This window comes from Rhipicephalus microplus, unplaced genomic scaffold (genome assembly GCF_043290135.1).
Source record: "Rhipicephalus microplus isolate Deutch F79 unplaced genomic scaffold, USDA_Rmic scaffold_16, whole genome shotgun sequence".
NCBI lineage: Eukaryota > Metazoa > Arthropoda > Arachnida > Ixodida > Ixodidae > Rhipicephalus > Rhipicephalus microplus.
In genome coordinates, this window is record NW_027464589.1 from 5,539,589 (window position 1) to 6,416,477 (window position 876,889).

At 45.6% G+C, this 876,889-nt stretch overlaps 5 protein-coding genes, 3 long non-coding RNA genes and 3 pseudogenes across 23 annotated transcripts; 8 read left to right on the forward strand and 3 right to left on the reverse strand.

Moving 5' to 3' along the window:
- The first annotated feature begins 657 nt into the window (after positions 1-657).
- LOC119166653 (uncharacterized) lies at positions 658-288,919 on the forward strand. Of its 10 annotated transcripts, XM_075883326.1 has the most exons (12): positions 18,626-19,097; positions 52,250-52,749; positions 61,104-61,151; positions 109,792-109,983; positions 121,440-121,545; positions 129,854-129,868; positions 184,758-184,918; positions 186,399-186,543; positions 215,728-215,846; positions 239,742-240,032; positions 273,689-273,793; positions 278,626-288,919. In XM_075883326.1, exons 2-12 carry the CDS (start codon positions 52,720-52,722, stop codon positions 278,860-278,862), a joined length of 1,449 nt encoding a protein of 482 aa, XP_075739441.1. In that variant the 5' UTR covers positions 18,626-19,097; positions 52,250-52,719; the 3' UTR covers positions 278,863-288,919. The 10 variants fall into 10 exon arrangements, with proteins under 10 accessions (XP_075739437.1, XP_075739440.1, XP_075739438.1 ...); XM_075883322.1 differs by lacking the exons at positions 18,626-19,097; positions 52,250-52,749 and adding an exon at positions 658-1,002; XM_075883327.1 differs by lacking the exon at positions 61,104-61,151.
- LOC119166654 (leucine-rich melanocyte differentiation-associated protein) lies at positions 288,623-423,730 on the reverse strand. Of its 4 annotated transcripts, none has more exons than XM_075883334.1 (4): positions 423,461-423,730; positions 399,084-399,316; positions 378,433-378,770; positions 288,623-289,221 (listed from the first exon to the last, which is right to left on the reverse strand). In XM_075883334.1, the coding sequence occupies exons 1-3, from the start codon at positions 423,728-423,730 to the stop codon at positions 378,467-378,469; spliced, it is 807 nt and encodes a 268-aa protein (XP_075739449.1). In that variant the 3' UTR covers positions 288,623-289,221; positions 378,433-378,466. The 4 variants fall into 4 exon arrangements, with proteins under 4 accessions (XP_075739449.1, XP_037273874.1, XP_075739448.1 ...); XM_037417977.2 differs by having other exon boundaries at positions 378,429-378,770; XM_075883333.1 differs by lacking the exon at positions 288,623-289,221 and adding an exon at positions 321,473-326,049 and having other exon boundaries at positions 378,429-378,770.
- A 346-nt stretch (positions 423,731-424,076) lies between these two features.
- ECSIT (evolutionarily conserved signaling intermediate in Toll pathway, mitochondrial) lies at positions 424,077-464,938 on the forward strand. Of its 3 annotated transcripts, none has more exons than XM_037417973.2 (5): positions 424,077-424,527; positions 426,452-426,547; positions 444,621-444,844; positions 449,425-449,635; positions 464,521-464,938. In XM_037417973.2, the coding sequence occupies exons 1-5, from the start codon at positions 424,077-424,079 to the stop codon at positions 464,889-464,891; spliced, it is 1,353 nt and encodes a 450-aa protein (XP_037273870.1). In that variant the 3' UTR covers positions 464,892-464,938. The 3 variants fall into 3 exon arrangements, with proteins under 3 accessions (XP_037273870.1, XP_037273871.1, XP_037273872.1); XM_037417974.2 differs by having other exon boundaries at positions 426,455-426,547; XM_037417975.2 differs by lacking the exon at positions 426,452-426,547.
- On the reverse strand, positions 435,404-503,166 carry LOC142784947 (uncharacterized). 2 transcript variants are annotated; one of them, XM_075883336.1, is made up of 3 exons: positions 502,657-503,165; positions 438,015-438,105; positions 435,404-435,932 (listed from the first exon to the last, which is right to left on the reverse strand). In XM_075883336.1, the coding sequence occupies exons 1-2, from the start codon at positions 502,981-502,983 to the stop codon at positions 438,016-438,018; spliced, it is 417 nt and encodes a 138-aa protein (XP_075739451.1). In that variant the 5' UTR covers positions 502,984-503,165; the 3' UTR covers positions 435,404-435,932; position 438,015. The 2 variants fall into 2 exon arrangements, with proteins under 2 accessions (XP_075739451.1, XP_075739452.1); XM_075883337.1 differs by lacking the exons at positions 435,404-435,932; positions 438,015-438,105 and adding an exon at positions 441,895-442,058 and having other exon boundaries at positions 502,657-503,166.
- Positions 490,642-495,325, forward strand: LOC119166656 (uncharacterized). Its single transcript, XR_012888770.1, has 2 exons — positions 490,642-490,709; positions 491,176-495,325. It is a non-coding gene; the product is annotated as an uncharacterized LOC119166656 (long non-coding RNA).
- A 33-nt stretch (positions 503,167-503,199) lies between the features above and the next one.
- LOC142784948 (uncharacterized) lies at positions 503,200-506,225 on the forward strand. The gene is made up of 2 exons (XR_012888771.1): positions 503,200-504,091; positions 505,277-506,225. It is a non-coding gene; the product is annotated as an uncharacterized LOC142784948 (long non-coding RNA).
- A 63,143-nt stretch (positions 506,226-569,368) lies between these two features.
- On the reverse strand, positions 569,369-594,534 carry LOC142784991 (uncharacterized). Its single transcript, XM_075883413.1, has 3 exons — positions 593,610-594,534; positions 571,898-572,063; positions 569,369-569,555 (listed from the first exon to the last, which is right to left on the reverse strand). Exons 1-3 carry the CDS (start codon positions 594,532-594,534, stop codon positions 569,369-569,371), a joined length of 1,278 nt encoding a protein of 425 aa, XP_075739528.1.
- Positions 594,535-612,298: 17,764 nt separating this feature from the next.
- On the forward strand, positions 612,299-627,135 carry LOC119167783 (uncharacterized; annotated as a pseudogene).
- A 35,856-nt stretch (positions 627,136-662,991) lies between these two features.
- On the forward strand, positions 662,992-670,353 carry LOC142784931 (uncharacterized; annotated as a pseudogene).
- A 54,116-nt stretch (positions 670,354-724,469) lies between these two features.
- On the forward strand, positions 724,470-731,504 carry LOC142784949 (uncharacterized). The gene is made up of 3 exons (XR_012888772.1): positions 724,470-724,684; positions 727,565-727,674; positions 730,933-731,504. It is a non-coding gene; the product is annotated as an uncharacterized LOC142784949 (long non-coding RNA).
- Positions 731,505-826,026: 94,522 nt separating this feature from the next.
- On the forward strand, positions 826,027-848,011 carry LOC142784992 (uncharacterized; annotated as a pseudogene).
- The last annotated feature ends 28,878 nt before the right edge of the window (positions 848,012-876,889 follow it).

The window sequence follows — 876,889 nt, forward strand, 5'->3', positions numbered from 1 at the left end:
TCTGGTCTAAATGAAAACGTAGGAAAACTTAGTTGCCTATCTGCGTAACCTGTATCACCCTGTCCATCTTTTTTCAACCTTGCTCAGCAAGTCGCACTACATTGTCTGTATCCGTTGATTACGTAGCAGCTTTGTAATGTCTTTGGGATCTTTTATTAGTATTTTATTATTTTTTCTTCTTTTTCCTCTTGCTATTACCGGTCGGACTACGCTTCATGTTATGTGCTTTATCTTTTATGCGTTTCATCTTTTATTTGTGAACAACGTACTCGCCCCGTGCTTGCGCATGGAAACAACATCTTTTTGCTCATGTATTAAGTGCCCTTCATATTGTGCGACTTGCATATATATATGCCCATATATCGCCTTTCATGCCGGTTTTCATATTTGTATCTCATTGATATGCACATGTATATAAACAGCACTCGTGCCATCAACTGTATTCTGATGAAGGCCGGACCCGCGGCCGAAACGTCAATAAAACTACTTCGTACGTGCGTCTTCTTCTTCTTCTCTCTCTCTCTCTCTCTCTCTCTCTCTCTCTCTCTCTCTATATATATATATATATATATATATATATATATATATATATATATATATATATATATATATATATATATATATATATATATATATATATATATATATATAGGGCACGGCGGCACCTTGGCCATGCGGATCCCTAACCACTTCGTATTCCTTGTGCAGTTTCTACTCGGCCTGCTGTTCCCACCTTGCACCAGCGCTACCGGAAAGCCATTTTTGGTTAGCGCCACTCGGAAAGCGACGAACAGCCACGTGCCAGAGACAGTTGCAAGGATCGCCCTGGATTATCAACGCCATCAGTACTCGTCAACACTCACGGATTCCGGCGCATGCGCTCACCCGTGGTCGCCCCTCGCGGATCAGCCTATAAGTTCGTCACCCAGGAGCGCGGCGGCCATAGGGCACGGCGGCACCTTGGCCATGCGGATCCCTAACCACTTCGTATTCCTTGTGCAGGTAAGGAAACGTTTCGGTAAATGTATCCGCTCTAGTGACCGATGCCTGTTGGTGCTGCCGTGCCCCCGGCTGTGTGATCTGTTGTTTGAATGCTCATTGTTCGTGAGAAAACTGTTGTTGCTCGGCGGTGATGTAGAGACCAATCCCGGACCTGAGCTCTCTCAAATCATGAAGCAACTGAATGTAATTTCCGCAGATATTAAGGAAATTAAGGAACAGAGACTAGCGGGTATTGAAAATAAACTGGACGCTCTAGGTGCACTAGAAGAAAAACTTAAAGCCTGCAACGACCAGATTTTTGCCATGAATAGCACAATTAAAACGCTTGAGCAAAGAGTTGAGGAGCTTGAGAACCGCAGCCGTCGGTCAAACTTAATTATTTATGGCCTAGAAGAAATGAAAGACGAAACAAGCGATAAACTGGAGCAAGCAGTTAACAAAGGTATAATAGAAAGTGTTCTTGGGCTGGAGCCGGTTCAAATTGAAAGAATTCATAGATTAGGCAGATATGCGCTAAACAAGACACGACCAGTGATTCTGAAGCTTCTTGACTCGAGACAGAAAGGGAGTGTTTTGAAGAATTGCTTCGAGCTCAAAAATACTGGCCTCTCTATAGGGGAGGATTTCGCTCGCAAAACCCGTGAGACAAGGAAAAAGCTTTGGGACAGCGCCAAAACTAATCGGGAAAAAAAAGACAAAGTCGCACTAGCATACACCAAGCTTTATATTAACGATGTCGCTTTTGTCTGGGACGACGAAAAGGGTGAAAGGATTCCAGTAGAAAAAAACGACATAGTAAACCGCCCGAAGACCCGACAACACGCCCAATCAAAGAAATAATGTTACTAACCGTAAACGCCCGCAGTATACTAAATAAATCGGCAAGCCTTGAACAACTACTGCTTGATCAAGAGCCACACATAGTCGCCATCACGGAAACATGGTTGACGCCTGATATCTTAAACGACGAATTCACTCCCCCAGAGTACGCTGTAATCCGGAAAGATCGTCCCACACGTGGTGGGGGTGTGGCCCTGTTGATAAGCAAATCGATTCCTTTTGCCGTGCTTCCCGAAGTTATAGGCGCAGAGGCGGTATTCTGTAAAATTCATTGTGATGGAATTAGCATAGTAACCGGGTGCGTTTACAGAAGCCCCTCATCAGACAACAAATGTATTATAGCGATCCAAGATTATCTTCAAACTCATGCCCATAACTCTCGACTAATCATCATGGGTGATTTTAACCTTCCCGACATAAATTGGAACAACATGCAGTACACGTCACAGTCATCGGAGACACTTATGGATTTAATTTTAAATTTCAATCTACAACAAGTCGTGCTTGCGCCAACACGTATAAAAGATCAAATAAAAAGCGTACTCGACCTTATATTGATTAGTGGCCAGTTCCCGTTAAATAAATCAGTCGTCAATGTGATTCCGGGGATATCAGATCACCGCATACCAATCTGTCAGCTCCAACTAGGATATGACATAACACCACGTTCATCAGTAACTACTGTACGAAATTTTCCTAAAGGTGATGATGCCAGCATTGTAACCTACTTAGCTCACGAATTTGAAAACTTTTCAAACCTTGCTATACATCCAACGACTGACGTCAATCATCTATGGTCGTGTTTCAAGACTATCGTTGTGTTCTGCGTTACCCACTTTGTCCCACTGAAAACAAAAAGGCAAAAAAAACATAATCCTTGGATAACCCGCGAAGTTTTACACGCAAAGCGAAAAGTTAAGAGGCTACGCCAAGCAATCAAAAAGAAAGGCAAGAATCCAGTAACCGTATCTAACCTAGCACGTGCTATTACAGACTTCAAACAAAAAGCTAGCTTCGCCAAAAGGCAATATTTTACTACAACGCTTCCGTGTTACATAAAAAACAACCCTCAACGATTCTGGAAACATTTTCGCTCTGCCGCTGAAACAAAGACGTGTTTAAGCGATAGCGATAAAACAAACCAGGCCAATATTTTCAACGATTATTTTCAATCTGTCTTTACTGATGACAATGGCACCATCCTGCGGCCTTGCCCACAGCTCGAATTCCCATTGAACCATTAGTTATAAGCGACCCCGGGATTCTTAACCTACTTTTGAATCTAGACACGAAGAAAGCCAGTGGCCCCGATGATATTGCAAATGAATTTCTTTTTCGATACGCAGAACCGTGTAGTAAATACCTCGGCATAATTTATCGCAAATCAATAGAAACAGCAAAACTGCCATCAGAATGGAAAGTAGCAAAGGTGATACCCATACACAAAACCGGAGATACTGCTGTTCCTTCTAATTTTAGACCTATATCCCTCACCAGTACGTCATGTAAGATACTAGAGCATATAATCGCTAAGCATTTAACTATTTTTCTAGAAAACAACAATCTCCTGTCCCCCCATCAACATGGCTTCCGGAAAGGTTTATCAACAATCACGCAGCTTGCCGAGGTTGTCCACGACCTTGCACTCAGTATAAACAACCGTGGCCAAACTGACGTAATTCTACTTGATTTAGCAAAAGCGTTCGATCGAGTGTGTCATACTAAACTGATTTCGAAATTGCAGAACATTATTGGGGATGGGGAAATTACGAACTGGGTAAGAGACTTTCTTATAAACCGGTCACAGTTCGTGGTTTTCGAAGGAGTATCGTCGTGGACAGCCCCAGTTAAGTCAGGTGTTCCCCAAGGCTCCGTCCTAGGGCCATTATTATTTCTAATTTACATAAATGACATCACTGATAACATAGACTGCAAAATTAAACTTTTCGCAGACGACTGCATTATTTATAGAGCAATTAACAGTTCGGATGATCATTTATCTTTAAATAATTCATTGAGTAAGATTGCTCACTGGTGTGAGCAGTGGCAAATGTTAATTAACCTAACAAAAACAGTTTGCATGACGGTAACCAGGAAAAAAGAACCCTCCGACTTTACCTATACAATTAACGGCGTACCTTTACAAAGAGTTACGCAGCAGAAGTATCTTGGCGTCACCTTGACTTCCGAATTGAGATGGGATGCGCACATTAACAATGTTACAGCATCGGCTTTGCGTAAACTGTTTTTTCTACGAAGGCGTTTACCCTTCGCGCCGATAGATACTAGGCTCCTAACTTACACCACATTCGTGCGACCAATCTTGGAGTACGCTAACACTGTGTGGTTCCCGCAAGGTGTTACTAATATAGCAAAAGTTGAACGGGTTCAAAGGAAGGCCATTAGGTTTATACATAATAAGTACAAACGCACCGACTCACCCACACACCTTTTAGAAACCTCCGGTCTACCCACTCTTGCAACAAGAGCAAAAATCGCGCGTCTCAAATTTTTACACCACATTCTGCATAACCACAGCCGGATCGATGCATCCAGGTACATATCTTTGGCAGAATCACGAACACTACGACATAAACATGCATACACTATCAAAGAATACTTTTCCAACAACGACTGTTTCAAGCAATCCTTTTTCCCCCTGTCAATCAGCGAATGGAATAGGTTAGATCCCTCCATTACTAACGTAACATCACTGGCAGAATTCACTTCAAAAATTGAGAGTATACTTTGAGACAACGGCTTTCTTCAACCATGACCTCCAATATTGTTTTCCAGTAGTATTTATTTGGATGTATAAGTTTACACAATGCCTTCTCTGTATAAAACTGTATTGATTTTTTTTTTATGCAGCAAAGATTTAGTTAGCTGCTTCCGAAGTGTGAATATTTGGAGTGCATAAATACCTATGTCTAATGTTTCTATGTAACTAGGATTATTATTACTAATTTTAAAATAACTACAGTTCTGTATGCCGCCTGTAAGAAAGTACTTAGCATTCATTGTATTTTGATACTCATGCCCTCCTGCTTTGGTCTCGTAAGAGACTGGCAGTATTGTAAATAAATAAATAAATAAATAAATAAATAAATAAATGAATAAATAATATATATATATATATATATATATATATATATATATATATATATATATATATATATATATATATATATATATATATATATGGTGGGGTGATATTCAATGGATACGGTGGAAAATGCAGTATAAAAAGAGGTCGACAAACGTGCGAAAAAACACTAGTTTTACTAACGTTTCGGCAGGTGGGCCTGCCTTCGTCGGAGTGAATTGTTACACATGGCACACAGGGCACATATATAAGCCGCTTCTTTGCGTATCACACGGCTAAGTCATTATCAGTAGTATAGGAAACAAGATTATATATCACCAAAGGTACGTGGCTATAGTGTATATACAGCTGAAAACGCGTATCATTATACAATAGTGAATTGGCACGTATTAGATACCCTACAACTTGTGTGGAATGAAACAGGTCAGCAAAATAACAAACTGCGCACGCAGTAGCTCACTTGGTCATACGTTCTGCGGGATAAACACAACCTAAAAACATTCAGTAAGCCTTTAAAAAAGAAAAAGAAGTTTAGAGAGATAAACAAAATAACAAAGCAGGCAGAGCAAAATGAATGCGAGTAAATGATGAAGTGACAAAGGCCACCTACATTATGTAGGTAATATTTGACAATAGGCCAACATCGTGCGAAGAATATACACTTGTCAGTAAAACAAAAAAAAAAAGCGATTTACTAAGGCAATATGCAAGCAAGTGTACCCGGGCTCTCATTCATGCCGGCAGATAGTGTTTTGAATTTATGAATTAAAAATGACTCTTTTACTTCGCGTTCATGGTGTGATTTAAAACCCGATTCCAGTATTGTAGCTTTCATGTTACTGAATGAATGACCTGCCTCGGTGACATGCCTTGAAATCGGTAAGTTAGGAAGGGCATGCACATGAGCTTTATGATTATTGAAACGGTATCGAAAAGCAGTTTCAGTATGACCTATGTATTGTACATGACAGATTGAGCATTCTAGCAAATATACAACATTTGCAGTATCACAAGTAAAACTGCCCTTAATTTTTAACTTGAAGTTCGTCTCAGTACTGGCTGCCAGTGTTGTTGTCGTCATGTGTGCACACACTTTACAGCGGGGCTTTTTACAAGGACGGCAACCAAGCGCCTGGTCGTTATTGCTCTGTCTGGTTTTAGAGGAAGATAATAAATCTCGCAAATTTCTGCCTCGTCTGTACACAACACGTAGTGGCTCTGGAAACGCTTTTGCTAGGCGTTCGCTCTGCATAAGTATGTTGTGGTGTTTACGGAAAATTGATGCTACGTTAGGTGCCGATGCGTTATGGGTTAAAACCAGGTTAACCTGTGAATGACTTTTAGGATTTTTCTTGGGGATGCAGAGTGCTGTACGGTCTTGTGCGTCGGCACGCCTTACTGCGTCATCGACTAACTTGGGCGGATATTTCTGTTTAAGAAGTGCAGTGCGTAGCTGGTTACAGTTATTATCAAAGTCAGATTGCTCAGAGCAAATTCTCTTAAAGCGTAAGGCCTGGCTGTAAGGTATGCTGGATTTGCAGTGACTTTTGTGGCTGCTTTGAAAGTGTAAATACCTCTGTCTATCAGTCGGCTTGCGGTACAGTTTAGTGCTCAATTTTGCATTATCGAGACAAACGGTTACATCGAGAAAGTTAATGGTCTCTGGTGAATATGTGTGCGAAAAGGATATGGAAGGGTGAGCATTATCAAAATCCGAAATAAAAGACAAAAGTTCCTCCTCTCCATGTGGCCAAATCATGAAAATGTGTGCCCCGGAACGAGAAATGCTACTCCTGCTCTGCCCAGAGGAATTCCGCACCAGGAACATCAGCCAGCTTGGCTCCACAAGACCCATGAAAGACGGCAGTTTCCCTTACGGGCTCCAGGTACACACTTCGACGCAAATATTCAGACGTTTTAAAAAGAAAACCGAATAATTGACTACATCACTCATTGTCGAATAGTATTCTGAGTTCAAAGTGTTCTAAGCAGTTTCAAATAATTAGGAAGTCTGTCGAGAAACGTGTCCGTTACGAGCTACATGTGTCTACTCTAGAAGCATATTTAGCGGCTTCCATTCCGCCTAGAGGTTTAAGTCTCTGTCTACAGCCAGCAACATCAAAGCTATCGAAGTGCAACGCGAGGAAGTGGTTTGACACCTTAAAGAACGCCTCACTTGAGCTAGTACACATTGTATTAAACCATTATCGATCTTCCGTGAAATCGCTGATAAACAGGGAGCGCCAACTACTCGATCAGTTTAGCCTTTCTCCAGAGAAATCATCGTCCCTAAGAGCATATGAGCAAAAGAAACGTTCCAAGCTTAACGCACAGAAATGCAAAAAATTGCTCAGAGATGTTGTAAAACTTCGAAACTCAACACCTCCATCTTCGGCCAAGGAAAGAACATGTAAACCTGCACCCGACAACATTATTAATATTTCAACTGCTATCTTATCTAAAGAAGAACTTAGTCTTTTATCCCGTGGTTTAAGCTTCTGTCCAGCAAGTGGTAACTATAATGAATTTCAGTTATACAAAGATTTAGACAACTTCGCACGAAATATGAGACTACGGGAATATTTCTTCGATCAGCCGACTCCCGCCGACGATCCAACCGCTTTACCCTCGGCTAAACGTTGGACACCGGGGTCACAACGTGACAAACACTTGGACATATTTATTAAAGCAGTGCAGCGAGATATCATTCAAGCTTATAATGAACCCCAGTCTTTTCGTCGAAACCTATCGTCCTTAGAAAGAAAAGCTATAGCAAACCTTGGCAAACGCACCGACATCACAATAAAACCTGCGGACAAAGGAGGTGCCATCGTTGTCATGGACACGACCAAATATATTGCTGAAGTGAACAGGCAGCTTGATGATAGGTCGTTTTATAAGCGACTCGAGGCCGATCCGACTGAGGATTATAAAGCAATATTAGACGGCACAATAAGAAAACTAATAAAGGAGAAAAAACTAAATGATAGGGCAGCTTCTCTAATCCCTCTTAGTCCGGCAGCTGGTAGGTTCTATTTGTTGCCGAAAATCCATAAACACAACAATCCTGGTCGCCCAATTGTTTCCGGCATAGGTACCGTGACAGAAAACTTGTCGCGTTACGTAGATAGCCTGATAAACCAGATACCCCCTACGTTCCAGTCATTTCTGCGAGATACTAACGACTTCCTTTCTGATATTGCCAACCTTATTATACCTAACAACGCTCTTCTTGTAACTCTCGATGTTGCGTCTCTCTACACAAGCATACCGCACTTGGATGGTATAAGGTCCGTGGTTGAGGCTTACGATCACTCCGCTCTCGACAAGTCCATTGATAGCTCGACTATAGCTATACTGCTTGAAATGATTCTTCAGTACAACAACTTTGAATTCAATGGAGTGCATTATGTTCAAGTAAGTGGTACGTCTATGGGCACTAAGATCGGGCCAAGCTATGCAAATATATTTGTGGGATCCCTTGAGAACAAATTCTTGTTGGGTCGTTCGCTAAAACCTTTTTATTATAAAAGATTTATTGACGACATTTTCATGATTTGGCCACATGGAGAGGAGGAACTTTTGTCTTTTATTTCGGACTTTGATAATGCTCACCCTTCCATATCCTTTTCGCGCACATATTCACCAGAGACCATTAACTTTCTCGATGTAACCGTTTGTCTCGATAATGCGAAATTGAGCACTAAACTGTACCGCAAGCCGACTGATAGACAGAGGTATTTACACTTTCAAAGCAGCCACACAAGTCACTGCAAATCCAGCATACCTTACAGCCAGGCCTTACGCTTTAAGAGAATTTGCTCTGAGCAATCTGACTTCCGACGCACAAGACCGTACAGCACTCTGCATCCCCAAGAAAAATCCTAAAAGTCATTCACAGGTTAACCTGGTTTTAACCCATAACGCATCGGCATCTAACGTAGCATCAATTTTCCGTAAACACCACAACATACTTATATGCAGAGCGAACGCCTTGCAAAAGCGTTTCCAGAGCCACTACGTGTTGTGTACAGACGAGGCAGAAATTTGCGAGATTTATTAACTTCCTCTAAAACCAGACAGAGCAATAACGACCAGGCGCTTGGTTGCCGTCCTTGTAAAAAGCCCCGCTCTAAAGTGTGTGCACACATGACGACAACAACACTGGCAGCCAGTACTGAGACGAACTTCAAGTTCAAAATTAAGGGCAGTTTTACTTGTGATACTGCAAATGTTGTATATTTGCTAGAATGCTCAATCTGTCATGTACAATACATAGGTCATACTGAAACTGCTTTTCGATACCGTTTCAATAATCATAAAGCTCATGTGCATGCCCTTCCTAACTTACCGATTTCAAGGCATGTCACCGAGGCAGGTCATTCATTCAGTAACATGAAAGCTACAATACTGGAATCGGGTTTTAAATCACACCATGAACGCGAAGTAAAAGAGTCATTTTTGATTCATAAATTCAAAACACTATCTGCCGGCATGAACGAGAGCCCGGGTATGCTTACTTGCATATTGCCTTAGTAAATCGCTTTTTTTTTTGTTTTACTGACAAGTGTATAGTCTTCGCACGATGTTGGCCTATTGTCAAATATTACCTACATAATGTAGGTGGCCTTTGTCACTTCATCATTTACTCGCATTCATTTTGCTCTGCCTGCTTTGTTATTTTGTTTATCTCTCTAAACTTCTTTTTCTTTTTTAAAGGCTTACTGAATGTTTTTAGGTTGTGTTTATCCCGCAGAACGTATGACCAAGTGAGCTACTGCGTGCGCAGTTTGTTATTTTGCTGACCTGTTTCATTCCACACAAGTTTTAGGGTATCTAATACGTGCCAATTCACTATTGTATAATGATACGCGTTTTCAGCTGTATATACACTATAGCCACGTACCTTTGGTGATATATAATCTTGTTTCCTATACTACTGATAATGACTTAGCCGTGTGATACGCAAAGAAGCGGCTTATATATGTGCCCTGTGTGCCATGTGTAACCATTCACTCCGACGAAGGCAGGCCCACCTGCCGAAACGTTAGTAAAACTAGTGTTTTTTCGCACGTTTGTCGACCTCTTTATATATATATATATATATATATATATATATATATATATATATATATATATATATATATATATATATATATATATATATATATATGTGACGCATTCACAAGGTGATTCTAGGAGAAGCCGACGAAGAGGAAGTGCGCGTGCATTAGAATAAACGCATGGCACCTGGACCACGACGTGTCTCCATTTTGTAGCGTCACACAAGTCGACAGGATTAACCTCATCAACGTGCCATGGCTAAGCCAAAGCCTCCGCTCAACACACAGAAGTTCAAGGAAACACCAGAAGACGTCCCCATCGACAAGTGGCTTCTTCTTTTCGACATGAAGGCAGCCGAGGCGTCATGGACTCTCCGCGATCGGGTCAGTCACTTCAGAATATACATTGAAGGGGAAGCGTTCAAGTGGTACCTGACAGAGATATTCGGCAACGGCGAGACAACTTGGGACGATATCAAGCGTGGCATGCAAGCCCGCTTTGCTATGACTGACAGAGATGCCTTCCGTCTCTTCATTCACTACCGACTGAAAAGAGGGCAGGCCATCAAAGACTACTACGACGAGAAAAAGCGACTGGGTTCCTTGGCTGACCTGAAAGAGTGCCACATCATTTCTGGACTGACTGATGGCGTTCCTCCTGATGTGGAACTGGCGCTCGCCGGACTGTCTTTCAACTCGTCATTAGAGTGGCTAACCGCTGCTCAACTGGTCGAGACATATTTAAAACGGGTGAGAGGAGTTTCCTTTACTCGTAACGCTAGTATCGCATCAAGAGCTCCACGTCTCTTCAACAGACCGCAACAACCAACAATAACTCCTCAACCGCGTGCCCCGCAAAACGAATGTAGGTACTGCTCAGCTGCTGGTTTCCCACGACAGTTTCACTGGCACAACGAATGTCCGCGCCGCGGCAATGTTTCCGCTATTGATACTGAACGGTGAAACGAGGAGGGCGACCCAGAGTTTCATTAATACACTTTAGTGCTCTCATCAACGGAAAGCCAGTAAATGCAATTCTTGATGCAGGAGCAACAATTACTTCTATCAGCGAGGATGTGTACAAACAGCTAAAGCTTCAGTTGATGAGAGACTCCAGCATCATGGTCCAGCAAGTTGCATCAAGCATTCGAACTTTGTTTCACGTAAACATTCAGTTACAAATTGGGAACGTCATCAAGAAAGTTTATGCACATGTGCTGCGAGGCATGAGAACGCAATTATTTCTTGGCCTAGACAGCGCTTCATACTTCAATCTTTCTGTAAATCTGGAAAGCAAGTCAGTGACACAAGCACGTGAGAATATGAACCTTCCGCATCACAATGAAAAGAAAACCATTCAAGCCCCGCCGATGCGAACCCTGATTTCAGAAAACTTATCAGAGCATGAGTCTGTGGCGCTCGACTCTCTTTTAAGCAAGTATGACGAGATAGTTTCGAAATCTCAGACAGAGATTAGGTGCATCACTACTGAGAAACATAGGATTGCACTTACCAATGCTGTCCCTATTCGTCGAGCACCATATCGATGTTCACAGGCAGACAAAGTGGAGATAAACAAACAAGTTAACGCTCTCCTCAAGCAAGGTGTTGTGAGGCCTTCATTATCGCCCTACGCCGCACCTGTCATTTTAGCAGAAAAGAAAGGTGAAGGACGCACTGGTCTATGTATTGACTACCGGAAACTCAATGCCATAACGGTACCCGACTTTCAACCAATTCCACGTATAGATGATATTCTTGACCACTAAGGAAAGGCGGAGTTTTTCACTACATTGGACGTAACGTCGGGATACTGGCATGTCCAAATGCATCCTGACGATGTTCAGAAAATTGCATTTGTCACGCCTGATGGTCATTTTGAGTGGTTGGTAATGCCGTTTGGGTTGAAGAACGCTCCAGCTACATTTGAAAGAGCCATGAAATCAAGAATAGTGAAACATCAGCTCACCAATATTATTAATTACTTTGATGATGTGGTCGTATACTCAGAGACATTTAATGATCATATACGACATCTTGAGGCGCTATTGAAAGCTCTCAAAACCGAGAACGTGAAACTTAAACGAAAAAAGTGCCAATTTGCACGCTGCAGCATTGAATACCTGGGCCACAAAATTTCACAAGGAACAGTGACACCTAAGCAAAGTTATGTGGCTGCCATACTCAAATTTCCTACACCAAAACGAGAAAAATATCTGCAGCGTTTTCTGGGCACTGTAAACACCTACCGTCAGTACATCCCCCACTTCAGCGATATCGCTCTTCCACTCACAAAACTACTCCACAAAGGCAGCAAGTGGGTGTGGACAGAAGCATGCGAGCAAGCCTTTCGTGAACTGAAGGAGCGAATAACTGAAGAACCGGTGCTTCGCATATACGACCCTTCGAGACCATGTACTGTGTACTGGGACGCATCTGGCGAAGGCATCGGTGCAGTGCTGAAACAACCTGATGACAAAGGCAAAGAACATCCTGTTGCTTACTATTCCCGCAAACTACTTAAGCACGAGGTTAACTATGCTATTACAGAAAGAGAATGTCTTGCCATTGTAGATGCCATTGATAAATGGCATTGCTACCTTCATGGAAAGTCATTCACTGTTGTAACAGATCACTCTGCACTCCAGTGGCTGAAGAATGTTAAAAATCCTCAAGGTCGTCTCTTCCTGTGGTCTTTGAAACTGTCAATGTATGACGTGAACATCAAACATCAAAAGGGCGCAAGTAATGTCGAAGCAGATGCGCTCTCCAGAGCCCCAATAGTTAATCTTCTGTCACACGATGACCTTCAGCGATGCAACAATGAGCGTCCAAAAGGAACGCATCATTGGAACATAACATCATCATCGTTAAAAGAAAAGGACTACGGAAAATATACGTGCCCCATGAACTACACCCAACCATTCTGAAGAATGCACATCAACATTTTGGGCATGTCGGAGTGAAGAAGACGCTATCACTCCTGTCTCCGCAATATTATTGGCCGCATATGGTAACCGATGTTTCCACTTACATTTGGCATTGTGACACATGCCAGAGATGCAAGAAGACGAAAACAAAACAGTTTGGGACGCTTGAATCACTGCCTCCAGCTGAAGAGCCCTTCGACCTCTTTGCAATAGACACCATAGGACGATTTTCTGGATATGGCTCGTCAAAAAGGTTTATACACTTGGTTATTGATCATGCGACTCGCTACGTATGGGCGTTTGCTCATAAAAGTGAGAACAGCGACACCTACATTTCATGCTTAAAAACAATTTTTTATTTTGGAAAACCACGGAAGCTCCTTTCAGACCGTGGAACAGGATTTACCGCAGGAAAATTCAAGCAGTTTTTAAAACATAATCGTATACACCAACTATTCGTCTCATCTTATCATCCACAATGCAACGGCGTGAACGAGCGGACAAACCAGACTATCGTAACGAGACTTAAATGTAAGATCAATGACGAACCACAAAAGTCTTGGACTAGGCTGCTTCCGGAGGTAGTTGACGATTACAACAGAACACCCCACGAAGTGACCGGCTACGCACCTTCCTTCCTGATGTATGGAATTCCATCTTATCCTACTGTACTGGAACAACGAGAAGAAACCCTCGAAGAAGCGCGAAAACCTGCAGTTACCAATTCTATCGCCTACCATAATAAGAACAAAGTCATTTATGATAGAAAATTTCTTCCGATTGAGTTTCAAGTCAGTGACTTTGTCCTTTACGAGACACCATGGCATCCCAACAACGGCAAACTGAGTTCCGTCATGGAAGGACCCTACAAGATTCTACGCAAGGTCTCAACAGTGAACTATGAGATCAACCGCTCCGTGCTACCCTTACGTAGAAACTCTGACATTGTGCATGTTAGCAAACTGCGGCGTTATTTTTAGCCTTCTGAACTAAGACTTTCTCGAGGGGAGGGGAAAGTGTGATGCATTCACAAGGTGATTCTAGGAGAAGCCGACGAAGACGAAGAGGAAGTGCGCGTATATATATATATATATATATATATATATATATATATATATATATATATATATATATATATATATATATATATATATTCATCAGGCCTGGCACAGAACACATTCACTTCTTTCTCGTTTACTCCACTTCAACGAAAGTCCCGTATCATTTCCCCCGTTGCAGATGATGCCCAATTGGCGAGTTGGTGTCGCGCGTAGTATGGCTTTAACCGGGCGACATGTACGACGTCAGTTTTCCTGGAGCGATGGCCAGAATATGTGAGGCGTGCTATCTCGTACGTAGCGTCGCTAAGGTGCAAAAAACTACGAAGAGACCTGTATAGCGGACCAGAAACTTTTGATACAAACCGCTCTTGTGATTTGGAGTCCACATCCACATCATATCACCTTCGCTATAAGGCACATTTCGATGTCGCTTATCATAGCGAGCCTTTGAACGGTCTTGGACTGCGAAAGTCCGGAGACGCGGGATGCGCCGTGCCTCCTCTGCGCGACAGAGTGTCTCTGCAAGGGATGAGTTTTCTTGCTCTGAAAATGGGAGAATCGGGTCAAAGGTAGTACGTGACTCACGGATGTAGAGAAGGTAAAACGGGCAGGGGGTCTTTTGTAGCGCAGTGTTGTAGGCGTAGGTCATAAACGGTAAAACGTCGTCCCAGTTTTTATGGTTCGAATCAACGTACATAGCGAGCATGTTAATGAGCGTCATGTTTACACGCTCAGTCAAACCGTTGGTCTGTGGATGGTACGAACTGGCGTGACGAAACTTGGAAGCGGACCGGCGAATCAACTCTCGGTACCCTCGGTGCTCATCTTGCTGGCGCTTGCGTCAAAAGCGTCAAATGTGACCACGATAGCCGCAATAATAGCACGTAGGGCGAGTCGATCGATAAGGAGGGTAGTAGTTTGTGTTAGATGCACCGGGAGAGAGAGCAGTGAGAGGGACAGATGATGGCTCTGGCGGTGGTGATGGAAAGCTCGTGGGAAAGCTTCTGGTAGGTGCGGCAGCAACCGACGCGTACGTTGGTGGCAGCGACGTCGAGCTGACGGTGCCTGATGGTGCGGCGACGGCATGGGAGAACGATGGGAGAGTACGAGGGACAATGGGCTGCAGGTGGGCCATGTGGGTCATGTACGTGAGCTCCTCCCTGATGACATCACGAAATGACGTTGAAAAAGACTGAATGGGACACACTGAAGGTAGTGTGAATCCCATTGATTCTAATTCTTCGCGTATAATCACCCTTATTGTGTCTCGTAGGTTTGGATCCACCGTAATACGGGCCGCGTCACTGTCCAGTTGTAGGCGCATAGACTCAAGTTCTTCGAGGTGCTGACAGGTTGTCGCAACGTCAGCAACGGTAGCCGGATTCTGGATTGCAAGGGCATTGAATGCGACGCGTGCAATCTCCTTAAGAAGCTGGCGCACCTTGTCTGACTCTTTCATTGGGGTTTCAACCCGGCGGCTAAGTGAAAGGACATCCTCGATGTAGGATGTATACGACTCCCCGATGTGCTGTTTCCGAGCCGCGAGAGCTTTCTTTGTGAGAGCTGAACGAACAGCCGGTGTGCCAAAGACATGGCGAAGCTGATATTTGAAGGCTGACCAGTCGGGGATGTCGATGAAGTGGTTGAGGAACCAGGTCTTCGCGACGCCCGTGAGGTAGAATGACACGTAAGCGAGTTTGTAGGTGTTATCCCACCGGTTAGCATCGCCGACACGTTCGAAATCGTCCAGCCATTCCTCCACATCTTCCCCGCGCATACCAGCGAAGGGATGGGGCTCATTCTGGGGGCTGTTAATGACGTGAAAAGGCGCGGCACGCGGTGGCGGAGTGGGAACGGCTGCAGCACCGACCTCTCCTTGGTGCGACATATTTCCGGACACCTGTCCCAAGCGGCGACCTGAACGTAGCTCCAGGGGGTAGAGTGGTCGAGAGGATGACGGGGTATCTAACAGCACGCTCCACCAGGTATGAAGTCTTGGTTTGGGAGACCTTTATTAGGCCCGAGGAACCGGCAGCCGACAGCTGAGACGAACGAACCAAGATGATGATGCTACGTGACAACGATGAGAATGCATGAGCAACACATGATAATGATGATAATGTACAGATGAAGAGGATAGGTATGCTAAATGCCCACAGTATACCCTAAAAATTAAATTACGAAAAAAATTCGTTGTGTAGGGGTTTCAGATTCCCTTCCTCTTCCCTCTTTATTACGGCCTCCTGGTTCTATGTGCGTTTGACATGGTATATCTTTTTTTTTTCATCTCACAGCTTTCTGAGCACAGCTAACTTTATAAATCGGCTCAGCTATTCTTAATATTGTAGATGCCTGCCCAACGAGAAAAGAGTTAAGACAGAAGAAATCTCACTAAGAGACGCCTTTTTAAAATAGCTTTTCATCCCTCACAAGGGCTTCTATGGAACTCTAAATCAGCAGATTGGTGCGTCATACTTTAAGAGTTATGACATCATGTGCTAGACATGAATGATGGGCAGGTACGAAGAAATCTGCATCAAAAAAGCGCACCAGAGAAGCTGAAGCTCATAGCAGTTGCTGCACGCGGCCTTTTCAGCACTATTTGACTGCAGCGCCGCCGCTACGGGCAACACGGAAGGTCTTAGGCTAGGATAAATATAATGGGGAGTTGTGATGAGCGCAGCGCTTTTTGCTTGCCGGAGAAGGCTCTTCGGCGTGCCGATGCCGCTTGGGGCGCTGATGGCAGCGGCGTGGGTAGTGAGTGGTGCACTTCGCAGAGTTTTTCTCGGGTGCGCTGCTTTTTTTTTTTTTCATAAGCGGTAGCTGCTTTACAAGTACTTTGTCAATCGGTGATTACGCTGGGTTACTCTGAAATGCCTGAAGGCGTCAACGACAAAAAAAAAGTAGATCCAGCGTCGCTGCACTATGCTTGTCCGCAAAACTTAATGCTTCAGTTCAGCCTCTTGAAGAGTCCCAAGGGTGGCAACCGAGTCACAAATTGACAAAGCAGCAATAGACGACAGACATTCATACATGTAGAATAAAAATAAACTTTACAAATATAAAAGGACACCAATTACGAATTCAAAAGGTATGAAACAAAGCTCCAGAAATAGAGAGCGATAGAATACGTATGTATCTATAAAAGGACACCAATTACGAATTCAAAAGGTATGAAACAAAGCTCCAGAAATAGAGAGCGATAGAATACGTATGTATCATGACTCAGCATGAACATTAAAAGCAAAAATCAATGAGTGACCGAAATTCCGGGAGATCTACTATTCGGGAAAGTGAATTAGCTGGGTGAAACATCTATCATGACGATTTTGATTATTTAAAATTACATATATCTACAGCGCTATATTTCGGAATTATTCGCAAGAAATAACTACACATAATAATATATTCAAGTCTAAGAAATCATCAGAATGAAAACTATACACTGATACACAGAGACATCACAGTAAAAGATACAATAGAGTAATAGGAACTCTTAAATAATTGCGCAAGACAGCCAATCGTAACGAAGTTTCTTGCAATATTTAAATAGATTCATAGGAAGTTTTCAATGGTAGAAGAAAAGACAAAGTGTCAATGTCTTCGTGGTTTAAGGTGGTTAATAGGTAAAGTAGCCTGTAGGACAATGCTCATCCTAAATACTGTAAAATCGACATTTATTTCTTCGTGCCTAGTGAGACAAACACTTGAGTTTACGTTTATCTTAGCAAGATAATTATGGCACTACAACCATGTTTAACGAATGCTTTATGACATGTCAATATAAATACGTGGTTTATTAAAATGATATTCTGGCTTCTGCAGCGCGGGCGCATTGATTCAAACTTCTGTTCTTGGAGTATAATCGACAAAGTGCCCCAGGTGGTCTAAATTTCCGGAGCCCTCCACTACGGCGTCTCTCGTAATCATATGGTAGTTTTCGGATGTTAAAATAAACATATCAAGGCCTTTTCAAGAATGGTTTTCAGAGATAAGACTTTAAAGAGCTTAGGTGCCATGTAGTGCCCTGCACTTGCTCGATAAAAATGATTTTACCGAAAACGGGTCACCACCACACAGCGTTGGAGCAATTTTTTTGTGGAGAGCAGCGCGTGCTGTCTCGTTCCTCTCCTCCACAATGTTACCCGCGCCGGTGCATGCAGTGCTCCAAGCGGCGTCGGCGCGCTTTGGGGACCGGTTTCGGTGGCCGCTTTTCACACCTCTCCTAACCACCCTAGTCTCGTGCGTCAGCGTGCCGTGGCAACGCTTCCTAGATTTCTTGTGCCTGCCGAATAAGCGCGAAACGCCTGTCATCTATAGCGGCGCTGCCTACGTAGGAAGTAAGGGTTTTTGTCTTGGCCTTTGAGATTGGTAATTTTGGCGTTTGCAACTAATTTTAAAAGATGCCTTGTATTGAAAAATTTGCCTGCTGATTGACGACGTCACTTACGTAGAGTTAATTACAATTATGTTTACGCTTCAAAAAATTTTTACGTCATTTTTTGCATATGGGCTCCAAAAACATAAAAACTTTTTGAAGACATTCCTACTTGAGTAGCGCCACCACCGTAGTTCCAACGACCGCCGCTTTTCAAGTGACCACCGATAATCCGGCAGGCAGAAGAAATCTAGGAGGTGTTGGCCGTGGGGACCTCCGTCCTCCCGCCCGCACAGCATGCGGCCCAGCGCAGTAGTTTCATTGGCGTTGTGCAAAAGGAAACTGCGAGCAACAGCACAAAGAAAGGAGAGCGCGTGAAAAAAGAAGGAAAAGGAAGTTGCCGCCTCGCCAACGGCGCGGCAGTTTCCGAACGTGGCGCGCTCGATCGCAGGCGGCAGGGTGGCACAGCGAAGGGATATGGCGGCTGCTGCGCCCAGCCGACGACGACGAATCTAGTAAAGCCCTTCTCAGCGCGAACCACTCCTATTATCTGCGGCCGTCGCCAACGCAGCCCGAAAGAAAAACGAAACCGCCCCGCGGCGTCGCTCGCAACAGCAAAGGCAGCCTCGCGCGACGCCGGGAAGAAAACGCGACGACGGACGGCTCCGACACGCAAGCCCACGGAGGCACCCAAACAACGACGACCTTCTGAAATCGGTGAGTGGCGCTTTGCTCGTGTCTCCAATACACGAGTCTGATGTTGTAGTACGTCCGTTATACGCTTTATCATCGCTATGAGTGCCGCACACGGAACGCCGCATCCCAAAGGAGGGAGGGGTCGCAATGGCGAAGATGCTCTCACCCTTCTCTTTTTTTTTTCTTTCGCCTTTTTGCTTTTAGACGTCCTGTGCCCTTTTGGGAACGACGACGGGCAGAAGTGCTGGAGCGAGGATTTTTGTTGGCACGACGATGTCCGCTGGTTTTCGCAATTGTTTGTAACTGCCTGCGTTTCAACCGCTAGATGCGCGTATAAAGGCGTTTAGCGCATGAATTTCTTGAACGAACATACAGTGGCGACAAGCGCCCAATCGACACTTTTCTGTCGCATTTCACACAGAAATCCCTGAATGCGGAATGTAAAAAGACGATGCTGTTGTGATCTTCGGGATGGTTTTATTCGTTCATATGACGCGCTTGTAGGTGGGATGGTGAATCAAATGCGTTGCGAAGAGCGCGACGGCATTGAGCGTATCGCGCGTGGGTGCGCCGAAATTTCGGAATTGTTACAACTGTACGGCTTTCAAAGCTTGTGCGGCAATACCTGAGTCGCACTTTTATGGTGGTTGGTCGGTTAACCAAGCCAGCATCCCGGTCAGGAAATAAAAGAAACAATGGAATGTATGCAGCACATGTTTGCAAAGCAGCTGTAGCCCTCTCGACAACATGGATTTTTGTACTGTCGCGGATAGGTGGCTAAAGTTGCGCAAGTTGTTCCTCTTGTTTGCGTGAATAGTAAATTATTTTCACGCAAATGTACACCAGCAAGCGACACTGTAAATGTTTGTAGTGACATGGCCCATACATGCCAACCGCCAAAGGTAGGTATACTGGTGACTGGTGCTGTCACACTAAGGCTGGCCCACGAGCGGAACCATTTGTGATTAAGTTCTTCGACGTACAGGTGCGACCAAAAGTATGCAGACCGCGGGATCGCGTGGCAGAATGCATCGGCGCGCCAGCTAGCGACGAGACATGACGAAACACCTGCTGCAAGGGCGCATGCGCGTCCCGTCTTATAATCATGTCGCTCTGTTGGACGCGGTTGGGCGCTCGTACCCAAAACGACAACTGGGTGTCGCTTTTTTTTCTCCATCGAATCTGTGCCACTCTTCACGTAGCGGCTTGGACGGGGCTGGTTCAAGCACCGGCTTGCGTTGTTATTAACGCCGGTTGATTAAGATAAGTAAGCATAGCGAGCATCGCACAACCTGAAGCCAAACGCACAAAATAAATTTTTTTCAGGCCAGTTTGCCTTTTGTCGGGCTAATCCAAGTTGCACTTAAATGAGCTTAGTTAAGTCAAAGTTAATGTAGCCAAAATTAATCAAATGTAGTCGAGCACTTTATGACCTAGATAAGTAAGGTTTAAGTAGGTTTAGTTAAGCCCAGTGCAGCTTAGTGTTTTCATGTTAAGCGAAGTTAAGCTTAGATAAGCCCAGATGAGTGAAATAAGTATAGCCAAATGTAATTAGCCAAAGTTGATCATGCTCATTCATAACCTAGCTGTGCAAAATAAGCATATACAAGGCGAACCTTATCGTGGCCAATTAATCTAGGGCGACTTTCCTATGAGCCCACAGAAGTTCAGGCCAGGAAGATGCAAATGACTATTTACTGACTCCGTACTAATTAGTTTAAATTAAATCTAGTTACCACTAAGTAATAATAATACTAATCATGGCTGAATATTGGTCTGAAATCCATTTAAAGTATCCTCAATACTAGAATTTCATGTGACCTAATTGGGCTAAATATGCATAAATAATCTATTTAGGCAAACACCAAGGTAATTATAACAACTTTGACTAAGCTTGGTTGGTCATAGCATCATCAAACCAATTAAAATATGATTAGGCAACATCCTATTTAAACACAAATAATTAACATAATTGAAGTCGAATTCTTATGAGCTCAGAGAATCCAAGCTCGGCAAGATGGTGATTACTCCTGACCGAGTTGAGTCTCGTTTACCTAAATATACATCAAATTAGTCTTGACATTATTGAATAATGTGCGTGACATCAAGGCCCATCCAAAGTAGCTGAGTATGATGTCGCATAATTATGCAAATTACGCCTAGTTACACCTAATATAGATCGTGGTAAAGTTGGACTTGCTACGAAACCATTAACCCCACTGTGACTTTGCCTCGCGCCTCTAGTGCAAGCTGCCCACGTTTTTTTTTTCTTTGTTCATCGCATGGCGCACTGCTTTATGTCGAAGATTGTAACGGCGGCTGTCGGTCGTCTGTTGATTCTTGATACGGAGACGCGCAAGTTGTCGGGCTTCTTCGGCGCGATGAAGGTACTCGCTCACATCGAGGTTTTCTTCGTCGGTGACGTTGGGTAACATGGCATCGAGCGTCGTTGCCGGGCTCCTTCCGTAGACCAATTTGTATGGAGATATCTGCGTCGTCTCCTGCATCGCCGTGTTGTATGCGAAGGTCACATACGGAAGAATGGCGTCCCACGTCTTGTGTTCGACATCGATGTACATTGACAGCATGTCGACGATCGTCTTGTTAAGCCGCTCGGTGAGGCCGTTGGTCTGTGGGTGGTACGCTGTCGTCCGGCAGTGGTTTGTTTGGCTGTATGCCAAGATCGCTTGAGTTAAGTCGGCAGTGAATGCAGTTCCTCTGTCGGTGATAAGGACCTCCGAGGCGCCGTGACGTAGGACGATATTTTCGACGAAGAACTTAGCTACCTCGGATGCGCTGCCTTTTGGCAGGGCTTTTGTCTCGGCGTAGCGGGTGAGGTAGTCAGTCGGTAGCTGCCACGATCCATTTGTTTCTGAAAGGTGACGTCGAGAACGGCCCCTGTAGGTTCATACCAATCTGCTGGAAAAGTCGGCGAGGTGGTTCAATTGGCTGCAAAATTCCCGCTGGCTTTGTCGGTGGTGTCTAGCGCCGCTGACAGTCCCGGCATGTCCTCACATAACGAGTGACGTCAGGTGTAAGACGAGGCCAATAGTACCTTTCTTGTATCCTTGCGAGCGTGCGAGAAACACCGAGTTGCCCTGCTGTCGGATCGTCGTGCAGGGCCTGCAGGAGTTCTGGTCGTAGAGCTGAAGGCACCACAAGGAGGTACTTGGCTCGAAACGTTGAAAATTTTTTCTTTTGGAGAAGACCGTTTCGCAGGAAGAACGACGTAAGTGCGCGCATGAATACCTTTGGGACTTCGGTGGTCCTGCCTTCGAGGTATTCTATTAAGGCCTTAAGTTCCGGGTCCGCCCGCTGTCGTTCAGCGAAGTCGTCGGTAGTTATTGTTCCGTCATCCGAGTCGTCAGGTTGTGGTTGGTCGACAGGTGCACGAGAGAGACAGTCGGCGTCGGAGTGTTTTTTGCTGGACTTGTAAACGACGATAATGTCATATTCTTGAAGTCTCAGGCTCCATCGTGCGAGGCGACCTGAAGGGTCCTTCAAGGTGGCTAGCCAACACAAGGCGTGGTGGTCGCTCACAACTTTGAAGGGCCTGCTGTAGAGGTAGGGACGAAATTTCGACGTAGCCCAGATGATGCCGAGGCACTCCTTTTCTGTTGTTGAATAATTGGCTTCTGCTTTGGGTAGCGATCGGCTGGCTTAACTAATAACCCTTTCAAGTCCGTCAGCCCTCTGCACAAGAATGGCGCATGGACCTACGCTGCTTGCGTCAGTGTGTATTTCTGTCTCTGCAAATTCGTCGAAATGGGCAAGTAACGGAGGCGTCTGGTGGAAAGCGTGTTCCTGTGGCATTTCCCACTTGTACTCCGCGTCGGCCTTGGTAAGGTTAGTGAGAGGATCGGCCATGCGGGCGAAGTTTTTCAGAAACCGCCCATAATAGGCGCACAGGCCCAAAAATTGGCGCACCGCCTTCTTGTCAGTGGGGGCAGGAAGTTGGCGATGGCGGCTGTTTTCTGTGGATCGGGACGAACTCCAGACTTGCTAATAACGTGCCCCAGAAACAAGAGCTCCTCGTACGCAAATCTGCACTTTTCTGGCGTCAGTGTAGGTCTGGACGTCTTGATGGCTTTAAATACAGCTTCAAGGCGCCGGAGATGCTCGCCGAAATTCGAGGAAAACACGATGACGTCGGCCAAGTACACAAGGCAAGTCTGCCACTTCATTCCTGCCAGTACTGTATCCATAACGCGTTGAAAAGTTGCAGGCGCTGAGCAAAGGCCGAAGGGCATCACCTTAAACTCGAAGAGGCCGTCCGGTGTTATAAACGCCGTCTTCTCTCGGTCTCTTTCGTCGACTTCGATTTGCCAATAGCCAGTATTGAGGTCCATTGACGAGAAGTACTTGGCGTTATGGAGCCGATCAAGGGCGTCGTCTATTCGTGGGAGAGGATACACGTCCTTTCTTGTGATTTTATCCAGGCGGCGATAATCGAATCGGAAACGTAGGGTCCCATCCTTTTTCTTCACTAACATCACGGGGGACGCCCATGGACTCTTGGACGGCTGGATGATGTCATCCCGCAGCATCTCATCAACTTGTCTTTTCATGGCCTCCTGTTCTCGCGTCGAAACCCTGTACGGACCCTGACGGAGTGGTCTGGCATTTTCTTCGGTTAGGATGCGATGTTTCGTGATTGGGGTCTGACGAATGTTTGATGACGATGAAAAGCAATCTTCGTACTGCAGGAGCAGGGCCTTGAGCGGTTCTTGCTTATGGTTCGGAAGTCTGGGATTGACGTTGAAAGCTGTGGGAGGGGCTTGGTTCCTCTGAGCAGGTTCCACAGAATTGGTGAAGGCGAAAGCACTGGTGGCGTCCACAGTTTCTTCGATGTATCCGACCGTTGTTCCTTTGTTCACATGTTTGTACTCGTGGCTGAAATTCGTGAGCATAACCGTTGCTTTGCCTCCCCGCAGCTCTGCAATTCCTCTTGCGACGCAAATATTTCGGGTGACCAACAGATGGTGACTGCCTTTAACGACGCCTTTCAAGTCAGGTGATTTAGGAGCGCTGACCGAAATAATGACGCTAGAGCGAGGCGGAATGGTGACTTGTTCTTCCAGCACAATCAAGGCATGGTTTCCTGACGGCGTGCGCGGCGGTAGTGTTTCTTTTGTGGATAATGTTATCGACTTTGTTCTTAGGTTGATGACATCCCCATGGAGGCATAAGAAGTCCATACCAAGGATGACATCTCTCGAGCAACGCTGTAGGACTACGAAGTCTGTAGGATAAATTCGGCCGTTAATGGTGACTCTAGCTGTGCAGATTGCTGTAGGCGTTACGAGATGACCTCCGGCTGTACGGATTTCAGGGTCTTCGCAAGCTGTCCTAATTTTCTTTAACTTTGTGGCGAATGACCCACTGATGACTGAATAGTTGGCTCCATTATCGACGAGAGCGGTCACACTGTGGCCGTCGATAAGAACGTCGAGGTGGCCTGGTTGGCGTTGTGTTCGGAAAGCTCCGTCGCGTCGTCATCGTCGGAGGATCTTCGGTAGTTCATCGCACAGCAACCGCACCTCCATTGGTTGCTGCCCTTAGTTTCCCGGATACGGGCTAGGAGACCGGCCCCGCATTGGGCCAAAATACTGCCGGGGATGCGGTGACATGCGGCGGCTGGGCGGCAGCGAACGGGAAGGACTTTCGTGGTGTCCATTGAGTTCCTGTCAGGTAGTCGGCGATGTCACGTGGCCGTTCTCCTGGCTGCGGACGCGGTGCATTGACGGCGAAGCCACGCAGCCCTATCTGTCGGTACTGGCAACGGCGGTATGTGTGTCCGGCCTCGCCGCAGTGGTAGCAGAGCGGCCGGTGGTCAGGGGTGCGCCAGACGTCGGTCTTCCTCGGCGCACTGCGCTGGGCCGCTGGCGAACGGTAGGACGTCGGTGGGGGTGTTGGCGGCGGTGGCGTCTGGCGACGGATGTGCGATGGGACAGCGTTTTGACGTGCACGTGGAGGAATGGCATGGCGGCGGGCTGCAGCAGCATAGCTCATGGCTTGCAGCTGAAGCTCTTGAGACTGAGGAACGCCCAGTGATTGCTGGATCTCCTGGCGTACGACGTCCGCGATGGATTCCACGTGAGGCTGCACTGAATGAAGTAATTTTCGTAGCTCCTCTTGCACGATCACTCGGATCGTTTCGCGCAAGTCAGTGGTTCCAAGCCCTTGAATGCCGGCGTAGCTTGTAGACGAGAAGCTATGCTTATATTGCCGCATGCGCATCTCGAGCGTCTTCTCTATCGTAGATGCTTCTGAAATGAATTCGGCGACCGTCTTTGGCGGGTTTCTGATCAGCCCGGTGAAGTGTTCCTGCTTTACTCCTCGCATGAGCAGATGGACCTCTTTCTCCTCGGACATGTCGCAGTCAGCGTGGAGGAAAAGCTTAATCATATCTTCCGTGAATAGCGCCACGTTTTCGTTTTTCATCTGCATGCGGGTTTCGAGAAGAGCTGCGGCCTTCTCCTTGCGCACCGCACTTGCGAAAGTGGTGAGGAACCTGGCGCGAAAAATGTCCCACGTTGTAAGACTTCGCTCTTGATTCTCGAACCAGGTCCGAGCAGCATCTTCTAAGGCGAAATACACATGCCGGAGCTTGTCATCGTCTGTCCAGTCATTGAAGGCGGCGGCGCGGTCTAACCTTTGGATCCAGCTTTCTGGGTCTTCCAGTGGCGAACCGTGGAAAGTTGGCGGCTCTTTGGGTTGTCGGAGCAGGAGTGGTGCAGGCTGCACGGGGGCGGTCATGGTTGCAGTAGTTGATGTCGGGATCCGTGTCTGCCTGGCTGCTTCAGGAAGGGGCCCGTACTCTGGTTGTAGTCCCCTCTGCCTGCGGCTTGTTCGCTGTTCAGGGTTAGCGTCCGTGTCTTCTTTGCCGCTTGGGCCGGGGTCGCGGCTTAAAGGGGGCGTCCGGAACATCAAAGAAGCAGCACCTCCACCAGATGTCACGGGGTCGTGGCGTGGCCGAAGAAAGGAGACTTTGTGTTAGAATTTAACTGTTTATTTGGGCGAACCTGTGCCCGGTAAATGGAAAGTCCGATTACAGTAGCAGTCTTGGACTGATAGCGGCGAACGGAGCGTCGGCCGTCGATCAACTACTCACAAGCGGCGAAGTGCGTCGGCATTTATACTCTTGCCATTGAATGTTCTAGCGTTATCGCTGGCGGTGGCATAGGTTCCAGAATAATCTGTACAATTCGCAAAGTGGGCGTGATCTTATCGAAATGATCTGCTAAAGTCCGGAAGCTTCTCGAAAACTGCAGGCGCAGTTTGCGCTGAGAATTGTGTAGTGTTTTGGAGGGATAAGAAAACTTGAGAAATGGAACGTGGCAATATGATATTTGACAATACGTTGGCAAGAGGCACATCGCGTTGAATAAAAAGAAATGACCCCACGTCGTTGTGCTAAGTATCCCTGCATGTAACATGTTCTAAATATTGTGTTTTAATAATGTTACGGAAAAGAAGAGACGCCGCATCGACGAGGCTATTGATTAGATGTGTTTGAAACCAGCGGTGGTGGCGTGACTAGTTCACTAGCGATCGAGCAAAGACCACCTTTCGTCTTACTTGTCAAGCACACACGCACGTCGCCCCCTATAATCTCTGTATGCCTGCATGTAGAATAATCCCCGATGGCAGAAGCACCGTCTCGGTGCATCTAAATGTCAACGTCACTAGGAGAGTGGTAGGGCTTGAAGCGTGCAACATGTACAATATCGGTAGCCTGTTGGGCACATGAAGGCGACGGGGCAACAGAACCTAATTCATATGTCACAGGAGTAACCACACGAAGGACTCCGTATGAACCTGTGTAGCGAGTAAGCACTTTTTCTGACAAGCCAACTTGACTGGTCGAAGACCAGAGCAGGACCAAAGAACCGGGTCGAAGGTGTACGTCGAGGTGTCGTTGGTCATACAAATGCCATTGCTTTTCTTGAAAGGCCAGAAGGCGAGTACGGGTGATTTCGCAGGCGTGAGCGGCCCAAGTGATAGCGTCCATGGCATATTCACTGGTCGGTACTGCAGGGGACAGTATGACGGCGTCTAGAGGCAGTGTTGGTTCTCGGCCAAACAGCAAAAAAAATGGAGAGTTACCGGCAGTGTCATGGCGCGAAGAATTATAGGAAAATATGACGTACGGCAACGCAAGATCCCAGTCGGTGTGGTTGGTAGAAACATACTTAGCGAGCATGTCTTTAAGAGTTCGATTTAGACGCTGCGTGAGTCCTTTGGTTTGCGATGGTATGACGTGGTGAGCTTGTGTCTCGTTTGACAGGACTGCAAGATGTCGGCTATGACCTTCGACAAAAAGGTGCTGCCACGGTCTGTAAGCAGCTGCCATGGCGCTCCGTGTTGCAAAATCGTGTCCTCAAGGAGGAAGTCGGCGACGTCTGTGGCGCAGCTTGTAGGAAAAGCTTGTGTGATGGCATAACGCGTGGCGTAGTCGGTGGCCACAGCTATCCACTTGTTACCCGAGGAAGACAAGTGGAAAGGGCCAAGTGGGTCCAAGCCATTGCGGAAGAACGGTTCTGACGGAATGTCAAGTGGTTGAGGGCGTCCGGCGGGAAGTGTCGATGCCGTTTTGCGGCGCTGACGTTTCTCACAAGCCGCATCGTATCTTCTGACTGAGCATGCAAGCCCTGGCCAGAAGAAGCGTCGGCGTATTCAGCCATAAGTGTGTGACACACGAGTGTGACGGGCAATAGGAAGGTCATGAAGTTCATTTAGAACTTCCGAGTGAAGGTGTTTCGGAATGACAAGCAGCACGGCCGGTCCATCCGTCTCAAAACTTTGGCGGTACAATACACCATCGTGGAGCACAAATGAGCGATGGGACTGTTTGGAAGATGGTGATTCAAGGCACTCAATGATAGCACGCAAGGGCGCATCATGGCGCTGCTCGTCACTGATGGATGTCATTTCTGAAAGGGAAATGACGCCAGGCTCAGTGTCGGTGTCAGGCGTAGTGCTCGACTCAGCAACCGGGTAGTGGTACAGGCAGTCTGCGTCCTGATGTAGGCATCCGGACTTGTACGTCCCCGCGTAGGTATACTCTTGCAGTCGCAGAGCCCGAGCCGGCCAGTAGGATCCTTCAGTGATGTAAGCCAACATAGCGCATGATGGTCAATTATTAGAGAAATTTGTGCCATATGAATATGGGCGGAGCTTTGAGACTGCCCAAACAAGAGCAAGACACTCACGCCTTGTAATGGAATAGTTGCGCTCAGCAGCTGTGAGGAGGCGGCTAGCGGAGGCGACAACTCGGTCGTGTCCCCGTTAGCGTTGGGTCAGGACGGCTCCGATCCCATGACCACTAGCATCATTTCGGACTTCTGTCAGAGCAGATCGGTCAAAGTGAGCCAATATAGGTGGAGTCGTCAGAAGCATGATTAGATGAGAAAAAGCAGCAGCTCCGCCTAAACGTGACGTCTTTCTTTAGAAGATCAGTGAGGGGTCGAGCGATAGTTGTGAAGCCTTTCACAAACCTTCTAAAGTAGAAACAAAGTCCTACAAAACTCCAGACGCCTTTGACTGACCAGGGTATAGGAAAACTGGTGACTGCACGAATTTTCTCCGGGTCCGGCTGCTCACCAGATGCGTCGACAAGGTGGCCGAACATCGTAATTTGCCGGCGTCCGAAGTGGCGCTTCGACAAGTTTAATTGAAGGCCTGCAGTGCGGAATATGTTGAGAATAGCTGACAAACGCTGAAGGTGGGTCTCAAATGTTGGTCAATATACAACGACATCGTCAAGATAACAAAGACATGTTGACCATTTAAACCCTTGTAGCAGAGAGTTCATCATGCGCTCGGACATGGTTGGGGCATTGCATAGCCCAAACGGCATAACCTTGAACTGATATAGGCCGTCTGGAGTTACAAATGCAGTCTTCTCGGTCTTTTTAGTCAACAGCAATGTGCCAGTAGCCGGAACATAGGTCTGCATTGCATAGCCCAAACGGCATAACATTGAACTGATGTAGGCCGTCTGGAGTTAGAAACGCAGTCTTCTCTTGGTCTTTTTCGTCGACAGCAATGTGCCAGTAGCCGGAACATAGGTCTATTGAAGAAAAGTATCGGGCGCCGTGGAGACAATCGAGAGCGTCATCGATGCGGGGTAAAGGGTAAACGTCCTTTTTCATGATTCTATTCAGATGTCGGTAATCCACGCAGAACCGCCACATGCCATCTTTCTTTTCAACGAACACAACGGGGGACGGCCAAGGGCTCGAAGAGGGTTCAATAATTTCTTTGGCTAACATCTTGGTGACTTCTTGAATTACTTTTCGCTCGGTGGCAGGCACCCGGTATGGTTGTCGATGATTGGGATGAGAATCACCTGTGTTAATGCGGTGCTTGAAGAGTGAAGTCTGGCCAAGTGGACGGCTGTCTATGTCGAATATGTCGCAGTATGAAGACAGAAGGCGGCAGAGCGCTGCTGACTTCTATGGTTCGAGGTCCGTGGCGATCATGGATTTAAGGTTGCATCGAGGCACGTGGCATCCTGCGATTGACATGGGTGATCGGGACATGCGTCTGCCGCAAAACAGGTGACGTGGTCGTCAATTAAGGGTCTTAGCGTGGCGACCGATATTCCTTGAGGTAGCACTTGTTTTACGAAACCAAAATTGGCAACAGGTAAGTATGTTCGGTTAGACGCCATGGTTACGACGGAGTGTGGGACAGTAATGTTGCGCGCCAGGAGAACGATGTAATCACAGTTGAGCATGGTAGAGGGGGTTGCCAATTCAATGAATGTGAGAGCTTTAGGTGGTATCCGGAAGAAGTCAGTGGTGCACAAGCTGTTCAGGAGCTCAGGGTGAGAATCCGGGAGAAGAGGAAGTTCTTGGCAGAGAGTACCGGTGGCACAATTGATTGGGGCAGAATGCATTGATAGGAAGTCCATGCCGAAGATTAGGTCGTGAGGGCAATTTTCAAGCACTGTAAATAAAACGGGGACATGGCGGCCGGCATTACTAAGGCGAGCGGTACACATTCCAGTGAGGGCCATAGTTCCACCATCAGCGACACGGAGGGCTTTAGTTGCGGCAGGCGTGAGGACTTTTTTGAGCAGGCGACTGGAATGAGCACTCATTATGGACACTTGAGCTCCAATATCAACTAACGCCGTCAAAGAAATACCGTCCACATACACCTCAATCAAGTTCATATTAGTGGGGAGCGTCAACGGAGAATTTGGATCAGTCGCAATTGATGCAGCACTATCTCCCGGAGCTGCATGATCTAGTTTTCCGTTCGAGAGAATCTAATTATCCATCCGAGAGGCGGCGGATATCGGTGTGGTTGGGGTGATGGGGGACGGCGGCTTTGAGGTGACAACGAACGAGCGGTGGAGCAGCTATTTGGGACGTCGGAAGAAGGGTACACACGACTGGGCAAATACCGACGGGAGTCCTCGTGTGGTCGAGTAGAGGAAAATGGGCTCCAGGTTGAGGGCGTCCAAGTGTTGCGGCAGTAGCGGGAGATATGGCCAACTCGGTGGCAGTGGAAGCAGATCGGTCGGTCGGTCATCTGCAGTTCTCCATTCCATCGGATTGCGAAATAAAATCAAGTCATGGCGTGGTGCATTTATTGTCATTGGTCTGGAGGTGGGTTTGGAGGCAGAGCAGGCCACAGGAATACCGAGCTTTGCAGTTTCCTGCCTCACGATAGCTTGAATAACAGAGACCACCGGAGGCATTTGTGCGGCGCCATGGTCGAGCGGATGTGGAGAAAATGGTGCCGGACTTGAGGCCTCAAGCTCCTGTCGAACTATACGTGTCATACTGTCTTGCATGGGTGGTGCGGAACTCAGATCAATGCGGGTTGATGTAACAGCCGTGTTTGGTAGCCGCATAAACTGAGGCAGAACACGGTGGCTTTTGGCCATTTCCAAGCGGCGGCATTCCTTAGTAATCATATCTACGGTCGTGACGTTAATGTGGCCCACCTTGTCACTCTCTGTCATTGGAACGTCCACTTTCCGTCACAACGCGAGCATGTCTTATATGTAGGAAACGTACGACTTAGTTGAGGACTGCGCACGAGTGGCAAGTTCTACTCGCGCTTCCATTTGGCGACCGGACGGGTCCCCAAAGAGGTCGTGTAGTTGCTCCTTGAAGATATCCCAGCTGGTGAGCTCGGTCTCATGGGCGTCGAACCAAACAAGTGGGGTGCCGTCCAAGTAAAATATTACGTTGGCGAGTATCATTGTAGGGTCCCATCGGTGTGTCTGGCTAACGGGCTTGTACATACGGAGCCAGTAGTCAATGTCAACCATAGTGGGCAGCGCACAAAAGGAAACACACAAGAGAAGGAATCAGGACAAGCGCTGGGTCCTGATCCAGCGCTTGTCCTGATTCCTTCTCTTGTGTGTTTCCTTTTGTGCGCTGCCCACTATGGATAAGTTCCAACGCGCCCGCCTTTCGGTGCTACAACAGTCAATGTCAAGCCCAGGTTGTGCGGAGAATGTTCTGGGATCACGGGCGGCGGGACATCGTCAAGTATGTGGTGGCTGGAGCTACAGATGGAGAAGCTGATGGGTTGTTGTTATTGGTAGCCATGGCCGGAGACTGAATGGTGCGGCCACTGTGAAGCTTCATAGTGAAGACAGGGAACGTTCCACCTCCACCAAATATGTTACGGAAAAGAAGAGACGCTGTATCGACGAGGCTGTGGATTAGATGTATTTGAAACCAGCGGTAATGGCATGACCACTTCACCAGCGATCGAGCGGAGACCACCCTTCGTTGTCGTCGGGCACACACGCGCGTCGCCCCCTAGAATTTCAGTATGCATGCATGTAGCAATATATGTGTTCTTGCCTGTGCGTCTGATCTTTTTATGGCTAACTAAAGCAACTTAAAGTTGCCCCGCCGTGGTGGTCTAGTGGCTAAGGCACTCGGCTGCTGACCCGCAGGTCGCGGGTTCGAATCCCGGCTGCGGTGGCTGCGTTTCCGATGGAGGCGGAAATGTTGTAGGCCCGTGTGCTCAGATTTGGGTGCACGTTAAAGAACCCCAGGTGGTCTAAATTTCCGGAGCCCTCCACTACGGGGTCTCTCATAATAATATGGTGGTTTTGGGACGTTAAACCTCACATATCAATCAAAGCAACTTAAAGTTGTGCTAAGCACATGCATCCTGGGAAAACACTATTTACAGGATCATGGTGAAAAAGAAACTTAGTTTACATTTGAAAAGAGGTAAAAAGGTTGCAGTGACAGACACTTCAATTGAGAAACAGTTAGCGAATAATGAAAGCCAGAGTCAAACATTTCAGCAAGTCAGCATTCTTGTGAAAGTTGTCACAGATGACAAGTTCAGAGATTGAGCTACCCTTGCCCGGCTCGCTCACTGTTGATCAGTTGATAAGGGATGCCTGTTGATGTTCCCAAAAGCGCTCATTCTATGTAATGTGTCAGGTCTTTTACATAGGAGATATATGATTACAGTAAAAGGTTGTTATTTGAACTCTGTAAATAGAAGCAGATAGCCCTGTGTATTTCTATGGGCGAAATCTCTCGATAATTTGAACACATTGGTATCTCCAACGATTAATTAAAACTGGGAGCCCCTTATTTTCGTTGCTGCTCACAAAAGTCTCTTTAGAGTTATCACAATATTTTGTGAAATCAAACCAAACTAAATTCACTAGAGGGGGAAAACAACCGAAAAGCAGCATTTCTCAACAGAAGGGCTTTCGGATACTGAACTGGAGCCCTCGCGCAAGCTACAAGTGCTGGTCATGATCATAGTGGAAAAAATGTAAGCGAATGCAAATTACTAATCACTTTTCATTTTGATTGCATTAACTCTGTCATGTAAACAAACATGTTTTTTAAGCGCAAGTATTGGCATATGTTTCAACATTAAAGCTAACTGCTTGCGTGAATGTCGGTGCTTGTTCATGGCGTATCATCATCATCAGCCTGATTACACCCACTGCAGGGCAAAGCCCTCTCCCATGATCCACCAATCAACTTGGTCTTGTGCTTTCTGCTGCCACGTTATACCTGCGAACTTTTTAATCTCATCGGCTTACCTAACTCTGTCTCCCTTTCATGCATTTGCCTTCTGTGTGAATTCAGTCAGTTACGTTTAATGATCAGCGGTTATCCTGCCTACGTGCTACTTGCCCAACCCATGCCCATTTCTTCTTTTTGATTTGGGCTATGATATCCTTAACACCAGTTTGTTCCCTGACCTGCTCTGCTCTCTTCTTGTCTCTTAAGGTTACACCTATCATTTTTCTTTCTATTGCTCACTGCGTCGTTCTCAATTCAAGCTGAACCCTGTTTGTAAGCTTCTATATTTCTGCCCCATAGTTAAGTACGAGCAAGATGCAGCTGTTATATACCTTCCTCTTGAGGGTTAGTGGCAGATTATCATTGATGATTTGAGAATGCTTGCCGAATGTGATCAACTGAATCCTTACTCTAGCTATTTCACTTTCATGGTTCGGCTCTGCGGTTGTTGCGTATGAAAGACATGTCTCTCTTAATAAAGGGACGAGTCCTTGCACAGTTTCTTCTTATAGAACTTTGACCGTGTCACTCCCAACATTTTTTTTTGTTTTTTTTTGGATATCAAATCAAATCAAATCAAACTTTATTTTCAGGAATGCATACATTTACATGAATAAAATTCTACAGTACAGAGGAGGTCCCGAAGTTAGAAAACTGTCGGGGGGACCTCCGTTAGAGAATAAGTCAAGTGCGATAACAATTCAGCAAGCAGTGAAAAACACTTTGTACGAATTAAACAAAGAATGGTTAAAATTTCATAACAACAAGGCAAGAAAAGTTCTGTGTAACAGCAAGTGGTATGGTGAGTAAAAGAAATACTAAAATTAGGAGTAAGGCACTACGACATGCACGTGGTATTAATAATTTTGTTTCAGCACTACTGTTGCTGTACCTGCCATTGCCTTGCAACAGTCTTCACTTTCACAGCAATCTATACTTAATGTAAAAAAAGAAGTGCCGCTGAATATGCACTACTCCAGGCTCATTTGTTACCTAGTTATATGTGATACTCTATGCATTACCTTGGCATTACATTGTCTAAAATGCTACAAAAGACCAAAAGTGCAAATTTTTTTGCTTTGTCGACGACTTCCTGTTTTTAATTGACTGCACTTCTGTTGACGTAGAAACGAGGGTTGATGATGTGTTGTTTGTGATTAAGGCATGTCTCGAGCCCTTGGAGGCCACTTGGGAACTTTTACAAGGGGATTCTACTCGGTTTTTGGACCTCAGGTTATTTTTCTCGGAAAACCACACATGCTGGTGGTATGAGCCGCGAGCGAATAAGCCTCTTATTTCGTTCGCTTCCGTGCATTCAAAACTCACTAAGAGAGGCATACCAAAGTTGTGTTTTAAAAATGCCGTGACGAAATCGTCACCACAAGATGGCGTCCAGTTTCGAGACCCAAAGCAAGCGTCTAACCGAAGCAGGCTACGCAGTTCTGTTACAGGTTTCTTTAGCTGAACGCATTCTCCAAGAGTCTCGAAGAGAAAACAGGCGTAAAGTTTCGGAGTACTCGGGCTGCAGAGTAGGTGTTATCCCTTACATGCACACAATTTCTCACAACTTAAAGAAAGTGGCCCAGAGGGCTAATGTACGTGTCCTTTTTTCAGCACCCTAGGCACTTTTTCAGCATTAGGCGAGCTTTGCAAGCTCACTTGTCCAAGAATTGTTGCTCCCCCAGCTTGTGATAAAAAAACACCACATTAGATTCGTTGTTTGTGTATCCTGTGTCATCTACAAGTTTCCATTATCCTGCGGGATGTACTATATTGGGCAAACAAAACGGTGTCTGAATGACAGATTACGCGAGCACTGCTATAACGCGAAAAATAAGCTTACGGCTGGAGGATTCCTAGTGACACACTGCAAAGGCTGTGGGTGCTCCCCTGATCTGTATAGTTACATAGTTATTGGTCGTTCTAGAGATCGGCTCACACAGGAGATAAAAGAAACCGAGGCTATAGAAGAATTAGGCCATTTGTGTGTAAGCTCGCCATCGATTTCCTTGTCAGAAAAGGAAATGACGTTCCTTGGTTTAAGAACACGTGCAAGATGAGCTGTGCTTTGTCGTGGATGTATAAAATGGGCGTGATTGGCATGAAATAAACAGTTGGAAGTTTAGCCCCTATTTATCTCTACGTCTGTGTTGTGTCCTTTTCTTTTATGTACTGCGTTTATACACGCTACGTTCTTAAACATAAAAAAAGAAAAAAACATTGTTTCAAGAAATGGGCGCATTTTTATCGTATCGAGTGGTGGCTGTTTGAACTTGCCCCATGCTATACTTTGAGATGTCCAAGACGTTTATTTTCATTTTTTTTTAATGCAGAAGTTCAAGGTCATTCAATGTACATCCGTTTGTTATCATGCGCAGGGATCTATACGAGCTTTTGACTACGCAGACGTCGCGAATCAACCCCAGCATCGTGTTTGTGCTTTCTTAGTTCCAACTTTCTATTGCAATGTTCCGAGCCAAACCAGGTGAGGTGCTAGTCATTGCAGAGTTACATTAAACTTGAAAAATAGGAGTGAAGAAACTCGAGAGTCATTTTAAACATTAATGCACGCACTTAAAGTGCAGCTGGATAACGATCTACGTAATTATTCGCTCGTATCACTTATGTTTCACCCATTACTTCGAGAGTTGTCCGGAAATTTAATGCTAGTATATACTTTCAGTGTCCCACGAGGCCACCTATAACAAAACATGCTAACCACTTACCCTGTTACACGTGTTGTATAAAGATGCATTGCCAGAGGTGCGATGGTCGAGACTGATGTTAAATTCCAGCGGCAGATTTATCCAGATAAAGTTTTTGTGCTCTAAGCGGAGAGATCACGTTCCAGTGGCAGATTGGGAACGTGAATTGTGTGTTACAATGACAGATTGCAAGCAACTGCAGATGACGGATTGCTGTATGAAGCAAAAATTCTTGCTCCGCTGAAATCTGTTGATTTGACTGGAAGTTCACGTGACGTATTCTGTGCGCCCGCCTTTCATCCAATCACGGATGGATGTTTCATGGCCGCGGGCAGCCATGGACGACCAGAAAAACGCTTCGCACTCCTTCCCTAGATTTCCGCTCACAGACTGCTCCAGTCGAGACACGCGAGATCGAATGGCAGATTTGACGAGAGCAATCCCGCTCGGATCTGCGTGCTCTGTTTGTGATCCGGCCGAGCGTTCACGAACTGCCATTCGAATTCAACATGAGTTGAGAGCAGTTTTTGGTGATGATGAACCTTGCTTTGGAGCAGTTAGTAGCATTTAATATGTTGTCCTGGGAGCTTGAAAAAACAAATTTTTAGCAACGTTAGGGGCACAAGTGCTTATTTTAGTTCACTTATAATACAAATTACACTGAAACAGACATTTAAGAAAGTTTTTGAACAAATCGCCAGGTATGAACAGCACCTCCTTTTTACATGCGGCGCAACCTATCTAGCCCTTGTAACAAATGTGAAATAATATCTAAAAAGAGGTTATAACAACTAGATTCACCTGAAACATTTAAATAGAAAAATGCTTCACACTCATAAAGAATTAAAAAAAAAGGCAATCGCACAAGAGCCGTAGTTGCATAACAATGGGCGTTCGCTTAAGAACAGTAACATGCTATCATCAAGTGTACTGCAAGCTTTTAACAGACAACAAAAGCGAGATGAACTGCCGTTCACGGCCACCTCGTGCGGCGCGAAATCCGAGAAACATCGCCGCACCGACTATCTCAAAAAGCGTGTGCGTAAGTGATAAGGGAATGGTTATAACGCCTTTTAGTGCAAGTAGCCATTCGTTATTAGTACTGCCCACGCTCTATTTTCAATAATATCGATGGCCATCACCGTTGAACTCCTGTCAATACATAGATTTGCGATTTCCACCCGCAATCCTCCGCGGTACACTACAACGAACTGCCGAAGGTACAGAGGCCGGATTTGTTCATAGAGAGAAAAAAAAAAATGTACGCTAGACACACTGCAGAACGGCCGCCGACCGAAACACTGGTCGAACGTAAAACTAAGCATAAGTAGTCCACAGCCAGAACGTAGCGCCGGCTCTTAAAGAGCTCGTGAGTTTCGATTACAAGACCGAGCAGTATTGCAAATCACCGTTCCTGAAAACTGTGCCATTTGATCTCCAAAATGCCAGTTTAAACTGGTTTGAACACCACGGGTTCGCAAATCGTGCAAGTATCATACCGTGCACCATCTCTTATGAGAGAGATCATCGAGGCACCAGCTATATACGAGTTAGAATGGCGTTGGGCACAGCTGTTCAATACAAGAGGTGTTTGTAGTCAACAGTCTGCCCATAGGAAGTCAAGCCTCTGGGAGAATTCGAGCAGAGGATCGCCTCCTTGAACTTGTCAGGCCTGCATGTCATAAGTCAGCTAAGTCATCAGCGTCGACCGGTGTGATGCCGCTACGCTGCTTCTCTCTTTTTTTGCTGTATCTACAGCTCATGTGCAGTTCACTGATATCTCGCCTAGGATAGTCTTCTTACGGGTAGTGTCTATTCTTCCAGCAACCGGGATAATTGTGCAAAAAAATTTCTCCCGGCAGTCGCCTTCTATTGGCTCTCATATGTCATGTGACTAACACCCCACCACCCGTTCCGTGACCACCCGAGACCGGACAGACAAAGCCTTGCATGCGTGACGAGCCCATTCGTTCACCTGTCTCCGCTCGCAACACGTGCAACGTGTGTTGCTGCTTCGTTGCCGTATTTATTTTGCTCGTGGTGTTTATTATTTATTACGAGACATCAGACCATCGAGTGTTTTACTTATTTATTTATTTATTTATTTACATTACCCTCAGGGCCCATAAAGGCGTTACAGAGAGGGTGGGTAATATAACGAAAATGCAGCAACTACAGAACACAATAATACAACCAATTAATTAGAATACATGTTCAAACAATATTCAGTTATTAGAGGCTTAAGATATGATCGGTTAGTGCAGTCTTGAAGGATGACGCGTCCTCAATGGAGGCGATGGAGGGGGGAAGGTGGTTCCGCTCAGCACTGGTCTTTGGCAGAAAGGAGTCTGAAAAAACGTTAGTACGGCAGAAAGGAATAAAAACTTTATACTGATGATCAAGACGTGACGATATGTATGAAGGTTGCGAGATGAGTTCCTGTTTAAGTGAATTATTTTGGTAAAGGATTTTGTGAAAAAGGCATAGACGAGAAATTTTTCTTCTAATTTGCAAATCAATTAGTCCAAGGTTTGATTTCATTAGTGAAACGCTAGATGTGCGGGTATAGTTTGAATTAATGAAACGTGCTGACCGATTTTGAACAGACTCAATCATTGCTGATAATGTTTTTTGACCGGGGTTCCACACAGATGACGCATACTCAAGCTTAGGTCTAATTAGCGTTTTGTACAGCATTAATTTTAAATGAGAAGGGGCTTTAGAAACATTTCTGCGTAGGTAACCGAGGGGTCTGTTGGAATTGTTAGTGATGTATTCGATGTGCGCATGCCAAGAAAGATGATTGATTAGCTGAATTCCGAGATATTTATATGATGTTACGCAATCAAGATTGATGTTATTGATAGTATAGCCAAAAAAAGTGAATGAGCTAGAGCGACGCAAGAAAGACATGATTTTGCATTTAATGGGATTTAGGAACATTAGCCATTGTGAGCACCACTTAGATATGTTATCTAGGTCTGACTGAAGAATAACGTTATCATGCTGATTAGTTATTTCACAATATAGAACACAATCGTCGGCAAAAAGTTTTATAGAGCTATTAATAACGGTAGGTAAGTCATTAATATAAATTAAAGATAGCAATGGGCCCAAGACGGAGCCTTGAGGAACACCTGACTTTACGTGACAGCGCGGGGATGCAGCATCATTAGCGGTTACAAATTGAGTACGGTTAGTTAGAAAGCATTCTATCCAACTGAAGATGTTAGGATCAATATTAAGAGTACTGAGTTTAAGAAGTAGTAAGCGATGAGACACCTTGTCGAAAGCTTTAGCAAAATCTAAGAAAATACAATCAATAACTTGGCCTTTATCTGAAGAGGAAGAAATGCTATGTATAAACGATATTAGTTGTGTTTCGCAGGAGTAGTTCTTGCAAAACCCATGCTGAAATGAAGTGAAGAAAGAGTTTTGACTCAAGAAATGAAACGAGATTAGAAAATATGATATGTTGAAGGATTTTGCAAGGTACGCTGGTAAGCGAAATGGGTCTGTAATTGAGTGGAGAATGCGGGTTACCCGATTTCAACAGCGTTACCACCTTCCCCACCTTCCGATCTGCGGGCAAAGTCGAGCACTCAATAGACTGGGTGAAAAGGTACAAAAAAAATAGAGGAGTACACAGCAGTATTTCTCAGAAATTTCGAATTGATTTCGTCTGCTCCACAGGAAGAGGATAGTTTTAAACGATGAATTAACTTCAAAATTCCCACAAAATTGACAAGCGGATCCATGGAAAAAAAATCTTTTTTGCGCATGTACCGGACTGTGTCAGCACAGCAGTCAGAAAATGTCTTTGCAAAGGTGTCATTTAGAACCATGCAACATTCTTCATTGCTCATGGTGCAACCACCAGTATCTGTAAGAGATATGTTATTTTTCTTTTTTATTTGAATAGTGCTCGAAAATTTCGATGGATTAGTAGAAAGAAGGGAAGGTAGATATGTATTAAAGAAGACGACCTTTGCTTCTCTTAACGCGATGCGATATGCATGCAGTGTGTTTGCGTAATCATTCCAACGAGTAGATGTTTGACAGCGTTTCGCAAGACGAAAAGTGCGTTTTTTTTTTTGTTTGATAATCTTTTTAGTGTCGTAGGGGAACGTTTCCTTCCGGAAAGCCTGCGCAGTGGAATATATTTAGCGACAAGTGACGTGGCTTTGTTCCTAAATAGTGTCCAATTATCTTCTACGGTACGGCTAAAAAATTGTGGCATGAACTCGTCAATGAATAATGCAAGCTCATTATTGATTGCTGTGTAATCGCCTCTCGCATAATCTCTGATAAATTTTGGATTGCTTTTCTGACACGTAACACGGCCCTTTACAAAAAAATGTAAAAACAATGATCGCTTATTCCGGGTAAACAAGTTAGTGAATGCACTAAATTATGATTACTGACAAGGACCAGGTCAAGTGTGTTCGATGAAGTAGTGCCAGTTCTAGTAGGCCCAGATACAAGTTGCGCAAGATTGAAATTTGAGTACAAGTTAATAAAAGATTGACTTTCAGCGGACGAACCAAAAACAGAGGGAAATTGCGAAGCCCAACTTATTCTAGGAAAGTTAAAATCTCCCAGAAGAAGCAACGGAGAGTGAAGAAATTCTGAGACGAGAAAATTAAGAACGTCATGCAGCTCATCGCAGAAAGTAGTTGGTGCATTTGGCGGCCGATAATAAGCACAGATCAATGTGTTTTGGTGGTCTATGACAGCACGCACACAAACCAACTATAAAGACGTTGTAAGTGCAGTCCTACCAGGCACTATATTGTCTGCAACGGCAATTAGAACGCCACCACCCGGTTTTAAATCGCGGTCATGATGATACACAACATAATTCTTGTCGCAGTGAAACAGCTCTTCACTATAAATTTTATCGGTCAACCAGGTCTCAGTCAGTGCAACCACGTCAGCAGCGCATGAGTCAATAATAGGTGTTAGATCGTCGCGTTTATTGATTAAACTGTGCAACTATAAAAATGATAAGCCTTGAGAAGACTGGCTGCGTTGCTGATGCCTAACATCTGTTAGGAAAAAGACACATCAGGACGGCGGTTCGTAGCGGCAGACGACAGTTCAGCAGTACTGGCGGCATTGCCCAAATGCAGTTCACCGACACTGTCGATATCAGGGGAGTAAATGGATATCAGGGGAGTAAATTTTTTGTTGATATACAACTTGTTGTACCTCACAGTGAAAAGTTCGCCGCTTTTCGTGCCAAAATCGTACAATTTTGTCCTGACAGTTCTGGTTGCCTTACAAAAGTCTTTACTTACGGAGACACCACTTGTTTTTAACTTGTTTTTGGAAGACAGAATCGTTTCTTTTAGTTTACAGGATGAAAACCGGACAACAACAGGTCTGGACTTATTAGGGACAAAACGGCCAAGCCTGTGCGCCCGGGAAATGCGATCATCGCTGCTATCTAGGTTCAGGCTTAAAGCTGAATTTAATATCGAGCAAACTTTTTCTTCTGACTGTGCCCAAGTTTCAGCAGCAGCATCTACTACGCCGTGAAGTATTAAATTTTCTCGACGTGAACGGTCTTCCAATTCATTGAGCCGTTGGTTCAGTGCGGCCATTTGAGGCCCGAGACTTTCTTCCTGTTGCCCCTCTGACGATCGAATGCTTTGTCCAACTGCCGAGAGCCTATTGTTGATATCGGCGATTTGTTGCTCCATTGAATACTGAGCCTCTTTGACTTCACTCAGGGCAGACATCACTTCATGTTTGGAATCAAATTTGTCGTGCAGTGATTTAACGAGCTGTAGCGATTCTTTGTTAGGATCGTCTTTGGAGGGGCCAGGGTTTAGCTCTACGTCGCCGGACATGAATAGCAAGTTAGCGATAAACACACATTCACATGTTAATTGAAACAACGTTTGTGGGCCTGGAAGCACTAGCAGCCAAACATTGCTTGACTTTTTACAGTGAAGTTGAGGTGCTGTACTCACCTGCACCCAAAAACGGAACGGTGTTTGAAACATGTTGACGGCTGTAGTGCCTCCATTCCCACTGAAGTGGCGTAAGCCATTCCAGCTGCTTTCAAGGCTTGCCGATGTTGATGCGTCTGTCGATTTGGTAGCCGGGAATGACAGCGCTGCAGTGAGACGCGACCAGCTTGCGCGAAATGTCTCGGTGGCGTCACAGCGGAACGGGTGCTTGTTCAGCCGGTTGGGCGAGTTGATGCCTCCGTCATTTGCTGCCGGGATTGCCAGCACTTGCCCTTGCGCAGAACCAGTGAGGCTGTTCCACGCGGCGAATCCGATGGAAATCTGCACCCAAAAACGGAACGGTGTTTGAAACATGTTGACGGCTGTAGTGCTTTCCTTCCCACTAATGCAAAAGACTGACGACGGCAAAGTGCAGCTTACGTCGGGGATCACTTCGGCACTTTTGAAGACCTTGAAGCGTGTATTTCCTGCTTCAGTGCTGAAAACTGTGTACAGTTATTGAAACGGGACGCAAGGACCATTGCGGCGGCAAAAAAAACATGTGGGAAAACTGGCTAGCAAGATGTCCGAGTCACTGCAGTATTACCAGCTTCGGTACTACTGTATCCATGGCGGCGCGAAGTTTATCAGCACCAACAAAGGCGCACGGAAATCATCGTAAGTACTTTTATGCGGCTATGCGTGCGCTCTTCATTTGCATTTTGGGTTGAGTTACATAACTCTGCTGCATTAGTTGGTCGTGTTATTGCATATCACGCAGATAGCTTTGGTTATTAGTCCTGATGTCTGGTCGATTCACCTGCACCCCTTTAATTTGTTCACCAGTTGCTGCATCTTGCCATTCGTTTCAGCGTTGCACCAATGGCGACCTATGAACCATGCCATCTAGTTTAAAGAGTGCTGAATTGGTTTACGATTTTCCTGCACCTTCTACGCTGATGCCGGCTTGGTGCAGCGGCGTGTGCCGCTGAGCAGATGAGGTAGCACTTAGGGTGTAGGGGCCTTAACCGCCTCTACTTACGCAGTGTGTTTCGCCCAGATATTAGCATCTCATAATCTGTACACATGTACGGTTTGCCATCGGTGGGTGTTAGTTGGATGGTGTAATTAAGCAAACAAAAATAAGGCCTGCACCTTCTCGGCACCTTGTCATTCGTTTGGGGTGACGCACTGTGCTTGCACCGCTGAACTTGCGTTGCAGATTTTCTGAACTTCTCGTGCATAGCCGTGAAGCGGTTCCGATTGTTGCAGGCGATTCGAACGGACATCTAGAGTTTGCGAACCACCTACCACTTAAAAGAATAGCCTTGAAGGCCAAACCTCGTGTAGGCGAAAATGCACGCGACACGACGTAGATCGCCTTCGCGCAAGCGCTTGCTTGCATGCGCAAATCGCAAACCCGGCGAGTCATCACTGTTGCTGGCATGAGAGCGTCTTCCCGTACCAAAAGTGGCATGTCGTTAAACTGTTAAACTTGCCCATTTATGAGCTGCTGTTGGATTTTCACCCTTGTAATGCATATGCTTTTCTATTTCCTTCCCCCATTTTTTTTTGACGTTCAAACGAGACTGCAGCTTCAATATCTACGTTGCTGTGAGAAGACAGGAAAATTCTTTGAAATGAGGTCACTCAACTTGACACACAATCCTCCCATTGACCAGGAACTCTTTCGGCATTTACCACAACAGAGAAGGTTGGCACCAGAGCTTCAAAGCAAGGCTCGTGAGCTGATGAAAATGAAGGCCAACAAGATGATGGTTAGAGATAAAATGGAGCAGGAGAGTGGTAGTGCGGTTCTTCTCAAGGACTTGTCGAATATTGCAGCCAAAGATAAACTGTTGCAACGAAGGAACGATTTACCCAAAGTTGTACGCATGCTCCAAGAGAAGCACAACGCAACTGTTCGTTTGCTTACAGATGAAAATGGTGACCTCCAGGCTGTCTACTTTCAGGATGACGTAATTAAATCATTTCAGTTCTGGCCTGAAGTCATCTTCATCAATGCTGCCTACAAGTTGTTAGAGACAAGAATGTCATGTTTTCTTGTCATCATTGAGAATGGTAATGGGGAGAGTGAAATTGGCGCTGTTGGGCTGTTTTCAACTGAAGATGCTGACACACTTGGCTGGTTTTTTGAAGAGTTTAAAGATTTGAATTCCAGTTGTAACTCTGTGAGGGTGACCGTGGCGGATGATGTGAAGGAGCGACCTGTGATAAGAGAACTATTTCCATCCTCGGCACTCCATATACGTGCTTTTCATGTTCTGCAAGCATTCCGTAGAGAAGTAAGCATGCAGAAATTGGGAATTACAAAAGGTGAACAAGAGACTGCTCTGGACATATTGCAGCACATGGTCTATGCAAAAAATGAAGACAAATATGATGACCTTTTTGCCTTGCTGCAGCAAACAGCAGCAAAGAGAGTAGTAGAATATTTCACTACAAACTGGCATGCCATTCATGCTGAATGGACAATGGGATTAAAGTGGTCGTGCGGAAACTTCTTCAACTCCACTAACAACCGTGTAGATTGCTTAAACTCTAAGCTAAAGCAGTTTGTAGAGTGCTTTAGTTCTCTCGAATTGTTTGTTGCACGATTCTTTGCCTTGAACACTCAGCGAAATAGGAAAGCTCATAAAGCAGCTGTTATGCTGCAAAAGAAGATGGTAATACCAAATGGCGATGAAACAGCCAAATTGTACGCCACCCTGCTGACTTCCTATGCATTTCGTCATTTAAATGAAGAGCTACAAGCCTCCGTGACTGCGACAGAAAAAAATCAACTTGGCGAAAAATATTGTGTCACTTGGCGAACGATATGGAATGGTCCAGTGTAGGGCGACAACAGTTTCTCAGACAATCCCACACGCCGAGTGGGTGACCAAAGGAGCCCGAGGGAACCCGGGGAAAAGTGCACGTCCCTATGGTGAGAATTGTAAAGTAAAACTTCTTTTGGGCCTAGTTGGTTCATAGCCATAGAATATACTTTTACAGCGCAAACATAAAACGATCCACAAAGAAAGCGACGACACACACCAGCGCTGACTAACAACTGACTTTATTTCGGGATATGTCAATGCATAAATACCTCCTGGGCAACCTCACCGCACATGCGCCACACATCTCGACAGATAACAGACACTCAGAGGAACAATCAGAGTTGACAAAAGAAATGAAACCGTGTATTACATACGTGATGAAATGAACTGAAACTCAGATGGGAGCAGCGTCAGAGACGTGTCGCTTATACAAAGCTGAGCCCTTTTTCTGATATGATAGGCTTCCAAAGCCAGCAGCGCATGTTCATTGTTACTCCTGCCAAGGATCGACGTCCCTTCAAAACGTGGCTCACAATTGCAGCAAGAATTAATATGAGCCACAAGATGGGCTCCTTTATCTTCGTTCTTGTTAACTTTTTGAGCGTGTTCCCTGAGCTGGAAGATGTATCAACGAGCGGCTCAGGGAACACGCTCAAAAAGTTAACAAGAACGAAGATAAAGGAGCCCATCTTGTGGCTCATATTAATTCTTGCTGCAATTGTGAGCCACGTTTTGAAGGGACGTCGATCCTTGGCAGGAGTAACAATGAACATGCGCTGCTGGCTTTGGAAGCCTATCATATCAGAAAAAGGGCTCAGCTTTGTATAAGCGACACGTCTCTGACGCTGCTCCCATCTGAGTTTCAGTTCATTTCATCACGTATGTAATACACGGTTTCATTTCTTTTGTCAACTCTGATTGTTCCTCTGAGTGTCTGTTATCTGTCGAGATGTGTGGCGCATGTGCGGTGAGGTTGCCCAGGAGGTATTTATGCATTGACATATCCCGAAATAAAGTCAGTTGTTAGTCAGCGCTGGTGTGTGTCGTCGCTTTCTTTGTGGATCGTTTTATGTTTGCGCTGTAAAAGTATATTCTATGAGAATTGTAAAGCCATCGTTGTTGCGTTTGTGAGGCCTGTAGACAATTATGGGCGACTTGGCGCGCGTGGTTGGCGTGGGCGATGGCTTCCCTGGCATATTCAGTGGCCGCAGGTAGCAAAGTGTCTAAGGGTAGAGTTGGGTCCCGGCCATATAGGAGATAGAAAGGCGAATAGCCGGCAGTGTTGTGACAGGATGAATTGTAGGCGAACGTCACATACGGCAAATGAATCGCAACGTATTTGGCAAGCATATCGGTTAGGGTCCTGTTGAGGCGCTCCGTGAGGCCATTTGACTAGGGATGGTACGAAGTAGTAAATTTGTGCTTGGTATGCCAAGACCTCAGGATTTCGTGACCTACAGCTGATAAGAACGTGTGGCCACGGTCGGGGAGAAGTTGGCGGGGAGCACCGTGCACAAATATAATGTCGTACAGCAGAAAGTCCGCAACGTCGGTAACGCAACTGGTCGGGAGTGCTCATGTGATTGCAGACCGCGTCGCGTAGTCTGTTGTAACAGCAATTTATTTCCAGCTGTGGAGAGTGGAAAAGGTCCCAACAGGTTGAGACCAACTCGAAAGAAAGGTTCAGTGGGAACATCGATCGGCTGAAGAAGGTAGCCGGCCGGGAGGGCAGACGGCGTTTTGCGACGCTGACAGGGCTCACAACCAGCGACATAGCGTCGAACAGAACGGGCAAGTCCAGGCCAATAAAACCAACGTCGTACATGATCGTATGTGCGAGAAACGCTCAAATGGCCTGTCATGGGAGCGTCATGAAGTTGATGCAGGACAGTGGAACGCAGGTGCGCTGGGATGACAGGAAGTAAGCCTGATCCAAAGGAATAAAGGTTGCGGCGATATAGGGTCCCGTCTTGCGCCAAAAACATTCGTAGGGACGGGTCGCGAGGCGCTGACTCCAGTTTGTCAATGATGGCTCGTAAAGAAGCATCCCGATGTTGCTCTTCGCCAATGTTCAGCAGCTGCGACACTGAAAAAACGTTCATGATAGCGTCAATATCGGTTGCGTCGTCAACAGGTAACGGGATAAACAATTCGCATCCTGATGTAATCGCCCTGTTTTATACATTACAGAGAACGTGTATTCTTGAAGGCGTAGGGCCCAACCGAGCGAGGCGTCCTGAGGGGGTCCTTCAGGGAGGCTAGCTAGCAGAATGCGTGATGATCCGTGACAACACGGAATAAGCGCCCGTACAGGTATAGACGAAACTTGGCGACTGCCCATACAAGGGCGAGGCCTTGCGTTCTGTAATGAAATAGTTGCGCTCGGCTGGAGATAGCAGTCGACTTGCGTAGGCCATAACACGGTCCTGTCCCCATTGATGCTGCGATAGCACAGCTCCTATAACGTGTCCACTGGCGTCCGTGTGAACCTCGGCTGGCGCTAATGGATTAAAGTGAGCAAAGATTGGTGGCGTTGTAAGCAGTGTCGCAAGTTGGGAAAAATGACGCTTTGTCATGGCTCCAGATAAACGAGGCGTCTTTCTTCAAGAGGTCTGTGAGGGTGCGTGCAATGGTCGCAAGGTCCTTAACAATAGGTCTGAAATATGAGCACAACCCCAGAAAACTGCGGGCAACTTTTGTGTCTTCGGAACGGGAAAGTTCGTGACTGCGCGAATTTTCTCTGGGTCTGGACGCACGCCTTGGGCATCAACAAGGTGACCGAGCACGGAAATTTGACGACGAGTGAAGTGCCACTTGGAGGCGTTAAGCTGGAGTCCGGCTCCATGGAAAACGTCCAGAATAGCTGACAAAGGATTGAGATGCGAGTCGAATGTGGGCGAAAAGACAATAACATCGTCAAAGTAACACGAGCAGGTGGACCATTTCAACCCTTGGAGCAATTAGTCCATCATTCTTTTAAATGTGGCTGGCGCAGTGCAGAGACCAAAGGGCATCACCTTAAACTGATAAAGACCATCAGGAGTGATAAATGCGGTCGTCTTGTGGTCTATCTCGTCGACGGCTATCTGCCAGTAGCCTGACCGAAGGTCAATAGTTGAAAAATAAGTAGCACCACACAGGCAGTCGAGGGCGTCGTCAATGCGAGGCAAAGGATAAACGTCTTTTTTGGTAATTTTGTTAAGGTGACGGCAATCGACACAAAGGCGCCATGTTCCATCCTTCTTTTTAAAAAGGACGACTGGAGAAACCCAGGGGCTGCATGACGGCTCGATAATGTTTTTCGCAAGCATTTTGCGGACTTCCTGTTGTATTATTGCACGCTCCGACGCAGAGACACGGTAGGGGCGTCGGGGAATGGAAGTTGCATGGCCAGTATTTATGCGATGGGTGACAATGGTCGTTTGGCATAAAGATGCTGGCAAAGTCAAAAATGCTACGATAGCCCTCAAGAACGTGGCAAAGCGCTGCAGCTTGTTCAGACGTGAGGACCGATGACACCATTCACTCGATGTCGGGGCCCCAAGAACGAGATGGAGTGGAACCACTGACTGAGCTGCAGCAATCGTCAACTCTGAAGGGCTCGACATGGTCGTCTTGGAGAGTGGCAATTTTGGCTATGGAGATACCCTGTGGTAGAACTTGGGTAGTGAGTGAGAGGTTGACCAGTGGAAGGAAGGTGCGGTTTCTCGTAATCGTCAGAATCATATGCGGCACAGCAACCCCATGCGTAAGCATCACAGCAGGAATTGGGGCCACCATGTAATCACCGTCAGGTACTGGCGGCGTGAAGGATAAGTCGACATGTGTGACATAGTTTGGCGGGAGGCGCGTGAAATCAATGCAGCAGAGGCTGGTTTGCGGTGGGCTGGTCGGGTCGATAAGAGAGGTAAATCGAGATGGAGAGAGCCAGCTGAACAGTCTATAAGTGCAGAGCGCGTTGCTAGAAAATCCGTACCAAGAATGAGTTCATGAGGGCAATGTTCGCTAACGGCGAAAAGAACAACAGTGCTTCTCTCCCCATTAGAAACTCGCGCAAAGAACATGCCAAGAATTATGGCAGTTCCTTCATCGGTGACTCGTACAGCTCGGTTGAAGGCGGGCGTGACAACTTCGTAAGTCGGCGGCGAAGGTTAGCACTCATAATGAACACATGCGCGCCAGTATCTATCAATGCACTAACACGAACATTGTCGACAGTAACTTCCAAAAGGTTCCGGTTCATCGTTAACGTTAAGCGAGAATTTCTTACGAAGGTCCTCAACGCAACTCCACCTCCAGAAGCTGAACGGCCTAGTTTTCCGGTCAGGGGTGCTGCGAATAGATTGGGGAGGCAGCACGGGACTTACGACGAGCAGGAGACAGTGACCGGTCGTAGCGAGGTCTGCTCAGAGGTGCTGCAGGTGCGGAAAATGTGGTCGGCGTTGATGGAGAAAGTGATGCGGACGACTGGGGGACAGAAGTGGCGTGAGACTGAGGTGTATAATGTGACGGTGGAGCCTAGCGGCTGCGGCAGAGACGAGCGATATGACAAATGCGTCGACAGTTAAAACATATGGGCCTGTCATCAAGGGTACGGCATTCGGACGAATTGCATTGGATGCGAGGAGCAGAAGGTGGACGATAAGAAGGCTCAACAGAGCATACGGCAGGAACAGGATGTTGGCGGACATTCAATCGTTCTTGATGAACGACAGCTTGTATCAAAGAGATCGTGGTTGGCGAAGGCGCAGGTGTCGGTAATGGCGTGGCTATCGGTTGTGCTGCCTCGACCTCTCGAAGAATGATGCATGTGAGGTTGTCACATCGAGGGGCCTGGTCGAAGGCGTCGTAACACGAAGAAGTGGCTGCTGTGTTCAGAAGGCGCACGATGCTTTGGGCTACGCGGCGGGCTCTATCTTGTTCGAGACGTCGGCATTCTTTAAGGATGGTGTCGATGCTTGAGACGTTGAAAACCAGCAGGTTGAAAGCATTGTTGGCAATGCCTTTTTATTTATTTTATTTATTTAAGGAATGCTGCAGACAGTTTTTCACCATCCTAGCAGGAGAGGGTTACATAAGGTTCCTAACACAGAGGTCAAAACAAGAAGTCGGAGCGTGCACGCAGTCGGAAGGCAGTGAATTCCAGTCTTCAATGGTTCTTACAAAAAAGGAGTACTTCAATATGTTATTTTTAGGAGCATATGGTCTTACAGTTTTTGAATGATTTAACCTTGCTGAGCCCTGAGGAGGTGGCAGAATGTACAATTCTTTATTTAAACCAGATTCATTGTTGTATAGTTTATAAAAGAAGACTAACCTTGCAATTCTTCGCCTACATTCCAGTGGTTCTAGCTCACATTTATTTAACATTTCAGAAACGGAGGAGAGGCGCCTAAAGTCTGAAAAAATAAACCGTGCGCTTAGCCGCTGAATCTTTTCCACTTTATGTTTTTCTTTAAATATGGGTCCCAAGCAAGGGATGCGTATTCTAGCACTGGTCGAACTAGGGTTTTATAGGCTGCAAGTTTAACTTTCCAATCACATGACCTCAGCTTCCTTCTTAAGAAGCATAGCTTCTTGTAGGCCTTGGCGCAAACGTTGTCGATGTGAGCGTCCCAGCTAAGTTTCGTATTAATGGTCAATCCCAAATATTTTACGGTATTAACAAATTCAATACTTTGGTTACGAACATGGTATTCATATTTAAGAGGAGTTTTCTTGTGTGTTACTGTAAGAGCGCAAGTTTTTGAGTAGTTAACAACCATCTGCCACCTCTCACACCAGTCAGCAATTTTGCACAAGTTGTCGTTAAGCAATGATTGATGCAAGGGGCTACTGACAGTTGTATAAATAACACAGTCGTCTGCAAACATTTTCACAGTCACTCCCGCGTCAATATCATCGCAAATATCATTCACATAGATCAAGAACAAGAGTGGTCCCAAGACCGACCCCTGGGGTACTTCTGACAATACATCAAGGTTTTGTGATTGGCAGCCGCTAATTTCTACAAACTGCGTTATGTTTTTCAGATACGCAGAAATCCAGTCCACGAGGCGGGGAGCAATCCCTACACGCTGCATTTTTCGTATCAGTAAAGAGTGCGGTACCCTATCAAAGGCTTTTGATAGGTCCAAAAATATTACATCTATTTGTTTTCTGTCATTGATAGCATCAGCGAAGTCGTGTATGACTGATACGAGCTGGGTCGTCGTTGATAACTTTTTTCTAAACCCGTGCTGGAAGCTGCCTAATATGTTTTTTGATTCCAAGAATGAAGTTATCTGGCTGGAGAGGATGTGCTCAAGTAGTTTACAGCTACTACTGTATAATGATATTGGCCTGAAGTTCGAAGCGAGCAGTTTGCTTCCATTCTTGTGGATTGGGACAATATTTTCACACAACCAATCAGAAGGTAGGCATCTGTCATCCAAAGATTTATTGAACAAAATATATAAGTAATGTGAAATAATGTCCGCATAACGCTTCAAAAAGGCATTAGGGATACCGTCAGGGCCAGAAGACTTCTTGGTATCAAGTTTAAGAAGGCGAATACCATTTACATTTAAATCTATATCCGGCATTACGTTGGGCGAGAGAGGAGATGGTTCCGTCGGATTATTGGTTAAACTCTGTTGACTGAACACACTGTGGAATGTTCTGTTTAGCTCATTAGCAATTGCGTAAGGATCAGTAACTGCGCAGCCGTCAACGCGAAGCTGTTCAACAGATTTTTTGTTTCCGGACAAGTATCCCCAAAACTTTTGCGGAGCATTTTTCATGAAGTTAACAAGTGTCGTTCCAAAAAAATAATCTCGAGCGGTTCGTATTTTGTGCTTCAGTGTTACTGAGAGGGAAGATATGGCCTGGTTATCTTTACGCGCTGCTTTGCGTTTTCTTGATATTGTTCTTTTCAATTGTATTATATCGCGTGTTATCCAGGGGTTGCACAGTTTCTTTTTCTGAAATTTGGGTACGAATTTATCAAGACACGATGCAGTAACATTTTTAAACGTATTCTACAGACTTAATACATCTCCTCCTGCCTCAAAGTCACCGAAGCACAAACCAAGTTTATCTATAATAGCTTCGTCATCCGCAGCAGAAAAATTGAACACGCTCTTGCTCGCAGAATTCTTTTTGTCAGGGCAGAAATTCGCGGTAAGTAAAACCACCTTGTGATCAGAGATTCCATCATAAACACTGGCCTTAGTGTCATCTGGAAAGTTTCCAACAAATAGAAGATCTAGTACACTTTCAGTGCTTCGAGCAACTCTGGTAGCATCTTTAACAAGTTGAACGAGATTAAAGTTCAGCATCAATTCAAGCAACAAGATACAGTTCGCTACGTCTGTTGAACCTGGGTGAAGAGTGTTCCAATCAATTGATGGTAGGTTGAAGTCCCCCGCTAATATGACTTTTTGATTAGGCTTGCACTTCTGCTGCATGTAAGACTGAATGTTTTCCAAAAACGACTCCGGCGAAGAAGGGGGCCGGTAGACTACACCTACGAGAGCCGAGAGCCTACGAAAATTAATTTGACACCATACACTTTCATTGTCGATTATTTCGTCCATAGTTATGCAAGTGATTTCCTGTTTGACCACCAAAGCAACGCCTCCTCCTCTGCAGCCTCAAGACGTGGTTGACCTTTTCGTCTTCCCACATGCACTGGTCGGCCTTGGAACAAAGGGCCAAGACGTCAAGACTGCAGGAGACGTATGATTTGGTAGAAGACTGGGCCCGTGTAGCAAGAGCTTTCTTCGCAGCGAACTGACGACCAGATAAATAGTCAAACAGGTCGCAGATCTTTTCTTCGAAGAGATCGCAGCTCATTATGTGGGCTTCGTGGCTTTCAAACCATGTTCGGGGAGTGCCGTCCATGTAGAAAAGCACGTTGGCGAGCATGAGCGTGGGATCCCAGTGGTGAGTAGCACTGACGCGCTCGTACCGGTTAAAGCCAAGTTTCAACATCGATCGTACCATCACCGGAGAAAGTGCCGGGATCCCGGAGGTATGGGAGTGTGACGTAGGTGGTGCCTTGGACTGATGAGGATGGCATAGAGGAAGTACCAGCAGTCGAAGCAGTCCATAGGTCGCCGATGTTGCGACCGCTGCGCGTCTCCATCGAGGTACGGGGGTCGTCCACCTCCACCAATAATGTTAAGAGTAACTTTTTTAATAATCTATTTACAACCCACAGAACTCGACGATCAAGATGGCACCAGCCCAGCATAAAAAAACTCACTTCGTCCTCCTCTTTCATGCAGCTGCGTTTAGCGGCTGTTATGTATCAATATTCATTTATTTTATTTACTTATTTATACATACTGTCAATCCCAGAGGGATTATAACAGGTGGACAATCTAAGGCAGTGATTAAGTACAGTCAATAGAAAGGGAAAAAAATAAGAAAAAAATTACATAACAACAAAAAAAGAAAACATATAAGCACATTTGTCAAAGTACAATCATATTGGCACTTTACTTAAATAACAAGAAAGATCACATAGCACCATATTATATTTGCGAGGCTATCAAGTCGCTTTCTACTAGTTTTGTGAAAGTGGCTTCGGTTGTGCTTCTGGTAAAGGAGGGGGACAGGTTATTCCATTCTCTGATCGCAAGCGGGAAGAATGAGAATTTGAAGGCATCTGTGTGAAATATGTAAGGGGCAAGAGTATGAGAGTATTTGTGGCGGGTAGTTCTAGCTGCGGATAGCTTTATGTAGCGGGACTTGTCTATGTTTAGGTGACCATGTAACAGTTTGTACATCAGCTTTAAGCGTGTCAATATCACCCGGTTTTTTATGGTTAGTAGTACAGCCTTCTTAAGCATCTCCGTAGTTGAATCTGTTCGGTTTGTTAAAGATGACCCTAAGCGCTTTTCGTTGAACACCTTTGAGCTTGCTGGTTAGTTTTTTTTTTTTTTTGTGTGTACAGGAACCAGGCAGTGTTTGCGTACTCCAGGATGGGTCGTATAAGTGTATTGTAGGCCAGTAACTTTGTGTGTGGTGGTGCTTGCTGTAATCACCTTTTTATAACTGTCTTTTCAGCGCAGATGATGTGATGTAGTAGCGTCCTATCGTAGGTCATGTGACAGAATGACTCCTAGATGCTTATGTTTGGTGACTTTATAAAGGGGAGCTGAATTGATGACGTAATTAAAATTCGATGGATGCTTTTTTCTAGTTATAGATAAGAGCGCCGACTTTTTTTCGTTGATGTTCATTTGCCAATCACTGCACCAGGCTGAAACTGCGTCTAGCACTGTATTTATTTATTTATTTTATTTATTCAGTTACCCTCAAGGCCCGAGGGCATTACAGAGGGGAGTGGGTACATACATATATGTACAGCATACAAAGCAAAATACAACATAAAAATTGCAATCATCGCTTGCTACAGGGTTGAACTGAGGCTACGTACAAATAAAATTAGTGACGGCAATTTTAAATAAAGCAGCATCTTTTATACCAACAATATCACAAGGAAGATGATTCCAACATACAGATGTTTTTGGCACAAATGAATCATGAAAACACTTGGTGTGCGCTAAAGGAAGTCCTACTTTATGGCGATGATCAATGCGAGTGGAAACGTAAGTTGGTTGGGCCAATAATCTGCTTCTGAGTAACGGATTGGTGAAGTAAATTTTATGGAATATACACAGCCGAGACACTTTCCTGCGAAGAGACAGTAGGGGTAATGCTAGTGTAGTTTTCATTGATGTGACGATCGAGGTGCGATGGTAATTTGAAAGGATGAAGCGCGCTGCCCGATTCTGCACTCGTTCTAATTCATAGATAAGCGAGTCATGACCAGGGTCCCAAAAAGATGCTGCATATTCTAATCTGCTACGTACCAATACTTTGTAGAGTAAGAGTTTCAAGGAAACGGGTGCCTGATTAAAATTTCTTCGAAGGTAACCCAACGTGCTATTAGCTTTACCTGCAATATGTTCAATGTGTGTCTTCCAAGACAATGTAGAAGTTATGTGGATACCTAGATACTTATAAGAATTTACTACTTCGAGAAGAACATTATTAATATGATACGACCTGATACTAGTGCTGTGTCGGTTAACATGCATGTACTTGCATTTGTTAACGTTTAACGCCATGCCCCAAGTCTCACACCATTCCTGAACCCGATCCATATCAGCCTGCAATTCTAGAACGTCTGAATGTCCCTTAATTGCCCGATAAATTACGCAGTCATCTGCGAAAAGACTCACTGAAGAAGTAATGTTTAGAGGCAAATCATTTATATAGACCAGAAAGAGCAATGCTCCCGACACGGAGCCCTGTGGGACCCCAGAGCCAACCGGGACCCTGGGCGAATCAAAGTTATTAACACTTACAAATTGGGAACGGTTACTGAGAAAAGCAATCACCCACGCGAGGACGTTATCATCTATATTGAGGCTCCGTAATTTTAAAATGAGTAAATCATGAGGTACTTTGTCAAACGCTTTTGAGAAATCTAAAAAGATACAGTCAATGGGTGTGCCGTTGTCGAGAATAGAATGCAAATCATGTATAAAACATATTAGTTGCGTTTCACAGGAAAAGTTTTTACGAAATCCATGCTGCGAATCAGTAAAGAAAGAATTGCCCTCTAAAAATTTTACAAGCTGCGAATAAATTACGTGTTCCATTATTTTGCATGGTATCGAAGTGATTGATACTGGTCTGTAATTTTCCGGACAAAGTTTATCACCTGACTTAAAGAATGGAATAATTCTTCCCACACTCCAATCATCCGGAAGACAGCCCGCTTCCAGAGATTGCTCAAATATTTTTGTTAAGATTATGGCGCTGTAGACTTTAGTGTTGATTAAAAACTTGGAAGTAATGTTGTCAATTCCGGCGGAAGACGAGACTTTAAGATTTTCTATTATTTTTTGTACACCTGCTGTGTCGAAACGAATTGCTTCCATCGGGAGATAACCACTAGCTTGACAAACAGGGTTTGAACCTTTGTTGAGGAGACCTGACACTGCCGCCGCGAAGGTGTCACAGAGAATAACAGCGCAATCATCTTTATGGGTTACCCCGTCCGAAGTTTTAAGTGTTATTTCGTGAGTATCTTTTTTATTCACCACCTTCCAAAATTGTCTCGGGTTGTTGGCTAACATATTGGGGAGTGTAAAGTAGGTTTCCTTTGCTGCTTTTGTGGCCCTCCTATATTCCCCATTAGCAACGTAGTAAGAATCCCATCTGGCCTGCGAGTTAGAAACTTTAGCGGACCGAAACAGCCTTTTTTTCTTATTAGCCAACCTTTTCAAAGATTGGCTATACCAGGGAGCATGCTTATTGGTGGTGACTAACCGCAGGGGAACAAACGTTTCAGTCAGGTATGCTACTTTTTCTTTGAACAAAATCCAGTTCGAATTAACGGAACGAGCCTCGAATTCATCAAGATAGCTGTCCAGAAATAAACAAAGTTTTTTATCGATGGCATCAAAATCGGCAGCAGCGTAATCTCTAATGCGCTTAGTATAATTTTCATGGTGAGGAACGCAAACATCCATAGTGAAATGGAGCAAAGAATGATCATTTAATTGAGGCAAACAAAGTGGAGACATGAACAGGTCAGGCACGTTTGTTAACACGAGATCTAAAATGCTGGAAGTAGTAGGTGTAATGCGGGTTGGTTGGGTGACAATTTGCGTAAAGTTGAAATCAGAACAAAAGCTCAAAAAATTATAACTGTCAGTAGAGAACGGACTTAACTGAGGTACATCACTGGACCAAAATATATTTGGGTAGTTAAAGTCTCCGGCTAAAAGGACTGGTACATTAGGAAAACGTTCCATAATTATGTTAACCACATCGTGAAGGCTATTGACAAAGCTCGGATCACAGGACGGTGGACGGTAGCAGATACCCAAGATAATCTTTTTATAACATGTGCAAATTTCAACAAATATGATCTCTAAATGGGTTACAACAGGCACAAAAGACGAAGAAATATGATCCGCTACAGCAACAAGTACACTACCGCCGCATCTATCACCTCTATCACGACGATACACATTGAAACGCTTTGTAGAATCAAACAATTCACTGCTGTTAATTTTTGAAGTAAGCCACGTTTCAGTTAACAATGCAACATCAGCGTCACATGAGTCGACCGCCGCATTTAGTTCATCGCGTTTCGATAAGACACTCCTGATGTTCGTGAAAAGAAAGCGAATTTTTTGGACACCGCCCCCCACCCCTCGCGTGTCGCTACTGCGGCGAGTTTGCAGCTGATAACGGTGCCCTGGGTACTGAGGGTTCGCCTGAAAGCTGCCGATTAACGAATTCCCCAGAGGCGCCGCCAAGTTCGTACACACTGTCGTCAGAAAAATTGTAACTGTAACGTTTATCACCTATGTGCAACTTATTGTACCGAAGCTTGAAAGAAACGTCTCGTTGTTTGGCAAATTCTACAAGCTTCTTTCGCGCCTGCCGTGTTTGAAGAGAATAATCCTCACTTACAGTGATGCCATTCTCTTTGAATTTTCCGCTGAGCGATAATAATTCCTGCTTTAACTTAAAAGATGCAAACTTAGCAATAACTGGTCTATTTTGGCTGGGCCTGTACGTTCCTAGCCTGTGTACTCGCTCAAGAGCTTCGCTCGGCACTGGTGACTTAAAAACGGTACTGATCTCTTTAACCAGTTTTTCTTCAGTTTGGTTCCATTTCTCCTGCGGACAGTCTGTCAAACCGTAAAACAAGAGGTTACTGCGTCTCATTCTATCCTCAAGCTGAGAATGTTCATCGTGTAACCTAGCGTTTTCTCTGCTCAGATGGTCGGTTAGCTGCTTTAGCTGCAAAAGTTCATCCCCGACCTCGGCGTTGTCACACGCTTTTGCTTCGACAGCGGCGAGCCTACGGTCGATGTCGTTAACTTTGCGCTCGATTGCTTCCTGGTTGTTTTTAATTTCATTCACGCTAGATATTAACTTCACTTGGTCCTGTTTCATTTTTTCGGTTCGAGAGTTCACGCTCTGCAGAAGAGCAAACATGTCACTAAATTTTGGCTCATGAGCCCTGTTCGATAGGTCAGACTCAGGAACCTTTTTATTGGTCCCTGGGTTTTCTTCAACGTCGCCAGATAGCAAAACAAGCATAGATATAACATCTACACATTCACTTAACAGTGACAACAAGACTCCCGGGCATGGGAACAGCATCAAGCACACATTGTTGGACTTCTTTGCATATAAAGGAGTATTGTTACTAACCTGTGTGAACAAGCGAGCAAAGTTACGGTGCCGCATTTCTGCGCTGTTCCCACGCCCACTGGAGAGGCCAGGTTCGTGCCATCTGTTTTTATCCTGGGCTTGCGATGACGTCACGACCGATGAAGTGGCCGCCTGGCTCGGGAAGATGTTGCAGGGGTGTTTCCGGCCAAATCCTGGACTGGCCGAAAACTGATCGCTATCAGGCAGAAGCACTGTCCGTGGCTCATGCCCAGCAGTCGGTGATAGCCACGAGCAGAAGTGAAGAAGTGAAGCAACCTGTGTGAACAAGCGAGCAAAGTTACGGTGCCGCATTTCTGCGCTGTTTCCACGCCCACTGGAGAGGCCAGCTTCGTGCCATCCTTTTTTATCCTGGTCTTGCGATGACGTCACGACCGATGAAGTGGCCGCCTGGCTCGGGAAGATGTTGCAGGGGTGTTTCCGGCCAAATCCTGGACTGGCCGAAAACTGGTCGCTATCAGGCAGAAGCACTGTCCGTGGCTCATGCCCAGCAGTCGGTGATAGCCACGAGCAGAAGTGAAGAAGTGAAGCAGCCTGTGTGAACAAGCGAGCAAAGTTACGGTGCCGCATTTCTGCGCTGTTCCCACGCCCACTCAGGCGATATTTAAGGCGATACGGTCATCGTGTGAGTGGATTTCTTTGTACAGGATGCAGTCATCTGAAAATAATCTGCATCCAACATTAACAGATGAAGGAAGATCGTTGACGAAAATTAAGAATAATACCGGCCCCAAAACACTGCCTTGCGGTACGCCAGAGGTCACCGGTACGATTGAAGATTGGACATGGTTTAATTCCACGAACTGCGACCTGTCTGTTAGGAAGCTAGTAATCCAGTCAACGATTTGGCCCTTGCCTAGAAGAAGTTGGAGTTTCAAGATGAGTTTGCTGTGCGACACCTGATCAAATGCTTTCGAGAAATATAGCAGAATAAGATCAATTTGTTTTTGGCGATTGATGCTTAATGAGGCGTCATGGACCATTTCAATGAGTTTTGTCACACTAGACATGCCCTGGAGGAAGCCATGTTTAAATGGGGACAGTATTTTGTGTTCTAGGTGTTTCGTTATGTGCTTTAAGATTATGTGTTCGAGCAATTTACCAACCGTACATGTTAATTAGATGGGCCGATAATTGAAAGGTTCGTTTTTATTTTCAGACTTATGTATAGGAATCACTTTTGCTATTCTCCAATCCTTTTTATGTATAGGAATCACTTTTGCTATTCTCCAATCCTTTGGTGGGGTACGCGACGACAATGGTCGGTTAAAAAGCAGGCACAGGTATTTTGTTATCCATTTGGCATATCTTTTTAAAAACGCCTTAGGTATGTTGTCTGGTCCGGAACTTTTTTTGCCATCCAATTTCAATAGTAAGTTGAAAACTCTCTCTTCTGAAATGAATAATCGCTTAATAGATTTCTCGTCTCTAATTTCTATGTGAGGCTGTTTTCCGTCGTCAACTGTAAAAATTGATTGGAAATAGCTATTTAATACGTTTGCGGAATAGCAGGTGTTTCGTGGGTCATTTTACAGACTTTAGAATTCATGTATTGCCAAAATTTTGTTGGAGAACTTTTTATGAAACGAGGTGGAGTTTTTTCAAAATAAGTAGACTTGGCTGCCTTTATTTTATTTTTCATGTCAGTTATACCTGCGCACAGATTTTGTCGGCTATAAATATTAGGTTTCTCTTTTAGGTTTTTCCTCAAACGCTTCACCTTTCTTTTAGCATGCATAACGACATGTGTGACCCATGGATTCATCTTAACTGGTCATCTTTTTCTTCCATGGAACGTAGTTTTGTAAGCAATAAAGAACAACTTCTTTGAATTTATGCCACAACATTTCCATAGTCGTAGTGGAGTCAGAGGCTAATTCTTGAAATGATAGAAATTCGTCGAACAGTAAGTTATGTATTGCTATGTCATCGGCATTACAAAAGTCTGGAAATGTTTCCTCTGCGTATGCAGGCATTTTACTGTCCTTTATAGGTATCCTACAATAAGTTATTTTATGGTCTGAAATGCTGTCTAGCAGTTCTATCTTTGCTTCATGTACCGGAAAGTTATCAGGGAGAAAGATTAAGTCCAGCACACTCCTGTTGTGTCCCTGTACACGCGTAGGCTGCGTCACTATTTGTGAAAGGTTTAAAGAAAGAATTAAATCGTAAATTAATTCGGAGCAGATGCTATGTTACTGCATTGATTCCCAGTTGAAGTCAGGCGCATTAAGGTCCCCCACTAGAATAACTCTGGCATTAGATGCGTGACGCCGCATGTACGTGCACAGGGCATCCATACACTCAAGGTTTGATGAAGGGGCGCGGTATGCACACTCGAGAACGATAACGTGGGTTGTGAATTTAAGTTTGCAAAATACAGCCTTTAAGCCTTCTACGTCCGAAAGTAATGTGAAGGGGATTCTTTTACTTATAAAGACAGCTACGCTGCCGCTTCGTGTTGGTCTATCTTTGCGTATGATCGCGTAGTTTGGGGGTGTTAGCTCAGCATCTTCGATATCACTTGTTAGCCACGTTTCAGTAACGGCCAAGAAGTCAGGTTCGAGACCAATAAGCAATGATTCTAAAGCATGTAATTTGTTCATGATGCTGCACGCATTCACATTTGCGAAAGTTATTTCGTGTGATGCCTTATTTGTCGACGCCTTAACTCCTGAGGTTTGGGATGAACTTTTTTTGTTCCGTTTACTGAGGATACTTCTGGCTTGGTTGTAAGGAAAAAGAAAGCCGTGTGCGTGATCAAGGGAACTAGTTGACAGTTCGTTTGCTTCAGATGGCTGATATAAAGGTACTGGTTGGTGACACGAGAAGACAGGGGGATGGACATTTGAGATGCGTCAAGTGTTGTTGTGACTTGAAAGTTGTTTAGCACTGTTCGACTCTGTGTCCCTCATGTAAATGTCATCGTTAACGAATAACTTATTGAAAACGAGGCGAATACGGTCACCGTCCTTTTTAAGCTCTTTGAAAACTGCAGTAGTTTGCGTCTTTTGTCCCGCACGGCCTCATAATAGTCTCGTGCTACGCTTAGTGTTGTTTTTCAGTTTGAAGCCCTTGCTCAAAATGGATTCGACTTCTTTCTTGTTAAAAAAATTTGCAATGATTGGACGCTTCTTATCCGCTGAAACCCGGCCCAGGCGGTGAGGTCCAGAAATAGACGAAACAGATATGCCAAAATGGCTTGAACAGACCTCTTTTACGAATCTCGCAGGGGCCTCCCACGACTCGGAACCATCAGTATCGGCGACTCCGTAAAAAAGTAAGTTAGACTGGCGGGAGCGGTTTTCCAAGTCGTATATTTTGTCTTGAATTCTCTAAAGCTCTTTCTCATGCGTGGGGCCAAGCCCGGAATTGCTCCCTGTCACCTCTGACTGTAATTCATCGATTATTACGTGCATCTTGGAAATGTTTTCTGCATTCGCGGAAGAGTGCTGTGTCGACATTGACTGAAGTTTGTTCTCGAGCTCGCCTACTCTTTGCGTGAGAGATTCGAAATCTTTTTTTAAAGTGGCATGTAGGAGCAAAACCTGGTTAACGGATTCGAGAAGGCTCACAGTGTTAGCTTCAATACATTGCACACTATCAAAAACTGAATTAAGCTTCTCTTCCTGAGATTTAGTCATAGAACCAGGATTTGTTTCGATGTCAACTCCCAGGAGCAGGAGGCGCCGAAGATGCAATGCACACTCGCGAACTGCTTCAGGGCACGGAAGCACGACAAGGAAAGGATCATCTGATCGCAAGCTGCCAGAGGGTAATTTGGAAAAGCAACCAACCTGCAGAGCAAAAAGACAGATGCGTAAGCCTTTCGTTGTTTCCTCCATCGTGCCTCCGTGCCCGCAGAAGACATACTGCTGGATGCTCGGTAATATCGTTGCCCCGCCGCGGTGGTCTAGTGGCTAAGGTACTCGGCTGCTGACTTGCAGGTCGCGGGTTCGAATCCCGGCTGCGGCGGCTGCATTTCCGATGGAGGCGGAAATGTTGTAGGCCCGTGTGCTCAGATTTGGGTGCACGTTAAAGAACCCCAGGTGGTCGAAATTTCCGGAGTTCTCCACTACGGCGTCTCTTATAATCATATGGTGGTTTTGGGACGTTAAACCCCACATATCAATCGGTAATATCGTTTCCAAACTTGCTGACGTTGTCATCGCGGCTGCGCATCGGTGATATTCCAGGGGGCGTTCCATGTGCTCAGACAGGTTCACGCAAGTTGTTTCCAACAGGCGCGGATCCATGGCAGGCGCGGCCTCGCAAATTCCTCCCAAGGGCGGAAAGTAGTCCAGAAGGCCAAACACCGACGCACCAGCCGCGACCACGGCGAACTGCAGAGCGAAAAGACAGATGCGTAGGCCTTTCGTTGTTTTCTCCATCGTGCCTCCGTGCCCACAGAAGAGATACTGCTGGATGCTCGCTAATATGATTTCCGATCTTGATGACGTTGTTGTCGCGGCTGCGCATCGGTGACATTCCAGTGAATATCCAGTGAATTCGGTGATATTCTTAAGAGACATGCCATAATGAAGGACTGTATTAATTTTGACTGTCTGGTTAATTTTTATCTGCCTGTCATATTAGTTTATTATAATTGTGTATTACAATGCGTGCAGCACTTGCTTATGGTTCCTTAACTTGAACTTTTTCATTGTGATAATAGTTAAATGATGCTTAGATACCTCTGTTGTGCAAGTTACTTTTTTTTAAAGACAATAATCTTTCTTGGGGACCTTCGGCGCAAAAATATTGGTCTGTCTGTCTGTCTGTCTGTACATTTGTCTGTTTCTCTACTCTAAACGGCACCGGGTACTTGAAACGGTCGACCCCATCTGTAGTGCCCACCAATGATGCTCAAGATTCACCATTCATACTTGTGTAATCGCCAATTAATAAGCAATTATTGCACATGTCTGGGGCATCAAAACAATATGTATATATTCTGCATGTGCGTCTTTTACTAGAAAAGGCATGCATAAGTAATTTTAAAGACCGTAGCGCTTATCACGCTGCGCTGACCATACAACGCATGCACGATAAGGCGAGTGTTTCGAACACTTTGCTAAGATGAGACGGTGGGGGCACCTACCCATCACCTTGCGTTCTACACCTTGTCACCTCTGAGATGGTTGCGCACACCCGTCTCAGAGCCACGTGCTTCATTTTCCAAGAAAACTGCCAGATGGCGCTCATGTCTCACGTGTGATGTGACTTGATGCGCTTGTTCGCCTCCGCTGCCCGCTCGAGGCACTCCAACGCAGCGCCTCCAGAATACCACTCACCGATTTTCTTGCGCAGAACATCAAATAAATGTTTTGTTCACTCTCTCCACTTGTAAGACTATCGTCTTTCGACAACATTTGTAGATTAACATGCAGATACGGGGCCAATTTTGTTTCCAGGGATATCTAATGCATCATATTTCCATATCAAGATGAAACGTTGAGACGATTTGTCTTATAAATAATAGAATATGTGTTACCTATTATTTTAAATTGCATAGTTCATGGCTAGGTTGCAAAAAATTAGCAGCGGCTTCAGTTACTACCTATTTCATTCCAATTACTGGGTACTAATGCAGGTAATAAAGAAGTAGTCATCATCATCAGCCTGACGACGTCCACTGCAGGACAAAGGCCTCTCCCATATTCCGCCAGTTAACCCGATCCTGTGCTTGCTGCTGCCAATTTATGCCCGCAAACTTCTTAATCTCATCTGCCCACCTAACCTTCTGTCTCCCCCTAACTCGCTTGCCTTCTCTGGGAATTCAGTCAGTTTCGCTTAATGACCAGCGGTTATCCTGTCTACGCGCTACATGCCCGGCCCATGTCCATTTTCTCTTCTTGATTTCAACTATGATATTCTTAACCCCGTGTGTTCCCTAATCCACTCTGCTTTCTTCTTGTCTCTTAAGGTTACACCTACCATTTTTCTTTCCATTGCTCGCTGCGTCGTCCTCAATTTAAGCTGAACCCTCTTTGTGAGTCGCCAGGTTTCTGCTCTTTAGCTAAGTACCGGCAAGATACAACTGGAAGTTGTATCTTGTGGAAGTTGGAGGCAGGGTAGTTAGACAGGACACTTGCAAGCTTTCCCAGGAAATGGAGAATCTCATTAGGAAGCGTCAAATCATGAAAGTCTCAAGTACAACAGACAAAATAAAACTGGCAGAGCTTTCGAAGTTGATTAATAGGCAGAATGTATGCGATGTAAGAAAATATAACATGGAGAGAATTGAATACGCTCTGAATAAACGGAGGAAGCGTCAAAGCAGTGAAGAGGAAACTTGGGGCAGGCGAAAATCGGATGTATGCACTAAAGGACAAAGAAGGCAAAATAACTACCAATATGGATAGAATAGTTAAAATAGCAGAGGAGTTTTACAGAGATCTGTCAGTAGCCGGGAGAACCACGACCTTAATACCATAACAAATAGCAGTAACCCAGATGACACCCCACCAGTAATGATAGGAGTCAGAAAAGCTTTGGAGAGCATGCAAAGAGGCAAAGCTGCGGGTGAGGATCAGGTAACATCAGATCTGCTGAAAGATGCAGGACAGATTGTGTTAGAAAAACTAGCCACCCTGTTTACACGGTGTCTCCTGGCGGGAAGAGTACCAGAGTCTTGAAAGAATGGTAACATCATCTTAATACATAAACAAGTAGTAAAAAAGTTAGTAATGATTGTCGCTAGTAATTATTTTTTAGTGTGGGTAGTAAACAGGTTGCAAAAGGTTACTAATGCTTCAAGAATGGTTGTAAGCTTTGCAGTTACTTCTTGTTTGCTTGCAGTCGCTACCTTTTTACAAACTTTTTTTAAGAGTGTATTGGGAGTTCATGTTCGGCTGCCGTTAAATGCTGACATAAATTTTACGCTGTCGGGAGAACCTTCGGAAATTCTCCCGGTTTAGAATAATACAAAAAAATTTGTCCCTGCAGTTACTCACGTAACATATGAGAGCCAACGGGAAGCGGCTGCCGGGAGAAATTTTTTTGAACAATTATCCCGGTTGCCTGGAGAATAGACACACCCCTCTATTAGCTCATCTGCAGCTGCTTCATTTGCTGTACGCAAGTGCTGCTTAGTTACGAATTACGCTTTATGATACCGATTGCCCCAAATAATTCGTGGCATGAGCTTATTATGTACGTACATATTGTCATAAGGCAGTACTGGGATTGGGGCACAAAGCGGTAGACGGTCTGTGCCTGGAAGAAAAGGCTACGAAGTGGTTAGAGACTGGTCCCAGCTCACCAGTGTGCCAGCCATTGCCATCGCATGTAAACATCGTAAATATCCGCAAATATATGTTTCCTTGTAAGATTATTGGTGGAGGTGCTGGGTAGGTTTACCTGGCTCTCCCGGCAAACCAACATGGAACTTCAAAGTGGTCGCTACGTTTATTTTCCTGCAATGGCTCGACAGGCCTACCCACAAGAGCAACAGCAGCAGCAGCAGCAGCTGCCTCCTCTGATTCTCCTGCTTCCACCAGACTTGGAACATTCTCGGGCACAGGCAAGGACAAGGTGAATGTCGAAGATTGGTTCGCGTTGTACGAGTGTGTGAGCGAATACTACAGGTGGGACCCCACGTTCATGCTGGCCGTATTGTATTTTACTTGCAGGATACGGCACTCACCTCGTATGAGGCGCATGAGTCGGAGTTGACAAGCTAGGACATTTGCAAACTGAAGCTTGTCGAGTTGTTCAGCAGGTCAATTCGTGTCACTGGATCGTTCGTTGCGAACTTGAAGCTATGGCTCCTGCAGCCATTGCTTCCGACGGCCCTCAAGATAACGCATCCACCGTCTCCCTCATCCAATCCGTCGTTCGCCAAGAAATTGCAAATCTCGCCATTGCACCTCTTTGTGTTGTTCGTACTACCGAGAGTTTAACTTAGGTTAACCAGATCCCGGTGTACCCTTCCCGCTACGGGAACCCTGCTGAATGGAGGACGTCGGGTGATCGACCGATCTGCTTTTAGTGTTCTCACGCCGGACACATTGCGTGTTACTGTCGCAATCATTGGACGTCCAATTCATCCGGGAACACTGGGACATGGCGCCGCTTTGAAGGCAACTCTAGTCGGTTTTTTTACTCTGTACGATCCCCCGCCTGCTCCTACTAACGTTCAGGGCCGAAGGTTCGCCGGTCACCATCATCCCAAGGCCGCCAATCTCTCTCGCCGATGATTTCTCGATCCAGATCCCCTGCACGACCTGGGGCCTCAACCTCGGGGAAACTAGACCATGCAGCACCCGGAGGTGACGCTGCATTAATGACCCGTTCTGCGAATCCTCTGTTGACGATTTTTACACACCGCAGTATTTTGGATCTTTGGTGGATGACGTAACCGTTATAGCCCTCATAGACACTAGCACACAAATTTCAGTTATGAGCGCTGCTCTCTGTATTAAACTGTGAAAAGGGATCACGCCTTTTCTTAAGTGTGCAGTAATGCTTGCTGATGGGAGCACATCTACCGTTCTCGGCATGTGTACCTCTCGCGTGTGTTTTACTGGCCGTCAGACGGTTGTATTGTTCACCGTGCTTGAGCAGTGCCCACATGACGTGATTCTCAGTCTCGACTTTCTCTCTGCGCACTCCGCCCTTATCGATTGCTTGACGGGCCTTCTTCACTTGGAACCGCCTTTTGACGTCGCTGTTGCCCGTGATGCTCGGTCGCCTTTGTGCCACCGAGTTCCTGCATCTTCTGCCACAAGCCGCGACTTACGTGCAGTTCATGTATGATCCGCCTGTGCGCGATGGTGAATATGTCGTTTCACCCATTACCGACGTTTTGCTAAAGCATTTCATTGCTGTCCCGCATACCGTGCTGAGAGTATGCCACACCCAGACCTATTTGTCTCTTTTGAACTTTGGTTTCTCCACGCACGTGCTGCCTGCTGGTATTAAACTAGGCATTGTGTCGTCTTTGTGTGATATCTCTGAGCTGTCAGTTGAGTAACCTACCCCGCACGTCAACTTGCTCACTGCGTCCAGCCTTTCAAGCATTGGCATTGCCAAAATGATAGCACCAGATGTTTCACCCTCCGAAGCACAAGACCTCCACCATCTCTTGACATCCTATGCAGACATATTCGATCTAGACAACCGCCCTTTAGGCCAGACATCAGTTGTGAACCATCACATTAACACCGGCGCTGTCAACCCATTACATCGCCGCCGTTACCGTGTCTCCGCTGCCTAACGCTCTGTCATCCGGAAAGAGGATGAGAAAATGCTCGCCAGAAGTGTCATCGAACAGTCATATAGTCCGTGGGCATCCCATAGTCCGTGGGCATCCCCAGTCGTGCTTGTCAAGAAGGACAACACATGGTGGTTTTGCGTCAAATATAGACATCTCAACAAGGTCACTAAAAAGGACGTTTACCCCTTACCAAGAATAGATGACGCCCTTGACTGCTTCATGGCGCGAAGTTTTTCTCGTCCATTGACCTTCGATCTCGTTATTAGCAGATCGATTAGCAGATCGCTGTAGACCCACGGGACAGAGAAAAAACAGCATTTGTAACCCCCGATAGGTTATATCAATTTAAAGTAATGCCGTTTGATCTTTGCAATGCGCCGGCCACCTTTGAGCGCATGATGGATTCCCTTCTGCGGGGCTTCAAATGGTCTACTTGCTTGTGCTACTGAGATGATATAATTGTTTTTTCACTGACATATGTGAGCCACCTTGAGCGACTGCCCAGTATTCTCCGAGTATTTCGCAACGCTGGTCTCCAGCTGAACTCCAAATGCCATTTCGGCCGTCGTGAAGTAACTGTACTTGGTCACCTTGTTAACGCATTTGGGGTACAGCCCGGCCCGGACAAAATCCGCGCAGTGATTCAATTTCTCGTAATCTCTTCTGCTAAGAATGTCCGGAGCTTCCTTGGTTTGTGCTCCTATTTCCGCCGCTTCATCCTGAATTTTGCTGATATTGCGTGGCTTCTCACCGAGCTGCTTTAAAAAGACGTCCCATATACTTGGAATTCGTCTCAACAAGCTGCATTTTTGGAGCCTATTGCAGCCCTCACGACCACGCCAATATTAGCCCACTTCTATCAGACCGCACCAACAGAAGTTCGTACTGACGCAGGTGGCCACGGAATCGGTGCTGTTTTAGCTCAGCGTCAGCATGGACGCCAGCCGCCTTTAATCCCCTGCCGAAAAGAACTAGTATTCCATCACCCAAAGAGAGTGTCTTGCTCTTGTTTGGGCTGTCACTAAATTTCGCCCGTACCTGTTCGGCCGGAGTTTTACTATTGTAACCGCTTTAAGACAGTACACACACAACCATGTACAAAATACTATAACAGACAAGGTAATTGACTTCACTTCAAAGTTAATAAAAGTCTTTAGCTTTCGCGCACGATGTTTGCCGCGAAGCAAACAATGTGCAAAGTGTGCTGCAATCTCTCAACCAACAACACTTTCTCCTTTAAACATTTCACAGTGTCCTTTCTATTCTCAGGGACATTTTGTGCTGTCTTTTCTAAGAAATTTGTTATCAAGTCAGCCCCGCTGCGGGGTCTAGTGGCTAAGGTACTCGGCTGCTGACCCGTAGGGCGCGGGTTTGAATCCCGGCTGTGGCGGCTGCATTTCCGATGGAGGCGGAAATGTTGTAGGCCCGTGTGCTCAGATTTGGGTACACGTTAAAGAACTCCAGATGGTCTAAATTTCCGGAGCCCTCCACTACAACGTCTCTCATAATCATATAGTGGTTTTGGGACGTTAAACCGCACATATCAATCATTCTTATCAAGTCAGTAGCTCCATCAAATGAAGCTTTGTTGCTAGATACAGCGAAATCTCGGTATAACGAACTTCAGGGGATTGTGACATTTCGTTTGTTATTTTAAAAGGTTGTTATAGTGAAAACCCAAAAATTAACCATACTTATCTTCCATTGAACAAAATGACTTACCTTTACAACAGTGGGTCCTTGAACTAATTTTTAACGAGAAAAAAACTAATGCACAAGTGAACACCAGAAAATGCCTGCTTACTTTGAAGAAGTCATATTTTTTTTTTAATTTGACGCATGCAGCACAAGCTTTGTAGTGCAAAGGGCCCAGCTCATCCACATTTCTGCGGTGCGATTTGGTTCTTTGGTCACAACAGCCTGCTTTTTGCCTTCCAGTTGCTGAAGAATATCCACTTTCTCGCTTAGCGAAAACTGATTCCGCTTCTTTGTTGCACGCAGAGACGAACTCATTCGTACTAGCACCACAGCGCGAACGCCGACTTGCTTTGCGGACATAAGTAATCACCGAAAAGAGATGAATAAGACTGACAAACAAGAACTCCTAGTCCTAGAGCACATGTAGAAGTGAGAAAAAAAAAAAAAAGAAAAACCTGAAGCGTCGCGGCTGTCATCGCCTCTTCTGAAGAAAAAAAAAGTGATAGAAATGAAAATTTCTCGCGTTTTGTTTTCTGCTCCCTCGCTCTCTCAGGTTTTCCGCGCCTATGCTTCCTGCTCCGCGACTCCCACTCTGCCCTCTGCTTTCCCTGACCTTGCCCTCCCCTGTTGCCCTCGCCTCTGTGCTTGTAAACCTGCAGTGTCAGCGCTTCAATAAAAAAAAAAAAGAAAGTCCCCCTTTCGTGTCTTTTTTTTTTTTCTCTCCGCACTGTCGCGCGTCTTATGAGAAGCCGATTGTTGTAGCGCGAGAACAGAACGACGACAAAAGAGACAGGAAGGACATGAGCGCTCTTTGTCGTTGTTCTGTTCTCGCACTATAACTATCGTCATGTCATACCAACTAGCCCAAACTGCCACACTTCCGAGAAGCAAGGCGTTCGTTCGCTTTGTTGTCTGCTTGCGTACCGCTCTGGTGGTCGCGACGGATTTCAGAACATGAGTTCGTAGTACTGAGGCGTTGTTAATTTAATGCGGAACTAAATTAACGCTCGTTATGCTGAGAAGTTCACCATTCTGAAGTACGTAGTAGTAAAATAGTTTTACATTGAAACTATTAGCAGCCGGCGTGGGGTTTTTAGAAGTTGTTTAATCTGAAAAGTTCGTTAATGTGGGGTTCGTTCTACCGAGATTTCACTGCATCTGCTGCAACTTAAACATTATGTCAAATAGATCGTTGATATCACTGATGCCATATGGCACAACCCGGTCACCTATGCGTTTCACTAAGTTACCGTGTAAACACAAGCAGTGATAAGAAGATTGTCGAACACAGTTAACAGAGGACTGGAGAAGAAGTATGCACTGATTCACAATGTTCAGGAACATGGGACAGTTTTTGCGATAAATAATGCATTCATCTAGAATGCATTTCTCTTTTAGGCACTTCATCATTGCAGAAAGGGCCAATATTTGCACTTTTTTGGCGATACAAGGAGGTGGCCCCTTCAATAGCACGAGGAAGACCTCGTGCATCCATGCACACTTTCTCGGCATATAGAGATCCCCTTTTTAAGTGCACATCTTGCTTCGACAGATACAAAGCAGGGCAGCCAGGATATTGAGATGACAATGATTCAAGGCTCTGAGTTCCACAGTGTACGCTTTGTGGATCTCTACAAGTTTGACAGTCTGCGCCTTGCGGAACTTGTAACACTTTTGCTGTCCAGTGATCGGTGTACGACCATGTATGCTCGAGGCACGACGCGTGGAGCTGCAAGGCGCATGCCTGCATTCAAAGATGCGGAGCACAAGATTCTCCTTGCAATACAATCCAGTAACATAACGCTTGTCATGGCTCCCTCATAAACTGCCCATTTGTAGTAGCAGTAGTGAAAATTTACTTCATACATTGTTGTTGGCAGTAAGCCCGAAATCCAGTCGAGGAATCGCACTGATTCATTTCTTATAGATCGCTTCATCTTTTGGAAATGAAAACTCTTGCACTTTGTCTCCCGTCTTGTACACAAAGAAAGAAAAGAAAACCTTTATTTGACATGCATGCTGTAAAAGTGGAACAGGACAGAAGCCACTGGCTCGATCATAGGCGCACCCAGGAAGAACAGTGTCATCGGTATAAGACGGGGCGGAAGGGCCGGAAACCAGCTTCGGTGGGTGAACGGCAGAGTAAGACGGTGGTCACTGACGTCACTTTAACGTTTTGCAGAGCAGCCTTGAATATATTCCATAGGAACCGGAGCCGATAACAGGAATGCTTATTTACATTCATGCACGTAGCGTTTCTTGCTGTAATATTGATGGTAGCGTAATTTTACATGATGAAAGAAGCTCTTGCTACGTGATGATGGAAGCTCATCTGGAGTGTCTCGACTCTCCAAATCAAGATGTCTTCATCTTTGCCCCCAAAATGCAAAAGTCCTGCACCATGCTAGTCCCAACCAGAAAAGAGACCCGTCTGGTTAGCAGGTGACAAGGCAGAGTACCACGCAAGACACAAAACAGCCTCGCACAGCATAGCACAATGACCTGGATGAGGGGGCACACATTCCAGCCGTGTAGTCAGGTGCCGTGATGATGCAGCAGGCGGCTATCTCCTGGACAGGTCACGGGGACGAGGTACCTCGGAGCTTGGGAAACGTGCATGAAGACGGTTCTCGAGCTCTCGACTCGTAGAACATTGAACAATGCAAGTAGCCAGACTTCAAACAAGCAGCCACGACATTGATGGTTCTGTGGCCTTGTAGGCCATAGAACCATCAAAGTCGGTCGGGAGTGTCCAAAGGGATATGACGAGATGCGCAGTCAAGATTGGGATGATGGATGTAATCCCGATAGTTCAGATGGCCACGACAACACGTTGGACTGGACAAACCCTGTTGCTTACTTCCTAGTACACCCCGGTCTATTTACACACACTAATTTGCAAACAATGGCCAGGGCGGCCACCAAACCAACCACACAATTGGCACTGGCCTGTATTAACGTCAGCGTTACTTGCCGAGCCCTTCGTATACTCCACACATTGACACCAACTTCTCGATGTAATATCAACCTAGGATCAGATTCGCCGCTAACCACGACCTCTGTCCCCGCTTCTCTATCTCGCTGTCGAGCACCAAGCCCCTCTCCTCTTCATTTCTCATCAAATACCTCCCGTCTCATTTGAGACCACCTCGTGGGACGAACCCCTACTCGATGCTTCACCAATGCAGCAAACAACTCTCTTTTTCTCAGAGACGGGTCTCCGCCTCTGCGTTCCCACACTATTCCAACCTCATCCTCCAAGAATCGGCTAAAGAAGAACTCAGTCATTCGGTCAACAAACAGCTTAAAAGATACTTTCATGCGACAACAAGCCTGTCTAGACAGCCAGTCGGCTGTCTGGGGTTATTACACACGATGTTCTCGTCTATCCATGCTTATTGTGACAGCATGGCACCACATTATCCTGTCGGGAGCAGTGTCGCGACAGGGACCGCTTATATCTCAGTCTGGCTCACCTGGGAACGCTACTCACCAGCACAGGTGAGGTGAACAAAAGCTCACGGGTTGACAACAAAGGCGCGTGCAGAGGTGAACAGCTAAGTTCGCGTCTGCGCAGCCTTCTTTCATTAGCTTCTCTTTTCGTCAGGCGCCGTATACCGACTGGCCATCCTTCGCGTGCCCCAAACATAACTCCTTCCGACCCAAGAATGTTGTAGGTACGTTTGTTGTACATACAACTTCAAGAACCGTATGGGCAGAGGGGGGGTCACACTAGGTGCACTGCCGACACTTCAGAGTCGCACGTCAACATCATACAAAAACAACCAAAACAAAAATAACATGTTACAGAGGATCCACCTAACGTCAATACAACATTACATAGCACTATCACACAAGTGTCTCTTCCAAAATGTTCCCGGTCACCCAAACACACAAATTCATGGAGAATACCACGAGGAGGGGCACACACACGAAATAAAAGAGTGAAGAGGAACACATTCAAGTAGCAACACCCGCGCACTAGTCGGATCGTAACTCGCAGGTTGGACCCTGTCCTGTACATTCCTTGATGCACCATGGCAATTAATGAACATTCAGGCATCATGTCCATGGTACCTGCCTAAATTTTACAAACTTCCATACTACTGTGTTCAGCGATTATGTGTTCTTTATTATTCTGATTTTTTTCGTTTCAAACGTCAAAAGTTGTGACAGTGATGCTCACCCCTGTAATAATCCCCATGGGGGATTGACAGTATTCTGTAAATAAAATCAAATAAATACTACTTCACAACGTGCCCATTTTGTAGTAGTAGTAGTAGTAAAAGAAGAAAAAAAAGCAAACAACCATCCACTCGTCTCCCTCAGCTTTCTCTACTGATCCCCACTGTCTAATCGCGACAAGGCATCGGCACACTTAATAAGACATTCTTTTATGTGAGAATAAGAGATGTAATTTTGTAATGCCAAAGCCCAGCGGTTCAGTCGAGCACCAGATCACATGGAGCAGGTCAGGTATGAGAGCGGGTCACGTGCGTTTGTCACAGAACGAGCGCTAAACAAGAGCGCGCCGCCAAATACTTGCGACAACGGGCGGCAGAAACGCCGCGAGGTAAAAAGGAAAAAAAAAAAAAAAAGAAAGCAAACATCCAGGGCTCCCGGGCGCGCGCTCTCCCCGCAGAAGCACGGCTTCGCAGACGATCCTCCTCACCCCACATCGGCGGCCCAGCAAGACCGCGATTTTTCTCGATCGAACGGGGCGGGGTCAGACCGAGCTGAGTCATCCGACGCGGAGGGCAGACAAACCGTCTCGCCTCTCCCCAGCCTTCGCTGCGTATCGCGCCGACGAAATGACGAGAAAGATCTGGAAAGTCGCGCGCAAGGTATTTAACCGAGCAGCCGAGACGAGAAATCAGGAGGTGACGGAAGTTAACGCCAGAGCGCGTAGGAATTCCGCCGTGTAGTCGGCGAAGGTTCTGCCCGTAGCGACAGAACAGGAGGAGACGGAAGTGAGCGCCAGAGTGCGTAGAGAGTCCGCCGTGTAGTCGGCGAAGTTTGTGGTCCGTAGGGACGGCTCGAGCTACAGGCAAGAGTGTGTGTTTACCGCTATCGAGCGAAGACCCGTGGCAACCGCTGCGAGTGTGAAGCCGTCGTGTTCCGGCGAAGAAGTTGAAGTTGGAAGAGTGGCCAATTGAAGACGGGAGGTTTCCTGGGAGAGAACTTCGAGAGCTGCGGAACGAACCAAACGCTGGATTTTGAGTGAGTGATTCTCGGAAGAGTATCATTCAGACTTTTGTTCCAAGGACTTTGGACTGAATAGGTTTTATATCTCTTTAGTCTTTAAGTGTCTTGGTTGTTCAATGCATGCGACTGCATTGTAGTGCGTATTGTTGTCTGTGTCCGTTGTTTCAAGTGTGGTTGATTGTACTGTGTAGTACATTGTCTTTTTGGTGACGTATTGTATGTAACTATTGTGGAGTGTGCATACGTGTGTATTGATTTTGATCTGCCGTTAATGAGAATATAATTTTGTTTGTTTATCAACTCTCGGCTCTGTCTTGTTCTTTGGGCCACAGCCGGCGTCCGCTGGCGCACCAATAAGGACCACTTCTAAATTGTCCACGCTTTCGTGGTGCGGTTCGGGGGGCCGATACTTCGGCTCTTGGAATTAGCCCGGCGATCGCCTCCCTAATAAACGGGACAGGTGTGACAATTAATCTGGCGTCCGCGACAGGACCTTTTGGTGCACAGTGTGTCCAAAGTAGTGAGAAAGAGCCTCGAGTTGTTGATAGGGCTATCGGAACGATTTTGTGTGTTGTTCAGTGTTCTCGTTAACGAGTGTAGGGGAGTGTTCCGATAGACTGATTTAGGCAGATACTTTTTGCACGCGGCAAGGTTTTATTTGAGAGTTGCGAGACACCATGGATCTCGAAAAGTTAGTTACTCTGGGTGAAAAGATGGGTCTTTCTGGCGCCGAACTACGGAAGTGGGTCACCGAGAGGGAAAAAGAAGAAAAAGCAGCCGAGCTGGAAAAAGAGAGGTTGGCGGTCGAAAGAGCCAAAGCGGAAAAAGAAGCTGAGTTGGAGAGAGAGAGGTTGGCAGCCGAAAGGGCGAGAGAAGAAAGAGAAGCGAGGGAGCGACAGCTGAAAGAAGAAAGAGAAGCGGAGATGGCTGAAAGGGAACGGCAGCGGCAGCACGAAATGGAACTCGAGCGGCTCCGTTTGCAACAGCAAAGTGAAACTCCCGTCCAACCTAGAGTTGAAAGCAGCGAACGGGAGGGTCATGGCTTCCGCTTGAACCCAAGCAAGTTGCTCGTAGCGTTCGATGAAAGGAAGGACGACCTAGACGCGTACCTCCACAGATTTGAGACGATTGCGAGGAGCCAGAATTGGCCGGAACAGCAATGGGCAACTGCTTTGAGTACCTGCTTGAGTGGTGAAGCGCTCAGTGTGTACGGTAGGCTGACGCCGACCGATGCCGCCAACTGCGCAAAGGTGAAAGCGGCTTTGTTGAAGCGATTTAGATTCACTGTGGAAGGATTCCGGGACAGATTTCGGACAGGAAAGCCAGCTGATGGTGAGACAGCTACGCAGTATGCTGCCCGACTTTGCCATTATTTCGACAGATGGATTGAACTTTCAGGGACAGCACAGGAGTACGATGAGCTTAGAGAGCTGCTAATTAAAGAACAATTTCTTACTAGTTGCCACCCAAGTCTGTCGCTGTATTTGAAAGAGAGGAAGGCGGAGTCATTTGAAGGAATGCTTGAATTGGCTGATCAATTCTTGGAAGCGCGAGGTGGAACTAATTTGGCCAAGGTCAAGAAGGAGTGTCCCGATGATTCGAAGAAATTGGTTCCCGAAGAAAGGAAGCGTGCACCAGAGAGCATGCAGCGATGTTTTCTGTGCAACCGAGTAGGTCATCGCGCGAAAAATTGTCGAACGATCTTTACGAGCCCTACGGCAGTAAAATGTTTCAAGTGTGGTCAGACTGGGCACAAAGCAGACGCTTGTCGGAACGGAGTGAGTCAAACTCACCAGGTATCCTGTGTTCAAGCGGCACCGAAATCTGATAATAATGCCGTCACCGACGGATTCGTAGAATTGAAAAATGGGGAGAAAATTCCTATTGTCGGTGCTGTAATGTCAAAACAGCCAACCGGTGTTACGAAGGGAATGCCAACGCTTCCTGGAAAGATTGCAGGCAAGAAGATTACGGTTCTAAGAGACACCGGCAGCTCCACTGTTATCGTTCGGAGAAATTTGGTACGGGAAAGTGAGTTGACAGGCAGAATGAAACCGGTTTGCCTAATTGACCGTACGGTCCGGATGCTTCCCGAAGCAGAAATTGAGGTTGAAACCCCGTACTTCAGCGGGAAGGTTACTGCGTTATGCATGACGACCCCCCTGTATGACCTTGTCATCGGAAACATCGACGGGGCGCGAGGGCCAAGTGATCCAGAATGTTTGGGAGAAGACCCGAAGATAGAGCCCTCGCCAACACAGCGGCCGCGAGATACAGTGGAGGAACATCCCGTGACGGATCTCACTAGAGCACAAGGTGAAGCTGCGGCGCAAGAGACAGCGAAGGAGAAGACGATCGTGTCGAATAAGTTCGCGGGCCGAGCAACCGGACTTACGTCGGCACGACCTCAACCGACCGACAGTGTAAAGGAGACGGAGTTGGCCAGCCGGGAAAAATGTAGAGGCATGATCAAGCGGGTAAATAAACAGACAGGACCCGTCGAATGTAATGACGCGTTAACGGTGTCGGAAGAGACAACGATGGCTGAGACGACGCCTCAGATATCGTCGTTGGAAAGGGCTCGCCGAAAAAGAACGTGGAAGCACAAGAAGAGATCGAGCGAGCACCGCAAAAAGGGGCGCAAGCGCTGTTCGAAGTACTCAAGATAGGTGCTGAGGTGGAATCAGAATGTGTTCGGCAGGGCTGAGTGACATATGTTGAGTTAATGTTCTTGTTATCCTGTGTCTCAAGTGTATGTCGAGTGAGTCAGTGTTCTGTGCGATGGTGTGATGTATAGTGTTGTATAATTGTTGGATAGACTGAACTTTGTACGTTTGTATTGTTTAGAATGTGTGATGAAGTGTTGTAGGCATGTACCTGTGGTTATATTTCATGTGTTGTGGAATTGAACTACAATGTACGTTTGTATTGAGTGATATATTGTGAATGTGAAGTGTCATGAGCGACGGATTGTGTTACAGTCTGTGAGAATGTGTGGTGACTGTTCGCGCTCGTCTGTGTGGTTTTTGAATATTATGAGATAATATTCTTAAAGTGGGGGGCAGTGTCACAGAACGAGCGCTAAACAAGAGCGCGCCGCCAAATACTTGCGACAACGGGCGGCAGAAACGCCGCGAGGTAAAAAGGAAAAAAAAAAAAGAAAGCAAACATCCAGGGCTCCCGGGCGCGCGCTCTCCCCGCAGAAGCACGGCTTCGCAGACGATCCTCCTCACCCCACATCGGCGGCCCAGCAAGACCGCGATTTTTCTCGATCGAACGGGGCGGGGTCAGACCGAGCTGAGTCATCCGACGCGGAGGGCAGACAAACCGTCTCGCCTCTCCCCAGCCTTCGCTGCGTATCGCGCCGACGAAATGACGAGAAAGATCTGGAAAGTCGCGCGCAAGGTATTTAACCGAGCAGCCGAGACGAGAAATCAGGAGGTGACGGAAGTTAACGCCAGAGCGCGTAGGAATTCCGCCGTGTAGTCGGCGAAGGTTCTGCCCGTAGCGACAGAACAGGAGGAGACGGAAGTGAGCGCCAGAGTGCGTAGAGAGTCCGCCGTGTAGTCGGCGAAGTTTGTGGTCCGTAGGGACGGCTCGAGCTACAGGCAAGAGTGTGTGTTTACCGCTATCGAGCGAAGACCCGTGGCAACCGCTGCGAGTGTGAAGCCGTCGTGTTCCGGCGAAGAAGTTGAAGTTGGAAGAGTGGCCAATTGAAGACGGGAGGTTTCCTGGGAGAGAACTTCGAGAGCTGCGGAACGAACCAAACGCTGGATTTTGAGTGAGTGATTCTCGGAAGAGTATCATTCAGACTTTTGTTCCAAGGACTTTGGACTGAATAGGTTTTATATCTCTTTAGTCTTTAAGTGTCTTGGTTGTTCAATGCATGCGACTGCATTGTAGTGCGTATTGTTGTCTGTGTCCGTTGTTTCAAGTGTGGTTGATTGTACTGTGTAGTACATTGTCTTTTTGGTGACGTATTGTATGTAACTATTGTGGAGTGTGCATACGTGTGTATTGATTTTGATCTGCCGTTAATGAGAATATAATCGGCTCTGTCTTGTTCTTTGGGCCACAGCCGGCGTCCGCTGGCGCACCAATAAGGACCACTTCTAAATTGTCCACGCTTTCGTGGTGCGGTTCGGGGGGCCGATACTTCGGCTCTTGGAATTAGCCCGGCGATCGCCTCCCTAATAAACGGGACAGGTGTGACAGCGTTACTACCTAAATTCTGGCGCCAACGGGCCACGTGTCCGACAGGCTGAGTGCCCACATGACGGCAAACACTTCTCTTTTACTTTCCCACCTATTTACTCAGTGAGGAGTGGCTACATGCAGAACGGTTACATGGAGGGGACCTCCATGTAGCCATAGGAGGTACACCTGTCAGTTTCTCCGAAACTTTGGGACCTCCTGCTGTAGTAACGCTAACCATGTAACTCAACTGAACTATTTAATAAACTTGACTTGACTTGATATTATTTCTAAGAAACGCGATTGGTCTTTCTTCTCCATTTATTTCTTTAGCAACATGGATCTCTATTCGCCTTTTTGAGGCACCTGTAATTAACACTAACTCGTTTCTCAAATGGGGGCACTTGGCAAAAATATGACCTTCAGGACCAGTGTAACAGCATTGAAATAATTTTTACCCTTCGAACTTCCTAGCAAAATGGGTACAAAGAGTTTCGTAAAGTTCGTAAATGGGCTCATGAACTTTGAGTGTGTGTGTATATATTTCTGGTAAATACAGTCGAATCTTGATAATTCGAAGGGGCTCAAAAGTTTGTTCTAATTAAAAAAGTTATAATTAATGAATGCTAAATGTACAGAGGGCTCACCATGCAGTACGGAGGGCTCACCATGCATTGAGCTAACACATGAGCGGGAAGCTTCAGAAGACTTACATTTATTCACAAATCACGGGACATTCCTCATTAATTGAAGTGATCGGTGATGTGCATCTGGACACGTTTGCCTTGCAGCGAATGAATGAACTTCGCATGCAGTTTGTAAAGTGTTTCAACTTTAGCTTCAGCGTTCACCTGGCAAGAGAAGTAGCACGCGGTTCTCTGGCGTAGCTAAGCCCAGGGGCAACACCAGTCATAGAACTGCTGCTCCAATTGCTCCTAACTCCTCCAGAAAAGAAATGCTGCTCCATGCAGCTCCAAAGTGCAATATTTGCTAGCAACTGCCCCAAAGCTGCTTCGAAATGATGTTCGCAAACTATAAAGAATGAAGTTGAACCATGGGACCATCCCGTGAGCACAAGGGAAACCAAAAGCAAGCTGTATACGCTGTATATTCTGCTGTATACACTGTACACAAAAACAAACTGTATACACTGTATACTTGAGCAATCGCATTGTTCTATTCAGCCTCTTTTTTTACTTTTTTCGATTCTCATAGTTCACACAGCTGAAGGGCATTGACACAGGTATGCAGTAAAAGATGAAAAGCCTTTTAGGAAGTTGATTGCACTATACTTAACTGTTAACTCAATTATATCACTTGCTAAAGCTAAATCTCAAGTGCGACACTTGCAAGGGGTGTCCTCCCCAGCCTTGAACACCAGAAAAGTGCAAACTCTCTTGCCCCCCCCCTTCACCCATGATTTATGCCAACTGTACTGCTTGCGTACTAGCTGCATACGAGCATATGGCATGTTTATAATAAATATAAATATTTATTAGATGCTTAAGTGATGTTTTAGACTTCGGGAGTTGTTGGTAACATGCATCTACTTTGAAAACACCAATGGAAACCCTAAGCTATAGCATTTTTTTTCTTCTTTGAAGACACTTAAGGCTGCTCTAAAGCATCAGTTTTCCTACTCCAGAATCTGCCCCAAAAAGCAAAATGTTGCTTCCATCACTGCAACACTCTCTCAAGGCGACGGCAACGACTGCGTAATGGTAGCCACCCTCTGCGCCGCAGCTGCAGCCTGGCGACCACATGACTAGAAAGGAGGAGCGTCTCCATGCAGAGAGAATCAGATCGGCATTTGAGAGAGAACCAACACTCCACAACAGCTTCTTATTTTTCTCTCTTTTTTTGCTTTCTTCGCATGCAGCGTTGAAAGGACAACGGTCTCTACGTAGCAGGGACGGGAAAGAAGGAAGCATCGCACCGTTACATCGCAGATCTGCATGAGAGAGAGAGCCAACACACCGCGACAGCTTTCTTTTAGGTGCGAAGCACCTTAAGGCGTGGGTCTGTTCATCGTCCGTCGTTGTCGTACGTAGCCACCGGGATGCGTGATGGGAGATGGCGTTACTTGAGATGGCGTTACTTGGAGTGTTCACTCATGGACACACGGATGGAACAATGGATGGACAGACAGACTAGCAGACCGACAGAGGAATGGACAGATGTGCGGAGCGGGTATGTGCCACAGGGAATGCGAGATGGGGGTACTTGGAGTGTTCACTAGATGGACGCACGAATGGACAGACAGACTAGAAGACGGACGTACTGACGGATGGACCCATGAACAAATGAATGTGCAGACCCACAAATGAACGCGTGGACAGATGTACAAACCATTAATGGACGTACGAATGGTTGCGCAGACGGACGGAAGCAAGAACGATTGGACGGACAGACGGAAGCATCAATAGGCTGACGCTTGCACTCATCGTCATTCACTCCGTTGATATCCTGTGATTTTTTTCTCCTCTTTCTCTTCGCGTGCAGCATTGAAAGAAGGGTCTCTACATGGCAGGGACGGAAAAGAGAGAAGCGTGGCACAGACGCGTCGCAGATTGGCATTTGAGAGAGAGCAAACATTTCACCGCTGCCTTTTTTTTTCTTTTCCTTTTTCGTGCGCAGCTTTGAGGTAGTGGAGGTGCCACCGCAGGATTGGGTGTGGTGCTGAGAGCATTTCTGGAGCACGGTATGTTCGAACTAACCATCCCAAGTGCTTGCACGTTCGAATTACAGGGCGTTTTCGCCCATTGGAGTTTACATAGCTTTGACGAGACCACAGGGCGAGTTCGAATGAATCAGAAGTTAGAAATAACCCTGTTTGAATGAATGAGATTGGACTGTATATACATGTGCCATCACACTGTGCAGGTCTCTCTTAGAAGGCGGAGTGTTAAGTTGTGCAACCGCTCCTAACCTATAGAGTTCAGGATACTGACAACAGTGAACAATGTGTCCGAGGCCGCTCATCTGCATTTGTGGGACCATTCATCTTTCCATGTTCGTCGTTAGGCCCATCGACACTATAAAACCCAGAACCAATGTTGCTGTGAGCCAGAAATATGCGTCCGAATGCACTCACCTATTTTATGTTCTATAAACATTCCCTGCTGCCTGTCCAGTTCGTGCTCGCATGTCATGCGCAGTGAGCTTTCTTCTCGTCATTTCCTCGTGGACATTTTACCCCTGGTCTTACTTGTACTTGTATCGCAGTATCGGCAAATTAAACCTATGTACTTGGCCACTTTGGCATCTCATCTGCTTTCATATCATCTTTACGATCGACTGCCTCAGAGATAACTTGCTCCGTTCTTACTATATGAACCGCCAATTCCGCCAACCCTGCTTGAATATCCTTGAGTTTCTCCAACGTGCTTGGCGATGGTAGGGCATCTACTCCTGCAAGTTTATTTGTGATCGCACACAGTTCAATCAGCTCAGGGGCAGCGCCTCTTCCAGAAGTGTTCAGCCCAGGGACGTATATTAGGTCAGCCTGAACAGCATGCCCAAATTCTCCTCTCAGGCACACTTTTCCTATTCGCCGGAGCTTTGCTACAGCCGTAATTACCTTCTGTTTGAGAACAGTTGTGCCGGATCCCGAATATAGACACGCCTTAAACCTATTGAACGTGTCGCATGTTAACCTTGACATACTAATCATGTCTGTGACAAACTTTGCCTCCTGTCATGGGTTCGCACACTGCCCTCGCTGTCAACTTTTCAAGTGGGTTGCTCGCCTTCTGATGCCGAGGCTTTCGGTGTCGTTTGCGGACATTGCCATTGATAGTTTTCGCTTTCCCCGCAAGCATAGCATCGGGGAGTCATCTTCCCGTGTCCTAACGATGGCCGGTCCCCCGCGTGGTGATTAAACGATTCCCTTTTCTTCGATTTAGCAACGTTGGTTTTTCCCCATTTTTGATCTCTGTGCTCTCGTCATTTTTCTTCGCAAGCTTTGCTAGAGGCTGGGGCCTGAGCCTCTCTACTGTCTAATTCTGTTGAACGTATGTCCACATGTCTTCCTTCATTAGATGTTTGATGCGTTCGGAAATCAATAACACACGTAGCTCCTATAGTGCTTTAATCTCCGTGCTACGAAAGTAATAGTCAAGTAGGATCTCAAGCCTACTGACGCACTGCCCCCACATCTCATCCCCCTTTCGACATGTGTAAAGATGGCGTTTGTATTCCTCGGGGGTAAGCTTCAGTTCCTGTAGGATGAGGTAATGAACCTCTTCATAAGAAAGGATTCTCTACTCAGCTCGGTTTGCTACCAAAGTCCGGCATTTCTAATTCAAAAACGGCATTGTAATAGCACCTTGAATATCTTCGCGAATACCGCAACTTTTAAGCATATTCCCAGTGCTGTGTAACCACGCAGGCACCAGCTCACTGGAAACCCGCATTGGTGGAAGAACAGGTCGCAACTAATCCGCAGACCTACCACTCCGCTCCATCTCATCTTTTGTCTGAGACTGAAGCTTCAATTTTTATAGCTCGCTTTCGAGCTTCAAACCCTCTATTTCTACTTCCTTCATTTGAACTTGAACAGCAGGATCTGCGCTTTCTCTAGCAACAACATTTGCGCCAATCATACCCTCCGATGCCTCATTACGATCTGACTCCTGGTTCTCAGTAGTCCCATCTGCCCTCCAACTTCTCGTCACTCTAGTCGCCATGGTGCTCTCGGAGAAAACAGAACAGGGACCCACCTGTGGTTCACTGTGCGTAGATGAGTCACCACACCACCTCCAGGTAGAAGTTCTAGTCAGCAGGCTGTGGAATGGATTTTCCACTGTAGTTGGATGTAAGTGCGCCACTCAGCGTCTCTCTTGATAGATGTGCTGGTCGCCGTTCACCAACTGGCTCTCTAAATAACTCCTGTAGTCGCCAGCTGCTCTGGGTGAAAAGCCGATGTCCGAGCGTAAGTCGCTTCCAATTCTGGCTCAGCTGATCGCCACAATCAGTGTGGCGCCGAGTTTAGGTTTCGGTGTGTGTGCAAGGAAGGCATGATGTCTCATTGTCCTCCAGGAAGCTGCTGCGACATCCTGTCGACTGCACAGTTAAGATTGGGATGATGGATGTAATCCCAGTGGTTCAGATGGCGACGACGACACGTGGAAGGATTGGACAGGCCAGGTTGCTCACTTCCTGGCAAACTTCTACTTATTTACACACTGACACTTCTTTGCAAACAAAGGCCGGGGCGGTCACTAAACCAACCGCACAGTAGGCACTGGGCTGTATTAACGTTGGCTTTACTTGCTGAGCCCTTCGTTTACACCACACCATGCCTCGTTGCACAAACCCCCAACACGATGCTCCATCAATACAGCAACCAACTCTCCTTTTCTTAGAGACAGGTCTCCACCTCTGCGTTCCGACACTTTGCCATCCTCATTCTGCAGGAATCGGCTAAGAAATAACTCCGCAATCTCGTCGACGTACAGCTTTAAAAATACTTTCGTGCGACAACAAGCCTGTCTAGACAGCCGGTCGGCTGTCTGGAGTTAGTACACACGATGCTACTCTCTATCGACACGTATTGTGACAGCATGGCGCCACATTATCTTGTCGGAAGTGGTGTCGCAACAGGGATCGCTTATTTCTCTGTCAGGCTCACCTGAAAACGCTACCGCCGTGCGGGTGACTCACCAGCACAGGTGAGGTGAACAAAAGCTCATGGGGGTTGACAATAAAGGCGCGTGCAGAGGCGAACGGCTAAGTCCGTGTCTCCGCAGCCCTCTTTCATTAACTTCTCTTTTCGTTGGGCACCGACTCGACTACCGACTGGCCATCCCTCGTGTGACCCAAACATAACCTGTGCCAACAGCCCTGAAGAGTTCAGAGCACTGGTGCTGCTTCAGGTGCACTTGGGTGACGCAGAACAAAGCAGCGCATGCTTTGCCAAACTCACTCTTTTTGTCTAAGTGGCGCCAATCGATAAAGGCCAATCATAATAATGTGGAGAGGTGAAATAAACATTTTGCGCAAAGTCAACGCATCGTTTGTCCCCCGTGTGCCTCATTACCCAACCGTCTCACTACCTGCGCTGGTCTCCTTCACTTTGCTTTGCGCCAGCTACCAACCAACCAAATGATAGAAAAAAGGCTAGTCTTTATAAATGTTAATTCACACAATTTCCCAAGAACAGCCGATATACAGAATGCACTATCAAGTAAAGAAAGGAATTAAGGTAGATAATCAGCAGCAACAAAATAACACGCGTTAACTAGTCACAATATAGCTTCGAAAGAGTCATCTCAGGGCATCAGGGATAACTAACACCAATAAGTTCATATCAATTCTAAGTTTTCTAATGGCGAGCTAGGTTACAAAAAAAGTTACAACACCGTTCTCTAGCCTGCTGGTCTCACTGATTGTTGGAAATAAGAAAAGAATAAAGAAAACTGAATAACAGAGTATTAACAAAAATAAATAGAATAGGTCTGTAAAAGATCACATATAGGCATGTCAGTCATTTCACATCTCACCTGCTTTCACAAACGCAGAGTTAATTCACATGAAAGGGTATCGAAATCGACTCCGTAAATGAACATTGACGGTTCCGAGCAAACTGTTTACTGGAACCACGGAGGAAGGAAAGGTAAGGAAAGGCCCTGACGTCACTCGTGAAGCCGCAACGAAGTCAGAAGTCGGCCATATTGACTAAGCCAATTCTCCTCTCTTGTTTACATATGAATGCTGTGGGGATCTGAGGCGCGCCTGCGACCATTTCGCGGGCATTCCGCCACACGGCCACACCCTTTCGCTTTCCTGCTCTGTTAACACCACGTGGCGATAGATGGCGCCACGTGCGGGCACTGCGCGCGCCGAGGGAGCGCTCTCTTTTCCGTGGACAGCGCCGGGTAAGCACGTGTTTTCCTTCGTCCGCGTCCCCTTTGGGAATCGCGGACGGTAGCCTGCCCGGGGTGGCCTTGGGCACCCCGGCAGGTGTGTTTACTTGAGTGCTGGCTTCGGTAGCGTACGCTAAGCCCAGAGCGGTGCCTAGTGCTTGAAGTGGTCGTATCACAACGAGCCACACTTGCGTTAGGCCTACGCGTACGAGGTTTGCCCTAACACTCGCGACCAGGCCCATTGGCCATCGTGAGAGTGCGCAGCATAGCCGCGAGGGACCTTTTTCCGACCGGCGTGTCAAAGCTCGCCATTGCCAGCTGCGACGTGCTCGCGGTTTTCCCCTTATTGTGAACATCCGCGTGCGGGTGCCTTTGCTACCCGCGTCCCGGGAGCGGACGTTGTACTGTTGTTCGGGGTGCCGCCAGAGGCAATAAAGTGTTGTGTACTTTTACATTAGAACACTGTCTATTTGCCGCGCCGCGCTAAACGCCTTATTAGTTAGCGCGCACGGAGCGGTGCGCTACACGCGAGTAAACGGAGTAGCGGCCCTGTGGCTCGCTAAGCGTGAACCCGCGGTGATCGTCTGCTGCAGTTAGTAGCGGGGTCACTATAATGCGAAGCAGAAGGCGCGACTGCCTCTCTGTCTCAAAAAGCACGTGGCCTGCGCACCACATGCGTCAGTGCTATCCGAAACCAACGGAACGGATTTCAACACGCTGTCTTGCCGCGATATGGTTGACATAATCTCTGCGTATGGCTGTTGTACTCTTGCACTGCCGGCGTTTACAATAAACACAGCAAGTTGCACGTTAAGATTTTTTTCATTTGTTGGGTTCTTTGTGAAAATAAAGAAGATATTTTGGACATTGCCACGTGACGAACCGGGCACCGAAATTTGTACAGCTTCTTTCAGATCACTTTTTCCCCCTTTTGCTCTTCTCTTTAGGCTTTATGAAATTTTTGTTCAGGCTGTGGGCTAGACCATGATAAAAAAGAAAAAAAAAATGTCTTCCCTGCAATAAACCCGGAAGTCCGTAATTATGTCAGTAAAGTCAACGTCCGGGGAACTTGTGTGCATGGCAGCCCGTTGAGTTTGCGCCGGCCTCTTCGTTTTCGCCCCTCTTTTGTGCAACGCGCACTGATTCCTACGGATATCCCAAAGGCCGAAAGGACGAAAGCAGCGAAGACCACCCGAAAGTGCGTGGGAACAGGTCTCCAGTGTGATTCACGCGCACTAGTAGCTACGGAGAACGGAGACCAGGATCGCGTTAGGGCGAAAGGTGGGAAAGTTAGCCGAAGGAATGCGTGAGAAAAGGTCTGCAGGAAGCTTCACGGGTCGACACAGCTGCCAAGGACGGCAGGGAAAGCCAGCCAAATGCAAGGAAAGATGTCTCCGGGATAAGTGGCTAGTCATTAGAGGAAAATAAATAGAAGGCGCTTGTTTCTGTCTTCTTTGTCTGGAACACAGCTCAGCGCCAACCGGTAACTGTACAGGAACATGAAAAGCAAGATTAGATTACAGTCTTAATAAGGGCCTGTGGACCGCAAATGCATCATCCGTTGTCATAAGAAGCAACATCGCATAACTGTCACTAACCTGCAAGGCATTCATTGAACGAATTCTTGAGCACAGTCGTTATCTTCTATGATGGCTTTTCAGCATAATTTTGGCAGACGCTGCAAATTCGGAGTACGTATACGCGCGCTCGTTCCGTGGTTTCTAGTTCAGACACCTGGTCACAACCACCACCGGAGGAAAATCGCGTAGGTAACAATGCGGCACAAAGAATGGATGCTGTTGAACACCTGCAGTACGCCACGGTTAGGTGCGAGGACCACGAAAACGCGCACACCACCGCTGGACCGCCTAAACGGTGCCGCACCGCACTACATCAACAATAACAAAACGCCGCCATTGTGCCCAGTGAATATGGCCGTGCGTGACGTAATTTCTGCCACATTTCTACGCCCTGCGCCGGCTGAGCATGCCCTCTCCTTACCTTTCCTTCCTCCGTGGCTGGCACTGTATTCTAGTCTGTCTATAGGTGACAAGTGCACAGGCACGCCGGCAGATATTTTTTTCAGGGGAGGGGGGATGAGGATGCAGCGCCTAGATCTGGAAGGGGGAGGCAGTCAGGCAAATGTGGTCGAGCATCATTTTGTGCCCTGTATGCGATGGCAACCTTTTTTGGGTAGGGGGAAGAGAAGACCCTCGAATTGTGGACATGGCAATACAACTGTAGCTTCTCGGCTGCAAGCTATGCACCAAATCGTCGACTGTGCGTCCGACTACTGCGACACAGCCACGCTTTCACGTGTCACCAGCCCGCCCGCTTTTGAGATCCACCAGAGCTAAGTCTGCCCGGGACGAAAGGTTGTCGGCTACCTCTGCGTTTTCGCGACACGCGCTGCTTTGAAACGACGTGCGGGAGCACAGCATGCGACTGGGCCACGGGTCAACCGATGTGAGGAGCTAAAACGCTGGGCTGGGTCTCGGAAGAGGCTCATTCAAAGCGTTGTGAGGCAATTAGAGCATGGTCATGATATGATGACTTTTCCAATCCTTGTTGCCCACGTGGGGATCGGTTTCTTTTTCCTGAGTTAACGGAACTCAAAACGCTCGGCCATCTCTGGAGCTGTGGAATCACGCGGGGTACTATGCTTGGGCCATACTGTTTGTGTGGTCACGGCAAATCTGGTCGGACACGCTTCTGCTGAGTGCCATTCAAGCAATCCTGCCTGCCAACGGCTGACGTGCCTCCCCAAGCTCATTGAACAAAGTAATTGAAAGTAAACTGCTGTGCAACCAATTCTAACAGCGGTCCTACAGCACCTGAATACTCGAGAGAGCACGCACCTTTACATTAAGACAAAAATAAAGTATCTTCTATGCTACGCTCAACACTAATAATCCGTCAGAGGTTGCCGACTTGCAGGACAATCAAACAACACAAGCATCTCGAGTTTCCAAATTTGATGTCAGAGATTCTTTAATTAACAATTATACATTAACTAACTTGTCAGACACTTGTTTCTAACATTTTTGTAGGTTTAACTCATTATACAATTTAAACATTTAAATAGTTTTAGGTAATTTTTTTTTTGAAGGCCAGAACAGTGAGCGTGTTCCCCTGCTGGAAAGTGGCAGGCCATTACTACTTCATCATCATCGGCCACGCAGCGACGTGACCAAACCATTGCTGCATGCCAATAATGTTTTTTTGTCAACCGTGGTGCATGGTTTCGCGGTTCGTAAAGGCACGCTTTTTTTTCAATGCGCGCGAATTGCAGTTTGCGATGCCTCGCAAGTGTATCTACAACTGTTGCACATGTAGGAAGTGAGACATAGTGCAGCCTGGGTGAGCACCTCAAATAAAAGAAAGGCTGCCTTAGTTGAGTTTCGCGGCTGGACTGTGTCACGACCACAAATTAATCTCCATGCTCTCAAGTTCGTGGCACCCAAACATCGTGTAGTTTTAAACAGACTGCAGTCTCGAAGTATTGCATGTGTTTTACCTGCCAACTAAACAGGCTCGACGAATATATTGAATGTTCGAGTGACAGAATACTTTGGATTCAATTCGCGGATTGAACTATTAAACAAGTCGTAGTTCGATTCATATATTTGAGTATGCACCCTGCTACTCTACCACTGAACCACCAACGCAGCTGGTGGCCAGCCAGGCGATGTTCTACAGTACTAAGTGCGACAGAACCCCTGCTTAGAGATGGTGCAGCCGCCTAGCATGGAATGACGAAATGCTGGACCATTCCCAATCGTATATTTAATTAAAGCTCATGATAAGAGAATTGTTTAAAGAAAAAATAGGTCTGGGGTGCGGCTTCACTGGAGACCACCTGCCAGTAATGCACTTCCACACCAGAGCAGTATTGGCCACCCTAGTGCAGTACTTGGCCACTACCTCTTATGACTACAGCAACTAACTCTTGGCCCTCAGTTCCCAGCGACTGCGAAGCAACTGTCCAAGGCTGTGGTCGGAACTGCGACGCAGCGGAGGGTGCTAAGAATACCTGGATTTGGACAAGCTGCCATTGGAATCTGAGCTGATGGGCGACTTTACTGCCAAAGTTGGTAAGAAGCAGGCTGGAGACCATGCAGTGCGGAACATGGCATCGGCTGCAGAAATGCCAGAGGGGAGTTCGGAGCACGTAATAGCCTTAAGAATCTTGAACACCTTCTTCAGAAAACGACCTAACCGAAAAAACATGCAAAGTCGTAGTCTACTTCATTTTTGTTTCGCCTTTACGTTCTGTGTGCACAGCCAGACATTGTACAGCATGTAGAAGTAGTTGGCAAGGTCCGATGCAGTGACCATAAAATGGTAAGAGCTTGTATTCATCAAGATTTAAAAAAGCCAAGACAGAAACTGATAAGCAAGAAGCCAATTAATAAACTAGCGGTGAGAGCGAAAGTGCAAAGATTCAGAGTTTTGCTTCAGAATAAATTCGAGGCACTAAACGATATAACCGACATTAGCGTTGACACAATGAATGATAATTTTACTATTATAATCAAAGAGTGTGCAATGGAAGTCGGAGGTACAGTCACTAAACATGACACTGGCAAACTATCTCAGGAGACGAAAGATCTTATTAAGAGATGACAAATCATGAAAGCCTCAAATGCAACCGACAAAATAGAGCTAGTGGAGCTTTCGAAGTCAATCAATAGGCAAAAGGTAGCCGACGTCAAAAGGTATAAGATGGAGAGAACTGAGCAGGCTGCAAAAGCGGCAGAAGCCTAAAAGCTGAGAAGGCAAACTTGCACATAGGCAGAAACTGGATTTATGCATTAAGGAACAAGAAAGGCAATGTCATAAGCAGTATGAATAGAATAGTCAAGGTGGCGGAGGAGTTCTACAGAGAGCTGTATAGGAACCAAAACAGCCAGGATAATATCGGGAGAAACAATAATAGTCCAGAGGAATTCGACATCTTACCAGTAACCACAGGGGAAGGAAAGGCCTAGAAGGAATACAAAGAGGCAAAGCCGCTGGTGAGGATAACAACAGACCTCCTGAGAGATGGCGGAGAAATTGTGTTAGAAAAACTGGCCACCTTATATACATAGTGTCTCTTGGTGGGAAGGGTGCCAGAATCTTGGAAGAATGCCAACATTATCTTAATCCATAAGAAAGGAGACGTGAAGGACAAATTACAGGCCAGTCAGCTAACTGTCCATTCTCTAGAAACTGTTTACAAAAATAATAGCTAATAGAATTAAAGTGGCATTAGAGCTCAATCAACCAAAGGACCAAGGAAGATTTCGTAAAGGCTACTCCACAATAGACCATATTCATACTATAAATCTGGTAACAGAGAAATGCATGGAGTACAGCCAACCCCTATACATAGCCTCCATAGATTACGAGAAGGCATTTGACTCAGTCGAGACATCAGCAGTGATGCAGGCACTGTGAAATCAGGGCATTGAAGAACCTTACATAAACATACTGAAAGAAATATACAGTGGATCCGCAGCCACCATAGTTCTCCCTAAAGAAAGCAACAGAATCCCAACAAAAAAGGGTGTAAGGCAGAGAGACATGATCTCTCCAATACTATTCACCGCGTGTTGACAGAAGGTTTTCAGGACCCTAGATTTTGAAGAGTTAGGAATAAGAGTTAAGGGAGAATCTCTTAGTAACTTGCGATTCGCTGATGACATTGCCTTGATGAATAACTCAGGGGAGGAATTACAGCTCAGGATTACAGAACTGGACACGAAAAGCAGAAAAGGTCTTAAAATTAATATGCGCAAAACTAAAGTAATGTACAACAGTCTCGGCAGAAAACAGCACTTTGCGATAGCTGGAGAGACGCTGGAAGTTGAAAAGGAATATGCCTACTTAGGACAGGTAGTAACCATAAAGTGGAACAATGAGAGTGAAATAACTAGAAGAATAATGATGGGATGGATTACATTTGGCAAGCACTGTGGAATCGTGAATGGTAGTTTGCCACTAACTTTCAAGAGGGAGGTACCGTATAGTGCAAAATATAGTTTGAGATTTTTTCCAGAAAATCTCGCTAAAAAGCCATCCCTCGACCTATATACTGGCCCTTGGCATAAACCAAGTGATTGGCTGGCAACAGGAAGGGTAGCATGCTTTTTGGGCATCAGCATTGACATCGCTTCTTTGGGCCGACGTGTTCTCTGCAGACACCATTTCTCTTTTCTTGTTCATTCAGTGTTTGTAGCGAGTGGCGACCTTCTGGGACCTTACTCTGCGACCAGCCATAAATACCGAGACGCGGCCCCAGTTCACCGCTGCATTTAAAAGAAAAGTTGTTGAATTCGCAGAAGCTAGCGGCAACACGGCAGCACAGCCGCAGTTTGGAGTGTCCGAGAAAAGCGTTGGGTACTGGCGCTACCAAAAATTCAAACTGTTAGTGTGTAACGTGAGGAGGATGTCTTTTCATGGTCGCCAAGCTGTGCACCTAGAACTCGACAAAGTGGCGGATTTCGTCCGTGACTACCATGCCAGATCCCTGCCAGTGAATGCGGAGCTCATTCGCTCAAAAAGCCGTCGAGCTCGCCCGTGAAGCCAGTCTGTCAAAGAAAGACTTCAAAGGATCCATTAATTGAAATTGTCGTTTCATGCAACACAAGGGATTTGCCCTTCGCCGCACGTCGATGTGCCAGAAGCTGCCACAGATGTACGAGGACAAACTGATAGAGTTTCAACTCTACGTGGACAGCCTCGGGCAGCAGCATGGCTACATGCTAGGCCAGATCAACAACACCGACGAAACGTCGGTGTGGTTCGACATGCCGTCATCAATGACTGTTTGTGAACGCAGGGCAAAAGAGGTGAAGCTTTTGTCAACTGGAAGCCAGCATTCACGCTTTGCCGTTGTGCTTTTCTGAATGGCCGACGGCAGAAAGTTGCCCCCTTTATCCTCTTCAAGTGGAAGACGATGCCGAAGGAGGCCTTCCCGCGGGATGTCGTCGTCCCCGTCAAGGAGAAGGGATATATGGACGAGGCCCTAATGCGCGAGTGACCCGCACAGTGTGGAACCGGCGTCCCAGAGCCCTCTTGCAGCGCTGCAAGATGCTCGTGTTGGATGCATTTCGCAGGCATTTGACGGCGTCAGTGAAGGAGATTCTTTGCGACAGAAAGACTGATCTTGTCGTCATTCTGGAAGGGATGACGCCAACACTGCAACCGCTGGATGTCGTCCTTAATAAACTTTTCAAAAACTGTGTACATGCGCTGTACACCGAATGGATTGCTGGCGACAACCCACAAACCCCGACAGGCCAGCTGCGCTGGCCACCTCTCGCGACAGTTTCTGGTTGGGTCTCCGAGGCATGGAGGTCTCTACCTGAAGAGGTGGTGGTGCATGCATCCATGAAGTGCTGTATCACCAACGCTCTGGAGGGCACTGAGGACAACATGCTCTAAGAGGCTGGCTAGCGATAAGCAGTCGTCGTCGTCAGAAAGCTCAGACAGCTCGGAGGACTGAATAAAGTGAATCCGTGAACAGTTCCACATTTTCTTTTTTTTTTTTGCTTGTCAAGGTAAGGGGGTTGACCTATATTCCGCCTCAATCTATATTCCGCAATATACGGTATATAACAGCTGCATCTTGCCAATACTTACCTACGGAGCAGAAAACTGGAGGCTTACAAAGAGAGTTCAGCTTAAATTGAGGACGATGCAGCGAGCGATGGAAAGGAAAATGATAGGTATAACCTTAAGAGACAAGAAGAGGGCAGAGTGGGTCAGGGAACGAATCGGGGTTAAGGATATTCTCCTAACGTAGAAACAGCAAGACACAAGACTTCGTTTCAATGAGAATAAGCAATTTTGTATTCAAACGCAAGGACACGAGAGCAGACGCCCCAACGTCGTCTTCCTCTGAAAACTAGCAACCGCTGCTCGTGCTGCTCGCTTCGTTTTATTCTGTTGTGCCGCCGGCCATTCATTATGACATGAGCCTTCCTTCCATGAAAGCATCGTCCCGATTCTTCATTCGTCATGGAGACAGGTATTGCAGTCACTGATAGCCGATGAGTTTATTCAGACAAACAGGCTTCATGCGAACCACATGTACAACTTCTGGTGCATGTCTGTGACACCTTGAAGAATGTGGACTATTGGGAAAAACATCATAGTTAATGTCACTGAGACGTCAGAGAACTTTATACAGATCGAAGTATCACTGTAGGAGCCTTTGAAAGGTCACGATGGTGAACTGGGGTCTAGACCCAAGCTCTTTCTCCTGGCTCATAAAATACTGGTCGGTGATGTAAATTATAGTGCCTCGTGTTGAAGTCTTGCTGTCGACGGATGCGTATACGGGCAAGTTGTCGGGCTTCTTTTGCAAGCTGAGTTATGTAATCGGTGCTCGTTTCAGCATTGTCGTTTTCATGCGGCAACATAGCGTCGAGCATGGTTGTGACTTAGCGGCTATACAGAAGACGGAGTGGTGTCATGCATGTTGACTCTTACAGTGCTGTATTGTACGTGAAAGTGATATAAGGAAGTATCTCATCCCAGTTCTTATGCTCCACATCGACGTACATGCACAGCATATCCCAAAGCGTTTTGTTGAGCCGCTCCATCAGACCATTCGTTTGTGCATGGTATGTTGTTGTACGTCAGTGACAAGCTTTACTAAGGCTTGAAACATTGTGTAACAGCTCGGCTGTGAATGCCATTCCCCTGTCTGTTATTACTACAGATGGAGCGTCATGCCTCAGGACTACATTATCAATAAAAATTCGGACTGCTTTACTTGCCATGCCCCGCTCCAGAGCCTTGGTTTCGGCATAGTGAGTGAGGTAGTCTGTATCCATCTGCGACCAGGGGACGAAGTTGGAGATTGTCCTAGGAGATCGATCCCGACTTGGGTGAATGGAGTGTCTGGTACATCAATAGGATGCAGAAGACCTTCAGGTTTTACAGCTCGCAGTCAAGGCAAGTTCGATAGTAGTGTTGAAAGGCTGCCGCCAGTCTTCGCCATTCGTATTAACGCGATAAGGTTAGAGAAGTCATGTCGCTGATTCCGCAGTCGGTAACGGTAATGTTACTTGTGAGCAAAAAATAATCGGTGAGAGAAAAATCAATAAGTGAATAAAATAAAGAATACAACTTCGTCCCATTCAGGATCCAACCCGGGTCGTTTGCATGGCAAGCAGGTGTCTTACCACAAAGCCGCAATGTTACTTGCAGCTGCTTCGAGAAAAAAACACTACATATATGTAGAGCGCTTTACCGATTAGTATTCCGTGATACCTGCATTGATTGTTCTTCGTTTTCAATGTCTTGCACGCATGCTTCTAAATGTTGAAAGTCAACGCATGAGGGGGACAGCCACTTTTTTCGTGCTTAGATCACTAAGTCGTTATCACAGTATCAAGACTAATAATAATAATAATAATAATAATAATAATAATAATAATACTGTTACAGCACTTTATAGCAATATTGTAAAAATACAAAATCACAAGCTTAAAATAACATGAAGTAGCAGGTACTGATAAAGTCTAGGACGTGTGCATGGGGACGAGGGGGACCACTGTGATGTAACTCTCCAAGTATCGAGAGTCCTGCGCCTTTCAGCTTGCTATTCTTTTTCTGGTGGCTCCTCCAAACTGGGAACTGGACATTCAAAAGGCACCATGCATTTGAGGGGGATCGGCACCTTGGTAATGAGCATTTTGGCTTCTATTATTTTACTGGGAACAAACGCACAAGGAACAATTTTTGGGAACAAGCGTGGAAGGGTACTGGGCGCGAGCTCCCACCTTCGCGTCGGATCAAAAGTTCATGCCCAGAAAAAGTTGACTATATAGTGCATTAACATGTCATCATTCTCATGTTGACCGTCGTAGACATTGTGTTTGGCAGGGAGCTTTCAATCTTTGTGATGCAAAGCTTGCTTCTACCTTTTGAATTGTCGGATTTCTTTGGAGGTTTGTCATGATCAACATTACTTGGTTTATGCAATCAAGAACAAAGTATGCCATGCAAATAATTTATTTCACCATGCCTGATTGAAAAACATGTGAAAGAAATTTATGTAGCGTGAGGCCAAAAAACGAACACAGGAAAGAATAGACTGAGAAGACTAAATAGCGCTCTGTCTTCTCAGTCTATTCTTTCCTGTGTTCGTTTTTTTGCCTCGCTCTACATAAATTTCTTTCAAATATTTCACCAACAAGCCCACATCGCCACTCTTGAAAAACATGGCTATAGTAACATGGTCTTGTTTCGCCCATCCGCTCACATTCTGGGGTATTTTTGTTGGAGGTTATAGTAACATGGTCTTGTTTCGCCCATCCGCTCACATTCTGGGGTATTTTTGTAGGAGGTTACGACTACCTTTCAGTGTGTGCCTTGATCATGCGCTCAAATTACGTTGTCGGATGAACGATTGTCTCTTGAGCTATATTTATATTTATAATATTGTCACGACGTCAAAACAGAGGTCTTGCTTCAGAGATTGAGACACCAGAAGCAGGTTGGTTCTTTTAATAGAACGCCCAAGAGAGTTCTTCTTTTTCATCCGTTTCATTGTACTTCATGGCACATGCACAACTGCCATTGTCTTTCTTTTTGACAAGCACGTGACATTTGCCTCCCTCCGAAAGAGGCATCGTCCCGATCTACAACTTAGGCGCTCTACCAGGCGTATGAAGTGGTCACGTCAACTCGATAAATACGGTTTCATACGCACGACGTGCACGACTTCAGGCAAATGCTTTTGGCACTTAAAACTACAGTCAGTGTCGGAAACAACTTCATAGTTCACGTCGTTCAAGCGTCGCGTGATGCTGTATGGGCCAAAGTACCGTCTTAGCAGTTTTTCCGACAGTCCACGTCGACGTATCGGAATCCAGACCCAGACCTTGTGGCCTGGCGTGTAGCTAATAAATTTGTGTTCGGGGTCGTACCGTTTAGGCATCTTGATGCTGTTGATGACAGATGCACCCATGCGCGAGCTGTCTGGCTTCCTCGGCGCGCTAAGTGAACTCTTCGGCGTCTACATGGATGTTGTCACACTTATCAGCAACATGGTGTCCAACGTAGTCGTGACTTCGCGACCATAGATCTGACCAAACGGCGTCATTCCAGTGGTTTCTTGTCGAGCAATATTATAGGCAAAGGTCACGTACGGCAATATCTGATCCCAGTTTTTGTGTTTCGTGTCAACGTACATGCTGATCATGTCCGTGAGGGTCCTATTGAGGCGTTCCGTCAGTCCGTTTGTCTGCGGATGGTATGCAATTGTTCTCCGGTGAGCTGTACCGCTGAGTCTGAGAACCGACTTCAAAAGCTCTGCGGTGAAGGCAGGTCCTCTGTCAAATAACCGCAGCACGTCCTTACGTCGTCCTTCTAAATATTCAATGAGTGGTAACAGCTCGGGGTCACTGCGCTGCTCCCGTGCAATAGTGGCCGTGTTGACAACTCCCAAGAATGCCGCGTCGATGTTTTCGTCATCACGAGCGACAGTCTCCACTGGCGACAAATATGGCTGTACAAATATGGACGAAATTTGATGACCGCCCACACCACGGCGAGACACTACTTCTCGGTAGTCGAGTAGTTCTCCTCCGTGCGAGAGAGAGTTCCGCTGGCGTAGGCTATTACTCTTTCACAGCCGTCTTGCCACTGCACCAGAACGGCACCCAGACCTACATTGCTAGCGTCAGTGTAAAGTGCTGTAGGGGCTTCCTGATCGAAGTGCGCGAGGGCTGGAGGTGTTTGCAGGCGTCGTCATGGTTCATTGAATGCCATTTGCTGTTGTTCACCTCAAAAGAACGGGACGTCCTCACGTGTGAGTCGTGTCAATGGTGCCCCAATAGACGGAAAGTCCTCGATAAATCGCCGGTAATAGGTGCACAACCCTAAAAAGGGTCTCACGGCCTTTTTGTCACGTGGTGCAGGAAATTGTGCTACGGCGTCTATTTCGGCCGGGTCAGGTCGAACACCCTCGTGACTGACGACGTGGCCTAGGAAGCTGAGTTCGTTAAAACCAAAATGACATTTTTCCGGTTTGAAGTAAGGCCGGCCGAACGTATGGCTTAGAGGACGGTGAATAAACAGCTGAGATGTTCCTCGAATGTTGCTGAGAATACAATAACATCGTCCAGATAGTCCAAGCATGTTTGCCACTTCAGGCCTGATAGTGGGGTGTCCATGAGACGCTGAAAAGTGGCTAGCGCTGAGCACAACCCAAAAGGAAGCACCTTAAATTCGTATAGGCCATCAAGCGTCACGAAGGCCGTTTTTTCACGATCTCACTCGTCAACTTCTATCTGCTAGTAGCCGCTTCGGAGGTCCATTGAAGAGAACTAGCGCGCATGACACAGCCGATCGAGTGAATCGTCTATGCGGGGCAGTGGATAGACGTCTTTTTTCGTGACTTGGTTCAACTTGCGATAATCAATACAGATGCGCAAGCTGCAGTCTTTTTTCTTGACCGAAACCACGGGGGACGCCCAAGGACTTTTCGAAGGTCGTATGACGTCATCCGCGCGCATCTTGTGTACTTGCTTCTGAATCTCCTCGCGCTCTTTCGGAGCCACACAGCAGGGGTTCTGCCGAATCGGTCGCGTGTTGTCTTCAGTAATGATGGGTTGCTTGGACAATGGTGTTTGCTGGACCTTTGACGTACGCAAAAAGCAGTCTTCGAGTTGGTGTATAAGTTCAAGCAGGCGCTTCCTATCAGAGGACGGTAGCGCAGAGCGGATGTTCAGCTGGTTCAGCCGGTTCAATTGTCGCAAGGCCCAGCTTCAGCGAAGTAGTGGTGAGGCTGGGAGGGGACAAAGCGACAAAGCAGTCGGCGTCACAGGTGCAAGTAACCCCCAGGTGCAGGATGCTCCAGCTTAAAGTCACAGCATGTGATAATCGCCGGGGACTCGAATTTAAATCGATGCACAGAAGCCATCTCAAAGAGAGGGTAAGAGGTGACAAGAGGGTTGCAGTAGGGGCGTTCCCAGGACGCAAGCTCGAAGCAGTCATGAGGCAAGCGAGCGCAAAACTCAAAACTACAGCTGATAGCGAAACCTTGTGATAAATTCAGGCAGTTTAAACGATGTCTTAAATGAAGATACAGCAGGACTGATAACCACACTGGCGAAAGGCGTCGATGACATGCGTGCCACTTATCCTCAGGTACAGGTAGTGATATGCACGATACCGGAGGTACCGGTGCGTGATGGCAATTTGCAAAGAGCAGTTGTCAATGCAAACCAAGAGATATGACGGATGAGTCGAGAGAAAGGCTTTGAGGTGGTGCAAATAAACAGAGAGGTGCATAGGTGGGACGGTTTTCAACGAGACAGAACTCACTTCGATAGGCGGTTAGGTCATGAGGTGGGATGACGACTTGCAGGACGCGCAGTAGCTTTTTTGGGGGGCAAGCGGGCCCTTCGGGGTACAGGATAGCTAGTAACGAGGAAAACAACCAGGCAGACTCCTTGACAGGTGCTATGGACAGATACAATTCCAAAGTGGCACCAGTATCTAAGATAGGTAGAGTCCGGGGCAGAAATAGACGTAGCCACAAGCGCCGAGACAATTCAGACATAGGGTATATTAACATGCAGGGTGGTAGGAACAGGCTGAAGTGGGAGCAGATAGAACAGCTAAGAAAGGAGAGGCCAATGGTATACGGTTTTGTAGAAACATCTCGGGGACATGGAACAACCTCCTAACAATGCGGACTACGCGTGGGAATATTGTAATAGAATAGAAGGCAGCAGAAAGGTGGGTGGTATTGGGGCATTCATTCATAAAAGTACAGACTGGCAAAGGGTCAAGCTAGAGTGCAAGGAACATTTATGGCTGAAAGGGAAAGTGGCAGGGCAAATGACACTCCTTGGTTTCGTGTACTTGTGGACGGGAGCAAAGGCCAGAAGAGGAAAACCAGGCAGTGGTAAAGTGTATGTCAAATGACATTCAGGAGTTAAGAGAAGAGTGCGAGATAATTATACTAGGGGATGTGAATGCACACATGGAAGATATAGATGGGTATACCGACCCGACAGGCAAAATTATCATAGATATGTGTGAAAGGTTCAATTTGATCATTTGCAACAGTACCGAGAAGTGTGAAGGGCAAATAACATGGGAGGAAGGAAGGCTGCAGTCGACGATAGATTATGCACTGATGTCACATAGGATGTATCATAAGCTCAGGGGAATGCACATAGATGAAGGTGGCTCCAAAAGTCTGGGTAGTGATCACAAACATATCAAGCTGTTTTGGAAGAGCAGTGAAAGTGGGAAGAAGACAAGATGAGCAACTACAGGAAAATTTGTTCGGAAAGGCAAATTGAAATAGCCACTAAACGAATTGAGAAAGTAATCACTGAAGATAATAAAACAGTGTGGACATACACGAATCTAATTAGACTGTTTGAGCTAGAGCTTGCTCATGCACGTGACAAGTCACCCTGGAAAAGAAGACACAAACCCAAAAGTTGGTGGGATGAGAAAGTTAGGAGAGCCATAGAAAAACGTCAGGAAGCCTCTAGCGAACACAGACATGCTAAACAGCGGGGTGAAGCGACAGATGTTGAAAAAAAATGGGAAACCTTTATAAGCTGTAGAAGGGATGCATCCCTTCTGATCAATGAAAAGATTAGAAGAAAGGGAGCTCAGTGGCTGGCAGAAGTACATAAAAAAGAAAGGCAGCTGCGAAATTTTGGATCGATCTAAACTCCCTAAGAAATGAGACGAGCCTAGATCAGAGCTTTATAACTATAGCTCAAGGTGCTAGGCTAGAAGGGACGAAGCTATTGAATATATAACAACAAGGGTGACAGAAAAATTTCAACAAAGAAGTGCTTCATGCACCACAATAGACAAGGATGTATCAAGTGGTGCGATGGCTCCATTTTTACGAGTGTGGGAAAGGACTGAGAAAAGGGTTTCTAGTAGTACATCAACAGGCCCAGATGGCATTCCAATTATGCTGATAAAGACATTAGGTCCGAAGTCTAAGCAGGCTTTGAGAGAGGCAGTGAGCAAAATAATAATAATGGATGGAGAAGTTCCTGATAGATGGAAACTTAGCAGGATGAGCGTGATCTATTAAGAAAAGGGGGACAAAGCTGTCATAAACGACTACCGTCCTATAACAGTGACATCAGTGGTCTACAGGCTGGCGATGGAGATTATAAACGAAAGACAGCAGGCATAGATAGAGGGTGAGGGTGTGCTGGGGGAACTGCATTATGGGTTTCGGAAACACAGGAGGTTGGAAGACAATCTCGCTGACGCAGTGTATCGAAATAGCAGAAAAGGAACATAGGCCCCTGTGGCTAGCATATTGGATATCAAGGGAGCGTACGATAGCGTGGTTCAAGAGGAATTGTGGGGAATATGGGACACACTAGGCGTGGAAGATGTAGTCACTAATCTTTTAAAGGATATCTCTAAGGGTAACAAGGTAATTATAAGGTGGGAAAAACGGGTATCCAATCCTGCAGTGGTAAAACGGGGCTTAGGCAGGGGTGTCCCCTGTCACCCTTATTATTCATGATGTACCTAGAAGGATTAGAGGTCAAATTAGAGGGAAGTGGACTGGGCTTCAACCTCTCTTTCATCAAACAAGGAAAACTCATTGAACAGGCACTACCAGCATTGATGTACGCAGATGATATAGTGCTAATGGCCGACAACACCGACAACAAGGAAGATTTGCAGAGATTTATGGACATCTGCAGTAATGAGGGAGATAGGTTAGATTTCAGATTCAGTAAGGAAAAATCAGCAGTCATGATTTTTAATTACAATGAAGATAGTGAGCTTAGAATACAGGAGGTCACGCTACGGATAACAGATAAATACAAATATCTGGGCGTATGGATAAGCGATGGGGCCAAGTACCTAAGGGAACACGAAACATACGTGACGGTTAAAGATAACAGGAATGCAGCGGTAATGAAAAACAGAGCACTGTGGAATTACAATAGGTATGATGTTGCGCGAGGAATATGGAAAGGGGTCATGGTTTCTGGTCTGACATTCGGCAATGCGGTCTTGTGCATGAGATCAGAAGTTCAAACAAGATTAAAAACTAAGCAACGTGGAATAGGTAGGCTTGTCTTAGGACCTTACTGAAATACACCAAATCAGGGAGTACAAGGTGATATGGGATGGACATCATTTGAGGGCAGGGAAGCTAGCAGCAAGATAAAATTTGAGAAGCGATTGAGAGAAATGGGGGAGCAGCGTTGAGCTAGGAAGGTATTCAGCTACTTGTACATGAAGAATGTTGATACAAAATTGAGGAAGCGAACCAGGAAATTGACTGTTAAATACTTGGAAAAGAGCAGGGGGCCAAACCAAAAAGAATTATCGATTAAGAAGAGGTTGAAGGAGCTGAGACTGATATGTGGAGAATTGGCATGATGAAGCAGTCCGCACTAGAGATCTATCGAACTTTTAAAAAGGAAATTGCCAAGGAAAGGATCTATGATAATACTCGGGGTAGTTCTCTACTGTTTGAGGCAAGGACGGGAGTACTGCGAACCAAGACATATCGGGCCAAATACGAAGGGGTAGACACAGTGTGCAGTGCGTGTGGAGAGGAAGAAAAAACTGCCGAACACTTGATAATGTTCTGTAAAGGGCTTCACCCTATAGTTCAGGATGATGGCGCAGAGTTTTTTAAAGCACTGGTGTTTTAGGAACAGGGAGGGCAAAATAGACGTTAAGCGGGTAGAATTAACTAGAAGGAGGTTATCTGATTGGTGGCTAAGGTCAAGGCACGAGTGAAAATTAAACCTTTTACTGGAAAGTACGAATCCCCAACCTCACTTTTTAAAGGAAAAAAAATCTAGTTTTTGGTTCATTATTACGGCTTGGTGGCGCCAGCCACCGCACTATCTAAAGGGTACAGTCATATCCATCCATCCATGTCCACCGACAGAGTTGTTGAGGCTGGGACAGCCGTGTCATCTGGTTGCAAGGCAAAACAATCCCCGGCTTGGTTTACATCGTCGAAGTAGGCGATTGCGGTACCCTTCTGGATTTTACGGCGCTCGTTGCTGAAGTTTGTGAGGAGCACTTCTGCCTGTCCACCAGTAAGCGCCAGGACGCCCCTCGCGATGGAAGTGCCTTGCGTGAACAAAAAAGCGACTATGTGCTCCGCTATCACATCTTTATAGCAAGGACACCCACTGGACACCGACACAAGGCAGCAGGATCTCGATGGGAGTGTCACATCGTGGCAATTCGCAAACGGCTGCGTTGTTCTTCGCTGCTTTTGTCGACATACGGATGTTCGCAAAACGTCACCATACATTGAGGGATGTTGATAACAGCGCCGTGATCTTGAAGAAAATACATGCCCAAAATAACTCTTTACAGCAGTCTGGCAACAGGACGAAAGTGGCCACGAAGCTAGAATCCCCGATGCGAAGTCTTGTGTTGCATTTACCCGTGGGAGTCATCAGCTGACCACTAGCACTCCTTATGTGCGGTCCTGACTACGGTGTCTTGACCTTTCTAAGGCGGTCGGTGAGCTCTTGTCGCAGGATTGAGAAGTTGGCGCCAGTGTCGACCAGTGCTGTAACGTGATGTCCGTCAATGAGAACTCTCAGATCGGCACGTACAACTTCATCGGCATAAGTTGTCATCGTATTCATTGTCGTTGTCGTCATACCTTCTTGGGATGATAGGGGCAACTTTTCAGTGTCTCGACAATTGGCAACCTTGCCCCTCCGAAGTCGCATCAGTTAGTTTCCCCGGCGCGGGCTAGGCGAACGGCCTCTGGTGACGTCCGTGTACCTCTGAGGGAAGTCACGGTGACGTGCAGGTGATGGAGATCGCCAGCGACGCGGTGGAGTTGTCTGGGCAGGCGATAGTTCATCGGCATTGTGGGCATGATGGTCTTCGGAGCGGAAAGAAGCGGGAAGAGAAAAGTTCCCGAGCCCGGAATCGCCATGACGGCAATAGCGGGCAATGTGACCGGGTTCTCTGCAGCGGAAACAAATAGGTCGACGGTCGGCCATGCGCCATAAGTCAGTTCGGCGAACTGGTAGTCGTCTCGTAGAATCCCGTTGCCACCAAAGTACGGCAGCAGGTCGTGGCTGGAAGGATTGGATTGGATAAACTTTTATTTGGTCCTCCAAAACACAGATCACTGTGTTGCGGGCAGCTCCCACGTGTCGCCACAAATGTCGGTGGAGGGCGAGAGACCACATCAGCGTGGCTCGCTGGATGTGGCTCAGGACTCGGTGCGGGTGGTGTAATGACTTGCCTCAACTCCTGGCAGACGATTTCGGCAACAGATGCGACTGGCAGTTGGGCAGGGGAAACGCAGAGGGCCCAAAGGTCCTCACGCAGTATTTCCCTAATCATTTGTCGCAGGGAACTTTCGCATATGGCAGTGTTCTCAGCTGCAGCACTTACTGCAGTGTGGTTCTGCAGACGGTCAAAGTGTCTGCGTCGTTGTTGCAGTGCGCGCTCGATAGTCGCCTCTCTTATGAATTCTCCTACTGTTGTAGGTGGATTTCTTACGAGGGCCGCAAAAACTTGTTCTTTAACACCCTGCATTAGGTGACGCACCTTCTTTGCCTCGGGCATGTCAGGGTCAGCTCATCGAAACAGACGGATCATACCCTCTGCGTACATGGCGGCTGTTTCATTGGGTTTTTGCACGCGGGCCTCAATCACTTGCTGTGCGCGATCCCGTCGGTGCGAGTTCAGAAATGTAACGAGGAGCTTTCGACGGAAATCTTCCCAAGATTGGAATGTAGCCTCGCGGTTCTCATATCATGCGCGAGGGCTATCTTCCAGTGCGAAATATGCACGTCCAAGTTTGTGCTGTTCGCTCCAATGGTTCGATGACCCGTTCGAACTGTTCGAGCCAGTCCTCGACATTCTCGTACTCTTCCCCACGGAAAACTTCAGGATTGTGAGGATGTTCCAGAGTCACCTGCGAGGGAAGAGTGGTCTGCGATGGCGGGATAACCGTGGATGTCGTAGGAGCTGCCATGCTGGAAACAGGCGCAACAGGTGCGGACTCTGGACTTAGGCCTAGTAGGCGCCGACTGAATCGGTGCACTGGAGTCGTGATGAGGGGCTGAGTCTCTGGACTAGGTGAACGGGTCCGAGCAAGACTGTCCTGCATCAGGTTGTAGGCTCCAGCACCTCCACCAGTGTCACGACGTGAAAACAGAGGTCTTGCTTCAGAGATTGAGACATCAGATGCAGGTCAGTTCTTTTAATGGAACGCAAATTCTCGGTAGAGAGTTCTTCTTTTTCATCCGTTTCATTGTACATCATGGCACATGCACAACTGCCATTGTCTTTCTTTTTGACAAGCACATGACAATATTTATGAACTGTATAATATTAGAAGGCAATAGTGTTAAAGAGCTCGTTCGACATACATTCTGATGTCGGTGTTTCTGGTTGTGAGTGAGGAGGCGGCATCTTGTTCGTGAGAAGAAATTTGGCAGGTCCCATGTACCTTGCGAATTGATGTATGCGAAGCATGCGGAGGGAAGGTAAGCGTGCCGTATTTGTTTTTATATTGAGGGACACATCATGAAATGACGCTAAATATATGTACAAATCGAGGGTCCGTTGCAGTCTTGTACTTTGGGACCCTCTTCTGTATATTTTACTCCCTGTAACATCCTTTTATGACATAATAAACTGATTGATTGATTGATTGATTGGAATGTCCAGAGTGCTTGGGTTTGATTCCAGCTGAAACCCTGACATTTATTCTTTGCATTTGTCAGATTGACACTATCGATGTCGGGTACTTCTTAACGCTCGTGCATTAAATTTGCCCATGTGAGTTCTCGTCCTTCCTCGGTAGATACTAAGTGTCAATCACTTGTGGTACATGCAGGGATAACAGTGGCGCATACTCGCCCATGGGAGTGTGACATTATTTAAGTTTTGACCAGCGTGTCATATTCGTCAAACCATCCTACCCTCCTATGCTAATTTCGGTTCACGCCAAGTTAAGAAGATGATCACGAGAGCACTCAAACATAAGCGGCTAGATAGGATGGATAAATACGCTCAAAGTCACCAAAGTTCGCTAAAAAATGCTTCACATTTAAAAAAATGAAAACCTGTCAATGAAGTAAATAATAAAGAACTTCAATACGTGTACGAATCTCTGCGCTCTCTGCGCGGCATTCAGGTGCTCTACTACAGAGGCATGCCAATGGTCAAAACTGATTAGAAAAAAAAGTATAATATGAGTGTCATGTAGAAGTTCTCATTTATATTGTGTCTAACCAAATAAATGAGGCCTTATATTCACACTTCTTTCGTTCATATAGTTGAATAAATCTTTTTAACACGTGCAGTATGAAGTGGTAGAAGCGTAGAATTCCACCAGGCGTCAAAACATGTGAAATGCACAAGTGGGTGATTAGAGGCCCATTCATTACAGAGCGCTCAAAAATATGTTCACGTGTTGCCCTATGCATGCGTAGAGGGCCCTTCGTGGATTGGCGTAGTTGACACTTAACAATTGTATTTTCAATAGACACTCTACGAGTTTGAAAAGACCAGTGTTGCGCGCACAGTCGTTCGTTCCCTCACAGCATGGTTGAGGCATAGACCAAGGCCGAATCTATTGGCTAGTAACTGAGATGATTCACACAGGGCCTGGTTACACTATCGCTGTTTACTTTTGTTGGCGAAGCTCAAGCATCGTCCAAGTTTTGTAATTGCTGTGTTTTTAACTGTTGTCTAATTGTTTCAAACACAATACATACATAATACTGAATGGTGTTACTTCTGCCATATTCACTGATTGCTTCTGCATGTAATAATAATGATTATAATAATATAATAATATTAATGAAATAGAATGATAATTTTAATTTACACAACAATATGAACTCTCTGGTAACGTGTAAGGTTAGCGAGGAAATTTTCTGACGATCCTTTGTCTGCTAATGCGTCACCACAGGACGAAAGAGACCGGGGGCTATATACACGAGTTCTCAAACTGCTTATAGCAGCTTTTATCTTGGCCCCTGCCACTGTGTAACCATTTTTACAATGAAAAAAAATAAACGAAATTAAACAAACTAACAAGTTGCATGAAGCGGAATTGTCATTGCGGTAGTCACTGTTGGAGCCTGACGCAAAGCAAGTCGGCGTATCTCACTGTAGATAAATCTGCTCCTCCTAGGTGCGCTTTATGCATGACAATGCGTTTTTGTACAAGAAACTACGCTGTGTCAAGAAGAACTCGAAAAGTGACGAGTGAATACAGCGCGCCATTTGCGGTAACTGCTTGCCATCATGCGGCCAATCACAACACGCGTTCTTTGGGCCGTGGGAGCAAAATTTTAAGCAAGATTGGACTGCAGCGCCACTAGTCGTACGATTACCTCTTTCCACACCGATGTGAAGCACCCTCTCCTCCGGCCGTGGCCGGTCAGTCAACTTTTGTTTTCACGCGCACTTTTGTTCGGGAAACGACTCGGTATGCCACACCAAAAGCGGGACATCGAGCGGCTGTGCCTGAGTCATCTATTGGGTGTTGCTAGATTATAGTCAGCGTGGACTACCTAACACAAAACTGTAACAATGCAATGGGTTTATTTACAAGATTAAAAAGGGTTAGAGATGCTTTGCCCAGTTCGAAGGGCAGAATGGTCAGCCCTACAACTACTCGCTCCTTGCACCCCCTTCTTCCTCCTCATCTTCGTGGCTCTAGCGAATTCTTGCCGCTTGACATTACTATAGCTTACAGGTTTGTTCACCGCTTGACACGACAATGCCGGACGCATTCGAGTGAGCCTTAATGTGAATGAGCACTTCCAAAACGTTGTGGCAGCGATATACTTGAGGGAAAAAAAGTGAAATTGGGGAAACAACTATGCATTAGTCCTCGGGTGTGCGGCTCAATCAGCAGCCATTTTTTTTTTAATTGAGTGTTCATGCATCAGCAAAGATATGGCGTTGGGAATTGGAGTTATGTTTGGTAATCATGGCAGTGTACATTGTGGATCTCTGTGCATCAGAATTTATTACCTTTATTTGCACCAGCATAGATAGAATGATTCCGGATATGTGGGATCATGGCAGCCGTTCTGTTCAGCCTCATATCGTTAAACAAATGCATGATGCAATCTATACTTTTCGCCTTGGTGTGAGTTTCTATGCATGCCCCAAAACGAAGAAGCGGGAAGCACATTCGATAAAGCCGAGGATAAGGTATACTAACACAGCATTCACTATAATAATTTGCGTGTGTACCAAGCACTTTCGCGAAAAAGATTTTGTGTATAGTGCGTTATGGCTAAAATCTTCAGTGAGTACAACGTGGGACTTTCTGGGAATGTATGCATAGAAATTTGTGATGTTTATTCATCCCATGCTGGCAAGCTTTCTCCAGCAGTCTGCAGTACAAGGGCAGCGAGAATGACTTTGTCCTGATGCTGTTATTTTGCATTGCATATTCGAACGTATCTCCTTCTGTAAGCAGCCATGGTATGTTGAGCTGCTGGTACATGAATCGGTTAATGACAGAGACTGGAAGAGTCACTGAAAACAAGATGTGGTAATGGTAATTATTAGTAGAGAAAGCGATGCGTGCACATATTGCAATATTCTTGCATCACATCACATCAGTCAATACACCTCCCACAGGTAAGCACGTGTATAAAGTGAGGATTAAGGAAACACAAATATATGCGGGTGAAGTTCCTCCTATTGAATTATAGTATGTGTTATAAATAATCGTCCAGTAATAAATCTGATGAAAGTTGCATGTTGACAAACTACGGTTGTTGGGAACAGTAATGTTATTGCGGCGAAAGAGGTCATGATACCCGCATGAAAGGTCATGCGAACTTAATAACCAATACCAGAGCATCGTTCACTTTCGGCCACATGATACCCCTATTAAGATTAGGGCGACATGTTGTCATGAATCTTGCGTAGCAGTCCATACAGATTGAAACTTTGCCTCTCGGCTGCCCACTTTCCGTGCAAAAGCAAGAGACAGATATGCATCATCGGGCATGCCTTAGTAAGAATAAATGTGTGCAAAATGTGAGAACACTTCTATTTACAAATTAGTTTCATAACAATGTATCTTTTACCAGAACACTTCTTCACATGTGTCCATGGCGTCATGTGCACGCGCTCCACCGAAAGTGCACGACGAGGCGACTACAGCACGTTGGCTCCCTAAAAATTTTTGTTGCCAAACACTCTAAGTTGTTTCTCAGCTAATAAAAACGCTTGCAAAGTGAGTAAAGTCGAGTTGCTGAAAACTTCACTCAGTCAATACCATGTGATGTCGTTTAGTCCAAATTACTAGTCTGGCACACCAAAATTTTTGTCAGTAAGTCCGAGTGAGCACAAAGCGCAAAATGATTTCATGAGCGAGTGTGAGTGATTTCCACAAGCTTAGATACAGTCAATGACCAGTGTTCCCAATGTTGACATGACCAGACAAAAAGGAAGTAGAGATAAAACTCCTAGTTTGCAAGGTACTGCGCCGTGCCCCACCCCAGTGGTCTAGTGGCTAAGGCACTTGGCTCCTAACTCGCAGGTCGCGGGATCGAATTCCGGCTGTGGCGGCTGCATTTTCTATGGAAGCAAAAATGCTGTAGGCCCGTGTGCTCAAATTTGGGTGCTTCCTAAAGAACCCCAGGTGGTCGAAATTTGTGGAGCCCTCTACTATGGCGTCTCTCATAATCATATGGTGGTTTCAGGATGGACGCGAAACCCCAGATTATTACTACTACTACTAACTGCACCGTGTGCTTTACCATGCAACGTTTTTAAATAACACCTGAAATTTTCTGTGCCAGCTTCCTTTTAACTACACCAGAAATTCTACAAATTTTTAGGAGACTTTATCTTGTATTGACTGGCTATTTTTTGAAGTGCATGTCATAACCTATGGGATCCTAAAAAAAATCTTTAATTAGTTATCTGAGATGGGCGTTCCTACTTTTATATGTTTAACAAGCTTATGCACATTCACCTGGATAGAACTTTCTGGAAAGGCTCCCACTCTGCAACGCTCAATTTGTTTAATGCAGCTGGTGGAGGTTCTGTGAAAAGAAGATTTAGGCAAAGACTCAAACATTAGTGAGGAAGCTATCCCCTTTCTTATAACTGTTTAACAAATGCGTCTGTTAAAAACCAGTTTTTCTGATACTGGTGTCCTGTACATCATAAATTTCGCCTTTCCTGCTAAAAAAAAAATTGAGTAGCACTGATTCGTTTCTGCAGAACATAGCATGATGACACCATTTTCGTTATCTAGAAAAGGCGTGATAGCTGCTTCTCAATCTAATCTCTCTTTGTTAACCTTCATGTGTTTTATGATTTTTTTAAAATAGATTCAAAAACACTTACCGAAAAGTAAGTATTTTCGAGGTAGTTGTCCTATGGAGACTCTAGATTTGGTCAATTTGTTGCCTCACCTTTATGGCAGGCATGTTGATGGCTGAGTCAGATTTGAGGCAGCAGAGAGTGTAAAGTTTCACTTAATGAAGGAAAAAAACTGACAGCCTCTTACGAAATCGTTCATATTCCCCATGGCCTCAACTGTGCTGACAATTGAGTCCCATTCTTTTTCACACGCAGTGTGGGTGTTAAAGTCATGAAATGTTTAAAACAAAGTGATTTCAGATGGCATTTCAATTTGGTTTTGGTGAGGTGCCTTTTCTTTCGTGCCCCCTTTCCACTCGCAAAACAAAGGCTAGTTGGGCGTCAATGAATGGATTAATGAACTCTCACAGACACGACGACTTGGTTCCCGGCTCCTGATTGCAGCGGCACTTGGGCCAAGAAATCGAGCACGAGAAGGGGCCATGCTTGGCACCGAGCAGCACCACGACAGGGCGGCAGCAGTGGTGCCCTCGCCTGGCCTCAACATGGAGCACGGCTTTCTCAGGAAGATAGAGGAAAACCAGATCCAGCGGCACTACCAGGTAACATGTCAAGTTGACCAGCACGAAATAGGGCCTGCCTTATCGTGCAATTATCAACACATGTGAAAGGTTTTATTTGTTTAGGCAGATTATTTTTGTAAGATTGACGCAACAGTCAGCCTTCTTTAGTCTTCATAGATTAGCATATGATTGTTATGTTGATGCAAATATTTGCTGCTCCAAAAGTCTAATTTATCATATTGCTACGATACTGAGGGGACGGGTGGAAGAAGAGAAGAACGAGGTGGGCACGAGCGGTGATCTACCAGATCCCTGGACTCTCGCATTCATAATCTCTCGTAAATAAAGGCATCTCACCGTAACAAGATTGGTGGAGGTGTGGGGTACAGCGGAGCGATCCCAGGCGAACGATCACGGAAGCGCTACCTCAAGAACTACGCCGAAGCCGCCGACTGGCTTGTCTACCACCGCTCTCTATGGATCCGGTTGCTGGCGGCGACACCACGCACTCTTCTTCTGGCGCTACGTGGCCCCGACACATGGTACCACGAAGCTTCTCTGGGAGGGTCGAAGAAGATGTCGACGAATGGCTGAAACACTTCAACCGTGTGAGTAAGTACAGTTGTTGGGATGCGGCCTCCCGGTCGTCCAACGTCGGATTGTTTCTTCAAGGGACGGCGTTGGTGTGGTTTGAAAACCACGAAGAAACAATAGCAACCTGGGAAGCGTTTGAGAAAGATATAGTGAGCTGCTTCGCGGACCCATTGGTGAAAAAGAAGCGCGCTGAGCAAACTTTGATGCAGCGTGCTCAAGTCCCTGTTGAAACATGCACAACGTATATTGAAGAGATTCTGAAATTGTGCAAGTCTGTAGATCCACGCATGAAAGAAGATGACAAGGTTGGGCGTCTCCTCAAAGGGGTTGCTGAGGACGTCTACAATTTCCTCATCGGCAAGGACACCTTGGCGTCTCTAGCGGACGTAATTCAACACTGCTGCGCGTTCGAGACCCTGAAGGCTAGGCGCATCACTCCCAAATTTGGTAGACTTGCCAACGTCACCACCGTTCCAAGTGTTGACGTCCCTCCAACATCATCCTGTGATCTTGCCTCGATGATTAGGAAAATCGTACGCGAGGAACCTGGACGACGTGATGTTGTCAACCCGCCGAGGGCACATGCTAGCAACGCCTCCCTGCCATACGACGCAATGTGTGCTGCCGTTGATGCCACGCTATATCATGTGCCCCAATCAAGAGCACCAGAGCCCCCAACTGACACCCTACATCATCGCCGTGGTTTCCAGAACGCCTCCCGCCAACCACCTACAATGGTGTCTTCGTGGGACGATCGTGGGTACATGGCGCCTCGCGGAATGTTCGGCGACGTGCGTGAGGTTCTGTGTGCTATAACTGCGGTCTCCGTGGACATGTGGCTCGATTCTGTGGTCAGAGGCGTCGCGCCCAGCAGCGCTACTACGAGGGATCATCAGCTTCTCGACAAAACCGCTGGCGCGGTGGTATGCGCTCGATGCGGGACGCGTGCGTTGGGGACGGCTTCCAGCAAACCACCCTCAGTGATACACGTGTGGGACGCAATTTCCGCTGGAATTCAGGCAAGGACTCTCCTTCCTCCTAGCGAAGCTTAACGCCCCTCGCAACACGCCGGTTCCGTTCCCCGCCTCCTGGTCGACGCGTCACCTCCCTGCCTCCAAGAAACTAGGTGGTGCGGCCAATGGAGGTGAAGTCGCCGAACATCTTTCACTACATCCACCTATGCCTCCACCCATTTTTATGATGCAAAATAAGGTCCCCGTGCTTATTGATGGACTTCCTATGGCTTTGATAGATACTGGAGCAGCTGTTTCAGTGATAAGTCTTAGCTTCAAATTGCGGCTAGGACATAAAGTGATGTTTTGCTGGGACAGTTGTGCATAATTTCATGCAGTGAGTGGAGAGACGCTGTGCTCAATCGGTGTGTGTTGTTAGTGTCACTTTGGGCGACAAGGTGTTTAAGGCTGAATTCGCTGTTCTGACCAGCTCCACCCATGACATCATCTTGGGGATCGATTTTCTATGCGAGTGCATAGCTACTGTAGATTGCGGTGCTGGCGAGATTATGCTATCGGCATTTACTGACTATCCCAAACGCTGTCAATGATCTATCACCGTCATTGAGGATGTTGTCTTGCCGCCCAACTCGATGAAGAACGTACGCGTGGACGCCTCTGCCTCGGACGCCGGCACGTTTGATGTTCTTGTGGAGCCCGTTCCTCTCAATTGCGCCAAGAAAAATGTGCTCGTTCCACATTGTGTTCTGTTGATCAGTGATAAACGATCAGCCTTATGGGTGTCGAACTATTCAAATGAACCTGTCATGCTACCCTGCGGATTGCGACTCTCCTCCTTTGAACAAAACGCGAACAGTTTTATAGCACCTTTAAATGACGTGAGCGTAGATTATATTCGTGCAACGCACTATACTGAAGCCAACTTTCTGAGTATGATAAACAAGTCGCTATCATCAGAAAAACGTCAAGCTTTGGTCAAAGTCCTTGCGAAACACGCTACTATATTTCACTTCGCGCCGAATGAAGAGCAAGTAAGTGTACCCGAGTCGCGTACTCGCCACGAGATTGACACAGGATCCGCCTACCCTATCTGCCAGAAACCATACCATGTTTCATCTGCGGAGCGCAAGGTCATTGCTCAACAGGTAGAAGAAATGTTAAAGAAAAGGGTCATACAAGAGTCGTGTAGCCCTTGGGCTGCCCCTGTGATTCTTGTCTAAAAGAATGATGGTACATGGCGATTCTGCGTGGACTACAGACGGCTCAACTCTGTTACTAAAAAGGATGTCTACCCACTTCCCAGGATTGATGACGTCATCGATCGTTTACTATCAGCATCGTACTTCTCCACGGTGTATTTGAGATCTGATTATTGGCAGATCCCCATGCACCCAAATGACAAAGAGAAAACGGCCTTCATTACCCCAGATGGTCTATTTGAATTCAATGTAATGCCTTTTGGCCTATGCAATGCTCCAGCCACGTTTGAGCGCTTCATGGGCTCTATATTACGTGGACTAAAGTGGGAAGTTTGTCTTTGCTGCCTGGATGACATTATATTTTTTGGCCGTACATTCGATGAGCCCAACCATTGTTTAGACATTGTTCTCACCTGCCTTGAGAAAGCTAAGCTCTCCTTGATCTCTAAGAAGTGTCACTTCGACAGCCGTGAGACTATCGTTCTTGGTCACCTGGTGGACAAGCATGGCGTTGACCTGACCCCCAGAAAGTCGCTGCAGTCAGCAGCTTCAAACAACCTCAGTCAGTACGAGAGTTGCGAAGCTTTTTGGGCCTATGCTCGTATTTCCGTCGCTTCGTGCCCAAGTTCGCCGACGTCGCTTACCCTTTGACGTCCCTACTCGACAAGAACGCACCTTTTCGGTGGTCAGCGGAATGCGAGTCGTCTTTTTCGCAACTCAAGTTTGTTTTTACGTCAGGGCCCGTACTTCGCATCTATGACCCGTCTGCTGCCACAGAAGTTCATACCGACGCCAGTGGTGTAGGTATCGGCACCGTCTTGGTCCAACGCCATGGAGCTGCTGAACACGTCGTTGCCTATGCCAGTCGCTGTTTAAGTAAACCGGAGCGAAACTATACTGTCACAGAGCAGGAATGTCTCGCGGTTATATTCGCCGTGCACAAGTTTCGCCCTTATATCTATGGACGCCGATTCTCGATTATCACGGACCACCATTCTTTATGTTGGCTCACTGGACTACGGGACCCATCTGGTCGTCTTGCTCGTTGGGCGTTACGATTGCAAGAACACGACTTTGAAGTCTGTTACAAGAGTGGTCGTCGTCATCCTGACGCCGATTGCCTTTCACGGCTTCCCCTTCCGACAACCAAGTGTGACGCTGACAACTTTGGTGAATATTTGGGAGTAGTGGATACTCCGTTTCCTGACCTAACAACGTTTCGAGCAGAGCAATGCAGTGACAACAGTCTCGCTTCTTTATTTATTTCCGGAACGAATGGTCAACGTGGTTTCGTCGTAAAGAATGGCGTTCTTTACAAAAAGAATTATTCCGGCGTAGGCTCTTGCCTACTTCTAGTTGTGCCTACCAGTCTGCAACAACACGTACTTCGAGCAATGCACGATGACCCAACATCTGGCCATATGGGTTTTTCTAGGACATTTTATCGCACGCAAGAACGCTTCTTCTGGCCGAAGATGCTTAAAAGTGTCACTGCATATGTTGCGAGCTGTGAGCAATGTCAACGCCACAAGCATCCTACAACTCCGCCAGCTGGACTACTTCATCCCATAGCACCCCCGTGTTCACCATTTGACGTCGTCGGTGTTGACCTGCTCGGCCCTTTTCCGTGATCAACTAACGGCAACCGATAGATTATTGTGGGCGTTGACCACCTCACGTGCTACGTCGAAAATGCGGCGATTCCTGCGGCAATGGCCACTCAAGTTTCACAGTTCATGCTGTTGCACGTTATATTACGCCATGGATATCCCCGTGTCATCATCAGTGATCGCGGGTGGCAATTTGTCGCCGATGTAGTTGAAGACTTCCTTCGTCTCGCTTCGTGTCATTTCCGTCACACTACACCGTATCACCCGCAGGCTAATGGTTTGACGGAACGAACTAATAGGACTCTCGTCAACATAATTTCCATGTATGTTGATTCCGGACACAAAACATGGGACGCGATCTTGCCATTTATAACTTTCGCCTACAGCTCTGCACAGCACGAAATAACGAGATACAGTCCATTTTATCTGCTCTACGCACGCCAACCCCGCACAGCTCTTGACACTATTCTTCCTTTTTCCGAGACTGATAAACCTACTCTCGCCGAAACCATTTGCCGTGCAGAAGAGGCCCGGCGCATCGCCTGTCTTCGAACTTTCGTCTCCCAGAAACGAACCATTACGACAGACGTCTCCGGCACGTATTGTTTGAGAAAGGGGATTTGCTGTGGCTTTGGATGCCGCTTCACAAGCGAGGCCTCTGCCAAAAGTTTCTGGCCAACTACACTGGTCCGTTTGTTGTCCTGGAACGTCTCAGCGATGTCACATACGTGATATCTCGGCTGTTGTCAACTGGCCGCCGCTCTTGCAAGACCAACGTCATTCATGTCGAACGTTTAAAGCGCTATCATCATCGAAACGAAGCCTAACTCACCCGGTGGGCATCGTCTTCAAAGGGGGAATCGCTACGATACTGAGGGGACGGGTGGAAGAAGAGAAGAACGAGGTGGGCACGAGCGGTGATCTACCAGATCCCTGGACTCTCGCATTCATCATCTCTCATAAATAAAGGCATCTCACCGTAACAATATTATTAGCTTGAGGGAAGTTGTTTACAACATTAATCAGTTGGCAGTAGCAATTTAGGACATACCCATGCTTGATATAACATGTATTTGCTGGTTATATCAAAACAGATTGAGCTCACTGAAAGCATGGGCCTTTTTTACGAAATACCTGAATTATGCCTGGCAAGGTTGCGACAAGGTTTCTGCATTTCTGCAGTTTCTGCATTCAGCACAAACCGCGCTTGCAGTGTTAGAGAAGCTTCGATGCTGTAGTAGATCGTTTTGTCAAGATTACACCCACTTTGTGAATATAAAATGGCTGGCGCAGAGGCAATGCCGGAAGGTAATCTGTATAACAGAAAAGACCTTTGTGAGTGTTGATAACGCGAAGCTGGCGTGATTCATCATCAAGTGGGATTTGGTTATATGCGTCCCGTAAGTCCAACAAGCTGAAATGCTTGCCGCCGTTTAAGGATGTAAACATGTCATTGATTACTGGTAATGGATACTGTTACAGCTCATAGGTCGCATTTAGGGTGACCTTAAAGTCGCCACAAATGCTTACGGTGCCGTCCTTCCTGAGTACCAATACAATGGGGGTAGCCCATTCGGAATGCGGCACTCAACACTCCCTGTGCCACCAACTTATCAAGCTCTTCAGATACCTTGTCGCGTAGCGCAAAGGGAACAGATTGGGCCTTACAGAACTTGGGCATGGCTCCCGCCTTCAGTTGCAGGTGCGCCGCAGGTCCTTTTATGAGGCCTTGTCCTGAGCTGAAGACGTCTGAAACTTGGAGATCACACCAGCAAGGACCTGCGTAGTGGTAGATGACTGCGCCAACGACGGCACAGCTGAAAGACTGAGAACCGGGGAGCCCCATCACTCAGAAGATAAATTAGGTCTCGGCCACATAAACTTGGACCGGGGCAATCTAGGACCACCAAAGGACATTCTACCGTTGTACCGTTGTACGATACCGGTAACAATAGCTCTCCCACAACTGGTAGTTTTCCCAAATAGCATGACAGCTTTGTTCATGATGGCTTCAGCAGAGGCCAAGCATTCTTGTGCTGCTCAAGAAGCTGACGGGGCATGATGTAAACCGGCGGACCAGTGTCAATTAACATTGGTATGTCAACGCCTCCAGACTAGAAGTTCCGTAGTATTGAGGCTTAGCAGTTTCCTTTCGTGCCGATCGTAGCGTCTAGATGTGCAAACTGTCGTCTGCGCCTTTATCTGTCTCCTCTTCCTTGACAGCCATAACTCCGCTGCGTATTCCTGAGGATGCTTGTTGAGCTCGAGACCTTGCGACTTTCTCATTCTGGCATTTGCGAGCTAGGTGACGGCGTCCACCGCAGCAAAAACAATGAGCATTTTTCCAACGGCAGGCATTGCGATTGTGCCTGGACTGCCACAATGCTCACATTCAGCACATGCCTCTTTGCTCATGGATGACTGCTCTTTGATTTTTAGCACCACTGACACTTCTCCACCTATCTTATTGGGCGTCACTATCTGCAGTTTCTGCGGAGAGTGCCATTGTTTCAGCGTCCTCTAAAGTCAGATCTTTTTTATCAGCATCTGTTTTTGCACTGCACTCGATGTGACGACACACATTATTCTATCCAGTAGCATACAGTCGAGCATGGTACCAAAATCATAGTTGTCCACAATGCAACAAATCTCGGTAATGAATTCTTGAACAGACTTACCAACCAGCTGGCAACGGTTGCAAAAGCGGAAACTTTCTGTTATCTCATGGCGCTTGTGATCAAAGAACTTGTCCAAAGCTTTCACCACTTCGTCGTACTTCAAAAAATGAGGCTTCTTGGTTACTACTCTTTCTGCTAATATCTGGACTGTGCAATTACTTAAGGCTGCTGCTAGAAACGCTCGTTTCTTGGCCGACTCCGTCACGCCCATGGTTCAAAGTATGCTTCACCCTTGAAAACATATGCCTTCCAGTTGTCCTCCTCCTCGTCGAAGTCAGGCAGCTGCTGGCGAGCCATAGCCGATTTGTCGCTCCGAGCGGTCACGTAGCTGTTGTCCTGCTTGAACCCAGGCGTCTCCTTTTCGTTTTTTGTCGCCACTGTTACATCGCTAGTAGAGCACTGTGCATTGGCGCAAGTGCGATAGACACAAGCTGTCAAGCTGGTATGAATGGGCGTTTATTTTCCGTGTACATTGCAGTATAAAGACAAGGTAAAAAAAGAGAGAAGTGGAAACAAGGTAAGGGAAACACAAGATAGGAGCATTGGCTTCAGCTTAACCAAAAAGTGATAAGCGTGACACTTCAATTCCAACACGTTTTTTGCACATTAACAAACTCAGTGTATTTGGTTGTTTTTGTTATTGCTGTATTGTAATTTATTGCTTGTACTTTCTTACAATATTTTCGTACTTTCATCTTCTTTTAAAGCATCAGGACGATGCCTTTTTCAGAGGGAGGCAATACCACGTTCCTTTTACAAGTTTTATTATCGCCCGGTTCCACTATGTTCAGCACAAACCGCACCTGTGGTGTCAGATAAGCTTCCAGGCTGTAGTAGATTGTTTTGTTAAGATTGCGCCCACTTCGTGAATCTCAGATTATTCTGGAACCTACGTCGCTAGTGATAACGCTGGAATGTTCGATGAGAGGTGTACGAATCCCCACACGCTTTACCACTTGTCAGTTGATCGACAGCCGCTGCTCTGTTCGCTGCTATCAGGGCCTGTGCCCTGCTGTAATATGACGTTCTTTTTGCATGGCCACAAGTTCGACCTGAATAAACAGTTTCGTTTCCAACCTGCAGTCTGCTCCCTTCGTCAACGTCACGACGCTGTGACAATACTTTCAACTATTATGCCAAATTCTCATGTGCATCAAAGATTTATTGCAATTTTACTAATCCATCTTATATGCATGTTACTGTTTGTCGAAGTTTCAGTGCCTTGCCGCTCTATAATGTTCTAAACAACTGTGATTATCTACTGTGGAACTAGTTTTGTATAATTCGCGTTCTCTTGTACAAGTACACAAGAGCTTACACCTCCTTTCCTTTCTAGGGGGAGATGATGTTGTGTAGGGCATTTCATTACGTCCGATCAGTTTGTTTTGATGGGATGTGTCACATAGCGCCATGCAATGGAGATATTGTCAACCATTGTTACACACCAATGTGCTCTCTCAGAATAAACAGTCCCCTTCCGGTTCTTCGCCTAGCGTGAGGTTTTTCACAGCGCTCTGGCACTAACGCGCCCATTGTCTGCGTCGGACGATGCCCCTGCGGCGATACAACAGGTAGGCATTCTGGTCGGGATGGTCGGTTAGAGTGAAACATCCAGGGTATCTTGGCATGGTTGGAGCAAGGGGACAAAGAAGGGTTGGCCTGCAGAAGGGTGGTCTGCTGGAAAAATGGCAGTTGCATGACCCTGTCCCACATGGTGTGGAACAGGGTCAGGAAATCGTTTTTAGCGAACTCAAGCTCACTCATAAAATTATACTTTGCCTTTGCTCACTCAGTCTTAGTTAGACTCACTAAAATTTTCCATACTCATTTGGACTCAGACTTACTAAAATATTTCTCTTCAGACTCGTCAGACTCGCTGAATTGCAGACTCGCTGAAATTTCGGTTAGTGGGATTCGCTCTTACTTGCGGCTAGATGTGAGTGAGCCCACTCAAGAGTGGGTTTGCCATCTTATGCATTTCTCTAAAGCAGCATGCTTTTGATGCACATTTTTAAATCTGTCACATTGTAAAATGTTTTCTTGTTGTAAGTTATTGGTGGGCTCTGTTTGATATGCCTTTATGTGCAGCAACAAAGTATGAGATGTCATACCAGGAAGTCTGTATAGCTCCAGGCTAGCTTAAGTTAATTTCCTATGGGTATTTTAGTTTTGCGACTTCAAAAGCATATGATTTTTTTTTTACCATCATAAAATTATGTGCAAGCACCCGTCTTTCCAATGAAGTCGAAGTTGCCTGCAAAGTGGGGTGAGGGCCCCGCCACGGTGGTCTAGTGGCTAAGGTACTCGGCTGCTGACCCGCAGGTCGCGGGATCAAGTCCCGGCTGTGGCGGCTGAATTTCCGATGGAGGCGGAAATGTTGTAGGCCCGTGTACTCAGATTTGGGTGCACATTAAAGAACCCCAGGTGGTCGAAATTTCCGGAGCCCTCCACTACGGCGTCTCGTAATCATATGGTGGTTTTGGGACGTTAAACCCCACGAATCAATCAAAGTGGGGTGAGGGCACTATGTTGGAATAACACCGAAATTTCTGATGGCGGAAAAACTTTTGCACCAGCGAAGAAAAACACAGTTAACATAAAATAAAATTTTAAAGTGAACTTTATGCCCAATATTTGTTTTAGCTTTTAATCACTATCAAAACCATTGAAAGACTCCTCCAAATCAGTTTTCAAAAACAGGTCGCAGCATTCTGCTTGAACTCCGTCGCGGTTTCCTGGCACCACAGCTCCAACATCGGCCTGTCCGCTGTGCAGATCGCTGTTCTTCAAGCCATCGAGCACTTTACTAACGCCGCATCTCTTGAAAGAGCATGCCACTGTCCCCTCAGGTACAGTGGCCCATGCCTCAGCAACGAAACCGAGCGCATGTTGCCGCGGCGGTTTCTTCAAGTCTCTTTTCGGTGTTTGCGCTTTCTCTTGTATTGCTCCCACAAACACCACAATGTGAACTTGAATGGCTTATTTAAATACACGTCAGCACGCTGCAGGATGCTTGTGCACCCTACAAGCACATAAAGCACGTCGGTGTTGTACTCCTTGCAGGCAGCCCCACCGCGGTGGTCTAGTGGCTAAGGTACTCAACTGCTGACCCGCACATCGTGGGATCGAATCGACTGCTTTTCCAATTGAGACGGAAATGCTGTAGGCCCGTGTGCTCAGATTTGGGTGCATGTTAAAGAACGCCAGGCGGTCAAAATTTCCTGAGCCCTTCACTGCGCCGTCTCTCATAATCATATGGTGGTTTTGGGACGTTAAACTTCACATATCAATCATTCAATCCTTGCAGACATTTGTGGCGGTTTGTGTCTTATGGATGGGCACCTGGTACAACATTAGCGTTGAATGTCGTCGACGTTTGGGTCCCAGACTCTCTACAGCCATTCTTGCATTTTCTCCAATGTCATCCAGCTGTTTTTCGTGGCGTGGAGACGAACATTTGCTGGGAATGAGAAAAACAGTCCGCACTGTGATAAAACAAACTGAACGACAATGTGACCCCTCACTCCCTTCAAAAAAATAAGAATATTCTCACCTGGCATGCGAAAGCTTGCAAAATGAGAAAAGATAGCTCATGTGATCACAGCTCATGCACCTGTGCATGTAGACGGGATGTGAACAGCAACCAACAAGCAGGAAAAAGAAAAAGCAAGAGCGGAAAAACCTAAGGGACTTGTTTTTAGGTATCGAAGACATATTGAGAGCTAAGAAACAAGGACGCAAGAGAGACGACAACACAATGTTTTCGAGTTATGTTTACCAACATGCCCGAAAAAATGGCAATGTGTTTAGGTCATATGTGTAGAAAAAGTCGTGTATAGAAGGTTTCAGGATAGCTACAGCCGCGCCATGTTATACTGATGATACCAAGCTTTGTGTTGTCGAACGCTGATTCATGTTGGAAACGATGAATCGCAAGAAAGCTTTCGCTTCCTTTCGGTACTTAACATCTGCATAAACAAGGCAAGTTGGTGAATGACTTGAACTAGCAGCAATTTTTGTGTATGTAGATCTTCATGAATACTTGGTGTCAATATAGCTTTCATAGTATTGAAAGGTGATGGCAGACATCGTGCTTGAGAACTGCAAGCTGTACTCAAGTGTGGGTGTACTCAGTACTTGTGTAATGTGTTAATTGTCACATGGGACATTGTTCTGGTGAACACTTGTCTATTTTAGATTTGTTTTACTTTCATCTGCTGGTGTTCCAGCAAACTTGATTCGTGACTGCATGACTGACTGCATACATAGTGACAGGTGCGTTTTACTTCCTCTTTGCATTTTTATTGCACTGCATTGTCAGCACGAAATTGAACCCATCACAAAATGCTACCATTTGTGCAGGTGCACACATACTCACTTTCAGCCATGCCAAAAATGGTTAATATTTGGGTGTCCTTTATTATTTTTCTTTGTGGACAGTTTAAAGAGGACGTTATGAGGCGAACGGAGACTGCCAAATTGGCTCGTCGAGTTGGCCTGCCCAACAAATCACCCAAGCCAACCATTGAGATTTATCGGCCTCCTGGTGAGTGTATTTTCTTTTGTCAAAGAAAAGATTTCAGTGCCATATCGGATCGAGGAAGGGATTATCGGCTACAACATGGATGCAATGATATGTGGCGGTTAGCATCTGTAGATCTTTTTAATCCCCACACAGCATCATGCTCTGATATCACACGCTGGTGGATAGTTACGTTATGTATGATTTTGTGCAGAGTGCATAAACGGCACTAAAGAACTGCAGGATTATTGTGGCAGTAACAATGCGAATTCTTTGCTTGTGTGTAAAAGAATGTGTAAATATTCTTTAGGTTTAAGTTTTCTTATTTTCTTTGGGAGATAGAGTATTAATGAGAACTAAAAGACAATAATACCAGGCAAACTATAGGGGATGCCATTAGAAGTAATTGTTAGGTAAATGTGAAGAAAGAAAAGTGGACTAAAAGATAACTGGCCACCTGCAGGATTCGAACCTGCGACCTTTGAATAAAGTGTCTGATGCCCTACCATTGAGCTTTGGTGGTGGTCATTCTTCTGTACATGTTGTTACGTGCCAGTGCATGGAGCTGAAGAAGACGAAGCAGATAGACTGGCACGAGCTAATCTGTGTGGCTGGTGCTGCTCGCCTAACCGGCTGTAAATACATCGGTGATCGATGACTACCCCTCTGAGTCAGTCTCCTTCCCGTAACATATTTGGTGGAGTTGTGCGATCCCCGTCCTCGCCACGGAACTCCGAAGCGGACGCTCCCTCGCAGCTAACAACATGACCACTCAAGACTCGGCTACATGCTCTCCGGTCGCTCCCCCTTCTGCCCGACCTGTCAACCCAGCGCCCGCAACAACTTTCGTGACGCTTCCCGCGCTCAAAGACCCCGGCGTGTTCTCGGGCAGCGAGGGTTCCGACGTCGACCAGTGGCTACGCCTCTACGAACGCGTCAGCGCCACTTACAGGTGGGATCCCACTCTTATGCTCGCAAACGTCATCTTTTATCTCGACGGAACCCCTCGTGTTTGGTTTGATAACCACGAGCATGACATAACAAGCTGGGACAGCTTCAAGGCAAAGATCCGTGAGCTTTTTGGCAACATCTCTGGTCGTCGTGAAGCTGCGAAAAATGAGTTGTCGACTCGCGCACAATTTTCCACGGAGTCCTGCATCGGTTATATTCAGGCTGTCCTTTCAGTATGCCGCCAAGCTGACGAAAATATGTCTGAACCTGAAAAAGTTGCCCATATCCCAAAGGGTATCGCCGACGATGCGTTCAACTTGTTGGTATTCAACAATGTGTCATCTGTTGATGCGATCATTCAAGAATGCCGCCGGTTCCATTAAGCTAAAAGCAGACGCATCTCCCATCAGTTCCAGCGCCTCCCGAACACCACTGCGAGGTCCTCGTGTCTCGACACATATCATCCACCAGACACCTGTGACAACTTGACGCGAATCGTCAGGCGGGAGCTTGAAGCGGCTGCTCCAGCTAAGGTGGGAAAAACGTCCCCTGACCCCTCTCCGCCAATTACGTTGCCTCTCATTCAAGCAGTCGTCCGGCAGGAAATAGCCAGCTTGGGAATTCACTCTATATCACCGCCTCCCCGCACCGACTACCAGCCCCGATACACGCCTGCACGTCCCTTCTCGACCGGCTCTCCCTCAACGTTCCGTAATCCGTCCGCATGGCGAACACACGATGACAAGCCGATATGCTTCTCGTGTCACAGAATCGGGCACATTTCTCGCCATTGCCGAAGTCGCTGGGGTCCTCCTGCACAACCGTCCTCTCGTCCCTTCTATGCACGTCCTGCCTATCGCCATGAGACCAGCCGCGACCATTTCGCTCAGGAACCTGCTTCTGAACACCGCTACTTCCGCTCTCCATCCCCCCAACGTCGCCAGTCTCGTTCTTCACAGCTCCGCCGACCATCTTCCCCCGCCTTCCCACAAGGTTCTCCGACGGAAAACTAAGCGTTGCAGCCCCCGGAGGTGGCGCTGCATCGCTCGGACTGACCGAAAATCCTCTTTTGACGATACCGACAAAACGGAACCTCATAGACGTACAAGTAGACGGCGTACATGTCACTGCTCTTGTCGACACCGGCGCCCAACTTTCCGTGATGACGAGTGATTTTCGCCGCAAGCTCAAGAAGGTTCTCACACCTGCGACCACTCAGTTGTCCGTGTTGCGGATGGTGGAATAGCATCTATCGTTGGAATGTGCTCCGCTCGTGTGAGCATTGCGGATCGACACACAGTTGTTCTCTTCACCGTCCTTGATAAATGCCCCCACGACGTAATCTTAGGCCTCGACTTCCTATCCGCGCATTCTGCCCTCATAGACTGTTCGACCAGTACGCTTCGTCTACACTTGCCCGCAACAGAACCTCTTACACAACGGCCGAGTCGCCTCTGCACAACGGGACACGCGCGCCTCCCTCCACAGACACTGACCTACATAGAGCTCGTCTCAATACCACCAGTTCCCGACGGTGACTATGTTCTGACCCCTATCACCGATGTTCTCATAAGCCGTGGCATTACATTACCGCACACCATTCTGTCCGTTGCAGGAAATTCTACGAGCCTCCCAGTTGTCAACTTTAGCTTGACACCTCAAGTTTTGCCACAAGGGATCTCTTTGGCGTTTCTCTGCACCTTAGAAGACAATGCGGTAGATGTTTTCGCGATGACCGCCCCTTCTGACCCCCACGCTCAACATCAGTCTGCCACTTGCTCCGACAGCGCTATTACTTCGATGATCGCTTCCAACTTGAACGCCGCAGCAGACTGATGAGCTCCACCGGGTTCTGCTGTCCTACATCGACGTTTTTGACATCAGCGGCCGTCCGTTGGGGAAAGCTACCGGTATGAGCCACCGCATAAACACTGGTAATGAGCATCCTATTCATAGGCGTCCATATCGGGTGTCGGCGGCCGAGCGTCACATCATCTAAAGTGAGGTCGACAAAATGCTCGCCAAGGACATCATTGAGCCATCTTGCAGTCCTTGGGCTTCTCCTGTAGTGCTAGTCCGCAAGAAAGACGGTGCATGGTGTTTCTGTGTGGATTATCGACACCTAAACAAAATTACCAGAAAAGACGTCTATCCTCTGCCGCGAATAGATGATGCGCTTGATTGCCTCTATGGGTCCCACTATTTTTCCTCCATAGACCTTCGTTCCGGCTACTGGCAGATAGAGGTAGATGAAATGGACCGTGAAAAGACTGCATTCATCACCTCAGATGGCCTATATCAGTTCAAGGTCATGCCCTTCGGCCTTTGTAACGCTCCAGCTACCTTCGAACGAATGATGGACTCCCTGCTCAGAGGATTCAAATGGTCCACCTGTTTGTGCTACTTGGACGACGTCATCGTCTTTTCACCAACATTTGAAACTCGCATAGAGCGCCTCTCAGCCACCCTGGGAATCTTCCGTCGTGCTGGCCTGCAGCTCAACTCGTCCAAATGTCACTTTGGACGCCATCAAATCACAGTGCTTGGCCATTCAGTAGACGCCAACGGTGTACAACCAGACCCGGCAAAAATCAGCGCCGTCAAAAACTTTCCTGTACCACGATCTGCGAAGGACGTACGCAGCTTTATCGGACTATGCTCCTACTTCCGACGCTTCGTGAAAAATTTTGCGCACATAGCGATGCCGCTTACGCAGCTCCTCAAGAAAGAAGTCCCGTTTTCATGGGGCTCCGAAGAGGCTTCTGCGTTCTCGCCTCTCGTCGCTCTTCTCACTACCCCTCCGATTCTGGCACACTTCAACCCTGCTGCCCCTACGGAAATCCGTACGGATGCAAGTGGGCATGGCATTGGTGCAGTGCTGGCTCAGAAACAACATGGCCATGATTGCGTTATTGCATATGCCAGCCGCCTCCTATCCGCCCCTGAACGTAACTATTCGATAACAGAGCGTGAGTGCTTGGCTCTTGTATGGGCGGCGGCGAAATTTCGACCTTATCTATACGGACGCCCATTTTCGGTAGTTACCGACCACCACGCACTCTGCTGGCTGAACTCTCTGAAAGATCCATCAGGCCGTCTTGGTCGCTGGGCTTTGCACCTGCAAGAGTTTTTCTATTCGGTGGTCTACAAATCTGGCCACCTACACCGTAATGCCGATTGCCTCTCCCGGTACCCTGTCGACGATCCTGAGGACACTGACGAGCCCACGGAGAACTCTATCTTGTCAGTGTCCGACTTCCTTAATATTGAGGAAGAACAGAGGCGTGATCCAGAGCTGCTTGACATCATCAGCCGTATGGAATCCTCCACAAATGATGCTTCCGTCCGCTACTTTGTCATTCAAAAGGGTGTGCTATACCGTCGCAATTTCCGACTAGACGGGCCCAACCTTCTCATTGTTGTGCCTAAGCATTTGCGCCGCTGTGTTCTCACCGAACTTCACGACGCTGCCACGGCTGGACACCTTGGCGTATCCCGCACGTACGAGCGCGTCCGGCGCCGTTTTTTCTGGCCAGGCCTTGATCGTTCGGTACGCCGATACGTCGCCACATGTGACCTATGCCAACGTCGTAACACACCGTCGCTGCTACCCGCTGGCCATCTTCAACCAATTGACATACCCGCAGAACCATTTTACCGTGTTGGGTTAGACCTGCTTGGTCCTTTTTCCACATCAACATTGGGAAACAAATGGATAGCCGTTATGACAGACTACGCTACACGCTATGCTATTACGTGAGCTATACCGATCAGCTGTGCAACCGACGTCGCTGACTTCTTGTTACGGGACGTTATATTGATTCACGGTGCGCCGAGACAGCTTCTCACAGACCGTGGCCAAACATTTCTATCCCAAGTCATCGCCGACATTCTGCGTTCTTGTTCCACGCAACACACTCTGACAACCGCTTACCACCCTCAAACAAACGGCCTTACGGAACGATTTAACTGCACTTTAACAAATATGCTCGCTATGTACGTGTCGCCTGACCACCGAGACTGGGACCTGCCTTACCCTACGCAACTTTCGCGTATAATTCATCCAGTCACGACACAGCGGGCTTTTCCCCGTTCTACTTATTGTACGGAAGAGACCAGACTTTACTACTGGACAGAGTCATCTCAGCTCACACCTCGTCCACCAGCGAGTATGCCTGCGACGCGATTGCGCGAGCCGATCATGCACGTCGGCTCGCTTGCGCTCGGCTGATGGCGTCGCAAACCAACCAATGCTGTCGGTTCGATGCGGAACATAGAGACGTACATTTCGCTCCCAGTACCCTCGTTTTACTCTGGTCCCCTCATCGTCGGCTGGGCCTATCCGAAAAACTTCTGTCTCATTACACGGGACCCTACCGTATATTGCGTCAAGTAACACCTGTCACCTACGAGATCAGCCCCATCTGTCCATCATCATCTACTGACATCATCAGCCGTATGTCTCCTCTTGATATCGCCCAGTGATATCGTACACATCTCGTGGATCAAGCCCTACAATAATGCGTCAGATAACGACCTTTAAAGCACTTGGACGGTGCCTCCGCCGCCGGGGGTCATGCTACGTGCCAGTGCATTGAGCTGAAGAAGCCGAAGCAGATAGACTAGCACGAGCTAATCTGTGTGGCGGGCGCTGCTCGCCTAACCGGCTGTAAATCGCAAATCTTTTTTCCCTGATGTTATAGAAGCGTGGAATAAATTGCCGCGACATATTGTTGAAAATTCTGACGTTAAAAAATTTGAATGTGCTCTTGATGTTTACTTTGCCGAGCAATGAATATGCTATTGTGTTATTGTTCAAAGTGCTGAAAATATCAATGTCTATTTACTTTCCATATCCTATGCTTCCCTCCCTGTAATGACCCTCAAGTGAGGGTTGACAGTATAAATAAATAAATAAATAAATAAATAAATAAATAAATAAATAAATAAATAAATAAAAATAAAATACATCGGTGATTGGTGACTACCCCTCTGAGTCAGTCTCCTTCCCATAACAGTATCGAAGGGTGTATATATATATATGTGGGAGCTTCAGTAAGTGTCGTCAAGTGCCATTACGGCGAATGTGGAACCCTCTTTTCTTGCCTGTTTGGCATCACATAGTATGTGACATTATCATGAGATGGCAGCTGATCAATAATACCTCGCATACCATCTCAAGGCATCAAGTCATTTAGAACGAGACCCTCACTATGATTAAAAGAAAGTGTAAATATAAGAGCCCATTTTTTTCTGCTAGATGCAATATTAATGAGAAGTAAGAGACTGTAATACCAGAGAAATTATAGGGGATGTTATTAAGAGTAATTATCATGTAAATGGGAAGGAAGAAAAGTGAACAAATTGATAACTTGCCACCGGTACGATCCAAACCTGCGACCTTCTTTTTTCACATATACATTATAATTGCTTCTAATAACATCCCCTATGTGGTCTTTGGCATTATTGTCTGTTAGTTCTCAATGATATTGGTTGAGTATAGTATCATGCCACCGGTTTTCAAAAGGTTGGACATTTTCTAACAGATTTAAACAAAACTGCTGTATTTTCAACAGTCTAAGAGAACAAAGCCTTGCAATAGGTAGCAAGGCACTGGAAGGGGTGAACAGACAAGTAGTGACTGCACATCCGAACCACGAAACTAGGAAAGTAAGAATGGGGTGCAGTGTAGGCATTCTCAGCTCATAAATTGTAGTTTGCCGATGTCCTGCAAAAAAAGGTTACAACAGCTGCATGTTGCCAGCACATATCTGCTGGGCAAAGACCTGGAGGCTAATGAAAAAAATTTAACTTCAGTTGAGGATGACAAAGTGAGCCATAAAAAGAAAATGAGAGCAGATAGTGTCAAACAAATGCCTGTTAAGGACATTTTAGTTTAAACTAAAATGAAACGGTTATAGGCAGAGAGAATAACAGAGAATAATATAGGCGAGAAGGGAGAATAACCGCTGTTCAATTAAGATGAATGTTCTGCATGACAGGAGAAGACAGTACTCGACAGGGAGCCAGAAAGATAGGTGGCCATTATTACTTATTTATTTATTCATCATACCCTACAGGGCCCAGTAAAGCCCTGACTAAAAAAGTACTGAGATTAAAGGAGTATTGACCAAACTTTTTATGGCGAGATGGCGAGATAACTTAATTGTGGGGTATGTTTGTGTGGACAAAAAATGTCTGTTCTACAAAATATCAACAGTTAATATAGTCTGGAACATATTTAAAATCAAATTAATGATATGTCTTGCATAAATTCACTAAAAACACATCATCTCATGACATAGACACCAACTTAATCTTAATTTAAAGAACCAAATTCCATCAGCAACATGAGTTTGTGTTGCTATTTGCTATGATCTTTGTGAGTCGTCTCTTCTAGCAGACCTTTTCAACGAGGACACTTCTTTTTTATGAATTTGTAGAGTACCGGGAAATGCCAAGCGAGCACACCCACCCGAGCAAGTGGCTCTCTCCCAAATCTCTTTAGAGTATCCTTCCCCATAGGAGGCGCTTGCTCGGCGTTTTGCGGTAATAAAAGGCTGACACCCTTACCTTGACATTGCATTTTTTTTATGGGGGGGGAGGGGGGTAACACATTTTTACAACAGCCTGGAAGCGATTACAGTAGCTCCCAGGGAACTCACATTTAAAAGGAGGAAAGAAATAAGCTAAAGGACAGGGAGGTTAGGCATTGAAAAGAGTTGCCCATGTGGTGTGCACGTGAACACGGTTTCGTCGGCTTTCGTCGCCAGCTATATTTATATGAAAATCATTCTAGGTGCTTCTTCACTTGGCACTCTTTAAACACAAAACTGGGACAGTGTCCTTAAATGATTAACTGTCACACGATCGTGGAAACAAGATTTCCAGTTGGGATTAGAGAGTATTTAGTGTGGCAGAAAAAAACTAGAAGAAAAATTTTTGTGTCAGTTCTTTATAAGACATTTGCGGGGATAACGTGATGGCAGCAAGCACAGGACCAGGCCATGGGCATCGGCAGGGGGTTGAAAAGGGGCACTTGCCCCATCAAGCCTCATTATCAACACTGGCCCTCACCCAAGCTGTATCAGGGCTTGCCTCTTTACCCAGCCGCGATGAAACACTGGTTTGCACGTCCCAAGAAAAAATGCTGCCAATAAGCATAGACCAGGGTAATTGTTAAACATGGGAGAAATGTTTGCCTTGCAGTGGCTCAATTAGGCTAATATTTATTTTTTGCTTTATGCATGAAACAGAATTTGGGCATTGGTGTCTGCAACTACAACCCTCTCTTTTTCTTTTATCTCTGACACTTTGCCACATCTTGGCCGTCTTCTCTTCTATCCGGATGCCTTCCATACCTTTGGCTGTGGAACCTCAGGCGTGAGGGTTTCTGGTGAGAAGTTATATCTCTTTACTTTTTCGCTCTCTTACAACTAACAACATATTTACATGACTGCTAGCTAAAGACATCAAATTTAAGAAATGAAAACAAGTTTGTCAATACCCGAGCAAATATTTGAAGGGAGACCAAAAGAAAATGTCAAACCGACGTCGACTTATCTGGTATTGCTTGTTTTGTGCCAGGTAAGCACCTAATGTGGGAGAAAATCATGTTTTTGGGGCCTGCATGGCATTTGTGCTATTCGAGCCGCTCACCTACACAAGCATTCCCCAAAGGGTGACCCACCAGGTCCCATACCAAATATTAGACTGTGGAAGTTGTTAGGTGGCCGATGAGGAACATATTGCCACATAAATTTTTTTCCAGTCGGTTTATTAGGAGCTGAGAAAACCGTTTTTTTGAAGCGGCGCGTATTTAGGACGAGAGGAGGCGAGCTCAGCTCAAATCCCTTGTCGCTCCTTCCCGTATTCTTCGCAAGCCAAATCTCTTCCCTACCCTCTCCGGCATCGGACCAAGAGGTCGCGTGCGTATGACTTGCCTGAACAAGCCCAATTCTGTCCAAGCAAGCATGCTTTTTATTTTTTGGTTGACCAGCGTTGTTTATTGCCTGTTTCTGCAGGATGGTTTGAAAACGCTGGCTTGATGGCAGTAGAATAGATAAGCACAATGAGTTCGCGAACACGTAGAAGCGTTCCACGATTGTTGTCTGCTCGATGCGCTGACCGCGGGGACAGAAACACATGCGAAACGCCAACACATTAGCGCCGCATTTCGTTTCAATTCATGGGAGAAAAATGGAAAAAAGACTCTCACATTCCCTTATTACGTCTCATTATTTATCTAGAGTTTTATTTATCTCTTCAAGAAACAAATTACATAAACTACGCATGTCAGGTTAAATAGTTTTTGCCATGTCGCGTGCCACTGTAGGAAATCTCAGAGCACAGTGGTCTACGTAGAGGACCAAGGTCCCTGCACTGTCGTGTATGTAGAGCCATTCATTCGTGTACGTCATGCCTTCATTCTCAGGGCGTGCGCCCACCAATGGAAGGAGGAGCAGCGTTCATCTTGAAATTTGACCCATTTTCACGGCGCATAGCATTGCAAATTTTAGCAGACGTCATCGTGAACACCTCATCTACACATTGTGCTTGTCAGCTCAAAATTGTCAAATTTGGTGAGGGGCACTTTAATGGGTACTAGGCTAGTGCTTTGTTCTCTGGCAGTTGCGCCTTCATCATAAATGCATGGCAGAATACTATGCTTATTTTCTTATACTTCGTTGTTTTTCACAGATGGCATAACTCAGTTAAAGTTCTTGATTTTTGGGCATTGCTGTGTTATGTCACAGTTGCACGTGATGTCACTGCCAAAGTACGGCCACCCTATGTGCGTGTGTGTGTGTTTATGCGTAACTGGTGAGATTCAGTGACTCTCCATTTATGCTGCTGTTATTGTGTCATTGAAATGAGACACTCAACCATACTATAAAATCTGCGTACGCACTCTTCGCTTGTGCGGTTCACCATTTGACCAATGTTTATTCTGCCCAAGCAGTTGTGCTGAAGGCGCCCGACCACTGAGTTTGCTTGGAGGCACAAGGAGGGCCACGAGAATGGTATTGTGATGCAGCGCTGAAAGAGCACGAAAGAAAAAGGAAGAACAGCAATTGGTTCGAGGGATTGCTGACCAGCAGTGTGCGAAAGTTCCTTGTGTTTTCTCCAGCACTTCACATTTTCAATAAACCCATCACATTCCTAACAGCTTTGTTGGAGGTGCTAGATAATCTGATGCTCTGGACAATGCAGTCACAGTAAACCATTGAATAAGCAGACCAATTTACCCTCAGAAAACCTCAACATGACCTACGCTGAAGCAGGGATGCTGATGGACAATGCCGCTGCATCAATTAGTGCCATGGCCTTGGACCAAGCTGGCCACACACAAAGATGACGTTATGACTGGACGCCTGAACCACGCAAGTTCTCAAGTAAAACAGATGAAGTGGAGGTGTGGCTGGTACACTTTAAGAAAGTGAGATATCCTGAGTAGAGTATGCCTGTTAAACCCGTGAACGTAGCATTCTCACTAGAAGTATCGCGCTGCTTTGGTTCAAGAATTGTACTCACCACTTGGGAAATGATCACCATTTGGGAAAAATTTGTTTGAGAATTGAAGGCTTGCTTTGGGGACATGAGTTCATAGGGAAAGAAAGCTAAGCAAATGCTTTCTTGTAAAGCTCATGTTGCCCGGCACTCCTTCTTAATTTAGGCAGCCTACAAGAGTACCAATATAGGCTTGTTGGTTCGTCATAAACTGGCTTGTGGCATAACACAGAAACAAACTGGGACAAAGAAGTACAGAAAGAGCACAAGCGCTTGGGTTCATCCTGTATTTCTGTGCTATGCTACAAGCCAGTTCAGGCAGCAGTGTTGCACATTCAAGACTCTCAAGACCCGGAGCATTCTGGCCAATTTCAGGCACTTGGACATTGTCTCCACCATTGCAAGTATGGACATTGGCCCTTGCAAAGAAATTCTCTTGATTGTCCATCAGGTAGATTGAGAGGAGTTAGGACAGAAGAGATCATGTTAGAGCATTGCGTCGAGTGTGAACTGCAAAGTGAAGAGGCATATTTGAGAGTCTCTATCCACAGATTATGTTCACTGCTAGATATCATCACCCTGGTGGGTTACCATGGAGTACCACACAACACCAACAGGCATATTCTAGGAAACTACTCTCGGGCGTCATGACGTGTTTCTGTGGAGCACTAGCCAACTTCACATACCTCTACTCCCACTTATGTAAACTGAGAACTACCTGCTTGCTACTCATGCAGCCTCCGAAGGCATATTTATCACTTCTGCTGCCACAAGCCACAAGCACCGTGCTTTTTGACCCACCCCACTTGTGTGCAAAAACGGCAACTTTTACACCTGTCATCCACCCTCTAAGCAGGAGTGGCCCAGCAGATTTTGCAACTTTTTTCAGCCTCTGACACAATCACACTGCTTGCCATCTCTGCTTCATCGGCCGCCTTCCCCACATGAGCTGGGAAACTAGCTGATATGACCGATATAGGTGCTGTCATTGGATGGGCAAATTGTCCTTCTGCTGCGATGATAAAAAAAAGTGCGTGCGTGTGTGTGCGTAGATGCCGTAAATGCTATTGCTCTTGTAGACACTGGTACGGGTATTTTAGTGACGGGTCTTCATTTTAAAAATTGTTTTTTACAGCAGTGCGTGCGTGTCTCTTTGGCGTCCTTGTCATGGGGCGCTAAAGCCATATGAATGACTGTTTATTATCATATGTGCCCCCCCCAGTAAAAAAAAACTATTTCTTTACTGGGAAAGGGGGGGCACACCTATGACAAGTGAATTCCTTCAGGGGGCAGGGAGGCTGGGAACGAATGCATTGTGTTTTGACTATGCTTGCTGCTTGCTCTTTGGGGGGGGGGGGGTCAAAGGAGGGGTCGCCCCCATCTTATACCCCCTGCTGGTGCACGCACAGCTTTTTGTGAAGTGTGTGTGAATTCTCTGGTGCGACCTCAGTGGCATCAGTTGCACTGGTTAGTTCCAGAGGTGGGGGCGGTGGCAGCCGCTGCCAAGGTGGAAGTGTTAAGGCTATGGTCTTATTTGGGAGAGGCACCATGCCAGTTCTCTTGTCATGAGTAGGCACATCGGATATTGGTAGGTAGACGAAGGTCCGCTATAACTGTTGCTACTACATGGAAATTTGGACGATTCTATCATGATGCTGTTGAAAATTTGATAAACGCAGCCAGCCAGTTGTTGCAATGTTAGCCCAAATGCAGCCCCCCACGCGGCGCTGATAGTTATGTTGAGCTGTGCAATCCTGGCACAGTGGTGGGTGGCCGTTTTGGAAAAAATAAACACAGAGTTCGTTCTGGGCAAAGGGTTCAGCATGTTCTCATGTTCTTTGCGGGCCTGATGGCCCACTGTTCACGTTAATCACTACCACCCAGCCATCTGTTAATCTACACATGTAACAACTGGCGACAAGGATGAAGGGAAGTTTCATGTAAGTCTTCGTTCTCGCACCGCTCTGTCATCTGTTCACCATGCCAAGTTTTGGCAATCTCGAGCCGTTCGAGGGGGGGAGGAGACGACTGGCCCTGTTACCTGGACCGGCTTCAAGCATTTTTCCTGGCGAATGATGTCGCCCCAGACAAGCGTACTGCCATGTTCATCAGCTGCTGCGGGCAGAAAACGTATGCTTTGCTCCGCAATTTGGTCAAGCTCGCCAAGCCCAGTGACAAGACACTGGACGAGATTCTTCAACTTCTTGGAAGCCATTACTGTTCGAAGCCCTCTGCCGTCGTGCAGCGTTTTCGTTTCAACTCGCGCGTTCGCGTGGAAAGGGAATCCGTCAGCAATTTCATCGCAGCAATAAAAATTTCATAAAATTATACCGCAGCACTTCAACTTCGGTGCTTAAGGGGAGACGCGGGTCGAAAAGTCGCGGTTTTCCGGAAAATTTTCGCTTTTTTTTTCCGGCTGTATTGGGATCCTTGGACTATAATCTATTACTTCTGAAAATATCAAGCTGAAGTTCGCACGAGAAATTATCAAAAAATGCTTCCAAGTGGGCAGCGGTGACGCGAGAAATGCGCGAAAGTGGCGAAAAACGGCGAAGTTCGCGTCGTCCTGTCGCGAAAACGACGCGTTGGCTGCCATTTGCAATCGTGCACGTATGCTGCGAAGGCCGTATCCTTCATAATCCACTAGTAGCCAGTCTCGTGCCTTCACGCAGAATAAACAAAAAACGAGAAAAACAACGCGTACGTCACGCGTTTTGAATATCGCGGCACACAGCGTGAGGCCGCCATTGGACGGCGGTGCGCTCCACGCTCCTCCCCCTCCTATCTCTCCGGCAAAAGAGCGAAGCCTCGGACGTCGCGATCGAGTTTTTCTGCGTTTCTCTGCATTTTTGCGTCATGGCAAGCCCGAAGAAGTGCAGTTCAGATAATCGAAATTTCAGAACTCGCCACAAGTATTGAGGGAAACGGCGTCGGATGCTTCCCAAAGCGACAGCAAAGCGACAGCGAACGACGATGTCGCCCCCGACCAACGCCCCGACGCTCCGACTTCGGATAGGCCTAACACCGTCACCGAACCCTGCGACAGTGGTTGTGAAATAGCCGCTGCCGTGGAATTCGTCAGTGCATCCCAAAGGAAGATTGGATTCTTCGAGAGTGAACGTAGACCGGTAGATGCTGCTACTGCGAACATGCTGCTTCGCGAAGTCGATGCGCTGACGGCACTTGTGGCGGGTGCGCAATGCCCAACCTGCCGCGAACGGAAGCTCGGCGTGCGAGAGGCAGCTGGAAAGCGCAAAGGACTTTCGGCATTCCTCGAACTGTGCTGTCAAAATTCTGATTGCCCTGAATCTGCACTTTCGTTCACGCACACGTCGAGACGTACTGCTTCGGCCGGGGACCAAGGAACGAGCGCTCGTTTTGACAGCGGCAGCTCGCGTGACAGCTTTGCGGTAAACGTGAAGGCAGTTCTGGCAGCACGCGCTATAGGCGCAGGCCACGACCAACTTTCACGATTTTGTGCGATTCTCGGTCTTCCGAGCCCGATGCATCACAAGACATTCAACGGCATTTGCAAGAAGCTCCATGGTGCGGCGATGACGGCAGTGAGCAAAAACTTGCACCAGGCACGAAACATCACGAAGGACGCAGTCGGCGGCAGAGATGTGCCAGTTATGTTTGATGGCACCTGGCAGAAAAGAGGTCCTAAAAGCCACAATGGAGTGGGCACAGTCGTGTCCCTGGACACGGGGCTCTGCCTCGATTTTGAAGTTCTTTCGAACTACTGCCATGCTTGCAGTATACACAGGAACCTTGAGGAGGATGAAGAGATATGGCGAGCTTTTCATCTTCCAGTTTGCCAAAAAAACACCGACTGCTCATCCCATGCAATGGAACCTGCGGCAGCTGTCAATATATGGCAGAGGACCTTGTCTTATGAAACTCCACTGCGATTCACCAGCTTCCTAAGTGATGGTGACAGCAAGGCCTACACTGCAGTCTGCAAGGCAAATGTATACTGTGACATCCCCATTGACAAAGAAGAGTGCATGAACCACGTTGCAAAGCGCTTGGGAACTGCCCTACGGAAATTGGCAACGCCACTGCCACGAGGCGAAAAACTGAAAGATGCGACAGTAATAAAACTACAAACATATTACAAGATCGCCATCACGAGCAACAAGGACAGTGTCCGAAATATGTACACCGCTATATGGCATCGTATTTTCATTGCTGCTCCAGTGATGGTGCCAGTAGCCACAACTTTTGCCCCGCGGGACCAAATTCGTGGTGCAAGCACAAGCGTGCGGAAGCACTGGGGGAGCCTGCACCACACCACACCCCACTGTTGACGAAGGCTCAAGGATTGGCAATTATGCGTATCTACAAGCGCCTTACAGAGGAGAAACTCCTTATTCGGTGCCTTCATGGCAAGACACAGAATGCAGCCGAATCGCTGAACAGCAAGATATGGCTGCTATGTCCAAAAACAAAGTTCGCCTCCAGAACAACTGTGGAGACAGCCACCGCTCTTGCTGTACTCTGGTACAACAAAGGCCACAGGGGCTTTGAAGAAGTGCTCGAAGGCATTGGAATTCTCCCCTCACAAGATCTGGCCACACATGGTGACCACTGTGACGTCATGCGCATCAGGAAGATGAACCTGAAGCAAACTGCAGAAGCGAGGGCACACCGTCGCAACACAGCGAAGAGAGCTCGTGTTGAGGACACTGACCGCAAGAGCCGTGAAGGACCAAGCTATGGTGCAGGGGACTTCTAGACACTTGCAGTGCATTCAAGGCAAGGTACTTTTCATTGTGCCCCAATTTGATGCAAAAAGAATGATTTCCTAATAAATGCCAACTTTGCGAACTTTCAAACTTGTTTTTCTCATTTTCATTTTTTCTGACAGTTTCACGTTTTCCGGGCAGCCTTTTAGAAACTTATATTCATTGTATAGTAACGAAACTTGGCACACATATTCTTCAACACATGCAGAATGCAAATATCTACTCTAAATTGCAATGCCTACCAGCATTAGTTGTGAAAATATTAGCTTATTGTTTCAACGGAGATTGAAAATAATAAGTCATTCAATACAATTTTTTTTTTCTTGGTTCCAATATTTCTGTGACATATCTATATAGATATTTGCACTTTTCAATCTACCAAGAGTCAAATAAGATCAGACACAGTGCTTTTACTGAAAGTTTAGTACATAAAAGAGTGCCCGCAAAAAATGTAACTTTTTGCTATTGTTTATGGCATAACTCAATAATTATAGCAGCTACACAAAAAATGATTGCATATTTGAAATCTGCATGAAAAACTATACTAATAACAAACTTTTCAAGTCTCTATTACTAGAAATAAAAAAAAAACTTTTTCGAGGAGCGTCTCCCCTTAACTCGAAAACATGCTCCGCAACCTCATCCTGTGTGTCATAAACAACATGGTTATCCAGACAAGACCTCTGGAAAAACCTGACCTCACATTCGACGACGCCGTGCAGACTGCCGTGGCAATGGAAGCAGCAAAAAAGGACGCAGGTGAGATAGCGCAAGCGAACACAAGCAGCGCTTTCTCGACTCGCCGTGTCTCGTCAGGTTCTGGGGGCGTCACCTGCTACCGCTGCGGGGACGAACATTTTGCATCAAAATGCAAGCATGTGAAGGCAATCTGCAATTACTGCCACAAACGAGGTCATTTGGTGAAGGTGTGCAATTCAAGACTAAGTGACAGCCAAGCCCAAAGCAACAGCCCTACCAAGACATGTTCGTTCTCGGCTTGCAGTTCATCATCGTCGAGTAACCGTTATCGTGTTAATACTGAACGCAAGCAAGACGCCGCTATCACTTCATCTTACGAAGTTTTTGACATGTGGCCGGTCGACTATGCCTCGCCGCCTCTGCCTTTCATTGTCACTGTTGACGATTGCGGCAAGCCATTCCACATGGAAGTAGACACGGGGGCAAGTGTTTCTGTCATGGCCAAGTCGCGCCTTCTTCACTTTTCGCCTTCGGTTCCTGTGCAGCCGTCACAAGGGTTTCTGCAAAGCTATTCTGGGGAACTAAAAAAAGTTCAGGGCAAAGCTGACAGCGTGAAGTTTCATGGCAAGGAGGCTGACCTACCTATTTTTCTGACCAGAGACGGATCGCCTACTCTTCTTGTATGCAACTGGATGCGTGAGCTGGGCATCAGCGTCTCCGACGTTGAAATGAACATCCATGCGCTTTCCGACGTCAAACACCTAGACCAAGACAACACCGAAGTGTTTGAAGAAGGCCTAGGTACATTCAAAAGTGCTAAAGCTGCTCTGGGAGTAGCTGTGCCATGGAGAGCGACGGGACTGCGCTCAATAGTGGTGTGCATGTATACAGTGACTCTGTCGGGCCTAGGCCTAGCACGCCGAAGTTGCGTTGGGCGCGAGGACTAAGAAACCAGTGAATAGGTACTCCTCGTTGTCTTCCTTCTAGGAGGGGAAAAGTGTTGCAATGTTAGCTCAAATGCAGTGCCCCCACGCGGCGCTGATAGTTGTGTGAGCTGTGCAAGCCTGGTACAGCGGTAGGTGGCCGTTTTGGAAAAAATAAACACAGAGTTCGTTCTGAGCAAAGGGCTCAACATGTTCTTATGTTCTTCGCGGGCTTGATGGCCTACTGTTCATGGTAGTCACTACGGCCCGGCCATCCGTTAATTTACACATGGAACACAACTATCAGCACCGCGGGGGGGGGGGGGGTTGCTGCACTTGAGCTAACATTGTAACACCAGTGAAGGCAAAGAAGGAGAAGATTGCGTTCGATCATAGCGACGATGGCTTCTGGCTGAGTTCTTCTTTGCGTCTAAACGTCAGAGCATCCACATGATTTTTGGTGCCAAAAACCCTCGTGTAGACAAACCTTCCCTCTATGCACGGTGGGCAGGACTTATACTCTCGCTTAATGTCGCAGGCGGTGAGGACTTGACGAATTGTGGGCGCGAAGATCTGCGTTGGGGCAACGACATCAGGCAGAAGCGGTGCAGATCGTCTAAAAGGCAAGCGATCTGCATGACGCGCACAAAACTCTAAAGATGGTTGAGGAAGCTTGGATATTGCTTAATACCGCTAGCGGCGACATTGCGAAGCTCACTGCTGTACAGCAGTGAATCTCCTCCGGTAACGATGAGCTGTCCCAGATAAACGAGTAATATGAGCTTTATATCCTGACAGAACATATCGAGGAGGAGTATGTAGCTATAGGGGAGTATCAAGACGAAGCTATCAGCGTGCTCGCCGAGCTATGTTGCCAAATCAGTCAGTTGGAACAGGAGCAGAACAGCCATGCTCAAGCCCCTAGTACTAAAGACACAGAATCAACGGCTTTCAGAAATGAAGCTCCCGTAATATTCATGGCACCCCCGCCTCCGCAGCTGCAGATTACAACGTTCACAGGTGACATCTCACAGTTGACAGGCTTCTGGGAGCAATTTGAACAGCCCTTTCACCTCAATAAGGACCTGACACCATCCACAAAGTTTTACTACCTCAAAAGTTTTCTGTCTGGGGACGCAGCCGTAGTAATAGCAGGTTTTCCCGTGACCGAATATTGCTATGCCGACGCCGTAGGTATGTGGAAGAAAAGATTCAGCGATAAAACGGTGACTATTCAGCACCATCTGACAGCGCTAGGAAATCTACCAGGTGTGACAACCGCCAATGACATCTGTGGGTTACGAAGATTGTACGATGCCACGCAACTGAATGTTCGCTCCCTTGGAGCTCTGAACGTGCCGACACTGACGTATTCAGTTATGCTTATCAACATCTTGCTGCAAGCTCTTTCGAGGGACATCAGTCTTTCTTTCACATGAGAACAACGGCGCCACGTACGTGCTGCTTGAACCTCTTCATCGAGTACCAATAGATGCAGCAGCAGCGTTCGACGCGGAGCTGAGCGACCTTTTACTCTTCTTATGGGTGGAGCTTGAAAACAGAGAGCAGCATGCAACCCCGAGTCCAAGTCCTGCAACGGACGATCGCACTGACGAAGTGAATGGTGATGTCCCTAAGGCGTGTGTGATGCACATTGCATCTATCGCAAGGTTGCAGTGTTTCTTCTGCCAAACTGATCAGCATGGAACGCGCAGCTGCCATGCCGTTATTCCTCTTGAGGTCAAGAAAGAGCAGTTGCAAAAAGACAACCGGTATTTCCGCTGCTCATTAAAAGGACACAAAGCGACAAAGTGCCGTGTCAAGCTTACCTGCAGTTCCTGCCATGGAAGGCATGCTTCCAGCATGTGCAACCTTAATTACAAGAGGGCTTCGATAACCGCAGGAACCTCAGGCTCTGCCACAGTGTGCATTCTTCAAATGCTGTTTCTCCTGCGAAGACGTATTGTCTACTGGCCAACCACCTTGAGAGTGTGCGGTTTATCTTCCGACAGTCAGCACTGAGTTGATCGACAACGACAGGAGCAAGTGCATTCATGACATTCTAGACCAAGGTACCCAGAGGACATTTATTCAAGATCTAGCCCACAAGTTGAACCTTAAAGTGATCTGCAAGCCATATTTTGCGCTAAACACCTTCGGAACCACTTTAACCTCAGCAATGGAAAAGCGAAACGTAGTGAAACTGCAGCTTCGAAATCGGTACAACAGCGTTACGATCGATATAGAAGCACTAGTTGTGCCTTTCATTTGTCATGACGTTGCTCTGCCATCAGCTAACAACGCATTCATTCAAGAATTAAGGGGGGACGCGGCACTTCGGGACCGAAAATCGGCCAAAAAATCGAGTTTTCGCGGACCTTCTTTTCGCGTTCCCGACATCATTGCGCACCTATTTACAAAATTTCATAGCCGAATACCATCAACTTTAATCGTTATTCAACTTTAAAAAACCGAAAACGGGCGTCCTGTCCTTTAAATTGAGGGCGAATAGCGCAGGTTTCGGCTCTGCGATACGCGGGAACTATGCGCTCGATCGGCGCCATTTTGGTCTTGTTTGAAAGAACGCGTTTTCAGCTGTTTTTTTTTTTTTATTCAGTAAGCAACATTGAGCGTTTCCCCGGCTCGAAAAACGGGGCCTCAAAGACGAAGAGCCACGCTCACTGCCATTGGCTAAACGGCGCACGTGACTGAAATGGCGCTTTCCGGTTGGCCGGAAGCTCGCGGCTTGCGCCTGCATACGCGACCCGACGCCATTTTGAAAGGGTTACCGCTGTGACGCCTCGAAATCGGCAGAGCACTCTGAAGCTTCTGATCGTATCGCCATGCCTGGAAACGCAAAAAAGTATCGGACCGTGCACGCATTTGGTCGCAGGAAACGCAAAGGTCGTGGGAGAAAGTCTACGAAGTCATCAGAGCCCTTGGTTGACTCCGACGAACGATGTGTCGACGCTCCGCGGCCGTTCAGCGATGGTGCGACCGAGCGCGTTGCCTCCGACGACGATGACGGTGAAGCGAACTCCGGACGACTACGAATTGACGCCAAGGTGGTGACAAACGCCGAAGTTGAAGAAAATCATGCCCGGGAGAAAGTGACGCTCGACCGGCTTTCATCGGCGCCAGCAACTGCACGGAAAATTGACTTTTTCACCGCGAGTTGTAGCGAGGCAACCGCACAGGACTCGGACCACGCTGCTCCTTATCTGCTTATGCATCTAGATATCCTAAACGCGATAATGGGTGCCTTGTGTTGCAAAGCCTGCCACGAACCGGCTACGATCGTCAGAGGGGATCGGGACTACGGACTTGCCGTGAAAGTGCTAGTGCAGTGTGAAAGGTGCGGCGAGATCGCGAATGAATGGACTTCGCCCCGCGCGAACGGCACGAAAACGTGCAATCCGTTTGAAGTAAATCTTCTCGCTTCGAGGGCGATGGTGGCTACCGGCAACGGCCAAACGAAAATGAACGATATTTTCGCAACAATGGGCATCTCACACCGCGGTATGCACCACAAGACGTTTCAGCGGCATTTGAAGAACACGCTGGCACCCGCTGCAACGCGAGCGGCTGAGTCCACTATGAGCGAATGTGCGGAAAAGGTTAGAACAATTTATGATGACTTGTGCTTCGGCCACCGGGGCAATATTGCCGTTAGCTACGACGGCACGTGGAAGACGCGAGGCCATTCTTCCCACATCGGCGTGGGCACAGTTATCGAATTATTTTGTGGCTACGTGTTGGACTACGTCGTTCTTTCCAACTTTTGCCTAGGCTGCGAGGTGGACCCAAAGCCTAGTAGTGAGGGCTATCAAGAATGGAAGGCTAACCACAAATGCCAAAAAAATAAGAACAGCAAAGCGGGGCAAATGGAAGTGGAGGCGGCTCTAATTCTATTTCAGAGGTCGCTTGAACGCCATGGCCTGCGCTACACAACTATGCTGTCTGATGGAGACTCTAGGACATTTTGCGCCATACAAGACGCCAAGGTGTATGGTTACATTGACGTGCAGAAGGAAGACTGTATTAATCATGTACAGAAACGGATGGGCACCGCATTGAGAAACCTGGTGCAGAAACAAAAGTGCGATGGGAAAAGAGGCCTTGGTGGGAAAGGCAGGCTCACAGGTGAGCTCATCACCAGGCTGAGCACATATTATGGCCGGGCTCTGAAATCGCATGAAGGTGACGTGGGCGAGATGCAAAAGGCTGTGATGGCCACATACCGCCACGTCACCTCCACTGATGAATGCTCGGACCACAGTCTGTGCCCAGCTGGTGAAACTTCATGGTGTCGGCACAACGCCGCAAAAGCAAAGGGTTAGCCCGACCCCAGGCATGCCTACAATCTACCGAAAGACGTGGCAGAGGCATTACTACCGGTTTATACCCGGCTTTCGGAAAGAGCCCTGCTTCAGAGGTGCGAACGCGGCAAAACGCAGAACTCCAACGAGAGCCTACATTTGGTAATCTGGAGTTTGGCCCCCAAGGAGCACCATGCGTCCCTGTTCGCTGTTGAAGCAGCTGTTGCAGAAGCAGTGCTGCGCTTCAGCACGGGCAATTTGAATTCTGCAACGGCAATCTTAGGTGAAATGGACATGAATGCGACAAGTACTGGTGCCAGGAGAGCGAGTGAAAAAGACCACCGTCGCAGCATTGTCTCCAACAAGAAAAGAACAGCCTCATTGGAACTCCGGAAGCTAGTGAAGAAGAGGCATGAGCACAGAATGCATTCAGACTATGCTTCTGGTGCGTTTTGAGGTTGTCTTGTTGCATCTTCTGCAATAAAAATGTGTGCCCACGTTTTTTCTCGATTTCTCAAAAGGACAATTTTCATGTGCTTCCCTTTATGCCGGAGCAATATCTCTTGTTCTATCTGGGTTATCATTACGATTTCTTTTTTGTTTCGAAGATAAATGCAGGGGATGTGTCGTAAAGTAAGTTTTATTGTAATAATTTTTGGAGAAAATTCTCTAAATGGATTTTTTGTTTCAAGTGTAGATGGGGAAATTTTTCATGTCATATTCAACATCCCACAACTTTGCTTCGAAATAGCCCAGAACAATGATTTATACTTTATTGCACACTGTGAACATACCGAATTGGTTCTATAGGTTGCACATCAATATCCAAGTTACAGTTAATTAGCTAATTAGGCCTTAATTGAAAAAGTCGCAGTTCATTATATCTTTAAAACTAATTGTCACAGCAAAAAAAGAATTAGATTTTTGAAATCGGCAGTAAAATCTACATAGGCTCTTTAAATTTGACTGAGGTACTCGCAAAAATAAAAGAGTTTTTGGAAGGTGTAGCATCCCCCCTTAAGGAGACGAGGCAAGGCGCTCGTGAACGACTACAGGCCTAAAAACACATTAGACACTGAAATTGGTTTGCTTATAGGGTCAGACTATATGTGGCAGGTAATCACTGGTGAAGTTGTCCGATGTACAGACATACCAGGTTTAAAGGTGATAGAGACGATCTTTGGTTGAACCATACAAGGACTTATTAGTCAGAAGACCTTGCTGTTTGTGAATCTTATCTTCTGGTCAGCGTCTCTCGTGTGGATGCCGCGGACGAGCAATCTACAACAGAGATCCCACAGTTTTTCCCAAATCATTAATCTATGGGCACAACTGACTGAAGCCAAAGTCTCTTTGACATAAAGCTTCGACAGAGTAAGCAGACCACCAAGCAGTTGAGCAGCCGACACTCTGCAGCACTACTGTGTACAGGTGACCGCCATGATCGAGATGACGACCTCATCCAACAATGAGTGGCACGCGTACCGTTTGCGGCAGCGACAAAGCCTTTCCCTCTAGAGACAATACTCGACGATTTGAATAGCGTACGCTGTGAAAAAAGAGCAGCTGCCCGAACATCGAAGCAGAATTTTTCTGTCGAGGACTTGCCTCGAAGAACAGATTCCTCCAAAGAAAGACATTTATACGACACAAGGCCAAATGTGGGCGACTCCAAAATGAACCTCAAGAAATAGAAAAGAAGCACTTCAAGGAGATCCAGTTTCTCTCCACTATGCCCTGCACATCGACTTGTCGGGAATTCAGTTCCTTCTCATTCGGACCCCAGCTCCTATGACTCGTCAACTTCACAGCTACCACAGGCTACCAAAAATGATTCTTTCAGAAAGCTACGCTACCCTCAGAGGCTATCATACCATCGTTGGGAAAGGTGGAAAAGTAACGTACCTCCTGAAATTCTCCGAATCGGTACCCTCCAAGTTGTCATGAAATTTAGTGGTAGATGGCAAGACGATGTTTGCTTCAGGATTCCTAGGGCTCAGGTATGACAAGCACGTCCTGTTCATAGTGGACCTATGTGGGCTGCGTCATCAACCTATGTGGGTGCATTAATGTTTTAGCGTCCACAGATGTGATCTCTCTCTGCGGTCAACAGAAGCTATGTTTAGCAGCACCACAACTCTAGCACTATAGTGGCTAGAAAGGTTTTTCTAGGGTCGTGAATCGGCGCCTTTTCAAGCAGCGGCAGAGGAACCGGATTCTATGCATTGCGACGCGGCGCTGTTTGTTGCTGGCGCGCTGGTGAGGGACGGGGGAGGTTGACAACGGGGTGCAGCTGACGGCAGTGAAACTGTATTCCTGCCGCAAAACTGCTTCCTGAAGAACTTATTTTAAGCGTAGATATTGTCGCTAATTATTTTTGCGGCAGGGATAGAAGGAAATAAATATAATTTTTACTATTCATGTAGCCTAGCTTCTACAGATGCACAAACTAGGAGTTCGACGTATTTTTGCTGCACGTAATTTTAGTTCTCTTAGGATGGCATCTGTCTCACAATGCAGTTTTACCAGTGCTCTCCCCCAAATCAAGGTGTATATTTCAGCTGTCAAAGGCTAGAATGGTCAACAAGTAACTGCCACACAAATAAAGCACTGACAAAAAAAAAAAAAAACATGCAACACAGTACGCACTTTTTTTAGCTGTTTTTTTTAGAGCTGTCTGTACCAATTGTTGTTAATTTGGTAAACGTACCCACTTTATTGTGCTTTCTACACAGGCAGAAAGGAGCTGCGACAAAGTTCCTTGAAAATCAGCATGTCCATTTGCTTAGGTTTGTGCAGGTGGATGTGGGGTATGCTAACTAAGAGGTGGGGGCAGGGCACTAAGTCTGCCCCATACGTACATTAGATTAATAGGGAGGGAAGCTGCTACGATGAACCTCCACCTTCCTCCAAGGTGGATGTTTCAGCTTGCAAAGGCTGAAATGGTCATAGTAATTGCCTGACGGATGAGAAGAAAAAAAAGTACACAGGCAACAGGCCACACCTTTTTTTTTTCTTTTTACACTGAGTTACACTGATTGTAGATAAGAAGTGCTGTGTCAAAACGTGTTCAACGTCATCCACTTGTGTTACGTCATAGGCAAGCCATCTATATATTGTAGTGGGGCATTCGCAAGGCAATGATAGTGGGACCATCGCTGAGTGCGAAGCGCGAGCACGAGCTGTAGACACTGGACTGCCCGAGCATTTGTTTCTGTACCGGCTGTCTGCCTATTACCTGGCGTCGCTAATAAACCCCCTTGCAAAGTGGTGGAAGTGTGCTGGGTACGCAAACCTGGAACTTCGAAGCCGGAAGCTGCCCACTACATCAGCAATGCCTGATCAGACGACCGAGCAAGGCACCACCCAGCAAAGCACGGCCCAATCTCAACTGGTCATCGTGCCTACCACCCTGCGCCAACGAGATCCGCCCTTCTTCAGTGGCACCGAGGACCAAGATGTGGAGGACTGGTTGCAGCTGTTTGAGAAGGTGAGCGCCGCCAACAAGTGGGACGACCCCTCGAAATTAGAGTATGTCCCATTTTATCTCAAAGACGTCGCCAGCCTGTGGTTCACAAACCACCGCACTGAATTTATCACTTGGGCCGGTTTCAAGACCACCCTCGCAGCTGTGTTCGATCGCCCCGCAGTGCGCAAGCTGCGTGCTGAGCAGCGCCTACGCGGACGTGCACAAAGGCAGGGCGAAAACTTCACAAGCTATATTGAAGATGTAATCGATTTATGCCGGCGCTTCAACCCTGAGATGACCGAACATGACAAGATCAGGCATATCTTGAAAGGCATAGACGATGATGCCTATCAAATGTTGCTGGCAAAGAGCCCAAGTACCGTATCCGAACTTGTGACCTTGTGCCAGAGCTTGGACGAGATTCGGAAACAACGTGCAGCAGTTCAGAGGTCGACGACTGCAGACGACTCTCTCGCTGCCCTGGCCGTCGGTGGTGACAGCTCCCTGCTGGAGCAGATAAAAGAATATGTACGCGAAGAGGTCGCACGACAACTTTCATGTCTCTCGTATCTGCCGACCACCGAAGCACCAACGAACCGCCTAACGCCGACAATAAGACAGGCTATTCAGGAGCAGGTCTCCGAGGCGTTGCCATTACCTACGCCTGCCTCTCAACCAACGCCTGTTGCCGCGCCACTGACTTATGCGGCCGTCGCGGCAATGCCTCCTGCATCTCGTCTGCCAATGTATACGCCACAACCTGTGCGACCGTCCACCGCGCCGTTTCCACAGCAACACGCCGGAAATCCTTGGCGCACCGCTGACAACCGGCCTATATGTTACTTTTGCGGAATTCCAGGTCACGTTGCACGTCTATGTCGTCGGCGCTTCACAGTTAATGCACCAAGATATCCTGACTATTCGTTTCGACCTCCATACCACGCGCCTCACGTACCACCTGAAGTTCACGAACGCGATGCGCAAACTGCTTCCGGCGCCCGAACATTCGCTTCTAGACGTTCTACTTCCCGCTCGCCTTCACCTTCACCAAGTCGTCGTTCCGTGTCGCCTATGCGTCGACGACCCAGCTCCATTGAGACGGAAAACTAACTGCCGCAGCTCCGGAGGCACGAGCTGCGTCATCGACTAATCGTTTAAGTCCTCGCCTGTCTCCCGCCAATCTTATCGATGTAATCGTCGAAGGTGTACGAACACTCGCACTCATCGATACCGGTGCCGCGATATCTGTGATTAGTGAGAGACTCTGCCGCTCTCTTCGTAAAGTGACGATGCTTTCTCCCGTGGTTTCTCTTAGTACTGCGAGCGCCCAACAAATTGAGCCCGTCGCGTCATGTACAGCAAAAGTTGTGATTCGAGACGTGTTGTACACCATTGAATTTCACGTGTTGGCTTCATGTTCCCACGATGTCATCCTAGGATGGGATTTTTTATCACGTCATCACGCCGTCGTGGACTGCGCTCGGGCCGAAGTGGAGCTGTTACCGTTTGGTGATGCGCCTTCTGTTGATGCGGCCGTATCTAGTGTGGCTAACCTTGTCGTCGCGACGGACATAGACCTTCCTCCTTTCAGCGCCCAGTTTGTCCCTGCCTGCTGTGCTTCACTTTCTGACGCTACCGTCCTATTCACGCCATCTGACATCTTCGGTAGCCGCCACCACACATCGCTGCCATTCGCCGTTCTTGAGCTTTGTCAAGACACTACCGGGATATTTATTTCCAATCCCAACTCGTGCCCCCTCAGTTTGCGCCGCAACGAGACGCTCGGCCACATTCAGCTCATCGATGAAGGTACTATCGTGCCTGCCGATTTCTTCGACACCAAGCCGAATATGGAGCTGAACGCGTTGGTTCCTCACTTTGCCTTGAACAGCGTGTCTACCGATGCATTTCACCATTCTATTGACAGCCATCTCGCCCCGGCTCAACGAGAGCAGCTTCTTACCCTGCTGCACGAATTCAAGCATTCGTTTGACTTTCCCCAAGCGGTGCTAGGAAGAACGAACACCGTTGTGCACACAATTGACATAGGAAAGAGTACTCCTTTGCGCCAGCGCCCTTATCGTGTGTCACCAGCGGAGCGTCGGGTAATTGCAGAACAAGTAGACGACATGCTACAGCGCGGAGTCATCAAGCCTTCTTGTAGTCCTTGGTCTTCCCCAGTTGTACTCGTCAAAAAAAAGGATGGTTCAGTCCGGTTCTGCGTAGACTACAGGCGCCTAAACAACATTACGAGGAAAGATGTTTACCCTCTTCCCCGCATAGACGACGCTCTCGATTGTCTCCAAGGTGCAGAATTCTTTTCCTCGCTTGACCTTCGCTCGGGTTATTGGCAGGTCCCAATGGCTGAGTCTGATCGTCCAAAAACGGCGTTTGTCACACCGGATGGCCTCTATGAATTTACCGTGATGCCATTCGGACTCTGCAATGCGCCTGCCACATTCGAGCGAATGATGGACAGCATTTTACGTGGTCTCAAATGGAACATTTGCTTGTGCTATCTTGATGACGTTGTGGTTTTTTCACCCGATTTCACTTCGCATCTCACTCGTCTGCGCAAGATTCTACAGTGCCTTACAAACGCCAGGCTTCAGCTTAACCTGAAGAAGTGTCACTTCGGGGCTAAACAACTCACCATACTTGGTCATGTCGTCTCGAAAGCCGGCATTCTTCCCGACCCTGACAAGCTTCGTGCTGTTGCCGAATTTCCTAAGCCGACTACTGTTAAACAACTACGGAGCTTTGTGGGCCTGTGCTCCTATTTTCGTCGCTTTGTCCGGAACTTTGCCTCCATCATCGCTCCACTCACCAAACTCCTTGCTGGCCCTGCAGATCTTTTGAATTGGACAGCAGCCTGTGACGAATCCTTCGCAACACTGCGCCGACTCCTTACCTCACCACCCGTACTGCGCCATTACGACCCTACTGCGCCAACCGAAGTACACACGGATGCAAGTGGCGTTGGCCTTGGTGCAGTACTCGCGCAACGCAAGCCAGGTTTTACGGAGTATGTGGTCGCCTATGCCAGCCGCGCCCTCACTAAGGCAGAAGCCAACTATTCTGTTACGGAAAAAGAGTGCCTCGCGATTGTGTGGGCGTTAAACAAGTTTCGCCCCTATTTGTACGGCCAAACTTTTGATGTGGTAACTGACCATCACGCACTCTGTTGGTTGGCTTCGCTAAAAGATCCTTCCGGCCGCCTCGGACGTTGGGCACTACGCCTCCAGGAATTCGACATACGCGTCGTCTACCGATCGGGGCGAAAGCACTCTGACGCAGATGCGCTTTCACGATCACCCGTGAAATCCGATGATACGGATATATCAGCCCTGGACCTTCCCCTCTCTGCCGTCAGCGTCACAGACATGCCATCCGAACAGCGCAAGGACCCTTGGATCGCCTCGCTATTGAATATGCTTTCTGACGCATCAACTTCCGGTTACCCGCGTGCTCTTCGCCGGCAAGCAACGCATTTCGCCATACGGGATGGCCTGTTATACCGTCGCAACTATCAAGTGACGGGTCGTAAATGGCTGCTAGTCATACCCAGCCATATGCGGTCTGATATCTGCAAATATTTTCATGCTGAACCGCAACACGCACACGCCGGTGCGCTAAAGACGTATGAGCGGATCCGCCAACGTTACTACTGGCGGGGTATGTACACGTTTGTACGCAAACACATTCGCTCATGTTCCCAGTGTCAGCAGCGCAAGACATTCCCTCATTCACCCGGTCAACTGCAGCCTTTGCCATGTCCTGCACGCCCATTCGACCGTGTTGGGATTGACCTATACGGCCCGCTACCGTGCTCTGTTGATGGCAATCGATGGGTGATTGTGGCTGCCGACCATCTGACAAGGTACGCCGAAACGGCAGCGCTACCTTCGGCTGGTGCTCGTGACGTTGCAACCTTCATCTTGCACCGGTTAGTTCTTCGTCATGGTGCACCACGGGAGCTCCTGAGTGACAGAGGACGCGTATTTTTGTCCGAAGTTCTGCAGCAGCTCCTACATTCATGCCGTACGGTACACCGCACATCAACAGCCTATCACCCTCAGACAAACGGCCTAACGGAACGTTTCAACAGAACCCTTGGAGACATGCTCGCTATGTATATTGATTCCGACCACTCAAACTGGGACGTTGTTCTTCCTTTCATGACGTACGCCTACAATACGGCGATTCAATCAACAACAGGCTTTTCCCCATTTTTTCTTTTATATGGTCGTGACCCATGCAACACACTCGACACAATTTTGCCATACAATCCTGATGCCTCAGAGTTCAGCCCAGTTTCTGAAATGGCTGAACATGCCGAAGAGTGTCGTCAACTTGCACGGTCCTTCACAGCCGATAACCAAGCCCTCCAAAAAGATCGCCATGACCATGATCTTGTTCAGAATACCTTCCCCGTCGGTTCTCTCGTATGGCTCCGACTGCCTTTCCACTCTCCTGGACTGACTCCCAAGTTTGCACCAAAGTATACGGGCCCTTACCGCGTCATACAGCACCCTTCTTCTGTCACCTATGTGATTGAACCACTCAAGCCGTCCACGGACAAGCGCCGCCTTGGTCGTGAGACGGTCCACGTCAGTCGCCTCAAGCCCTGTTACGACCCTCCTGTTCTCTCGTCACCTTGAGTCGCCAGGATGGCTCGTCTTCGTCGCCGGGGCATTGTAGTGGGGCATTCGCAAGGCAATGATAGTGGGACCATCGCTGAGTGCGAAGCGCGAGCACGAGCTGTAGACACTGGACTGCCCGAGCATTTGTTTCTGTACCGGCTGTCTGCCTATTACCTGGCGTCGCTAATAAACCCCCTTGCAATATATACTTATTCATCTGCAAAATCAAGGGCATTATGCGTTGGTTCTCAGTCCGGCTCGGTCACTCTGGGCTAGTTACTACAGTGGGCTACAGTGGCGACGAGGGTGGGACCCACAATTTCTGAGCGCCGGATGTAACCACCCACCACCACGGAACGTTGACGAGCATGACCATGGCTACGAGTCCCGGCACCCCAAGTTTCCACGAAAATCAAGATAAGTGGGAGATTTACTTGACTCAGCTGGAGGCATTCTTTGGAGCAAATGGTATTAGCAAAGCGGAAAAGAAAAGGGCGTTTCTGATTTCGACGCTATCAGCGAAGGTGGTAGGCGTAACTGCGGGACACTGCGCTCCACGTAAAGTAAATGAGCTGAGCTATTTATTTCAATACCTATGAAATAGCTATGAGGAAGCACTCGCTTTCCTAAATGCCCACTATCCGCCGAAGTGTAACGAAGTAGCCGCAAGCTACAAGTTCTTCACTAGAGATGAAACTGCCACTGAATCTGTCCGAGATTATGTCGTTGAACTCCGTAAGCTGGCAGATAAGTGTAATTTCCGCACCAGCCTTGACCGAATGATCCCAGGTGGTCTAAATTTCCGGAGCCCTCCACTACAGCGTCTCTCATAATCATATAGTGGTTTTGGGACGTTAAACCCCACATATCAATCAATCAATCAAGCCTTGACCGAATGTTACGTGACCACATTGTTTGTGGCATTCGAAATCGCGCTGTGCAGCAGACGCTGCTCGAAAGAAGTGAGCTCACGCTGGCGGAAGCGACAAACATTGCTACGGCTGCTGAAGCCGCTGCGCAGGAAGTTAGCGCCATGACCAAACAGGATGTGGCAGCGGTATGCAGTTTAACGGAAAAATCGCGCCGGTATAAAACCACCATCAGAGATTAGAAGCAACGGGTTGCCCACGCTGCGAAGGATGTGATCATCAAGCAAATGATTGCCCGCACAAAAGAGAGCAATGTTTTCGCTGTGGGAAGACTGGTCATTTCGCAAGAAAGTGCCGCTCCAAATCAAGGCTCAAGGCTTGTAGCAGGCAGGCTGGCAGTGGTTACACTATTCACACCGAGAGCACTGAATCTGAAACAGAGGAAAGTGATATTTCAACAGTTTTCACTGTACAAGAGACCCGGGAGAAGCGACGTTTACTACAGGCGTTTTGCAGGGTCATCCGTTGGAGGAGCGTACCCTTAAATATGATCATTGATACTGGATCGCCATTTTCAATAATCCCACAAGAAGTGTATCTTAAACATCGCCTGAGCTGGCCGCACTTATGAAAATGCAAAAAGACTCTCAGCTGCTACCTGGGCAGCTGCCCTTTGTCGGTGAACTGCAGCTTCAAGCTCAGTTTTCAGGCAAAGCTGTCCCTGCCACCCTGATCGTTATAGGGTGTTCTGGTCCTAGCCTTTGCGTGGTCCTAGCCTTTGCGGAAGGTATTTAATCCAAGCCTTGTCAATACTTCCGAGCGAGTTCCTCGGAACAGTGCAATCGATGTCAGTCGCTCACCACAGCCTCTGCGCAGAGTTTTCTGCACTTTTCGAATCTGGGCTTGGAAGAATTCAGGGGCCGCCCTGAATTCTTCCAAGCAGCAAAGGAAACCTACTTTAATAACACACTCCCCAATATGTTAGCCAACAAGCCGAGACAATTTTGGAGGGTGGTGAATAAAAAAGATACTCGCGAAATAACACTTAAAACTTCGGACGGGGTAATCCACAAAGATGACTGCGCTGTTATTCTCTGTGACACCTTCGCGGCGGCAGTGTCAGGTCTCCTCAACAAAGGTTCAAACCCTGTTTGTCAAGCGAGTGGTTATCTCCCGATGGAAGCAATTCGTTTCGACACAGCAGGTGTACAAAAAATAATAGAAAATCTTAAAATCTCGTCTTCCGCCGGAATTGACAACATTACCTCCAAGTTTTTAATCAACACTAAAGTCTACAGCGCCATAATCTTAACAAAAATATTTGAGCAATCTCTGGAAGCGGGTTGTCTTCCGGATGATTGGAGTGTGGGAAGAATTATTCCATTCTTTAAGTCAGGTGATAAACTTTGTCCGGAAAATTACAGACCAGTATCAATCACTTCGATACCATGCAAAATTATGGAACACGTAATTTATTCGCAGCTTGTAAAATTTTTAGAGGGCAATTCTTTCTTTACTGATTCGCAGCATGGATTTCGTAAAAACTTTTCCTGTGAAACGCAACTAATATGTTTTATACATGATTTGCATTCTATTCTCGACAACGGCACACCCATTGACTGTATCTTTTTAGATTTCTCAAAAGCGTTTGACAAAGTACCTCATGATTTATTCATTTTAAAATTACGGAGCCTCAATATAGATGATAACGTCCTCGCGTGGGTGATTGCTTTTCTCAGTAACCGTTCCCAATTTGTAACTGTTAGTAACTTTGATTCTCCCTGGGTCCCGGTTGGCTCTGGGGTCCCACAGGGCTCTGTGTTGGGACCATTGCTCTTTCTGGTCTATATAAATGATTTGCCTCTAAACATTACTTCTTCAGTGAGTCTTTTCGCAGATGACTGCGTAATTTATCGGGCAATTAAGGGTCATTCAGACGTTCTAGAATTGCAGGCTGATATGGATCGGGTTCAGGAATGGTGTGAGACTTGGGGCATGGCGTTAAACGTTAACAAATGCGAGTACATGCATGTTAACCGACACAGCACTAGTATCAGGTCGTATCATATTAATAATGTTCTTCTCGAAGTAGTAAATTCTTATAAGTATCTGGGTATCCACATAACTTCTACATTGTCTTGGAAGACACACATTGAATATATTGCAGGTAAAGCTAATAGCACGTTGGGTTACCTTCGAAGAAATTTTAATCAGGCACCCGTTTCCTTGAAACTCTTATGCTACAAAGTATTGGTACGTAGCAGATTAGAATATGCAGCATCTGTTTGGGACCCTGGTCATGACTCGCTTATCTATGAATTAGAACAAGTGCAGAATCGGGCAGCGCGCTTCATCCTTTCAAATTACCATCGCACCTCGAGCGTCACATCAATGAAAACTACACTAGCATTACCCCTACTGTCTCTTCGCAGGAAAGTGTCTCGGCTGTGTATATTCCATAAAATTTACTTCACCAATCCGTTACTCAGAAGCAGATTATTGGCCCAACCAACTTACGTTTCCACTCGCATTGATCATCGCCATAAAGTAGGACTTCCTTTAGCGCACACCAAGTGTTTTCACGATTCATTTGTGCCAAAAACATCTGTATGTTGGAATCATCTTCCTTGTGATATTGTTGGTATAAAAGATGCCGCTTTATTTAAAACTGCCGTCACTAATTTTATTTGTACGTAGCCTCAGTTCAACCCTGTAGCAAGTGATGATTGCAATTTTTCAGTTGTTGTATTTTGCTTTGTATGCTGTACATGTATGTATGTACCCACTCCCCTCTGTAATGCCCTCGGGCCTTGAGGGTAACTGAATAAATAAATAAATAAATAAATAAATAAATAAATTTCACCTTCGAGAAGACGCCCACCCTAAGTTCCACAAGGCACGGCCTATCCCGTACGCTCTTCGTGAGGAAGTGGAAAGGGAACTGGAACGCTTAGTGAGTGAAGGCATATTGTCGCCTATAGCACATTCAGAGTGGGCGGCACCAATAGTGCCGGTACTAAAGAAAGATGGATGCCTTCGCATCTGCGGTAACTTTAAAACCACAATTAATACTGCGTGCGTAACTGAGCTATATCCACTACCTAACATTGAGGATATTTTTGCGTCACTTTGTGAGGAATCGCTTTTCACTACATTGGATCTGAAGGACGCGTATAACCAGCTCCCCTTGGATGAGGAAGCGAAGAAGCTGGCCGTTATAAATACGCACAAGGGTCTGTTCTGCTACAACTGTCTTCCGTTTGGAGTTGCCTCAGCTCCCGCGATTTTTCAGTGCTGCATGGAAACTGTCCTGGCTGGCCTTTCAGCCGTGCAGGTGTACTCGGACGATGCACTAATAGCCGAGCGTCACGGTAATGACTCTGTTCTCCGGAATGTCTTACACCATCTGCAGGAAAACGGTGTCAAGCTGAAGGCAGAAAAGTGTCACTTCCGTAAAGACTCAATCGTCTACTTGGGGCACCGGATCGACAAAGACGGCTTGCACCCGTTGGAAAACAACCTCGCTGCAATACGCGATTCACCACAGCCTACTAGTGTAAGCAAACTGCGCTCGTTTTTAGGTCTGCTGTCGTATTATCACCGATTCGTAGCGCACATGTCGGCAATCTTGGCCCCCTTGTATAAGCTGCTCGAAAAAGAGCATAAATGGAAGTGGGGAGCAACTCAAAAAAATTCTTATCAAAAAGGGAAGCGAACGCTTCTCAGTTCATCCGTGCTGGCATATTTTCAGCCCGACCAACCAGTGCGGTTGGAATGCGATGCATCACCGTCGGGTTTAGGTGCCGTCATTTCGCACCGAATAGGCAATGGCGATAAGCCCATCGCTTTCCGTTCACGCACACTGACGCGTGCGGAAAAAAATTATTCGCAGCTCGAGAAGGAAGCTCTGGCACTGGTGTTCGGAGTCTCAAAGTTTCGCGACTACCTGTTGGGCCGCGAATTTGTGCTGGTGACGGACCACCAATCACATGAGTCTGCTACGAGAAGATCGACTGGTGCCTCCAATGGTGTCTGCGCGTATCCAGAGGTGGGCTCTGTTTCTAAGTCAATACCGGTACCGTATCGAGTACAGGGCTGGGAAACAAAACTCCAATGCAGACGCACTTAGCCGTTTGCCAGTGCCGACACCAGAGGTTGTTCACTTTGAAACCTTGCCAGAATTCGTGCTGTCTACGGAGCAGCTTGACAGTACGTATGTGCCAGCGGGTGCTTTAAAGGCCCTTACCAGTGCGGACAAAGATCTTTGTATTGTCCAAAACTTCATACGTAATGGATGGCCGAAACACCTCTCAACATGTCGCAGTCATCTCCAACCTTATTTTTGCAGAAGGCTGGAACTTTGTTACAGCCAAAAAGCAGCAGTCGAACTATAGATTTTTTTCTCACCCAGTGCGCTTAAATTTATGTATGTTAGAACCATGAGTAGTCGAAGTTACTGGGTTTCACCACAAATCTGTGTTTAATAATCAAATTGTAATTTTGGAAACACGGGGAACTCTAATTCCATACCAAAATACTTACACAAAAGACACAGTGAAGTAAAAAACGCTACAGTGTTTCAGAATGCCTTTTGTCAGTCATCATTAACAATGTTAAACATGGTTCAGTATCACTGTAATATATCACACATGGTTAGGTATTGGCAAAGTTAGGTATGATTAAGTATGACAGTAGAAAATCACTTGATTGCACCTACGGCAATAAATTTGAGAAGACAGTGAATTGAGCTTCCTCAACGTGGCCGGCGTGCCTTCTATTCCGTGGCATAAATGGAAACAAATTTTCCAGTTACACCTCAATGCGGCGGGCGGAGGCAGCTGGACGACTGACACACGAGCGGCAGTGCTCCTCAGTTCACTCGGCATCGAAGGTCAGCGGAAATACTTCGCCGCACAGGCACAGCTCAAAGCACGAACCATTCCGAATGCTACGCAAACTGAACCAGGCTCGGCGACAGAGACTGGCGCGGCGGCATCGACGACGCCAACAGAGGACGACACGCTACTTCAATTTCTTGATGAACTTTTCGCCGAGTTGACGAACGTCCTAGCTGAGCGGCACTTATTCACGACCTGCCAAGAACTACCCAGGGAAACCTACCTCGAACTCGTCGCAGCCCTCAAAAAGAAAGCCCTTACATGCAAGTTTGGTGCCCCTTATGACGAGAGAATTCGGTACCGCCAACGCGGAGGTACGAGCCTAACTACTGTCATACGGTGAAGCCCTCACGCTAAAAAAAGCCAAACAACTCAGGTGACAGTTCGAGGCACTTCACAGGGCCAACGCGGCGTTCAGTGGGAACGAACAGTTTGCCAATGCCGGCAGCATAGTCCAGTGCGTCACAGCACCTCAAAATACCGGCTCCGCTGCTTCGCTGGCCGTGCAGTTGCCTCAACATGGCCGCACCGGCTCGTCTGCGAGCCTGCATGGTGTTCGCAACCAACAAGCGGGTCAGACTTCTTCAAAGCCCCCACCTGGCCCCTGTTTCCGCTGCGGCCAATTCGGACACTTAGAAACTTTACAAATTACCCAGCCAAGAACAAAATATGCCAATTCTGCCAAATCAAAGGCCACTTCTCAGCAGTTTGCCATAAATAGCAATTGTCTTCACAGGAGGTTAGCCGCGTTCAAGACAGCGCTTCCACAGTCCTGTCCGTGAACGTTATGCCGACTAGCCCGAAGGACCTTCGTATCTCTGCGGTTGTTGGTGACCAAGTCCACATCTCTTTTTTGGTGAATACCGGCGCCACTGCATCTCTAATGACGGAGAAGGACTACGACATATATTTTGCTTTCAAGCACAGAGTGCTCCAGACATCCAGTCAACTACAAAACTTTTCGAAGCACCACATACCGGTCCTCAGATATTTCCGCACCGACTTGCAGCACAGTAGGAAGCGCACCTTCGTTACTTACTACGTCACAGCACAGGGCATTTCATTGCTGGGGCTGGATGCCATCCAGCAGTTGGGTCTCCTGATCGATGGCACAACATTAACGTGTCGCCTTATTTCTCCAGTTTCTTCGGAGGTTCTTGCAGGAAGCCTCCGGGATTCGAGCATCTGTTCGACGGCAACTTGAACTCGTCCAGGACTTCGCCCACTGGGTCAAGCGGTGGCAAGACATCATGCCAGTGTCCGCCAAACTGCGTCGGCTGCCCCTGGCTCTCCGGGAAACGAGCGGGTGTCGGCATCTGAATGGGTGTCGCCACTCATGGTCGTTCGTAAGAAAGACGAGAACATCCGCCTCTGTGTCGATCTGCGAGAGCCCAGTAAAGCCATTGTCATCGACGCCTTCCCGCTGCCCCATGTAGATAAACTCCTCCAAATGCTGAGTAGTGTGTCCTACTTCTCTAAATTGGACTCAGCATCAGCATACCACCAAAACCTCCTAGAGGATTCTAGTAGAGACTTTACCATGTTCATTACGTATGAAGGATTGTTTCGATTTAAACGAGTATGCTGCGGTCTAGCCTCCGCGCCTGCAGTATTTCAAGGAATGATGTCTACAATTTTGCGATCCTGTAAGAAGGTTGTTTCTACTTACATGACATACTTGCGCGCGGAAGCTCAAAGTCGAAGCATGAATGTGTTGTATTGCGCAGAGTGGCGTGAAGTTGAATCACAAATGTCTTTTTCGGTGAAGGAATTTACATTCCTGGGGCGTAAAATTTCTGCAGAGGGTATATCGCCCATGGAAAGCAATGTTCACACAATTCTCGATGCTCCTTCTTCTACATGCCTAAAGACTCTTCAGTCCTTCTTTGGCCTTCAGGGTATTACGTCCAATTGTTTCATCACTACGCGGATATTGTTGAGCCTCTCCGCACCATGCTCAGAAAGGGACAATAATTCTGCTGGTCGGAAGACGCGCAACACAGCTTTGAACAAGTCAAGGCTGGCCTTGCTTGTGCTTCTGTTATAAAAATGTTTGTTTGATCCTTCATTGCCAGGCCAAGTTAGTTATAGCACATTTCAGTTATTCCGGACATCCATCAGATTTCCGTGGATGTACACTGTACGTACATCCCACGAAACACAAGAAGAGCTAAAATACTTCTAGTAAATGTCTAAAAAGGATAGTCTAAAAGTATATAAGAAGTTTTTTGAGATGTTATTTAAACATAAGCAGCTTGAAAACCTCCTGTAGCTGTGCTGATGCCACGTTATTATACGGCTAGAAAACTTCTAGCAAAAAGTCTAAAAGACGTCTTTCTAGATTTTTAAAAGTATCTTTGAAAATGTTTACTATACTTTTATTATCAGAAACTAGTGAATTTTTTGCCAAGATTCTAAAAAGACTTTTGCTAGATCTTTTGACGCCTTTTTAGACATTTATTTTTCATGCAAACGAGCTTGTTGAGCGTTTCCCGTGGGTAGTTTGCTGCACCATGTCAGTGTTTTACAATCTGAGCATTGAGCTGTTCACTGACGAGAGTGACAAGTAGGAACAGCAACATAATTTGGCAGCAAATTATTGCTGGCACTATCCTAATCAGCAAAATTGGGGCCATAATTGTTGAAAGAATTAATTAGTGACTGCCATCTATCATTAGGATAATCTGTTTTGCTTGGAGACTAGATGGGCTTTTAAACGTCAACTCAATATTGTTTCTGGTGTTGCCTGGAATGCATCATACTGCACATCTAAAAGTAAATGCAAAATTTCAACAAATCTTGTTGCATACTTGTAATCTTTATTATACATAACAATGTCTACACTCTTTGTCCCTAAACTTGCATGCTTTATAGTAACTATAATTATACAAAGCGATTAAGGGGCTGGCCAGATACTTGGTCCAGGTATACATAACAATGGCTACACCCTTTGTCCCTAAACTTGCCTGCTTTATAGTAACTATAATTATACAAAGCGATTGAGGGGCTGGCCAGATACTTGGTTCAGGAACCTGCACACATACAAAAGGCACAAACTGTTCTCTTCGAGCAGACTTCTATCGGACTAGGAAATTTAGGCGACTAGATTAGCAAACACATTGGCCCAGTAGCAAATATAAAAAGGTAGAAAATTTATTACAGCCAAAAAGCAGCAGTCGAACGAGTGATTTTTTTCTCACCCCTAAATTTAGGTATGTTAGAACCATGAGTAGTTGAAATTAGTGGGTTTTGTCACAAATCCATGTTTAACAATCAAATTGTGATTTTAGCAACAACCTGAAGTCTGATTCCAACCAAAAATACTCGCACAAAAGACACAGTGAAGTTAAAAACGCTACAATATTCCAGAATGCCTTCTGGCAGTCATCATTAACAATGTTGAACATGGTTAGGTATGACTAATATATCACAAATGATTCATCATCATCATCATCAGCCTGACTACGTCCACTGCAGGACAAAGGCCTCTTTCATGTTCCGCCAGTTAACCCGGTCCTGTGCTTGCTGCTGCCAATTTATCCCCGCAAACTTCTTAATCTCATTTGCCCACCTAACCTTCTGTCTCCCCCTAACCCGCTTTCCTTCTCTGGGAATCCAGTTAGTTACCCTTAACGACCAGCGGTTATCCTGTCTACGCGCTACATGCCCGGCCCATGTCCATTTCTTCTTCTTGATTTCAGCTATGATATCCTTAACCCCCGCTTGTTCCTTAATCCACTCTGCTCTCTTCTTGTCTCTTAAGGTTACACCTACCATTTTTCTTTCCATTGCTCGCTGCGTCGTCCTCAATTTAAGCTGAACCCTCTTTGTAAGTCTCCAGGTTTCTGCTCCGTAGCTAAGTACCGGCAAGATACAGCTGTTATATACCTTTCTCTTGAGGGATAGTAGCAATCTACCTATCATAATTTGAGAGTGCTTGCCATATGTGCTCCACCCCATTCTCATTCTTCTAGTTACTCCAATCTCGTGGTTCGGCTCCGCGGTGATTACCTGCCCTAAGTAGACATAGTCTTTTACAACTTGAAGAGAACTATTACCTATCTCGAAGTGCTGCTCTTTTTCGAGGTTGTTGTACATTACTTTCGTTTTCTGCATACAGTCGCCGACCGATTTTTCGGACCTGGCGGGGACCGAAAAAAAGTACGAAAAATCGAACAGTCCGAAAAATTCGTTTTCGCCAAAAATCTGAAGTTTATTGCATCAGGCAGGTTTAAAAAAAAGTGCCGCCATATCCACGAAGTGAATGATGATGAGTGGGCGAAGCTCTGGAGGAAAACCTGGTAAACCATGAATCTTCCGTACATTTTGCCTACTCGATTTTATTACAATGCTCCCCCTAGCGTACGTCGCCGCACTAAATCGAACGATTGCCTTCCATCAATGACACGTGCCATGTGTGACATCATTCCTATTTTATAACATGTCGCATCTTTCATCCTCAACTACAAGTACCACCGTCTAGTTTATAACATCTTGTATCTTTTCATCATCAGCTACAGGTCCCGCCATCTAGTGAGCACTGAAAGAACTAAACGAGAGGTGGCTACATGCAGGAGACGGTGCCACCATCTAGTGAACACTGCAAGAACTAAACGAGAGGAGGCGAAATACGTGAGACGGTACCGCCATCTAGTGGACACTGCAAGAACTAAACGAGAGGTGGCTACATACAGGGGACGCACAGCCCACGCCTTAAGGAGCTTCGCCCCTAAAAAGTCCTTGATGCTGCCTTGCCTCAAACTGCACTTGGAGGCAATTTGGTTTGCCCGTATTTGCGCCAAGGTGAAATCGTCGCCGTAAACGCTCGACAAAATTGTCACCGCGTTGGCGATCTCCGCCGCCGACGGCTGCGGGACAACCTGGTGAAGAATTTCGTCGTCAGTGGCCTCCGCGCTCGAAACAATGTCGTCGTCCGCACGAGTAAAGTCTTTAAATGTCATTGTGGCAGGTAAAGAATCCTTCTTTCGCCTCCTCCCCGTGCGATGTGATGACGATAGTGCTGACCGAAGACGAAGAAACGGCATCCATCACCGCGTCTTTTAAAAAGCAAACACGGCCTCCGAAACTTAAAATATGGCGTGCGCATTCCAATCTCGGAGGCAGGAAAGGCATCTGAAGACCAAGCTTAGCCAAGCCGACGGAAAATCCAACATGGCGGCGTTCACAATGGCTTGAGGCGTGGCACAAAACGAGCGATTTAGTCCGAAAAATCTAACTTTCAGAGGCAAATTCGGCCGAAAAATCGGTCGAAACAATGCATTAGCTCTATGGGATCCCTGACGGTGCATTTATGAAGTCCGGAATATCCAATGAGTCCGAATTTTTGGGCTCCGGAAAATCGGCCGGCGACTGTATTCATTTTAAGACTCACCTTTCTGCTCTCCTTGTCTAACTCTGTAATCATGAGTTGCAATTCGTCCCCTGAGTTACTCAGCAATGCAATGTCATCGGCAAAGCGCAGGTTACTAAGGTACTCTCAATTAACTCTTATCCCTAACTGTTCCCATTCTAGGCATCTGAAAACCTCCTGTAAGCACGCGGTAAATAGCAATGGGGAGATTGTGTCCCCCTGCCTTACACCCTTCTTGATTGGTATTCTGTTGCTTTCTTTATGAAGCACTATGGTAGCAGTTGATCCCCTGTAGATTTCTTCCAGGATGTTTATATATACTTCATCGACGCCCTGATTCCGCAGTGTTTGCATGACGGCTGATATTTCTACTGAATCAAACGCCTTCTCGTAATCTATGAAGGCTATGTATAGTGGTTGGTTATACTCTGAGCATTTCTCTATTACCTGATTGATAGTATGAATGTGGTCAATTGTTGAGTAGCCTGTTCTAAATCCTGCTTGTTCCTTTGGTTGATTGAATTCTAATGTTTTTTTTACTCTGCTAGCAATTACCTTTGTAAATAGCTTGTATACTACAGAGAGCAAGCTGATCGGCCTGTAATTCTTCAAGTCCTCGTCATCTCCTTTCTTATGTATTAGGACCATGTTAGCGTTCTTCCAAGACTCATCTAAGAAAACCAAAATTTTGGTGCATACAATAAGTGTTTTTTTTGTGCCTACAATAAGTCGTGTTTCTACACACTCCCACTTGGAAATATTCTTTGAGCATGTCTATGCTCTGAGATATTCCACTCGGAAGTTTATTGTGCTTTTCATGATTACGCATGCAAGGCAGTGAGGATCAGCAAAACATTACTCCCTGGTGGGACGAGCAGTCAGTGCTTGCTATCACCAGCTGGAGGTAAAAAGGTAACCATTATAATGCTTGTCTATGGCTTCGACCCATGGTCAGATTATATGCGGCACCTCAGAGAGTAGCAGCTGTGTGCTAGTGCTCACTGCCCTGCATGCATAATGACACAAGCCGCAGCTAAACTTTCCAGCGGAATATCTGAGCACAGGCATGCCAGAATTCTTTGGACCTATGTAGAAATGTGACAGGCTTAAATTTTTAATGCGTGCATGGCCGCCTGCCGCATTCACTAATAAGTTCATTATTGAACCTTATTCAAGGGCACGGCTGCGAGTGATAATTATCGTTGCACATTGTGTTCCTGTGAACACTTAGCTATCTGCAAAGATGGCTGCTACTTGAATACAGCATGCGAGCTACTTGAATACAGCAACCAGGTGGCTCAGTGAAGTTCCTTTTCTATAAGAAACAGAAGCCATGTGCAGCTAGTGTACATCCAGTTTCCACGAGCTACCATTGATGCCAGGCTTGTCCGGAATTCTTTCACACAGTTCGTACGAGGTGCATGCATAGGCTGCGATGGAAACACCGAAAAAACAATTTAGTGACATGAGTGACATGTGTTGTCTCTTAGAAAAACTGAATTTGTCGGTATACTTGAAATGATTTGGAACAATGTGTCTTAAAACAAGCAGGATGTATGCAAACTAGAAATGTTACAAGCAAAACTTTCTTGATGTTCTCAGCGAACACAGTTGCAACCTTATGAAAGAAAATGCAATTTCTACATTGCAGATGTGTCAAAACCATGCTTGAATTGCACTCATGCATAGTGCATTGAAAGCAAATTCAATGATACAGTGAGATAGCGGTATAACGAGCTTCAGGGGGCCGCAGTAATTTGTTCATTATTTCGAAAGGTCGTTTTAGTGAAAGCCTGAAAATTAACCATGAATACTCATTTTCCACCGACCAAAACGACTTGCCTGTACAACAAAGGGTCCTTGAACTTGTTTTTCACGAGAAAAAACAAATGCACAAATGAAGGCAAAAAATGCACATTTACTTAACAGAAGTCTGTGATTTTTTAATAATAATAATAATAATAATAATAATAATAATAATAATAATAATAATAATATTATTATTATTATTATTATTATTATTATTATTATTATTATTATTATTATTATTATTATTATTATTATTATTATTATTTAGATGCATGAGCACAAACTGTGTAGTGTGAAGGCCTCCAGGTCAATCACATTCCTTTGGTGCGATTTGGTTTTTTGGTCACAACAGCCTGCTTTTTGCCTTCTAGTTGTCACTCATTTGTAGTAGCACCGCAGCGAGAATGCTGACTTGATTTGTGGACGTGATAAGTAATCTCCGAAAAGAGATGAACACGACTGACAAACAAGGCCTTCTTGAGCACATGTAGAAGTGACAAAGAAAGAAAATCCCGAAGCATCGCAGCTGTTATCGCCTCTTCCGAAGAAAAAAAAGCGCTAAAAAAGAAAATTTCTCGCATTTTGTTTTCTGCTCCCTCGCTGTCTCAGGTTTTCCGCGCCAATGCTTTCTGCTCCTCAGCTTCCACTCTGCCTCGCTGACCATGCCCTCCCGTGTTGCCCTCGCTTCTGTGCTTGCAAACCTGCGGCATCAGTGTTTTAAGAAAAAGAAAAGAAAACCGCCCTTTTGTCTTTTTTTTTTCCCCTTCGAATCGTCGCACGTCTTCCGAGAAGGAAAGCGTCTGCTCACTTAGTCGTCTGCTTGCGTACAGCTCCCGTGGTCGTGACGGATTTCAGAACATGATTTCGTGGTACTGACGCGTTGTTAATATTACGGGGAACTAAATTACCGCTAGTTATTCTGAAAAGTTCGGTATTCTGAAGTACGTATCAGTGAAATAATTTTACATTGAAAGTATAAGCTGTCGGCGCAGAATTTTTTTAATGTTTGTTTATCTGAAATGTTCGTTAATGTGGGGTTCATTCTACTGAAATTTCACTGTACCACAACACATAAATGATGGTATGCACTTTCATCAAGTATCCATTGCAGGTAACCAATAATATTGAACATAAATTTGATTTCAAATACAACTAATGTAGCTTTTTTCAGGCTGTTCACACTGGCACGATTATACCTATAAAGTCAGAAATTGGTGTCACTAAAATACTATTGTGTGCTGCCAAATTATGGTCATCAGTTTCAATGATTCTGCTTGGCTAAGATGGCAGTACCCCTCACTCAAGCATTGCAGGCTGTCTAATGAAAAAAACAAAACATGAGGCACCCACCTTGAACCACACATCATCCTAATAAAGCACGCAAGCTTCTGCAACGATCTCCGGGAACCAGAATCTTGGAAGCTATTGACCGTGATTTAGCAAGAAGATTTGATGAAACTGATTTCTGAATTTGTATAATTCCTTCAATGACAATAGCTTGAAAACTCGCAGTCTATATTTATTATTCTCAAATAAATACGGTGTTCAACTTTACATTTCAACAGCAATACGAGCATGACTTATGCATGCTCATGCTTACCATGATTTATTACATTATCGTGAGTTTTGAATGCTGAATAAAATATTCATTCTGCACAATCCACAGATTTCGTCAACATCTGTAGTGCATGCCTAGAAAGTTTACTTTATCTAATACACTGTTAAGCTTGTCATTAATCGAAAAATTTTATTGGAGGTAGTGCTATAAACTATGGCAAGGTTCCTTTTGGCATTGCATAAGTGGTTGCCAGACTGGGAGGGTCAGTGTTGCCAGACTGCCACTAAATTTGACCGCAAAGTTTTTTTTGTAGTTTTGGCTTTTTCGTGAGCAATTTGGTGCCATCCGCGGTGCATTTCCCAAACTAGTGACGCTGGCCGTTTTAATTTACGGAATGCGCCTAGCAGTACTCGAGCGTGGCACTGCTGCGCATCTAAGAGGCCAATTTAATTAACGGAATGAACCGAACCTAGCAGAAGTCGTGCGCGGCGCTGCTGTGCAATTAAGAGGCCATTTTAATTAATGGAATGAACCGCGCATTACAGAATTCGTTTTATTTACAGAATTAACCGCGTCTAGCAGAAGTCGAGTGCGGTGCTGCTGCGCAATTGAGAGGCTAATTTAATTAACGGAATGAACCGCGCCTAGCAGAAGTCGAGGCGCGTTCTCTTGCTGTGTGTGCAGCTGTGCGATTAAGATATCGCGTCTCAGTATTAGGGATGACAGGGAAAACTGAATAGAGTAGCAAGAGGAGATGCGCTGCCCCCTCCCCCCTTGCTTCATCTCGTTAATTAAATTGGCCTCCTAATTGCACGGCAGCGCCACGCTCGACTTGTGCTAGGCTCGGTTCATTCCGTTAATTAAAACAGAATTAAAGCGACCTCTTAATTGCACGGCAGCACCACACTTGACTTCTGCTAGGCTCGGTTCATTCCACTAATTAAAACGGCCAGCGTCGCTCATGCACTCGCAAAATGCACCGTGGATAACACCAAACTCTTACGAAAAAGCCACAACTACAGAATAAACTTTTTAAGCCAAATTTAGTGGCAGTCTGACAACAACCACCCCAAAGTCTGGCAACTGACCTATGCAACGCCAAAATGAACCTTGCCTAAACTATTCTTAATGTTCGTACACGTAGAAGTGTTTAGCAAAGTTTCAACAGCAAGGTTGGGCGAGGTACATAAAATATTTAATAAACCAAAACAAAATACAAACATAGTGGAAACAAGCAGAGTAAGATCGATGGTGCTCGAACGCGTGGACTTATGACTGAATTAGTGCTCGCACAGTAAGGTACAGCAATTTAGCCACATTTAGCCTTGAAATATTCATTCTAAAATACAGTTCAGAATAAACGAATGGCTTAAAATGCACATATTCAGGCTGCATGAGGCAATCTATGTTGTTGGTGTATGCCGAAAGTTGGGATTTTATTAAATGAGCTGCATCAACACTTAAGTGTAAGTGCAACTTTTGTGAGCCCTATCTAAGACGATGCAACATGCTGCACACGAACCCGCATAAACTCAAGTATCACGGTTGTTTGTAAAAACACATGCCGGCGTGGATGCACACACCAGCATACATTTGGCCACTCGTAAGAAAAAAACTTCTCTGATAGTAGTCATAACGTATAACTATACTGTAGCTGTTTAAAATGGAACGTACAGCAGATGAAACTTTCTTAGATACGTTCATTTCAATAGCACACAATATGAACAGGCGTCAACACCTACAGCTAACAAATGCCCCAGAATTAATAAACAAAAATAGTGGTCACTCACGAGCAGGACCCCCCTGCAACACCACTGCCAACAGAGGTGGACAGCGGCCACAACTCTGCTTGACTCTTCCACCGAATTCCCGCTACACGTGCATGCTTCACGCTCCACACAAAAGAAAAAAACTTGTCCACGCTTAACTTTGCACAACTTTGCCTTTACACTGATGTAGTACCACAGAAAAGCTGGGTCCCCACGTAAACAAAAGCTCACTTATTGTGCACATGGTAGGAAAAATGTGGTAAAACTAGTGATAACAAAGCGCCGGCAGCAGCAATGTGGTACATACCTGGCGAGTGCTCCACGATGCGAAGCCACACGTCTTCACTTGAATATAGCGCATCTTCGTAATCAGCAGCACTTGCAGCACACAAAACACGATTACAAAGTGCAAGCACACTTTTAAAACATGAGCGAAATCTACTCAAACCCGCTCTTCGAGAGGCGGGTAAACAGGTCCAGACAAGTAATATTGTTCTAGCCGCGCAGGCGCACATCGTATTTTGCACATCTTAATTTTTAAATGCTGACTAGAGAGCTCACTTATTACAGTAAACATGTAAAACATATGTAAAACGATATACAGCACAACCCAGCTGTTGCTTTCCCGTGTGCTGCGTTTTCCCGGCTGTTACGTCTTTTTCGGCCGGTCCCGGCACAGCTCCCCGCTGCTGCGTCGCAACTGTGCGACCGTTCCCACATCATATGTACGCGCCGGTCCGAGCGGCCATGTTGTCTTTCTTGCATGTAGATTGGCTTGGCGGCTTGACGATGGGATTGGCCGCCCAAAGTGCCGGGGGCAATACCTATTTTGTTCATGCCAGCAAAAGCATGACCTTTGAGATCCGTATTTGCACTCTAAGAAAAATTGTGTCTATGACGCGTTGGGGCTCTAAAATTGGTTTTGGCATCTGTAAAAGTAAGGTCTCCGAGACCTATTTTTGTTTTTTTGAGATGTCCCGCTGGCTTAAACTTATCGCCACTGGGTCGCGCAGGCGGCCTGATTCAAAGGGTATAGCTCGATCGCCATCACCATCGCCCATGTGTGCTCGTGCTACCCGTGCTTGCTGCGGTCTTCTCGCATTGCCTTTATTTCGTGTCGGTCGTTGCGCAGGTTATACGAGCGTGCAGCATAGTGCGTTTACACTTCCAACGCTCCAAATCGTCTTCAAACAGGAAGACATCAAGAAAGCGGAAATCACTTTCGCTGCAAGAGAAGTTGAACATTCTTCGCGTTGTGAAAGAGAACCCGACACAAAAGAAGGTGTGCATAGCGAAGGAGTTAGGACTGACGCCTTCCACCTTGAACTCCATCATTTCAAAACGGATCGAAATTGAAGAAAATGCCTGAACCTTCGACGTCAAGTGCAAGCAAGCCCCGGAGTTCGGAGCACGTTCAGCTTGACAAGGCCGTTTTCGAATGGTTCAAACAAGCCAGGGCCGCAGGAGTTAACTTCGACGGTGCCATCCTGCAAGAGAAGGCACTCGAGATCGCCGACAAGCTCGGTATGGACGGTTTTTGGGCATCTAACGGTTGGATCGACCGTTTCAAAAACAGACCTGAATTATACTACCGCACTGTAAACGGAGAGGCTGCAAGCGTGGACACAGAGACTGTTGAGGCCTGGAAAGAGACCGTGGTGTCTATCATAAAGGACTACGAGCCGAAAGACATATTCAATGCCGATGAAGCAGGCCTTTTTTTCAAGGTGCAGCCCTCTGAGGCGCTGAGCCTAAAAGTGAGGCTTGCTGCGGTGGAAAATGCAGCAAGAAACGACTAACGGTGCTGCTGTGCTGCAACTCCGATGGTTCGGAAATGATGAAACAGTGGGTGATAAGAAAGTTTCGAAACCCACGCTGCCTTAAAAATATCTGTCACCTGCCCTGCCACTACAACAATAATACCAAGGCGTAGAGGACGTGTTCACTTTTTGAGGAGTTCTTGAGATACATGGACTCTAAGATGGGCAGCCAGAACAGAAAAGTCGTACTTTTTCCCGACAACTGCTCCGCACATCCCAAGGACACTGCGTCGCTGCGGAACGTAAAGGTAGTTTTTCTTTTTGCCAACACCACGAGCCACCTTCAGTCCTTGGACGCTGGAATAATAAAAAATGTAAAGCACTTCTACCGCAAGTGCATTGTAAAGCGGTCCCTGGCCAGCGTGGGCAGCAGCCGGCAGGCGTCACCATCTTAGATGCCATGCATTATTTAGCATCGGCTTGGAGCGCCGTCACTCCTGCTACATTCGAACACTGCTTCAACAAGTCTTTCGGTGTGCGCGCAGATGACACAATAGAAGCTGTTGGAGACAGTGCGTTCGCAGACTGCGACGAACTGAACACTGCCATGGAGACTGTTGGTGCCAGTGGAATCGCTTACAGTGACTACGCTTCTGTTGACGACGCCGTTGTCACCTCCACGATGTTATCCGTCGATGACATCGTGGCTGAGTGCGCCGATCTGTGCGCCAGGGACGAGGAAGTTGAGGAGGAGGTGGAGCGGATACCGGAGCTAACGTCCTCATCGGCCATAGCGGCACTGGATTTATTGCGAAGATATGTGCGCACCAGTGACGATGGGGAGAGCCACATGGCACTACAGGTGCTTGTGCTTGTCGGGCATCAGAAGGTGCGCCAGGAGACGCTGCATGATTTTTTTAAGCGAAATAATTAAAATAAAACTATGTGCAGTTCACCACTACTCTTATTTCGCAATTTTTCGCGTTTCTCGGCTCCTGCGTTTCCCGGCTCCCACGTTTTTTTTTATGGTCCCATGAAAAACGCATCAGCGAGGTTCTACTCTACTACATAAATGTGTAAAGCGAATATTATTTTGATTTTAAAAAAAGAAACGTGGAAAACACCCTGCGTATATTTCATAGACAATCAAGACTTATTACGCAAATTCTACCAAAAGTTCTAGAACATAACATTTAGCAACGTTTTGAAAAAGACTTTTTGTATAGAACATTTTTTTCAACATGTTCTAAAGAAACTTCCTTTGAAAAACGTTTATTCTTTGTCAATTATGATACCTAGATGTCCTCAATCTTTCTTGTCGTTTCGAGAAGTTTATACGATGTGTCGTGTCTCTTGAGCAGTAGAATTGGTATCGTGCAAAGGACATTACATTTATGTGAACTCAGTCATATTTCGAGCGCTACACGCAGGCTCTGCGAGGTCATTGTCTCTGCTCACAAGCTGAACACACGCATCGACATGGCATTTTTGTTCACGACGAAATAGTCGTTCATTGCTTTCTGCCATTACGAATATACAAAACGTCAACTGCAACGCTTTCAAGAAACTAGATGGAATGCACGTTCATGCTTGGATGTGCCTTCCCACATGCAGCCCCTCTGCATGCCATTATTAAAGCACACAGTGAGGAGACTGCTATAGCCACTAGAGGTCCTTTTTTTTTGTCAGAACCACGCGAGTCCCAGTGTTTCCAGTGGTCAGAAATCCGAGAAATTTAAATATATGCCGACAAATTTTAACTTGGCGAACGTTATTGTTTTCTAACTAGTGCGTTTTAAATAATTGTAATAACTAATCATTGTGTACTAAAGTCATATGTATTGATTCGGAATAAGGCAAAACGTGTGCATCGGCAATCATGCTTTTGTGATATCGCTAGATGTAGTTTTATGACAAATATGCAGTGAAATGGAGTGCATTGCACAAATCCTGTAATTTCCATATATAAACAGCCGAGCGGGTTGCTGTCCTAAACACGTCTGCATGAAAACATTTTAAGAATAATTCTGCAAATGATGTTTTGGAAACATTTTTAGAATGCTGACATGCGGACCAGGACGGTTCTACCTTTTGAGGACGAGCATAAAATGTCGACTGTTGTCTGAGAGGTTTGAGTGTTCGTGCACGGTATTCTAAAAGCCCTAGTTCAGGGGAAGTCATTGAAAGAATGGACTCGCAGCACGTTTGACTGTGGTTGTCTGGTCGGCAAAGCCCGTGCCTGTCCGAAGTATTGGAAAGTCTCTTCAGGCGCGCGCCGACGAGCAGGCTCTCAGTAAGTCGTTGTGAGGAAAAAAAGAGCAAACAAAAACAAAAGAAACAACTTATGAGTCCTTGGTGTAATAATTTTACAAAATATACCTGAAGTACGAGGCATCAAGTATGTGGGACTTCAAGTACAGGCATAGAGTTATAAAAGTAAAAAGAAGGCACTCGGCACAGAAAGGCGGACAGGTGTGTAGTCTCACATGTGAAGAAGTAAGAACAAAAAACAAACAAGAAAACAACAGTCTAACAAAACTCAAGGTTCGCTTCAAGTCTATTTAAAAACTGTGTTAGTGATGTGTAAGGGGAGGTTATTCCCTTCTCATGTGGCCAATGGCAAAAATGAATTTTTCGAACAGTCGTATCATCATACCAACTGTTTCGAAAATTCATAAAGTGACTATTTATGTCGCTCATCTCATAACAAGTTTAAAAACCTGACCAATCATACATGACCATTCTCAGATGCACACGGAATACATTTTTTTAAGATGTATTCTGTGAGCATCTGAAAATGGTTATGTATAGTTGGTCGTGTTTTCAAACTTGTTATGAAGTGAACGACATCCATATTCACTTTAATATGAATAAATAACTCAAACCTTGTTCTAACGAAGTTGAAGGGGAGCCACAATTATTTCGTTATATCGATTATAACAGTTTGTGGCAATGTATGCTGAGATGGGTGCACACCTATAAGCATGCAAAGAAAGAAACCTCCTCGCAATGGCAAGCCGCCCTTCTCAGCGAGGCCCTCGAAGACCAGGTGTGGGCTGTCCAGCGGGCCAGGGCCGTCACCGAGGACCTCAAAAGATGTTCCTCGAATGATGTGTCCCTGGCAGTCTAGCCCCGGGCACAGCAACAACCGTTGGGCAAATAAAGTTTATTCAACTCAGCTCCTCGTGGCCCGATGTACTGCTACGCGACAACGCATGTGACGGAAAATAAACACAGTCGAATCTCATTAATCCGAACATGCTTAATTCGAACTTCCCGTTTGAACTCACGCTGAAGTCCCTTCAAGGCTTCCTATGTATTTCTATGGGCGAAAATGTTTTGTAATTCGAACGCGCAAGCACTTGCGACAGTTAATTCGAACATATCGTGTTCCGAAAATGCTCTCAGCACCATGCTGGATCCCGCGGCGGAACCTCTCAACGCTGCACGCGAAGGAAAAGAAGGGAAAGAAAACAGACTGTGGCAGATTGTTTGCTCTTTCTTAAATGCCGGTGTGTGATGCGCCTGTGCCACGCTTTTCTCTTTTCCGTCGCAACGCGTAGAGACCCTTCTTCTTTCAAGGCCGCGCGTGGAGAAAGAGAGAGAGAAAAAAAAAAGCTGTCTTGGAAGAGTCCTCTTTTCTCAGTGCAGAGGGTAGCAGCGGAGACGCAGTCGTCATTTTCTTTGTACCGCGGCGCCGCTTCTCGGTCATGTGACCCGCTGAGCGCTTCCTCAAACTTGCCCGTTGGTAGTGTGAAAAGGACGGCTGTCTCGGCTGCGCGTAGCGTGGCTGTGAGGTCGGCGCGGGAGTATTGAAAAAGCCGCATTGAATGAGCGTCAAACTTCCCTGAAAACGATATACTTAATACACTATGGTCGTTTTTTATAGACTATTTAATAGACTAATTTAGTTTGTTATTCTCATTTACCAGTCAATTTTGCTTCATTACAACGAGGATTAAAATGCATGGTTCTCAACGGAGCTTTCAAGGGGAATTTCATTTATTTCATTATATGCATTATTGTGTTATATCCCGTTACATTATAACGAGGTTTGAGTGTACATGATTATAAGTCCAGCTATTTTGGCTTGGCGCTGAAGGGAATATGTGCCAGCACTTTTCATCAATGCTGTAGGTGAATCATGTGGCCCATATTTGTTAAAAATGAATTTGGTTGCGTTTCTTTTTACGCCTTCAAGTTTAGAGATATCTTGTTTAGAAGAAACAATACGATGTTTGCGTACTCTATTATTGGTCTGATAAATGTGTTATAAGCCATGAGTTTTTGGTATCTATAGGGGCTAATCAAAGATAAGCCATGAGTTTTTGGTATCTATAGGGGCTAATCAAAGCCAGCATCGGATAAAAAAAATCATTTGAGGGCAGTCGCTGTTATGTGGTTTATGTGATTATTTTATCTAAGGTTCTCAGATATAGTTAACCCCAGGTATTTATGTTCATTGATGGCACTTAATACCGTGTCATTAATTTCACACAGAAATAACGATTTCTTGTTTCTCGAGACAATGAGCATAGGGTTGATTTTTTCGCATATAATCTTGTTTGTCATTTGAAGAACCATTATATTACTGTTTGTAAAGCATGGTCAAGGGCTGGGTGATTGTCATCGTGGTAATCACGTTATAGATAATGCAGTCATCCACGAATAATAGAATGTTGACATTTATGCTAGCAGGTAGGTAGGTCATTGATTAATATTAAAAAAGAACCAGAGCCGAAACACAATCTTGTGGAACACCGGATATCACTACAGCTGTATCAGAAGACTCGCCATCAATTAAAACAAACTGTAAATAATCACCCAACCTATCATATATCTAACCAGTTCTGGGGCAGTCACCTTGTATTTACTTAAGTTTATACTATATTAGTTTCTGATGAGTCACTTGGTCAAAAGTCTGAGATATCTAAAATGGTGTAAGATCAATTTGTTTTCTCGAATCAATGCCCAGGGACAGGTGGTGACCAAGTTCCAAAAGTTAAGCAGAGTAACCGTAGGTAATCCGTGGCAAAAGCCATCTTGGAAGTGTGTTAGGAGAGATTTGGCGTCAAGAAAGGATGTTACGTGTTTGAAAATAATGTGTTGCATTAATTTAGAAGCTGGGCATGTTATAGAGATAGGCCTGAATTAAGCTGCGTGATACCTGTTTTCTTATTTGTGTATAGCTGTGATTCTTGCGGTCTTTAATTCGTTTGGAAGCCTACCAGTGGGTAACGATTTGGCACAGATTAAACATAAATACTCCGCAATCCTTACAACACATCTCCTCAGAAATGTGTTGGAGTAGCGAGAGATGATTTAAACTCCAACCAAAAGTTTTTGAACAAACCCGACGTTTTGGAACCGACTTGGTTGCTTCCTCAGAGGAAACTGCAGGACTACGTAGCAGCAGCGTCTTCAAAGCACTCGCGGTGCAGATAATGACCCCTTCTCTCTCTCTTTCTCGTTTTGATACGAAAACCCCAATCAACATTACTTGGCAGCCCTTCAAGACGTCTGACAGTCCCATACGATCAGGGAACCAGCCAGATGTTGGTGCGGATTTTTAAAAAGGGAGTTCACATCGCGCACATGTCTTCGTGTATGCTGGGCCTCCTCCTCCCCCACCCATTAGACTGACCAACAATGGACAGGACCCCCGGGGTCATTTACAAAATTCCGTGCGCCGAGTGCCCTTCTTATATTGGCGAGACAAAAACTTGCCGGAATGACTCAAACAACATGCCGATGACTTGCAGAAGCTCTACAAGCGCAGCGCAGTCGCCGAGGATGCTGAGACGTTGTACCACCAGATAATTTTTGAAGCAGATAATTTTGAAGCCTCCTTGAAAGCGAGACGAACTCGAGGAGAAGGTTACTACTCAAGTTGTGGCATACACAGCGGACAGCCCGAAACATAGCCGCTCTCTCGAAGCCCTTCCCTCAGTGTATATGCATGGACTGCGCTCCACAGCAAAATGAGAGAAACAGAGAAGTCATCCGCCCCGCGAGTGCTTTCACGACACCGCTGCTATGTAGTCCTGCAGTTACCTCTGAGGAAGGAGCCAAGTTGGTTCTGCATCGTTAGGTTTCTTCAAAAACATTTCGTTGGAGTTTAAATCATGTCCCAGTTCTCATACCAACCAGACTTCTGTCGAATGTTTACATTCATGTGTTGGGAGTATTATCAGGGCCAGATATTTTCTTGGCATCTAAATTGAGCTGATGATTAAGGACACCAGACTCTGTGATTGCAATAGCTTCAATGTGCTTCTTAGCAGACGCATCCATGTGAGCAACACTGTTATCATCACTTGTGACAATGGCAGTATTGAATATAAATGTTTTGAACTAAAAGGCTTAAGCTTTGCTATCAGCAAAGATTTCTCAAGCCGAGTTCATGACGTAAGACTAAAATTAAGGAACAGTGCGAAAAAATTCAAACACGGGGGAAATAAAGTCATGCTGAGCTATGATAACTTATACATAAATGCCCAAGCAACAATTTGTCCTTGGCAAGAGGTCGGCAAGAGGTCTGTGATTGACTGCGAAGTGGTTTGGCCGACCTTGGCAATCAATGTAGGGCCGGACTTGGGGATTGACATTGGCCTCACGCCGGCCGACGTCGGAACACAACGTAGGCCCGACAGCGTTGGCCGACGAGCCCGAGTGCGTACCACACGCGGCTTGACCATGGCCTGTCGATAACCGACGGCTGTAGATCGGCTGCCAACTTTCTTTGCTCTGCTTTTCTTTTCTTTTTTGTATTTTGTGATACGACATTGGCTCAGTGCACATGTAAGACGAAATTAAACCCCTCTAAAGTATGCACTTGTTAGCGTGTAAGTATATTACACGCAACAAAAGAAAGATGAACGTAAGCTTCCTCACTTTATATGTTTATTTTACAGTTGTATAAGTGCGCTATATTTTCATGCAACATTGTTTGCATGGAACGATTTGCACAAGGCCTTGTTCAACCCAACTATACAGTCGATGGAGTGGTATTCCTGCTAGATCAGTTCTCTCTTTCGGTCATTTTTCATGCTCTTGACTGTGAATACGTATTCTGAGATGTGAGACTTGTATCGTTCTGTTGCTGGGAAAAAAAAGCAGAAAAGAACAAACAGAATAATCAATACTTAGAGAAAGGCAAACTATTTACATGACTAGTTGCACAGTCGCATGCGTTTTACGCAAAGTTCGGCAAAACAATTTTGTGGGTATATGCACAAACCAGAAGAAACTGTGCACTTACAATAATTATGTCAGTGCGTTGATATTCTGAAATGTGCTTAAAGCCCCAAAGCACACAATTTCCTCGTAATGTTTTCGTCCCCGGAAAACAAACAGTACAACAAATAAATTAAGGACAACACATCTTACCTTTAAGGCGGGCCAGGCAGGTATTTTTCAGTTGTCGTTAACAGATCATTTGTGACCTAATGTAACGTGAAGAAAAATGGTGTTGGGCTTTAGTAACCAAGCATGCATCTTACCCGACTTCCTTTCAACATGGTGAGACCAGTGCACTACGCTATCCACAGTTTTTGCAGTACTTGTTGCAATGCTCCCTAATGGAAAAATAGCAATATTTGTCATGCTCTTGAAATATAAAGAAACAAAAACACAAAAAACATAAATTTACTCATAAACGATCAACGAGGACTGATACAGCAGCCGTTCACCTGAACCACGCTTATCCACCAGGTAGAAGAGACTACCGCATTGACACATCAGTTGCGCAGATCAAAGTGAATTTTTTCAAAAGACAAAGCATGCAATGCATCAGGAAACATCGCTACTTATGAGTACGCATGAAATCCTTGGCGGCGGGACGCGGCTGCCTCTAAGAACATGCAAAAGGAAATGCTGCTCAATGCATGTGTGTCTTACGACTTTGCACGGTAGCGCTTCAGCAACTTGTCGGCGTTCCGAGCGTTGTCTCCTTCCTAACGCTGCGACCTAAAAAAAATGTAGGGGAAAAAAAAGCCGAAGGCCGGCATTCCTTTCCTCCATTCAGATCTCCTTTTTCTGAGAGAGACAGGATGCCTGGCGTATGCATTCTGTCCCCAAAGTCGAAATACCCCCTCCCCCCCCCCAGGACCCCAGCTTCTTTCGAATGAATGCACTTGCTGCTCTCTGGGGTGAGAAAACAAATATCGTCAGAAAGAGGCGTGATTCTGTCTTCGCGCTGGGAGCTTACAAGGCCACGGGCCAGGCCAGTAGAACCATGCAGTAATAAAATGTTTTTTTTTTTTTTTTTTTGCATCTGCTTTTTCCCTTTCGGTGTTTCTCTGCTATTACGCGATTTCTAAGTTGACCTTGGCTTGCAGGCGCTGCGCCGTGCTTCTAACTGGGTCACAGAAATTTGTTTCACATTGAATTGGTTAGGCGCCTTCTTCCAACCACTATCACCACCGCCTTGGCTTGTCTGTATTTTTCTCATGCTTTTAGCTTATAAATGGCATAAAAGCATTGTTTGAGTCAAATTTACTTACGCTAGCAATCTAATATTTACGTAATGAAATATTTAAGGCAGAAATGCACAGTTTCTTCCGCCACTTTTTTTTCTAAGAATACGCTGCTAGTGTAGTTGAAAATCCACACACAAACATGCATGCACACACACTCACACACACACACACACACACACATATATATATATATATATATATATATATATATATATATATATATATATATATATATATTAAGAATTCATTGGACGTCATCTTCACTTCCTCATCTGTCAATAACCATCATCAGTATTGTTTCGTCCCTCTTCATCATCGGCGCCATCTTGTTGTTGCTTGAATAAAGCATCAGCTGAACTCGTGGTGGTATTTCAAGTGGTGGAAGGTGCTTCCCGATCTCTTCGACCTCGCTCTATCTAAAGCCAGCTCCTGGAGCTCCGTTCAGGACGTCGCTTACGCCAGCAGAGCACCATGGCGCAAGAGCAAGCCCAACCGAACCACCCGCCGGCGCAACCACCCGCCGCCAGCCCTAGCCCGGTCAACAACCCCCCTCGGGAGCCTCCAATCTTCTCCGGTCTGCCTGGCGAAGATGTCGAAGACTGGCTCGACAACTATGACCGCGTAGGTGTCTACAACAACTGTATCGAGGCATCGAAATTATCACGCGTTTAGTTTTACGTCTCTTAGGTTGCCAAGATGTGGTTCCTAAATCATGAGAGCGACTTCCGCAATTGGTCTTCCTTCAAAGACCAGCTCCGACGCATTTTCGGCTCACCGACCGTCCGTTCAGAAGTTGCTCGCAAGAAGCTGGCAGAACGCGTTCAACATTACGGTGAGTCCTACGCTTCCTATATTGAGGATGTGCTTGCACTTTGCCGCCGTGTCGACGACACCATGCCAGAAGGTGATCATGTCCGGCACCTTCTGAAGGGTATCGGACCTACCGCTTTCAACGCCCTCGTCGCGCACAACCCTTCGACGGTTTCCGATGTCATCTCTGTATGCCAGCGTCTTGATACCTTGCAGTCAATCCACCTGCGACCCGACTTCTCTGAGAACCCCTTGGCAAACAGTATGGAGCTCCGATCCATCATTCGAGTCATAATTCCAACTGCCGATCTCCGTCTCCTGTGCGCATTTCCAACACGACCAACAATACACATGCCTTCCGACCACGCTCCCCTTCGCCACGCCGACGCTCTGTTTCACCACTTCGGCCTGTCTCTCAACTGGCTGCCCAGCGATCGAAAAACTAAACAGTGCAGTTTTTGCAGGGAAAACTGCATCGCGGCGAAATGACCCAAGTCCTCCTGAACGGCTGGCAAGCATGCTATTGGTAACTGTGCAAGGTGTATGGGTGTTAGCTTTGGTGGACACGGGGGCAACTGTTTCAGTTATGCGTGCCGACTTGTGTTCTCGATTGCGGAAAGTTAAGACACCCTACCTTGGATCATCTTTGATTGGGGCCAATGGAGCAATAATTAGACCATCTGCCCAATGTACAGCGCGTGTCTTCATTGATTGTATTTGTCATCACATCACCTTCGCTGTCTGAATTTCATGCTCACATGAACTAATTTCAGGTTGGGACTTTCTCTCATCAGCATCTGCATTAATTTCTTGCCTTCAACGTGTAGTCGAGATGATCGAGACCGATCACTGCAGCGACTGTGTTGACGAAAAACCATTGCATTTTTTCACAGCTTCCGATACCATACTGCTCTCGGGTCAGGAGCAACTCATCACCATCACTTCTCCGAATATTGCCAGTGGTGACGTCCTTATCACCCCTTCCAGCAGCTGTCTAGCTCGGGCCGTTGTAGTCCCCTCCAGCCTGGTGCGGTTCAAAGACAGTGCTGCGATAATCCTTGGCCGGAACCCTACCCCAGAGCCTGTCCTCCTACCCCAAGGTTCTGCAGTGTCATGTTATGTGGATACCCAACCGGTATCTTTGGTCTCTCTTGACGCCTTGACAGCTCAGCCACAGCAGGCCCAGTCTGTTACTTCCTCCTCCTTTGCTCCCGGGATAAATCCTGACCTTTCTGCTTCTCAACGTGAGGCGTTGCTAAATTTGCTAACGAAACACCACGCCTCTTTCGACGCCAATGCTTCGGCACTAGGACAGACCACTGTTGCGCATCATCGCATCGACAGTGAAGGTCAGACTATTGTACGCCGTCGTCCCTACCGAGTCTCCTTGGCCGAGCGCAAAATCATCGAGAAGAACGTGACTGATATGCTAAAACGAAACATCATACGACCCTCTACCAGTTCTTGGTCATCACCTGTTGTCTTGGTACAAAAGAAGGATGGATCGGTACGATTTTGTATTGATTACCGCGCGCTCAACAAGGTTACCCGAAAGGATGTATATCCGATGCTCCGTATAGATGATGCACTTGATTCATTGCAAGGCGCCCAATACTTCTCCACCCTTGACCTTCGGTCCGGGTATTGGTAAATACTAATGAATGAAGCAGACAAAGAAAAGACCACCTTTTCTACGCCGGACGGTTTTTACGAGTTTAACGTAATGCCATTCGGCCTATGTAATGCTCCCGCCACATTTGAAAGGTCGATCGACAGTGTTCTTCGTGGCCTCAAGTGGAAAACTTGTCTATGCTACCTCGATGATATTGTGTTTTCTTCCACTTTTGCTGATCATCTGCAACGCCTAGATCAAGTGCTCACATGTCTCTCCAATGCTCAACTTCAACTAAACACAAAGAAGTGCCATTTCAGCAACACAGCTATAAAAGTTCTGGGACATCTCGTTAGTGAAGATGGCATCCAGCCCGATCCGGACGAAATTTCCGCAGTCCTCAACCTTACGCGGCCCTTTCGTTCCAAAGAACTACACAGTTTCCTTGGACTCGCATCGTACTTTTGCCGCTTCATTCGCAACTTTGCAACTATTGCCGCTCCTCTCCACAAGCTCCTTGCTAGTACCGGTTCCTTCGAATGGAATGATCAATGCGAAGCCTCATTTCAAGAGCTCAAGCAGGCACTGATATCCCCTCTGGTGCTTTGTTATTTCGATGACTAGGCACCTACGATATTACACACTGACGCTAGTGGACAAGGAATCGACGCCGTACTCCTCCAGCGCGACCATGCCTTTCGCGAGAAAGTTGTCACATATGCAAGCCGCACTCTGACCTCAGCAGAGAAGAGGTACTCAATAACCGAACAAGAGTGCTTGGCTGTTGTCTGCTCCATCCAAAAATTTCGTCCATATCTACATGGTCGTCATTTTACTGTTGTGACAGACCACCATGCTCTTTGCTGGTTGTCCACAATCAAAAACTTGTCGGGACGACTTGGCCGCTGGATTCTACGATTACAATCGTATGACTTTGACGTCATTTACAAGACTGGAAGACAACACCAAGATGCCAACGCCTTGTCACGATGCCCTTTGCCGCACTCTTCGGCGCACGTCACACCCCCTTGTCCAATTGGCTATACGGAGGACGCCTCGTCGATATCATCCATTTCTTCCCTATCTTCATTCACCCGTCCGTCAGTACTTACCACTCACCAGCGAGCTGATTCTTATTGCACTGACATCATCGGTCGGCTTACCGGTGCTTCATCTTCCCCAAATGCCAGGCTTTGGAAACAACTCCGAGTATTCAAATTGGAGGACGATGTGCTATATCGATACATTTTCCACCCGGAAGGCCACCGATGGGTTCCCGTCGTACCACGCGCACTACGCACTGAAGTTCTGCGCGCTTCCCACGACGACCAAGTCAGGACACTTGGGTTACTACAAAACATACGAGCGCATCTATAGTCGATTCTTCTGGCCAGGTCTTTCCACGACGGTAGCTAAATATATTGCCTCGTGCGCACTTTGCCAACACCGCAAGCGGCCCACTACTGCTCCAGTTGAGACCCTACAACCACTTCCTTGTCCATCAGAGCCGTTCTCTGTTGTCGGAATTGACCTCTTCGGGCCCCTCCCAAACACATCAGACTGCAAGAGGTGGATCGTCACCGCCGTTGATCACTTTACCCGGTACGCTGAGACGGCCTCGATCACTTCAAAAACTGCTTCGGAAGTAGCAACTTTCTTCTTGAATGCTATTTACCTACGTCACAGAGCCTCTCGTGTTCTCTTGAGCGACCGGGCTAAGGCATTTCTTTCAAGCACGCTCAGTGAAGTTCTTTAAGCATCAAAAACAGTTCATAAAACAACATCTGGCTATCACTCACAAACCAATGGCTTAAAGGAAAGATTTCATCGCACGCTGTGTGACATGCTGTTCATGTATATCCGACCGGACCATCGCAATTGGGATGCCATACTTCTCTTTGTCACGTATGCATATATTAGGTCAGTTCAACAAACCACAGGCTATTCTCCGTTTTTCCTAGTATATGGACGCCAACCGACATCACCACTCGGCGTTTCATTCTTTTCTGGCCCCGTCAACTCTTCACCATTTGTTTTCGACCAGTTTCTGTCCTGTGTTGCTCAATGCCGTTGTGTTGCCCGTGTAAACACCGAAGCTAGCCAAGAAGATCGCAAACATCGTTACGATGCCACTCACCACGTCGTTCTCTACCGTCCTGGCAACGATGTACTTCTGTGGACTCTTGCGCGAATGCCTGGCTTATGCGAGAAGCTTGAGTCACGCTATTTTGGCCCCTACAAAGTTGTCGAACAGACCTCACCGGTGAACTACCGTGTCACACCTGTTCATGCCCCCACTGACCGACGCTGCCGCGGGACAGAGATTGTGTACGTTTCGCGTCTCAAGCCCTATCGTATGCGTTCCTTAGCGTAATTGGCGGCCAGGCTGGCCGGTTTCGTCGACGGGGGAAATCAGTGTAAGAATTCATTGGACGTCATCTTCCTCATTTGTCAATAACCATCATCAGTATTCGTTCCGTCCCTCTTCATCATCGACGCCATCTTGTGTTGCTTGAATAAAGCGTCCGCTGAACCCACGGTACTTCACTATATATATATATATATATATATATATATATATATATACATACATGTGTGTGTGTGTGTGTGTGTCACCAGAAGAAGCGAACGAGCAAACGAAAAACAATGCTTTATTGCCAAGGTTACGGCCGGTTCCCGGCTGTAACGTTGGCAATAAAGCATCGTTTTTCGTTTGCTCGTTTGCTTCTTCTGGTGACTTATAACTCGACCCGAATCCAGGAAGACTTTATAAAGATATATATATATATATATTGTGAGTCGCATGCAAAACCCAACCAAACCTTTCATTATCAAAACATGAACATGCCCGGCCACTCATTTAATAACCTCAAAGTTATGATACTAGAATCAGGATTTCACACCAGCCATGATCGTGAACTATGCGAACCATATCTCATTCATAAATCCCACTCTGTTTCCGCTAAAATTGACCAAAACAAAGGAAAACTGGCCAGTCTTTCACTAGATTAAGAGCGATGATGCACTGGTTCCACATTGTACCGCCTGAATCACGCCTTTTAAGTTCCCCCCCTTTCTTTTTTTTTTTTTTTTCAAATTTATCTTCAATCATTTCACAGTAGCTTCAATTGTACGCTCACATATCGCTAAGGTTGTTCTTATACTGCCATGCAATGCCATTACATCACTGCACTTCTATCCCTTTAACTACATATAAGCATGGTATTACATCACATGCAAGGAATTGTATGTGTGTGCCCTTCTGGTTTTTTCCCCTTTTTTCCTTTCTTTTTCTTTTTTTGAGGCACATGAGATTATACTGTTACGGGGATTACAAACACATGGATAAGAGAAACTAGTGTATTTCCAATATTTACTGGTAGATGTGACACCGCAGGGCTGCTAGCATCTTGTGCACCGAGTCCGCTTCTTCTTTAATTTTAAGTGCGAAGCATTTCTTACCGAACTTCCGCGACTTTGAGCGTATTCATCCATCTGTACATCCGTTCGTCTGTGTGATAAACATCTTCACCTCTTCATCCATAAGTCTGTGTGTGAAACATTTGTACATATATTTAGTGACATTTCATGACGTGTCGAGCAATAAAAAAAATTGAACACAGTCACCTTTCCTCCGCATGTTTCGCATAACGTCGATTCCCAGGTACGTGGTATCTGTCGAATTTTTTCTTATGATACAGATAATGTGCTTCATCTGCTTGACTACTCCATTTGCAAGTTACAGTATATCGGTCACTCCAAAAATGCATTTCGCCACCGTTTCAATAATCACAAGATGCATGTGCACTCTATATGCTTCATCTGCTGACATCTATGACACGTCGCCACTACTGGACATACTATAAAAGCCCACGTATAGCCTGGCGTTCTTTTCTAGATTTTAGGGTATGAAATTTTGGTCCCGTACTATATACGGGTCCCAAGAATTTTTGGTTATAATTAAGTTATGGCTTCGGCATAGCGGGGTGTTATCTTCAGGTGTTTGCGCATTTCTGCACTAGGTGTTAGGTAGTGTTAGCGGCGATAGCAGGCGTTAGTGTTATAAACCTATGCCAGCACATCGTTAAGGGCACTTGGCATCATCCAAATTATAAGGAGTATTAACTAGAGTGTTAATGAAGTGTTTTCGTGACCCTGTGGTAAAGAAATACGAAGCTATAGATAGGCCATGCACTCTCACATGGTTGTTAAGTGTATATGTGTGGCACTGTAGTTAATCGGTGATGTGATTAGCTGTAGGCGTGCTTAAATGGGACAGAGTGGACAAAGAAGTGACAAGGAAAGTGTGTTCTTGTTTTGGCTGCTCATTTCTTGGCCCTCATGCACTGAAGCTTCTAGTTGTAGAATATCACTCACCTACCTTAAGCTGCTTCAGAATATTCTAACATTAGTTGAAAAGGATTAGAGGGAGGCATCTTGGTGCTAAAATGTTATCAGAACTTGGACCTTTACTTAAATGCAAGATCGGGGTGCGAGTCAGGTGGGTTTCGATGAGGCAAGCGTTTTTTTTTTTCCTGTGCAGAACAGACAAAAACAACAGATTGAGCAACAAACGACACTGACGAGCTTTGTGTGCATATCTGTTTTGCGTTATTGCTCCTGTTTCTTGGTCCCCTCATCTGTGTCATGCTGAAAAAGGCTTAATTATTTATGTGAAAATTTTGTTGTTTTGGTGATGCGAGGTGAACGAATGTGCAACGACAGAGACAAAGACAATAAGAACAAGGGGCTGCTTGTCCTTCTTATTGTCATTGTCTCAGTAGTTGCACTGTGTTTCACATCAAGGTCATGGAGATTATTTCATTGCAGAACTTAAAATAAATACTTGTTGAAAGTTACAGGCCTGCTGTCCTGGCAAGGCCAGAACAAAGTGGCAAATTCTACGACACCAAGTAAAATTAAGCATGGAAAGTACAAGAAAAATTGAGTCTCCTCCACCATGTAATGAACTTTTAAAATGAAAGGCTTCCACGTCTCTGAACCTCATTTAAGCATGTGGTGTGGCCTCTCTCTGCAGACCTGCCTCAGTCGAGTGAAGACATGGCTCTTTCACCTACGGACAATGGTAGCCACCACCACCACCACCACCACCACCAGACGGTGCTCATGAACGGCACCAATGGCACTGAGGCGCCCTCCCAGCCGCAACCTGCTGCGCCAAGGGCAGTGCACTTCCAGGTCAGTGTGTTTATGACACAGCATGAGCACACTGGAAAGTAACAAAATACAATTTTTAGGGTTATAAAATCAGGCACAAGCTTGCCGTATCGCCCAAAGTCTTTGAGGCTTATTTGCCATTGAAGAGGCACAAACAAGAAGAAGAAAATAAGGACAATGTCATGGGCAGAATTTTTATCTGGAAAACAAGGATTATCGTCCTTGTCTTCTGTGTACATTCTTTTGGCTACGAATATGCCTCCAAACCCTCACCACCTAGGTTAAAAACTAGTTTTCCTCAGGACTTGAGTCGTTGCTGCAGTAATTTTCTACACTAGCTGTGAATAAAGCATCTGTGACCTCGAAAATTTTATGCATGTATGCATCTCTTGCAAGAGTAGTCTTCGCTTGTGCCGTCACATGAAAAATTGTCGCTTCACGCATGCACCAAACTGTAGCCTCTTCTTGGATCCCCAGAATGCACAGCACTTGAATGAGAGGTTCCTGCCAACACTTCCTAAACACACTGGTGTGCGGTAGCATTTGTGGAGAGACTTTGCAAGTAATGTGACATTGTACGGTAATACGCTGCAAGGGGCAGCCTTTTGGGGTGGATCTGTACGAGGTGAAAGACACGGCTGTTGTATGGGAGAAGCAGCTAAGCATGGTCTATTGGAAACTATGATAAAACCGCCGGCTTGTGTTCCTAGTGATATATTATTACAAGGTTCATGTGTCACAATTAATAATTTTAAAGAATCACGCTGAAGGTTGCACAAATATTGAGCGAAGAAACAGTGTGCTATAATGTGATGGCAACATTATGTAGACAGCTGAAGCGGTGTTCTCAATAAAGTTAATGTGTCGTCAGTTCCATTTGATGCATGCTCTTGCCTCCACCAGCCATACTTAAATGCACTCAAAATTTGATATTGCGAATCTGGATTTAATAAAATATTGGTTATAACGAAGTAAATTAAGGACGGTCTTGCAATAGATACAGTGTTACACCTTTATATAGAACTTTCATTTACAGCGAAGTGATTTTTGTGTAAGATGCAGCTTTGTTATGAGGTTTGAGTGTATAAATGCCATCAGATAACTGACAGTTTTGGTTTCGATCCGACATAATTCAATGCGTTTGATTGCACCATTGCATGCACAAGTGGTTACTGCCATATTGGGAAGATTTTTCTTGTCTGACCAGTCTATCGCACCATGCGTCAGATTGGCCCAGTGTCACATTGGCCTTTTCAGATGGCAGTGCCCCATCCTAGTTGTTCTTCACTGTCTTTGATTAGTCAAGTCACTTGTCGGCGTTTTGACTTATGGCGGTGCATTGCACAAAAGGATCTCAATTTATAGTTTGTGGTTTGCTCAGTTCACTCATATTGTCGTGCAGCCTTCAAGAACACATTTGCTGATATGAGGTTTCACAAGAGGAGCAGACTTGTTACGAATCGCACTAGGAGTCTTTTTGTCATGATGATGTCGCATGCAGGTCCCACTCTCCTCACTGCCATCTTCGACAAAAGAGGTGGTCGGCAAGAGCTCACTGCGGCGCTCCAAGAGCTTCTCGCACGAAGAGCCCGCCAATGCCTGCTTTCCTGCTGAGTACCAGAGCCTTGTCAAAAAGGCGATGCACGGTGAGGCATTTTTTCATGCAAGCTCAGACTAAATATCAACCAGGATCTGTGCATAATCTTCCACGAATCTGCAGCTAAACATTTGCCTGGCATGCTGGGCTACATTGTATTGCAGTACATTGTGGAACTAGAGCTTTCATTTCAGGCTTTCTCAACCATTGGATGTCTGGTGAGACATTCAGGCCTATGTGATGCATTGCAGCCCATGTTAATACATGCTCACATTCCTTTAGAAGGTTGCCAAATCAGTAATGCAGCACAGAATATTGACATTAATTAGGCTCTGAAAAGTCGCACTGAATCATATTAATAAGTATGCACTTAGCGGTTGAAAGGTGGTGAAATGCTAGGGGCAGGATTTCGCTATAGCGTTCAACTCTCAAAGGCGAAGCTTAAGCGTCCCCCATTTTTTTTTTTTTTTTGGATCTCGCAGCTTTCTGAGCACAGCTAACTTCCAATAAATCGGCTCAGTTATTCTTAATATTGTAGATGCCTGCCCAACAAAGAAAGAGTCAAGACAGAAAAAATCAGAATATGACACATCCTTTCTAACTAATTTTCGATCTCTCACAGGGACTTTAATGGAGCTCAAGTTCAGTAGATTGGCCTGTCATATTTCATGGGTTATGACATAATGTGTTAGACATGAATGATGGGCAGGTACGAAGAAATCTGCATTAAAAAAATTGGCAGATCCTATTGTCACGGGGTCGTGACGTGGCCGAAGACAGGATACTTTGTGTTGGGATTCAACAGTTTATTTGGGCGAACCTGTGCCCGGCAAACGGAAAGTCCGATTACAGTAGCAGTCTTGCACAGATAGCAGTGAACGGAGCGTCGGCCGTCGATCGACTACTCACAAGCGGCAAAGCGCGTCGGCATTTATACTCTTGCCGTCGAATGTTCTAGCGTTATCGCTGGCAGTGGCGTAGGTTCCAGAATAATCTGTACAGTTCGCAGAGTAGGCGTGATCTTATCGAAATGATCTACTACAGTCTGGAAGCTTCTCGAAAACTGCAGGTGCAGTTTGCGCTGAGAATTGTGTAGTGTTTTGGGACGATAACAAAACTTTGGAAATGGAACGTGGCATTGCCCCCCCTCTGAAAAAGGCATCGTCCCGATGCTTTAACTAAAGATGAAAGTACAACAATAATGCAAGAAAGTACAATGAATAAATAACGATACAATAATAATACAAAAAAACACTGTTTCAGTTTGTTAACGCGCATGAAATGGCTTGAGGCGCGAGACATGGACGACTTCAAGTTGCGATCGGCGTGTAAATCGATGATATCGACAATGGAAATTGATGATATACAACGCACGAATGATAAAGGTAGATATGTCACTTTAAAATCAGCCCAATGTTAGGTGGTGGGGGTAAATGATGTCGTACATGACTTACGCGTCGTGATTATCATGTTTGGATGTCTTGTTTGCCTTTGTCATCTATTCAAGTCGCATGATACCAAATTTAGTATACAGTCGAGCCCGCTTATAACGAACCTGAGCGTGACGTGGCATCCGTTCGCTATATCCCGAAGTTCGTAATGAATGAAACACAGCTTTTATAAAATGTTACGAGTCAAAACACATACTTTTTTTGTCCCAAAAAGTCCGTGATGCCCATGTTTCAAAGAAAAGAAGCGATAAGGGTGGTCTCGAGTTCATTTAAAACGGCAGGGTGCTCGTTCGCCGAGGCCCGTGGCATAAGCTGCATGAAGCACTGGCTCCAAAGTTTTGTCGTTTTCGCAATCCGATTCCTCCAAATCACTCTCGCCTTGTACTTCATTCACAATGCCCCAATCCGTGCCCGGTTCCGCCGTGTCGGCATCATCATCGGCCCTAATTAAACCATCGCAACAGATGTCCCACCCGTTCTCCCAAGTCGGAGTCGACGACGCGCGGCGACAAATCGCCGCCGCAGTTCGGAAGCTTCAGGCTCGGCATCGGGCCCGACGTCAACAAATTCATGCTTCACGAAAACAGTTTCGCGAGCATGTAGTCATCACCGCCGCCCACAAAATATTCACCATCTCCACAGCTGAATGCCGGGACACCCGAAGTTGCAAGTTGGCTGCCAGGTGGTCAACAGCTATGAGCAAGCGCTCCGCAGATTTGGGAGAGAAGGGCAAGGAGTTGCGATAGAGTGAAGAGAGGGGAGGATGCGACAGGAGGGCGACCTTGAAAACCAAAACACACGGGAAGGAGGCAGGTTGGGTAGCTTGCTTGAAAGGTCCACGAAACTCACACGGAGAAAAACTTAGAAAGAGTGCATGGCCGCCTGAATCGGTGCCCGAGGCTGTGTTTTAAGAATTGGCGGCCGTGGTCAAAAAATCGTTTCGTTGCGCTGACAGGTTTATGTGGCCTCACGAACTTCGATATTTCACGATTCGTTCTGCGCAAATTAGCAGCCATTTTTGCGCTTCCACACAGTGCGGAAGGCATGCTGAGTTGAGTGTGAAGTGAGCGAGAACAAGTCCTAAACACGAAACGAATCACAAATTATCAAAGTCGGTAGGGTAGCATACGCGCGTGCACTAGACGCAGACTATTGGATATAGTCGGTGGCCGACGATATTGGCAACTGGCCTGGTCACTCCAGGCCGGCGACACCAACAACAGTACCAGCGATCAAAAAAGGGGTAGACGGCCGACCGGTCTTTCGAAAAATCGGTACACGGGCCTCGTCTGGCAATGCGGGGTGTTCAGAGTAGCGGGGGGACAAAGAACAGAGGGTTGCGTAGCATAAAGCAGTCGGGGCATAGAGGTAAGAAACAACTTTCCTTATTCCATGGGTTGGGGAGAGCGGCAACTAGAAGGTCGCGGAGGCAGGGTCGGCGTTTAACAATTAGAATGCATGGACACCTCGCCGATGCCTGATCGGTGGTCGAAATTGGTTTCCCGGGAAGTCGGCAGACCGCCGACTCCGTTCGCTGTAACCAATCAGCGGCGCTCGGAGACGTTCGTTGTAAGTGCGATTTTGAGCCATTGAACCGATGTATATTTTCACGGTCACGCGGATATTGTTCATTTTAAGCGAAATTTCGTTTTAAGTGGGGCCGTTATATGTGGGCTCGACTGTATGTGGAGCTAGTGAAACGGCCGCGGGCATGCTATGAGCGTGGTATGTTGTCAGCTTGTCAGGATTATCATGTTTGCACAAGTCATATACTTTCCTCATCCATTGACGTCACGTAACACCAAATTTGGTATACCGTATTTTCCGGTTTATAAGTCGCACCCTTATATAAGTCGCACTCCCCTCAAAATAGCAGTTTTTCTGAAAAGAAAACGTATATAAGTTGCAGCGGTGTAGAAGACGCACTTGCTCATCCGACCACCGACATTTAAGTATCTCGTCGTGACAATGCATTGCAAAAATGCATGCTTGCGACGGCCAACGCTTTTGCACGTTTCTAGCTATCGGCAGTCACGCGTGCGAGCGCTTTTAAACACACATAAAAACAATACTTTCAGAAGTACCTTTATTATTCCGATAGCTTGGCGACGTTTATTCAAAGCCATCGAAGTCGTCTTCCTCCGAGTCGCTCACGAACAATGCAGCTACTTCTGGTTGCAGTACTGCTGGCACATCACTGTCGTCCTCCGACTCGCTCGAATCGGACTCTTCAACGTCGCCATCGGCCGCGCAGGGGATCAAACCGGCCTTGCGAAAGCCCGCCACAATGGTCTTCGAAGAAATTGACTCCCAAGCGTCGCTCACCCATTTCGCCACTTCGCCGAACTCTGCGCGTCTCATGCGCCCCGTTTTTGTGAAGCTGTGTTCTCCCTCCCACATCCACGTTTCCCACGAACGTCGCAGAACTGCCTTGAAGCTGCGGTTGACAGAAATGTCAAGCGGCTGAAGCATCTTCGTCATGCCGCCGGGAATAATCACTGGCATACAGTTCTTTGAACTGATCATTTTCTTGACAACATCGGTGATATGTGCCCGCATACTGTCCATTACCAGCATTCCTGGCTTCAGGTGGAAGAATCCGTCTGGTCGACGGGAAAAACAGCGGTCAAGCCACACACTCATCATTCCCTCGTCCATCCAACTTTTTGTGTTCGCCTGAATCACCACTGTAGGAGGGATATTATCCTTCGGCAAGGTTTTCCGCTTAAATGTTAGCATGGGAGGCAGCTTTGTGCCGTACGCGCAGCAGGCGAGCACAACGGTGAAGTGGGACTTCTCGTGGCCTGTTGTCCTCACCGTGACAGTTTTCTGGCCTTTTTCGGCGATGCTTCTCCCTAGTGGGATGTCGAATGTCAGCGGCACTTCATCCATGTTAACGATGTGGCTCGCGCTGACATTATTCTTCGCAACTTCCTCCCTCACGAATGAGCTGAAGTTGTCCAGTTGCACCTGAAAGTCGTCGGGCAGCTTCTGGCACACTGTCGTCCGGGCTCTCATAACCAGCTGATTCCGTCACATAAAGCGAAAACACCACGACGGACCACCATTGAATCCCGTAACATTGCTCTCCGCTGCCAGAGCCTTCGCCTTCAGGCGCAGCTGCACTGTTGACAGCCCTCTTCCTTCGGCTCATTGTTGCAGTACCCACGTGCGCAGGCTACGCTCGAGGTCCGGCCAGCGCGCATTCTTGCCGCGGTTGGCCTTCTTTGTCGACTTCATCGTCCGAAGGACGCTGTGGGCCTTGCGCCAGTCACGGATTATTTTTTCACTGACGTCGAATCGCCTCCCTGCTTCTCTGTTCCCGTGGTTTTCGGCAAATTCAACAGCGCGCAGCTTGAACTTGGCGTCATAGCTTCGCCGACTTTGCTTTCCAAGCAGCGCCATGGTTCGCGAGGTTCTACGGCGCTACCGGCTCTATGCTACGACGCACAACACAACACACGAGACGCGCGCAGCAACAGCGACACAGCGAGTGCAATGAAGACGTTATGGCGGGCGGAAGTGACGGTAATGGAAGTGGCTCTGAAATCCAAACTTGCTTTCCATAATTTATAATTTAAAAAATACCTCCACATTTTCACCCCTCTGATTATTTTTTTGTGCAAAACTACATAGCTGCGTTATCTTTAGGGTGTTAACTTACCGTTAATCTTACTTTCTGTTTAAATGTGGTTTCTGTGCATCGCAGAAGGCGGTGAAGCGCCGTAGACGCCATTTTGATGCCCGCTTGATGTAAACAGCGCCACCCAAGCTGCGGCATCCAACTCGATTTTGAATGTATCTAAGTCGCATCGTTGTATAAGACGCACCCACAAAAAATTTAAAAAAAAAACGCGACTTATACACCGAAAAATACGGTATGTGGAGCTAGCAAAATGGGAGCACTCTATAGTTTGACGCGTGAACAGCATCCGTGGGCGCGGGCTGACGGCAACCGGTGTGAAATGCGACATGCGGCATTTCGCACCAATGCGTTACCCAGACAACATTGCGTCTCCATCTTTTTGTGGAGGGACGCCGGACGCACTGAAACGCGCATGCGTCAAAGCAACCCAGGGCGACGCCTGGCGGGGCAACACCAGCATGCGCATCGAAATGGAACGCCGGCGAGCACGTGCACCGTGTCACGTCGAAATTTATTGCCGCCTTGACTGTGGCATGTTGTCATGTTCTCACATGACACAGATCTCATGATTATCATGTTTGCACCAGTCACAAACATTTGTCATCCATTACCGGAATAATCACAAACGGGAAGTTGGTCACTGTTCCCTAAAGCAGCAAATTGAAAGCACTGGACTACAAAAAAAAGGGGGGCAACAGCCATAAGCAACAATTCTTTTCTTTCTTTTTTTTTTTCAAGAGCTTGTGGGCGAATTCTGCCATAAAACTTCAATCAGTGAGGCTGATAAATTATAAAACTACAATAAAAGCATTCGACTGTTCAGTTGACAAAGTTTTTTTTCACTATAAGCTTTGATGGTTTCCTCTTGTTCAAAATCAGAGGAAATTGTGGAAATCATTGTGGAAACTTCCTTAAAGCACTAAGTGCGAAATGTATATATTTCTACCTAGTGTTTGCACATCTTCCCATGGCGTGATCTCTCATTTGAAATGAAACTACAAAGAAAAGAGCTTTGCTCATGAAGCTTAAATGCTATCACAGAGAACTGTATTGATAGCTTGATTCATCCTCTTTATGAAAACTTGCTACACCATTTTTTAACTGATGTAGAAATGTAATAAATGGTTTTTGCTTCTTGTTTATGAAATGCTTAATTCATATAAGATGAAACAAACGTTCTAGTGTATTGGATGTTCCCTTTTTTTCCCTTCTCTTTCTGTTATCCTAATTTTCTGTAATATAATATACGAGCTTCTCTTGCCTGTTAGTTCATGTAAATTTTTCTTGAATTCACACCAACATAACTCGAAGGACCGTGATATTTGCAAACATTTTGCATGATCTTATTCTGTGAAACTTCACTTGTCTACCAGAGCATCATGAAATACAGCCTGTCGCCACGTTTCAAAGAATACAGTCGAATCTCATTAATGCGAGCATGCTTATTTGGAACTTCCAGTTAATTAGAACTCACGATGAGGTCCTGTCAAAGCTATGTGTATTTCAATGAACGAAAACGCCTGGTAATTCGAACGTGCAAGCACTTGCGACAATTAATTCGAAGATGCTGCGCTCCGAAAATGCTCTCAGCACCCTGCCGAATCCTGCGGTGTCACCTCCAACACCTCAATGCTGGGCGCGAAGAAAAGGAAAAGGGAAGAAAAGGCTGCGGTGGCATGTTTGCTCTCTCTCAAATGCCGATCTGCGACACGCCTGTGCCACACTTCTCCCTTTCCCGCCCCTGCCACGTAAAGACCCTTCTCCTTCCAATGCCGCTTTCAAAGAGAGGGAGAGAGAGAGAAAAGAAAAGCTGTTGCGGGAGTGTGGCTCTCTCTCGCGCGCTGGTGCCGCACTTCCCCCTTTCCTGTTGCTGCCACATAACCCTTCTCCTTTCAATGTCGCGCGCGAAGAAATGAAAAAAAAGAAAAAAGGCTGCTGTGGGGCGTTGGTCTATCTCAAATGCGATCTGCTTCTCTCTGCATGGAGGTGCTCCTCCTTTCTTGTCACGTGCTGGCCACTCTGCGTCTTTGGCACAGAGGGTAGTAGCGGAAATGCAGTCGTCGTTTTTAGAGTGTGTCTGCGCTGGATGCCGCGCGCAACTTCTTTTGCCAGGAGAATGGTGAAGCCAAAGTAGACATGCTTTTCAAGCTGCGCGCGATGTTGATCGATTTGCTGCAAGGCAAACATGTGCAGACGCGCATTACCGATTACTTCAATTAGTGATGGATGTCCTGTGATTCGCGAATACATGTAAGTCTTCTAAAACTTCCCCCTCGTGTGTTAGCTCAATGCACATGTGCCACTGCATGGGAAGCCCTCCATTTACTTGGCTTTTTTTTAATTCGAACTTCTTTTAATTCGAACAAATTTCTGGGCCCCTTCACAATCGTATTATGGAGATTCAACTGTACATGTAGCATTGCAATGTGCAAACATTCTTAAACTGAATTTTATTAACGAAGCTTAGTGTTACACGCGTGCCTTGAAAAAATCCAACACGCCCCTGACCTTATTATCGTGCGAATTCGGTACTTCTCTACAGACCACTCGCGAAAAACACAAAGCGAGTTCCAGAGCCAAAGGTCATTGCTTCATCTTATAGCACAATGCGTCCGAAACCAGAAAGTGCGAGCTATGGGAATACTGATCTCTTAACCTCATAAAAACTCCAAGAGCACTACGTTACGGCGATGTAGTAGGCGGGATTGCACTATAACACGTGTTACTGCGGTTTTAGCGTGCTGTACGCTGCAGAGCTTGCGATCCACATAGCAAGGCATGCTTGGCCCGGTGATCAATGTTTCAAAGTAAGTTACCTTGGATGAAGTGAGCTGAACAAATTCGTGAGCCTTTCATAGGGCCCCAGTTATCTCGCTTCACTGCATCAATCTAAGCATTTCTTCTTTCATCCTCAGCAGGGAATGTAAACGCCTGCACTTTAGAAAGAAGATTAGCTCTCGAGTGCGAACTACACCAAGGCACAACCCAAGACCCGCATCACAAGCCCAATTGCCGGTGATGGCCAAAAAAAAAACACCAGGAATATCGCAAAAAGGAAAAAGGTTATTTTTCCACGGTTTGACGGTCGAAACACTCGCAAACAGAAGAAAGCACTGGCAAACTGGAAAACGTCTTGGGTTTAGCCGCCGCCCCATTCGATGACACGGTAGTGGGGGACCCTGGCAGTTAAAAGGGTTTATACAGATAAATATCGAGGGACCGGGGCTTGCATCAGAAGTTTTTTATTTACACAGTTTCTGCGATGTCACAGTGGCACTACTGCAGGGGAGTGTATATACAAAGTCAGTACAGTGAATGACATTTCAGTGATAATATACAGTAACACAATAAAAAAAATATTAGGATGACTCGGTTGTGACAGCGTATGACGACTTGAAGAGGGATGATGATTATGAGCCCAAACAGACGATTATGACTGACTGCTCCTCAAATGAGGATGAAGTGCGTGATATATACCTACACTCATTGCTTCACGGGGAAGCGGCCAGCCTGGCCGCTGCAAGTCATGGAACATCGCATGAAGAACTTCATGCGGGATACATAAAGAACTTCGGTGGTGCGGTAACGGCGGTCAATCCGCACCGCAAGAAGTGCCACGCAATAGTTGACCGGAGAAGTCTGCTACAAAACTATGTACGGGTTGATGAACCGAGGTTGGAACTTGTCGCACAGACCTGGTGTGCGAAAGGGTGTCTTGAGCAGCACCTCGTTCATCGATTGAAGTGAGACACTGCGATGACAAGTGTCGTAAACGGCCTTCCTTCGTTGTTGCATGGCTTCTGTGTTCATACGAGCATGCTGGCGACACTGGGAATGCGAGACATATATTACTCGCAAGAAGACGTGGATGGAATGCCATTCCCGGTGAAAAAGGAAACATCTATAAAGAATGCTGGAGAACGTCCGTCAACGATATAAAATGACAAGGAGCCAGTTGTGTGCTGGACGGCGGTGCTGTAGGCGAACGTAAAGAATGGTAGAAGTTTATTCCATTTTTGTGGTGCAGTTGAATATAGACAGCGATCATATCGTCAAGAGTTCAGTGAAATCTCTCGGTCAGTGCGTTCGTTTGAGGATGGTAGCTAAACGCTGTCTTGGGTGTAGTGCTGAAAGCGCACAGAACTTTACTTAGCAGTTGGGGTAAAAATGCCTTTCCATGGTCATGTAGGAGTACGCGGGGAGCACCATGACGCAGAATTATGGCCTGAAGAACAAAATCTGCTGATTCCGCAGATGAATAAGTAACCACAAAAGTTGTCTCTGCGTAGTGTGTCAAACGATCAGCGGCAGTCACTATCCATCAATTTCTAGCGCCAGTGATGGGAAGAGGCCCATAAAGATCGACACCTACGAACTCAAATGGTGTTGTGGGGCACAGTATTGGCTAAAATTGGCTGGCAGGGGCAGAATCGGGAGTTTGCGACACTGGCATGCAGAGCAGGACCCTACGTACCGCGCTACGCTGGTAGAAAGGCCAGGCCAGTAAAATCGGCTTCGAGTGCGGTCGTTGGTATTGTGAGAGCTGAGGTGTCCAGCCATCGCATTGTCATGAAAGGCATTAAGCACATGATGTTGAGGAGCGCAACGTAGAACAAGTATCCAGCGTTGACCGCCAGGGTGATGAATGTGACAATATAGTATACCATCCTCCAGATTAAATTGGTCGAGTTGTCGACGAGACCGCGCATTGCGTGGACACGAAGCTCCAGAAAGGTGGTCTATAATACGTCGACAGTACGGGTCAGCCAGCTGGTGAGAGGTGAACGGTTGTTCATCGACTGCGGCCATATGGTCCAGTGAGGCGAGCAAGGTGAGTGAGCAAGGCAACCGAACTGGAAGTTAGGTCTAAACTGGTGTTGTTGGGAATGGTTGCGGGAGTGTAGGGCGGTGCCATAGGTAGTGTGCAATGTGAAAGAGAGTCGGCCTCTTGATGTCTTTTGCCAGATTTATAAATAATTTCAAACTGATACTCTTGCAGGCGTAAAATTCACCGAACCAGGCCCCCAAACAGGTTCTTCAATGTAGAAAGCCAGCATAAGGCATGGTGGTCCATTACGATAGGGAATTGACGTTGGTACAGATAATGATGGAATTTCTGTACTGACCAAACCACTGCAAGGCACTCCTGGTCAGTGATCGTATAGTTATTCTCGGCAGCGGTCAGCACTGTACTAGCGTTTGCAACGCCTCTCTTCCGTGAAGAGTGCATTGTAATAAGGGTTGCAGCTCAAGCATGAAAGTGCTGAAATAAAGGCGAACGGAAAGTGTGAAAGGGAAGGCAAAGAGGACAACACAAGCTCTCTGCCTTCTGTTCCTCGCCTTCCGTTCGCCTTTCTTTCGGCACTTTCGTGCTTGCACTGCAACACAAATTATAATAGAATTTAATCAACTATAGCCCAAATAGCCCTTCTTCTTGCATGAAAAAAAATAAACAGCACCTATACCGCAGCTGCTGGCATCTGTATGCAAGAGTGTAGGGGCGGTCTCCTCAAAATTGCAGAGTACATGCTCCGACGTGAGTATTTCCTTTAACAGGTCAAACGTGCATTGACATTCTTCGGAGCACACGAAGGTTAAATCAGAAGCAAGCAGCTTATGTGGTGGCGCAGCTATTGAAGCAAAGTTTTATATGAAACGACGAAAATAGAACGAGAGTGCAAGAAAACTTCCTTTTGGGGTGTAACCTTTCAGGGCACGGGAAGGAAAGGACGGCAGAAATCTTGACGGGGTCAGGGGGAATTCCGTCCTCGCTCACGACATGACCAAGAACAGTAATAAATTTGCTGGCGAAACGGCATTTCTTGGTGTTGAGTTGCAGACCCGCGCTGATAAGGCATGTTAGGACTTCATCTGGACGTTGCAGGTGCCGAGAAAACTTTGAGGAAAAGACAATGATCTCATCAAGGTGGCAGAAGCCGGTCTTTCATTTAAGGCCATGCAGCACGGTGTCAATCATGCGCTCAAAGCTTTTGGGCATATTGCAGAGCCCGAAAGGCATCACGTTAAATTCGTATAGCCCGTCAAAAGTTGCAAATGCTGTCTTTTCTTTATTGTTATCGTGCATCGGAATTTGCCAATTTTTGGAACGCAAATCAAGGCTTGAAAGAAAAGTGTTCCACGCCATCTAGGAAATCAAGGGCGTCGTCAATGCGTGGCAAGGGGTAGATGTCCTTACGTGTAATCTTGTTAAGGGCCCAGTAATTGATGAAAAAGTGTGGTTATATAATTATAACAACATGTAACAATCGTAGTATGTTAATAAAATTTTGCCACAATATGGCACATAACAGGTACAAAAAGGTGAAATATGCATGACATAATATCGCAACATTAAAAAAAGTGCCGTTGTTCCTCAATTTTACTATACCTTCTGGAAGTTCATTCCGCCGTCTAATTGTTTTTAAAAAGAAGGAGTTGGCACCCCGTCAGCCCTTGAATATCTAACTTTTTCGAAGTGGAACCCGGTGCACATTAATGCAGAGAACGCTGTCTAATGCATTCTCAAGATTGACTGACATTGTTTGTTGAACAACCGTATCAGAATAGCTATTCCACATTTTCATTGTGTTTCTATATGGAGGCTTGAGTGTAGTTGAGTTTATTCTTGAGTTAACATGAACCCATCTGATAACACAGGAATTTTCAATCACTCATTTAGATAAGATGTGTTCCGGGGACTGTTACATTATTTGACTACTGTATTTGCCACAATCAATGTTGCTCTAATGTGCTCTGAGAGTTGTGCACAAGTTTATCGAAGAGTTCTGTCTGTAGCAGTCAATCTGCCACCTTCTTCATCATCACAGTCACATGAAATGTGGTGCTGTTCATTCCTGCCCACCCATTAGCCCCAGCCACACTGTGAGAAATATATGCCAACACCATCTCGGGGCCAGACGTGGGCAACAAAGCTTTGCCCAATATGACAATATCCACCATGACGAGTTGAAATAGTGCAAAAAAACATAAGTAGCAGCGGGGAGCAGCGACTGTGTAGCGGGGGGGGGGGGGGGGGGCAGCTTGAAGCTTATCAGAGGACAACTAGAACATCAGTGGCAAGCTGCACTAAGACTACTTCATTGACGCTTCCAAACCACAGAGCTGCATCCTTCTTCTTGTGTAGGGCAGAAGCGCGGCGTAACCAGCGGCATCCCAAACAGCAGGCAGCTCACAGAGAGCGACACGCAGATAGACATTGGCAAGACCGACCAGGGTCTGATCTCCCACTTTTATTGCAAGAAGAAGTACCAGTGAGACATAGGACATATGACCAGCGTGGCCATGCTGGTTTGGTTGCAGCTAACGGGCATGGTGGAGGCCTACTTCCACCCAGTGGCATGTACAGCAACTTTTCCACACTGGTGTTTTTGCATGACACCAGTGGTCACACGACACATTTCTCCTCTTACGCCTCACTGCTTACAAAACAATACTATATTTGCTTCAATTTGAAAACTGCAAAGTGGAGCGTGTCACCTTTCAGTCTCCCGTCACATGGTGGCTCTTGCAACCAGGTTGACCCGACTTTACAGCTCTTCAAAATTATAGTTGCGTAGCAGGCTCTCTTTTAGTGCTTAGATGGCATGCAAGCATCCTGCATGATGAGGGTGCAAGTCCCCCGTTTCTGGCACTTTCTCGTCGCTATGGCTACACTCAAGCGTCTGGATATGGCAAACAGTTGTGATGATAAACGTGCTGCACAATGCCGCTTTTATAGTTGCGAAGGTCAATATGGTCTCAAGCTCTCCTAATCTCTCAGTGGGTGCCAATGGACCAGTTGTGCCATCCGGAGCATGCTTTGTAAGTGAAAATATTGATGTGCAATTAATTCAATAATTGGCATACCGATTTGGGTCTGATGAGAAATTCAGTATTTGCGAAGGTTGTCCTCTCAAGTTAAACGCTTTTGTACGTACATGCATGGTGACTATATGCATCTTAGCAATTGATGGCAAAAAAAAGTGCACGACACTCTTCCTAAATTAAGTCAGGGTTCTCACAGCTAGCTGCTTGAAACTCTTGAAAACACTTGATTTGAAAAGTACATTGTCAAGGTCATTGAAAGTCCCGCAATTTTTTTTATATCCTTGAAAAACCTTGATATTCGAGTTTAGTCTAAAGTTTACAATGCAACCCTATCTCTCTGATGTATTTGAATTGATCCATCAAAGTAACATTTCAGAAGCCTAAATGTGCATGCACTCTCTTTTGCTGTATTTGCTTGAAGAAAAAAAGAAATGGCATTAATCAAGCAACAGACATCTCTTCTAATGCTTGCTTGTCTTATCATTTATTTCATTCTCCCCCTCTTTTAGTCTGCCTTGTCTTGTTTTGTCATGATCTTCATTTATCTTTCTGAGACTTCAGCTTTTGTGCTGCTCCTTCAAGTGTGTTGCACTCAAATTTATTACTTGCTAACGAAACGAAGCCATAATAATACTAGGAATGTCTTAGTAAATGTTTTGACATTATTTGTGTATTGTGAAATATATATGACGTAATAATGGCTATATATATACAGCATAATCTTATATGCTTAAGTATGTATATTGAATATGCAAGAAACATCTATCCAGTATTTCGACACATTGTTACAGTCAACGTCCAATTTCTCTGATATCGGAAATTCCCGACATGCCTGATTTTCTGGACTCGTCTGTGTAATTATCAAGTTCTCCGTGGGCTCAATGTATTTCCGAAATTCTCGACGTTCATAGCTTTTGCCATCCGATTATTTTGACTTTTTATTGCTAACTGCAGACACGAAGTCACTATCAGCGCCGCCATTTTGATTGTTTTCGTATCGTCAAACCCACTGCGCCACGGCTGCCGTAGCCTTAAATCCACAAACGCCGCGATCCAGCGCACGCCTATCCATTAGCAGCTGTAGCTTAGTCAAACCTGTGGCCACAGCCCATGTCACAGCTGCATAGGGCTGTGCTCTGACACTAAGAAAAGCTATGCTGTTGACCTGTGGTCTGCCGTCAACAACTTTGTAGACTCGTGAAAAGCGGTTACGCAACAGACCCACCTGAACTGTTTTTGCCATGCGAGCTTCATACTGGATGCCTAGACGGCAATCTCGCCCGAAATGAACAATGTGTGTGACAAACTTCCACCTGTGGATTGTCTTCGACAATGTGCACGCTACAGGTGTTTCGAGTCCAGCCAGGATAACCTTTGAGGGCTTCGCTGACGCTGACAAAGACTTCAAGCTGTGTCTGGAATTCACCGATGACGAAAACATTCATCAAGTTGCGGAGGATTCTGACAACTCTAACACCGTGATCGAAGAGGCAGCGCCTACACAGCCATCGAGCTCGGAGTTGACACGAGCACTGACACTCATTGGTGTACAGGAACATCACGTTAGCTGAATTCGGGGCAGACATCATCGCGGGCAAGTGGAAAGCCATGCAAACGAAAATAAGTGACTTTTTTTTGTGCCTAAGTGTTTGGAATGTGGTAGTGCCGACCACATAGGATCTTTTTCTTCTCTTTCTTCAAATATAAACGGCTCTTTTCAGAGCCACCTAAACAATGTAGTTCCTGAATTGCAATGAGAATCCTGTACTCCTGCCATAGACCCTCTCTGTCGGTGAAAGATACCTATTAAAAAAAGTGCTTTCGCGTGATTGGTTTTTCCGGAATGCCCAATTTTCCGAACATTTTCACGGCCCCTTATGGGCCTGGAAAATCAGATGCAACTGTATTGTAAAAAAATGGCCCCGTATCTGCATGTAATCTGCAAATGTCGCCGAAAGACGATAGTCGAGCGTGTGGAGAGAGCGAACAATTTATTTGATGTTCTGACCAAAAAAATCAGAAAATAGTATTTTGGAGGCGCTGCGTTAGAGTGCCTCGAACGTGCAGTGGAGGCGAACAAGCGCTACACGTGAGACATGAGCGCCACCTGGCAGTGTTCTTAGAAAACGAAGCACGTGTCTCTGAGACGGGTGTGCGCACCCGTCTCAGAGGTGATAAGGCGTAGAACGCAAGTCGACGGGTAGGTGCTACCACCATCGCGTCTTAGCAAAGCACTGGAAACGCTCACCTTTTCGTGCAAGCGTTGCATGGTGTCGCAAACGAGCGCTCCAAAAAAGTGTGCGCCGCCAAATTCTAGCGACAGTAACGATACCAAGGGCAGAGAGGTGCCTCAAGGTCAACTATAAAGAAGAAAACAAACATCCAAAGACTCCCCAGGCGCACCGTCTCTCCCCCCTCGGAAGCGTAGTTTCGCCGATCAACCTCCTCACATCGGCGGCCGAGCAAGCCTTGGGAGGTTCTCGAAGGAAAGAGGCGTGGTGATGCAGATTTGCGTCGCGTGTCGCGGACGGCCCTCGAAACGTCTCGCTCTTTTCCCAGCCTTGGCTGTGCGTCGCGGCGACAAAACGACGAGAAGTTTCTGGAATTTAGCGCGAAAAGTATTTAAGCAAGCAGTGGAGAAAGTAGATCAGGAGAAGAAGAAAGTTTGTGCCCGTGTGCGTGGGTAGAAGATGAAAGTTTTGCCCAAGTGTGCGTATGGTCATTCCGCCGTATCGTATCGGCGAAGGTTTTGTCCTTATCGACAAAGCAGGTAATGAAGAGGATTTCCATCTGAGGGGTGAAGACTCGTGCTACAAGCAGAAGAGTATGAGACTACCGCCAGAGAGCGAAGACGCGTCCTGCAATCGCAACGCGTGGGAAGCCGACGTGTTACCGGCGAAGTTTGGTGCTTGGAGAGCGGCCAATTGAAGACGCGAGGTTTCCTGGAAGAGAAGCTTCGGGGCAGCGGAACGACATCAGCGCTGGACTTGGAGTGAGTGATTCTTGGAAGAGTATCATGGAAGAGTATCATTGACTTTTGTTCCAAGGACTTTGGACTGAAAAAGTTTTCGAACTCTTTAGTCTTTAAGTGTCTTGGTTGTTCGATGCATGCGATTGCATTGTAGTGCATATTCTTGTCTGTGTCTGTTGTTTCGAGTGTGGCTGACTGTACTGTGTAGTACGTTGTTTGATTGGTGACATATCGTATTCAACTATTGCCGAGTGTGCATATTTGTGTATCGTTTTGATCTGCCATGATTGAGAATATAAATTTGTTTTGTTTATCAACTCTCGGCTCTGACTTGTTCTTTGGGCCACAGCCAGCGTCCACTGGCGCGCCAAATAGGACCACTTCTAAATTGTCCACGTTTTCGTGTTGCATTTCGGGAGGCCGATACTTCGGCTCTTGGAATTAGCCCCGCGATTGCCTCTTTAATTAACGGGACCTGTGACAATTAATCTGGCGTCCGCGACAGGACCTTTTGGTGCACAGTGTGTCCAAGGTAGTGAGAAAGAGCCTTGAGTCGTTGATATTGTTATCGGAACAATTTTTGTGTGTTGCTCAGGGTTCTCGTTAAGGAGTGGGCAGAGAGTGTTTCGATAAACTGAGTTGGCAGATATCTTGTGCACGCGGCTAGAATTTTGTTTGAGAGGTACCATGGATCTGGAGAAGTTTGTAGCTTTTGGTGAGAAGATGGGTCTTTCTGGTGCGAAGCTACGGAAGTGATGAGCAAGAAGAAGAAAGAGGCGGTGGAGAGCGAGGTTGGCAGCTGAGAGAGCCAAGGAAGAAAAAGCAGCTGAGTTGGAGAGATAGTCGTTGGCAGCTGACAGAGCTAAAAAAGAAAAAGCAGCTGAGTTGGAGAGAGAAAGGCTGGCCGCTGAAAGGGGGGAAGAAGAAAGAGAGGCAAAGGAGCAACAGCTGAAAGAAAAATGAGAGCAGCAATTGAAGTTGGAGCCGGAGAAAGAAAAGCTGGCAGCTGAAAGGGTGAGAGAAGAAATTTATTTATTTTATTTATTTATTTGTGAAATACTGCAGGCCAAAAAGGCCCAAGCAGGAGGGGCACAAACACAAACACAATATCAGTACATGAGTGACACAGCTTCACTAAAATACATCTGTGTAAGAGGAGAGCGAGTAGAAAAAACATCATAACAAAAAAAGCACGCGATCAGTATAGGAGTAACACAGCTTGACTAAAATACATCTGTGTAAAAGAAGAGCGAGTAGAAGAGAAACATAAAAAAAAATCAAGCAATATTGGGAGGGGGGGGGGGGGGGTCAAGATTCACAGAATTAAACATTGGGTTCATCAAGATCGAAGGTTTGGAGGAAATCAGAAGGCAAGTTATTCCATTCTGTTACAATTCTCGGAAAAAAGGAAAACTTAAATAAATCTGTCCGCGCAAAATACGGAGTTAAGGATCGGACATGAGAATGACGAGTTTGCCTGGTCGAAACTGGGGTAACGTAATGTGATGGGTCTAGCTCAAGTTTATTGTTAATTAGTGAGTCCAAGAATTTTAGACGGAGAAGCTGGCGCCGCGATTGTAGCGTCTGGATTTCGTTATCTCGCATTAGTTCCGTAACTGATGTACCACGACCATACTTTGAGTAAATAAAACGCACTGCTCGTCTTTGAATCTTTTCGAGAGAATATATGTTAGACTTAGTATGCGGATCCCATACAATACAAGCGTATTCAAGCTTTGGACGTATTAAAGTGTTATAAGCTAATAGTTTCACTTGTGACGGGGCGTCTCTGAGTTTGTGCCTTAAAAGACACAGTTTACGGAAAGCCGATGACGAAACATCGGCAATGTGTGCATTCCAGGACAACTTATTCGTTATCGTTATACCTAGGTATTTGTATTGACTGACTTCTTTTAAGGGTTGGCTTTTGGAGGAATAGGAAAACTGAAGGGGATTTTTCTTGTTAGTAATTCGAAGGCAAACAGATTTATCGAAATTGAGCACCATGCCCCATTTGTTACACCACGAAAGAATATTGTTAAGGGCAGTGTCGAGAGCAACCTGGTCATCTGGCGATTGTACATCTGTGAAAATAATGCAGTCGTCTGCAAAAAGTCTTATTTTAACCGGATCAGTAATAGCATTAACAATATCATTGCAATAAATTATAAACAGCAGCGGACCTAGAACACTACCCTGCGGTACGCCGGAATCTACTGGGAGATGAGGTGATGTCTGTCCACAGACGTCGACATACTGTTTCCGGCCGTTCAGGTAAGCAGACACCCAGGATACTAGGTAGTTTGGAAGCCCTATAGTCTGCAATTTCTCGATGAGCTTGTTATGGGGAACACGGTCGAATGCTTTACTGAAATCTAAAAACAGTACATCGACCTGACCAGCTTTGTCTAAAATAGAAGCAATGTGATGAATAACTGAGACCAACTGGGTGACTGTGGAAAACCGTTTTCTAAATCCATGCTGAAAGGGAGATAAAATGTGGTTATCATCTAAGAAGCTGTTTATACGAGTGGCAATTATATGTTCTAGCATTTTGCAACATGCGAAAGTCATAGAAATGGGACGGTAGTTTGGTATGCACTCTGGGTCCCCCTTTTTCACAAAGGGCAGAACACGTGCCAATTTCCAATCGATGGGTAAAGTTGCTGAACTTATTGAGGCTCGGAAGATCACAACAATGTACTTGGCCAATATTTCGGCATATCGCCGGAGAAATGCATTGGGTATGTTGTCTGGTCCAGGGGTTGATTTAACTTTTAATCGCAGCAGTAAATTAAGGACACCATCGAAAGAAATGAGGTTAGGATCTGAATCAGAAGCGTCAATGCTAATTGAGACAGGCCGGGTAGAAGTTGAAAAAACACTATGAAAATAGTCGTTGAAATTTTTCGCGATAGTTTGGGGATTGTCAATTATAGTGCCGTTAATCTTGATTCGATTTACAGAGCTTTTACGGTCCCTAATAAAATACCAGAATTTTTTAGGGTCCTCTTTGATGAAGTTTTGCAACTTGACAGTAAAATAAAAATTCTTGGCACTTTTAATAGCTTCGGAGAGGGAGTTGCGAATTTCCCTGAGAATGTTAGCGGGAGCACCTGACCCAAATAGAGGCAAAGGAGCGACAGCTTAAAGAAGAAAGAGAGGCGTAGAGGGCTGAAAGGGAACGGCAGCGGCAGTACAAGATGGAAGTCGAGCGGCTCCGTTTGCAACAGCAAAGTGAAACTCCCATCCAAGCTAGAGTTGAAAGCAGCGAACAGGAAGATCATGGCTTCCGCTTGAACCCAAGCAAGCTGCTCGTAACGTTTGATGAAAGGAAAGACGACCTTGACGAATACCTTCACAAATTTGAGATGATTGCAAGGAGCCAGAATTGGCCAACATCAATGGGCAACTACTTTGAGTACCTGCTTCAGTGGCGAAGCGCTCAGTGTGTATGGTAGGCTGACGCCGACCGATGCAGCCAACTATGAAAAGATGAAATGAAAGCTGCTTTACTGTAGCGATTTAATTTTACTGTGGAAGGTTTCCGGGACAGATTTCGGACGGGAAAGCCAGCTGATGGTGAGATGGCTACGCATTACGCCACCCGACTTAGCCATTATTTCGACAGATGGATCGAACTTTCAGGGACAGCGTCGGAGTATGATGAGCTTAGAGAGCTCCTAATTAGAGAGCAATTTCTCACCAGTTGCCACCCAAGCCTGTCGCTGTACTTGAAAGAGAAGAATAGCTAAGTCACTTGAAGACATGCTTGAATTGGCCGACCAATTCTTGAAAGCGCAAGGTGGCACAAATCTGGCCAAGGTTAAGGAGGAATGTCTCGAAGATTCGAAGAAATCTGCATCCGAACAAAATAAGCGTGCACTGGAGTGTGTTAGGCGATGCTTTCTGTGTAACCGAGTGGGTCATCGTGCTAACTGCTGTCGAACTAACTTTACAAGCCCTACGGTTGTAAAATGTTTCAAGTGTGGTCAGACTGGGCACTAAGCAGACGCATGTCGTAATGGAGCGAGTCAAACTCACCAAGTAGCCTGTGTGCAGGTGGCCCCAAAAGCCGATGATGACAACGTCACCGATGGATTCGTAGAGTTCGTAGAGTTGAAAAATGGGAAAAAACTTCCTATTGTGGGAGCTGTACTACAAAACGGCCAACCGGTGTTACGAAGGGAATGCCAACGCTGCCTGGAAATGTTGTGGGCAAGAAGGTTACAGTGTTAAGAGACATTGGTAGCTCCACTGTTATCGTGCGGAGAAATTTGGTACGCGAAAGTACGGTTCGAATGCTGAATGCTTCCCGAAGCAGAGATCGAGGTCGAAACCCCTTAGTCAGCGGGAAGGTTACTGCCCTATGCATGACGACTCCCCTGTACGACCTCATTAGCAGAAACATCAGCGGAGCGGGGGGGGGGGGGGGACGAACAATCCCGACAGTTTTGGTGATGACCCAAAGATGGAGCCCCCAGCAACCCAACATTCGAGAGGTACAGTGGAGGAGCTTACTGCGGAGGATTTCACCCGAGCTCAAGGTGAAGCCCGGGTACAAAAGAGAGTGAATTGGGAGATGATCGTTGTTGAACGAGAGAACAAGCCGTGCAGCTGGACTTACGGCGGCATGACCTCAACTGACCAATGGTGAAAAGGTGAGGGAGTCGGCCAGCCAGGCCCAATGTCGTGACGTGAAAAAGCTGGTGAATAACCAGACAAGATCAGTTGAACGTTATGACACGTTAACTGTGCCGAAAGGGTCACTGATGGCAGAGACGCCGCCTCAGTTACCATCGATTGGAAGGGCTTGCCAGAACCGAATGAGGAAAAATAAGAAGAAATCGAGCAAGCACCACAAGAAAGAGCGCAAGCGCAGCTCGAAGTAAGCAGGATAGGTGCTGAGGTTGAATTGGAATGTGTTAGGCAGTGTTGAGCCTAAGTGTGTTGTGTTGTTGTTATCCTGTGTCACAAGTGTATGTCGAGCGAGTCAAAGTGTTTGTTACGGTGACGTAATGTATAATGCATAGGATTGTACAATTGTACAATGCTTTTTTAGTTAATTGGGTGGCTGTCTATGTGACCAACCGCAGTCAGGTTGTTTCTATTAATGGCCACTCATCTGAGAAGCTACCAGTCTCATCTGGTGTGCCTTAGGGCAGTGTCCTTGGCCCCTTGTTATTCTTGATATTCATTAATGACATAACCAACGAAATTCATTCCCCTATTCAAATGAGATGATTTGCGGATGATTGTGTACTTTATAATAAAATTAGAAGCCATGAAGATCAAGTATCGCTGAACAATAACTTCCAAAGTGTTCTTTCTTGGTGTGATCGGTCGAGCATGCAGTTAAATTTCAGTAAAACAGTGTATATGTCAATAATAGAAAGAAATCTAAAACTTTCTTTTGGGTACAAGCTTGGTTCCGAGATTGTTGCAGAAATCAAGGAGTGCAAGTACCTGGGAATCACAATAACTAATAACCATAATTGGAATATGCACATTACCAACATATGCAACTCTTCGTTCAGAAAACTTCGTTTTCTCAGACATACACTAAAGGATGCACCCTCTAGTACAAGGTTAACGGCTTATACATCACTAATTTGGCCTAAACTCGAATACGCCAGCATTGTCTGGGATCCATATACAAAAATTATTATTGATAGTCTGGAAATGATTCAGCGTAAAGCTGTCAGGTTCATTTATTCTAAATATCGTAATAGTGACTCGCCCTCTAGTTTAATGATGCAGAATAGTATTCAAACACTACTCCTGCACAGAAAAATACAGAGACTAAAATTCCTGTTTGCACTGAAAAATAAACTCCTTGCCCTAAACCCAAGTCCTTATTCATTGTCGCTTATTGCTCGAACAACACGGCATCGTCATGCTGACTAACACCCTATCGGACATGCACTAATCTTTTCAAATATTCCTTCTTCCCAAAAACTATCACCAACTGGAACAACCTACCATTTCCCCCCTTACATAACGACAATTTCTTAGAACATGTTACTGTTTGAACTTCTGACCATGATGTACCAATTTTTATAGCTTCATTATATGTTATCCTTCTGTTCCTTGATCATTAGTTTAAAAAGCCAATGTCACTTGCCTTATCTCATGCCTCTTTGTGTATATTTGTCTGACGTGCTTTTACCATGTGGTCTTATTTCAGTGTGTGAAAACTTTTTATTTGATGTTTGTACTTTTGTTGCTTCACCTTGACGTACCACTTTTTAAAAAGGCATGTAGTTTTTGCCTTATTTTTTGCTGCAGTTTCTTTTGTACACATGCCAGTGTTACTTTTTGCTGAGTATGCAATTTCTCTGCCTTTATTTGCTTTGTTTGTGTCCTTTTGCTCTTCCTGCTTGGGCCCCTGTTTGGGCCTGCAGTATTTTATAAATAAATAAATAAAAAGACAGACCTTTGTACATTTGTATTGTTTGAAATGTGTGATGGAGTGTTGTACTCATGTACCTGTGGTTATATTTCATGTGTTGTGAGATTGAATTTTAATGTGCAATTGTATTGAGTGTTCTGTTGTGAATGTCACGTGGCTTGAGCAATGGACTATGTTGCAGTCTTGAAGTGTGTAATAACTGTTCGCACTTGTTTGTGTGGTTTTGAATAATATGTGATAATATTCTTAAAGTGGGGTGCAGTGTCTGGAATTATGGCAGTGTCTGGAGTTTCTAGAATCTAGCGCCGAAGGTATTTAAGCGAGTAGTGGATAAGGGAAATCAGGAGAAGAAGAAAGTTTGCGCCCGTGTGCGTAGGCAGAAGATGAAAGTTTTACGCAAGTTTGAGGGTCATTCCGCTGTATCGTATCGACGAAGGTTTTGCCCTTAGCGACAAAGCAGGTAATGAAGAGGATTTCCACCTGAGGGGTGAAGACTCGTGCTACAAGCATAAGAGTGTGAGACTACCACCAGAGAGCGGAGACGCGTCCTGCAATCGCAACGCGTGGGAAGTTGACGTGTTGCCGTCGAAGTTTGGTGCTTAGAGAACGGCCAATTGAAGACGCGAGGTTTTCTGTAAGAGAAGGTTCGGTGGCAGCGGAACGACAACAGTGCTGGACTTTGAGTGAATGATTCTTGGAAGAGTATCATTCAGACTTTTGTTCCAAAGACTTTGAACTGAATAAGTTTTCGAACTCTTTAGTCTTTAAATGTCTTGGTTGTTCGATGCTCGCGATTGCATTGTAGTGCATATTCTTTTCTGTGTCCGTTGTTTCAAGTGTGGCTGATTGTACTGTGTAGTACGTTGTTTGATTGGTGACATGTCGTATTTAACTATTGTTGAGTGTGCATATTTGTGTATCGTTTTGATCTGCCATAATTGAGAATATAAATTTGTTTTGTTTATTTACTCTTGGCTCTGACTTGTTCTTTGGGCCACAGCCGGCGTCCGCTGGCGCGCCAAATAGGACCACTTCTAAATTGTCCGCGCTTTCATACTTCTGCCGCGCTTTCATACTTGTCCGCGCTTTCATACTTCTGCCCTTATTATTAGCCCGGCGATTGCCTCCCTAATTAGCGGGACCTGTGTCACATGGTCAGCGCAGCGTGACAAGCGCTATGGTCCTTAAGATTACTTATGTATGCCTTCTCTAGTAAAAGATGCACATGCAGAATGCATACGTGTCGTTATCGTGCCCCCGACTTGTGCAATAATTGCTCATCGATTGACAATTGCCCAAGTATGAATGCTAAATCTTGAGCAACATTGGTGGGCGCTGCGGATGGGGTCGACTGTTTCAAATACCCGGAGCCGTTAAAAGTGGACAAACAGACAAATATTCAGACAGGCAGACCAAAATTTTTGCGTCGAAGGTCCCCAAGAAAAACTATCGTCTTTAAAAAACTCTTGCTTTGTGTTTTTAGTCCTTGTAGAATCTGTGACAGTACTTTGAATATACTTTAATTCTTTCTCTTGTAGCTTGCATGAGCCCTGGCTACAACACGTACCTTGAGTGCAAGACGCTATGTTAAAGATCTTCCCATTCTTCCCATTCCCCCAAACTGTCGTGGGGACTCTGATCGACACTTGTCTTCCCACAGAAAGGCTGGGTGACTGGGAACTCTGTGTTTGGGCAACAGGGTTATTGACAGTAACAGACTGACCTTTGCTGAACCAGACTGCACGACTAAGGAGAGAGAGTGGCCATTGGAGAGAGAGACGATGGCCGAAGAGGACCTTTCGAACAAAGAGTGACAGTAGATTCTCAGCTCCCTAACTAAATTATGTAAACAAATGTTTTGTATCATTGTCACTGAGTTATTCAATATGAACCTTTTTATAACATGCTAAGCAAGTGTTCTGCGAGTGGAAACATGTGGTCTCTTCAGTTTCATTTGTCTGCATTCTAAAGCGGCCAATCGATTTTCGAATAGAACATGGAATCTTCTAGCATACACAGTGATCAAGAATGACATCGCTGACTGCAAAAGCCTAATGTCATGAGCAAACTTTGATGCAAATTTCATAAGGTATACAATTATGTGAACTGTGCAAAAAGGCATGATAATAATAAACAAGGCTGGCTATTTTGGCATTGAGGAGGTTGACTAGATTATTTACATAAAATTCAAAGCGAATCGCACATCTCATGCCCTCATTTGAATGTTCGCTTTATCATGATTTGGTGATTTGCCGTCTTTCAGACCAATCTCTACTGCATAGAAAATACAAAGTGACTTGTTGTTAACTGAATGCGCTTAATAAAAGCTCGAAGGGGAAAAGTGCTGAATGCACTTTTTCCCTCACCTTCCGCAGAACTCATTTGCACTAATGCGCTTGCAATGCCTTCAGAGCGGGCAACCGCAAAGACAAGTGAGTGAAGTTGTTGGGCAGCTGACAGGGATGGCATGCAGTTGCACAGTTTAAAAAGAGATCAAAGACAGAGTTATTTCTGCACACAGTTTGGGTTGGGCTTGCAAACTGAAGCGAATCTAGCAACACTTGTTATAAGAAGCCCTACATCTAGCACCGAGGGCTTTTTTGTCCACATGCTTTGTTCTTGTTTTGTTTTTGCTTTGAATTGAAAAGTTTTTTTTCCTTCGCAAGCTTTTGCCTTGTCTCTGCTAGAATCTTCTCCCACCCTGTCTTTTAGCCTTCGTATCATGCTCCCCATGAGACCCTGATGCTTCTTGCAAAAGTGAATGAAAAAGACAAACAAACAACAATGCTGACTGCAACGGGAGTGTTTGTTTTATTTATTTAACAACACTGTAGGCCTTTCTACAGGCCCATATTTGAAATGGTTGAAAGAAGCTAAAATGAGCATGAGAATAGTAGAAATGAACAAACGTGTAACTTGGACAGCAAAACAAAACGTAGCTTGGACAGGAACCATTTTAGCAAGCAACATAAACTTTTCGCTCCCGTGTAAGAAAAGAGAATGCTTATGCCAATCGTAACATTAGTCATACAATGCAAATGCTTTTATAAAAAATAGATTCAGTAAATAACACTCTTCAGAAAATAACAAAAATGACATCAGAGATCAAGAATTACCACATTGTGGCACAAGCTCCGGCAGACATTAACATTGCGGAGTACATGCTTATGTACTATCAAAAAAGGCTTCCAGTTTTATGATAAATTCATCCACGGATTCACACTCAACAATACCATTTGGTAATGCATTCCAAGTTTCAATAGCCTGTGGAAAGAGTGAATATTTAAACATGTCACATTTGGTATGTTGAGGCCTGATGTGTTTAATGTGATAAGATCTGATGAAGTGGCAGTGCAGTGGCTGTGGGTAATCTTGTTTGATTATGTTCATGTCGTCATGGTAACGCATTGAACCAAACTTTATAGCAGGCACGCAAGGTATTGCAGGCACGCAAGGGTAGGCAATGCTGATTGATTTCTAAATGTCATCACATTTTGGTGTTGAGAGTACTTTGAATACATAAATCTTAATGCTTTATTTTGTGTACTGTGTAGTTGTAGAAATTCTTTCTTGTGTGGGTTCCACACAATACTACTATATTCAAGAATCGTCTTCACTAGTATTTTATAGGCTGTTAATTTCACATGCAATGGAGCCGCAGACAGTTCTCTATGCAAGAAACCTATTGTTTGGAAAGCCTTAGTGCCAGTGTTTTCAATGTGAACATTCCACCTCGTGACTCTTGTAAAGATCGTGCACAGATACTTAACCAAGTCTGTTCCATTAGTTTATAACTGAATATAATAATCGTCTTCCTATGAGTTATGATCATGCATTTAGTTTTTTGACATTAATTTCCATTCCCCACCTACCACACCAATGAGTGATCTTGTTGAGTGTATTATTTAATTTAAGCTGATCGTTGACTCCTTACGCGCAAGTGTAACTAACCAAGTCTTTGGCGAAGGGCCATAATTTTACTCCCTCTTTTGTGCAATCAGTGAAGTCGTTGACCTAAAAGAGTAATAACAGTGGTGTCAGTGTAGATGAGAACATATTGGGCTCATCAGAGTCATAAATAAATAAATAAATAAATAAATAATACTGAGTTCACTTTAATAAATATGCTACTATTCAATCTAAGCAAGGAACAGCTATACTATATACTTAAAGGGCTAATGAAGTCATTGGGGAAGGGCCATAATTTTACTCCCTCTTCTGTGCAATCAGTGAAGTTGTTGACCTAGAAGAGTAATAACAGTGGTGCCAGTGTAGATGAGAACATCTTGAGCTCATCAGAGTCATAATACTGATTTCACTTTAATAAATATGCTACTATTCAATCTAAGGAAGGAACAGCTATACTATATACTTGAAGGGCCAGTAAACAACCCCAAGGTCCAAATATTGTTATAAAGAAAAATATGTGCACTTTTGCTTCGTGAACATGCTGCCACAAGAATTTTGTGAATACGTGCTGTAATGAAGAAGTTACAGGGGTCAGAACATTGGTTTCAGCTGATTTCTAATTTTCGCGCGGCCTCACCACCAATTTTCCTCATATGGAGGGGAAGGCGTAGCCCGTCGTCCTGACTCCGCCCACAAAGCAACGCTTTTTCTCTGTGTTGCTCATCTTGAGGGCAAAGCACGCGCGTGCAAGAGCTACGCTGAGCTGTAGTTCAGCGAGCAATGTATGTGCGACAACTGCGAGGCCAAAACTGTATTCTCGCAGTGCCAAGAAACAAGGGGCAGTTTTGTAGCTGTAACTTCACTACTGCTTGTTGAGACCTGGTTTAAACAAATTGGCAAGATGAGTGCCGCCTCAAGTCACCGATCGCCCTCTTTGTGCTTGGAAGGAGGATTGGTCGTCAGGCACAGAAAAAGATGTTACAGTGCGCAGCCCTGTAATATTCAGAAAATGTGACCGCTGCGACCTACTCTACGAATCGCCGAGCTTGTTTGGGTGGTGTAAAAACATTTGGACCCTTTGGACCCTGTTGACTGGCCCTTTAAAAAAATGTGCATTGCAACTCATGAGGAGGAAACATTTTTGGTAGCATGTCATCCCATCTAATAGTTTAGCTATTAATTTAGCTATTAGATGGGATGACATGCTACCAAAAATGTTGTTCTCATTAAAATATATGATTCAGCAATAGACAATGCTACATACAAAAAGCTGATGAGTTCATGCTGAAACGACAAAAGAAGAAAAGAAAGCTTAAAAACAATGTATTTTATCTGCAAATAATGGAGAAAATGGGTACTTAAGGCACTAAAACAGCACTTAAGATATAGTCTGAAAGTAGTTATGGAGCCAACTCGAAATTATCATTACCAGACATGGTCAAAAGTTGCCAGTTTGGCACAATGCAGCCACAAATGGTAATGCTGCTGTGTAGGCTTGCTTTAGTGGAGCACTCTAAACATTTAAGCCATCCGGTGCTCTTTACCGGGTAATGAAGTTGCATGGTACACAGGCCACTAGCATTGTTTGAACCTGCAATCTCTAGGTCAGAAGCTAGGCGCCGTATTATTGAGGCGGGTGTTTTAAAGGCGGTAGTCTTTCTTGAGGACCTTCGACGCAAAAATTTTGGTCTGTCTGTCTGTACGTTTGTCTGTTTATTCACTTTTAAGGGCACCGGGTACTTGAAACAGCCGACCCCAGCCGCAGCGCCCACCATTGTTGCTCAAGCTTTAGCCTTCATACTTGTGCGATTGTCAATTAAAAAGCAATCATTGCGCATATCTGAGGTACCATAACAACACGTCGATGTTTTTTATGTGTGCCTTTATACTAGAGAAGGCACACACAAGTAATTCTAAGGACCTTAGCATTAAACACACTGCGCTGACAATGCAACGTGGTGCTCAAAAAGGCAAGTGTTACCAACGCTTTGCTGAAACGACACGGTGGTGGCACCTTCTCGTCGCTTCGCGTTGTACACTTTATCGCCTCCGAGAATGGCATGCAACTTTCTCCGCAGGCGCGCATGCCTTCCTTTGTTTTCGAAGATAACTGGCAGATGGCACTCGCGGCTAACGTGCCTCGAGCGCTCGTTCGCCTCCGCTACACGCTCAAGGCACTCTAACGCAGCGCCTCCAGAATACCATTCATTAATTTTTTTGTGCAGAACATCAAATAAATGTTTTGTTCACTCTCTGCACCCGCAAGACTATCATCTTTCGATGACATTTGCAGATAACATGCAGATACGGGGCCAATTTTTGTAACTTCATATAAGCTTTATGAAATGGAAAGCTATTTTTTTCTTGCAGTCAGAAAACTATCGTGTGACTTCTGAAATTCTACATAATTCCTGTCATTACAGGCTAGCTTTAGCATGGTAATGTTTGAAACAGACTTCTATGGATGTTACTGTGGTGTTTTGCCAAAAACATCCAAAATCCACTTCTCGAAATTATCAAGTTTTTCTTGTATGATAGTTTACCAGCCCACACCAAGAGAAGGAGTCTCAGAAGGTCAGGACTACTGGCAAGATTTTTCATGGGGCTCCAGCATCTTAACTGGCAACCTGGGAAATCTGTCTTGAGAAATGTAGATAGTCTCAACTCTCATGTGGGTTATAGTATATATCAGTGATACCCACAATGACATAAAGTGAAACTTGTGAGAAATTCTCCACTTGTAAGGCAAGAAAATATTTATTGTTTCCATATTTGCAAGATGTTTCAGCGTGCGAACAAAGGAAAAAGGACAGGGTAGACAGAAAGAGCGCTCTTTCTGTCTACCCTGTCCTTTTTCCTTTGTTCGCACACTGAAACATCTTGCAAATATGACTACGCACCAACTAGCCCAAGCTTCCACTCTTGTGATTTATTGTTTCAGTAAAAGTGATTGCCCCACTTGTCAAAACGCTGGCCCCCGCATCTGCTCACATTTTTTCTGCTGTTTCTGTTTGCAGACCCAAACACTCTTAGCTCCCACCAGCTGATGGAACTCGTGCGAGCCATTTGCCAAAGGGCCACTGAGGGCATACAGAATGCCGAGCCATCAGCACAGCTGTGCCTCTCCATTATTGCGGTAACCTGCATTGCTGCCTACGCTCTCATTCTAGGAACTTGACAGCTTTATTTCATTACATGTGGTATGTTCCATATAAAAGGTGTTAGGTTGTATTTCCATTCAGAGAGATGCAACTAAAAAAAATATCCAAATACATTTTGCTCTTGAATGAAACACTCTGACTTGCTTATTCAAGTGGGAGGCATCTGTTTGCCTATGCACTACGAGGCTGGTGTGATGTTAACATGGGTTCAGGATTCGCTCCAGAAAGAATAACGCAGCACGCAGGTGGACAAACACGCGTAAGACACCTTTACAGACACAACAGGTCTCAACGAATAGAGAAAAACGGTTAATTTCGACATGAGGGCTGTTACGCGAAATAGTCAAGCAGTAGCGTACAGTTTGTTGTCAGAGCCGATGAAGTTGCCGAGTTGAAGGCATCGTGCGTAGACCGTCTGTCCAATGCCGTAGCTCGCTGTTTGGTCTGGCCGCGTTAAGTCAAGAAGGTCCACTCTGTGGTCGTTGATGCCGGGACTCTGCGCCCAAGGCACCCGCTCCACGGTGGACGCCCTCGGCCTGTGCGAGCTCGTGGGCCGAACCCTGCGTGTGCCCGTCTGCCCACAGCGTCAAGACCTTGGCCTGGCCTCGTGCACGTTCCCTGGCCCGATCTCCTCGTAGCGGAACAGGTGGGAGCGCTCTAAGTCGAGGCAGCAGGAGGTAGGGCTCCGGGTTCTCCCATGGACTGGACGCCCAGCGAAAGAGAGCCCAGCCTTGCAATTCCGACTCTCGTGCACGGCCTACACAAGTCTCAAGACACGCGGCGCACACGATCGCTGTCCTCTTCGCCACCGCACGGCACATATGCGATTCGCCCACACACGGCGCACACATTCAAAAGGCCACACAAGTCGCCATTGCACAACACATACGCGATTCGCCCCCGCACGGCGCACACATTCAAAAGGCCACACAAGTCGCCACCGCACGGCGTACTGTTTTGTTTTTGCACATTTCAACCCGCGCGCACCATATATTATGACACCTGGATTAGCTTGTGGCAGTCTCCAATGGGGCTCAAATGGTATTGTGACAGGGGTGTTTGATGTTATTTTAGAAGCCATGCACTTTGTGGTATTGATTATATTGCTTTCACATTTACAGTTAAATCTCTTTATAAGAGGTATGCCCTGGGCAGCAATTTTTGTCTTTATATGAGATGTATTTTATATGCAGGGTACCTCGAATGCATTTTTTTTATCAACCCATTTTCTTATCAACCATTTTCTTACATGCATTGTATTTACTCGATTATAAGCAACCCTCTTTTTTTTTCATGATTGCAATATTAAAAGTTAGGGGGGTGCTTAGATTCAAGAAATCGATAAATGATTGCACAGCCCAATTCCCTTTTGGGACAACTTATCAACGTGGTTGATGCAAGAAATTGCATCATAATTCAAAGACATTAAAAGGAAAAATAGATGCACACAATGAAACCACCACTCATGTAGCAAATCAGTCGCTATCACTGCTGCTCGAGTCCGTTGCACCACTCGAGTCTGGCGTTCCATTCGAGCCGTCACTCTCGGGGTCCCACAGCAGATCATCTTCAGTGCCGTCCAAGTTGTTCATGATGCAAGACTTCTTGAATGAATGGTAATAAGGGCTGCAGCGCGAGCACAAAGGTGCTAGAAGAAATAGACGAAAGGCGAAGCAAAGAAAGCAAAGAGGACAACACGAGCGCTGACTACCAACTGAATTTTATTATTCGCAGCACACATGATAATATATACAACAGGCAACCTTTTAACAGCAAACGTGAGCGACGTGACATATTCTGGGGAATGGTCTGATAAAAAGAAGGTACAATGATAAAATGGCTAACCCTTATCTAAAAGCGCAAACTCTTTGTCATGCAAGGCCACCGAAGGTTGGCTCATGCATCCGTCACCATGTTTTCTAATAAATTACGCTTCAGCTAGTTCACGAGTTAACTTGTCCATGTGGCGTGACTGCGGGATACGCCGAAGTTCAAGCCTTCAGCACCAACGACCTGCATGGGACCATCCGAGCGGTCGTACGTAAAGAGCTGCGTAAGACGTTTCTGGAATCGCAGCCTAGAGTGGACTCTATCACTGACGCTGTAGTCAAGAAGTCCAGCAAGCGCTTGGAATCCCCTAAGCATTGCAGCCTGAAGCAGAAGCAATGAGCTACACCGCTGCAGTGCACCACAGTGCTCCTCTACATTATCGTCAGAACACTGCCCCGTCGCAGTTCTTCCGCCAGGCACCGCCACCACCACCGTGGACGCCGTACCGCCCACCGCCCGGCCAGCGCTATGCTTCGGGGAAGACTGTTGTCTGGCGCGCCCCTGACCACCGCCCACTGTGCTTCCACTGCGGTGAAGCCAGGCACACGTACCGCAGCTGCCAGTATGGCCAGATGGAACTACATGGTTTCGCCATCGACGCACCAGGTCTGTAGCAGGGTGAAAAACCATGTGAAATCGTCGAATGTCTTGCCGGAGCGCGAGTACACCTTGAGGATCATCTCGTTCACCCTCACCAGGCCGCTACATGCCACCGCAGCGTCCGCAGTACACTAGCACAAACAGGGGCCGGTCGCCTAGCTCGTATCGGGAAAACTAAGGGCAGCAACCGATGGAGGTGGGGTTGCTGAGTGACGAACTGCCGAAGATCCTCCTTCTCCGCCACCGACGGCGACGCACAAGAGCCTCGAAAACGTGCCGGTTTCCAAAGGCAGCTCCAACGTCGATACTTCGGGACCAGCGGAATACCTGACGACGCAACGTTGAAGCAGTGGTACAAATCGTCGTAGCCATAATCTGACGCCATGACCCAACTGCAACACAAGGCAATGAACTTGAGACCTCGGCGTTTTCATCGACGACCACAGCGTCACAGCTCTCGTTGACACCGGAGCCGACTATTTTGTCATCAGTGGGACGTTCGCCATGAAGTTGAAGAAAGTTAGGACAGCCTGGGAAGGCTACAAATTTCATACTGCTGGAGGTCACCTAGTTACGCCTTCAGGAATCTGTACAGCTAGAGTCACCAATAATAACAAGATTTACACTACAGCATTGCACGAGAGATGTAATTCTCTGTGTGGGCTTCTTAAGCCTGATAAGACAGATGCTTGGGCTAGTTAGTGATTGGGAATCAACATATTTGCGCAGCGCAAGACTACGAGTAGTTACGACGTAACTACAGAAGAGGCAAAAACAGAAAGAGCGCTGACTTCAACTGAAATTTTATTGTATAACTGTCAGTTCAAGCACATGAATAAACAGAAAGGAAGAGAGGACAAGCGTTGGAATTATATACCCATGACAGAACATCACCGTGCAATCGCGCAACCTATTGCATCACAGCAAGGCAATCATCATCTTATTATGTGGTTACAACACCACAGCTCAGCACAAATTTATGATCTATTGTGTCAAAGCCAGAAACTCGATTTCTTTTTTAGAGTAAGAGAAGGCATGCTGATACATCGATCACCCAGCATTTGCATTTCATTGGCCTCCATAATCTCTCATGTTAGCTGGTGATGGTGTTTAGCTACAACAGTGCACTTTTTGTATTCCGGTCTGCAAGCACAATCTCTACAATGGATGCCCAAGTGACCTTGCGCAGCTGAGTATACATTGTAATGATGCTCCTTTAAACGCTCATTCAGGCACCGGCCTGTTTGCCCAACATATATCTTGCCGCATCACAACGGGACCAAATAAACGACGGCTATCGCACATGCTACGAATAGCCTTCTATGTTTGATTGTGCAGCTACCCATTCATGCGGAATGCGCATTCACCCGTTTGCAGAGCAATTTACGCGTCACTAGAGCAATAGCTGAGCTGCGAGGAGGGAACGGAGCAGTGATGCTCACGAACTTCAGCAACGAGTACAAGCATGTGAGCGAAGGCACAATGGTTGCCCTCATCAAAGAATTACTGGAAGTCGGAAATGCTTTCGCCCTCATGGATTCCGCCGAATTTACTCCGATGATTGAAACCTTTCAACCAGCTTTCAACGTTGATCTGAGCCTTCCGACGCATGAACAAGAGCAGCTCAAAAACCTGCTGCTGAAATACAGGAACTGCTTTTCCTCATCGAGAATTTGGCAGACCCCTGTCGCGAAACATCGAATTGTAATAGAAGAAAATGCCAGGCCACTCCGTTAGAGTCCTTACAGAGTTTCGACGCGAGAACGCAAGTCAATAAAGACACAAGTTGATGAAATGCTCCGCGACGACATTATCCAGCCTTCAAAGAGCCCGTGGGTGTCACCGGTGGTGTAAGTGAAAAAATATATATATATATGGAACGTACAATATGTATAGTTAGAGGTGGTAGATATAGTAAAAGGTGGCTTGATGGCAATTCAACACAGCTATAGTCACCTAGTGTCGACTTTGGACATTACATCTACCCCTTCTTAAGTGTATATACTTGCTTACATATTTCCTAAGCATATATACTTGCTTATTCAAGTGGGAGGCATCTACTTGCCTGCGCCTTACGAGCCTGGATTAGCTTGTGGCAGTCTCCACTGCTTTCCACATATAAGCTACAGGTTCCACATATAGGCTAAAGGTTTCCTTTTGCGTATGAGCCGCGTTGTGCTCAAAATGTTGTTGTTGGTTTCGAGTCAGGTGTGGTCACCCTTGCAACTGTTCTTGAGATAGTTTGTAGAATTGAAGCTGGACAGGCGGCGGTTTTAGACGAGTGGAGAGGGCTTCAGGCTAACAGGAAGCAACTGATGATGAAATCAAACTGCTTACCGATAGAGTTAATAGCTTTGAAACTACCCTCATTTTTCCTGGTGCCGCAGAGCCTGGCGCAGCTAGTTTACCGCTGTGTAACATAGCTGACCAACTGAGTATTATCACTGTGAGGTGGGAGGACACCGTGAATAGGCTGTGGCAGAACAACTTGCTTTTCAGTATTGACGATGACCACCCGGAAGATTGGGCCAACACTGAACAAAACAGTGACCTTCTGTTCTGAGAGACTAGGTGTAACACTAAATAGCACGCAGTTCGAGAGGGTTCATAAAATTGGCGAATTCGCTCCAGGTAAACGACGACCCATCTTTGCGAAACCTAAATATTTTAAGGATAAACAAGCTACCTTCGCATCTGCGCATAAACACAAAGGAGCGGAATTCTCAATTCGTGAAGATTTTTTGCCATTAATGTGTAAGCCAAGGGAAAAATTAGTAGCTTTTGCAAGAGCACAGAACAAACCTTTTAAGCTATAGATAAACTGCACATAAAAGTGCAATCTATGCATACTCTAAGATGTCTGACACAGTCATGACATGCATTAGATAGCTACAAAAGCAAAAACCCTTACACATGAATAAACCTCGTTTATCGGTGTCACCCTATCGGCTTTCTTTATCGTTTAATAACATATGCAGTATTTTGCCTAAACGAGATCAACTGTGCTCTTTTTTAGAGAACAGTTGCTCTGACATCCTGGTACTTACAGAAACAAGGCTAAATCCCGAAATACTTAACAAAGAAGTTCTGGATAACGACAAACAGTATACCATTTATGGGTGCAATAGAACGGAAAAACAAGGTGGCGGCGTCTTGGTTGCCGTTAACAAAAACATTGTATCTTCACGTGTGCATACTAACTCGGCTTTCGAAATTATTTGGGTTGTTTGTTCATCACCCTTCAGTCAAATACTATCGTCTTGTTATCGTCTACGAGATTATGGTCCTTCCTTCGTGGAATAGCTAAGGGAAAGTCTATGCGAGGTTTCTAAACAGTGTCCTGCCACTCACATGTATCTGTACGGTGATTTCAATTTCCCAAATATTGACTGGCCCCTTTTGTCTTCCTCTTGCCATACCGAGAAGGATTTTGTTAACCTAACCTTGGATTTCAATTTGTTTCAAGTGGTTAAGCAACCCTCTCGTGGTTCCAATATTCTAGATCTGCTATTAACAAATTATCTTGATACCGTAAGGCCTATTACTTAATAGATGGCTTTAGTGATCGTAAGATGCTACAACACCAACTTAACAACCCGCTTACTTTTTGTGGAGTTGCAGTTAAAAAATACATGACTATAGTAAGGCAAAGCTTAATAACATAACAGTACGTTATGTTGGGCTAGTTGGTACATATAAGGCTGAAATACGTGGTGCAAGGTTGAGTGAGTGAGTGAAACAACTTTATTGACGATCCGGCATAAAGGGGGAAGGGGTAGGGGGATGAAAGCGAGACACTAGCGTGCTCGGACGTCCCGGAGCAGCAACCTACTCGCGTAAAACCCATGGGGGCGCCGCTTTCGGCCGCTGGCGTTCCAGGATGCTAAGCACGTGCTGGACCACGTCTCTTTGATTGCCTGGCTCTCGGCTGATAATTTTGCTGCTTATGGCAGTTGGCATTACTTCTTGGTTACCCGGCGGTGGTGCACAGTCCCAAAGGAGGTGTCTCTGGGTGGCTCGCGCCTTCTTGCAGTGCTGGCATACATCAGTGGTGCAAGGTTGCCAATGAGAAGAACGGGAAAAGACAGAAAAAGCACCAACTCACAACTAAGTTTATTTTCATGAAGCATTCACAATATATAGGCTCTTGAAGGACACACGCAGACCATTTCATTCACCGCACGTGCACGCATGAACATTTTGATGATGTAATAAACGATTATTGCAATCGTGATATCTTGAAACCAGCAATAAACAGATATGCCTAATGTAAAGACGTCGAAAAAAACCAAACACACCTAAGCCTGTGCGAAAAAAAAAATATGCGAAGAAAAAACAGCACGAAGGACTGACAGACACTTCGTAGCAACCATCTAAAGTACATCTAGATCCAACAGTGGGAATTCACAATTATGCAACAAAACTGAAGGCACGCTGTCACACGAGTTACCTTTTTTTCTTATGTGAAAGGCTTCGAACAACTCCCACGCCAGCGCATCCCGGCTCCTTCCAAGTGGTCGCTGCCCGCTCGTAATAAGTTCACGTGCTACGCGACGCCACAAAAAGGGTGTTTTATACTCCCAGCTTGGCTTACAGATGGTGCTGACTGACACTCCCACTTCTAAATTCACATATAAACCCAAAAAAAGTGGATGGAGGGAAGGCCGCTGTGATAGATCAGTGTTTAGAGCATCGAACGTGTTATTCGAAGGTCGTAGGTTCGGTTCCTGCTCACGGCTGGTTATATTTTCACCCACTTTTCTTTCTTCTTATTTACATTCCATTGGTTCCATTAACTTCACCTATACATTCCTTGGCATTACTGTCTGTTAGATCTCATTATTATTGTGTAAAAACACGGAAAAATGAGCCCTTAGGTATACACTTCTTTCTCTTATTCATTAACGAGGGTCTCGTACTGGCAGACTTGGTGTCATTAGGTTGTATACGAGGGACTATTGATCAGCTGCCTGCTCGTAATAAGTTCATGTGCTACGTGACGCCACATATGCGCATAAAAGAGTGTGTCACACTCGTCGCTTGGCTTATAGATAGCGCTGACTGACACTCCTACTTCTAAATTCACATATAAACCCAAAAAAGTGGATGGAGGGAGGCCGCTGTGATAGCTCAGTAATTAGAGCATCGAACGCGTTATTCGAAGGTCGTAGGTTGGATTCCTGCTCACGGCTGGTTATTTTTTCACCCACTTTTCTTTCTTCTTATTTACATTCCATTGGTTCTAATAACTTCCCCAATACATTCCTTGGCATTACTGTCTGTTAGATCTCATTAATATTGTGTCAAAACACGGAAAAACGAGCCCTTAGGTATACACTTCTTTCCTTTATATATGTATATATGTATACATATGTGTGTGTGTGTGTGTGTGTGAAAAAGGTGTCCTTAGATCCAGTGGGAAAATATCGGAAAGTGGAGGACGGGTAAAACGAAAACGAAGCCCTAATTATTGAACACATATATAACTGACGTCAGAAAAAGAATTCGTCCTGAAACAGATCCTTGGGGAACCCTTGAGTACATGTTTAGTCGACACCTCCTAAAAAAATACTATGCGTGGGATGTCACCGGCTTTGCCATTAGAGGAACGCTGTCACATGTTTTGAGCGGGCGCTGTGTGGTGGCGCTGTGTGGTGGCGCTAGCGACTGTTCCGCCGGAGCGCGCGAGAGCGACGATGTCATCCCACAACATTGTGTCGATGGAGCGATGCAGCTGGCTGCTTCGTCTGAACAGTTGTTTGCGCATTCGTGAAGTGCTTTGGAGGAGCGCCAGTTTCACAAATGCCATGCATTTCATGGTAGAAAGCTTGGCTACAGCGTTACGTGTTGACGCCTGGTCATTTCTCGAAATCGCCTCGAATCACTGCTCACGCAAATAGCTCGTTGAAGGTTTCTGCAACTTTTTCCTGTGGCTTGCGAGCATTCGGGCATGCAGCAAAACTGGATTTCTTGGCAAGATGAACACACAAAAAGACGTTACTTTTCCTACGAATGCATGATCTCAAAGCAAGAAAAGGCCACCAAGAACGGGCGTTGTAACTTTTTTCTCATGCGTTTATTTCTCTGTGTTTGTTTGCGCAGCATTATTTACAACTTGTTTGCGATGTCGCACTAAATTCAAGATGCGTTTTATTGCCCTCTAGTTTGATAAATTCCCTTGTTAACAATGCTGGCATTCTTCCCACCAACGGGCGTCGCGTTGTCTGCTAGAGTTGCCAACAGCATTGCTTCTGGTTGCAAAGAGTCGCTGCGAGAGGCTCTGGCAACTGTACCGGGTATACCGGCTGGCAGGGGCGTAGGCAGAAATTTTTTGGGGGGGAGGGGGGTTCACACTAATCTGATGGGGGCGGAGGGGGACACAGGCATCAGCTTTTTTCTGTGACATCACTATCAGCGGTATTTTAGAAAGATGGTGTATATGTATATTAAATTGTGAGATTCCCCCTCTCTCCATGCATATGGTTGTAAAGAGAGTAAGTAAAAGTACTGTAAGAATGATTGAGTCATATGAGGGGTATAATGTCCCAAAACCCCCATGTGATTATGAGAGACGCCATAGTGGAGGGCTTCACAAATTTAGACAACCTGGGGTTCCTTAACGTGCACCCAAATCTTACCACACAAGCCTACAGCATTTTTGCCTCCATGGAAAACGCAGCCGTGACAGCTACGGGATTCGATTACGAGACCTCTTAGTCAGCAGCCAAGTACCTTAGCAACTAGACCATGGCCGCAGGGCAGTACTGTAAGAAGTACTGTGAAATACAGTAAACGACAGGTGCAGTGACCATTTGAAGCAACTGCCTCTCGTCGCACCATTGGATGGACTTGTTTCCGAAAACGCATTATGGCGATGACCCACCCAATCGGAGAAGACATCGTTTATCGTTAATCTCTATTAAGCATAGATGGTGTAATCCTCGTCGGGGTGAAGTATGTTTCACAGCTGAAGGATGATTCTGCTTACAACGAGGAATGAGAGATATATGCAGCATGTTTTTGTACATTCATAGTTACATTTTGGTTTTGCTTACTTTGCTGAGTGAATTGCTTAATGTTTAGGCCTGCTTATGTCTGACTGCAGGCCTACGGGATCTCCGTATGCTAAGCAGCCCTGACGCAGTAGTAGCTTTTAGTCAACATTTTTTGCTTTACTGCGTGCATCCAAGCATGTGTGCGATATGCAATAAGTAATTTTTTGTAATATATGCTGCACGTTGGCAACACAATTTTGCACACATTATTTTTCGGGCAGACTTTCAGTTGCACTGTGACTTTCGATGGCAATGAAGTACTACTTTATTGTCATCAGTTTAAGTTGAATTGTGCAAACTGCAAGGGCAAGGTAATCATTGATAAGGAATGTTTACTTGGTCTCAATCAAAAGTGCACGTGTGACTCCACTATACCTACTTACATTAAACTAGCTTGTTCGTTGCATATCCGTGCTCAAACACTAAAATACGCGCAAAAAACGCCGAATCTTTTTTTTTTTTTTGTAGCTTTCGTCACACGGCTCTCTGAGATGATAGCGTTGCACCAAGCTGTCTTCGGTTGTTCCCAAGCGTTCAGCCAACATTTTCTTTTACATCAACAGATTAAGAACTGTACAGAATATTTCACCGTGCAACATATCTGCATTCATGTTTCCAGCACTTACACTGGCACAAACAGGACCAGCCTTGAACCACACAAAACCTTCAGTGATCGGTTCACCAGTGATGAAAAAGTGAACTCCGGAGTTGTTCAGAGCATAGTGCATTATAAACCAATTCTGAGAACGCGTGATCTCTGATGAGAACTGCCAGCGCATGCAGCACAAGTTTACTTACGCTCTACTGTTCATTGTCCATGACTGTTGGTTGTGCGTTTTGGGCACTCTGATGCGAGTCGCTGGAATTTCACTGCTGCGATCAACTCCTTCACGTTCATTCACGTTTGTGGTATTTCATCACAATGCCACACAAACTACCAGCCTTTCATATTGGCGCAATCAAAAACATGACATCTCACGCGCAGAGTAACATACTGGACGAGCGCGATCTAACCGGCACCTGAAGAGAAGTGTAGGGAACGTATACGCGCGTCTTTTCGCCAGACGAGAAACAAGCGATAGTGTTTATGGCGGAACTTTACCAGCCGACATGTATCGTCGCTGAAGTTCTTGTTTCTCGATTTCAGTGTCACTGCCTGAGCTTCGCTAAGCGCATTGCTTCCTAGAAGAGCGAAGGGACCTCCTTGAAATTCGCTGCCTACATGTATTGCTGGGTTGTTCGTGTCCTGGGTGGATCAACCCCCTTCTATTAGACTCGATGGTCGCACCAAAACGCCGTACGATATAATGATTGATGATTATTTCCCGAAAGGTCTAGCTGCTCCCCGTGCACCTTTGACAACTAGCGAGAATGAGGATGCCGCTTGTCACATATAGGCAGCTTCATCGAAGTAACGTGCCAGTAGATAGCGTTGAAGAGCACTTTTGGCTTTCTGTATTTCTGGCTTTTTCTGGACTATTTAATGAACCAGTTGAATTAGCGCTTCGAAAGGCATACACACACCTTATAGATGCTTTCTTTGCTTCTGCCACAGAATATCGCCGAATCTGCCACACTTTCTATTGTGGAGATGTTTACTGACGTGTACTCGAACATTATCTCAACTTTGGCATTGTAAGGGGAGTTGGCAGTATGGGCTGCGAAATAGAGGCCAGAAGCGCTGAGCATGTCTGCGATGCCCAGAGTTATTCTTCCAAAGCGTGCACCATCTTCTACAGATTCTGGCAACTCTGCCAGTGAGCACAGCTGAAGCAAAACGCTCTTTTTCATCGCTGAGACGCCTAAACTTATACCTAAGAGTTACAACAACAAATGAAACGTTTTTTTGGCATTGCTCTCTGAACATCCACCATGTAATGCAAGTCCGCCCAGAAGACATTCTCTCTGTTCTTTACTGGGAACATAGACAGCTTCAGCTGAATATGTGTGGTATCAACCATAGGCATCTGCCAACAATCAAGGAAGAAAGTTAACTGAAGTCATTCTTGCTTTGAGATTTTCTGAACAACAGTAAAAACATAGTTGTTAATGATCAATTCATGGGGTTCAACATCCAAAAACCATGATATGATTACGAGAGATGCCGTAGTGGGGCACCACAGAAATTTCACAACTTTGGTTCTTTAACATGTACCTAAATCAATGTGCACGGGCCTCAAGCACTTTCGCCTACCTAAAAATACGACAGGGATTCCATCTCACTACCTTCATGTCAGCAATCGAGCATCATAACTACTGGACTACCTTGGCGCGTAGTAAAAAATGCGGTTTTGGTAAAATCAGTATGTGCTATTTTTTATCCAGCTGTAAAGAAGCAAATTCAACTGTAGGAGACATATCGTTGAAAATCACTTTGACAGCATGGCTGAGTGATTACGTTCTCTCCCGTTGCATACTCCTTGCCTTTCAGAGGCACCTTTCACTTGCAGACATGGTCCGCGGATATAAAAGGTGTGAACGGCAATGCAACAACCCAAATTTGCATGTGGCGATTCTCACAAATTTTGGGTAACATATGGGGCATGTAATATGACATGTAATGCAAAGACTAATCTTCATGTCGATTGGGAAAGATAATCAATAGTATTCCGCTATGGTAATGTGTCTGTTTGCTGCGTGAGACATTGCTTGCACAGATTTTCTTTCATGCTTTGTAATAAACTACGGTTACTATGTATATTGCTCGTAATTTTACCTGGTAACATGTCCTTTCATGTTTCTCCTTTCTGTACATTTCTTGTCGTGCGTCATCTTGCTAGTTGCAGAAATTGCTCGGTGTGCCCTTCTAGTTATGTCAAAGTAAAGAAACGAACAAATGAACCAAATCAATATATATATAATTTGTCGTGTCTTTTTCAGCTGTATGTTTCTTATTCTTGTGCTGTTTGCCACAGTGCTGAACAATAAAGCATGCGCTCACTAGTGCTGCCCACACTGTATTTCTCCTAACGCTGCTTTAGGTTTACGACTACCATCTTTTTATTTATTAGTCTAAGTTACATGATGAGTATTTCAGTAGGCCTTTGTAAGGCTGTGATTGGCCTGCAGGTTTGTCTGTGTTGCACCTTCGTCACTAAACAACACTTTGGAGTGCCTTTAGCCATGAGGGCATAGTAAAGATATGTATAAATATATTGCACACTCGCATACAAGCCATGTTAGGTGTATGAACCGAATATTCTCTCGCACGCATGTGTGTGTTTGTTTGTGTGTGTATGTGTGTATGCGTGTGTACACGTGTGTGTGTGTGCGTGTGTGTGTGTTAGCAGAACATGCGCAGGTTTCAATAGAAATGTTATTCTCTGGTACAGGTACGAAGAATCACCCTGTAATATGCTTTGACGTGGCCTATCACACCTTGGAACTGTGTCTGGCTTTTTCTATTAAAATGAACCTCTAGCTGTCTATTGAAAACTATTTTAGTGATCAACTCCGCGAGATCAGTTCTGGCGGTTATAAGTATGACCACCACTTAATTATTAGTCCTGTCACCTAGCCAACTTAAAGCACTGGTGCTCAAAATTCCTGCCCAAAATCTCGCAGAGGGCCGAAGCCTTGAGAAAAACCGTGACACGTTTTTTCATATGCAGACATTATTCATTATGAAAGCGTCCAGGAATGATATTGTGATAGTAGCAGTGCTTATTTTCTAAATTATGTCAGTGCAAGATACGAAAAAAAAAAATAAGATGACAAAGTATCAGGGGGGGGGGGGGGGGGGGAGGGTTGGACAAAAAATTTCGGAGGGGGGTTAAACCTCCCCGCCCCCTGGCTACGCCACTTCCGGGTGCTAAGGAGGGAAACGGGAAGTGTAGGGCAACACTATTGGGGGCTCGCAACGCAGGCATAGCCTTTTCTAGCAGGCATTGGTTTAGTGGTCTCAAGGTATAGTTATCGATTCTTATAGCCTGTTGGTGCATAAATGAATTAGCCTTTATACATTTTATACATCTTTGCTTATCCCTAACCCAAGCTTGAAAAGCAACTTACGTTGTGAAACCTTATCGAAGGTTTTGCTAAGATCCACACAAATTACATAAGTCTGCGTGTGGGCATCAATGTTGGTATAGAAATCGAGGAACATTTCTGTTAATTGTGTGACCTTTAAAAGATCGTGCCGAAATTCATGTCGGTTAGCACAAAGTAACTGGTTAAAATCAAGGAATGAAAGAATTTGGAAACCGAAGAGAACGAGCTGAGCTTTCATGCGAGGGGGCACGTTTCTTTCTCGCTCCCTCCTGTGTTTTTTTTTTTTTTTTTTTCACGCCGACTTCACGCCTCCGTGCGCCCAGTCCTTCTAAGGGCTTCCAAAAGACATGGGTCTGCCTGTGCAATGGTACTAAACCAAAGCCAATAAGGTTCTGAAAACAGACTTCCCCTCGAAGCATTATTGCAGCCTCAGGTGTCTACCAGAGTCCAAGCCCGAACCTCTGCTCTTATTTCAGTCAGACGCCCTCTTTTCAACCCTCCGTTGAACAAAGGGTCTCCACACAAGCCAATCATACGTTGGTGCACCCATCTTCACAACTAATCGCAGAAATACTTTCATAACAAGCACTGCATTGGTAAAAATCACGTCACCAAATACAACACCAGAAGGGATAGGTTCTCCGCGTGTCACACTCTCTTCCTTACCAGGCGGTGCTGGCCTCCGTCAGCTGACCTCCGTCGGTAGCTGTTCTCACGCTCGAGTTTCGTCAGATCTCTCAATAAAGAATGCTTCGTAGAAGCCTCTTCAAGCCCGGTGAGTACACCGTCACTCTCTGTGCGTTGACCAGGTGTGCACGAGACAGCAAGGCACCCGGCCATCTTAACAACACTTGGTAATGACGTATAGCCGGGGAGCATAAGCTCGTCTCCGTGCCGCAACCATGGTTAGCCCAGTGGTCGCATCCGTGTGGCATTCTCAATGGCACACATGCATGCCAACAATGACTTAAACTCGGATGACCGCGCTTGACGTAATTCTTGCCAGACACGCTTCCGAGTAAGCTTTCCCCTTCTAGTCCCAGACAGGGCGACCTTGCCAGCTCCGCTCGTGAACCATGTGAACGAAGGAGTCTCCTTTCTTTCCCATGCACGGGTTCCGCATTCGCCTTCGCGGAAATCGGTCGGCATCGTGAGTTTATGGGTGGGAACTCCGCATTCTGCAGGAGCCGCATTATCTGCGCTACACACAACACGCCGCTAATTGTTGTTTCATACTAACTCCTCCCCCCTCAAGAGTGTTACTAGATACTCGATGTCCAATAACACAATACAAAAAAAAAATCACTCAAAAATAAATTCACTCTTGGTGCGTGCACATGCGTGAACCGATTTTCATTCAATATCAACAGGAATCAGCAAGTTGTAATTTCTTGTTTTAAGTGGTGCTGACTGATTGAATTGTTAGTTTTTGTATCACCATATTATGCTGTTATTATTAAGCTGTATTGTATAGTTGTTCCTTAGAAGTTTACTTCCGCATTCGCTGTAACACCCCTTACTTAATGCCTTTGGGCCTGTTAGGTATTTTTTCATTAAGTAAATAAATAAATAAAACTTTCCCATCCCACTGCAAAATATACAGCAACATATACATATTGCTCAAATAGTCATCCGAAAAAAAAAAAAAAAAAAAACAATCTCGCAATGCCCAACGATTAAGCCGCACTCAGAATAAAATCCACAGTGCCAGTTCGCATTAGTTTGAAACAGGGCGCACACACTGTGCATAGTCCTGCGGCTATTGTCTTTTAGATTTACCACACCACAAGGTCATTCCGAACACGTGAGACCCACTCCATGCGCCCTCCAGGCCCCACAAAACACACTCAAAGGGGGCAACGGACCCAGCGCTATGCATATCTTAGTCTCAACGGATCGCACCAAGCACAACAGACAAAAATAATGAACTAATTTCACATCGCTTCCTTCTTTCATATACAAAACTATTCCTACAGACACATCTAATACACCTAAAAACAGTTCTATCACTTAGGCTAAGTTTGTGTTGTGGCAACCAAAACATCAACAGAAAAAAAAAACACCAGATACAACAAAGAAGACCTTTTCACATCATGCAGGAATTATTTGTCTCCTCAAACTACTTATCATCATGCATAACACTCTAACGTGCGATGGCAACTTGCACGGTCAATCAATTCACAGCAACTACTTCAGGGGCTACATAAAAAAAAAAACATTATCAAATGAGACAGTCAAAACATTCTATTCCCATTAAACATTTACAATCACTAAATCCAACGATCCTCCGAGACGCGAAAGAACATTAGCAGCCTAGTCCAGCGCGCATTGCAATTCTGCAATCCAACAATTTGTTGGGCACATTCGCCTCTCATTCAACTGTGCACGCCTCCTGTTGCAACTGGCTCAGCTTTTTACTGAAGAATGTGACTGATCTATCACATTCACCTATCCTTAGGAAGAGGAAAGCTCTAGTTTTCGTTTTTTATGCAACCGTGGCCAAACAAAAAGTTTTGCTAGAGTTGGTTGCCGTCAACTCGGAAAACAATGCGAAGGCCTCTACTCAATCAAATGCTACCTGTGCCTCAACATTTCACGGCAGCGTGTTCGACATTCTCGAACTGCTGTTACCAACAAATAACTGACTTTTCACTAAGAGCCTCTCACAATGTCACCACTTTTCCGTAACACGTCATACCTAACCACTAAAGAGAAAATGCAAAACTTGTTACAAAAATAACCTCCCGGCGCGTAAGAAAACTGCTTTAAACCTGAAAAAAAAAAACACTTAGACCGAAATCATCTGTAACTAATCCGGTAGTTTGATTCTCTGAAGAACTTACAACTCTATTTCACACGTGAGTCGCACACGCGATGGTCCTGTACTGACTACTTTTCCTTTTGAATGGTGAATACACAAGACGTAGAACCCTTTCGTTCGATCGCCCGACCCCAATGCTAGCCGCTTTTCAACTCGCTTTCTCGTTTTCGTTTCTGAGAAGCTACCACCGCAAGAGTTGCTGTGTGCCAACACTTCATGTCAGTGCGACTCTTGCCCCCACTGATTGCCGGGCCTGCTTCCCGTCTAAATGCTCCTTGATGTGCGACCCCTTTTTCATCTGACGCCGCACATAAGCCAGTGGCTCATCTCTTTTCTGCAATCCATGAAGACCATTTCCATCTAATGGACCAACCGCTCGCTCTCTACATTAGTTCAATCAGCTGCAGAATTGCAACTTTTCAATTGTGCCTGCTCTTCAAGTTATGTGGACTTAGTAGTTTGATGCTCCCTTTCTCGGCCGTCCTGTTTCTCCACTGTGCACTGCACAGTGTGTAGTGTACACGCATCCCGAAGAAGTACGGCCACTAGCGTGGGTCCGGACTTGGCGAGCCGCAGGGCACGCGTTAACAGTCGCCATGGCGAGAATACGATACTGCTCAAAATCGCAACACTTTATTGTCTGTGGCAACACCAAACGCAGTACAGCCCGTTGCAAAGGCGCAGCGGTAAAACAAATGGGCTTGCCCACGCCACAGCCATAAAAGTACTACACAGGGTGCCACGAGCACGTCTCCGTGGTAAAGGTGATTCATGGAGACTCCGGGACCAAGGCCCGGTTGCTTGAGCGAGGGCAAAGGCGCTCGTGTTGGCTTTGAAGGGAGAAGGGTAGGCGCAGCTTGACCACGCACCAAGACACCGTACCACCCTTCGGCCTAGCGTTCAGAAGGGGGGGGGGGGGGGGGGCGACATAAGGTAAGCGTTCACCGCGGGCGTAAGGCGCTGTTGGCGAAGTCCGAACGAGCCCCACAGGGAGCTGATGGACGGAAAAGAAAAACATGCTTACCCCCATGTCATTCTCAGAGAAGCCTCTCTCTACTCCCGAAGCGCGCGCGCAAAGCCTCTCGAGAGACTCCGCACACGGTGCCACAGTCAACATCCGCTACCGGGTGAGGGGGTTAAATGTCACTCAGCTCTCCCAGCGCGGCAGACAGTGGAGGAGGGGAGACATGTCGGGACATGAACGGAGGAAGAGGCGGCAAAGCCCGCGCAAAGGCAGCGGGCAGGCCTGAGTTCCCACATCCCCCTCTCCTAAATTTGCCTTTTACCGGTCTGCAAAGGCAGCCGGACGTCACCCATGCAGTTAAAATGACACTGCTGTAAGCGACAGCTAACCTCAGTCCAGCCCTGTAACTGCTGCAAAAAAAAAAAGATGACAAAGGAGAAACAAAAATATTAATAACAAAATAAACACATGACACTATAAAAATAATTGCGGAAGGGAGCACAGGAAAGTGGTAGTGTTCGTGGTCCTGAAGCGGGAGAGCGTCCACCGCGCGAAGGGGCGGAAGAGCGTGACAATGCCCGCCAGGTGCGATGCCCGAGTGCGAGGTCAGACTGATGGCTCGTTGCTGCTCTCGATTAGCCACGAGTCCAACCAACGCCGCTTCGGTTGTGGTTCAGAGGCCCCGCATTTCTGGCTCGTTGACGGAGCTGGGACGTTGTGGGAAGCTTCAGTGATCAGGGAGGTCAAACCAGAATTGGCTACGAGGCACCCTGGCATTGGCCGGCAGCATATAGCTGCTTTCAGCTGGTCTCGCGCAGGAGCCATGGTGGGAAAGGCAGCAGGGCTTCTTTGACGACGGCCGAGAGCAGAGCACAGCCAGACTGTCTCACGTCAGTAGGTCAATGCCCCGAGCACCTCTAGTGTCCGCGTCGATACACACTCTTCACGGGCACGCACTGAAGCGTAATGCACTTACACACTCACAGAAGCACGTACACACACCGCCGACGGCTGCGCGAGCGTAGGCGCAAAGCGTCCTTCGTCTCTCTCTCCACGCATACGCACCGATACTGAACGTCACAACTCCCTTTGTGGCAGACAAATTAAACACGAAAAGAAAAGTAAAACAGAGCCAAATGACACTCAATATGTCACGAAAAGAAAATAAAAAAGATAAAATACATAAATAACACTTAATATTAGACAAAAGAAACATAAAATACACAAGAACACTTAAAAAAAAAGAAATACTGGCAGCAGACTGGGCGGGGTCGACTTCTTCACGAGAAAAGGCCGTTGTCCCGCCGCGGTAGTCTAGTGGCTAAGGTGCTCGGCTGATGGAGACGGAAATGTTGTAGGCCGTGTGCTCAGATTTGGGTGCACGTTAAAGAACCCCAGGTGGTCAAAATTTCCGGAGCCCTCCTCTACGGCGTCTCTCATAATCATATGGTGGTTTTGGGACGTTAAACCCCACAAATCAATCAATCAATGGAGAAAAGGCCGTAAAGAAGCTAACCTATACTGAGGTTAGACAGTAAACTGAGGTCCTTCGGTTGCGGAGAAGTCCAGCGTCCGGCGCGAAATCACAAAGGTGACCGCTTCCTCAGGTTATATTGGTGCAGGGTCCGAATGCGGTCCGCCGCTCCGGGTGTGCCCCGTTGCTTGAGCGGAGTGCCGCAGGGCGCTGGAGCGAGCTCGTCAATCCGTGACAAACGGCTTCAGGTATGGGATGTGGGCGCGGCTGAGTTTTCGCAAAGGGGATCTTTCAGCTAGTACACGCCAGGGACGCTCACTGACAATCGGTTCATACGACTGGGCGGCTTGCCAACCCTTGGCTCAACCGTTTGTCCGACGTGACAAGCACGGAATAGCGATAAAAACATAAAAACCACGCTTCGTGCCGGGCAAGGTCACAATGTTGCTCGGTTTGCATAAAACTTTGGAGCCACTCAGGTGACTGGCCATGGTTTCGTAATAAGAGGATCGCAACAGTGTGGCTCTCAGACTTTTTTGGGCATAGCCACCTTAAACGGATTGATGGACTCGTCGTCAGTGTCTATATAGTTAAGCAGGAGCCCGTCATGGTCCAGCAAAATGAATCCGCCAAGGACTCAGCGACACACGCTCTTTCAGCCCCCTAATCGCGCCCGCCGCAGAACAAGCAGCGTAACGGCGCTCCGCGCCTCTTCAAGATGGTTTATCGGCGCCCTCTGCAGAGCAAGCAGCGTACACGGCGCTCCATCTCTCCGAGACTCGAAACGGATCACTTTGCTGAGCCTTCAGTAGCTCTTCGCTGCCGAAAGCGATTCCCATGCTCCCAAATCGGGCGCACGGCGTCACGGGTTCGCTCTTGGCACGATGGTCTTCGAAAAGTTCCCCCGCTCGGCCGCCACGCAGTGGACAGCTTACCTGGATAGCAGCCAAGGCCATGCTCATGGGGACTCCCCTTTTCGCCTTTGTTTCGCCCCCGACACTTGCATGTGCTACGGCACCGCTAGCGGCCGTCACACCGAAATCCAGGTTCTCAGCAGACAACAGGGGGCACGAGATAGCGCGTCAGCTACCACGTGTGTTGTGTGTTCACCACAAAACGGGGTGACGACACGGACGGGTGCCGAAGGGTGCCCGTCGATAGAGGCGATGACCTCTTTGTGCAGCGCGACATGCGACGAAGCAGACATGTTGCGACAAGCTCGAATTGCGTAGGCAAACTGAATCGCTAAGAGCAGTCAAACGCTTAGAGCTTTTGATACCGGGTTGGGCGCCAGTGTAGTGTACACGCATCGCGAAGGAGTACGGCCACTAGCGTGGGTTCGGTCTTAGCGAACCGCAGGGCACGGGTTAACCGTCGCCATGGCGAGAACACGATACTGCTCAAAGTCGCAACACTTTTATTGTCTGTGGCAACACCAAACGCAGTACAGCCCATTGCAAAGGCGCGGCAGGAAAGCGAATAGGCTTACCCACGCCACAGGCATAAAAGTACTACACAGGGTGCCACGAGCACGTTTCCATGGTAAAGGTGATCCACGGAGACACCGGGACCAAGGCCCGGTTGCTCGAGCGAGGTCAAAGGCGCTCGCGTTGGCTTCGGAGGGAGACAAGTCGGCGTAGATAGGCCACGCACTAGGACACCGTACCACTCTTCGGCCCAGCGTTCGGAAAGAAGGGGGGGGCGACATAAGGTAAGCGTTCGCCGCGGACGCAAGGCGCTGTTGGCGAAGTTTGAACGAGTCTCACAGGGAGCTGACGGACCGAAAAGAAAAACGTGCTTACCCCCATGTCGTCCCCGGAGAGGCCTCTCTATACTCCCGATGCGCGCGCACAAAGCCTCTTGGGAGACTCCGCGCGCGGCGCCACAGTCAACATCCGCTACGGGGTGAGGGGGTTAAACGTCACTCCGCTCTGCCAGCGCGGCAGACAGCGTAGGAGGGGAGACATGTCGGGACATGAGAACGGAGAAAGAGGCAGCGAAGCCCGCGCAAAGGCAGTGGGCAGGCCTCAATTCCCACAAGTGTTAGCGCTAGAGCTAAAACCTCGAGACACATGCTCTGGCTCCCTCATTGATGAATATTTCTTAGGTCTGATGCCCTGTCTTAAACAGATGTTCTCCCTCGCACTACCCTCTTTTAGATCATTCCGTGGCTTTTGCCGGTGACAACGAAGATATTCGTAACCTGTGAGAGTAAGCAAGATGGAGACACTCGTATTCAACTGATCGGTCACTGCACATCGCAATTTCACAGACTGAGCCGCGCTTCTCGAGGAGGTTGGAAGACTTCGAGGTACATAGAGCAGTTGTGCTGTAAAACAATGCTCAAAAGTGTCAATTACCTTTATTACCTTTACTGCTCTCACGCGAAATCTCGGCGAATACCTGATTCGCCCGTATCACCGTTATATTCGCACCCAAATCAATTCGAGTGAAACAGGGTTTGTCCTACATGAAAATGTCAAGACACCGGTCTCTCAGGATTGAGTGTTTCATGACGACAGTGTGTCGCAACGATGTAGCTCGGCTCTCAAATGACCGCAGATTCTGCGGAGCTACGCATAAAACTACTGCTTTATTAGCAGCAGTGCCACGGGAGAGCTCGCGATTCCTTTGGAAGTGGCCCTGCCGTGGACATCGAAGACAAACTCCTGAATTAGGGTTCAAGCTTGCACCAGCGGACTGTTTAGCTTGCGCCCTATAATTTAACCCTCTTGACGTAGCACCTTGCCAGCTCCATTGCACAACTACCTGACTGCCACTGTAGAGGCTCTCTTCAAAATTGGCGGCTAACTCCGCAATATTCTTAGGCTTCAACCAGCCCTTTACTTCCTCCTTAGTGACCAGTGAGCGGAGATCACTCGGCATTACCTACATTAGCCTGTCAGCTATAAGCAACTTCTGAAGACCTTCAAATGTCTCCACATCTCTACTTCTAAGGTAGTAAGTGAAGGTCGTCTCCATACGCGCTGTCACTTAGCTCCAAGACTCATGTGCTTCTCTTTTGATATCCACAAACATTCGCCGGTATTCGCTTGGAGTCATCCGTAGCTCCTTCAGCACTCTAGTCTTTAGATATAAATATAGCATTACCCAACCGATTGATCGGCAACGAGCATACGCATCTTGTCACTTAAAAATGGCAAAAGGATCATGCCCTGTATTTCCTCGGGTATGCTCAATGCCGCAAACAGAGCGTCCACATGTTTGAACTAAGCGGGAACGGTAGGCTCATTGGTCGGCATAGGTACTAAGACTGCTTTAAGCTCTTTTGTGTACCGTCCAATACTGGTCTGCTTGTTCCGGTTGTCCGGACCCCCTGATGAAGCAAGCGATGACCTCATTTTCTCTAGCTCAAGCTTTAGCTCTAACACTTTAATCTCGAGCTTCAACTCGCAGGTGCGAACCGATTCATCCACAATGTCACCTTCCATCACATCTCTGTATAATCCGCCATCTCCCACTGTGTGCCTGAATTCAAGTGCATTCAGTAAAAAAAATTTGGGGGGCCCCGAGAAAAGCACAAAGCAGGCTTCACCTTGCAGTGATGCATCGCCCGATGACCACGTTAGTTGGAACGACGTTCGTCTCGTGGCCAGCGCTGGTTGTGACGAATCCTTTAATTCTCTGGGTGCTCGACCGGACCATCCCTGTCGTTGTCTGAAGTCAGCCGCGCCGACGGTGCCTGCTGCTCGGCTCTTGTTTACAGACACACAGCACTTTTGCGCTGCCCAACTCCTGGGCCCAATGTTGACCGGCAGGCTCGTACCGAATGCCAACGCTGCTTCTCGCAGCGCGCCAACAGGTCTTAATGAAGCGAGCATCTTCACGCTGCTTCTCGCAGCGCACTAGCAGGTCCCAAAAAACAGTGAGCATCTTATGAGCTTCTCGGACTTCAGTGCCTTCCTCTGCAGGCTTTCCAATCCACGTCAACTGCGCCAGTTAATTTCTTTCTCCTCAACTAGCTTCTACACTAGCTAAAGAGAGAATTTGTTGAGGTTCGCTGTGGGTGTCTCTCGATGACTCAGGTGCTCAGTCACAGCGTGAAAGAAGAGCAGTAGTCTGGTGAAGAGACGTTTTATTGCAGCCTGAAGCATCTGCCCGAGTCCAAGCCCGAACCTCTGCTCTTATCTCACAGTCAAACACCCCGTTTTGAACCTTCGATTGAACAAAGGACCTTCACAGAAGCCAATCACACGTTGGGGCTCGCATCATTACAACCAATCTCAGACACACTTTCATAACAGGCACTGCATTGGTAAAAATCATGTCACCAAATAAAACACAAAAAGGAATACGTTCTCCGCGTGTCACACTCTCTTCCATATCAGGTGGTGCTGGCCTCCGTCAGCTGACCTCCGTCGGTAGCTGTTCTCACGCTCGAGTTCCGTCAAATCGCTCAATAAAGAATGCTTCGTAGAAGCCTCTTCAAGCACGGTGAGTACACTGTCACTCTCTGTGTGTTGACCAGGTGTGCACGAGACAGCAAGGCGCCCCGCCATCTTGACAACACTTGGTAATGACGTATAGCCGGGGAGCATAAGCTCGTCTCTGTGCCGCAACCATGGTTAGCCCAGTGGTCGCATCCGTGTGGCATTCTCAATTACACACGTGCATGCCAACAATGACTTAAACTCGGATGACCGCGCTTGACGTAATTCTTGCCAGACACGCTTCCGAGTAAGCTTTCCCCTTCTAGTCCCAGACGGGGCGACCTTGCCAGTTCCGCTCGTGAACCATGTGAACGAAGGAGTCTACTTTCATTCCCGTGTGTGGGTCTTCTGCGTTCGCCTTCGCGGAAACTGATCTTGAGTTGATGGGTTGGGAACTCCGCGCTCTGCAGCAGCCGCATTATCTGCGCATACACACAACACGCCACTAATTGTTGCCTTACACTAACTTGTGAGCTAGTTGATCCATATGCTAAATGGTAATGATGCTATTCAAGAGAAAATATCGAATGCTGGAAAAAGTGTCAAGGTGCTCTTTGCCATCTTGTTGACTGACTGTTTTTGTTGTAATAAATCCTGTAAACAGTAGTCTATCTTGCCCTTTTCGATAACAATTTGCTTGGCATCTCCTTTTTTAGCTTTGTACATACACCTTGCAACATTGCAGAAGGAGAGAGGAGAGACATTCCTGGAAAGCATGCTGAGTGCCTGCCGCGAGTTGTTCAACGAGCGAGACCAACTGCTACGGCCGCTGGATGCTACGATGGTGGTGCCACGCCGTTGGACAGCCTATGTATGCTTCCTGGCCGAACTGCTGCTGGGATTGAGGGGCCGCATATCAACCAGTTGTCCAACTGGTGGCCGAGGCACAGCAAGCCGCACATTGTGCTTGGTCATGCTGCTCTGTGACTGCTGTCATATTATCCTGCGACCTCCTTCGCTTGGCAATCCGGCTGAGGCAAGCTCACCTTTTTATGCAGCTACAATCACTTGTGTTTGAAGTTTGAGTTCCGGATGACCACAGTAACGCCTGTGAACAGAATGAGCACAGTTCAGGCCATTCTATGATTTGTCGAGTAAGCCAGGACATATAAGCAGCTTGATAGGTAGAATAGTCTTCTATAATACCGTAGACTCCCAGTAAACGGAACCTGAGGGGACCGCAAAAAATGTGTTCCATTCAACAGGAGTTCTGTTCACTCAGAGATGAGCATAGGTGCAGAATACAAGCCCGAAACCAAGTATTGCAGAGGCAATAGTTCTGCTTATGCAGTAGTTCCATTTAACAGATTTCAGTTTACTGAGAGTCTGCTGTATTTACAATGAAACACAAAATCGCCTACTTTGTTGAGTCGACACAATTTGACATCCTGTACACGTACAGGCAAACCTCGTTCGTGTGAATGTACCTGTTTTAAACATATTGTCACGGGTATAGAAAGGTACCTCAGGCACGGGCGCAGAAATGACACGGAAAGAATGAAGACGACGATGTTGTTGTGGGATTGTGTCTGGACTGCCCTGTTATCCTGAACCCTTGCGCACTGTGTGCAGTGTTAGCCCAACCAGCGTTAATTTATTAAATACTCCTCGTTACGTATTTTTGATGGAAGTTCGACAGCACCTCTATGTTACATGTCTTCTGCGACAAGCAGTAAATTATCCACATGAGCTGCAACTCGGCCCTTGGCGGAGATATGTAGCGGCAGAAATACTGTGTTTTTTCACTGCATATACAACACATTGTCAGAGCCGCAAATACAGGCAGAAGAACACGAGGGTGAATTTTAAGTGCCATGGGTATAGAAAGGAATGTCATGAGTATGTCATGGGTATAGAAAGGTACCTCAGGCACAGAAATGACACAGAATGAATAAAGACGATGATGATGTTGTGGGGCTGTGTCTGGACTGCCCTGTTGACCTGCAACTGACCGGCCGAACAAGTCACGGAGTTTCTGCTTGCACACGTTCCAACTCGTCAGGTCTTCCTTGTGCGTCTCGTAGCAGGCGCGTGCAGTACCTTGCAAGTAAAAGATGATGTTGGCCAACATAAGTGTCTCATCTCACCTGTATTGCTTGCTGAAGTGCTCATATAAGGCGAGCCATTCGTCAACGTTAGTTGTGTCGGTGCTGCAAAATGTACCTCGATCGAGAAGATTCGAAGAGATCACAAGTGACGGAGCAGGCATAGACTGAACGGACGATGCACTGCTTTCAGGCATCGTGGTTGGACGACGGTGACGTCCGCTACGGAGACCCAGATTTGGAATGTTACCCAGCACTTCCACCAAAATATGTAACGGGGAGTATTTAATAAGTTAACGCCGGTTGGGCTAACACAGCAAACAGTGCGTAAGGATGCAGGACAACAGGGCAGTCCAGACACAGCCCCTTAACAATGTCATCTTCATTCCTTCTGTGTCATTTCTGCACCCGTGCCTGAGGTACCTTTCTATACCGGTGACAATATTAATGGTTCAAACAGTTTCAATGAATCCCCAGTCGACTCTCGTAGAGACTCGGTTGGGGATTCGGTTGGGGACAATTGGATTTGGTTATGGAATCGGTTGGGGACGCCATCTTGGCTAGAGATATTGAGGCTCAGGACTAGAGTTGGATCAGTATTATTTCCGGTTCCACGGGATAGCCAGTTATTGTGTGGATGTTTCTTGTTTGTGTGATTTTTAAGGGTTTTCTCATGTTTTGCCATTGTGTAAAATTAAAATGGGTTTGCTGTGTTACCACCGACTTGCTTCTCTCTCTCAATCCTACCCTTTGCAAGCGCTCCCGAGGTACATTCGTGGGCCTGCCACGCTGGTATTGCTTAAGGAAACTTGGACTAGCATACACGGAGCGCACCTATGTACGAATTGCTCCGCAACTAGTTGCCATGTGTTGTACCAAACTTTGGTGGCTTATGGTGATTTATTCAGTCTACTGGTCTTCGATAGTGTTACCTTTAAGAAAAGAATGTTACCTTTTTTATACATTGTTTTTTATGCTAATATTTAGAAATAGTGTTAAAAAACGCTGAGAAATAGTACGACTATAAGTAGAATAGTCATACTATTTACTACTAGTGCTACTGAGACAGGAAGGGAATTATGGGCTAGTTAGTAATAGTTCTGTTTCGATAACTCACAGCGCAAGATGGACGCAGACAAAGTATAAGAGAACACGAGCGCTGACTCTCAACTAGAGATTTATTAAAGGAAAGGCACGAATATCTTCTTGCGCTGTGAGTTATCTAAAATGAAAGTGCTACTTAGATGTCAACGAAAATCGTTGCAGCGTGTCATTTTTCGTGGATGCGGCATTGGAGACAACAAGCTAGCAAATCTCACAAATCGTGGCCAATTAATCAACTAAATCGTGGCAGTCAATGGTGAACTTAAAAGTAAGTCTATGTGAAACATTGTTCGTGCAAACTTAAAAGAAAACGAAAGAAGAGACACAGAAAAGACACGGCGGCGCTTTTCCGCGTCTCTTCTTTCATCTTTTTTCAAGTTTGCGCCAACGATATTTTACACAGCTACACACCAACTACTCCGACAGCATACGTTACTAAATGTAAGGCTTTTTTTCACAAGGAAAAAACTGGTATTGCTTAAACACTACCTGTAGGTGCAGCGGCTCAATAAGCTGAGCAAGCACGGGGTTGAGCGTCTATAGTTGTAACATTTTGCAATGCTGTGTCGGCCAGGTGCGCAACTATACCACAACAAGGTCAATTATTATTATTATTATTATTATTATTATTATTATTATTATTATTATTATTATTATATTTTACCATCAGTGTTTTACAGCATTGCAGAGGGAAAGGGCAAAAACAAAACACAAAAGTAAGAAAAAATACTGCCAAAGCACAGAAAGTACCAAATATTCAACAATAGGAAAAATTTTAAAAATGGTGTGAAATACAAACAAGTCATGAAAACAATTAGGCATTATCGCATTAGAAAATTTCAATGCACATTGCAAAGAAGGTATTAAAAGGGTCCCTTTAGACCACTTGTGGAGCAAATCATTGGCACTATAATTCCATCTAAACACCCATTATTAATGGGGGACGTGGCAATGAAAACTATCTTTGTTATTTATGGGGCTAAAAGGATGAAATTTGGCACACCGATGTGGTTTGTTATGCTGATATCATAACTGAAATCAGTTTTGAGATATCTCTCGTAGATTTTGAGTTACGGCACTTGATATAGTCTCATTGTCATCCCACAATAATTATAGACAAAAGTTCGTCAAAATTTTTTATTTAGCATATTTAGCAAGGCCCACTTGGTGCCGTAAAGCTATTGGTTTATTTTTTTTAATGTCCACACGAGCACAGAAAAAATTTTTGAAATGTCCAATAAATATTTTCTTAAGGACAACTTTTGCAAAGATAGAATTAAAAAATTTTTATGATCGCCAAATAAAATGAATAGCGTTACGGCACTCACCAATGTTTCAGGATCTAAGTGCAAAAAACAGAATGACTTTATCTTCATTAGCTATGAAGTAGCGCTGGGATGACTGACAGCAACTGCACGAAAAATGGAAGCTGAGAAAACGGAGCTCAAAGTTTTATTTCATGAAAGCAGTTAAATATTAACTCTAAACACCTAAAACCCGCCTGGGATGTAGTCCTTTGCCTCTGCAGAGACATTTTGTTTTGATTTTAATCCAGTTTTTTGCTTCTTTGGAGCAGTTTCGTGCACTTTGGTTGCCTTTTTCATGCGCCGTGCGTCCATTTCAGCAGCACAGCAGGGAGCACGATCCTGGAGTGTACCCAAGTTGTGGTGTGATCTCCTGTAATGCTTTTCCACAGCCAGCATTAAAACGGCAAGCTGCATTTGCCACAGAACTGTTAGGAGAGAGGCAAACTGTGTTTTGGATTGGAGTGACCAAATCACATTGTTGAGAGACTCAATGGCATTTTGAGTTCTGCCTTGCTGGCATGTTTCCAGAAGTTCCCTTGCTGAAAGGCACTTATATATAGGCAGGAGTGCTGCCCGAACATGTGCAGGAAGCTGCAGCTTGTGTGCAGGTGCTGGTTCCCCTGAAGCTGCCGCAGCATTAAACTTGCACCACGAGTTCACTCCAGTCGGGCAGCGCTCATGGCCTGTCTCATAATCAGTGGATTTAACATGGTAAAAAGTAGCCATGATGACCTTTTCCATGGCTGGCACATCGTTTGGGTTACTTTTGATGGCCCATCCATAACAGTTGGTGAGCTTTTTAATTAAGCCATGTGTGAGGCGGCCTCCTCCGCTCATGCTGAGCTCTCAGTCCTTGCTCTTGTTTTTCTCAACAAGGTTGCGCAAACCCGTGCCCATTCTTTTTTTTTTACATAGTTCACACATTCTTGCTTTTGTATGGCTATGAAGCCATACACCTTATCCTCACTGAGGGCACTATACGTGCGGCTATCGCCATCGCAAAGGATATTTGCATAGCGGAGCTGGTGTTTTTGAAGTGATCCTTGAAACGTGGTCTTTGCCGCAATTGTTTCCATCTGCCCTGCATTTGCCTTCATGTTTTTTGGCACTGTGGTTCGTGTTTTTCATACCACTCCAAGTATCCACTGTCCTGATGCCATGGTCCAAGAGCACAGCCTTGGCAGTAGTTGGAGAGCACACAGTGGTCAAAGACAAGGCCACAGTATAACTCGATGACACAGCCATTACCGATGTGGCTTGTGTGGCCCCTTGTCATCCAAATGCCATCGTAGATAACGTCAATGTTCCCTGGGGCACATCCAAGGTCCCTATATATCTGACGCACCTTCTCTACGCTTGCTGCCTCTATTACTGTGGCTGCAGATGCAGTGGCAGGGTGACTACGCTTGCCGTGCAGCCTCCTGTATGACTTATGATGCACTCCTCTATGCGAAATGTCCATGCGGGAAAAAATATCATTTAGTGCAGTTTGATTTTTGCCAACAGACTGCACAGCTCTCACCGCACGAACGTTTATTTCAAATGGATTGATCTGCTGAGGACCAGCACGCCTTGGGGATGACCACTAGTTACTTATTATTCCACAGTGGTCGCATATCACTGCCATTTTTGCTGCGAGGCTTGAGGCATAGTCCAGTTTCAAATGGAACTGGGGCTCTCCCACACTGGTGACTGCAAAATTCGGACAGCAGCTTGTCCATCATCACTTTGTTTGCAATAAAAAATGATGCCTCGGGAACAACATTATTGTCACTCTTGCCATTGTTCATTAGCTGAAATTTCCTCTTCGTGGCCGGGGTATCAGATAATGCATTCAAAGCGTCCGCTCGTGTTTCTTTTCGTCTGAAATCTCTTCAGCAGTGAGAGCTGGAGCCGAAATCCGCTGTTTAATACTCGATGCGCGAACATCTGCGCTTGCCAAAGTCACGTTGCCATTGCTCGCAGAAGCGCGGTCTCCACTGCTTGTGGACGCGTCAAGGCCGCAGGCGGACTCATCAATTCGGCACGTGGACACATCAACACCGCACGCGACCCCTCGACTCGGCACGTGGACACATCAACACCGCACGCGGACCCGTCGACTCGGCACATGGACACAAGACTACATGCGGGCGCGCCGTCAGCCCAGCGCACGGTCAGGTCGTAACCAGCGCATATGGACGCACTGTCACGGTCACATACGGGAGAGCTTTCCCGATCTCCCACGTGCTCCGGCATTTCCTGCTTGGTGAGGTCAGTGGCATTCGTTTCTGTGTCCAGCCTTCTCCTTTTATTCCATGGCTTTCGCCGTTTCCTGTACACGTGGGCCGTTCGGTACTTTGCTCCTTTGGGGCTCATCGCAGAACACACGTGCCTGGTTTCGACGATCAAGACGAGAATGAACAAAACGCGCAGCTCACTCCCACGCAAATGCACTCGAAAGCCATTCAAAACTTATACAACCAATAGGAGCGTGCCATGTGCCCCCATGTGACTATTGCAGCCAATCGCGATGCCCCTTTTGCTCTTTTTTCACTCGCTTTTGCTGGTTTTAGTTTACGTTGGAGAAATACGGCCCTGCGGCCATCTTCAGCTTCGATCTCGCCTCTTCACAATGACACCGAGATGGCGGTGCTAAGCCGTGCGAGAGCCGTGGAATTTTCAGCGCGGCAGCACTTTCCGAAGCCCGATTTTCTCGCAGTTTTCGATGATAACACACAGAGAAAGTGCTGTTTCCTCGATTAGTATTGCATATTTCGTTATAATATTTCATCGCGAGGTAGAAGAAGCTCTGAGAATTGCAAAAAAAATTAATCCAAAATTCGAAAATTTTGACTGACCAAATTGACCGTTCCCATTGTCGCGTCCTCCCTTAACGGAGCTACGAGTACTAAATAGGTACCCTCCTCCTCTGCTCTGCCTTTCACCTTCAACTGCCCTCAACCATTTTTTTTAACACTCGGGATTAAGCTCTGCCTTCATGGGGCCCTGCATCGCGATGAGACGGGAGAGAGCGCTTGCGTGACGTCTCATCTACTTCCGGTAAGTCGAAGCCAGTGCAGGAGCCACCGGTGGTCAGGCACTGGACCACTGCTGGGCTGATCGTCTGTTCATGCGCTCAACGCGAGCAGCCTGTGTTTTGTTCCACAGCGCTTTGAACCACTGCTCACCATGGACACCGGGCTTGAAGATCGTTTGCGTCGAATGAGCGATGAAATGGGTTTCAAACCATACAGAGACACACCATTTCGCGGTCCTGCGCTTCATGCCAAAGATGACAGCAGTGATCCGCCACCAACTGACTGACCGGACTTCGATGATCAAGGCAACGATCACGGGTAAGTGTAAATGATTTAAGTAGCCCTTTTTGTTCGATACATGTTCATCCTTGCGTAGCTGCCGAGCTTGCTGTGTCACGCGTGTAACTTCTACATGCTGCATAATCACAAGTGCTGCATAACGTGCTGCATAATCACAAGTGTAGGAACAATGTCGTCATGACAGTTTTTAATTTTGCAGTATTTGTGCGGTGTCCACAATAACGTTAAATTAGGCTGATTTTCGCGAATGCAGGTGTGGCTGCAGGCTTTGTGGAGCGATTCCCACGGCCCTTGAACAAGTCAGCTGTCGTGACATACCGCAAGTTGTTCACGAAAGTTCGGACTGCTGCATAACTCGGAGTTCCGAAGCATGTGCCTAAGCTCCGCTGTGCTGCATGCTCTCTATTGTGAGCTGCAGGAGAACGGCATTGCGGTTGAAGGATAAGGGCCCAGGTAATAGTGCATTAAACAAAAAAAAAAAACATTTTCAAACTGCAGTTTCAGCAACGTCATCTTCTACCTTCTTACAGGAAATACAACTTTCTGGCAAACCACTTCTTCACGCGATGAATTTGGAAGAGAATTGGGCGACGAGGCAGAGTTGCATGCGTAGTCACTGCCATCCAGAAGCAGTTCCCACCAGCTGACTACGTGGGCTTTCGATATCCAGCTCTGTGGGCATGTGAAAGTTTTTTATATTTAACTTGAAAATAAACTGCAAGTTGCCCTTGCTTTCAGCTACGCATCAATGATTTCCGCATTCATTTCCTTTTAGGTTGACCTGTTTTGGGCAGGTTTGTTTTTTTCCGGTGGACACGTTATGCAATCTTTCGCTCCAAAGTACAGTTAAATCTCGATAATTCAAACTCAAAGGAGCCCAAAAGTTTGTACGAATTAAAAGACATTCAAATTATTGAAACCTAAATAGACAGAGGGCTCTCTATGTAGTGGCGCATGTGCATTGAAATAACACACGAGGGGGAAGTCTCAGAAGACTTAAATTTATTCACAAATCACTGGACAGCCGTCATTAGCTTAAGTAATCGGCTTAAGTAAACAAGATGATCGCTCCGGACCTTCTTCCAGCACAGACAGCTGGCATCCGGCACCTGCTGAAATGCTACCGCGACATCTTTGATTTTGATGACCGCCCTTTGGGTCAGACATCCTTTGTAACTCATAGAAACAACACTGGAGACGCCAGCCCCATCTGACGTCCTTATCGCGTGTCTAATGCTGAGCGCCAAGTTATCCAGCACGAAGTTGAAGAAATGCTGACAAAAGACGTCATCAAACCTTCCTGCAGTCCATGGGCGTCTACGGTCGTGCAAGTCAAGAAGAAGGATGGCAGCTGGCGCTTCTGTGTAGACTACCGTCACTTAAACAAAGTAACACGTAAGGACGTGTGTCCACTGCCGCGGATTGACGATGCTCTCGACTGCCTACATGGGTCTGCCTACTTTTCATCTATCGACTTGTGATCAGGATACTTGCAGATTTCTGTCGATCATCGAGACTGTGAGAAAACCGCATTCATCACACCGGGTGGACTTTTCCAGTTCAAGGTTATGCCATTCGGATTGTGTAATGCGCCAGCTACATTTGAACATGATGGACTCTCTCCTGCGCGGATACAAATGGACCACGTGCCTGTGCGATCTCGATGACGTCATCGTATTTTCACCTGCATTCGAGAGCCACCTTAGGCGCCTAACGGCTGTTCTTGAGGTTTTCCGGAAAGAAGGACTTCAGCTCAACTCTTCCAAATGTCGCTTTGGCCGTCGGGAAGTCACTGTGCTGGGCCACCTTGTCAGTGCTCGAGGCGTGCAACCTGATCCTGACAAAATTCGAGTTGTCAAAGGTTTTTCCATACCACATTCCGCAATAGATGTACGGAGTTTTATCGGCCTTTGTTCTTACTTTCGAAGTTTCGTGAAGAACTTTGCTGACATTGCCCGACCACTTACGGAGCTACTGATAAAGGACATGCCTTTTTATTGGGGTACTGACCAAGCAACTGCCTTCAGCACCCTTACAACATTACGTACTTCCCCACCCATCTTGGCCCATTTCGACCCGGCAGCCCATAATGAAGTTCGTACCGATGCCAGCGGACATGGAATTGGTGCTGTTCTCGCCCAGCGGCAACGAGGACAGGATCGCGTCATTGCTTATGCCAGTCGCCTCCTTTCTCCTTCGGAAAGCAAGTTTTCCATTACAGAGCGTGAGTGCCTCACACTAGTCTGGGCAGTCGGAAAATTTCGACCATACTTGTTTGGCCGCACCTTTTCAGTAATTACAGATCACGATGCCTTGTGCTGGCTGTCGTCCCTTAAAGATCCAACAGGACGACTTGGCCGTTGAGCATTGAATTTACAAGAATACAGCTTCGACGTGGCATACAAATCTGGACTAATGCACCAGGATGCCAACTGTCTATCCCGTCACCCCGTGGACCCACCTGACCTTTCAGTGCATGATTCTGACCCTTGTGTCTTCGCCATGTCGGCTTTCACCAACATACACAAAGAACAACTCAGCGATGTCCACTTGCGGTCTATCATGCAGTCTACGGTTGCCCCACGTCGACTCGTCGCTACACTTGTTCGTTCTACGCGATGGCATTCTTTACCGACGCAACACTAGTGCCGAAAGACCAGAGCTACTACTCGTAGTTCCTGCGACACTCCGTTCCACTGTACTTGAACAGCTTCACGATGCCCCAACCGCGGGACGTCTTGGGGTCACGCGCACGTACGATCCCGTGCGGCGTAGATTCTTCTGGCCAGGCCTTTACCGTCCTGTGCGCCGATACGTTGCTGCATGCGAGTCCTGCCAGCGCTCCAAACATTCCACCTTGCCACCAGCTGGTCCGCTCCAACCAATAGACATACCCACCGTTCCCTTCTACCGCGTCGGTCTTGATCTCGTTAGACCATTTCCTACTTCTCTCACTGGAAACAAGTGGATAGCCGTAGCCACTGATTACGCCACAAGATACGCTATCACACGAGCGCTACCGACAAGCTGTGCCACTGACGTCGCGGACTTCTTGCTTTATGATGAAATTTTTCACCATGGCGCTCCTCGACAGCTGCTGACTGATTGTGGTCGCTCATTTCTTTCAAAAGTAGTAAGTGACATCTTTCGCTCGTGTTGCACGCGTCACAAGCTCACCACAGCCTATCACTCATAAAAAAATGGTCTTACCGAGTGCCTAAATCGAACATTGACAACAATGCTCTCCATGTGCGTTTCCAAAGATCACCTTGATTGGGATAGTACTTTGCCTTATGTGACATTCGCGTACAATTCGTCACGCCACGACACCGCTGGCTTCTTCCCCTTCTATTTATTGTTCGGCCGCCATCCAGCGTTACCCTTCGAGACTCTTCTCCCATCAACTACGCAAACGGTTACCGAGTACGCCCAGGATGCCACTGCTCGGGCTCAAGTGGCCCGCCAAATCGCACGGGAACGTCTTCTTGGTTCGCAGCTCTCTCAGAAGGCCCGCTACGATAGCCATCACAGAGTAGTTCCCTACTCTCCAGGTTCATTGATCCTCCTCTGGTTACCATGCCGCCACGTTGGCCTCTCTTCGAAGCTCCTGTCTCACTACTCGGGGCCTTACAAGGTTTTACGCCGGCTTACCGATGTCACATAAGAGATTGCTCCGTTGGACAGTCAGTCATCGTCGTCCGCACCCACTACTGACGTCGTTCCATGTGACCCGCCTCAAACCGTACATATCTGCATATGATCCTACTCTCCTTTAGGCGCGAAGACGGCGCTTCCAGCAGCAGGGGGTTAAATGTTAAACATCGGCAACGAAAGAGCATCATAGACGTCGAAGAGGATGAAAGCGACTGTGCTCGTGTTGTTGTTGCTGCTGTTCTTCCATCTTGGCTGTAGCTGCCTCTGACTCTCCCTGTATATTTTGTAAATATATTTATTTCATTCACTCTCTCACCCCCGTGACGATATCTTTCCAAGATCCACCCAAACAAGAAACGAGGGACATTTCCCAAATACTACCATCTAGTCATTCTGTCAAACTTTTGATGCTATCTCAAGCAGATCTAGCTCTTTTTGGGCTGCCTTCCGTAGCACACAGACGTGAAAATAAGATATACCTCTCTCGGTCGATTCACACAGTGGCTCTGTGTGTGCTTCCAGCTGTAGCACATACGTAACGATAATATCTCGCGGCACTTTACAAAAAGCAATCATGGCTGCATCCTTCCCCGACTGCCAGGAAAGCAGTTTTTTCAGTTAAATGTGGCTCTGCTCGATTCACCCAGTGGCTTTCTGTGTGCTGCTAGCCATATAGCACACACATGAAAATAACATTTGACAGCAATTTTCACAAATCAGTCATGGATGCATGGTTGCCCAACCGCAAGAAGGATTATTGCATCGCACTTGTGTCAGAAGATGTCAGCTGTGTCGTCGCTAAGGTTGTATTCTCTCTGCTTCACGGAGCTTTCCGTGCGACCGAGCTTTCAACAAGGCTTCAATCCAGTGTAGCTCTCTCACTCGATTCACACAGGGGCTCTCTGTGTGCTGCCAGCCAGAGCACACACACGTGACAATAGATTTGGTGCCAGTTTGACGGGAAGCTTTTGATGCTGTGCCAAGTTCATGCTGTAAAATCAGCAGGGGCAGCATTGCTGGCATGAATACTGCATTTCAGGGCATGACCTGGCCTGCTGTTCTGTTCCTTCCCAAGGGCATTGCAGATCTCGGCAAGGCGTCACCGCGGTCAGCCGTTCGGCACAGTAACAGACGTGGCCTGGCCAATCAATGGTCATGGTTGTGCCGAACATTGCATCTCGACACAAGCTGTTCGCTGGGCGGGCTGGCCATTTTCTGCATGGAGCATTGCGTCTCCGATTCGGGTTGAGTGCTCCGTAATTGGACCCACACCATTAAGTATCGTCGTGACCACAGCGTCACACATCGAGACGCACCCCGCTCCCTATCGTCTGTCGCCGCCTCCTGCCCTGCACCTCAGCACTCGTCCTGCGTTTCACCGTATCGTGAGGTTTGAAACTTTCCCCCTTGAACTCATGTTTATTGATTTCCTCATTCGATCAGACTGTTTTATTGCTTATTTGCCTTAACACTTTTTCTGCTTATGTATTCTATGTTTATTTTCCGTGTTCTGTCATAAACGTCGTGTGTATTTTTACCACACTGTCCTTTTGGCCATTTCTCTTCACACGGCACGCAAAACAATTAAGCGTGATGAATGTAGTCCTGAAGAATATTTTCATTTCACATATATTCATTGCACGCTTGTTTAGGAAATTTTTTTTAACTATTACCTTGCCATTCCTTGCCATGTGAAGTGCTGCAGTTTGTTAGAAGCGTATCTCTTCAATTAACCGCCAGCACTCCTTACCAGATGCACACCCCTTTTTAAAACTGTTTTTACTAGCTGCACCAGCTGAAAGATCCTCTGCAGTGGTGACATTAAAGAAAGTAGGGGTCATCTTCAAGTGTCCTTATTTGAAATTATTGGAAACTAGCTGATACAGAAGCCAAGGAAGGTACAAAGGATGTTAATTGTACTTTATTTATTGAAATAGAAACTTAACAAAGGAGTTATTGTCATCATTACTAGGCAACGACTACCCCTTTCCACTTGATTGTTAGAAATAAAAATTGGAAAAAATAAACAAAATAGCATATATACATATATATACAGTCCTACGTAGATGAGTTCAAAAGTTCTCATAGAGGCAGAATAAACACGCAGCTGTCATGCTCACTTTTAACTATAGTCCACTCAGTAATGGTCACAAATCTTAGTTTCTTCGAAAAAGCATTGCAGAACCTTCATTGCCTTGCCATTTATTTTATTTTTTATTGGTACTATAGTAGTAAGTGTGACATCCGTGAGAAAAAAAACAAATAAAAAGACAACTTTGTACCTGCAGTAAACAAACCTACAACCCTCAGATTACATGCCCGGTCGTTTTACTTATTTTAAGCTGGGAGTGTCAGTCAGCACTGCCTGTTGCCACTGCGCCGAGTGTGAGACACTCATTTTTTGCCTGTAGGCGTCATGTAGCAGGTGATGTTCATATATTGGTCAGCTGGCAGCTGACCAATATTCCCTGGCATACTAGCTGAAGGCATTAAGCCTGCCAGAACGAGACCCTCGCTATGAATGAACAAAATAAGGGTAAATTTAAGGCCTTGTTTTCTTTGTTAGACTGTAATAATGAGAACGGACTGACAATAATGCCAAGTAGAATATAGGAGATGTTATTAAAGTAATTGTATCTGTGAAGAAGTTTTCGCCTTAATGATTATGTTTTCTATAGCACATGTTGTGTTGCTTAGCATGTGGGCAAAGAAAAAGTTGAGGGAGCATTGCACAATGCTACAGAAAGTATGTACAAAAAACCCCTACTTCCCCAATAGGAGATAGCCTCCAATTTTTTTTTTCAACTGACACAAATGAAATAATACTTTTTAGTGCCCTTGAATCACATGAACTGCCCTTCTTGCATTTCTCCTCACAAAAAATCTAGTTATCAGTGCTAATGCCAGGCAACCTTCAAGAGGAGTTGCTGAGGTCAGTCAGTAGAGTGAGCACTGGAATATCAAATAAGTGTCAGCATTCACGCATCTGGAGCCATTACTTTGCCTCCAATAATACTACTACTACAATTTTTTATTGCTTATGGTCTCTATCAACTTAATTTTGCCAAATACTACTTAGTATATGTAGTGTTTAAGGAAAAGGAGTCGGCGGCCTAGCCGCCACAATGTACGAAACAAGAAGCTCCCTCTATTGACGATGTACATGGTTTATATAACAATGAGTGAATGCACCCCTTAGGGATGAAACAACAGAAGCGAAACTGAAACTGAATACAGCATATTCCTTCCCTTAATTTTAGTGGTTAGTTGTTAGTACTAATTGTAACAAAAAAACCAAGTATACACTACTCCAGTACATAGTACAGAATATACACAGTTCAGACCGTAAACTAAAAGTTTGTCTGATAGTCACGAAGCCAAGCCGGTGACCGGCGTCTTCGGGTCGGCCGCCCTAAATTCTGTGCAGCCAAGGTTGGCTGCTGCAGTACAGCAGATAGAGACTGCGTCCCAGAAGGCAGCTGCTGCACAGGAGGCTGCACTACGCCAGGGGACTGCGGCCGCGGCTCGCCAGGTTGCAGTACGCCAGTAGACTGTGGCGGCAGCAGAGCGAGTGCGTTGTTGCACACCAGGAAACTGCAACTGCAATACGACAGGTTTCAGCACGCGAGGAGACCGCGGCTGTGGTACGGCAAGTTGTAGTACTTCAGGAAACCACGGCTGAGGCACGGCAGATTGTAGCACACCAGGAGAGTGTGGCTGCGGCGTGGCAGGTTGTAGCCCAGCCGGCTGTGATACCAGGGTTGGAGACTGTGGCACAGGTAGCTGCGACTGGCGGCAAATTCTCCTCTCCGAAACCCTGAACAGCTTGGAGGCATTCCACTTATGGCCATCTTCAAGCCTGTAAGACGCAAGTTCCTTTTTTTCCGACACTTTAGTTGGTGAGAAGAAGAAGCAGCAGCCCTTAAAGCGATTGGATGGTTTCTTGACAGGAACAGTGTCTCCTACAGCTATTCTAGGCTTCTTGCAGCTTTCTTTTATCCGTGTACAGCTTGCTGCTGTGTTGTTGACGCTGGATTCTACGACAAAGTAGCGCCAACTCTTTAGCTGGTTCTTTAGCGAAGGCTGATGCTGAGAGGCCAACAATGTCCAACCTCGTGCGGGGCATTCTACCATGCAGCAGAACGCCAAGGGCAACCCCAGTGATTGCCTGTGGAGTGGCCCTGTAGATTGCAAGGTAGTCCATGACTGCTTGTCGAAGGGGTTGTCCTTCGAGAAGTGAAACTTGAACCAAGTTTTTGAATGTTCGGTTGAACCGTTCTATTTGTCTATTCGCCTGGGAGTAGTACACTGATGAATGCAGCAGTATGATGGCCCTGTCTTCCAGAAAAGTAATGAATTCACGTGAAGTGAACTGAGGTTTATTGTCCCAAAGGATTTTCTCAGGGTATCCTTCGCGGGCAAAAACACTCGTTAAAAAGTCTTTCACTGTCCTCGTGGATACCTCCCAACAAAAATATACCTCTGGCCACCCGCAGTGGTAATCCATAAGCGTTATGGCAAATCTGCTGTTGTGAAGGAAGTGTGCGCTCCAAGGAACCAACAATAGTCAAGGCAAGCTTTTGCCATGGTCTTTTAGGCCATTCAAAAAGTTGCAGTCGTGCTAGTGAAGTCCTGGTAGATTTATCGGCCTTCAGGCAGATGTTGCAGTTTTTCACTGCTGCTTCCACGTATTCATCCATTCGCAGCCACCAGAACAGCTCACAAAGTCGCACTTTAGTGCGCATGATACCAGAATGAGTCTCGTGTGCAGTGGAAATTATTTGCGCAGTGAGAGAGGACGGAACCATGAGGCGATTTTTTTAACTTGGTTTGACGACAGGATAAATGCTCAAGCGGTGGTCATACTTGTACCCGCCAGAACAGATCTCGCCGAAGTCGATCACCATGATAATTTTCAATAGGGAGAGGTTCGTTCTAATGAAAATAGCCAGGCACAGTTCCAAGGTCTGATGGGCCACGTTCAAGCATATTCGAGTGTGACTCTTCGTATATGTGCTAAGATATACTCAACCCAAAGAATAACATTTCTATTTAACCTTTGCACATTCTGCTAACATCTGAACACACACACGTACACACACACACACACACATGCGTGCACGCGCGCAACAGAATATTCGGTTTATCTCCTAACTCGGGTTGAATGCGAGTGTATAATACAGTGAAATCCCGCTATAACGAACCTCAGATTAACGAGTTTTTCAGATTAACGAATATTTCGGAAATCCCCTTCCAAATGTCCATTGGTTCAATGTAAAAATATTTCACTACTACGAATTTCAGAATAACGAATGTTTCAGAATAACGTCTCAAATTTTATCACCCTGGTACCTTAAGAGCACTTCAAAATAACGAATTTCTAGCGTAAAAATTACGTGCGGCGGTCTAAATGCCCAGCGCCATATGTGGCACTATCATCATCATCAGAGCTCCTGCTCATTTCTCCCTGCGTTGCCTTATGCTAAATGCGCACTAGCCTGGCTAGCCCTATCGCCATCGCCAGTACCTTGTTTTCGATGTGTTTTTTTTTTTTTTTTGCATGCTCGTTGAGCCAGGTTGAGCCTAACCTCGCCGCCTTTGTTTTGTTACGTCGACCAGCAACGTCGCACGATTGTCGTACGGCTTTCTCGTTTTAAAGGTTAGAGTGATTCGTTTCTGCATTCGCGATGAGCTCCGGAAGCAGCGCGAAAAAGAAACGGAGGCAGTTTTCTTTGAAAGAAAAAGTGGATATTCTTTCTCAAGTGGACGCCGGTAAAAAACAAATCCACATTGCGAACGAGATGGGGGTTGCACCATCAACTGTCGCAACCATCCTGAAGGACCGACAAAAGATCCTCGAGCTGCACCGAGGGTCCCAACTTGCACCGTCAAGAAAACGGCTCCGACTTGGGAATTTCCAAGAAGTGGATGCTGCAGTACTGACTTGGTTCAAGGACGCGCGTTCTCAAAATGTGCCGGTGTCGGGACCCATGCTGCAGGAAAAAGCCCGGCAATTCGCTGATGCTTTGGACATCACAGGCTTCGAAGCAAGCGCGGGGCGGCTTCATCGCTTCCGTGAAAGGAATGGAATCACCTGGCAAGTGGTGTCTGGTGAAGAGAAGGCGGCAGACGCAGCAAGCGCTGCTGCATGGAGGGACGAGAAGTTCCGCGAAATCGTCGCTTCATACTTCGAAGATGATATATTCAATGCGGACGAAATGGCGTTCTTCTATCAAATGCTTCCTGATAAAACCATGCATTTTAAAGGGAACAGCTGCAAAGGCGGCAAGCAGTCCAAAGTCCGGATTACGGTATTGTTATGCTGCAATTCCACAGGCACCAAGAAGCTGAAGCCCTTGGTGATCGGCAAATACAAGAAGCCTCGCTGCATGAGGAACGTTGTTTCATTGCCGTGCGATTATCGGGCTAATTCACGCGCGTGGATGACACGAGAGTTATTCTCTGAGTGGCTACTAAAAGTGGATGATGAGATGAGGAGCGCAGGTAGGAAAATCCTGATTATCGCCGACAACTGCTCGGCGCATCTTGTTAATGTCAGGCTGACAAATGTACAGCTGGAATTCTTGCCTCCGAACTGTACGTCCTTGCTCCAGCCACTGGACCAAGGCATCATAAAAAGTGTCAAGGCCGATTACCGGACACGCCTGGTTCAGCGATTGCTGATAAATCTTCGGATGAAGCTGCCTACCTCCATCAATGTGCGACAGGCCACAGAAATGGTTACCGGGGCCTGGTGGAGCGTTACATCAACCACCATCCAGAACTGCTGGAGGAAGGCAGGCTTGGTAGTAATGCCATCTGAATCTGAACAAGGCAGCGAAAAAAGCGACGCGAGTGGCATGTGGCAAGAAGTCGTCGAAAGACTCGCGATGGATGCCTCGGTGACGTTCGAGGACTATGTGCAGTGCGACGACGAAGCATGCACGTCAGCCGAACTGACGACCGATGACATCGTCAGTGCTGTTCGTGGTGATAACAGCGACGTGGACGCCAATGGCGAAGACGACGCTGAGACCGCGCCCGTTAGCCAACCAGAAGAATCGCTTTCCAACGCCGACATCATGGAATGCGTGCGAAAGATGCGCACTTACCTTGGCAGGTGCAGCAATGCCACCGAAGCAGAGCATAAGAATGTGGACAACTTCGAAGCGTTCGTCCTGCGGCAGTTGAGCGGCACCCGCCAGGCCAAGATCACCGACTTTTTCAAATAAACGTGCGCTCATTCCGGAATACTTCGCGTTTTGTTTCTTTTCACGCTCGTCATAAAATTAAGCGTTTGCGGATGTGTACACAGCAAAGGTAGGCGACTCCTTTTGTTGCATTTACGATTTTTAATGCGAATTTTTGATGTTTTCACTATAACGATATTTCAAAATAACGAACTATTTTCCGCGGTCCCTTCAAATTCGTTGTATCGAGATTTCACTATATATATCTTTATTAAGCCCTAAGGTCTAAGGCACTCCGACGTGTTGTCTAGTGACAAAGGTGCAACACAGGCAATGCAGGCTTATCACAGCCATAGAAAGGTTTACTAAAATACTCATCATGCAACTAAGGCTCATAAATAAAAAGATGGTGGTCATAAACCTAAAGCAGCGTAATGAGAAATGCAGTTCTGGCAGCGGTTGTGAGCACAACCTTTATTGGTCAGCACTGTGACAAACAGTGCAAGAATAAGGAACATGAAGCTGAAAAAATATACGACAAATTATATATATTTATTCGCTTCATCTGTTTTTTTTTTTACACTGATATGACTAGAAGGGCACACCGAGCTATTTCTGCAACTAGCGACATGACGCAAGACAAGAAATGCACAGAGTGTAGAAAACATGGGTTGGCCTGTTATTGCGTAAAATTACAAGCAATATACATAGGAACCATAATTTTTTACAAGAAATGAAAGAAACTTTGTGCAAGCAATGTTTCATGACGCAAAGAGACACATTACATAGTCGAATACTGTTGATTATCTTTTTCAATTAACACAAAAATTATTCTGCGCACTGCATGTCACATTGTATGCCCCATGTGTTACCTCAAATTTGCTAGAATTGCCTCATGCAAATTTGCTGCATTGTCGTTCACACCTTTCCTATCTGCTAACCACGTCTGCAAGTGAAAGGTGCCACTGAAAAGCAAGGAGTAGGAAAGAAGAGAGAAAGGAATCACTCTGCCATGCTGTCAAAGTGATTTTCAGCAATATGTCTCATATTGTTGAACTTGCTTCCTTACAACTGGATGAAAAATAGCACATACTGATTTTTACCAAAACCGTATTTTTTACTACGCGCCAGGGTGGTCCAGAAGTTATGATGCTCTATTTCTGACACGCAGGTAGTGGGATGGAATTTCTGTCGTATATTTAGGTAGGCGAAAGTGCTTGAGGCCCGTGCACTTTGATTTAGGTACATGTTAAAGAACCAAAGTGGTGAAATTTCTGTAGCGCCCCACTGCGGCATCTCTCGTAATTATATCATGGTTTTGGGTTGTTGAACCCCATCAATTGATCATTAACAACTATGTTTTTACTGTTGTTCAAAAAATCTCAATCCAAGAATGACTTCAATTGACTTTCTTCCTTGATTGTTAGCAGATGCCTATGGTTGATACTACACACACATTCAGCTGAAGCCGTCTACGTTCCCAGTAACGAACAAATAGAATTTCTTTCGGGTGAACTTGCATTTCCCAGTAGATATTCAGAGAGTGATGCCAAACAATCTTTTATGTGTTTTTGTAGCTATCAGGTACAACTCGGGTCTCTCAGCGATTAAAAAAAGCGTTCTGCTTTAGCTGTGCTCACCGGCAGTGTTACCGGAATCTTTAGAACAGTGGCTCCAGATAGGGATCCGCGAAGCCATTTCTATGATCCGGGAGACCCTCACCCGCATTTTTTTTTAAGCGTGACTGTGCCCCGTATTTATCGACTGTCCAAAATGAAGTGATGTGGCACATTTGTTTAATGTTTTTGATAGCAATAAAATGTACTTATTTCACGCTCCAGTTTTGTTAATTTACCTACATATTCTCCCTCACTCCGCTCCGCTGCAAGGGGTTCCCCATCACTTACATTAGCCCACAAGGGGTCCCCGACTCATCCATGGCTGAGAACCACTGCGTTAGAAGATGGCACACGTTTTGGAAGAATACCTCTGGGCAATTGGTTACCGCTTACATCGCAGACATGCTCAGCGTTTCTCGCTTATATTTCACAGTCTATACTGCTAACTCTCCTTGCAATACTGAAGTTGAGATAATGTTCGAGTATACAGGCCAGTAACTTCTCGACAGTGGGAAGAGTGGCAGATTCGGGAATGTTTTGTGGGGGAAGCGAAGAAATCATATTCAAGGTGTGCCTATGTGCCTTAAAGTGCTTATTGAAGTAGTCCAGAAAATGCGAGAAATACTGAAAGCCTGAAGTGCTCTTCCACGCTAGCCACTGGTGCGTTACTTCGGTGAAGCTACCTGTCTGTGACAAGCGGCATTCTTATTTTTGCAAGTTGTCAAGTGTGCAGTGGGAGCAGCATCGTTTTTCGGGAAGTAATCATCAAGCGTTATACCGTACAGCGTTTCGGCACGACCATCGTGTCTCATAGAAAGGCGCTGATCAATCCAGGACACGACCTAGCAAGCAATACGTATAGGCGGCATATTTCAAAGGGGTAACTTCTCATTGCTAGGAAGCAACGAGCTCAGAAATGTTCGGGCAGTGACCCTGATTGCAAGAAAACGAGAACTTTAGCGACAATACATGTCGGCTGGTAAAGTTCTGCCTTAAACACTACTTACTACTCGTTTCTAGCCTAGCGAAAAGATTCACGTGCATACATTTCCTCTACTTCCAATCAGGTGCCAGTAAGGTCACGCTCTCCCAGTATCTTACTCTTCGCACGAGATGTCTCACGTTTGTGATTGCGCCCCATACGGAAGGCTTCCAATCAGGTGCCGGTAAGGTCACGCTCTCCCAGTATCTTACTCTTCGCACGAGATGTCTCACGTTTGTGATTGCGCCCCATACGGAAGGCTGGTAGTTTCTGTCGCATTGTAAATGCCACAAATTTTAATGAACATGAAGGAGGTGATGGCAGTAGTAAAATTCTAGCAACTCACATCATAATGCTCAAAACAGACAACCAACAGGCATGAACGGTGCACAGTAGAAAGTAAGTAAACAAGTGTTGCATGCGCTGGCAGTTCTCTTCGGAGTGCATGCGTTCTGAGAAATGGATTATGGTGCACTATGCTCTGAGCAAATCCGGAGTTCATTCCTTCATCACTGGTGAACTGATCACTGAAGATTTTGTGTGGTTCGAGGCTGCTCCTGTTCACACCTGTGTAAATGCTGGAAACATGAATGCACATGCTATGCTGCGCAGTGGAATATTCTGTACAGTTATTCATCTGTTCACGTAAAGAGAAAAGTCAGCTGCACGCTTGCAAACAATGGAAGACACCTTGCCGCAACGCTGTGGTTTCAGGGAGGCGAGTGAAGACGGCTATGAAAAAAACAAGAAGATACTGCGTTTTTTGCGCGTATTTAAGTGCTTTAGCGCATATTCCCAGTGGCCAAGTTCTATGTGAGTAGGTATAGTCCAGTCGCATGTGCACTTTTGACTGAGACCAAGTGAACATTTCTCATCAATGATTACCTTGTGCTAGCAGATTGCACGATAAAATATCTACGATTGAAGTACTTTATTGATATCAATAGTCACAGTGCAACTGATTGTCTGCCCGAAAACTAACGTATGCGAAATAGTGTTGCCAACATGCAGCATATCTTACAAAAAATTACTCATTGCGTATCACAAGCATGCTTGAATGCACGCAGTAAAGTAAAAAAAAAATTGACTAAGAGCTACCACTGCGTCAGGAAGACTAGAGATTAATATAAAAGAGAGAAATATATATAGAGATTAATATAAAAATCATTCCTATAGGCATGAAGTCAAGACATCAACAGGAGGAAATTCGCTAAACAAAGTAAGCAAAACCAAAATGTAATTGCGAATGTACAAAAACATGTTGCGTATACCTCTCATTCCTCGGTGTAAGCAGAACCCTCTTTGACCTGTCAAACGCACTTTGCCCCAATGAGGACTACCCCATCTACACTTAACAAAGATTAACGATTAATGATGTCTTCTTCGATCGCAATAATGCGTTTTTGAAGACTAGTCCATTCAATGGTGCGGCGAGAGGCTGTTGCTCCAAACGGTCATTGTACCTGTCGTCTACTGTATTTAGAGTACTTCTTACAGTACTGCCCCGCCGCCATGGTCTAGTGGCTAAGATACTCGGCTGCTAGCGCAGGTGTCGGGATTGAATCGCGGCTGCATTTTCGAGGGATGCGAAAATGCTGTAAGCCCGTGTGCTCAGATTTGGGTGCACGTTAAAGAACGCCAGGTAGTCTGAATTTGTGGATCCCTCCACTACGGTGCCTCTCATAATCATATGGTGGTTTTAGGACGTTAAGCCCCACATATCGATCAATAATTCTTACAGTACTTTTGCTTACTCTCTTCACAAGCATACTTATGGGGAGAGGGGTAACCTCATATCCTAATATACATGTGTATCATCTGTTTAAACTATCGCTGATAGTGACGTTACAGAAAAAAGCTGATGCCTGTGCCCCCCCCCGAAAAAAGTTTCTCGCTACGCCCCTGACACACAACTATTCATGTTCACAAAGCACATTGCAACGACAAACACAATCGCAGTGTGCGCCAACGACGTGAACACCGAGCCGACCACAAACATGCAAAAAATACGCCTGATGTGCCTTCATCAAAAGAAAAGCATCCATAGGTTGCCTGAACCAACGTTGTAAACTTTGACGAAAAGCTGCAATGTTTCACAGCTCTGCTCAGATCCAAGCCAAGTTGGGTGAAAATAGCATTCTCGTTATTTTGACCGAGTGAATATAGTATTCTGGCTATTCTCACCAGGTCGCAGCAGCAGCGGCCTCAGGGAACGATGCCTTTTCTGATTCCGATGCTTATCATTATGTTCGCTTTTGGCCAGTGTGGTAACTAATCAGAGCAGCTGTTTGTCTGAATTATCAACAGAATCAGCTAGCCACGAGTGATGGATGATAAGAATGGCATAGAATAATGCAAAAGTCGCCACTCCACGAGACCCTGCCTCCATCTCGGCGCTGTCGGATATTTTTGATGGCGAACAGCTGCTAGTGTTAACGTGTTAATGCAACTGTCCCGTTTGTTCACGAAGACAGTTTTAGGCATTGTTTGAATGTGCACATTGTTTGAACGCATTGTTTGTAATACGCACTTGTAATAAAAGAACGTGTTCATCACGAAGCACCCTGTGCTTTCATGTTAAATAAGTGTTACTGTTTTCGGCCAAGCCTTTTGGCAGGGCTGCATTCTAGTCAGGCATAGGCTTCAACATAATTGCTGTTCATCTTGCAGCTGGGCCTAAGCGTGCTCACTGCAGGGGAACGTGGCCTCTTATGCTCTGCGGTTTCTCGCTAGAGGTTGTGACAGCATCTAAAAACGCTGCTGTATTATAGAGCACCATAATTGCAAATGAGCACCAACATTGTTTGTTGCTGTTGTCATAAAAATCCTCTTGTCTAGCGAATGTCAATAAAAAGGCTTTGTAATAGCTAATTACACAGTCAAACTCCTTTATAAAATACCGTAGATCCATTCATATAAGATACACTCATGTAAGAGACAAAGTGGCATAAGAGAAACCAGTGTGCCTACTTTGAAATAGGGGCGATAAGAAAACTTTCATGGTTCTTCGATTGCTCCCCAGTGCATGTCTCTTATACAGGTATTCAACGAGGCCCATGGCCAGAAGGGTGCCCTAGGGGCCTGCCCCACCCTCCTTGTAATTTAGATGGAGGGGTGTGTTTTACCAAAAATTTATAATGAAAATACAAGTTTTTCAAAGCCCTCAATAGGTGGGCCACCCCTGAAAAAAATTTTGCTACGGGCCTGCATACAATGATACAAGCTTTTATGTACATCATTATAAAATCTGCAGGTTGCCGTGTAATGCGTGGAAGTATCTCTGCAGGCTTCTCAGAAGAATGGAACTGTCTCGTCACATTCGTATAGTTTTGAAACACACAGGTAGTGAAAATGAGCATGCACTGCAGAATGAACCATTTGTGTTCTAGCAGAGATATGTGAACTGTCATGACCTACTACTCTGAGGTAAAATGTTTCAGGGAACTAAGGCACTCAACTTCCTTTGTTGCAAACATGAAAAGGCAGACACAACCCCAGAGAATAACTGTCTTAAGGGGAGACGCTCCTAGAAAAAGTTTTTTTTTTTTTATTTCTAGTAATAGAGACTTGAAAAGTTTGTTATTAGTATAGTTTTTCATGCAGATTTCAAATATGCAATCATTTTTTGTGTAGCTGCTATAATTATTGAGTTATGCCATAAACAATAGCAAAAAGTTACATTTTTTGCGGGCACTCTTTTATGTACTAAACTTTCAGTAAAAGCACTGTGTCTGATCTTATTTGACTCTTGGTAGATTGAAAAGTGCAAATATCTATATAGATATGTCACAGAAATATTGGAACCAAGAAAAAAAAAATTGTATTGAATGACTTATTATTTTCAATCTCCCTTGAAACAATAACCTAATATTTTCACAACTAATGCTGGTAGGCATTGCAATTTAGAGTAGATATTTGCATTCTGCATGTGTTGAAGAATATGTGTGCCAAGTTTCGTTACTATACAATGAATATAAGTTTCTAAAAGGCTGCCCGGAAAACGTGAAACTGTCAGAAAAAATGAAAATGAGAAAAACAAGTTTGAAAGATCGCAAAGTTGGCATTTATTAGGAAATCATTCTTTTTGCATCAAATTGGGGCACAATGAAAAGTACCTTGCCTTGAATGCACTGCAAGTGTCTAGAAGTCCCCTGCACCATAGCTTGGTCCTTCACGGCTCTTGCGGTCAGTGTCCTCAACACGAGCTCTCTTCGCTGTGTTGCGACGGTGTGCCCTCGCTTCTGCAGTTTGCTTCAGGTTCATCTTCCTGATGCGCATGACGTCACAGTGGTCACCATGTGTGGCCAGATCTTGTGAGGGGAGAATTCCAATGCCTTCGAGCACTTCTTCAAAGCCCCTGTGGCCTTTGTTGTACTAGAGTACAGCAAGAGCGGTGGCTGTCTCCACAGTTGTTCTGAAGGCGAACTTTGTTTTTGGACATAGCAGCCATATCTTGCTGTTCAGCGATTCGGCTGCATTCTGTGTCTTGCCATGAAGGCACCGAATAAGGAGTTTCTCCTCTGTAAGGCGCTTGTAGATAGGCGTAATTGCCAATCCTTGAGCCTTCGTCAACAGTGGGGTGTGGCATGGTGCAGGCTCCCCCAGTGCTTCCGCATGCTTGTGCTTGCACCACGAATTTGGTCCCGCGGGGCAAAAGTTGTGGCTACTGGCACCATCACTGGAGCAGCAATGAAAATACGATGCCCATATGGCGGTGTACATATTTCGGACACTGTCCTTGTTGCTCGTGATGGCGATCTTGTAATATGTTTGTAGTTTTATTATTGTCGCATCTTTCAGTTTTTCGCCTCGTGGCAGTGGCGTTGCCAATTTCCGTAGGGCAGTTCCCAAGCGCTTTGCAACGTGGTTCGTGCACTCTTCTTTGTCAATGGGGATGTCACAGTATACATTTGCCTCGCAGGCTGCAGTGTAGGCCTTGCTGTCACCATCACTTAGAAAGCTGGTCAATCGCGGTGGAGTTTCATAAGACAAGGTCCTCTGCCATATATTGACAGCTGCCGCAGGTTCCATTGCATGGGATGAGCAGTCAGTGTTTTTTTGGCAAACTGGAAGATGAAAAGCTCGCCATATCTCTTCATCCTCCCCAAGGTCCCTGTGTATACTGCAAGCATGGCAGTAGTTCGAAAGAACTTCAAAATCGAGGCAGAGCCCCGTGTCCAGGGACACGACTGTGCCCACTCCATTGTGGCTTTTATGACCTCTTTTCTGCCAGGTGCCATCAAACATGACTGGCACATCTCTGCCGCCGACTGCGTCCTTCGTGATGTTTCGTGCCTGGTGCAAGTTTTTGCTCACTGCCGTCATCGCCGCACCATGGAGCTTCTTGCAAATGCCGTTGAATGTCTTGTGATGCATCGGGCTCGGAAGACCGAGAATCGCACAAAATCGTGAAAGTTGGTCGTGGCCTGCGCCTATAGCGCGTGCTGCCAGAACTGCCTTCACGTTTACAGCAAAGCTGTCACGCGAGCTGCCGCTGTCAAAACGAGCGCTCGTTCCTTGGTCCCCGGCCGAAGCAGTACGTCTCGACGTGTGCGTGAACGAAAGTGCAGATTCAGGGCAATCAGAATTTTGACAGCACAGTTCGAGGAATGCCGAAAGTCCTTTGCGCTTTCCAGCTGCCTCTCGCACGCCGAGCTTCCGTTCGCGGCAGGTTGGGCATTGCGCACCCGCCACAAGTGCCGTCAGCGCATCGACTTCGCGAAGCAGCATGTTCGCAGTAGCAGCATCTACCGGTCTACGTTCACTCTCGAAGAATCCAATCTTCCTTTGGGATGCACTGACGAATTCCACGGCAGCGGCTATTTCACAACCACTGTCGCAGGGTTCGGTGACGGTGTTAGGCCTATCCGAAGTCGGAGCGTCGGGGCGTTGGTCGGGGGCGACATCGTCGTTCGCTGTCGCTTTGCGAAGCGTCCGACGCCGTTTCCCTCGATACTTGTGGCGAGTTCTGAACTTTCGATTATCTGAACTGCACTTCTTCGGGCTTGCCATGACGAAAAAATGCAGAGAAACGCAGAAAAACTCGATCGCGACGTCCGAGGCTTCGCTCTTTTGCCGGAGAGATAGGAGGGGGAGGAGCGTGGAGCGCACCGCCGTCTAACGGCGGCCTCGCGCTGTGTGTCGCGATATTCAAAACGCGTGACGTACGCGTTGTTTTTCTCGTTTTTTGTTTATTCTGCGTGAAGGCACGAGACTGGCTACTAGTGGATTATGAAGGATATGGCCTTCGCAGCATGCGTGCACGATTGCAAATGGCGGCCAACGCGTCGTTTTCGCGACAGGACGACGCGAACTTCGCCGTTTTTCACGACTTTCGCGCATTTCTCGCGTCACCGCTGCCCACTTGGAAGCATTTTTTGATAATTTCTCGTGCGAATTTCAGCTTGATATTTTCAGAAGTAATAGATTATAATCCAAGAATGCCAATACAGCCGGAAAAAAAAAAAGCGAAAATTTTCCGGAAAACCGCGACTTTTCGACCCGCGTCTCCCCTTAAGTGGTGGTTTCAGTAGGTGAACTAGTTTGTGACTACATGCCCATCACATGTTAAAGATCACTGAATTTCTAAGCATCTGATACTGTCGAAAAGTTACTTTGTTGTTAGTTTACCAAAGACTAACACCTGCAGAAACTTTTGATGATTGAGGGCAAGTATGTGATGTCAACTTCAACCACTGTCTTTTCTTCTTCAGCAGGGAAAGATCTGTCCATTTGGACATACTCTTACAAGGAAACGTATATTTGCAGATATTTACGACGTTTACAAGCGGTGACAATGACTGGCACACTGGCTGGCTGAGACCAGTCTCTATCCACTTCATAGTTTTTTCTTCCAGGCAGAGACCCTCTACCACTTTCTGCCCCAATCCCACTACTGCCTTGTGGCATTACCCTGTGGCGTTAAAAAGCGCCGACCCGGCGCTTGTCACGAAAGGGGAGTGTTGGGCGACACATAAGGCTTCAGCCTTACGACGTGCACAACAGCAGCTGGTGGTGGCCTTGAGTGCGCTTCATCGACGACTCGCTGTATCTCGTAGGTGAGGTTGGTGATCTTGCGTAGGACTTTGTATGGTCGGTCATAGCGAAATAAAAGCTTTTCTGAGAGGCGGATGTGACGACATGGGGTCCACGAGAGTACTAGAAAACCTGGTGCATACGAAACTTCACGGTGGTGACAATCGTATCGATCTTTCTGAGAGGCTTGAGAAAGTATGAGTCGTTCTCGGGCAATCTGTCATGCTGCGTCGGCTCGTTCATGGCATCGCGGACGTATGTGACAGGGGAGCTTGAACCAACGGGAAGGAGTGTATCAAGAGGCAGAGAGGGTTCACGTCCATAAAGAAGGTAGAATGGGAAATAGCGTGCGGTGTCTTGTTTGGAGGAGTTATAAGCGAAGGTGACGTAGGGTAACGTTGCGTCCCAGTTGTGGTGGTCTGGAGAAACATACATCGACAACATGTCAGTGATAGTGCGATTCATGCGCTCTGTAAGTCCATTAGTTGGTGCATGGTATGCCGTTGTGAACTTGTGGTTGGTGGAACAGGAACGTACGATATCCTGGACGAGGCGAGATAAAAAGTATAGCTTTGGTGAGTAACGAGCTGCAGTAGAAAGTCGGCGACATTGGTAGCGCAGCTGGTTGCGAGAGCGCAGGTGATCACGTAACGTGTCGCGTAGTCGGTCGCCACGGCAACCCATTTGTTCCCGGATACAGAAGTGGGAAATGGCCCGAGAAAGTCGGGCCCTACACGGTAGAATGGTTCAGCAGGGATCTCAATAGGGTGAAGGAGGCCAGCTAGCTGGACGCGATGTTGGTCGTTTTGGACGTCGACAAAGGTCGCAGATGGCGACATACTTTTGCACAGAGCTATATAGGCGTGGCCAGAAAAAACGGTGCTGGACGCGATCATAAGTGTCGGTGACTCCCAGGTGACCTGCGGCAGGTTCATCGTGAAGCTGTTGGAGAACATCTACATGCAAATGGGAAGGCACAACGAGAAGGCGGTCAGGACCATTAGGGCGCATGTTCTGGCGGTAGAGAACACCTTCATGAAGGAAATATAAGTTCAGAGAAGTGGGTGGAGTAGCGGAACTCAGGCTTTCTATGATGGGAAGTAAATCCGGGTCGCGGTGTCGCTGAGAAGCAATATCAAGAAAGTCTGATATTGATAAGACGCAAGCCTCTGTAGCTTCCTCTGTGGTGTCTGGCGAATTCACTGGATACCGTAACAAGCGGTCGGCGTCTTGATGGAGGTGACCAGATTTATACACGACCGAGAAGGTATATTCTTGGAGGTGTAGAGACCAACGACCGAGACATCTCGTGGGATCCTTGATTTAGGAAAGCCAGCAGAGCGCATGATGATCAGTTACAACACTAAAACTGAGGCCGAACAAACATGGGCGAAATTTAGCAAGAGCCCAAACAAGAGCAAGACACTCTCTTTCGGTGATGGAATAGTTCTTCTGGGCAAGGGCCAAAAGGCGGCTGGCGTAGGCAATGACGCAGTCACGTCCATGCTGACGCTGAGCTAAAACAGCACCGATTCCGTGGCCACTCGCGTCAGTACGAACTTCTGTCGGGGCAGTCTGATCGAAGTGGGCTAATATTGGCGTAGTCGTGAGGGCTGCAATGAGCGCCGAAAATGCAGCACTTTGAGGCGAATCCCAAGTAAATGGGACGTCTTTTTTAAGAAGCTCGGTGAGAAGCCGCGCAATATCGACGAAATTCCGAATAACGTGGCGGAAATAGGAGCACAAACCAAGGAAGCTCCGGACATCCTTAGCAGAAGAGGGTACGGGAAATTGAGTCACTGCGGGAATTTCGTCCGGATCGGGCTGTACCCCAGATGCTGAGGTGACCAAGTACAGTTATTTCGCGATGGCCGGAACGGCATTTGGAGGAGTTGAACTGGAAACTAGCGTTGCGGAATACTTGGAGAATACTGGATAGTTGTCCAAGATGGCTCGCGAACGTCGGTGAAAAAACAATTATATTATCTAAGTAGCATAAGCAAGTGAACCATTTGAAGCGGCACAGAAGGGAATCCATCATGTGCTCAAAGATGGCCGGTGCGCTGCAAAGCCCAAACGGCATTACTTTAAATTGGTATAACCCATCGGGGGTTACAAATGCTGTTTTTTCTCGGTCCCGTGGCTCAAAAGCGATCTGCCAATAACCAGATCGAAGGTCAATGGACGAGAAAAACTTTGGGCCATGAAGGCAGTCAAGGGCATCATCTATTCTTGGTAAGGGGTAAACGTCCTTCTTAGTGACCTTGTTGAGATGTCTATAGTCGACGCGAAACCGCCATGTGTTCTCCTCCTTCTTCACAAGCACGACCGAAGATGCCTACCGACAAGATGAGTGTTCGACGACTCCTTTGGCGAGCATTTTCTGGACATTGTCTGTATGACAGAGCGTTCGGCAGCGGAGACACGGTAAGGGTGGCGATGTATTAGGTTGGCATCGCCGGTGTTGATGTGATGGGTCACAACTGATGTCTGGCCTAAAGGGCGGTTGTCAAGATCGAATATGTCCGCATAGGATGTCAAGAGACGGTGGAGGTCTTGTGCTTCGGAGGGCGGAAGATCTGGGGCTATCATTTTGGCAATCTCAATGCTTGAAAGTTTGGGCGCAGTGAGCAAGTTGATGTGCGGAGTAGGTTGCTCAGCTGACAGTTCAGAAATATCACACTCTTGCAACAACGACATAACGCTTAGTTTAATACCAGCAGGCAGCACGTGCACGGAGAAACCAATCTTTTTCCGCTAATTAATCTTTTTCTGCCAAAATAATCTTTTTCCGCTAACTTTCCGCTAAATTCTCTGGAGTCAAATTGGTTGCTTTTCAAAGCAGAGATGCATCGTTTTATACGTATTTATATTCCTACCATCACAATAACAGAGAAAATGAATTCCCCATGGTTCAATGTATCCCTTAAACGACTAAATAATAAGAAAAAACGCCTATTTCAAGCTGCCAAACGAGCTAACTGTGCTTCCACATGGCAGAATTATTACGCAGTGGAGAAAGAATATTATAAACTAACTATCGAAACTAAGCACAAGTTCTATTCTAACACCCTACCAGCTATGCTGCAAAATAACCCGAAGCGATTTTGGAAAACAATTAATCCCTCTCAATGTAGTGGGATTTCACTTAATAATAGGTTTGGCCTTCCTATTCCTGAGAATGAAATTGCTGATTCTCTTAACACAGTATTTAGTTCTGTTTTTACTAGTGAGCCACCCGACAGTTTACCCGATCTTCCATTTTCCGCATATCCGCTGATGCAAAACATCACATCTGATTCATGCGGCATAGTCAAAGTCATTGAATCATTGAATAACTCATCATCCACGGCAGTAGACGGCATCAATGCTAAAGTGCTAAAAAATACTAAACATGTGTGTAGCCTGTTTTTGTCGCTCATATTTCAGGAATCACTCGACAGCGGTTCAGTTCCACATGACTGGCAGATGGGCAAGGTCATCCCAGTCTTCAAGAAAGGAAGCCGAGCATCACCGAGTAACTACCGTCCGATCTCTATAACAAGCGTCTCTTGTAAAGTAATGGAGCATATCATATACTCGCATACTGCTAACTTCTTAACATCTGTAAATTTCTTTCACCCAAGTCAGCATGGTTTTCGCAAACATTACTCCTGTGACACTCAACTTGCTCTTTTTTTTGCATGATTTACACGTAAACCTAGACCGTAACATTCCCACTGACACAATATTCTTAGACTTCGAAAAGGCATTCGACAAGGTCCCCCATGGTCGTCTTTTATGAAAATTATCCTGTCTTAGCATCCACCCCTGTGTTTTAAACTGGATACGAGGATTTTTAACCAACCGTCAGCAATTTGTTTATGCTAACTCACGTTCTTCATCTCTAACACCCGTTCTTTCAGGCGTACCGCAAGGTACCGTACTTGGTCCCCTCCTCTTCTTGATATACATTAATGACCTCCCCTGTAATATTTCTTCTCACATCCGTCTATTTGCAGATGATTGTGTTGTTTACCGCACAATTAATAACCCCTCTGATCATTCCATACTACAATGTGACCTCGCCCGCATACAGAACTGATGTAACACTTGGCTCATGTCCTTGAATGTAACTAAAACTGTGTTAATGTCTATTCACCGTTGTCAACATCACGTTGTTTATAACTACAGCATCAATAACAACCAGATTACTACAGTGGATTCATTTAAATATCTTGGTGTGTACATCTCGCGTGACCTTACTTGGACCTGTCATATTGACCACATAATCAATTCTGCTAATCGTACTCTAGGGTATATACGCCGTAACCTTTCGCTTGCTCCTCCTTCTATTAAAAAAAGTTGCCTTCGAAACCTTTGTCCGGCCAAAGCTAGAATATGCTAACGCGATTTCTGACCCTCACCACATTCACCTCACTTACGCCCTCGAATCTGTCCAGAACCGTGGGGCACGGTTTATACTGTCTAACTATTTATACACATCAAGCATCTCGGCACTAAAAGCAGAGATTAACCTATCCGATTTGGCTAAGCGCCGCAAAATCGATGTCTTAACCTTTATCATAAGTTCTTCCATTCTTTGCCTTTAGATAACCCATACATCAGAAGAGCCCACCGCATTTCCCGCAACAGTCACTGTAACGCAGTATATCCACCACAAGCCCATACTGTGACCTTTCATCAATCGTTTTTCCTGCGCACAGCCCAAGACTGGAATGACCTGCCCACCGAAGTCACCACCATCATCGACACCCAAGCATTTAAACGGCTCATCGAAACTATCCCATCATAACTACCATTATATTGTTAGCCTTTGTAATACCCACTCCCTCATGTAATATCCCAACCGGGACCTTTGAGGTAATAAAATGAATGAAAGTTCAAAAGAGACAAATGGGTCTGCTTGTGGCGTACTCTCACCACGGTGTGCGGGACAGCAATGGAATGCATTAGCATAACGGTAATAGGTGAAACGACATATTTACCATCACTCACAGGCAGATCACACATGAGCGGCACGTAAGTCGCAGCTTGCGGCGGAAGATGCAGGAACTCGGTGGCACAAAGGCGACTTTGAGCATCGCGGGCAACAGCGGCGTCAAAAGGCAGTTCCAGCTGAAGAAAGCCTGTCGAGCAGTCAATAAGGGCGGAGTGCGCAGAGAGGAAGTCGAAACCGAGAAACCGAGTCATATGGGCACTGCTCAAGCAGGGTGAACAATACGACGGTCTGGCGGCCAGCAATACACACGAGAGTGGTGCACATGCCGAGAACGGTAGATGTGCTCTCATCGGCAAGCATTACTGCACACTTAATAAGACGCGTGATCACTTTTTGCAGTTTAATACAGAGAGCAGCGCTCATGACTGAAATTTGTGCACCAGTGTCTATGAGGGCTGTAATGGTTCCGTCATCCACCAAAAGGTCCAAAATACTGCGGTGTGTAGAAATTGTCAACAGAGGATTCGCAGAACAGGTCGTTAATGCAGCGTCACCTCCGGTAGCTTCATGGTCTAGTTTCCCGAGGTTGAGGCCCCAGGTCGTGCAGGGGATCTGGATCGAGAAATCATCGGCGAGAGAGATTGGCGGCCTTGGGGTGATGGTGACCAGCTGAACCTTCGGCCCTGAACGTTAGTAGGAGCAGGCTGGAGATTGTGCGGAGTAGAAAACCGGCGAGAGTTACCTTCAAACCAACGCCACGTCCCAGTGTTCCAGGATGAATTGGATTTCAACGATTGCGACAGTAGTGTGCATTGTGCCTGGCGCGAGAGCAGGAAAAGCAGATCAGTCGATCATCCTACGTTTTTCATTGAGCAGGGTTCCGGTAGCAGGAAGGGTAGCGTGAAGGGTACACCGGGATCTGGTTAACTGGAGCCGAACTCTCTGTAGTGCGAACAGCGCAAACAGGTGTGATGCTGAGATTTCTTAGTTCTTGGTGAAATAGGAAATGACGGCTTGGATAAGGGAGACGGTGGATGCGTTGTTTTAAGGGTCGTCGAAAGCGATGGCTGCAGGAGCCATTGTTTCAAGTTCGCGGCGAACGATTCGGGTGACATTTTCGGACGATGTAGCTTGCCTGAACTTGGGGCTGTCTCCGCAGGTCGAAGTGGTTGCAGTATTAGGCAGACGCGCAAACTGGTGGGTTATGCGACGGTTCTTAGCGTGCTTGAACCACTGACATTCTTTCACCACCGCGTCGACGGTGGCGCAATCTTCAACGATCAACAGATTGAAGGCGTCATCGACAATTCCCTTTATTATGTGGGCGATTTTATCAGTTTCGCTCATGTTCGCGTCCACCTTTCGACAGAGGCCCAATACGTCCTGTATATAAGATGCATACGATTCAGTCTATGTCTGCACGCGACATTCCAGGTCTTTACTCGCGGCATGCTGTCGCCTAAATGGCCTGCTGAACAACTCTACAAGCTTCAGTTTGCGTCCCGGCTGGTCAACTCCGACTCGTGCGTTTCATACCAGGTGAGTGCTGTATCCCGCAAGTAAAATACGTTGACTAGCATCAACGTGGGGTCCCATCTATAGTATTCGCTTACACGCTCGTACAATGCAACCCAACCTTCGACATTCACCTTGTCCTTGCCTGTGCCCGAGAAGGTTTTGGGGTCTCATGGAGGCAGGAGAATCAGAGGAGGCAGCTGCTGCTGTTGCTCTTGTGGGTGGGCCTGTTAAGCCATTGCAGGAAAATGAAGGTGGCGACCACCTTCATTTCCTACAACATTCGCTGTGAGGTGTGCAAACAGGAATATATTGGACACACGAAAACTGCATTCCGTTTGCGTTTCAACAACGACAGGGCACATTAAAGGGCCTCCCCAATTTGCCGTTCTCCAAACATATCAACCTTTCTGGTCACTCTTTCGAACGCGTGTCATACCCCTACAATCCGGCTTCTAGAACACACAGGAGCGCGAACAGCAGGAGTCATACTTCATAAAGAAATTCAGATCACTTACCCACGGAATCAACGAGAGCCCTGGGCGACTGACGTGCCTCGGCGAAGTTTCGTGAAACACAAAAAGTGAATTACTCAATTCATTTATTTATACATACGTGAAGTCCCACACATAGGATGATCAATATAACGCGTGAAAATAAACAAATTTGATGCTACGTGCACCAACTGGCTTGTGTTATTATTTTTTGACTTTATTTTCATTTCTAAGTACTCTATTATTTTATTTATTTTATTTTCTTGTTTACGTTTTTGTTTGTTCATCCTTTAAAGAATATCCATTCATTCTTTTTGAGTATGACTGGTTTTACACTTTTCTGCAAGAGAGGGCAGATGGGGGAGGGAGGAGAGGGCACATTAGCTTTCCATCGTGGCCAATATTTTCCTAAAGCTGGAGCGGGTCGTATGCTTCTTCTGTGTGTGTGTGTGTGTGCGTGCGTGTGTGTGTGGCCCGATGCCGCGGGCCAGCTGCCGAACCACGTGAACTTTAACTCGATCCATGAGTGGGATGCGACTAAGCGGCAATATGTTTCACTTTTTCCCTTTTCCTTGGTCGCCTCTGTTGGCAGCACGTCTTATCTATCCCCAGTAACAATGCAAGGATTACCCGCCCACTTCTACTACATGCCCCTTTCTACTTCCACTCCTTCTTCTTCTTTTTATTGTTTGTTGCTACCTCGTTGGACCATTTGTCTTGTTTTTTCTTCTCTTTTTTCTTCTTTTTTTCTTTTTGGAGGCTTGTATCATTTCGCTTAGATCCTCCGAAAAAGGCTGGTCCACCAGCCAAAACTGTTAGGATTAAATAAATATTTTATTGTTTTGTTTCCTATAATACACTATTCTAAATGTTTATAACTATATATATATATATATATATATATATATATATGGCTGACGAGTGAGGTAGGTTTGCCTCCCCACTCGCGAAAGAGTTAGTATGCCACTGAGCGTGTGGTGTGAAATCCAAGCAGACAGCGTTCGCGTTCACCGAGTGCCGGAAGTGTCCCAAAGCTTAGTTGTAAACTGCGAATGTGTTCTCTTCCTTCGTGACAAATATTTAGGCAAAATAAATGATAAGGTTTTACAAATTATGAACAACATTTGTTCCCTGTTTATTAGAAAAGAAATACCTATGCTGTGCGTTCCACAGCCAATCAGATCAGCTGGAAACGATGACGTCAATGAGGCAGAACGTGTCGCTTGGTGTATAGGCAGTTGAAAACGCGCTTTGCCGTGTCGCAGCAATCTGGATCGATTCGCAACTTTAAAGTGTTGTAATAAATTACACAGACCCCGCCACGGTGGTCGTGGCTAAGGTACTCGGCTGCTGACCAGCAGGTCGCGGGATCAAATCCCGGCTGTGGCGGCTGCATTTCCGATGGAAGCGGAAATGTTGTAAACCTGTCTACTCAGATTTGGGTGCACGTTAAAGAACCCCAGGTGGTCAAAATTTCCGGACCCCTCCACTACATCGTCTCTCATAATCAAATGGTGGTTTTGGGAGGTTAAACCCCACAAATCAATAAATTACACAGTTTATGTAGAGAGCTCAAATTTGTCTCCAAATTACACTTGGGACTTGGTCTACAGGTCCAATGTGTTTGTGAAAAATTGTCAAAACCATTTCAGGATTACTTCAAGGCCTGACGGAATGCGTCAGGTTTAGTAATACTGGCAGTTGATGCTGGCAGAAGGTTCCAGTCACGACATGTGTTTGAAAGAAAAGACTGGGAAAAGGTGGAGGTGTTACTTCGAGGTATATACTATGTGGGCTTTATTGGGGTTATCTATGTGAGATGAGATGAAAAATGCAGGCTGTATTAAACACGATTTTAGATTTTGATTGCGATAGTATATATATTTTTTAAAGCACAAAGGCGAGCTATTTTTCTGCGCATGACAAGGGGGGAAGATTAAGCCTAATCTTCATAGCAGTTAGACTGAATGTTCGATGATAGTTGGAAAGAATGAAACGTGACGGCTGGTTTTGGATAGCTTCTCACTTCTTAGCGAGTGTTACGTTGCCGAGATATCATACACATAAGCCATACTCTAGTAAAGGACGAATGTAGGTGATATACAACTGTTTTTTTTTTTTAATGTTGGCATGTCATCAGGGAAGTTTCGTTTTGGGCAATCAGACATTCAATTAAATTTGGATGTGGCCTAATTAATGTGGTCAGACCATGATAGCAAGTTATTAATGTGAACACCATGATACTTATAAGCGCAGACATATTCAAGTTCGATTGCATTCAAGCTGTAGGAAAAGTTAGCGATAAATGTGTGGTAGCGTAAAACATTTATTGCTTTGTATTTGTAACTGTTAAGTTTTATTTTCTAAATGTTACACTAATGTAAAATATCAAGTCTGTTCGTAAGAACAGGGCAAACAAAAGTACGTTCTGCCTCAGCCATATGTTTTTTCATTTTGTTTCCGATTCCTAGCCATAAAGGGGGCCTAAAATCAGTGGTAAAATGTGTCCGGTGTGCTGTATGATCATGGTCGTCGGCAGGGTTTTTGTCTTTAGGGGGGGGGGGGGGGGGCGATGCAAATCCTTGTTGCACCACTGCTGGGGAAGAGGGAGAGCACTGGTGTAGTTTGGGTGGGGGCCTGTCTTGGTGTGTGTACTGAGGGGAGGAAAGTGCCCCTTTTCAGCCCCCTACAGATGCTCATGCATACCATGCATATGTGTAATCAATATTCTGAGTCATGCCAAAATGCGCAGCCTGCAATTACTGAGAAGTCAGTTTTCATTGCATCTAAAAAAAAAATCGAATTTTGGCTTTTGATTTGGAATGCGTGGGATTTTAGGTAGTAAAAATCTGGAAAAAACTCGCCTTGCATTCGAATAAACATGGTATACACTAGATTTATCACTTGTATGTAGAGCACTTTTTTTTGTTTGGCTCAAATTCTTTTTGTCAACTAACCACTCGCAAATTGTAAAATATCATGCTAATCTAGTAAATTATTTCCAAACAGAAGATGGAAATAACTTTATCTGGAAATATAACTTCCAAAGTGACTCTGGAAAACTTCAAGCTTGAAACCGCAATGATTCCCAACTGGAAAGCCATTTCCCGCCTTCCATTCCTAGTTTGAAAGTCATATTTCTAGCTGAAAATGGCTTTCCAGTTGGGAATCGTATCAATTTCCAACCTCGAAATATCGTTCCCATCATGGGTTTTATTTCCAACTAGAAATGCCATTTCCAGCTAAGAACGGGAAATTACCCGCCTGAATATCCGATCTTAGCTAATATCTAAGCTGGAAACCCAATTTCCAGCTGTCAATTCACATCCCATTTTCATGTGGGTGGTTGGATGTCTAAATTAGCAAGATTGGTGTACCAACGGGGTACTGGACGCAGTACAACGCATATTTGTGTTTTCAAAAGCTGAAATAAAAGTGCATTTTTTTCCAGCGATGTATATATGTTGAAACTTAACCCTACGAAGCACTTGAGATGATGTAAAAGGTGCATCATGTACAACATGTGGAAACCATCCTAAATCGTCTTTAATAATGACTGGCATTCATTTCTAAAGCACAAAAAAAGAAACGGATACATGATGGAGAGAGAGAGACGAGGCTGTCCTGTCTGTATTTCTCACGCTACAGAAATGATTGCTAGGTATCACAACTAACTATCGCAGTCTAACACCTTGACGGATTTATGATTAGGAATGCACGCGATGCTATATTGTCACACTGGTGCATTCACTGCTGGAGCTAGGCCAAGCCAACTGAAAACCAGCAAGTTACCTACTGGTTCTAGCAGCATCCCAGGAGAAAACCAATAACCTGCTGGAACCAGTACCAAATAAGCACTCTGCTGAGACCAGCAACTCTCAGCAGAAAGCCAACTGGAAATTTTCACCTGGGTTCTCTCCTTTTCAAATCCACTGCGAGGATGCGAGCTCGTGGTCCATCTAGGGAGCATTGTTGGAATAACGGGAGAGGCGGCTTTGAGCACGACTGTCCGCCGATATAGGACAACTAAGCTGTGAGAAAAAAGAGCAAGCTCCTAAATAGAATAAGAAAAAAGAAACAGGAAAGGAGGTACATGTGCGGCAAGCAATGCTTCATTATTTCACTTCAAGCTTATTACCACAAAAAAAAAATTTAGTTGGAAGTCAGTGTTCTTTGTGTCCATTGTCTCGTTTTTTCCTTTTTGAAAATTAATCCGCGACAACTTTACCAAGTGTCAACCCTTTTATACTCACAGTTTCCACTATACCATTCTAGGCTTTTCTTATACAACACCCTGTTGCTGTTTGCAGATACCATTCATAATGTGCCTGTTACGATTGCCTCACTGATATTTGTCCACAGATGGAGTGTCTGCGGTCGGTACTGACAATTGCCGGTCGGGCAGTGGAGCGTGATGCCCCCCAGCGCATGGCCATTCTGGTTGGGCGACTGCGAGAGGCATTTGTCCAGCCGGGCCTCTCGGCTCAGACGCGCAAGACACTGCTCGAACTGCTTGAGCTGCACGCCTCTGGTTGGCAGCTCAATTTGGCACAGCAGCTGTACTACTTCCCCTACACGAGCCTCGAACACCGCAAGTGAACACCCGACGCCACCACAGCCTCGATGAAGACTCACCCACGTCTGGATCACTGGACCTAGACCTACCACAACCAGCCCGGTGTGAAGCAAGTAATAGCCTCATATGCTTGAACTCTACTTTGTCTGCTCTGTTTTTTAGTTCCTGTGCCAGTACTTCTCGTGGTTGTTGATGAGGATTGCTCGGAAGGCTTCAAATAGTGTCTATCAACCGCTGTTTTTTTTTGTGGTGGTCACTACAGAATAAGCAAAGAACATGGAAAAATTGTGGAAAACAGCCCGAACGACAGATTAATGTACCTCCCTGCTGTCTGCCAGTTTGTCAAAGTGGAGTTTCTTAGCTGTTTTGATATACCATTAATAGTTGATGACATACTGCCTTCAGCGTGCGCTGCAGCAGCAGGTTTTCCAAGTGTTTCAGGGACGTTGTGGTACTACTACAGTGACCTTCTCAAGTGAACATCATTGTGTGCTTCTACATGCCAAGAATCACAGATGAGCAGAATGCTTATGAAGTGTCCTGAAGCACATGCCAATGTGTGTTTCTTTTTTTTTTCACGCTTCTTTGTATGGTTATTGATTGGAATCATGTCGGCACTAATAGCTACAAATTCTTTATATTTTTCTTGTTAGGTGCAAAAATGTTTATCTGCGGTCTTCAGAGCAATTTATATTTCTTCTGTCGGGTAATTTCACATGTGACTACAGGACTTGCATTTTTATGCACCTCTGTCAGTGTCATTTCAATTTTCTATTTTTAAAGGGACCCTGAAACTGTTTTGACTATTTGTGCAAATGCTTGGGTTGGTAGCAACCAGCCCTTCTTATTATTAGCAGACCAATTAAAGCACTTTCTGTAAACTGCGTAATTTATTTTATGGTTTCAAGTGTGCAAATCGCCGCAGCTTTGTTTCAAGTTGGCACCATTTCTGAGACATTGCACTATTTTCAAACTTCACTCGCACAGCTGACTTGATTGCATCTTGGTAGGTTGCGCACAACTTTTACACAGGAACACAAGACACAAGCACTTTTGTCTTGTGTTTCTGTGTAAAAGTTGTGCGCTTTCTACCGTGATGGATTCACACCAACTTGCCCGATATAATTGTTTATTTACTTGATTGATTGTGCCAGTGCCGTCGTTGGGTGATGATACTCGTAATAGCTGGAACACTTACAATTTGTTTTATGTAACGAAACAGTTACAGAAATGAAACACAGAAGTCAGGAGAATCTTTTGATGAACAGCAAGTATGAGTAAAGCCTGCTCCATGTTCATTGTATAATAATTGACAGATTAGATTCACACAAAATAAAAGGACGCAGCGCTGAACTAATGTTGATGGGAGCAGCCTTACCACTGTTGATATTAGTTTCTTCACTGCTATGCTGCATTGTGGGCTGCTAATTTGCTGATTGGTCACACATGAAGCTGTTGCATCGAGTGCTTGAGCAAAAGGGAAAAACCTTTGGTGCTGCAGTGTGCATCTTGGTAACCGATATATTTTCATGCCATCACTACACGCTGGAGGACTACTGCCACAATTTTTATAACACTTAACTGCAAGAAGCCTGTCTACTAACTTTCGAACATCACTGGCTTACAGCGCAAGTGAAATAATGATTATTGGTAGCCAGGATTTCTGTGGCTCCTGGTGGCATAGAGTTCAACCAAGCTTTGACACTTCACCGAAGCTTGGGTTGCCACTTTTTCTTGAACAAAAAACCGGCCCTTTGAAGGGGGGATGAGCTACCAGGAGATTAGGTTAGTGAGAATTGAAACTTGAGCAAGGTGTTGCGGATTCATCTTGATTTTAGCAGCGCACTGGGGGACCAAGAAGAAAAAAATGTACACAACACAGGTGCTAGTGTTAGTGTTGAACAACAGACGCCGTGTCAGGTCTTTGGTATGCAGTGCCATTTAATGTAACATTGCTTTCCTCGAGCCAAATAAACCTGATGTACAAACAAAAATGGCACACTAAACTAATCTACTAGTCTAATTGCTGGCATAAAAATACTCGTGATTAAAATGACACTTTGCTTGGAAAAAGCCGATATAAATCCAGACAGGTGGCAACCCCCAACCACTGTGCTCCAATGAAAAAGACCACTTGATGAACCTCTGAATGAAAAGCAGCACTAAGAAAAAGGATAGCTTCCTCAGTACAAGATGCTCAACTTAAACTATGGACTGCAGGATTTGACAATATCCTTGCTTAGGCACTTGCACAAAATTCCAAAAACTGTTTCAGGTACCCTGCAATGCTTTCATCACCACAAACAGGTTTGTTTTACCAGACTTACTCTGTGTTCGTCTCAGATTGTCTTCTTTTGTGTGGCTTGGTGTGGTTCTTGTAAAATGTTTTTCTTTACTTTATAAGATCTGGCTCATTAAGGTCAACTTGTCACACCTTGACTGTTGTAGTTATCAAGCACTGGCAGCTTTGAAATTTGGTGACTGTGTGTATTATTGTGCAAAATTTCAACTGTGTGTGCCACTACTAGTTCGCACCTCTGAACCACGCTTTTCTGACTACATACTTGGCTTGCCTTTTCTTCGATGAAAAGATTACAAACAAGTGCCATTCTTTCTGTTGTGCTTACATCACAGCCCTGCCTGATGTTGCTGTAGTAAGATTATTTTCTCGCAAGAACAAAATGCCAAAGTAGTTATGTATATGAATCACTATGGTTCTTTACAACACCAAATGAAACGCTTGTAAACAACTACCCACTCTGGAATTTTCTATTGGTCCCCGGGGGCCCACCTGGTCATGCAGGCATACCTCAGTGCTGCCTTACAGAATCAAGAACTTCTCAAAATCAGTGTGCAGTCACTGTGCAGTTCCAATTCTTGAAAAGTCCCATCATTCCCTGTGAGTGATGTGACGCATTCCTTGAATATGTATCCTAGGAGAAGTGCTCAAGTGGACATTATGATGTGAAATTTCTGCACAAGTTATCTCTATACCTGATGGAGTGCTGTAGCAGGAGTTCTTGGCAATCATTTATTGCTTTCCAGTGCCATCAGTATTTCACAATTGCAAAAATGATATCTGTGAGAGAACATGCCTCTCTTGAAGATGCCCAGGGCTTCGCATATGATGAAATTCTGCTGCGATGTCGTTTGCTTGTTGTACCATTTTTATGTGCACATGAGTGCTGGCCCGTAAATTAGCACCACACCTGAGCCTTGCACTAGGAGCAAGCGAACACGAAGCTTGCACTCTCTAATTGAATAACAATCGGGGCGTAGGCATCACATTTCGGTCCTTCAAAGAGTGTGATACATTGTTGCAGTGTTCTGGAAGCCTGCGGTTCAAAAATATACTTTAGTATTGTTGATCCTGTTGCTCTGCTACCAATGGCAATGTGGTATCATGAACCCTTACGGCATATTCGAGTGTTGTCAAACCCGGACATATTAGGCTCGAAATAGAACATACAATATTCAGCAGTTACACTTATCACACGCTTATCTGACAATGTTCCACATTTTAAACAGCTTCTTGAGACGGTGAAAAGTGGGAATTCACTAATTTATTTCTGCATAGAACTTTGCTTTCTATTTTATATTTTATCCACGCCTTTGGCTTTTCTTGGAGCAGCAGTTCCATTCGTTTTCCAATAATGAATAGCAGGTTTCACTGCTTGCTTCTTGCTCTCTGCAAGTTTATTATGACATCATCAAAAGACGACAACACATGGGGTTTGCAGAAGGAGGTTCCAAAAGGACAACTCTTAGAAGAACCTCCTGTCGTTATCTACAAATGTTTGAAGAAGAACCAATATCATTGAACGTTTTAGAAGAGCAGTAGCCACAGCTGTACAGAAAGCATATTTGATAATCAAACTAATGGACATGAATTCTTAATTAGAAAGAAATTTTCGGTGCTGCTGTGGTCGGGTAATGCCAGAGAGGCCCCGCCCTGCCCAGAGGCCTCAATGGCTCAATGCAATTGGCAATGCTCTCCAGCGGCAGAGCTTATCAGGTCAGTCCTAAGGTTCCACTCTTTAGTGCAAGCTTGTGTGCATCCACCTTTGTGCTGGCAAAGCCTGCTAAGTTGTGTTCATTCCTGCATTACGTGACTGTGTTGTGCCATCCACATTTTTCAGTGCACTTCAATGGTTTCCTTCCAGAGCTAGCTTTTTCATCCCCTTGATTGATAGAATCTGTGAAAACAATGCTGCATCTTAACAAAACGAGTGATGCAAAATCTATGCTTCTTGAAAAGATTGAGCTAAAAAAGGTGTCGCTGCGTCCCACAACATTGGTCATCTGTGTCGTGTGCCATTTGTCACACTGTTGCCATAGTGTGAGTGTTTCTCACACTTCAATGATACAAACAGCATGGTTGTTCCAAGTGTGACATGGCATTCTTGATAGGAAGGGCTGAGAGCTGAGTTTTTAAGATAAGAAACTCAAGGAAGACAGATAACGTTGATTGTTGTGGCATAAAAAGCTGCTGTTCTTACTCAGCCTTTTCCTAGACAGTGATTGCATACTTGCAAAGTGTTTGATATGTTGGATGGAGAGATGGATTGAGAAATTGCTCTCAGTGTGTTTCTGCCTTGACTGAGGGCCTCCAAGGGGATGGTACAGCTGTTCAGTAGAGCAAATAGTCCAATATATGCGGTTCAAGTGCATTTTTTTGCTTTGTTTTTTGTCTTGCTGTTGAGACATACACTTGAGCACTGCTAACCAATTCTGTCTTCCAACATCTACCGATTTGTAGCTACATGTAACGGAGACTTTCTTTCATGTAGGAAGGTTTTGGAGTTCCCCAAAGGGGGTTTTATCTAGTAGGTGAATTGATGATGGGCTCGAATAACCTGAAGAAGTGTTCAGGTTTTGCAAGGTTATGTTGTACACTTTGAACATCTTGAAGTGAATGAAAATTGAGCAAATTTGTTAAAAGACGAACCCTGCTACAATCTGTAGGCTGTGGCTAAATTGGCTTGTGCTCGGGCTTTTATCGAAGTCTTTTGCATTTATTTGAGTCGTCACATCAGTAGAGCTAGAAGAAACCGGTTCTGTCCAAGTGTTGAGAGATTCATCAGAAAGGGTCAGAGACTGAGATAATAGCCTTGAGATTTCAAAAATAACTTGACAGTTCATAAATTATCTCACAGTATTAGCTAGGTACCAGTTTTCTCTCCCAGTAACTTAGAGGATACAAGCTGGTGCTTTTATACAATATATCAAAAGCACATTAGAGGGCAAAAAAGAGCTTTTCATACATTTTCCTATTCTTGAGTAGCTAGACACTTCATTGCTTTTTCTATTATTGTCACTTAGATTCTCAAGGTACAATTTCTCTTGGCATCATTTATTTCCAGAGTGGTTGCTTGCTTTCAAAAGCAATTGCTACTGAGCTAACTAGCCAAAGTCATGAAGATAAGGTGCAAGCGTTGAAGTGGTTGTGCTAAAGTACCTTGAAGGACCTAACACAGGAAGGTTCTTGCTTTCATTGTGACCAAAGCACCTTGACTGGAGTGAATGTTTCGTAAAAAACAATGCTTTTAGTAACTTAACTAGTGCATGTTTTCTAGGTATACTGATTGGCGAAATGTAGTAATTCTCTTTGAAGAGCTGCTGTTCAGAGTGTGGGTAGTCAGTTTCAATGAAAAGACACAAAAACTGCTTCAGGGTGCAAGCAAATCAAATTGTGTTTGTTTTCAGAGCAGGGTTGCCACTGTCTTTCGAGTGAAATTCACGAAACGACGATCCAAAAGTTGCCATTTTTCTTCACTTGTCACCGAAAATCGCCATTCTACATATGTGTGGTGTGCCGTGTAATAAAAATTTATTATTACTATCCACAAACCCCAAATCTTATTGATGTCTTTCAATGCCAGTCGCACCACTCTCTTCACCTTGGGGCACTGATAAAGGACATGCATGTACCAGCAACGTCCCTGAATGCTAGCGCCTCATAACAAAATTTCCAGTGGATTCAGTTGTAGCGAATACAGAGCAATGCAGCTGCTACAACAAGAGAGGAATGGCATGCATAGCCTTCCTGGATATTTAGAGAATTTCATTGCCATGTAATCATGTGTCCGATAATTGAACAACTTAATTACTAAGTAACAAAAATAAATTTGAAAGTGCTGCGTATTACTCACAATGCACGCACCATGCTTTTCGTGCGATAACGCCTATGTTACACATTCTCTTTAGTGCAGTACTTCTGAAGGCTGCCCAAAAAAGTCGACCTGTTGGCCGGCCCGAAAAGTATGTCAATAAAAAAATTTAAACGTTAAATGGCGAATTAGGAGCTACTCCAGCAGTGAAGTCGACAAGCTATTTAGGATAGTCGGAGTGGTAGTCGGAACACTCGAAACTCCTTACTATAGTCCGGTGCACGTAACACAGGTCGGGAAACGAGTGAGGCTTTCAAACCCTGAAATGCGGCTTCTTTGTCCTCATCCCATTTCACGCGGTTGGGCTGAACTAACTGCCACCTAACCACTTCAGAATCAGAAGTTTAAATAAGCTTAAAGCTGTTAGAGCACCTGAAAAACTTAATATAACACCACCACTGCACGCAAAGCAGTCCGCTGACCTAAATATTGCTGGAAGGTTGCTGGCGGATACACCAGTACACCAGTGCCTCTAGAATCTAGGAGAACTCGGGAAATACACTCAAAAAATAGGAAAGGTGTTCTAAAACTATGAAAAAAAAATGTATCTCACTTGTTTTTAAGACATAAGTACAGAGAGAATAATTCAGTCGGCACCTAAACCAAAAATCACCAAAAATTTGCTATGTCGCCATGCGAAATTATAGCTCCCCACGGGCCTCCTAAATTCTCCAATTTGGTAAATAGTAGCCGCCAGTGGCAACCCTGTTTCAGAGACCACTTTATCGATCTAAAGCGATTCTTTTGAGTGTCCCTTCAAGATTACTAGCGTGTTGGCTTTTCTTGGAGACACACAATGAACCTCCAAACATTTTGAAATAATAATATAAACAATGCTCATTTAAACTGTGAGTGCATATTTAACTAATGTTCCTGTTTTCATCAGGAAGCCTCACTTTTCGGACAGCTATGAATGCCCATCTGTCTGTGCATGTTTACCATGAATATAACTTTTCTTTCCACGAAACGCCTGAGCAGCTGGTTTGTTGTGCTCTGTAGCAGCTCTGTGTCTCTGCAAATTATGTCACAATGGCAGCAGTGACAGAAAAAGCATGCACGACAGACACGTGCGTCAGTTTCATGTGCATCAAAGAAAAAAAAAGAAAAATACATCCTTGCCTCAGCCCCCCTGCAGCTGATGCAAAGCTGCGTGTTAGAGGTCATAAGAGGTCAAACATGCAAAGGTTTGCTCATTTGCACGTCTGGGTTTTCTTTGAGCTTAACAGGGGCACACAACTTTTTCTTTTATACGGTAGACTTGCAATAATTCAAACTCCGATAATTCATATTGTTGGTTAATTCAAAAAAAATTAAATTTAATGGTTGGCCCTGTATTCTTTCAATGTATTAATTCAAACTTCATTATTCGGCTAATTCATACTTTTTGCAGTTCATATCCAAAAATATCTGCTGCTTTCCCACTACTATTTAAAAATTTGCATGCTTATACAATCCTAACAGTCTAAAAATTAAAAATAAGCACCTCAGGCCTTCAAGGAAAAAGGCTTTGCTAGTAAACAAATGTTTGAAACAAAGCACAGGCATGGTAAACCATGATACTTCTCAACTGGTATAGAGAGCTTTGTGCTGAAGTCACATACTGATAGCAAGGAAGCAGTTGGCAAGTCATAATTTCTTCAAAAGCTCTGATGATCAGTAAATGACCAATAAACTTGTGGACCTTACTTCTCTGCTTTCTGTTCATTCCGTGCAGTTATGGTTTAAAAACACCTAAAAACTTTTTAAATGTGATCAAATGAGTGCCTAATCATAATGTGTGGTGGCACCTCACGCAGACTCATCTATCTGAGAGCTTCTGATAATTCAAACTTCTTGGTAATTCAAACGAAATCGAGAGGTCCCTTGGAGTTAGTAATGAGAGTTGACTGTATGAGATGCATACCTTGTCTTAAATTAGCTGAGAAAAATGAAAACAGTTTATTTTATGCAATAATACTGTAGGCCAACAAGGCAAGGAAAAGATTTGAAAAAATGTAACAATTTATTTTCAAGAATAAAAAGGTTGTGTGCCTTTATGACAGCTCAAAAATTTCTGTAGACTGCATTCCAACCTTGAACGTGCACAACTATGCAAACCGAGTATAATGAGTGAGGAGGCTCAAAATGCTCTCGGGCTTTTCTCTACTCCCTGCCCTAACTATAGATTTATGCTAGGTAGTTTGCAACATTGCAGCTGCTCTTTGAAGTGCTTTATTCGTCGTCACATGGTGTTGTCATGTAATGTCCATCTTTAATGTGTGCACTAGGAAATTTTCACAATTTGTATATTGTGAAATTTGTACACTTTTTGCCAATTTCTGACACTTTTCTATGGCATTGTGGGAGGACCTCGCGTGACAGCAACTGTATGAACTTTTAATTATTTATTTTTTCAAATAACAATCTGCAATGCATGCATTGAATGTGTGGTTTCCAGAAAAAAAAAGAGAAACATTCTTCTGTGATCAACTGATATTTCAAGCTGCTTTCAGAGATGAAGTTACTACAGGTCTAGATTACCATAGTTTGCTTTGGCATCAAAACATTTCTACTATCGTGTTACCGTTTGAAAGATAAATAGATGCTGCTTCAATGTCGTGTTAAATTTTGTGCTAGTTGCCTGCTCGTGGACCTTGCACAAATGCTAAAAGTGTGCAATTTAAGATGTAGTATTTAGTTTGCTAGCCTGTTTACGAGTGCTGTGTGCTTCTGTTGTATTGAATTTTCCAGTACTTGCTGGTAGTGATTGCTCAGACTTGTAACATAAGGGAGTAGTACTTGAAGAATGTTAAACTGCTTGGGTATTGGAGCACTTGATTTCAGATGATGCAATTGCCATTCTCGAGGAATGAATGCTTTGCATTGTCATCTATTTTCATATCCTGAATAATATTTGTGTTTTTGCGAGTGTTTGACATGTTTATTCAAAAAATAGGCATGCAGCATTTCTTTCGCAGTTTCCTGTTGATTCTTTTGCAATTTTTCTAATTTTTATTGTTTTTGTCTAGTTTTGGCACTGCCTGTGATAGCAGTCACTGTTTTGTTTATTTTTGTTCACAAGAAAGAAAGTGATTGAGAGAACAAAATATTTTAACTGTATACTCTGCTTTTGAGTAAATACAAAGCTCATTAACAAACATGAGCCACCGATGACCTGTGTCTCAAGCAGCCATGATGTATTTAATTGCATCACACATGCAGGGCTGGTTAGTTTTATTAGAAATGTCTCCATTGCTGCTGGTTTTCTGGCCACTTGCTTTGTGTACTTTTCTGGATGCAGTGCAAATCGTTACTAAAGTGTGAGAGCATGACATCCTAGACTGTGGCCGCAGCTTAAGCAGTATATTGACACTCAACAAGAAGGTTTTCAGTGAGGCCATCAGAGAGAGCTATGGAGCGAGTTCATGTTGACATCCTTTGCCAACTCGTCAGTCTGCCTTGATTCCGCTAATCATTAGTAGCTCAATGAACCGACTACTAGTCATTTTGTAGGCTATAGTAATAATGAATAGCCTTGCAGAGTATAGTGGTAGCCCAGAGTGAGGCTCTGTCTACTGTAACACAGCTCTTTTTATTTTTGGCATAATGCCAAACGTTAACCAAGAATCGACTCTTATTTGGTATTGTGAACAAGTTTTATTATGTTCCTGACAGATGTGCATTTGACTGGCAGTTACTTACCAGCCCATCAAAAGACTAACCTCGCAAGCAATGAAATCTTCAGCAATAATAAACCAATGTGTACCATATATCTTGCCATAAAAGCATGGAAAAAGAACTGACTACGGTGCCAATACTCTCAAGCAGTCATTTGTAGAATACTATTTACACAACTATTATACTGTTCTTTTTTTGGCTCTTTTCTATACTTGAAGAGTAATTCAGAAATAAACTCAGTAGTATTGAATAAGAGTGTGTTGCCTTCATTTACTGCATGAGCCGACATTAAAGAAATTTATAGTGCTCAAAGTTTCTTTTTCCTTGATTTGGGCTTTTGAGCTGGTAGAATACTAAATGTGAAACATTTTATAAAGTGTTTCTTTAGGAAATTGAGCATGACACTAGAGAGAGAAATAGAAAACAACCTTATAGCAGTCAAACTAAAGAGGTAGGTGATCTTCCGGGCTGGACTGGAGCTGAACTGGATGTCAAAACTGCTTACCACCCCTATGGAGAGGGCCTGGCCAGGAGATCTGGAGAAGGGTATCTTTTCTGCAGGGAAAGGGGAGGTGGCAGATATTGTGATTTAGTGTGACTATTGATCCACACTGCAAGTAATGCAGATCAATCAGGCCAGAGCATAAATGTATAGACAAGGGAATGAATGTGTTTGTAGTCGGCACTTACGCTTTGTTGACTTGTGGTGCAGGGGTCGTTTCAACTGTGTGACGTCATATGGTAGGGGTGCAACAGCTGCACCAATTGTGCCAATTTGATACAATTTCCTATTTTTGCATCGAGCTGCGCCAAATCCATAAAAGTTGCCGAAATTGTGCCATGCTGCATCCAAATGCCCGAGCAGCCTCAAAATTTTCTCAGTTGTGTAAATTTCAGCAAGAAATGGAGGCCACTTTGGTGTCATCGATCAATCAAAGAATCCAGGCGTGCTCTAATCAAACCCTAACCCTAAACTACGGTATTCGCAATCGCACCACGTAACGTGCATGCATCCACATTGACGCCTGATATACAGCTACAATACGACGCCTGTTGTCCATCATTGATCATTAGACAAACCCCTGTAGTCATTGACAGATGTAGTAGTGAACGGTGAGAACAGAACCTGAGAAAGCGATGGGACAGCAGGAAGAGCGTCACTGACTGGACGCCGAACTTGGGCTGGATTATTGTTAGAAATATTGAACAGCTGCATCTTAGGATTATTGAACAGCACTGCCCTACCAGAGTAATATGCAAAGCGCGCCCTGTAAGTGGGGAACACAGAGCAACAACCATGTGAAACAGGCGTGTTTCAGAGGTTGCAGAGCTATGTTTGATATGGATGGATACTATGAGCGACGCCGACGCCAGAGGTAAGGTCAAGGTAGATACAACTGGTAGCGAAGGCTCCATAGAAGCCCATATGTTCAGAAAATGGCATCTAATCAGCTGCTACTCATGGGGCTTAGCGCCATCTCTGTGAGGAGGAAAGACATTCAGCAGAACAAGAAATAAAGCAGATGTGATGCAATAACTTGTAAACAAGTGTCGTCATTTTGTGTGCACTAGTGCGAAATTTGATCTCAAAGTACTATTTATGGGCTCCTGATTGCTAAGGACTCGTGCTAAAGCAATTGCCAGCGTGGGCATGTCAAATGAATCCCTCCCTTCCCTCTAACCCTTTCCCTACCAGCGAGGCATGAGAGACAGCCCAAAAAGCTCTAATCTAAGGGGCGCGGGTAGCAGCCTTCACCAGCAGGGTCCCGGAATAACGACTGCACCTGTGTAAAGGGCCTTTATGGGCCTGCAAACTCGGCAATGAATAAATGTTTTTCACGCACACGGCAACTCTTCTATGAGGGTGCTTCAAGTCGCCACCAGCGATATCTAATACCAACTCATGGCTATAGATTGTGACGTTTAAGTATACTAGGGTTCACTTTGCCTCGGTGGGTGGCATTTGTCTCGGTTTTACAAGGAAACGTATTCATTTGCTCGGTGTTCATGGCATCTTCCGCAGATAGATTAAAGCAATAAACAGTGTAAGCCTGTCATATCTCCAGTGTTGCTTGTTTGCTTCTCACATATGCAAGTTCTTTAGCATGCACAATGCTTGTGTTCTGTTTTAACAGGAAGAAATAATGCCTAGTCACAGCAAAATTATGACATTTCAGTTTTATGCAATGGTCACTAACTCATTTATTACACTGGACATAATAGTAATGAGCACAAAAAAGTGTGGAAAATACTTGTGTTACATTTTTTGCAATATACTCTGATAAATTACTGCTATGTATGCCAATGCAGACATGCAAATCGTAGCATGATAAGTAACTTGGTAATAGGCACTGCCTGCTGAAAAAAGAAACCAGGCTAAGGAATACTGATGAACGAAAGACCAGCCCTTGTTTGTTATCTAGAAGACAGGGGTCACCAGACATACGTTTTTTGCTTGCATCGTTGCACATCACACCGTTTCCGCAGGTGCTGAAGAAAGCACTCGGTGTTAAATGTTATCTGCATATTGTTCTGCTGTCCATTGAACGCTGAACTGAAGACGTTCTCCAACGATAAAGCGCACCTCACAATTTTGCGCACAGCAGAGAATTCCAGCAAGATCAAAACACTAAAACGTGTGATGGGGTGTGTCATCACAGACTATTTTTACGAGCGCGCCTTTCCATGCAGTGCAAGGGCTTCACCGAGCGTGGGAAGAGGACGCTAGAAGTAAGATTTGTTGCAATTCCAAAAAAATTGTCATAAATCTGTTGCAATTTACACCTACATAATATTGCTAGGGGAAAGAAATGGCATTTGTAAAACATAGTGTGTAGCGAAATCGTGGCTCGCGCAAAGGATTGTGGGCTACAGTGCCTGTCTGTATCGACTTCTGGTTCGAAGTGCCGTTACAGTGGCTAGAATAGAAAAGTGTAATGAACGCGCAGTCTATTGTGTGGCGCCTTGGGAGGAAACCACCGTGTGGTGCTGGCACACGTTTTGCACATGTGCCAGCGTTTACCGTATATACTCGCATTATGATCGCACTTTTTTTTCGAAAATATTGACTTCAACTTCGGGATGCGATCAATACACGAGGTAAACTTTCCACCGAAAATGCACAAGCACCGAAAACGCAAAAAAAGTCACTTATCAGAATCCTTACGATAGCTATCATGAACATAACCAAAAATAAAAGTAAATTAAAGCTTACATTTGTAATAAAATGCACACATTACGCAGGAGCTTCATGCATGGCAAACTGCCCTTTTAGTTTTTATCTCTCTGACCCCCAACATTCATTCAGACTCAGAAGCGTCACTGGTGTCAGTGTCGTCGCCGCACGATTCCCTGTCAGAACTGGCAGTGTCCTCACTGTCCCACAGAGGGTCATTTTCCGTTCCGTCGAGCGCGTTGGAAATGCCAGTCTTTTTGAAGCTCTTGATGACCGCCTCGCCGGAAATGGACCACCTCGTCGGCAGCACAGTTGCTGTGCTCTTGTGCGTAGTCAAGCGCCTTCAGCTTGAACGCGGCAGTAAAGCTCGCATACCGCCCCATGGTGAAACGGCGCTTCAACAGACAATCACAGAGCACACGAGAAAAAAAAAGGTGATCTCAGGAAAAAAAAAACATTGCTGCGGGATGAACGCAGGTCGACCAACAGGCGGCCGCCGCTGTAACAGTGTGGGATGTCAAAACAAACATGGCGGCTGACAGAGCGAAGCGACCGCATTTTTTTTTTATTCTTTTGGTCAGTTATGGAGGTTGTGAGTACGTCATGCGCATTGAAACAGTTTCTTCCATCTAAATAAGGAATGCTTTCATTTAAATCAGTGAATTTACGACATTAGCATAGTGATACCTGCTTTCAGATCACAAAAACAATAACAGGCGTGTTCAGCTGCCACAGACATAAAAACACATGGTGGGCATTCAGTGAAAATTGCGGCATTTGCCCTTGATGCAATCCTAAATGGCACGTTTCCGCCAACGATGGGCAAAAATTAAGAACATGTTTGGTGCGTGCAATTGGTGAGTTTTGAAGAGTTATTAACGCAACATTCCACAAATATATAGACGATGATCATCGGCTAGACTTGGCGCTCGACATATCGATGCAGCAAGTTCGTGGTGCGATCGTTACGTGGGGGGAAAAAAATCGAATTTAGACGACAAAGTTTAGGGGTGCGATCATTACGCAAGTAAATACGGTATTTAATAATTGCCTTAGCAATTATTAAATACCGTATTGTAACCTTAAATAAAGTTGTGTAACCCTTTATTGCACTTATTACATTGTACGCCTGTTTGGGGGTTAGACACCTGGTATTTTTCTTGTTGGTGTGTTTTTTTTACCTGCCACTACGGAGTTTAAGTGCAAGTACACCGACCATGTAAATTTTTGTAGTAGAGCTTATACTTTTTTTTATATAGGGCAGCATTCGTCGTACTCCATGTCTTGTAATTATCGAATGGGACAATTCAGCTACTCGTGGACACTGGTAAATTCATTAAAAAAACTGTAAAAACATAAGACATAGTGAAAATGACTGTAAAATATTCAGGATGCAGAGTGGGGCTGAAAATGAAGGGTAGTGCGGATGCAAATGCAGAGAAAGCTGATGCTAAGTGTAGACAATGTGAGGTCGAGGGAAAAAAAAAATGGAGAAAAAGATGATTGTCTAGAATAAACTGATGAGAATCGCAGAGCTGGAGACTGCGTGGACAATCAAACGAAAAAGAATGAGGGCGATGAGTGAAAGGCTTAGGTCATCCGAGGAGGCACTAGGGAATGTGAACAAAGGAGCAGCCAATGGCGAGAGGGGTAGGGCACCGGCACCCAGAACAGCCAACAAGAAAAAGCAAACAAGTTCGGAAAAAACAGGTTCGACCGGTTCAATGGTGACAAGACCCAGCTTCCGCAAAGTAGCTTTGGAGTTGCAAGGGGACAAAGCAACCAGCGGAGGTTACAAATGCAAGTAACCTCCAGGTGTGGGACACTCTAGCAAAAGTCTGAGCACGTATGCGGGTGGTATGTTGGTGACTCTAATTTAAATCAGTCCGCAAATGCACTCAAAGAGAGGGTAAGAGGCGACAAGAGGGTTTCAATAGGGACGTTCTCAGGACATAAGCTAGAATCATTGTTGAGGCAAGCGATTGCAAAACTCACAACTAAAACTAATGAAGGAAACCTCCTGATAATCGCAGGCGGTCTAAACAACGTCATGAATAAAGAATCGCCAGGACGAGCGACCACATTGGCGAAAGGGATCGATGACCTGTGAGCCATTTCCCCTCGGGTACAGGTGGTGGTATGCACGATACCGGAGGTACCGGCGCATGACGGCAACCTGCAAAGAATGGTTGTCGAAGCAAACAAGGCGATATGGCAGATGAGTCGAGGTAAAGGCTTTGAGGTAGTCGAAATAAACAGAGATGTGCATAGGTGGCGTAATTTTCAACGACACAGAATTCACTTCGATAGGAGGTTAGGTCGTGAGGTGAGTGGGCAACAAGCAGGACGAGCAGTAGCTTTTTTTGGAAGTACGTGGGTCCTTCGGGGTCCAGGATAGCTAGTAACGAGGAAAACAACCAGGGGGACTCTGACAGGTGGTATAGACAGATACGATTCCAAAGTGGCAGAAATATCTAAGTAACGTGGAGTTCGGGGGAGGAATCGACCTAGGCACGAGGGCCGAGCCAATTCATACATAGGGTATATTAACATGCAAGGTGGCAGGAATAGAATAGGCAGGAAAAAGTGGGGAGAGATAGAAGAACAGCTAAGTGAGGAGAACCTCATGCTAAATGGGTTTGTAGAAGCACATCATAGGGACATGGAACAACCACCTAGCAATTCGGACTACGCATTGGAATATTGCAATAGAACACAAAGCAGCAGAATGCAGAGTGGTATTGGAGCATTTATTCATAAAAGTACAGACTGGCAAAGGGTCAAGCAGGAGTGCAGAGAACATTTATGGCTAAAAGGGAAAGTGGCGGCACGGGACGCTTCTAGGTTTTGTATTCAGTTGCAGACAGGAGCGAAAGACAGAGGGGAAAATTAAGAAATGGTGCAGTGCATAAAAAATGACATTGATGAACTAAGAGAAGAGCGCGAGGTAATTATATTTGGAGATATGGATGTGCACATAGAATATTATACTGAAACAACAGGCAGAAGGATATGTGTGAAGGGCATGATTTAATCAATTGCGACAGTACTGAGAAGGGTGAATGACAAATAACATGGGAGGTGGGAAGGCTGCAGTCGACGATATATTATGCAATGATGTCACATAGGATGTATGATTGGCTAAGGGTGATGAAGATATATGACTATGGGTCCAGAAGCTTAGGTAGTGATCACAAATGTATCAAGCTGAGTTTTGGAAGAGAAATGAAAATGGGAAAGAGGCAATTTGAGCAACCACACAGTAATATTTATTCAGAAAGGCAAGCAGAAACAGCAACTAAAGAGATTGAGAAAATAATCACCGAGGATACTACAACAAAGTGGACGTACACAAATCCAACTCGGTTGTTTGAGTTATAATCAAATTAACCGGGAAATGGAGACAAGCCCAAAAGCTCGTGGGGTCAGGAAGTTAAGAGAGCCATAGTAACGCGTCAGGAAGCCTACAGAGAACACAGGTATACTAAACAGAAAGATGACCTCAAGATAATGTAAAAAAAAAATGGGATAACTTTTTGCGCTGCCGACCGAAAGCGTCCAATCTTATCAGTGAAAAAATTGCAAGGGGGCCCAATGGATGGCAGAATTAAACAAAAAAGATAGAAAGGCAGCTGCAAACTATCTCAATTTTCTGAGTACAATAAGACAAGCATGGAACAGGGGTTTATAACTATTGTTGAAGGGGCAGACTAGAAAGACATGAGGCAATGCATTACATAAAAACAATCATGACAGAAAATTTTAAACACCAAGAAAGTGCTGCATGCACCATACCGGATGATGATGGACCAATTAGTGCAGTGGCTCCACTGGAACAACAAGAGTGGGAAAGGGCAGAAAAGAGGATTCCTAATAGCACATCAGCAGGTCCTGACAGCATCCCAGTTATGCTAATAATGCAAACATTAAGAGAGACAGCGAGCAAAACAATGAAGGATGGTGAAGCCGCCAATGGGTGGAAACTAAGCATGATCTATAAAGAAAAAGGGGGCAAAGCTGATATAAACAACTGCCGTCCTATAACAGTGACATCAGTAGTTTACAGGCTGGTGATACAGATAGTAAAGACTACAGACATAAGTGGAGAATGAGGAGGTCCTGGGAGAACTACAAAATGGGTTCCGACGAGGGAGGTTGGAGGACAATCTGTTTTCATTGATGCAGTGTATTGAAATAGTGGAAAAAAAAAACAGACATCAAAGGAGCTTACAATAGTGTGATTAAAGAATACTTGTGGGGAATACTGGACACACTAGATGTGGAAGGTTGAATAACTTATCTTCTAAAATATATCTATAAGAGTAACAAGGTAAATATAAAAGGAGAACTGGTATCCAAACCTACAGAGATACAATGCGGGCTGCGAAAGGGATTTCCCTTCTCACCTTTGTTATTTATGCTGTGTATACATGCACTAGAAGACAAAATAGAGGGGAGTCGATTTGACTTCAGCCTCTCTTTAGCCAAGCAAGAAAAACAAGTTGAACACTCATTACCAGCATTTATGTATGCAGATGATATAGTACTAATCATCATCATCATCAGCCTGACTACGTCCACTGCAGGACAAAGGCCTCTCCCATGTTCCGCCAGTTAACCCGGTCCTGTGCTTGCTGCTTCCAATTTATACCCGCAAACTTCTTAATCTCATCTGCCCACCTAACCTTCTGTCTCCCCCTAACCCGCTTCCCTTCTCTGGGAATCCAGTCAGTTACCCTTAATGACCAGCGGTTATCCTGTCTACGCGCTACATGCCCTGCCCATGTCCATTTCTTCTTCTTGATTTCAGCTATGATATCCTTAACCCCCGTTTGTTCCCTAATCCACTCTGCTCTCTTCTTGTCTCTTAAGGTTACACCTACCATTTTTACTAATAGCCGACAACAAAAAACATCTGCAGAGATTAAGAGACATATGCGGGAATAAGAGAGATAGTTTAAATTTGAAGTTCAGTAGAGGATAATATAAAACCATAATTTTTAATGATAACCAAGGCAGTGAGCGTAAGGACAGTAAGTCACACCATAAATAGTGGACAAATACAAATATTTGGGTGTATTAATAAACAATGAGGCTTAGTACCTAATGGAGCACGAAAGACACGTAATGACTAAGAATAACAGTGCAGCTGTAATGAAAAACTGGGCACCATGGAAGTACAATAAGCATGACGTTGTCAGAGGCATTTAGACAGGTGTCGTGGTCTTGTGCGCGACGTTCGGCAGTGGTATCTTGTGCTTACAAAATACAGCGCGTTTAGCGCTACAAAAGCGAAACCATGATACCATGCAAGGTTCGTGAATGCGCAAGAACAAATGCGAACTCGCTAGATACAGCGTTAGCACTGCAAGTGTGAACTGCGTTATCATGCAAATGTGAAAGCGCACGAAACGATGTCAACTAGCAAGGTACAGCGTTTTGTAACGCTACAAGTGGGAAACTGCGATATCATGCAAATATCATGAAAGCGCATGAAACGATGAGAAATAGCGAGATACAGTGTTTTGTAACGCTACAAGTGTAAAGATTAGGTTAGTTTGGATTAGGTTAGGTTAAGAAGTGTCGTAAAACCGCACGAAATGATGTCAACTAGCAAGATAGTGTTAAATTTCGTTACAAGTACGAAACTGCGATATCATGCGAAATACTGTGAAACCACACGAAACGATCTTAACTAGCGAGATACTGCATTTGAGAGCGTCTATTTGTCGTACAGAATCTTATTTAGGAAGAGGCTTTGTGGAGATCTTTTGGTCTAGTGATATTCGATGGTGGCGCCGTTATGTCGCAGAGGAGCTTTTGGAACCATTGCTTCGCCGGCCGGTGAGGTGTTTTTTCTCTGGCCTGATTCTCAACTAGCGCCTTGCTCGAGCGTGTTTGGTCGTTTGGCCGTGATTTGACTCCGCGAGTCGTGCAGCTTTTGTGTGGCTAACGTAGTACACGAAACCGTGCTCCTTAGCCATTTCTTAGCCAAGGTGCTCCTTAGCTTCCTGAAAAGTTGTGTAACTTGCACCAAGGTATACTCTCATTACTCTGATATGCTGGAATGGCGAAATTAAATTGTGCTTCGGGTTGCCCATTCGAGATTGAGAGAACAACACTGGTGTAATGACCCTAAATGCTTGCTTTTCCGTAGCGCACAAACATGACGGTGAAGCCGAATATGTGAATGCCAGTGAATGTGTGAATGCATGGGCACTGAGAAGAAGCACATAGTGAAAACTATGTGCTTCTTCGCAGTGCACGTGCATGACAGTGAAGCCAAACTTGTTCATGCATTGTATCGTTTGTTTTATTTGCAGGCATATAGATGAGTGTTCCAAGTTGAAATCAGCACGTATTTTCCTCTACGTTTACCCATCGCCTTGAACTTTCTTTAATTATGGGGACGCATTTGTCATGGATTTGCCACCAAAATCATAAGCTATCATATTATGGAAGAACATTTAATCAAACCTGCCTTCTACACACTGCTGTACCAAGGAATGAACATGTTGGCTGTTTCTCATGCTAATACATATTGGGCGACAGAAAGCCATGAGATGAATTTGTAAGCAACTATTCAGTCGAGCTGACATCCCCAAAGCCCAGAGACGGATCATGCACCGCTTCAGACTAACACATACTCAAATTAAAAAACGCTCAAAGCTACATTCCGCAGTATACTGAGACGAGCGCCCCTGGAGCTTAGCGGTGCGAACGCTGACACATATTATGTGCAAGTGTCCTTCATGTACCTGTGAGGTGAACTCAATGCAGGCCAATACAATACCACATTGGTCTTGGGAAATGTATCTCTCTGAGAAGGCCTTGAAGAGCCTATACTTGGAGCTGGCCCAGTAAGCTGGTAGTCGGTTAAGCCATAAGAGCCCCACCAACCTTATTTATTTATTTATTCAAAATACCTTACAGGCCCACTGAAGGGCATTGAGTAAGGGGGGCATCAGTATACAAACAAAATAACAATAAAGGAGAAAAGCAGACAGTGCAACCAGCGCAAAAGCAACCTTAGTTCTGAAAAACACTTCAGTTATATAAATATTCGCTCTATTCTTGCTACAGCCCATTGTATGTTCAGACAACTCGATTTGCTAACATCTGTGGCATCCCCTGCTGGTTCCTTTACGCCGAAGCCTGTAAGAGACACTAACAAGCTTTTGCTTCTCAAGTTTTGTTTAGTTTCAGCTTGAATCTGATCCTTCAATATAATCTAATCGATAAACCGCTTGATGTAAACTGCTGTAATAAATTAAAAATACAGCATCTTAGTCAAATTAACAAAACTGCAACCAAAAAGCAAATTAAATAGCTACTGCAATATAGCCTTTCATTATTAAAGAGGCGAGTTCGGCTTGTCGGTACATTATCATGGTGCACTACAATGCAGAAAACACACAATAGAAAGAACACAAATGACGAGCGCTGATTGGGAGAGCAGTCCTGCCATGTTATACAATGGCTAGCAAGGAAACCTTCAAAATATTTTCAGTCATGCACACTCTTCGCATTGTTTGCATGCTCTCTTAACCTATCATTTGTGCAACGCCTGGTTTGGCCATCGTGATTTTACCGCACTTCAAAGGAATTTCGTACACCATCCCTTCTGCACAATCAGCAAAGGGCCTCCTGTCCTTTGTGCTACAGGCCTCCAGGTCAGTTAATCTGCAGAGCTTAGAGAACCTGTTTGGTACTGAAAATATGAGTTTCACGTGTTATCGCTGGGCCACCTTTTTCAAGCTGCGCGACAGCTGGTGCATATAAGACATCTAGGCTACCTTCTGCTTGCGCGGTGCGATAGCTTCACAATATCGCGGGTGATGACACACCTTCTTGAGCAGGCTGTCTGCAACTGAAAGGAGGAGTGGCTTGAGATGCTCAGCACCTGTCAGCCTTTCAGCTCAATGCTTGAATGCTTCAGAAGTACAGTGTGGACAAGATTTGCCCAAAGCACTCTTGAGGCATGACATGGCAATAGCTCGTTTAAATAGCTTAGAGTGAGCAGACTTGATAGGTAGTAGTGGTTTGTTAGTGCATGGTTCATAGCACCAGCAGATGCTAACACTTGTAAAACAAAACAAGACATCTAAAAATCTAAGTTGGCCATTCATGTGGGAGTTCATGGGTTAGGCTAAATGGGCTCGCCGAAAAACGCATCAAGTAGAACTTTGCTTTGTATTTCAAAGTCGTACTGATCACATTGTAAAACAATTAGGTAATTGTCAATATATCAGAATATGCTAAGAACATTTTCATTGGTGAGCAAGTCGTTGATCTGACGACTGAAGTGAGCAAGAACTAGGTCTCTGATAACTGAGTGATGCAAAAATGAGTGCATACGCCTTGCTTCCGCAGATGTGGGATACCTTCAAACATTGTGTACGTAGACAGCTACTAAAAGCTTAAAGGTTCTAAGAAGCCACCAGCAGAAATCCCCGCAGAGTTTTGGAAAGCAACACTATTCTATTGACAAACTGCATTTGTCAATAGAATGCTCATCTCACTGAAGCATTAGGTTATAATGCAGAGAATAAAAACGATCTTCGATGTCAATCGATAAATTCTGAAAGCACTTGTCAGTGAAAGTGTCAAAGACGTCTAAAGCCTGGTTAGATTTAATCTCGATAAAAGGGTCATCTATCACTAAAAGCTTGAGATTATGCTGATTCAGATTCATAGACAGTGGCCTGAAAAGGTACATCCACCTTGTGCATTTTTGCACTAAAAAAGACATTTAAAAAATTGTTCTTGCTCCTATCAATAGCCTTAATCAGAAAGGTTAAGCTTGTCACACAGTCTTTTTGCATTAGACTTCTGTTTAGTGTTTACTCAATGAATTATTAGAGTGAGAATCGACTGCAGAAACCGCTTCTCTCGAGTTTGATTCAAAAATATTTTTTCTCAGTAGAACCATGAAACCACTTTTTTTATCAACCAGCAGAATGTGGAGGAATGTTCACGAAGAAAACAAGCCGCTCATTTAATGCGTGGGCCGGGTTTAAGCTCTTGTAGCTCTTAAGGAAGTTGGCACCTTCCAACTTTTTTAAATACAGTATCTAAAAACGTTAGCACCATCTAAAAGACAACATGCGCTCTAATTGGTAGGAGCTTCATGCGAAAACTTAAGTACAAAAGAAAGCTGTGCCGGTCTCGACTTCCTGAATGCCACAGCAAACTTCCATCCAATAGAAATAACACAGGTTAGACCGGCTTGCAAAGTTGCTTCACCGATAATGTGCACATTGCATTGTGACTTTTACGTGCGTGGGGTACACCAGGTCAGTCCTTAAGGACGCTATAAATATATGTGCCATCTCCCAATAAACATTGTTGAAAGTTCAGCACTTTGTGTCGCCATTTGTGTTCCGTCCATTGTGTCTTTCTTCACTGCAGTGCACCAAACTTTTATTATTGTTTCACAAGTACATTCACAGACCAGGACCGTTGCCGAAGTGTTTGAGGCTCATCATTCATGTTATGAAGGGTACATAATCGTTTCTTTCGAGTGCATAAGTGGTAAAGCAAACACCTTTAACCCTCATACACTCTTATATCTGTAATAAGTGTATGAGAGTGGAACATGACATTGGCATCTGCAAAGCGCTTCCAATGTCATGTTAGCTGAACCTAACAAAAAAAAGTTTTACACCACCCTTTACTTTTAATTTATTGGTCTGCATTTACTAGTCGTTTTTTTTTTAGGTAAAGGGTGTGCTCATTATCACTTCCTCTCCTGCGTAATGCAGTTGACAATTGAAGGACATTCATAGTAATGCCATGAAAAAACATGTGTAATAAAGTTTGTGTGCACCTGTGTTGTAAGATTGTTTTTATGCAAGGTAACAGGAAGGAGCGAATAGAAACAACTCTGGGTGAAATTTCATAGCTTAAGGAAGCTGCAAGTGTCACTATTATGCCTGCATTATGCCTGCCTTTTTCGAGCTTTGTGCTAAGTTCTGTTTTTGCGTCTTGCAGTTACAGTGAATGTTACAGTGATAGCTTGTTCTGAAAAATGCGTCACAGCAGCCCCATTGGAAGAAACGAGATCACCTTGTCACACTATGCTGTGGACAAGATTCATTCATATGGATGAGGCACTAAAAAAAGTATATCAAATTTCAACACTGCATCAGCCTCTCAACTCATTTACTGCAAAAGCAACTGTTATGGTGCAATGTGGGCCCAGGATCCGGAATAAATCAACCGGCAGTCAGGTGACTCTGTACACACAACACAGACTTTAACACAACCGATAACTTTTACAATTCACACACAACACACTATAGCGTTCCTTATTTACATGCCAAACGTCCTACGCGCCTCGGCACACGAACTGTCCTACTCGCCGTTATGACTGTTGCCGCTGCGGCGAGGTCTATCGTCACCGGTGTTCCTCGTGCAGTCACGCTGCCTTGACCGTGGTGAGGTGGTGGTGGTGGTGATGGTGGTGCTGCAGGCCGGTAGATCACCAGGCCACTGCAGTGCAGGTTAATGGCCCGTCGCCAACATGAGCCGCGGCCACCTCGCGCCACCACTCGGGCCCCAGGACCTCAGGCCACGAACAGACTATGCTGCCGGTCCCCGTGTCAGCGCCGGCCACAGAGCGGGAGGCCAGCTCACCAGGTACGCAAGGCTGCCGGACACCTGGTTAAGCGATGTCGCGACCCGAACCGCCGACCAGCAGCTGCCGTTCGAACCGTGTCACGCTCCAACTGCCCGAGCCGCACGCCCGCTCGCGCTTCCTTTTTCTCCTCCTCGCCTCCAAGGCGTACCGCAGTGCAGAACTGCCGTTCCCTCTTCGCCCCGTCACGGGCCACACAATCCACATCATCACACCACCCCCCACTTAAGATAGTTGTGAGCAACTATTCCAATCCACGCCAGGCGGTGAGTAGGCAAAAGTGCAGGCGCGTTTGTAAAGAGGGAACAAGTTCACACGAATCCGAATGGTTGTGATCCACACAGCACGTAATGAAAAAAAAAAACACATGAAAAATACACAAGTGGAGAAAGATTAGAGCAATTCAGATGCGACTTAAGTAGTCCGCTCCTACATTGTCTGAGCCTTTTATGTATTCTACGGTAAAGCTGTACTCTTGCATTAGTAAGCTGCATCGTAACACTCGATTATTGACGTGTTTGGCTGACTGCAAGTACCGGAGTGGCTGGTGGTCGCACTGAATAATGAAGGGTTTGCCGCATAAGTAAATGTGGAACTTCTGAACAGCCCACACGAGCGCTAAGCATTCACGCTCTATTGTGGAATAGCGGGTCTCTCTAGGCAGCAGATTGCGACTAGCATAAGCAACCGGATGTAAATTATCGTCCCCACTGTTTTGCAGAAGCACTGCGCCGATGCTTGTGCTTGAGGCATCAGTACGGAGCACGAAAGGCTTCGAAAGATCCGGTGTTTGCAGTATGGGACCTGCGGCGAGCTTGTCTTTCAGCACGGTGAATGCTTTTTCTTGAGTCGGTCCCCATGATACGATGTGATGTTGGCCTTTCTTGGTAAGGTCAGTCAAGGGCTTGGAAATCTCTGCGTAGTTCGGAATGAACTGCCTGTAATAGCCCGTAAGACCGAGAAAGGATTGTACAGCTTTCTTCGTTGTGGAGCGCTTGGCGGCTAGGATCTTGTCCAGCGTTTTCAGCATTGGTTCTACCTTCGCCTCGCCAATGCGATGTCCGAGGAATGTAATGGTACGCTCTCCGATCTCACACTTGCTCGGTTTGATTGTGAGGTTTGCATTGCGGATTCTTTCGAAGACAAGTCGTAAGGCTTCCATATGTTCATGCCATCTGTTAGTAGCGATGACCACATCGTCAAAATAATGATGCACATTCGGCAAATCGCCTAGAACTCTCCTCATAAGGCGTGCAAATATCGCTGGGGCAGTGTTAATCACAAAAGGCATGTATTTGAAGTGGTAGAGCCCCGACATGCTTGAAAATGCCGTCTTTTCACGACTGACTGGAGCCATGGGCACTTGCCAATAGCCCTTCGTGAAATCGAATTTCGAGAAAAATTTCTGTTTCCCCACAAGAGCTAGAACAACATCAATTCTCGGAATCGGCTCATTGTCGAAAACCAAGGTCTTGTTCAGCTCCCTAAAGTCAATGCACAACCGTATGGTGTTGTCGGGCTTCTTGACGACAACGATCGGCGCATGATATGGCGACTTTGATTTCTCGATTATGCCCATTCGAAGCATCTCCTGTACCTCTTTTTCGACGTTCTCACGCAGCGCTAGAGGAATCGGGTACTGAGGCACGTGAACCGGCTTTTCGATGACGAGGTCAAGAGAGCATTCGACAAGTTGTGTCTTGCCGGGAAGGTCCGAAAATATGTCTGCAAACTCTTCGCACAATTGTCGAACTTGTTGAAGTTGGTCTGTCTGCAGTTTGGGCGATATCTTGACGTCCGATGCCGTTTGTGTTTGGCATAGACTGAGAGAGGGGATGGTATCCTCAGAGTCGTTGCTCTCACTGTTCGCCTCTTCCCCAGGTGTTGCACTTGTAGTATTCACTGCAGCCACCTGATGAGGAGACGTTATTTCTCTTTCCTCATACTTCTTCAGCATATTCACGTGGAAGACCTTGATGCTCTGCCCTAAGTCAATTGCATAATCAACATCATTCTTGGCTTCAGCAACTTTAAACGGGCCCTTCCACTGCATGAGAAGCTTATTGGTGTCTGTAGAAAGGAGAATTAAAACCTTGTCACCGGGCCGTAGCCTTCTGTGGTGGGTCTTACGGTCGCAATAAAGCTTTTGCTTTTCACATGCTTTACCAAGCTCTTCATGAGCGAGGTTACAGGTCTGTTCGAGTCGGTTTCAAAGGTCCACAAGGTAAGGGTACGTTGTTCGCACTTCATCCTCAATGTTCTCGTTCGTCCACAGCTCTCTTAAAACACTCAAAGGTCCACGCACATGTCTGCCGTAGATTAACTCAAATGGTGAAAAGCCCAAGCTGGCTTGCGGTACTTCGCGATAAGCGAAGAGAAGAGGAGCAATGTAGCGATCCCATGACCACGGCTTCTCCTGACACACCCTTTTGAGCATGGCCTTCAGCGTACCGTTGAATTTTTCGACCAATCCATTGGCCATGGCATGATATGGGGTGGTACGAAAAAATTTTACAGTTGGTAGTCGGCCCACTTCTTTCATGAGTTCCGACGTGAAACTTCTACCTTGATCGGTAACCACTTCTCGAGGCAGGCCCACTCGGGAAAATATTTCAAGGAGGGCTTCAGCAATACTGACAGCGTCGATGCTGGGTAGGGCTACTGCGTCAGGATAGCGAGTAGCGAAGTCAATGAGGGTAAGCACATAGCGGTTTCCCTTATCTGATCGAGGAGATAACGGTCCGATCAGGTCAATGGCGACTCTTTGGAATGGTGTCCGTATGAGAGGCATGTTGCCCAACGGAGCGACTCCGACTTTCCCTTTCGGCGTTGTCCTCTGGCAGACGTCGCACGACTTGACAAACCGTCTGATTTTTTCATGCATACCTGGCCAGTAAAAATCCCCAAGGATACGGTCTGTGGTACCTCGCACGCCTTGGTGACCAGCCATAATGCCCTCGTGTGCAACCTTCAAAATGTGTTGTCGAAGTGTCCTTGGCACGACTACTTGCTTAAAGGTCCTCCCCGTAGAAAGGCGGTAATGTCGATACAGTAGACCAGCCTCTTCAGAAAAGTGGTACGTCGTGTCTTTATTGGAGTGAAACTCCTTCCCAATCTTGCTGAAGCAACTCTTCAGACTTGGGTCGTCTTTTTGGCTCTCAGTTAGCTGCACTCGGGTCACTTCTAGCGAACCAACTAGCGGAATCTTCATCATACTCTCCGTCTTCCCCTGCGTCCGGACGACGGCAGAAAGCAAGGTTGACTTTTCCCAGCATGCCGGGATTTCGCTCAAACCAGTCGATTCAGGGAACAGAGCGTCAGAGTACTCCCAGGTAGTATCTGGCTCCTGTGGTTCTTTTACTCCTGGAATATTGCCGAGCACGAGGTCGTACAAAGGGTTAGTCATGCATAACGGGTTTACATCACCAACGAAGTAGGGCGTGTGTATCTGTATGTTTGCTTCCGGTAGTTCCTTGGCCTTTCCATCCAAAAGCATAACTCTTGCCGTCTTCCCGGTCAGGCATCGATCCGGCACGAACTCGCGTCGGACGATGGTCGTGTTGCTCCCTGTGTCTCGTACGACACGTGCGCCTTGTCCAAGCACCCGTCCTTCGACCACTGGCATGTTGTCGACTAAGAACATAGGTTGGTTCTCGCACTTCTTGGAGCATTCAGCAGCGCATGTCTCATCCTTGGACTTGGCCATAGGGAAGTAATCCTGTTTTTTCTGTTCTATCATGGCACAAGACACCGACTTGTCTTTGCTTTGATCCTTGCAATCGGTGGCTTTGTGGCCAAGCCGCCCACATGTTTTGCATTTCACAAACTCTTTCGGAACCGCACGACAATCCGGAGCGCTATGTCCTTTGCGGTGACACAGAAAGCAACTTGGCTGTTTGTACTGTGACATAGAACTGGGTTTATTTGCCTCCTTTGTACCATCTGCAATTTTACCAATAATATTGACTCCCTGTGCTTCGAGAAAGCGGTCGGTGCACTCTGAAAGGGATGTAAGGGTTTTGCATTCCCTCTCTTTCAGGAAGATGGCCAGCTTCGGATTACAGCAACGCAAGAATTGCTCGTCTATAACATGGTCACGAAGACGCTCAAATGTTTTGGGCACATCAGCCATCTCAATCCAGTAATCAAAATAGCTCGAGATCCTTGCTGCTAGTTGTTTCCCTGTTTCGCCATCTTCAGGCCGGGCTTTCCGAAATTTGTCTTTGTATCCTTGTGCCGTGAATCTGAAGCGCTGAAGTAGGGCTTTTTTCACTTTATCATAGTCGAGGGCCTCGTCAGCAGTCATTCGACCAATGACAGTGAGTGCCTCACCAGTTAAGCACATGCTTACGGCTACTCCCCATTTCTCTATTGGCCATTCTTGCCCAGTAGCCACACGTTCAAACCTCTGCAAATACGCGTGCAGGTCATCGCGTCGCTCGTCAAATAGTGGTAGTAACTTCTGCGGATTCAGGCATGACGGGTTTGCCGATGGGGCGAGAGCTGCCGCCGCAGATGGCTGACTTTGAGCACTTTCCTGAAGCTGGAGCTTAAGTTGGAGGATTTGCAGCTGCCTCTCGTCTGCTAACCGTTGCCTCTCGTCCGCTAACCGTTGTCTCTCGGCTGCTTCTTTGGCCTCTTCTCTCTCAGCTGCGCGCTCATCTCTCTGCCCAACTTGCTCTCGCTCAATCCATTCGCGCGCGCCAGACAAGCCTAACTGAGCTGCTACAGCCGCTAACTTATCGAGATCTATGTCTCTCATCTTGTGCTGCGTGCACACACCTGACTGGCGATTTCCGCGTTCGAGATGTTACTGGCGGGATCCTGGCAGGCTCGCCAAGTTTGTCATGGTGTAATGTGGGCCCAGGATCCGGAATAAATCAACCGGCAGTCAGGTGACTCTGTACACACAGCACAGACTTTAACACAACCGATAACTCTTACAATTCACACACAACACACTATAGCGTTCCTTATTTACATGCCAAACGTCCTACGCGCCTCGGCACACGAACTGTCCTACTCGCCGTTATGACTATTGCCGCTGCGGCGAGGTCGGTCGTCACCGGTGTTCCTCGTGCAGTCACGCTGCCTTGACCGTGGTGAGGTGGTGGTGGTGGTGATGGTGGTGCTGCAGGCCGGTAGATCACCAGGCCACTGCAGTGCAGGTTAATGGCCCGTCGCCAACATGAGCCGCGGCCACCTCGTGCCACCACTCGGGCCCCAGGACCTCAGGCCACGAACAGACTATGCTGCCGGTCCCCGTGTTAGCGCCGGCCACAGAGCGGGAGGCCAGCTCACCAGGTCCGCAAGGCTGCCGGACACCTGGTTGAGTGACGCAGCCCGAAGCAGGAAGCCAGCTCACCAGGTCCGCAAGGCTGCCGGACGCCTGGTTAAGCGATGTCGCGACCCGAACCGCCGACCAGCAGCTGCCGTTCGAACCGTGTCACGCTCCAACTGCCCGAGCCGCACGCCCGCTCGCGCTTCCTTTTCCTCCTCTTCGCCTCCAAGGCGTACCGCAGTGCAGAACTGCCGTTCCCTCTTCGCCCCGTCATGGGCCACACAATCCACATCATCACAGCAACATTCTGCCATGTGGTCTGCCATGTAATTCTGCCATGTAATTGCGCAGCAGCGCCGCACTCGACTTCTGCTAGGCGCGATTCATTCCGTAAATAAAACGAATTCTGTAATGCGCGGTTCATTCCGTTAATTAAAACGGAATTAAAACGGCCTCTTAATTGCATGGCAGCACCACGCTCGACTTCTGCTACGCTCGGTCCATTCCATTAATTAAAACGGCCAGCGTCGCTCATGCACTCGCAAAATGCACCGCGGATAGCACCAAACTCTTACGGAGAAGCCACAACTACAGGAGAAAAATTTTCTGCCAAGAAATGCACCGCGAGTAGCACCAAACTCTTACGGAGAAGCCACAACTACAGGAGAAAAATTTTCAGCCAAGAAATGCACCACGGATAGCACCAAACTTTTACGGAGAAGCCACAACTACAGGAAAAAAAATTTCAGCCACGAAATGCATCGCGGATAGCACCAAACTCTTACAAAAAAGCCACAACTACAAGAGAAAACGTTTCAGCCAAATTTAGTGGCAGTCTGGCAACAACCACCCTTCCAGTCTGGAAACAGGATGCAACGCCAAAAGGAACCTTGCCCAGCTAGCTAGCTGCTTACGTCTGGATGCTCGTTTGATCACATCTTTTACTAGTACATACCAAAACTGGCATATAAAAGTATGAGTGTATGACAAACATGACTGACGCATCAGGACTTGATTGACATGAAATACCTGTCAGGTAAATCATGAAACCCTTTCCCATACACATCTGGTGCATGCCCATGAAATGCGGGCATGTCCCACAGGTTATGAGCCCACAGTAAGGCTTTGCCTTTTTATGTATAGCTAAAACAGACATTTGAAATCTCACCATGATAACCTTAAAGAGCTTGCGTCAAAAAAGCAAATCCATTGCGCGTTTCAGTGAAAATTCTGGTGAGTACCGTATTTTCCGGTTTATAAGTCGCACCCTTGTATAAGTCGCACTCCCCTCAAAATAGCAGTTTTTCTGAAAAAAAAAAACGCATATAAGTCGCACCGGTGTAGAAGACGCACTTGCTCATCCGACCACCGCCATATAAGTATCTCGTCGTGACAATGAATTGCAAAAATGCATGCTTGCGGCGGCCAACGCTTTTGCACGTTTCTAGCTATCGGCAGTCATGCGTGCGAGCGCTTTTAAACACACATAAAAACAATACTTTCAGAGGTACCTTTATTATTCCGATAGCTTGGCGACGTTTATTCAAAGCCATCAAAGTCGTCTTCCTCCGAGTCGCTCACGAACAATGCAGCTACTTCTGGTTGCAGTACTGCTGGCACATCACTGTCGTCCTCCGACTCGCTCGAATCGGACTCTTCAACGCCGCCATCGGCCGCGCAGGGGATCAAACCGGCCTTGCGAAAGCCCGCCACTATGGTCTTCGCAGAAATTGACTCCCAAGCGTCACTCACCCATTTCGCCACTTCGCCGAACTCTGCGCGTCTCATGCGCCCCGTTTTTGTGAAGCTGTGTTCTCCCTCTGACATCCACGTTTCCCACGAACGTCGCAGAACTGCCTTGAAGCTGCGGTTGACAGAAATGTCAAGCGGCTGAAGCATCTTCGTCATGCCGCCGGGAATAATCACTGGCATACAGTTCATTGAACTAATCTTTTTCTTGACAATATCGGTGATATGTGCCCGCATACTGTCCATTACCAGCATTTCTGGGTTCACGTGAAAGAATCCGTCTGGTCGACATGAAAAACAGCGGTCAAGCCACACACTCGTCATTCCCTCGTCCATCCAACCTTTTGTGTTCGCCTGAATCACCACTGTAGGAGGGAAATTATCCTTCGGCAAGGTTTTCCGCTTAAATATTAGCATGGGAAGCAGCTTTGTGCCGTCCGCGCAGCAGGCGAGCACAACGGTGAAGTGGGACTTCTCGTGGCCTGTTGTCCTCACCGTGACAGTTTTCTGGCCTTTTTCAGCGATGCTTCTCCCTAGTGGGATGTCGAATGTCAGCGGCACTTCATCCATGTTAACGATGTGGCTCGCGCTGACATTATTCTTCGCAACTTCCTCCCTCACGAATGAGCTGAAGTTGTCCAGTTGCGCCTGAAAGTCGTCGGGCAGCTTCTAGCACACTGTCGTCCGGGCTCTCATAACCAGCTGATTCCGTCGCATAAAGCGGAAACACCACGACGGACCACCATTGAATCCTGTAACATTGCTCTCCGCTGCCAGAGCCTTCGCCTTCAGGCGCAGCTGCACTGTTGACAGCCCTCTTCCTTCGGCTCGTTGTTGCAGTACCCACGTGCGCAGGCTACGCTCGAGGTCCGGCCAGCGCGCCTTCTTGCCGCGGTTGGCCTTCTTTGTCGACTTCATCGTCCGGAGGACGTTGTGGGCCTTGCGCCAGTCACGGATTATTTTTTCACTGACGTCGAATTGCCTCCCTGCTTCTCTGTTCCCGTGGTTTTCGGCAAATTCAACAGCGCGCAGCTTGAACTTGGCGTCATAGCTTCGCCGACTTTGCTTTCCAAGCGGCGCCATGGTTCGCGAGGTTCTACGGCACTACTGGCTCTATGCTACGACGCACAACCCAACACACGAGACGCGCGCAGCAACAGCGACACAGCGAGTGCGAGTCGCTCGCTGGATTCCGCGCCGACCGGTTGTGCGCCCGCGCGCTTGCGACCTTCGGCGTCACCGTAGCTCTGGCCGACTGGGCTCGCCCTACGTCACCTCCTGTCGCCGACGACCTTTGACGACAGCGTAGCTCTGATTTACTGGACCTGCTCTACGCCATCTACAGACGCCGACAACATCTCTCGCAAGTGTACCCCGTCCTCGGACTCTAGTGACCATGCTTCCATCTTTCCTGTCTCTCCTATCCCCTCAGTTTGTTGTTGCTTCTTCTTCCTCTTTTCTATACCTTTACTTCTACCCTTTTTATCCCTCCTCACCCCCATCCCTTGTGAGCTCTGTGGCGGTGCCGCTCACTGAAGCAGACAATAACGGGGGTCACTTTTCTCTTTCTTTCTCTATCTTAAGAATCACTCACACACAGCGAGTGCAACACGGAGGAAGGAAACCGTGGAGTGCAATGAAGACGTTATGGCGGACAGAAGTGACGGTAAAAGAAGTGGCTCTGGAATCCAAACTTGTTTTCCATAATTTATAATTAAAAAAAATACCTCCACATTTTCACCCCTCTGATTATTTTTTTGTGCAAAACTACATAGCTGCATTATCTTTAGGGTGTTAACTTACCGTTAATCTTACTTTCTTTTTAAATGTGGTTTCTGTGCATCGCAGAAGGCGGTGAAGCGCCGTAGACGCCATTTTGATGCCGGATGGATGGATGGGTGGATATGGCTGTACCCTTTAGATCGGGCGGTGGCCAGCGCCACCAAGCCGTAATACTAATGAACCCAAAACTATATTTATTTATTCTTTTCCTTAAAAAGTGAGTTTGAGGATTCGTACTTTGCAGTGAAGAGTTTAATTTTCACTCGTGCCTTGACTTTAGCCACCAATCAGATAACCTCCTTCTAGTTAAGTCTACTTGCTTAATGTCTATTTTGCCCTCCCGGTCCCTAAACCCCAGTGCTTTACAAAACTCTGCGCCATCATTCAGAACTATAGGGTGAAGCCCTTTACAGAACATTATCAAGTGTTCGGCAGTTTCTTCTTCCTCTCCACACGCACTGCATACTGTGTCTACCCCTTCGTATTTGGCTTGATATGTCTTGGTTCGCAGTACTCCCGTCCTTGCCTCAAACAGTAGAGAACTATCCCGAGTATTATCATAGATCCTTTCCTTGGCAATTTCCTGCTTAAAAGTTCGATAGATCTCTAGTGCGGACTTCTTAATCATGCGCATTTTCCACATGTCAGTCTCCGTTTCCTTCACTTTCTTCTTAACCGATAGTTCTTTTTGGTTTGGCCACCTGCTGTTTTCTAAGTATTTACCCGTCAACTTCCTGGTTCGCTTCCTCCATTTTGTATCGACATTCATGTACAAGTAGCTGAAAACCTTCCTAGCCCAACGCTCCTCCTTCATTTCTCTCAATCGCTTCTCAAATTTTATCTTGCTGCTAGCTTCCCTGCTCTCAAATGATGTCCATCCCATATCACATTGTACTCCCTGATTTGGTTATTCCCGTGAGCTCCTAAAGCAAGCCTACCTGTTCCACGTTGCTTAATTTCTAATCTTGCTTGAACTTCTGATCTCATGCACAAGACCGCATTGCCGAACGTCAGCCCAGGAACCATGACCCCTTTCCATATTCCTCTCACAACATCATACCTATTGTAATTCCACAGTGCCCTATTTTTCATCACTGCTGCATTCCTGTTACCTTTAGACGTCACGTATATTTCGTGTTCCCTCAGGTACTCGGTCCCATTGCTTATCCATACGCCAGACGCCAGACGCGTACAGATGAGACTCTGGCTAAGAGCATGTCCAATATTGTTACCATTATAGTTTTCTGGCTTTGACGTGCTTTGTACATTCATTTCACTATTTTACATTCCGCTTAAATTGGGTTTGTTGGCAGTGACGGTCATGATCCGCATGCCGGCATTTTAATCCGAAAGACCTCTATTCCATCATTTTAGTACAAACAATGAGCGACTAGCGCGGCTAAACAGTTTTTTAAAAATCTGCGTGCCGATCACGACGGTACGGCATTTTCATGCCGGCGCAAGCTTATCTCAGCGTTCAAGATGCGAACACATGGCCAGCGCTTTAGCGTAGCAGTCAGCTTGCGGTTAAGCAAACACGCTTTCTTTGTCTTGCACTTCGCATTGGCATCTTCGGGGATGAAGGAGCGGGGGAACACCTTGAAGACGTACAAAATATAGGGGCCACAATGTGCTGCAGTTGTAAAGCAAACTACTGAAATGTAAAGAAAATGCAGCCTTGAGCAATTGACGCCAAACATGAGATAATAGTACTTACCCCAATATTGTCACATATTTCCTGAGGCTCCGCGTTGACTTTGGCAAGGTCGTTGTCTCTAAGGTATAAAATGGCAAAATCGACGCGCTGGAAGTGCATCGCACTGACTGCCTCGGCCATGCGCACAGCGTCCTAGCCAGCAAAACTAAATGTGCAGGCCTTGACAGAGGCCTTCAAGGGAAGGCAACTCCTGCACATAAATTTCACTTGGCTGTCACCAATAACCACACCGCGCAAAGAAGGCATAGCTATACCTACACATGCAAAGACAAGGCTGACATGGCTTGACTGTGACTGTTGACTGGCACGCTGGGGACAAGGCCGAGGAATCGTCGGATCTTTTCATAGCTACAACAGTACCTGTTTAGGGGCAGGGAGTACCTCCCTATGGCAACGTCAGATCCGGTTTTGCCCCAAACTGGGCGAGTCCCGAATCCGGGCATACGCTTTCCCCTCCATTGCCACCAAAGCAGCTGCAATATTGCGCCAACGCAATGCTGATGATAGTTCTGGCAGCGTCGTCTCAAGGTCGGATAAGTTAGTTCAGAAGGCCACCGCTATTTTTATTTTCGTTGCAAGGTCAAAGGTACAGTTCTCCTTCTCTAAGTGGTAGTATCAGGCCCCAGAAACTCTCAAGTTCCCTTGATGGCCGTAGAGGATGAAAAAATCGACCTTGGCAAGTTCCTTACGCTCAAAGGGCGAATTGAAACAGCTGATATAGATACCCGGCAACTGCGGAGTTAGAGGCAATGAGCTCCCCCATGCCTCGGCCCGAGAATTACTCTTTCGGACCTTCGACCTCGGCATATCGCACCCCCCTCGGCTATGCGTATGGACCCACTCCTAACATAAACAGATATTCATCATCATCATCATCAGCCTGACTACGTCCACTGCTGGACAAAGGCCTCCCCCATGTTCCACCAGTTAACCCAGTCCTGTGCTTGCTGCTGCCAATTTATACCCGCAAACTTCTTACTTTCATCTGCCCACCTAACCTTCTGTCTCCCCCTAACCCACTTGCCTTCTCTGGTAATCCAGTTATTTACCCTTAATGACCAGCGGTTATCCTGTCTACACGCTACATGCTCGGCCCATGTCCATTTCCTCTTCTTGATTTCAACTATGATATCCTAAAAACCCCCATTTGTTCTCTAATCGACTCTGTTCTCCTCTTGTCTCTTAAGATGACACCTACCATTTTTATTTCCATCGCTCGCTGCGTCGTCCTCAATTTGAGCTGAACCCTTTTTATAAGTCTCCAGGTTTCGGCTCCGTAGCTAAGTACCGGCAAGATACAGCTGTTATATACCTTCCTCTTGAGGGATAGTGGCAATCTACCTGTCATAATTTAAGAGTGCTTGCCAAATGTGCTCCACCCCATTCTTATTCTTCTAGTTACTTCAAACTCGTGGTTCGGCTCCGCGGTTATTACCTGTCCCAAGTAGACGTAATCCTTTGCAACTTCAAGTGGACTATTACCTATCTCGAAGCATTGTTTTCTTCCGAGGTTGCTGTACATTACTTTCGTTTTCTACAGATTAATATAAAGACCCACTTTTTTGCTCATCTTGTCCAACTCCGTAATCATAAGTTGCAATTCGTCCCCCGAGTTACTCAGCAATGCAATGCCATCAGCGAAGCGCAGGTTACTAAGGTACTCTCCATTAACTCTTATACCTTACTGTTTCAATTCTAGGCTTCTAAAAACCTCCTGTAAGCACGCGGTAAATAGCACTGGGGAGATTGTGTCCCCCTGCCTTACACCCTTCTTGATTGGTATTCTGTTGCTTTCTTTATGAAGCACTATGGTAGCAGTTGATCCCCTGTAGATTTCTTCCAGGATGTTTATATATACTTTATTGACGCCTGGATTCCGCAGTGTCTGCATGAGGGCTGATATTTTTACTGAATCAAACGCCTTCTCATAATCTATGAACGCTATGTATAGTGGTTGGTTATATTCTGAGCATTTCACTGTTACCTGATTGATAGTATGAGTGTGGTCAATTATTGAGTAACCTGTTCGAAATCCTGCTTGTTCTTTTGGTTGATTGAATTCTTATGTTGTCTTCATTCTGTTAGCAATTACGTTTGTAAATAGCTTGTATACGACGGAGAGCAAGCTGATCAGCCTGTAATTCTTTAAGCCTTTGTCATCTCCTTTCTTATGTATTAGGATGATGTTAGCATTCTTCCAAGATTTTGGTACTCTTCTCGTTAGGAGACACTTCGTAAACAGGGTGGCAAGTTTTTTTAACACAATCTGTCCTCAGCCTTTAAGCAGATCTGATGTTATCTGATTCTCACCAGTAGATTGGCCTCTTTCCATTTCCTCCAAGGCTTTTCTGACTTCTATTATTACTGGTGTGGTGTCATCTGGGTTACTGCTAGTTATTACAGGTCCTCGTTGTCCCAGCTACTGTACAGATCTCTGTAAAACTCATCCGCTATTTGAACTATCCTATTCATATTGGTAGTTATTTTGCCTTCTTTGTCCCTTAGTGCATACATCCGATTTTTGCCTATCCCAAGTTTCCTCTTCACTGCTTTGACGCTTCCTCCGTTTTTCAGAGCATGTTCGATTTTCTCCATGTTATACCTTCTTACATCGCATCCCTTGCGCCTATTAATCAACTTCGAAAGCTCTGCCAGTTCTTTTTTGTCTGTTGTACTTGAGACTTTCATGATTTGATGCTGCTTAATGACATTCTTTGTTTCCTGGGAAAGCTTTTCAGTGTTATGTCTAACTACCCTGCCTCCAACTTCCACTGCACACTCCGGAATCATACTCGTCAGATTATCATTCATTGTATCTACACTAAGGTTGGTTTTCTCACTAAGAGCCGAGTACCAGATCTGAAGCAAAACTGAATTCCTGTACTTCCCTCTCAGTGCTAGCTCATTTATTGGCTTCTTGCGTATCAGTTTCTGTCGTTCCTTCTTCAAATCTAGGCAGACAGATATTCTAGAACATCAAAGAATAGTAAGACGAATGCTTTCATCCCCGGGGCCAAAGCCCAGTAAAGAATCTCAGGTAGCGTGGCGTCGCCTGCAGGCCTAGTCTTAACCCAATCCATACATACTGTCCAAGAAGATAGCCCCCGATACATACGCACCATGGTGCGACTTCTGCGTCACTAAAACAGCTACCCTGTACCACATGGTATGGGAATGCCCACACAATCCACCTCTACAACCCAGAGCACAGCACAACACTGTGGGATGAAAGGCAGCTCTGTCCAGTTCGAATCCGAAGACCCAAGAGGCCCTTGTGAGACGAGGGATGACAGCGGCCCTTGCCAATGGGATCCCAGACTAAGGATCCCGGAGCCTCTAGGGATTACAAGCATGCTAAGCAGTGGGGTGAACCAACAGATAATGTTAAAAGAAAATGGGATATCTTCCTAAGCTGTAGAAGGGAAGCATCTCTTCTGATAAATGAAAAAATTAAAAGAAAGGGGGCTCAGTGGCTGGCAGAAGTACATAAAAAGGATAGAAAGATAGCTGCGAAATTTCGGAACCATCTAAACTCCCTAAGAAATGAAACAAGCCTAGAGCAGAGGTTTATAACTACAGCTCAAGGTGCTAGGCTAGAAGAGGACGAAGCTATTGAATATATAAGAACAAGGGTGACAAAAAAATGTCAACAAAGAAGTGCCTTATGCACCACAATAGACAAGAATAGATCAAGTGGCGCAATGGCTTCATTTTCACGCTGAGAGCGGAAAAGGGCTGAGAAGAGGGTTCCTAGTAGGACATCAACAGGCCCAGATGGCATTCCAATTACTGATAAAGACATTGGGTCCGAAGTCTAAGCAGGCTTTGAGAGAGGCAGTGAGCAGAACAATAATCGATGGTGAAGTCCCCGATGGATGGAGACTTAGCAGGATGAGCATGATCTATAAAGGAAAGGGGGACAAAGCTGACATAAACAACTACCGTCCTATAACAGTGACAATGGTCTACAGGCTTGCGATGCAGATTATAAAGGAAAGGCTGCAGGCATGGATAGAGAATGAGGGGGTGCTCGGGTAACTGTAGAATAGGTTTTGAAAACACAGGAGGTTGGAAGACTATCTGTTCTCACTGACGCAGTGCATCGAAATAGCAGAAAAGGAACACAGGCCCCTGTGGCAAGCATTTTTTGATATCAAGGGAGCGTACGATAGCGTGGTTCAAGAGGAATTGTGGGGAATACTGGACACACTAGGTGTGGAAGATGGAGTCACTAATTTTTTAAAGGATATCTGTAAAGGTAACATGGTATTTATAAAGTGGGCAAAACAGGTATCCAAGCCTGCAGAGGTAAAACGGGGGCTTAGGCTGGGGTGCCCTCTGTCACCCTTGTTATTCATGATGTACCTACAAGAATTAGAGGCCAAATTAGAAGGAAATGGACTTGGCTTCAACCTCTCTTTCGTCAAACAAGGAAAACTCGTTGAACAGGTACTACCAGCATTGATGTAAGCACATGATATATTGCTAATGGCCGACGACAAGGAAGATTTGCAAATATTGATGGACATCTGCGGTCATGAGGGAGATAGGTTAGATTTCAGATTCAGTAAAGAAAAATCAGCAGTCACAATTTTTATTGACAATGAAGGTAGTGAGCTTAGAATACAGGAGGTCACGCTAGAGATAACAGATAAATACAAATATCTGGGCGCATGGATAAGCAATGGGACCGAGTACCTAAGGGAACACGAAATATACGTGACAACTAAAGGTAACAGGAATGCAGCGATGATGAAAAACAGGGCACTGTAGAATTACAATAGGTATGATGTTGCGAGAGGAATATAGAAAGGGGTCATGGTGCCTGGTCTAACGTTCGGCAATGCGGTCTTGTGCATGAGATCAGAAGTTCAAGCAAGATTAGAAATTAGGCAACGTAGAATAGATAGGCTTGCTCTAGGAGCTTACAGGAATACTTCAAATCAGGGAGTACAAGGCGATATGGGATAAACATTATTTGAGGGCAGTAAAGCTAGTAGCAAGATAAAATTTGAGAAGCGATTCAGAGAAATGGGGGAGGAGCGTTTGGCTAGAAGGGTTTTCAGTTACTTGTATATGAAGAATGTCAATACAAAATGGAAGAAGCGAACCAGAAAATTGACTGGTAAATACTTAGAAAACAGCAGAGGGCCAAACCAAAAAGAATTATCAGTTATGAAGAAGGTGAAAGAAGCTGAGACCGATATGTAGAGAATTGGCATGATTAAGAAGTCCGCACTAGAGATCTATCGAACATTTAAGCAGGAAATTGCCAAGGAAAGGATCTATGATAATACTCGGAGTCGTTCTCTACGGTTTGTGGCCAGGATGGGAGTATTGCGAACGAAGACATATCGGGCCAAATGCGAAGGGGTAGACACGATATGCAGTGTATGTGGAGAGGAGGAAACTGCCAAACACCTAATAATGTTCTGTAAAGGGCATTACCCTATAGTAAAGAATGATGGAGCTGAGTTTTAGGGGCGAAGCTCCTTAGGGCGTGGGCTGTGCGTCCCCTGTAGCTTGTATGTAGCTACCTCTAGTTTAGTTCTTGCAGTGTTCACTAGATGGCGGTACCGTCCCCTGTATGTAGCCACCTCTAGTTTAGTTCTTGCAGTGTTCACTAGATGGCAGTACCGTCTCCTGTATGTAGCCACCTCTCGTTTAGTTCTTGTAGTGTTTACTAGATGGTGGTACTTGTAGCTGATGATGAAAAGATGCAAGATGTTATAAACTAGAAAGCGGTACTTGTAGTTGATGAAAGACGCGAGATCTTATAAAATAGGACTGATGTCACATATGGCGCGTGTCATTGGTTGAAGGCAATCGTTCGATTTAGTGCGGCGACGTACGCTAGGGGGAGCGATGTAATAAAATCGAGTGGGCAAAATGTACAGAGGATTCATGGTTTACCAGGTTTACCTCCGGAGCTTCGCCCACTCATCATCATTCACTTCGTGGATATGGCGGAATTTTTTTCAAAGCACTGGGATTTAGAGACAGGGAGGGCAAAATAGACTTAAAGCGGGTACAATTAACTAGAAGGAGGTTATCCGATTGGTGGCTAAAGTCAAGGCACGAGTGAAAATTAAACCCTTCACTGCAAAGTACCAGTCCTTAACTTCAGTATATAAAGGAAAAAAAAAAGAAAAATCTAGTTGTTGGTTCACCAAGTATTACAGCTAGGTGATGACAGCCGCCCGATCTAAAGGGTCCAGCCACATCAATCCATCCAACCATTCATTTTTGTTTCAATATGTATCAAAAGACTGTTAAAAGAATACTTACCACATTTTTTTTATAAAAAATTGAATAAAAATATTTTGTAACATTTTAACTGTTAATACAAGAGCGATGACTGTTTGAGTTGAGGTATGGGGATTATCCTGTTGCTCGAAAAGCGGCAGCCCATTGACATCGGTTGCGTTTCTGCCGGTAATTTGTTCAAATTGTACCACGGTACATTTTGTCGATAGACATTATGAAGCTCCGTTTTAATTCAGCTTTGATATATCAATACGAGCTTGTGTGCCAGACTTTACGGGCCGCTAGGACAAAGCGAACGTGTCTAAAGGCTGTGAACTATGTCAGCTGCTGTGCTTCACCAACGTCCGGCTGCGCAGCCTCTAGCGTGAAAATTCAACGCCGGCAAATCGCTTGGAGACTGCCTATGGAGACGGAATAATTATGCACAATGTCGGCTTGTTCGCCGGTGAGTGAAAATGCGCTGCTTTGCATCTAAACATGGCCATTTTCTTTTGCATGCGCTACAGTTTTTGTCATTTCATAAGGCTTTTCGACTTGGGCCGCTAATCAGATGCACACCTTGTGAATGTTTGAGATTGTTTATATTGCTGTCACATTCACTGAAATATCTTTACTGATAAAGTTTGTAAAACAGAACACAGCATATGTTCTACCTGTTTCTGCTCAAAATGAGTCTGCTGCAATATATGCTCATACATTGAATGCATAGTAGAGCCAACTGGACTTTAGTACATATACGTGTTTGTACATTTTTCATAGGTTTGCAATTAATCATATTATATTTGCATGAACCATGTCGTCCATCCAGTTGGGGAATTACCTAGCTTTGTCCTCTGAAAAACGTCACTAAAACAAATTCATTATAATGCGACGAATTCACGAAAACAGCAATGTTATGTCCCCACTACCTTTCCTATATGCAGTGTTCCCGTATACATTCTTCTTAATCATGCATCACAAATCAGTTCCCGCTTCTGCCAGAGTAACTAGGACTGTTTTTTCTTTTCTTACAACCCAACCGCAGCCTCCAAGGAACTGCTAATATTTGTGTATGCTTGGACGCCCCATTACTCTGAACCTACCTCAAGTCAGTGGTGAATGTGTCATCACTGAAAGCAAGCTCATGGGCCAAAATCCTCGCAACGTATGGTTGAAGACACCTAATTTATTGAGCATAATTTGTGCAGCCATTTCTGTCTTACCCTGCTCATGAGTCTGTTTTTTTTCTTCTCAGAAAACTGGACTAAAGAGAGACCATTGATTTCCAAGCTACCCACATCATGTCATAAAAATCTCAACAGTTGCCATAGTGACAATCCCACGCGCCACCAATATACCAGGTGGACAAGTGGAAGCCTTATACCGAAAAGCAGCGATAGTGTACAGTATGTTCAAGCTGTACGAAATTGGGTGCGCAGATTGTTGTTGTTTGCTTTATGAATTACTCAGTTTACAGGAAATCCTAAGGCTTCAAATTTCTTGGACAGTGCATGTGATGTGGTGCACATACTGTACTTCACTCTACGTGTCAAACTTCGCATAAAGTATCACATATAACTAGGTATTAAATGGGCTTGTAGTAGTGCATATTTAGCAGAACTTCTTTTTCACATTATGTATAGATTGCTGTGAATGTAAAGATTATTGCAAGGCAGTGGTAAGTACAGCTATAGTAGTGTTGAAACAAAGTTACTGATACTGCATGCATGTTTGGAGCGACACTGTCAAAGTTAAAAAAAAAAAACTGTGCAAGAACTCGTCTCTTTATTAAGTGAGACAAGTCTTGCAGAGGTAGAAATCACACAGAGCCCTACTATGAGAGTAAAATAACTAGAAGAATAAAGATGAGTAGATCACGTTCTGCAAGCATTCTCAAATCATGAACGATAATCTGTCACTAACCCTCAAGAGGGAGGTATACAACAGCTGCATCTTGCCCGTACTTACCTACGGAGAAGAAACCTGGAAACTTACAAAGAGGGTTCAGCTTAAATTGAGGACGATCCAGCAAGTGATGGAAATTGATTGATATGTGGGGTTTAACGTTCCAAAACTACCATATTTATTTATTTATTTATTTATAATACCTCAAGGGCCCCAGTCAAGGGGTGTTACATGAGGGGGTAGACAGTTCACAAACAGATAATTTGTTCGATGGCTTCTTTGAAATGAGCGATGCTGGAGTGGTGCACGATGTCAGCAGGAAGATTTTTATTTTATTTATTTATTTGCAATACTGTCGACTCCAATGTTGGAGTCATTACAGAGGGCACATTGCAGGTAGTATACATTCATGAAGAACAAACAATAACATTCCAACTGACATACATAAGCCTCACCCAGTACCTTCTGGCCTGCTACAGTGCGCCGTGCAAAAAAGAAAAAGAAAAGAGGAAATAGCAATAGCAAGGAATAGATCGTTCTATTCTGTTGATGTTTGCACAAAAAATGAAGAATGATGGGCAGTGGTATGCGCACGGGGTGGATAAACCGCTTTCGAATGGCTGATACGGCATGAAAGACGATGGGCTGGAACGATAACATGGTTTAGGTGCAATGCATGATAAAATGTGTGAAACAAGCAGTCTTGAAATTTTGCGGTGTGAAGCCAAGGTAACCATGTTAGCTTGAGATTTTAGTTCAGTGACGCTGCTAAGATAGGAATAGTCAGAATAAATGAATCTGGCTGCACGATTTTGGATAGTTTCAAGCGTTTTAATAAGAGTTATTTGATGGGGATCCCAGATGGCACATGCGTATTCTATCTTCGGGCGGACTAGTGTTAGATAGGTTAAAAGTTTAACAGAAGGTGGGGCTAGACGTAAGTTTCTTCGGAGATAGCCAAGCACGCGGTTGGCGTCATTAGTGATGTTCATAATGTGGGATGACCAGATCAGATCTGAAGTTAGAATGATACCGAGGTATTTACATGAATTAGCTGCTGTTATATCAGAATCAAATAGGAAGTATTTATTGGAGGAATAGGATTGACGGCGATGGAAGGAAATGACACAAGTTTTCTTTATGTTAAGGGACATCAGCCATTTTTCACACCATGATTGAATCAAACAAAGATCAGACTGTAGGATGACAGGGTCGTTAGGATTGTGAATAGGACGATAAATGACACAGTCGTCTGCGAACAGACGAATGTTAGACGCTAAGTTATTGGGGAGGCCGTTAATATAGATTAGGAATAGTAGAGGACCAAGGACCGTGCCTTGAGGTACGCCGGAGGTTACAGCGGATAGGGAGGAGCGATGGTTATTAGCACAAACTGCTTACGGTTAGTCAAGATGTCACATATCCAATTAAAAACAAGACAATTAAGGTTAAGACGTGAAAGCTACAAAAATAATCTGTTATGAGAAACTTTGTCAAAGGCTTTTTCGAAATCAATGAAAATGGCGTCTACAGGTATGTTATTATCCAGGCTAGAACTCAGGTCGTTAATGAACAGGGCGAGTTGAGTGTCACATGAAAGTCCTTTTTGAAAACCGTGTTGGTTAGGGTGAAAGAAATGTACTGAACGTAGAAAAATTACTATGTGGGAATAAATTATGCGTTCCATTAATTTAGAGCATACACTTGTGATGGATATGGGGCGATAATTACTCGGTGAAGATGAAAGACCTTTTTTCGGGACAGGAACGATCTTACCAAGCTTCCAGTCTTCCGGCACCACTCCGCATGAAATGGACAGCTGAAATATGTGCGAAAGAACAATGCTTGTTATAGGCTTAGTGTTTTTCAGAATTTTGGTATTGATGCCATTCATTCCTGCGGATGACGTTAGTTTCAATTCGTCAATTAGTTTTCCAATACCGTATGAATCGAATGTAATGCCTGGCATGACAGGCTGATCAAGAGAAGGCAGTATTTAGCACTTGAGGGGTAACATGTTCTGGAATAGGATCGCCGTGTTCATCAAGTAAGGATAACGTTTTTGTGGGGTTGGGGTTGATGGCTCTCCAAAATTGTTTAGGGTTATTTCGTAGCATATTAGGTAATGTAGAAGAGAAAAAAGAACGCTTAGCCTTCGCAGCGAGTGATTCAAATTCCCTTGACGTTTCACGGTACTTGCTCCAAGCGCTCGCGCTGTTAGACAGTTTAGCCGAGCGATATAATCGCTTTTTCTTATTGTTAAGACGCTTAAGAGATATGTTGAACCAAGGTGAAGACGCCCGTTCCGTAATTATAATTGTGGGTATAAATCTATTGATCAAATCATGCATTTTGCACTTTAACAAAGACCAGTTAGTTTCAAGGGGCATGGGAAGAAGTCGTTTAAATACCATTCACAAAATATGGATAGTTCGTTGTTAATGGCTGTGTAGTTACCCTTATCGTAGAGTGTGAGGGTTTTCTTGGAATGGCTTTTGCCTAGTAGTTGATTAGAAAACGAAGCGTGAAGCACAGCGTGATCACTAATCTTTGGGAGAGGAACTAGGGATGCAAGATTGTCGGGGTGTGACGTGAAAATGAGGTCGAGAATATTTGAAGAGTGCTCAGTAGCTCGCGTTAGGAATGAAACAAGTTGAGATAAACCAAATGTTAGGCACGTGTTAACAAAGTCGCTTTCCATTAGTGTGTTTAGATATCGTGAGCGCGAGGTTAGACCAGATTATTCCTGGGAAGTTAAAGTCACCCATTAAAATAACCGGTATGTTAGGATAAGAGGCATTCAGGAAGTTAAGAGCACTGTGGAAATTAGCGATATGTTGTTGTGTGGGGTTTAACGTCCTAAAACCACCATATGATTATGAGAGACGCCGTAGTGGAGGGCTCCGGAAATTTCGACCACCTGGGGTTCTTTAACGTGCACCCAAATCTGAGCACACGGGCCTACAACATTTCCGCCTCCATCGGAAATGCAGCCGCCGCAGCCGGGATTCGAACCCGCGACCTGCGGGTGAAATTAGCGATAAATGAAGCATCTGTCTCAGGGGGGCGGTAACAGACTTCGATGATAACCGGAGGGTATGAATTTCTGCAGCAGACAAAGAGTAATTCAAGGCTGGAAGGGATGACCACTGGGGAGCAATTTAATCGACTGTGAGCAGCTATAAAGACGCCACCACCACGCTTACCATCACGATCTCGCCGAAAAATAGTAAAGCCAGGAAAGCATGGTGCTTTCGGAATCGCTTATTGAAGGGTTTAGCCACGTTTCAGTTAAGAGAACAAAGTTGCATTCTGTCGTACAGATAAGATTAAAGAGCGAGTCGCGTTTCGGCAAGAAGCTTCTAATGTTAGTGTGTACAATTGACAAAAGTTCATGGTTTAATTTAGGATTCGCTGAGGTGGGAGGTGGTAGCTATGGGCGGAGGGGGATTACTTTTTCAGAAGAGCGATCGAAAACGTAAGTGGTGCCATCAATGGTCAGTTTGTTGTACCGAAGTTTATATGCCTTGCGAGATGCTTTACCAAATTCAATGAGGTGCTTACGGGCCTTGCGTGTGTTGGGGGAAAGATCTTCGCTAATGCTGTAATTGGTGTCTTTTAGTTTTTTGGCGTTGGACAGCACTAGTGCTCGATCCTTGAAATGGCAGAACCGGACAATGATGGGTCTATTTTTACTTGGTTGAAAACGCCCTATGCGGTGAGCGCGTTCAATGTCTCTAGGTTGGACTGAAACTTCCAGATTAGCGAGACATAGATCCATGACGCGCTTCTCAGACTGTGCCCAAGTCTCGTCACTGGCATCTTCAAAACCGTAAAAGACAAGGTTGCATCGTCGTTGTCTGTCCTCAGAGTCGTCCATCCTGGCGACAAGGCTAGCGATATCACCACAGTTTTGCTCAGTTAATGTTTGTGAGCCGTCGACCTTTTCTTTTACCGCGGCTATTACAGAGCAGTTGTCTTCAATTTTAGAAAGTCTTTTAGTAATTTCTTCAAATTTTTGCTCGTGTTGCAGGAGCGTAGAACGTATGGATTTCATTTCATTAAGGATGGCTGCCTGCCCGGACTGAATATCGTTGAGGACAGACATAACGTCGTTAGGGGTTTCAGTATCAGAGGACCGAGTTGCAGGGCCAGGATTTGTCTCGATGTCACCACATAATAGCAACAGCACTCGCAGGGCACGAATACAGCTAGAAACAACCTCTAAGCAACAGTTTGGGCTCGGCAGCACTAGCAATGCAGCGTATTTGGTACGCTTCGAAAATAGGGAACAGGAATTTTTTACCTGCACAAAAAGCAGGCGTTGCATGTGAGTGCGGGCCATCGCTGGGGTGCTGCCGAGCCCACCGAAGAGCGCTCGGCCTTTGGTGAAGCTTTTATCGTAGCCGTGTGACGTCAGTTCTGTTTCCGTGCCTCGTGATCATGAGGGAAAGGGCGGCAGCAGTCTCTCATATGATTATGAGAGACGCCGTAGTGGAGGACTCCGGAAATTTCGACCACCTGGTGTTCTTTAACGTGCACCCAAATCTGAGCACACGAGCCTACAACATTTCCGCCTCGATCAGAAATGCAGCCGCCGCAGCCGGGATTCGAACCCGCGACCTGCGGGTCAGCAGGCGAGTACCTTAGCCACTAGACCACCACGGCGGGGCAGCAAGTGATGGAAATTAAAATGATAGGTGTAAGAGACAAGAAGAGAACAGAGTGGGTCAGGAAACAAATCGGCATTAAGGATATCATAGTTCAGAATCATAATCAGAATAAGAAATGATTTTATTTTCCAACAAAATTGTTGGGGATCCTTCAGGCGAAAAGCTGCATAGTACAACTTGAATGTGCCTGAAGGCCCTCACATGGCAGCAGTAACACTGAAACCAACATAAATACAGATGTTTAGCATATATCGAAATATAATACACCATTTTAATTGAAACTAGGAACTTGTAACATGTTGAATAACACTAGTGATTTCCCACGAACACATGGTACTTAAAAATAACATAGAAATGTAATACATATGTGAGAAGAGATGTGACAGTACATTGTGATACATAAGAAACAATAGTATTTGCAACACTAAGAAAAGCACTGCTATAAATATGACTAGGATGCACAATATGATACTTTGTATATTGAAACACTGAGCACGAAGAAGATAATATAACAGAAAATGCGAAAATATAACAACGATGTCTTTTATATGCTCATTCCGATTTACAAAAGTATTGTCTAATTTGTTTGCGAGTCAAAGTATTCAGATTAAATGTTTCCCCTTGCACTTTATTTAACAACGAAGGTAGGCTATGTCGTAGTGACTGCACAAGATAATTTGTGCGTCTGAATGGTACTAACCACCTGTCTTGGCTACGAGTGCGCGAGTCACTTTTTTTGTATTCGAGTTGTGACGTATGTTTTAGGAAGGATTTGATATTGTCGGAGCCGAAACAAAATGAATATAAAAGTTGGTATTCCTAAAGATTTCTTACACGTACTATATTATGTTTTTGAAAAAGTTGAGCGCTAGGATGAAAATAGGGTACATTGGCTATTTGTCGAAGCGTGCGTTTTTGAAGTTTAAGAAGTGTACGAATATTAGCTTTCGTGATGGTGGCCCATACAAGCGCACAATATTGAAGATGCGATTCAAACAAGGCGTAATATATTTGCAACTTCACCTTCTCAGGCAAAAGTGCCGACAGCGAGACAGCACACCAGCGGCAGATTACAACGATCTTGATATTAGTTCAATGTGATCGTTCCAATTCATGTGTTCTGAAAACATAACGCCTAACACTTTGTATTTCCTCAAAATTTCAATGGGAGCACCGTCTAAGAATAATTCTTGATTGAAACAAGACTGGCTGCCTCTCGCCCTGAACAATATGGCTTTCGATTTTGAGCTGTTAATTGTTAGAGCATTATTACGAGACCACACCGACAGATTAGAAAGAATATTGCGAGATTTCTGCAACAGATCATCAAGTTCATGGCCAGAGACAAACAAACTTGTATCGTCAGCGTACAGCACAATGGATGCATCACTAACAATTTCAGCAATGTCAATTACATAGACATTAAATAAGGTCGGTCCCAATACGCTACCCTGTGGTACTCCCGATTTAATTTCACAATATGAAGAACAGAAATTTTCAATAGCAACGCACTGAGTCTGCCCAGAGAGATATGATCGAAACAACAAGTCTGCCACGCCACGAATACCGTAGCTGTCAAGCTTTCTTATTAAATTTCATGATTTAGGCGATCGAATGCCTTGCTATAGTCTGTAAATACAGTGAAAGCTCGTTAATTCACACCTCATTAATTTAAAATTTTGGATAATTCGAAATGGTCGCCGCAGTGCATAGGAGACCATGTGTAAAACGATTCGTTAATTCGAACAGAAATTGCTGCCTCTACGGATAATTCGAAGCGCGTGCCGCCGAGCGTCATCATCGTCAAACACTAGTGGAAGCTTTTACGGTCGAACGATAGGTGGCACGACCAGTTTTTTCGAGCTTCAAGTGGCCTCCGAGCGAATGGCGAGCAAAGTATGGCCTCCAAAATCCAGGGAGCAATTTTTTTTTTTCCGTAGCCCTCCCGCTATCTCAGCGCCTGGCGCCACTTGTACGCGGGACCCACGGGACGCTGAGGAGTCGGCGGAGTAGTCCTAGCTGTCCTAGGCCGCTCCCGGCAGCGTCACTTTGTTCCTCGAGCACATTGTTCGTTCACGCCGTCAAGCCGTCTTATTCCGCATCGAAGTTGCAAGATGCTGCGGGGAAACTACAGCGCGAAAACTGTCAAGGAGAAGGTGGAGATTTTGCGACAGGTTGACCAAGGGAACTCGAGCAAATACGAAATTGCGAGGAAGCACGGCATACCTCCGAGAACGTTCTCAACCTATATACGTAACAGGACGGCCATTGAAAACGCCTATGAAGCCGAGGATTTTGGCGCCAGTCGAAAAAGGCTAAGGACAGCGAAGTTCCCGGAACTGGAGTCAGCTTTGATTATCTGGGTTAAAGAAATGAGAGCCCAGAGTATCGCATTGAGCGGCCCTATCAACATGGCCAAGGCAGCCGATTTCGCCCTGCTCTTGGACATTGAAGACTTTGTCGCCTCCGAGGGATGGTTTCATCGTTTCAGGGAGCGGCACAATCTTGTATTCCCCACGTTATCCGACGAGGCAAAGGAAGTGGACGTCAAAACATGCGCTACTTGGAGAAGCGACACCCTGCAGCAGTACTTGGAGAGCTACTCACCACAGGATGTGTTTAACGCTGACGAGACAGCGTTATTTTTCAAGTTGCAGCCAGACAAGACGATCACCTACAAGGGAGACAGCTGTGCTGGCGGCAAGCGCAGCAAAGAGCGTGTCACTGTTCTGGTCGCCGCAAATATGACCGGTACGGAAAAGGTCCCCCTTTTTGTGATTGGCAAAGCACTCAAGCCACGGTGCTTCAAAAACATTCGCTCACTGCCGACGGAGTACGCCGCAAACAAGAAAGCCTGGATGACAGGTGACCTATTCAGGAAGTGGCTACTGAAATTCGACAGGCGAATGGAACAGGGCGGCAGACGCGTTCTTCTTGTCGTCGACAACTTTTCGGCGCACAAAGTCGACGTTGAGCTGAGAGCAACTAAGTTGGTGTTTTTTCCGGCAAATACGACTGCGGCCCTACAGCCAATGGACCAGGGTGTGATAAGGAACATTAAGTGCTTTTATAGGCGTCACGTGCTGGAGAGAATGATTTTGTGCGCAAGCGACAGGAAGGACTTCGGCATTACGCTGCTCACTGCCATGCACATGTTGGTGCGCGCATCGGAACAGGTGACCGCAACCACAATCGCAAACTGTTTCCGCCACAGTGGATTTGCAGCTGCTGGAAGTGCGCAGGATAGTTGTGACGTCGACGTGGATGGGGCTGAGGAGCTCATGCCAGTGGCATTGCGCGACACTCTTCGGGGTGTACGTTTTGTCGATTATGTTGAAGTTGACACCGGTGCATCGGTGTGTGGTGCCCTGACTGATGAGGACATTATCGCTCAAGTAGCCGGTGTGCAGCCTGATGCTGAAGAGCCAGAAGGTGAGGAAGACGAAAATGATGAAGCGCCTGTGCACCCGTCAGCTTCTGCGGTGATGGAGGCACTTAATGTGGCGTGTCTCTTCTTCAGCTTTGAAGAGGGTGAAGAGGATTCCCTGCACCGCGTCCGCGCGCTGGAACAGAGAGCCGCAGCTGTGGCATTCAGAGAAAAGAAGCAGATGGTCATCACCGACTTTTTTGGTCAATAAATATTTTTCGTGCCCCCACCCCCGAAATCCACCCATTTTTGCTCACTTTCATTATTTCAAATTTTGTTTAATTCGAAATTGCTCAGTGTTCCCGTGGAATTCGAATTAACGAGCTTTTACTGTATACCTAAAGTTAGTTTTCCTGCATCAATGTTATCAATTATTAGCTCCTTTTGACATAACAATGCCGTCTCTGTCGACCTGCCTGGGCGGAATCCGGGCTGACAGTCAGACAGAATGTTATTCTTTAAAAAAAAGTCATTGATTCTAGCTGAGATCACCTTCTCTAAACCCTTAGAAAAGGTAGACAGAATAGAAATAGGCATATAGTTCCCTAAGTCATTTCGATTACCGCCTTTAAAAATCACCGAGACCCTGGCTTTCTTCATAGCACTTAGAAAATGGCCAGTTTCTAGAACAAAATTAAACACAAATGCAAGGTGGATTACGATGACGTCAATTAAAAGTTTTATTAGTCTGATTTGAATGCCATCTGCATCAACAGCATTGCTATTTTTTAGGCCCAAAAAAGTACGAGAAATCTCAGTGTCATCAGTCGGCTCGAAAAAAATGCTATGCATACATCTGTTAAGAGCTGTTCCAGTGACCGCGCTATCCGATGACGTCATCATGTTCACGAAGTGATTATTGAAGCGTTCAGTTAAAGAGACGCCTGTGACCTTTTCATTGTTTAGGGTAACTTCATGGAAAGGCTGTTTCACATTTTTTGGTCTTATGGCATCGTTGATAATTTTCCACGTTTTTTCAGGATTTTTCCTCTGTACCGAAGCAAAAAGGGTTTCATAATAGTTGGCTTTAGCTTTTCGCAGTTCTTTGTTTATTGCATTTCGTAACTTCTTAAATGCAACGAGATCGCTTTCTTCACGTGTGCGTAAAAATCTATTGAATAACCTATTTTTTTTACTTATCATCGTAACGTGTTGAGGCTGCACCCAAGGCTTTCTAATACGTTTCTTTACTTTGCCTTTTTTTAGTGGAAAAGATAAATTGTAAAGATGAGTGAAAATTGACAGGAATTTGCCGTATGCCTCACTAGCATCTTTTGTGTTATATAAAGAGGACCAGTCTGTGCGCAATGCAAGTGCGCGAAAATGTTGCATATTTTCCTTAGATAGACATCTATAACTGAACGTGGTATCAGGCAAGCATTTTTCATTAACGTAAAATGAGCATACTACGTATATTTGGCAGTGGTCGCTGATATCATAGCTGATGGTCCCGGCTGTATAAATCTGTGTACCAGCGTTAACTATGAAATTATCGAGAGCCGATCGACAAGATGCCGTCACACGAGTAGGTGTTTTGATAACGCTACAGAAACAGAGGGAATCCATAAGGTTAACAGTTGCACGGGTCGAAGTGCCATCATCGAGCATGTTAATGTTGAAGTCGCCACCAAGAAGAACTTTGTACTTGTGAAAAGAAGCCTGCTCTAAAAGTTTTTCAGTGAATTCTAAGAAATTAGACACGTTGCCAGTAGGTGGTCGGTAAATCACGACAAACAGAATGTTGTCTGATTTAACGCTGAGCACTTCATAATGGGGCGTGGTGCAGGTGAATTCCTCAAGCACATCGCAATGTATGCCGCGCTTAACATGCAGTGCAATGCCACCACCACGTTTTCCTGTGTGATTAAGAAAAAAATGGCTATACCCATCTATGATAAGCATTTCACTGTGTTGTTGATACCATGTTTCAGAGAACACAATAACATCAAATGAAAAAGTAAACTCGGCAAGAAACATTGCTAGAATGTCTTGCCTATGAGCGAGTGAACGAGAGTTCACATGAAGGGCAGAAATGTTTCTCCCGTGTGAAGGCAGGGATATTTCAGATGGTAGGCTAAATTCTCTATACATTGTGCAGTCGAAAGGAATATGAAGACCTTGAGATTACGTAGACTGCATTCTACACGATCTTTTGAAGGTCAGCTTCCGAAGCAATATGGATTGCACTGCTAGCCTCAGTTTCGCGCACAAGTACCTTTCCGTTTCGCGTCCATACAAAGTGCCATTGATATTCACGCCTTCTTGCCAAGGCTAATGAAAGAAGACGCTTCAACGCCGGACACAGATGCTCATTAACAAATACTCTGGCATCATCAGGAATTCCAACCTGGTTATTTCGCACCCTGGCCTTCCGCACCTTCTCAAGGACCGTGTCCCTCTTCTGTACGCTTTTGAACTGAACAATTATGTTAGACTTTCCAGCTTCTCGGGTGGGCACACGGTGACAAACTTCAATATCAGAAGGTGCTATGTGCTCACCAAGTACATCACCAATTTTTCCAACGAGTCCTGCAACACATTCGTTTTCCTGTTGTATAAGCCCTTTAATTTCTACGTTTGACCTGCACGAGTATTGCTCAGATTGAACAACTCTCTTCTGAAGTTGCTGAATGATGTTATCATTCTCTTTGCACTTAGCACGTAGCTCTTCATTAGCTCTCCTCAGGGCTTCCCTTTCCTCTGTGGCCTCCCTAAGGCCCTTTTTCATGTCCTCGAACTTATCGCTCATAAACTTAACACTGTCTGTTAAAGTCTTCATTTCAGCACGAAGTTCCCGAATTTCGGATCGGCTTCCTTTTTCATTCGTAGGCTTTGTCATGTCTTTCGAAATGAAGGATAGTAGCAGTTGAAAGAATGTGTAACGCAAAAACAAGTGAACAAGTGAACAGCAGGTACACAGCAACACAGAAAGGCAGCAGCGACAGCGTAAATTATTCAGTTACGAACTGTGCATAATTCGTACACCAACCTGCAGTACAGGGAACAGTTTTTTAGCGTTGCGTCGATGTGCCATCACTGCTGCCAAGTGTGGGTCCAGCGCCAGGCAAGCGGCTTTTGTAGGGCTTGTCCCGATGATGTCGGCGGCGGAAGAGCAGTCAGGGAAATGATGCAAGCAGACCAAGGCTCACGGTGACCAGCGAAATTTGGGATATCTGCAGTACAGGGAACAGTTCTTTAGCGTTGCGCCGATGTGCCCTCACTGCTGCTAAGTGTGGGTCCAGCGCCAGGCAAGCGGCTTTTGTAGGGCTTGTCCCGATGACGTCGGCGGCGGAAGAGCAGTCAGGGAAATGATGCAAGCAGACCAAGGCTCACAGTGACCAGCGAAATTGGGGATATCTGCAGTATAGGGAACAGTTTTTTAGCGTTGCACCGATGTGCCGTCACTGCTGCCAAGTAGTTGAAATCAAATAGAAGATATGAACATTTGCTGGGCACGTAGTACACAGGCAGGATAACCACTGGTCACTAAGGGTAACTGACTGGATTCACAGAGAAGGAAAACACACAAAGTCATGAAAGAAGGTTAGGTGGGCTGATGAGATTAAAAAGTTTGTACATATATTGAGGCAGCAGAAAGCACAGGACCAAGTTGATTGGCCGATCATGGGAGAGGCCTTTGCCCTGCAGTGGGTGTAACGAGGCAGATGATACGCCAAAAACAAGCATTGACATGCACGCAAGCAGTGAGCCTAGTGTTGAAACGTATGTCAATATTTGCGCTTTGAAACATGTTTGTTTACATGACAGAGTTTACGCAATTATATTGAGAAGTAATAAGTAATTTGCATTCACTTAAATTTCTTCCACTGTGACTCCATGACCATCATTTGTAGCTTGTCCAATGGCTCTAGTTCAGCATACAAAATCTCATCTGCTGAAAAATGCTGCTGTTCGGTTGTTTTCCACCTCTAGTAAATTTACTTTGGTTTGAATTTGCAAAATGCTGTGACCACTCTGGACAGACTTGTGCAAGCATCAACGAAAACAAGGGGCTCCCAGTTTGTATTAGCTGTTGTGGGTACCAATGTGTTCAAACTGTTGAGAGATTTCCCCCCATTGAAATACACAGGGCTGTGCACTTTTACCTAATCAAGTTAAAATAACGACCTTTTACTGTAATAATATTTGTTCTATGTAAAAGACTGACACATGACAAGGCATTTTTAAAGGTATGCTATTTTTTAACAAAACAATGACTGAGTGCACTCAGTAGGCATAATCAGAGTTGGCCAGTGTTTGTACATGTTGATGATTCCAATGTCTACTAACAGCTATATTCTTGATATTTATGTGAAGTATATAACCAAAAGGAATAGTTTTGTATGATGCCCGTGTTAAGAGTGAGGCAGGCAGTTAGGAACTAGTGAAGAATAAAATTGATTCAGCTTCTGCCGTTGCTCATCGTTTCAGCAGTGTCTTTGATGACTATGCACCATTGGCACAAAAAAAAAAACTCACTTATTGATCTGTCAATGCAAAGCATAAAAGCTTTGAAGGTAATTCAAAAAGTAAGGGTCATTTGGTTCCAAGCAAGTAAATATTCATTAACAAAAGTTATTCTTGGTGGGCTTAGTATAGCGAAAAGCTACTTCATTTTTTTACAGAATAACTGCTAACTTCTTAGTACTTCTAATACCGTTGCAGTAGTTTCTTTGGTCAATCTAGATAAAAGATCGCCATATTGTATTTAAACCTGTTGCAAACGGTGGTCTTGCATTTCTCACTCTTCAAATGGTACACCAAGCCATAGTTTCATGTGAAAGAAGAGGAACTTATCGCATGGTGCTGGCTCAGGACAGTAGGGCGAGCAATTAGTGTTCCCTACCAAAATATTTGATCTTGCCATTGGCTCCGATTGTGGTGCAAGAATGCGTGGTGTCATGTAGGAGGTCGATTACGGATGAGAATTTGTGACGTCATCAATGTTTATCGTACTTATTAATTACTGTGGTGAGTGTTTCACAGTATATGTCAGCTGTAAGCGTGGCCCACATTTTATGAAATTAAACACTAAAAATGCCCTTTTTTGATTTAAAAATGATAGGCATCATTTTGTTACTGGAGTGAGATAATTGCTTGAGTTTTTTTTTTTTCGTGAATATGAGTGGTGCTACCACTGTGTTGTTTCTGCGAATGCGTACACTATGAAACATCGTCATCTGTGCAACAGTGTGCAAGAACAAATCATCTCTGTTTTATCGGTAGCAGTCCAAGAACGCTCATCCACTTGATGTCTTTTCTTGAGTTCGTCGGTAAGCATATTTGGAACCTAGCTTTACATATCTGGACATATTGGCTACAATTGTGCAAAGTGTAGTGAGACCAACAAGAGGAACTTTGTTTTACGGACCAGTAACTGTTAGTCCTCAATCTATTGCGATATCGTGTCCACTTGAACTGCTTGGTCGGTCTGGATGCTTGGCGTGATGCTCCACTCTTTTTTGTATGCATTTGTGCAGCCATTTCGGAAGTCTCAACACTGTGTTTTGACACTTGTTTCACTCCTCACAGTTGGTCCATGAACTGTGCACAACTCCTCGTAAATTGGAAAAGCTAGCGATTCTTTTGCATGCAAAAATGTAAATGCAGTGTGCACCTCATAAAGAGCGGAAGCAACTATACTCGCCAACATTGTTGTCTGCCTTCCCCGTCAAGCAGATGACTACTGAGCCAGAACAATCACTTCAGTGCTTTTGCTGAGAAGTAGCAGATTGTGCTGTGCGCATAACTCTTCAGTCTGACGTGCAAATACTGAAAGAATAGGAAATGGCCCTCACTTTATGAGTGACCATCATAGACAATTTCATTATACAGATTTGACTGCAATGATTACTCACTGGCTATTTTTCCAACATTGCTACCGTGACTTCCAGCACTTCTCGGCTGTCTAGTGTTACTAGTGTTCCAAATGACCCTGTTGTATGCGTATATTTCATGTGCAGTGTATTGTGAGTAGTGTCCACTGGTGCATAATTTCTTTTTTACGAACGAGTGCTTTTGGGAACACCAACAGGCATCCTTTATCTCGTGCGTCAGCTGATCAACAGTAGGAGAGCAAGGGCAAGGATAGCTCATTTTCTTAACTTGTCATTCATGACAACTTTCACAAGAATGTTGACTTGCCGAGATGTTTGACTCAGGCTTTTATTATTCGACAACTGTTACTCAATTAAAGTGCCTGTCACTGCAGCATTTCAACCTCCTTTGAAACGTAAACCAAGTTTCCTTTTCAACATGATCCTGCAATACAGTGTCTACTGTATTGGAAGGTTCTCGTCCGTATATAAAAGGGGCAGCGAAAACCCAGTAGTAGCTTGTAAGGCAATATTATACGCTTAGGTGACGAACGGGAGAACTTGGTTCCAATTTGAATAATCAAAGGTGACATACATTGACAGCATATTGCCAACAGTACGGTTGAAGCACTCCGTCATGCCATTCGTTCGAGGGTGGTACGCAGTACTTGTGCGGTGCACGATTCGGCATTCCTTGAGTAATGCCTTCAAGGCGTCAGAAAGAAACGCACGGCCTCCGTCACTTAATAGCTCGCGAGGGGCACCATGATGCAGAATGAAACGTCGCAACAGAAACCTTCCAACGACATGGGCTGTGGCAGTCGGCAGCGCGGCTGTTTCAGCATGGCGTGTCAGATGGTTTATCGCAACAATAATCCAGGGATTACCAGCTAAAGTTGATGGTAGTGGTTTATAAATGTCAATGCTGACGCGATCAAAAGGTCGACTAGGACAAGAAGGAGGTTGTGACGGGTAGATTTGCCCGGGAGGTAACTTTCGTCATTGGCACTGAGCACACGAGCGAATGAATTTCCGCACGTAGTTATATATGCCTCGCCAATAAAATCTGAGTCGAAGCCTAGCGTATGTCTCGAAGGGGCATGAGACAATACAGCCTTGAGAAGTGAATCGTTATTAGACATTAATTTCATATATAATTAGTACTCTCAAGAAAGACATAGTGAAAAGTATTAATGAAATGAGCACGCAGCACTAAGACTTGGTGGGCATTCTTCTGTAGTATGCTGGCAGCCACATTAAGTTGCAAAACTGAAAACACTGGAGTGCATGTCTTTTTCCTTAGCGCTGTTGTTGTAGCAAGCTGCTGCTGAAAAAACAGTCATCTGCCAGTTGTATGCCTGGTATCTAAAATGTGTAGGTGGGGAGGGGAGGGGGAGATGGGATCGTGAGCAACAGTGAATGCAGACAAGTGGAATATTTTCACAAGATGCTTTAGTTGTTCTAAAATATGAGTCTGCACATACATCACGTACAACTTGGCCTGCTCATACAACGAAGAAAAAAATAACTTCAATAAAGAAAATGAGACATCGAGTGTTTAGTTACACCAAGCTCATAACAAAAATTTTCCACCGTGCAGCATTCAATTGACTAAGAATAAGAAATTGACTTCAACGGTCGGTCGGCCCGCCCGCCCACTTCTGGTTGCTCTCGTGATTACTCCTTAGCTTTGGGTAAACCAAGTTAGTATGGGGGTCAGTCGGTCGGGTCTAAGTGACCAAATGTGGGCTGATCGTGGCAGGCGAGAAGAATGTCGTCACAACTAAATAGCACAACTAAAAGATAGGTTCTCTCATTGCCCTTGGAGTTTTTCTTATACAAGACTCCATCTCGCAGACAGAACGACAACAGACCTCAAGAAATACATCGAGGTATGGAAGAATTGCGTCCTTCAAGGTTTTTGGCAGCTGTGCAAATTTTGTTGTCCGCGCGCTGTCGTGTAATAAAATCCATTAGTAAGGGCCCCAAGGAAACCACCGTCATCCTCGGTGTAGTGGCCACAAACTTCGACAGGTGAACGGGACAATGAATGAGCATCTTTGTGCTGGAGACCAGATTTGTAAGCAGTCCCGCAATCGTATTCCTGCAGCCGAAGACTCCATCGTGCTAGTCGCCCACACGGGTCCCGTGAGTTGGCTAACAAGCACAACGAATGATGGTCGATCACTACCTTGAAGTGGCGTCCATAAAGTTAAGGCCTAAATTTCATCGTTGCCCATACAGCAGCGAGGCACTCTTTCTCTAACGTGGAGTAGTTTACCTCGGCGTGGGAAAGAGTGCAGCTAGCGTACGCTATCACTCGCTCTGTGCCCTGTTGTTGTTGTACGAGGACAGCACCAAGACCCACGTCACTGGCATCGTATGACTTTCAGTCTCAGCATCTTGGTCAAAGTGAGCGAGGACTAGTGGTGTCTGCAAACGCTCCCATAGTTCAGAGAAAGCTGCGTCCTATTCTTCCTTGCAGACGAATGGAACATCTTCACGAGTGAGTCGAGTGAGCGGTTCAGCAATCCTAGAAAAATTGGCTATAAAGCGGCGATAGTACACGCAGAGCCCTAGAAAGCGATGTACTGCCTTTTTATCTCGTGGAACAGGAAACGAGGCCACGGCAGTACTTTTCTCAGGGTCTGGTCGAATACCATCCACACTGACAACATGGCCGAGAAACTTCAGTTCCTTGTAACTGAAGTGGCATTTTTCTGGTTTAAGTGTCAGGTTAGCAGAGAGGAGCGCTTCCAGCACATTCTGCAGACGGTTCAGGTGCTCCTCAAATGTCGCAGAAAACGGGACATCATCATCCAGATAAACTAGGCACGTGTGCCACTTTAGACCTGTAAGAATAGTGTCATCATTCTCTGGAATGTCACAGGTGCAGAACAGAGGCCGAAGGGAAGCACTTTGAATTTATATAAGCCATCCGGTGTAATGAAGGTGGTTTTTTCACGATCTCGTTCATCAACTTTGATCTGCCAATAGCCACTTTTCAAGTCTATCGATGAAAAATACTTGGTCCGCCGCAGTCTGTTGAGGGAATCCTCGATGCGGGGCAGTGGATAGACGTCTTTTTAGTCACGCTGTTAAGTTTCCTGTAGTCCACGCAGAAGCGCAGTGATCCATCTTTTTTCTTCACGAACACGTCCAGAGATGACCAGGCACTTTTCGAAGGTTGGATAGCGTCATCTTGCAACATCTCTTCGACTTGAGCATTTATCACGTCACGTTCCTTTGCCTAATCGCGGTAAGGGTGTTGTTTTATGGGCGAGGTGTCGGTATACGTAATTATTCGGTTTTTGGCGATCGGTGTCTGATGAACCTTCGAGGTGGACGTGAAGCACTCTTTAAACTTATATAGCAGTTCACATAGCTCGGTCCGTTCTTGTTCCGAGAGGGTCGAGTTGACATCAACTTTTGCAAGCAGTCAAGTTGCGTCACTTGGTGTCGGTCGAAGCCTTGTCGTAAGCTGATGTAGATGCGAACCATTCAGAAACGTCTGCGATAGGGTAGGCAAAAGCAATGGCGGTGTCACGAAACAGGTGCCAGTTCACGTTACTGAAATTAGTCACAAGTAAGGCACAGTATCCGTCATAAAGCGTGATGAGGCTGCGTGCAGTGCAGACATGTAGCGCGAACAAAAGTGCCAAGTTACCTTCGGCGACAACCTCACCATCTCGTAACTTGTCGGAAAACACATCAACTAGGACACTTGAACGCAGAGGCAATGTGATGCTGTCGGCAGAAACGCGAAACGTGCTGTCACGGATGTCGTCAGATTTGTCGGAGGATCCAGCTGTCGAAAACGTCACGGTTTGCTCTCGAAGATCAATAATAGCGCCGTGCTCCCACAAAAAGTCGACTCCCAGGATTAGGTCTCAGGAACAGTAACTAAGTACAAGGCAGCTGGCGAGAAACGTACGTTCCCGAATGCTCACTCTGATAGTGCACATGCCGATTGGGGTGGCTACGTGCCCACTGGCAGTACAAATTTGTGCTTCGTACCAAGGTGTAACAACTTTCTTTATGTGCACTGCTAGTTTTCGCTCACGATCGAATAGTCCGCACCTGTGTCCAATCATGCACTAATGTCCTGGTGTTCGTCGACTATCACATGTACATCCAAAGAAAATCTGCTGCTGACTTTTGCCGCTGTCGTCGGGGAATCGCTCTGGGTCCGTGCTTGCGTTGGTTGGAGGCCTTGCTTGCGTCGAGTGTCAGCGACCTCGCTCCAGAAGGTCACTGTTGTTAGTTTTCCCGCCTAAAGCTTGGCGAGCGCACCAGCGCCGCCCCTGGGAGGCTCCGAAAATTTGGAGAAGATCGCCTTGGGGATAATGACGGCGACTGCTGCCGCAGTGGCATGCGCTGTTGTGAAAGGTATTCTTCAATAGCTTTCGGTTTTTCGCCGAATCTCGGCTGTGACGAGTTGATGGCAAAACCCTGTAGTCCAAGGCGACCATAGGAACATTCTCGGTACACATGTCCAGGTTCACCACAGTGATAACACAGTGGCCGTCTGTCCAGAGCGCCATACGTCAGATTTTCTGGGAAGCGGCTGTCGATGTTCAAAGTGTTTAATCGGCTGCAGCGAAGGAAGTGCAACCTGAGGCATAGGACTAATGAAGCGCGGGGAAGCAGGAATATATCGACTGGAAGCTTTTGTGGCTGCGGCGGGACAGGCGGGACATAACTGGAAGGTGGCACTTGGAGAGCTTGCCGTACTTCGTTTCTGACAAGGCTGCAAATAGACCCTGCAGTAGGTTGGGACTGGCACTGAATCGTTTGTAGTGCGTCGCGCACCACCGATTGAATGAGGTCGCAGAGAGACTTCATGTTTATGTTGCTTGCCGCACTTCCGATCTGACCTATTGACGAAGCGACACTCACTTACCGGTTGTACACAGTAGAGCACTGCTGCAGCATTTGTTCCATGGTTGTGGCTTTGGTCAAAAATCCGCCACGGTCTTTGGGGGACAGCGAACGAGGCCAGCAAAAAGCTGCTCTTTCACTCCTCGCATTAAATGACGGACCTTCTTTTCTTCCGCCATGTTGGGGCCGGCTCGACGAAAGAGGCTCGTCATGTCCTCGACGTACATCATGACACTTTCATTCGGCATTTGGAGGCGCGACTGAATCGCTAGCTCGGCTCGTTCACGGTGATCGGGATTGGCCCAACTTGCCAGCAAGTATCGACAACAGATGCTCCACGAAGGAAAAGGTTCACGGTTTTCATACCAAGTACGAGCGCTATCCTCCAAGCTGAAATACACGTTCCTCATCTTGTCGAAATCGGTCCAACCATTGTAATCGGAAACCCGTTCGAACTGAGCCAGCCCATCTTCGACATCCTCCAAGACGAAACCATAGAACACTTTCATCACACGTGGCTTCCACAGCGTATAAGGTGTGGCTGCAGCCCTTTCCAGTGCGTTGGAAGCTGCAGCACTTTCCCTAGCGTTCGGGGGTGTGGCAGACGTCATCTCAGCAAGAGGTCCACGCTCAGGAGGTAGTCCTCTGAGTGTTCGGCTTGAGCGGTGAACAGTGTTGTCACTGCAGGTACAGGGCTACCTGGAGGCATTTAGAACATCAGCTGGGGGTTACCCAGCAGCTCCACCAGTTGTCACGTGCTATAGAAGGTCTTCAACTTGGAAGGACTGAGCCGATGGGGAGACGCACCGAAAACTGGCGAGATGGCTGCTTCAAGGATCAACAACTAACCAGAGCGCTCGCTGCTTCAGAACATCGTCTTCCATTCTAGCAGGCAGCCATGGCTTGGGCTCGCCGTACCTAGTGGCCAAGTGGCAATATAAATGAATAAAACGGCAGTCATTATTTAAGCACTGGATTAGTATAAAGGTGGACGCAATGTGAAAGATCTCTTCTTCAAATTCAACATAAATTTACCTTATCGAGATAGAAAACGGGGCTGGAGCTACAGATATTGTCGCAATCATAAATACCACCATGGTCATAATACACATACATATCCACACATGGCGAAGGGCCGATCGTACCTATGCACTTGAAGACAACGTATCATTTGTTTGGATCACTGCAGGACAAAAATGTCACACAAAGAAGCATACTTGCTTTGCCGTAAAGCATGTTTGCTGTGAGCATGCCGAGAGCGGCAATCCCTCATGTATACAATTTGTAAGAGCTTCTTGTGCAAGCTCCCACTAAGTTTGAACAGCGCGATTGAATGCGGACAGAAGAGAACATGCACATACACCCACACAAAATAAACATCCTTAGTGCACAATCATTGATCGAAGGTGTGCTTGTCAAAATCTAGTTATATATGTAATGGAAGGTATTGGATCTTTTGGGTCGCTCATGGCAAGCAGACCAATAAGAATTAACATCTTGTGCGCATCAAATAGATATCTCCATGTGCTTTTACAGGCGTGAATACACAAACAAATACACGAAAGTAAGGCACATGTTTTCGTTTCCACAGTTTTCAACTCTGGTCACAACTGCGCAATTTCAACTCTAACGAATAGATCAGAGTCAACATTAACTCTATAGACCAGATTCGTGATGACATGACCTAGTTACCTCAAGCTATCGCACATACAAGTATGATAAACAATCTAGCCCGCCAGTGCGCACTTCAGCTCACACACTTTGCGTTCAGTACGTAGTTCGATGTACATCATTCGTCAGGCATTCAGAACCACTTCTCATCCGACGATCTCAAATGTATCTCTTGTCATGTATTTATGACGGTATGTCGTTTTATGAGAAAGGTGGCCATATATCAGCTGTTTAAAGAAGAAACTCTTAAATCGAGTAGACTTGTGCCCGGAATACCAAGTTCACTCGATCACTCGTACACTCGCAGTAGAATATTGATTACCGCTATCACAGCTACCAATAATCTAACCGTTGGTGGAACGAGCGTTACCATGGAGGTTCGCATTGGGAGCACGTACAGTAATAAAAATGTTGTTAGTAACGTGACTCCTATAGCACGTGTCATACATGCAAATAGTCTAAAACAATCTAGAAGTTTCCGAAACATTCTGACACGGCCTGCGCTGATCAATTTTTCATGGGCCCAACCCTATCGTATAAAAAAGAAATGAGCGAGTGCGGAACATCACCGCTTCTCTATGCAACCAAATATCCTTCGACTCACTCACATGTACTTTTCTACACCAGCCGGAAAAATCAACCCTAAAAACTAGGTCATGCAATAAACTCTGCTGTTATTACTAACACAATTGTGATAGTCACGTTGGTTTCACAACATCACACTGTTAATTATCGCCTGCACATATTCCTTGCACAACTTGTTTCATTTATTTGCAGTACAAGTACGTCACAACAATATATGTCCGGGTTCAAAGTGCATAGTGCATCTTGGGTTCTCTTGAAAGAACCCAAGATGCACTAAGCAGCTTGTATAGCTGCAATTCATACAAAAAACTTGGTTCCCTGATTCATCAACTGCAAAATGACTTTGTTGTGCAGTGACAATGCACTTGTACGTACACAGTACACGTTAACGGATATGCGACTATACTTGAGGTTATCTGCAGTACTAACTAAACAGTACTAACCCGGCAGTTCCCTGCAAATCCGATTCTTTCAGAAAGGCATATATTTAATATTTTTTTATTAATTAATTACCTAGCATTTGAAAGCCATTTCCTTTCGGTCCAGCTTTAGAATTGCTGACATATATATGCTTTTATACCGTTTTGGCAAAAGTGGCATTCTTATTACATAACAGATGTAATTGGCTCTGAAAGGAATGGCTTCCACAGTTCTTGTAAAGCACTTGTTTGGAATGTGCTTTGTGGCACATGCACAGTGCATGCAGGTGTAGTATTGAATACTACTTTTTTTAGCAGGGAATAACAGTGGTGTCAACGAAATAGAGAGAAGGCAATGGGCACACATGCTGTGTCTGTAATTTTCATCCCAGGTTTTCTTTATATAGTGCTGATCAATGACATCCCCATAAATTCATGGCCCAATCAAGTTGATGCAAATGCAGCCTAATAATAGATTAATGTGACCCAGAAAACATTTCCCTTACTTGACGCAGCATATTTTGACACTGTTACGAGTCATAAGATTGTTTGGCATAGACACATGCTAAATAATTACTGGTATATAAATCATAACAAAAGGAAATAACTACAATGAGAACAGCATAGGTACAACAGTGCTTGTAATCTTGGTCTGTTTTTTTTTTTCTCTTTCCCTGTTGAAAAAACCACACATGCTCTGTTCTTTGTTCAAAATGACCCGATTAGCAATTAGTCATCAAATCCATTCTCGTTCCTGTCACGTACTTATACCGTAGAGAAGAAAGTTTTTTTTTTGCTGTGTTTCATATATATGGCTATAGCAGTACAGGGGCAGTGCATACACCCCTGGCATTAACAAAGTCATAGAGGAAACCAGTGTATAAATATCGCTTTATTTTAAATGCCGAATATTGTGATATCCTATCACATATGAGTGCTAGGTCTTCAAAATTCTTTTGTCCTTTATTCTTCAGCTTTAGAATTGCTGGCATGCTTTTAACTTCTTGCAAGAGTGGTATACTCATTTTCTATTTTTTGTTATAGAACCTATACATACCAAAGCGAAGCTTCTGCACCTAAGCTAAACTCTGAAATGAATGACTTCCTCAATTATTGTGTCGACCACTTTTTCACACTGTGAAAAAGGAGAGAATCGTGCAGCACAGTACATAAATTAGAGAGAAGGCAACAGACACAACATAGGTCTGCCATTTTCACCTTATTTTTTAAATATGGTGCTGTTTAATTTCTTTCTCACACAAAAAAAAAAACTGCACGGCATAGTTCAGTCTTAGCAAATGCAGCAGAGTCCCATCTTGAAACAGGCTACTGTACATAATTCTTGTAAAACAGGCAGGGTTGCGAAATATATATATATATATATATATATATATATTTTAGGAATGAAGATCGATGGTCCGGTGTAATAGATGATTGAAGAGAAGGACGCACGTACGAAATGTGGATTTATTAACGTTTCGGCTGGTGGACCAGCCTTCGTCAGAATGATTGCAGTATGTTACAGGCACTTAATATATAGGTAGGCGGATGTATACACAGGAACAGTGCACCACTGCCAGATGCTATGCGCAATGAAAGCAAGGTACATGCGCATGGTGGACACAACACCGCACTGTGACTCACAATCACACAAAAAAAAAAAAAGATATCGCGTAAAAAATAATAATAATCGCGTCACTGGCCAGTGAGATACCACGAGCACAGAACATATAAGAAATATAGGCAATGCGCCGAGCGTACATAGCACAAGATTGACTCTACAAAATAATAATAATAACGATACATAATGCACTTTTACGAAGGATTAAACATCCATTCACACACACACGAACGAGATAAGTCTGTCGCCGCATGAGGCCGAGCACGCACTGTATTCTACGCAATTATGCTAGCCAGTTTGCCCGCGTTTTCGTTTAAACCCATAGAAGCCGTTCCGAACTTATGAATTAGAAATGATTCGCGTATCTCACGCTTATAATGCGACGTGAATCCCGCCTCCAATACAGTTGCCCTAAATGATTCAAAACTATGTCCGGTAGTGGCGACGTGCCTTGAAATCGGCAGATGAGGCATGGAGTGCACATGGGCCTTGTGATTGTTGAAACGGTAGCGAAATGAATTTTCAGTATGACCGATATACTGCAAGTGACAAAAGGAGCACTCAAGCAGGTAAACCGCATTATCTGTGTCACAGGTGAAATCGCCACGAATTTTTAAAGTGAAATTGTTTGCGGAGCTTTTAGCCACAGCGGTGGTTGTCATCTGTTTGCATAACTTGCATCGAGGTTTGCGGCATGGATGGCAACCAACGTGTGAAATGTAATTGTTAGTCCGTACTTTGGAGGACGTGAGGATGTCCTGCAAGTTCCTACAGCGACGAAACACGGCGCGGGGTGGCTCTGAAAAAACTTCTTTTAGGTGATCGCTTTGCGTCAATATGTTGTTATGTTTCCTAAGAATGGCTGCTACATTGGGTGCGGAAGCGCTATGCGTGAGTACTAGGTTAGCATTATTGAGGCTATGGGAATGTTTCTCTGCATTGATCAGTGTTTTTCGGTCAAGCATATCAGCACGTGCCACTGCGTCATCAATCATCGGTGCCGGGTATTTCTGCTTTAGAAGAGAAGCACGCAGTTTATCACAACTAGCGATGAAGTCTGCTTGCTCGGAGCAAAGGCGTTTAAAACGAACAGCTTGGCTATATGGTATGCTGGATTTACAATGTTTAGCGTGACTGCTGTTGAAATGTAGGTATTGTTGTCGGTCAGTAGGCTTTTGATAAAGCTTGGTGGTTAGGTTGCCGTTTATTAGGCTAATAGATACGTCTAAGAAGTTTATGGTTTCAGTCGAGTAGACGTGCGTAAAAGAGATGGATGGGTGAACGTTATTGAAATCTGATATGAATGAGAGAAGGTGCGATTCACCATGAGGCCAAATAAAGAAAATATCGTCAATGAATCTTTTATAGCATAGCGGTTTTAATAGGCGACTGCGTAAAAACTCCTCTTCAAGCTTCCCCATAAAAATGTTGGCATAATTTGGCCCAATCTTAGTCCCCATCGAAGTGCCGCTGACCTGTACATAATGGACTTCATTGAATATAAAATTGTTCATGTGGAGAATCATTTCAAGTAGCACCGCAATGGTAGTGCTGTTTACTGGCTTATCATCGGAACATTTCTCATACGCTTCTACAACCGCGAAGATGCCATCCGAGTGAGGGATGTTTGTGTAGAGTGACGATACGTCCAGCGTTACCAGAAAGGAACCATTAGGCACGGTAATGTCGTTAACTACCGACAAAAAGTGGTTCGTGTCCCTCAAGAAAGACTGATACGTGGCGGGAAGGTGACGAATCAACGAGTCTACATAACAAGACAAGTCTTCTGTCACCGTTCCGTTTGCAGAGACTATGGGGCGGCCTGGGTTGTTCGGCTTATGAATTTTTGGCAGCATGTAAAATCGGCCAGCAGACGGACTTAGCGGGACTAGTGTTGTGGCTGCCTTATCACATATTTTTTTATCTCGCCAGAGTGCATATATCTTTTGTTTTAGAGTTTCTTTGAAGTCCATTGTGGGGTCTGCATCAAGTCGTTTGTAAAATGAAGTGTCATTGAGCTGCCGAAGAGCCTCCTTAATATAGTCTGCTGTGTTCATAACCACGATGGCACCACCCTTGTCGGCTGGCTTAATAGTGATGTCGTTGCGCTTCCTTAATAATTCGATCGCTTTCAGTTCTCCGTCGCGCAGATTTCGACGGAACGAAGTTTTCTGCCTATATGCTTGAATTACATCGCGCTGAACAGCATCAATATATAGATCAAGGTATTTATCGCGTTGTAATGGTGGTGTCCAACGTTTAGCTGACGGCAGCACCCCGGAAGCATGGCTACTGTTATTTCTACCGTGAAAGAACTCCCTCAATCTCAGGTTGCGTGCGAAATTATCTAAGTCACTGAGTAGCTGGAATTCATCGCAATGAAAATTCATTTCGCTACCGTTTCAACAATCACAAGGCCCATGTGCACTCCATGCCTCATCTGCCGATTTCAAGGCACGTCGCCACTACCGGACATAGTTTTGAATCATTTAGGGCAACTGTATTGGAGGCGGGATTCACGTCGCATTATAAGCGTGAGATACGCGAATCATTTCTAATTCATAAGTTCGGAACGGCTTCTAGGGGTTTAAACGAAAACGCGGGCAAACTGGCTAGCATAATTGCGTAGAATACAGTGCGTGCTCGGCCTCATGCGGCGACAGACTTATCTCGTTCGTGTGTGTGTGAATGGATGTTTAATCCTTCGTAAAAGTGCATTATGTATCGTTATTATTATTATTTTGTAGAGTCAATCTTGTGCTATGTACGCTCGGCGCATTGCCTATATTTCTTATATGTTCTGTGCTCGTGGTATCTCACTGGCCAGTGACGCGATTATTATTATTTTTTACGCGATATCTTTTTTTTTTTTTGTGATTGTGAGTCACAGTGCGGTGTTGTGTCCACCATGCGCATGTACCTTGCTTTCATTGCGCATAGCATCTGGCAGTGGTGCACTGTTCCTGTGTATACATCCGCCTACCTATATATTAAGTGCCTGTAACATACTGCAATCATTCTGACGAAGGCTGGTCCACCAGCCGAAACGTTAATAAATCCACATTTCGTACGTGCGTCCTTCTCTTCAATCATATATATATATATATATATATATATATATATATATATATATATATATATATATATATATATTGATTCAAGCTGAAGACGCAGGATGTTTTGCCCCATTGTGTATCAGAAGTTGCTCAGCATAGACACATAATAAAAAATTACTGGAGAAATTAGTCATACATATGGAAAATATTTATACCCATCAAGGAAGTAATGCAGTATTGTGTGTTACCTTGGAACTGGTTTTTATCTGTTTCTTTGTTGATGCAACCACATAATTCTGTACAACGAGGAAAAAGCCTTGCTAGCAATTTGTCATCTTAGTTGTAATCCACACAGGGCTTGCTTCATCGTACATTTACCGTACAGAGGAAAGTTTGTTTTTCTTTGCTGCATTGTATAAAACATGACTAGAACTGTACATAGACTGTGCATGTGTGTGTAGCATTAACAAAACCGCACAGGAAACAGAGTTATGAATATCAGCTTATTTTAAGGCACGAGAATGTCACATTCTGCTTTGATGCTTACAGGTAAAAGATCAAAGAAACCAACTTTTTTCATACATACCGTGAACAAATTACAACTTCTTTGTTTTTACAAACTCGTTCAGTAAAAAGGCAAGAGCCAGTGATTTGTGCAGTATGGTAATCATATGAAATAAGACACACTGATTACAAGCTCGTTACAAGCCACTTTATGGCTGTTTTCCTGGAACACATGCTTTCTTAGCTCCATTGCCATAGCAAGAAGGCAGTTCTAAACAAGAGACCCTACATGCGAGGCTTTAAATGTATCGAGTGTTGTTTGGGTGCATTGGAGACCACTTCATAGAGAAGAGGACAATAAATCTATCTGCGATAGAACACAGTATATACGACAGTATAAATGACAATGACAAGGTTGCAGCGATGGCCTAGTGGTTAGAGCATCTGCCTCGCATGCAAAAGGTTTGTGGTTCAAATCCCGGTTCCGCGCAGTTCCCAACCGGGTAAAAAAAATCCGCGTGGTGATGGAACTGCATTAAGAGGCCTGGGGTGTGGCCTCACCGGTAACCATCGCCGGGAACGCACTACCTCACCAGAGAAGGATTGGCCACCCCGGTGCAGTATCTGGCCACTACCTCCCACATGCATACGTCAAATAACTCACGGCCCTCAGTCCCCAGCAGCTGCGAAGCAACTGACCATGGCGGCGGTCAGATCTGCAACGCAGCAAAGGGTGCTAAGAATCTCTGGATCCGGACAAGCCGCCATTGGAACCTGAACCTGGCAATGTTAAACGCTAGAACCTTATCTAGTGAGGGAAGTCTAGCTGTACTATTCGAGGAGCTAGAGGGTGTCAAATGGGATATAATAGGGTTCAGTGAGCTTAGGAGGACGGATGAGGCTTATACAGTGCTACAGAATGGGCACATCCTTTGCTATAGGGGCTTGGCTGACAGAAGAGAGCTTAAAGTGGGGTTCCTAATTCACAGAAATATAGCTGGCAACATAGAGGAATACTATAGCATTAATGAAAGGGTGGTAGGTATCGTACTTAAACTGAATAAAAGATACAAGATGAAGGTGGTACAGGCTTACGCTCCTACATCCAGCCATGATGATGCTTCTGTTTAAAGCTTCTATGAAGACATGGAATCGGCAATGAGTAAGGTAAAAACACAGTATACTATAGTGATAGGCGAAATTAATGCAAAGGTAGGGAAGAAGCAGGCTGGAGACCAGGCAGTAGGAGATTATGGCATCGGTACTAAAAATGCCGGAGGAGAGCTACTAGTAGAATTCACAGAACGCAATAATTTACGGATTTTGAATATCTTCTACCGAAAACGAGGAAACCGCAAGTGGTCATGAACGAGCTCTAATGGCGAAAATAAGAACGAAATAGACTTTATAATGAGTGCACACTCGGGCATCGTGCAGGATGTGAAGTGGCTGGCAAGGTACGATGCAGTGACCATAGAATGGTACGGTCTCGAATTCGCCTAGACTTGAAGAAGGAACGACAGAAACTGATACGTAAGAAGCCAATCAATGAGCTAGCACTGAGAGGGAAAGTACAGGAATTCAGAGTCTCGCTTCAGAACAGGTACTCAGCTCTTAGTGAGGAAACCAAACTTAGCGTAGATACAATGAATGCTAATCTGACGGGTATGATTCCGGAGTGTGCAGTGGACATTGGAGGCAGGGTAGTTAGACAGGACACTGGCAAGCTTTCCCAGGAAACGAAGAATCTCATTAAGAAGCGCCAAATCATGAAAGTCTCAAGTACAACAGACAAAATCCAACTGGCAGAGCTTTCAAAGTTGATTAATAGGCGTAAGGTATGCGATATGAGAAGGTATAACATGGAGAGAATTGAACACGCTCTGAAAACGGAGGAAGCGTCAAAGCAGTGAAGAGGAAACTTGGGATAGGCAAAAATCGGATGTATGCACTAAGGGACAAAGAAGGCAAAATGGATAGGATAGTTAAAATAGCGGAGGAGTTTTACAGAGATCTGTACAGTAGCCGGGATAACCACGGCTTTAATACTATAAGAACTAGCAGTAACCCAGATAATACCCCACCAGTAATGATAGACCAAGTCAGAAAAGCTTTGGAGAGCACACAAAGAGGCAAAGCTGCTGGTGAGGATCAGGTAACATCAGATCTGCTGAAAGATGGAGGACAGATTGTGTTACAAAAACTAGCCACCCTGTTTACGAGGTGTCTTCTGACAGGAAAAGTACCAGAGTCTTGAAAGAACGCTAACATAATCTTATTACATCAGAAAGGAGATGACAAGGACTTGAAGAATTACAGGCCGATCAGCTTGCTTTCTGTAGTATACAAGCTATTTACAAAGGTAATTACTCACAGAGTAAAGAAAACATTAGAATTCAATCAACCAAAGGAACAAGCAGGATTTCGAACAAGCTACTCCACAATCGACCACATTCATACTATCCATCAGGTAATAGAGAAATGCTCAGAATATAACCAACCACTATACATAGCCTTCATAGATTACGAGAAGGCGTTTGATTCAGTAGAAATATCAGCGGCCATGCAGACACTGCGGAATCAGGGCGTCGATGAAGTATATATAAACATCCTGGAAAAAATCTACAGGGGATCAACTGCTACCATAGTGCTTCATAAAGAAAGCAACAGAATACCAATCAAGAAGGGTGTAAGGCAGGGGGACACAATCTCCCCGATGCTATTTACCGCGTGCTTACAGGAGGTTTTAAGAAGCCTAGATTGGGAACAGTTAGGGATAAGAGTTGATGGAGAGTACCTTAGTAACCTGCGCTTTGCCGATGACATTGCATTGCTGAGTAACTCGAGGGACGAATCCCAACTCATGATTACGGAGTTAGACAAGCAGAGCAGAAAGGTGGGTCTTAAAATTAATCTGCAGAAAACGAAAGTAATGTACAACAACCTCGGAAAAGAGCAGCGCTTTGAGATAGGTAATAGTGCACTTCAAGTTGTAAAAGACTGTCTACTTAGGGCAGGTAATAACCGCGGAGCCAAACCACGGGATTGAAGTAACTAGAAGAAGAAGAATGGGGTGGAGCAGATTTGGCAACCACTCTCAAATTATGACAGGTAGATTGTCACTATCCCTCAAGAGGAAGGTATATAACAGCTGTATCTTGCCGGTACTTAGCTACGGAGCAGAAACCTGGAGACTTACAAAGAGGGTTCAGCTTAAGTTGAGGACGACACAGCGAGCAATGGAAAGAAAAATTTTAGGTGTAAACTTAAGAGATAAGAAGAGAGCAGAGTGGACTAAGGAACAAATGGGGGTTAAGGATATCATAGCTGAAATCAAGAAGAGGAAATGAACATGGGCCGGGCATGTAGCGCGTAGACAGGATAACCGCTGGTCATTAAGGATAACTGACAGGATTCCCAGAGAAGCCAAGCGGGTTAGGGGGAGACAGAAGGTTAGGTGGGACGATGAGATTAAGAAGTTTGCGGGTATAAATTGGCAGCAGCAAGCACAGGACCGGGTTAACTGGCGCAACAAGGGAGAGGCCTTTGTCCTGCAGTGGACATAGTCAGGCTGATGATGATGAAATGACAATGCAACAAAAGAGAGGCCTTTGTCCTGCAGTGGACATAGTCAGGCTGATGATGATGAAATGACAATGCACCTTCTCCTGCTCCCTGCAGCATGGTGAAGCACGATAAAAATAAGGCACATCTGACCTTTAAAGTTGAATACATGTGGTAATCAAGCTTTCATAATTGAGATCTTGTAAGGCACTGATTTCAGATAATAATCACCCTCTAGCAAAGCAAACAGTATATACCAAAGCAAAGCGGCGCAAGATATGTGCCAGCGTGAAAGAAGACGAAGTTCATGTGGCTCGTGCTTGCGGGGTCTCTGCCTGAAATCGCGTTGTGGCCAAGGCTTTATCAATGATAATAACAGCTGTTCTTAGGCATACTGGCTTGTTGCATTGTAACAAGCTGTAAAGATGTGACTGCCGTGGCTGGGATCAAACTCCCAAACTTCGGGTCGGCAGGCGAGCACTTTAGCCCCCGATCCACTCTGGTGGATGCAAGTTTAAGCAGTCATGTGGCTTTGCATAGAAAAATTGGCTGCTTCACAGAATGCCTGAGTTCACTTTTGTCTTTATGATTTTTATTCTTCATGATCTATACATATTTTGCTCACCGACATTATCACTGAAGCAGGCAGCGAATTTTTTTCTTTTTTGTGACGCAAGCTCTTTAAAGTTATCATGGTAAGATTGCCAATGTCTGTATTAGCCATACTTGAGAAGGCAAAGCCTTAATGTGGGCTCATAGCCTGCAGGACATGCCCGCATTTCATGGGTCATGGGTATGCACTAGATGTGTATGGGAAAAGGTTTCATGATATGCACGACAGGTATTTTATGTCATTAAAGTCGTGACGCGTCAGTCACGTTTGTCATGCACTCATGCTCTTAAGCCAGTTTTGGTACGTACTAGTTGATCACGCAAGCACCCAGACATATGCAGCTAGATAGTGGATAAACTGAAATGGTCAAAATACATTTATTTTGCTAAAAAATGCTTTAATACTTGGATAGTGCACACACACTTCTGAAGACCAAATTGGGAGATCATTCGGAACATAGTAAAAGGTTGTGCATGTGACGTTTTTCATATTTTAAGAGTGGAGCTGTTTAAGCAGAGCATTGGTTTGCAGTGGGAGAACAGAAATAACTATCATCATGAACAGGCAACTGCTCTTTTTGGCCTTTTGTTCATCTTTGTCCTGCTGTGCTTCGCTCCCAGTACACATGTGCCGATACGTCCAGCATGGGATGCATTAAGACTGATGGACTAGAGAACGAGTGTTAAGAGAACAAAATGTTGCCAAAAAAAAATTCTCATTAGATGGCCTTCGAATTTATGTACTGACAGTCCTAAAACAACCACTCGGGTATTCAGGCATGCTAGTAGAATTTATCATAGTTTTTTATAGAATACTCTGCAAGGGGGTTGGAAAGATAAGCAAAAGGAACAGGCAAAAAAACGCCAGGTCTGCGCGGAGGGCACAGCACAGTCATAGCAAAAGCTAGAAGAGCAGCATTGCATTTTCAAAGCACTTATTGGGTAACAAATGCAAGCACACTCGCTTGATAGCCACTAGGGCATTAATAATAAATTTTTGGGGGTAGTAGGCCGGCATTCGCTATGCTATTTTTCGTCATTCTTCTGAGAAGCGTGGTATCTGCTAATCACTTGCAAGGAATTTTGTGCCAATCGTTCATGCAGTGGCTGACCACGATGAGGAATTATGACTGAAGTGGCTATGTGCTACAGTTAATAGGGGAACAAGAACAAGTTTTTGTAATGGGTTGGAGATTTGGATGGCCCACTCATTATGCTATCCCATTGTGCGACAATTGGTTGTTCTTTCACTGTTTTAAAAGGCTTTATAAGTCTTATTAACGCGAGTGCTTTGCAGACATCAAGCTTGCCTAGGGCAAGTTTGCCAACAGTCCCAAGCACTTGCGTGGCTCAGTGGTAGAATACTGGGCTGGCACCCAGCGGACCCGGGTTTTTAGCTCAGCTAATACAAGTTCCATGCTACTACGCCTGTAAAATGAAGTATCTGACGAACAAGCGCAAGAACCAGAGAAGGTTATCAAACCGCCTTGCAAACCGCAGAACTACCAGCGTGCTCAGCAAAACTGGCAACACGTATGGACTACCAAACTGCACTCACAACAGAAATAAATATCACGGATGTCAAAGAGCACTGAAACAGGTTGACAAGTCATGTACATCGTGGCCTCCACGCGAAATTGGAGGGTCGGTGAACCACAAAATTCAGCGGTTCCAAATGTGAACACAATCTAACTATTCACAATCACAAAGCACACTGCAATGACAAGCACAATCACAATGTTATCGCCAACGACGTCAACACCGAGCCGACCACAAACACGCAACAAATACGCCTGATGTGCCTTCATTAAAACAGAAGCTTCCATAGGTTGCCTGAACCGGCGTTGTAAACTTTGACCATGGCCTTGGAGATTGCGCCAGGTTTCTTTTTGGCCGTCTCAATCGCACGGAGAGCGCGCGTTTCCAGAGGCGGGCATTGCCCGCTCTTTTCTCCGCACTGTGGTGCTTTTTCTTTCGGTCGAAAAGGCTGCTACACTGTTGGCGAACCTTCTATGTGGTGAGAAAAAAATGGTTTTGCGCTTTTACACAACTTTCGTATTCGTTTGAAAACGTTGGGTCAAGGAGTACAAGTGAAGTTAACGCTAAGGTGTTTTATTTTCAAATGGGGTTTTTATTATGCTGTGGACTGGTGCCGCCTGTATTAGAGCAGTTAAAATTGCGATGCCTCTGCAAGAGATCCGCATGTGCTCGAAACTATACTTCGAAGTTATATTATATATGTATGTGTATATATATATATATATATATATATATATATATATATATATATATATATATATATATATATATATATATATATATCTTAGATGTAAATACTAGATTGTCACTACCGAAAGATTTAATTCGATGAGTGAATACTGCAAAATGAGAACCAACATACAGTTCATCAGTTGCCGTATGTATACAGAGGTGTAATTAATTTGAAAGTCATAACTTGATGACAATGACTTTTCATGCAAGTAACGTGCACCACTTAGAGTAAATTTGACTCACTCAATGCGTTTATGTCATTTCTCAGCTAAAATATGACCATTAAAAAAACAATTCTGTATCACTTTAAAAAAGCATATCGATACTCGTGCAACATCTCTCATGAAGATTTTTCAGTGCTGCCCGGGCAGCACTACACCGCAAACCCCTGGTCTACAATTACAGGCACAAAATGTTTTATTATAGAAGCTAGTTATTAGTGTAGTACATACGAGTAATGCATATTTCGGTGACTGTTAGATATGAAAACGGCCAGGCCATATGTGCTACGTGGGGAGAAAAAAAAATAACTCCACAAAAGGCGTTGTTGTGTCTCTACGACTCGATGGCTCAAGTTGTGAAATATCTAAGGGTGCAACAGAGCTGGCGATTAAAACTTAAACTTACTTAATGACACCAATAAAAGGAAATGTCTGTGCAGCTCAAATGGCTGTCGACTGATCGCTGATGTCCTTGGGAGTCTTGTGGGCAAGCTTCCTAGCACCACACATATGTAAACATACACAAAAACAACCACTGACATTGGGGGATGTGTCTCCCGTTTTACGGCCCACTTCGGAGGCGAGAACAGTATTCGTTGAGTCGAGTGTGCTTTCGATGGTCTAAGGCCCCAAACTTTAAATCCCCCAACAAAAGCTGTCCACGACAGGCGTGACTTCATGCAAGATTTTAGTACAGACACACAAACAATATAAACTAGAACTATTCCTTCAAGATTGTTAGAATGAACACATAATAACTGCAGTCTTCTCAGAACAAACGGGAAGCACAGAAAAAGCACAGGCAAGCCACAGTCAACATAGAAATCGTGTGCTGCTTTACAGGTAGTAAAAAACACGGAAGAAGAAAAACGATGTAAAAAAACCTTTACTACTGGTTCCACCGCCCGGGCCGCTCATGCTTACTGCTTACCACACAGAGCAGATCGTGCACTCCTTAAAGAAAAAAAACGGAGTTCCGTCGTTTTGGCCATCACGCGTTACGCCTCTTTCCCAGAAAAAAAGATACAAATTTAGTTGCGCGTCCGCAGCAGCCGAAACAATATCTACAAACGTTGGCCGAAAGGACGCGGCCTGCCATTGCAAATCAAACTTCCACCATCCCATTTGGAGACCGGCCTGGACAAATGCGAGCAGCGATTGTTGCTTTGCCTGCGTACCGGCAGTGCCTGGCCTGCGCCACGCATGTAATTCGCGGGTCGCTCTTCATCGCCGGCGTGCCAAAAATGAGGTGATGACGAAACGCTGCAGCATACTATTTGCTCCTGCCCTGACCTGGCCACAGAGCGTTGCGTTCTGGTGAGTCACTATGGACTGCTTGGTCTAACTGCAGGGGCGTAGCCAGAAATTTTTTTCGGGAGAACGTGGTTGTTCACACAGACCCGACGGGAGGGTGGTGCACAGGCATGAGTTTTTCTATGTGACGTCACTATCCGCGGTAGTTTAAACAGATAATGAACATGTATAAAAAGTCATCAGGTTACCCCTCTCTCCATGCGTATGGTTGTGAAAAGAGTAAGTAAAAGTACTGTAAGAATGATTGATTGATATGTGGGGTTTAACGTCCCAAAACCACCATATGATTATGAGAGACGTAGTAGAGGGATCCAGAAATTTAAGACTACCTGGGGTTCTTTAATGTGCCCCCAAATCTGAGCACACTGGCCTACAGCATTTTCGCCTCCATCCAAAATGCAGCCACTGCAGGCGGGATTCGCTCCCGAGACCTGCGAGTTAGCAGCCTTAGCCACTAGACCAAGGCGGTGGGGCAGTACTGTAAGAAGTACTCTAAATACAGTATAGCACTCTGAAACGCGATTCCGAAAACACAGCGCGGTTTATTAATGCATCTCTGCCATTGTTCCTACTACTTCTCCTTTCTCTTCAGCAGACTACCCACTACTAGCTTATGTCCCAAGTGTGTCGTGCCAGAAGAAGAAAAGTATGCCACAGATAAGCCCCCCCCCCCCCCCTGCAAACAAGTGGCCGTGGGCACTTGAAGAAAAAAAAATTAGACGGAGCTTGTCAGAATGGGTGCCGGCTTGATCCTTTCAATGCTGACTGTGTCTTCATGCCCATTACGCAGGATTGTGAAATGATGTTCAGAACGCTTGATGACAGGGAAAGGACCGTCATAGCGAGGCTGAAGAGCACGGCGAGACGCATCGACACAAACAAAAACGTGTGAAGATGTCTGTAGGTTTGCCAACAGAACAACGTCGTTCTTAGTGTGAGCTGAAGTTTGTGATGGGCGCAAGTTTTGCATGAAGATCCGCAGAGGCTGGACGAAAGAAGATGGATCTGAAACACTCTGCGTAGTAACGGGGCTGACGAGGTCACCAGGCAAACGGAGTTTGCAGCCATAAACCATCTCGGCTACAGAGCAGGCAAGTTCTGGCCGAAGTGTTGAACGCAGGCCGAGAAGCACGATGGGGAGGTGTGATACCCAATCTTCGACGTGAGGCTGCAAAGCGAGTGCTGCTTTTAGATGACGGTGGAGTCTCTCCCCTAAGCCATTTGATACTGGATGATACGCAGTTGTGCGAATACGTGCACAACCAAGTAGAGATGTGACAGAGGTGAAAAGCGCTGACTCAAACTGTCTGCCTCGATCAGTAGTCACCGTTGATGGTACACCAAAACGGCTAATCCAGGTAGCAAGAAAGGTACGAGCAACTGTTTCTGCCGTGATGTCAGGCATTGGAGCTGCTTCGGGCCACCTAGTGTACCTGTCAATACACGTAAGCAAATACGTATTTCCCCAACATGGAGGTAATGGCCCGACAATGTCCAAATGAATGGTGTCGAAACGAGCATCAGAGAAAGAGAATTTTCCCCGTGGAGGCTTGGTGTGCCGTTGCACCTTGATAGGCTGACATGCTCTGCAAGTGCAAACACGAATGTTAGCGCGTATGCACGGCCAGACATAGCGTTCAGTGACCAGATGTTGCGTAGCTCTTACGCCTGGATGGCAGATGGAGTGGAGGGTGTCAAAAACAGCACGACGAAGCTGTGAAGGAACATAGATACGAGTGCAGTTGTGTGAAACATCGCACCAGAGCGTAAAGTCGTCGTCGGGGAAGTTGACTTGTTTCAGTCGGAGGGAAGTAGAGGATCGGAGTCGTGGAAGCTCATCGTCTAATGCCTGTGCCTCCGCGAGGGAGGACAATGAAAGGTCGGTGGTGCCTGTCGTGGCATTGATGGTAATACAACTGAGAGCGTCCGCTGCACTGTTAAAGCTGCCTTTTACATAACGTATGTCTGTGGTGAATTCGGCAATGAAAGTAAGCTGTCGAAGTTCTTTAGGAGTATGCGTGGCACTGCAGGAACGTAAAGCCGAAACAAGGGGCTTGTGGTCGGTAAGAATGGCAAACTGTCGCCCTTCAAGGAAGTACCTGAAATGCTTCACCGCAAGGTAGGCCGCGAAGAGCTCCCGTCCTAAAGTACTATAACGGCGCTCAGTGTTGCGTAACTTGCGGGAAAAGAAGGAAATTGGCGCCCATGCACCATTGATCCATTGATGAAGAGCGGCCCCGATTGCTTCTGCAGAAGCGTCCACCATGAGGCTAGTGGGAGCAGTTGGTGAAGGGTGGTGCAGGAGGGTGGCCTGGGCAAGCTTGGTCTTAACGGCGGCAAAAGCTTGATCCGCGACCGTGTCCCAGGGAAGTGTGGCCGACTCGGCTTGCGAAGTCGAGAGTAGTGCTTCCAGAGGCTGCAGCAGTGTAGGGCATGTAGGGATGAAGCGGCGATAAAAATTGACAAGTCCGAGAAAACGTCATAGACTGCGTATGGAGGTGGGAGACGAGTACTCGAGGATAGCTTGAACCTTGTCAGGTAGAGGAGTGATGCCATCTTTAGTGATCTGATGTCTGAGGAATGCTATCTCCGAGACTCCAAACTGACACTTTTCTATATTGATGACAAGGTCGTAATCACGCAGTCGAGTGAAAAGCTGACGTAGATGTATGTGCCTTGTGCGTTTTAGCGTCCTTGCTGGCACGAGAAGATCGTCGATATAGGCGAAACAAAACGGTAAGCCTCTTGTGACTTCGTCTATAAAACGCTGAAATGGCTGAGCTGCGTTTCTCAAACCGAAAGGCATTCGTAAATACTCATAGAGCCCAAATGGGGTAATTATTGCAGTTTTGGGAATGTCAGAAGGCTCAATGGGGATCTGGTGATCAGCTTTCACAAGATCAATCTTCGAGTATACAGTTGTGCCGGTTAAAAAGGCAGTACAGTCCTGAATATTGGGTAACGGGTATCGATCTGGAACGGTGACTGCATTGAGAGCCCGATAATCACCACAGGGCTGCCAGTCATCGTTCTTCTTGGGAACCATGTGTAGCGCCGACGACCCCAAGCTTGATGACGGACGAATGATTTGCAACTGTAACATATGCTCAAACTCGTTGCGAGCAATTCGAAGTTTATCAGGGCCAAGTCGGCGAGGGCGGCAGTGAACTGGTGGGCCTGTCGTAACGATGCAGTGGGTCACAGTGTGCTTGGGGGTCTTATACATGGGAGACTGCGTTGTAATCTCCGGAAACTCGTTGAGCAGAGCTGTATATGGTGACGTGGGCGTTTTCACGAAAGTGAGGTTTAGGGCCGTAGCACGTGACAGAAAACCATTGGCCGATAAGCCGGTATAGCTATCCACCAGGCGACAGCGGTGCATATCCACGAGCAGATGAATATGGCTCAAGAAATCGGCGCCTAAGATTGCGTAGCGTACATCTGCTATCGAAAATAACCACTACAGTTTCCTCTTAAGACCGAGATCAAGGGTCAGAGACTTCTCTCCGTAAGTTGCCATGACCGAAGAATTGATCGCTTGTAAAGGAGTTGACTTCTCGCGAAGACGCCGGTCAGTTTTGGACGCTGAAATTATGCTGACTTCTGCTCCAGTGTCCACCAGCAAGCGCAGACCTGTGGTTCTGTCGGTGATGTGGAAGAGGCTACTTGATGCTTGGCCTTGATCGCCCGCCGCTGTTATTGACGATCGGCCGGAGCGTTCCCCATGCGCCATGAGCAAGGTAGCACACATCTGCGAGCCACGGCACGAAAACGCCGGTGATAATAGCATGTGTTCTGCGGTGAAAAGCAGTGCTCGGACTGGTGGAGGGGCCGTTTCGGAGCAGCCGACGTGAGAGATGGTCGATGTGGACGAGGCTGGTCATTTAAGTTGCAAATGCTCAGCAATTGCAGATGCAAGTTGGCGACTTCAGCTGCGAGATCTTTTACCGTTTTTCGAAGAGAATCTGCTTCGGAAATCGGAGAGGTGTGGGCAGCGTTTATGACTGCCGGAGCAATGTCCATCATGTCATCGGCCATTTCTGCCAGCTCCGACAGCGACTTATCCCGAGCTGGGATGAGAGCCATTCGCATGATAGGTGGAAGACGCTGTAGAAACAACTCACGTAGTATGGAAGTTTCCGAGCCGTCCGGCTGGTGCCCAAGTAGGTTCTGAAGGTGACATAGAAACTGTGTGGGACGGTGCTCCCTGAGCTCTTCGTTGCATAGAAGTTGCTGAATGAGCCGATGCTTGTGCGGAATGAGTCGGTGAAGAAGAGCCTGTTTGACTGTCGTATATGAAGTGCCACCAGGCGGGCCCACGAGAATGTCGTGTATTTCGGCCTTTGCCTGTGGCGGCAACGCTTCAACGAGGAGCTCATGCTTGCGAACTTCTGACGTGATGAGATGAATGCGGAACTTGTTCTCGACTCGAATGAACCATAAGGAGGGATCGGCAAGCCACAGCTGTGGTAGCGTTAATGTAGTAGTACCTCCAACAACACCCGAAGAGGGTACATGGCCCGGTGCAGTGGCAGCCGTACCAGGGCTGAGGCTGTTGAGATGCTCACGCTGCTCCATGGAAGGTCACGTTCGTAGTCCGGGTCACCAATAAATATAGCACTCTGAAACGGGATCCCGAAAACACAGCGCGGTTTATTAATGCATCTCCATCATTGTTCCAACTACTTCTTCTTTCTCCTCAGCAGACTACCCACTACTAGTTTATGTCCCAAGTGTGTTGTGCCAGAAGAAGAAGAAAAGTATGCCACGAAGTAAACAACAGGTACAGTGACCATTTGGAGCAACGGCCTCTCGCTGCACTATTGAATGAACTAGTCTTCGAAAAATGCATTACTGTGATTACCCATACGATCGAAGAAAACATCATTATTCGTTAATCTTTGGTAAGCGTAGATGGTGTAGTCCTCATCGAGGCGAAGTGCGTTTGACAGGTCAAGGAGGGTTTCACTTACAACAAGGATTGAGAGGTATATGCATGTTTTGTGTACATTCAAAATTACATTTTGGTTTTGCTTACTTTACTGAGCGAATTTCTTCCTGTCGATGTCTGTGACTTCATGCCTATGGGAATGATTTTTATATTAATCTCTATGTGTCAAGCCATGCTGATGCAGTGGTAGCTTTTCATCAACATTTTTTTACTTTACTGCTTGCATCCAAGCATGCTTGCAATACGCAAGAAGTAATTTTTTGTAAGATATACTGCATGTTGGCAACATCATTCTGCACACGTTATTTTTCGGGCAGGCTTTCAGTTGCACTGTGACTACTCATATAAATAAAGTGCTTCAATTGTAGAGGTTTTATCATGCAATCTGCAAGGCCAAGGTAATCATTGATGAGAAATGTTCACTTGGTCTCAATAAAAAGTGCACGTGCGACCTAACTGTACCTACTCACATAAAACTTGGTCACTGCGCATATATGCTCAAACACTTAAGCACGCACATAAAACGCGGTATATTCTCGTTTCTTTTTTTTTGTAGCTCTCTTCACTCGGCTTTCTGAAACGATAGCATTGTGGCAAGGTGTCTTCCGTTGTTTGCAAGCGTGCAGCCGGCTTTTCTTTTTACCTGAACAGATGCAGAACTGTACAAAATATTTCATCATGCAGCATACGTGCATTGATGTCTCCAGCACTTACACCAGCGTAAACAGGAGGTGCCTGGAACCGCACAAAATCTTCAGTGATCGGTTCACCAGTGATGAAGGAATGAACTCCGGATTTGCTTAGAGCATAGTACCCCATAACCCATTTCTCAGAACGCATGAACTCCAACGAGAGCTGCCAGTGCATGCAACACGAGTTTACTTACGCTCTATCTGTACACCGTCCATGCCTGTTGGTTGTCTGTTTCAGGCATTCTGATGCGAGTCGCTAGAATTTCACTACTGTCATCCCCTCCTTCGCGTTCATTCTTGTTTGTGGCATTTCATCACAATGCGACAGAAACTACCAGCTTTTTGTATGGGTGCAATCACAAATGTGAGACACCTTGCGCGAAGAGCAAGATACTGGGCGAGCGCCACCTTATCGGCACCTGAAGGGATGCGAAGAAAATGTATACCCGCGAATCTTTCCGCCAGGCGAGAAACAAGCGCTAGTGTTTAAGGCAGAACTTTACTAGCTGACATGCATTGTCACTAAAGTTTCGTTTCTGGCAGTCAGGGTCATTGCCTGAACATTGCTGAGGTCGTTGCTTCCTAGCAATGCAAAGTCAACCCTTTGAAATACGCTGCCTGCACGTATTTATTGGTAGTTCGTGTCCAGGATCGATCAGCGCCCTTCTATGTGACTCGATGATCGCACCGAAACGCCATACGGTATAACGCTTGATGATTATTTCTCGAAAAGCGACACTGCTCCCAGTGCACACCTGACAGCTGGAGAAAATGAGAATGTCGCTTGTCAGAGGCAGGCAGCTTCATCAAAGTAACGTGTCAGTGGCTGGCGTGGAAGAGCACTTTAGGCATTCAGTATTTCTGGCCTTTTCTGGACTATTCAATAGACCACTTCAATGAGCTCTTAAAAAGGCATCGGCACACCTTGAAGATGCTTTTTTCGCTTCTGCCACAGAACATTCCCGAATCTGTGACTTCTCACTGCCGAAAAGTTTACTGGCGTGTATACTCGAACATTATCTCTGTATATTCTATATACCCTACTTGGCGTTTCACTAATTACTTCGAATTTTGTTTCGCCTCCCTATTTGTCTTGCTTTAACTGTATGCATTATATTGTCCGCGTTATGCATTTTCTGCGTGTATATTATTTTGCCCTTTCAGAATACTCTGTACCTCTGTCTCACACCTGCTATAGTCTCTGTTCGAGACTGCAGTATCAATAAATAAATAAATAATAAATAAATAAATAAATAAATAAATAAATAAATAATCTCAACTTCAGCATTGTAAGGGGAGTTAGCAGTATAGGCTGCGAAATGAAAGCGAGAGAAGCAAGAAACGCCAAGTATGTCTGCGATGCAAGAGATTGCCAATTGCCCAAAGGTATTCTTCCCCAACATGCACCATCTTCTAATGATTCTGGCAACTCTGCCAGTGAACACAGCTGAAGCAGAACGCTTTTTTTCATCGCTGAGATGCCTAAAGTCGTATCTTAGAGCGACATCATAACATGAAAGCTTGGTTGGCATCGCTCCCTGAACGTCCACTGCAAAATACAAGTCTGTCCGGAAGACATTCTGTCTTTTAACAGGAACATAGTTGGCTTCAGCTTAATGTGTGTGTAATATCAACCATAGGTGCCAGCTCAATCAAGGATGAAAGTTACCTAAAGTTATTCTTGGAGTGAGATGTCTTGAAGAACAGTAAAAATATAGTTGTGAATGATCACTTGATGGGATTTACATCTAATGGGCGACTTCAATACAAAGGTACGGAAGAAGCAGTCTGGGGACCAAGCAGTAGGAGATTATGGCAACGAGAAATGCCAGAGGGGAGCTATTAGTAGATTTCGCAAAATGCAATAGTTTACAGATCTTGAATACCTTCTACCGAAAGCGAGGGAACCGTAAGTGGAGATGGAGGAGCCCTAATGGCGAAAGTAAGAACGAAATAGACTTTACACCGATTGCATACCCAAGCCTCGTGCAGGATGTGGCAGTGCTTGGCAAGGTACGATGCAGGGACCATATAATGGTACGATCTTGAATTCGCCTAGACATGAAGAAGGAATAACAAAAATTGATACGCAAGAAGCCAATAAATGAGCTAGCACTGAGAGGGAAAGTACAGAAATTCAGAGTCTCGCTTCAGAACAGGTACTCGGCTCTTATAGATGAAACCAACCTTAGCATTGATGCAATGAATAATAATCTTATGAGTATCCTTACGAAGTGTGCAGTAAAAGTTGGAGGTACGGTACTTAGACAGGACACTGGCAAGCTGTCACAGGAGACAAAGAACCTCATTAAAAAGCATCAAAGCATGATGGCCCGAAATACAACAGACAAAATAAAATTGGCAGATATTTCGAAGTTGATTATTAAGCATAAGGTATCTAATGTAAGAAGGTATAACATGGAGAAAATTGAACACACTCTGAAGAACGGAGGAAGTGTTAAAGCAGTGAAGAGAAAACGTGAGATAGACAGAAACCAGATATATCCACTAAAGGACAAGGAAGGCAAATTAACTGCCAATACGGATAGGATAGGTAAAGTAGCAAAGGAGTTTTACAGAGATCCATACAGTAGCCGAGCAAACCACGACCTTAATATAAGAACAAGCAGTAACCCAGATGGCATCACACCAGTAATGATAGAAGAAGTCAGAAAAGCCTTGGAGGAAATGGAAAGAGGCGAATCTGCTGGTGAGAATCAAATAACATCAGATCTGCTTAAAGAGGGAGGACAGATTGTGTTAAAAAAACTAGCCAACCTGTTTACGAAGTGTCTCCCGACGAGAAAAGTACCAAAATCTTGGAAGAATGCTAACATCATATTAATACATAAGAAAGGAGATGACAAAGGCTTAAAGAATCACAGGCTGATCAGCTTGCTCTTCGTCGTATACAAGCTATTGACAAAGGCAATTGCTAACATAATTAACAACACATGAGAATTCAATCAACCAAAGGAACAAGCAGGATTTCGGACAGGCTGTACTGAACAATCGATCACATTCACACTATAAATCAGCTAATAGAGAAATGCTCATAATACAACCAACCACTATACATAACTTTCTTAAATTACGAGAAGGCGTTTGACTCAGTAGAAATATCAGCAGTCATGCGGACACTGCTGAATCAAGGCGTCGATGAAGCATATATAAACAGCCTGGAAGAAATCTACAGGGGATCAACTGCCACCATAGTGCTCCATAAAGAAAGCGACAAAATACCAATCAAGAAGGGTGGAAGGCCGGGAGATACAATCTCCCCACTGCTATCTAAAGCATGCTTACAGGAGGTTTTCAGAGGCCTAGAATGGGAAGAGTTAGGGATAACAGTTAATGGAGAGTACCTTAGTAACCTACACTTCGCCGATGGCATCGTACTACTAAGTAATTTAGGGGAGGAATTGCAAGTCATGATCACGGAGTTAGACAAGGAGAGCAAAAAAGTAGGTCTTAATATTAATCCGTAGAAAACAAAAGTAATGTACAACAACCTTGGAAAAGAACAGCGCTTCGAGATAGGTAATAGCCAAGTTGAAGTTGTAAAGGACTACGTTTACTTGAGACAGGTAATAACCACGGAGCCAAACGACGAGATTGAAGTATTAGAAGAATAAGAATGGGGTGGAGCACATTTTGCAAGCACTCTCTAGTCACGACTGGTAGATTGCCACTGTTACTCAGGAGGAAGGTATATAACGGCTGCATATTGCCAGTACTTAGCTATGGAATAGAAACCTGGAGACTTACAAAGAGGGTTCAGCTCAAATTGAGGACAATGCAGCGAGCGATGGAAAGAAAATGATAGGTGTAACCTTAAGAGACAAGAAGAGAGCAGGGTGAACCAGGGAGCGAACCGGGCTTAAGGATAGTTGAAATCAAGAAGAGGTAATGGACATGGGCCGGGCATGTAGCGCGTCGGCAGGATAACCGCTGGTCGTTAACAGTAACTGACTGAATTCCCAGAGAAGGCAAGCGGGTAAGGGGGAGACAAAGTTAGGTGGGCAGATGAGATTAAGAAGTTTGCGGGTATAAAGTGGCAGGAGCAGCACAGGACCGAGTTGACTGGCGGAAAATGGAGATGCCTTTGTCCTGCAGTGGACGTAGTCAGGCTAATGATGATGATGATTAACATACAAAAACCAGGATAAGACTACGAGAGACGTATTTGTGGGGTGCTCAGGAAATTTTACCAGTTTGCTTTTTTAACATGCACCTAAATCAAAGTGCACAGGCTTCAAGCATTTACGATTACATCAAAAATACGACAGGGATTCGATCCCCCTACCTGCGGATGAGCAATTGAGCACCATAACCACTTGCCCACCCAGGCGGGCAGTAAAAAAGACAGTTTTGGTAAAATCAGTACGCGCTGTTTTCATCCAGTTGTAAGGAAGCAAGTTCAACAATATGAGACATATTGCTGAAAATCACTTTGACAGCATGGCAGAGTGATTCCTTTCTCTCTTGTTGCCTACTCCTTGCTTTTCAGTGGCACCTTTCACTTGCAGACGTGGTTAGCAGATAGGAAAGTTGTGAACGACAATGCAGCAAATTTGCATGAGGCAATTCTAGCAAATTTGAGGTAACATATGGCGCATACAATGTGACATGCAATGCGAAGAATAATTTTTGTGTCAATTGAAAAAGATAATCAATAGTATTCGGCTATGTAATGTGTCTGTTTGCGTCATGAGACATTGCTTGCACAATGTTTCTTTCATTTTTTGTTACTATGTACATTGCTCGTACTTTTACGTGATAACACACCCACCCATGTTTCTGCCTTCTGTGCATTTCTTGTCCTGCTTTTTCAGCTTTATGTTCCTTATTCGTGCGCTGTTTGCCACAGTGCTGAAAAATAAAGCTTCTGCTCACTACAGCTGCCCACACTGCATTTCTCATTACATTGCTTCAGGTTTATGACCACCATCTTTTTATTTATGAGCCTAAGTTACATGATGAGCACTTTAGTAGGCCTTTCTAAGATTGTCATTAGCCTGCACGTTTGCCTGTGTTGCACCTTCGTCACTAGAGAACACTTTGGAGTGCCTTAGACGTTTGGGCATATAAATTATACATATTGTACACTCGCATACAAGCCGAGTTAGGTGTATAAACCGAATATTCTGTCCCATGTGTGTGTGTGTGTGTGTGTGTGTGTGTGTGTGTGTGTGTGTGTGTGTGTGTGTGTGTGTGTGTGTGTGTGTGTGTGTGTGTGTGTGTGCGTGTGCGTGTGTTCAGATGTTCAAAGGTTAAATAGAAATGTTATTCTTTGGCTTTAGTATATCTTAGCACACGTACGAAAAGTCAGTGTAATATGCTTGAACCTGGCCTATCAGACCTTGGAACTGTGTCGAGCTATTTCCATTAAAATAAACCTTTCTCTATTGAAAATTATGGTACTAATCAACTCTGGCGAGATCTGTTCTGGCGTGTACAAGTATGACCACCGCTAGAGCATTAATCCCGTCGCCAAGCCAACTTAAAACACTCGCGGCTGAGATTGCTGCCCCAAATATTACACAATGCTAAGCCTTGAGAAACACCACGACAGGTTTTTATATAGCAGCAGCGCTTAGTTTCTAAATCATGTTAGTGTGAAGCCACGAAAAAAAAAGTTGAATATGTGGCGGGGGGGGGGGGGGGGATAAAAATATCTCATACGGTGACTCATAAAATTCGAAGATATAATTAAAGTTTAAAAGCCCTTCTAATTTCCGAGATGTAACAGATTTTTTTTACCACATTGAAGCTTGAAGAAATTCGTTTTTGCGCGTGATGATACCATCACGAACCATCACGAACGGCATAAACACTGTGTTTCTACTCCTTCCTTCGTAAAACCTGTCTGCCACAACTTTCAAGGTACCCTAAATAATGTAGCCGCTGTTTAAATATGTAGCAAAGGACATGACAAAATTTGATGGTCTCTGTCGACGCTATGTTTAAATAGAACCTGAAATTTGGCAATATGGTGCATAGGTATCAGAAATATTCAGCACAAAACAATGACCTCACAAGGCGTTCACTAACACCCATCCTGTCTCTCTCATTTTTGTGAATAACTTGTGTACTGTTAATAACTTCCCCACTAACCACATTTATTCATGGAAAACGCGAAGCGGCATTTGAGGACACAAGCAGTTCAATGCAACAGATAGAGAAGGGGTGCTGTTCGGGAATCGTTCTGCTTTGTCACCTTTTAATCTACATGAACGACGAAGCCGTGGCATTGCGCTCTTTCTTTGTTGATTTGGTATATAACTGTAGACCAAGCTCAATGTGAATCACAATGTCCGGCAATAAAGTTGTCCTGGAATTGCACATATGTCAGAACAGGCTGCAAAGCCCACTTTCATGAAGAGATACAGCCATGTTCACATATATAAAGCGTTTATGAGACACACAATAATGCAATGATCAAGAATTATTCAGTTTTTCTGCTTGTTAGTATCTTTCTTAGCTACACGTTCTTCCCTTCTCTAGAAAAAGATTACGAGAATTTCTTGAAAAATTGAATTGCTGCACAAACTTGAAGAAAAAAACGAGAGAGACAGGAAATAGTGCAGCCTGTCTCTCTCGGAAAGAGTGCAGTGTGACTGCACTCTTTCCTGTCTCTCTCGTTTTTTTCTTCAAGTTTGTGCAGCAATTCAATTTTTCAAGTATGAACCAACTAGTCTGCAAAAAAGTATTGCTTCAACGAGAATTTCGTAGCATTCATTAACATAAATTGCTGTTTCTACTTCGTCATAGACAGTCATCGGTGTGCTCTATAAACACATAACCCACTAACATTAAAGTGCAAGCCAGTGCAATGTATAAGAACCACTATTACTTTACGTAAACTTACGGGTCTCTCCAGTGGCGTACCAGCTCTTTTGCGAGTGGGGGCGCAAACCTACCTCACTCGTCAGAGGAATATATATATTTATATCAAAAGAAGAATTTCATGGACGCCCTAACACTTCTATACGAATTTGCATATCCAGAGGTGACAGGACGCACTTTCTTAGATACCACGAAGTTCAATAATACATTAACAGGTCGAGGAATGGTGTCCCTAGCCCAATTTCGGTACCTCACTCGTCAGAGGAATATATATATTTATATCAAAAAAAGAATTTCATGGACGCCCTAACACTTCTATACGAATTTGCATATCCAGAGGTGACAGGACGCACTTTCTTAGATACCACGAAGTTCAATAACACATTAACAGGTCGAGGAATGGTGTCCCTAGCCCAATTTCGGCATCCAATATGCAACGCTCATCTTGCTATTACACCCTTTTCTCCGATTATGATTTGGCGTTTAATACCTACAGATACCAAAATAGTTTCTTTAATAAATTCATCATAGATGTACCAAGCGTCAACGAGGATACGTCCATGTTGAATGGGGCAATAGCTGCCAAACACCAACAAAATACGTTAAGCAAACCTTCCTTTATTAATGTGCAGTAAATATTTAACTTCCCGTGCAAAGAAGCATTTTACTTTTATGTTATAGGCCGATATCCATGACAGAGGGGCCAACCATGTTTTTCCAACAAATGATCGCTGTTATATTTTTTTCATAAGTATTACACTTTTTTGCATATATTCAGGCTTGTGTGTATTATCATTTGCCTTGTTTGCTAATAGTCTGAAGACTGTTTCTGGAGCGTACAATTATTAATAATATTACTATTGTTATATTACTGTTATTAAGTTATTATTGTAAAGGGGGTTTATTGAAGGAACTGGGCAAGTGGGTGGTAGCTCAAAAGGAACACAGGTGGACCCAGATGACTGTGCTCGATCGCCGATCTCGTGTCTTTTTCTTGTGTTGATGATAGTTGAGCTGATGGTATCAACGCGCACAATCTATAACGGCGTGATGACGCGATAGCAAATCCCAGCCAAGTATGATGACATGAGAGCAGGAGAAAAGGACGAAAAACTCAACAATGTAGTGGTCCTTCGCAATTGTGAATCGGGCAGTGCAGGCTGTAGGTCGAACAGGTTCTCCATTTGCTGCACGTAAGGACATCATATCAAGCGGTGTGGTCACCTTTCGGAGCTTGCGGCGAAGTTTGGCATCTATAACAGACACAGTGGCACCGGTATCTACAAGAGCGTATGCATGGGCGCCGTCTACAAAAATTCTGACGATATTTGATGGCAAAGTGCGAGGACTTGAACGTTTCCGTAGCGCAGTTTTTGCCTCCTGAACTGCGACGGCTAGTTTCCCTCCATTTGAGGGGCCTGTCGTGGATGCACGGGTGACAAGGAGTAAAGATTGGGTGAAGGTGAGCGACGAGATGAAGTTGCCCGACAATCACGGGAAGACGTCCTTGACTGATGATCCGAACTTTCATAACCGAAACGGGGTCGGTCCATGTAGTTGCTCTGTGATCAGGCGTCTATGTAGCAGGGCACGCGACGACGGCAGTATTCGCAGATATGGCCAGGGCCGCCACATTCAAAACAGATCGGCCGGCTATCGGCATTCAACAGGCATTTGCAGCGAGGTGCACCACGGCACCACGGCATACGGCTGTGTCGAGGCTGCGGTAGCGAGGGGAGGAGCCCATGCGACGGAAGACTGGGTAGGAGTGGGAACATGGGGCAGTCCATTAAACCGCGAGGGCTGTGTTGGCTGCTGCCTCTTTACTGCGTCAGAATAAGTAAGCGGCACGGCGACAACTTGCTGCTGAAAGGGCACTGGCATAGCCTTGGCAATTTGGTCCTGAAGCACATGTCGGAGCATGGAAGCTTACGAGGTCGGTGGTCGCACTTGCTGCTGCTGCGGGAGCTCTTGGTGCTGAAGAAAAGGCAGGAGGGAAAGCCGACGTGTGACCTCCTCACGCGCAAAGTCTTTCATTTGTGCTAGAAGGCGAGAGTGGTCAGGCAAGACGTATAGTTCAGCAAGTTATTGGTTAGGCTGAAGCGGACGACAAGTGACAGCTCGTTGACGTCGCAATTCGTCATAGCTCTGGCACAGAGTTACCACTTCAGACACAATGCCAGGAGACTTCACAAGGAGCATTTGAAATACATCGTCATAGACACCTTTTATAATGTGCTGGATCTTGGCACTTTCGCTCATTGCAGCATCGACGCGCCTGGAGAGATTGAGTATGTCTTCGATATAGGCGGTAAACGTTTCGCCAGGTTCTTGTGCCTGTGAGCGCAGGCATTGTTCGGCGCGCAACTTCCGCACGGCAGAACGACCGAAAACCGAGGATATTGCCTGCTTGAAAGTGGCCCAGTTTTCGAACTCTCATTCCTGATTTGTGTACCACAGTTTCGCCACATTAGCCAAATAAAAATTGACGGTGCTCAACTTAGCAGCGTCATCCCACCAGTTTGGGCCACTGACTTTTTCGTAGGACGACAGCCAGTCCTCGACGTCCTGGTCTCCGGCACCCGAAAAGATCGAGGGGTCTCGCTTGTGAACCGGGCCGGGGCAAGTAGCGGCCGCGGGAGGTGCTGTCTGTTGGGCAGCGTCAACTTGCATGGTCGACGGCAGGGTGCAGGATCGGAGTTCCAGGGTGTAGGTGATGTAGTTACCCAGCACCTCCACCAAATGTAAGGGGGTTTATTGAAGGAACTAAGCAAGCAGGTGGTAGCTCGAAAGGAATGCAGGTGAACCCAGATGATGGTGCTCAATCGCCGATCTCGTGCCTTTTTCTTGTGTTGATGATAGTTGAGCCGATGGTATCAACGTCTTTCTTCTTCACTATACTATGAACTTCTCAACCCCTTTCTTTAAAAATGTATAAATTGTGGCATTTGGGGCGTACTACATTGCTTACAATCATAGTATTTGTATTACCATTTCATAAGAGGCTCCCAGACATCTAGATAAATAAGCCAATACAAATGTGCTAAACAAAATTTTCCTTTAAAAGAATAAAATGTGGGCGATTACAACTTTAAACTATCCCTTGTTGCTTCCTTTCTAAATGGTCGTTAGCTGTATATGATTAGTTTAAAGAGTCTTTGTCATGCACACAGCACCAGCTTGTTACCCGAGGCAACTAACAATGCGAAAATAATCCATTGCCTAATGACCACTCATGCACGACCAAGTAGAAATTAAGAGAATAAAATAGTTTCCTATTTTTAATATGGCATGTTTGCCATATGTTCTTGGGAATTTAAAAATTTTTTTGTGTCACAAAATTGCCTGCAGGTTACATGACGTCAAAAAGCCAGAGGGCATCTCCTTCTAAATGTAATTCAAGTAGGCGCACACTCGCAACTGACTTTTAATAAACCGAAGCTCGTCTTATAAAACCCTCACACATGCGTACAACCACAAGGAGAGACCAACTAACTATAATCACAATCTATCAGATAGAAAATCATATTCATTATCATACATTGACAGAGATGGAACACTGATACATTGTTCGCCAAATTGTCTAATAAACATCACTTCTGCGAATTCACGTGCCACTTTGTCTATGCTTCTTAGCAATATTCTCGTATGGTGCAGTGGCGGTTCACACGAGCATTCCTTACAATGATGCGGCAAATGCGAACCCGTGCCATTTCTCATTGACAGTGTATGTTCCCTTAAGCAACCGTTTATACAACGGCCCGACTGGCCAATGTACACCTTGCCACAACTGAGCAGGATCAAGTAGACAATGCCTATCAAACAATTCAAAAACTTCCTTTCGTGCTTCTTTAAACAATGAGCACTTGGTAAGCCACGCGAATGAGCACAAATGCGCGAAAGCCTCCGAGGTGCCGAGAACACGACAGGGACCTCAAAACGACAGGGCCTGAACAACGGCTTTCTTCCCGTGGAAGTCGTGAACCTGTTTGGGCACATCATACCTTCGGTGGGACATGCGAAGCGCGTATCCTAGATTTTGCACTCCGAATTTTGGCGGCAAGTTAGGTTGATGTCTGACTGGATGAAAGTATGCTGCTTTAGCAAGAAACAGGCCGGTGCCGCGCAGCTGGAACTTCAACGCGTAAGGCCTAAGGGTTGTTTGGCTGCTCAAACAACAGAATACCAGTGACAACGGTGTCTTCAGGTGCTTCCCAGGCGTAGAAAGAGGGACAACCGAACAGAAGGATTACAAGTGGTGGCGACGTGCAAGTACCAGAGGAGGTGACGCACGAACTGAACAATGGTCCGAAATATAGCTTTCAGCCTACTATTCCTGCGCATGAGCTACTTTCCTTGAACAGACACATATCCAGCAGGGCTGAGGCTGAAGACCAGGAGAGGTGCGTTCTGGATGGAGCCAATAGCTTGCTAAGGACTGTTCCCAAAGGAAGACGTAATGGGCGTGACCCCATAGATGGGGTGGTGTGCTTTCTCGAGAAGAATGATTTGTGTGTGCTAGTGTCGGACAAATAAGGTGGTTTTGTGCTCATGAAGAAAGGGATCTTCGAAGTAAAGGCCGCTGACGCCATACAGAAGAACTTCAAGGAAGTGCGGGTTTCTGCCCCCAAGGTAAAGTCCAAGGCTGTTGCCTTGTGTAATGAGCACGGACTGACAAGGCTGGCAAAGAGCATTAGTGAGTGCAAGGGAGACAAGCTGTATGTATTTTTTAGTGCGAAAACTCACAAACCAGATATGCCTTTTAGGACCATTGTCAGCAAAAATAGTATGTGGCAGGTAATGGCGAGTCGTTACTTGTTGAAACAATTTAACACTCTTTTGTTAGACGACCCATTCGCTGTCAAGAATTCCTGTGACATAATTGAGTATCTTCAGGACAGTAGCTCTGTAGGACATTTTTTCTCTGTCGATGTCGAGGATCTCTTTTATTCTGTATCACACAGGGAGTTACTCGGGTGCGTGCAGTCGTGCATAGAAAACAATGGGTCTGTGTCCTTTATGAACCATGCCGGAGTTTTGGTAGAGAGGTTTTTAGCCCTCTTAGAATTTTATCTTGGAGCAACGTTTATTTCATTTGAAGACAAGTTGTTTGTACAAAAGGAAGGTATTTGTCACTCACAAGAGTGGAAGCTTGGGCTAGTTGGTGCGTATTCATATTTGCAAGGTGTTTCAGTGCACGAACAAAGGAAAAAAGGACAGGGTAGACAGAAAGAGCGCTGACTTCCAACTAACTTTATTTCGCAGAGTGGCAAGAATTTATACGTCTAAAAAGGAAGATTACAGAGCATAAATGTAAAAAACAAGCCCAATCTACACACCAGTAACAGCACGTGTGACAGGTCCTCTAATGCCTCAAAGCCCAGCCAGGTAATCGCGTTCAGCCTGGGATAAAGCAACCGATGAAGTGCTTACGCATTTATTTCCTAGCACGTGTATTCTTTCTGCTTCGATAATTTCTCGGGTAAGTTGCTCCCTGTGCCTTGCCAATATAGAGCACTGATCAAAGAGGGGGGTGCACCCACAATCTCGGCAATGAATGCCAAGATGCCCTTGTACCACATTGTGCACATTGTTTCTGTGTTCTCACAGGCGGTCGTTTATGCACCTGCCGGTTTGGCCGACATAGACGCACCCACACGTCAGTGGAATTAAGTATACGACTCCCACTGCGCATGGGACGTAGCATGTCCTGTGCGCGACAGAGCACGCGGCAGAAGTTGCGCGAGGTGTATTTACACGTTTGCAAAGCTTCTGCAATTTTTCAGGTGCTGAAAAAACAACAAGAACGTTGGCGTCTCGAGCAATCTTTTTCAGCCTGTGTGAGATGTCGTGCACGTACGGTAGTACGACAGGCCGGCTCTTACTGACGCTGTTGCGCTTATCTGGTTTGTTGCCTCGCTTCACGACAGTGACCAGCTTTTCCGCCACTGAAACTAGAACGTGTGCGGGGTAACCGGCTTTGCTGAGGCGCTCCACTTGTAGAGCAAAGCTGCGGTGTACCATGTGGGGGCAGGACTTCTTTAAGGCGTTGGCAAGGCAGAGGTTAGCAATGCCCCGCTTGACCAATTTTGAGTGAGCTGACAAACTAGAACGTGTGCGGGGTAACCGGCTTTGCTGAGGCGCTCCACTTGTAGAGCAAAGCTGCGGTGTACCCAGCTCACCAAAGCTGCGGTGTACTCAGCTCACTCAAAATTGGTCAAGCGGGGCATTGCTAACCTCTGCCTTGCCAACGCCTTAAAGAAGTCTTGCCCCCACATGGTACACCGCAGCTTTGCTCTACAAGTGGAGCGCCTCAGCAAAGCCGGTTACCCCGCACACGTTCTAGTTTCAGTGGCGGAAAAGCTGGTCACTGTCGTGAAGCGAGGCAACAAACCAGATAAGCGCAACAGCGTCAGTAAGAGCCGGCCTGTCGTACTACCGTACGTGCACGACATCTCACACAGGCTGAAAAAGATTGCTCGAGACGCCAACGTTCTTGTTGTTTTTTCAGCACCTGAAAAATTGCAGAAGCTTTGCAAACGTGTAAATACACCTCGCGCAACTTCTGCCACGTGCTCTGTCGCGCACAGGACATGCTACGTCCCATGCGCAGTGGGAGTCGTATACTTAATTCCACTGACGTGTGGGTGCGTCTATGTCGGCCAAACCGGCAGGTGCATAAACGACCGCCTGCGAGAACACAGAAACAATGTGCACAATGTGGTACAAGGGCATCTTGGCATTCATTGCCGAGATTGTGGGTGCACCCCCCTCTTTGATCAGTGCTCTATATTGGCAAGGCACAGGGAGCAACTTACCCGAGAAATTATCGAAGCAGAAAGAATACACGTGCTAGGAAATAAATGCGTAAGCACTTCATCGGTTGCTTTATCCCAGGCTGAACGCGATTACCTGGCTGGGCTTTGAGGCATTAGAGGACCTGTCACACGTGCTGTTACTGGTGTGTAGATTGGGCTTGTTTTTTACATTTATGCTGTGTAATCTTCCTTTTTAGACGTATAAATTCTTGCCACTCTGCGAAATAAAGTTAGTTGGAAGTCAGCGCTCTTTCTGTCTACCCTGTCCTTTTTTCCTTTGTTCGCGCGCTGAAACACCTTGCAAATATGAAGGTATTTGTATTGATTCGGGTGTAGCGCCTGTGCTGTGTAATATCTTCCTCGCTCAGATTGACCGACATCTTGACTCTGTTTTGTTTAGAGACGAGGTGTTACGCGTTTTTAGATACGTCGACGATTTTTTTGTTCTTTTGAAAAAGGAGTCAAATGAGCACTACTCTGCATGTGTCACTTTTGTTTTATATAAGTTTAGAGCATTTGGACAAGGGCTCAAGTTTACACATGAGCTTCATGTCAATGATGAATTGCAGTTTTTAGATCAACTCAGGCTTGACAAAAACCATGTGTGTTCGATGTATCATTCTCGTGCTCAGATGGCTTTTTTGCCGTATCATTTCGCTCATTCTAAAGTAGTAAAAAGGGCCATTGCTAGTACGAGCTTTCAGTTGGCTCTAACTAGGTCTTGCCAGCCCGTTCATGATGAAAGTTTCAGGGAGCAAATAACCAGGCTCGTGTTTGCGGGTTTTCCTTTGTTGGTGTTAACGACAGTGTGCGAAGCTTTAGTTAAAAAAAATCAACATAACGCCACCCACGATTCTGGCACAACGGAAAAAACACAGAAGAAGCGACCTGTTGTCATTCCGTATGTGCATAGAGTGGCTCATTCATTGAAGCACGTCACCTCTCGTTTTGAGGTCCCTGTGGTGTTCTCGGCACCTCAGAGGCTTTCGCGCATTTGTGCTCGTTCGTGTGGCGTACCAAGTGCTCATTGTTTAAAGAAGCACGAAAGGAAGTTTTTGAATTGTTTGGTAGGCATTGTCTACTTGATCCTGCTCAATTGTGGCAAGGTGTACATTGGCCAGTCGGGTCGTTGTATAAACGATCGCTTAAGGAAACATGCACTGTCAATTAGAAATGGCACGGGTTCGCATTTGCCGCATAATTGTAAGGAATGCTCATGTGAACCGCTACTGCACCATACGAGAACATTGCTAAGAAGCAAAGACAAAGTGGCACGTGAACTGGCAGAGGCGATATTTATTAGACAATTTGGCGAACAATGTATCAGTGTTACATCTCTGTCAATGTATGATAATGAGTTTGATTTTCTATCTGATAGATTGTGATTATAGTTGGTTGGTCTCTTCTTGTGGTTGTACGCATGCGTGAGGGTTTTATAAGACGAGCTTCAGTTCAATAAAAGTCAGTTACGAGTGTGCGCTTTTCCAAGTCTCTTCTTTCGACGTCTTTTAAGTTTGCGCCAACGATGTTCTGCACAGTTGCACACCAACTAGCTCGACAGCATACGTTACTGAGCTCCCAACTTTTTGTGAAGGGGGAGCTTGTGCCCCCCTTGCCATTCCGGCAGATATGCCTATGGGTCTCCCAGAAAGAAACTCCTAATGCCTCGTTAGAAATTCAAACTAAAATTTTAAACTCCTCTTGCCGCGAACAGGATTAGCTCTGTGATCAAATACATTGAAAAACGTGCTACAGTTAGCTGTGCACCATGGAGGTATTATTGTTGTTGTTTTTGTTGTTTCGAAGCAGTTAATTATGTTAAACCTCGCATTTAGAGTTACTGTAAACCTCCCTAAAGTTGGCACGTGCACTTTTAACCAATCTCTGTCATCCAGTGAGTTACCTAAAGACTGGAAGATTGGCAAGGTAGTCCCTGTATTAGAGGGTGGCGACAGCACTCACCCTGTAATTACCAACCCATTTCACTTACATGCATATCCTGCGAACTAATTGAATACAATATAGCTTCAAATATTCATGATCACCTTAAATCGAATAACTTTTTCCCCCTAATCAGCATGGCTTCAGAAAAAGCTATTCATGTGACACTCAGTTATTCGAATTCGCCACTGACCTTCACTTTAATATAAACAGTAACGATCTAATCGATTGCCTCTTTTTCAACTTCGCCGAAGCTCTCGATACTGTCCTTCATTGTCGTTTAATCTCCAAATTGTGTTCTCTCTGTATCGATTCACTAACAACTGTGGTTGCTAACTAGGCAAGATGGCGGACCTATGTGCTACTCTGCTCCCGTAAGAAGCATATACAATAACTCTAGGCCGGAGGCGCGCGGCGCTAACTGGTGGCGAAATTTGTAAATGCGGCGCATGGGCATAGAATGGTTAGGGCGACGTGCACAGTTTCGTTTTCGTCTGCTACTTCTTCTGTGCATATTCAAGCGTTGACTGATTGATATGTGGGGTTTAACGTCCCAAAACGACCATATGATTATGAGGGACGCCGTAGTGGAAGGCTCCAGAAATTTCGACCACCTGGGGTTCTTTAACGTGCGCCTAAATATGAGCACACGGGCCTGCAACATTTCCGCTTCCATCAGAAATGCAGCCGCCGTAGACATTCAAGCGTTAGAGAGCGCTTTCATATTTTTGTGGTGTAATTTATCTAGCTGTCACTCTGTCTGCTAGCTTCTCTGTGGATTTCCAGCAAGCATAAAAAAAAGATGTATGGTATTATTTATTGCTGCAGTTCCTGGCATTTTCACATACTGCTTGCTGCAACCTTTTGAGAACAGATAAGAATTGAAGTGTGATGCAGCTAAGCTCGCAACCACGAAATATCGGCCTAATAAAAACTTAGTATCAGTGGAAACGATAAGAGCGGTAACGCATGCTGAATGCATGGGCAGATACGACGCAGGGCACGCACCACCTTGATTAAACTGTGTGCATGCACCGCATTTCAAAATATCACCAGTAGTTAGCACTCACAGGCCCGCACTCCCATATTTCTTCTACAGTAAACTGTACCAAGCCAACAAATCCGATAAGTCACGCCTTTAGCTTGCGAACATTTCCTTTAGAAACAGATATGACACTGGCCACAGTCTATGATTCTACCTATTATTGACGCCTCCAGGCGAAATGTTCACCGAGTACCAAATTCTGGTATCGCGTGCCACTACTACAGGATTGTAAAAAATCGCCAAAAATTTCACATATCGCAGTCCTGCAACCGTTCACACTCTTTGGGCCACTTGATGTGGTCTTGACAACACAGAAAGACAAGCGCATGAAGCTGACCTGCCTCCGATGTGCAGCTCTTCGCCAGTTCAGCTGCATCAGAGCTCATCGTTGCGAATGAAGCGGTTCCCCTCGGAGTGCTTGCCAGTGTACTTGTACTTGAGCATTCCGTAGACGGTCTTGTGCTGATGGCCGACGCCCGGTGTGAGGGGCAGCGGCGTGTAAGCATCCCTTTCGTCGTCGGAGTCGGCCCATGGCGCCAACCCTGCGAAGTGCAGCGGTGGTCGCGCGACCCGCATGAAGGCGCCCACGCGCATTGCCTCGGCCCTTTCGACGCTGGTCACAGCACGAGAGTCCAAGAACTTGAGTTGCCGGAGCTTGTGAATCACGTAGTACCGATATCTGTGAAACAACCATCATCGTTCCTTTAACAAAGCATTTAATAAAGGATTTATTATTGAAGCAATACTTCATTGCAAACTAGTTGGTTCATATATCTGAAGTCAAAATTTTCCACACAAGCCGGAAGAAGGGGAATGGGATAGAGGGCAGAGTGTACATTTTCATTTCTCGAAGCCAATACATAGACATGCATATTACTGTGCATCATAATGCCCAGAAAACTAGGATTCCTTTGACATCACTACCACAGATAAAGCACCATAGAGTTTTGAAACGTCACCTTTGTAACAAACGCTACAAGCCGTCTTGGCGTAATCACAGCGTGTGCATTTTTCTTTCTGCTTTAACAGCCAAGTCTGAATTTTCATTTTTATATTGCAGTTGGTTCTGTGAAGAACGGAAGTGAGAATAATGAAGTTCCAGATGGAACCAAATACAAATAGATTACGAATATGAATCGCATACTATTCGAATAGTTTTCAAATAGCAAGGCAACAATTTTCAACTGAGGCCTAGAATGCTAAACATTTTTTTATTATTTCGAAGAAATATTTACAAATTCTACCACCATGTAATATACATGTAGCGACGCTCGGGCATGGGCGTGTGCTAGGGAACGTTAAAGACGAGATAGACGAAGCAGATAATGTAATCTTATAAACTACTCTTTAAACAATGCTTGGATACCACATGACTGAAAAATAGCAAAGTAAATTTCATTACTAAAAAAGCAAGGACCTGGTTTTAACATAGAAAATATCAGACTCATCTTACTAACATCTAAAATTGGTCTAAATCATAAAGATGGTCCTAAATGACCGAATAAACGTCTGCATGGCAAATAATCTAAACTAAACCAAACAGGTTTTCATAGCAAATGCTCCATTTGGTAGGCCCACGCTAATTTAAAAAGTTGAATACAGCTTGTAAGGAAAGGAAGACATTAAGCTGCGTTAGTAACTCTCGACATAGCCAGAGCTTATGGCAGCTTACTTAGGCGTACGAATGATGTACAAATGAAAGGGAGGAGAAGAAGAGGAGAAAGAGCAGGGTCAAGTACTCCCTTTTACTGACTCACTAGGTGTAATTGCCAAAAGTTTGGAGGCTAGGTTTTACACCTGCATTCCTTCAAGTCCTGTGAGACAAAACACTCGAAAATTCTGATGACATGTCATTGTCGAACCTCTCTTCAGTCGCAGCATGTGTACCAGCGGCAGCACGAGGCCCTGATGGTATCACTATGAAGATGCTGAAAATCTTCTTGGATATTGCTCCCAGTGTGTTATTGGATACCGTAAATTATTCTGTAAAACACTCTTGGAGCTCTTCAGTGTGGAAAGTAGTGAAATTTATCCATCTGCTTAAAGATAAGAGCAAAAGGTCTGCACTGGACAAAATTTGATCGACTTCGTTAACACTGAATTTTGTAAAATTGACTAAGATTACACACTCAAATTTTTTACTGTTAATAGATGATTAAGTCTCTGTATAAATGGTTTTAGAACTGAAATGTCTATCTGGTGTGCACACGTTTATTTGGAGAGCAGAATCAAGCTAGCACGGTGACAGAAACAGTATGCAGCATTACTTACATTAGATATCTAAGCCTACGATAGTGTCAAATACGCTATTTTACTAGAAAGGATGAAAAAGATGGGCTTTCCTGACTTTTTCATAGTGTGGACGACTGAGTTCTTTCTGGACAGGGAGTTTTCCTGTGTACAGAGTGGAATATGAACAGAGAAGTGTCTGAAAAAGCCTTGGAGCTAACCGCGGTAAGGAATCGAGTCAAAAAACAATTTCTAAAGCAACCGGTACAACTGGCCATGTTTATGATAGAGCCAAATTCTATGAAAGGTACATTACAACAAGTAATGCAGCAACTGAAAAGCATGCAAAGCTTTCAGCAGCAAATGTTTGCCGAATTCCAGAACCTAAAAAGTTATGCTGATGAATCTATCGCCAGCATAAGGCGATAGATTGATCGCCAGCTGTTCTTAAACGACCTAGAAGCAGCCCGAGTGCTTCGTCTATACGTCGTTCGAAACGACTCCCAGCCTCGGGCAGCGATAGCACTATCCATGGCAAGTAAAACACGAACGCACACTGAATATCTCGAAATTTGGCAATGAAATTGCCGCACCTTCCACAAACGGGCAACCCCTCTATAACAATTTCTTAAGACGGCGCCAGTCAAACCTGATGTCATTTGTCTACAAGAGATTGGTAATAAGTCAGTCAAATGGAGTGGCTACTACACGATATCAAATCCAGACTACCCTAAAGTCGCCACGTTGGTTCTTAAGGAAATAGTGACTAGTATAGATTATCTGGTAACTAGCAGCATTAACCACGAAATCATAAGTATATTACCGCACAAGCGTAGCAAATGCAAAACCATAATCACGAACGTGTATAGCTCCCCTAAAGAAAAGAGGGCCGATTTTGACGCACTCATTCAGTATGCCAAGAGTAATTCCAGCATCTAGGATCGACTACTGCTTCTCGGGGACTTCAATGCCCCTCACACTACCAGGGGGTACCGAACAGATACCCCGAAAGGCCGGGAACTCGAGCGAGTTCTTGATGCTCATGAGCTCCAACTTCTCGTACTCCCGCAACACCCGACAAGATTGGGTAACAGCGTCGGCGCAGGCACATTTCTTGATCTTGCATTCATAAATGTTGTTGAGGTGTTTTGCAGCAACCTAGAAGAGAATCTCGGCAGTGACCATTATATCTTGAGCGGGTCGATAGCCTCTACCAAAATTCGACAATCTCATGGCCATGTTGTATTAATAGATTGCGTAACTTATCGTAAAGGCCCACTGCCCGAAATTTTAGCGAATAACGCTGAAGATTGGGCAACCCACATATGAGAGGCTCACAAAGCAACTTCTAAGTGGGTGGCCCTCACAGCAGAAATCCCGGTAGTCGATAGCCATTTGATGCATATGTGGGAATCTAGGAGAGGGTTGACCAAGCGATAGAAACAACAGGGGCTCAATAGAAAATTGCGCCATAGAATCGCTGAGATATCTGAGCAGGCAAACGCTTACGCGCAGCAGTTGAAGACTGTGAGCTGGGCAAATTTTTGTGACTCACTCCGAGAAACCTTACACACCTCCAAGGCATGGGCAATACTTCGCAGCATAATGAAATCTGGTAAAACCAAAACGGCAGCAAGCCGAACTCTCAAGAAGCTCACCAGGGAATTTCCAGGAACAGATGATGCCCTCCTCACTAAGCTCCGAGACAAGTACATAGGCGCGATCACCACACCCCGTGCACTTTAGCATACCAAGGCCAGAAAAATGCAGTGCTCTACGCACCGATCACCAAGGCAGAACTATTCACGGCCGCACAAGCAACAAAGCACAATACTGCCCCTGGACCTAACCAGCTAACAAACGTGATGATTCAAGATCTGAGCGATGAACACCTGGAACAGCTTAATCAGTATTTTAATGAACAGGTATGGGAGAAGGGCGTGGTTCAACAACATTGAAAGGAAGCCAAAATTATTCTAATTCTAAAGCCAGAAAAAATAGCCGACCTACAAAATCTAAGACCAATATCGTTAACATCCTGTCTTAGCAAATTATTCAAAAAGGTGATTCACATACGTCTCACGACTTACATTGAAGATCGGAAACTTTTTCAACTAGCATGTTTGAATTTCACCAACATTTGTCAACGCAGGATGTCTTCCTTCTATTACGGGAAGAGGTACTCTGCAATACCACGGTTGGTGCAGAACATCTCCTCATAGCTCTTGATTTGAAAAGTGTATTTGACACTATCACTCATGAGCTCATCTTATCTGAGCTAAATGACATCAGTTGTGGGCAAAAGATATATGACTACGATTGCTCTTTCCTAACCTCTCGCACCAGTTGGTGCAGAACATCTCGCCGTAGCTCTTGATTTGAAAAGCACATTTGACACTGTCCCATGAGCTCATCTTATCCGAGCTAAATGACATTAGTTGTGGGCAAAAGATATATGACTACGTTTGCTCTTCCCTAACCCCTCGCACTGCTACAATAGGCCTAGGCAACACACGCTCAAACCCGTTTCCTATGCCCAATACAGGCACACCACAAGGGGTGATACTATCCCCTCTTCTCTTCAACATCAGCATGACACACTCAACAAGAAGACTAGACGGCCTTTCAGGGCTAAGGTTCGCACTCTATGCGGATAATATTACCCTATGAGCCAACAGTGGCTCTTTGGGGCAAAAAGAGCAAATCCTCCAAGATGCAGTGACCGCTGTTGACGACTTCCCTTATCACAGCGGAATGACCTGTGCTCCCAATAAATGTGAATTTATTAGAATCCGAGGCAGAGGCCACTGCATTCACAGGCCGGTCAACCTCTCTTTAGGAGACCACAAGAGGTACAGAAAATGCGAGTCCTTGGACTGTGGCTACAAAGCAACAAGAGAGTGGACCACACAATCAAAACTATCAGAACAACGGTGAAGCTGATCTCCCGTATGATTTATAGAATCACCTATCACCGAAAAGGTTTCAAGGAAGCCGAGACACTCCGGCTGGTTCAGGCTTTTGTCCTCAGTAGGTTAACATATAGCCTTCCTTTCCAGGAGATCAATAAAACCGATTTAAAGGCGCTAGATCCGTTGATATGAACATCGTACAAGGCGGCTCTCGGCCTACCACTCGGAACATCCGCAGAACGTCTCGAAGCCCTCGATATACACAATCATTAGGAGGAGCGCAGCGGTGCTCATTTCTCAACGGGATAGGCTTACCTTAACCACTACTAGGAAAAAATTGCTATGCCGTGTAGGTTACCCAGCTCGTCCTCAGTATGCGAGAGAGAAGCTGAAGTTCATGGCTAAACAGCTATCCCCTATCCCCCCAAAAAAACATGACGCAACGATATCCCAAAGGTAGTAGGAGTGCGCGAGCTTGCAAGTTACAGCGGAAATTCGGGAACAATCCGGACACTGTGTACACAGATGTCGCCCTATGCGGCACGAACAAGTACGCGCTCGCAGTCGTAGGAGCGGCTTCGGGTCAAGGCCTTCTGACTTGCGTCACGGCACGAGCCGCGTCTGCGAATAACGCTGAGGCTTTAACTATCGCGCTTGCTATTAAAGCTACAGATATTTGTGGATGATCGTCCCTTATTCTCATCGATTCCATGGTCGCATGTAGACTTTTTCTCACGGGAAGACTACCACACAACACCATTCGCCTATTAGGACTGGACCTAACGCATGACCATGCTATCATCTGGTGCCCGGGTCATGCAGGACTCAATGATCATGAGAGAGCGGACGATGCAGCGTACCACACACAGTACAGTGTACACACAGTACAGTGTACCACACACAGCTCTAACCGGGTGGAACTCTTATGACTGGCGCTGTATACAAACAAACACATCTCCGAATCTTTTGTTGAAGCATGCCATTCACCCTGCGATGTACCGTGATAGTTATGCGTGGTGCGGAAGCAGGCACACTCTCGCCCACATAACATGGGATTGTCAGAACAGGCCAACCAAAATTAACTCGCCGCAAATAGCCGGCGAAATTTCCGGAAGAGAGTAGTGGGAGACTTTGCTCGCCAGCGAGGATCTGAGGGTGCAACTAGCGCTTCTCGACCAGGCGCAGCGGACCGCTAAAGCCAGTGGAGGCCTGGAATAGGGGCCCCACCCACATGCTCCCCGTACCTTTTTTCCCCTTTCTTTTTCCCCAAATTAATGTTTTGATATATATGTCCGCCGTCGCTTTTACTTGCGTGAAACCATCTGACGTACAAATCACGTCAGAGTGCCTGAATATTGGATGCTCGGGCTGCTTTTGTTTATTATCTATATAAATGACGTGGCAGAAATTATTGGTGACATTCCAATTAAACTCTAAATGTATGCTGGCCACTGCATTATACAAAACACCGTCTCTCATGTTGCAGATAGGAAGCGCTGAATAGTGTTTTTTTTATTGGTTTGTAAGTAGAGTGGAAGTTGACAAATGTCCATGAACTTCAAAAAGAACACTGTCATGACCTTATCAAATAAGAAATAACCTCTTTATTTTGCACATGATTATGACAGTGTCAGTCTAGGTCGTGTCATTGAGATTAAATATACCTTGGTGTAGCTCTCACAACAAACTTAAATAGAACACGCATGCTGAAACAATCTGCAGCAAGGCTCTTTGAAAAATGTGGTATCTTTGACGCACATTAAGCAATTCCACAAATGAACGCAAGCTGATGGCTTACAACACCCTGTCCGGTTTGGTTGGTCAGGCCCATACTCGAACATCGTCGGTTGTTTGGCCACTTCACAACAAAGAGCACATACCTATGCTAGAATCTGTCCAAAACATGTTATACCGTTTATATATCATCGCTATGATCGAGGGTTCTCGCCTAGTTCACATGCGTCCCCATGATTCCAGCTCACGAGCAGGGGGCACGCTTTCCCGCACGTTGGGGAAAAGGGGGCCGCTTCGCTCTACGGGAACGGAGAGCAAAACGATAACAACACCTCTCCGTTTCCAATTTTCTCATTGCTTTCACAGTTTCAAGTAGCAACTGTATGAACCTTTCTTCTTCCGAAGTTACAGTACCGTAGTTGCAATAGTGCAGGTTCCCCAGATTATTAAAAGATAATGCACAGCACCTATGGGTACTCTCGGAAATATCGGCTCTTTTACCGCATTTGAATCGCTACCCTGGAGACGTGCTTGAAGATATCTAATTGCTTTCTGGGATTTAGGTACTGGCATATGTCTAGTTCATGATGGTTTATATAGAGCGTGTTTAAATCGCGTGGTAAAAAAAGTTCCCTGGCCAGTTTTGTTCAGGGTTCAACAGCCGTCAAGTACTCGTAGCTCCATTTAGCGTTGAGATGGTGTACTCTACAATGCCACGTAAAAATTTAAATAGGATACGCGTGAAAGGAGAGGATTCCTATGAAAGGCACTTTTATGACCCGGCGAAACAATGTTTAGGGTTCATTGAGATAAAGATCGATAGTATAGCACATCAACAGGGTATTGTTAAAAATGATGAAGTGCACGTTTCAGAATATTTAGTGCATGTACCACATAGACCCGTCAATTTACAGCACATTCTCGAGTTTTACAGGTTACATGGTAGTTACAGTTATATAATAATTAGTTAATTATTGCTTATTAACTAACACATCCCAGGTCAGGCTTTCAAATTGCGAGTAATATTCACCCGGTGCGATATTACGGACAGTGGTATCAACTCGCCTTCCGGCCGCTTAAATCTGGCATACCTCAGGGATCCGTCGGCGGGCCTCTTTCCTTTTTCGGTTTATATCAATAATGCCACCAGTGATATTCCAGCAAATCTAAAGATTTTCGCAGATGCTTGCGTGCTTTAAAGTAGTTAACGCTTCCAGCGACTAGGTTCATTTAAATAACTCTTTATCTAAGATTCAAGATTGGTGCACAAAATGACAGATGACCTTTAACGCGAGAAAAACTGTGGCGATAACCATAACCTGCAAAAAAGATCCATTAAAACTCCAATACAACCTAGGCAATCAATTCTTGTCCTTTGTCTCGCAGTATACGTACCTTGGTCTTGTCATCACATTTGATTTAAGATGGACCAAACATGCGTCTTATACTGGGAAAAAGGCTTTGAAAATACTAGGATACCTAAGACGGGCACTCGCTAAGGCTTGCGGCGAACCTAAATGACACCACATGAAACGTTCGTAATACCAGTACTAGAATATTCATCGGCTGTCTGGGACCTGCACAGGCAAGCTAACACAGATAAACTTGAATCAATACAGCGAAAAGTGGTAAAATTTATATTCAATGCCTAAAAGTAACACATCTCTGTCAGTTCTTCTGGAAAAGCGCTAAACTAGTAACTCTGGAATGGAGACGTTATCATGAAACAAAAGCTGTTTTATCTCATATATAATATTAAGCTAGCAATAAAAAAAACTAATTATATCGAACCGATTTTGCACCACGAAACGTGTGCCTCCCATCTTGAAAGAGTGACTGAGCCCCTATATAGAGGTACTTCTTTTTTTCCCCGCACAAGCAGAGAGCGGAACAATTTGCCACCAAAGATTCCTGATAGTGACAATTTAAACTAGTTTCTTTGTGCGTTAGCTATTTCACATGGCTCATAACTACACCTTCATATGTATTACAGACCGCTTCATTTTAATGCCCATCTTGATCAAACCGATTGCTTGAGGTTCAATGCTTCGCTTCTGCACGATTCCTCAATGCTTCGATTCTGCAATGTCTCGCTTCTTAATATTGCTGACTACTTTTACTACAGTTGGTATATGAGTTCTTTTTATTTTTTACCCAAACAACAAAGCCTAGTGGGCACTGTTTTTATAGTTTTTGTTTTATTGAGTGTATTATGGCCATTTTTGGGATTGAGAACCGTGTTTTATGTCGCTTCTATATTTTTTTTTTGCATTTTGAATCATTGCGCTTTTGTTTAATACTATCTATACTGCTCTACCTCCTACACATTGTTGCATCCACTGCGCCACACACCCCTGCCCAAAGTCCGGCACTATACTGGCAGTTTTTCTCTAGAATAAATAACAAATCTATAAATAAACAAATCCACTTCCTCTTTTTTATTACGGAACTCTCCAATATAACGATAGAAATTAAAAACATTAAGGGAAGTAAGTTAAAAAAGAGAGATATAATGCTGAACGGTGGGATGTTAAGTTTTTTAGGAACAAATAACCCTACTTGCACTGTGTTATGTCCACGGTAGCCGGAATAACAAGCGTACCTAACAAGGAACTGAGTTTATTACTTTCAACAAAGGCAATTGCGCGCAGCACAGTTCAAATGGTCGGAGCGCTGGCTTTCGAGTCCGCTGTGGTTCATAAAAGGGGTGAGGAGCACAAAGGACAGGCAACCAGTGCACGGGCGCACTGATAGCCCCTAAAGTCAGTCAGTCCCCAGGCGCGCCGCATCAAGTATAGTCGGGGGGGAGGAGGCAGAGGGCAGGGCCCATCCCTGCAGCTCGCTGGAAGTGGGAATGCACGGTCTAAAGCCCCTCCATTCGTTTTGTGGTAGAAGACGCGATGGAGGGGCATTATTTCAACAAGCCAAAATCTCCTGCAGGAACTTTTTTTTTTTTTTTTTTGATGATGGGCGCCGTTCATTCGGACATCCTGTGAAACTGGCGGGCGACCACTGGTTGTCCTTCGTGGAGTTACCGACAACGCGAGGAGTCTTCTTTATGTGGTGCGACCTTTCAAAGCGGTTATGGCAGAGTGGCTGAGATGTGTGTTCGCAGCTCACAAGAAAACATGAGATTCCCCGGTACCTGGCCCATCTGGCTCATTGTGAGTTGCGTGAAAAAAAAAAAAAAAAAAAAAAAAAAAAAAAAAAAAAACTTGCAATGTGTTGCTGTAATGACCCCGTACTTGCAAGAGCACCTTTTAGATCTACCACGTAGCCTTTGGCATGTCCGTTTATGGCTGGGTGGCTCGGAGCACATCTCACCACTGTGGTGTACTTGTCAATCGTAGGATTTCTGTATTTTGGCTGAAACGAATTCGATTCCGCTGTTTGAAACCACCTTGTGGGGTAATTCGAAATTTTCGAACAACAAGCACAGGAAATGATGGCAGCTGTGGATGTTGTTTTATTCACATGGTGAATTTCAACTTATTTACTGTAGGCATCCGGAATTACCAGGAATGTGTGCCAAGGTGCGCTCGGTTTGCCCCAGTCCGGTGCTGGAGCTCATGGCAGAGCATGTTGATTGAAGTGGCGGGCTGTGCACTCAGCAGCTATCTTAATGCGCTTGCCGATTCCTGGCCACCACATGTAGCTGCGGGCGCACTTCATTGTGGTCACGCCTCAATGTCTGGCCTGAATGAGAGCCATTGCTCGTTGTCAAAGTGGGCCATGAATGACAATTCGTGATCCCAATTTGATACAACTACGATGACAGTTGAACTCTGTTGCTCTCTTGTGAAAAGCGTTGCAGTTCTCATTATTGAAGTTTTGAATTCTGCCCTCTATTAGGGCGTTGTACAGTTTGAAAAATGTCGGGTCATCTTGCGCGGCCATTGTGACTTCGCCGGCTGTTAGTGGAAGGCCTTGGTAGCACTTTGAACATGAGCACGCAGCCAACTTTTGAGGCGTATCCCCAATGGTTTCGCTGAGGGGTAAGCGGCTCAGTGGGTCGGTGTTTCCGTGCTTGTATCCAAGATTGTACAAGACGCCGTAGTCTTATGCGGACATCGCAATGCATCATTGAATCATACGAGGCAAAAGTGTCTTTGGAATCTGCTTCTGGGGCCCTAGGATACTCAGAAGTGTCATGTGATCAGTCGGAACAGTCACATGCCTGCCCGAGATGTACTCGTGAAAATGCATGGCTCCATAGTCGACGAATAGTTCTTCCTGATAAACCTGAGAATAATTTAGTTCTGCAGTGTTTAGCGTGCGGGAAGCGAATGCTACTGCAGGGTTTTCCAGTTTGGTTTTAGTTTCATTCTACAGCAAAAAGTTTCGTTTCGTTTCCATTCCAGAGTGAAAAAGAAAGTTCCCTAACGATTTGTAATGGTTCTTATTTTTCTGCAAAACATTATTGTTAAACTAACTATAAAAACATAAGATTTGCCCTTTAGGAACCCGGGACCGAACTAAAATAAATTACCACGTTTCTAAGGGAAGCGCAAGTAGCTTTACTGTGAATTTGTAACCAAATAACGCAAATCAGTGCTTTTCCAAGTTATCGTATTTGATTCTCTGAAGAGTGAATCAGAAATATTCTGAACAGGGTGGATGTTTTTTTTTTGTGTGTGTGAATAGTGCAAGAATGATCTCAGAAGCAGCCCGTCATCGAGGGTATTCTCTTATATGCTCTGCCACTGTTTTAATCAAGCAAACTTCAGGGCGGACTGTGGGAAAGGCATACGAAAGCCCGCTTGAATTAATACAAACATCTAAGGTTGATACTTTTTTTTTCTTTCGTTTTCCACAATATTTGAATACACCTTTACTTAGGGATGCTTACCCTATAGATACGCACTGATTCTGTGCCCTCAGTTATGCAGAATATTGCTCACTTTGCATGACCTAAGATGACCGGGTCGCCGAGTTTTCCCGTGAAATAAAAAACAGCAAAAAATATTTAGTTTTTGCTCCGGAATGAAATAACGATGTTCCGACTACGCTTCGATTCCAATAAAAAAAATCAGTTTTTTTTTTCGTTTTCGTTCTCTTTCGACACTGGGCTATCACTGCTTCTCTGCCTTGATCGTCAATCTGGGAAAGCACTGCTCCAATGTCGTAGCGTGGAGCCTCGCACGCCAGAAGCAGGTCAACAGAGGTCATTTCAGGACGAAGTTGACTTGGGCTGCATGCTATACAAAAATTTCTGGTATTTTCTTCTGGTATTCCAGCGAAGGTTCGAAAAAAAGAATGACATTCTGAAACATCCCCATGCGAAATCGAACAAATGGAATGCTGCTGCCTATGCCTTGAAGCTTGTGAAACGAATTGAAGATGCTATGCTTGAGAAAGCCAGCTGTGTTTACAGAAAACTCAGTCTGGAGTGTTGGAACGAATGTCTTATACAAGAAAGTCACATGAAGAGGCCTCGCTGCGCCCAGGAAATTGAGCGAAAGGTTACATCACCAACTGACATTGAAGACATGGATGCCACTGAACTGTGGACAGAACTACTGGCAAATGGTATTTCTACCAAAGTCAAATCAGTATCAAAACTGCACCAGATGCTTTACAAGAATAGGACAGCAGCGCGAAACTTGTGAACGAACCAGTGACTAGGAATGTCGCTATCTCCTGGGATAATCACTTGATCAGTGACTACACGTGGGCGATCAGTGCTGAGTGTCTTCTTTTGAAAAAAAAAAAATTTCGGTTTCCTGACAAATGTACATGCTCATTTCAAGTGGTGTCCAATTGTTCTCCTAAGTTCTTGAAATCTTTTATAATAAGTTTCTGTAACGTACCTGTGCCGTGTGTCCTCGTCTTGTGTCCCCGTTCTCCTAAGTTCTTGAAATCTTTTATAATAAGTTTCTGTAACGTACCTGTGCCGTGTGTCCTCGTCTTGTGTCCCCGTTTCTTTGCGCTATTTTCTGTCGTAACCTAGGCTTTTGCGAACACAAGTAATGTTCATGAACCTTTCTTCATATTGTTGCTTCCTTAAGCATTTAGTTCAAAATGGTTCATATTTATTTATTGGTTTCTTTTTTATTTGTTGGCTGTGCCAGCAGCTTGGCTAGAAACTTCTTTCAAGTTGAGGCCTTACCGTTCCTTATGCATGCTGGTGCATTCCTTTGTATGTGTATGCGTACACAAGCACCCCCCCCACCCCCACCCCAAGCACTGCCTACGCCAGGGGTCTGTGCGATTTTTGCAGCTGAAGTGAGCTCCGACACCAATTAGACGCCCAAATTGAGCACTCCTATGGTTTTATGCTCGAAAGAACTAAAAGAAGTTACTGCAGTGGCAATGTTTGGTCCGTGATGGGCTCTATCTCATAAAGAGAAAATTGTTCCTGAGGCTTGATAAGGACAAGAAATCAAAGTACTTGTGAATTTTTTTATTTTTTATTTTTAGTTTGAATGTATACAAAGTGCATTTATTACTGAATACTGTGCTTAAACATGTGTACCTACCTTGTGTTAATTATGATCTTGGCATTTGCATCTGTTTGTAGGCATAATTTGTAAATTTGTGTGCGCTATAATTTTTTATATTTGCATTGGGACATGAATATAGGTTGCACACATTTTGTGGCAGCTGTCGTGTTTGATTTTTCGTGCATTCATTTCAGATGTGTGCACAATGAATGTCTAACAGTCTTTGTATTTGTTAGACACATTGTGGAAATAGATCATAATAAATTTTTACAACCTGATTTTTATAACAAACGAGCTGCATTGTATTTTGCATGTGCATTTTTTACTACATAAGACAGCTCTATCCTGTGTACCTGGGTCGAGCCTACCAATCCACACCGGTATTTTACCTTATCAGTGGAAGTAAGGGGAGGTAGTTCCACTTCTCAAATCAGGTAACAAAAGCTTAACAACCAACTATCGTCCTATTTCTCTCATCGGCACATGCTTCTAACTATTATATAAAACTTCGTAATCAGAAGAATCCTCAATTTTCTTGAACATAACACCTTCTTTTCACCTTCACAACTCGGTTTTAGGAAATCATAATCATGTGAGACTCAACTCGTACCTTTCACTGATCTATTTCTTGATCGTTCATTATCCGCTGACTACATTTCACAAAAGCATTCGATAAAGTGTGTCATAAACTTCTCATCCAAATGCTACGGAACTTAAGTCTTGACATTAACCTAATAAAATAGATTGAATGCCTTCTTGCTAATCGCTTACAATACCTTATTGCTAACGGCTACAATTCATAAATGCGCCATGTTGCCTCAGGAGTGCCCAAGGAGTTGGTCCTCGATCTTTTGTTGTTTCTAATATATATTATTGATCTACCCTCTCAAGTAACTTCTAATGTCCACCTCTTTGCTGATGATTCCGATACTTTTAAAAAAGTTACTTCAGATGACTATTGTAATCGCCTACACTCTGATTTAAATATAATATCTAACTGGTGCAGCTTGTGGCTAATGGTAATGGTGCAGCTTGTGGCTAATGGAACTAAATATTAACAACTATAAAGTTAGGCATGTATTTAATTCACCCAACTCTTCTCGGGTATACTACTGAAATAATCTCTCTTGAGATCAAGTAACCTCATACAATACTTAGGAATTCATATCACATCGAATCTTACTTGGACAACAGGCATCGATTACAAAATTAATAATGCTAACCGCACCCTTGGCTTTCTCGGATGAAACTTTTTTGATGCTGCTAACTTTTTAAAACTATTACACTATAAAACATTAATACGTCCGAAATTGACATCATCCTCATCAGTCTGGGACTTTCATAACACTAAACCCATTAAAGCATTAATTAGAACTAGTTCAGAATAATGCAGCTTGTTTTACTTTATCTACTTATAACAGAACTGCCAGCATAACAGCTATAACTAGCCTATCAGTTTCACCTCTTGCAGCCCGGTGTAAAATCTTCAGTTTATGATTGTTTCATAAAGTATTTCACCACACAACATTGCATGTCATGTTCATTCATAATACGCACTATGTATCGCGTCGTATCGATCATTCTTATAAGGTTCATGTTCCTTTTAGCAGCAACAACACATTTTGTCAATTATGCATTTCTTGCACGTCACTACAGTGGAACCACCTTCCCAAAAATATTTTATGTATTAGTGATAACTCCTTGTTTCGTGCTGCATTAAGCAGCACTGCTAACTAGATTGCCATTTATTTTCCTCCATATCATGTATGTTTGTTTTTCTTGCATTTTGTATTCATTGTATAACTTACCTTGATTTAATACTTTGTAATGATATATTTACTTTTTACTCTGTATTGTGCATTTATGCTTTACTTATGCTGTACAAACTACTGATTGTAACCTGTAACCTACACCCCTATTAATGCCTTGTATGGTCCTGATGGTACAATAATTGAAATGAAATTCACCGATAGAAATATTTCACTTATTCCAGAATATTTTTCGTGCTATCTAGGACTCAATTCGTACTAAAAATTGGGCTAGCTGGATTTGATACAAGGTGGAAGGTAAAAACCGCACAACGAAAAGGTTACAAGAAAAGTACTACTGATGCAAGCGCTGCATTTCATACTATAGACTCATTCATAGCGTTCCACAAGTCCCTGTATTTGCGCTGTTTTATACCTTCTACCTCACAGGTGGTCTTACAGGGCAATGAGCAATGTCGGTCACAATAAGCAATGTCACAGGACTTGAGCAATGCGGGTACAAGAGGCAGTCATAGTTTTGTTCAACAGCATTTTCAAGCTGACTGTTGACAGCTGTGACGTCCTGTGTGAATTAAGAATCTTACTAAGCCCACAGTGCTCTAGAAGCTGCATCAGGGTCTTGATAAGCGGCTTTTAATGACATTGCTTTGATCAATTCATTATGTTTGTTCACATTGAAAACTTTTCAGCGTGAATGGGACGGAGCACAAAGAAGAAACTACACAACACAGGCGCTGTCTATCAACTGAAGCTTTATCGAAATAAAATTCAAATTCAATTCATTAGACTTACGTAGCTCACATTCTAAAAGGCAAATGGACGGCTCAGATATGCAAACATCTCCCGCATCTTTTATGAAGTACGCTTCCGCGAGTTCCTGTGCCTGTCTATCACTAGGTTTGTGCATGATGACAGTATTGTCAAAGAACCGTCCTGTTCTCACTAAATATTTTTCAATATGCGTCAGTTCTAACTCACCCACCTATATACTTTACTGCAATTTGTTCACAGTGTAAAGAGGTTTATTGGGCATACCAAACGGGCAGGTGGAAGATTCGAGATAGCGACAGGTCGAGAAAGATGGAGGAGCTCGAGCGCCGATCTCGTGGTGCCTTACTCTGCAATCATGCTTGTTGTTCCCTGGTGTCGTCATCATTCCTTCATTATAACAGTATCAACTTACAAGACAGACATGGATTATGGACGAATATGTCATCAACACAGACCTCAGCAATTAATTCAAACATTTTTTTAAATCGAGTACAATAAAGTTTCCACATTTAGCGTGCACTGGTACGCAGTAGCCACGTTACGACAATGAAGCTTGGACGTTCTGCGTATCGACTTATATGCTAAAGAAAAAAAAAAAAATCTCATAGGATTCCTTATGCACTCACCTAAGATGAATGAAATACGAAATCAGTCTTATTTCTTCTCATCCAATGTACCCAACTTCTCCCCTCCTAGGTCATATCTAACATGGTTCTCTGACCGCCAAAAAAAATGTGCTGTACTGCGGGCAATAAAGACTTAAATACAAGTGAAAAAAGAGTGTTCAGTACGACCGAAAACTGCTTCTTAAGATTGCCTCTACTTTCTGTAGAGACTCTAGGACATTTTGCAACTGCGTTAGTATTGCTAACTTTGTAGGCAAAGTAGAAGGTGCTCTGGAGGCTTATACTAGAAGCTGGGTTATATGAAGACGCGCGGGCTAGAAAACATGTTACCACGATAACAAATTAGTGCCGGCGCCTGTGCGCTTCGCTTTATGTTTTCCTTCGCCCCTTCGACGCGGTGGGTGAGCAGAAGAAAGCGGGGAGAGCAGAAAAGAACGCAAGGACCGATCGACTGTAAGTCATTGGCTGAACTGACACTCTGTGATAAAAAGTCACAGTGACCACCACATCTCAGAGCACCTGTCTCTGACACCAGATAAAAACAATGTACAAAGTCAGAGCACTAATGATTTGGTTGCCAAACATATGATTTAGGCCTTAAACTAATCATGAAAGCTGAAATTTTATATATAATATATAATACATTACCAGTGACAAAAAAGCAATATTGGTTGGGCGTGACTTTTTCGTGTACTATAAATTCTCCTTGAATGCACATATGGAAAATTGTTAGTGAGGTCACGAACTCAACCAAGCTAGAGAAAGAAGTCCTCAGCCTGTGAATTCGTGCATGACCGGCCCAGATTATATATTATATGAGTTGTCATTTATTAGAGAAAAGAAATGCGAAGACGCTTGTTTGAGCCTTCCGTATCGGGGTCACGACTTCGCTTCGGCGGAAGGGTATAAAGGGGATACGAAAAGAGAGGAGGAGAGGAATTAGGAGGTTAAGAAAGGAAGTAGTCCGCTTTGGCACGGGCATGGAGGGCTACTTGCTGGCACACTGGCCTACTCCTGAACCGTTCATGTGTCAAAAAGAATAGGTGGATAGAAAAACAGCCCGTCGTCAGCTGCACCACTTCCGGTTGATGGAACTTTCAAGGCTCAGCTCTTCGCTGCTTCAAGCTGTGTGCAGTTCAGTGTAATCAGGGAGGAGGCAAGACAACTGGTAACAACAGCGTCATAGAAAGTATGTGTTTACTCCTGATTACACTGAATGGCATGCACCTTGAAACAACTTAACACCTTAAAGCACCTCAAAACACCTTAAACACTTTGAAGTGCTAGCCATCGAACTGGAAGACATAATTTGGCCATACACCACTTCAGAGGGAAAAGTGAGGAACTCACTCACCACGAAAAATATGGCTGGTGGCAGGTGCGCTATTCTTGGCCTTAATGAGAGGTTACAGAGGAGAAAACAAGGTGTATGGAAAACCAGTGCCTCCTCTACTCTCAGATGCCTGGCACGTCGGCCACTGTGTTTTTCCACTTTTGCGCCGGTTTCTCTAAAAGGGCTTCAGCGCTTAACTGCGGGAAACTTTCGCACTCAAAAATCGAAAGAGCTCAGCAGAATGAAAATATACAAGTTCTCAAAATGATATGAGAGCGCAATGTTTATTTGCTGCAGCCAAACTGCCCGCTAAACATCATGTTCAAGGTTGTAAATTATCACAAGATTGTAATAATAATGCAATTGAAAATTGCTTCAACATCCAGAATTGAGAACAACCTACATCAATACAAACACAATCAAGTGTTTAAGAAATTATGAACAGATTTAGAAAAAAATTGCCACTTGGCAAAATTGACAGCCGTCTCAGCGACGCCGACCTCTATACTCGCTTCTAAAGCCCGTAATCACTGTGCGTTTATTTCCTGTGGCGCACCCAATGCCCCTCTGTTTCTAGTTTCTGGCAGTGCACCTACCTGGACTAGTTGGTACCCGATTAAGAAGTGAACAAACAGTGCTGGATACAGGAAAGCAAGAGGACGACAGATAAAAGCTTTCGTCTGTCGTGCCCTGAGCCTCTCCTGTCCAGCGCTGTTTGTTCACTTCTTAATCTATTTTGTTTCGTTTCTTTTTTTGTGTGTGTTCACCCCTCTCCACGCAGTAGTTTGTCTTTCTTGTGGCATGTCCCTCCCTCATCATGTCTCAGTGTGCATTTTTTTTTATTCCTCCTCAGACGGGGAAAAGGGGAAAGGGCTTGGCGGGTGACTCCATGGTACAGCATCCGTAGTGACACGGCAGGCAGGTACAGCGCCGTGCTCCCGACCGGGCTGCAGAAATTAGGCGCCTTTCTCCTCTTTTAACCACTACCACCACCACACGGCAGGCATTGGGAAAACCTGTTCTAAACTGCACCTGTTCCTCTCAGAGCCCGTTTGCTCGGTAGTGGGAGGAGAAATGTGAGAATGAAGAGGAGGGTTCAAAGTCATGTGCATGTGGTGGACGTTTCGGGAACTAGCCTCTCGTGAGCCGGAATCCTGGCCTCGCACACATTTTATCGCTGCAGTTTCTCAAACATCCACGCACTTGCGATGGTGTCATCCTCCTGCATAATATGGTTCACACCAGCTTGAATGTTGTAACGCCCATTTCTTTCGTGACAGCTTCTGCATGCCGTACCCGACGATTTGATTTCTTAATGGATGGATGGTAGAACTTTATTTATTCAGAAAGCAACTTCGAACAATTTCGTGTTAGATGGCCATCAACCCAAGGTTGACGGCGACCTGTGTGGCCCGCTCCACGACCCTTGTCTGGACGACTGGGTTTGAGCTGATCAACAGGGCCTCCCAGTGCTCAAGAAAGGGATCACACATAATATCCACCAGCGGCGGCACTATGCTACATTCCCAAAGTATGTGTTCATATGTTGCAAAGTCTGGCATCATTTGCACTGCAGCTTTACCTTCTCCAGCGATATTTTGTTCAACAAGTAAAGTTTGAGAAATGATCGCGTCTGCAGTTTTCTCCAGGCGCATTTCTACGCCTTAGTCAACCGCTTGTGTGGGGGCAGATAAAACCTCCGCACTAGTTTATAATGATTTGTTATGTCGTGAAAGGACACCAGCCTATCTCTTGCGGACCTCCCCGGAACGGGTGGCTCACCTGCCCGGCTGACGAAACATCAAGCATTCAGGTGAGCCGCCTCGTTCCCAGGGTTCCGAGAGTGTGCTGGTACCCAGACAATTTCTATTTCTCGAATTTTTCATCCTGTGGCCCCGTGCAGAAATCGTGCGGCGGTCGCCGATATTCCGCTCCTCGCCAGATTTCGGATGGCTGTCTTTGAATCACTGAGAATCAAGTCCGACTGAGAATTAGTTATAGCTAGCGCTATTGCCTCTTCCTCTGCAGTTTCTAACGAGCGGGTTTTGACTGATCCTGAGGCGACCAAGCGTCCCCGCCTGTCCACCACCACAGTCACAAAAGCATCTTTGTCCTTATATACTGCGACATCTGTATAGACTGCCGCTTTGTACTCACTGTACTAAACGTGTAAAGCTCTCTCTTGCCTGCCTGCACTGCTTATGGTGAATCGGATGCATATTTTTGGGCACTGGTTTTATGCAACTTATGTAACTCTCGCCGCACTTGAGTTTTAGTGTCCCGAGCGGGAGCCTCAGCCCCGATGCCAATCCTTTCCAATATAATCTTGCCCGCATTGGTTGTCAAAAGCCTAGCGTGCTGCATCACTCGATGCGCCTCCTGTTGTTTGTCCAGGGTGTTATGCACCCCTAGTTTTAACAGCCTTTCTGTAGGCACGTTGTTAGGCAACCCAAGGGCTGCCTTGTAAGCTTGCTGGATAATAGCCTCGACGATCTCTTAAACATTATGCCCTTCGGAGCTAATCCTAATTGTTTTAAGTTTTCCTTTTTCTGCGAAACTTGGATCTATGGGTTGAGCTGGACAGGTCTCTGCGCAGACTCAATGTTCATTAATTTGAAAAAGAGTTGCGTAATCATGTATTTTATTAAATTGTATTTTTTCTGTAAGGAACATTTGTAGCCACTCCTGCTACGTGTTAATAATAGATACAGCGGTGTTTGTAAATAAAAATAAAGAATCCTAGGTGGTCAAAATTTCCCGATCTCTCCGCTTTGGCGTCTCTCATAATCATATATGGTGATTTTGGTACGTTAAACCCCACAAATCAACGCCACATGCACATTCCTCTCTTTATGTGTTTTATGTCCCCAGCCCATTGCATGTGTAGATACTGCCTCGAGCAAAACACACCAGATTAATTGTCTGGGAGCATTCCAGATTTTAGGATCATCTGTTAGGCTTGTGTGCGCAAATGCGGGCTCCATGCATAACGCTCGAGCGTCCAGTGCCGCATTTATAAATGCTTACGCGCCTTGCGGTGGATCAGATTATCGACGGCCATCGCTCTGTTCACCCCTTGCTGTTGAGTTTCACTTTCCATTCCACAAGAAAGAGTTTTGTCATGAACGCGCCTGTTGCTGAGCCCGTGATTAATAGGCGGTACGTGTAAGAATACCTTTGGTAGTCTTCGTCGTCGTCCCTGTCCGGGTTGCTGATCTGGTCGGGGCACGCGGGGTTCCCCAGCAAGCTGAGGAAAGTCAGGGATGGGTAGCATTGCTGGATGCACGACACCAGGTAGTCGAGGTTGTCGAAGTAGTTCTTGTTCAGAGACAAGGTGCTCAACTGTGCGTTGAAGCGGAACTCGGACGCGTCGCGAAGCTCGTTGTTATCCAACACCAGCTCACGAAGCTGAAACGACGCATCGGTAAAAGGCTGACTGATATATAAACACTCCAAACACTGCACAACAGCTAAGGTAGATTTAATCTCTCATCACTACTCGCACTAAAAAACCACCATCATATTTTGTGCTATGTGGGTTCAGCTTTGATCATTCACAAATAATCTGGCGAAATTTTAGAGCATTTGGTCGAGCGCTGAACTTTTTTATGACATGCGAGAGGCCTGAGAGTCGGGCAACACTGGGGCACTAGAGTGCCGTGGCATAAAAAGCAGCTTGCTGTGCGAGAGTCTGCATGCCGGCAATCAATAATGTTCCGTAGTATTCTGCGCGTGAATAGGAGGAGGAATAAGCATTTATTTATCGAAAGGGTGTAGCAGTGTAGGCTTTGGGTCCACCTTAGGTGGGAGGCCTCCTCATTCCAGGAACCCTCTGGCCTTTGCTGCCTCCTTGGTCCTAGTGACGAGACGTTGTTGGTCCAGGTTCTGCAGGGCGAGCTTGCCCTCCCACATTTCGAGAAGGTGCTCATTTTCTAGAACAGCGTCGCAGGTATTCGGCGGAGGCGATAGGTCTGTATGTGATTGCATGGACACTCGAGGATCAGATGGGCCAATGTGTCAGGTACGGCACAAATGCAAAATCGTGTTATACTATTTTTTCTTCAATTCGGCACTGAAACTGGATGACTTCAAGCGGCTGAAACTTTGGTAGAAGATGAGGATTCTGCTTGTTGCTGCACATGGCGTCACATGCGCCATGGCAAAATGGTGGTAACCGGGGATGGGGTGGGATCTATAGCCGGATACTTGTATCTCTTGTTTTGCACTGGCATTCTTTTGAAAACCATCCTTACTATCTGTAACACGTGACTCGAAGTGAGCGCTCATTATCTAGCGGCTGCACCTGGCACTAACAGGGTCAATCTTTGACAGATATGTGTTACCAAAAGCGGCCGTTCTTTATTTTCACCATGCCGCATGAGTGAGCCCGAAAAAGAAGAAAGCAATGTTCATAGCAGTGTGCCCCAATGCGTGCTATGGCGGTGGAAAGGTATTACTCTGTCAGTTCCAGAAAGATGCAGACGGCGCGCGACAGAGAATGGCACAAATCGGACACTACGGTGGTTTAACCTAATCAATTCGGTGACCTAATGCTCCTCCGTGAGTACACCCTTAGTTAGCCTGTGTGCATTCTTGTCAATATATGGGCATCTATAAACGCGGTTTCCTTTATCTAAGCAAGCGCATTAGGCATGTGTTGCGTTTGTGACTCTATTCTTTGCATATTCTTTTCTGCGCAAATCGCAGTGCTACCTATTTTCAAATTAAGCTTCCGTAATCCTTCCTTTGAAGCATTTTTGATTTTGCATGTGTGTATATACACGCACACATGCAAAGGTCACGCGTGCGTATCGTGCCTGTATGTATATACATACACACAATTGTGTGCATGTATATACATGCACACAATTGCATGCATGTATGTATATACATACACACAATAGTGTATGTATATACATACACTATTGTGTGTACTGGTTCACCGTGCCCACTATAAGAGTGGGCACGGTGGACCAGTTCCAGCATGTTGATTTGTGGGGTTTAACGTCCCAAAACCACGATATGATTATGAGAGACGCCGTAGTGGAGGGCTCCGGAAATTTTGACCACCTGGGGTTCTTTAACGTGCACCCAAATCTGAGCACACGGGCCTACAACATTTCCGCCTCCATCGGAAATGCAGCCGCCGCAGCCGGGATTTGAACCCGCGCCCTGCGGGTCAGCAGCCGAGTACCTTAGCCACTAGACCACCGCGGCGGGGCAGTTCCAGCATGTTGCCTTACAAGCCTTTCGCCTACATTGTGCAGGTTTTGCTGCTTGGTCTCGCACATTCATCGAAACAAACCACTGCTTCATGGGCTACCGACACGTGCCTCTACTTCCCGGACGCACCAACGTTATCCAGTTCGGCTTCCCCTCCCCCATCGGCCCTGCACAACACCCCAGCTGATGCACACGTGACACCGACAAGCCAGCCTTTAAAAGAACGGTTTCAGGCGTTCTTCTTCAGTGAGCACGGTGGACCAGTTTCCAGCATGTTGCCTTACAAGACTTTCGCCTACCTTGTGCAGGTTTTGCTGCTTGGTCTCCCTCATTCATCGGAAAAAACCACTGCTTCATGAGCTACCGACATGTGCCTCTACTACCCGGACGCACCAACGTTATCCAGTTCGGCTTCCCTTCTCCCATCGGCCCTGCACAACACCCCAGCTGATGCACACGTGACATCGACAAGCCAGCCTTTAAAAGAACGGTTTCAGGCGTTCTTCTTCAGTGGGCACGGTGGACCAGTTTCCAGCATGTTTCCTTACAAGCCTTCCGCCTAGCTTGTGCAGGTTTTGCTGCTTGGTCTCGCCCATTCATCGGAACAAACCACTGCTTCGTGGGCTACCGACACGTGCCTCTACTACCCGGACGCACCAACGTTATCCAGTTCGGCTTCCCCTCCCCCATCGGCCCTGCACAACACCCCAGCTGATGCACACGTGACATCGACAAGCCAGCCTTTAGCAGAACGGTTTCAGGCATTCTTCTTCAGTGGGCACGGTGGACCAGTTTCCAGCATATTGCCTTACAAGCCTTTCGCCTACCTTGTGCAGGTTGGTGATTATTATTGCTCTATCAAAAGTGACTGTCGTGGTCTTCTGGTTCTGCCGTGCCCACGGAAGTGCTTTCACATTGCCTATGATGTATATTGCTTGTGCAAGCTACTTGTGTGCGGTGACGTTGAGATGAATCCCGGACCCTCTTTGGATGTATCCGACAGTCTGTCCGCGAAAGATAGTACTCATGAAATGTTAAAGCAAATTTTGGAGGGCCAAAAGGTGTTGACTTCCGAAGTCGCTGCTTTACGAACTCAGCAGGATGGCATGCAGAGATTACTTACGCACTTGCCTGTGCGAATCAATCAACTAGAAAAAAGGGTAGACAAGGTGAATAATGTTGAATGAAAGGTTGACTTTCTTCAAGAAAAAATTACTGACTTGAAAGACAGAAGTAGGCGTTCAAATCTTATTGTTTTTGGCATCAAGGAAAATCCCTCAGAAACCACCGAATCTTTAAGGAGGGACGTTTTAACTGATCTTTTTGCCAATAAACTTCAAGTACCATGTCGTTCTCTCGGTCGAATTCATAGAATTGGAAAGCTGGGCAGCCAATGTCCAGTTATCGTGTTCTTTCAGGACTACAACGAGAAAGAAAAAATCTTTAAAAACACGCACTAACTTAAAGGTTCCGACGTATCAATATAAAACGACTATTCGAAAGAGACTCTCAGGAAAAGAAAGGTTTTGTGGGAGAGCACAAAGTTTGAAAAAGGTCGGGGCAAGAAAGTAACCCTCAATTACGACAAAATTCATGTAGACCGAGATACGTACAAATGGGACGATGCAAAGAATACTAGGGTTAAAATAACTAGCCAAAAATCCGCCCACCCAGTCCCCGACTCGTGACTCCTGTTGATAAAGAACTACGAATTTTGAACTTGAACACTCGTAGTATTGTCAACAAGGCGCAGAAATTAGAAGTGTTAATTTTAGGCTACAATCCACATGTGGATGTTCTAATTGAGACTTGGTTGCGGCCTGAAATTTGCAATGAGGACGTACTTCGGCCGTCATATCGGGCATACCGACGAGATAGGGCTTCTAGAGGAGGCAGTGTTGCTATCCTTGTCAGACACAACATAAAATCTTTTCTATTACATCAGATTCAAGACCAAGACAGTTTCATTATAAAAATTTTTCGGAGGGGGCGATCACTTGCCGTTCTTGCAGTTTATCGCGCACCCGATTCACCGCCCGGTTTCTTTTGGTCACTTTACGAATACATGAACACATACAGGCATGATAAGGCAATACTGACAGGAGATTTCAACTTGCCAGGAATAGATTGGAGCTCTCCTTTTCTGAACACAAAAAACTATGAATATGGATCGTCCGTTTTTGATATTATGATAAGCCGAAACATGAATAAAATTGTTACCCAACCGACACGGGTGCATGGCGCAAGTGCATCCTTGCTTGACCTGGTTTTTATAACGAGATCGATTGAACTTTTTTCTGTATCGGTCGACCCTGGCTTTTTGACCACAACATAGTTTATTTTTCTTGTCCCGTGCAGGCTGTTTGCACTACGTGCCATGCCAAATCAATCACTGTGAAAGGCTTTTCGCGTGCAAATGACGAGAGTGCTCTGGACCACCTCGAGCTTTCCCTCGGCAGCTTTCAAGGAACTGACACTTAAGTATTGTGGAACAAATTCAAAGAAATATGCCTACATTGTCTAGATAATTTTATTTCAAGCAAAGAAAAAAAAAACGTGCAAATCAAATCTTTGGATCACGCGAAATGTCTTGCACATGAAAAGGAAACTAAAGCGGCTTAAACGTAAAAGTGCTCCACGCAATATTACTCTTTCTGCCCAGGACACACTGAACAAGGCGCTGAGGATAGCTAAGTTTAGATACTTTCAGGATACTCTGCCCAACTTAATTACGTCTGCCCCACAAAAATTTTGGAACTTTTTGAGCAAAAAGACCATTTGTGTAGAGCAAATAACACATGAAGGAGAAACTATTGTTGACAAGAAAACTATAGCTAATCATTTCAATTTGTACTTCCATAACGTTTTTTCAGCCTCTAATGAGCCACTGTGCCGATTTTCTCGAAGTAATGACGACGTTCCAGATATTTTATTTTTACCAGGTATTGTTTCGTTGCTCCTGAATTTGAAAACTAAAACTTCAACCGGTCCTGACCAAATTCCCAACACTTTTTTACGACGATATGCCGAGATGCTATCGGAATTTTCTATAATCATTTTCCGAGCTTCCATTCGTTCTGGCCGCTCGCCTCGTGACTGGAAAGTGGGACGCATTGCTCCAGTGCACAAAAAGGGTGATAAAGATTTGGTGCCAAACTATCGTCCAATTTCTATAATGTCTTCGTCTTGCAAAGTGCTTGAACATATCATAGCTAAATTTATTATAACGTTTCTTACTGAAAATAACCTACTTTCGCATGTTCAGCACGGTTTCAGGAAAGGGTTTTCCACGGAAACACAGTTAATTTCTGTTGTGCACAGTTTTTCACAAATTTTAGATAAGGCAGGTCAAGTTGATGTCATCTTTTTGGATTTCACGAAGGCATTCGATCTTGTTCCTCATGATAAGCTTATTCAAAAACTGGAATCGATTCGCTTTCCAGAATTTATAATTTCCTGGATTTCTTCCTATTTGTCTGATCGCGTTCAGTTTGTAAGCATTGCCACTAATTGCTCTGACCCGCTCTCTGTATTTTCTGGGGTTCCCCAAGGGAGTGTACTTGGGCCTTTATTATTTTCAATTTATATTAATGACATTGTTAATACTGTTTCCTCGTCGGTTCAGATCAGACTGTTTGCTGATGATTGTGTGCTGCTTAATGAAATAACTTCCTATGACGACAAGGTCTTGCTAAACAACACTAACCTCCGAAATATCTTTGCATGGTGCGAGCAATGGGAGATGAGGTTAAACGCAGACAAAACCGTCTTTATGCGAGTAACCAACAAAAAAAATATTTTGTTATTTACATATCAATCCGGTACCCAGACACTAGCTGAGGTTGTTGAATATAAGTACCTTGGTGTCACTCTAACCAACGACCTCAGCTGGAATAAGCACATCTCTAATATTTGCGCGTCGTCTTTCCGTAAACTTGGTCTTTTGAGACACAAACTAAAGCATGCTTCTTCTACTGTAAAAAAACTAACCTATTTGACTGTTATACGCCCCTCATTGAAATATGCCTCAATCGTCTGGTACCCATACACAAAAATAAACATTGAGGCTCTCAAACGAATTTAACGCAAAGCGGTCCGTTTTATTTACTCCAAGTATCGAAGAACTGATTCCCCCACAAACCTTATGAAAGAAAACAGTATACCCACACTTAAAAAACGTCGTAAAACTCACAGGCTCAAATTTCTTTTTCTTTTAAATAATAACAAGCTATCAGTAAACTGTGATTTGTATCTGAAACCGCTTACGACAAGACAAACCCGGTATCGGCAAACCCATTCATTAACACCGTATTTCGCCAGAACAAACATTTTCAAATGCTCGTTCTTTCCTTGAGCCATAAATGACTGGAACTGCCTACCTCAATTGTTAACCGGCTCTGTAGAGGCACTTGAGTGTATTTAACCATGACCTATGTTTTTGTATCTTTTGTACATGATGTATCTTTTTATTGTTCTCGCTGTTTTACACCTGTGTGTAATGTTATAATCTTGCAATTCCTGCTGGGGCCCTTAAATGGGCCTGCAGAATTTTGTGAACAAAAAAATAAATAAAATATGTATGTGTGTATGTATGTATGTATGTGTGCATGTTCCTTTCGAGCATTTTTGATTTCTCATGTGTGTATATACACGCACACAGGTGAAGGTCGTGCTTGCGTATCGTGTCTGTATGTATGTGTGTATATGTATGTGCGTATATGTATGTGCGTATCGTGTCTGTATGTATGTGTGTGTATGTATGTGTGTATATGTATGTATGTATGTATGTATGTATGTATGTATGTATGTATGTATGTATGTATGTATGCTCGTGCGTACGTACATCGTGCCCATGCATTCGTAATGTGCGTGGTGTGTGTGCATACATCTGCTTTGCATATCAACTACTGCCAACACAGACAAGCGAGTGTTCGGAAACACACTATACCTTATTTATCAGAAATCTAATAACACAGATCAGCGAACGAAAAGAAAGTACAAGTTACCTTATTTGTTTATTTCCAAATACTGCTGGCTATCATGGCTGTAACAGCGCGAGTACGGCAAATGTTAACGAAAAAAAAACAAGTACAATGTATTATATTGAAGACAGAACTAGAAAAATACATATTTTTCCAGCAGGAAGAAAAAAAATTGTTTAAAAACGCTGTAGAAAAAAATAACGCCAGGCCTGCACGGAAGGCTCAGCCCCGTCACAGAGAAAGCTAGAAGAGTGGCCTTTCAGAGCCTTTTCTAAACACTCATTGGATAACTGCTGCAAGCACACTTGCTTGATACTCACTACGGCATTAATAATAAAAACGCTTCTGTAGTAGGCTGGCATTGGCTATGCTCTAGCCAATGCCAAGTGGCTGTGACTCTAGCCACTTCGTGCAGCTAGCATCAGATGCGAGCATCTGACGCTAGCGTTGTTTACAAAGTGGCTGGAGTCACAACCACTTCGTGCAGCTAGCGTCAGATGTGAGCATTGACGATGACGAGAGCCTGGTCTCATTTGACGTCGTCTCGACGTTCACCAATGTGCCAGTGCCCTTAGCTGTCTCGTCTGCCCGTTCTGCGCTTGAGGGGGTCGCAAGCCTGAGTGAAAGGACTCCTTTGGCGGTTGACGAGCTCTGCCATCTACTGAAGTTCTGCCTGTTCAGTACGTACTTCTCCTACAGAGGAACTATTTTCAGGCAGAACAGTGGAACCACGATGGGAGCTTCCATCTCCGTCACGATGGCAAACCTGACCATGGAATACATAGCAGAGAAAGCGCTCAGCTGCTTCTCACCGTGACCCAAGATTTTTCTCCGTTATACGAATGATTGCTTTTGCAGACAGCATCTAAATTCCACGCACCCAGCCATACAATTTTTGACCGAGTGTCAAAGCGACCGCTCCCTGCCATTTCTTGACGTCAAGGTGGCAAGAAAGCGCAACGGCTTCGAGTTCTCCGTTCACAGAAAACCAACACACACTAGCTGCTACCTTCAATTTGACTCTTCCCACCCCGCCTGCGACAAGGCCACGGTTGTGACCACGCCACTCCAGAGAGCTAAGAACTTATGCTCCGATGACACGGAGCGAAAGAAACAAAAGAGGCCCACGTAATTGCGGATGTCAGAAAAGACGAATACCCCCCAAAAATTGGCCCCGTATCTGCATGTCAATCTGAAATGTCGCCGAAAGACGATAGTCTTGTGTGTGGAAAGAGTGAAAAAAACATTTATTTGATGTTCTGCACGAGAAATTCGGTAAATGGTATTTTGGAGGCGCTGCGTTAAAGTGCCTCGAGAGTGCAGCGGAGGTGAACGAGCGCATCAAGTCAAGTCACACGTGAGACATGAGCGCCATCTGGCAGTTTTCTCGGACAACGAAGCATGCGGCTCTGCGACGGGTGTGCGTGCCCGTCTCAGAGGTGATAAGGTGTAGAAGGCAAGGCGACGGGCAGGTGCCACCACCGTGTCGTCTTAGCAAAGTGTTGGAAACACCTTTTCATGGAAGCGTTGCATGGTCAGCGCAGCGTGATAAACGCTACGGTCCATAGAATTACGTATGTATGCCTTTTCTAGTAAAAGATGCACATACGAAATATATACGTGTTGTTATGGTGCCTCAGATATGCGCAATAATTCCTTTTTTTATTTGATAATTGTACAAGTATGAACGCCGAAGCTAGAGCAGCATTGGTGGGCGCTGCGGATGGGGTCGGCCGTTTGGGGCAGTGGCTAGATAGTGCCGTTTAGCGTGTCCAGTACCGTAAGGGTGAACAAAAAGAGAAGTGTACAGACAGACAGACAGACAGACCAAAAATTTTGCGTCGAAGGTCCCCAAGAAAGACTATCGTCTTTAAAAATTTCATTCGAGCCGCGACCCGCCACGCAGAGCAACAGAGGATACGAACACCCCAATCAACTTTAATTGGCAGCCCCCCGAAACGCGTGCCGGTCTCATACGTTCAGGGAAACAGCAAGACGTTGGTGCGGATCTTCAAGAAGAAAGGGGTTCGCATTGCGCACGTGCCTTCGTGTTTGCTGGGCCGCCTCCTCCCCCGCCCAAAAGACCAGTCAACAATAGACAGGACCCTCGGTGTCGTTTATGGGATTCCGTGCGGCGAGTGCTCTTTTTCGTATATCGGCGAGACTAAAAACCTACCGTAACGAATAACGCAACACGCCAACAATGTGCGGGAGCTATACAAAGAGTGGAGCGCAGTCGCCGAACATGCGGAGACGTTGGATCACCGGATAAACTTCGAAGCAATGGCCATGCTTGAAAGCGAGCCGAAGTGGAGGAGAAGTTTGTTACTCAAGTCGTGGCACATACAAAGGACAGCCCATAACATCAACCGCTCTCTCGGAACCCTTCCCCCAGTGTATACACATGGACTGCGCTCCATGGCAAAACGAGAGAGGGGAGGGGTCATTATCCGCACTGCGAGTGCTTTGAAGACGACGCTGCTACGTTGTCTTGCAGTCACCCCTAAAAAGGAACCAGTTCGGTTTCGAAACGTCGGATTTCTTTAAAACTTTTGGTTGGAGTCTAAATCATCTCCCAGTTTCATACCCAACCAGACAGACTTCTGTCGAATGTTTACTTTCAAGTTACTGCCTGTTTTCAAGATTCCATCATAACACAACCACTTTGTAGGCCACCAGGAATACTTAAAGTTCTGGGGATGTCTTGGAATAGTTCTGGGGATGTCTTGGAATACAGATAACGACAGCTTCTGTTTCCACCCTATGAACATCTTATACTATATTTCACAACATGATGTGACGAAGCGTCTTGCTCTGCAAGCAATCACTTGGTTTTACGACCCTTTAGGTCTCACGTCTCCCTTTCTTGTGAGAGCGAAGATTTTTCTGGAAGACCTCTGGAGATCTAATCTCAAGCAGGATGAACTGTTACCACTCCATCTGGCAGATGCATGGTTAAAATAGAGCCAAGAACTATCGCCCCTTCTAGCATACACTTTCCTAGGTTTCTGGGAGCCGGAATGCGACTCAAGAGACAGTAGGATTGGGCGTGTTGGTATAACATGATAAAGAGTGCTTACCAGCACATACAACAGGGCAGAAGGAGGCAAGAGAAGAGACGAGACAATGCGCGTTTGCGCTGGTAAGCACTCTTTATCATGGAATGCGAAGACCGATTTCTAAGACACATTTGCACATTTTTGCCGACGCTAGTGAATCGGCCTAGGGAACAGTAGCTAACGCCTCTATGTTTGATTCGAAGGACGAAGCTTGTAGTCCTATTTGCAAAGACAAGGGTTGCACCAATCAAAACGATAACATTGGCTCAACTTGAGTTGATGTCGCTCTGCTGGCAGCATGCATTGACCATGTTCTTTCAAGCAACTCTGACCTAGCCTTTAAGAAGGTCACAATTTGGTCTGACTTAAAGATTATGCTCTGCTGGATTCACAAGGAACCATCGACATCAAAAACATTCATTCGAAATTGAGTGGCTGAAATCCAAAAACTAACCAAGATCTCGTTTTGGCGTTTCTGCGCAGGCAAGGAAAATCCAGCAGACTTATTGACAAGAGGTGTATCAGCAGAAAAACTACATCAGACAGAACAGCGGTGGCATGGACCAAAATGAATGAGTGATCCCTCACGATGGCCAGAAGACTTTAATCAAGAAAATGCAAACAGAAGTATCATGTGCCACCACGACCTTGACGCGTGCTGTCAGCACGCCCAGCCATTAGAACGACTGATTCACCCAGAGCGGTTCAGCTCTCGCATCAAACTTCTACGAGCCACAGCGTGGGTGTTGTGATACATATTGATTGATTGATATGTGGAGTTTAACGTCCCAAAGCCGCCATATGATTATGAGAGATGCCGTAGTGGAGGGCTCCGGAAATTTCGACCACCTGGGGTTCTTTAACGTGCACCCAAATCTGAGCACACTGGCCTACAACATTTTCACCTCCATCAAAAATGCAGCCGCCGCAGCCGGGATTTGATCCCGCGACCGGCGGGTCAGCAGCCGAGTGCCTTAGCCACTAGACCACCATGGCGGGGCTGTTGAGATACATAGAAGAAGCTTAAAGGTGCGCCCATGTCATCACACGAGCTTCTGACTGAAGAGCTACAAAAAGCTGAATGATATCTGATACGTGTCGAGCAAATGACGCAGTTTGGCGATGAAATAACGTACCTTTCAGAAAAACCTGTTGCAGCGCTGAGCCAAGTTCAACATCTACGGCTTTTATTGCGCAATGATGAACTGATTCGTGTACGAAGTCGTGCACTAAGCAAAAACGAGAACTACAGAACTCAAAATCTGGTCTTTTTACCAAAACAAAGTCATTTCAGAACGCTGACTATCCGACAAGCCTATATGAAGATTCTTCATTGAGGCGTGCGAGATACGCTTGTACAGACCTGTGAACGATTTTGGGTTCCACAGGCCAGACAACTAGTCAAGAAAGTTGTACGCCGATGCCTGATATGTCAACGAATGCAAGCAAAACCAGTTCATCAAGAAACACCTTCTTTACCGAGTGATAGATGTACGAAAGCTGAACCTTTTCTGGTAACAGGAATTGATTTTGCTGGTTCATTATACATCAGAAGAGGTGGACACAAGTGTGCGTATATTGCACTATTCACTTGTGCTGTCACTCAGGCGATACACTTAGAGTTGGTAGAAAACACGACTACGGCAAATTTTCTCTGTGACTTCAGAAGACTTATTTCGAAATGAATATGTAGCATCATATAAAGCGACAACGACCGAACCTTTATGAGGGCATCCAAGGTGCTTGAACAATTGTGGAAGTCTGTTCGCTACCCAGATGTAACTTGTTTTTTGCGGCATCGGATATTCAGCGGAAGTTCATGTGCCCAAGTGCTCCTTGGTGGGGAGGTGTCTGCGAGAAGTTAGTACGTTCTGTGAAAAACTGCCTTAGAAATGCTTGGATTTTGACTTGTGGGTATCACGGAGCTCAGCACGCTTTTAACAGAAGTAGAGGCCGTGCTGAATTCACGATCTTTAACATTTGTTTGCAGTAATGTTGACGAGCCCTACCAACTTTGCCCAGCAAGTTTTCTAGTGGGGCAAAGAATCACATCTCTGCCACCTCACGAAATGCCAAAGGATGATGAAAGAGAAGACCAGCTGAACCACTTCTTCCAGAAGAGAAGAAGACTTGCAAACCTTTCGGAAACGTTGGCAGAAAGAATATCTGACGAACTGAAACTTCACCGTCAAGAAAGCGAAACGCACTGAATTGCTGAAGGATGGAAACTTAGTTTTTATAAAAGAAAAACAACGCCCTCGGCAAGGTTGGGTGATGGCAAGAGTAAGATACTTTCATAACGGACGCGAGGGGAAAGTTCGCTCCTGTTTTCTCCAGTTGCCGGGCGAAGCAGAAGTCAACCGCCCTGTTCGAATGCTCTACCCACTGGAAATAGAGTGACTCCATAAATAGAGTGACTTCATCTGTTAAGCCCGGGCATATGTAACTTCGTCTTCACCAACAGAGTAGACGCTGTTCATCATCATCGCGAGTACTCCTCACGACTTACCGCTCACTCGCGGGCACGAATCCATCAGATTTTTTTTTCTATTGTTCCGTTAAAGTGCATTCCTTTCGGACGTGCCAGCTCTCATTCCTGCACGACAGCCAGCTAGCCGGCGGACCTCGAGGTCCATTACAATATGATTATGAGAGGCGCCGTAGCAGAGGGTTCCAGAAATTTCGACCACCTGGGGTTCTTTAACGTCCACCCAAATATGACCACACGGGCTTACATTTGAGCCTCCATCGGAAATGCAGCCGCCACAGCCAGGATTCGATCTCGCGACCTGCGGGTCAGCAGCCGAGTACATTAGCCACTAGACCAGCGCGGCGAGGCACCTTTCTCAATATCACTTCAGTGGGCACACAGTTCACTGTGTGCATGCCGAAATGTTACCAAGATTGCCTCAAACCAACTCGCCCACATTTATGTACACGTTACAAAAACGCGGTGGTCGAAAGCATAGAGTGCACGTGCGCCACGTGATTATTGAACATGTACCAAAATGCATTGTTGCGATGACCTATATACAGCAACTTGCAAATGGAGCGCTCAAGCATATAAACTACATTATTTGTCTCACAAGAAAAATCACTACAACATTTCAAGCTGATATCATTGCCAATGCTTTTAGCCGCAGTGGTATTCATCTGATTGCAAGCCTTGCGTTCAAGTTTGGAACATTAATGGGAACTAGCGGTTGGAATATATTTATTATTACTAACTTTGGAGGAAGTAAGAATGTCCTGCAAATTGTAACAACACCATACATGGCACGGAATGGCTTGTATCGAGAGAAGGGAGTGCGCAGGTGCAGTCTAGCCCGGCCAACGTTACTAGATTCTTCTTTCAGTTTGCAAACTGCGCCGCTGCAGGTGTCACCCTTCTATGGACCACCACGGTTTGGTTCGGTTCAGACTGTCACGGTGGATGGGCGTGTTTTTATAGCGCTCCCGATCGACTGCGCAGATAAGTGGTTTCGCATGCTCCGAGCTTGTCCTTATATATATTAAGCCAGCAGTTATAATCTTTGTAGCACTTTTCACATTGTACGGCTTTTTCGGGGGTCAGTCACCAGGTATTTATTAGTTTGTGCACGTGTGTGTGTGTTTGGTTTTTGTTTCTTTTTTGTTTGTTTTTTTGTGCACGTACATTGAACACGCAAATTTTTGTAGTAGAGCTTAGACTTTCTCTTTTTCGTAGGGCAAGGCTTGAGTTTTGTAGTTATCAAGTGAGACAAGTCATAGGGAAAATTAGTCTCAGAAACACATTGTTAAAAGACTGTAAAGTGTTCAGGATGTGGGGTGGGTTTGAAAATGGACCGAAGTGTAGAAGCGGATGGAGAAGAGGCTGACACAGAGTGTAGGCAATGTAAGGTTGAAGAAAAATGGAGAAAACGATGGTTTTCTCCGTTTCCAGCCAGGCAGCCAGCCAGCCAGCCAGCCAGCCATAGTGAAGAAAACTTTATTTTTTTCTCTTTAAACGGTGAAGTTAAGCACTGGTACTTTGTAGCAAAGTGTTTATTTTCACTCGTGCCTTGACTTTAGCCACCAATCAGATAGCCTCCTAGTTAATTCTACCCGCTTTAAGTCTATTTTGCCCTCCCTGTTCCTAAACACCAATGGTTTGAAAAACTTTGCGCCATCATCCTGAACTATAGGATGAAGCCCTTTACAGAACATTATCAAGTGTTCGGCAGTTTCATCCTCCTCCCCACACGCACTACATACAGTCTCTACCCCTTCGTATTTAGCCTGATAAGTCTTGGTTCGCAGTACTCCCATCCTGGCCTCCAACAGTAGAGAACTACCCCGAGAATTATTATAGTACTTTTCCTTGGAAATTTCCTGCTTTCAAGTTCGATAGATCTCTAGTGCCAACTTCTTAACAATGCCACTTCTCCACATATCGGTATCCGTTTCCATCACCTTCTTAACCGATAGTTCTTCAAGGTTTGGCACCCTGCTCTTGTCTAAGTATTTACTCGTCAATTTTCTGGTTCGCTTCCACCATTTTGTATCGACATTCTTCCTGTAGAAGTAGCTGAAGACCTTCCTAGCCCAATGCTCTCCCCCAATTTCTCTCAATCGCTTCTCAAATTTTATCTTGCTGCTAGTTTCCCTGCCCTCGAATGATGTCCATCCCGTATCATCTTGTACTTCCTGATTTGGTGTATTCCCGTGAGCTCCTAAAGCAAGCCTACCTATTACACGTTGTTTAATTTCTAATCTTGCTTGAACTTCTGATCTTATACACAAGACTGCATTGCCGAAAGTGAGACCAAGAACCGTGACACCTTTCCGAATTCCTCTCACAACATCATACTTATTGTAATTCAACAGTGCCCTATTTTTCATCACTGCTGCATTCCTGTTACCTTCAGTTGTTACGTATGGTTCGTGTTCTCGTAGGTACTCGGTCCCATTGCTTATCCATACACCCAAATATTTGTATTTATCCGTTATTTTTTTTTAGTGACCTGCTGTATCTTGAGCTCACTACCTTCATTATCAATAAAATTTATGACTGCTGATATTTCCTTACTGAATCTGAAATCTAGCTTATCTTCCTCATTACAGCAAATGTCCATCAATCTCTGCAAATCTTCCTTGTTGTCGGCCATTAGCACTATATCATCTGCGTGCATCAATGCTGGTAGTGCCTGTTCAACGAGTTTTCCTTGTTGTCGGCCATTAGCACTATATCATCTGTGTACATCAATGCTGGTAGTGCCTGGTCAATGAGTTTTCCTTGCTTGACTAAAGGAAGATTGAAGCCAAGTCCACTTCTAATTTGGCCTCTAATCCTTGTAGGTACGTCATGAGTAACAAGGGAGACAGAGGACACACCTGACTAAGCCCCTGTTTTACCTCTGTGGGCTTGGATGCCTGTTTTTACCACTCTATAACTACAAAAAGAGGTACCTTGTTGCTTTTATAGATATCCTTTAAAAGATTAGGGACTCCATCTTCCACACCTAGTGTGTCCAGTATTCCCCAAAAGTCTTCCTGAACCACGCTACTGTACGCTACCTTGATATCCAAAAATGCTAGGCACAGGGTCCCATGTTTCTTTTCTGTTATTTCAATGAACTGTGTCAATGAAAACAGATTGTCTTCCAACCTCCTTTGTTTTCGAAACCCATTCTGCAGTTCTGCCAGCACCCCCTCATCCTCTATCCATGCCTGCAGTCTTTCTTTTATAATCTGCATCGCCAGCCTGCACATCACTGATGTCACTGTTATAGGACGGTAGTTGCTTATGTCAGCTTTGCCCCCCTTTCCTTTATAGATCATGCTCATCCTGCCAAGCTTCCATCCATCGGGGACTTCATCATCGATTATTGTTCTGCTTACTGCCTCTCTCAAAGCCTGTTTAGACTTCGGACCCAATGTCTTTATCAGCATAATTGGAATGCCATCTGGGCCTGTTGATGTACTACGTGAAACCCTCTTATCAGCCCTTTCCCACTCTCGTTGTGAAAAAGGAGCTATTGTGCCACTTGATCGATCTTTGTCTATTCTGGTGCATAAGACACTTCTTTGTTGAAACTTTTCTGTCACCCTTCTCCTTGTATATTTAATAGCTTCGTCCTCTTCTAGCCTAGCACCTTGAGCTGTAGTTATAAACCTCTGTTCTAGGCTCGTCTCATTTCTTAGGGAGTTTAGATGGTTCCAAAATTTCGCAGCGTCCCTTCTGTCCTTTTTATATACTTCTGCCAGCCATTGAGAACCCTTTCTTCTAATCTTTTCATTGATCAGGAGGGATGCTTTCCTTGTAGAGCTTAGAAAGATGTCCCATTTTCTTTCAACATCGTCTGCCCTGCCGCGGTGGCCTAGTGGCTAAGGTACTCGGCTGCTGACCCGCAGGTCGAGGGTTCTAATACCGGCTGCGGCGGCTGCATTTCCGGTGGAGGCGGAAATGTTGTAGGCCCGTGTGCTCAGATTTGGGTGCACGTTAAAGAAACCCAGGTGGTCGAAATTTCCGGAGCCCTCCACTACGGCGTCTCTCATACACATATGGTGGTTTTGGGACATTAAACCTCACATATCAATCATTTCAACATCGTCTGTCGGTTCACCCCACTGCTTAGCATGTCTGTGTTCCTTAGAGGCTTCCTGGCGTTTTGCTATGGCTCTCTTAACTTCCTCAATCCAACAACTTTTGGGTTTTGTCCTCATTTCCTGGGGTGACTTGTCACGTGCTTTAGCAAGCTCTAGCACAAACAGTCTAATTAAATACGTGTATGTCCACATTGTTTTAATATCCTCAGTGACTACTTTCTTAATTTCTTTATAGCTATTTCTATTTGCCTTTCTGAATAAAAATTTGCCTGCAGTTACTCATCTTGTCTCCTTCTTACTTCCACTGCTCTTTCAAAACTTAGTTTGATACGTTTGTGATCACTACCCAGACTTCTGGAGCGACAGTCATCCGGCAAGCGAAAAGTGCCGCACTCAGCAGCACTCATCACACCTCTTCATTCTAGCCACCCTAGCATGGGTAAGGTTAGAGTGCATTAGTTCTAGTACCCTGTAGTACAGTGGCTAGCATCTATACAGTGGCTAGAATCGGATATTCTAGCCACTGTAGCATGAATGAGGAGGCCACGTCCATACGAGGAGGAAGGGAGAAAAAGCAGGCACCCATTGGCGGCTTGCCTGCGCGGCAGCCGACGGATAGATGGATTGATATGGCTATAGCCCTGAGATTGGGCGGCGGCTGACGCCACTTAGCCGTAATATTTAGTGAACAAGAACTAAATTTAGTTTTTTTCCCTTTAAACGGTGAAGTTAAGCACTGGTACTTTGCAGTGAAGGGTTTATTTTCACTCGTGCCTTCACTTTAGCCACCAATCAGATAACCTCCCAGTTAATTCTACCCACTTTAAGTCTATTTTGCCCTACCTGTCCCTGAACACCAGTGCTTTGAAAAACTCTGTGCCATCATCCTTACCTATAGGGTGAAGCCGTTTACAGAATATTATCAAGTGTTCGGCAGTTTCTTCTTCCTCTCCACACGCACTGCATACTGTGTCTACCCCTTCGTATTTGGCCTGATATGTCTTGGTTCGCAATACTCCCATCCTGGCCTCCAATAGTAGAGAACTACCACGAGTATTATTATAGATCCTTTCCTTGGAAATTTTCTGCTTTAAAGTTCGATAGATCTCTAGTGCCGAGTTCTTAACTAAGCCACTTCTCCACATATCGGTCTCCGTTTCCTTAACCTTCTTCTTAACCGATAGTTCTTCATGGTTTGGCACCCTGCTCTTGTCTAAGTATTTACTCGTCAATTTTCTGGTTCGCTTCCTCCATTTTGTATCGACATTCTTTATGTACAAGTAGCTGAAAACCTTCCTAGCCCAAGGCTCTTCCCCAATTTCTCTCAATCGCTTCTCAAACTTTATCTTGCTGCTAGTTTCCCTGCCCTCGAATGATGTCCATCTTGTATCACCTTGTACTTCTTGATTTGGTGTATTCCCGTGAGCTCCTAAAGCAAGCCTACCTATTCCACGTTGCTCAATTGCTAATCTTGCTTGAACTTCTGATCTCATGCACAAGACTGCATTGCCGAAAGCCAGACCAGGAACCATGACACCTTTCCAAATTCCTCTCACAGCATCATACCTACTGTAATTCCACAGTGCCCTATTTTTCATCACCGTTGCATTCCTGTTTCCTTTAGTCGTTATGTATATTTCATGTTCCCTTAAGTATTTGGCCCCATTGCTTATATATACACCCAGATATTTGTATTTATCCGTTATCTCTAGCGTGACCTCCTGTATTGTAAGCTCACTACCTTCATTATCAATAAAAATCATGACTGCTGATTTTTCCTTACTGAATACAAAATCTAACTTATCTCCCGCATTACCACAGATGTCAATCAATCCCGGCAAATCTTCCTTGTTGTCGGCCATTAGCACTATATCATCTACGTACATCAATGCTGGTAGTGCTTGTTTAATAAGTTTTCCTTGCTGATGAAACGGAGGTTGAAGCCAAGTCCACTCCCCTCTAATTTGGCCTCTAATCCTCATAGGCACATCACGAATAACAAGGGTGACAGAGGGCACCTTTGTCTAAGCCCCTGTTTAATCTCTGTGGCCTAGGATACCTGTTTTTCCCATTTCATAACTACCTTGATACTTTTATAGATATCCTGTAAGAGTTTAGTGACTCCATCCTCCACAGCTAGCGTGTGGAGTATTCCCCACAAGACCTCTTGAACCACGCTATCCTACACTCCCTTGATATCCAAAAAGGCTAGCCACCGAGGGCTGTGTTCCTTTTCTGCTATTTCAATGCAATGCGTCAGTGATAACAGATTGTCTTCCAATCTGCTTGTTTCCGAAACCCATTTTGCAGTTCCCCCAGCATTCCCTCATCCTCCATTCATTCCTGAAGTCTTTTCTTTATAATCTGCATCGCCAGCCTGTAGACCACTGATGTCACTGTTATAGGACGATTGTTGTTTATGTCAGCTTTGTCCCCCTTTCCTTTATAGATCATGCTCATCCTGCTAAGTTTCCATCCATCGGGAACTTCACCATCGATTATTATTTTGCTCACTGCCTCTCTCAAAGCCTGCTTAGACTTCGGACCTAATGTCTTTATCAGCCTAATTGGAATGCCATCTGGGCCTGTTGATGTACTACTAGGAACCCTTTTCTCAGCCCTTTCCCACTCTCGTTGTGAAAATGGAGCCATCGCACCACTTGATCCATCCTTATCTTTTAAGGTCCACAAGGAAATTCTTTGTTGAAATTTTTACTGTCACCCTTGTTCGTATATATTCAATAGTTTGCGCCCTTCATGCCTAACATTTTGAGCTGTAGTTATAAACCTCTGCTCTAGGCCTTTCTCATTTCTTAGGGCGTTTAGATGGTTTCAAAATTTTGCAGCTGCCTTTCTATCCTCTTATGTATATTTGCCAGCCCCGGAGCGCCCTTTTTTCTAATATTTTCATTGATCAGAAGGGATGCTTCCCTTCTACAGCTTAGAAAGTTATCGAATTTTTTTTAACATTATCTGTCAGTGCACCCCACTGCTTAGCATGTCTGTCTTCCCTCGAGGCTTCCTGACGTTTCCCTATGCCTCTCTCAACCTCCTCATCCCACCAACTCTTGGGCTTGTGTCTCCTTTGCCGGGGAAACTTGTCACGTGCCTTAGCAAGCTCAAGCAACAGTCTAATTAGATTTGTGTACGTCCACACTGTTTTATTATCCTCAGTGGTTACTTTCTCAATTTGTTTAGTAGCTATTTCTATTTGCGTTTCTGAATAAAAATTCCCCTGTAGTTGCTTGACTTGTCTCCTTCCCATTTTAATTGCTCTTCCAAAAAATAACTTGGTGCGTTTGTTATCACTACCCAGACTTCTTCATTCATCTATGTGTATTCCCCTGAGCTTATCATGCATACTATGTGACATCAGTCCATAATCTATCGTCGACTGTAGCCTTCCTACCTCCCATGTTATTTACCCTTCGCACTTCTCAGTACTGTTGCAAGTGATCAAATCATGCCTTTCACACATATCTATGATCATTTTGCCTGTTGAGTCAGTATACCCATCTACATCTTCTATGTGCGCATTCATATCTTTTAGTATAATTATCTCGCACTCTCCTCCTAATTCCTCAACGTCCTTCGATATACACTCGACCATTGCCTGGTTTTCCTATTTGGCCTTTGCTCCCGTCCACAAGTACACCAAACCAAGGAGTGTCATCTGCCCAGCTACTTTCCCTTTTAATCATAAATGATCTGTGGATCCCTGCTTGACTTTTTGCCAACCCATACTTTTATGTATGAATGCCCCAATCCGCCCTCCTTTTTGCTGCCTTCTGTTCTATTGCAATATTTCCATACGTAGTCCGGATTGCAAGATGGTTGTTCCATGTCCCGAAAATGTGTCTCCACAACTCCATACACCATCATCTCTTCCTGCCTTAACTGCTCTTCTATCTCTTCCCACTTCTTGTTCTTGCCACCCTGCATGTTAATTTAGCCTATGTCTGATTTAGCTCGGCCCTTGTGCTTACGTCGATTTCTTCTTCTACGGACACCATGTGGCTCAAATATTTGTGCCCCTTTAGAACCGTCTTTTGCTGCACTGTTGGCCTCAGAGCTCTGGGCCCCCCTAAAAAAGCTGTGGCTTGCCAACCGACCCTGTTACCAACTATCCTGCCACTGTAGTGAATGCCATCCTGTGCAAAGTTGCGAGCGCCGGGCTTGTAAAGGTTCTGGTTCACCTTTATTACACTGTATTCGAGCTGCCGGCTCATACCCCTGATGACACAGTTTTGCCTCCGCTACCCTCCTTTCAGTGCCACGAGGCTGACCCCAGACCTCTGCTGAGCATATGGTCACATGAACACCCCAGAGGCGTCTCCGAGTTCACGCATCTCACCCTCTAACTGGCTCTGAAGGTTCTGAGTACTTCAGCAGCATGAATAATGACGTTCTAACTGGCTCTGAAGGTTCCGAGTACTTCAGCACATCATTAAGACCAGCATGAATAATGACGAGATTTTCGTCCTCCAAGCTGTCTTCTACAACCTCCTGAGCTTTCGCCAATGCATCCATAATGCACTTCCCTGACTGTGCTTCCACCCTCTCTCTCCCATCTTCCTTCACTGTCTTGAAGACGCCATCTCTAACCCTGGCCAAGTTAGAGTCTCCGACCACTAGCACTATTCTACGCTCCAATCGCTGGCTTTCTGTTTGCGATGGCACCCCCGTTTGCTTTCCCTATTTCTCTCTCTGCCATGTGTCCTGTGTTTCTGCCCTGCTCGAGGACTGCCACGCCACCGAGCTGTATGTTCTCGGGGCCTCCATGCTGTGACCAGACACTGCGGCCCCCTGACCTCCCTTCTCGCCTGTTCCTTCCCGCCTCTCGCGTTTTCCGCTGCCCACGCCTTCCATCTCGTACCGCTCTGGGCCGGGACAAAGCGCCAGTAGCTCCTTTACCCACTGCTCGGTCCGCCCTTCCCGTTCTTTTCGAAGGTCACCCTTCATTTGCTTTAATAGGCTGGTGGTAGCTTCCTCCACCTTCAGTGCTTCGCACAGCCTGCACACGAAGCTAGCCTTCTCCGCGTCAGCCAAACTCATGAAGACTGTGTCGTCTAGGTAGCATCAACGCTTGAATTGTTCGCACTGCCACGGCCTCTCGATCCCAAAGGGAGAGATCGAGCGGCCATGGCACTGCACCAGCTCACTCTCGCCCGTGGTTTTTCTTCCTTCCTTAGCCATCGCCCTCCCGACCATCGGACCGAGCGCCCAACTGCCCCAAGTTCAACCCTAATCCCGCTATCCAGCCGCTTCTGCTAACTATCTTATCTCAACAACGGCAGCGACAAAAAAAGCGCCGCGAGCGATTCGGTCGGCGGCAAAAATTGACTGAGCGGGGGAAAGAGAGAAAAGTGAGCGGCAAGTGGCGCCACGCGGCAATTGTGTTCGTACCTTAACGTTATCGCGTTAATATTCTAAAGCTCTTATCGCACCCGCTTCGCCCGCAGCGCTTGCAAACGGTATTCTAAAACTCTCTATTCTAAAACTCCCTATCACTGCATGTGTAAACCCTTTCCGTTCCCAACTGTTAATATGAATTTCAGGTCCGTTCGATTCACCTGCACCAGTCAGAACCGGTTCACAGCTGTGCACGCGAAGTTCAGAAATTGTGCAGCGTGAGTTCAGCGGTGCAGGCACAGCACGATACCCGAAACGAATGACGATGTGCCGACAAGGTGCAGGCCTTATTTCTTTTCGCTTAATTTACGTCGTTCAGCAAACACTGACCGATGGCGAATCGAACATGCGGACAGTTTATGAGACGCAAACATCTTGACAAAACCCACCGCGTTTGTATAGGCGGGTACACGGCGCCTAAGCCACCTACGCCAAAGTGCTGCGTCGTCTGCTCAGCTGCACGCGCGGCTGCACCAAGCCGGCACCGTCAGCGTAGGAGGTGCAAGAAAATCGTGAACCAGTGCTACACCTCTTCTGTACCTTCCGAAACGAATGGCAAGGTTCAGAGGCCGTCATTGCTACACCGCTGAAACGAATGGCAAGGTGCAGCACCTCGTGAACTGGTTCACGTGGTGCAGGCGAATCGAACGGACCTGAAATCGCCAAAGAATGGCGGGCTTGCCGGCCATTTTGAAAGGTGCTAGATATCAAACATCAGTCATACAAATCAATAAAACAGATTGTTATTTGCCCATCAGTTGCATTTTCATGCACAAATTGCTATTATAACTACTCGCGGATGCACAAATCTTGACATGCGTAAATATACAGTGCTCAACTGAGTAACGTTTGGCGGGCTTCATGCATTACTTCGGCAATGGAAAAAAATAGATATTTCCAGTTGAGTGCAGTCAGCGCACGAAAACTGCTCATGGCCAAGTGCCGCGATTTTGATGCGCATCTCTCACCGCTTGTCTACACTGAGACGGCGATGCCACCGCTGCAGCCAGATCTCGGCGGCAAGGTTCCATTTCGCGTTGCATAAGTTTGTTGCCAGACTTTGGGGTGGCTGTTGCCAGACTGCCGCTAATTTTGGCAGAAAATTTTTCTTTTGTAGTTGTGGCTTCTTCGTAAGAGTTTGGTGCTATCCGCGGTGCACTTCTTGGCTGAAAACTTTTCTCCTGTAGTTGTGGCTTCTCCGTAAGAGTTTGGTGCTATCCGCGGTGAATTTCGCGAGTGCATGAGCGACGCTGGCCGTTTTAATTAACGGAATGGACTGAGCCTAGCAGAAGTCGAGCGCGGCGCTGCTGCGCAATTAAGAGGCCGTTTTAATTCCGTTTTAATTAACGGAATGAACCGCGCATTACAGAATTCGTTTTCTTTACGGAATATACCGCGCCTAGCAGAAGTCGAGCGCGGTGCTGCCGTGCAATTAAGAGGCCGTCTCAATTCCGTTTTAATTAACGGAAGGAACCGAGCTTAGCAAAAGTCGAGCACAGGATATCGGCGAGCGATCACCTTAATCGAAGGAAAAGGTCTTTCACGTTGAGACGTGCAACGACCAAGTACGTCTCGAGAGGGAAAAAAAAAAAAAAGGGAGCCTTGCCCCTGCCTACCCAGCATTGTGAGTGTCCCGCGGAGCTGGGACAGCTAGCTGTTTCCTGCAACCATTGTACCTGAAATGTGGGTCTGCTCGTTTTTTTTTTTTTTTTTTTTTTTTTTGCCGGGGCGATTGTACGTGACGACTTACTGCATCGTGGGTCACCATAATTAAGCCGAGGTCCTTGCGAATTCCCCATCACTCGGATGTCGGCGGCCGCTTCTGTGCTGTTCCCGACTGTCTGTCTGGCGGAGAAGCCACAACTACAGGAGAAAAATTTTCAGCCAAGAAGTGCACCGCGGATAACACCAAACTCTTGCAAAAAAGCCACAACTACAGAAAAAAAATTTTCTGCCAAATTTAGCGGCAGTCTGGCAACAGCCACCCTTCCAGTCTGGCAACCACTTATGCAACGCCAAATAGAACCTTGCCCTCGGCGGCAATATAAACAACCTGATAAAGCATGCGTGATAAGCACAAAATTGCGCAAATGTCGATAGTCAGTAAAGGCGCCCAGTGGCGGAAAGATAGACGCGCAAGACTGTCCGTATTGTTTGCACCCTCTCTCCAGGCGACTTACTCGAGGCAACTATAAAAAATTACAAGGCTGCCATGAGTATACCACTCGAAAACCTTTAGATCATTCTTAGGGCAGCGTTTCCAGACAATTCAAGCACACATATTAACGAGTGAAGGTAAAATGTCTTGCCTGTACAAAATGTTCGATGCCCTGTATGGTAGTCAGCCGGTTGTAGCTCAAGTCCAGGCGGTAAGCGGCGAATGCGTACGCGTGCACCAACCTATCGGGTATTGTACGGCAGTCATGGCCTACGCACGAGATGTCGCCGTTACGGTACGGTTCGAAGACCGAAGAGCCGTCGCTGGGGCCCCTATGCGCGAACGACGCCGCCATAGCCCAACAACTGACTTCGGGTGCTGCTATCGGAGCTGTGGCAGTACTAGCGCCACGTAGAAACATGTTATCGCGACGCCGGTCACGTGGAGCGCCACAATAACGGCCGCTGCGTACGAACAGCTTGTTTTGGGTTTGGGTCTTCGGGCATATCAAATCTCTCGGCCCGAAGAAGCGGGCCTCCACAGATGGCAGACGACGCCCGCTTCGTCTGCAAACACTGGTCGTACCGACTCCATGCACCACGTTCCTCCGTGCCGTGCACGGACGAATGAAACGGCTCTGTGTACCGACCGATGGCGGCGTTTGTGCGGTGTGCCGTAGAGGTCAGCGATGTCTCCGAAACTGCTGCCCCGACGGGCTCAGAGTGACCAAACACCAACGCTTGCAGCTTTGCACTGCAGAGTGAGCAATGATTCTGCGCCCGTGTGTTTCGATGGCCGGCGCCCTCCTGTCGGTGGGCTGCAGCGGTATCGTCTTGGGCGCCCGGAAACCGCTGTCGACGTCCCGAGTGCGGCTGTTCTTCGGTCGGCGAAAGCCCCCGCGTCAGGGGGCGGCATTGGCGCTGCGCGAGAGCCTGTTCCGGAGCGAGGACGCGCGTAACCGCCAGGGCTTCGTCGAGGTCATCGAGCGCTTCAAACTGGGCAACGAGAACCGCCGAGGTCACGTCGAGTTCATCAACGTGGCCACGCGGTTCGTCACCGAGTTCCACGTCGAGAGGGACCTGGAGGTGTACAAGATGTTGTTTGATCTGTTCCCCAAGGGGAAGTACACGCCGCGGAGCCTGGTGCAGGCCGAGTTCTTCCACTTTCCCTACCACCAACACTGCGGCGTGCGCCTTTTGGACACTATGGAGTCGCACGGTGGGTGCCCACAAGTCAGATTATAGGCTGCCCATCGTTTAGATTCGCCTGCAAATTGTCACCTGGCTACTCGCCATTGCATTTTGCAAACGGAGTTCACTAAAATAACCACGATTTCGAATTTCTCGTGATGGCAATCATCCTAAATTTCCGCATAGATGAGCTTTCGCTTATACATTTAAATGCATTTTTCTCAACATAAATCTATTTCTGGGCAACTTATTTACTTTGTACAACATGTTTTAAGTACGTCTAATAGCCCGATCAGGATGAAATTTTCCCACACATTCCGTAATATGTGAAGGGTGCAAGTAGCTCTCTTAAAACTTGATATCGCCTGTATACTTAATACGAACCCAAAGTAAGCAAATAGTATGGGCTCAGGACTCTGATAATTCCAACATTACACTATTTCTGTGCTATTATTTGCTATACACACTTTCTTGGTCGTTATTTGCATTGTACAGCTAATGTGGAGCAATATGAGCCATTGCTGGCTCAGAACCAAAAAAGTTTAGCGGCATAAAAGGTTTGTCCATAACTAACTACAAATTGTCATGGCATAAAACGAAAACTTACTATAAAACTAATTACTTACTTGAAATCAGCATGAAAGCCTACATGCACACCTAAAATTTAATTTCCCTAGGCTACAGATTAACGTCACATCTTTTTCTGAATCGCATCTCTCCTTGAGTATGCCTAACTACGCGGCGTAGGCACAGAGAGTACATTGTCCAAAGCCTCCCATGACTCTGGCACAGCCTATGTGCCTGTATGTGCAGGGATTCAAGGTGCAGGGATTAGATGGGCAGGCATGATAGAAGCGTTTCTTTGGCCAGAGAACACGTGCTTTACCAGTCAGTTCGGTGGCCTGTAGATTACACATGTTCGGCGAGGGTGCCATGCGTCGTTCCGCAGCGTCTTATTCCTGTTGCTCAACTCTCATCTTGAAATCGCTGGTCTCTCCAATATACTTGTTGTCACAACCGTGGTAACCTATGGCTTAAATAAGACCAGGGATATTTCCGCCCGGCCCATCACGTTGACTAAAGCATCCCTTAGCTTCCATGTTGGTTCATGCACTGTTTTAATGCCTGTTGCTCCTACATATCACACAACACATCTGAACCACAACATTACTTACGTTGGTAAATTTATGCATGTTTGTCATGGCCACGATTTCGGCTCGGCTTGAAGGCTTTCTGGTTAGGCTAGAACTGCCATCAGCAGAGGCTTCCCGGGCTGTGTCATGCCTTTTATTATTTTTACTATTGCTATTGTTGATATCAGCGATGTAACAGCAAATGTCCTCAGCTACGTGGTTATTTCTGCTAGCTCGCATTTCGAAGTAATCATTGGATAAGCTCGACTAAATTTCTCATTTCAGTTTCTTGAAATTGTGTTTTATTAAATCTGTGATTATTTTTTAGTGTCGCATCCATAAAAGAGTATGTGCGTAAAGGTAACATGCCGGCATCTGTGATTCATTTATGGAGTTGAGAAAGCGATTGAGACTGGACAGATTCGTTCTTCATATTGTAAGAATTTAGCGCAACCTTGACTCTCGCAAACACTCACACAAGCACTCACACATCCACCCGAGTAACACACACGACACGCAGCGCTCACTACTAACTGTTTATTGCTTCGATATGACCTCCTTATATAAGTACAGATGAAAGCACAAAGGCAATAACTAACAAAGCTGCAGCTGTTGAAAGCCAATAGCACGTGAGGTATATAGCTTTGCCATACAATACGGAACTCGTAAATAAAAGTGAACACGAAAAGCAGATAAGCCAACCAGCTAGAATCTCTAAATTCTTGTCTCAATAAAAGATATCTCCTGTTGATGCAATACTAAAGACGGCTCGCTGACACGGATATTCTTGTTTTTCTCCATAAAATATGCTTCCAACAGCAGACGTGCAGATAAATTCGAGCTTCTTCCAAGAACCTTCGTATCAGAGAATTGTGGTCCACACCAACATGCGGCAATATGTGACACAAGATGTGCGTACGTATCTTCGTCTTTCTTTACCTTTAGCGCATGCTCCATAAGCCGGTCATTGAGGCATCTCTCGGTAATGCCAATGTACACGTTACCGCAGGATAAAGGAATGGAGTATACAACTCCCATCGAACATATAACGAAGGCGTTCTCAAGCTTTTCCAGGCAACTGCGTCTCTTGCCATTGCAAATGCGCGGACCCAATCTGGTAAGCTTATCTGGCGCAGAAATGACCACACCCACACCATGCCTAGCAGCGACCTTCTTAATGTTATGGGAAAGCTTGTGCACGTACAGCATCACTTCAAGCTTGAAACCCGATGGATCCCAAGCAACTCCATCCCTTTGTGTTCCACGTTTCATCTTCTGCAGTAGTGACTTTGCAACCGTGTTTATGAGCGGCAAAGGGAAGCCCGCTGCCGTAAATCGGCTAATCTGATCATAAAAACTAGTACGCATGTGGTGTGGACACGACTTAGTCAACGAGGATCCTAGGAAAAGTGAAGCGATTTCCCATTTAGCTATTTTACAGTGCGCAGAATCATACGGCAACTGTCCCTTTTTACACAAGGATGGTAATACCAACAAAAGTGTTCACTATCCCACAGTAGCTTGAGGTCTCAAAACTACCTCGGTACCTCGGTAGTGAACCCACTCTCGCCTGCCGGGCGAGTGAGGTGTGTCTGGATGATCTCCTCCACGAAGGCCTGCGGGTTGTCTTTGTACTTGTGTCGGAGCTTGGCCATCTGGACACGAGTCGCCGTTCTCGTGCTGGTTGGATCCAGCAGGTGCCTGAGAATCTTCCATGTGTGCCCTGCACTCATGCTTCCGTTCATCGTATCGCACAGCTCCTGCCATTCCTGTTCGCACAGTCGAACGCAGTGGGCCTCAATCTCTCGGTTGATCTCGGCAATCTTCTTGCGTATCTTCCTGTTCAGTTTCTGCTGACCCGCTCTTCGCTGCATAGATTTCTTGGCCTCTACAAGATGCGCAAGCCGGCTGCCACCCTGGACGGCTCGGGAACGCTGTCGTCGGCGCTTCCGCAGGGCCTGTCGCCACCTTCAGGCTCCTTTCGCCTGTCTGGTCATTCTATTTCTTTTGTAGCTTCTTCTACGTCCGCGAGTAGTTCCCTGCACCATTCCCCGATATCCTCGATCGGCCCTTCCTGCTTCTCTCGTTCTCTTTGCTCTCGAAACTTGTCCCAGTCCACGACTCTAGCTTTTTGGCAGCCGTCCATTTTGCCTCTATCCTCTCCCATTGTCATGCACAGGAACCTGTGGTCGCTCCCCAGATCCTCAAAGGTGTTCGACCAGGTGATCGCGCCCGCGTCTGACCAAATGGAGAGATCAGGGGACGTGTCGCGGCACGCACCCTGTCCAATCCGGGTGTGCGATGCCGGTTCATTGAGTAGAACCAAGCCAAGCTTGTCCATCAGTTCGGCTAGCCTCTTCCCTTTGGGCGAGTCGGCTCCATATCCCCATTGCGTGTGCGGTGCATTGAAGTCTCCGCAGATTAAGATGGGACTGGAGGCGGCCTTCGCCATTGCTTCGCAAAAAAGGGCGCCAAAGTTGTGCGTGAGGTCCCTTTTTGAAAGGGGGCTGTACACGTTAAGCACGAATAGGCCGGTCTTCCGGTTTCCAATGCAGGGCACGACCTCAATCAGGTTGTGGTCTATGTCCGACTCCTCGCTGATATCACGTGAATGGTCAATAAAGGCCGTCCCTCTCTTAACTAAGGTACACACCTTTATGTCCTTCCGCGTGCATTCACACAGAGAGCCAGATGTCACATAGCCCGGTAGCTGAGCCCGGTCGAAAGGTTCTTGCAAAGCAATCACGTCGGGAAGTGTGCTTTTCGAGAGAGTATTCATATATTGAACCATTGTAACTTTTTTATTTTTGAAGCCCCTACAGTTCCATTGCCAGACATTGTCTGCCGACAAACTTGCGGGACGTAGCCATGGTTGCTATTCAAAGGCGTTGGGGGAACGCGACTGCCCGTGTGTCCATCCTTTTTAAGTGTGGGTGGTGTTGACATTGCTCCTTCTGTTGAGAATGGTCGATGCGTCTCCTTCCAAATCGTCGTGGCCTTGTCCCTGTTGCTGCAACTGCGCCGTCTCGCGTTCCAGATATTCGATGCGCTTATTCACGGCCGCAAGTTGGTTATTGACCGCGGCATACTGTGCGTTCCTTTCGGCGTCGGACTCGTTCAGCCGAATGAGGAGTGTCTCAAACAGTCGCTCTGTCTTGTTGGTTAGTTTGTCTACCATTTCTTCGATCACGTCTATCTTTCGGCCTGCTGGTCGTGCCCGCTTCGGTTCTTGCGTGTGATTTTCAGCGCCTTCAGACTGTTAAGAATCGCTTGGGCTCTTAGGCTTAAAGCCCACCACCACCGGCGCTTCATATTCACCTCCACAGCCCATGTCCGTGTCCCCGTCTCCTACTGATGAAGTTGTGTCGCGTTCATCGGCAGCTCCATAGGACGAGGAGGCGCCAGAGGAAGGGGTCTCTGCGGGGTGTCCTCCCATTCGCTTGAGGATTTCGCTCAGTGTCTGTTGTAGCTCCTCAATTTTCCGCGTTGATTTTTCATTCTGCTTTCTGGCCTTGGCCAACTCTTGTCTAAGCTCTCTGTTCTCTTTCTCCATGTTCTCCATCCTCGCTGCCAGGCCGGGGTCGGCGGCTGCCCGCGGGCGGTCGGAGAGAGGGTGCCCCTGTGTGGAGGCCGCCTTTGTTCCCGTGACTATGTCACGCCAGGTGATGTCGCGCGGCCCTTTCTGTTTCCCGCCAGGTGTGGCCCCCACTATGTCTTGTTGGGGGTGGTGTCAATTCTCCCTGCGGCTTCTGCTCCGACTCCGGCTTCTGCTCGTACTACGACTGTTGCTCCGTCTTTTTACCGGCGAGGGGGATCCGGATCTGGTTGAACCACCCATGAACTGTTGGGAGCGGGTTCTGGATCTCGAGCGACTAGGGCGGCCTCCTTCCATCGCACCAGCATTGCTATCCAATGATGCCGGGGTTCGCTCTTGAAAGTCTCTAAACCTGGCCTTCCACCTTCTCTGCTTCACTATGTGCGGCACCTTGTATTTGGCCTTGCACATCCGGTCAGCCGTGGGGTGCGCCTCACCACATATTTGGCACTGGGGCGTACACTCGTGTCCATTGATGGGGTTCTTTAATCCACAAATGGGACACAGTTTGATATATGGTCTTGGGCACACGTCAGGTCTGTGGCCGAGCCTGCCACATTCCTTGCAGAAGTCTATCTGTTTCTGGTACAGAGATACGTTTATCATAACGCTGTTGAAGTAAACCCACAAAGGAACTTGGTTTCCTTCATAGAGCAGTATCACGTTTGTCGTACTACCGAGCCTCTTCGCATACGTTAGAGAGGGGTTTCTTGTATTCACCAGTGCTTCCACGAGCTGATCTTGATTATATTTAAGAGGTACAATGCGTATGATTCCTTTTGTCATATTCCCAGGCACTGAAACATATGCGTTCGTTTCGTACCTCTTTCCGTTGATAGTCAAAACTTTCATCTTGGCGATTTTCGTCGCTGTGCTTTTCTCCGGTGTGCTTATCACCAAAATGTTTTGCGTGGGGTTGGGGCAGATCGTGATCATCTCGTCGTCGCCCACTCCTGCTCCGTTGCGTATCGCCTCATCAAGACTCGCACCGCACGTGCTCCTTATATTCAGCCCGTCCCTCGGTCGAACAATTACCTTAATATCGTTCCTGGGCAGTCTGGGCATCTTGCTTGCTCGTAGAACCTTGCTGACAATGCTTTGGCGGCCTTGGCGCATCGGGCTTGGTGAATGGGCGTCTTCTTGTCTCACCACCTTGTTTTGGCTCGCGTGTCTTCTTTTTTTTTTCGTGTAACTTCAATCCAGTCATCTGCAACGCCGTCAGTGTCTTCGTTTTCACCCACGGAAACGCTTCTTGTTTGTTCAGTTCTGTGGTCCGTGGCTTCCCCTGTCCCTGCCTCGTCTACATCCATCTCGGCTGTTCTTTCAGTCTTCGAGTTAGACGCGGTACGCGCCAGGCCCAACCACCGTTAGGCCTAGACACTCACTCGTATAGTTCTTGCAGTTTACGAGCCTTAAATTTCGTAAAGCTCACGCTCACCCAAAAAGCTGGTATCCGTGGGTTCGCTATGACTTTATCTGTCCGATGGTGTGCCACTTTCAAGGGTAGAGTTCGAAAAACCTCCGGAAACATTCACAAATCGACGGAGCCGATGTGACATGCGTTTGTTTGCTCCCACTGGCGACCGTAGCGCCTCCCGGCATTGCTACAATGTCGCAAGTACTCGCGCTATCTGTATATGTCAGATGTAGCGGTATATTTGTTCATTATCAGCGGACTATTTCAGGAAAATGTGTCGGAAAGTAAGTCTGGTATCATATCAACTTCTGCTGGGACAACCAATGTGGAACTCAATACATTTACCACTTCATCAGCTCTAACATTATTTCTGCTACAAGAAATGATATTTCAAGTGTATAGCTCATATAGCTACTTTTGCTTGGGTAGAAATTTTCGATAGTAAGAGAAAACTGAAAATTGATTGATTTGATGTGATGCTGAATATAAACTGTTGCTTTAGTGATAGTTACACGGGATTGTGGCAACTTTTATAATTTGTTGTACAACTTGGTCACTTTGACATGATTTCTTCGACAGATATTGGTATTTTGAATGTATTATGTACTAGCTCATGCTACTGTTCAGCGACCATCCATCTGTTTAATTATTTGTTTCTTGAGGTTCGCCTATATTCTTTTAGGTGCATTTTATTTCATAATATATGTTAATATTTTTTAGTTGCTTAAATGAGGCTTTAGACTCTGGGAGTTGTCAGAAATATTTTTCCATCTGGTGCAAAAACACTGATAGTTCCTTCAAACTAGCATCTATCTGCTTTGGAAACACTTAAGGCTGTTCCAAAGCACCATATTTTTTACTCCAGAATCTTGTGCAAAAAGCTAAATTTTGCTTTTATCACTGTTACGTCATTTGTATCTAGTGACATTCAGCACGTCAAATGACATGCGCTGCTGCTATCTTGTCATTTGCAGATTATGGCACTTGCAATGTATCTAAGATAAATCTGTAAAAGGAATTGCAGCATCCAGTGTGGCAGATTATTTGCTGCAGGCTGCTGTGATGTCTTTAGTAAGTGCACAGCAACTGGCTATGCAGGCTACGTAGTATCAACTGACCATTACCACAAAAATGTTGGCACACAGTCAGTGACAATCTCGACAATGCTGTTTTTAACTTGCACTTTTCATTATGAATAAGTTTAATTGTTGGCAAAAAATAAAATACCTGGATATAAAAATATATAAACCCAAGTTACAACCCTTGTGTTCATGGCTCTCCTTGGTCGAGAGTACTTGATGAGAAAACTCACTCGTTTGATGAAGTCTCAATGGCATTGGACATCCCCGTGTTGCAGTCAGGTAATCTCATTGACCAGAAATGGACATTAAATCTTCCCTGGTATTTCACCGCAGGACCAAGGCCAGCGATGTCCTGTTGATTGTGTCGTGCGATTCTTTTTATGCTTGCTAGTGTCTTTGTTTTTCGTTTCAAAAATCGGTGAGAAAGGCTACTTTGCCTCTAGTGATTGCCTACTCTACTTTGCCTCCTCAGTCCAGTCATACAGCTTCCTCAGCTGCATCTCCCGTATCTCAGTATTTGTTGTTGGGCCATTCCTTCTGCTTAAAGGGATACTAGACAAAAATTGGAAAAACTGACAAAAACATCGAAATTCTATTCTGAAAACACCGCTGTTCTGAGTTTATTTCATGTAATTTGGATAGATTGTCAGCGCGTGGTGGCCGCACATGAGTGCGAGTCATGACGTCACATTCTTCAAGGTTCCTGTCCCCCTCTGTCCCCTTTCCGCAAAAGGGAGCATTGCTCGCTGCTGTTCGGTGGAACCGTAGTGGGAGCTTTCGAGCGGGTTCAAAGATGCTAGTAACGGCTGCCATTGTTTCGGGTGTGTTGTAACGGCTCTAGTTGGCCGCTGGGCGGGACTACTTTTTCATTTTCTCTAGGTGTTACGCAACACATGGACGAAAGAAAAATCCTTATGAGAAAAACAAACCATTATAAAAAACATCAAGTTAAAAAAATACAGGATAAACTACGCTCCCTTACACACTATATGCACAACCTAGAACCATATTACCAGTACAGGTTCAACGCCTGACATGGTGGCGGCTCCTGAGTCGAGTCGTCGAGGCTCGTCACGTCTATGAAGTCCATTGCGCCACAAGTGCACGGCCGTTGGCTACTCTGTCGGGTTCCTGCAGTATCACGTGACTGCAGCGTCGGGTCATCGTAGCGGCTGTACCGCTCATCCTTGTGATGTACACTCTGCGGAGTGAAGCCGCAGGACATCTTTTGCGTCCTCACAAGGATGGCGTCACTCAGTTGAGCTCCTCTCATGGTCGCACCCCACAGCTCAGAGGGTGTTGCTGAGAAGGCAGGGGCGCCTGTCCTTGAGCTCTGCTAGTGGACTTCCGTCAAATGCCGTGCCGCTGTCAGTGCAAATCTGCGCCCCTTGCCCTTCCAAGCCCCCTTTTCTCCTCCTGTTCTCTCTGAAAGCAACGTCGCCTCTCGTGCCCCTTTTTTAACCTATTCTTCGTGTTCTTTTTCTACGCTGCTTCAAATAATCTTTCTGTATTCCTTCAATTGATATTGTTCTTTTTCTCTTGTTTCTTCTTTCTCTTCTTCTCCCTCTTCTACCACCAGGTGACATGTCCACGACAGTGACAAACACATTAAATTTGTTATTTTTCTCTAGTTTGTATCTGTCAATTTTAGCAGCTTATCTTTCAATTTGTCCTAATATCTTGGCACAAAGATTTTGTTCAGTATTCTTTTAATACTGATCATTGTATCACTTGTCCACTCTCCTATATGTCCATGTTATGCCCCTCTTTTTTTATTTGCACATGCTGTGTAGTTTTTGGAAGTTTCTTTGTTAACCTACCACATAGAACTGGCAATGATTGCACATTTCGCCACCCCTTTGAGAGGCTGTCATAGATTGCCAGTGGTGAAAGTATCTGCCACGCAGCCTGTCCTTAGGTGAATTTCATTTGGGCTCCCCTGCATATGTATAGTATCGTTCCTACACTCTGGTTATTTATCATTCTTTCACCATACCACTTATCTTTTGTGTACTCAACCGTATTTTATTGCTTTTAGGTCATGTTATGCAATTTCTCACTGACACTGCCTTGGGCAATGCCTTTGTTGCCAGTACAAGTGGTGAACAAGAAGGGAGCGGTTTTATCGCCTTTTTCTTATGGAGAGGCAATGTAGCATCTTTAAAGTAGGTAGGAATTGCAGTAGACCCTTCAAGTTCTCTCAAGACTGCTGAGCCTTTTTTATAGTCTATGAAAGCTATAGAAAGGGCTTTGTTTTCCTTTCAGTTGATCATGTAGCTGTGATTCATTGTGCTGGAAACAGCTTTCTCCCTAGGTTGGTTGAATTCCATGTGTTTCTCTTTTACCTTCATAAATGTTTCTTCTTGCCCTGAATTTTATGTAGTGTGCAGTGAAACAGGAAAGGTGCAGATCCATTTTTCCTGTTTCGCTACATAAAATTATTTCAAATTCATGACGAACAAGCCCACATTACAACTTAAGGTTAGATGATGTCTCCTTTATTGGCATTTTCCCAGCTCACTGGCAATTTCGGTGTTCAGAGGAATTGGGTGTAGAAAGTGTGGCAAAATATTGCTCCATTGAACATCTTTAGTGCAATTCAAAAAAAAAGCATTTCATTATGTACACTTTAGTATGTTGTAACGTGTTCCAGGGTGTACTTTACGCTGGCCAAAATTTTTTTTGAGAGTTTTTTGGAAATTGACGATTTTTGTTTTGAGGAAACAGTCACAAACCCTTTTTTTTTTTGTTGATTTACAGCGCGGGTCTCATTTTGGCTGGCTTCAGGTAGTATGCGACAGTTGTTAGTGGGATCTCAGCACCTAGGAGGAAGAGCCATGTAATGCCACCTGGCAAAAAAAGAGAGTTCCACTCTCTCTGTCATGGCTATAAGACATAAACACCCCATGCTTAGTAAATGGCTGAGCTCAGTTGGTAGAACATCATTTGAAGATCGCAGGTTTTGTCCCTGCCACTGGTAAGTTAAAGTCATCTTTTCCGACCCATTAGTACTTTGTTTGCATTTCTGTCATGATTAAAGGGCCAGTAAACTACCGCAAGGCCCGAAAATTGTTGTAAAAAAAAATATGTGCACTTTTATTCGTGAACATGCTGCCGCAAGAATGCGAATACATGCTAAATTGAGGAAGTTACAGGGGCTAGAACATCGCTTTCAGCTGGTTTCATATTTTCGCACAGCCTCGCCACGCCTCCTTCAGAGGGAGGGGAAGGCTAAGCCCATCGTCGTGACTCCACCTACTTCGGCAATGTGGCAAGACGTCGCCAGTAGACCTTTTTCAAGCACACTGGCACCGCTAACAGGGGCGCAAGTGCTTATGGGAAAAATGGGCATGCCGCAGAAGCTGCCGTGAGGGGCGCACCGGCCTCACGCTTCAACTTTCCGTTTGAACCGTGCCAGCGTTTTTCAAATCAAGTGAACTCGGCAAGGTGTGATATATTACGGTGTCATTCACTCACTAACTTCAGTATTTAGGTGCGATGGCCTGTCTACAATTTGCACTTGTCCCCCTGTTCAACCAGCTGAGTGGCTCACAAGCGTCAGTTAATTATTATTATCCTTTCGCGTCAGTACGCCTTCGGCATAAATAACGAAACAGTACAACTTGTGTTATGTGGGCGGCGGCAATGCTGCTCTAGTAGTTAACGAGACGGTCGGATCATGCCAACAGAAAAGCCTCTAGTTTTATTCACACTCGTGAATACATTGGAAAGTAAAGGGAAGGGGGCGAAAGATTGCGCACTTGAAGATAGCGCACATGCGCACTTGAGAGCTTGGGTCACGTCATTCAATGGGTTACCGCATTTCTTCCCCCTTGGTGGCCAAAATGCACAACCGGTTTCTCGACTTGGGTAGAGCGACGTAGTTCGTGGGGTTGTGCGTCTGAAGCACTCTGGGAGGTAGCAGGCGCCGTTTTTTCTTGTCGTACTGGCTCTGGGGAATTTGTTGTAGAAGGCCTCGACATGTATTCGGCTAGTGGGGTTTCATCCATGCTCCGCTTCCAAACTTGATCCACGTGGTGGCGGATAAGCCCATCTTCAGTCTTTACATCCAGGTGGCGAGTGCCCTGCGTAGCCTTCACGGTGCCAGGGGACAACTTGTCGGCGGTGCCGTAATTTTGCACGTACACGTAGTCTACTGGTGCGAAATTCCAGCCTGGGTCACTCGCAGCTTTAGCAGGGTAGACTCTGGAAGGAAAAGACATGTCTAGTCTTCTGCGCAGACAGTATCTTAAAAGCCTCTCTGAAGGAGAAGAACCGTCTTCATGTGGTGCGTTTATTTTTTTATTTTTATTTATTTCACAATACTGCAGGCCAATGTGCTGGCCCAAGCAGGAGTGGATACATCAAAACGTAATTGTAGAAAACAACAGACAACAATACAAAAGAAAAAGGTTAAGAAAGAAGGTGACGCTCAAGGTCACCAAGAAACTTATTAGAATGAAAGATGTCACACGGCAAACAATTCCAGTCATCGACAGTTCTAGGAAAAAAACTGTATTTAAAAGCATTTGATCGGGCAAAAATTGGGGTTAGAGCATGTTCATGACCATGACGAGTACGTCGTACTGAGAGCGGTTTAACACAGTCAGGGAGATCAATTTTTACAATACCACACAAACAATTGTAAAGAAAGGAAAGACGACTGAACTTTCTCCAAGCTTCTAAAGTAGAAATGTCGTTTAATTGCATTGAGGTGGTCGGGGAATCAAACCTACAATATTTGCCAAAAATAAACCTTACAGCCTTTCTGTTACTACGTTCCAGATTCATAATATCTTTCTTGGTATGCGGATCTCAGATAATAGAAGCATACTCAAGCTTAGAACGAACACAGGCATTATAGGCTAGAATTTTAGTATGCGAGGGTGCAGATGCTAGTTTTCTTTTTAGAAACCATAGCTTACGTAATGCAGAAGTGGTAATGTCAGTTATGTAAGTCGACCAAGTTAATTTGCTTGAGAGTGTGACGCCCAAGTACTTATATTTGTCTACATTTTTTATATTAGAGCCTCTTAGAGTATAGCGGAATTGACTAGGGCTTAGCTTCCTGGTGATGCGCAGAAGCACAGTTTTGTTAGTGTTTAACTGCATGCCCCCGTTCTGACACCAGTTGCCGATAGCGATAAGTGCATCTTGTAAAGCCACATGATCACACGGTGAGGAAATTTGCTTAAAAATGACGCAATCATCCGCGAACAAACGCACAGACACATTTTCAGGAATAAGAGAAGCTAAATCATTAACATAAATTAAAAACAAAAAAGGCCCTAGCACACTTCACTGTGGGACTCCAGAGGACACACGAAGAACAGTCGATGAAGAATTACCAATCACTACATACTGACGTCTATCTTGAAGATAAGCCTGAATCCACAGAACAATTTTTGTAGGTAGTCCAATACGCTGTAATTTGTGTAAAAATTTCCCGTGTGGCACTTTATCAAAGGCTTTACAAAGATCTAAAAACAGTACATCAGTTTGCCCAGAAACATTAAGCACACGTGAAAATTCATGGACATCCATGAATTTCCGATAATTGCACAATACGCATGCTAATGATGTGATCAGGCAAGTGCCTCCTGTCTTCTTCAAGCCGTCTTTAATAGTGCACACGACTCTCTCTGCTAGTCCATCACTCTGAGGATGATAGGGAGGGGTTCGAATATGCGCGATGTCATTGCGCTGCATGAACTGCTCGAACTCTTGTGCTGTGAATGGCATCCCATTGTAGGAAACCACCTAGCGCGGTATTCTAAAATGGCTAAATATCGTCCTGAGGGCCTCCACTGTGCTATCCGAGTTGGCCAGCGACACAGGAAGCACCTCAATCCACTTCATGTGAGCATCGACGACTATGAGTAACATTTGTCCTTTTATTAGTCTCATATAATCCACATGCAAACGCGACCACCTTTCACGTGTCTCGGGCCAATTCACTGGTTCTTTCGCTTGAGGCATTGGCAGCGCTTGCACACAGTTTTGGCATGTCGCCGCAATGCGATAGATGTCTTGCTCTAAGCCCGGCCACCAAAATAAAGTTCTGGCTTCTGCCTTCATAGTGGACACTCCATGGTAGGCCTCATGCAGTAGCCTTAGCAACTTCCCGTGCGATGCTGTTGGTACTACCAAGCGATGACCCTAGTAAAGAAGTTCTTCACGAATGGACAGCCCATTCCACTTTTTGTACAACTCGACGATATCTTTAGTTTCTAAGTCAAGCTTATGCGGCCAACCTGTGAGTGTGTACTTGCAAACCTGGAACTGTACCTCATCCACGACGGCGAGTGCCTGGAAGGGCCGGCTGATCCCACTGGTGCAGGGCCAGAACTTGGGCTTCCTCATCCTGCTCCACATCTTCCTGTAAGGGTTGGGGTAAACAGCTCAGAGCATTGGCATTGCACACAAGTTTACCTGGTCAATGTTGTAGTCGATATCGGTAGGCCCTAAGTAGGATAGCCCAATGCTGAATACAGGCAGGGGCCGTAGCCGGTGTCTGACGATCCGCTCTTAGGAGACCCAGCAATGGTTGATGGTCGGTGATAAGCATGAACTGTCTGCCCAGAAGATAATCTCGGAATCGTGTGACGCCATAAACCAAAGCCAAAGCTTCACATTCGATCTCAAATAATTATTTTCTGCAGTGGTAAGCGTCCTACATTTGAAGCCAAACGGCTGATACTGTCCTTCAATTCGGTGAAATAGGGCCCCTCTCACACCGTAGGGTGACGCATCACACTCCAGAAACAGCTCTCATGTGGGATCGAAGTGGTTTAGCACTGGCGCGGACACACTTAACGGCTTTTGCTTTCCAGAAGGCATCGTTTTCGCGTTCATCTCTCGATCATTTTGATTTATTTTCTAGCAGACGGTAAGGGAATTCGGGAGCGTGGGCAGATTAGGCGAGAATTTACTGTAGAAAGTTAGCATGCCCAAAAAAGACAACAGCTCTGTGACATTGCAAGCAGTCAGTGCCAGCTTAAGGGGGAGGTGGCGTTGAAAAAATGCTGTTTTTTTTGTTGACCTCGAGCAATAAAATTTGTCATGCATACTCATGGGTGTCTTGAATAGGGAAATATGTAGTTTTGTCATGATACCTTTAGTAGTTCTGAAGTTACATCATGCTACGTGGTTGGAATTATATGGTCTGCTCGTGGAAAGCCTACTACTGTAACAAAAATGCCAGGAAGCTGCAAATCGTGTTGATCTTTCCTCAAAAGAAGACTATTGGGTATGACAATCTCAGAATTTTTTATCTATTCTCTTTTTTTTTATAGAGATCATCACGGCTGCTTACGCATATTGTCAGAAACAGTGTCATGTACAAGTCATCTTACAGAAAAAAAAAACTGGGCCATAAGCGAGAATTCCAAGATTGTCAGACCCTCAAAAAATGTTTTCGGATGCAGAAAAAAAAAAGCTGCATCGAAATCTGACCAGTCGTTCCCAAGCTACACTTTCCACGAGCAATGCACAATGTTCTGAACACACTTGTGAAAAAAAAGCCTGTCGAAGTTATTGACTGGTTTTTGTCGACGAACTTTGTTGTTTATAGTTGGATATTGATGAAAATTGGCACAGATACTAAGAATGGCCTCACGGTGCTTTCATAGAACTTTTGAGACGATGCCACAAAGACTAAAAGAGAGACAAATAATTTCTTCTTTGAATCTTGTGGAAGGGCTGAGCATAATTCAAAAAAAAAAAAGCAGTATTGAGAAAACTGCACTCAAAGTTTCCACTTCTTTTTACGTCTATAAAATACATATAAATTTTGATTTCAGGTTTGTCTTGTGGTACTTGACTTTTCAGGCATGTGGTCTCTGCCCAGTGTGCCTTTCAATAATGTAATTAAGTACTTGATTACAAGTATTCACTGAACATTTTGTATATAAAGGTTTATTGCATCAAAAAAATGTCTCACACCATCATCAAGTTATGGGCAGGAGACTGGTACACAGGAATTTTTTAGCAGTTTATTTAATGACACGAGATGGGCATATAAAAATTTGTGCCCCTGCTTCATACATGCTGTTTTGCCACTCTAGTCGTGAACGCATCATCATACGGCCTGTCAAAACATTCATAGGCGCTCGTGGCGATACCAAGCACGTCTAAATCGCCTCACAAAAGCTTATTGGCAGCACTCTATATGACCGTGGAGTGCGCGGCCACGTGGACAGTGCAGCCAGTGCGTGATGCACTTGGCGGCGTTGTGTAGCTACGATGATAAAAAAACGGCACGCTCTGCGCTTGGTATCGCATTTTCGAGTGACCACGGTTCGGAGAAGCTAGCGAGCGACATGCTTCGTTGCTTGCGAAGAAGCGAGTGCGCTAGCGCGGCGTTCTTTCCCGCGGTCTCGCCGTGAGCAGAGTTAAGCCTAAAGACGACTCCGATGATGCGCAGCGCTTGTAGGCCGCGTGCCCGCACGTAGTAATCTGATCGTAAATCCGCTTACAGCTTCGTTGCTTGCGAAAAAGCACATCGTTCTTGCCAGCAGTCTCGCCATCAGCTGAGTTTGGCCTGCCAAATGAGCGCGAAACGCTCGTCATTTATGGCGGTGCTATCTACGTAGGGGTAAGGATCTTTGTACTTGGCTTTTAAGATCAGCAATTTTGGCGTTTGCTAATTTCAGAGGCTATGCCTTGCGATAAAGGAGTTGCCTGCTGATTGAGCACAAAATGCCTGTAATCTATGGCGGCTTCACTTACGTAGGGCTAATTATAATTAGGTTTACGCTTTTTTAAAACATTTTTACGTTATTTTTGTGGCATATAAGCTCTAAAAGCGTTAAAACTAATTTAAAGACAATCGTACTTAAGTGGCGCCACTACTGCAGTTCCGACGACGACCACTTCCCAAGTGACAACTGATAATCCGGCAGACAAGGGAAATCTAGGAGGCTCTGATCGGGTTAATGGCGAGGCGAGCTCAGGCCACATGGCGGCCACAGCCAATCAGAGGCCTCGAAATGACCTTCAAACATTTGATTTTTGTGCGTTTGTTTTTAAAAGGAGGAACCAGCTGAGGCAGCACATTAAAAACTCGAAGAATTGCTTTTTCCAATCGGCGAAAAAAGCCAGCTCCCGGTCGTGCCATCGCGAAGCTATAATTTTTTTGAAAATCGCTGTTTTCTCGTGATTTTTCAGCAAAAAGTTTCGCTACCTAGGAGGGTGAAACGAATTTTCTAAAGCACTTCTGCATGGTTTTCAGTGTAGATATTTTGGAATCAAATAGAAAAAGGGTTCCAAAAACTGAAAACATGATTTTCAAAAAACATTTTTTTTTGCCATTTTTCGCGATACCAAAGCCACGTCCCCCCTTAATTGCTTCGAAGGGGGTGGAACCCTGCCGCGCCAATTCTGTGTCCTAGATACGTAACTGACTCCTCCCCTACCGGTGTTTGTTTGAGCCGAGTTGACGCCGTATTCCCCGAACCGCTGCAAGACTGCTTCAAGGTCCGCAGTTGGCTTATCGTTCGCATCTTTTATCAGGGCGTCATCCAAGTACACTTGAGCCCCTGGAAGGCCTCGTAGAACATGCTCAATGGTTCTTTGAAAGATCGCAGGGGCTGAGGCTATCCCAAATGGTAGCCTATTATAACAAAAGAGGCTCTTGTGAGTGCTTATAACTTCTAGCTTGCGCGACTTTTCATCTAGAAAAACTTGGTTGTAAGCCACAAGAGTGGAAGCTTGAGTTAGTTGGTGCGTAGTCATATTTGCAAGATGTTTCAGTGCGGGAACAAAAGAAAAAGGACAGGGTAGACAGAAAGAGTGCACAGCGCTCTTTCTGTCTACCCTGTCTTTTTTCCTTTGTTCGCGCACTGAAACATCTTGCAAATATGGTTGTAAGCATCACGTAGATCCAAAATGCTGAATTGCTGCCCTCCACGAAGCGTAGCAAAAATGTCATCCACTACGGGCACAGGATATCTCTCCATTTCACATACTGGGTTAAGAGTAACTTTGAAATCGCCACAGATGCGGACTCTTTCGTCACGTTTCCACACAGGCACCACTGGGTTTGCCCATTCTGAATAGGAAACTGGCGAAATAATGCCTACGACCACGAGCCGCTCCAGCTCGGCGGACAGTTTGTATAGCAAAACAAAAGGAATTTTCCTTGCCTTACAGAACCTTGGGGTAGCTCCGTCCTTTATATGAAGCCTTGCTGTGGTACCTTGATGGCTGCCATGCCTGCCGCAAAAAGGTCTGTGTACAGTTGCATCACGGGGTAGCTGCCGGACTCTCCAGCTTCCCGCCAGATGAGAGTGACGCGAAGTGAAGAAGCAGTGCCTCTAGTGTCTCGAGCATCTGCAACAGGTCACAGCCATAAAGGGCCTTTACTCGTGCCAAGTGACCTTGACACTCGTGCCAAGTGACCTTGACACCCACCTTTGTAGCACCTACGCCATTGTAATGCGCATTCCTAGGCTAGATGCGTCTGTTTTCCACAGCACCTGCGATAAGCTGTTCGGTTCTCTCCGGCTGATTGTGGCTTGTCTGTTATGCTGCACGCTGAACACCCTGATTGTGCCACCTTGCCCGTTCATCTGTTGAGACCCTACGCACTTTCGGCTGCCAGAGCTAACGCCTCTGCTTCTGCCATGTCAAGTCCTTTCTAACTAATAGTTGTTTGTGCAATTTTTTTTAGTGCACTCCACAAACGGTGCGATCCCTCAGCATTCGCTCTAACATTGAAGAGAAGTTGCAGTTATGATTCAACTTGCGAATTTTGATGATAAATGCCTGCACGCAGTTTCCTTGTTGGTTCCTGGGAAAGAACTTGAAACTTTTTGATATCTTGTTCGAGGATAGATCATAATGCTTCCTTCAAGGTTGAAACAATTTGATAGCTCAGTGAGCTCGGTTTTCGCGGTGGGATTCGGCCGCAAAGGATTTCAATGGTCCTCGATCCTAACGCTGCCACCAACAAGGCCCCTTTCTTCGCATCGTCAATTACTTCATTTGCTTCGAAGTGGCCATCAATCTTAACAAGATGCGCTTGCCACTTATCTGTCTCCTCCACAAAATGCGGAAGCTTGAGGACCATGGTCACAGGCAGGCAGATGGGTGTTGTCATCTCAATCTCGGGGCTGGCGCCCGGCTTAGGTGGATCAAAGGGTATTCTCATCGCCACTTTTATGTGGGCGAGGGAAATGCCGCTTTAGCAGTAGACGAAGCGGTCAGATCATGCCAACTGAAAAAGCCTGTAGTTTTTTTCGCACTCGTGAATATATAAGAAAGTAAAGCGTAGAGGGAAGGGGGCAAAAGATTGCCCAGTTGAAGATAGTGCACATGCGCACTTGAAAGCTAGGGTCAAGTCATTGAATGGGTTACCGGAACTTGGTTGTGGGATTGCTTGAAAAAGGTCTATTGACGTCATCGGGAAACTTGATCAGTCGCAACACATTTCCACTTGCTGGGATGCCTGGTTCTTTACTGTTTATGTGGTGTTGAAGCTTCTCCACAGCTCAATCGCTTGATTTTCAGAAGACAATGATTTGAAGCAAAACTGTGTTCCAAAACCCAGACACAAACTTGGCCCGATCTTTCTTCGATTTTCGATTCGATTTTTGAGAGCAGACTCGTACGCTATCTGGGAGAAGCAACACAATACACAAATAATGCGTTTAATTATGGGTATGCTGATCAACAGGTGGCATGACAATCTGCTCACTCCCGCTCTCACTGCTGAGTTAGAGAGCTCCACTTTTATTGAATTGAGTTCATTGACAACTAGGATGACCAGGCAAAAAAGCTGCATTGAGGAGCATGGTCCTATCCACTCCCATTGCCGAGTGAGTGAGCTCCACTTTTTATTGAATTGAGTTCATTGACAACAAAGATGACCAGGCGAAAAAGTTGCATTGAGCACCAAGGTCCTATCCGCTCCCATTGCCGAGTCTGTGAGCTCCACTTTTATATTGAATTGAGTTTATTGACAAGGATGACCATGCAAAAAGGCTGCATTGAGCACCATGGTCCTATACGCTTTCATTGCAAAGTGAGTGAGCTCCACTTTTTGTTGAATTGAGTTCATTGACAACAAGGATGACCAAACAAAAAGGCTGCATTGAGCACCATGGTCCTATACGCTTCCATTGCCGAGTGAGTGAGCTCCATTTTTTGTTGAATTGAGTTCATTGACAACAAGGATGACCAGGCAAAAAGGCTGCATTGAGCACCATGGTTCTGTCCACTCCCATTGCCGACAGTTATCCTACCTACTCAAATATCAGCATTACTGTCAGCCTTATATCAGTTTATGTTTGTACTATAGTCTATTCACGCATATCTTAATGCACTAGGACTCATGTGCCACCTTAATGTTTATTGATCTTTCAAGGAATGCTCTCGATAGAAACATCATTTTTGGGACAAATCTTTCCTAAAAATGTCTCTTCTGGATTGCAACCACTGATAACTCATATTTGAAGCTAGAAGATATAAAGGGGTATCGTAGAGCACCGATTATGTGAAATATTGACGTTGAATATCATTGCACCATCGTCAGAAAATCTAATTTTATGCCGGTGGATTCATGAGTCACCTCGCCAGCCTCATTCAGATGCAAGGGAAGGTTTGAGTTTGGATCTCGGCAAATCTGGCTGAGCGATGTTAATGAGCTAGAGTCTCGTCGAGAAATGAGCTCTCTAGAATAATGCATCTTGAGCTAGTTTGATCTTCCAAAGGCAAAGGAGACACTGGAGAAGGACGGACAGAAGGAACGCACTGTTCTCGGTCCGTCCTCATCAGGTGCGCACTGTTTTTTTTTTCTCGGTATTTTGTGCAAAACGTGTTTCTTGAGTGAGTTCCAGTTTTTTGCCCACTTATGGCTATCAATCAGTGGGCGTGAATAAAGTGTTTGTGCAGGTGTGCTGCCCGACCGGGAGATGCGGCAGATGGTGCTAGACACGTTTGGCTTCCACAGTGAGGTGTTCAAGAAGCTTGCCCGCATGATGTACTGGATGCCCAAGTTCAAGCACATGAGCCCCTTCCCGCTGCCCAACCCTGTGCCTCGGGACCCCTATGAGCTGGCCCAGCTGGCCATCAGGCGCATGTGCGTCGACATTCAGAGCATCATTACCGTGCACAGGGTGGGTGGCGATATATGGTGGGCCGAGGGGGGAAAATTGACCAGCCAGAAATAGATATGCGCACATCTCAACAGGTGGCGGGAGCTGATTTTCTTTGGCACTGGGATACTATAGTTGCCTGGCCACTGATTGAAAGAACCACTTTTCTATGTCCTTTTATAAATAGACTGCAAAATACTAAAATAGCCTTCCTCATGATGTTGCCACCATTGCATGCATACCCATCAACATTGCTTTATCAAATGTGTTTGTATTTTTGAAGATGAAAACTTTTGGCAATAAAAATGTTAAGGGGAGATGCTACTCGAAGACACTTTTTTTTAAATATTCACCCTAGATCAATGAAACTTAAGCTGTTTATGGAACTTTTTATGCTGATTTCAAATATATAATTAGTTTTCTTGCAAGTTACACACTTTTAGCTCTGCAACATGACAAAGTAAAAACCTTAATCCTTTTGCCCCCCTCTTTTCATCCCTCATCTTCTGTAATTGTTTATCATTCATAGCTCATAATGCTTCAAATAAAGTGTAGAGTGCAAATAACTAATTAGGAAGGACATACAAAATATGTAATATGAGTGAAAACTAATAGACGTAAAAAGTCTATATTTCACCTACCCTAGTAAAGCTAGACATACAATTTTTTATTATAAAATAGAATATTGAAATTTAAACTAGATAATTGCATTTGTAATACTTTGGAAAATATTTGTGCAAAATTTCATGGATATTTGATCACTAGAAGTGCCCAAAAAAAAGGGGGCACATTGGAAAAAATGGCGAAATTTGTGTTTTGAGAAAAACGAGTTTTAAAGTTAAAATTGAGTTTTTATTTATAAAAGATAATAAATCAGATGAAATTTGCACACCAAAAAGAACAATCCTTCTTGTAGTGGCCACTGCGACTAAAATACGTCAGCTCCGTGAGTTTGTCCCTCTCAGCTTTTTCGAGCCAACTCCTCACAGCATTTCGCTCACAGACAGGGCCATGAAACGTTTGCCAAACTTTCGCTCCATCTGACAGAGCCTTGTGCCAACTGCAAGCTAGGAAGAAGTTCGACAGGACTACAAATACCAAACTAAGTCCAGTGTCATGCCATTTTGCAGCTTGTGCCACATACTGTCGTACATAATGGCAATGTCGTCCCTGCTAAGTTCTCTCACTGCGAGCTCTTTCGACCTCTCAAGATTGGCGCTGACGTCATCCATTGCCGCATCAAGAACTTTCCGGCTGACGGGTGTGAATGACTTTTAATGCATTGGCTTTTGCAAGCCAACAAAGGCCGCAAATCGGATCAGCTGCTCTTAGCCTATTCCTACGGAGCGTGTTGCACAACGGCTTTCACTTGCAAGCGATGCTTTTTTTTCATTCATAGCGGAGATAATTACACGAGAAAAGCATTGTTCAGCTGCGCTGCTCGACAAGACATGGACCCCACAAATAGGTTTCCCAGCACATACAGGTGCGCAGCAGCCAATGGAAGTCGCTGCTTCGTACCATGTGATAAGCCAGTCGCGGCGTTCAGAAAAAATGCAGAAGAGTGCTTCTTTTTATTATTTCTTGCGCTGCATCAGCGAGGGAAACTGTTGGTATTTGAAGAGTGAGGCTCGAATCTTTGACTCATGCGATGAACTATGGCGCATTATCAGCGGCAAGGTGCTCGAAGACTGCACACTTTCGACTTTTAATAGGCACCTTGTGCTCTTTAGATGCAATTTTAAAGCATTTCCAGTTAGGTCTCGACCTGTATTATTTTTTTCATAACAGTAGAGGTACTAATCTTATCAAAAGAGGCAAAAATTAAAAATCGGTAATTTTGAAAAAAAAAAAATGCATTTTTCGACCCGCATCTCCCCTTAATATTGTAATGTACAAGAACCACTCACTCGAACACAATCCAACACAACTCTGTCTTCCTCGTTCTCTTTTTCTGGTCTACCGCTCACGTGCCGGTCACCCCATTGCTATTATCCACTACATTCGCCGCCCCCTCTTCCCTGGAGTCTGAGTAAGAAGACGAAGAGACATGAATATGGAAATCACGCGGCACATAAAGTTTCAACTGGCTCGCATGGGCAGGAAAAACACGGTTTCCGCTTTTGGTGCCCAGTTCGGGAATAACTTCCAGGCGAAACGTAACAGCGCCTAGGGCTTTCACCACCATACTGGGGTATGGTGGTCACCACCATACTGGGGTATGCGGAACACGCTGGGTGCGTCGAACCAGCACTAGGTCTTCTGGTTTGAAAGGGGTGTGGTTCTCGTTGGGAGGCGAGCGGAATTTCGCATGACGATGCGCTATGGTCAGGTTCGCTCTAAAGAGAGCCTTTCGAAGAAGCTCCGAAGTACTTGTGTAATCCAGACGGTTTTGCTTTGTTGTGTTCAAACCAAAGAAGCTCACTGGCGGAAGCCTTGAAGTCTTTCCATAGATAAGCCTGAACGGTGACTCCCGTGTGATTTCCTGCTGTGACGTATTCAAGGCAAAGACAGCTGCGGCGACGTATTCGTCCCAGTTGTTATGACTGGGACTCACGTATGTCCTTTATGGTACGGTTTGTACGTTCCACCAGACCGTTTGTTTGTGGGTGCTGAGAAGTGGCCGCAGCATGCCGAATTCCATGTTCGCTCAGTAGGTTTCTAAATGCGTGGGATGTGAAAGCCGTGTTATGGTCAGTGATGCGCAAGTGTGGCGTGCCGTGTCGAAAATTACCGGCGTGTGGGGTGACCGGCGCCTGACCGCTTACGCGCCGGTCACCCCATTGCTATCATCCACTACAATATGCTAACTTGCCTCTTACATAAGAGCCCTTCATGGGTCTTTTAAGAAAATAATGTGATTTGGTGCAAAAAGAAAGAGCAGTTCACCTCTGCCCACTTTAGAAGTGTGCTTCTGTTTTTTTTAACCAAAAATAATCATAAGCCAGTGTTCCATATCTTTTATTAAAGGTTCTTTACCATTGAGTAAAGTTGACGTGAGAGGTGCTTGGGGATGTAGCTCAGCAGGAGTGAAGATTCGACAGGTGACATTGAATGATTATGAACAAACTGCATTACATTTTCATTTGATAAATTGCAAGTAGAAAGATTGTAATTAGCAATTTACGGCGGATGCAACCAACAGGCCCTCACTCGCCTACGTCTCGTTTGCAAGGAAGTACACAGCACTTAGCTGTGTCGTTCTACCACACCGTGATAACAGCCCAAACTGTCCATGGGTGTTTCGTCATGCGGTGTTTACATTCGAAAAACACATGGCAGGAGGGGGGCATAAAGAAAGCGGAGTAACAGAGGGAACAGTATGGCCGAACATGGATGGCGCTATGCCTTCCTGTGCTGCTGATGACGGGTCCCCAACTGACCTTTGACCTCATATTTACTTTTGATGACGGGTCCCCAACCGACCTTTGACCTCATATGAGCCAAAGGTCATAACCGACCTTTGGCTCATATTTGATCGCCGGCTAGAGGCTTCCGTATTCCTGCATGTGCAGTGTCAAGTGCGCTGCTATTTGCTGTGGGAGGGGAGGGGAGTTCAGCTCATTCTGTGCCAGGAAGGCCTTTGTTACCGGAGACGAGCACTGGGCCTCGCGTAAGTGTTTATTCACCCGACTCTCGAGCAAGAGCCACTTCTCGTTGGTACCAGGTATTCCAAGACAGTAACGGTCTATGGCATAACTTACGCTTTATCAGGTCTCCAAGAAAAGGTTAGTCTCTGCGAGGCTGAGCTTGTCTGCATGGAACGCGCCTACGCATTGCTGTAAATAAAGGTCAACAACCTAGAAAACAGAAGCAGGCGATCGAATATAATTGTGTATGGTATACCTGAAGTTGATGAAGAGACAAGTGAAAGTCTTGAACAAACAGTAAATAGGACTATTGTTCAGGACACCCTTGATCTAGAACGGTCGGCTGCTGACCCGCAGGTCGCGGAATCGAATTCCGACTGCGGCGGCTGCATTTCCTATGGAGGTGGAAATGTTGTAGGCCCGTGTGCTCAGATTTGGGTGCACGTTAAAGAACCTCACGTGGTCGAAATTTCCGGAGCCCTCCATTACGGCGTCTCTCATAATCATATGGTGGTTTCGGGACGTTAAACCCCACATATCATCATAATTGACCTAGAACGGGTTGCTATCAAACAAATACATTGTCTAGGACGAGCAGAAGAAAACAGATGTAGACCAGTCATTTTCAAGTGGCTCCATTTTAGGCAATAATCATCTATGCTTAAAAGCCGATGCAAACTGACTTCTCAGTCGGGGAAAATTTTTCGCTTAAAATTCGAGACATTAGATGAAAGCTATCAAACTGTGCCAAAAATCAAGAAAAGAAGAAGAAGGTGCCCCTAGTGTTTGACTAGTTGTGTATTTTTTAATAACCAAGCCTTTATATAGGATAAAGAAAAGAATGACTATGTTTTCATCCAAAAAAAAATATGATGAGGTGCCATTAAGGCTACACACAGTCAAGCTCGTCTGCACACAAGATCCAAGGCCTGACCATAATGAATGTTTATGCAAGAAGTGTTCTTAAAGTACTATGAATAGATTATGAAATAATAAGCATATTTAATGCAGGCAAAAGATGAAGTGCCCGATGCAGTGGACGACACATGGGTCGTGAGTGGCCAGTCACCACAACAGCAGGAACTCATCGAGCTACATCCGACAGACAAGCCAATCCGCATTGAAGGCCCATTCTCTATATATCTCCGCAGTAGCGCCATCTCCTACTTCCTGTTGCGAGCCGAGCCAACACCAATCCGAGTGGTTGAGATAGACTCTGATGGTGAGTGGACACTGTTCTGAAGTTTTGGTTGTCCCTGCATTAGCGAAATTTCAAAGTTTTTTGCGTTGATTTCAAAGATAGAACTGCTTCACTATTCTTAAGGGGAGATGCGGGTCGAAAAACCGCAATTTTTTTCGAAAAAGTCGATTTTGTGTTTTCTTGCGTTTTGTATTTCTCCAAGCCTTCTCCTTAATATAATAAAAAATCAAAGCTGAGAATAAGCTAGAAGTTATCAAAAAATACATTTGAAGCACTCGCGGTGGCTCGTGAAAGTGCGAAGTTGCCCGATTTTCATGCATGCAGCACTTCGCTCTACGGCATCGCCGGCTCTTGAAATTTCGCGGGCGTGTAGGCCTAACCCTCTTCTCCCAGAGCCCACTTCGGCAAAGCGGCATTCACGCTAAAAATACAACAAAAAATCGCTTTACCACTGCATTCTAGCGTGGCGACTGGGCCTTCAAAGTCACGTGGTATGATCGGAGCCCTGCCATTGGTTGCGAGCATTCCACCGCGCAGTCGGATGCGAGCGCTTTCTTCGTTCTCCTGCGTTTGCCGTGACATCGACGAACACAACCGTCGGAGTTATTATTTCCGCGTCATGGATGCCGGCGAGAAACGCTACTTTCGTTCACGGAAGTTCATTACGCGGCACCAGTACGAGGGAGGCACCCAAACGCAAGCTGTGAGTGCCGGCGAGAGGTCCGTCTGTTGGTAGGCCTAGCCGCGGCAGCAGCGACGCACTCGATTTGGATTGTTCGAGCTTTATTTGTACCATTGATGACTTCGTCAGCGTTTCAGAGTGAAAGATAAAGATGTTCGCAAGTGTCAGGACGAATGCGGAAGCACATTTATTTGTGAGAGCCGTGCGATGCAGAACCTCGTCAGTGGCATAGTATCCTCCACTGCGGGCGGTGCGAGCTGTCTATTTGAGTAATGGCAAGTAGACGATAAGGACTGGCATCACTTTCGGAACTTTAGCGCCGAAATGACGCATGTGCTGCAACTGTTCTTTCGTCTACGTATGCGTCAAGCTGCGTGTATCCGTCATGCAGTGGAAGCGAGGAGACGTCCGCCAGCGGCAGTGCACGGGACAGCTTCGCTGTGAGCGTGAAGTTAGTGGTCGCACCGTGTGCGATCGGCGTCGGGCACGAGCAGCTTGTGCAGGTTTCGTGCAATCATTGGTATTAAAAAAACGGTGCGTCACAAGAACTGCCATTCGCAAAAAAAAAAGTGCATACCGCCGCCGAAACCTCGAATGAGCCCGAGAGCAATGGCCCATTGCCACAGTACCGAAAAAAAAAAAAATTTACCGTCGGGAGGAGACAGCTTGCAGAGACTGTAAGGGTCCAATATATAGTGCTAGATTATTCTGAAACTGTCAACTTTTTCAAGATAGCTTTACCGACATTCTCTGTAAATTTCATTCATATTGGTTGAAGAGTACAGTATTAAACATGTTTTTGAACTTTCAGACCGCTTTTTCTCAGCTCCTCATTTTTCGGCGTTTTTAGAGCTTGTGCACTATAATTTGTGCGCTTTACGTAATCGGATTGCAATGAAACTTGGCATACTTAAAGTTTAACATGTCCTGAATTCAAATAAACAACCTTCAAAGGTCTCCAAAGCATATTCAGCTGGATAATTTCAAAAGCTTGTTCCTTGAGTATGGTAAAACTCAAATTCAGCATTAGAATTTTATTTAGGCCAGCACACAAATGTTACACAATGTTTCTTTGCTTTATTGAATTCTGCAATTCTTTAGGAGCAACATTGGCTATTTTTTAGAGCTTTCTTGGGCTTACTATTGTTATCTAAGCATGCACAAAAATGCATTGTTTCTACAAATGCATGCCCTGCAAGAAATTAACTAAATGAGCCATGAAAAAAATAAAAGCAGATTTGAAAAGAGGAGCTCCAACTCTATAACTGGTGAAAGTTTCATTGAACTGTCACAAATATCTGAAGAAAAAGTTTTTCGAGGAGCATCTCCCCTTAATGTCCTGATATCACAGAAACTGCTTTTGAGTGGGTTACTGGAAAATAAAAGGGAGACGGCTTGCAACGCTCGGAAGTGCTTTTTGAGTGTGATCGTTATGTGCTTTGTAGCATTTGAAATTTGACGTTGCAAACATGGCTACTTGATGCTCTAGAACACCTAGAACAGAGGCACGTTCTCTTATGAAGCTCTCATTACTGCCAAGGGGTGGTTCCCCATCTCAAGAGGTTTCCCATTAGACAAGCGATCATACAGCTTGCAAATATGTTGGCAAGGCGTATTCGTCATCCACTCGCAAACTCAAATGCTTTTTTCGAATCTGAACTGAAATTCACATTCCCTCATTTCCATAGAAAAGTAGAAAAAAAGTATGTTTGCAGTGTATGATGCAAGGGTGGAAGCACTTGCTCAGTTCGACCTAGTTTTCGAGTTAGTAATGCTAAGCTTTTGCTAATGGTGCTCAGTATGGCTAGGCTTGGCTATTCTTTTCCATGTATTAGTTCCCCACACATTACATGGCTTTAGTGGAAAGATGCCACGTGGCGGGCTATTACGCGTTCTGATTTTAGTTCCTTGGACCTGCTGTTATACGATTCTCGGCAGGAATATGTCACACGACTTATTGTTACATGTCGTGTGATTCTGGTCATATGAATAACTGGTACGTAGTTTCTTGCAGGGACACGTCACGTGACTAGCTGTTACATTATTTTAGTCATGTGACTACATGCTACGTGATGTGGTTTGTTACGCCATATCTAGATATGTGGCTAGTTGCAGCGTGAGGTGATTCTGTTGCGCGAGCACGGGCATAAGAGGGAAGTTGGGACACCACGAATTCTTGCTGAAGGTGCGTCTGAATAGAGAGAAGGCTTCCCATGCAAACCTATCAGTCTTGCACGTGTGAAAGATAACTGTGAAGGTATTCGATTTCATCTTTGTGTAAGTTAATCATGGGAGCACAAAATGAGCTTTAGTGCACATCACATTTAGGCGTACAGTGAAATCTCGATAGAATGAACTCCACAATAATGAACTTTTCAGATTAACATAGTTTTAAACATTCCCACGCCGACTGCTAATAGTTTCAATGTAAAATTATTTCACTACTGCGTACTTCAGAATACCAAACTTTTCAGAATAACGAACGTTAATTTAGCTCCACATTATATTACCAACGCCTCAGTTCTATGAACTTATCGTCTGAAATCCGTCGCGACCACCGGAGCGGTGTGCAAGCAAACGACAAAGCGGACACCTTGCTTCTCAACAGACGCGCGACGATGGGGAGGAAAAAAAACGACGAAAGGGGGACTTTCTTTTTTTTGTTGTTGAAACACCGACGCTGCAGGTTTAAAAACGAGCGCAGAGGCGAGGGCAACACGGGAGGGCAAAGTCAGCAAGGTAGAGAGGGAGTTGCGGAGCAGGATATGGGCGCGGAAAACCTGAGACAGCGAGAGCAAAAAATGAAACGCGAGAAAAATTTTTTTTTCGCACTTTCTTTATTTGAAAGAGGCGATAGCAGCTGTGACGCTTCAAGTTTTTCTTCGGAGGCCTTGTTTTTTCAGTTGTTTTCATCTCTTTTCGGTGATTACTTATCGGGTTCGCAAAGCAAGTCGGCGTTCGCGCTGCCGTAATACTTCAAATAAGTTCATCTCTGCTTGCGACGAAGAAGCGGAAGCAGTTTTCGCTAAGTGAGACAATGCATATTCTTGGGCAACTGGAAGGCAAAAAGCAGGCTGTTTTGACCAAAAAACCAAATCGCACCACAGGAAGGTGGATGAGCTGGAGGCCTTCGTGCTGCAAAGTTTGCGCTGCTTGCGTCAAAAAAAAAAAAATAAAAAAAAAATCACAGACTTTTTCAAAGTAAACGTTCATTTTTTGGTGTTTACTTGTGTATTTTTTTTTCTCATGAAAAACGAGTTCAAGGACCCATCATTGTAAAGGTAAGTTGTTTTGCTTAGTGAAAAATAAGTATTCATGTTTAATTTTTGAGCATTCACTATAACGACCTTTCAAAATAACGAACAAATTTCTTTGGTCCCCTGAAGTTCGTTATACCGAGATGTCACTGTACTAGGTTATACAGTCGAACCTCGCGACAAGGAAACTGACGGGGCACAGAAAAAATTTCGTTGAAGCGAAAGTTTTGTTGTAGTGAAATGGAAAAAATATAGCTCATCTGAGCTAGCAAAAGGAAGAAACGTTTATTCTCAAAATTCAAAAAGTTTCCGCAGCTTCCTATTCTTTCCCAGCAGCGGCACGACAGGATTTTCAGTCATGCTTAGCGAGTCCATGGTGAAAAGCACGCTGAAACTATGCCTACAACCAATTTTGTGAACAAACCAAACAGTTGTATTAACACGTTAACATCAGCAGCTGTCCGCCGTCAAAGTGTATACGACAACGCCGAGATGTGCGCAGGGTATCGTGGAGCGGTGACTTCTGCCTTATTCTTATCATCCATCACTCACGGCTAGCTTACTTTGTTGATATGCAATGCAGACGAACAGCCGCTCTGATTAGTTACCGCTCTGGCCAAGCGCGAACAAAATGATAAGCAATGGCATCGGAAAAGGCATCCTTTCGCGGATACACCCAGCAGCTGCATGAAGGAAACCATAAACTGAGTGACTGAGCTTCAGCTTCTGACCATCTGTGGCTCAAGAGCAAGCCAGTGGTAAAAGCAGGGCAGTCTCATTGCCATCGCTATCGAGCATTGGTGGCGCCCATTCTTGCTAAACAGAGGTGGTTTCTGGTGGTGCCGACGAGCGTTTTATGCTTCGTCGACATATTTTCAGGTTCTGAAAATGCATCAAAATTTAAATATTGTTTTTAATGTATAGCAATAAATATCCGAGCCTGGAGTTGCATTGTGAAATTTCGTTGAAGCGGGACGGCAGAAAAAAACGTGTTCGTTGTGGCGACAATTTTTCTGCATTGACTCCTATGGACCGCTGATGGGGAACCGTGAATTTTTCGTTGTAGCGGAAATTTCGTTGAAGCGACGTTCGTTGTAGCTGGGTTCGACTGGCACTGAACATATAAGGAAGTCCAAGCATGGTTGAAAAAAAGCAATAGGAAAAAACATCTTAGGCATACCGTACATTCATTGCAAAACTCACAAGCTAAAGAAAGTGAGATGTTGTTTTGATGGCTGCTTAGTAAAAGAGTGACTACTTGGTACTGCAACCCCTTCAGGGAATTTAGCAGGGCGGGATACAATGCATGAACAGAAATACATCTTAAATTTATGTACAAAAAGATCGAAATAATAAAAATATGAAGAGAAAACACACATGCACTAAAGATAACAAATTCATGTTCACTGATTTAGCAAAGCATTTACCATAGGTGCAAATGAAACCAAGTAACAAGTAACGGAGATGTAAACAGAAAGTAACTATAAAAAATAACTAATAAAGTTTCAGCCACTCGAGAAATCATGAAAATGCTGAAAAAGAAGCGGCTTGAATGATGTTGTTGCCAAGGATATTTCAATTGGGGGAATAAAACATACTTGAAAAAGTTGTTGTGCATTCCGCTTTCCGGTTGGCCTGTGAATGAAGAGGGCTGCTCGTGGTGTCGTTGAAGCTATATGCTTTTGGAAATTCTGCGAATGGCGAGCTCGAGAACTGCGGGTCGTTGTCGGATATCACTTTGAAAAGGATGCTATGACGGGAGAAAATGCTTTTGAGGTGGTTAATGACGGCGTCTGTGGAGGGGGAAGCCAGAAGTTGGAATAAGTCGATGCCCATCGTTTGCCACGGAAGTTCTAGTGTAGCTGTCTACAGAAGCAGCTCGATTGTTTGCGGTCGGTTCCTAGTGCAAGTTTTACAGTGGTAAACCATTCGTTGTATTTCTGATGGAATTCCAGACCACCATCCAGATTGCTTTGCCCTTGCAATGCAGCATTTGATGCCTTGGTGGCCCTTATGTAGGCGAGTGAGAATTTCACTTCGCAGAAGATGAAAAATTATGAGGCACGTTTCGTGCAGCAGGTAGCTATTGCTTTCAGATAAGAGGGGGCTGGGACGCTGCGTTTCTCCGCCCATTCGTTTAGGCAAAAGCACACAAGACACTCGTTAATCTCATCTTCTCTTTGGGCTTTCTTCACAGGATGGAAGACAGCCCATGACGTAGACATTCACTTCATCACAAGTGAGAGTTTGTGCTGCTATACTATTTGCAGTGGGTGCTCTCGAGAGAGTGTCAGCAGTAGCAATGCTTTTTCCTGGCACATACTGCATAACGTATGTAAAGTGCATGAGGCGCATGCGGAAGCACTGTATTCGTGGTAGCAGCAGATCGAGACTCTTTTTTCCCGGAGGGTGGTCAAAGGTTGATGATCTGTTTGAAAGGTTGCCGTCAGACTACGCTGGTATTCTTCAAAACGTTCGGCTCTCCAGGTTAGAGCCAATGCTTCTTTTTCTTTCTGAGCAAAATGAGTTTCAGTTGGCCTTAGGGATCTGGAGGTGAATGCGACTGGGCGGTCGTTCCCATCTGGTTGAACTTTAGCAGTTCTGCACCCATTCCGTAGGCTGATGGGTCTGCTAAGAGGGTGGTAAGATATTCTAGATGGCGGGGTGGGGGGGGGGGGGTATTTTTTCAAGCACTGACCCTAACAGATGAGGTTTTTTTCATGCTTCGGAAGGATTTTTTCTGAGCGGGGCCCCATGTTCACTACAACGTTATATTGAGGAGAACACAGAGAGCAGCTGTCCTTTCGGCGGCAGAAATTTTGCCAGATGGTTCACTATCCCTAAGATCCGTCGGACTCCGGTGACGTCTGTAGGCAGTGGGAGACACTTGACGCATCACCTTTTTGAGGGTCGGGACGTATACCTTGAGCCCTGGCGACACAGCGTAGGAAGATTGCCTCCTTTATGCTATAAGCGCATTTAGGGTCGTTGAGGCTGATTCCAGAGGGAGCTAGCTGCTTGAGAGTCATGTCAAGGTTGGTGTTGTGATGATTTGATCTTCCATGAGGTTGACGACTCATGTTAGTCCGCTCAGGATTTCAGATGTGAATTGGATTTCCAGTTTAAGCTCTATTATAGTAACCCCAACAGAAATCGAATTCATCATAAGCCAGATACAGTAAAAGCTCGTTAATTCAACACCTGTTAATTCGGATAATTCGGACGGCTCTATTGGTCCCGACCAAAGTGCATGTTAATCTATGGGACCAAACCTTCGTTATTTCATCAGAATTCGGCTCCGCACCGCTTAATTCGGACAAATGCTGACGGCTGCTGCTACACAAAAGTGTGATAGAGCAGTGCTGGCACCACTGGAGTGAAACCGAAACCTGAGTGGCATCGCCATCATCATCAACTAGTGGGGGCGATCGCAGCGCCTCCGACGCCACTTTCCCTTGTGTTGTCGTGTCGGAACCATCTCTTCTTGCGGAGTTCTCTTTTTCTTCCATTCTTCCATTGGACCGTATTCGCATTCACCACCATCGTGCGCTACAGTGATGGCAACGCCGAAAAAGCGGCAGAACTACGACGCGAAGAACTTGGCGACTAAAGTGGAAATTTTGGAAGCACTGAAGAACGGCAAATCGCGACAGCAGGTTATGACCAAGTACAACGTGAAGTGGAGCACGTTGGGAACGTACGTGAAAAATGAACAACAGATTCGACAAGCCTTCGAAAGCGAGAAGTTTCATGCCTCTAGAAAGCGGTTGCGAACCGCAGCTCATCCCCAGCTCGAAGAAGCTTTGCTCCGGTGGATTACTGACTGTCGCAACGCGCATCTGCCTTTAAGCGGACCTCTCATCATGGCGCAAGGTGAGAAGTACACTGAAATGATGAACACTGAATCGTTCAAAGCGTCAGAAGGGTGGTTTGCGAGGTTTCGAGAGAGACACGAACTTGTTTTCAGGAGTGTGTGCGGCGAAAAGGCCAGTGTGGACGAAAGCGTGGCCACCGAGTGGAGAAATGTGAAGCTGCTGGAGCACATCGCCGCATATGAACCACGTGACATGTTCAATGCAGATGAAACTGCTCTATTTTTCAGAGCTCTGTCCGACAAGACGGTGACTTTCAAAGGGCACACGACCTCCAGTTCGCCGAGTCCCTAATCCATGGCGCACTGCCGACAACCGACCGATCTGCTTTTCGTGTGGTCTACCTGGGCACGTCGCACGTCTGTGCCGCCGCCGCCCACTCCACTCACGTGAAAACCTACGTCCATATGAGAACGATTACACGTACACTCAATACACCCCAGGCTCCTCGTCCAAGCCACCGACCAGCTCCTGATCGCCGATCTCCTTCTCCACGTCGACGCTCGCCCTCCCCGATGCGCCGACGCCCCCCTACAATCGACGCGGAAAACTAAATGACGCAGTTCCCGAGGCAAGAACTTCGTCCTCGTCGCAAAGCACAAGCCCTCTTCGTTCGCCGCCGAATGTAATTAATGCCGTTCTTGAAGGTGTACCCCCACATGGTACTAGACATGGAAAAACTTGATCTAAAAAGTGCGATCTTACTGATGCGAGTTGATGATGACGCGAAAATGCAGAAGCTTCAAGATTTTATCACAAGCTTCAATCAGTTCGTAGTCTCCAACACGTTGAACACGAGACAGCACGTGTCAAGATTGATGACAGTGGCCGAGCTCAAATCAAACTACTCCGGTAAAGGATGGAACTGGGGGAACTTCTTCACACCCTTTGAAAACATTCAAGTGGATTATGTGTCTGACACCAGCCTTGTTAGGCTGGCACATCCACAGTTTATATTGGGCCTGAATAAGTTTCTCGAAGACTGGCTCGCAAAAATCGAAGCCCATATTTCAGTTACTCAGAAGATTAAAATCGGTACGTCTCTCAAGTTCGACGCGAAGTCCTCTTCAGAAATCTGCCCGGAATATGCAATAATATGGCCGAGGAATCAGCGATGTCAACGGCCGAGAGCGGCATGAGCGGCGTCGACCCGGGTGCACCAGTAGGAGCGCCAGGAGGAGCCGGGGCAGTACAGGCTGAAATGATCACAAAGAAGCTGGCCAATTACAGGTGCATAATTGGCTCGATTCCTTTGGTGTTGTTTCTGCTCGTTGCCTGGCCGACCATCTTTTACGTCAAGAAGTTTTCAGAGTATGTCAACGCGGATTACTGTGACACCAAGTCCTGCAAAGAACTGGCCGATGTGATCCTAAAGATGGGCGACACGAGTGATGCCTGCAAAGGTTTCAGCACTCACGTGTGCAAGGCCGAGACGGACTATAGCATTCAAACGCTGCAGAAGATCACTAAAGATATCAAGTCTATTAAAAATCTGGATCCCAGCTGGAAGGGCGTAAAATCATTCAGCAATGTGCAAAACTTCATCGGCTCGTCCGCTGGGTGCTCCTATTGAAGACATGTACCCCGCACCTCCACCAATTATAATATAGAACGAAGACAGTCAAAACTGTTATCCGAGACCAGGTAGGAGCGTAGGCCTAGCTAGGAAAATCAGCGACAGTCCGGGCCGAGCGTCTCGTGCTTAGCACTGACAGTGTGTGTGCCGAGATTTGCATGACCCACTACATTCATCATTACAGTGGCAAGAAGTGCAAGCAAAGGATAACTGTGCTTTTTGCCGCCAATATGACTGGCACGGAGCGCTTGCCACTACTTGTCGTCGGGAAGGCGCTTAAGCCACGTTGTTTTAAGAACGTCAAAAGCCTTCCTGTCCGAGTACACAGCGAACAGGAAGGCATGGATGACATCGGACATTTTTCGCGGTTGGCTGCAGCAGTTGGACCGGCACTTCACGTCGAAGGACCGCAAGATAATTATGGTTGTTGACAACTGCAGTGCCCATAACAAAGTAGTTTTTTTGCCGCCCAATACTACGTCTGCTCTTCAGCTGATGGACCAGGGTATCATTCACTACGTGAAGTCGAAGTACCGCAAGCACCTGCTAGAGCGAATGATCCTATGCTCAGAAGCTGGAAAGTTGTATCAAGTGGACTTACTCGGCACAGTGCACATCATCGCCCAGGTGTGGAAAAACACTCCACCGCAAGTCATCGCCAACTGTTTTCGGCACAGCGGTTTTGTGAGGCCCGAGAATGCAGCAGTAGCTGACGATGGCATCGAGGAGGTGTCAGCCGAGTCCACCGACGATGACTGCCCGACTTTCGATGCTGTCCTTCCCACAGATGTGACCTTTCAGGACTACATCGCGATTGATCATGGAGTCGCCACGAGTGGTCTCCTGACCGATCAAGAGATTATTAATGATGTCACGGGCGCCCGTGAAGACCACGATTCCGACGAAGAATCATGCGAGGAGATACAGCGGCGACCTCATCGCACCTCACGGGAAGTCTCGGAGGCGCTGTTAATATTAGAGAACGCTTACCTGAACACTCCCGACAGCTTGCGTGCTGTTGGCCATTCGGAACAGTTAAGAAAAATTGTGATGTCAGCCGGAATCTGTGTAAAAACGCAGACGACAATTACAAAATACTTCAACAAATAAAGGTATGCTTCTGCAGCTTGATTTTAAATGTTGTTTTCCCTGTTCATTCATTAATTCGGCGTTCGGTTAATTCGGACAGTTTTTCCGGTCCCGTGAAATCCGAATTAAGAGCTTTTACTGTATAGCAATTTGAATAGGCATGCTCGGGAAATAGCTGTGAGTCATCACTACATCTCGTAAACGTAATCACAGCACGTGTAGCACCTGAAGACGGCTCAGTAAAATTGCTGCCTTTCTGTATCCTAATCAAGAACCAATCTTTCGCTTTCCTGGAAGTCTTCTTTCCTTAAAGTTTTTTTTTTTCATTTTTTTTCCCAATAAGTTCAGCGGATAGTTTGCACTTAGGATGTCCACTTTGTTCTGTGTCTCCTCTCTGACTTCGTATTTCGCAGACTGTAGCACAGTTTTTTAATCATGCTGATGATGTCTTGCTCGACTGCTTTTCACAAGGGCACAGGGATGTGCCTTGCCGCAGTCACAGAGCAAGGTACAGCCGCAGGACCTTCACCACTGCTGCCGGGTGTACGCACCCGTCAGCAGTCCTAGACCGTTGAAACTTTCACGATACTGTTCTTCTACGCATTCTGTGGCACACCGAAACTTGACAAGTTTCAAGCTTTCGATCGCAGGTAATCTAAGGAGTGGGTGTTTTAGCTGCTGCACAACATAGACAACTTGGTTTGACCTATATGACCTCCACGTAATTGTAGCAACAAATTTTCTGACAGCTTCAAGTGCCCTGCCACTCGTCTCTGCGAGGGTTTTCTTTTCCGGCTGGAGATGTTCAGGGATTCCCGCAAAGGTAGCCAGGACAACAGAAACTTGAGCACCAGCGGCGATCTTTACGGTCATTATATTGCCATTGAGGTTAACTTCGACAAGCCTTGAATTGCTCTGAGCGTCGGCTGGTTGGTTTATGGCCCCAAGATACATCGTTGAGGTTCCTTGCTCGAGCATTGAGATGTCTCTTGACAGAACTTTTCTATAAATACGAGCAAAAGGCTCCCTTGCATTGCACTTTGAGCACTTCTCTGTCTTTGCTGGGCACAGAGAACGAGAATGAGGGGCCCCACCGCAGTAGCTCCACGATCGATTACTTGATTTCATGGCGTAATTATGTGGTCACGGGAGGTTCTGGCCTTTGCCGCAATGATTGTGGGAGATGGCATAGAGACCGATGTATTCTGGCTTGAAAGTGGACGGTCTCTCGGTGGCTTGAAGAAGCGGCTGCTGCTTGTGCACGAACTCTTTTTGGCATGTCTTAGCGAGCGTGGGGCGGGTGTGAAGTTGGTGTCCAGCTGCAGGGCTTTGGAAAAGTTATTGTTGCGATGTTCAAGTACAAAGCGTTCGCAGATGAAGCAATCCTGCTAGTCATCGTAGTCGCACCTGTCTGCCATTTTATACAAGGCAGTGACGTACTGGTCAACAGTCTCTGAGGGCTCTTGTTCACGTCGATTGAAGCATGCTGACTCATAGACAACATTTCTCACTTCGACGAAGTGAGTGTCAAACTTTGCCTTGACAAGGTCGAAGTTTTTGGTGTCTTTCATGGATAGGAAGAACGTGTTAAGTATTTCTCTCACTTGGCAACGTGTTATGTAGAAAAGAGTTCGCGCCTGCAGTTCCTGCTCTTGTTGCACGAGTCCCGATGTATAGTGGTAGTCATCCAACTCGAGTATTCGTGCAGACCACTCAGAGGCTCGATCAAATGTGAATGGTTGCAGAGGCGTGAGAGAGAGGCCTGTTGCCGCGCTTGTAGCTGCCATAGCCAAGTCCGTCATCGTGGTTGTTGGAGACCATTGAGGATGAAGGGAACAGATGCTAGCAGAAATGGCAGAAGAATCCCACTTTTGACAGCATGTTGTGAGCACTAAGAAGCAACTCTTCACATGGCTTGCTGGAAACAAATAGGGTTTATTTATGGTTTACTTAACATGCGCCTGCCCTTATAGTGTAATCTCATCCGCACAATGGAGGGGCGCACTGGGCTCTCTGTCATTTACACTACGCGGCGCGTGTGTGTTACAGTAGGTGAGGCACCATGCCACAGTTGGCAGCTAAATAATCAATCTCTACTTCCTGCAATGTAACCGATGGCCCAGCAATGCTCAAACTGTCATATTTGGAAGTGAAAAATGACTCAACTACTTCTCGCACTGTTTTATCTTTCTGCCAGGACAGCACCTTCGTTTGACACAGCAACAGGTGACATTTGCAATCTGTACAATGCAAGCACAGATTCGATAAAGGCTGAGCTTTCAGTGATGCCCTGTTATACAATAAATTATTATTCAAACTATTCCCAGCTTGGCCAATATATAGCACATTCTGCAAGACTAGGGAACAAGGTACACAGCACCCCTTCATATTCAGCCAACCCATCCCGGTGGTTACTAACTTCCCAGTTCACTCATGCTTAGGACTGGACAGCGCTCACGAAAATGACGAAGGACTGAAGAAGTGCACAAGTCTTCTGTCTCTTGTCCTTTTTGCAAGTGCTTCACAGTCCTAAGCATAAATCTATACTAGCTAGCTCAATTTTCCATTCTACCTAATTCGCTGTCACTCCACTTTCTTTCTTTACCTTCAACTTTTTTATCCATTATTGATCAGACGCAAACCAGTTTATTCCTAAGGAAAGAAAGGAAATCGAACGCCAAAATGGTCCCCCACCTTTTTCATACAGCAAAAGAACACATATAGATACGGAACGCAGGTATTGGGTGTATTTTTATCATTTGTCACCCTGTTGCCAATGTTCTTTCCTTTGTGCCCAAGTTTAATCGATAACTTCTCACTGAGAGGGGCCAAATTTCCTTCCAGGAAATTTGATAGCCTAAGTGTGTCGAGATGGTTGTCAAAAGCCTTGGATATGTGGTGAAGGCACAACTTGCACAAAGCATATTATAATTTTTCACTAGCTTGGGGTGAATAGAATGAAAATCAAGAATGGGTGAATGCGTGTGCCCCTACCTCATCTTGATTTTCATAATCTATTTTTGTCTGTCTCTTTCTGTAACCCGTATCATAGTTATTGTATCTCACGTTGTATAAATCAGCACCTCCTCACTCCCACTTTCTTTTTCCAGCCCCATGCTATGCTATACCATACAAGGCAAAATCTTCGTTATCAGGCTTGCCTGCTTGTGTCCCTTCTTCTGAATCCTGTCTATGCCATTTTGTCTTTTTAGGGGGCTTGTTCTAACATTACACCCATCGTCCTCAAAGGACAGAGTTAAAGATGATCTAGTCATGCAAGTTGGCTGTGTGGATGCATATGTAAAGTAGGGCGGGGATTTGCCAAGCACGGGCTGTATCCACAGTTTCTTCATTTAGTTGGATATGTTGCTTAAGTAGATGGCACAATACCCAAGCAATCTGTTTGGAGAAATCATAAAATGAAACCAGCAAAAAACTGCATGATGAGAACGAAGGAGAACAACCAGACAGGAGAAGCTCTGGATTCAGTGTTTATTGAAGAATTGCACACACTCCCACCCATGAATCAGCAGCACATGTGTAAAAAGCCATCTGAGCCATGTGAAAGTTACACGCCTTACTGTGATTTCAGCGCTTCTCCTGTCTGGTGGTTCTCCGTCCCTTTCTTAGGAAGGTTTTTAGCTGGTATAATCTTCCAATTACTATGAACCAACTCTCCCAGAAAGCTGCACTACTATTTGGGGAAAAGCCTTGATCCTCAAGAAAGAGTTGTAGTTATTGAAGGATGGTGGCTTCATTAGTGTGCTGAGGTTGGTCATGGGTTCGTGGATTATTTTCTTAGATGTTGGAAGTAATATGATCAATTTTAAATAATAATGTATTTCCAGTCATTGGAGATGTTACCCTATTTTGCTCTATTATGAGATGCATGTGGGGAACATTGTGGTCATGTACAGTTGCATTTGCTTCCCTTATTGGGATTCGACCAACTTTAATTGAAGGTTTCAATAGGGTCAAACACATTGTGTGAACTTTGCTGTATTCTACTTAGTGAAGGAGGGAGTAACTTGAACACGCAGGACGGTTAAAACACCCCCTTATATTCAGTGCCTATGGCACACCCTCGTGCCATCAATGCCATGGAAATGAAAGCATGCTTAACCTAACAAGGTGCAACAACTGTTGTTGACGCCCTAATGCCATAGGTGCATTGCCAATGGAGATGTTGCATTTAGAGCCACAATAATTCCAGCTAAAGGTAACTTTGCATGCACGTTGCTCAGAAATCGCTCTGCAGGGTAGTACATACCATGCGCGTTAATCATCATAATTTTTTTTGCTGTTTGACATACTGTGAATGAGCATTGCTTTCACCGCACACTGCAGCAGTCGCTGTGAGAGAGGGTTACAGGGCTGCTCATCTTGTCTTCATGAATAACATTAGTCCTGTTTTTTTTTTTTTTTGTCAGATGTGTCCAACATCCCCGTCACTGTCCTTGATGAGAAGCCGGATCTGCTGAAACCTTCCACAGTGCACGAGCAGACAGATGGGATTATCCTTGCCATGGCTGCCACGGGCACTTCAACGAGGGACTCTCTCCTCTCCTGGCTCAGGATACTGCAGCTTCAGAACCCCAAACTCAGCGATATTCCAGTGGTTTTTATGTTGAAGGCGCCGAGCAAGTCGCTGGTGACTGCGAATCATCCGCAGGAAGAGTTCGAAAGCATTGCCGAGGATGAAAACTCAACCGACAATGAGTGCAAGGCAAATGTGTCTGATACATCGGCACGAAGCTATGAAGCTAATGAGGCGGACAAGACGGGATGGCGCCACGTGTAGTGTACATAAAAGACAGTAATAAATTTGCTTGTTAAAGTTGCCATTCATTTAATTGCATTGTTGGGTAGTAGTTGTGTGGCCAGATGGTGCTTGCAAAAGTATGACTGCTGGAACTGATGCAACTAGGTTACCAACAGCACGAAGATATTCTTTCATCACAGTTTTTAGTACTTCCCGCAGCCATCCTGTGCTCTTTCAGCCACTGTGTAACAGCATCAGGAATGAGAAACTCTTCCCTGGAAGTGCTTCACCGCTTGTTTTTGACAGAGGTGCCTTGTGATATCAGTTAATAATTATTAAGATACTCGCTATTCAAGGACTACTAGTCTATTGCTGTAACAAATCGCAAAACAGGAGTGAAGACAGGTTTGCTGTGTTAGTCATTTAAGTAGGCTACGCTAGAGTGACATCATGTCACTTGGACATCATGCACATGCTTGTGGCATTAGCTGTGGCAGGTGTGCTGGTCAACTATGGCATAAAAATCTGGCAGATCCTGCACACTGTGGGAATTGACGTAGTGCTAAGCAGCCAGCAAAAAATGGCATACATCGATTTATGTGTCTTTAAGACTAATGAAGAGCTAATGTGTGGTTCAAGATATATATATATATATATATATATATATATATATATATATATATATATATATATATATATATATATATATATATATATATATATATATATTAAGGAAAGAACTGTTTACTTCAGGGCCCGTTTCTCTGTGTTTTACACAATATTAATGATATCTAACAGACAATAATGCCAAGGAAAGTATAGGGGAAGATATTAGACCAAATTGTAATGTAAATATGAAGAAAGAAAAGTGGGTAAAAAGATAACTTGCCGTGGGCAGGATCCGAACCTGCGACGTTCGAATGACGCGTTCGATGCTCTACCACTGAGCTACCACGACAGCTATTGTGAATTCAACGTGGGAGTGTCTGTCAGTGCCACCAGTAGCCATGGCGGCGAGTGTGGCGCACTCTTTTGAGCCTCTTTGGCGCCACGGAGCACGTGAACTAATTATGAGTGGGCAGCTGACCAATATTCCTTTGTATACAACCTGAAGGCACTAAGTCTGCCAGTACGAGACCCTCGTTAATGAATTAAGGAAAGAAGTGTTTACTTAAGGGCTGGTTTTTCTGTGTTCTACACAATATTAATGATATCTAACAGACAATAATGCCAAGGAAAGTATAGGGGAAGATATTAGACCAAATTGTAATGTAGATATGAAGAAAGAAAAGTGGGTGAAAACATAACTTGCCGTGGGCAGGATCAGTACCTGCGACGTTCGAATGACGCGTTCGATGCTCTACCACTGAGCTACCACGACAGCTATTGTGAATTCAACGTGGGAGTGTCTGTCAGTGCCACCAGTAGCCATGGCGGCGAGTGTGGCGCACTCTTTTGAGTCTCTTTGGCGTCACGGAGCACGTGAACTAATTACAAGTGGGCAGCTGACCAATATTCCCTCGTATACAACCTAAAGGCACTAAGTCTGCCAGTACGAGACCCTCGTTAATGAATTAAAGAAAGAAGTGTTTACTTAAGGGCTCGATTTTCTGTGTTCTACACAATATTAATGATATCTAACAGACAATAATGCCAAGGAAAGTATAGGGGAAGATATTAGACCAAATTGCAATGTAGATATGAAGAAAGAAAAGTGGGTGAAAAGATAACTTCACGTGGGCAGGATCAGAACCTGCGACCATCAAATGACGCGTTCGATGCTCTACCACTGAGCTACCACGACAGCTATCCCCCCAGCCACTTTATTGGGTTTTATATGTGAATTCAACGTGGGAGTGTCAGTCAGTGCCACCAGTAGCCATGGCTGCGAGTGTGGCACACTCTTTTGAGCCTCTTTGGCGTCACGTAGCACGTGAACTAATTACGAGTGGGCAGCTGACTAATCTTTTCACCCACTTTTCTTTCTTCATATTTACATTACAATTTGGTCTAATATCTTCTCCTATACTTTCCTTGGGATTATTGTCTGTTAGATATCATTAATATTGTGTAGAACAAAGAAAAACGAGCCCTTAAGTAAGCACTTCTTTCCTTAATCCATTAACGAGGGTCTCGTACTGGCAGACTTAGTGCCTTCAGGTTGTATACGAGGGACTATTGGTCAGCTTCCCACTCGTAATTAGTTCACCTGCTCCGTGACGCCAAAGAGGCTCAAAAGAGTGTGCCACACTCGCCGCCAAGGCTACTGGTGGCACTGACTGACACTCCCATGTTGAATTCACATATAAAACCCAATAAAGTGGCTGGGGGGATAGCTGTCGTGGTAGCTCAGTAGTAGAGCATTGAACGCGTCATTTGAAGGTCGCAGGTTTGGATCCTGCCCACAGGAAGTTATCTTTTCACTTACTTTTTTTTCTTCATAGTTACATTACTATTTGGTCTAATAGCTTCCCCTATACTTTTATTGGCATTATTGTCTGCTATATATATATATATGTAATGCTACGAGGCGCCAATATGTGGCACCCGTAACAATATATATGTGGGTCCGTTCGATTCACATGCACTCACATGAACCAGTTCACGAGGTGCTGCATCTTGCCATTTGTTTCAGCGCGCAGTAATGACCTCTGAACCATGCCATTTGTTTGAAAAAATTGGCAGATCCCACGTACAGTGGGAATTGATGATATGCGAACCACGAATGAGAAATGTTCATATGTCCCTTTAAAATCAGCACAACGTTACGAGGTGTGCTGATTGACGTTACGAGGCGCACAACGTTACGAGGTGTGCCGGCGTGACGCAACTAAATGCACGCCAAGGAGCACGCGCACCGCGTAACATCGAAATGTATTGGCGCCTTGACTGTGGCATATAGTCATGTTCTCACATGACACGCATCTCATGACTATAATGTTTGCACCAGTCACATACCTTCGCCATCCATTGGCCTCACGTAATACCAAATTTGGCACATGTCCAGCTAGCAAAACGGCTGCGAGCGCATCATGAGTGTGGCATGTAGTCATGTTGTTACATCACACGCATGTCAGGATTATCATGTTTGGGTGTGTCATTTACTTATGTCGTCCATTCGTGTCGCGTAGTACCGAGTTTGGTACATGTGAAGCTAGCAAAACGGCCGCGAGCACATCATGAGTGTAGCATGCAGTCATGTTGTTACATGACACGCATCTCATGTTTATCATGTTTGCACCAGTATCATGCCTTCGTGATCCATTCACGTCTCGTGCCAAATTTGGTATAAGTGAAGCTAGCAAAACAGCCTTCGGCGCATCATGAGTGCGGCATGTAGTCATGTTGTTACATGACCTGTATCTCATGATTATCATGTTTGCACCAGTCAGATACCTCCGTCATCCATTCACGTACCGTAGTACCAAATTTGGTATGTGTGATGCAATTGAAACAGCCGCGAGCGCATCATGAGCGTGGAATGTAGTCATGTTGTTACATGACACGCATGTCATGTTTTTAATGTTAGGGTCTGTCGCTTGTGTTCGCCATGCAATCATGTCATACCATACCAGGTTTGCAACATGCCATGTGAACGAAACCACTGCAAGAGCTACAGTACCATGAAATGTAAATCATTACATTCTTGACATATATATCATGATTTTCATGTTGTGACTAGTCAAATATGTTCTTCATACAGTCATGTTATGACATACCAAGTTTGGTGTCGATACTATTATCGAAACGGCCAGGAAAGCTAAAAGTCGTAGGCGGCTAGATAGATGTCACGGGGTCATGACGTCGACGAAGAAGCAGAGAGTATGTTGAAGATTAAACTGTTTATTTGGGCAAACTTGTGCCCAGTAAACGGAAAGTCGGATCACAGTAGCAGGCATGCACTGATAGTGGCGAACGGAGCGTCGGCCGTCGATAAACTGACAAGCGGCGAAGCGCGTCGGCATTTATACACTTGCCGTCGAATGTTCTAGCGTTATCGCTAGCGGTGACATAAGCTCTAGAATGGTCTGTATAGTTCGCGGAGTGGACGCGATCTTATCGAAATGATCTACTACAGTCCTGAAGCTTCTCGAAGACTGCAGGTGCGGTTTGCGCTGAGAATTACATAGTGTATTGGGGCGATAACAAAACTTGAGAACAAGAACGTGGCAATATATATATAGATACACTCAAAGTCTCTGAAGTTTGCTAAGAAATGCTTCGCATTTAAAAAGTGCAGGAGAGATGCAGCACTGGTTCACGATTTTCGTGTACTTTCTGCGCTTAGTGGAGCAGTGCGTACAGCAGAGCAGACGACGCAGCGCTGAGGCGTAGGTACAGTGGCTAAAATGGGGAGGGGTGAAAAGCTCCTGCAAAACTTGTCCACAAAGGGCACTGATGCCGCAAGGGCCGCTGTACACAGGGGCACGTGGTGTTGAGCAGACGATGTAGAGCACAGCCTAGCTAGTGCTTAAGGAACGTGGCTCACGCTATTTCTTGCGGGCCACACTTTCGAACCCTAATCACCTTTTCTCCGGATTTGTACTATTAATGGGTCGACCTCGCCCCTTTTTGTGAAAAATAATGTTCACATGCATTATCATGAACCAGGCTGCATACTGAGCAGCACTGCGTGCTAGTAATAATGTTGGGCAGGTCGCTTAATTTGAGCACCGTGTTTGTTCTTTTTTTTGCCTCGGTTCTGCTATTTTGATAATAGCAATTATACATGACTGCAATGTCATGACAGTCAGTCATTGAACATGACTGACTGTCATGTTCAATGCCTATTCACTTTGTTAAAGCATTTCCTGCTCTTTTGAACCTGTTGCTATCCCCTGGCTGCTGGTGAATGCGCCATGTATACACTTTGTTGGCAGAAAAAAAATATATCAGGTGAAAAGAAAACACGTTCGTACGCAAAGCAAGTTTCTTTTCTCTGTGCAGTAAGAAGCAGTCTACAGAATACTGGGCTTAGCCCATGTGGCTTTATTGCTCCTTTCGGTTGAATTCGTTTATAAATGAATGCTACGAGTTAATTTATTTATTCATAAGGCCCTACAGGCCCCAAAGAGCATTGACTGGGGGGAAGGGGGTTGCAGAGAATTCACCATAAGTAAACCATAAAAAGAAACTGCATCAAGGAAAAAAGCGAGAAAATTTATACGATGGAAAAGAAAAGAACAAGCGCTATAATACATTGTAGTAAAACATCTTTAGACAAAATTCAAGGGAACATATAAACCTGCAAGTGCTCCCGAAATTTCTCAAGAGCCTCTTAATGAAACAATCTCATCGGGAAGACTGACCCCAAGTGGGATGGCGCGCGGCAAGGCAGAATTATTGAATGACAATGTGTGACCGAAAATGCATCTGAAACTGAGATTATAAAGGCGACGTGATATAGCGAAGAAATTCCAATTGAGAGACGGCTGGTTAAAGAGTTGTGGTATTTATGGAAGATGCATAGGAGGGTGATGTGACCGAGGAGCGGGACACAGGCGTCATCTAGGCGACTTGACGGAAAGAACTCTTGCGAGGCTTCTTGCTCACATAAAGGACAGATGATTTATTTACACATTTACAATGCTTGACAAACTAGGCGAGCAAACTCGCCTTTACATGGCACACGAGAGGGCCAGCAAAGGCCCGAGAGAGTCGACCGCACACATGATTCGCTTTATAAGGCCCTCGTCCGAGCATGCGCCTCTTGTCTGGTGCTGACTGCGCGTCTCAGCGATGCCGATGCGCGTTCAATGTGGCGCACACGGACGCCTCTCGCGTTGCTACAGGATGCGGATCGCATTAGCAGGGCTCATCGGTGACTGTCTCTTGCTGGGCTTTGTCCATGCCCCGCCAGTTATAACAGCTCGTTCACCGCCAGAAGAGGTCACGTAAGGGCAGCAGTACCGCTGCTCCTTGAAGTGCCGCTTGTACGTGGTTTGTGGCGATTGTCTGTATGCGACCCAACGGTTGTTGATCGCAACACACAGCCACACACCACACAGCAAGTCACACAACAAGCGCACTTTGGTGTCACCACAATCCACAGTACACCAATGCCAGCTCAGTGCCAGCAGGCCCCTCGACAGCTGCCAACACCTGGTCACCGCTGCCTGGTTGTTCTCTGGTAAAAGTTGGAATGCAGTGCTGACGACGTCCACCGTCCGCAGAAAATAATTCTTTCTGGGCTAGTAGCCCTAGCTGGGCTTCTTCTCTGCCTGGTTTTAGCAGGGTAGCGCGCATAAAAACAGGATGTCGACACTGAGAGCATTCAGCCCTCCAGAGATCCACCAGGTGTAAGCTACTACAAGGCTCCCTGTTTTAACATTTTTGCACACAAGAAGCCTACACAATGATGGTGACCAGTTAAATAACTTGACGCTCAGGTGATTGCCTCCCAAACCATGTGACGGAATCGCTTTGCTATCCAAAGTGAAGCACACCCCTCCGGTCACATGCAGAGGCTGGCTCTCTGGATTTCGTGCCGACCGGTTCTGCCCCGCAATCTCCGACGACAGCGCAGCTCTGGCCGACTCGGCTTGTCCTACACCATCTCCTGACGCCGACAAGAGCTCTCGCCAGCGGTGCTCCGTCCTCGGACTCCCATCTTTTCTATCTCCTCTTTACTTTCATTGTTTTCTGTCGTTCGCTGTTCCTGCACTTCGCTCTCTCCTTTCTCTCTATCTTTTTACCTTTTAACCCTATCCTTTTAATCCCTCCTTTACCCTTATCCCTCATGAGCTACTGTTGAAGTGTCCTCCCCCTGAGAGACAGTTACGGGGCTCACTTTTCTCTTCATTTAAAATCACTCACACACACACATACAGATGGGAGCGTCCAAACGACCCTGACCTGCACGCACACACTTTTTTTTGACACGAAATCTAAGATACTAATGACCTTTGAGGAAGCGTGCGCTACAACCTGAGACATCACGGAAATTGGATCGGCATCCACGCCAGTTATATAGCCGTGCGTTTGCAGTCCGTTATTTTCTGTCACTTTTTCTGGCTTTATTATTGCTGTTCCCACAAATGACCTCTCCATTTTCGCCATCCTGCCCATTCATATCACTATATAGAGGCGAGAGTACCTCTGATTCAACACTTTCTGCTTTAGTATTGTATGCTACCCAACTGACTGTTCTAGTTTGGCTATCCTACCCATCCATATCTCTATCTGCTGACGATATCATCTCCGGCTCTATGCTTTCTAGTTTGGCGAGTGCATCTACACTCTCTTTCTGCTCAGTCGGAGATATCGCATCTGTCCCAAGTTGAGAAACGCCTTCCTTTACGATCGAGTCATCTTGACATTCTGTCATGCTTGGGCCACCTGTCATCTCCGACTGGCAACGGACGCCGCACTCACCAACAGCTCAGCCGTACCTTCCAAGTTTATCGTGCCTGGTCTCTCTTGAATCTTTTCTTTTACTGTGACCTGACCACCTGCACGTTTCGCCAGGACACTGCGAAGCTCGAGCCTCTATCGCTCCATTTCCATTTCATGAGCTGTAGCTTCCTCTTTACGCTTGGCGTTCTCTTTCTCAAGCGCGAGCCGCTCTAGTTCTTCAGCTTCTTTACGCCTGGCCTGGGCGAGCTCCCAACCTTCGCAAATCCTCTCCTCATCGAAACCGAAATCCCTAATCGCCTGTTTTAATTGCGGCTTCCTGTGTATCCTCGCCACGTTAATACCCAGCTCCTCACACAAAAGCACCAAATCCTTTTTTTTTTAACTTGTACAACTCCATGTCACCCAGTGCAGACTTCCGTTGCTCAAGCTGCTGTGAAGATACCTCAATAAACACTGCCTTCACAAAGCAGCAACCAATCTACCCCTTTGGAAAGACATCACCATCTAACCAAAACACCTCGTATAATCTCTACGGAAAGTGAGCACTCACCAGTATCGGCACCATGAAAGAACACAACCGGATCCCGCCGCTGCTAACCAGTTTATGTGACCGAGGAGCGGGCCACAGGCGTCATCCAGGCAACAGGACAGAAGGAACTCTTGCGAGGTTTCTTTCTCACATAAAAGACAGATTATTTATTTACATATTTGCAATACTTGGCAAACTAGGCGAGCAGACTCACCTTTACATGGCACACGAGAGGGCCAGCAAAAGCCAGAAAGAGAGCGGACCGCGCGCGTGACGCGCTTTTTATACTCCTTGTCCGAGCACACGCTTCTTGTCCGATGTCGACTGTGCGTCTCAGCGACACCGATGTGCATTCGATGTGACGCACACGGACGCCTTTTGCGTTGCTGCAGGAAGCGGACCGCATTAGCAGGGCTCACCGATGACCGTCTCATGCCAGGCTATCCATGCTCTGCCAGTTATAACAAGGGTGACAGAGTGGTGGGAATCTAAGTCAGGGAAGGCAATATCGCGTCTCATTTGGGTGATGCTGGAATAGTGATTGTACTTTGAAGTTATGAAGTGGGCTGCACGATTTTGGATGTATTCAACTTTATATGTTAGGTATTGTTGATGAGCAGACCAGATCAATGAAGCGTATTCAGATTGAAGGCGTACAAAGGTTAGAAAGGCCTGTTGCCGTATGAAAGATGGGGAATGATGCAGATTTTGACGCAAGAATGCCAAAGTTCTATTAGCTTTTGCGCATACCTTTTCGGTGTGACTACACCAGGTAAGATTAGAACAAAGATGAACGCCAAGATATTTGTAAGTAGATGAACAGGGAATTACAGCGGAACAGGCAGAGTAAGGAAAGAAAAAAAAAACATTTTTACGAGTGAAAGGAAATACTCAGCACTTAGATGTGTTAAAAGTCATTTTCCATTGCTCAGACCACTGATTAATTAGGTCCAGGTCCTGTTGCAAACTTATATGGTCTTCTTCAGAGTTAATGGTCCTTTACACAACGCAGTCATCCGCGAAAAGACGAATTGAAGGAAAAATGTTACAAGGCTAATTATTAATATAACATGAGAAAAAGAAGAGGTCCTAATAGACTACCTTGGAGTACACTAGATGAGACAAATGAAGTAGATGAGCGGAAGTTATTGACAAATGTGAACTGCTGTCGATTTGTTTAAAAATTCCAGAGCCAGGATAATGTTGATGAGTCGAGTCTTAGGGCCGATAGTTTAGCTATTGGACGACGATGGGCAACTCTGTCGAATGCTTTTGCAAAGTCAAGAAAGATGCAATCAATGATTTCATTATTATTCATACCGTTATATTAATCCGACGTAAATTCGAATAGTTGAGTATCGCACGATAATGTTTCCGAAAACCATGTTGATTTACAAAGAAGTTATTTGACTCAAGCTGAATGTAAATATACGAGGCAATGATGTGTTCAAGTAACTTGCAAGAGATGCATGTTAGCGAGATGGGGTTATAGCTACCAGGAGAGTGTTTGTTCCCGTTTTTCATTATCGGAATGAGTCGGTGGGAAGTTGACCAGTGGATAAAGACTGTTGAAAAATGTGGCATAAAATTTGACTAGACGAAGCAGATGTGTTTTTGAGTATCTTGGAATTGTAGTGAATAAGAAAGACGTTGATACCATCAGGTCAGCTATCATCAGCACAAGAAGAAGGCACGAGATCGGCGATCAAGCACCGTCATCTGGGTTCGCCTGCGTTCCTTTAGAGCTACCACCCGCTTGCTCAGTCCTTCAATAAACCCCCTTTACATTTGGTGGATCGTGCTGGGTAACTGCATCACCTACACCCTGGAACTCCGATCCCGCACGCTGCCGTCGACCATGCAAGTTGACGCTGCCCAACAGACAGCACCTCTCGCGGCTCCTACTTGCCCCGGCCCGGTTCACCAGCGAGACCCCCCGATCTTTTCGGGCGCCGAAGACCAGGACGTCGAGGACTGGCTGTCGTCCTACGAAAAAGTCAGTGGACCAAACAGGTGGGATGACGCTGCTAAATTGAGCACCGTCAACTTTTACTTGGCTAATGTGGCGAAACTGTGGTATACAAACCACGAATCCGAGTTTGAGAACTGGGCCACTTTCAAGCAGGCAATATCCTCGGTTTTCGGTCGCCCTGCCGTGCGGAAGTTGCGCGCCGAACAACGCCTGCGCTCAGGGGCACAAGAACCTGGCGAAACGTTTACCGCCTACATCGAAGATATACTCGATCTCTGCAAGCGCGTCGATGCCGCAATGAGCGAAAGTGCCAAGATCCAGCACATTATGAAAGGTGTTGATGACGACGTCTTTCAAATGCTCCTGGCGAAGTCTCCTGGCACGGTGTCTGAAGTGGTAACTCTGTGCCAGAACTACGACGAATTGCGACGGCAACGAGCTCTCACCCGTCGTCCATTTCAGCCTATCCAACCACTCACTGCACTGGACGTCGTACCTGACCACTCCCGCCTTCTAGCACAAATGAAAGACTTTGTGCGTGAGGAGGTCGCACGTCAGCTTTCCCTCCTGCCGTTTTGTCAGCGCCAAGAGCTCCCGCAGCAGCAGCAAGAGCAACCACCGACACCGTTAGCTCCCATGCTCCGACATGCACTTCAGGACCAGATTGCCGAGGCTATGCCAGTGCCCTTTCAGCAGCAAGTCGTCGCCGCGCCTCTTACTTATGCTGACGCAGTAAAGAGGCAGCAGCCACACCAGCCCTCGCCGTTCAATGGACTGCCGCATGTCACCGCTCCTACTCAGTCTTCCGTCGCATGGGCTCCTCCCCTCGCTACCACAGCCTCGACTCAGCCGTATGCCGCGTGGGCGGCGCCCCTTGCTACAAATGCCTGGCGAACGCGCGATAACCGGCCGATTTGTTTTGCGTGCGGCGGACCTGGCCATATCTCCCGATACTGCCGTCGTCGCGTGCCCGCCTACACAGACGTCCGATTACGAAGCAATTACATGGACCGACCACCTTTTGGTTATGAAAGTTCGGATCGTCAGTCAAACACGTCTTCCCGTGACTATCCGGCAACTTCGTCTCGTCGCTCACCTTCACCCAATCGACGCTCCTTGTCACCCATGCGTCCACGACCAGCCCCTCAAAATGAGGGAAACTAGCCGTCGCAGTTCAAGGGGCAAGAACTGCGCTATCGAAATGTTCAAGTCCTCGCACCTTGCCGTCAAATATCGTCGAAGTTTTTGTAGACGGCGCCCATGCATACGCTCTTGTGGATACCGGTGCCGCTGTGTCTGTTATAGACGCCAAACTTTGCCGCAAGCTCCGAAAGGTGACCACGCCGCTTGACATGTTCTTACGTGCAGCAAATGGAGAACCTGTTCGACCTATAGCCGCCTGCACTGCCCGACTCAAAATTGCGGAGGACCACTACATTGTTGAGTTTATCGTCCTTTCCTCGTGCTCTCATGACGTCATCCTTGGCTGGGATTTCCTATCCCGTAATCGTGCCGTTATAGATTGTGCCCGTTCCGAACTTGAACTGCTTCCGTTCTTCGAGCAGCCCTACGACCACACTAATCAAGCCGCGCACAAGCTAGTTGTCCAAGAAGACACTGACATTCCACCGACAACAGCTGTTTTGCTCCCTGTGGTATCCGACGGCATGCGTGATGAAGTAGCATTTTTCGAGCCATCACGCCTCTTTCTAAGTCGGAAACCACTTCTGCTCCCTTATTCAGCCCTCTCAATTTCTGATAGAGCCAGTGCTCTCTGCCTTACCAATCCCTTTCCGCATACCATCAAACTGTTTAAAGGCGAGTCTCTTGGATGCGTACAGCCCATTGATAACGGACAAATTTTTATAGTGCCGCAAGAATCATCCCAAAGTGACCTCGCCACCGTCAGTGCTCTTAACCACTCTCATCTACAGGCTTCAAAAGTGTTCGATTCGGCGATCGCAGACGGACTGTCACCATCTGAACGATCTGAACTCCTCCAACTGCTGTACCAGTACCGCGAATCTTTCGATGTTGTTCAACCTTCACTTGGCCGCACTTCTACCACTCTACATTACATCGATACCGGCTCCCATGCGCCAGTACGACAGCGACCATATCGTGTTTCTGTGACGGAACGCCAAGTTATTACCGAACAGGTGAACGATATGCTGCAACGTGGCGTCATTCAACCTTCACAAAGTCCATGGGCATCACCTGTAGTGCTCGTTAAAAAAAAGGATGGTTCCGTTCGCTTCTGCGTGGATTACCGGCGCCTAAATAAGATCACTCGAAAAGACGTGTATCCTTTACCCAGGATTGACGATGCCCTTGATACTTTACAAGGTGCCGAGTTTTTTTCATCATTAGATTTGCGCTCAGGGTACTGGCAGGTCCCCCTTGCCGATGCCGATCGACCAAAAACAGCCTTCGTGACACCGGACGGTCTGTATGAGTTTAATGTCATGCCCTTCGGCCTCTGCAATGCGCCTGCCACCTTCGAGCGCATGATGGACTCGGTTCTTCGGGGTTTGAAATGGCAAATCTGTCTCTGCTACCTCGACGATATAGTCGTCTTTGCGCCAGACTTTGGAACACATCTCGAGCGCCTCAAACACGTCCTCACGTGCCTGAAGAATGCTCAGCTCCAACTCAACCTCAAGAAGTGTCACTTCGCTGCTCGCCAACTTACGATTCTCGGGCACGTCGTATCAAAGGACGGTATACTTCCAGACCCGGCTAAGTTACGTGCTGTCGCCGACTTCCCCAAACCAACGACTATGAAGCAGTTACGGAGCTTAGTGGGGTTATGCTCCTACTTTCGCCGGTTCGTGCGCAACTTCGCCTCTATCATTGCGCCTTTGACCGAACTTATAGGCAGCACCACTGATATTTCGGCATGGTCTTCTGAGTGTGACCAAGCCTTCTGTACCCTTCGTCGTCTCCTCACTTCGCCACCAATACTGCGTCACTACGATCCTACGGCAGCAACTGAGGTCCACATCGACGCCAGTGGTGTCGGCCTCGGTGCGGTTCTCGCGCAACGCAAGCCTGGATTCGCCGAGTATGTCGTCGCCTACGCCAGCAGAACTCTTACCAAGGCTGAATCAAACTACAGCGTCACCGAGAAGGAATGCTTGGCGATCGTTTGGGCGCTTGTCAAGTTCCGCCCATACCTTTATGGCCGTGCTTTTGATGTAGTAACGGACCACCACGCATTATGCTGGTTATCGTCGCTTAAGGACCCATCAGGTCGTCTTGCCCGTTGGGCTCTTCGGCTTCAAGAATATGACATTCGCGTGGTATATCGTTCCGGCCACAAGCATGCCGATGCTGATGCACTGTCACGATCTCCCCTATCCCCGGACATCGCATCTATTTCCTCGGACAACACGTTGTCAGCGCTTGACGAGGACACCATCTCTTCTGCACAACGTAATGACCCATGGATCGCTTCGCTTCTTGACGCGTTATCTGAGGCACCGACACTTCCAACCACTCGAACCCTGCGCCGCCAGGCTCCGCACTTCAGTATTCGGGATGGCCTCTTGTATCGGCGCAACTATTCAGCAGATGGTAGGAAATGGCTACTAGTCATTCCCCGAACGCTGCGCTCTACCATCTGCGCGTCGTTTCATTCCGACCCGCAATGTGCTCACGCCGGTGTTTTCAAGACCTACGAGCGCCTACGAAAAAGGTATTACTGGCGCGGAATGTTTACCTTCGTCCGCCAGTTCATTCGCGGCTGCCACGAATGTCAGCGGCGGAAAAGCCCGCCACATCCTGCAACAGGTTCATTGCAGCTACTTCTATGCCCAGACCGCCCATTCGACCGTGTAGGAATTGACCTCTACGGACCACTACCATTAACAACGGCAGGCAACCGATGGGCTATCGTGGCAGTGGATCATCTAACACGGTACGCTGAAACTGCTGCTCTCCCCACAGCTACAGCACAAGACGTCGCAACTTTCATACTCAATCGTTTTGTGCTTCGTCATGGTCCTCTTCGAGAACTTCTCAGTGACCGAGGGCGCGTTTTCCTCTCCGATGTAATACAAGCACTTCTTCAACAGTGCCATATGGTTCACCGGAAGAGTACAGCCTACCACCCACAGACGAACGGCTTGACTGAGCGGTTTAATCGTACTCTGGGGGACATGCTCGCTACGCATGTCGCTTCTGATCAAACAAACTGGGACCTCGTTCTCCCATTTGTGACATACGCGTATAACACCGCTACGCAAGTCACTACAGGGTTTTCCCCATTTTTTCTCCTGTACGGTCGCGAACCATCACACACCATCGACACTTTACTCCCATACTCGCCAGATCCCTCCGAATACAAGCCTGTCTCGGAAGCCGCTCGTTACGCAGAAGAGTGCCGCAAGCTAGCCAAGCGGCTTACTACATCCGACCAACAGCGCCAGAAGGAGATCCGTGACGACGACCATCGTTCTGCACCGACGTTCGTTCCTGGAGCACTTGTATGGCTTCATGTACCGCCCTGCGCCCCTGGTGTATCACCCAAGCTACTCTCCAATTATCATGGTCCCTACCGCGTGGTCGAGCGTACTTCACCCGTGAACTACGCCATTGAACCCCTCACGCCACCGAGCGACCGTCGTCGGCGTGGACGTGATATCGTTCACGTAAACCGTCTGAAGCCGTACTTTGACCCGCTTGTCCCCACGTGTTAGATCGCCAGGATGGCGTCAACTTTTTCGCCGGGGGTAATTGTAGTGAATAAGAAAGACGTTGATACCATCAGGTCAGCTATCATCAGCACAAGAAGAAGGCACGAGATCGGCGATCAAGCACCGTCATCTGGGTTCGCCTGCGTTCCTTTAGAGCTACCACCCGCTTGCTCAGTCCTTCAATAAACCCCCTTTACAGAATTAACATTCTCCACACCACATGATGTGGACAACATTAGATCGTTTATAAGTTGCCCCACCGCGGTGGTCTAGTGGCTAAGGTGCTCGGCTGCTGACACGCAGGTCGCGGGATAGAATACCGGCTGCGGCGGCTGCGTTTCCGATGGAGGCGGAAATGTTGTAGGCCCGTGTGCTCAGATTTGGGTGCACGTTAAAGAACCCCAGGTGGTCGAAATTCCCGGAGCCCTCTACTACGATGTCTCTCATAATCATATGGTGGTTTTGGGACATTAAACCCCACGTATCAATCAATCATCAATCATCATCAACCGTTTATAGGTTTAGATATGCCTTCGACAGGAGCACTGATAGGTGACATGAAGCAGTACTCAAGGTCAGAGATGCAGGAAACTGATGAAAAGTCTTCATTTCTTAAAACGGAGCAAAAAAAAAACTGATTGAAGGTAGAAGCACATTCAGATGCAGACACAGGAATATTATCAGTGTTCTGTAATGTAACCATGTCACTGCCACGATCAGGCAAAACGGCACGCCAGAACTTTCTGGGCCGGGGTTAGTGGGCAAAGGTGGAAACAGATCAGTGTTAAAATATTTCTTTTTCGCTTCACTAACAGCAAAAGTTGCCGCAAGTTTGTTTGATCGGCATTGTCGTTTCACTCGGCCTATAAGTGGCATCATAACGTGCTAAACAAAGTATGCAAGGTACTTACAAGCTTGTAATAAGTAGTTTGTAGTAAGCAGCGAGTGGAGGCAGCCATGATGTAGAAGCAAACCACGATGTTGTCGTCTGCTATGCGGAATTCCAGCAGCCATATCAAAATGCCTTAGCGCCTTTGAAAACTGTTTTATTTTACCCTATACACAGCAATAAATTATACAAATATTTTAGTTGCTATTTCTTTGAAAAAGTTATCGGAAAGTAAAAGAATGTAAAAACCTTTTCAGTTATAAGTAAATTAGTAATTTTTCAATCCCTGTACGATTACTGACAGATTCCAGACTGTGCCGTTATCGCGTCCAATTTTTTTATTGACTTAATGAGTACATAAATCCCTTGGTCGCGAAGCACTGCTCGTGAAGGGCACGCGGATATTTTGAAAACAATACAAAAGTAAATTACCGAATACTATTAACGAGGTGTTTTGACATCTTCAGCTACACAAGTGAAGAAACGTTAGCGGTATACTTTTACTTACTGCAGCAAAGGTTACATGGAGTGCGATAAACATTTCAGCCAACATTGTATAGCTTCTGTGCTTCGGGCATCTGCATTGGGGCTATGCGTAGTACGTACCTTGTTTGCGCATTAAAGCTGATGCATGCATATGGTTCACTACTGTGCATGCTAAAATGTTACTCATGTGTCTTTTATTTTATGTAAGCATCGATCGATTGACTCGCAATAAAACCGTTTATTGCTGCAAGCTTGTGTGATCAGCGTTGTCATTTCGCTCGGCCTGCATGTGGAATCACAACTTACTAAAGTAAGTATGCACGATACTTTTGAGCTTGTAGTAAGTAGTTTACGGCAATGTACCATATGGAAACGAGATAAATTGAGAAAGGGGCCCAGCTGCTGCAGCGAGTGGAGGCGGCCATGGCAAAGAAGCAGAAGACAATAGTGTCGTCTGCTATGCAGAATGCCAGCCGCCATATCAAACTGCCCTTGTGCTCTTGAAACTTATTCAATTTTATGCACTGCAACGAGTTCCACAAAAAATCTTGTTAGTTATTTGTTTGAAAAAGTTATTTGGGAGTAAATGACTACAAAAGCTTTGTCAGTTATAAGTAAAAAATTAATATTCCAATCTTTTTACGATTACCGACAGAATCCAGAGTGCACTATCATTGCGGCCAATCTTTGTCCCCATTGGCTCTCCCTTGCTATCGTCTTTAAAAATGATACACCAAAATTGCGGGTCACACGGCACACACAAGCTTCGCTGTACGCTTTGGCTTTTCTTTCAGACACGTTTCAACACGACATACAATATGCAAAAAAATTAGAAAGCCGGTATGCTTGCAAATGACCACAACAGTACGCGGTTGACCCATGAAAGGTATCATTCTATAATTTTTGGCTCGCAACTTAAACTTCCTTTTTTAGCAGGATCTTCAGCGCATTTCGTGGTATTTAAACATATTGTAAAACCTCATTATTTTGAACTCGGTTATTCCCAAATTTTGCATAATTCTAAGGATTTCCGCAGTCCCCTATTTCGCAATATAAGTTTGAGTAGATAATTTCAAGCGGTGGCTAGCACGAATCTGGTTAATTCTAATACTTTGAGGCGCCATGTGCCAGATCCGAATTTCACCGCGAATCCGCTGAAACGACTGCCCTTAATAGCCACAATGGAACGTAGCGATACTAATGAGTGGAACCTCAAGCACCCCGGTTTCGCTTTTTCTAGCGCAAAAAAAAAAAAAAGCTGGTCTCGTGGTTAACCGAAACGTGCGCTTGCGTAAAATAGGACGGGCTTTGCTGCAGCACAGGGGTGACATCGGGCAGCTTATCGCATGTTTCTCGCAACGTTAACGAGTCATGCTTTACCTATTCTTTCTGGGATCGTGAAAAACTAATAAAGGACAGTTTGGCAGAAATCTTAATGTATGAGAACCTCCAATTGCCTGCTGTTCCAGCAGTTTTCGTCTTTGCACTGTTGGCGGAGTTCTTGCCAGCAGTTCATACTTCCAAAAGTTTCAAAGATCATTGCTTCCAGCCAAAACACATCGCAAGCTTCGTCATACTGGCCATTACTAAATCCCTAGTTATCACAGAAAAAATATGCGAATGGTCGCACCATGACGTACTGACACAGCTAGAAGCTGCCCGCGTGTCACTACTGTGTTGCCGGGAAGATTTCTAGTTTTCCGTGAGCGCACATTTTAGTCAATCATGACAGCGGTTTTTTAAAGATGATAGCCTTTCTTGGGGACCTTCGACGCAAACATTTTGGCCGGTCTGTCTGTACATTTGTCTGTTTGTCCATTCTTAACAGCACCAGGTATTTGAAACGACCGACCACATCCTCAGCGCCCACCAATGTTGCTCAAGATTTAGCGTTCATACTTGTGCAATTGTCAATTAAAAAGCAATTATCGCGCATGTCTGAGGCACCATAACAACACGTATATATTCTGCATGTGCGTATTTTACTAAAAAAGGAATACATAAGTAACTTTAAGGACCGTAGCGCTTATCACGCTGCGCTGGCCACGCAACGCTTGCACGAAAAGGCGAGTGTTTCGAACGCTTTGCTAAGACAAGACGGTGGCGGCACCTACCCGTCGCCTTGCGTTATACACCTTATCACCTTTGAGACGGGTGCGCACACCCGTCTCAGAGCCACGCCCTTCGTTTTCCAAGCAAACTGCGAGATGGCGCTCATATCTCGTATGTACTATAGCTCACTTGCTATATCATACCTCAAGTGTGATATAAGTGCATGAGATCAGAAGTTCAAGCAAGATTAGAAATTGAACAACGTGAAATAGGTAGGCTTGCTCTAGGAGATCACGGGAATACACCAAATCATGGAGTACAACGTGATATAGGATGGACATCATTTAAGAGCAGAGAAGCTAGCAGCAAGATAAAATTTGAGAGAAATGGGGGAGGAGCATTGGGGCTAGGAAGTTTTTCAGCTACTTTTACATGAACAATGTCGATACAAAATGGAGTAAGCGAACCAGAAAATTGACGGGAAAATGCTTAGAAAACAGCAGGGGGCCAAACCAAAAAGAACTATCGGTTAAAAAGAAGGTGAAGGAAATGAAGACTGAGATGTGGAGAATTGGCATGATTAAGAAGTCTGCACTAGAGATCTATCGAACTTTTAAGCAGGAAATCGTATCTATGATAATACTCGAGGTAGTTCTCTACTGTTTGAAGCCAGGATGGGAGTATTGCGAACCAAGACATATCGGGCCAAATACGAAGGGGTAACAACGGTATGCAGTGCATGTGGAGAGGAGGAGGAAACTGCCGAACACTTGTTAATGTTCTGTAAAGTGCTCCACACTATAGTGCAGGATGATGGCACAGAGTTTCTCAAAGCACTGGAGTTTAGGGACAGGGAGGGCAAAATAAATTTTAAGCGGGTAGAATTAACTAGAAGGAGGTTATCTGATTGGTGGCTGAAGTCAAGGCACGAATGAAAATTAAACCATTCACCGCAAAGTACCAGTCCTATACTCCACTATTTAAAGAAAAAAAAAAGATAAATCTAGTTGTTGGCTCACTAAGTATTACGGCTAGGTGGCGTTAGCTGCCGCCTGATTTAAAGGGTACAGCCACATCAATTCATCCATCCATCCATGACGTGACTTGATGCGCTCGTTCGCCTCCGCTGCACGCTCGGGGCACTCACACAGCGCCTCCAGAATACCATTCACCGATTTTCTTGCACAGAACTTCAAATAAATGTTTTGTTCACTCTCTCCGCACACAAGACATCTTTCGACGACATTTGCAGTTTAACATGCAGATACGGTGCCAATTTTTTTTTTGTTTTTTTTAGGTGGCAACAGTGAGGCCCATCATTCCTCCATGTTTGCGGCAAAAAAGTATTTCCGGAAAACATAACCTGTGGAGCCACAAGCTCGCTGGCACAGCTAACGACGAGCACCAATTACTTTGAATAAGTTCCTTGCATCCCACTTTGTGTATGTTCTGTCAATTCGAAAACCCGCTTAATTCGAAGATTTGTTGCTGCCCCAGTGACTTCAAATTAGCGAGGTTTTACTGTACTTAGAATAAGTGCGCGCTATCTGGAAAATGTGCTGACACACACCGGTGCTCCAGGTCAGTGCTAAGAAGAAAAAAGGGCTACAAATATGAGCTGGCCTTCTGATTTGTATTTCTTGCAAGTATACGCAAGAAACTCAACAACCTAAAACAATGCCTAGTGGCATCATGCAACTTCATCAATGAAACAGACAACAAAATGCTATGAATGCAAGAAGTCTTGCCACTTGTTTCCCATATTGCGCCACTGCAAGTAGACTTAAATGGAATGAGTTAATACTGTCATTAACTTTTACATAGCTCCTGGCCACACCACAGGTGTTTGACTGCCATTATTAAGACTTACCTGGGATGCTTTGAATATGTTTATTTAAACTTTTCTTTTTGGGAGTGGGGGGAGGGGGCTGAAATGACTTCATTCATGAGGATTTTGCAGTTGAAAACCTACTTGGAAAGCCCACTAACCTAGCACTAATTATCAATAATTTTCTTTGGTGAAGCTACGACATTTACAATTGTATGTTTACTACTGTTCACCTCACTTTTGTTTTCAATTGTGGTGTATTTTTTAAGCTGTTCCATTTAATAGACTTCTGGAATTTAAAGGGACCCTGAAACGGTTTTGGCGATTTTTCACTAACCCATTGGGCCGGTAGGCCAAGTCCCAAGGGTAATTTAGAGACTGATTTGAGCTCTCTGCGTAAACTGTGTGTAATTTATTACAAAGCTTTAAAGCTGCGGGTTGCTCGAGATCGCTGCAGATCACTGCGACTCGGCCAAACGCATTTTCAACACCAGGAGATATTTTCTGCATTTTTAAACCAAACATGATGAAAATATACATGCTTATGTAGATTTTCTTGTTGATTTCAAATATGCAAAAATGTTTATTGTATGTCAATTAATATAGAAGATACAAAATGCTGCCACTCTCAATCAATCAATCAAATCAAATTTTATTTTCACTCCAGACAATACAGCACATTGTCACTGCGAAAATAGGGGACCAGAGAAAAAAGCTGCGCTTGCACAGCTTGACTAAGCTCTGGTCACCCGTACAGCAGTAGTGACAGGGCAAAACATCTAACAAGTCTATATAGCCACAGTATATACAATGCGATTACCAAAAGTAGTTATGTAGACTACAGTGTTCTAATGAAAAAAAAAACATCAATGTATGTTTTAAGTTACAATCACTTTAGTAAAACCAGCTACTGTAAATACACAAACATGAGTAGTTCTAATACATTTATATAAACAGATTTAGTAAGGTTTTGTTAGTAAAGTTAAGAACGTCAACATTTCTTATTTCTAGTTCATTTAGTGTGGTTGCGAGTACATAATCAAGTTTTTCTTTCCCATAATGGGTACGCGAGAAAGGAACGTGGTATGGTGGGTGATACCTGAAAGGATAAGAAATTGTATTTGCTGGAAGATTTGCAATTTCTTCGAATAGCTGTGTTCTTCCTAATGTGGCATTTTTGTATGTTCTCAGTAATTTATGCTTGTATATGTTGTGAATCTTCACAATTTTATGTTTGTGAAATAAAGCTTCTGTGTGTTCTAGAAATGAGACATTTTCTATTGAACGAAGTGCTTTTTTCTGGACCAAGAATATTTGCTGTAAGTTTGATAATGTTGTGTTTCCCCATATTAGCGTGCAATAATATAAGTGAGAGTTGAAAAGCGCGAAATATAACATTCTTTTAATGCTAACAGGAAAAGTGTGACGGTTTCGGCTTAATACACCGGCTGCTCTACTTAATTTTGGCAATAAGGTTCTCACATGTTCATTCCAGGACATATTTTCTGAAAAAATTACACCAAGAATCTTAATATGTTTCTCGATTTTGATTTGAAATGGCCCAAGAGTTATATAATCATCAATGCTTCTTAAAATGCCCGGGGCACGGAACAACACACATTTAGTTTTCGATTCGTTTAAAGTAAGCCTATTGAACTTGCATCAGATCTGTAAGTAATGACAGAATGTATCACCCTTTCGTGTTATGGTCTCCAAGTCTCTTCCCTCAAGAAGTACCGAGAAATCGTCGGCATATATAATATATTTACAATCCTTATAGATTCTTACAATATCATTAATATAGAAAAGGAAGAGAATCGGTCCTAGTATGCTACCCTGCGGAACCCCATATTCAATAGGCCTAAGGTGTGATTTACATTTATTTAGTTCAACGTATTGGTAGCGCGTTTTCAAATAAGATTTAATAAGTTGTAACACTGTCCCACGTAACCCATAATGTTCTAACTTTTCAAATAAAAATGAGTGGTTTACCCGATCGAAAGCTTTACTAAAATCTAGAAATATACCCAGTGTCATGACCTTATCTTCAAAGTTGTGTAATATTTCCTCTTTTTGAACAAGAAGTGCTGTCTCAGTGCAACGTCCCTTTCTGAAGCCAAATTGGTGATCTGTTAATAGATTGTATTTTGTAATAAATTTCTCAATACGACAATTTATTACTTTCTCGAGTCCCTTTGAAAAGACAGGTAATATTGACACAGGACGATAGTTGCTTAAGCTATTTTTGTCTCCATTCTTGTAAATCACTGAAACTCTAGCCACCTGCATGCTGTCTGGAAAAAGCCCAGTAGAGATAGCAGCGTTATATATGTGTGTAAGCACTGGTGCAATTAAGTCTATAACATATTTGATTGGTTTTATTTCTAAATCATCCACATCACGGCTACGACTGTTCCTAAGCTTCTGATACAGCATTGTCACTTCAGGGACAGATGTTGGCTGCAAGTACATTGTGTGGGATAGTCTCGGGATACGATTAGCAGCTTCGTGACAGTAGGTGCTACTTCCAATTTCAACAAAGAAAGTATTGAAAAGGTTGGCGAGTTCGGCCCCACCAATCGTTTTGTCATTGATGAAGAGGTTGTCGATTGTATAATCCTTGGTATTCTGGTTTAGTAATTCGTTTATTTTTTCCACACTTTGTTACCACTACACAAGCAATCGTTGTCAAATACATGCTTATAATATTCGTTTTTTGATTTTTTAATGTCTTTATTCAACTTATTTCAAAATTTTTTAAACTCTTTTAATTTTTCCGTGTTACGAGACTTAAGAAAGTTGGCAAAAAGCTTATTCTTATGTTTAATAAGCTTGATGTATTCATGTGTGATCCCCGGTTTGTGAACCCTTTTTTGTTTACGGTATGTCCGTAATGGGAACGGCTCTAAATAATGTTTTTTGAAAATTTTTATAAATAAGTCATAACACTTATTGCTGTCTTCAAGAAGAAATACTTCCCTCCAATCTGTTTTAGAAATCTTATCCCGAAACACCTCTAGCGCTTGAGACGATATATCCCTGTACACGAGCTGAGGCCAATCCCTTTGTTGCAATGAACTGTTACGGTTAAGCATGCAAAATGTAGGTAGGTGATCACTGACGTCACTGTTGATAACGCCAGAGAGAATGCCATCAGTGTTTCGGTTAGTAATGAACTAATCTAGCACAGATGCTGATGAAAGAGTAACGCGTGTAGGTGTTGATATAAGATTTTGAAACCGTTCCTTTGTAATACAAGCAAAAAATCATTCGCCGCACTCAAGCCTTTTGCAATGTCAATGTTCATATCACCGCCTATTGTTAGTAACCATCTGTTTTCACTGGCACATGAAAGCAAAGAATCGAGAAACTTCAAGAACGCCGAGATGTTGCCACTTGGTGGTCTGTACAGAACAGCGAACACATTGCTATTTTTCTTAATACAAATGGCTTCGATATCACAAGTAACAGTGCTAAATTTTGGTAAAATTTCAAAACCTGGTATAGCAACCTGAATAGAAACTCCACCACCCCTACAATTTTTTCTGTTTAGAAAAAAATGATCATAAGACGGTAAAACAAAGTGATCTGAATTTTCATTGTACCAAGTCTCAGTGAACATAAGTGCATCGAAACTAATATTGCAGGATTCTAAAAGGGCGTAGATTTCATCAAATTTACATTGCATGGATCTAATATTTAGATGGAAAACATTAAAAAGCTTCTCTGGGTTGTCAGATATGATACCACGCATGTCCTCAGGTAGCACGTAGTTAGCATCCATGTTTCTACAATCTGGACAATCGAAGTGTTCGCGCAGGGGGCGCGCATCCTTATCCTCTGGCGGTAATCTTGTCCAAATCGCTCTCTCGTTTTATTGCCACGATGGATGAAGTCTCATCGCGACGGGCAAAAATGGCGCCGTTTTTTATACAGACAAACTTCCAGCCATGTTCGCACTTGCGCGCTATTGCCATACCAAGTAGTCTTTTTAGATACTGACAAAGGTGTTCATTTACAAAGATAGGATGATTTGCTTCACTTCTAGAAGCTTCCAGTGATAGACCCAGGCTTCCGCTCATAAGTTTTGTTTTCTTAGCCTTCTCTAGAACCTTGTCTCTCTTTTCGCGCTTCACGAACTGAACAATAATGTTCTTCTTTGTCTTGTCTTTCATTGCCACTCTGTCAATTACATCTATATCGTTTGCGCAGACAGGTTCACTGATGGCCATTCCAATTTGAGCAAGAACATCTCCCAAACACTCATTCGGTGTTTTTGTAACACCTTTGATCTCAAGGTTTTTGTTGAGATTTATCTAAACGCTATTGTTTTTGGAGACAATAGGAAACAAAGAGCTTATCAAAAAGTGAATATTATTGCATTGCTAGACAGTGTAATTAGCAATAAAGACAATGCTGCAAGCAGATTTTAAATCAAAGAACTAGTGATTCTGCAAATGATGAAAGTTCACGAGCTATGTCATGGCTATCACATGCAAGGAAATTCGATAACTGTTAATTTTATATGGCCAGCAAACGAAAATGCTGCTCTCAGCACTTTGTAATACACAGATTGGGCTTTCTGCTAACAAGAAATTATTACTCTAGTTGTTCTAAATCATAAGATATCAACTTGACAAACTAGTAAAATGACCAAAAAGCATGTTTTGAGAAAACTGAGCAAAACAAACAAAACTCATTTATTTACATAACTGCACTTGAAAAAGCTTAATATGCACCGGGCATACAGTCCTTTTGGCTATTAGCCCCCTGTGTGGCGCCTTTCCAGTGATGGTGCATGTTTTCAGTTGCTTGTCGCTTCTTGGCTGATGGTGCCATGCACCCTCCATCCTTTTCAGCCATGCAGCTGCGGTTTTGCCAGCTGGTGTTTAGGCTCAGGTTTGTCGTGATGTCTTCCGATGCCCTTTCGTTGTGTGCATTAAACTTGAGCACTGCTTCTGCCACAGCTGCCTCCACTTCACGTGGAGCAGACGATAGCCAGGAAACTCCATCGATAGGGAGGCAAGCTAAAGTCACATGCGCTAAGTAGCGAATAGGAGGGCGCTCTGATACCTCTTTTTGCCGCGCATTTTTAAGCTGTCAATGGCTGAATCGGGCCTGTTATGGCGGGAGTTTGAAGGCAAAAGACGACTCTCAAATGAGATCAAGATGGTCGCATTGGCATACATGGAAGGGCAGGGGCCCGTCGCAGAAAATGTGCGATTTCAACGTCGATTTAGGCCCAGATTTAGCTGATAGGTGCTGTATAAAGAGCCTTAGTGGCTAAAATAATGATAATATAGGCATGAAATTCACAGTATAAGTGCACAAGTCGCTGTATATTTCAAGAACGCAATAAAAAAAACAAGTTTTTTTCGCGAGTTTTCGGTCTCCACAAGCCATGTCCCCCTTAATTCATTGACTGTACTTGGGGAAATTCATCCAAGATGCTTATGGCTGCTTAAGGGGCCGATTGTAAGCATGCAGCTTCACGTTGTGGCATATTATGCGGGAAAACGAAGAAGTCAAGAAATATTTGCACCACATTGTCTCTTAATAAATTAATTGTATAACTGCAATACTCCATTTGTGTACGTCATAATGCATAATCACCAAATCACAGCAGTGCAATGAAATGTTGGCTTCTCATCTAACAAGAACTTGGCAGCTTATTAAAAAAAAAAGAACTGCTAATTAGTAGAACTGCATGCAGAGGTAATGTGCCTATTTCATCCGAGATGTTAAAAAAACAACAACAAAAATGCCAAAGTAGTTTTTATACCAATACAATAAACTCTCCAGCCTCTCTGAGTATTATACAAAATTTCTTGGCAGCATGTTTTTAGTACACACATATAAAACGATTCATGCTATGTATATAGAATCATTGCACATAAAATGTGTGAATGGAAATGCAAAGACAACACTTAAACCATTGTCATCTATTGTGCCTGTGGTAAAAGAAATTGCTGCTTTTTTTAGGATCACACACTGCCCCAGAAAAGTGTCGGAGAGTGTGGCACAGCCTTGGTACCTTCTGCTAGTCAGGTTAGTCCTGCTCTGTTTGAGTACATTGGCACTGCACAAACGTTAGAGTGAAATGTATATCTGTTGCTTAGCATTGCTGCATATTATGTAAAATAACTCAGTAACACCTTTCTTATGCAGCCACACACTGTGCAACAAGCTGATGCCGGATAAGGCAGCTCGATTTCCACAGCTCTCAGCTCCCAGATGAAAAAAAATATTTTGTGTTCTTTGAAACATCACTTGGCACCAGGGAAGTTATCGTAAAAACCAGAAAAATTTATTAATCCTAAGTGTGTTGTTGTTTAAAACAAACACAAGCTCTTTTATAAAAAGTGATTTTAGTACCACGTGGCCACAAAGACAGTGTGATGTATAAAGAATAGTTCATCAAAAGTGCAGGTGTAACATAATATACAGCAGCAGTGGGCTTGGCAGCATGTCAGCAACGCCTCACGTTCACGCGATCCGCTTGCCTTTCGTGCAGTCACTCACCCTGATGTGCCTGCTGACATCCTTCCATGGGCCGCCCTGCGTAGCCGTTGGAGACCCGATGTTCGTGGGCCACCAGCTGCTGCATCTTTCAATTGCGACAGTCTTCGTTCAACGAGATCCTGGCTCCGAAAACGAGCGGCGTGTGCATGATGATCTTCGCAGGCACACCCCTGCCTACGTCATCGCTCAGCTGCCTCATGCCCTTTCCTTCTGTGGATGCTTCACCGCTACGTCGACCACTCTGACGTCACAGCAGCACTATATAAGGCCTGACAAAACGTCACCCGCTTCCAGTGGGCTTGGCAGCATGTCAGCAACGCCTCACGCTCACGCGATCCGCTTGCCTTTCATGCAGGTAACATGTTCATATTCTCTCTTCACCCGCCGTACCCGATACATGGCATTAGTCGTGCTGCCAAGCCCACGGTGTTGCATTGCCATGATTTGTGAGTGTACTCATGTTATTCTTAATCTCTTGCTTCTAGCAGGCGATATTGAGGAAAACCCCGGTCCCACTCAATCCGCTTCATCACAGCCATCTGATGACATAATGTCAGTGCTGAACGCAATTCAGAGCGGACAAGCAACACTCTTAGATGAAATGAAATCAATCCACTTAAAATTATCAGAAAATGACAAAGCTCTCGACGATATAAAGAAAAGACTAGGGGAAATAGAGGGCGTTTGTTCTTCGATCGCCTTAGTCAAAGAACAAATCCATGAAGTTCAAGGCATGGCAGAGCAGAGCACCAAGATGTTTGCAAGTCTGGCTACCAGACTAGACGACTCCGAAGATAGGGCTAGACGCTCAAATCTAGTGTTTTTTGGGCTAAAAGACAATGAACATGAAACATGGGAGCAATCGGAGAAGTTAATAATCGATTTCTGCAGCGCGAGCCTTGAAAGTTCTCTGCAACCAAGAGACATAGAGGGCGCTCACAGAATTGGCCGCTTTCGACCAAATAACAATCGACCCATTATTGTCCGATTTTCCCACTTCAAAGATAAGGAGGGCGTATTATCAAGAAGCGCGCGACTCAAGGGCACCAACTACAAGATTACAGCAGATTTCTCGCCAGCTACTCGCCTTGCCCGCAAAAAGCTAGTCGAATTTGGTAGAACTCAACGCAAGCCTTTCAAGCTCCGTTATGATAAACTTATACTCGACAACACTACTTACCTTTTTGATTCTACTGAGCAGAAGGTCATTCGACAGCCACGGTAGCAATCACATGACTCTTCTCAGCGAGAATTTCCACGCACAGCTCTGTCTTTCGTATATACGAACATAAGAAGTATCCTGCCCAAACGCGACTCACTTTCACACATAACAGATACCACTGACTGCAATTTTATAGTTCTAACCGAAACTTGGCTAAATTCATCCATTTCCGACACCGAACTACAGTGCTGTTTCCCTAATTTTGTAATTTTTCGGCGCGACCGAGAAAATAAACGTGGTGGTGGTGTCATGATGGCCACCAATAACAGTGTTCAGTGCTCCATAGTTGATGTATCCTCTCCCTTAGAAATCTTTTTTGTGCATTGCCAAGTGTCTAATCCACCTGTTGTAATCGGAGTGTGTTACAGCCCACCTGAAGCCGACACGTCTTTCACAAAACATTTCCATGATGCCATTTATTCCGTCACAACTGCATTTCCAAACGCCCCACTTATTTTATTTGGTGACTTCAATTTCCCCAGAATAACATGGTCAAATGTAGCAATAACTGCATCAAAACACAATGCTGAAAGTGACTTCTTAAACTCTTGTTTAACATTCGGCTTATCACAACTTATCTCTAAACCTACTCGACAAACAGAACACTCCTCCAACATTCTAGACCTATTGCTTACGTCTCACCCTGATAATTTTAGTACAGTGTCATATTTATCTGCCATTAGCGATCACTCTGTTCTTCAGACAACCTTTCAGTGCTACTTACCTAATCCCAAGAAAATTAAGAGAACAATCACATTATACGATAAGGGCAACTACAGAGCTATAAACGATGAACTAACAGCTTTCTCTGAATCCTTTCTAAGCGATATTTTTATGAGCACTGTCGAAACAAACTGGCACCTATTTGAAACCAAACTACAGCACCTGATAAAAGTTCACGTTCCAACCGTCACCTTAACCATAAGGTCAACATCCCCATAGTTCAACGCCTCACTAAAACATCTTAAAAATAAAAAGAAGCGCCAGTTTCGCTCCGCTAAGCATTCAGACACCCAGTACGCGTGGGACAAATACAAGGCAACTGAAAAGCTTTTCGATTCTCTCGCAGCTAAAGCCAAGCATTCTTTGTATTCTTCTACCTTACCTGATATGCTCCGAAAAAATCTTAAACAATTTTGGAAAACAATTAACCCATCGTCTATTATCCCTTCATCGAACATTACACTACGCGACGAACAAAATGTTTCAATTCCTGAACACTACACTTCGCATGTATTAAATAAAACCTTCTGCTCTGTATTCACCATAGAACCTGACGGTGACCTTCCCCATGCCCTTCCTGTATGCCACCCGATCATGTCGAAATTCGTATTTCATGCCAATGGTATTTCCAAGATAATCGACTCGTTAAAGCTTACTTCATCAATGGGTATAGATGGCATTAACACAAAAATATTGAAGAACACTAAAATTGTAACAAGTGTGATTTTATCTAACATTTTTCAGCAATCACTCTCATCTGGAGTGGTGCCCCAAGACTGGAAGGTAGGCAAGGTCATTCCAATCCCAAAGAAAGGTAACTCGTATTCACCCAAAAACTATCGTCCCATTTCGCTCACAAGTGTATGCTCAAAAATAATGGAACACGTAATCTATTCCCACATAGTCAACTTTCTCGCACCTCTTCATTTCTTTCATAAAAACCAACATGGCTTTCAGAAAGGTGTTTCGTGTGACACTCAACTAGCTCTGTTTACTAATGACATTAGCTCTAGCATTGATGTATATATACCAGTAGACGCGCTCTTTTTAGACTTCGAAAAAGCTTTTGACAAAGTTCCTCATAAACGCTTGTTCTTTAAACTTTCTTGTCTCAACCTTGACCCCTTAGTTTTCAATTGGATTTGCGACTTTTTAACTAACCGCCAGCAGTTCGTTTACGCAAATAATCTATCTTCGTCTTTACGCCCCGTCATTTCAGGCGTGCCTCAAGGCACGGTTCTAGGACCTTTGCTTTTTCTCATATATATTAACGACTTGCCGAATAATATTTCTTGTAACATCAGACTTTTCGCCGATGATTGTGTCATTTATCGCCCAATTAACAACACATCAGATGTTCATGAACTTCAATCTGACCTTCATAAAATTGAAATGTGGTGTACAACGTGGTTAATGTCCCTTAACGCAAACAAAACGTCACTAGTCTCTTTCCATCGCCGACAGTGCTACCCATCTCCAGCATACTTCATTAACAACACTCAAATTTCATGCGTAACTACATACAAGTATCTAGGTGTCCATATTTCTTCTGATTTAACATGGTCCCTTCACATAACGCACATTACTAACGAAGCGAACCGTGCTCTTGGCTGTCTGCGCCGAAACCTTCATCTAGCTCCTACCCCTGTCAAACTACTCGCTTATCAGACACTAATCAGACCAAAACTTGAATACGCATGCGCTGTTTGGGACCCTCATCAGAGTAACAATACTAAAACACTTGAAACAGTGCAAAGCCGGGCAGCAAGATTCATCTTTTCAGATTATTCATATCAGTCAAGCGTAACCGAACTAAAATCTCGTGCTAACCTCGCTACCCTTTCGTCTCACCGCTGTATAGCTCGTCTGTGCCTGTTTTTCAAGTTTTATCATGGATCGCCTCGTACTCCCACCATCAAGCCAGCCCATCATCATTCAGACCGCATCAATCACAGGAAAGCTGTTTACCCACCAAGAGCTCACACCACTGCGCACCTTTCATCCTTCTTTGTCAAGACCGCACAAGATTGGAATGGCCTTCCTCCTCACGTTGCGCACCACTCCAGTATCATCAACTTCAAAGCAGCGATCGAGCATCTACTCCTTTAACCGATTGTAATAGCCCACCCCTCATGTAAAACCCCTTCATTGGGGCCTTTGAGGTACTGTAAATAAATAAATAAATAAAATAAATAAATATGTTTATTTTCACCACCTCATATCCAGACAACCACACGAAAAAAGTGTGCCCAAGGCAACCTTGAGTACAGTGGCAACTCGGAAGACAATGGAATGCCGGTTTGTTGATAAGTTGACTTAAAGATTGAAAAATGTGCGTATGAGGCATAAAATGTACAGTAGCTGTTCAGTTACAGGATTCACACCTAAGCTCCTAAACAAAGAAAACTAGCAGGAAATAATGCATGATGATGAACGATTGGATATGACACCAATCCAAGAAGTTTTGTTCATTTGAGTGTTTCATAACCATCTCAGCTACACAGGTGAACATGACCCTGAAGGTGCTCGTTTCAGCCAATACACAGACAGCAGCTGCCTTCACCACTGAATCTGCAGGGCAGACACAGTGTGGTGCTTCGTCACATGAGCAGCAGTAGCAGCTTCAGCCGATGTTGCTTCAGTGCCACAGCTCCCAGAGGTTTCAGGCCTCTCGGTGGTTAACACCTGTCCGAATGGATAAATCTTCCCCCGCTAAAAAAAGCCAGCTGCTCAAACATCTGTCCAAATAGACGGATCTTTCCCTGCTGAGGAAGAAAAGCCAGGTGCTCAAGTTGACATCGCATACTTGCCTTCATTCAGCAAGAGTTTCTGCAGGTATTACAAGCATTCAGTGATCTTTAACATGTGATAGGCATGTAGTCACAAACTAGTTCGCATACTGAAACCATCACGTGAGGCAGGTATTCCCTGGGGTTGTGTGTGCCCTTTCATGTTTGCAACAAAGGAAGTTAAGCCCCTTAGTTTCCTGAAACATTTCACCTCAGAGTAGTTGTGAGAATTTGTTAGAAGGCAGAGAGATCAGCCTGAGCTAGTTCACTGTAGAGTAGTTCATGACAGTTCACATATCTTTGCCAGAACACAAATGGTCCATTCTGCAGTGCATGCTCATTTTCCCCACCTGTGTTTTAAAACTATACAAATGTGATGAGGCAGTTCCATTTCTGTGAAAAGCCTGCCGAGACACTTTCATGCATTACAAGGCATCCTGCAGATTCTATAGTGATGTACATAAGAGCGTGTACAATTGAATGCAGGCCCGTTGCCAGAAATTTTTCAGGAGTGGGCCACCTGCTGAGGGCCTTTAAAAACCCGTATTTTCATTATTCATGTTCGGTAGAACACACCCCTTCACTCAAATTTCAAGAAGGGTGGGGCAGGCCCCTAGGGCACCCTTAATTCTGGCCATGGGCCTCATTGAGCACCTGTATAAGAGACATGCAGTGGGGAGCAATTGAAGAATTATGCGAATTTTCTTATCAACCTTATTTCAAAGTAGGCACACTGGTTTCTCTTATGCCACTTTGTCTCTTATATGAGTGTATCCTATATAGGAGTTTGACTATATAAGCAGCACTTATAAAGCCTCTTTATTGACATTAGCTAGACAAGAGGATTTCTATGACAACAGCAACGAAGAATGTTGGTACTCACTTGCAATTCATGATGCTTTACATTACATTAGTGTTTTTAGATGTTTCCACAACCTCTAACGAGATGACGGAGAGCATAGGAGACAACGTTTCCCTGCAGTGAGTACACTTAGGCCCAGCGGTAAGATCAGTACAGCACTCACTATGCTGAAACCTATGCCTGACTAGAACAAAGCCCGGTTGAAAGCATAAGACTCATTTCACAAGAAAGCACACTGTGGTTCATGAACACTTTCTTTTACTACAAGCATGTGTTTTCAGATGTTCACCAAATAAGAAGGGGTACACTGACACATGTGTACAACTACATTTTTCGTAGCATCTACAATGGGCTACCACCTACCAAACAGTTTCACAGTGGACACAAAGAAACAGTAAAATGATTTCATGTGACACTATTTACACATTATTTATGTGCTCATACACGAACTTCTTTTGCATAAGACATTGCCAGTTATATTATATAAGACTTCCAAACAATGCTACACTTAGCTCTTGGAGTGACTGTTTTGTGATAGTATACTTGTGCAGTGTTTTTGGCTATTGTTAAAATGAAGTGTGCCAATTACATTTTCTTAGCTCGTTCTGAAGAGATGCACCTAAAGGGTTTCTGCAACGGTTAACTGAGGCTGCGTTAGCATTTCTGCTACAGCACAATGTAATAACAAGCACCATAAATTCAGGTATTCACCTTGCATCATGACTGCTAAAAGCTACAAGCTTTTTAGCGGTGCTTTTCCTCCTGATCCATAGTGCACGATTGAGCTGTAGCTTTTTGTCAACATTATACTTGAATCTTTCACTACAACAACACTACCTTATCGGCCACTTAATTTTCCTCCAGTGCACTTATAATCAGTAAACATTAAGAAGTATTAGGATGAATTAAGTTAATCGAGACCATAAGCAATCAAAAAATGTAGTAGTATTTTTGGAGGTGAAGTAATGGTTCAGGTGAGTTCATGCTTACACCTATTTGATATCCCAGTGCTCACTTTACTGAATGACTTCGGCAACTCCTCTCGAAGGTTGCCTGGCATTAGTTAGCACTGATCACTAGATTTGTTGCAAGGTGAAATGCAAGAAGGACAGACCATGTGGTTCAAGGACACTGAAAAGTCTTACTTTATTCGCGTCAGTCTAAAAAAGAAAAAATAGGAGGCTGTCTCGTATTCAAGAAATAGGGGTCAAAGGAAGCCTTGCTTTGTTGGTTCCGGCTTTTTTTATATAGTTTCTGTCGCATTGTGCAATGCTCCCACATGCTAAGCATCCACATGCTAACCAACAGAACACATGCTACAGACAACATAATGATTGCGGCGAAAACCTCCTTCACAGTTACATTACAATTACTTTATTAACATCCCCTGCACTTTCCTTGTCATAATTGCCAGTCAGTTCTCATTATATTGTCTAACAAAAAAAACACGTCCTTGCATACACCCTATTTTTTCTTTCATAGCAAGGGTCTCGTTCTGGCAGACTTAATGCCATCGGGTAGTATGCCAGGGAATATTAGTCAGCTGCCAGCCGTAAGAACATCACCTGTTGTGTGATGCCTATAGGCAAAAAATGAGTGTCCCACACTTGCTGCAATGACAACAGGCAGTGCTGATTGACACTGCCAAATTTAAATGCACATACATATCCCATAATGATAAAGTGGACGGGGGGATGGCCAGCATGGTAGCTCAGTTGGCAGAGTGTCGGATGCGTTATTCGAAGGTCACAGGTTCGGTCTCTGCCCACGCCAAGTTATTTTTTCGTCCACTTTTCTTCACAGTTACAATAAAATTACTTTATAACATCTCCTATACTTTTTTGGCATAATTGTCTATCAGTTACCACTACCCTAACAAAGCCATATTAATGAGGACTAACGAACAATATTTTTAATTTGAATATACTGCAGGCTTACTTGGCCCTTGCAGGAGTGGTTACATAAGGCAATTGCTGAAGAAAAGAGCGAATGTTTATGTAGGTTGACGCGACTAGAAGGCTGGCCCCGCCGTGGTGGTCTAGTGGCAAAGGTACTCGGCTGCTGACCCGCAGGTCGCGGGATCGAATCCCGGCTGCGGGGGCTGCATTTCCGATGGAGGCGGAAATGTTGTAGGCCAGTGTACTCAGATATGGGTGCACGTTGAACAACCCCAGTTGGTCGAAAGTTCCGGAGCCCTCCACTACGGCGTCTCTCATAATCATATTGTGGTTTTGAGACATTAAACTCCACATATCAATCAATCATCAATCAGCAACTAGAGGCTGTCGAATTGTTTTGCTGTGGTTTGTTCTTGATGAATGTGAGAAAGGACGATGCAAATAATGTGACTTCGGAATTTTGAAATGGTCGTTGTACAGGAGATAAACGAATTTAAGCTTTAAAACAGTTCTTTGTTTTGAAAGCGGTTCAAGGTTTGCTCTCGCTAATAATTCAGAGACGCTAGGTTGTCTAGAATACACAGAATATATGAATCTAGCCGCTAGTTTTTGTATGCACACAATTTTTTCAGTTAGATGTTTTTGGTAAGGGCTTCAGATTAAGTCAGCATACTCTAATGATGGTCTGATGAGTGTTTTATAGGCATTTAATTTGAAATTTGGTGGAATGTTGCGCAACTTCCTTCGTAAGAATGATAGCTTGCGTTCGGTAGTCTGACAGATGGAGGAGATGTGAGGATCCCAGATAAAAGTTGAGGTGAGGATAAGGCCCAAGTGTTTTACCTGATGACATTTTTCGAGTGCAATGTTGCCAAGAGTATATGTGAAATCAATGGGAATTTTCTTATTGGTGAATGTGATACACTTGGTTTTTGACGCATAAGTCTCATACGCCATGTATTGCACCACGAACAGATAGATTGTAAGGATGGATTGTTCAGTTGGATGTGGTCATTTCAATGGCGGGCTACACTATATACTACACAGTCATCGGTAAACAGATGCATTTGAGTCGTTTCATGAACCTTGAAATAATATCGTTAATGTACGTGAGAAACGAAATTGGAGCGAGAACGCACCCCTGAGAAACCCCTGAGTAAACCTGAAGTTGCTGTGAAACATGTTTTCCAATCTTCACGTGTTCGCTTCGTTAGTAGACTGGAGATCCAGGAAATTCTTTTACTGTCTATTCTAAATGCGAGTAGCTTTGTGAGTAAATATTCATGCGGAACGACGTCGAACGCCTGCAAAGAGTCTAAAAAAATCGCACCTATTTGGTATCCATCATTATTTGCAGTAACAATTTTATCTGTCAGTTCAGCGAGCTGTGTTACAGTTGAAAGGCTTGAGCTAAATCCGTGTTGCCGGCTGTAAAGTAGTTCATTGTTTTCTAAGTGGAGTATTATGGCTTTAAAGATTACATGTTCTATTAATTTACAATTAATTTACAAGTTAGTGAGACTGGTTGATAATTATTTAATTCAAATTTTGAACCTGATTTGTGGATTGGAATGATGTTAGCGCTGCGCCAATCGTTTGGTAACATCGCTGACTCAAGAGAGGTGACAAATATTTTATCCAGGTATTTAGCTACCCATACGGCATATTGGTTTAAAAATGAATTTGTGATATTGTCGGGACCTCGGGATTTCTTTAAATCCAGGTTTTCTAGAAGACAAAAAGTACCTTCTTCGTTTTTGGTCAATTGCGGCGTGGGTAATCTCAGTGCATATGGTTCTAGCTGGGCATTGGAAGCAGATTTCATGAAAACAGATTGAAAAAACACGTTTAGTTCCTGCGCAATATCCTGTGGTTCGGAAATGATGCGATTGGGCATTTTTATTTGTGAAATGGCTTCGCTTTTGTCAGCTAAGTGTCGCCAGAATTTCTGAGGACTGTGCGTCATAAAGGAAGGTAAAGTTACTTCGTGGAAGCGTGACTGCGCATCCATGACCTTCTGTTGTAAAGTCGAGATAAGGCTGTAGGTGTCAGCGTTGCCTCCCTTTTTTCAGAGACGCTTTATTTTTATTTTCAAGTGTATTGTTTCTCGAGTAACCCAAGAGTATTCTCGATTGATACGCTTTTTTTTTTGCGGAATAAAATTAGCTTCACAAAAAGAAACGATGCCTTTGAAACATTACCATATTCCGTTCACGTCTTTCAATTCATTGAAGGCCGCGAAATTCGTCTCCAGGAAGCTGAACACGGCAGGATCGTCTGCATGTGCATAGTTTGCTACGTATATTGGCAACAGTTTATTGTGTTTTCGGGCTGTTGATAGGGGACAGGATAAGATGATCACTTTCTGATTGGAAATGCTTTTTGTTGTGGACACTGTGCATCCGTGTAGTGAGCTACTTACGAATATTTGCATCGTGTAGCGAGCTACTTACGAATATTAAGTCAAGGAACGATGATGAAGATACAGTTATTCGGGTATCTTCAGTAACCAGTTGATCTAATGAATAGCTGAACGTGGTGGACAATAGTAGATCTGAGCTTCGTGCTTCCCGTCCGTCATGCGAAGGATTGTTCCAGTTTATTCCGGGCAAGTTGAAATTTCCCCGGATGATAATTTCAGATCTTGAATTAGTGTGCCTGAAAGATAGTCGTGCATCTTTTCAATGTATTCTGGTTCTGAATTCGGAGCTCTGTACACGCCCCCTGATATTACGCTCTTGTCACCGTACGTGATTATGCACCATAGGCTTTCATGGTCCGGAATATCGTCTAATACAGAACATTTTAGGTTATTTTTAATTGCGACTGCCACTACTCCGCCTCTTGTTTCTCTCCCTATGAAGCAGTCTGTATAAAGGTGGAACTATTTCAGAATCCTGCACTTCCGGATCCAGCCACGTTTCAGTTATTACTAAAATATGGGGTTGGTGTGCTAGAATTAACTGCTCTAATTGGTTGAATTTATTGACATCGCTCCGAGCATTCAGAGAAAGAACTCTGTTTTTTCCGTGTGCTGCCATTTTGTGTTATTTTTATTGCATCCTCCGCGCGTGGATGAAATGGTGCTGGCCGTCCGAGTGGATCGGACGTTTTGCTTTAGTTAAATTCTGACATTTTTTATTGGGCCGTAAGTAAATATTTTTCCGTCAACCTTTAGCTTGTCGAAGATCAATTTAACTTTCGCACCTTTTGCTCTGTCGCTTGCAAAAGACTGCCGTAATCGAGCTCTCGGTTCTCTCACTCTTTTCGAAAGATCCTCGGAAATAGAAAACGATGTGCCTTTAAGTTTGGAGCAACTAGAAAGGACTTTAGATTTCTCGGAAAAGTCAAAGAGTCGGATAATTACCGGACGAGTTCGGTTATCATTTCGGGTGCCTATTCTGTGTATGCGTTCGAGGGATTTCATCTCAAGGCCTAATATCTCCTTAAAGATATTATGCGTCACGGTGTGTTCAAGTAATTTCACATCCTCCTCGAGCTCCTCGGGGATACCGTAAATGACCAAGTTATTGCGTCGACTCCTATTCTCTAGGTAATCAAGCTTCCTTAGTTAGTTTGTTAATGTGTTTTTCCGTATCGAGGCGATTTTGTTCCAGCACGGCTATTTTTTCCTCCTGTTTTTAAATCGTGACATTTCGTTTTCAATTGTGGTTAGCCTAGTCTCCATACTATCAACAGTTATTTCTATCTTTATAATGTTGCCGACCAGCTCTTTTAATGTTTTGTTTGCCTGCTCTTTAGGAATCTTTTTCAGAAGCTCGCTGCTGGATTGCGTATCGGAGTCTGAGTCTGAGTGGGGGCCTGGGTTGAGTTCGACATCTCCCGATGTTAGTAAGAGCATCTTAACCATGTTATAGTAGCACTCATAAAACATAAGGATCAAGAAATGTGGACTTGGCAGCACCAATAGAATTACATCACCATCTCGCATAGAATAAGCAGGGATGTTAGCACCAACCTGCACCACAAGAAAAGAAGGGATGAGCATTGTCCTCTGGTCGGTGCCGCCAAGTCCACTGAAGGGCTCTTGCGTGCGAGCTGTGCTTATATAGCCGAGTCCATTGCCTTGACAAGATGGCGTGATCGTCCCGGTGACATAGAAGCTACGCTCCGGGCATGTGTCATTCTCGATCGTTGGCCATGCTTGCTGTTCGCTCGTTGTCCTTATCGCTGTTCTTGTCGGATTGTTCCTCTTCACAGGTGCATTCGTAGCCATACTCGTAAAGAAGCCATGACAGTAAAAGCACAGCAAAACCTGCACCACGAGAAAAGAAGAAATAAGCATCGTCCCCAGGTCGGTGCCGCCAAGTCCACTGAATAATTTTGCCAATAGTGCCAAAGAAACTATAGGGGACGTTATTGGTTGTAAATGTAATGTAAATGTGAAAAAATAAAGGTGTATGAAAAGATTGCTTTTCGTGACCTGGGACCAAATTTGTGAACTTCAAATTACACATCCGATGCTCGACTAACTGAGCTATCGCGGCGGCCATTCCCTTATCCACTTTATGGGGGACATATGTGCACTTAAACGCAAGTGCGTCAATCAGCGCCACCATGTGCTACGAGACACCAACAGGCAGAAAAAGTGTTTCACACTCGCCGTCATGGTTTCTAGTAGCGCAGGCTCGCGCTGCCACTTGTAAATGCACATATATACTGGATAAAGAGGACGAGGGAATGGCCGCCGTGTTACCACATTTGGTAGAGCATCAGACGCGTTATGTGACGGTCGCAGGTTCAGTCCGAGCTCCTGGCAAGCAATTTTTTTCGTCCACCCTAATTTCTTCTGATTTACATTACATTCACTATCATTAGTGTCTCCTATACTTTTTTATGTCATTATGGTAGGTTAGTTCTCATTAATATCATGTCTAGCAAATAAAAATGAAGCCTTAAAATTTTTACTTCTTTCTTTCAACCAAGCCATGTGACTTGTCTATTGTGCAATACTGAGTTACACACAAGCACTAACATGTCTTGTGAGGTCATTCATCTGCAGTATCCATCAAGACACTAGCACTGGAGTTCTAACAATAGAAGAGCTTCTCCACAAGGAATGAAAGTTCATTGTGTTTGAGCTCTCCCTTCATGAACTGCTCCATGTGTGGCTTACATAGGCTTATATAGTTACTTGGCAACCTGAACTTTAGCGTCATGGGAACTCTGGTCGTTGTAGAGGGGGTGTGCAAGCAACTGCACAAGCTCTAGTGGAGAAGCCAGCCACTTGTTCAAGATAGTGGAGCTGGAGCCAGCAACGTTCCCCTGGCCGCTGGGAGGCTCTACTAAGGCTGCGTGATGGCTGCAACCATCCAATGCCTTGGTGCTCAAGTCATCGTGGAGTGCGCCTTCTACTACTACCAGAGGGCCTACTTGCTCCCTGCATAAAACAGGTGCACTTATTCATCAACATCAAAATATAACTATAGCAAGACCTGTAGACATATTAGACAGCGTGAACACAAATACTTATACTTCTCTTGCATTAAAGAGCATCTTAATTTTTTTAGCATAATTTTGCCAGGGATATACACATTGCAAAGCATTTGCTTATATCTGTATATCTTTGTCAATGTTATCTAAATTCAGAACATGAAATCATTTTGTATAAAACTTGTACAAAACTAGCCCATCTAATTTTATGGGTACAATGCGAAAGAGAAACCTAATATTTTTTGCGTGCTAATATTAAATAGTAGAAGCCAGTCACCTAGAAAAATTATAGCTTTACAAACAGTTTTAGCACACTGCCTTATTTACATTAATGTATAATATGAATACCCATGATAGAACTGAGTTTGAGATGGTGAACTTGTAGAGTGGTAAAAATGTAGCAGTGGTGGAATACTCGTGGGCGTGTCGGCATGAAACATCATTGCTATTGTACCAGGCACCAGAAACTCGGCGCTACTTTCAGTTTCAAAGAACATGCACGCTCGTAGCAGTTGCTGGGCATCCGAAGATCCGGTTGAACGGAGTGAGGCTGATGTGAATGTTCGCATTTATTGGCCATCACAAGTTTTTACAAACAAAGTCTACGTCCCGTAAAGAACTTCTGTTTTGTTTATATGTTTTTTTTCTTATTCAGTATTTCGTGAATTTCAAATAAGGTGAAGCGCGGAGAGTGATTAGCTTGCGTTCGTAGCGCTTGCCTCCGCTCCTACTTGCCTCTCGCTCAGCCATATTAGAAGCTCGATCTCGCTCAGTTATCTCGGTCGGTTACCATGTCAACTATGAGAAAGATAAAGACGGCAAGTTGTGGCGGGCAGAGAATGAACCACAGTGAGCTACGCCGAACAAGTATACCATGCATTCGTCGAAGATGGCTTATTCGGGCAACACATGTTTCTTGCGGCTTCGCGGTGTGCTAACCCAGGGATTTCTAGTTCCCCGAAGGTTTTTCAGAGTTTCCTAAATGCAACGGGTGAGCACAAGAACTTGGACCAATTATCGGAGCAAGTATTGATTTTGCATGAGTACATATGAGTAAACCCAGTTCCGTGAACCTGTAGACCACTGATGTCACTGTTATAGGATGGTAGTTGCTTATGTCATCTTTGTCCCCCTTTCCTTTATAGATCATGCTCATCCTGCTAAGTTTCTATTCATCGGGGACTTCACAATCGATTATTAATTCTTCTGCTTACTGCCTCTCTCAAAGTCTGTTTAGACTTCGGACCCAAAGTCTTTATCAGCATAATTGGAATGCCATCTGGGCCTGTTGATGTACTACCTGGAACCCTCTTCTCAGCCCTTTCCCACTCTCGTTGTGAAAAAGGAGCAATTGCGCCACTTGATCCATCCTTGTCTATTCTGGTGCAAGCCTGACTAGACGGAGAAAAGTGCAGTGTCGCTTGACTAATTGGTGAAGACCGCAGCCAAGCTTTTGTTAAAAAAATGTGTTTATTGAAAGGCTTGAATTCGAGTTGCCTCGGCTACATACTAGTTTTTGCTACTTTTACTTTTGGCAACTAGTTCAAATGATAAAATTATGTATGGGCCACTTCCTGCATATAAAATACTTGTAGATATGATTTCAAATTTTGTGAGTCCTTACTTCTAATAATGTCACTCAAATACACATGATGGACTAAATGCTTCTAAATATTATTACAGAGAATATCGATGGAGGCAACGTTTTGACAAGTGAACTTTTCTTTGTCAAGGCAACGCTGATACTCTCATAAGGACAAGTGAACTTGCTGAAACACTGTTTCCAGCGATGTTCTTTCTCGAAGAACTTCTGATCGCTTCAAGCCTCTTCGTGTCTTTGAATTTTAGTCTCGTTTGGTACTCAATTTCTATGCCCATCGTCATAAGAAATGTGATTGAGTGAAATACGTGTCCTATCCACGATTGTTGATGAGTTTAACATTGGTTCAAATATTGGGTTCAGCGTTTGCTCATTATGTCCATATGTCAGTCGTAAATTGAAGCTGCATCTATAGATTGACATATTCACACTATGTGTATGTACCTGCTTCATTATGCAAAACATGCAATAAAAAAGCATTTCACTCGTGTTGATTGAATTTCATCTTACTGCGAAATCAGTCAGCTTGACTTTTGCCGCTTCAGAAACAAGAACAAAATTTTAAAAAAGATCACCACAAATTTATGGCCGCATTGCCCAAGCGGCTAGCAGACCTGCAAGAAGGCATGAGTGCATTCCGCTTACATGCGAAGTGGGATAGGAGGGCTTCCGGGGCAAGCCTCCTCCTCTCAATTTTTGTCCTTTCCCTCTATTTGACGACCTCACCAATGACATCCTGAAAGAAATTTTCTGTTCGTGATTTATTTTTAGTAGGATGCCCGGCAACCACCAGTGGTAAAAGCAGCGCTTCTGCTGCCGAGAGCGAATACATGGGAGGTACAGGGAGTTTCTGCCCCCTGATTATACTGTGGAATACTAAAAGAACCTATGCATTGTGCCACCTGTCTTTCCAGCTCTTCCTAAAAAAAACAAGCAGCCATGGTGAATGCACTCGGTGATGGGCGATGTGACTCTCCTAACTAGAGCGCCAAGTATCTCATATACAGTGTGCTTGCCATGCAGAATGGCTGTATTTTACACACAGAGCTGGTGCAAGTCGGAGCGGTAAACTTGCAGTGCTACTAGTATACTTTTTTAAGTGCCAACAAGAGACCTCTTGCTACTTTTTTTGTTCACCGTCACCCAAAGTCCCCTACAATGTCTCCATGGAAAAGCAAGGACTTGCTAAGTGCTTGACTGCTGTGGAGAATCTAGGCATCCACTTACGCTCGTTGACAACAAGTACCGTATGTTTGCGCAAAATTTGTAAGTGAATCTATGAAACATCAAGTTAATAAAAGTATATTTTTATGTGAAATCGTTAAATTACCATTTCAAGAAGGAATGTTGGATGCAAGGAGGTGATGGGAGTTTTATCGCTCTCGTAGAAAGCACTGTGTGCCCATGATAGCAGGTCCAATTAGCTATAATTTTTCCCAGATCGACATCCTAGTGTCAAGCTATACTGCCACAAGCACAAGGCAAACATGCCACACTGGTATGATGTTTGGCACGTTGGTAAAGGTAAGGATGTACACTGTTTATAAAGTTAGTGTGGTACATGTACAGTAATTCGGCCCACTCTCATAAATTACCCAGAAAGACTGATATTTACACATGAGTAACATCTTAAAAGCTGGCTTTCTAACTTGTAATTATGGTAGACGCACTTGTAACTTGCAAGTTTCCTCTTGCATGCATAATCTAGATACAATATTAAAGACAATTAGCAATAACATACTAGCTTATAAGAAATCCTGAAACTAATGTAGCTTTGAAGAAACTTGTACCAAAAATTTGCTGAAACATTTGTATTTCATTATTCATATTTGTAGCGAAAAAAAAAACAGGTACTGACACAATCAAGAAACTCATACGCAGTACAAGTACTGGTCCCACGTATGTGTTCCTTATGTCTACATGTTTTTCTTTTTCTACGAATATGAGCACAAGTGACTCAAAACAACTAGCCCCCGTCACCACTTTGGCTGCTAAAACATGTTTTGACATTACAAGGAAGTGCATCCCCAAATACTCTCAGTAGAGACATTGCCCTCAGAAAAAAGTTTCTATTTTACAGTTCACTATAACAAACGGAGCTGACACCAAAATTTTTATTATATGAGCTCTGTTATGCTACCACATTAAAAGCAAGTCCCTGTACTGTACATGAAAATCCGATACCAGGCAGTGTAGTTTAAACAAGGTAAATGATCGGGCATGTAATCTGAGGGTTGTAGGTTTGGTTACTGAAGGTACGAAGCTGTCTTTTTGTCTTTGCTTTTTTCTTCACGCTTATGTCACAATTACTACTACAGTACCAATAAATGAGTACAATTAAGACGCTCTATACCTTTCTTGGTTTCTGTATCAGCTTATATATATATATATATATATATATATATATATATATATATATATATATATATATATATATATATATATATATATATATATATATATATAGAGAGAGAGAGAGAGAGAGAGAGAGAGGCCTGAGGTGCGGCCTCACCGGTAACCACCGCCGGGAACGCACTCCCTCACCAGAGAAGGATTGGCCACCCTGGTGCAGTATCTGGCCACTACCTCCCACATGGATACGCCAAATAACTCACGGCCCTCAGTCCTCAGCAGCTGTGAAGCAACTGACTACGGCGGCGGTCAGATCTGCAACGTAGCAGAGGGTGCTAAGAATCTCTGGACTACAGGCCGCCATTGGAACCTGAACTTGGCAACGTTTAACGCTAGAACCTTATCTACTGAGGGAAGTCTAGCTGTACTATTCGAAGAGCTAGAGTGTGTTGAATGGGATATAATAGGGCTCAGTGAGGTTAGGAGGACAGATGAGGCCTATACGGTGCTACAGAATGGGCACGTCCTTTGCTATCGGGGCTTGGCAGACAGAAGAGAACTGGGAGTGGGGTTCCTAATTCACAGAAACATAGCTGGCAACATAGAGGAATATTATAGTATTAATGAAAGAGGTGGTAGGTATTGTAATTAAACTGAATAAAAGATACAAGATGAAGGTAGTACAGGCTTACGCGCCTACATCCAGCCATGATGACGCTTCAGTTGAAAGCTTCTATGAAGACGTGGAATCGGCAATGAGTAAGGTAAAAACACAGTATACTATAGTGATGGGCGACTTTAATGCAAAGGTAGGGAAGAAGCAGGCTGGAGACCAGGCAGTAGGAGAGTATGGCATCGGCACTAGAAACGCCAGAGGAGAGCTACTAGTAGAATTCGCAGAACACAATAATTTGCGGATTTTGAATACCTTCTACCGAAAACGAGAAAACCGCAGGTGGACATGGAGGAGCCCTAATGGCGAAAATAAGAACGAAATAGACTTTATAATGACCGCACACCCAGGAATCGTGCAGGATGTGGAAGTGGTTGGCAAGGTACGATGCACTGACCATAGAATGGTATGGTCTCGAATTCGCCTAGACTTGGAGAAGAAACGACAGAAACTGATACGCAAGAAGCCAATCAATGAGCTAGCACAGAGAGGGAAAGTACAGGAATTCAGAGTGTCGCTGCAGAACAGGTACTCGGCTCTTAGTGAGGAAACCAACCTTAGCGTAGATACAATGATTGATAATCTGACGAGCATCATTACGGAGTGTGCAGTGGAAGTTGAAGGCAGGGTAGTTAGACAGGACACTGGCAAGCTTTCCCAGGAAACGAAGAACCTAATTAAGAAGCGTCAAACCATGAAAGTGTCAAGTACAACAGACGAAATAGAACTGGCAGAGCTTTCGAAGTTGATTAATAGACGTAAAGTATGCGATGTAAGAAGGTATAACATGGAGACAATTGAACACGCTCTGAAAAACGGAGGAAGCTTCAAAGCAGAGAAGAAGAAACTTGGGATAGGCAAAAGTAGGATGTATGCACTAAGGGACAAAGAAGGCAAAATAACTACCAATATGGATAGGATAGTTAAAATAGCGGAGGAGTTTTACAGAGATCTGTACAGTAGCCGAGACAACCACGACCTTAATACTATAAGAACTAGCAGTAACCCAGACGACACCCCACCAGTAATGATAGAAGAAGTCAGAAAAGCTTTGGAGAGCATGCAAAGAGGCAAAGCTGCTGGTGAGGATCAGGTAACATCAGATCTGCTGAAAGATGGAGGACAGATTGTGTTAGAAAAACTAGCCACCCTGTTTACGAGGTGTCTTCTGACGGGAAGGGTACCAGAGTCTTGGAAGAACGCTAACATCATCTTAATACATAAGAAAGGAGATGACAAGGACTTGAAGAATTACAGGCCGATCAGCTTGCTCTCTGTAGTGTACAAGCTATTTACAAAGGTAATTGCTAACAGAGTAAAGAAAACATTAGAATTCAATCAACCAAAGGAACAAGCAGGATTTCGAACAGGCTACTCAACAATTGACCACATTCATACTATCAATCAGGTAATAGAGAAATGCTCAGAGTATAACCAACCACTATACATAGCCTTCATAAATTACGAGAAGGCGTTTGATTCAGTAGAAATATCAGCCGTCATGCAGACACTGCGGAATCAGGGCGTAGATGAAGTATATATAAACATTCTGGAAGAAATCTACAGGGGATCAACGGCTACCATAGTGCTTCATAAAGAAAGCAACAGAATACCAATCAAGAAGGGTGTAAGGCAGGGGGACACAATCTCCCCAATGCTATTTACCGCGTGCTTACAGGATGTTTTCAGAAGCCTAGAATGGGAACAGTTAGGGATAAGAGTTAATGGAGAATACCTTAGTAACCTGCGCTTCGCCGATGACATTGCATTGCTGAGTAACTCAGGGGACGAATTGCAACTCATGATTCCGGAGTTACACAGGGAGAGCAGAAAGGTGGGTCTTAAAATTAATCTGCAGAAAACGAAAGTAATGTACAACAACTTTGGAAAGGAACAGCGCTTCGAGATAGGTAATAGTGCACTTGAAGTTGTAAAAGACTATGTCTACTTAGGGCAGGTAATAACCGCAGAGCCTAACCACGAGATTGAAGTAACTAGAAGAATAAGAATGGGGTGGAGCACATTCGGCAAGCACTCTCAAATTATGACAGGTAGATTGCCATTATTCCTTAAGAGGAAGGTATATAACAGCTGTATCTTGCCGGTACTTAGCTACGGAGCAGAAACTTGGAGACTCACAAAGAGGGTTCAGCTTAAATTGAGGACGACGCAGCGAGCAATGGAAAGAAAAATGGTAGGTGTAACCTTGAGAGACAAGAAGAGAGCGGAGTGGATTAGGGGACAAACGGGGGTTAAGGATATCATAGTTGAAATAAAGAAGAGGAAATGGACATGGGCCGGGCATGTAGCGCGTAGACAGGATAACCGCTGGTCATTAAGAGCAATTAACTGGATTCCCAGAGAAGGAAAGCGGGTTAGGGGGAGACAGAAGGTTAGGTGGGCAGATGAAATTAAGAAGTTTGCGGGTATAAATTGGCAGCAGCAAGCACAGGACCGGGTTAACTGGCGGAACATGGGAGAGGCCTTTGTCCTGCAGTGGACGTATCCAGGCTGATGATGATGATATATATATATATACTTCCGGTCCTATGTTAGCACTTCATTGTTTATATATATATATATATATATATATGTGTGTGTGTGTGTGTGTGTTTGTGTTTGTGTGTGTGTGTGTGTGTGTGTGTGTGTGACGCTACAAAATGGAGACATGTGGTGATTCAGATGCCATGCGTTTAACCTAATGCACGCGCACTTCCTCATCGTCGGCTTCTCCTAGAATCGCCTTGTTAATGCGTCACACTTCCCCCTCCCCTCGAGAAAGTCCAAGTTCAGAAGGTACAAAATAACGCCGCAGTTTGCTAACATGCACAATGTCAGATTTCTACCTACAGGTAGCACGGAGCGGTTGATCTCACAGTTCACTGTTGAGACCTGGCGTAGAATATTGTAGGGTCCTTCCATGACGGAACTCAGTTTGCCGTTGTTGGGATGCCATGGTGTCTTGTAAAGGACAAAGTCACCGACTTGGAACTCGATCAGAAGAAATTTTCTATCATAAATGGCTTTGTTCTTATTGTGGTAGGCTATAGATTTGGTAACTGCAGTTTTTCGCGCTTCTTCGACAGTTTCTTCTCGTTGTTCCAGTACAGTAGGATAAGATGGAATTCCATACATCAGGAAGGAAGGTGCGTAGCCGGTCACTTCATGGGGTGTTCTGTTGGATTCGTCAATTACCTTTGGAAGCAGCTTAGTCCAAGACTTCTGTGGTTCGTCATGGATCTTACATTTAAGTGTCATTGCGATAGTCTCATTTGTCCGCTCGTTCATGCCGTTGCATTGTGGATGATGAGATGAGGTGAATAGTTGGTGTATACGATTACGTTTTAAAAACTGCTTGAATTTTTCCGCAGTGAATCCTGTTTCACGATCTGAAAGGAGCTTCCGTGGTTTTCCAGAAGAAAAAAATGTTTTTAAGCATGAAATGTAGGCGTCGCTGTTCTCACTTTAATGAGCAAACGCCCATACGTAGCGAGTCGCATGATCAATAGCCAAGTGTATAAACCTTTTTGACGAGCCATACCCAGAAAATACTCCAATGGTGTCTATTGCAAAGAGGTCGAAGGGCTCTTCAGCTGGAGGCAGTGATTCAAGCGTCCTAAACTTTTTTGTTTTCGTCTTCTTGCATCTCTGGCATGTATCACAATGCTGAATGTAAGTGGAAACATCGGTTACCATATGCGGCCAATAATATTGCGGAGACAGGAGTGATAGCGTCTTCTTCACTCCGACATGCCCAAAATGTTTATGTGCATTCTTCAGAATGGTTGGGCGTAGTTCATGGGAATCATATATTTTCCATAGTCCTTTTCTTTTGACGATGATGATGTTATTTTCCAATGAATGCGTTCCTTTTGGACGCTCATTGTTGCATCGCTGAAGGTCGTCGTGTGATAGAAGATTAACTATTGGGGCTCTGGAGAGCACATCTGCTTCGACATTACTTGCGCCCTTTTGATGTTTGATGTTCACATCATACATTAACAGTTTCAAAGACCACTGGAAGAGACGACCTTGAGGATTTTTAACATTTTTCAGCCACTGGAGTGCAGAGTGATCTGTTACAATAGTGAATGACTTTCCATGAAGGTAGCAATGACAATGGCAAGACATTCTCTTTCTGTAATAGCATAGTTAACCTCGTGCTGGTAAGTAGTTTGCGGGAATAGTAGGCAACAGGATGTTCTTTGCCTTTGTCATCAAGTTGTTTCAGCACTGCACCAATGCCTTCGCCAGATGCGTCACAGTACACAGTACATGGTCTCGAAGAGTCGTATATGCGAGCACCGTTTCTCCAGTTATCCGCTTCTTCAGGTCATGAAAGGCTTGCTCGCATGCTTCTGTCCACACCCACTTTCTGCCTTTGTGGAGTAGTTTTGTGAGTGGAAGAGCGATATCGATGAAGGGGGGGATGTACTGATGGTAGGCGTTTACAGTGCCCAGAAAACGCTGGAGATCTTTTTCTCGTTTTGGTGTAGAAAATTTGAGTATGACAGCCACATTACTTTGCTTAGGTGTCACTGTTCCTTGTGAAATTTTGTGGCCCAGGTATTCAATGCTGCAGCGTGCAAATTGGCACTTTTTTCGTTTGAGTTTTACGTTCTCGGTTTTGAGAGCTTTCAATAGCGCGTATGATCATTAAATGTCTCTGAGTATACGACCACATCGTCAATGTAATTACTAACATTGGTGAGCTGATGTCTCACTATTATTGATTTTATGGCTCTTTCAAATGTATTTGGAGCGTTCTTCAACCCAAACGGCATTACCAACCACTCAAAATGACCCTCAAGCGTGACAAATGCAGTTTTCTGAACATCGTCAGGATGCATTTGGGTATGCCAGTATCCCGACGTTACGTCCAACGTAGTGAAAAACTTCGCCTTTCTCAGGTGGTCAAGAATATCATCTATACGTGGAATTGGTTGAAAGTCGGGTACTGTTATGGCATTGAGTTTCCGGTAGTCAATTCATAGACGAGTGCGTCCTTCACCTTTCTTTTCTGATAAAATTACAGGTGCGGCGTAGGGCGATAATGAAGACCTCACGACACCTTGCTTGAGGAGAGCGTCCACTTCATAGTAATTGGCGTATATAGGCCACCACATGGCCACAAAAAGAAATTTATTGAGTTTCTTAATGTTGTGTTATCCACTGTTCGCGGGAATACTCCTTGCATAGTTATGGGTGACATAAACATTGACCTCTGTTCCAATGATCCTTATGCCAAAGATTTTGAAACGCTCTTTCTTACATATGGAAGTACAAATTTTATACGTTCACCTACTAGGGTTACATCAACAAGTGCTACGCTCCTTGATATATGCGCCTCAAATTTAAGTTCACAGAATATAAAATCCGGGGTATTTGCGTATGACATAAGTGATCATATGCCCATCTTCTTTCTTGCACGAGTTACTTCTCAAATTGGTCAGAAAACAGAGACATCTTTCTACCGAATTAAAAACAGCAAAACTCGGGAACATTTTTTTCAGCTAGTTCAGAACATAGATTGGACCACTGTTTATAGACAAGAAAATCCTGATGATGCTTATAACACATTCATGACGTTTTGAGTACTAGCTATGATGCGGCATTTCCACTTCAGAAGCGCTCACGTGGCAGAAATAAGAAATGCAGAAAGCCTTGGATAAATCGTGATCTTTACCGGCGCATAAAAATAAAGAATAAATTGTATCATGATTTCATCCGTTCGCGGAACACAGACGTCTTAGCGGAGTACAAGAAATACAGAAACGTTTTAAATTCAGAAATACGGAAGGCTAAACAGAACTACTATGAAAAATTATTTGAAAGCATTTACAATGACCAGAGGAAGCTATGGGAGGTCATAAATGGGCTTACGAACAGAAATAAGGGTTGTAATAGGACACAGGACCTAACAATTAATGGTCAGATTTTCAGTGGTGAAAGGTTGGCCAATGTCATGAATGAACATTTCATAAATGCGGGTTCCTTTATTTTAACGGATGAAAAGCGAGATAATGCTCCAACTCCTGACAAGTCTCCTTTGCCGTATTCTATTTTTCTCGCACCCACAGATCCGGTTGAAGTAGAAAGATTAATCAGAAAACTTAAAAACAATGTTGCATCAGGGATTGATGAGATAGGTTCTGTTGAGTTAAAAATGGTGTCACCATTGATACCTAATGTCTTGGCCTATATTATCAACCTCACCCTCACTAACGGTGTATTCCCAGAGCAGCTAAAAGTAGCAAAAGTCACTGCAGTACATAAAGGTGGTGATATCAATACTTTAGCGAACTATCGACCTATATCCGTGCTTCCAACAATATCAAAAATATTTGAAGGGGTTATTTATGATAGACTTGCATCCTTTTTTGATAAGCACCAAATAATAACAAAAAGTCAGTATGGTTTTCAAAAAAATAAATCATCAGAACAAGCTGTACTGTATATCAAAGATAAGATAATCGAAAATATGGAAAACAAAAAATATACTCTTGGGCTCTTCCTCGATCTTCAAAAGGCATTTGACTCCATACAATTCAAATCATTGATTCATAAATTATCAAGTTATGGGGTGCGGGGAGTTGCACTACAACTGTTTAAAAGTTACCTAGAAGATCGTTATCAATACGTAAAACTGAATAACACTATTTCTGCAAAGATAAAGTTGAACCAAGGAGTCCCCCAAGGGTCTATACTAGGGCCAATATTGTTCCTTGCCTATATAAATGATATTGTCGATATACCTCATTCTCATGAACTTATAATGTACGCTGACGATACGAATGTTTTCTTTTCATCAGACAATCTAATAGCACTTGAGGTCAGTGTAAATAATTATCTAAGCAATCTTTCAAATTGGTTAAGGCAAAATGAACTGCACTTGAATGCAAAAAAACAACCTATATGATATTCCGACCTTTAAACAAACCTATTAGTAACATAGCTGTAAAATTCGAAGGAAATTGCATCGCACATGTTAGGGAACAAAAGTTTCTTGGTGTATGGTTTCAGGAGGAATTAAACTGGCACACACATGTAAATCATCTGATCACCACATTAGCGCGAATAGTTGGTTGTTTTTTTAGAACAATGCACTTAATCCCATTGAGGTTAAAAATAAGTACGTACTATGCACTCTTCCATTCTAAAGTAAGTTATGGGATGTTAGTCTGGGGAACGACATCACAAGGGAATTACCATAAGTTAATAACTATACAAAAGAAAATATTGCGCTGCTTTGAAAATTACAGGGGGAATCTACAAGACTTGCGCACTGCTCCACTATTCATTAAACATTCCATACTCAGAATTGATCAATTATATCATTTTAAATTACTTCAGTTAATACAAAAGACTAAGCTATATGAAGAAAGTTGCACCGGAAGACCACACTACAGTCTGCGAGAACTAAAGAAACGAGCTTCTAGAACAAGAACCCAATATGGAAAACAAAGTATTGCTTACCAGGTACCTCAGGTTTTAAATACCCTTGCAGATCAATTGAACTTTAGGGCTAGTAGTGCGACTTTCAAGAAACAAATAAAGAACTTATTCATAACCACCGGTCTACACTATCGAAACTACGTAATGAAGTCTCATGCCTCTGCAAATGCTTAAATTGTTCATAAACTTCTATGTCAATTATACGAGTGTATACAGCGGAATTCATTGTATCCGCATGCATTTTGTGTATGTTTTTGAGTTGTTTCATTGATATTGCTTAGTTGTGAATTTTAACGAGAGTGACCTCTAATTCTTAAAATGTGTTATGTAAACTTCTCATGCTATTTATGTTTGAATTTTGTGTTTACAATTTCAGGTTGCTTGAAACCAATGTATTGAATATATATATTGTTTGTCAGTGCTGATGTCTAAGCTTTGCACTGTCACGGACTGCGGAGGGACAAGGGCCTTTGTCAGGCTGTTCGCCTTTAGCCCTTTGCCCCTGCAGTGAGCTCTGTATCCGGCTTACTGTAAATAAAAATACTACTACTACTACTACTACTTGTTTGTTGATCTCCACTTTGTCTGCCTGTGAACATCGGTATGGTACTCGACGAATAGGGACAGCATTGGTAAGTGCAATCCTATGTTTCTCAGTAGTGATGCACCCAATATCTGTCTGAGATTTCAAAAATATCTCGTCATACTTTCTTAAAACATCGTCTGCTTTTTAGCAAAGCATTTGACAAGGTTTGCCATAAATTACTGCTCCTAAACCTGAAGCTTGCTAAATATCGACACCAACCTTCTTAAATGGATAGAACATTTTCTCTCTAATCGTTTCCAATTCGTAACTGCTAACGACCATCATTCACCACTCACTGAAGTACAATCAGGTGTGCCTGAAGGTTCAGTATTGGGACCTTTATTATTTTCTTGTATATATTATTGATCTAACTTTTTCAATAACTTCTAACATACATCTGTTCGCAGATGACTGTGTTATTTACCGCAAAATTACTAATGTTGATGATACTAAAACACTTCAAACTGACCTAAATAATATAGCTAATTGGTGTAATATCTGGTTAATGGAACTTAATACTAAGAAATGTAAGATAACACACGTATCAAGAACTAACTCGAATCATAACACCTACCACCTAAACAACGTTCCTTTAGATTCCGTCTTGTCTTATAAATATCTTGGCGTGCACACCACAAATAACTTAAGTTGGACAACTCATGTAGAGTACGTGATTAACAATGCTAATCGCATGCTCGGCTACTTACGACGTAACTTCTCCCAAGCACCCTCTTCCTTGAAACTAGTACTCTATAAGTCTTTCATATGCTCCAAACTCGAATATGTATCCGCCATATGGGATCCCAGTCATGCTAATCTCATCACCTCTCTTGAGCTAGTACAAAATAACTCTGGTAGGTTCATCCTCTCTAAATACAACCGCACTGCAAGTATGACTTCAATTAAAAATAATTTATCACTTATTCCATTGGCTCACTGACGAAAAATCGCCCGTCTTTCACTGTTTCATAAAATTTTCTATCACCCTACACTTCATAATGACCTGATACTCCAGCCTCTGTACATGTCAAACCATGTTGATAACCACAATAAAGTAGGAATCTCATCATGTCACACTAGGTCATTCTTTCAGTCATTTATTCCCCGCACATCTCATGATTGGAACCGCCTTCTCTCGAATGTCGCAACCATCACTGACTTCAAACTATTTCACGAAACATTAGATAACATTGTATAACCAAGAAAATCTGTTACCTATGCTTATTGCTTCTGTTTTTGTATATTTGGAAATAACTATTTTTATACATTCTGCAGAAATATTAATATTATCTGTCTTTTATTGTATTGTTTTATTTGCATTTATTGTGTTGTTTTATTTGTATTTATTGCACTGTTTTCTTTGTATTTTTCATGTATTTACCCACTCCCCTAATTAATGCCTTTTTGGCCCTGAGGGTATTATAAATCAATAAAATAAATAAATAAAAGAGAGTCTAGCGCCGCAGACTCATGCTCTGATAAGTTTTCTGAAGTCAGGGTTCGCATCAGCGGGGCTTGAATGGTTTTCTTTTCATTGTGATCCGGAAGGTTCATATTCTCACATGCTTGTGTCACTGACTTGCTTTCCAGATTTACAGAAAGATTGAGGTACGAAGCGCTGTCTAGGCCAAGAATTATTTGCCTTCTCATGCCTCGCAGCACATGTGCATAAACTTTCTTTATGACGTTCCCAATTTGTAACTGAATGTTTACGCGACCCAAAGTTCGAATGCTTGATGCAACTTGCTGGACCATGATGCTGGAGTCTTTCATCACCTGAAGTTTTAGCTGTTTGTACACATCCTCGCTGATACAAGTAATTGTTGCTCCTGTATCGAGAATCGCATTTACTGGCATTCCGTTGATGAGAGCACTGAAGTGTATTAATGAAACTCTGGGTCACCCTCCTTGTTTCCCCGTTCAGTACCAATAGCGGACACATTGCCGCGGTGCAGACATTCGTTGTGCCAGTGAAACTGTCGTGGGAAACCAGCAGCTGAGCAGTATCTACATTCGTTTTGCGGGGCACGCGGTTGAGGAGTTATTGTTGGCTGCTGCGGTCTGCTGAAGAGATGTGGAGCTCTTGATGCGATGCTAGCGTTACGAGTTAAGGAAACTACTCTCACCCGTTTTAAAGATGTCTCGATCCGTTGAGCAGTGGTGAGCCACTCTAATGACGAGTTGAAAGACAGTCCGGCGAGCGCCAGTTCCACATCAGGAGGAACACCATCAGTCATTCCAGATGTGATGTGGCACTCTTTCAGGTCAGCCAAGGAACCCAGTCGCTTTTTCTCGTCGTAGTAATCCTTGATAGTCTGCCCTCCTTTCAGTCGGTAGTGAATGAAGAGACGGAAGGCATCTCCATCAGTCGCAGCAAAGCGGGCTTGCATGTCGCACTCGATATGCTCCCAAGTTGTCTCACCGTTGCCGAAAATCTCTTTCAGGTACCACTTGAACGCTTCCCCTTCAATGTATTCGCTGAAGTGACTGACCCGATCGCGGTGAGTCCATGACGCCTCGGCTGCCTTCATGTCGAAAAGAAGAAGCCACTTGTCGATGGGGATGTCTTCCTTGAAGTTCCCTTGAACTTCTGTATGTTGAATGGAGGCTTTGGCTTAGCCATGGCCCGTTGATGAGGTCGATCCTGTCGGCTTGTGTGACGCTACAAAATGGAAACACGTCGTGATCCAGATGCCATGTGATTATCGTAATGCACGCGCACTTCCTCTTCGTCGGCTTCTCCTAGAATCACCTTGTTAATGTGGCATATATATATATATATATATATATATATATATATATATATATATATATATATATATATATTGTAATGAATTAATTAATCTGAGTAACGGACGCTCTGCTGGCAACGAAGAAGACAATGATGATCTGTGGCTGCAGTAGTAGCTCGCGCACGCCGCTCGCCATTAGCCAGACCTGCCTGATAAAGGACATTTTGCCAAGCTACGTCTGAACCTTTCTCGACGTACAACACCTCTATTTTAAGTGGTGGAGGAGCCTGGGTTCCCATCAACCTGGAACTTCGCAATCTGACGCTACCCTCACCGTTCACCATGACTGCTCCTGGCCCTTCTCAAGCTGCCTCACCAACGACAGTCTACTGTACTGGCGCGCCTCGGCAACGCAACCCACCAATTTTTCGCGGCAACGATGAACAAAACGTCGAGGACTGGCTCGTCGAGTACGAAATCGTAAGCGCTTCCAACAAGTGGAACGCCTGCGACCAGCTCACAAACGTGCGCTTTTACCTCGCTGATGTGGCCAGCCTCTGGTTCAAGAACCACCAAGGCGAAATTACCAACTGGTCCGCCTTCAAGACCACCATCTCCGCGGTCTTCGGCCGTCCCGCCGTGCGCCGGCTTCGCGCGGAACAGCGTCTCCGTAGTCGAGTCCAGCGCAGGGACGAGACCTTTACGAGTTACATTGAAGATGTCTTGTCCCTTTGCAAGCGCGTCGATGAATCTCTAACCGAACGTGACAAAATCAAGCACATCATCAAAGGAGTTGACGACGACACCTTCCAGATGCTTGTCGCTAGGAATCCACGTCCGTCACCGATGTTGTCCACCTCTGTCAGGAGTACGACGAGTTGCGTAAGCAGCGTGTCTCGACGCGCAGGGCCGCAGAAGATACGGCTGAAGTTTCCGCCCTCGTACACGACGTCGCTGCTGATCACACCGTCTTACTCCCCCAAATCAAACAATTCATTCGTGAGGAAGTTGCGCGTCAGCTTTCTCTTGTGGCCGAAGCATCCGCGCCAGTGACCTCGTTAGACCCACGTCTACGCCAGGTCATTGAGACACAGGTCACGCAAGCACTGCCTCCATCGCCACCTGTCCCTACGCCGCTGACCTACGCTGCCGTCGTTGCTAGACCCCCAGCCCCACCTGTCTCTGGCGCATACCGGGGCACCGGGTCCTCCTACCCTACGACGCTGCCTACATACACGGCACCCCATCCCGTTTCGCCCCCAGCACCTTCTGTCATTAACCCATGGCGCACCTTGGATAATCGACCCATCTGTTTCGCATGCGGTTTCGTGGGACATATAGCACGCTACTGTCGCCGTCGCAACTTCCAGCCTCCAGACCATGGGAATTCTGCAAATTACCAGGCTGCCCAGAATCCCCAGCGACCATCTTCTCCTATCACCGACTCATTGTCCCTACGACGCCCCGTCGATTCTCGCCCGTCATTACCACCCCGTCGCCGATCTGTCTCCCCGATGCTTCGGCGCACGAGCCCCACTCGAGAGGAAAACTGACAGCCGCAGTTCCGGAGGCAAGAACTGCGTCGTCGTCGAATTTTCTAAGACCTCCTCTTTGTCCGGCCAACGAAATTGATGTGCTAGTAGAAAGTGTTGCTGTACGTGCACTTGTGGACACAGGCGCCGTCGTTTCTGTAATTAGTGAAAAACTGTGTCGCGATTTGAGAAAAGTTACAACGCCGCTTACGAATCTTGCTCTGCGTACAGCCACCTCCGATTTCATCGCGCCGACAGCTCAGTGCACAGCACGCGTTTTCATTCAAGATGTTTGGTACGCCGTCAACTTTGTTGTTCTCCCACGTTCATCTTACGACGTGATACTAGGATGGGATTTCCTTTCTACCCATCAGGCCCTCGTCGACTGCGCTCGTGCTGAACTCACGTTGACAAATCCGTGCCTTGATATCGACCACCACAGTCCCTCGAAAGTGTTTGCCGCAGCTGACGTCCACATCGCGCCGTTGTCCGCCGTCCTAGTGCCTGTGTTTTCCCCTGCTGCCACTAACTCGACGCTCCTGTTCCAACCAACTATAGCTAGTGTGCAACACCGAACCATCGTCCTTCCGTTTGTCGTCATCAACTTTTCCAATGGTTCGGCGGTACTTTATGCGTGCAACGTTTCTGCTTGCCCGTACATCCTGCTACGCGGTCAGTGTCTGGGAAGCCTCGAGACCTTAAATTGTATTTTCGAAGACCCGATCTATCCAGACAAGCCATTTCTACCGACTTGTGCCATTACACCCGCAACTGACGCTAATGAACCTATGGATGTATTCCGCAAGTCCATCGATTGTAACCTCACGCCTGGGCAGCAGAAACAGCTGATCAAGCTCCTACAGCGTTTTCGAGCCTCGTTTGACCACAATCAGCCTTCCTTAGGTCGAGCGTCATCTGTTGTACACCGTATAGATACCGGTCAAGAGACGCCATTACGGCAGCGTCCATATCGTGTGTCAACTACCGAACGCCGTGCCATCAATGAACAGGTTGACGACATGCTGACACGTGGCATAATCGAACCGTCAAGCAGTCCCTGGGCCTCTCCAGTTGCGTTGGTGAAGAAGAAGGACGGATCCATCAGGTTTTGCGTGGACTACCGGCGTCTCAACCGAATCACGCGCAAGGATGTCTATCCGCTGCCACGCATTGACGATGCCTTGGACTGCCTACAGGGAGCCGAATTTTTCTCTTCTTTAGATCTCCGCTCTGGATACTGGCAGGTACCCATGGCAGAGGCCGATCGTGAAAAAACTGCTTTCATCACGCCCGACGGGCTTTACGAATTCACAGTGATGCCCTTCGGCCTCTGCAACGCGCCAGCTACTTTCGAGCGGATGATGGACTCTATCCTTCGAGGCCTCAAATGGAACGTTTGCCTTTGTTATTTAGATGATATTGTCGTCTTTTCAACTGATTTTGCAACCCATTTAACCCGCCTCGAGAAAGTCCTCGCGTGTATTTCTGCCGCGGGGCTGCCACTGAATCTGAAGAAGTGCAATTTCGCCGCTCGAAAGCTTACGATCCTTGGCCACGTGGTTTCAAAAGACGGCATTCTTCCTGAACCTGCCAAACTTACAGACGTTTCAGCGTTTCCCAAACCGACCACCATAAAAGAGCTCCGAAGCTTCATAGGCCTTTGCTCTTACTTCCGGCGCTTCGTCCGCAATTTCGCGACGATCATCGCTCCTTTGACCAAGCTCCTCGCCGGCTCCAGAGACCTTTCAGCCTGGTCTGCCACCTGTGACGACTCTTTCAATGAACTGCGCCGCCTCCTCACGTCGCCGCCTATTCTGCGACACTACGACCCATCGGCACCCACAGAGATCCACACCGACGCTAGTGGTGTCGGGCTAGGCGCTATTCTTGCACAGAAGAAAGACGGCTTACAAGAGTACGTGGTTGCCTACGCAAGCCGAACTCTTAGCAAAGCCGAAAGCAACTATTCTGTCACTGAAAAGGAATGCCTCGCCATTATTTGGGCGATAGAAAAATTTCGACCTTACGTGTACGGGCGCCCTTTTGACGTCGTGACTGACCACCACGCCCTCTGCTGGTTGTCGTCATTGAAGGATCCAAGCGGTCGCCTCGCCCGATGGGCATTACGCCTCCAAGAATATAATATTCGCGTGGTCTATCGCTCCGGCCGGAAACATTCGGACGCAGACGCCCTATCCCGTTCGCCTCTACCCCCTGACCTGGACTGCTGCGAAAGTCTAACCTGTGATGCCACTGCCGTCACCATCGCCGACATGCCATCTGAGCAACGCAAGGACCCTTGGGTTGCTTCGATTCTAGCCATCCTGGCTGGGCGGACGGCTTCCCCCCCTTCTCGCACGTTGCGTCGGCAAGTGGAGCACTTCGCCACTCGCGACGACGTGCTGTACCGACGCAACTACGCACCCGGTGGACGTCAGTGGCTACTCGTGATTCCACGTCATCTGCGATCCGAAATTTGTTCCACGTTTCATGACGACCCCCAATGTGGCCACGCAGGTTTCCTGAAGACTTATTCTCGCATACGTCTCCGATATTACTGGCGTGGCATGTACCGTTTTATACGACAATACGTTCGGGCCTGCTCGACGTGCCAGAGACGAAAAACTCCCCCTTGTCACGCCAGCGGTACCTTGCTACCCTTACCATGCCCATCCCGACCATTCGACCGCGTCGGCATCGATATCTATGGTCCCCTTCCCAACACTGCTGACGGTAACCGCTGGATCATAGTTGCCGTCGACCATCTCACGCGGTATGCCGAAACTTCATCCCTTCCCTCGTCTACAGCAAAAGACGTTGCGACTTTCGTTCTTCACAACATCGTATTACGTCATGGAGCACCTTGGGAGTTACTGAGCGATCGTGGTCGCGTATTCTTGTCAGACGTCATCACAGCATTGCTGCGTGAGTGCCACGTCGTTCACCGCACTACAAGCGCCTATCATCCCCAGACCAATGGAATGACAGAGCGCTTCAACCACACCCTTGGTGACATGCTGTCTATGTATATCTCGTCAGACCACTCCAATTGGGACCGAGTGCTCCCGTTTATCACGTTCGCTTATAATACCGCCATTCGAAGCACTACTGGGTTCTCTCCTTTTTTCCTCCTTTACGGACGCGAACCTTCTTGCACTATGGACACCATTCTTTCGTACAAACCTGACTCCTCAGAGTCCACGACTTTGTCTCAAGCCGCTACATACGCTGAGGAATGCCGCCAACTGGCAAGAGCATTCACAACCCAAGACCAAGGACGCCAAAAGCACCACCATGACGCATCAAATAACACCACTTCCTACGATCCAGGTTCACTCGTCTGGCTGCATGTTCCCTCTGCTACACCTGGCCTTTCTACCAAGTTGGTCCCCAAGTATCACGGCCCATATCGTGTGCTACAAAAAAACGTCACCGGTGACCTTATCGAGCCACTGGAACCATCTTCTGACCAACGTCGTCGTGGCCAGGAAATTGTCCACGTCTCGAGACTTAAGCCCTGCTACGACCCTCCCGTGTTTACTTGTCCATAGGTCGCCAGGATGGCTCCTTATTTCGCGGGGAGTAATTGTAATGAATTAATTAATCTGAGTAACGGACGCTCTGCTGGCAACGAAGAAGACAATGATGATCGGTGGCTGCAGTAGTAGCTCGCGCACACCGCTCGCCATTAGCCAGACCTGCCTGATAAAGGACATTTTGCCAAGCTACGTCTGAACCTTTCTCGACGTACAACACCTCTATTTTAATATATATATATATATATATATATATATATATATATATATATATATATATATATATATATATATATATATATATATATATATATATATAACAGTTCAAAAGTAATAACAGTTCAAAAAAGGAATGCACATCTGGTAAGGCGTGTTGAGTGTTAATTGAACAGATGTGCTTTTAACAAGCTGTGGTACTTCAGATGACAAGCAATGAGAAGGTAATAGTTAAAAAAAGATTCTTCTGAACAAGCATGCAATAAATATATGCTAAGAGCCGAGCCTGAAGGGAAATGTAAGATTGTAACCATGCCACAGCATGCGTGCTTCTCATGTTAGTGGTCGTCACCAACTGCACCAGATAAATTTTTTTAATTCTCACACGAACCCCTCCCCCGCCCCCAAAAATGTGGATTTATATCATTCATATGGTAGGTTGACCTGCCATCAAGTAAATATGGTAATTACTTTTATCTTGTAATGTGTGCTTGCATGATAGTGACTTTGTCTCTATTCACCATGCAGGCGATGTTAAGAGCTGTTGGAACGTGCCATGGACCTCCATGAACTCTCATCATATAAGGAGAGCTTTACAAGCAATGAGACAGCAAAGCCATGGCATATATCCCTCACCTATGAATGACCATCTCAGGAGGAGCTCATTTCTCAAAGGCACACACGCTTTCCAACATCATCGACCTCGAATCAGTGACATGCATTTATTCTGATGATGTTGGTTTAGGTTCAATGCCCCAAAACAGTGATGCAATAATAATGAGGTACGCTATAGTGAATGGTGCCACAAATTTCGGTCACATGATGTTCTTCAACATGCACCTAAATCTCAGTACAAGGCCTCAATCATTTTCGCCTCCACTGAAAATGCAGCCGCCACGGCCGAGATTTGATGCAGCGTTCTTCGAGTTATCAGTTCAGTACCACAACAACTAGACCACCGTGGCGAGCAGTCACCAATACTTAGCACAGCATCAAACGCTTACCGTCAAATTGGCATCAAATCTATTTTCACGTGTGTGTGTTCTGGCTGGCAGCACACAGACAGCCAATATGTGAATCGAGCAGGAGAGCTTCACTGGATTGTAGCAACATCGAAAGCTCAGTGAAACAAAGAAAATGCAACCGTAGAGACGACACGGCTGAAGGATTCTCACACTGGTGAATGGGGCAACGTCAAAAGGACGGTTAAGCAGAGAGAATGCAACCGTAGTGATGATGCAGCTGAAGTCTTCAGACACAAGTATGATGGAACAAACCTTCTTGGCAGTTGGGCAACCATGCAAGTATGACAGATTTGTGGAAAGTGCAGTCAAATGTTATTTTAACGTGTGTGCTGTACGGCTGGCAGCACACAGAGAGCTACTTGGTGAATCGAGCGAGATAGCCACATTTCATTGAGGAAACTGCCTTCCTTGCAGTCAGGCAACAATGCAGCCATAATTGCTTTTTGTGAAGTGCGTGAAATGTTATTTTTACATGTGTGCTATGACTAGCAGCACACAAAAGCCATTGCGTGAATCGAGCGAGAGAGCTACATCTTATTTTCATGTCTGTGTGCTACGGGAGGCAGCCCAAACAGAGCTATATCTACTTAAGATGGCCTCACAAGTTTGACAGAATGACTAGATGGGCGTATTTGAGAAGTGACCCTCATTTCTTGTTTAGGTTAGTCTTCTGTTTGGCAGTTGCTTCTGTTTGGCAATTGTGCAACTACTTTTTTACCGTTGAGAGATAAAATAGTCTGCAATTATCATCATAAGCGATGCAATAAGCAAGTCCTACATATTATTCTCTTGAAAAATCATGCACGAAGCACAACTATTTTGGAGCGAAAAATTGCATAACAAGTCCATTGGAAAAAAAAACAAACCTGTGAAAAACAGATCAACCTAAAAGGACATGAATGCGGAAATCATTTATGCGTGGATATGATTGATGCGTAGTTGAAAGCACGGGCAGCTTGCAGTTTAATTTCAAGTTAAGATATAAAAGCTTTCACGTGCGCACAGAAGTATATGGGAAGCCCACGTAGTCGGCTGACAGAAACTGCTTCCGTGTGACGGTGACTGCGCACACAAGTAATACGTGTTGCGTCGCCTAAAGGCCTCTGCCAAATCTATCGCGTGAAGAAGCTGTTCGCTAGAAAGCGTTCTTTCCTGAAAGAAGGCATATGATGACGTTGCTAGAACTGCAACTTCAAAATGTTTTTTTTGTTTGATACACTATTACCTGCGCACTTCTCTTTCAAACGCGACGCCGTTCTCCAGCACGCAGCACCGCCGAAATCAGGCACACGCTTCGGAACTCTTCGTGCCGAGTCATGTAGCAGTCCGGACTTTCCTGAACAACTAGTGGTATGTCGCGACAGCAGAGTTGTTCAAGGGCCGTTGGTATTGCTCCACATAGCCCGCAGTCACACCTGCATTTGCGAAAATCGGCCTAAGGTATTGTTATCGTGCACACCGCACAAACAACGCAAAATGAAAGACAGTAGGGAGATTTAGAATAGCACACCGCGAGCCCTTGCGGTACGATCGCTGCCACTGCGCATGAGTTGGCATTCGCCTTTGCAGACCGCATGCAAAAAGTCCGAAATTGCGTGCGGTGATGCCCGCCCGCGTGTGCCCTCAAGCGCTGGTTTCGAGGCTACGGTGTCACTGCGATCTTGTGGGGATTAAGGCCCCTGTATTTTTCAAAGGTAGCGCAAACCGTTGTACAAAAAGCGGAGGAGAATTTCCTCCCCGCCCTCTACGTCTCTCCTCCCTCCGGGGCGCGTTTCTGCTACCCTATTGGACCAGGCGTGATACGTGATCAATGAACCTTGTTGACCCCTCGTCAGGTTCGGCTCCGCCGGGCAGCGACGCCATGAGTGAGCGCACAGCATCTCGCTCCCACGTGTGTTGCCTTTAGCAAGGCGGCCTCGGATGCAGCGCAATGTCGACCTGCTGTGCCGTTGGCTGCTCCAGCAGCATTGCAAAAGGCGACAAGCTTTTTGTGGTTCCACGAGGGAAAAATAATGAGGAGCGGAGAGCGGTATGGCTGCATCGCATCGGCAGGAAATACTTCGATTTTCACCGAGGGAGGCTTTGCGAGGTAAGTACTGTATTGGGGCTGGCTGGTCCCGACGAAGCAGAAGAAGAAGACGGCCGACGGAGACGTACGCGGCCGGCGGGGACACCGACCAGCCCGAACACGTGGGTTGGCGCGAAGCGCCGAAAGAAAGCACAACCGCACACCACGGTTACCCAACACACTCTGTTTATTTTACAGTCGCCTTGAAATCCTCGATGCCAGAGCGGCGCCCCCTGGCTTCCTCACATGTCAATCCAAAACCGAAACCCAGAACACAACAACCATCCCCTCCTCGAAAAATGTTCACCTATACACTGCTTATATTTATACATGATCGATACAAAAGTATATACAAGGTATGTACGTTAGAACACATGAAAATTCGGAGCACGGCACACCAAACTCACACACTACGAGTCCTGAAAATGCACTGACAAACAAAAAAAATGTACACAACTGTTCGGAACAAGAGTTCTACATCACATAGTCTTCGAACCGATGGGGCTTCTGCCACTTCCGCTTAGGGCGGGCCTTTTTGGGTGTAGAATCAGGTGTCTCTGCACCTTGGTCACTTCTGCTCTGACGTGACACATCCAGATCAGTGGAAGATTGTGAAGGCTCTGAACGAGCGTTATAATTTGCGGTGTCATCAGAGCTCGCAGCATGAGCTTCGGAAAAATTTTGCGGACCGAAGTCCGGTTCAGCGGTCTCAGCCGTATTTGAAGGTCCGAAGTGAACCGTATGACTTGGTGTACTTGAACCAGCGAAACCGCCTGGCAACTCCTCCCCCCTTGAAGAAGAAATGCCTGTACATGGAGGCCACATGTAACAGTCTGATGCGTAGTTGAAAGGCGTGGACGGAACGTGATGACGAATACTTTTAGGTGTTGAAGGCGAATCCGTATGAAAAATAACAAGGCGCGAAGCATTCCAGATGTTACCATCACTTAAGCGAAAAGAAGTGGGGCTAACCTGGTCCAAGACTTTGTAAGGACCCCGATACTTGGGGCGCATGCCTGGCACACGAATCTTGACTAGATCGCCAATGCGAACTTTGGACTGCTTTGCACCTCGACGGGTGTCGACGTACTTTTTCATTGCTTGTTGACGAGAAAAAACCCTGGTACGAATTTGATCAGGAGAAGACACTGCTATGTTACGAGGCAAAGAGACTATGTCGAGAGCAACTCGTGGTTGCCTCCCGTGGAAAAGTTGAGCAGGAGACACTCCAGTGGTGCCTTGTGGTGTGAACCTGTACGAAGCTAAACATTCAGTCAAGACTTGCTTGAGGGGATGGTGCTCTAATTGGGGGATCTGGATATGTTCCTTCAGAACGCGATTAAAGCGCTCGATTTGCCCATTTGATTGGGGATAGAAAACTGATGACCTCAAGTGCTGAATTCCTCGTTGTGAAAGAAAAGCCTCGAAATGTTGGGACTGAAACTGTGGACCATTGTCCGTAACTATGGCATCAGGAAAACCTTCCCGGCTGAAGATTGAAGACAGAAACTCAATGATGACCTCAGAAGTAACCGTATGTGTGAAACAAATTTCTGGCCATTTGGAACGGTAGTAGATGAGAGAAACAATGAAACGGGCATTATACGGAACATTATGCAAAGGACCAATGATGTCCATGCCGAGTTTCTGCCAAGGCCGATCAGGCCACTGGACTGGGTGCAACGGAGAAAATGCAGGTTTGGCAGACTTGTCAGCTGCCTGACATATATGGCAGTTGTAAACTGCATGCTCGACGTGCTTGCCTAAGGCTGGCCACCAGTACCTGTCTCGGAGATTTTGTTTGGTGCGGACAATGCCTTAATGCGTCTCATGGGCAAGCTGTATTAGCTTGTTACGGAAAGAAGCAGGGGGAATCAAGCGTTCATCGCGGAAAAGCAAGTCCTCGACACAAGACAGTTCCTGTCGGACTGCGAAGTAAGGCAAGAATTCAGAAGCAAGAGCACCTTTGGAAGACAATCCTTCACGTAAATATTTAAGAACTTGAGACAAAGTGGAATCTGCAGCTGTAGCTGCCTGAAGCTCAGCTTTAGTAATGCAGGAAGTAACTAATTAAACAACTTCTTCATCCCGCTCTTCAGTAACCGGTATCAGAAGAGGAAGGCGCGACAGTGCATCAGCAACCACGTTATTAGAACCCTTACAATATTGAACACTGAAATTATAATACATGAGTTTGGCAGCCCAACGGGAAATGCGAATGGGGCGGCGGCCTTCGGATCCTGTAGAAAGAAGAGCAACTAGTGCTTGGGGATCTGTACGTAATGTGAAGTGCCGGCCCCACAAGTAAACATGCCATTTCTCACAGGCAAAAAGACAAGCGAGAGCTTCACGCTCTCCAACTGAATATCTGCGTTCAGCAGGGGTCAATGTACGAGATGCAAAAGCGATAGTGATTAGCTGATCATCTCTGAGTTGTTGAAACACTGCTCCCAGTCCAACATCGGACGCATACGTCGTGATGACGATGGGAAGATTCTCATTGAAAATACTAACAGCTGGCTTTGAGGCCAGTATTACCTTAACTCGAATGAAGCTCTGCTCAGCTTCAGCTGACCAGTTAAAAGGCTGTGCTTGACGAAGTAGAGTACGCAGTGGTTCAACAACATCAGCATAGTGAGGAACAAACTTGGCATAATAACCAACAAGACCTAAAAAAGATTGCAAGGTTTTAACATCAGTAGGCCGTGGGGCATTGACAATGGCCTGAACTTTAGATTTAACAGGTGTCAAGCCGCGGGAACTGGCATTATGTCCTAGAAATTGTAACTCATTCACAGAAAAAATGAACTTGTTATTAAGTTTCATACCACAATCACTGATGCGGTTGAGAACAGTATGCAAGTTAGCATCGTGCTCTTCGCGAGTACGTCCCCACACCAAAATATCATCCAAGTAACAAAGGGAGCCATTACAACTCTTAAGAATAATTGACATCATTTTCTGAAACACTGCAGGGGCAGATGCAAGCCCGAAACACACGCGGCGAAACCGAAACAAGCCTTCGTGCGATACAAATGTGGTCAAGTCTCTACTGCACTAAGAAAGTTCAACTTGGTGATAAGCGGACGCGAGGTCCAGCTTGGAGAAACATACCGCTCCGGAGAGATGATGAAGCAGTTCTTCAATGTGAGGAAGTGGAAACCCGTCCACGACGATCGCCATGTTCGGTTCTCATAAGTCGACGCATAGTCGAAGGGATCCATCTTTTTTCTTGATGACGACCAGTGGAGAAACCCAGTCGGAAGCAGAGACAGGCTCGATGATTCCGCTGGCTTGAAGGCGAGACAGTTCCGCAGAGACTTGCTCACGGAGAAGAAGAGGAATGCGGCGCAGCTTGGCACGCACAGGGCACACACCTGGTCGACGCATCACTTTATGCACAAAACCACGCACACAACCCAGTTCACGGGTGAACAGGTGGTGGAATTCAGAAGGCGCGTTGGCCGGAAGATCATCTTGGACGTCGACTTGAGCACACGTCGTAGACGCACCGATGATGTTGATGGACAAAGCCCTGATGGCATCACGTCCCAAAAGTGAGCTGCCATTCGCTGTTACATAAAAAGTAATGGAAGCAGTGCGACTGCAATAGGAGACCTGAGCTGTAAATTTACCTAAATTATCAATCGTTCCCTTGGAATATGTTTGTAGAATGACGTGTGAAGGCAAAAGCCGAACGTTGGAAAAATGAATGTGAAAGTCAGCGGCACTGATTAAAGAGACTGAGGCACTGTGATGCGGGTTCTTGTTGCTGATTTGTTTCTCCCGGGCTGAGCCTCAGAGAGTTTTGTTAATAAGGACAAAGCCGTTCGGTTTCCAAGAAACACACAAAAAGTTTAATTGAAAAGAAAAAAGGCAAAGATTCCTCACAAAACAAAACACTTAATAAACAGTTGACTGGACATGACGAAACACATCTGTAAACACCCAACAAAAACGTTCAAAGTCAGTAACTAAACCTAACGTTCGAAAGGGGCTGAGTGATGGGAGTAGCGCAAGAGTATCGGTGCAGTCTCACCCACAAGTTGGTTTTCGGCGGTGATGAGAAACCGGAACGCCGTGACTCCTGCGTCACTGCGTGGGCTGGACGAGGACGAGGGAACGCTGGCTGCTGGCGACACGTCGAAAAGCCCTACCAAATCGTGATGGTTTCGGCTTGAGGAGCGTGGACACGTCGGAGACGGGAGAACGCAGGCTGGTGGCGACGCGTCCGGGAACTAGGGTCGACCTAGTCAAGCAGCTGGGCGCACAGCTCGGGCCCGGAGCCCGACGGCTGTAGCTCGCCTGCCGGAACCGAAGTCCGCAGGCTCTGGAAAGGAGTTCAGGACCGGATGGCCACGGTCCTTTGGAGCGGGAACCCGACAGCAGGAGGCCCCGGCCGGTGGAAGTCCTGTAGGCTCGGGTCCGGAACCCAACGGCCCATCTTCAGCGCCCGGTCCGGTGACGACCTTCCGCTTGCACTGCCTGCCTCGAATTCCCCTTGCTCTGGTCTGCTCAGGCTCCTGCTTCAGCTCTGGCCCACTTGTCTCGTTCTCATTGGAGATACTACTGTTTCGTGGTGTCAAGCCATTGGGCCTTGAAATCTCCGTGTTCGCTGCCCATTGGATGTTTTACCTTTTGTTTACTTCACGTCCTGCCACGCATCCTCGTGCTTGACGCTCTTTAACGTCGTCATTCTTGTTTAAGCAGCACCGCACGTGCACTCTGGTATTTCTCCTTTTGTTTTTTTTTTTCCGTGACGCGCACTTTTCGAAGGCGCGCACTTTGAACGCGCACCACACATCACATACGCCCCCCTTTTATTCAAGTTTTTTTTTTTTAGAAAAAAAAAAACTGCCGATGAGTGCGCGTTCTGCACTACGTCACAATTAAACCACATATTTGCACCACGCAGTTCAACACATCACCGGGCTACAGTTCGCCACATCGTCCAAATGTCCACACTTAAACTTTAGATTCACCCAATTGCATTTAAAAGTTCTGAAACCCGGAATAAACCTTTTTACTACAAAATCGACTATGGACAAAGCTACTTGTGTCCGCATCTAAAAGTCGAAGTCCAGAAAGAGCTACCGGTTTTCTAACCCTACACTCAGGTTATCGCGTCCCAAACCAGACGCACTGCCCTTCTCGCACGTTTCGAAAGTAACTGTGGCAAACATGCTTTTATGCACTTTCGCTGAAACGCGTGTCTGCGCCCCCGCCGGCCACATGAACGCTTACCGGTCACAGAGGAACAGGGCGCGGTCTCGAGCCGTCGGCGTCGACACGAAACGAACTGAGACACGAATGTCCAAATGCCACAATCTCTCACACAAATGCTTTCTTTTAGTTCACCATCTAATGAACACAAGCTCGGGGTGCCCTCAGCAAGCCCAAACGCTCCGACAAGCGTGTGAGGTTCCTGGATTCTTGAGAAGGGATGCCGTTGTGCTCGGTCATTATACAGCTCATCTTGAGTGGACTTAATTATAGGTTCAAAACCAATCACGTTCTCAGGTTCAAGACCCTGTCTGGCATTCTCCATACCTACTATCGAGCCCACCTCCGATTCGATACTGTTTATTTTGAAGAGTGCTTCAGCACTCCCATCGTGTTTTCTCGGACAAATAGCAGTTACGCTATCCTGTGAACTAGAATCCCCTCTCTCTCTGAGTGAGATATACGTATGGTCTAGGACCATTGACGTGGTGCCTGCTGCTACCTCTGTCGGTACAAAACAATCAGTGGCCACTATATCAGAGCCTTCATGGCATTCGCTGCCATCTTCCCAATGACGTTCTAGCGCTCCTTCCATGGAGCTATTGAGAGGTAGCCCTACCCCTTCCCGAAATGTGCTCGGCCTTTGAGACGTTCTGATACACACCTCATTCTGAATGGAACTTCTTTGTTCCCTGCTATCGAAGCTTTGCTCCACCACATTTTCCACAGCTTCTAGGTCGCCCATATCCAGGCGCTCTTCTTCATAGGTGCTTGGCCTCTCAGAGGTCCCCAAGCAGCTAACGGAAGTAATATGTTCCCAGCCAGAGAAGCTTTCCGTCGCTTCAACAAACTCCTCATGACTCCTGCCTTCTTGGCTGTCCACCTCTCTGCCTTCCTCTATCTGAGCTTCTCGCTCCGAAGTAAGGCTGTCGCGAGGTTCGAGGCCAACCTTGCAGGAATCGACTTCCCTCCAGCAAACGCTGCTATCGGAGCAAACATTCACCGCTTGCTCGACCTTCTGCATCGCCAGCTGCCCCCTTTTCGCCATCGCAAGCTCGAGTCGCCGCTCGAAGTCCACCCTCTCTAATTGGAGCTGCTGCTTCAGTATGCGTGTCTGACGCTCTAGCAACACTTTATTTTCACGCGTTACGCGCTCTAGCTCCTCCTTCTTAGCTCTAAGCACCAATTCAAGCTTTTCCTTCGCCGCCTTTCGTTCTGCAGCCCGTTGCTCACGCTCCCTCTCCATCCGCTCCTCGTACCATACTCTAAACTCCGCTCCCGTCAGTCCCATTTTATCCGCCAACTCAATTAACTCCCACGTGTTCGTCATCGTGTTAACCGCGTCAAAAAATCTACTGGAAAAACAAACGACTTTGTCCTGTCGCCCGTCGTCAATTTGTGATGCGGGTTCTTGTTGCTGATTTGTTTCTCCCGGGCTGAGCCTCAGAGAGTTTTGTTAATAAGGACAAAGCCGTTCGGTTTCCAAGAAACACACAAAAAGTTTAATTGAAAAGAAAAAAGGCAAAGATTCCTCACAAAACAAAACACTTAATAAACAGTTGACTGGACATGACGAAACACATCTGTAAACACCCAACAAAAACGTTCAAAGTCAGTAACTAAACCTAACGTTCGAAAGGGGCTGAGTGATGGGAGTAGCGCAAGAGTATCGGTGCAGTCTCACCCACAAGTTGGTTTTCGGCGGTGATGAGAAACCGGAACGCCGTGACTCCTGCGTCACTGCGTGGGCTGGACGAGGACGAGGGAACGCTGGCTGCTGGCGACACGTCGAAAAGCCCTACCAAATCGTGATGGTTTCGGCTTGAGGAGCGTGGACACGTCGGAGACGGGAGAACGCAGGCTGGTGGCGACGCGTCCGGGAACTAGGGTCGACCTAGTCAAGCAGCTGGGCGCACAGCTCGGGCCCGGAGCCCGACGGCTGTAGCTCGCCTGCCGGAACCGAAGTCCGCAGGCTCTGGAAAGGAGTTCAGGACCGGATGGCCACGGTCCTTTGGAGCGGGAACCCGACAGCAGGAGGCCCCGGCCGGTGGAAGTCCTGTAGGCTCGGGTCCGGAACCCAACGGCCCATCTTCAGCGCCCGGTCCGGTGACGACCTTCCGCTTGCACTGCCTGCCTCGAATTCCCCTTGCTCTGGTCTGCTCAGGCTCCTGCTTCAGCTCTGGCCCACTTGTCTCGTTCTCATTGGAGATACTACTGTTTCGTGGTGTCAAGCCATTGGGCCTTGAAATCTCCGTGTTCGCTGCCCATTGGATGTTTTACCTTTTGTTTACTTCACGTCCTGCCACGCATCCTCGTGCTTGACGCTCTTTAACGTCGTCATTCTTGTTTAAGCAGCACCGCACGTGCACTCTGGTATTTCTCCTTTTGTTTTTTTTTTTCCGTGACGCGCACTTTTCGAAGGCGCGCACTTTGAACGCGCACCACACATCACAGGCACCAGTGTCCACGAGAAATGACAAGGGCACATTGCCCACTGAAAGTACGATGCTGGGCTCGGAGGTAGTGTGGAGGCCATCCACATTTAAAACAGTGACCATATTGGTTTGTGCAGTGCTTGAAGGAGCGGACGAGGAAACTGGTTCCGGAAGATTTGCTGGACGGGAATTGCATACGGACTGAAAATGTCCGATTTTTCCGCACGCAAGACAAGTGCGGTTTCTCGCGGGACACTGCGCAAAATTGGCTAAATGCCGAGCCGATCCACAACGAAAGCAATGCGCGGTTGCGCTTGGAGAAGAAAATTGCGAACGCGAATTAGGAGCTCGGTGCAGTTCCTGAAAACCAGAATTTGGCGGAATGGGGTCACCATATTGTAGGCTTCCTCGCCCCCGTGACGCATAGGGGCCGCCATGTTGGCTGCTGCGCCGAGACGAAGATGAAGGGCCGCCATGTTGACGCGTTCCGTGAAACGAAGAGCCGCCGCCTAGGCCCCCCGCAGCAGAAAGTTGCTGCACTGAATGCGGAGCGAATTGCTCCAACTGAGAGCGAATAAGCTCGTCCTCTCGCGCAATCGAGAGGGCTTCGGATAATGAAATCGAGGAGCCCTTTTGAAGCATGCGGCAGCGGACGTTTTGCGAGGCTACCCCGGTGAAAAGCTGATGGCGGATCATATCGTCCTCGAGCGCGCAGAAGCCGCACGACGCGGCGAGCGTTCGAACAGAAGTAATGAACTCGGCGACTGGCTCACCAGGCAATTGTCGCCTTTCTTGAAATTTTACGCGTGCGAGATAATGGCACGAGACATCTTTAAAATGCTCATCGAAAAGAGCAACTGCATTCTTAAAGGCATCGCCCGACGCTGGCGTCGGCGACGCGTTGGTTGCTTCCAAAGTATAGAAGAGCTTTAACCCGGCAAGGCCCAACGCGTTGAGCAGCAGGGCCTTGCGACGCTCGGGCTTGCTGGCGTCCTCCCCGACCGCGTCTGCGTAAGCCTGAAACACCAAAGTCCAGTCCGCCCACGGAAGTGGCGGGTCTCTGGGCGAATGAAGAAATAGGGGAGGTGGAATAGGAGACGTCATTTCATATAAGAAGAATGGAGAGGTGCAGTCAAGAAGAAAATAACGCCAGTTCACTGTTTGAAGAAGACGACAGAGGCGGCGTAGCTGAATGAAGAAGGAATGAAGCGATGCAGCACGCATGAGCCACCTTGCTGGGAACAAAGAGCGCCTAGGGTTATCAGAGTAGGTCCATTAGAAGCACGAAACAGACGAACACGGAAAACGAAATGGGTTCTTACAGGTCCTCGTCACCATTGCTGTGTTAGGGGCTGGCTGGTCCCGACGAAGCAGAAGAAGAAGAAGACGGCCGACGGAGACGTACGCGGCCGGCGGGGACACCGACCAGCCCGAACACGCGGGTTGGCGCGAAGCGCCGAAAGAAAGCACAACCGCACACCACGGTTACCCAACACACTCTGTTTATTTTACAGTCGCCTTGAAATCCTCGATGCCAGAGCGGCGCCCCCCTGTCATCCTCACATGTCAATCCAAAACCGAAACCCAGAACACAACAGTAAGCACTCACTACAGAACTTCTTCGTGAGACATGCCTCCGGAAGGCTTTCACATAAAGCTCATCCTTGGTTCAGCTTCATGTTAAACAAAAGCAGCTTGAAGTTTCCGTCGACGCTTTCTCGCACGATTTCAACCACGATGACAGCTCGATCGTTTTTAGCTTGCTCGAATATTCGAATACGGCCACAACATAATTACTGTTGAATGTTTGGCGTTCGCGATTTGCTTTCTAAATGGAACCATTTGAAGCGGAAGCAATTATGCTTCTCCAGAGATCAACCACGTCTTTGATCGTTTTTCCTTCTTTTTTCGCTTGAACTTCGATTACCTGTAGGCAAAATTTTGGCGTTTATTGTTTTATTGCGGTTTATTGTGTTCTCAGTTTGTATTCTTTCATATTTGTGTAACTTTTGCGCACTTCCGTGACCGAATTTTGTGCATGCGTGTACTGCTAGTATAAGAGAGTGTATGGTAAATATAATGTTGTATAGTTGTGTATTTGTAAAATGCATAGATACTTTCGTTCAAATTTCGAACATACTTGCGAAGTTGTACACTTTCGATTAACAAAGAGAAACGCACCTACTAAATGCAAGAAAATAATCTAGCTTTTGTGGCTGTTTGCATTTTTAACGTAAGAAGCAAAATATTTTGCTTCGGCAATATCACATCAGCCAAACTGCAAAAATGATAGAGGATGTCGGTATTTTTCAGAAACACTTCACGATGTATCAGTATGAGCCAGCAATTCTGGCACAAACTGGGATCAAGAAACTCAAGCCAAATGCGGTTCCTTCAATATTTGCGCATCGGCCTCTTCCGAAAGAGCGCAAGCCACCCCGCAAAAGGAAGAATGAAACGGTTCCTGGTGAGGCCCCTTTGTAGTTTCTATTCCTCTCTTGTGTTGTGAATGCGATTATGTTTTGGGGTTTATATGACAATACAGTGTGTTTGGATCGCTGGCAGATAGCATAGTTGCTGCATTTATCTTTATGACCCGTGAACCTGATTAATTCGGCATCCAATTCTGTCTTACTGTGGCAGCAAACATCTCCACCCCTACACTGTACTTGCTCAACTCTTGCTTACAGCTGTATCCTTGGATGAGCCAGAAACGTCAGTGGGGAGGGCCCCGGACGATGAACCAGTGAACAGTTTATTTTGTGAGTTGACTGCACTGTGATGACAAATGTTCGCGCCTTTAGACTGTGTACTTACGCAATTCATGCTTACAGCTGCCTCCTCGGACAACACAGCAACGTCAATAGACCACGACCCTGAGCCACGCCCGGCTGTGTCACCTACGTTAAAAGCGGGTGTTTTCTTCTCTGATTCAGTGAGTGCAAGGTTTAACGAGCCGACGCAAAGCAGGGTGATGAGGCGCGCAGTAGTGGAGGGCTCCGGATGAAGTTTTTTTTCTCTTTCCTTTGCATGCTGTAGAGGCTATCTGATTTGATAGCGAAATTGTCTCGCCCTGTCGTCGCTCTACTGGAATGTTTTGCAGCGTTCATGATCATTAGATGCTTCCCGCATTTTATTTGCGCACTCAATAAAATCTACCTTCATCCCACTAAACATTTGTGGTATTTTATGGATGAATCGTTTACACACGTCTTATTATGGAAGCAGGCATGTATGTCCCAAATTTCAGTAGGGCTCTGTTGTTCCTGTACAAACTCTAGCTCTAAGAGCACTCATATTAACTTTTGAGGGGCTGTCCCACACTTATAAACCCAAGAAAAATTACACGAAGACCAGATTTTTCTATCTTATGAAGCAGGCAACAGATTAAATCGACCATGAGTACTGCAAAGGCAGATTATAAACCCAAGTAAAATTACACAAAGCCCAGAATTTTCTATCTTGTGAAGCAGGCCCCAGATTAAATCGACGATGAGTACTTCAAAGGCAGATTGCGATAGGGCGGCATTTGGTACATTTGGTTCCCCTCAAAACGCGAGATGATAGCTAAGGCACTGGCCGATCGCACACTGTTGTTCTTACACAGTATTTGCGAGCACCGTTGTGCATTTACGCCAAGAATTGGCGCGTTTTAAGCAAGCACTTCAACGTAAGGCCCCTAGGGGCCTTACTTCAACGCGCCGCGCGACAAAACGAAACCGTCCGGCGGCGCGCTCCGCGTGAGTCGCTCCTTCCTGGCGGCTGAGAGTGGCGGGCGAGGAGGAAACGGCGCGGGGAAGGGAGTTTGCGCTACCTTTGAAAAATACGGGAGCCTTAGTGAGGATGAGGAAGTTAAGAGAGTCATAGCAAAACGCCAGGAAGCCTCTAGGGAACACAGACATGCTGAGCAGTGGGGTGAACCAACAGACGATGTTGAAAGAAAATGGGACATCTTTCTAAGCTCTAGAAAAGAAGCATCCATCCTGATCAATGAAAAGATTAGAAGAAAGGGTTCTCAGTGGCTGGCAGAAGTACATAAAAAGGACAGAAAGGCAGCTGCAAAATTTTGGAACCATCTAAACTCCCTAAGAAATGAAACAAGCCTAGAGCAGAGCTTTATAACTACAGCTCAACCTGCTAGGTTAGAAGGGGACGAAGCTATTGAATATATAAGAACAAGGGTGACAGAAAAATTTCAACAAAGTGCCTTATACACCAGAATAGACAAGGATGGATCAAGTGGCGCAATGGCTCCTTTTTCACAACGAGAGTGAGAAAGGGCTGTGAAGAGGGTTCCACGTAGTACATCAACAGGCCCAGATGGCATTCCAATTATGCTGATAAAGACATTGGGTCCGAAGTCTAAACAGACTTTGAGAGAGGCAGTGAGCAGAACAATAATCGATGGTGAAGTCCCCTATGGATGGAAGCTTAGCAGGATGAGCATGATCTATAAAGGAAAGGGGGGCAAAGCTGACATACGCAACTACCGCCCTATAACAGTGACATCAGTGGTCTACAGGTTGGCGATGCAGATTATAAAGGAAAGACTGCAGGCATGCATAGAGGATGAGAGGGTGCTGGGAGAAGTGCAGGATGGGTTTCGGAAACACAAGAGGTTGGAAGACAATCTGTTCTCACTGACGCAGTGCATCGAAATAGCAGAAAAGGAACTAAGACCCCTGTGGCTAACGTTTTTGGATATTAAGGGAGCGTACGATAGCGTGGTCCAAGAGGACTTGTGGGGAATACTGGACACACTAGGTGTGGAAGATGCAGTCACTAATCTTTTAAAGGAAATCTATAAAAGAAACAAGGTAGTTATAAAGTGGGAAAAACAGGTATTCAAGCCCACAGAGGTGAAACGGGGGCTCATGCAAGGGTGTCCTCTGTCACCCTTATTATTCATGACGTACCTACAAGAATTAGAGGCCAAATTAGAGGGAAGTGGACTTGGATTCAACCTCTCTTTCATCAAACAAGAAAAACTCATCGATCAGGCACTACAAGCATTGATGTACGCAGATTATATAGTGCTAATGGCCGACAACAAGGAAGATTTGCAGATATTGATGGACATCTGCGGTAATGCGGGAGATAGGTTAGGTTTCAGATTCAGTAAGCAAAAATCAGCGACATGATTTTTAATGATAATGAAAGTTGTGAGCTTAGGATACAGGAAGTCACGCTAGAGATAACAGATAATTACAATTATCTGGGCGTATGAATAAGCAATGGGACCGGGTACCTAAGGGAACACGAAATATACGTGACGACTAAAGGTAACAGGAATGCAGCGGTGATGAAAAATAGGGCACTGTGGAATTACAATAGGTACCATGTTGTGAGAGGAATATGGAAAGAGGTCATGGTTCCTGGTCTGACATTCGGCAATGCCGTCTTGTGCATGAGATCAGAAGTGCGAGCAAGATTAGAAATTAAGCAACGTGGAATAAGTAGGCTTGCCTTAGGAGCTCACGGGAATACACCAAATCAGGGAGTACAAGGTGATTTGGGAAGGACATCATTTGAGAGCAGGGAAGCTAGCAGCAAGATAAAATATGAGAAGCGATTGATAGAAATGGGGGAGGAGCTTTGGGCTAGGAAGGTATTCAGCTACTTGTACATGAAGAATGTCGATACAAAATGGAGGAAGAGAACCAGGAAATTGACTGGTAAATACTTAGAAAGCAACAGGGGGCGAAACCAAAAAGAATTATCGGTTAAGAAGAAGGTGAAGGAAGCTGAGACTGATATGTGGAGAATTGGCATGATTAAGAAGTCCGCACTAGAGATCTATAGAACTTTTAAGCAGGAAATTGCCAAGGAAAGGATGACAATACCCGGGGTAGTTCTCTACTGTTTGAAGCCAGGACGGGAGTATTGCGAAGCAAGACATAGCGGGCCAAATACGAAGGGGTAGACACAGTATGCAGTGCATGTGGAGAGGAGGAGGAAACTGCCGAACACTTGTTAATGTTCTGTAAAGTGCTCCACGCTATAGTGCAGGATGATGGCACAGAGTTTCTCAAAGCACTGGAGTTTAGGTACAGGGAGGGCAAAATAAATTTTAAGCGGGTAGAATTACCTAGAAGAAGGTTGTCTGATTGGTGGCTAAAGTCAAGGCACGAGTGAAAATTAAACCCTTTACTGCAAAGTACCAGTCATCAACTTTACCATTTAAAGAAAAAAAAGATAAATCTAGTGGTTAGTTCACTAAATATTATGGCCAGGTGGCGCTAGTCACTGCCCAATCTAAAGGGTACAACTACATCTATCCATCTATTCATTCATCCGGAGTGAACGAGGCGGCCTCGTCGCATCTCGTCTAATTCTCGGGCGGGGGACAGTAGCAGTGGCGCTGTAGTCACATGGTACTGAAGATCTCAGGAGCGTCTGCATTGAGAGCGCGCGTGCCCGTGCCTGCGTAAGCGTGCAATTGCTCGTTTTTAGCGCGTTTAATGCGTTTCTAAGCTTTTATCAGTGGACGCACCTGCTACGTGCCATGGTGCACGAGTGAATATGCAGACATGCCAAAATTGCGTCGATACATTCACTGTTTCAACAGCCTGCCTACCCAGAAAAAAAATGACCAGCGGAATTCGCATGGGCCGCCTGGCTTCTCACTCAAGCAGCGCTTGATTGAGAAGTCATTACGTCATAAGTGGCTACTGGCGAACTACAAAGGGAGGAGAAGTATCCATACTGCTGTTAAATGATACGCTCGTTTTGTCGGCAGTCTCTACGATATACAGAGCACAGTGTTCCTTATATGAGCCTACATGCGCTCGATCATTTGACGAGAAACCTGAGTATAAGTAACGCTGTTACGACATTTATATCGGTGACGACTCAATTTTATCATGCCAGTTTGGTGGAAGATAATAAGTATTGCTTTTTAAAAGGCTCATTACATATTGAACATATTAAAACACACACAAGCATATTAAAAAGTGCCAATTGTTTATATAGCCTGTCTGCTAATCTGCGTAAATTCATTGTAACCAGTTCTAATTTTGTATCGACAGCTTCAATTGTGCTGCTTTCCGAATAATCTATTGGCGAAACGCCATTGCAAGCCAGCAAATTCATGACAATGTTTTGTATTATTACTATAGTTCTATTACCAAGTGTCAAAAGTGTAGGCAGGATGGGGCATCAAATTTAACCTCTATGTACACACTAAACACACACACAATATAACAATATATATATATATATATATCCAGCGAGTGTCTTCTGTGAATCCAGTGATGAATAGAAATTGGCTTGAGCGGACAAACGTGCGAAAACTTTTATTGCTCCTACGTTTCGGCCGGGGTCCGGCCTTCGTCAGGGAAGGCCGGACCCCGGCCGAAACGTAGGAGCAATAAAAGTTTTCGCACGTTTGTCCGCTCAAGCCAATTTCTATATATATATATATATATATATATATATATATATATATATATATATATATATATATATATATATATATATATATATATATATATTGTGAGCAATATTCATACGCGTCATCTTAATGTACATACTCATCATCATTAGTCTGACCTGTGTTGTGGGGCAGAGGCTCGACAAGTAAAAAGAAGTGTCTTGTAGCCAAATTGTTGCCTTACAAGTGGTGGAGAGTGCTTTCCGGTCCCCTGGTCCTCTCCCTGCAGCGCTTTTGCGTTATCTTCGACTAAGAACCATCCCTGGAGCTCCGGTCGGGTCGCCGTCTGTGCAGTCAGCCTACGGTCATGTTTCAAGACGAGCACAACAACACGGCTCCATCCACCCCGCCTGCACCCCTGAGCATGCCTTCTTGGACTGTCACCGCCCCTCAAAAAGATCCACCGATGTTCGCTGGCCTTCGCGGTGAAGACGTTGAAGACTGGTTGGATGAGTACGCCCCTGTGAGTGCACTTAACTATTGGCATGATTCTGTGAAGCTGTCCCGCGTACCGTTCTATCTTACGGGCATCGCTAAGACATGGTTTCTCAACCATCAGCTGGATTTCCCAGGCTGGCCTACCTTTAAGCAGCAGCTTGGTCAGTTATTCTCCGACCCTTCTGTACGTGTAGACATCGCCAAACCGAAGCTTGATGAACGTGTCCAGAACTCCGGCGAATCCTATACTTTGTACATTGAAGACGTCCTCACCCTATGCCGTCGCCTCCACAGCTCGATGGCGGAGCATGACCGCGTTCGCCACTTGCTCAAGGGCATAGGTGCCGTCGCATTTAACGCTCCGGCGGCAAAGAACCCGACCACGGTCGCCGATATCATCAGTACGTGTCAGTGACTCGATGACCTTCAACTGATAGATTCACAACCTGAAACAGCAGATAACAGGCCAACGCATGAGGGTGAGCTCCATGCGCTGATACGGTCCATGATCCGCGAGGAGCTGCAACTCCAGGCCACCTTGTCATCTTGTGAACTCTGCATGACGCCTTCTGGAGGCAGCCTCCGCAAAATTGTGAGGGAGGAACTAGCGTCCATGACGTGTGAGCAAGTCCCGAGCTCGCATACCACTCCAAAACCGACGTACGCTCAGGTGGTTGCAGCGTCACCTCCTCAGCAATCAACGCAGTATGGGTCAACTATGCAGCATTCAATGAATGTCCTCGCCCCAAGAGCAATGCCTCCTTATTTTCAAGCCTGGCGTCGATCTAAAACAATTTGCTATTATTGCGGAATACGCGGCCACATCTCATAGTTCTGTCGTCAACGTCCACAAGACGAAAGGCGTGGCTATGGTGACTTCGAGAGGGATGAGTTTTCCCCTGCTCCACAACATCGCCACCCATACCAACTGTACCAACGCCGCTCACCCTCTCCACAGCACTTCGAAGCAGCCAGTATCCTCCGCTCCTCGCGCCATCGCTCCCCGTCTCCTATGCGCCGTTCCTCGTCGCCACTTCATCCGGCTACCACGGCGTCTGATCATAGCCCGGAAAACTAAACAGTGCAGCTTCAGGAGGGAAAGCTGCATTTTGCGGACTGCATTGAACTCCTCCGGAATGCCCCTCAAATGTACTTTCAGTGTGTGTTGAGGGTATATGGACTGAAGCCTTGGTGGACACAGGTGCATCGCTCTCAGCTATTAGTGTAAAATTATGTTCCCGTTTGTGCAAATTGAAGACACCGTATGATGGCCCTCCCTTTCGCTGTGCTAATGCGGTTTTTGTTCAGCATTCTGGTGTTTGCACAGCATGAGTTTTTATTGAGGGCATACTTCACCATATAGAGTTCCTCGTTCTGTCATCGTGTACCAATGCACTCATTTTAGGGTGGGACTTTCTCTCCTCAGCTTCAGCCGTGATATCTTGCCGTCAGAGGGTCATTCGCATGTCAGATACTACGCATTCGTCTGATTACTATGCCCATAGCCAGAGTTTTGTCACCACTGATGACTTTTATTTCTCCAGATAATGAGCATATTCTCACCCTGACATCATATAAGATCGGTTCTGGTGATGTGTCCCTAGCACCGTGTGGACGCTACATCTCTGGTGGACTTACCATCGCTCCTAGCCTGGTGTGCTTTCGTGATGGCAGAGCATTAGTTACGGCAGTTAACCCCACTTCATTGCCTGTTGCACTGCCCCAAGGCACCAGCGTGGTTTGCTTCACAAATACCGAACCACTTTCTCTGGTGCCCCTCGACGCAGACACGCCATCTTTCTCTACGAGTACTGATGACCATGCTATAACAGCTGCTTTAACAGCCACAATAAATCCCGATCTCACGTCAGCGCAAAAGCAAGAACTTTTGGGTATGCTTCAAAAACACAGCGCTTCATTTGATGTATCTTCCAAGCTTCTGGGTCACACTTCTGTCGCCGTGCATCGAATTGAAACGGAAGGCAATACAATCGTACGCCGCCGCCCATATCGTGTGTCGTCCGCAGGGCAGAAAATCATCGAGGACAATGTTGCTGATATGCTCAAACGAGATGTTATGTGGCCTTCGTCCAGCTCATTATCATCACCTGTAGTGCTAATCCGAAAGAAAGATGGTTCGGTGCGATTCTGTGTCGATTATCGAGCACTTAATAAGATCACGCGAAAAGACGTTTACCCGATGTCACGAGTAGACGACGCACTTGATTCTCTGCAAGGCGCTGAATTTTTTCCAGCCTCGATTTACGGTCTCGTTACTGGCAAATACCTATGCACGAAGCGGACAAAGAAAAAACTGCCTTTGCAACACCAGACGGGCTGTACGAATTCAACGTCACTCCGCTATGTTTATGTAACGCTCCTGTCACGTTTGAACGCATGATAGACACAGTTCTACGCGGCCTAAAATGAAAAACACGTCTCTGTTATCTAAATGACATCATCATTTTGTCCTCTTCTTTTCGTCAGCATCTTGATGGTTTGGACGAAGTTTTGACGTATACTTCTAGTGCTGGACTTCAGCTAAACACAAAAAATGCCATTTCGCCAACAAGAACATCACGGGGTTGGGTCATCTTGCCAGCAAAGATGGCATTCGTCCGAATCCAGACAAGCTTGCTGCTGTAATACGCTTTCCTCGGCCAGAAAATCAGAAACACCTATGAAGTTTCCTGGGCCTGGCATCCTACTTCCACCGCTTCATTGGTCATTTTGCTGCTATTGCGTCGCCACTTCACAAGGTGCTGACATCCGGATCAACTTTCGCTTGGAACAATGTTTGCGAGCGTGCCTTTCAAGCCTTCAAGAATGCTTTAACGTCCAACCCTGCTCTGTGCCATTTCGGCGAGAACGCACCTACATGTCTGCACAGTGACGCGAGCGGCCATGGCATTGGTGCAGTTCTTCTACAGCGGGATGCCACTTCACAGGAAAAAGTTATAGCGTATGCTAGTCGTGCTCTTACGGCTGCTGAACAGAACTACTCCATAACTGAGCAGGAGTGTCTTGCTGTCGTTTGGGCCATACAAAAATTTCGACCGCATCTTTACGGACACCACTTCGCGGTTATTACAGACTACCACGCCTTGTGCTGGCTCTCGACACTGAAAAACTTGTCTGGTCGCCTCGGTCGTTGGGTGCTACGCCTACAAGAGTACGATTTTGACGTCACCTATACGTCTGGCAAAAGACACCAAGATGCAGATGCTCTCTCTCACTGCCCCCTTCCACTTTCATCATCGAGTATGTCAGCTTATTGCTCGTCTAGTGGGCAAAACTCTGCGTCACCCCTCACATTATCACAACTTGCGGTGATCGACACGCCGGCTTCAAATCGCTACACCGAGTTCCCCACATGCCAGCGTAATTATGCATAATGCAATCGCATTATCCAACCTCTTAATGGCATATCACCTACTACTAATGCTAGATTGCGCCGACAACTACGGCAATTTAAGCTCGATAACAATGTGCTCCATCGTTACGTTTACACTACTGATGGACACCGCTGTGTTCCAGTACTTCCGCGTTCTCTACGTCATCAAGTCCTCGAAGCCTTTTACGACGACTCATGTGCAGGACACTTGGTATTTCAGAAAACACAAAGCCGCACCAGAAACCGTTTCTTCTGGCCGGGCATCTCTACCTTTGTGGCCAAGTACGTTGCATCTTGCCATCTGTGTCAAAGACGGAAGCGACCAACTTCGTCTCCTGCTGGCTTTCTGCAACCTATCCCGTGTCCCGAGACTCCATTTGCCATCGTTGGCATATACCTACTCGGTCCTCTCCCCATCACGCCAGCAGGTAATCGTTGGATTGTGACTGCTGTCAACTACTTTACACGGTACGCAGAGACTGCTGCACTACGCAAAAGTTCTGCTTCAGACGTCGCAGACTTCTTTCTCAACGCCATTGTATTGCGTCACGGTGCACCTCGCGTCCTCCTGAGTGATCGGGGCAAGACGTTTCTGTCCACCATAATCGAAACCCTGCTCACAACCTGCGGCACAGTACAGAAGACGACGTCAGCCTACCATCCCCAAACTAATGGGCTGACAGAGAGATTTCATCGGACACTAACAGACATGCTGTCGATGTACGTCGCACCAAACCACGACAACTGGGATACGATTTTGCTTTTTGTGACATTTTCCCATAACACCGCTGTTCAAAGAACTACTGGCTACTCGCCTTTCTACCTCGTGTACGGCAGTTCACCGACATTCACAATCGACGTTTTTTTCCTAAATATGCCAACCGACGCCTCGGCAACCGTATCAGAGCAGTTCATCACAAGTCTCGACGAATGTCGGCAACAAGCTCGCCTTAATATAGAAGCCAATCAGCTAGATCGCAAGCAACGCTACGACAGCTCTCATCGCGACGTCTCCTTCAGTCCAGGGGATGAGGGGATGCTTTGGACGCCCATTTGTACTCCAGGATTGTGTGACAAGTTTCAGTCACGCCTCATTGGACCATATACAATCAATGAACAAACGTCCCCAGTGAACTATCATATCACTCCCACCGACTTTTCTTCGGATCGTCGGTGTCGTGGTTCGGAGATTGCACAGGTATCGCGTCTGAAGCCATTCGTTCAACGTTTTGTTTCCGTATAAGACGCGTCCGGGCTGGCCGCTTACGCGTGGGGGGAAAATAAGTGTGAGCATTACTCATACGCGTCATCTTATATGTACATACTCATCATCAGTCTGACCTGTGTTGTGGGGCAGAGGCTCGGCAATTAAAAGAAGTGTCTTGTAACCAAAACGTTGCCTTACAATGTATATATATATATATATATATATATTGGAAGGCAACGTTTTGGCTGCAAGACACTTCTTTTACTTGTCGAGCCTCTGCCCCACAACACAGGTCAGGCTGATGATGATGAGTATGTAGATATGATAAAATGATGCGCATGAATAATGCTCACACTTATCCCCCCCCCCACTTAAGCGGCCAGCCCGGACGCGTCTTAGACGGAAACGGAACGTCGAACGAATGGCTTCAGACGTGACACGTGGACAATCTCCGAACCACGACAGCGACGATCCGAAGAAAGGTCGCTGAGAGTGACACGGTAGTTCACTGGGGACGTTTGTTCATTGATTGTATAGGGTCCAATGAGGCGTGACTGAAACTTGTCACACAATCCTAGAGTACAAATGGGCGTCCAAAGCAACACTTCATCCCCAGGACTGAAGGAGACGTCGCGATGAGAGCTGTCGTAGCGCTGCTTGCGATCTTGCTGATTGGCTTCTGTATTAAGGCGAGCCCGTTGCCGACATTCCTCGAGCCTTGTGATGAACTGCTCTGATACGGTTGCCGAGGCGTCAGTTGGAACATTTAGGAAAGAGACGTCGATAGTGAATGTCGGTGAACGGCCGTACACGAGGTAGAAAGGTGAGTAGCCAGTAGTTCTTTGAACAGCGGTGTTATGGGCAAACGTCACAAAAGGCAAAATCGTATCCCAGTTGTCGTGGTTTGGTGCGATGTACATCGATAGCATGTCTGTTAGTGTCCGATGAAATCTCTCTGTCAGCCCATTAGTTTGGGGGTAGTAGGCTGACGTCGTCTTATGTACTGTACCACAGGTTGTGAGCAGGGTTTCGATTATGGTGGACAAGAACGTTTTCCCGCGATCACTCAGGAGGACGCGAGGTGCACCGTGGCGCAATACAATGGCGTTGAGAAAGAAGTCTGCGACGTCTGAAGCAGAACTTGTGCGTAGTGCAGCAGTCTCTGCATACCGTGTAAGGTGATCGACAGCAGTCACAATCCAACGATTACCTGCTGGCGTGATGGGGAGAGGACCGAGTAGGTATATGCCAACGATGGCAAATGGAGTCTCGAGACACGGGATAGGTTGCAGAAAGCCAGCAGGAGACGAAGTTGGTCGCTTCCGTCTTTGACACAGATGGCAAGATGCAACGTACTTGGCCACAAAGGTAGAGATGCCCGGCCAGAAGAAACGGTTTCTGGTGCGGCTTTGTGTTTTCTGAAATACCAAGTGTCCTGCACATGAGTCGTCGTAAAAGGCTTCGAGGACTTGATGACGTAGAGAACGCGGAAGTACTTGAACACAGCGGTGTCCATCAGTAGTGTAAACGTAACGATGGAGCACATTGTTATCGAGCTTAAATTGCCGTAGTTGTCGGCGCAATCTAGCATTAGTAGTAGGTGATATGCCATTAAGAGGTTGGATAATGCGATTGCATTATGCATAATTACGCTGGCGTGTGGGGAACTCGGTGTAGCGATTTGAAGCCGGCGTGTCGATAACCGCAAGTTGTGATAATGTGAGGGGTGACGCAGAGTTTTGCCCACCAGACGAGCAATCACCTGACGTACTCGATGATGACAGTGGAAGGGGGCAGCGAGAGAGAGCATCTGCATCTTGGTGCTTTTTGCCAGACTTATAGATGACGTCAAAATCGTACTCTTGTAGGCGGAGCACCCAACGACCGAGGCGACCAGACAAGTTTTTCAGTGACGATATCCAGCACAAGGCGTGATGGTCTGTAATGACTGTGAAGTGGCGTCCGTAAAGATACGGTCGAAATTTTTGTACGGCCCGAACGACAGCAAGGCACTCCTGCTCAGTTATGAGTAGTTCTGTTCAGCAGCCGTAAGAGCACGACTAGCATACGCAATAACTCTTTCCCGTGAAGTGGCATGCCGCTGTAGAAGAACTGCACCAATGCCATGGCCACTCGCGTCGGCGTGGAGACATGTAGGTGCATTCTCGTCGAAATGGCACAGAACAGGGTTGGATGTTAAAGCATGGTTTAGGGCTTGAAAGGCACGCTCCAGTCGTCGTTCCAAGCAAAAGTTGATCCGGATGTCAGCAGCTTATGCAGTGGCGACGCGATCGTAGCAAAATGGCTGATGAAGCGGCGGAAATAGGACGCCAGGCCCAGGAAACTTCGTATGTGTGTCTGATTTTCTGGCCGAGGGAAGCGTATCACGGCAGCAAGCTTGTCAGGATCCGGGCGAACGCCATCTTTGCTGACAAGGTGGCCAAATACCTTGATGTTCTTGTTGGCGAAATGGCATTTCTTTGTGTTTAGCTGAAGTCCAGCACTAGAAATACACGTCAAAACTTCGTCTAAACGATCAAGGTGCTGACGCAAAGAAGTGGAGAAAATGACGATGTCATCTAGATAACAGAGACATGTTTTCCATTTTAGGCCGCGTAGAACTGTGTCAATCAAGCGTTCAAACGTGGCAGGAGCATTACATAAACCGAATGGCATCACGTTGAATTCATACAGCCCGTCTGGTGTTGCAAATGCAGTTTTTTCTTTGTCCGCTTCGTGCATAGGTATTTGCCAATAACCAGACCATAAATCCAGGCTGAAGAAAAAAATTGGCAGCATATCCACGGAGTGAATGATGGAGAGTGGGGCGAAGCATTCGTCCGTTCATTCGTTCTTGCTTCCTTCCATCTGTGCGACTGTCCATGCGTCCATCCGCCCGTCCGTGCGTGCGTCCGTTCCTGCGTTCGTCAATGCATCCGCCACTGCGTCCGTTCATGCGTCCATTCATGCATCTGTCTGTGTGTCCGTTCGTCCATCTATACAACACTCCAAGTACCACCATCTCGCATCTTTTCATCATATATTCTCCCTATAGAAACACCGCCATCCAGCGGACATTCCAAGAACCAAACGAGAGGTGGCACACGCACACTTTCTTACAGCTTGCGCTTCGGGTCTACTTCCCACCTTTAACCACCTCGAGTTCATGGTATATACTAGTTCACTGTATTCATGGCACTACGGACCAACACTCGCTAAACCTTTCTAAAACCAAGGAGGTTACGCCCAGCGAGTATAACGTAGCAACCTTTTCGTGGCAGATAGAGCTCAATGTACATGCCAATGGCTGCATGGGAAATGAGAGACAGGAGAATTCGGCTTTTACTTTCTTACGGCTTGCACTTCGTACCTACTTCCCACCTTTAACTACCTCGAGTTCATTCATGGTATATACTAGTTCATTGTATTCATGGCACTGTGGCTCAACGCTCGCTTAACCTTTCTAAAACTAAGGTGGTTACACCCAGCGGGTATAACGTAGCAACCCTATCCCTTCAGATAGTGCTCAATGTACATGCAATGGCTGCTAATAGGGATCGCAGCTTGCACATTAACTAAAAGGCGAATGTTCCTGTCTGTCATACCCCATTATCAGCTATTGGGATGTACATTGAGCACTATTTTTTGTTGTTCAACAACGCACAGAAGGAATCTCTCACTGGCGCCACCTTGGAGGTCAAAATGTTTGCAGGTCAAAGCGTAAGACTGGTTACATACTACGCGGGACGAACGGGTGCACCTATAAGGAGCTTCGCCCCTAAAATTCAGCGCCTTGCAGACAGTCAAGTGCGTCGTCGACTCGTGGGATCGGGTACACGTCTTTTCGCGTGATCTTATTAAGTGCTCGATAATCGACGCAGAATCGCACCGAACCGTCCTTCTTTCAGACTAGCACTACAGTGGATGACCACGAGCTGGACGAAGGCCGGATAACATCTCGTTTGAGCATATCAGCAACATTGTCCTCGATGGTTTTCTGCTCTGCGGATGACACTCGATATGGGCGGTGGCGTACGATTGTATTGCTTTCCGTTTCAATTCGATGCACGGCGACAGAAGTGTGACCCAGAAGCTTGGAAGATACATCAAATGAAGCGCTGTGTTTTTGAAGCATACCCAAAAGTTCTTGCTTTTGCGCTGACGTGAGATCGGGATTTATTGTGGCTGTTAAAGCAGCTGTCGTAGCATCGTCATCAGTACTCGTAGAGAAAGATGGTGCATCTGCGTGAAGGGGCACCAGAGAAAGTGGTTTGGTGTCTGTGAAGCAAACCACACTAACCCTACTTCTTTGTCTGTTGCACTGCCTGGGGCAGTGCAACAGGCAAAGAAGTAGGGTTAACTGCCGTAACTAATGCTTTGCCATCATGAAAGCGCACCAGGCTAGGAGCGATGGTAAGCCCACCAGAGAAGTAGCGTCCACACGGTGCTAGGAACACATCACCAGTACTGATCTTATCTGATGTCAGGGTCAGAATATGCTCACTGCCTGGAGGAATAAAACAGTCATCAGCGGTGACGAAGCACTGGCTTTGAGCATCTTTATCAGACGAAAGCGCAGTATCTGACATATGAATGATCCTCTGACGGCAAGATATCACGGCTGAAGCTGAGGAGAGAAAGTCCCACCCTAAAATGAGCGCATTAGTACATGATGACAGAACGAGGAACTCTATATGGTGAAGGATTCCCTCAATAAAAACTCGTGCTGTGCGAACACCAGAAGGCTGAACAAAAACCGCATTGGCACAGCGAAGAGGAGGGTCATCATACGGTGCCTTCATTTTGCGCAAACGGGAACACAAGTCCACACTAATAACTGAGAGCGATGCACCTGTGTCCACCAAGGCTTCAGTCCATATACCCTAAACACACACTCAAAGTACATTTGAAGGGCGTTCCGGAGGAGTTCGATGCAGTCCACCAAATGCAGCTTTCCCTCCTGAAGCTGCACTGTTTAGTTTTCCGGGCAGTGATCAGACGCCGTGGTAGCCGGACGAAGTGGTGACAAGGAACGGCGCATAGGTGACGGGGAACGATGGCGTGAGGAGCGGAATGTACTGGCTGCGTCGAAGTGCTGTGGAGATGGTGAGCGGCGTTGGTACAGTTGATATGGGTAGCGATGTTGTGGAGCGGGGGCAAAGTCATCCCTCTCGAAGTCACCATAGCCCCGCCTTTCGTCTTGTTGACGTCGACGACAGAATCGTGAGATGTGGCCACGTATTCCGCAATAATAGCAAATCGGTCGAGTTGGACGCCAGGCATGGAAAGAAGGAGGCGGTGCCCTTGGGGCAAGGGTATTCAGTGAGGGCTGCGTAGTTGACACATACTGCGGTGATTGCTGAGAAAGTGACGCTGCAACCACCTGAGCGTATGTCGGCTTTGGAGTGGTATGCGAGCTCGGGACTTGCTCACACGTCATGGATGCCAGCTCCTCCCTGACGATGTTGCGGAGGCTGCCTGCTGTCACACCTGTCCCGTTTATTAGGGAGGCGATCGCCGGGCTAATTCCAAGAGCCGAAGTATCGGCCCCCCGAACCGCACCACGAAAGCGTGGACAATTTAGAAGTGGTCCTTATTGGTGCGCCAGCGGACGCCGGCTGTGGCCCAAAGAACAAGACAGAGCCGAGAGTTGATAAACAAACAAAATTATATTCTCATTAACGGCAGATCAAAAACAATACACACGTATGCACACTCCACAATAGTTACATACAATACGTCACCAAACAGACAATGTACTACACAGTACAATCAACCACACTTGAAACAACGGACACAGACAACAATACGCACTACAATGCAGTCGCATGCATTGAACAACCAAGACACTTAAAGACTAAAGAGATATAAAACCTATTCAGTCCAAAGTCCTTGGGACAAAAGTCTGAATGATACTCTTCCGAGAATCACTCACTCAAAGTCCAGCGTTGTTGTCGTTCCGCAGCTCTCGAAGTTCTCTCCCAGGAAACCTCCCGTCTTCAATTGGCCACTCTTCAAACTTCAACTTCTTCGCCGGAACACGTCGGCTTCACACTCGCAGCGGTTGCCACGGGTCTTCGCTCGATAGCGGTAAACACACACTCTTGCCTGTAGCTCGAGCCGTCCCTACGGACCACAAACTTCGCCGACTACACGGCGGACTCTCTACACACTCTGGCGCTCACTTCCGTCTCCTCCTGTCCTGTCGCTACGGGCAGAACCTTCGCCGACTCCACGGCGGAATCCCTACGCGCTCTGGCGTTAACTTCCGTCTCCTCCAGATTTCTTGTCTCGGCTGCTCGGTTAAATACCTTGCGCGCCACTTTCCAGATGTTTCTCGTCATTTCGTCGGCGCGATATGCAGCGAAGGCTGAGGAGAGGCACGAGACGGTTCGACTGCCCTCTCCCGAGGATGATTCACTCGGTCTGACCCCGCCTCCTTCGTTCTAGAAAAATCGCGGTCTTGCTGGGCCGCCGATGTGGGGTGAGGAGGATCGTCTGCGAAGCCGTGCTTCTGCGGGGAGAGCGCGCGCCCGGGAGCCCTGGATGTTTGCTTTCTTTTTTTTTTCTTTTTACCTCGCGGCGTTTCTGCCGCCCGTTGTCGCAAGGATTTGGCGGCGCGCTCTTTTTTTTAGCGCTCGTTCTGTGACACTGCCCCCCACTTTAAGAATATTATCTCATAATATTCAAAACCACACAAACGAGCGCGAACAGTCACCACACATTCTCACAGACTGTAACACAATCCGTCGCTCATGACACTTCACATTCACAATATATCACTCAATACAATCGTACAATGTAGTTGAATTCCACAACACATGAAATATAGCCACAGGTACATGCCTACAACACTTCATCACACATTCTAAACAATACAAACGTACAAAGTTCTGTCTATCCAACAATTATACAACACTATACATCACACCATCGCACAGAACGCTGACTCGCTCGACATACACTTGAGACACAGGATAACAAGAACAATAACACAACATATGGCACTCAGCACTGCCCAACACATTCTGATTCGCCCTCAGCACTTATCCTGAATACTTCGAACAGCGCTTGCGCCCCTTTTTGCGGTGCTCGCTCGATCTCTTCTTGTGCTTCCACGTTCTTTTTCGGCGAGCCTTTTCCAACGACGATATCTGAGGCGTCGTCTCAGCCATCGTTGTCTCTTCCGACACCGTTAATGCGTCATTACATTCGACGGGTCCTGTCTGTTTATTTACCCGCTTGATCATGCCTCTACATTTTGCCCGGCTGGTCAACTCCGTCTCCTTTACACTGTCGGTCGGTTGAGGTCGTGCCGACGTAAGTCCGGTTGCTCGGCCCGTGAACTTATTCGACACGATCGTCTTCTCCTTCGCTGTCTCTTGCGCCGCAGCTTCACCTTGGGCTCTAGTGAGATCCGTCACGGGATGCTCCTCCACTGTATCTCGCGGCCGCTGTGTTGGCGAGGGCTCTATCTTCGGGTCTTCTCCCAAACATTCTGGATCACTTGGCCCTCGCGCCCCGTCGATGTTTCCGATGACAAGGTCATACAGGGGGGTCGTCATGCATAAAGCAGTAACCTTCCCGCTGAAGTACGGGGTTTCAACTTCAATTTCTGCTTCGGGAAGCATCCGGACCGTACGGTCAATTAGGCAAAGCGGTCTCGTTCTGCCTGTCAACTCTCTTTCCCGTACCAAATTTCTCCTCACGATAACCGTGGAGCTCCCGGGGTCTCTTAGAACCGTAATCTTCTTGCCTGCAATCTTTCCAGGAAGTGTTGGCATTCCCTTCGTAACACCGGTTGGCTGTTTTGACATTACAGCACCCACAATCGGAATTTTCTCCCCATTTTTCAATTCTACGAATCCGTCGGTGACGGCATTATTATCAGATTTCGGTGCTGCTTGCACACAGGATACCTGGTGAGTTTGGCTCACTCCGTTCCGACATGCATCTGCTTTATGCCCAGTCTGACCACACTTAAAACATTTCACTACCATAGGGCTCGTAAAGATCGTTCGACAGTTTTTCGCGCGATGACCCACTCGGTTACACAGAAAGCATCGCTGAATGCTCTCTGGTGCACGCTTCTTTTCTTCGGGAGCCAATTTCTTCGAATCATCGGGGCACTCCTTCTTTACCTTGGCCAAATTAGTGCCACCTTGCGCTTCCAAGAATTGATCAGCCAATTCAAGCATTCCTTCAAATGACTCCGCCTTGCTCTCTTTCAAATACAGCGACAGGCTTGGGTGGCAACTAGTAAGAAATTGTTCTTTAATTAGCAGCTCTCTAAGCTCATCGTACTCCTGTGCTGTCCCTGAAAGTTCAATCCATCTGTCGAAATAGTGGCAAAGTCGGGCAGCATACTGCGTAGCTGTCTCACCATCAGCTGGCTTTCCTGTCCAAAATCTGTCCCGGAATCCTTCCACAGTGAATCTAAATCGTTTCAACAAAGCAGCTTTCACCTTTGCGTAGTTGGCTGCATTGGTCGGCGTCAGCCTACCGTACACACTGAGCGCTTCACCACTCAAGCAAGTAGTCAAAGCAGTTGCCCATTGCTGTTCGGGCCAATTCTGGCTCCTCGCAATCGTCTCAAATCTGTGGAGGTACGCGTCTAAATCGTCCTTCCTTTCATCAAACGTTACGAGCAGCTTGCTTGGGTTCAAGCGGAAGCCGTGATCTTCCCGTTCGCTGCTTTCAACTCTAGCTTGGACGGGAGTTTCACTTCGCTGTTGCAAACGGAGCCGCTCGAGTTCCATCTCGTGCTGCCGCTGCCGCTCCCTTTCCTCTCTTTCTTCTTTCAGCTGGCGCTCTTTTGCCTCTCTTTCTTCTCTCGCCCTTTCGGCTGCCAACTTTTCTCGCTCCAGCTCCAACTTCAATTGCTGCTCTCGTTCTTCCTTCAGCTGTCGCTCTTTTGCCCCTCTTTCTTCTTTCAGCTGTCGCTCCTTTGCTTCTCTTTCTTCTCTCGCCCTTTCAGCGGCCAGCCTTTCTCTCTTCACCGCCTCCTTCTCCTTCTGGCTTACCCACTTCCGTAGTTCGGCGCCAGAAAGACCCATCTTCTCACCAAGAGCAACTAACTTTTCGAGATCCATTGTGTCTCGTAACTCGCAAATAAAACCTTGCCGCGTGCAAAAAGTATCTGCCTAAATCAGTCTATCGGAACACTCTCCTGCACTCGTTAACGAGAACACTAAACAACACACAAAATCGTTCCGATAGCACTATCAACAACTCGAGGCTCTTTCTCACTACTTTGGACACACTGTGCACCAAAAGGTCCTGTATCGCGGACGCCAGATTAATTGTCACACCTGTCCCGTTTATTAGGGAGGCGATCGCCGGGCTAATTCCAAGAGCCGAAGTATCGGCCCCCCGAACCGCACCACGAAAGCGTGGACAATTTAGAAGTGGTCCTTATTGGTGCGCCAGCGGACGCCGGCTGTGGCCCAAAGAACAAGACAGAGCCGAGAGTTGATAAACAAACAAAATTATATTCTCATTAACGGCAGATCAAAAACAATACACACGTATGCACACTCCACAATAGTTACATACAATACGTCACCAAACAGACAATGTACTACACAGTACAATCAACCACACTTGAAACAACGGACACAGACAACAATACGCACTACAATGCAGTCGCATGCATTGAACAACCAAGACACTTAAAGACTAAAGAGATATAAAACCTATTCAGTCCAAAGTCCTTGGGACAAAAGTCTGAATGATACTCTTCCGAGAATCACTCACTCAAAGTCCAGCGTTGTTGTCGTTCCGCAGCTCTCGAAGTTCTCTCCCAGGAAACCTCCCGTCTTCAATTGGCCACTCTTCAAACTTCAACTTCTTCGCCGGAACACGTCGGCTTCACACTCGCAGCGGTTGCCACGGGTCTTCGCTCGATAGCGGTAAACACACACTCTTGCCTGTAGCTCGAGCCGTCCCTACGGACCACAAACTTCGCCGACTACACGGCGGACTCTCTACACACTCTGGCGCTCACTTCCGTCTCCTCCTGTCCTGTCACTACGGGCAGAACCTTCGCCGACTCCACGGCGGAATCCCTACGCGCTCTGGCGTTAACTTCCGTCTCCTCCTGATTTCTCGTCTCGGCTGCTCGGTTAAATACCTTGCGCGCGACTTTCCAGATGTTTCTCGTCATTTCGTCGGCGCGATACGCAGCGAAGGCTGAGGAGAGGCACGAGACGGTTCGACTGCCCTCTCCCGAGGATGATTCACTCGGTCTGACCCCGCCTCCTTCGTTCTAGAAAAATCGCGGTCTTGCTGGGCCGCCGATGTGGGGTGAGGAGGATCGTCTGCGAAGCCGTGCTTCTGCGGGGAGAGCGCGCGCCCGGGAGCCCTGGATGTTTGCTTTCTTTTTTTTTTCTTTTTACCTCGCGGCGTTTCTGCCGCCCGTTGTCGCAAGGATTTGGCGGCGCGCTCTTTTTTTTAGCGCTCGTTCTGTGACACCTGCAGAAGGCGTTATGCGGAGCTCATAAGACGACGAGGTGTCCTGGAGTTGCAGCTCCTCGCGGATCATGGACCGTATTAACGACCGGAGCTCATTGTCATGCGTTGGCCTGAGATCTCCTGTGTCAGGTTGTAAACGTATAAGTTGAAGGTCATCGAGTCGCTGACACGTACTGATGATATCCGCGACCGCGGTGGGGTTCTTTGCCGCTAAAGCGTTAAATGCGATGGCGCCTATTCCCTTGAGCAGGTGGCGAACGCGGTCATGTTCCGACATCGAGCTGTCAATGCGACGGCATAGGGCGAGGACATCCTCAATGTACGAGGTATAAGACTCGCCGGAGTGCTGAACACGTTCAGCAAGCTTCCGTTTGGCTATGTCTGCATGGACAGAAGGGTTGGCAAATATCTGACGGAGCTGCTGCTTAAAGGTAGGCCAGTCCGGGAAATCCAGTTGATGGTTGAGAAACCATGTCTTAGCGACCCCCGTCAGATAGAACGGTACGCGGGACAGCTTCACAGAATCACGCCAATAGTTAGGCGCACTCACACGGTCGTACTCATCCAACCAGTCTTCAATGTCTTCACCGCGAAGGCCGGCCAACATCGGTGGATCTTTTTGAGGGGCGGTGACAGTCCAAGAAGGCATGCCCAGGGGTGCAGGCGCGGTGGATGGAGCCGTGTTGTTGAGCTCGTCTTGCGACATGACCGTGGGCTGACTGCGGAGACGGCGACCCGACCGGAGTTCCAGGGATGGCTGGTAGTCGAAGATAAAAAAAGCGCTGCAGAGAGAGGACCAGGGGACCGAAAAGCACTCTCCACCACTTGTAAGGCAACATTTTGGCTGCAAGACACTTCTTTTACTTGTCGAGCCTCTGCCCCACAACACGGGTCAGGCTGATGATGATGAGTATGTACATATGATAAAATGACGCGCATGAATATTGCTCACAGTATATATATATATATATATATATATATATATATATATATATATATATCATTAGGATCTCATTATTATTTTATATATATACATGTGTGTGTATGTATGTATGTATATCCACAAGTACACGCATTTTAGGTCACACGTCACCGCCCTATTAACAATATCCATGGAATGCCCTTTAGCACAGCTGCTATTTTTAGGCGGTGCATTTCTCGTCCGACTACGTTAGACTTAGAACTAGTTTTAGGACGTCATATTGTCGTAAATGTAAAATTTACAGTGCGCATTCGTACAGAGACACGCTATATTCAGCTTCACCAACTGTAAACCTTTCGGCGCAAAGCTAGCACCCAGAATTGTTTTTTTGATGAGCGGGGAGGGGGTGCAGCGGAATCACTAACTTTTGCAATTGGTGGTCGCTATGAATGCGTGTAAATATTTTATACCCTAAAAAGTTAAATTACCAAAAAATTTCTTGGTGTAGGGGGTTCAGGCTCCCTCCCTCCTCTCTCTACTAACTGCCTCCTGGTTCTGCGCGCGTTTGAAACGGTATTTTTTTTATCTCACAGCTTTCTGAGCGCAGCTAACTTCCAATATATCGGCTCAGTTATTCTGTATATTGTAGATGCCTAACCAATGAAGAAAGAGTTAAGACAGAAGAAATCATCATAAGACACCCTTTTTCTGAATTATTTTCGATCTCTATACAAAGGCTCTTATGGAGCTCAAGTTCAGTAGATTGGCCTGTCATACTTCAAGGACTATGGCATATGTACTCGGCATGAATCACGGGCAGATACGAAGAAATCTGAATTAAGAAAGCGCGATGGAGCAGCCGAAACGCATAGCAGTACCTGCATGCGGCGCGCGGCGCGCGGCTCTTTCAGTACTATTCGACTGCAGCGCTGCCGCTACGGGCAACACGGAAGGGATCAGGCGGCGAGGCCTGGTCTCGCCACTCAACACTTCTAGTACACTCAAGCGTGGCATAAGTTGTTGCCAGACTGAGAGGGTCAGTGTTGCCAGACTGCTACCAAACTTGGTAGAAAGATTTGCCCCTGTAGTTGTGGCTTCCTTGCGAGAGTTTGGTGTCGTCCGCGGTGCATTTTGCGAGTGCATGAGCGATGCTGGCCGTTTTAATTAACAGAATGAACCGCGCCTAGCAGACGTTGGGGCGCATTCTCTTGCTGTGTGCGCTGCTGTGCAATTAAGAGATCGTGTCTCAGAGTTAGGGAATCAACGACACGTCGTCCGTCGTGCATTTCGCAAGTGCAATGAACTTGCGTTAATTACGTCGCACACACACTCGCGGACAAGCGAGTGTGTGTGCGACGTAATTAACGCAATGAACCGCGCGTTCTCTTGCTGTGTGCGCAGCTGTGGAATCAGGAGATCGCGTCTCAGTATTAGGGACGATGGGGAAAATTGAACAGAGTCTCAGCAGCTGGTGCGCTGCCACTGCCCCCCCCCCCCCCCTCCCATTTATCTTTCACAGCCGATCGTGCCGCGTTGACCGCGTGCCACGACGGGGACGCTACGCTTCACTAGCTGTGTCAAGCACAAGACATATCGTTCGGACTCGTGTACATGTGACGACTAAACGTCCCAAGGCTTGCCATTGTCCGAAGCCCTCTGACGTCGTGCAGCGTTTTCGTTTCAAATTGCACGTTCGCGTGGAAGAGAAAGCCGTCACCAATTTTATCGCAGCACTAAAAAGCCTATCCGAGCACTGCAACTTCGGGGCTGAACTTGAAAACATGCTCTACGACCACGTCGTGTGTGGCATAAACAACATGAATGTCAAGACAAGACTTCTGGAAAAACAGGACCTCACCTTCGACGCTGCCGCGCAGACTGCCCTGGAAATGGAAGCAGCAAAAAGGGACGCAGGTGAGATAGGACAAGCGAACACAAGCAGCGCTTTCTTGATTCACCGTGTCTCGTCAGGTTCTGGGGGCGTCACCTGCTACCGCTGCGGGGACGGACATCTTGCATCAAAATGCAAGCATGTGAAGACAATCTGCAATTACTGCCACAAAAAAGGTCATTTGGCGAAGGTGTGCGATTCGAGACGAAGAAACAGCCAAGCCCAAAGCAACAGCCCTACCAAGGCACGTTCGGTCTCGGCTTGCAGTTCACCGTCGTCGAGTAACCGTCAGCGTGTTAATACTGTACACAAGCAGGACGCCGCTACCACTTCATCTTACGAAGTTTTTGTAAGTGGCTGGTCGACTACGCCACGCTGCCTCCGCCTTTCACAGTCACTGTTGACGTTTGCGGCAAGCCGCTCCGCATGGAAGTTGACACGGGGGCAAGTGTCTCTGTCATGGCTAAGTCGCGTCTTCTTCAACTTTTGCTTTCAGTGCCTGTGCAGCCGTCACACGTGCTTCTGCGAAGCTATTCTGGGGAACTAAAAAAGGTTCAGGGAAAAGCTGACGTCAGTGTGAAGTTTCATGGCAGGGAGGCCGACCTACCTATTGTTCTGACTGGAGACAGATCGCCCACTAGCTCTTCTTCGACACAACTGGATGCGTGAGCTGAGCATCGGCGTCTCCGACATTGAAGTGAACATCCACGCACTTTCCGACATCAAACACCTAGTCCAAGACTATGCTGAAGTGTTTGAAGAAAGCCTGAGTACATTCAAGGGTGCTAAAGCTTCTCTACATGTTCCCTCATATGCTCCGCCTCAGTTCTTCAAGCCACGTCCACTGTCGTATGCCTTGACATACGGAGTAACTCAAGAAATCCATAGACTAAGAAGAGATTCCATTCATGTTCCAGTCAAGACAGCAAAGTTGGCTGCACATATTGTTCCTGTGACCAAAAGGAAGGGACGCATCGAAACCTATGGAGACTTCGGTGTCACCATAAACCCAGTAGCAACAGTGGAGCAGTACCCCATTCCAAGGGTCGAGGACCTACGGACTGTGCTTGCTGGAGGTGAGAAATTTACAAAATTGGATTTGCGAGATGCGTACCAGCAAGTTGTCCTTGACGAGGCCTCTAGGGAGTACGTCACTATTCCGACGCATATGCGGTTATTTCAGTACAACCGGTTGCCTTTTGGCGTCCCATCTGCTCCTGCCATATTTCAGCGCGAGATGGAGAACTTGTTCAGAGAACTGCCCCATGTAGCAGTCTATTTTGAAGACATTCTTGTGACTGGCGCAAATGATGCTGAGCACCTTCGCAACCTTCGTGCTGTACTTAGCAAAATTCGGGAATCTGACCTCAAACTGAAACTTGAAAAATGCCATTTCTTCGTACCACAAGTTGAGTATCTCGGGTACATCATCAACAAGGAAGGCCTTTCCCCGAATGTTGACAAGGTAGCAGCCATTCTGCATGCTCCTGTGCCTCAGGATGTTAGGGAACTTCAGAGTTTCTTGGGAATTGTAAACTTCTACAGGCGCTTCTTACCCAATCTTTCGTCACTCCTTCGTCCACTGCACTTGCTCCTTTGTGAAGGGAAAAAGTGGGAGTGGAGACATGAACAACAAGATGCATTCAATGCCTGCAAGCACTTGATGACATCAGCTCCAGTTCTTGTGCATTTCAACCCTGCCAGGCCTGTTCACCTCAGCTGTGACGCATCGCCTTATGGTATAGGTGCAGTTCTGGCGCACAAAGATGCTGATGGTGGGAAACATCCCATTGTTTTTGCCTTGAGGAGCTTGTCAAAAGCAGAACAAAACTACAGTCAACTCGACAAGGAGGCACTGGCTTTAGTGTTTGGTGTGGATCGGTTCCACCAGTACTTATGTGGCATCTCATTCGAAGCACACACTGACCACACGCCACTTCTTGGACTGCTGGGTGCCAACAAGCCCGTTCCCGTGCAAGCTTCACCTCGAGTGGTCAGGTGGGCTCTGAAGCTTCCTGCTTACAAGTATGAACTTGTATACAAGCCTGGCAAAGAACTCGGCCACACTGATGGCCTTAGTAGACTGCCTCTCCCAACTGACAACACTGCATTACCACGACCTGCTGAAATCTTGTTGCTAGAGGAGGCATATCCGAGACTCCTTTCACCAGGTGTTATGGCCCAAGCCACACGAAATGACCTACTTCTGGGCCATGTTGTTCTTGCTGTTCTGAAAGGAGAAAGCCTCCCAGTAGGACCAGAGTGGAACCCTTTCAATACCAGAAGCTCAGAACTCAGTCTCCATGAGGGTTGCCTACTCTGGGGAACAAGAGTAGTGATCCCAAAGTCATTGCAGGCCCAAGTTCTTGGTGTTCGTCATGCCAGCCACCCGGGTATCGAGAAGAGCAAGATGATTGCCAGGAGCCATGTTTGGTGGCGAGGCATTGACAATGACATTGCCAACAGCGTGAAGAGCTGCGCTACGTGCCAGACTCAACATCGATCTGCACAGCCGGTTCAGCAGACGCCGTGGCCTTTTCCACAGCGACCCTGGTCAAGGCTTCACATTGATTTTGGAAGACCATTCCTAGGTCACACATTCTTGGTTATTGTGGATGCACTCTCAAAGTGAATAGAAGTCTTTCCTGTGTCTTACACATCTGCAGAAACTACCATTTCTGCATTGAGAACTGCATTTGCTCAGCATGGACTGCCTGATGTCCTAGATTCCGACAATGGTCCTACCTTCACCAGTGCCCAGTACCTTGAGTTCTTAATTCGAAATGGAATATGCCGCATGCTTGTACCGCCGTATCACCCTGCCTCAAATGCTGCAGCTGAACTAGTTGTACCAACTGTGAAGAACAAACTCAAGAAGTCTGGTTCTGGGAACCTCGAAACGCAGATCTCCAGGTTTCTTTTCCACTATAGGACCACACCACGTGAAGTAACAGGTCAACCATCGTGTGAACTCTTGACAGGAAGAATGTTCAAGACTCCGTTGGATTTCCTCAGGCCAAGCCTGCAGGCATCTGTATTCCTAAAACAACTCAAGCAGAAGTTGTATGCTGACAGAGGGTCCCGGCAGGCTCCATCACTGCTGGCAGGTAATGACGTGTACGCGCGAAACTTTCGCAGGGGTACACCCTGGGTGCCCTCCAGTGTTGTGGGCGTTACTCCGTCATCAGCTAGTGTCCGTTTTGAAGATGGCACCTTGGGAAACCGACACAGCGACCACTTGCGCCTGGTGCAGAGAGGACCATTGGCCTCTCCTGAAACTGCTATCGCTGCAGCTCCACCACAGTTGGAGCCGCCGCTTCTCCATGCACCAGCCGTTCCGCAAGTGCCTCATCAGGAACAGCTACCTGGAACTAGCTTCTCTCCGAGTAGCTGTGCCACGAAGAGCGACAGGACTGCGCTCAACAGTGGTGTGCATGTGAACAGTGACTCTGTCGTGCTTCCGCCTAGCACGCTGAAGTGGCGACGTGGCACGAGGACTAGAAAACCGGTGAATAGGTACTCCCCGTAGTCTTCCTCTAAGAGGGGAGAAGTGTTACAAGGTTGGCACAAATACAGCGCCCCCACGCGACGCTGATAGTTGTGTTGAGCTGTGCAAGCCTGGCACAGCGAAGGGGTTGCTGTTTTGGAAACAATAAAGACAGTTCGTTCAGGGCAATGGGCTCAACATGTTCTCATGTTCTTCGCGGGCCTGATGGCCTGCTGTTAACTGTAGTCACTACCGCCTGGCCATCCGTTAATCTACACATGTAACAAGCTCTAACTCTTCGACGGCTCAAGTAACATCTGGCACACTGCAGGGAAGTTTCCTTGGTCTCCTGTTCTTTTCTAATATTTGTTAATGATTCGCCTAAATGTATTTTTCTCAAATTGGACTTTTTCACTGATGACCAGACTTGTAGTGTACTGAGCCATGAAAAGTAACTCTGGCTACCAGTTATTATAAAGCAACCTCTGTTCAATTATGACTTGGTGCTCATCATGGCTACATTACTAAAGTGTAAGGCTAAACTTGTCTTGTTTACAAAAAGTTTCATTTGTTTTCTGAACTTCACATATTCTTAATGACATAAATGTTGATTCAGCTTCCACTGACAACTATTTAAATGTTCATTCTATGTTTGACCTGACATGGAACCGTCATACCCATTTTGCTTTGTAGCTGCCACTACCTCTTTGCCTCTTAAATTGTGATCCACAACATGCTCCTGCACAGGTGCATAAACTTACCCACTTTACTTGAATTCATCCTAAAATATAGAGTATACTTCATAGATGTGGCACCTGGATTAGGCCTACATCATTGGTAACATCGATCTCTCCAGAAAAACGCAACAGATGTTTTTTTTCTGATTACGGTACTACCATTTCATTGGTGTGTCAGTCCTAAATGCTTGTGCTGGTCTTGATAACCTTTACCATCAATGTACACTAGCTTGTTTACCTCTTTTTCATAAGATGTACAGCCACCCATTACTTGACTTTTTTTCAATCATATTTCCACATCACCATTGTCCTTTCAAAATTAAACACATAGCTTGCCGTACTTCCAACTTTGCTAAATTAATCATCACGAAAACCTTTATCGAGTTGAACTTGCTGCCTCCTTATATTGCCACTGAAATGATTACACCTAAATTTAATAAACCTATAATAATATTACCCATTTGTAGTCAGTCTCACTAGAGCCTTTCTATTCACAGAATTGCATTTTTTGTATATTTTGTTGGTTATGTCACACTTTTTTTAGGTATTTGTTTGATGAGTATTGTTCTGCTTTTTATTGATGCTACAGCTTATCTGTTTTTTCCCTCCTCCTTGTGTAATATATCCCTACAAGTAAGGACCTTGAGGCGTTTCTTGCACTAGAATCAGTGAGTGATAATTTAATGCACCAAAGTCCCCTTGCCTTTGAAATAAAACCCCTCTATCAATTTTTGGGCTGCTTAGTCATTGTCCATAAAGTTTGTGAATATTTTATGCCATTTTTAAGCCTCAAGAAAAAAATAGGAAGAAAATACTTTAGCCACAAAAATAATTTTTTATTCAAGAGAAGAGCTTGCATGTATAGGCTGGTGCAGATGTATGCGCTTATATTTTTAGAGGTGGCGCCGTTTCAGTGGCTCATACAGTACTCGCCTACTTGCCCAATAGATGCAGCTTTGATTGATCCAGGCACCACTGTTGCATTTCTGTAGAAGTGAAATCCTAGAGAACCACGTCAGGTGGAATACTAGGGTACAATAAAGAACCCAATGGGGTTCAAATTATCTGGAGCCCTCCAATACATTGTCTTGAAAAGGTTGTACTACTTTGTTAAAGTCTGTAAACCTAAATTTAGAGGCAAAGCTCTAAAGTAAATACTAACAGCACACTGATGAAGTTATGAAATAAAAGTTTGGACACAGGATGGTAGAGTTGACGTGTAAGAATTAATGGTGTGAAAGTATTTGAAAAGTGCAAGTAATATTGTGCAGTATCATTCAATTTGGTCTTTTGTTCGAATAACTCTACGGGAATGTTTTTTGATTGTTTAAAATTACAGCAAAATCTCCATAGCATCAAACAAACACGAGATAAATGTATAATAAATATAATCTAAAATGCCAGAATTTGTTATATATATAGGCAACAATCACTTAAACTTTTTAAGGAGAGTCATTCTATGCAACTTCACCAGACATTTTAGGCCCATGGCAATGTAGCTCCAGTGCGTTACATGCCACAAAAGTGCTACTGACATTCTTTAGGGCCCCAAATCTCAATGAAACATTGTAAATAGTCTAGTGCACGTGTGTGAGTGTATGTGTTATCTGTTGATCACTGTATATATCATAGTTATCACCCAGTATCCGGAGTAGCATGTCAGGCAAAAAGCCAGACAAACATCTCCAACTCTCCACTAAATTAATTCTCACCCTTCAACAGCTTTTTGCGAAATCTGGCTTAAAAATCACCACATTTTTCTTTGTGATTAAAACTTGCTCTGATTGCTAATTTCTGTAGACGAAACTTTTTCTGCCTGTTTGTGCTAGTTTGCAGCTTTTCGCCGACTCAGCTAGAGAGTATCAAACAACAATTTTCATGCAAAGGACGTCTATGAAATGCACTATATAAAATGGTGTTTACGGCAAGATAATGATGTAATGTAAATATAAATAAATTACTTATTTATGTATATAAACTCATCAAGTGAATTTAGCACAAGCCAAATTAAATAAATTTGTGAAATTCGATATTCACTGTGGAAGTATGTCAAAATAAAATGGCACAAATAAAATGTCATAGCAGCCTGTTCAACATGCTATAAAGTAAAAACGATTAAAGTGCTCAAGATATATCGTCTGAAAAAGAAATTCGAATTTCGCTTTTTTTTTTAGAAAAAAGCTCAGTGTTCATTGAAAACCAACTTTGCTGGTCACTTAGTGAACTAAATGTATACATAAAGTTGTATATATTAGCTAAAGATATGTGAAGAGACAGGGAGGTATTGTTTTTTGAACTCGAGAATTACTTTATTTTTTCAATTTTGTAACACTGTAAGCTTTTCGACGATGTCATGAAAGTGGCAACACGCGTTCACAACAGCAGCCTTCAACCCAAGCCCACTGACCTGGGAAGTAGACAGTAAACTTGGCACTGTCTATGAATGAAATGGGGTTATCATTGGCGTTTTATTGCCAAAGACGCAATACAAGCAATGTGTTCAGAGGGTGACAACATCCCAATGAGTCATCACAGATTTACGATCACAACATGCTATTTTCTTCAGAGGGTTCTGCAAATGAAATAGGTGTGCTTTGTATATTTATATAACAATAAATTAAATAATGTGCATTTACTTGTAACAGCTGAAGTTGGTGTAGCGACGTATAAGAGATGTTGTGGAGAACTGGCGCAGAGTAGGCAATTAAACTGTCAACGACACCAAGAAAATGGGTGGTAATTACAGACTCTCTGGCAGCACTGGCATGTGTGGAAAGTGCCACTTCAAGACACATTGATGTGCGTATAGTATACGCTACACTAAAAGAGTCGAATCATCGAGTAGCATTTCAGTGGTTTCCCAGTCACTGCGGAATTAAGGGAAATGAAATGGCGGATGAGTTGGCGAAAACTGCTCATAATTCTATGCAAATGTGCTTCATTCTGGTATCTCAATATGATGTCAATAGAATTTTAAGAACAAAAAAAAACGTGAATTATGCCTGTCTACCTGGTTCACAGACAAAACAAAGGAATCGATCCTATATTCTGCTGATTCTAATCTTGAATACCAATAAGACCGTGACCTCCCAAGACGTATCGACACACTCATTCATCGCCTACGACTCGGAACTGCTTACACAAAGCACTTTCTACTTCGTATTCATCGTGCAACATCGTCAGCATGTTCATGCGGCCACTACGACGAGGATATCTGTCACCTCTTGCTCGACTGTCCGAAACACGACACACACCGAAGGCGACTAGAACAAGAACTGCATAGGTTAGATCCTGAGTGACCATTTGGGTTGAATAAAATACTAGGTCCATGGCCATCCAAAACAAACGGCGAAGCAATGTAGGTGCTGCAACAGTTCTTCGAAGAAACGAAGACTTGTGACGAATACTGAGTGGACAAAAGTTAAAAGTGAGCGTGTGGTCTACGTGGTTGTTCTGCCCACTGTAAGATGTTGAAGGAGGGTCGCTAATGGCATTCCACCGCTGCCACCAGTTGTTATGGCTCGGAAGGAGAAACGCAGGAGGATACGAAAAACAAAACATGGTTTATGTCACTATTTACACATATTTACAGAAAAGAAAGGATAGTGGTTTCCCAAACCACGAGCGTGGTGGTTGAACGTTACATAGTTCAGAGCGACGTCCAGCACTCTGCGGCGTCGTTTTATGCACTGTTGGGCTCCTCCTCTCCGAGTGGACCACCAATCACACACACACAGGTGAGGGAGATGAGCACGCAAGGTCCACGTGAACACTGCACTGCAAGGTGGCGCCAGCAGGGCTCTTCCTCGTCGTGTGTGTGCCGCTAGTCGAGAGTTCCCACGATCCGGAAAGCGTACGTCAAAGGGTCCGCCGCACAGCTCGCCCAATTAGCGGGGCGATCTGCGGTGGCCGTCACGGGCTCTTTCAGGAAGACGCCGTCCCTGTTGCCCTCTTTCGTCATGGCGTTGCGGCGACACGACGTCTCCTCCGCCAGCCAGCAGGGGCAATGCCTGGCGGGCATAAGCAGTCGGCCGGTCAGCTACTTGACTGAGGATTAAAGAAGCGCCACTCCGCCGTCAGCTCTGGCGCCTGTCATGCCAGCCTCCCCGTCGCCCGACGAGTCGCCGAGGCCATTAGTCACCGCTTCTGCTCGAAGAGACGACAAAAGGGTCCGCATTTGAAAGACGGGAACTCGCCTTTGCTTGCTGCTTGGTCTGGCTAATAGCTCAAATCTTCGACAGCGTCTATCAGACTGGGCGCCGAAGGGATTGAGAGACGAATCCCCAGGACAAACCTAACAGCTCCTCCGCCGCCCGGAAAATCTCGGCTGGCCAGCGCTCCCAACCGCTGGGCACGAAGAGAATGGTTGGTGACGAGGACTCTCTCCAGCTGCGAACTCGAAACCAACTCACAAACCAGCTCACAATGATAGACAATAGCAAGGCGAACCACACAACGCAATACCATGCTGCAGTCAAGCACATTGGACCCGCTTCAAACCCTCCAGGCTTCTCAAGAAACACAAACAAAAGAGAAACCTGTACGCTAAAATTTTGAGGCAATTTGGTGCCGCCAAAGTTACAAAAATCATGGACGTGGAGATGCTTACCAAAATTGGAACAAGTTGCCGTGTGAGAAAAGCACGCAAAGGCGAATACAATTTGGCCCAATATAACCGTAACCCTATTTTTTTTAAAACTAGCTTTCTCCTACCCTCCGCACTACCAAGTTGTAACTCACATCTGCTAATTTATCATTAACTCAATGAAACACCACTATCTACCCTGGTTTCACAGAAATGCTGCCTGTACTTACACAAAGTAACTGTGCGCATTCTCTATCCTCTCATTACAAACTTAAAACGTAGTCGGGAGTGCCTACTTGTAGGACAGCCTGACGCCAATGAAAACTCACTCACAGCAGGTCGAACTGTGTTTTATAAATCCTAGAAGTGTATCTAGCCCCAAAATTTAGCGAACGCTACTCTCATCAGCTCAAGAGATCAAATGAGCCCTATAAGCAATCATATAAACAACAAAATGAATTACCCTCAGATACTAGCACGCTCGTTAACTGAATGTAGCCTCATGTTAGCCCCTGTCTTTAAAGAACGCACAGGACGATGCTGTGCCCCCTAGCACGATATCATACTCTCAAAGAACGGTAGCACAGCAATCGCACACCTAACCGTAGGCCATTTCCCTGTAACTCAACTAAAAACACTTACAAAAAAAAATTAGAAGGGAAAAACTGCTGCTACAGGAACTAGCCAGGGAGATGACAAAGGAATACTACTTTAAAACCAAAAATAAGCAAACAAACATGCTTCTAAGAAAATTCCTTTGTCCGACTCTCCAGCTTACAGTTGTCCCTCACTCTTCAGTCGTACACGTGGCGGTCGTGGTGTTCGATTCTGAAAACGCGCGAGACAACAAAGTACACAAGCAACAGGCTGAACTGCACAGTCACGCGTAATTTGTGAATTCAGCCTGTCTGTGTCAGTGTGGCGGAGGGGGACCAGCGATCCGCAGAAAAGAGTAGCGATGCCCTCTTTGGGCTTGCACCTGCGTGGGGCTTCGCTAGACTGGCCTTTTTCCTAGGACCACGTCGACACACTTGTCCGCGGAAAGCTTTAAACCTCCACCGCGAATTCGGTCGCAAGGATGCGCGCCATGGCCTGCCCTTTCGCCGCTGGCGCCTTCCTTCCCGCCACAAAGACCTCTTCGCTGAACTGGCGAGTAACCTACCCCTTTCTCGTTCGCCCGGCTGATGGCCATCTTTAGCATTCCTTGGTCGCTTCGCTTTCCTAGGGCAACGTTTGCTACCGACCCTTTTCTCACAACTGGGAAATTGATCTCGGGTTGCGTTATTGCTGGCTTCACACCTCAGGGGTACTTCTGCACCACCTGTCACCGTACCTCGGCCCTTCGGTCTCTTAGCACTGTTGTCACGTCGGGCCGATTCACCTGTACTGAACCTGCATTCGCGCGCGCCCTGAAACGTGCAGTCGATAGAACTGAAGTACCGACGACTTACACGGGAATGTATTCGCGAAGAACCCGCTTTTATTTTTCTTGTCCGGTGGCTCGGACGTATACAAACCGACTTAGACGTCGATGCAAAGTGCCTAGTACTACTTGCTACGCTCGAAGCTTTTGCGCCCTCCTTTACACGCGTAGTACTGTTCGTCTCCCTCGCGGCTTTGCGACGTCTCTTTCGTCTGCGCCGCTTCTTGCGGCTCGTTGCCGAGCCTTCCGATTTGATCCCAAGCTCGTCAACTCTCGCACACCCTGCGTCAGCTGTTGAATCCACGCAGTCTAAATGATTTTCTAAAAAATCATCTCTCTCGCACTCTAGACTGGTGGAACGCTCGACGCTCTCAGAAACAGTGCAGCTGCTTTCCTGCAAAAAATCTCGCTCGTCTTGCTGGGAGCTGCCTACAACCACACTGTTCTCATCCTCTACCTTCGCTGCTTCTCTTGAGCTCTCTCCGGTGTCCTTGACTACTTCCACATTGTCTGCAAGACCCACCGTCACGACAAACACAGTTGAGGTCTGTGTCAGATTGTCTACAGCTATTCTAGCTGTTTCGCTAATATTAAACTGGCACAGCACCTCGTCGCATTCGCTCTGGCCTTCGTCGGCCTCTCTACGCAGCGTAGCATCTTTAGCAGCACTCAAATTTGGTTCTTCATTGAACCTGCTGCTGTCATTAAACGTGCTAGCCTTCTCTAAAGCTCGGGGCTGCACCTCACTCATTTGATTATCGCACTTCTCGTGCGCTACATTTACGGATGGCTGAATTTTCCGTCTCATTGCCTCGTTTTTCTGTTCCAATTGTTCGACCACCAAGGCGCGTGCTCGATCACGCTCTTTTATATTCCTTATTTCCTTTTCTTGTTTCTCGAAAATCTCTACTGCGTTTTTAATCTCGTCCTCACTGGCTTTTTGCGAGATCAGCATCGCTGTCCTGCCCATTCCTTCCTCTATTTCAATGCCTATATGCTTACTCACAGCCAAAAGTTCATCTCTTAGCATTGCCTTCCACGACATGATTGCCGTTGTACTTTGGTCCTGCATCTCATACATAATTAGGTGATCCCTACAACTCACAAAAGGTAATCTCCCTAATCCACACACAATCCAGCTTCTAATAAACTCACACAGTTGAAGCCTGGAAAGTCAAAGCAAAGACCGAGCACTCACCACAGCACAGCACCACGTCGTGAAGTCCATCCCACCGCTGCCAACCAGTTGTAGCGGATGGGGAAGGAAGGTCGCTGGATGATGGCATCCCTCCGCTGCCACCAGTTGTTAGATGTTGAAGGAAGAAGTTGCAGATGATGGCATCCCACCGCTGCCACCAGTTGTTAAGGTTGAAAGAAGGAGAAACGCAGGAGGATGCGGAAAACAAAACATGGGTTTATGACATTATTTACACATATTTACAGAAAAGAAGGGATAGTGGTTTCCCAAACCACGAGCGTGGTGGTTGAACGTTACATAGTTCAAAGCGACGCCCAGCACTCTGCGGCGTCGTTTTATGCACTGTTGGGCTCCTCCTCTCCGAGTGGACCACCAATCACACACACGCAGGTGAGGGAGACGAGCATGCAAGGTCCACGTGAACACTGCACTGCAAGGTGACGCCAACAGGGCTCTTCCTCGTCGTATGTGTGCCGCTAGTCGAGAGTTCCCACGATCCGAAAAACGTACATCAAAGGGTCCGCCGCACAGCTCGCCCAATTAGTGGGGCGATCTGCGGTGGTCGTCACGGTCTCTTTCAGGAAGACGCCGTCCCTGTTGCCCTCTTTCGTCGTGGCGCCGCGGCGACACGACGTCTCCTCCGCCGGCCAGCAGGGACAATGCCTGGCGGGCATAAGCCGTCGGCCGGTGAGCTACTTGACTGAGGATTAAAGAAACGCCGCTCCGCCGTCAGCTCTGGCGCCGGTCATGCCAGCCTCCCCGTCGCTCGATGAGTCGCCGATGCCATTAGCCACCGCTTCTGCTCGAAGAGACGACAAAAGGGTCCGCATTTGAAAGACGGGAACTCGCCTTTGCTTGCTGCTTGGTCTGGATAATAGCTCAAATCTTCGACAGCGTCTTTCAGACTGGGCGCCGAAGGGATTGAGAGACGAATCCCCAGGCCAAACCTAACACCATATAGGAGAACCTTTGCTCGCATCCATGTAGGACTGTTTATATGTATATATGCTATTGTTTTTTTCATATTTTTATTTGTACCAACTACGTGGAAAGTGGTAGCCGCCGCCAAGTAACGGTGACAAAAACTCCTTCATTTATTTTCTTTTTCAATAAAAAATATGCAGTTAATAAGCCAGATAGAGCACTGTGCCATTCACGGAATATACTAAGAAAAGCTGACCTGTTACCATTGTTTAACTTTAAATGCGACCCATTTCTTAGTGAGCTTCTGTGACTTTGAACCTACCTACCTACCTACCTACCTACCTACCTACCTACCTACCTACCTACCTACCTACCTACCTACCTACCTACCTACCTACCTACCTACCTACCTACCTACCTACCTACCTACCTACCTACCTACCTACCTACCTACCTACCTACCTACCTACCTACCTACCTACCTACCTACCTACCTACCTACCTACCTACCTACCTACCTACCTACCTACCTACCTACCTACCTACCTACCTACCTACCTACCTATCTATCTATCTATCTATCTATCTATCTATCTATCTATCTATCTATCTATCTATCTATCTATCTATCTATCTATCTATCTATCTGTTTATCTAGCCGTCTAGGACCTTGTGCTCTCCTTAGCATATCATTAAAGAGATATATACCGAAATTGGTATACATACCGTTATACACTGATTGGTACACTCGCAGCCATTTCATTATATAGATATATGCCAAATATGATATGACGAGATATTTTTGTACAAATAATATAAATTAAGGGTGTGGTAATGAGAAAATCATGACATGCATGTCACGAATGGGCTCACATACATGTTACGCTCATGGTGTTCTTGCAGTAATTTTGCTATAGCTTGGTTTATACCAAAATTATTATGACGTGACCATAGGTCAGCAAAACTTATGCAGCTCATTCAGACTGAGACTCACGGCTTGATATGAGACTGATTGAGTCGACTCTTGAGTGAGTGTGTGAACCTATGGATGTGACTGCACGAGAACATAAAGGGCAAATGGTAACATGGAAATCAAGACATACTATCATGCACCACGTGATTTACATGCTGGGCTTTTGGTGTGCTGGCGGCAATTTCGCTAGCTTAATATACAGCAAAATTTTCATTGCATATTGCTGTATGATGAACATAAATGACATTTCCTAACATGCAAATATCCACGTTTTAATTGTACAGCATGGTTTCCTCCTTCCTGGCTGCTTCGCATTATGCATCGATTCCTGTATACTGTGCGTGGGATCTGCCTTTTCTTTTTCTGTTCTAGAAGAGCATCCTGCTCCTTGAGAGCCAAAGAATGTCATAAGACTAATATATAGTCTAGCCTTATGACGCTGTTGTTTATGTTACAGTAACATGATGCACTGCGAGTGTCAACGAAAGCTACTGTGCATGCTCCTCACAGCCGCCAACCCGTGAGTGGGACCATGTGCATGTGTCAGGTTGTTAGAATGGCACGTATGAATTGCTGTGTGAATATATATATATATATATATATATATATATATATATATATATATATATATATATATATATATATATATATATATATATATATATATATATATATATATATATATATATATATATATATATATATATATATATATATATATATATATATATGCACTTGCAGCAATGTTTATCAGTGTTCTGCTGTAAGAATGCTTCAGTATCAGGCGGGAACTCTGGACTAGTGTACACCCTGTAAATTTACAAATGATTTTGCGGGCAGATTTATAAAGTACATGTAGCTGTAATTCGTAGTATGCTCCATGCAAATTGACTGATATTTTTAATGTGCACTTAAATTTTTTTGCTGTGCACTTGAATTCCTGTCTCATGTAATGCTATGGTCTGTGAATACACAATGACACTACTACAACCAAAACAATTTTACTAACATTTATTTGTAAAATAACTGCTACAACATAGAATTCTCATCCCCTTCTTAGTAGTGCATAATTTAGCTGGAAGAAGACAGCATCATCCAACGTCCTGACGACTTAACAACAGGGTGAGTCCACAATGTACTGGACCTGTACGAGATGAGGAAAACAGACGAAAAAAACAACAGAGAAATCAAAGAGCATAAAAAAATGGCACCTGAAACTTTCAGCTTGCCCACCACAGCAGGGAAATGACTCCTGTTGTCATATGTATTTTCTGCCTGTTGGTCTGCGGCCACAAGTGCCAGTCTTGTTTATTGAAGCTGCTTAGCATTACTTCATTGCAAGACTTTTCTCTATCCGCCACCCGAGAACGCGCTCTGTAGCAGTCAGGCTCCACGTAGAGACTTGTGGCAGTGTGACGTTAATGTGGGTAATATATACACAGACTTTGGTTGCTTAACTTGCAGCAAACTCATTGTGAGCGAATTTCATCATTGAATTCATAAAATAATTGAATATAATATAACACAAAATGCTGAGGCTTTAGAGCATTACAAACTCAACCTGCCGACATTAACAATCCCAGTGCCACAGGCATGCAAGAACTGCTTGCATAATCATGGACGAACTAAATCATTTTGATATATTGACAGGTTTTCAAAAATGACTATTTTAGAAAATTTGATATTCATATTTTCCTCCTAAAGGGCAAGTTACTGTTGCTGAAAAGAAAAAAAAGCAAATCATATACAATATCTAATACTTTTTTTGCAGTTTACTGCTGCACATAGTAAAAGGCTGCATGCATGAGTGTTTGTTGTGTGCCATTCATGGTATTATTTCCGATATCCTTATTCAGTTGACATTTAGCGATCAGCCTATGAATTTTCTTCGGCTTTTTTTAATTTTTCATTCCTTGCATTGGATATGAATATCTTTTTGTTCAGGAAAATTTGCTCAACAAAGGAAAGTTTTTCTACTTTTAGTGGAAAAAAAAACACAGAACAAAGCAAAAACTAGTCCTAGAACGTTTATGGAAGAGACAGGTTTGAGGTGATGAGAAGTCAATAAAGAAGCATTGCCACAGAAAGGATTGTCTCAACAAAGGAATTTGGTTCGTCGGGGTAACGTACAATTGGCAATTTTTTTATGTACTCCTAGTTAACGCTCCACCACTTAGAAGGGAGAAAATTAAGGTGGTGCACGCAGAAAGTTAACTCATCACATAACGCGAAAATTTGACCCAGGACAAGAAAAGGAACAAAGGCGAGTGCTCACTTCCAACAAGATTTATCTTGAAGAGCAGACACATATATACTCTTGAAATGCAAGAAACAGACAAATCATTCAAAAAAACCACAACTGCCATGGACGAAAACCTTACATCCTCACGAAAGACAATTAGTTTTGACAAATCCTAGAGAGAGAGTGAGAGAAAGTGCTGATGGAGTTCAACTCTAGTCTACAAAGTCTTTTTCGCCACGACAATTTCTCTTGTAGTTGTTTTCCCCAATGATAATGGTGTCACACAAAAGTGGTTTGGAGCCACACCTGCTGCAGTGCAAAGCCAAGAAACGATTGCTACCATTCTTCAGTTTACAAGCGTGTTCATTGCAGCATGTGTGGCTGCAAACTGCTTTTGCACGACACCATTATCGCTGGAAGAAAAAAACAACAAATAAAATGACAAGAGAAATTATCGAGGCAAAGGGGATTTGTAGACTAGAGCTGAACTGCGTCAGCACTCTGTCTCTCTTGGGCTATGTCAAAACGAATTGTCTTTCTTGAGAACATAAGATATTTGCGCATGGCATTTGTGGGCTTCTTGAATGATTTGCCTGTTTTTCACATTTCAGGAGTATATATGTGACGCTATGATGACTGGGTGACGTGGCCTGGCTCATACGCCATGTTTATTCCATCTATCACGTCTTCCTTCTCTGCCTCTACCGACCATCGCTTCTTACGTCACACGCTTCTTACGTGTCATAAGAAGTCGCACCTGTGCTTTTGTTTTCATTGTTGGCAGTGAGGTTGCATACTAGATTCACGTCACTTCGATCTTGTAATTGATTAACGCTAGACTCTTCTGCAGAAGACTTTCCTTCACAAGATGCTGATTGTGAATGCTTCTGTCTTTGTGGCACTGCTGAGCTGAATGCCAAGTCAGTTTGCAAAGTACGCATGCGGCATGAGGTATTAAATGCATCTCGGTCATCAATAGTGGATTCAATTCTTTTATGCAGCAGTGAGTTGAGCATTGGTGATATATCCGCGGATGAGGAACCAGGTGGAAGGTTGGGAACATGACCACGTGGTCTTTCCGTGAGCATGTGGCTAACTTCACCTGACGGGAATGGTACATTCATGCTCTGTACTCGAGTGCGTGAAGGCTGCTTATGACTGCGATGACTGAGTTTGAATGCACTGAGAGTGCGTGAGCTAATCGAATCTTCATTATAGTCTTGAAACCAGATGATCATTCCTTCTTTTATCTTTTGCCAAGACTCGTCGTTGTCGAATATGTGGGTGACGTAAAACTTAAATGCCTCACCGGTGACATAGTCGCTGAAGTTCGTAACCATCTCCCATTCCGACCAAGATGCAGCGGTAGCGTGAAGCTCGAACAGGTCGAACCAGTCCTGTACAGGTCCATCGTCCGCTGCTCCGGTGTACTTGGGGATGGGAAGGTCGGTCGGTGGTTCTGCCATGATGCCGGTTACTGCTTGCGCTTGAGATCACCTCTTCTGTGGTCGATATTCAGTTGAGGCGTATTGCCGGTGGCTTCGTGAATGATGTGTGGCTGACGAGCGGTGGCCAGGTCTTCATCCTGCCGACTCGTGTGACGCTATGATGACTGGGTGACGTGGCCTGGCTCATACGCCATGTTTATTCTATCTCTCACGTCTTCCTTCTCTGCCTCTACCGACCATCGCTTCTTACGTCACATATATGTGTTCGCTCTTCAAGATAAATCTTGTTGGAAGTAAGCACTTGTCTTTGTTCCTTCTCTTGTCCGGGGTCAAATTTTTGTGCGGTGTGATCAGTTATGCATTACCAACATGCCTAACTTCATACTTTCGATCCCTGAAGTCAGTCCTTAAAGGGCCACTCACCAGGTCCCATAAAAAATTTTAGTTAGACTGTGGAAGTTGTTGTGTGTCCGACGGAGAGCATTATACCACAAAAAGTGTTTCAATCGGTTCATTATGAGCTGAGAAAACAGTTTTTTTTAACAGCAGGAAACAAGGATGAAAGGAGACAAGCCCAAAACCCTTGCCACTCCCCCGTGTAGCCTTCGCAAGACAAATCTCTTTCCTATCCTCTCCAGCATCCAACCAAGAGGTCAGGTGCACATGACGTGCTCAAACAAGCCCAACCCCCGAGCACACGAGCATTGCTGTTTTGTTTACCAGCGTTATTTTGGTCTACTGCCTGTTTCTGCGAGATTGTTTGGAAACGCTGGTTTTGATGCGGTTGGGAAGATGAGCATAATGAGTGCTCGAATGCGAAGGACCATTATTTTTTCCAGGACAGGCGTCTGCTTGATGCAGTAACCGCGGGGACGCAAACGCATGCGAAACGCCGGCACACCAGCTCCGAATCTCGTTGCAATTCACAGGAAAAAAATGAAAAAGACAAACACATTGACATATTGCGTCTCAGTATGTATCCGAAGTTTTATTAATTTCTTTAGGCAACAAATTACATTAACTACGCATGTCACGATAAAGACTTTTCGCCATGTTCCGTGCCACTGTTGGCAGCGTCAGTGCACAGTCGTCTACATAGAGGACCAACATCACTGCACTGCTGTGTATGTAGGGCGATTCATACGTGCACATCATACCCTCCTTTTCTGGTCGCGCGCCCGGAAAAAAAAAAGGAAGAGAAGCGTTCGTCTTGAAATTTGACCCATTTCCGCGGCGCATATCGTTGCAAAGTTTGGCAGACGGGACCACAAACTTCCGATGTACGCATTGTGCTTGTCAGCTCAAAATTTTCAAACCCGGTGAGTGGCCCTTTAGAGAAAAACAAAAATTTAAGGAGGAGACATGAAAGATGGTTGGAAATTTTACCGTATGTCTACACAAAAATGGAACGCTATTATTAATTAGGAGAACATATCTTTTCCTTGGCAACCAGCAAACATGATTTAGAACACACGAATACTTTTTTGTCCAAGTTAGCTGCTAAAGAGCCGAGACAAGCTCCGTGAAATCCTCTTGAACAACCTGCACAAGTAATGTCCAATACTATCCCACTATATTGTGGTTGCCGGCAGACACAATGTAACTTGTAAATACTATCTCTTGGCTGTACACGAGCAGCCATGGAGTTTATGAGGGGAAAGTCTTCGATCATACCATTCTGTATGCATTGCAGCAAATGATTGCATAGCATAACTTGGTTAAGATTCAAAGTTTCTGGTTTTCTGCCTGACGGTATATAATACACGTTAGCAATTGCAAACAAGCCACAGTCAAGTGTGTTGCACTGGTTTTGTGCCTTGATAGTTTGAATGGTTAATGTTGGCGATTGTAATTTTAGAATATGACAGATTTGCCTAACAGCGTCAGGAGGGGTATCTTGATCAATTGAATCATATATGAAGACTGTGTTTTTGTCGGCACCGACATTTGTTACTGTAAACCAATGATTGGGGTTCTGAATATGCAAGATTTGAACAAAAGGGCCTTTGATTTGAGTGAGTTGTAAATGTTGGCCCAGTAAGACATCTTGAAACCGACACAAGTAGGATATTTTTTCCTAAATACTGTGCCACATTGATTACGTTATCTGATATGGAGGTGCCCTGTACCAGAACATTTAAATATTTATCTGGAAGAGAATACCGTTTGTAGACATTTAGCATATCTATTTTGACAGTCGCAAGGCCTACCTTTTTTACCTGATTTGGGAAAAGTTTACGCTTGACAGCTCTCACTTTATTTGGCCAGCCCCTTCTTGCTTTAACCAAAGGTACCACAAGTTTTGTACTGTTAGAATGCCCAAGATAGCTTGTGGCAGTAGTTTGTGCTAAATGAGCCGGTGCAGCCTTTATGCCGGTTGAAGTTTGGTTACGAGGAAATGTGGTTAAATTTTTGAAGAAAGCCTCACAGGACGAAAGTTTTCCATTAACTCGTTCTCACCAAAATTAAATGTTAGCAACGGTTTTGGACATTTCGCAAAGACTCTTATAAACATAAGCATACTTCTTAGTGCAGTGTCAAGCTTCACACAGAGTGGTGACTTAATGCTCATTGTTACCACTGGTGTGGCACTACTGGTTGTGCAGCTGTCACTCAGGAAAGGATCCTTGCACCACTTGTCTGGTATGCAAGCCTTGTCGAAAAGGTCTTGCTTGGTAAAGTCACGCACTGCAAAAATATGTGTGCAAGGCAGAGTGTACCGGTTATAAAAAGCACATGTGCAAGAAGTCAAGCACAATGAAACACTGTACTGTGATCTTGGTGAAACTACAACATAAGAAATAGGAGTGGACATGACTTGATAACTTACATATTTACACTTCTCATACTGCTCTAGTACTTTACTTGTAGCCTCAAAAGTGCAATTACGGGGCAAATCTAGCTGAAATATTGTTGTATTCTGGGTTTCCGGTTTCGGTTTCGAAATGACGTGAGGATGCCAGGGGGCACCGCTCTGGCATCTAGGATTTCAAGGCGACTGTAAAATAAAATCAGAGTGTGTGTTGGGTAACCGTGGAGTGCGGTTGTTGCTCCTTTCTTCGGCGCTTCGCGCCAACCCGCGTGTTCGGGCTGGTCGGTGTCCCCGCCAGCCGCGTACGTCTCCGTCAGCCGTCTGCTTCTTCTGCTTCGTCGGAAACAGCCAGCCCCCAACACAGCAATGGCGACGAGGACTTGTAAGAACCCATTTCGTTCTCCATGTTCGTCTTTTTCTTGCTTGTAACGGACCTACCCTGATAACCCTAGACGCTCGTTCTTCCCACCTTGGTGGCTACTGCGTGCTGCGTCGCTTAATTTCTTCATTCAGCTACGCCGCCTCTGCCTTCGTCTTCAAACAATGTACTGGCGGCATTTTCTTCTCGTCAGCACCTCTCCATTCTTCTTGCTTGAAATGGGGTCTCCTATTCCATCTCCCCTATTTCTTCATTCGCCCGGAGACCCGCCACTTCCGTGGGAGGACTAGAAATTGGTGTTTCAGGCCTACGCAGACGCGGTCGGGGAGGACGCCAGCAAGCCCGAGCGTCGCAAGGCCCTGCTGCTCAACGCGTTGGGCCCTGCCGGGTTAAAGCTCTTCTATACTTTGGAAGCCACCAACGCGTCGCCGACGCCAGCGTCGGGCGATGCCTTCAAGAATGCTGTTGCTCTTTTCGATGAGCATTTTAAAGATGTCTCGTGCGATTATCTCGCACGCGTAAAATTCCAAGAAAGGCGACAATTGCCTGGCGAGCCAGTCGCCGAGTTCATTACTTCTCTTCGAACGCTCGCCGCGTCGTGCGGCTTCGGCGCGCTCGAGGACGATATGATCCGCCATCAGCTTTTCACCGGGGTAGCCTCGCAAAACGTCCGCTGCCGCATGCTTCAAAAAGGCTCCTCGATTTCATTATCCGAAACCCTCTCGATTGCGCGAGAGGACGAGCTTATTCGCTCCCAGTTGGAGCAATTAGCTCCACATTCAGTGCTGCAACTTTCTGCTGCGGGGGGCCAAGGCGGCGGCTCTTTGTTTCACGGGACGCGTCAACATGGCGGCCCTTCATCTTCGTCTCGGCGCGGCGGCCAACATGGACGCCTGCCTGCACAGTCCTTCCGTGGCGGCCAACATGGCGGCCTCTCTGCGTCGCGGGGGCGAGGAAGCCGGCAACATGGCGACTCCATTCCGCCAAATTCTGGTTTTCAGGAACAGCACCAAGCTCCTAACTCGCGTTCGCAATTTTCTTCTCCAAGCGCTACCGCGCATTGCTTTCGTTGCGGATCGGCTCGGCATTTAGCCAATTTTGCGCAGTGTCCCGCGAGAAACCGCATTTGTCTAAGGAAACATATTCCAAGGAAACGATTGATATATTAGGTAATTTTACAGCTCAGGTCTCCTATCACAGTCGCACTGCTTCCATTACTTTTTATGTAACTGCCAATGGCAGCTCGCTTTTGGGACGTGATGCCAACAGGGCTTTGTCCATCAACATCGTCGGTGCGTCTACGACGTGTGCTCAAGACGACGTCCAAGATGACCTTCCGGCCAACGCGCCTTCTGAATTCCACCACCTGTTCACGCGTGAACTGGGTTGTGTGAGTGGTTTTGTGCATAAAGTGATGCGTCGACCAGGCGTGTGCCCTGTGCGTGCCAAGCTGCGCCGCATTCCTCTTCTTCTCCGTGAGCAAGTCTCTGCGGAACTGTCTCGCCTTCAAGCCAGCGGAATCATCGAGCCTGTCTCTGCTTCCGACTGGGTTTCTCCACTGGTCGTCATCAAGAAAAAAGATGGATCCCTTCGACTATGCGTCGACTTACGAGAACCGAACAAGGCGATTGTCGTAGACGGTTTTTCGCTTCCTCACATTGAAGAACTGCTTCATCAGCTCTCCGGAGCGGTATGTTTCTCCAAGCTGGACCTCGCGTCCGCTTATCACCAAGTTGAACTTTGTGAGTGCAGTAGAGACTTAACCACATTTATATCGCACGAAGGCTTGTTTCGGTTTCGCCGCGTGTGTTTCGGGCTTGCATCTGCCCCTGCAGTGTTTCAGAAAATGATGTCAATTATTCTTAAGGGTCGTAATGGCGCTCTTTGTTACTTGGATGACATTTTAGTGTGGGGACGTACTCGCAAAGAGCACGATGCTAACTTACATACTGTTCTCAACCGCATCAGTGAATGTGGTATGAAACTTAAATACAAGTGCATTTTTTTTCTGTGAATGAGTTACAATTTCTAGGACATAATGTCAGTTCCCGCGGCTTGACACCTGTGAAATCTAAAGTTCAGGCCATTGTCAATGCCCCAGGTCTACTGATGCCAAAACCTTGCAATCCTGTTTAGGTCTTGTTGGTTATTATGCCAAGTTTGTTCCTCACTATGGTGATGTTGTTGAACCACTGCGTAGTTTACTTCGACAAGCACAGCCTTTTAACTGGTCAGCTGAAGCTGAGCGGAGCTTCATTCGAGTTAAGTCAATACTGGCCTCAAAGCCAGCTGTTAGTATTTTCAATGAGAAGCTTCCCATCGTCATCACGACGGATGCGTCCGATGTTGGACTGGGAGCAGTGTTTCAACAACTCAGAGGTGATCAGCTGATCACTATCGCTTTTGCATCTCGTACGTTGATCCCTGCCGAACGCAGATATTCAGTAGGAGAGCGTGAAGCTCTCGCGTGTCTTTTTGCCTGTGAGAAATGGCATGTTTACTTGTGGGGCCGGCACTTCACATTACATACAGATCACCAAGCAATAGTTGCTCTTCTTTCTGCAGGATCCGAAGGCCGCCGTCCCATTCGCATTTCCCGTTGGTGTGCCAAACTCGTGTATTATAGTTTCAGTGTTCAATATTGTAAAGGTTCAAATAACGTGGTTGCTGATGCACTGTCGCGCCTTCCTCTTCAGATACCGATTACTGAAGAGCGGGATGAGGAAGTTGTTTCATTAGTTACTTCCTGCATTACTAAAGCTGAGCTTCAGGCAGCTACAGCTGCAGATTCCACTTTGGCTCAAGTTCTCAAATATTTACGTGAAGGATGGCCTTCCAAATGTGCTCTTGCTTCTGAATTCTCGCCTTACTTCACAGTCCGACAGGAACAGTCTTGTGTCGAGGACGTGCTTTTCCGCGAAGAACGCATGATTCCCCCTGCTTCTTTCCGTAACAAGCTAATACAGCTTGCCCATGAGGCCCATCCAGGCATTGTCCGCACCAAACAGAATCTCCGAGACGGGTACTGGTGGCCAGCCTTAGACAAGCAGGTCGAGCATGCAGTTTACAACTGCCATATATGTCAGGCAGCTGACAAGTCTGCCAAACCTGCATTTTCTCCGTTGCAGCCAGTACAGTGGCCTGATCGGCCTTGGCAGAAACTCGGCATGGACATCATCGGTCCTTTGCATCGTGTTCCGCAAAATTCTCGGTTCATTGTTTCTCTCATTGACTACCATTCCAAATGGCCAGAGCTTTGTTTCACACATACGATTACTTCTGAGGTCATCATTGAGTTTCTGTCTTCAATCTTCAGCCGGGAAGGTTTTCCTGATGCCATAGTTACGGACAATGGTCCACAGTTTCAGTCCCAACATTTCGAGGCTTTTCCTTCACAACGAGGAATTCAGCACTTGAGGTCATCAGTTTTCTATCCCCAATCAAATGGGCAAATCGAGCGCTTTAATCGCGTTCTGAAGGAACATATCCAGATTTCCCAATTAGAGCACCGTCCCCTCAAGCAAGTCTTGACTGAATGCTTAGCTTCGTACAGGTTCACACCACAAGGCACCACAGGAGTGTCTCCTGCTCAACTTCTCCACGGTAGGCAACCGCGAGTTGCTCTCAACATAGTCTCTTTGCCTCGTAACATAGCAGTGTCTTCTCCTGATCAAATCCGTACCAGAGTTTTTTCTCATCAACAGGCAATAAAAAAGTATGTCGACACCCGTCGAGGTGCAAAGCAGTCCAAAGTTCGTACTGGCGATCTAGTCAAGGTTCGTGTGCCAGGCAAGCGTCCCAAGTATCAGGGTCCTTACAAAGTCTTGGGCCAGGTTAGCCCCACTTCGTTTCGCTTAAGTGATGGTAACATCTGGAATGCTTCGCGCCTTGTTATTTTTCATACGGATTCGCCTTCAACACCTAAAAGTCTTCCCCATCATGTTCCGTCCGCGCCTTTCAACTATTCATCAGATTATTGCATGTGGCCTCCATGCACAGGCATTTCTTCTTCTACGGGGGAGGAGTTAGCAGGCGGTGTCGCTGGTTCAAGTACACCAAGTCTTACGGTTCACTTCGAACCTTCAAATACGGCTGAGACTGTTGAACCGGACTCTGGTCCGCGAAATTCTTCCGAAGCTCATGCTGCGAGCTCTGATGAGACCGCGAATTTTAACTCTCGTTCAGAGCCTATCTTCCACTGATCTGGATGTGTCACATCAGAGCAGAAGTGACCAAGGTGCAGAGACACCTGATTCTACACCCAAAAGGGCCCGCCCTAAGCGGAAGTGGCAGAAGCCCCGTCGGTTCGAAGACTATGCGATGTAGAACTCTTGTTCCGAACAGTTGTGTACATTTTTTTTGTTTGTCAGTGCATTTTCAGGACTAGTAGTGTGTGAGTTCGGTGTGCTGTGCTCCGAATTTTCATGTGTTCTAACGTACATACCTTGTATATACTTTTGTATCGATCATGTATAAATATAAGCAGTGTATAGGTGAACGTTTTTCGAGGAGGGGATGGTTGTTGTGTTCTGGATTTCTGTTTTGGATTGACATGTGAGGATGCAAGGGGGCGCCGCTCTGGCATCGAGGATTTCAAGGCGACTGTAAAATAAACAGAGTGTGTTGGGTAACCGTGGTGTGCGGTTGTGCTTTCTTTAGGCGCTTCGCGCCAACCCGCGTGTTCGGGCTGGTCGGTGTCCCCGCCGGCCGCGTACGTCTCCGTCGGCCGTCTTCTTCTTCTGCTTCGTCGGAACCAGCCAGCCCCCAACACAGCAAATAGGTCATAAAAATCATTTACTTTTAGCTTCAGCTTTATTTCTTTAAGCTTAAAGAACTGTAGAGATAAAGAATCATTATCAATGTAACCTATCAATGCTTCTATTGCTTGAACCAAATGCATGCTTGAAGAAAGATATGCTAAGATATGTTGCCGGGCTAGATGGTTGGGGTTCAGAGTGATAATTTTTAATATTTTGATTGTGGCACTCAATGCGATTATTAGTATTATTGCCAAATGTAGGAAGGGCTTGCCGATGTGCATGTACCTACACTTCCTTACACAAGTGCCATTTTGCATATAGTAAGAAATGAAATCTGTGCAAGTCATAGCTTGAAGGTCAGCAAGCTTATCGAAGTAGTCTTGCTCAGTGGGAAAGTAAACTAAGCTTTTTAAGAGAGGAAGCAACTGATCACTTTGCTGTCTAGCTTTTTCATTAAACTTTTGCTGGAAATAGTGCAACACATGCTACGTACACAAAAGTATGTTAGAATTAGGAAGAAGCAAGACTGAAAGTTGGGCTAGTTGGTGATACATTTTGGACAGAAACAGCACACAAACTCACAGGACGAAGAAAAGAGGCACAAACAAGCGCTTGCTTGTGTCTATTCTCTTCGTCCCGTGAGTTTGTGCGCTGTTTTTGTCCATAATTAGGAAGAATTCTGATTAAAATATGCAGTTCATTGAGATCTTTATCAATCATCACTATTTTGCAAGCAGACTCAACAAATAGGTTGAAATCTACAAACTTCGGGAACATGGGCTCAACAATTTCAGTCGTTTCATTTAGTAAGAAGGCATTTCGTGAGTGGGCAGTGGAACGGAGCGGCCGCCACCATGGTCTCATCCAACCACTTTTTGCTTTTCGTTCAGTTGTTCGCAGTCATCAGCACGAGCTTGCCGGACTGCGTGGAACCACATGCGCCTGGCACGCCATACGGCACGTGCCCTCCCCAGCCCGAACCGAGCCGTTGTTGCCCGGTGCCACTTCAGCCTCCCGTTTCGGTAACCCCTTACGCTGCCACCAAGCCAACCGCATTGACATCGTCAAGCCACCCAGAAAACTACAAATACAGCCAGCTTTGCACCACGCGCCTCAGTGGGCAGTGGAACGGAGCGGCCGCCACCATGGTCTCATCCAACCACTTTTTGCTTTTCGTACTGGTTGGTCCCTCCCAAGATTACAGCGCTAAGCGATCTAGCAACTATTGTCTGCTGCTCCTTCCATGCCCGAATGTGTTGCTTGATATCGTCGCAGAGTGTTTTGTCGTTATAAAGGAACTTCTTCTTTGTGGGGATATTGAACAGAATCCTGGTCCGAATAGCGAAGTGTTAGCCGCCATCAGCAAACTAACCGCACACTTGGATGAGCGTCATGACAAGTTGCAGAAGACTATTAACGAAGTTAAAGAAAACCAGTTCTACTTGATTCCAAAGTAACAGATTTAACCACCCGACTAACTGTACTTGAACAGAAGGTTATTTCCCTCGAGAGCGTTCCAGGCAATGCACATGATGCAAGGTCTTGTAACGGCTGCCGTGTGACACGAAAGTGTCGCTCTCAGTTCACGGCTTGATGACTTCGAGGATCGCTCTCGTAGGGAGAACCTAATTTTTTATGGGATATTGGATTCTGCTTCAGAAACCTGGGCTGAGTTGGAGCGAAAAATTCGTGAAATCTTGTCTGCGTCCCTTAAACTGGAACTTCCTAATGAAGCCATCTCCCATGCACACAGGCTTGGAACATATATACAGAACAAATGTCGACCTGTTATTGTTCGCTTCAGTTCGTTCAAAACGAAAGAAAGTGTCTTTACTAAGAAATCGATGCTTCGCAGCACCCCCGTGTCAGTTAGCGAAGATTTCTGCAAGGCCACGCGCCACCTCCAGAAAAAGTTTTTAAATTTCGCGAAAAGCACTGGGCAGCCATATTACTTGAAGTATAACAAGATACTAATCAACAAGAAAGCCTACGTTTATTGTCCGGTCACCGATCGTGTAACTGAGGCAGGACCTATTTATGATAACCCCGTCCACGTTGCTCCCGAAGTAAGCAATGCAGAATGCGCAGGGGCCAGCGCTCCTCCTTCACATCGATAGCTAGATAAGCATTTTCGAGCTCACGAATTTTCTTTTTTGCTATGTAATTTTCGAAGTGTTACTAACAAGCGTGATGCCCTATCTGCGCTAATAGATACATGTCTAGCTGATGTCGTCGTAGTAACTGAAACTTGGCTGTCCACGGAAATTGAAAATAACGAAGTATTTAACTGTTCAAAAAAGTTCAAATTCTACCGCTGTGACCGGGGTACGAGGTGCGGGGGCGGCGTATTGATTGCCATTAGCGACGAGAGTAGCTCGTTCAGCGTGCCTGTTGTTTCACCGCTTGAAATTGTTGTCGCGTGTGTTCGCTTTAACCACAAAGATATCGTTGCTTGTGGCTGCTACCGGCCTCCTAATCTTACTACCGATTTCGCAAATGAATTACACGATGTACTAAATAAGTTGCGAGTAAGGTTTCCGGCTGCGCCTATGTTTCTCCTAGGTGACTTTAACTTCCCTAATGTTTCGTGGTCTCCCCCTTTCCCAATTTTTTCATCAACTTCTGCTTACAGTGCTGCCTTTCTTGATGTGTGTTCAGACTTTAACCTTACCCAGCTGGTTAACGCTCCAACCCGCATTACCTTGTCCACCTCCTCAGTTCTAGACTTGGTGCTGACCACGCATCCCGACCTAATTAAATCCATATCAGTTATTCCGGGCGTAAGCGACCATCTAGCTATTCATTTTAACATGACTAAAACAACTAAAAGAAATGATAGCTCAAAAGTTTTCAGGGACTACAAAAGAGCTCGCCGACTATGTTTCAATTAATAATGAGCTTGAGCTTTTCCTAAACGATTACCTTTCGCAATTTCTGGAAAGGTCCGTGCCACAAAACTGGAATTTGTTTAAGCAGAAGGTAGCAGAACTTACCAATCGTTTTATTCCTTTCCGCAGAATTAGGCAAAACGCAAAGTCCCCCCTATCGGAAAAAAACGAATGGTGGGCATGGTGGAAACCACCACCCACCATTATAGTGGATTAATGTAGTGGGTGAATGGTGGAAAACGCCCACCATGGCGCATGGTGGGTATGGTGGGTGCTGCAGTGCCGGCAACACTCGAGCGCGAAATGGCGTCAGAATCACCGTGACGAGCTGCCACAAAAAATAAAAAAAGAATTCTATAAACACGATATAAAAAACACCCGTCCCGTAAAAAAAAAAACAAGGCGCCATGGAGGATCGAACGTGCAACCTACGGATTCCCATCCGAAGACGCTAACCACTGCGCCACACCATTTTTTCCTTCTTTCTCTTTCTTTATTGCCTGTTTACATACAACATTCACAAACATATATACATCAAACAAAGTAGAAACATGATACAAAAAAGAGGTAAAAAGCATCATATTTAACAGGCTTTTTAAAATTTTTTCATCTGTAGAAGGCTTTCTACTTGATGAAGCCATTCGGGCACCTCTTGTTGAACCTTTTGTGCTTCCACGAACGAACAGACAGATTGAAAGAAATATTGCCTGACCGGACGTGCATTAACATCAGCATGGCGCACCGCCATTCTAGATTGCCATATACCGTGCAGGCCCAGTAACATAACTAGGTCGAAAGGTATTCCTTCTTCATTTGATACTGGTAGAAATCTGATGCCATAGGCATCGAGAGGCAGATCCTTTTTCAAAGTCCTTTGGAGAACATTCCAGAAAAAGACTGCATCCCAGCAGTCCAGGAAAACATGTTCAATTGTTTCCGGCTTTTTGCAGAGAAGGCAATCAACACCCCAAGGAACGAATAAGCCTTTTTCTTGCATCCATGTTTTCACGGGCAAGGTCCCAGTGTGCAACTTAAAGAAAAAGGATTTCGCTCCAGGTGTTACCTCCATTTTTTTAACACGGCTTAAGACATTTTGACCTGGGCCTACACGGTATAATGCTCTATATAGGGGAACAGGAAGAACTGTTTCTACTAAATCTTTGTATAACTTTTTACGCGAAACCGTACTGAGGTATTCCAATGAAAAACGCGTTTTTAGAAAGAGACATCAATCAACAACTTCTTTTAAGAAACCTCTAACACTTGCTTTCATGTGAACAGATGCTACCACAAATTCTGGCAACCGTCTTCCAAGCCTAAGCTGTATAACAGTACGTATGAATGGGTCTCGATTATTTCGGAAGAACATAAACCGATTAACTAACTGACGAAGGTGCAAATGACACAGACCAAGTCCTCCAGAGCGAACCCGTCTGAATAAGTTAGTTCTACTTGTTCGCTCCCAAGAAGAACCCCACAAGAAAACAGCAAATATTCGATGAAGCTTCTGTAGATTCACACGTGAACAATGCATTACCTGAAGGACATACCAGAGCTTACTGACTAAAAATACGTTACAAAATGTCGCTCTGGCGAAAATTGATAGCTGGTAACCATTGAGTTTTTCAGCTTTTTCTCGTAGCTCCACGGCCTGACGCCGCCAGTACGGTTCACTGTCACAATAATATTCTAATGGCACACCTAGGTATCGTACCGGAGTAGTAGTCCATGAAATACCAGCCACAAATTGTGGAGTCACAGGCCATTCGCCGTGCCAGTAACCCAGGCACTTGCTCCAGTTTACCAAACTACCGCTTGCATTACAATAAAGGTTCACAATTTTTATGGTTTCAGCGATACTATCATAATCTTTACAAAACACAGCTATATCATCTGCGTATGCCAGTACCCGTACTTCAGCTTCTTGTAGTTTGTACCCCACTATGTTATTGCTTTTCATGACTTTTTGGCAAAATGACTCTATATAAATTGAAAATAGGAGGGAATTCAAAGGGCAGCCTTGTCGTACAGAACGTCTGACATTAATTCGTTTCCCAAGAACTTTGTTGATGATTAGCCGAGTTTTACATCCAGTATATGCCATTCGAACTGTATCTCGAATTACTTTGCCAACATTGACATAGTCTAACAAAAGAAAAAGAATTTCGTGCGGTACTCGGTCAAATGCTTTTTCTAAATCTATCTGGATCATCGCGATGTGATCATTTGTGGCATCGCAGCACTCCAATACACTTCGTGCCTTGTGAATGTTTGTGAATATAGTGCGCCGTTTGATCCCACATGTCTGGTGGTCGCCTACAATGTTATTAATAACTGTCTGCAGTCTCCTTGCTAGCACTTTCATCAAAATCTTGTAGTCGATATTTGAGAGACTAATTGGCCTGTACGATTTCACTTCACGTAATTTAACTGCGTCCTCAGTTTTTGGTATTAAAATAGTTTGAGATAGCAGAAAAGAAGGTGGCAAAGTCTTTATGTCTAAGGCTTCGTTAAAAACCGCTGCCAGGATCGGTGCTAGTTCGTGTTTGAATTCCTTATAAAATGCGGCTGTTAAGCCATCAGGTCCTGGGGACTTTCCCAAATGGAGGGCAATGATTGCTTTTGTCACTTCCGGTTCAGAAATAGGACATTCTAGGCTGTCTTTCCTGCAGTCCTCAACCTTTGGCATTAATTTTAAAAATTCATTCTTGAATTCATCTACATTTACTTTACATTTATCAAATAAAGTGGTGTAGTACTCGTTGAAAGCATCCTCTATATATCTTTGTTCACTTGTAACGTTACCCATGTATTCAATCTGATGTATAACATTCCGCTGAGCGTTTCGTTTTTCGAGACCAAGCATTCTTTTGGTCGGTTTCTCTCCTACGGTCATTTTCTCTGCCCTTGCCCTTATTTGTGCGCCACGATACTTCTCGTCATCAATTTGTTCCAATTTGGACTTTACTGACCTTATATCATTTGTGAATAAGCCTGGCGTTTTTCTGTCCTCTGCTAGCAGTTCTTTGAGATTTAAACGTAGGGTTCTTTCTTCTTCACTCTTTCCGTGTTTTATTACACATGAGCGTTCTATAGCTATCAACTTTATATTCTGTTTAAATTGTTCCCACTTCACTCCGTATTTTTGGTCTCCACTATCTATGTTTATCAACGCCTCTCGAACACTGTCCATAAATTTTTCATCTTCCAAAAGATTAGAATTCAGCTTCCACGTGTCCCAGTTAAATACTGGTCTACGTCTATTCCTTTTACCTATTACAAATGATACTAAGCAATGATCACTAAATGAAATAGGGAGGACATTGTACTCACTGATAATCGGAATTAAATCCAGTGATACGTAGGCCCTATCTAGGCGCGCATGACTGGAGCCTTGGAAATGCGTATACAGTGTTGGTCCTTTACCAATACACTCTGCAACATCCTCAAGGTCTAAGTCAGAAATTAGATTCGTTAACGCGACTGTGCTTGAGTCGTTGAAATTGGACGTACTTGTTTTATCATCGGCACTGATCACACAATTAAAATCTCCCATAAGGATGACTATGCGATCGCATTCACAATAAGTACGAATTTCGTCGAATGTTACACACCGTTCATCAACTTTAAGAGGTGCATATAAACAAATCACTCGCCAATTAAGACAAAAGAAGGTCAAATCACATACAACAAACCTTCCGGATGAGTGAGACGTGACGTTTTGAACACTGGCACCTAAACTATTCCGCACAAAGATCACACACCCTGCCGACCTACCAACTGCATGACTGACGCTGGCGGTGTAGCGTCCGGTGAAACGTTGCAGTAGGCTTTCGGTGGCGTCCACGCTCTCCACTTTGGTTTCCTGAACTGCAATAATGTCCAGGTCTTGGTCCATGGCTAGTCTGTAGAGCTGAGTCTGTTTCTTCCTGGAAGCCAGTCCTCGTACATTGAGCGTCGCTGCTTTCACGAACCCGCTCAGCGACGTGATCGGTGAGCGGGTCCAAGCTGAGAGCCCTGCACGTTCACTTATTGGGCTCTCGTCGTCCAGGGCGGATCCATGTTGTTCACCTTTAGTTTGAGCGGCCATCGTCGCGTTTGAGCGACGACGACCGTTGGCGGGCAGCGTTTCGTTTCTTGCCTCCACTGACCACCTTCCACTGCATTTCCGACTTTACTTGCATTTCGTCTACTTGAGCACCGTCGTCTGAATCGCGACGGCGTTTTGCAGACGCCGATTCTAATTCCATGTTTAAGGTATCCAGATCACTAGGCAAATCCTCATTTTCGTGTGTTTTGTTCGCCAAAGAGTGCTGTGAAGCCGAGTTTAGAGGAGTCGAAGCAGCGTTGGCCTGGGACGCCGGCGTTTCAGGGCGCGTTGCTTGCAGCTGCGACGCGGCGTGCATCGCAGGCGCAGGACGCGTCTCTTCACTAGTCGTTGGGGCCGCTTGACTTCCCATCTTCCGTTCGGCGTTCGTGTCAGGGGCTGAAGAAACTTGCTTGTTCTTCCCCAGCACTGGCGTGTCGTCCCATGTCGTCTGCTTCTGTGGTATCGCAGGCAAAGACGCTTGTTCAGATTCCTCCTCATCCATGAAAAGTTCACTCTGTTGAGTCTCTGGTCGTCGCCCTGCAGCTCGTGCGTATGAACGGTTACACTCATCCTGCTCATGACCGAAAGAGTGGCATTCGCTGCACCTTGGGACCTTACAATCGCGTCGCATATGCCCCGTGCTTCGGCACCGCAAGCACAAAGGCGGTCTTCCCGGCACCACGACCAGTGCCGTACTGCTGCCAATACGCACCTGATGGGGCAGTTGATCCACAGAAACGCCATCTCGTAGTTGCATGCGTATTACACGAGTGGTCGATTCAACTCCTTCAAAATCCTCGACTCTCCATCGGTCATCGGTCACCTCCTTGACGTCGCCGTATTCATAGAAGGCACGTCGAATAGCGTCTTTTGTAACATCGAACGCTAGCCAGTGCAATTTCATTTTAACTTCTTGCCGCGTCGGGTCAATGACGAGACATACCCGGTCTTTAACTTTGATAACGCCTGCGTCTGTTAGCGCTTTCTTTGCTTCCACGGTCTTCATGTTCAATAGCCACACGTGCGACATCTGATATGCTCCGATGCCACTTACTTGCTGTATGACGCCTAAATCTTTGAGAGGTTTCCTGAAGTCGTCGATGCGGTACGGTCGGCCGCTGACGTCGCAGTGTAGAGCTACTGCTCGACGCATCGCTTCACCTGATGGCAACGAAAGCAGAATAATCCTGTAGTCCTTTGGAACGAGGGGAGACGCTGTACCGCGGCCGGCGTCGGCCGCTGTCGCTGCTCGGGATGAGTTTTCCATCCTGCGTCCGCACGCGTCGGTGACCAGAAGCAGAATACTGCGCCACACCAACATGACGTTGAATGCATGTTAAATACTTAGCAGCCATACAAACTCAAGGTTCAACTTAGCTATGTTTGTTGTGTACACAACATAGACAAGATCTACACCTGCTCCTAAATATTGCACATTTATTAAACACAAGCAACTGCGGCCTGTAACGATTGCCACTATGTTAATGACACTAGTGCTAGATTTTTCAATTCACAACTTCAAGAAAAAAAAAACCAAGTGGACTGGGGAGCAGCGACAGTTTACCGGCGGAGTCTGCCAAGTTTAATATCCGTTTCGCGCTCATTCTAAAGGGCGACATCTGCTCACGCTTTATGACGCTTCTAGGCTCATTCCATAGATACGCCCGCCTAATTTATTTGATTGAGTATTGGGATGCTTTTCGCGCAATGTAGAGGGCGGTCGCGCCAGCGCAATGCTGTAGCTCTTTCGCTAAAGCAACAACTACATAACGGCTTGGCCAAAACGAATGCAGTGTGCCGGAAACATTACGCTATCATATTGGTTCACCGAGCACCCGAATTGCCACGTCTGAGTTCTCGTACAAAAGCAAGAGAAGTGCTGGCGAGTGTGACCGGCGGCTGTCGGTGAGAAGACACTTAAATACGTTCTCTGGGAGTGCTTTAATCGCGTCGCATCGATGTTTGCTGCTTCTTGAGCGGTCACCATACACAATGAAAAATGCTTCATTTAGGTTAATTGATGCCATATGGCTGCGTTGTATTGTCATACTTAATCGTCGTAATCATGTATTCTGAAACCCGAGAGCACGGATAACACAATTGTACGGGCTCGGTCAGTAGGCCTAACCTTTGGTGGAAATCATGGTGGTAGAACATGTAGTGTACAGACCCAGCTTTGTACACTATATAAATTGCACGCCATTATAAGCCCACCCATCATCTGCTTACTGCTTCCCAGCATTATCGCGATGGTGGGCAGAGCTTCTCAGCTTGGTACACCATGTGACCCACCATAACAAGCAGCACCCATCATCTGCTTAGTGCTTCCCAGCATTATCGCAATGGTGGGAGGAGTTTCTCAACTTGGTACACCATGTAGCCCACCATAATAAGCACCACCCACCATATGCTTAGGGCTTCCCAGCATTATCGCAATGGTGGGCAGAGTGTCCCATTATTGCCCACTATCTAGCCTCTGCTTTCCACCATCATTTCCACTTTACCCATCATCTGTACACCATACCACCCAGTATGTCCCAGCATGACCACCATATTTTCCACTACGTCCCACTATGGCCATCATAATTTCCACCATGCCCAGTATTATTTCCACCATGCCCACTATTATTTCCACTACTCCCACCATGTTTTCCAGTATCCACCATGGCAATTTTTCCGATAGGCCCTTGGTTCACGCTTACACTAAAACGACTACTGAATAAAAAGAAACGAATTTTTCGAAGGGCAAAGCTAACTAACAACGCGGAAAGGTGGTCCGCTTATCATCACGCAGCTGACGAGTACACTCGCGCCTTATCCGTTGCAAAAGAAAATTATTATCAACAAACGCTTCCCTCCCTGCTTGCAACTAACCCACAGAAATTTTGGCAGATGATTAGGGAAAATGAAAAAAAAAGGCGATAGAATTAATCCATGATGATAACAGCCGTGTACCAAAAGAAGAGTGTTGTGTCATTTTAAGCTCTGTGTTTTCATCGTGCTTTGTTAAATCTACAGCACTTTCCTTTCCCGATACCCCCACCCACAACTTTGTTCCCATGGAACCCCTTTTATTTGACTGTGTCGGCATACAAAAATTGATAGAAAACATGAAATTAGCCAGTCCTCCAGGTGAAGACGGTATCTGTGCAAAGTTTTTGCATAATACCTCTGTTTACTCATCTGACATTTTATGTAAGCTTTTCACACAGTCTTTGGAATGTCATTGCCTCCCGGTCGACTGGAAAGCGGGAAAGGTGGTTCCTCTTCACAAATCAGGTGATGTTCATAACCCCCGCAATTACAGGCCCATATCGTTAACAAGTATACCGTGTAAGCTCATGGAACACGTCATCTACCCCCACATAATCACTTTTTTAGAAAACAACTCGTTCCTTAGTGATCACCAGCATGGATTCCGGAAACAGTACTCGTGTGAGACCCAACTTTTCTGCTTTACTAATGACCTTTTTCTTGCCATTGACGCTTCTTCCCTTGTTGACTGTATTTTTCTCGACTTTGCTAAAGCTTTTGACACTGTATGTCATAAACTACTGCTAAAACTAAACAAACTTAATCTTGATGCTAACTAATTTAAAATGGATTGAATGCTTTTTAATAGACCGCTCCCAATTTGTAACTGCGAATGAATCCAACGCCCCCTCTCACCCGTAACCTCTGGCGTCCCCCAAGGATCCGTTCTTGGCCCACTACTCTTCCTTATTTACATTAGGCATTTGCCACATAACATCTCTTCTTCTATTAAACTTTTCGCCGATGATTGTGTTATTTACCGCGAAATTAAAACACCCTCTGACCACCTTGCCCTTCAGTGTGACTTAGACAATGTTTCATCTTGGTGCGATACTTGGCTAATGAACCTTAATGTTACTAAATGCAAGGTAATGAGATTTTCACGTCGAACATGTAATATTTCTACCAACTACGTACTTAATAATTCTCCCCTTACTAAAGTTAGCTCTTACAAGTACCTTGGCGTTACAATTTCTGACAATCTTTCCTGGCAGTCTCACATTGACCTTATTAAAAACAATGCTAACCGCACACTTGGTTATTTACGCCGTAACTGCTCCCTTGCCCCGATGCAACTGAAACTTCTGCTCTATAAAACATTAGTCCGACCAAAGCTAGAATATTCATCGTCTGTATGGGATCCTCACGTAAACATCCATATCATTAGCATCGAAGCAATTCAGAATCGCGCCGCTCGTTTCATTTTGTCGAACTATTCCCGTACAGCAAGCGTAACCCATATGAAGTCAACCTTAAATCTACCTAGCCTATCATTTCGCCGCAAAATCTCGCGCTTTTGCCTCTTCCACAAGTTGTACCATACCATGCACTCACTGAGTAACTCGCTTTTTTTGCCGCCATCCTACATTTCATCCCGCAGCTATCACCACTTCAAAGTTGGAATTACAAGCAGCCGTACAAACCTCCATTTTAATTCATTCGTGCCCAAAACAAGCACGGACTGGAATCACCTTCCCGCTTCCATCGCATCCATCACTGACCCGGCCAACTTCAAGAGTACCATAAACGCATACCCTTTTTAAACATGCTCCATTTGTTTGTGCAGATTGTTACTTGTTTTTTCCACCACTCCTCTCTGTAGCGCCTTTTGCATTGAGAGAAATGAAATGAAATGAAATGCAATGAAATAACACACACGTCTCCCACGGCCACGACCATCTTGAACTAATATAGAGAGAACATAACCTTCAATATTCTTAACATCAATTGTAAAATCAATTGTAAACTTCTTAACATCAATTGTAGGAGCGTAGTCAATAAAAGCACAGAGCTTGAGGGGCTAATTATCGCTAACGATCCTGATATTGTTATACTGACTGAGACATGGCTCAGTGATGAAATATACGATAGTGAATTCGTTCCATCAGAATACCGAGTTTACAGGAAAGATCGTGGTAGTAGGGGTGGTGGAGTTTGTATAATCTACAAAAGTGCTTAATGTATTCTTGATGCCTGAAGTTGCCTACATTGAGTGTTTATTCTGCAAAGCCTATAGTGGCGGCCTTAGGTATATTGTTGGTGCCATGTACAGACCCCCTAACTCTGATGCTTCTATCATGGATGTGTTGAAGGAGTATTTATGTGACCATGTCAAACCTGATGATCGGATAATCCTATCTGGTGATTTCAATTTGCCTGATGTTGACTGGCTAACAATGTCCCCCAAAAGTCGTAATGACAAGGTAGGAGAGGCAATGCTTGATATTGCTTTTGCCTTTGACCTTACTCAAGTTGTTGAAGGCTTCACAAGAATTCAGGATAGCAGTAAGACTCTACTAGATCTTTTCTTCGTAAGCGGTAGCATTTTCGAGAACGCCACATCTCAAATCATGCCAGGAATTTCCGATCATCAGGCCGTCTTCCTTAGCCTCAGCAATGTTAAAGTCGACAAAGCTAACGAAGTTTCATATTTTCGAAACTTTTCCAGAGCCGATGACGAAGCTATAATAGACGTGCTTTCGTTTCATCTAGATAATTTCTCTCGCACTGATGCAAATGTTCACAATCTTTGGGCTTCTTTTACAAAACTTATACATGAATGTATTGAACAATTTGTGCCATTGATACGCAAGAAAAACAAACGTGTGAATGCCTGGATAAGTCGTTCTACTATACATTTGCAGAGAAAATTAAAGAGGTTAAAGAAAAAACGTCGATCTGTAGGCGACTGCGTAAACCTGGAATCCAAAATTTCAGATTTGTCTCACAAAGTTAAAACACAAGTTGCAGCTGACAAAGACAAATATTTTTCAGTTTCTTTACCTAGTTTCATTACTAGTTCGCCGCAGAAGTTTTGGCAAGCAATTTCCCCATCTTATACTGATGTGGATGCTTTTACCATTAATGGTGTCCAAATTACTGATGCCACAAAAATTGCAAATGCATTCAATAGGCAGTTTCAGTCCTGCTTTACTAATGATGATGGCAAACTGCCTAATTTTGTGTCACCATTACCGCCGATGCCTGACATTACCGTAAGTGAAAAGGGAATTTTCAACATGCTTTTGAAACTTGATGTAAAAAAATCTAGTGGTGCTGACGAAATACCCAATGCCTTTCTCAAAAGGTACGCTGAATGGGTCGCCAAATATCTTTGCATTCTTTTTACAAAATCGTTGAAAGAAGGACAGCTGCCAATCGATTGGAGGACAGCCAAAGTGAAACCACTTCATAAAAAGGGTAAGAAAGATGAAATTAGTAATTATAGGCCAATATCACTATTGTCAACAGTTTGTAAGTTGCTCGAGCATATAGTTCATAACCATATTTCGGAATTTCTAACTGCTCATAATGCCCTATCCGAGTCTCAACATGGATTCAGAAGAGGCTACTCTACTTGTACCCAATTAGTTCAGACCGTTTACGATTTTGCATTGACAATTAATAATGGTGAGCAGACTGACGCAATTTTTATGGATTTTTCAAAGGCGTTTGATAAGGTTTCTCACAAAAAATTAATTTTCAAACTAGACAACATACTCAAAAACAAGCAGTTAACTAAATGGATTTTATCTTACCTTCATAGCCGGCAGCAATATGTTGTATTTAAAGATAAATGCTCTGAGAGGTTTTCTGTGGAATCTGGCGTCCCCCAGGGTTCGGTACTTGGTCCGCTTCTTTTTCTTTTATATATCAATGACATTGTGAATGACATACCCGTTAACATAAAACTCTATGCAGACGACTGCGTTATTTACTCCGAGGTAAAAAATTCTAATGACCAAATAAAGTTAAATGCCGCATTTCAAAAAGTTAAATCTTGGTGCGACAGTTGGCAGATGCCCATAAACTTTGAAAAAACCGTATTTATGCGCATATCACACAAAAAAGAGCCCCTCTTGTTCCAATATTGCTGTAACAATATATACCTTGCTGAGGTGCAGTATTACAAGTATCTAGGGGTTCATTACAAACAACTTGAAGTGGAATAAGCATATCGATTATGTTGCAGCTTGTGCTAACACAAGACTTTCATTTCTTAGGAGAGTTCTCAAGCACTCCACTCCCACTGTGCGCTTGCTGGCGTACAAATCAACAGTTCTACCCATTCTAGATTATGCAGTCGTTATATGGGATCCTTTTACGTTGACTAATAAAAAGAAGATTGAAAAAATACACAGAAAGGCAGCCCGTTTTATATACAACAGTTATGGTCGCACATCTGTTAGTGCACTGCTAGCGAGAGCTAATCTTCCACCAATAACTGAAAGAAACCGAATTTCTCGTCTCAAATTTTTATATCAACTAATTAAGAAGCACTATAAGATAGACACTAGCAAATTATTGTCTTTCTCCTCTGGGTATCCGACAAGGCATCGCCATAACCTCTCCATTACGCCCTTTCAAACACGCAATAACTGCTTCACGTATTCATTTTTTCCGAGAACAGTCGGGGAATGGAACAACCTAACTAATGACGTTGTTTTACAGCCATCACTTGAAAAGTTTGCCTTGTGTTTAACTGCATAATATATATGTGTGCATATGTGTGTATGTATATGTATGTATATATGTGTATATATTTGAAATTGTGTAGAATTATCACCCGTGTGTTTTTTTTTCTTTTCCAATCCTTGCGTATGTGACTCTGTTTCTGGAATATTTATTATCCTGTACATTTTGAATTGTATTTTGTCGCCATGGTTGATCATGTATTCGTGAATTTTGTATATCAGTTTTTCCTTTTTTTTGTAATTCTGAGAACGGTACTTTGCTTCCGTATTTTGTTCTTGTTCAACTAGGAACATTTTATGATTGTACTTCCCACCCTGCTATAATCCCTCATGTGGGATTGCAGTATCTACAAATAAATAAATAAATAAATATTCACTTTATAAGTTCCATCAATAAATAGAATTTCTGGATACTTTTTCAAAATCTAACACATGTGCGTTGTTTGAAGAAGTATGAATTGCAGGTTATTATGTTGATTCATTTCATAGTGAATAACCCAGTTTGGATTATTTTTTAACAATGTCTCTCTCTTTTTAAAACCATTTCACCATGAGCCTGCTCATTGCGGATAGGAATAGAAAATCTTTGCTAGTAATTATTGATGTCCTTTGTAGTTAACTTCTTACCAGTTTTCTGTTCAACCAAGTTTTTAAAATCCTTTGCGCCAATATTACATTTAGCTAAGTCAAAGAATTATTCTTTTTTTCCATATTTCAGGAGCCTCTTCTGAGAATACAAATCATAATATTCTGTGAGATGGTTATGCTCACCTTGTACTTTAGTTATCTTGTAGTGCAGAGTAGGCGATTTACATAGGCTTACCGATACTATCATGTTACAGCCAGTACCATTGTAAGCTTGATTTGGTCGCTTTCCTATCCCCCTGGGCTTTATTGTGCGACCGTGAAGGCAGCTATATTTAATTCTAATATACTCAAAGTCCTTGACTTCTGATGTGAATGGGCTTTTATTACTCCTATTTATCATGACTACATGCCTGCCCTCCCTGCACCACTCATCAAAGCTTTGCTTAATAGAAGGAAAGTTATCAAATGTTGCATTTAAATAAACTTTGATACCCCCACCATGTAGTGTACTTACTGGGTTATTGAGGACAGTTGGGTTGGCACCAGTGTTTACACTAATAGCCTGGGCACCAGGGCTGGCAGGCCTGCTTCTGGATGTCAAAGCAGCCTCACAATACTTGTACTGCACAGCTGCAGTGCATCCAGCTTCCATAGGGTCACCAGCCTCTGTGCCAGGATTGCGCTCAATTTGCATACAATTCCGAGTCAGTGCTGGTAGATGGCTTTTGCAGACAAAAACCTCGTTCACAGCATCATTCATGACAGATTCACAGTGAGTCGCAGAACTAACTGAGCAGTCATTTAAAGTGCTTGCTAGGAACACGCTGCACCTTTTTAAAACTATCACAAATGACGTTGTACGAGACACTGGCTCGTCCTTCAGGCTTTCTACCACAGACAGAGGAAGAAGCAGACAATCTGTTTCTGGGTTACAACGGCTGTCATAGGTGAAATGGACCTGATGGAATTGGCAGCTGTCACAGCAAGAACTTTGCCTTCACTGTCTGCACACAGTTTAGAGCTCTGTTCTTGCTCGTGCAGTGCCGCAGCCTTTCGCCGGCTTTTGTTTGACTGCACCAGTTTCCACTCATTGTTGCCACACTGGCCGACAGCCTGTGGCACAGCTGCTTTTCCAGCACTGGCTTCCTCTTCACCCACAGAAGAGCACACAACAAGAGCACTCTTATGCTTCTGTGAGGCTCTCCTTATTTTCCTGTCACAAGTGGTGTCTATGTAGACGACTGTGCTCTGACGCTGCCAACAGTGGCACGGGACATGGCGAACATTCTTTAACCTGCCATGCGCAGTTAATGTAATTTGTTGCTTAAAGAAATTAATCAAACCTCGGATACATACTGAGACACAATGTGAGAATGTGTTTGTCTTTTTCATTTTTTCCCCTGTGAATTGCAACGAGATGCGGAGCTGGTGGGCCGGCGTTTTGCATGCGTTTGTGTCCCTGCGGTTACTGCATCAAGCAGACGCCTGTTAATGGTCCTTCGCATTCGAGCACTTATTATGCTCGTATTTTCAACCGCATCAAAGCCAGCGTTTCCAAACAATCTCGCAGAAACAGGCAGTAGACACAAAATAATGCTGGTCAACAAAACAATACCGCTCGCGTGCTCGGGGGTTGGGCTTGTTTGAGCACGTCATGTGCACCTGACCTCTTGGTTGGATGCTGGAGAGGGTAGGAAAGAGATTTGGCTTGCGAAGGCTACACGGGGGAGTGGCAAGGGTTTTGGGCTTGCCTCCTTTCATCCTTGTTTTCTGCTGTTAAAAAAATGCTTTCTGAGCTCATAATGAACCAATTGAAAAACTTTTTGTGGTATAATGCTCTCCGTCGGACACATAACAACTTCCACAGTCTAACTAAAATTTGTTATGGGACCTGGTGAGTGGCCCTTCAAGGACTGATTTCAGGGATCGAAAGTATGAAGTTAGGCATGCTGGTAATGCATAACTGATCACACCGCACAAAAATTTGACCCAGGACAAGAGAAGAAACAAAGACGAGTGCTTATTTCCAACAAGATTTATCTTGAAGAGCGAACACATATATACTCCTGAAATGTGAAAAACAGGCAAATCATTCAAGAAGCCCACGAATGTCATGCGCAATTATCTTATGTTCTCAAGAAAGACAATTCGTTTTGACAAAGCCCAAGAGAGACAGAGTGCTGACACAGTTCAGCTCTAGTCTACTAATCCTCTTTGTCTCGATAATTTTTCTTGTCATTTTGTTTGTTGTTTTTTCTTCCAGCAATAACGGTGTCGTGCAAAAGCAGTTCGCAGCAACACCGGCTGCAATGAACATGCTTGTAACCTCAAGAATGGTCGCAATCGTTTCTTGGCCTTGCACTGCAGCAGGCGTGGCGCCAAACCACTTTTGTGTGACACCATTATCATTTCAAAAAAAAACTACAACAGAAATTGTCGAGGCGAAAAGGATTTGTAGACTACAGCTGAACTGCGTCAGCACTTTCTCTCACTCTCTCTCTAGGATTTGTCAAAACGATTGTCTTTCGTGAGGAAGCAAGGTTTTTGTCCATGGCAGTTGTGGGCTTTTTGAATGATTTGTCTGTTTTTTGCATTTCAAGAGTATATATATTGTAGTGAAGAGGAATGCCCACTACTGCAGCGACATCGACACGTGGGCGCGAGGCACGAGATAGGACTGCCTGGTTGCTGCTGCGACGCTGCCCGTACATCCGGCTAGCTCTTGCTGCTTCTGTACCGACGCTGATACCGCTTGTGACCTTGCATTTACATTATATTTTGGTGGAGGTGCTGGGTATCGATCCCAGTCCTGGAACTGCGTAGCCGAAAGCTGCCGCCCGTCATGCCTGACGACGATGTCTTCACACCCCCACCGGCTTCGCCTCGCAGGAGCTGTCCCGGTGCACAGCTCTTGCGAGAACCCGACATCTTCAGCGGCACCGACGAGAAAGACGTTGAGGATTGGCTGGAATCGTATGAACGAGCCAGCGCTACTAACAAATGGGACGATCCCACAAAGCTTGGCACCGTGATGTTTTATTTAACGGATGTTGCCAAGCTGTGGTACAGAAACCATGAGGCGGATATCCCCACCTGGACTACCTTCAAAACCTGCATCGCAGATGTTTTTGGACGCCCTGGTGTGCGCAAACTTCGCGCAGAACAACGCCTTCGAGGCCGGTCCCAACAAACTGGTGAGACATTCACCAGCTACATAGAGGACATCCTCGACCTCTGCCGGCGTGTCGACCGGTCTATGGCAGAAACTGACAAGGTGCGACATATCATGAAAGGCATTTCCGACGACGCCTTTCAAATGCCGCTCTCCAAGAACCCTGTCACTGTCTCTGAGGTCATTGAGTTGTGTCAGAGTTTCGACGAGCTGCGACGACAGCGTCTTCTCACTCGACGCCCTGACGTCCCGGATGACACCCTCTCCAGCCTGACCACCACATCTGACCTTCAGTCGCTGCTATCGCAGATTAAGGAGTTTGTTCGTGCTGAGGTCGCTCGTCAGCTATCGCTGCTATCAACAGCCGGCCAACCAGCGTCACCTCTGCCAGCAAACATTCGCCAGGTCATCCAGGAGCAAGTTTGCGCGGCTCTGCCATCTGCCCGTGACACTTCACCCTTGCCGAGCCCTGTTGCCTGAGCCAAGGTAAATGCACCTCTAAGCTATGCTGAAGTAGCGGCTCGACCACCTCTTCAGACTTTTACGTCACTTCCCTCAGCCGTGCCGCTCCGACCCACTCCTCGGTTCGCTCAGCCAAGGTCCGTCCAGAATAGTGGACAATGGCGTACACTCGACAATCACCCAATATGCTTTGGGTGTGGGCTACCTGGCCACATAGCGCGATACTGCCGTCGGCGCGTCCCTGTCTACCGACAGAGCTACGACCAGACCTTCGAACCTGCCCTTTATGTGCCACCGCGCCGTTCGTTCACAGACTCTCAGCCACCCGACCAGATGTCATCGTACGCCGACCACCGCCCTCCTGTTAACCGCCGCTCATCATCACCTCGACGCCACTCGCCATCGCCGATGCGTCGTCGTCCTTCATCGCCGGAGCGGGAAAACTAATTGCCGCAGTTCCAGAGGCAGGAACTGCGTCGCCAGCGAAAAGACCAAGGCCTCTCACTTCACCAACGAATGTTCTGGACGTACATGTGGACGGCGTCGCTGCACTCGCTCTTGTCGACACTGGTGCCGCAGTTTCAGTGATAAGTGCTAGACTCTGCCGCTTGCTGAAAAAAGTTATGACGCCACTAGCTAGTATATCACTTCGTACAGCCAGCGCAGATCACGTCACACCGGCCGCTGCTTGTGCTGCTCGCATCGCGATTGATGGACTCATTTATGTCGTTGAATTGCTAGTGTTGGATTCCTGCTCCCATGACCTGATTTTGGGATGGGATTTTCTCTCCGCTAATAAGGCCGTCATCGACTGCTCTCGCGCTGAGGTGGCATTTGAAGTGTTTGACGACGCTCTATTATTTGATGCTCATGAAACCGGGGACAAACTATTTGTTGCTGAAGACGTCATCATACCGCCGCACTCTTTTGCCCTTACCATGGTGTCTTGCAACTCTCTCGCCGAGTCTAGTGCCTTTTTCACGCTATCTGCTCTTTTCGTTCATCGCAAGTGTTCGCCGCTACCTTATTCCCTTCTAGAACTTCATGACGGCGTTAGCAGACTACTCATCTCGAACCTGTTGTCATGTCCTGTAACACTACTTCGGGGTGAGTGCGTCGGGCGTGTTTACAGTCTCGACCCTTCTGCAATTATCGACATGCCGGCTGGTCCTTCCGCCGAACACGAAGTCGCCGGAGTGACCTGTGCCTCTTCGCCGCAGACTGCTAGGCCAGACGTACTGAGCAGCTCCATCGCCGACACGTTAACCGTTTCGCAACGTGCTCAGCTTCTACGACTACTGAACAAGTTCCGTTATTCCTTCGACTGCCAGCATACTCCCCTCGGCCACACGTCAGCCGTGTGTCACCGCATCAACACGGGTACCAATGCGCCATTGCATCAAGGACCCTACCGCGTGTCCGCAGCCGAGCTCCAGGTTATCGATGACCAAGTAGCTGACATGCTCAAGCGTGGCGTCATCCAACCTTCGAACAGCCCCTGGGCATCTCCAGTCGTTCTCGTTAAGAAGAAGGACGGGTCAATTCGCTTCTGTGTTGACTACCGTCGTCTTAACAAAATAACTCAAAAGGACGTTTACCCGTTACCGAGAATCGACGATGCCCTTGACTGCCTCCAAGGTGCGGAGTTCTTCTCTTCTATTGACTTACGGAGTGGCTACTGGCAAGTCCCTCTGGCACCTGAAGATCAGCCTAAGACGGCCTTTGTCACACCTGATGGCCTTTACGAATTCTGTGTCATGCCTTTTGGTATTTGCAACGCACCCGCAACATTCGAGCGGGTGATGGACAATATTTTGCGTGGCCTGAAGTGGAAAACATGCCTGTGCTACTTGGATGACGTGACTATATTTTCACCGGATTTTCCAACGCATCTCCGCAGGCTAGATGAAGTGCTGCAGTGCCTAACTGACGCCGGCCTTCAGCTCAACCTTAAGAAATGCCGCTTCGGCGCAAGTCAGCTCACCATCCTCGGCCATGTTGTATCTAAAGAGGGTATTCTCCCTGACACAGCCAAGCTTCGGGCAGTTGCAGAGTTCCCTAAACCTGCGTCTCTGAAGGATCTGCGCAGCTTTCTTGGCCTCTGCTCGTATTTCCGCCGCTTTATTCGGAATTTTGCTATGATCACCGCCCCCTTGACTGAACTTCTACGCAGTGACTCGAAAAGTTACGCTTGGTCACCCGCCTGTGACGATGCTTTCGAAAAGTTGCGCCGTCTGTTAACCTCGCCACCAATCTTGCGTCATTTCGACCCGACTGCTCCGACGGAGGTACACACCGATGCCAGCGGTGTTGGACTCGGCGCCATGCTCGCGCAGCGTAAATCGGGATTCCAGGAGTATGTAGTCGCATACGCAAGCCGTACTCTCACCAAAGCGGAGGAGAACTATTCTGTGAAAGAGAAGGAGTGTCTGGCAATTATATGGGCTCTAGGTAAATTTAGACCGTACCTATATGGTCGCCCTTTCGACGTAGTCACCGATCACCATGCGCCTTGTTGGTTATCCACGTTGAAGGACCTCTCCGGCCGTTTAGCTCGCTGGGCTTTGCGGTTGCAAGATTTCGACATGCGTGTTGTCTACAGGTCTGGCCGACGTCACACTGATGCCGACGCCTTATCACGCTCACCTATGTCCGCTGAAAGCTCTGCATGTTTATCTGCTGTGGACGAAATGGTTGCGTTCCCAGATAACTGTGACATGGCGTCTGAGCAACGTAAGGATGACTGGATCAGCACTCTTCTGCGATTCCTTTCAGACCCGTCGATTTCTCCATCTTCTCGAACGTTGCGCCGTCAAGCGGCTCACTTTGAGGTCCGCGATAGCCTCCTTTTTCGGAGGAACTACAAGTCCGACGGCCGAAAGTGGTTACTCGTCATACCTCGCCATCTTCGTGCTGCAATATGTTCAGCTTTCCACACTGACCCTCAGTGCGCACATGCGGGCATCTTCAAAACATACGCTCGGCTTTCCTCCCGGTTTTATTGGCGAGGCATGTACACCTTTTTGCGCAAGTACATTCAGTCATGCCCGCAGTGCCAACGACGGAAAGCTCTGCCTCATCATACCTCTAAACCGATCCAGCCAATTCCTTGCCCAGCCAGGCCTTTTGACCGCATTGGGATCGATCTGTACGGGCCTCTTCCATTCACGGCTTCCGGAAACCGTTGGATTGTTGTCGCTGTCGACTATCTGACGCGATACGCAGAAACAGCCGCTTTGCCTGCTGCCACAGCACGCGACGTATCTTCTTTTCTCTTGCGGCACTTCATTCTCCGTTACGGCGCACCGCGCGAACTTCTCAGCGACAGAGGACGTGTGTTCCTCTCTGAAGTCGTCAACGCACTCCTTGCGGAATGCCGTATTATTCACCGGACTACCACAGCCTACCATCCGCAGACGAATGGATTGACGGAAAGATTCAACCGTACCCTAGGGGATATGATATCAAAGTATGTTGCCTCAGACCACTCCGACTGGGACCTCATTCTGCCTTTTGTGACATACGCCTACAATACTGCTCCACAGGCGACTACGGGCTTTTCACCATTTTTCCTGTTATATGGCCGAGACACTTCCACCACACTAGATACCATTCTGCCCTACCACCCCGATTCCTCCGAGTCTACGCCCATCTCTGAAGCTGCCCGCCGCGCCGAGGAATGCCGTAAGCTCGCCCAGTCGTTCACAACCATCGACCAATGGAGACAAAAATCTCGGCGTGACGATAACCACCCGTACCCTAACTTTGTTCCGGACACTCTTGTGTGGCTTTGGGTTCCCGCTGTGCCTACAGGGCTTTCCTCGAAGTTTTTTTCAAAATACCAGGGACCCTGCCGCATTGTCTCGCAGACTTCACCAGTTAACTACATCGTCGAACCTGTTACGCCATCCACAGACCAGCGCTTTCGGAGATGTGAAATTGTTCACGTACAGTGGCTGAAACCTTATTACGACCCGCTCGTACTCTGTTCACCGTGAGTCGCCTGGATGGCTCCTTTTCCGACAGAGGAGGAAGTGTAGTGAAGAGGAATGCCCACTACTGCAGCGACATCGACATGTGGGCGCGAGGCACGAGATAGGAGTGCCTGCATGGTTGCTGCTGCGACGCTGCCCGTACATCCGGCTAGCTCTTGCTGCTTCTGTACCGACGCTGATACCGCTTGTGACCTTGCATTTACATTATAATATATATGTTTGCTCTTCAAGATAAATCTTGTTGAAAGTGAGCACTCGTCTTTGTTCCTTTTCTTGTCCTGGGTCAAAATTTCTGGTTATGTGATGAGTTAACTTTCTGCAAGCCCCACCTTATTTTTGTCCCTTGTTGCAAGTGGTGGAGCGTTTCTAAGAGTACATAAAACATTGCCAAATGTACGTTACCCCGACGAACCAAATTCCTTTGTTGAGACAATCCTTTCTGTGGCAATGCTTCTTTATTGACTTCTCATCACCTCAAGCCTGTCTCTTCCATAAAAGTTCTAGGACTAGTTTTTGCTCTGTTCTGTTTTTTTTTCACTAAAAAAAGAAAACTTTTCCTTCGTTCAGCAAATTTCCCTTAACTAAAAGATATTCATATCCAATGCAAGGAATGAAAAATAAAAAAAACAAGAAAATTCATAGGCTGATCGCTAAATGTCAACTGAATAAGGATTTCGGAAATAATACCATGAAGGGCACAGAACAAACACTCATGCATGCAGCCTTTTACCATGTGCAGCAGTAAACTCCAAAAAAAAGTATCAGATATTGTATATGATTTGCTTTTTTTCTTTTCAGCAACAGTAACTTGCCCTTTAGGAGGAAAATAGGAATGTCAAATTTTCGAAAATAGTCATTTTTGAAAACCTGTCAATATATCAAAATGATTTAGTTGGTTCAAGATTATGCAAGCAGTTCTTGCATGCCGCACTGGGATTGTTAATGTGGGCAGGTTGAGTTTGCAATGTTTTAAAGCCTCAGCATATTGTGTTATATTACTTTCAAATATTTTATGAATTCAATGATAATATTCGCTCACAATGAGTTTGCTACAAGTTAAGCAACCAAAGTTTGTGTATATATTGCCCACATTAACGGCACTCTGCCACAAGTCTCTACGTGGAGCCCGACTGCTACAGAGCGCGTTTTCGGGTGGCGAATAGAGAAAAGTCCTGCAATGAAGTGATGCTAAGCAGCTTCAATAAACAAGACTGGCACTTGTGGCCGCAGACCAACAGGCAAAAAATACATATGACAACAGGAGTCATTTCACTGCTGCGGTGGGCAAGCTGAAAGTTTCAGGTGGCATTTTTTATGCTCTTTGATTTATCTGTCGTTTTTTCGTCTGTTTTCCTCATCTCGTACAGGTCCAGTACATTGTCGACTCACCCTGTTGTCAAGTCGTCAGGACGTTGAATGATGCCGTCTTTTTCCAGCTAAATTATGCACTACTAAGAAGGGGATGAGAATTCTATGTTGTAGCAGTTATTTTACAAATAAATGTTAGTAAAATTGTTTTGGTTGTAGTAGTGTCATTGTGTATTCACAGACCATAGCATTACATGAGACAGGAATTCAAGTGCACAGCAAAAAAATTGCTGCTATGAGCACCTGTTATCAATATCAAATGGTCATTCTGAATTTTGGTATTTTATTTATCTCACATTCAGTAGCCACGAATGCTTCGTTTACAGGCTGAGAAAAAATTTAGCTCCCTTTCTTGCACACCAAAGGTTGCTGGCAGTGAAACAGCGTTGTCAGCATTTTGATAGATACTTTGAAAATGAGCGTGAAAACGACGGAGGCACAAGACAAAGGCAAAGTACTTTCTTTCTCATCTCGTGTCTCCATCGTGTTCGTGGCCGTTTTCCAAGAATGCATAGGTTTCAACTCGACTTTACAGTAATATTTTGAAAACTTTATAAAAACATGAATCCTCGAAGTTTAGTATGAAACCTTCACATGGAATGCATCACTTCTAGTATCAACAGTTGAGCTATTACAAAACTTCGATAAGTCGCAATACACGTACAAGCAAGTATGGTCAAGCTTCCCGGCATTGCAAAAGCACTGCAGTAAAGCCAACGTTGACAGAAGAGCATTACATGATGCGAAATGAATGCATGCACAGGCCACTTGTGCATCAAACAAATATAAGCATTTGCGACTCCTCAAGCCAAATATGCATCTTGGCGCGTCCGTTTCAGGGAGACAAAAGGACAATTACTAAAAGACGATTAAGCTTCACTTCATCGCGAAAGCACTGCGGTAAAACCAGCGTGAGCAGAAGAGCATTACATGATACGAAATGAATGCATGCACAGGCCACTTGTGCATCAAACAAATCTAAGCATTCGTGACTGCTCATGCCAAATATGCATCTCTGCACGTCCGTTTCAGGGAGACAAAAAATGATTAAGCTTCACTGCATCGCGAAAGCACTGCGGTAAAGTCAGCGTGAGCAGAGGAGCATTACATGATATGAAATGAATGCATGTACAGGCCACTTGTGCATCAAACAATCATAAGCATTCGCGACTGCTCGTGCCAAATATGCATCTTGGCACGTCCGTTTCAGGGAGACAAAAGGACAATTACTAAAAAATTGATTAAGCTTCACTGCATCGCGAAAGCACTGCAGTAAAGCCAACGTTGACAGAAGAGCATTACATGATGCCAAATGAGTGCATGCACAGGCCACTTGTGCATCAAACAAATATAAGCATTTGCGACTGCTCATGCCAAATATGCATCTTGGCACGTCCGTTTCAGAGAGACAAAAGGACAATTACTAAAGGATGATTAAGCTTCACTGCATCGCGAAAGCACTGCTGTAAAGCCAGCGTGAGCAGAAGAGCATTACATGATACGAAATGAATGCATGCACAGGCCACTTGTGCTTCAAACAAATATAACCATTTGCGACTGCTCAGGCCAAATATACATCTTGGCGCGTCCTTTTCAAACAGACGCGGTGCAGGAATTTATGAGAGGTACGTGTCTCGAATTTTCGGCGGCTAATTGATAATACAGACCCACGAGAAGGGGCCGCAAAACCGTCCATCTCGGTGGAGGGAAATCAGAAATCAGAGTAATAACTGCGGATGGCGTTCCCATACCGAGCGTAGAGAACATAAAGTTATTGGGACTACATCTGCAGGCCAACGGTCACAACGGTGAGACAGACGTAGCGGTATGCGGGAAAGCTGTGCGATCCTCCTCGTACAGGCGTACGCGATCAGTCGCACAACGTTCGTCGTCCCTTATCTAAAATGGCTGGCGTCCGAATGGAACAAGGTCAACTGCATGATTCGCAAGGCATTCAAGAGGGCGGTTGGCATACCTGTCAACACGACCACCGACATGTTCTTCGAGCTGGGTCTGCACAACACTCTGGACAAACTGATCGAGGCGCACAACAAACTGGTAGGTGTTTTGTGACATTGTGGAATACGAGCGATTGTCCAAGTCCCAGACGGGCCGGCGCATCCTCGAATCTCTAGGTATAACATACCACACGCATTGTGGGGAGAGGACTAAGGTTACTATCGCGGTTCGCGACTATCTCATCGTCCCACAGCTCCCCAGGAACATGCACCCGACACACCACGTCGGGCGCCGCAAAAAAAAAGAGCGAGTGACCTCCAAAGAACCCATGGCAACAGCGACGAAGCGGTGTACATGGACGCCGCGCGATACCCAGAGGGAAGGCGCGCTCACGTTATCGCCATTGTGAATCGCACAGGATGGGTAGGTGGATGGATGGATATGGCTGTACCCTTTAAATCGGGCGGTGGCTAGCACCACCAACCTGTAATACTTAATCAACCAACAAGTAGATTTATTTCTCTCTCCTATGAGGTTGAGGACCCGCACCTTGCAGTGAAGCGTTTAATTTTCACTCGTGCCTTGACTTTATCCACCAATCAGATAACCTCCTTCTAGTGAATTTTACCCGCTTAAAGTCTATTTTGCCCTCCCTGTCCCTAAAATTGCACCCTTGATACCTATCTGGTTGAAGCAAAACCTATATAATTCATTGTTCTACTCTAGACTATGCTACGGAATACTGGTCTGGGGTACCACTACAAAAACCAACTACAATAGGATTATTCGTCTACAAAAAATGATACTGCGCATTTATGAAAGTTATCAGGGGCCATGGTACCAATTAAGCACGTCACCGTTATTTTTAAAATATCAAATGCTTCAAGCAAACAAAGTTTATGACTTCAAACTACTGCAGTATATACATTCCAATGCACTATATCTAGACGACAGCAGCAGTAATGAAGTCCCATACGACATGAGACTGAAGAGAAGACGAACATTAAAAACCAGGACTAACTATGGTACACAAACAACCAGCCACCAAGTACTTATGATCCTGAATAAGCTAGAAGGTCATATTGAATTCTTCACGACTAGAAATGCATTTAAAAATAAGGTGAAGGAACTGTTACTTGCACAGGCTTTGAGAGAATGACTATTGCAACACATGTGTGTGTGGGTATATGTGTGTGTATGTGTGTATATATGTGTATGTGTATATATGTGTATGTATATGTGTGTATATATATGTGTGTATATATGTGTATGTAGGTGTATATATGTGTGTATATATGTGTGTGTATGTGTGTGTGTATGTATGTATATGTGTGTATGTATATATGTGTGTATGTGTATATATGTGTGTATGTATATATATATATGTATATATATATGGATGTATATGTATGTATCTATGTATACTATTGCATTCCATGCGTTTGATTGAGCTTGATTGTGTGCTGATATCAATACTCCTTTTGTTATCTTATGCCTCTGTCTATTAAAAAAAAAAATAGCACAGTAACTATGTGGACGTACGAATGCGAAAGACTTTGTATTCCTAACGCATTGTATATCAAATGTGTAACGATTTTTTTTTATATTTTTGTTTACTGCCAATGAACTACTATTATACCATGTAATATGATGTTGTAACATGTTACGGGTACCGGGGCCCCTGTCAGGCGTTGTTCGCCTTTAGCTCCTGTACCTTTCTTGAAGTTGTCAAGATCAAATAAATCTTATTCTTAAACTCCAGTGCTTTGAAAAACTCTGTGCCATCATCTTGAACTATAGGGTGAAGCCCTTTACAGAACATTATGAAGTGGTCAGCAGTTTCGTCTTCCTCTCCACACGCACTGCATACTGTGTCTACCCCTTCGTATTTGGCCCGATATGTCTTGGTTTGCAACACTCCCGTCCTGGCCTCAAACAGTAGAGAACTACCCCGAGTATTATCATAGATCCTTTCCTTGGCAATTTCCTGTTTAAAGGTTGATAGATTTCTAGTGCGGACTTCTTAATCATGCCAATTCTCCACATATCGGTCTCAGCTTTCTTCACCTTCTTTTTAACCGATAATTCTTTTTAGTTTGGCCCCCTGCTGTTTTCTAAGTATTTACCAGTCAATTCTCTGGTTCGCTTCCTCCATTTTGTATCGACATTCTTCATGTACAAGTAGCTGAATACCTTTCTAGCCCAATGCTCCTCCCCCATTTTTCTCAATCCCTTCTCAAGTTCTATTTTGCTGCTAGCTTCCCTGCCCTCAAGTGATGTTCATCCCATATCCCCTTGTACCCCCTGGTTTGGTGTATTCCCGTGAGCTCCTAAGGCAAGCCTACCTATTTCACGTTGCTTAATTTCTAATCTTGCTTGAACTTCTGATCTCATGCACAAGACCGCATCGCCGAACGTCAGACCAGGAACCCTGACCCCTTTCTATATTCCTCTCACAACATCATACTTATTGTAATTCTACAGTACCCTGTTTTTCATCATCTCTGCATTCCTGTTACCTTTAGTCGTCACGTATATTTCGTGTTCCCTTATGTACTCGGCCCCACTGCTTATCCATACGCCCAGATATTTGTATTTATCTGTTATCTTTAGCGTGACCTCCTGTATTCTAAGCTCACTACCTTCATTGTCAATAAAAATCATGACTGCTGATTTTTCCTTACTGAATCTGAAATCTAACCTATCTCTCTCATTACTGCAGATGTCCATCAATCTCTGCAAAAATTCCTTGTTGTCGGCTATTGGCACTATATCATCTGCGTTTATCAATGCTGGTAGTGCCTGTTCAATGAGTTTTCCTTGTTTGACGAAAGAGAGATTGAAGCCCAGTCTACTTCCCTCTAATCCTTCTAAGTACATCATGAATAATGAGGGTGACAGGGGACACCCCTGCCTAAGCCCCCGTTTTACCTCTGCAGGGCTGCATACCTGTTTTTCCCACTTTATAACTACCTTGTTACCTTTATAGATATCTCTTAAAAGATTAGTGACTACATCTTCCACGCTATCGTACGCTCCCTTGATATCCAAAAATGCTAGCCACAGGGGCCTGTGTTCCTTTTCCGCTATTTCATTGCACTGAGCCAGTCAGAACAGATTGTCTTCCAACCTCCTGTGTTTCCGAAACCCATTCTGCAGTTCCCCCAGCGCCCCCTCATCCTCTATCTATGCCTGTAATCTTTCCTTTATAACATGCATCGCCAGCCTGTATACCGCTTATGTCACTGTTATAGGACGGTAGTTGTTTACGCCAGCTTTGTCCCCTTTTCCTTTATAGATCATGCTCATCCTGCTAAGTTTCCATCCATCGGGAAATTCACCATCGATTATTATTTTGCTCACGGCCTCTCTCAAAGCCTGCTTAGACTTCGGACCTAATGTCTTTATCAGCATAATTGGAATGCCATCTGGGCCTGCTGAAGTACTACTAGGAACCCTTTTCTCAGCCCTTTGCGACTCTCGTTGTGAAAATTGAGCCATTGCACAACTTGATTCATTCTTGTCTATTGTGGTGCATAAAGCACTTCTCTGTTGAAAATTTTCTGTCAACCTTGTTTTTATATATTCAATAGCTTCATACCCTTCTAGCCTAGCACCTTGGGCTGTAGTTTTAAACCTCTGCTCTAGGCTCGTCTCATTTCTTAGGGAGTTTAGATGGTTCCAAAATTTCGCAGCTGCCTTTCTATCTTTCTTATGTACTTCTGCCAGTCACTGAGCGCCATTTCTTTTAATCTTTTCATTGATGAGAACGGATGCATCCCTTCTACGGCTTAGAAAGACTTCCCATTTTCATTCAACATTATCTGTCCGTTCACCCCGCTGCTTAGCATGTCAGTGTTCCCTAGAGGCTTCCTGACGTTTTGCTATGGCTCTTTTAACTGCCTCATCCCACCAACTTTGGGTTTCTCTCTTCTTTTCTGGGGTGACTTGTCGCGTTCCTTAGCAAGCTCTAGTTCAAACAGTCTAATTAGATTCGTGTATGTCTACACCGTTTTATTATCCTAAACAGGTGGCAGCGAGGATCAGCCGTCATTTCACGGGCAGTCCAGGCAGCAAGAGAGCCGTAGCATTTACAAGAACGCAGCGCCCGTAAGAGAACGCTGGTGGTGGAAGCGGGCAAGGTGTCTTCGGAAGCGGTCAGCGCTACTAGGAATCAAGTGGGCAGAACCGGGAACAACGCCCCCTGAAATACGTCACAGCTCTGCTATAAAACCACCGCTCCAGCGAGGGTCAGCCGTCATTTCACGGGCAGTCCAGGCAGCAACGAGGCTGAACGACAGCTAAAAATTTACCTTGCTTTACGCAGGTACGTGAACGACTTGTACTTTGGCTTCTTTGTTCCTGGACTGCTCAGGGAATGACGGGTATTATGGGTGATAAGCCGCCCACTACTGTGAAGGAACTAGTTAAGGCCTTGTCAGATTTTTCTGCTAGAATTGATACCAAACATGATGAGCTAAAGAAAGACATCACAAAGGTTATTGAAGGCGAACTACAAACTCTTAGACAGTCAATCAACTTCATGAATGAGCAATTTGAGCAATTCAGGGTGGAACTTGGCGAAACAAAGAAAGAACTTGCTGCGGTGCGAGCAGAAAACCACGCGATTAAAAGCGAAAACAGTCGCCTCGTCAAGAATATTAAGGAAATAAAACAGGAACTCACTGCTCAGCAACAATATAGTAGACAGAATAACCTAGAAATAAAGGGAGTTCCTGTGATGGAGGGGGAAAACTTGGTCTCCACAATGCAACAGCTTGCCAGCTACCTGAAAGTTGAAATCAAAGAAACAGATATAGACGTCGTGCACCGAGTGCCATCAAGGAACGCGTCAACACCTAACATCTTTCATCTTCAACACCTAACATCTTCTTTCGAGAGCTGTGAAAGATAATGTTCTGAAGACTGCTAAGAAGCAACGACTTAACACGACAGCTTTAGGTTTTCAGGGCATCGCATCTCCAGTGTACATAAATGAGCACTTGTGTCCGGCAAACAAGGAATTGCTAACAGCCGCTCTAAAGACAAAGCGGGAAAAAAAGTGGAAGTACACCTGGGTAACTGGTGGAAAGATTTTGATGCGGAAGGCGGATAATTCACGTGTGCTTCACGTCACATGTGCTGAGGATCTTTCCAAAGTTGTTTGAGGATTGCCTGCTTGTTTCTGTAACCTGGAGTTTCCTATACTTTTAAATGGCGTTTTCTTTTTCTGAGGTTGAAAACATATGGCTGCAGCAGGATCATTTCGCAGTATTACATTGTAATATTCGCAGCATAAAAAAGAACTTCGATCATCTGCTTTCGTACTTATCACAGCACTCGTTTAAATATGATGTCATCGCTATAACTGAAACTTGGCTTCGAGAAAGCGAATCAGTTCATTTACCCGGCTACGTCATGCTTTCGCAAGCTAGAAACAGTGCTACACGAGGAGGGGGTGTGGCGCTATTTATCAAAGACTGCTTTAGTTTCGTTCACCTTAGCAATAGCTCATGCTGCAGTTCATCGGCAGAGACTCTTTTTATTCATCTTCAGAATGGTGTCATCATCGGTGTAATATATCGTCCACCAATTTCCAGTGTGGCTGATTTCATTACTGTGATGGAAAGTACCATGATACCCATTGTGGCCTCTAAAGCGCCTATTATTGTCTGCGGTGATATTAACATAGACGTGTCTGGAGATACATGTGATGATTACGTGTTTTTGCTACAATCAGTTAATCTGAGAAATGTTATTTCATCACCCACTCGCATAACAGACCACTCGGAGTCGATTATTGATCACGTGTTGTGTAACGCTGACCTGGATGTATCGGCAGGCGTATACGCTGTTGCTATTGCGGATCACAATCCCACCTTTCTATTTTTACCCCAGAAATACATTTGTGCTCCTGCCATACCTGCCATTAAACGAACAACACGTGTCGACTATAATTCCGTGCAAAAACTACTACAAGGAACGAATTTTGATGCCCTCTATGATGAAGACGTGGACGTCGAGTGTGATAACATTGTAAAATGCATTATGGATGTCATTGAACGATCAACGCGTAGCTGTTCGCGCCGAAATTATGACCATGCCATATGTCCATGGATGAATAGAAATATACTTGAGGTTTTGAAGCTGAAAGATTTTTACTACGACAAATGGAAAAATAACAGGAGCAATGAATACTACCATCAAAATTTTAAGCTTTACAGAAACAAGTCAGTAGCAATGATAAGAAAATCCAAGAAGTGCTACTATACCAACCTAGTGAAAAAAAATGATGGTAACACGAAGAAAATATGGCAGATTGTTAAAGACGTCACTGGCATGGGTAGCAAAGAACGCATTACACCTGATAATCCAACTCGTGAAGTGGCCGACAACTTTAACGATTACTTTACTAATATTGGTCTCAGCCTTGCGAGGAAGTTCCCTACTCATATGCAGAATTTAAATGCACCCTGTACTGTTACCAATAATTTTGATTTATGTGATGTAACTGAGGATGACATCCGACAAGTAATTAATAAGTTACCAGGGAACAAGGCAGCTGGACATGACGCCATATCATCAAGGATTTTAAAGGAGAATATTGATGTATTGTGTGGTCCCTTATGCCATATATTTAATCATGCATTTTCCTCTAAAACTTATCCTAGTATACTTAAGACCGCCAAAGTAATACCAGTGTACAAATCTGGTGATCGGAATCTTCCGGACAGCTACAGACCAATATCTGTTCTGAGTAGTATTAACACTACGCTTGAAAAACTAATTTCGTCGCAATTAAGGCGCTTCCTGGGTGAACAGAATGTACTTTGTCCCCAGCAACACGGCTTTGTTGCAAACAGGTCCACTTCAACTGCTGTTTCGATGCTTACGCAATATATTAATTCCGCGCTACATGAAAACAACATAGCAATAGCAGTATTTTTAGACATACGAAAGGCATTTGATGCGATTAGTCATTCCATTTTACTGGAAAAAATGCATTCTTATGGGATAAAAGGTAACTCGCTTGATTTTTTTTCTAGTTATCTATCGGCACGCAAACAAAAGGTAGTCATTGGTGACATCAAATCATCCTACGGTTATATTAAATGCGGGGTGCCACAGGGTTCAGTTTTGGGCCCTATATTGTTCTCTCTTTATATTAATGATGTCCCGCGATCCCTACAAAGGTCAAGGGCACTGATGTACGCGGACGACACTGTTTTAGTTTTCACAGGACACTCCTTAGCAGATTTACAAAATGACGCGATGACCGATTTATCGAACATTTCGGAATGGTTTGCCAGGAATCAGCTGACAGTTAACTGTACTAAAACAAAGTATATGGTGTTTCACTCTCGTAGGAAACATATTGACGCTGAATCTCTTAACCTAACAATAAACAACACTCCTATTCAACAAGTTCCTTGTTTTAAATATTTAGGCGTCACTTTTGATGAACACTTACACTGGCATGAGCAAGTACAAAGTGTGTGCGCAAAGCTAGCCTATGGCTGCTATTCTCTAATAAAAGCTCGCCAATATTTTCCACAAGCTATACTCCGCACACTCTACTTTTCATTGTGTCATTGTCACATAGGTTACTGTCTGGAATCGTGGTGTGTGACGTACAACAGTTATCTAAAAACTCTTGAACGACTTCAAAAGCGTACACTGAAAATCATAAGCCAAGGTGAATCAGTAAGTAATATTTTCCAATCACAACGCATTCTCTCGGTTCCGATGTTGCGTGACTACAAAATTGCTGTTTCAGTAAATAACATAATTAATCGAAATTCACCTTTGCCTGCTGATCTTTTTTCAATTCCTAAACGCAATACGCGACATGCTTCGAATGGTAATTTCAATCTGCCCAAATGCTTTAATGTTTACGGAGAAAGACTGATACAGTTTAGTGGAACAAAAATATGGAACACGGTCCCCCTAGAGATTAAAACGGCACGTAATTTCAGCATGGCATGTAAATCATTTTTTCTGTGGAGTCAAGACATGTAAGCATGTGTGTGTGATTCGATTTTCATTGTATTTTTTTAATAAGTGCCTATGTATAGAAACTAGCTGCAAGCTAATAAGTATGCATATCTGCAAGAAAAAATGTATTACTGTGTTATCTGTATCACATGATTGTTTTTTTTATGTTGTTACCTCAGAGCTGACCTGTACACTTTTTTATGTTGCACATTGTATTGGACCGTCCACTAGCCACTTTAGGCTATCGGTCCAAATAATCCCTGTAATTGCATATATCTATTTATGAAAATAAAGCTTCATTGATTGATTGATTGATTGATTGATTGATCCTCACTGATTACTTTCTCAATTTGTTTAGTGGCTATTTCAATTTGCCTTTCTCAATAAAATTTTCCTGTAGTTGCTCATCTTGTCTCCTTCCCACTTTCACTGCTCTTCCAAAACCTAGCTTGAAACGTTTGTGATCACTACCCAGACTTTTGGAGCCACCTTCATCTATGTGCATACCTCCGAGCTTATCATACATACTGACATCAATGCGTAATCTATCGTTAACTGCAACCTTCCTACCTCCCATGTTATTTGCCCTTCACACTTCGCGGTATTGTTGCAAATTATCAAATCATGTCTTTCACTTATATCCATGATCATTTTGCCTGTCGGGTCGGTATACTCATCTATATCTACTATGTGCGCATTTATATCTCCTAGTATTATTATCTCGCGCTCTCCTCCTAATTCCTGAATGTCATTTGATATACACTCTACCATTGCCTGGTTTCCTCTTTGGCTTTTGCTCCCGTCAACAAGTACACCAAACCAAGGAGTGTCATTTGCCCTACCACTTGCTTTTTTAGCCATAAATGTTCCTTGCACTCCTGCTTGACCCTTTGCCAGTCTGTACTTTTATGAATGAATGCCCCAACAACACCCACCTTTCTGCTGCCTTCTGTTCTATTACAATATCGTCACGCGTCGTCAGGATTGTTAGGAGGTTGTTCGATGTCCCCGAGATGTGTTTCTACAAAACCATATACCATCGGCCTCTCCTCCCTTAGCTGTTCTTCTACCTCTTCCCACTTCAGCCTGTTCCTACCACCCTCAATGTTAATATACCCTATTTCTGAATTGGCTCCGTGCTTGTGGCTACGTCTATTTCTGCCCCGGACTCTACCTATCTTAAATACTGGTGCCGCTTTTGAATCGTATCTGTCCATACCACCTGTCGAAGAGTCTCCCTTGTTGCTTTCCTTGTTACTAGCTATCCTGCACCCCGAAGAGCCCGCTTTCCCCCCCAAAAAAGCTACTGCGCGTCCTGCAAGTCGCCAATCTACCTCATGACCTAGCCGCCCATCGATGTGAATTTTGTCCAGTTGAAAGCCACCCCACCTATTCACTTCTCTGTTTATTTTTACCACCTCAAAGCCCTTTCTCAACTCATTTGCCATATCTCTTGGTTTGCGTTGACAACCGCTCTTTGCAAGTTGCTATCACGTACCGGTACCTCCGGTATCGTGCATATCACTACCTGTACCTGAGGAAAAGTGGTGCGGATGTCATCGACGCCTTTTGCCAGCGTGGTTGCTAGTCCTGCTGTATCTTCATTTAAGACATCGTTTAAACCGCCTGAAGTTATCACGAGGTGTCGTCAATCAGCTGTAGTTTTGAGTTTTGCACTCGCTTGCCTCATGACTGCTTCCAGCTTGTGTCCTGGGAACGCCTCTACTGCAACCCTCTTGTCACCTCTTACCCTCTCTTTGATGGCTTCTGTGCATCGATTTAAATTCGAGTCCCAAGCGATTATCACATACCTTGACTTTTCAGCTGGAGTGTCCTGCACCTTGGGGTTACTTGCACCTGTGACGCCGGCTGCTTTATTTCCTCCCAGCCCCACCACTACTTCACTGAAGCTGGGCCTTGCGACAATTGAACCGGCTGAACCTGTTTTTTCTAAACTTGCTTGCTCTTTCTTCTCCGCGGTTCTGGTTGCCGGTTCCGAACTGTTCTCTCCGTAGGCCACTACTCTGTTCACCTTGGCTAGTGCTTCCTCGGTGGACTTCAGTCTTTCTCCCATAGACCTCGTTTTCTTTAGCTCTGTCGCCAACGCAGTCTCGAGCTCGGTGATTCTCATCAGCAGGTCACTCTGGGCAACCATAATTTTCTCCATTTTTTCTTGACCTCACATTGCCTGCACTTCGCGCCAGCCTCTTGTGCATCCGCTTCTACACTTGGGTCCACTTTCAAACCCACCCCACATTCTGAACACTTTGCAGTCTTTTTAACCATGTCTTTCTGACACCAATTGTCCCCATGACTTGTATTTATGAAACCAATTGTCCCTATGACAAGCAAATGCCTCGCGAGCGCCATGGTGCATACGGGACACACAGAGGCGGCGATTACACTTACACTGGTCGCAGCACCGGAGGCTGCGGTCATGATCAGTAACTAGCAAGCTGCCGTCCGTGGCTTCGCGCGCGGTCGCATCTCGTGTCTGGTGGCCCGGATACTACAATCAAGTAATGGCTACAAGGACGGCGGCGAGCTTCGAGGAGTGATGGCCTCGGTGTCGTCGTCCTCGTTTCTCAAAACTGAACATGCGCATATCTTTCTTCTGTGGACCCCGTTCACACCAGCTTCTTGCTCGCAGGTAACCAGGCGGCCCACACCGCGGCTCGAGATCTCACTCACCGAGCCGCGGCCGATTCGCTGGCCGCCTTCTTTTCCGAGAGCGGGGTGATGGCACTATCCACTCAACAACAACTGGCATGGTCGTGGGGTGATCGCCTGGCCACATTCAACGACATTACACAACATTACAGACGCAAATATCCACCACCACACAACAAATTGGACAAAAAACAGGCCGTAACTCTGAGGTTATTATAACAAATGCGTAACCCAGCCCGGTGATCCTACGCCTGTGTTATCCTCACCCATACCTGACGGACGCGTGTAAAGCGTGCGGGGAAAGGGCCACACTGCAGCACATGCTTTGGGAGTGTGCTGAATAAGTTAACGTCTCTGCCACCGCTCCCATCGCGACGCATGTTAGGCAGGGACGAAATCCGAGGCCAATAGCTGCTGCCACCACCGCGCGAGGGCAGGGGCCGGCCTTCGCCGCGGCTGCGGTCACTGTTGCCGATCGGCGGCCTCAGCTGTGCTGTCGCTGGGAGGCGGCACTCACAAGTGACAAGCTAGTGAGTGCGTTGGCCGACCAGCTTTTGGCCGCCCGGCAAGCTGAAGATGCCGCCCGGGTGCAAGGACTTCGAGCGGTTACCTGAGGCACCGCTATCATAATCAACGGAAAGTGGAAAGGGACAGGGGTTAATCCCCTCTTCCCCCACCTCGCCCAGTAAAACTGCCGAACTTAAAAATAAAGTCTATTCATTCATTCATTCATTCTGTGTAAAAATTGAAATTTTATATAATCACATGTACGATTGATGATGTTTTCAGAACTATGGGGAACGTGCATTGAGCCGGTGGCGCCGCTGCGCGGGAGGGAACGAAACGAAGTGGCGTGATACGTGCAGCAGCCGCTCCACAAGCGGAGCCGTGTCACGCTGGTCAAGGAGCTTTCCAATGTCACGCATGCATGAATTGCTGCGTCGTCAACTGCGCTAATAGCTACGAGAAATGCCCTCCTGGAACAAGTTTTTCCGTTTTCCGGGGCGACAATGCCTCGTAGACCAGCGGGAACGGTGGATTTGCAGCGTACGCCGTGTGAAGTAAGTGATCCTGTGCATGGTTATGGAGTACGTGTTGTTGCTAGTTCGATTTGAATTTAGGCCCCATGCTAGCGAACCGGTGTTTTTACAGTGCAAACGGACCGAGTGGCAGCCGGTAAAGTGGTCTCGGGTCTGCAGTGCACATTTTGTTGGCGGAAAGTCATCGACGGATCCAGCTTCTCCTTCGTACGCTCCTGCTATTTTTCCGCCAATGTACCACGAAGCTTCGGTGATCGCTGAGGACAAGAGGTCGCACTATGAGAGGTCAGTAGGTTTTTTCCGCGTTCAACAATAAGTACAAGGTGCGAAGCTTTCAGCCTGTTGCACAAGCAGCTGGAAAGCCGCGCGATTTGTGCAACGTCGTGGATATCGCGCGCAGTGAATGCATCGAGAGCGATAACTTTTTTTTTTGAAACTGTCGCTCGTTTGGCTCTGTAGAATTATCGCCCCAACGGGAATGGTCACATGGTTAAATGATTGGCAGGATTTCTTCCCTGTATCGTTCAAAAGCGACACGTGTTGGGTATTGAATTACATCAGTACGTCTCCAACAGCGTGAGTACGAAACAACAGAAATATAAAGGAACAGTACTCGCATTTTTTATTAATATTTGTCCGCCGCGTATTGCGCATGTTATGAAGTGTAGCAGAAATAAATTTGAAGGGTTTACGTGCTTTCTGCTTTTGCTCTTGCATCACCTATCACTATCTGCTGCTGGGTTATGAATTATGCAGCTGAGCATGAATCATGATTCTAAAGGGACCACTAAACTATTGTGAAACTGCCTTGTAACTTGCAATGAAATGTGTACAGTACATAGAATTGATGCTTACACCACATCCATTGAAATAGGCATTGAATGCGGCTTGTGCGTTTAGCAGACCCAAAAGTATCGTAGCAACAACAGCCACTTGTGCTGTATGATAATAAATAACAATTGGCTGCTTTTGATCTCATATGTGCTACAAATGGTAATTGTCTTTGGAAGATGAAAAACATGTATCTTGATGTTTTCCATCCCCAGGTGGACAAAAAGGACTCGTGCTTTACCTGCCATTTCAGGCCCAAGCAGTGTCAGTTTACATGAGGATGTTGGTAAAGATGAGCCTGTAGACAGCTCCATTTCATCAAATGATGATTGCGGAGTGGACGAATCACTACCAGATGTCTCACCCCAGTGTGACGAAAATGAACTGTCGAGGCATGAGGTATGTAGCGTAATTTTTTTCTTCCCAGCGTGTCTCGAAATTTTGCCCTAATGAATGTGTGTCTGAACCACCCATTTGTTCAGGATTCAACACAGACGGAAGAAGGCTGCTCTCACATAACAGCATCGTTTGTTGCGTTAAGCTGCTTGCTTGAAAGTCGTGCCTGTGAGGCTTCTGTTCAGTGCAGTCACATCCCTGTCCCTCAAAGTGAATCCTGTGACAAGAGGACCGGTCCAGCAAATGTGCACGAGTTCTCCCCGAAGGCATTCTGCGGCTATGAATCTCTCTCTCCTGGTGAGGAAAATGGTGAAGCCCTGAAGGAGCTGACTGGCGTCTCAGCTACCTGCTTTTCAATCCTTCTTGGAATGATCATTTTCACTGGTACAGCGCACCACGACAAGGACACACACAAAGGAGAGATGCACACACACACGTAGCGTTGTGTGTGTGTGCATCTCTCCTTTGTGTGTGTCCTTGTCGTGGTGCGCTATACCAGTGAAAATGATGAATCTCAACCAACTAGCCCGGCAACGTGCCTTAGCAAAGTTCTTAGAATGCTAGCTCTGGTATGGTTTGTATCAGCCTTGTGCACAAATATGTTGTTCATCTTGCAGTTTAGGCCTTGTCAAATAAGGTGTTTACTAAAGCTACCATGTTGACTGTTTGATAGTGTGTAAGTCCAACCCCTTTTATTTTTACAAAATGCGAATCTCCTGGACTGACATGGTAACCTCAAGATAGTGTCATAGCCCATCACACTTGCTCATTGTTTGTTGATAACTTAAGTTTCCATGTATGAAGTTCCCAACTACAGGCATAAATTACGCCACAACAATACATGAAAGACAACAGGACATTCCCTATTCTTCCAGCACTATGGCATCATTCACAGCCAATAGCAAACAAGTCTGAAAATCTGCACTGCCAACTTCAGTGTCATGCAGAAAAAAATTAACATGAATATGGTGGTCAGTAAACTTTCCGTGGAGTTTTGGATGTAATAGTGAATACGTGTTAATTCACTTTATGTATAATGCAGATGAGGACTCCTCGGACAACAGACATCACCGTTGCAAGCCATCTCCTCCTTTTTTGATGAAGATGAAGCATGGACTCACATTTGCTGCTCTTGGTGCCCTCTTCAGTGTTCACCTAACCACTGTTTCTCGTGTGTTTTATGCTGTGCTTGATCTGCTGCGTGCCAAGACTGAAGGTTGGCTTGTTTGGTTTTCGCGCGAGGTTGTACAGGAAACAATGCCCCCGTCTTTTAAGGAGAAGTACCCGATGTGCAGGGTTATCATAGACTGCACGGAGGTGCCTATCAAAATGCCACCAGAGGTCAGCGAACAAGTGAACTGCTGGAGCAGTTACAAGAGCAACTTCACACTCAAGTTTCTTGTTGGTGTAGCTCCTTCAGGATTAATTTCATATGAATCTGAAGTGTTTGGTGGCCGTGCTAGTGATACTTACATTACGGCAAACTGTGGTCTGTTTGACCTGCTCGAGGAAGACGACCTGGTGTTGGCCGACAAGGGCTTCCCCCACATTCGCTATGACTTAGAATCCCGAAAGGTTAGCCTTATAAATTCCCCCTTTTGCTCACATGAATGAACAGTTCACTGCTCCAGAAGTTGCACGCACATATAAAATAGCTTCCCCCCGAATTTATGTGGAAAGATGTATCCAAAGGATCAAGGTGGTTAACATTCTGTCACGAAGGCCACCACAAGAACTTAGAAGCCATGTTGACAAGATAGTATCCATGTGTTGCCGACTCGCAAACATGCAAAAGCCAATATTAAAAACTCAGCAGTGATGGAATGTAGAGTTTGCAATGGTCCTAAAAGCCACCATATTGAACACTTTTGATCCTATTTTAAACATTACAGGCTGCAAAAATGTACTTTCGTGCGTATAATTTTGGGAGCATATGTTTTTTACTTCTTTTATTGGGCTATTTCTGCGTCCTACTGTAAAGTAAAAACTGTGTGTACAGATTGGAAGAATGGTTTCTGCTGTCAAATGTTCGTGCATTTAATGCATGCATTCCTGTTTGTAGTGTCACTGGGGAAGCTGTAACAAAAGTAAATGCTTATATGAACGCAGGCATGCGTGAAATGAAGCTGTGAATTGGTCACGTGCTGGTCTGTCTGTGCTTGTCAAGCATACAGAGTAGGACGTACACACAAGGGATAGTGTTCATTCACAGTTTTCTGTTTTTATGTCATTCATTGGGGGTTCTTCCTTCACTTTACTTAAAGGTGCCATGTTAACAAACCAACGAAGGCCTTCACTAGTACTCCTAGCAATCTTGACTTAAGTCAAGTAGCCAGTTTACTCTTCTGGATTTTAGAACTCTCCATTAGTGTTTTTAAATGCACAGGTATTGACCTATCACATTAAAAAGCTGTCTTGATTGCAGAAACTGTGCATCATCGTATAATAACAAATGTAGGAGCACGTGAGAACTTCACCGTGCACTGTAGTGATGAAGACAGAGGATGACTGAGCAACAAGGCCATCTGGTGACGCAACATCATAGAAAAAAAGACTGATTGTATTTGCACTGCACCATATATGTTTATTTCACTTTGAGAAGAATGACTTAAAATGAGAGGAGAAACATAACACACTGCATGAAAACATGTCAAAATATTGGAACACTACGGTGTATCACAGATTAGCGTGGTTGGCCTTGGTTTTTGCCACACTTGGGACGGAATGTTCATTATGTCAATTTTGTAAAATATGAAATAAAATCAATTCAACAAATCAATTCTTTGTAAATTATCACAAGCAGGAGTACACAAAGTATGTTTATTGCACTGTGAGCAAAAACTAATGACTTAGAGTGAGAGAAGAAACATGAATACCATGCTGCATAAAAAAACATGTCCCAGCGATATGGGAATGCAGTAATGTGTAACGAATTAGTTTAGCTAGCCTTGCAGGTATTTAGCACACTTGGGAATGAATGTTCATTACCTCATTCTTGTAAAATTTAAAATAAAACCATTCCATTTTAGGAATGATGAACTTCAAGAATTCTTCATTTCACTTCACTTTGATCACAACAAGCTGGAGTGGTGAGTACACAACAAAGTGACATAATTCAAGATTCTAAACGTACAGTGACACCTGAACTTATGTATAGTATGCATGATTTTCTTTCAGTTACAGATCCTCATTTACCACATGCAAGTAGTTCACAGCTAGAGTTGCATTTTCATGAATTGGCTTATACCGACGTCGAAATGGGCACTTGATCTCAATTAAGATGACACCGTCATCCTGTGATAAGCATCCGGGCTACAACAAAGCCAGCTCTGCACTTTGCTGATGACAAGACCGATGCGGGTGACTGTGCGGCCTGTTTCTTCCTCATAGGTTTTTCTTGCAGTGGGTTCCATTGCAGATCCATACCTGCAAGCTTCATTGTAGAAGTGCTTCTGGTGCACAAGGTCATGGGCGAGCTTCTCAAAATCCTTTTCCCGCACGCGAACCCTGTGGGCTTTGGAGCGCACAGAAAGTCTTTCTTTCCTGAGTTTGTGCCACTCTGGGCACAGGCTTTGCTGAACGGTCCTGGCAGCTATAGCACTGCACATGTCCTCGTCAATCATGATGTGTTCCATGTTTGTAACATCTTCTATTTCACATTCTAGTGAATAATAACAAACTGATGAACACAAAATCTTTGGAAGCAGATCTTCGAGCCTCTTTGCATTTTCTTTCAAATCTAGAAGTGCTCTAAGCAAAAGTCCTTGCGAACTGTTCATTTTCACGACATCTTGTGGTATGTATGATGCGAGAACTGCGGGAGATGTTTTTGGTTGGAACATTTCCTTAAATGGCACGCCTTTTGTACACAGCTTTAGTTGCTTGTTGGAGGGCGACTTCCATTTGTTTGGTTGTGATGGGCTCTTCACTGTTGACAAAAGCTACAACTGCTGCTGCATGCTTGCAATGACCTTCAACACCACCCCTACAGTGGCAGTGGGCTCTGGTGATCAGCCTAGTTGCATCAAGCTGAACAAGAGAATACTCAAGTTACACCCGGCCTACGGGCAGTGCGATTGAAAAAGACGCGTTTTTGGTGTTATCTGTCTTAAGTAATTAATGCTGAAAAGTACACACATGCATATTACAGAGCGCGCGCACTTGAAGTTACATCAACAAACAGTTATCTCGCCGTTCATGGCGATGACCATACAATTTACTGGACACCGTCGCTTGGCTGTACGTGCGTTACTGTTACGCGGAACGTAGTTCAGACAGTTTAATACGTTCCTAAAGGAGAGCATTATTCATTCACGCTAGATATCACTTCCAAAGATGACACGTAACAGATTTACTTAATCACTCATGCAGCCCGGGCAACATCCACAAACAGAACTGCAGCATAGTAAGGTTCGAACAATCGTTACGGCATCACTAAATGCGAGACGGGAGGCGATTGTACGTACTAGCGCCGATCGCACTCGGTTGCCCTCAAGACAACATCACGCTACAGCACACGTTTCACGTTAATGTCACCGTTTGCTCGGTAATAAGCAGCTAAAATGATGAAAAAGCGTTCGCACAAAGCTCAATGATGTTGGCGTATGCTTCCTGGTTCACGTTGGCTTGTCGCACACACCGCCCTTTCAATATACTCTGTCCGACTGTGGTCTCTTCAGTCACGTTGAAAACGTGCCTGCTGCGGCATAATTTGCCTCCTTTCTATTCGTTCGAGGCTCTGAAAAACCCTGCGCTCTTTACTTTCTTGAAGCCGGCGCGCTTTATAATACCAGTAGCCATCGCGCGCACGCACGTCTGCAGAACGCGGGCGCAGCAGAAGGGGAGACGAGAATGCGTATCACGTCAGTTAACAACTCAGTGGCCACTCGTGGCGCTGACGGCGCGCTGGCGCACTAAGGTCCCTATATATATAATGGTAGCGACAACTACACGCGCGCCTTCCGGAGAGGTCCAAGGAGCAGCACTAGCAGACGACGCTCCGCTCGCTCGCGTGCATTTTGCGGACGGCTGAAACCGCTCTCAGTGCGCGTTTGAACCAGTTAATTATTGCCCTTTGTGGCGTAAGCTGCCCAGGAAACTTCAAGCAGTAGGGACAACGACTAACGATTCCGGGGCGCGTGAAACTTTGCAATAAAACGTTCGTACTTTCGAAGCATCTCATTCTATTGAATGGTGTTTCATAGCGGTAGTCATACGACGCTTTTTTACGGTCGTTTGCACGATCTGAAATTCAGCTTACATTGAAGTAGAGACGATATTTGGGTCAACTGAAAGTGCTTGTTTTATAGTGCAAAAATATCGGGGGTTGTGAGCTTACCGAAACTTTCGGAAACATCATTGCGCACTGATTGCTTCTAGTGGTGCGCAGCGAGTTACGTGCGCTCTTATCGCGTTTTTCAGTGCTCGGCAGTATTCTCGCGGGCTTTTAACGCTAACCGAATGATTTGTATAAACAATACTCTAAGAGCTTCATTTCGGATAAAGGATTTCGCTGCATCTGACAATTATCAGTAACCAGATTCAGTGGCGTAGCCAGGGGGTGGCACAGCGGGCCCATTTTCCCCTCCCCCCTCCATTTTTTTCGATAGCATACAGAGCACACAATGACAGTCGGTCACATGTGCCTGCCTGGCCCCCACTTCAGATCGAGGAGGTCCCCCCCTCCTTATAAGAAATTATTTTGCTACGCCCCTGACCAGATTACTTTCTAAGATCGGGGAAATAGAGAATGCTTACTAGTGTCTACGAAGCGCCGCATTTAATTTCTTTTTTTAAAAAATTACATTTATTCTAAGCTCTCTCCTTTCTACTATCCGCACCACCTCCACTCCCCATGTACATAACATTTGTAAGCCCCGCAGATATGAGGTTATGTTTACAATATTGTTACGTAAAGATGACACGAGGCGTGTCTATTCAAAATATATATTCAAACTGATGCGTATGGCGTCGACTAAAATGGAAGCAGCACGCACAACCGACAGCCCACTTCCTCGTTGTCGTCTTCTGACCACTGATACGTCAGCTACGCAGCATTACCCCCCGGTGGTAAAAGTGCCGTCTCGGTGCACATTAACTACCGTCTTCAGTAGGCAGGTGGTAAGGTTTTAGCCTGCTGACGTGCATCACTCATCACTGGGTGTGGTTGCAGGCAGGCTTGTAGTCTCAGATGCGGGAATGATCTCATAGGTGACGTCGGTTACCTGGCGGATGATACGGTAAGGACCCATGTAGCGAGACAATAACTTCTCTGATAAGCCAACTCGACGAACTGGGCACCACGGGAGAACAAGAGAACCGGGTGAGAAGTGAACGTCCGCATGCCGGCTGTCGTAGATGGCTTTGTGGGTGGCTTGCGAAGCCGAAAGTCTAGAGCGGGCGATCTGACGTGCGTGGTCGGCACGAGCAATAGCGTCGCGTGCATATTCGGTTGACGGCGTTGTAGTGGTTGGAAGTAAGGTGTCGAGTGGTAACGTCGGATCACGGCCACAAAGCAAATAAAATGGTGAATAACCAGTGGTGTCGTGGCACGAAGAATTGTACGCGAAGGTCACGTGAGGTAGCGCCAGGTCTCAGTCATGGTGGTCGGAGGACACATACATCGCGAGCATGTTCGTTAGGGTCCGATTTAGCCGTTCGGTAAGGCCATTTGTTTGGGAATGGTCGGAAGTGGTCAGCTTGTGGTGCGTCGAGGAAGAGCGCAGAAGATCGTCGATCACACGGGACAAAATGCGCGGCCACGATACGTGAGTAATTGGCGAGGAGCGCCATGGTGTAGGATGACGTCGTGGAGCAAAAAGTCCGCAACGTCAGTAGCGGTGCTGGTGGGGAGCGCTCGAGTGATGGCATACCTAGTCGCGTAGTCTGTAGCAACGGCGACCCACTTGTCACCCGATTTAGACTCGGGAAAAGGACCGAGAAGATCTATATCAACACGGAAGAAAGGTTCGGTTGGGATGGAGATCGGTTGAAGAAGTCCAGCCGGGGGCGCGGTAGGGCGCTTCCTACGTTGGCATTTATCGCAGGAGGACACGTAACGGCGAACGGACCAGGCGAGACCGCGCCAAAAGAAGCGGCGACGCACGCGGTCGTACGTCCGAGATACACCCAGATGACCAGCAGTTGGTTCATCGTGAAGCTCGTGCAGCACAGTTGAACGCAAATTTTTCGGCACGACAAGAAGGAGCTCAGGGCCATCTGGCTGGAGGCTACGACGGTACAGCGTGCCATTCAGGAGGACGTACATGCGAAGTGACGTGTCGTTCGGGGCAGATTCGAGACGGTCAATAAGTTGTCGCAGAGAAGCATCACGACGTTGTTCATCACCTATCTGAAGAAATTGGGACATTGACATGACGCTGAGGCTAGGCTCGATGTCTGGTTCGTCGGGCTGATCAACAGGGTAGCGGGATAAGCAATCAGCGTCCAGATGGAGACGTCCAAACTTATAAGCAACCGAGTAGGAATACTCCTGTAGGCGTAATGCCCAACGACCAAGTCGTCCAGTGGGGTCCTTCAGAGAAGAAAGCCAACACAGCGCGTGATGATCTGTCATGACACGGAAAGGGCGGCCATATAAGTAAGAACGGAATTTCGAAACCGCCCAAACAAGAGCGAGACATTCCCGTTCTGTTATAGAATAATTGCGTTCAGACTTAGAAAGCAGACGGCTTGCGTACGCGATTACACGGTCGTTGCCCCGCTGAATTTGCGCCAAAACTGCACCACTTTCGTGACCACTCGCGTCTGTGCGCACTTCTGTGGGAGCATCGGGGTCGAAATGTGCAAGAATAGGAGGTGTCGTTAGAGCGGTGATTAGCTGAGAGAAGGCGTCAGCTTAAGGAGGGCCCCAAGAAAATGGACGTCTTGTTTAAGAAGGTCGGCGAGTGGCCGTGCGAGTGCCACAAAGTTTTTCACGAACCAGCGAAAGTAAGAGCAGAGGCCCACAAAACTGCGAACATCATGGACAGAGCGTGGGACTGGGAAGTTTGTTACAGCGCGTACTTTCGCCGGGTCTGGCCGTACGCCGGCAGCGTCAACAAGGTGACCCAATACGGTAATCTTACGAAGACCGAAGTGGCACTTGGAGGAATTGAGCTGCAGGCCGGCCTGTCGAAGTATGGATAGAATGGTCGAAAGGCGTGAAAGGCGGGTTGCAAAGGTAGGTGAGAAAATGATCACGTCGTCCATGTAACACAAACATGTCGACCATTTAAATCCTTTTTAGGAGCGTGTCCATCATTCTCTCGAAGGTCGCTGGAGCGTTGCAGAGCCCGAATGGCATGTCCTTGAATTGGTAAAGACCGTAAGGGGTAACGAAGGCGGTCTTTCCTCGGTCCATGTCATCTACAGCAATTTGCCAGTAGCCAGATCGGAGGTCGAGAGATGAAAAGAAGGTGGCGCCATAGAGGCAATCAAGGGCATCGTCAATGCGTGGTAGAGGGTACAAGTCTTTTTTGGTAATTTTGTTGAGGTGGTGATAATCAACGCAGAAACGCCATGAGCCGTCTTTCTTTTTTACTAATACCACGAGAGATGCCCAAGGGTTCGTTGATGGTTCGATTAAGTTTTTCGTAAGCATTTTGGCCACTTCTTTCTGAATCACTTCTCGCTCGTACGCTGACACGCGGTACGGCCGTCGGTGAATGGGCGCAGAGTCACCAGTGTTGATTCGGTGAGTTACAATTTTAGTATGGCCCAAGGGACGATCGTCGGTGTCGAAAATGTCACTGTATGAGGCCAAAACTTGGCAGAGAGCGTCGGCCTGGTGAGGCGACAGCTTTGATCCAATCATGTTTCGAAAAATATCATCGTCTGAGATGAGTGACCGCGAGACTGCGCTTCGATCAAGAGCAGAGACAGCGACAACACTGACATCGTCCTCTGTTATGGCAGTTAGCTGAGCTAGAGACATCTTGCAGGGCAACACTTGAGGGGTGAAACCAAAGTTAAGGAGTGGAAGTAACACACAGTTATCCGCTATGGTCGCGACGGTATAGGGCACAGTAACACTGCGCATCAGCCGAACGTCCGTAATTGGCGTAACGATATAATCACCGTCAGGAACGGGAGGGGTCGATGACAAAGACACGTACGTGACGGCTCGAGGTGGCAGGCGAACGAAAGTGGTTGGGCTCAAGCGGCTGGTGGGCTTTACAGAGTAGTCGGCAAAGATTAGTAAATCAAGGCTTAGGGTACCAGACGAACAATCAATTAAGGCCGAGTGTACCGAAAGGAAATGAAGGCCAAGTATGAGGTCATGAGGGCAGCACGTTAGCACGGCAAAAAGGACCACGGCGTGACGACCGGCAATGCTGACACGAGCAGTGCACATTCCGATTACTGGTACAGTAGCGCCATCGGCAACACGTATTGCCTGCGTCGTAGATGGTGTCATAATCTTTTGTAAGCGGCAGCGTAGAGAAGCGCTCATAATAGACAGGTGCGCACCTGTGTCAATGAGGGCGGTCACAGGAACATGGTCGACTTGTACTTCAAGCAGGCTATGGTGCGTGGCAAGCGTCAGTAGAGGATTTTCGGCCGTCATTGGCATTGCAGCTTAACCTCTATAAGCTGCAATATCTAGTTTTCCTGCTGCGGTCGTCTAGAGAAGCTCGACGAGGAAAAGCGCCGAGGTGGCGGAGAGCGGGATTGGCGACGTAGCGGCGACGGGGAGTGAGAGCTGCGGCGACCGGGCAAAGGGGCGTCAGTGGAAGGCTCGTAAGATGACAACGAATAGAAATGGAAGGGTGCGGCGACTGAACGTCGAGGGGTCGTCGGATGCATGAGCGCCGAGGTAGAGAAAGTCTGACGTGGTTGGCTTGACCAATGGCGGCGGCAACAGGGAGCAACGTGCCCAGGCTGGTGGCAGGAAAAACAAATAGGCTGGTCGTCGGGTGTTCGCCATTTCGAAGGGTTATGGAAGGGCATTGTTGGAGGTGAACGGCGAGCGTGTCCTCGGGAGTAGGACGGGACTTCAGGGCGAGTCAAGGGACATGCTGATGGAAGTCCGAGGTTCGCGAACTCCTGCCTCACCACAGCTTGTATTAACGCCACTGACGGCTGTTGGTCGGAGGCGAGCGTTGCGAAAACGGGTGGCTGAGAGGAGCCGGACAGGCGGCTTCGATTTCCCGACGAACAATGCGGGTGACGTTGTCATACGTGGGGGACTTGCGGGCGGCTTCACACGATGAGGTTGCGGCCGTGTTGGGCCGCCACGTGAATCGCTGAGTAATACGGCGGCTCTTGGATTATTCGATCCGCCGGCACTCTTTAATGATGGCCTCGACGGTGGCAACGTTGTTGTAAACTAGAAGAATAAATGCGTCGTCTGCTATGCCTTTCAGCACATGGGCCACTTTCTCCGACTCACTCATGTGCTCGTCAATCTGGCGGCATAGGGCGATGACATCGTGAATGTACGTGACGTACGACTCCGTCGACGTCTGTGCACGAGCCGCCAGTTGATTCCGAGCTGCGATCTGCCGCCCAACAGTGTCGCCAAAAAGGTCGCGGATCTTCTCTTTAAAAGAATCTCAGCTCGTAATCTTCGCTTCGTGCGTCTCGAACCACACTCGCGGTGGGCCATCGAGGTAAAAAAGCACATTGGCAAGCATAAGAGTCGGGTCCCACCTATAGCTTGCGCTGACCCGTTCATACCGGTTGATCCATTTGTCGACGTCAACGCCATCCTGACCGAAAATACACCGGATCACGAGCAGGAGGTAGAACGACGTATGTAGAAGTCATGGTAGGGGCAGGTGGCGAAGACGGTGGTTGTTCAACCTGTGACATGGTTGGACCTATGATGATGCGGCCGTTGCGGAGCTTCGTGAGGAAGACGGGGAAGTACCCCACACCTCCACCACAAAGATGTTACGTAAAAATGACACAAGGCGTGTATATTTAAATTATATATTAAAACTGATGCGTATGGCGTCGACTAAGTTGCAAGCAGCACGCACAACCGACAGCCCACTTCCTCGTTGTCGTCTTCTGACCGCTGATACGTCAGCTACGTAGCAATAGTATCCACTGCATTTACAAATAATTTTGTGATGTATCTGCACCTGTAAGATTTGAAACCATAGCCATAAAAGCTGAGTGAGGTGGTTTGTGTGCACACGCAAGATAATAAAGGAACGTGTATTTAAAAATATACATTTATTGCAGGAATGCAGAACACACTTTTTATTTGAAAGACTGTCAAAATGACTGTTACAGAAGCCCGCAGAAAGAGCGAATAGTCATGTTGACTAGAGTAGATCACAGCATTAATATAATGCACAACACTAAGTATCTCCCGCTTGATAAAAACATTTCATCACGAGGAGCACGGATTTAATACTAACGACAAATCTTTATCTCTTGACACAACCACGAAAAATATTGCACTGCAATTAATTCACAGAACAGCAAAATAAAACTACAAAGAACAAGAAGCACTACATCCAAAGTGAGCACTACATCCATCTTCCGTCTGCTGATGTTATCATCACCGCGAGGAATAGAAAAGAACTTCTTTCCATCCGTCGTACAGTTGCGGCAACCGTAGGCACAGCAGCCCGGCATGCTAGCGTGTCATGCTGCAAACGTTCAATAAAAACACGTAATTCCCGCGTCCACTGGAGGGAAAGGTAAATAATCACTTCTACGTTGCAAAAACAATGCATCAGAGGCGCAAGAAATGTTTTTTACTTACCGAAACGTCCAATTACACGCTCGGAAACGCAAACAACCACGCGATCCGCATGCACAGCGAACGACTGCTGGACCCTTAGGGCGGGGCGCGAAGGAGAAAAGGTCACGTGTCGCCAAACGGCCAATCGCGCGGCGAGGCGGCTGGATCAAGACCTTTCGCTACTTTTTGTAGATAGAGGGACTTTATGGCGCACTGCATTAGCGCGCCACCTGTAGGTGCCGCACGTTTCCTACAAGACAAGAAATCTTGCATCTCGGAATCCTCCACAGAACTACCTCAACGACGCCATCGAGTCCGTGCAGAGTCGCACAGTAAGGTACATTCATTCATCATTCTCATACGACATTAGTGTTTCATCTTTAAAAACAGACTCTGGATTAGAATCGATGGCTCATCGCCGTCGTATCGCGAGCTTATCATTATATCACAAGATCTACAACAGTTCACTTCGCCGCGCACCTTACATTTCTCCTCCTTCACGCATTTCACTGCGCATTGGCCATTCATACAATGTTGCTCGCCCAAGTGCACGCACTGTCGCTTGCTCGTAATCATTTCTTCATCGCACAGCCAAAGACTTGAACGACCTTCCTCACCACATCGCTTCCATCGCCACCTCAACTGCCTTCACGGACGCATTAACAAGGTTTTTTTGTGAACAGTCTCAGTAATTTTTTCCTTTTTATATTATATACCCCACCCCTTATGTAACACACCTGCGGGGTCTTTAAGGTAAAATAATTGAAATTGAATGAAATGCGGAAAACGTGTTACAGTGCCTAATGAGCCCCTTGCGGCTTCTGTACAAAGCTTGTAAAATTACCGCGTGAGATGGGCGCTAATAATCGGTTGGGCGGATGTGCCCAAAGCTTCTTTGTTTTTTAACGGAATAGGCATACTGGTTTTCGAACGTCCTTTGTTTCGGTATAGGTTTAATAAGTGTGTTGAGATATGCTAGTACAGTTCCGCTGGCTAATTGTAGTTCTTGATTGTCACTGTCAGTTGGACGTGCACCAATCCAGCTTGGTGACCGTGGAGCACTTGACGACATCAAAGGTGAGGTAGACAGTCGTTCCCAAGTCTTGCACTTGTATGCACTGGTGGTGTGCATGCAGGGGATCCGTTACATGGGGGGGGGGGGGGCAGTGGGGGCTGTCGCCCTCACAGGTTAGAGAAGAGGGTGGGCATGCCCCCCCACTAACAGCTAATACGACTTTCCCCCTCCCCTTTCTTTTCTCGCCTTAGAAAAAACATAGGTTTTGTTATTGCGCGTATATATATATTTATATATATATATATATATATATATATATATATATACACATATACATACATATATATATATATATACATATATATATATATATATATATATATATATATATATATATATATATATATATATATATATATGTATGTATGTATATGTGTATATATACATATATATATATATATATACATATATATATATATATGTATGTATGTATATATATATATAAATATAAATATATATATATATATATATATATATAAATAAATATATATATATATATATATATATATATATATATATATATATATATATATATATATATATATATATATATAGTAAAGAAGAGGAAGTACTCCAGCGCAGAGGCTGCAGCAGCGGCTCGAGCTCGTGAATTGCGGCTGGTGCATCGCCTTCCAAGCTTTCGAAGCATCAACCTTTTTGCTCAATAAATCTCCTTTATAATAAGCGGAGCCGTGCTGGGTGCCGTGCCCTATACCTTCCCACTACCATCCTGGAACTCAGTTCTCGACGGCTACCTTCTGCTATGCCGGGTGCCGATCAGCAGACGCTTCCATCTCCTCCGGCCACCTGTCCAAGCAGTGTTCCTCAGCGGGAGCCTCCAATCTTCAGTGGAACAGATGACAACGACGTTGAAGATTGGCTCTCGACTTTCGAACGGGTGAGCGCTTTAAACAGATAAACAGACGCGGACAAATTGACACGCGGTCGTTCTACCTCGCGGGTGTAGCCAGCCTTTGGCTTAGAAACCACGAGGCAGACGTCCGAACGTGGCCGCAATTTAAAGCGTCGATTGTAGCAGTCTTCAATCGACCTGCCGTCCAAAAACTTCGTGCCGATCAGCGTTTACGCACACGTGCACAAGAAACGGGTGAAACCTTCACTAGTTACATAGAAGACGTCGTCGATTTGTGCAGACGCGTGAACGCCGCAATGACGGAAGCAGAAAAATGTAAGCACATCCTCAAAGGGATTGACGACGACGCTTTTCAAATGCTCTTGGCGAAAAGCCCGACCACTGTTAACTACGTACTTCGCCTCTGCCAAAGCTATGATCAATTGCAGAAGCAGCGAGCTCTGACAACACGTCGTCCAGCGCACGATTTGGCACCACTGCCTAGTGTGATCAATGGTCATGGCCAAGCGTCACTAAGAACCGAAATAAAAGCATTTTTCCGTGAAGAAGTCGCACAACAGCTTTCCTTGGTGCCCTTCACACCAGAACCTACCACATCTTTACCGTCGTCTCTTCGAGGCGTCATTCAAGGAGAGGTCGCCGAGGCCTTACCAGCTGCTCGCGAGCATAATCTTGTGGCTGCTCCTCTCACCTACGCCGCGGCTGCAGCCATGCCAACTCGCAAGGCGCCTGTGCCTCCGTTCCAGACTCGCGCGAGCTATCCGCCACCTCCAGTTCACCGGACCAGCACTAACACCGCCAACCCGTGGCGCACCCTCGACAATCGCCCGATATGTTACGCTTGTCGATACCCCGGACACGTCGCAAGGTATTGCCGCCGCGAGACGCATATCACCGATGAAAACCACCGTGAGCCTTTCTTCCCGCTTGACTCCAACGCGCAATACGGTTCCTCCACTCCAATGCCAGCCCGCTACCAGGACGACCACCGCCCTCGGCCGGGACGCGAGTTTACAAAGGCGAGCGTATAAAGCCACCCACAATGCACCACGGCCCAGCGCTCTTGGAGGCTATGCATTTCCGCCGGCCTAACTGTGTCATCGCGCTGTCGCTCCCCGCAATTTCGTATAGTGTTGCCGGAGGCTGCTGCTGCAACTAGCGGGGGCCACCTTGCTCGCAAAGGAAACCCCTCAAGGCTTTTGGACCTGCGGCGAGTTGAGTTGGATACTCGCGAAGAAAAGGAAACCCCTCAAGGCTTTTGGACCTGCGGCGAGTTGAGTTGGATACTCGCGAAGAAATCGTGTGCGCCCACCTGTCGCCTCTCGCAACCGAAAGCCGGCTCGTTCATGACGCAAGTGGGCACTGGAACGATGTGATCAAGAAAAGGAAAACCCTCTGCGATTGACATCTCGCAATCAGTTCATGTTTCGAGCAGTGCGCGCGCCTTGTATCGCCGCTGCGCTGCGCTCCTCGCTCTGCCCAACGTTTTGCCGGCCCGTTATCAACGATGTAAGCTTGGATGTTTACTAAGTCGTATGCAATCAACACAAAACGACGCGATCACGTACTTGTGCAAGCCTTGCCTCGTCGCTGGTCAGAAAGGGGGTTTCGGAAAAATCACACTCCGCTACGTCGCGGTCGTCACTTCAGGGTCAATTAGCTTTAGCTGATGCTCAGCACTGACTTCTAAGCCACGCATTATGAACAGGAACGTGCCATGCCACACGAAGACCTTCCAAACACCATTGTGCGGCTTAAAAAAAGTAAAGCTTCCGGCCTCGCCCGTTCATATATTCAACGCCTCCTTGATATTGCCGCGAACCATGCATTGGGTTTGTTTATTTGTGTTTTGTTTTTTTCGGCCTGGCTGCGCTGGCCTGTGCTATCGCTGTTTTCACAGCGTTTCGAACAAACGCTACCACAGCGTTTCGAACAAACGCTATCGAACAACGCTTCAGGCGTTGTTCGATAGAAACAACGCTTCAAGCGTTGTTTGTTGGAAGCGCTGTTCGAACGAACAGCGTTTCTAACAAACGCTATCACGGCGTTCTCGATACAATCCGACTATTCGAGAAACCCTCGCGCCGAGGGATATAAATTCCCGCACAGCCGATGCCGCGTCATTCGATCGCCGACGCTCACTAGCGTGCCCGTCGTTTTGCTGGCCGCTGCTTCGCCGCCTGTGTATTTTTTCAGTTGTTAGGGGAGCACAAGTTCGCTCCAATGAACTTGTTTTCCTCATAGACAACTGCGTCGTCCTTTGCTGCGTGACATCTGGAGGAGGTGCGGAGTACATGAACCCTAAGCCATTGCCAAGCCGACAAGCACGCACAACTCGTGTCAGCCACCGACAGCAAGGCCTTCAGCCAGAGTTTGGACTGCCCCGGATAAAAAAAGGAAAGAAGACGTAAAAAACACGATGATCAACGCAGGCACCATGACCAGCGCTACCAACCCTCCCGCCGTTCTGCAACAACCTCGCGAGCCCCCATCATTCCGAGGATCTCCTGGTGAAGACCCGGAAGAGTGGCTGGAGAAGCTGGAGCACATCCGCATCTTTAACAGGTGGGATGACGAAGAAACGTTTCGTCATGTCTACTTCTATATGGAGGATGCAGCTCGAACGTGGTTTGAGAACCACGAAGGCTCCCTAACCGACTGGAATGTCTTTAAGAGCGAATTCCTCAGAACAATCGCTACGGTTGTGCGGAAAGAATGAGCCGCCCTTTTGTTGGAGACGCGAATGCAACATTCTAACGAAGGTGTTATACTGTTCGCTGAGGAGATGAAGATGCTGTTCCGGAGAGCTGACCCCAAAATGGCAGAAGAGAAGAAGGTGCGCTTTCTGATACGGGGAGTTAAACAAGAGCTCTTTGCTGGACTGATCCGCAACCCCCCTAAAACCGTCGCTGGGTTCGTCACCGAGGCTTCGATGATCGAGAGGACCTTGGATATGCGTTCGCGGCAATACGATAGACCACTCAACACCCTTTCGGTGAACCCGGTAAACGCCCCTGGATTGGCGACGGAAGACTTGCGGGAGACCATCCGCGCCGTCGTTCGCGAGGAACTGAGGAAATTGTTCCCAGCAACGCCGCAGCCCCAAGTCGCCTCCCTCACTGACGTCGTCCGCGAGGAGGTTCAGCAAGCACAGGGGAATTCCACGCCGTCGGAAGCATCTTGCGAACCACAAGCGATGACCTACTCCGCTGCTGCTCGTCGACCCCGACCCGTCCCAACCCGTTATCAAGAGGCCCCGCCGTACCACCGCCCGATGTCGCCCGCCCGACCCCCTGTAACCCGAAACCAGGCGCCCAGGAAGACCGAGGTGTGGCGAACGCCAGATAATCGTCCGCTGTGCTACCACTGCGGAGAGGCCGACCACGTCTACCGCCGCTGCCCGTACAAGAGGCTGGGTTTGTGTGGGTTCTCCGTCGACGCACCCCACCCGCGAGCCGGCCAGCGCCCATTTGAGATCGAAGAATACCTGTCGAGCACCAGCCGTGGACCATCCCGTTTCAACCGTTCGCCGTCGCCCTACCCGTACCAATCCCCCAACCGCCGCAGCCATCCTGACTTCGCCCGTGGAAGGTCCCCCAGCCCACGAGGGGGAAACTAAAAGCAGCAACTTCTGGAGGTGAAGTTGCACAACGGCGAGAAAATGAAAACCCTCCAACGACGCAAGACCGTGACTCACGACATCCCCTCATCCCGACGACCCGACGACACCCTGACGAAACCCCCGAAAACGACGACAGCTACGCTGCGCGACGCGTACCCGAAATGACGAAGCTGGCCGCTGAGAAGACGACGATGACGACGCATAGTGCCCGACCATCAACACGTGCAAGCCGCGATACGACGCTCCGACGCACCCGAAATTCGAGGAAAGCGGCATCCGACGTCCAGTTGCCCATCTATGGCCTTGACGTAGTCGCCCTCATCGACACGGGAGCCGACTACTCGGTCATGAGCGGGTTATTTGCGTCCAAGCTAAAGAAAGTTACGACCAGATGGGACGGTCCGCACATACGCACAGCAGGAGGCCACCTCGTGACCCCAAGTGGAATGTGCACGTCGCGCGTCACCATAGATGGCACTACGTGCCCTTCGGAGTTCGTCATTTTTCCTAACTGCTCCCGCGACGTAATTCTCGGAATGGACTTTTTGACGGACAATGGCGCAATAATTGATCTGCAGACCAGGTCGATAACGTTTTCTTCCGATCACTCCACGACGCCGCAGCCGAACCTCGGACACCGTGCTGCTGTAAGGATCGCCGACGATCACGTCACCCTGCCACCCCGCGCAAGCTTGATGATCGCCGTCTATCGTGAAGGTGCTGCTCCTGACGTCGACGCTATCGTAGAGACTGACCAAAGGTTGCTTCTAGACTGCGGTGTGTCTGTCGCAAGAGGCATTGCGCGGTTTAAGCAACGCAGATCCCACGTTTTGGTCACCAATTTCACCGAGGAGTACCAGCATCTAAACAAGGGCGCTGCAATTGCGTTCCTCGAAGAAACGCAAGAAGCGAGTCAAGTGATCGCGGTCGCCACCTTTGAACGCGCACGCGCAGATGCTTCCAGGCTGCCACATCCTTTCGACGTGAACCCGGCGCTGTCGCAAGAAAATCGGGACAGATTACTGGAGTTGCTCCGTCGCTACAGCGAGTGTTTTTCCTCGAACTCGAAGTTACGTCAGACACCTTTGGCGAAGCACCAGATAATAACCGAAGATGGAGCCCGACCTACCAGACAGTCACCGTACCGCGTTTCTTCACACGAGCGCGAAGCCATCCGGACTCAAGTTGATGACATGCTCAGCGACGACATAATACAGCCATCAAAAAGTCCGTGGGCTGCGCCGGTTGTACTCGTGAAGAAAAAAGATGGCACTTTTAAGATTTTGCGTTGACTACCGGAGACTAAACAAAATCACCAAAAAGGACGTGTACCCCCTGCCACGAATCGACGACGCCCTCGACCACTTCTGCCACGCCAAGTACTTCTCATCCATGGATCTGAAGACCGGCTACTGGCAAATTGAAGTGGACGAGAGAGACCGAGAGAAGACTGCATTTATAACCCCGGACGGTCTGTACGAGTTCAAGGTGATGCCGTTTGGGCTGTGCACGGCGCCCGCAACGTTTCAGAGAGTCATGGACACTGTGCTAGCAGGCCTGAAGTGGCACACTTGCCTCCTATACCTCGACGACGTTGTCGTATTCGCCCGGACTTTCGACGAACACCTCACAAGGTTGGAATCTGTACTCGAGGCCATTCGTACGTCGGGGTTAACGCTGAAGCCTGAGAAGTGCCGTTTCGCGTACGAGGAACTCAAGTTCTTGGGTCACGTCGTGAACGCCGTGGGAGTCCTACCTGACCGGGCAAAAACATCAGCCGTTGCGAACTTCCCAAGGCCGAAAGATAAGAAGGGTGTGCGAAGGTTTGTCGGACTGTGCGCATACTACCGGCGCTTCGTCGCAAACTTCGCACGCACTGCAGAGCCACTCACGCGCCTGACGAAAGAAAGCACCCCTTTCAGCTGGGAAAACGACCAAGAAAAGGCATTCTGCGAGCTGCAACAACGCCTGCAAAACCCGCCCGTGCTCGCTTATTTCGACGAAAACGCCGAAACGGCATTGCACACGGACGCCAGTGATATCGGTTTGGGTGCCGTTCTCGTCCAAAAGCAAAGCGGTTACGAAAAGGTAATCGCCTATGCAAGCCGTGGTCTGTCGAAGGAGGAGAGAAACTACTCTGCCTCCGAGAAAGAGTGCCTGGCTATCATATGGGCCATTTCGAAATTTCGCCCATACGTCTATGGTAGACCGTTTAAGGTTGTGACAGACCATCAAGCGCTGTGTTGGCTCGCCAATTTGAAGGACCCCTCTGGCCGTCTTGGGTGGTGGAGCTTGCGCCTGCAAGAGTTTGACGTTACAATATTCTACAAATCCGGCAGGAAACACTCCGACGCCGACTGCCTGTCCCGCGCCCCCGTCGACCAACCACCACAGGACTCCGATGAAGACAGCGCGTTCTTCAGAGTCGTGACAGAGAGCGACCTAGCCGCCCAGCAGCGTGCCGACCCTGACTTCCGCGCCATGATAGACTACCTCGAAGGACGCAACGTCGCCGTGCCTAGGGCGTTCAAGCACAACTTACCAGCATTCGGCCTCAAAAAGTCCATTCTAGTGAAGAAGAATTTCAACCCCGGAACGAGAACGAATTATCTACTTGTCATCCCCGCAGACCTTCGTGACGAAATTTTGGAAGCGTGCCACGACGACCCGTCTTCCGGACATCTCGGAACAGCTCGCACGATTACAAAAATCAAGGCGAAATACTTCTGGCCCCGCCTTACATCCGATGTCACCCACTACGTCCGGAGCTGCCGTGACTGCCAGCGACGAAAAACACCACCGACGAGACCAGCCGGACTTCTGAAGCCGATCGCCGTCCCAACGAAGCCCTTCCAACAGATCGGAATGGACCTTCTGGGCCCGTTTCCTACATCCCGATCCGCGAACAAATGGATTGTCGTAGCGACAGACTACATGACGCGCTACGCAGAGACCACCGCTCTTCCTAGGGGAACTGCACAAGAAGTTGCAAAGTTCTTTATTAACCAAATTGTGCTGCGACATGGAGCCCCTGAGGTCCTAATTACGGACCGCGGAACGACCTTCACTGCGGAGCTCATGCAAGCAATCTTACGCTACAGCAACACAGATCACCGAAGAACGACGGCGTACCACCCCCAAACGAATGGACTAGCGGAACGGCTCAATAAGACAATCGCGGATATGCTGTCTATGTACGTCGACGTTGAACATAAGACGTGGGACGAAGTCCTCCCGTACGTCACGTTTGCGTACAACACGGCTATTCAAGAAACCACGCAGATGACACCGTTCGAGCTCGTCTACGGAAGACGGCCGATTACGATGCTTGACGCCATGCTTCCCCACGTAGAAGACGACGACCTCAACGCCGACGTCCAAGGATACCTCCAACGTGCGGTGGAGGCCCGCCAGCTCGCTCGAGCTCGTATAACGGACCAGCAACTGGTGGATGCCGGACGCTGCAATCTCCAACGCCAAGACGCCGAGTACCATCCTGGAGATTATGTGTGGGTTTTGACTCCCATTCGACGACGTGGACTCAGTGAGAAACTTCTACGACGCTATTTCGGACCCTACCAGATTCTACGACGTGTTGGCGAACTAACGTACGAAGTGATCCCCGATGGGGACTCTCGTACATCATGACGACGCACGCGGCCCGAAGTCGTCCATGTGGTTCGCTTAAAACCTTTCTACGGACGATGACGAACTTTTATTTTAATTTGTGTGAACTGTCCCTTATGTTAGCATCAGGTCGATGCACTCTTAGAGGGGGGGTAATGCCGCGAACCATGCATTGGGTTTGTTTATTTGTGTTTTGTTTTTTTTCGGCCTAGCTGCGCCGGCCTGTGCTATCGCTGTTTTCACAGCGTTTCGAACAAACGCTACCACAGCGTTTCGAACAAACGCTATCGAACAACGCTTCAGGCGTTGTTCGATAGAAACAACGCTTCAAGCGTTGTTTGTTGGAAGCGCTGTTCGAACGAACAGCGTTTCTAACAAACGCTATCACGGCGTTCTCGATACAGTTCGACTATTCGAGAAACCCTCGCGCCGAGGGATATAAATTCCCGCACAGCCGATGCTGCGTCATTTCGATTGCCGACGCTCACTAGCGTGCCCGTCGTTTTGCTGGCCGCTGCTTCGCCGCCTGTGTATTTTTTTCAGTTGTTAGGGGAGCACAGGTTCGCTCCAATAAACTTGTTTTCCTCATAGACAACTGCGTCGTCCTTTGCTGCGTGACAATATATTACACGGAAAAGCTAATACGCCATCGTTAAGGCATATGAACGCCGCTGATTAAATATTGCCTATCGGCGCAAGTAAGGTTCGAACAAAAACAAAATTTTTCTGGCGCGTCCTGCAGAAAAAAGCGCCCGTCTTTTCTTTTCTTTTTCGGTGCTTCAGTGCAGCATGCATGTGTAATGCGGTGAAGCTGTGAGGGCACGCGCAACTTTATAATATGCGACTGAGCACCTCGACATGATGTTTTTCTCTTTTTTTTTTCTACAACCCGCCCTTGTCCAACAAGCAGTCATGCAAACTTGATGGCAAGTAAAAAAAAAACATACCTGGCCACTAGTGCCACATAGCCGTCACATGAAATTGAAATAAAAGCAGGAGTGCAGACCATTCATAGAGATACACTGGAGGATGTTCTAAAGCATAGACCATGCTCTGAATGAAACATAGAGAACTTTGATGCTAGTGTCTGTGGCAGCTGCAACGCACAGCACTTCAGCTAGCGTGGCAGGGATGGGTAGTACACGAATGTGTCTAATGTTCCTTCTTTTAGCTCCGTGTGGCCTGAATTCGCTTTGCCACAAGAGAAAGTTTAGCAAAGGTTTAAAATCAATGCATAGCTATAAACACAGCCACAAGTGCATGGGAAGCCTGCAAACACAAAAACTAGGCAAATCTGTTAAGTACCCATCATTCCCATGGCAACTAAACGACTGCAGTGCCAGAGTTACTTCTAGGAAACTATGAGACCATAAAAGTCACCCAGGATCTTGCAATTACACCTTGTTTTATTTTTGCATCATTTAAAAACAACACTTTGCTGGCGAAATGCCATTCGAAGTATCACAGGATCATTGCTTGCTTAGACCCCTCATCATCCAATATTGTATAGGTGAGAGCCAGTCCTTACGCATGTACCTGTTCAAATAAACATCCGTTCATATGACTGCCTGATTTGTGCAAGGATTATAAGCTGCAATAGGACTTTGCACTTTAGAAACAGATATTGAATTCAATGCAGCAAATAGTTCAACTGCCTTTTGCAACACAGCATATGCCAGGTAGAAAATGTAGCAAAGGCAAATATATTCTGGAAATCGTTTTGCAAAGCCTTCACAGGCATGGTGGCAAATATATCGGTTAATGCCAGCAATGTCTATTTTTCGCGAAGCTCTGAAAGCTCTTCCACGAGTTGTCTAAAATGCCTTTACACCTCTTCAGCCTATGAACTTGGCGTTTCACTGCAATGTAATGTTAAAATCAGAGGAAATAGTAAACCGCCTGTAAGACATAAGCTGTTGTAAAAAGAAAAAGCAATATATTTCTTAATATTGAAGAAGCATTCTGAACAAAATTAGACCAACTGAGGCTGCCACAAGTGGCCTTGAAAATGTAAAATACTTGCCAACATAAGCTGCTGGTCTAATGTGGAGGCCACGCATTTCAGTCAGCTGTACACATCGATGCTAAGTCTTTGTAATGCTATGAAAATATTCATAATAGCACCTATAGACACAGCATAATACACCCAGTTTATTATGTCTTTTGGCATTGAGGATAAAAGATAGCTTATTCCTTTGCATACATTTCTAATATTTTTGCAGTTATGAAGATTAGAAGCTTGACGACTGCTGGCATACTAGTTTATGTTTCTCAAAGAGATGTGGAAATCTATAAATCCAGAAGCCCGAAATATAAATTTCAAAAAGTGCGAGGATATCCAAATGCAGAGCTGTGAAATGTTATGCTCGCACCTCTTATTTAATCTCTATACGAAGTTTCGATTCAGCAAGGCATTATACAAGTATCGATGTTCATATGCCTCATGACTGGCATGTGTATTTGCACAAGTTTTTCACTGCCATTCACGGTTGTTGCAAGTACTGTACTGAGCATGTGTTCCTCTTTCCCCCTAAAATATTCCTGGTGACAGCACTGTTGCCAGCACCATAAATGAAGCAATGCAGGCAGTGACTACAGCGCCAAATGCATGAAACACCTCGACATTGAGGTCTCGTCATACAAACTAGCTAATCTCAAACTTTGCGAATGATTGGGCTACGGCCCAAGTGGTGCAAGGGTTTCTTGCGAGAAGAAAAAAAGTAATAAAAGTGAACTGCTCTCTTAGCCCTTTCAGATACCACCTACGAAGAATTGTATGTACTTGTGTGAAACTGACATTTCAAGGCACTTGATATTCTATTGCAACAAAAATAGCGGCATAACACAAGGTGCATTCCAAAAGAAACCAAACTTGTGCTTTACTGTAGTCTTTGACTTTGTTTTTCGGCCACAAGTATGGCCAAACAAAGAATTTCATCTTGGAAGTGCCGCCTGCTGCCTTAGTCCATATCACAACTATGCGACATCTGGTGGAGGTGGTTTCTTTCATGTTCTGGGCGCCCCCATCAAGCCATGAACCCAGCTCCAGTGCCAAAAAAGATACCCGACGCCGACCTTGAGCCTGTAATCTTCAACTTCTTCAAACATTAATCTTTTTATATTACTGCGTAATTTTCAATAAAATATTAAATAGTGGTAATGACAGTTCATTCCTCCAATCTTACCTCATCTTTTTTAGATTACTGCGTAATTTTCAATAAAACAACTAGTGGTAATGGCAGTTCATTTCTCCAATATTACCTCAACACTGTAGCAGCTTGGTGCAGCACATGGCAAATAGATTTAAACATGCGTAAATGTAAGCAAACGTGCATAAGAAGATATGCAGACATCTTGCTAACATACTAGGTAAATGTCCTACGCAATCGGGTCAACTCATATAAATAATTAGGTGTTCTTATCTCATTGAACTTACCTCAGGCACCTCACACTGAATATGTTACTAATAATGACGATTACAAGTTAGGCTACATACATTGCACCTTCTCAAAACCCCGATATACACTAAAACTACTTCTATATGAAACATTATTACGTTTCAAACTTGAATATGCCTCTTCTGTGCGAGACCCTTGCCACAACAACTTGATTGACTTGTTTGTACAGAATAACTCCTTCCGCTTGAAACCTTCTCACTGTAATTGCATTGCTGGTATAACTTTAATGAAATCCAGCCGAAGTCTTGCTTCTTTTGCACCCCCTTTGAAAATATCTTATTTGGCTTCATTTCACGAATTATTGTCATACCACCCTGCATGACCAACTAATCCTGAATCCTCAGTACATATCCCATTACAGTGACCTCGTCATAAGGTTGGCATCGCATTATGCAACTCCCAGTGTTTTCATCTTGTACATTGGTACATTGAAACCAACTACCTGAAGACATGTCACTATTAGTAATTGTTTTCCAATAAACTTTACTCAGTATTCTGTAATTATCCAAAATAGACTAACATTCTGTATTTACAGGCTGAATCATGTATTGTGTTTGTTGTCCTTACACAGCTAACATTGTGTAATGATGAGTTTATTCTTCGTTTAGTAACTTTTCATGCTGCATTTTCCTTGTCTACTTTGTAAGCAGTCCCCTCCACTATGCCGTAAGGATTTTGAGAGTAAATAAAATAAAAATAAATAAACAACTGTATGCTGCAAAACGAAGTTAAAGAGGTTAGAAAGTCAATATATTTTGATGTTTCTTAGCCCCTACAAATACAAATAGAAAAATAAAGGGGTGTACATAATTGTGTACATAGCGTGTCAAACGGCTGAAATTCACCCAGCATTCCTTGCAAGCACTGAAAGCCGATGATTCAGACCTTTTTATGCCAACTTAGTCGGACATCAGGGGTTGGCACTCCTTTAAGAAGTGGAGTTCGCTTGTTTGGGATTAAACAAAACCAACTTCATGCTTCAAAAACTAACATTTTTCAGGCAAAATAACATAAAGTATCAACATTTTTAGGCTTGCTCTTGTAATTGTTACAGTTCATTTATAATTTTAGTGAAGTAAAAGGTTAAATTATGTGACAGCTTTGTGTTAGTAACAACAACAAAGCATTCAGAAATACTACACAAAGGCAGCTGCTGTCCCTATCACAGTACATGTCCACAATGAGGAGAACGTTAGTATACCTTGTGTAGCACATGTGAGAAAAAGACTCGACAGGTTTTCACACAACCAATGTTTTCTTTATTTTCTGTCTCCCTCGCGCCAGTATTGCTGCTGCATCGCACGTGATCACGCGCATCCCCTTCTTCCATCACGACGTGATCCCCTTGATGTTGGTGGCACTACAACCCAGTGGCATTCAAGCCCTTAGCACCGAGGTTCACACTGTTTTTGGTGGCCAGCCTGCAAGTAGGAAAGATACCAAAGTGTTTTTAAGTATCGAGTTCTGCGACCTGCTTTCAAGTCAATTTTCATTCTAGTTTCTCAGAACTTTGCAAGGAAATATGAGGAAATGGAAACAGTCAGCAATCCTAGATGTATCAGAACTGTAGTACAAGTCAAAAAGAAGGCAGGAAATTGAACACACAGAGAAGCACACAAGCAGCACAATAAAGAGGACCCCAAGACATAACGCATACAACACCATGAGAAGTGCATTGTGGATGACATATTTTGATCATTAAGCTTACCAGATATATTTTCGGCAAGCAGCACACCTACAGGGTACTGCACATGGAGATGCATGTTAACTGTGGGCACACAGTATTGAGTTAACATGGCTCACATTTTTCTATGCTTCATGGGCATGTGGGACTGCCTTGTGGGGGTGCGCGGCAATGGATGGTGGAGCTTGTGCGCTGAGAAGCAGCAAAGGTGGCTCAATAAGGAATGAAAGCACCATTTGCAAGAAAAAAAAGAAAGTTCAATTATTTTGTATTAATGGCGTGTTACTATTATGTCCTTATTGTACCAAACTCATGAAAATGAACATTGGTGATTTTATTATTAACAAGTAAGCAAATACACAAGTGAAATAAAAACTGTCTGTTTGCATCATTTTTCACACACCCCACGGGCATTGAGAGGCTAGACGAGACCATCTGAAGCTTCTGGTGGGTAGGGTACAATGACGATAAATCTATTCTAGCTTTATTTAGCGCTCATAAGTATGTAGGATGACTGCCAGTTGGGCGTGTTGGTAAAGGTTCATGATGAAACAAGTGCAAACAAGTGCAGTGTCCTCTCCGAGTCTGGGCTCATAAGTAATTTAGTCATTCAAATGCAAGCTCTGAAGGCCAGAATGCAAGGCAGCACCCCAAGTAATTCTTTCACTTTCAAGTGACTATGATAGTCCTCCACTGCTTCGCTGTTTTGTATCGCAATAAAAACCATACGTCTGAAGTGTCCAACATTCCAACGGCTTCTCTGGCGAGTGTGTAGAAATCCTCGGAAAAAATTTTTTATTCTGCGTTCAGTCTTCTTTCATCGGAGTGATGAACGCCCGGAACGATGGCTGGTGGACGTAATAACAGTGGGGTGAAAGTCTAAAACTGAAACCGTGTGCAGTTTTTGCAAGGCCTTCACCAATAACACTACATACATCGTACTGGTCGTATAAAGCATGGAAATTGTCAGATAATGTATTACCGAAGTTTCTCCAGCTTTGTTTAGTTAGCCTCAAAAACCACCACAGTTGAGGGGAAGAGTTTGTTCCAGCAACACTGGTACGCCAGCATTGTGAAACGAACTGTAGTGGTTTTACTCCTGCCAAGTGTGCATGCAACTAAAACAAGCATGAAATGTCCTTCATAAAACAGCAGAATGTCCCCGCTGTCTTGCAGTTGTGTTTAGGTGTTCTGCGTTGCATATGGACAACATGATTAAGTGAAACGTGATGGCAAAATGTTCTCCTATGTAGAACTTTGGTAAGTACTGTTGTGTACTTTAAGCACAAAGGCTCGTGCAACATTACTAAATGACACTGGACCCACGGGCAAGGTTTGAAAATTTACTGAAATCAGTTGTGCTAATACTTGCCAAAGACTTTTTTGTTGTTGTTGTTGAGAGCGGCGCCAGACGCAGCACTCGCTTTTCTCCGCCGTAGGCAAGCACGCGACCGTCTCGCCGGCAGTGCCACGGTGCCTCTTTAAACGCGTGATAAAACAAGCAAAAGTACTCTCTTGTGCAGTCTAAAGTTGCCTCAAGGGAATGAAATGCAATTTCAAGTTAAACATGTTTGTTTTTAAGCAAAGTCAGCCTATTTGCGAGCATTTCTGTGTGGATAAATAGAACCACATAGCTGCTGGGTGATGCCAGCAGTTGCTTTGTAGAATTTCAACATCAAAATTACTCCTTTTATATTGTACAAAAACATGCTCATTGGTGCTGATGAGATTAACAATCTTCTAATTTTCACCATAATAAGCAAAAAGTTCTGTGCAGTAGACAGTCCCTTTAAAAAAAATGTACCACAATATTACAGCTTCATTGCACTAGAAATACTGCAAATTGATTACATATGTCGAGCCCTCCTCGCAGCGAATTCCGAATATGCATGAAACCTGACAAGACAGCTTGTATATGCTTGGTAATCTTCAGTTCTACCATTCAACATTTGATTGAAAAATATAGGCCTCCAACAGTTCGCCCCGTCAGAAAACATGCATGTGATTTTCGGCCACAACTTCTTTCACGCACGTGTCCAAAACAGCCAGAAGACGCAAGAACTGCAAGGTTTAGTGATGGGCAAATAGTTATGGGAGGTTGAAAAAGTAGTAATTTGATTGAATCATTTAAAATCAAGCATTTTTATTATGATCCAATAACCTTAAAAAATTTACGAATAAGAATTAGACTTGTACGAATATCACATGTGCTTGTGCAATTTCCTCGCCTCTTAACAGTGTCCTTTTTTTGCTCTTATACCAGGAATGTCTCTTTCTTGTAGATATTAGCGAACTCACTTCGGAGCCTACTCACTCTAACTCGGATCGAGACGCTAGTCTCAGAATGAGTTAACATTTCTGTGAGTGTGCGTCTAAATGAGTCCGTCTCTGGAAAATTCTGGTGTTTCTGAGTCCGAGCGAGTCCAAAGTGCAAGATACATTTCCTGAGGGAATCTGAGTTCGATTTTTGTTTGCCAAGCTATGGTCATACCTACTCGTCTTCAGTATTGCTATCTGCTTTACCTAGATCAGCGTTCATACTCGCGTCAATGCTCACATATTTCAAAGCCGTGTCTTTTATATACCATTTGAATATTTATTGATCAGTGGCATGAATTACATGGTGGAAGGCCTTGATTTTTCCCTAACCATTGACAACTAAAGGAAGTTGGTGATAACCTCTCCTTACATACATTTAATAAAAAAAAGTTGGTGATAAATATATATTGCACTGTCATCTCTTTCAAGAAAAACGACCTCACTGGTTTACGAGCACTCGTAACTCATATTCGAAGGCACCATATGAAAAGGTGCCAAGAAGAGCATCGATTACGTGAAATTTCGGTGTTAAAAAGCACTGGCATTGTGGTCGAAAAAGATAGTGAGTCTGAGCGAGTCCAGCTGAACAAACTTTTGTGATAGTGAGTACGGCCCCCAAAAATGTTTATTGAGTCCGAGTCTGAGCAAGCTCCACAAGTTTTTCTGACTTACGCCACCTTGGGTTGAAGCAAAGTGTAAGCAAGTTTCTATTAAATGTATGATTTAAATATGACTACATTGCAAGTTGTACACAGTGAAATATTTGTGTTTAAAGGTTTCCTACTTGGCCCATATAACAAGCTTTTAAACTTAATAGGGCCCTCCAACACTTCTAAAAGGGCACTGTTGTAGCCAAACACCGTCAGCAGCTAACACGAGAGATTATGGAGGCCAATGAAATGCAAATGCTGGGTGATCGATGTATCAGCATGCCTTCGCTTGCTCTGACTAAAAAAGAAAGCGAGTTTCTGGCTTTGACACAATTGATTGTGAACTTGTGCTGAGCTGTGGCGTTGTAACCATATAATGAGATGATGATTGTCTTGCTGTGATGCAATACATTGCGCGGTGGTGTTTCGTCATGGGTATATATTTCCAGCATTTTCGTTAATAAAATTTCAGTTGTCAGCGCTGTTTCTGTCCTTGTATCTTCTTCTGTAGTTACATCATAACTACTCGTAGTCTTGCGCTGTACAAATATGTTGAATCCTTATCACCAACTAGCCCAAGCATCTGTCTTATCAAGTTATGAAATAAAAACACTGTATACCCAAAATTTACAAAACAAAGAAAATTCAGAATATACAATTTGAGAATAAATGACCCAAGAACAGTACAACAAATTTATAAATGATGCATATGATGGTTCTATTCAAACAGACAAAGAAAATTGGAAGCGAGGTGCTACCTCATTGCTAGTGCCGTGCGGTATAAAGCATTGCTTGATTTTTTTTTGTAACACACATGAACTCAGTTTTTTCAATAAACTTTTGTTCTTATTGCGATAAGAGCCCACAAGTGTTTTAATATAGATGGATGTTATGATATGATCCCACTATAAATACATATGTCCAATGAACTTCGCTGTTTAAAATTAACAGGGTTGCAGGCACTATAACCTGAGTCTTGAAACGTCGCTTCACGGCATTGCGAATATCCCCAAAGTGGTTGGTTTCACCGCACAGAGAACATATGCGGCAGTGAAACCACCTTTCAAAGCGATACACACGGTGAAGTATATCTCACAGGCGCAGCCACTCAGTGATGTTCCGTGCAGGAAATTTTTGTTTTATCGGGGAATATTCGCCTGTCATTTTGAGCCAAAAGAAATCTTCGCAATATTGCAGGGTATTTCATGAATGGTTAAATTCTCATATGACGACCGATAATTAGGGGTCACTGTGCGCCTTCATCTGCTGTAATCGGTTCTGGTGCATGCACCACGCTAGCAGAACCCTTGAGATTTGATATACGCGGAGCGATTTCTAGTTCATTATTGGTGTTAGACTTGAAGCCCGCAATGGGCAGTGTACTATCACTATATGAATTAATATGTCATGGCTTTGTTGTGCGGCAGCGGGTAGGCTAGTCATGATTTCAAAAGTGGCCAGTACGCAATACACGTGTAATTATAGTGTTTGCGTAGATGAGGACGGAAATGAGTACTGTTATGCAGGGAAATATGCTGGAACTTTCGTCAACGTTAACAGGGAAAAATCCCCGAAATAGGGAATTTTCATGTCTATGACTGCGAATTCTTCGGCGTAGAACAAAACATCACTGGCCACAGTGTACATGCTGAATCGGCGGTGACGTCAGACCACTGGGTCGTGTCCACGTGGTGTCCACGAAGGCGATCGCTCCACGAAGTTCGTCTTACCACTGTGGTAGTGACCGTCAAGTTTGTACGAGTACCGATCGCGTTGTTGCACAATATCGAGGCACAATAGAGGAGATGCGTCAGCCACTTGAGGTCGTAAGAGATGACCAGCAGTCTACTGAACACGAGTCCGTGTTCCGAGCGAACTTGGCCGACGAAGACGCCGTCAATGAATGGATGGAAGCGTACGGACCAACACTTCTTGGATTGTCTGGCGCGTCCAGAGTGCTGGGGAAAGGTGGGTTTGTCTTGTCGATGCCATTTACTGCACTACAACCGTTTGAGCGATCATTTACACAGGGCTTACAGCTGAAATCATAGTTTCGAAATTCCGCGCCACGCTACAAGGCGATTTTATTGATGTCATGGCGGCAGCTCCATTTGCGGTGATGAGGTTGCAGCGGCGATTGCGCCGAGATGTGAAAACTGCTACATACTGAAACATTTCGACAGAAGAGGCACAATTAACGCTGAGCGTGCGCCAAGACGTTTTCGCGGTCTTTCGGCGAAAAAAAAAGTGGTAGGCGATCGAAACACGAGTGCTCGACGATTTTCCACCATGGCGAAACAACGCGCTCTGTCGCGTGTCCTCTGCGCGCCTACTTGCACATCATATTCAATTGTGCTGCCAATCAGTAGTCTAGGCTCCTCAGGGCATGTGAGCCAAACATAGCGCAGCACGTGAAACAGAATTTGCAATTCTTAAACACCTTTAAATCGTTCGCTCTTCTCTCCCCCCAATGATGCCGTCAACCTAACCGTGCCATAAACTCAAAGTGGACGGCCACTGGCTGATTTGACACCCCATGATGGGCAATGTTACCGCGGCCGTCACAATATGCGGCGATGTTCGCTCGCTCGCGCTGCAAGTAGCTTAGCATTCCAAGAAAAAAAAAAGGCGACGCGCGCTGGCGAACAGGTGTGCCTAATCTTGCCTTTTTTTTATACATGCTTGTGTAGCTTTGAGCCCACTTGCTAGTAAAGAAAGCACTTAAAAACGCGACCAACCCCATTAACTCTGGCCATACTTGACACTGAAAATTGTTGCGGCAGTCGATTCGTACGACAATGAACTCCTTTAAATAGCCATTAGATGACTACTTAAAAAATGTAGCAGGGTCTCTAAGTTACTGCTGTAAATTTTAGTGCTCATTGAACAACACAGATAAGAGCTGCATAGTCCTAAAATCTCTCCAGGCCAATAACATCTAGGTGGGAATACCAACAGTGTAGTAGACACGCCACTTGGCAGCCTAGCGTCCTTCCTGGCACTGTCTTTTTTTGCCTTGGTTGCTTCTGCATTCTGTTGACGCTGCTGGGGTTCCCACCAAGACTATATACCAACTTGCCCAACAAGCCATCTTAACTCAATAACTGAATACTCAACAGAGATTATTTGCTTGAGCTAATGATAATGAAGAGGCAGTTGACAAAAGCCACCTAGCTCTTGGTTGAGCTCACAATATTCATGTATGACTACCATCTGTTCGGAAACTTTGCCTGCTGCAACCGGTCTTGCACTACATCAATGACATGCGCACACTGCAGTATCTTGAATGTGGCAACTTCAGCACCGAAGCATGTGCCCTACCATAAAACTTTGCTTGGTGCATATAGATTGCTACATGATGTGTCATTTCACCTAGCAGGCTCTGCAAAAGCTACAAGTATTGGCCTAACCAGCGATGCTGAAAAGGGTGGTAGCTGAACTTGCCATGTGTTGTAGCAGGCTCTTGGTATAAATATCCACCTTGATGTTAATGTCACGTTCATATACTGCCCGTCTCTATGCAATTCTGCCACAAATTCTAGATGCCTCTTTTTTTTTTCTGGCTCGGGAGGGGAAGAGGGGACCGTCGCAAACAATACCAACTACAACTTATTTAACACATTGTCAAGTCAGGCAAACAAATATTCACTAAGTTGTGGAGTCCAAAATATGTCATAATTGCTGAAGTTAAAGGTTATTGTGAGTATTGAATAATTCTTGGTTGCTTTCAGTCAACAGTCTGTACAGACAGAATCCTTTCCTGGCGTGCACCGAGCCAAACGATTGTTCATCACTACCATCATCTTCATGATGTCATGGCGGCTGAAGCACCTCTGGGGTGCCCCAGTGAGATGTGCGACAACCACTCATATGGTGCTCATACAATCGTACGGTGCCAAGCCATTGCACAGAATACGACATACGAGCAGCCAGCTGCAAATGTGATAAAAGCATAGCTATTTCAGCAGTGCAACTGTGAAAAGAGTTTTGTACTTCTAGTTATTCTTACTTAGATAATTATATTTTACAAAGCAGTGCATTATGAAAGAGCTTATCCCCATTTGCACCCATGTGTGTCATGCAGGATGGCTTTTCACAAAATTTGGCGCTGCCAGCATCACACAAAGAACAAGAAGAGTGGCCCACGCAATGCCAAGTGCATGGCCAAAGTTGACGTAAAAATAAAGCTGGCCACGTTTGACACCAAACGCAGGAACAAGTATCTGCAGAAAGAGGTGCCTCTTTCTGCAGTGATACGAATCGACGACAGGCACAGCCACAGCACCGACTCAGCGGATGCTCTGCGGCTACTTCGCGGCACCAGGTCAACAAGGCAAACATTCCTCCGTTACTTAAGCGAAGACATGACCCCTAGTGAAGCAAGGAGACTGCATGAGAGCAAGCTCTCTATGGAAGATGATGGCCCTGCAAAGCTGGCCAATGCGGCTTTAAATCCGCCTCAAAGAACGGTCTACCACTGGCACAGCGTTTGGAGGGAGGCCTGTTTTGGTGGTACCTACATCGACCCAGTGTTGAAACGAAAAGGCTTCTTTGTATGCAGCTCAAGGTATGTCTAAACTTGTGGGAGAATCGGTTCTCTACGTAAAACAGTATTCATAAGCACTCATTTTCAATGTGTGAATGGTGAAGTTGTAGCTATGACAAATTACAGACGCATTCAGCACAAAGCCTCATCTACTTGTGATTCATGCCAGTGGCTTGGTTGTACACTGCACCTGCCAGTCAGAGCATACATTTACCATTATTTTCTTGGGAAGTAAGAAATGATGTATTTACTTTGAAACCCACAACGTTTTGATGAATTTATGTTCCTCTGAAATCAGAAACATCAAATACTTGGAGTAACCTTGAGTATGGCAAACTTAAAGCCCAAGAGGTGCACAGGTGGTCGGAGTTTCAAGTGACGAAACCAGAAAACCAGATCAGATTGATAGGAAAACCAAAATGATGAAAAAGAAAGGGGGGAAGAAGAACATATTATTGACCAGATAAAAGAAATAACAAAAACGTTATTTATTTTCTTTCAAAGTGACACTGACTTTTTTTAAAAGGTTTTTGGTTCAAGGCATAAGTTGGCAATCTAGACCAACTGACACGTTGCATGAGCATCAATTCACAGGGAACCGGCATTAATGAAGCTCGCGAGTGAGCCCATGGAAACAAATTGTGAAATATAAAACATGAAAAAAAGAGATGAGATGCCTCATACTGGCCGGCCTATGTTTCAATGTAAGTATTTATCTTTGTCAAAGGCATTTTGTCCTTCTTGGCTGTTACTTGAAAGGATTAGTTGTAAATGTCATTAAAGGAAGTGTTGAAATTTCGGGAAGCATGACAGCAGCAGCAACCAGAGCTGTACAGAGTGTCAGTCACACAGGTCAATCTAGACAGGCCATTTAAACTTGGGAGAAAACAAAAAAAGAAAATAAGCGTAAAGCGCAAGAACGGGACAAAGGAAGGTGATACAAAAATGGGCGCTGACTGCCAACTGAAATTTTAATCGACAAAATCAAGGATACACGGATACAAAAAAAAATGGTTAGATTGCAAATCTTCAGTCATGTGCGTCACATCAAATTGATTTTTTTTTTCAAACAGATTAAGTAGCGGAGTGCTCACACATCTATGGCCCCTTTGGTGGATGGCAAAAGCCTCAAATATCTCCCGTGCGATCCTTTGACAACAGCATTTTAAGACTGTAACATCCGACAGACGAAGGCATGCTGCAGCCATGCCTAGCACAATGTGTGGCTAAATTACTACAAACACCAATCTTTACATGAATTCACACGTTTGCGAGGCCTATAACTGATGCACCGCACAGTCTGTGCCACAGACACACAGCCGCACGAACACTGAATTATGACATATATTGATCACTGGATGAACGGCTTGATATGTTTCTTTGAACAGCTTGCTCCGCTTCTTTCCTGTTCATTCGCACGGCGGCGCATTCCGCCTAGCTTGGTGGCACCGATTGCTCTCACTGTTCAGGAAGATGGTCAGGTATCTTAAACCTATCTTATCCTGGTCCTGGTGCCATACCATTGAAGACTGAGAAGTAGAGCCGAAACAGAGAACACCTTATTTGACAGATGCGAAACTAACAAAAAAAAAATTCAGCAGATCCCATATACTTTGGGACTTCACATTATGTGAAGCATGCGGAGGGAAGGTGGCCATGTTGTAATTTTTTTTATTCAGCGACATGTTATGAAATGATGCTAAATATATGTCCAAATGTTGCAGGAACAGATGCATATTGAACAGTTGCAGATGTTTCTATAACCAGTTGTTTGCACTTGCACAATGGTGCCATCAGTAACATGAGTATTAGCAACACCAGAAGTGATAAGCTGATATGAAGGGTTTGTGCTTGCAAGGATGGTAGCCCTGGACACTGGTACATAAATCCACTTCTGCGCATGGCACCTAACTACAATGCACGTTTACACAACATAAAGGTTGTAGCATAGGAGTAAATATGTAATCTTTATGAGATTGCATAGCCAGCACTGCAACCACATTTGTCGTTTTACGAACATTACGGTCTATTTCAAAAATAGTTCCGAGATCTAGCATGGCTCTGTGGTAGAATTCTTGATTGCCTCGCATTATGCTTAGGTTCTACTCCTGCTGGCACCCTGATAGATTATTATGTGGAGTTTGACGTCCCAAAACCACCATATGATTATGAGAGACGCTGTAGTGGAGGGCTTCGCAAATTCCAACCACCTGGGGTTCTTTAACGTGCACCCTAATCTGAGCACACTAGCCTACAACATTTTTGCCTGCATCGAAAATGCAGCCGCCGCAGCCAGAATTCGATTCCGCGACGTGCAAGTCAGCAGCCGAGTACTTTAACCACTAGACCACCGCGGCGGAGCCCTGCTCGCACCCTGACATTTTTCTTTGTGTTTGTCGAGTAAACGCTGCCGCTGTAAGTTTTGTCTTAAAGAGGCCCTGCAACACTTTTTGAGCATGGCCAGAAAATGTTGCCAATTGGTAGAAGAGGCTCCCGAGAACACACGGGCTAAATATTAGAGTGCAGCACGCGGCTTGGAATTTGCAATAAATAAATGATCAAAGTCAGCTAAAAATTGCTTTCTCTCGTTTCAACAAATGACGGAGGAAGCTGAAAAATTATTCAAAGGCCATCTATGAGCCATTTGCTGATTTTAACATGGCGCGCTCGGTCCTTACAGGGATCACCGCAAGAGGCCGCAACTTGTCCCCGCGCGCGCTCGCGATCACACAGAAAAGACCATGTAATCAAAGCGCAAAAAAAAAAAACAAAAAAAAATTTCAATGACAAAAGGCACGTTTGACATATTTTTTTTTTTGCCCATGCCATACCCCCCCCCCCCCCCCCCCGGCTTAGCTCCCCGAGCTTTCGCCGGGATGAGAGCAGAGCGAATGCGATTGCAGCATGACAAATCTTTGCAAGTCCGCTCATACTGGACGTATTCTTAAAATTTTTGCAGCGTTGAATTCGTGAGGCAATAAGCTCTTTTAGTGAATCCATTCTATGGTTACTTAAAAAGGTGTTTCAGGGTCCCTTTAACGTTCACGCGTTACAATGGCCCATGTGTGTTCTCGTCGTTTTTCGGTAGATACCAAGTGTCAAACAGCTGTGGCACATACCCACCCGCAGGTATGTGCCACTGTTTAACTGTTTAACAAGAAGTGTTTAACAATGCATATAATTTTATTTGTGTTTTGACCAGCCGGTCATAATCATCAAACCCTCTCATATTAATTTAGGTTCTCACCAAGTTAAGGAGATTATCACGAGAGCACCCAGGCGTAAGCGGCTAGATAGATAGATAGAGATAGACAGACAGACAGATAGATGCCAACACCGCAACCAGGATTCGATCCCGCACCCTGTGGGACAGCAGCCGAGTACCTTAGCCACTAGACCACCGCGGCAGGGCTTAGATAGATAGATAGATAGATAGATAAATATATAGGTAGATAGATACCGAAAGTGCATGCAGTACGCAAAGAAATGCTCCGCATTCATAAGGGAATGCGGGCACCTGCACGGGTCCATGCTCTCTTGATTTTGCTCATCTTCCCTGCTCTATCTGATACTAATGTGTAACAATGCTCGCTGATGTAGCCTCTTTCTCTTTGTCATTATTCGCTGTGTAGCTGACAGTGTGCTCGTGGAGAATCAATAAATGAAGCACAAAAAGATTGCAGTAAACCTGAACTCCACTCGTGCTTCAAGGAGTCAAAATATTTTTGCTGCAACTGATTTGTGAGGCAACAAACTCCGACAATGAGGTAATATTATGATCGCTTGAAAAAAGCCTGCAGGACGTTTTTAAAAGGCAAGGTGAAGCTAGAACTAAAACTTACTTTGCAGGAACACTTTGCACTGTACAGAGAGCAAAATGGCCATTAAAAGTCATGCGCCTGAAGATTGTTCTTAAAAGACCACCTGCCATTCCACATAGCTTTCCAGGCACTCACATAAGTGTGACTCGTGGTGGCAGCAGTGCCTGCTGGGCAGTGGTCGTGGTTACCGCCATCATGCGACGAGTTCATAACCTCAAGCTGGCAAGGGATATCGTCTTTGTCGATTCGACTGCCTCATGCGACACCACCAAATGCACAGTAACGGTGGTGCTGACTGCGACCAAGGCTGCTGCTCTCCCACTCGCAGTACTAATTCACAAGGAGCAGAGCACCAATGGCTACCTGGCTGCTTTCAAGCTCCTCAAGGAAGCCCATCCTCTCTGCTTTGGAGGCCAACCAGTAAGTAAGGAAGTAGGCACAAAATTGTAAATTGTGCGCACAGCGAATTGCTATATATTAATGCCATCCCAATCCTCTACAATAGCATTGTTAACACAAACTTACACGAGCAACTAGAGAAGAAAATGTAGAGGCCAGTGCTCAATGCGTGGCTTGAATATAATTCAGTATCTGAACTACAAGTTTTCCCGCCCACTTTAATCCAAGTGCCAGCTTAAATAATCTGCTTGTCATTGAAATAATCTGAGCGCCGAGCTATTTAATCCATGTGCCAAACATTTAATCCAAGCGCCAACTCAATGAGGCCGCATGTCAGTGAGTTTCATCCAATTGCCAATGGCTAATTAAAGTGCCAGTAATTTTAATCCACGCACTAGAAACACTAGTTTGCCGCTTTATACAGTATAAATGTGAAAATAACGTAAACATGTAGTCACAGGAAGAACTTTTCCTTCACCTATACGTGCTTGCGCTTATGAAATGAAGTGCGCATTGCTATTTCCTCCTAACACTTTGGTGTCATAGCTTCAAAATAAAAAAGAACAGTGTGTGTTAATTGCATTTATGGGTACTAAGAGTATTTGCTCATAGTCAGTGTATGGTTCGTCACTACTGCATTATTCTGACTAACCATGTACACCATCGCATATGCATAGATTCATGTCGTCTGCTAAGCAGACGGCTTTCGGCTACTTATTCGCTGAGGCATTCGCAGTCATCTGCTCAGCCCGGTGATAACGGTGATAGACAGATGGTCACCAGGGCCTTTGTCAAGCCCTTCTCGCGGCTTTTAGCCTTGGCGACCCTCCAGTTTTTGTCTGGTAAATAAATAAAGTTTGATTTGATATTCATTCGTTCTTGAAATCAGAAACAACCATTTAAAACTCAAGTTGCATTTGTTTCGGTTCATTTAGAATTAAGTTTTTTATAAAAGCATCAAAAGAGAAACTCCTGTTTTCATGTAAAAAGACAACGCTAGTATTCCTGAAGCGTGTTTTCTTGAAACACGCGTTCATCGAATACACATAATTTTGTTTGAATAAAAAGATAACAACTAATATGAATATAAAATATGACTTCCGTTTTCCACATCAGGGTCACGAGTTTGCGTCTTATGTGCCCTGCAGGACGAAAGCCTCTTAAATGATTTCTAATTTGCTCTGCCCTAATCTATTTGAGCATGTACCTGTTTCTGACTCATCGCTGCCCACAGTCATGTTCTTCATATCTTGTTATGCATCCCGGCACTCCAATAACAATATTATGTCTGCCGCATTACATGACCTGGCCCAGACATGTAACGCTATACAAATCTGATTATGAGCTGTGTTGACGAACACAAAATATCCTTGCTTTTTCTTTCATTGCTATTAAAATGACTTCACCCGGGCCAAGCACTCATCTACAAACTTGTACATAGCACAGTACATAGTACATAGCACTGCAAACATGGCTCAAGAGAACCACGAAATTTTTGTTTCCTTGAATACTAGCGGCGAATACTAATAATAATAATTTATTCTACTTTCCGACTATAGTATTTTATATTGTAGAAACTGAATTTCAAATGCATTGCCATTTTTACGCCCCGTATTGTGCTTTTTGTGCATGGATTGAACTGACTGGCACCTGAATTCAAGCCATTGGCGATTGGATTAAACATGGTGGCACATGGATTAAAATCACTGGCACGCGGGCTGATTGAGTTGGCACTTGGAATAAATATTTTGGGGCTTGGATTAAAAGTTTGACACATGGATTAAAGAGGTTGGCGCTCAGATTATTTCAATGGCGTGCAGATTATCTAAGCTGCCACTTGAATCTAAGTGAACGAAAAAACCTGTAGTTTCCTATGAAACTTATGTAACTACTTTTGAAGACATTTCTGAATTCGCATAGTGTAAGTAACGACACAATAGCAAATAGCTCCATTAAGCTGGACCAAAAAAAAAAGTTGTACCAGGACAGAAATTATTTGTGACAAAAACGAAAGTAAACAATACTGCACAGACAAAGCCACAGGAGAGGGCCTTTGTGGTTCTTGTGGGCATTTATAGAAATCACCCACATGCTCTCATCATCATCATCACACATTTGGCTATGAATTCTAATCTTTCCCATGTGACACCATCATTGTGGGTGAAGTGTGCCTGTTCTGTGCATTTCATTCAGGCTAGATAAGCGTTTCTCAAGCTAAAACATGTGCCCACACCATAGGTCGGCATAGCTTGTGGAACTCTCTCAGGCTCATTCATGAAATATATCAGTCTGTTCAATTTGCCTGCACCACGTGAACCAGTTCACGATGTTCTGCGCCTTGCCATTCGTTTCAGCGGTGCAGCATTGACAACCTCTGAACCCTGCCATTCATTTCTAAAGGTGCAGAATAGGTACAGTGCTGGTTCACGATTTTTCCGCCCCTCCCACATTGACAGTGCCGGCATGGTGCAGCCGCGCGTGCAGCTGAGCAGACGACGCAATACTTTGGTGTAGGCACCGTACCTGCCTCCACTAACACGATGTGTTTTTTGCTAAGAAGTTTGTGCCTCATAAACTGTATGCATAATCATTTGGCCATCGGTCAGTGTTACCTTAATGGTGTTAACTAAGTGAACAGAAATGAGGCCTGCATCAGCACATCGTCATTCGTTTTGGGTGTTGCACTGTGCCTGCACCACTGAACTTGCGCTTCACAATTTCTGAACTTTGCATGCACAGCCGTGAACCGGTTTCAGTTGGTGCAGGTAAATCAAATGCACTTTGTATATTGAACTTTCCACTCAATGTACTCAGACTCACAAAATTTTTTCTGAGCTGAACTCACCCAAACTCTCGTTCACACATATTTATTTATTTAACAATACTGTAAGCCTTTGTACAGGGCCATACAGATTCTTAAGCCGGACTCACTCAGGCTCAAACGCACCAAAACATTACTCAACCGCACACACTCAGCCTCAGACTCGCGGCTGGACCTGAGTGTGAGTGAGTACTACTGAGTCAACTCATGAGTTCATCAGCCTGGAATTAGCTTCTTTGATTGTGGTGTCAATGCTCTTTAACACCAATATCTGATGTAATCGGTGCTCTTCTTGGTGCCACTTCACACAGCATCTTCGAAAACGAGCTCCGAGTGCTTCCAAACCAGTAGAGTCATTTTTCTTGGAGGAGATGTTAAAATATAATAGTCAAGAAATTCCCTGGAAGACTTAGCTTGGGACTGCCAAGGCGCCCCCTTGTATAATTCAAACGTCTAATTAATAAATATTGAAACGGTGTATGAAAAACACTGCTTTGGAATACCTATGAATAGATGTGAGTATAAATGTGAATATAGGTAAGGCTGAGTAACGCTGAAAATGTCTAGGTGGAACCTCAAGTCGGCAAAAGAAAGTGGAACTCACTCAAGAAATATATTTTGCGCTTTAGACTCACTTGGACTCAGACTATCCAAAATTTTGCTTAGCCGAACCCGCTCGGACTCACACTCACTAAAATTTTCTTCAAACAAACTCTCTCGGACTTCGACTCACAAAAATAGGGCTTATCCAGACTCGGACTCATAATGTGAGTCTGAGTGAGTCCGTGTGAGTTGGCCAATGAGTGAGTTCGTGGACCTATTGCCCGAACTCTCTCCTCTTTTTAAAATACTGGTAACAGATGCAAACTTACACTTGTCTTTAACCTTGAAACTTACCATAAATGTTACTGCTGTCTATAGTTTATTAAAAAGCAAATAGCGAACTCAAATTTAATAAAAAATTATTAGCCAAGGCTATTTATATTTTTAGATTCACCCACGAAATTTGTTCTCACAACATCCACAACTTTTCTATGCCTTTATAACTATGGGCAGCTTTCAACTTTATTGCATTGTCTGCCAGGCCCCACAGGTACTCATGAGTGACAATTCGAGTGCTGAGAAGGCCGCCCTGCAGCAGACATGGTCGTCAGCAAGGCAGCTTTTGTGCCATTTTCATGTGGCACAAGCGGAGTGGCGCTGGCTGACGACATCTCACAAATCTGTCGACAAAGACCAGAGGAGACGATTCATGTCTGCCTTCCAACTGGCAAGTTTTTTTGCAATCTAGTTGTAACTCTAGCTCTAAGATACGAGGTGCATTCGTTGCATCTGCACTTAGTGAACAAATTCACAATGGTCAGCTGTTTTAGCATTCGTTTCATGTTTCCAAGATGATGGCGCTGGCATAGCAGCATAGGTGTATAAAAAGCACAGCTGTCCTGCAAGGTTAGTGCATGAATTACCTTCACTTCCTCGTGATATGATTTGGAGTGTATGCCGCACAAGATGCCCTAATCTGCAGATGACAACGCTGACAGTATTTGTGTCCATTTTAATCACATTTAAAAAGTACAGCAGTAAACGTCTGGTGGGTTCAAATGATTTCGAATGCCATAAAATGAAGCTTGTACAAATATTCAAATGCTTTGAATATTCAAATGAATAATGCAGTAATCAAATTTGATTTGAATCGAAGTTAAATTGCTGAAAATTTTGAATTATTAAAAACGAAAAAAAATAGGTGTATATTAGTCCACATGTAACACTTTGTAAAGGTCGTTTCACGGCAGTGGAGGGATGCTAAACCATGAAAGCACTTACCCAAGCATATTAGACCACATGTAAAAGTGGTTTCACTGCAGTGAATTGGTGCTAAGCAATGAAAACACGTAATCAAGAGAAATTCGCACTGCAGCAAAGCCCCACTTCAAGGTTTTAATAAAGAATTACAATGACATCGATTCTGCTTTTTTTTTGTTTTCAGTTTAAAAGCTCGTGACACCGATTTATATGCTCTAAGTAAAAAAAAACTGAAACGCAGCATATTTTACTGGCTATTACTTGGGCTGCACCAAAAGTCGAATGCTGCTTCAATTCGAAGTTGTTGCCACTTCCTTTGATGAAAAAAAAATGGCCTTTGCATAGGCCCTGTTTCAATTTTTAAAGATCTGTGCAAGTTTTTTGGCCATGACAAATATGCCCCTTTTTGTTTATAATATGCAATATATATACTACTACAATTCAATTAGATATTATTCGACCAAAATCACTATTCGCTTCGAATTCACTTCGAACATAAAATTCCCTATTCACACAAGCGTACAGAAAATGTCAGCAGCATCAACTTTTATGGACCACCGCTTGGCAATTCGTGGAACAGACCGCGGCAATCAATTTCCAGATTACAGTGCTGCGCACCGTGCACAGCCTCCACTTCCAAAAACAATTCCCGCACTCGTTTCCTACACCTGACCAATCCTCCTTTCATGCGCAGTGACACAAATTCGCCGATCGGCGACTTGACGAAGCACGCAGCTCATCGATTGGGTTAAACCAGTCACGACGGCAGGCTACGCTTTTTCCTCCCTTTGAAAGAGAAGGGTGGCGAGACCGCACGAAAATTTGAAACTAGCTGAAACCAATGTTCTAACCCCTGTGAATTCCTTAATAAAGTATTTGCAAAATCCTTGAGGAGGCAGCATGTTCACGGAGCAAAGGTGCACATATTTTTGATTTTTGGTCCTTGGGGGTTGTTTACTGGCCCTTTGAACTGAGACAAGCCTGTGCAGATCACAAAGTGACTTCAATGCAGACAGTGAAGCATGAATCTGTATTACGGTGCAGTTTAAAAAAAGCGAAAATATCCAAATACGAGCACCTCATTGAAAAATTTCCTGCTATCTGCAGGTCATGTATGCAGACACAGTAGAAAAACTTGAAGCTGCCACTGCCGAACTGAAGGCCCTACAACACGATGCCTTTGTGTCTAGATTTCTGACATTCTTGCGCCGACAAAAAGAGTGGGTGCAGCTCTACCGTTTAGACGTGTTGACAAGGGGCCACAACACCAACAATTTTGCGGAGGCAACCATACGCGTGCTCAAAGACATTATCCTGAACAGAGTCGAAGCATTTAATGCAGTCGCACTCGTAGACTCGGTGGCTCTGGTGTGGGATATATACTTTGAAAGCCGTATCCTCCGCCACGCCTACAGCCGCGTTGCAGCCCATCAACTGCTGTACAAGCGGCTGCTGTCGAGAATGCCGAAAGACGCAGCCAAGGCCATCCAAGTGGTAGGCCAGTGACAGTACATTGTGCCTAGTGCCACCCATCCCAGCTCCAGTTATGAGGTTTATGCTGACATAGGACTATGCACGTCTCTTTGGTAAACAAGGTGCATTTTGTAAGCACCAGGCTTTGGTGCAGAAAAATTACGGAGGACTGTTTCCGAATGCTCCGGCACTGAGTACTGACGACCGGTACCAACTGACACAGCTGGCACTAGGCGAGGAGTGTCCCCCCAGGATATTTTTCGAACCCTTACAAGAGGAGGAGCGCAGCAGTAGTTCCAGAACCATGGAAGGTACCAGTGCCCAGCAGGAGAAGCCAGACGAACTCCAAGCAATGCAAGGCACCAGCACGCAAGAGGCCACACACCTCGCACCTGTACCGTCGGTGCCTGATGCAGCCCAACTTGCCCAGGTAGGACAAGCCCCTTGAAAGGGCCCTGAAATACTTTTCAATTAAACATAGGGAATGCTACTGAACAGTAGTCAAGGCTTCTTTTATTCCTGTAAGCATATTATTGTGCTCCACCGCACTAACGAATTTACAATTTCATATTAGTGGATGTCATCATTCTGAGGGCGATTTCAAGATTTCAACACTACCGGTGTCGTATTGTTCCATGTTTGGGACTACAGGTCACCAAAATTGTTGGTATTAGCAGCACTTCCAGTAGCAGAATAGTCAAAACAGGTGACAGGAAAAACTTAACTTAAACTGGCTCCTCAGCTTGAACTTTATTCCCGAGCAGTTGTCTGCAGTTAGAGAGGAGACAAATAATTGTGCAGTTCTTGTTGGTGTGCTGTACACGTGAAGTATATTCCTTTCATCACTTTTGGGGCAGGCCCAAGAACATGCATATGAGTTCCTGGAGGTCCAATTGCGGCGTGTGCATTCTATGAATGCACACAATCCAGCTTACCTTGATATCGTGAAGGGCCTTGCAGAGGAGCTTGCTCGTGTTCAGAACAGCAGCGATGGGACAGGACTGATGCTTGCATTCAAGGCTACCGCTGCAGCAAGACGTCGCCGGACCCGTCACATAAGGGTGCAACCGACCAGAACTGCTAGGCGTAGGCCAGGGCTTACAAGGGGGTCCAAGAGGGTCCCTACAGGGCGCCCAGCAGTTGAGCCAGCTGCCAAGAGAGCAAAGAAGAGGCCCCATTTTTTGAGCCACAGCATAGAGAAAAATGTGCCTGGTGCAAGGCTGCACTGAATGGCAGCTGCCTCCCACCAACTGGGCTCACGGCAGTTATAGGCACAGAGCCAACTTGGTTTCAAACATCATTTCTAGAGTTTTATGTGGTGAAACGATTATATGATTGTGAAGCACACCGCAGTGGGCGACTGATGATATGTGGGGTTTAACGTCCCAAAAACACCATATGATTATGAGAGACGCCGTAGTGGAGGGCTCCGGAAATTTCGACCACCTGGGGTTCTTTAACGGGCTCCCAAATCTGGGCACACTGGCCTACACCATTTCCACCTCCATTGGAAATGTAGTCACCACAGCCGGGATTCAATGCCACGGCCTGCGGGTCCGCAGCCAAGTATTTTAGCCAGTAGACCACCGCGACGGAGCCCACAGTGGGTGACTTCGGATCAAATTAGGCCATCTACATGGGATTCTTTAAAGTGCACCTAAATCTAAGCGAAGGAGCAGCTCATCGCCACCGCTGCACTTGATGCTTCATCTCTGATTGAACCAAAGCGAGAACGACTCCTCGCATTAGCTGTAATATCATAACCTTACAATTGGTCACCTTAGCCACAGGCAGAAGTATTTGGCTCTGAACTACTACCTCAGTGTCATGCATACAGCCTTGTCAAAGCTGATGTTAAAGAATGGTGCCCACTAATCCCACTAGTCTCTTGGATCCACCAGGTGTGGCCCTCACAAGTCAGAATCAGATACTCATCAATGTTGTGCAGTAACATTGTGCCATTCCACCATGAGCGTCTTTTGTTTCGCCTTACCGTCAGGAGTAACGAGCTCTTCAATTGCGTTTTTTGAATGGCGGGTGGGGGTTATTGTCCCAAAACCACGACACTGACAGTATTGTTATGTGCCGCTTACCTAGAAACCGAAGAAGTTAGAAGACTAGGTGGTGCCTGTCCTGGCCATCGTGGTTGTTTTTACCCGCAGTATTGTTACTGTGAATATTGTAAATACACTCGTTTTCTGTCATCTCCCTGTAACATCTTTGGTGGAGGTGCTGGGCACATCAGGAGCACACAACGGAACTTCGCAGCGGGCGTATTCTCGGACAGTCCATCACGCCGGCAGACAATTCTGCTGATCCAGCCCCCGCTATGCCGAATGCACCCAGTCACATTGTCGTGACCCACCTACGAGGCCCAGGCCCCTTCTGCGGGACTGATAAGTCAGGTGGAGAAGTGGCTGGCCAACTAAGAGTGCAGCAGCAAGACCAATCACTGGGATTCGACTTTGATGCTTACAAATGTCAGGTACTACTTCAGAGGTAGGGCCAGCGTGTGGTTCGACACACACGAGGAGAATTTAAACGTACGTAACAAAAAAAGACGTATGTAAACAAAAAATGAAACACCTTTTTGGAAAGCACATTGCACGCCAAGAGAAAGAACTCTCGTGCCGTGCCCAAACCTCAAAGGAGCTGCACATGGTTTACATACAAGATGTCTTAGTCTTGTGCAACATATACAACGTAACACGAGGCAGCTGGCTGTTCGCCTTTATTTTATTTGACTGAAATCCAATGTTGCCTATGGACACCAATGATACCTCCTTCAACATGTCCACCCACTGAATACGCTCGATAAGCTATAGCCCATGCCGACCATACACGTCAACTTGTGTGCGTTCGACTAACCAACTCTCAAGCGGACCAACGATTTCGTTACGAGAGCAGTCATATAAACACTCACTTTCCTCCAGGATTCCTGTGCTGTGGTCTCCAGCACGCTGTATTGGGCTTTTCACAAAGCTACTGTTCCCGCCCTCCGAACCGTACCCTATGCACCACCAAGTGACCGTCGTGACATAAGAAATTGAATTGTCTTTGTCCTCGTCAACTCAACCCCGTACCAACATCGTTTACGTTGTACGTCTGAAGTCATGTCATACACCGGGCTGCCGCAACGCACATGTATAATAACCACCTCTATACCGTCTTTCTCTGACTGCACCGAGTCGGTGCCTTCACCGCCGGAGGGTAACGTTATGTGCCGCTCACATAGAGAGGACGAAAAAGTGAAGGACTAGGTGGTGCCTGCTCTCGCTATCGTAGTTGTTTTTACCTGCATTACTGTGACTGTAATTATTGTAAATATACCTGTTTTCAGACATCTACCAGTAAAAATATCATTTATGAAACACCCGTTGGGGCACAGACATATTTTCGGGGAAGGTGTTTGGGCTATGATTCTATTTCGGGCCTTACAAGGTTTTACAGCAAATTACTGCAGTACCCTATGAGGTTCTCCCAGAAGGCACCTCAAGAAACTGCTATTAGCTTCCAGAAAGTGTAGTCGCGCGCGTTTCTAGACTTTAACCGTACTTTTCTTGCTGCAACTCGTCTAATGAGCAACATTACAGTGTATTAACAACTTAGCATGGTTTCTTTTAATTCACCTTCTCCATTTTGTTGTTTGCTGTTTATTCTTATTTGATACCTTGCTTGATAGCGGCCGATTGAGCTATTTTGCGTTATGACATGCCGTACCATTGTATAGTGCCCTCATCCTTTTTCTTTCATTCCAATGTGCTGCATCGAGACTGCCACCGCGGCTGGGATTTCAATGCCGCAACCTGCAGGTCACCACTAGATGTGGTGGGTTGGTCCTCAGTGCTGTTGGCCCACATCCCTCAATGTATAAAATGGTACCAGAACACCACTTGTCACCACCAAGTTTCCTGCAATGCACACTTATGTGTTGACCCGGCAAACTACCTGTGCTGTCAGCAATAGTGTGCCCTTCTGTGAACACCGCATCATCCAGTGCCCCATTACATGATGGCCAACTACCGAGCCCACATTTTTAGTACCGATGTGCCACTTGCATTTTCAATTTTAGCTCAAAACAACAGAGCCCTACTCTAGTCTCAAGAGGGCTGAGCCTAAGTGCAGTATAGTGCTTTCTGGTCAACAGAAAGTCAAATTGATATTGCCTGTGTATGCACCATGCTTCATCTGTGTACTTTACACACATTGGCATGACAGCATCATGTCGATAGTGTCCATTTAATATACGTGCCTGCTATGCCGCTTCCACTGAAATTCTAACAAAGACTTTGTGCTTTTTGAATCAATACTTTTTTGCAGACTAGTTGGTTTCATACTTGAAAACTCGGCTTGCAGTGCAAGCTGATGGAAAAACAAGAAGGGGGACAGGAAAGAGTACGCTCTTTCCTGTCTCCCTTCTCACTTTTCCTTCAGCTTGCACTGCAAGCAGAGTTAATTTTGCTTTTCAAAGTTATTACCATGACTTTTCATATATGAACTCACCAATGTATACATTCACGTATGTCTATGCTTGACGCATAAAGTGTTATCTTTGTTGTGCTATTCTCCTGTAAATACCTTCAGTGTTCCCTCATGGGACAGTTTTCATGTTAATAAACTATTATCTCATGTAATACATATTTATTTTTGCATGGGTATAGTGGTTACAACAGTTGGCAGCTGTGATTTTAGTAAGCTTTGCCCTAATACATTCTTTTATTGAAGAAGCCTCTCAAAGGAGACATCATGCAGAGTAGAGCCGCATGGAGTGCACTCGACAGTTTCATAGAGAAGGGTGGCAGATTATTTTCAGATCAGATAATCACACCGGGGGGGGGGGGGGGTGCGAAAAAAAAAGCGACAACCACAAACGGGCGAGGATAACTGCGAGTCTAACTTGCCTTAGCCTGAACACGGGGCCGTATTGCAGTGAAGCCATGAAAAAAAAACATCCGCCAAGAGTTCCCCAATAAGTTTAATTCTCTTGTCTCAAATTAGTTCTACTAAAGACAATGTCTTGAGGCTGCATGCTTTCCTTTTAGCTTCGACATTGTGGTAGTGACGCACGACAAAGTTTTGCGCGCAGGCTTTCAAGGATTTTACGATCACACGCATGTATCACCACTACATTTCTGTCCTTGCTGCCCGAACTCAGTTCGTAGCCTTATTTAAAACGACAGTATCCGAAACGCGCTTTCAATAACAGCATGCTGAGAATCAACAAAAAACTCACCAAGTGGAGTGCAGCAATGTCCGGTGCGGCGTTTTTCGCAGCAGGCCTAGGTGTATCAGGCGTAGTCAGTTGACTCGGCTTCAATGCATCCTGAACGGCGCAGCTTTGCGACTCGGCAGTGAAAGGTGGGGCACACGCTTTCTTCATGAGTATCCAACTCGGCGTAGGGCGTTCGTTCAGTGGGAGGTGGGCGCACACGCTTCTTTCGCGAGTATCCTACTCGGCGCAGGGCTTCCTTCCGAGCATTTGGCAATAGGCGTAGTGGCGACTTGGCTTTATTGCGTCCTGAATAACGCGGCTTTAACGCGGCTTTGCGACAGTGAGAGGTGGGGGCACACGCTTTATTCACGAGTATCTAATTCAGCGCAGCACGTTCGGTCAGACGAGCCGCACACGATTACTTCGCGAGCATCCGATTGCAGGGCCATATGCCTTGGCAGGGCTTCCTTCCGCGAGCGCGACCCCCCGCTAGGCTGCAGCAGCAGCCTCCGGCAACACTATACGAAAGTGCGGGGAGCGACAGCGCGATGAGACAGTTAGGCCGGCGGAAATGCATAGCCTCTAAGAGCGCTGGGCCGCGGTGCATTGTGGGTGTCTCTATCCGCTCGCCTCTGTAAACTCGCGGCCGGGGCGTCTTCGCTCGCCCTCTCCACGCCGCCACTCGCCTTCTCCTATGCGTCGACGGTCCGCGTCTAACGAGGAGAAAAACTAGACGACGCAGTTCCCGAGGCAAGAACTGCGCAAGTTTCGGTTTTCCCAAGTCCTCATTTGTCACCTACCAATGTTATTGATGTGTTCGTCGAAAATATCCTTACTGACGCTCTTGTAGATACCGGTGCAGCTGTTTCTGTTATCGATTCTGGATTTTGCCGCTCAATTAGTAAGGTTACGACACCTTTCTCAGGATTATCGCTTCGCACAGCCAGTGCTCAACCTGTTCAACAAACCACAGTATGTACAGCCCGCGTGACAATTCAGGACGTTCTGTATACGATAGAGTTCGTGGTTATTTCATCGTGCTCCCATACTATTATCTTGGGATGGGACTTTTTGTCGCGTCATAACGCCGTAATCGACTGTGCTAGGGCTGAGGTTGAATATTGTTCACTGGATGACCAAGCGTCCGTCGACACCCAGTCTGCTGCTTAACTTGTCGTTAACGATGACACCTACATCCCTCCATGCTCATTTACGTTCGTACCAGTTTCATGCAGCGCCATATCCGATGGCACGGTCTTCTTCGCACCATCTCCAATATTTGTCACCCGAAGAGCCCTCCCCCTGCCCTTTTCTGCTCTCTACCTTGTAGAAGGCTCAACCACAATGCCAATTTATAATCATGAGTCGTCGTCTTTATCCCTACTTTTTCACGAGTGCCTTGGCCACGTCGAGACAATCAGTTCTACCAGAATTATATCCGTCCCCGATGAGGTGCCTTCTACCTCCGTCTGTGAACTAGCTGTCGTCTCAGCGGCTGACTCAACGTCGGCAAACATATTTCAACCATTCATCGCTGAAGATTTGACACATTCGCAGCGTTCACAACTCCTCGCTATCCTTGAGTGCTACCGCCATTTTTTTGACGTTGCACAAACATCTCTCGGCGGTGCCTTAGCAGTAGAACACCACATCGACACTGGGTCCCACTCACCGCTGCGACAACGACCATATCACGTGTCCGCTACAGAACGCCGCGTCATTGCTGACCAAGTAGACGACATGCTTCGCAGAGGCGCCATTCGACCTTCACAGAGCCCATGGGCGTCTCCGGTGGTCCTCGTCAAAAAGAAAGACGGTTCTATTCGTTTCTGTGTCGATTTCTGGCGATTGAACAAGATCACGCTGAAGGACGTCTATTTACTACCACGCATTGACAATGCTTTGGATAGTTTACAGGGTGCCGAGTTCTTTTCCTCGTTAGACTTTTGGTCAGGCTACTGGCAGGTGCCGATGGCGGAGGCCGATCGCCCCAAAACCGCTTTTGTCACGCCAGACGGTTTATATGCATTCACCGTCATGCCCTTCGGACTTTGCAATGCACCAGTATCGTTCGAAAGAATGATGGACAACATCCTGCGTAGACTAAAATGAAAGATATGCTTGTGTTACCTCGATGATATCGTGGTCTTCGCCCCTAACTTCGACACCCACTTACGTCGCCTTCAGCACGTCCTTACTTGCTTGACTAACGCCGGTTTGCAATTAAACCTCAAAAAATGTCGATTTGCCATGCGTCAACTGAACATTTTGGGCCACGTTGTTTCCAAGGAAGGCATCCTCCCGGATCCCGAGAAATTGCGAGCTGTTATGGCGTTTCCTAAACCTGCCACCTTCAAAGAACTTCGAAGTTTCATCGGCTTGTGTTCGTACTTCCGGCGATTCGTCCGAAACTTCGCGTCTATTATATCACCTCTCACGCAACTCCTTAGCAACTGTAAAGACCTCTTATCGTGGTCCCCCTCCTGCGACGAGGCTTTCACCACCTTGCGGCGGCTTCTCACGACGCCACCAATTCTACGCCATTTCGATCCTGAAGCTCCAACTGAAATCCACACCGACGCCAGTGGTGTCGGTCTGGGTGCAGTGCTCGCACAGCGTAAACCGGACCATCAGGAATACGTCGTGGCATTCGCTAGTCGCACACTTACCAAGGCTGAGAGCAACTACAGCGTCACAGAAAAGGAGTGCTTGGCCATCGTGTGGGCCCTTGTAAAGTTTTGCCCATATCTATATGGTCGTTCTTTTGACGTCGTGACCGAACACCACGCGCTGTGCTGGCTTTCGACGTTAAAAGACCCATCTGGCCGCCTCGCTCGCTGGGCGTTGAAAATTCAAGATTATGACATACGCGTGGTTTATCGGTCAGGACGGAAGCATGCTAACGCCGATGCCCTTTCCCGTTCCCCCCTGTCCCAGAATGCCACAGTTGACTCCGCTTGTGAGTCCACATCGTCATTTCTTGACTTTGACACCATTGCTACAGAACAACGCAATGACCCGTGGACTGCGTCTCTTCTCAATCATCTCTCCGACACTTCTGAACTCCCAAAGACGCGAATGCTCCGGCGCCAAGTTCCACACTTCTCGATACGTGACACGTTTCTCTATTGACGCAACTACGCACCAGAGGGACGCAAGTAGCTGCTCGTCGTTCCACGTACCCTAAGGTCACAGATTTGTTCCTCTTTACACGATGACCCACAATGTGGCCACGCAGGAGTCTTCATGACCTACGAAAGGCTTCGACATCGTTACTACTGGCGTGGTATGTATATCTTCGTCCGCAACTTCGTCCGCTCTTGTGCCGAATGTTAGCGTGGAAAATCTCCACCACACGCCTCCGCCGGTGAACTGCAGCCTTTACCATGCCCTCCCTGACCCTTCGAGCGGCTCGGAATACATTAATGATTGATTGATTGATTTGTGGGGTTTAACGTCCCAAAACCACCATATGATTATGAGAGACGCCGTAGTGGAGGGCTCCGGAAATTTCGACCACCTGGGGTTCTTTAACGTGCACCCAAATCTGAGCACACGGGACTACAACATTTCCGCCTCCATCGGAAATGCAGCCGCCGCAGCCAGGATTTGAACCCGCGACCTGCGGGTCAGCAGCCGAGTACCTTAGCCACTAGACCACCGCGGCGGGGCGAATAGACATTTATGGGCCCCTTCCATTGACTCCGACTGGCAACAGGTGGATAATAGTTGCTATCGACCACCTAACGCGCTATGCTGAGACCGCTGCTCTTCAAACGGCTACAGCACAGGAGGTTGCCACTTTCCTACTGCGTCATTTTGTGTTGTGTCATGGAGGCCCTCAAGAACTCCTCATTGACCGTGGCCGCGCCTTCTTGTCCGAGGTCATTGAAAAATTGCTCGCTGAGTGTGCTATTGTACATCGCACATGTACCGCTTACCACCCTCAAACCGATGGGGCTACCGAGCGCTTTAATCGAACTCTCGGTGACTCTCCGTGACGCCAAACAGGCTCAGAAAGAGTTTGCCACACTCGCCTTAATGGCTACAGGTGGCGCCGACTGAAACTGTCACGTTTAAATCCACATATAAGCCCATTAAAGTGGCTGGGAAATAGCCGCTGTGGTAGCTCAGTGGTAAAGAATCGAACGCGTTATTCGAAAGGTCCCAGGCTTGGTTCCAGCTCACGGCAAGTTATATTTTCATCCGCATTTCTTTCTTCACATTTACAATACAATTGGTCTCCTAACTTCCCCTATGCAATCCTTGGCACTATTGTCTCACAGATCCCATTATTATTAATGTGCCGAAACACAGACAAACGAGCCCTTAAGTATACACTGCTTTTCCTTATTAATTAACGAGGGTCTCGTAGTGGCAGACTTGGTGCCGTTAATTTGTGTACGAGGGACTATTGGTCAGCTGGCAGCTCTTAATAAGTTCACGTGCTACATGACGCGAAACAGTCTCAGAAAGAGTGTGCCACACTCGCCTCCTCGGCTACAGGTGGCGCTGACTGACACTGTCACGTTTATATCCACTTATAAACCCAATAAAGTCGCTGAGGGTATAGCTGCCATGGTAGCTCAGTGGTAGAGCATCGAACGCGTTATTTGAAGGTCGCCGGTTCGGTTCCTGCTCACGGCAAACTATATTTTCATCTAATTTTCTTTCTTTACAGTTACAATACAATTGGTATAACTTTCACTATACGCTCCTTGGCGTATTGTCTGTTAGATCTTATTATTATTGTGCCAAAACACGAAAAAAACGAGCCCTTAGGTATACACCAGCTGCTTTCCCTTATTCATTAACGAAGGTCTCGTACTGGCAAACTTGGTGCCGTTAGGTTGTAGACGAGGTACTATTCGTCAGCTGCAAGCTCGTAAAAAGTTCATGTGCTAAGTGACGCCAAACAGGCTAAGAAAGTGTGTGCCACACTCGCCTCCATGACTACAGGTAGCGCTGACGGACACTCTGACGTTTAAATAAACATTTATATTCAATAAAGTGGCTCGGGGGATAGCCGCTGTGGTAGCTCGGTGGTAGAACATCAAAGCATTATTCGATGGTCACAGGTTCGGCTCCTGCTCATGGCAAGTTATCTTTTCACCACCTTGTTTTCTTAATATTTACATTACAATTGGTTCAATAACTTCCCATATACACTCCTTGGCATTATTGACTGTTAGATTTTAATACTATTGTGCCGAAACACGAAAAAACGAGCACTTAAGTATACACCGGTTTCCCTTATTCATTAACGAAGGTCTCGTGCTGGCGGAATTAGTGCCGTTCGGTTGTATACGAGGGACTACTGGTCAGCTGCCAGCTCGTAATAAGTTCAAGTGCTACCTGATGCCAAAGAGGGTCAGAAAGAGTGTGCCACACTCGCCTTAATGGCTACAGGTGGCGCCGACTGAAACTGTCACGTTTAAATCCACATATGAACCAATTAAAGTGGCTGGGAAATAGCCGCTGTAGTAGCTCAGTGGTAAAGAATCGAACGCGTTATTCGAAAGTCCCAGGCTTGGTTCCAGCTCACGGCAAGTTATATTTTCATCCACATTTCTTTCTTCACATTTACATTACAATTGGTCTCCTAACTTCGCCTATGCACTCCTTGGTATTATTGTTTCTCAGATCCCATTATTATTGTGCCGAAACACAGACAAACGAGCGCTTAAGTATACACTGTTTTCCCTTATTTATTAACGAGGGTCTCGTAGTGGCAGACTTGGTGCCGTTGATTGGTGTACGAGGGACTATTGGTCAGCTGCCAGCTCCTAACAAGTTAACATGCTACGTGACGTGAAACAGGCTCAGAAAGAGTGTGCCACACTCGCCTCCATGGTTACAGGTGGCGCTGACTGACTCTGTCACGTTTAAATCCACGTATAAACCCAATAAAGTTGCTGGGGGGATAGCCGCCATGGTAGCTCAGTGGTAAAGCATCGAACTTTGTTATACGAATGTCGCATGTTCGGTTCCTGCTCATGGCAAGTTATCTTTTAACCATCTTTTTTCTTCACATTTATATTACAATTGGTCGAATAACTTCCCCTATACACTCTTTGGCATTATTGTCTGTTAGATCTCATTATTATGGTGCCGAAACACAGAAAAACGAGCCCTTAGGTGCACACTGCTTTCCCTTAGTCATTATCGAGGTGCTGTTAGGTTCTATACGAGAGACTATTGTTCACATGCCATATCGTAATAAGTTCGCGTGCTACGTGACGCCAAACAGGCTCAAAAAGGGTGTGCCACACTCGCCTTAATGGCTACAGGTGGCGCTGACTGACACTGTCGCGTGTAAATCCACTTATAAACCCAATAAAGTTGCTGGGGGGATAGCTGCCGTGGTAGCTTAGTGGTAGATCATCGAACGCGTTATTTGAAGGTCGCATTTTCGGTTCCTGCTCATGGCAAGTTATCTTTTCACCATCTTTTTTTCTTCATACTGATATTACACTTGGTCGAATAACTTCCCATACACACTCGTTGGCATCATTGTCTGTTACAATCTCACTATTATTCTGCCGAAACACGGAAAACGAGCCCTTAAGTATACACAGCTTTCCCTTATTCATTAACGAAGGTCTCGTGCTGGCGGACTTGGGGCCGTTAGGTTGTATACATGGGACTATTGGTCAGCTGCCAGCTCTTAATAGGTTCAGGTGCTACTGGACGCCAAACAGGCTAAGAAAGAGGGTGCCACGCTCGTCTTCTTGACTGCAGGTGGCGCTGACAGACACTGCCACGTTTAAATCCACTTATGAACCCAATAAAGTTGCTGGGGGGATAGCCGCCATGGTAGCTTAGTCAAAATGCATCGAACGCGTTATCGGAAGGTCGCAGATTCGGTTCCTGCTCATGGAAAGTTAACTTTTCACACCTTTTTCTTCAAATTTACATTACAATTGGTCTAATAACTTCCCCTATACACTCCTTGGCATTATTTTTTGTTAGATCTCATTATGATTGATCCGAAACATGGAAAAACGAACCCTTAGGTATACACTGCTTTCCTTTATTCATTAACGAGGGTCTCGTGCTGGCGAAGTTGGTGCCGCTAGGTTCTATGCGAGAGACTATTGGTCAGATGCCAGCTCGTAACAAGTTCACGTGCTACGTGACGCAAACCAAGCTCAAAAAGTGTGTGCTACACTCCCCTTAATCGCTACAGGTGGCGCTGATTGACACTGCCACGTTAAATTCACATATAATCCCATTAAATTGGCTAGCGGATAGCCGCCGAGGTTGCTCAGTGATAATGCATCGAACGCGTTATTGGAAGGCCACAGGTTCGTTCCTGCTCACAGCAAGTTATATTTTTATTCACATTTGTTTCGTCATATTTACATTACAACAGTTCTCCTAACTTCCCATACGCTCTCCTTGGCATTATTTTCTTTTCGATCCGATTATTATTGTGCAAAAACACGGAAAAACGAGTCCTCAAGTATACACTGTTGGGACTCCGGGTCCTGCCGGTCTCGTTTTCGGTAGCTGGCCCCGTCGCAGGATCCATCGTCCAACAGATCTCGATGGGCTGAGGTTTGCAGCCACTGTCCGGAGAGATCAGCGCCGGAAATCGGTTTGGTGACGACCGTCTTTGATGAAGTAGAGGGCAACACCTGCTTCATTGAGGGCTCAACAGACATCACATACGCACATGAAAACACAACTACTCAGCCGGTGAGCGCCGGACAATTCCACCAAACTCCACCAGGCAATTTTCCCCTTTAACTGATATTAAAGGAAATACACAATTTATTCAAAATGTTACTCACACTTTAAGGTGACACAAAACAACAACACTGGAAGCACACCGAACCCAAAACCCTGGATAGCCGTGTCTTAAACGTTTTCAAACAAGTACACCTAAAAGAGTAAAAAAACAATCACTAGCTCTTGTCTAGGTCAGGAAAAAAAATGCCAGAGTTCTCGAGACATCCTCTCGCGTCAGGGGCATCGACTTAAGCCATCAGCGTTGCCATGGAGTACACCCTTTTTTTAGCGTATTTCAAACGTATGTTGTTGCAAAACGAGGCTCTAACGCAGCAAGCGGCCGTTCTTAGAGGACATGGTCTGTAGCCAGGTGAGAGGACAGTGGTCCACTTCCACAATGAACTTGCTTCCGGCAATATAACAAGCCAGTTTCTGGACTGCCCAAACCAAGCACGCACATTCCTTTTCGCTAGCGCTGTAAACCTGCTCGCGAAGGGTGAGTTTCCGGCTAACATATAGGACGGGATGCTCTTGATCCCCCTCATCCCTTTGACTAAGAACTGCCCCCATGCCTCTATCACTAGCGTCGCATTGGACTATGAAAGGCCTCGAGTAGTCCGGTGAACTAAGCAAAGGTTGGCTCGACAAGGCCGCTTTCAAAACGCGGAAAGCCTTTTCTTTCTCCTCATCCCAGTCGACCATTTGGGGCTCGGTCTTGCGCAACGCGTCAGTAAGAGTGCTGGCAATGTCGGAATATCTAGGGATGTACTTACGATAGTAACCAGCTATTCCAAGAAAAGCCCGAATATCGGTTTTCGTTCGGGGCTGGGGAAAGTCTCGGATAGCTGCCACTTTCATTTCAGAGGGACGGCGATGCCCTCGACCGATAACATGCCCGAGATAGAGTACCTCTGCTTGTGCTAGCTGACACTTGGGCGCCTTTACCGTTAAACCTGCTTCGCGTAGGCGTGTCAGTACTGCTCTCAAATGCGTCAAGTGTTCTGGCCAGGACGAGGAAAACACGGCGACGTCGTCCAAGTAAGGTAATGCGAAGTCCTCTTGACCACGCAAAACCTTATCCATCAAGTTGGAAAAACAGTAAGGCGCGTTCTTTAGGCCGAAACTCAACACTTTAGGGCGGAATGTCCCCAATGGTGAAATAAATGCAGCATACCGGCTCGCCCTCTCGGTGAGCGGCACCTGCCAGTAACCTCTCACTAGGTCTAGCGTTGAGATAAATTGCGCGCTGCTTACCCTCTCGACGCGTTCCTCAATGTGGGGAATTGGGTATGTCTGATCCTTGGTGATGAGGTTTAACTTACGATAGTCTACGCAAGGACGCGGATCTTTGCCGGGTACCTCCACGAGAATTAACGGGGAAGTGTAATCACTTTCACACGGCTCAATCACGCCCAGTTCCAGCATCCTGTTAACCTCTGCTTTTATTAGCTCAAGCCGGCGAGGTGACACCCGATACGTCTTAGATCTTACCGGTTCCGACGAGGTAAGCTCTATGTCATGAGTGAGGACGGATGTCCGGCCTGGCTCGCTTACAAATCTGTCCTGAAACTCGGTCAAAAGACCACGCAATTCCTGCTTCTGCTTCGTTGTCAGTTGTGGCTTTGATGCTAAATCCTCAACTCTTTTCTCGATCGGGACTTCGTCCGATTCGGGAGCTAATTCAGAGATTTCTGCCGGAACCTCTTCCGGAACATTTAAAGTCATGTTCACGATGGCTTCCATCTCTTTGTAGGGTTTGAGTAAGTTGCTATGATACACCTGGTGTGCCTTACGACTTCTTGGTAATTTTACCACATAGTTGGTGTCAGACAATTTTCAAGTAATTTCGGCCGGGCCGACCCATTGCACTTCAAGCTTATTCTTTTGGGAGGGCCTCAACAACATGACCCTGTCTCCTACAGCAAAGTGTCGCGCTTTAGCTGTCCGATCATAGTAAAGCTTAGCCTTCTGCTGTGCTTTGGTCATCGCACTCTCGGTCAGTTCTTGGGCTTTTGTTAGACGATCCAATAAGGTGAGGACATATTCCACTACTACAGGATCATCACCCTGACCTTCCCACGACTCTCTCAGCATACGAAAAGGAGACCGCAGTCTGCGGCCGTAAACAAGTTCTGCTGGCGTAAACCCTGTTGTCTCATGTGGTGCAGTTCTTAGTGCAAACATCGTTGCAGGTAAGCACATTTCCCAGTCAGTTTTTCGTTCAAAACATAAGGCTCTTAACACTCGCTTCATCACGGAGTGAAGCTTTTCTATCGAGTTCGACTGCGGATGGTAGACTGAACTATGCAATAATTTCACGCCACACCGCTCTAGAAAGGTTGTCGTTAAGGCACTCGTGAAAATGGTGCCCTTGCCTGATTGTATCTCGGCAGGAAAGCCTACCCGGGCAAACACGGACAGAAGTGCGTTCACTACTTCGACGGAACCTAGCTCTTTTAGCGGGACCGCCTCTGGAAATTTAGTAGCTGGGCAGATTAAGGTCAGGCTGTGACGGTAGCCTGAAGTTGTCTTGGGCAAAGGACCTACTGTGTCAATTACCAACCGACGAAAGGGCTCAGTGATTACGGGTACCAGCTTCATTGGAAATTTCGCCTTATCTTCCGGCTTACCCACTCGCTGACACACATCGCAAGATTTTACAAACCTCTCTACATCTTTAAAGCATCCAGGCCAGTAGTATTCCTGTAAAAGACGATTTTTCGTCTTCTTTACGCCTAAGTGGCCTGACCATGATTCTCCATGCACCAAACTAAGCAAATCCTGACGATACGCCTGAGGTACGACTACCTGGTCAAATTCTACTCCTCGCCTATCTAGATATTTTCGATAGAGTATGCCGCTCCTCTCTTGGAATCTCACATTTCGTTTGGCGATTCCCTCTTTCGAACTGTCCTGGAATTGCTTAAGCATCGGGTCCCCCTTTTGTTCGGTTATTAATGAAGCGGGACTCACCTGCAGCAGCCTACTGAAATTATCCGAAGTTCGCATGACACACAACTCTTTTGTATTTCCTAGTACCTGGAATGTGTCACCCTCTGTGCTATCCTCTGTACTACGAGGAATCGGCTTGGGAGCAACGGCATTTTCTATTTGCTCGGTCAACGAGGCGTAATTGACCCCTTCCAATTCGGGAGGAGGTTCATCGTCGCCTTTAGGAATGGTTGCTTCCGCGACTACGGCTTCTGCAGCCTGTTCTCGCACAAGTCGATTTGTTACCGTGGTGTCCAACTCGCAACCAGGCCCATTGTCGATTTGAGGCTTGTTTGCCTCAGTGAATGTTGCTCTTGCAGCCAGCGCACGTGCCTTCGATCTAGTCAGTGCCTGCACTATGCCTTCTCCCAACGTTAGACCTTTCTCCTTCAGCATTTGATCTGACTTATTTGAAAATAAGTAAGGATACTGAGGGGGTAGATATGGCGATACCGCGGCTTACGTTTCCAACGTACCAAATGCGCCTTTAAGGACAACTTTAGCTACAGGGAGGCACTGACTGTTTGCTTCTACGGCTTGTGTAATCCAGGCACAGTCTCCTGAATACTGTCCGGACTAAACAAAAGACGGATGAACTACGTTCATAGTGGCTGCGGAGTCTCTAAGAACCCGACACTGCTTGCCGTTCACGGTAAGGTCGTACATATAGGGCTCTAACAACTTCATGTTCTCGTCGGCTTCATTTATAGATAAAAAGGCCACCTTTTCTTTCGGGCAGTGTTTCGCGAAGTGCCCTGTTTCGTGACAATTGAAACAAGCGGCCGGTTTGCTCGCCTCAAATTTCCTTTTGCTTGCCTCTGCCGACGCCCCATGGTTAGATGAATTGTTTTCCTCACCCTTTTGTGCGAGACTTGTCGGTTGTTTTCTAAACGGCGCCTTATTCGGTAGTAGGAATTTTTCCCTTTTAGGCTCGCTGTTTGCCCCGAGGGCGCGGCGCGTAACGAATTCTTCAGCGAGCTCTGCTGCTTTCGTTACTGTGTTCACGTCCGGTCTATCCTGCACCCAGAACCTCACCTTTTCTGGTAACCTTTGATAGAATTGTTCCAGACCGATACACTCGAGCACCTTGTCATGATTCCCATACGCCTTTGCCTCTTTGAGCCACTCCCCCATGTTGGCCATTAACTTGTAAGCAAACTCCGGGTATGAATCATTGTTCTCTTTTACGGTGTTGCGAAATTTTTGTCTGAAACCTTCCGCTGACAACCTGTATTTCTTGAGAAGGCTCGACTTTACCTCACTGTACTCGTCAGCCTCCTCTTTCGTGAGGCGCGCGATTACTTCTGAGGCCTCCCCCGGAAGTAGGGACAACAAGCGTTGAGGCCACGTATCCTGGCTGAAACCTTGCCTTTCACAAGTTCTCTCAAAGTTGACGAGAAACAGCCCAATGTCCTCCCCTAGCTTGTACGATCTCATTAGGTCCGTCATTTTGAACCTGACCCGCTCTGTGGTACCGGATGCCTCGCTGCCTCCTGTTCTACTATTATGGCTAATCTCTAGGTCGAGGCGCTTCATTTCAAGCTCGTGCTTTCGCATCTTATCTGCCTCGGCTTCTGCCGCTTTCCTTTCGGCCTCGGCCGCGGCCGCCTTTCTTTCGGCCTCGGCCGCGGCCGCCTTTCTTTCGGCCTCTGCCACTTGCCTCTCCTGAATCTCCTCGACACATTCTGACAGCTCGTCATCCTCCGCCCTCAATGCGAGAATCGCCTCTATCAGCTCTGGCTTTCTTTGAGAGTCCGACACCTCCAGATTCAACTCCCTTGCAAGAAGCAACAACATGGACTTTCGCAGGGATTTCAGATTCATGGCTGCCTCCAGTACCGCTGTCTCTGTTCCACAAAGATTCCTGTCCTGCAACTAATTAACCTTGACGGCAACGACAGCTCTAGATACCTGCCTTGCCTCAAGTTTTCCGTTAACTTAGTCTACAAATAAAGCTTCAAAAGCTCTTATACGGAATCCTGCCCTGTCACTGTTAACCTTGACGCCACTGACAGAAAGAGCTTAACCAAGCTATCACACAATTTCTGCCTGACGCAAGTTACCTGTTAACCCAATGACCAAGACAGCCCCTCTCTACCAGCTTTTACTTAACACATAGAGTAAATGCCTGGTAAAATTTAACAGAGAAAGCCGGCACTCACCCAGTTCGACGTCATGTCTCCGGCGTCGTGCCTCTCAGAAGTGCCGTTCGATTCCCTCTGGAAGTCGATGAGCTCGTGTCCTCCTTCTCCTGTCGTCCCGTTGTTGAACTTCGGGCTCACTCCGTCCAGTGGTCGCTTTCGGGGTTATCGGCATCCCGCCACTGCCATCCAGTTGTTGGGACTCCGGGTCCTGCCGGTCTCGTTTTCGGTAGCTGGCCCCGTCGCAGGATCCATCGTCCAACAATTCAGCGAGAAGAAGCGCCCGAACGAACAACAGAGATTTATTTACATGTGGAGAAGTGGTCAACTGACCCAAAGAGAGAAGAGTGAGTGTGATACAAAACGTCTTCAGCATTTTATAGCGCCGCGCCGTTGACACTGGGCGCCCCGTCCGCATCGTCAGCCAATACGGTGTCTCCGGCACCTCGGCCACGAGAGAGGGGGAAACACACCTCACAACACATGGAGTGGCACAACCTAACACGAGGTCCATATATGGTCACGGCGCCCTAAAATGTTACCAAACATGGTCACGAACGCACAGCAGACCCCGGAGCTCTCCCGGCGAGGAGGAACCCGAATGGCAAGGTGGGGGTGGACGACACCGTCGGTCAAGAACCGGTTCTCCCCCAAACTCTTCCTGCTTGGCTCCCCAGGGCCGGTCGTAAAAACACTGCTTTCCCTTATTCATTAACGAGGGTTTCGCAGTGGGAGACTTGGCGCTGTTAAGTTGTATACGAGGGACTATTGGTCAGCTGCAAGCTCGCAATAAGTTCACGTGCTACGTGACGCCAAACAGGCTCAGAAAGAGTGTGCCACACTCGCCCCTATGACTACAGCTGGCGCTAACTGACACTACCATGTTTAAATTCACATATAAACCCAATAAATTGGTTAGCGGGTAGCCGCCGAGGTAGCTCAGTCAAAATGCATCGAACGCGTTATTGAAAGGTCGAAGATTCGGTTCCTGCTCATGGCAAGTTATCTTTTAACCACCTTTTTTTTCTTCAAATTTGCATAACAATTGATCGATTAACTTCCCCTGTACATTTCTTGGCAATATTGTCTGTTAGATCTCATTATTATTGTGCCAAAACACGGAAAAACGAGCCCTTAAGTATACACTGCTTTTCCTTATTCTTTAACGAGTATCCGTACTGGCGGATTTGGGGCCTTAGGTTCTATACGAGGGACTATTGCTCAGCTGCCAGCTCGTAATAAGTTCACATGCTACGTGACGCCAAACAGGCTCAGCCCGCAAGCCACACCATGCTCAACCCGCTTCTGACTTTGCAGATGCTGGTGTGCTTCATCGCCACCGGTGTGTGCCCGTCCCTTCAAGACAAGCTCGGATCAAACTACCCCCCTGCGCCCAGGAACTTAGCCTGGGAAACTGGCCCGCCCCTTGACGCTCCGCATCCTGCTGCTCAGCCAAAACCAGCCCAGTGGCCCCCTACAGCTGGCAACCAAGCCCATCGATGACATCACTGGTCACATGGCCGGTGTCACCGCTGCGAAACCGCTCTGCCGATGCCGTCAGTTTGGGGCACGACACCGCAAGCCACACCATGCTCAACCCGCTTCTGACTTTGCAGGTTAGTTATCAAAACAATTGTAAATCGTGTAGAAGCCGTAATCGCTTCCTTATTGCTGTGTCGTGCCCCAACGACTTTAAATTGCGCAGTATATTGGACTTGTGCGTTGACGCGATTGCTTTTGGTTTATGTTCTCAATTAATACTGCTGCTTTCTGGCGACATGGAACTGAATCCCGGCCCAACAAAAAGCAGTGATATAGCCGCAATCTTGGATTCTATCAAACGCGTCGAGGACAATCTAGAAACGATTCTATTAGAGATAGACGGCCTTAAAACTGCCCAAGCAACCCAGGAAAAACAAATTTCCTTAATTAGCAACCGACTCGAAATCCTAGAAAAACTAAAGCCCCAAACGAGCAACCCTAGCGATAACAACGATTCATCCCAGATAAGCCACGAAATTTCTGTGCTCAAAGCCGCAACTATTAACGCCAGCAACCGCCTACGACGTAACAACCTTCTCTTTCTTGGCATAAAAGACAACATAAAGGAAACATGGGAAGAGTCGGAGCAAAAGATATCCACGTTGTGTGCCGACAAGCTTAAACTTGCTCTGGAACCGGGTGCGATGGAACGCGCACACCGAATCGGGACCTTTTCAGAAAACAAAACTCGGCCCATAATTGTTAAACTATAGCCCACTACAAAACGAAGGAACGCATTCTGAACTGCGGTCGCATCCTTAAAGACACAGACTTCGCCATTAGGGAGGACTTCGCAGCTGCCACCCGCATTGCGCGGTCAAAGCTGTTGCAGTTCATCCGCCCCCAAAAATGCGCATTTAAACTGAGTCTCGACAGACTTCACGTGGACAAAAATGACTACATGTATGACCAGACTTCCGACAAAATTGTAGAAATCAGCAAAAAAACAGACTGTGCGTGCCGTAGCTGGTGAGTCATTAGGTATGAGCAGCAAAACCACCGAATGACGCCCCTCTGTCTACTGTACCTCTAACCCTCGACCAAGCCGATCATCAACGCTAAATCTAAATGTTGCCTTCACTAATATACGAAGCCTACTTCCTAAACTAGACAGACTACACAGTTTTACCCAAGACGTAGAAGCCGACATTGTCGTGCTAGCAGAAACATGGTTACACGAAGGCGTACTCGACAACAAAATCTTCCCGTCTAACATGGACTACACTTTATATCGCCTTGTGGAGGCGTGCTCATAGCTATTAAAAACAATCTAACAACTTCTCTTATCACTCATGACGACACATTAGAACTAACCTGGGTGCAAGTGTCAAACGTTGCCCAAAAGGCGATTTTTGGCATCTGTTACCAGCCGCCTGATTCTGAACCTGGCTTTTCCATCCTCCTTTCAAATTCACTCACCCGGATTAAAGACAAGTTCTCGGAAGCCCCTATTTTTCTTTTCGGTGATTTTCATTTCCCTCAAATAAACTGGCCTTTACTCTCAGCCCCTAGTGCATCCCCGTCCAACGAATCAAAGCAATTCCTTGATCTGACGCTAGATTTTAACCTACACCAAGCTATAACATGCCCCACAAGAGGTGATATTACTTTAGATCTTCTAACATCAAGCCCGGATGACATAAAGCGCACAATAATACTCCCCGGGTTTAGCGACCATAACCTTATCCACAACTGCATATCTCTACCTCTGATCAGAAGGTCGCCGACTGAAAAATTCATAACTGATTACAAACGAGGAAATTATGACGCTATCAACGACAAACTTGGTTCTTTTCTTGACAGTTTTCGCGGATCATATCAAACCCGCTCAGTAAACGCCAACTGGCAGATATTCAAAAACACGATACTTAACTTAGAAAAACAGTATATTCCAACCATTCGCGTAAAATCAGATTCCACAAATCATTGGTTCAACAAACAACTGAAAAGTCTTTTAAATAAAAAGAAACGTCTTTATAGGACCGCCAGTCAATGCGATAACCCTTTAACATGGGAAAAATATCACCTGTGCGCCAAAAAGTATCTTACAAAACTACAAAAAGCCAAAGATAAATATTTTTCATGTGACCTACTATCTATCCTCCGCTCAAATCCCACTAAATTCTGGCGCATGCTCTCTCACAAAAATCAAAGTACCAACATAGATCTTCTAGACCCAGACGGGGAACCAATAGACGCAAAACACGTTGCCTCCGCTTTAAATGATTACTTTTCATCAGTATTTTCTACCCCTAACATTACACAGTCAACACGAATACCTACCCGTTACCCCGGTGCTGTATCCCCCGAAATAGCATTTAACCCAGAAGGAATTGTTAAACTAATCATCAGTCTTAAGATATCTTCAGCGCCAGGTTCTGACCAAATAACTCCCAAATTTTTAGTTAACACCGTCACAGTGGTTAGTCAGATTCTTTGCCTCATCTTCATGCAGTCCCTTGAAACAAGCGAAATTCCAGACGATTGGAAGATAGGCCGAATAGTAGCCGTCTTCAAAACAGGAGAGCGAACGAATCCAGCAAACTACCGCCCTATTTCCCTGACAATCATTCCCTCTAAATTACTAGAACACATTATATCTTCTCGCATCGCGACTCACCTTGAATCAATAAATTTCTTCTATAATCACCAGCACGGTTTCCGAAAGCACTTCTCATGCGAGACCCAATTAGCGGAGTTTACCCACGACCTACTAAAAAGCATGGATGATAACCTACAGATTGATGCCATATTCCTAGACTTTTCCAAAGCTTTTGATCGCGTACCACACAACTTATTACTTAGAAAAATTAATTCCCTTGGCATTGCACAGAATATTGTCTCCTGGGTTAAACACTTCCTCTCCAACCGTAAACAATTCACCTCTGCTAATAATCATAACTCCTCTAAAACTTACGTATCATCAGGCGTCCCTCAGGGTGCGGGCTTATCACCTCTTCTATTTTTAATATTCATAAACGACCTGCCAACAAACATTCAAACAAAACTTCGACTATTTGCAGATGACTGTGTCATATACTCCCCCATTCACAACCTTGAAAACAGTACTAAACTACAGCAAAACCTCGACACAGTGGCGCTATGGTGCCAAGACTCATCAATGCCGTTAAATCTAACCAAATGCAAATCGATGTCATTTTCCCGTAAACGCACCACTGTTCATCATACCTACTTTATCAATTCGCTTCCTCTTGATTCGGCTTCGTCATACAAGTATCTCGGAGTACACATGTACCCATCTCTTTCATTTGCACCGCACGTACAGTCCATCTGCTCAGACGCTCTGCGTACGCTTGGTTTTCTGCGCCGTAACCTCAAATCAGCATCTCCTGACGTTAAAAAACTAGCATAATTAACATACGTACGGCCAAAGCTCGAATACGCATCGTCCATTTGGAATCCATCCCAGGCATACCTCGTTAGCGAACTAGAAGCAGTTCAAGACCGCGCTGCCCGCTTTATAACCTCACAGTTCTCCAGAGGAATCAGCGTCACTGCCCTAAAACAATCAATTGAACTGCCATCACTCGCGTCGCGCCGCCTCATCTCGCGCCTATGCCTCCTCCAGAGTTTCTTTTTCCGACCCCCTCAAGACACGAACTTGTACAGCCCCCAAACAGAACTTCTTCCCGCATTAACCATTCAAACCCCATTGCAAGAATCAACGGCCGTACATCCGCAATGAATGACTCCTTTTTCCCCCAAGCAATAACACTTTGGAATCGCCTTCCCGACACCATTGTTGCCACACCTGACTGCACATCATTCCGCGCAAAATTGGAATCCCACTTTGATTCCACCCATTAACCCGTGGCTGTAAATATATTCTACCAACGTACTGTATGTATAATTTGCTTGTGCTTAGTTGTTTGTACTCTAATTCTCAGCCAAAGCGTTTCTTTTGTGTGTTATTTGATTCATTTTTGTTGTCATTTTTGACCAAACTACCATATTAGAACTGTACTGTTTATAATAATTTGTTCAACTTGAATTATACACACTCACAGCGTATTTTTTGCCCCCCCCCCTTATGTAATGCCCTCAGGCCTTTAAGGATGCAATAAATGAAAGAGCGTGTTACACTCACCTCCAAGGCTACACGTGGCGCTGACTGACACTTCCATGTTTAAAATCACATATAAACCCAAAAATATGGCTGGGGGGATAGCCGCGAAGGTGGCTCAGTGGTGGAGCATCGAACGCGTTATTCGAATGTTACATGTTCGGTTCCTGCTCATGGCAAGTTATCTTTTCACCACCTTTTTTTCTTCAAATTTGCATAACATTTGATCGAATAACTTCCCCTGTACACTCCTTGGCATTATTGTCTGTTAGATCTCATTATTGTTGTGCCAAAACACGAAAAAAAACGAGCCCTTTTGTATAGACTGCTTTCCCTCATTCATTCCCGAAGGTGTCGTGCTGGTGGAATTGGTGCCATTAGGTTGCATACGAGGCACTATTGGTCAGCCGCCAGCCTTAATAAATTCACGTGCTATGTGACGCCTAACAGGCTCAGAAAGAGTGTGCCACAATCGCCCCCATGGCTACCTGACTGACACTCTCACGTTTGTATCCACATATATATCTAATAAAGTGGCTCGGGGGATAGCTGCTGTGGTAGCTCGGTGGTAGAGCATCGAAGGCATTATTCGCTGGTCATAGGTTCGGCTCCTGCTCACGGCAAGTTATCTCTTCACCACCTTGTTTTCTTTATATTTACATTACAATTGGTCCAATAACTTCCCATATACACTCCTTGGCAATATTGACTGTTAGATTTTAATACTATTGTCACGATGAGTCACAATTACTGGGGGATTTATTAAACCACCGGGTAGCTAGCACTAGGACGATGCGTCAGTCGTGGGTAACTCTCGAGCAGAGAAGAAGCACGCGATCTTCTTTTTTCCTCCAGATTGAGAGCCGCTCTTTCTGTCAACCCACTACGTGCTGGTGGCGTTATCCCCCCTTCCGAAAAAAAAAACAAGTAGCAAAAAGAGGAAAGAAAAGTACATAGCAGCACCGCGATGCAACTACATAGACACGTGAAAAGAAAGTTGGAAATTCGAATAAAGTGAAAGTAGAAATTGAAGAGCGTGCCAATATAGGAAACGCCAATGAACGAGAAAGCAAGTTCACAAAAATAAACCAAAAACACAAAGAACGCTGTACGGTAAAAGAAAAGTTACGAACAACACACAACAAATTGTTTCATGCGAAACACATGAACGACGTCCGGCCTCAGTCGTGTCCTGCTCCATGCATGGGGTGTTGAGTCCGGAAGCACTTCGTAGTTCACGTGACTGACGCGGCGTTACACTTTATATGGGCCAAAGTACCGACTCAGTAACTTTTGACTTAGGTCACGGCGGCGGACGGGCGTCCACACCCAAACTTGATCTCCGGGGCTGTAGAACACTTCTCTTTGGCGGGTGTTATAGCGTCGTGCGTCTGCCTGCTGTTGCTGGCCGATTTGTTGTCGCGCGAGCTGCCGGGCTTCCTCAGCACGCTCTGCGAATTCTTCGGCGTCAGTTGCCAACTTGTCTTCGTCTTGACACGGTAGCATAGAGTCTAGCATGGTCTGCACTTCACGTGAGTAGAGAAGCCGAAATGGCGTGAATCGCGTGGTCTCTTGCACGGCGGTATTATACGCGAAAATCACGTAAGGTAAGATCCCGTCCCACGTTTTGTGCTGTACGTCGATGTACATTGAGATCATGTCTGCGAGGGTCTTATTCAGTCGTTCGGTAAGTCCGTTGGTTTGCGGGTGGTACGCAGTTGTCCTACAGTGCCTGGTGTTGCTCAGTTTGAAAACCTCGTCCATAAGCTGCGCCGTGAATGCCGTCCCTCTGTACGTTATTATAGTGGAAGGAGCACCATGTCGTAACACGATGTGGCGCGCGAAAAATTGTGCTACCTCAGAAGCCGTGGCCCGTGGGATCACCTGCGTCTCAGCGTAGCGTGTCAAATAGTCGGTCGTGACGATCACCCATTTGTTGCTGTCCGCAGACAGGGGAAATGACCCGAGAATGTCCATGCCGACTTGGTCGAACGGCGTGCAGGGTGCTTCAATGGGCTGAAGCAAACGAGATGGCTTAACAGATGGTTCCTTTCGGCGCTGACATTCTCGACAGCTCTTGACGTACTTCTTGACGCTTGCTGAAAGTTCTGGCCCATAATACCTCTCGCTCACTCTGGCAAGTGTCCTTGAGTAGCTCAGATGACCGGATGTGGGTGTGTCATGGCAAGCGAAGAGGACATCGTCTCGCATGTCTCGAGGAACCACCAGGAGGAAAGCACGGTTGTTCGAACGATCGTTCTTCTTGTACAGCACACCGTCTCGCAGGCAGAACGACGTCAACGAGCGGGATAAATGACGTGGTATGATTGCGCCCTGGCCCTCTAAATGATCAATGATTGGACGAATCTCTGCATCATCTCGCTACCGTTTGCTCAAGTCTGATGCGCTAACAGTGCCCAGGAAGCCTTCGTCTTCCTCTGCTTCCTGACTGACGACATGAAGTGGTGCGCGTGACAGTGTGTCAGCGTCTTCATGCTTACGGCCGGACGTATGGACGATGGTGACATCAAATTCCTGCAGCCGCAAGCTCCACTGTCTAGCCGCCCTGAAGGGTCGCACAGGTTTGCCAACCAACAGAGCGCGTGATGGTCCGTCACTATCTCCAAGGGACGACCATAAAGGTACGGGCGAAACTTGGTGATTGCCCACATGACTGCGAGGCACTCTTTCTCCGTAGTGGAATAATTCGCCTCGGCACGGGATAGAGAGCGACTGGCGTAGGCTATCACTCTTTCGATGTCCTCTTGACGCTGAACGAGCACTGCACCGAGCCCAATGTTACTAGCGTCGGTATGGACCTCTGTGTCAGCATCATCGTCGAAATGAGCGAGAACGGGCGCTGATGGATGCGCTGTCGCAGCTCATCAAAAGCTGCTTGTTGCTCGTTTTCCCAAACAAACGGCGTGTCATCCCTTGTGAGACGAGTCAGAGGTTCTGCTATCTGTGAAAAGCCATGAATGACCGGCGATAGTAGGCGCACAAACCAAGGAAGCGATGGACGGCTTTCTTATCGACAGGAGCTGGTAATTTGGCAACAGCGGCAAGCTTGTCCGGATCGGGCCGGATTCCTTCGGCGCTAACTACATGTCCAAGACATTTTAGTTCTTTATAACCGAAGTGGTACTTCTGTGGCTTTAGTGTGAGGTCTGCCGATCGTATAGCCTCCAGCACGCTGCGCAGGCGGTGAAGGTGCTGCTCGAACGTGGTAGAGAAGACCACCACATCATCAAGGTAGACAAGACAAGTCTGCCACACGAGCCCTGTGAGGACAGTGTCCATCATTCGCTGGAAAGTTGCCAGCGCTGAACACAAGCCAAAAGGGAGCACTCGAAATTGGTATAGGCCGTCTGGAGTCACGAGGCTGTTTTCTCACGGTCTCGCTGATCTACCTTGATTTGCCAATAGCCGCTTTTGAGATCGAGAGAAGCGAAATAATGGGCACGACGAAGTCTATCCAGCAAATCGTCGATACGCGGGAGGTAATACACATCCTTTTCAGTCCCGTTGTTAAGCTTTCGGTAGTCGACGCAGATGCGTAGCAAAGCATCCTTCTTTTTGACAAGCACGACTGGAGATGACCACGGGCTGTTGGATGGTTCGATAACGCCTTCGTCAAGGATCTCGCGGACTTGCGTACGTATCACTTCACGTTCTTTGGCCGACACGTGGTAGGGGTTCTGGTGTATCGGGCGTGCGTCCTCGTACGTGATGATCCTGTGTTGAGTGATGTACATCTGGCGGATCTTTGAGCAACTTGCGAAGCAAGACCTGAACTCGAACAAGAGCGCTCGTAGCGCAGCCTGGTTATCGGTTGACAGATCAGGATTGATGTCAATATTACTCATTGACGTGTCGTCGGTATCCACTAGTTCCGACGTGAGACAGTTGGTGACGCTTGCTACTTCGTGGGCAAACGCTATCGAAGTGCCACGGAAAAGATGTCGATGCTCGTTGCTAAAGTTGGTTACGAGCAATTCAGATCGGCTATCACGGAGAAGTATTACACTTCTAGCTACACAAATGCCTTGCTGCAGGAGGTGTTCTAAATTTGTCTCAGCCACCACATCGCCATCGCCCAAACCACAGCATGTTACGTCGACTAGAACACTTTCTCGTGGAGGAAGCGTCACGCTCTGTTCATAAATACGGAGTACGTTGACACGCCTTCCGCCATCCTGCACGTTGATTGCTCTCTGGGCTGAGAACGTGAAGTGGCGCTCTTGCAGATCAATGATAACTTCATTTTCCTGTACAAAGTCAACTTCCAGAATTGCGTCACGGTAACATTCGCGTACAAAAAGGCAGCTTGCTACGAATGAATCTGTACCCTTGAATCTGTACTCTAGTTGTGCAGGCATCCAGTGGAGTAACGACGTGGCCACCAGCTATAAGAATCTGCGAGTTATGCCACGGCGTGATGACTTTCTTTAGCTGCGTTATCAGTTTCCCGCTCAGTATGGAATAGTCTGCACCGGTGTCCACTAACGCATGAACTGCACAATCATCAATTGTCACTGCTATGTCGAGTGAAAGTCGGCCATCCTTTGCAGCAGTATGTGATGTCGGACCGGTTTCTGTACGGTTCTTCGTCAATAGGAGGTCTTCAGCGCTTCGACGTTCAGCGACCCCGCCCCCAAAGGTCGCTTGAACTAGTTTTCCCGGCGGGGGCTGGGAGGCCGCCTGGTAGAATACCGCTGGGGCGTTGATGAAAATCGCCTCGGTGATGGCGAGCGCGACTGGCTCCCGACAGAAGGTGGTGCATCCTGCTGGGAGAGGTAGTTTTCAATTTCGCGCGGTCTCTGGCCGTAACGGGGTGGAGGTGAGTATGCAGAGAAGCCGCGAAGCCCAAGACGGCGATCTGGGCACTGGCGGTACAAATGATCAGCTTCTCCGCAGTGAAACTACAGAGGCCAGCGATCAGGTGTGCGCCAAACATCAGACTTCCGAGGAGACGTGCGCCGATCGTCGATGTACTGAACTGGTTGCACTGAACGATGGGCGACAGAAGCGCCAGGGCAAAGGCCAACGGTGGTGGCGTGTACGTGCCTTCGTAGTTCGGTATGTGCTGCGCTGACTGTAGTGGAACAGCAGGAACAGGATGGAAGAATAAAGGCGGCGATGCAGCAGGGCGTTTCAAGGCTTCCGCATAGGTTGTCTCACGACGGTATTCAGCAGGAGCTGTCACAGCTGTATCAGGAGGCAAGGTGTCCCGGAGGGCCTGGTGCAGCTCATCCTTGATTACAGTTGCAATAGAGCTAACCGTAGGATGAGGTGTTACATCAGCCTTTTGTAACTCTTCACCTATTATATCACGGTTGAGTTCACGTAGACAGTCGTTGCTGGATTTAGTGGCGGTGAAAATGTCGGCAGTAGACATGCCACTGACTTGCCTGTCGTATTGGTTGGATCTCTGCTGCAGCATTTTTTCCATCGTCACGGCCTCGGACAAGAACTCCACGACCGTCTTCAGAGGGCTTCGCACGAGGCCGGCAAAAAGCTGGTGCTTGACACCGCGCATCAAATGACGCAACTTCTTGTCCTCCGTCATTCTTGAATCGGCCCGTCAGAAGAGGCGCGTCATGTCTTCGACTTACGTGGTCACAGTTTCGTTTGGCAACTAGACGCGGGCCAGAATAGCTCGTTCAGCTCGTTCTTGGCGAACAGCACTGGTATAAGGCTGCAGAAGTCTACGAGAGAATTCGGGCCACGTCGTCAGCTGCTCCTCTCGATTTTGATACCACGTACGTGCCCCGTCTTCGAGATAGAAATAGACATGACCCAGTTTCGTCGCGTCGTCCCACTAATTCAAGGTGGCTACGCGCTCGAAGTCCGCCAACCAGTCCTCAACGTCCTCGTGCTCCATGCCATGGAACGTCGCTGGTGCGCGTGGGCTTTCCAACGTATAGCGGTTCGACGTCGTGCTTCCCGTGCCGGTTTCCGAGGTTTGCACCGAAGCGGAGGTCATATTTGTCGACGTGGTGGGAGCAGTATCGTCGGCTTCTGGAGGCAATCCCCTGATTCGGCGGCTGGCCCGATGCACGGGAGTATTGACTGGCGGTGGACTCGTATCACGGCTTCCTGGGGGGTCTGCAGCATCCGTGAGACTACCCAGCACCTCCACCAGTTTGTCACGATGAGTCACAAGTAGTGGGGGATTTAATTAACAACCGGGTAGCTAGAATTAGGACGATGCGTCAGTCGCGGCTGGCTCTCGAAAAGAGAAGAAACACGTGATCTTCTTTTTTCCTCCAGGTTGAGAGCCGCTCTTGCTGTCAACCCCCTACGTGCTGGTGGCACTATGGTGCCGAAACGTGGAAAAACGAGCCCTTAAGTATACACTGGTTTCCCTTATTAATTAACGAGGGTCTCGTGCTGCTGGGGTTGGTGCCGCTAGGTTCTATACAAGAGACGATTGGTCAGACGCCAGCTCACAACAAGTTCACGTGCTACGTGACGCAAGCCAGGCTCAAAAAGAGTGTGCCAAACTCACCTTATTGGATACAGGTGGCGCTGACTGACACTGTCACGTTTAAATCCACATATAAACCCATTAAAGCGGCTGGAAAATAGCTGCTGTGGTAGCTCAGTGGTGAAGCATCGTACGCGTTATTCGAAGGTCCAGGGCTTGGTTTCAGCTCACGGCGAGTTATATTTTCATCCAAATTTCTTTCTTCACATTTACATTACAATCGGTCTCCTAACTTCTCCTATGCACTCCTTGGCATTATTGTTTCTCAGATCCCAATTGCTTTCCCTTATTCATTAACGAAGGTCTCGTAGTGGCAGACTTGGTGCCGTTAAGTTGTGTACGAGGGACTATTGGTCAGCTGCCAGCTCTTAATAAGTTCACATGCTACGTGACGCGAAACAGACTCAGAATGAGTGTGCCATACACTCGCCTCCATGGTTACACGTGGCGCTGACTGACTCTGTCACGTTTAAATCCACTTAAAAACCCAATAAAGTTGCTAGGGGGATAGCTTCCATGGTAGCTCAGTGGTAAAGCATCAAACTTGTTATACGAATGTCGCATGTTCGGTTCCTGCTCATGGCAAGTGATCTTAACACCACCATTTTTTCTTTGCATTTACATTACGATTGGTCTAATAACTTCCCCTATACATTCCTTGCCATTATTTTCTGTTAGATCTCATTATGATTGTGCCGAAACACGAAAAAGCGAGCACTTAGGTATACACTGTTTTCCCTTATTCATTAACGAGGGTCTCGTGCTGCCAGATTTGGTGCTGTAGGTTCTATACGAGAAACTATTGGTCAGATGCCAGCTCGAAACAAATTCACCTGCTACGTGACGCCAAACAGGCACAAAAAGAGTGTGCCACACTCGCCTTAATGGCTACAGGTGGCGCTGATTGACACTGTCACGTTTAAATCCCCATATAAACCCATTAAAGCGGCTGGGAAATAGCCGCTGTGGTAGCTCAATGGTAAAGCATCGAACGCGTTATTTGAAGGTCCCAGGCTTGGTTCCAGCTCACGGCAAGTTGTATTTTCATCCACCTTTCTTCATATTTACATCATAAATGGTCTAATAACTTCCCCTATACATTCCTTGCCATTATTTTCTGTTAGATTTCATTATGATTGTGCTGAAACACGGAAAAACGAGCCCTTAGTCCCTTCCCTTAATCATTAACGAGGATCTCGTGCTGGCGGATTTAGTGCCTTTCGGTTGTATACGAGGGACTATTGGTAAGCTGCAAGCTCGTAAAAAGTTAATGTGCTACGTGACGCCAAAAGGCTAAGAAAGTATGTGGCACCCTCACCTCCATAATGACGGGTAGCGCTGACTGACACTCTCACGTTTAAATCCACATATATATCCAATGAAGTGGCTCAGGGGATAACCGCTGTGGTAGCTCAGTGGTAGAGCATCGAACGCATTATTCGAAGGTCACAGGTTCGGCTCCTGCTGACGGCAAGTTATCTTTTCACCACTTTGTTTTCTTCATATTTACATTGCAATTGGTCCAATAACTTTCAATATACACTCGTTGGCAACATTGACTGTTAGATTTCATTATTATTGTGCTGAAACACGGAAAAACGAGCCCTTAAGTATACATTGGTTTCTATCATTCATTAACAAAAATCTCGTGCTGGCGGACTTAGTGTCGTTAGGCTGTATACGTAGGACTATTGGTCAGCTGCCAGCGCTTTATCAGTTCACGTGCAACGTGATGCCAAACAGGCTCAGAAAGAGTGTGTCACATTCGCCCCCATGGCTACAGTTGGAGCTGACTGACACTCCCATGTTTATATTCACATATAAACCCAATAAAGTGGCTGGGGGATAACCACTAAGGTAGCTCAGTGGTAGAGCATCGAACGCGTTATTCGAAGGTCCGAGGTTTGATGCCAGCTCACAGCAAGTTATAATTTCATTCACATTTCTTTCTTCATATTTACATTATAATTGTTCTCCTAACTTCCTCTATGCACTCCTTGGCGTTATTGTCGATTAGTTCTCATTATTATTGTGCCAAAACACGGAAAAACGACTCTTAGGTATACACTGCGTTTCCCTATTTTTTAACGAGTGTCTCGTACTGGCAGACTTGTTGTCGTTAGGTTGTAGACGAGGAACTATTGCTCAGCTGCCAGCTTGCGTTGCATGCGTTCACATGCAACGTGACGCCAAACAGGCTCAAAAAGATCGTGTTACACTCGCCTCCATGGCTACAAGTGGTGCTTACTGACACTCCCACGTTTAAATTCACATATGAACCCAATAAATTGACTGGGGGATCGCCGCCATGAAAGCTCAGTTGCAAAGGATCGAATGCTTTATTGGAAGGTCGCAGGTTCGGTTCCTGCTCACGGCAAGTTATCTTTTCAACACCTTTTTTTCTTCAAATTTGCATTACAATTATTCGAATAAATTCTCCTGTACACTCCTTGGTACTATTGTCTGTTAGATCTCATTATTATTGTGCCGAAACACTAAAAAACGTGCCCTTCGGTATAGGCTGCTTTCCCTTATTCATTAACGAGGGTCTCGTGCTGGCGGATTTAGTGCCGTTCGGTTGTATACGAGGGACTATTGGTCAGCTGCGAGCCGTAACAAGTTCACGTGCTATTTGACGCCAAACAGGCTCAGAAAAAGTGTGCCACACTCGCCCCCATGGCTACCTGACTGACACTCTCAAGTTTGTAGCAACATATATATCCAATAAAGTGGCTGCGGGGATAGCCGCCATTGAAGCTCAGTGGTAGGGCTTCGAGTGCGTTATTCGAAGGTCACAGGTTTGGCTCCTGCTCACGGCAGGTTATCTTTTCACCCAATTTTCTTTCCTCACATTCACATTACAATTGGCCGAATAACTATTATATACATTTCTTGGCGTTATTGTCGATTAGTTCTCATTATTATTGTGCCAAAACACGGAAAAACGACCATTAGGTATACACTGCGTTCCCTTATTAATTAACGAGGATCTCGTACCGGCAGACTTGTTGCCGTTAGGTTGTGGACGAGGGAATATTTCGAGGAAACTTGCCGGCTATCCCCTCAGCCACATTATTGGATTTATATGTGAGTTTAAACGAGGAAGTGTCAGTCAGTGCGGCGTGTAACTATGGAGGCGAGTGTGGCACACTCTTTCTGAGTCTGTCTGGCACCACGTAGTTTGTGAACCTACTACGAGCTGGCAGCTGACCACCAGTCCCTCGTCTACAGCCTAACGGCACAAAGTCTGCCAGTTCGAGACCCTCGTTAATAAATAAGGGAAAGCTGTGTGTACTTAGGGCTCGTTTTTTTGTGTTTGGCACAATTTTATTGAGAACTAGCAGAAAATAATGCCAAGCACTGTATAGGACAAAATATTAACCCAATTTCGATGTAAATGTGAATAAAGGAAAGTGGACGAATATATAAGTTTCCTTGAGCAGGAACCGAACCTGCAACCTTCGAGTAACGCTTTCGATGGTCTATCACTGAGCTACCACGGCAGCTATTCCACCAGCCACATTGTTGGGTTTATATGTGGATTGAAACATGGCAATGTCCGTCACCAAAACCTGTAGCCATTAAGGCGAGTGTGGCACAATCCTTCTGGGCCTGTTTGGCGCCACGTAACAAGTGAACTTAATACGAGCTGGCAGCTGACCAACAGTCCCTCGTCTACAATCTAATGGCAACAAGTCTGCCAATACGAGACAATGATTAATGAATAAGGGAAAGCACTGTATACATAAGGGCTCGTTTTTCCGCGTTTCGGCACAATAATAATGAGATCTAACAGACAATGATGCGAAGGAGTGTATAGGGGAAGTTATTAGACGAATTGTGTTTAAATGTGAAGAAAGAAAAGAGGGTGAAAAGAAAACTTGCCATGAGCAGTAACCGAACCTGCGACTTTCCAATAGCGCGTTCGATGCTTTACCCCTAGCTTTCATGGCGGCTATCTCCCAGTCAATTTATTATGTTTGTATGTAAATTTATACGTGGAAGTGTCAGTCGGCGCCACGTGTAGCCATGAAGGCGAGTGTAACACAGTCTTTCTGAGCCTGTTTGGCGCCACTTAGCACGTGAACTTATTACGAGCTGGCAGCTGACTAATAGTTTCTCGTGTACAACATAATGGCAACAAGTCTGCCAGTACGAGACCAGCTTTATAGAATAAGAGAAAATAGTGTATACTTAAGGGCTCGTTTTTCCTTATTTCGGCACAATCCGGCACAAGCGGCTATCCCGCCAGGCCCTTTGTTGGGTTTATATGTAGATATAAACGTATGGATGGATGTATGGATGGATGTGGCTGTACCCTTTAAATCGGGCGGCGGAAACGCCACCTAGTCGTAATGCTTGGTGAACTAACCAATAAATTCATCTTTTTTTCCTTTAAATAGTGAGGTTGAGCAATCGCACTTTGCAGTGAAGGGTTTATTTTCACTCGTGCCTTGACTTTAGCCACCAATCAGATAACCTTTTTCTAGTTAGGTCTACCCGCTTAAAGTCTATTTGGCCCTCCCTGTCCCTGAACCCCAGTGCTTTGAAAAACTCTGCGCCATCATCCTGAACTATAGGGTGAGGCCCTTTACAGAACCTTATCAAGTGTTCGGCAGTTTCTTCTTCCTCTCAACACGCACTGCACACTGTGTTTACCCCTTCGTATTTGGCCCGATATGTCTTGGTTCGCAACACTCCTGTCCTGGCCTCAAACAGTAGAGAACTACCCCGAGTATTGTCATAGATCCTTTCTTTGGCAATTTCCTGCATGAAAGTTTGATATATCTCGAGTGCGGACTTCTTAATCATGCCGATTCTCCACATGTCTGTCTCCGTTTCCTTCATTTTCTTCTTAACTGATAGTTCTTTTTCGTTTGGCCACCTTCTGTTTTCTAAGTATTTACCAGTCAATTTCCTGGTTCGCTTCCTCCATTTTCTATCGACATTCTTCCTGTACAAGTAGGTGAAAACCTTCCTAGCCCAACACTCCTCCCATTTCTCTCAATCGCTTCTCAAATTTTTTTCTTGCTACTAGCTTCCCTGCCCTCAAATGATGTCCATCCCATATCACCTTATACTCCCTGATTTGGTGTATTCCCGTGAGCTCCTAAAGCAAGCCTACCTATCCCACGTTGCTTAATTTCAAATCTTGCTTGAACTTCTGATCTCATGCACAAGACCGCATTGCCGAACGTCAGCCCAAGAACCATGACGCCTTTCTATATTCCTCTCACAACATCATACCTATTGTAATTCCACAGTGCCCTATTTTCATCACTGCTGCATTCCTGTTACCTTTAGTCGTCACGTATATTTCGTGTTCCCTTAGGTACTCGGTCCAATTGCTTATCCATGCGCCCAGATATTTGTATTAATCTGTTATCTCTAGCGTGACCTGTATTCTAAGCTCACTACCTTCATAATCATTGAAAATCATGACTGCTGATTTTTCCCTAATGAATCTAAAATCTTACCTATCTCCCTCATTACCGCAGATGTCCATCAATCTCTGCAAATCTTCCTTGTTGTCGGCCATTAGCACTATATCCTCTGCGTACATTAATGCTGGTAGTGCCTGATCAATGAGTTTTCCTTGTTTGACTAAAGAGAGGTTGAAGCCCAGTCCACTTCCCTCTAATTTGACCTCTAATCGTTGTAGGTACATCATGAATAATAAGAATAACAGGGGACACCCCTGCCTAAGCCCCCGTTTTACCTCTGCAGGCTTGGATACCTATTTTTCCCACTTTATAACTACCTTGTTACCTTTATAGATACCCTTTAATAGATAAGTGACTACATGTTCCACGCCTAATTCTTCAAGTATTCCACACAATTCTTCTTGAACCACGCTATCGTACGCTCCCTTGATATCCAAAAATGCTAGCCACAGGTGCCTGTGTTCCTTTTCTGCTATTTCGATGCACTGCGTCAGTGAGAACAGATTGTATTCCAACCTCCTGTGTTTCCGAAACCCATTCTGCAGTTCCCCCAGCACCGCCTCATCCTCTATTCATGTCTGCAGTCTTTGCTTTAGAGCCTGCATCGCCAGCCTGTAGACCACTGATGTCACTGTTATAGGAAGGCAGTTGTTTATGTCAGCTTTGTCCCTCTTTCCTGTACCGATCATGCTCATCCTGCTAAGTTTCCACTCATTGGGAACTTCACCATCGATTATTATTTTGCTCACTGCCTCTCTCAAAGCCTGCTTAGACTTCGGACCTAATGTCTTCATCAGCCTAATTGGAATGCAATTTGGGCCTGTTGATGTACTACTAGGAACCCTTTTCTCAGCCCTTTCCCACTCTCGTTGTGAAAATGGAGCCATTGTGCCACTTGATTCGTCCTTGTCTATTGTGGTGCATAAAGTACTTCTTTGTTTAAATTTTTCTGTCACCCTTGCTCTTATATATTCAATAGCTTCGTCCCCTTCTAGCCTAGCACCTTGGGCTGTAGTTATAAACCTCTGCTCTAGGCTCGTCTCATTTCTTAGGGAGTTTAGATAGTTCTGAAATTTCGCAGCTGCCTTTTTATCATTCTTATGTACTTCTGCCAGGCACTGGGTGCCCTTTCTTTTAATCTTTTCATTGATCAGAACGGATGCATCCCTTATACGGTTTAGAAACATTTCCCATTTTCTTTCAACATCATCTGTCAGTTCACCCCGCTGCTTAGCATGTCCGTGTTCCCTAGAGGCTTCCTGACATTTTGCTATGGCTCTTTTAACTTCTTCATCCCACCAACTTTTGGGTTTGTGTCTTCTTTGCCGGGGTGACTTGTCACGCGTCTTAGCAAGCTCTAGCTCAAACAGTCTAATTATATTCGCGTATGTCCACACTGTTTTATTATCCTCCGTGATTATTTTCTCAGTTTGTTTAGTGGCTATTGCAATTTTCCTTTCTGGATAAAAATTTTCCTGCAGTTGCTCATCTTGTCTCCTTCCCACTTTCACTGCTCTTCCAAAACTTAGCTTGATACGTTTGTGATCACTACCCAGACTTCTGGAGCCACATCCATCTACGTGCATTACCCTGAGCTTATCATACATCCTATGTGACATCAGTGCATAATCTATCGTCGACTGAAGCCTTCCTACCTCCCAAGTTATTTGCCCTTCACACTTCACCGTACTGTTTCAAATGATCAAATCAAGCCTTTCACACACATCCATGATCATTTTGCCTGTCTGGTCGGTATACTTATCTATATCTTCTATGTGCGCTTTCATGTCTCCTAGTATAATTATCTCGCACTCTCTTCCTAACTCCTGAATGTCCTTTGATATACACTCTACCATTGCCTGGTTTTCCTCTCTGGCCTTTGCTACCGTCCACAAGTGCACGAAACCAAGGAGTGTCATTTGACCTGCCACTTTCCCTTTTAGCCATAAATGTTCCTTGCACTCCTGCTTGACCCTTTGCCAGTCGGTACTTTTATGAATGAATGTCCCAATACCACCCCCCTTTCTGCTGCCTTCTGTTCTATTACAATATTCCCACGCGTAGCTCGGATTGTTCGGAGGTTGTTCCATGTCCCTGAGATGTGTTTCTACAAAACCGTATACAATCGGCCTCTCTTCCCTTAGCTGTTCTATCTCTTCCCACTTCAGCCTGTTCCTACCACCCTGCATGTTAATATACTCTATGTGTGAATTGGCTCGGCGCTCGTGGCTACGTCTATTTATGCCCCGGACTCTTCCTATCTTAGATAGTAGTGCAACTTTGGAATCGTATCTGTCCATACCACCTGTCAGAGAATCTCCCTGGTTGTTTTCCTCGTTACTAGCTATCCTGCACCCCGAAGGGCCCGCTTGCCCCCCAAAAAAGCTACTGCGCGTCCTGCAATTCGCACACCCACTTCATGACCTAGCCGCCGATCGAAGTGAATTCTGTCTCGTTGAAAACCACCCAACCTATGCGCCTCTCTGTTTATTTCCACCACTTCAAAGCCTTTCTCTCGACTCATCCGCCATATTTCTTGGTTTGCGTTGACAACCGCTCTTTGCAGATTGCTATCACGCACCGGTACCTCCGGTGTTGTGCATATCTTTACCTGTACCTGAGGAGAAATGGCGCGCATGTCATCGACGCCTTTTGCCAGTGTGGTTGCTAGTCCCGCTGTATCTTCATTTAGGACATCGTTTAAACCACCTGAAGTTATCACGAAGGTTCGTCTATCAGCTGTAGTTTTGAGTTTTGCGCTCGCTTGTGTCATAACTGCTTCCAGCTTGCGTCCTGGGAACGCCCCTATGCAACCCTGTTGTCACCTCTGACCCTCTCTTTGATGGCTTCTGTGAATCAACTTAAATTCGATTCCCCAGCGATTACCACATGCTGTGACTGTTCAGCTGGAGCGTCTTGCACCTGGGGGCTACTTGCACCTGTGACGCCGGCTGCTTTGTCCCTTCCCACCCCACCACTACCTCGCTGAAGCTGGGCCTTTCGACAACTGAACCGGCTGAACCAGTTTTTTTCCATACTTTTTTGCTCTTCCTTCTCTGCCGTTCTAGTTGCCGGTTCCCTACTGTTCTCTTCGTAGTTCGTTTCTTTGTTCAGCTTCGCTAGTACTTCCTCGGCGGACTTTAGTCTTTCTCCCATTGCCCTCGTTTTCTCTTGCTCTGTCGCCAACGCAGTCTCGAGCTCGGTGATTCTCATCAGCAGTTCACTCTGGGAAACCATCATTTTCTTCATTTTTTCCTCGACATCACACTGCTTACACTTTGCGTAAGCCTCTCCTCCATCCGCTTCTACACTTGGGTCCACTTTCAAACCCACTCCACATCCTGAACACTTTACAGTCTTTTTAACCACGTCATTCTGACACGAATTGTCACTATACTCGATAATTAGTGAACTCGAGCCCTGCACTACGAAAAAAAAGAAAGTCTAAGCTCTACTACAAAAATTTGCGTGTTCAATGTACGCGCACTTCCTTCACGGGTTGGCAAAAGAAAAAAACAACAAAAAATTCAAACAGACACCCGCAATAACTAATAAATACTGGTGACTGGCCCCTGTAAAACAAGTGCTACGAACATTTCAACTGCTGCCTTTTAAATATAAAGACAAGCTCAAAACATGCAAAAACACTTATCTGCGCAGTCGATCGGGAGCGCTCAGAAAACACGTCCATACACTGTGACAGTCCGAACCGTGAATTCACTGACGTGGCAATGTCAGTCAGCGCCACCATTAAGGCGAGTGTGGCAACTCTTTCTGAGCCTGTTTGGTGCCACGTAGAACTTGAACCTATTACGAGCTGCCAGCTGACCAACAGACCCTCGTCTACAGCCTAACGGCACAAAGTCTGCCAGTTTGAGACCCTCGTTAATGAATAAGGAAACGTTGTGTGTACGTAAGGGTCGTTTTCTGTGTTTGGCACAATTTTAATGAAAACTAGCAGACAATAACGCCAAGGGCTGTAAAGAAGAAGTTATTAGACCAATTGCGTTATAAATGTGAAGAAAGGAAAGTGGATGAAAATATAGATGGCCGGGAGCACGAACCGAACCTGCGACCTACCAATAACGCGTTCGATGCTTTACCACTGACCATCCACGGCGGCTAGCACCCAGTCAATGTGTTGGGTTTCTATGGGAAATTAAACGTTGGAGTGTCAGTCAGCGCCACGTGTAGCTATTGAGGTGAGTGGGGCACACTCATTCTGAGCCTGTTTGGCGTAACGTAGCATGTGAACTTATTACGAGCTGGCAGCTGACGAATAGTCCCTCGTCTACAACCTAACGGCAACAAGTCTGCTAGAACGAGACCATGGTTAATGAATAAGGAAAAGCACTGTGTATACCTAAGGGCTCGTTTTTTCGTGTTTCGGCACAATAATAATGAGATCTAAGAGACAATAATGCCAAGGGGTGTATAGGGGAAGTTATTAAATGACTTGTATTTAAATGTGAAGAAAGAAAAGAGGGTGAAAAGAAAACATCCCATGAGCAGGAACCGAACATGCAACTTTCCAATAACGCGTTCGATGCTTTATCGTTCAGCTTTCATGGCGGCTATCCTCCAGTCAATTTATTAGGTTTATATGTGAATTTAAACGTGGAAGTGTCAGTCAGCGCCACGTGTAGCCATGGAGGCGAGTGTAACATGCTCTTTCTGAGCCTGTTGGCGCCACGTTGCTTGTGAACTTATTACGAGCTGGTAGCTGACCAGTAGTTCCTCATCTACAATCTAATGGCAACAAGTATGCCAGTACGAGACCCTCGTTAATGAATAAGGTATAGCAGTGCATACTTAGAGTTTGTCCTTGCGTGTTTTGGCACAATACTCAAGGGATCTAACAGACAATACTGTCAAGGAGTGTATCGGGGAAGTTATTAAACCGATTGTAATGCAAATGTGAAGGAAGAAAAGAGGGCAAAAAGATAGCTTGCCGTGTGCAGGAACCGAACCTGTGACATTCGAATAACGCCTTGGATGCTTTACCACCGAGATACCACGGCAGCTATCCCCTAGCCAATTTATTGGATTTATATGTGATTTTATTCACAGGAGTGTCAGTGAGCGCCACCTGTAGCCATCGGGGGCTAGTGTGGCACTCTTGCTGAGCCTGTTTGGCGTCACGTAGCTCGTGAATTTATTACGAGCTTGCAGCTGACCAATAGTCCCTCGTTTACAACCTAACAACACCAAGTATGCCACTACGAGACCTTCGTTAATGAATAAGGGAAAGCAGTGTATAAGTAAAGGGCTCTATTTTCCGTGTTTTTGCACAATATTATTGTGATCTAACAGACAATTATGCCAAGGAGTGTATAGTGGAAGTTATTAGACCAAGTGTAATGTAAATGTGAAGAAAGAGAAGTGGATGAAAATATATCTTGCATTGAGCAGAAACCGAACCTGTGACCTTCGAATTACGCGTTCGATGCTCTACCACTAATCTACTATGGCGGCTATCCACCAGAAACTTTATTGGACTTATATGTGGATTTAAACGTGGAAGTGTCAACCAGCGCCACGTGTAGCCATGGAGGCGAGTGGGGCACACTCTTTCTGAACCTGTTTCTCGCCACGTAGCACATGAATTTTTTACGAGCTTGCAGCTGACCATTACACCCTCTTGTACAAACTAACGGTACCAATTCTGCTTGTACAAGACACTCGCTAATGAATAAGGGAAAGGAGTGTATATATAAGGGCTCGTTTTTCTGTGTTTTGGCTCAATAATAATGAGATCTAACAGAAAATAACGCCAAGGAGTGTATAGAGGATGTTATTAGACATATTGTGATGTAAATGTAAACGAAAAAGCGGGTGAAAAGAAACTTGCCGTGAGGAGAAACCGAATCTGCGACCTTCCAATAACGCGTTCGATGCATTATCACTGAGCTACCTCGGCGGCTATCCGCTAGCCAATTTATTGTGTTTATATTGTCACAGGGTGAGGGTAGGCAGAGGGTAGAAATATATATTTACTGATTGTAGACGGAGTACACAGTGTCCTTGAACCAAGATGGCGGTGTCGAAACCACACACGAGCTCTAGTTCAATCGTCATCTTCATCGCCTTTACGGTGCCATTGTTGATGTTAATGATGACTTGTATCATCTAGCTGCCACCGGTGAAAGTCCCGTCTGGGCGTTTAAGAAATCTTGCGATCCTGCTCGGAGATGTACGGCTTAAGGCGGGAGACGTGTAAAATATCACTGGACGGCAGAGACGATGAGGATGGAGTGTCCAAGAGGGGATCTCATAGGTGACCTCGGTCAGGTGGTGTAAGACTTTGTAAGGCCCGTTGTAGGGAGCGAGGAACTTCGAGGACAGGCCAACGTGACGGGAAGAAGTCCAGATCAACACCAACGATCCTGGGGAGTAAGAGACAGCTCTGTGACGACTGTCGTAAGGATCCTTTTGAGAAAGCTGCGAGGCAGAAAGGCGATCCCGGGCAATCCGGTGGGCCGCTTGAGCCCGAAAAGTTGCATCGCAAGCGTACTCGGTAGGAGTGCCAGTATGCGACGGCAGAAGAGTGTCAAAAGGCAAAGTGGGGCGACGGCCGTACAAGAGATAGAAGACAGAAACGCCAGCGGTGTCATGTCGTGACGAGTTGTAGGCAAACGTCACGTAAGGAAAAGTGGCATCCCAATCATGGTGATCTGCGGAGACATACATCGATAGCATTGTCGTCAGTGTGTGGTTAAGGCGCTCAGTTAGTCCAGTTGTTTGCGGGTGGTAGGCAGTGGTGAGTTTATGACGTGTGGAACACGAGCGAAGAATGTCGTCCACGACCTTGGAGAGAAATGAATGACCACGGTCAGTCAGCAGTTGACGTGGTGCTCCGTGGTGGAGAATAACGTCATGAAGGAGAAAGTCCGCGACATCAGTAGCACAGCTTGTTGGTAGCGCTCGCGTGATGGCCAAGCGTGTCGCGTAGTCTGCAGCCACCACTACCCACTTATTCCCACTCAGAGACTTTGGGAATGGTCCAATGAGATCGAGGCCGACATGGTAGAACTGGTCTGTCTGAATTTCGACAGACTCAAGTGGGCCTGGTGGTGCCAATGAAGGATGCTTGCGGAGCTGGCAAGACTCACAAGATGTACCATATCGGTGTACAGCGCAGTAAAGGCCGGGCCAGAAGAATCGACGCCGTACGCGGTGATACGTGCGGGCTGCTTCGAGATGACTAGCAGTTGAGGAATCATGAAATTGTTCGAGCACAGTGGAACGGAGCGTTGGAAGAACTACCAGAAGAAGTTTTGGTCCTTCGGTGCTTGCGTCGCGCCGCTAGAGAATTCCGTCATGAAGCGTGAACAGGCGAAGGGAAGGATCCGAGGTGTCAGAAGCTAGACGGCGTATGATAGACCGCAAATTGGCATCACTGAGTGTTTCCCTATGTCCATGAAATCAGATATGGCGGAGACACAGGCATCAGAATCGTGCGCTGACAGGTCAGGGGGATCGACGGGATGGCGGGATAAAGAGTCGGCATCGTGGCGCATTTGGCCAGACCTGTAACTCAGGTCAAAGCTATATTCCTTTAACTTCAAAGTCCAACGACCCAGGCGTCCAGAAGGATCTTTGATATAGGACAACCAGCACAGGGCGTGGGGATCCATTATGACCGAAAAGTGGCGGCCGAACAAGTATGGTCATAATATTCCAACTGACCACACATGAGCGAGGCACTCGTGCTCAGTGATGCAAATTTTACACTCAGAGGGGGAGAGGAGGTGACTTGCGTAGGCGATTACACGATTTTACTCTGTTGCCGCTGGGTGAGGACAGCGCCAATACTGTGTCCGCTGGTTTCGGTGTGAACTTCAGTGGGCGCTGAAGGATCGAAATTGCCTAAAATGGGCAGGGAAGTGAGAAATGCGATAAGCCAGCGAAACGAGTTGGCTTGTCTGGGACCCCCCAAAAAGGGCGTGTCCTTCTTCAGTAGCTGTGTAAACGATGGGCAATGTCGGCTAAGTTGTGGACGAAACGGCGGAAAGAGGAACAGAGGCCGAAAAAACTCCATACATTTTTCGCGGAACGTGTGTGGGGAAATCTTTGACGATGCGAAGTTTGAAGGGATCGGGTTGCACGCTTTTAGCACTGACAAGATGGCCTAGCACAGTGATTGTTTCCCTGCCGAAACAGCACTTGGTGGAGTTGAGCTTTGAGCTGTAGGCCTGCCATCTGAGAACTTCCAGAACAGCTGACAGACGGCTAAGGTGCCTTTCTAATGATGGCGAGAAAACAATGATGTCATCGAGATAACAGAGGCACGTTGACCATTTGTAAACCCGTAGCAGCTGAGTCCATCAATCTCTCAAATGAGGCGGGAGCATTGCATAAGGCAAAAAGCATTACCTTAAACTGCAAAAGTCCATGCGGTGTAACAAATGCAGTCTTTTCATGGTCTATTTCATCGACGGAAATCTGCCAGTATCCTGAACACAGGTCGATAGAGGAGAAGTAGGCAGACCCGTGCATGCAGTCGAGGGCATCGTCAATCCGTGGCAATGGGTAGACGTACTTGCGAGTGACCTCGTTTAAGTGACGGTAGTCGACGCAGAAGCGCCAGCTGCTATTCTTTTTCTTTACTAGAACGCCTGGTGAGGCCCATGGACTGCAAGATGGTTCAATGACGTCTTTTGTGAGCATTTTATCAATTTCACGTTAGATGACTTGTCGCTCTGCATGTGACACGAGATAACGACGTCGTCGGATCGGGCAGGCGTCTTCAGTATTTATCCTATGAGTAACAAATGACGTCTGACCTAAAGGGCTGTCACCAATGTCGAAGATGTCCCTGAAGGATGCCAAAATATGCCGGATATCGGCTGCCTGTGCTGGAAAGAGGTATGGCGCGTTCATTTTCTCAAAGTCGGCATCAGTGGAGCTCTGTGAAGAGGATGCAGTAGCGGGCAAAGGAGCGTCTGCAACGAATGCAGAAAAAGGATGTTCACTGATGGAAGAGACGTTGTCTAGAGTCATGCCATCTGGAACAACTTGAGCGCACCAGCTGAAGTTCATTATCGGTAGCGACGCCACATTATTCGTAATCGTCAACTGAGTACGAGGAAGGGCAACATTTCTGTCTAATAACACGTCTAAAATCGGTGTCAGCACATAATCGCCGTCGGGTACCGGAGAAAAAGACCTCATGGTTACATAGGTAAGAGCTTGGGGCAGTAGGCGAACGTATTCGACAGAACACAAACGTGGTTGAGGTGTATTTATTTATTTATTCACAATACCTTACAGGCTCCTTATTGGAGCATTCTGTAAGGGGGGCGATACATGGTAAAACATGACTTGAGACAAATATAAAAAGATGAAATCAAGATGGTACAATATGGAAAGTCCATTGTGATCTAAACGACTGCCAAAAAAGCAATAGTAACACCCGAGTAGAAAAACTAAACAAAGTAATAGCGTGCACGAAACACGAACCTAATCAACATGAACAGTTCGTGATTGTAAAATAAAAAAAAAATTTGGCAGCGTTTACAATACTACAATGCAACATGATACAACGCTAAACCATTTGAAACATAAGATAACACATCTAGAGAGAATGAACAAGAAATAACTACGCAAGCATGAAATGTTTGAGTAGGCGGTAGTGAAAGGCTTTGCGATTTGTGATCAAAGTGATATCACCAGGGAGATCATTCCAAAGCTGGATGGCGTGTGGCAGCGCAGAACAATTAAACGCCTTTGTTTTGCCGGATATGCGCTCGAAACTGCCACGATTATGGAGCCGCCTAGACATGCGCAGTGGGGTTTTCAAAGGGAGAGAATGAGGCCTGTGTTTTGAAGGTATCCATGAAGCAGACATAAAAGGGAAACACACCGGTGAATCTGAAGAGGGTGCAGTGAAAGTTCGAGTTTTGTTTTAGTGATACTGAATTTTCGTTCGTAATTTCCGGTAATAAAACGAGCGGCACGGTTTCGAACAAGCTCTAAGTTAGTAATTAAGTAGTCTTGATAAGGGGACCAAATAGATGAGGTGAATTCTAACTGCGGGCGAATGAAGGTAAGGTACGCTAACTTGCGAATGTTAGGTGGCTATTTACGGAGGTTACGACGAGTGTATCCAAGCGTTTGAGATGTTTTAGCACAGAGAGCGGTAATGTGAGGGTGCCATGAAAGATTGTGAGTCAAGATTATCCCTAAATACTTGAATGACTGAACACGAGATATGACAGAGTTGTTAATGACGAAGGAAAAATCAGAGTTCGATTGTTTGCGGGTGAAAGAAATGAGTTTGCAGTTTCCGGAGTTCAATACCATGAGCCATTTTTGACACCACATATTAATAAGGTTAATTTCACTTTGCAGGATGTGGTGATCCTCGGGAGAAGTTATTTTTCTATAAATTATGCAGTCATCGGCGAACAACCTAATACTTGAGGAAATATTGTTGGGCAGGCCATTAATGTAAATAAGGAAGAGTAAAGGGCCTAGAACACTACCTTGAGGGACTCCGGAAGTTACATCAGCTAAGGGAGAAACACGGTTAATAATTACGGTGAATTGTTGGCGAGATGATAAAAAATTTCTAATCCAAGATAAGCTAGCAGAGTCCAGTCCAAGGGAATTTAATTTGGAAAACAATAGACAATGGGCGACCCGGTCAAAAGCTCTGGAAAAGTCAAGAAAAATGCTATCGGTTTGTAGATTGTTGTCCATGTTAAAGTGCAAGTCAACAGTAAGTTCAAACAATTGCGTATCACATGACATATTTTTACGAAATCCATGTTGATTTATGAAAAAGAAATTATTAGTCTCCAAGTGGCGGTAGATGTGCGATGCAATTATGTGCTCTAGCATTTTACAGGAAATGCAAGTTAGGGAAATGGGGCGGTAGTTGTCTGGTTGATTTTTCTTTCCAGCTTTGAATACCGGAATAACCCTGGCAATCTTCTAGTCTTTAGGTAGTTGTTTAGTCGACAGTGATTGATTAAATATGCTGCATAGTATTTCGCTAGAAAGAGGTAGGGTATGTTCAATATCTTAGCGTTTAAATTATCTACACCCGCCAATGTTGATAGTTTGAGGTTATTTATGAGACACGCAACTCCATCCTCAGTGACCGTTATTGGTGTCATGTAAGGGTAACCTAAATCTGGTACATAAGGCACATTTAGGTGATCTTCTTTAGTAAGTACTGACGAGAAAAACTTGTTGAACTGGTGCGAGCATTGCTCATCTGTTAGTGGTGTGTTGTCGTCATTGAAGAGACAGATTTGTCGCGATTCATTTCCAGGAGATATGGTTTGCTAGAACTTTCGTGGGTTTGACTACAGGAGGGAGGGTAGGTTATGTGAGTAGTACTAGTTTTTGGTGGAACATATAGCCGATGAATATTCTCTGAGGCATGTATTGCGCCTTTCCCAGGAAGAGGCGCTGGATGAATGTTTGGCTGCAGTGTAGAACCGCTTCTTTTTATTTTGCAGTTTGCGCAGTGATGAACTGAACCAGGGATTTCTGTTATCGTGAGCAATAGAGATGAAAGGCACATACCTGTCCACCAACTCTGACATTTTGTTCTTAAATGCAAGCCAATTTTCAGGCACAGACTGAAGAGAGAAAGATTGTATAAAAGACTGATGGAAGAAGGCCACTAATTCATTGTCCGCTCTATTGTAGTTACGAATGAACTTCGTAGCCATGGAACCTATGTTTGGTACCTGTTTGCGGATGGTGAGTTGCAGGAGATTGTGGTCATTAAAACCGTCACAGTATTCGATTGTGCCTATCGTATCAGGGGCGGTGGTAAGCACCAAATCTAGAATATTAGTACCACGTGTGGGTCTATTTACCACTTGTGAAAAGTTGAAATCCAACGAAAGGTTAATGAAATCAGTTGAAGTTTGGCAGGGTGCTGATAAAGTGGGCCAGTCTATATTGGGTAAATTAAAGTCACCAAAAAGGTACACGTGATCCGTAGGACATCCCTTGATTGCGGCCGAGATGCTTTTTCGCAAATCATCTTGGAATAGCGGACTAGCATCGGGTGGACGATAGCAAACGCCTATTAGCATGTTCTCGGTGTGAGCCCTACATGCTGCCCATACTATTTCCAGATCAGAGAACGTATCAATTACGAATGATGCAATGTCGTTCTTGATGGCCAGCAGTACCCCTCCACCTCTCCTTTGTGTGCGGTCACGCCTATAAATGGTGTAGTTCTTATCAAACAGCAATTCCTTGTCCCTGATATTAGGGCACAACCAAGTCTCTGTAAGTGCTACGACCTTTGGACAGCTGTCATCAAGGAAGGATGAAACTAGGTCGCATTTCAGTAGAAGACTTCTGATGTTAGTGAATGAAACTGATAGCAGAAAAGCGGAGGTGGGTTTCGATGGTTTACTACGACCACACTTATTCCTCTTTCTCTATAGCTATTGTGAAAATAAAACAACAGAGTTCGTGGAGGAGTCAAAAACGTATGTCTCTCCATCTATTCGGAGCTTATCAACCGATAATCTATAGGTTTAGCCTTTACCCTGGCAAATTCCAGCAATTTCCTTCTTGCTTGACGTGTTGAGGGTGAAAAGTCTTCGCTTATTCCATATTTTGACCCTTTTAGTTTGCGGGCGGAAGCCAGAATATTTTGCTTGTCCTTGAAGGCGGTCATTTTGCTATTATAGGCCCACATTTGTTTGAAGCAAAGAGACCTAATCTATGTACCCTATCAAATTGTGAACCAGTCATCATGATGTCAAGATTTTTGGAACAGAAAGATATGATCTTTAGTTCAGTCGCCGTCCAATCTTTCTTCTCATCATCTTCAATGCCAAAAACGTATATTGGAACGTCGAATTCTATTTTCGGTATTATCGCACCGCGGCGTTACGCTTTTTAGTTGATTGACGATGTCAGAAACATTTGAAGCGTTTGTTTCACTAGGAGCGACCGGAGAGTAGGCCGCGTCCAGCGTCCCGACCCTTTCATTCAAACTCTTGATTTCAAGGTCAGTCGCAACCTGTTTTTCCTTTATGCCCTGAAGTTCCCGCAGTATAGCACTCTGACTTCCTTGATTCTGCGAACTGTTTCCAGAACTGAAGCCATGGAGCACGACAGATCGGCAATAGCGGGACCTGGGTTCTGCTCTACGTCTCCAGCGACTAAAAGTAGCAGATCAACTATACTAGAATACGTCAAGACAGGAAGGAACAACAATTTTTTAGTGACGTCAAAAACATGAGGTGGGCATGACACCGCAATGAAGCAACAGTCAGAGTTCCTAACGCTATAGGCATGATTCAAATAACTAACCTGCATTAGCAGTACCGGTAAGTGAACCATCGTGGCAGCGGTGTCGTGCTCAACTGCGAGAGTCAGAGGTAGGTGGTTATATCCCACGTCGTTATCTTCGATGATGGCCGTTGTCGACCCCCGCGACCAAGCCTGATCCCAAAGACCAGCAGCGCCAAGCGAGACAATGCCCACCGAGGCAGACAGTGTCAACCCGTACAGCTGAGTGCAGGAATGGTGCGCGGGAAGCCATGATCCAGATCCGAGAAGGAATGCAACCTGCGTTAGCAGTACCGGTAAGTGAACCATCGTGGCAGCGGTGTCGTGCCCAACTTCGAGAGTCAGAGGTAGCTGGTTATATCCTACGTCATTATCTTCGATGATGGCCGTTGTCGACCCACGTGACCAAGCCTGATCCCAAAGACCAGCAGCGCCAAGCGAGATAGTGCCCACCGAGGCAGACAGTGTCGACCCGTACAGCTGAGTGCAGGAATGGCGCGCGGAAAGCCATGATCCAATCAGAGAAGGAATGCAACCTGCGTTAGCAGTACCGGTAAGTGAACCATCGTGGCAGCGGTGTCGTGCTCACTGCCACGATAGTTGGTGTTTCATAGCAATAAGGCAGGTCAAGCTGAAGCAAGCCTATTTCACAGTCAATTAAGGCAGAGTGCGCGGCATGAAAGTCATGCCCAGGGTGAGTTCATGAGAGCACTTCTCGAGCACGGCGAAAAGCACAGTTTTGGAGCGGTCAGCAACACTAGCACGTATGGAGCACATCCCAAGCACAGGAAAAGTTCCACCGTCGGCGACTTGGATGAGCGGCACTGTGGGCGGTGTTAAAACATTTTTAAGGCGGCGGCGAAGCACCGACTTCATCACCGAAATGTGGGCCCTGTGTCCACAAGGGCAACAAGGGCATCGTCTACTTTAACGCCTAAGAGGTTGCGTCGTGTCGGCATAGTCAGAGGATTTGGCTGGCGAATCGTCGATGCAGCATCACCTCTGGAAGCTGCATCGTCTAGTTTTCCCGAGCCAGATATGCAGTCGGTGAAGGACGGCGAAATTGGGGTGAGCGGGACGATGGGTGTCGAGACAGCGCTTAGCGAGACTGGTGGCTGGGAGGGGATGGTGACCGACAATGCACCGTCGACGATCTGTTGCCACTGGCTGGCCGAGGCAACTCGTGGCGTGTTCCGAAGTAGCCATCATCTGCCTGTGCACAATGGTTGTAGCCATAAAAAGGCTTACGCTAATACCACCTGCTATTGGAATAGCGGGCCACGTAACCAACACGATGGCAATTAAAGCAAATGGGCCCGTCATCAGCAGTCCTCCGCTCAGTGGGATTTCGAGAGCTCGCTGGGAACCTCTGGCCTTGGGTGTTGGAAACTGGCGGACGACGGTCAGTCGGTCGGGAGGGGCCGGAGGTGCACATAGATTCCAGGCCAATGTTCGAAAGCTCTTGGCGAACGATGGCATGCACTAAAGGCAACATTTGGAAGATGAACGCATAGGCACGAGAGAAAGTTGAAGCGGGAGACATAGCTTCAAGTTCTCGACGGATGGTCTTCGTGACGTGCTCTGCAGTCAGCGGTGCCTGTGGTACAGGCATGTCTTCGCACGACCGTGTTGCTGCGGCGTTGGGAAGTCGAGCGAACTGATGCGAAATACGTCTGCTTTTGGCGGCCTCAAAACGCTGGCACTCTCGGATAATGACATCTACTGTGTCACAGTCTTTGCAAATTAGCAAATTGAAAGAGTCTTCAGCAATGCCTTTTAGTATGTGCGCTTTTTTATCGGACTCCCCCATGCCGTAGTCTGCTTTGCGGCAAAGGGCGAGCAGGTCCTGTATGTAAGACAGGTAAGACTCCGATGACGTTTGAGCGCAAGATGCCAGCTCCTTCTTGGCCGCTGTTTTCCTGCCAGTGGATTTACCGAACTGTCCACGCATCTTTTCTTTGCACGCATGCGAGCTGCCAATTTCCGCTTCGTGGTTCTCAAACCACATTTTGGCTGTCCCATTTAGGTAAAATAGAGTGTTTGCCAGCATGAGCATTCCGTCCCAGCGATAATTCCTGCTTGTTCGCTCGTACAGCGGCAACCATTTTTCAATATTGACGTTGTCAGTCCTGCAGAACATGCCAGATTCTTTCAGCTTGGACAGAACAACTGTCGTTGTTGAGGTGGCCGCTGCGGGAGCTGGAGCCGGACGGTCTTGTGCCATCGTGGAAGAAACCAAGCGTCTGCCGCTGCGTAGCTCCGCCTTGTTATCCGGCACCACCACCAAAATTTCACGGGGTGAGAGTAGGCAGAGGATAGAAATATATTTAGCGATTGTAGACGGAGTACACAGTGTCCTTGAACTAAGATGGCGGAGTGGGAACCACACACGAGCTTTTGTTCAATCGTCATCTTCATCTCGTTTATGGTGCCGTTGTTGATGTTAATGATGACTTGTATAAATATGTGAATTTAAATGTAGGAGTGTCAGTCAGCACCACCTGTAGCCCTACTGAAACGTTCCGTATGAAATCTTACGGAAAACATATGGACTCCGTAACATTTCGTTATGCTACATACGGAAAAAATATGGAGTTCTATGGAAATATACGGATGTTGTATGGCATTTATGGAAGGCTTCTTATGGAGTATATGGAAGGATAAGGAAATTGTATGGCGTATACGGAACGCTTTTTATGGAGTATACGGAAGGATAAGAAAAATGTATGGCATATATGGAAGGCTTTTTATGGAGTATATGGAAGGATAAGGAAGTTTTATGGCGTGGATGGAGTGAGCTTTATGGAAAATATGGAAGGATAAGGAAACTTATGGAGCATACGGAGAGTTCATTATGGAAGATATGGAAGGATAAGGAAAGTGTATGGAGTGTACAGAAGCTTTCATAAGGAAAATGCAGAATGTAAGGTCTTACAGAAATATACAGATTTTGTAAGGTGCTTAAGAAAATGTGCAATAGTGCATGAAAGGCATGTGGATTGTTGCAAAAATGTGGAAACTCTACAGTTGTTGTCACATTTTCAGCAGGAAATCCGAGCTCTATAAAGTTATAAATGAATGCACAGTGACATATATAGTACAAAAGAATAACGCGGGCTAGTCTGTGTTGTAAGTTACCGCTGTTCGCCCTTTTCAAGAATGAATACAACTTCTGCAGATGACCAGGTGCTAAAGTCTGTCACACGGAAAATGTGTCATTCACAAGGAATGACAATAACTGTCATTTTACTTGCATGCTGTCAGACGAAAACAAAACAAGCAAAAAAAGCATAACTTCAAGGGCTCGTTTTTTGGTAGAAACAATAATATTGAGAACTAAATTCAATGTGAATGAACTTGTCAATATTAGTGAATTTGTTCTCATTAACATTGGCAAAGAGAAATGTCATTTTAAAATATCGACCATGAGCTTAGCTCTCCTGAGCACCGACAAAAGAAATGAAAATTTATGAAAACTAATTGCATGTAGCCTAAAAATAATTTTTTATTTATAGTATGTGCTCCTACAATAAAAATACAGCTATACACAACTTGCCACAGCTTCACGACAGAAACGAGGTAGGGGCAGAGGGAGTGGTCAGCAAAATAATTAGGTATGAGAGCACAACTGATATGTACGGACACATAATGGTGCTTATCATTGATGCTCGGATGGTCGTGTATAGAGCTGGGTCGTTTTGAGATTTTCAAAAGCATTGTTTCAGACCACCATGCAGATTAAGCTTCAATTGTAGTGCTACATAAGACACAACTTATGGGCCAGCTATAATGAATAAGAAGATTATAGGTTAAACAAATGCTTTAAAATATATCATATCATGGCTGCATGGACGCATACAAGCTATGTAAAGCGCAATAAAGTGAGGACGCATGAGCTTCTCTTGATGCTTCAGTTCTACATAGATGCTTCAACTGTGCTGCAAAGAAATTTAACCAATGTCTGTGTGTGCAAAATTGACCATTTTAAACTATCTATATAAATATATAAAATTCCTACTGCGAGTTAAGCTAAATAGCACTCCATAACTCTTCCTTTTTTAAGGGCAATTTTTCCAACAATCAACACTATTCATTTTCTGTCTCATGATTTCGTGCCCGCAATTCTGGGTTTGGCTCGATCACAATTGTGCAGCCCTTATTTTGGAGGTATCAAAAAACATCAACCAAAATATATTTTGGAACTGCTTCTCGGTGATATTGCCTTCCCTCAACTGCCACAGCTTGAGATGAGTCTTATAGCAAGTCTAGCGCATACCTAGGGCCTACCCTTGAAGAAACTGGTCCGGCTGTGAAATGCTCAGTTTTTTCTCAAATAAATTTTTTGGTTTGAGTTTTCTCACGTCTCGAGTCCCTTCACAATAGCAGACCCAATGTTCCCCTTAGTCCTTAATTTTGTTATATTATGAAATAAAGAAAACAATTATTAATGAAAATAAAAATACTAATAACTGTTGTGCAAAAAACACAGTCCCACATACGTACTTGAACGCAATATTGCTTTTATTTTGTTTTAGAACCTAAGGCAATAGAAAAGATAGCAGTGTAATAAAAACGTTGAAAAAAAACAAAAAAAATTAGATTTGGTGGGACTCGAACCTGCACCACTTAGGTATGCCCGCGTACGTGAACTGAGGGCGTTTGCTTGCTAAACTATTCGCACTAAAGACTGCAAGTGGGTTTAAGTTATGTATATAAATTTGCTTTTTACACGTTATGTGTTGGCATATTTATGTACGATATGCGATCGTATCTATTGTTGTGTGCATATGTTTTGTGATTGTATATACGTCACATGCTTTTCGCATGTCTTTCAACTATAGATTGCTGCCCCGCCGCGGATGAAAACAAGTATTTTTACACCCACACACAAGCTTGAGCAGTTGAAGGTTGTTTCCCGGGGCTCTCTTGCAATTGAGTCGGCCACCACAGGGAATTAGAGTGATACGCCATTAATCCCTGCATCTAGCTGTATTCCACTTAGTAGCTCTATCGCTTTATGTCAAATCGAGCGCGGGGCGCGACGCTATTGCGCACGACCATGCCTCGCGTAGTGGCGACATCAGCTGATTCCGCCGGCCGGCTTGCTTCGATTTGCTTCAGAGCAAAGAAATGTCATACCTTGAAAGATTGCGTACTGCACTATGTCAAAATGTTATTGCTTTGTAGTCACCCTATGATTCATTGAGAATGGATAACTCTGATATGACTACTATAGAGCTTTGCGTCGGCGACACGCACCGAATGTGAAACCGCACTACGTCTGTCGTAGAAGCAGTAGGAGGCTGTCGTCTGCTAGAACAAAAACAAAACAAAGACCTGCGAAAATATTCATAAGTTGTAACTTGTTTTTTGAATAACCGTTTATCACTTTTAAAGTTATTTTAACAGATAAAATACTTTTTTTTCAGTTTATAGCAGCGACAGATGTTTTTTTTATTTTCCTCACACAGATATCCAAGTCAAATCCATTCACAGCTAAAGCCACATGGACAAGGTTCCTTTTGGCGTTGCATAAGTGGTTGCCAGACTGGAAGGATGGTTGTTGCCAGACTGCCGCTAAATTTGGCTGAAAATTATTCTTCTGTAGTTGTGGCTTTTCCGTAAAAGTTTGGTGCTATCCGCGGTGCATTTTGCGAGTGCATGAGCGACGTTGGCCCTTTTAATTAACGGAACGAACTGAGCCTAGCTGAAGTCGAGCGCGGCGCTGCCGTGTAATTAAGAGGCCGTTTTAATTCCGTTTTAATTAACGGGATGAACCGCGCATTAGAGAATTCGTTTTATTTACGGAATGAACCGCGCCTAGCAGAAGTCGAGCGTGGAGCAGCCGTGCAATTAAGAGGCCAATTTAATTAACGGAATAAACCGCGCCTAGCAGAAGTCGAGGTGCATTCTCTTGCTGTGTGCGCAGCTGTGCGATTAAGATATCGCGTCTCAGTATTAGGGATGACGGGGAAAACTGAATGGAGTCGCAGGAGGTGATGCGCGGCCCCCCTCCCCCTTACTTTTTTTTTCCTCTCACCTGATCGTGTCGCGTCGACCGCGCGCTACGACGGGGGACGCTACGCTTCCCCTAGCTGAGTCAGCACAAGACATATCGTTCGGACTCGTATATACATGTGATAAATAAGCGTTCCAAGGCTGGTTAATGGGGGTATGTCGGATATGCTACAGCTATGTACGCCTGGACTTGCGAAATGCATCGCGGATAGCACCAAACTCTTAGGGAGAAGCCACAACTACAAAAAAAAACATTTTCAGCCAAATTTAGCGGCAGTCTGACAACAACCACCCCAAAGTCTGGCAACAAATTTATGCAACGCCAAAAGGAACCTTGCCAGCCACATGTTGTTTGTCTTCTTTGTTTTCGTGGGCATGCCGTGTCGGTGCGTCTCTCACGTGTTTGCACTGCTACACACGAGAGCACGAAATGTTAAATTTACGCAAGGAAGCGCCGTTCCTCGTTCGTGTGATGTGCTAAGATTGCGCCCTATTCCCGCGGTTGTTCGAGTGCGGATCAAGTGTGAGTCGTCCAAGGAATCGGCGGGTTGGGCGGGCGCTCGAAGGACTCCGAGGTGACGGCTGACGCCTGTGGTCGCTTCCCCAGGACAGTGTGAAAGAAACTAAAGGTAAGGGGGACACTTTTTTATGTAGACCAAGTATGCCACTCAGTGCAAGTGTGTGTTGCTGCACTCGAACGAGGCGTCGTAAAACGGCAACCTTACGCGCCTTTGCGAGTGCGGTTGCCGATTCGCTTTGACAACGCTAACGCCAGCAGAGCCATGGCGCATCGGCGCGGCCTTACTGGAGCTAATTCGAGACAACTGCGGCAACATGCATGTGTATAGTGATCGATTTTTTTATATGTGCAATGTAGTAAGGAAGACGCACACGGCGCTTGCTACGTTGTTGATTAAACGAAGCCTGCAGTGCCATTTGATGCAAAGCAGCGTTTTGTTTACGTTCGCAGGTGATACAATTTGTAACTTGGCTCGATTCACCTAGCCAACCGCCTAAGTGGGTTGATTAGCATACGTTCTCGGTAGAGCGTTATTATGCTCCTAAACAGTGGCGTGTGCTTGTTGAAAGATATAATGTGTGTGCCTAGTGTAGAGAGAGAGAGGTGTTCGTGCAATCTGCATGTGTACCTGCAAGACGCCTTTGCTTGTAACTAATAATGTACCGGCCAGCACCTACATTGTACGCCTGACTTTGAAGAAAACTTGCATGCACAATGTGAGATTTTGTAATCTGCCAGAGTTGCTTTTTATAAAATAATACACTGCCAGCATGTTCAAAATATGTTTCGCTGCTGTGTGGCAGGGGTGCGGTTATCACGCTGTTGTGTAGTTGCTGATGCAAGCACTTATAGTTTTGATGCGTTAATATTTCTCATCTAACTCATCAGGTCTTTGGCTGTTTCAGCACAAACAAGGCAAGGAGAGAAGGAAGACGGGTAATGACAGGACCAGTGCCGACTTTTGTTTGCAGGAGAATACCCATGTTGGTGTATTTATTGTGACAGCCTTTCTGTGTTGCTTTTTTGCCCAATTTATGCAACAACACAGTTGTCAGCAGTATGAGAGAGAACACTGAAATTAGCTTTTAAAGATCATGTTGACTAAATGCCTAGTAATTCACAGCACGAAGTAACAACAAAAGACATCAGTATGATCAATGTGGACGAGTACAGTCTTGCATCTAAAAAATATATTGTGCAAAATGTTGCCTAAGTAAGAAACCTCTCTATGTTTGCAAATAGTGTGACGTCACTTCGAGCACCGTGCCAGCCATTCCCTAACTCTGTGCAAGGGCTGGTTGGCAAGAAAGTTGTTTGTGACGTTCCTGATAGACCACTGAGATTTATGCGATTCTAAACCTGTAGCCTAATATATACGTAATCTTTTGTGCAGTTACATCGCTGCATCTGACACCTACAACTTATTTGCATATTTAAATTGCTCCCTTAGGACCTAACACACAAACTTGTTGTTTGCATTGTCACTTCATGAATATCGAGCGGTAAAGGTACTGAGTATATGTGAAACAAGAATCTCTGCTTATTACATGAAGACATATGAGGCCTTCGATAAAACGAGTTATACCTTTATTGGGCTTGCGTAGTCGTCGGGGCGATTCATACATGCAGCTTCAGCAAATGGTATCTTCCAGCCCGGTGACCATGCAATTTTTTTCTGCACACAGCGCAAACACCGAGATGTACCCACTCGCAGATGGTCGCATAGAGTGCATATTTACCTTGACTAAAATGTCGAATCGAGTTTTTTCATCGACCGGTCCCTGCCATGAGTGCTAACGTCTTCGCAAACAAGACAAATTGTTATTGACACTGCACACACCACACACAATATTCTCAGTTGAACCGATATTCTCAATACCTTTCAATGCACACTACATGCCGCAATCAACAGTGCACATTTTTGAAGACTACGCCTCTGTTCCTCGCACAGGCCACCACTTGTGTTCACTTCTTCAAGATAAACAGACAGCGTGGCAAATATTTTACCACACAGCTAGATGTTTGCTGACACATGCTACAGCTAATGTCAACATTGTAACGTGAAGTGTAAGCTTTGAAAAATTAAAACTTGCCCCAAACACCGCACGACTGTACCGGGCTGAGCCACCAGCGGGAGTGTTTTTCCAGCCACACCTTTTACATGTGCCAGTGACATCATGCTGTGACGTACCTCGGTAGGGGCCTATCGCTGCATACTTTATGTGAATGAGGGTCCTGTTAGTGAAAGCAGGCATTGTTGATTTCGTAACTTGTTCATTCTCAACTGGACCTTCATTTGCACGAGTTGTCTGACTGATATTCAGGCGAACTTTTGTGCAATAAATTATACAGTTGGCAGTCTGTGCTTGCCCCATACTGTTATTACTGGTGTTTCTTGTTGTTACTTTACACTGCTCATTACTGCTCACCTACAGAAACTAGCCTATCTTGCCGCTGTTTTGGACAAGATGCAGCTGGCAAGTGCGATAGTGTTCATAACTATAAATTCTCAAGCAAAAATTATCGTTTCATATTCAGTTAGTTGCATTCATATCAGTACATTATAAGAAATCATTGATTAAACATGAATCCGTGTTCCTTCACATAATGCTCACAACATTTATATCAAATTGAATGGTGTTTATAAAAAACATGAGTTTTAGCTGAACTTCATGCTCTTTTCTCGAACAGCTGACAAAACGCTATTGCTTGCTTACTTGCCATGAATTGGACTGTGTTTGAAATACATTGCAATTCTTCACCAAACTGCCAGTGCACTTCACATCGGGGGAACATATATTAACCATGGATTGATTAATTTAGAACGGAAAGAAAGAAGCGGCAGGCCGGGATACTTGATATTGGCATCCGTTTTGCTATCCAGCACAATATCATGCAAACTTCCTATAGAGTGGTTATGCGTCTTGCATGTGTGTCTGTAAACCAAGAACATTGGATAGAACTATATTTATCTTACAAATGGTTGCAGGACTGTGGAGGCTGTAGGGCTGCTTAGGAATGGTGGAATCCCTGGACATGTGTTCAACCTTGCTGCATCAGCTCCTTGGTGTTTTCACGGCATCTTTACAGATGTGTTGGGTGAGTAAAGCATGCAGGTTTCAACACAAGGAAAAGTATAATATGGCAGCACCTCTTGTTCGTGCCTTACATCCCAAGTATATGGAATATTTATCTTGCACCTTGTGACCTGTAATTTTTCAAGATACACTTCTTTTTGCTTTATATTTGAGTCATCGTGCTTCGACAGCAATGTATTTGTGTTTGACAGCAAGTGTTCTTGAACAAATAACTGATCTCAATAATGACAAAACACCCTTCATACTTGGTCCTTAGCATAAGCTAGCACATATCTGCAGCAGATTCAATTATTCATTTTTTGCTGGGATGATAATGGGCAAGTGTCAAAGGCAAGTGCAGATTGGAGTGGTCGGTGACGACTGTTTAGGCTCTGCCATATTGCTCTGCAACCAGAGTTACTTGTGGCCACATATACAATGAAGCCACATGATGACGTGCATTCTAAATGAGATTACCATATCACATTTCACTGCATCTCAGTATGTGCCAAACAAATGCAGATATCATTAGCTTGCCACTATAAAGGGATCCTAAACCAACACAAGGTTGAAATTTAGTCGTGGTGTTGCAGCTCTGTATGACTCTACAATGGATGCATAGCCGTGATAATTTGTCTATATGTTGTCGCAATAGTAATGTTATACACATTGTACGATACAGAAGAGGTCCTCGCTTATTTCGCTTTTTTTCGCTATGCTTCTTTCTTGTCTCTTCTTGCCATGTGCTCCTCCTCACTGTACAAGGAGCAAGAGCAGTGGGCACACAAACACGTATTTAAAAAAATGTTGTAAGGTGAGCACTGAGAAGCTGAACGCTTCCAAAAGGCTCAAAGAGGTAAAGGTATTGTTTCTAGCTACTTTTTGGGCACCCATAGCTAGTTGTGCTGCTGCAGTTAAAAATAAGTTAAATGTGAAAAATTAATTGGAGGTGGTTTGGCACCCATAATTGCAGTTACATACAGAACTAGGTTTCAATGCGTAAGCAAAATCTGTTCACTCTAAATCAATCCTAATGATATCTGAAATTCGGGAAATATTCACAGAAAAGCTCAGGAAAAGGCTAAGTGGTTGCCCCTTGAACGTGAAGAAGATACCCTTCTTCTAAAAGGTCAATAGACAGTCTAGTAGTCTCGATATTACATGCACTATAAAATATTCTGGTGTGGTGCTTTTCATGCATGTTATAATGAGAGGGGTTTTTAATAGAACTGTTGTCACTTTGCCCTGCATTGCTGAAATTGTTCATTTAGTTATAATACATGAATCACTTTATGCCTTTTGATTTTATACAAATGGTTTGCTTAACCAGTCGGTTTAACTTGATTTGAATAAAATCATAAATGCTCCAAAAGTTTTTTTACTATACAGCAGGTTTTTTTTTTAAAATTACGCAACCATTGATGTGAACGCAGTTGGTGGCGTGCTTGATTAATCTTTCACTATCACCACTCTAACTACACCTGCTACAGTGCATAGTGTGACAAAAGTAATGGTACCTAACATTACTAGCAGCATACACTTTTATGTCTCAAAATGTGTTAAAAAGCTTGGTAAAAATGAAGTGTACGTTTTTTTTGCTCCAACTAAATATTCTGGTCTACTAAAAGTAGCTACCGCTCTTTTAAGGTCCTCAAAGTATTAGGTGTTCAAAAGAAAAATCAATGCCATATACTTTCTTTGTCAGCCTACTCACCACTCTAACAATGAGAATTACCCGACAACTTTACCCAGTAAATTATAGGGATGTTATAAAAAGTAATGTCAATTCAATTGTCAAAAAACGTTGCCAAGTCATGTTTTTGTTCACTTTTCTTTTCACAATTTTGTTAAAGTTACTTTTTATACCATCCCCTATAGTTTGTTTGGCATCATTTTCTGCTAGTTCTCATTATAATGTATTCAACAAAGACAACAAACCCTTAAATTTATAGTTCTTTCCTTTACTCATGAATCTGAAACAGTGAATCTCAGTAATCTTAGCGGTGTGTGACTTGTTTTTTTTTTATCAGTTGTGCATGTGTTCAAGTACATGCATTTAGGTGGGAGGGCAAACCATTGCCACCTCCTGTGACTAGCAGATTTTCTGTGAACTGACAGATGCATAATGCTGCCAAAGAAGTACAGGGATATTGGAAGTAATCGTAACGTAATTGCAATCGTAATGTAATTGCCAGTAGGCAATAAAAAGGTGTCCCACACTCGCCATAATGGTAACAGGCAGCGCTGACTGACTTTTCCATGAATAAATGCACATATATACCATACAAAATGGAAGAGGGATAGCCGGCATGGTAGCTCAGTCGATAGAGCATCGGACATGTTATTCGAAGTTCGCAGGCTCGGTCCCTGTACAGGGCAGGTTATCTTTTTTTTCTTCTACTTTTCTTTCTTCCCAATTACAACACTTCTATTCTTCTTGAAGATTTTCTGGTGTAAAAAAGGTACCTTATAATCTGAAGAGGCAAACAGAATGTGCGAGTGTACGAGTTAGCTCTTGTAGTGGTTACAAGTAAGATATGTTTTGAATAATAAATCATTCTGCCACTTGCCTAAAGAATGGCTAAAGGACATGGTGCTGGAGGCACTTTGTTATTTTTGAATCAAGCTATCTTGTATTCTATTTTTATGAATTACATGGGATACACATAACGGTATCACACACTTTAATGCCACAAAGATTATTGAGCGAACAATGTTATAAATGCGAAATTGCATTAAGGTGAAAACTGCACCCTCAACGAGAATGTACAGGGAGCACAGGGTGCAGGCGTCATTCCTTCTGCCCGTGCTTTTGAAGTGCGAGCTGTTTTCACCTCGTTCTGACTAACTAACTAGATTGAGATGTGTTGTTATAGTGCAAGAGGATGCTCCACGGGAAACTAGGTTTGTCTCAAACTCTGTGTGTGTCTTTCAACCTATATGGTGCCCGGTTCAAGAGTTCATGCAGACCAGATCGTGTAAAATGGACCGTGAAAATAAAATAAAATGGACCATGTAAATAAACAGGATCGTGTAAAATGACGTTTTCGTGTGCAACTGTAGTTGTGGTTGTGCTGAATGACCCTTCTTTATATACACTACATAACAAACTTGCTCCTTTAGAGTCGAGTGCATCTTCGGATCGATTGTAAATGTTTGCATATGCGAGGCCTTAAGTTTTATAAGAAATTCCTCAGTGTGCCACGAGGAAATGTGTGTTCAGCGAAAATTTGTATATCATTATATACAACTCTTAAAGCCTCGTCTACAACTTTTGCAGGTTGACCTTCAGCAGAAAACGAGGAGCGGCAGCAGTCCCCAGAAAAGAGCAAGCACCCTCCAAGCTCCCGACGCTCTCTTCGATAGGAACAGCAAGGTCACTGTGTGGCATTGAAGACCATTGCAAGGAGTGCCTTATCAGTACACTGTGCTGCTCTTTCATCGCAGAAGACGAAGTTGACCACTCCAGAGGAACTTCACGCTGTGTATTGTGAGTGCTTCAGTGGTTTTGTTTTTGTCCAGCCAGCAGTTAAGAAATCATGTGTCAGATTCAGCCGGGATGGCTAGAGGGAGTCGGGCAGGCATGTTTGGACATTTGTCTAGCCAAGTAGTGCCAATTTTCGCACTGGTCCTGTTGGAGTTACTGCCACAATCACAGAAGCTACGTCACCTCTCTAAATGTACAGATGTGTCGGGGAAGATTAGCTGCATTGGGTTTTTCTATAACTGATAGCTGCCAACATTCTTCATTATACAGGAGTTTTGTTCCTCACTTATGGGTGTAAAGCCCTCCACAGAAAAAATGCAACACGTCTACTTCCAGAAAGCTCCAAAGCCCTACTTGTAGGTTTTTTCGGCTTGTATCATAAGCACTTCGTTTGGATGTACATGAACATTTTATAAACATGTACAGCAAAAAATTTGGGTGGCTGGTCGTTTTGTCGTTATCATGGTCCTCGCAGTATTCTTAAGCACGTTGTGCATTACGTTGTCAATCTGGTTCATGTGCATAGAAGACATTACGAAGTTTCAGGCTGCAGTATAAAAAGCCTGGAAGCAAGCTATCAATAATTTTTTAACACAGTTGCTTAATCTGATACATGATATATTACTAAACTTTCGTGCGTATTCATCAATGTAAGCTCGTCTTAGTGTTATCCAAAATGAATATGTGACTCGACAGATGGAAACATCTAGTGGGGTAATCAGAGTGAACAGTGGAAGTGCTTCAGACAGGCTGGCCGATGTTGCGATAGGAAAACCTATTTTTTAGAAGTCACCTTGTCATCCTTGGCGTGTTTAAATGGGGTCAGTAATGACATCATCTTTTGGTGTAGGCGTGTGTGCCTGTTGGAAATGTTTGTCTGAAAAAAAAAAACCTATAACGCAGAAGACTGCAGCCCGTGCTTCTTTTCAAGTTAGGTTGCGCTGATACAAAGTGTTCTCCTGTCGGAGGTTGGGGGTAAGGGAAGCAAAAAAAAGATAAATGATAGAAAAGAAGAGAAAAGAAGAAAGAAAAGGGGGATGCAAAGTAAAAGTAGTGCTACACTGCTCCTACTTTGCATCCCCCCTTTTCTTCTTTTTTCCCTTGTTTTCTTTTTTCACCTTTTTTTGTTACATTTGCATTGTCCCATCTAGTATGACACATGGCTTTGCTATAGCAAAGATGCCTATGTGGTGTTGGATTGAACAGTGCATTGTACTTCATTCAGTTAATTACAGACTGATCAGTCTTGCAATAAGCACTTCCTGTCTATCACCACACATGTTCAAAGGAAAAGTTCGCGCTTGGCTCTTAGTATACTGGTATATAGATTGGGTCTTGGACTACTCAAAATGACTGTTATTTTGCTGCTGTTTATGGTAATGAATTTATCCAACATGAAAATATCTTGCCTTGTGAACCTTGTCAGACCTGCCTTTCTTTTTCTTTCCTATGCAGGCATTGTATGTGAGGGAGGCAGTAACAGAGAGGTGATAGCTTGAGCTTCGGAAGAATAAATGCTTGCAGTGAGGCAATTACGCATCAAACATCGCAGCCATTTTGCCAACCGTCCTAAATGTGTTTTGAAAAAAAGATATTGTGCTCGTTTACTGTATTTTTCTGAAAACAGCAAAATGCTAAAGTATATCGCAGAGAACAAAATATTAGGCCACGTTGGTGCTTCTGGACTTTCCAGGATGTCGTCTGCGTGTTGTTTGTAAAAAGTAAAAAGTGTTTGAAAAATACTGCCACTTCTACACCAAATTCGGTGTAGGTATTAAGTAAAGGTGATTGTGTGTAGTGCCCGAAGCTCAGTAATATTAGTGCAATTTTTTGCCACATCAAAAGCAAGGAAGCAGTTCTCTTTATATGGCAAGTTATATGATTACACTTTGTCTTAAAGTAGAAATGAATTTTTGAAGTTTTCTTATGATGGCTGTTTTCTGCAATTGATATACGACAGCTTCCATTCCAAAGTTCCCCATGGCCCTCAATAGAAGACTTCAAAAATCATTTTCCTCATTTAAACAAAAATTGTAATGATAATACTTGCCATATAACAAGAAATGTTTATTTGCTTTCAACTTACACATAAAAGTAATTTTCAATTAGACATACACACAGCTCAAATTGCATCTCAATGTGGACAAATACGATTATATAGTGATATTTGTAATCTGGATCTAACATTATTTTTTTCGTGAAATATAACTTCTGTGCAGTGAGTATTTGTGGCTCAAATATTCATACAAAGTGCAGTATTGCCATACAAGAAATTCAAACGATAAACAGTTTGGCTGAATTCTTCAAAGCCTATGTAGCGGAAAAATTGCACTAATGTTACTCGGCTTCAAATACTTTAAGAAGCACCTTTACTTAATATGTACATCAAATTTGATATGGCAAGAAAAAGCGGTATTTTAAAATTTTTCTCACAAATGACACCCACATGACATTCTGCGAAATTCTGAAGGTACCCACGTGACCACTACTTTTTTCTCTTCAAAACATTTCTGCAAAGAACTATTTTCAGAAGAGTAAATTACCATCATTTTTTTAACTATACATCTGTGATGGTCGCCAGGCAGTATGGTTTGTATGTTTGGTGTAGAATAGCCCAGTGCGAAAAATAACAAATGTCTGAGCATCCTTTGACGCTCGGGCAATTTCGAAAGCATTTGTTTGTTAGCAGCAATTCAGTTAAGCCGTTGTCTTTATGCTTAGGCCCAGAAACAAAACACAAGTAACCAAAGTAGTCCTAAGAGTCATGCAGTCTCGCTGTTCCAAGGCTTGTGGAGCCTAATTTAGTGCAAGCTTCACCATTTTTTAAAAATTCAGATTCAACCAACAGGTTTTGGAGGCACAGTGCATTTTCAGCTAAATTGTTTCACACCAGTCACTTAGATAAAAAGCGGAAAGTAGAGGTAAAAATACCATTTTAAAGGCATTGCAGGTTATAAGAAAAAGGACTGCTTTCTTTTTTTGTGTGGTGCTTTGCCTGAACGCTGTGCTTTTTGTGGTATAGTTCATTGTCTAGTGAACATAGGCCTTAAAAACTAACATTAGCCATGTTGAGGTCGATTTCCTGGTTATAGTCATAGTAGCCATATTAACAATTATGACTTCAAACTTGATTGTTCTTTTGAAGATTTTTTCTTGCATAATGATATTTTAGAGTCTTAGTCAATTTTGTTATAAGAAAACGTGATGTCATAATAGGGTCACTTTTTTTAGAGTCGTTCAGTTCTACCTTACCTTTTACATTCCTAATAGAAAAGTTATTTTCAATATCGGTATTTAAAATGGAATGAGCATGCTGTATGTAGTAAGGTGTAAGCACTTACAGATAGCACATGCACCCAACTTTTCTCTTGGCAGTTTATTCTGTTATTCTTGATTTATATGTGGGGTTTCACGTCCGAAAAATCACTATATGATTATGAGAGACGCCGTAGTGGAGGGCACTAGAAACTTCGACCACTTGGGGTTCTTTAACGTACACCCAAATCTGAGCACACGTGCCTACAGCATTTCTGCCTCCATCGGAAATGCAGCCGGGATTCGATACCTCGACCTGCGGGTCAGCAGCCGAATTTCTGTTACTCTTGCTCCCCTATTTCTGTGCAGTTCGGTTATAGTTATCTGGCTTGCACAGATTTTTTAATGGCACCTGCCTGGTCCTGCTTGCTTTCATGGTGATTTTAACCTTCATAAGTTGCATAGGTTTAACTCTCAAAATTGTTCAAGATGCCAATTTTGTGCACAAACTGTGTAGTATAAAGGCAGCAGATGTACATGCACACACTAATAAATGAACATTGAGAGCTTTCACTTGTGGTTCCTAAAGTTTTACTGTGCAAAAAGCGTTTAAATCATAATTTCATAAGGACATATAAATAGATTATCTCTATTATTGAAAATTGTGACAACCTAGTTATTTTCACTGTGATAAGCATGTTGTTTTCTTTAATGTGGCAGAACTAATTTGTACACTTATTTCTTCTATTATTCACATATGCATAACATGAAGGATTGTGTGTCTTACATTTTCAGTTTCATTATGTGTGTTATATTTCTTGTGCATGTGAACTAAGGTGCTAACATGTGTCTCTGACATTATTTGTGCCAATTATTTACGTTTCCAGGTGCCTACAAAGGCCACATGAATTCTGTGGCAGTGACCTCCCAAATCTACAGTGGTGCCGCAGCCTCAAGCAGCATTTTGCCGATCTCCACAAGGCGTTCATGAGATAAACACAGCGCCACACTTTCACAGTGCTATGATTATTATTTATGTTCAAGTATTTCATTCCAAAATTGCTGTTACATTGTGTTTTGTGCCACCACCCTGAGGCTTAGGTGGAGCTTGTGTAATTATGGTGTAGTCACCTCATTTATGTACCATCAACACTGCAATGTCGCTATTCACAGCTGAAGCATACAGAGAAATAAAAAAATATATTGATTGTAGCAGAGCTGATGTGTATAATAATGCTTCTCTATTGCAAATAATAACTTTCTAAGTTCTTTATGTCTTGCATAGAACACTGCACTAGTAGCTTTGTAGCGTATTTTAGTTAAAAGCTAATTTTGCTTCCGCAACACGACAATTAGAAAGATGCCGATGATTCAATCCCTCATCATGCATATTTAAGAAATATTGTGATTTGTACACAGTATTGCATGTACTCAAGATGTGGGCGTCTATTCAATCTACACATTATATTGCTTTGCACTAGATTCAGACGTAGCATGCACACATTTCAGTTTTTCTGTATGATACGTCTTTCCATAAAATGCGGAGTCCGCATCATGCGTCTCTCCATAAAATGCGGAGTCCGCATGATACGTCTTTCCATAAGATGTGGAGTCCGCATCATACGTCTTCCATATTCCAATAATTTTGTACTTGAGGTCTCTGCATCATACGGAACGTGTGGCACACACTTTCTGAGCTTGTTTGGCGTCACGTAGCAGGTGAACTTATCAGGGCTGGCAGCTGACCAATATCCCCTCGTATACAGCATAACAGCACCAATTCCGCCAGCACGAGACCTTCGTTAATAAATAAGGAAAAGCAGTCCTTACTGAAGGGCTCGTTCTTTCATGTTTCGGCAGAATAATAATGAGATCTAAATGACAAAAGTGCCAAGGAGTGTATAGGAGAAGTTATTCGACCAATTGTAACGCAAAGTTGAAAAAAAGGTGGTGAAAAGATACCTTGGCATGAGCAGGAACCGAACATACGACTTTCGAATAACGCGTTCGTTTCTCTACCGCTGAGCTACCTTGGCGGCTATACTCCCAGCCACATTGTTGGGTTTATATGTGAATGTATTCGTGAGAGTGTAAGTCAGCGCCACCTGTAGTCATGGGGGTGAGTGTGGCACACTCTTTCTTAGACTGTTTGGCGTCACGTAGCACATGAACTATTTACGCGCTTGCTGCTGACCAATAGTACCTCGTCTGCAACCTAACGGCAAAAAGTTTGCCAGTACTAGACCTTCATTAATGAATAAGAGAAAGCATTGTATAGTTAAGGGCTCGTTTTTCCGTCTTTGACAAAATAGTATTAGGATATAAGAGACAATACGCCAAGTAGTGTATAGTGCAAGTTACTAGACCAATTGTAATGTAACTGTGAAGAAAGAAAAGTGGACGAAAATATAGTTTCCCGTGAGCAGGAACCGTACCTGCGAACTCTGAATAACACGTTCGATGTTCTACCACTTACCTACCATGGCGGCTATCCCCCAGCAACTATATAGGGTTTATAAGTGGATTTAAACGTGACAGTGGAAGTCAGCGCCACCTGTAGTCATGGAGGCGTATGTGGCACACTGTTTTGAAGCTTGTTTGACGTCACGTAGCATGTCAACTTATTACGAGCTGGCAGCTGAACAATAGTCTCTTGTATAACCTCTAACGGCTCCAAGTATGACAGTATGAGACCCTCGTTAATGGATAAAAAACAGTGTATACCTAAGAGCTCACGTTTCCGTGTTTTGGCACAATAATCATGAGATATAACAGACAATAACGCCAAGAGGTGTATAGGGAAAGTTATTAGATATATTGTAATTTAAATGTGAACGAAAAAAGTGGGTGAAAAGAGTACTTGCTGTGAGCAGGAACCGAATCTGTGACCTTCCAATAACGTGTGCGATGCATTACCACTGAGCTACCACGGCGGCTGATGATGATGATGATGATGATGATGATGATGATGATGTTCGATGTTTTGTGGCACAAGGGCCATTTCACGGCCAAAGAGCGCCAGTTCATCTTACAAAAATATGGACAATGATTGTGATAAGCGGCTGTATAAGGGCCATAAAATTCCTCGCGGTAAGGCGGGTAAAAACATACGAGTAATAAAATCATGATCATGCCGTGAAAGGTGTGTGTGGTGTGAATAGATGACAAACATTGGTGCTAATAAAAACCCATGGGGGATATGTATGGCATTAGCACAAGTGCCTTACTCGTTAATACCTTTGCGTCCAAGGGCGGTGAGGCAAGTGCTTTCTTGTGTAGCCACCGCAGCGAAAACCTCTCTGGAGAGGTCGTACTACGGAATCCCTGGGTATATGATATGAAAACTATGAATTTCTTTTAAAAACGCTAACAATGATTTATGACTAAAAAGCGGTTCCCTACCGACGAACATTGCAGGGTGTAAAGGTATATGTTGTCGGTAGAGTAATGGAAAATGTTGTTTTCTTACTGTTTCCAGCTGTTTGCACTGTATTAATTAGTGAAGAACTGGTAATGATACACCACATCTGTCACACAATGGTGGATCGCCACTGGACAAAAGATATGTGTGTGTCGTGTATGTGTGTCCTATCCTGATCCTCGTTAGTATTACCTCTGTATGACGTTGTTTTGATACTGGGGGCCAATGGCCAACGTGTGGCTTAATGATGTGTAGTTTGTTTTGTGTGTGTCTATCCCACTTGCTCTGCCAGAAGTCCCTGAGGTTTTGTTTGTGAGACGGCTTAATATCAAGGGCCGGGATTGGTATAGGTGTAGGGGCAGTGCTTTTGTGGACGGGTGCAACAAGCTGATCCGCCCTCACGTTGCCTTGGATCTCACGGTGCCCTGACACCCAGCACACTACAACATGTTGTTTGAGTGTGTAGAGTGTGCATAAAATGAAGTAAAGTGAGACAAAGACGGGGTTTTTTGTTTTTTAAGAGTGTGCAGAGCCGTTACCACACTGAGGGAGTCCGTATAAATTACTGCTTTTTGTATTTGTAATTGCTTGATGTGTTTAGCCGCCACAAGTATCGCATAAGCTTCCGCTGTGAAGATACTTGTGCCTGGATGTAGAGCGCCAGCATCCGAAAAGGATGGGCCGACAGCAGCAAAGGTCACAGAGGAGTTAGACTTAGAAACATCTGTGAAGAACTCAGGACGTGTGTATTTGCGTTGAAGTTCCAGAAAGTATGTTCGGATATGGGAAATAGGCGCATGTTTTGTAACTTCTAGAAAAGACACATCGCAGTCTATAGTCTGCCACTGCCACAGTGGCTGGTATACTACAGGAGCCATTAGACTGTGTTCGAGTGACACTTCAGTTTCCTCAGCTAGACCCTTCAGGCGAACTGAGAAGGGCTGCCTCAACGATGGCCTGTTTTGAAACAGAATGGAGCTCGACAAATCATTAATAGTAGAGTATGAGGGGTGCTTCTTGTCTGTTTTCACCTTAAGGAAATAAACAAAGGACATGTAAGTTCTCTGCAGATGAAGCGACCACTAATTTGACTCAACATAAAGGCTTTCTACGGGGCTGGTGCGAAAAGCACCTGTAGAAAGGCGGATGCCCAAATGGTGCACGGGATCCAGCATTTTCAAAGCACTTTGAGTCGCAGACTGATAAACAACGGCCCCATAATCTAAGCGGGTGCGAATGAGGCTTCTATACGGGTTCATGAGACATTGCCTGTCACTACCCCACGTAGTACGCGACAACACTTTTATAACATTCATGGCTTTTAAACATTTTATTTTTAAATACTTGATGTGTGGTACGCAGGTCAACTTGTTGTCCAAGATTAAGCCTAAGAATTTATGCTCCGCATTGACAGACAGACGTTGACCGTTCAGTTCAATGTCAGGTTCTGAGTGCATGCCTCTCTTTCGAGAGAACAAGACACACGTGCTTTTTTCTGGGTTCAGCCGGAATCCGTTTTCCTCTGCCAATTTGGAGACCTTGTTTAAACCTAACTGAACCTGCCGCTCACACATTGCTAGGTTGCATGACTTAAAGCCAAGCTGGAAGTTATCGACATATATGGAATAGAACATGTTGCGGGGGATGGACAGGTGCAAGGAATTCATTTTGATAATAAAAAGTGTACACCTAAGTACAGCACCTTGCGGTACTCCCGTTTCTTGCACAAATGTTTGGGAGAGAATACTACCCACACGGACACAGAATTTCCGATTGGACAAGTTACTCTCGATTATGGAAAACATTCTACCACGCACACTCAGGTGAGACAAGTCTCTTAATATGCCAAAACGCCATGTTGTGTCGTAAGCCTTCTCGATATCGAGAAACACTGAGAGGAAGTATTGCTTGTGAACGAAAGCGTCTCGGATCTGTGCCTCGATACGCACCAGATGGTCGGTGGTGGATCTACCCTCTCGAAACCCACATTGGTATTGGTCAAGCAGATTGTGTGTTTCAAGGAAATGTAAAAGTCGGCGGTTTATCATTTTTTTCAAAAAGTTTACAAAGGTTAGTGAAATGGGCCTATAACTTGAAACTCAGGAAGGGTCCATGCCTTCTTTCAAAATAGGGATAACAATAGCCTCTTTCCAGGAAGCAGGGATGGTGCCAGAAAGCCAGATAGCATTGTATAGAGAGAGTAAAGTTTTTCGCGTTTTGAGCGGCAGGTTTTTCAACATTTGATACGTGACACGGTCGTAGCCTGAGGCAGAATTACTGCAAGGGTTTAGTGATGTTTGTAGCTCAGCTAAGTTGAAAGTTTGGTTGTATGCCTCGTGATTTGTACACTTGTATTCTAGTTTCTGCTTTTTTATCCTTGATTTATATCTTTGGAAAGCTTCAGTATAGTGTGACGAGCTAGACACTTGCTCATAGTAAGCACCGAGGAAGTTCGCCTGATCTTCCAGGCTGTCACCCTGTGTGTTTACGAGTGGGAGTGAGGGTACTTGTTTTCCTACTACCCTAAGAACCATATTCCAGACTTTAGCCTCTTGTGTATATGAATTCATTCCTGATAAAAACTTGTGCCAGCTTTCTTTTCTGGCCTGCCGACGCGTTCTCCTGCCTCAAGATTTTATCTTCTTAAAGCTCTCAAGGTTTTCCGCTGTCGGCGAGTTCCGCAGCAACCTCCATGCCCTGTTCTGTTCCTTTCGCGCATTCTGGCACTCAGTGTTCCACCACGGGACGTGTCGTTTGCCGGGCAGTCCAGATGTTTGTGGAATGCACTTGGCTGCTGCGTCAGTAAGAAAAGCCGTGAAGTACTGCACAGCTTCATTGATGCCTAATCCGCATATGTCAGTCCAACTTAAGTGAGTAATCTTTTGAAATTGTTCCCAGTTGGCTTTGTTCACCAGCCATTTGGGAACATGTGGAGGACATTCATATATTATTGGTGTACTCAAAACTAAAGGAAAATGGTCACTTCCGTATAGATTATCTATAACTTTCCACTGAAGTAATGGTACAAGTGAAGGAGATGCGATACTGAGGTCTATGGAAGAGTAAGTTTTGTTGGCAAGGTTATAGTATGTTGCCTCTTTCCTATTCAACAGACAAGCACCTGATGAAATGAGGAATTGTTCACTGAGACGACCTCGTGCATCACAGCGAGAGTCACCCCACAGACCATTATGTGCGTTCAGGTCCCCAAGGACCAGATAAGATTCAGGTAGTTCGTCTATTAAAGACTGAAATTGAAGTTTTTCAAGACGGTGGTGCGGAGGTATGTACAAAAAGCAGACAGTGACAAGTTTGTTTAGAATAACTGCTCAGACAGCCACCACCTCGAGGGAAGTTTAAGGGGTAATTGTGTACATGCTATACCTTGACTAACTATAACCGCTACACCACCGGATAGTGGCATGACATCATCTCTATCCTTTCGGAAGATTACGTAGTTACGTAAAAATTTGTGTTTGTTCGTTTTAAGTGTGTCTCTTGTACACACAGCACTCTAGGACTGTGTTCATGGAGGAGATCTTGTAAGTCATCGAGGTTTTGAAGAAGGCCTCGGATGTTCCACTGTAATATTTCTGTCTGCATATTAAAAGAAGAGATACTGCTGTGTGCACAGAGAGTATCCTGTGTTAGAATGAGCTTGTTAATTCAGGTGGCAGGACGGTCGTCCGGCCCCGTTATTGGTTTTTTATTTTTCTTGGTGTGCTCCAAGGAGGTGCGCTGCTCTTTCGGTACCAAGGGTACTGTTGTATCTATTGCCTCCTCAGATGCACTAGATGCCCGCACATGCGACCTGGTGGTTTGGATTTTAGGCCTCGCCTGGTGAGGTGAGGCCTTGAGACCAGAGGACCCTGGAGTCTCCGGCCTCAATTTGCTTGGAGGCGGAGTAGACTGAACTACTGCCGCCTTGGGGGCAGGCGCCACAGCCGATGGCTCGCTCTGCGCTGGCCGAAGGGGTGGCGAGGGCTGGCGCGGTGTTGCCCCCTGACGCGCCGCATCAGCATATGTTGTGCCGTAAAATGGCGACACTCTTCGTCTTGCTTCTTTGAATGTGTTATCTTCTTTGACTTTAAGAGTGATTATTTCTTTTTCTTTCTTCCAGTTAGGACACGAACTTGAATATGCGGCGTGTTCCCCGTCACAATTCACGCAGTGAGGCGTAGTAACACAGTTATTAGATGGGTGGCCATGGCTACCCCATCTTGCACAAGTTTCCTGACCCTGGCAGTTCTGCGAGCCGTGACCAAATTGTTGACATTTATAACACCGTCTTAGATTGGGAATGTAGGGACGGACAGAGAGTTTGATGTAACCTGTGTCTATAGAAGAATGCAGTGTGCTAGATGCGAAAGTGAGTATAAATGTTTGGTAGGTATTTCTTTGTTGTCGCGTCTGATGACGATTCGTTTCACACTTGATTCGTGACATTTCGCTCTTTCCACCCTTCAAGTAGTTCCTGTTCAGACATTTCAAGAAGGTCTGCTTCTGAAACAGCTCCGCGTGTGGTGTTCATTGATCTATGAGGTGAAACAGATACTGGGATATTACCAAATGCTACGAGACTGCCAAGTTGTTCATAGTAATGTTTTTCAGGCAGCTCAAGGAGAAGGTCTCCACTAGCCATCTTTGTAACCTTACATCTGGGCCAAAGACCTCAGTCAGAGATTTCGCAACAAGAAATGGAGACATGGCTCTAGCTTGTTTTGTTGGATTTTCGCTGTGCACAACATGAAATTTTGGAAAGCATTGTCTGGGTTGGCTGAAAAATTGATAATTCATCGGTGCGTCCCCTCTTAAGCGGAAGATGATCTAGGAGATGGGGAAATGCAGGTGTTCCCACAGTAGCGTACTGTTTTTTCGGCAGCAATGGCGACCACCCACCATGAAGTCCAACCAGGGGACGCTGAAGCACTTAATAGCATAAGGCTGCAGACGCCAGCCGTACATTGCCACTATAACCAAATATAACTACTCAAGGTTGAGTAATTACAAAAGGTTAACCCTTGCCACCAGGAAAATTGCAAGTAAACAGAAGAGAGAAGTAGACAGGACAGACTAAAAAAGAGAGAGATAAAGACAAAGTTGTAGGGGAGAGAGATAGGAAAAGGTGCCTGCCGATTTCCCCTGGGTGGGTCAGCCCAGGGGTGCCGTCTACGTGAAGCCGGGGCCAAAGGGGTGTGTCGCCTCTTCTGGGGGGCCGTAAAGGTCCAATCACCCAGCGTCGGCTCAACCCCCAGGATCCCATTTTCTCGGACATGGCTCAGCCACACACGGCTAGGCGTGGGAGGAAGCCAAAACTCCCCCATTTGCTCGGGTCCGTGGTGTCACTACCACCAAACCTACCACGGCGGCTATCCCCTAGCCAATTTATTGGAAATATATGTGAATTTAAACGTCGAAGTGTCAGTCAGCGTCACCTGTAGACATGGGGGAGAGTGTGGCACACTCTTCCTAAACTTGTTAGGTGTCACATAGCACGTGAACTTATTATGAGCTTGCTGCTGACCAATAGTCCCTCGAATACGACTTAACGGCACCAAATCTGGCACTACGAGACCCTCGTTAATGAATAAAAAAAGGTAGTGTATACTTGGGGGCTCATTTTCCCGTTTTTTGAACAATAATAATGGGATCTAACAGACAATACTGTCTAGGACTGTATAGCGGAAGTGATTAGACCAAGTGTAATTTAAGTGTGAAGAAGAAAAAGTGGGTGAAAAGATAACTTGTTTTGAGCGGGAACCGAACCTGTGACCTTCGAATGACGCGTTCGATGCATTATCACTGCGCTATTTCGGCGGCTATCCACTAGCCAAATAATTGGGTTTATATGTGAATTTAAACGTGGGAGTGTCAGTCAGCACCACCTGTAGCGATGGGGGCGAGTAGGGCACACTCTTTCTGAGCCTGTTGGGCGTCACGTAGCATGTGAACTTATTACAAGCTGGCAGCTGACCAATAGTCCCTCGTCTACAACCTAACGGCAACAAGTCTGCCAGTACGACACCATGGTTAATGAATAAGGGAAAGCAGTGTATACTTAAGGGCTCGTTTTTCCCATGTTTCGGCGAAATAATATTGTGATCTAACAAACAATTATGCCAGGGAGTGTATAAAAGTTATTCGACCAATTGTAATGTAAATGTGAACGAAAAAAGTGGGTGAAAAGAAACTTGTCGTGAGCAGGAACCGCATCTGCGACTTTCCAATAACGCGTTCAATGCATTATCAATGAGCTACCTCAGCGGCTGTCCGCTAGCCAATTGATTGGTTTTATATGTGAATTTTAACGTGGGAGTGTCAGTGAGCGCCACTTGTAGCCACGGGGGCTAGTGTGGCACACTATTTCTTAGCCTGTTTGGCGTCACGTAGCACGTGAACTTATTATGAGCTTGCAGCTGACGAATTGTCCCTCGTATACAACCTAACGGAACCATGTCCGCCAGCACGAGACCCTCGTTAATAAATAAGGGAAAGCAGTATACGTAAGGGCTCGTTTTTCCGTGTTTTGGCACAATAATATTGTTACGCACAAGGAGGACCAGGACGTATACGGCTGAAGGGGGCCGTTTATTTTGGTCGCGAACAGAAGCGCCGGAGCGGCCAGCAGGTTGATGATCGCAGTGTCGTCGTCTTCTTTCTTTTTCCAGCTTAGGGCAGCCAGCATGTTCAGCCATCTTCGTTTTCTTCCCAGCCGTGTGGAACATTCCTCCCCTCGCAGACGAAGCCCGCCGGGCGAGGTAACTGATTCACCTTGGTGTGTACAACTTCAATCGAGCGACATTGACTGCTTGGGTTTTAGCGGCTCTTTTACCACTTCTCGTGAGGTGAGCTATTGTGTATGTGACTTCCGTGATTTTGTCGAGAACGACAAACGGTTTGTCGTATGTGGCCAAGAACTTTTGGCATAACCCGCGTCTTCGTACCGGTGTCCACAGCCACACTAAGTCGCCTGGATGGTAAGTTAAAGGCCGGTGGCGGACGTCATAGCGTACTTTCGATTTTTCCTGTGATGCCAAAGTGCTTAGACGAGCAATATGACGCGCCTCTTCTGCAAGGCAGAGGATTTCGTTGACTAAAAGGTTCTCGTGCGCCGAGAATGGCAAAACTGTGTCGAGTGTGTGCCGTGGCGGTCATGAGTACATCAAGAAAAAGGGGCTATAGCCTGTTGTCTCGTGCTTAGCGGTGTTGAACGCGTACGTTATAAATGGTAACACGCCATCCCAGTTCTTGTGGTCGGATGTCACATACATAGAGAGCATGTTTACAATTGTTCGGTTGGTGCGCTCCTTGAGCCCATTTGTTTGCGGATGATATGGCGACGAGTGACGAAGGCGGGACTCACTCAAACGAAGCAGCTCTTCTACGATATCTGCCGTAAATTGTCGCCCACGATCACTGATGATCACGTGAGGTGGGCCGTGTCGGAGGATAACGTGCTGCAGCAGGAACACAGCGACGTCGCTGGCAGTTGCGGTTGGTATGGTCGCCGTCTCGCAGTAGCGCGTGAGGTAATCGACACATACAATTATCCAGCGATTGCCCTTAGCCGACTTTGGAAAAAGGCCCACGAGGTCAATGCCCACCTGTTGGAAAGGCGTGCTTGGAGGTGGCAAGGGCTGTAGAAGACCAGCCGGAGCAGTAGATGGGCGTTTGTCGTGTTGACACTGTGTGCAGCTGGCCACATACGCCTCGACTGACTGTCGCATTCCTGGCCAATAAAAGCGTTCCTTTGCACGGTAAGGCGTCCGCGCAGAACCTAATTGTCCGGACGTAGGATCGTCGTGCATAGCACCTAAAATTGCTGTACGAAGGCTTTCTGGCACTACTAGGAGGAAACGTGCGCCAGTGCTGGAAAAGTTCTTATATAGGAGTCCGTTGCGTACACAGAAATGGCATGCCGTAGGAGCTGTGCAAACGATGATAGCCTGGTGTTCTTTCGCTGTTCATCTTTGAAAGTAGTGAGGTCGGAAAACTTTGGCGACACAGCAGCTACGAGGTGATCGAGGTCATCGGCGTCACACTCTGTAGTGCTCAGTGGCATGCGCGAAAGGCAATCTGCGTCGGCGTGTCGTCGACCACTTTTGTACGAGACTATGAAGTTATACTCTTGGAGCCGAAGTGCCCAGCGCGCTAGACGGCCGCAAGGATCCCGAAGGTTGACGAGCCAACACAATGAGTGGTGGTCGGTGACAACTGTAAAAGGGCGTCCATATAGGTAAAATCGAAACCGCTGAATCACAAATACTACCGCGAAGCATTCTTGTTCTGAGACAGTGTAATTCTGCTCGGGCCTACTCATGGAGCGACTTGCGTATGCAATCACGTGCTCGCGGTTACCATAGCGTTGAACTAGGACGGCACCAATTCCTATGCCGCTGGCATCTGTGTGCAGTTCGGTTGGAGCTGATGGGTTGAAGTGTTGAAGAACAAGCCGCGACGTCAGGAGGGACTTTAGTTGACGAAAAGAGGAGTCGCACTCCGGAGTCCACTAGAAGGGAGTATTCTTCCGTAGCAAACATGTCAGCGGATACGCGACATCGGCAAATTTAGGTATAAAGCGGCGAAAATAGGAGCAAAGCCACAAAAAATTGCGGAGCTCCTTCACAGAGCGCGGCACATTGAACGTTTCAAGGGCTGCTGCTTTCTGGGGATCTGGACGGATGCCCTCCTGATCGACTAGGTGTCCGAGAACAAGGGTTTAGGGGCGCTTTGTCTTTCTGCGCAAAGTCGAATGCAGAGACGTGCTTCGAAGGTACATTGACCAATGTTCGGCGTTCACTTGTGCTCAGCGACTTATTCAACATTGACAGAAGAGCCAATTCAAAACTGTGACTACGATGCTCTTCCAGTGCATCTCTAAGCTCGGTCACCAGTAAGGCCTCGTGTTGTCCACTGACGACGGCTAACTTTAGACCATCTGGTAACATCACGGGTTCTGTAGAGCAGTTGACAGTCCATAAACCAGCGCGTCCACGTCTGATCGACACCACACAATGCGGGATCAACACATTCTTTTTCATGCAGTTGGTGTACACTGGTTCTACATTGGCATCAAAGTTGGCGGAATAGCTGTCGCTGCAACCAACAGGTAAACGAACGGTTGATAACGGTGGTATGATAGTGCCACCACAGACACACAATGCCATCTCACCATCCACGGGGTTTTCCAAGAGTGCTGGCGGAACGTGATCACTCAAGACTATTGTCCCTGTGCGGCAGTCGACAGTCGCACCACACTCCCTCAAAAAGTCCATACCCAAAATAACATCATGCGTCACCTGCGGAATAATCACGAACTCCGTTGGTGTAACGCGGCCTCCGAGAAACACGTCAGCTTGACACACACCAACAGGATGCAGTGTCTCACCACTTACTCCGCAAAACTTCGAAGCTTGATTCCACTTAAATAAAACCTTCCGCCCCAAGGTATCTTTAAAGCACGCACTCATGACCGAAATGGTTTCCCCTGTATCCACCAAAGCCATCACAGGCACATCGTCAACAAAACACGTACTTTCTTCTTGAGCATCAACACAGGAGGTATTTCTGATAATAGCACGTCTCCGGCGACCTCACCTCCATCGGCCACGCTTGCTAGTTTTCCTGTGGCAAAGGAGACGTGTTGCGACGCCGTGGTGAAGGAGAACGGGGAACACGAGGCGGTGGAGGCGTCAAGCTCCTGTCAGATGTAGGGGAGTGATTCCGGAAGCTGCGTGTCCAGTAGTCGTCGCGAGGCAGCAGGTGTGTTGCCTTAAGGTCGTCGTACAGTCGATCAGACGATCGTGTGGAGTGTTGTGGTGGGCCATAGTACGTTGCTCGCGGGTCATCGCGAAGTCGTTCGGAAGGCCGTGCAAAGTGTGGTGGGTAGCCATACCGTGGGGCTACACGTCGATGGTTGCAAAATCGTGAAATATGTCCTGGTACACCACAGGAGTAGCAAACCGTGAGAGGTCGAAACTCTCTTTGTTCGTCGATGAATTGAACATCGTCTTCCCAGGCGTAGTGGGTCGGTTCGTTCCATATATCATAGGGATATGCTGGGCGTCGCGAAGAAGGTGGACGCTGGGGGCGTCGGTCATGGCGAGGATCTGGCAAGCGTGGTGATCTCCTTGGCTGTGGGGGTGCGCTGTACTTAACAGCTGCTGCACTAACTATCGATTGCCAAGGGGTCCTAGAAGGCGGTGTCGCAGTAACAGCCTCATGTGACACATATACTGAATGTTGGTCGTTTACAGAATGGTGATCAACTGCTGAGTACGTCTGTTCTCTATAGCGAAAAAGTTCTTTGCGAACAATCTCTAGAATCGTCGAGGACAGGTCTAACAGACATTAATGCCAAGGAAGGTATAGGGGAAGTTATTAGACCAATATTATTGTAAATGTGAAGCCAGAAAAGTGGGTGAAAAGAGAACTTGCCGTGAGCAGGAACAAAACCTACGACTTTCCAATAACGCGTTCGATGCTTTGCCCCGGAGCTTTCATTGCGGCTATCCCCCAGTCAGTTTATTGGGTTTATATGTGAATTTAAACGTGGGAGTGTCAGTCACCGCCAGGTGTAGCCATGGAGGCGAGTGTAACGCTCTCTTTCGGAGCCTAATTGGAGTCACGTAGCATGTGAACATATTACGAGCTGGCAGCTGAACAGTAGTCCCTCGTCCACAACCTAACGGCAACAAGTCTGCCAGTACGAGACCCTCGTTGATGAATAAGGGAAAGCTGTGTGTACTTATGGGTTAGTTTTTCGTGTTTTGGCAGACTATTATTCAGATCTAACACACAATATTTCCAAGAAATGTATAGGGGCAGTTATTCGATCATTTGTAATGTGAATGTGAGGAAAGAAAAGTGGGTGAAAAGATAACCTGCCATGAGAAGGAGCCGAAGCTGTGACCTTCGAATAACGCATTCGATGCTCTATCAGTGAGCTACCACGCCGGCTATCCCCCCAGCCACTTTATTGGGCTCATAGGTGGATACAAACGTGAGAGTGTCAGTCAGCGCCACCTGTAGCCAAGGGGGCGAGGGTGGCACACTTTGTCTTAGCCTGTTTGGCGTCACGTAGCACGTGAACTTATTAAGGCTGGCAGCTGACCTATAGTCCCTCGTATACAACGTAACGGCACCAATTCCACAAGCACGAGACCTTCGCCAATGAATAGGGTAAAGCAGTCTATGCTGACGGGCATGTTTTTTTTCGTGTTTTGGCACAATAATAGTGAGATCTAACAGACAATAGTGCCAAGGAGTGTATAGAGAAAGTCATTCGACCAATTTTAATCGAAATTGGATGAAAAAAAAGTGGTGAAAAGATAAGTTGCCATGAGCAGGAACCGAACAAGCGACTTTGGAAAAACGCGTTCGATGCTCTACCTCTGAGTTACCTTGGCGGCTATCGCCCCAGCCATTTTTCGGGTATATAAGTGATATTAAACGTGGGAGTGTCAGTCAGCGCCACGTGTAGCCATGGACGCGAGTGTAACATACTCTTTATGAGCCTGTTTGCCGTGACGTAGCTCGTAACCTTATTACGAGCTAGCAGCTGACCAGTAGTCCCTCGTACACAACCTAACGGCACCAAGTCTGCCAGTACGAGACACTCGTAATGAATAAGAGAAAGCAGTGTATACCTAAGGCCTCAATTTTTTCCGTGTTTTGGCACAATAATAATGCGTTCTAACAAAGAATAATGCCAAGGAGTGTATAGGAGAAGCTATTAGACATATTGTGATGTATATGTGAACGAAAAAAGTGGGTGAAAAGAAACTTGCCGTGACGAGGAACCGAATCTGCGACCTTCCAATAACGCGTTCGATGCATTATCACTGAGAAACCTCGGCTGCTATCCGCTAGCCGATTTATTGGGTTTATATGTGAATTTAAACGTGGTAGTGTCAGCCAGCGCCACCTGTAGTCATGGGGGCGAGTGTGGCCCACTCTTTCTGAGCCTGTTTGGCGTCACGTAGCACATTATCGTATTACGAGCTTGCTGCTGACCAATAGTCTCTCGTATACAACTTAACGGCACCAAGACCCTCGTTAATGAATAAGGGAAAGCAGCGTATACTTAAGGGCTCGTTTTTCTGCGTTTCAGCACTATAATAATCGGATATAAGAGACAATGATGCCAAAGAGTGCATAGGGGAAGTTAGGAGAACAATTGTAATGTAAATGTGAAAAAAGAAATCAGGATGAAAATATAACTTGCTGTGAGCAGGAACCAAACCTAGGACCTTCGAATAACGCGTTCGATGCTCTACCACTGAGCCACCACAGCGGCTATCCCGCCAGCCACTTCATTGGGTTTATACTTGGATATAAACGTATGGATGGATGGATGTGGCTGTACCCTTTCAATCGGGCGGTGGAAACGCCCCCTAGCCGTAATACTTCGCGAAGTAACCATTAGATTTTTCTTTTTTCTCCTTTAAATAGTGAGGTTGAGCATTCGCACCTTGTAGTGAAGGGTTTAATTTTCACTCGTGCCTTGACTTTATTCACCAATCATATAACCTCCTTCTAGTTAATTCTACCCGCTTAAAGTCTATTTGGCCCTCCCTGTCACTAAACCCCAGTGCTTTGATAAACTCTGCGCCATCATCCTGAACTATAGGGTGAAGCCCTTTACAGAACAGTATCAAGTGTTCGGCAAATTCTTTCTCATCTCTACACGCACTGCATACTGTGTCTACCCCTTCATATTTGGCCCGATATGTCTTGGTTCGCAACACTCCTGTACTGGCCTCAAACAGTAGAGAACTACCCCGAGTATTGTCATAGATCCTTTCCTTCGCAATTTCCTGCTTAAAAGTTCGATGGATCTCTAGTGCGGACTTCTTAATCATGCCAATTCTCCAAATGTCAGTCTCCGTTTCCTTCACTTTCTTTTTAACCGATAGTTCTTTTTGGTTTGGCTACCCGCTGTTTTCTAAGTATTTACCAGTCAATTTCCTGGTTCGCTTCCTCCATTTTCTATCGACATTCTTCATATACAAGTAGCTGAAAACCTTCCTAGCCCAAAGCTCCTCCTTCATTTCTCTCAATCGCTTCTCAAATTTTAGCTTGCTGCTAGCTTCCCTGCCCTCAAATGATGTTCATCCCATATCATCTTGTACTCCCTGATTTGGTGTATTCCCTTGAGCTCCTAAAGCAAGCCTACCTAATACACGTTGCTTCATTTCTAATCTTGCTTGAAATTCTGATCCCATGCACAAGACCGCTTTGCCGAACGTCAGCTCAGGAACCATGACGCCTTTCTATATTCCTCTCACAACATCATACCTACTGTAATTTCCCAGTGCCCTATTTTTCATCACTGCTGCATTTCTTTTACCTTTAGTCGTCACGTATATTTCGTGTTCCCTTAGGTACTCGGTCCCATTGCTTATTCGTACGCCCAGATATTTGTATTTATCGGTTATCTCTAGCGTGACCCCCTGTATTCTGAGCTCACTACCTTCATTATCATTGAAAATCATGACTGCTTATTTTTCCTTACTGAATCTAAAATCTTACCTATCTTCCTCATTACCGCAGATGTCCATCAATGTCTGCAAATCTTCCTTGTTGTCGGCCATTAGCACTATATCCTCTGCATACATTAATGCTGGTAGTACCTGATCAATGAGTTTTCCTTGTTTGACTAAAGAGAGGTTGAAGCCCAGTCCACTTCCCTCTAATTTAACCTCCAATCGTTGTAGGTACATCATGAATAATAAGAATGACAGGGGACACCCCTGCCTAAGCGTCCGTTTTACCTCTGCAGGCTTGGATACCTGTTTTTCCCAGTTTATAACTACCTTGTTACCTTTATAGATACCCTTTAAAAGATAAGTGACTACATGTTCCACGCCTAATTTTTCAAGTATTCCCCACAAGTCCTCTTGAACCACGCTATCGTACGCTCCCTTGTTATCAAAAAATGCTAGCCAAAGGGGCCCGAGTTCCTTTTTTGCTATTTCGATGCACTGCGTCAGTGAGAACAGATTGTATTCCAACCTCCTGTGTTTCCGAAACCCATTCTGCAGTTCCCCCAGCACCGCCTCATCCTCTATTCATGCCTGCAGTCTTTCCTTTAGAGTCTGCATCGCCAGCCTGTAGACCACTGATGTCACTGTTATAGGACGGCAGTTGTTTATGTCAGCTTTGTCCCCCTTTCCTGTACAGATCATGCTCATCCTGCTAAGTTTCCATCCATCAGGAACTTCACCATCGATTATTAGTTTGCTCACTGCCTCTCTCAAAGCCTGCTTAGACTTCGGACCTAATGTCTTTATCAGCATAATTGGAATGCCATCTGGGCCTGTTCTACCAGGAACCATTTTCTTAGCCCTTTCCCACTCTCGTTGTGAAAATTGAGCCATTGCACCACTTGATTCATTCTTGTCTATTGTGGTGCATAATGCACTTCTTTGCTGAAATGTTTCGTTCACCCGTTCTCTTATATATTCAATAGCTTCGTCCCCTTCTAGCCTAGCACCTTGGGCTGTAGTTATAAACCTCTGGTCTAGGCTCGTCTCATTTCTAAGGGAGTTTAGATGGTTCCAAAGTTTCTCAGCTGCCTTTATATCTTTTTTATGTACTTCTGACAGCCATTGAGCTCCCGTTCTTCTAATCTACTCATTTATCAGAAGGGACGCATCCCTTCTACAGCTTAGAAAGGTTTTCCATTTTCTTTCAACATCATCTGTCGGTTAACCCCGCTGCTTAGCATGTCCGTGTTCCCTTGAGGCTTTTTGACATTTTGCTATGGCTCTCTTAACTTCTTCATCTCACCAACTTTTGGGTTTGTGTCTTCATTGCCGGGTTGACTTGTCACGCGTCTTAGCAAGCTCTAGCTCAAATAGTCTAATTATATTCGTGTATGTCCACACTGTTTTATTATCCTCCGTGATTACTTTCTCAGTGTGTTTAGTGGCTATTGCAATTTGCCTTTCTGGATAAAAATTTTCCTGCAGTTGCTCATCTTGTCTCCTTCCCACTTTCACTGCTCTTCCAAAACTTAGCTTGATAAGTTGGTGATCACTACCCAGACTTCTGGAGCCACATTCATCTATGTGCATTCCCTTGAGCCTATCATACATCCTATGTGATATCAGTGCATAATCTGTCGTCGACTGCAGCTTTCCTACCTCCCATGTTATTTTCCCTTCACACTTCTCTGCACTGTTGCAAATGATCAAATCAAGCCTTTCACACATATTCTTGATCTTTTTGCCTGTCTGGTTAGTATACTTATCTATATCTTCTATGTGCGCATTCATGTTTCCTAGTATAATTATCTCGCAATCTCTTCCAAACTCCTGAATGTCCTTTGATATACGCTCTACCATTGCATGGTTTTCCTCTCTGGTCTTTGCTACCGTCCACAAGTGCACGAAATCAAGGAGTGTCATTTGACCTGCCACTTTCACTTTTAGCCATAAATGTTCCTTGCACTCCTGCTTGACCCTTTGCCAGTCTGTACTTTTATGAATGAATGCCCCAATACCACCCCCCTTTCTGCTGCCTTCTGTTCTATTACAATATCGCCACGCTAAGTTCGGATTGTTTGGAGGTTGTTCCATGTCCCTGAGATGTGTTTCTACAAAACCGTATACCATCGGCCTCTCTTACCTTAGCTGTTCTTCTATCTGTTTCCACTTCAGCCTGTTCCTACCACCCTTCATGTTAATATACCCTATGCGTGGATTGGCTCGGCGCTCATGGCTACGTCTATTTATGCCCCGGACTCTTCCTATCTTTGATACAGGTGCCACTTTGGAATCGTATCTGTCCATACCACCTGTCAAAGAGTCTCCCTGGTTGTTTTCCTCGTTACTAGCTATCCTGCACCCAGAAGGGCCCGCTTGCCCCACCCAAAAAGCTACTGCGCGTCCTGCAATTTGCCAACCCACCTCATGACCTAGCCGCCCATCGAAGTGAATTCTGTCTCGTTGAAAACCACCCCACCTATGCGCCTCTCTGTTTATTTCCAGCACTTCAAAGCCTTTCTCTCGACTCATCCGCCATATTTCTTGGTTTGCGTTGACAACCGCTCTTTGCAGATTGCTATCACGAACCGGTACCTCGGGTGTCGTGCATATCTTTACCTGTACCTGAGCAGAAGTGGCGCGCATGTCATCGACGCCTTTCGCCAGTGTGGTTGCTAGTCCTGCTGTATCTTCATTTAGGACATCGTTTAAACCGCCTGAAATTATCACGAGGGTTCGTCTATCAGCTGTAGTTTTGAGTTTTGCGCTCGCTTGCCTCATGACTGCTTCCAGCTTGCGTCCTGGGAACGCCCCTACTGCAACCCTCTCTTGTCACCTCTTACCCTGTCTTTGATGGCTTCTGTGCATCGATTTAAATTAGAGTCCCCGGCCATTACCACATGCTGTGACTTTTCAGCTGGAGCGTCTTGCACCTGGGGGCTACCTGCACCTGTTACACCGGCTGCTTTGTTCCCTCCCAGCCCCACCACTACCTCGCTGAAGCTGGGCCTTGCGACAATTGAACCGGCTGAACCTTTTTTTTCCAAACTTGCTTGCTCTTCCTTCTCCGCCGTTCTAGTTGCCGGTTCCCTACTGTTCTCTCCGTAGGCCGCTCCTTTGTTCTGCTTCGTTAGTGCTTCCGCGGCGGACTTCAGTCTTTCTCCCATTACCCTCGTTTTCTCTTGCTCTGTCGCCAACGCAGTCTCAAGCTCGGCGATTCTCATCAGCGGTTCACTCTGGGCAACAATCATTTTCTTCATTTTTCTCTCGACCTCACATTGCCTACACTTTGCGTCAGCTTCTTCTCCATTCGCTTCTACACTTGGGTCCACTTTCAAACCCACTCCACATCCCGAACACTTTACAGCCTTTTAACCATGTCTTTCTGACACCAATTGTCGCTTTACTGGATAATTACTAAATTCGAGCCCTGCACTACGAAAAAAAATAAAGTCTAAGCTGTACTACGAAAATTCGCGTGTTCGATGTACGCGCACCTCCCCCAAGGGGTGGCAAAAGAAAAAACAACAACAAAAAATTCATACACACACACCCGCAATAAGTAATAAATACCTGGTGACTGGCCCCCGTAAAAGCCGTACAATAAAACAAGTGCTACGAAGATTTCAACTGCTGTCTTATAGATATAGACAAGCTGAAAACATGCAAAAACACTTATCTGCGCAGTCGATCGGGAGCGCTCTGAAAACACGTCCGTCCACCGTGACAGAACGAACCGAGAATTAACTGACGTGGAAATGTCAGTCAGCGCCACCTGTAGCCATTAAGGCGAGTGTGGCACTCTCTTTCTGAGCCTGTTGGGTGCCACGTAGCATGTGAACTTATTACGAGCTGCCAGCTGACCAACAGTCCCTCGTCTACAGCCTAACGGCACAAAGTCTGCCAGTTTGAGACCCTCGTTAATGAATAAGGAAACGTTGTGTGTACGTAGGACTCGTTTTTCTGTGTTTGGCACAATTTTAATGAGGACCTGCAGACAATAGCTTTAAGGACTGTATAGGAGAAGTTTAACATTAGACTAATTGCGATGTAAATGTGAAGAAAAGAAAGTGGATGAAAATATAGATTGTCGGGAGCAGGAACCGAACCTGTGACCTACCAACAACGCGTTCAATGCTTTACCATTGACCATCCACGGCGGCTAGCCCCCAGTCAATTTGTTGGGTTTATATATGAAATTAAACGTTGGAGTGTCAGTCAGCACCATGTGTAGCCATGGAGTTGAGTGTGGCACACTCATTATGAGCCTGTTTGGCGCAACGTAGCTCGTGAACTTATTACGAGCTGGCAGCTGACCAATAGTACCTCGTCTACAATCTAACAGCAACAAGTCTGCCAGTACGAGACCATGGTTAATGAATAAGGGAAAGCCCTTTATACTTAAGGGCTCGTTTTTCCGTGTTTCGGCACTATAATTAAGAGTTCTATCAGACAATGATGCCAAGGAGTGTATAGGGGAAGTTATTAGACGAATTGTGATTTAAATGTGAAGAAAGAAAAGAGGGTGAAAAGAAAACTTGCCATGAGCAGGAACCGAACCTGCGACTTTCCAATAACGCGTTCAATGCTTTACTTCTAGCTTTCATGGCGGCTATTCCCCAGTCAATTTATTATCTTTGTATGTAAATATAAACGTGGAAGTGTCAGTCAGCGCCGCGTGTAGCCATGGAGGCTAGTGTAACATACTCTTTCTGAGCCTGTTTGGCGCCACGTAGCTTGTGAACTTATTAAGAGCTGGCAGCTAACCAGTAGTTCCTCGTCTACAACCTAATGGCAACAAGTATGCCAGTACGAGACCTTCGTTAATGAATAAGGTAAAGCAGTGTATACTTAGAGTTTGTTCTTCCGTGTTTTGGCACAATACTAATGGGATCTAACAGACAATACTGTGAAGGAGTGTATCGGGGAAGTTATTAGACCGATTTTAATGTAAATGTGAAGGAAAAAAAGTGGGCAAAAAGATAACTTGCCGTGTGCAGGAACAGAACCTGTGACATTCGAATAACGCCTTGGATGCTTTACCACTGAGATACCATGGCAGCTATCCCCCAGCCAAATAATTGGGTTTATATGTGATTTTAATTGTGGGAGTGTCAGTGAGCGTTACCTGTAGCCATGGGGGGCTAGTGTGGTACTCTTTCTGAGCCTGTTTGGCGTTACGTAGCACGTGAACCTATTACGAGCTTGCAGCTGACCAATAGTACCTCGTATACAACTTAACGGCACCAAGTCTGCCTCTATAAGACCCTCGTTAATGAATAAGGGAAAACAGTGTATACATAAGGGCTTTATTTTCCGTGTTTTCGCACAATATTATTGTGATCTAACAGACAATTATGCCAAGGAGTGTATAGTGGAAGTTATTAGACCGATTGTAATGTAAATGTGAAGAAAGAAAAGTGGATGAAAATATAACTGGTATTGAGCAGGAACTGAACCTGCGACCTCCGAATAACGCGTTCGATGCTCTACCACTGAGCTACTACGGCGGCTATCCCCCAGAAATTTTATTGGGCTCATAGGTGGATTGAAAAATGGCAGTGTCAATCATCGCCACCTGTAGCCATGTAGGCGAGTGTGACACACTCTTTATAAGACTTTTTGCCGTCACATAGCACGTAAAGTGATGAAGAGCTGGCAGCTGACCAGTAGTCCCTCGTATAGAACCTAACGGCACCAAGTGGGCCAGCAAGAGACCTTCGATTATAATAAAGGAAAGCAGTGAATTCCTAGGAGCTCATTTCCCGTGTTTCGGCACAATAATAATGAGATTGAAAGGAATGTACATGGGAAGTTATTCGACCTATTCTAATGTAAATGTGCAGGAAAAAGGTAGTGAAAATATAACTGGCCTTGGGGAAGAACCACACCTGCGACCTTCGAATATCTCTTTTCAGGCTCTACAACTAAGCTACCACGGCTGCTATCCCCTCCCCGCCACTTTATTGGATTTACAAGTGAATTTAAACGTGGGAGTTTCAGTCATTGCCACGTGTAGCTATGGAGGCGAGTGTGGCGCACTCTCTCTGAGCCTGTTTGGCGTCACGTAGCACTTGAACTTACTACGAGCTGGCAGCTGACCAATTGTTCCTCGTATAGAACCTAACGGCACGAAGTCCGCCAGTACGAGACACTCGTTAATGAATAAGGGAGAGCAGTGTATACCTAAGAGCTTGTTTTTCGGTGTTTTGGCACAATAATAATGAGATCTAACAGACATTAACGCCAAGGAGTGTATAGGGGAAGTTATCAGACATATTGTGATGTAAATGTGAACGAAAAAAGTAGGTGAAAGAGAACTTGCCTTGAGCAGGAACAGAATCAGCAACGTTCCAAAAACGCGTTTGATGCATTCGCATACTTGGAGCCGTTAGGGGTTATACAAGAGACTATTGTTCCGCTACCAGGTCGTAATAAGTCGACGTGCTACGTGACGCCAAACAGGCTCAGAAAGAGTGTGCCACACTCGCTTCCATGACTACAGGTAGCGATGACTGACACTCTCACGTTTAAATCCACATATATATCCAATAAAGTGGCTAGGGAGATAGCCGCTGTGGTAGCCCAGCGGTAGAGCACCGAACGCGTTATACGAAGGTCCCAGATATGGTTCCTGCTCACGGCAAGTTATATTTTCCTCCACATATCTTTCTTAACATTTACATTACAATTCGTCTCATAATTCCCCTACGCACTCCTAGGTCTCTTAGATCCCATTAATATTGTGCCGAAACACAGAAAAAGGAGCCTTTCGGTATACACTTCTTTTCCTTATTCATTAAGGAGGGTCTTGTAGTGACAGACTTGGTGCCGTTAAGTTGTATACGAGGGACTATTGTTCGGCAGCAAGCTCGTAATAAGTTCACGTGCTACGTGACGCCATACAGGCTCAGAAAGAGTGTGTCACATTCGCCCCCAAGACTACAGGTGGCGCTGAGTGACACTCGCACGTTTATATTCACACATAAACCCAATAAATTGGCTAGCGGACAGCCGCCGAGTTATCTCAATGATAATGCATTGAACGCGTTATTGGAAGGCCGCAGATTTGATTCCTGCTCACGGCAAGTTCTCTTTTCAACCACTTTTTTCGTTGACATATACATCACAATGTGTCTAATAACATCCCGTGTACACTCCTTGGCGATATTGTCTGCTAGATCTTATTATTATTGTGCCAAAACACAGAATAACGAGCCCTTATGTGTACACTGCTTTCCCTTATTCATTCACAAGTGTCTCGTACTGGCGGACTTCGTGACAATAAATTCTTTACGAGGATATATTAGTCAGCTACCAGCTCTCAGTAAGTTCTCGTGCTACATGACCCCAAACAGGCTCAGAAAGAGCTTGCCACACTCTCCTCCATAGCTACACGTGGCACTGACTAACACTCCCACGTTTAAATTCACATATATATCCAATAAAGTGGCTGGGGAGATAGCCGCCATGGTAGCTCAGTGGTAGAGCATCGAACGCGTTATTCGAAGGTCGCAGGTTCACTTCCTGCTCAAAGCCAGTTATGTTTTCATGCAGTTTTCTTTCTTCACACATACATTACAATTCGTCTAATAACTTTCACTATACACTTGTTGGCATTATTGTCTGTTAGATCACAATATTATTGTGATGTAACGAAACACGAAGAATAGAGTCCTGAAGTATACACTGCTTTCATTATTCATTAACGAGGGTCTCGTACCAGCAGATTTGGTTCCGTTAAATCGTATACGAGGGACTATTGGTCAGCTGCAAGCTCATAATAACGTCACGTGCTACTTGACGCCTAACAAGCTCAGAAAGAGTGTGCCACACTCTCTCCCGTGGCTACAGGTGGCGCCGACTGACACTCCGACGTGTAAATTGATATATATATAACCAATAAATTGGCTAGGAGATAGCCGCTTTGATAGCTCAATGGTAACGCATCGAACACGTTATTGGAAGGTCGCAGGTTTGGTTCCTGCTCACGGCAAGTTCTTTTTTCACCCACTTTTTTCGTTTACATTTAAATTACAATATGTCTCATAAACTTTCCTATACACCTCTTGGCGTTGTCTGTTAGATCTCATTATTATTGTGCCAAAACATGGAAAGTCGAGCTCTTAGGTATACACTGCTTTCCTTCATTCATTAACGAGGGTCTCGTACCGGCATACTTGCAGCAGTTATGGGTTATACAAGAGAGTATTGTTGAGCTATCTGCTCGTAATAAGTAGATGTGCTACGCGACGCAAAACAGGCTCAGAAAGAGTGTGACACACTTGCCTCCATGACTACGGGTGGCGCTGACTGACACTCTCACGTTTAAATCCACATATATATCCAATAAAGTGGCTAGGGGGATAGCCGTTCTGGTAGCTCAGCGGTAGAGCATCGAACGCGTTATTCGAAGGTCCCAGGTTTGGTTCCTGCTCACGGCAAGTTATATTTTACTCCACATTTATTTCTTCACATATATAGTGCAATTGGTCTTATACCTTCCCCTATGCACTCCTTGGCATTATTGTCTCTTAGATCCCATTAGTATTATGCCGAAACACAGAAAAAAGAGCCGTTAAGTGTACACTGCTTTTCCTGAATCTTTAAGGAGGGTCTTGTAGTGGCAGACTTGGTGCCGTCAAGTTGTATACGAGGGACTCTAGGTCAGCAGCAAGCGCGTAGTAAGTTAACGTGCTACGTGACGCCAAAAAGGCTCAGAAAAAGTGTGCAACACTCGCCTCCAAGACTACAGGTGGCGCTGAGTGACACTCCCACGTTTATATTCACATATGAACCCAAATAAATTGGCTAGCGGATATCCACCGAGGTAGCTCAGTGATAATGCATCGAACGCGTTATTTGAAGGTCGCAGATTCAGTTCCTGCCCACGGCAAGTTCTTTCCACCCACTTTTTTCGTTCACATTTACATCACATTATTTCTAATAACTGCCCGTATACAATCTTTGGTGTTATTGTCTGTTAGATCTCATTATGGCAGCCGGGACAGCATCGACTGTGCATCCGCTGAACGGTTCCTGCTTCGTAATACAGATCTACGGACGACCAGGGTACGAAAACCGCATCAGGATCACTGCGTGAACTGGTCCACAATAAAGGTGACGAGCTACAAGAGAAGGATCACTGCGCAAGTCTGATTGCTCCCACTGAGGCGTCGCTGGAATTGGCACGTCGTGACCAACGAAGCAGCATATAAAGACAGCAATGCTCCCGGGACACGACATTAGGCAGCGGTGACAGCATCGACTGCACATCCGCTAAACGGTTCCTGCTTCATATTACAGGGTGGCCTATTATTCTTTTACGCTCATAATCTTCTTAGAAGTTTTCGCTGTCACTGCTGCCACAGTGTACCATAGTGTGTTCTGCAGCATATGCTCATTTCTGTTGTGAATTTTTGCAAGTGTGTCTAGATAACTACTGAAATGGCTTCTGGCAAACCTGACGCTCTGTTGGATATTTCTAAAGCGATGGCTGAAAAGGCACCAGCTAGCATTAAAGAGATATCAAGTTTACTTATTGAGATGACCTCTAAATTTGTTGAAGCTATCCATGAACGGAAAACGGAGATGAACAAAATGGATGCGACGAATAACTCAATGAAAACTTAGCTCGTTTCCATCAGGCAATCTGTAGGGTTCATGAACGAAAGCTTTGAAGAATACCGAACTGAAATGAAGAGCCTTTGAATTGAGCTCGGTGAAGTAAAAAACCGGAGCCTTCAATGCAAGAAAGAGAATCTAAGACTAAACAAAGAGCTGCAGGAAACAAAAAAGCAGCTTATTGAACTAAATCAGTGCAGTAGGCGTAACAACCTCGAATCAAGAGGAATACCTAAGACCGAAAATGAGGATGTCCTCAAAACAATTGAAAAAGTCGCATCTTGCTTGTGCGTCCAGCTTTCTGACGGTGACATTGACGTCGCTCACCGCGTCCAATACGCCCCCAAACGTAGTGGTGAAGTTCACATTCAGATCAGTTCGGGACAAAATACTGAAGGAAGCTAAAAAACGACTCAACACTGTCATTCTATGTTTCCAGAATAGTGACCCAGTCTACATAAATGAACACTTGTGCCCTGAAAGAAAAATTCTTTTTGGAAAAGCAATCTAACAGAAGCGGGAAAAAGGATAGAAATTTGCATGGGTCTTTGACGGAAAAATACTTCTGCGGAAATCCGAGAATTCGAGAGTAGTGCATCTAACAGGCAAAGAAGATTTATCGCTAATAGTATGAGTATTTTTTTCCATAACCTATGCCACATTCCTTCATAATGGATTATACAATAAAAGAGGTTGATAATCACTGTAGAGCAAAGACTACAACAGTTTTTCATTGCAACATCTGGAGTATTAATAAAAACGGGGGTTCGCTTTCTGCATTCCTGTCACAGCATGAGCATTCATTCAATGTCATTGCAACAACTGAGACGTGGTTGCGAAAAGCTGAAACGTTCTGTTTTCCAGGTTACAGAACAGAATCAAATGCGCGGGTTTCACGTTCACGTGGGAGAGGCGCTGCTTTGTTCGTTAAAGATAACATAGCCTATCGCACAATAGAAACAGCAACATATAGTTGAAATGGCATTGAATCCGTTTTTATTCGCCTTGAGTATGACGTCATTATTGGTGTAATTTATCGCCCTCCGAGCAGTAGTATCAAATGCTTTGTTAATAAATTGGAAGCAATTTTCTGCGTTTTGTCGGGGCACCAAAATACAACAGTGATTATAGTAGGTGCATCAACATAAACACATACAACATGACAGACAGTGATTATGGCTATTTGTTGCAGTCTTACAACTACCATAACTCAATTACGACACCAACGCGTATAACTGAGGTATCGACGTCTTTAATCGGCCACGCACTGACAAATATGGACACGGGGGTCACCGGAGGAGTTTACTTAGAGCCATTCTCTGATCACCTACCCATATTTGCTGTTTTAGATTCCCTTACGGGCACCATGACAACAAAAAGTAACATCATAATCAAATTAGATTACAAGATATTACACCCAGAAATTCATGGCATTGAATACAACGAAATACAAAATGAGGACATAGACATCGAAACTGATAACCTAATCAAACACCTACAAAACGCTATAGAAAGGATTAATCGCAAGGTAAAAAAAAGCCGCCATGAAAAACCTATGTGCCCTTGGATGACTGAAAAGACACTTCAAACACTCAAAGCCAAAGAATACTGGCATGACGAATGGCGCCGCAACAAAGACAATCCCCACTACTTACCACAATTTAAAGCTCAGCGGAATAAGTCTGTGGCTATGATTTGATCGCGCAAAAGACAGTATTACACTCAACTAATTAGACAGACCGCTGGCAACACAAAAAAACTGTGGGAAATTACAAACGAAATCATAGGTAAGCAACGTAAGCAAACTGTGCTTCCCGAAACCATTAATGAAGACGTGGTAGAAAATTTCAACGCATATTTCGCAGGTATTGGTCCATCACTGGCCAAAAAATTTAATGACTCGGACAACATTTCTATATCGCAGAGCCCTTGTGGGCAACTGTGGGCGCAGGTTAGCTAGATGAGGACAGAGGACGCTCGAGGACAACAAGAGACTTTTATATACACGAAGACGAACAAGGGAATACACACTACATAAACTCACACATATGTACACGCGTTCATGGTCCTACGCGGAAGGGAAGGTAATGTTCTAGTTCGTCCACTCACGTTCTACTCTTGGAGCGTGAACATTGCGATTGACCTTGAGCCCTCTCGTAGTCAGGAGGTGGTGTGCCTTGTGCTTGCGGAGTTCGTACCGAGGCGGGGCCCGGCCTAGAAGATCACCACCAGGGGCATCCCAGTACGGTGGTCAATGCCTGGGATTGCCTGTACACACACCGAGAACAGCGTACCGCCGACTGCCGCGAACAGACCTGGGACAGCGTCTCACTCCGAGACCAGAGCAGCAGCTGGCCATGACGAACGTTGCTTCAGACCAACCCGGGGGGAGGTTGGGCGATGCCCAGTCCAGGACGCACAAGAGGACTTCAACGCCGAGATGAGGCCCGGACACGGAAGGTCAGAACGAGCAGTCGGGGCGTGGCCCGAACTTGTCCTTGCGCTCTGCTCTCTGGGGTTAGCCGAGCTGTCCCCGTGGCTCGGGAGCTTTTCCCGAGGTACGCGCACGAGCACGCGCATAGGCGAGCTTAATTGTTTCAGCGCTATCACCATCATGGTGATTCCCGCGCACCCTGCAATGCTAAATTGGCCCCGCACACCGATCACAAATAAATCGGCCCCGCCCACCGATCTTCTACGTCAAAGCACCACGCACATTCTCCAGGGCAATGTTTTTCACCACATCTTCCCCCCCAGTTCAAAAACAGCGAAACGGTGGGAAAAGAAGGGTAGGCATGTTCATAGAGTAGATAACGTGATACTCGCGTCACCAGTTCTTGGTGTGTCTACACGAGTAATAGGACAGTTACTTTCCGGCCGTTTCGCTGACTTGATTTTGTCTGATGTGTCCTTCTGGGGTTGTAGCAGCCCTTGTCCCACAACGTGACCAAGGGAACTTATCTCGCTTTTCTTCGGCTTGATAGTTAAACGCGCCTCGCGCACACGTTGAAATACATGGCGTAATGTGACCATGTGTTCCTCCCGTGTTGCGTTCGCAACAAGAACATCATCAAAGTAGTAATAGACATCGGGAATGTCGCCGAAGACTTCTCGCATCAATCGGTTGAACACGGCAGGTGCAGTCTTTATGCCAAAAGGCATATCCTGGAATTGGTATAGGCCCGAGTCACAGGAAAATGCTGTAGCTTCTTTTGTCGTACTGGCCATGGGTATCTGCCAATATCCTTTTGTGAAGTCAAACTTCGAAAAGTATTGACGCCTAATAAGTCGTGCAAATATTATGTCAGCGCGAGGAATCGGTTCCGCATCCGGAACGACCACACTCTTAGGTTGACAAAAACCAATGCAGGGGCGCATCTTTCCATCCTTCTTCTTGACAACCACAATCGGCGCTTGATAAGCAGATGTAGACTTCTCTATTATGCCAAGCCGTAACATTTCCTGGATCTCTTTCTCAATGGCTTCCTTAACAGCGAAAGGTATGGGGTATTGTTGGACATGTATGGGCTGAGCGGTGGTCAATTTCAGCTGGCACTCCACAACATCAGTCTTTCCCGGTAAATCAGAAAATATGTCGTGGTTAGGCAGAAAGAAGCTCGTTGACTTGGTTTATTTGTTCTCTAATAAAGCTAGGTGCTACAGCCACATCTTTCCAATTCTGCGTTTGTGCAAGTGGGGCATGTAATAAATTCTCTGCACCTTCAATTTCCACTTCATGGATTGACATTACAGCAGCAGCTGTCATCGTTGACGTGTCCGAGGCCTTCCGCAGTTCGTACTTTTTGAGCATGTTGATGTGGAAGACAGTTGTTCTGTGACCGAGGTCCACAGCATAATCCAATGGGCTTTTCTTGTCTATCACAGTAAAGGAGCCCTTCCATGTTAGCATCAGTTTGTTGCGATCGGCGGGTAGCAGCACGAGGACTTTGTCACCCACGCTTAAGTCCCGCTTCTTCGCCTTACGATCATAGTAAGTCTTCTGGCAAACATGTGCCTTCGCAAAATCCTGAGATGCTATTTTACAAGTTCGTTGCAGTCGTTCCCGCCATTCTACGATGTATTCGTAGGCTGACTTGGTCGTGTCATCCAACTTTGGGTTAGTCCACAAGTCTCTCAAAATCGTCATTGGGCCGCGAACGTATCGGCCGTAGAGTAACTCAAACGGCGAGTACCCGGTACTCTTTTGTGGCGTCTCCCGATACGTGAATAGGAGGGGGCCGAGGTAGCAGTCCCAATTTTTCGGGCTTTCCTGACTCCTTCGGCGGAGCATTTGCTTCAACGTGCCGTTGAATCGCTCCACTATACCGTTTGCCATCGTATGGTAAGGGGTTGTCGGTAATTGCCTGATAGAGATAGTAGCCGACTGAACTCTTTCATAACCGACGACATGAAGCTTGCCCCGCGGTCACTTACAATTTCGTGTGGTAGACCAACTCGCGACAGCATTTCCATTAGTCCCTCTGCCACGACCTTGCTTTCACTCGAAGGAAGTGCGATGGCGTCTGGATACCTCGTTGCAAAATCCACAATGGTTAGAATGTGCCTGTTGCCCTTGGAAGATGTCTGTAACAAAGGGCCGATGATGTCGATGCCCACACGTGAAAACGGGGTCTCAATGAATGGCATGGTACCTAGCGAAGCCCGACCAACCAAATGACGTGAGACAGTCCGCTGACAGATATCGCAGGACTTCACAAACCTCTTGGTTTCTGATTGAACCCCTGGCCAGAAGAATTCAGCTAGAAAACGGTCAGTTGTTCAGGATATCCCTTGGTGTCCAGCGAGGATACCTTCACGGGCTAGTTTGAGCACAGTCTCTCGCAGTTGCCTTGGTACGATCAGTTGCTGGAGTTCCTTCTCCGAGAGTAGCTTGTGCTTCCGATACAAGATACCGTCGACAATGAAGAAGCAGGTTTCGCGATCCTTTACAATCAACTTTTTACCAAGACCCTCATAACAATGCCGTAACGATGGGTCATTTCTTTGGTAGTCCTCAAGCGTCACTTTATCTATGATTGTGGCAGTGGCTGTCAGAACAGGTAGCCTGGTTGTGGTGCGTGTTTTTTTCACTGCTGCAGCACTATCACCTAGCGGTACTTGATCTGCGGGTCCATGAGGTGTGCAAGTTGTCTCTACGGTCATCGGTAAGTAGCCTGAATCGTTTCCGACATCACTTTGCGTGTCGTCTGCGATGATGGGCACGGAGGAGTTAGCGAGTTTTCTGCCTACCTTCCCTCCGCTGTAATCACGATGCATCTCACGATGCTGCTGAGGCTTGTGCAAATAATCTCGCTCTGTAGATCGGGCATCTTCGATGTTGCCTAGCACGACATCGTATAGAGGGTTCTTTATGCATTTAACTCGCACGACACCGGTGAAGAACGGTGTGTCAATAGAAACAATTGCCTCCGGCAAGTAGTGCACTATTCTATCGAACAGAAAAACCAGACTTCTAGTGCCCGTTAATTTCTCTTCCGGGACAAGCCTTTCTCGTACTACTACTGTGTTGCATCCCGTATATCGAAGTACAGATACAGCTTTGCCCTCAAGCAATCCTCTCACTACAGGCAGAGTTCCGACATCAGCCACAGTTGGGGTAGGCGTCGACGTCATATTCACGACTGGGATAGTCTCCCCAGTCTGGAGTACGACGTACCTTTCATCCGGTTTCTCCAGTGTGTCAGCGTTGTCTCCTTCTTTGGGTGACAGCATGCACGACACAAACCGCTTTTCCTGGGTTCGAGTTGGCTCCGCAGATGAACCGTTTCTGCCACTCGACCAGCCTGTTGCTGACTGGTTATTTCTTGTCCCATACCAACATTCAGACGCACGGTACCCTGTCTTATTGCACAAGAAACACGGACTTTGGCCCTTGAACTGGTGACTTGCAGTTTCTACTTTACGAGCATCTGCTGAGCTCTCCTTATACAGCTTGTCCTTGCCCAAATTGGACAAATCTTGGGCTTCCAGAAAGCTATCTGCGTTCTGCGCTAAAGAGTGCAATTTCTTACAGTTCCTCTCCTTCAGAAATACCCTCAGGGAGGGTGAGCATCCTTTCATGAACTGTTTTGAAATCATTACGTCGCGAAGAGCGTCATAAGTTTTCTTGACATTTGCCAGCTCCATCCAACGGTCGAATTTACCTGCTTTGCGAGAAGCAAATTGGGGCCCCTTTCCTTGTCCTCTGGTCTCGCCTTGCGAAATTTCTCGCGGTATCATTCAGCCGTATACCGGAATCGTAACAGCAGTGTTGCCTTCGCCTGATCATAGTCGGTGGTGGAAGCAGAGTCAAGTCGACTAATCACGGATAACGCCTCTTCCGTCAGGCACAAGCTGAGCGAAAAGGCCCATTTGCTCAGAGGCCACTCCTGAGACACCGCGACACGCTCAAAACGCTGCAGATATGCGTCGAGGTCATCTCGCATCTCGTTAAACGGTTGCAATAGCCTGTGCAGGCCACAGCTATCCATTACAGCTGGGGACGCTGCGTCGTCGTTTACCGGTCGCCCTATCTCTCCCGCGTTCAAACCAGTCGTCTGCTCTTGCAACTTTTGCTTCAACTGCTGAACGCGCTCCTCGGCTAGCAGCCGTCTTTCCTCTAGCGCTATCTTTTCTCGCTGCTCGTCGCGAACTTGCGCGCGAAGGTCCCTTTAGATAACGCCTTCCGCGTCAACCCATTCCTGTAGCGCTGATCCCGTTAGACCCATGTCCGTTCCAATCGCATGCAATTTCTCTAAATCCATCGGTTCGTCCCGCCCGTCTGGCTCTCGGCAAGAAGGTAAGGCCAATCTATCCTGGCAGGCTCGCCAAAATTTGTGGGCAACTGTGGGCGCAGGTTAGCCAGATGAGGACAGAGGACGCTCGAGGACCAGAGACTCTCATATACACGAAGACGAACAAGGGAATACACACTACATAAACTCACCCATATGTACATGCGTTCACGGTCCTACGCGGAAGGAAAGTTGATGTTCTGGTTCGTACACTCACGTTCTACTCTTGGAGCGTGAACGTTGCGATTGACCTTGAGCTCTCTCATAGTCAGGAGGCGGTGTGCCTTGTGCTTGCGGAGTTCGTACCGAAGTGGGGCCCGGCCTAGAAGATCACCACCAGGGGCATCCCAGTACGGTGGTTATTTCCTGGGCTTGCCTGTACACACACCGAGAACAGCGTACCATCGACTGCCGCGAACAGACCTTGAACAGCGTCTCACTCCGAGACCAGAGCAGCAGCTGGCCGTGACGAACGTTGCTTCAGACCAACCCGGGGGTGAGGTGGGGCGATGCCCAGTCCAGGACGCACAAGAGGACTTCAACGCTGAGACGAGGCCCGCACACGGAGGGTCAGAAAGAGCAGTCGGGGCGTGGCCCGAACTTGTCCTTGCGCTCTGCTCTCTGGGGTTAGCCGAGCTGTCCCCATGACTCGGGAGCTTTTCCCGAGGTACGCGCACGAGCACGCGCATAGGCGAGCTTTATCGTTTAACCACTATCACCATCATGATGGTTCCCGCGCACCCTACAATGCTAAATCGGCCCCGCACACCGATCACAAATAAATTGGCCCCACACACCGATCTTCTACGTCAAAGCACCCCGCACATTCTTCAGGGCAATGTTTTTCACCACAGCCCTCTGCCCAACATCTTCGTTATGTATAACATTGAGACTGAAGACGTGATATCAGCAATTAATAAAATGTCTACCTTTAAAGCTTCTGGACTAGACGGTATTTCTATTCGTATGATCAAAGGAAATATAGATGTATTAGGAGCAGGATAATGCCACTTATTCAATCACTCCGTCAACTGCTCCAGATATCCATCTCAGCTGAAGATTGCTAAGGTTGTCCTTATCTACAGTGACGGAGACCGTAATGACCCTTCTAGTTGCAGGCCAATATCCTTGCTCAGTACCATTATTAATATATCTGAAAAAATTTCTGATCAGCCGGTTCCACAAATTCAATATAAAATATCAGGTTATGTGCCCGCAGCAACATGGTTTCTGCCCAAATCAATCTACTTCACCTGCAGTGTTAACGCTAAAACAAAAAATTAATGTATCTTTGCAAAGTAATATACTTGTGTACGTCATATTTTTGGACCTGAAAAAAAGCCTTCGATATGGTTGATTCCAACATACTTTTACATAAGCTAAAGCATTATGGTTACCGCGGTAGCCCATTAGATCTTCTCACTAGCTACCTTCATGAGTGAGTGCAGTTAGCTAGAATGAACAATATTACGTCATTACCAAAGTATATGCGCACTGGAGTTCCTTAAGGATCCGTCCTAGGGCCACTTTTATTTTCATTATATAATAATGACCTCCCACAAATTTTAGACACTAGTGAAGTTATGTACGCTTATGACACTTGTATTGTTATAACAGCAGACAACATTCAAGATCTGTACAACATTCAAGTATATACCGCTGCAAGATCTGTTCAACATTCAAGTATATACCGCTGTCCCTTGATCATTAACGAGGGTCCCGTAGTGCCAGGCTTGGTGCCGTTAAGTTGTAGACGACGGACTATTGGCCAGCTGCATGCTCGTCATAAGTTCACGTGCTACGTGACGCCAAACAGGCTGACAAAGAGTGTGCCGCACTCGCTTTAGTGGCTACAGGTGGCACTGACTGACACTGCCACGTTTAAATCCACATATAAACACAATAAAGTGGCTGGGGGGATAGCCGCTGTGGTATCTCAGTGGTATAGCATCGAACGCGTTATTCGAAGGTCCCAGGTTTGGTTCCTGCTCATGGCAAGTTGTATTTTCATCCACATTTCTTTCTGCAAATTTACATCACAATTGGTCTAATAACTTCCCCTATGCACTTATTGGCATTATTTTCTGTTAGACCTCATTATTATTGTGCCGAAACACGGAAAAATGAGCCCTTAGGTATACACTGCTTTTCTTACTCATTAGCGAAGGTCTCGTACTGGCAGACTTGTTGATGTTAGGTTGTAGATGAGGAACAGTTGGTTAGCTACAAGTTCGTAATAAGTTCACGTGCTACGTGACGCCAAACGGGCTCAGAATGAGCGCGCCACACTCTCCCCCATGACTACAGGTGGCGCTGACTGTTACTCCCTCGTATGAATTCACATATGAGCCAAATGAATTGGTTTGCGGATAGCCGCCGAAGCAGCTCAGTGATAGAGCATCGAACGCGTTATTCAGTGGTCGCAGGTTCGGCTCCTGATAACGCAAGTTATTTTTTCACCACCTTTTTTTCTTCACATTTAGATTAAAATTGGTCGAATAACTTCCCCTATACACTCGTTGGCAGTATTGTCTGTTAGATCTCATTATTATTGTGCCAAAACACGGAAAAACAAGCTCTTAAGTATACACTGCTTTTCCTTATTCATTACCGAGGGTTTGGAAGTGGCAGAATTGGTGCCTTTAGGTTGTATACGAGAGACTTTTGGTCAGCTCCAAGCTCGTATCAAGTTCACGTGCTACGTGACGCGAAAGATGCTTAGAAAGAGTGTGCCATACTCGCCTCCACGGCAACAGGTGGCACTGACTGACTTTTCTACGTTTAAACTCACATAGATACCCTATAAAGTGGCTTGGGGGATAGGCGCCGTGGTAGTTCAGTGGTAGAGCATCGAACGCGTTATTCGAAGGTCGCGGGTTCAGTTCCTGCTCACGGCAAGTTATCTTTTCACCCACATTTCTTTCTTCACGTTTACAATAATTTTGGTCTAATACCTTCCCCTATACACTCAGTGCCATTATTGTCTGTTAGTTCTCATTAAAATTTTACCAAACACAGAAAAACGAGCCCTAAGTACACACAGCTTTCCCTTAATCATTAACGAGGGTATCGTACTGGCAAAATTTGTACCGTTAGGTTGTATACGAGAGACTATTGGTCAGTTGCCACCTCGTAATAAGTTCACATGATACGTGGCGTCAAACAGGCTCAGAGAGAGTGCTCCCCACTCGCCTTCATGGCTACAGGTGGAGCTGACTGACACTCCCATGTTTAAACTCACGTATAATAATAATAATAATAATAATAATAATAATAATAATAATAATAATAATAATAATAATAATAATAATAATAATAATAATAATAATAATAATAATAATAATAATAATAATAATAATAATACTTTTATTGCATTTTGAGTTGTACAAAACAAATGACAGTCCTGTCAAAGCCCGACAGTGGCTCGGAGGACTTGGCCCGGCACATCGGCAGATGAGAGATGACATATATAATGAAAAGCTTTTCATGTAAACAATCAGAGAAAGAATACAAGTAACTCATTTACGCTACATATAAACACAATAACAACCGAGAATCAAATTAGCGGAAGCAATACTACCTAAACAGCAGAAATATGATGACCAGCATTGAAAAATTTTAAACAGATTATACCCAGTATGCAAGAAACTATAAGAAAATATTAATGCAATAAATATTGCAGCATTAAAGAGACCTTAGACTCTTTGGTAGACTGCGTTTAGTCTTTGCTGAAAAAACACTGTCTGGGATGTCATTAAAATCTGTAGGGACATAGACCTTTCTATTAGCTTTGCCATATCGTGTTTTGACGAATGGTACAGAAAAGCGGGCAGTTTTTCTAAATATACGAGGGGTAATGCATTCGTTTTTGAACTGAGAGCCCCAGAAATGCCGTAATACAACAGTTGGGTTAAAGGATGCTTTGAAAGATGGCAGACGAAGTAGAGAAAATAAATTTACATTGTCTGTTGAAGAGCAATTATACACAATAGATTTAAACATACCTTTTAAAATATTGTCAACCGACGCTGCCATCACGAAGAACAGAAAGCAAATAAAGTGATGCCATATCGTAGGATACTATACGCAAGAGCAAGCATGATTGTTACATTATTATTGGTGGGTGCAATGGATCTAATATTGAAAAGTAATCAGGAGAGTTTTCGTAGTCTGTCACAAATGTAAGCCAAATGATCATTCCAGGACAGGTTGCTATCAAAGAATGCACCAAGATATCTTATAGAATTAACATATTCAAAGGGAGTACACTTACAGGAAGCGCAATTACGGGCATGAAAAAGTAGGGGTTCATTCGTAACCATTGCTTTCAATGAATTTTTAAAGCAAATTAATTTCGTTTTTTCTGATTAATCACCAGGCAAGTACCTGTAAACCATGATGCAGCCTCATAAACACTGGCTTGTAGTAGTGATAACGCTTTATTGTAACACACATGTATCTTTAACCAAACAGTGTCGTCTGCATACTGAAATACAAGACATTTTGGAACAGCAGCAGTAAAATAATTTATGAATAGATTAAATAAAAGAGGAGATAAAATGCATCCCCGTGGTACACCAGCTCTAAAGGGAAGCCTATTACTGAAAGGTAACTGATTGTGTAACCGCACTGCCTGGGAACGATCAGAAAGATCATTTTTAAGAAAGTCGTAGAACAGACCCGTAAAAAAATAAATCTTTTCAAGCAATATAGAGTGGTTTACGGTGTCAAATGCTTTAGAAATGTGAGAAAATCAAGCACAGGCAAACATGTTATGTTCCAAAGCCTCATTGAGTTCATCGGAAAATTCCTCAAGTAGACCAATTGTGCCACGACCTGCGACAAAACGAAACTGGCGGCTTGAAATGCGCGATAATTTATCTAAAAAGGAAGTCATGCATTGCAATAAGAATTTCTGAATTATATGGGATAAGATAGGTAAAACTGAAATGGGTCGGTAACTGCCAAGGCTATCTTTTGATCCACCTTTAAATAGTGGCTTTACAATTGCTGTTTTCAAGTCTGATGGGAGAGAAGCCGTCTCCAGGAATTCATTAAGCATGAAAAGCAGAATTTCTGATAATGCGTCCTGATTCCGCTGCAGCAAAGATACAGAGATACCGTCAATACCTGCTGATTTCTGCATTTTGAAGCCAGAAACTATTCTAGTGAGGTCATCTATTCTTAAAGTTGGAAGGGAGGCCAAGGCAGGTGTTGACTTCTTTAAACCAGAACGGCCTTTCACCACCGAAGGAAGTCCACCAGACACATTTGCGAAGTGGCGATTGAAAAGATCAGGTGTATGCGCAGGGTCCCCAGTAAACGCATCAGTAGGATTATCATCGCTATTTTCTTCGGCTCGAAGATGGTTTATCAGTGACCACATCCGCGCCGGATTTCTGGCAGATAGCAGAAACTGAGGATGGAAGTATCATCGTTTTGCGCATCGGATAAGGGCACCCCTTTATTCCTTGCGATTCTGTAGTTGGTACCAAGTTATGCATTACCAGGGGACCGTATAAATTGTTTCCAAAGCATGTCTCTGTCAGCGATTGCTTCTAAAATATCTGGAGACATCCAGTTGTGATTACGTCTTCGCTTAGCCTTAGCAATACGAGTACAAGAATGTTGCAGATTACGCAGTTTCGAGCAAAACCTACTATATACTTCACCAGGAGAACCACAAACAGTAAGAGAAGACCAATCGAAATCTTTATTAAAGGATCCAATTCGCGTTGATCAATAACTGGGACACGCATTTCTTTACGCGAGCTGTCCGCTTTCAAGCAGCAAGAAGCAGAAGGCAGTGTTTTCGAAGAAAGGCGGCAGGAAGTTAAGTAATGGTCTGCTAGGCGTTGTGCTATGACACAGGAGCTCAAAGTGTGATTCGGCGCCCGTGCTGCTATATTGTCCAAACAAGAGCGTTTTAATTGACCACTTACGACTTTTTAGCACGTGTGAAAGCTGTAATTGCGTGTTCCAGGCCGAAAGCTGACAGAGATGAAAGATATTCAGACACTTGGATTTTACCTAGACATAAAATATTAATGTTCAGGTCACCCGTGATGCAAAATGTTTCTTCACAACTAAAACGCTTCAAGACAGCTTCTAGCTCTAGAATAAAGCGACTGACATTACTATTAGGGGGGCGGTAGACTACTTACAAAGTAAGATTAAAATGAAAGGAACACAACTTTAAAGTAAGGACTTCAGCATGGGTGAAACCAACGTTTACTTCAGAAACAGTATACTTATCATTCACAAAAACAGCAATTTCACCACCTCCACGAAGTCCTCGAGTTGAGAATTTAGCGTTGAAACTTTTCAGCACAAATAAATGGAGGAATGAATGTGGGACATTAATTTCAGTGAGTACAAAAACATCCACGTAAGTGTAAACATCTTCTGCCAACCTTTTAAACTCCTCCCAGTATTTGCGCAAGCTGCGAATATTTACATTAACCAAAGTAAAATCTTAATCGGAGTTAGGACCGAAGCTGCTCTTAAAGGTATCGAAGTTGGAAACTGCAAGTGGAGCAGATTCCACTATATTAATTTGATCTTTTCATTATCACCGTCACTGATCAATTGAATGAGTGGAGCCTCCTCATTCTTTTTTGGCAAATATTTTGCCTGCTCTCACCCAAACGAATTTGTAGTTGTTTTGCTTGCCCGCCAACCTAGCAAGCCAGAACAGATGCCTGTTGAGCTTTGTTAAGTTGTCATTGAAGAAAAGTTTTGGTAGCACTTTAGTGAGGCATAACTCTCGTAATTTACCACGCCTGTTATACCATTTTTCTCTCATAGCGACATTTCAAAAGCGCACCAGAACTGTTGGAAAAAAATCCTGCTTGCCAGGAAGGCGATGCATGGCAACCACATCAGTAGCAGAAAAATCATGTGGTTCAAGTTTCACAGCAAGATCTATGAGCATTTTTTTCAAATTTTCATTTTGGGTGACTGGTAAGCCATGAATTTCCAAGTTAGACAGCCTACTGTGTTGGTCGGATTCGTTTCGCTCTTGTTGTAAATGATGTATAATTTTAGCCTGAGCCTCAACAATTTCGTTCAGTTTTTTAATCTCTGTCTCTGTTTATTGCAGCGCCTTCTGAAGATTTGTGCTGTTCACATGTGGTATCATATTGCTTTGAAAGAAAAGAGACTGACTCATCATGGTCAGCGACTGACTTAGACAGCTGCGAAAATTCTGTCTTTAGAAGCAAGAGCGAATCAACCTTCTGACTTAGTGCAGGCAGAACTTCTAAACTTCTTTTTATATCTCTAATTTATTCGACCAAAGCGGAAATAGAATCGCTGCTGCCTGGCGTTGGCGGTGCGTCAGAGGACAAAGATGTGGCACATTGCTTTGTGTTTGCTCTGCAGGTTTTATACACCCAGCAGTCTTTTTTCGACTGCCTTATAGTAGTAAATGTATTGAGAGCTATGCCTGAGCAGCTAGATCCAAGATGATGAAAATACTTCCATTCAAGACATTTCATAAATCGACCGTCACAAGGCATAGTCTTTTGACATCAAATACACAAGTCTTTCTTACTCATAGCAACTGGCAACAAAAATAGGAAGAAAAAAAAGATGTTTCGGCACGCGAACAAAGGAAAAAGGACAGGGTATACAGAAAGAGCGCTGACTTCTAACTAACTTTATTTCACAGAGTGGCAAGAATATATGCTGCTAAAAAGGATGATAACAGAGCATGAAGGTAAAATGCAAGCCTAATCTACACATCAGTAACAAAACATGTGTGACGGGTCCTCTATTGCCTCAAAGCCCAGCCAGGTAATCACGTTCCGCCTGTGATAAAGCAATCGATGATGTGCTTACACAATTATCTCCTAGCAAGTGTATTTTTTTGGCTTCGATAATTTTTCGGTTAAGCTGGTCCCTGTGCCTTGCCAATATTGAGCACTGATCAAAGAGAGGGGTGCACCCACAATCTCGGCAATAAATGCCAAGATGCCCTTGTACCACATTGTGCACGTTGTTTCGATGTTCTCGGAGGCGGTCATTTATGCACCTGCCGGTTTTCCCGACATAGATGCACCCACACGTCAGTGGAATCAAGTATACGACTCCCACTGCGCATGGGACGTAGCGCGCCCTGTGCGCGACAGAGCACGAGGCAGAATTTGCACGAGGTGCATATACCCGTTTGCAAAGCCTCTTCAATTTTTCCGGGGCAGAAAAGACCACAAAAACGCTGGCGTCTCGAGCAATCTTGTTTAGCCTGTGTGATACGTCGTGCACGTAAGGCAGTACGACAGGCCGGCTCTTTTTGACGCTGTTTCGCTTATCCGCTTTGTCGCCTCGCTTCAAGACAGTGACCAGCTTTTCCACCACCGAAACGAGAACATGCGCGGGGTAACCAGCTTTGGTAAGCCGCTCTACTTGTAGAGCAAAGCTGTGGTGTACCATGTGGGGGCAGGGCTTCTTTAAGGCATTGACAAGGCAGAGGTTAGCGATGCCCCGCTTGACCAATTGAGAGTGAGGTGAGCTGAAAGGCAGAAGTGGCTTGCCGCTTCTTGGTTCATACATTGAGCAAACATGTCAGGATTCTAGCAAAAGCTTCAAATCTAAAAACTTCAGGTTGTTATCAGTGGGTGATTCATGAATTAGAACTAGTGGTTTCTGTCTACCCTGTCCTTTTCCTTTGTTCGCGCGCTGAAACATCTTGCAAATATGACTACGCACCAACAAGCCCAAGCTTCCACTTTTGCGAGTTACATTTCTAGTACATCGGGCATCTATATCTCCTCTTCTACAAGCCCTTCTCTTCTCGTCAGTTTAATCAGTGTGGCTGCTTGCCGTGCACGCTCATTGGCGTACCGCATTCGGCTAAATATTCTTCTTCCCGAAGTCAAGGCGTTGTATGGTGGCCTCACTCCCTCGGTTGGCCATGGTTTAAGATTATCCAAGATTGTACGCTCAGAATGGCTTCGACAGGCTCGCCTGTACCGTCAAGCCCTGCAACTACAAATCCTAGGGAACGAACGCACAGCAGTTAAACAGAAGAAGTGTCGTGAACTCTCAAGCCTCGTAGACCGAAACGTCGAGTTCATGTGGCGTCAGTCGCTCAGTTACATGCGGGCCATCATACCAAAGAAGTCTCCAGCTGCTAGGGACCATGTGCATGTTCTCGGGGATGCTTTTCTTCCCGACAACGTTAAGCACACCCTAGCCCGCAGGGGCGCCTGCGCAAGTAGGCGTTTGGTGTGTAGCGACACCACGGACCCGAGCTAACGGGGGAGTTTCTACTCCCTACCACGCCTAGCCGTGCGTGGCTTTGCCGTGTCCGGGGAAAAGGGGATCCTGGGGGTTGAGCTGACGCTGGGTAATTGGACCTTGAAGGCCCCCCGGCAGAGGCAACACACCCCTTTGGCCCCGGCTTCACGTAGACGGCACCCCTGGGCTGACCCACCCAGGGGAAATCGGCAGTCGCCTTTTCCTATCTCTCTCTCCCTACATCTTCGTCTTTTGTTCTCACTTTACATCTTTCCTGTCTTCTCCTCACTTCATTTTACTTCCAATTTTTCCTGGCGGCAAGGGTTAACCTTGTGTGGCTATCCAAACTAGGGTAAACCATATTGGGTTATAGTAACTGCGTACTATAATCAATCGAAGTGGCAATCGAATGGAAATGTCAAACTACCGACCAATTTCTGTGTTACCAGTATTTTCCAAATTATTTGAAGGAGTTATCAATTGCAGGCTCGAATGTTTTTTCACTAAACACAACCTGATATCTGCCTGCCAGTACGGTTTTCTGAAGAAAAAATCCGCAGAGCAGGCGCTACTCGTTATTAAAGACAAAATACTTGAAAATATAGAACACAAACACTACACTCTTGGTCTCTTTTTAGATTTTCGAAAGGCGTTTGACTGCGTACAGCACAATATCCTTTTAGAAAAGTTGAATTACTATGGTGTACGTGGTGTCACACATAACTTAGTGCAGGATTATTTACGTCATAGGATGCAGTACGTACGGGTGAATGATGTTGCATCTAACCGACTAACTGTCACTTGTGGAGTCCCTCAGGGCTCTATATTAGGACCTCTATTGTTTTTAATATATATTAATGATATTACTAAACTACCAGGCTCTCATGACATGATTATGTATGCGGATGATACGAACATATTTTTTACAACCAAATCTCTTGTACAAGCGGAAGCTACGGTAAACTGGTACTTAGGAAACTTGCAGTCATGGCTACAACGCAACATGTTTTCCTTAAATTTATCCAAAACTAGCTACATTATTTTTAGGCCAATTAATACTGCTGATTCATATAAGGCCAATATTCAATTTGGTCGGGTAAGAATACATGAGGTCGACTGCATTAAATTTCTTGGTGTCTGGTTCCACCAGAACCTTTCATGGAACACACATGTGTCAAAATTAGCATCTGAAATAAGTAAAAGTGTTGGCTGTCTCTACAAAGTAGCTTGTCTGGTACCCGTGTGGTTGAGACTGCAGATGTATTATGCGCTTGTGTATTCTAAGTTAACCTATTGTATTCTCGTATGGGGAACAACTACGCCTACTAACTATCAAAAACTACTAGTACTCCAAAAGAGAGCCTTGCGGTGCATTCATGGGTACCGTGGCAGACCCAAAGACTTTTCCACGTTGCCATTGTTCCGTACTTACGATCTGCTTAAAGCGAACCAAGTCTACCTCTTTCGACTGTTGCAATATATTAAGAGCAATCAACTGCACACTCAAGACTTTACTCTGTCTAACGATGCATATCACTTTCGAAAACAAATCCACCGGGTCCCCAAAACGCGCACAAACTATGGCAAACAAAAATTAAATTATCAGGTCACTGTGGTTATTAATAAAATGTTGACGGATGTTGATTTTGATGTTGCATTGAAATTATTCAAAAAACAAACAAAGAAATATTTACTCGAATCTGATTTGTGCTTTGTATAAGCTTGTATTAAGTTTATATTCTGTATATTTATAATGCTTTGTATTTTGTCTACGCTGCATGCTTGGCAGCATTGTGTTACACTGGCAAATGCAGCTAACACTGCAATTATGTGTTTTCGTTTATTTATGTCAGACTGTACAAGGGAGCCGAGGCCTCTGTCAGGCACTCCAGCCTTTAGCCCCGGCTACCCCCTTTGTGTGAAAGGAAATAAACTTCACTTCACTTCACTTCACTTCACTACTGCTGGCGTTGCGCAGACATGCCCACATGCTCTGCCACGTCCCCTTGTTGGACTCCGTGGTGGGTGGTAGGCGCCGTTACCGAAAAATACACATTTTCCCATGGGATCCTCGACCCCCTCTCTAAATGATCGTGCCTCGAAAAGGGTACGCACCGACGCAACTTCACTACTTTGGTCAAAAAACAGAGAAACTTTCCCAAAATACCATGTCCTCCACTGCGAACAATCTACAAAAGCTAGAGCAATCTCACCCTTTCTTGTGGCCAAGTGCTTGAGAGAGACCATTGGAATCGGTTATAAGGCCACGAAGATGGCAAGTGGAGATCTGCTTCTCGAATTAAAAGACAAGGTACAGTACAATAAACTCTCGCACCTCGTAGCCTTTGGTAACATCCCCGTCTCTGTGAGTGCACACCGTACAATGAATACAGTGAAGGGCGTGGTATCGGACGAAGATTTGATGACACTGAGTGAAGAAGAGCTTCTTGATGGATGGAAGGACCAAGGTGTAATACATGTCTAGCGCATCATAATCAGACGCAACAACAATGAAATAGCAACAAAGCACTTAATACTCACCTTCAACTCAACCACTTTACCTGAGACTCTCGAAACTGGCTATATAAAACTCCATGTCCGACCCTTCATTCCTAACCCGAGGCGTTGTTTCAAATTGCAGCGATTTGGTCATGCATCCCAGAGCTGCCGAGGGCAGCTGATCTGTGCTAAGTGTGGCACAACCGGCCACAGTGCTGATGAATGTAGTCATGATGCGGTCCTCTGTGCTAACTGCGAAGGTAGTCACCCCGCATACTCCAGAGCGTGCCCAGCCTGGAAAAAAGAAAAAGAAATAATAACTATAAAAGTAAAGGAAAATATCACATTCAGGGAAGCAAGACAACGGGTCTCACTAACATTGGCACTGAAAACACCTTTCGCCGAAGTGGTGCAACGAGGGGCGGCACCACAAAGGCCCTTGGCATTTGCCCGGACCTCGCCTAGCGTGCCGAGGCCAATGCCACAAGCCCCTACGGCGGGAGCAGCTAGCGCTGCCCTGCCCAAATTCAGCCTGTCCACACCAGCGACCTCGACAAGCTCTGGCGGCAGCCAGGGCAATCACGAGGCCAAGGAGGCTCCATCGACCCCCAGCTCGGTAGGGACAAAGACTTCGTCGACCGAGGCGAAGTCTAAGCGACGCACAGATCGCTCTTTAGAGCGGGTGTCCAGTGCCTCGCAAGAGGCTATGGACACCAGTTCAAGCAAACGGCGCAGGAAGCGCCGAAGGAGCGGCGAGCTTCGCTCGACTGCCCCAAAAAGGACAGAACGCCGATTACAGGGCCTGACAAAGGCCCTGTAAAATGAGCTAATCCCCGTCTTCTTTGCACACAGCACTTTTCCCTTCCTTTTTTTCACTATGGACAACATCATACAGTGGAACGTAAGGGGAATACTTAGAAATTTAGATGACGTCCAAGAACTTCTGTGTAAGTTTAATGCGAAAGTGCTATGTGTGCAAGAAACGCACTTAACTCCTAAGCACAAGGACTTCCTACGACAATATATTATTTTCCGAAAAGACCGGGAGGATCCTGTCGTACCATGTGGCGGTGTAGCCATTATAGTCGATCGTAGTATAGCATGCCAGCATTTGAAGCTCCAAACGGCCCTGGAGGCTGTGGCCATTCGAGCTGTACTTTTTAACAAACTCATTACCATATGTTCTGTGTACATACCACCGCATCAACAGCTACACAAACGTGATCTGGAATCATTAATAGATGAACTCCCAGAGCCATTTCTGGTTCTAGGTGATTTTAATGCACACAATGTCCTGTGGGGCGATGCTCACTGTGATTCGCGAGGACGTCTCATTGAGCAGCTCCTTTTCTCTTCTAGTTTATGTCTTTTAAATATGAAAGAGCCTACGTATTTTAGCCTTCCAAACAACACATACTCCTCCATAGATCTTAGCATTTCATCACCGTCCCTTTTACCTGTTTTTAAGTGGAATGTTTTTAAAAACCCTTATGGGAGTGATCACTTCCCAATCATCCTGAGTGCGCCGAACAAAGATCAACTACCCCCGCAGGTTCCTCGATGGAAGATTGACTCAGCTGATTGGGAAAGGTATAGAACTCTTACACACATGACATGGACTGAGCTGTCTGCCCTGACCATAGATGACGCTGTCACGTATTTTACAGCTTTTATACTTGATGCTGCATCTAAATGTATTGCCAAAACGAGTGGCATGTGTTCTAAACGGCGAGTCCCATGGTGGAACGACGCATGCAGGAAAGCACGGACCACTCAGAACAAAGCATGGGCGTTGCTTCGCGATTCCCCTACAGCAGAAAACCTGGAAAATTTCAAGCGGGTCAAATCGCAGGCAAGGAGAACGCGCCGACAAGCTAGACGAGAGAGCTGGACAAAGTTTATATTGAGTATCAACTCGTACACAGACGAGGGAAAAGTGTGGAATAAGATAAAAAAAATTAAGGGCCAACAAACGTATTCTCTTCCACTAGTTAATAGCCTCGGGGAAAGCTTGGAGGATCAAGCCAACTTTCTTGGCACACATTTCGAACACGTATCGAGCTCCTCACACTACTCCGAATCCTTCCAGAATTACAAGGCACGAATAGAACAACAAAAGTTAGAAAGAAAATCCCCAAGAAATGAGGCATATAATGCACTATTCGGCTTAGCAGAACTGCGAACAGCACTCAGCTGCTGTAATACATCTACCCCAGGTTCTGACAACGTAATGTACGCGATGCTGAAGGAACTACCCTCTGAAACTAAAGAAACCCTCCTCTCTTTTTATAATCGCATATGGTTTTCGGGTGTGATCCCCTCCGCCTGGAAGGAGGCTGTTATAATTCCAATTTTGAAGCAGGGAAAGGATCCCTCTACTGTATCAAGTTACAGACCTATAGCGTTAACAAGCTGCCTCTGTAAGCTATTTGAAAAAATGATTAATTGCCGCTTACTCCACTACTTAGAAACAAACAATTTGCTCGACCCATTTCAGTGCGGGATTCGAGAAAGTAGATCCACCACAGACCACCTTGTTCGTATTGAGGCACAGATCAGATACGCCTTCGTCCATAAACAATATTTTCTCTCTGTGTTCCTCGATATCGAAAAGGCTTATGATACAACATGGCGTTTTGGAATTCTAAGAGACCTGTCCCACCTTGGTGTGCGCGGAAGAATGTTTCACATAATTGAAAGTTACTTGTCAAACCGAACATTCCGTGTCCGTGTGGGCAGTGTTCTCTCCCGAACATTTGTCCAGGAAACAGGCGTGCCACAAGGTGGTGTACTTAGTTGCACACTTTTTATTATCAAAATGAATTCCTTGCACTTGTCCATCCTCCGCAATATGTTTTATTGTACATATGTCGACGACGTTCAGCTTGGTTTCAAGTCATGCAACTTGGCAATGTGTGAGCGGCAGGTTCAGCTGGGTTTGAACAAGGTCTCCAAATGGGCTGATGAAAACGGATTTCGACTTAACCCACAAAAAAGCACCTGTGTCTTGTTCTCTCGAAAGAGAGGCATGTATTCGGAACCTGACATTGAACTGAACGGTCAACGTCTGTCTGTCAATGCGGAGCATAAATTCTTAGGCTTAATCTTGGACAACAAGTTGACCTTCGTACCGCACATCAACTATCTAAAAACAAAATGCTTAAAAGCCATGAATATTATAAAAGTGTTGTCGCGTACTACGTGGGGTAGTGACAGGCAATGTCTCATGAACCCGTATAGAAGCCTCATTCGCACCCGCTTAGATTATGGGGCCGTTGTTTATCAGTCTGCGACTCAAAGTGCTTTGAAGATGCTGGATCCCGTGCACCATTTGGGCATCCGCCTTTCTACGGGTGCTTTTCGCACCAGCCCCGTAGAAAGCCTTTATGTTGAGTCAAATGAGTGGTCGCTTCATCTGCAGAGAACTTACATGTCCTTTGTATACTTCCTGAAGGTGAAAGCAGACAAGAAGCACCCCTCATACTCTACTATTAATGATCTGTCGAGCTCTATTCTGTTCCAAAACAGGCCTTCAATGAGGCAGCCCTTCTCAGTACGCCTGAAGGGTCTAGCTGAAGAAACTGGAGTGTCACTTGAACACAGTTTAATGGCTCCTGTAGCATACCCGCCACCGCGGCAGTGGCAGATTATAGACTGTGATGTGTCGTTCCTAGAAGTTACAAAACATGCGCCTATTGCCCATATCCGAACATACTTCCTGGAACTTCAACACAAATACACACGTCCTGAGTTCTTCACAGATGCCTCCAAGACTAACTCCTCTGTGTCCTACGCTGCTGTCGGCCCATCCTTTTCGGATGCTGGCCCTCTACATCCAAGCACAAGTATCTTCACAGCAGAAGCTTACGCGATACTTGTGGCAGCTACACACATCAAACAACTACAAATACAAAAAGCAGTAATTTATACAGACTCCCTCAGTGTTGTAACGGCTCTGCGCAGTCTTAAAAAACAAAAAACCCTGTCCTCGTCTCACTTTACTCTATTTTATGCACACTCTACAATCTCAACCAACGTGTTGTAGTGTGCTGGGTGCCAGGGCACCGTGAGATTCAAGGCAACGTGATGGCGGATCAGCTTGCTGCATCCGCCCACGAAAGCACCGCCATCACACCCACATCAATCCCGGCCCTTGATCTTAAGCCGTCTCTCAAACGAAAACTCAGGGACTACTGGCAGAGCAAGTGGGATACACACACACAAAACAAACTACACGTTATCAAGCCACACCTTGGTCATTGGCTGCCAGTATCAAAATCGCGTCATACAGAGGTTATACTAACGAGACTCAGGATAGGACACATATACACGACACACACATATCTTTTGTCTGGTGGCGACCCACCATTGTGTGACAGATGCGGTGAACCATTGACCGTCCTTCACGTGTTAATCCAATGTAAACACTTAGAAACTATAAGAAAACAGCATTTTCCATTACCCTACCGACAACATATACCTTTACACCCTTCAATGTTCGTCGGTAGGGAACCGCTTTTTAGTCACAAATCATTATTAGCGTTTTTAAAGGAAATTCATAATTTTCATATCATATACCCGGGCATACCGTAGCACGACCTCTCTAGAGAGGTTTTTGCTGCGGTGGCTACACAGGAAAGCACTTGCCTCACGGCCCTTGCACGCAAGGGTACTAACGTGTGAGGTACTTGTGCTAATGCCATACATGTCCACCATCGTTTTTCATTATCACCAACTTTTGTCACCTATTCACACCATGCACACCTTTCACGGCATAGTCATGATTTTATTACTTGTATGTTTTTACCCGCTTTACTGCGAGGAATTTTATGGCCCTTATACAGCCGCTAATCACAACCATTGTCCACATTCCTGTCTCATGAACTGGCGCTCTTTGGCCATCAAATGGCCCTTGCGCCAAAAAACACCATATATCATCATCATCATTAAGCACACCCTATGCCTCGGACCAAAGTACGCGGTGGCACCTGCAAGAACACCGCACGAGCTCCTCACTCCGGTCAGGCAAGTCGCCCGTCGTGCTCCTGACTCTGAATGCGATAGATGTGTTGCCCAAGGCGTGCAGGTGCTCTCGAGATGTAAGCCTTCAAACAAAGTTGCCAATACAGGAAACACAGTCGCGTACCTAAAGGCACATACCTCGGCACGTCTGCCGGCTGACAGGGAAGGTGGTTTTGCGGTTCTTCCTCGTTCAATGTTTAAGGTGAAAGCTATGCAGGCAATGCAGTCTCTTTTTAACGAGAATGATGAAATTGGTCTGGAAAAGCTTAAGAAGCGTGCTAAAACTCTTACCGGGGCCCTAGGGTTTCAAAAGCTTTCAAACGTGATAGATAGTTGCGAAAAGCTTAGCCTTGACCTGTTCTTTTCTGCGAAAACTCACAAAATTGACTGCCCATTTCGGGTCATCTTAACAGAAAGGGGGACTTGGCAAAAGTCTGTAGCACTTTTCTTGCAGGAGAAGCTAAAACATGTAACAATAGATGATCCTTTTTTTGGTCAAGAACTCTGACGCTGTTATTGACATTATTGGGCGAACTAACACAGGACTCCAGACAATGTCTGTGGATATTTGAGGCTTGTATTACTCTTTGCCGCATGAACAACTACTTAAATGTATAGAGGAATTCATAGACAGGTTAGCATCGTCAGCGTTACAAACGCGTACTGGAATTCATAACAGCAGCTTATTAGAACTACTCAGTTTTTATTTGAAGGCCACTTTTGTATCATGGGAAGACAAAAACTACTTACAAAAAAGTGGATTATGTATTGGTTCATGTTTGGCACCCATTCTCAGCGACATATTTCTAGCACATCATGATCGCGTCTTGTCAAACAAGCTTGACGCCTCTGTGGTTTTTAAAGTTTGCTGTTTTGTTGATGATTACTTAGTGCTGTTGAAATGCGATAGTCAGAACTTTCAGACCGTTTCCTCCGACGTGATGACTGTTTTCCGAGAGTGCCTGAAACCACTAGTTCTAACCCATGAATCACCCACTGATAACAACCTGAACTTTTTAGATTTGAAGCTTTTGCTAGAATCTCGACATGTTTGCTGGCTGTATGAACCAAGAAGCGGCAAGCCACTTCTGCCTTTCAGCTCAGCTCACTCTAAATTGGTCAAGCGGGGCATCGCTAACCTCTGTCTTGTCAATGCCTTAAAGAAGTCATGCCCCCACATGGTACACCACCGCTTTGCTCTACAAGTAGAGCGGCTTACCAAAGCTGGTTACCCCGCGCATGTTCTCGTTTCGGTGGCCGAAAAGCTGGTCACTGTCTTGAAGCGAGGCGAAAAACCAGATAAGCGAAACAGTGTCAGAAAGAGCCGCCCTGTCGTACTGCCTTACATGCACGACGTATCATGCAGGCTAAAAAAGATTGCTCGAGATGCCAACGTGTTTCTGGTTTTTTCTGCCCCGGAAAAATTGCAGAGGCTTTGCAAACGGGTCAATGCACCTCGTGCAAATTCTGCCTCGTGCTCTGTCGCGCACAGGGCACGCTACGTCCCATGGGCAGTGGGAGTCGTACAATCGATTCCACTGACGTGTGGGTGCATCTATGTCGGGCAAACTGGCAGGTGCATAAATGACCGCCTCCGAGAACATCGAAACAACGTGCACAATGTGGTACAAGGGCATCTTGGCATTCATTGCCGAGATTGTGGGTGCACCCCTTTCTTTGATCAGTGCTCAATATTGGCAAAGCACAGGGACCAGCTTACCCGAGAAATTATCGAAGCCGAAAAAATACACTTGCTAGGAGATAAATGTGTAAGCACATCATCGATTGCTTTATCACAGGCTGAACGTGATTACCTGGCTGGGCTTTGAGGCAATAGAGGACCCGTCACACGTGAATTGTTACTGATGTGTAGATTAGGCTTGCATTTTACCTTCATGCTCTGTTATCATCCTTTTTAGCAGCATATATTCTTGCCACTCTGTGAAATAAAGTTAGTCGGAAGTCAGCGCTCTTTCTGTCTACCCCTTCCTTTTTCTTTGTTCGCGCGCTGAAACATCTTGCAAATATGACTACGCACCAACTAGCCCAAGCTTCCGTTCTTGTGAAAAAAAAAAGAAGTTTGGCAGTCAGCAGCAAATGGCTTACAGTAATTAAGAAGAGATGTCCACAGACAATATACCTGTCAAAAGATCAGTATACGGGCCAGTGTCTCGCCGCCGACTGCGAAGCGAGCAGCATAGGATTGGCATTTTATCCTGGTGAACAACGCCAAAGTTGTCAGATGAGCATATGCTGATTTCCGCACTAGCGTAGAGGCGACGGCAGGTACCGATGAAAACGCAGCTTGCCGGTCCGAAGGTCCCGTATGGAGCAGAGGCGCGAGCCACGAAGGGGGGGTTTCTTATCCTGATGAAGCGGGTGATTTTTGTAGAAAAGCAGGTTCCAAGTTTGAAAGACAGCTTAACAGCATCGGCAAGCGTCGACGGAACCGCAGCTTGTCACCCAAGCAGAAAAAGCTGCAGGAGAACCAGGAAATCTGTCAAAAGACGGATCATCAGTTTACAGGCCAGTATCTCGCCACTGACTGCGAAGCGAGCAGCATAGAGTGGGCGTATTATTCTGGTGAACAATGCTAAGTTGCCAGATGATTAAATGCTGATTTTCGCAGCCGCGTAGAGGCCACGGCAGGTACCGATGAAAACGCAGCTCTCCCGTCCGAAGGTCGCGTATGGAGCAGGGGCGCGAGCCACGAAGGGGGGCTTTTCTTATCCTGTAGAACCGGGTGAATTTAGCAGAAAAGCAGGTTCCAAGCTTGAAAGACAGCTTAACAGCATCGGCAAGCGTCGACGGAACCGCAGCTTGTCACCCAAGCAGAAAAAGCCTCAGGAGAGCCGGGAAATCTGTCATAAGACGGATTATCAGTGCACAGGCCAGTGTCTCGCCGCCGGCTGTGTCTACAGGCCAGTGTCTCACCGCCGAATAATAATAATAATAATAATAATAATAATAATAATAATAATAATAATAATAATAATAATAATAATAATAATAATAATAATAATAATAATAATAATAACAAAATAATAATAATGATAATAATAATAATATAATAATAAAATGTTTTATTTCTTCAAATGAAAGAGCACGTGTTACTGGGCCTGCCAAAGCCAATTGGTGGCTTGAGTGGCAGAGCCTGGCAGACAGCAAAACGAACCGGACGCGTCACAAGATTGTATTTCATGGCCTAAGCGGGATGATAGGACAAAAAAACAACTTGCATATAGGATTAGAAACAACAGGGCACACAAGCAATATTTACTAGCATTATACAATAGTTACAGCAATTGAAAGTGAAAAGTGTAAATGAAAAAGAACAGAATTACAGCAAATGTTTCTTAAGCAAAGTACCACACTGGATGATTGTGCAGCATCATGCTTGAGAATGAGTGTATATGCAATAACACACGACATGCATCACAATATTAGACAGATACGCCGTAGCAGTTTCTTCAATTTGTATTTTGTTTTTGTGCTAAAAATGCTGGGGGGTAGTACATTGAAATAGGTTGGAACATAATGGGCTCGTATTCTAGTTCCATACTTTGTTGAGCTCCGCGGCCTCCAGTAACGTACTTTGGGCCTTAAAGAACGAGAATTAACATACGGAACCAGGAATTTTTTGCACCAGAAATGTTTTGAAACAACCATTTGAATTAACAGATCATTGAAGTTTGGCATAAACAGCGTTTTGAAAATGTCTCTCTCAGAATTCATGTTCAGGTCGTAAGATATATTTTTTAATATCGAACGCAATATTCTATTTATTCTATTGTGCCACCGGACAGCAAAGTGCCCGTCAATCGTTATTCCGCAATGCAGTATATTGTAACCTAAAGCGTGTGCTATCATCTTACGTACTGAAAACGGCATGTTGTATCTTATTTTATATAATAGACATGATACAGCGCGAAATCTTTTGCAAACATAGGCGACATGACTATTCCAGGGAAGATCACTGTTAATGTATAAGCCAAGATATTTCACAACAGATGAATACTGTGATGGCCTACAAGAGCTGAATGAACAATCAGAACAATGCAAAATGAAAGGATAGTCAAGGGTTACTTTCTTCAATGGATTATGAAGGCAGGTAAGATTAGCTTTAGACACATTTATATTAATAAGGTTATCTTTAAACCAATCAAAGGCTTTAGTGGCAGTTGACTGAAGAAGAGTAGTCGCCTCATAGAAGTTGTGTGCAGACGTCACGATCACAGTGTCGTTGGCGTATTGATATAGAGAAACCGGTATCACGCTGTGAAGGTTATTTACAAAAATATTGAATAGCAGCGGACTAAGAATTGATCCCTGGGGAACGCCGGTTTTGATGATTTGGAACACGCTGTGAGAATGTTGAACGGATACAAGTTTGCCAACAAATACCAGAAAGCACCCCTAATCCCTAATTGAAAAAGTTTATCCAATAACGAGGTACGATGGACACTATCGAAAGCCTTGCTGCAGTAAAAAAGGAGCGCACAGGCAACTTTGTTGTGATTGAACGCCTCGTTCAACTGATCAGAGAGGTCTTCCAATAGCGTCTGAGTGTTTTCCCCTGTCGAACACAATAATGGTATGGCGATAAATGTTGTGACTATCGAGAAAGCTTGTAATCCTTAACAACAAATGTTTTTGTAGTATTTTTGCTATAGAAGGCAGAATTGATATCGGACAATATAAACCCAATAAAGCGGCTGGGGGGATAGCCGTTGTGCTAGTGCAGTGGTAGAGCACTGGACGCGTTATTCGAATGTCGCAGGTTTAACTCCTGCTCACGCAAGTTATTTTTTCACCACCATTTTTTCTTCACATTTAGATTACAAATGGTCTAATAACATCCCCTATACACTCCTTGGCATCATTATCTGTTAGATCCCATTAATACTTTGCCAAAACACGAAAAAACGAGCCTATATTTATACACTGCTTTCCCTTATTCATTAACGAGTCTCTCGTACTGGCAGACCTGGTGTCTTTTGGTTGCATACGAGGGACAATTTGTCAGCTGCCAGCTCGTAATAAGTTCACGTGCTATGTGACACCAAACAGGCTCAGAAAGAGTGTGCCCCACTCACTTTCAAAGCTCCAGCTGGCGCTGACTGACACTCCCACGTTTAAATTCACGTATTAACACAATGAACTCGCGCGGGGGGGGGGGGGGATAGCCGTCGTGGTCGCTCAATGGTAAAGCATCAAACGCGTTATTGGAAGGTCGCAGTTTCGGCTCCTGCTCACGGCAAGTTCTCTTTTCACACACTTTTTTCGTTCACATTTACATTACAATATGTCTAATAACTTCCTCTATACACTCCTTGTCGTTAATGTCTGTTAGATTTCGTTATTGTTGTGCCAAAATACGGAAAAACGTGCCCCTAAGTATACACTGTTTTCCCTTATTCATTAACGAGGATCTCGTGCTAGCAGACCTGGTGTCTTTAGGTTGTATACGAGCGACTATTGCTCAGCTGCCAGCTCGTAATAAGTTAACGTGCTACGTGACGCCAAATAGGCTGAGAAAGAGTTTGCCACACTCGCCTCCAAAGGTACAGGTGGTACTGACTGCCACTGCCACGTTTGAATCCACATATAAACCCAATAAAGTGGCTGGGCTGACAGCCGCTGTGGTAGTTCAGTGATAGAGCCCCGAACGCGTTATTCAAAGGTCGCAGGTCCGGCTCCTGCTTACGCAAGTTTTCTTTTCACCACCTTTTTTTCTTCACATTTGGATTACAATTGGTCTAATAACATCCCCTATGCACTCCTTAGCATTATTTTCTGTTATATCGCATTATTTTTGTGCCAAAACACGGAAAAACGAGCCCTTAGGTATACACTGCTTTCCCTTAATCATTGACGAGGGTTTGGTAGTGGCAGAATTGGTGCCGTCAAGTTGTCTACGAAGGACTATTGGTCGGCTGCAAGCTCGTAATAAGTTCACGTGCTACATGACGCCAAACAGTCTCAGAAAGAGCATGCCACAGTCGTCCCCATGGCTACAGGTGGCGCTGACTGACGCTCGCATGTTTAAATTCACATATAAACCCAATAAATTCGTTGGCGGATAGTCGCCGTGGTAGCTCAGTGATAGAGCATCGAACGCGTTATTTGAAGGTCAAAGGTTCGGTTCCTGCTCACGGCAAGTTCTCTGTTCACCCACTTTTTTTTTTCACATTTACGTCCCATTCATTCTAACAACTTCCCCTATACACTTTTTGGCGTTATTGTCAGTTAGATTCCATTATTATTGTGCCAAAACACGGGAAAACAAGCCCTAAGTATACGCTGCTTCCCATTTTTCATTAACAATGGTTTCGTACTGGTAGACTTGGTGCCATTAGCTTGTATACGAGGGACAAATGTCAGCTGCCAGCTCATAATAATTTCAGTTGTTCATCATCATCATGATCATCGTCATAATCATCATCATCAGCCTGACTACGTCCACTGCAGGATAACGGCCTCTCCCATGTTTCGCCAGTTAACCCGGTCCTGTGCTTGCTGCTGCCAATTTATACCCGCAAACTTCTTAATCTCACCTGCCCACCTAACCTTCTGTCTCCCCCTAACCCGATTGCCTTGTCTGGGAATCCAGTTAGTCACCCTTAACGACCAGCAGTTATCCTGTCTATACGAAACATGCCTGGCCCATGTACCTTTCTTCTTCTTGATTTCAGCTATGATATCTTTAACCCCCGTTTGTTCCCTAATCCACTCTGCTCTCTTCGTGTCTCTTAAGGTTACACCTGCCATTTTTCTATCCATTGCTCGCTGCGTCGTCCTCAATTTAGGCGGAACCCTCTTTGTAAGTCTCCAGGTTTTTGCTCCGTAGCTAAGTACCGGCAAGATACAGCTGTTATATACCTTACTCTTGAGGGATAGTGGCAATCTACCTGTCATAATTTGAGAGTGCTTGCCGAATGTGCTCCACCTCATTCTTATTTTTCTAGTTACTTCAATCTCGTGGTTAGGCTCTGCGGTTATTACCTGCCCTAAGTAGACATAGTCCTTTACAACTTCAAGTGCACTATTACCTATCTCGAAGCGCTGCTCCTTTCCGAGGTTGTTGTACATTACTTTCGTTTTCTGCATATTCATTTTAAGACTCACCTTTCTGCTCTCCTTGTCTAACTCCGTAATTATGAGTTGCAATTCGTCCCCTGAGTTACTCAGCAATGCAATGTAATCGGCGAAGCGCAGGTTACTAAGGTACTCTCGATTAACTCTTATCCCTAACTGTTCCCATGCTAGGCATCTGAAAACCTCCTGTAAGCAGGCCGTAAATAGCAATAGGGAGATTGTGTCCCCCTGCCTTACACCCTTCTTGATTGGTATTCTGTTGCTTTCTTTATGAAGCACTATGGTAGCAGTTGATACCCTGTAGAATTCTTCCAGAATGTTTATATATACTTCATCGACGCCCCGATTCCACAGTGTCTGCATGACGGCTGGCATTTCTACTGAATTTAACGCCTCTTCGTAATCTATGAAGGCAATGTATAATGGTTGGTTATATTCTGAGCATTTCTCTATTACCTGATTGATAGTATGAATGTGGTCAATTGTTGAGTAGCCTGATCAAAATCCTGCTTGTTCCTTTGGTTGATTGAATTCTAATGTTTTCTTCACTCCGTTAGCAATTACCTTTGTAAATAGCTTGTGTACTACAGAGAGCAAGCTAATCGGCCTGTAATTCTTTAAGTGCTTGTCATCTCCTTTCTTGTGTATTAGGATCATGTTAGCGTTATTCCAAGACTTTGGTACTCGTCCCGTCAGTAGACACATCGTAAGTAGGGTGGCTAGTTTTTCTAACACAACATGTCCTCCACCTTTCAGCAGATTTGGTGTTACCTGATCCTCACCAGCAGCTTTGCCTCTTTGCATGCTCTCGAAAGCTTTTCTGACTTCTTATATCATTAATGGTGGGGTGCCAACTGGGTTACTGCTAGTTACTATAGTAATAAAGTCGTGGTTGTCCCGGCTACTGTACAGATCTCTGTAAAACTCCTCCGCTATTTTAACTATCTTATCCATATTGGTAGATATTTTGCCTTCTTTGTCCTTTAGTACATACATCCGATTTTTGCCTATCCCAAATTTCCTCTTCACTGCTTCCCCACTTCCTCCGTTTTTCAGAGCGTGATCAATTCTCTCCATGTTATACCTTCTTACATCGGAAACCTTACGCCTAATAATCAACTTCGAAAGCTCTGCCAGTTCCATTTTGTCTGTTGCGGTTCACTTGCTACGTGACGCCAAACAGGCTGAGAAAGAGTGTGCCACACTCGCCTCCATGGCTACAGGTGGCACTTGCTGACACTCCCACGTTTATATTCACATATAAATCAAATAAAGTTGTTGGGGAGATAGCGGCTGTAGTAGTTCAGTGGTAGAGCACCAAACACGTTATTTGAAGGTCGCAGGTTTGATTCCTGCTAACGGTATTATGCTAACGGTATCTTTTCAGCCACTTTTCTTTCTTCACATTTACAATATTATTGGTCTAATAACTTACCCTATACACTCCTTTGCATTATTGTCTGTTAGTTCTGAATAATATTTTACCAAACACAGAAAAACGAGCCCTAATTACACACAGCTTTCTTTTGTTCGTTAACGAGGGTCTCGAACTGGCAGACTTTGTGCCGTTAGGTTGTAGACGATAGACGATTGGTCAGTTGCCAGGTCGTAATATGTTCACATGCTACGTGGTGTCAAACAGGCTAAGAAACAGTGTGTCACACTCACCTCCATGGCTACACGTGGAGCTGACTGACACTCCCATTTGAATTCACATATTAACCCAATAAATTTGCTGGCGGGATAGCTGTTGTGGTAGCTTAGTGGTAAAGCATCAAACGCTTTATTGGAACGTCACAGGTTCGGCTCCTGCTCACGGCAAGTTATATTTTCACCCCTTTTCTTCCATCACACTTATATTACAATTGGTCTAATAACTTCCCCATACCACATTATTTTCTGTTAGATCCCAATAATACTGTGCCAAAAACACGGAAAAACGAGCCCTTATGTACGCACTGCTTTCCATTATTCATTAACGAGGGTCTCGTTATGGCAGACTTGGTGCCATTAGGTTGTACACGAGGGAATAATGGTCAGCTGCCAGCTCGTAATAAGTTCACGTGCTACGTGACACCGAACGGGCTCAGAAAGAGTGTGCGACACTCACACTCATAGCTACCGCTGGGGCTGACTGACAATCCCACGTTCAAATTCACATATTAACCCAATAAAGTGGCTGGGGCACAGCCGTCAGGGTAGCTCAGTTGAAAAGCATCGAATGCATTAATGAACGGTCGCAGTTTCGGTTCCTGCGCCACCGAGACGCTGCTTCAAATATTACAGACTGACTGACCCATTCAACAGTTTGGCAGCAGTGCGAATACAGCACCCATCTAATCTGAGCTGCCTGCACTTGCAGGTATCTCAGATAGCAGCAACCAAAGCATCCGGAGCACAGAAGCGTCTTTTCGATGTGGCAGCCACTACGACTCAAGCAGTGAGGACAATCACTTCACCAAGACACGTGACTGACTATGGACTGAAAACTGCGCCCACCGAGACGCTGCTTCAAATATGACGAACTGAATGACCCATTCAACAGTTCGGCAGCAGTGCGAATACAGCACCCATCTAATCTGAGTTGTCTGCACTTGCAGGTATCTCAGATAGCAGCGACCAACGCATCCGGAGCACAGAAAAGTCTTTTCGATGTGGCGGCAACTACGACTCAAGCAGTGAGGACAAATACTTCACCAAGACACGTGACTGACTATGAACTGGAAACTGCGCCCACCGAGACGCTGCTTCAAATATGACGAACTGACTGACCCATTCAACAGTTCAGCAGCAGTGCGAATACAGCACCCCTCTAATCTGAGATGTCTGCACTTTCAGGTATCTCAGATAGCAGCGACTAACGCATCCGGAGCGCAGAGGCGTCGTTTTCGATGTGGTGGCCACTATGACCCAAGTAGTGAGGACAATTACCATACCAAGACACGTGACCGACTACGGACTGGAAACTACGCCCACCGAGACGCTGCTTCTAATATGAAGGTCTGACTTACCCGTTCAACAGTTCGGCAGCCGTGCGAATACAGCACCCATCTAATTAGCTGTCTGCACTTGCAGGTATCTCAGATAGCAGCGACTAACGCATCCGGAGTGCAGAGGCGTCGGTTTCGATGTGGCGGCCACTATGACCCAAGCAGTGAGGACAATTACCATACCAAGACACGTGACCAAATACGGACTGGAAACTTCGCCCACCAAGTCACTGCTTCAAATATGACGGACTGACTGACCCATTCAACAGTTCGGCAGCAGTGCGAATACAGCACGCATCTAATCTGAGCTGTCTGCGCTTGCAGGTCTCTCAGATAGCAGCAGCCAACGCATCCGGAGCACAGAAGCGTCTTTTCGATGTGGCGGCCACTACGACTCAAGCAGTGAGGACAATCACTTCACCAAGACACGTGACCGACTATGGACTGGAAACTGCGCCCACCGAGACGCTGCTTCAAATATGACGAACTGACTGACCCATTCAACAGTTCGGCAGCAGTGCGAATACAGCACCCCTCTAATCTGAGCTGTCTGCACTTTCAGGTATCTCAGATAGCAGCGACTAACGCATCCGGAGCGCAGAGGCGTCGTTCTCGATGTGGTGGCCACTACGACCCAAGTAGTGAGGACAATTACCATACCAAGACACGTGACCGACTACGGACTGGAAACTACGCCCACCGAGACGCTGCTTCTAATATGACGGTCTGACTTACCCGTTCAACAGTTCGGCAGCCGTGCGAATACAGCACCCATCTAATTAGCTGTCTGCACTTGCAGGTATCTCAGATAGCAGCGACTAACGCATCCGGAGTGCAGAGGCGTGGGTTTCGATGTGGCGGCCACTATGACCCAAGCAGTGAGGACAATTACCATATTAAGACACGTGACCAACTACAGACTGGAAACTTCGCCCACCAAGTCACTGCTTCAAATATGACGGACTGACTGACCCATTCAACAGTTCGGCAGCAGTGCGAATACAGCACGCATCTAATCTGAGCTGTCTGCGCTTGCAGGTCTCTCAGGTAGCAGCAGCCAACGCATCCGGAGCACAGAAGCGTCTTTTCGATGTGGTGGCCACTACGACTCAAGCAGTGAGGACAATCACTTCACCAAGACACGTGACCGACTATGGACTGGAAACTGCGCCCACCAAGACGCTTCTTCAAATATGACGAACTGAATGACCCATTCAACAGTTCGGCAGCAGTGCGAATACAGCACCCATCTAATCTGAGTTGTCTGCACTTGCAGGTATCTAAGATAGCAGCGACCAATGCATCCGGAGCACAGAAGCGTCTTTTCGATGTGGCGGCAACTACGACTCAAGCAGTGAGGACAAATACTTCACCAAGACACGTGACTGACTATGGACTGGAAACTGCGCCCACCGAGACGCTGCTTCAAATATTACAGACTGACTGACCCATTCAACAGTTCGGCAGCAGTGCGAATACAGCACCCCTCTAATCTGAGCTGTCTGCACTTTCAGGTATCTCAGATAGCAGCGACTAACGCATCCGGAGCGCAGAGGCGTCGTTCTCGATGTGGTGGCCACTACGACCCAAGTAGTGAGGACAATTACCATACCAAGACACGTGACCGACTACGGACTGGAAACTACGCCCACCGAGACGCTGCTTCTAATATGACGGTCTGACTTACCCGTTCAACAGTTCGGCAGCCGTGCGAATACAGCACCCATCTAATTAGCTGTCTGCACTTGCAGGTATCTCAGATAGCAGCGACTAACGCATCCGGAGTGCAGAGGCGTCGGTTTCGATGTGGCGGCCACTATGACCCAAGTAGTGAGGACAATTACCATACCAAGACACGTGACCAACTACGGACTGGAAACTGCGCCCACCGAGACGTTGCTTCAAATATGACGAACTGACTGACCCATTCAACAGTTCGGCAGCAGTGGGAATACAGCACCCATCCAATCTGAGCTGTCTGCACTTTCAGGTATCTCAGATAGCAGCGACTAACGCATCCGGAGCGCAGAGGCGTCGTTTTCGAGTTGGCGGCCACTACGACCCAACTAGTGAGGACAATTACCATACCAAGACACGTGACCGACTACGGACTGGAAACTACGCCCACCGAGACGCTGGTTCTAATATGACGGTCTGACTGACCCGTTCAACAGTTCGGCAGCCGTGCGAATACAGCACACATCTAATCTGAGCTGTCTGCACTTGCAGGTATCTCAGATTTATTTATTTATTTCAGGTACCCTCATGGACGAAAGGGCATTGTTGAGGGGAGTGGTACAGGATCAGGATGTGTAGAGGTGTTCTAATTGTACAAACATTGCACACATATGAGCGAATATACAAAAGCACTGAACAAACAAGTATCCAGCGGTGCGTAGAAGTATACAAAAGTTTAACACAATTCTACACAGGTATTGCCTCTAGCGTAAAAAGATAACAAAACTAACATTGACAACTGCATGCATAGGACACATAATAAGGTAAATAAACACTGTGGAAAAAAAGTTCAAGCTACACAGAAGTAAAGTAATCAGACACTTTTTTCCTAAACTGGTCAATATTTTTAGCAAGCACTAGGGATGGTGGCAGGCGATTCCACTCTTATGAAGTTCTAGGAATAAACGAATTTGAATATGCTACAGTGCGACATTTCGGGATAACAACTTTGCAAGATTGATCTATGCGCAATGAAACATGAGCAGGGGATAAGATAAGAGCAGTTTTAAGGGTGGCGTTCAATTTATAGATTTTAAAGAAAAGGCACATGCGTGATATCTTCCTTCGCAGTGTGAGTGGTTCAAGAGATAGAGTTGCTTTCATATGCGTTACGCTTGATAAACGGACGTAATCGTGAAGGATGAAACGCGATGCTCTGTTTTGGGTTGCTTCAAGTGCATTTATTCGTGAATTATTGCATGGGTCCCATACTGAAGACGCGTATTCGAGTTTAGATTGAACAAGTGACTTATACAATAACAGTTTAACAGAAGCGGGGGCTAGAGAAAAATGTCGCCGAATAAAACCAAGCGTCCGGTTAGCATTTAAGATAATAGAGGAGACATGCATATTCCAACTCAGGTCTGCTGTTAAAGTAACCCCGAGGTATTTATAGGACGACACTGGTAGCAATGGGGAGCTGTTTATACTGTAAGAGGAAGGGTTTAATTTACGTTGGCGTGAGAACCACATTATTTTACATTTATTAATATTAAGTGTCATATGCCTAGTCGAGCACCAATTATCGATAGTGTCAAGGTCCTGTTGAAGCAAAGAAACGTCAGTAGCCTTTTTTATTTCGCGGTAAATAACACAGTCATCGGCAAAAAGTTTCACAGAAGAAGTCAGATTGCTAGGCAGATCATTATAAATATAAGAAAAAGCAGTGGACCTAAAACTGAGCCTTGTGGGACGCCTGAATTGACAGGTAGAGTTGAAGAGTTAAAACCATTAACATGAACAAATTGAGAGCGATCTGTTAGAAAACATTTAATCCACTTAAGAACGTTAGGGTTGATATTCAGTTGGCTTAGTTTGTGAAGAAGCAGGCTGTGGGGAACTTTATCGAATGCCTTACAAAAGTCTATGAATATGCAATCAGCCGCGGAACCATTATCAAGTATAGAATGAAGGTCGTTTGTGAAGGCTACCAACTGCGTTTCACACGAAAATAATTTTCTAAAGCCATGTTGCTCAGGTGAAAAAAATGAGAATGATTCAAGAAATTTTGCCAAGTGGGAAGCGAGGACGTGTTCAAAAATTTTACAAGAAATACTCGTTAACGAAATGGGGCGATAGTTCGAAGCAGAATGTTTGTCACCAGAATTATGGAGTGGAATCACTTTACCTATTTTCCAGTCATCTGGAATCTCCCCTGACTGAAAAGACTGATTAAATATTTTGGACAATATTATAGCAGAATAAACCGAGGTGTTTTTGAGCACTTTTGTATTATTGTCATCTGGACCACAACTAGAAGATAATTTTAGGCTCTCAATAATGCGTACAATTCCATCAAAATCAAAATGAACAGGGTCCATGGGGAAATCATAATGAGTGTGACAGGCAGGGAGTGACGAGTTAGTACAACAGGAAAATGCTTTTCCAAACGTGTCATTCAGAGCGGCGGCGCAATCAGCGTTGCTAATTCGGTTTGACTGCAAATCAACAAGAGAAATTGTCGAATCATCTGTATACTTAATCAGACTCCAGAATTTTTTACGGTTTGCGGAAAGAAGTTCAGGTAATGTAACATTCATAAACTTATGTTTTGCTTGCTTTAAAGCTTTCTTATATGTACATACGACATCCTTAAGCGCTGACCAGTGCTCCGATTTTTGAGACCGCTTTGCTCTGATGAAGAAACGCCTTTTTTTGTTAGCAAGACGTTTTAATGCACGGCTGAACCATGGAAACGGACGGTTAGTGGTAATGGCCTTCTGGGGAATATAATGTTTAACTAAATTGTGAATTGTACTTTTAAACAGGTGCCAGTTTTCAGTGACCGATCTCTCGTCGAAACCAACAAGAAACTCATCCAGAAAAATCTTCAGCCCATCATTAATGGCCGAAAAGTTAGCCTTTCCGTAATCGTAAATAATCTTAGGGTTATTATGGGACAAACGAGTTGAGACATTCAATATTACGTGTATTACGGAGTGATCGCTAATTTTCGGTAAATAGCTGACGTCGGTGACAAGATCGGGAGCTGTTGTTAACAAAAGGTCAAGTGTGTTAGACGTGGAATCAGTTATCCTTGTTGGCTCAGTGATAACCTGAGTCAAAGAAAACATTGAACAGAGTGCCACAAAATTCCATGATTCGCATGTTTCTTCACTTGAGATAGCGGGTGACTGCCAGTTAACATCGGGAAAATTGAAGTCACCAAAAAGAAATATCTGCTGATTAGAAAACTTTATGTGAATGGTGTTAAGAGTGTCGTGAAGATTATTACAAAAGCCTAGTGGCGTAGACGGCGGACGATAACATACACAGAGTAGAAACTTCGTGAAGTTAACAAATACTTGGACGCAAGTGAACTCAAGATTTGTAGTGACATTGACTTGTGAGCATTCAAAATTGTGGTTAACAGCAACTAAGACACCACCGCCACGCTTTGAGGAGCGATCGCATCGGAAAATATTGTAGCAACTTTTGAGCAGAAAAAATTTCACTGTCCCGTACAGATTCGTTCAACCAAGTTTAAGTTAATACAATAATGTCAGCGGCAGTAGTGTCAGCAGCACAAGAAATAGAATCGTGGTTACGGACTACACTTGGTATGTTAGTGAAAAGAACTGAAATGTTACTTGGCGCCCGCGGTACGTTATGCGGAGGGACGGTGAGCTATTCTGTGGATGCATGTGGAAAGAGAGTTGAATGCGGAGCTTTAGAGGCGCTGGGGTTTCTGCATTTTTCCTTTACTTCACCACTTACGTCGCAATACTCGTAACACTTATTGTTTAAAGTGAGTTTGTTATAGCGGAGTTTGAATTTTTCATCTGGCGCTGAGCGTTTCGCAAAGTCTACTAGAATTTTACGGGCATGTCGGGTAGCTGGCGAGAAGTCTTCACTAATTGTGATGTCTGATCCTTTAAGTTTGGTTTTTGCGCTGAGTACTTTTTCTTTTGTTTTGTAATTTGCAATCTTTACTATTATTGGTCGAGCTTTGTAGCGATGCAATGTGCCAACTCTATGCGCACGCGCGATATCGCTATCGACAAGATTAATCGACATTTGGTCAAGTACAATGTTCTTGACCTCCTTTTCCGAGTCCGCCCATGTTTCCGAGGGGTTATCAGGCACATTAAAAAATAAAAGGTTGTCCCTTCTCACTCTATCTTCCAGGTCTGACAAACATACTTTTAACAAAGTATTTTCGTTTTGAAGTGTGCCAATAGATTCTTTTACTGTAGTTATGTCTTCAGCATGCTCTTCCAGAATTTCAAACCTGTTTTCCATGGAGCTTAACCTTTCAGATATGTTTGTGACCGTCGCGTTCAGTTCAGCGTGTTTTGACGTTAAGCTTCCGATGGAATCGAGTATGCGCGCCTGACCATCCTTGATCAGCTTTGAACGGGCTGTGAGGTCCCTCAGCATTGTTATAACAACATCGGTCGTAGGCTCCGGTGGTACTTCGGACACCTGCGTGCCACCCTGTCGATGTTTAGTAGGCCCTGGGTTAAGCTCCACATCCCCCGACAGTAACAGTTTCAACACATCAAAGCACTCCTTTACATGTTGTAAGAGCACTTGTGGGCATGGGAATACAACAAGAAAAGCGTTATTGGAGCGCTTAGAAGGAGCTTCACTAACCTGTAACAGGCAGAGACGAAAAATATTTTTGAGCCGCATCGTAGCGTTGCTCCCATGCCCACTAAAGTGGCACGGCTGGCCTGATGCGCTTATATCAGGCGGCGTTGCTGACGTAATCGAAGATGTCCAGGTTGATCCAGGGGGAGCTACAGGGACTTGCGTCAGGGTGGTCTCCCACGGCATGTCGGAGCGTGCGTCATGTAGCGCTGGTTCGGAGACGATCGGCGTTGAACGATAAGCGTCACCGGGAAGCCACTCGGACAAACCGACAGAGCATGCGTCGACAACGAACGGTAGCTGTAACAGGCAGAGACGAAAAATATTCGTGAGCTGCATCGTAGCGTTGCTCCCATGCCCAGATAGCAGCGACCAACGCATCCGGAGCACAGAAGCGTCTTTTCAATGTAGCGGCCACTACGACTCAAGCAGGGAGGACAATTACTTCACCAAGACACGTGACCAACTATGGACTGGAAACTGCGCCCACCGAGACGCTGCTTCAAATATGACAGACTGACTGAGCCGTTGAACAGTTCGGCAGCAGTGCGAATACGGCACCCATCTAATTTGAGCTGTCTGCACTTGCAGGTATCTCAGATAGCAGCGACTAACGCATCCGGAGCGCAGAGGTGTCGTTTTCGATGTGGCGGCCACTACGACTCAAGCAGTGAGGACATTTACCATACCAAGACACGTGACCGACTACGGACTGGAAAGCACGCCCACCGAGACGCTACTCCAAATATGACAGACTGACTGACCCGTTCAACAGTTCGGCAGCAGTGCGAATACGGCATCCATCTAATTTGAGCTGTCTGCACTTGCAGGTATCTCAGATAGCAGCGACTAACGCATCCGGAGCGCAGAGGCGCTGTTTTCGATGTGGCGGCCACTACGACTCAAGCAGTGAGGACAATTACCATACCAAGACACGTGACCGACTACGGACTGGAAAGCGCGCCCACCGAGACGCTGCTTCAAATATGACAGACTGACTGACCCGTTCAACAGTTCGGCAGCAGTGCGAATACGGCACCCATCTAATTTGAGCTGTCTGCACTTGCAGGTATCTCAGATAGCAGCGACTAACGCATCCGGAGCGCAGAGGCGCTGTTTTCGATGTGGCGGCCACTACGACTCAAGCAGTGAGGACATTTACCATACCAAGACACGTGACCGACTACGGACTGGAAAGCACGCCCACCGAGACGCTGCTTCAAATATGACAGACTGACTGACCCGTTCAACAGTTCGGCAGCAGTGCGAATACGGCATCCATCTAATTTGAGCTGTCTGCACTTGCAGGTATCTCAGATAGCAGCGACTAACGCATCCGGAGCGCAGAGGCGCCGTTTTCGATGTGGCGGCCACTACGACTCAAGCAGTGAGGACATTTACCATACCAAGACACGTGACCGACTACGGACTGGAAAGCACGCCCACCGAGACGCTACTCCAAATATGACAGACTGACTGACCCGTTCAACAGTTCGGCAGCAGTGCGAATACGGCATCCATCTAATTTGAGCTGTCTGCACTTGCAGGTATCTCAGATAGCAGCGACTAACGCATCCGGAGCGCAGAGGCGCCGTTTTCGATGTGGCGGCCACTACGACTCAAGCAGTGAGGACATTTACCATACCAAGACACGTGACCGACTACGGACTGGAAAGCACGCCCACCGAGACGCTACTCCAAACATGACAGACTGACTGACCCGTTCAACAGTTCGGCAGCAGTGCGAATACGGCATCCATCTAATTTGAGCTGTCTGCACTTGCAGGTATCTCAGATAGCAGCGACTAACGCATCCGGAGCGCAGAGGCGCCGTTTTCGATGTGGCGGCCACTACGACTGAAGCAGTGAGGACAATTACCATACCAAGACACGTGACCGACTACGGACTGGAAAGCGCGCCCACCGAGACGCTGCTTCAAATATGACAGACTGACTGACCCGTTCAACAGTTCGGCAGCAGTGCGAATACGGCACCCGTCTAATTTGAGCTGTCTGCACTTGCAGGTATCTCAGATAGCAGCGACTAACGCATCCGGAGCGCAGAGGTGTCGTTTTCGATGTGGCGGCCACTACGACTCAAGCAGTGAGGACATTTACCATACCAAGACTCGTGACCGACTACGGACTGGAAAGCACGCCCACCGAGACGCTGCTTCAAATATGACAGACTGACTGACCCGTTCAACAGTTCGGCAGCAGTGCGAATACGGCACCCATCTAATTTGAGCTGTCTGCACTTGCAGGTATCTCAGATAGCAGCGACTAACGCATCCGGAGCGCAGAGGTGTCGTTTTCGATGTGGCGGCCACTACGACTCAAGCAGTGAGGACATTTACCATACCAAGACACGTGACCGACTGCGGACTGGAAAGCGCGCCCACCGAGACGCTGCTTCAAATATGACAGACTGACTGACCCGTTCAACAGTTCGGCAGCAGTGCGAATACGGCACCCATCTAATTTGAGCTGTCTGCACTTGCAGGTATCTCAGCTAGCAGCGACTAACGCATCCGGAGCGCAGAGGTGTCGTTTTCGATGTGGCGGCCACTACGACTCAAGCAGTGAGGACATTTACCATACCAAGACACGTGACCGACTACGGACTGGAAAGCGCGCCCACCGAGACGCTGCTTCAAATATGACAGACTGACTGACCCGTTCAACAGTTCGGCAGCAGTGCGAATACGGCACCCATCTAATTTGAGCTGTCTGCACTTGCAGGTATCTCAGATAGCAGCGACTAACGCATCCGGAGCGCAGAGGTGTCGTTTTCGATGTGGCGGCCACTACGACTCAAGCAGTGAGGACATTTACCATACCAAGACACGTGACCGACTACGGACTGGAAAGCACGCCCACCGAGACGCTGCTCCAAATATGACAGACTGACTGACCCGTTCAACAGTTCGGCAGCAGTGCGAATACAGCACGCATCTAATCTGAGCTGTCTGCACTTGCAGGTGAGAATTACCTAAATAATTATTCTACTGCGTAGCTTTTTTCAAAACGCACTGCTGCTGAACAAACTGTCTCTTGTTGCGCTGCCATTCTTGTTACTAGCCATGGCACCATCTGATATTCAGGACATAAAAGAAGATGGGAAACTCACTGAAAATCTGAAGCGTGACTTGAGAACAGAAATGAGGGAATCGAAGGACAGCATGAAATATTGCTCGGACACATGCGATGATGTGAGGCGCCTGAGCAAAGAGATTGCAGCACTCAGAGAGGAAGTGAGGAATTAACAACCCTAAACAGAAAATTAAAAACAGAGAATGAAAGACTGTCACAACGAATTGAAACAGTGTCAACGCATGAACAATCTGGAAATAAGGGAATAACATAACAGGCTGATCCCATAAAAGTTGTGGAACGGATAGGGCAGTGCATTGGTGCCACGATTAGCCCGACTGATATTGACACCTGCCACTGGGTGCAGACTCCGAAGGCAGGAACTAAGAATATAATTGTTCGCTTTGTTCAAAGAAAAAGCTAGATGAGGTTTTCACACTGGCAAGGAAAAAGAGGTTAAATGCAGCAACACTGGGATATCAGACTACAAATAGTGTTTTCGTCAATGAGAACCTGACACAGGCAAACAAAAGTTGCTCGCGGCAACAAAAGAAATAGAGAAGTAACGTGGAAGTACGTTTGGACGTCAAGAGGCAAAGTATGCGCAAGAAAGGACAACACTCCTGTTCTGCGCATAACTAGTCTGGACAATCTGTCCAAAATAGCACCAGTGGAATAGACGGGCAGTGTCTAAGAGGCATTTCCAAATGGCAATCGAAAACAAAGGAAATGAATACTACACCTTGAGTAGACTTACGAAAGAGTTAAATGAAGAGAATGCTTTCAGAGTCGTACATAATAATGCGAGAAGCATAAAAAATAAAGTAGAAGAACTGAGCATCTATTTCGAATTGACAGCATTAAGATTCGATATTATTTGTATAACCGAGACCTGGATGACGGTACATGATTAAACTCTATTTTTCCTGGCTATCATTCTGAACCCCTGGTGAGGAACAAAAAGAAAGGAGGCGGAGTGGCAATATATGTCAAAGACACCCTTTCTTACTCTGTGGCTGAAGAACTCTCAGAAATTAGTGAGGATGTCGAGTGTTTAATGCTGCGAATAGGAAAAACAACAGTATCTGTAATGTACAGGCCCCCAAATGGGCAAAAAAACTAATTTTAATAATTTTTAGAGCGGTTACTTCAACAACAAAACCGAACAAGTGAACTCTCTATTATCATAGGTGATTTTAACATAAACATGATGCCAGAAGACACGTGGTAACATGAGATAAGTAATCTTGTTCATTGTCATGCTTTCAAAAACCTAATTGATTTGCCAACGAGAATAACGGCAACTTCTGGTAATTTAATAGACGTATGCCAATCAAACATATGCAGTAGTGACATTAAAGCAGCTGTTCTAGTTTCTGATGTAAGCGATCATCTTCCGATTTTTTGCATTATCAAAATCAGCTACAATATCAGAAATGCACGTCGCCCAGATCATATTCACCGCAAGATAAATGATCAAACATTGCAGAAGTTTAGGCTGTTGGTGTCAAAAGAACGATGGCAAGATGTTTATCGTGAATCCAAGGCTGGGAAGGCTTACAGTATCTTCTTGCAGCGTATGGGTGAATACTATGACATTGCTTTTCCATTGCAAAAAGCTTATCACAAACAAAAAAGCAAGAAAGAGATGGGTAGATAAAAACTTGCATAAACGTATAAAACATAAGAATTCAATATTTCACAAGTTTCTTAGATGTTGCGATGCAGAAGTGCTAAAGGAATATAAGAAATATAGAAATAAATTAAACAGCGATATTAAAGGGGCGAAAGACGCGTACTTCGAGGGACTTTTCTATCGCATGCGAAATGAACAAAAAAAATTGTGAGAAGCAGTTAACAATCTAGCAGAAAGAACAAAAAGTGAACAATCCCACACAGCCCTGACGACAGCGTAAAACATAAAACTAGTTGATGATATTGATACGTGTATGATACGTGCCGTCAGGACCGTGGACACTATTCGCAACCCGGTTTTTCGGATGACCATAATCAGGACTCTTCTGCCCGCCGTTCATCTCCACGCTCCGAACCGTCCTAAGCTGACGTCGTCGCCCAAAGAACCTGGTCTAGCCGCTCGCCGTCACCTCAGGGTCGGCCGTCACGCTCCCTTCAACGCCGCCGCTCTCCGTCACCGGCTTATTCTGGCCATTCCCCGGGAAACTGACGAGTGCAGCTCCTGGAGGTGGCGCTGCGTTGACGACTCGGAACGAAAACCCTCAACCGGCTACAATTTCAAGACGCAATTTACTTCGGGTGTTCGTTGATGGCCACGCCGTTACTGCTCTAATTGACACTGGTGCCCAAGTATCTGTTATGAGTTCTACACTTCGATCTCGCCTGAAAAAAGTTCTCACACCAGCTATGTTCTCTACTGTTCGAGTTGCTAACGGAAGTCGAACATCGGTACTTGGTATGTGCACTGCCCGCGTTACTGTTGCTGGCCACCACACTTCCGTTCTCTTCGCAGTCCTCGATGCTTGCCCACACGACGTCATCCTTGGAATTGACTTCTTAACCGCCCACTCCGCCCTCATCGATTGTTCTACCGGTATCTTACGGCTCGAATTGCCTTTGCGCTCCGATTTCACTCCTCCAAGTCGCACTCGGCTACGATCCGTGGAGTCTCTACGGCTACCGCCCCAGGCTGCTATGTACGTTCCTCTGTCGCCCTTCCCGTCCGTTCCTGATGGAGACTATCTGGTAGCTCCCCTCATTGATTTGACCCTTACGCACCACATCGCACTACCACATACTATAGTGATTGTTGCTAACAACACGGTGCTACTTGCAGTTCTGAACTTCTCTACGTCGACCCAAGTTCTTCCCCAAGGCATCACTTTAGCCGATCTTTCCACCCTTGATGAATGTTCGATTTGTTCTTTTACACCTGACACTAAGACCATGGCGAAACCTGTCATCACGTCGCAAAATAAGGCGTTCCTCGACAAAATGATATCCAGCGACCTCTTACCTTCCCAAATTGCGGCGCTCCGGGGTGTTCTGTTTTCTTACCTGGATATCTTTGACGTCGACGACCGTCCCCTGGGCCGCACAAGTGCCGTAACCCACCGCATCGACACCGGCGACGCCAGTCCACTCCACAAACGTCCTTATCGCGTGTCACGTGCTGAGCGCCAAGTAATACAGACGGAGGTCGAGAAAATGCTCAGTAAAGACGTCATTGAGCCGTCATCGAGTCCTTGGGCCTCCCCTGTGGTCTTAGTTAAAAAGAAGGACAACACCTGGCGCTTTTGCGTCGACTATCGCCACCTGAATCGGATCACCAAGAAGGACGTTTATCCTTTACCCCGAATCGATGATGCGCTCGACTGCCTCCACGGCGCCAACTATTTCTCGACCCTTGACCTTCGATCCGGATACTGGCAAATTTCGGTCGACGACCGCGACCGCGAGAAGACAGCATTCATCACACCCGACGGCCTTTACCAATTCAAGGTCATGCCTTTTGGGTTGTGCAATGCCCCGGCAACGTTTGAACGTATGATGGACTCTCTTCTTCGCGGTTTCAAATGGTCGACCTGCCTTTGCTATCTGGATGATGTAATAGTTTTCTCGCCCTCCTTCGAAAGCCACCTGTCTCGTCTCTCGGCGATTCTTGACGTTTTTCGTAGCGCTGGTCTCCAACTGAATTCGTCGAAATGTTCATTTGGACGTCGGCAGATTAAACTACTCGGCCACCTTGTTGACGCCACTGGTGTTCAACCCGACCCTGACAAAGTCCGTGCAGTCCGAGAATTCCCGGTTCCGCGTTCCACACAAGAAGTTCGCAGTTTTATTGGGCTCTGCTCATACTTCCGCCGCTTTGTCTTCAACTTCGCGGATATTGCTAGGCCCCTCACGGATCTCCTCAAAAAGAATGTGGCCTTCTCTTGGGGAAGGGACCAAGAACATTCCTTCGCGTCGCTAATTATCGCCCTCACCTCACCACCTGTGTTGGCTCATTTTGATCCAACGGCTCGAACAGAGCTTCGCACCGATGCAAGCGGCCATGACATTGGTGCTATACTCGCTCAGATACAGAATGGCACCAACCGTGTGATAGCCTATGCTAGCCGCCTTTTGTCGCAAGCGGAACAAAATTATTCTATAACTGAGCGGGAATGCTTAGCCCTCGTTTGGGCTATCGCGAAATTCCGTCCGTACTTATACGGACGTCCGTTCGCAGTCATCACGGACCATCATGCGCTTTGCTGGCTGTCGACGCTTAAAGACCCTACAGGAAGACTCGGCCGATGGGCTCTTCGATTACAGGAGTACACGTTCTCGGTTGTTTACAAATCTGGAAAGCTGCACAGCGATGCTGACTGCTTATCCCGGCACCCCGTTGATCCACCTAGCTCCACTGATTTGGAATCCGATGCCTGCGTTTTAGCCATCACTGACTTTTTGAACGTGGCTGAAGAACAGCGCCGAGATCCATCGTTGCTCACCATCATTGACCGCCTTCAATCGCGTCATGCTGACCCTTCTCTTAGCAGATACCTGCTTCAAGACAACATTTTGTACCGCCGCAACTTACACCCCGACGGCGCGGAACTTTTACTCGTCGTACCGCATCACCTGCGAAAGGATGTTCTGCGACAATTCCACGACGCTCCAACTTCTGGACATCTAGGAGTCTCCAGAACTTACGACCGCATTCGACGACGAGTATTCTGGAAGGGTCTGTACCGCTCTGTTCGCCGTTACGTCACATCTTGTGACCTCTGCCAGCGCCGAAAGAAGCCTACGACTCCCCCTGCCGGTCTTCTTCAACCTATTGAAGTTCCAGCCGAGCCATTTTATCGAGTGGGGTTGGACTTGCTAGGTCCCTTTCCTACTTCTACAACTGGAAATAAATGGATTGCAGTGGCCACAGACTATGCCACTCGGTATGCAATCACTCGAGCGCTACCAACCAGCTGCGCAACCGACGTTGCCGACTTCCTGCTGTACGACATTATTCTCCAGCATGGCGCTCCGACTCACCTGCTCACAGACCGTGGTCGCTACTTTCTATCTCGTGTGGTTGATGACCTACTCCGATCTTGTGCTACCCGTCACAACTTCACCACATCTTACCACCCTCAGACTAACGGCCTTACGGAGCGCCTAAACCGCACATTGACGGACATGCTTTCCATGTACGTATCTACCGACCACACTGATTGGGACATAGCTCTTCCGTTCGTAACCTTCGCCTATAACTCGTCGCGTCATGAAACAGCGGGCTACTCCCCTTTTTATCTACTCTTCGGAAGTCATCCCTTACTGCCCTTCGATACACTGATTTCATCAGACCACCCATTCTCCACTTCGTACACTCAGGATGCGATCTCCCGGGCCCTCACGGCACGCGCGGTAGCGCGCGCTCGGTTATCGTCGTCGCAGACAGCACAGAAGTCCCTTTACGACCGTCGACATAGAGATGCCGTTTTTTCTGCGGGATCTCTTGTTCTCTTGTGGCTCCCGTCTCGACGTGTTGGCCTCAGCGAGAAACTACTATCGCGATACGCTGGGTCCTACCGAGTCATTCGTCAGGTAACACCTGTGACCTACGAGATTTCCGCTACCACAAACTCATCAGCTGCTGCACCCAGAACGGAAGTAGTCCACGTTTCTCGTCTCAAGCCCTACAACGCCGACTCGCTCATTTAACAGGCACCGAGACGGTGCCTTACGGGCCGGGGTGATGATACGTGTATGAAAGTGTCACCTAGACACAGCCGAATTGGCACCCAAATGAAGAAGACGATAACGTGGTTGTAGTGGGTTGGACTCTAGAGCTTCTCCCGTTGGCCTGCATGACTGTGCGCTCTTTAGGCCGTTAGCAAGACCAGCTCTCGGTGAATAAATCTTCCCCGTAACAATATGAACAGACATTTTATAAAAGCGGGGGCCTATCCACCTGGTGCAGAAATCAGTAAATATAATAATGAAGTTATAACCGAGGTCAGCGAAACTATTTTCTTGAAACCAACAGATCCCAACAAAGTAGTTGCAGCAATAAAAAATCTAAAACGAAATGTAGCTGCGGGTATAGACGGAATTACTTCGAGTGCAGTAATACATGTCGCGCATGAGATTAGCGAAGTGCTGGCATATTTACTAAATTTAACATTAACTGATGGAATTTTCCCGGAAGAATTGAAAATAGCCCGAGTTACGCCAATACACAAAGGGAGGGGGGGATAACGGACAATTTAGTAATTGCAGACCAATGCTTATCTTAATTGTCTTTTCAAAGATTTTCAAAGATATGATTTACGTCTTAGTAGTTACATTTTTAACGCACGTAACATAATTACGAAGAGTCAGTATGGCTTCCAAAAGAATAAATCCACTGAAGAAGCACTCTTGTACATCAAAGACAAAATAATAATGATTATTGAAGACAAAAACTATACGCCTGGTCTATTTCTAGTTCTAAAGAAGGCATTTGATTCTATAGATCACAAGATTTTGTTACACAAGTTAGAGAAGTAGGGAATTAGGGGTGTTGCAAGTCGGTTTCTGGTAAGTTATTTAAATAATCGTCAACGATTCGTACGTATGCAGGATTTTTCGTCTAGTTATCTAATGCTTGAACGAGGCGTCCCTCAGGGCTCTAAGCTAGGTCCGTTATTATTCATAATTTTCGTTAACGAGATAGTTAATATACCTGATTTTCCAGAAATAAAAATGTACGCCGACGACACCAATCTATTTTTTAATTCACGGGACCTGAATAAATTAGAATTCAGTGTGAATCACTGCCTTGTATCGCTAGCTTGCTGGATGAATCAAAATAAATTGCAAATAAACGCTGAAAAAAACAAAATACATTACATTCAGGTCGCGCAATACACCCATCGATAAGGAAATTACCATTACTTATGCAGGAATGAAACTGCAGCAAGTGACGAACCAAAAGTTTCTTGGAGTGATGTTTAATGAAGAGTTAAGCTGGAACGCGCGTATTAGCCAACTATGTGTAGACTTATCAAAAAGCATTGGTATTATGTACATAATTTCTAAACTGATTCCCCTATGGCTGAAACAACAGCTATACAATTGTCTTTTTTATTCTAAGCTGTGCTATTGAGCTCTGGTGTGGGGAACAACTACCAAAACTAACTACAAGAAACTTGTACTTCTACAAAAAAGGGTTCTCCGCATATACTGCAAACACCAAGGAAATTACGCAAACTTGAGGACAGCACCTTTATTTCAAAGATATCATATGCTTCGCGCTGATTAAGTCTATTACATGAAAGTATTGCAAATCATATAAAGCAAAAAATTGTATGAGCCCAACGAAGGAGCTAGAAAACACACTTATCTTATCCGCCAAATCTTACGCCGTCCACAACGAACACGAACAAATTATGGTAAACAAACTTTTACCTATCAAACAACTTGCATATCAAACACATTAGAACATAAGTTTAATTTTTGATTGTACAGAAAAAGCATTTAGGTTGAAGTTAAAGAAGTGCTAATTCAGGAAAACATACTTTTTGATGGATGCTAAAAATGCTGATGTCAGAAATTGTAGTAGCCGGGCGACGGAAATCTTGTACTGCATGTATTTTATTAACTATAAAATATAATGGTATGTATCGCATGTCTCTAATGTTCTAGTGTTATTTCTTTCCCGAGTGATTGTTAATAAAGTATGTTATGTAGTAAGTATGTTACAAGGTTTGTACAGTCAGTCAGATTCAATGTAACATGATATTTTTGGCAGCTATCTTTTCTCTGTTGCTTCTTTTGTTCACGAAGGACTGATGTCGCAAAAGCTGTTTTTTACTTTCTATTTTATTTTTTGATGTACGAACTGTGTACGAGGGTGTTAAGTCCTCTGTCAGGCTATATGCCTTTAGCCCCAACATCCTTTTGTTTCTTGTGTCTTGTACAAGAAAACAAATTTTGAAATTGAAATTGATTTGAATTGAACGAAATATGACGTTCGCGAGCATAAGTGTGGGATCCCACCTGTAAATGGTGCTGACGCGTTCGTAGAGGCGTAGCGACTTGTCGACGTCGGAACCCTCGCAGCCCGAGAACACGCCAGGGTCTTTGAGGGCGGGAAGCATCATGAAAGTTGTTGTGGGAGCTGGGTTGACAGGCCGGGCTGAAAGGCGGGTGACCATAGAGGATGTAGCCGAGTCTTCAGTGGTCATGCTGAAAGCCGCGAGGGAGCGTCCGCTTCGGAGCTCCGTGGTGAGGACGGGGATTACAAAACTCCACCAAATATGTTACGAGAAGGAGACCAACTCGGAGGGGTGGTCAGAAATGTATTTACAGCTGCTTGAGCGAGCAGCAGATGCTGATGCTGATGGCCTTTTATGGATGGCGCTTACCCACAAAGGGGGATGGGCCAAGAACCGGGCGGCAGGATACTTAAATGAAACTAAACTGAAAATGAAGCCAATCTAAAAAAGTAGCTTAAAATAATACTACCAAAAAACAAAAATGTGTGCTGAGCAAGCGGTCAAACCATCTTCAGAGATTCCATCTTCAAACCAGCCTCAGAGATTAGCTCGCGCCTGTCTTCTTCTTCACCTCCATGCACTGGGACGTAGCAATATTGTGCCAAAACACAAAAAACGAGCGCTTAAGTATACACTGCTTTCCCTTATTTATTAATTAGGGTCTCATACTTGCAGACTTGTTGCCGTTAGACTGTAGACGAGGGACTATTGGTCAGCTGCCACCTCGTAATAAGTTCACACGCTACGTGGCGCCTAGTAGGCTCAGAAATAGTGCGCCATACTCAACTCCATGGCTACACGTGGCGCTGACTGACACTCCCACGTTTAAATTCACACATAAACCCAATAAATTGACTAGGGGATAGCCACCGTGAAAGCTCAGTGGTAAAGTTCGCGTGCTACGTGACGGCAAACAGGCTCAGAAAGAGTGTGCCACACTCGTCCCCATGGCTACAGGTGAAGCTGACTGACACATCACGTTTAAATTGACATATAAACCAATAATTTGACTGGGGGATAGCCGCCGTGGTAGCTAAATGGTAAAGAATCGAACGCGTTATTGGAAGGTCGCAGGTTCAGTTCCTGCTCAAGGCAAGTTATCTTTTCACCCTTTTTTCTTCACATCATTATTATTGTGCCGAAACACGGAAAAACGAGCCCTTAGGTATACACTGCTTTCCCTTATTCAGTAACGAGGGTCTCGTACTGGCAGACCTGGTGTTACTAGGTTGTATACGAGGCGAATATAAGGTTACAAGGACACCTAGGCTTGCATTGTCAGGATTGTGGATGTCAGCCGAATTTCCATGAAACCAAGGTGGTCACTGTACACAATTATTAGATGACGCGCGAAATCATTGAGGTGTCGGAGATTATTCGACTGCGGAATGACTGCGTCAGTATGCCATCTGTGGGACTAACGCAGAAGGATGTAATAGATCTGTATTCGTAATGTAGGGTTGGCGATACGTATGTGGTTTCTCGACATGTGTGGTTATCGGCAGCGTACTGCTTACATTTTTGTATATCAATCTTTGTCAACATCTTTTTCTAACAATGAAACATGATTGTACTTAAGCATCATGCGACCGTCTAATTAACTCAGTTGAAAGTTCGCGCTTGTGCTGATGTGGTTCAGTCTTTGTCGCCTAAGCGGTGTGCAATAACTTAAAAATCAAGTCAATGGTTTTTAAAATTGAAAACAGTAGATCTTATTAGCGTAACGGGCTCCCAGAAGAATATTATGGCTACTTAAAGGTACTTGACGCTGCTTTTCTCAACATTTAGGATGTGTTGCATTCCCCTAGGACTATTGCCTTGCGTGTCCAGGACGTGCATGTAGGCACTGTTCTGTGCATCCATTTTCAGTTAAGTTGCATTTTTGTTGATTTTGTTGCAGTGAAAAATGATATTCTCCCTTTATTGATGTGGAGCTTCCACAAACTGTGATTTCGAGTAATTGTATCTGCACAGAATACAAAGGAACCATGGAACACATAAAGAACACAATGTATTATGTTTCTTTAAAGGAAAAGCCCCCAAAGCAGCCACCTTTTAAACTGTTCTGACTATTCAAAAGGCCATGGCCGCAGTAAAATGCCGTTTAGGCGTAACGCTGTGATATTATTTGGTGCGATTGACCACCATTATCAGTATTCAGCCAGTAGAGACGGAAGTTACAGCAAAGCGAACCAGGAACAAAAAAGGGAGATGATTCATTTCATGATTTCATGGAAGATGATCTATTCGAACAAAACATGAATTGAATTTTTTTCACTTTGGCTCTCTATATGTCGAAGCTATTCTTTGTTACCTTTGACCAATTATCAAGGCAACCTAAAAACATTTGGCAGATCCGACATACCATGATAATCTTATGTTATCCAAAACATGCGGAAGGGAAGTGACAGTGCTGTAATTGATTTATTCAGCAAAACATTACAAAATGATGCTAAATATATGCACAAATGTACGCGCACATAGTCACAAGTGTTTGATATAACCAACTGTTAAGAGTTCCGTAGCAATGCCAACAGCAACGTGGATATTACCGAAACCAGAAGTGGTTAACTGATATATATCCTTTGTGCTTGTGAGGACAGCAGTACTGGCTAGTGCCATTTAAACTAACTTTGGAGGATAGTGCCTACCTCCAATTGATGTTAGGTCGACATCGCCTACATCATTGGAGTACCTGGGTAATATTTAGGTATATAATTAGGTAGTAAGCACCACAATTGACACTGCACTGGGATTATGGCTACACAAGGGTCTTTTTTCAAAACTGTTTCGAGACCTGGTGTGATAGTATGGTAGAATGTTTGAATATCCCACAGAATCACCAATGCTTGTTTTCGCCATTCCTTCGTAGCTAAAAACTGTCAATCACCTTTCTCGCATTGCCTGTCTACCGCGATCCAAGATAACAGGTATTGGCCACACGTGTCTTAAAGACAGGTTTAGACAATGTACTTGACATGATTGTCCTGATATTCATATCATGATCAGGCACATATATTCTCAAAACCCTCTTATCCTTCCATTCTAAATTTGATCTACCACAAGTCAAGGAGGCAATCATGAGGAATAGCATCCAGGCTTAGGCGGCTAAACAGGTAGCCTGCAGTTCGCTAAGAAATACTTCCAAGACAGCAGATCAATTCTTCCTCAAATAAACCAAACATCAATACGAAGCTACCGAACTATAATGAGGCAATGACAAAATTGCATGATTTGTTAAACAGATGCAAAGAATATCAACAGTTGATAGATTATTATCATTTAGTTCCTCTGTAAGAACTTGCTGACGCACAACATGAAACAAACCCAAACACTTTACATGCAGTAAAAAATACATGCTACAGAAGCCTTAGAATACATGGGAGATATGGGCCTACCCTCTGCCTTTAAGATATGTGTATAGTCACTCGTCATGTGCTCTATACACGGCCATGGTGTGAGCAGTCGGAAGCATCAATGGGTTTGCGAATAATAATGAGGTAGCATTGAAGAGCGCGTTTCACAGAAATTCCGGCGTCGGGATCGTTGGTTGTGAGTGAACAATCATCTTGTACATGATTGAAAAATTGAGACATATGCGAATAAAATAAGTAATGAATTTCCAAATCCGAGTGAGGATTGAGCTCAGGCCATTTGCGTGGCTAGCAGGTGTTCTACCACGCAGCTATGCATATGCTTAGGAGTACATCAAAAATAACTTTCTCAGCTCGGAAATGCAGTTAAAATAACTCTCTTCACAAACACACTTGTCCTGAGTGGGGGAGAGGGTACAACGGTACGTCGACAGAGAAAAAAAATCAAAAATAACTTCCTCAGCTCGGAAATTCAGTGAAAATAATACCTTTTTATATAAAATACACGTGCCTTAAGGGGGAGGGGTGCAACTGTACATCGACAGAGAAGAAAAAGAAGATGACTTTAGTTTCAAGTCTTCTTAGGCGATTGCCCAAGGGACCCTGTGTGTTTTGGTCCATTATCTCAATAGTCTTTACATCGCACAATGGTGTGTTATCCCTCATATTGTGGTGCTCAGCTTCTTTAGCTTCTTCATTGACCTCAAAGTTCTGTCCCATAGGTTCAATTTCTGACTACCTGCATAATACTTCCTACTACATTTCATTGCAAACAAGAGTTCCGTAATATCACTCAAACCTTTTCTCAGAGAAAATAGGGGAGGAAAGATTAACAATTCCACCAATCACAATAAATTTTTCATCAAGGGCGCCGACAACTTCCCAAGGTACAGGTTCCTTCAGGACTTTAAAAACTTTCATTCTCTGGATTGCACGCTCGACGTGCACACGTGCCCCGGCTATTTCTCGAGTCTTTTCTGAGTCTTTCGCCGTCAACTGCAGCTGTCCACAAGGGAACGAAAGCTGCACAACCCCCCGCCCAAGGTTTTCGCATAGCAAGCCCTAGTAGAAACCTTTCTCAACCATGACATTATCATCAAAACTGTAGAGTTTTTTTAGAACTCCCGATTTCTCAACGCAAGTCTTGTCCGACACTCGGCCTCCGAAACCGCAGCTCACAAAAGTTATTAAACCAGCAGGTGAGACGCCTTCAAGAAGCTTTGCTGTGTGTGTACGTTTGTAATGAGAGTATGTTAAAATTATACAAGAAGCACAGTGCAACTTTCCTACTGCAACCTCTGTACAGTCTAGCACAACACATACCTCTTTATATTCTTCAAAGCATTGAGGCAGATTGCTTGCTATTTCTTGTTTGTTTGGCCACGGAATTGCGCATTTCAGTACCATTGCAAGGTTACGCAGAGTGCTGTAGAAGGGGCAAGATATGGTTGTGCGGCTCACAGAAAATAGTGGTGCCACACGCACAAAGGGTAAGCAAGTTTTCAATCGCACATGAACGAGAATGACTCGTTTAAGAGTAGACATTTAAGCTACTGCGTCTTCAACCCTGCTCACTTCATTACTAACGGCTACAAGCGTGTCATTATGACACGCTTGTAGCCATTACTGGTGTGTCATTGATGACACGCCAGTAAAAGCAAGCACAGTATTGTCTGATGTCAGCATATCTACGAGCCTGAACTGCTTCCCTCTAATAGAGTCTACATTGACCTTTGTCTTTGTCTTGTGTGCACATGATGTCTGGTACATCCTTCATGCACTGCGAAAGCTGAAGAAGGGCTTCTGCAACCTCTACTATTGATACAGCTGCAGCAGTTGCCCCACTAGGACATGGATGTGATGCAGTTTCCTGGCCCCGCTCTTGTACCTGCACACAAGAAAGATTTACCATAAAGACAGATTGAAGCCAATGCAAGAGTGCTGAGATTCTTTTAAATATTCGAAGAAATGTCGTCAAATGATTTAACTTGTTTTGGCTTAATTGCATAAAAAGCAATTACATAGCTTGTTTGGCTTTGTAATTCTTTTTAAATGCTTCATAGCATCACATGTGTACACAGTTGCCTAATGACTGATGACGCGTGCCATAGAAGAATGCCATGATCTTATACTGTTTATATTAATTTGTGCATATGGTTCATCTCTTTTATGAGAGGCATACACCGGTGAGCAATTCTTGTCATGTACATAAGATGTCTCTCATCAGCAAGGTACCACGTAAGCATTTTCTTATGAACTCCTATTTAGATCTACGCACACTAGTGTCTCCTATATTCATTTGTTTCTTACATCAGTGTCACTTAAAATGGGTTCGACTGTATCAGTGTTCTGGCATTTCACTCCCTGCTTATCCTGTCAGCTGCTTGACTCATTGTTTCTGTGATAAAGTGGCATGTTGAGATTTGCGCCTACGGAGAAAAATATGAGAAAATTTAAAGTACGTGCTGCAACAACATTATTCTGAAACAAGAGTATGATTGCTTACAATAAGTGAAATGTGGCATATTTTTTTCATGAAGCTTCTCTAAAATTCAGTAGAAGCCTTTACTTTATGTTCGATGATACTGCATAAGTTGATATGCATTCCTAGAGCCGTTTTCTAATTTTACCCTGTGCATACTTTGCATACTAGCTCGTGCTGCTCACTTTATTCTCCGCTGTCGTCCTGCCAGCTAATAATCGTGCCAATATCGAAGGTTAGATCAGTGTACGGATTATGGTGGTAAAAAGTTGCCAGAGCGCGTAGCGATGCTTTGAGGTATACGTACTTCAAGCTATTGACATAAAGTTGTTTTCTCTGGTTAGTATAAATCCTTATTTCAGTTTCCAAGCTTTTACCTTGGATGCATATACCTACAATAGCACTACACATTACAACATGTGATTGAGCCTTTACATCACAAAGGGCTTCATCGGTGTTCTCTTTACAAGATGACACAATGTACAGGTTGAGCAGGCTCCTAACATGTTCTTTGAGAAGCTGATCCTGCAGAAAAGTAAAATGAAAGAATTCGTAAACATTCTGCATTACAAAAGAGTATACAGGCACAGCGACAGCTCAGGGTGTATTTACGATATGTTGAACATGCAAGCCTGAGCCAGTTTGCTTTATCTTGGCCATAGCACGACGTGGGTATACTTTGCGTAGTCGTAGATTGGTTTACATTTTCTAGCACTACATTAGTGCAAGGAGCTCTACTGAGCAGCACATTTGTATTCTTGTTTGCAGGGATGTAGCCTAGCCATGTGAGTAATGCTTTAAATTAGCCCTGTTATGTCCTGAATTTCAAGATGTTATCTGGCATCAAAGGTTGGCAAATTCACAAGTGAACTCGCTCGAGTCTGTGTATGAGTGATTCGGGGTAAGTTATTTAGTCAACTTGAGTCCGATTGAGAAAATGTTTTGTGAGCCTGTGAGCCTGAGGTCGAATGAGCCCTAAAGGCAAAATGTATTTGGCGAGAGTGAATGAGCTCCACATGTTTTGCCGACATACGTCTGGCATTATTACAGCTTGTGACCACCTGAAATCACTGCAAAGAAGCCAATTTTTGAAGAGTAAAGGAGTGTAACTGAAAGCTTTCACTTCCTGTCCTGTCATTTCTTCACTGCTTGAGCTCGAGCACGAGAACATGCCGTGTGGACGTCACAAGCCACATTCTATGCTTTGTTACTTTTTTTTGCTGCAGACCTTATACAACATGCACTCGAAACTACACAGCAACACTTTCATGTTAAATAGTCAGAGCAATTAGTTTTGGTGGTCAATCAGTCTGGCTCGTGTACGCTTTGTCAACCATGCATTTCTGCAGCCCGCTGTTGCAGTTTTTAAAGACTTAGGCACTTTCAAGTTTCTTTCAAATGTGATTGCAAGGCACAGACTCAACACAAAAGACAAACGGGAACAAAAAGGCAATGTTAACTCTGCATAAAGACAAACAAAGACACAAAAATGCGCTATGTGTGTCTTCTTTGTGCCTTTGTTTCTCGAAGTGGTGAGTGCACGTTTCAACCAATTGCTAATACTGGTGTCATGCACTTATGACACTTTGCATGAGTTTGGTTGTGTGCATTCTTAGCAGCTTCATGACGCGCAATTCAGTGGTAGCCTTAATGTCAGGTAGTTGTTTTGCAGTGTCTGAAACATCATAATGATTGCAGAAGAAATTAGAATCCTAAGAAATCTAGGAGAGATGAAACTTTTGCCTATGGATAGTGTAGAGATCGCTGACAGCCAGTAGTGCTTAAATAGCTTGCAGCACTTCCAGAACAGAACTGAGTTGGTTTGACATTACACAACTGACTATCTTCTTACAAATGACTCTTACGTTTTAGCTCCATTTCTAGTGCATCGGGCACCTTTATCTCTTTTTCTACGAGCCGTTCTCGTCAGTTTAAACAGTGTGGCGGTTTGCCACGCATGCTCTTTAGCGTATTGCACCCAGCTAAAGATACTTCTTGAAGTCAAGGCATTGTTTGGTGGCCTCACTACCACTGTTGGCCATAGTTTAAGAGTATTCAAGATTCTACGCTAGAAATGGCTTCGGCAGGCTCGCCTGTGCCGTCAAGCCCTGCAACTACAACTTCTCGGGAACGATCGCACCGCAGCTAAACAAAAGAAGTGTCGTGAACTCTTCAGCCTCGTGGACCCTGTCTTGTCCCTTTTTTCCTGTGTTCGCGCGCTGAAAAAAAAACTTGCAATTATGACTATCTACGGGCTTACTAGTTTTTCTAATCTAGCAGAACAAATGCTGACTAATGAACAATATACCACAGTGCGACCAACTTATGGTCGATTCCACAGACTTCCAAGGTTTCTTTGTTGTATGCCCTGTGTGGCGTGTCATAATAAATGTTAACAATAACAAACATACCATGCTCATGTCTAGCAGAGGCACGGGTATTTCGCGCTGCTGCTTTCTGAATCCTTGCCAGGTCTTTCTTTTCATGTGTTCTTATGCGCAAACTCTGCGACGGCACAGCAGTCTTCTTCAGTCGTCTTCGATTAGGTGTCCACAATTTGAGATCTACATAAAATGAGGATTAAAATGAAATCCTGCAATTTCATGTACCACAACAACAATCTAATTTAGTGCATTACAGAAAAGCACATGTCGAATACCTTACTGTTAAACGAGCATTCAATGCCTGCATGGTAGCCAAGCATTTACGTAATTCTGCATTCATAACGATGCAGCTGCCATCGGTGGAATTAAAAATTAAAATTTTTCGTTGGTTCAAACAGAGTGCTAATGCGCAGTAATGAGATTTAAAAAAAGTCGCAAGGCTATCACGCTGAAAAGTAAAGCGGTGTCACAACGGAATTTTTCTCGCGATCAGGGCCGATTTGCATCGGGCTCGGTCCAGATCGATCGCCCTTACAATGCCACTTGCGATTAAGTCTGATTGAGATTAATATGATTGCAGTTTCGTTGACATCTGCACCAAACGTGATCCGGACTGGTTTTTGCCATGTAACAGCGATCAGTGTTGATCACGAAATCCGAATCCGGGTTGGTCCTGATCGCAACGAAAGTGCCCACGTAGAAAGACACTTCAAAGTGCAGTCGCGCATTATGGTCTGTTAAAAAAGACCGACGGGATGCCAAAACTAACGCTCCCTTCATTTTATGCTGGTGACAGACGCCAAGGCACTAGCTTCCTGAACCCTCCAAAGGCAACAATCAAGCGTTGCGGTGTTTACGTCCATCGCCCCGCATCAACAGCGCCGTTCATTTCACCAATATCGTTACAGCGCAATCCTTATGCATTCGTGAACAATGTCAACAATTATTAGCATTTGGCTTACCGATGCTGCTCCAGAAGAAGTCTTCAGTGACAAAAAGTGCACTGCAAACCATCATTGGCGGCGTCACAGGCTTGCCTATACGGAGCTTCACCACCCACTCCTTCTTGAGTCGCGCGTGCAGCGGAAACGAATGAAGGCTTATCTCATCTTTCACCACTCTGTTCGTGCACTGAGGCACGCAATACATCCTGTTGCTTTTAGATTTTTTTTTGCCATCGCGTGCATGAAAGTTGGTAAGAAACGAAAAGCCCGCCTGGCTCCACTGCTCAACGGATATCTCTGAGATTTTGCTCTCGCCGGCCGCTACGTGGCGTGACCGTCTGTGTGCATTGCGTGTGGGAGTTCAGTTCGGGCTGGTATGGTGGATGGACGTGTTTTTTGAGCGTTTTCGATCGACTGCGCAGATAAGTGGTTTTGCATGTTTTGAGCTTGCCTTTATAATTAATAAGGCAGCAGTTAAAGTCTTTGAAGCACTTAATACATTGTACGACTTTTCCGGGGGTCAGCCACGAGGTATTTACTAGTTTGTGCGTGTGTGTGTGTGTGTGTGTGTTTGTTTCTTTGTGTTTTTTTCTCTTGCCACCCCATGGGGGAGGTGTACGTACATTGAACACCCAAACTTTTGCAGCAGAGCTTCGACTTTCTTTTTTTCGTAGGGCAGGGATCGTGTTTTGTAATTATCGAAGGAGACAAGTCATAAGGCAAATTGGTGCCATAAAGACACGGTTAAAAAGGCTGTAAAGTGTTCAGGATGCGGGATGAGTTTAAAAATTGACCCTAGTGCAGAAGCAAATGAAGAGGAGGCTGGCGCAAAGTGTAGGCAACGTGAGGTCAAGGAAAAAATGGAGAAAACGATAGTTGGCCAGAGTGAACTGCTGTTCAGAATCACTGAGCTGGAGACTGCGTTGGCGACTTAGCAAGAAAAAACGAGGGCAATGAGAGAAAGGCTGAAGTCCGCCGAGGAAGCACTAGTCAAGGTGAACAAAGGAGCAGCCGAGGGAGAGAACAGTAGGGCACCGTCAACGAGAACGGTGGAGAAGAAAGAGCAAGTTTGAAAAAAAAACGGGTTCAGCCGGTTCAATTGTCGCAAGGCCAAGCTTCAGCAAAGTAGTGGTGGGGCTGGGAGGGGACAAAGCAGCCGGCGTCACAGGTGTAAGTAACCCCCAGGTGCAGGACGCTCCAGCTGAAAAGTCACAGCATGTGATAATCGCCGGGGACTCGAATTTAAATCGATGCACAGAAGCCATCAAAGAGAGGGTAAGAGGTGACAAGAGGGTTGCAGCAGGCGCGTTCCCATGACGGAATCTGGAAGCAGTCATGAGGCAAGCAAGCGCAAAACTCAAAACTACAGCTGATAGACGAAACCTCGTGATAAGTTCAGGCGGTTTAAACGATGTCCTAAATGAAGATACAGCAGGACTAGCAACCACACTGGCGAAAGGCGTCGATGATATGCGCGCCACTTCTCCTCAGGTGCAGGTAGCGATATGCACGATACCGGACGTACCGGTGCGTGATAGGAACCTGCAAAGAGCGGTTGTCATTGCGAACCAAGAGATATGGCAGATGAGTCGAGAGAAAGGCTTTGAGGTGGTGGAAATGAACAGAGAGGTGCATAGGTGGGGTGGTTTTCAACGAGACAGAATTCACTTCAATGGGCGGCTAGGTCATGAGGTGGGTTGGCGACTTGCAGGACGCGCAGTAGCTTTTTTGGTGGGCAAGCGGGTCCTTCGGGGTGCAGGATAGCTAGTAACGAGGAAAACAACCAGGGAGACTCTTTGACACGTGGTATGGACAGATACGATTTCAAAGTGACACCAGTATGTAAGATAAGTAGAGTCCAGAGCAAAAATAGACGTAGCAACGAGTGCCGAGCCTATTCAGACATAGGGTATATTAACATACAGAGTGGCAGGAACAGCCTAAAGGGGGAAGAGATAGAAGAACAGCTAAAGGAGGAGAGGTCGGTGGTATACTGTTTTGTAGAAACACATCTTAGGGACATGGAACAACCTCCTAACAATCCAGACTACGCGTGGGAATCTTGTAACAGAACAGAAGGTAGCAGGAAGGGGTTGTATTGGGGCATTCATTCATAAAAATACAGACTGGCAAAGGGTCAAGCAGGAGTGCAAGGAACATTTATGGCTAGAAGGGAAAGTGGCAAGACATATGACATTCCTTGGTTTGGTGTACTTGTGGACAGGAGCAAAGGCCAGAGAGGAAAATCAGGCACTGGTATAGTGTATACGAAAGACATTGAGGAGTTCGGAGGAGAGTGCGATATAAATATACTAAGGGATATGAATGCGCACAAAGAAGATATAGACAGGTATACCGCCCCAAGAAGCAAAATGATCATGGATATGTGTGAAAGTTATGATTTGATTATTTGCAACAGTACCGAAAATGTGAAGGGCAAATAGCATGGGAGGTAAAAAGGCTGCAGTGGACGATACATTACGCATTGATGTCACATGGGATGTATGATAAGCTCAGGAGAATGCACATATTTGGAAGTAGCTCAAGAAGCCTGGGTAGTGATCACAAACATATCAAGCTAAGTTTTGGAAGAGCAGTGAAAGTGGGAAGGAGACAAGATGAGCAACTACAGGAAACTTTTTATCTAGAAAGACAAATTGAAATAGCCACTAAACAAATTGAGAAAGTAATCACGGAAGATAATAAAACAGTGTGGAGATACACGAATCTAATTAGACTGTTTGAGCTAGAGCTTGCTAAGACGCGTGACAAGTCACCCCGGGAAAGAAGACACAAACCCGAAAGTTGGTGGGACGAGGAAGTTAAGAGAGCCATAGCAAAATGTCAGGAAGCCTCTAGAGCACAGAGACATGCTAAGCAGCGGGGTGAACCGACAGATGATGTTGAAAAAAAATGCGAAATATTTTTAAGCTGTAGAAGGGAAGCATTCCTTCTGATCAATTAAAATATTAGAAGAAAGGGTGCTCAGTGTCTGCCAGAAGCACATAAAAAGGACAGAAAGGTAGCTGCGAAATTTTGGAACCATCTTAAACTCCATAAAAAATGAAACAAACCTAGAGCAGAGGTTTATAACTACAGCTCAAGGTGCTAGGCTAAAAGGGGTCGAAGCTCTTGAATATATAAGAACAAGGGTGACAGTTAAATTTCAACCAAAAAGTGTTTTATGCACCACAATAGACAAGGATGATTCAAGTAGCGCAATGGCTCTATTTTCACAACGAGAGTGGGAAAGGGCTGAGAAGAGGGTTCCAAGTAGTACATCAACAGGCCCAGATGGCACTCCAATTATGCTGATAAAGACATTGGGTCTGAAGTCTAAGGATACTTTGAGAGAGGCACTGAGCAAACTAATTGAACACAGGCTTCTGTGGCTAGCAGTCTCGGATATAAAAGGAGCTAAGGATAGCGTGGTTCAAGAGGACTTGTGGGGAATACTAGAGACAGTGGGTGTGGAAGATGGAGTCACTAATCTTTTGAAGGAAATCCATAAAAGTAACAAGGTAGTTATAAAGTGGGAAAAACAGGTATCCAAGCCCACAGAGGTGAAACGAGGCTTAGGCAGGGGTGTCCACTGTCACATTTGTTATTCATGATGTACCTGCAAGGATTAGAGGCCAAATAACAGGAAAGTGGACTTGGCTTCAACCTCTCTTTAGTCAAACAGGGAAACCTCATTGACCAGGCACTACCAGCATTAATGTACGCAGATGATATAGTGCTAATGGCCGACAACAAGGAAGATTTGCAGAGATTGATGGACATCTGCGGTAATGCGGGAGATAGGTTAGATTTCAGATTCAGTAAGGAAAAATCAGAAATGATATTTAATGATAACGAAGGTAGTGAGCTTACAATACAGGAGGTCACACTAGAGATAACAGATAAGTACAAATATCTGGGCGTATAGATAATCAATGGGACCGAGTACCTGAGGGAACACGAAATATACGTGACGACTAAAGGTAACAGGAATGCAGCAGTGATGAAAAATAGGGCTCTTTGGAATTACAATAGGTATGATGTTGGGAGAAAAATATGGAAAGGAGTCATGGTTGTGGTTCTAACATTCGGCAATGCGGTCTTGTGCATTCGATCAGAGGTTCAAGCAAGATTAGAAATTAAGCAGTGTGGAATAGGCAGCTTGCTTTAGGAGCTCACGGGAGTACAACAAATCAGGGAGCACAAGGTTATATGGTATGGACATCATTGGAGGGCAGGAAAGCTAGCAGCAAGATAAAATTTGAGAAGCGATTGAGAGAAATGGCGGAGGAGCTTTGGGCTAGGAAGGTTTCCAGCTACTTGTACATGAGGAATGCCGATACAAAATTGAGGAAGCAAACCAGAAAATTGACTGGTAAATACTTAGAAAACAGCAGGGGGCCAACCCAAAAAGTGAAGGAACCTGAAACCGATATGTGAAGAATTGGCATAATTAAGAAGTCCGTACTAGAGATCTATCGAACTTTTAAGCAGGAAATTGCCAAACAAAGGATCTAGGATAATACTCGGTGTAGTTCTCTGCTGTTTGAGGCCAGGACGGGAGTACTGCGAACCACCGAATTAGACGTGTCAGCAATTAAACACAAGACTATTAAGCGTGGCGTACGCAAGCACATGTGACAAAATCTAATTCCCGCCGCGGCGACTGTATTTTCAACTGAGGTGCAAATACTGAGGTGCGTGTTCCTAGATTTAGGTGCACGTTAAAGCATCCTAGGTGGTCCAACTTCCGGAGCACTCCTTTACGGCGTCTTTCATAATCATATGGTGGTATTGGGACGTTAAACCCTGCTATTACTAATATCAAGGCACGAAGTGCCTAAGGGGCAATGCGTGAGGTGACAGTCCATGCTAAGGTGGCATCATTTGTGGCTGTCGATACCAACTGCAGCAGCCGCGGCTCCTCCCTGAACACAGTATACCCTATAGTAGGATAAATAGACTCTCGCACTTCTGCGTCGGGCTAGCTGCTGCGCTATAGTGTTGAGTGGAGTGACCGCACCTCGCCGCCTGATCCCTCCTGCATTGCCCGCAGCGGCAGCGCTGTAGTCGAATAGTACTGAAAGAGCCGCGTGCAGGAACTGCTATGCGCTTCGGCTCCTTCGTCGCACTTTCTCGGTGAAGATTCATTCGTACCTGCCCATCATTCATGTCTAGCACATGATGTCATAGCACTTGAAATATGACACACCAATCTATTGAATTGGAGCTCCATAAAAGCCCTTGTGAGAGATAGAAAATAATTCAGAAAGGGTGTGTCATATACAAATTTCTTCTCTCTTGAATCTTTCTTCGTTGGTTAGCTGTCTACAATATCTCGAATAACTGGGCCGATTTACTGGAAGTTAGATATGCTCAGAAAGCTGTGAGATTAAAAAAAGAATTACTCTGTCACACGCACACAAACCCAGAAACTCATAAGTAAAGAGGAGAGAGGAAGGGAATCTGAACCCACTGCACCACAAAATGTTTTCGTAATACAACTTTTCAGGGTATACTGAAACATTTACACGCATTTACAGCGACCACCAAGTGCCAAAGTTGGATGTTCTGGTGCACAACCCACCCCCCAAAAAGAGATCTGCTAAGGGTAGCCCTGCGCCCACGGCGCATACACATACACATACAAACTTCCCACTTCAATCCATGTAGAATGTTGTCCATAAAGTGCTCAAAAGCTGCAGGTGTGTTGCAGAGTCCAAACGGCATCACAATGAATTCTAATGGTCCATCTCTAACAAATGCCATTTTTTCTTGTCGTCCTCATTCATTGGAATCTGCCAATAGCCTGACCTCAAATCCAGAGACGAAAAATAAGAGGCCGATGATAGACAGTAGATAGCATCATCAATCCGCGGGAGTAGGTATACGTCTTTTTTAGTGATGGCGTTGAGACGGCAGTAGTCAACACAAAATCACCATGTCCCATCCTTCTTCTTCACTGGAATTACTGGAGCGGCCCACGGACTACATGATTCTTGAATCACATTTTTTGAGCATCTCGCAAACCTGTTCATTGATCACTGCACGTTCCGAAGCCGATACACGGTATGGTTTCTGTCGGAGAGGTCTGTGAGATGTCGTGTCGATTCGGTGTTTTATACGAGAAGCAGGGAATGACGGTGGATCGTGGTGAGCGAAATCAAAAATACCAGCATGTTTGCGCCGAATACTCGCCAGTTCATTACGTTCCTTAGTGCTGAGTGACCTGCCAATCATAGCCAGATTAGAGGAGCCCCTGGCATGCAGATTATCGCAACGGGTCTTATCCCGGCAATCACTGCTTTCTGCGAGGATGGCAAGCGAGAATACTTGGTGTTCACGAATCTCTGCAAGTTTCAAACCTTCCGGCAGCACTGTTGGTTCGTCAGAGCAGTTAATCACCCATAAACCAGTGTGCCCTTGCGCAACCGATAGCGTGCAGTAAGGTAATAAAACTGCCTTCTTTATGCAACTGAGATGCACGGGCTCCACAGTTGCGTCAAATGTTTTCTCGCTTGCAGGTGAACAGACAACAGGGACACAATTCGCAGACAATGGCGACGCAGCTGTGTCCATGGACACGCAAAGTGCACTTTCCTGACAGGGTGAGTTTTCTATAAACGCAACTGGGATATCGGAATCTACTGTAATTTGTCCTGTGCGGCATTCAACAGTGGCACCACATAGCTTCAAGAAATCTAGTCCCAGAATGACGTCATGCGTAGTATGAGGGAGAACAGCAAACTCTGCAACAAAGTTCTGGCACGCCAAACTAACAGTCACAGTGCAGACACCAACAAGAATACGCGGTTTGAGCGAGAAACTGCTAGCGCACTATGCGGGGCCTTATCTTGTTCTAGACCGTATCAGTGATTTAGTTTACCGCCAATAGTTTGCAGCTGGCGAAGCTGAATACAGCGTGTCTCTATAAATGCGCGCTGTAGATTTCACCTTTTCGACAGTATGAGGTCTCATAACTAGATTAAGTTTAATGTAGTCAGACGAGAAGTGCACATGTGTGTGTGTGTGTGTGCGTGCGTGCGTGTGTGTGTGTGTGTGTGTGTGTGTGTAACAGTGAATTGAAACAGTTATTGCAACGACGCAATTTCGGTGAGCCTGCATATTCACTCGTGCACTATGACCCGTAGCAGGTGCGTCCACTGATAAAGGGTTAGAAACACATTGAACGCGCTAAAACGAGCAATTACAAGCTTTCGCAGGCTCTGGCGCACGCGCTCCTAATGCAGACGCTCCTGAGAACTTCAGTACTATGGGACTACAGCGCTGCCGTTACCTTCAACCACCGGAGAATCAGCCGAAATGCGACGTGGCCACCTCGTTCACTCCACTGCTCCCTCCTAGTAGACTGTACTTCTAGTACACTGTAGCTGCGCCATGCGGCGCAGGAGACGCTGCCATTTAAATATCTCTAGGCATACTATAGGTAATAATTTTAAAGACGATAGTCTTTCTTGGGGACCTTCGACAAAAAAATTTTGATGTGTCTGTCTGTACATCTGTCTTTTTGTCCGCCCTAACGACACCTGAAACGGCACCAAACGGCCAAACCCATCCGCAGCGCCCACCTATATTGCTTAAGGTTTAGTGTTCATACTTGTGCGATTATCAACTAAAAAGCAAATATTGCACCTACCTGAGGCGCCATACCAACACGTCTATGTTTTTGTATAGCTGCCTTTATACTAGAAGAGGCACACACAAGTAAATCTAAGGACTGGTGCATTTATCGCGTGGCACTAACACTGCAACACGATGCTCAAAAAGGTGTTTCCGACGCTTTGCCACGATGACACGGTGGTGGCACCTGCCCGTCGCCTTGCTTTCTACACCTTATCACCTCCGAGACAGGCGCGCATCTTTCTCTGCGGGCGCACATGCCTTTGTTTTCAAGGATAACTGCCAGATGGCACTCGTGTTTAACGGGTCTCGATGCACTCGTTTGCTTCTGCTACACGCTCGAGGCGCTCTCACGCAGTGCCTCCAGAATACCATTAACCAATTTTCTTGCGCAGAACATCAAATAAACGTTTTTTTCACTTTCTCCAGACGCAAAATTATGGTCTTTTGACGTCATTTGCAGTGTAACGTACAGATTCGGACCAAATTTTTAAGTGACGTCACTTCCGTGCGGTGCAGAAGCCACTTCCACAGAACACTTATAGACCTTTTCAAAAACGCCTCTCTGGGCGCCGCCATAGTCCTTTTTGCGCTGCGCAAATTGGCGTGACCCCTGAAAAATGCACTGACAAGGCTGCACCCTTAGCCTTCGTACTCCCGCGCGCAGCCTATCATGGCGGTGTTTTTTTCCCTCCTATGAAAAGGTGTATCCACTTGCCACTTCTGTGTGGAGTTAGCTGCTGCGCCGCGTGGCGCAGGAGACGCTGCCTTGTTCAAATTGTCCGAGGTTAGCCGTGGTACTTTTTGTCGATCGGCATTGCGAAGCTCCGTTTTATTTCAACTTTGATATATTAATGCGAGCTTGTGAGTCAGGCTTCACGGGCCGCTACAATGAAGTGAACGTGTCGAGAGGCTGTGAACCATGTCAGCTGCTGTGCTTCACCAACGCCCGGCTGCGCAGCCTCCAGCGTGAAAATTCAACGCCGGCAAATCGCTCGGAGACTGCCTACGAAGACGGAATAATCTTGCACAATCTAGGCGTGTTCGCCGGTGAGTGAAAATGCACTGCTTTGCATCTGAACATGGCCCTTTTCTCTTGCATGCGCTACAGTTTTTGTCATTTCATAAGGATTTTCGACTTGGGCAGCTAACGAGATGCACACCTTGTGAATGTTTGAGATTGTTTACTTCGTAGTCATTCGCTGAAAATATCTTTACTGCTAAATTTGTAGCACAGATCACAGCATAAGTTCTACCTGTTTCTGCTGAAAATTAGTCGGCTGCAATATATGCTCGTAAATTCAATACATAGTAGAGTCAAGTGAATCTTTAATACATATACGCATTTGTACATTTTTCATGTTTGCAATGAAGCACATTACGTTTGTGTGAACAATATAGTCAATCCAGTTGGGGAATTACCTAGTTTTGTCCTCTAAAGAATGTTACTAAAACAAATTCTTTATAATGCCATCCACAAGTGTTATGTGTACACTACCTTTCTTATATGCAGTGTTTCCATATACATTCTTGATAGTCATGCATCACCAATCAGTTCACGCTTCGACCAGAGTAACCAGGAATGTCTTTTTTTCTTACAACCAGACCACAGCCTCCAAGGAACTGCTCATATTAGTGTACGTTTAGATGCCTCATCACTCTGCACCTATCTCAAGTCAGTGGAGAATGTGTCATCACTGAAAGCAAACCCGTGGGCCAAAATCCTCGCAAAGTATGGTTGAAGACACCTAATTTATTGAGCATAATTTGTGCAGCCATTTCTGTCTTACCCTGCTCATGAGTCTGTTTTTTTTTCTTCTCAGAAAACTGGACTAAAGAGAGACCATTGATTTCCAAGCTACCCACATCCAGTTGTAAGAAGCTTAACAGTTGCCATAGTGACTACCCCATGCACGGACAAATTGAAGCCTTATACTTAAAAGCAGTGATAGCGTACGGTATGTTCAAGCTGTACGAAATTGGGTGCACAGATTGTTGCTTCTTGCTTTATGAATTACTCAGTTTACAGGAAATGTGCAGGCTTCAAAATTCTTGCACAGTGCATGTCATGGGGTGCACATACTTTACTTCACTCTACGTGTCGAACTTTGCATAGAGTATCACATATAACTAGGTAACAAATGGGCTTGTAGTAGTGCATATTTAGCAGCACTTCTTTTTCACATTGTGTATAGATTACTGTGAATGTAAATACTGTTGCAAGGCAGTGGTAGGTACAGCTGTATTAGTGTTAAAACAGTTACTAATAATGCGTGCATGTTGGGAGTGACACTACCAAAGTTCTAAAAAAACTGCAGAACTCGTGCCTCCATTAAGCAAGACATGTCTCGCAGAGGTAGCAATCGCGGAGCCTAACTATGAGAGTAAAATACCTGTAAGAATAAAGAAGAATAAGAATGAGTGGATCACATTCGACAGGCATTCTCAAATCATGAATGATAATTTGTCACTAGCCCTCAAGAGGAAGGTATATAACAACTGCATCTTGCTCGTACTTATTTACGGAGTAGAAACCTGGAGGCTTACAAAGAGGGTTCATCTTAAATTGAGGATGATGCAGCGACGATGGAAAGGAAAACGATAGGTGTAACCTTCAGACACAAGAACAGAGCAGAGTGGGTCAGGGAACAAATCGGTGTTAGGGATATCGTAGTTGAAACTACGAAAAAATTAACATGGGCTGGGCACGTAGTATGCAGGCAGAATAACCGCTGATCATTAAGGGTAACTGACTGGACTCACAGAGAAGGAAAACGCATGAAGTGAAGACAGAAGGTTAGGTGGGCCAATGATATTAAAAAGTTTGTACGTATAACGAGGCAGCAGAAAGTGCAGGACCCGATCATGGGAGAGGCCTTTGTCCTGCAGTGGGTGTGATCAGGCTGATGATATGCCAAAAACAAGCACCGACATACACGCAAGCAGTCAGCCTTTGTGTTTAAACGTATGCCAATATTTGTGCTTGGAAGCATGTTTGTTTACATGACAGAGTTAACGCAATCAAAATGAGAAGTAATCAGTCACTTGCATTCGCTTGCATTTATTCTACTGTGACTCCATGACCATCATTCCTAGCGTGTCCATGGGCTCCATTTCAGCATCCGAAATCTTTTCTGCTGAGAAATGCTGCTTTTCAGTTGTTTTCTTCCTCTAGTAAATTTGGTTTGTTTTTTCAAAATGTTGTGATCACTCTGGACCGACTTGTGCGAGTAGCAACGAAAACAAGGGGCTCCCAATTTGAATTTGCTGTTGTGGATACCAATGTGTTCAAATTGTCGAGAGATTTCCTCCAATATAAATACACGGGCTGTGCGCTTTTACTTAACCGAGTTCAAATAACGACCTTTTACTGTAATAATATGTGTGCTATGAAAAATACCTGATGCATGACAAGGCATTTTCGAATGTATGTTAATTTTTAACAGAACAATGACTGAGTGCACTCAGTAGGTATATTCAAAGTTGGCTAGTTTTTGTACATGATGATAATTTGAATATCTACTAACAGCTGTTTCCTTGATATCGCTGTGAAATGTGTATCCAAAAGGACCAGTTTTGTGTATTACCCATGTTAAGAGGGAGACGAACAGTTAGGAAGTAGCGAAGAATAAAATTGTGAATTCAGTTTCTGCCGTTGCTCATCGTTTCAGCAGTGTCTTTGATGACTATGCACCACTGGCACAAAAAAAAAACCCTCATTTATTCATCTGTCAATGCAAAGCATAAAAACTTTGAAGGTCATTAAAAAAGTAAGGGCCATTTGGTTCCGCGTCAGTAAATATTCATTAGCAAAAGTTTTTATTGGTGGGCTTAGTTTAGCAAAAACCTACTCCACTTTTCTATAGAATCACTGCCAACTTCTTAGTGCTTCTCGTACCGTCGCAGTAGTTTCTTTAGGCAATCTGAATAAGAGATCGCCGCTTGGTAATTGAACCTGTTCCGAACGGTGATCTTGAATTTCTCACGGTCTTCAAATTGTACCCCGAGCCACTGTTTCAAGCGAAAGAAGAGAAAATAATCAGACGATGCTGGCACAGGACAGTAGGGCGAGCAACTAGTGTTCCCTACCAAAGTGTTTGATCTTCTCATTGGTTCTGAGTGTGGTGCAAGGGTACATGTTGTCACGTAGGAGGCTGATTCCGGATGAAAATTTGTGACGTCATCATTGTTTATTGTACTTATTGCTGTGGTGAGTGTTTGACAGTATATGTCAGCTTTAAGTGTGGCCAATTTTTTATTAAATTAAACACAAAAATTCTCTTTTTGGCTTGAAATATGGTAGCCATCCTTTTCTAACTAGAGTTTGCTAATTGCTGAAAATTTTTTTGGTTTTTGCGAAAAGGAGTGGTGGCACCACTGTGTTGTTTCTGTAATTGCGTACACTATGAAGGTCGTCACCTGTGCAACGGTGTGCGAAAACAAATCATCTCTGCTTTATCGGTAACAGTCCAAAAATGTTCGTCTACTTGATGTCCTTTAGTGTTTGAGTTGGTTGGTAAGCAGTTTTGGAACCTCGCTTCGTGATATCTAGTTATATCGGCTTCAATTGTGCAAACTGTGCCGAGGCCAACAAGAGGAACTTTGTCTTACAGGCCAGTACCTATTAGTCCTCCATTAATTGCAATATCCTGTCCACTCAATTGAACAGTTTGGTTGGTCTGAATGCTCGGCGTGGTGCTCTACTCTTTTTTGTATGCATTTGTGCAGCCATTTCGTAAGTCTTAACACCGTATTCCGACACTTGTTTCACTCCTCACATTTGGTCCATGAACTGTGCACCATTCCTCGTAAATTTGAAAAGCTAGCGATTCTTTTACAGAAATGTGAATACAGTGTGCACTCCACAACAGCCTGGAGCAACAATATTCGCCAACATCGTTGTCTGCGTTATCCTTCAAGCAGATGACTCCTGAGCTAGAACAATCACTTCAGTACTTTCGCTCAGAAGTAGCAGATTGTGCTGTGCACATAAGTCTTCAGTGTGACGTGCGAATACTTAAAGATTAGGAAATGGCCCTTACTTTGTGAATAAACATCTTAGAAAACTTCATTATGCAGATATGACTTGCCTATTTTTCTAACATTGTTACCGTGACTTCCAGCACTTCACAGCTGTCTAGTGTTACTAATGTTCCATACGTTCCTATTGTATGCGTATATGTCATGTGCAGTGTATAGCGAATGCTATCCATTGGTGCATAATTTCTTTGTTCACGATTGAGTGCTTTTGGGAGCACAACAGGCATCCTCTATCTCGTGTGTCAGCTGATCTATAGTAGGCAAGCAAGGGCATCATCATCATCATCATCAGCCTGACTACGTCCACTGCAGGACAAAGGCCTCTCCCATGTTCCGCCAGTTAACCCGGTCCTGTGCTTGCTGCTGCCAATTTATACTCGCAAACTTCTTAATCTAATCTGCCCACCTAACCTTCTGTCTCCCCCTAACCCGCTTGCCTTCTCTGGGAATCCAGTTAGTTACCCTTAACGACCAGCGGTTATCCTGTCTACGCGCTACATGCCCGGCCCATGTCCATTTCTTCTTGATTTCAGCTATGATATCCTTAACCCCCGTTTGTTCCCTAATCCACTCTGCTCTCTTCTTGTCTCTTAAGGTTACACCTACCATTTTTCTTTCCATTGCTCGCTGTGTCGTCCTCAATTTAAGCTTAACCCTCTTTGTAAGTCTCCAGGTTTCTGTTCCGTAGCTAAGTACCGGCAAGATACAGCTGTTATATACCTTCCTCTTGAGGGATAGTCGCAATCTACCTGTAATAACTTGAGAGTGCTTGCCAAATGTGCTCCACCCCATTCTTATTCTTCTAGTTACTTCAATCTCGTGGTTCGGCTCCGCGGTGATTACCTGCCCTAAGTAGACATAGTCTTTTACAACTGGAAGTGCACTATTACCTATCTCGAAGCGCTGCTCTTTTCCGAGGTTGTTGTACATTACTTTCGTTTTCTGCAGATTCATTTTAAGACCCACCTTTCTGCTCTCCTTGTCTAACTCCGTAATCATGAGTTGCAATTCGTCCCCTGAGTCACTCAGCACTGCAATGTCATCGGCGAAGCGCAGGTTACTACGGTACTCTCCATTAACTCTTATCCCTAACTGTTCCCATTCTAGGCATCTGAAAACCTCCTGTAAGCACGCGGTAAATAGCATTGGGGAGATTGTGTCCCCCTGCCTTACACCCTTCTTGATTGGTATTCTGTTGCTTTCTTTATGAAGCACTATGGTAGCAGTTGATCCCCTGTAGATTTCTTCCAGAATGTTTATATATACTTCATCGACGCCCTGATTCCGCAGTGTCTGCATGACGGCTGATATTTCTACTGAATCAAACGCCTTCTCGTAATCTATGAAGGCTATGTATAGTGGTCGGTTATATTCTGAGCATTTCTCTATTACCTGATTGATAGTATGAATGTGGTCGATTGTTGAGTAGCCTGTTCGAAATCCCGCTTGTTCCTTTGGTTGATTGAATTCTAATGTTTTCTTTACTCTGTTAGCAATCACCTTTGCAAGTAGCTTGTATACTTGTATTAAAGCTTATATACTTACATTATACACCTTTGTATAATAGCTTGTAGGCAAGCAAGGGCAACGGTAGCTAATTCTCTTAACTTGTCATCCGTGACAACTTCATTATTCGCCAACTGTTACTCAATTAAACTGCCTGTCACTGCAATCCTTTTGAAACGTAAACCATGTTTTCTTTTCAACATGATCCTGTAAATAATGTTTTCCCAGGATGCACTTGCTTATCACAACTGGAAGTTGATCTAGTTACTCGTAAAAATATCGGACGCGCAGGTAAGAACGCAGATTCTAAACACAATATCGAGAACAATGTTATATGCAGGGACACCTAGCACAACAGCGTGGGGTCATTTCTTTTTATTCAACGCAATGTGCTTCTCGCCAATGCGTTGTCAAATATCATATTGACACTCAGGCTAATCGTACTGTCACTGCACTTTTTGAGAGCATGTGTGGTGAGGAAGACAATGGGCAGCACACTACCAAGTACTGTTCAAGGAGTGTCTAGTGTACATATCGTTGTCTGGCTGAACGAGCCAAGAGACAAAGTTGCAAAATTTCAGAGGGTAATTTTATTAAACAGATGGCTATCACTTTTTTTTCATGTATTGTTCAACTCAGTTAAAGACAGTGTTGCTTGTTTACATGTATAAAGCTGCATTCGCGATTGTCAATAAACAATGTAAGCTTACTTGCTTGGCGTGTTTTTTGCCAGTTGAGGCCTCTCGGTCAACTGGCGGCAAAGTGGAAATATTTATAATAACATTAGGGTGCCGTGCGCGCGAATACCACCCTGCAATAGCAGCGAAGAAACGCCCATAAACCTGCGGGCGCACACCGCGACTACAGTGTACTACACCATAGCCTCCTCTATACCTTTGGTGCCCGTCAAACGCTCACTCAGCGACCGTCGTCCTTCCTCTCACCTACCGCGTGGAATGCAGCCTGGTTTTACGCTGCATTTCACCGCGGCGCGACGCTGCTCACGTAGGGTGTTCTTTTGTGGCTTGTGGAGCTCTTGCCACTGTATCACATGCTGGCGCGCCTAAGCAATCGCGTGTCGCAACGTTTCCTTGCTGCTGTGATTGTTTGCTGATATACCTGTAAGCGCTAATAGCAATCACGAAGCAAAGGATAGTGTCGTCAACGTATGTCAGCTGATGAAAAAAATTGGCCCGAATATACATGTTACACTGTAAATGTCGTCGAAAGACGATAGTCTTGCGTCTGAAGAGCGGAAATAAAACGTTTATTTGACGTTCTGCACAAGAAAATCGGTGAATGGTATTCTGCAGGCGCTGCGTTAGAGTGTCTAAAGCGTGTGGCGGAGGCGAACGAGCGCATCTAGGCACGTTAGACACAAGTGCCACCTGGCAGTTATCTTCGAAAACGAAGACGTGCAGCCGTCGAAGAAAGACATAGAGCTTCTCAAAATTGACTAGAGGGCACTCTGGCGCTGCGATCGTTCAGCAACCATGGGAATGATGGGTAGCACACACATTTGCCTAGTCCTCGTACTTGCGGGCGGCGAATCGTACTTACGGCTACGTTTATTGCTGTGTTTCGCTTTTGTTTTGAAAGAAAGATTGAACCCTTTTGAACTTCGTGACGCAATTAGGAAAGGTAATTAAAAAAATAAGGCGGTGAAGCGCAATCGCTGAACATTTGCTGATTTTTGTTTCGTGAGAAAACAGCTCCAAGCCACACGACCACACACGGAGCCAAAAGCTGGCAAGAAGTACGAAGATTAGACGAATGTGTGTACTACCCATCATTCCCATGCTTGCTGAAGCGCCATGCGTTACAGCTCCTATAGACACTAGCGCCAGAGTTCCCTCTAGTGTATATTGGGAAACTCTATGGAGAAAGATGCGCGGCAGTCTCGGAGGTGATAAGGTGTAGAACGCAAAGCGATGGGCAAGTGCCACCACCGTGACGTCGTAGCAGAGCGTTGGAAACACCATTTTGAGCATCGCGTTGCACTGTCAGTGCAGCGCGATCAAACGCTACATTCCTTAAATTTACTTGTGTGCGCCTCTTCTAGTATAAATGCGGACATAGAAAACATCGAAGCCTTGTTGTGGCGCCTCAGATATGCGCAATTATTGCTTTTAATTGACAATCGCACAACTATAAACGCTAAACCTTGAGCAATATTGGTGGGCGCTGTGGATGAGGTTGGCCGTTTGGTGCCATTTGAGGTATTGTTAGAGCAGACATACAGACAAACGTACTGACAGACAGACCAAAATTTTTTCGTTGAAAGTCCCCAAGAAAGACTATCGTCTTTAAATGTTTTATGTGACCTCCTTGCGCCCGATTGCGTACTGCTGTATGCCAGATTGCAGCGTGTACTGCTGCGTGTACATTGAAAATCTCAAGAAGCAAGCAACGCATGCTCGTGGCTTCTTGACCACTCAAACCTACGAGGCACTTCTGCTGACAACGTATTCGACAGTTGCCTGCATTCGCTATTTGCTAAGAACAGAGAATTTTCTATTTGTTCTTACGCGAAAATTTGGCAGTGATTCGATTGAGCCGTTGTTTGGAACACTCCGGCGTTCACTGGGCTGCAATGACCAGCTGGATGCCCGATCTGCAGTGAGTGGCTTAAGCTCCTAAAAACGGGTATTGCAGCTGCGTCAAAAAACAGTAACGTGCTTCGCAGTGAAGAAGCTGGACAAAACAACGGGTTGTGGTTGCAAGGCAGCAGACGCCAACGATTTCCGCCAAGCTACCTGATGAAGCTATTCACGTGTTGGAGTGCTTGAAGCGGACAAACCGGGCCAGCCAGTCTTCCAACGTTGCAGCTGTCAGCAACGTTGTTTATGTTGTGGCTACATCGCAGTTATTTATGTTGGTGGCTGCATCGCACGCGTTGTTATGGAGTACATAGATTGCGAAGATTGCTGTGCTGTTACAACGAAAGCTCTGTCCAGCCAACTCCAGCAGTTTGTTCGGCATCAAGACAGAGGCGGACTGCTCTATCCTTCTCACAATCTCCTCTACGTACTGGAAACCTTGCGGTAATTTGTATAAACGGTACTTCGAAAGGAGCCAAGGCTTTAAAAGCCCCTGAAAACACTACTTGAAGCAGCCGTTCCAGCCGTGTCAGATTCAGCGCTACTGAAGTGCACTACGTCTTATATCCAGCACCACAAGGACCTAGCCGTGCTGGTTTTCAGAAGGTTCATCAGGCCACTCCTTGTCAACCATGCATCTACAACCACGGATAAGAACGGCGTTTATAAAACGTTTTTTTCAGAAGCCACTGTCATGAAACTATGTGAAATTCTGAGTCCGCAATCTCTCTTCGGAATAAATTCAGTTCGTGCCCTCATTATCTCGCACTTTCAAAAGCCTCTGAATCATTATTTTGCACGTGCACTGTCAATCATATGACTGGTGTACTACATTTGCCAAGTTAAATACAGTATAGAAATCACATAACAGTACGCCGGTTTTGTCGATACTCAAATAAGCATGAGGTGCGGTCGCGAACCAGCTTTAGGTATCGTTCAGGCTAGGTTCGCCGTAAGCATGCTTAGAATACGTACGTCTAGTGGTATTTAAACTGAAACACTCGATAAATACAGAAAAAACCACAATATACGCGTACCATGATGCTCCCATGGCCGCACTTCAAGCTGCCGTACACACCCGCCCAGATGGATGGATGGATGGATGGATGGATGGATGGATGGATGGATGGATGGATGGATGGATGGATGGATGGATGGATGGATGGATGGATGGATGGATGGATGGATGGATGGATGGATGGATGGATGGATGGATGGATGGATGGATGGACGGATGGATGGATGGATGAATATGGCTGTACCCTTTAGATTGGGCGGTGGCTAGCGCCACCAAGCCGTAATATTTAATGAATCAAAACCTAGGTTTATTTTTTTCCTTTTAAATACTGAGGTTGAGGATTCGTACTTTGTAGTGAAGGGTTTAATTTTCACTTGTGCCTTGACTTTATCCACCAATCAGATAACCTCCTTCTATTTAAGTCTACCCGCTTAAAGTCTATTTTGCCCTCCCTGTCCCTAAACCCCAGTGCTTTGAAAAATCTGCGCCATCATTCTGAACTATAGGGTGAAGCCCTTTACAAAACATTATAAAGTGTTCGGCAGTTTCTTCTTCCTCTCCACACGCACTGCATATCGTGTCTACCCTTTTGCATTTGACCCGATATGTCTTGGTTCGCAATATTCCCGTCCTGGCCTCAAACAGTAGAGAACTACCCCGAGTATTATCATAGATCCTTTCCTTGGCAATTTCCTGCTTAAAAGTTCGATAGATCTCTAGTACGGACTTTTAGTGCCCGCCCTACGTGAGCAGTGCCACCAGAGAATTCAGCGGTGGAGCCATGCAACTCTGTCAACGGTGCTCTCCTATTGTTGTGCCGACAGCTTGACGGGCACAGCAGGTATAAAGGAGGCTATGACTACGCCTCTAACGCGACCCCTCCCCCCACCCGCTACTATAGTGTACTAGAATATGGAGAGTGTGTTCAGGGAGGAGCCGTGGCTGGCGCAGTTGGCATCGACAGCCGCGAAATGGCGCCACCTTAGCATGGGCTGTCACCTCACGCTTTGCTTTCATACACTTCTGTGCTTTGATATTAGTAATAGCAGGGGTTTAACGTCCCAAAACCACCATACGGTTATGAGAGACGCTGTAGAGGAGCGCTCCGGAAATTCGACCACCTGGAGTGCTTTAACGTGCACTTAAATCTAGGTACACGCACCTCGGTATTTGCGCCTCCGCTAAAAATGCAACCGCCACGGCCGGGATTCAATCCCGTGATCTTGCATACGTATTTGCTGACACGTCCGCGAAAAGCTTTCTAATGGGTTTGTTTGTACTGCATTCAAAACAAAATTTAATGTCAAAGCCACAACACACGGTCCAAATGCGGGTATCAACAAACGACGGCGAAGCAGTCATCCCTTGGGAAACTGCCTGCAATTTTTAAAGCTTGGTTGGTGAACGAATAAAAAGTTAGGAAGATTGAAGTATCGAAGGAGCATTTATAAACCCGAAAGCTTCTTGTTATATCACAGCTATATCGAGTCGTAGTCTGCACATTGCGACAGCTTCAACTTCGTCACGCGCACGGCACCATTGTTGTCGATAGTTGCATCATGCAATTTTAATTATGTTGCTAACGTGAGAAAACTGCCATTTGATGAAGAGGCACGCCGTAGCTGAAGACTTGGGAATAATTTCGATAATCCTGAGTCTTTCAACTACTACGCACCCGCCGAAATACTGTTGCTGTGGCCAGGATATTGCACTGTACTGTAAAAAAAGAAACATCACTTGACAACACTGTCAGACTGTCAGAAGAAACTCTTTATTTACGAGCACGCATACTGTTGTGAGCTGTAACAACGATAAATTTGTAGCCATTCTGTAGAATTATCAGTTCACGATCACTTCATCACGGTGGCACCTTTATGAACACCGACTGGTTTTCTTGTGCAGCTTTTTTTTTTCGTTTTGTCTCTCGAGACTGGTTGATACCCTTCACGTAAAAAAGAAAGTCGTGACAGCACGTAAATTACCGCTCTCTCTGACACGAGATGCGGTGCGATCGAGCTCATATAAATTCAAGGTAAACAAAGCTTGAGTAAGCATTCCAGTGAAGCTGCAGTCCCTGTAGTATTTGCCACTTCGGGTTCGTAGCCAGCAGGAATGTCCATCGATGAACATGAATAAATGACCTCACTGTCAACAAAGGGTACTGCAGTTTTCTTGGAGATTGTAGATTTGACCGCCGAGTTCTTCCGCTTTCTCGGAGGTCCCAGGTGAAAGATTTCTGCTGGTTCCCTACTGGGAGTTGCTGGTTTTTGATGGAACCAGCAGTTAGGCTGCTGGTTTCTTGCTTGATGTACTGGTTTCAGCAGTGTGCCTACTGGTTTTCTGCTGGTTGCAGCAGGGTGCCCACTGGTTCTTTATTGGGACCAGCACGCTGCCTACTAGCTTGCTGATGTTCCCAGCAAGCTACGTGCTGGTTTTACGTGTTCCAGCAGTGTGCCCATTGGGTTTCTGCTGGTTCCAGCAGGATGCCTACTGGCTCTTTACTGGGACCAGTACACTGCCTACTGACCTGCTGGTGGTCCCAGCAAGCTGCCTGCTGGGTATACTGGTACCAGCTACTCCTCAGTAGCACTAGTATTGTTGGCGTTTTTTCCAAACTAATACTAAGCAGTTAGCTATTTATTAATAAAGATAGTGCACAATAAAAAGTTCTATTGTTTATTTACAGGTAAAAGCATAAAAAATAGCAGTTTTATATAACGTATAAATTATTATGACGTCTTAGTGCCGAAGTTTAGTACAGCACATGTTGTGCTCTTGTCGTCACTTGTCTGTCTTTGCACTTGTATGTTCGGTGTGTTAGTTGCAAGTTTGCTCTTGAATCTGTGTGACATAAGCCCGTAATAGTTTATTTTTTGGTCAGTTACATCTGTGGAAAGTGCAACGAGTGAATATCAACCTATTTGAGCTGTTCTTGGTGCTATGCTATGTGGTGTCTTGATTTCGTGAGGGCAGATTGCGGCCCACATTGTATCGCAGCGATCGATCTTTCATGCAGGTAAGTTGCATATTTATTTCAAATATAAGTAAACCGTGCATACCCCGAATGCTTCTGTGATTTATTAAGCTCACTGTCGTCGTACATTGTTGTTTGTGATGTTAATAATTTCGGATATGCATGCCGGTTGTTGTAAGCCATGACCCTTTGTCTCCGTATAAAGAAGTATTAACACACTGCTTAATTCTAGTTTGCTGAGTGAACTAATGGGGCTGTATAGATGTAAAAGTTATTCACCTAATATGTAAGTCGTCGTACGCACTGCTTCCCGCGAATGGACGTTAAGTAGCATTTTTAAAGATTGATATCTGCTGTTACGAAATGCATTGACAACAAAACATTTTATTTTGTTATAGATTGCCTGCATCACTTGGCTGCCCTTGACAATACAGACATCTGTGGTGTATATCAAGGTCCCCTGTGGATTTTCATTCGGAACAATTTGAGCGGGAGCCGAAGCTGGCAGATTACGTTTTTCAAGTGTAAATACTAGATTTTCAATAAAATGAATAGATCAACGCTTTTGTTTTATGGGTGTATTTAACGGACTTTTGAAAAGCAGCCCCTTTAAAACTACATGCTATTGAGGGGAGCAAACTTGAATCTGCTCATTGGTACCACTGTAACTTGTATTACTAACTCAGATTACTAAATAATACGAAAATGGAATGTGACGATTGTTCACCTGTGAAGGGACTAACTTCCAGTAAGAAACAGGCCGTATTACATCTGGTTCGAGCTGCAATAAAGCTTGCAGCTGACAATATGCAGCTCGCATCAGGCTTATTGCCTGCTTTGTTGCTTGGAGGTGCGCTCCATGTCGGCGAGTTACAAGTTGGCTGACTGCCTGCAACACTGCGCTGGAACCACATCAGCTGCTGGTTTCAACACCTGCTGGAACCACTAGTTACTGGTTCCATCAGCTACTGGTTCCATCACCTGCTGGTTTCATTACCTACTTGGAATGTGCTAATAAACCAGCACTGCTGGAACCAATAGCCAACCACCAGGAAATTTTCACCTGAAAGCGCCACATCCAAGCTTGGATGCGGCACTTTCTTCGATAAGTAGCTTGGAGAGTTAGGCAGTAACATTGGCACGGCGTCCAGCGTTAGCTCTGGTCTCCTACGTGGTAAGCGAACTTCTTCGCCGTTTATAACGTGCACGTAGTCTCCGAGAATACATAAATACTCGAAGTGTAGCTCACACACGGAGTAGCTTTAGTTCAAGGTCCCATCCTTTCGATGTAAATTCGGTTCCCAAACCTCCTCCGTGCTTCGTCTTTGGGTGCAGCGAAAAGCGACGGCTGCTCACCTTTTTCTAAAGGTATACCCTGTTTCGCACCTTGGTGCAAAGCAGTGTCGTTGCCGCCGATGACTCGGCATCGCCTCACTGTCACGTGGCCAGCAAAAACATTGCCAGAAAAATTTTCGTTAAGCGGGTACGAACACAAGCAACAGGTCACTGAACAGCACCCGAGAACTTAGGCAGAGTGGCGCGGAGCTGATTATCCTGCCAGCCCATGCTGCGGCAGCGCCGCCTTGAGAACCGTTTTTTTGTACACGTGCGCCGCTTCACGCGATGCATGGCGAGAAAGGGTCCCTGAACACACTACCCATGGAGGAAGGCCCAACATTCGTTTACCAACTGCAACATCACCAGTTTAGTTTACCAATGGCAACATTATTTTAACTATAACAGAGAACAAGCATGCTGAATGAGTAGAGGAGGGCTAAATTTTCACCAGTACAAATGCTGACACGATGAAATGACTGGCACTTCGTTCGGAAAGAGCTGGGTCGGATAAACTGATTGGATCTGCACTTTCAGGCTCTATATCCATGGCTTCCAGAAAGCAAGAATACTTATGCTATTCAGTGATTTGCTCTTCAGCTAGGTATTCAAAGTAGTGAGCTAATGAGGTGGATAAAAATTACAGAGAAAAAGAGATGCGCACCTCTTGGAGTGTGGACTGCTCATACATGCCTGCAGCTAAGTCAGGCGATTCAGGTGTGCATATGCTAGCTTGGAGGCCTTCATGAGAAGTTGCAGCAACCTGATAATAGTATATGACTGCTAGTTAAAAATGCCTTCATGAAAAACTGTTCAAAACAGTACAAATACAGCGAGTCATTGAAACTGAAGAGTTGAGTCAATATGACCGTATACATTCCCTCAGTTTCTGCATATTGCTTTACTTACATTGCATTTTACAAATACACAATAACTTCCAATATGCCAAGTGTGAGCAGAATATTTTATTGTCGAGTGCATTCTTCAAGCACAAATCGACCTTTAAGCATAATGTGATGATCAGGTGAAATGTTTACCTGTGCAAGAAGCGGCAAGCCTTCAGCACAACCTTGCATAAGCTGAGGGGGGGGGATCAAAGGGTGATTTGGTGCTTGCTGAATCAGGTACTCAATCACCTAGTTGTACTGGATAAGGTAGCTGGACAAAGTAGCTGTCAACGCAAACCAAGAGATATGGCGGATGAGTCGAGAGAAAGGTTTTGGGGTGGTGGAAGTAAACAGAGAGGTGCATAGGTGGGGTGGTTTTCAACGAGACAGAATTCACTTCGATGGGCGACTAGGTCATGAGGTGGGTTGGCGACTTGCAGGACGCGCAGTAGCTTTTTTGGGGAACAAGCGAGCCCTTCGGGGTGCAGGATAGCTAGTAACGAGGAAAACAACGAGTGAGACTCTTCGACAGGTGTTATGGACAGATGCGTTTCCAAAGTGGCACCAATGTCTTAGATAGGTAGAGTCCGGGGCATAAATAGACGTAGCCACGAGCGCCGAGCTCATTCAGCCATAGGGTCTATTAACATGCAAGGTGGTAGGAACAGGCTGAAGTGGGAGGAGATAAACAGCTAAGAAAGGAGAGGCGTGATGGTATACTGTTTTGTAGAAACACATCTCAGGGACATGGAACAACCTCCTAACAATACGGACTATGCGTGGGAATATTGTAATAGAACAGAAGGTAGCAGGAAGAGGGTTGGTATAGGGGCATTCAATCATAAAAGTACAGACTGGCAAAGCGTCAAGGAGGAGTGCAAGGAACATTTATGGCTACAAGGGAAAGTGGCAGGGCAAATGACACTCCTTGGTTTCGTGTACTTGTGGACGGGAGCAAAGGCCAGAGAGGAAAACCAGGAATGGTAGAGTGTATATCAAAGGACATTCAGGAGTTGGGAAGAGAGTGCGAGATAATTATACTAGGAGACATGAATGCGCAGTGCACCAAGAAGATATAGATGGGTATACCGACCCAACAGGCAAAATGATCATGGATATGTGTGAAAGGCTTGCTTTGATCATTTGCAACAGTACCGAGAAGTGTGAAGGGCAAATAACGTAGGAGGTAGGAAGGCTGCAGTCGACGATAGATAATGCACTGATGTCACATAGGATGTGTGATAAGCTCTGGAGAATGCACATAGATGAGGGTGGCTCCAAAAGTCTGGGTAGTGAGCCCAAACCTATCAAGCTAAGTTTTGGAAGAGCAGTGAAAGTGGGAAGGAGACAAGATGAGCAACTACCGGAAAGTTTTTATTCAGAAAAGCAAATTGAAATAGCCACCAAACAAATTGAGAAAGTAATCACTAAGAATAATAAAACAGTGTGGACATGCACGAATCTAATTAGACTGTTTGAGCTAGAGCTTGCTAAGGCACGTGACAAGTCACCCCGAAAAAGAAGACACAAACCCAAAATTTTGTGGGATGAGGAAGCTAAGAGAGCCATAGCAAAACGTCAGGAAGCCTCTAGGGAACGCAGACATGCTAAGCAGCGGGGTGAACCGACAGATGATGTTGAAATAAAATGGGAAATCTTTTTAAGCTGTAGAAGGGATGCATCCCTTCTGATCAATGAAAAAATTAGAAGAAAGGGAGCTGAGTGGCGAGCAGAAGTACATAAATAAGATAGAAAGGCAGCTGCGAAATTTTGGAACCATCTAAACTCCCTAAGAAATGAGACGAGCCTAGAACAGAGGTTTATAACTACAGATCAAGGTGCTAGGCTAGAAGAGGATGAAGCTATTGAATATAGAAGAAGAAGGGTGACAGAAAAATTTCAACAATGAAGTGCTTTATGCACCACAATAGACAAGGGTGAATCAAGTGGCGCAATGGCTCCATTTTCACAACGAGAGTAGGAAAGGGCTGAGAAAAAGGTTCCTAGTAGTACATCAACAGGCCCAGATGGCATTCCAATTATGCTGATAAAGACATTAGGTCCGAAGTCTAAGCAGGCTTTGAGAGAGGCAGTCAGCAAAATAATAATTCCAGATGGATGGAAACTTTGCAGGATGAGCATGATCTATAAAGGAAAGGGGGACAAAGCTGACATAAACAACTACCGTCCTATAACAGCGACATCAGTGGTCTACAGGCTGGCGATGCAGATTATAAAGGAAAGACAGCAGGCATAGATAGAGGGTGAGGGTGTGCTGGGGGAACTGCATTATGGGTTTCGGAAACACAGGAGGTTGGAAGCAATTTGTTCTCACTGAAGCAGTGCATCGAAATAGCAGAAAAAGAACTCGGGCCCCTGTGGCTAGCATTTTTGAATAACAAGGGAGCGTACGATAGCGTGGTTCAAGAGGACTTGTGGGGAATACTAGAGACAGTGGGTGTGGAAGATGGAGTCGCTAATCTTTTAAAGGAAATCTATAAAAGTAACAAGGTAGTGATAAAGTGGGAAAAACAGGTATCCAAGCCCACAGAGGTGAAACGGGGACTTAGGCAGGGGTGTCCACAGTCACCATTATTGTTCATGAAGTACCTACAAGGATTAGAAGCCAAATTACAGGGAAGTGAACTGGGCTTCAACCTCCCTTTCATCAAACAAGGAAAACTCATTGAACTGAGAGTACCAGCATTGATGTACGCAGACGATATAGTGCTGATGGCTGACAACAAGGACAATTTGCAGAGATTGGTGGACATCTGCAGTAATTAGGAAGATAGGTTAGATTTCAGATTCAGTAAGGAGAAATCGGCAGTCATAATTTTTAATGACAATGAAGGTAGTGAGCTTAGAATACAGGAGGTCACGCTAGAAATAAAAGATAAATACAAATATCTGGGCGTATGGATAAGTCATAGGACCGAGTACCTAAGGGAACACGAAATATACGTAACAACTGAAGGTAAGAGGAATGCAGCAGTGATGGAAAATAGGGCACTGTGGAATTACAATAGGTATGATGTTGTGAGAGGAATATGGAGAGGGGTCATAGTTCCGGGCCTGACATTTGGCAATGCGTTCTTCTGCATGAGATCGGAGGCTCAATCAAGCTTAGAAATTAAGCAACGTGGAATAGGTAGGCTTCCTTTAGGAGCTCATGGGAATACACCAAATCAAGGAGTACAAGGTGATATGGGACGGACATCATTTGAGGGTGGGGAAGCTAGCAGCAAGATAAAATTTGAGAAGTGATTTAGAGAAATGAGGGAGGAGCGTTGGGCTAGGAAGGTTTTCCGCTATTTGTACTTGAAGAAAGTCGATACAAAATGGAGGAAGTGAACCAGAAAATTGACTGGTAAATACTTAGAAAACGGCAGGTGGCCAAACCAAAAAGAACTATCGGTTAAGAAGAAAGTGAAGGAAACGGAGACTGACATGTGGAGAATGGGCATGATTAAGAAGTTCGCACTAGAGATCTATTGAACTTTTAAGCAGGAAATTTCCAAGGAAAGGATCTATGATAATACTCGGGGTAGTTCTCTACTGTTTGAGGCCAGGACGGGAATATTGCGAACCAAGACATATCAGGCCAAATACGAAGGGGTAGACACCGTATGCAGTGCATATGGAGAGAAGGATGAAACTGCCGAACACTTGATAATGTGCTGTAGAGGTCTTCACCCTATAGTTCAGGATGATAGTGCAGAGTTTTTCAAAGCACTGGGGTTTAGAGACATGGAGGGCGAAATAGACTTTAAGCGGGTAGAATTAACTCGAGGGAGGTTATCTGATTGGTGGCTAAAGTCAAGGCACGAGTGAAAATTAAAAGTTCACCGCAAAGTACCAGTCCTATTCTTCACTATTCAAAGGGAAAAAAAGATAAATCTAGTTGGTGCTTCACTAAGTATTACGGCTAGGGGGCGTTATCCACCGCCCGATCTAAAAAGTACAGCCACATTAATCCATCCATCTATCTTCCAGACTATATGTAGAGTGCTCGCGTTTTGTTAGCGTAGCGTCACTGCACCCAGCGTGCGCGCGCTTCAACGTTACGTCGGAGTATATTGGGCCATTCATGATGCACTCGCTGCCGTTTCGCTTGGCTCACATATACCAAATTTAGCATTACAGGACGTGAATGGACAACGGTAGTATTTGACTGGTGCAAACATAATAATTATGAGACGGGCGTCTTGTAACAACGTACATGACTATATGCCACGCTCATGATGCGCTCGCGGCTGTATCGCTAACTCCACATATATCAAATTAGGTGTTACGTGACATCAATGGATGACGAAGGCATATGACTAATAAAACATGATAATTATGACGTGCGTACCTTGTAAAAACATGACAACATACCCGGCTAATGATAGGCTCACGGGCGTTTCGCCAGCACCACATGTATATACTCGATTTGGTATCACGTGACCTGAATATACAACGAAGGTACATAACACGTCGAAACATAATAAATATATGATATGCGTGTCATGTAAAACATGACTACATGCTACGCTCATAGCACGCTCACGGCCGTTTCGCTAGCTCCACATAAACTAAATTTGGTATCAGGTCACGTGAATAGATGACGAAAGTAAAGGACACGTCTAAACATGACAATCATGACATGGAAGTCAAGTACAGCATGATTTATCTCACCCTCATAATGTTGTGCTGATTTTAATGTGATGGCATATCTACCTTCGTCAATCGTGCTTCACATATAATCAATTCCCACTGTACGTGGGATCTGCCTATTTTTTATTTGTTTTTCATATACTTCAGTCAGTTCCCTATCACATGTCTTGGCATTTGATATATGCTTTCCTCTCGCATTTATTTCATTGCCGGGTATCATTAAAAACTGGCGAGGAACTGCACACTCTGCAGTCGAGCAGACAAGTCTCCTCTCGCTGATGTGAGGGACATTTCAGGTTCTTTGAGCGTTCCGCCTGGCTCATATGCACACTCTACCGCAAAACAAAAAATGGCTAGCATCCCTGTCCTTCCTTTCTTCTTTCTCCTTCTACAACAAGGAAACGGTATGCGATACGGACGACGTTTAACAAAATAATAAGCCCTTAAATGTACACTTCTTTCCTCACATTTACGAGTAATTCGGGAAGTCTATTACATGGTCAATAGTGCCCGCTCTTTGATTTTCGGTAGTTGATCTCACAAAATCATGAAAGCATTGCATGGCGTCGAAAATTTGGCAACTTTTTTTCACACTACGAGAAATCATGTACTACCACTCACCTACTGTACCCACTTTCATGCGTACCTGAAGTTCCATCTGTTTTTTTTAACTTGCTTTACTTTTCAACTCAACCCTTCGGCCTTACAACGGGTGACTTAAACGCTGCAAATTTTCAACGAAGGCTCTCCAAATGCCGCCTAATTCCCTCCGTGATGTTGTAGGTATGCGTTATACCTTAAAAATTCACCTTCTTTCTAGCAAGAGTCCTTCAGAGCAAAAAAAAAGTGGGGTATCGGGGGGGGGGGGGAGGGCAGAGGTTACAAAACAGTGTTTCACATTGCCAGTATGGTATGATAAGTGTCAAAGCGTCAGAAGGAATTGTACAGCTTTTTTCTCTTTCTTTTCTTATGGTGGATAAGCTATGGAATTGCACACAAGGGAATGTCGAGAGAACACGTTGTTGGGAGCGGCGCCGAGTCACGGAGAAAGTGGTGACTTCTTTCCTCCTCCTAATACAAGGAACAGGTTGCCGGAGGGCTGTGGGCCTGATGATGGCCGTCCAAATATGTGCTCCTGACACGGGAAGTGGGGCGCTATGCTGCCCGATGAGGCGATGTGTTCGATGAAAACTACAGCAATGGTTTATGGTCATAACGCCCTGCTTGAGGAGAGCGGTGTCACAGCGGATGACAACCAGCCCCGATAATTCAATATGGCGAGCGGCGGTCCTTTTCTTGCTCAGTCACGGGCGTGAGACCTATGTTCCAGCCGCCTTCTCACATCAAGAAAGGGACACGTTGGTGCCATAAGTAAAGTGTGGTGGTAATGCCTCGTCAATAACGTCGACCTGGGTGGGCATGGGCTCAGTGGAGAAAACTTCGTCTGGTTTCACGATATGTTCGACACGTAGCAAAATACTTGTCCTGTAATTACATTGAATAAATGTCAAGTTTCCTTCTACTGAAGGAAACTTAGTATCTTCAAGCTGCCTCTACCCCGTCTTCCTGTGCCAGAACGACCGTACACAACTCTTCAACAATCTCTCAAACTGCTGATATATCTCTACAGAGTTTAATGCTGTTTCGTAATCTGTCATATAGAGTGTTCTTTTTTTATTTGGCAGTTTTATCAATTACTCGATTACTCGCATGGCGATGATCTATGTTAAAACACTATGCACAGTTCAGATTACATTTCTGAATATCTCGTTCAACATGCTGAAAGGATGTCGAATGGTCTGTATAGTTTGTGTATGAATGGTGAAATAGATCACGTCGTGTGTTGATGCAGTCATTTTGTATATGTGCATGATGGGAAGTTACTGGGAGGAGGAAGGTTGTGAGGATGGTTGTTACGTCACTCGCATTACGAAAAACGTGATGATCTATAGCGAACTATACTTTATAAAAAACGACTAAAAGCATGAAGACAGCGAAGGAACCAGACAGGACAAGTGCTGAACTAACAATTAAACATTTAGTAAAGAAAGCCTCCACATGCATGAACCATCAGCGCGTGTGAATGGGCTAGCTGAGCCTAGTACATTGCACATTTAGGAACATAGTGAAAACTCGTTAACCGGTAGTTGGCCGAAGCTCGAAAAAAGTACGTACTAAACGGTAGTACTGCTTAACCGAAACAACATCAGGTCGCCCACTTACCTGTCAAAAAAAGAAACCTTCAGGAAGTGCGATGAAAGAACAAAAAAGCGCAGTAATTTATTAACTTCGCGTGACAAAGTCTGTAATCTTCACTTGACGACGCGGCGGCCTAGCAGCAACGACAGCGGCCTCAAACTCACTTATGCTGTCAGCCAGCTTTTCCGCCAGCCCCCTCTTCTCGGCAAATACCCGCATGACGCAATGCGCAGCTTCGGCCACTGTCGGACCTGGACCACCCGTGTTGTCGATTTCCATGTCGTACTCATCACTATCATTTGGCAACACTTCGACAACCGAGGCAACAATGGTTTCGTCAGACATGTCCGGAGATGTCTGCACATCGCTGTCTGCGTCTCTGAAGTCGGGGAAGGAAATGCCTTCCGAAACGCCCTGCCGCTCTAGCACTTCAGCTAGCAGAGTTTTTCAAGCTTCCTCTACAATGTCTGATGTCTGGTCGATGGTGTCACTGGCGTCATCTGCGTCGCTCACACACACACTGAAGCCAGCACGCTTGAAGCATTTGAACTGGATGGATGGATGGATGGATAAATGAATGTGGCTGTACCCTTTAAATCGGGCGGCGGCTAACGCCACCTAACCGTAATATTTAGTGAACTCACCATTAGATTTATCTTTTTTTTCTTTTAAATAGTGAGGTTGAGGATTCGTACTTTGCAGTGAAGGGTATAATTTTCACTCGTGTCTTGACTTACGCCACCAATCAGATAACCTCCTTCTAGTTAAGTCTACCCGCTTAAAGTCTATTTTGCCCTCCCTGTCCCTAAACCCCAGTGCTTTGAAAAATCTGCGCCATCATTCTGAACTATAGGGTGAAGCCCTTTACAAAACATTATAAAGTGTTCGGCAGTTTCTTCTCCCTCTCCACACGCACTGCATATCGTGTCTACCCCTTCGCATTTCACCCGATATATCTTGGTTCGCAATATTCCCGTCCTCGCCTCAAACAGTAGAGAACAACCCCGAGTATTATCATGGATCATTTTCTTGGCAATTTCCTGCTTAAAAGTTTGATAGATCTCTAGTGCAGACTTCTTAATCATGCCCATTCTCCACATGTCAGTCTCCGTTTCCTTCACTTTCTTCTTAACCGATAGTTCTTTTTGGTTTGGCCACCTGCTGTTTTCTAAGTATTTACCAGTCAATTTTCTGGTTCACTTCCTCCATTTCGTATTGACGTTCTTCAAGTACAAATAGCGGAAAACCTTCCTAGCCCGACACTCCTCCCCCATTTCTCTCAATCGCTTCTCAAATTTTATCTTGCTGCTAGCTTCCCTGCCCTCAAATGATGTCCATCTCATATCACCTTGTACTCCCTGATTTGGTGTATTCCCGTGAGCTCCTAAAGCAAGCCTACCTATTCCACGTTGCTTAAATTCTAATCTTGCTTGAACTTCTGATCTCATGCAGAAGACCGCATTGCCGAACGTCAGCCCAGGAACCATGCCCCCTTTCCATATTCCTCTCACAACATCATACCTATTGTAATTCCACAGTGCCCTATTTTTCATCACTGGTGCATTCCTGTTACCTTTAGTCATCACGTATATTTCATGTCCCCTTAGGTACTCGGTCCCATTGATTATCTGTACGCCCAGATATTTGTACTTATCTGTTATCTCTAGTGTGACCTCCTGTATTGTAAGCTCACAACCTTCGTTATCATTAAATATCATTTCTGATTTTTCCTTACTGAATCTGAAATCTAACCTATCTCCCGCATTACCGCAGATGTCCATCAATCTCTGCAAATCTTCCTTGTTGTCGGCCATTAGCACTATATCATCTGCGTACATTAATGCTGGTAGTGCCTGGTCAGTGAGGTTTCCTTGTTTGACTAAAGAGAGGTTGAAGCCAAGTCCACTTTCCTGTTATTTGGCCTCTAATCCTTGCAGGTACATCATGAATAACAAAGGTGACAGTGGACACCTCTGCCTAAGCCCCCGTTTCACCTTTGTGGGCTTGGATACCTGTTTTTCCCACTTTATAACTACCTTTTTACTTTTATAGATTTCCTTCAAAAGATTAGTGACTCCATCTTCCACACCCACTGTCTCTAGTATTCCCCACAAGTCCTCTTGAACCACACTATCCTTAGCTCTTTTTATATCCGAGACTGCTAGCCACAGAAGCCTGTGTTCATTTTTTGCTATTTCAATGCACTGCGTCCGTGAAAACAGATTGTCTTCCAACCTCCTTTGTTTTCGAAACTCATTCTGCAGTTCCGCCAGCACCCCCTCATCCTCTATCCATGCCTACAGTTTTTCCTTTATAATCTGCATCGCCAGCCTGTAGACCACTGATGTCAGTGTTATAGGGCGGTAGTTGTTTATGTAATCTTTGTCCCCCTTTCCTTTGTAGATCATGCTCATCCTGCTAAGTTTCCATCCATCAGGGACATCAACATCGATTATTGTTCTGCTCACTGCCTCTCTCAAAGTCTGTTTAGACTTCGGACCCAATGTCTTTATCAGCATAATTAAAATGCCATCTGGGCCTGTTTGTGCTACTTGGAACCTTCTTTTGAGCCCTTTCCCACTCTCGTTGTGAAAATGGAGCCATTGTGCCACTTGATCCATCCCTGTCTATTGTGGTGCATAAGGCACTTCTTTGTTTAAATTTTTCTGTCACCCTTGTTCTTATATATTCAATAGCTTCGTCCCCTTCTAGCCCAGCACCCTGAGCTGTATATATAAACCTCTGCTCTAGATTTGTTTCATTTCTTAGGGGGTTAAGAGGGTTCCAAAATTTCGCAGCTGCCTTTCTGTCCTTTTTATGTACTTTTGCCAGCCACTGAGCGCCCTTTTTTCTTATCTTTTCATTGATCAGGAGGGATGCTTCCCTTGTAGAGCTTAGAAAGATTTCTCATTTTCTTTCAACATCATCTGTCGGTTCACACCGTTGCTTAGCATGTCTGTGTTCCCTAGAGGCTTCCTGACGTTTTGCTATGGCTCTCTTAACTTCCTCATCCCACCAACTCTTGGGCTTGTGTCTTCTTTTCCAGGGTGACTTCTCACGTGCCTTAGCAAGCTCTAGCCCAAACAGTCTAATTAGATTCGTGTATGTCCACACTGTTTTATTATCCTCCGTGATTACTTTCTCAATTTGTTTAGTGGCAATTTCAATTTGCCTTTCTGGATAAAAATTTTCCTGTAGTTGCTCATCTTGTCTCCTTCCCACTTTCGCTGCTCTTCCAAAACTTAGCTTGATACGTTTATGATCACTACCCAGACCTCCGGAGCCACCTTCATCTATGTGCATTCCTCTGAGCTTATCACACATCCTATGTGACATCAGTGCGTAATCTATCGTTGACTGCAAGCTTCCTACCTCCCATGTTATTTGCCCTTCACACTTCTCGGTACTGTTGCAAATGATCAAATCATGCCTTTCACACACCCATGATCATTTTGCCTGTTGAGTCAGTATACCTATCTATATCTTCTATGTGCGCATTCATATCTCCTAGTATAATTATCTCGCACTCTACTCCTAATTTCTGAATTTCCTTTGATATTGCCACCCACACGTAGTGGGTCGACTGCAAGACCGGCTCTACCATCTGGAGGAAAGAAAGAAGATCGCGTGCATCTTCTCGTCTCGAGAGCCAGCCACGACTGACGCATCGTCCTAGAACTAGCTACCCGGTCGTTCAATAAATCCCCCAGTACTTGTGACTCATCGTGACAAACTGATGGAAGGTGCTGGGTAGTCTCACGGATGCTGCAGACTCCCCCAGGAAGCCGTAATACGAGTCCAGTGCCCGTCAATACTCCCGTGCATCGGACCAGCCGCCAAATCAGGGGATTGCCTCCGGAAGTCAACGATACTGCTCCCACCACGTCAACAAACATGACCAGCACTTCGATACAAACCTTGCCAACCGGCACGGGAAGCACGTCGTCGAACCGCTATACGTTGGAAAGCCCACGGTCACCGACGACGTTCCATGGTAAGGAGCGCGAAGACGTTGAGGACTGGTTGGCGGACTTCGAGTGCGTAGCCAACTTGAATCAGTGGGACGACGCGGCGAAACTGGGTCGTGTCTACTTCTATCTCGAAGACGGGGCTCGCACGTGGTATCAAAATCGAGAGGAGCAGCTGACGATGTGGCCCAAATTCTCTCGTAGACTTCTGCAGACATATGCCAACGCTGACTGCCGAGAAAGAGCTGAACGAGCTATTCTTGCCCGCGTCCAGTCGCCAAACGAAACCGTGACCGCGTACGTCGAAGACATGACGCGTCTATTCCGACGGGCAGATTCAAGAATGACGGAGGACAAGAAGTTGCGTCACTTGATGCGCGGTGTCAAGGACCAGCTTTTCGCCGGCCTCGTGCAAAGCCCTCCGAAGACGGTCGCGGAGTTCTTGTCTGAAGCCGTGACAATGGAAAAAATGCTGCAGCAGCGGTCAAACCAATACGACAGGCAAGTCAGTGGCATGTCCACTGCGGACATTTTCGCCGCCGCTGGGACCAGCAATGACTCCTTACGTGAACTAATCCATAATATCGTACGTGAAGAGTTGCAAAAGGCTGGTGTAACACCTCATCCTACGGTTAGCTCTATTGCAACTGTGATCAAGGATGAGCTGCACCAGGCCCTCCGGGACACCTTGCCTCGTGATACAGCTGCGTCAGCTCCTGCTCAAAACCACCGTGGGACAACCTACGCGGAAGCCTTCAAACGCCCTGCTGCATCGCCGCCATTGTTCGTTCATACTGTCCCTGCAGTTTCACTCGAGTCAGCGCAGCACATACCATACTACGAAGGCACGTACACGCCACCGCCCCTGCCCTTTGTCCGTGGTGCTTCTGTCACCCATCGTTCGGTGCAACCGGTCCAGTACATCGACGATCGGCACTCGTCTCCTCGGAAGTCTGATGTCTGGCGCACACCCGATCACCGGCCTCTATGCTTTCACTGCGGAGAAGCTGATCACTTGTACCGCCAGTGTCCTTATCGCCGTCTTGGGCTTCGCGGCCTCTCTGCGTACTCGCCGCCCCCCCGTTACGGTCAGAGACTACGCGACATCCAAAACTATCTCTCCCAGCAGCAGGCACCACCGTCTGCCGGGCGCCAGTCGCGCTCGCCATCACCGAGGCGATTTTCATCAACGCCCCAGCGGTATTCTACCGCACGATCTTACTTCTACCGCACGTCGTTACTCCACTGGGTGCCTGCACAACTAGAGTACAGATTCAAGGGTATACATTCGTAGCAAGCTGCCCTTTTCTACGCAAATGTACCCGTGACGCAATTCTGGGAGTTGACTTTCTACAGGAAAATGAAGCTATCATTGATCTGCAAGAGCGCCGCTTCACGTTCTCAGCCCAGATAGCAATCAACGTGCAGGATGACGGAATGCGTGTCGACGTACTCCGTATTTCTGAACAGAGCGTGACGCTTCCTCCTCGAGCAAGTGTTCTAGTCGACGTAACATGCTGTGGTTTGAGCGATGGCGATGTGGTGGCCGAGACAAATTTAGAACACCTCCTGCAGCAAGGCATATGTGTAGCGAGAAAAGTAGTACACGTTCGTGACGGCCGATCTGAATTGCTCGTTACCAACTTTAGTAACGAGCATCGACACCTTTTCCGTGGCACTTCGATAGCGTTTGCCCACGAAGTAGCAAACGTAACCAACTGTCTCACGTCAGAAATAGTGGATAACGCCGACACATCAACGAGCAACATAAACATCAATCCTGATCTGTCCACCGATAACCAGACTGCGCTGCGAGCGCTCTTGTTCAAGTACAGGTCTTGCTTCGCAAGTTGCTCAAGGATCCGCCAGACGTCCATCACTCAACACAGGATCATCACGTACGAGGACACACGCCCAATACACCAGCACCCCTACCGCGTGTTGGCTAAAGAACATGAAGCGATACGTACGCGAGTTCGCGAGATGCTTGACGATGGCGTTATTGAACCATCCAACAGCCCGTGGTCATCTCCAGTCGTGCTTGTCAAAAAGAAGGACGGATCGCTACGCTTCTGCGTCGATTACCGAAAGCTTAACAATGTGACCAAAAAGGATGTGTACCCGCTACCGCGTATCGACGATTCGCTGGATAGACTTCATCGTGCCCATTATTTCACTTCTCTCGATCTCAAAAGCGGGTATTGGCCAATCGAGGTAGATCAGCGAGACCGCGAAAAGACAGCCTTCGTGACTCCAGACGGCCTATACCAATTTCGAGTACTCCCTTTCGGCTTGTGTTCAGCACCGGCAACTTTCCAGCGAATGATGGACACTGTCCTCACAGGGCTCAGGTGGCAGACTTGTCTTGTCTACCTTGATGATGTGGTGGTCTTCTCTGCCACGTCCGAGCAGCACCTTCAGCGCCTGCGCAGCGTGCTGGAGGCTATCCGATCGGCGGACCTCACTCTAAAGCCGCAGAAGTGCCACTTCGGCTGTGAAGAACTAAAATTTCTTGGACATGTATTTAACGCCGAAGGAGTCCGGCTCAATCCAGACAAGCTTGCCGCTGTTGCCTAATTACCAGCTCCTGTCAATAAGAAAGCCGTCCGGCGCTTCCTTGGTTTGTGCGCCTACTATCGCCGGTTCATTCATGGCTTTTCACAGATAGCAGAACCTCTGACTCGTCTCACAAAGGATGACACGCCGTTTGTCTGGGAAAACGAGCAACAAGCAGCATTTGATGAACTGCGACACCGCATGCAATCAGCACCCGTTCTCGCTCATTTCGACGATGATGCTGACACGGAGGTCCATACTGACGCTAGTAACGTTGGGCTTGGTGCAGTGCTCGTTCAGCGTCAAGAGGACATCGAAAGGGTGATAGCCTACGCCAGCCGCTCTCTATCGCGTGCCGAGGTGAATTATTCCACTACGGAGAAAGAGTGGCTCGCAGTCGTGTGGGCAATCACCAAGTTTCGGCCGTACCTTTATGGTCGTCCCTTCAAGATAGTGACAGACCACCACGCTTTCTGCTGGTTGGCAAGCCTGCGTGACCCTTCAGGACGGCTAGCACGGTGGAGCTTGCGGCTGCAGGAATGTGATGTCACCATCGTCCATAAGTCCGGCCGTAATTTATATTTATTTACAAATACTGCTGTCCCATGCCTGGGACATTGCAGGAGCGGGTACAGAAAAATCAACGAAAGCACAGAAACAAACAATAGTGCGCACAAATTTATGTGACTAACACATAAAATTTTTCCCGAACTCTACAGTGTTCATTTTACGCAATGCACCATCAAGCTTGTTCCAAACTTCCACCACACGCGGAAAAAAAGAGAATTTGAAACAATCCAAACGAGACCTGAAGGGTACAAGGTTCAAAGCGTCTGTACTACGTGTTGTACGCGCTGGTATATGAGCGAAAGATAAGGGCGCGTGAACGCGGGTCATTTTGTGTACAATCTTGTGCAACAAGATAATACTCTCACGTGTACGGCGGTGTTCCAGTGAATGAAGTGACAACAAATGAGCATGTGAAGACGGGGAGAAGTCCCGATCATAACGGTTAAAAACAAACCGTATAGCCTTATTCTGCCCAGATTCTAACCTGTTTTTATCTTGCTCAAGATGAGGCGACCAAACCACAGAGGCGTACTCGAGCATCGGTCTCACTAGTGTCTTGTAGGCAGTTAACTTACAATCTTTTGTCGAGTTTTTCAATCTTCGCTTTAAGTAACCAAGTTTCCTTAGAGCTTGACAAGTTATCTGATCAACATGTTTGCCCCATTTAAGGTCATGTGTAAAGGTGATGCCTAGGTATTTGAATTCACTCACATGTGCTAGGGTGGACCCATTGTAGTTATAACTGAAACTGAGAGGCTGTTTTTATTTGAGAAAGTCATAGCTACACTTTTCTTGTAATTTATGGGTATTTGCCACGTTGAGCTCCAATCGCAGAATAACGAGAATACGTTGTGGAGGACTGACTGGTCTTGAAAGGTAGTAATACAGTTATACAGTACACAATCATCGGCATACATACGTATGTTTACAGGGGTTCCAGAGATGACATTAACAACATCATTAATAAATATAATAAACAAGAGAGGCCCTAGCACAGAGCCTTGCGGCACACCGGATGTGATTTCAACAGGGGATGACTGCACCTGGTTGAAAGTAACGAACTGAGATCGAGAACGCAAATAATCCGCAATCCAACCGAGTAATTTAGAATCTTTAAGAAAGGAACTAAGTTTTAAAAGTTTTTTTATGGCATACGTTGTCGAAAGCTTTCGAGTAGTCTATGAAAATTGCAGCTGTCTGACCCCTTTTGTTAAGTGATGTGGCAATGTCATTGGTGAATTCTAGGAGCTGCGCCCCGCCGCGGCGGTCTAGTGGCTAAGGTACTCGGCTGCTGACCCGCAGGTCGCGGGTTCGAATCCCGGCTGCGGCGGCTGCATTTCCGATGGAGGCGGAAATGTTGTAGGCCCGTGTGCTCAGATTTGGGTGCACGTTAAAGAACCCCAGGTGGTCGAAATTTCCGGAGCCCTCCACTACGGCGTCTCTCATAATCATATGGTGGTTTTGGGACGTTAAACCCCACATATCAATCAATCAATTCTAGGAGCTGCGTTGTTGTAAAAAATCCAGCTCAGAAGCCATGCTGACACCGGGACAGAAGGTTGTTTGCGTCCAAATACTGAACACTATGTTTATGAATGATATGTTCCAGTAGTTTACAGCTTGTTGAAATTAGGAAAATTGGCCTATAATTTGGAATGAGCTGCTTATTGCCAGATTTAAATAACGGGACTACATTAGCTGTCTTCCAAAGTATGGGAACAGTGGCCGACGCAAACAATTTATTAAAAATGACAGTCAAGTAACGAGCGCACCATTCGGAGTACCGCCTCAAAAACGTATTAGGAATGCCATCAGGACCGGAACTTTTAGTCCCATCTAATTTTAGTATCAAATTGTGAACACCTGAACAAGAGATTGTGATGTCTGGAATTGTAGACTGAACAAAGTTGCAAGCATAATCTGGGATAGTGCCATCATCACGAGAGAAAACGGACTTGAAATAGTTGTTGAAGCTTTCTGCAATAGTGTTAGAATCGGAGCATGATTGGTCATTTATAAGGAAGCAAGACTGAACAGATGACTTCGAGTTAATAGACTTCCAGAATTTGGTCGGGTTTTCTACCATAAACCGTGACAATGTATTGTTGAAATAGAAATTTTTCGCTTCCTGCATTTTCGCCTTCAAAGTACACTTCAAAGAATTAGGCAGTGGTGATCGCGCAGCTGACAAAAGAGGACGACCTTTGCGAAGTCGCTTTACACGGCGAGTTAGTTGAATGATTTCCCGTGTGTACCACGGATGTTTTGGATTGCGTTTAATGCACTTTTGATGCACAAACTTTAATATGCACTCCTGCACAATACCATGAAAATGACCAAGGAGTACATTTACATCACTGTGTTCACTGCTAGGAAAAAATCTTCAAAACTAGATGACAGCGTATCGATAATAGAGTTGTCATCGGCACGACTAAAATCAAGCACACGCTTAAATTCAGGTCGTTTTGGCGGGCACACTATGTTGAGGCACGCAATTACAGCATTGTGATCAGACAAACCTGTGACAACCTCACTGTGGTATCCCTTTTTGCAAAATTTGTCGCTTATGAAGACAAGGTCAAGTATTGAATTTTCACGGGTAGGGGAGGTGACAATTTGAGTGAGGTCAAATGACAGTGCTATATTTACGAGCGAGTCACAAAGCATGAAGACGCTGACACACTGTCACGCGCACCCCTTCATGTCGTCAGTCAGGAAGCAGAGGAAGACGAAGGCTTCCTGGGCGCCATTAGCTCATCAGACTTGAGTAAACGGCAGCGGGATGACGCAGAGATTCGTCCGATCATCGATCATTTAGAGGTCCAGGGCACAATCATACCACGTCATTTATTCCACTTGTTGCCGTCGTTCTGCCTTCGAGATGGTGTGCTGTACAAGAAGAACGCTCGTTCGAGCAACCGTGCCTACCTCCTGGTGGTTCCTCGAGACATGCGAGACGACGTCCTCTTCACTTGCCATGACGAACCCACATCCGGTCATCTGGGATACTCACGGACACTTGCCAGAGTGAGCGAGAGGTGCTATTGGCCAGGACTTTCGGCAAGCGTCAAGAAGGACGTCAAGAGCTGTCGGGAATGTCAGCGCCGAAAGCAACCATCTGTTAAGCCAGCTGGTTTGCTTCAGCCCATTGAAGCACCTTGCACGCCATTCGACCAAGACGGCATGGACATCTCGGGCCATTTCCCCTGTCTGCGGACAGCAACAAATGGGTGATCGTCGCAACCGACTATTTGACACGCTACGCTGAGACGCAGGCGATCCCACGAGCCACGGCTTCTGAGGTAGCACAATTTTTCACGCGCCACATCGTGTTACGATACGGTGCTCCTTCCACTATAATAACGGACAGAGGGACGGCATTCACGGGGCAGCTTATGGACGAGGTTTTCAAACTGAGCAACACCAGACACCGAAAGACAACTGCGTACCACCCGCAAACCAACGGACTTACTGAGCGACTGAATAAGACCATCGCAGACATGATCTCAATGTACATCGACGTACAGCACAAAACATGGGACCGGATCTTACCTTACGTCACCTTCGCGTATAATACCGCCGTGCAAGAGACCACGCGATTCACGCCATTTCGGCTTCTCTACGGCCGCGAAGTGCAGACCATGCTGGACTCTATGCTACCGTGTCAAGACAAAGACGAGTTGGCAACTGACGCCGATGAATTCGCAGAGCGTGCTGAGGAAGCCCGGCAGCTCCCGCGACTACACATCGGCCAGCAACAGCAGGCAGACGCACGGCGCTATAACAGCCGCCACAATGAAGTATTTTACAACCCCGGAGACCGAGTTTGGGTGTTGACGCCCGTCCGCCGCCATGACCTTAGTGAAAAGTTACCGAGCTGGTACTTTGGCCCATATAAAGTGTTACGTTGCGTCAGTGACGTGAACTACGAAGTGGTTCCGGACTCAACATCGCAGGCACCGAGTAGGACACGACCGAGGTCGGATGTCGTTCATGTCTTCCGCATGAAACCATTTATTGCGCGTTGTTCATAACTTTTTTCTTGCCGTACACTGTTCTTTGTGTTATTTATTTATTTTTGTGAACTTGCTTCTTCGTTCACTGATTTTTCCTATATTGGCACGCTCGTTAATTTCTACTTTTACTTTATCCGAATTCCCAATTTCTTTTTTTTCCACGTGCCTATGTCGTAACATCGTGGTGGTATGTAGTTTTCTTTCCCCTTTTTGGGACTTTTTTTTCTTTTCGAAAGGGGGGATAATGCCACCCACACGTAGTGGGTCGACTGCAAGAGCGGCTCTACCATCTGGAGGAAAGAAAGAAGATTGCGTGCCTCTTCTCGTCTCGAGAGCCAGCCACGACTGACGCATCGTCCTAGAGCTAGCTACCCGGTCGTTCAATAAATCCCCCAGTACTTGTGACTCATCGTGACAATATACACTCCACCATTGCCTGGTTTTCCTCTCTGGCCTTTGCTCCCGTCCACAAGTACACCAAACCAAGGTGTGTCATCTGCCCAGCTACTTTCCCTCTTAACCATAAATGTTCCATGCATCCCTGCTTGACTCTTTGCCAACCCACGCTCTCAAGTAAAAATGCACCAATTCCACCCCCCTTGTTGCTGCCTTCTGTTCTATTGCAATATTCCCATACGTAGTCCGGATTGCAGGGTGGTTGTTCCATGTCCCGAAGATGTGTCTCCACCACCCCATATACTGTAAAGAAGAGGAAGTACTCCGGCGCAGAGGCAGCAGCATCGAGTGTGCAGCAGCGGCTCGAGCTCGGAAATTGTGGGTGGTGCATCGCCTTCCAAGCCTTCCAAGCATCAACCTTTCTGCTTAATATATCTCCTTTATAATTGGTGGAGCCGTGCCGGGTACCGTCCCTTACACCTTTCCGCTACCATCCTGGAACTCCGTTCTCGACGGCTACCTTCTGCTATGCCGGACGCCGATCAGCAGACGCTTCCATCTCTTCCGGCCACCTGTCCAGGCAGTGTTCCTCAGCGGGAGCCTCCAATCTTCAGTGGAACAGATGACAACGACGTTGAAGAGTGGCTCTCGACTTTCGAACGGGTGAGCGCTTTAAACAGATGGACGGACGCGGACAAGTTGACACGCGTTTCGTTCTATCTCGCGGGTGTAGTCAGCCTTTGGCTTAGAAACCACCAGGCAGACGTCCGAACGTGGCCGCAATTTAAAACGTCGATTGTAGCAGTCTTCGATCGACCTGCCGTCCGAAAACTTCGTGCCAAGCAACGTTTACGCACACGCGCACAAGAAACGGGTGAAACCTTCACAAGTTACATAGAGGACGTCATCGATTTGTGCAGACGCGTGAACGCCGAAATGACGGAAGCTGAAAAATGTAAGCACATCCTCAAAGGGATTGACGACGACGCTTTTCAAATGCTCTTGGCGAAAAGCCCGACCACTGTTAACGACGTAATTAGCCTCTGCCAAAGCTACGATGAATTGCGGAAGCAGCGAGCTCTGACAAGACGTCCTCCAGCGCACGATTTGGCATCGCTGTCTAGCGTGATCTGATCAGTGGTCATGACCACGCGTCACTAATAGCCGAATTAAAAGCATTTGTCCGCGAAGAAGTTGCACGACAGCTTTCCTTGGTGCCTTTCATACCAGAAGCTACCACAACCTTACCATCGTCTCTACGTCATTCAACGAGAGGTCGCCGAGGCCTTACCAGCTGCTCGCGAGCCTAATCTTGTGGCAGCTCCTCTCAACTACGCCGCGGCTGCAGCCATGCCAACTCGCAAGGCGCCTGCGCCTCCGTTCCAGCCTCGCGCGAGCTATCCCCCAGCTCCAGTTCACCGGACCAGCACTAACACCGCCCACCCGTGGCGCACCCTCGATAATCGCCCGATATGTTACGCTTGTCGATACCCCAGACACGTCGCAAGGTATTGCCGCCGCCGGACGCATATCACCAATGAAAACCGCCGTGAGCCTTTCTTCCCGCTTGACTCCGACGCGCGATACGGTTCCTCCACTCCAATGCCAGCCCGCTACCAGGACGACCACCGCCCTCGGCCGGGACGTCTTCGCTCGCCCTCTCCACGCCTCCGCTCGCCTTCTCCTATGCGTCGACGGCCCGCACCTAACGAGGAGGAAAACAAGACGACGCAGTTCCTGAGGCAAGAACTGCGCAAGTTTCGGTTTGCCCAAGTCCTCATTTGTCACCTACCAATGTTATTGATGTGTTCGTCGAAAATATCCCTGCTGTCGCTCTTGTAGATACCGGTGCAGCTGTTTCGGTTAAAGATGCTGGATTTTGTCGCTCAATTCGTAAGGTTACGACGCCTTTCTCCGGATTATCGCTTCGCACAGCCAGTGCTCAACCTGTTCAACCGACCGCAGTATGTACAGCCCGCGTGACAATTCAGGACGTTCTGTATACGATAGAGTTCGTGGTTCTTTCATCATGCTCCCATAATATTATTTTGAGAATGGACTTTTTGTCGCGTCATAACGCCGTAATCGACTGTGCTAGGGCTGAGGTCGAATTTCGCTCACTGGATGACCAAGCGTCCGTCGACACCCAGTTTGCCGCTAAACTTGTCGTTAGCGATGACACCTACATTCCTCCATGCTCTTTTGCGTTCGTGCCAGTTTCATGCAGCGCCATATCCGACGGCACGGTCTTCTTCACACCATCTCCAATATTCGTCGCCCGAAGAGCCCTCCCCCTGCCTTTTGCTGCTCTCGATCTTGTAGAAGGGTCAACCACAATGTCAATTTATAATCATGAGTCGTCGTCTTTATCCCTACTTTGTCACGAGTGACTTGGCCACGTCGAGACAATCAGTTCTTCCAGAATTATATCCGTCCCCGATGAGGTACCTTCTACCTCCGTCTGTGAACTGGCTGTCGTCTCAGCGCCTGACTCAACGTCGGCAAACATATTTCAACCATTCATCGCTGCAGATTTGACATCTTCGCAGCGTTCACAACTCCTCACCATTCTTGAGAGCTACCGCCACTCTTTCGACGTTGAACGAACATCTCTCGGCCGTGCCTTAGCAGTAGAACACCACATCGACACTGGGTCTCACTCACCGCTGCGACAACGACCATATCGCGTGTCCGCTACAGAACGCCGCGTCATTGCTGACCAAGTAGACGACATGCTTCGCAGAGGCGTCATTCGACCTTCACAGAGCCCATGGGCGTCTCCGGTAGTTCTCGACAAAAAGAAAGACGGTTCTATTCGTTTCTGTGTACGATTTCCGGCGATTGAACAAGATCACCCTGAAGGATGTCTATCCACTACCGCGCATTGACGATACTTTGGACAGTTTGCAGGGTGCCGAGTTCTTTTCCTCGTTAGACTTGCGGTCAGGCTACTGGCAGGTGCCTATGGCGGAGGCCGATCGCCCCAAAAGCGCTTTTGTCACACCAGACGGCTTATATGAATTCACCGTCGTGCCCTTCGGACTTTGCAATGCACCTGCAACGTTCGAACAAATGATGGACAACATCCTGCGTGGACTAAAATGGAAGATATGCTTGTGTTACCTCCATGATATCGTGGTCTTCGCCCCTAACTTTGACACACACTTACGTCGCCTTCAGCACGTCCTTACTTGCTTAACTAACGCCGGTTTGCAATTAAACCTCAAAAAATGTCGATTTGCCATGCGTCAACTGAACATTTTGGGCCACGTTGTTTCCAAGGAAGGCATCCTCCCGGATCCCGAGAAATTGCGAGCTGTTACGGCGTTTCCTAAACCTGCCACCATCAAAGAACTTCGAAGTTTCATCGGCTTGTGTTCGTATTTCCGGCGATTCGTCCGAAACTTCGCGTCTATTATATAACCTTTCACGCAACTTCTCAGCAGCTGTAAAGACCTCTTATCGTGGTCCCCCTCCTGCGACGAGGCTTTCACCACCATGCGACGGCTTCTTACGACGCCACCCATTCTACGCCATTTCGATCCTGAAGCTCCAACTGAAATCCACACCGACGCCAGTGGTGTCGGTCTGGGTGCAGTGCTCGCACAGCGTAAACCGGACCATCAGGAATACGTCGTGGCATTCGCTAGTCGCACACTTACCAAGGCTGAGAGCAACTACAGCGTCACAGAAAAGGAGTGCTTGGCCATCGTGTGGGCCCTTGTAAAGTTTTGCCCATATCTATATGGTCGTTCTTTTGACGTCGTGACCGAACACCACGCGCTGTGCTGGCTTTCGACGTTGAAAGACCCATCTGGCCGCCTCGCTCGCTGGGCGTTGAAAATTCAAGATTATGACATACGCGTGGTTTATCGGTCAGGACGGAAGCATGCTAACGCCGATGCCCTTTCCCGTTCCCCCCTGTCCCAGAATGCCACAGTTGACTCCGCTTGCGATTCCACATTTTCATCGCTTGACTTTGACGCCATTGCTATCGAAGAACGCAATGACCCGTGGACTGCGTCTCTCCTCAATCATCTCTCTGACACTTCTGAACTCCCAAAGACGCGAACGCTTCGGCGCCAAGTTCCACACTTCTCGATACGTGACACGCTTCTCTATCGACGTAACTACGCACCAGAGGGACGTAAGTGGCTGCTCGTCGTTCCACAAACCCTGAGGTCGCAGATTTGTTCCTCTTTTCACGCTGACCCACAATGTGGCCACGCAGGAGTCTTCAAGACCTACCAAAGGCTTCGACATCGCTACTGCTGGCGTGGCATGTATACCTTCGTCCGCAACTTCGTCCGCTCTTGTGCCGAATGTCAGCGCCGAAAATATCCACCACACGCCTCCGCCGGTGAACTGCAGCCTTTACCATGCCCTTCCCGACCCTTCGAACGGGTTGGAATAGATATTTATGGGCCACTTTCATTGACTCCGACTGGCAACAGGTGGATAATAGTTGCTATCGACCACCTAACGCGCTATGCAGAGACCGCTGCTCTTAAAACGGCTACAGCACAGGAGGTTGCCACTTTGCTACTGCGTCATTTTGTGTTGCGTCATGGAGGCCCTCAAGAACTTGTCAGTGACCGCGGCCGCGCCTTCTTGTCCGAGGTCATTGAAAAATTGCTCGCTAAGTGTGCTATTGTACATCGCACATGTACAGCTTACCACCCACAAACCAATGGGGCTACCGAGCGCTTTAATCGTACTCTCGGTGACATGCTATCTATGTATGTGACGCCTGGCCACTCTAACTGGAACTTAGTTCTCCCATTCATTACATACGCCTATAATACGGCAACGCAAGCGACAACAGGCTTCTCCCCTTTTTACCTCCTCTACGGCCGTCACCCCTCCCACACCATTGACACCATTTTGCCCTATCGACCAGACGCGTCCGAGTGCCTACCGATCTTGGACGCCGCCAGACACGCAGAAGAATGCCGCCAGTTAGCTTGTCGCTTTACCTGCGATGACCAAAACAGGCAAAAAGCAATTCATGATGCCCAGACCACTCCCGTTTTTTTCCGGGTTCTCTTGTATGGCTGTCAGTGCCGCATCGCACACCTGGGCTCTCTTCCAAACTTCTGCCAAAGTACGATGGGCCATATCGTATTGTCGAACAAACTTCGCCAGTAAACTACCTCATTGAGCCTCTTACGCCACCATCAGACTTGCGATGTCGCAACCGCGAGGTTGTACACGTCCAGAGGCTCAAGCAATACCACGGTTCAACGCCGCCTGCCCAGGACTAAGTCGCCAGGATGGCTCCTTTTTTCTCCGTGGGGCCATTGTAAAGAAGAGGAAGTACTCCGGCGCAGAGGCAGCAGCATCGAGTGTGCAGCAGCGGCTCGAGCTCGGAAATTGCGGCTGGTGCATCGCCTTCCAAGCCTTCCAAGCATCAACCTTTCTGCTTAATAAATCTCCTTTATAATACCATCAGCTCCTCCTGCCTCAACTGCTCTTCTATCTCTTCCCACTTTAACCTATTCCTGCTACCCTGCATGTTAATATAGCCTACGTCTGACTTAGCTCGGCCCTTGTGCTTACGTCGATTTCTTCTCTCACGGGCTAAGTGTGGCTTGAATATTTGTGCCCCTTTAGGTTCGTCTTTGGCTACACTGTTGGCCTCAGGGCTCTGGGTCCCCCTAAAAAAGCTATGGCTTGGCGACCCATTCTGTTACCGACCCTCCTGCCCGTCGCACCACTGTAGTCAATGCCATCCTGTGCAAAGGGGCGAGTGCCAGGCTCGTACACGTCTTGGTTAACTTCCATTACGCTGTATCCGAGTTGCCGGCTCAAAGCCTTGATCACACAATTGGCCTCCACTACCCTCCTTTCAATCTTACGAGGCTGCCACCACACCTCTGGGACTGTCCATATGATCACATGCACACTCTCAGAGGTTTCTCGGAGCTTACGCATCCCAACCTCTAACTTTCTCTGAAGGTTCTGATCCTTGCCCTTCAACACATCATTGGGCCCAGCATGAATAATGACGAGATTTTCACCCTCCATGCTGTCCTCTACAACCTCCTGAGCTCTGACCAGTGCATCCACCGTGCCCTTCACTGACTGGGCCTCCACCCTCCCTCTCCCATCTTCCTTCACTGTCTTGAAGACGCCATCCCTAACCCTGGCCACGTTAAAGTCCCCCACCACTAGGACTCTTCTACGCTCCAATCGCTGGCTTCCTGTTTGTGATGGCGCCCCTGTTTGCTTCACATGTTTCTCTCTCAGCCGTCTGTCCTGTGTTTCTGCCCGGCTTGAAGACTTCTGCGCCACCGAGCTGTATGTTGTCGGAGCCTCCGTGCTGTGGCCAGACACTGCGGCCCCCTGACCTCCCTTCTCGCCTGTTCCTTCCAGCATGTTGCCTTCTCCGTTACCCACGCCTTCCGTCTCACACCGCTCGGGGCCGGGCCAAAGCGCCATTAGCTCCTTTACCCGCTGCTCTAGCCCGGTCCGCCCTTCCGGTTCTTTTCGAACTTCATTTGCTCTAATAAGCTAGCGGTAGCCTCCTCCCTCTCACGTGACGCTCCGAGCTGTTTTTGGAGTTCTATCCTCTGCTCCCGTTCCGCCCCAAGCTGACCCTGAAGCCCCTTGATGCTAGCCTCCATGCTCTGCACGGCCGCCTTCAGTGCCTCGCACAGCCTGCACATGAAACTCGCCTTCTGCGCGTCGGCTAAACTCGTGAATGCTGTCTCATCTAAGTAGCATCAGCGCTTGCATTCTTCGCACTGCACCAGCTCACTCCCGCTCGTGGTTTTCCTAGCCTCCTTAGCCATCGCCCGCCCGACCATCGGACCGAGTGCCCGACAGGCCTACGTTCAACCCTAATCCCGCTATCCAGCCGCCTCCGTTAACTCTCCTACCTCAACGAGTGTTTGAAGCTGCCGCCAACAGCGCAAACATACGTGTTCAATTTCGCTAGTAGCCTTTCACTAGGTCCCCTTCGTGTTCGGCTCTAGCTCTTTTAACAGCTAACCGGGCGCCCCGACCTTCTTCAAAACAGCCGCCTAGCCCGTTCACCTGGTCAACGTCACTACAACGTTGCCCGCGTCCCACACCTACAGTACTCGCCACGCTAAATATTGATTAGGAGAGAAAAAAAATAATAATGGTGTTCCCAAACACATCAAAGAAATGAAGAAAAACTTATCTCTCGTAGCACGCTGCTTCTGCACCAACCGACCTTGCACAACCTTGGACGACCTTGAATCCGCCGAACAGGTGGAGCGTGCGAAAATACGTCCGCACAGCTCGGAAATAGGGCGAGAAGTTGGATGTATGGATGGATAAGGCTGTACCCCTTTGATCGGCCGGTGGCTAGCGCCACCAAGCTGTAATAATTAATGAACCAAAAAATAGATTTATTTTTTTTTTCTTTAAAAAGTGAGTTTGAGGATTCGCACTTTGCAGTGAAGGGTGTAATTTTCACTCGTGCCTTGACTTTAGCCACCAATCAGATAACCTCCTTCTAGTTAAGTCTAACCGCTTAAAGTCAATTTTGCCCTCCAGGTCTCTAAACCCTAGTGCTTTGAAAAACTCTGCGCCATCATCCTGAACTATGGGGTGAAGCCCTTTACAGAACATTATCAAGTGTTCGGCAGTTTCTTCTTCCCCTCTACACGCACTGCATACTGTGTCTACCCCTTCGTATTTGGCCCGATGTGTCTTGGTTCGCAGTATATACTCTCGTCCTGGCCTCAAAAAATAGAGAACTACCCCGAGTATTATCATAGATCCTTTCCTTGGCAATTTCCTGCCTAAAAGTTCGATAGATCTCTAGTGCGGACTTCTTAATCATGCCCATTCTCCACATGTCAGTCTCCGTTTCCTTCATTTTCTTCTTAACCGATAGTTCTTTTTGGTTTGGCCACCTGCTATTTTCTAAGTATTTACCAGTCAACTTCCTAGTTCGCTTCCTCCATTTTGTATCGACATTCTTCATGTACAAGTAGCTGAAAACCTTCCTAGCCCAACGCTTCTCCCCCATTTCTCTCAATCGCTTCTCCAATTTTATGTTGCTGCTAGCTTCCCTGCCCTCAAATGATGTCCATCCCATATCACCTTGTACTCCCTCATTTGGCGTATTTCCGTGAGCTCCTAAAGCAAGCCTACCTATTCCACGTTGCTTAAATCCTGGCTGGCTCGCCATTTATTGTAATGAAAATTATTCTTTATCGAGGCTGAAGTTCGTCAACGCTTGTTTTGCGTGTCGTGCGAAGAGAAATGGACTTCGAGACGACGCGGTAACAACACGCACGACGCTTATGACAGAGCACGAAAGATAAAAATAGAACACAGAACCAGAAAAACCGTGAAGCCGAATAAGTAACAAAACTGTCTGATCGAATAAAAAAACTAGAGAGCGCGAGTTCAAGGCGGAAAGTTCCAAAACCTCACGATGAGATAGGGGACTCGACGAACGCCGAGGTGCAGGGCAGGAGGCAGCGACAGGCGATCGCAAGCGGTGTGCGTCTCGATGTGTGACGCTATGGTGACGATGACGCTTGGCGGAGTGGTGGCGTGTGTACGACTACGCAGCAGTCAACCCGCATCGGAGACGCGATGCTCCATGCGTGTAAATGGCCAGCCCGTCCAGCGAACAGCTTGCGTCGAGACGCGATGCTCGGCGCAACCGTGACAATTAGCCAGGCCACGTACATCTCTGTGCCGAGCGTCTGACCACGGAGACGCCTCGCCGAGATCCGCGATGTCCTCGGCAAGGAAGAGAACAGCAGGCCAGGCTGCGCCCCGAGATGCAGTACTCGTGCCGGCAACGTCACTCCAGCTGGTAGTTGGACGGCAGTAGCGTGGACGGCGGCGTTCCCTAGCCGGAACCTGGATCACCTGCGTCCGACGCTTCGGCCCGCTGTCTCCCGTCTCCCGCTGCTTCGGCTCGTCCCCAGCCACAAAGCCTACCGCCACGTAACGGTCACACGTGGCCCAATCGTGGCACGCACCTCTATGGGCCACCACAGGTCATCAGCTGATTGGCTGACCTCACGCGCACATTACACGCGCCTTGCCCCGCACTTCCGTCGTTGTCGTTTTCTTCACTCATCACATGTCACAGAACGAGCGTTCAAAAAGGGCGCGCCGCCAAATTCTCGCGACGAAATGCGGGAGAGACGCCGCGAGGTCAACGGAAAAAAAGAGAAAACAAGTATCCAAGGGCTCCCCGGGCGCGCAACCCTCCCCTCTCGGAAGCGTAGGTTCAACCACGAACCTCCTCACCCCACAACGGCGGCCGAACAAGCACTCGAAATTTCTAGATGGAAAGGGGCATGGTGATGCCGGGTTGAGTCATCCATCGCGGACGGCCCTCGTAACGCCTCGACCTTTCCCCCAGCATTCGCTACGCATCGCGCCGACGAAATGATGAGAACTTTCTGGAATCTCGCGCGGAAGGTATTTAATCGAGCAGCCGAGACGAGAGATCAGGAGAAGACAGAAGTTAGCGCCAGAGCGCGTAGGGATTCCGCCGTGTAGTCGGCGAAGGTTTTGTCCGTAGGGACAAAGCAGGAGAAGAAGAGGATTTCCACCTGAGGGGTGAAGGCTCGAGCTACAGGCAAGAGTGTGTGGTTACCGCTATCGAGCGAAGACGCGTGGCAACAGCTGCGTGTGTGAAGCCGACGTGTTTCCGGCGAAGAAGTTTGAAACTTGGAGAGTGGCCTATTGAAGACGTGAGGTTTCCTGGAAGAGAAACTTCGGCGGGGTTTCCTGGAAGAGAAACTTCGGGGGCAGCGGAACGACAAGGACGCTGGCCTTTGAGTGAGTGATTCTCGGAAGAGTATAATCTAGACTTTTGTTCCAAGAACTTTGGACTGAATAGGTTTTCTATCTCTTTAGTCTTTAAGGGTCTTGGTTGTTCAATGCAAGCGACTGCATTGTAGTGCGTATTGTTGTCTGTGTCCGTTGTTTCGAGTGTGGCTGATTGTACTGTGTAGTACGTTGTTTGGTGGGTGACATATTGTATTCAACTATTGTGGAGTGTGCATACTTGTGTATTGTTTTTCGATCTGCCATTATTGAGAATATAATTCTGTTTTGTTTATCAACTCTCGGCTCTGACTTTTTCTTTGGGCCACAGCCGGCGTCCGCTGGCGCGCCAAAAAGGACCACTTCTAAATTGTCCACGCTTTCGTGGTGCGGTTCAGGGGGCCCATACTTCGGCCCTGGGACTTAGCCCGGCGATCGCCTCCCGAATTAACGGGACCTGTGTGACAATTAGTCTGGCGTCCGCTACGAGGACCTTTTGGTGCACAGTGTGCCCAAAGCAGTGAGAAAGAGCCTCGAGTTGTTGAAAGTGCTATCGGAACGATTTTGTGCGTTGCTCAGTGTTCTCGTTAACGAGTGCAGGAGAGTGTTCCGATAGACTGATTCAGGCAGATACTTTTTGCATGCGGCAAGGTTTTATTTGCGAGACACCATGGATCTTGAAAAGTTAGTAGCTCTTGGTGAGAAGATGGGTCTTTCTGGCGCCGAACTACGGAAGTGGGTAATCCAGAAGGAGAAAGAGGCGGTGGAGAGAGAGAGGTTGGCAGCTGAGAGAGCCAAGGAAGAAAAAGCAGCTGAGTTGGAAAGAGGTTGGCAGCTGAGAGAGCCAAGGAAGAAAAAGCAGCTGAGTTGGAACGAGAGAGGTTGGCAGCTGAAAGGGCGAGGGAAGAAAGAGAAGCAAAGGAGTGACAGCTGAAAGAAGAAAGAGAGGCAAAAGAGCGACAGCTGAAGGAAGAAAGAGAGCAGCAATTGAAGTTGGAGCTGGAGAGAGAAAAGTTGGCAGCTGAAAGGGCGAGAGAAGAAAAAGAAGCAAAGGAGCGACAGCTGAAGGAAGAAAGAGAGGCAAAAGAGCGACAGCTGAAAGAAGAAAGAGAGGAAAGGGAACGGCAGCGGCAGCACGAGATGGAACTAGAGCGGCTCCGTTTGCAACAGCGAAGTGAAACTCCCGTCCAAGCTAGAGTTGAAAGCAGCGAACGGGAAGATCATGGCTTCCGCTTGAACCCAAGCAAGCTGCTCGTAGCGTTTGATAAAAGGAAGGATGACCTTGACGCGTACCTTCACAGATTTGAGACGATTGCAAGGAGCCAGAATTGGCCGGAACATCAATGGGCCACTGCTTTGAGTACTTGCTTGAGTGGTGAAGCGCTCAGTGTGTACGGTAGGCTGACGCCGACTGATGTAGCCAACAATGCAAAGGTGAAAGCTGCTTTGCTGAAGCGATTTAGATTTACCGTGGAAGGATTCCGGGACAGATTTCGGACAGGAAAGCCAGCTGATGGTGAGACGGCTACGCAGTACGCCGCCCGACTTAGCCATTATTTCGACAGATGGATTGAACTTTCAGGGACAGCGCAGGAGTACGATGAGCTTAGAGAGCTCCTAATTAGAGAACAATTTCTAACTAGTTGCCACCCAAGCCTGTCGCTGTACTTGAAAGAGAGGAAGGCTGAGTCACTTGAAGGAATGCTTGAATTGGCTGATCAATTCCTGGAAGCGCAAGATGGCACTAATTTGGCCGAGGTCAAGAAGGAGTGTCTTGAAGATTCGAAAAATTCGGCAGCCGAACAAAAGAAGCGTGCACCGGAGAGTGTTCCGCGATGTTTTCTGTGTAACCGAGTGGTTCATCGCGCGAGCAACTGTCGTACTAACTTTACGAGCCCTGCGGTAGTAAAATGTTTTAAGTGTGGACAGACTGGGCACAAAGCAGACGCATGTCGAAACGGAGCAAGTCAAACTCACCAGGTATCCTGTGTGCAAGCGGCACCGAAATCTGGTAATAATTCCGTCACTGATGGATTCGTAGAGTTGAAAAATGGGGAGAAAATTCCTATTGTGGGTGCTGTAATGACAAAACAGCCAACCGGTGTTACGAAGGGAATGACAACGCTGACTGGAATAGTTGCGGGCAAAAAGGTTACGGTGTTAAGAGATACCAGTAGCTCCACTGTTATCGTGCGAAGAAATTTGGTACGGGAAAGTGAGTTAACAGGCAAAACGAAACCGGTTTGCCTAATTGACCGTACGGTTCGGATGCTTCCCGTAGCAGAAATTGAGGTTGAAACCCCGTACTTCAGCGGGAAGGTTACTGCTTTATGCATGACGACCCCCCTGTACGACCTTGTCATCGGAAACATCGACGGGGAACAAGGACCAAAAGATCCGGAATGTTTGGGAGAAGACCCTAAGATAGAGCCCTCGCCAACCCAGCGACCGCGAGATACAGTGGAGGAGCAGCCCGTGACGGATCTCACTAGAGCCCAAGGTGAAGCCGCGGCGCAAGAGACAGTGAATGAGAAGATGATCGTGTTGAATGAGTTCACGGGCCGGGCCGCTGGACTTACGTCAGCACGACCTCAACCGACCGACAGTGTAAAGGTGACGGAGTTGGCCAGCCAGGCCAAATGTCGGGACGAGAACAAGCGGGTGAATAACCGGGCAACATCGGTTGAGCGTCATGACCCGTTAGCAGTGTCGGAAGTGACAACGATGGCTGAGACGCCGCCTCAGATACCGTCGTTGGAAGGGGCTCGCCGGAACAAAACGAGCAAAAACAATAAGAAGAGACCGAGAGAGCACCGCAAGAAAGGGCGCAAGCGCCGCTCGAAATGCACAGGATAGGTGCTGAGGTCAAATCCGAATGTGTTTGGCAGGGCTGAGTGCCATATGTTGTGTTAATGTTCTTGTTATCCTGTGTCACAACTGTATGTCGAGCGAATCAAAATGTTTGTTGCGGTGATGTGATGTATAGTATTGTACAATTGTGGTAATGAGAGCTTTGTATATTTGTATTGTTTGGAATATGTGATGGAGCATTGTATTCATGTACCTGTGGCTATACTCTATGTGTTGTGAGATTGAATTGCAATGTACAGTTGTATTGAGTGATCTATTGTGAATGTGAAGTGTCATGAGCGACGAATTGTGTTACAGTCTGTGAGCGTGTGTGGTGACTGTTCACGCTCGTTGTGTGGTTTTGAATATTATGAGATAATATTCTTAAAGTGGGGGGCGGTGTCACAGAACGAGCGCTCAAAAAGGGCACGCCGCAAAATTCTCGCGACGAAACGCGGGAGAGACACCGCGAGGTCAACGAAAAAAAAAGAAAAGAAGTATCCAAGGGCTCCCCGGGCGCGCGACCCTCCCCTCTCGGAAGCGTAGGTTCGCCCACGAACCTCCTCACCCAACAACGGCGGCCGAGCAAGCACTCGAAATTTCTAGATGGAAAGGGGCGTGGTGATGCCGGGTTGAGTCATTCATCGCGGACGGCCCTCGTAAGGTCTCGACCTTTCCCCCAACCTTCGCTACGCATCGCGCCGACGAAATGATGAGAACTTTCTGGAATCTCGCGCGGAAGGTATTTAATCGAGCAGCCGAGACGAGAGATCAGGAGAAGACGGAAGTTAGCGCCAGAGCGCGTAGGGATTCCGCCGTGTAGTCGGCGAAGGTTTTGTCCGTAGGGACAAAGCAGCAGAAGAAGAGGATTTCCACCTGAGGGGTGACAACTCGAGCTACAGGCAAGAGTGTGTGGTTACCGCTATAGAGCGAAGACGCGTGGCAACAGCTGCGTGTGTGAAGCCGACGTGTTTCCGGCGAAGAAGTTTGAAGCTTGGAGAGTGGCCTATTGAAGACGTGAGGTTTCCTGGAAGAGAAACTTCGGCGGGGTTTCCTTGAAGAGAAACTTCGGGGGCAGCGGAACGACAACCACGCTGGACTTTGAGTGAGTGATTCTCGGAAGAGTATCATCTAGACTTTTGTTCCAAGAACTTTGGACTGAATAGGTTTTCTATCTCTTTAGTCTTTAAGGGTCTTGGTTGTTCAATGCATCCGACTGCATTGTAGTGCGTATTGTTGTCGGTGCCCGTTGTTTCGAGTGTGGCTGATTGTACTGTACAGTACGTTGTTTGGTGGGTGACATATTGTATTCAACTATTGTGGAGAGTGCATACTTGTGTATTGTTTTCGATCTGCCATTATTGAGAATATAATTCTGTTTTGTTTATCAACTCTCGGCTCTGACTTGTTCTTTGGGCCACAGCCGGCGTCCGCTGGCGCGCCAAAAAGATCCACTTCTAAATTGTCCACGCTTTCGTGGTGCGGTTCAGGGGGCCCATACTTCGGCCCTGGGACTTAGCCCTGTGATCGCCTCCCGAATTAACGGGACCTGTGTGACATCACACAAGCCTACCTATTCCACCTTGCTTAATTTCTAATATTGCTTGAACTTCTGATCTCATGCACAAGACCGCATTGCCGAACGTCAGCCCAGAAACCATGACCCCTTTCCATATTACTCTCACAACATCATACCCATTGTAATTCCACAGTGCCCTATTTTT

Bases quoted from the DNA above. Each gene is read 5' to 3' on its own strand.
- LOC142784991 (XM_075883413.1), bottom strand. From the start codon at position 594,534: ATGGAAAACTCATCCCGAGCAGCGACAGCGGCCGACGCCGGCCGCGGT. The intron at 572,064-593,609 runs GTGAAGAGACGC...TGGGTCTTGCAG, and splicing joins TCAAGCGGCCCCAACGACTA to ACAATGTGGAAGTAGTCAAG. The intron at 569,556-571,897 runs GTGCGAGAGAGA...TATGCCCGCCAG, and splicing joins GAGCGTTCCACCAGTCTAGA to GCATTGCCCCTGCTGGCTGG.
- LOC142784947 (XM_075883336.1), bottom strand. From the start codon at position 502,983: ATGCTTATTTCTTCTTTTCTCGTGGTGCAGGTTTTGCTGTGCTTTTAC. The intron at 438,106-502,656 runs GTTGGTGCTAAC...CAACCCTTACAG, and splicing joins CTTCTTTTCTTGTGGTGCAG to GAAGATGTGGAGCAGGATGA.
- LOC119166653 (XM_075883322.1), top strand. From the start codon at position 673: ATGCGGATCCCTAACCACTTCGTATTCCTTGTGCAGTTTCTACTCGGC. The intron at 186,544-215,727 runs GTGAGGCATTTT...TTCTGTTTGCAG, and splicing joins TGTCAAAAAGGCGATGCACG to ACCCAAACACTCTTAGCTCC. The intron at 273,794-278,625 runs GTGAGTGCTGTA...ATTTGTCCACAG, and splicing joins ACTCGTGCGTTTCATACCAG to ATGGAGTGTCTGCGGTCGGT.
- LOC119166654 (XM_075883334.1), bottom strand. From the start codon at position 423,730: ATGTTTCTACGTGGCGCTAGTACTGCCACAGCTCCGATAGCAGCACCC. The intron at 399,317-423,460 runs GCAAGACATTTT...GCGTCGTTTCAG, and splicing joins GCATCGAACATTTTGTACAG to CTTCGTGAGCTGGTGTTGGA. The intron at 378,771-399,083 runs GTATTCTTACAC...GTTGTTTCACAG, and splicing joins GACGACGAAGACTACCAAAG to ATATCGGTACTACGTGATTC.
- ECSIT (XM_037417973.2), top strand. From the start codon at position 424,077: ATGATTCTGCGCCCGTGTGTTTCGATGGCCGGCGCCCTCCTGTCGGTG. The intron at 444,845-449,424 runs GTGGGTGGCGAT...TATTTAATGCAG, and splicing joins GCATCATTACCGTGCACAGG to GCAAAAGATGAAGTGCCCGA. The intron at 449,636-464,520 runs GTGAGTGGACAC...TTTTTTTGTCAG, and splicing joins GGTTGAGATAGACTCTGATG to ATGTGTCCAACATCCCCGTC.